Source organism: Siniperca chuatsi, linkage group LG24, assembly GCF_020085105.1.
Source record: "Siniperca chuatsi isolate FFG_IHB_CAS linkage group LG24, ASM2008510v1, whole genome shotgun sequence".
Lineage (NCBI taxonomy): Eukaryota > Metazoa > Chordata > Actinopteri > Centrarchiformes > Sinipercidae > Siniperca > Siniperca chuatsi.
The window spans coordinates 7,678,314-8,504,297 of NC_058065.1; the positions used below are offsets into that span (position 1 = coordinate 7,678,314).

The window sequence follows — 825,984 nt, forward strand, 5'->3', positions numbered from 1 at the left end:
ATTTTAGGGGCATTGATTATGCTAATGATCAAATTGCATTAATTGGGCTGAAACAAGTGATTCATGACAAGTTTGTACAGTTAAGAGTTTGGTGAATCTGACTTAGGAGCAAACCTCAAAGAAAAAAGTAAGAGAAGTTTAGGATAAGAACAGAGGAAACAAATGTTGCATGAGGCCCATTGTGTTAAGGAGTTGAGGGGAAAGTTGGCCCTGGGAGCATCTACATTATTCACATGGCGCAACGTTTTTCTTATTTGCATGTTTTCCTGGACTTCTGAGATAAATAGGCACTATTATTCCTAAATGGGGTTATAGGTGGTGGATTCCAGGGGCCCACAGCTGGAAGGGACCCATAAATATTAAAGAGGGCCACCAGAATTCCTAGCTACACTCCTGCTACTAGACAACTATGTTTCTAGACCCTGGGACTATTTTCTTCTTCTTAAGATCTTCTCCTTCCAACTTTACAACATGTTTTAAATAACACAGTAAAGTCATGCAAAACATAAACTTGTTTGGCTTGATTTTCGTTCTTCTTGTCTGCTTTTCATCGACAGCTTCCAGCAGTGAGCTTGGTGAGAAGTGATGCTGGGGGGGGGGGTCCTCAGCGCAGAGCGGTGCACGGTGAACGAGCGGCGAGCGGGAGCGCGCGTATAGGAAGGAAGGGAAGGAAGGAGCTGAGGCAGATCAGTCGCCAGCGGAGCCCAAGACGGCGGATGAACGGAGCCGAGCGTGTGTGTCGCCCGTCTCGTTTTTTACAGCAGCTGAAAGCAGCGTCCGGCAGCCCGAAACCTGCCCGAAAATGATGCTCAAACTCGTCCATCTCCTCGGGGTGCTCGTCTGCGGCAGTCAAGGTAGGGATGCATGCATGAGTGCGTGAAACCCTCGAGCTTGGTGACTTTGTGGACAAGTTGAGTGTATTTGCCATCGTTATCTGTAGCGGGGAGAGAGAGCTGAGGGAGAAAGAGAGAGGGGTGGATTGTTTAACTGGACGTTATTTTGTAGTTGAGGCACGTCTTGCAGGGGCCAGAATGCTTTCTTACTGAAAAAGGGGATTATGATGGGGTCCTTTTTTTTTTAGGGTGGGTGAGCTGTTGAGACACACACACTGTACTCCCCGGACAAATATTGCTATTTTCATCATTTGACATATCGTACCTTTTGTAGTTTTAGTTTTTTTTATCTTTAGCAGCAGCCTTTGGGGTGCTGCGTTGTTTTGGTGTATGGATCTTATTTGCTGGTTTAATCGTAAAAATCGATTGTGTTTCCCAACTTAAAGTGGCATCATACAGACATTAATTTCCATTCTATATTGCGAATCCTATTTTTTTGTTCCACCGCCTTTCTTTTCTTTCTCCCACTCTCAAGTCCACTCTGTCTCGCTGAATACTGTAGAAAAATACTGTAGATTGAAGATTGCACGGTGGAACATCTTCAGTGTCTGCATCTCGTGCGCAGGTTGGGCATGATAATATCGGGCCCATGATGCGGCCACAGAGTCTCAAATGCTTCGGAAAGTTTGGAAATATGAGCTGCATTTGTGACAGCGGAGTGACACTTCACCGTTAATTGGGTTTCCTGTGTGTGGCGCACCTGTCGTGGAGGGGAGGACGATGGTCTCTGTGCGCGCGCCCATGTGTGTGGGTTGCACGCGCGGAGATGTTACTTGAGTGGCCGCTGCTAAAAAGCACTGATTGAAAGCGTTCACACACTCGCATTTGGCCTTTTTTTTCTTGCGTAGTTTTCTTAACTGTGTCCTGGTAAGTGGAGCGCGTCGCCGAAAAATACCCAAGTCCTGTAGCTTCAGATTTACTAGTAATCCATTCTTTGAAGCGAAAACGATTTGCTTGCAGGATGAGCTTATTTTATCTCTTTCAGTACCAATGTTCATGCATTGAAGGGAGGTCTCTATATTCCAAAAAATATTGCAACAAGTTTATTTGCATCGACGAAAAGACGGGTTATCTTACCCCTCTGGCGAGATTTGTCCACTTGTTCAAAACAAACAGAAGGTCTCTAGACTAAAAACCAAAACGAGGGAGTTGTTAGATGGACATTTCTTGCAGTGTGTCCACACTGGGTTCCTGGCGCACAACGGCAGGTGGGGGTAGAGCGCTGCAAAGTGGTGCCAAGAGTGAAGCCATAAGCCACTGGTCGTTAAAGCATGTTGCATCTGATTCAGTCAGACTGCTTTGCTCAAGTCCTTTAGGGTAGTGGGTCTCAGAGTGGGGGGGTTCTAAGGGTCCCTAAGCAAACATGGAGAATTATAGCTACAGTTTTACTATACTTCAGTATGCTACACATAACCCCAGTTTGAGGAGGTGTAAAAATGATTATGAATTTTAATAGCAGGTCCCTCAGACACTACTAATGTGTAATTCTTACACTTGTCCCAGGAAAGTTGCAAATAATTAATATCATAAACCAGTAGCTGCCTTGTCATGTGGAGATTTCTGGGGCAAAACTGCATCAAATGGCAGTCCACAGGTTTAATGTGTGTTTGTTTTGGTGGTTTGTGGCATGAAAACAGAAGCAGACCCTCAATATCAAGATTATAAGCACACCTGAGTAAGATGCCTTAGGCCACCTCAACATTTTGAAAGGACTGTAGTTTATTGGCTGTTCATATTTCCACCATTTCAATCAACAGACTGCTAGAAACTGCTGTTATGATAGAGAGGAAGACGAGGAAGGTGATTCATTCAGGGCATCAGTGAATTGTATTTGCTTTTATTATTGCATTTATTCCCACTGAGGTAAAACAGAGACATAGGATATACTGTTCGTAAGCCTTTACTAGAATATTCATCGCTTTGTTACTTTCCCTTTGTTGCAGTAGTATTACATCAGCTTACAAACCAATTTCCATTCTTATGCTTTTCATGATAGCAAAGTTCACACATATTGACCTATTAGACAATGCAGAGAACCTGCTGTAATGTGAATAATAAGGCTAGTTCTGAGTTGAAGGGTATGTACTTGAGCCTGAGTAGGAGGACACTATATAATAAGCAGTGATAGGGCTAGAACCAGATAGACCAATTCATGGCATCACCAGTTCATGACGACAGCTTGAGTTTGTGACAAGAATCAGTGAGGTGCCCTGTCTCCTGCCACACTAACTCTGCAGATATCCTCTGTTCTACCCCCTCTGGCTCCTGAAGGAAAACATTTGCTTTTGAAGTCCCAGCTCACCATCTACCCTGCACTTGAGTATGCATACTTGAAGGTTTATGTATTTCGATGCTTAGTACAATGAATTATATGCTTGCTTGGGCTCACCCGGGACTCGCCGATGTGATGTTAAGTGGCGTAATTAAGATATTTCGCTGTATCTCAGGGGGGAAATGTCAGTGGCTCAGGGTTTAAAAGATTTATGCCCCTGCGCTTAAGTGTCTCTCATTGCACCCTGAGCCCGGGCTTAAGCATGTGTTTGAGGTTTGCTTACATCCTGTAGTTCTGGTTTATGTGCATGCTCACATGAGCGATTATAAATGCAGGGGCACACACACTTACCCACACTGTACTCAGCCTCAAACTACACAAATGAATCACTGGGTAAATATTTATGAGGGTAGTGTACATTTTTTCTTTTTTCAGAAATTCACGCCACTAGTCTTGCGGGAAGCTTTTTTTAAACCTCAAAAGTTTCTGCTTTCCTATATCTCCTGCCATGCTGACAACTTGATACTGGAACAGTGCTGCATACAATTCTTAACACCATGCAACGCCAGTCACAAACTCCTTTTTAAAGACATGCAAAGCTGTTCACAAAAGAAATGGCCTGTGTTTTGGTCCTGCAAGGTGAAATTGATTGCATTATTTGATTAATAGACTAGGACGGAGAGCATACATATTGAGAGCCAGTGTATATATGAAAATGGAATCGCCCCCTCGAGGCAGCCGTATATGAGAAATCAATTTAAGGAATGACTAGAGTCAGCAGGCCTCTGAATTGTACAAAGGGCAATCTCAGTGTTATGGATATGCTATTTATTTGCCTGCAAGCTTTTGATTTCTCATGTGTGCCCTTTAGCACTTGGTCAGGCCATAGCATTGAATTTGTAGACTGCATATAAGACAGGAGGAGAGTGTTATATTCCAAACACCTGGATACACGAGAAAAGCACTGGCAAGCATCTGTGCTACAGGGTTGTTGTCAGCTTGCTGAGAATGAAATAGCAGGAATAAGACAGAAAAGAAATGAGCAGTCGTTTTGACATATCACATCACCATATTTTCTAACTCCTACCTGCATATGTTCCAGTCTATTTCCTAAGTGAAAGACTGTAGAACTATTCAATTATTAAAGAGTAGGCTGTGTGACTAACTTTGTCCAAATGCCTGGTTTCAGCAGTTCCAGGAAATTCATGTACAGTATATTCCTCTTAAATAACCTTATTATCTATACATAACCATAGATGGATTGCTGAACGTGCCTACTGAGCACTGGCCCAAGGGCCCCAGGGTCAGGTAGCCCCTGGGCCAGAGCCTCTATTTGAAGGGACTGTTCTTGTTTGGAAAACAATCAGATGACTACAAAGAGATGCAAAATGACCACATATACATAACTACTTCATTGGGAAGTTTAGAGGTCAGCTTTAGTGCACTACACTGACAGAAATGAGCTGCCTTGCTCAAGGGTAGCGCTTGGAAGGCTCTGTGTACAAGCTGTACAGTCATTAGCTCACAGCTCAGTTAACAGGATTAGTATCAGGGATTAAGAGAACTGTGCAGCAAATATATATTCATACTTATTTGAAGACGTATAGTCTTTTAATGACACATTTTGGGCTTTTAAGTAACTCAGGCATTAGCAGAGGTGCTGAGAAGGGAGATGACATTCCAACAACAAGCTCCAGTAGGTGAAATTTGGTTATTTGCGATGTTCGGCGCAACAACAGCAGCATGTTCAATAATGCCCTCTGCCAACCTCAGTCTATTTTCACTCAAATTACCCATTGTTATCATGGAAGTGACTAATGTTCTCCTCAGGGAGTCTCTCCCAACCAGAAGCCAAGAAAATGTAGATACACTAAGCAGTCGAGATCCTCTTGTAGGAAGAGTTTGGCACTGCTCATTATATTCTATATTCTGAATCCCAGAAAGGGGAGAATAGGGAAGGATAGAGTGAGCAGTGAGAAGATTTAAACAGAGAGAGGAAGAGATTATGTTTAAAAATTCATTCAATTCAAGTGAATCTGATTGCATCTAGTTAAATTGCATTGCCAGAGATTGAATCAAACTCTGTGGAGTTACACTGTGCCAAAATTAATAAAATGTAATTGAATCCTGTCGAGATGGAATCAAATTAGGCCAGACTGACATGATTGGAGGAGGCAGCTGCTGCATGTTGCTGTGTGCTCCTGTGGGTTTGTCTACTGTTTTACATCAGTTTGGTGCTAGCCAAGCAGGAGACCCTTTGGCTCCTGCTTATGTGTGTCCTGCCAGTCTAAATGCCAGTCTAACTAGCAGGCTAATAGGCAGAGCCAGGATGCCAGGGTGACAACAGAATCAGTGGGCACACTGGCTGACTGACAGATGGATGGAAGAAAGTTGCATGGTCGTCCTCTTCCTCTCCTGTTGCTCACTTTATTTCTGAAGCTTATGCATGGCATGTCACACACACATAGTCACACACTCCACAGTCTGCTTCTCCAAAGCACATCCTCACATGGGACGCAGCACTGTTGGTCTGGGGCTACTTTTGGGTTTGGGCACTGGAAGGCATGATTAAATGAAGAACAGAGGGATCAGAGAAATAACAGAAGAGCTTCAGAACCACTCCAGTTTGGGCTGTGTGACCAACTTAGACCGTATTAATAACCACACTGAAGCCTTGGGGTTTTCATCACACGGCCTGACGTAAATCATATGCGAAATATAAATTGCAGAAGATGTTTTCTATGACATAAAAACATACATAAACAAAATTAAATGGTAGCAGACTTCTGCTTGTCCTGTCCCTCTACATCTCAGTTGTATAGACTTTAGAAAAACACTGACGTGGTGTTGGTGACGTCACCCGTAGGATTCTTGGAGTTTAATAGGACATTTTCACATTTCCACTTTTTTAGAGTTAATGATGGGATTTATTTTCAGTGAACTTAACTTTGGAAGTTGATATTGCAGGTCCACAGGTGTTATCAGATATGTAAAAGTAACTGTGATGTGTGTAAACTTGCATGAACACAGGCATAATATTAATTTTTCTACTATACTCTGTGTGAGTGTGCTGAAAAACAGACAACCATGAGAGATGTTATGGGGAAGAAAATTAAGCTGCTATATACAGTATCTTCAAATGTACATTTATTTTGTTCTGTTTTGATGTTTTGACTACTTAACTCTTCTTTCTTCACTTTGGCATAACATTGCACCAAACAGTTTTGACACAAATCATTTAATTTCTCAATTGTCATTCACAAGTCTTGCCTATTGAAACACCTTCCGCAGGTACACCTGTGGAGTGTCAACTAGCAAATAAATCTGAAGTGTTAGTGACTACACAGTTTGTGTATCTTGTTCCTCTTGCATGCATAGACTTTACTAGTGTTTTTCCATGTTTTACTGCAAATCTTGTAGACCTTCCAGTCCCTACCATGTCAATACATTTGCCTGGAGTACATCTTTGAAAACAGTAAACAGCAATATGTATGTCATTTGTAGTAAATAGGCTAAAACATGCAAAAACTTGAGTATGGCTTTTTAAGAATGAAGTAGAAGTTGCTTGAAAGTAAAGGAGAGATTGGCTGAAATTGAACAGATAAATTGGGATGGGTAGTGAATTGGTACAGACATTGGTACTGTAGATGCACACACAGAAATAATAAAACCTGTTCATGAGTCATCATTAAAAGGACTTTTTCATGGAAGCGGACTGATGCACTGCAGGAGGTGAAGTATAGTGGAGAGGTGCCAACACAATAACAGATGAAATTTGGACTCAGAAGGCAGTAAGATGGACATGGACGGATGACAGGAAGGATGGCTGAATGACAGATTAACAGACAGGTGAATGTGCTAACGTTGAGACACAGATGACACATAATGAAGAGGAGCCATCTATTGAAAGCCAAAAAACTATATTTTTCAACTTCCTCCTGTTGGATGTGGGCCTTGCGTCAACTGAGTGTTAGTTAGTGCTAGCCCACAGAGGCTGCCGAATGTCTATGGTCCATCACAGTAATTGAGAAAGGGACTAATGCTAATTGTAGCCGTGCTGGCTAGCAGACACTAATTAGAGAGTGGTGCAGGCTTTTGAACACACCTATCAATGTGATGAGATGAGAGAGTGGCGTTTATTAAGCAATCTTAGATGTGTGTGTGTGCTTGTGAGCTTGAGTGAAAACCTTGTATGCTGAAAAAAGCAACTTTCAGAGGAAAAAGACTTAGATTCTTAAAGTCTGTAAGGCTGGATATTCCGACTGAAATGTTTCTGTAGCACCAAGTTTAAAAAAATTGTCAAGTACCAAAAACTGGCATTGAATGTCTGATGAGTTTTGTATCTTCTTTATTTAATATTTGTTCAGATAGTTCCTGTTATAAATGAAAATGTTGCCAGTTTTAGATAACTTTAACATGTGTTTAGAGAACTGTGTTTAGAGAATATTCAATATTTGAGAACACTGGATTTTTTTAAATGGGAAAAAAAAAGTTTTGTAGAGTTTTATATTTCTCAAATTAATGTCTCAGAAAAATAATTTTGGTTGTAACTTGGATATGAAGTTAGTTTGAGTTATAAGTTGGGGGAACAACCACAAGGTCCATTTAGTAGCTGGAGCTTTTGATTGTATCACACAATCTTCCTGGAGTTTGTCCAATTGTCATGGAATTGTAGATGTTCACATTTTCATTTTTCTTTGCACTTTAAGGACTTCTCATCCATATTGGCCCAAAGTTTAAAGTTCATTCTTCACTTTCGAAACAGCAGCTGACAAAACAATCTGATTATAAGGTCCATGTAGTGGCTGTTCTGGAGCTTTTGATCATATCACAAGATCCTCTTCAGCAGATGGTGTTGTCATGGAATTGTTTTTGAATATTGAATGAAAATTTCGATTTTTGATCTCGTACATGTGGTCTTATTAGTTGAGATTGAGTTTGAAAACATATCATAAACCATGATCCATGTTATTTTTAATGTATTTTCAAGATTTTTTTACTTTGTTTTTGATAGTGAAAAATATGGAGGTTACAGGAAATAAGTTAAGAGAGGGGGGGTGACAAAGGTCTCTGGCCGGACTCAAACTGTAGACTTTGTGATCACATGGTTAGCATCATGAAACCACCAGGGCAAACTTGTTCAAAGCTTAGATAATATCATAACAGCAATCAATAGCTAAAATCAGGTCTGTGATAGGGGAAAATGGAACTGAAAACTATACTGTAGAAGTTAACTGAATGTTATGAACCAGTCTCACTGTTGGCTGCCGTCAACTGCAGTGTACTCTTTTCTCTGCTGGCCTTGCAATCTGAGTTTTCCTTTGGGCTTACAGTATTAAATTATCTTCTGCTGTTGGCTATTGTGTTGTACCGTATCTATCATATTTCCTTGTATCCATTCACCCATCCATCCATTCAGACAGTGGGCCCTTGGCTTGTCATTCCTGCCGGTTAATTAAGCCAAATTGTGATTGATGGACTCTCAAGTGAATAGCGTGTGGTCCCATTGCTGACCCGCCCAAGGAGATCAACCCAGCTGGCAATTACACCTCACAATGATCTCCTAAACAGTGGTGGGGACAGAGTCTGCAATGTTGAGGCCATATCCTGGTTTAACCCCCCCCGCCCCCCCCACACACACACACTCCCAGTGGTTCTTCCCAGCATTAAGAGAACTTCAGGTTGTCCAGTGTCCTTGCGGGATTGGTTCTGCTAGGAAATGATTCAGAGAGTATCTTGAAAAGGGATCAGTCTTCTCATATTTCTTGCCTGGTGGCCAATATCCTTGTTTATGGGAGGCAGTACTTGATGAGGAATAGATGAGAGAGAAAGATGTGGGGGGGGGGACACTTGAGATGTGGTTGCGGTACAGCAGAATAGCTCGCAGTGAGGCCAAACAGTCTCAGCTCTCCTGATTGCCTCTCCATGCCAGACAATCTTCAAACGGAATCTCCTAATGCAATGTGGGCCAGCTTATTTTTGTTTCCATCTCTTCTCGTTTGCCTCCTCTCTTCCACTTTTTCCCCCTTTCATTTCTTCCTCTTTTCATGCGCTTGCTCTGTTTCGTGGTCCTCCCACACTAGTCTCATCACCAGCGTCTGTAGGGGGAAGATATCCTGTTCTCCCGTACGTGGGAAGCTTTTCAAGCAGCACCCATGCTTAATGTTATTTGCTCGTAAAGCTAATGATGTTTGTTGTTCTGCTGCTCAATATAGTTATTAACACCTATGGATTTTATGTTACTTGACTCTCTGCTGCACAACAGCGGTCAGGAATTTTTAACTATAGCTGTTTCAGGGTTGTTCTATCAGGCGTGTTATTATCTCTCAAAGTCATAATGATCGTTTTGCAAGCACTCAGAAGGCGCACCAGGCAAATTGTAGGCGTGTTTTTAATTACTTTGTATATCTGCATAACTTCCCATCATTCCTAGCTGGCCTGCTTCCAATGTGGACACTCTGGGATTGTTGTCTTCCTGCCCACCATCCGCAGAGTTCCCAACGCGTGCCTCCATGGGAACAGACAAAGGATTTCTCAGTAATTAAAGAACCTGTCTTATTTTTACTTAGATCGCATGTTTTCTGAAATACTGGCACTCCAGGTGAAATGAGTTTTCTCATGTGTCAGTCCCAGTCCTTCTTCACCTTTGAAATCAGTGGGTCCCACATGAGGCACTCGGCTGAAGATATTTTTGGATAGACTTCACTGTCCTACCTACTAAACCTTGTTTTTCTTTTCCTGTTCAATAGCTATCTGTGTACAGAAAAGCTGATCATGGTGATCTTCTTCTTCTTCTATGATCACAAAATGAGGAATTCGTCAAACCCACATATAACTGTTGTTTTTCAGTAATTGGACCACATTAATGTCATTTGTGCATATTTCAAGGTAGAACAAGATTAAGAGTGATGCTGGAAGAAGTAAACGAGGAAGACCTGTGGGAAGAGTGCCAGTGTTGGCCATCCTTTCATGTGAATATATATGCTTCAGGGCTTGAGTCTTAAAAGAGTCTTGTGATCTTGTGCATTCACACATGCCTTTGTAGCCAGCAGTTTCTTGTTGATAGAGCCTGATTGTAATGAGCACCATTGTGACCAAAACACAATCTCAGCATCCAGGAAAACAAAGACATCAGTTTTCTTACAGTTATAGATTCTTTAACATATTTAGTTTGTGTTAACTAATTCACAATTTGGAAGAGACATTTTGAAGTTGTGTATTTGGCCAATGTTGGCAACCCTTCGTAGCAGGTTGCTGCTCATAAAACTCTACCATTGCTGTCTTGTTCGCTTGAAAATCCTGTTATTGTGGTTATACTTCGACTTTCGGGACTTTCGGGACTTTCGGGACAGAACCAGATTAGATTTCTAAGACCATGCTATGTTGTAGGAACAGATTGTATTCCAGCTAGCTAAAGCCTGTATATTGCTCCAAGAACCAAGATTACTTTTATTTCACGCTGCTTTTCATCCATCCTGTAGAGTCTGGAGTAGGCGACCAAAGAAATGATAGATCGTCTCGGCACTTGAGGCGAAAGCCGCAGACATGGAGAAACATTGCAATGCAGCTCCTCAGTCAATAAGCAACAAGAAGCTTTGCTGGAAGCTGCAAAGGGGATGCAGTACTGGCTGTGGCAGCTCTCTCCCCAAGGAGGCGGCCTGAGCCACAAATTAATAGAGCGCTCCCACATGATCGGGGAGTTTCATTTGGAACCGTCACGCTACATAAAGCCCCACAGAAATGAGGAGTTCACTGAGGTCCCCCTCCACTTCCCCAAGAGTCCCCAAATAACCTGTGTGATTGTAACACTCTGCCCACTGCTCCCCCACCTATGCACCTCCCCTCTTGAAACTCCTGGGCAAGGCTTTGCTCATCCTGGTTCAATTACCACAACTTATTGTCTCCTTTTTTTCCTTTCAAACATATCCTATTGCCCCTTTGGTTTGCAAGCTCCTCCCTAAAATACTACTAAAATATGAGTGATGTGATGCAATATTTTTTTATATTTAGAATCCAGAGAAAGCTATAATGATAAAAATTAAAAACATGGGAAAATATTAAAATTTCATCTAGCGCCCTGATTTATTGGCCTACAAATTTTAAGCGCATCTTAATGTTTCTCTTCCTCAAAAAAACTCATTTGACAACAGCGTGAAATTCTTAGTGACAAATGTGGATAGTGGTGTGCCCCTCAGGCCTGCTTTACTCTTATCATTATCTTTGCAATGCCTGAGATTAGACACAGCAACCAACTCTCTCACAACAGCATGCCTCAGAGCGAGGATTAACACAATGACTAATCACTCAACTCATTGGACACAAAACATACAGTACTGATTCATATTTTGTCACAAAGTCTACTTAATAAAAAATTGGCGTAGAATATTTGCTTGTGGCAGAACATCATATACAAATATATATTTAGAGAGAATAACCCAATCATCTTTTTGTCTCAGTTGAACAATTTGCACAATAGTGGTTTTAAGATATATTCAAATAAGAGTATTTAAATATTTTTTTTAATGTCTGACATGTTTCAGGGTCTTCAGCCATTTTAAAGATGTGTAATCATAATAAAAATCTAATCCAGGGCTGTACGCTCTATTACACGACGAGGTTCAAATCAGTACATGTGATTATTCTGTACATAATAATGCATACATTAATAATGGTGTATGGATTGTAGCAGTCTTGATTTATTAATGAAATGTTCATGAGATATTTGTGAATTTTAGCTATGCTAGCCGCGTGGCTCTATGGATGGCAATGTTGGTCTGACAGTTGCTTGGCCCATCACTTTGCTCCAGACTGAAATATCTTAACAACTGTCAAATGGATTGCCCTGAAATTTTCTTTCATGGTCCTCAGAGGTTGAAGTCTACTGACTTTAGTGTTCCCATGAGTTTTCCTCTAGCACCACCATGATGTTGACATTTTTGGTTATTAGTGAAATTATTACTATTGGATAGACTCCCATGAAGTTTGGTATGGACATTCATGTACCACTCAAGATGAATTGTAAAAACTTTGGTGATTCCCTGACTTTTCCTCTAGCGTTATTGTTTTATGACCAAATACCTGCAAAACTTACAGCATTTCCATCAGCCTCAGCTTAATAAATGTTAGCATGTCAACACATGAAACTGATATGGTGGACAATGTAAACATTATAACTGCTAAACATCAGCATTTTAGCATTGTCTTTGTGAGTATGCTAGCATTTAGCTTATATCACTGCTGTGCTATACCACTGTCTGAAGTACAGCCTCACAGAGCTGCTAGCATGGCTGTAGACTCTTAGACTTGTTGATTAAACAATCATTCCATCAATCCATCGTAATCTATCTAGTTGAATGATATCTTACATTTCCCAAAATGCCTGTCATCAACCCCCAAATAATATGCACTCAGTACTAAAGTTGGACAGTGTAATAGTGACTGTAAAAGGGAAAAAAAACAACAAAATGTCTTCTAATTTAAAACACAATTGTTGTTTCATTCTGGTATATTCTCAGTGGAGAAGTTGGCTCTTCTATAACAAGTTCTTCCCAGTAAAATTCTTAAGCGATGGAGAATAGCGAATCAACACAGAAGGGGGCCTGACACCAAAAACTGATATTTACTGTTGATGTTTTAGTTTGCTGAAAAATGTATCTGCCTTTAGTCCAGTGTAGCTGTGCTTGTAAAATCTCAGTGCGTACATCTGGCCAATTATCTGTGGGAATGGAATAATACACCTCCAAAACAAAACAGTCCCTGAACTGAAAAGAACATTGCCAAAAGCATTTTTGGAATGCTTTTGAGGTGGATTATTTCACCACTTTTACTATTTTTAGTGTAAACATTAATGACATGACTACAGGGAATCTAAAGACCACAACGGCATGTAAGTCCTTTGTGGTCAAGGTCATGAAGTTATTATTTTCTCAAGACTCCACTGAAAATCATCATATTGGGTTTTACAAAACACACATATAAGCAATTTACTTCTGGTTATGTGACATAAAAAGAAAAAGGACCATTTTAGTGTTACCACTTTGAAGTTTGTGATGTGTTGTTTGCCAGACATACTGTACAGTGTAACAATTTTCCCCACGCTGCAGGCTGGCCCTATTGATCTATTGTCTCAGAGTGTAGCAAACAATTTTGCTTTTCTCTTTCACTTTGGTCCTCCTCCTTCTAAGGATGAGTATCTGTTAGCCTTATGAATACTGATCACTGCTCTCTGCTCCTTCCACCCGAGGTATTGTCAAGAAATCCCAAGAAAAGAAAAAAGATCATCTTTCCAAAACCACAATTACTGCTCAAGTCAAAATTTAGTCTGTGCGAAAAATGTGTGCCGTCGATGTAGCTTTCATTATATGTCACCAACAGACACATAAAAGGTCTAGATATATGAAGAATGTGAACGCCATTACTTTGTTTTAACAGGACAAGAAGGTATAACAAGAAGGGATTTTCCCCCCCAAACACTGGTCCCTTGAGTGTGACTGCTCCCCTTATCTTTTTTTACTGTAGGTGAGTGTGTGGCACTCCTGCTTTGCCCTGCTTTTAGCACAGCGCTTACATAACCATTCACTTGTATAACCTGAGAAAACAGGAAACAGAAAGACAAAGTCGCTAGAGTATACTAAGGTGCACCGCGCCTCCCAAACAAAACCATTTGTTATGTGGAGAGGCAGCAGTGTTTGCTGTGATGAAGCGCGTGGGGCTTGGCGTGACGCATGGCCCAGGCTTTGGCGGATGTTGTGTCACTCCAAGGTTGTTTAATGGGAGTCTTTTGCCTGTTATAGATTTGGACGACGTGACTCTGAGGCTTCAGCACCTGAGCGCTGCATCTTAGCGACAGCAGCTTCTTTCTGTGTTTATGTGTGTGTGTGTGTGTGTGTGTGCGCGCGCGCACAGAGGATACAAGCTGATCTGAAGCTCATAGGTCATCCCACTGTTAAGTCTGACAGTATATGTGTGTAAATCAAATACGATTCTTGCAAAGAGCTGCTAAAGTGGAAAATGAGTTATAAGGGGGATAGATAGCGTGTGTGATTTGTTTGTGAGCGTATTTATTTCAGGATTTCGCTTACTCTTTGATTTTCGCTGTTTTGGGTTTTGCCCCTTTCTAGCTCAAGGCTCCGAGCGTTGAGTGAAGTTGCAGTGCCTGTATCTGCCTGCATCAGCAAAATTATATGCAAAACAACATACACACAGGCAGGCAGGCAGAGTCTCACACACACACACACACACACACATATTTTAGATTTCCTGGAATCCCTGTGTCTCATATTACGCCCAGTGCCGCGCTTGAAATCTTGATATAATTGTAAAAGTTTTAATTCAACACAACCATGCAACGCGTGTCCCTGCGAAGACAAGAAAATCAGATAAGTGAAGGAAAAAGTTCAAGCATTGAATCAAAATCAGGACCTCCCAGCTAGCCGGCGATTATAGTCCAATCATAATCTCTTGGCAGGATTTCTACTTCAGTAAGTGATCATGAGAAGACCTGATAGTCCATAGCAGCACAGAGGGAGGGAGATGCACTCAGTGTGCCCGCACTCAACATGCTCAGCCATCTGCGGCGTCTTCCTGGCTACACAGAGCTGCAGAACTCCTGCTGTTTTTGGGAGAAGTTTTAGAAAGCTGTGTGGAATTGAAATTGAAAATGCGTGCCAAGTGAGGTCAGCAGAGCAACACTTACCACCGAGCTCTATGTGAAATGTAAATGGCGGAATACATACTATAATCAGTACTTCTTGTTCATGTCTGCAGCGCAAACTAAAAATCAATTAGATTATTTCTCAATCCCAGAGCAATCCTGTATGCTATAAAGCAGTCAGTATATGATTCAATATGCTGATTATCTGACAACATGTGTTGGGTGTATGTTAGTGAAGCAGCAGGAGAAATCAGCTGTTCGCAACTCTGCAGGAGCTTTAAGTCACTTTACATTTCACTCTCACCTCGTTTTTGACACCTATCTTGTAATGCAATTTTACCTGCTGCTGTTCGTTGAAGAAGCAGTCTTCATGCCATGATATTGAACTTTCACTTCCTGATGCTCAAATCAAACTCTGCTTTTCTCCGTTCAGCTCATAAGGAAAGAAAGTTTCTGTATGACAGCTGGGGCTGCAGAAGACGAGAAGGGTCGGGTAATTCCTGTAAAATCTGTTTTCTGCCTTCAACTAACAGCAATTCATGTGCTTTGACCACAGGAATCAACTCAACACTGTGTGTTTGTGTGTAAACAAACACATATTTGCCCATTTTACACAAGTGAGAGTCATGCGAAATGGACCTGCATCAGTGTGTGAGACAGAGAGAGTGGCCATTGTTTGCTGTGCAGGGCCAGCGATGCTATCACTACTAATCTACTGACTGGGTTATTGTGCTGGGAGCTGCCAGAAGAGATAGCACCACTCCATATGAACGTCAGTGGGGGCCAGTTAGAGGGCTCACGGTTTGTGACAGTGTGCATATGTGTATACTGGGTGTGCTGTGTGCTGTGTTTCATGTTATGAGGGAAGATAACGCTTAGTATGATGATATTCCCGTTAGCTTCAGCCCGGCTCTGTGGGTGTTTGAACACCAGGACTGGATTAATTGTTGTCAATGAATGGATTATTTGTTTAGTATGTCACAAGATTGAGGAAAAACATGACGTCTTTAATTGCTTGTTTTGTCTGACCAACCATCCAAAACTCAAATATATTATGATGTAGAACAATGAAAACTAATAAATCCTCTAGTTTGAGAAGCTGGAACTACCAATATTTTGGCATTTTTAAAAATGATCAAAGTGGTTGTCGATTAATTTTCTGCAGATTGACTAATCAATCAACAAATATTTCAATACTGAACAGGGCTGAAATGGGATAGTAAAGATACTGAGGTCATTATTTTTGTGCCATAAATGTTGTCAAATTTAAACAAATTAAGTCTAGAAAAAGGGGAATCATCTGAAATAGCCACCTTCATAAGTTAATAATTGTAAACTACCTGATTAATCATTTAGTTGTGGACAGAAAATGAATCACCAACTCTTTTGGTAATTGCTTAATAATTTAAGTCATTTTTCAACCCAAAATGCAGAACATTAGTTCCAGCTTCTCAATTTTGGCTTTATAATAATAATATATTGAATATCTTTGGGTTTTGGACTGTCAAACAAAACAAGCTATATTTGAAGTTGTCCTGTTGGGCTTTAGGCAATTGTGATTAGCAGTTTTACTATTTTCTGACATTTGATAGACATAGCTGCAGAACTAGTCATTAACCTCAGTATCCTCAGTGGTAGCTCCCATCCTTGCACTGAATCATAGCACAAGATAGGAGGTGTGTGCAGATTTATTCATGCACAAGGCCTGTCATCCACATGTTGGGACCGTTTAGTCCATCCTATGTTCATTTGCTTGTTCAGTCATGTAAGGAGGATGTAGGATGAGGAAAATCAATGGCGAGGGTGTAAGTGTCTAAGAGTGAAATGCTTTTATGAGTTCTCTGCTCATCACTGAAATCACTTTGGAGTCGGTGCATCATCTTGACATCATTTATTCCCATTGTTCAAATTCCTCATGGAAGTCATTATCTTTGCATTTTTATTTCCTCATCAAACAAATTAAAATGATAAATAAACTGGAGGCGTTCTTTGCCTAACATGTAAGCTATATAAAATCTATGACTATACTATAACATTATATGAATGTGTAAACAGTCTAATTTGCAGTGGCTTTACATGATAGTGAGACAGGGTGTGTGAGGAAAAGTGTGTATCTGTGTCCTTCAGGCCCTCAAATTGGTTGTACAGTATTTTAGTGTGTATTAAAGTCATGTGGCTGATGGCTCTATTTGAGACTGTGTGTGTGTGTGTGTGTGTGTGTGTGTGTGTGTGCTGCGCGTATGTGTATACATACGCGTGCATGTGCATAGACCCATGTGAACAAGTGATTTATGGGCTGTTTTTAATCAGGCGGTAGAAAATGTTATTAGACAGCCTTCTCGCGCTCCCTCCGCCTGCAAATGAGCCGGCCCCCGCTGCACCCTGGGATAGCCTCCTGTAATTAGTTCTGGGAACTCACCTGTTACTGAGCGAGATTGAGAGAGAGCAAGGGAGGGACACGAAGAGAGGATGGACTGAGAGGGTAACAAGCAGACAGATAAACAAACAGAAAGGATGGAGATTGGGGAGGAGGGAGGCGGAGGAGGTGAGGGAGGTTGGGGGTGAAAAAAAGGACCAGAGAGGAAGAGGAGCGGATGCACAGATGAGAAAAGACGGAGGAAAAAAAACTGACCTCAACACCTCCACAGCTCTTGGTTTGCTAGTCTTCTAACAAGCTAGCCAGTGTCTAGCTGACTTTTCCAGCATTTATTAGGATTGAATGATGCTAAGGAAAAAAACACTCTGTATCATCTCTTTCTGAATACAAGAGGAGTGTAGGTGTTGTGTGAACATTTGCTCTCAGGTATAAAGACATAGAGTTATACATCCACAGCAGCAGAACTTTCTTTACCTTCTTTCACTAATAAGATATCAACAACAGCAGCCATCATTTGGAGAAAAACTGTTTTCTAATCACTGTCAAGCTCCTACTCTAAAAACTAAAGAATAGTGACTTAATGAGAGGCAAAATTTACCTGACCCAGCTAAAGTATTGTTCTTTTATTGTTTGTTGTTTGGAGGCCTTCAAGGGGTATCATTTTTGCTAATATTAGGTCTGAATCCTAATCAATACCACTGGAGAAAAAGCAGCTACTTGTATTTATTGCTGGACAATAATTTAGTATCATCATTTATCAACTTCCAGTGGAATATAATAATAGTTTTTGTAATAGTATAGTTTCAGATATAAACATATTGAATACTACACATACTAAGAAAATAAGTAATTTAAGGCTGCACTAATCAATATTTTTACATTAACAATGGATCAAACACAGTTCATTTCATTCAACATTAACGTACATATGTTTGTGATTTTTTTCATGCATTTGCTATATTGTGATATATATTGATATATGTATGAAAGTATTTTCATCAATATCATGATACTGATTTCATCCACATCACCTAGCCCTAATTGTAGGGCTGTGTGAAGGAGTAAAGTGTCCCAATACTAAATGACTGACTTGACTTACCGGTGAGTAAAAAAACCTCCACAGTTTTCAATTGTATTTCAACAATTTATTTTTTTATTTGTCATATTTTCTTGTGACAAGGCCAAAAACACAAACTCGGTGATCCTTTAAAATGTATCTCACCTTCCAACAATAACTTTTGAAAGTAGAAAGATAGTCTTACATATTAGATATTAGTTGGTATAGAGTTTTTCACTTTAGCATTTTCGCTTGCTTTTCCACTTTTCAAGAATATATTTTTTTCAGTCTTGAACTGAGCTCGCCACCCTGTCAAAATCATCATGTGACCTGCCTGCTCTCTGGCGCATCACTGAGCCCTGATGAACTGATTGTAGCTGCTGGCCACAGGCTCCCCAGTGAGCACTGCCTTGACAGCCAATCATAGCAGTGGCCTGTCATTCCCAGCCACACACACACACATACATAATCACAAACATACACACACACACAAATACAAAAAACTGAAATCGACAGCACACATGTATACAATTTAAAAATGCACATATGCAGACCCATACAAACGCACACACACGCTGCAGTTCTCTGACGCTTCTGACAGGCCAGTAAAAACATTATGAAATATTCAGTAAGTCTCACTGTGGTTTAGGTTCTACCTGTCTCAGCTTTTCTCGTTGCTTTGTGTGTGTTTGTTTGTGTGAGAGAGGGAGAGATACTGTCTGTGAGCATGTTGGCATCAGTTCCGTTTCCTCCTTAAGGATATATTCAGTGTAAATGTGTGTGTATGTTTGTGCACGTTTACAGAGAGTGCGTCAGTGTATTTGATAGTGTGTCTGTGTTTGTACATGTTTGCACTACCTCTCAATTCATGCTGTCACGGTTGTGTGTAATTGGGTCTGAGCCAGCCAAACCTTTTGTCTGTGTGTTGCCTTGTGCTTACATCAACTATGTTGCTCTTCTAAATAACATAGCCAAGTAGACAAACTTGGAGCCAGACTTTCTGCCTCTCTATTTTCAGCCCCTGAGCACATACCAAGTGCTTTTTTCTTCCATTAACATCAAAAGGCAGTTAAGGATGCCAGTGACCTTTTTCTGACCTGATATACAAGAGCTATCATAATTAGAGGCTTTTGCTCAATGTTGCTTTAACTGTTGACAGATCTTTCCTTATATATTCCCCGGAAGGTAACAAAGTACCTTTTCTCAACTGAGGCACATGACTGCAGTTTTTGTGTTTTCATTTAATCAATGGAAATCTACTTGACCATAGGAAACACTGGGTCAGCGTAGCAGAATACTCAATACAGCTGTTTAAGCCTTTGGGGTCCAACAGGACTCTATTCTTGGCCCCATCGTATTCTGTTCATTTACATCTGCTCTATCTCAGTACTATTATCCATCAACAGAATTTTCAGACACTGAAAATAACTTATCTCGACATTATTGGCATTGGAGAATATAGTTTCACGTCTTCTTGTAGTTGATAACTGAAGATTGTTCTTTGATTGCAGTTTAACTTTTGACAGGTTAAAGGTGTTGTCTCGTCAGGCTTCCTGCATTTTGAAAATTACACCTCTCTTACCCTCAGCTGCCTTTGCAGAAGGTCTTTTGCACAGTAACATTCTCATGATTACTCCTTTGCAGTTCTGTTTCCTCCCACTTGACTCAAAACTTTTTCTCTCTCTGACTCAGACAGTTCCCATTGGGGATGCTGTCTGATGATTAACAGACCATATCACCATTGTAGCCTCTCTGCACAGATGAAGGAGTGGCTTTATTGGTGTTTAGAAGAGCAAATAGAAAAGGGTACTTGTTAAATGATGGTATATATCCTTGCAAAATGGACATTAATTTATATGAAAGTGTGAAAATCTGCTATACTAATTTAAGATATTTGTACCAAGCACTTGAGAAACCAACTTAAAACTTAAACCATTCTTATCTAATCTATATGATTTATGCTTTATTTGATAACATGCAAGAAAGAAAGGAGAGGAAATCACTCAATCGATCACCCGCTCAGCTGAATCTGATAGATCCTGATTTGTCTCATTCTGTTATTCATGTAGTCACTGGATGAGTGGTTAAACAATCGCCTCACTCATTAAATAGTTGCCTTTGCAGTGGGATGTAGCACCGCTGCTTGTTTTCACTTGTTCACTTTCTTGCAGAGGGGTAGTTAAGAATATTGATACTGCTCTCATGTCTGTACACAAAGTATGAAGCTACCGCCAGCAGCCGGCTAACTTAGCTTAGCATAATGACTGGAAACAGGGGGAAACAGCTAGCCTGGCTCTGTCCAAAGGTAACAAAGTCTGCCCACAAGCACCTCTAAAGCTTACTGACGTGTTATATCTTGTTGGTTACATCAGTACAAAGTGTATAAAAACGTCACGTTTGCGGGGTCAATGTGCCAGACTATTTCTTGGCCGGGACCTGTAACTTCCCAGAGTCTCCGCTGGTTGCCTGGCAACTGGTCCATGCCAAGGAATAGTTTGGCACATAACCCCCCCAAACTTTATCCTGCAGGAAAATAATTTTTATACCTTACAGCCTCAGAGCTGCATTTAATCTACAACTTGTTTTAGTAAAAAAAGAAAGTAATGAGTAGCGTTGCAATGAATCTGCATCAAAAGTAGTTCAAATGGTAATTGCTAACCTGAATTTTGTTTCCTTAGACATTTGAAGCAGTGCGTTTACAACCCTACCACTATGACGGTATGTCACGGTTGGAAAAAAATGATTGACGTAACTTGAAACCTCTGGGGGCTGAAGAGATTTTTCACTCATTCAAACGGGAATATTGACACGACTTTCTTCTTACTCTGCATATTAACAGCTTCATTAAATATATTCCAGACCAGACTGAGAGGCAATAATTAGGTAATTGGACAAGTGTAAAAGTCAATTAAGCCCGAACAAATCTCTGCACACTTGCAAATACACACACATATACACATAGAATATCTAAATATATGACATGTCAACATACAGCTGTAGTTAGTGTTGTCCCTGTGTCTTTGAAAGGATCAAGGAACATCCGTATGTAGCGTGTACTGTTAAAAAAGTCATCTGTGGCAGCCTCCCAGCTCCTGCTGTGCTTTGAAAGCCTGTTCTCATTCACCAAGACATATCAGCCAGCAAAGGCAGAAAAAAACAACCTGCCAAAGGATAAACTTTACACAGTACTCAGAAACAAATAAATCACAGAGAATGGCTGATTTCTGCAAATGCTTTTGTTGACCAGTCTGTACTTTTCTTTCAGTGTAAAAGTGCAATAGGTAAGAAGTTTTTTAAACATATAACACTGTGTTTGTATATAAGGTCAAGTGATGGTTTTTATTCCTCATTGACATTGGCTTTGCAAGCGTTGCAGACACGTCTGTCTGAAGGATGGTGCCTAAGCACTGAAAAAAGTAGAGTGGACTTTTTCTTAGATAGATTTATATTTAGATAAATTATTTCTCAGTGGACAGGGGTGAAAAGAGTGCAGACACATTTATCCTTTTCAAATTAGACAAAAATTAAAAGTAAATGGCTAGTAAAGTGTGCGTAAATGATTGAAACAGCTAATATAAAGGAACAATTTGACATTTTTTGGAAATATGCATATTTGCTTTCTTGCCGAGAATTAGATGAGAAGATCGACAACACTCTCATGTTTGTAGTAAATATGAAGGCGATTAGCTTAGCTAGCTCCAAAACCACAACTTGTTATTTTTACACTTTGGTTTTTGTACAGATTAAACAAGCTTAATATAATGTGTTAATTTATGGGCTTTAGGGGTGCTGGTAGGCAGACTCTTACCTTTGGACAGGGCAGGCTAGCTTTTTCTCCTTGCTTCCTGTCTTTATGCTAAGCTAAGCTAATTGTCTGCTTTTGGTAGCTTCATATTTAACGTACAGACATTAGAGTGGTATTGATCTTCTTGTCTAACTCTCGGCAAGAAAGTGAATAAGTGTATTTCCAGAAATGTTGAATATTGCTTGAAAATACACAAAGAACATACCTCATTATTGTATAAAAATTGAAACTGAGATCTGTTTTCAGTCTAAAAATATATGCTTAAAAATCAAACATGAGGTCAGTGTAAAGTCAGATAAGTTGTCTGAAAATATATTTTATCTTAAGGGATGTAACAATTACAGATATTAATATAAAATAAATAGTAACTCTGTCTCTTATGTGGATTTGTAAGTAAGTAATAAGTTATAACTTTCCCCTTTAATTTCCTGATCATTTCAGTGGTACGCATTTAATTACTTTGTGTCTAATGAGAGAGATTGTACATAAACAGCTTAGTTCTCAGCTCGGGACTTATGACATTTAGCTGCAAGAAAGCAGCAGGGGTTCTAGCACTGTTGTCACTTGAAAATCATGAAAGATTTTGTGACGTACATGTTTTGCTTCAGTTTTGGGATTACGTGGGCCTCCGTAGACCAAGAAAACATTTGAATCCATTTCAAAACCCGATTCACATTTTTTTTTAAACAAAACAACAAACACCATCTTTTTATAAACAGTACTGATTTTCTTAATTCCTTAAAAGTTGCCATTTTTGAATACACCATGCATTATCAATTTTACCTTTCTCTAATGCTTACCTGGAGCATACTACTGGTTAACACAGTGCCAGGGTGGAGGAGCAACATATCCATGTAATGGGATTACACTGATCTACTATAAAAATGGTAACTGTAATCACGTCTGCTACTATAAAAATAGCTCAGTAATCACATAAGTAGTTGATAAAAATAATTATTGTTGAGAGATCCAACAATAATCAGGTCATAGAGGGGATATACGGCAGAACATATAATGCCATTTAGACTGTTTGTAGATTATATAGAATGGCCAATAATGTGTAATTAACACATTAACAGAAATATGTCCTGATGCTGAGCAATGGCTACCTGTAGGTCTTCCATTCTGGCCTAAAATATCAATCTAATCAGCTAATTAATTATGCAAATTGAATTAATTTGTAGTGCTTATTTTTACAGTTAAAGCATTGTTCAAGACTGTTTGTAACCACGTGATCTTGTGTCTTGTTTTCATCTGTTTGCATTCAACAGAGCAGATGGATTACTAGCCTGCGTCTACAGCGCTTTCACTGTCCATTAGTACTTATGGTGCAATGTCCGAGACCCCCTCCTCAAAGACAGAGTGATGGCTGAACACGGTCCCTCCATCCCAAACACATGTCGAGTAGCGTTCATTAGTCCCACCATTCTGAGAGGTTCATAAATCACAGCCATCTGGAACGCTCTCAGTGCTGCAAAGTGGCACGTCTGATGCACAACTCCCCCCCTCCCTCCCCTCCTGTGCCACTGGCAAACAGCCAATCAGGTAGCAGATCCCATAGTGGCACGTTATGGCTGAACCAGGCTGGGAGCAACGGACAACCTTTATTAAAACTTTGATTCTGTTAAAGAGTTACGCTTGGGTTTTATAGTGTCTCACTGCCTCCTATGGAAAAATCTCATTTAGAGGGGGAAAAGTATAGAACTTGAGTACAGCTGCTGATTTTTAATCACACACAAACCAAGACTGATGTCATTAGCAAAGGCTAATATGGTTTTATTCCAGAACCCAACAAAGAATTGGGGTTAAACTCCACTTTTAGTGCCTCATTTAACCAACACTGTTTGTCACTGAATTGAATTATGTCACTGCACTTTTAACAGTCAGTCATTTTACTTTTCAATGTGGAGACACATTTAACGATAGGTTCACATGCTTTCAAGTCTATCTTAATACAACACTCATATGGCAATATGTACATTGAAAGAGCCCTTGAAAATCCATGATGAGATTCCTTGGAGGACAAAATCCACAGCCTTGGTCCTTTGCAAAAATACTTTCTAAAGTTCAGCTGAGACTAATATGAGATTTCAGCAGTCAGAGTTTTTTGTCAAGGTTGCAGGTGCATGAAGTAAGACATAAGTGCATAGCAAATATATATATATATATATATATATATATATATATATATATATATATATATATATATATATATATATATATAACATTTGGTTCTTAAAAGACTAACTTTGGGAAGTTACCCACTTGTCCAACTTGTCATATTAGCTTTGGATAAACTTAAGAATGCATGAGTGTACATTGAAATCGCTTTAGGTCGTGAATTTGTTATGGGAGTGCAATGCTAAATCGGTGGAGTACTGTTTTAACTATCGTGTAGCATCCAATGCATGTGGACTGACTGAAATATTACTTCAAGATGTAGTTTTACTAGCATGCTTTCCCCAAGAGTTTCACTAGCACACCAGCTGGTAAAGCAATATCTCTGAAAAATGTTTGCACATATGTATTCCAGGGAGAGTAGAGATCTGAATCATTAGCCTGTGCGGCTCTGCCACCCTTTGTGGACTTAAAGAACGCTTGCTAGCACTTTTGCATGCAGTTGATTTCAATTCCATCTTAGTAGTAACACTTACATGGTGGAACACATGCACATATCGGCATTAAATCACACATGTGTCTATGTGTGATTTAATGCCGATATAACTACACTGTATACAAATTCTGATTAATCCATTAATTTTATTGTACTGGAATCAACATCTAGAGGCACTAGTTGTTTAGTATTTAAAGTTAATAGTTCAAGGAATGGGAATAAACTTTAAAATCTAGAATTAGAAATGTGTTGTGTGAGCCATATGATTTATGTGTGTGACGCTAAAACATTCATGTGCACAGATGTGTGTGCGTTTGTCTGTGGGTGCGTACATGCATATTCAGCTCAACACCTGTAGCTCACGCTGAGCATGAAATGGCTTATTTGCTTGCAGAGACTCAGTTCTGGTGTTTATGTGCTTTGCATGTTTTGGGAGCTGAGCTTATCATTTAGCAAACAGAGCACAGCCATTTAACAGTTAGCCTGCACACAGACACACAAAGGCAGTTTAACACACAAGTATTGAGTCTGCTTGGTGTCGTTTATCCTTGATACATCTTGCTCTGTTGACATTTGTTTCTTCTCACGTTATCTACTGATCCACAAAGCAAACAGAGGAAATTAAATGGGGACAAAATGAGCAAGATTACAGCATTAAGATTGTGTAAAGGCTGATGAGATGAGCGACACTAAAATATTCTGATTTGATGTGACATATTTATATTGTCCTGGTCCATCTGGATGTTGTTAAACTGAGTGAAACTTCAAAAGGAGAAAGATTCAGCAGCAACAAGACAGAGACATTTTCAGCCACAAGCAAATCCTCTCCCTGCCACTGCTCCTGTCTTTCTCTCTGGGGAAATCACCAAAGGGGAAGAGAGGAGAGACGTTGTTTTCTTTTCACTCAAGAGCTGTGCTAGCCCCGCTTTCTCTCCCTCCTCTGTCCTGTGCCCTATTCAACCCCTCCTGCAGCACAATGATAATCTGCCCATCTGCTGTAATCAAACTTTTCCCTCTTCCCCCTCTTCTTCCCCTCTTGTTCATCACTCTTCAGGACCCTTCTTCTTATCCGTCCTTCGTCTGACTTTGCACCATTCCTCTCCTTTCCTTTTCCCAACACTATTTCTTTGTTCTCCTGTATCCTTTCCTCTCCTTTGCCTTCCTTTGTCTTTCTCTCCCTCCTTCCTCAATCACAGCCTCATCACTCTTTCTATCTTCCTCATTACGACATATCCCCCCTCCCCGACTCTCATCCTTGCAGAACTCCAGCAGGCCGTTATTGATCAGCTTAATCGGAGGCGTTAGAATGCAATTCCACCTGTCTTCTCCGCTTCATAGCTCCGTGGGCTGTTCGATAACGTTTAGATGCTCGGATGCAGATGTGGCTGTGTTGGTTGTCAATGGCAAAGAGGGAGGGAGAAGGGAGGGACGGTGCTAATGATGAGACGCTGCCTTCACCCTCCCTCAGTCTTTTTCTTCGCTGCCTGTCAAAACCAAATCTCTCATTCTCTGTTGCTTTTTTCTCATTTTCACTCCTCAGTCTGCGGCTGTTTTTCTTTCCACTGCCTTTGTCTTATTTACCCATCTGAGTCAGAGTATCTATCCCTGATCCCTTTTTTCCTTTTCATCTCCGTCTTTCTCTCGCTTCCTTTCTGTTACCTACAAATATTCCATGTCTCATCGTGGCTGAGGGGAGGTAGTTTGAACAGACGGGATCCTGTATTGATATTCAAATAATTCTCCTTCGGGAGATAAGGGGCCATTGTCTCTCATCCTTGATGTATAAACTTTAATTCCCATTTTTCTTTACATTCTGCACGCATTAAATAAATCTCACACTGACTGGGAAAATCTGGTTGCGGAGAAATGTTTTCCTCCCCATCAGCAACTTTTGTGCATGTACCCTTGAGCAAGACATTTAATCCCCAGATTTGCTCAGTGCCCAACAGTACAAGATTAACAGTGTTTTGGGCTGCTCACAGGTATGAAAGCATGTTCTTTTTCAGTATCACAGTGTGATACATTTATACAAACTGGCATCTGGGAGTTGACCAGTACAGCCACAATCTGCTGTAACAGTAAGTCACTGAGCTGCATAAACAAATGCAGAAACTTCAATAAAACACTGATTTCAAGGTTGCTTTGGTAGGAAAAGAAGAATATCCTGTATATATGTTCTCAAACTGTGATGTTAAAGACGTTAAAGGCTTAGCCTATGTTGTGATGAAGTATTTAAATTTACTTCATCATGTCCCCACTTTCCCTCAGCCTGCTTGGTCTGTTTCTACTTTATATTTACATATGTTATATTTTGACAACTCCCAGGCAGCAGATGTATAGCGACAGTACAACAGAAGCAAGTGAGAGGCAGTTCCATCATCAAGGCTGCATTGTATTGATCTTTTGAAGGTTTTGTCACTGGAGAAATTCTTTGCTTAATTTGCCACAAATGAATGTGTAGATTAAATTGAAAATATACAGGGATTTGTTTATTTATCGAGTGTCTGCACTGATTGATCTTAGTGTAAGTCTGGTGGATCATCAGTGTTGTGACTTATGACTTCAGCGAGTGAAGGTGAGCCCTTAGGTACAGTTCAGTGGTGGGATTTCTATTGCCGAGTTTAGAAAGTAAATAACATATTGATCTTTACTCCACAACGTTTAGAACGTTTACAAGTCCAGTAGGTGGAGGTGAATATAGCTGATGTTTTACTTGAATACTGAGGTAACTGCTGTCAGATGCCTTATATCAATGTCTTATTAAAAGGACACAGTCATTTAATGTCTCTATTTTTCCTTCTCATCAGATTTAATTATGGTTCTATATTTTTATTAGATTATATTGTTTTAGATAACTGATATGGTGCAGCTCTCTGGGTATTTTTGTGGGAAAGCTACTTTATATCTGATGCCATTGAGATTTCTGTAGAATCAAGGTAATGTCATGTTTCTTTTCCCACCACAACTTTCCATGTGGCTCTTGTAAATCCCACCTGCGCTATCTTTACATATGCTTGCTTTTAGAGGTGGAGGATTTTTCCCCCAAAACTGACCTTCACAAATTTGCTTGACCTTAGTGTTATGTTAAATCCCTGTTAGCATGTGTCCTCCTGTAATTTACCCAATCCTCCCTTAAATGCAAAATCAAAGAAGAGACGCACCTTGCAAACATTCACACAAATGACATGCCCACTGTGACTCCAGCCATGCGTCTGTGCATCTGAAAAGCCTTGGTAAGTCTGTCCCAAAATATTGTATTATGTTGTATCATATCGTGTCTTTATCTCTAACAATGGATTTATTTCACACTAATTCTGAGGGTATGAAACCAAAGCTGTTGTTTAACAGAGATAAGGAAAAAAAAACAGCCATCGCAGTCAATTTTAGCTACATAGAAAATATCTCAATGTGACGTTATCCACTGAAATCACACTCAACTCACAGCAAGAGCCGTTTGATAGCATTAATGGGCTTAAGGCTGAATTTTTTTTCAATATATTTCAATATAAATAAGCAACCCAAGCAAATGAATGATGAAACATGCACTGTATATTCTAGTTAGACTCACAGCGGTGAGCGGTTTAGCCTGTAACTTTGATTTCTAAGAGATTCCAGGCAAGCCTCTGAAGTGCTACTGTACTGGGTTCGGCGGGGTGGCCGGTCGGCAGGCTGAGTCCTTCCAGTGCGGAGGTAACAGGTGTGTCAGCCTCACTTTGAGCCTAATTCATGTGAATGCCTCTGAGAAGGCCTTGTCTGCTTGCATCAAAGCACACACGGGCTCTTGTTGTCTCACTGCCTCTGCTGATTAGTCTGGCTAGCTCAGTTTCACCGACGGTTAACAACTGGTTGAGTCCTGCAGTTGGTACTGTATGTTTCACTGTTGGTTAGTGCAGATCATGGAGGGTAGCATTGGTTGGTACTGGTCCGCAGGTTAGCAGCTATTGGGCTACTTCACTTCAAAGCCACATAAGTGGAGTTTTTCGATTTTTAGATAAAAGCAATATTCTAATATTCTTATATAGTTCTTTGCTCTGTTGTTATTCATAAAGGATTCCTTGTCAGTGTTTCCTTATTAATATCTTTTTTGCATCTGTACTTTGGCTCTTTGATTTCACACTCACTTTTCCAACTTACGTTTCTGTTTGGAAGGCAGGCAGCAGTGGTGCAGCGATTGCCCTTGAACCGGGCGTTCTCTTGAAGTCATTTAAACTCCTTTCACAATTCGTTACTCCCAAAGAAAATCACTTCCACTCACTAGTTCTCATCTCAGTGATTTTAAAAAATAACAAAAACCTTGTGAATGGAATTTTGACTGATTTCTCATCCCTTGTTACAACTTTGCTCTCCTTCACACTCGCGCTGTAACACATAGTGACACTGTTGCTGCTCTGTATAACCGCCTTCTACTAGTGTCTGCCACTCGGCTATTCCCCTTGAGCAAAGTGGGGTTCAGTATCTTGCTCAAGGGCACCTCTACGGAAGATGCTAAGGGAGCGGAAAGCCTTTCTCACTCAATTTCCCCACATAGATTTTCCCAGCTGGTCTGGGACTGAAAAAGGCGACCTTGCCGTAACAAGCTCACTGCTGAACCTCCAGGCCACTGTCCCACTATACCACTGTCCCCAGACTGTGACTACAAGGTTCACAGGAAGGACGGCACTTGGTATGTGTGTATAAATGCATGTGTGTGTGTCTCCTCAGACAAGTGTCTTTCCACTTACCATTACAGCTCGATTTCCTTCCTCTGTGCTTTAGATATAGTTGATGGTTTGCAATGTAAGTCTTTTATATTCTCCATGCTACAGTGTAGTGGGTGATAACGCTGACCTTGGAGTAAATAAATGTTTTGTTGACACTGGATCTTAGGAGGAATAGTTGTTTCCAAGGTAACAACTAATGGAAATCCAAATAAACAATAATAATATATATAAACAATGTTGTCTTCCCTCTATTATCCTTCACAGTTATTTTAACATAAGTTGCAGCTTTCCATTAGCCCTTAGGTGGTAGAGGATTAAACATAACATATTTTATGTCATCCAGAGAAATGTTAACATGTCCCTCTAACATGAGGGAAAAGAAATATGTTTTCTAGTTTTTTAGTTAAAGCTGTGGGTATCTTGCAAAAGAAAACACCCAACCCATCTACTTTGTTGAGCAGACATAGACTGAGTCAAGTGGTTAAGTGCATCAGTTTTAGGGCTGAAAAGATTAGTTGATTAATCAATTGGTCGATATTTTCATCATATTTATCATTTTCCCTCTCAAATGTTAGGATTTGCTGCTTTTCTCTGTTTTGTATCATTGTAAATGAAGATTTTTGGGTTCAAAACAAGTCATTTCAAGTCATCAACTTGGACTTTCTCCTTGTCTCTGCTACACTTGAAACTCCACTGACCACATTGCTTCAATTGACAATGCCTGTAGCACACATCGGACACGCCATACAATCAGAAGTAGTAGTCATGGTGCAGTAGCCGAGATGTGCCAATCTGGGGAGCGAATGTGATAAAAGTGCTGCTTTTTGTTAGCTACTGTGCACTGAGAAGCAAATCTTTAGACAATCTAATGTTACTGTAGCTCAGTTAAATTACCTCAGTTTGCATCACAAATCAGCAGGGTCTTGAGTTAAGCGCAATTGTGTCTGTGATTAGCTCAGACCCTCTTCCCTCCCCAGAACCCTTGGGAGTCACACAGGGGCCATTTTTTTTTTTTTTTAAAGAAAACACTGTATTGCGCAGATACAGGGACATACAGAGGAGGACTACGACATTCAGCAGGGGGGAGAGGGAAAGATGTGATATTTCTTAAAGAAAATGTTTATTTTTAGAACTCTCTCCTTTCTTCTTCTCACCTACTCTACCACTTGTCAGATTGCATCTCTGATTGTTTTGTCTTTATCTTTGATCCGTCTCCCTGATGTTTCATCCCCGGCTTCCCCCGGGGCCCCGGCAGGTTGAAGATCACATATCTTCGGCACAGCTGGCCTCCTCTCCTGAGGCAGGCTGGAGGGGGAGCTGTCCAGCTGCCAGTGCTGAATTGCCCCAGCACACACAGCATCTAGCAGCGGCGCTGTCTGTGGTGCTGAAACCGAGCTTCATTACCCTTGGCGACAGAGAGGGGAGCAGCTCAGCTTCCCGCGCCCGGCTCTGCCTGGCCCTGTCAGTAATGACTGCAGATGGGGATGGGGGCGGACGTTCTGTGATGCTATTTTCATGTAACTGTGTGGATGACATGAGCAACATGAGCGCACTCTCATGTTTTTTTTTTTTTTTTTTTGCACATGGTGTGTCTTTCTCAGTCGAACAATGGAGGCAAGGAGCATAGTGGGAAAATACGTAGGAGGGAAAGGCTTAAAGATTTGACAGGAATGTGTGACTCTGACAGGAATACAGCATTTCAAGGCAGGCAGGTGAAACGGGAAAGAAAATGTTTCCTGCTGGTTGTCTGTGCCTGAACACAGTGACTCAGGGCTCAGTGACACATGCAGCACCAAAACACCTCTCTCACAGCAAGAGCACGCCCATTTGTGTCCTGAGCCCGAGTGTGTGTGTGTGTGTGCGCGTGGAGAGTAGTGTGTGCAGTTTCTAGCTTGGAAAGCCAAAAAAGAAAGAGAGTGTAGTCGCAGTGTGGCGCTGTGTCCTCAGTTTGACACGACAGCCTTCTGCCATCATATCTGATCTCTCGAGTGAAAGGTTTTAACCTTGTGACATGCTGTCAGAAAAACAGAGGGAACATTTCAGTGCTCTCCACCTTTAAGAGTTAGTCTCCTCAGAAGTGTGACTCTGAAAGGGATTGTTGAGGGTTTTAAGAAGCAAACCGAGCTGTGTTTTTTTTTTTTTTTTTTTTTGGCTGCAGAAATACTGGAAGCAAAACATTTTCAGCACCTAGAAGCTAGTGGAAATCAGTAGGAATGAAACAGCTCAGTTTAGAGCAAGTTTCCTACTGTTTCACAACCTAGATAACTACATAGAGAGACATAATTTGTTCTAATTTGTCCAGGATATGGGTGGTAGCCACACTGACTTTCTTTAGCACTGTGAACAGGTTTCTAGTTTCTATTGAATCCAACTGGCTCCTGAAAACCCAAACTACCATTTTCACAAAACATCCATTTCATGTGTAATCCTTTATGTCATTTCTACAGCTGAAAAGAATAAAAGGATGCCATCAGGAAGAGAGAAGGACAGATTAAGCCCCTGCTGGTAATCAAACCCCTCTAACACACAGGATGCCATTAGCGTTGACTTTGATTTACTTTGAACCATCAGTTCTTACCAGAAATCAGTTATTTTTAACCACACACACTTAGATTTGTACAGATCACAACCAGAACCACTTGTGTTGTGTCATCATGTTGCCACAGCGTCAGCAAAACATCATTTTCAGATATGCTTCTGTCTTCAAGGAAAACGTCAAAGCTGTATAATCGGCTCAGCCGGTTTCCCCCCTCCCTTTGCTTAAATCAAAAGTCGCTATGATTACCATAATCATACAAATCTGACAAGATGTTTAATCAAGATCAAACAGGGAAGAGATTAGTGTTTTCATTCAGATGTTAGTCGTTTGCACTTCATGTGTGGATGCGTTTCGTGGCAGAGGTAATCCATGAAAAATTGGTGTTGCAGAGCTGTTTAACGCTGCAGATGAAAAGTCCCTCACAAAGCCATGCACACATGCATACACTTGCACACACACATGCACCTGATACACACACACACACACAAACACGCAAACTCACAAAATATTTATACAGGCTGTGAAAGGGGAGGATACAAAAAGGAAAAATTTGTGAAAGTATAGATTACCAGAGAGAAGACTAAGGGAGCGCTGAGGAGGACTTCATTAATATTAAAGTTCTTGTTTGAATGTTTAATTATAAGGCTCAGTGGTTTTGAAGCTCATAACTTTCAAATGGAATCTGGCAGTTGAGTCCAGCAGAACACACACAAAGCACATTTTATGTTGTTCAATACAACTTTATACGAATGCAATAAATGTCACAGACAAGCACGACTCTCACTTTAGCAATGAAACGCGACCCTTTAATCATTTTTATTTTATGAGGATTATTTCATTGCGTCTTATCATAAAGCAGCAGAATGATGTGCGGCATTTATTTTAGAAATGACAGCCCCCTGCCGGTGTTGATAAACATGAAAGCAGCTAGTAAAAGTTGGGGAAACATGCAACAAACAGTCTGTAAAAAAGGCTCATCAATCAGTGTCATCACATCGGATAAAAGGCCTGTTTTTGTGTTCGCTTCATGGACTCAAAATATCTCCGTTTTCCAAAACTTCAAGCCATTGAAGTTTTTTTTTTTGTAATTCAACCTAATTACTCGTCACCCTTTCGTGTTTAGCCTGAAAATCTGTGATGAGGTTGGCTTTATGTGCTTGACGTCACCATTTCAGCCAACAGAAACCTTTTGTTGACTTTTTATTGTGGCAGATATTAATCCATTGAGCCATGCATTTCTCTTTTTCACAGCATCTTCATCTCGATATTTTCTATTTTTATTGTCATTGAGGACAAATCACACTGAGCAAATAACCAAGCCTCCAGTGGCGGGACTTAATCAACACCGGTCCTCACTGACTCAACAGTGAAAGAGAAAAAACAAAAGCTTTTCAAGAGGGCAGCATGCTAATAAGGAACAAATTTTGTAAAGCAATAGCAGAGTGGAGAGTCGTGAGAGGACAAACAAGCAGTGAATACCACTTGAAAGACAAACAAGTACATCAAGTGTGTTTTTTTCTGACAGGTAACACAAGCAGATGCTCCTCATTATATTTGCATTTGGTCATTAAATCTTTACACCAAACAAGCATTCTTTTATCATTTTTGCACAGTAAACAGTCCAAGAAGGTGTTGTTTTAAGCTTGCCCCTTTGTTTTTGTCCTCTTGCTGGAACACCTACAGTAATTGTTGGCATGGCATCTTTTGCTCACTTTCAGTCACTCACTTTGAAGAGCTTATAGAAGGGATCTTCTGTTACACAGGCCTGACCTCTCTCCATCCCTTTTTGTCTATCCCTCGCACAAACACAGACACAAACTGTTGGCATACAGTCTTCTTCTCACCCTCTTCCCACTTCAAGCCTCCCCCACCTCCTCCTCTCCGCCTGCTGGAGAGCGTGGAGAGCTGCTACAGGAAGGTGAAGTGTCAGAGTCAAACACGGCACTAACCTTGGCCGGCTCAAAGGCAAGCGCTCGCACTCAGCCGAGCTTAAACACCTGCATGTGATCGCCAGGGATAACTGCCCTCCCCTCAACACACATACACACACTCTACCCCCTTCACCACCACCCTTCAAGCCTCCTCTCGTCCCTCCTCTCCCTCTCCAGCTCGTCATTACCATATGCGAAGACAGGCGTAGTTCAAGGATGCAAATGAGGCCAAGCGCAGGCATGCATATTTATTTGGCTGCTGAAACCGGGGCGAAGCTGATGGGGAGAGTTTGAGCGCTGACCCTGGAGTGGTGTTCAGTTTTCACATTAACCCAGAGACACCCACACATAAACATGGCCGTGTAGAGGGGGAGCGGGCCTCTTCAACGGCGCATGTGATTTGTAACCCCAATTACCTATTCACGTTTGTGCTCCAGTTGCACCTCATGAGAGGTTACTCATGTTTGTGTGGTAGGTGGCATCATCGAAAGATGTTGTGGGCGAAATTGCGTGTTGCCCATTTGACACCACTCCCCTTTTGTTTGGTGAATTACAGAGTCTGTATGCATGTGATCCTGAAAACAGTTTGTCTACGTGCAGCAGCAGGCTTGAAATCAATTATTAAAATAACCCTTAGTACCAAAAGTGAATGGATTATTGCTGATCTGAATAAACAAACATAAATAAACAAAAGATAAAAACATAAAAACAGTTTTCCAGCTACCTTCATCTGAATAAATCCGTATCCTTCGACTAAAAACAACCTTTTCTACAGTGGCCATGATAGCTCAACGACTGCATCTTAAAAAACATCTTTACCAGTTCGACGATACATGCACAGAATTTAACAAAAAAATAAAAATAAAAGATGGACAAACTGAGAAACAAATTCACCAAATTTAACACATATGCAACCAAATACAGAAACAATATTTGCTTGTGTTTTTGCAGTGCATTTCTGTATTCGGTTGTGTTGTCTTTATGTAGCTGTGTTTTCTGTATTTGCATTGCTTTTATGTATTTATGTTGTCTGTCTGTGCAGCGCGTTTCTGTATTTGGGTGTGTTGTCTGTATTTGCAGCGTGTTACACTGCACATGTGTCAAATTATTGAAGATGTTTCCTTCATTTGCTTGTGTTTTGTCTATTTTCTGTAGTTGCGGTGGTTTGAACTCTCAGGGCCACTGCACTTTTCATCCATTCTCTCGTTCAATTCGGTCTGAGATGAAAAGAAATAAAAGTTCATGATAGAGTCACCAGCAACAGGAAAAGAGACTGGGGACACTCTTCATGCGGTATGTGATGTAGAGGGCGGTTGGCATTTGAAAATGGAGGGAGGAGAGAAAAAACAACATAGCCGGCTGGCTTTGCAGACTGTGCCAGCCTCAACTCTGAGGCCCGTTCCACCATTCATCTGCTCCTCCATATAGTCCTTCATTCAGCTGCTGTCAAGTGAGTGAGCTAGTTCTGCTTTTCTCAAGTGAATTATTAGACAGCAAGGCATTGTCTGCTGCGAGCCTTGGGTGACAAAGCATGGGGCCACCACATCGGCACGCTTAAAAGAGGTACGAATGGGACTTGAATAGGCTGAATTGGATGAAAGGTTTTCGAGCAGGCACAGAGCTATCTCCTGTGGTTCCTGTGATTTAAAAGAAAATGAAAGGGGTCAGATTTAGATGGAGGTGTAGCAGTGTTTTTCCTTTTTATTTAATGAGTGAACACTCTCATCCAGTGCATCTTTACATAAGTGCAGGATAATGAAGGAGTAGAAGTTTGCTTCATCACCACAAGCACTGTAGTGATAGATAAAGGCAACAGACCGAGAAGCAGCAGGACACTACTGAGAGCAAGAAAAAATAATCATAAAATGTCATACAAATTTCACTAAGCAAGTTGTGACTAGTGAAGGACAAAGGAGTGGGAGACAGACTGAAGGCAGAGAGAGTGTTAACAGCACATCTATTATGGAACATGTAGGTGATAATACATACTGTATACACCCCGTTTTTCTTTTCAGTAGGTGTCACTGCGAGAGCTTCTTCTTTAGCTACTTTTTTCATCCATGTTTTGTCCCATATAGAAAATTATAACTGCCAGCGTCCCTGTGAGATTGTTAGAAAATATTCAACAAAAGTGCTGACACTTCATATGAAGTAGAGCACATGCTGGATCCTGGATCTCAAGCATGCTTTAAGTCTCTGCAAGTTGGGTTTCATGATGATAATACTGAAATGAAATGGAAATCAATGGCTGCCTGAAGGGACAAAATCAATCTTAAAAACTTAAGATATGCTTTTGAAAATGGTCAGCAGTAAGTTAAAGTACATGGGATTAGTGGGGTAATGCTTCTTTAAACCATATTTTAAATCACCTTATTAACAACATTCAATATTACAGACATGTTTACTGTATCTAACACCGACTCCTAATATCCTGTACACACACTTTTCATGGAAAGTGTTCCAGCTGCAAGCTGCAGGCTTTGCTCCATTTTTGTGGTGCACTGCTGCCGCATGTGGATTGCTGCGACTGTGAGATTGAAGGCTCGGGGAAAGAGTTTGGTGAGAGGACAGATACATCAGTGCCTCGGTGGAACTCTGACAGGCCGGTGACTGCTATAGATGTACAGCGGGAAATCCTTGTTAGTCATGCAATAGAGCACAAGACAGTAAACAGTCGGATGTGCAAATCATCAAAGCGTGAGGGATGCATGCTTACTGTACATTAAGTAAATGCGGTAGAGTGACATGCCCTAATGCAGATATATAACACACACACACACACACACACACACACACACAAGCATCTTTACTCAACTAAGAGAAATTCCATCCCTGTCCTGCAGCCTCCGTTAGCCATCCATCAGAAAGAAATCACTGGCCCTGTAATAAATCAAGCCAACAAGGTTCACATTGCCATATGGCCCTGATGCCCTCATGATATAATGTGTAGGATATTATGGCCTCCTAAGCCCCAGCATTTGTCTGGAAGGTCTTTCGGTTACATGGCTGGTGAAGAGGTGAAGCGTGTAGGCTCTGAGGCCAAGGTGACACTGGCGAGGTGCCGGGCCTCACATGCATGTACGGCCAAGGTGACTTTAAGACCACGAGCTGAGGCTGAGGCAGAGAACACCGCTGATTTTCTACTCCACTGATGACACACCCAGCAGTAATACTCTCCTGCTCATTAAGCTTCGTTAGATTGGACTGCCTCGGGCGAGAAAGTGAGAGAGAGCATGAGTATGTGTAGTGGGAATGGACTGAGTGGGTGTTTTTCTTAAAGAGATTGTATACCAAGGCCTCAGATTAAGGTTTTTTTGTGCTTGTTTGCTAATTTTATGAGCTTATGAATTTGACCTATGACTTGCCTTCAGGTGTCTAATATGTATGTTCTTACAACAGACTTAGACAACATTCTGTATATTTACTGTAAAAACGTTTTTAAAAAATCCATAGAATGGTGCATCTGTAATGGATCTGTGATCAGTGGGATGGAACTGCCGAAAGTGGTTTGATGATAAATGTGATGTTAATATCAGCTTGCTAACTGCTAGCATTACATTAGCTAACATAAACAGTATATCAGCATCATGGATGTTCCTAACAGTGTAATTACTTCAGTATTTTATTGTATCTTGTGTCTGTATTATAGATATTGTATGGTTTAACTTTTGTCAAAATTTTGTAATATTTCATATCACAATACATGTTTTCGTTATCTAGATTAGCAGTACAAAGCAATTTCTACGTCATTTTGTCAGTTGATTAATTTCTGACAGAATACCTTTTCTGTACACTTTAAGGACTTCTCACTCTGAGTTTCATAGTTCATTCCTGACCTTGGAAACAGCCGTTTACAAAACAATCTCACCTCAAGGTCCATTTAGTAGCTTTTCTGGTGCTTCACCAGCTGATGGAGTTTACCAAGTCGTCACAGAATTGTAGGTGTTAAAATTAACTTCTCATCCATGTTGGCTTAAACGTATAATTGAAAGCTTGTGGGAACTGGGAAGCTCAATTTATACCTGCAATAACTGCTTTTTTCGGCTACTTGGGGGCAGTGGAAACAAGTTGTGAACACAATACTGACATCTCCAGCAGTTATGGAGCAACATTATTATTCATTTGGAGTTTCACTCTTTTTTATTTCTGGTTTTGGTCTCTACCAACTCCTGAGGGAAATATCTGCCTCTTTAGCTGCTAAATGCTCCACTATGTTCACCAGCTCGTCTCTAACTGTGTCTGTCTGCTGTTTGGTGCTGAGCAGGTAGTGTACAGTGGGTTTTTAGAGCTTTTCAGCTGAAAACAGCTGCCTGCTGTGGCCGAAAAAGATGCTATGAGAGCGGTGAGAGTGAACCAAAACAGTGAAGTTGTGGGCCGGACGGCTAAACAATGAGCTGAAACTCACTATAAAGCTCAGTAAAGCAGGGCGGAGCTGCAGATTCAGGTGATAATTATCTGTAGGTTTATCACTACCCCTTTCACGTTGTCACATTGCTATTTGATACATTATTATTATAAACATTTTAACTAAAGCTATAACTTTGCTATATAAGCTATAACAGATGATTTCCCATATCTAAACGTGATAGGGCCTTCTAGTTGTTGCAACATTTTTTTTTCCTGGATCACCCAGCATTATCTAAAACGTTTCCAAGAGACCATCAAAAGTTATAGGACGTATTCTCGTAACAGTGACCTAAGTTGCTAGCTGTAGTTGAGGAACTGCTGATAACAAGTGGAAAATGTGAAGCAGTAAGTATTTTTAGACAGAACATGTTGTTGCCTGCAAGCATATAAACAAGTTTGGCGTTATACTGTACATGTATAACTACCGTGTGAATTCAACAGACCCTTCTGCTCACTAACTTTGAAATCTGTTTACAAACTGGTAGTTCTCGCAGATGTGAATTAGAAACTTTAAATATTTGTGGTGTTATTCACACTGTTAGAAATACTTTGTGCGAGGTAAAGACAAACGTCACATACAGCACAGTGTAAAAGTGCATTGTAGTGTTGTAAAAGGAAAGGTTAGAACAGTTTCAGCTGGAGCTACAAAATCTCTTCTGTTTTAGGGATGTTTACCAAATGTACTGATAAATCATTTATAGCTTGTGACTTTGTGAGTACAATTTAACATTCATGTCTAATTTATGAAGCATTTAAGCATTACGACTTAATGTCCAATAAATTATTTAGAAGCCATGAGCGAAAAAAGTAGCAACTACAGCTTGTACGAAGGTCTGGCTGTAAATTCACTTATGTTTTGTCAAAGATGAATCAGAAACAACATAATAACTCTTTCAAGGCTTGGGATCAGTCTTTTCATCTACTCTTTTATCTGACTATTCTGAGATTTGTACCAAAGCTTTGTTCAAATGTTCACAAAAACAAAACTTAAAAGTGTCAGTGTGTGAAGAAGGCAGAAAATATTAGGCAGAACCTTGCTGAGACATTTTTTATACACTCCCAGAAGGAGTTTATGGTCACCTTGTACTGTGCATATAGTAAAGAAACAAAACATAAAATTGACAGCTGGTAGATAAATTTGACAACCAGTGAAATAAAAAGCCAATGAAATAAACGCCAACAACCAGCTGTCCCTCGGCGCACCCTCCCTCCCCTCGTCTTTTTTCGCCCCGTCGTTTTGTTTCTCCTCCCGTGCCCTGCAGATGAGACAGGACAAGTGTGACTGATTCAGATACATTGAGTCGGGGTCCCCTTGCAGCCAGGCAGAACCTGCTGTCAAGTGTGAGCAGGATGGATAGGACAAGGAGAGCAAGAAAGAGAGACATTTGCCATGAACTCCTAGTGAACCTTGCACTCCCCTGCTGACATTTTAACAACAGCCTCCCTGGTAATACACGCATGTGCACACACGCTCATCTTTGCACTCAGCTGCTTCCTCACCCCTCCAGATGAATCACATCATCTCCCCTTGACACACTCGCTCACACACGCATTTCTCCTGTTTTTCAGCGGTTCCCGACGTGAGATCTGTTAGACCGCTAATAGGTTTCGGTGGTTGACTATGTGTGCTGTATTTGACTGTCACTTAGCGCAATCAGGAGTGACAGTCTGCCCTAGTGGCACCCTTGCCCCACTGATGGAGTAGGTCAGGACGGGACAGGTGTCTGTCAGCCACGGTCAGTTACAAACAGGCAGAGGAGGGAAATATGATGCTGAAGGCTTTAGGGAAGAGATATGATAAACAAGCGACCTCTACTTTCATACACAAACATTTCAGGAAAAGATACAGCATTATGTATCAGCATGTACATAAGAAAATCTGTCTTCGTGCGCAGAAGTCAGCGTTGAAACTGAGCGTTTGTGCGTGGATACATGGAGACAAAGAGACTCCAAAGCTCCCACTCTGTGTCATAACGGCTTTCATCAGTTCATCTCAAATGACTTGGATGAAGGCTCCGCAATGGCCTTGATTGTTGATGATCATTGCCAGTGATTCAATTATTGGCTGCAGCTTCCGCTCTGACGGTAATTTAAAGCACATCAGCAGCAACACTCAGAAGAGTCAACAGCAGCTGACGCCAAAATGGATTTGATAACATTTCAAGGAACTTTGGGGACTTTTTAAAAAATCATGGAAGCACAAAATAAAGACGTGTCCAATAAACTTCACACTGGCACTATTTCATCTTTATTTTTATCAACAAAACCAGAGCCCAAAGCTGTTTTTGCTTGGTTTTCATTTCCATTATTTACAGGCTTGTAATAGTCACTATGGCCCTGTTTACACCTGACATTAACATGCGTCCTGGGTGATCCGATCACAGGTGGACAGCTCTAAGTGCAGGTGTGAATGCACCTGAGGATTCATAGAGATTCAGTCGCTCAGACCACATTCGAAGGTGGTCTGAAAGGATTTGGCCACATTGTTTTAGCAGTGTGTACGCGAATGTTTCCTAGGCCACATTGAAGGACCCCCTACTCAACTGACATCTTCTGTATAAGCTGAAGTAAAGTGTGAAACAACAAGAAGCCACAACAACAGGCAAAGTGGAAACTCAGGAAATTCCATAAATCACTGAGAGTTGAGGCGGAGCAGCTGGAGGACATCAGATGGAAAACCAGAAAATATTTTCTCCATAAAATATACAGTTTCAAAAAAATCAGTGAATAAAGCTATAAAGTTGTGTTTTTGTACAGTAATCAGTGAGGCCTGGCCCCCAGAAACACTCTGCTCCTGTGGCGTCTATCGTTTTTCCAGTCTAATTCTTGTCTCATTTGTGGTCTGAAAAACAGAGAATTCATCAAATTCAGGTTAAGAACAACAGTGCATTTGGTCTTTGCAAACAGAAATAATGTATGTGTTTATTTGCACATAGAGCGGGGAAGTGAGATCCGATCACAAGTGGTCACTCGAGACGCATGTGGAGACTCATTCTAATGCCAGGTGTGAACTGATGTATGTGGAGCTGTCCGCTTGTGATCGGCTCACCCAGGAGACACGTTAATGCCAGGTGTGAACAGGGCCTACATGTCATAGCTAGGTATGTCATATATTGATGAGGCAGATTCAGGAACCAGTTTACATACTATTTATTTACATATTTACTCAAAAACAAAGAGAGGAAATGTGGACAGCAAGCCCAGTCAGTCCATCAGGTGTGAAGACTCCACTTTAGTATGGGGGGTGGGGATCACCATTGGGGCTAGGAACTGTCCATGATGCTTTCTTTAGTGCTGTTGGTAAAAAGAAATGAGGATAGCGGGGCGTCCCCATGGCTTAGGGTTAAGGCACTGATCGTGAACTGGAACGTCCTCAGTTCAAATCCGGCTGGGGACTTTTGTTGCATCTTTCTCCCTCCTGTTTTCTGTCATCTCTCAACTGGCGCTATCTAATAATGATTTTTACTTTCATAATAATATCAATTTGCATGTGAGTGTTATAATACTTGTTAATACTAGCAATTTGAAATTGTTTGAGGTTTGGGTTTTTTTGTCTGAAAATGCAGGTTGTCTGTAGTTTTAACACTGCTTTTTTAACCCTGCTGATTCAAGTTATGGCTCTGAGAAGAAGGGGTTTAAGGGGTTAACACAGGGGTTAAATAAATATGCACTATAGCCCTTATGTGTTTTTAATAATTGTTGGAGAAGCATGGAGCTCTATAGCATAGATGCAAACTATATTGGGCTTTGGTAGACTATACTTGGTAGTATTCAATGTTGGTTTTGGTGTTTTCATTTAGTTGATGTTAATGGGAAAAAAATAAAGTAGCAGCAGCCAAATCTGAACTACTTTAAATTTCCTGCTTGATTTAAACCAGGTATTAATCAAATAAATTCCAAAACAAGCACAGACATGGCTGTCTTAAATGTCAGTGCTCAACCATATGGCGCCAGGCAGCATTTTGATCCCTCTTTGCATTTGAGATGAATCGGCATATTTGGTGGCGTGCAGAGTAGCATATCCCAGAGTCCCTCTGTCGCGCTCTTCCCTTGCCTATCCAGGGATCGCTTTAATACTGCTCAGCGTTAATGAAGACAAATCATCCAATGAAATCGATCGATGATGGAGTCACTGTACTCAAAGTCCCCAAGGGTGCGAGAAAAGACACACACGAAGATAACTTACTGCGTAACACGCTCGGATGCACACGCAGAGAACACAGCTGGAAGCCCCACAGACACACAGAGGTTGTGTTGAGCTGCTCAGTTTCACACACTTATCTCGTTTCATTAAATTCAGTGGCACAAGCACAGCACAGCTCGACTGTAATTCAAATTCACACTCGGTCTTCAACCTGCGTTTTCAGGACACCAAAACTCTTTTTAGTCTCTCAGAGTTGTGGCTGGTAGTCAGGAGAAATAAAGCATCAATGCCAGATCAAAGTGAGCTCAAACTGCAGCGAGGAAAAGAAGAAATCTGAGCCTCACCCTGCTGCCATTGTGAACGTGTGTGTAACTTGAGCAGCAATTGGTGTATGTCTGTGTGTGTGTGTGTGTGTGTGTGTGTGTGTGTGTGTGTGTGTGTGCACATATCTTTGAGAAAGGTGCTTTAGAAAATTATAAGTTTTCTGGCACCTCCATTATGCAACATGCCACAATATATGTAATTGCTTGAGTTTTAAAGAGAATATGTGCATACTATCAGCACAATCACAGTTATATACCACATATGATGGAAAAAGGCTGCCTAGCTGCCTTTATGATAGTCAGTACTACAATAACCCGAGCATAGAAGGTGAGGTACACGAATGTTTTCTTTTAATAGCATTATTTTTCTCAAAATCCAATTCCATCTCACACAGGAAAGTAGAAGATTGATTTCTTTCTCTGGCTTTTCTTTGTCATTTTTCATCTTTTCAGTCGAAAATAGAGGATGTGTTTTCTCCTGCACGCCAAGTGAATCAGATATTTTGTTATATTTGTTTTGTAATAACATATTCTCCTGCACAGGTAATCAAACACAGGGGCTGCAAAAGTGGGTTTTCGGGGGCACTCGAGGACCCTTTTGCGACCTCAAACAATGTGGGATGGTTTCAGTTCAATATTGTCTTATTTACTTGAGGTTAACAGTACAATGACAGAAACCTGTTGTGAGAATATGTTTCTTTCTTTACATTGTTACCTTGCCACCAACACAATGCCCACAGATATCCAGGTCTGGTCTAACAACAAATATTCACAGAGAAGCATTGGGGTTTCTGGCCTCATTGTTTGTCTCATTGGGCTTCTATGATTTTAAAAAAGGCTGAAAATCCTGGCTTAAACACTTTGATCTTGTTTTTTACTTCATGGCTCACTAGACAGAAAAGATTTAGACTGTGGACATTCAGCATTATTTTGTGTGGAAATGGTATTGCCATTTTCACTTTTCATGAGAAGCAAAAATGTACAATAAACCACCTTTTTCCTTAGGCTTAGCTTATTATATGTGCTGCTCTGCAATATTTAGACACACTTTATACCTTGCTGCAGATAAAGGCTGCAGCTGCCAATTATTTTCTCTATTAACTGGCTAATTGTTTGGTCTATAAAATGCCCATCACAATTCCAGAGATCCTAAAGTGATGTCTTCAAATAACTTGTTTTGTCTTACAAAACAGTCCAAAACCCAAAACTATGCAGTTTTTCTTTACTATCCTGGACGACTATGAAAACAAGTAAATATTCATTTGAGAAGCTGAAAACTGTGAATTTTTTCAAGCTTTTTCAAGCCTTAGGAGAGAGGAGGGATTACATGGTTAGTCTCTTAAACCCCAAGGCCACCAGGATGGTCCAATGTTTGGCATTTGTCCTTCAAAAAATAACTTAAAGCAGTAATTCCCAACCTAAGGGTTGTGGCAAAATAAATCTGAGTTGTCGCAAAACAATGAGCTCAAGCAGGAAAACATTTTCTTTATAAAAATAAAATGATATTTATTTTTTCCTCTAATCTTTGCTTTTTGTGTTAATTACTGGATAATATTACCTCTTCATTTTCTTCAACTGTTGGTCATAACCCATAGACAAATGCAACCATTGATGAAGGAGTCATTGCTTCAATGTATGAAGTAGTCATTGTTTTACTTTAAGGGGTCACAAGCCAAAAAGGTTGGGAACCACTGAGTTAAAGTGATAATCAATCATCAAAATTGTTGCTGATTATATTTGTGATGATCGAGTAATTGAAGAATTGAAGGATATTTTTTATCTCTTCTATAAATATTCGATTATATAACAATATTTACTTATCACAATGGCCAATTCTCCACTGGCACTTGCCCTGCCTCTAGCTAAAACGTAGTGTTTTCTTCATCCTGATGGGTTGTCTAAGAAAAGAGTAATGTTGAAACCTTTGCTAAAGCTTTTCTGCGCTGCAAATAAAGTTTTAACCAACATCCAAATGGTGGAGACACATTGATGAAATAATTTATGCAGACAGGTTAATGCAGTCATTACTTTGCTCTGATATGACGGGCTGACATTGAGTTATGGTGGTCAGCTTAAAAGAGGCAAAAGTACAGACTTAAGATAAACAAGGCATTGAAATGTTTCTGAACAGTAAGTCACTGTTGCCCTTATTGATTTATCCACTAAGACAAATGTTCTGGGCATTTGGTGCTTGGCAGGTGTTTAATTCAGACACTGGTTGTACACAAATGAGATTAAATTAGACTTTAATGATTCCCATGGGGAAAGTGGTTAAAGTTTCCCTCTACATCATTGACCTCCGGGTTATGAGTATGTTTCCACTGAGCCCTCTGCTGTCAGTCAGCTTCTACTCCCAGCTGGTGTTGGGGGAAGGATTTTCACACCTGCCATACATGCTTCACAATCAGGTCTAGAAATGGAGGCCTGTTTTTTCCATCCAGAAGTATTATCTAAAACATTAGGATTTACTTTCATGCAGTCCAAACCTTAAAATGCTCAGAATCTTCCTCAGCTTTTAACTTAACACTGTTTACAAAGGCACACAAACTAACCCAAAGCACTAAAGTGACAAGGGAAATTAGGACCTCAGACAGCATAAGGGCTAGAGCTTCAATGTAATTAAATCATGCAGTAAATACAATAATTAAATGTGTGCAGAGTCTCTCATTTACACCTAACCATTTCACAGGTGATGAAATTAGGTTATTAAAGGCAATTAGTCTGATCTGAAACAGTGCTTTCACTCAGATAAATGACAATTTAAACAAATGTTTCAAGCAGGCACCGCACATTTTCTGTCAGTATGAAAGTTTCCCCTTATGGTGCGATCTGTTCTGCACCAGAAAACCCTTTATGAATGAAAAATGAAAATCAGTCTGGCTGCAGATTGAAGGCCAAAAGGATGTGAGAGAAGCAGGACGGAGCGAAGACACAGCTCATGTGGCCGATCAAAATGCTTTCTTTACGGTACATAGACTGGCGTATAAAGATGATTCCAGGTGAAAGCTATGATTCCTTAGCAACTGTCGTTTTCATGTCACATGTGAAGCATCAGTGAAGATGTCTGGCACAAAGATGGAGGCAAGCTAGACTCTTATTTCTTTCCTTAGAAGTTTTCACTCTAACTTAAAATCATTTTGAGTCGTGAAAAAAAAACTAACATGACAATGTGCCAGGAAAGTGCACAACCTTCAAATGCCCCCGCAAATATGACTTTTGCTTAAGCCTTCAATACAGCTTCTTCTCTGACAGTGCAGCTGCTACATTGAAGTACTACAGTTTTCTCCAAGATAAAGAGCCCCGCAGCACCTCTGAGTATTAAAAGAGAAAACCTCAAGGGAAACAAAACTTTCAGTTAAGTGATATTTTAGGTTAATCCATTCTAATATGTAATTCTTCGCTTTACTATATAGTTCACTGTTAAGGTTCAGTTTTCTGCAAAAATAGTGAGTGAGAAGGTGGCTATTTATGGCACAATTAAGGTTTCAGTTTTTCATAGGTTTTCACATGAAAATACCCAGATTTTTTTAACAGGAATGGATTAGTTTAAACAGATTTTCACCTAGATTGTGTGTCCTTTTGCTTCCAAAAGTTATTTGCTACTGCAAGAACACACAGTTCAATACAGTTTACAGTTTTCAGCAATACATAAAAAGTAGTGCAAATTATGACTAATGACTTTAATTTCATTAAACATACTGTACATCCTAACTTTAACTTTTGGTGAGATATTGTATCAATACATCTTAATTCCAATTTTAATGATTATGAATATATCCGTGCCTGACCATCAGACATGAAAAGTGAACACTCAGAGACTCCTTGTCCGATTTTATGCATTTTGTGAATGCTTTGTGGCATTTAAAAGGAGATTTAACTGACACCTTTAACTGGAATGCCTGTATTCAACCATCCTGAAGTGTCCCTGAGTAAGGTCCTGAAACTCTACCAGCACAGTGGCTGCTGTTTTGTAGCCAGGCCTAACCTCTGACCTCTTTATGGCAGCAACAAAAGACCTGCTCTCTCACTTAGGAATGAAATTATTCTTAGACGATTGGCCCAATTAAAGAACCAATATCGTGGAACATACATGTCCTTACAAATATCAGTATAAAATAATAATAAAGGGAAAATAATTCAGGTTAAATGTATACATTCACCAGATCTTTTGTAAAGGCAGGAATACTGATCATTTAAAAAAGGTATGAATAGACATCTAGAGAAGGGAAACTACTGAAACTGGGTGCAGAGCCTAAGCCTAGAGAGAAAAAGTCACTGGCTTACCCCACCTGCAATGCTAGGGCCTGGAAAAACTCAATCTTAACTTTGATCATATCCCCAGACACCTACAGGTGGAAGCTGCCTGAGTCCAACATCAAACACAACACAGTGCTGCACTGAAAAAATATCCTTCTATTAACAGCAGTGAGCGATTTTTGAGTAGGCAGAAAGACCCCAAATGTGAAATGACTACACATCCCTACATACTATTGGCTCAACAACTGCTTATGGCTAATGTGTTCGCAGACAATTAGAACATTACAAATATAATAACCCGGACTGAAAATATTTAAAACATATCCCAGCTTTGAATATTTCCGTTGCCACCTACGTTGATGTGTGCTAGACCTGTAACAGTTATTCTGTAAGTTATGAGGAAAAAAAATAATACATTGACAGTTGATACAGCTACAAATGCCCCAGAGTTTATTTGTATTTGCACCAGCGACACCAGGGCCATCACTAATTTCTGCAAATATTTTAAGAAATGGTAGTACCAGAGGAATCTATGTTGAGAGCTATTTTTATTGTCCTCAGTGAAATGTGAACATGTTGTGGACATTTGTTTTAAAAGTGACCGTTGTGGGTGATATGTTGGTTGACATAATAAGATCATGTTCACTGTAATGCATGCTGTTGATCCTAACCTTGATTTGCTGACTGACATGAACAGAAAAAGCTATTTAAGTCTTAATCTATAAACATTGTTTTTGCACCAGCTGTAGTATTGACGAAAGGAGAAAATCAATTTTTCTCTTCAAATGTTATGTAGCCATTCAAAACATAGATATATCACGGACCACAGCCAAAGCTACTCTAGCTGCTGTAGCCTGCTGGTAGGCAGTCAGGCTAAATCAAAATATCACTTATCTGAAATATCTCAACTTGCAGTAAAAACTTTATTTTTTTTATTAATTCAGAAAATTGTTTAGTTACACCTCCGTCTATTCCACTTTGAAAGAATTTATTGTTGATTTATGTGAAAACCTTAAAATCAGTTTGTGCATTCCCTGGTGTTTCTTCGCCTCAAAATTATAATGTACACTTCTATGCTGATTATGCCATCTTGTATAAGCTTGTCACAGGCTCTACTGTTGTTCCCACTGTTTTCTGCCCACTTTGAGGACAAGTTCCAGCTCAGGAGGTGATACTAAATGCAAGTTCCATGTACTTTCACGGATTTCAGCTAGTGCTGGAAGAAATGCTAACCATTTTACTACAGCATCTGGATCAACCAGAACAACCAATAGTTTAAAAAACTAAAATCATACCCTTACTAGAAAACTTCCTACCATAAAGGCTCTCCAGCTATCTATTATCAAACAGAAATTTGACTTAAATCGTATAAAATTATATTTTTGTTTAGTAATTAATATTGCCACTATTCGTATAAACAGAAACCGCAATTACAAAGATAACTTTCCTGTCCATAAATTTCACGATAAAGTTTACCATTATATTTGCATATAATATGTCTGTTGTCAGCTTTAACGATATAAACTGAAATTAATTTATTAGAAAATGATCTATGAGGTTTCTCCTTTGCCAAGTGCCTCTACTTTTGTTCAAAGAGAGTAGTAATGGTCACAAGGGAGTGTTCAGGCTGTAGTAAACTTTTGAATACCAAACTCATGGACATAAGATGTTTATTTAAAACTTCAAAACTTTTAATTTCCTCTTCCCTGCAAAGAAATCTAACCCCAATAGAATTACCTGAAAAGAAAAGAAAATCTAAAAAGGAAACTACTTCAAATCAAGCACCTACTGCCTTTATATTATTGGTCTGACTACTGTCATGGTAAAGTTACTTATCTAAAAAATAAATTAGGAAACAGATGTCTACTCCATTGGGATTTTTCCTCACAAGCTCTAAACAGAATTTGAAGGCTCCATATTTGACTAAATTACTTCTTAACACATTTTTTACAGTACACTAACATCTCCTACTTTCCACACATACAACAAACAGAAGCACAGATTCGTATTTATTAAATATACCTGGCACAGCTGGGAGTGAAGTCAGTCAAATATCACTCAATTTTTAATGGAAAATTGGCAGCGACAGCTCGGCTGGAGGAATGGAAAGAAGCAATTGGCTGGTTGACTTAGTGTGAGAGAGTAAGTGAGAGTGAATTCAGAGAGTGAATGAATGAATGAAATCTTTTTTCTTTTTTTTTTAAACAATTGTGAGGATTTGTAATATATATTTTGTACTGATTTGTCATCGAGTTGCAGTTTCACTATACTTTGTGTAAATCAGTAATTTTCACATTGATACGAAATTGAACTGGTCAAAAAATATTAATATTGTGTTTAAAAGTCACAGTCCATGTGTGCTACTGCCAGTGATAGGAATATAATTAACTAGTTTATTAAAAAGTCTTGTTCTATGGTTGCTTACTCCTGATTCATTAGACAGTTTTGGAGGAAAGGACAAGGAGGAGAGGTCAAACCATACTTCAGTTTGAAGGTCATCCCCTCTTTGGTGTTTTTAGCAGTCTAAAAAGTGTGACCGGTTAAGGATGTTGGATTTTATGCCCATAGCTGTGGGCACGGGTTGAGACATGTCTTGTCACATGTATTGTGTTTACTTTTGTACATGTTTGTTACATGTACGATTTTTATTTCATATTTATTGCCTGTTTTATTACCCCCTGTATTTAGGTGAATCACTTGCATCGCGTTTATTTATTAACTGATTGACTGTATTAATACATTGTTATTTAATATAGTGTGCTCCTGAGCTACACTATGTCCTCTTAAATTATCTGTTAGTTTGTGTGTTAGTGTATCATTTGTTATTTTTCACTGTGCATGGGTGACCAAACCAGTTTCCCCTCTGCTGATTTATGAAGTTATCTATTCTAATCTAAGCGCCAGTTGCTGTGGTTGTTTGACTAACAGCCCAAACCTCTGTTTGTGCAAAATGTAAACTGATTTATTTTTTATGGTTTATTCTAAATAATTTTGTCCATTTTTGGAAAGAAATATCTTGTGATATTCATATAGTATTTGAACTCTGATGACCTCATTCTCTAAAATGTTATAACAGCTAATTCTTTCAGTCATGTACCACGGTGCAGACTTTTTTCCAGAAACTGTAAGTTGATAGATACCTTAGTTTTAGCACACTTTATTTTGTAGTAGTCTCATAATCTGGAGTATTCGTGTACAATTTCTTTGTAGGATTCAACTCAAAAAGCTTCACACATTTGGATGATTGTTACAGCACAAACACCCCACATCCATAATCAGCAGACACGAATTGTAATTTACTTATACTGAGCTCTCTCATTTGCATACAAAGATGTCTCTCTTGCATTGCAGCTCTAATGAAATTAGCATGTATTGTAGAGGCCCTTGGAGAAGTTTTATTGCGCCGCAGCAACATGTTAATACTTAATGCATTCTGTCAATGAACTCCTTGATGGGTGTCTGTGGCACATCACTATGAACATGGAAGGACTGCTTAATCACTGCTGCCTCTATTCTCCCTCAACCTCTGTCTTTTTCAAATCGAGGTCCACTCTTCTGTCTCTTAAAAATATTTGCCTTTTGTTCTCCCTCAGATTCACCACCACATTGCAATCCATATCTGCTAAATCCAATCTTTCTCTAAAATTTAAACCTCACGCCAAGCTTTTTGACAAAATTTGTCTTCTTTTCTTCCTTCTCTGTTTCTTGTGTTGTCATTCTCTGAATCAGCTGCTCCTTTGCCCCCAGGGATACTGAGTCATACTTAGCTGAGTCCTACTGTAGTTATCAAGGACACACAGCCCCCATTATAAAAAGAGCTGAATTGCTTCTCTGTAAAACACAAATTTGACTCCGAAAGGCCATGGCCTGCCCTTGGCTGATGTTAACATTATCCTGAAATGTAAACCTGATCTCCTCTAGTGTCAAGAGAGTCTTAATAGGTGACACCACTGTGTGTGTGTGTGTGTGTGTGTGTGCACTTTCAGAAGAAAGTTGCCAGGGATCTTGTGGATGTGTAACTTGAAGCGACTCTTTGTCCTGTGGTTCGATTTTTAAATCTTTATGCTAAGCCTGAACAATCAATTACAGATAAAATATACTGTAATTTTATGGTTCCACGATTAAAAGTGTGTAATGTATTTTTGCAGTAGCTAAGTGCTCTGTATATCAAATGCCTCCATTTCACATGGCTAAATGTGCAATGTGCACCCATATGACCTCAGAATTATGATGCCAAAATACTGAAGCAAACTGCAGAGAGATTTCAGAGAAATATTTGGAGAAATGTGACAATAAGAAAAGAGCTGAAAAGAGTCATTGGCAATCCTGAATCTGAGCATGAAAACATTAAGTGGATTTACATCTGTCATTTGGAGATTTTTAAGATTTAGTTTTGTTTAAATGAGATAATGAACAATAAGGTTGTAACTGTGCTCTGAGGTAATAAAGAAGTACTACTGTATATAACAACTGCCAAATTATTTTGATAGCATGTAATGTTGTGTAAATTGTTAATTCTGTGTGTTTATTTTAATTGTCCCCAGACTAGAATACTAGAATTATGCAGAGTTTTTATACCATAAAGGAGAGACCTCGGTCCTCTGACTTCTGGCTTTCCTCTTCTTCTTGCTGCTTTCTCTAGAACGATTTGGTGACAAGTGACACTAAGTGCATTTCCGTCCCCCTGTTTTTGTAGGCATTTTTAAGTTGCACATAAAAAAAAAACCTGAGTGGAAATGCCAGAAGTACACAAAAAAGTTTTTAAGTGGAATGGAAACACATTATTATTGTTCGTTGGAGGTTTGACTGGCGCTCTCATTGCGCCCTCTGCTTCTGCAGTGGTTTAATGGCACTCGACTGGAGAATTAGGACCACCAACTGTTTATCTTGATGCGCCCAACTCTTAATATTCGCTTAACAGTAGTGGATGGAGAAGTAGTGCATTCATTTGCATTTTCTTTTGCTGATTTTGTGTGAATTTGATAGAAATTTGCACTAAATTTGAATTGACTCACTAATGAGAACAGTGATGTTGAAGTTAACATGTACTTCTGTGCTTTTTGGTATTTATTGTTATTTTTATTCAATCTTTGCTGTCTATAAGCCAAATTGCCCCTCAGGGATGGTAAAGCTCTACTTTACTGTACTCTACTCTTAACCTTATTCGTTCAGACTGAAAATGGCACTGTGCGGGCGTGTTGCTTCAGGTACAGAGAAGATGAAATACGATCCTCTAGTGCCGGCTTGACTAATAATTGGACCCATGGGTTTAAAGTGTTATCAGACACCAAAACACTGCACAGCTCTATAATACTTTGAAACAGGATTTCACCACTCTGAAAAATTATTATGGCAACAGTCATTTTCCTGATCATGAGGTATACAGTAAAATTACGTACATGTTACAAAGTAATCTACTAGGAATGTGCACTTGCATGTATTTGATTGACTGCATTTGATTGCTTTGCTGGATGAAGTTACTGGACAACCCTGCGTTTGCTGGTGCCATTTGTGTCAGGGCTGCATTTTTTCATACAGTGCAATTGTTGGTCTGAAAACAGCCTAAGCTAAACTGTAGCTGTACAACTGGATTATAGTGTCCACAAATGTATTAGCTCCTGGAAAAATCAATCATGAAGAAAAGATCCAAGCTTCAAACTATAAGTAATATTAAGGTGAAACAGCTATATGATAATGGAATAATTGTGTTCTGGAAACAGAGATAAATTATTGTGATTTATAGATGGGATCATGATATTTAGCAAAGTAATCACGATGAGCAATTCTGACATAATCATGCAGTCTTACATCCATTGTACGCCTGATTATTGTTAGATCCTTCAACTGATTATGAGCCTTGTTCATTATTTTGATAATATTGTAGTAATAAGTAGGCTTCATTAGATTTTGACATAATGAGATGTCATCAAACTTGTGCTGTATTCTGAGACAGGTGGACGTGGAGAAGAGGAGGAGTGAAGATGGAGGGGGAGAAAATGCGAAATGACACATTGACAGCTTCTTAACAAGGCACAATCAGTACTGCACTTCATCATATTTAAATCCCCTGCAAGGTCTCTGCGGAACTTTACCTGCAGCGTTGTTTCTATTACGGACCCAATTATCTGCCTCGATCAATAGCAGCTCACAGCACCTAAATACTCAGATTGCTGGTTTGTGATGGAATGAGCTGTTGTCTCAGGTTCCCTTTAATACCCCCTTAGGAAGACGTCAATGTCCTCAAAAGTTTGGTTAGCGGTTGCTCTTTCTTAATACCCCTTCAATGCACACGGGAAGGTAAGCAAATACACCAGATGGATGAAGGATAATGTGTTTTGTGGCCCATTAGTGGAGGAAAGAGGTTTGAATACCAGAACCTCTTCTGAATATTGCTCTTCATCTGACCTCCAGATTCACAGCTCAAATGAATTGAGATACCCTATGGTGTTTCTAAAGTGATTAGTGATGGCTGGCACCCTATAACCTGTTAGTATCTCAAGCTGGCATTTCATGGTGAGACTGCATGCAATTTTATTCTCACTCAAAACCTTTAAAGCAATATTGAAACTATACAGAAGAACATTTTTGAATGCACAATAACAAGTGTTGTAAATAATTTTATTGGCCTGTAATCAGTTTGTTTATAGCAACAGAAACCTAATTTGTTAATGGGAAAGCTAACGCTAATGTCCCCTTCAAAGTTGACTATACTGAATATTCATGGGTCCACTTTGTTCCAGTAACTGAAATCTGACCCAGGACCCGAGTCGGGCTGGGTCAAATATGTCTAATACCCATGTGGATCCAAGTGGACTCGCTATGAGTTCCGATCACGTGGTTCGTCATAATCATTCGAGGCAAGACGTAGCGTGTGAAGTGCAGGAAAAGTGACACGTATTGCTACTCTTTTTAATCGTGTATTGTTAATTGGTGGAGCATCATGCTGCTGCTGTTCTCTATTTGGGTCTGTTCAGGTTGACCTCATTGTGGATCAGGTCTAATTATCCTTGGGTCTCTTCCCCTTTTACATGGGTCTTTTTTAGCCATTGACAAAGAGGCAATAGCGGCACGGCTCTGTGGATGGTTGGTTGGTCACTCCACCACTTTGGTCCAGACTGATATTTCAACAACTATTGGATGGATTGCCATGAAATTTTGTACAGATAATCCTGGTCCCCAGTGGAAAAAGCTCTATGACTGTTGTGATCCCCTGACTTTTCGTCTAGCGCTACCATGAGGTTTACCTATTTCTTTTTTTGTGAACTATCTTGACAATTATTGGATGGATTGTCATAAAATCTGGTTCAGACATTCATGTTCCCCTTAGGATGAATTATCATCATACTTTGGGTTATGATCATATACCTGCACAACTAATGACATTCCTCAATTGTACCTTGTGTTTAGTGCTAGTTAACAAATGCTGTCATGCTAACACACGCCATGCCAACGACCGCTGTGCTTAAGTGCAGCCGCTAGCATGGCTGCAGACTATGAGACCTGTTTTGGACTGTGATTTTATGCATGTTGGGTTCGAGCAGGTTTTCCACAGGTCCGTTTTAAATTGGTTGGTAAATTTTGGAACAGTGAAGACCTTCAAGAAAACACAGTAATGCACATTGTTTGCAATTTTACACAAATTTAAATGTTCACAATACAATGAAAATGGACCCACTGTAAAAGAAGCCTGAATGTATCAATGTGTTGATGGAGTGCAGTTGTGCTTTTGGAGTTGACTTCTTTTGAGTGTCCATTTGCTTTCCCAGATGGTATTTGAAAGCTGCGAGCATGCACTGTAAGTCGCTCTAGTGAAACCATTGACGAGATATGGTCAGAAATGATTGCCATGATGGAAAATAAATGGGAAAATCACACCCAATGGCAAATTGACAGAGTAGTGCTGTAAATATCAGAATTCAAACACATGTAGCCACAATGGAGGTAATAGTCTGAGGGCATTTGGGAATAACTCCTATCAGGGTTACAGTTTCTGTTTTAGCACTGCAGTTTGGCTCTAGGATTATTCTACCACCGCAGGAAGATTTTAGCCTCTGTCCTGCCATCTTTCTTAGTTACCTCAGACCCAGAGCCATCTGATCACCAAACATGACAACCATCATAGTGGGAGTAAGTGGCTGTGTCATGGCCAAGAAAAAAGACACGTGGACACAGGTTGCAACTGAAGGCGTCTGGTTTGATCCATTGGAAACTGTCCAGGAAACCCTTGACTCAATGACTCATTCTCCCACTATTATTCTCTCTTCCTTTCTTTCTCACATCGCATTTTCCCACTGGTACACACTTGTTTCTTAAAACTCCTTAAGTCTCAGTTTTGTGTCCTTTATCATTAAATCTATTCTTTTCTCTTGTAGTTGCCCCTCTCTGTTTCACATATTTAATGTTTGTACTGCTGCTCTCACGTTTCAGTGTGAGCAAATGTGTGAATGTGAACCAAAAGCGTCATGTGCTCAGCTCACTTGCCCTGTATAAAGGTACCAAAATAATGATTTTTTGTTTCATTAAGCAGAAAAAGGTGGAACTGCTATTACACATTTTAGCTTGTATTTTCACACAAGTGACAGGAAATGTGATGTCAGAGTGATGAAGTTTTGTTACCATAATTACCTGAAGGATAACATAACAAGTACATAAAGGAGATCTGAATAGGACTCCAGGAGAAAATGCTTGTTTTTGTTGTCCGAGATTTAAATTGTTACTTAAAATGAACAAAATTGAAGAATTAACATTTTGGAATTGTATCTACTGTATGCCTCAAATATTAAAGATACATAGTTTTGTAGGAAATTTTAATAACATTTCTGCTGTATAGCAATTATTAATTAATATTGTTAATAGCATATATTATATTTTGCTGCAACTATAAGCCAATCAACTAGCTTTTCATAGTTGATTAAATGTTTAATATTTCAAGCAAAAATGCAAAACATTTCCTCATTCGGGCTTCTGAACTGTGAGGATTTGCTGCTTTCTTTAGTCTCACGTGATTGTAAACTGAATATATTTGGGTATTGCACTGTAGGTCAAATAATTTGATGACATCACATTGGGATTTAGTAAATTGTGATGCACATTTTTTACCGTTTTCTGACAGATCAAACAATTAATTGTTTAATCTACAAAATAATTGGCAGATGAATCAATAATGAAAATAATTGTTAGCTGCAGCCTTACAGTATTGTATGTAAATGAAGTAATAATGTTAAAAAATAATTTTACTGTGATTTTAAAGTTTGGCTAATATCATTAATTCTCTAAAAGGCCCCTAAAGCTTGAAGACCAGATAAATTACTTCCACATTTTCCCCACGTTAGTTTCGAGCAGTGTCTGGCCGTTTGGCCGTTAATTCTGAAAGTAGTCATTTAAAAATGTGGAATATAACACCCTTCTGTTTTAGAGCTGGAACAGAGTTCACTCACCGAACCTTTTTATATTCACTGAATTAACTAGTCATTTATACCAGAGGTATCACAGCTGTAGTTCCAAACTTTTATTCATTCTTCTTTAACTTTCTTCTTCAAATCTGTTTAGCCCGACCCTAACAATCTCCCTCCCAGCTCAAATCTACCTTTTCTCTTTCTCCATACACCATCTCCCGTTTCCCTCAGCATCTGCCAAACAACACAACAAGGACATCAGAAGTATATCAGCAATCATTATGCTTCCTGCCTTGCTTTATTTTACAAGTTTGCTAATTACCACTTGTGCCATAGCCCCCTGGAGCCCTCTCTCTCCCCTACCTCTCCTCCTCTCCCCTCCATCGATCACGACACGGGAAAAGTAAACTTTCCGAGTGCTTTTTTTCTCCACCCTGATAATTCCCAGTTGAGCAGCCTGATTGTGGGAGCGCTAGCAAAGATGCTAATTTGTTCTTGACTAGTGGAGTAAAAATCATTAAGGAGTACCTCAACACCCAAGAGGGGGAGACGAGGACAGGTATAGGAGGGGTAAGTGTGTACACAAAGCTGATTCCACTGTATGAAAGCTGCAGCTGTGGGAGTTCCAACAATAGTTTTACATCAAAGATTGCCTAATATTTGTAAAGTATATCACAGTTTCCTAATACTGCTTTGTATTGCTTGATATTGTGTAGAAAGAGCTGATCACTCAACTAATAATCACTTTCTTTCTCTCTTTCTGTTTCATGCCACCTGCCCCGTGTGGATTCTCTACATAGGTAAGTCAACCACTGTGCTTGTCATCTACTTCAAGACACACACACACACACACACGACCCTCTAGCCGTTGTTTGTCTTTGTGTTAGCACTAACCAAATGGCTGTCAGCGCTTTACAGCATCCACACCATCTGCATTCAAGAATCTGTCTTTCTTTAATGTATGGTAATTGATGGCTGTGCAGGCAATTGTACGCCACATAAGGGTTCCACTGAAGAGAATAGAGGTTGTTGTTCATGTTCAAGTATGACAGATGTGTGTATCCTGTTATGAAGGTGTGGGGACATTAAAGATGTAGGCAGAAAGCAATTCATCACTGACAGCTGTGGTGCTACAGTAGTTGTGACTGGGAGGGCGTTTGATTGAAGCGCATGGCATTTCCAGTGTATGCGTGTGTTGCGGCAGTGTTCTCACATATAATGAATTTTTATCACCTTTGAAAATTTCAGGGGGGTGAAGGGAAGTAGAAAGTGGAATGATTTTTTGGGGGATTTTGTGGCAGAAATAAGCTCATGCATTTCCTATCAAGTACCAGCTTGTGATTGTATTTGAGGCACTTTTATTAACACTAAGGACTAAGGACTCTTTCTGCTACCATAAATTTGAACAAATTATATTGAGTTTGGTGGATGCACTGTTTACAGTGGTTGTTGTTTCTTTTCAGGCAATCAGACTGTATCACTGGATGATTGTATCACTATCACAATGATGTGGAGGTTTTTTAAAAAGTCTTTTTAGTTTGTTAGTTTTGCAATCATTAGCAATATCAGTGATCAATCTGCATATTGACTGAATGGCAAAAGGCTATACTTTAGATGGTGACAGTGTCATGTTATCTCAATGTAGCTACAGACAAAAGTGAGACTCTTTAGTGAGACTCTTTAAATAACTCTTGCATTACTTTCATGACATGAGGAGTTTACATTTAACAGTTACACACAAATTACACCTGATTGGTTGTTCTGATATTTTTGGGAAACTGTATATATGTAAAAAATTGTTATATGTAAAATTGTTTTTGTTTTTTCTGGCAAAAAAAAATCAATAAAATAAAGGCATTTAGTATTTTTTCACCAGAATTATATTTTTGGCAGTGTGAAAAAGACTGCGAAACATCATTGTCTGGTGGCTTGTCAAAAATGACTTTGAGGCTGCTAGAAGAGTTTGGACTCATGACCTCTGCATTTCTAAAATCCTGGTTACAGCCCTGCACACAATTTGCATTTTACTGTGATATTCAAAGCAGTTCAAAGTAATGAAGAAAAACCGCCCAGTTTTCAGCTTTGTGTCAATGCATTTTTCAGAGAATCCAATTGATATTTAAATGGTTCATTTATTTAAAGAAGTAGTAGCGTTTTCTTAACCCATAAAGGAACAGTTAATCATCAGTTTACCTGAAAAGAGATGGGGGGACAAGCGAGACAAAACACTGGTATGTCTAGTTTCCTCTTAATGAAATGCATTGCTTAGGATTTGATTTGTATTGTGCCAAAAGAAATCTATATACCTGTCACCAGAATTTCATCTATAAAAACAAATTGAATCTGTGGAGTAGTTAAAAGAAATGGAATACTTGTTTCCATTGCAACCTCTCTTTTTCTCATTTAGCGGCATATTTTGTGTATTTCCTTCCAATGATCAAATTACTTTTCTTAAACTCTCTGTCAGTGATTTGTCGTCAGCTAAATGTGTGGGCCCAAGAACGATGAGATTCCTTTTGCTGCACTCATGCAGCACTGCCTCCGTTAATAGCAACAGTAATCACTTAGCCTGCCACCAGCACTCATTTGGCAATATGGTTGGATGGGCTGCAAGCTGTTCTGGAGGTATTTGTTGGGCTAACATCCGTGTTTTAGGGACACACAAGGAGACGACCAGAGAGGCGACGAAAAAGCTGTTAGATCATTTACAATGAGAAAAGATGACAGTTACGATTCCATTGGACTCCTGGAGTGAGGATGCATCTACTTCAAAATATCAAAACAACATCTTAAAAAAACTAATAAATAAGATGACCTCAATCAGTCAAACCCTAAACCAGCTGAGAAACAATTTTCTCTTTTGGTATCAAAACATAATTGCTGCATCACTACCACTGAAGATAAAGTTAGTTTTGAAGTGGCATTTGTGAGTTTACGGTCGACACTCATTCAAACCACTTTCCTCCCCCCGTACCTCACTCAAACACAGCCAGTCTTAAAGCGTACCTGCCCAGAATTTATTATCTATCCTGTAATTTCCTTCCCCAGGAGTTAGAGAGGTTACCTTTTATCCTCAAAGATTGCACATTACTGCACTAAGTGCTTTTTTTAACTGCCACACGCTATCATCCAAGCTTAAACTGGCTGCAGATATATTAAAAGCCTTTTTTTAAGTATGGAGGGTCATTTGAGGAAGTGCCGTCACTACAGCATTTGCCTCCCTCACACTTCTGTCAGCGCTTTTTTATCCTTGTTTTCTTCAGGGCTTATATCACATCAGCGAGGATTTTGTCATGTCTTTATCGTGTGTTAGCAGATGCATAAAACTTGAATGTTCTCTCGTAAAGGGCACATTTGATACTGATGTAAAAGTAGGAAGGGATGTTAGGGAAGAGCTAGCTTGGCAGTCATTCCTCCTCCTAGTGGTCTTGTCATGGTGGAAATGTCTGGGGAAAAGAGTCAAGTGACTTCTGCACCTTCCTTGTCCTTGTGATTTTGTAGTCACTTGTTTTCTAGGTCAGTTTAATATTCCCAACATCATTTCTAAAGCATGTGACAGCAGGGTGGCCTGGAGGTTTAAGAAACAGTCCTGTAATCAATAATAGATCATAAACATGACCCCTGCATTGGTCAATATGAGTTTAACAAGAAAAGGGTGTCTTGTTAGACTCCTCTTGAACAAGACGACCATTGTAAGCCTCACATTCAGCTGATATTCTTACTGAGCCTCAGGTGAATTCTTAAAAGGTCAACTAACAGTAAACAAGTGAACATGTTGTACCTTAGAAATGATGCAGAGGCCCTTTTGGGATAGTCAGTAATAAGTTCCACCAGGTCATCAATTCTGCCCCCACTCCCAGCATATTTAAAAATGCAACAGAGGAGCGAGGGGCGGCTGGAGGGGGAGACTGACTGACCATCGCTCAGTGTAGCATGGACATGTAGAGCTGGTATTCAGGGCTAACCAATCATAAGAACCTAATCTCAGTTTCTCCGCTGGAAAGACAGGGAGTCTGGGGGAGCTTGGACAGTTACTAGAAGCACATTTATGGCCCTTTTGAGAGAGTCGCCGTGTCCTGTGTTGTAACAGGACTAGCAGCTCTACGATGAGAGGCTCTCCAGGTGTGTGTGTCAGGACTCGTAGCCCTGCTGTTTGTCGCACTTAACATTACTGTTCGCCAGCCCTATATATGTCGTTAAGCTCTGAATATAGCACTGTTTATTCAGAGCTTACTATTATGGCACAGCTGCACAGCAGTATGATTTAGATATTTACATTAGTGGAACCAAGAGTGAAAAGCTTAAAGGAAAAGTTCAACATTTGGCAATTTCGCTTTCTTGTTGAGAGCTAGATTTGAAGTTTCTGGATTATGTTACCTTTGGACAGCGACAGGCTAGCTGTTCCCCCTTGTTCTAGCCTTATATTTTAACGGATGTGAGAGTGGTATTAATCCTCTCCTCTAACTCTCCAACAAAAAGCCAATAAGTGTATTTCCCAAAATGTCAAACTTTTCATTTAACATTTGATACATAATATATTGTATGGATAGACAGGCTTGCTGCTGCCTGTCAGCTCAGTGTCAGCGCGATGCTCTGACATACTGACCTCAGACCAGCATTCACATCCGTAGCGCCCTATAGTCTGAACTGTATTCAGTTAGCATGAGCTGCTAGCACAGTTTGAAAGCCCTTCTAAACTGGAAGAAAATGTAAAAGAGTGAGGTCAGGAGTTTCTCATTTGAATGTCCTACTGTATCTTTGTACTGTATCATCCATTATTTCACTGCAGGTGAAACTGGATATTTGATAACACAGCAGACGTGGGATCAGCAGACTATCAACCTTTTTTGAATTTTGAGACGGAAAAACAAGTAAAAGTACAGATTTTTCATTTTTCTTTTATATTCAGGTTAGGGTACTGATTAGCTGCATTGAAACTACTCCAACAAGAATTTACTCAAAAAAGTCAAAGGTGTCTCGATGCCCTGCTTGTAGAATAAACGCACCTTAAGAGCTAGTCAAGGTTTCAAGATCACCTCTATGCGGGAGGAAGCCATCACCATTTTCTGATCCCCAGGTATTGTATTGACTGAGCTCTCAGCTGGAGTGTCGTCCTCTCGCCGGGCTTTCTGCTTCTCTGTTCTTACAGACACAGAAGGTCAATTGCGATGGGGCCTGACTTTGTGAGTCGGACACATTTATAGGAAGGATGATTTGAGGAATGTTTCTGCGGCAAACAAGGGAGACGGATTGAACGTAGCAATTTCTGACAGCTCCTCTCCCGAAATGTTAAAAGAAAGAAAATCAACTGGTGAAATAGACAGGATGTCAGTGTAGAGACGGAGAGAAGTGTGAGGGTTGGAAGGATATAATGAAGGGCAGATTTCACTGGAGAGGTTTCTGGATATTGGCTGGCCCTTTGGGGTCTGTGACATTTCTTTGAAAGTGCTTTGGGCAGCAAATTCAAGCTCTGACTCACTTTGTTGGCATGCTATTCAGCCGATATAGTATGTCTCAAAAGAATAACTCAATGACTGAACAAAGCCACCTTTTCTTGGACTTAATTAAGACTTAGACATGCATACCATTCCACATTTATCATAGAATAAATTAGAGATATAAAATACAGGTATGCCTGTTTTGTTTTTGTTTTTTTTATTTTGAAAAAATAGCACATTTTATTTTTAGCTATATTGTATTTACATGCAAAAATAAATAAATTGAAATTGACTTGCCAAACAGATGGATGTAATGTGATGTGACAGGTGCTTTATTCCATTTAAAATATCCAGCTGACAGGTTGTCTTAAAACTCTAAAAACCTAATTTTTTTTTAGGAGGTTTGGCATGATAACTGTTTTGTGAGAGCTTTGAACATTCCCTTCATTCATGTATGAGTCTACGTCAACTTTTGAGTGATTTTGTTGCTTGAAGATGCATTTTTTGAGAAACATCCTAATTTATTCATTTTTTATGGACGTCTCAAGAGGAAATTAATACACTTTAGCCCTAGCGCTTGAGCTGTCTGCAGGGTTGTCTCCATTCACCTAGATACATCCTGCCCTGCAGCATTTTCCCACATTGCTATATGGAATCCTATGTAGTTTGACCTGTATGTGCCCCTGAGAAGGCTGAACCGGCACTTTTTCGTCACCATTCAGCCTTGGGCCCCGTGGCTGTGAGTGAGGGCTTCCTTCAGGAGCGCTGTAAGTGCTATTTTGAATTGGTCATTTGTTATATTGACGGTGCACTGAAGGCTTCCCATTGATTTTCCATCGATGTGTAGGTGAGCAGTAGATAAGCCAGCAGACCGGAGGAGATAAACACCTGTCGTTTTCCCTGACAGCTACGGACGCCTCAAAGGACAGCACAAAGTCAGATGTCTCCCAAAGTCACCCATTGAGCATGGAGTACCCCCCCTCCCCACTAACACACACAAGCTCTTCAAACAAAAGTACTCAACATCTTCATACCTAGTCCAACCTCTTGCCATTGAGCACTGAAAGGCTGCTATATTGAATTAGCTATCATCTCTGTCACATTACAAGTCCTCTTTCTGACAGCACCGTATCAATCAACTGATTCATTCTTATTAGATTAAACTATGGGGGTGTCATGTCGTTAATGTGAAAAATGGGACGTTGGAACGAGAGGATGGAAAATCTATTTCAACAAAGGGCCAAGAGTCAAACGTTACTAATGGTAATGTTTGGAGTTTGAACTAAGGACATTAATATTGATTGATTGATACCTTAATCTGTCTTCATACATGGAAATTTAGGTTTTGGGACTTTTGATAGGCACAACAGAGATTAATCTACAAATTTAGACATTTTGTCCAGTGTTTTGTTTTTTTTTCAACTGTAAATCAATTCAGCATGGCTGAATGCAAAAGTAAATCCAATTAAACTAAAAGATCCTCTAGAATACAGATTTTATTATTGTTCTTTTATATCTTTTAATCCTGATGCATTGTTACAGATTAAACTACCCAACATTATATAAAATAGTTAAAAAACTGTGCTACTTACACATAATGCATCAGTAATAATATTTATAATAATATAATATATGAAAGTATAACACCCACAGGGACCTTTCTTTTGTAATGTGTATATATAGTAGGCCTATTTTTATTTTCGATATTTAAAGTACCTTTTGCTAATACAGTAATACTTGCACACTTTTACTTAAATGTGCCCTGTGGAGTTTTTTTGTAAACAAACAAAAGATATGCCTACATTCAATCTTTCAACACATCGTGCGTATCCTTGAAGTCTAACAAACATGTTGAATGCATTTTCTTCCTCATACATAAAACATTTGCAAAGCTGATTTTTTTAAATATTTGCATCGTTTCCATCCATATTTGCTTGCCAGCAGTCTTCTTCTTCACTGCCATTGTTGGCGCATTGCCTAATTTGTTAGCACGTTACGGCCACCAACTAGCAATAAGTGGAATAATGTGAAACCAATGGAAAAATGTGAATCGCCCTGCCCACAGGCTCACACACATGCATGTGTGTCCTCGTGTGTGTGCACTTCACAAACAAAACAGGGAACCACTCATAAAACATAGTGCTACAAGCATTCAAAAACTCCACAGGGTACCTTTAAGTGACAGTTTCAGTGCAGGACATTTACTTGTAGTGGAATATTTTTATAATGCAGTGTTGCTATTATTATTTTTACGATAGCAAGGAAAGGGACATATGTTGTCTGACTTTTTCCTTAAGACTGCACTTCTCCAGAGGCTTGATGCTGTTTTTCTTAGGTACTTATGTTGGCTGGAAGGAGGCGCTGCCTTAAAGGCTAAAGTCACTGAACAAAACTCTCTCATGAGCTGTAAACACCACAGATTCCATGAAAGACCTTAAAATGAATGTTTGCAGCCTTGCCTTGAGGTGGGTATATACCGCACCACCAAACCTTTGTTCCAGATAACACTACAAAAGGAGAGAGATGATTATATTTGTATCCTAATGTTTTGGAGTCATAAGCAGTATGCAGACTTTGCCTATAAATAGTTGTCCCTAATATTTCTTCTTTCAGACACACCACTAAAATCTGCTTAGTCTTAAATCACTGAAAAGGCTATTTTTGCTTGATGCATTATTTAAAGATTACCCAGTTCAGCATATTTCATTCTCAGCAACACTAATTTTAGAAGAGAAAAATATATTTGACTTCAATTCAGTTCAGAGATTGAGAACGCCAAACCTGTTATTATATGTGAAGACAGCGACTGCAGACAAAGATGTACTCACAAAGTTAACACAATTGCCTGTCGAAACAATGATGCCCAAAAACTTTAGTCTGAAGTGGTTTTTGGCCACCTGAATCATAGCTGAAATAGGGCCACAGGCTTCTGGAACAAAGGCAGGCCTCCATACTGTATTTTTGTGCCAAATTTCACAACCCTGTAAATGGCCATTAAAAAAGGTTGTGAATAATGCCTAGGTAAGCTAACCAGTTAGTCGTTTCCTTTGTTGCTTCTTTCTCTGGGGCAAAGCAGAATTATATGGTCAACAAGAGCAGTCTCTTCTCCTCCCAGCTTGCTTTACCAGTCTAAAAGATCCACAGACATCACTTTTTTCTGACAGTGATTATTTTCTGTGTCTCTTACCTTCTATCTTTTTCTGCCTATTTGTCCTCCCTCATTTGCTCCTGGGTTTAAAGCTGAGCTTCATTGGAAAAGGAATGGAAATTGATAAGCCAGTGTCGGAAGTCTTCTGTCACACTCTCCTGTGGCTTTTGTACTGCTTGCAGTGGGTGTCCATGTGTCTCATTTCCCCCACGGGAGAAGTGAGCAATGTTCGTCCACCCAGGCCTGTGCAAGAGCAAAGGAAGTGGGAGTCAGAGGGTGGTGATTAAAGGAAAGGCAGGATGGGAGAGAGAAAATGGGGTGAGGGTTGGCGAAACAGGAAGAAGAGAAATGAGGTGACTAGAGAGAGCTTCAGTTGGGAGTGTGTTGTGGCAGCAGAGGCTTTGTTAGCTCCTCAGTGGTTTCTTTTTTTTTTTTGACTGTATCGTCCAAGTCACAAGTCCCTGAGGGGGACATTTGAAAGAAGTGATTTGCCTCTTTTATCCGGCTTTGTTCCAGCCGCACACGCTGTTGGCTGGAACCTCAGGGGAACTTGACAAGTGGGAGAGTCAGGCTTTATACGCCACATTCATGCTATGTTGCATTTCGGAAACAAAAATGTTCGTCATATTTTCACATATATCTGAAAACCCTGTACAGACTTTCGTTACCTATAATGACGCTATTGTAGAAGCCCTTGTTTATTCTTTTGATTCTTATGAGTACTGCATCTGAGTACTGCATCTCTCTAATGTTTTGAGTATTAACTGTGGTGGCTAATTATGGTAAAAATACTTTTGTGTCAGATAAGTAGTTAACAAATTATATTTGGAATTAGTCAAGAAATTAAACAGATCTTCAAGCAAGCATTTTTGCTCCAAAAGGAGTCAATTTCAAGAAAAGAACAATTACAACTTGTCTACATATTCGCAGCAGAAGCAACACCTCAGCAACATCAACAGCTGCGAGTGTCTACACTGAATCCTTTTCAGCCACAGTGCAATATACAAGTGTTTTGACACAAAACTGAAATAATTGCTTGAATTATAAGAAGACTTGCTTTGTGTCCCAATTTTACACACACAAAAACGTGGACAGTGTAAACAGCTGCAGTGGTTGATATAGAAGCATATCTGATGGACAATTGAAGAATATGGCTGAAAGACATCAGGTGTAAATGGGGTGTAAAAAGCACTTGATTTAATAGCCCAAATAATACAATAAAACTGCAGGAGATTTTTAGCTACACTGCAGATTCACACCATGAAGTGATGATGGTATTGGGTATGGTCTGTTGTAGAGCTAGAAAAAATTTAAATCTGCAATTTCATAATTGATAAATTGTCTCAGTCATTCTTCAAGCAAAAATACCAAAAAATTACTTATGTACTTATTCCAGAATCTTAAATTTGAGGATTTCAGAATCAGAATCAGAAATAGTTTATTGATCCCCGAGGGGAAACTCTTTTGCTACAGTAGCTCACTATCACGTCAGTGCACACAGGAATAGAAGTACTAAGCAAAAAAATATAATACACTGTAATACAGGTCAGATAAATTAAGTACCAAGTGGGTATAAGTATAAAATGAAAATAAGTGTACAATGTGGGTTTACCCGTTGATGATAATAATCCGGTATAATAATACAATGTAATAATACAAGTAGTAAGTAGGGGAGTTAGCATGATGATATATATGATAGTGAAACAAATACCTTTGGGTCTTGGACTGTTGTTTTGGATAAAACAAGCAATTTAAATGTGTCACTGTAGTCTCTGGGAATTACAATGGGCATTTGTCACTTTTTTATGATATTTCGGAGACTAATCATCTCTGATTCTCTCTGTCCAGATAAGGTTGGACTCACCAGTGTTGGGTTTTTTGCTTCTTTAGTCCCTTCGGTTTCCTTTAAAGTAATCACAGACTGACCAGGGTGGTGAACATAAATGTGCAGCTCATTGACATCATATTATACATCTTAAGGGTATTCAAGTGGAAATAGCTCACACAGTTGCTTCTCACCACAAGCTGCCAACATGGAAAGTTGCCTAGCGCAGCTTTAAATCCTTGTTTGATAGATAATAATTACAGACAGAATCCTCTATATCACAGGGATACAGCACAGCAGGCGCTCAATGTGGCTAGCAGCAAAATCAAGGACTCCTACAGAGGCTACAAATGTACAAATTGTATACCCGGATCTGCTTCCCCCACCCACACACACAAACACACCTCTTCCTGTTGGTTGCAAGGGAATGAAGGGTAGGTGTCCATGTGGTGGAACCACAGTAACCAACGCACTCTTGGCAGCTTCTGGCAGGGTTATTGATGACTCTTGGTGGCAACAGTGATGGGATCTGCTAGAGCTTCATCGCTGAACAGGAGGGACCTGCTGATACTGAATCCCCTTATTGCATCACACAGAGAGATATAGAGCTTGTTCAAAACTAGAGAAAATACATCCACATGCTGTATATGCACACACAAAATATAATACATTATCTGCATCAAAGCTTTTCCTGTTTTCCATGCGCACACACACTCCTCACACTACTTGAATAGCAAATTAAATCATGCACACACTCTTAGATAAGCAGCACAAATTAGATGATACAACACACATGGGTTTTTGTCCTCTGTCTGTTCCTAAGCTGATGCCTCACTGTGTGCAACAAGCTGGATTCTCCCCCTTATACACTGTCTATGATTTCTTTAGCCCTGCTACATCATGCTAACTCCCCACGGTGAGGGTCATTACCGCTGCTGCACTACAGTGATTTGTAGCACAGTCTCCACAGCCAGATTTTACTGCTGTAATTGTGCAGCTTTAGACTTCAATTAGCATAGGTTTCCATATGTATGGAGGAGAACTCCATATATTATAACTATCGCCAGAAGAGGCCAGGGCACCAAGAGCTAATGTGTATTATTAGCATGGCTGGTGGAGGGTAGGGTACGGGGGTGCCAGAGATGGAAGCTGGTGAAAGATGCAGTTTTGATTCTGTTTCCTGTCAAATGAATCTTGGCCTCGGGTGACCTAATTAGGCCAGTAATAAATCAAAGCCCCCCCACAGGCTCTCACATTCTTTTGGTGTGAGATATGTCAGTGACCCTCAGGGGAGGCCAGGGCAACCTTCATCACTTCCCTGAATCAAGGTTAGGGCTGAAAATCAAGGACTGTGTGCAAACTCTACCAGCTTTTGGGCAGACAGTTACAAATTTAACTAAGATAGCAGGAGCATTTTTTTTTAGTTATTTGGCTAAAAGAATAAATGCTGACCCACAGTATATGGGACTGGTTTTCAGTCATACAGTTCATATCATAGGGGATGCTTTAAGTACATGAACATGTAAGGAACCATATTAGTTTTAGTGCCAGTGGTAGCCGCTGCACATTTTAGTTAGAATAATCTCTGTGTTCAGAAATGTCTTGTTTGTGGCTCTTTTAGTGTTATCACCTGTACATAAACTGTGTTTAAGTTCAAATTTTGCATTTGGCTTGAAAGGGTTTTTTTCCTATTTATTTTTCATTAAGGGAATTTCTGCAAGCAAGACAACTTGTGACAAGAGCTGTCAGCAAATTTGGAGCTGCACTAATCAATATTTTTCTATTAACATAGGATCAGAGGACTACTGTATGTGTAAATTGATAGATGTTGCTCGAAGTGACAAACCCACAGTGAATTATCACCCGGAGTTCCTCTCAGCTCTACGGAGCGTTTGAACATCTTTCAGCTCATTGTTTTGGTTTTTGGTTTTGTTTTGGCCTGCAACTTTACTGTGTTGATTCAGTCTCACCGCTCTCATTAGCAGCATTGTTTCGAGCAGCAGCAGGCAGCAAAAAAGTCCTAAAAATTCCTGCCCAGCACCAAACAATAGACAGACAAAAATAGCGATGAATGTGGTGGAGTGTTTAGCAGCTAAAGAGCCAGATATTTCCTTCAGGTGTTGGTGGAGAGTTAATACTGAACACACATTCAGTAGGTGGCCAGAAGCATGACTCCAAATGTAGCTAATGCTGTACCTGGTGGATTTGTAAATAGGCAACTGTTTGCTAACAAAAAAAAACAGTATTAATCACCTCAGGTTCAGTTAGATTCTGTTTGCATATTTAATTTTATTTGTCGTATTTGTCATGCTGTTGCAGATTTTTGGTGTCTTAAAATCATCCCGAGATAAACTTTAAAAATGACAAAGTACAAAGGATAGATACAGTAGTCAAAATGCTGTGTATGTGTCAGTGTGTGTGTATTTGTTTCTGTGTGAATGCCTATAAGATAATATGCTTTTTCAGATTATAGTCTACATGTCTCTCTCTTCAGTTTCAGCTTCTTTTTTTGTTGTCACATCCAAAAGAGACGACGTGTTGTTATGCATTCCCAACATTGCTTGGATCTCAGAAGATTCTTCATGCTCAGAGTGCTAAAGTTAAAAATATGTCAACTTTTTCCAAGAGTGCAGTACCAGTGGGCTTATAGCAACCACTGGCGCATCCAACAATCTGTGTTATGCTTCTACCTAAAGACAGATGCCCCCGCGGGCACAGGGGCTTATATGTATGTGATACACTTGAGGTGACTATAAGTCAACAGTTTTGACAGTTTTCTTACTGTTTTTTCCAAAAATGTTCTTTCCATGCTTGTTAAGTTGCAAAACCAGTGATGCACCCCATTTGCATCTTAAAAACAGAGCAGTTCTTGCACGTTTGCAAATTACATAAAACAGTTCTTTGCTGTGAAACTTTTACGTAACTTTACAGCTAAGATACAAAGTACAAAGACTGAAGGTAAACAAAGTTAACAATAAACAGGCAAGTACTCGTATCCTATATTACTATATTGCCGGGAGGCTGTTAGTCTAGATGGCTGACAGGTGTGGCAGCCCTTGCTCTCCGTGGGACGAAGAAGAAGGCGGCTAATAACCCTGATAGGCCAATACCTCAGCCCGGAGCCCTCTGGGAAATGTCCAGCTGCTGGTCTTATTGGTGGAAAGATGAAGCTGACAGGCCTTAGAGGATGCTGCTCGGTGGAATCCCTTGTCTTTCTCACTTAGGCTCTCTTTCCCTCAATCTCCCTCCTCTTTTTTACTCGCCTGGAAGTCTCCTGGTGGGTTCTTGAGCTGGTAGAGCAACATTATCTGTCATGTAGATAATCAGAAGCTTAAGTAATTGCCACGTACAGTGTCATACACTGCCACTGTGATTCATAGTGCTAATGCTGCCTGTTAGTTTGATATGCCAGCCCGTTCGCATTCCCAGGACATTAAATACCGACGTTTTGTCACGACCTTCTGCGTTGTATACAGACTCACAAGGCCCCCTTTAGCGGTAGTAAGTAGAAAGTAAAAACAAAATGAGGCAAACTGCTGGTAGAGAGAAAACATACTGTACAAGAAGGGTAATTTAGTGTTGCATCGATAGTGCAGAAGAAATGTATACATAGAGATAGCAAACGAAATCAACGCAGCTTCATGCTGTTGTTTATATTGAAGAATGCAAAAAAGTTGTGTAGCATCCAGTCAAAAGTGTGTTTAGAGATAAGAGCTTAAAGAAAACAGCAGCTGCAACTGGTTAACCATAAAACTGCCCTATCCTCATTTATGCATATTGATGTAGATAACGTATTGTTGATGATGATGATGAATACTATATTGTACAGCAGGGGTCTCAAACTCAAATTACCTGGGGGCCACTAGTTAATTTATTCTCTTTAAGGGCAGGCAGCTGGAACACTTGGTGGGGGGGGGGGGGATCCAACAACAGTAAGTTTCTACAATATACACCAGAAAACTGAGCAGTTTGTCTTTCCCTCTCCTCGTACCGAGCATACTGATTCTGCATGTAGAACTGTAGAACAGGTTTCTCCCTGCAGATGAGGCAGAAAGCAGGCATGCTAAACTCAATGAAAAAACCTATAAATTGTTTACCTTTCTTGAAACTATCTGTTTTACCTTTCTTTTAGGTTTCTTTTAGGTTTGTCCTAACTTAAGCATGCCCATTTTTATGCTTGCTTGAAAATCAAATGATTACTATAAAAAAAGGCAAAAAAAAATTGGCAAAAATGAATTTACGGCCTTTAAATTCTAAGCTGGATGTCTTATGAAATCGTCAAAGGTCCGAGTTTTTTTTAACCTCTGGAGCACTTGAATTTATGATACATGATATGAATATATGATAAATACTTTTTTATTCCTAAATTTGCATCAATTAGGTGTAAAAGTGAATGATTTTTACTTTTATCCTCACGTTAGCCCTAAATTTCCCTCTCAGCAGTTTGAAAAATAGGGGCCAAGACTTGTATAGAAAACACTGGTGGGAATGTGTGCTAGTGTGACGAGGCTAATATAACATGTGTGGCTAATGTGCTAACCATACACATTTTTCTTTCTATAGAAGTGCTCCCCGAGGTCATGCTTAGGTTAAAATTCTATTTGTCACATAAATTTCAGGCTTCCACTAGAAATGGATTGTTCTATAATGGCTGTAAATGCTACTCCCACTTTACAGACTCTCACACACAAACACACACAGACACCAGCCTGACATACACTCATGTTCACTCATACAGACTCATTTAACCTCTGGCTACAAGCTCAAGCATCTGACTCTGAATGAAGCACAAAAACAGCCGTAAAAATGTATTATCATGTCTGAGTGTGTGTCTGCTAATATCGCCACCTCTGTAACAGTTAGTTTTTTCTGACAATGATTATATGAACACAAGTGATAAAAAAAAATGTTTTAAAGATTTGAATAATTCATACTTTGAAGGTAAGAGATGCCTCGGCAAATAGAGGAAATGTATTCCAAAGTTGAAAATCTGTTATCTTGGCACGAGGGTATGTAAATGCACAAGTGCAATCTCAATAGAAGTAGACGTCAAGTGACACCGCAGGCGGATCGTGTCTTCCTTGCCATCAGCCAAAGCAGGCTTGTTTTCCCACAAACAATCTTGTTTCCGTGAGACAAATGCCCAAGGTCACAAGCTGGAAGTGGGGCGCTGCGCCCTTCAGTATCCTTCACCAGGCTCGAAAACACTGTGCGACTCGCTGCTTAGCTTACCATGCAGCAGGAAAACGGTGAGAGATGAGAGGCAGACAACAAAGAAAGTACATAGAAACAGTGTGAGGAAATGAGAGGAAAAGGAAGCATTTGCACAGAAACACATTATGTCCTAGACTTTTATGAGCAGAATAAAAATATTTTCACACTGCAGGGCTTTTTTTTTTCTTACATAAATATTTGACTGCAAAAAGATTTTTTAAGCGCATGAAACGGCGGTGAAAGATTGATGGGGACCTGACGATTCCTTCACTGCTTGTTTTAGCAGCTCCTTTTGCAGCAAAAGTGTCTCTTTTGGGGCCTTAAGGGAGGGAAAAGTGACATTGAAAATTTAAGCAAAGTAGTGTAGTTGTGCACTTTTTTAGTGTAGCTCTTAATGTTCACCTCGAGTAAAGTTTAATGCAACTGGTAAATATTAAACTTGGGTTACTCTGTGTTTGCCCTTACAAAAGTAAAATTAGACTCCTCAAGATATTTTTGTCAAGATATTGACCAGCCTTTAGACGCAGCTCCCCTATAGGGAGTGTAAACAAGTGACATCATCTCCCTCCTGTTGCTAAGCCCCTCCCCTGTGGCTTTGAGTGACAGCTCCTGGCGGCAGGGCCCCCGGGCAGTAAGTCTTAAACACAGCGCTCGGAGCCACAGAGTCCCAGAGCCCAGGGCTATGCCAGCTGCTGCGCTGATACCCCTCTGTGGGGTGCCAGCACCATCTCTGAGTGGGTGTCGCATGTGTGTGTTTATGCTTGCATTTGTCCTCTGTCTGTGTGTATGAGGTCGGGTTTGTGTGTGTGTTTGAGCAAAGGATCAGAGACAGCGCGACCAAGGCAGTTCAGGGTGTTTACTTTTAATTATGTTATTTTGTTTTACACCCTTTCCCAGCAATGAATGAGGGTTTCTATTAATTATACACAGGAAATGTGCTGTGGGTTTTCACAGACACTGAGATATGCCTTTTGTACGTCCCCACATTTTCCTTGTATTGACTTTGAGCAGATAAACGAGGTATGTTTAGTTCGTATTCAGCGGCTGTCAATGGATCGTGTTTAATGTCTGCTATTACGAATGATTAGCTTTGGATTAGCTGCAGCTTTTGTCTTGTCTGCCCGCTTTGTTTTCCTTGTCCCTTTCAAATCCAAGTCATTTGGAGAAGTGGCTCTTTAGAATTGTATCCCAATCAAAAGCAGAGACAAAAAAAACCTGCGGGGCTGGACTATTGTCACAGCGCTGTTTTTGATGGTGAGTCTTGACTTTGATGGTTAGACATGTTGGCAAACACTGTGAGACTTTACTCAGAGCTGAATGTTTGCTGAATATAAAGCAGGCTGTCGATATGGTCATTGTTTATGTGTTTGTCATGTCAAATGTGGATAATGATAGTCCACTCGTGGGACAGTGGGTGTTTTTAGTATTGTAAATGTTTTAATTAAAGAGTAAGTCAATACTAAATCACAGGGGACAAAATTGCTGCTTTCCATAGGCTGACTAAGATGCACTTCTGGGCAATCAGTGACATCAAATCAGATGTTTTTCATCTGCTTTCAAGACAACACACGTGGGACGTTAATTATAATATGTGCACAGATTCCACACTAAGCACGTGCACAAAAATCCTGGCTTATAAAACATCTATATTTATCTACATGCAGTTTATAAATCACAAATAATTTGATAGTTTGTGCACGTACACACGCCTCTTACCCTGCCCCATTAACTCCTACAATTAACAATAAATGGTTAATGAAATGGCTACTGTGAGTATTGCTATGCATATAAATCAGCTTGTTATTGATGGAGAAAATGGAGAAATTTAGGTCAAAGACGATAATTACACTAATTTTCAATAGAAGCAGAGTTTGAGACAAGACGAGCGTTTATGCTTGGTGCTCATAGTTCTTTCCAGAAATACAAAATGTATTGATTGTTTATAACCATTTATGAGCATCTGGCTTACATGACAAGAATATATCAAGAATGAAGGGACTAATGTCTCAGCAGGATTTAGAAAAATGTGTCCATGCTTTTATCTTTAGTAGGCTCCACTACTGTAATGGTGTCTTTATAGGTCTCTATGAAAAGTCAGTCAAAGATCAGACAGCTGCAGCTCAATCAGAACACTGCTAGAGTCCTTAGACTCACATCAGTCCAGTTCTCAGATCTTTGTAATGGCTTCCTGTGTGTCAAAGAATTAATTTTAAAATACTACTATTGGTTTATAAAGCACTGAATGGTTTAGGGCCAAAATTGCTTACTGCCACCAGGGTCAAAACTAAACATGGAGGCGCAGCATTCAGTTTTTATGAACCACATATCTGGAACAAACAGAAAACCCAGAGGTCTACTCCAACTCTCAATTCTTTTAAGTAAAGTACTCCACTGATTTCGCTTTGTACTCCTAAAACATTGTCGGACTCATGATTGACAGTTTAAAAAAAAACAAGATCAAAATTGATGTACCAGAACCAGAAATATCTTTTTTTTATTCCATGCATTCTTCTTCCTTGTCAACACCTGGTGCATCTTGACCTCCAGCAGTTCCGGTCAGAAATGCGGGAGCGTTATACTAGTAGCAGCTCATGTAGCCTTGAGCTGTTAGCCTCAAGCAGAGATGAGGAGTGGGCTACAGAGCTCTGCTAAGCTCAGTTCTCTCTAACTCCCCACCCCCATATTTAGAAAATTTTTAAACTTATAGTCTTCAGCCGCATATGTAGTAGTATGACTTTAAAATGTTTCTGTTTGCCACTGTCTTTTATTAAATTGAAATTATAAATATCTATTCATATGCTGCCCTGCACTCTAACTGCACTGTAATTTTTAGCCATGCTAGCAGAATGGCTGTAGGGATGGAAATGTCAGTCAGTCGGTCGGTCAGTGAGTCCACCATTTTGGTCCAGACTGATAATCTGAATTTCAGTTTGCCCAGTAGTTTGGTTTTTGATGAAATACTTGCAAATATAATGACATTCCCATTATCCTAAGATGTACTGTGTTTACTGCGAATTAGCAAATGTTAGCATGCTAACAATCTAAGCTAAGATGGTGAACATGGTAAACATTATACCTGCTTTACATCAGCATGTTAGCATTGTCATTGTGTGCTTGTTAGCATGCTGACATTAGCATTTAGCTCAAAGCACCGCTGTGCCAAAGTAGTCTCACAGAAGTCCTAGCATGACTGTAAACTCTTTGTCTTTCATATGTCTTTTCATATCACCTTGTATTTCTTAAATACTTGTTCTTAATGCCCTTTTATGTCTTGAGTATATCACTTTAAATAGCCTTATTGTTGAAAGGTGCTATACAAAAAAAACTTGCCTTTGTGTGATGCAGTGAGCTTTCACTGCTGCTAGCTGCTACAGGTGAACCAAGTAAACAGGTCAATTCTTTGTTGTGTGTAAATAAAGACCACAATTACACAGTTCTTGGGCTGCTTGATGGAACAAACAAAAACAAACAAACACCTTTGCCCAGAATGTGACTGAAATCATAAGTAAGGTGTGTAATTTATATGTTGTAGCTTTTCTATGTGATTCAATGTAGACTTCATTTTTATGTTATTATTTATATGGCATTAATACTGTGGAGTGAAAATTCTACTCTACGTTAAAATGCTGAATATATATTAGTCAGTTGTGATGTTCCAGGAGGTAATTTGACAGTGTCAGCCTTTTTGGCTGACAGAAAGACAAGATCCACACCTCTTTCCTCAAAATACATTCAGTGTGAATGCCCTGCATGTAGTCTACAAAGGCTGCTCTTTGTTGGTATCCGTGACTCTCCTGTGATGGATTTCTCACCCGTGTCATTCAACAGCCGTACATGTGAATCACACAGAGTGAGAGTTAACAAGATAACAGCCAATGAGAAATTGGTGTGTTTTTGTTTTTGCATGTGTTCATTTTTCCATGGTTTGTTAGATACAAAATAGCTAAAGGCATAAATCCATAGATCTGTGTAGCTACACGCCATTTGGAAGAAGAGATACCCTTAGGTGTACTTTGATAAGTTGTTCTCTATTGTTGGGAAGATTAGAAGCTATTATTGTGAGAAAGTGTAGTAATTGATACAGCAGGGCTTGTTAGATAAACAATAAGTTGACTTGCTCTCGGCTTGTAGCAAGAGATGGCCAATTTAACTTGAGATACAAATCAAAGTGAAGTAATTGTGAATGTCATCACCTGTAATGAAGCGGAGGATGATGTGGTAAACTGCACCCAGAAGAGGCTGTTTTATTTCAGTGTTCATTAAGTATTCTTCTTTTGCGGCATATATTTAAAAACTTGCAATTGATAATTGCAGTTTATTTAGAAAGAAATATAATTTCCTGTAAGTCAATGAAAACTTTCACAGAAGTCACCTGTACCATTGGTTTGTTTTCTGCTTTTTCATATCAAGCAGTGCATTTTCCTCCCATCCTCTCCGAAAAAGGCATATATATTTAGATGTTATCATAATTTAGCAATATGTTTATTTTTATCCAGTAAAGTACCTTAAAATACCGACTCGAGACTACAGAAATGCTGTGACTTTTATTTAGAGCAAGCCGAGCCGTGGCCTGTCAAGTGTTGGCTGCGACTCTCACTTTTGTTCAGCTGTGGCTTCATCCCCTGTTGTGTGGAGTCAACAGCCGAGGCGCTATCATTGCAGGTAATCATCTCCACACTCTGTTGCATTCTGAGAGACGAGCCAAACACCTTTTCCGACTAGCGTTACGGCCACCCGACTGACCGACATGTGGCGATGTAAACACACGCTCCTCTGTGTCACAGAAGGACGCCATCCGCTCAGCGGGGGGATCCAATTACCTGAGCCACGATTGAAAGGGGGGAGAAATGCCGGCAGTGGTTAGTACACACATCAGTACCCAGGAGACAGACAGACGCTCGCTTTTTCCCAGTTGACTCTCCTTCCCATACACATATACACACTTACATGCAGAGCTCAAGCTTATTTATGCACTTGCTCAGTGAACCTTAAAGTTGGTCCTCGGTGCATGGATCTGTTTGTGTGTGTGTGAGGCTTACTGGGAGTTTCTCAGTTACATTTGAATGTCACAAACTAATGCATGTGTAGCTCTGAAGAAGGAAAGACAAAATTGATTTTTTTTAAAAAGCTGCACTCTTGGTAAACTATGCATAACAGGAACACATTTTCCCACACTAGACTCTCTTATCATGCCCACAAATGTTGGTTTACAAGGCAGGAAACATTTGAAAATATTTCATTGGTACGAGTGCGGCATCGACCAATTAGCATGTTTCCTCTCATCTGATCTGACAGCTCTTGATACTCTGAATATGGCTTCTTAGCTTTTCCTCCTACGGAACTGGGTAGTTGATCATAAAGCAGAGGCCATTCCTCTGCTCGACTGCTCTTTCGCTGTTTGTCAGTGGAAATGATGTGCTTGAGTGATGAAAAGAACACCTAATGTGATGGTCCAAAGAAATTTCAAATTTCTCTGGGAAATGGGAAAGTACCAGTAGACTCTGAGTAGTCTGGACAGAAAAAAGAGGGATGTAAGGAGTAAGAAATGTGTTTTAAATATTGGAGAAGATTTTTGGGTCTGCAGGAAGCAAGAGAATGTGTCACCTTGCACAATGTTTTATGCTTCCACCAGAAAAAATGTTCTAATGCATAATGTAAGTCTCATAAATTCTCAACTAAAAGCCAGTATTCAGTAAAAGCAGACTATAATGACTCACATGCTAACTCAACATACTGTAATATACATTTCCACAGCAATTCATTCTTTTGGTACAGCCACAGAGTCACGTCATACTCAATCTGCTGAAATCCAGTTTTCATTCACCAATTATTTCACTCTTCACTTCACTACATTGACAATTTTTGGAGCACTGTTAAGTTACCCTCACTGCTGATATTTCAAATCAAAAGCCGACCAGGGAAAAGGATATAATTAATGGTCAGGTCAAATTCAATTGTCCAGTTTTCACTTTCTGAACTTAAAATCACAAGTTCACATGGTCCATCATGATGGACCATGCTGCACAGTCATAATGACATAATTAATGTGGAAAGCATGCCCAATTGAAAAACATAACAATTTAAGTGGTAAAAAAGGTAAAAATGTTATATGTACCGATTGTACTGAAAAGAGACAAGCTTGTAAACATAGTGGAGCATTTAGCAGCTAAAGAGGCAGATATTTCCCTCAGGAGTTGGTAGAGACCAAAAACAGAGCTAAAAGTAGAGTACATCCATTCTTACATTCATCAGGTGGCCAGAAACATGACTCCAGATGAATGATAACATAACTGCTGGATGTGTAAATAAGTAACTGCTTGCTAACAAGTTCACCATATCAACTTAAAAGGTGATGACATGTCAAATGTTGTGTTCACAGCTTGTTTCCACTGCCCCCAAGTGACCAAAAAAATCCGTTAATACAGGTTCAAGAAATCCAGGTCAGTTGTTTGTTGTTTTCTTATCATTTTCATTTTACAGTGTAAAATACCATCATATATACTAATAAAACAGGGGAAATTATCAATAAAGGCCTGTCTCTTAGATAGTAGTGTTTTAAATACAGGCTTTGATTCTCTCTGCAGTTGAGGTAGATGAAAGCCCGGCCAACATGTGAGAATTTACAGTAGTTATATTTTTGGCCAATAGCCAGCTAGTTGTCAAGCATTAATTATTCTAGGAAGTAAGTGCCTTATATTTGTATGTTTGTACACTTCATTCTAATTATGATTCAACACATTTGTAAGCACGTTAAGTACTCATGGATTACTTTTTTCTGTTCTACTATGGCCATTGTAAAGTCTGGCAAATGTGGTGTGTTTGCCTGTGAGGGTAAAGGAGGGTGCACTGGGGTTATGTATCCTCTCCTCCCTCTGGGACAGTCATCAGTGGCCCCTGTCCCCACCAGCCCAATTAGGACAGTAATTCAAGAGTGCTTGTGCGGGCCATCATACTGTCATTTACTGAGCTGCCCCGTCTTTGGTCATACAGGTTAAATCATTCACACACACACACTCAGAGTCGCTCACACAATCAGCTAAAGACAGAGGAACTCACACACAGCGTCTTTGACCCTCTGGTGATTATGTAGATTATGTGTCTGTGTGTGTGTGTGCAGGCATGGGCTCCCCTCCATTTAACTAATTGCTAAGAATAGTAGATAAGACTGTAATTACAACTCTTGTCTAAGAAAAGAGCTTGTGGTGTCAGTTTTCGTCTCTGCTGCTGTTTTTTGCTGCTGATGGCTCTCTTTTCAATCTGCCACTATCATATAGAAGCCAAACATCCGGCCTATTTCTCACTATTACATGAGAATTACGTTCTCTTTGTTTAAGGAAATGTGTTTTCTTCTCCTCCTTCAATTCCGCTGATTGAGATGTTGCATCCAGCATGCAATGCAATCAAATGAGTCAACCTTGGAAATGTTATTTGAATTCAACTGAGTTCCACATTGGGTGAAAATAAGAGGCTACTCTTCTTCTGACAGTTGTGTGAATGCATGAGTTCACTATTCTGCAAAACAATAAAAATAATTAAAACAAAATGTTGTAGATAGCTTTGTGCTCTCGTTGGCTTTAATAATCCATTCATTTTGTGAATGAAGTGGATACTCTGCAATTATGCACATTAGTATCCCAATGTTGAATCTTATCCTGATTTTGATCATACTGGGGATATGACATTTGCATGGAACATGAGAAACATGGTTATTGATATCTCTGTTCAAAAAATATTAACAGTACTCATGTTTCTGATTATGTGTCTTAAATCGACTGAGTTAACTCAGCAGTTGAGGATGAACACAATTTGGCTACTGGCTCTGCTCATTTACCACTCTGCTGGATGAAGCTTCTCCATCTGACCACCGGTAATGGAAAACAAAAAAATGACAACGTATGCTCTGAATTACCAAAGTCAGACTTTACTACATACATGTACTACCACATAACTCAAGTTGAGGATGCACCTGCACACATGGCAGACACTGATCTGAAACCTGGATAAAGACATGCTACTGTATCCTGTTTCCTATTGGAGTGCTGCAGCTAGCATATCCAGGTCTCTGAAACCACTCATAAGATTGTTAATATTTCTAGAGTCAGAGCCAAGGTTTCTTATTGGGACTGCAGGAGCTGTGCTTGGTGCACCGAACTCACAACTCTAATACTAGTCCTACCTTTTGCAAAACATACTTCACTGTGTAGTGTTGTCACTTTGTAAAAAAAACAACAACTCACTGCCAGTCAAGCACATACACACAGACGCGATTCATATAACCCCAGAAGGGATTCCATTTCCCCACTCCTTACTTACATTACAGTATTACTCAGTCCGTTACACTATTTTTATACTTGACAAGATGTCAAATCCCAGGACAAGCATTCCTTCTAAAATGGTATTTCAGCCCAGCGTGGGAGTAGATATCAGCTGAATGTGTAATCCATGTTTGGGTCCGACTCGAGGATGTTTCACAGGGAACAGAGATGCCTACTTTTTCTCCAAACCTGGCAAACAGTCAACTCTGACTGGCTTCCTTTTCCACTACTGTCACATCTTATCTGGTCAACTGCTGTATCCCATATAGGTGTAACAGGGCAAACAACAAACATGACAGACTATACATCAAAAGCCTGGAAGAATTCAAGACTGATCAGTTAAAGAAAGACCATATTGATGTTTTTAATTCCCTTTTCACAGCGACCTTTGTCTTTCACTGGCCCAGGATTAAAACAAAGTGAAACAAAGTGTGAAGGAAGGTTTATGTGTGTATGAGTGCCCGCTTAAATGATGGCGACAGATAAAAGGAGCTTAAGAGGCAGTTTGTGGGAGAAAACAGCAGGTGACAGGAGCGAGAAGATACCCGCCTGCAGAGTGGAACCATTTGTAGTGGGCATGAACAGCATGAGACTGCATTTCTGCACTTGTTTTTTCTGCACTTGTTTTTGAAAAACACCACTTGTCTCAATGAAGAATACAATTGTAGAAGAAGCTGGATGTCCACTCATGTTGACAAATGCACATTAATGCACCGCGGAGGCTCTCATGCACCCATACACACAGCGATGACCATGCGAAAAGCGCAGACATAGTCATAGACAGGAGGGGGGCTCAGAATGATCCATTAGTGGGAATGGTTGGAGTGCACATCAGACAAGCGAAATGACAACGGCATCGCAGACAGATGAATCAGCCCAGTCGCTGTGAAAGGAGCGTGAAAGAGATGTTCACATTCATCCATCCATCCTCGTCAGCAGCCAGTGGGCCACCCGGCTGTCCCCCAACCTGACACCTGACACATTCACACACTTGTATTTGCGCTAGAGAGACATGCACTGATATAAGTGACACTCATGCATGCAGTTTGCGTGGTTGTAACATCTACATGGTCGCACACACACAAATGTTCTCTCTCTCAAACACCATCATGGGAGGAGGGGAGTTAGCCACATCTTGTTGACATTTTCATAGGCACTAGGAGTAATTTATGTAAGGTTAGCTTGCTCCCAGTGCACTGGGCCAGAACACAGTAAAAGCAAACAGAGGGAGAAAAAGAACAAATTGCTTTTTTAAATTGCTCAGACAAGGGGTGCTCTTTTTGCTCTATTAGGACAAAGTGCAAACACTGCTACAAAGCAGGGGGGCAAACCACAGGAGTGTGACTAAATCTAATAGAAATAGCATTTGCCAATGTGGATTCCAATGGGCTGTCGGCATCTGCATCTGAACTAGTTTCATCTGGATGGAAAACATTATGATATTGCACAGTGCTAAGCTAACTGGAGCTAGCATTTACCTACAAAGTAGTGTATTTTCTGCCCGCACGGTGAGGATAACTATGTCTCATGAGGGACAAAGCAGGGAATAATCTAAAAATATCAGCAGAAGCACACATGTTCCACTTTTTGCATGTTGCTGATACACTATTACTTTTATAACTGATACTTTTAACAGTTGCTTGTCTTTTTCAATCTCTGAATAGGCTTTGCTCAAAAATGCACGTTAATTTGCTGTAACATCCTCTGACATGAGACATTAAATAAATATATGTTTATGGTCTGAATTCTATGAAGAAGAGTCACATTATTTCCATAATCTTTTGATTATTCCAGTGTCTCATATCTCCTCAAACGTTACATATTTACATGCTTTGGTTTTTAATTTAAATCCTCCAAACAGCCAACTTGAACTGCACTTGGATGTAAATTTGATTATTTCATAAGCTTCATTTCTGCTGAAGAGTGCTGAGCACACCTACCTGATTGTGTTCTTGTGTGTCTGCTGCATTTTCACTTGACCCCGTGCTGTAAACATGGCGCGCTTCACAACGTACAGTTTTCTCTCATTAGAGAGAGGCATAATTGTAAATAATTACAGAATGGTATGATGCTTACATGGTGCAGAGATAGTTGATGTGCCCTTTATGCATGCAGTACTTAGTTCACCAAATTCTCAGGGCTTCCACTTAGACTTCTGGGAAATGAATGAAAACAAATCTATAACACATACATTAAAGCTAAGATGTTAATGTTTTATGGTGCTTTTTGGTGCATTTTTTAGCAATGCTAATTTTGCTACCATAAAGATATACACTTCAAATGATGGTGATACTAAATTCATCAAATTCTAATGAGTTCTTCCTCTTGGGAGCATGCTTGTGTTCAGCAAACCCCATAGATATTATTATGTAATATGTAATATTGTGTGTGCAAGTGTTCTGGGTCACTGGAGGTACAGTAAGGCTATGGGATATCCAAAATCAGTAGGGTTTATCCTCTGAGGACCATGAATGTCCACATCAAATTTCATGGCATTCTGGCCATTACCAATTTTGTGTACCACAGTAATATTTTGTGCTATAGGAGAGGCCATAATGATAAAAATAGAAGATCCTCTTAAGAGAGGTAGACAGAACTGAAATATTCATGGGGGCATTTCTCATGTTCATGTCACTGAACAAGGATCTCTTACTTGCTCTGCTGTATATCAAGTTCTGATTTAATCAGATAAGGCACACTGTAATGTTGAGACACTGGCAAGGACTTTCTTTGGATACTGTGGGTATTCAGCTGTTCACTAGGTAGTTATTTTTTAGCTCATAGACTACCAAAATAAGGCAGTACACTACAAAGCATAGGTTTTAGCAGATGTATTGAATGGCACATGATCGTTAATTACTTTGCAGCTGACAGAAGAACTGTGGAAATTAAATGTGGCCAACAGATAAAGCCATAAAGGAATTTTATTTTGTGGAAACAGCTGATAGCCATGTCTGTTTTCTTTCTAGTCACTCCAACAGTCCACCTCATTGTGGTTCCTGGCGGGTCGATAGCTTTCAAAGTGGCCTGTTTCCCCTCCCTGGGTATCACAGCACCCGATACTCCCGTGGAGAGGGTGAGATATTGGCTATCTACAGGAGGCACCCCTTGTTGCTACCATGTCCTGTCCATGGCCCTATATGGGCTAAACCTCAATGGATGCATGTAATCCTGTGCTGCTCGTGTGCTTGTTTGGCCTCACCAAGGACCCCCCTTGGAGAGACATTGATGTTGTAGGGTGACAACAAGGACATCTGGCTCTCCTTGCATTGGACTATGCTCAGAAATGGAGGTCACATTCACTGAGTGCACAGTAGAGAATCAGTGTTCATGAAGTGAAAAAACAGCTTCCTCAGTTTGCTCAAGCTTGAATTCGCAGCTCACTAGCATTCACAAACCACTTGTGTGCACTTTAATGCAAACATACATGCATGCCTGCTTCACACTTTGACACACATGCATGCACACACTCCTATACAGATCCACAGTCAGAAGCATTTGACTCACTAGTTCTGATTAACTATTTGTAAAGCTTTTCCATGCACGGACAAGCAGAAGATTAACAGTGACGTGCTGTCTCTAACTGGGGAATTTCATCTCAGATAGCATGCTAATACTTCCCGCTTATGTTGGTGTTAATATGCCCATATGAACTTCCTCCCTGAACACTGAACACTCATGCAAAGTGTCAAGAGTCCATCAATGCGTGCAGCATTTTCACTGCAAGACTGTGCACTGCATTCTGGGTCGAGATGACAACTACTTGCTTTTTGATTTATCTTTGCAGGTGATGAAATATACATTTTTCAGAGAAGGACATACAGCTGGTCCCAGCGAATGAGGCATTTGTGATGATAAGACTATGATATACTCTGGGTGAAGTTCAAGAGGGCGAGTCCGCAACACATAAACTATGATATGCTATCTACTCACTGCTAAAATGGAAATTTGCTGCAGCCAATGTGTCTTATTGGTATGATTCATTGTTATCAGATAGAAAAGCACAGTAGCAACTTCCAAATGTTTTCTCATAAGCATTTTTATATTTTGGCATGGAGAAATCCAGCTTTGCTCCAGTTTGGTGCCAGCTTTTTGGATGCCAGTGCTATTGTTTTTGAAATATGGATTGCTTTGGTGATTTTAGTGTTCATACCTCAAAACACTGCAAAGCATTGCTTTATGTTTTCTGTTGATCATTACCATGAGCTTCCAGTAATTCTATAAAAATACTTTTACATTTCACAATACATTTCCTGTATTGCTATTGTTGACTAATGTCTCATGTAAAAATGGCTGCCAAGCTTTTTGGGTAAGACGAGGACCTTTATTCCATCCATAAAACTTTGCCAGAAAATCCTTTGCCTAACAAGGGTGATAATGGTCCCGCTGTATAACCATGTTGAGGTAATCCTTCTGCAGCCCCTTCCTCGCTCTTCCCCCTTGCTTTTTTCCCCTTTCTATCTTCCTGTCATCTTGTCAATTCTCCTCCTGTCCTGGAACAGTGTGTTCCACTCTGTCCCCGGTGGTAATTTGAGGAATGCTGCTCCACTGACAGCCACCCTGTATCATTGAAAAGTGCTGCTATCTTTTGTCTAAGGTAGACTGTAAAACCCTCTTGGTAGGTTAGTATTTCTAGAGTCGGTAACAGCTTTGCTGTTAAAAGCTATGTTAGGTTTTCATGCATGCCCGTGGAGCCAGAAAGAGAAAGTTTCATGACTGAATTGATGTTCAACCTTTCATTCAGACATGAATGCCACAATAAAATTATACCTGACAAATAGCTATTACATCTGCAACAGCCATTGCAGTAAATGCTATATACATTAGAGGTGAATTCACTGGTTTTCATAAAGTAGGTGGGCAAATGGCAATCAAATGTGTACTTTAGTTCTAATAAACGTGTATTAGTAATAATTATCATCATGACATTTCTCGCCATAACTGTGTGAAACTATGTAGACACTTGTCAGTGACAGCTGTAATTCTACCATTGCCTCAAGTAGTGAGTAATTGTGAGTCATAATATCTTATATGGATTTGCCTCCAGAACTCTGTTGCTGATAATGTGGTAATGTGTGGTTTCTGCACACTTGGTGTGGGCCTCCCAGTGCAGCCAAGGTGCCCTATTGTTTTATGGCCATCCACAAAACAAAGACAGCACATCTCTAACTTTAATGGCAGAAACGCTCACTATGCTACTTAATCTGCACTGTGATTTACGCGCGACTCAATCACGCCAGCTCTCAGACTAATGGCGTCTCCATGCACTTTATTTCATTACGTTTAATGGCTCTCTAATTGTGTGCATTTATTAAGAATCAGAGGTACAAAAAGTACAAAGAGAGGCCTGCAAAGATGGACATCAAGGTGTGCTTACTCACAACATTCTTCCAAAGCATTAAAGTTTCCATTGCATGCTGATTTATCTGTTGCTCTTCACCAGGGTGAATGACAATGAGCACCAGCAGAATTAGCTTAGCTTAAGCTTCAAGATTACTAACATTATATGCAAGTAAAGAGTTTGAGAGTGATATCCACAACACCATAATCAAAGAGTCACATACTAACCAGCTCTAACACTGCACCGTCTCCTAGTTTAAAACTGACAGCAGCCTGAATACTGACACATTTGTGCACATCCTTTCAGTACCTAATCGGCCAACTATAGCGGCGCGTCAACAATCGCAGTTAAAGTGATTGTCTTGGAACAAACCAGTTTCTCATGCAAGCCTTCACTCACAGTGCCATTTCAATGTACACGTCCATACATGATACACAAAGCAAATGATAGACCTGCTGGAAATGTCAGATAAGAACAAAGGTGCCTATCAACAGCAATTTACGATTCCCATAATGGAAGGTTCCTTTTGTAGCTGTAGCTGCTCTATCTTGTGCTAAATGGAAGTAATGTCCAGATTTTTACCCAACATAATGGCTTCTTGTTACCATGTATTATTCATCTTTTCTGCTTTTGATTGATTACAGTAGTTTGATTGATCTTCTACCAGTCAAACACAGGCTGTATTATCTGATTTCTACCATAAATGATTGTGAATCTTATATATATATAATACCTGGCTTCAACAACTACTGTTCTACCATGCAATCAGTGCAGTACTTTATGTCAGTCTCTCCTCAGCTCTGATGTATCAAGCAGTCTGACTTACTATTCTTCAGAAAATCTATAAGTGCTGTACAATTGGTCCCATTCTGGTAAAAATAAACACTCTTATCATAAAGAGCTGGTCGGTCGATCAGAAAGCTGTGGTGTAAAGCACTTTGAGAGCTGTAGACCTTTAAAAAGTCTTGTACACATTTTTTCCCCACAAACATCAAAAGTACATTAATTGATGTTTTTACCACTTGGGGCAGTGCAACAAACTGTAAACACAGCAAAGACATTATAACTTTACAAAGATGATACTGTGAACTGTTGCCTATTTCCACATCCATCAGACACGGAGCAACATTTACTCTTTTAGCTCTGCTTTGGTTTCCACCAACTCCTGAGGGAAATATCTGAATCTTTAGCTGCTAAATGCTCAACTATGTTCACCAGCTAGTTACTAAATTTGCCTGTCTGCTGTTTGGTAGCTGTGCACTATATACCCAGCAGCTAGCACTGAAAACAGCTGCCAACTGTGGCTGAAAACATAAAGTTGTGGGCCATAAAACCACAACAAAGGTGCTAAAACGCTTAGTTGAACTGAGGGGAACTGCAGAGTGATAATTTAATGTAGGTTCGTCACTGTAAGTGACCCCTTTTTTCACAATACACATACTCATTTGATCCATTGTTAAAAAAATATTAATTAGAGCACCTTTTAAAATGGATGATCACTTTAAACCTGAGAATGAGGCACATTGAGCTAGTTTGTGTTTTCCTATTTAGTTTTGCTTTGAGTCGTCATTTCCTGCATGTGTACCCCAAATTTCTTTCGGGCACAGAGAGCAAAAGTGTAGTATCCTAATTAGTAAGGATGTGCTGCGTCTCACTGTTGTAACCCCATAATGTGACACTGCAAAGACACTAATATTAATGTTGCTACTTGACAAATTTGTCTAGAACAGCTTTAAAAACAACACCAACATTGTTTGTGGCTCACTGCCAACACACTGGCAGAAAAGCACTGGTCAATTTCACAAAAATACTTTTTCTCCCATTTATTTTTCTCCATGCATCACTCTCTCCCACTCTGCTTGCACCGACATCAAAGACAACTTGCATAGCCGCACGGCGAGCGGGAGAGCTGTAATCCATTGTTGTAAATCGCAAGCAGAAGATGAATGTAGGGAACATACATAGCGTTATTACACTAATATACATTCATCTGTTGGGGAATATCTTCAGCGCCACACTGTTATTTATTCCCAGTGCTTAAAAGTGGGCAAAATAAACTTAATACTGCAAATACCAGTGAACAAGTCATATTTCATGTGTTGCTTTTGTGTCTTTTATTGCAGTGATGGATTGCACCTTTTAAAGGAAGCAGTGTCTCTCTGAGGTGGTTTTGATGTTGCAACAGATTTGGAGATACTATAGTCTAGAATAACAGAGAGAACAGTAAAATATAGGTGCGTGGGAAAATCAACATATTTTTTTTTCATACTACTGTGAACCATGGTGCTTGCATGGTGTTATCATTGAGTGAAAAATGAAATCACATTTATAATGGAGTGAGGATAATTTAATTTAAAAGTAAAAACAGAGACAGGAGTGCTTCTAACACCTTGTGTGGAGCAGTGGGAGAAAGAGCAGAGGCATTATTAAAACATTAGACTTTCAATACCTGAAATTTGCACTTCATAAAATGAATAAAAGTTGCAATCAACTTGTAATAGATGACCCTATGTGGGTGTCATTTTAATTAATAACTGTGCATATTATTAAGGAATTGGCTCTGCAGGCTGAAGATTTATGTCCTTAAGATTAAAAGTTAGATTGCTTTGGGTAATTGTCTGTTCACTAAACCCCTCCCCATAACAAAGATTGTCCAATATAATCCTAAGCAACTGCAGCTAGGCACGACAGGTCTGTCTTGCTTTGCATTCAAGCAATACTCTTCATTTAAAGAGTTTGTAGGGTGGTGTCTTTTTTATAGCCTTTCCAAAATCCAAAACACAAGACCAAAATTATAGGAATGGAATGGATTAAACGATATGGTTGTCTGCTGTAATGTAAACTGCAAACGTTAGCATGTTCGGCTAACTAGCTTACTAGCTACAGTAGTAACCAAGCGTCATTTCCAAGGAGTGCATCATTAACTAACTAACTTATTTTATGGTGTTACAGGTTAAAAAGAAGCCCTGTTCATGATTAGAACATGTAGTATGCAGTAACGTGTAGTATTTCCCCACTGTGTGGATGCTGAATCTGGATGCTGTCAGAGTTTAGGCTAACGGTTGGCAGCTCTGTCCTGCTCTTTGGATTTTGGGATGTTTTACACTCCAGCAACCATAGCCAACATTACCTGTAATTTGTTACATTTGCCAAAAACATCGGTTAGTCCTAATCCTAAAAGCCTTTTCCCTCGTAAATACAAACAAGGATGTAAGCTAAGCAGCCAAACAGGGTTATGTTAGAACAAAATAACAGTCTGATCTTACATTTTGCTTTGTCATACTTATAATACTAGAGCTAAATAGCTCTGCTTTGCAATGATAATTTAATGTAAAGCCTCAGTTTTTTTTTAGCAAGATATGCTTGTATGCAGCATATTAAAGACCCCCTTTAACAAGATTCTGGTTTTAAAACGAGTCAGCTTGAAACATTAAAAAGTCAGCTGGGGACAGCATTTTTTTATCAACTCATGGAGCTAACTTTAGCTTATTTGGCTAGCTAGCTACAGCTTATAAAGTCTTTTAGCGTCATTTCACCCACACAAAATGAACAGTTGCCTGTTAGAAACTAGACACCTTCTTTTGTCCACCTCTATCTGTAATCAAGAACCAACTTTTGCAAAAATTACTAAGAATTTCGAGTGGAAAATCTGGCACTATCTATGTGCCCCCTATCAACAGTAACTAAGGGGGGTTAGGGCTTAGCGGACAGTCAATTAGTCCAGTTAATCCACCCACATTCAGTACACATGCATCTTATTAAATAGTAATTCAGGGTTATTTGCATTGAAGCACCCTTGGATCAGTTTGGATACAGTGCCTTTTTCAAGAGCACTTCAGCGATGTGGATGATGCACTGTTGGCCACCCACCAGTCTTGCGCTCACTATAGAGCCACTCTGTTCTTTTAGTGCTGCAGATGGAACCAGCAACCTTTTGGTCACTGGTCAGCCAACATTGTCTAGGCCGATGCAGCCGCCCACACGTTCATCCAGTGATTAAGTCCTCCTGGTGCTGTAGCATTTATTTGCTCAGGCAAATTCAAAACAAGTCTGTAGAGGAGAGAAAGAGACAGAGAGAGAAAGACTGAGTGGGAAGAGACTTTAGAGGGAGGAGGCATATTGAGGAAGGAAAAAAACAGCAGAGAGGGAGAGGAGCACATAGCGAGGGGGAGCATGAGAGAGGAATGCAAAAAGAGAGAAGTGAACCTTGGTTTCAAATCCTCCTCTCTTAGTGTCTTCCCATCTACAGCAAAACAGAGGAGGCCAATCTCATTTACATCCCAACACACATTTGCCTCCCAACAGCCTCTGGAGGATCCCTAATCAGCCACAATTGGAAAGATGGATTTTTCAAAACGAGTCTTTGATGTGAGGGTTTAACATTCGTTTTTTGATCTAATTATATAATAGGCAGGCCAGCCATGTCAGGGGTAAAGCGCGCACAAGTCTCTTCAATAAAACAGCAAATCAGAACAATGCAGTTATTATCCATTGGGAAACAACTGTGAACTTTTGTTAGGTAAAAGGATGACTTGCTTGCTTTGAAGTTATTTTTGCTATGTTTGATTTTTTTTAAATGCTTTTTATAGGTCGGCATAAAATTCCTGGTTATTTAAATACAAAATGTTTGTTGTCATTTCCACATACATAGTATATGGGGACGAAATGTTGTTTCTCACAACCCAAGGTGCTAATATAAAAATACACAAAAATGCAACAATACAACACAGTCACATCGTACACACAGCAAAAAGTACAATTTCAAACTAAAAACAGAACTGCGAAGGCGGGTCTGTGGCACGGTGTGACTGCTGGTGTTTAAGTTCGGTGTGCACACCTGTTGCAGATTTAAACAATGAGAGTATCTCACAGTGTGGGGAGCATAAAAATATGACTCTACAGCAACACAGAGGTTTTCCCATGAGGACATCTCACGTCTCCAATATGACAAATATTAAGATTCTTTTATTTTTTTTCTCTGAAAAAGTTAACAATTACTTGGTTTACTGCTCCGAAGTTCTCAGGCATTATGATCCCTAACAATGTATTAAAAACACAGTTGTTAAATAGCATTGAGGAGTGACTGGCTAGTTTCTGGAAAGTATTTTCTTCCATTTAACACAAGGTATGTGTCTCAGTGCCGTACCAGTAATATCCAGAGTATAATGCTTTGTGTGTGTTCCTGTGCTTGTGTTTTTGTGAGGACTTTAAGTATGAGAACATTTTTAATTAAGTTATTCATTAAATTTAGGATTTTAGAGTATAAGGTGAAGTAAGCCAGCAGTTAGTTTATTCTATGTACACTCAATGTCCTCAGAAGTATAGCAACACCAACTTCAAATGTAAGGGCACATAAACAACGACATATTAGCTGACTTTGTGTGTAGAGTTTAACAGCCAATTTAAATCACAAGAAAATAGCATGTTGATGGTGTCATAACTCAGTTTTGGGTTCAAACAGGATGTTCAGGCAGGACATAATAGAGTTGTGGAGAAGTTGTACTACCACATACTATGTATAATCGCAGGCCTCCGTGAGTAAATGAATGTTGCGAGGCCATAATATTCAGCAGTCGCAGATTATAAATTTCTGTTTCAAACAGTGAATAAACTCCAAGCAAAAAAAGGCTACTCGTTTTCAAATGTTATAGGTTAATAAAAGGTCATCATTGGTGGAGTAACCTTTTCTAAATCCTGCCTGGGTTTCCTTAAGAATGGTTCTCATCACTTACAATGTATTGAATACGCTTCGTGTTCAATACATTCCCCAAGATCACCTTTCTTCTTATAGATAGATGCAATTAGACCAATCATCTTATCCTCACGGATTACACCAGAGGATTTAAACTAAATCTTATTAAACAGTGAATCATATATAAAGGCAGTAAAATAAAGGCTGTGCTTATTATATAGTCATTCAAAACCCAATATATTCCAGCAGCTTTTCCAATCTTCAATTTTGAAGTAACCTATAAGATTAAAGCACCAAAATCAAACATAACTCTTAAAAAGCTTATAAAAATACATGAGCGAAAATAGGGCTTTATTGATTATCTTTACCACAATTGCTCAGCAGTTTCCAATAAAGTGTTGGGTTTCCCGACTTTATGTTCATTCAATCTGTTACATTTCTTTCTACGGGCTCTCAGTGCTTTACATATCTCACTTTATACTCTTGCTGTTAGTCTTTACACATTCTGCACTGACTTTTCTGTATGAATTATACATCCATCTACAAGGATGCAACTGGTGTCTAAGGCAAAGGGAACAGTTTTTAGGGATGAAGTGCTGTAAAGTATAATGTCTGTGTAACATCTGTGATGGTATTTTTGATGACGTTTGTAATTTTTAGGTTCTGTAAGTTGAACAAATGTTATCAATGTACAGGTAACACAAAATACATATTTTGAGAATAATTTCTGACTGTATAAAAATATTTTGGCATTATTGTTAAATATATGCATGTTTAAAATGTTTCTTTTACAGGCCCTGAAAACCTTACTATTTGCGATGATGTCCTACATGTTTTGTCAGTTTTGGTTATTTCACATGATATCTGTCTGTGCTGTTTTGTCTGAGCTCTTCTGACTGGTTTGAAATGGGTGGAGCTTTGTTGGTGAAACAGGATTTAGAAATAATTGAATCAAAATGATCTGTCTTTGAGTTTTTACCTTATGTTGTCAATTAAATCTGATCAAACACACACAGTCCTAAAGAAGCAAATTTAGCGTTTTTTGAACTTTTCAGGAGCTTTAAGATTAAATGGATAGGAAGGTGGTTCTGTAGAAAAGGGGTTTTGCAAGAGAAGGCTGTAGCTGTGTGGTTTCTCTCATAAATGGAAAATAATTTTTCAAAAGAATGATGTAGCAGAGTGTAAGATGACAACAAGTTATATGAAAGATAGCTTGGGGTTACAAGTCCCCACTATTCCACAGAAACTCCTAAGCATTCCTCTGCCAAAGAAACATCTCTCTCAACAAATCAATTTTGAGCACAAAGAAACCACACTCCCTATCAGACCTCCCAAAAGAAACCAACTCGGAGCAAGGCAAACTGTTTGGTTAAGTTCATTAGAGACAAAAAGCAAAGTTTCTCTGCCACTTTTTCTTTTGTGTTTTTCTAGGGGGAGCCTGGGAAAAAAAATACATTGTTATTGTTTATTAGCGCCATTGTCTTTTATCTCATCAGTGGTCATCTTCCTTGTGTGCGCTTTAATCTTGCAGTTTGAGTCAGGGCAATTATTCAAATAACTTAACTAATTACTCAGTGGTTGCTCAGAGGGGAACATAGAAGTTTCAAGGATGATTAACGATAGATAGAGATCTGTGGAACATTAGAAAAAGTTTCACCCCTGTGACAGTTAGTAATTGGAACATTCACGGTGTGAGAGTGGCCACACTTTGTTAAATTTAACAGGGCAGAAACCTCTCATTCACCTTTATGTAGTTCACTCTGCTTGTACAGTGGCCACCAGTCATTCAATTGAAGGTTTCCCACTTAATTGCAATGAGAGAGAGTCCTTAATTCAACTGTACTTTATTTTGTTTGCCCCTCTATTCTGTTTAAGTTCTGTTCATGACTTTCTCTGTGTTCTTCTCAGTCCAAGGATGCATGGTGACAAATGCTGTCAATAAAGCAGCAACCTTGTCCTCCTTCCTTACTTAACACTCACATTCACAGTGTAATTATTTGACATCGCTTGCTCTGAGTGTTTGAGTTCCTCACTGGTGTACATCCAGAAAGTGTGTTGTTCCTATGACAACCAGCATACATGGGCTGTTATGTCACCAATCTCAGCTGAAGCATAACTCCCGCATATTTAGTTTTCAATATGGCGATTCTAATATTTACTCAGTTTTGATATGCTTGAAAAGGTAATGTACCTAATGTTAAAGTTGCCTAGTTTTTGGTTCAATTTTATTAAAAATGCACAGTAAAATGAAATGTTGGCATTGGCCCATCCTCAAAGCACCAAGAGTGGCACGGCACCCACTGTGGGAACCACTGCTGTAAATGTACGCTCTCATTTTGATGTTCTGGATTTAAATGTGGCCAACTTCCTATTATTCCCATATTTCCTGTTACTTTCGTCGAGTGTAATGGGAAATAAGGGGTATCCTAATACAATAAGGAAATGTACATTTTAAAAACATGTACCTGTAGGGTAACTCCTGACGTCAGCTTGGCCGTTGGACAACAGGCCCTGGGCATGTCCCTCCCTTGAAGTTTTGAAGCTTCTCCATAATGCATGAGTGCCGGAGGCTCCTGAGTGGTGTGGGCGATGTGGTCCTGAGCCAACGTCAGGATGACTAACCCAGGTGCTGACAGGCCTGCCCTGCTCCTGCTGCACCACTGTCCTAATCAGACGGAGAACGTCTTCCTTATGTGACCCTTAGTTATATGTACATATGTCTTTACACATCTTTTCTGTAAACATGTTTGGGATCTGTGCATCCAATACCGAGTGGGGTATAAAGAATACTACTGTCGTCATAGTGACAACCTGTAAGAATGGATATGTGAATTTGGTCGAGGTGGGATACACTTTCTATTTTTATCATCCTCTGATTGTCTGCAACCATACTGATTCAGCACTATACTGAACACTATGTAGTAGTTCTGGTTTTACACCCCTAAAGCTTCTAGTTTGCTGTCTTGTTCAAGAGCACTTCAGCAGGGCTACTGTTTGCCATCCCAGGTTCTTTTAACCAGGTTTATCCGGTTGAGGGACGGTCGCTCATGCCCACACTGCTCAGCTCAATTCAGCTCCATTGATCTCTCTGTCTGCCAGCTCCCTGCAGGCTAACATTTATCAGTTAATTGGGCTTAAAGCCGCTCCTCTTGGCGGGAGCGCATTCTGGCGACAACTCAATATGGCCCAAGCGACTGCCTACGATGTTGCAAGGTTCAAAACAAAAGCCAGTCTCCTTCATCGACTCTTGCCTCGTGTGCCTGCAGAGGAGTCTCCAAAAAAACTTTTGATCTTATCCTGTGACCATAAAGAACACTGAGTTGTGACAGGAAAGCATGATTCTGTGCAAAGCCTTTTAAATCCATAGATACACTCGATAGGCTTGCTTTGCAACTGAGCGTGGACCACATTCTAAACTGATCTCCTTTGTCTCTAAAAATGGATGCTTGAATGAGTTTAAAAGGCTCTTAACAATCTCCTACAGTAAATGCATGTTCAGTGTACGGGAAGCTGTTTAGGATTCAAAACCTTTTCCCTGCTCTTTTGTGAATAACTTTCAGCTCAAATTAATTTTCCATCGCAAAAATAGAATCATTGTCACTGTTATTAGCCTGCTAGTGAAACAGTCACTGTGTCATGTTATTCATAACAAGCAGGCGAGTGTATGTGTGTGTGTGTGTGTGTGTGTGTGTGTGTGTGTGTGTGTGTGTGTGTGTGTGTGTATGGCTCAGTCAGAGTGGCATAGTGACTGCATATAAATACACCTAACATTTCTACCACACTCTAATCGTGGCAGCAGAAACGCAGGAGAAGCATGGCTAATGCTAATCTACAATAGGACACGGCTATCATTCCTAATATTGTTTGCTGCTGGTGCAGAGCAAACCACATGAGATTTCATATCTTATACCCCTCACATTCGCCATGGCCACAACATTGTGTTACTTTTTAGCTGCTGTTTAAAAAAAGGATTATTTACATCATTGAAGGTTGTCTTATTCCTTTGTAGCAGTATTGACCCTGACCACCACATAAATATTCTGTCATTGTTTCCTCTTCCTGACAGATCATCAACAATTTCATAGCATCTGAAATTGTCAGTGGCTAGTGGTGAGAATTAATTTTTTGAATGAATTCATCAATGATTGATTTGTGGGTGGTGTGGACCTCGCGGGCCCCTCTGGAGCTCAGATTGTGTCAGCAGTTGGAGTTTCTCTGTCGCCATAGAGACAGCTCATGCTTTCAGGCGGGCATGAGAGATGACATGAGAAACAAATACAGATTAAATCACTGAGAATCAGCCTCGTACCAATTGAGCCCTTGAGACAACAAGTCAGCCTGAAATGCTGGGAAATGTTTTGAAGAGCCAACATATTTGTACTTAAGCTGTCAGTTACACATTGTCGTCACCAGAAAGGCATATTTACAAGACATGAACATGTACTTGTAGACAGAAAGCTGTACCTGAAAAACTTTAAATTGACTCTTAATTTTTTTTTGGCCTCCAGTAAGTGATTTAATTGCTTTTGTGCCTTTTTGTACCTCTGCTCAGTGCTTTACCTGCCGCTCAGGTAGGAAAATGGTGTTTGCTCAGAACAGAAATATTGAATAAACAACGAGATTAGATCATTCTATAAAAATTAACCGTCCTTATCTAAACATATGTAGTGACGACATATTTTTGAATATGTCCCAAGGCTGCATTTTGAGTTATTTGTGTTATTACAAATGTCAATGGGATTTTGAATGAGGTTTTCTTCCTCGTGCAACAGAACCCGGAAGTTGTGGTGATTGACTGTGTTCAAGCTAAATTGCGCTGTTCAGTGGCACTTAAGGCATACTCTTTCATAATTCACCATATTCCTTAAGCATTTTCCTTCTCATGGCTATTAAAACCGCTATTCATTGCAATATGATTTTTTTTATTAAGACATCTTGTTTCCATGGCATGAGAAAAACTAAATTACCATAAAACCTTGTTGGACCTCTTCTTAAAGCATGCTGGGTAACTGAAGCGAACATGCCTCGGATAGCCATAACACAGCTCTAGTTGCTGTAAATCATAATGCTCTAAATGTCATAAAAAAAAGATATGAGCAGCCTTTGCTTTATGGCAACATAAAATCTGATGATTCTGTCTGAGGCTAAAACAGCCATGCAGAGGGCTTTTGGTTTTTAAAGCCATCAGGCGAGGCTAATTCTGTGCAAACCACTCATCACCATGCATTATGATCTCAGAATACATGTGTAGTATGCGTGGGCGATGTTTTAATTGTATAGAGTGCATCTTCATATTAACTATATTATTTTCTGAGAACAATGAGCTTTCATGTTTTTGAAGCAATTTGCATTAGATGGAGATGGGCATTTTATTTGTAAATTAAAGCATACACTAGGTTTTTACTTTATACACATGCTGTACTCATGTGCGCTTATTTAATTTCAAACCTCTATTTAAACTCGAATAACCATTGAGGTTGCCCTCATTTGAAATGATGTTGAGTTACGTATAGGTTAAAAATATATAGGACAAAACACAGATCAGAAATAATCAGTTAAAACAGTTATGCATTGAAGCAGGGAGGTTTATGATCATGGTTTTAAATTGTCCATAGGTCGGTAGAGTATTGATTGTATTGAAGATCATTCCAAGAATTTGGGGCACTAAAATAAAAGGCTGACTTTACAAATTCAGTCTGTGTTCGGAGGACCTTAAAGAGACAGTTCACCCCAAAATCAAAAATACATATTTTTCCTCTTACCTGTAGTGCTATTTATCCGTCTAGATTGTTTTGGTGTGAGTTGCCGAGTTTTGGACTATATGCCATTTGGCTTGCGGTGCTCAAATCGCCAAAAAAAAAAAAAAAAAAAGCGCCAGACATAATGACCAGGTTACTCAAGATAATCCACAGATTTGTTGTGAGCAGTTTCATGTAGGAACTATTTTCTTTCTACCAATAGTTCCTACATGAAACTGCTCAAGGTCTGTGGATTAGTTGAGTTGACCAATTTTTTGATGCAATTTGCTGACAAGATTGTCTAAATGGTATTTTAAAGGTAAATTGAAATAGTGCTATGAGAATTTATGATAGAGAAATGCCTTGAGTTGGTTATTTACCAAAGATTCCAGGATTTTTGCTAGACTAGATGGAGATTGGTCTGTAATTATCTGCATCATTTATATCACCTCCTTTATGTAATGGAGTTAAGTGGGCCGACTTCCAAACACCAGGAAATATGTCTGTTGTGATAGAAAGATTGAATATATGTGTTAATTGATCTGTGAGAAATGGTGCAGACTGTCTTAGAAAAAAAGGATCCAATTTATCCTCTCCAGCTCAACTCCTGGAATCAATGGTATGCAATGCTTTGAATACGTCACTAGGAGAGAAGGGCTGAAAGGTAAACTGAGAAAGGGGTTCATGGTACAAACACAATCGTTATTAATAATCGGGGGCCCTGTGTAATCTTTACAAATACATGCCCAGCATCAGCAAAGTTCTGGGGTGCACTTCTATATGAGAACCTTTTTGCTGGTTTGGAAGGCTGGTACTCAAATGGAAATGGGATGAATTGATGCTGATTTTCTCAGCTTTTTAAATTTAAAGATTTACTGCAGTTTTGTAATATTTTCATGAAACTTATTACAAAGTGATCTCAAATGAGAGGAAGGACCATACCACAGGACAGTGGTTCCCACCACTGTTCACTTCTCAAACTGTTTTACTTTAATAATGTTGTGAGGCATGAATGGATAGAAATATACAGCATTTCACAAGAAAATAAGGATGATTAGAAAGAAGTCTGAGAAAATAAATAGAATTTTGTGTAGCAGAATACCCGGATTATCTAACTGATGTGTGAGAACCTTTGCTGTCATCCCCATTTATCCATATTTTTCCTGTCACTGTCCACAAAAAACAATTAATAAGATTCAAAGTGTGATGGGTCAGTTATTGACAAGTCCTTTGCCAAACTGTGCAAGTGAGTTAAAGTTGGCGCAGGTTTGTTTTCGGAGCAATATATTATCGGTTGATGTCATAGTAAAGAGGCTGATGTCTGTTATGACACCATAAAGTCACTATATCCTATCATTTTCCATGCATCTACTGCTAAGTACAATGTATAGAAATATAGTAATTACTTATAAATGTCATGCTTAATTACTCTTTTTTATTACTTTTTTTAAAGGAAATCATATTGATTAAATAGGCCACTTTTATCAGACTCAGTGTTTCCAGGAGCTGTGCACTCAGATCATTTGATTTATCTGGCTACCTGACCTCATCAAGGTTGTGGCGAACTGAAAACTTAACTTACCTGGAGAAAAATTATGTTAAGCAGTGATTAAGATTTAGCCAGTTCTAGTGCTAATGCCATTTCATAACACACTGATGTGGGGTTGCAACCAATGATTATCTTCGTTAACGGATTAGTCTTCCAATTATTTTCTTGAGTAATGGATTGCATATATGAAAATATTCCAGAGCCAAAGGGGATGATGCTTAAAAGACAAAACTGCATTAGCAAATATCTAAAATGTAAACTGAAAAGATTCATAGGAATAATACCCTAAGTGCTATTTGTGTAAAAACACAGACATGGTGTTTATACATGGGACCAACCATGAATCAGTTGGCATCTACAGTAATCGTTGTAGGGCCTCAGCATAGCCGTTTCCCTGGAATGACTTTGATTTGTCCGCCTCAGTTGCATGGATGTGTCACTTACAGGAATTGTAATCGCTTTAATAAGTTGCATGTGAGCTTGGGGACGAATGAGCTGATTAAGCTACTATTGAGTCCTGACTGTTTCATAGAGACCCCAGTTGTTCTGCTCCCAGGAAACACAGCCAGACACGCAGAGATTCATTCTAAGCGCTTTTACTTGGTCAACAAAAAAGAAAAAAGTGCATTACTAATTGTGTCAAATTCACCAGAAAATCTCCCCGACAGACCAAGGGGAAATATTATGATTAGACTTTGCAGGCAGTGCTGCCACATCACCAGTGATTTTGTATGGGTCTGTCTCTTTAGGGTTTTGCTGGGGAAAAACACTTCACACTCATCGGTTAAAACCCCAGCCCACCCATCTACACACACACAGCTGCTGCTCTATACAAACTGACACACACGCTCTGATCCCCACCCAGTCTACCAGAATTTTCCAACACTTCCACTTTCTTAGGGATTGCTGGTGTGAAGGAAAAACATAAATCAATAGCACATCTAGGGTGATCTGGGAGAGAGCGTTGCCAACTGAGACCATTCTTAACCACAGAGCAAAGAAAGCATGGGCCTCTTTCCCTTCCACTGACGAGAGGCTGCCGTGTTTGTCCTCCTCTGCGCACTTGCAAGATTTTTTTTGATCAGTCAAGCATAAGAACAGCCTCTGATTACTGTGCTCTTGTTGCTTTCAAGTGCACCGTGTTTGAATGTGTGTATTTGTTTTTCTGAAGGAGAAAATTTTGCTACAAATATTAAACTTGGGGAGTGGAGAAAACATGACCTGCAGCGTTACCCAGCAACATTTCTTTCACTACCTGTTTCTATTTCTACTCAAATAATTTTTTATTAGAAACATGCAATTAATGTATTTAATTGGCTCATTGTCTGCATTCAAAAGTGTTATTTTTGCTTCTACTAATGTATTAACTAACATTGACAAATAAACTATTCATTTTAAACCAATGGGGAATAGGAGAATGAATGTAATATGTATGGCACATATATGGGGGTATGTATATGTATGGTCATAAAGTCATGGTCATCTTTGAAAAAGTTAGCCAAATGTTTGCTTGGTGTCCCAGGAGTTTGGAAAAAGGCTTTAATCTATACTGATTGCACACAAGGACACAAATGGCAGCTGAAAGCCACAAAGCTTGTGTAAATCCAACACAGGTGATATGCTGGGATAGCACCTGTTTCCATGTCCGCTGGGTGGTGTAGCTTTTCAAGGTGTCTGATTGATTTTTCTCCTTGAGGCTAACACCAATTACAGTTACAGTGAAGTTTTTTTGCTTCAATTTTGGAAGAAAAGTCACTGACCGGAATTTATCGAATTCAACATTTAAAATAAAGAAGATCAAGTATATAAAGATCATGTTGTTATTAGTCATCTATAGTTTTTTTTTGTTTGTTTTTTTTAAAGCTGCTATAAGTTGAATGTGAAAGTTCATTATTGACCTTGAAAATAGTGGTTTGGCAAAATAATAATTAAAATATTATAAGTTCTCAATTAGCTGATAAAGACTGTGAGACAGGGATGAAAGCTCAGGAAAAAGTTTGGCTATACCTAGTCTATATGTAGTATCATTTTAATGTTCCTTAGTCAAGTCAGCCAAGTCACGTAGACTGGATTATAATGTGAATAATGAATGATAACAGTAGTCATAAACATAGTAACTTCACTGAGTAATATTAGTTACATAGCAATATCTATCTAAATTATGCTAATATTAGCTACCATAAGCTAATGGTCATACCAGACCAAGTAAGGCTGTAAGACAGCAAAACCCCTGAGTGTATTGAATTGAGCAAGGGTGTGTTTTATTGATAATGAAATAAACTTTTCATTTGTAAGAGGAAGAATGTCTTATTTCTTCATTTAAGAGTTAGTCTCGCTTTAAAGCAGAAGTGAATTGAAAAGGCAAAGATTTTTTTTGAGGGTTTATAAGACATATAGTTTTAATTTATAAGATAGTAATACTATTTTGAGATCAAGCCTATTTTGTAATATGAAGAAATATATTTAAACAGGAAAGTTTAATTAAAATTAAACATTTTTACAGTATTGTCATGGCCAAGAAAGCAGCAGCACTTGGAACATAAAAACATTTAAAAACTATAATAAAATAGATGAAATATGAATACAATAATGAAATATACCATTAAAGGAATAATTTTAAATGTATAAAATAACAGTCAGTTTTCAGTAGTATACAGTCAGTATACTAGTATTAAGAAATATTACAACAGATTTGCAATAAATATATACACATTTGTAAGAAATAAATGCATAAAATGGATAAATAAAATCAACATGATGATAACAAGATATCCTAAATTTCCAATCAAATTAGATCCAGATTGTTGTATTGAGAACAATACTAGAACAAAGCAGAATAAAGTTGTTATAATACCACTGGTGTACTGTAAGACAAATTATATGATTGTCTTGTTGATGGTCTCTTTGAGTAATTATAGCTATCAGGACTAATGATAACTATCACAAAGTATCACATAATGATTCTTATAAAATGCAATATGTAGATCAAATTGACTAAGAGGATTTACAGTAACACCCTATAACACTGTTTGTTTTATGTCAAGGTTTACCACTTTTAAAAGAAACTGCCACTCATTGTTCATTCAGTGTCCTTAGCAACTGACATCAGTGAATGAAGAGTACAACTAAAAAAGCTCAAGTGACACTGATAACACAAACCACAGGTATTAATAACTTGTTTTTAATGTGACATTGATACAAAATATTGTGTATTGAGGAGATTTCTACAGCAACAGAGCGCTGCTGTCCTCCGGGAGTAGATACTACAAGTCAGGGAGGATTGTCAGGGCATTAGTGAGGTATCAGTAGCCAAACACACTCCAGCGATGTCTCCTCCTCTTCCCCTCCTCTCTTTATTTTACTGCTTGCTGGCCAGTGGCAGTGCCTGGCCCCTCCTCTCTCATCTTTGCTCTCACTTCTCATTCATTCTTTCATTCCCTCCATCACTCTCACTCTCTTTATGCCAGGATTAGCTATATAATATCTACCAGGGAGACTGGGCCAATGGAATCCCAACCGCATCACACGGCTTACAGTTGGAAAACAAGCATTAAGAGAGGGGGGATTAAGGATGAAACCCCGCTAAAGAGCAATGTGTGCACATGAGTGTGTGTGTGCATGTTTGTGTTTGCAATTGTGTGAGACAGAATGAGACAAAACACAAGAGAGCTACATAAATAGGTGGAGAGCTAGGTAGGGGAGGGGAATTTTGAAGTGCTCCATTGTTGAGGAGTTTGAGTACCTAAAGGAGGCCCCCAGATGTCAAACCTACACAACGTCCCACACAACCAAGTACGAACACACCTAAGGATCAGGAGCTGAGACACCTGTAGGACCGAACCAGAAACAAAAAAAAAAAATCTCTCATTTTTCCCTGTCTTCTCTCTTGACTGCACACACTCCTCTCTTTTGTCATCCCCTCTTTGCCACAGACTTCACCCACACCCACACACACACACACACACACACACACACTCCTCTCTTCTCATTCTCAGTTACTCTCACTACTCCCCTTCTTTCCTTTTCTTTGTCACGATAGCCTGCAGATGCTTTTCATTTTACAAGCAGGGTGTAGGTGGAAGTATTCTACCCAGAGCGCTGCTTCTGCAAAATTGGTGCCAATGCTCGTACACACACATACAGTCTGAATTAAGCCAACAACCTCCTGTTTCCCTCTTTGTTTACTAGTTCAGGGTTTTTGTAGACTTGAGTTGTACTGAAGACATCCCAAGTAGCAACAAAGTAAGATAAAAAAAAAAATCTACAAGGAGTTATTTTGAGGAAAAAAGGCAACATATTGATTCAGAATAAGGATTTTCAAATTGAGGTGTCATTCTATTGAGAAAAGGCACAACTGAAAAGCTGTTTTGCCTTTCAGATGATTTTGTTTGTGTGACACCATCATAAATTACTTGGTAGACAGAACAATACGGCGCACATTGCAGCACCTAAATCAAATGAATGAGTCAGTCCACTGAAAACAACCATAATGAAAGCTTTGTCAGTGGTTCTGCAGAACTGTCCTAATCAGTATACAGTGTAATTACATCTCATAAAGGTCTGTCTACAAACAAATGATTAGCTCTCAATGGTGATACAGTGTCGGTTCTTTCAGTATCAAACCTTGGAAGAGAATTGGGGGCAGGCTGAATTTCTCCTTTGTCTCCCGGTCAAGAAAATATAGAGATGTAGTAATCGTGGTCATCTAACAAGACTGTGCTGAATGACCTTGAGGTGACAAGTGGCTGTAATCAATGGTTATCTTAGAATAGACTCCTTTAGTTTTTGTTCAGATTTTCCCCCCCACATAAAACGTGCAGATAAAACATAAATTAGCCAATTGACCAGAGATGTCATGATATATTAACTGTTTTCAGTTTGATACAGTTTGTGAATGGAATCATTGTTTGATATCGTAATGATTTTAGTAAAAGATCTGTGCAGCCAGAGACATTAGCACCAGAACAAAGAGAAACACTTAAGTTACAATCCTTAAGATTTTCATGAAATAAACCCCATTTTTGATACTATTTATGTTTGTCCTATTTACATTTTTTCCTGCAATAACCATTCAATGTATTTACATTCAGTAATTTTCTCTCTATATAGATTTTATTGGTAGTGGCAGGGTCCGCCATTCCTGCGCTGGAGTCAGATTGCCTTCCTAAGCACGAGGGATTCACAAGAAAGTTATAGTTAATAAAATATGTAAAGCAGGACTTCAGGATTTTTACATTTTTTATGAAAAAAGGTCTGTTATCATTTGACCGAAATTCCATACTCTGGTCACAAGATAACAACTAAACCATCTCCATGACAATTGAGCACACTCCATCCACTGATGAAGGCCACAGGATGCATTCCAAAGCTCCAGAGAATTTGCAGTAGGAGGACTTTATGCTAAGAAGTTTTTGTCAAACCAGACTTTCCATATTTAACAATATGCTGATGACTGGCATGTACAGTATATACTAGCGTGGATTTTCAGGTGTGGTTATGTATGATTTAGCAGGTACAAAGTGTTAATTATTAAAGCTCTCAAAGTACTTAATGTTCTTGATGGTCAGTGCTTTCCTTAGTGGAAAAACGACAAATCCGCTACACAACAGACTTAAAGGACAAGGCTGGTGATATTCTATATTTTCCTTATTGTCAACAAATCCCACAAAAAGACAAGAATCAACAATGCTTTAGTCTGTTTCTCAATACTTTCTGACTTCCCTAACCTGTTTGTGGCTCTCAGCCCTAAGCCCATTTGTTCCTGCTGACATAAATCTATAAAAATCTATCAAAAATATATACATATTCATTACATATATGGACAAGATTGGAGATCTATGGCACAGAGGAATAAGCTATATCAGCCTTTGGATACACAGACAATACGTGTTACGTATACATAGGATCAATTAATTGTTGGTTTTGGTCTTTTCATGGGATTTGTTTACAATAAGAAAAAGAGGGAATAGAACTGGGTTCAGCTGGGCTTGCACTTTGTAGTATTCAAATCAACCAAAAGTACTATAGTATATATATATATATAGTACTATAATAATACACACATAGTATATAAAACACTTGTAACCTTGAATTAAGACTCATGTTAACAGTGTGTATGTGAGCATACAGAGAAAGTGGATACAACTCATTGACGTGCATACATTTTATCATTGCAGCACTATATAAATGTTTGAATGATATTAGGATACGAGTGAACACAATCGATAAGCTTTAATATGTAAAACAATACAATGATAAATCCAAGTGACATGAATAAAGCTCCTTTATATCAGTGGATAACTTATAACTATGAAAGCTTTCCTAGTTATTTCTTTTTCAGGAGGAAGGAATTTAGTCATTGATCACATAAATCACATGAGTACGCTGATGACAATAAACTTGAAAGAAAACTGCATACACTTCCAGATAAGATGCTGAAATGCTGCACGTTCGTTGTAGCAAACATCTAATAAGACGCTGGGTTATAAGATAAAATGTCACGTTTCTTGAAGCTTGAAATTTACTACCACTCTAGGAAATGGAGGGCATACTGTCTGATCTACTGTATGAAGATGATCTGAAAGCCCTACACTTTGCTTTACTAATGATGCCTGTGTCAAAATATTGAATGCCAAGAGCTTTCTTTATCCTCATGTTTCCTGACTGAAAATCATTTGGTGCACTGTAGCGATGACAAAAAAATAAAGAAGAGGATAGTGCACATCCAAAAAACAATCAAAGGACAAAAAAACCCAGAGAAATTATGATATGTAACCTCAAAATGCCACAGTAAGAGGACACCCATCTGGAGCTGGAGAATGCAGAGGGCAATTTTCACCTATTCTCTAAGGGTTCATTTCTCTTCCCCAAGCTGCACTCAGATGACTCAATGGATGAGAGGAAGGACACCTGGAGCACCAGGCAGTCCGATCGATATCCAGCAGGCTTTTGCAATACAAGGGGTCAGAGTGTTGAGCAGTTGATTGGTGGAAAGCCCAAAAATAACTTGCAGCTTGTCACAGAATCTGTGACCCCGTCATTGACACAGCACTTGGCTAGATTGGAGCAACATCAACTAATACAGACGCCAGAATGGAGCTATATTGGATTTTCAGCTCCTCAGTCTTTTGAGTTTTAACTATTTTACTTTCTGATTTTAAGTTGACACGCTCTGCTGTGGTTGGTATAGTGCTTGTTTAAATTGCTGTGAAATTGTTATGTGTTTTTGTGTCTCCTGCAGAGAGGAAAATACATACTTCTATTACATCCCTCTGTAAACCTGCTGTGATGTACAGCATAAAAGTTGATGCACTTCTCAGGATGGAAGGATCCCAGGATCCTTGTATTAACTTGTAACATTGAAAGACTACACTGCTATCCATAATCTTTGTCTTGTTTTCAAATGGTGTATAATTGAATGGATCGTTATTTAAATGTGATACATAAAGCTGCTCTAATCAATCAATATTTTTATATAAACAATGGATTAGATGGCTCCATGTAATGTGAAAGGGGTCACTAGTAGTGTCATAGCCACAGAGAATTATCACCCAACTCTGAAGTTCCCCTCAGATCTACGGTTTCAGCAGCAGCAAACAGCTGTTTTTGCTGAAAACCACTGTACACTACATACCCAGCACCAAACGGGAGACAGACAGAGTTAGCAGGCTAGCTGGTGAACATAGTGGAGCATTTAGAAGCTAAAAAGACATATTTTTCTCTGGAGTTGGAGGAGAGTGAAACAGAACTAAAAGGAGAGTGAATATTGGACTTTCATTCATGTGGCCTGAAACTTGACTTGCTACATGTCTTCTGGATGTGTAAATAGGCACATGTACCAACTTAATAAGGTGTTCACAGTTTGTTGCGCTGCTCCCAGGTGGCCAAAAAAATAAAATAACGCATGTTTAATATGTTTTCCTGTGTTATTAAATAAAGCCTGGGACCACCAAAGCTAGACAATTCAAATGAAAACGCAACAAAAACCACAGTCTATTTATGCTAGTGGTTCCCATCAAAGTAAAATTTAGTCACAGCCCCCTGTCAAAGGTAGCATATGAGTAGTTTCCTGTCGCAGATTTTTTTTATTTGGTTGTTTTTGAGAGACCTGAAGAGGTAAAACTATCCAGTTAAAAAAAAGCAAATTTAAAGAAAAGTGAGACAAATGAACAGACTTTGTATGGCAGAAATATATATGTCATCTAACGAATGGCCACTTATATTTATCTTGTGATCCTTTAGGGGGAATTCCTTCCGTTTCAATGCTTGTCGTACACATTCATTCAGCAAATGAACAAACGCTGAAATGCAGCAACCCCATGCATGACTAGTGTTTTTTCCTGAACCAGTGAGACATAAAATTGCTAAATAGCCCTTCCACGATGAGGACATCCCACCTAGCTGTTTATGAAGCAGTCATGAGACAACCATCCTTAACAAGTGATGCCCTCCATCCATCCTACCGTTCTTAACACATTAAATAAATCCCCTGTCCATCTCAGATGACAAGATAAATACCATCTACCTTTGAACCTGACAGAGAAACCTGTCCACCCCAAAGGAGCAAGCATTCACTTCCCTAAAGGGGAGATAAGGATAAGTGAGCTTTTGAGAAATAAGCTTTGGACTTTGTAATGGAATTTTTGTCCCCAGATGAAGGGCAGTTATCATTACAAGCGTTTATGATAGCTGCTGATAAAGCTATGCTTAGCTGTGTTTGTTGGGGGATAATTTCACATTTATCTGCACAAATTATTTTTTAATTTATCAGGACAAACACAGCCTCCCAGTGCTGAAATTTGGCCAAAGCAGTAGGGGATAAAGAAGAAAATCCACCCTAAAATAATTAAAAAGCTACCGACAGTTGCATTTTTGTGGCTTGATGGTGCATTCTATTTTTATACCTGGCCAAACAGAGATGTTGTCATTTCAGATACCTCCAGCAAATCTACAGTGGAGTTTGATAGCAGAAAAAGTATCAACTATCCTAAATAACAGCAGCAATCGGCAAGGTGTCAGTCCGTTGAAATATCAGCGCAACATCTTTTTTCTAGTCTAGATCATCTACTGTATGTGGAAAAATCCCCCTCCAGCCTCAGTAGACCAGAATGCAATGCATCGGGCATGATTTGTTTTGGATGAGGGACGCAACTCTTGCTTTGTTTCATCTGCAAAGAAGCGTTCTTGCTATGGTGTCATCTTTTGCTACTGCTCTGTTCGGGTGTGAGCAACAATTTCAGGCACGTTTTCTGGCGGTATTGAAAGGCATTCTGGGAAATGTTACATATTCAAGTAGAAGTAGATTCGCGTCTGGGATGAATCGATCATTGCAAATTGATGATTTGTTACAGCACAAGTATATAAGGGTGGATTTTTACTTCAGCTCAGAGATGTGCTAAGAAGTACCATAGTAACAGATGGACAAGGACACTGATCATTTCTTGTTCAGTCTCCCTGCAGTCCTTTTTGCAGATTTTTTTTCAAACCTTAAGTCCCAAGCTTGTTTTTAAAATCCATTTCTGTTCACACCTCTGCCCTTAAAACCACCACATACAGTGAGTATATTTTCTCAATGATCTGCTGTTTCAGTGCTCAAGTTCTGCCTGATTTCTCTTCTCTCCAGGTCATTTGAGCTTGCAGATGTGAGATCAATATTGCTTCTTTTTATAAATTCAAGCTTCATACTTGGCAGGTTAAAATCCAACTGATACCCCTTGATGAGCGAAATGCGTCGTTTTCAATCAGGATTGGATAGTGGCACAACACCTGTTCAAAATCTCCCCAAACTGTAATGAAGTGCAATTAAGCGTGTCAAATATGGGAGGAGTAACGCAACACACTAACAGCAGATGTGAAAAGGGTGTTAGGATGACTCATGTGGGGACGCTCTGTGTTAGCGTCGGAGAAGATTGGGTGAAGGGCTGGTCAACTGCAAACGTTTCATGGTCGTGGCGTGGTTTTCATTAGCTACTAAAGCAGATGTGACGGTCACCAGCAGTGGTCGTCACAGAGGATGAAGGAAGCAGATTACTGGGGCAAGATTTGTAGTTAGATGTGAAGCCATTGTGACGGGGTTGTATACTAACACAGGCCTCATTAGTTATGCTGAAAAAAATGTACCTCTATATAGAAACACAAACATAGATCTTAATGCACACTCTCTTAAAGGCCCACTTTCACCTACTTTACAGGCAGCAGAAAAGCATGTTCCAGCCTTAATAGGGACATTATTTGTAAAAAGATACATTTTTTACATGTATTTTTTTTTATATCAAATGACTGTTTCCAAGGTAAAGAATGAACAAACACACTTTTTTGTAATTTGGGTGAATAACATATTCAGTGACAACAAAAAACAGTGACAATAAGTTTGTCATACTGGCGTCGTTTTAGACAAATGTACATTCGATACAATGATGGCATCATCATGCAGTGGCAGCAACAGTGCCAGAGGACAGTAAAACACAAATATCACTGCACACATTCAACATTTTGTGTTTTACAGACAGAATGTGCATTCAAGCAAAATGGCACAAAGTAGTTGTTCTCAATCTTTAATAGATTTATCTGAAAGATTTTAATCAATTAATCGTTTAGTTGATTGAAAAAATGTATTTGTAGTTGGGAAAGAGTTCTGTCTGACCTTGGTGTCGGTGCATGTTGGCGCAGCATGGCCGCTTAGGCAGCAAGAAGTTGGGCACAGAGGAAACAGTTTGGTAGGCAGGTGTAGGCAGAGTGCCAGGACAGAGCTTCTTTGATATTCACAGCTCATGAGGGAGAGGCTGATGTTGAGAGAACAATGGGGTGGGGAAAGGAGAAATTGGAAGAGAAATGGAAAAAAAGGAGGGCGATAGGCAAGGAAATGAAGACAGGAGGACGGAGGAGAGGTGGCATGGGAAGACGAAGATCTGCTGTAGTTTGGTTTGACAGTATCACTGCCTGTGGTGGAAAGAGGGAAGGGAAGATGGGGTGGGGTGGGGGGGGGTTGAATGGTGTTCACTGACCTGTTTCTAATATTATCTCTACCTTCCCTCTTGCCCACAACCTTTTCCTGCTTTCTCTCTTGTTTGTCCCTCATGTCTCTTGTTTAATTTCCCCTCCTGCGTCAGTTATTGCTATTTGCTCCTGTTTGCTTTCTGTCATTGTCTGTCTTTAATTTTCCTCCTTTTTATTTGTGCACCATTCCTGGGTTTGTTGTCTTGTCATTCTCCAGCATGTGGTAATTCATTTTTTACTGCCTCTCTCTTTCTTTCACTCCCTCCTGTCATTCTCTCCATCTCCTGCTCCAGCCCCACTTTATTGCTACAGAACAATGCCCCTCCACACTCCAGGGGCTAGTTGTCCTTTACATACAGTGCTCATGGGCCATGGAGGTGCATCGCTCCCAGTTTCCTTTAACCTTGAAATACCTGTTAGCCTTGCAAAGTTATCAGGTCTTCCCACCTTGACAGGATAAATGACCTAATATTTAAAACTCTCTTTAAGATGACATCATGTTAAGCTATTGAAAATCCAAAATTGCCAGAAGAAAGGGACTTGGACTAGAAACAAGGAGTGGGTCCAATCATGTAACGCTCTGCCTCTCCATGTTGGATCCTTTCCCATGTGTCCTGCCTTACTCCACATTCAGAGATCTGATGTGAATTTCTGTGTAAACATTGCAGAGAAGGCAGACTAGGAGTGGGCTATTTTAGATTCAGTAAAAATAAGAGGAGGGAAGGTGAAAGAGGGCTCATTAGCCATGATTCAGTGACATCTCTGACATTTTGAAAATGTATTTTTCTTCACTTGGCTCTTGTCATGATGTCGGGATAAAAGTATACATTTGATCTCAAATGGAAAAATGGCATGTTAGCATTTTTAGCATTCACTTTTTATCCAGTGGGTGATACTAGATTGCAGCAAAGCAAAGGGTAGCTTTTGTTCTTCAGTCTGGAACAGTGTGAGCCTGCAGTTTTTTAAGAGTCACCAAAGGTCCAATGTAGAAACTTCCTCCCCCATAACGTGGCTACGACCTGATGGAAGAAATACAACATTGTAAAATATTGTAGTAAATGCTGTAAAACATCCAGGTGTTGCTTTAATTTCGCCCAGGAAGCTGGAAGTGAAAGCAAGCAGCAGTGGGTGATGGGAAGTTTTAAACAGGGACCAATTCAAGGGGTCGGTGCCAAATAAACATAGACAGAAGGCAGCAAGGAGCAAAATGAGATGAGACAGCAGCACTGATAGAGGATGTTTTGCGTGTGTGTGTCTTTGCCTGCAGCTCTCTCATTAAGGACATCTCTCTTTCCAACACCAACTCCTACTGTGGTTGGATGCACACGCACACACAAGCAGAGAGACACTACCCAAACCTGATAGATGCTGGTCGGCTATTTCTGCCACATTAGCTATCAATGCCTCAGATCTCCCCCTCGTGTCTCTTTATTTCAAGTTACAGAGCTAGGAAACTAATTAATGGACTCTATGTCTCCTCTTCGGATGCCATTAGATTCACAGCTTATTACTATTCAAGCTGGCCCGTTCTCTGAAATACAACCTCCATTATGACTTTATGCTTTCACGATAATCAAAATACGCTGTAATTATGAGTCTATGGTTTTGAAATATCTATAAGCCTACACAGCAGCAGCAGCAGCAATGCCTCAATATGCATGCAGTCACACAAGCAAACTCTTTTCTGTATGCTGATGTGCAGGCCTGTGGGCTTACCCGCCTCACAGACGAACAATGTTGCTGCTTATCAAAACACACATGCACACAAAACCCGATTGAAGGGACATGGAGTACATTTCAGTGGAGGATTTGAATTAGGGTCAGACCTGTGGACGGTTTCTTAAACAGCCGCAGCAATCTGATAGTATAAAAAAAACAAAAAAAAACAGCAAATGTCAATAAATCCATCAAACTAAATGCCAGGCCCATGCTAAGGAAATGTCATTGGCAATTTATAATGGGACCACTATCCAGGGGCACGTGCCGCATGCTTAGAAAGGCACAGAGCATGCAGAGACACGAGTGAGGTGGAAACAGGCTAAGAGATGGCAGTGCAGGAGGGGAGTGCAGCTGGTGGAGATGCGTGGAGCCTACAGAAGGGTGACAGATTAAACGAAACACCTGGATAAAGAAACAACAAATGTAGATGCTTCCATAGGTGTACTGCAGGTTACATTTAAGCAATTAACATCCTGCTTGACAAGCTAGGTGGCAGTTTTACCTCATTCATGATCATTTTTGTAACACTAGGTCCTTGACTTCAGTCAAAGGTAGACAAAGCAGCTCGTCATTATTAGTTGGAAACTGTTGATTTTACCGGCTGTAATGAAAACTGTCGCTGGTAGATTAGCTGTAGCTACCTTTAACTCTGTTAGTTGGTGGAAAACTCTGGCTGACTTTTCAAACAATATGTTTCACTTTTACATGAGAAAAAGCTGTGAGGATGAGGACAAAACAACGTGTTTGACGTCATCTCGGTTAAACTTCCCAGAATGTAATAAAGAGCAGGACAGAGCCACAAACCTTAATCCTAAAATCATAGCGGTTAGTAGCATCCGGGACTGGTGTTACTTCTGCTCTCAAGCATTGAATGTGTCAGACCTTACGAGGATTTATCAAATGTAACCTGGGACCCCACATTATGATGTAGACTGGAATAATATTGGGACTTGTTGGGTCTCTGTAATTAATATTATAAAGAGTACGGTCTAGACCTGCTCTATAGGAAAAGTGCAATGAGATAACTTCTGTTATGAATTGGCGCTATATAAATAAAATTGAATTGAATTGAAAAATTTAGTAATATGCTAACTCCAACGTTAATGCTGCTAGGTCACCACTGTATTGCCAGGCATGCTAACATTAGTGGCTTACGTTAGAACAGAAAAACACTGGTCAATCCATTCTTTAGCTGTTGCCCTTGCATTTTTGGTTACGGAAAGGAGATGAAAATGGCAAGACCCCCAGACGTTTTGGAAATTAAGTATGGTTTTGTTATGGCGCCACATGCACATGGCTTCAGTTTGAGAAACCCAAAACTTGACTTGACTTAAATTTTGGATCAAGGTGGAAAGAGGAAAAGGTGACTTTTCCCCTTGATAAAATGTTTTCATCCTGATGGGAGTTGACACTTTCAGGTTGACAATGCCACCATCTACAAAGCCAGAGTGGTCACTGACTGGCCCCAAAATTTATGTTGGTTTTTCCTTTCATTTGTCACCCATCTGCAACATTCTGGATACTTAAGTGATGCAGCCCTACCACACAAAATACAATGTTGGATGTGGTTCATGTATTGAGTTGTTCCTTTCACACTTCACACCCCTTTGTTTGAAACTAACACCTTCCTTCCTGCCCTCTGCAATTTTATTGGGTGTCACACTGTCCAACCCCTTGAACAACAAAACAGCTATCTCATTAGCTGGTGTTAGCTATCCTGTCTAGAAACAAAACTGGGTAACACCATCCACCCCCACACACGTAGACACACTTGTTTTTCTCCCTATAGTAGTTTAGTCACCAGTGAGCATTTTCACTCAGTCTCTCCTGGATGTATCGAACAGTGACAGAGAGGCTATAAGGAGGAGTGTTTTTGTGTGTGTGCAACATTCAGTGTAAGTCATTGCACTAAATAAGTGTGTTCACCTCCATCCACCTGCATCAGTGGCCTCTTTCACACGATGCAAACTGGCATCTAGCAGGTAGCAGCATAAATATTCAAAGTGTGGGTGTGTGTGTAGGCGTGTGGACTTGTGGCTTTCGAGCATCTGTGTGAGTATTACCAGGAATGAATCCTTCGCTGTGATGCTCCAGTCCTGCTTCATCGCTGTCTTTGATGTCTATGGAGGTTGTTGTGTGTGTGTGTGTGCGTGTGAGCAAGAGAGGGAAATATGAGGATCATAACTACCATGACTCTGGGCATGGCATGTACAGTACATTAAAAACCCCAAACCCTTCAGAAATTGAGGTAATTTAGAGTGCTGAAAATGATACAATGAAATATCAGGCCTTAAAGCTGCTTCGAAATTATAAAACATTCATGTGCGAGCATTGAGCCAGCAGCTAGGCTATACAACTGAGTTGGTTAGCAGAGCTTACATGTATCATCTATGACACTTCAGGGATTATGCACAAATAGACTGCTGAAGCATGTCATCATCACTGCATAGTGTTTTTCATGTGCTGTAGTGGACTAGTTGGTTTGTAATTTGAATGAACGGTGTTGTGATTGAGCCTTCATTTAGGGATATTTTTTAAAAAAAGGATTCTGTCATATTTGCACTAACCGACATGAATTTCAAGAAACTGTTTTTGATCCTTGAAGGAATAGTTTGACATCACTAATTTAACTCGCTGTAGTATACATTTAGCTTAGCTACCTTAGCTTAGCTTTGAGATAGTGAGTGAGTGAGTGCAAGATGAGATTTTGTAGATCACCTTATTTTACTAATATTCATCTGGATAATTTACATAATTTAGTTAATGGTAACCACATATGTATATTTCTGTATATGTATATTCTATTCCTTTTTTTCGATGGGAACTACATAACAATTTGCGCATTGGCTGCAGTGTTAGCAATTGTTTAGCTTGGCTGAGTGATACACTTTAAAGTAAGTTTGTTTGTTGTCAGAGTTCTGCTGTCCAACTGTTGAAGCGGTGATTCAAGAGGACCAAGTTGAATGGTAGTTGAAGTTGTCCCCATGATTTAACTTCACCCATGTCCCGAAAGTAATTGTAATGCAGTAGCTATCTAGTTAAGAGTTAACGCTAAGTGTAACCAATGTTATACTGGTGGAAACTGATTTGTGAACTGCTAATTTTTGCAGTATTTTGAGTTTTGCCAGGGAGTAATGAGCTAACTGTGCTACGGCGACATCTTTTTCCCCTCTCCTCACCTTGACCTCCTTCTGCTACATGCTAGCTATAACAGCTCAGTCAAGTTACATTAGCTTAGCATGAAGACCTTGAACACGAGGACACAGCTAGTCTGGCTCTATCTGAAAATATATGTGTTAGTGAGCTTTAGAAGTGCTGGTAGGCAGATTTTGTTACCTTCGCACAAAGCCAGGCTAGCTGTTTTCCCGCTTTTCCAGTGTTTATGCTAAGCTAAACTAAACATCTCCTAGTTATAACTTCATATTAAATGTACAGATATGAGAGTGGTTACAATCTTTTTTGTCTAACTCTCAGCAAGAAAGCAAAAAAGCATATTTCCCAACATGTCAAACTTTTTCTTTAATGTCCGGTGTCTTTTCTGTTGCTAGGTAAAGCCAACAAATAAACCAGTTAAGGCTGTCAGGAAGGCAAAACTTATTATAAATCAATTCTTGATGTGAAGAAAGTGGAGGCTGATAAGGTCGTCCCAGCCAGATGTTCTCCATGTGGCTTTCCAGGGCTGCTTTCTTACACTCAACGATTAGCAGAAAGTGTCAGCATGCTTGTTGTGACAGAGTGCAAGCAGCTGACACCCTGCTGTGCATGTTGAGTGCCTGTAGTTCTTGCTAAACCTACACATCTCCAGGGCAATCTATCTTAAAAATAAAGGCTCTTTGGTGAATTCTTACCCTGATTATATCTTGAAGAGACAAGAAAGTCTGTGTTTGGCTTTGTTTTGAAAGAACAACAAGCCGACTTAAAATGTCTCAGGGGTTCAGCCTCCCTTTGACACCAGGATCTGTGGACTGTGTAGTGCAGAACGGGAGCCAGATAGAAGAGCAGCACAGTCAAAGGATTAACATTAGAGCTAGTGGCTGAAGCGGTGCCCACAGGTCAGATTAACAGAATGTAAAGCTTGCACCCCTAACACCACACTTTGAAGTAGGGCTTACATGCCCGGCTTTATCCTGTCAGGAAGTGGAGTCAATGGTGAAAGGAAGCATCATTTCAGATTTATTTTTATTTTTATATCTGACATGTGGGTTTGCTTGGGGTAAGAGAAATGAAGGATCACAGCAGTAAGTAGGAGCTGGCGGTGTCTCTGTCGGGACTCCAGCTGTCACTGAGAGTAGGCGAGTGTCAGCTGATGAAGTTATTCCTGTGTTAAACATTATCTGCTTATCCTTTGTTCTCTGTGTTTTCAACTGATAATTAATTGCAGTACACCTTTTAAACCTGCTATAAATACTCATACTGTACCTTTGTAGGTCCTCCTGAACCTTCAAGCACCAAAGTTTGCTATACACAATAGCAGCACCAATGTCTCACTTTTAATTTATAGGCTGTACTTCTAACAGGGTTAGAAACAGAGAAGCAGGTCTGATAAATGTATTCCATTTTGTATCCTGAACAGTACTTTTCAATTTAAATTTGGTCTTTTTTTTCCTTCATCAACAGTAGGATTTTAATGGTCTAATCGTATGTTAGCATTGATATTAAGAGATAATTGTTGTTGATAATTGTTTGTGCTTTGTCTTATGGGTTTATATTATTCATTTGTTCAACCAGGGCCATGTTTGAATTTCCATTTTCCTGAGCATTTTTAAGGGCTTCGTGTTGATGCTGGCTTAAACTTTGAGTTTTAAAGTTCATTCTTTGACCTTGGAAACAGCAGTTGACAAAACAATCTCACCACAAGGTCCATTAGGTAGCTTTTCTAGAACTTTCAACTGTATGACATGATCTTCCTCAGCAGGTGGAGTACTGTATGCCCAGTTTATAATCCAACATGGATGAGAACTCCTCAAAGTACTTTCTGAACAAATGGGGAAAACTCCATCTGCTTGGGATGATCCTGTGATCCAATCAAAAGCTGTTAAATGGACCTCGTGGTGAAATTGGACTTGGTGATCCTTTAAACTTATTGATGATGCCATTGATTGCAGATTGTCACCTGGTATGTATATTTAAGGTTATATCTGACACTTGTGTTAAACTTGCCTTGAAAAAGACAGAATGTGGTCAAACAACTATGATACAATAAAACCATTGAATTTTAATTTTTCTAATTCTAGTCGGGGAAATTATTACTTTATATATAGTTTAACTGATTAAACTCCACTAAACAGAAATGATAACACACTGATAATGTTAACGTATGTATAAAGATAATTGGATGTTTAAGAAGTTACTGCCTCTAAATTTGAATAATTTTGATGGAATGTGAGGATTTAGACATCCGCAGGAGTAGCAGAGTAAAGCTAAGTGGGATGAGAAGAGGAGACAGGAGAGCAGGAAGATCCTCTCTTAATAAGGCTGATTATTCTGTGCATACTTTTACACATAACCATATTGAGCTCAAGTCATGCACACAGCTATACAGCTCTGATTGTATATGTGGAGGGATATATGTGTGGTCCATAATATTTCTTTTCTAGTTTGGCAGTGTAGCTATTGGTCTGCTATAGTCGTCAAAGTGTTGTTGCATCAGTTTCACCAAACTTTACACTTTTTATACTACAAATGTAACTATTTTCCTGCTTCGAAATTTATGTAATTTAATTTCTGACTCAGAAAACGGTAAGTAAACTTGCATAAACTAATGTTTTGGTTACAATAGTGATCCTTTCTTTCTCTCTTGCATGATAATTTCTCCTTTTCCCATGCTGATCCTATCAATTTTACTTCCAATCCTGTTTTGAGTCTGCATAATTTCCTCCCATGTTAACAATGACCCAAAATCTGACAGTAACACGTTGAAATGCTAGCTTTAATGTAGCGCCATATCGTGAAAACAAGCCAATGTTAAACTGATTTCATGGATTTATGTTAAGGAGATAATCAGACATCATGACCCTGCACTGAGACAGCTGTGGCATATAAAACCACTGTAATGGAGCGGATACAAATACCTCCTGACTCTCGTGCGACCCCAAGGCTTGGTTTTCCCATTCCGATCCAGATGACACAATGTAATAACGTCCGTCCCTCAAGAATCCATGTTCGGTGTCAGCCTGTACTTTGAGGTTATTGGAAAGTAATGTATGGTGAGTTTGTCCCATGATTGATGTCATTTTGAGAACACTTAAGTATAGCTCAGTGATGAAAATGAAAAAGAGCCACGACATGAGACCTCAGTGGGATAATTCTGAGGAAATGTTATTTTGAAACTGGCAAATTCTTTTTGAATAGTTCTTACAGCGAACCTTTTTGGGAATTCACGTCAGATCAAAAAACTTACAATCAAATATGCAATGGGGCTAAGACAATGCTGAAGGAAAAAAATGCATGTTATATGACTGAAATGTCTTTTTTGTGATGTTATGGATGTCTTTAGGTACTCAGAGTGAAAATACAGTCAAACAAAATTACATGAATCACAGTATGTGGGAATTTTCCATCAGTATTTTAGAAAATGAAAAACTCTGTATTAAAGCAGTAAACAGGAGAACAACGAGGCTCTAATTTGTAAGAGGAGACAAAAGTTGGACACGTGCCAGTGAATTTGAAATGGACTCTGCAGATGACTAATGTAATGTTTGTCTGAACTGTCTGAACATTCACGTGAACTTTGTTTTACTGTAGTGGTGTGAGTTCTACACCGGACAGATCTCCATGAAATTACCCGGCTCACTGTTTCCACTGTCGGGTTTTCATTCATAAGCAATTCCTGTCACAACTGTCACCAAAATAGTTCATTTTTCCCAAATATTGCCAACTTACTTTATTTGAGGAAACACTATATGATGATTTATTGAAGCAACATGGAACATTCCATCCATTTCTTGGAGGCAAAATAAAGCACAAAAGTATAGAGTACTTTTTTCCCTGTTCAACACGCAAATGCCGAATAAGACTTATTCTCTTGCTAATGTCTTTATAATCATGTAAGTTCTCTTTTTGTGATTATACCTTTATTGCTATATTATAGTATTTATGGTTTAACTCAATCTGAGCAGAACTTGGGTGAACATTGAAAACAGCGTTTTTGGCATATTTAGCATCGCCTCTTTGCCCACTTTACACTTAAATGATGCAGCAACATCTCTTCATTTGGAAAACAAGAAAACACTGATGTTTGTTCGACATGAAACCTACAACATGTAGTTTATCTTTTACCAATGAGCTTTTCATTTTTCTCTTTTTGCCCTCCATGCTCTCTGTGTGACCAATGGGATCCCTTCGCATCGTCTTCTATTGGCCAATGGTGATGCTCCATTTCTGCTGACATCATTAGGTGAGACACTACTAAGCATTGCTTAACTATGCTGCTGCTGTTGGTTGGATTATGTCAATGGTTGACATATTTCTGACATGTTTGTGTGTTTAATTTAAATATTTTCCATCTGCACAACATGTGTGGAGGTGGCTTATTGCTGGAATTTCCTTGTGACTTTCAGATACATTTTTCAACAGAGATATGCTTAATAATTTTGGGTGTTTTTAGTCAAACATGTTGTGTTGTTGTTTCCTCTAGATATTGTCAGCATCTTTTTTCTTTGACATGTAAGAAACATGAAATGGAAGGAGAAAAGAAAACAACAACAGATAATTCAGCTGAGATAAAAAGAAGTTTACAAGAGCTTCTAAAAAAAATCTGACCTCAAAAGAAATCAAGATGACAAGCCAAAAACTCAGGATGACTGCTCTGACCTGAATACATGTCGATTCCTCAGTGCAATAACTAGCAAAGCAAAATTAGGGCTACATGCTGGCTAAATAGCCTTTAAATAATTTATAGTTTGTTCTGCTCTTGGCTGCATTGATAAGCTGCCCACTTAAGATATTGAGATCATGAATAAGTGAAAATCTGATTCACACAAGCACTTTGTTCTGCATTTACAAACTGCAAACCCAACAAAGAGATGCAGTGCATGGCTTGGAGGTATAACACGAGCAGGTGTGATCTAAACATCATTGCAAAATGGGAAATCTTTGGAACAGCTAAACTGAATCCAAAATGGCTGGCTGTTGGCCCTGATGGGAGCTGTAGTTCAAGTGGAAGTTTCAGAAGCGCTGCCCCTGGCAGTGTCACAAGCCACATAACTATACGCTCCTCTCATCAAAACAGCTTCGGAGCCCTTCGAAGGGTTCATTTTTTTGTCGCCTTAGGCATCAGGAGCTCCATTCTGCACTATCTGCTTCAAGTCTGATCATTAGCACCACAGGAAAGCAGCATGTGGACGAAGGAATTGATCCCACCTAGGTTTCGCTCAGAGCGACCCGGACATTGTGACCATATCGCAAGAGAGTGGCTTAATGCTCTTCTGCAGGGAAATTGTTTTGTTTTCATTTGTTTGGTTTTTTGAAGAACAAAAACTTGCAAGCCTCCCATGACTTTTTATTTTGTGTCTGTGCATTAACAGTATCCCTTAATATCTGTTTACTGATTTTGGTGTAATATCCTGCCACAAATTTGATTTTAAACGTCTTGGGAAAAGTCTGCGATCATCCACAAGTCAAGTGTGCGATCATCCACAAGTCAAGTGCCTACCCTGAAGGCTCAAACTGTGCTTGAATCACTGTGTTTGTACTGTTGCTGTATGTGTGTTTGATTGTGAGTTTGCAAGTGCTGTCTTGTTGTTATATCCTTTTAGAGATGAGTCATGTCCAAGATGAGAAAAGCCTTTCAAAAAAGTGTTTTCTTGGTCAATGCTTTGAAATCAGCTGCTTCGTGCTCAGGTTGAGAATTAAGGTCGATTTAAGGTCACGGGAGTTTAGGGTTGTTCGTGTAATAGTATTAAGCCTGAGTGTAGGGGTTAATGAACAAGTGTAAGTCAGAGGAGCCCAAACAAAATGTATTTTGTGTGTGCATGTGCACGTGTGTGTGCGCTCGAGCCCTTAATCCTTTAACGGGATTACAAGATGCATTGTCCTTTGTTCACTTGTTCCTTTCCACCCACGTATGTGGCTAGCGGAGATGTCAGAGCCCACGTTCAGGATTACAATGTAATGGGCTCTCAATAGGCTGGGTGAAAGGGAATTATCATTTTTCCATCTTCCCTTGAGCCATTGTAATTTTGTAATGCAACCTGAGATGTGGATACATATAGTTTTTTCTTGTTTGACACAAAGGAAATGTGTGTTAAAACAGTTGGCTGCAGTTGTGTGATTGTAATCTTTTTTAAATGTAATTTTTGAGCTGACCTCTACAGCAAGTTAAAGAGTAGAAAAGCACATAGCCTTTTGTCAGCTGGGATGGGCTAAAACTCCATGTGGAGATTCGTGAGATCCATTAGAATATTCTCAGCTTTGTTCGCTGCCTTCACCTTCACCGACACACTCAACTGCTCCAGTGGCCTCGCTGCTGTTATTTAAAATAACAGGATTCCAGTGGGTGGCACTTGCTTTGCCAAGCCACTGAAAGTACAGTGGGTGAAATTACTCCCAGTAAAAGACAATGTGAAAGCACAAGTGTCCATGTTTATCCTTGCTGGGCTATGTTTGTATCTGTGCTGGGGCCTTTTCTCATTGCCAAATGAACCAGCATCATGATGCCTGCATTTATTTGTTTATGCTGTATGTGATCACACACAGCATATGCAAATAAATGTAGGCCAGTCAGTCTGTGTGTGTGCTCATGTTGTTTAAAAGAACATGCCAGCAGTTTTGCATGTTTTACTCCATTAACTACAAATTGCATATAGCTTGCTTTACGGTCTCCCATTTCCCAAAGCACAGAATAAGCTTTTAGATGGATTTCCATCTTTTCAGCCATTTTCGACTTTCATTTCAGTGCTTCATGAAAATCTACTTGCAGAGACTTTAAACAAGCATTCTGCCTCCTTTTAGTTAAACTTTTAAGCAGTGACTGGATGCTTTGATATTTCAGTTGACTGAAACATTCCTGAATGCATCAAACAACCACATTTATGTAATCACTTTCACACTGTCCATGTTTGCTTATTGGTCTCCTGTGATTCATTGTGGACAACATAGCTCATGAATACATCGTAGAAAAGGTTTCAGTCGTAGTCATCTGGACACTGTTTTCAGAATCAAGACGTAATACATAGGTGTTAATACACTGTGAACACAGTGTATTAACACCTTGGTCACGCCAATCACATGCTAATCAGGTACTTAACAGTGATGAGGTAGATGCAGCCAGAAAACAACAGGCCTGATTACTGATTACTGGGCCATCTTGGAAACAATTAGGTCAGTTTCAGGTGAAACTAGCTATTAACAGATACTCAGGTAGATTCCTTCCTGAGGGCAGGGCTTATGTAACACAGAGTAGCTTAAATTTCTAGATCCCGTCCCATTTTTTCACAATTGAGAGTGACTTCCGCATGGGAGCCGAAACGTCTTGATTCTGAAAACAGTGTCCAGATGACTACGACTGAAACCTTTTCTATGATAGAACGCTCCTGGACGAATGAGGGACTACACCGTCTCATGAATACAGTTATTTTTCTACAGACGACTTGCATATTTGGAATGTCAGAACATCATTTGTACCACCATGTTTTGTCAATGGTCAAGTGTGTAAGAGTTGATATTCATTGCATATAGAAATAAATAACAGCGGCTGTCTACAAGGTTTGAAAAGCAATCTCAAACACATTTAGTACGCTTTAAAAACAGTTCAGTATTCATGCACACATTGGGTTGATAATAGGCTATAACATGCAAATCCACCATTATGGTTCTTTAATAATGTGTGGGTGTGAAAAGTATTTATATAAATATAAATATACCTATTTTCTCACATGCATGTTGAAGTTATTTTGCTATATTGCCAGTCATGCATCTCTTGGCCCACAGAGCAGATAGCTATATTTCACAAGCACAGAAAATAATGGATATCCCCATAAACACAACATTGTCAGAGGAATAAGTGTCAAGTGGCCAGTTAGCTGGGCTCCATATGCAGGTAGATGGAGGGAAAGAGGTACGTGAGAGCTGCACTGGTGCGGTAATGACAACCTGGAAAGTCAACAACTGGAATAGTGATGGGAGAGCCCAAATTATCCCCAGGGGAATGGCCTTGTGTGGATCCATCTGTACATTTGTGCCTATGTGATTGACACCTGAGCTCGAGGGTTGTGTTTTTGTTAGCGTATCGACTGAGGAGCTAAAAGTGGATGAACCCACTCTGAGCTCATCCAATAATGCACGACGGCTTATAGAGACATCGATTTTTTTTCAGTAGATCAAAAGATCTAAAAGGCAAGGTCGATACCATTAAAGACACAATCTGTGATCCATGTGTAAATACTAGGCAACATCTAAAGCCAGTTTTTAATGTTTTTTGATTTTGTAAGTTTGTTTACATCAGTAATGTTTTAAAGCACAAATTCTTTGTACGTCAAAATGTGAATGTACTTGTTTCACACATAGCACCCTATTGATGCAGTTTGCGTCATAAATTGTACTCCTTGGAGTCATAACAGTCAATTCTTAACACACAGACATGGGACACATCTTTTTTTAAAATTCAGCTTGACTTAAACTTCCTGAGGCTATAAATATCTCTGATGTGCATCTCACACAAATCTTCATAAATCTGCTTAGAAATCATAGAAAAAATTACCCCAGAACTTGCCTGACAATCATCACGTTTTTAAGTTTTCTTCAGTATCAAAGTAATCCAGTGATATTCGTTTGTACATCCATGGTTACAGTGCAAACAGGTACTGCTAATAGCTAATTCTGCATATACTTTATGTACAGTGGATTAAAATGACTTGAAAATTAATTTTAAATTAACTTTGAATGAAACAAAGGGGTCAGATTTAGAATAAAAGTGTTGTCATCCTGTTTTCTTTCAAATGTACCACAAAATAAAAATTAGGACACACAACAAAGTGATGATGGTATTATTCTTACCTCTCTGTACAAGTGAATCATGTAATTGGTATATTTTTCCCTCCTCTGCTCATCACGCCTGCTGCGTCCTACTTTTAGCCTAGTTCACACAGTGAAAACAATCTCCTTGAAAATCTCTGCAGTGTCAGGGAAAAAAAAGTAGACCGCATCGTCTGTCAATTAGTGTGTTTCCACCATATGTGATACTCAGTTATTCTGTTTGTGAGTTGCAGCATGGAAATGTCATATCCTGTCTGCAGTAATCCAGTTAGGCATCACGGGGGCCTTGTGGTGGAGCCTCAAGCCTTATGTGTTACATTACAAGAAACACACATGCCTATTGTAAACATAACTTGAATGCTGATATGTATACTGAGGGATGTATGCACTTAATCATAATTACCGTTGGGTTTTGTGGCATTTGCATGCTCTGTTGTCAACACTATTATCCATTCATAGTCAGTTTATTCATGCATAGAGGGATATTTATGTGCGTCATGGACTTTAATGATGCACATCAACAGCTCATTCTGAATCCAATTTTAATTTGTATCACTTGTGTGAGATGAACTATTAGCCAGAATCCTGTATACATATAAACTCAATGAGGCAGCAGCACTTTCGTGTTTCTGAATACCGGCAATGGAAATAGATTCAGTTAGAACAATCCAAGTGAGGCATTAACTTGATTGAAAACAAATCCAGTGAGTTTTCATATGCTTATTGAAGAGTAACATAACATCAAGCTGAAAAGTAATGTCTCATTGGCTACACTTATAACCAGTGATGTCATGGTGTACTGACCACACCCTGAGTAAGTACACTTCGACATCACTCTAGCAAGCTTAGAACTTCAATCAATAAGAGGTCAGCAAAAACAAGGTTTTCGGCAGGTGTTAAGTTACACTTTAACCTTATCGGGCCCTGTTCACTATAAACAGCTGCTATGACTGTAAGCGAAGTTTGGTAAGAGCTGTGAGAGTGAACCTGACAGTAAAGTTGCAGGGATGTAAAAACCAAAACAAGGAGCTAAATGATGCAAAAAGTTCAGTAGAGCTAAGGGGAACTTCCCAGTCGGGTGATAAATCTCAGTGGATTTGTCACTAGAGGAGACTGCTTTCACATTACACGTAGTCATTTGATCCATTGTTAATATAAAAATATTTAGATATATAAAGATATGGTGTATCCCTACTCTCAAAGCAGTCTGGCAGTTCAACAGTGTAATAAACCCCTGAAATACATGTTGGTTAGGTATTGTTAGTCAAGACAAAATGCCAAGCACCGAAGCCAATTCTATTAAATTGAATCCTTTACTGGTATTTCAAAGACATAATGTAGATGTATATAATTTTTCTCCACTTACTGGCCACCTGCACAGGAAGGTCAGAGGTCAGGGTCGTCCAGAGAACTGTTCGATGGTTTTCAGTTATTTGTAGAGTAAATTAGCTCCAGATTCTCCCAGTGATAAAATGAAGAAAGGAGAAAAATTATACAGCAATCAGCAACCGAGAAAGAAGCCAAATAGAGAGATTAAGGAGTTATTTGAGCAACACAGGAATGGGCGGAGAGGTGTAAAGTAAGAGGTGTGTGTATGTGTGCATGTGGTGGGAAAAGAGGGGGGAGGCTGTTCTTAACTGAGACAAACTGGAGCTATTAGAGGGCCTATTGTTGCCCGGCTGGCTCCTGAAAAAACAGCTTGTCCTAGCACTTATTCAGTGAATAGATGTGGCCGGCACTCCTGGCTATCTTGGCTGATCGCACACATCAATCTGAGCAGGGAACCTGCAGCAGTTGTATTGGAAGGTGTGTGTGAGTTTTGTGTGGCTGTGTACACATGCACGTGTTGAATGATTGGTTGTGCCTTTACCTATGTAGTTACATACCTTTGTAATTGAATTTATTGTAATTCAAATTTGGAATGTTGACGTTTGTGATGTTGCATGCTTATGTTGCCAGGCAACTGTCAATCAAACCACAACCACACAGTCCTGATTAAGCAGATTAGCTGAGTTTTGAGAAAACACATTTAAGGAAAACTTCAACTCTTCAACTTTTTGCTTATTTACTCATAAATATTCTGTGCTATTGAGAAAAAAACATGTTTCAGGGGCTGTAAAGGATAACTTCAGTTTATTACAACTGGGATCTTACATTCATAGTTTTTGACCATCATTTCTATTGCCTTAATCGCATTCTCTTTTCCAAGGTAAAGACATCATTCAGGGCAAAAAACGTTGTTTGATTTTGACCAGTGATCATTGAATTATTTTGGAAGTAATGGAAAATCATTCACAACATAGCAGGTAATGTTGACTTAACACTCAAACTTAAAATACAGTACGTTCAGTTGGTGCAAGAGGCTGCAGGTTGTAATAAGCCAGAATGATCCTTTTAACAACTGTTCACCTTATTCTCCTCACAGTCCAGTAATGCTCTTTTTCTGCTTCTCACCCCTCTGTCTCTCACACACCCCGGGAGGCACACTTCTAGCCATCAACCTGCACTCGTTGCACAACTTCAAAGATGGCTGATTTAACTAGTGCTATCTCCCACTCCAATAAACAGCTTCCAAAGCGGCTTTGAAGTAGCATCAATCTTCCTTTTGCATCTGTCAAACTTCTCTAACATCCACTTTCCAACCAACCAGCCCATCAAGGGGAAATCAAAGTGCCTTCAGGCGTTTGACACGCTGTAAATAGACTGGTGCGGATAAGCCGCGGCGTGAATGAGCTCTGAATGGGATGAGTCTATTTGCTGGCTCATAACCGTGCGGTTTCATATCCCCCACAGACCATATAACACAGACCTCCTAATGGTCCTCTCATCATTTCAAATTCAACTCACAGGGTTTTTATCACCCCTGCCTTAATTTGTGTGTGCATAATTGAAAGAAAATTAGATTTATGGGAACCCCCACGTACAGTAGAGAAAGCCTGCAGTCCCTCTCTATCTCTGCCTCCTCCTCACACACTCTAAAACACACACACACACACACACACACACACACACACACACACACACTGACCTTGTTGCCTCTTTTATTTACTGCACAATGACTGCAATTTCCAGAGTGTAATTAGAGCTGTTATAGCCTGGCCTTTGGTCTCAGTCATTTAGAGGTGAGTACACTATCAGTCCTTTCCCCCTTTGCCCCACAAGTCAGAGGGTTTTCCTCCCACCTCTCCTCGACTGAGGCCTACAAGCTCACACTTCCCTTTTTTGAAGACAAAACAGGACCATTTTCTTCACTCATTTTCATTTGGACTACTTAATTAATCATTTCCCCGCATTTTCAGCTGAACACCCACAAATTGCCCTGGTCAGAGCCCGAAGACAAAGGGATTTTGTGTTAATTAAGTATACAGCAATTCATTTACACACCATTCCTTTCCTCCCACACGCACACATCCACTAACAGCAACTCCGCAGCTGTCACCGCTTTAATTTGTGTGTTCATTTTTCTTTCTTTGTCTTTGTGCTGCCTCTGCCTCATGCTCAAGGAAGCACTGTACCTTGGCTATAATCACATTCAAGCAAGGAGAGAAAGGATTTGGTTTCAATTTTGACTGGGCATCTGAGTCCAAGCTTCAACAACAGCGGTGCCTTCTGCCATTTTTCTCCAGCAGTAAAAACATTTTTCGGGCTGTATTGGGCCCAGAGTGATGCTTTATTTCCAACCTTGACCAAAGGAAAAACATAACGTAAATGGAACTGCGATAATATAAAACTTGAACTTACTGCATTTACTTGTTTCCTCATTAATTATACATAAGTATTGGTGCACTATATGAAAAATTCGAGTCCGTCTAGTCCAGACAGCCTATTCACAGCAACTTTTGCATTTGAAAAATGAGCAAAAACAAAAATCTTAAAAATTCATCGAGGAATTGCTGTTGGCTCTATTTGCTTTCAACATAATATATTAGAAATATAGGCCTTTGATACTGGACTGTATCGATTTTCCCTCTTCCCACTCTCACACCATGACGCCCATACATAACTCCTGAAACCAGCCCGTCAACCAATTTAGGTCAATAGATCTTCTCTTTCTCACTGTTGGCAGGGAGATCTGGCCGAGCCATGTTTTATAATACATTGATGTATCAGCCGGGCGTCTCAGACTGGAGCTGATGGACGATAGTGACCTTTCTCTCCTGATAGCCAGCGATGACCACTGTATATCAGCTGGCCACAATCAATACATCCATAAAAAGGCCTTGAAGCGCCCACGCAAGTGCAGGAAGGTAGAGATGCACACAACCGGTACATATATGTGAGTAAATCAGGCAGAAAAAAAACACTTCCAGAACTTTATACATGCACATTTTCAGTCAAGCTTGGTTAGCAGCAAATGTAATAGGCATCAGTTCAGGAAGTTTTTATTTATGTTCAAAAGGTACACATCAGCCAGCCATAGAGTCTATTTGTTTTCATGTTTCACGATTCACTTCTAATTAATTGTTCCATGTGGCAGAATGAGTAGGATTTGTCGGTTGCGGTTTGTAAACACAACATTCAAAGTTGGCCCCTCCTCCTCGGCTCAACGACACCAGAAGCACACGTCCAACGCTGTATATGACACCGCTGCTGTATCAGTTCTTCAATGTTAGAACAAAAACACACTGCCAACAGTAATGTTAGCTATCCTCAGCTATATACCAGCTCATTACAGACACTAGCATTGAGTCTCTGAGAATCAACTTACTACTTTGGTTTAGGACTGGCGCGGTTACCCGCCGTGGCTTGTATGCTAGACAGAAAATGATTATAAGCTCAAACTCAGCACAATAGACCTCAGTGGCTATTTTCTCAAAACGTTATTTGCATTGGTTGATAGTAGGACTTTAGCTACTATTTTTGGAACATGTCATTTGTTGTAATGGAAAAGCTGATACTTTAGCAAGCTAACTAAGCTAACCGCCGGCACCTACCTGTCCAACAGAAAACAGGCCAACTCCGCATCGCTCTTCATCCCCATCCTCTCCTTCAGTGCTCGCCAGCTGGTGAAAGCCAACCCCAGAGTCACTCTCATTTTGGAATGAGCTTTGTCCACTCGGCATTTCGCCTCACTGTATTTGTGTTTCTTTGGCGCTGTGTCCGCCATTTTCGTAGCTTCCTCACACCCTGTGTGCTGTTATTGGCTGGGTGCTACACACCCACTGCCCAAAGGTTGACGCCCAGAAGCGTCCCGAACACAATAAAATAAGAAAATACAGGCAGAGGACAGGTTCTCTGCAGATACAGACACCGCCACACACTTCTAGTGGATCATAAGTGCTGAGAGAGAGGGATTATTTTTATAGAGTCTTTTTTTAGGAAAATCCTACTCATTCTACCTTTAAATTCAGCTGAGGCTCTTTTCTAATGTGGCCTGCAAAAAAAATATTTATTAACAAATATATTAGTGCCTTAGTGTCACAGTCTATTACACTGTATGGCACTAAGAGAAACAAGCTGTTTTCCAGACCCAAGGAAGCAACCACAGACTGAGTTATGCTTTGAAACAAAGGCAGATCTTTGTGGTGGTCTCACCATCGCCATGGCAACACACATAACCGATTTCAGTAGCCATGAGACTTCATTAGTTCTGGGCAAAATGCTGCACTTATGGACTGTGTAACTGCACTAATTTTTCCCTGAAATTAGATAGAACAAGTGAATGCACTCATCTGCTAATTGCAAGGGAGGAACAGACGGCGAAAGGGATGGATGAGGCGAGCAAAAGAAGGTGAAAATTACAGTGGTCCTTTTTTTTCTGGCTTGCACCGCTCCATCGTGTATCTGTCAGCAAGAAGTGAGGTGTGTGCACCGGTGCAGTGAGGGAGCCTCCAGTAGCCTGACAAGCTTATCTTTATCACCTGTCACTCTGACATTCGGTGTCTCTGCTCAGCCCCAAATCCACCCTGCTTCCCTCCCTGTGACTAAAACACCCTCTATCTCTGTCTCATATATGTATAGTGTCTATATAGTGCTTTGTCATACTGCTCTGTATACTGCACTGTGTTGTTACCACCTGGCTCAAGGCTGGCAACAAAAATGGAGGCCACACACAGAATTATAATACAAAAAGTGATTAATTGAACCAAATAACAAATGGGAACATAATCATGAGCAGTGTAAGTGGAATATGAGTGTGTGGTGCAGCAAATCAAGCAGATGGGGGTCCTCACCAGAAACCCCTTAATAAATAAGCACCAGTCACTACCTCCCAAAATACACTATACAATAAGTAGCAAGACTAAGGATCTATAGCCATACTAGCAGCTCTGTGAGGCTGTAATTCTGTAAGCTAAATGCTTACATCAGCATGTTAAAATGCTCATAGTGACTATGCTAACATGCTGATGTTTAGCAGATGTAATGCCATGTTCACCATCTTAGTTAATTATGTTAGCATGCTAACATTTGCTAATTAGCACTAACCACAAAGTACAGTTGAGGCTGAGATATTGGACAAATTCATATTTTACCTGATGATGGGACTAAATGAAATGGGATCACCAAAGTATTTACAATTCATCCTGAGGAGAACGTGAGTGTCTGTACCATGTCTGCACCAATTTTATAGTAATCCAATAGTTGTGGAGATCAGAAGTTCACTCACAGACAAAAATGTCTTATGGTGGTGCTAGAGGAAAAGCTAGGGGATCACCAAAGTCAGCTGGATTCATCCTTTGTGGACCATGACTGTCTGTACAAAATTTCCTGACATTTATCCAATAGCATGGCTAAAAACAAGATACCTTTAACATATTGCCATAACTATACATAAATAATAAGGTTTGGCCTGTACAACTTCCATACAACCTGCATCCAGTCTCAAACCCAACCTTTAAGCCTCTCCCCTCTGCAATCTTGGTACTTGTTGAAACACTTGTGGAGAAAACCAGAACGGAGGCAATGAAGAGCAATTTGCGGGAAACACCCAACAGGTCAAACTTAAATAGAAATGGCATGAGACTCTGCATCTGTCATAATATTTTCAGCACCCTTTACATGTCAAATGTCTAAATGAAACGGCTGAAAGAAGAGACACCAACGCATAAGCCATTGAGGCAGATTTGGAGAAATTGGAGAAAAGCCACTAAAGGGCATCCTCTACCCTCACACATAAAAGTGTTTCAATGCCCAAATCAGTGCCAGTGGTTCCTTTTCTACCACAGAATAATTCATGATTTGTTAAACATTTTGGACAAGAAGATAAGTGGATTTTAAAGGTGCTTAGTGTAATGGTGTGGTTTCTTAAGACATTTCAGCACCTTACCAAGAGCTATAGTTTTCATTATCCTACATAAACACAAAAAGTGAGGTAGTTTCAACTGTTTGATTGTTCAGCTTCATTTTTGCTCCCCACCTCCCATGTTTACCCCATACATGCTCTTATAATCCAGTAGCCACCACAAGCTGAGGATTCTGACAAACCCCTCACACACTGAGGAGTAACCAAACCTACACAGAGCACAATACAGGCTAAATAGAATATTGATTGTTGGTAATCCATGCGCACCGGCTATATATGAAATAGTGGCGAAAAGACAAAGCACGCTGTACTCTCTGATCTCCTTCAGCTTATTCACAAACTCCCCTGAGTAGTTCTGCTTTGGAGTCCATCGTGACCGTAGCAAACGGATCACGGTCACATTAGCAGACCACTCTGTTTCGAAGAAAGCCGATCATCACCATCAGGGTATGATGGCAAAATTGAGGTCATTTTTTCGAGAATCTATCATCTTTACTGCCACATCAAAGAGAAGATATTCTATAGCGTATGATGGTGGTTTGCGAAATATAGCAGGGAGTATTAATGAACCACATTACAGTAGAGAGATGACATGGATTTTGAGGGCTTGAAATTGGCACCACAGATGCTCATCAAGCAATCAGCACTATTTGGATGTAATTTTATGGTAATCCTTTCATTTTCTGAGCCATTTTGTTCATTTCATGGATTGTAGACGCAACTCTGAAGAGACTGGGAGAAAATGGCACATGGCACACAATAAACTGAGCATCCAAATTCAAATGAGAGGAATGCATCACGGTCGAAAAGGCTACTCTGAGTTGTTTAGCAAATAATTGTGTGTAGCATATGAATGAATGCACAAGTTTCAATTACTACAAACAGCAGTGATTGTATTTATGAAGCACATGGAAAATGAGATAGAGAGTAGAATACAGGCTCCAAAAAATGACAGTTTACTTCCGTCCAGAACAGCACTGTGAAGTCTAGTAGGTCTGAGCTGAATACTGTTTCATATTCACAAACCATCGTCCATTTCACAATTAATTTTTATCATACTAGGCGCAGTCCTGCTGCCCGATGATGCATTCAGGAACAAGGTTACTCTAGACTATAAATGAAAAGTTAAATTTTCAAAAAGCTATCTGTTGAACTTTATGATTCAGTATTTCTAACACAAGAGTCCAGAGAAGAGTTGAGAGCTCTTTTAAAGAGCAAAATTATTTTCTTTAATTATATCAACCTACATAGTAAAATTATATTTAAAAATCAGCGCGATGTGAAATCCTGATGCAAATGTGTAACTTATTAGTCTTGGCAGGTTAAGCTGAGCAGTCAATTGATTTAAACCTGTGACCAAAGGCTAGGTTGTCAAGAAAACATAAGACAGCTTGTATCACAAGCATCAAAAGACCGAAACCAACACTGAATTGATCCTACTAACAAGAATTGTCTTTGCAGCCAAAGCCCGTTAAAGTCAATAGAGCTCAATTGTTGTCCATAAACTATTAAAAACACATCAATGAGTCACGCTGTTCCTTCATTACCATAAACATAAGACATGTAGTTTATTTTTAAGCAATCCCACCTACACTGTCCTGCTGCCTTAAATAGTCACTAGTTCACCAAAAGTGTATTTATTCGCAGCTGAAAATAGTCCCCAACAAATGTACTATTTCTCCTGTTTGAGTAATGTTTGCCTAAAAATTACAGTGCACAGCTGTTTTAGGAAACTATTGAGCTTTTAAAAAAAAGAAAATAAACCATATTTGGGACTCATTTTTAAACACAACGTCCTCAATAAAACAAATAGGCTTGGGGCCACAGACCGGGTGGAAGTTGGAAGGTATTAAGAGATAGATTAGTTTAGGGATTTATTGACAATAAAAATGCAGAATGATGCTAGCCTTGCCCTTTAAAATATAAGCATCATTCATTGTTTATTAATGTTGTGAACCATTAAACATTTTAGATATGACATTAGCTAAACAGCATTTTACTATGACAAATAGTATTTTAATGCAGCAGACATTATGTAATAGAGCTTACTAATGTGACTAGAACTCAATATTATTGGCACTTTTCTCTTTTTATGCTGCAAGACAGTCCTGCATATTTCATGGGTAATATTACCCACAAATGCAAAGAATATATGCAGAGACACAATATATGCAGGGAATAAATTAATTTCTTCACCCATAGGCTCATTTGCCTCAACTCTCATATAATGCATGCATCCAAGATTTATACTGTGTATTACAGTGAAATTTCTATATGTGGCAGCTTTAAGCAAGATTTAATCAAAGTAGCAGTTCATTTCCTCTGCTTGACAGGGATAATTTTTTAACTCTTTTCCCTTCTGTTAGTCTGTGCTACACTGAACAAAAATGTAAGCATACATGCAGTACATGCATGCAAACCCACTCTCTTGGGCACTGGCCCACATTTACATCCTACGCAGCAGAAGTAGAGTAAATATTTATATGGTAAATCCATTTGATTTGACTTTACACAGATGTCGAGTTGTTTGTGGGGATTTCTATGAACATTGTAGCCTGCACTGTGAATCAGTAATAGGCTTTTTTTTTGTAATGCTGAGAGAAAAGGTTCAGCGTACATATGAGAAGTATCTGTCCGCACTACTTATTCAAGATATGTTGTATATTATGTTCTCAAATTGGTATGTTGTTTTCACATCCATCAGCAGCGTCTTTATCTTCTTTAAAATAGAACAAATATCAGCATAGTCTCCTATTCTCAAGTCTTCGTTTAAAAAATCAATCTCATAAATAAACATTGGCATTTGAACACTTTAATTAAATGAGTAAGTGGCTTGGGCCTGTTATTCCCTAAGGTTAGCATATCCCAAGACAGCAGAATCATTTACAGCGACGCGACATATTGGGGCATTTTCCCCTCAAGTTTGCTTTCCAACAATGACAACAAACTGCAGCGTGATTCCAAAAATAGTTGGTTTTTCAAAGCCAATGTCCATGGGCAATTTACAGCTTGCTTTTGGAACAAATTGCTGATCTTAAAAAAAAAAAGGTTCATATACAAGGACTTTGAAGTACAAAATGGCTCTTATCAACTTTTGCCAGCTGTTTTAAAGACACCCGTTGCTGTGTGCATGTGTGTGTTGCATTTAAGGTTTTTCAAAATAGCTTTTCATTCATGCAAATCCCTGTCATTGAGATTCAATGTGCATCAAAAGTGCACTTACCCAAGAGACAAGTAGATTTATCGTCCAAACAAAGTCAAAGAGGAAACTTGTGAGAGTTTTGCTCCCGTTCCTGAAAATTTCTTGTTAGCCTTACCAAGAACCATTTAATGGGAGGGATATCATTATCAAGTTTAAGAGTGGTATCCTCACTGATGAACGCTGCACTTTTCATCTTAAAAGCTCAAGGTAACCAGCTCCCAGTAAGACAAATTATGACATTTTCCTCTGGGTTGCAAAACCAGCATGTGTGAGAAAGCCATTTCGACTAGTAAAAGATAAGTGTAAGCGTGTGTGCTGAGCAAAGAGTCTCGTCCTGGCAATAAATGTAAAATGGGTGTTTAAGACTGGGTGGCAGAGATATTTCCAGGTTGTTAGATTATTGGCTGCAGTTGGAACAATTCAATTAACACTTCCTTGAATGAGATTAATCAGAGACTCTGCCCTGCTCCCTCACACCTTTCTGGTGTAATGTAAACTTAGGCTGCAGCCAGAAGGATACGTTATGGTCAGTCTTAATCCATTTTCAACATCATGGAACATGAAAGTACTCTGAATCAGGAGTTGGCTAGATTTAATTAAGAGCGTTCACTAGATCACTGTCTGAGAGCTTTATCTGAGAGACAAGCACTGAAATCTGTTAGTGTGGAGCTATTTTAGATGCTGTGATTACACTCTCTCCCTATATGAACTCTAGCCACTTGAAGATAAGTTAACATTATTTGACATTTTCATGCCTGACAGGCAAAACTAGATTTCTAATGCAAAGTTATATATTCAGGATTAGATGCAGAGTGATACAGATTAGATACAGTGTGGTTGGAGCTATGCATGGCATGGCACTAAATGTTTGTTTCTGCATGTATAAAAAGTATAAACCCCCAAATCATGACAGGCCAGGAGCACGTTGGGAATACATTATTTTATTTCATTTATATTTTTTTGTTTCTGTGTTTAGTTTTCTGAATATTTGGACAAGTGTGTTATCTAAAGGTTGTTTATGACAGAATAAAACCAAACCAAGCATTGGATGAATGAACATTGCATGAGCATTGAGTAAGCATTGCAGAACTGCAGCGGCTGCAGGTGCAGCATACAAAATGAGAATGTTAGAGTTTGAAAAGTAATTCAATATACTGTACATATTGCAAAGGTTATTCCTATCTGTTTAGTCACATTTTGTCATGATGCCAGTTGAGCCATATTTCATAACCACCACACAAAAATGATCACAAAAAATACATCTCTATTTATCTTTTTAAAAATGAAGGAATAATATTCCTCCACTGGATATGTATCATGGCTAAAATGTTCCCACTGTCCATTACATTGTTATTTTAAAGTGACAGGTGCGCAACATATAACTATGCCTTGTGAAGGAATAACTAAAGAATAATTTCCTGCCATTTTAGCTCGCCGGTAGCTCACCTGGTAGAGCGTGCACACCATGTATCAAGGCTGAGTCCTTACTGCAGCCTGGGTTCGATCTGGGCCCTTTGCTGGCCCCCCCACTGGAAGGTCTTGGTTTATGACCCCTTTGTCTTGAGAGCAGAAGGCTTGCAAATTGTGAACTGTCATGAGAACCAAGGCTGATGAAATGTAAGAGGGTAGCAAATTGCCACAGCACCACAGATGGGAAGACCGAGCCAAGGTATAAAGGGAGTGAACAGCTTGACAATACTGCAAGAGATTTTTGTCTTGTTCCTTGTTGTCAGAGTGGGATTACAAAATTGCAACTATATGACATTGTTCAGTATCTATAAGCATACATACTCACTTAAATTGATTCCACTATCTTTCTAGTACTTCTAGCATTGTAATTGTTCATCATTTAAGTCCAGTTCTAATCTTTTTTTATCTTACTTGCTGGCATTTCATGGATGACCATTCTGTCATTTTCAGACAGCAAGTGTGATCAGTCACTTTTGTTACAAAATGTTAAAAAGGTTCACTTACTTAACTATTCTCAAAACTTTCCGCTGTATCCCATGGGCTTCTTCAACAGGTGTTATCACTTCAATTAGTCCATTAATTCATTCGCAACTACTTAATTGATTATCATTCAAAATTGCCAAGGATTCCCTCATTCCAGCTTCTAAATTGTGAAAGCTTGCTGGGGTTTTTTGTCTCATGTGATGGTTAACTATATATTTGGGTTTTGGACTGTTGATCAGACTAAATAACTAAACTTGGGCTGTAGGAAACTGTTTCACTATTTTGACATTTTATAGACCAAACTATTAATCAATGAATCATGGAAATAATCAGCAGATTAATCAATAATGAAAATGGTTGACAGATCATTCTTGACCTTGGAAACAGCAGTTGACAAAACAATCTAAACTCATGGTTCACTTACTCGCTTGTTCTGCAGGTGAGTGGACCTTGAGTTTAGATTCTTTTGTCAACTGCTGTTTCCAAGGTCAAGAACGATCTGTCAATCTGTGAATGCGACCCATCATCAAATCACACATACAGGTAGATGTGTACCTGTTGTCAAAAGATTTAATTTCACACACCCAGTGACACCTGGCAGAGTAGAAACCGTGCCAGGTATTCGGATGTAACCCAAATCTCTCAGGTTAGAGAAAAATTCCCCTCTATAAGTCATTGACAGCAGCCCTGGCATCACCACAAAGCTTCCGCTTTCAGTCAAAAAGGATCATACCTTAATCCTAAACCATCAAAGATGCCATCGATTGCTTGTAATGCTCTTTTTTTTTTCTGCTTCCTTTTCGCTCTCTTTTTACATCCTAACTGTGACTGCTGAAGGCTGTCAGGAGCTGGGGGGAGCTGAGATGTTGCCAACACACATGCACATCAAAGGCACATCATCAAAGTGAGCCATCTGTCCTGCATGGCCCGGTCTCTTCTGCCAGCCAGTTGTTGATGTACACATACAGTAATAGGATTACACAATGGTGCTGCACTGATTATAACTAATAATACTAATAACACTAGAAAAAGTGATCCATGGAGGGTGGGATTGTTAAAGTGACTTAGTAATAGAGCAGTTTCATAGGGATGCAGTTTGTGCTGAAGCAACTTTCCTTCCAGTCTTGATGTTTATTGTCACGGTCTAAAATATCTTGTTTTCTGCCTCTTGAACTTTCTGACATGATTACAGGCTGCGTTTTCATTCATTCCTGTAGACTCTACTGTATAATGCCTTTACCCGTCCATACACCCATTTCAAATTACTTCGTCAATACACTGCTAGGCAAAAATTGAGACTGTCTAAAAATGTTTGAAGGGTTATATCTACTGTATATTTGAGAGACAAAATCCACTTTGTTTAGCCATTTTTCCACTCTGATAAAGCCGAAAAGATCATGCCATTCAGAGGCAGTCTGTAGAGAATTGTTAAATAAGGCCAAAGACTTGACTGAATAAATATTCCATGAAGCTCAGTATTTAGTTTTATCATGTTGCCAGAAAGATAATGAGAAAAACTTGAAGAGGTTAAGCTTGAGTTACAGTAAAGAAATGAAAGTCAATTGTGTTTCACACAGCCGCATACAATGCACAATTTGAGACAGAAAGTTTAAATACTTAAAGGTATAGTGAAGTAAAGTGCACTGATACAACAGCGTTGGGGGGTGGGGGGTGTATAGATGCAGTGATCTGACCCTGATACTGGCCTTATTAAACAAATTGGAGAACAGCCAGATGGGACCAATCCACATTAGGCTAAAAACAGTTTTCTCTCTTGTTCTGTTCATTTTCTGCAGTGAGCTAATTTTGATGTGTAAGAGTAGTTACTCATGCTCATCATTTCCTGCATTTGCGTCACAAAAAAATACACTTTACTGTGAAACCAGAAGTGTTGAAAATGCCTAACGTTGACTTTATCTATATTATTTTCTATAAAAGTACATTTCCTGGAGTTTATGATGCAATATAACAGAATCTCATAAACTGTCTTAAACAATATATGAATATGCACAAGCCTAAAATTATAATGGTGTATTTTGTCTACTTGTGAAGATGTGTACAGTTACAGCCTCATGATGACTTATTTTCGCGGTGAGGTCGCGTTATGCAAATTTTAAGTTTGCAACGCTGATATTGTATCAGTACTCATCAACCCTGAGTTTAGTAATCAGGACAGAGAAAGTCAGATCCTTAGAAACTGTAGCTTCACAAAAAATAGCTTCAAAGTCAGTTTAGCAGCAAGCTAGCAAGCAGGCAGCATGCATGGAGTGTACATTAGAGAGCTTTGGAGTTCTTGCTAACCATATCATAAAGAGTACTCTGCCTGAGCAACTCACACAGGCTCATAAGAATCAACAGTTCAGAGAGATAATTAGGGTTAGGCCATGCAGAGCGATTAAAACAATCAGCACAGTGTCTTAATAAATTCTACAAACGTACTGGCAACCAGTGAGCAGACACTCAAATGGGGCAGATACAGTCTTGCGCTATTAGTCTTGGTTTCCTGCAGAATTTTAAACATGTTATTTACTTTTGTACCATTTACTGTATAATCACCTTTTTGGAAGGGTAATTTGAAATGTTTGTAATAAAGCAGAAGGATCCAGACAGCTGCTGACACCAGGGAACAAGGCATCTCTGATAGATTCACAGGTTTCTAATGCTGTCAGGAGGACAAAAAGAGGGTGTCTAACGTGACGTTGTGTCCATTATAGTTCATGAGAGTTACAAGGATAGGATACTTTGTTGATACACATAATGTATTACTGGTAGTGTGGATTGGTTGCTAATAAGGATACTTAGTGTGGCCTTGATGTCTTAAATCTTATTTAAATAGAAGGTTATAAAATTCTGTCAGCATTTGAAGAAATAGAAACATCAAGGGAGCTGAGTCCACAAAGCAATCAACATTTAACAAATGAAGAATCAGGGATTGTGCTGATTTATAGAGATTAGTTCAGAGAAACATTTTGCTCTCCTCTTCTTATATTGAATAGTAATAATTTCTCCATGTCTTGTAATGAACAGACAGCTTTGTACTTTCCCACATCTGTTAGCCTCTTTTGTGAACCCTTTAAGGCAAAGGATACTCTCATTTATTCAAAGTGATAGACTGACAGATGAGTTGGGTGTACAGTAGCTTTTAGTAGTGCCATAGCATTTAAAGAAGAAGAAAAAGTATCAGTGAATCAATTAATTGGATCACTAGTGTGGATAAACCACACCAAAGGAAAAGCACTTTAACCTTTGATAAAGCCAAAGCAAACAGTGTGGTATTCTGTGACAGTTTGAAAAGCAGGTTTGACCACAGTACACTAGTGATCAGAGATGTAGTTATAATATAGCCAGAGAGTATATGGTCATTGCTGGAGGAAAATCTTCTCTTCTCTGTCAAGTTTTGGTGATTTTCCATTCTTAAATTGACTGCTCACCAAACCTTAAATAGGCACAACAGGCCTGTCAAGCTTTGGGGCTGTAGGCCTAGTAAAAGCGACATTCTACATAAAAGAGTTTGGAGGGTGGTGGTTATTTTTAGCATTTCCAAAACCAAAAAGAGCGGAAGTGTTAGGAATTGATTTGTTAGCATGTCCTGCTAACTAGCTTACTAGCTACAGTAGTACCTTAGCGTTAGTTCCAAGGCCAAGGAATTGTTGGGTCTCTGTAAATAATTTTATAAAGAGTACAGTCTAGACCTGCTCTATAGGAAATGTGCAATGAAATAACTTCTGTTATGACTTGGCGCTATATAAATAAATTGAATTGAATATAATTAACTAACTAGTTTACTTCATTTCGTGGGATTACAGGTACAAGTGCCACTGTGTAGTATTTCCCCATTGTGTGAAATAAATCCTGAAATAAATAAATGAGGATTTAAATATAAATAAATGTAAATATATAAATGAGTCATATATTGTATTTATTTATTTATTTAAAATTGACTAAAATGGCAGCATGTAAGGTCTGATCCTATTCTCTAAATGCACTCCAGCAAACTGAGGATTTTAGTCCCCATTCTTTATCTTATCACTTTCACTTTAACAAGAGGAGATGGCCAGAAGATGGTGAGTCATTCATCAATTTCATTTCCTGGAGCAATAGTACGCTCATGTATTTTTGTGGAGGCGTTCTCTGCAATATTCTGCCCTTTTATTGTATTGAGGAGGTAGATGTGCTTTGGTTTTTTTATTGATATTATCTCCTGTTTGTTTACACCATCAAAAGCACTTTTCATTATCAGAGCAAGAATAATGTACATGACCAAGTTTGTGGTTTGTCTCTAGTGGGATTTAAGACACTGTACACCCTGCTGAGTGCAGAAACAGAAGCCACATTGAAGACTTTCATTAGCTCTTGTTAAGGGTTGATATCCATAATCTTTTACATTTTCCTTTTTCCCGTGGGGACTTGGTAGATAGCATTTGGTGCTTCATCAATGTTTTATGGCAACTGTTGGGGTCAGTGCTGCAGTCCCTATTCAGTCCATTAGCAACCAATAGAACATGCTCGACTTGGTGCACTCCTTGGCTTCATGTCTTTTGCCATTCTCGTCATGCAGAGGAAACTGCAGAGCTTGGCAGTTGGGTTAAAATGGCACAGTGTGATGTTTCAGAGCAGGTCATGCAGTCTTTGCTCAAGTCAAGCGGCAGGTACAAATTTGATACTGCATTGTCCTCCTCATCCCTAAGAATAAACTACCACAGAGAGCACGTACTTCAGCCAACCCTCAGTATTAGCTGTTAATAATGGAAAATGTCTACAGTCTGAATCTGGTTACAGATCAAAATCAACATAGAAAATCGTGCTGATTGTGCAAAATTTCAAGTGAGTCAGATTTATGAGCGCTTAGTTAGCAAATAACTTTTTTCAGGGTCATCCACATATTTTGCGTGTATTTAGAGGAATTTTTCTACTTTGAACGTAGCTGCAGAGAGTTGCTCCCATTCAGCCACAGGAGCATTAGTGAGGTGCAACACTGATGTTGGGCAGTAAGGTCTGGCTCGCAGTTGACATTATCCCTGTGAGGTCAAGGCTCTGTACAGGCCAGTCAACTTCTTCCACACCAAACTTGGAAAACTCACTATTGTATAAAATATCCTCGAAGATTGTTGCATTAAACTGTCCCTTAATTGCAACTAAGAGACCTAGCCAAACCATGAAATACAGCCCCAGACCAAAAGGTCTTGTCCACATACTTTTGGCCATAGGGTTTCCTGCAACCCTTGCCAGTTCAGGTGTTAGGTGTCAGCTAAATGGCCAGATGGTGGCACTATCTGTACCAAAAGCTTCTTCCTTGACCCATGGCCAAATCTCCCACAAAATTTAATTGCAATCCGTCAAGTAGTTTTTGAAATATCCTGCCAGCTAAGTAGGAGTATTCTTTCCCAGCTAATGTTTTCCTGACCCAGAGGCCATACCTTTATTCCTCTACACATAATCACCATTAAACAGAATTGCCTTCATTTTCTGTTCTGTAGCCCTCCTGGCAGATACTGAGGCATCTATGCTTGTGGGTTGACACAGATGTTGAGACACCTGACACACGGCACAGCAGAGAAAGCAGCGTATATATCTCTTTTCGCTTCGGGTTGTTCAGTTTAGTACAATCATTTCTCACCAGTAAAAGATATTAAATATTTCTTAAAAGAAAAAAAAAATACTGTCCTGGAATTAATAAAAAAAATCCATGGCTGCTCAGCTGTGAACTCAGGTTAAAGAATCCCTTTTTCTGGCCCCTGAACTTTTCGCCATCCACAACATCCTTCGCTTTTTACTTTAACTGTAACTTCAACTTTCTCTTGTTTTTTATTGATGTTTGACAAGACTTGCTCTCTTTCTTTCATCTCAGCAGCAAACCCTCCCTTTATCCTCCTCGCCTTCGTCTCTCTGCTTGTTTATAGCTGCCCTTCCATCTCTCTCTTCTCCTGGCTCTCGCAGGCTCTCGTGTCTTTAACGAGCCAGTAAGGGACAACTCGACAAACATTCCATCACATTAGCATGGGGGACTGGGGCTAGGGATTGTGTTAAGCTCAGCATTAGCCAGCCTGCCGCAGCTTTAATTACGTTTGCTCAGCACTAGCTACGCTAATGGCTAACTCCGTGCCACATTTCCTCCTCGGAAGAAGGGCAATTGAGCCAGGTTTCAGCTGGAAGATGCCATAGAGGATTGTAAGGCTGAGCAACAGGGCATGCACAAGGAGTTGTGTTCTAATGAGATATCCACCATTTAGATAAAAGACTCCTAGTTGTATATTGTTAGGAATAACACAAAATTATGGCACTGAGGAGAGAACTGAAGATTTTTGCAGAAATGCAATTGGAAGTTAAGGCCAGTGTGGGTTTTTTAATAGTGAAATTCAGACCATAAAACTTGTAATGTCTGGTCTGTTATCATTTGAGATCAGTACTGAGTTATATTTTCAGTATTGTTGTCTGGCATCTGTTGGTAGTGCGATGCCAGTTTCTGGGACATTCAGGCATTGTTGGGTAAAAAAAACTGCCAAATGCGATGTGCCAGCCTAGCAATCAGACATTGTTATTCCTATAGTTCTTTTATATCACTACTCTTTATTTTCACTGTTTTTCCTCCTTGGTTCTGCCTGTTTTTGCTTCTTGCTCAAATCTTTCTCTGTCTGTGTTCCTTGCTGCTGCAGATAGTTATCCCTGTGGGTGGGGAAATCGCTGATATCATCTCTCTCACTGTTACATCTACTCTCTTCTTGCCGCACGGTAAACACATGTAGCTGCCACAGATTTGGACTCATGAATCCATAATGCATGACCCAACGTTTTTTTTACCTCTTGCAGAATGATTTTAACTCTGGGTGAAGGTTCCCAACCCCTGGACTGCAGACCATCATCAGGCCACACAAAATGTGCTACAGGGCCATGAAGAAACAACATGATGAAGGCTGAATAATAATTTTGTAACATTATAAGCTTTTAAAGGCTATGTTTGCAGTAATTACCTTGAACTTTGTGTAGTCTGTGAGGCATTTGTTTTTCATTCACGCCCCTAAATACATAGTGATTTTGAACTATGTAGGTGATCAGAAGGAGAGGTATATAGTACATGAGATGCATGAAATGCAGTACATGAAATCTGTGTGAGGCCACTATCTCAGTGTCATTGAGATGTCTTCCTGTATTTTTTAAATTATTAAGTAACCACAACTAAACAAATTAAGTTAAACATACATACTAACATAATATCAGTTCATATGATGAACTTGTTAGCTAGTTGCCTATTTACACATCCAGCAGATACAGAGTAACATCAGCATTCATTTGGAGTCGTGTATATGGCCATCTGATGATTGAAAAATTCACTCATTTTAGCTTTGCTGAGGGAAATAGCTATCTCTTTAGCTGTTAAATGCTCCACAAAGTTCACCAGCTAGTCACTAACTTTTTTTTGTCTGTTGTTGGTGCTGGGCAGGCAACATACAGTTGGTTTTTAGAGCTTTTGTTGTTGAAAATAGCTGCCTGTTGCGGTGGAAAATGGTGCTATGAGAGCGGTAAAAGTGAACCAAAACAATAAACTGAAAGATGCAGAAAATGCTCTGTAGAGCTGGGGGAAAGCAGAATCGGGTGATAATTCTCTTTTGGTTCATAACTACGTGCGACTCCTTTCATATAGAAGTAGTCATGTGATTCATTGTTAATCTAAAAATATTAATCAGCAGCTTTAAAGGTGTGTAGGATTTAGTGATCTAGCGGTGAAATTGCAGTTTGCAACCATTTGAGTACCGCTCGCATCTCCTCCACCTCCTAAATGTTACACACTGGACATTTAAGTTTCATTTTTATGCTCAATATAAAAATAGATATTACAGTCAATGTAAATCAATATAAAACGTCGGTGATGCAAAAAAAAGTTGACAATCTCTGCCTTAGACTAACAAATGTCATTAACAAGGGGCAGATAATTGAAATCCTGGAAAAATAATACATTATGTATTGTTAAAATCCACCCATGGTTTTTTGTCCATTCTCTACATTTAATTTTCTTACCGAAGGACTTGACATAAAATTTAATTAGGCCCCTTTGGTAATCCAGAGCATGTTGTATTCAAACACCAGAGTACTCTTTTGTCGTTTTCTACATGTGAACACTCAGCAGTTTCAAGGTTGTGGTGAAGCAAGGCACTTGAGTTGAGGCAAAGCAGAGCATGCCTGGTTCATTTTGTCCAACCATCAGTCTTCCCATCTGGTTTGAGGACTCAAACCAGCGCCAGGATTCTCAACCCTCAGGATACTGCCACCACTGATGTTAAAAAGGCAAATGCCACATGCTCATGGCATAATCAGAATCAGAAATACTTTATTGACCGGGGATCAATAATACACTATATAATATATAATACACTTTAATACAGCTAAGATAAATTAAGTACAAAATGGATATAAGTTTAAAAGCTAAAATAAGTGTAAGTACAAAAGTGGATTTACAGGTTGATAAGCATAGTACGGTATAATACAATGTAATAATATAAATAATAAGTAATAGTGCAATAATGAGTACTGTTAAGTTAAGTGTAGCTTATTTAGATGATTGTGAGACGGTGGATATTGCACAGCAGTAATAGAAGTATGAATAAATATCAATAAATAGGGAATATTAAACTTAAAACAGAATATATTGCACAGGAGTATTAAACAGAGAATATTGCACAATATTTCAAATATTGCAGTGATGTTAGAGGGAAGAGTTTTTAGAGTTTGATGAACACAGGCAGGAATGACTTCCTGTGGCGCTCTGTGGTGCATTTTGGGAGGATGAGACCTCTGCTGAAGGTGCTCCTTTGTCTGACCAGCACGTCATGGAGCGGGTGGGAGACGCTGTCCAAGATGGCATGTAGTTTAGCCAGCATCCTCCTCTCTGACACCACCGCCAGAGAGTCCAGCTCCACCCCCACAATGTCACTGGCCTTACGGATCAGTTTGTTGAGCCTGTTAGCGTCTGCTACCCTCAGCCTGCTGCCCCAGCATGCAACAGCATACAGGATAGCACTGGCCGCCACAGACTCATAAAACATCCTTATGTGCATTATGTGTTTGTGTCTGGCTTATCGCCCCCGTACCAAATCATATCTACCATCCCATCTCGCTGCTTTATTTTTTGAAATGTTTTAATCTTATTCAGATATATTAAGAAGGTGTTTGTGGAAGTTCCTAAATGCATGAAATGACTTCTTAAAACAGGTGTATAAATCATTGATTTAAAGGTGTAAAAACATGCAACTTCTGTATGCAATGCTTACTTTGATGTGCCGGGTTCCTGTACTGCGGCTACTTGGATCGCATAAAAAACAGCTAGCAATGTACAAGATTTGTTTAATGTCATTGTAGATTAATGTAGGTTAATTAAAGGTTAACCCACTAAACTCAACTCTGCTGAAGTTCTGTATATTTTGCCAGCAATGATTTTTGACAGTAGGGAATGTGTACTTAGCAGAACGTGGTGAGGAACGAGAAGCGAAGAGGAGATTCCAGTGTGTCCCAGGTTAATTACAAGATGATCACATCTTCAACATCTGGCTGTGAAGATGTCAAATTCAATGAGGAAAGAGAAATCAAAGCAATGCCCAAGGGAGTATTCCAGCAGAGCGAGTCGGATGAAAAATACCATCTCACTGGTGCGTTGGCTTGTGTGCGAGCAGCAGGAAGAGATGTTGTGTGATAGAGACAGAAAGAAGCGACGGAGAGAGATTTTGACAAATTTTCAGCTGTGCTGCAGTTCGAAGCAAAGAGCTGATTGATAAATTCAGTTTTGTTGAAACCTTATAGAACACACCTGTCAACAGCTACATAAGCACACATGCATGCACACATACTCGTTCACACACAAATGTGCAAGTTGACTTTCGCAGACTTTTTACCTCAACTGTAAGCAGCATGATCAATAGGGCTCTGATTTTCCTGTGGGGTTTTATAGATAAGGGTGTAGCACAAAAAACATGACCTCATATTTGGAATAATCTCTGAGAAATCTTGTCTTTGCACAACAGTCAAAGTTCAAATTAAAAAAAAAACCTCTAATCTGCATCATCAGGACTGTGTGGATGTGATTTTACCAGATTTGACTGACAGTGCTGGCAACATAAGCAAACAAGCCCATGACTTTCATCATTTTTTAGTTCATATGTTGCTAAACTGTGATTGGTAAATGGAAGTAAGTGGCTTCACCTTTTTTCCAACTGAACACTTTAAACTATTAGGAAGAGCACAGACAAAAACACAAATGTTATGTTCACGTAGGACCCCATCCCTCATAGTAAAAAGCTGATTCCTTTAAAGGCCTTTAAGTGATTCTCCACCCAAGAGTATAGGTTTGAAAGGTCACTATAGTTGCATCTTTCATAGATTATGGAGGCTATGGTTAGCATGAATTTATGTCAGTTACAATCCAATAGTGACCAGATTTAAGACCTCCCTGACATTCAGGTATTGGCCTGTATTATCCATGGAAAAATATAAAATATCTGTCATAGATGCCTGAAGTTTATACTTGTTGGTTATTGTTAGTGGTGTTATGAATGGCATATTTACTTTTTTCCCGACAATTCTATGTGGCCATGGATGACCACTCCTCCGATAAAATAGACCTGACATGTGGTGTCCCGCAGGGCCACATTAGTCCAGTCTTAAATTCTTTACATTGGTTACCTGTCTGTCACAGAATTAATTTTAAAGTTCTTTTATTGGTTTTTAAATCACTGAATGGCTTTGCCCCGTCTTATCTGTCTGACATGGTTAAGACATATGCGCCTGCTACGTCCCTTAGATCTTCTGACTCAAACCCCTTGATTGTGCCTGAGGTCAGAACTAAAAGGCACAGAGAGGCAGCTTTTGGTAATTACGCCCTGACACTCTGGAACAGTCTGCCTGAAGGTCTAAGGGGCTCTAAATCTGTTGCTACTTTCAAATAAAATCTTAAGACACATCTTTTTACCATTGCTTTCTCCTGAAGTCTTTTTACCTGATGGTTGTTTTAGTTTATCCTGCTGTTTTAATAAATGTTTTTCTTTTTATTGTTGTATCATACATGTTATGATTATCTGCAGTTATGTTAAGCACTTTGTGTTGAATTTTATGCATGAATTGTGCTATATAAATAAAGTTATTATTATTATTTGGAGTTACAAATAGCAGCTTATTGATAATATTTCATATTAGAATATTTAAAGTTGTTTATTTGGCAATACACATTCTAACTATTAATAATGTACAGTTTATTCTCTCAGTTGAAATTTAGAATCACTATCGCTTTCTTCTCTTACCCTCACCAGCCGCTCGCTCAGCTAACAGGTAGACCCAGAGCTGCTGACAGGTTTGATACAGATGTGATGACATGCCGTGGCCTGAGGCACAAAGCTGTGAATTGATTCTCCTCCTCTCTTTCTGTCCTTTTCCTCCTGCGTATCTCTCCATCATCACAACTCTTTTCCCCTCCTCTTCCTCTGTTTCTCTCCTAATGTCTCTTTGTTTATGCCATTTTCCACTGGGAGGTGTCAGCCACCGCTTATTATACTCCTCTTACACTAATTGGGGGCAGAGGATGTGCAGATTGAGCTTTGATTGCTGCCTTCCCCTTTGCATTTGTACCATCCTCCCTCCTGTCCCCTGATACCCACTTCTTCCCCTTTTCACACACATACATACACACTCACTCTAAACATAGCCAGGCGTTCATGCTCTGTCTCCCTTTCTGTCAACATCAAACACACCGCAAGAGTGGGCGCTGACACAGTTACGTGGGTTTTGGCGTTGACGCATCCCAGATTACAGCTCTATTAGCTAGCAATTTCATTATCTCACCCGACAATGGCTGAATCTGCAGCTTTTCCCTCTCACTGCCCTAATCCTCTTTGTTTTCTGTGGCCTTTTTGAGGTCACATGTTCTTGTATCTGATAAATGTATAATGACTCTTAATGAGCCATTATTTATTCCTGGCTAATCAGCTGCCTATCGAGTGTGAAGGGATTGCTGACAAGGCCTCTCTCTGAAAGTCTCATTTTTCACACTGGAAAAAAAGAGATGGCTCTTTCACTTGAAGTGTTTGTGGAGAATGAGGAAAGAGTGTTTGCACCAAATAAAGAGGAAATGGATTGTCTGTGCCCTGCTAGCCTCATGTAGGTGTTTTGGATCACGATGTCAAGGCAATAAAAGAAAATCTTGAGTTTTGTTTGAAGAATTAAATACGGAAAAAGATCATGGAGCCTTGCAGTGCTAATGTTCATCAAAAGTTTGTGAGCTCAGTGACAGTCTGCTCAGATTTGTGATAGATATGGGTGAGTATCTCTCCTCCTCAGACGATTTAATCATATCTAGATACACAGTCCATGATCCAATACAAATGTGATAGATACATTTGTAATGACAAGATACACTCCGATTCAAAACCAATTTGATTTAGCTGTGATTAGAATGTTATTTTTACCTTTTTAATAATAAAAGTGTGACTAAAATAAATCAATTATTTCCTCCATTTTTATTTCCAATATTGACTCATAAATGTGCCAGAAAAATATGTCTTCTGCCATACAAACAATAGTAAACACAGGCAGTGATACACTCACTTTTGAACCCTAACTTAGAACTCTAGCAACAAAATTTTGCTGACTGGGGACTGTTTACCTCCAGTGTCATCCTTCTGAATTTGATATTCAGAGCGTGTCCCTGTAAATAAAACAGCTCATGGCTTTGGTAGCCAGAAGTTGGGGCCAAATTAGCATTAGCTGCTAACGCTTGTGTTACTCGCCTTGCGTAGGGACGTTTGAGGTGCCTCCTGCATATTTTATGATGCTGCTGCGCATTTTGACAACTGCTAATGCAATGTCAAGATTTCAGGCAGCGTTGTACACAGTGACACCAGCATTTGATTCAGTGTGGTGGTGTTGTGGATGGCTGGAAGCAGGTTTGGGATTGGGGAAGGTAGCATGCTAGCAGGAGAGGGGTGTGTCGCACACACACTACAGGCACAGCAGTGCAGAGAGATAGAGATTTTTTTCCAGGTTTCATGCAGAATTTGAGTCAGATTTGTGGTAAATAACCACTCCAAAAAATGGTCAAAACCTTGGCGTGAGTGTCTTGACTGAACTGAGTAATATTGACGAATCAGAGTCGTGCTCATGTCAGCTTATCCATTCACATGTGCGTACCTCCCTGTACCCACACAGCTCTTTTTATGATCTGTGGGACAGTGTTTTGACACATTGACTGACATGTGCAGGATGTGCTGTCATGACTTTTATTTACTGATTTTCCGCCTATCCCCTTTCCTAGCAGCTCTATTTCCTGTAAGCGACAACATGGTGACAGAAAATACAGCAGCTCCACAGTTTCAGAGGGAGGCTTAGAAAAGTGCTCCCTAGGGACACAGTCCTTGTACGCTCACCTCATCAGCACATACTGCTTAATCTCCACAAGCATGCACACACATACACAACCTGTACCCTGACGTGTTTGACTCTGGTTTGCAAATGGTTTACAAAATCAATCTCTGCCCCGAATATCAACACATGCATTATGCTTCCGTCAAGGTGAGGAATAAGGGGGATTTATGCAAAGTTTTTGCAACACCTAAACAAAAGCATGCATGGTGAAAAAAATACAACAACACATTCCAAAAGAGCAGAAATCTGTACCTCCTTCAGCACTTCCTGTCCCCTTTCACACCTGGGCACAGAGATTAGCCTTACATTTTTAAAGCCCACACTTTTGGAACCAGCCGATTAGGGAAACAAACAATGCAGACTCAAGTGAGTCACACAGGAATATCAGAGCAGTCCCGGTCCTGCTATTCAGGACCTCACCTGACAGATGAGTTTCGCTAATTAACAAACTGCAGGGACTCAATAACACATCCAGGTGTTACGAATAATCATGAAAATGTTTATTTCTAAGGGAGTATGTTGACACAGTGTTATATGCATACATACATAAATTCTTGTCATTGGATTGTGCACTTTCAATATAGCTGTTGCAGGTTATCTTCTCGGGTGGATCAGTCAAGCACTTCCTTGGTTTTCAACTTGAATGACCACAATTGAATGGGCAAATACAAAATACAAATTCGTTTTCATCCTGTTCAGGCTGAAATGTCATTTTGGTGGCTTTTCACATTGAAACACAATCAAGTGTAACTCAGGCATTAAATATCTTTATCCATACATACATATTTCATTTCAAACACTTAGAGACTCATGATTATGTTGAGTGTTCATGTCAGAGTTGGCAACTCAAGTGAAGGAGCTTCGATTTGCTATGCATCAGTTCAAATGACCGATTATATACATCTGCGCCACACGGGAGGGATAAGCCAGGATTCATCTGCTTGCTTTTACATACATGATTGTGCCATATGAGGATCTGTCAAGCATTTTCTCTGTTTGTTCGCACAAGATCTGACTTTGCTGAGCAGCCTCCCCACTCTTTGGTTTGGACCACCGAAGTTAAAGTCCGCCTTGTTTTTATGGGCTTTAATTATGAAATAGGATGATGTAATCAATGCACGTCACTCGTCTGAAGTTTTCAACAAGATTCACTTTGTGGTTTGGGTTGCGGCCAAATGGAAATTTGAGAATGCACTTAACTCAAATCCGAAATTAAACAAACACAAGGCCAACGAGTGACCACTTTAAAGTTCCCCTGCTAAGTGGCCATTTTATGAACAAAGTGGTTGTTGCACCCACATTTGCAAATTCACTCTGCTCTTACATGTGTGCTTGTGAGTAAAGCAGTGCTTGGGAGTTTAGTGTCAACTCTGCTACTGTAATTAGCTCCTAGCCCAAGGATGGAAACATCATTGGTCTGTGGGGATGACACAATGGCTGATGACTGCATTAATACACCTTCATTTTACAATCGGAGCTGAGTGTCAAAGTGAAACAAAATGGGCGTAGTTTCAAACACGTGAGGGTTGGATGTAGTTTTTGACTTTTTCTCCACTTAAGTAGGAAACCAGAATTCTTAGGATGTTTACTGCACCATTTTCCTCAAGAATATTTCTGTAAAACATGCAACTGGGGAAAACGCTATGCTAAAAACATCATATTCTTTGCTTAATCAGACATTTATTTCAGCCAAGGAGTCTTTGGTGATTTGTGTGTTTTTGGTGTTCTATTAGTTGAACCAGAGTTTAAATATTGGATGCTTTGGGGGAACAAAGTAACTTTTAACTATTAATAATGTCTAATTCATACATGCATTTCCCCCTGTTGTGTTGAATACTAACGCATATCTGTAAAGCCAAAATATATTGGTGCTTTTTAGCCACATACTGTAACTCTATGGACAGCAATGTTGGCCTGTTTGTTGGTCGGTTCACCACTTTAGTCTAGACTGAAATATCTCAACAAATATTGAATGGATTGTCATGCAATTTGGTACAGATATCCATGGTGCACAGACCAGCAGGTCAAAATTTGGCTTTGTCCAATACTTTGGTTTATGACCATATAGCTGCAAAACTAATGACTTTCCCATCAATCTCAGCTTTACTTTGTGTTTAGTGCTAATTAGAAAATGTTAGCATGCTAACACGCTAAGCTAAGAAGGTAAACACGGTAGTAAAATCTGCATGGCTTTAGACTCTATCTTGTTGAACAGTTATCTTTTTACTCATTTCTTAAGAGGTGTTTTTAATCAGTCCACAGTGTCCACAGCAAATCATATTCTTCTATCAAATTTATTTTGAAGTCTTGATTTGAATTACATTACAAACTCCCAGTTATCAAATTTCAGGTTCAGGTGTCATAGTGGAAAGTGTTAGCAGCCCTCTGACCAGTAAAAGCTTTTATTCCCCCCTTCTCAGCCCGTATTGATCTCTGTATCGAGAACCTCTCTTATAAAGAGGGAATTACAAAAGCGCCCAGGGCTTCGATCCTTGATGCCTTCCTCTCTGCGCACATTCACACACTTTGGGAAAATGTCTCTCAGCACATAAAGAGGAACCTTGCAGGGTGGAGATAGTGGCACAGACAGCCATGAAGTGCCAGTGATAATGGCCATCTCCTGGCAGCCCAAAGAGCCGTGACGGGCGGCCATTCCCTGCCACCGGCCCCCTACCACCGATAAGGACGGGGCATGTGGAGAGACACTGCGACAGGGCGATCTCTTTCTCCCACAGCCTATTCACTCATTCCCCATACCGACCAGATAACTGGCTGCACTGTACAAGCTGCAAGCTCACTCACTGTATGCTGTTGATTCATGGAATATGCGTGTGTGCACCTACTGAGTGCTGAGATTTGTACTGGAAGAAACATGATGGAGGGGAAAAAGAGAAGAGTGTGTGTGGTTGCAGTTGTTTGTGTGTGCACTGCAGGGGCAGGGTGATGGGTGAATTTGCTTGCTTATACTATTCTAATTATATTTACAGATAAATAGTGGTGTGCCAAAATGATCCAAAAACTTATTCTGTAAAGCGATTTAACTTTTGACAACCTCACACAATAAATAGCTGAACCCAAAGTTCAGCATAAGCTAAAATCAATTAAACTGTATTTAATCTGTAATTAATCAGGCATTCATCAGTAGCCTGCTCTGACGCTGTACCCTATCCTTCATATAATTTATTTTTTTGCTCCCGACCAATTTTCCTACTGAGTCCAATTAGTAAATTAGCCTGGAAAATGAGCATGGATAAATTACCCATTATCATTGTGAATTATAGTGGCAGTGGGATGACACACCCGTCTTGCCTGTTGCCTGTGTCAGTTTCCTGCTCTGTAACAGAGCTAAAAGATGTCACACAGACCACAGCTTAGATTCAGCACTGAAAACAGACTGGGAAAATATTTACTATCATTATCAGGGAGAGCCAGACTCCACTAATGGAAAACTCTGAGAAAAGAGGTCTGTTTCAGAAGCTGATCGTTCATCCTAACTGCAGTTACATCGCTCAGTTTGCCAAATGCAATGTCTTAAGCTTGCTTTTACCAACTGATGTTAGTCCCCATTGTAGTATATTTTTTGTTTTAATGTGTGTTTTAATAAGTATTATGTATTGCTGAATTGTTTGCAATATTTTTTTGTATGTTCTTACATCCCTTTTCCATTATGGCACTGGTTTCGATTTTCTTTTTTGGCTTATAATCCCTCAACACAAAGCAATGTTTACCTGTAACCCCTGATCACAGGTCATGTATGTCTATGAGCTGTGAGCCATTCAGATATTTTCCTATCTCGGATTATTATTATTCTTTTTTTTTTTTAATTATTTTGGGGCGCATTATGTATATGTATGTATTAGATAGTGGACAGAATAGAAATGACAGAAAATGGGAGGGGAGCAAGAGAAATGGGGAATGACATGAAGCAAAGGTCCCCAGCAAGATGCAAACCGGAGACTTATGGTTCATGGTGTGCATCTTAACCCCTAGGCCTGTAAACTGTTAAACTTTCCAGTACGTCAAAAGCATGTCAACATGTCATTACTTTTTTTGGAGTACCTTCCCTGACACTATAATAGACATGATTGAATCAGAATTCTAACAGTAATACTGTAAGTAGACAATGTAAGTAAATATTAAATCTCTGAATCAAAACAGGTTAACATACAGATATCTTGGGAATGTATTTCTGTATGCACGTCTGCATATGGTCATTATGGGGGTGTGTAGGCGTGTGGGGAAAGTGCCCATATGTGTGGGTTGTAGTGCTTGTTGCAAAGACAAATCGTGCTTCAAGACAGAGATGGAGAGGATGAATTTTGCATCCAAAACAGGAGAGGTTTCATGATGGATAGTACTCCAGCTAATAGTTTGTTGGCATCGGGACAGACAGCAACAGCAGGCTGTGGTCGAGAAGTGTCATTTCCTGAGAAGAGAGTGTGGCCAACACATGAGCCATGGCTCCGTCTAGCACTGTTGGATCGCTCCCCCTACTCTAAATGGTAATGCCTCCCTAGGGCAACACAGCATGGTACTACATATGGAGCTACAACATGTTCACCAATGGGTGTGTGCGTGTGGTCACTCCAGTCATGTCTATGTGTGTGTGTATGTGTGCGTGCGGTCTTAGGACGGGGAGTAGCGAGCGTGGAGAGCAGCTGTGTCCTCTGCATTCAGCTGGTGGTCACTTCACCCAATCGAACTGGATCTCACGCACTGTTGATCCAATCACCTCCGTCGTCACGCGCCATTGAGCCAATCAGCTAGGACATGGCACTCTGTCGAGCTTTGGCCCTCCCATTAAGCTGGACTTTGTTCAGGTTTAGACACTGGGGCACATTTTGGCACCAAAAAATACTAACCCTAACATGTAAGGAGAGGCGGGAGCTCCCAATGCTTTATCTCCACTAAAAATATGACCTCACTGTTTTTACACTGTTTCACCTCATCAACTGTAAGTGAGCGTGAGCAAACACACGCATACACGCTGAGCCGCTTACATTCAACCGAGTCAGCTGACATGCGGCATGATCCATGGTAATGAGAAATTAACAAGACCTTGTCAGATTTGAATGAGCCATTAACATGTTCGTGATGGTAGCACCTGTGGGGCCTGGATGACACACATACAGAGAATGAATGGAGAATCTGCCGATTTAATGGACCACTATCTGTCTGTCTATCTGCCTGTCTGTCTGTCTGCCGTCTACTGTATCTTTCTATCTATCTGAATGTTGAGGTTACATTGTTGCTAAAGCCAAATTACATGGTATTGAATACAATTAACATGTATACTACATGGCCAAAACTATGTGGACATTTGGTCTGGGGCTGTTTTTCATTGTTTGTGCAAGTTTCAAGTAAGGGGAATATTAATGCTACAACATACAATAGTTTTTGGTCAGTAGTGTGCTTCCAACTTTGTAGCAACAGTTTGAGGAAAGCCCTTTTTTCTGTAACTTGATAATGCTCAAGTGCACAAAGCCAGGTCCATAAAGAAATTGTTTTCAACACCTTTGGGATGAACGGGAATGCTGATTGAAAGCAAGCAGCCTAGTATCCCAAGAAATGTATGTTCATATAGGACGAATCTGCAACGCGGAATAGTCCGTCCAATATCAAAGATATAGAAAAGTGGTGGTACTGTTGTAGATACATATTGATGCCCATAGTTTTGGAATGGGTTTAATGCTTGAGTGTCCACATACTTCTGGCCATGCAGTGTACATTTTCCTAAGAAAAAAGATAATAATAATAATCAAAAGAAAATAAACATCCCAGATCCTCAGTATAATCCAATAGACATATTTATTCTAACAGAAAACTGGGATAGAACAAGGTTGATAGCATCATGTAATAAGAAGGGAAGAAGTGGTCTCACAGGTTTTCCCTTCACTTGTAATATCCAGATACATATTTGGCAGGCAAGAGCACTGTTTCGTTGATATCTTCCAAATTTTTACCGTCATTTGTGTTAAGAAGGATTTCTTGGCATATAAAGATATGATAATAAGATAATATCTCTCTCGATATAGAACATAGCTGTCTCTCTGTCTCAGTTGCACAATGGATAAATGCAAGACTGAAATGCCACAGTCTCACACAGAGTTACTGGTGTTACTTCCCGTGCATATTGCGATAATATGTGTGTATATCCATATCCCTAACTTATTAAGGCTCCAACTCATTAAGTGGTTATTGAATTAACCACAGACATTTCAGCATGGAGCTCACCAAATTCAAGGACTTAAAATCGCTTTATTTCTGCCTGTGTGACCGCCACCATCCGTATTAGTTTCATACATTCACTGAGCTTCTTGAACTGTGAAGCCAGAGAATTGAAAAGCGAGGCCCACTCACGTTAATGACTCACCGAATCCAAAGGCACGACTTGGAGTTAATGGCTAGTGAGATGCGTTAGCATTTCAAAACAAGGTCACAGTCTGCTTCTGAGGTGAACCCCGATCAGGAGCATGTGATTTATGAGTCAGCACTGCTCTACAGGGGTCTGGTGGATGTGCTTTTTTCCCTGCCCGAGCTGTAATGATTGGAATCTAGAAGGCGTTAATTTGGTGGCACAGAGGACTAACTGCCTCATCTCCTCTTCCCATGGTGACATCAAAAAAATACCCATTTAAACAAGTCAATTAGTCCTTTACTGACCCTTAAAAATTCAGGAAACATGAAAAATGCTAATGAAGTTCCATCAATTAAAAATATATATATACTATACTTTACTATAGTTAAATAAGGGAGGTGACATCTCATATAACAATTATGCCACTTGATTCAAGAAGATTTTGGAAAATAGTGGATATGACTCAGAAACGTGACATCAGACTGAAATGCCATGTCTTTGTTGTTTAATGTAAATTATGATTTGTACACTCGATAATGTGCTAAAAGTCTACATTATATAGTCAGTATCATATTTTCTCAACATTTTGATGTTAATCTATTGTTGTTGTGGTGTCAGCTGTTGTAGCCAGTGCTGTCTACAACTATATACGTTATGTTCCAAACACTCATATGTTCGCCAAAATAGCAATATCAATGTCAACTGCACAACTTCCATGTTGGTTTACTAGACCACAACTATTTTGCCATAAAATGAAATACTGTAAATGAGACATTTTAAAGGTGCAGTAGGAACGTTTACTTATATTTGTTTTTGTTTTTTTCATTATATTGGATCCGGTGTTTCTGTCCAGAGATTTATGTTTAGGTTAATGTGATTTGTTATGTTTAAAACCTGATCTCAATGAACTGAAATAGCTGTGAATACCAACTGGCTGATTATTACTGTTGATTAGCACCACCACTTCATTCTGATTCCGCCAGATTTTACCGCTCATAACGTACCATCCTCAAACTAGAAATGGGGAAATACAGTCTTGCACGAAGTGGCTGTGGAATCGATTATGTTAGTTCCACAACTGACATTTGTTGAAATAAAAATACAGGTTATTCCTTTAAGGACCACAGCTGAAAATCTCGTTTTTGCTGACCTCCAGTGGTTTAACCTCTCTCCATTCTGCAGTGATGTAAATGTGTACTCCAGGTTATGTCAGTACACCATGACATCACTGCTGTGTGTGGTTACAGGTGCAACAGAGCACACTTCTGACTGCACCCAACCACATCCAACAGTGATGCTGGGTGTGGTCAGTGGAGAAACAGGCATGAACCAGCAAAGACAGGGAAACACTGCTTTTCAGCTTGGTGTTAAGTTACTCTTTAAGTTTCTTGCAGTGCACACCCTGAAGCTGCAGTGGTAACAATAAAACAAATCAAGACAGTCATCTGTCTGTGTCCTCTCTGTCTCCATTTTGCCTCCTTTTTATCCTCTATTCTTTACAGTTGTAGGAAGACGTCGCTCTGTCTTTCTCTCTTTGTGCCAACTGTGTGTGAGCGTGTGTGTATGCCTGTGTGTGGCCATTATACAGCTTATTATGCCAGCAGGCCATCTGTTGCCTGCTTAGTACTGGCCAACTGGGAAGGACAGCGAGCATGAGGTTATCCCTCTTAACGTTTCATAGACAGCTAAAGTTCCCAGCTCACTCGTTTGACTGCTCTCTCTCTGACACACACACAGACACCTGAGCAGAATGCTTACTTAAATTTACAAAAACACCCATGCATGCGCGCGAGAATATCTAAAATATATTCATGCACACACACAACGTGACACAAACCAGACACACACAGAGGACCTAATGGAGCCAGGTTTGTGCCAGGTGGGGGCTTTCTAAGCAGACGGGCGCTCTGTTAGGTCACTGCAGGTGGATGGGACCCTGGCAGAGCCACAGTCAGACAGGCACGTCTGCAGCCAGCGCCGGCCCTGTAGTGTTCTGCAGGCAGATGGTCGTACATGGCCATGGGAGTTATTAGAAAAGAAGTAAAGAAGAGACAGAGTAAAGTCTAATTCCTAATTTTTCCACCACTTTCTCAACAGTTCTCCTCTTCCTCCCCCGCTTTCCCTTTAATCTTATCTGCTCTTTCCCTTTTTTTTCTCTTCTTTCTCCATTCTGTCGATTCATTCATCCACCCTCCTTCACCACCTACATGTCTATTATCTCCTCCGTTTTTAAGTTAACCTTTTCAGGAGTGAGTTCTGACTATTCCAGCCTGCTCCCCAGTGTGCCATTCATGCACATGGTAGACTTTTATACTTCAACATCTATCACAGCCTCTGTTTGCAGCGGCCTCAGCGCTTCAAAAAGAAAGGTTCATGTCAGTGTTACGTTTCATCTTTGACAGGAATAAACTCACATCATTTTCAATTTCAAATTAAGGCTTTCAGGAAGAAAGATGTCTTACTAAGAAGTTCTCTTTAATTCTCTTCAGGCGTGTGACCTTCCACAAAGAAAATGAGAAAATGCATAATTTCAATTAGCTTTAAGTGATGGATCATTTACTCGGCAATATTTGAAATACGCAAAGTGTAAGCCTACTTTGCAGTCATACATGACATAGTTTCATGTCTCTGATGTCAACATATTTAAAATGAATCTGTTTTGCCAGTCTTATGAAAAGATACGCTATCAACTCTTAGCAATGCCTCTGATGGCACTTTCACTATGGAAGGATCATACGAGGTAGAGTCCCACGTCCCCCTCCCCCAAGTGATAATGTGCCATAAGATCAAGAAGGTCCCAGTCTTACCAGGTTGAACCTCTGGCTGGCTCCATGCCCCCGGGACCCGAGGCTGCAGCTGGCCTTGAAGACGCTGAGTGCATGGGGATCCAAGCGAGGACAGGAGATGTCAGGGAATTATGTTCCGCTTATTATGCTTAGTGTGGCAGCTACTACAATAGTTGGGGGGTAGCAGTTATTTTAATGTGGAGTTCCTCTTTAAGGGCATTTACTGTCAATATGCTGTTTAGATGTTCACTTAGTCAGACAATAAGCTAAGAACTATGTGACAACAGGTTCAATAGTTGTCTTTTTATGTGAAATGGGCAAACAGCAGGATGCAGTGAATGGGAGACCTAGGGACAACCATGACAGGCTTCAGATTTTTATTTTAAATTTCATCCTTTTTATTCTATTATCATCCTGTAAAATAAATCAAAGCACTTTAGACTGAAATATGAGGTGTATTGACTACAGTGTTGCCTCTGCGACCCCCTGAAGTTCATCTAAGGTCAACCAGATGGTCTACCCAGAGCCTGATAGAGCCATTTTGCTTTGCTAGGTACGTTTCATACACACATACCAGCAAACAATAGGTGTTTCATGGAAAAAGTAATTGCTGGTGTTGTTATTTGTCCTGACAGCAGCTACTGTCAGTGGAAGGAATCCTGGCTCACAGTGGTATTTGTAGTTTCAAAAAGTGCAAAATGCTAATTTGTCTGAGGACATTGCAATGACATGCCTTTTTGGTATCCACAATGAATCCAAGACCCACAAGCAAGTCAGAATAGAGGAAAATGTGCAGCTTCTTTTATGTTTACAGCGCTCCCTTTAACGTCTCGGCTGTTTAAACAGTCGCCAGTGAACCTGAAAACGGCCCAAGCGCTGTCGAGGCACTGCTGAAACAGCCACAACTCTGCCAGCATGTATGAGACAGACTCCAGTTGATGTAGCCATAGGAGACAGCTCCCTCTGCTCCTCTGCAGTGTCCATTCTTCTGCTGCTGCTGGCTGCCGAGCTGGAGGGGGGGCTGTAGTTTTCTAGCCCAGAGAGGGATAAATAAAGCACTAGACAATAGAGTCACTCTCCATGGACTTCAGCCTCTGGGCGATGCTCCAGCCATACGGGCCAATCGCTCAAATGGAAATTAGAAGCAAGGAGACAGATTGTGAATAGTACATTTACTCGAGTAGGCACGAACAGATCGATGGATCAGATTCCGCAGGGCAAGGTGGCCCAACGACAGAAATTGGGGTGAAGGGGGTGAGCAGTGTGTTTGTGTGTGTGTGCATAGATTTTGTATGTGCTTAGACTTCCCATAACCTCATAAGGGCAAGGAAGCCACTATCCAGTCACACATCCAGTGGCATCCTCATTTCCCGGCGATAGCTCTTTCTCTTCCTTACACTCTTAGCCTGAGCGCTCACAGTCAAGGCCAACCACTAGAGAAGCTGACTCTGCTTGCCAGGGGGCTGTCACCGAGCAGAACAGCCTTAAACAGGTACATTGTTTCATTTGTCCCCAGGCCAGAGCACTGTTTCAGTCACCTGAGCGCAGCAGTAAACACATCCGAGAGCTCTGCGGAAGGTTTATGGAGCAGCTTGGTGGGAAAGGATATAAACACGGCTCCAATTAAAGACAGGATAATGAAGGAGCTAGCTAGTAGAGAGCCTGTAATCAGTATTCAGTGGCTTTTAAGGCCACTTGGAGTGTCCATTGGGCTTGTGTATGAGTGTATATGCCAAACAGACAGTGTGCCTTGTGTGTGCCAGTGTGTGCGCAGTGTTGTGGTCACTCTATTTTAGGAGTTACAGGGCCACTCTGAGGAAGCAGGCAATGATTCCACTTTCAGTTCCATGTTGGAACAAAGTGAGAAAAAGATGCAGGTGATTGCTGTGTGTTAAATTCACCTGAGACCACAACCATGCACCTTTCAGTGTTTACCACAGATCTTTATTTCAACAACAGATCAGATCAGTAAAGATGAAAGAGAGGGACACGGACATCAGGCCATGAGAGAGAGTAGGGAGAGGGAAGCAGTCCCAATAGTACGGCACTCTCCCGTATTTGCCGTGCATACATCACTCCTGTTGAGACGCCACCGTTATCTTCACTCGCCGCAAGGAGAGCCCAGTGTTTACAGCCCCCCTCATCCCCACACAACAGGAGAAGGGAAAAAGACTCCCCTCCAATAAATTGTCCCTTTCAGACCAAGGCATAATTCGCAGTTGCAGCATCAGATTTAGTGGTGTCACTAGGCTCTAATGAATTCTTCCTTCTCTCCCCTGCACGTCCATTGAGCCTCTGCAGCTTTCCAATCGGCTGGGCTGCTCAGTGCAGAGCTATCGATAACGAGCCCTGGGGGGCTTGCCAGTGAGCACTGCAAGGCCCAGTAATGAAGGACGCCAGGGTTGTGCTGAGAAAATAACTGGCGTAATGAGGAGTGCACTGGAAGCAGAGGTTGCTGGGGTCAGTGTTAGGGGAGGTATAGCTTGAGCTATTGCAAAGACAAGCCCAGGGAGTTACTAAGGAGGGGTTTGTGTACATGGTCATGTATGTGAAATCGAGCATGTGTGTGTGGCTTGCTGCATAAGGGCGGGCTACCTTCAGCCAATGATGATTGGCAGAAAGGGTTCTCCTCCATCTGTTCAAACATTCCAGACGTAACCAAACATTTATTGTTTTCTCACAGAGGGCAGCAGTGGAACAGATTCAGGTTTGGCTCATTTTCTGTTGAGTCATCCCACTAGCAGCCTAGTATAATGCCACTCCTGTCTTTTCAAGTCGCTGGCGCTGTGTTGTTTAGACTTAATGGTCTGATTAGTGATGTGCAACTCTGGAATGGTTTATTCCATCTTTTTTGTGGATTGGGACTGCCGATTCACCCTAGTGAGTCATAAAATGACTGATTGAATGAGCTATTAAGAGAATTGTGAACTATGTCATGTCAATTGAACACTGCTAGAGGCTGGGATACAGTTAATCATCAGTTGCAATTGGGCAAGGGGTTGGCTTCATTGAAGTTGCAGCTACTTTTATGATTCTCTTTTACAGGTTAATGGAGGTTTGCCCTGCCCTAATGCTCTGGCCTGGCCGGGCATTAGCTTGCAATGTTACTTTTATTTGCACTGTGATTACAAAAAACATATGGTTAACGGTGAAAAAACAAATAGGGATACAAATGATCAATTTCTGCACCTGAGACAAAACTGATCTCATAAAAAGTCCAATCACAATACAATTTAAAAAAAACAAACAATATCCACAGCAGGCCATGTTGCATATCTCCCCCTAAGCAGATTAAAGCTTCCATTAAAACATCATCGACTTGCAGTTTGTTGGGCTTTATATAATTGCCTCCTCAATCTCCACACAGCACAGCTCTTATCGCTGTTGTCACACTTAAAGGTCCGAGAGGTCAGCATGTTAATTTGGAACAAGTTCGGCTTTGCTCCTGCCTATTTTCCACCATGAACTATCGGCCAGTATTGGTCAGCACAACCACACAGGACACAACAACACTGATTCAAGTGCCTACTTGGAGTTCTAGCAGTAGAAGGAATTCCTCCGATACCTGTACAGTGTTTATGATATCTGTGTATCTATCTGTTAGTGTCAGATCATTCAGAATAACAGGTTACGAGTACGCAGGCAGTAATTAATTTCGCATTCACTATTAATTATATGGATGTGCGTGTCTACCCATTGCACTCTATTTTGTGGCATATATTTTGCGCTCTCTGGCTGAAAAGCAGCCTCCCATTTCTTTCAGTACTCTGAGTATGAGATGAAATTATACTAACAGATGATGAAAGAGAAATGCTTGATGCAGATGGATGTTCTGAAAACTGAACCATCAGGGACATAGAGTACGTAGGCATGATCCTGTGAATTAGGATAAAATGGAAATCCATCTGTGTGGTTGTTATCCATTTAGCACAAGCTGAATTGAAATGGGTTCAAGCTTTAATAACCTGGTTAAATCCCCACTGAGCGCTGCCAACAGGCATGCATGTTCTATTTTGACAAGTGTCAGCTTAGGAAATAATTCACAACAATCAGCCTGTATACTTAATTACAGTAGGTTTATCAAATGGCCCCTCAACAGTGAGTGGGGAAAGATTACCTCACCACTTGCTCTACTGGTGTTGCTTTGCTTTATCATTCACCATGGAAAACACTTTGATTTCAATGCAAATCTGGCCAAAGAATATGATGAATACATTTTTGAACATTTAAAAAAAAGCACAAGGTGAACCAGGCTTACTCGAACATAAAGAAAGGAATGTCTGAAATAAGTGCATCCTAATCTCACTGAAATGTGGAGCCAGATTCAGGCATAATGGTCCTGTTTGGAGTGCATTAGCAAACATTATTTTGAGTGTCTGGAAAGTTGGGTTGCCTATTTTAAAGGCACCTTGTGGTCACAGATCAGCAGGCTGTCAGGCTGCACCACATTAGCTCTACTGTAACAGTCATTCTCCTCTTTCACCTTAATTGACCTGCTCATAGGGTCAGGTCACAGAGGCAAAATATTCATAATCCACCACGGAAGCCCAGAAGTTTAAAAACCTGAAGGCCAGTCAGACTCTCGACCCCAGTATTAGCATTGTTAAGAAATCTAAAACAGGAAAAGTTTGATCTGGCCTTAGTGATGAACTTTGTGTCAACTGTGGATTTGTTCACCATCTAAGTTCAGAATGTCAGTGCATTTGTCATGCCCTGAGCACTTGGTTGCTTCGGCCTCATTTCATTCATTCATTATTCTAACCTCATACAAAATTATCATCGAAAAACCAATCTGTATCTTGTTTCAAACATACAAACAAGACTCTTGAATCAATTTTAGCGTGAAAACACATCTTCCATCCCATCCGTTAACTTCCTTTGGCAGCCTTGCCCTTTTTGGATGAAGGGCACAGGGCCATCATTGTAAATCAGAAATTTTTAATTAATCTGAGTTTCCCCATCCATGGGCTTAGAGTAAATCAACGATCCTCTTGGAGCTAAGATGCTTTTCAGAAATTAAGGCCTATACTGTGTGAAATAAAAGCCAAATAGAATCAAAGGATTAGTAGTCTGGGATAAAGATATACTTATAGAATTGTAAGGCTTATAGAACCTTTCCTAAAACGTGATTATAAACAATTGCTTTATTATAAAATGAACATTTTGACTTGTAGCATACAGATGAGCATAAAGACTCATTTTCATTTCAGCTTTTTTAGATTTTCAGCATCAGCCTGATGAGTATCATACAGTATTTAATTTCCTGCATGGTTTGATCTTAAGCAGCGGTTTTGATTTGCAGTGATCCTATCAGTTTTCGTATGTCTATGAACAGAATCCAGAATAAATCCACGGTACATTGTGGTCGCACTTGATCCACAACATTGAAACTAGTGCTAACACCACCACCACCACCACATTACTGCCTCAACAATCATACACAAGCGCTTTCTTATTGATTTACATAACATACACCCAAGCTCTAGTAATGCCTCATTGTCAATAGTAATGCACTGTACACATACAGTACATTCGCCCTGCGACGAGTTGGCCACTGTCCAGGGTGTGCCCTGCCTAAGGCCCGAAGTCACTGGGATAGGCTCCAGTCACCCGCGACCCCCTAACGGGGACCAAGCGGTAGAAAATGGATGGATGGATGGACATACAGTACATTTATACACAGCTACATCATGTTATTGTCCACATTTGACTGATGGATCACTGCGGTAAGAAATTTCCCACTAGATATTGTAAGCTGCAGGTGAGGCTGCTGCTGCTTGTTTGGAAGGCGAGATTCTCTTCCAGAAGCCTATCCAGTGGGAAAGGAAGCTGCCATGAGAGAAGAATGCATGGGACAAGACCCAGTTTCTATGGAAACAAAAGAAATCCAAAAGAGGAGTTGGGGGTGGAAAAGGGGGATGAGAGAGAAAGAAGAAGAGGATGATGTATTGGAATGTTTTTGGAGATACATGATCATGAAAGGAGGTAGCGTATGTGAAATGCTGCCAATCTGGGCCTCCCCTGTTGTAGCCAGTGTTATTTATTCATCAATCATATGCATGACACAACAGCCCTTATAGCTGCATTTCGTGGCTCCTTTCATATCCAAACAACATATCAAAGTAGAGCTGATATGGACCTAACCCGCTCCTACTTATGTTCTCAACCATATGTTCTGCGCTACAATTCATCATTATGCTCGGCAGAAGCAATGCTTTGCTGTGTTAAAAGGCAGGGACTCAAATTCCTCCTCCGCTCCGTACAATCAAGGAGCTTATGCACAACAAGCATGCACAAACACACGACCAAGCCCAGCCAAACTCCACTGTTCAAGCTGTCATTCACCACACCTTCAGGCTGCATGTAAACAAAATGTCTTGAGAGCAAAAAAGAAAACGATGGAAAGAAGGATTCCAGACAACGATGGCAAACATAGCAGGCTCGGTATGAATAATTAAACAGACTGTGCCGTTGATAACAAAACCACAGTTCATTAACACTGAGAAGTGAGACGAGGAATGACTGGAAAAGTGAAATTGTACTCTCTTTTTCATTGATAGTGGAAGTTATTTTTGCCACTACAGTTTAAACAATAGCTGATACAATGCAGTGTTGATAGCCAGGAACTGTTGAAGTCCCAATTTTCACAGATGCCCATGCTTTTAAATTAATGCACAAGACACCTTTCTTGCTCTTGCACAGACACACAGACAAGCATGCAAATACCCACGCTGCTCCGTTGATTTATATGTTATCACCAAAGCTTCTGGATACCACTTTTTTAGAAGCCCTCCACATGCCTTGATGGTGCAACTAATTTCCAATGCTAATCAGAAATGAAGAGATTGTGTTCTCTTGACTCACATCTGCTCTTTCCTCAAACAATTGTTGCATTGCGTCAGAGCCGCCCCGGATGCCCATTGTCTCCAGGCCACTGTGGCGCAGCTGTGGGAGCCTGCAATACTCCCACCCCCCCTTCCCATGTGGTCTGACAACAAACACTATTAACAACAACAACAACACCAAGAGCAGGGGGGAAAAAGCGAGTAAACCCATTGGAAAGACTGGGGACAAATTTGCATCTTCTGCAAACCCAGCAGGGACTCCCTCTCTAAATGTTTGGATGGGCCTTTGCCAATGATTGTGTGGAAACAGTCTCCACTCAGTTGTCAACACAAAGGGTCGTCACAGTCAGCTAGCTCAACGCTCACCCACCAGTCACCGTATACAATTAAATGCAAAGTGGGAAAATAAACAACAGAAGTAACACTAGAGCACTTTGTTATGAGTGTCTTCAAAGAAGTGCTTTCATTAAAATGTGCTTGGAAAATATAGTTCACCATGGCACTTGAATGGACTGGTTGTTTAGTGTTGTGATAAGTTATTTGCTACATTCAAGAGCATTGGCACGATCATATCAACAAGCGAGAAGTCACAAAGACGATTTGTTCGCTTCCAGTTTATTGTAAAACCTTGCAGAAAGTGTGGCATTAATGGGTAACTTCTGAGTCATGATGCCCAAAATCGATAAGCTTTTTCTTTGATGGCGGGCTGTCACCCACCACAGCAGCACAAACAACTTTTTAAAATGTGACCCAGCAGCAAGCCAGCAGTTGCTGTGGCACAGCAGCCACCAGTGGTTCGTTGCTAGCAGTGTTGCCATCCTTGGCACACCAGCTATAGTATCTGTACCTTAGTGGGAAACACTTAGCAGGCTGCCAGTTGATGTGTAGTGACTGCCACCACCAGCTTCTGCAGCTGTGACCCAACAGTACATCCACCCAGTCTTCCCACCCCCCTCCTCTGCTGTACCACTGCCCTGCTACTCTGCTCCCACTCTGCTGGTACTCTTTTGACGCTACCCTGCTGACACAGATGTCACCTTTTGTTGTGGATCACAAGTAGCAAAAATTGCCAAAATGGATGTGAAGCATTTTGGGATGAAGCTGTGTCAGCTTGGTGCCAACACATTGGCCTGCATTTATGAGTAATTTCCTGTTGGCTATCATATGGGTGCACATATCGAATGAACACTGCGCTGTCCTCTGCAAAGGAAGACAGGGGACTAGTGAATGCAGGAACCCATCAAAGTTTAATATCCTTGACCAGGATCAAACAGACCCTGATATATGGCCTGAGAGTGTGTGTCATTAACTCGAATGAGTGGAGAAGAGAATCGTGGGGGCATTTTTACGAGCACATCCAACCCCCTCCCTTCTTCCTGTCTGATTTAGAAAGCTGACATGAGTCAGTTGGCTTTGGCAGTCTATTAAAACTGGAGTACCTGCGCCAGAGCTGAGCTGTGATATCCTTCTCTTTTTGGAGACTTTACAGTTAGCGCCGGATGGGAAATTGCGGGAATAGTCACCACATTTTGATGCATTTTTCTGTTGACTGTGAACCACTTTATTTGCACACAAACACAGCAAAGTTGGTACATCTGCACAATGGCAGTGCTAATGACATAGGCTGTCACTTTGTTCATGTCTCAAAAGTTAGTGTTTTTCCCACATGCTCATTTATATTCATTTCCTTTTTGGTATTTTCCCCAGATTCAGTTTAATCAAATTCTGCTTCTCATGTGAACATTATTGAAAGCATTTCATTTGCCAATTAGCCAGCTGCTCCCCAGTTAAATAATGAATATGCTAATTCTAAAGCTGGGGGATATGTTGTCTTTTGAGTTACAGCAGCGACAATTATCCAAGTCAGGGATACTCACAGTGGTGTACTGTATGTTTGTGTACTGTATGACTCAAGTGTGTTTGTGTGCACAGTCATGTTCATGAAAGTCATATACTGTAAGTATGCCCTTAAATGTGTGTTTATGTGGGACAGTATGTGTGTGATTGTGATGTATTGCTACTTATATGTTTTATGAATGCTATGTATATGTGTTCGTCTTGGGCCTATGGTTGCCATTGTAGCATATATGTGTGTCTTAGTGTGAATTTGACATGCAATATATGTGGCATAAAGTATGTGTGCGTTCGGGAGGAATGTTAGTTTTAGAGGAATGATTCCCTCCATGCATATTGATTTGTTTGCATACCTTTATCTCAGTGGGGCACTGCGTGCATGTTCCTGACAGTTTTAATTGAAAGCCATGCAGAGCTGAGCCTATGTATGCAGATACACACCCTGCTATCATCCATCAGCTTGGAGGGATGAGTGTGAGGGGGAGAGCTGGTGTACTCGCCCATGAGCTCAGTGACAGATTCTTCTTTAATGTGCTTACTGCAACACTCAGTGCCACAGCAGTGTTTGGAGCGATCATTCAATACACACGTACTGTACCTTCACACACAGTGATCTGTCAGCCTATTAATTATAACTGTCACCTACTTACAGTAAGTGACAGCTAAAATGCCCAAGAGCTTCTGTCTGTCTGTCTATCCATGCATCCATCCATTCATCCATGATTTATGAACACAGAGTTACTACCAATCAATAGGTTTCCTTCATTTGAAACATTTCCCATTTAACTTTCAACTAAGTCTGACCATCTTTGTTTATTTTCAAAGATACAACATCAGACTGAATAATGACTTGACCTTTAGCCACACCACAGGAGATGCTATTCTCCCATGGCAACCGATTAAAATTTGAAAAAATAATGATTTCACAAACACCCAATCTACATGAGAGTGGAATAATAAGCATTCGGTTTACTAAAAAATATCATGCCTTTTTGCAGCTTTGTTTACCTCTAACAGATCTTCAAACGCATATGATATTGGTGTTTAGCAGTAAATCAAACTTCTTTCAGGCAGTTCCCACGTCTGAATGTACTGGTGAGCAAATACGGAGCAGTGCAGAGAAAGATCATACATGCCTAGAAAAACATCCTTTGAATAAATAAAGCCTAATCAGTAAATGCTCACTATGGGCTTTTTAAAAATGCACTGCAATGTCCGAGAGTGTTCTTGTGTTCAGTATGCCAGCTTATACTGACCTGATTTATGGTGCAATTCAGTCACTACAGTTGTATGAGCATTTTTCATGGTGGTTGTAAATTATCCATTAACATAATGGATCCCTTCATCAGTCCCTGATAAAGGTCTAGAGATGGTAGTGTCAGTCTGTCGGTCCCCCACTTTGGTCCTGACTGAAATATCTCAACAACTATTGGATTAATTGCCATGAAATTAGCTACAGATTTCAAGGTTCTTTTGAGGATGAATTCTAACCCCCTGACTTTTCAAGAGATCGCCATATTAGGTCAAAATTTCAATCTGTCCGATACTTTGATTTATAACCAAATACCAGGAAAACTAATGACATTCCCATTAGCCTCAGTTTTACTTTGTGTTTAGTGCAAATTAGCTAATTTTAGCATGCTAATGGGCTAAACTGAGATGGTGAACCTAGTAAATATTACCTGCATGTTGCGCATGCACTGTAAGCTGATGTTAGCATTTAGCGTGAAGCACTGTACTTCCTCACAGAGCCACTAGCATGTCTATACTGAAGACTCACATTTGGCATAAAAGCAATACCATCTTGATTAATAGTTTAAATATTTCAAAATGTTTGTGGTGTTTGCAAAAAGATGTCAGTGCCTATTGACTGGGCTGATATTGCCTCTTGATCCTAATAAGACGGTGTAGTCCCTCATTCGTCCAGGAATGTTCCATCGTAGAAAAGGTTTCAGTCGTAGTCATCTGGACACTGTTTTCAGAATCAAGACGTTTCGGCTCAATTGAGAATGACTTCCAGATGGGAGCCGAAATGTCTTGATTCTGAAAACAGTGTCCAGATGACTACGACTGAAACCTTTTCTACGACTCTTGATCCTAATGTAGAAATAATGTGTGGATGGGTCAGAAAGAAGAAAGGGAGAGAAAGTTTTGAGTAATATTTATTCTGGCGTGATGTGACTCAATGGCGCCTGGTCCTGGCATCCTGAATTCCTGGTTGGCCAGGCCACGGTGACAGTTGGTGGCAGCTTCTGTCAGGAGCACCGCATGGACAACCACAAAACTGTCAGAGAGTGAGAGAGAGGGGGAGTGAACAACAGACAGACATGATATCCGAAATGAATCAGAAAAGGTGAACAGGCAATTCATTGCACAATGAAGCAAGAAAGGGGAAAGATGAAAGGCTCTGACTTGAGTAAAATTAAGGGTGATAGGTAGAAAGGGAAATAGAAATACAAAAGTGTACTGGAGTGGGAGGAATTGGACAAGCTGAAAAGTGAATAATACAGGTTGAGCCTTTGAAGCAATGATCTTGAGATCAGAGAAGTGAATGTCATTAGCTCAGACTATGCCTTTTTTTTGATCTTCCAAGTGAAAAAACTCTACTCATTATTAGCCTTGTTCTTTATAGGAAAATTATTGGTGGATTTATGAATGTAGGCTGAAAGTATTTAATATTAATTTACCGTACATGTCATGATACATTCTATTTCCTGGCTGCACTTTCACAGCCATGTGAGCTGTATGAAATTCAAATGTAATTCAATTCATAAGCATACAGCTGCATGACTCATTGTATAAACACATCAAATCCTACCTTGTTCTTGGTGCGTATTCATTGCCAGTTCAATGTAATTGGGATTTAGAATCCAATCCCATTCATACTTAAATTGAGAGCCCAGCGTTATCCCATTCAGCAACAGAATTCAGTAAATGAGTATAATTCAGTTTACAGTGCAGAGAATTCCATTTAGCAGGGAATTCCAGCTTTAATTTGTCTGCGCCAGTATTGTCATGGGATGTATCCTCCCAATTAGGGAGACTGTTGACCTTAAACCTTTGAATTTCATTGCAGAAAGGCCGGAAGAAGACATTTCTGCCTTGTCCTACTCCCCCTCGCGTAATCCCAAGAGTCTCCTCTCTCAGGCCTGGCAGGAGCCAGTGACCTCTCCTTTGTGACTGAATTAATCCAGAGGCCTGAGATAAAAGCCATGTCACAGCCACTGGCAGGATGTGGCAGGAGAATAATCAACCCACCACCGTGCCATTTCAATCCCTGCGGCAATGATCGCTTCGCCACAGAAAAAAAAAAACATGTTTCTTCGCTCATTCTCCAGCATGCATGAAATGAGAATTAAGATTACAGCCCTTACAGGCGTAGCAGACAGGCATACCTCAGTGATCAGTTTTGATGCTTCGCTCTAGTTTTTTGGCACAAGATGGTTTTTCTGAATCTGGATTCTGCACGAAGATGGAAATGTTTGGAGATATTTTGAAAGGTGACTCTTCTAACAGTGTTAGCAAAGTGCTTGGATGTACTTTGTATGTGCATTACACATATTGACAAATCTTGTATCTTGTCAAATTGACATTTCTAACAGATGTAGCAGACAATGTTGCTTTCATATGTTTGCAGGTGGGGTGTTTTGTGGTCGAATGTGGCAACAGTCAAATTATTTTTTGTATTTTTGGGGCAGTCTCGCAGAATTGCATATTGTCAAAGGGAGTCTGACTAGCCAGCTGAGACCAAATAACAGTCTCTGTTCAAAGAACAGGGAGTAGCTCCCAGCTGGGGATGAAACACAATTGTGTATATCTTGTGCTTGGAGACAGCAGAATTGTAAATCTTTACTTTGTGTTGAGGACTTTGCTTGAGCTGTTGTTTGAGTACTGTGAACATTTGAGTCTGAACTGCAGAAACAAAAAGTTTCATATTAGTGCAAGAGGGAAAATGCAGTGACAAGAGCTCTTATGAATAATCACGCTCCAGTCATCTACTCCTAACCCTTTGTCCCATAAAAATGAGTCTGAATTCAGTACCCTTCCTCAGTGGAAACCTTAGGTCGTCAGTGCAGATGAACTCGTAGTCTCTGTGGAGGAAAGTACAGGAGGAAAGGAAGCTGTATAGCATCTCAAAAGCTGAGGCCCCTTTGTGACAAGAGGACCAAAGTGCAACCAATTTAAGCTTAATTAAGCTGTGTGTTTGTTGCTGCCGGGATCACGAGTGTAGTGATTTTGTCAAACAAATATGTGTGAAAATGTACTGTGGCTGATCACAAGGTCAACACTCATTCTGTTCACTTGTGCAACTTCTAGATCATCCACAAAGCTACTAATCATGTCCTGTGTCAATATTAAAATGCTGCACAAATACATACTGTAGGTGCAATAATGAGCTGGCCCCAGCGTGGTAACCAGCCCGAGTCTGCTGGCAACTGGTCTGCCACCTACAGTAACCACTTTATTATTTTCTACCAGATCACCTCATCTGTGCCTGTCCATTCTGCACCATGCACTGTTCTGTTGCAATGACAAGCTAAAACTAGTTAACCAAAATCATAATTGTTGTGATTTGTTTGCTCTAAAAATTTCTTGGTTATAAATGGCATTATTCCCGTGAACAGCTGGTGGAGGAGAATTGCTGAATAAAGAAATGGATTACTTCTATTTTTATTTGCCTCTGCTTCTTTCTTGGAGTGCAGAAGAGTGGCATCAACAGAAAATCTTTTTCTTGCTTCATGTTTTAGTAAATCTGACGGGCAAAACGCCTACATACCTTCACTGGAAGGCTCTTTCTGCTGACAGTAGCCCACAATAATTCTTGGTGATTGAGGCTGCTATGCCTAGTCATGACACTCATCCTCTATTTGTGTTTTGCTTATTTTGATTGTATGTCTGAAACTGCCATTTATCTTAAAGGATGGCAAAATAAGACACATTAGTGTACAGGATTTGATACGATAAGCTCTTTTTTCATGTAGAAATAATGGTTATTTATATTGGTGAGTCTTTTATATAGACTGCTGTACACACACTGCATTGCTCATCTGTCTGCTTCTTACGAATGTTGGACCTTCACTTTCCTGCAACCTACGAGACTTCCCTTAGCAGTGCCTGGAAATCAGATACTGCCTTCAAGGCCTTTCGGTTTTATTACTGAATCACTCTTCGCTGAACTCAATTGAGTCACCTCCTCCCACAGAAGTAGAAAGCCTCCCATCACTCGTGGCTTCACCCATCTCAGTGTGCTTATAGAGGGCCAGTGAAATAATCTGAAATAATCAGCTGAGCTCAGTCGGCCCATTCACAAGATCAATATATAATGTTTGTTTGACTGGCAGGAAATGTTTAATTTCACAGGAATCATCATAAGCAAACCTCTCGCCCACCTCTGCTTGAGTCCATTCTCTTGACAAAGAAAAAAACACTTTGACTCCATCTCCGTCAGCTCCAGACTATTATTGGTGTGACTGGTGCATTTCCTATTTGCAGAAAATGTGAGAAAAAAGACACAGCTGCAGCAGCCATGTGTGTCTGTGGCAGCCTCTAAACCAGAACAATGTGTACCTGCTAGTAGCATAAATGTCGTGTCTGTCTAAGATGCTACAATAATAGTGAAGTCTGATTAGCCTTTGATGCCGATGACATTAACCTATCATTTAAATAATGTCGTTTTTCTGTCGACCTCCAGGACACTGTTTTGAAAAGTCCACAGTGAAGCATTGCTAAGCGACACTAAAGTGCCAGGGGCGGCCTCTCATTAATATATATTTTATTAGCTTGTCTGTATTCAGAAAAATGGCTGGTCATTTTAATTGGCTTTATTACCATAATTATTTGACGGAAACCTTTTCGTATTGATGGATGACCTTATTAATACGTAGAAGAAACTGCCACAATCCTTGAAAACGGAGCAGCTCAAGCGTCTTATTAACACTGTCAGCGCTGCTCCACTTACTTTATTCTATTCATGGTACAAGCTTACACCTGATCGTTAGCATTTAAGGCTGACATATAGATTGGCGAGGTGATGGATAGACACCTTGATTTTGATTGCTTGATCATAGTTTTAAATAACATTGTCTCGGTCTGCATTGTTATCACTTTTGTTCTTTATGAAAGTATTTGAAGATAAACTGTGACTCAAGTTGATAGAATCACCTGTAAGAAGAGGCAGATCCTTTTTCACTTTGCATATCTTGGTAAGGTATGAATATTATGCCCAGTCCTGAGAAAGAATAGGCTGTGTGGGGAAGAATTGAAGTCAAATTTAGGGCGGTGTGAAGCAAATCATCCTGTCTGCGTGACATACCTGGATTTATTGTAGCCCCAGACTTCTCTCAGCTGCTTGCTGATGTTGGCGTATGCAGAAAACCGCACTCACTGATGTTTCCAATGCAGAAACAGGTTGCAGCCTGAAGAGAGAAGGAGAGAGAAGGGATGAAAGGGAAGAAATCGAGAAACAGAAATGGTAGGGTGACAGAGATAAGAAGAAATAAGAATAAAAGATTGGACACAGGACTCAGAGTGCAGAGAGAACAAGAAAGAATAGAAAAATACCAAAGAAATGGTCAAAGCTTCTGTATAATTTTCATTGGAGCATAATTCTATTTTGGAGAAGGGAATGGGGATAAGGGCATTATCTTGCACCTATGTTTACAGGCCCCCATTTTTCCTATGTTTCCGTAAATATGAACACAATATCCTAGCAAATGGGATTTACTCTATCACAGTGTGATGCTCCAGTTTCTGTGCAACCTGGGATACAAATCATCTCTGTGATGGAGGATAAAGAAGGCAGAAGTTATGGAACAATGCCCAGGTCATACTGGAGTCTATGTTTGTCTGAGTGGTACTGTAGGTTGTCTTTGAATAATTATTTTTGTTTCTTTTTTACATATTGTACTCTAAACATGTGAATTGGAATGTCTGCCTGCCTCCTTGTGCACACTCAGTTGTCACTTGGTGAATTGTTTGCCCACACTTTCCAGCACCTTTGACATCTCGAAGCTCTGATTGCAAGGTAACAATTGAAAACCAGAATTGAAGCCCTGGCTATTAACCCCCCTTGTTTCTATCGTTACTGATGATTGCATTGCCACTTGAAGCACAGCTTTTTCCCTTCTGGCAAGTCATCTGCCCTCTGACACAGCCTCAATTGTCTGACTGGCTTTCAACAGGTTTAGTGTTCGATATTGTACATTTAGGAATATTACAGACATTGTCCTACAGCGTCTCAGATTGACGTTATAACAACTTCATACCTTCTGATACAGTTTTTTACATTTTGCTTGTAATGCAAATTGTTTTGATAAAAGTGATCTCATTGGAAAAATAAGCAGTTCATTCTGCACCTGAAAGAAATCACCTTGTAACTTGCATTGGCGATGTATTGCCATAAACACCAAGAAAACTTTGGATAACTGTACCCAAGAGGGCTTCAGGATTTCTAGTTAATCTCCAAAAACTACTGTATTGTGAGTCCTACAAGCTTCAATGCATGTCAATCAATAAAGAGCCCGAAGGTTCCTTCCTCGATCAACTTCATATGTTAGAGGGCGGAGACTGGTTCAGGACAGTGTTCCACCAGGGTTCAAGGAACTTTATGAAAGAGGTTATTTTTAATGGTTACAGTATGAAGAACTCCTAAACATTTCCTCAAGCTCTTTTAAGAATCGGTTTCTTCCAGATCTCCCCAAGGATCCCTAATTTTTGATTCACTTGAACAGTCAAACGACACCTGCCCATCACTGATCTAAGGTCACTATTTAGCCTTTTTTTTACCTCATTATTAGTGTAATATTTGTCAAAAAATAGTACCTTTCATAGCCCATCTTGACAATCTCTGAATTATGACCCAACAAACATGAATACAACTTACACAGGCCAAATGTGCTTTCAGTGCACCTTTTTAATTTCCTGTAGTACATTAAGATTAAAAGATATTTCTATTTCAAAGATCAAATTTAAATTTGATTGTGTTTCCAATCCAATGCACTACGATGGAGATTTACAAGCTCTATTTCCAGCTTTTGGTCACAGAAGTAGGAGCTGATAACAGACAGTTGTAGGCACCTCTTATCTCTTGAGAGCAACAGCAAGTGAACAATGAGAGCTCTGTGACCTGTTATGGACCTTGCTGTAGGCTCTATTATTATTCAAAAAGGATTTAAAGGATTTTGTCTTTCATAATTACAAAGACCATCTCTACTAGTAATGAGAACTTTGGTCTAAAATATTTATTGGTCCAATAAATGCAAGTAGCTCAAAAGATGTAGGGGTGTAGTGTAACTAATGACTTTTATTAGGAAGTAAGTAAAGTAATTAAATACTTTTGAAAGAAAAGTCATTTTCACACACATTTCACACATCTCAGGGAGCTTTGATGAACTTTTGAATTTTTTCTTATTTTGATTTTCTTCAAAAAAAGTGCTTTTCCCTAAGGCTCATTCCATTCATTTACTGAGTGGCCCAGGGGCTGCCTGCATAATTTATCCAATCTACTGATATGATGAGCCACAAATGTCAAAAGGTAAAAAATCCAGTTGATCAAATGCAAATGCAAAAAAGCCTGCAAAGCTTGTATGGTCATATAAGCACAATCGTGCTTCAGATATCCTTTGCACTATGCAGATTCCTGTATCCCGTATTACTACTGCCCTTGTTAATAAGGAACAGAGGGTAACAGTAGCAACTCATACATACATGTTTGCACAAATAAGTGGGGGTTTTCTATGTGCAAAGGGAAAGAGAGAGTTTAAGACATTTTAGCCACCTGCTAGATAAGACCAAGTTACATTTTCTTACTAATTAGCAAAAGATTTCACATCTGTCCAAAATTAAACATCTGTGTATTTGCATGCTGCTGCGTGTGTGTGTGCATGACTGGAGTTTTAGGGTTTTGAGATCTACATAGAGAGAGGTCCATCATGGCCACCGCAGCCTGAGGCATAAGAGGCTTAAGGAAGGAGACATAAATCGCAAAGCAGTTGGTGAGTGAAAAGCAGAGATACAGAGAAGGTGTGCGGCAGAGAGGGAAGATAATAGGTAGCTGTGGGTTGTGCCTGAGACTGTACACGTGGCCTGATACTGTATGTCGGCACGATTGGATATGGTTGACTGAGTAGAACCAGCACTCTCCTCTCTTCTCCTCTTCCCTCCTCTCCAGCATGAAAGCATGCTTATTATGCAGCCAGATATATAGGACTAGGGAGACAGGGAGCCAGATGGGCAAACACACAGGTATGCTTTCACAGACTTAAAAACAACTTCAGATGAATCCATAGGCAAAGTTGGCCACAACAAATTCACAAGAGCTTACTATATTATGTGAAATCAAACATACTGATACAGTAATACTGTATAAAACCTTCTACTCAAATCTTTCTGCCTGCACTGGAGGAGATGAATGTGAAAAGAATATTGAAGTATTGTGTGTTGCTATGAAACATAATTTACTCCTCCCTTCCCTTGTCCTTGTTGCTTCACAGGCTCGGGTATAACAATATAACATATACAATATAACAATACTCTGTTTCCCAGCATTCAGTGCTCCTTGTAAAAGCCTGTTACTTTGCAAGGACACTGATTATTTTTAACAGTTTAATGGAAGTGAGTCAATCCAATGCTGATTCCTTTGTAATTCACTGTAACTGCAATACTTTCAGGAACACTTGTTTATGTCAACATTAGAACTGGCATAAAGGTTCACCAGCTGACATGAATTAGTAATTTGATTAACTAGTCATTTATAACATATGGGCACTTGTTTGGCCACCATTCCTAGTGGTAATGATATTATTTCGCTCACCAACGTATTACCCAAAGGGTCCATTGTAAACATCCATCACAGTTTACAAACCGACTTTCCTGGTTCATATTTAGTTTATTTTATATGTACTTGCTGTAGTTGTGGGCACACACAGTTTCCTGTGCAATGAGGGATTATTGCCAACATTTTAGGTGTGTTCAATTTTGGTTTTACCTCCAAATGAAGTGTTGTAGCAAATCTGGCTTAACTGTTGTTTTACAAGCTGTTTTTTGCTCCATTTGACCTCATTGTAGCAATGTCGCTATGTTCTCAGATCTCAGCTATTAACTTGTGCAGAAGAGGTTTTGGGGCACCTGGAAGTTGCTTAACATCTTCTCTGATCCACACTTCTCATCATGTTTGCACTTGATTTATTAACTATTACTATTCAGTTCAGTTCCTCTTCTGTTGCTTTTTTTCCCTCCCTTTTTTATTTCCTGTTAAATAGTTTTTGTGGAGTTTTTCCTATCCAAATAGAGGTTCTAAGGAAAGAAAGTGGCATACAGTATGTTGTAAAGCCCTTTGAGGCAAATTAGTGATTTTGGGCTACTTAAATAAAACTGACATGACCTCATTTGGTAAGTACAGTGTTATATAGAAATCATGACAAAAACTACAAAATAAGACCCAGGTTTTAATAATTGGAATATTCCTTTAACAAAGAAATCACTGACATCGGCACTATCCCTCAGTACCTTGTGCCACTGCTCACCTGAGAGACTTTGCAGCTTTAAAGAATGCTGACTGTTTAGTGTTTTTGAAGCTAATTCTTTACTGGGAATATTTTTGTCTGCCTTTGCTAACACCTTTGAAGAAATGTATAAGGAACACAGGTTTGGGTGAATACAAAACATAGTACAGTAATTAGTATTTTATCTTCTTCCTTCTCTTGCTGTACCCACTCTTTCACTTCTTGCCTTTGTCTCACTCTCTCTCTTTCTCTTTGGTTCAAGGGAAGAATTCCCTTGAACTCCTCCACAGAATCACAGACAATTAAAGCAGAGCATTTTTTGCCTAAGGGCCTATCTGCTCTGTGTGGTTAATACATTTACACACAAACACGCAGACACACAGTCTCCCACTCACCCACCCACCACACACACACACACACACACACACACACACACACACACACACAGAAATAAAGATATACAGTACACATACACCCCCACATTCTTTTACATGTACAAACATAAACAAACACACAAAGGCACGTCCTCTGTGGTGCATTTTTATTTGGCCATGGCTTTAATGGGGCTTTTTATGGAGAACAGGATTACAGAATCACATCCTTCTCTCCCTGCCAGCTGATTGGACACTCTCCACTCTGTCATTCAAACATTGAATTTAGCCTGCTGCTAAATGCAACGGTGCGCTTATCCCGCTTTAGTCTGCTCTAGATTTAGTTACACTGACTTAGCTGACTTAGTTTCACACACTGTTGCACTGGGTCCAGATGTCGCTGAATCATGTCACCAGGCCAGCTCAGTCAGCACCTCCTCCACTGCTGACCTTAATGACCTCCATTTGAGGAATATAATGATTTGGCATCGTTAAAAGAAATTTCAAACTGGTGAGTTTTACAAAATGAAAGCAGCATGAGGTAACTTAAAAATGGTAGTAAAATCTGAACTTCAAATCCAAAAGTGATGTGACTTGTCATGTCAGTAAATTGCACACTGTATGTTGGTGTTTTAGTTGTTTTTTTGCCAAACTGGACAGTCAGAGATATCAAAGGGAAGATCTAACGGTGATTAGTCCAGCTTTAGCTAGACAGTGCCGGCCACTACTTAAAACTGCCTTCGCTGATTATTTTGGCCACATGGCAACAAGCTGTAAACATAACAGTTAGATAATATCGCTGTATAAAGTTGGCATGGTGTGTGGGATAGCAGACAGTTGCTTATTTACATATTGAGCAGACAAGGAGCAACATTAGCATTTATTTGGAGTGGTGTTTCTGTCCACCTGGTAAATGTAAGTCCAATATTCGCTCTCCTTTTTGCTCTGTTTTTAGCGGCTAAATGCGCCACTATGTTCACCAGCTAGTCGCTAACTTTGTCTGTGTGCTACACAGTTTGGTGGTGGGTAGGTAGTCTATAATCAGTTTATCAGAGCTTTTTTTGGCTGGAAACAGCTGCTTGCCTGCCACTGAAAATGGTGCTAATAAGAGCAGTGAACCAAAACAGTAAATTTGTGGACCTTGAACCAAAACAATCAGCTGAAAGATGCTAAAATGCTTCATAACTGCAGAGTTGGATGATAATTCTCTGTGGGTTCATATGAATGACCCCTTTCACATTACGATAGCTTTTCATTTGACCCACTGCTGCTCTAATATTGATTAGAGCAGCTTATACATTCAGCTTTTAAGTTTTAAGAATATTTGCTGTTTCTGACAAATGGATAGCATCTCAAACAGAGCCAGACTTTTTGTTTTGAAGCAAGCCTATGTATCTTTTGCTAAACAGTGGCCACTGTTAGCCATAAGAGACAGTTAAGGGATAATAGTAAATGTTAAAAAGTAGTGTAGCAGTAGCGCAAGTAGAGAAGAGTCATTATGTCAGTGAACTGTCTCAGAGATGTCAGTTACACAGCAATATCTTTCTAAAGGTTGCTAACAGTTAACATTAGCAGCTAAAATAAGCTATGGGTCATACAAACCATGTAAGACTGTAGCATGAAAACCCACAAGTGGTTGCATTTTACTCATATGATTTAACTTTTCATTTGTAAAAGGAAAAATGTTTTTTCCTCTTCCAAAAGTTACATAGTCTTGCTTAAAGCTCATTAGTTAAATATAAAAAGTTGAGGTTTGAAATTAGTTCACTGAAACAATTAGGTCTTAAATGTTGTGCTCCACAATGCTCAACAAGGTACTAAAAGAGGTGGGTCTTTTTTTTCTTTCTTTCTTTTCTACTCTCTGGGCAAAGTCTTGCCTCTTTAACCTGCCTGTTAGTTGAGATTTCATAATTGATGCTGGAATTATTCAAGTCTCAGTGTTGTTAGGCGAGCTGGCAAGTCATGTATGGTATCGACCATCTCAGACGCATTACAAATGGCAATCAATGGTTTTCTCTGTTGTCTTATTTTGCTTGTCTCCAATGCTTCTTAGAGGAGCTAATAATTGGAACAGATAATTGCTACCAGGCTCATAACATATTGACCCAAGCTCTGTAATAAGCAGGTGAACGCAGCCGAAAACATTCCATTTCTAAAAATTGATATAATTAGCATGTCTCTTTGCGTCCCCACCAGGTAAGACAATGTTGAATAAACAAATTCTCCCGTGTCATACTTCAAATCCTGTCAGCATTCTCATTAAAATGTCAATGTATATTCACTGTGGGGACTGTTAAAAATGCCAACTGAACAGTTATATTTTCCAGGTTAAGTTTCCAACTTAATTATATGATTCACAGCAATGACTGTGGCAGCACAGAAAAAGCTCAGGCCATTTTTCTTTTGCCTACTCGGTTTTGTGTGCAACTTATTACGTGATCAATCACATACAGCATGAACAGAGCAGGATCAATTAATAATTGAAAACTGTTAAACTACTTGATTGGAATCTGCCTTAAGTCAGAGGCAGGCAGTGTGGAAGGGCACCAGGTTAAATAGACATGATTAATCATGCCAGAACAGTATTTAGATTCATTTGAAACACTACGTGTGTGTATGTGAATAGTAGCTGTATCTCAGTTCTTTACTACATACTAATTCTCAGCAGGTTTTAAGTATATAGTGTGTTTATAGTAGAAAATTACTAACAAAATGAAGTATACTCAAAGATGTTGCTTGATTTTTTTTGTGGCATTGTTCTCCTCCTAAAGTAAGTTGAGGAGCTGCTCACGAATTGCAGGTAGTGGTAAAAAACAGTGTACCATAAAATTAGTATATACCACCATGCACAATTGGTACAGCAACTGTTTGTGTTTAGGATTGTGCTTGAGTGTATACATCAATGCCATTTGATCTAAGTGACATGTGCAAAGACTTACATTTTATTGTTTTTTAATGTGTGTGTGTGTGGCTGTATATGTGATGTTTGAAGACATAAATGTGACCTACATGAGCATACATTCCGTGTGTGTGTGTGTGTGTGATTCCCTGAGCCTCTGCCAGTGACTCTTTAGTGCTATAACAGTCGATTTACACAGCAGAATTGATCAAATACATTGATAATGCAGCTCCTCAACCTCATCATGTAGCGTCCTCAGGCAAAGGTGGCAGTGCCCCTCTACTGCCATCTATAGGCAGCCTCAGTTCATGACAGATGGCTCCCAGTGATAACTGCTGGAGAGCAGCTTCAGTGTGATGCTGCTGTTGGCTGCAGCCATCTTCCCCTGAGAAGCTGCAGATAATCATTTCATCATTTCCTCAATTATTGACAGCCGCCCTGAGCTCCACTGTTAAGTTTCCAGCGTTGTAGAGAGAATTAACGTCCATTAGAGTATTATACAGCATTTGTGTGTGAATATGTGTGTGTGTGTGTGTGTGTGTGTGTGGTTCGATCTTGAGCCTAACTAGACTTGCAGCTCTGAGGGCTAAGAAGGAGGAGCTCAGATATGACAGGCTCATCAAATATCTCACTTCACTCAGTGCTGTGGCGAGACTACCGCTGCGTCGAGAGGCTCTGGCCTAAAAATGACCCTCTCCCCACTGAGTTGCCAATCATTACTCATCACATTAGACATCTAGACACATTCTCAGCTCCGTCTTGCTGTGCTGCCATTCACACACTCCCTTTCTTTGTCTGATCCTCTTCGTAACTACAACTCTTCTCCTGCCTTTCTAGCTCTTTTTCACATTTGACAAATTCATGTCAGCCATCATGCGCACTCTTTTTCAGCTAACTACTTTTTACTTTAGCCTACTCAAGCCTTACAAAACTTCCACCAGAGCCCCCATTGTGTGGTGTTATAGTGGCACTTACAATAGACCAGCTTAGACAAATGGCCTTTGATTGTAGCTTGACTCTGCAAATTTTGTGACACTGCCATCGACTGCAAGGTTTTTGTCCATTTTTACTGTGTCATTAGTTAAATGGATGTCTTTCAGCAACATTTCTGGTTAGCTTTTTTTCTGTACTAAAGTGTGGTAGGCTCTCAATTTGTTATTAAGGATGTAAAGAACCTTGCATGACAAGTTTTTGTCACCAAAGGAAAGTACCAGTGCTATGTAGTTATTTACTGATCTCTGCTATTTCTCAGCTTCTTAAATTCCCATCCCACTGTTGTTCAATGCATATACCATTGTCAAGAGTGATAAGTGCAAATAGCAATACCTCAGGCTGAAAGAATCCCATTCATTGTGAAACTGACAAGCTTGTCACAAACAGCCTTGTGCCTAATAGAAGGTATCAAGCAAATCTGTCCCAGAGCTTTGTATGGTGAAATAGCTCAGTTGTTTTGTTGAAGAGTAACTTTGAAAGCAAGTTTGGATAAAAATATATAAATTGTTCTTTTCAGTAGGGACAATGTGTCTTAAGCTAGCAAACTTGGGTTATTTCTAAGAAGCTTTTTATTTATATAGAAGGGTGTTTGGATGTAAGGCGCACACTGTCTTTCACGCAAATGCAGTAAATGGTGACTAGAAAATGGTACTCAGATAATATAAAAATCTGGTACAAAGAAGGAAATGAGCCACAATGCTAAAGAAGCTGATGCTGTTTGAAAGCAATTTTGTATTATTATGTCTCTCCAGTCTACAAATGATGAAAACCCTTTGTGTTTCGTATTCTTACGACTGTAATAACTAATCAATTTCCCTCTTTTTCTGTCTGTTTTCTCTTTCTATCTTTCTCCATCCCTCTTTCGTTCTCTGTTACAGCCGCACTGCAGGTGTCCATTTCCTTGAACAAAGTGGAGTTAAGTGTCGGAGAGTCTAAGTTCTTCATCTGCACAGGTACAAATGCCACACAATTGTTTTTATGTGGATGAACTGTATTTGTGTGTTTGGAGGCAGGTCAGAGATGCAGCAGGGGGTCTTAAATTAACGCTTGTGAAGTTTGTTGTTCGGACAGTGAACACAACACAGTCCATGCTGTCCATATGGTGAGTGACCCAGCGTTTACTGGGTCCACACAGGGATGCCCCCGCCCCTCTCATCCTTCCTCCTCATTGTCCTCTCTGAACGGTATATCAACACTCAGCCGTAACAGAGAACCTGACGCCGGTGCCAGTGGCTCGGTAGGGTGGCAACACATTCTGGCAGGCCCGGGCCCGCCTCCTGCTGGCTGCCTCTTCTCTCCTGCCAACCCACTCAGCGTGGAGCTAACAGCCAAGGGAGGAGAACCACACTGGGAGGATCGTCAAGGGTGTGGAGGTCTAACATGTGCTGAGGAGGACAGAATGGGGGGTAGAAAAATAGAGGTAAATGGAAGCAAAATGGCAGGAATTGAAAGGCAAAGGTAGAAGCTTTTATTGTGAAAGAGCTAAAACGACAGGACTGAGAAGAACGAAAAAGGCTTTCAGGCAAAAGAGTGTTGGAGGTGGGAGATAAGTAACCACTGTCAAAGTGCGTCGGAGGAAGTGTCTGTGTCACTCGTTGCTTTATTTTGCCCTTTTCCACCATGGGCAGTCGCGCTGTGCCTGATTTTTACCATATTCACATGCTGTTCTGCCAACTGGAGTGGGCTGAAAAGCAGGGCAGAACAGTCAGAGGCAAAAAACAAACGCCCGATGAAACCGAAGTGAGCCTGCAAACATATAAAAAAAGAAGTCTTTTAAAGTGACTTTTTGGCTTTAAGTTGCAGAGTCCCATTGTATGGATCAAGCCTACATAAATATGGATTAGAGAAAAGAAAGAAACAGAAGGCACAGAAAGGCAATTGTATTGTATGTTGATTCATGGTTTGGGGCTGTTTGTGAGGAAAGGCAGAACAGAGAAGTGAATGTGTTGTTCTTGAGAGAAAGGAACCTGGGTGAAATCAATTCACTTGATCGATACAAATCTTTCTTGTTTAAAAAAGTTTGCCTGGAAGAATTGGCAGCAGGGTAAAATGATAGAACACCTTATTTTTTTCCAAGAGAGCACAACTTTTTGTTCAAGCTGTTTTAGGTAGAAATGAGGTCAAATGTAGGTCACCATGGTAGCCTGGAGGAAGAAGGCTTGTATCACATCGTGGTTTTGAGTCATTCTTGTCTGTTCCTGAATCTTTCCTGTTTCTTCCTAATGTATTTAAACTAAAAAGGTCTTTTCGCTTTCCTTTAAAGCCCCTTAAAATGTGCTCTTTTTTTATCAATATCCTTAAATATTCTTGATTAAATAAGCAACAGTCCAAGTTTAAGTTCGTAAAAAAACATCCTTGGGTATTATTTACTAAGAGTTTAACACTCAAAAGCTCAGCTAATCTGCTGTGTGGGTGTTATTTGATCAGATTTCAGAAAACTCTGATTGGTGGTCAGACGTATGTGACATCACATTTTTCCCATTGAGCCCCTCCCACTTCAAACCAGTGAGTAGAGCACAAACACAAATAGAGAAATCTCCAAATTAAAATAAGAAAAACTTTTCCAACAAAACTGTTTGTTCATGTAGGACCACATTGCTTATAGTAAGAAGCTTTTTTTCATAGGACTATATTAAATACTTGATTCGTACAGGATGTAACAGAGAATCTATTTTAAGACCTTCCAAATTCTGAAACTAATCTAAACTACAATGTAACTGATGGTATACTTGCACCTAATTGCCCTGAAAACATATTTTCAGCTTCCAAGTGATTGATGTGGTCCGACAGTTCACATCAAAGATTTTTTTACCAGTGGATTTTGTTGGAAAAAGATGATGTCACTTAGCTTTTTAAGTATAATATAAGTTTTTGATTGTTAAACTCTTAATAGATAATAACAAAGAATGTTTTTTCCATCATCGGGATCATCCAAGGCCGCAAGCCAAAATGCATTGGTCTCACAAAGTTGTTCTTTAAAATGAACAGAAATGGGGGGAAAAATACTTATTATCATTGACAGACCAATCTTCATTTAGTAGCTGTTCTGAAGCTTTTGATGATATCCCATGATGCACTTTAAGGACTTTTCGTCCATGTTGGCTTGAGGTGAGAACGATTTGTCAATTGATGTTTCCAAGGTGAAGAATAAACTATGAACCTCAGCCAACATACCAGAAGTCCACAAAGTGCTCACTAAAAATGGAAATTTGAACACTACTAACTACTGGTACCAGGTATATGTAAAGTTATTTTAATGGTTAAATCTTTAATGTCCAGATGTGAGGTGGATGATCATAAAACACAGAAAACAGCACATTCTCTCCATTCTGCTAAAACATGAAAATTTACAGTTTGCTGTTGACTAAATCTCCCATCAAGGCTGAAGAGTGTACAAACATTATGAATTAATATATGTCAATCGAATAGCCTCTAAATGTTCTAAATATTCATTTTCCCCTTTTATCTTGTCCTCAAAGTGAATGATGTGGCATCTATTCATACTGTAGATTCTTTTAGAAGAAAATGTGAGACGTCCCTTCAGCAGAATTAGCTTTTATTCACCACCTCGGCATACAGAATACTTTTTTTTGCTATGCCTTCGCAACAAAGTGGTTTAAAAAGATGTTTTGTGGTGAAGATTTGAATTAAGGCCATGGCATGGTAGGACACAGAGGAAAAAGCTGAAGGTATCGGGGTTCAGGAAGAGAAAAGGAAAGCAGTGAGTGAGAGGCAGAGAGAAAAAACAGGTGAACTGAGCTGCATAGCAGGAAGGAGGGGATGGCTGGAGGGATTGTCTTTAGAAAATAGTGAGCTGAGCTCTAAGTGGTCTGCGAGAGAAAATCTGCATTTGTGCTTGTATCACCTTTCACCTCGAGTGAATTTGTTCCTTGTTTGTTTGTTCAATATTATCATAGTTGTGGGAAAGGTCAGGGACATAACTATGGTAAATGCATACAATGAGCATATGAGCATTTTCTGCAACAATCCACCATCATTATGGTGTCTGTTGAGTAAGTTGTATTACATGGATGCTGTTTTTTGTATGTACAGATAAATCTGACCATAATATCAATAACACTACAGATGAGACATAATATGTCAAAACAAAACCATAAAGTACTAATAAATATTACCACATAGATAATATAACCACATACAGATGGATGACAAATACAAAACAAAACAGTGTCCTGATAATTTGTTGAACCACCACAAGCATCCAAAACAGCTTCAGTGCTCATCGGCATAGATCCTACAAGTCTCTGGAGCGCTACTGGTGGATGAACACCATTATTTAAAAAAACCTTCCCTCAATTGTTGTCATGATGATGGTGGTGGAGTTTGCTATTGATACTTGCTCTGCTATTTTGGTGGACTGTTTTTATTGTTGCAATCCCGGCCTCTGAAACAGCACAGTGGAGCTCTTTGCCTGACAAAATTGGAAGGAACCGCCAAAACAACATGGAAGGAAAGCCTAGAATCATGACCAAAGGCGAAGCTTGGTTTGGTTCTCACGATTAGTGAAATGAGCCAATAGCAAAATCCCCCCCGATAATGATACATTTTGGAGAGGGAATAAAAGGCATATTATATTCAATCATCATTAACATCACAAGTACAAACCGTAATTAAACTTTCTGCTGTGCAAAACAAGTTGAAATTGCTGTCTAAATAAAGCCAACAGGTTTTGTATACAGGGCTCTCGTCTTTCACTTCCTACTTCTGGTTTTACTGACAGTCCAGTTTCAATGCAGACTTCGAAAAATCAAATGTATCTGCGACCCAATAGTGAATCCAACAACCAGAAAGGGTCACTAGTCTGTTATTGTCTGGCATTCGCTCTCTATTGGAATGAATGACTCCCGGTCTCCGGCAATCGAGCATAAAGACATGTTCACAACAACATTACATTGCATGAAAACACGCAGCCCCCTCATTAATTTCAATGTTTCTCCTGTTTACCTGGCGACCGTCAATGGAGGATAAAACGATTGTCACCATGATAACTTGTACCTTGTAAACTTCCTCATAGTATTATAAACCATTGTGCAGTGTTTTGGCCTCTGATAAACCTTCAAATATGCCTCCACCAACACAGCCCCATGCATTTTATTAACACAGGGGTGTTTTCAGTTTGAACCCCAGTCACACGTCTGTCCAAAGTCTCCCATTGGCCCTCCACTGGAGATCTGATTATGATCATTTTCACACTCATCAAACCATTCAGTGACCTCTTGTGCACTGTATGGAAGCATCTCCATAGGTTTCTCCTCTCATACTAAATTTATCACCATATGTATATTACTGAATAAAACATCATGCAGTAAATAGATATCTAAAAGTCATTACTACAGATGAATGCAATTTTTTTCCTCCAGAAACACTCTTTAGTACATTATCTTTGAAATCACCAGGTGTCAGTGAAAACTTCCCAACTAATGTGAATTATAGAAAACAAGCACATAATTATAAAGTAGCTTCCTTCAAGACCTCATCTTTTTAAAACGGTAAATTAGACCTTTTTTTAGCAAACAAAGCAAGCTTTTTCTGTTGTGAAATAGGTCATCTGTCAGGATTAAATCAAACTGAGCTCATGGCAAAACAAATAAGGAGGCTGATAAACTGGTGTTTAGGTGTGTGTTTAACCTCCCCTATGACTGAAGTGGCAGAGAGCCATGTGTTGGCTGCAAAATAAAACAGAGGCTGCTACAAAGGCAGCCTCAACAGTCCAACAAGATCCAACAGCTATTATGTTTCCATGTGGTTTTCTTCTAACTAGAGCAGGGTAGGTCACATCACTTGTCCCAGTAGACCAACGTTTACCCATTGGCCAGACATTACAGCATAGATAGATAAATATGTAACCAATAATTTTGACATTGTGTCAAGCTACACACATATACATGCTGACCAGTGTGATTCCTTCCCTGCTCTGCTCATGTTTCTCTCCTATTATCTATTTCCCTGGAGACCTAAATCATTACTACCATGGCTCCAGTGCCAGCCACTGTGAGGACGTGGGAGTGTTTCGGCTTGCGCTCGGCTAATTTTGGTGCCATGGGGCACGTCTAGTCAATAATCTGCCTTGTGCAGGAGGCTTAGATCGCTTCAATATTTCAGGTGCTTTATATTGCTCCCTCACTGCCAAGGAGGATTATAAACATTCTCTGAAACACCTTACAGATACAAAGCTTTGTTGCTGGCCCTAGCCCTTATTTAAAATGTTTATTTCCATGTGCAATTCAAAATCAAGCCGAAGCGAAGTGGAGCTGTTGGTTTCATCAGCAGTTAATGGAAGCTGGCGATCAACCAGCATGCTGCATTGTAGACATTTTGCTAGCACCTAGAAAAGTGATTGTCATTATCTTCACACTCTACCTTCAGTACAGCCAGTCATTGAGCGTTCTCTTTTGCCAAGAATCTGTAATAATGCCAGAGCTTTTCACCAGCTATTCATACCGTTGTAAAGACACACAGAGAGAAGCAGAGCTGAGCGTGGAAAACAGGACAGCATGCTACACACTCTTGTCTTCTGAGATCATCTGTGAAGCAAATGGCCTGTCACCATGTTAGCTGCATCAACTTCAACATATTTAGCTGTCTCTGCTGTCAATAGACTGTAAAATGGTAAGAGGTGATAACATTGTGTTAACAGATATAAAGAGACACCTGTAGCGATGCTAGACACTTATCTCTTCCCCACAAGTACCCACATGAACCACGAGGGTCCAGTGGGAAGTCACATGTGAAGGAAAGCGGAGTGATGAGGAGAATGGCTTGTACTGTAATATCATTTTAGCAATGCTCGTGTTTGATTGCCTCATTAGATTTGTTGGCCTTGAAAGTAACGAGCAGCAGACACACATGCTGATATGATGCTGATGGTTGTTGGAAACATTGTGATGATGCTCAGTGTTAGCATTCTGGGGTGTGAGCTGGAGCCTTTGTGTTTTTCTATGATGCAGTGCAAGTGCAGGCATCAAGAGGCAAATTTGTCAATCAGGTCATTTATCATCATTTACCTGCATGTACTGGTGCACTATCAAATTGAGAGATTATTATTCATGTCATAAGCTATTTACCTAACCGTACATGCTGGACAAAAATGTTTCCAGCGAAATCCTGCCCCACATCAAGCCATCTCCTCACAGTTACACCTGGGAGCTCCTGAGATGAACCATCACAACCCTCTGTTGCTGAACAGCTGGAGGTTAAAACCTTCGCTCAAAGGCATCTTGCCGATATTGAAGGTAAAAGAGAGCATTCAAACTGCCTGCTTCCTGCTCTCTCTCTCTCTCTGGGGGCTTATCTCTTGCCACTGGCTACTGCCATTTTTCAAAACATGACACGGGTGTCACAAACTTGTATTACTCCTATTTTCTGCTCTTCTTTTGTAATCTTATTTAAATCCAGCACCAGTCTCTGGACAAGCCTCTGTCCATCTCCTCTTTTGTTCAAGGATCTGGCTGATTGATAGGCCAAGTAATGGCCCTCCATACTGACACTTATATTTGCAGAATTTACAGGCAAAGGGCACCTGCTGGCCCCATCATCTCCCACAGTAGCCATGAGTTGATGTTTCACAGGCTATACACACGGACACCATTTTAATCACGGTTCAAGTTAGCTTTGGATCAGGCCTACCATTTGTTTCTGTGTTTAGTGTGTGTGTGTGTGTGTGTGTGTGTTTGTATACTTGCATAATCTTGGAAAGGAGAGTGGAATTTACAACCTACATATGTCCCTTATTCCTTTACAGGCTTATTAGGTATGTAAATCCAAGATTATGACATAATCATATAATTTCAGGCCGTCTGTTCCCTCAACAAGTTCCAACAACAACGTTGGATGGTCCTCAGCTGTTCAGTGGACCAAAGCGAGCAGCAATGCTGTAGTATTGACATGTAAAACCTTAGTGAAATACATCAGGAAAATAGGAAACTTATTCAATGGCAGCACTGTATTGTATACAAAATGTACCTCATACTTAGCTTATTTCGGAATCTGATTATCATCTAATTATTCATCAAATAATTTCTAGAACTTCTTCCACAATGTAAGTCTGATTAAATCTTAACTAGTCAGCTAGACAAGAATATATCAGTCAGAATGTTGTCTTCGCGATGTGTCCAAGTTTTCCCCAAGTCTCAAACAGGGGTTGTTGATCGGGCAGCCTCAGACACCCTCTTGCACAGCAGAATTTTGCTTTCTAGAAAGTTCTGGGTAAAGGGGAAAAAATATTTGAAACAGTACATTAGACTACATTAGCTGCATACACAAACCAGGAAAATCAACCAGCTGTTATCAAACTACATTGTCTGTACATTGTCTTTCCAGTCTGGCTGAGCATCTTTTAGGCTGACTGACTTCATTCATAGAGTTGCCAAATGTCACTCATGGGCAATCCAATATTTTCACAAATAATCTTGGGACTGGAGGGTTAAAGGTCCAACTTATAGGACCAATTTGGAAAATACAAAAAGCTGTTGGAAGTCAACAAGAGGCAACCTATTGCAAAGGAAGTAATAAATGTCCTCAGGCATTTAAATGTCAGCAGCCTTTCTGAATACATCCCAGGTGTGAGTGGGAGTAATCGTGGAAACATCCCTTTCCTAAGCAGTGAATGTAAACATGAAAAGGAAAACAGAATTTTGATACGATCATGCCTTGGCTATTAAGAGAGTAAAATGTACTCATCATAATCACTTTATTTTATCTCTCTTTCTCTGACCTTGCTCCTAGCTATCGGTGAGCCAGTAAGGCTGGAGTGGTACAACCCCCAGGGCGAGCGCATCATGCCCTCCAAGCGAATGTCACTCCACACGGAGACGTCACGATCCAGGCTCATCATTTACAACGCCATCATCGAGGACGCGGGTATCTACCGCTGCCAGGCCACTGACAGCAGCGGCCATACTGAGGAGGCCTCTGTCGTGCTGGAGATCTACCGTAAGCTTAACAGATAACGTGCATTCACATACACGTTTACACATTTGCCTGCAGATGCTCTGTGTTTGCCTCCTGAGGAGATTCAGACATGAAGAGAATAAACCTCTCACATTAGTGTTTGATCACAGGGATAGCCAGTCTATTCATATTCCCAGCCTCACCACAGCCACAAGCTGTTAGAAATGTTACCTCTATCTGTGTGCATGTACATTTTCGGTCTATGTGTACCTTTGACTTTGTGTGTGAGCGTGTGTGTTACACTCATTCTTGTGATTAAAGTATAATGACAGCTACTAATGCCATGGGACTGGGATCCTGCCAGACATAATGAGGGATGTGGCACTGAGGCTAACCTGCCTTGCTGACCCATCACTATTTCTTGGGCAAAACTTAATGTTACGAGGCAGGGGTGACTCAGTGGTTACAGGGACTGTCCCATCGCAGGATCCATCCTCACGGCGAGCAGTGAATTAGCCATTTGTCCTGTTAGAGTGTCCTTTAGCTAGACGTCCAGCTTAAACCCTAGCAGCTCATTCCTGTGATTTGCTGAAGACAAGAATTTAAAAAAACATTTGGGACCAGAATTATAGCTACTTTTGGGGACACTGAGATCATGTCCTCCATGTATTTTTTTCTGGAAATGTAGGGCTTTTAGCAACTTAGGGGAGTTAGATTGCACAACAAAAAAACTAACACATGGTGGGTATTTTAAAGGCTGATTTAAGTATCCAATATATTAAATGTGACTAATTTCAAGTCAACAAACAATAAATAATCAAGGATTCAGTATTGCTTCATCAGAATTCCTGACAGCATGGAGAACGTTTTCAAATAGCATGTTCAGTAATAAAATTTACAGAACATCAAATTAAACAGTTCTAAATCAAAATAATAAAGTATTTTAGATGTAGATTTTAGAACTTATATTTGGTGTTGTGCCTTCTAGTGATGCCACCATCACTGTGGTTGCACATACGAACACAGTTTCATCGACAGTGAAAGCACTGATATTTGGATTACTCGTGGTCAGCAATCGCCTCTCTGACAGATCAAGGTAGTCTCAATCTCAAATTATTCAGTCCCATAACACAGGTTATGGTGCAGGCTTTGGGCTGCGCCAAAATTAATGTGAAAGTTCTGTGTAGTAATTAAACCAGCATTAGGCAAATTTATTATTGTAAATCAACAAACTTTTAATCAATGATTCCGTGCACTGGAATCAGATTAAATACATAATTTAATAAAAATCTAACACACTCTAACACATGAAAAACACAACTTTACAAGCTACAGCACAGCCCAGTAAGTGTGATTTTGGTGATTTGCAGGTGTCTGCAGACGTCTAGACTAAATTTAGTTGCAAAGTTCATGTTTAGGATTATAGCATTTATTTCAATGGCATTTGATTACTACAGTATATAACAGGTTCTACAGGATATCCTGGACATATTTCTTAGCAAAAGCTGGTCAATTCTCTGCAAACATTACAATGTAATTGCATGTAATTTACAAGTGAGATGCCACCACAGAAATAGCGACTTGTTTACTTTCACCTACAACCTGGATTAGTCTACTTCTACAATCCTTGCTAGGGCCCTGTTAAGGTACAAAAGTCACAAAAGATTACATAAGAACCAAACGAATTCTGAGATGTGAATAACCCAAATACCCAGATATTCCAGACTTTGATCAGGAGTCTTCCCCAAGTTTAATTGGAGAAAACGTCAAGGTACAGGGATTTGATTCCAGGACACACACACGCACAATTTTATGTGCACACACTCTGGAAATCATCACCTGCTGTGTGGTTGCCTTTTTCATCCTCACCCAGTGAACCATTAGGGGAGACATCACAGCCTCAATCACACCTGCCACCACTCAGCCCTCGCCTCATTCACCACATAACCAGCTCCCTAAAACCATTGTTTCCATGGCAACAGGGCGTCACTCACTCGCGCCCTCGGTGTAGATTGCATGAGCAGCATGCGGATGAAAAGCTGTCTAAAGCTCCAGCCAGCCTTTCTGCCAGCGCACAGTCAGAGCAGGCAAGGACTCCTCGGGCGGTGCATGGGCCTGTGCGCTACAACATGTTGTACATGAAATTCATGACCTGTGGGAGGGAAAGTGTTGACATCCTCTCAGTAGTTGCTGACATCTCCATGATGGCCTGTTATAATCATGCTACATGGAGTGGCAGATCAGTTTTGTATCCTAAACGGGTGCCTGGACTTGGGTTAACTTCATACAAACATAAAAAAGCTGCTTGCTGGCTTTCCTGGTGCTTTTTTAGCCATGCTAGTGGCATTGCTCTAGGGAAAGCAATGTCCATCAGTTGGTTGGTCTACCACTTTGGTGCTGACTAAAATATCTCAGCAATGTTAGATGAATTGGCATGAAATTTTGTACAAACAGTCATGGTCCCCAGAGGATGAATCCTACAGACTTTGGTGATCCCCTGACTATTTCTCTAGCACCACCATAAGGTTTACATTTTTGTCTTTTAGTGAAATATATCGACAACTCCTGGATGAATTACCATGAAATTTGATACAGACATTTATGGTCCCCAGAGGAAGAACCTCATAATGACTTTGGTGATCCCCTGAATTCCTCTAGCGCCACAAGCAGGTCAAAGATTTAACTTATCCAGTAAAATATCTCAACACCTCCATGGCCAACTGGCACAGAATTTTGTACAGACATCCATGGTCCCCAGAGGATGACACCTAAAGACTTTGGTGGTCATCTGACTTTTGCTTGAGTGCCACCATGTGCTTCACATTTGTAGTTTTGAGTAAAATGTCTATATTGTCTATATGTCAACCATTGGATGGATTGCTTTGGTGTCCACTGACAAAATTTTCTAAATTTCACTTTTCAAATACTTTAGTTAAATCCCAGTACTTCCAAAACTAATGACATTTACATAAGCCTCAAATGTACTTTGTGTTTAGTGAAAATTAGCTAATATTAGCATGCAAGCATCACCATCATTAGCACCAGCATGTTAGCATTATCATTGTGAGCATGTAGCATGCTGACGTTAGCATTTAGCTTAAATCATCGCTGTGCCTAAATACAGGCTTACCTAACTCCATTCTAAAACTCTTGCTGTCCCACACATAAGATTGAAATCTAAATAGTTTTCCCTGACTAAAAACTTGAATTCACTGATAGCAAAATCTGAAAATTGCTTTGAATTAACTGCAGCAGTTTGGTGCCTTTGCAGCCATCCAACGTGACAAGAAATTCATATTAAAGTAAGCCAGTACAATGTCGGAGTCGTTTCATTTCATCTCAGTTTATTAACGACAAAGCAATAATGATGCATAAGCTCATTTTAGGAAACAAGCAAAATTGGCCAGTAAAGACAGGAACAAATCTACGTCCCAGTTGAGAGAGGTCCAGGGAAATTGGCTCGTCAACGTATTAGACAGTTATCCTTGCAGTGATGTGTAGGCGAACAACGGAACAGAAACTCCAGAGTACTGAGTATATTCTCAATTCACCAGTGTCAAGTGTGCAGTAGAGTGTTACTCTATGTTTCCCTTACTGATTTTCTTGTAGAGCAGTGTGACAACAAAAGAGAAAGGAAATGGATACAAATAGAAGGAACAAGTGACACCAGAAGCGTTCAAACCTGAGAGGAAGACAGAGGGAGTGGGAGAGCAACAGATTTTGGAAATAAAAAGAAGAACACAAAGGGGGAAATTGGTAAGGAACCACCAGAGTGAATGACAAAAACATGCAAAGGCATCCTTGAAGTTAATGAAGACACTAAGATACCAGGCACGTTAGCAAGCGGACGTTGCAGTCGGGGAGAGAAAGCTCATTTTAGGGAGCAGCCTGGCATAAATCACACAGCAAAATGCTAATGCTGAAGCCTCGCTAACAGAAGGGACTGATAGGGGAGCTGTCGTTGATTTATTCACACCTTCACAATACAGCACGCAGATGATAGCAGATGGTTGCAGCTCTAGCGATGCCAGCCCCAGCACACATCAAAGCCGACTATCCGAACGAGAGCGTGGTCCGAAGACACGTACTGTTTGTGGAGAAGTGCTGCTCCAAGAACAGTGTCCTCATAAAAGCAATTTGTCAAAACACAAAATATTTGTCAAGAGGGAGGACACAGCTTTAAAGGCACAAAGTGGGATCTATTATCGAAGCGTTCCTGAAACCAAGACAGTGAATTAAATGCTGCCTGTGTTCTTGTCTAATTGTGCAAACAGAGAGGCTGCAGAATATCTCTGCTCATTGATTTTTTTTGTCATGGTTGTGATTGGCAGCAAGTAAAATGGCCACCCTTCTGTCTGCGCTGTTTCACCAGAATCGCTTTATCATTGTCCCAGAAAACAGTCAAAGCGGGATTTAGCTTTTGTTTTATTTGATTTTGTGAGTGAATGCTATCCCTCCATTTCCAGTGCACACATTGTTTCTCATGTGCCTGTTTCCAAACAGTTTAGATCAGAATTGTGAGGCATTGTGTCACATGACAGCAGTGCTTAATAATGTATGTTTTGGCCACTGTACCTGTTTGGTTCTATGGATGGCAATGTTGGGCTGTCCATCATTTGGTTGGTTGGTCCACCACTTTGGTCCAGACTGAAATATCTAAAAAACTATTGGATGGATTGCTATGAAATTTGGTACAGACATGCACGCCCCCCTAAGGATGAATTGTAATCACTTTGCTGATCCCTGAGCCACTAGCATGGCTGTAGACTCTTGGTCTTGTTATAATGACATGATCACCCACAGACAAGCTATACCCAATAAGAAACAGTAAATACTGAATATTAACAATATAAAGTTTTATCTTTAGGGAAAGAAAACTATTTATATAGCACAAAGACAAATACCTTTAAGATCTTTCAAAATCAAAGATAAGGAGCAGGGTAAGATGGTATACCAGCAACCTTGTGCTACCAAAACCAATTATGTATTCTGTCCAGGACAAAAAATTTGATGTTTTTTTTTTTTTCATTTCTTTGTCAGGCACTGTTCTTGGGCTTTTAAGGACAGCAAAGCATTCTGCCAGGTGGCCAAATAGAGGCCATCCCAACACTTAGACCTGCATTATCAACAAAACTAGCAAACAACCTAAAAAAAAACAAACAACTCAATTTGCGGCATGCAACCCAGACAGAAAATTGGAATGAAATGTATTTTAAAGTAACTTTTCCAAACCCCTAAGCCTAAATTCTGTCTCAAAACAGTAATAGTTAACATAACCTTAAATGCACAGCAGTTCTTTCTTATTTTCCTTTTGATGTTCAGACCTGCAATAAATTGTCTGCTCTGGATACTCACAATAAAAGAGCTGTTCCATTCTATCTTGTTTGATCTCTCAGAGAGGCTGACGTTTCGGGATGTTCAGTCACCGCAGGAGTTCCGCCATGGTGAGACAGCGGAGGTGGTCTGTGATGTCATTAGTTCACCGGTTCCCGTGGTGGTGTGGTACTACCAGGACAAAGAGATCACTGAAGAGCACCACAGTAAGTTTTCATGACCTTCTTTCACAATGACATTCTTTACTTTTGATTACTGTTATTATTATTTTCTCTTGTTTGGGGGGGGATACATTGGAAGATAATTTGCATAGTTATACACATACTTTTTGCAAAAAAGATTGCTGGTTGAGTTACCCTTGATGACCCTGTGGCTTAGAAGATTAATGGATAGATGTTGCAAAATGTTAAAATTTAATTCTCAGGGTAGAAAATAGGTCTAGAATTTGAATTAAATAATCAATTTGGTGAACATGTGATGGTGTTTTAATATATTTTATTTTTTTATCTCTATTGCTGTTTTTATTAGTTACTTTTTTGAAGAATGACTTTTGTAATAGAATTAGTTACTAAGCAGGGCAACTATCAAAATAAATTAAAGGTTCATGCTACTGTATTCCGCTGATCGACAGTCAGTTATGGTAACATGCCAAGAAATGTAGCAGTGTGCCAACAAAGGCAGTGCAGAAGAAGACTGCTAGCAAGCACACATGAATGTAAACAATGCAGGTTTCAAATTCTTCCAAGAATCTGCTTTAAAATGTCTTAGGAAAAAAAGTAAAAGTAGAAAAAGTTTTAGAAAATGGATGGATATATGAAGTTTTGTGGTAAGTCTAAAATGTTCATCCAAGCCCCTGAAAACTGTATTTGTGTTTTTGTAACTGGTTTGAGGTGGGAGGCGGTCAGTTGGGAAAAGGCTACGTCACGTTCTTCTGTGCATCAGTATTTAATGTTATCAAGATAAAGTTAAGACTGCAATACAAATTTTCAGGGGCTTTAAAGAGTGACTTTTGTAAAGTAATTATTAGTAGGGTATGTATCGAGTATTGGATAAACTAACTTCACACAACACCTCTCAGCATTATTAAACTGTGTAACTGATCTTGATTATTCCAGTAGTAGATTATGACGGTTATAAATGTTGCAAGTAAGCAGCAATCTCAAAAGGATTACATTTTGAATGTAAACCTACCAAGTACAGTTGATTATTGAGAGGAAAAATGCTCATGAGTCTCGATGTGCCCATTTCTCTCTCTCATTGAAAAGACATGCTAATGTGCCAAAAATACTGTTCTCTAAGAAATGCTATTTCCTTCCTTTGTGTGGATTCACAATAAGACAAGGATATCAAATTCTATGAATAGAAACCCCATCAGCCCTGGAGGAGGCATATAACTTGGACAGAAACCATGTTAACAAGCGACTCAGGGATTGGATTATAGAGCAGTTGAATGGTGACGTTCCATAAGATGAAGTACAAACCAGCACCCTGCATTTTTTGAAAAGAGCTATTTCCAGCAAGTGGGTGTATATATAGGTGTATATTGTCAATCATATTCTGTCCCATTTGATCTAAAGATGATGTGTATAACTTTTTCCTGCTTCCACCCTTTTCAGTTGCTTTAATGGTGTTAAATATCAATTAATTGGCTGAAAAATACAGATAGAGGTAGAGAAGCACTCAGAGTACAGATTCACTTTCAGTAATATTTTTTTCTGATAGAAGGCAGGTGCAATAGTAGGAACCAGTAGACTAGGATTCATTATTTCCTCTTCTTCTCCTCCCTGATTTACAACTCTCTACACCACTTCCCCATCCTCCTTCTAGTCAAAATGCATGCCTGAACACTGATTAGAAAGAGTGACCCCTTGAATCTGTCACGTTTTTTAATTGAAATTCAAATCTTCAGTGCCACGGTGATGATGAAACATGGAGAAGAAGGTTTTTTTTTTTTTTCTTTTTAATCATTTCACTATAATTACGATGCATGGTTATAAATATCTTTGCTTGAGAGAAATGAGATAGAGGCCTCATCACTCCTGGCCAATCTCACAGTGGCCACAATAGGAGAGAGTGGAGACCATTTGAAACTGTAATTGCATGAGTGTTTATCTATGTGGACTTTATCAGGTAAATGTGCTGAAGTGAAGATTGACAGTCTAGCTACCAGAGAGTGGAGATGGCAATTTTCCTCTGCTGTTTTCCTAACTTTCTTATCTCGCTTCTCTCTCTATCATACACTGTTGTTCTTTTGTCGTTTCCTCTTCCCGCTCTCTTTCTGTCTTTGCCTGGCTTTCTGTCTGTCCTCCTCTTCACCTGTGCTGTGAAGGCAGGTTCCAGGTGCTGGCAAACAACAACCTACAGATCCATCAGGTGACCAAGGCTGACGAGGGTGTGTACCGCTGTGAGGCCAGTGTAGAGGCCCGCGGCGAGATCGATTTTGTGGACATCGCCGTGGTAGTCAACGGTGAGTTACATTTTGAGTCGTTTCTTGAAGATTTGTGATGACTTGAAAAAAACAGCTGTACAATCAGACAGCGCAGTGCTTGAAATGGAGACTCCAACTATTTAGAATCGTATGTCCATGAAGTCAGATTTTTTAAATAATTAAATTAAAGCAGGTTCAGGGGCCAAAATATCCACAGCTTTAAGTTCAAGTTCAAAAATCACTGTATCCTGTCAGACTCCACACCCTTAGTTTGTAGCACAGGCTTTCTGTTGTGAATTTGTAGTCTGCAAGTACTTCATAAGCAGTAAATAACCATGAAAACTGCAGAGCCGCAGAAGGCGTTATATCAGAATCAGAAATACGCAAATATGCAAACTAGCAAACTGATTTTGATGTGGAAATTTGTTCCCCTTCAAGAGGCCTGTAACTAACCGTTGTGTAATGGACACTAGGAGCTGTCTGCAAGAAAATCTGAGTGTAGAAATCCTAAAAGTCAATGTTTTCCTACAAAAAACATTGTTGCTGCTAAGTTAGAGTCCCAATAGTCACTTGTGCTACTTTCTCGTAGTGTCTCCTCTTGGTAGGGATTTTGGACATTTTTGGTTCTCAAAAATAACTTGGGGTATGTTTCATGGCACATATGCTTTACCTACATGTTTCTCAGCCTATTACTGTCAACCATGGTGGATGCCATATGTAAAGTATGTCTCGCCTCAGCGCTACCATTTTCTCTAACTTTGGATTTTATGGCTACAGAAATTGACAAAGGAAATGCTAAACCCACATCTAATTTTCTAGTTTTCTGGGTAATTTCAGGTGCTACATCCTTGTATTTCTACAGTCTGTACTTTGAACCAAACATTTGTGTTCTTGAGGTCGTCTTGTTCTTGTAAGGCCTGAAAAAGCATAAGAATATAGTTCTAAAATGTCTTGAATAGCTTAAAATTGCATGGAACTCTTGTAAACCAACGGTGGGATAGTTTTTGGTGTGAAGCATAATCTTCTTATAGTCAATAATCTTGTTTCCAAGTCACTATCAGCATATATCTTATTGAATACAAACCAAAAGATCCAAATCCAGCCGGGCGTCAGTACAGAGCTTTAAAGGAAGCTATGCAGTAAAGTTCCAAGCAGACACATGCTTCTCTTCACACAGTGTCAACAGATTAGCATGCATTAGGGATTGAGTTTCCTCTGCATACACAAACTTTGCTATTACTGTTGTTGTTGTTTTAATAATTGAACACACATATTATTTCCATTCTGGAGCCTACAAGGCATTCAAGTCTGCAGATGCCCATGGTTAAAAGTATAATAACTTGAGCAAGGATAGTGTACACAGGAGCAGCTTTACCTCCATGGTGATTGCAAAGGAACCTATATTTTCTTACTGTTGTTACAAATGAAGACATATACAGTACAATTGCCTCACTAAGTGATCACTTAAGTGTTGTTGAGCCTGTTACTAGACTATAACATGAAGTTGACACAGAGCTTGTTTACAGTATTTTGATCATCTACAGAGTCAAGTCAGTGATTCTGAAACAGCACTCACTGATGTGAAGGAACTCAGCTGGAAATTCAGGTTGAACGCGCAGTAGTACAGTAGTATCAGAATACAGTTGTCAGCTTTGACAGATTCAGCTCCACTGACTCAGGTAAGTTCATCATTGGCACACTTATAGAAGGTCTGCTTTTTCAGCTACCATTGGCGTGATCTTTTTAAATTCTCTTTGTTCTTTAGTGTGATTGAAAATTTCAATTAGCGATTGGCTGTGGGCTCTGTGGCCCAAAAATCGAAGGATGTCATTTTAATTTTCTCATTTGTCCTCATTTACAGCGAGTCACCTGAGACTGCTGAAAGTGATTGAAATGTGATTTCACTAAGGCCACGAGCGTCTTGTAACGGTTGAACAGCTGCAATATTGTCTCTGCCTATGTAATTCTCTTTCACCTAATGTAATAGCAGAGCGGCCCTCCGCCCAAAAACTATGAAATGCATTCAATTTAGCACACCACTTACCTCACTTCTGAGGAAGATCCAATAAGCCTGCTCAATGAGGCACGACCTATTATTGCAGCAGCACGACACTTGCCATGCGGTGCTGAGACGGGACAGGCTGCGCAGCACTTTGCTGAGAGTCCTGAGAAGAGCACACTCTCTGAGGGAGCCACACCCTGAGGGAGACACATTAAAGTGAACTTCACTTTGCCTCAAGGAGACTCATTCTGTTGATCCCTAAAGACTCTCACATTTAGACGTGCCCAAAGCTGCAGACAAAATCTGATTAGTAGAAACACCATTTGGTCCACATGAAATATAAAAAGTACTTAGAGGAAACTAAGACTTAATGAAACTGAGTTTGTACAATATGGTACCACCAGGCAAGGGGACAGTTTTTACAGCAGTACATGCACTTTTGTCTAGTTTTTATCCTGAGCATTCAAAATGTGCTCTTAAAGCTGCCCTTCTTTCTAATTTCTCATATTTACTTAACTAATTTTACTTAAAGCCACTATAATCAATATTTTTATATTAACAATTATTTAAATGTATAATGTGAAAGAGATTGCTCATAGTGATTAACCCACAGACAATTATCACCTGACTTGGAGTCTTTCAGCTCATTTTTTTGGTTTTACAGCCCACAGATTTAGTGTTTTGGTTCACTCTCATAGCACTCATCAGCAGACTTTTTATTTTAGTCTGATAACCCCACTGTACATTACCTACCCAGCACCAAACAGCAGACAAATGTTGGGATTTACAATGGTTAAAGGGGCATCAAACTGTGTAGCTGCAATCAATTAAATTCAAATTAATCAGAATGATCAAAGTTAATCATAAATAATAACTTTATTTATTAATAAAGTCCTCGAGGGCACCACTTTCCTTAAATAAGAGAAACGATAACCAATCAATTGATTGAGTCTCATATAATATACTAAACTTTCAATTTGGTACCCAAATTAATAATTAAATTAATAACTATAACCAGAATTACCATCATTAGCTAATAGGTTGAAGGATTTGGAGTTCAACATAGAAGAGGTTGGCAAATTATTCACTCTTGTGCAACATTAAAGAAAACCAGCATAATTATACACAAGCGTTTATTCAAAGATAAACAAAGCAAAAACACACAAACTCTAAATGCACTAAACTACAGAACAAAGGGTGTGTGTGTGTGTCCCCAAAATGGCTGCTTGGGTCCAAGATGGCGTTAAACCAACTCAAAATGATCGATGAGCAGAACAGCAGCCGCATGGCTAGACAAAGAAAGGAAATTCAAAAATGGCGTCAAGGGCATGTAGGTTAATAAGTGTGGCTCTGTTATAGTCATATTGGAGTGGATGTGTGCACTGTATAGGATAAACGGTGCCAGGTTAAAAGAGAGTTAGTTAGCATGCAAAGACTCTGTCTGTGTGAAGCATAACATTAACTAACATCATAACATGTGGCTACCAACGTAACCTAACAGTAAAAAGCGCATCACAACAATACAACTCAATGAACCAAATAAATACATATACAGTACATTCACAAAGTAACATAGCCCTGTGCTTAGCCAAGTACTGTTATGCTATGTGAAGCTATGTAATGCCCAGTTATAGGTTCAGTGGTTATGTTACAAGTCCGTAAAGGAAGAACGGTTGCTTTGAACGTGCTGCTGTTATCTGGCGGTTCCGTTGGATGAGCCAGGCAGGGAAGAATGTTGGTTCCGATTGAAGAAAACCGTGCTGTGCAGTCCGTTGTGCAGATGGAGGACCCAGTCGCTCCGTCTGCTGGCAGACTGTGTGTGGCAGTGGTTGGCACTAAACTTTGTTGCAGAAATCTTAGGCAGGCTCTTGCAGCGCTGTGGTAAGAGAGAGAGTTTGGTTTGGTGTTTCTGCTCCAAGCAGATTACACGGCAGTAACAGCTGTTGCTGAGCAGCAGTGCTGGAGACAAAGCCAGGAGAAAAGAGAGCTTGCTTACTCTTGGTTAGCGGTGAGCTAACCAGAAATTTTAAGACAAGGACACTTGTGTTGCGGCCTAATCCTTTAACTATTCAACAGTACACTGAACAGACCATGCCATCAGGTCTGAATGTAGAGAGAAGAGCGGAGAAAAGAGACAGAACAGTGGCCGCTGACCCCTTTTGTTGACCTGGTGACATCATGGGTCACAGATCAGACTGACCAATGGCAGCTAGAAGGCTGCATTCAATGGCTCTCTGGATTTTGGATGCTCTCCTAACAAAAGTTAAGTTAAAATCACACAAATGAATGAATTCATTGGTGGAGTCCCAACTCAGTTAGCCACTAGCAAGTGAACATAGTGAAGCATTAAGCAGCTAAAGAACCAGATAATTCCTTCAGTAGTTTGTGGAGACCAAAACAGAGCTAAAAGGAGAGTAAATATTGGACTTACATTCATCAGGTTGCTCCAAACGAATGCTAATGTCGCTTAGCAACCCCATGCGAAACGTTTCTTGCCCTGAAGCTAGAGGTGAAAATCTCTTTTTACTCCGAAGAACAATTTTTGTAGGTATGGAAAATGGGAAGAATTTGAATCTTGTTTGTTCTCTATATGCCGCATGTCACTTGGAGAATTCACTAAGATCATTCCCCTTCTATGGGTTGCAATCGTGAGGGCAAGGTGGAGCAAGATGAGCCATCTTAGCACAGGTTTTCCTAAGGAACAGGAAGCCACCAGGGTTACCAGAGAATATACAGTATTGACAACAACCTGGACTGGTCGAACAACACAGAGGCCCTGAACACAAGCAGATAGAGATAGAGGAGATTGCTAGGAGGCTCAGATATGTCAATGAATGCAACAGACTGTGCTACATGTTTTATCAATCAGCTGAAGACAGTGAACTGTTCTGTGTTGTGGTGCCTGGGGATATGGCTGTGAGGTAAGATAAACAAACTGATATAAAAGAGCCAGACACACAGTATTTCTCTGTCTGAAGGCCCCTGGAGGAAGAAGAAAGAAGAAAGGATGAGGACTAAACTGAACTAAACTGAAACTAGCTATAGGGCATCCACCTCATCTCCTGAGGTCCAGCGTTGAGCACTTAAAGCTATCTTTTGTGCTAAAGTCAGAATGGACATTAATTCTTTTCCATACAGAACCAGTGACAGCCAACAGAAAAGGAGATGAATCTGGACACTTTCCTGTGCAAATAATCCTGGACTGCTTTTTGGACTCTTTTTATGCTTTCATTCTTTTTTCTTTGCTGTATCTTACTATTTGCTGCTCCTAATTCTACATGTGATCCCTCAGGTTTATCTTAGAAAAGTGGTTCTTAACCTTTTTGGCTTTTGACTTCAGGCATCTGAATTATGCGCAGTATACCAAAAATGATTTTCCTCTCTAAACGTGTCTGATTGTGTCACATAAACAACTGTTGAAGGCTCAGAGAGTCAAAACCATCCAAAATTGTCAAAAAAATTAATGCAAATTGGTGTAGATGTTTTGTTTGTTTTTTGTTCTAACTAGTACTTTGTTATGGCTAGGGAAGCATCGTGGTGTGGGTTAAAATGACTACTTTATTTGGGTTAGGAGACCTTCGTCGCCATGGTTACAACGATACACACGTGATTAAGGTTAGGGGAGGATTGTGGTCATGCTTAACGAAAAGCAACCCTGACTGTTGATTGGAAATGGGAAATGAACAGTGGTCTCCAGTGTTAAAGTTTGATCTTTTGTCACTATATAATAACATCACCTTACGTCCTCTTTTGCTCCTGTCATAACTACTACAGCTGCTAAAGGGCTTTGTTACTTGAATGTAAACATATGTTGTTTTGGGGCACTTGATTGAACAACGAATGCTGTTTTTCCTCTTGGAAGGACAGTCTCGATTAAACACATATTGTTCACCATGTTAAGAGCGCTGACCATCAGTCCCTCCCTAAATTTTTTAATTGAATCCAATCCAAATGCAAGAATGAAAATATGAATATCCAGCAAAACGCTTTACATAAAGTAAATAGGAGTTAAATAAGAGTTATATTTACATAACAGACACCTTTGTCTGAATGAGAAAAGGCCCTTAATTTAACAGCACTGTAAAGTATTCCATGTATGAAAAGGGCTTAAGAAGCCCTCAGGTCAACCTCAGGGCACTTAGCCAACTTTATTTTAAGGACTCAGTTAGCAGAAGTCTTGTTTAATGATGCTGTCAAGGAAAAGGAATACAGTCAGAAAAGTTTTCAACTTGGTGTGAAATCTGCATGAGAAGTCTCATACTTTACAATGATTGAGTATTCAGCTTCTCATTAACAAAAAGAATGCATTTTGTGTCTGACAGTAGCTTTCATGATTTCATTAACTGATTTCAAGTATCTATAAAAATTGTCTCTTAAATCATTACATTTTTGTTCAAATGGCAGTCAAACTATATTTTTCAAAATCCTTGCATGAAGTTGCAAATTGTGTTTCTGAATTGATTACTGCACAGCCAACTACCACCTGAGTTGATTGGTTGATTGAATGCTGCAGTGTCTTTATGGTTCATTTATATTTTTAAACTACAATTGAACTTGAGCACCATCTCTGAGTTAGGAGTTGTAGTAACGATATGTCATGCTGTTCTTTTGACACAGCGTGTCAGAAGACGTGTCAGTTCTGACTACTTCAGCAATGTGTTAACAGACATTGCTTTGACCAGCCATGCAGAACAATATTTTGTCTGAAAGCAGGGCTGAAATAGCTTACTGTATACTTTTTTTTCTCCCCCATGTGAAGTCATAAATATTCATGGGTCAGTTGATAAAAGAGTGGTTTCTTACCCATAAGCATGCAGCGAATGAAGCTGACCCGCCGCAGCTCCCGGTCTCCAGTGTATCATCAAAGCGGACCGTAGATGAAGATGATGGCGTGTCGATGAAGAGGGCCACCCACTGAATGGCTAATCAACCTGAGGGCAAAACAGCTCAGTGTCTAGAAGTATGCAGAACATTTCAGGGAGTTATCATAGAGAAGTTGTGTAAGACTTTCATCCACTGTCCTCGATACAATGTAGAGGAATACGCTTAAAAACAAGGATTTGGACATTGGTGGAAATTTATCAAGTGATTTCCAATGATTGTAACTGTAATGAAAAGTTGACATAATTAGATAATTTACATATGTAATTCTGCTCTCTGCATGCTGCCAGTAACTTTTTAAAATTACAGGGCAATATCACAATAGTCTGAGTTCCCTACTCTCCCTCTCTGTGACACTGTTAGTTCAGTTTATCATTGACATTTGTCCTTCCTATCATGACATGTAGTGATTTGTCATCCCTGAATGCTGAGGGGAATCCCATGCAATGAGGCATATTTCAGGTTCACAAGCACATTTTTTATCCCCTGCATAATATCTGCATCAGATGGAGACAGATGTCAACTGGCAAACATAAATGCCGTAAACTTTACCAACCTGGATTGCTAGCTCACTTAAAGGAATAGTTTTACATTTTTGGAAATATGCTTACTCGCTTTCTTGCCAAGAGTTAGAGGAGAAGATTGATACCGCTCCTATCTAAGTCCGGTAAGTATAACTCAGTAACAGTTGTTGCTTGAAGTTACTGGTCCCAGCCAACAAATATTCCAGCCCATAACACCCGTAAAATGTTTTTACACTTTTACACGTTTTTTAGTAAAGATTAAACAAACTAGGTATAATGTTTTAATTGTGCGTTAGGGATGCCAGAGCCAGAAAGTTGTTTCCCCCGTTTCCAGTCTTTATGCTAAGCTAAGCTAACCAGCAGAGTAGTATTGATTTTCTCAGCCATCTCTTGGCAAGAAAGTAAGCGTATTTCCCAAAATGTCAAACTGCTTTAATGCAAATCACTTTGGATTGATTATTAAATAGGCTGAGATTATAACTCTATGGCCAGCATCTGCCAACTTTTCCATTTTGCTTCTTTCAATAGATCCTAATGTTTTCCCTTTATCAGTATCAAACATCTCTGCGCTCCATTTTGATGACCCACTAGCCACAGTAGTCACAGTTTGTTTCTATGACAACTGATGGTGATGCAAAATGGAAATAACTTAATAACTGATTTCCCCTGTATCCTTCCTAGACACATCCACTTAATTGTCAGTTCACTCACTCACACACTAGAGCCGCAATTTTCCCCTTTTCAGCTGTCAGTGGAAACTATTGGCTGTGTCCTTCAAGATGTCTTAAATGACTTTACAGTGACATCAATCATAACCGCTGCGTGTTCAAGGAGAGAATATAAATACAGTGTTACATTCCCAATTATAAATCAGGGTTGGTTTGATTCCATCTTGTGTGCTAATCTAGAAGGCAAAACAAATCCCTAATAAGCAATCCAGCAAAGGTCTTGTCTCAAAGCATTCACTTGCTGAATTTCTAGTAGGTGTAATTCAGTTTTGACATTTACCAAGAACATTTCACGACTTCTAAACATGGGGGATCCTCACTTCATTGAAGCCCATTAGCGCTTCACAGAAAACTCTCTAGCTCCTCAAGGATGCATCTAAATCGGTCCAAGCGAGTTTGTATCTTGAAATATGTTTGCAGTGTACGCTCTTGCTTGCAGGGATGTCTGTAAACCTCACAACCACACAATCTCCACAGAGCCTCTGAAGTTTCAAGAATATGACTAATACATGAAGAATTCATAAAGCTTGCCAGATTCTTTTTGGACGCTTAAACCCTGTTGCTGATTTGCTCTTTTGAAGTCTTTCTGCTTGGCAGCGTGTCTCATTAACAGGGTTGTTTCAACGAGGCTCGCTGGTGTGGGAGTGTATTGCATAGGAAGAGAGGGACACTGGAGAATGGAGATCTATTGGCGTGGAAATCAATGGTTATCATGTCAGGCAGATGCTTACTCTTCGCACTCGCCGAGTCCGAACTATAGGAAAGGACTCATAGTGTTTGATTATTGCTTAGGCCATTTTTATCCCTGAAAAGCTTTCTGCACCTTGATGTGTGTCTCTGTGCGTGTGCGCTCGTTCAGGCCTGTATTTCCTATTGTATGTTGGTTTTGCTGACAAAAATGGAAATAAGTATTCATGTTTTTAGTACATGGCAATAACTAAATGATAGGCACCATGAGACAGCAGATAGATCAGACACTGCAGGATTTAGATGTACCGTGAAGAGTTTTTCTCTTACACAGAGACGCACACTGGCGTCATTAGTGTAATTGATCTTTTAAGAAAAACTACAGTACACTGCAGTGTTTGGTTCATTAGGTATCTGCGATGATGCTTTGTTTTGATTAGAATTCTCCATTCATTATCCCAAGCATGTCCTTTTTTTTTCCCTCACCAACTTCACAACTGTGTTTCATCAAGACTGCATTATAATGAGATTTGAAGCCACGTATCATACTTAATTTTCATCTTTTACCGAGGTGTTTTTAGATCTACATGGAATAAGTGTCCTCCAGATGACATAACTTGGAGGACAAATTCAGTTCATTAACTCTTAATACCTCCCACACCAAATGAGGTCTGTTTACAGTTTTGGAATATAAAAACAAAATGACTTTCAACCTATTATTTTTTTGGTGCTGAAATAATATCACTGTGCAGCTGTCCGTTACATTAACACAAATTGAACTCGAGTGCAAACATCTGTAAAGTAGTTTTCATTTGCAGGATGAGGATAGCCAGCTTTTCAGACATGCAGTTCAAGATGTCTTTAGAAGTGATTTCTCTTAATTTTCTTGCTCACAACTGTTTGTGTGGGTTGTGTTGATTTTGTGTTGATATTTTGTTGATCTTCATCTTAGATAGACTAAATAGCTGAATTGCAAATGAAACAGATACAAAAATAAAGTGGCTGCCAGAATTAGAATTTAGTACATGTGTATGTAGTGTTGTCTTTTTGCTTGTTTTACAGCAAACAAGCCATGTTTGAATGAGAGTTTGTTGCACCAACAGGTCTTTGGTTAAAACCAATAGTGGAACATTTTGATGTTGCCTTTTGGCATTTGGTTTGTTTCAATTTATGCCGCCTAATTACAAGCAAACCAGGGCTTGTAAACAAAAGTTATATTACATGCTTCAAACTATTGGAGAGATTTTAGATTCCTATTGTCTTGTGACATTCGAGAGGTGGGAGGAGTAAAATCTAATTACACTATCTATAAGATCAGACCTCATTTACACTTGGTGTTGAAATGTGATCTGTATCTAGATACATTATCTGGATAATAACATCTGATCACAGGCCTTTGCATTTACACCTGGCATTAATGAGCGTTTTCATTATCTCGACTCTGCCCACATAGTAATCGGATCTCGTTATGCAAATTAAGTAGGTGGAGCTGGTGGACGAAGAGGCGTTAGAGGATTTTTTTAAAAATGTTTTTTATTAAGAATGTGGCCGAACAGCACAGATTGCATTTACACCTGGTTGAAATCTTCACCTCCATGTGTGGTGTGGTCCATCCAATTGCATTCCAGTTCAAAGGCCTTCTGCGTGCATTTACACCTGCTTTTCCTTATCCAGAAAACAGATCCAGATACAGTATTTTTAAGGATTTTTCCAGGCACTTTTATGCATTTTTATTAGACATTTGGACAGTAGAGGAAATGAGGGGAGAGATATGGGGAATGACATGCAAGAAAGGTCCCCAGCTGGACTTAAACCAGAGATCTTGAAGTTCGTGGTCCTTGCCTTAACCCGGATGCCACGAGGGCGCCTGATGTAGACAATGTGGTGGGATTTACAGTGTTTAAAGGATTTGTTGAATTTTTTTGAATCTACTAACAGTATCATGTTTCATTTTTCATGCAGCTAAAAATGTATTAGAAATGTAGCTCAATACAAGCATTGGACCAAACTATTATTTTTGTTAGTCAGTCTAAACACAAGTTGCTGCTGGCTCACATGTTCAGACAGTCGCCTCAGGTGTTCAGGAGGGTTTTGAGTGTTATTGTTCTCACCCTCCCAACGGAATCAAACTGAAGGAGTAACGCTGCAGAGCTCCAATAAACTGCTCCAAACATGCGTAATCATGCCATGAGATTAGACAGCACCACAGCAGAGCAGTTATAGTGGGAGTAGAAGTACAGGTTAAGTACAGGCTTGAGAAATGGACTGAGATGCCTGATAATAAACATGCTAGTGCCATAACGCTGTCATTCCCTTGTCATTGAAAAGGCAAAAGGAGAAAAGACTGGGCCTGCTTTCCTTCTACTCTCCTCTTACTGAATGACAAGATGACAGTCCTCAACTGATTGGCTGGCAGGGGCACGTTGCATTTTCCTGACAGCGCTCAACATATACTCTTGATAAAGTCAGCAAGACCTCTGCTGTTCATCAACTGCTGTTTGTAGAAGATTAGCGAGACATACTGTATTTATGTGTACACTGTATGTATTTGTGCTGCATGTACATTTTTAGACCCATTTGCCACCACATTTAAGCACAAAAAATTCAACATTATCTTAAAAAGTATTTGTGTTTGTCTGCATGGTTCAAGATATGTGAAAAAATAAAAGATGAGTGTCCTGGAACAAGTATTTAGTAGTATTCTTTGTTTTTTGTTAAGATAGATGATTATTTGTTTGTACCCAAGAATTTAAAATGTTTGTATGTACCTCAGTAAACTGAGGTGGCAAAATTCTCATGGTTCAGTATGAAAACTGTAAAAATCAAGAGCATGTACAAAGTAAGATACGTCTGATCTTTAGTCTCGACCCTTGAAATATTTACATGTCAGTCTATCTATGGTATGGGCTCAGACACTAAGGCAAATTAAAGTGGTGTCAGAGGACATTCTTGTCGTGCTCCGCTTTCTTTGTAAAAAGTTTCATTTGTAAAGATAAAATCGATTAATGAAACCATTAACCATGTTTTCTTTGTTTGTTTAATGGTGACCAGTTTAGTTTTTTAATCACATTTTTAATATTTATTTGTAGTCATAACAAACAAAATACAGTATATATCTTATACCTGAGAGAGCTCAAGATGTCTTTCAATCCACTAACCTTAAAATCACAGCAATGAAGCACTTCTAATTTTGACTCTGCAGAAAATGGTCCAACAAGAAGAACAATGGCTGGCGCTCAAGCACTTGACGGGGATCGAATAGTTTATTCACAAAAGAAAAGCACTGTTTTTCATAGATGGTGCAGTTGTTTTTGATGTTGAAAAACATTTTCTGTCTTGCCATTGTTTATATGGATTTAACTGAGCATTTCTGAATCAGACAATAGTATTATGGTTTCACATCACTGTGTTCAGCTCCTTTGTGTTTTTACCAAAGCTGGGTCAAAATGTTAGTTGAAATCCCCAAGGGATTACCAACAGAAGTAGCATTTTCAGTGAGTGCTTACAGGCCACTCGCAAGGCCAATTTAATCCATTTGAAAATGTTAGCCTTCATCATCTGGCTTTACAGAGACTGAAATTTCTTTTAGAAAATAGTCAGATTTAGGCTTTTAGTGATTCATCCCGTTTCTCTCAGGGTCTAATGACAGCATTCCTCTCTGATTGGGTTATTTTCTGCTCTGTTTTTGTGTCTGCAGTCCCTCCAGTGTTGTCTGTGTCCCAGCAGTCCTTCAATGCCACAGCTGACTACCAGGAATCAGTCACCTTTACTTGCATCACCTCTGGATCTCCTGATCCTGTGGTCACATGGCACAGGTACCTTCTATTTCCTTAATACCTAGCATTGGTCTTTGACATACAGCTCAGAGAGATATTGGACAGGGAAACAGCCGGCTTTTAAAACTGGTGGGCCCTTAAAGATGAAGGATGGCTATATATATACAAGTTGACCACAAGTTCCCATTCCATTCCAAAACCAAGAGCATTCATGTGCTGCTATAATAGCCTCCTCTCTTCTGGGAAGGCTATCCACAAGATTTTGAAACCTTGCTGCAGGAATTTGCTCCCATTCAGCCACAAGAGCTTTAGTGAGGTCGGGCGCTGATGCTGGGTGATAAGGCCTGCCTTGCATTGGTGTTCCAGTTTATCCCAAAAGTGTTGGGGTTTCTTTATTGACCTGGCTTTGTGCACGGGGGTGTTGCCATGTTGAAAGAGGAAGTGCCTTCTCCAAACTCCAAGCACTCTATTGTCTAAAATATTGTATGCCGTAGTATTAAGATTTTCCTTAATTTAACTAAGGGGCCAAACCCAAACCATATAAAACAGCTCCAAATCAAACGTCCACATACTTTTGGCCATATTGTGTATTTCATGAACCACTTCATTCAAGTTCACCTAGACACATTTAACCTTCTTGCAAATAATAGAACATATGTGCAACTACCGATAATCATTACAAATGTATTGATCTTTATTTGTGCCCATGTATGAGTTGTTATTTCCTTGAGGAAAAAATGACCTACATACTGTATATACAGTTGTAATTTCTTGGTTACACATCAAGTAGATATTATTTCACAGTTCTGAGGAATTTATAGTCCGCCTTCGCACATTGCTCTAAGCAACCGCACAATAATATCACATGGCACAAAGCAACAGTGTGAAAATTTGCACCTGAAGAGCATTTGACATCCCACCAGCCACTCTACAACTCGACATCGAGTAATTAGCTTGCACCCACTCAGCAGGCAATTGTGACAAGCTATTTGCACCTGAGCATCTACTGATAACACTTTATTGGCATCCCAGTGAAGTTCATATTTTTTTCCTATAATGCACTTGTTTTGTCTTCTAATTCATTCATCTTAATGGACCATAGCAGTGTTGTTGTATGTTTTAGCACATTTAGTACAAATCAGTTATACCTTACATTACTGCTGACTGTTTTCTCAAGCATACTGTAGTGTTTTCGATTTTTTAATGTGCACTTCCTACCTTTTAGGGAGCTATTCGTTTCCCTACAGTGCAAAAATCAACTTGCATGGACTTGGTCTTGAAGTAATCCATCACAGAAAAGATCAAGATAATAAAGAGTTTTCACATTATCATTGCATGATGATGCAGGGGAGAAATTTCAAATAATTTTGTACCCACAACTGCATTACCATGCAACAATGATGTAACTTTGACAAGAGACAGCAGACGTTGTTTTAACTGTAATGTATTGCCTACCTCAGGCCGGTTTCTGCACGTTGTTTTTCATGCTGTACTGAAATGAATGGAAATCAATGGCTGCCCTGAAGGAGCTATAGGAAAACACATTCAAAATTCTATTTTCAAGTATGCTTTGAAAAATTGCTTGTAGGTAAATGTGATTTGTTGTGAAGGGTCTAAAATATTGTTAACTTCATTTTCTGTCACAAGTCTGTTTTTCTATACCTACAGCTCCAACAATATCAGAGGACGGAAAGAGTAAAATGGTGGCTGGTAAAAATAGCACTTAAATATAGCCCTGAATGGAACATGGAACAAGTCTTAAACACCCACAATTAGCTTTCACTCTTAGCAATTTTAAATTATTATTTTCTGTCTTTAACTACAGACTACTGTTTTGTAGTCTTAATTGTGGAGTAAGAGAGTTTAGTTTTCCATAATATGCAGCAGTCTCTAAGAGGTTCAAGTATACAGCTTCTGACCAGCAGGTGTAAACCAGAAGCGCAGTCAGAACTGCCTGAGTAAAGTCAGGCAATTTATTAAATAAATATGTAGAAATGTAGTTTTTGCCTACTGACATAATGACATTAATACACAATTACACAAAATTACATTCACAACAGGATCTTTGACAAAAGTGAAAGCCAGGATATCACTTAGAAAATGGCAGGAGGCACCTTAATTAATAAAATTGGTAATTTCTACTTGCTTTTAATACAATTAAACATCCACAAAACAATCTATAGTAAATTATTGCACAGGTTCATTCATTTCTTTTGTTGCTTAATTATTATATTATATATATTATATGCTATTCTCTCTAGCATGCAGATTTATGTTTTCCTTAATCAAAATAATGTCAATGCTACACATAGAGCAGGTTATTATGTTGAATGAGTGAGAATATGTGTAGGCCTATATGAGTATATCTCCTTTAAATATTCATCACCTTAACCGAGAGGTCACATGTTCCAGCATTTAACCTGATGACTACAATATATTGTGAAATGCATAGTTAGACTGTTGAGGCAAATGCATGCAATCCTGTATTTTATGTGACCTTGTTAACAACACTGATACCAACGTAATGACACGTGAAGTGTCTGTGTAAAGTGCAGTTTAAAAGAGAAGTCGCTCATGGCAGAAAAATCGAGGCACATGCATCACTTTGCGAAGTACAAACAAAATTTTAAGACACGACGCAGCTGGAAACAACCTAAACTTTTTAAGTCTCATTCATCTTGCTCTCTAGTTTTCAGCCCAAAACAGCAGAAATGATATTTACTCCTGGGTGTGTTACCTTGTCTTTCAGCAACAGAGCAAACCAGGAAAATTAGATTTTAATGATTTAACAGCATGCATAATATGATGCAGCAAATTTCACAGTGATGATGGGTGAGAGCTGATGCATTGATTCATTTTTACTTTCATATTGAGACTATCCATGTGATAGCTTTGTTCCTAGATAATTATTTCACTTACTGTCTCCTTTTTTGTATCATAATACAGTCAAATTGAGTTATGTTTTGTGTGGTAATTACAAAAGGCAATTGAAATGAGAAACCTGTTCATCTGAAGAAAATGATTGTGCTTGCTCGTTTATTAAACCAGATTTAGAATCAAAGAGGCCTCCTGAATGATTCAAAGTTATAGTGACACTGTGATCAGTCTCATGTTCTAAGATGACTAAAAAACTGACAGGCAGATGAGGTGACCAAATAAGGAAATTTAGAAGGTTTTAGAAGCTTGAACACATAAGGACTTACAGGGCTAGCTTGCAAACTACTGTAGCTGGAGAGCTAACACACTAGCAAGCTGGTAACATCCTGTATTAGGTAGTCACAATACCTCTTAGAGCTTATTTCTCTTTTCTCTCTACTGTACTGTTTACTCCCCCTGACACTTCATTCACAGGATTGTATCAAGTTTATTCAAGCTACGTATTTGTACTCTTTGTAACTCTTATCTCATAACTGTCTACAAACCATTCATCTTTAGTCGAGCAGGTTATACTCAGACAGCAGAAATATATAATATATAGTGCAACACGGCTAAAAAGCTACGATAGCTTCCTCCGTTTTGGACTCTCCAGCTCTCCCTTTCCCTCTCCTCTCGTTCCCTCAAAAGATCAGCACTATCAGGTGGCAATTGCTATTGGTTATTATTAATGTTATTAACGTCTGTTAATGTATGGCATGATGTTTTGGTTTGGTATACCATTCCACAAAATATTTGTTCCCTGTAATCGCTGTACAACTTTTTTAATACCTGTTTAATAAAATGTAAAGCATTTGTCAAAAGCAGACCGCTGTCTCTCACTTTAGAGATGATATCACTTCAACTGTTTGACCTTAAACTCTGCAGTGTCCACTGACTGTCAAACATTTCATTGTATTCTCCATCATTTCCCTGGTCAATAAGTCCTGCGTGTCAATCCAAGACTACAGAATTAAAATGCATTCATCACAACAAAAGAATCGGCTTAGGTGTAAACAATCACAACCCAATTTAGTTTTCCTTTTGATGTCACCCCTTCCAGCGTCCTCCAGCCTCCCAGTTGCATTTCCTGTCAGTGCGAGGTTTCGCCTCGTCCTCTGTGCATCTTGGGTAATGGACTACCTGTCAGCAGTCAGTCAGTATAATGACATTCAGTGCTGCAGCCCGTCCTGCACTGTCCGTTCCAAAGATGAGGCCTCTCTTCATTTCCTCTTTGGCTCGCCAGAATAATTATTACTTGGCTTTGGTGTTTCTTCCGTCGACTTTCAATTATCCTCTCTCTCGCTTTTCCTACAGTACAGTGAGGGGCCCAGGCTTCGCCGCACAGTATTACTGCGTTTGTGTGTGTTTGTGTCTGAGTCTAGAAATCTGCACATTTGAAATCCCCAAAATAATAAGATTGTGATTTTCCATTCACACAGTAGACTATACAGTCTGAGACCGTATAGAGAAGTCGCAAAATATATTTATAGGAATGCATTATTCTAAGCTCTGTGTTCTCATCGCTTTTGAATTCAATTTACACAGTAGTTTATGAGGTTAAAAAACATGGTGCCAGTTTCAGATTGAGGGCATCATCATCCATATTGAATGAACAGGTAAAAGAACGTAAAGTGTTTTCATACCTATTCTTCATATTTCAGGGTTATGGTGGAAATAATAAATTGCAACTAATAATATAGCTATCAAAGCTGCAATCCATAAACAGCCATTCAGCTTTATCTTTTTCTTGTTTTTGGTTTATCCAAAGCCATAATAATGTTATTTTTAAGATTCTATTTCATGCATATTCTCATGCAGCAATTCTTCACATTCACTACATACACTCACCTGAGGGCTGCCCAGTACAACACTGGTCATTGAAGCAGCTACAGGTTAAATGCCTTGCTCAAGGACACATACAGTAGATTGTAATTGTAAAGGAAGAGGAGAACATTACTTCATTTTGCCTATCAAGATTTTTTTTTTGCTGATCCAGGGGTATAAACCACTTATCTCTCACAAGCATGCATCTCTGATCTTTAGACTATCCACTCTGCTTCCACTGGATCAATTTGAGAATTGTTCTCTAACCTCTGCTTATATCTTAAAAGGATAGTTCGCTTTGTGGATAATTGAACACATTTTTCTTCTTTTTTTTTCTTCTTATACAGATAATACTGATTCATGTATACCTTTTTTTATATCTGTGTACAGTTTAATGTTATGTTGAACAATGCTCTTGGCTTGGTTTTGTTTTATTTTTGAATGTCTGTGGGATTAAGTAGTGTTAAAGCAGTATAAATACATTGTTGGCCCCTTGGGGCAACGGAACAGCTGTAAACATAACAATGACAACACAACAATATTATATCCTTAAAAAGAAATGGTTAACATGTTAGCAAACAGTTGCCTATTAAGCATCCAGCAGATGCAGAGCAACATTAGTATTCATTTTGAGTCATCTTGTGTCCACCTGGTCAATATAAATTCAATATTCACTCTTCTTTTAGCTCTGTTTTGGTCAACTCCTGAGAAAAATATGAGGCTCTTTAGCTTAATGCTCCGTTCATTAGCTTGTCGCTAATTTTGTCTGCCTGCCATTAGGTGCTCGGCAGGGGGTGTACAGTGGATTTATCAGAGCTGTTTCACTGGAAAGAGCTGCCTGCTCCAGCTGAAAACATGGTTGATGAGAGCTGAGAGACTGAACCAAAACATTAAAGTTGAAAGATGCTTTCACTCTCAGCTCAGGGGAACTGTAGAGTCTGCAGATAATTCTCTGTTGGTGTGGCACTACAAGCGACCCCTTTCACATCGTGCATAGTTCTTTGATCCGTTGTTAATATAAAAATATTAAGTGCAGCTTTAAAAAAAAAAAAACATTCATATTTGTCCTACATGACTGTGGGTGCAGGTAAACAACATGGGCAATCTTAATTCTTTAGTGACATTAGTGACTTTGTCCAATTGTTTAACCATCCAAGCATCTTTTGAGGAGTTTAAAAGTGTATTTCCCTTTGTTTTAAGTTTCCTTGCTGCTCGATCCTATAGACATCCAGTCATTGAGCTAATCTCATACTTTTAGCCTGCATCCAGACAGAATAGAAAAGCACCCATGAGTTTGTCTAAATCTGTGTATGAGGGGAAAAAAGTGAAATTCCCCAGAATCTGGCGATCCCTTTAACCTTATAGATTACACGGCTGGTTACGCTGCAGTGAATAAACAAGAGGGGGAGGCTGCAAATCTGTTTCACACCATTATGCTTCTGGTATGAAACTTAAATATAGACATGGATCAATTTAGCTGTTGCTTTTTTTCTGACTAATTTCCCTATAGAGTCCAATAAGAAAAGACATTAACTCAGCACTGTATTCCACACCACACTGGAGTCATTTAGTGAGTGCTGCAGTCCATAACAGAATATACACACCAACAAGTTAGCTCCGACGAGACTTAAACATTGACTGAGAATATGAAGATGATATTTTTCTGCATGACAGAGTTTGAGAAGTTGTAGCGTTTGAAGAATTTTGATGACATACTACAAATGATTCATTGAACTATTTCAATTATAGTATGATATGTCTATCCAACACAATACTTTTATCATACTTGAAAGGGTTTCTATAAAAAGTGCTGTCATGTTTTTGCCTGTTTATGTGCTATAGATAGAAATAGCTTCAAAGTCTAAGTCAAAAGCTATCTGCACCTAGCCTTTCTTTTACAGGATCACCTGCCATCCAAAGTGCTACAATTATACATCTGTAAGATCAAACATGTGCTGCAGTGTGAATTTTGCAGAGGTCACTATCAGGTGTGAGTTGGTTGCTGTATTTTCCTCCCCTCGCTCATCTGTGGTGTGTGCTTCTGCTCTTTATTTGTGCAGGAAAGGGCAGCAGCTGGAACCATCAGAGCAATACATTCTCAACAGGGTGGAAGGTGGACGTAGCATGTTGACCATCAGCAACATCCGACAGGGCGACGGGGGCACCTATACCTGCAAGGCCACCAACAAGGCAGGATCTCAGGAAAGGGAGCTCTTCCTCAAAGTGTTTGGTAAGTATGTTGACAGTCATTCAAACAAGGCTGACAATCAAACAGACCAAACAGGAAATCAGTGGTCATTATATGGCTATATTATTTTTTGAGTTGCAGGTTAGAAACAAAGCAGCTTACTTTACTGAGTGGAATTCATTTTAAGAGGTAAAACAAAACGTTCAGTTGGGAATTTTACACTTAGGCTGAAAAGCACTGAAAATGAGCAGATTACCGACCTTTTCTTCAACTTGTTTAATGTTGTCCTCACTATCAACAATCTCTTCTAGCATCAGAAAAGCCCCAATATGGAGGCACATGTTGGCTACGGCCTAGCTACAGCAGATATATGCGCAGGCTGTGTTGCTATGCCATAACCCCTTAAAGGAAAACTATAAATCCCCCTTAATACTTACAGCATTGGTTCACCCAAATTTAAACTTAAACAATTTAAAAAGTGTCACTGACACACTTAATAGTGTCAATCCATGAAAATAGTTTTGGAAGTACATTTTAAAAATTAAACACACATCTCTTTCAGGAAATAATGTCCCTTTTTATTCTGGATTATTCTGGATCTGATAATCTGACCACTGTTAACCATTCATAGGGACTATTTCTTTGGTATAAAGTAGTTCCAAATTGTTCACCTTGTACTGGGATGGCAGCAAAAACAGAAAGATATCTCAAAATATATCTCAAAATATGGATAAATAAAACCAAAACTATTTGCATGGATAGATACTACTCTTTTTTTGCCCTTTGTGTGTGTAATTTGGGTGAACTGATCCTTTAATCTATCTTAACCTGAAATAACACAAATGCTTCCTATCATTTAAAAAGTTTGTTGTTATTTTACATTATCTGTCTCTTTGTGCTCCACCAAAACTTTTAAGTGTAATAGCACTGCCCAGTGTTTTATGTTGATCCTTAAAGCTTTATCATAAGGTTCACCACAAATTCCATTTCATAAAAAAATGTTTTTCAAAAGCACAAATGTCTAAATATGGCCCTCAGCCTACCACAATAACAACTGCATCAATATGATATATTCATGCTGAAAGGAAATATTTCATTTATTGCTTCATATTTCATTTACTGCACTCCTAATAAAAAATTTCAATATATATTTTCATAAACCTGCTGGCTTTCCTCACAGATCACTCTGATGCGTATTCCGCTCATGAAAATGTATGGAGATTTGTGCTCCAGTCATCAACATTCTTTCAAGATGTGAGAAGCGCTTGTTCTTCAAAATGCACATTTAAATGAAGAAGTTAAGGGGGAGTGAGAATTTCTGCTTTTCACTGTGCTGGGGAAACGCAGTTGTAAGTTAGTTTTATTACCTTTGACAGCACAGGCAGGAGGAGAACAGGGCATTTAAGTGAGACAAGGTGTGTGTGTATGTGTTCTCCATCCATGTTTAGGCATTCCAACACACTATGAGACTTTTTCTATATTCCCAGTAAAGTAAATACCAGCACCAATAGATGCAAAAATGTCCTCTTTCTCAAGTGTGCATGATTACATGATTATAGGTGATAAAATGAGCCAAGGCAATAAGATTTTCAGCTGAGATGAAAGAGGAAGGACAACGGAAGGTGTTATTCAGAAGAGATGAGTTTTCATTTTACAGCAGAGGATGGGGAATGAGTTGTTACAGAGCTGTAGCAGCTGCTGGATATTCACTTTCACAGATGGGTTTCTACATGTAGACCCATGACCATGTGTTGCCACAAACAGGTTATTGTGGCAATTAATTGCTTGAAGCCTATTCATTCCTGTTTCACATTCATACACTTAAACACTTTCACATCTGGGAGCCCAGTATCACCACAGTGTGCCGAATGGCTGCTGTGTAGAGTCGCCACAGCAGCCCTTGAGCTATAAATGCCAGAAATGTTAGTCCCTCCAACTACTATCAGTCTTCGGGGATTATGTCAAGTTGTTTTGCTTTTTAGGCTCTGCGTCATTTGTTGCTGAAAGAAAAAAAAGCCACCATTTACACTGTTAAGAAATAGCTACATTGCATTTCGTGGTTAGTTAGACATGCTAGCAGCATGGCTTGAGGGATGCTTGGTTGGTCGATCCTCCACTTTGGTCCAGACTGAAATATCTCAACAACTATAGGATGAATTGACATGAAATTGTGTATAGGTATTCATGTCTCCCTCAGAATGAATTGCAGTGACTTTGGTTATCCATAGACTAATGCTATCATCTGGTCAAAATTTTATTTTGTCCAATACCCCAGCTGTACTTTGTGTTTAATCCTAATTAGCAAGTGTTTTCAAGCTAATATACTAAACTAACATGGTAAACATTATACTTGCTAACCAGCAAGTTAGCACTGGCATTGTGAGCATGTCAGCAAGCTGATGTTAGCATTTAGCTCGAAGCACAGCAGTACCTAGGTACAGCCTCACAGAGCTGCTAGCATGGCTGTAGACTCTTAGTCTTGGTAGGCTCTTATTCATTCATTGCTCTAAAGGGAAAATCCACAATTTATACTTTTAAGAAATAGCTACATCTTTTGGCCAGTTTCTGTTTGGTGGTGTCTTTGTTTCCACAGAGAACTGCCTAAATGTAGACAACAGTCAACAATGCAGTTTGAGAGCAGATCATTTTTCGGCTATCTGAAGCATCATCAGTAAAAAAGCAAGGTGCTTCTTTCTTAAATCTCCATTTTTCAGCAACAATCTGCAGTCATACATAGAGAAATGTATCATAGAGGAAGCAGAGATAAACATCTCTCTGCAGACAGACGCCTTAGAGTTGGCTGAACACATCATGGCATTGTTCTTTTTCCATTTTATTTCTTTTTGTTGACTAGAAACACATAATACACTATTCACTGTTCTTTATGGAAAATGTAAGCAGAACGAGACAAGATAGGAAAAAAACAGCAAATTACATCACTTTTCATCACAAAATAACTCCTGCAATAAACAGAAAATCATAGAATGATGACATATATAATAGAAGAGTGAGTGGCACTGGATTTTTCTGCTAAAACAACATTGTAGAGTTATAAGAGGCATCAGGGATGACAGGAGAGAATCTATGCTGAAATTTGCTTTGTGGATCTGTACAGCTGAAAATACACAATTACACATTATCGTTATCAGATACAGTCAGTAACATATTTTGTTTTCTGATACCTGTCAGTGGGTGGGATAAGAGCTTTGTGTAATGTCAAACATTGCTATAGAGGGGATGAAAATGCTGTTGTGCTGCAGAAGAAAGCAGCAGCTGGGGAATTTTAGCCTTTTCCTGCATTAATGGTTTATGAACAACTAAGAAATGTTTATCTTAGTCTGTAAGCCAACAATGAGTCAAACTGTACCAAAACTGTATTTATATATATATATATATATATATATATATATATATATATATATATATATATCTAGTGTCAAAAGCTCTATCAGTTATGTCATTATGTCACTTTCTGCTCTAACACTAACACCATTAATGGCTTTTTCACAGGGTGAGGGCAAGATTTTTTATGCATAAAGTGTCAGGACTGACACTGAGAGGTAACTAAATACAAAATTTACAAGTTGAATGATTACAATACATATAATTAATATATAAAGTGTAATTATAGTTATTAACACATGCTAGAGTAGAATGCCCTTGTTTTTAATTACACTGGGTTAAAGAGAAACTCACAGAAGCTCATCAAACTGAAAGGAATAAACTCCACTCTGCAAAAAATACCCCAAACCTGGAAGGTCAAATTAATTCTGGATTTTTATCTTTTAGCGCACAAATGCTTCTCAGTTCTTTCTCATTTAGAGTTGAAATGTTTTAGATAATGTGTTATTAATAATGTTCCCTGCAGAGTGGTTTTTGCACCATGCTTGATAAATGAGACATATTCCATTTAATATTTGCATGATGAAGGGCATCTGGGGCAAAACGGCTGCAGATAAGGTGATGATGAAGAACTGGTTCAGACCGGTCTCAGTACTATTAACAGTTTTATCTTTTGTGTGTGTGTGTGTGTGTGTGTGTGTGTGTGTGTATGTGGCAGGGCTCGAGACTAACGTCGTCCGTCGTCCCAGGGACGATAGACGATAGCCCTGACTACAGCAGAGCGTGTCTTCTCATGCTGTTACTATAGTTACGATCACTGGCTTACTACTCAGCGCGAGACCCACGAAAAATAAGAAGATTCTGAAATGTTCCCACGGCACTGGTCCATCTATCCCCTCAGTCACAAAGGGCTTACTGGCAGGACCTCGCAAATATGTTGCGCTGGTTACAGATCGAGCACATCATTTGATTGAAACCGTCTAGCCAGCTGCTTGCTACTAGCTAACTAGCTAACTTTAGCCAGGCTATGTGTGAGCATATTATTTTTTCCCTGATAATGCTGCATTGTGAACAACAATGTCGGCGTACAGGGCAAAAGCCATGGTAGCTTTCCTAGTTGACAAATAATTGCCAGCATGGACAGTAATGGTCACAATATGATTAAATTATGTTTGTGAAAGTTTACAGATATTTTTTCAGGTGTTGTTTTAAACCTATTTCTTTGAATGGCAGCGAAATAAATAGAATTATTAATTTCCTCAACATTTTAATGTTGTTTTATCATGCCACTAACAACTATAGATGATACTAACAAAGTAAAGAAACAACATTTTCATTTTGGGACGGTTTACATTCACTTCGGGATGGTTGAAATAGTTTTTTTGGGACGGTTCCCAGGACGGTGGTGAAAAAAGTTAGTCTGGAGCCCTGGTATGTGGGTTGCCTTTGAATGTGCATTTGTGTGGTGTTATTGAGTGAAAGTGTCTACATGTGTGTGTATCTCTGATTCAAAAAGCAAGGTTTAATAGATGTGGACGATCATCTAAAGTGAATCATGTGATCATCTTCCTCTCTGCCGGAATCATCTTAACAAGTCATTTAGTCTCATTATGAGGCTTTAAAGCTTGTTTTTCTTACAACAACAAAAACTGCTGCCAAGAGATAATTTCACTTGTTCCCACTGCAGCTTCCTTTCGTCTTGGCATAAAACAGTCAGGACTTTAGGACTCAATTGTAGACTAAATAACTCATTGGGGTGGATGTTTTTGTCAATGGTAGAAAATTGGTTTAAGCCATCATTCCTATTGGATATGATAACACTGTACTCAAGTTAATTGCTGAGATCACAGACACATTGCTAAAACAATGTCTGACATGAAAAAGAAGCACTAGCAGTCACACATTCATACAGGTGCCAAACAAACTCCCAGGTTATCCAAACATACTTGGAAGAGAAAATGACTGGGATGGTAAAATTATTACTCTAACTGATCGTTTTATACATCCACCACAGTTTACAGACTGACTTCCTGGTTCAACTTATCGTATCCTACTCACCTATCGTGCTTTAGCACACAATGAGAGATTAATGGAGCATTGTGTTATTCACAGAGAGCACTGAAGTTGTGTTCGCATTAGCTGATTTGCATCAGGTCTTTCATTTATGCTTTACCATCAGTGACTCATTCATCAACTGCTTGGCTACCAGCTGACTAGTAACATCCAGCCATATTCATTATAGCCTAACTGACACTGGATTTTTTTAGGCCTATACTGATATCGATATTTGAGACTTGAATTAATGATGTATTGGCCAATATTTGTTTTTTGGCATAAACACATAACAGAATCAAACATTTTTGATAAAGATCCCCTATATTTAGTATTGTGACCACAATATGTACCGAGCTGGACATTTTACAAAAATGAACTTCTGGATGCTTTCTGGTGGAGAAACCGACACCGTTTGTAATTTACCTCAAGCATTTCTGTGCTGCAATTTCCTCTGACTTATTGGCTAACATATATATCGATATTGATATACACTCATACTGGCCACTTTTTTATGTATACCCATACAATCTGATGCAATCCAATACAACAGCTCTGCCATGAATTCTGTCCGAAGAAGTTGTTGACAGTCAGAAAGGTGATATTTCTACTTTATGTTTATGATTGAGGTTGTGGTGGGTTGTGGTGTTGTATTGGACTGCATTATAAATAAAGTTTCGTTTTGACATAAGACTGCTTAGGTTAAATCCTTCAAACTGTATGTTTTCACTTTTAATGTTACAAGAGAAAAGCCTTTTAGAGCGAGGATTAACTAATGTGTTGGCAGGCAAACGTAACGCTATCTCGGGTAATGTTGGCAGGAGTTGCTGGAGTGTAAACCCCGTAAAGAACAGGACCAAGATGCTAATGTTAGCTTAAACTCAGATAGCATAGAGGCATTCAATGTTATCATAACTGATAGAAATAAGGGCTAAAATGACTAAAATAAGACCCATATTACAATAAAAATTATCCTTTAAGATTAGAGTTGAGAATAGGTGAAGTTTATGTGAACTAACACAGTTTTGTACATAGGTAAGGCTCTATTCTTAACTATATAACATTGATCTATTCACTGAAAGTCCTTGCAGGTATAGTAATACGTGTGTGTGCCTGTTTGTACAGGCTGTATGTTTGTGTGGCCCCATGTTTTGACAAGCTCCCAAAATCCCTAGAGATGGCTCCCCCACCCCAAGGTTGAAGCCATGTGAAATTGCCAAACACTCCTCAGATCCCCCCCTGGGCGGTGTTAAACGCCTTCAGTACAGTACTCACTATTTTCCATTCACTTCCCCTTTTCCTTTTGGATTTTATGCCGTGCTACTTTGCAAGCACCCTGTTAAGGACTTACGTGCAGTGTGTGTGGGGGAAAAAAGAAGAAATCCATGATTCATGTGACATGCTCTGTGCCCTTGACATGCATGGGGTTTCAGGGCTTGCTTAGAGCATCTTATCAGGAGGATGCGAGCGGGGAGCAGCCCCCAGCGGCACGCTTTGCAGCACTTATTGTGGTGCTCGCTCAGCGTCAAAAGTGATTCACACGGTGCTGGAGAGGCAACCAGAGAAAAATCTATATTTATTTAAAATAAAGAATGTGGAATGCACACATGAGGATAGGTGGTTTTAATATTTTTTGTGCTTTAAAACTTTAGCAAAGTCGATTTTTGTGTTGTCATCTAGGCCAAGGAATCTGCACAAAATAGGCCAGAGGGCATTCTTTCCCGCTATGCCAAAACTGTAGAGTACGACTGCAGTGTATAAATGATCTTGGCCTAGACTGTCAGTACCAAAGTCATGCATCAGCTCTGTATTTAAACCCTGTGGTATAGCCTTCATCTCCCCTCCCTTATGAGTTAGATCTTTGACAGTTTCTCTCCTGCTCACCCTTTACTATCCTTACTCAGTCCTCCCTCCTCCCTCACACCTGTCCCCCCTCAATCTATTCTTCTTTACTCACTTACCTAATTTTTTCTCTTATTCACTTCCTCCTCCCCCCTCCCCCTCTGTGGCCTCCAGTCCAGCCCCATATCACCCAGCTGAAAAACGTGACAGCTGTAGAGGGCAGTGCCGCCATGATCTCCTGTGTGGCTGACGGCGAGCCTCTGCCCGACATTTCCTGGAGGAGAGCCAGCGACGGCCAGGCCTTCGTGGACGGAGACAAGGTAGAAACTGCCAGAAAGTCCATCTGGCTCTGTGTGTGTGTGTGCATCATCATACAGCACTGGCTAGGGCTTTAGGTTTGGGCTCATAGGCCGTAACTTATATATAAAGCATATTTATAGCATATATGGGAAGAAAATTTTGCATATTATATGCATATATGTTTCAAAATGCATATGTACATGTAGATGGCATTTACTTGAAATCATATTTTGATTTCACTCTAAGGTACAAAAAATAGTCTGAAAATTCTGCTATAAACCAAACCAGTATAGCACTAGCACAAAATGTCATTGCGTTTTGTCGTGTTTTTGATTTTTTTTTGGTTTGATTTATTTATGCATATATGCATAAATAATGCATTATTTATGGACCTAGATAACACACAAATCCAATGGAACAAAAAAGTGATATGTTTTTCTTTGTGAATAATTTTTAGAGGCCTGAAAAGGTGAAATCATTCTTTATTTAAAAAACATTAGATTAGAGGAAAGTCTGAAAGAATAAAGTAAATAAACAATTCTGAAAGAATAAAGTAAATAAACAATTTTATAAGTAAATAAATAAAATTGTGTAGCAAAAATATGTTGTTTCTGCTTTGTTGATCAAATGTAGAACCAATGTTCACTCTATCGTTCCTCAATGGCAGCCATCATCATCCTGATTCTAGGTGAAGTGTTGATGCTGGTGTTGGATTCAGCATCGAGAGCTGGGAGCTTATGTGGCTGGTTGCTTTAGGTTCTAATGAGGAGATGAAGTAAACAGCAAAGGAGTTAAGGTACTTTCAGACAGCAAGTGGTTGCCGCTGCTGCCTTCATTGTTTCCAGTGTAAATATGACGACAGTGTGTCGCCGAGCTGCCATCTAAGCCAACTTGCCGCTGCCGCTTGCCATGTGACCATGGCAACCACAGAAACTACACTGAGGGAAACATGTCCCGAGGTATACACCTCTTCACCAGCAGAGAGTAAACATATTAGGAGAATAAACAATGTTTATGATATTATTTTGCAGAACTTGCTATATTAATCGTGTCTATTTAGCTGCGTGATGAGATTATAGTAGGCGGATAGCAGCAGCCTGTTAGTATGTGGTGCAGGTGGTTAGTAGGATCGGAGGTAGCTGGTAGCAGTGGTGGGGGAAGTTCAGAGCATACAGAACATCGACATCATCAGGCAGCGGACACAGCTGTAACGCTCGCTGTCTGAAAGCACCTTTAGATTTTAAACTGAAAGGGTAACAAAGGTAGAGAGGAAAATATATGAGATGTAGGGCTTAGAGAGTAAAGGTGAATGAACTTCCCCATCACACTATTATTTTTTGCAGCATTCATGTTATTTTGTCCACCCCCTGCATATTGGCAAGTATGTAAACTATATTTTATTCATGCTTAATGCCATCTACATAATACAATGACAATGCTTTTGCACAGTGTCTCTGAATATGACATGACTGCCATTACTATCTAGTGAAAAACCTTGTATTTGCCAAATGTCAACTTTAAATGACTTTGAAATGCAACCCTGTTTTCAGACTGGTTGTCAGTGAGTTACACTAATGAGGTTTTGAGCATTTTGATAAAACAAAGGTTTCCTAAAATTACCTCAACTCACAGAAGACCATGAAGTCATTTAACTGGAGTTACGGCTTAAAACTGACTAAAATTGATGTTTTCATTCAACAAAATAATATATGGCAGTATATGTGAGATGTTTTTCTTCAGTTTTTGTTCCTATAGTGACAATTAAAATGTCACTATTTTTATTTATGTAGGAAAGAATTGACGCTTTGTGCTTAGTCTGGTTGAGTATTAAAAGAAATAGCCGACATTAACAGTTAATTACTTGTATATGTCCTCATAAAAATAAAAGCAGACATAATCATTCCCATCTGCCACACATGAAATGTTGCAATTAGAGTCATTTATTGCTAGCAGTGCTGCTCAGGGCCTGTCTAAAGGCAGATGCTGATGATATTTACATTCAAGTGTTGATGATTGATCCTCCTCTTTCTTTTTGACACCACAGTGTAGAGCTCATGTTATAAACAGCAAGCCAAATTCCTACTGTACTTGTACAGTGCATTTGCTTTTCCGTATTACGTACAAAGCCTCAAAGACTCTTATAATATCAAAGCTGCATGCTAACAAAACATGCACATTCACCTTGGTCCATGTTTTTTACAGGGAGTGTTTAAATCTCTCAACTTTGCGGAGATTATTATCTCAAGGGAAATCAGCTCACACATTTATTTTGATTAGGTCCCAGCACAAAGAAGCAGCAAGAACCTTGAAGTTTCCAGGGCAAATGTTAATACTTTCAGTTTACACTTTGGTTTGTACCTCCCTTTGACTCTGACACATTTTATGTGATTCAACTTAAGAAATTGAAAAGGTACTAAGCTTCTGTTGTGTATTTTTCTCTCAGCATCCATTATTCGTTTTGTCCATAAGGACAGCCTCACAAATCAGAAATTGAATGAGCTGCAGCCGCATTTTCTTGGGAAAGTAATTATTCTTGAACGAGCTGCCATCAATGTCAAAATCATATGCACTTCCATCACAGCTTCCCTGGCAACGGGCTGAAGCTTTCACAGAAGCAGTAAAAAAAAAAAAAAAAACCAAAGATGGCAGCCGTTCTTTTGCTCGGGAAAAAGGTCACCGCAGAGATAAATGAATGTGTGCATTGGCTCGAATCGCTCGGGTTGATAAATCACAGCCGAAAATGAGAGTAAGTGCTTTTCTTCCCACAGCAAATGCAATTATGGAAATGCGTAGTGCAAACCAACACACCTAAACATACGCAAAGACAAACACGGCTTGTGCCGCACAAGGCATGATGGATGGCCATAGTCATTTAGGTTTAAGGCAGGATGTTCCTCTCTCAATTTGCTTTCCAATCTGCATATACAGTCTGCACGCACTCCTCTCTTGTTGAGGGACATTAAGCTTCAAAGGGCTTAGTTTTACTAACTGCATAATGTTGCTTCCATTTTTCTCATTCTTTGTCAACTAACACCTTGACCCTCAGTAAGAGAACATAATGGGATGCAGTTCCTGGAATTTAATTATGAACCGAGCGAGGTAGGATGTGAGTCAGGGTATTGTTCCACTCCTCTGGTATTGTTTCAAGCAAGGTTCGCAAACTGCACTGTAGCTTCTTTTCTGTTCATGCAAAACACCCAAAGGTGAATGGCTACTGACATTAAAAGTCTGCTTTGCTTTTGCAAAACTGATATACTGTATGTGGTTCAATAGACTTAAAGTTTTGAAGAACTTTCTAATGCTTTCCTCAGCTATTCAGAAGTCAAGCTTGGAAGTTTTTTTGTGTTGATTTGAACTCTCATCAAAAGACATTTCACAATTAAACCTTGAAAAAAGCATTCGGTCATACCCATTGAGATTATTGTTTTGTTTTCCATTTCACACCTGGTCACAAAAGCTTCTGCAAAATACAGTCAAAAATAGATAATAGTAATGTTTAGCTGATGGATTTGTTGTTGCTTCCTGTGTGAAACCCCTTGTATGCCTCCATTTCCTTGGACCAGAAAGCCATTATTAAATGTCATTTTGTTGTTGTCACCAGGATGAGGTGATACAGTAATCATTAAAGTGGTGCAAATATGAACACCCTGTGTTCATCCCCCAAACCAAACTGTTGGAATAAGCAATGCTCGCCAGAATTAGACTACAGTGTGTTTCCAGCCTCGCTGACATTTACAGCTGACATTTTTAATATCTGAAAATTCTCCAGCATTTGGACTGAAATAACACAGGAGCAGTGTCCATAATCCCATTTGAGAGATTGCATTCGAGATTTAGCTTCATCTGTTCACTGTAAACGCACAGCCGTTCTGGTTTTTGAGGTCTTATGGATCAGATAGGGATAGGATTTCATATATTTCTGCCCTCCTTTTGCTTACCTGCGTCTCCTTTCATCTCCTCCAGTTCCTTTATTCCCTTAACTTTAACTTAACCACATTTCTTTGCCTTTTATCTCTGTGCTGTCATGTCGGTTACTGCTCACGTGTTTACAGTATGTGTGGGTGAGCATGCAGGAACATGCATGTGTCCACTGGCGTGCATGTGACTCACTGTTGTGTTCACGTCTGGCCGCTTGCCTTGTTGTTCGACTGAGCTGCATATCAAACAGGCTGTGCTTTAGGGGCTGAGTTCGTCTCTAGACAGACCCTGTCAGTTGGCGAGGGGGGGTTAGCGAGTAATTTCCTGACTCAGAAGCTCCGTCCTGGAAGATTTCCTCTCTTTCTCCTCCTCCTCCACTCTCATCACCCCATTCCTCAGCATTCCTATTCAACACACACTCTCCCAATCCCATTGACCTCAGCTGGCGAGGCAAACAAGCAAGTGTGCAGTAGCAGCACAAAGAGACCAGAACCAAGCCTTTAAAAGCCACTTCACCTCATTGGTTGATAGTATTGCAATGATAAGAGCAAAGATAAGCAATTCTAAACAGGATAATGCTGAAGCAGTCTACGAGCGACAACATAAAGAGTGTGTGATTCAGAATAGGGGGTCTCATGGCCGAGGCTTATGAGGCTTAGACACATAATGAGTATTAGCAGAGATGGGGGGGGCATTAGAAGGGGCTGGATGTGCATTAATTTACTGGGGAAATCTATGGAGGAGGTGTGCAGAATGTGCACATCCACAGATTTATATACAGTAGATGAGAATATAGACACACACAAACATACATGCAAATGTGCAGACACAATGCTCTAGAGGTCAAATAGTAGAAGGAGGGCAAAGAAATAATAGTTTTTATATAAATAAATATATGTTTGCCTAGTCTCTATTGCTATGTAATATAACTCAAAAGTGGTTAAAAGAGTTCAGTCAGTTGTTGACTGATTTCACATTTGCTGCACCTGTGTGCATGTCATATGGGAAGAATGGTAGTTACAAGAAAGATTCCTGTGTGTAGGACTTACAAGCGTTCACATTATCGGACGACTTAAGACAGTTGAAGAATCCCCCTGCTGACACTTCAGAATGCCAGACTATCTCTTGGCGACTTCCTTGAGTCTGCGCTGGTTGCCTGCCAACCTCACAGTGAAAACAAGAATAGACAAACAAGATATAACGTGGTAATTAGCAAGCTTTAGAGGTGCTGGTAGGAGGACTGTTACCTTTGGACTGAGCCAGGCTAGCTGTTTCCCCCTGTTTCCAGTCTTTATGCTAAGCTAAGCTAAGCAGGTGGTGGCTCCAGCTACATATTTAGCGTACAGACATGAGAGTGGTATCGATCTTCTCATCTAACTCTCAGAAAGAGAGCAAGTAAGGGTATTTCCCACAATGTCAAACTATTCCTTTAAACACCAAGTCAGATGTATCGGTTTCCCAGTCATAATTTCAACTTGGCTGTTGACGCATGTGGTATTTACAAGTCGGAAACTGGTAGTTACAGTAACTCCTATATGACATGAATACAGCTTAACCCCAGATCTTTCCTAGAAAAAAAATGTGGAAGTGATCTTTTGGATTTCTTGCAGCATTATGTTGCATATACTGTTACACAGTATATATGGAGTATATACGGATGGAGAATACCAAGGATGCCGCAAAAACACACAAACAAAAATCTCGCTGATTACAGCTTTAGTAACAAAAACCTTCCAGGGTATCCCTTTGCTTAATAGGCTTACTGGAAGCCTGATTTGACTCTCAATCTTAGCTTTTTTGTTTTGTTTTGTGTTTTTAGTTTTAATTCCTTTATTAGGAACAAACTCACAACACTAATTTGACTGCAATCCTACATTAACTCTCAGGCCTTGAGCTAAATAACTTGTATTCTGTTTTTACTCTATTAAAGCTGTTTATCTAAGTTGACTTAATTGACTAATTAGAAGGCAACAAAGTGGGAAAAGCAAGTTTGTCAGTAAGATGGATGTTTTTAGTCATCAAAAAGTCATGATCACTATAAACGATTGTACCTTTGTGTGTGCATGTGTCCACTTCTGCTCATAGAACATGTCCATGTCAGCAGTCCCTTTATAATAGTTTCAGATTATACAAGCCGGTCCATTTCAGTTTTACTTAGCAGTGATAGTGCAATCATGAGATGTTGCTGCTGTATTTGATAGCCATGTCTTTTTGTTCACAAAGGCTTCAAGAGCCCTGGACAGATTGCCACCAAAATTTATGCCATGTGCCGTTTGATGGGTACTTATATTAAAAAATACCCTACGGCACTCTCAGACTCTATGAATAATAAGATCTCAACTAAAACTCTGTTTCCTATTCATGGCTGTGCCTTGTCTGCGAAAAGAGAATGTCGAACCAACTTCTTCATTACACATTTATATGAAGAAAAAACAATGAAACAAATAAAACCTTTTGTAGCCTGTGTTCATCATGTGTATCATCTGATTTAGTGAAGTAATACTGATACAGGACTTTATGGTTTGGCTACTCTGCATGGAGAGGTAAAAATGTATCTTGAAAGAAAAGAGCTAAAAAATAAAGAACGCAGTATTTCAAGATACATTACAGCAAGTGACAATGTTTAAAATGATTGAGTCCATGGGCAGGACCTCTGAAAAGTAGTTTCTTTGGGGTGACAAAGGTTATCCGTTAGGTAACAGTCTGGGGGCTACAGCTGTATCGTGTCTGCAACGAGGATGCTCCTGGGGTGTTTTTTCTCATTACGAGTGAATGTCGATTACTGGAATGATAGCCTCGTCTGCTGTAATTGACCCGTTGCTTCAAATTGATATCATCTGTCTTCATACAGATGTAATGACCTTGTAATAAATCGACAGTTTATTGCATTAACCCTGACTCAGTGTGACAAGTGACGGTAGCCTGCAAGGGGGGTCAAAATGGATCAAGGGGCTGTCATTCAGTCTCAAGTACAAAGTTGGACGAGGAACTTTCTGTAAATTACTTGCCGCCAACTTCGCCTTTCTAGATTCCTTGGTGCGAATGTGCTTTTTGTGCAACCCCTCCCCCCCACATTTGAATCAACCAATCATTTCTCCAGGTTTACACAATCTCAAGCATGGATGTGGCTTTTTCTTTAAACATAGTATCACAAATAAATTGCCAGCCATATTACACATAAGAACTATAATCTATCCTCTCCTCAGTCAGTCTGGTTTGCTGCTCTTTCCCGCTCTAAAATGTTGTCTTTGCTCAGAATTTCACACACCAAACCACTCATTAAGGGTAATAACTGTGTGAAAATTATATGGATGTAAATGCCAATTTTATATCACCCAAAACTCTCCACAAATAAACCTCACAGCTAGAATGTCTGACCTTCTTTGGCTTGATACAGAAGAACATCTATTTCGCAAGGATGTGAGTCCTAACTATTTCACAGATGTGGATCTATTTGTGGGATGTAGCAGTAAAAGTTATTGTTATGCCTAACTAGAAGTTGTATATGGGTTTGTGTTCAGAGTCAGGACGGACGTTTTGAAGTCCGTGGTCGTCACGGCAAGTCAGTGTTGACCATCAGTGGTGTGAGGCTCGCCGACTTGGGTCGATTTGACTGCGAAGCACTCAGCAGGATCGGAGGCCATCAGAAGAGCATGTTCCTGGACATTGAGTGTGAGTATGTTAGTTATCTGATCAGTGTTTAAAGGTTCTGCACACTCACACAGGTGTTTCCAGTTATTCCTGCTACTTAGACTGCACACACTGTCCTGAGCAAAGATCTAATCGGGCAACTTAAATGAAAACACCTGTGTGGCTGTACTGTAGACTTCTATTAATACTGTACATTTAACAAACCCTGCTTTCCTGATCTAAACTAGATTGATAACAAAGAAAGAGAGTAGAGAAATGGGAGAAGGTGCTGGTTCCTGACATCAGTTTATTAAGAGCATTAAACTCTGCAAAGCCAATGAGCTGCACCAGTCATTGCCAGCTAGAGTCATGAAATACATAAAACACACCATAATTGTGGAATCCATCCTAAATTGATTTAAAATTACAGACTTAAAGACTTAACACCCTGTTTCAGCCTAAAGGCGCACCTTCACATATTTAAAATATGCATACCATGACACTGACTTGTACTTCAGTAGCGTGGAGTACACAGCAATGTCTTAGATTTTTTACAACTTTGTTTTGGTCTACAGTGCAATATTTCATGATTATTTTCCTGGAAAAAGGCAAATAACTATAGTTGCAATGTAGTAACTGATTCTTTCAGTGTAGTCTATTATAATTTGTTGCAAGAGTTGGAAATATTCAAGCAATTAGCTGTGTAACATTGTCTGTTTGCAAAATGAAGACTGTTATTTATGGAGCCCTGGTCACCTGATATAAACCCAGCCACTCCACCACTCTCTGCATTTCTATTAGCGGTATCAGAATCCTAATGTAAAAATGGAACACAAACACATTTAAGCAGTCAAATCAGAAACCTAGCAGGAAACACGTGAACCCCTGCAGTCTTGTAGAGAGTTCAAAAGTACAACCATGCTTAGTTCTAATAATTCTTTTCACACTGTGGCTGTTTTTCTTTCTTAAGATCATTATATTACTATAAACAAATCACCCCCTCAAAACCCCTGCACCCACTGCACCACACACACAGCCTTCAGAAGGGTTAATTAGTAAGCGGATATCATGCATTGCCTTTCGTTTTCCCCCGCTGACAGCTCCCCTACTTCCCGATGAGCGCACCCATTCCTCAGTGCTGGTTGTTTTGGGTTATTTGGGGCGGGCTATCCCCTGCCTAATGAGCTCTGAAGCAAAGATCTCCATTTTGGCCTTGGAATGATTAGGTTCATTATAAGAGCGGCTCTGTTGCCTCAACGAGACCAATGGAAAGTGCATTTTTTTGGTAGCAGCATTTCCACCTTGAAGCTTAGAGGAACAACAAAGAGAGAGGGCAAACAAACAAAAATATTCAGAGAGACAGTGAGGGAAAACAATGAATACTGTATCTCTGTTGTCTTGTGGAAACCAATTTTCTCCTCTTCTGGCTGAGGTGACTTTTGGGTTCATGGATTCCCTTCAAAACCTGTTTTGCATAGTTCTTAAAAAGTTGACATTTTGGAAAAGGTTTGATGGCATCCTCATATAGAAAAAACAAATCTCACATGCATGCACACAGTCACCAACCATGAAGCAAAGTTGCCGTCATTATACTGTAAACTTGTTTTGCTGGAGCTGCAGCTGACAACTTGCTCTCAGACTCGACTCCCACTCTGCAGAAAGACACAGCCTGTGAGTCTGAGCGTGGCGGGGCTGAGCCAGCCGTTGCCACCGAACTAATGAACTCATTTACTAAGTCACTGCAGGCTGGAGGGGGATAACGCGTCCTCGGCTGTGACAGAGAGCCAGGCATCAATCTCTTTAATGGAATCCTGCAAGCGAGCATAAAACAACCATAATGCCTCTCCGACTGAGCTGGGCTGACTGGGCCAAAAGAAAGCCGTACGACAGCTCACCGCTGCGATCGTCCATTACTGCCCTTCCTATTTGCTGGGGCAAATGAGCTTCTGTTTACATCCTTTATTTTTACTCTTGGGGAGATGATCATAATGGAGATTTTCTACCCCCTTCTCCAGCATGAGGTGGCTTCAATTAAGTTTTTCTTTTTAACATTGCAGAGGGAGTTTGGGAGGCGTTAATGAAATGCTTTTTCTTCTCCCTTTGAGGAATTTGTGTGTTAAGTTTCAGCAAGTCATTTTTATGTCTTTGATCATCCAGCCCAGCTCACCTTTGATTTGAGTATTTAATTGGCTGCCACAAATTCCAGACACACCAGCAATTACTCTTTTAGCAATTTAGGTCTTGTTTTAGCGCAAAAAGCTGATTTACCATATACATGAGGCAAGGGTGAGAGATAATATTTCTATGTTTTGGACAGATATACCAAAGTTTCTGACCAACCACACCATCTTTTACTCGTGGGAGGGGAACCCAGTGAACATAAGCTGTGATGTGATGTCCAACCCTCCTGCCACCATGTTGTGGAGGAGAGAGCGCTTCACCATCTCTGCAGAGGGAACTGCCAACACGCGGGTACACAGTGCAGAGGGCAAGTCTGTGCTGGAGGTGGGTATAAGTCCAGTGGCTTTGGTCAGTTAACTAGCAATTACAGACCATGAAAAAGTTGACACACTACTTACCATCCTGGACAAATAAAACCAAACTAATTTACATGGCTAAAGATAGTATTAACAGAGATATGTAACAAATATAATTTAATATAGTATTAATTAGTTAAAGAGATTTAACTTGTTCAAAGTTGAGCAGCTGGTTCAGCTAGACTTTTTTCCCGTTGTAGGTGACTCCTATGTCTGACAGGGACTTTGGCCGCTACAACTGCACAGCCAGGAACAACATTGGAGTTCGATACCAGGAGTTTATTCTGGCCCAGGCAGGTGAGTGTGCAGAATTGACACTATTGTGTAGCCCCTTTACCTGAGCTAATGAAATTGGTGACTTCATTTCAAGTCCAGAATGTGTGGAGTCAGGGATCCCACACCTTTTGAATCACTGTTCTCACAGTAACTCTAACTGTTCAACTGCTTTGTAACCCTCTACCTCTCTACTAATGGTAATAGCCTTATTTGCAATTCTCAGGAAGATAAATTCCACCCCTATTCAGCCTAGCCTAATCTCAAATAGTGCCAACTGATTTACCATACCCCTCGCTATTTACTGAAGTACCCCCTAATTTACGGTAGCGCAGGCTAATACACAATAGTGCAGTCCAATTATCTTTAGTGCAGATTGAATTGCCCCGGCTAAGGAGAAAAGTAGTGAGCAAGAAGCTGACCTAATATGTGGTCTTGCAGGAAACAATGTGTTTTGGAAGTTGTTCTGACACTTACAATTCTGCACACAGACACACACACAGGGAAACACTCATACACACACACTCATGTAGTTGTAAAAGTTTGAGTCAGTAATAGAGACTCAGAAGAGAGATGATCACCAGTGGAAGTCGCAAGAACACCTCATTTCTGTCTTCAATGCTAAACTTTGAGTAAAACCCACTAGATATGCTTTTGTGTGTAAGTAAGTTTGTAGTGAAATACACAAAAAAAGAGAAAATGTGTTGATTCACAGCTGAATCCAAGGACAAATGAAAGATGCATTTGAGTGATGTACCACCTTACTGAAGTAAAGTATGTAAAATTGCTTTCAAGGCTTACAGTTATTATAGCAATAATGTCTATCTATAGTTTGATTATAGGAATGACAGTGATGTAATAGGTACAAGGGTCAGTGAGTACTGTCTACAGCATTAAAAGTACCTTTATCTCCAGTTAGAAAATGCATTTAGTGGCATTATGGTTATTATTGTGCAAATGCCAGTGCATATTTCAGGTTTGAAAAGTTTTTTTCTCTCAAGTAGCAAAGTATTTTAAAATAATACTGTATTGTCAGTTTAAAACCTTATTCACTTTATACTGTCTTATATTAGACAGAATACTGCTTCCTGTGGAATTTAGCCTTCGGCTTCCCAGCCAATGTTATCAGCAACTCTTGATATCCAGCAGACAGAGTCAGAAAGAGACTCTCTAGACATAAGGCTGTGAATCTCCAGACAAAACACTGTGTGTTTAAGGACACCTACCAAGAATTAGAATATGTAGAAATACCTTCATCTGAACTTCATTCAGTAACTCTTAGCCTAGCGGGCTCAGAGGTCCATTTGCAAATGTGTGACTGAATATTACAATAAACTCCGAAAGACAACTTGTTCTTTGTGCATCTTTAAAGTGCCACCACAAATACTATGATATTAAAATGTATTCAGTAGCTCCCTAGTTTTTGTGGAAGTACAATAGTTGTTGCATGACAATAAATGGAAAAGAATTTGAGTAATTAATGAGACTTTCATATAACCTCATCGATCTTCTTTTCTTGTACAATCGCAAAATACAAAGAGGGTTTTAAATCAACAGTGAAAATGACGTTTTGTTGTAGTGACCTCAATGGATTAAGCTATTTATGCACAGATAGGAAAGGAGAATAAAGTTGCGTGCACAAGCATATGTGTGCATGTAATATATAATTGACACTTTTGAAGAAGTTTTATGAGTAATGGACTTGAGGTTGGGTTCAATTTTCTCTCGTAGCACACTAACCTCCACATGAAGGATAGAATAGTCAAATTCTGACATTAGCCTTGATTCTTTTGCTTTCATTCATAAAAGTTTGTGAAATATGATTTTCAGAGTAACAGAAGCTCCTGAAACCAAGCAAGTGGTTCAGGCGAGACCTACCAGATTTTGAAGATAAATAATTCAAATGCTGTGTGTGTTCGACCCATGTCATTATTTTGTCTTTTCAGATGTACCATCAAATCCCTACTCAGTGCGTCTCTCAGCTGTTTCCCAGCGCTTGGCGACCGTAACCTTCATGAAGCCTGACTCGCATGGTGGCGTGCCCATTAGCTACTACCTGGTCCAGTACAAGGAGGTTGGCTCACAGGACTGGAGGGACGTCAAGTCACACAGTGTCCAGAGTGAGTGGTGTTTTTCAAGGAACATTAGTCTGCTGTCGATGTGGGCCTCATTAAGCACATGTTCTTATTGTAAAGACAGCTAAAAGCCCATTTGAACACATGTCTGTTTCCACCTCCGTTTCCTGAGGCACCTTGAATCCGTCAGATTAATAATAAAGCTTTCACCTGTTCACATGCGTAGCTCATTTCATGGACCGAGCCAATTTCCTTAAGGTTTGTTAACATAGTAATTTCAGAATGAGGGGTACCAGTGATCCAAAGATAAATGACACACTTGTCTTGCCCATGGAACAAAAACGCATATTGTTAAATCAAATATAGGCCACTGTAAGCCATATCAGAGACCTTTTGAGGTTTTCATAATCCATTGATCTCTGACAGGTTGATAAAATTCCTTTTCTAAGTGTCCCTTGAACATAAGCCAGAGATTATCACGTTTTAGACCATTTAATACAGACCATGGAAGCTTTACATTACGGCTGACTATTTTGCAATCAGTACTCAGTTGTGTTTCAGATTTGCGAATGTATTTTTCCAACTTTACAGACAGCCGCTGATATACATACATTTTTGTATGGCATAAAAATCAAATGGCAGACTCTTGGCACTTGGCACTTGTGAAACTTGCTTGAGTTGTGCATTTTTGTCAAAGTTACAATACTGCTGACAGGTAACAAAGTAAAGACTTTCCAAATCAATCTGCATGTTACTTAACATTATCACATAACAATAATTTAACTGTTTACTCAAAATAATCCACAAACCTTACTGTGAATAGTTTTCATTGTAACTGCTTTCTATTGATGAAATATGAAATTCCACCCCATTGCTTGGAAAATGGTCAACAAGAAAATAAAATAGTTATCATTTGTAGTCAAGGGGCTTAAACTTGCAAAAACGCTGATATGTGTCTTTAAGAGTAATGGTATGTTGTTTTTCCATGGCAGTAGTTAAAGCAGAACATGTAAAAAAAAAAAAACTTGCTTTCAACTATAAATGAGCTTCAGTCATCATGCGCTATAGTGTTTTTCTTTTTGTTACACGAATTCAAATTCATTTAATCACCCCTCAGTGACCATAAACCAATGACAAATACACATGCACGTAGTTACTACTTCACTTTTGAGAAATAAGAATATTTAAAATTTTGTCACACAGTTCTACTTATTAGACCAGTGACGTCGTGCCACATCATGCCAGAATAACATCCTATCAGGGGTTTACCAGCATTTCATGTCTGCTAACAAATCGAACGACACCATTCAAGCATGAGTAGAAGCCGTATCACATGGTCTGTCATGCGATCCTTCAAAGCCGCGGCCCTGAGATGTTGTTTGGTCATGACGAACCTCAGACACCTCCTGGGGAGAGTGCCAGAACCCGTCTGAGCTGAAAGAGCACGATTCTGCTCTTCTTATGCTTTACAACTCCAAATTGATTTCTGAGCCTGTTGGTGGAAAGTACACCATGAGGTGAAGGATGGATGGATGGATGGAAAATGGAAGCCAGAGGACTAATGGTCGGGTGATAAGCAGGTCTGACAAACCTGAAGGGCTTATCACTAATATCCCTCATTTCAGAGTCAATTACAATATGGAGATGCAGTGAGGTGAATACTAAACTGCAGGTATCACGGAAAAATATACTGCACATGTAGAGGAAAAGAGCGATGCATAAGGAAAAAGGAAAAAAGGGAGGAAACATCAGGAACAGAACTGGATGAATAAATCTTTATTGTAAATTTAATTTCCTGCCTGTTTACTTAAAGTTGGTTCTTTATTCAAGATTAGGACTAAAATATTAAATTGTGAGCTGGACTAATTACAAACCAGTAAGTGGCATCATATAATCACAGAAGCCACTTCAGATATCCTCAGTAGAAGATCCTTACACAATAAACTCTTCAATATAATGAGATGCCTGGACTTGTTTCATTTGAATGCTTTTGCCCAAATTGAAATGTCTGCTTATAGCCTGGAAAGTAACCTAGCACTGCTGCAAATTGCAGAATTTGTTTTCAGTTCCAGGACTAAAGAACTGCAAAAGCACCTTTTACCGTTCGAGTATTTAATTTGTGCAGACTGACAAAAACAACAACTTTCACTCAAGCTCATTACACTGCCGACTCTCTGCTGCCGTTCTGAATAGTGACAGTTATGTAAATAGACTCTAGTGACTGTAGGATTTAAATAGGAATCCGTAATGTGGTCTGATAATGAGAATTCCTGTTTTATTCAATAATCGATGTCATTTACAGCATGAATGCAACAGATGACACTATTTTCACTGTCGCTATAGTTCTAATATTCTATATAAAAATGTACTGTGATCTCATGAGATTCACACTCCCATCTAGTCTTTGAATACATTGTTTATTAGAACGTATTGTTTAGTATTGCTTTACATGAACATCTTTTTCTTTTTTTATATTTCTTATTTGCTACCAATTACAGTAAATTATAACACTGCAAATGCTGTCTTGCATTTACATACTAATAATCTTCTCATACTATTTATTATTAGTCTGCAGCTGCTCTATTTAAGTTATATTTTAGGAATACAGCTAAAGCTTTTATACTGAGAGACTTGAAACATATGAGCACATAACAAATGATAGCGATCAAACCTATAGCTAGATATAGCTATATATCTTGATTTATTTTCAACTCCAGACTAGAATAAATACTGTTTTTCTAAAAATAAAAAAGTAATAGGTGTGGTTAGATATACATTTAGCATACATAGTTTTGAAATACAGAACATGGTCAAAAGTATGTGGACACTCGAACATTACATTTATATGTGATTGTTGAAGCCCTCATTCTAAAACAATAAGAATTAAGGTGTCAGTATGCTTCAACCAAAGTACTTGTTGGATACCATCTACCATACCATTCCAAAGCCAGAATTGGGGGAGGGAGGGCACAGCGATGTCAGGTGTCATTCTTTACATGATTACTTCTGTCACTTTTCATGTGTACAACATAGTGCAGTTTTTAAATAAAATGCATGAACATGACTATAATGACTTTTTTTTTTCAAAATGTTGAGGGTCAACAAAGACACAGCATGAAATGACTGACTGTCATCTCCTCCCAAAACCAGTCTTGAAAACACATCTTCAAACATGAAAGACTTGCTAATGAAAAATGCAGGAAATAGGTTCATAATAGAGTTGGGACTTTTACCCGTACGATGTCATGAGCGATTGCAATAATATTTTGTGAATTTATGAGTGATTTTCCATTCAACAGGATGGCATGTTCAAAGTCAAGTTAACCCTGATGACGTATTAGAGATGTGCTGGTTCTCATGAACTGCAGTATGTCACCTGCAGCTCTTCATCTAACCAGCGCATTGTGGCTGTTCTTGTTCTTTTCCTCCTTGCAATATTTCAAACTGATCCACTGGGGGAAAAAAGCACCATGTGCTGTGTGGCCCAAACCATGAAAAACTCATTTTTTAAATGATTTGCTCTCCTATCTACATGATTCATGGTCACCACATATTTCCATAAAGTCTGGTCCCCTCTCTCTCTCTCCAGCGACAGTGGTACTGACAGGGCTGGAGCCCAACACGACGTACGAGGTTCGAGTGGCAGCTGTCAACGGAAAGGGTCAGGGAGAGTTCAGCCACACAGAGACCTTCCAGACTTTACCCATCCGTAAGTCAGTTACCTATATTCCTCCACCGCGCCTTGGTTTCCCCCCCCCACACACACACACACACACACAGCTCGTTTCATGACACATTCTTCAAAATAAGAGCTTCTCCACTCGTTAGGATCCGACCCAAAAGGGATCTTCATACGTATTCTAACAGCCACTTACATATGTATCCAGTCATAATCATTACTACAATGGCTTTATAGCAATTAGACTGGGTTAATTGTTAATTATTGGCACATCCCAGCATTTCACAAATGTTGATGTGCAGGAGATAATGGAGTGCAAACCCTTGAGTACAAAAATGGCATATGTTGTAGAAAATGGGACGCAGATAAAACAGTAATGAAACTGTATTTGGATTAATATGAGAAAGATATTTGTGTGCTGATTTCATAAAATATATATGAAGATGTGATAGAAATGCAAACATGCTGCAAAATCTATTCAAAGCATCAGCACCTTAGTGAAATGAGACATATTTGGCATCTTCTGAAACTCCAACATGCTCATATTTGAGATACTCATATTTCAGTGATACGAATCCAGATTATTGGAGCTTGGAATAGATCCTGTCAAATGTGTGTCTTCATGTAAAACTGCTGCATTAAAAATGATATACTGCAGGAGTTTTATGATAAGCATTTTATTTATTCTGGCAATCTGGCACGGCAGGATTGCAGTAAATTTAGGCAAGGCCATAGAAAAAGTATTTGCACCGTAAATATTATACAGTAGTGCAGCTACTGAGAATGAATGTTAGAAAGAAGACCCAATTAGCAAAATGCAGTGAATAATAAGAACCTCCAGTCAACATTAGTTATAGCTAGGCAGTGGGAGTCGCCTTGTAATATGAATTTAATTCAGCTTAAAACCGTCTCTCTCCCTGTACTGCATCCTTATCTCATATCTCACATTGCCACCTGCTCCCCTCCTTGGAAATGCACACATAGCCACACACACATCCTCTCGCAGAAAAAAACAAGGACATATTGTTTCGCATCTCTGCTGAGGCCTCCTCCTCATGTCTCCCCCAGGAGAGCCGAGTCCGCCGGCGGTCCACGGGCAGAGAGGAATGGGCAAAGCCTACAGGCTGGGGCTGGTCAAGCAGGATGATGGAGGGATGCCCATTGTGGAATATATAATCAAGTACAAAACTGTGAGTAATTTAGAGTATTTTACAGTAAAACATGGCTACTACAATCAGGTCTATTCACAGAATCCACCTTAATCGAGTCTAGATAAGTCGAGGTCAAGGCAGGATAAAGTTAGAAAGTGAAAAGATAAGGAAAGAAAAGATTTCCTTTCAAGAAGCAAAATAATGAGTAAGATTTTTCTTAAGGATGAAAAGAGATCTGTTAAACCCTTAACATCCAAATGATTAGGGGGAATTAGGGGGAATCGACTTATCAACTGAACACATTTTAGTTTCAGAACCCATACATAATATTTAGATTGAAGAAATAAAAGCAAACATTAATTTATGACCCATTTTTAAATGATTAGACTGGCAATATTCTAGATTTCTCTTACTGTCAAAAAATCCCATGAAAAGACCAAATCCAACAATGAATTGATCCAACTAACAAGTATAGCCTGTGTAGCCAAAGAATGATAAAGCTTCTTCCTCCGTTGTTGTCCAAAAGCTATTAAAAGCACATCAATAAGCCACACTGTTGTTCTGTGTTACATGTTCCTTATTTGCAATGAACATGGGAACTGTGGTATATTTCTCTCTCATATACATTGTCCTGCTGACTTAAGTGCTTACTTGCACATCAAATTTGTATTAATCCGCACCTGTAAATAGCCCCCAACAAATGCACAATTTGCTCTCATTTGAGTAACGTTTGCCAAAACAGTGCCCAGCTGTTTTAGGAAATTATTTTGCCTTTTTTAAAGATGAAACTATACATGTGTGACCCATTTTCAAAGAGAAAAGAGGAACCTTGGGGCTGAATGCCACAGACAGAGTAGGGGTGTCTGAACGTATTGAGAGAAGCACTAATACATTGTTGGTTTTGGTCTTTTCATGGGATATGTTGAAAATAAGAAAGATTATCATCTAAAACAGGATTAAGTTTAAAAAAATATCCATTAAAGGCAAAATAATGATTAAAAAGTTTCTTAATGAGGAAGAGAGATTAGTTCAACCCTGACCATCCAGATTATATTGACAGATCGACTGAATTCATTGATGTTTCAGAACCAATACATAATCATATTAAATTATTTATATTGTAAGGCAAACATCAACATTTCTCTGTGACCCTTTTTATTTTTTCTAACTAAACAGGAAATACTTAAAGGATCATATCAGAGGTTTTACATGTTAACACATTAACGACAACATTTTTGGATTGGGCCAGTGAGTTTTATTAACTTACAAAAGTAGCCATTATGTTAATGTCAAAGAGTTGTTTTAGTTAGTTAGTAGTGAGTAGTTATTAATAAATGTGCATGCAATTAACATGGATTTGTCCTGTGTTTGCTTGATCACTAAACTTTTAGCTCTATGCTACCCTGCCCCACATGAAACTAATATTGATATTATTCTAATAGTAACATCATACCATTGAGCTAAATGTTCCCCTGCACTGAATAAAGCAAGGCTGCTACTTACTAAATTAACAATTTAGAGGAGGTGTTTTCTTTAATTTTGAAATGTGTAATTTTGTCTCACATAAAAGACACCAAAACAGCTCAAAATCATAGATTTTTCTGTGTGTTTGACACAATAGCAACACAGGATGTGACACTGCGAATGCATTTTCCTCCCAAATGGAGTGTGCGTGACTCACTAGCTTAATAGGTTCCTGTCGATTGAGTTGAGTAGGTGCGTTGGTGGCAAAATGAATAATGTTCTGCTTGAGAATCTCTATTTTTCCATCCTTGTCAGTTACAATTCATGTTTTAAATGAGAGTACACACAAGCTCTCAGAATTCACTCATCCATTTAAGTAGTTGATTTTTTTGTGTTTAAAATAACAAAAAGCAGCTTAAACTCACAAGATAAGGCGAGTGACTGAGATGAGGCCAGGAAGCAGAATAGATGGCACTCGTACAAAAACTCTCCACAGTACTAAGTGGATTTGAGCTGGTCCAAATCTCTTATCTCCCCAATGCTAATGTGTCCAAGCAGGCGTTTCTCTGTCGCATTGAGAAAATGACAGCGATTTAAAATAATATTGCTGCAGATGAAAACATGGTGTGGAAAAGAGGGTCAGGAAGTCTCAGAGAGGCTTTTGAAGGCCGAGCAGGAAGCCAGTGCAGATGCTTCACACCCCAGTAATCTTACAGCCTCGTCTGGCATCAGGAACACACAACTGCTTCGCGTAAAGGATGAACCTGAAAGCAGACTAAACCCACACACAGACCCATCATAGTCACCTGATAATCCAGACAAATGTTACATATATCTGCGCCCCGGACCTTGATTTTACAAAAACCCATTTTGTCCTCTAACATTGGGAGGAAAATGTGGAGGAGGGAAGAATGGTAAGCACACAGTACATTTGGCATGCTCTCATTGTACAGCTTGCAGCCTGACTTTTCAATTTCCAATCCTTTGTTTGCAATTGGTCTCAAGACGAAGAAGGAGGAAGGAAGGAAAGGAAGAATGTAAGGAAGGGGAAAAAAAGAGAAAAGGCTGCAGCCACAAAGGAACAGAAAGGTATCCGTTAACTTGTGTGAACTTGATGAAAAACAGAGGAATACCCTTTCTTTTTACTTATGCAAGTGCATCTGCGTGGGCGTTTCACAACTACGACTCAATCTCTGATTGCAGTAACCCTCCGAATCCCCAGATTAAAAGCACAAAGGGTAAGCTGTTGTTTATCACGTAAAACAACAGTTCCTCTGCTCTACTTTGATGCTTGCAGACAAAATTGAAATGTAGAGAATTGATTAAAGTTGTAATTCACTCAAGAGTATGAGTAGTTCCTTTACATTTCTCTCATCTATCCTCCCCTTTTCTCTCCTGTCAGGATAAGGAGGAACAGTGGATGACCAAGCTAGTTCCAGGAGCGAATGATTTTGCAATGCTGCAGCCGCTGCAGTGGAACACAAGATATGAAGTGGAAATCACAGCACGCAACGTCAAGGGCCTGTCGGAGCCCACCTTCTATCAGTTCTTCATGCCACAGAAACCTGACATTACAGGTAAAAGCATGATAAAAGAAAACTTTGTGTTGTAATTTGCCACTTTTCGTTTACTTGCCTACTTTTAGCTGGTGTTGAATGCCTTTTGAAAGCCCCTAGAGAATATTTCTGAACTTGTTGTGTTAAGCGGCGTGTTATTCGCGCCATGGGAAAGAGCGATAACATCGCGATAACAAAAGCAAGAGAGCAAGATGTACTAGTCAAGATAAAGCAAGCCTCGCAGCACAGCAGGCCTCAAAGCTGCATTTCTTACTGGACAAATGAGGCTACTGTCACTGTAAAAATCTGACTGTGCTTCTCCTGCAATGGATTTCTCCCTCTATGATTGTTGAATGGCATTTAAATCTGAGAGACCAGAGGGAAGCACTTGCTGCTCAAAAGTTGTTTTCTAGTGTTGCATTGAAACGCTGCTGTAAAACTTAATTGTAGCGGCACTAAAAATCTCAGTTTGACATTGCATCATCTACATTTGGCCAGTTATCTGCAGGAATAAGAAAAAGTGAACAAACCTAATGAGCCTGGAACTTCAAGGTACATCTCATATATTTTGTCTCAAAGTGTTAAATACTGCAGCAATTTAGTGTTGTACTTCCATAAAGTTGGAAGACTCATTAAGGTGCTTTCAGACAGTGAGCTTTGCCGCCTCCATTGTTTTCAATGTAACCACAGTGACGCTGCATTCTGAGTTTACAGTGGTTCAACTTTTTTAACTTGCTGCCGTGACTTGCCGTGTCACCATGGCAACCACAGAAACCACAGCGAGGGAAACAATACAGGAGCTAATTTTACTGTATCTGAGGTCCCTGAATGATTCACCTCTTCATCAGCAGAGAAAAAACAGATCAGCGACGAGAAACGGTATTAGAGCAGCATCAGCTCCAAAGTCCAGTCTGGGACAGTAAGCAACATTTATATTAATCGCTATATTAATCGTGTCATATTGCTAACCATTTCCTCTATTTCAAGCTACAACCCACTCTTTTTAGCTGCGTGATGAGATTATAGCAATATGGTGTACAGGCTGGTAGGATCGGAGGTAGCCGATCGAATCAAAATACAGAACATCGATGTTGCCAGGCGACGGCCTCAAAGGCAACCACACACTGTCTGAAAAGACCTTAAGAGAGAGATTGGGAAAAAAGCTATCCTAACTTTTAGTCACTCATGGGGTCAAGCACCCAAAACACGACATCCTTCATTTCCCATAATGCAACTCAGTAGTGTCTTTCATCATCAGGTATTTTTTTAAAGCTTCCCCAGGAGCCACAGAGGACATTATACAGTTACATGAACAGTTTTTGCAGGCTGAGTAGTACTCCTTGTGACAAGTAAACTGAACGTCATGTAAAATCTTTTAAAGTTGTGGTTTGCTTTGGTTGGTCAGCACCAAAGCAGAAATGGATACCTTGTTGGATTCTAATTGTAGTTTAAGGTTCACACTACCAACCAAGTGCTTTAACATCATCACTGTGGCAAGAAGTTGCAAAAGAAGATCAAACCAAAATTTATTTCAATGACTGACCGAATTTCCTACCGGACACAGCTGCTGAGACAGTCGATTAATCAATTAGTTGATTAACAGAAAATGAAGTAATTATTATGATAATTGATGAAACGTTTGAGTCATTTATCAAGCAAAAATGTCGGACATTCTCTGGCTCCAGCTTTTCAAATTTTAGTTTAGTTTAATTGAAAAATCTACTATCTGTTGGTTCCGCCAAAACAAGCCCTAACTTTGGGCTCCAAAAACTTGTGATGAAATTTTTTTACTATTTTATTGACTTAATTATTAATCAATTAACTGAGATAAATATTTGTAGCATATAATCTTGTGGTTAGTCCGTGTTGCATTTTCACCACAAAGACTGGGCTTGGACACGGACCAAGACTCTCCTGTTCAGGCGTTCACAGTGTTGATGTGCGCACCAGGGATTCATTCACATCTGTTCAAACAAACAGCACAAATGGTGAAATCACACCAGGGTTCGCTTCAAAGAAGCCCAACAGACCATGAGTGAAAATACCCTCAGGCTGTGGTTTTCTTCTTTAACATGGCAGTCCCTTCTTCTTCCTTTCTTCATTATTATTATTCATTCTGTGGTGCTGCTTTGCTTTTCTGCACCAGAATGCAGCGCGGACAGCATGCTTCTGCATGGCTAGTCGAGCTGGTTTCTCATTTGAAAGACCAACACGCAGACGGCCATATAAGCCAGTACACAAACATGGACATCTTTTTCAGCTCTTGCTCTTGATTGTCCTTATGTGGAGGTTATGGTTCTGCCCCATGAAAATTGTGGGTGTGTTAGTCTTGTGCTGCTGCTTGTGGTGCTCTTTCTTTGTTGAGTCTCATGCTCAATGTCCCAGGGGGAAAAAAGACGAATGCTTGGACGTGCAGGAAGCTTCTCGTGTCCAAGTCCTCCAGGACATTTGGGCTAACATGCAAATGCACACGTGTGCAGAAACAGAGGCTTTGAAGTATGAAGCATGCAACACCGTCACACTTTGAAGCTAGAACACACACGGTTAAAGACATACAGACCCATATAACGTGAAAAAACAAAACAAAAGAAGGCTGTTTCAGTATTGTTTTGCTCTCCTCTCCGAGCCTGTTACCACATCCATTTGTGCTGTTTTGGATCGAGCAAGTGTTTGCCTCTGTCATTACTGCACTGGCTAAATGGCCTGTGAGAGTGTGCGCTGCTTTTCAAATAGAAAACAAGGCCGGGGAAACAGCACGCTTAAGGCGGGTCACTTCGATTGGCTGTCCTCTCTTGTTAGCGAACAGCGGTGCATCGTGGGAAAGAGCCTGGGAGAGAGAGGGGGGAGACAGGGTAGAAAGCACTTTTCTCTTAATGTGTTTGTTTGAAGAAGAGTAACACCGCCAAGCTTTTTCGGCTAAGAAGGCAATAAAGGAGGGTACAGTCTTACACCGAGAGTGGAAACTGTCACAGAAGGATTTTCCAGAATCTCTTTTGAAGTCACCAGAGAATCTCTTTTGCTCGTCTCTCAACTTTTCTCTTTCACACGCACTCGGGACTCTGCAGTCACTCCTTTTCGAAACTCAATCAACAATATTAGATGTGAAATATCTGCCACAGATATCACAATTGTGGACAATATTTCCAATTCACCGCCTTGCTTTCCTTTATTCTGTCATATAAACACACTAACATGCACACTGGATGAAAGAAACATTCCCTTGTTTTGTTTTTTTTCCGATACAGAAAATATGTTCACAACATATAGGTGCGTCCTATCTCTCACCAGCCAATTTCTCTTTTCAATTCTCTCTCTATTATGAAGGTTATTGAATTGACACTTATCTTTTTTTCTTGTCTTCTTTTCTCCGTCTTTTTTTAGTTTGTAACAGGCCGCATAACCTTCTTCCCCTCCCGCTCACAGAGAATCCTTTAAGAAAAATGCTATTGATTGCAACACTGCCCTTGGTTTCTTTTCAATTTACTCTTCTTCCTTCTAGCCTTTTTTTCCCAAAAAAGGCTAGAAGGAAGAAGTAATTGCCTCCCCAATTACAACATTGTGTCTCTAACGGCAGGTGTTTTGCGTTGACAACTTTTTGGCATCACTCTACCACACTGCTTTTTCTTCTAACATTGTTACCGTGACATCATTATGTCCTGACAGGAGCGGACTTTATCATTAGACATGTAGGCAATTCGCCCCCAACTAAGAGTGTCCCTAATAGCTATAGATTTATTATCATGTTTATATATAAAACATATACAGTTATGTTACTATTCTAACGTGTATATACCCTGTAATAAAAAGTCCCAAAAAACACTGTGTTGGTGTTTCATTGCCATGGTAACACCGGTTACGTCCCGTATTGTAGTATCTAGAGCCTTCCATGAATGAGAAATGAAGTGAATTAAATGAATTAAAAGTGATGGCCATCACATAAACCTATTGTTTTGTTGAAATATCAATGAAACTCCTGTGTTTTTATGTCGAGAAATATTGAGAATATCATTAAAAGAAAACCTTGAAAGTGGAATTTAGAGTGGGAAAAAATACGTCCGAAAGCAGGGGCCTCAAACTAGAAATGTGCTTCAGCTGTCCAATGAGAAAGACAGAGCTCAACATGTCTAATATTGCCGCAGGTGGGTTTACATTGGAGTCAATTGAAAACCCGGTCTCTATACAGATGCCAAAAGATACCTTGGGCGGTTTGACAAAGCGTCATGACCTGGGAATGACTTACAGTGCTGTACTACTGGGTAGTTTAATCTATAATAATCCATGTTTTGTATCTTAAATCTGACTCTACAAGTGTAGTGGAGTAAAAATATAACACGTACCTCAGTTGAGTAAAAAACAACCAACTGCATCCATGGCAACCACCAACCTCCTTAATACCAATACCAAATAACTAAGTCCATTTACGCAAGTAGTGTGCTTGATTACAGTAATGACGTACTCAGCTCCAACTTTAACAGATTTAATAAAAGTATATTTAAGTACATTGTGCTCATAATACTTCTGTACTTTTATTTAAGCAAAGTTTTGAATACTTTTACTTGTAACAGAGTATTTTTAGTGTTTTAGTGAGTTTTATTAAGTAAAGACCAGAGTACTTCTACCACTGACAATACCAACATTCACCAACACCAACATTAGAGAAAAAGTCAAAATAAGGCACAATGGAGGCACCATGCCTAATTCAGTATGGGATTGCTTGTGTTTAGCTTTGTTGTGGCTGCAGTATTTTTCTTGGTTCTCTCCTCTCCTTCCAGTCATGCGCCATTAAAAAGCCTTGATTGAAACGGGCGTCACAGATTTCGTTTGAGGAGCGCTGCAATAATCTCATCAAAGCACTTGAAGAAATAATCTGGAAGGGCCTCTCTCCTCTCCTGTGAGCTCAAGTGAAACTTTTCCTGGAAGTGATGCCAGCAAATCAAAATGGGAAATGAATACTTTTATAGCAGTCCATTACATTAATTAGTCCCCTCATAAATTTTCCGAATGAACGTCATTATTTTTAAAGCAGTGTAATGAAAAAGATACATGACGATCAACTTTGTTGTTCGATCATTTACTGTATACAAAGGGCTACTCGCTGAGGCTACCAGGCTATCTGAGGTAAAACCTTTTGATTTTATTATTATTATTATACTGAATACATTTCATGGATTGGGATGGGATCAGTAGCTACTACTAAATAAATCACCTGCAACTTTAGGCAGGTGCATTTAGATAAAATAACTAATACTAGCTTAGTATTCAGATAGGCAAATAAAGAAATGTTACAGTAAAACATCAGTTAAATTATGTCTTTGAAATCTTTGCTGTTTAAGAATCAGTTTTATTCCAGATGAAGAAGCATTGGATTGTTGAATATAATCAGTTGAGGTACCGCTGGTGCTCTGAAACCGGCACACCAGGAACAGAAAGGCATCTGCCGTGATGTAACTGAAAATATTCTCAGATTAAAACAGAAAATATGGACTGAAGATGACATAACAGCTGAACCACAGGGATTTGACTTGAAACATCATGTTAATCCAAGACACACATTTGTTTGATTTATGTAAAGTACACTATAGTCACCATTGCCATACTTATCATATCACTTACCCGAGTAAAGGCTACAGTCCTTAACAACATGATACATGATCAGTGGTGATGTTTACATGTTTACTCACTCATTTATTCATTGAACAAAGATAATCCTGTTGAGATGAAAGGATCGTGTTTCTGAGGGAGACACATCAGACAATAACATTATCAAGTATGTAAATATTTTATGAACAGCAAGACAACCAGGCAGCAGACTTCCTGCCGAGATGGAAAGAGAGCAGTAACAATGGCACAGTCAGTTTATGGCATTTTATGTTTTTTTAAATAATCCTGAGCTTTGATCTGGCCCTATACCTTATATACTAGTGAATATCCTGCATCCAGCATTAATGTAGGGGTTGGTGACAGAAACATTGGGTTATTCAGTGTTTCTGTCAACAACCCCTCATGAAGACAGACATGTCTCAAAATAACCTCATGCTGTTTTAGTGATAGTGAACCAGGTGTGTTGCTGACAATCTTTTACCAAAAACTTTTAATATGAAAAGTAACTGATTAAATCACTCATTCATTTTATTTTATTGCAATGCATATAAATTGTGTTTTTGTTTATATTTGAGGTTGTTCAGAACACACATTTTTATTTTGATTGAAAAATAATGGATACATTTGGCTTTGGTGTCATGGATCGCCAAACGTTTTGGTTTTTATTATTGTTAAAACTCCGCCAAAAACAAACCATCTCACAGCCACTTTGTAAAATATTGTTTTAAAAAATGACTCTACATTGGCTTGTATTGTCAGTGGCACCACTTACCAACCCATATGAACATTTAAAGGTTAATTACTATTTCTTTGAGTCATTTTTAAGCTGAAGTAGTTTTTCTCTCTAGTGAATCAACCTGAATGAGATTTCTCTTTCCTCAGATGTCTGAAGGAATCTCACTTCCAAACGCAGGGCGGGCTGGAATAATAATTCAGGCCTGGAATCTAACATCAGTCCAGGCCAATCTCCACATTCACTCCATTCACAACAGACCACATTTATTGTAAGCATTTTGTTGAAAAGGTTTTCTGTTTACTGTTTATGCCAGTAATATCTTTAACTTTTAGTTTTTAAAAAAACACCCAAAATAGTAAAAACAGCCAGTGTCGTCAGTTGCACTTCCATAATTAAGGAAACAGGAATAAATATTCATATATATAATTTTTGTGCACTTTTGGAGTGTTTGTTTTGCACCTGGCTTTTCCTCAGAGCTCTGGCTGGACTTAACGTTATGTTTATCATCATGAAGCTCTGGTAGCTCTGAGTAACTGGAGATACTTCCACCTGACAGAAAAGTGTATACAGTTCTTTATTTTCCAGATTATGTCAATGCATACGCATCTCCTGCTTTCCTAAATAGCATGATTACGTTAGTTAAAACATAGAATAAACTCGGGAAAGGTACTTGTTATATGATGGGCTTTTTTCCTTTCAATACGTTCCCTCTCAGTTCTACCTTTTCTTGTTCGCTCGCACTGACTGAGCGCTGTGTTGATGTGCGTGCGACCAATCGTTTGTGATGACAGACAGAGATTGTGCCATCAGGTTAAAAGCAGGCGGGGGCTGACGGTCTACAGTTCTGAGGGACCTTGTTTGCTCTTTGATTTACCCATTTCATTTAGCATTTTTAACACTGGCCTGACAATCAGCTTCTCCTGGTGCTCCCGATGGCCAGCCGGGTCTGTCCAAGCGCCTTTGCTTGTGTCATAACACAAGCAAAATTCAAAATGACATAAGTCCTTGGTGGACAAAATAAAAGTATTTGTAAAAATTAATCCAGATTCAGTTTCTGTCCTGTTTGCAGGGTCAATATCATAATTCTCATTCCACCCAGTGACTGAGTTTTAACTGATGCTGTGCAGAAAGTAGTTTAGAAAAATAGCTATTAGTATGCAGACTGACTCCACACTGAGAAGACTCTGTGAAGAGTCTGTGGAGACTGAGTAGTGACACCTTGTTGAACATCTACTTTTTGTCAGGGCATAGTTGAGAATCAACACTGCACTGTTTAAATATGATCTTACCGAAAGAACTGCTTGGAGGACAAAGTGAAGTGAGGGAAAACCATGAAAAATAAATTAAAATAACACTAAATAAGTTAATAAAAAACTTTTTAAGTATCTTCTCTCTCCTGCAGGCTATTCTCTTCCCTACATTATGAACCGAACAGAAAGTTTCTGCTGTGGTAAAATATAACAGGTGTTTCTTTCTAATAATCCCAAATTGGGGGGCTTTTATCAGCACTACATGCCAAAAGTAAACTCAGAAAACAAGGGAAGGTCTTGTTGTGCCTTGTTTTCTAACAATAATCTTTTAATTATCTGAACCATTTGATCAGTTTTAACAGTTAAAATTAGGGTCATGTAGCGCTGTGATAAAACTTTAGCAGCTCACGCCTTAAATCTGTGTCTTGCTTTGCAGTTTAAACTTGAATTTGAACTACAAAGATCAAGGTAGAGATGCTTGAATTACTCCTGAAATAAGTTGTAACCCCAGACAGCAGCAATTATAGAAAAGTGGACCAAATTTCTTTGAAGTCTTTTGAGGTTGATTGTTAAGGATGTCATATTCTTCTAAGTTAAGAGTAATTTCCCATGGTTTTTCATTTCCTCTACACTGGCTCTTGAGTGCACTCGAGTCGCATCAGGGCTCGTCCGCTTCCTCCTTGGAAGTGGACAGAAAGGAAGGACTCATCCCTCTCCTTCAAACTAAGGATTTAATGATTATGTTTAATTCTCTGAGGGCCTCCTCAGACAAACTTTCCCTTCAACACTCCAAAGTGAACACTTAGGAAGAAACCTAACTCACATCCACAAATGATTATGTTTATCCCCCTACAGATTAGCGCCTGCTACCTTCCTAATCAATGAATGCCCGTCAGGTCATCATTAGTCGAGTCACTTCCTCTCAGATCCGATCGAGGGACACTCGATCACGACTCAGGCCTAATGAGTTTGTATTGTCAAAGTGAGATGTGTATGAATGGCTTCAGGTGCCACACAGTTGGATCTCTAGCAGTTGAATGAAACTACTAATGGGCCTATATATCAACAAGTAATCAGAAGAAGTCAGTAAAAGGGTTAATAGAGCAGGAAAATAAGGATTAATGGCCACTGTGTTTCAAGAGTTAGAGAGTTTGTGAAAACTCAAGTCACACAGAACAAATTAGTTATTTCCAAGAGGCGTTGAAGAAACACTTTGGTGATTAAGCGAGAGTAAATACCTCCGGAACCCTTCTTGTTGTTGTCCAAGGTAGTTACGATATAAAACAAATAGGCAGTCATGTCTCCGTACTAAGAATATTAAGTTACTTCTACACGCTTTGAGTTGCAAGTTTATTAGAAACACTTGTTTCTTTGGCCTTCAACAATCATGAATTTGTCTGGACATGGACTCCACCGCATACTGGATGAACTGAATGTAATATTGTACTGTACCCTGGATTCTCGATGAGTAGCATTCTCCGTTTACTCTGGGTTGTGTGTAATACCCCACATATTACAGTTTCTCTTTGAATAACTCTTTAATCAAGGCCAACAATGCTAACACGCCCACCTTCTTTCTCTCAAGGTTCACATCAGACACTCGACTACACAGTTACAACTACACGCTCAATTGTTCCCTTTAAAACAACAGCAGGTAGTATCAAACAGTACCCTTAGGCAAGGGGGCATTAATAAGCAACTTAAATGTTACACGCAAACAATAACAATAGTTATAGTGCTGCTAAATGCCAATTAAAAAATAACTAGTGGACTAATAATAATATAATAACCAGGAAAAACAGTAACTAAGGTTATTAAATAAGTGCATTGAGCATTGTTTCTGCAAACTGGACGTCTTGTTTTGTGAAGCCTTTACACCTGATCCCAGATATGCTCCATGGAGTTGCGATACAACGAATGTTCAGGACACAGAAGAAGTGAAACAAAAAATACTGAAACTACCCACTTAATCTATTGTGGTCATTTCACATTTTCTTGGTATTTTATTCAATTAAATTGACCAGATTTTTAAATGTGATTTTTAATTGCTGCATAACAACAGACTAGCAATATATAATGGCACAACAACTCAACTCAACTTTATTTCTATAGCACTTTACACACAACACAGTTAATCCAAAGTGATATACAGCACACACAGAGGAAACAAACACAAGAGAAGAAAAGAGTGACGATAGTCATAATAATGAAAATAATAGTAAAGGCACAGTCACAAAGGTCTCACAGTGTGATATGGGGACAGGAGTTCTTTAATGTAAGAGGGAGCAAGACCATTTAAAACTTTGTAGACAAACATTGGGATTTTAAATCAAGCTAACAGGCAGCCAATGTAGGGAGGTAAGAATGGGAGTAATGTGCTCCCTCTTTTTTGACCTTGTTAAAACTCTTGCTGCTGCATTCTGACCTAGTTGGAGACGGGATAAACAAGACTGAGTGCAACCAAAATATAACGAGTTGCAATAATCAAGGTGGGAGGATATGAAGGCATGGCTGACTTTCTTAAGGTCAGAAGTACAAAGAATTTGGAGATGATTGCATGAAGCTTAATTTTACTACCTGGTTGATTTGTTTATCAAACTTCAATCCTAAATCGAATATGACTCCAACAGTTTTTACATGTGATTTAACAGAACAACATAAGTCATACTGTATATCAACATAATACAACAAGGCAAAAAACCTAAATGGTAAGCATCTAATGCAAATGAAAATAATAATGATAATAATTATTGCTCTGACATCTCATCTGACAATTCATATGTTAATCTGGGATGATGATGGGATGTTAATATTGTTATGAGAGACGAGTCTGACGGATACAGGACCTTCTGGTTCGATGCTGATATCGATAATGTGTGGCAAATGAAATGTGACAACAACACATCAACTGATGCTTTGCTTTTTGACATAAACAAACATCCTTGGCAACAATTTCTCAAACTTAAGCGAACATCCGTCTATAGTATCTCCATGCCCCTGACCAGATCGTAATTTCCAACACAAAGTCAATTTTATTATTGGCCACAGTCCAAAATACAGAAGCGGTGACTGTGCCAAACACAATTGTCAGTGGATGCTTCTACTAGATTGACCTCCAGCAGGAGAGCATGAAATAGGGAATGATGCTGCAGTATGGACAGTTTTATAGATACAGGAAACATCATCACAAAGGACACATGCACTCCAACTGGAACAGTGCAGATACACTCACTGCTTTTTCTGGCTGTATTAGCATGAAACAGATCAGACTGTGCCAGGTGTGAGGTACACAAGGACACATTTTTGAACATGACAGTTAGATAAATAGATCAACTAAAAGCATCATTGAATGTTTCTACAGTCAGAATGCATAGAGAGCACGAAACAGGGACTGCGGGAGCTTTTGGTTGGTTGGTTCACTGTGGCTCTTGAAAGAGAGCGTGTGTTGAAGACATATCAATCAAATCATGAGATTTCAGTGTTTCAACAAAAATAAAAAAAAGCCAGACGCGCATGTCAGCAAAATAGCTCCCCCCCCCCCGGTGTCTGAATTATGGGAAAGACAGTGTTACATTGTTGCTCGCTGCAAGCAGTCCTTCTCATGAAAAGGCCAGTCAGTGCCTCTTTACACATTCTTTAGAAAGTTCGGACCAGATGAGTCACTACAAAATAACCTTTTGACTCCCCACCTTGACAACTTGATAAATAAACAAATAAAACTACAGTATAATTTCACCAATTATTCTTTTATTTAATGTTTATCTGTACAGGGACAAATATATAGCATGGACCAATGCAACATACCACAGCATTTAAGCTAATTTGCAATGCCTGTCCCCAGATGGGGACAATTAATACCTAATATCGTATGCACATGAAATTATTGACACGTTTACAGATTTAATTTTAGAATGAAACATGCCTTAAATAAATAATTTTGTTTTAATCTTGAAAAAAGGAAGAAAATTCCCTTTCTTGACCAGGACGAGGGTATTTACATCCAATGTGCAGCTTTAGCCCTGCAGGTAGTTTATCACTCTGACCTGTGGCTTATTACAGGAGGATGGTTTTCACAGCCTCTATTACCTCTTGCATCAGTTTGAGTGCAGGTGATCATTCAGTACAAGATGAGAGCAACATTGCCCTCTATTTTCTGAAAGACCCTCCCACAGAAATGACCCCATTACTTTCTTTACTCTTACATTATAAATCAACTGTAGCAACAGTAGCCATTGATGACAACATGAATATGGTCGCAAATACTATAAATTGCCAACAAATGACACAATATGAAACATATTTATTGTATTTGACCTTTTACTTCAATATATTATGCATAAACAGTATGTTCACATTCTCTTATAATTGTCTCTTGTTTTCCTCTCATCAGAATGTTTTTTCTCAACAGTGTGGTTGTTGGAAGGCACCTTGGCTGCTAACTTGAAAGCAGTTTGACTCGTAGCCACACACTTGTTTGGCTGTGTTTCATCTCTATTTATTAAATTTAATGTTAAGCCTCTTGTCATGCCTTAATTCCTTAAGCAGAGATCTGAGCTGTTTCATGAAGGAAGGCATCTTGTTTCTGGCTCACAGAATAATGTCACTAAAAAACATCTCAGGCTGCAAAACGGACGGCTGTAAAGACATTATTGGAGCATTTCCTTTAAACACTTTAAATCCCTTTCCTTTTACAATCTTTATATGTATAGTTCTCCATCCACAAAGTCATAAAAGGCACCCAACAGGCAACCTTGGATTCTTCTACTTCAGACACAGAAGCATATTTTTATTTAAAGAAATGCTGTCCTTTCCTGATTGTTCACAAAAAGAATTTTCTGTACAGGAATGTACTTGGTGCCTGCAACATATTCAGTCTGATGCTTGAGCAGTTGCTGATTCCTTGCAATATTTCAAATTACAACAAAAGAGGGACAAATTAGATTCACACTTTAAAGATAGCTGAAGTAAAATCGTAACTTCTAACAATGCATCTATTATTGTTTATTCAATCTTCTTTAATGAACACCATTTCCCATCAGCCCTAGAACACGGGTTAAACGTCATGTCTTGACAAATGAGGCAAGTCCATGGGTGAGTTGAGGGGTCATGGTTAGTTCAGTTCTCTATTGTATTCTCATATGTGTTAAAACAACGTTATGTAAACTATGACATTTTTGATCCTAGATTATTTTAGCATTGGCCCTGAGGTGCAAAACACAACAATGGACTAAATACATAAAAAAAAATAGAAAACACAACAACAAATTAGAAAACACTGAAATGCCATTGTGTTTTCTGTTTTGTTGCACTGTTTTCTCTAACATTGTGTTCCAGTTTGCTGTTGTTTTTTCTAAATTTGTTCATGTATTTTGGTACATGTCAAGTTTTCTGCAATACCTTTCTGTTTTGTGAATTGTGGTGTTTTCTATGTATTTTTTTAAGTGTTTCATCCAACGTTGTTTTGCGCTTAAGGGCCACCGTAAAATTTGCCCTCTCTGGACTTGTTGTGCCATGTCTGTAATGTACTAATAGTTGATAAGTCGATATTGAAAGAATCTTTTGAGGTGCTCCTTCTTTCAGTAATGCACCCTTTGTATTTTCATGTATTTCAGTATAACTCAGACTCTGTTCGTTTTAAAATAAATGTAAAAAAATGCTGGCAAAATGGCTACAAGTAAACAAGCGTGTAATGTATCAATCCAACCTCAAACTGTCAAGCTGGTGCTAAGCACTTTAGAGTATTACTCCTTATCGGATGAAAGTCTGATGTTTATGGATTTCATTCTTTCAGGCTGAAGAGTTTTTTGCTGGCATCCCAAAAAAAATTACACTTTAATAAAATCTTTTTCCGGCACTCCTTAATACTTTGGACATTCTATCAAATAGGAAAGATTTGTACTAGTTTTCAATTTAGAAGGAAATGCTTGTACTTTTTTATATTCAAAAAATCAGTATCACAGGATCACTCACTGTATGTCTGAGTACAGAATACAAGAATTCTGCCTTAAATTATAATAAGTGCTTCATTATTTGCAGTGTCGTAAAAATGTAAACACCGATATGAAAGCTTAAGGGCACTGCAGTCTTATGATGAAAAAGAGTGAAGTACGGTTTAACGAATGGATTAGTATTCTTTTTGTCTTCCGGAATATGTGAATGCTTCAGGGGAGCTGGAGAGGTGTTGTTTACTGCTTCTGAATCTGTGGCTTCAGCAGCCAAATTAACTCAGATAAACTTTCAGAAGGTGAGATACAAAACAGTAGCCTGTGGCGGTGAGAAAATATTGATCCAGTCTACAAGTTTCAAATCCCATATCCCCAGATTCAAAAAAACGCAAAGTGTTTTAATTAGAGTTCCTTTTGCCACAAGGTTCTCTCCCTCTCTCTCTGGCTTTCTGTTTGTCTCTCTGCGGGTTGACTCGCTGCCAGTCTCCGTTGTCTGCAGTCTCAGCTCTAAGTCAAGAACAAAGTCACCAACATGAGAGTTATTTGGGTTGTGATACGCAGTGACAACTTCCAATGTGGAGCACAAGTATTTGGAAATTCACACGCTTTTGTTGTTATGGCTCAGTACTCCAGCACACTGGATCTGAAATGACTGTGAGGTTAAAGTGTTGACTCTCAGCTTTAATTTGAGGGTGTTTTCAGCCATATTATGGAAACAGTGCAGGAATGGCAGCCTTACTGTATCCTTGTCCATAGTCATTGTTGCATTTCAAGCCCAATGCTCTGGATTAGAATTAGATTAGAATACCTAATTACTTGTGTCACTGTCCAAATACTAATGGACTGATTTTTATGTTTATAGAATTTCATCTTAAAGGGGGCACACCACCGATTTTACACATGAAGATCAACCTGCAAAAACACTTGTGGAATGTCTTTTTTTAACATGGAGTTTGACAAACACGGACTAATAAAAGACTTCACCTGCATTATGGGAAATGTAGGATTCCGCGGTTTTGGAGCTTGATCTGTACAAGGGACTAAAAGTCAGGATATCTTATACCTCTGCTGCAAAGATGTTGACCTCAAGTCATTTATTCTTCTAGCCTTATCTCCTCAGGCAGGTCGTTCCACAGCCGAGGGGCCCTGATGGCAAAAGCACGGTCACCTTTAGATTTAAGCCTCGACTTTGGAACAGCCAGGAGGGCCCCACCTGAGGATCTAAGGCTGCGAGCTGGCTCATGTGGGGTCAACATTTCCATTATGTTGCTTGGGGCCAGACCAACACATGCTTTAAAAGTGATCAGTAAAATCTTAAAATCAATTCTAAAACGAACAGGGAGTAAATGGAGAGAAGCCAGGATTGGGGTGATGTGATGTCATCTGTTAAAACCAGTAAGAAGCCTCACTGCCGCATTCTGAACTAGTGAGAGGCGACAGAGTGACTTTTGGTTTATGACAGAAAGGAGGGAGTTACACTAGTCAAGTCGAGAGAAGATGAATGTGCGAATGACGTTTTCCAGGTTTACACTGATAGAATCTTGAGGCTTTGTGCTTTCAAACAATGTATAGTTTGTCAGGATTCAATTGGTCACCAATCCAAAATTAATAATTTTTTTCCAGTCACATGCTGTAAATGCATTCAAAATCCACCAAATTTCACCTTTCTCTCAAATATATGGTATGTAGGTGGGAATGTGGAAAAGACTTACTGAAGACTGGTTACATCTACAGCATTTAGCTCACATTCGCTTTATGTTTTGCCTCGCTCCTCCCTCACTAGAAGATTTTTTTTTTTTACTTGGAGGTGCCAGACTTCACCACTCGGTCGTCTCTGAGTGCTTACACCTTTATATTAATAACTGATCCCCCTTTTTAACTCACAGGCTACTGAACACCCACATGAGAGCATTCATAAGTAGGAAAGTTCATTCACTCTCATTCTTCCATCGCTGATTTATCGTGGCAAGGTCTGACCTCCAGCTGTCAACACTGATCCTACAGTGGATGTTCAGTTTGCTCAACCCCAGGATCACTAAAGGGCACAACTCTATTCAGCTGTGCCCACTGGGAGCCTCTCTTTGCTGCACTGCCTTTATTTTCTCATTACTTTCAATTGAAAGCAGGCCCTGCTGCTTGTTCCCAACTGAGCTGAGAGCTCGATGTGTTTTAGAGCGCTGAGTGCTGACCGCTCTGAGAGAGAGTATTTCAACTTTTAGCTGAAAAAACTTACTTTGCCTCGCACATAAATATGTTTCATGCTGCAAGCTACGAAATAAGAGGCGCTCACTGTACTCAGGGGCTTAAGCATCAGTGTGGTAATGCTGACGCTATTACACACTTCTGTACCTATAGAACCAGAGATGTTGACACTTGGCACATGATAGAGAAGGTAGATGCAGGGCCTGAGGGCAAATACAGAAGGAAAAAAAAATGTTTTTTGTTATGTAGTTTCAGGCCTATAAAATGTTCATGGATCAGTTTTGTCAAAAGATTACTTTCCTAAGTTCTTAAACAGATAGGAAGCTGCAAAGCTTCTGATATTACACATAAATCAACAAGCAATGACTTATTCACCTGTTTCAGAGCGCTGTAGATCTCCTTTTGCTCATTAAGTCTTTGAAACTTTTATTCTGTACACTGTATATTTAAAAACTTTGTAAGGCTGGAATTGATTTGTTTTGGAGGAGATTTGGTGGAATCACGCTAATAATCCATTGAGGATTGCATGGAGTCGAGGCGTTGTGGATTAAGATTTATCTACGTGTTGGAAACTATCCAACTGGCTCTGGAGGAATTCATTGACCTTCGAGTGGTTTTGAAAGTAACCACAGTAAAAGTTTTTTGGGGTGGGTGTGCTCCTGTTTGGTACAGCTTTATAGTTTCCTGGTCTCACACTTATAGTACTGTTACACCCTCCATGTATTGATTTAGGGGGGTGTAGCGAGAAGGATGACCTTCACCCGGGAGTCAGGCCTCGTCTCAGCAGGCGTCACACATCCTTGAGCGAGCCAATGAATACCTACCAGCTCCAGTGATGCCGCTCTGCACCTGACCCTGATCTATGTCTGTATCTTAGAGACCAACTTTATTAACCAGAATTGCTAACAGTGTTTTCCCCTTGTTGTGTTTTTGTGTGTCTGTGTGTGTGTTTCACTGCCTTAGCAGAATCCCTGTTCAGCGGCCTGGGCCTGGGGGCGGTGGTGGGCCTCGGCCTGGGAGCGCTGCTGCTGCTCCTCGTGCTGGTCGACATCAGCTGCTTCTTCCTGCGTCACTGCGGCCTGCTGATGTGCATCACACGCACGCTGTGCAGCAAGAAAACAGCCACCAGCGGCAAGGGCAAAGAGATAGAGGAGGGCAAGGCCGCCTACCTGTGAGTTTTTTTCCGTTTATATTGTTTTTTTTAGGAACTTGGTATGGTAACAGTTGGGATGTAGCAGTGTTTGTCAGTCACCAGGTCATTCATGCTTGCAGAGGGAGCATCTGCTGTGGGTGTATCTTGATGCTTGACATTGGGTCACTCTGGCAACTACTGTTTTTGCGATTATAATTTTGTGCAACAATGAAGTCAAAGACCTGAATGGATTAATACAAATCTATATGTCAAGAAATGTGTTCCAAAATGTTATAGAGCTAGCTTTAGACAGAAAAAAAGAAAATTAAGTTAAAAAAGATCTCATTTTGTCAAGGATTTTAACCTATTACTTTTTTTTAAAGTGTCACAAATTGTTATCAGTTTTTCTTTCTTTGTGCGCTCAATGATTTTGCAAGATCAAGTCTCCCCTCTCAAGTAGATATGAATAGCACAGTGACACTTTTCATGTCATGTAGAGCCTAGAATCCTCTTAAACATATTTACTGTGAATGAGAAAAGAATGAAAAAAGGAGACTTATTTTTACCATTTACTGTAGGTACATCTACAACAGCCACCCAACTACCCTTTCAGCCACAGTATGTCTCTGATTATGTCTTATTCACTAACATCAGTGCGTTTCATACACTGTGCAGTGAGTTCACCATTGAAGTATGCGTTATGTGTATGTGTGCAGTCATGATGTGCATGTATAAAATCTCAAATTTATGTGCCACCATGCTTCATGCTTGTACCTCTGCATTTATATAAATTATGCATGCAAATAGTCTGAGTCTCATATCACTGCATGTATGTTCAAGACGAGCAAAAACACACTTTACCTTTTTCGTCATTAGACGCAGTGCAATTTTAAAGCCTCCCCCCATGAAATTCATACTACAGTTGATTTTCAGATTTAGTCCCAGTACTATTTTATGCAGGGTGCTAGCCAAACCAGGGTTTTGTGAGATAGCCCCCACAGAGTGTGATTCATTGGCTTCAGCAGTGCCATTTTTGTGTTAAAACTGTGAGTGTGCCAGCCCAGTGTCTGGGATGCAGAGAGAAGGCACAGAGAAAGAGAGGAGGAGAGGGGTTTGACTTTTGCTGAGTCACTAAGCTCACAGTGCTGGAGGGCTGAGTGACTGCCTGCCTGCCTAGACAGCATGCAGAATGTGCCTCAGCTTTATGTTAGAGCAGGCACTGGAGCAGCAACTCACACAGGCATTTACAGGCTGTGTGAAGCTGTATGTTGCTACTGCACCTTCTTTATGGCTGTATTAGAGCTGATAATTTAATACAGTCACATCACAAACACAAAGCAGAGCCACAGAGATACAGTACTATGCTGTATTTCACATAGATGGCAGCAGAATGGTGAAAAATGGTTGTGACAGGCAAAGGTGGTATAGCTCTATATTTATTTTACAATCTGGGTCTTATTACTAGTGTTTTGTCCATCATTCATAATGTTTATGATTTTTCACCTGCAGCTTTTTTTGCTGAGATACAGGTACATGGTGACTCAGCCGGACAAAACTTTAAAATGGAGTTCATGGGGCATCGTGATGAGGATTGATGTAATAACAACATTGTGTTTACCAAATTAAAGGGATACTCCAGAAATGTTGTATTGCACTTCCATAAAGTTAAGGGACTAACAAGAAACAAATCTAAACAAGAATGATCAAAATGATCGCAGCAGAGGCCGAGATATCCAATCTTTTATCTCTACCAAGGTCCAAAAACACTGCATCCTGCATTTCGCATAATGCAACTCAATAGTTTTTGTTAGAACCTGCCTGACTGCTAAATGCCCACATCTTATAAATCCCAATTCCCACAGTTTGTAACTCATTCTTTCTGTTATAAGTTTGTAGCATCCTAGCCCATGCAGTGGTAACCCTGATGACATCATTAGGGTTGTCGAGTAAACAAAGTAAATGTAACGTGCGTAATCGGTGCGCCTTTAGTTTTTGAGCTCTGGGACAACTTCCACATCGCTAAAGACCAGTCCAAATAGGCTAAGAAACACAAGCTTTGAGACATCATAAAGGTTTTGAACAAACCCATCAGTTAACATGAAGAAAACAAAAGTTATTCTGTGCATGAGGGATTACAGGTGACTGTATATATGCACATTTCCGGTGCAATCAATTGTACCCAGATGCCCAAATACTTAAAAAAAATAAGACCGAAGTTATAATATGCTGGAGTTATCCCTCCAAGGGGTCACAACATAAATCTGAGGGGTTGCGAGATGATGCTACACAAATTTATATTCATTTTTTTGTGCTTTTCTCTAATTTTGGACTTGGTTCAACATGAAATGCTAGATAGTTTTATCTCTTAAGGCCTTTTAACAGTTATTCAAATGAATAATGAGCAGTCTATAGGGAAGTATTTGGCATGCAGTTGTACAGCACAGTGGATTATTTTCGCTGACCTCTCAGGTGTGTTCATTTTAGGTTTCACCTCAAAATATGTGATTTGGAACAGTTATTCCCAACGAGGGGTACTTGTACTCTAGGGGCTACTTCTGCAGTTGCCAGGGTGTAAAAATAAAGATATCTACAAATATGTAGATAATGTAGACAAATATGTTATATATTTCATACAAATTGTTGTGTGACTAATATTTAGTGCATTTATTGTCACAAGAACCAATAAACTACCAGGCAGATTGCACAGGACCCTTCTGGTTGTGTGAACTATATTGTAGCGCCGTTGCAACTGGTGTCTCTGCATCTCCAGATCTCTGCAGAGAAATTGGTTTCATAACTGACAGTAATGATGGCTATAACTGCAAAAACAAGGCCCTGGTTTTATAAAGATAGATTTTTTTTTTTGAGTTAGTATGGAGAGAATGAAGTAATGCAGTTGCCATCTATACAATAAGTCATACAACTGAGCTGAAGTGAGTATAACGAAATAATGACAAAGCTCAGACACTCCTACTGAGTTTGCAAGATGTCAATAGTATGAGTCTGAAGGTGCTGAGGAGTAATAAGTAATAAGACCAGCAAACCCTGCGCAGCGATATCAATGATATCGATAAGAGTGTACACAGTGATAAATAGCATGAGGTGAACTTTAAATTAAGAGGGTGATAAGCGGCTCAGATCAGTAGGTGTTTGTGTTGGGTGTGTTTAGGGGATGTGAGCTCAGGAGTGTGTGCGAGTGGAAATTTTTAAGACAGGTTTCTGGGTCGACGGGGTCATAGACAGTCTTCGCTGCCCGTTTTCTCACCTCAGTGTGCTGAAGCTTAGCAGGGAGCAGCCAGCGGCCAAGTTCCCCTCTCAGCAGTGCGGTTTTAACTCAAAGGCAGAGCTGGACCAGTGCACCAACAGATGATGGAGGATGTGAGTATTTCTATTATGAATCTGTCGAATTGTGCCGAGATCAGTCGGGGCACGCTGGGCTTAGTAGTTGCCTCAAGAAAAGTTGAAAGACTCGTGTTTGCAGTGACTTCAAGAGTCAGTCCTCACTCCCAGTTTTTAAGTGTTAAGTGGAAGTTCTCTGTGCGCTGTGATGTCAGTGGGCCCAATGGACAGATGGAAAAATACTGGCACACCTTGATTCAGGACAAGTTAACAGAGCTGTGGTCTGTGCAGCACACAGTCATATCTGACATCTCTGCTGTTTGATAACCGTTAAGACCTAAGTCTAAAAGTGGCCATTTGCGCATGTGAAATAGTGATTTAATATGTAGCATAAAGTAAATTAATTAAATACATTTTCAAATTTTTACATAAGGAAAATTGAAATTCAAGCAATTAAAACTCAGAAAATTCAACAAATAAATATTATTTTTTAGTTTTCACTTACTGTTTTTTGTTTTTCAGCATTGTCTCTAGGTGTTTTTCTTTATATCCGCTGCTGGTGATAGTCACAGAGGCAAATCCAGTCCCATCCTGTCAGTCAGTCATCCAGGAATATTGAAATTGTACCTGTCTGGAGCTTCACTAGCCTCCCAGCAAGCACCAGAGGGACAGCGTCATACAGAAGTTCAGTCTTTACTTAAATACAGAACTAAATTTGCTATTATTAGAAGGGTTTTGTGCTGATAATCAACTATCGGGTGAAAAAAAAGTTCATGTTGAATAAAATGGAAAAGTGCCTTTTTGCAGAGTTGCCTCATCCTCACCCAAACATATACCTAAGTCTGACCAAAAATCTTCACAATATGAAACTGTATTATGGCACAATGACAGTTTGTATGTTCAGGGGATGCAGGAGAGGTTTTTGCTGACGCCAGTGAGCAGTTTGCTGTTTACTCAGACTTCAGGGGTTAGAAGAGAGTCTCAGTGACAGATTTGACACGGAGTAGACCAGACTTTTGAGTGTCTTACTCTGATAACTTATGGCAGGAAATAAATAAATAATAATACTATAATAATATAATAAATATATAATAATTATTATTATTTATTTATTTCCTGCCGACAGAAGACAGAATTCCAGATTATAGTTGAGGCTCCTGTATCCTGCAGTGATGGAAAGATGGAAAAAACATTTGTACAACAGTGTCAAACACTGAACCAAAATCCATACTTTGAGCTGTAATTTGATACTTTTATTTTGACTATTGTCAGTTTATACAGTAAACACTGCTGGATCACTTTCTGTCTACTAACAATGTGTGGTGTGAACCAAATGTTGTAAAAGAAAGAAAGACGCTCTGTTTACTCAGCCACAGCAGTCTCAGGTCTCAGAGATGAAACAAGCTGCAGCCTCCACGGTTCAGCTGTTTACCGTCTGAACAGACTTTACCCCCATTAGTGTCAGAATCTGCAATCTGGAGTCTTGAACTTTGATAAACTTGAACTTTTTGCTAAGAAATCAACATGTATATCCATGGTGTTTGTTTGACTTGTGTACTTATTTTTCAGTTTTATTTCTTTTTCTGCAGTGATAGTGCCGGCTACATTAGTGTTCTCCAGGGGGTCCGAATTTTTGATTCTTACTGACAATGCTGGTACTTTAATTTGATTGGTGCTGATGTCTGTATGGGTGGGCACTGAAAATAGTTAGTTATATCACTTCAGTCCCAGTGGCCGCACAGGCAGTTAACCAGCTGGGGACCAACATTAGCCAATGCTTAGTCTCATCTGTGATTTTAGCATTCCCTATGTTACTCCGTATGTTATGTGTCATGATTCAGAAGTTGTACAGAAGTTGACAACACGTCTCCGAGCTCTGGCTCTCAAATGTCAGTCAATCGCTGCCATGGAAACGCCCACCCACCGGCTTGAAACTTAGACACTGTTTCTAAAAATATGCCAAAAACATTTTTGTGTATTACAGTTAAATGAGTGGAAATGTGTTCTTTTCACAGCAAGATGAGGATAGTTTTCACATGGATACATTAAAAATGTAGTTTTAAGATGTGCTGTTGCAGAAAATGAAGTTAAAGGCACAACGAGTTAATTAAAATTGATGGATTGTAACTATTTTGGTCAGTCATCCATGATTAGATGCCCTACTATAATTACTGTTTTAACGTTTTGTGCTACATTGCATTTTATTATGCAAGCAAGAGCATTTTTCCCCACTTTGTCATGCTAGTAAAAAAATAAAAATACACATCATTATAGGGATACAGAGTCCCTTGATTATGCAAACTTTTTAGTAGAAAAGACAGTTTGTATTATTGACATGTAGAGAGCACTTTAAATTTCAAATTCTGGAGCGGCAGGCTCAGACGCCTGACATTTAATTAAGTGTGGTTTTGCAGTACTCCATCTTAACTCCAGAGCAAACAAAAAGCTGGTCGTCCCGAGAAGCTAAAAGGCTTTGCAGAGAGCGCACCTGACTTTGCGAATGGGGAAAAAAAACATAACTTGGCCTTGGAGAAGACTTTCCCTACTTTCTTCCCACATAAACATGCAAGCGAGCTGGTTTCCGGTAACAAAATCCCCATGTGAATAGCCAAAGTGTCCATCAGCAGCTCTGTCAGAGTGACCTTGAGTGAGAGCTCCACTTCTGCATTCACTGTAAGATTCTAGATGTCAGCTATGATAAAATATGCTTCCTGAAAATATAAATGTAAATATAAAGATTTAGATAAGAGTTTAAACGGACTCCCCAGGGACGTGCTGTGGTTTAGACCCCGGGCCACCTAATTTATCTCTGTGCAAAGCAGGGATTGTAGTCAGCCTTTATGGCCTTGTGCTTAATTAACGTCAGAGGAAAAAACAAGTCGCCCCCTGCTGTGCTTTGGTGTCACTTAGAAGCTTACAGATTACAAATACACATGTGCACACACACACTCCGATATCTCCGCGCCCCACCATGAGGTGCACGCAGCTGCTGGCTCTTGCAGCATTATCAGAAAGAGGCTTTTCAAGGAGCATTTCTGTTTGCTTTGTGTCCCCTTAAATGTAACCTCTGAGGTGTGTGTGTGTGTGTGTGTGTGTGTGTGTGTGTGTGTGTGTGTGTGTGTGTGTGTGTGTGTGTGTGTGTGTGTGTGCATACATACAGCATATGCACTTGAGTCTTGTTGAGGTGACAACACAGCAAGAGGAAGGACGCTGCAGAAAAATTAGAGTCCATTACAGTATTTCCCTCAGCATTTGAGGGAAAATCCACATCCTGATTACCTTTGACTTTGACCCGGATTAGTTATCACAGGTTTATGACATTGTTAAAACTATATGAACAAAGCAAGATATTTGTGTAAAAACAAACCTGTCTTATCAACTAAAGTCACAGCTATCTTTGCTATCTTTTGTTGTAACTGGGAACTCGCATCACATGTGCGACATCAGTCATAAGTCCTCACCACCAACTGTGCTGTCAGCAGCACAAGCTGAAAGTACAGCAGGGGTGACAAACTGCGCGAGGAACATCAGAAATTTATTGGACAAAAATAGCTTTCATGTAGGCTCTATGAGAAGCATACAGGAAAAAAAACTGTATTGTTCTTATTGATTGTTTTTTGTTTCAAAGGCAACACTAGCATGTAAGGATTTACAGCAGCATTTCCAGATGTTTGACATATAAAATAAAATCCCATCTGATTTGCCTTATTCGGCTGTTTCTTCCTTATTTCACCTGATCTGGTCCAATAGCGCTCCGATTACCATAACAACCTTTACATTAATGTTGCTCACGTCACACAAGATGTATTTGCCTAAATACTCGCATTGCTTAATTTGTTATTCAGTTTGCTTTGGTACACTAGCAGCATGATAAAAATGCATTATTTAATCATCAAACGCCCTCGTCAAGAGGAACCAGAAGCTAGAGAAAATGAGTACTGTAATGAGTATGGTAAGTGGATCCAGGCATTTGAGAGGGAGGGGTTAGAACAGCAGGGGGAAACCACCTGTGACAGAGGAAGGAGGCCAGGAGGTGCACAGCTTTGACAAAAGTATCCTCGGCTAAAATTCCCCAACCAAACTTTTTGTTGGCATTTCTTGTGGTCTTTGTTGTGTTTGTCGTGATGTGAGCTGTGTAGTTTTCTTGTTATTCTGACTTGAATTTTTCAGGTGGTTTATTTCTGCACCTGTCCACGGATACTATCAGAGCGCTGAACATTGTTTTAAATTTAAAAAAAAAAAACTGTGATTTTTGTTGTTAGTTTTCGAATCATCAGATGTATTAGTAGTAGACATATGGTACTTAAAATTCACTTTCAAATGTCACACGTATTCATGTATTTACTAATTCTGTAGCCCCACGAATAAATGACTGAGCCCCAGCTAGCCCCAGCAAGAAAAACCTCACTCTCCATAACTCCATATTTGAAGTGCAACTGGATAAGTTAACAGCATGTTGACAGTGGGAGATTTGTGTGATTTGATCGGCTGCCTGTGGAAATTACACTTCACTTAAAATAGAGTCGGAGTGTAAAAAGCACAGGGTTGTCTAGGGACTTATGGGTGTCTCTTTTAGTCGGTGTGGATTGTTACATTTGATTAACGGGAGTTTATCTGTTCAGTGAAACGGACAAGTAAAACATCACACGGGTGGACAGGAAAGTAAAGAGTGTGCTGTATTCAGGTTACTGACGCGTCAACAGTTACTTCTAGCACGCATTAGCCTCTGCCGATCCCCAGTGCAACTTTATAGTGACGAACTGTGTTGATATGTTGGTTCAGTGAATGCATTCGTGATTCCCTTGATTTGGCATCCACACTCAATAAAGAGGAAACCGCAAGCGGCAAGACCTTCCCATATGTTGAGAAAACCTCGCCAGCTGAACACAAGTCCAATCTGGGTTTGCATGAAGCTAATGGGACATGAAATTGGCTCCACTGTGCAGGAACTTAACATCCACCAATCAACCAAAGGGGAACCCCCTCTGGCCAATTGCAATATTTGGGCTTATTAGGTACAGTATCACGCAGGGCTACTGTTTTACATTCATGATCTCACATACTGCAAAACTCCCTTCAAGTTGGTAAACATCTAGTATGGATATTTGGGGGTGATTTTGTGCTGATGTAGAGTGCCTTTTAAAATGGACAATTCACTGTTTATCTAATAAAAAAATATATTGTGAAGCAGCATTTAGACTATCATTGGACACCAGAACTTTCCACTGTGGGGGTTTATTAGGCCTTTAAAAGAAATAATTGAGATATAAATGCTGTATTAAAAGAATAAAGCCCCATCACATCAATTATGTGCTATTACTAAATGATTCTTATCTAATATTTGATTAAAGGTTTATAAAATCGACATTAAATACCCCAAATTCCACTCATGGAATAATATATGAATCATCCATCCAAAGACATTATATCTCATATATTTAGTTACCCAGTTATACTTTATATGTGGTGTTCGTTCTCTGTCACAGCACATGAAACCTTGAAAATGCTAATTATTTTCTGTTTTATGGCTAAGAGAGGGGATAGAGCAGAACTTTCTTGTCTAAAGGCATTGATGGATGGATGGTTTATGTTTCTCATGCAAGGTGACGAACAAGTCTTGAATGATTAACAGGAGTTGCAAATGCAACAAAATGAGAAACAGCACAACCCTGTGAACCCGGGAAATGAGTAGCCCTCAGCTAAAGTGTGCTAATACCGGCCTGATATAGATCATCTTAAAGCACACAGCAGGATCAAGTGTACATCTGCTATCTCTGCTCGTGGCCCAATTCCTTATTCCAAATCTCTTGATAGAATCAGAACAAAATATGAGGGACACAAGTACACTGATGAAGCCCCAGTTGCTTATTGATTTCTCTTATTAAATCTCTACCAATCCCAAAAGATGCATTGTAGAAGAAAGCATTTTAAAGCTTTGATGTGCAAAAAGGGCTGCAACTCAATATTTTCCTCATATTTTGCACTTTGTGTTTATTGTTGTCTGTGTTTTTTGTTGTTAAGGCTAGGAGCAAGCTTCTACTGAAGGACAAATTGCTTTGAGATGTCCCTTGCTGAAAATTCCAGCACAGGGCTTTATTTCCTAAATGAAACGACAAAAAGATAGACAACTGTTCATTTCACATGGGTCCCTGCAGGGTTCATATTTATACAACGAATGTGTCCCTGTTGGTTTGTCATTAAGGGGTTTTTGGTTAGGCTTCAGTATTTTAGTAGCTTCAGCAAATAAAATTGACATTGTTGATAAATTCTTTTAAATCTGTGTCCTGCAGATGTACAAATGCATCAAAGACTACAACTCTGATGAAAACTCAAATGAACCACCTGTGATAGCATAGAAGGAGGATTTATATAGCTTTTTTGAAATAGCTACTGCCTAATTATGCGCCATTTTAAATGTCCAAATAAAGTAATAATGGTAGTAAAATTAGAATATAAATGTGGGTCATTTAAACAAATCACATACCTACCTCTAATACATATTAGAAATTGCCATTATTTAAGTCATATTATGCCACTGTATTAACTGCATTAGGATAAAGTAGTTTTTTCTGCCAAATACAGATAAAAGCTCTAATACATTATATCAATGGAAACAGACTGGTTAGATTTTCATCTTGAGGCCACATTATCATAAAGATTAAGCTGTGATGTCCTGCTGAATTCCTCGAAAAAAAGACTTGTGGAAGATGCGAGGATGAGATGAACAAGTGTGCCTGAGAAGTGGCAAATGGCTCATGCTTAATAACACATGCATGTATATTTTATGCCTCCCCCCTCCCCTAAATGAATCGAATCAAAAGCAAATGGGAGACGTGCCAGCTCTAATATTATTCAGGTCGACACAGGCAGAAAAAGGAGAGCTCAGCACTGAAAAAGAAACAACAACCAGCCGAGCTAAGAGAAGAGTGAGCAAAGGAAAGCCACTGATGGTGTTTTGAATGTGATGTTCACTGTGATATTTTGATAAAAGGTTGAGTTTCTCTGGTAACACTAATAGCCTAAAATCTGAAATTTTAAATCCATACACAGAATCTGTTAAATCCTAGTACAGCTCACTTCTCATGAACCCTCTTAGAAATTACGTTTCTATATAACTAAATGTGTTTGCCAAGTAAGTTTTGAAAGAAATGTAATTGCTGCCTGGTTACTGGCAACATGGCTGTATTAGATTAGAGAGCGTGGGCCCCTATTAACCCCCCACCCCCACTGTCTGTGCATTGTATATGTCACATCCAAGTTCCCGTTAATGGGTACTCTGGTGATTTAATATTGCGCTTCAATCAAGTTGGCAGACAAATTTAAAAAAGAATGGGCAAAATTGAAGCAGCAGATGCAGAGAGCCTGACTTTTAGTCCCTAGTATTGGTCAAGCTCCAAAAAACGCTTGATCCTACATCTCCCATAATGCACCTTGATAGCATCTTTTCATTAGACCCTCCCTGCCTGGTAAATGCCCTTGTCTTTCAAACTCCACGTGTATAACACAGGCTTTCTCTTTTACATTTGGAGTCTCCAAGCTAAAGCTGAGCTAACCCTGATGACATCACTATGACATCATCAGGGCTATTTTCTTACATGAGACAAAGCACTACAGAAGTCATTATACAGTTTTTACAGGCAGAGTAGTACTCCCCATGACTAATGACATGTAAAATAACTGGAGTTAAAACTTGAAATACAGTGCGCACAGCAGCTTCTTCATATTTTACCAGAAGGCCTAGCATTTCTGCATTTGTGATAGTTTGATAAAACAAATCTTAATTTAGGAATTTGCACGTTGCACATTATGAAATAGAATAATAAAGGTCTGAAAACTAGATTTTGACACAGGGCACCTCAATAAGATAAGCAAATAATGCAGGACCTGCCTTAGTTGGTGTTAGTGGTGTAAATTCTCAATTAATCTAATTATCAAAACCAACTGACATTCAGTGAACCTGTGACTTTTGGGATCCTGCAGCAGTTGCCTTTACTGGCAACTTGGTCGCTGTTGGTGGGTGGGTGGTGGCCTGAATCTCACACGTGGACGGATATTATGGCAAAAGAAATTAAATATGTTTGCAGATACACTTAGTATAAACATTTTGCAACTTTTCAGACATGCTCATTAAAAATACTTCCTTATTATGTTGATTAAAAAACATAAATCCTGGCGTCATTACTTAAAAGGTATTTGCTGTGGCAAATCAGTAGTATATAGAGACAGGACTGACTGATATTCATTTCACTTCAAATTTTATTTGTATAGCATACAAAGTGCTTTACATAAAAACAAAATAAAACAGCAGACTATGACTAAAACCCAAATCAAAAATAGGTTTCTCTGTCTTAATATTCTATTACCATTCATATAAATATATTATGCAGTAGTTACTTCAGACATTTACTACAGACAAACTGTCCTATTTTAGGTTATGTCTCCAACCATCCAGTCCAAAGTGATGCACGAATATGAATAATACCTTTCTTTGAGTCTGTGTGCAGCCCTTTGTGTAATGTAATATCCCGGCTGCCTTTTTCACTTCAATTAAATTCAGCTTTATTAATCCCAGTGGGGGCAACTTATTCACACACCAAAAGGTGGTGGGCTCTAAAGCAGGAAAGTACACATTTTGTGGAGAAAACCATTGAGCCCACAATCTCTCATGACAGTAATTCAGTCCTGATTTAGCTAGCATTTACTGTATGTGCCTGTTTCATTCAAAAACATCCTCTGGATGGTCACTCTCGAGTCTGTGCCAGTTCATTTTAATTGTATGTGTGCTATAAGTTCCTGTCATTACCCAGCTGTGAAGTGTTCACGCTGCCAATCTCACATCCATTTTTTTTTTCTTCTTTTACCACAGGAAACTACCGCTGAAGGAAGAAAATGGAAAAGAGTCTCTCAAGCCAGATACGATTGAAATCAAAGTGCACAGTGACAACAGCATCCACACAAAGCCCGACGACAGCAAAGCGTAAAAGGGTCGGTCCCCTCGCCAACAAAAGAACATTCGGATCACGAGACCAAAACCCAGAGAAACTACAACACTGGAAAATAGTGGAGTAAAATACCATATCTGTTTATAACAATGCCCCAGTGAAAGGCATGTGTAAATACAAATAATAGGGAGAAAATAGACAGGAAGAAAGGGTCAACCTTTTAGACACCCTGAGTGATAAATGTATCATGTTCTTAAAAACATGGCATCAGTGGACGGCTGTTGTTGATCAATGATTGTATTTTATTTGTCTCACTTTTTGTTTTGTCTGTTTATAGCTATTGTTTTTCTGACAATGCTTTCCTGTTAATTTTTTGTTTTGTTTTACAGCCCACATAAGACTTTCAAGCAGTTAAATGGTGATAAATCGCGTCTCCAGCCCCCACTTTGACTTCTTACACAAAGACACAATCACAAATGCAAGCAAAACCAGTATGCTAGTGTGCCCCTAAGCTCACACCGCTAATTCTCTTGCTCTTTTTTTGTCAGAGCAAATGCATGGGCCGACCCACACTGCAGGATATCATAATTATTTAAACCCAATCGCCTGTTTCCATGCCTGAGTGTAACACTACAGCAACCTTGTTATGCCTTTATTAGCCGAGCTAGGTGTCTGGCTAATGTGAGGCAAATGCTGAAGCATTGTGTTTCAAGCTAGCTGGCTTATGTAACAAAAGGTAAACCACTCTTAATGAGATTCTGAGGTTTTATTGCTTCAGGAAAACGTGACGACAGGTTCTTATGACAGGCATTTGTGCCTGGTAACATTGCAAGGGGGGGAAATTGTACCAAACAGGACCTAATTATTAAAGGAATTTGGACTTGACATGTAATGAATAATGTTTTCTGAAGGGCTATTGTGGATCTTAGTTTGTGCTGCAGGAAAACAAACATCAAAAATTCAAAAACTTGAACAAAAGATGACAAAAAAGAAAGAACGTGTTGCAGTCTATGACGTATACAGTATAACACCACACATGTGCATTGATGTCATTGTTAGTAAAGCCTTTTATATTGACACTGAATATTGTTGACACTCTTCAACTGTCTCATTGTCTAACAATGTGTGCATAAGTATGTTTTATTCATCTGTGTTCAAACTGCATACGATAAACAGTACAGTATACTGTTGCCAGAGGTTAACTGCACTGCAAGCCAATGTGCGCTTTGGTATACAACTTGACTAATAAAAAAAGTGATGTGTTGGAAGGGGAAGTCCCTACAAATGCCCTGAAAGGTGTTATGTAACTATAGGAAAAGCAGTGAATGGTAAGACTCAAGGCATGGGAACAAACGAGTAACGGTATGCTGACGAGAACTAAATCAACACGTATGTTTTTAATGATAAACACTGAATTCTTTATTCATTCCTGTCTCAGATCTGCCTCAGATGCATAACCTTTTTTTGTTTCTTGGTCTGATCACTATTCTCTCTGATGTTGTCATGTGTTGTACATAGGTAAAAAAAAAAGAATATTTTACAGAGCTTTTATGTAAATATACCCTAAAGGATGTGTCTTTTTTCAAAATGCAACAGGCTTGGCTTTTTTTTGTAAACACCCCTCAGTTGAAAAAGCTGGGGTTTTTCTTTTCTTCTGTTGTGTTTTGGTCCAAAGTTCAGTGATGGTGTAATGTTGCTTTTTCTAGTCATTTGCTTTCCCTTAAGAAAACCCATGCCCTAAGGCTATTTCACAGCATTTCAATGGAGACAGTAAGTACGGCATTAGTGTGCCTTCTCTTTCTTTTTTCCTCACCCTTGTGGCCCGATGCCGCTGCAGCAGTGTAGACCATCAAATTAATTTTTGATTGCTGCTTTTTTGCCACAGAATGTGTCAGACGTTTGAATTTTATTGTGATGCTGTGAATTCTGGGAAATATAGTCTTAGGATTGTAGGTTGTGGTTGACGACACTGGACAGAAACAGACGTGTATAACTACGTAGTACAACTAGATGTCAGGTTGATGCTGTAACTCTTGAGTACAAAGTACAGTGATGGGCTGCAGAAATCTGGTTTAAATCAGAATCACTTTATGCAGTGTAATGCATTATCACGTGTGTGTGTGTGTGTGTGTGTGTGTGTGTGTGTGTGTGTGTGTGTGTGTGTGTGTGTGTGTGTGTGTGTGCATACATGCATGGGTGGGTGAATATACTTGTCTACATGAATCAGGTTGCATGTATGCCTGTTGAATGTATCTGCACGCACTGTAAGTCGTCTGTATATGTTTGTGAGCGTGTGTGTGTGTGCGCCCATTTAGATTTTTCACAATAAGAGTCTCCCGATTTCAAAAATTATCCTAAATTAAAGAGTTAAGAAGTCAACATCTTGCTATTCCAGCATTTAATTTGTTATATAATTTATTTGTTAATTTTGTTAACTATTTATATTAGATTAAAGTGTATTATTGAGTACACTTTTCAGCTCCATGATGCATTGTGCAGCTCTGCAAGTCACATAGGTTTTGACCACAAGTATGAATGTCCAAGTGCTGTGAATGTGTAGAGGGAGTTGGGGAGAGCTCTCACGCTGAGTTTCAGAGTGCGCTCTGATAGGTAAAACCTGATTATGTAGTTCTCGACAGTGATTAATTCCCCAGGCTGCAGCACTTCACACATGTGTCTGCGAGGCCCCCCCTGCTGCCGCCCCCTCGCCACTGTTCCCTGCCTCTCAGACTCCATTGGTTTTTATCTCAAACCTCATAGCGCTGGCTTTGTTTTCTTACAGTGAGCCCTTGTACCTGCATATCTCAAATGGATGGTCCTGCCATGAAGTGGTTCCGCCGCCTATTACGATGACTGTAAATATGGGAGCACAGTGCCTGGAGGCTATACGATTTGTACATGTTCTTTTGTATTTGAATATGAATAAATATCCAACCCCCCTGCCTTCTTATCCTCTCCTTTCCCCCTCTCACCCTCCCTTCCTTCCTGTCTCCTCCACCATGCCTCGGTCCTTTTTCTGTAGGGGGTAAAACAGGTGTGTTTGAGCTCAGTGTACAGTATGTGTCCTCTTTGTCCCCATGCCCCCTGTGTCCCTTGGACTGTCCCCGCTGAGTGTGCTTTGTGCAGGAGGTGGGTACTATTGATGTCTCTCTGTACGTACCTGTGGAACACTTGTGACTCCTGTCATTTGCCGCTGTAAATAAACATGTCCTGGTAGAAGAGAGTGAGACGTTGTCATTCATTGTTTCATTTTTGCCTTTTTTACTGACTCTCCAGCTTATATGTGGATCATATGTCATCATACAAGTAGTTTTGAACTGTAGCTACTATCAAAGGTCAAATCATCAAAATAATGCACACATCATTTGAATTTTAGGACTTTTTAGTTTTAAATAAATAAATAAAACTGACTTGTTTTGAAGTTTTTAAGCAAAAATATCCATTTATAATGTCTGCAATGTGTACTAATAAGTCCAGAGCCCATTTCATTTATGTGACAGTAAAAAAAAAAACTGAGTGAGAGATTAAATAAATATATAATGTGTTGTAGGAGCATTAAACAAAATGTGAAATGATTTTTTTTTCCTGGACTTCTTTATGAGGTAACGTAACACTGACCACCACAGGGAAAAAAGATACTGGCATAGATACTGATACTGGGTGAACATTTCATTATAATCCGTTGCATTGTAACGGGCTGTGCTGTAGTCGGGTGTAATTGTGAGATAAAAGCAGGCTTCTTCACAAAGACACAACTTTAATAGCTTTTAATTTTTCCACCGTTGAAGTCGGCAGAGCTCATTTTTCCAGAGGACAGAGTTCTATTTTCATCAAGGTCATTCCTAAACCTCCATTACTCCCGTTTTAAATGGTAACTGTGTTGCATCTAAATCTGGCCTCCCTTCCTTGAAACAGTAGAAGTGCTTTAATGATAAAAACCAGAGAGACTGAGAAGCTCTGCTCAAAGGAGGAATTAGAACATTTCTGAATCGCATGGAGGAGCCACAGCGTTCCTTAACAAAGCTGCCCCCTCTTCAGCACTCATTTGAAGTCAGCAGATAATGTTTCTCAGACGTCTCCCTCCCATGTGAGGGAGGGAGGGAAGCAGTGGGCTGCCTGTTGGATCCTGGCTGCAAGGGCCTCTGTTATCAAGGGGAACAAACTTCAACTTCGTCTCCCAGAGGGGCTCAAAGGAAGTCTGCACATCAAACACAGAGTCTCATTTGGATGAAGAGATGCAGAGAGGAGCTATATTGGCCGCTCTGGGGGTGGTGGGGGCGCTGGGTGGGGATCAAAGTGGGGATGAGAATAAGGAAGAAAAGAAAAGACACTGAAGTCATCCTCTATTTCAGTTTGTCACGTGGTAGCCTGACAGTCTGCTACAGGTGATTACTTTTTTTCGCCACATAGGAAGTTAGACATACTGTATGACAGAACACAAGTGTTGGACCACACACAAGCACACACATAAGCAAACACTGTGTTTTAGACTACTGAACGCCGCTGGGAAGTCACACACCATGTGAAAAGATAGCGCAGTAAGCCTTCAGGTAATATTTCTCCTCTAATCTTTCCGTTTGCAGAGACTCCCATGATACTGGAGGCTGACAGCACCTTAATCCCAACTATAAGAGAAGTTTGGGAAGTCTGGGAAAAAAATCTCCCCACCATTGTTGAAGTTTTCTCTCTCATACACTCACAAGCATGCATGCACTTAAATGCCTCCTCTCAGACGCTCGCACACAGAAGTCCACTGTGAGACGCACACACACAAACTCATTTCAAAAACTTTAGCCACATGTGAGGGAGTGGAGCTTCCCCAAACTCTCATCCACACGGGCAAATCCAGCAGAGAGCTTTTTGGCAGGTACAACCCTCCGCTTCCTTAATCTGCTTGATTTCACACTCTCCCAGCAGAGGTCCGACACTCCTCTGATTTGACAGGAGAGGAGATGGGAAGCAGCTGGTATGTGTGTGCGTGAATTGTAGGTGTACTGACTAATTCTCATTCGAAAAGGATGGTACAATAAATCTGTCATGGCAGAAGAGTACTGTTGCACTTCCGACCACACCCAGCAGTGATGAAATGTTTCACCACAGTGCAATATTACATCACTCAGAGAGTATGAAGCCAAAGGAGGACTTCTTGGAGTGTGGAGTTTTTGTGTAAATAAACAAATGTATTTTTGCCTTTTGGCACATTGCTACATTTCTTGGCGTGTTACTGCCAGCAACTGTTAATCAGCTGAATACCTTGAAATTAGCAGCAGGACAGTGAACTGCATCGCTGCGGATACGTGTGAACAAGGAATAAACTAACCGAGATCTGGCAAACAAAAACACTGCTCCAATGCAGTACTAGTCATCAAAAACTCCACAGGGTACCTTTTAGAAGGAGGATCATGAGATTTCAGTCACCGTTCTGCTTTAATCCTTGCACAAATATTAATTTTAACAAGTCAGTTTGACCTCATATACACTCCTAAAATCACACTTGTTCTTTCAAATGAAGAAAAACCAAACCAAGGATATGATATAATTCTACCTGTATGCAATTTAAGGGAGTTTTAGTAAAGTATAATATGCTTGATACATGTAGATTTGCTTGCACTGAGATTCCTGAAAGAATTGAAACAAAGACAGAAGGAAAACAATGTCACCCAATGAATAGAAATTTTAACTGTTTTCAAAGGGAAAATATTTTCTTGGAACCTGACTGGATAGTAATAACAAAATAAGCTCATGGAGTTGACTTTGTCACAACTGAGCAAACTCCATCCACTGACGAAGACTGTGAGACGGAAAGAGCTAACATTATTTTTGAGTGTAGAAACTTGCTCATCATACTAGAATAATAAAGGCATGGTCGTCAACCATCCTTTTATATGTATTCCAAGGAAACCACTCACCTCCTTAAACACGGGACACTTTCAGTTCTGAGCAGCGGAGGAATTGTTTAAAAGAGGAAGTATAAAAGCTTGAGTCGTGTCACTATTATATGATAACCAACTGGTGGTACGGAGCAGCAAAATGACATTTAGTTTAAATGTTGCAGGTTATTACTTGAAGATGGACATTGTTTTGACAAGTCATATATTAAAACACTGGCAGGCCGCTCGGTCACACTGCAGGCAAAACTGCAAGACGAAGCATGGATGCAAACATTTAAAGTACTGTAGATGCAAGATTTGCAAGAAGAGGTGAACAACACTTTTTGGTGCATAGAAGATGCGTTTGACTTTTCAGCAGATTCCTGTAGCTGGGATTGAGGGACATTTCCCCTCAGTACTTCCATCATAAGCATTTCCATCAGTAGGTTCAGCAAAGAAGCACCACTTAGCATTTCTATGAAAGCCAGTACATGCTCACGTCCTCATTCATTTGGAGCTACAGCTGAATATGCCATAATGTGACTTCTCCTGCTTTCACATCTGTTAAACTCAATATAACCCTATTAACTGGCGCAACAAGGAGCTACTGGGCAGAGAATTCTTCCTACTGTATCTTCAAGAACTTGACTCATGTTTTATAATTCAAGATGAGGTCATGTTAAGCTCCTTGAATTGGCTTTCAGAGCAGCTTCTAAAGGAAACATTGCGTTCTAGCAACAGGGAGCAGAAGTGGCAACATAAATTGCTGAGGAATGAAACGAAGCCGCACCGTCTCTATTTTTCTTATTAAAAGCAACTAAACATCAAGCGATAAAACGGTCCTCGTGTTGTATCTTTTTTTTTTTGTCCCAACAAGCGAGCTCTGGAGGGAACTGAGACACAATCCAGATGACAAATGAGAGCTTTATGGCTGTTCGCACCGCAGGCTCAGTGTTCAAGGACACACCGGGAGGATTTTCCAAGGGAATAGGCCTAAATTACTTCAGGTTGTAACTCTTTCAAAGTGATGCAGTGCCTTAAAAGAGAAATACATGAGGTGTGTTGAGCTCATGTGAGAAATGGCCTTTTGATATTCCACGCAGAAACAGATAAATACATTAGGATGGAAATCTTGAAGAAGTCACGTACACTGGTCACTTTATCTCTCTGTGCTGTGATTCAGGGCTCTTTCATTATAAAGCTCAGAGCTACAGGAGACATAATTGAGTCTGTGCATATACAGCTGAGCTGTGAAATACCTTTTTGTGCTTGATGAAAAGACACTTCCTTGTGCAATAGAGAACTTTCAGAGCTGCACTTGGCATGTTTGTTTTTTTTTGCTCGGTGGAATCAAATCACAATTAATGGATTTTATGCCAGCAATTGACTAGCAGTAAGCAGTTAAATGCCTAAATAATTCAATGTTGTGCTATTATGTTTGCATTTGAACACAGACTGTGATGTATGCTCAAATTTCACTTATAGCTCTGTGAGTAATTTCTAGATTCATATTGAAATAATAACATTTCATGTGGCTGCTGCAGGTATGTTTGTCAGAAATCAAGATGACCTCCCTTTTTGAGTAAAAGAGAAGAGAATATTAAAGAATATGTTACCACCAGTTTTAATAATACTACAAATTTCTGGGATTCTTCTCTTTTCTAAAGTTAAAATTAACTGTGTATTGCAGAAAAACGGCCTGCCGCTAGCTGAGTTTAAAGTAAAAATTCACTCTTGGATAATCTTACACAATTAGACATCATCAATTAGTGATGCTTAGTGCATTGTTTTACAATCAAATGTTGTAATTACTTTGCTTTTGCAGAAACAGCTGTGCTGGAAATATAGTGATATTTCATATCTTTCTTATCTTCATTTGAATAATATTAACAACAGAACCAAGCATTTCATAGCATACAATTAAATTTAAAATGCAAAGCACAATAGTACTTAGACTGTTGAATTGTGTCAGGGTGTTTTAGGGTGAATTTTATTTTTAGACATATTGTATGACAGCAAACTATGTATGAGAGCATTATCTAAATTCACTGTGTAATGTCCATTTTATTCCAAAATGCAAAAAAAAAGGTGTAGGATCAAGTTCTTTACCAGCCAAGGATGCCCCACCCTAACATCCTGTTGCAACAGGAAGTACATCAACTTCAAGGAAGCAACCTTTTTTTGAAATGCTGTTCCAGTGTGACTTCAAAACCAGCTTCATGTGGTAAATTCATTCTTTCAGTCCTATATTTCACCAGCTCAATGTATCTTGTGACACCTGGATATTAGTTTTGACTCTGGTTGCTTGCTAGCTAACAGAGAGCTAACAGTTGATAAAACAGCAGTTAGCTAGCAGCATTACTGCAGTCAGTTCACTTTGTCTTCACTACAAATTGATATCAAAACAGAAAGTTAGTTAGAAACCTAAGTGAAAGTCAGTAAGGTTTGCTCAACACTGAATACCTAAAGTCCTTTCGGAGTTGTTTGAAAGTGAATTAACCACAAAGCTTGATTAAAGACAGCTAATGTCAGCTAATTATGCTAATTCATTGCTTTTAGGATTAATGAGCTAGTGCATGTCGCTCTCCAGTGGAAACCATGTATATCTAAAATGTCGTTCATGGACCAAAAAAAAACAGCCTTGATTTAAGCTTAATGACTGTTTTTGAGATAATCCTGTGATTTGATAAAAGGAGAGGCATTATTAATATATTAAAGATTTATTCCAGGAGAAGCCCTGCCAAAGCCAGAATCAAACAATATTCGTCCGTGACAGCAGAGCTGAGACTCTCTCATCCCCATTAACCACAACATGTTGCACCCAAGGACCCCCAGGTACAACTCCCCACACTCTATAATACAGTATGACCTACACACCTGTAACAACTGGTGTTGCTTGTGGGAAAGGTGTTAATGACTTTTTCCCCAGATATTTCACTGTCAATTAGTCAGTTTTAACCTTAATAATCTTGGTAAAATACAAAGCAATTAAAACTAATAGAACATTTGCCCTCTATTTGTGTAATTCTATGTATTAAATGTAGTTAAATTAACTCTGTTGCCAGCTTTGGTTTTAGTTACGCTGGTGCAGTGACTCTAGGGATGCCAATGCATTGGTCCACCATTTTGGTCAAGACTAAAATATATCAACAATTATTGGATGTCTTGGCACACATTTCCTACAGATGTTCAAGGGGCCCAGAGGAAGAATCCTAATGACTTTGGTGATCTCTTGACTTTAGCGCCATCATTAGTTTGACATTTGTGGTTTTGAGTGCATTGTCTTGACAACTATGGATTTAGTGGAATTCCATGAAATGTCTTACAGACACTCTCCTTCATGATGTCTTGCAATTACTTTAGACATCCCATAACTTTATTTTTATTTGTCCAATACTTTGGTTTATGACTAATTATTTGCAGGACATTCCCATCAGTCTCAGCTGTACTTTGTGTTTAGTGCTAATTAGTAAATGTTAGCATGCTAACACTCTAAACTAAGACATGAACATGGTAATTATACTTGCTGAACATCAGCATGTTAGAACTGTCATTGTGAGTGTTAGCATGCTGTCATTTAGCTCAAAGCACCGCTGTGCCTAAGTACAGCCTCACAGAGCTGCTAGCATGGCTGTAGTCTTTAGGTCTTGTTATGTTACAAGGTCACTGTGTGCTATGTGGCCCAATATTTTAAAACTAGGCTTAGGTGATTGTTAACTGAGTGCACAAAAGTTAAAAATGGATCCGTTGTAACTTCTGAGCTCCTAATTCAGTTATGGAAATCCTAAAATGTACTTACCTGAGGGCTTTGCTTCAGTTTTTAATAATAATAATACTCTTTTTTTTATTCAGTGATGAATAAATAAAGGGAAATCGTTCTTTAATCCATAGATAAATTGTAATCCTTTTTTAAAATATATTCCAAATAATCGCCTTTATTTTCCATTCTGTGTCTCATATCAGAAGCCGAGCTTTTCACATTCAAACATTACCCAGCTAGCAAACCGGTTAACTCAATGGCTTTCTCAAACCGCTGGGGGATTGTAGTTTAATGTAACAGACCTGACTGCGAGTGATTTAAATCAGAACCCTTGGGCACACAAAAGAAGCCCTCTGCTCAAGTCGTTCAATTTACATTTATGTTTTATACATTTCGCTGATGTTCCTATCAGAAGTGACAGCGTGCAACAAGGGGTTTAGTGTTTTGCTCAAGAACGCTTTGCATCCGACCGATATTGGGGGGATTTGACATGTGAGCTTCCAATTATGATGCTATCTCTCTTAGCACTAAGCCATCCTGCTAAGCACACACGGTTGGGCACATATCAGCAGAGCATGTGTTACAGTGTCCCCTAAAGCCTATATAGATTATTACCATTTGCAAAAAAGCACCATGCATAGCTGAGCACAGCCTAAGGAAAAAATTCTCACCCAATAATTGAGTGCATGTCAGAGTAAATGTCAAACTATTTGCAAGCTAGTCGTGAGCTGTGGTATTCTTCTCTATTATCCTAATGTGCCAGAGTTACTCATCTCGGCTTTGTGCAAATTCATATTGGATTTTTATTAAAACTCAAACCAACAGTAATAGATGTGCCTCTGGGATAGCTTTAAAAATCAATTTGCTAAACAGCACAAAATTACCCCCATAATTGTCTCCTTGGACCGCATTACCCATAGAAGGTGATTCTCATTCGAATGTGAGTAAACTTTGCCTCATTGACCAAGACGGTCCCTCACTTTTGACTCCAGAGCCATGTGTTCCCTCATTACTGTAACAACCCAAACAGATAAACGGGATCCTGTGCACGCTGCTGACAGGAAAATCAGAACGCAAATCCTGACTGTCAAATGGCCCTCCGGCGATTCCTGCTGCTAATGAAGTGAAATATTCTGGCATCTGAATCCGAAATAGAGCTGTATATTTGGACACATGAATATGAATACAATCAGCTAGACTTGGCTCATTAATGAGGCAGGGAGAGCAACCAGCAGACAGGATTAATTAATTACAGAGTGACATTTATGGATAATAACCTTCTGGTGGATACCACGGCTAATGAATATGCATAAGACTATCAAAGGGTAAGCATCTACCCAAGATGGAATATCTATATTCAGATACATGATAGTGCCGTGCCGTGTGAATCAGCAGCACATGATGATTTCAGAGCGTGTGATGTTTTGAATGATTTTTCATAACTTGCCATGTGATGAGACGACATAACTGCCTTCAAGTAGGATTGCACTGTAACTTCTACAGCACTGACTTTGGGGTTGGAAGAATACTTCAGAAATGATTAATGTTGAAATTCTATAAGATGCTTACAGAGATGAGCCTTTGCTAACGGAGCATAGCTTGCTGTGGATGTTCTGGTGTTATAGCCGGAGCTGCAGCTGTTGACAGAGCCCTTGTAAACCAAATGTAACTGAAGCAGTGTGTGTGTGTTAGGTTCAGTGTTTTGGGTATGTTGGTTATGCGTGCAGTGGAGCAGTTTTTGGATTGTGCATGAAATGATGTTCAAGGTGAAAAAAACTAAAGTTCAGAAGAGTACAGGACACAATTATTTTTTATCTGGTCTCTAAAGCTTGTCAGAAATCTTGCCTTTTTTGCTGTGCTGTTTCAACCAAGATAGCTATCTCTTTAATATATCTGGTTGTATAAATCCATTGTGAGCAATGCTAGCAATCAATGAGCAGGAATCCTTATTGGGCAATATTGGATTTAGAGGATTTGTGCATTAATGTGATGAAGTACCTTGATGTCATATATTTAATTAACTGAACATTCCCATCTGGTTATTTTATCTATAAATAGCATCTAAATTGAATTTAGAAAATATATGGTATTACAATATAGAGGTATTGCAATATAAAATTGCATATACTGTTATAGAAGATTTCATATCACCCATCCTCATTGTAGCATTACTCCTGTCAATACTTTGCAGTTGTGTCTGATCTAAAAAACTCTGTGAAAGAACCAAGAAATCCAAGCAAAAACTAATTAAAAGAGCAGTGTGTAAGATTTAGGAGGAGCTATTGGCAGAAATGGAATATAATATTCATGATTCGTATGTCAGTGTTGTTTACAGCTTGCTTCTGCTGCCCCCAAGTGGCCAAAAAAAATCTGTTTTTGCAGGTTTAAGCAAGTGGCAAACTCAGTAATACTCTGACTGTACACTCAATATGTGAAATGCATTTAAGTATTGAGACCCAAAATTTCTTTGGAAAAAAAAAATGTGTGTGTCTTTTAGGAGCTATTTTACACCATTTCTCTCTTGTCAGACAAGATGATTAGAGATCTTTGCTATAATCAGTCTCCCTTCCTGCTGCTAGTCAACAATAGGGTGAATATGTTTAATGTTAGATAAAGTTAGAGGTTCGTAATAGCAGAAAAGCTATGCTCAACTTTTATTAACTATTGAGCAAAGATTTAACAACATTAAAGGTGGAGTTCATTGCAAGAACTAGAGAACAGCACTTCCACTAATGCATGTGTACAGCACATAATTAACCATCACAGAGAGGTAACAACTTGTCAGTGCAGCAGATGGTAGATAAGAGCATGAAAATATTCGTTAGGAGCAAGGGGCTACTGTGTGTTCCTTGCTTGTAAGACACTTTTTCTAGCATTGGTCTTAATTGAATTCCCTGGCTGAACATTAATGTGATACCCCAGTAGGTCAAACTAATTAAATAGTCATAATCAATAGGATTATAGAATATGACTGTGTTAAAGAACATACATCCATACAAGATCCCTGTATAAGATTAATAATCATTCTGAAGGTCAAGTCAATTAATGTCTCTGCCTCATTGTTATGGGATCTTTTACCATAATATCCAGACCCTTAAAGCCAACTTTAAGGGTCTTTAAATTTACATTTAAAACCAAAGTGAAGGGACAGAACGGTTTCAGTGTTCACACCAATGACCTTCTGCAAATGATGATTGATACTGCTCCCCTTATCACATTGTCTCCATCCTCCGCTGTATCAATCACTAACAAGAAATAATATGAAAAGATGATCATTGTTCTTTGAGTGGTAGAGAGGTTAAACAGAGGAATATGCATCAAACTGTCCAAAACCCCAAAATATTTCTTATTACTTGTGACTAATGACATAAGGCTACTGGTCAGCTGCAGAAAAAATAATATCCATGTGACTTAACTGATTTAACCTTGCAGTGGTTAAATTTTTATGGTGCCAAAACAATGTGAATTAATTTGATAATTAGTATATTCTAGGTCAGTGTGCAGTAATTAATCATAATGTAGGTTCACAAATACACCATCACAACTAGCAAATCCACTAAAGCCTCATAAAATATGATAGTTAAAATACTTTACATTAAAATAGTTTCTAAAAACTGGCTAAGAATGTGCAGGGCACATAGACAATATAATACCTAACTATCTATGAAGAGGCTACTACGTATAAAAGAATAGGGCTAGTGTCTACCTTTAGATCAACTTCAGTCCTCCTCCGCTGTGCGTAGCAGGAGAATGGATAATTTCTTCAAAGGGAAAAGCTTCTAGTTCTTTGAGATGAAGGAATTGTAAATCTGCTCTACACCCCATGCTCCGCAACATCCTGTGAAGGTTCAGTGATATTTTGATGTGAGGATCAGGAAGACGTTTCACTTTATCCTGCCATCAGGGACGGACTGAAACAATAATTCAGGCCAGGAATTTGACTCTATCCCAGGCCACCCTGTTCACGCAAACTACCAGACCGCTAATTTTGTAGGCTAACCCTGTTTGTTGATACATGTTAAGCTTTGTGCTCTTGTACCTGAGGGGTGTACTACAAAGCGAGTTCGACATAGCCAGGCTTTCTTTGCTTTAGCTGGCTCGACAAAACCTAAAACCCCAATCAGAGGTAATGGGTATCACGACGGTGGTTATCAACTCTTTTTGTTAACCCAGGTTTTCTTCGTCAGGCTCTGTGCACGTTCCCATAAAACGGGGTGTTTGACATGTCATTTGACTCTTCCTCCGCACAAAATGTACTGATCGCACGCCGCCTTTCAGTCAAGAGGAACAGGTTGTTATAATGGCTATGAAGAATATAAAAAAATTATTACAACAAAAAACAACACTGTTGCTGCAAATAAGGCAAGAGAAGAATGCTGGCAGAAAATTGTTAATCATGTAAATTTGTAAGTTATTTGTTTTACCACTCATGCAATGCACTCACAATGCCTCCTGTTTATTTCTAAATTGACAACTGCACATCGAGCTATTAAACTTGATACAACATGATACTCAAGAATTGCATTTAGGTCTGACACGCTCCCATAATGAAGGAGAGCCTACGTGGAAATCATTTTCGTTTTTGGCCTAATCAAAGTGAAATTAATTTTATTGATTGAATATTCTCTGTGATAAATGCCAACAGACTAATTAATTTTCCAATCTGTGTTTTATTAGCTGCAATACCAGCAGTGTAAAACGGACTTAGAAGCAAATCAGGACCAAGCATAAAAACATAAACATAAAAACACAAGTATGGTAAATGGATGGACTTGCATTTATACACTTGCCAACTGCTCATTAGGAGCAATACACGATGATACTAAGCTCACCCATACACACACTTTTTACCATCCATCTCACCCATACACACACTCACACACCGACTGCACAGCCATCCGGAGCAATTTAGGGTTCAGAATCTTGCCCAAGGACACTTAGACTGGACTGGGGGAGCCAGGAATCAAACCAGCGACCCTCCGACTACTGTAAGACCCGCTCTACCACTTGAGACACAGCCACCTGCATTTTCTGCATCACCAACTGGTCCGCTAGCTGTCCATTCAGTGTGTGCGCTGAAAGAAATCTGGTGTTTGTACATAGCCCTGGCTCTGTAAAGGCGAAACAAACAAAGTGACTCTGTGCCGGGCCACATCACACTCTTCTTGCCATTGCAGTCATGATTTTAGTGTCAGGTAACGTTAAATGACTTGCCACGGACATTCAGCTTACTTTCTAGTTTGCCAAGATATGCTGTTGTTGTGATGTTAGCTAAAGTAGCAGGAGAGTTGTGAGTATCGCTGTCTGGAGCTGGTGTGCTGCTCTGGGAAACCGTCTCGTCCTCTCTGGCTGTTAGCTTCACAGCAGCAACAGCAGGGACAGTCTGCTAACCCACACACCTCGCTAACGTTAGTTACATTACTTGCTGTGTTGTTGTTCGCTCTATATCATGGTATTTGTCACTGTATTGGATTTCCCCAGAATCGCATACCCCACCATTAATCTCTCCCTCTCTGCTCCACCCTTTCTTCTGTTTTTACCATCCATCTCGGTGTCTAAAATGTTAGCGGTAGAAACAGTTGAAGGCTGCTATGTGCGGCAACTAATCATGACTCACGATGGGCAGACAGATCATAACCAAATCTAGACAGAGAGAGGATGTGGGCTGTTATGCTTTTTACAGATCTGACTAGGCGCCATGTGTTGTTTTTTCTTCAATTTACCTATTTTGTTTTGCCAATTTCTACTGTTGTCTGGTTGTCTGTCCAGGCCAGGCCAACCCAGCAGTCAGTCCACCGGAAAAAGTCCAGATGCTCCCGGCGTTCAGTCCACATCTGCCTGGCATTCATGAAACCGAATTTCCTATCCATTTTTACCAATGTCCAGAGAACGAAGAGAAATTACTCTTGCACCAGGTTATGTGTCCTAACATATTGGTCATAGATGCACAAGGCTTGATGGCAAGTTTTTTAAAGATCATAGCATCTAATATTTTTTCTGAAAGTACATTATTATACAGATTTGAGTATGTGCAATGTTAGCTTGCAAATGTAGTGAAAGGTACAAGTAGCCCTATGCATTGGAAAAAATATTGCAAGTATGGACTTTATGATCCTTTTAAATGATCCGATCAGGGATGACTGAATCCTTCAGTCAAAAAATCTAATTCAAAATCACCAAATTTGGAGATATGTGGTTTTCAGAGGACAGGAAGTGTATGAAAAAATGTAATTTGAGAAATAACTAGTGACTAAAGCTGTCAGATAAATGTAGTGGAGTGAAAAGTATATTTGTCTCTGAGATGCAGTGGTGTAGAAGTATAAAGTTGCATAAAATGCAAATACAAAAGTAAAGTACTTTGAATTTGTACTTAAGTACAGTGCTTGAGTAAATGTATTTAGTTACCTTCCACCACTGCTGATTTGGTTGCTTCAATGTTGTCATGTGGTGCTGCACATTGCTCGTGTAGTTAACATTCACAAGCAGCAATAAGAACTGCCCATGTGTCCACCTTCTCATTTGGAAATACACGTTTGACTTGGATCCTTTTGAAACCAGCAGTCACAAATAGCAAACTAACTTGTGTCATTTTTGCAGATGATGCGTGACCTGTTATTGGACGTGTTATTGCTAACAATTTGCCCTCAAATATTATCTAATTATACAGTGCACATCTGAATATGAAGCTTGCCCAAGTGACATTTATTATGTATCGTTAACATATCTGTTCATTTTGGGGTCTGTCAGTCAGGGCACCGAGTCATTTCATTTTGCAATACACATTTGGTTTCGGTGTACATCCCTGGAGTCCTCCCCTGCAGCCAACCCGTCCACCTGGCAAGAAGGATGAAGCCTGTCACCTTTTAGTGTGCGCCGAAGGTGAATTGACATTTGAGCGCCGTGCCAAATGTGAGTGGAGTCTCCACTCATGCGCTGCTGTCAGGAGTGATCACTGTTATTTCAGCTGCCTGTCCAAAGAGGGGTTCCGATGGCTCACCCCCTTTTGCTGCGTTAAGGTAGTCAAGATAGGAGCCCTGCATTTGCCCTCGCTCGGCAAATCAGATTAGTGGGGCTGTAATAGTAGGTTGTGTGGGAGAAAGCACTATAGTGTATGAGGAGAGGACAGAGCAAACACACCAGCAGTCTCTTTGTCTCTCCCCCCTTTACCCTCTCCCTTCCCGCTCTCTCTTCAAAATAACATGAAAGTGTATTATAGAGTATCATGCTGTCACCTTGGGATGTGATGGGAAATAGAATGGACTACTCAATAGACCGCTAAATTAACTTACTTTAATTTTAGAGACCACGCAATGCACAAAGGCAGAAAGACACGCACATGCACACACACACATCCATTACTTAATGTTATATGGATCTTGCTTCAAAATGAGATGTCCACCCTCTGAAAAGATGACAGATGCTGTTTGAGAATGATCGCTGATGCACTGCATAAATAGAAATGGCTTTATGTCTCTAAATACACATGAATCATCCAGGTGCAGCTAACGCAGTAGAGATGGTGCCCGTCTCCCTTTACGGCTCATAGGATTTTAAATTTATTTATCTTCACCATTTAAATATCATCCACAAACATGTTGTCAAAATCAACAAATAAATGAAAAGAAAAAAGAAAAATAGTTTCTGCACTGGAACTTTGTGTTTTACAAAAAATAATTACATCCTGTATTATGTCCTGTATTATGATTATTGGGTGTTTTTTTTTTCATTTGCAAGTGGGTTTTAATTTGCAAAGTAACATCCAAAGGTTGCAAATTGCTTTGGGATCTGAAGAAAATATTATAATTGCAATCATTTTTGGCTATAATCTAATGTTTTTGATTAGGCTACAGTCCCAAAAAAGCAGACTACTGACTGTAGTATTATTATTAAACAATTGTCCCTTTGGTAGCAAGTTTCATGTGGTTTTTGTTCATGTAGAAGTTTTAATTATAGTGCTCCTATCAGGTCAATTATTATAATTGTTTTCAACAACACAATATCCCCAAGCCCAAACTTTTGCACCAAACTGACTCACATATGGTGAGAAATATGACAGTTTTAGAGCTGAGGGTGCTTTCCAGAGGCGCTGCATGTAAGCAGTAATATGTGTGGAACATCTGTTGCACCTTTATTTCAGAGACTTTTGAGGTTATCACGCTGATGGTATTTCTAATACATGTTTAACACCACATATTGTATGACAGAGAATTCAGCAGAATTAATGGCTGATGAGTCACTGACTGATAATGTACTTTAAAACCAAGGAGGGATATTTGAGACAGCGGTAGCTCTTTTATAATGTAGATGATTAAATCCACCTTGTTAACTTTACAGTTTAGGTTCCTCATCCTCCTTCCTGAATCTACAGTATAAGTCATCCTTTTAAGTCATGCTGCATGGAAATCTGTGGCTATATTCACTCTGCAGGTGTTTGAGCTCAGCTCCAAATTCATGCTCATATCATTCTTTTGGATATTCATGCCTATTAGAGGATGTACTTAGACAGTAATGTCAAAAAGCAATTTTGTAGTGGCTGTTGGGGTTTTTTGTCCACTTTTGTGTCTAGCAGTCGTCCATGGTAACACTGTCTCATCAAAGTGAGTTGGGTGTGTTTGAAATGGACTGGAGAGTAGATGTACCCTCTGGATAGAAAAGAGAGACTGACTAATAAGAAGCACTGGGCTTCACTTAGCTCCTGCATAATATCTCTGTCATGTGGAGTTTTGTTTTACATTACTGTTCTTTTTTATCTAATAGAAAGATCCTCACTGTTTTCTGGTCCATTCTCCATTGTTGTGCTTTGTCAGAACTGTAATGTAAGACCATCCCTGCTTTTGAAATGTTAAAGTCATGTTAATGTAAACCCAACACCTGCAGCTGCTTCACAGTTAAAGCCTCAAACCAGCCTCTTGGCTTTTTAACTACATGAGGTCTGTGTGCAGCCCCACAGACCCAACAGCACAAGATACTTCTTTGACACAAAGATACAAGACATGCCCCTTTTGGATACAGAAAAAGGAATAGTTCAACATTTTGGGAAACACACTTATTTGCTTTCTTGCAGAGAGTTAGATGAGAAGATTGACACCACTTTCATGTCTGTATGATAAATATGTAGCTGAAGCCAGCAGCCAGTTAGCTTAGCTTAGCATAGAGACTGGAAACAGGGGTTAAACAGCTAGCCTAGCAACCAGCGGAGACTCCAGCAAAGTATTGTTCCCAGCCAAGAAATAGTCTGGCACATGACCCCCTGTAAAACAGTGAATTGCTTTTATAAGTGGGTTTTTGTACGGATTAAACAAAGGAGATATAATGTCGTAACTAGCTGTTTCCAGTCTTTATGCTATGCTAAGCTAGCCAGTTGCTGGCTCCAGCTCCAGCTACTATTTTAAGATTGGTAATAAGTTTATTTCCCAATATGTCGGACTAACTTTAAGCTAAAGGTTAGTGTTTGCATGTTGTCTTGGCTGTCTCTTCAGCCCACAAGCTGCAGATATACATGTTTCCATTTTGTATTTTTCAATCTCACCTTTCATTTTCAAATTGCTACTTCATGATTTCTATTTTCACTTTCAATAAGATGTTTTTGCTCTTTAAACATTTAACTGTGGTTTATTAACTCTGGGGTAAAAATAGTTTATTTACAATTTCCTCTTTTCATTTTCATTTTGGGCAAAATTACATTATTGGCATTACACTCACTCACTTTGTTACTATTTCACTAACTCTCCTGCCTACTCTCCTCTCTGTCCACTTCCTGTCCTTTCACATCCTCTGCCTTTCTCTCTTTCCTCTCAGCAGGGAGTCCCGCCTCGGGCTTCTACTTCGATTTGATCTTCACTTTCAAATGATTCCTTTTTTGAGCCTAAGATACAGAAAGCCTATCACTGATTTCCAAATCCAAAAAGGTCCATTTTGGATTTGTTTTTACTACTTATTTTACCTCACATCAGTGAAAGCTGTACACCACACAATCTCTATCAACACCAACACTGCAAGGTTTACATCTCAAGCCAACATTTTTAACTTCTGTAAACAAACACTTCTTCTACCTGCCTACCACATTGCTAAAATCACATTTGACCATGAGACCTTTTTATAAATAACCCCCCTGGAGCGTCCGAGTCACCAAATCAGCATATAACATCTGCTTTGGTTGGCTGCCGGCCAGCTTGAGTTGAGGCGAATGCACGCTTGCGTGTCCCTCCATTTCATGTTGTCCACCAGCGTCCTGCCATAGACGGCGCCCTCTCCGGCTCATTTCCCTCCCCTATCCCCACACCGAGTTCCCTCTCAGGCCTCTTGGCATGCCAGCAGCCTTCCAAGCCACCCTGGGTTCACGCACAGTCACGGCTAATGTGACATAGCCAGCTGCTCATCATTGCCCAACCAGCCTCTCACCAGCTGTGATTGGATGTAAGGGGTCACCCAGCTTGGCCCACAGGGGCCCCGGGGCGGATCCGCCAGCTCAGACATATCCTCTACACAGATAAGTGAGCTGAACTGTGTTCCTAACTTTGAAGCTGCCCCTGTGCTGAAACGGCTCATCAGAAGTTGATTTTATTAGCCGGGTACAGAAAAGTTTATCTGTGTGATATGTCTTTGCCACATAAAGCAGAGGAGAGACCAGATATGATAAGGAGTAGAAACTAAAAGGAAAGGTCAGCCCTCTGTAAGCAGCAGAAAAACAGCATGAAAGTGAAAGGATAAAATCTTAAATGTATAGTGGAACAAATTATCTTTCAAAGCAGGTGTCTGGTATCACTGTTGTATTATTTCAGGTATTTAATTTCAATTGTTTCTGCCATTTGAGTCTGTTCACCTTTGTATGGCTGTATGCACTCAGACGTACAGTGCCTCATCTTTTCTGTCATTAATTTGGTGTTTTTTATAATTTTTTATTGTCAGCATCAGAAGTTTTGAGTTTGGGAGCAGGAATTTGTGCTTGAGCTGCAAATGAGAATATACTAGCAAATTGTTGTTCAGTAACAATTTTACAATTCAACTGTGTTTTCACATAGACGAAAGTGTTTTTTCAGGGACAATTATAATTATATGACAATTATAACTAATGTTTGGAGTTGACAAGTGTTGATGTTGAAGAGTTTGTGGTCCACTTAAAGTCCTGATATATTACCCTATTTAATCTCTAATTGAACACTATTAGACTACCTTCTTCTAAGTGGTAAATTAACTAAATTATTGTGTGCAATTAAACACCAGCTCAGCGTTAAATGTGGTAGGGTAGGGTGCATGGTGCAAGTTGGTCATCTTTATTTGCAGAAAATGTCATTGTACTACTAAATTTTGGGCTAAAATAATACTCATTGTTACTCGCAGTGAGTGACTATAAAATACATAATTCTCTATCTGGCCTATAAAATTGTCCCGAACATGCCAAAATATCTGAAATGTTATACTTTAGATTTCATGGTTAAACACAAGTGCAGTGACATTTACTGCAATTAGTGTCTTTCAGAGAATATACACACTTATTTTCACTGTACTGCAGAGCACCATACTGTAATAAGTGAACCAAAAAGAGTAGGTAAACTGATGAGTCACATGTACAAAACCAATATTTAAAGATCTAATAAGTCATTGTTTTTGAGTTTTTGTGAGTTTACCCATTGCAAGTAATGTCTCAACCTTGTGACCCCCATAGTTTGTCTCCTGTAAAACTTGCAGACCTAGAAATTATGTTTGCCAAGATTCCCCTTTGGGTGGTGACAATCAGGATTGAAGACAATAGTCAGACAAACAACCCCAGCTGCCTAGGATGCCACTCTCAAAACAATCAGCCACAACAAAAGCAGGAGAAAGCCCCCTCACCAGCACTAATTGTTAATAAGGGGTTTTGGCATAATTGATTTTTCTTTCATTCAGTTCCCAATTTGCTCCTGTTGCGATGGTGTTTGTGTCCCTCGGGTCTAATCTGACGTTTCTGTTTGAACCTGCAAATGCTTTTGCAACAAACAGCCCGGAGGAGGAGGAGGAGGAGGATGCCAAGCTCGAAGTTGCTCAGGAACCTCGGCAAACCAGATGTATTTCATATGGAAATGTCAGAGCGCCTCAGAGACTTTGCTCATGGTGGGGATGAAAATGTCGACTGCAGTGTAGTCGGTGAACTCGTGTTGTCTCGAGCGCTAAGTGTACATCTGCATGGATTCAGCTGTCATTCTGCAGCTTTACACTTGCTGTATCAAATTAAATGGTACTACAGGTAGTTGATTTAAATTAGGTTGGGGTTAGTTAGCGACAGTAGATATCAGCCGCCTGGGGTCTTTGCAAGTTTAAAAGGCCCATGATATGAATAAAATGTATTTATCAGCTGCTTGTACCAATATTTTATCTTAATGGTGTGCAGCAGGAAATTTTACATTAATGAGCTTTTACAAATGCAGACGTTGAATACTGTGAAATAATTGAATACAAAAGCGCATTTAGAGTCGGTTAAGAAAATGAAAGTGTCAACTATGAGGATGATGGCATTTCTAAGAAGTGAAACAACTCGTGTGTGTATACAAGACACTTTATGTGGTAGCTTCATCAGCTTTAGATGAAAGAGTTCACATCCTTTGTGCTGTATTCCTGTCAAATTTGAAAGCACTCATAATCAAATGAAATATAAACCAGTTAATGTTAATTCACTAGCTGACAACTTGTGTTTTTCCCCTCCTTGGACAGCAGTGGTTTGGATGAAAGAACAGATGTCTTCTTATTTTATGCTATCTTTCTTCTTTAAAAAAACATCCGAAGGAGGGTTTTCTTGAGGGCCCGAGTTTAACGGGGAGCCAGATGCTTCTTTAAATCTATTTTGAATTGTGCTTGAATTCTTTGATAGAGCAACAGGAGATAAGCCAGTTCAACTTATCTTGGAGCTGCCACACATAAACAAGCATGGCGGTACATATGCATCGATAAGCAGCCCAGCCTTCAGTACTATCTACCCTTGCTTTGGTTTACTGTATCCCAGTATCACATGAGTGGGTTACTTTAAAAATATGGTTCAAACTGGTTATTTTTCCCATTATTTCAGCTATACACACATATATATATATCCCTCTTAGACTTATTCACACATCTCTTAAGTGAGATTAACATTATAGGGGTATACTGTGTGTGGTAATGAGGTTGTGTAAGTTACTGATATGTAAAAGTATTCCAACACTTTCCCCTCAGCTGCAGGAGGTCACTGCCCTTCAGAGGGATTTCCTTTTTGTTGAGTTGCCCTGTCAGAGAAAACCCACTTAATTCACGTGCCATGTTGGAGGCAGTGTACTGTGGTTAAAGGAATTTGAAATGCAGTATGAGGTTTTGAAATATATTATTAACCTGTAGATAGATTTGACTTGTTAAGCCATATATGCTGCTCTTGGATAGCCTGAATCATTTGGTGAGTTATCCATCTGAATCATGCCCTGTAATTACAATAAACGCTAATTACTATTGCAATTATCACACTGGGGTGATCATTTATTCGGGTCCTGAAATAAATAGACATGTCCATGATGTCATAAATTAAATGAGCATTTTACATTTCTGTACCACTTTTGATTCCTTCAGTAATAATTATGTGATGGGATGTTTGGGACGTTCGAATAGAATAAAGGCCACGCCACCACTTCCAGAGCTGTCAGAGTTTCAGTGCCTTGACAAATAGCACTTCAGAAGGATGATTACTTGCTCACATAGACTGGTATTGAGTTACACAAGCTCCACCTCAGTTCCAAACCAATGAATGTCGGGTTTTGAGACTGTCCTTCCAAGAAAAATGACAGAATCAGTCGTTTGCGCCCCAAAGTGACATATGTTTAAACTCAAAGCCCTTTAGTGGTGTTAGTGGTTATGACAGGAGCAGAGGAAGAGGGTGTCGATATAGAGCTGTCCATGTAGTAATGGATGTTTGGGTCAACAAAACATCGGACTTTAACATGGTAGACTGCTGTTTGTTTCTTGTTTCCAATTGTCAATGTTGTTTTGGGTTTTTTTTTTAACCATGATCATTCCCTAACCTTAACCATGTGTTTATTATTGAAACCAAGACAATGAAGGTCCCGTGACCTTAATGAAGGACTTATTTTAACCCAAACCTTGATTTTCCCTTAAACATAACCAAACCTTCCACCATTGTGTTGTCACATCACAGAACAGATTTGTATTGGTTTTGGAAGGCACAGACAAATGATATTGTGCTGCCAAAATAACATATTTTGTCATTTAATTTGGAGGACGTTTCTAACTAAAAACAGCTGGTGATAGCTGGTGTTAAACCCAGTTTTCAAGACAATCTTTAGGTGCCAGGAACTACTTCCATGTTTTGTTCTGTTTGATGTAATAAATGAATAAGTCTGTAACAGACAGTAAGATTTAGCGCTCTGAGGGTGTATCGATGAGCCAAGAGTGCATAATCCTCTGAATTTCTATTTCAAAAAATATAAATGTTTAGAAAGTTTAATCAGCATCTGGATCAAAATCTTTGTACAAGTGACCAAAGGTTTAAAGTTTCAATACTTCATTGCCATTTCAACATAATTGATAGGAATGTGCTTTGGTGAGCTCACATAAAACAAAAACATAACAGAAACCTCAGGATATCACATAACCACACTGACAGATAAAACAGTGGTAAAAACATAATGACCATAGTCAAACAAAAAAATAGCTGCCTAAATAGTAGAATAATAAAACAAGGACTCCCGTAGGGGAGCTATCAGTACCATAAACAAAATATGATGTGTCTCATTGTATACATACCACAACAGTATTTTATGGACAAGAATACATAACATCTCTGTATTTATCACCACTGGGTTAAGGCCATTTAAATGTATCATGTTGCTTAGCTCCACTTATAGTGCAGGACCTTTTGGTTGCAATTCAAATGTGTCATGTACCAAATTTGATGAAGACTGCATTAAATTTATTGGTGAAAAAGAAGACCCGAAAACAAGTTCATAACTAAGTAATTTGACTTTCCCATAGCTCAAAATGACAAGTGTTAAATAACTAATAACTCAGCAATTACTTCAACAGTTGTTGACAGTTTTTATATCTCATCTTACCTATTTTACAGAAATAGATCACAACATTGTCACAGTAAATACTTCTGCGCTTAGAAACGAGGCATTCTGGGTGTCCCCAGGATGTTTGAACGTGTTGTTGCATATTGTATCACCTCCTTTTACTCCTCTTTAATTTGACTTTCCTCTGCTGTGGAATGTCTAAAATCAAAGAAAATCTATACAGTTAGCTTTTTTGAAAGAGTCATTGACTTTCCGTTTTGACAAAAATGGGTAAAGTGCATTCTTCATGCACAGAGACAGCTTAAGCAGCGCTTCAGTGAACACAGGGGAAAACAAAATGTTTGCAATAATGAATGTATTTTGGGAAAATCAAGACAGGTCAAAGTGCAACTGATTTCTCTTTAAGGCGAGCGCTGTTGCAAATGAATGAATATAACCAAAACAAAAGGTGCAGAATCCACCCCTCTTCCTACCTCTGAAGATAAAAGACTAAAATTAAACAGATGTATTTTCAGGTCCTCTTCTCCTGGGAGCTTGTTATTCACTCGCACCCTGTAAGATGGAGGTCAACAACCAGTTTTGGAAAACGGAGCACCCTGTGGCGAGCTCATTTTGCCAAAGCTCCTAACATGATTTCCTCTCTCCTTGCTCACCTTTCTTTACCAGCCTATTCTAATAAACAAAACAAAAAAGTCTCACTGGATAAAACAGATCCCTCTTATCAGTCATTTGCATTTAATTAGCTTTATTCAGGATTCAACCAAAAAGCACACAATTAAATGAAGAAAACTGACACACCATCCTTTTCATTTGATTAATTTATCATAGGGGCACTGAGGCAGCCTACAGTGAGTACTGTATGTAAATGAGGGAATAGGCTTTCTTTGAGTCAGTAACAACCCTTGGGAGATCCCTTTTTTTCTTTCTACTAGGCGATAAGACATGTATGTACTTTATCTAATCAGGATGTTTGCCTGTTGTAGGGTAGTGCTCAGCTAATTTTGTTGCACTAAATCAATAAAATTTTCAGAGAAGGGATTTACAAGAAACAATGTGCGCACCGAGTGGACCTGATGCAAAAGACGAAGGCTGCTTTCACACATGGTTCAAACCAGCTTTGGTGCGCTTGCCCAGTTCGGTTCATTTACTGTAACAGTAGGCTGGTGTGAAAGCTGTCAAGCGGACACCATTACGGTTCAATGGTGTGAAAGCTAAACGTACCAACCACAGGACTGTACGGTAGTTGATATGTGATTTCAGCATGAATTCAAAAGCTAAATTATTAAACAGTTAAATCTCATCTGCTTATCGCAAGCTGCCAAGGAAGTGGTCTTATAAGCAATTTGTATAAGCAGAAATATATTAATGCAATATCATCAGGTAACCATGGTAACACTCGTGCGCATCACCACTTGAGTGTGGGTGCATTAGTTTTCCCCTTATCAATCAGAAAGTGAAAAGGAGTTAAGACAGAGGCGTACTGACCTTGTGTCTCACTGCACGTATTTTGGCAGTTTCTTATTAAAAAGTGTAACATAGCGACCAAACAAAGCTGGTACATGCATGCATTTCATGTAACACAGAAAGCCAGACATCATTGTTTATTATCTTCCTTCTTGAAACAACGTTACATCGAATCCTCTGATCCCACCATTTGTGTATGCTGTAAACAGATACACCAGTTGCTCTTCTTCTGTTGGCGTGTTCTTCTCAAGGCGTGTTCGCTGCCCCTAATGTGAAAACTTTTACTATTACTAAAAATCACCTTTAACCACAGGTGTCTCTCGACAAGGACTGAAATCTTAAGGATTGCGACTTGAAATGGCAGCTTACAAAGTCCAGTTTTTAATTTAATTGCTATTCATTTCCTATTTATGTGGTGAGAGATATAGTATATCTGGCCAATGTTTTTTCTTACTGTCAACTCAGCATGGCGAGGCTTACAGTGGATAGAATATGCAATTAACTGTCCTCTGCATACCGCAGTATGTTGTGCTGACAGAAGCTGTAGCCACATAGCCACAACAAAATAGTACATTTACCATAATACACCACAGGAACAGTGATTTGCTGTGCAAATGAATGACTTATCCAACAATGTAAACCTTGTTTAAAAGTTAGACAACTCATTTTTGAATTTAAGCAGCGGTCTGCTATAACCTGCACAGAGAATAGTATGGTAATTACTGACAGTGGTTCCTTTTTTTTAATTACAGAGGCCAATTGTCTCGGTGCAAAGGCTAGACAGAGCTTGGCCTGAGTGGGCGAGGAGGAGTCAAAACCAGTCGGACATTGATGAGTTTGAGTGGGGGATTCGATTTTCTGATGCATTATGCACCACTGTAGACTCTGTATTTTTCAAGCATGACATTCTTTTTAACTATATTCATAATTTTTGTCACTCTGCTCCATTGCAGGTCCTTGAAGCTATAGGAACCACGTTATTTTTTAAATGTATCTATAGGCATACATCGCTGTGGAGAGCACTTGAATTAATCAATCAGAGGGCAAATGCCAACAACCTCTACTACTACATCCATGTAGTAAAAAAACTGCATGGCTGTGGTTGCCAGGTGACAGCAGCTGACTGCTACTAATCAAATCTTCTTCAAAGATCCGGCCTTGCTTGCAGATAAACACACATTAGGGCTCTGCTTTCAAAGAGTTCCCTCCTCTTTTTAAAGAGCTTCTCTTTCGTCCCTACCAGTCTGTATTCATTGCCTTTACTCTGGCGTCCCCTGCGGTCAGTCTCGCCCTCCAGAAGTTTGGCTTTAGCTGCAGGAGACATTTGCAGGAAGGGGATGCATTGTTTATGCCTCACGTTGTTTGAAATAATGGGAATTGAATGGATTAGATGCGGCTAATGTAGCTGTCAACTTTCTTTTTTTTCCCCCTGCACCCTCCTCAGGTTTCATTAACATCCCCAGACCACAGCACCACAGTGGCAGACTATACTTGCAGTGTCTGAGCATTCATTAAGGAGAAATTCAAATGTTGCTCGCTGGGAAATTGTCAGAACAGATGGTTACTATTCCAGGACTAGAGATAGGGAACAGACGACGCTGTTTATCTGTTTTGATAACTGACTTGCTGAATTGAAATCATGAGCAGCCTTGTTTTATTTTTTATTTTCCACCCACATTCATTTTGAATGTTTTGTCCTCTAGTGACGCCTCGGGAAGCCCTGAGAATTTGACTCTCCTAACTTCATTGCATCTTGTTTGAAGAATGAAATGTAGTTGCTATAGCAACTCGGCAGACAGGTGACAGTTGGCCAAAGTCGGTTTAACCTGGAGTAGCCTCTCTTAAGAGCAAAGAAGACTAAAAGAGAAGGGTAGCAGGACTATCAGATTCTCATGAACAGTGGATTCTTTTTGCTTCTGTGGGCCACCCTTTAGCAGGATGTTTCAATCAGTACATCTTTTCAGATGGAATTGCCTCTGAAAAACATTCCCCCGCTGAAACAAAACTTCTATTGACAATACAAATTCAGAGCCTTTGAAGGCTTTTCTGAGATATACTCAAGGGAGCAACTCTGGAAAAGAAGTGGAATGCCACAAGAGACCAAATTAAGGATTTTGCCTCTCAACATTGCTGTAGACCTACAAACATTATCAACGTAATGAATGTGTTTCTCCTTTAATCTTTTCATGAGAAATATCTTGAAACTGCTACAAAGAAGTATTTATCCATAATATGTCAGACATACTAGGCTGATTGTTTTCTGCACTGGGAGTGTAATGTTTGAGTTGTCAATAAAAAGGAGACATCATTTGTACCAGTTCCAGTGCAGTGCAGTTGTGTCATGCATTTTAATACAGACACTCCATTATCTCTGAATGTGTATCATCAGTTTGCAAATGAGCCAATTAAACAACATGAAATACACTATGCTGTTGAAAAAACAAATCCAGCCAAAGCCTTCCCTATCGCAGTCTATTCACTTCTCATTACGGCTCAGAGGGGATTTTTGTGGCTTGGAAGCGTTGCCCCATTTTGCGGCGCAAAGCAGCCAATGTGTATCTTTGCTCACGTCTAAAGGCAGCTAAGCTTCCTTTCCTCTGAGCAAGGAGAGACGGAGTTATATATATTTTTTGTTGCCTCGGTGGTGATCTGGGGCACGAGTAAGACCCAAGCCAGGGCTTAGCCTTTCTGTGTTCTATTACAGAAAATGGACAATCCTATTACATCGCTCATAATCTCACCGGGGCCAGACGGGACGCGGGGGATATCCCATCCACCCTTTCGTCTCCACTGGCCGGGGGCACGTGCATTGCCCACTGACCTTCTGGAGTCCATTTCCCAACAGCAGATCCACTCCAATAATCATTTCTTTGAGCCACCGTGGTGCACTGTGCAGAACATGCGGCAGATATGATGAGAAATGTGATGACACTCTGAGTTCATGACTTCATGTGATGTGCTGTGAATAAAAAATTGGAGACCAGTTAGCTGCTATGATATGTCACACAGACAGAAGCAGTGGTAGAAAGTAACTAAGCACATTTACTCATGTACTGTACTGTACAGTCTGTTTTATGCTACTACTTATATAACCTTATAAAATACAGTGCATTGTTAAAAAATAGTGGTTCCCAACCTTTTTGGCTTATGACCCCTATTATTTTAAATCATAACAGGAAAATATAGTGTTAAATAAAACATAAAGTAAACAAAGTAAAAACAAGGACATAAATCTTGCCGCACCCTTGGCCCGTCATCAGGGCACCCCACATTGGGAAACACTAGATTAGAGAAAAGTCCAAAAAATGAATACAAATGTGTAGCAGAATTTTGTTTTTCCCTGTTTCTCACCCCATTAATCATCTCATGACCCCTCAGATTTATCCAGTGACCCCTTGGCGGTGTCCTGACCCCTGGGTCAGATATCTCTGGACTAAATTACCTAACTGTGTATAACTATTAATTATAAGCTAACTATTATTATTGCTAACAACTACATCAGTAAAATGCTACTTTTGGATTTTTGCATCAGTATTAATCTAATAATGTCAGATATAATAATGTATCAGTCACAGAACCTGCAGAACCAGTACTTTTACTTTTGATACTTAGCCTATTTCCTGGTAATACTTCTGTATACTTCTGTGCTTTTGCTTGTAATTGAGTATTTTTGCATTGTTGAACTGACATTTTTACTCATGTAAAGGATCTGGGAACATTTTCCACCACTGAACAGAACACATTGTAGCACTCGGGTGAGTGAAAGTGATAGTTAGCAATATTGCCTGCCCTAAGTGTTAAGCATCTTAATTCTCTTTAAAGCCAGAAATAGTATATCTGAAATATGACAGAGAGCCAAGTGATTCCTTGGATCCTTACAGTACCAGATGGCATGCTAAATTACATGTGAAACATGAAAATGAAATGTGAAGTTAATGATATCAATTTTGGCAGCTTTTCGGGCCATGAGATTTGATAAGGATTAAATTAATTTTGCTTGGAGTTCTAATTAATATATTGGTTTAAAAAAAGCTGTGATTACACTCCAATACAAGCAAAAAAATAACATTTTCTAATCAGACGCTCTAGTGTGTTTTGCACTTTGATTTGATCCAATTTGAGAGTGCTTAGATTTTGAGGAACCATCCTCATAGGCTGGAAAGAAAAGGCTTAGAAAATCTTTAATCAAAGATAATAGCTCCGAATGTTTCTCATGAGGGAGTTGAGCTTTGTTTATTCAGTTTCAAACTCCTCAGGCACCTAAAAATTATAGATAGAAGGTCCTTTAGCATCATGATTTAATTATTAGTATTTTCATAATCAAGCTAACGTGCTATAATCCTTAAGCAAACTTGTAAGAAATAGATGTGGTGTTTATTTCGGCAAGCTCTTCATCTCGCCGTTTCTTATTACTTGTGCTTCAGTAATTCCTTATCGCCCTATCAGGCTGGCAGGCTCAGGTTCATTCTGTTGGATTTCTTCTGTAATTATTATCGCTTGTCGTCCAGCAACCTCTGTGTGTTGCATGTGGGGACTGGATTGTTGTGATAGCGGTCGGCCTTGTCTGTCACCCCCCTCGCTCTGTGATTATTGGGTGCATTTGTGTCTTAGGCAGTGTGAATGACTCAATATCAAAGTCACAAATCAGCAGACAGTCATTGCATTGTAGATTTGAATCTTGCAATATATACCTTTTGAGCTGTCATGAAGAAATAAGAAGAGAAAGCTGTCTTTCCCTGATTACCTTTTTGTTTTCTTTCCGTTGACATGAGCGAATGTTTATTGTTCAACCTACCAGAACAGAAAGCGTAGCTCGTCCCACCTCATAATTTCTGATGTCATGTCAGTGTGCAGCACGATTCCACAGGGAATCAATTAGAAAAACTGGGAGAGAAGACTTAGATACTAAGTAGGATGACGTTTTTAGGGATGTGAGAGCATTTCCTGGCTCAGCCTCGATGATGATAATGTAGAATCAAAAGCTGCAGCTATAAGCCTGCAAATTCCTCCGACTGTCGAGGGAGCAGCACAGAAAGAAGTTTGGTGTTTTGGTTTTTTTGGCAAGGATTGTTGACAATCAAAGCACATAGGTATAATTTGAATAATTCTATAAATTGAGTTTCACGTTGTATATGCAAATTTATGTTGATTTACATCTAGCTGCCTGCCAATCCAAACCAACGTGTTGCCTTCCTGGAAGCTAACATCCCTATCTTGTATTTGAATCAAGTCCAATGAGTTTTCTTTTGAGAAAAAAAAACTAATTTGAGCTGCAAATATTACCTATATCCTAGGTCTGCATTGGAAAGAAATGACAGCGGCTAACAACACGCACTGTGAAATTGATAGCAACGGAAAACCTAACTGGCACCCAGTGGTTTGGCCTCCCTCATGTAAGTCATATTATTAGCCAGTTCAGTGGACTGGTTAATGACATAGTGGTCTATTACACTCATGTCTGTAAACAGAGGCACGTGTTGCTGGTGCCAGAAATCTGCCCATCACAAGTTTGCCTTTATGACGGGAGTCTCCTTAAAGAGCTATGAGCCTGTTTATACAAGTACAAGAGATCTTTTCATGTATGTCAATCACTTCATGAATCCAAAACAAATGTCTCACAATTTGTAGACCCATTTGTAACTCAGGTAACATTTGAAAAGGTGGTGTTATATACCATGCATATAGGTACAGTATTCCTGCTCTGTTCATACTGACATGGTAAATGACATAATGTTAATGTTGGACTGATTTATTAGGCCTTTATAGTCATTTTTAACACAATATTTCCACTACATATGGTGTAGGTTGAACCTGTGTCAGGTTCATCGTCAATTCTCATTTAAAGACAAGTGAATTTTGTTTTGTGCTCTCTGTATATAAGACGCTTGATTCCTTCTTTTGTCCAGACTGCATAAAGACTCTGTACGGTTTCTTAAAATGAAAAAAAGGCCCAAATTTTGCGAGAAGCTCACAGAAGCAACTATAGGGCCTTCACAAAGCATTTAAATGTAGACTACTTAAATAAACTAATGTTGTTAGTTGTACAAATCAATGATTTAATTTTATCAGAAACTAAGAAAATGTGTTATTTAAGGTTAAAGCCATGCTAGCAGCGTGTTTCTAAGGCAGGCACTGTCAGTCTGTTGATCCACCACTTTGGTTCAGACTGAAATATCTCAACAGCTACGTGATGTTTTGCCATGAAGTTTTGTATAGACATTCATGGTCCCCAGAAGATCCTAATCACTTTGGTGATCCTCTGACTTTTCCCCTGACTTTTTCTCATGAGGTTCACATTTGTGGTTTTGAGTGAAATGCCTTGAAAACTATTGGATGGATTGCCATAAAATTTGGTACACACATTCATGTCTCACTCAGGATGAATTGTAACAACTTCAGTGAGCCCTTAACTTTACATCTAGTGCCACCATCGGGTCAAATGTTTATTATACAATACCCGCAAAACTAATGATATTCAATCTCAGCTGTACCTTGTGTTTAGTGCTAATTAGCAATGTTAGCATGCTGACATGCTAAAATAAAACGGTGAAATACCTGCTTAACACCATAAGCAGGTATAATATGTGGTTGTTTTATACGTATGAAGTGTTTTATCTAACGTAATGGAAACAGTTGAACACAGTTCACCAGTTTGACTATTCTATGTGACTTTGTGACTGTCATATACAGTAATTAAGTCAATATTTAAAAAGAAATACTGATATGTAATGTTGTGATTTTGATTTCAACCATATTGCCCAGCTCTACTTTAACTACCTTGGACAACAGTTGAATTATATTTTGTCTTAGTTTTTGGAAAACTGAAATATCTGGAAACAGAGACTACCCTGACAAATTTGCATTTGATATTTCAAGATGATCAGTTTCATAATCGTAGAAAAGGTTTCAGTCGTAGTCACATGGACACTGTTGTCAGAATCAAGACGTTTCGGCTCCCATCATGGAAGTCATTCTCAATTGTGAAAAAAATGGGACGGGAACTAGAAATTTAAGCTACTCTGTGTTACGTAAACCCTGCCCTCAGGAAGGAATCTGCCTGAGTATCTGTTAATAGCTAGTTTCACCTGAAACTGACCTAATTGTTTCCAAGATGGCCCAGTAATCAGTAATCAGGCCTATTGTTTTCTGGCTGCATCTACTTCATCACTGTTAAGTACCTGATTAGCATGTGATTGGCGTGACCAAGGTGATAATACACTGTGATAGACTTTGGGCAGATTGAATCTCAGACCACCATTTCTGTTCAAAGAGGGGTTCTCTTTTTTCACAAAAATGGCTTCCTTGACACCACGTTCAAACCAACTCTTCTCTCTACTTAGAATCTTCACCTCGCTGTCTTCAAATGTGTGGTTTGTAGCTTTTAGATGCAAATGCACGGCGCTCTGTAATCCTGAGTTAGCGTGTCGTCTGTGCTGATAAAGTCTTTTGTGAAGTGGCTGTTTGGTCTCACCTATGTACCATTCTTTGCAGTTTTCCTCACTGCACTGAATGGAGTAGACCACATTGCTCTGTTTTTGTGTGGGCAACTTGTCCTTAGGGTGAACAAGTTTCTGTCTTAAAGTGTTGCCTGGTTTAAAGAAAACAGGAACATCGTGCTGTCTAAAGAGCTAAAGATCCTTTGTAGTTTTTCAGACAATCCACAGTGAGACCAAACAGCCACTGCACAAGACTGCAGGAGGACTCCACCTTGCAGCAAAGGACCAAGCTTACACCTGAACACATTTGCAAACTATTAGACATCTGTCTCAACACAACCTACTTCCAATTCTGGGGACACTTCTACAGACAGATTCACGGCTGTGCTATGGGCTCTCTCCGGTCTCTCCCATCGTGGCCAACCTGTACATGGAACAGTTTGAGAAGAAGGCATTATCCTCGTTCCCGGGCACACCACCAAGTCATTGGTACCGCTACGTGGATGACACCTTTGTGAAAATCAAGAAACAAGACTTGGAAGCGTTCTCAGAGCATATCAATACTGTGGACCCCAACATCAAGTTCACGCGAGAAGACGCCAAAGAGAACCGCTTGGCCTTTCTTGATTGTTCTACACTCAGAGGAGAGGACGGAAAGCTCCAGATAGAAGTGTACAGGAAACCAACACATACGGATCAATACTTGCTCTTTGACTCACACCATCCATTACAGCACAAGCTCCGGACATTACAACATAGAGCCCAAGAAGTGCCCACGGGCTCAGAGGGTAAGAAGAAAGAGGAAAGGCATGTCCAGAATGCACTCTCAGCCTGTGGTTATACTACTTGGGCTATCAACAAAGTTAAAAGAGCCAAAAAACAGGATAAAAGTGTAACAGAACCAAGAAGGAACGGTGTCTCCATTCCTTATGTATCTGGACTGTCTGAAAAACTACAAAGGATCTTTAGACAGCACGATGTTCCTGTCTTCTTTAAACCAGAAACTTGTTCACCCTAAGGACAACTTGCCCACACAAAAACAGAGCAATGTGGTCTACTCCATTCAGTGCAGTGAGGAAAACTGCAAAGAACGGTACATAGGTGAGATCAAACAGCCACTTTAGACACGCTAACTCAGGATTACAGAGCGCTGTGCATTTGCATCTGAAAGCTACAAACCACACATTTGAAGACAGCGAGGTGAAGATTCTAAGTAGAGAGAAGAGTTGGTTTGAACGGGGTGTCAAGGAAGCCATTTTTGTGAAAAAAGAGAACCCCTCTTTGAACAGAAATGGTGGTCTGAGATTCAATCTGCCCAAAGTCTATCACAGTGTATTATCTCCTTGGTCACGCCAATCACATGCTAATCAGGTACTTAACAGTGATGAAGTAGATGCAGCCAGAAAACAATAGGCCTGATTACTGATTACTGGGCCATCTTGGAAACAATTAGGTCAGTTTCAGGTGAAACTAGCTATTAAGAGATACTGAGGCATATTCCTTCCTGAGGGCAGGGCTTATGTAACACAGAGTAGCTTAAATTTCTAGTTCCCGTCCCATTTTTTTCACAATTGAGAATGACTTCCGTGATGGGAGCCGAAACGTCTTGATTCTGACAACAGTGTCCAGATGACTACGACTGAAACCTTTTCTACGATAGAACACTCCTGGACGAATGAGGGACTACACCGCAGTTTCATAATGCATTTTCATTTCTACCTGTAATTTATAGCTGAGATTCACTCAGTGAGTGAAAAAGTAGAAATGGAAGCACATCACATTAATTCCCTTGAAAGGGTATGCACACCTTTCTGGGCAAAAAACTCACCAGAAAGTAGTTTTTAAAAGCAGATTTTCAACAAGTTCTCCCAAAGGGAACATCATACCCTGGAGCCCTGGAGCATTTCAGTGTGAATGTCTTTGTAAAGACTATTTTCATGGCACTTGTGCTTTATTAGACAGTTCACAGTAAAAAGAAGCCGAAAAGAGGGAAAGTAACAAGCAATAAAGGTCCGGACTGATTTTAAAGCCAGAAAACTGCTTTTACATGGTAGTTGCATTCACTAGCTGAATGACAAGACTGTCCAGAAGTTACTCTTTTAGAGAAAATGTCTTTGAGTATGTCGCTGTGAAATGTGTAATAGCCTCATGTAATATCCCATAAGTCAAATTAAAACATTTTTAAACAGTGGAACTGTTTCTAAAAGCTGACTTAGCATTAAATCTCTTCAGCTGCTCTCAATTTACAGTATATTTTATTGTGGTTTACTTGCCATTTACAATATGTAGGGCCATTTTAAAAATTGTATCCTTCACAATGGATGTGATCTATCACCTCTGCCTCATTTTTAATCCCAGGTGACTGCAACATCAGTCAGGATGACTGAATGTCGATAGAGCGGTACAGCAATGAGAAAGGAAGTGGAGGGAGGGGAGGAGAGGATGCAGATCCTGCCAGGAGTGATGACTGTGAGACAGCCAGAATCTCATCTAGATATGATGAGTATCACTCAACAGCAAGCTTATGTGTGTGTAAGATATAGGACACACAGAAACTTCGTATAATACATAAATAGATGCTCATTTTTCCATCTGATGGATGCTTTTATCCATAACAATATCATGGCTGCATCTATTAAGGTGGCACCAGCAACCCTGACAGAGATGGTGTCATACTTTATCCACTGATGGTATATGGTGTATATGGGACCAACAGATGGTCTACTGGAAGATGTGTAACGCATGACAACAGCCTCCCAAGGTGCGTTCGAGGGCAGCTGTACAACAGACGCTCAGGAAAGTCTGCCTTTCTCCATCTTTAACAGACAAGGTTATCAGATATTCATGGAGCCTAATTAAACAAGTTCAGCCTGTGTTCAGTCCCAAAGCATATTTCTAAGTAATGACATATCGACCTAATTAATTTTTGGTTTATTGTAATATGATTTTAGCTCTCAAGTTCATCAGGTGCCCTCCTCTCTGCTTTGGAAAATGCAGTGATGTTGTGCTACAGGGCTTGATGGCTAATGTTACAGAACTTGTGTGGGTTTTAAGAAACTGACTTAACTTTTACACTACTGCTACATCCCCCATGTAGATCGGTAAGCCTGTCCAGTTCAGCATCCCTAAGAATGACACTCATAATGGATGATTCCACACCTCACAATGCATTGCCAAAGCAGGAAGTTGGGTGATCTTTCAAGTATAGTGGTCAAAGACTTCAGAAGGTACCTTTAACCAAGTGTTTAAGTTGCCTCACCTTAACCATAGTTTATTTTCTATAACTACGATCTTTCCCTGACCTTAAAGAGCAACTTAACACCCCATTTTAGCTTGAACACACCTCCTTTACAAATCCAAAAAATGCCTTCAAACCCACACACCTCCATACTCAACAAGTCCTCTGAATTAAATGACAAAATATGATGATTTTTGTAACTGCCCCTCAGAAAGACACATATAGGTGTTTTTTGATCTGATGCCCCCATTGACAGGACAACGTAATGTGTCTGTTCCTCCCAAAATCATCTTACACTGCTATGGTTAAGGTTTGGTTAGCTGTAGTCACAAAAACGACTTGGTTAAGGAAAGATCATGGTTTGAGTTAAAATACCTACTTTTTTTAAGGTTACAGGACCTTCGTCTTTATGGTTACAATAACAGCCACTTGTTATGGTTAGGGAACTATTGTGATCTCTTTTAGTTTGAAGTCCATAAAGTACAGGCATTGTAAAAGTCATGACAGGAACAAAAAACACCCTCTGGAGAAATGATTGCATGTTTAAAATGTGAAAGGAACCCCTCAGTAAAACTCTCATAGAGCCCCAAAAAGGCTAAGGCCGGCCCTGGTTACAGCTGTCACTTAACCTACGACACATAAGCTGTGAATAATTTGAGTCAACAGTTAATTGGTTTTCTGTGTGTGCAGTAGTTTATGAGTTGGCATGTATTTCAGTAAAATATGACTTTATAATATTAAGTTAATATGAAAACATAAAAAACATAAGCTTGTAAACCAAATAACAAATGGCTGCCCATTAGAATCACTGCTTTGATCAATCATATTTGTAACTCTGTGCTGTAAAAGCCTGTAAACCTGAGGTATGGTCCTCCCATCTGGTCTAATACAAACTGTGCTGCAGGCTTTTAGATTAGTCACCAATTAACACTCACACACCTGTGGTGTACCTGACTTCTGTGTCTTTATACTGTAAATTCCTCTGGTCAAACTGCCCAATGTAAATGTCACAAAACCAATTTGCTTTTCCATTTGAAGAAAAACACCCAGAGAGAGGATGTTAAAATTCCAATTACACTCCCCAACTTTGCCACAACCTGATCTCCCTCGCCATATTGCCAACTGCCTGCATAATTGATTAATAACAGTAATTGCTAATACATAATGGATAATAATGGTAAAATGATAATTAGCAAATGAGAAGGCCTTCAGCAGTTTTGCCCATTCAACTGTCAATGAAAAGGATTTAACAGACAAAGAATTTAGAGCACCTGTCATGTCACATTGAATAAAATGTGAAGATAAAGACACTATAAAATAATAAAATAAAAAAAGCACAAGTCTATGTACAGGTATCTACAAACTGATGGGAGGAAAAGCTGGATGGCGTTTATTAAACATTCTCCAAAGACAAAAGAAAAGAAAATCAATATCTTAAACATTTATAAAAACTACATGAATCCTCAATGTTCCGAATTTGCTGCATGAACAAGCTCTTCTAACAAATACTTGTGTAAAATAAAATCATTTATATGGAAGTGGAGGTTTAAATCTGATTTGTCTGCATTAGCAGTGGGTCAGATCTTAGTGTTTACAAGGTTGTAGGCAGATTTCACTGGGGGACTGGAGTCAGGATCATGTGGTTTAGGTCAAGGATTTAAAAGACTGTGGGGTCTTGAGGGTTAAAGCATCCAAGAAAAGTGAAGACTCTGCTGTTTTGCTTTTAAGTCACCTTCCTATAAAAGCCCTCGCATACTGGAGCAGCAGCATCATCCGGAGCCTTATTAGCAATCCAAACAGACTGCTGCTCACTGCCCCGTGTACCTTTTTATAATGGTTGTTAAAATCCCAATAAAGGTGAGAGGAAACGCTGCCTGGATGCTTAAGTGGCTGGCCTGGACAGCCACCTGTATCTATTCCTGTCTTCTTTTGCTTAATTAAGATACAGATGTCGGTTAATGAGAGCGGACGCCGCTAATGAGTGATGCTAAATCCAGTGGGTCACAGTTGGCAGTGCCACATGTGCTGCTTTTGATGATGCTGGCTAGTGTCTCTCTGCCTCTGGAATTATACCGAGCCCAGGCTATTTACTTTATAATTTATTTATTCATTGTTTGTCTTTTTTCATTTTCCTCCCATGGCTGCTTTTTTTTTCAGATTCAGTCACATTTCTGGCAGTTTGTGGCTTTAAATCACAGCTATTAGCTATTTTCAGAGTTTAAGATCGTTTAAAATCATAATTTTTTTCACCAGAACTCCTCTCCTGCACAAGCACAGTCGAGCAGCTTCATTTGACAGGAGAGAAAAACTAATTTCACCTCTCACACACAACATCGGAATTAAATGACTTTTCCCTTTTAAAGCGCTGCACAGCACTTTTTATTTTGACTGTGTATTACTTTTTTTTATGGAAAACAGTAAAGTTGATGTAAGTATTACATTAAATTGCCTGTAAATATACGCGTGAATGCATGCAGCCAAGATCCCTGCCGAGTCTAAGGTGGATAAATGAGGAATTCATTTTTAGGCAAGCGGAGAACGAGCCGTTAAGCCGTGTTTGCACACTTTTCTGCATTCCAGCCACTTCCACACTGAACTAAACTGTGAGATAGCATCACGATTCACATGGCGTCCTCTGAAGCACACACACACACACACAACTCGCACTATGCCGGAGAGTTCTGGCTAATCCAAGACCTTCATAAAGCATGTGTTGGGCCTTAGCGACACATCTGTCATTCTGACGTCCGCTAGCATGGTCTGGACTGTCGGTTTCTAATCCATCTGTGCTCTGCAGAGACAGTCTGCTGCCAACTGGATCTTTGCTAAGCCTTTGGAGAAGCTGACTGAACGGCAGCTCCTGCCAACTTGGTGAAAGTTTTTATTTATATCTTACCGTTTATTTGACCGTTTCCTATTTCCTTTTTTTTTAAACACTTGCCTGGTTAAGTGAGTATGTTGACAAATGTTTTCTCTGATGAATCAGATGCTTGTGCTATTTGCTTTGATGTTGCCAGGCGATCAGTAGTCCATGGAAAGAGGGTAACTTTAATCCCAAGCACCAAAGGCAGAATAAGGCCAATGACTTTGATCTCCCTCATGCAAAAAAACCCAGTAATTTTCCACTGCAATGCCACCGTGTTGGTAATATTGGATTAAAAACTCCCTCTTTTCTTCTGCTGTCCACTCATGTGTGGCCTAAGGTGTGGATGAGGTCTGTCAGGGATGCTTCAGCATACTGCACAATAGAGATAGAGAGTGAGAGAGAAAGAGAAAAAGAGGCAAGCAATTTTGACATATCTTCTTCAGTTCCACGGTGAGGCAATTCAGCACAGCGGAACAACATTTTCAGGAGGGTATAAGAATTCAAACGGGCACAGTTTGTTGATGGACAACCTGTTGGCGCCTCTTTCAGGCTCTACCTGTTTACATGCACCAAGCCAAGTGGTATGTTTATGGGTAAAAAATGTAAGCAAGCTAGATGTAAGGATTTGTGTGTGTATGTGCCTCAGGTGTAAGCATGCCGCATATGAGCTGGTTTTCTAAAGGACAGTGCCGGCGGTTTTCCCAAGCAATCAGAGGTCAGAAAGCTCATTCGCAGCCACTCAGATTCCTGTGAAAGTGCAGCGTCAATTACACAGCAGGGAAGTCAAAGGGCCATAGCAGTGTGAAGTTCAGATAATGAGTCATTACCAAGAATTAACAGCCGTGGTGATGGGCCATCTAATAGCAGATGATGGATCCGGTAATAGGTTTTCAACAAGTGGTCATATTGTCATAACCAGTTTCATTACCAGAAGTATCTCCTGCAATACTCACTCTCAAAACTGGTCTTGTTCTAATTTCAAAAGACAAACGACACAATTTTTTTTTCTAGTAATAATGAAGACTAAGTTGGAAGCTAAACTACTGCTTGAGAGCAAAGTCTGTGTCCTCTTAGACAAAAGCTTAAATCTGCACTGATAAATAATTTTATATTCACAATGGATGAAATGTGTAAAATAAAAGGTGTCACTCGTAGTGATGAACCCACAGATTTTATATTTATAACCCAACTCTGTAGTTTCCCTCTGCTCTACTTAGCGTTTTAGTGTCTTTCAGCTCATTGTTTGTTGTCAGGTGGCAAGAAACATGACTACAAATGAATGCTAATGTTGCTCCATGTCTAGTTTGCCATATCAACATAAAAGGTGATAATATGTCAGTGTTGTGTTCACAGCTTGTTTCTACTGCCTCCAAGAGGCCAAAAAAATGTATTCAGGTTTAAAGAAATAGACAACCTGCTGCCTTTCCTTACTTTTTCTGCTTGTTCAGCTAAAAACTTCAAACAACTTAGCTCTTTTACATGTTTTTACATTTTGATATGTGTGATGCAGACACCTAAGTATATATAGAACCATGTGCACGTGAGCTGTTGTTTTTTGAGTACAGCAGGGTACATCAACACTGTACTATATGCTGAATTCCCAGCATGTGATTTACCTTTGAATGTTTTTGAACATTTACTCTCTGTCAACATATTTGCTTACACATTTCTTCAAAGACTTGTACCCTTAGTGGAGGTTGCACTTATCGTTTAAATATGCCTTTCATGCACAGGACAAGGGACAGGTCTGGGTGCCAAAATTCGATTTTGGTATCAGGCCTTCAAAACAAGATATGTAAGATGTCACGTTCGCTAAGTAATCACAGATCTACATATGTATGGTAGAATCTAGCTCCACAGCAATGTGAACAGATGGAGACCCAGCAGGAGATGCAGAAATTTTTAGGCTATATGTTGATATATTGTGTGATCTGATGAAATAAGATCAAATCTCTGCATCAACTTTGAATGCCAAGCATATGGCGGTGAAAGTCTACTATGGGCTGTGGTGCTGCATCAGTTGCTTTTCAGATATCCACAAAGAAAATGACAAATATTGCATTTCAGAAAAGAAGAGACTGAGAGGCTTAACCTCTGACATGGCAGACGTACAGAGAGCTGAGCAATCTCTGTTCAGGGTGAGCGGCTTTCCTTGTTTGGGACAGAATAAGAGATTTCAGGGTGGCTGAGGCAACACAAGTGCTGAGGGAAGAGGAAAAAAGTCAAAGATATGGAGGTAAGAAACAGAGAATAAATTGGAGTGGCAGAGAGAGGCGAGAGAGGTGTGACAGAGAGTCCAGCAGAGACAGAGTTCAGGTCATATTTCATCACTGTATGGACAATTGGTGGGGGGTGGGGGGGTTGAAAGGCCATCAGAAAGGCTATGAAGGAGCGTCACACCAAAGCTTAAAAGAGATTGTCAACACTTGGTTTGTGATGCCAGTATTCTGTGTTGACCCTTTCACAGAGAAGACAAGAGGAAGAACTTGTCAAACAAACAGATGCATTTTCTCATACCTGTGTGTAATGCCAAAGTTTGCTGAGAATCGCCAGATGCTCTCAGACCAAAGCATGTGTGGTTATCTGTGTATATGTGCATTTATATGTGTGTTAACGGATTAGTTGCCCTTGGTCACGACTGCATGTGCAGGAATGTGAGATCAAATTTGTTTACAGCTTTGATATCTCAATGCAAGAGTCTCAGTGAGGGATTAATTATAAAAAAGGAAGTGGAGTTAATGAATGTGGAAATGCTTTGGAAAGTAGCTCCCATGTTGTGATCAGATTACTACCAGATCTATAAATCTTAACACTGCTGCAAATAATTAATACAATGGGTATTTTATTCATACATTTATACATTAACCAGAATCCACCCCCTCGTTATAGCTGATTTCAAAGTTTTATGCTCACTGATAACCACCTTTCCAAGTTTCAGACCATAAAGGATATTATGGATTAACTGCCATGTTAGTTTGTTGTCTAGACTTAAACAAATACTGCCATAATGCTTAAAGGGACTGTTCACCCCAAAATCAAAAATACATATTTTTCCTATTACCTGTAGTGCTATTTATCCATCTAGATTGTTTTGGTGTGAGTTGCCGAGTTTTGGAGATATTTTAATATAATAGGACTGTATGGCACTCGGCTTATGATACTCAGCGCACCACAAAAACACATTTGAAAAACTCAGCAGCAAATCTAGATGGATAAATAGCACTACAGGTAAGAGGAAAAATATGTTTTTGATTTTGTGAACTGTCCCTTTAACAATTTCAAATATAGACTTACAACCTTTCTCATTACTGGATTCTTACAAGGAACTTACAATAGACAGATTTTAAAAAGAATGGTCAAAATCGAAGCAGCAGAGGCCGAGATATCCTAACTTTTAGTCTCTAGTATGGGCCAAGCGCCAAAAACACAGAATCTTCCTTTTCCATAATGCAACTTAACAGCCTCTTGTTAGACCCTCTTTTCCTGGTAAATGCCCACATTTTTCAAACTCCATGTCCCAAGTTTGTTAGGCTTTCTGTTAAAAATTTGTCTCAAGCCCAATACAAGATAACCATGATGACATCACTATGACATAATCAGGGTTATTTTCTTAGACTTTAGAAAACTCCCGTTAGAGCCATAGAGAACATTTTACAACTGTTTTCACAAGCTGAGTAGTGCTTCTCGTCACAAATAAACTGAACTTCATGTGTAAAATCGGTGGAGTGCCCCTTTAGTCCCCCCCCCCCCCGTTATTCCATCTTAAAAGAGTACTCCACCAATTAAGCATTGCATTCCTATAACATTGTTGGACTCACGATGCACAATTAAAATAACGATCAAAATCGATGCAGCAGAACCAGGTCTTTTTTATTCTATGCAATTTTCTGTCTTTTCAAAACCTGGCGCCTACTTTACCCACAATACAAATCGACTGCAAGCAGTCAGAGATTCTTGTGTTATGCTAGTAGCGGCTAATGTTGCCTCGAGCCGCTAGCCTCAAGCAAACTCGTGGAGTGGGCTACAGAGTCATCTTGATTTCCATCTTTATACTGATGTGAAATGTTTTAGCGCCTAACCTTGCACCATATGTTGCCTGGGTTATTTTACTTTACCCTTTTAATATATGCAAATAAACTCTGGATCTCTCAAACTCACCAATACAATATTGATTACAAAATGTATATATTAGTTGTGAACAAATGTCATTAACAATAATATGCAAATATAAGTCATGGAAATTTAAACCTCACACTGTATACAGCTATCATTATCAGGTGTGTTGTCTTGGACATTTGTCTGTCTGTATAAATTTGATTTAAAGACTCAAATAGAGCACAGGGTTTAAATTTATCGCTGTCTGATTCTATAACCAATTTCTCAGTTGTGTCCTGCGATCTTGAACGTTTTTGATCCCCCCCAACACCAAATCTGCCCTCATCGATCACAGTGAATGGTTTGGTCCAGATCCTGCCTTTAAGGTGGATGAATTCACTTTCCTTGGACCCTTTGAGATATGGTACATTCCATACCACATGTAATAAAACGATTGATGAGGCACGCACACACAGATATACACACTTTATTTCTCACTCCTTAGAATAAATGTATATGAGCTACCACAGTCATGTGCATTCTGGGTAGGGGAAAAAAGTGTTGTGAGCAGTGTTTTGATGTTTTGACTCGGCTGCCTTTCTTCTTCAGTGGAGCCGGATTGGCAATGAGGAGAGGCAATTTGTTGGCGAGCAGCAGGTGGTTGGGTTAATTGCCCACGGTGCTGGTTGGAGAGAAAGTGTCTTGCTGAGTGTGGAGTGCCTTCTGCACTTGCAGAGCTCGAGTCCGGATAAAGAACAGCAGTAAGCATATTGTCATCTCCCACCTCGCCACCCCAATCAGTACTGCTATGCACTCCCATTGTTCAACTGAACTGGCTCGCTTCCCGGAGGAATTCTTTCTTTCTCTCTCCCTCTCAATCCTTTTTCTTCTTCCCCAGTGCCACCCACCACTCACATCCTCTTCTTTTCAATCCCTTTCATCTCCAAATTCACTTCCTTTCTCTGTCTCTGTTGCTAATGCCACTCAATCTCCCTCCCTCCCCCGTCTTTAGCATTGAACTTTTTCCGGATCAATCCTCTCATCTCCCTCTCTGGTTATTACCTTACCTCCTTCATCCTTTCTCCCTATGCACCTTTCCCTTATTTCCTGTCAAGTCTACCCCACCTTGCTCCTGTCCTTTCTCCCTCTACCCATTTCTCTTCTCTGTCCTTCCTTTTCTTTTTCTTCCCGGAGGAGCGAGATATTGATGTAAACACACACAGAGCTCTGAGTGGTTCTTAAGCTGCTCTGACCGATCTGCAGGCCTCCCTCCATTGTCCCGGCAACTGTAGGAAGATACTTGATTTCCAATAGGCTTATCCCACCAGTCCTCCCAGTGCCGTGTCCATAAAAAGATGGCGAGGGGTTTTACTAGATGGCTGTGGGGCTTGGCTGGACTGAGCATGCCTGGCTGTCAGTGTCACAGCTCCACCGTGGTAATGGATCAAAAAGATGTGGGCAGTGGGTGAAAGGCAGCGCTGTAATTAAGTGTTTCAGACCACGCTGGCAAAAATAGAAGTGGAACTAAAAGGATGGTTATGGCAATGATGGCTAAGGAAAGCAACACAGCCTTGCAAAATTTTATGAAATCAAGTTAAACTTTGAATGTCGATTATGCACTGTGGATATGAATACTGTGGAGATTGTGGTCCTCCAACACGAAATGATTATATGACAGCAACATGAAATGGAGACAACATTCCAAACACTTAAAACAATGTGTATTTACACTTTTCTAACATGTTGTCTCTTGTGGTTGTGAGACTAATGCTGTCCTGCCTTTTAGTAGCAAAGGTGGAAGTAGCATGATGATGTTATGCCGTCACAAAGCGTTTAAGAGAGGAGGTCCAGGTGGAGGTTTTGGTCAACAAAAAGCGATTGACTTTGACACAAGAGACTGTGGTTCACATTCCTGTGCAGTCAATGCAGTTTTTTCTAGCCTCAACCATGACTGCAATCTTGCCCTACTTCCCTCTTTATTTTCCACCACCACTCTGTCTCCCAGTGGTTTCCATGAGGATTTAGACATAAAGCCTTTTTCACAAATTTGCCCTCTTGAAAGTAATTGGTTATTTACTCGATTTGGGAAGGTTTTTTGATTTGTTGATATACTGTCCAGTATTGTGATGTGGCTGGTCATCCTGTAACATTACATTCACTACATTTTTGTAGGGGGGATTTTTGGTTAAGCTTTATTTTACTGGTCTATGATTTCCTAATTATTTTGTAGAAAATCTCTTGGACAGAACTATGTAATTTGTAACATAGAGGCATTTTTATTGAACTGTATGCTTGCCTGTAGACAAATTTCACATTTTTGTATGTTTTCCAAACCTTTTGTGCACTTACTTAAAGACTCTCAGATGATTTACTGGAATATATTACTGGAAATGTACCAATTAAATGCTGTCTCGTTTTTCACTAAAATTAGTACCAAGTTAAAGTTCCAAGGAAATTATTAGAAAATCACAGCCATCTTTTGCCATGTTGGCCATTTGCCTGATATAGATCCATTTGAGTTGAAACTTTTTTTAGTCCAATTTAGCTTTGGGAACGTTAATCCAGTGTGTGGATACATTTTTCCTATAGTCTTCCCTTAACCTTAACCAAGTAGTTTTAGATGACTGAACCAAATGGCAGATCACAAAACGTATGGCTCACATGTTTAAAGAAACACTGGCAAACAAACACTTTGTAGTCCTTGCCTTAAAGGTACATAAATGTTTGGAAGGTGGATGTAGATGATCAGATCATCCACACTCCTCATATGTATTAAAAAGTGAAAATTGCATGCAGTGCAACAGTGCAACTCCTACTCAATCCACTCACACTTTTACATTAAAACTGTCATGTCTTACATTGAGTGTAATATTTAAATCCAACTAATGTTTTATAGCTGTACCATTACATCACTTTAAAAAAGAAAGAAGACTTTCAAATACATTGCCCTGTAATTCAGCCAGACATATTTGGTATCCATGGAAAACTTTGCAATCTTGACCTGAATTTGAAATAAAGTTCTGTGAGTATCAAATAACCCTGGGCATGCAACATGCATTTGTAATGTCTCATACCTGACTGGGTAGAGGAGGTGAAAGTCAGGGTAAGGAGAGGTAGAGCCACTACTCCAATGTCAGTTTGGTACAAGGAAAGGAAAGCGTGTGTTTTCCATAACTTTTTCTTGTATTTAAGCTAATTTAAATTATCTTTGTTTTATTTTCTTGATACATTTTGACCTGCTTGTGTGTCGTCTTTATAATTTTTTGATACTACAGTACCACACGCAGCTGCAAATACTTCCTAACCCTACCTGTGGATGTTTGCTTTTTTTTATCAAGGGCCAATATAACGCCACATTCTGCCCCTGACAGTCTATACATAGTATAGACTGGAAATGTATTTCAAGGCGTGTCTGCACAGTGACATTTCTTTTCACAGCAGATGAGGTCTGCGTTTGTGTTGATGTTGTTTATGTGTCTCTGTTTTGGTTTTTTTTTTACTTAACACTTTGTATTTTTCTCCCCAACCTTTCTCTTCAAAGTGGCATAAAAGGCACCCGTCATGCCTGACGATCAAAGAGCAACAACCACAGCTGGCTCTCTGTTGTGCCGCTGTCATTTTCGCTCTTTTAAACAACAAAACAACAGAGACCTTCAAAACTCAAGGCCACTTCTTGATGAACACACAGTAACTTCACACGGTCGACTCGGGAGATCTCGGCCTTGTCTCAGGTTTTTGCTTTTAGTCTTGTGTTTTGATATGAACGTGACACAAAGTTTGAGTTTGACATAATTGATCCTGTATTGAAGATCACAGTCATTCAAGAGCCTGTGCTCATTTTGTTGTCAAGAATAAAAACATACAGCACTATATTTCATTCACTGATTTTCTGGCAGTTGCAGCTTAACAATGTTTTGGTTAATTGTTATTCAATAACGTGACAGAATTGTTTACATGTAACAGAAATTAAATGTTACAAACACATAGATATTTACCATTATAAAGTGAAATAGATAATCAAAATCAAAAGCAGTATGCTTGTGGTTAATGAAAGTGTAAATTTGCACATTTGTTTGTATATGAGAAATCGGTCAAATGTCTAAATATTGTAAATCCATGCTAAAACATCATCGCACCTTGTACTGTTACACGCCAGCCAGAATGAATGGAATTTGGCGTCTTGATGTCGACGTAATGCTTACCTGGTTGTAAGTCTGTAAAAAAAAAATAATTTTTTTTTTAAATTAGGACCTAGTCTGTGACATCAAATATAGGTTTTCTAACAGGACAGCCTGGATTTACTGCTTGCCGACTGACTGTGACAGGCTGAGACTCCTGTCAATGAAGTATACTGCCAAACATACCTTTATTTAAGCCTGTTTTTATTTAAACAGTTTTTTTAAATATTGTAGTGGAATTAGCTAGATTTTCTTAGAGCCAGCATCTGTGGCCATGAGAGGAACTGCAATTTTAAACACTTGAGCATCAAATCCACCGGCTCTGAAGGGCTTTGTATTTATTGGCATTTACTGTACATGTAACACTCAGTACATCTCGTCTTCAAAAATAATAAGCCTGTATAGAAATACTAACAGTTTGAGAAATTGCATTTCAGTTGTGGGGACAGTAGATTGAAAATTTCCCCATTTCACATGTGCTGATTCATATTCATTGATAATTAATCATCAGGTAAATACGCAGGTAAAGATAAATCCATCTAGGTCATCAGGACGTAGTCCGCTGTGGTAATGCAACTCATTACTCGTCGTGGATTTCATGCCGTCAGTGAGGCTGTCAGCGGTCACTGTCGGTGTCGGAGAAGATGTGGATTCTTGCAGCGGTGAGCATGAATCGTCCATACAGCGAGCAGCCGGACTGTCAGAGATGCATCAGAAAGGGATTGTGTAGCTCTGACGGGGACACAGAGGATAGAGACATGCTTGAAAGGTTGAGGTATTGAATTTTACTTCCTGACAGCTGAGTGACCTTTCGGCTCTCAAGAGAGACGAGACAGAGATGGATTTCGCAGTCGTCCGCCTTGCTCTCCGCTGCTCCTCCCACAGGGTTAAGAATTAATGCTCCTTTCTACCTCTCTGCTGAGCAAGGAGAATCGAGCTTAACTGCATCACCAAGCACCCGTGTGCTACACGGTGGTACACAAGGAAGGAACACCTTACGAGCAGGAGTGGTTATTCTCATGAGCAATTAAAAGAGAATCGTATGAATTCGCTCGACATAATAGCATGTCGTCTTGTTCATTTGCATTGCAGCAGCTGTGGAGAGGAGCTTGGCACGGTGTTGAACCTGCCAGCGTCGGGACAGTTCAAGAATAAGGGCAGCGCACCCACACAGTAAATTGCACCCTATTCTCACCGATGCCCTGTTTCCCTCTTCACACCTCAGGAGAACTACTATTCATAAATATATGCAGCATGACTGGGCCAAGTCCCATGCTAATGCACTGAATACCAATGAGACTCATCTTGACTCTCAGACTGCGAGGCAGCTCTCTTCTTCTTTGGTGTCTCTGGGCAGAATTTACAATCTCCCATCCCCTTTTCTGTGGCTGTAAGGTGAAAGTTACAAATCACGGTTTCATCTGACGGCCTTGCTGATCTCCACAGGATCACTTGGTGTCTTTAGGAGATACGAGATAAGAATACACCTCAATGAGCTCCCTGGCTTTATCTCGGCTGTAATGCATCTCTTTCGTACACCAACAGAATGAGCAGTATTTTTTTCCCCCTTAAAGTTCATTGACTTGGCTTTGCTAGTGCTGTTCTGCTTTGTTCAAGCGGTGCGTGCAGGGAAGGTTTAGAGCTGCTTAGGCGGTGTAGTCACGTACCGCTAGTCTTCCTGGCAAAGTGACCAAGTGCTGAGAATGATAGACTTGAAATGACAGCGAGTGATTTCGTTCTTCATCTATCTTCCAAGGCATCGCACGCAGCGGCCAATGGCGTGGCAGCTGTCTATGCTCCATTACTCCAACTGGCCAATGAGCCATCTACATGAAGGGCCTCATTGATCCCTCTTTACTCATGCTTTGTGAAAATATACAGTCGGATGGAGTTAAATACTTATACATCAAGAGGCGGCTCGCTGGACAAAGACAAAAACCAGCCAGTGTTACGTCTGAATGCAGAAAACTTCAGTTCATAATGTGTTTGTACTTTTTCATTTTGGATTCAATTGGCAGATCACTGAGGTCAGCTGTAAAGATTCAGTGTCTTGCTCAGGGACACTTTAGCAGGACGGATGCCTGCCAATACGAGGGACTGAGCCCAGATCATCCAGCTAAAAGGACAGCCACCGCTCTCACTGAGCCCCCACACTGCTGCGGTATTTACTATTCACAGGATTCAGAGCATTCGCCATAAATTCTTCATGAGCATGTCAAAATATTGTTGTGAAAAAGCGCTTCTATATTTTATACCTTGCATTTATTTGAGGATCTTGTCGGCTAGAATATCTATGCTGTACAAAATAGATTTCCACACTCAGTGCTCAATTTAGACAAAAAATCAAAAATGAGAAATGCTGCATAAAATCCTTTAGATACCTGCACTCCACTTCCATTAATGTCACATTAATATCATATTAAGAACAGTACGACATCTTGTCACCACAGCTTCGAAACAAGATCACAGTAGTATTACATAAGTGATAATCTTGATTTTGTTATAGACGTGGACTGCAGACATTAGTGGAGTCCGTGCCTGAGTGAGAGACTCACCAGCCCCTGACAAGCATCCCTCATGCGCTGCTTGTAAAAAAAAGATGTCTTGTACAGTAATATTAAAGGAGGAGATAGTTCCTGTGGGATCGCTATGTTTCACTTACTGTTAAACGAAGAAATGCTAAAATACACATCATACCTATTTTAACTCCATTCCACTGATATCAGTGGGAAAATCCCACACGTGTGCTGACGTGCATACAGGTTGCCATGACTACAGATAATATGCATGAATATACAGTATATGTCGCTAGAAAATTGACATGTTTAACATCATGGCAGCTTAAAGATGAAATATAGGTGTTAAGGTATGGCGTGACAACGAAAATATGTGGTTTAGATGGTAATTTAGAGACAGTTGATGAGTGTACTTTAGTATAGCCTGATGTGTGTTTTTTTTCCACTTATCGCCATCACTCTCCATCTACACCCTTAATCTCTGCTGTTTGTCAGTGTCAATCCTGGCGTGATATAATGAGAATGTAAGGATACGACGATAGGATACAACAGCTGGAGGCTCGACTGTTGCTGACGTCAAGTAAAATGCCACCTCAAACTGCCATCGTGCCCTCAAAATAACCTGCCAACCCCTCTGCGACCTGTTCCTCCCCGCAGCTTTTACGGCCACATTCCTCGCACTGTGAAACGTGTCCGATGAAAGGTTAAAAAGAGAGGGCAGGAAGATTGACGGACTGTCCTGGAGAGGGAGAAAGTGAAAATGTTTCGATTTTCTGGGTTTGTGTGAGTATTGTGGTGGTCATTGGTCCGGAAGGAGCTTGCTGAGAGCCCTGATTCCCACAGGTTCAGAGAGTCAGTGTCACGACCCGGTCTTTCTTCTCTGCTTCAGTGTCGGCCTCTTCTCTGTCCATCTGTCCATTCAGGCTCAGTCATGATAAATAAATTCATATTATCCGCTGCTTTCCTGCCACCTGCTTTTCCATGTCTGATGCATGAACTTAGAGATTGTGATTTATTGCTTATCATTCATCATCGTCAGTTAGCTGTGGGCTTCAACATACTGTTGACTACAGGCAACCTTTATGCTTATACAGCAGCTTTCTGTGTAGTAATGTAATGAATAAGTCGTGCACTATATTTTATGTGATGTGTTTGATCTATGCTGTAGTGCAAGGTACCTCACATATGGTTTATCTATAGTTTTAAAAAAAATTGAAGTCACACTGGAATGATTTGTAAGATCTCCCATGCATATAGATAGCCTTTGTTTGTCTTACTGATATTGTATTCAGTTCTACAGAATAAATTAATCAAGATCAAAACCCAATTTTGCATCAAGTGCATCACCAAAAGGCATAACTCAACAGAATGAAAGAGCAACATTAAATATGTAAGAAAGGGCCATAGCTCCAGTACCAATGAGGAAACCAAGGTTATGTCCTCAGTAATTTTTCTGAAAAAGTTTTACACATTACATTCAACACGTTAAACAGGACATGTTTTCTAGGCTAGATTCTGATATTTGTAGACTAAAAATCTTTATCTTTTAACAAAAATAAAGACAAAAACTAATAGAAGATATAATTAAACAGCTGCAGAGAAAACAAGACACTTAAATATAATGCTGCATAAAAATGCTTGTTTGTTCAATTAGGGTCAGCTAATAAACCACAAAGGTCCCTAACCATATACTATATATGTGAATGTAGCTGTAATTTATATGGACGAAAATGTATTGATTGGGCCTCAAACATTATGGTAAAAAGATCACTCAGAGCTCACGTTCATTGTGTACGTTCAGTGAACAAATCACTGAACATGCAATGTTCCCTCGCAGTGAAAGGATCTTCGAGTCTCAGGCTCAGCCACCCGTTTTTTCCTATTGCAGGTTTCACCACGCACTGTAAACTACGAAAGGTGGTGAGATTTTGAAGAAATGTAGGGATTGTCAAACATAACCTAGCTCATTTTAAATTTATTTGAAATCTAATGAGTACAAATGCAGAAATTTTGTTTATGCACTGATACTCATCTCTCATATTGTGTCACAACTTGGTCTCAGGCAAGCAACACAACAATGCAACCACTCCATAAACCCTATAAACAAACACTGAAGGTACTGTTTAAAACATTTAATTCTATAAATCCTTATAGCTGTCCTCTTTTCTGATGTTAAATGTTAGCCTATGCATATAATATCTATCTGGACAATGTTATATATCTGGATTGCATTCCAAGACCAATTTTGTTAAATCTTTGCAGCTAAATGTTAGCAACCTGAATCAGTTGCGTATTTGTTGTCTTGAACACACCCCATTCTTCCTGCCAACGAATGACTTGAATCACTCACTCAGTGAGTGAGTGTATCCCTGCACGAGAGCTCAACTGAACTGAACGGGTTGTTTCAAGAAGTGATTCAGTTCAGTTTGTCACCCAAAAGATTCATTCTTTTGAACAAAACGTTCGTAAACGACACAACACTAATGTGAACCCCTGATCCTCACTCCTCTAGATTATCAGAGTTGATAGTACTAAATTTCCTAAAATATATCCAAGCAAAAGTTTACACTCCCTCATCTAAACAATGACAGCATAATAGTTGTCTTGTTTTTAGACAGCTTTAATTGTTGTCATTATTTTCCAAAAAGTAGACAGGAATATAAAATCAAACCAAGCATAACAACAAAGGCTTCTGCAAAAATATATTACGTAACTCCCTTCAAGATAATGACAAAATACTGTGCTGGGGGTGAAACACAATTTTAAGCGAAAGCGGTTTATATAAAATCCTTTGATTTAATTTTTTCTGACTATTGTCTCACATGACGAATGGCACTGTCTGTTTCTTGAACTCTCCTTTGTGACAAGTTTTTTTTTCTCCCCGAAGCCCTGAAACATCCGTAATTACATTTCCCCATCTGTCTGCTCACACAATCCCCCATACATCACCATCACAACAATTCCATTAACTCCCGCTGCGTTAAATAAAGAGAAAAAAGAAAAAGTGGGGTGCATTCATAAACAAATAAGAGATGATGCCATTCAATCGTTTGGAGGAAATATTTGACGAGGTTAATCCCTCAAAGCCATTTGTTTGGAGCTGTTTTGAAAGAGATGCTATCGTAGGAAGGAAAGAATCAGCGGGCTGTGTTTCAACCTCTGCTCCCTCCTCTGTCTTTGTCTCTATGCCCTTGGCACCAGCCAAATTCCCCAACAAGATGGTGAAGTGTATGGCAACGACCACAAGGGAAGTAATTAAGGCGAGCTTAAAGTGCGGAAGTGTTCAAATGAGGAGGAAAAATTAGTTGATTGAACGACAGAGCCAATAATGACCAAATTGTTTTAGACACTAATGGGAATCTCTTGACAAATTATCGTCAAGGTTTGTAAGCAGGCACTGACGGAGACAAGCACACATAAATATACACATGCATACTATGGGCATGCACACAGTAACAGTTCCCAGTAGTTTTACACTTGAGAAGATGCCTTCATGTTCACTCATTCCCTGTGTTGATATTTAAGTTTTCAATGTAAAATATACACCTGTTATATCAACTTAAATCCTAAAGTGGGTCTTCAGTAGAATAGACCATCCCTCCCTTGTATCAGAATAATTCTATACTTTTGCAGGTAAAAGATCACAAAACATCAGTACAATTTGCCAATTAATAATTCTATTTTCTTTTTCTGTCTTTAAAATCTATTTTGTAATGGAATCGTAAAATGACTTTTTGTCAAATTCAGCGAATTCCATTCCAGCCAAGATCTGCTGTTGTTGTGATGTTAGCTAAAGTAGCAGGAGAGTTGTGAGTATCGCTGTCTGGAGCTGCTGTGCTGGCTCTGGGAAACCGTCTCGTCCTCTCTGGCTGTTAGCTTCGCAGCAGCAACTGTAGGGACAGTCTGCTAACCTACAACCTAGCTAACATTAGTTATATTACTTGCCGTGTCGTTGTTCGCTGTACATCATGATATTTGTCATGGTAATGGATTTCTCCAGAATCGCAAACCCCATCTTTAATTTGTCTGCTACTTTAAAGAAATAGTTAGACATTGTGGGAAATACGCTTATTCTGTTTTCTTGCAAGAGTTAGACAAGAAGATTGATAACTCATTCTCTCTCACATTAAGTATAGAGCTGGAGCCAGAAGGTGAATTGCTTAGCATAAAAACTGAAAACAGGGGGAAACAGCTGGCCTGGCTTTGTCCAAAATCCATGCATCTTAATTAGTGACTTCTAGAAGTTCTGGTTGGTGTATTCTTGAACTTTGGACAGTACCAGGCTAGCTGTTTCCCCCTGTTTCCAGTCTTTATGCTAAGCTATGCTAATTGGCTCCTGCTACTAGCTCCACACTTAACACACAGGCATGAGAGTGGTATCAATCTTCTCATCCAATTTTTCAGCAAGAAAGCAAATAAGTGTATTTGCCAAAATATTGACCTATTCATTCATATTTTCAGCATCCATTTCCATTCTTTTATATTAGAGAATGCTCTCTTTAATGTAAAGATATGGAAACAATGTGCTACATAAAAATCTGAGCTCCAACCCACAGAGCAGCAAGAGAAGCTCTGATTGGCCAGCTATTTTTTCCTCACAAATTTTACACAACACAGCAGATAACCAGCTTTTCCTCAAAGGCTTTGTATACACACACGTGTCATTTATTCAGGCTGATCAGACCTCCATTCAGGTGGAAGGTGGGTGGAGCTATGCCGGGAATTATGTGTGGTCACCTGAATTTACATACCAATAAGGCTGAAAAACAGCACAGCAGACGTTTTGACTTGCATAGTAGGAAAAGCACAGGTGTTACTAATAACATTAACGATGTCCCTGTTCTATTCAAGTGTCCCAGTAAGCCATTACGGCGTGACAGTGAGCCAGCATGCAGAACTCTGAAACTGAAGCAGCTAAATGGAATTCAGCCATCATTAATTTTATTTTTTACACCTGCTTTTTTCTTACTGTGACATGTCACCGTGTCTGCTGTGAAAAAGAGTCATCCTAACAGGCAAGCGAGGGAGATCTACAGTAAGTATGTACACACCCACACGGTCCACAGAAGAGGTCTAATTATCCAAAATAAGTTAAATCACTTGTGTAGGAGGCTGCTAATTAACCGTCAAACAAGTGGCCAAATAATTCTTTACAAAAAACAAACATTTAACTTGGAGGCCTGTCTATAAAAGTAGCTCAATTGTGACCTACTATCAAAAATAATAGTAAAGCTCTCTGTTACACTTTTATTTAGCACAAAGGTTTCAGGAACTCATTTTCATGGAGTTACACACCATGGAGCTCATGGCTGGATTAAGACCCCCATGAGCCCCTAGGTGTCCCCAACCTTAAACAGAGCAGTTTGTTACAGGTAATTTGTGTTTTGCCGCCTCAGTCAGTAGACATATCCCTTATGTTTAACGTGGACACAGAAAGCAAAATACTGACCATGGTCCTGTGTAGTGTCTTGTTTTATCGAATCAATAAATCAATCACATGTCTTGTTTTTCTTAGATGTATTTTGTTGACTAAAACAGAAATAGTGCACACAGGGTGGGTTGTCTGTGTTCAGTGTGTGTGTGTGTGTGTGTGTGTGTGTCCCTGGGTGCACACTGATGGTAGATTCAGCCATGACATGGAAGAGTTAGAGGTAAACTTCCCTACAGTCACTTTAACAATAGATAGTGTGAGAAGAGAGAACATTTAAAGAGACCACTGTGCCTTAACTGGCTCACAGCAGAATATTATATTTTCATTTCAACAAAACAGTCTTTAGTTGAGTAAGGAGGTTGGAAAGGAAATGTTTTCGGCTTTCTGACCTTCAATTGTGATGTTACTAAGGGAATAAAGCATTTTCTATTCACTTTCTAGACCCAGATTTTCCCAGTTAGTCCATGAATTACAACTGACAACCATCCAGTCACACAGGTTGATAAAGTATTCTGGCAAAGTGTCAACCACTAACAATATTTGCAGAGGAGAAGAAAGATTTAAAGGTAACTAGAACAATTCTTAGGGTGTTTTATGTATTAATACGTGTTTTCTTGCTTTATAACCTGGTATTTTTACAACCGTTTTAAATCTTACGATTACAGCCACCCCTGAATCCTAAAAAAAACATACACTTTTAAACCTACACTAGCCGCAGGTCATGAACCATTTCTAAATTGTATCTTTGTATTGTTTTTATCAGTGTTCTTTACCCATGGGAACATTAAAGCTTAGAAACGCAGGTAAAAAAAAACATACATCACACCCACTCAGCCACCCACACACACATACACACTCACACTTATAAATTCACTCACATGCACAGACGGTGAGCAAGGCCTGGAGATGGATAGTTGGCTTAATATAGTGTGCTTTAGACGAGGAGGGATGGGGTACAAATTGGAGACGGATGTACAGTCAGAGCCAAAATCAATAATAAAGACTTTCATTTCCAAACAAAATGAGGCGCCAAGAGTTGATGTATAGACATGGAGCTGATGTATGGACCTGGCTCCTGCACGTCCATCAGAGAGACAGAAACCTAACCTGAGACCTAACTTATGACAAATGACTGCCAATGCTACATTAGTTCCATATTGGTAATCAGATCAGAGTCAAGGGAGAGGGGGAGTAAACAAAAGATCTGTAGGAGACTAGTTCAGCTTGTTTACTTTGCTGCAGTGTCCCTGTAACTGTCACTCAAACCAAAAAACACGTATTAAACTTTCCTGTGCAAGAATATAATAGCTTTCTTTTATGAATGCTTGCAAATGTTGGTACAATAGAGGCTCCAGCGTACTTGTGATATGTATTGTCTGCAGTGACTGATCATTTATTCATGCTGCAGGCAATATGATCAAGTTACCCTAAGTCCATTCTTTTCCTGCACAGCGGACCAACAGAGATTTTTTTGATATATAACCAGGGTTATACTTACCAAGGGCTACGTCAGTAAAAGTATTCCTATGTGCATAAAAGGGAGAAGTCTTTGTGACTGTTTAAAAGCTTTTAATTAAATATTATCAGTGAAGATTAGACTTCCATCTTTGTTTTCTGTCTAATAGCAGGATTTATAAAACAACTTCGTGAGGTACATGAGTTACAGTATTCTTTAGGTCCATGCTTAAGATTTTTCACTGAAATCTTCATCACAAAGTAGAGTTAAAGTTTGCCAATGGTTTCACACCATTCCACTGATCAACAGGTGGCAGTAACAAGCCAAGATATGCTGCATTGCGCCAACAAAGGCAGGGAAGAAGAAGACTCCAGGCTAGTAAACATGATCGAAGCAATGCTGGATTTAAAATACTTACCACTTTAAAATTGGCTTTGCAAATGGTTTTTGAGGAAGAAAATGCATTCAACATGTTTGTCAAGAATACACACAATGCATTTTGGTGAGTAATACTGAATGTAAACATAACTTTTGTTTGTTTACAAGAAAACTCCACAGGGCACCTTTAAGTAAGTTACGTGAAAATGCAAAAGCTGAACTTTTGCCAAAATCTGGCAGAAAATCAGCGTAGTGCAGTGCTATGGCTTGAGCAGCTGCCCAAGCTACAAATAATGGGAATTGGAAATAATGATCACACTGCACAATGTCGAACCTGTGCTTTTGTGAAAGGCTGAATTCCACAATATAAACAATTCAATGCTTTACATTCTTTCTGCCATTTTGGTAGAGCAGCACCATCATTCACTCTGTCTCATTACCTCTGTCTCTGATTGTGTGTGTTTGTCTTTGTGACTGAATAGACAAGAAGTTTGTTCCAGCCTCTCAAAGCTTTCCAGTCAGGTACGACTTTGATTTAATTATTTACTTTAATGACTGCAGCAATATGTGTCTCGTAAATGTTTGGACAGTGGCTGCATCCATTATTGGAGTTAATAAAAAGCTTTTAAGACGTTCCCTTGAGTTTTTTTCAGTTCATTTTTGAGTGGATTAATGTATTTAGTGCTTGTAGTAGCTACCTATATTAACTCAGTGCTACATTAAAAACACTAAGTTATAAAAGGCAAGTCTGAAACTGTACACATTTTGACTGTTTTGTTTACACTTATTGTTCTTACTGTAAATAACTCATGTTCTAACCATTTCATGTACGAAAAATTCTTCAAAAAGGCTTTTAGTATTCACACAAAAGCAGAAATAATCATAATTAGGGGAAAACATCTGTGATGTCATGTGATCCATGTCTTTATTTGACAGTATATGTATTTGGACATCAAAACACACTCTGTACTGTCCATAGCCAGTTTTGTCCATGGTTAATAGAGATCAAAAAGATAATTTCTGCCTGCAAGGAAAAATGTATTAATGTACAATGTTCTGACCTCTATCTGCAACCTCTAACATCCCTAACCACATCAGGCCCTTGAATTATGTTTTAGAAGTTCTTTTCATTCTGTGTATTTAATGATAGGAAATTACATTCCAGTTTGTGCATGCATGCGCATTCACACAATTTCAGCTGCCACCTATGGTTTATAACATAGTGTTTCTTATTTATTTTTGTGTAATTGGCTCTTTATTCTAATTTGTATCTACATTATGATGATTTATTTTTGTACTGTTTGTTCTTCCCTATGTTGGCCTTAACAAGTCATCATGCTGAATCAAAGTGTTAGCCTCACTGAATGTAAACACTATCAGAGAGTTCAGTGCAGATGTATTTATATCCTCATCAAAACAGATTTCATTACGCTCCCTCATGCTGACATTTTATCTTATATTTCACATTCAACTTAATATTTAGTTAGTATTGTGTCAAGGCAATACATGATTAATGTATACAGATTTAGGGACTGTGTGAAAATTGTTGGGGTGAGGAGGGGCGCTAAAACTAAGTGTATGTTTCACTTTTTAAAAAAGCAAGACCCTTAACAGTTTTGAATTGGTACAATTTGTTTAACTATTAACAACTAAAAGTACATAAAGAATTTAAGATGGTGTACTGCAATTTAAACTGTTAAAAGGAATAATTCGACATTTTGTGAAATATGTTTATTCGCTTTCTTACCGAGAAGTAGATGAGAAGATTGATACCATTCTCATGTCTGTACAGTAAATATGTAGCTGGAGCCAGCAGCAAGTTAGCTTAGCTTAGCATAAAGACTGGAAATGGATAGAAACACCTAGCCTGATTCTGTCTAAAGGTAACAAAATCTGCCTACCAGCACCTCTAAAGCTCACATATTAACCCATTATATTCTGCTTGTCTAGTCCGTACAAAAACCAAAGTGTAAAAACGACCTGATATAATGTGTTAATTAGTGATCTTTAGAGGTTAGCTGTTTCTCCCTGTTTTCAGTCTTTGTGCTAAGCTAAGCTAACCAGTTGCTGGCTGTGGCTTCATATTTAACGGACAGACCTGAGAGCGGTATCACTCTTTAAATCTAAGTCTATACAAGAAAGGGTATAAGTGGATTTCTCAAAATGCTGAATTACCACTTAAATATTTTAATGGAACAAGTTTCACAGCCATCTAAATGCACAATCGAAGTGGAATTAGCTATTGTCAAAGTTATGGTAAACTTAACTAAACAGTGCACCCTATTTAACGAACATTCCAGCTAATCTATTTTTTAACCAAAACTGTCACTGGCTGAGCAAGTTTTTTTTAGGTGTGGCACCATGGCGACCTCTGTGGAGGGGGACCCGCTCCCTCTGTAGATATAAACGTCTTATTCTAAGGTGATGAAAATACAACAGTTATTTTCAGCCGATTTAAAAAAAATATGTTTTCTTATTTTGTAACTGCACATTAAACCTACTTAGTGATTATTTTCATCTTTTACAACCACATGATTCTTATGTTGCAACTCACACAATCGCCCCTGGCTCTGTACCAGCATCCTGCAGTGAAGCAAAAGAAAAACACCTAAAGGGTGTTCTTCTGTAATTACAGGAACTGTTTGGCGGCGGTTAGCCAAGTGCTGTCACCAGCACTTAAGTACCAATAATCATGGTAAAGAACATCTTAAAGGCTGTCGACACGTGTATATATAATGACAGTGTGTGTGTGCTGGGTAGACATTTCTGAAATGCACCTGAAACACATACGTATGAAAAGCAGAAAGAGAAATAATAATAAGAAAAAGTGAGGCGTTAACTGTTCCAATATTGCAAAATGATTCATATCACAAAGTCAAAACAAATCTTAATACTTTTTATCTGTATTATTGCTTAATGAACTGACTGGGAACTCAATAATTTAGAGATATTGAATCATAATCTGTACCCAATTATATTGTTTCCATTTGAGAAATGAACTTATCATTTGTTAATTCTGGTTTAGGGTGGATTCGTCTTTATCGGCTGGAAAAAAACTAATTTCTTTGACAAGGATGTGTGATAAAAATCCAAAGTTAGAAATTAAAGGTATCTGGGGGAAATGACGGCAAAGTGATTAAAGTATGGCAATTAAGTAGTTTCTCTTTATTATCCACCACACTTAGAATGAAATGGGGGCCCTGTTCACCCTCCAGAGATCGAATGAGGTGTTTTCACTGTTTGAAGTGAATTGAATGATCTCATTTGCAGGCTGTTTGCATTTGGTAATCTGTTCTTGACAAAAACACCTTCATCAGAGCAAAGGCGTGAATTCTACAAGCATGTGTGTGTGTCTGTGTGTTTATGTGTCAATGTGTGTTTGTGCCAACCCCCCAGCCACTTCATATAGTTATATAGACACCATATGACTTCAATAATGCTCCCTATCACGTTACGCCTCTCATCCCCATTCAAACCCAGCGCCTCCTTGCCTCCTTTCCCATTTCAATCTGCACTCACTGTAATAGAGTTCACTATCACCCTCTTTCAATGGGGCAACTTTGCCTCCCTGCCAGTCTCTTTAGCTGTATGTTTTTATACTGTCCCCGGGTCTGAGTCATAGGTCAACACTGACTCGCCCTCCTCCCCGCTCTCCATTGACGCTCCGAGACCCTGGCGCCTCGCTGAACGTGGGCTGCCCCATGTTGGATTGTTGGAGCGCTGCAGTGTCAACAACCTCTTCATGCTTTGTGCAGGGGTGAATAACTCGAAGCATCCCAGCTGAGATGTGTTTTACTTAGTTGTACTGTGGCACACCACCCTGGTGTAATCTGCGATGATAGAGCTCTAAACAAAAGACCTCCAATTCTGGTACCTTTATACCAAGATTCAGAGAGTAAATATAAATTTATATTAACAAAACAACATTATCATCATTTTTTTTAAAATAACTCTTTACAAAATACTATATTTAATCACAGTGGATACAGAAATTTAAATGATATAGCTGCAAAACATATTATATTACAACCAACTTTTCAGGATATTCTCTATCAAATACAATCTTTCATCTTAACCCAATATCCATTTTTCAGTACAAAGCAATAAATTCTGTGCTCTTTCAACCTTAGCACTGTACCATCTCTTAATATTCATGGATAACCCTAACTAATTTCAATGTCAATCTGCGGTCCATTCCAAACTCTCATTTGTTCTCCAAAAAATATAATCTAGCAGTCTCTACAAAAATTTAACCCTTTCGGGCTTAAAGTGCCTAATTTAGAAATCCAGAATGCCTCCCCGCTGCAATGATTAGTAGATTAAACTACTACAGCAACTATTTTTATAATCGATTAATCATTTTTCAAGCATGAATGTCAAACATTCTCTGGTTCCAGTATAATATGATGATTTGCTGTTTTTCTGTGTTTTATATCATTATGAACTGAATATCTTTGGGTTTCGGACTGTTGCCCAAGACAAAGCAAGGCATTTGAAGATGTCACCAAGGACTCTGGGAAAATGGTACGGGCATTTTTCACAATTCTGACATTTTGTAGACCAAACTATTAATCGAAACAATAATCATCATTAATCAATAATGAAAATAATTGTTAGTTGCAGCCTTAATCACGAGTGTGATTTCGTTTTGATGGACTTGCATTGAAGCTTCCACTGGTCTGCATCTCGCAGCTACGTGTCTCTTTCATTGTGACAGTGATGTGCATGGTGTTCTGAAGGGGTATCTCCTGATTGCAAAACTTCCAAACATTAGGAAGAGTCATGGCAATCTCTGATTCACGTGTTAATCTGTTACCATCATCTCGCAAACAATCCCCAATTTCAAAATCATTTAAAACTGATTGGAGTCTTTCCAGAGGGTGTGTCAGTGTGAAGCAGCGCAGCGAGCTGATTGAAAAGATTTATTGTTGTTTGGCAAGGCGTGCTGATCAAAACTAAAGGCCATGCTGGGATGCGTTAATCAAACCACGCACGGAAAGACTGATAGGTGTGTTCAAATTGTAAAAGAACAAAAAAATCCACAGGAATAAATGCAGCCCTTATTTGACAGCGTCTTCATTAAGCACTTTGATCTAAAATCTCCATCATTACTGGAACATCTGTGCCGCTTGTTAATGGCCACTTTAAAAAGTGATATTTCAGTGTGAAATGCAGATTTAATCCCATTAGACTCCATATAACGACAACAAAACATGTCCCATCAACCAACCATCCGCCAGTTCCCACTGTTATTTTCAAAATTACAATCTGCACCAGTAAGGCTCTCTATACACAATATGGAAATTCTCTTTTAACATCTCAACCTTCACATCTCTGTAACATGATCATTCACTTCATGCCAGGGCTGTAGCTACCACTGAGGACTCTGAGGTCATGTCCTCAGTATTTGTTCTGGGAATTTGTGGGGCAACCTGGGGGACTTAAATTTGAGTACTTTTAGGCTAACAAACAATGAATAAATCAAGAACCGGGTGCCTATACGGTACCTTACTTTGGGGAATATGACACTTTTTTTCCTGAAACAAAATACATTAATTGTCATCAAATTTGAGCTGTTTTAAAGAACAGTCTGATCAAAGAATGACTAAACAAGCCTAAAAACTTGATCAGTCATTCAATACCAGCTTCTGAAATCTGATACGTTTAAATAATTGGTGTAAGGACACACATGTATTTATTTGCTCTGTACTCAAAAACGACTGATTGATAGGCTGATTAATACCCATAAAGGATAGAGAAGACTTTGAAACAGCATTCAAACCTTCATGTAGGGAAATAAAATGTATAGAAAATATAATTGAACAGTCAACTGAAGAAGTAAATTATGTAAAATTCAAATGATTAAGGGGAGTGCATTAGGGGATCTGTTCACAAATAATCAACAACAAGCATGTGTCTATACAAAATCTGTCTTACAAATAGTAAATTTTCTCTTGAAGCAGAGCACTCCCATAATCATCAAAACCAAAAAGTGCACACATGGCCGGAAATCTTCATATTTCATGTAGTTACTCTGAGGACTTTTTTCCTACAGACAAAAGATGAGGCATATAATCATTTCACAGAGAATAATGGAACAAGCATTGTGGGAAAATTGTTCTAAATCAAGATAAAAATGCTTGTCTGAAAATTAAGTTTAATAATGGAGAAGTAATTAACTGTAACAGTAGTGCTTTTAAAGGAATAGATTTAGGAAATAAGCTTATTTGCTTTCTTGGTGAGAGATAAATGAGAAGATACCACTCTCATGTCTGTACGGTAAATATGAAGCCACTACCTGCAGCCGGTTAGCTTAGCTTAGCAAAAAGACTGGAAAAAGGGGGAAACAGTCCAGCATATAACCCCCTGTAAAACAACAACATGATGTTTTAATGCTTCAGTTGTTGTACAGGTTAAATAAACAAGATATCGCGTGTTAATTAGTGAGATTTAGAGGAGCTGGTAGGAGGATTTTGCAACTGCTGGCTATTACCCTCTTCTTCCAATCAAAGTAACTGCTAGCTCGAGCTACATATTTACCGTACATACATGAAAGTGGTATCCACTTTTTATCTAACTCTCAGCAAAAAAAAAAAGAGTAATTGTATTCACCAAAATGTCAAACTAGTCCTTTAAACAGAATCATAAAGTTTGGCTATAAAGAGAACATTTCACTAACTTTTTTTCCAGAAATGGGCATACTGTGTTTGGAACAAAACCCCTCAAATATTCCTCTGTATTTCCTCACTTCAGTGCTCATGGCAAATAAGCCCTGTTCTTCTCTGTCTCAGGAAGCCTCGCCTCATATAAGACACAGTGCAGTCTCTTGGCAACTGGCATATTACTCTATTCTATTAGAGGCTTCAGGATTCGTAATTATGGTGTTTAATCTGATGCATGGCTAGTGTCCAGTGTGGGGTCCCACTGCGCTGTTGTGCTACATTGCATTTAGGTCTCGAGCAGGCGAAGGTTCCCTCAGGTCTCCAATGCAGCATCCTTTGATAGAATATCAACAGCTGGAGGAAAAAAAACAATGAGGAAAGAGCAGGTTCTTGCTGAGACTCCAAATAAAACTATTTACACACAACTGGAGACCTTGACTCAAAGCCTCCTGAGCTGGGAGCTAATTAAAAATGTGACCTGGCACAAAGCGGGGCACAAACAATTTGTATCCCTTCTGCTCCGCTCTGGCACCATTTTTTTTTTCTCTATTAAGCCCCTCTCTCTCTCTGTACACATACACACTCTTAACTGTTGAGTCTCAGGGGGAGTACGACTCAGAAAAACTTTTTAGGCTGTGGCTGCAGGGTTTCACAGGGCTCTCACTGATCATTTACGTGTCATAATTATTGTCACATGTCGGGGCTTTTGAGTTTGGGCGCTTGATATTTTTGTGGGGAAAAGACTGTACGTGCTTTCAAGTCTGTTGCCATACAGTGTGTGCATGAAGTGCTGTATTGACCACACACACACTCACAAAATATGTTATCACATGTAAAAACTCTTAAGGTTTTGGCCTTCTGAAGTTATTTCCTGCTGTGTTTTTCCCACTTTGAAGTAAATTAATCACTACAGCAGCCGTATAAAAATGGGTCAGTTGATAAAACATCGACCAATTGCATTGGGAAAAATATTGGAATTTGTCTTCTTACATAATTCACACCGGGACTGATTATACTTTGTAAAAAGAGGCTGACATTTGATGAATACCTCAATCAAACAAGTCGCTTGAACTGGATTCTGGTGCATGCAAGAGTGCTTTGATGTGTCCAGACTGCACGCATTGTCAACGTATACATGTGTTGTTGAGGCTTTAGTGAACGTGGATCCTTAAAATACATAAATTAAAGAATAATCACTGTGGGACCCGGCACAGACATCAATACTTAATATCAATGTTATTTAGATTCTAGTCAAATAATGTCTAACCAAGTATCCTGATAGTTCACAGTCCAGTGTTTGAATGTTTTTACCTTTTAAGATATGTAGCTGTCAGCCAGAGTGGCAGTGGGTGAGCAGGAAGAAGTTCAGTGTCTTGCTGAAGGACATCTGGAGAGGCTAAACGGCTTTTGATGGATACACACTGGCTGTCTGCTGGGAAAGAACCTGTGACCTTTCCGATAAAGGAAGGTCTCTGTACCCACTAGGCCACCCGGCCACCTCATTTCTTTTTTATAGACAAGAACCAAGGTCAAGAACATGTGTGTGTTACATTTGCAGTATGCAGGAGCAGGTCAAATAGAGGTAATGTAGGGTTTTAACGCTGATTATGTCCATGATCTCTGTACAAATAGTATGGATGACTCTGCAAAATGACCATGTCTGCCCAGGTTTGATAGGATAGTTCAATACCAACAGTGGAAAATAACCAATTCCAATTCTTTAAATTAAGTGCTTCTTTCATACACTTGTATTTTTGGAGTACACCACTACTTCCACATAAGTACCTTTTTGATGCAGTATTGTATTCAACTACTTTTGGAAAGGTAAAAATAAAATAAAGCTGACAGCTGACAAGCTGTATCTTCTATTTTAGTTAGCTTTCAATCTCTCTTCCTTTTCATTGCACTTTGCAGAGCATCATTGAAATGGATGTGGATTGGCTGTTCATATTAAGATTGTGACCAACTTTAGCCCTGCGTGAAAAGCTGACAAGCTTTTTATCTTTTACTCCAACTAGACTTCCTGGATTGTCTCACCGGTACCTTAAGCAACACCCCCCACAAACACAAAATAGTTAGTTACTTTTTTGCTTTTGGTTGAGTAGTTTTTGACACAAGTAATACTTCTCCTTCTTGAGTCGCATTCAAAGAAAACTACAGAAATAACAGAAATTATTTCTGTAGTTTTGGAAATCCTTCCTATTGGTAATAATGGCTTGTACTCACAACATATCTTTCAGTCCAGTGTGAACACATATTTAAAATTCTCGCTTTCTATAATATCTGTGCATGGCAACAACTAGTTAAGGTTAGGGCAAATAAACTATGGTCATGGTTAGGGAAGATTGTGGTTACAATTTTAAAAAAAGGCAAACAGGTCTGATTGCAGGTCTGTGACAGGACATGAGCTTCAGTCGTCTGCTTGAAAGTCTGACCCGCTATGTGCGCATCCACCACCTCTACCTCCATACCCTTACTTCCTGCCTTGTCGCACTGGATGTAAATTGTGAGGGGCCAAATTTCTCATGCCACACGTCCATTTTTTTCTTTCTTTCTTTTCCTGCTCATACTCTCATACATTTTTGGTGGGAAAAAAATTGCCACTCATTGAAATGATCAGACAGTCCCTATCTTTGGGTATTCTGGTGGCTCATTTGGCTAAGGCACATCATCACACCATCTTCAAAATCACAAAATTCCTTTTACTGTCAACCACAAAATATAACGTGTAAACATTTTTAAAAAGACTACAGACATGTAGGCAATACATGCATGATTTGCATGGTGATGAATGTATCTACCTTTACTGTGTTGATGTGTGCCCTATGATGCAATATCTAGCTCTAGATAGAGGCCAATAACAGTAATAGATTATTAATGAGACTTTAGAACTGAAGTAGAGAGTTTTGAAATGTCCACAGGTGGGTATTCCAGCAGACTGATCCCCTACTGCTTCAGCACTGCCGTAATGAGACACCCAGTGTGTAGACAGGGAGGCAGCAGGAAAAGAGACAGCGCAGAGCAAACTTCCACTGAGCCAAAGATCTCAGCAGCACCCTAAGAGGTTTCACTCCTGTGATGCTTATTAATTCTGAAAATGAAATTAGGTTAACAGCGCTGAGTGGTTCAGAAACAGCCATCAGCGGTATAGTGTGTATTTTGATCTGCGGATAGAGAACGCATTAGAGTTTTTGAGATTCTGAAATTAGTGGAGATTTGTGGAGCAAGATATCCATGATTTTAAAGGTTCTGTATATGAGATTCTGAACATCAGTATAGCAGTAAACAACTATTTGCTATGTAAAGATATAGTGGAGTAATGGCATCCTAAGCAGAGAATGATGTCACACCCCTCTGCCTGTATTGTTATCAGAACCTTTCTGTGCTTTGTCTATACAGCCAGTCCGGCCGCGCGTGCAAGTGAGTTTCTCCTGTGTTTCTTTTCTCATCTAACGCGGTGAATTAAGGATTTATTTGGACCAAACCAGAGTTGGTGATTGTTGGAACAGTGAAAAGACTAACAAAGACAGTTTTGGTGAGTTTTATTTTGTTTCTGTTCAGTTTGAATGTAGTGTGTTTTAAGGTGATCTGCGAGGTAAAAATTACTGTTTTTCTCAATGGAGTCTGGCGCGTTTTGTCAGTGACGATTCTGAAGTTACCATACACTGCATTTTATTTACTTGTATGTTTGTTCTATATCTAGTGTTGTCTTAAATACAGTCTCACCTAAAGGTCCATGTAGTAGCTGAGCTTTTATTCATATCACATGATCTTCATCAGAAGTTTTCGTGGACTTTTACTTTTTCAAATTTCTGTCTGTCGCTCTGAAACTTTGTCGAGATTCCCAACAATAGGTTTTTAGGTTAGCATTCCTTTGCAAAATCATGAGCGTAATTGTACCGCAATGCTGAAATCTAGTAGCTAATATAACATTATTTTACATTTTTTGTTAACATTATACAGGGTTGCCAACAGCTCTCATCTCTCTCAAATCCATCTGACAAATCTCACGCCAAATTAGAGCTAGCCTCAAAGCCAAAATACGATTATAGGCTATATGTTAAATAGGCTTTCTCTGCACACAAGACAAAGTCGGAACATCAGGATTTTTTCCAGAGCCCAAAGCGTACAGTTTTAGTTGACAAAGGCGTACACACACACCACTCCAAAATCAAAAAATACCTTCCATGTATGCAGTTTTGCCTCACTTAGATTAATTAGGCTCACCAATAATGTGACGCTAGAACCGCCACTACAAATATGAAAATTAAATCATCATCATGCATTGGTATTTATCAGACAGTACCATAACAGCTTAATTTAGCTACCAAGGTGTCAGAAGATGAATTGCCTTTATAGTCTTATCAGTAAAGATAGATAGAGTAGGTTGTTTATTAGCCACATGACCAACACTGGTGGAATATGTTTTTCGTACAGTATGTTATACTCTGGAGCACAAACACATACATGGACAGCAGACAATCTACGTATTATCATGATACAGTCAACATATTATCACAGAAACATAGCACACACAACCATATACAGTAGGTACATGGTAATGCATCTCAGTAGTATGTGAGGAGGGGGCTAGTTGGAGGAGTCCTGATGGCTAACAGCTAGAAACAGCTGTTTGTGAAGCTGTTATGTGTGAAAGCAGAATCAAAATCAATAAGAAAAATATGATAAATCCAAACAAATAGTTCAGTTAAGAATTCTTAACTTCTCTTCTATTTTTAGGTTGGCTTTCTAGTTTAATAGGAGTGATGACCCCGACCCCGAGGCCTACTCATAAAATGCACCAACTTCACCGATACCAAATCTCGCTCCAAACAACACTGAAAACTTGGCAGCCCTGCTGTATGAATGAAGTGACATGAAATGGCAATTTGGTTTGATAATGAGGCCAGCAAACTCCATGCGGACAAAGAAGCAAATGTGTCAAATTGTCAGTGTTTTTTATATTTCTGTCATTAAGGTGACAGCCTTTTGCAGAGCAATTTCCAATGAGTGCAACGGCAGGCTTAGCTTCAAACCATCCGTCATTAACCTTACAAGTTAACCATAGTAATAAGGCCAAAGGTCAGAGCCATAGTAATTCAAGCCAAAAGGAAAATAAAGAGTTAAGGAGGAAAAATCCAGTAGCAATGGATAAACCTGACATGAACTCAGTTTATAATTCATGACAGTGGGATAGTGAATCACTCCATCAAGACAAATTTTAAGCTTGGCATTTCTTTATAAAAATAATCTATAAGAATATTAAAGTAAATATTTCTTCCATATTATATGTAGTTTGTTAAATGTGTCACCCTGCATGTTACCTTCTCATCCTCTTCTCTATAATTGCCTCTGTTAATCCAATCTACTTTTCATGGACAAGTCAGAGTTTTTGTGTAGAATTAATATTCAAAGTGTCAGAGTATGTTTCATGCTTTATTCTTATGCTCTAATGCTTCTTAGTTATTTGTTTTATGTTTCTTAATGCATGACATGAAATATAAATTTGCTCATCCCGGCGTGCCACTAACACTGCACAAATTATTGCTTCAATAATTTGCATTTCACCGTTATTTGATTTTTATCTGCGAGACGGAAATGAAGGCCTTTAATTTTATGACTCATACATATCACTTTTTGGGCTTAATCTGATTGTACAGTATGGATCATATTGAAGAGGAAATCTGAAATATGATTTTTGTTGTTGGTTTGTTTTTATTTAGATGACAGCTTTGGTGCCAAAGATGCTTCACTGCAGTCAGTCAAACAAATGTTTGGATGGTACTGTGATGGTTTCTTACTTGGATCTTTATCTTTAAAGCTGCTATAATCATAATAATAAATGTTTTATATTTACAGTTGATCAAATGACTGTATGGGAAAGGTGTCTGTTGTCAGGTGATGTGACAGAGAATTATCACCCAACTCTGCAGTTCCCCTCAGCTCTACGGAGCGTTTTAGCATCTTTCAGCTCATTGTTTTGGTTTTACAGCCCTCAACTTTACTGTTCTGGTTTACTTTCACCGCTCTCGTCAGCGTCGTTTCTAGATTCCAAAAGCTCTAAGAACCCACTGTATGCTACCTGTCCAGACAGATAGCATACAGTGGGTAGACAGACAAAGTTAGCAGCTAGCACACCCCTTCCTGTTTTCCCGAGGATTTTTCCATATAACTAAGGGTTCTTAGAACTGCAAATGGAAAAGGCTTAATTGTGTTACATCAATTGGCATTAAAGTGAAGCAAAACCTACATTTGTGAAAATAATAATCCAGTGGATTATTACTTGGAAATTGACCTGCTTTCGGGAGAGCCGTTTCAAGAATGGTAATAAAAACATTTAAACCGTGGATGAAGTTATTAAACATTAATTATGGATCCTGTCATCTTCATGAACACAGAGGTGGTTCAGCAGCCCAGGACAGAATATGTTTCATGCTGGAACATGTTCAAGGGCCACTCAGAAGTCTTTCATAGGCTGCAAGTGGCCACTGAGCGGGACTTTGAGTACCACTGATCTACACTACCATGTGTCAGAGAGACCATCTGAGCACGTAATTAACTGGAGGAGTTGGCTCCTCTCACTCGCCGGGATGGCAAGAGTACAAAACTTTTCTTCAGTGCATGTTTGCATAGTGATAAGGAATATTTTATTGAAGGTGCGATACGGCCTTCCCCACAGAGGATGGAGGTAGTCTCTGCTTAAATCAGAACCACACATAACAAATGCAGGGCAGCGCATTGCAAGTGCTGCAGGCAAGATTGCTTACGCTCTCATCAGTGTCTGAACTCATCCAGGAACACATAAGTGAAATAGGGGTCATCACACTCGCACAAAGTTCCCTGTGTGTGTGTATGTGTGTGAGAGAGTGTGAGTGGGCATGTTGTGAAGGACGGCAAGTGAATGAAAATGCGAGGCAGCAAATCTCTGAGCAAATCCTTTGCCGTCTATTTATATATTCTTTTGAAAATCCTGGAGCTCCTCTCTCTTCCACTTTCATGGTTGATACAGCCTAGAAATGTAGCGTCGCTGCAATTCTGCTCAACTGCTCTGTGCTATTTTTATGGGCAACAACAATAGCTAACCATCATGGCCAACAACCATTAACAGCACTGGCACACATGGTTTTGTGCTACGTCCCCCATAGCGCTTGATGAAAGGTGCTGTTGAGAAACACAGCAACAAGCAGACGGTGATATTTGTTACCTGAATGATGCTTCAGGGCTTCGGTATAGTGGCCAAGAAATATGAGTGCACAGGTTTCTGCCCCATTGGCTAAGAGGAACATTTCCCCGCAGTCTCACAATTATTTTGCCGGCCTCTTCCCTCCCGTGAGGTGTGATTCTCCCCTACAGCTGTTTTTCATGCCTGTGTAAAGTATTGCCCTCCAGTCGCGTGCCGCTGCACTAAAATGCATCACACGGTGAGTTTGTAACTTCAGGAAATATGAGCATATGCGGTGCTTTATGTGTCAGGCCGCTCAGCTGCTGAGTGTTACGACACCTTAAGCCAACCGTGCCTGCCCACGCCGAACAATGGTCGCTCCTTCCAAATCAGGTCGGAGCATTTGCATAGAAATTGGTTCTAGATCGGGAGATGGGCCTCCAAAACGCTCACTCTCCTTCTTCTGCTCTCTCCCTTTCTGTGTCACACACACACACACACACACACACACACACACACAAATAAACAGAGTCATATAGAGAGTCTGTTCCTTTAAGGCCCAATCACAAGACACATGGAGCATTCCTCAAGGAAGTCAGAGGAGAGGACATGATGGAAAATAGATCTAAGGCGACCCTTCATGTTTACCAAAAGGGTGAGTGGCAACGAGAGAGGATTTAACATGCAGAAATTCTCTATACGGCATTCTCTTTTAAGATATCTGTAATTTACATGCCTTTGGTCCTCCAAACTCCATTCCCAGTTGTTTCATATTCATATGTTGATTATATAAGGAGGTCCTCAGAGTTTATCAGCCTTTAACAGCAAATATTCTTGTCATTTCTGCTTTCTTGTAGAGTAAATGGAAGAGACTGACTTGACAGAAGGGGGAGAAAGAAGGGACATATGGCTTTAGCAACAAATCCTCCAAAAGTCAGTTTGTCATAGCAGTCAGGTTGACATATATGAGCAATTTCTCTATCAACAAGATCTACCACCGCTATGGTTACAGGAATAGTTCAAAACGGCTGATCATGTACTGTATCTCCAGGTGGGTTTCGGTGGGCCGGTCTGAGCCACAAGTCCAGGGCTGTTTTTATCCCATCCTGAAAGTCCATCCTTGGAGACCTTCCTCTTTGCAGCATCTTTCTAAACAAAAACACTCTGCATGTGGAGAGAAATAGAATGAAACAAAAATATTGCACATATGGATGACTTGGGAGTGGATGCTTCCTAACAACATCCTCCTCCGTAAGAGGTCTTATAATTTATACAGCCACTACAGGACATAAACATAGTTTGTTTCAGGCATGTAAACAATCAATGATATAGTTTTTCTGGTGAGGACAGTCTTAGCCTTCGTCCACTGCAGAGTAGAGCTAGCAGGAGCCAAAATCTGTGGTCAGTCTTTCCCAAAACGCTCTCCTGCTGCCTGTATCTGTTGCTCTTATTGCCAAACTCTCACAGCCAGGGCAGATAAAACAGGAGACTGGCGCATTATCCTCCATAAACCTTCTTGAAGCCCATCTGAACTTTTACCACATCTTCCTGGATAGTGAAAAAGCATTTTGGATGAGCCAGGGTTGGAGGGAAGCTGGTAAATGTCAGAGGTTGATAGCTAAACTGCGGACAGAGCAGCGGGGGTCTGGATAAACGAAGCAGAGAAAATGGCATTCTGTTGTGGAGACACTCAGCTATAGTGACAGCTACCACAGCGGGCATCATGAGCTAATGCCAGGCTGCCTGATGCAGGTGTCTGAACCTAAAGAGCACCTTTCAGTCACATCTGCCATATCGGTGTGTGAGGGCTCCGCTGCTACGGCAGCTCGGCCATGTCAGGGTTGAAGCGGGGCTGCGAGTTAACAGATGGAAAGTTTTCTTCTCAGTTTGTGAATGTCGTGTGTGATTGCACCACTATTTTAGCCCTGACATCTTCAGAAAAGAACTCATCACCTTTACACTGTGATATATGAGCACGGAGCAGAAATTGTCCCGGTGTCAGAGAAACCTGACAAATGTCTCGCAGAGAGGAAAATCAGCCAGCTCGAGCAACTTTATGGAACATTATCTGCCAAGGACAGTTTGTTTTTGCACTAAGGTGATGATGTATAGCATTTCACAGCCAGCTTAGACAAGTGTTTCTTCAGTCTCTGGGCGAGCTGAATCTGATTCTGTTTAGATGTGATAATGGGCAATAAACAATTTTTGCAACATTACACACAAATGCCTTCACAACAGCTTCGTATCAACTGCATCAGACATTCATTAATAATGACTTAACACTGCTTTCATCCACGTATTGTATGTAACATAGCATTTGACAGTAATAAAACATGTCACAGTAGTTCTTGAAGATGTAACTGAAAGTGGCATACCATTTGATTTGTATTCATGAACGAGCCATGCAGCTGTTACAGAGCTCTTGTCAAGTCTTGTTCATGGAAAGTTGGTGTTAAGTGTTTGTCTGGACAACAGGAGCTTTGAGAAACCATGTTTTTTATTTTATTTTATGAATTGGTCATTGAAACGTTAAGTCTTTTATATCCCCAGTGGGTACATATAATCATATAATTATGATTATCTTCAACTGGTTGGATTTTCTGGCTTTAAATGTAGTTATTATTTACCTTGAGTGATTAAATTTGATTTTAAATTTCACTGAAAAGTGGCTGACACACAGCATAGCGACTCCAGGTGCTCCATCTGACTGAACACGGTATAATAGGTTCCTAAATAAAAAAACAGAAAGAGGAAGGAGACTACTATTGAAAGAACAATCTGTGCTATAAAGTATTCACTTGAGGGAACAGACCACTGATGGGATGTTGAATAAACCATAAAAAAATCCGTTTTTGACAACTGAGCTTGGCAGGTATAGGACTGTTTCTGATCCAGCTTTGTTTCCCTCTATAATTTCAATTAGCAGCAGATCATGAGTTTGCTCTTAAGTGATTTGGACTCTGAACACAGCCCCATAGAGCTGCCACTTAAATGTTTCCTGGAGTGCAAAATTCGCATTATGTGTTTGACAAAAGACAAAAACCCTGCTCTCGCAGAGACTAAATGTTCTGTCGGATTATTTATGCACTTGGCTTTTTGAAATTCTGAGAACTTTTACAGCAGGAAAAGAAGGGTACATGCTGGAGAGGTTGGCACTCGCCTGCTGTAATGGCCTACATAAAGGTAAGTTAACAGCAAGAAATGTTTTACAGCCAGTTGAAGGGAAGAATGTAAGGTACAAATCTCATACACCTCATGGCTTTGTATTAAATTTTACAGCATATGTAGAAGAGTCTCCCATGGATGTAGCACATAATATGAAGCAAGATTCAGGTGAATTCTGTCCAAAATGGATGGCTTCCAGCTCTCTAAAGAAATTCATCCCCTGCTCCTCTGCAAACGAGCCAGGACGTTAACACTATTGACATTAGCGATGTAGGTGTACTGGGCCGGGGAGGGGACAGCCAAGTGTGTGCTGAAGTCCCTCCGGCAGTATTCAACGTTTGTCTCCGTGACCCAGAATTACCTCCTGACAAAAGTACTACCTCATTTCAATGCTAATGTGCTGTTATGGGTATTTTCAAAGCGTTGCTGCTATTTATTATGAATCAGCTTACCTTAGAGGCGCCGGTTAATCCTGTAGATCCCTGCACAGCTGCTGTGCACCAAGAGGTCATGGAGATAGTGTTTAAATAGACTCTGCATCCCTTATTATTCCAAGGGAACCGCTATAAGGCTGTACTCAGCTGACAGATTCACTATTTTCCCTTTTCCCTGCACATCTGGAAAGACGCTGCTTTCACATAACCGACCTCTTCTGATTGTTTCTTCATTACTTAGAAGCATCAAGTATCTGTTTGAACTCTACAGCTATAGCAACCAGTCGTAACCTGGAGGCTTGCAAGGCGCTGTCACCAACAATGACACTTTCTGAGCAGGTTTTGAAGAGAGGACAGCAAAAATAAAATGTATTTGGAATATGGACACTGTGTAATGGAAGAAAAAACAATCTCAAAGGGCCTCCAGCTGTTCACTTTAATAGACGTTAAGATATTGGAAAATGTACGTAGCTGTATACATGCCAGCAACAGCCAGTAGAGAAGAGTGTATGAATATGTATGTCATCCTTGTAGCAAAATATCAGAACAAAGTAAAACAATTTACCAAACTTGTCATCATGTTGGACGCGATCGTTCAGTCGGTGCCTAAAGTAAGACAGACACGGAGTCTCTGAATGAAAGCTTGCTTATTTCATTTTGTTTTGCACAGATTTGAGTGTGCCGATGCTTTTTTTCATTGAATTACTGTACCCAGCCCATCACTGCATCTTCATTCTGTATCTGTATATTTTGTGAACAGGTTAGGCCTAGGGTTGCAGAGGGAAACTCTTGACAGACTGTGGAGGAGAAATGATATAAACAAACAAGAAAAAACGACTAAATCTGTTTGTATGTCAAGATAAAGTCATAAAATAACAAATTAAATGCATCATTAAATATTAATGTCATGTCAGTTGTCAACAAATACAGGCTTTTATATTCACTCACAAAATTTGAATTACACTCTTCAGAGATGCAAGCTGCTCCAAAAATAGACCCGACATGTGAAGATAGCCGAATGGAGAAAAGAGCCGCCAGTAAAGCTTTAATTATGCTTCTCCAAAGACACATATAAACGTCTGGCGCAGAGGAGGGTGTTATGGGTAACTGTTGACGCGTCGTGCAGACCTGCGCGTCAAACAAGCTGGTCTGGAGGGGCGGCAGGCAGGTTCACAGAAGAAGAGACGTTATGTAAGTTGTACATACAAGTATAAAAGACTGAGCCTTGTGAACATCCTTGAACAACCACCGTGCGTTCGCTTACCTGCAGCCCGGGGAAGCACGTTTCAGCCTAGAGACGCTGAGGTCACGTGAGGCACATCAGCTAGAATGGCAGCAGATTTCTCAGCAGACATCAGAACCAGAGGTGGAAATGATGAATCACTTTGATGTTTCGAATTCAGTTCAAAGCTCAAATATTCAAAGCCACTGACACTATAGTTCAATCCGTTTTTCCAAGCTAAGCAGTCTCATTACAGTTCAAGTGCATGACATATCCATACTGTTAGTGATTGCATCACCGTTTATAACTCTGTGATGTCGCAGTGCAGTAGTAAGTTTAGTCTGTTGCTGTTCAGTTCAGAACAAAACTAGGCCTACCTTTGCACTGTTTATAAGGTTAATATCTCAACAGCCATCTATCTGCAACGGTTCAGTTATCACTTCACCAGTGAGGGGAGCTCCAATGCTAAAAGCTACTCAGTCAGCAACACTGATGATTAAGTACACTTAGTTCAGCTTGAGGATTTGGTGTTGAAGATATGTGTGTAATCAGAGCTGAATGTCTCACTCTCTGCTCTATACTGTAGTCTTGAACCGCTGCCAGGGAGCTTTAATGCAAAGGTTCAATATCTATTTAACTGCTCTGTCAAAACAGTTCGATCATTCCTCTTCTCCAGTCTTGCTAGTTTGTGCTTTCACTCTCGTATGCAGATAGGAGCTCTTGGTTTACTTCAAAATTATTAACACTCCACGTTTCAAGCAACCCTCAAGCCCACAGTGTTCACATTATTCATATCCCCTTTACGAAAAATATTGATCTGTATATTTGTTGACAGTGTGATGACTTCATAGTTAGAAAACCCCACTACAGGGCTTTCAACTCTTCGGCTTCTCCACCTCTGCAAATGGCAAAAGGTGATGTTGAGGTGAAGGCTGCCGTGCGAGAAACTGAGACAGCCTCTCTGCTTCTATCTTTCATCCCAGACATGTGAAGACTTTCCCCTCCAACCCTTACTTCTTTGTTGACATGCTTCATATCGCTTGCCGGGTCACGTTCGGAGAGAGCCCAGTCAGGTTTAATCACACTCTGCTTGTAGTGCTTCCAGCTGCCATCGCTGTAGCTGTGGAAAACCAGGAGAAAGTGGAGGTGAGACGAATACCAACCAGGATTGAAGTTCATGATTTCGCACACTGACAATGATCAGATAGTTAATGTGGGAAAGATCAAAAGGAAGGTGGTCAGGAGAATAAAATTAGACTTTCTTAATAAACCAAAACTCTTTGTTTTATGTGCAGATCATGTTGGGCTGTTTTTTATGTCCATTTTCCGCCACCAGGTGGCATTGTGCAATGACTCGGCTAATTTGGCCACCTTGGGCCAGTGTTGCCTGTTTGTTTAATTTATGTCAAAAATAATTGGAAGAAAACTGTTGTCCTGTGGGAATCCTGTTTGGATGATTTGGAGCCATGTAGTTAGCTGTGTTTCATTTGTGCTGCTCTAAACCATACTGGCCCAAATTTATTGAGGCTCTGCGGATAAAACTAATATTTATTTTAAATACAACATTTTCTACAAACTTATATAAGACTACCTGCTTTAAATCTCTGACCTTATGAGCTGAAATTGGTGTAAAAATGGAAAATAGGGGGGAAAAAAAGGAGAACAAATGAAATATGCCATTAAAATATCCTTGTGTCGACCTTTTCTCAAAGAGCTTTGATGCATCAGGAGAAGCAAAGAATTCAGGTGTGCTGCTCTCTGTTCTTTTCACCCTGCTGCCCCCCTCCTCATGTGATGCACATGCACGACCCGATGAAGGAGACGGCCGTCGGCGACACGCTGCACGCCTCAGGCTGTTTCACCAAGCATCAGCCATAGTGACACCACTTATCTGCTGCCGTGTTGCCACATATGCTGCTCTGCTCCCTGCTGCATTCCAATGTGGCAACACTGACATCTCTTGGCCTGCTGGAAAACTGTCACAGGACTGCATGGACACATAATGTATGTCCCTGGAGTCTGACCTCCACAATCAATAGGAATCTCAGCTTAGAATCACGTCGTTTTTTTTAAGGATAATTTGAGGTAAAAGTATTGAAATTCCTTAACCAGAAACAAGAAAGTAATTTGGCTGCACACCCTAATCTCTGACCAATCTGAAACTGAATGTCAGAATACATTTTCTTCTAGTCCAGAACTCAGAGCAACATAAATCATTGTTTGTGGAGTAAATACAATCCTGGGAAATCTGCTCTGTCTTACATAATTATATCAGCTGACGGAGAAGACTCATACAGCGACGCCGCATTTATACAATGGAGTAAACAAGACACTGCAAGTCTGCAAGATCTTATGAACAACAGTGATAATTTGGTAAAAACATGAATAAATCATGTTGCTGAGCAGACTTCTTTGTTGTTGGGTGAAAACAATGCAACTCCATGGTGATGTTTTTCATATCTCAACTTAAATGAAGATAAAACAATGGGTTGGCAAAAAAGTATGATGGACATTAAATACCTATTCAGTTCAACTCTTTAATATAGTAGTAAAAATGAGAAAACTACTGTATCTTTATAGAAATTCATTACTTTATGATTTTCCCCCCCTTTTAATGATGTTTATATAAAATATAAAGGGAAATTTAGTTTGATGTTAAGCCTGGAAAGGTAAGTAAGTAAGTAAAGTTTATTCATATAGCACCTTTTTTAGATCACACGTCACAAAGTGATTCACAGTAAAGGGCAAAAGAAAGACACAAAAGTAGTTTTAAACTTTTGGAGCAAGAAACAACAAACAAACCCTGACCAGAGGACTTTAATGACCTACTGTATGCAACATGCGACTGCAGTAGATGTCTAATGTAGGAAGGAGCCTGACCATGCAGAGCTCCAGAAGTAATCACAAGAGTATCTGAATTTGATGTGGAGCCACTATAAAGAAATCACGATTGGTGTCACATAAGACCATTTTAAATACCTGGTCAAAAACTTTGCAGCAGCATTTCTGGACCACTTGATCCAGGGGTGTCTTGGTAAGACAGGTGAAGAGGGAATTACAAAATGGGATGAACTAAAAGCATGATTAATCATCCCCATCTCAGTTTGGGACAAAATAGGTCTGAGTTTAGCAGTATTCCCCAGCTGGAACGAACCAAACACTTCACATGCTGCTTAAAGACTTACGTATTCTCCACATTTGTGCCTAAACCAAACCAAAGTGTCAGGGCATAAAATATGTTTATCCTAGTCCCTAAAAATAAACCAAAAAATATACATACGTTTATGCCAATTCCTAAAATAAATACACTTTTGAGACTGTCGCTCACCCTCAACAGTCTAGATGTCTGCGTATCAACTAGAGTGCGTCTTGAGAACATATTACTTAATAAATAACATTTTTGTAATTAATTCGACCATCTGCATATTTATGTAAATGTAGTTTGGTGGGTTTAATTTACAAAGTGTCGCGGTACTGCGAGTGCGGCCAGCAGGGGCGCTAGTTGTCACTTTGCCTTTGTGTCCGGCTGGTAAATAAAGCACAGAAGGTAGAACCACGTGTCGCTCGCGCATGCGTACTGCTTATTTGTCATTGTCGGCTTCTGTCTGTCACTTCGGGGAGATTTTGAGGAAACACCAGGAAGTGATTTATTATAACGCTATAAAGGCAAACATGCAAGTGAATTTTAGTGCTTGTACAGTTTAAAACAATAGAGAGACTTTTGGTTGCATGGGAGTCACTGAGCAGGATAATCAGTGCCATTTGCAACAATAATAAGGCTAGTGGTAATTATCTTTATAGTGAAACTATTTGTCCAGGTACTGAATTGTTTTGAAGCATCTGAGTGGGTAAATGTACCTCATATTTAGTTTTTGCGCTGAAATGTAATGTGAGCACTTCATGGATGCACAGGATATTGCTTACCGGAGCATTATCTTGATAATGTGTATGGAGTTTTAATCTAATCATAAACTCCAGGTGAAGCTCTCAGATGGAGGCAGTGTGTGAGCAGGGCCATGGAGGTGATGATGATGAGGAGGAGCAGGCAGGAGCTGAAGAAGCCATGCTGTGGTCCATCCAGGAGGCTCTGGAGAGGCAGACCCTGCAGATAGGAGCATCGGCCTGCGGGGCCACGGCTGTGGTGGATGTGCTGAAGGCCCTGGGCGTGGATGTGGCCCCTGAGGAGGCAGACCGCTGCGTCCAAACGCGCCTGAGGAGGAACGAGTCACCGCTGCCCGACTACCTGCTGTCCCGGAGTGAAGCCGGTAAATCCTGATATACAGGTGCTAAAACAAGACCCACAACACTTTCAGCACAGCACAAGTCTGAATTACATGCTGTCAGACTGATGTAAAGGCAGTGGTGGAATGTAGCTAAGTACATTTACTTTATAAGGTAATGTCTCTTAAGGACAAATTCAAGGTACTTATACTTGAGTATTTCAATTTTATGCAACTGTCTACTTCTACTGCACTACATCTCAGAGGCCAATAATACTACATTTGTCTGACAGCTTTAGTTACTAGTTACTTTTCATACCCTTCCTGTCCAGTGAAAACCTTCAACTCCAAATCTGGTGATTTTGAATGTTTCTGATAAACTGAAGGATGAAGTGTTCCTTTATGGGTTGAGAAAATTCTCCTACTTCTTAAGCTAAATAAACAATTTAGACCCCCCCTCGGATCAGCTGGAAAATGCATCGTCACAAAGCTGAAAACTGGACTGTTTTTCTGAGCTCATGAAAAGTTGACTTTTTATAGATAGTTGGTTCTCACAGGATAGCGACGCTACAAACATATGGTGAGCCCATAGATTATGATGCATTGCTGTAGATTAAACTACCCAACAGTATATAAAGTAGTTAAAATCTACAGCAGTAAAATGCAACATACACATTAATGCAGCAGTAATATTAATCCAAAACATCATATATAATAGTTAAACACTGACAGGGAGCATTTTACTGCATGAGAACTTTTACTTTTGAGGTTCTGAATGCAGGACTTTTACTTGTAGTGGAGTATTTTCACATTGTGGTATTAGTACTTTTATATATAGCGTAGAGACAGATTAAAATGCACATCTTGTTCCGCCTCCCACGGTAATAAATGTATCAGTAAATTATCATCTCTCACACAAGAAAGTCAGTTTTTAATAAACCACCAGTGACACCATAATGACTCTTCCTGTAACGGGTCTGTCATGTCTGAATAGAGCCGTAATGAACATTTACGTAATAGATGCCTATGTCTGAGTGTCAAAAATCCATCACGAGCCAGCGGTGTTATGTATTCCATGTCTGAAAAGGGCTATTTTTGATTGTTAGACCTTCATAATGAATTTGTACATAAACATTTTAAAGGATTCATTACATTGTTTGACTGCTTTGAAAGTACAGTGACAATATATTTTTAAGGTTACATTTGAATACTTTACTGTGCATTGTATCTGGATTATTTTGACAACAGGGCATTCTTTTTGACAATGACCAGAAAGATGAGAGTCAAAATAAAGGCAGAACAAAGAACAGATTGAACCCGCAAGAACACAAGGTTAACATTATGAAGAGTGTACAAGCTGACTAAACAAACAGAGAATCAAAAGAAAAGACAATAGAAAGAAAAAGAAAAACCCAGCCCTACCTAGGAGCTGCTTTAGATCAGTCCTATTTGAGCTGTTTAGTGGAGAGTGATAGTTATCATTTTTTATTGGCATTGTCTTCTTCATGTAACTTTTCAAAGTACTAGTAGTCTATGAGGCATCCCACAGGCAGAAAAGTAGACCTAAAGTTTACAGTATATCAGTCTTGTGTGGCTCAGTGGCTCAGGTTAGTGGTGCAATTCTGTATCTGCCTGTGCTAAAGTGTCTATTCATGGTACTTAAAAAGCATTCACTAAATTGTCAGATATAAACTATAAACACTTGGCATGAGCTTAAAGCTACCCTCTCCAAACTGTGACATTTCAGGTAATGAAATGTTAATACATAAAGGATGACTTTGTATAGGTGCGTATATTAGCCAGGCTCCACAGACTAATATTTCAGGTGTCACAGATGCTAGCAGGGACTATAACTCCTCCGCTGAATGAGGCTCTGTAACGTCTTGAACCCATAAGCGCGGTTTCCTGCCAGTGTGACAGCTGGCTGCACTGCCAACCAGGCAAAATTCAAAAGTACCCTCTTGAATTAGACAAAGACTTTTATGTCTCTCAGAGGAGCGACTGTAATTGACTTTTTCAGCTGTGTTACACAATTTTTGCGTTGACATTTCAGGCGTTTAGCTCCAGCTGTCATGGGGATCTGCGTGGAAAAGGAACACACCTGTAATCATTGATGTCAGACATAGCAACTTCTTTTAGGTGCGACTCACGCTCAGCTCATCCAAGGAGCAGAGGAGGCCAGTAAGGGGGAGGTAATGGGTCGCTTCTTCCACCTTCACCCTCGGCGGCTGGTCAGACTCGTCCCCTGGCTCGCACACTGGATCCGAAGCGGTGCTGTTCCCGTGGCGACCATGAACATGCAGCTGGCTGTGCCCGAGGGAGAGGAGGTGCCTGACGCCTGGCACCATCAACTTATATTTGGCGTTGCACCAAATGCTGTTTTCATGACCAATCCTTTAGATGTAGGTGAGTAAGGGCAAAGAAACAACTCTTAATTTTTAGGAGAATCATGTCTCCTGATCTTGATGCGTAATTTTTGTGTTAAATTCCTATTTTCAGTAAGTGAGGGAGAGGTGCACCAGAGACTCTGCAGTGAATCTGTGTTGCTGATTCGTCGAGCAGACGTCCTGCAGCGACTGACGCCTGATTGCTGTCTGTCCAGCTTATCTGACCCGCGGTGGAAAGCCCTGGATATCGAGGGTGAAGCAGTTAATTGTGCTTTTGTTTATGCAGATTTTTCACCTGCTATGCAAACATGTCCTTAGTGTTTTTCTCCCTATATTCTTCCTATTAGGTCAAGTGAGGCAGATGCGCCTAGAAGAGGAGCAGGAACAAGATGGAGTCAAGTTAACACACATCACGATCCCCGCAGCGTACAGTTCAGGCATCACACTCTTCGCCCTACGACAGTCACAGTTAGGACAAGAACTCCTCAATGCTCCTGAACTCCCTTTGTTGTGACCGGACTGTCACGCATGGACTCATTTATTGCGATATGAAAAATAAAACATATAGAGATAATGTAACACTTTATTGATCACATTGTTCAGGATCAGCAGATGTCCACCCTGCTGAAGTGAAATGGTGGCTGAGACTGACCTCTGAAGTCCTGGAAGAGAGAGTGAGCAACAAAATATCACATGATGTTTTACTGTACTAATGACGCTGTTGTTGCAAATGGCAGGTTGAAGCCACATACACATTTACACAGTAAGAGAATACATTACAGATTTGCGCAAGTGACATAAAGAGGATACAAAATCAAAAAGAAACAAAACCACAGAAATCAATTGTTGATACTCATTATTAATACAACATCTGTTCTCTAGTTGCAGAAGCACCCTCTTGCACCTTTTGCAGCAAGTGCCCACATGTGAGGCTTCATTTGCCAGCTGCTTTCTGCCATCAAACAGCTGCAAAACGTGTACATACATTTCTATCACTGATGCCTGTTGTTTTTTTCCCATGCATTATTTCTTGTCAATTGCTGCATCCAGACTCTTAACTAGAGCTTAAAAAAGCAGATCGCATCAGTCCCTATTTGGCCACTTTACACCGTCTTCCAGTTAACTTTAGGATTGACTTTCAGAATGTATTGATTTCTTTCAAAGCAATAAATGGCAGAGCTCCAGCTTATATTTCAGAGCTGTTATGTCCTGATGGTCAAAATCTTATATCAGCAGACTGAACTCCTCTGATTGCTCCAAAGGCCACATTAAGCACTAAAGGTGGTGGAGTCATTTTAGCCAGGGTGCTTAGATGTTGGCACAATTAAAGAAAAATATCCATCTGTTTTTCCCCAAGAGGCAGCTCACTTTTCCACACTTTGAGTCAGTTCTATGTTTTATGTTATGCCGAGCTTTCTGTTTGTCTGATGTACTGTAGGATACATTTGTGGTCTTTTAGACTAGTTGTGAATCAGCCTGCATAAAATAAATTTTGTCTGCATAAATGATAGGGTTGTATGGAGGTGACTGTTGGCCAGTGGGGGAAGAAGTATTCAGATCCTCTACTGTAAAAATACTCCATTACAAGTAAGAGTCCTGCATTTCAAATCTAACTTAAGTAAAAGTAGCATTATGAAGTAATAATACTTTATCAGGAGTTTATCAGACAGCTTTAGTTGCTAGTTTCTTTACTAATTAAGATCTTTGCACACTCTGAATTGATTAGTCAATGAATTCACTGACAGGAAATTACGTGGCAACTATTTTGATAATTGTTTAAGCCATTCTCCATGGTTCCAGCTTCACAAATATGAGGATTTGCTGCTTTTATTTTAATTGATTTTGAATCATTTTGAGGTTTGGTCTATTTGTTGGATAAAACAAGCATTATGAAGATGTCACTTTGGACTCTGGGCATTTATCACTATTATCTGAATGTTTACAAACCAAACAGTCAGTTGATTAATGGAGAAAATAATCAGGAGATTAATGCATAATGAAAATAATACAAATGAGTTAAAAACTAGCTCCACCTCAACCAACTACAACTGCAAAATCCTGCTTTTACATTAATGCATGAGTACTAATAATTAATGATATAATATATAATATTTTTTCTGCATTGAGTACTTTTACTTTTAATACTTTGAAGTACATTTTCCTGATTATACTTCAATGCAGTATTTTAACAGGGTGGTATTAGTGCTTTAACTTAGTAAAGTAAAGGATCTGAAGGCTTCCTCCACCTTCCTTATTGTCTTTTTGCACAATGAAACTAGTAGCAGACGAATTTAACCTCAAAAGCAGCAGTGGCTCTTAATTTTTTTGTAAATAAATTAAATGTATTTAACAATGTTAGTGTGCCTCAGGAGGGGATAAACAACAAAACTACATCTTCTCTTGCGTGAAACCGAGGGGAACACACTGGTATCACTAATTAACTACAATTCCCATGAAGCACTCGGCGGTTACACCCCGAGGAAGTGGAAACCTCCAAAACCACAAAAATAGCGTGGACAGCAGATAAAGGTAAGTAGACACACACATTAACACAAGTAGACACATACATTAAGGAAATAATGACGTTTTACATTTTTATGTTATTTAGCACTTTTAGCTAACTTTGCTAACAGCTAACTCGCTGTTAAGCACATCATGGTGTTTTATTGGATCCACGTGGTGTGTATAACGGCTATGCGCGCGTGTTGTGTGATAACATTATTTGCTCTCAGTCCCCGTGGACGCAGAGGAGACACGTCTGACTGCGGTACTGGACTGGGTTCCGGCTATTTCCTGCTTCACTAACACACAGGTGAGTGCCAAACAGCATGCTAGATGTTGATTTCACCACTGGTATATGTGCTAAGGTAGCTAAAACAAAGTTGACGATCATATTAGAGTCATAACTGTTTTTATTTTCATGGAAATGCAGAATAAATGCATTTAATTTATGCTTTACCAGCTTGTAGGAAAACCACTGGCGTCAGTTTGAATAAATGAATTAAATATTGACCGTTTTTTAGATTTCGGACTAGATTGATTCAGGATGTAGACGACACCATCCATCTTGTTAAACTGCAGAATAAGTGCATGTACAGTATATGAATGTATGTATGTGCAGACATATTGATGTAGGTTTGCTGCTGTTGTTGCTTGTATTAACTTATTTGACATCTTTCACACAAGTTACCAGCAGTAGTGTGTGATTTCAGTGGTTTATTGATCCTCTGTTTTTAGTTACATGGTGCCAAAATGCAGTGATACAGTGTGATAAGAAAATGTCAAAAGTACAATAAAGTTATGTTATATAGCATATTTTTCTTTAAGGGATGTTTAAAATAGTGCATTGGTAGACCCATGTGTTTGATTTGCTCTCTGACATGTGAGTCACATGAGCGGAGTGATTTCCATCAAACCCGGTGATTTGACTAATTGTGGAGCATGTGCACCCACTGTCCAACACTCACCCCTTTGTACTGTATCTGTTCCCTATCGTGTTCAAGGCAGCTTTTAGACAATTACACAATCCTCAGAGTTTAAGTCATAGGTTTCAGGTCACTGAGGATTGGGATTGTTTGAACTCTGACCCCGGCTTTGATTTAGTTGATGTTGTTTAAAGGGTGAACAGAAGTCTTGTACACTCGTAGTGATAAAAGTGAATATAGTGAGTCTTTTTTTTCTAGTTTAGGAAGTTCAGGAAAACAAATAAGCTCCAAAACCAGTCAAATCATTCAGGTTTTTAGTATGAGATTACATTGATACATCCAAATGTGTGTCATGAGGGACTGTGGTTTCTGTTGAGTGAATTTACACTTTGATGCTGCATATCATGTTTTACTCGAGATAAGAACAGTTTCCTTGTGAAATCCTCTCAAATACAGTTAATTATTTAAAAAAACACTTTAGATGGTTGCAAGAATCACAATCGAAATAAGAAAAGGTCTTTACATGCCTCTGTATAGCTCTAAAATCAGCATATTCTATCCCTGAAATGTGCAAACAATAAAAGGGAATACTTGCTTAACAGAACATTGGTTTGCTTCGGAAACAAAAATGTCATCCAGCCATTGCGTTCGAGCGTTCAGCCAAAGAGAGAGAGACTGCACTGCCAAACTGAGGCGAAGATAGTGGTTTACTGTATAACGGCTTTGTTTTTCCATGCAAATGAGCCCCTGTTTGCAATTGCTGGTGATTTGGCCTTGCCTGGTGACCATGCCATTTAATTGTTGACTTGTGCTTTGGTTCTAGTTGATTGGATGCGTGTTAGTGTGGCATTACAAGATAATATAAGACCCCATGCCTCAGCAAAGGTCAATGCTTCCTCACAGCTTAGGGAACTCCTTTCGTTATAGGTCAGTCTTTGCATGCAATTAAATGGGTACTTTACGAACTGTTAAAGGCGAATAAGAAGGCTGTTCTGTCAAATAGCCTTGAAGGTGTGAATGGTTTTAATGCTACATGCTGGGATTTGTTATTTCCTGGTCACTCAGGTACAATGGCAGAAAGGGTGCTGGTTGTCGGCAGTGGTGGACGGGAGCATGTGCTGGCCTGGAAGCTGGCCCAGTCGCCACAGGTTCAGCAAGTCCTGGTGGCCCCGGGTAACGCAGGCACGGCCAAATGTGGGAAGATCAGCAACTCTGGTAAATACGAACACCAAGGCTCTTTAGTTCACTTTACTCCTTTTTTAAAAAAAATCAATTTGACAGAGTTCAAGTTCAAGTTTCTTGTTTTGTCTGACCACCAGTCTAAAACATAGAGATATTTTGTTTTTTAACTTAGAAGTCTAAGGAAACCAGTAAATATTCCCATTTTAGAAGCTGGAACCAGTTAAGTTACTTAGTGGTTAGCATAGCTTAGCATAAAGACTGTAAACAGGGGCAAACAGCTAGCATGTAATCTCCATAAAAAAGCAAATTGTTGTTTTTTTACACTCCAGTTTTTGTTACAGATTAAACAGCGTGTTAGAGGTGCTGGTAGGTGATTTTTGTGATTTTCTTTGGGACAGAACCAAGCTAGCTGTTTCCTCTTGATTCCAGTCTTTATGCTAAGCTAAGCGTTTCCTGGCTCCAGCTTCATATTAAACAAAGAGACATGAAAGTGGTATCTTCTCTAACTCTCAGCAAGAAAGCGAATAAGCATCTTTCCCAAAATGTCAAACTTTTGCTTTTAAACGATTAATTGATCATGAAAACAGTTGCTGATTCTGCTACAATATTTTTGGAGATTTTCCAACATTGTATGTGGGACGTTTACCTTTTTTATTTTTTCTTTACTTTAATATTTTAAGAAAAAACAACATAAACTACAGGTTCCCCCTATAAAGAAGATGGTTTGATCGTATACTTCATATCATCCATAACTACTATGACCCCTTAGAGTTTTAATAAATGTAGCACTAAGTTTATGGCGTCCATGTGTAAGGGGAAGGACGGCGAAGTATCTTCACATAGAAATATGTGTTAATTAATGCATTTATTTTAATTAGCTTAACAGCATGTTAAATATGCCATGATGATTATAGCATCAGGCAGCTGAAGAGTGTAAATGATCCTCTCACTCACTATGGTTTCTCTCCATGCAGAGGTATCGGTGAGTAACCACGCCATCTTGGCTCAGTTCTGTAAGGATCATCATGTGGGGCTGGTTGTGGTCGGACCTGAGGTACCGCTGGCAGCAGGTAAGTGAATGCTCTCTCTTTTTATATTACTGCATTTTATTTTGCATGGGTCCTTTTCTTCTTCATCTCTTTCCCTTAACTTTAACGTCTCCTCCAGGTATTGTAGACGACCTGACGGCAGCCGGAGTGCCCTGTTTTGGCCCGTCTGCCAAAGCAGCTCAGTTGGAGGCCAGCAAAAGCTTTTCCAAGGCCTTCATGGAGCGTCACGGCATCCCCACAGCCCGTTATGGCTCCTTCACCGACCCACAGGAGGCCTGCAACTATATCCGCACGTCAGTACAGTACTAAATGCATGATTCTCACTGTTTTTATAGCAAGACAATAATATAATTTTTATCAGTTTTGATTTCCAGCAGGAAAGTTGTGGAGTTTTGTTTTCAGAGCCATTAAACACACAAAACTTGCCCCATAATAGAAAATGAAATCTTTTGTTTCTCAGATGGTTTCATGAGTTAATGACCTAAGCTGTGATGATTGCCTTTCATATGAGAGCGCCCTCAGAAGTCGCAGAAACCATAAACAGAGTTGTAACTTTTACAGACAAACAAAAGAAAATCCTTTATACTCAGTGAAAGTAATTTCTTTGGTCATATAAACCATCTTGGGCAGAACAACAGCTGCCATACTCCAACAGCCTTCATCCATATGGATCCCAAACACATTCCCAAACAATATCGTGCACTGCAAGTGTTAAATGGTCCACACACAAAAAACATTTTATGCTCCATATCAGAGATGAAGCATCTGTTACAGATGTGTTTTCTGTGAAAAGATGTTGATTCTTGATGCATATTACTGACTTTATTTCATTGTTTCGGGCTCTCCAGGGCCGACTTCCCAGCGCTGGTAGTGAAGGCCAGCGGGCTGGCAGCAGGGAAGGGGGTCATTGTGGCAGGAGACCAGGACGAGGCCTGTCAGGCTGTGATGGACATCATGAAGGTATGAGACTATTGGACATTTATCTGTGTGATCATTGATCCTTGGCAATTATATTAGCAAGGAGTGGAAAGAAAAGAAAATGTCCTACAGTGTTTAGTTAAAATTGTACCTTTCTTCATCGTTCAGTCACACATTGAGATCTGTCAGCTGACCACAGATCAGTCCCACTAGAACAAATTGGGATAAAGGCTGTAGTATTTAACTTTCCCTAACCAGTCTGTGTATTCAAACCAACCACTTTCTTTTGTTGGCTAGAATTTATACATAATAATTCAATTCTGCAGTGAATATTATTGTCTAGCCAGCAATTATTTTTTTGTAAAAGTTTATGCATACTTTGTGTGAAGCTGTTTCTTCTCTCCTAAAATAAAAAGTACCTGCCCTGCTACAGCCTCAGGCATCGAGTCGCCTGGCTGGTCAGGAGAATATCATCTGCCTGAGTCTCAGAAGTTGCGGAGATCTGTTCGGCTCTTAAGTGTTTTTCCAGTTTTTTAGTTTCCTTGTGTTCAAAAGTAAATCTGTTTCTTTATCACTGTGCGTTGCAGGACGGAGCCTTTGGATCTGCAGGGGAGACTGTGGTGGTTGAAGAGCTGCTAGAGGGAGAGGAAGTGTCTGTGAGTAGAACATTTTAGTGAAATCCATAACAGAATTGAACCAACTTTACCTCAAGGTATGAATTAACTGAAAACTGACACGATGTTAATCCTTCTCCCCCTCGTCTTGTAGTGTCTGTGTTTCAGTGACGGCTCCTCTGTGTCTCCGATGCCTCCAGCACAGGATCACAAACGGCTGCAGGACGGCGACCTGGGGCCAAACACCGGCGGTATGGGGGCCTACTGCCCCACCCCTCAGGTGCTCACTTCCTCTTCAGTTCTCTTGCAGTTTTTGTCAGATACTGTATTCTTTTTACAGGAACAGTCCACGTGTGTGCAGCTATGTTTAATGAGCTGCTCGTGACTGTGCTGCTGTCTCTCGATCGTGTGCAGGTGAGCCAGGAGCTGCTGCAGCAGATCAGGGAGACGGTCCTTCAGAAGACTGTGGACAAGATGAAGGAGGAGGGAACTCCATATGTGGGCAAGTGCTTTTTTTTTTTCTCTCTATACTTGAGTCCAGATAGCTCCCCTGCATCTGTTCTTATGTTTGCAATGAGTTTGTAGTTTCAGATTAATGAATCATAGCCTTATTCTCCAGGAGTGCTGTATGCAGGGCTGATGTTGACCAAGCAGGGGCCAAAGGTCCTCGAGTTCAACTGTCGGTTTGGAGACCCCGAGTGTCAGGTGGGTTTCTTTAACTATCTCTGGATTTTCTCATAAGATAAACATTAAATATCTGCTGTCGCTCTTTCAGGTGCTGCTGCCACTCCTGAAGAGCGACCTATATGAAGTGATCTTGAACACCATGAATGGCAAACTGGCCTCCAGCGCCCCCGTGTGGCACCAGGACAGCTCTGCAGTCACTGTGGTAATGGCCAGCAGCGGTTACCCCGGCTCCTATAAGAAAGGAGTAGAGATCACAGGTACGCACGACACTGCAGCACAGGGTTAGTGCTAGTAAGTGGGCATCGAGTTCGGATTATTCTTAGTCTTGCATACTAATTCCAAGGGTATAAATGAACTTTTCAAGCTTCAATCATTAGTCTTTGACTAGTGGAAGGGAGTCTTGTTTAAACAGTTCTGCATTGAATGAAGTTTTAGAATTAGAAGTGTGTGATTTTTTCATTTCATTTTTTTTTCATTAAAAGTCCTGCAACTCAGGATACACTTAATGAAACAAGCCTTAATCTGCCAGGCTGAATTACGCAATGCAAATTAAACCTGCTGCCAAAATTGTGGTTCCTTTTTCTTCTACTAGATGTGCATTGATTTCCATGTCAGGGGCAAAAAATAGAAGCAGAAATGGAATCTATAAACGCCATTTCAGTGCCGTTTATTTTGTCAATTAATTGTTTGGAAAGTAAAATATCCATGTTTACTAGTATTTTGTTTATAAATGGCCATTATGTTTTCTCACAGCACAAGTATATTCAGACAGTTTGTTTTGTCAAGCCAACAGTCAAAAACCCAAAGATATGAAGTTTACTATCATTGAAAACAAAAATCTTCACATTTGAGAAGCTGGAACCAGAGAGTGGTTGACATCTTTGCTTAAAAAAATGACTTTTTCAGCTTTTTAACATTATACAGGGTGATTTCAGCAAACTTAATTCACTAATTGACGTCGTAATAGGGGTTCAAACGTCGTATTAAAACCGCTATGTCAAGGACTTTAATATTTTTGACTTTGGCCTATCAAAAAAGACAATGTGGTGGACGGCAATTCATGTGGGGACACAGAATGAAGGAGCTGAAAGCAACACATACGTACACATACACGTCTAATTCTGCCCTAAACACAAACATATACCATCGATAATTTGAAAGTAGTCATAATCATAAAATTTTAAAGTGCTTTGAATTGTCAAGCTCTGAAATAAATCCTTCTAGATGTTACATTCTGTGTGTTTCTTTGTATCTTGTGCTGTTATCCTCAACATGAAAACACACCTGTGTTCATCCTCAGGCTTGGCCCAGGTTCAGGACATGGGGCTGCAGGTTTTCCACGCTGGAACCGCCCTGAAGGAAGGAGCCGTGGTGTCCAGCGGCGGGCGGGTCCTGACTGTCACTGCGGTCAGACCGTCCCTGGAGACGGCCCTGCAGGCGGCCAATCAGGGCGTGGCGGCCGTCGGCTTCCCTGGCGCCGTGTACCGTCGCGACATCGGCCACCGGGCCATTGCCCACCTGAACCAACACAGGTGTGTGTGAAAGAAGTACAAGCTAAAAAGAGACACAAGAACTGAAACACTATAACATTGCTGCTCTGTTTTTGTATTGTTTGTACAGAACATTGCGCTTTTTGTAGTTTTTTCAAGTTCATTTCTATACTGTATCTTTATGAATAATAAACTTCACTCTGGATGTACCTGTGTCCCGGTATTTCTTTACCAATTAATAATTAAATTTGCACGCATACTTAACACCCTTTTGATGTATGTGCTCTAATCCACAGGCAGAAATTCTCTGCTGATTTGAACGCTTTTAAGCCTCTTCCTTAAGACTTATTGTAGCTTGTATATAAACCTGGGAATAACCGTCACAGTGGTATTCCTCTGTGTCTCTGACAGAGGTCTGACCTATAAGGACAGCGGAGTGGACATCGCTGCCGGCAACAAGCTGGTGGACATGATCAAGCCTCTGGCCAAGGCAACTTCCCGTGCTGGTAACTTCATTCTCATGTACAAACACTAAAGACTTTCCAGTACATCTAAATAATGATACATTTTAACAGCTCTGACTTATCAGGCCAGACAGCTTGTTTCCCTGTTTTAAGCAGCTGACTGAAACCTTTTTCTCATTAAGAAACAAATTGCTGTATTTTCGGTAATTGCAGTTGTAAAAGCTGTGATTTTGATTGTGTGTTTGTATTAAGGCTGCTGAATTTATCTCAACAAACACTTCAAATTAAGAAGAATGGATGAAGCAGTAACCCTGACCGTAATTGGGTTGTTTTTTTTTCCACCAGGGTGTAATGCAGAACTGGGAGGCTTTGCTGGGCTGTTTGACCTGAAGGAGGCAGGTTTTGTCGACCCGATCCTGGTATCTGGGACAGACGGAGTAGGGACCAAACTCAAGGTGGGACTTCAACTCCTTCATCCCCTTTTTGGAGGAGAATATGAATGATCTCTAGCAATCTCGATGACCACTGTCCACAGTTGTGTTGCAAACTTTGCCATCATTTGTCATCATTGTGCAAATATGTGACACCCCATTGTAATTGCAAAGTCCTGAAACAAACGAGAATCAAATGAAAGCACTAAAACATCAACTCACTCCAAATTGGCTTTGGTAGATGCCAGATCGGCCAAGAAATAACGAGTCAACATTGGGTCCAAATTTGGCACAGAAGTAATGAAGCAGCAAGGGAGATATGCTTATCTGTAGACGGATTCAAAGGCTTAGACTCGGCTGCTTAAAACCCCTGAACAGAGATACAGATTTCATTAATTCCAGGATTATTTCATGGCTACTTAGAAGCATGTTCAGCTCATTGTTGGTGACTAGAGAGTTTTTCTTAATTTGACACTTAAATTTGTCAAAGTGCTAAAACGTCTCTCAAGTGATAATACCTGTTTTATACAGTCTATGGATCATACCTGACAATTGAATTTCAAATCTCCAGTAAAATATCAAACTCTTGTCTGTTGCAGCCCCATTGTGTGATTTTTAAACTATTTAATGGATTTAACGTAACAGTCTTTTCTCATGCAGCTGTAATGTTCACCAGTTTAATTTGTCATCAGATTGCCCAGGCGTGCAGCCAGCATGCCGGCCTGGGTCAGGACCTGGTGGCCATGTGCGTGAACGATGTGCTGGCTCAGGGCGCTGAGCCACTCTTCTTCCTTGACTACTTCTCCTGCGGCAGCCTGGACGTGGACGTGGCCGCCTCGGTGGTTGGCGGCATCGCGAAGGCCTGCGAGATGGCTGGCTGCGCTCTGCTGGGTGAGAGAGGAGACATTCTGTTCATATTTTGGCGTCTGTTGTCCAAAAGAGGTCTTACATTACCTGCTGTGTTCTTCACTTCCCTTCCTGATGCCATATTTTATGCCTCCATCTTTTTGTGTCCATGTCCAGGTGGTGAGACAGCAGAAATGCCGGGCGTCTACGCTACAGGAGAGTACGACCTGGCTGGGTTCTGTGTTGGAGCTGTGGAGCGTGGAGCCCTGCTGCCTAGGCTGGGGGACATCGCCGAGGGGGACCTGCTGATCGGAGTGGCCTCCTCTGGGGTCCACAGCAACGGCTTCAGCCTGGTCCGCAAAGTCCTGGAGAGGGCCAACCTCAGCTACGGCTCCCCTGCTCCTTTTGGCAAGTCAGGACAGACTGTCGGTAAGTCACCTTCAAGAACAGCCTCACAGAGCCGCTAGCATGGCTGTACTCGTGTGTACTTATTTTGCCTAGACATTCCCAAACAGTCAGTAGCCTCAGTAGTAGTTTTGTTCTTGTTTGTTTTTTAAAATTAGGACCACATTTTCCATGAACCCTGGTACTTCCTTGCCACTTTCTGCTCTTGCTGAGAAGAAAAAAAATAAATAAATAAATTAAAAAAAAAGAAATATATATATATATATATATATATAAAATATAATTGTAGACTGAATGTCTTTGTTTTGTAGACTATCCAAAAATAAAAGCAATTTATCGATGCCATCTTACAGCTTTAAGACATTGTTACAGACCAAACAATTGAGAAAGCAATCAGCAGATTCATCTATAATGAAAAGAATTGTCAATTGCAGCCATACAATATTTAAGCGTGTATTAACCCTTGATGCCCACCATTTGACTAACTGCTTCCAGGCGAGGTTTTGCTGACACCAACAAAGATCTACAGTCGCCTGCTGTTGCCAATCCTTCGCAGCGGTGCTGTCAAAGCCTACGCTCACATCACAGGGGGTGGGCTTCAGGAGAACATCCCTCGGGTGCTGCCCCAGGAGCTGGCAGTGGATTTAGGTGAGATGAAAGCACACGGACACTTCATCTTCAAATGCAACATAAGCATATAAAAATATTGACGTCAGCAATCTGGAAAGGTGCTGTGCCTCTGGATGAAGCTTTATTTGCATTTTTACTTCATTTTTTATGGTTACCTAGTGTGAGGAAAAGAAATGGGAATGAAGACCATTTCCTGTATAAGCATGTTTGACCCTTGTGCACATTGAAGTCAGTGCAGATGTAAACATGAATAAACAGCCTTCTTTTCATATTCAGTTCCCCTCCACTTGTTTCTGCGTAGCGTAGAGGTCACTTTGTGGTTGTTATTTAAGGCCACAGCACTGTCTCATTAATATTTACACTCTGTGTTTGCATGACTCAGATGCCTCTCAATGGAGCATCCCCCCTGTGTTTTCCTGGCTCCAAAAGGAGGGGGGTCTGAGTGAGGAGGAGATGGCCCGCACCTTCAACTGCGGCCTGGGGGCGGTGCTGGTGGTTTCCCCCCTGGATGCTCAGAGAGTCCTACGCCAGCTTCAAGCACATGAAGAGTCCTGGATCGTGGGTTCACTAGCCCACAGGCAGCCTGGTGAGACACTGAAACGCTGATACTTTAATGGAATACAGTATTTATTTTAAATGCAGCTGAAAGGCATTAACTAGAGTATAATCCCAGAATTAGGCTATTATTTATAGAATGGAAATAAAATTGTGAAAATAAGTGTTTTGTGTTTATGCAGGGGCAGAACCTGTAGTGGTCCGCAACCTGAAACACAGCCTGCTGAAAGCAGGACCCGCGTCCTGTGGCGAGTTGGGTGTCAAGAAGAATGGTGGTTACCAAGGCGACAGCAGTATACCATGCAAGAGGACCAGAGTAGCTGTTCTTATCTCTGGCACAGGTGTGGTTTTATTCATCTTGAAATAAGAATTGCAGTTTGAGTATCTCAAGTCCATTAAAGGAACAGATCAACATTTTGGGAAAGATGTATATTAGCTTGATACCGCTCTCCTGGCTGCTTAACTGGTCCCGGGCAAGAAATAGTCTGGCACATAAACCCCTGTAACATGTCAATGAGTGAGCTTTAGTGGTCCTCATAGACAGAGAGGCTGGCTAGCTGTTTGCCTGTTTCCAGTCTTTATGCTAAGCTAACCGGCTACTTGCTCCAGCTAAATATACACCATACAGATGTCAATCTTCTCATCTCTCAGCAAGAAAGCCAATATGTGTGTTTCCCAAAATGTTTATTCCTTAAGAGTCCTACTAAAGAGTTCCTTACGGTATGTCTGTCCCAGGCACCAACCTGCAGGCGCTGATAGAGCAGGCCAAGCGTCCATACAGCTCCGCAGAGATTGTGGTGGTCATCTCCAACAGACCTGGAGTTCAGGGCCTGAAGAGAGCATCGCTGGCTGGCATCCAGACACGGGTAAAACAAAACAAACACTAATAATGATGATGATAGTTTATTTGTATACCACTTCTCAAAACCAGTTACAAAATGCTTTACATGAAACAAAGGCTGCTCCAGGCTAGTTGCACTCCCCTTACTGGTTGATAAATTGTGTAGAGTGATGAAGTGAAGCAATAATCTTTCTGGTTTTAATTAGAAGTTTGTAGTTGAACTGTGATGAGACAAAAGCATCCATTACAACTTCTGCATCTTTTAAAAAGTAAAAAAAAGTCTAATTTTGGAAACAGGAGTGGATATATTAGATTGCAACCAAAAAATACACACAAACAAGTTACTGAAGTAACTAGTGAGAACCAAAATAATTATTTGGGCTGAATAATGCTGTACTGAAACTCAGGACAGTGAATAAAAACTTAAATTCTGTTGATGCAGTTGTGTGCGATCCCAACTAGGTGGTGGACCACAAACAGTACGGGAGCCGAACCGAGTTTGACAGCACCATTGATCGCGTGTTGGAAGAGTTTGGGGTGGAGCTGGTGTGTCTGGCTGGATTCATGAGGATCCTCACTGGGCCTTTTGTCAAGAAATGGAACGGTGTGAAAATGCTGTTTAGGCTAAATTTCTTACGCTTGCATTATTAAATATGATGATCTGGTGGGGCACAGGAAGGTCTTTTATATTGTGTGTTTATTTTCAAAGGAAAGTTACTGAACATCCATCCATCCCTGCTGCCATCATTCAAGGGTGTGAATGCCCAGAAGCAGGCTCTACAGGCTGGGGTGCGGGTTACTGGCTGCACGGTCCACTTTGTAGCAGTGAGTAGGACATACGTCAAACCAAGAGGCTAATATCGTAAGTGTTTTGTTTTTTTTGAATGAGTCACACGGCCATCGCTTTGTTAATCCGTGTTTTAGGAAGAGGTGGATGCAGGAGCCATCATCGTACAGGAAGCAGTGCCGGTGCTGGTTGGTGACACGGAGGAGGGTCTGTCCGACAGGATCAGGGAGGCCGAGCACCGAGCCTTCCCCGCCGCTCTGGAGCTGGTGGCCAGCGGTGCAGTCAGGCTCGGAGAGGCTGGACGCATCATCTGGAAGTCAATATCACAGAGTTAAAGAACATAGATCCAGCTCACCTGTTATTTAAAACTGGCTTTATAATACGAGAGTGGCACTAAGAAAGCATCAGCTAAAGTCAAGATATTAACTTTTTGCACCAAACTGTCCTTTTTTTTTCAGATTGTCATGTCCAGTTGCATCTGTTAGATTTCTTAAAGCTTGTAAACGTACATAGATGAAATAACATTTCTACTTTGTGTAAAGAAGCATCGTACCTTTTGAAAAATGTCAGTTGCACTGGAATTAACCTCTAAATTGAAAAATGTCATGGTGGTCTTACTTGTAATGCTATCCAGATGGAGTATGTTAGTATAATTATTAAACCTGCCTGCGTGAATGCAACTAGTCATTTTGTGTGGTTTCTCCTGCAGTAAACATTTGTCCTTGCAGACAGTACAGTCCTGATATCCTGAAAATATTACCAGTCATTTGTTATCAGTCCAAAGTTCCTGTAATCCTTTCAGAGCAGTTTAGTGGCAGCTTCTCTGAAAGCGCAGGACGGACAGCCTCTCATTTCCAGCTCTTGTAGACAAGAACGACTCTCCCCTCAAACCGCCTTTGTCCAATAAACGGATGATCTCCCCTGGTGAGAAAAAGAAAAGTGACTGAACTTGTTATCCACAATTGAAATGATTTGAGCGCAAGAAACATTCCAAGAAGCATCAGTAAACTCACCTGGATCGTTCTCAGCAATGGTAATGAGGTAAAATAACCCTTTACTGGAGAGCAACTGTGCAACAACAGGCAGAAATCTGTCTGTCACCTCTCGCCCTCGCTCCCCGCCAGCCCAGGCAGCCGCTATACCTGTGCTGCCAACCTGGAAGAAAAGCGCACCTTGTTAGCGGGCTCCAGCCTGTGCAGGGCTGTTTTCTAGTCTTTGAGTTTTGGTCTATTTTTCAGAGGAGCTGTGAGATCTAAGGTTGCAGAACACAGGTAGTTAAAAGAATCAACCATATCGTTGATGTTGGAGGTGATGCTGGATACAAACATGTCCCTGATTTCCACAGACGGAGTTTTCAGATCCAGACTAGTTCAACGCTTTCCTCACTTAGTCTACATCTACTTGACCTGAATGCAGCTTTGTAAACGACATTTTGTCCTTGTAATCCACATTCACATTATTGTGAATCCCCCTCCATAAAGGGTAAATAATAATAATAATGGATTGTATTTAAATATCACTAAGCGGTTAAGATAGGCTGGATATGCAGTCTGCCACAATATATAACCCCCTCTATAAAGCACGGACGGTGGCCTACTGGCATATTTTGTGCATACACATCATGCCTAATAAACTTGGTGAATATAGAAGTTTTTTCTTTCCTAGCAAAAGTTAGAGTGGACTGCATTTTCAACCTGCCACAAAATATCCCCACCACGAACCATGACGACAGTACTATGAAGCTTTATTCTGAATGCTCACTCTGAAACTGCTTTGACTTAATAGTCAAATCAAATGAGCCAATTAACCTTCGCACCTCCTCCAAAACGCTGCCAATATGTTTATTGACTCGCAACATTTCACCTAATTTGCATTATTGCTGAGGAAGGAATCACTGTCCTAAAAAGGTAGCAAACTGTTTGGATTGTTGGAGGGGGTAACTTACACTGGCAGACGACAGTTTGGCCTGCAAGAATGTGTATCCCCTAACCTTTGCTCAGAAAGTAGAAACTTCTCTATACTTTTATAATATGTATAAAAGTAACTGTATATATATTTTCATTGTATTCTAATTTGAATATATGTTCTGTGTGAGTAGCGTGAAAGGGACTACAACTTTAATTTCACTGTGCCACCCTGTGTTGTAGAATGACAAATAAATGTACCTTGATATTCACCATTAACTACCTGTGTTCTGCAACCTTAGATCTCACAGCTCCTCAAAAATAGACCAAACTCAAAGACTAGAAAACAGGCATGGTTAAATGACAGTATTCAAAGCTGTAAAAAGGACATGCAGAAGAGCAGAACGCAGATGGAAGAAATCTGGTATCCAGGTCCACTTTGTGGCCATGAAAGAGTTATTACTGTGGATCAGTTAGATAACCCTGCCTGTCATTGTGCCTCTGCTGATTGTGAAAAGTTTTTTTTTGCACTTGCTGGAAAGGTGGCGTTAATATCCTCCAGCCCTCTGAACATAATCCCAACTAGGTTTATATTGGAAGTTATGGATTGTATTGCGCTCCATTTGCTATCTATTTTTAACAGCTCGCTGCCTACTGGCTGCGTCCCAGATTACTTTAAAACAGCTTGTGTCCAGCCAGTCCTAAAAAAACCTGGGCTTGATCCCACCCTCCTGGATAACTATCACCCAATCTCCAAACTGCCTTTTATTTCCAAGGTTCTCGAATAAATTGTTTCTAAGCAGCTTCTTGCTGCTGTGGAAAACAATAGTATCTTTGAAAAGTTCCAATCTGGCTTTTGTCAACACCACAGCACTGAGACAGCTCTTCTTAAAGTCACTAATGACCTTTTAATGAATGCAGACGCAGGCATGTGTTCAATTCTTGTGCTGCCTTTGACTCTATTGATCGTGGCATTTTTTTAGATGACTATAGATAGACTGAGGCACTGCACCACACTCCTTATACATGCCTCCCTGTCAAGCCCACTGACCTTAGTTCTCTACCTATCTGACATTAAAAAAAAAAAATTGGATGTCAAATTTTCTTCAGCTCAACTCAAATAAAACTGAAATCCTTGTTATTGGGCCCCAACACATCACTAAACAAATACTGCCATCTACTGGTAACCTATCACAACATATCAAGCCTGTTGCAAGAAATCTTAATCACCTCAGAGACATTGCAAAAATATGATCTATTTTAAATCTTACTGATGCAGAAACTGTTGTACAACTTTTATCTCCTCACGCCTCAATTATTTTAACAGCCTGTTCACTTGTCTTAAAATCAAAAAACTTTGAAACGACTGCAGACTGTACAGAACCAGGACCAAGCGGTACGACCACATCACACCTGTTTTAGCCTCTTTACACTGGCTCCCTGTTGGTTTTAGGATTGATTTTAAGATCTTGTTGATTACTTTTAAGGCTCTTCATGGCCTGGCCCCAGATTATATTTTAGGCCTTGTAATCCCTTATGAACTTTCACGTAGTCTGAGATCTTCGGGCAGGGGTCTTCTGTCTGTTCCTGAGTCCAGGATGAAAACTAAGGGGGACAGAGCTTTTGCCATCAGGGCCCCGAGGCTCTGGAACAACTTGCCCGAAGAAATTAGGTTGTCTGAGTCAGTGTCTTCTTTTCAGTCTCTTCTCAAAACACATTTTTATTGGAAAGCATATCCTGATTTTACCTGAACTGTCTGTTTATTTTATCATTCACTGTGGTATTTTATTTCTCTCTCTGTGAAGCACAATGTACTTTGTTTTGATAAGTGCTCTATAAATAAATTTGTTTTTAAAATGTATTATTTATTTATTTATTAATTAATTAATTAATTAATTAATTAATTAATTAATTAATTAATTATTATTATTATTATTATTATTATTATTATTATTATTATTATTATTATTATGCTCCTGGTCTCTGAACTGAAGATAACCTGCTGTACAGAGCTTACCTCTTCTGAAGGTGTGACCACATAGGGAGGGTTGAAGAGAAGGACATCCACTTTCCCACTTAGGCGGGGCAGAAGACACTCCACCTACAAGGAAAGAGAGGAAAATAGCCTTCAGATGTGCATTTGTCTGCATGTTTCAATTCAAATCCTTGCACACAAAGCATGTGAATAGAATCTCACCAGGGATGTGATGACAGGCTGCAGTGACACATTGTTACAGGAAGCTGTCTTTGCTGTGCACTGTGCTGCTGCAGGATTCACATCAGTACAGCTGAATGAGAAACACATGCATATATTTAAGATTAGAATATGTCCAATGCCTTTTCTCCAAGACGTTTACAACAAGTAAACCCATTTTTCTTAGCTGGACATGGGGGGGGGGGATGTTTTTTCTAAGTGAGACACTCACAGATATAGAGCTGAAGGTCCAACCACTGATGCCAGAAATGCTGACACCACGCCTGAGCCACTGCCCACCTCCAAACACACACATGGGCTAGAAACAGCAGAGAAATACGCAGATTTTAAGATTCAGAAGTCATATCAAGGTGAACGACAGGAAATATGTGACCCAAATAGTTAAAACAGGTGAGCTGTGTCTGACCTCATCAGCTGCAGCCTCTCCGCGTCTTTCTCCAGGGCGTCAATCAAAAGGAAAGAGTCCTCCGCCGGCTCGTAAACATCCCGGAAGTCTCCTCGTCCAGCATGGGAGTAAACTGGTGTAGACATGTTCACTGCACAGCTGCGGGATATCAGTCATTAACATTAACTAACCGCCTGCACGTGCTCCTGGCCCGTCACCATTTAGTAAATAAGTATTGTCGGTAGTTGTATCAGACTTTTATACAGTGTTGTTGTTAAACGCCTGAGTCAGGTTTACTCAAAATACTCCTAATATTCTTCATAAAAGCTGTAAATTAAATCTGTGTAGGTTTGTTACCGTAGCTAGCACATTCACAAACTACTTCCGTGTATACGACCTACGTCACCATGACGTAGTTTAACCCCTTCTCTGGCATTAACACAAATCTCGGATGAAAACGCAATTACATGCAAAAGTCCTGCATTGAAAATATTTCTAATTTAAAGTACATAAATATTTATACGGTGACACTTAAGCTCATCATATAATTTATGTGTAAAATCTGAATATAACCAGTAACTATAGCCATCACATTAATCTATAATAAAAAGTACAATGTTTGAAGGCTGCACTTTGTGAATATTCTTGTTTTCATTATTGATTATTCTGCAGATTATTCTCTCAATTATTAATTTAGTCTGTAAAAAAGTTCCCAGAGCTCAAGGTGACGAGTTCCAGTTGCTTGTTTTGTCCAATCCCCAGTCCAAACCCCAAAGATATTCAACTTCAATCAGCCAAGGAATCACTTAAATTAATTAATCAAAAATCACAATTGTTGCCAATAAATTTTCTTTTTATCGATTAGTCAAATAATCATCATCAACATGTGTTTCAGCTCTGCAGTATTTGTCTTTTGTAACTGTAGCTGAAATGTAATTTTTAATGCTACCAGTAGGGTCCTTTACCATTTGAATAAATGTAATTGATTCAGATTTTTCTTTTGTCCAAGGTATTTGTACGTGTCCACCACCTCCACTTCCACCTTCTCTGCCAGAATGTTAACGGGCTTAACAGCAGTCCTTGTTCTCCTGAAGTCTATGACCATCTCCTTGGTTTTGGTCACATTCTTGTCAATAGTGTCAGTTGCAGGAATAGCTCTGCAAGATGAGCAGTTGAGGGACTTGATAACCTGCCTATCTGGATCTAAGGGCAAAGGATTGAATCTCAGATAAGTGGCTCAGCAAGATAGACTGATGCCTAAAAGTCTGAAGAGAACGGATCAAATCCTGGCTCCCCTGTTTGGAGTGTTGTCCGTGTGTTTCTTGTCAGTGCTGTGATGAGCAACGAGAACAACAAGTTTAAAAAGAACATATCTTCCTGAGGAGTAGCTCAGTATACAAGCAGCTGACATGTTGCAAACTTGCCAAGCTGAGTCTAAGGAGATTTATTTGTGTTTTCTACTTAGTAGTGTGGATAACGAAAGCAACTTACCAGTGTGAGGATTCAAACATATGTTGTGCCTGTACTCTCCATGTTACATATATTTAAAACAAATGTGGTATTAGTCCTAATGTACTCAGGGGAGTGTCACTGTTTATGCAAATGTTGAAGTAGGGATACAATTATGTGTATATTTAATCTTAGTTATGAAAAATAAAAAATTATAAATATTAGCACATCATTTAAGAATTATGTAGCAGAACAGGGGAACTGCCAACCACTAACCCTGATGTCTAACCCCTTACAATGAAATAGTAGTTTGATTGTGAATCATTGACAAATAATTAAGTCTTTTCATGGCGTTTCTAAAAAGAGGAGAATTAAAGATAGTAGTTTTGGTACATTAAAGGACATTAATTAATTACATTAAGCGACCCCCTGTGTCCTGTATGGAAGTAACTGCATTTGTTAATGTTTCTCCACTAATTTATTCAGGTTTGTCCTTTTAATTTGTCACTTGTTTGTCTACAGGTAGGAAGGATGTATTGGTCCAGTAATAAGAGCAAATGCTAATTAAACCAGCCGCCTCACATCCGCAGATGTATCTCAGGTTTGTTCACACCACCAGGTCGCCTTCATGCTCTTTTCAACCTCTCCTATGTTGGCAGCTTTCAAAAATTCACTGAGAGATGAAGGTTCAACCCCACAACCAAAAAACTTCAGTGTAGCTGTCAAACACAGTGAGCCACACAAGCAGATGGTGACCAAGGATTTTCACCAAAGGTTTTCCATCTTCCGCAGTGCGGCTGACTTTAAAAAGTTTGAGATTGCCTATGGATTGAACCCAAAACTTCAACACTTCCAACAACTTCTTATCAGGTTGAGCTACTGAACCAGGCTGAGCAGCGTCCGTGCTTACAGAACATTACAAACTGTAATGTACAAAATACAAGTGTTAGAGTTTTCATAACTGAGATAATACAAATGAAGTTATTGTTTTTTCCTTTATCACAAATATTAATTTTGATGTAGTGTTTAAAAAGTTGGAATAAGCTGTGAAAATTAAACAATCAGCTACAATAACAGGAAGAAATGGCCTGCTGGCTTCATTAAGGCTAATTTAGCCACCAGACCCAGTAATAGTAATGCAAATTGAAATGAGACAAAATAACATTGTGAGCAGATCAGTGACCACTAAATACACCATCAAACTGGAAACACAAGGACAACTAATATTCCTGGCTCATTAATACACATTCAACAACATTAACAAACCATACTGGACTCCAGGCGAATAAATTAACAAAACCGCTGCTGAGCAACAAGTAGCAACAAGTAACTATTAAAGGCAAGTTTATGAAAATAGATTTCCACTTATGCTATAGAAGAACCAATGTTCTTAATCATATTTCCTTTGGCAAGTTGTTAATCACTATAAGTTCACATACTGACTTTGGAACAGTAATTATGAAATATCACAATGTTTCTATTTTGGATTAAAGATTTAAAAAATAAATTAAACATTGTTTTGTACCCAGTGTTTTGTATGTAGGATGTTCATTTTAAGGCCATTTTCCATTAACATAATTAGTCACTTCTATATTACTGTAGGCTAATACATGGTGTAACATCTATCGTGCAGTCAAACACATGCAACTACGCGCATAGACACAGACAGAGTAATACCTCTGAGATCAAATTATAACTCCTCACCCAACAAGCAAAACAGGCAGTGATTATGATTAATGCCTGAGAGGTGCGTCTCATTAGCAGAAGAGCCGGTTCTATAAAGTAACACCTCTAAACCACTGAGGCCCCGGGCCAATCTGAGGTGTTAAAAAAATAAACTGTAATGATGAAAACAGGTAAACAAGTCAAATGGCAACTTTTCATGTACTTGTTCAAACTAAGGAAAAGTCTCTAAAAGTTTTGAAGGTCTGAGCCGTTTTTCTAGTTCATGCAGTCGTCCAGTCTCCCTTCTTAGCTTGTTAGAATCATCGTGTTTCAACTAAAAGGGAGATAAAGCTTAATTTCATTAATCTATCATTCATCTGAGCAGTTCAGAAGATCCTTACTTACCTCTTTGGTGTTGAGGACTACACACATTCTGCGATTTTTGGGGGGGATAACAAATATCTTCTCCACCATAAAACCAACCTTTCCTCAAACTCTCTTCCAGTTCAGCTCCTTCATAAGCACCTCTTGGACATATTTGCTCTGAGCTTCTTTATGATGGAAATTACCTTTTCATATCACAGGTGTAGCCATAGGTGGTGGTCTGATGGTCCTCAGCCTCCAAAGAGATGTAGAGCTCATCTGCCATGTTGCTGGGCTGCAGTAACAGTACGATGAAGGAGGGCCTTGGAGGATGAGGCCCGAAGGCCTGCAACACTTCACACGGCACAGTCAGCATGGCCACCTCCAGAGAGCTGAGGAGTTTGGAGCTCCTTCTGCTGCTTCTCCGGGCAGCTTCTCATCCAGTCTGGGTGTGTTAGGGTGTCTAAAGGTTGGAGTCAATACTTGCTTATTTGCTTTCTTTCTTGCCTAGAGTTAGATGAGTAGATTGACACCATTCTCATGTTTGTACGATAAATATGAAGCTACCACCAGCTGCCGGGTTGGCTTAGCTTAGCATAAAGAATGGGAACAGGGGGAAACAGCTAGCCTGTCTATGTCCAAAGGAAACACAATCCACCTACCAGCACCTCTAGAGCTCACTACACTCAACACTTTATATCTCATCTTTTTTAATCCACACAAAAACCAAAGTGTAAAAACAATAAGTTGTGGTTACGGTAGGCATATTTTGTTACCTTTGTTACCTTTCGAAAGTGCCAAGCTAGCTCTTTCCCACTGTTTCCAGTCTTTGTGCTAAGCTTAGCTAAACAGCTGCTGATGGTAGCTTCATATTTACTATACAGACATGAGAGTGGTATCAATTTGTCCTCTAACTCTTGGCAAGAAAGCAAATAAGCATATTTCGCAAAATGTCTAATTTTATATTTATATTTTAAGGACAACTGTATGTTGCCAGATTCAGTTTGTAAAGTCTGGCTGTTGTAGGCCTATAGCTGTAGGCTTATAGTCTTTTTAGATAGCTCTTAAGTGAGACACCCAAGAGCCTTTATGAATGACTAATTCAAATTTAAAGCTTATTAGACAATATAAAAGCCAATAATAAAGGGTCCTGTTAAACTCTTAAGTTATTTTGGTGAGGATGCTCTGCGAGTTGTCAAACTGGGTTTTAGGAGTCTTCCTGCATGATGAATTGTGATGAATTGAAGTGCTAGAGCTCCACAGGACTATATATTATTTATTAAATATTAATAAAGTCACTGCTTAAACTTTATAAAAAATGTCTTATTTGAAAGCTGTACATGGAAACAGTGTATGAATAAAAACTAAAGATGAATGTGAAAAGATAATGGCGGGAGATAAAATGGAGAGGGAGTGATGAAGTTGGAGATTAAGATGATGAGGGACAGAAATGACATCATCTCCTACAGTTCTTGGAAAGATGGGAGGGTGATGTTAAGAGGAAGATAAATGAGAGGCAAGAGAGTGTACCCACTTCTCTTGCCCCCTCCTCATCCCTGTGTCTCTCCTTCCCGATGGACAACACTGGGGGCCCTCGGCTCTGTTTCCCCTACCTTAACTCCTCCTGCAGGCGGCTGCTGCGACCACACTCTGAGTCTGCACTGCTCTACACACTGCTGGCTTTCATCTCTCTGCTCACTGTGACACTCAACCTGCTCGTCATTATCGCCATCTCCCACTTCAGGCAGCTCCACACCCCGACCAACACCCTGCTCCTGTCTCTGGCTGTGTGTGACCTGGTGGTGGGGCTGCTGGTGATGCCCATCGAAGGCCTGCGCTACATAGAGACGTGCTGGCTGCTGGGGAGTCTGATGTGTGCTCTGACTCCTTATATTTCTTACTGTCTGCTCTCTGCCTCTTTGGGCAACATGGTGCTCATATCCATAGACCGTTATCTGGCTATCTGTGACCCACTGCTGTATTCCTCTAAGATCACCCAGAACAGAGTTAAAATTATAATCTGTTTATTATGGGCCTGTTCTCTTGTCTACAATGGTTGTGTTCTGATGGGACACTTAATGTGGCAGAACAGGTTCAGCTCCTGCCATGGGGAGTGTGTGGTGATCATCAGCCGCATCCCAAGCACACTAGATCTCTTCTTCTCATTTGTCGGGCCCTGTGCTGTCATGGTTATTCTCTATATGAGGGTGTTTGTGGTTGTTGTTTCTCAGGTGCGTGTCATTCGGTTGCAGACTGCTGCTACCACTGTCACTGCAGCTCCAACCGCTAAAAAATCAGAGAGGAAGGCAGCCAGAACTCTTGGGATTGTGATAGCTGTGTTTCTAATGTGCTACTGCCCATATTACTATCCCACTCTCTTAGGTGAGGACACCTCCACTAGCTTGTCCTATTATGCCATTTTGTCTTGGATAATGCTGACGAACTCCTGTGCGAACCCTCTGATTTATGCCCTGTTCTACCCCTGGTTTAGAAAAGCTATCAAACTCATCTTCACACTTGCAATACTGCAGCCTCACTCCCGGGAGGTCAAGATCCTGTAGACAGAGCCGAAATTATCTGTGTTTGATGAAACATGCTGTCTGTATCACCTGTGCATGTGTGTGTGTTTTCTGGCCGGCCTCACTTTGAATTCAGCACGTAATGAGTAGCCCTCGACACCCTCCACAGTGGTTTCAGCTGCAGACTCTCTCATTTTGTCTCACACTCTGCAGCAAAACATTTATTACCCATAAGATGAATAAAAAATATTAAGTATAACTTAACACTGTGTTGCAGTTATAAAGAGAGTTACTGGCTACTGAGGGAGGCTGATAGAAGGTAAAGAAACTAAACTCAGTCGAATAATGTACAACTATTTGCTCAGCCTGCATAATACAGGTGTATATGTGTTGCCATGGGTCTTGCAGGTTAAGCAGATACTGGATAACTGTGTTTTGAAGAATGTCCTTCCTTTGTTTAAGTATAATTTGTTGTACTTTAGCCATGCCATGTGCTATTGTTTTGTTATTATTGTATGTTCTGTTTGTGCTTCATACCATGTGATCGTGGTCTTGAGTCACATAAAATAAAACATTTTAAAAAGTATATTATTAAGTGTAGAAATGACAAGAATTTTCTATAATTTAGAGAAGCACATTTTCATCATTTAGGACTTAAAAGCTCTGGCAAGATCTCAATTCCACTGCATTTCATCTCTGTACTGTAATGTAAAAATACGTTGCTTTTGTCTTTACTTGACTGTCATAAACACCAAGAAACCCCCCAAAATGAATACATAATGTGATGAGGCTTAGTACTTGAATACTTTTGGCTTATGCATGTAGAAATGAATTATTACTCACTGGATATAACACAGAAGTAATACTGTATGGGTTTACTGCTGAATGACAAGAAAGCTATATGCATATCTTATCAGTGCTTTATAAATAATGCATGCTAACTGACCGTGACTTTGTTAATTTCTCTACTTTCTCGTGATCCTTAGCTGGTTTTATATTCAACATAATCTCCACTAAAAGATTTAAAGTCAGTATGGTTTATTGTCTTTTTATAAAACCACTATTGCTGTGATCTAACATAACTTTTATGACCTGCTTCTCTTTAAAGCTGTGCTTAAAAACATCAGTGTGCTGATTTAATTCTCACAATTTATTTCCTGTAACATTAACAATGCTGTTAAATTTAAAATAAATAAAAGCCTGCTATTTTCACTTTCTGTCATGCTGCAAATGTGTTTAACATTTAAATTACTGCCATGCAAAAACTGACTGCAATATTGCTAAACACTGCTTTTGTGTATTATTCTGAATTTTGCCTTTTAATCCACAGGCTTACCTGTAAGGCAGGCTTTCTCATGTGTCTATGCAAATGATAATGGTTGGGGAAATGGTTATTAAATGTCATTTAAAATGGCAAAATATGAATAGGCAGAACTTTATAAAAACACTCTCCCTTCATTTAGACCTAAATATTACTGATTTGCCTTTAAGCAAAGCATTTAACCTCCAGTGGAAATCAGTATGCGGCTGTTTTTAAGAGCAATACTACAATACTAATAATAATACAATGTCAGATATTTGCTGGGTATAAATCTGTAAAGGAAAATAATTGTCATCATAGTAAAGTCTTGTAAACAGTATCACTATCTGTCCACTAGCCTGTCCTTGATAGCATAGGAAGGCACTGGGACACTTAGCTGCAGCGCTGTCATCCGAAGCAGTAGGGGGCGGTGTTGCACAGTAATATTTGATGGCTAACGCCGTTGAAAGCCGGAGCAATAGAGAAAGCGTATCCAGGAAATACATGACTCTTTACACCTCTAAATGTCTGTATAACATTTAAGTACTTGTCTTTAAATCATGTTACGGACATTGTGTCGGGCCGGCGGCGCAGTTTTTAAGGTAAAATACCCTGTTTAACAGGCACTAATAAACAACTTTCCGTGCTAGCTAGTTGAAAGACAGGTCGGCTAACTAGTTGCTTGCTAACTTTAGACGGTGAAGTAACATTAGTAACATAAGTTATATTAGTCAGTTATTTTAACTGGCAGCACCTGACATTTAAGTTTCTTATATGTGCATTTATATCAGTAAACTTAGCGAATTCTCCATAACATATCCCAGCAACGTTACCTGCGGTAAACAGCGGCAAGCTAGCGGTTCTTGTTCTTGTCAAACTGGCCTGTCATCACTGGTTGTAATGTTGGCCCATACCTCGTAATCACCGCAAGACAGGTGTGAACAGGTGTGACAATATTTACAGATATAATTTATTATAATGGTCACATATCCTAAATATAAATAGTGTTGTGTCTAAACCTTTTTAAAATGTTTGTACTGTACTAGTAGGTAAGTTATTGTAATGGATAAAATAAATACATTTTAGCTCCAGCACTAGCCATGCATTTACATGAATGACGGGATGACGCCGTTTATAGATACTAGATAGATACTAGATGTTTCCTGTTTCCCAGTGTGTTGTGGAAGTTTTCCACACACTTTCAGTCTAAAGTACTTGGACACTGTTACCAAAAACATTACACAAGTAACAGAGATACCAAAGGTGTGGGTATAATTGGGAAAGCTCAACTGATTTGTAAGGTACATCACTATATGTCTCCTGTCTCTGCAGGACTCCCAGCGGACTGTGCCCAGACTGTGGGTGACTCCAGCCCAGCAACGATGGGCCTCCCGCTTACCCATGAACACTGTGGTCCTGTTTGTGCCACAGCAGGAGGCCTGGGTGGTCCAGAGGATGGGTCGCTTTCACCGGATCTTAAAGCCGGTAATTCTTTTCAACCAAGGGTTCAACGACATTGTGTAAGAGGAGGCAAATCTCTCTCTGTGGCCACAATTCATCTATGTAAAGGTATAATTTAATGGAGCACTAACGCTTCATCATTTAACCCACTTGTTTTGTCCTCTCCTTATAGGGACTGAACTTCCTCATTCCCATACTTGACCAAATTCGTTATGTGCAAAGCCTTAAAGAGATTGTTATTGACATCCCTGAACAGTCAGCTGTGTCTCTAGGTAAGTTGTTTTGTATTGCATTTTTGGAAAAAGTCAAGGCAACTAATGACAAACAATTGTGTTTATTATTGGTTTAATTAACCATCTTCATGGCTGAATGAACTGATATTTTCTTGGTCTTTCCACAGATAACGTGACCCTGCAAATTGATGGAGTTCTTTTCCTGAGAATCTTAGATCCTTTTAAGGTATGTTGATAAGAAGTAGCGATGAAATACTAAAAAATACTAGCACGCCATTCTGTTATCAGTACCTGGTTGGCTATGCCAGGGATAATTTACAGTGAGGGTATAACCTATGCTTCACCTAAGAGTTAGAGTAATCACTAACTCACTGTACTTTTTCCCACATATCATATGGCTGGCTGACAAAAAAAAATTATGTTTAAATCAAAACATTTATTTAAATTACTTTTTTATAGTAACAAACCTTTCCAACAGGACTCTAAAAACACATCATAAACAAATCAAAGTGACTTATACTAACTGCTGTGCATGGCTAATAGTCTTCCCTGTTTGTAAAAATCTGTTATATGAACACAGGTATGTAGTAATCAAGGAGCTCTGTGTTTTTGCCAGCAGGTGGCGCCAGTTAGTTTGATTATTCATGAAATGATACACATAAAGGCTAATCAGTTGTGTCTCTCTCCAGGCTAGTTATGGTGTAGAGGATCCAGAATATGCTGTGACTCAGCTTGCACAAACCACAATGCGTTCAGAACTGGGCAAACTCACCATGGATAAAGTATTCAGGGTAAGAAACATCTGCACTGCTTGGCGTGTATTACATTGTAGTAGAATAATGATACAGGTAAGTACCTTAAACCTGCTGCCTCTCTGGTTTTCAAGGAAAGGGAGTCCCTTAATTCCAACATCGTCCACTCCATCAATCAGGCGTCAGACGAGTGGGGAATCCGCTGCCTGCGGTATGAAATCAAAGATATACAACTTCCACCTCGTGTTAAAGAATCAATGCAGATGCAGGTAAGACACACAAAAAAAAAAAAAAAAAAAACTGTCATTTCAATACCCTGAACTGTTTTAAGAAGACATTTAGAATCAAGCTTGCAGTCAGAATTTGCAGAAATCACAGAACATTATTAGTAATATCACCCGGACTGCTTTCTTCCACCTTCGCAATATTTCCAGACTCCGCCCATCCCTGTCTCAATCTAGCACTGAAGTCAGTCTTCGCTGTTTTCTGTACGAGTTTGTTTTTTTTTATGCATTGTAAGGCGACCTTGTTTTGAAAGGCACCCACACAAAAAATGAATTATTATAATTACTGTAAACCCACATTTTTTGTTATCTAACTTTCTTGTCATCCCTACAATTCAGGACTACTGCATTTAGTAATATTATTTGCAGTACCTTTTTGTTTTCAGGTAACTTAAGTAGTATTATATACACTTTAGAACTTTTAAGTACAGTGCTAAAAAGTTACTACACTAGAGAGTTCCTTGAGGTCATGAAAATTGTTGCACCCAACCACTGGGTGATTTTGGGATTATTTTGTTTCCTTGGAGGAGAAATATTTGACATCCTTCTTTGTTTTTTGTTTCCTGTGTAGGTGGAGGCTGAGCGCAGGAAGAGAGCCACAGTGCTGGAGTCTGAGGGGACACGGGAAGCGGCCATCAACGTTGCAGAGGGTTGCAAGCAAGCCCAAATCCTCGCTTCAGAGGGACAGAAGGCCGAGCAGATAAACAAAGCAGCTGGTTGGTGCATTTTACTTTTGACTTAAAGAAACAACTGTTTAACTGGGATTTTCCATTGTCTCAGTACATGCACGAATCATGTGATCACGTATGTAATTGAAGGTCTTGTTAACGTAGGATGTAGACCATAGGCCGTCATTACACTAAATCCACAAAGCATTTAATTACGTGCGTGCAGACTGTGTTACAACACTACACAAGGATCTCACGACTCAGACTTTAAACATGGTAACTGACAATTCGCAATTTGAGTAGAAGTGAATCAAGAGGAATTTTGAATAAGGAGATTTAAAGCCTCCAATATACTGTAAATCCAAAACAAATCTACTTTTGTTGTAATCTGACATGCTCTGTTGTCTCTAGGTGAGGCCCAAGCTGTGTTAGCCAAAGCAGAGGCCAAATCCAAGGCCATTTATCTGCTGTCAGCGGCTCTGACTGAAGAGGTATAAAGTAGATTTTACGGCTTCATTTGTCATTAAAGGATTAGAAATGATCCTGTGTTATTTGGAAATGTTATGCCCTGTATTTTACAGTAACCAGAATTTTGGTTGTGTTCTTCACAGAACGGAAGTGCTGCAGCCTCGCTGAGTGTTGCCGAACAGTACGTGTCTGCTTTCTCCAACCTTGCCAAAGAGTCCAACACTTTGCTCCTGCCCTCCAACGCTGGTGACGTCAGTGGAATGGTCACACAGGTAAGCTGTTTTCTGCCCACTAATAAGCTTTGGGACTTACTCTAAAGATGAATTTGTTCACAAATTATATTACAAATCTTGGAATTAGGGTCATTGTTTGGTATTTGTTTGTTTTTGGTCAAAGGAATATTTCGACATTTTGGGAAATTTTCTTAATCGCTTTCTTGCCGAGAGTTAGATTCAGCACATAACCCCCTTAAAACCACACGTGTCATTTTTACACTTTGTGTTTTTGTACGGATTAACTAACAAGATGTTAACTAGTGAGCTTTAGAGATGCTGATATGCTGATTTTTGTTACCTTCTAACAGAGCCTGGCTAGCTGTATCCTACTGTTTCTAGCCTTTATGCTAAGCTAAGCTAACTTCATCCCAGTTGTAGATTCATATTTAACAGATATATGAGAGTGGTATCACTCGTCTCATCTAACTCTCAGTGAGAAGCTGAATAAACGCATTTCCTTTAAGTCGTGGAAAAATAACAAATATTTCTAAATACAAGGTTTTGCGTTTCTGAAGAAGTAGTTTTTCATTTTTAGTATTGAAATCAATTGTAAAGTTGTCTTGGTGATGTGATTTAAAAATGATATTTCTTTCTCTTTACAAGAGCTTCTTTTAATACAGTTATATTATGACCATGTTACATATATAATATTTACAAACTTTATATCAGGACTCCTCAAACAGTTCTGGTAATTTAACCATTGTTGTAAAACATTGCATAAGGATTATTAAATTGCAAGTAACCATAGCAACAGTTGTTGAAATTATGTTTCACACTACAATACCGTGACAGTAACACAAGCTGTGGGTTAAACTGACTACAAACAAACTTTTAAAAATGGAGGATGCTTGAAACTCAGCCTAGCTTTTTTTTCTCTATGGTAAGTTGTCATAGCATACGCACTCTCAGATGTTCTGAAATAGAAAATGGAAATAAAAAAGGACTAAACAGAGGAAACACCATGGTGCTTTGCATTGCATTGTTCTTCTCCATTATTTTCTTATATCAAGACACCTCATCATGAAATATCACTTCCATAAAGATTGCTATATGTTGGTAACACTTTTCATCCTGTTCTGCCCTCAGGCCATGACCATTTACAGCACGCTGGCCAAACCGAGGCCAAACATTAAGAGCATAAAGATCAAGACAGAGGAACCCAGTGAAGAGCCTCCAGTCCAGTCAACATCAGCTCAGTAGCTACTGCTCTGAACTGCAGCGGAAAAAAGAGGAAGCAGTTTTCCACAGTTATGGGGTACAATGGCACTGCTGTGTGGACTGTCTGGTGCAAAGGGCACTCGATCTACTGCTGGGCACAGGATGTCAAGGCAGAGGAGCAGCACTTGATAAACAGAGACGATGCCGAGCAAGGACAGCTAGGAAAAGAGAGAAACTGAGCCACAATTTATGTTACTTGTGTTGTTCAGGTGTTGTATGTAAACTAAACCCACTGCTGTGGAATGGATGTGTGATGGGACATTTCAGGTCTGTTGTCACCAAGTCTGGTTGGTCGTGGTTGAAATATAATAAGAATATATTTTCCAAAGCAGTTGTATGTAATTTTTTATTTTCTATAATATAGTTCAAAACCTTAAAGCACTTGGTTAAGAAAATAGCATTTTAAGAGCCTGTAGTTTTTAGGAAGATACAGTATAAAATAATTTATTATAAATAAATTCATTTATTTGGGTGTTGATGTTGGGCTAATGACTGGATAAGGGAAATATGGACACTAAGAAAATAGAAAAATTAAGTTTGTTTCAGAGAGCAATAACACATTTCTGTTATTACCATTGCAAAGGTATGGTTTCTCCACTGAAGAAGCATTTGTATTACATCACAGAGATAAGAGCTGTTCTCACTTTCCGGTTCAGACGTTGTAGTTGGTGTTGGTGAGTCGTTCAAATGGATTTATTCAGAAATGGTTTCCAAAGTCCATAAATGCACTGCTAACCATGACAATCTTGTTATAATTAGTGCACCTGTATAGTTCCCTCGCTTGAGTAATTTCAAGTTTAGCAATTTTGTACAGCTCGTGATGATTTATCACAAACATTTTATTCTATCAGTTATTCTGCTGTGTAAAATCTGATATAGGCCACATGAGAGCAGCCAGTCTCAGTTACATTAACTTGATTTTGAGCAGGTTCACAAAATCACAGTTAACAACAGAGCAACTTATTCTAGATTTTTTCAAATCTTTCTGTTAGGACTTGATTCCATTTTTTATACTGATACTTTATCAAATAGAATTTTTATATATATATATATATGTATATGTATATATGTATGAGGGATGATATAATTTATGATATAAGAGGGAAGGTAATCCACACAGAAGGGGTCTCACTCCCAGAAGGAACAATAGCAGACATTGAGGATGGCTACAAGTACCTTGGAATACCACAGGGAAATGGCAACCTCGAAGAGGTAACAAGGAAAACAGCAACTGCCAAATACCTCCAACGAGTAAGGCAAGTCCTAAGAAGTCAGCTCAATGGCAAGAACAAGGCCCAGGCAATAAACAGCTACGCCCTGCCAGTGATCAGATACCCTGCAGGAATAATAAGGTGGCCAAAGGAAGAGATACAGACCACAGACGTTAAGACACGAAAGCTCCTCACCATGCATGGAGGGTTCCATCCCAAATCCAGCACCCTGAGACTGTACGCTAGCCGTAAGGAAGGCGGCCGTGGACTAGTGAGTGTGAGAGCCACTATCCAGGATGAAACATCCAAGATCCACAAGTACATCAAAGATAAGGCCCCAACAGATGACGTGCTCAGTGAATGTCTCAGGCAATGGGGAACAGAGGAAGAGGTGCTGGAGGAGGGACCATCATGGGTGGACAAACCCCTACATGGGATGTACCACCGGAACATAACTGAAGTGGCTAATATCAAGAAGTCCTACCAATGGCTAGAGCGGGCCGGACTGAAGGACAGCACAGAGGCACTCATCATGGCTGCACAGGAGCAGGCCCTGAGCACCAGAGCAATAGAGGCCCAGATCTACCACACCAGACAAGACCCAAGGTGTAGGCTGTGCAAAGAGGCAATCCAGCACACAACTGCAGGGTGCAAGATGCTGGCAAGAAAAGCATACATGGAGCGCCATAACCAAGTGGCTGGCATAGTGTACAGGAACATCTGCACGTAGTATGGACTGGAAACCCTGAGGTCAAAGTGGGAAACACCTCCAAAGGTGGTAGAGAATGACCGAGCCAAGATCCTGTGGGACTTCCAGATTCAGACTGACAGAATGGTAATGGCGAACCAGCCTGACATCGTGGTGGTGGACAAACAGCAGAGGAAAGCTGTGATGGCAACATCAGGAAAAAGTAACATGAGAAACTAGAGAAATACCAAGGGCTCAGAGAAGAGCTGGAGAAGGCCTGGAAGGTGAAGGCGACAGTGGTGCCCGTGGTCATCGGCGCACTCGGGGCAGTGACCCCCAAACTGGAGGAGTGGCTACAGCAGATCCCTGGAAGAACACCAGACATCTCGGTCCAGAGCAGTACTAGGAACAGCAAAGATACTGCGCAAAACCCTCAAGCTCCCAGAGGACCCAAGCTTGAAGGATGAGACCACCCGCGGACAAAGTTTTTATATATATAAAGAAAATCATGTACTTTGGTACTTCGTCACAAAGCTCTAAGAGGCACTGCATACCCTATGCATTGCAATAAGACAATTCAAGAGAAAGTCCTAGAGGCAGTTTTATTTGGTTATTAGTCTGTGACAGAATCATTTTAAAGGAACTGTAGGCCTGTGGGTGAGGACCATCCAAGAGGATGCAAGATTAGCAGAATAGGAAAGAAAATATTTATTTTTTCTACACAAAATTATGCCTATTTTTTCTATTATTTTTTACTCCTGACTCCTGACTTGATTTTTGCTTAGGTTTTAGTTGTTTGGTTTGTTGTCAGCCTCTGGGAAGGATCATGGTCAATAAATATTTTATCAGACATTTAAATTCTCCCCTTCACCCTCCTGAATATACTAACTAATCCTTTCCTCTTAGACAGATAAAGTAAATGCCATCTCATACATATTCAGAGTTCATTTTCAAGTGGCAGGTGATTTGCTTTCTCTTTTTAAACATAACAATTAGACCCTCAAAAACATCAGCAAGCCTCTTGGTTTGTTGCTGCCACAGAATTCTAGTGAATAGGATAAAGCCTGGCATTACAAACGGATAAACTTCCCCCCTCTATCATCTCTAATTCTATGTTCCGAGCTCACATGATGAAATGGAGAAAGCAATGACTGGAATGTGGAATTTGGTTGCACGGATTTCAACACACAAAGCGTACTACAAGCAGACACTTGCCACCGTGTGCGTGCGTGTGAGTGTGCGGGGGTGTGCGACTTTAATCCTCAAAAAGGCTGGCAGTGACTGGCCCAAAAATCGGATGTTTTCTCATTCGAGCGTTTCCCAGACACACCTTTTTCTCCCTCCTCGTCGTTGCCAGCCTCCTGTCTCTCCTTCTTTTCTTGTCTGTCTTCCCCATAATTTATTTTACAGTTGTCAGTAACTGCTTTGCCCTGGGAGAGGAAAAAAACATAATTTAGACAAAGATTTAAGCTCCTTCTGCTGTTCACCTCTTCTTACCCTCCCCTCCTCATCCTACATGACAGGCAGACACACATGCCCACAGCCTTGAGGCAGTATAGTTAAGGAGGTATGTAAAGTTTGTCATTTGTAGGACTTTGAAGGCCAAACCAGAGGGACACAGAACAAGAAAAGGGGTGAGAGAGGGAGGGGAAAAGACGACGATGGAGCTTGATGAAGTGTGAAGGAGTAAAGGCGGAAAAGGTGTTTGGAGCTGCAGGTGTGAGATCAATTTGTGGCTTTATTTCTGTCTCTCTCTCTCTCACACACACATACAGACAAGTCTTGACATTGAAATAGAGCTTACTCTGGTAAAAAAAAAACCCATCAGGAATTGGGGGACAGCTGACATAAAGCAGAAACAGCAGAGGGAGAGAGACAGCAAAGGTATTAGCAGCTCATAAAAAGGCACTTAGAGCTGTACTTAAGCAACTCACACATACATCACCTCTGGCTGCCACTGAACACTCATTTTAAAGTCTCAACGACAGCTGCTGCCATTATGAGGAATTACACAGATGGAAGGACAAAGGCTACACCCACACTACTACGTTTAAACAATCTTAGTCCATACAAACACACCTGAAAACGTATATCACATGACCATTCACGTACACTGGGCATGCGCGTGCTGGTGTAAATAGAAACAGGACAAAAATAATAAAGCAGGGAAACGTGACTGCTCTTCACAAAATCCTCCCGGATAATGCTGTTTTTATTCAAACATTGTAAATTGCATTTTGTTTGTCTCTTTTCCATTGCTGCATTTTCAAAGTCTTTTTGTGTATTTCTAAATATAGACAATATAACATCTCTCCGTCAATGTACAAATTCAAATACTCCAGAATATCATAACACATACTCCGAGTTAGCGTTACAAATGTGCTCTTTTAGTTGGGTTATTCTTTAAACTGCATTTGAATTGTATTTGCTTTACAGCAGAAGGCTGATGCTAAATAACACCTGCAAAATGGCTGAACACACTAACAGCAGGCTAAGTAACGCTACTAGCAAACGTTTAAATATTGATGCATCAAAACGGATATATTATAGACAACAACGTCCATTAAACAGTACTTGTAGTCACAACCTTGTACATTCAAAGAATATTTCTGTTGATGTAATCTGTGGATTAGCATTGTGGCATAACTTTACTATGTGTTTGCTAGAAGTTGACAAAATCGCTCGTTGGCGGTAGTAGCATTATAAAATGCTGAATTTAACAGCACAACAGCTGCTAGCATTGACAACAAGGACAGCAACACCGGTTCGCTATCCATGTTGAATTAGCCATGCTTTGTGTTTGTTTTCTTCCGGAAAAAGATTGCGTGAGAGGGGCATGACGAATCAGGGAAGGACACGTCGTTACTGATGAGACCCAATCAAGAAGCGAACGCGGGTGTCTGCGTCATCGTTTCCAAAAGCCTCCGTTTTTGCCCGTCCAGACTAAAACGCAACCCCGGAGTTCCCAAACGAAAACGGGGCCAGCAGCGTTTCCAAAAGCCGTTTTAGGGTCTCGAAAACGCCGGAGTAGTGTGGACGCTAGGTGTAAACGTAGCAAAACGTATGCGTTTTAAAACGAAAACGTAGTAGTACGGATGTACCCAAAGATGACGAATGTGTGAGAAATTGAAGAGTGATAAGGAACGTGGGAGAATAATCTGATTGCATAACTGACAGGTTGAACCTTGTTTTTTTGTCTGAGAGGATGTCTTTTTTTAAAGTTATAAAAACTAGAGCAAAAATAACCTCTCCAGTGAATTTAAATCACATAAAAAGAGGATTGTCAGTGCCAAGGCGCTGCCTGCCTCTGTAGACACTATAGCCTGCAATTTCTGGGGAGGAAAGAAACACGAGTGTGCCAGTATAGTCAGCTATAACGCACGAATCATCTCTTTCAAATCCTTCACTCCGCCCACAAGATACAATCCTTCCATTCTTGTATTTTTTTCCCATTCACTCCACCAGGATGTCTATGAGCAGGACGCACATTCACTCTGTTTGGACACGAACCAAAAGCTGGACACTTTTTTTTAAACCTCCTTCTTTTAAAAAAAAAAGAAACTCCATTTCGGAACAGGATTTGGAATAAGCTCTTCCTCTTTTTTCTCTCTCTTTGATGCTTTTGTAAGGATCAGACAGCCTGACAGAAAAAGTTGTGACAGATTTAGAAAGCGCCAAACCCCCCACCCCCCCCCCAAAAAAAAGTCCAGAGCGAGAGACAGCTTTGCCCCGGAGGTTTCTGAAGAGGAAACAGGAGACAGATAAAGAGGCAGCCATAATCTGAGAGAGAGAGACAGAGACAGAGGAAGGGAAGAGCACAGCTGTTGTGCTGATGTGAAGAGAAAATATAGATAAAGAAAAGCGAGGAGGTGCACCAGTGTGAAGGGCGAGGAGAAGAGACTGCCGAGGACAACCAAGGCTGGAAAGAAAAAGGGACATACATGGGAGAGTCAGCAAATGAAAGACAGAGATTGAGGAATAATTCCAGTTGAAGGTCAAGAAAGACAGATAAAAAGGCTAAAAAGACAAATAGCGATTTGAAGAAGTGAACAGACACCTGACATCAAATTAAACAACAGTAAGAATGGAGGAGCAGCAAGACAAGAGGAGAGACTTCCTCTGAAGTGAAAGAAAAAGGAGCTGTGTTTGACACGAAGAAGAGGAGACGATTTCCTCATCATGTTTTATTCAGCTGGTTTCCCAAATTCAAACAACCTGCGCCGGAAGAGCAACTTCGTCCCAGGATAGAATGAAGAGAGGAGCAAAGAGATACCTGCCGAGTCTGTGATACCCTCCTGCTCCTCCTTTTCCTCCTCTTCACCTCAGACTCCTCCACCTTCCTCTCCTCCTTCCTTTCTTTCACTTTACATCCAGCTTTAAATTCACTAACTCCCTCCTCCTCTATCCTGATATCTCCTGTCCTCTCCCCTCCTCTCCATCTCCTCACTATGTGGATACCAGCTTTGCTCCTATGGATTCTTAATATCAGCAATTTGTGCTCAGGACAAGACTATACGGACTATTACCAAACTGGAGACATGGGCACTGAGGTGAGACATTTGCTTTCTCCATCATCTATAAAAATGTGTGCTTGGCCTGAACTCAAAATATTGCTGTACCATATATCATTGGCATTTAGACCAAACTTCTGAGGATTTTCACTAACTTCTACAACTTTTAAATTAGTGTCTACTATTGATTACATACAGGTGACAAATTAAAGGAAAAGTCTGAATAAATGGATGGGAAAGGCATGAAGTATGAAAGAAGTCACCAGATCTCAACCCAGCTGAACACCTTTATATGAGATTTTGGAGAAGCGTGTTAAACAGCACTCTCAGTATCTCTTTTGAAGAATGCTGTTAGTTAAGATAGTACAGCTCTGTTTATTCAGGAAATCTCATTTAGGTCAATATCTCTTTTACAAGAGAGACCTGAAAAACAAGGTAGGTGTATACAACATCTTAATAAGACAATTTTGTCACACAATGATCCATCCGGTGGTTTAAGGGTAGTGGCAGCTGCATGAGCAGCAGATTATCTTTATAATCCAGCGTAGAGAGGATAGTGGATTGTATGATGATTTTTGTAACAAGCATTGCTCTGGTATTAGAATCCAATTAGAAGTTTTAGTTTTTTAGCGAGGTGTTCAACAAGAGTTCCATCTAACCAAGATAGTATTTATAATGCTGTAATATATCTTTTACGTTTACATCAAGAGTATGGATTGGCGAGGGAATATCAAAGCTCTGTGCTCTTGTGAAATGCAAGCTCTCTTTTTGGAAGCTTTAAATTAATAAAAGAGGTGCAGAGGTGGTCAAAAGCAGACTGTAACCTGTTTTGTGGTAGAGCTGATGGCATAAAATGGTATCGTCAGCATAAAAACGGATATTTCAATGCTCAGTTGAAAATAAATATGTATATATATATATGTATAGAGTAAATAGCAGGTGACTTAATATTGATCCTTGTGAGACATCTTTGACTTGATTTGACACTATCAGCCACAACAGCCCAAACCAGACAGATATGATTTGAACCAGGTGTAAGCAGAATCATCAGAACCAATGAAAAGCAGCTTATTTAGCAAAATATTATGATCCACAGTATCAAAAGCCTTGGACAGATCTACAAAGAGTGGAGCATAATGTTGCTCTTTAGTAAGCAAGTTATCCACAACACCAGCTGCAGCAGTTATCGTGCTATGAGCAGGTCTAAAGCCTGACTGCTGTGGTGGAAGGATATTATTTTTCTGAGTTGACCAGTGATCCTACGAGTTCAGACAGACAGGGCAGCTTAGATATAGGCCGACAGTAAAGGTCACAACTGTAACCACTTTTGTGTAATGTGTTCATCCCATTATCTCTAAGAGGCTTTACTGTATGTTGGTGTTTCCTTTCATTTGTTTTTTCCTAAACATACATTTTAATAATGTATGTTATCATTATTAGAATTAACTCAATCAACTGTCAGAAACACAAATTAATTAGTAATTGTTTTAGATCCAGCTTATAAAAGTAGCGCCAAACATGTTTCCTTGTTTCTGGGATGTCATTTCAAACAATACTATGAGCACAGTTCTGTGTAAAATTCATTATTTGCTTTGCTCTCAACTGTCTACCTTACTGTAAATGCTTGTTTGTGAGTCAGCCAGAAAATATGTTATTCTGTTTGAAGTTCTGCTGTATTCTTCTGTGGAAGTGTGGTTAGGTTAGAAGCTTCCTTGTAATGTCTGTAATGAGTCATGGTACTCACTCCGTAATTTTTTTATGTTAGAGCATTGGATCTAGTAGTGGCATAGTGGAATCACATATTTTAATGGGACTGCTCAGTTATCAATTAAAAAAAAACTAATGGAAAGAAAAGTGTGTTTGTACGTGACACTAGCTTCAGACATAAAATCTTTATACTGAAAAACAGAGTGAGTGACAAATGAATGGGTGTGAACATGTGCTTGTGTCTGTGTGCCAGCAGTATCTAATGATGGACCCCAGAGAACTGGTCATTCATCCATCATGACCTCATAGTCCCACAGTGATGACCTCATGTCATGTGATCACTTAACAACACAAATGAGAGAGAGGGGGGCCAAAAGACAAAGAAATCTGGGAAGACCTTGAAAGAAAGAGAAAGAAGAATCCTCCCTCCAGTGTAGAATTACAACTGTCTGTCAATATTATGTAGAGACTCTCCAATAGAGAAACAACAAAGAAGTCTCAAAACTATGTCTTCTCAGTTTTGCTGAAATAGATCAACTCTATGTTTAGAAATACATTAAATTAAATATAACCATTGTCGTCCAAATAGATATGGATGTCCAATATGGCTGCCAGGCAGGGTTACATCACCTGAAAGCCATTTACAGCCAAAAAGGAAGATCAGGAGAATTAAGAATTTATGCCAGTATTTTGTATCCATGCTAGCAGCTTGGCTCAAGGGATGGCAAAGTCGGTCGGTTGGTCCATCACTTAGGTCAAGAGTCAAGACTGAAATCAACAGCTACTGGATGGATTGATGAAATTTTGTTTGGACATTCATCGTCCTCCAGAATCCTACTGACTTTAGTGATCCTCTGACTTTTTCAGTAGCACCACCATTTGGTTGACTTTTGTGGTTTTGTGTAAAATGTCTGAACAACTATTGGATGGATTGTCATGAAATTCGGTTCACACATTCATGCCTCCCTCAGGATCAATTGTAATCACTTTGGTGATCCCCTGACTTTTTATCTAGTGCCATCATCAGGTCAAAAGTTTACTTTGTCCAAAACTATTGACATTTCCATCAGCCTCAGCTGTACTTTGTGTTTGGAGCTAATTAGCGAACGTTAACACGCTAACATACTAAAATAAGATGGTGAACATGGTAACCAATATACCTGCTAAACATCAGCATGTTAGCATTGCCAATGTGAGCATGCTGATGTTAGCTTTTAGCTCAAAGTACCACTGTACATCCTCACAGAGCCGCTAGCATGGCTGTTGACTGATGATGTTCAAATACAATTCTTGTTATGGAAGAAATGTAAAAGTTACAGTGAATATAGAATTTGATTTCACAGGTGAGCACAAGAGAAGAAATATTAAAAATGAGGACGGCTGGGTGAGACACAAACAGAAAGGGGAGGTAGAAAATGACGGAAAAACCGTTGAGACAGATGAGATGGATGGAAATAAACAGAAAGGGAGGGGGACAGAGAGCGAGCGAGCGAGAGAGAGAGAAAGAGATAAATGGAAAAGACTGATAACAACAGAGATCTGGTTTCTGTTTAGGTAATGCCCGCTGTACCAGTCTGCTTCTGCTCAGCCTGGGAAACTAAACAACTAATCTCACTCCCTGGAGGAAGAATTAATAAGTGACACTCAAACAACCAACTCCCATCTGACATTTAATCCCCACAGATGATAGAGGCCTCTATCACCCAATCTGTTGCACAATTAACCTTTTCTCTTTCAACTACTGTATCTGCACGGAATAGAGCCGAGCCATCCATCATGACAGCAGAAAAATCATTATGGGGATGACTCACAGCAGGAATGGTTTATAGAGCTATATCTACTGTAAACTGAGATTTCCTGCAGGACCTGGTCAACCACATAAAGCCCTCTTTGTACAATGATAATAATAATAATAATAATAATATTGTGGGTGTTGGCTGAGTTGACAATCTCCACTCTGTTTGGTCCAGGCCTAATGCTGCATTTAAGGACTCCTCAGAAGCTCTTTACGTAGGAGACTGAAAGTTGGTAGTTTAACTTGAAAAGTTGTCCAAAACATTTTTTAATAAAGCAACTAAAATGACTTGGAAAATACAGAAAATACAGATGTAGTACAAAAATTTAACCCCATAGGATCAGATTACAGCATCTTGCTCAAGGGCAATGCCGCAGCAGGGCAGGTATTTTCACATTTTATCACATTGCCATAGGCGTTGACATTGTTTAAAGTGCAGAATCTAACTGCTATACAAGGGAACCACAAAAAAGGCAGAAAAGAGCAAGAACAGCAATACTAAGGCATAAAGAAAAGGCAGACTTAGCTTCCTTGTGTACTTGAACGCAACAATGTGTGTGTGTGTAGGTGAGGAGAGGACACACGTACCCATAATAACTAACAGTAGCCAACAGCAACATGTTACAACACATTGGTAGCTGAGGTATTCACTGTTTATCCAGCTCAAACCAGCAAAGCTGACACTGTAAATTCTACAGTGTCAAAAAACATGACTTGGAACAAATCACCCTCAATTCTAACATTTCAATAGCATTTTTAAGCATTTCTATTATATTTAACAGCCAAAAAAAACTAAATCTGTGACTTATGAGCCAAATGCAAGTATTAGTATCTTTTAGCCTCATTTTATTGTCTCCTTAACTCAGACTTTTTCCCCTCTTGGTGATGTAATACAACGCTTTGTGGTAACATATGAGGAAATTAAAGGCACATTTGTCTATATGATTCTTTCCTGTCTTCCAGGCTCCAGTGTTGTCAGATGACCAGCCCAGTTTGGAGACAGTGACGAGTGTGGATCAGCTATTACAGCTTATATACCCCGAATATAGTTTACTTCAGAACTGCCTGAGGAAGAAATCATGGCGCGTCTCCTCTTCCTCCTCTTTTTCCAGCTCCTCAGCGAACCCTTTAGTCCACTCTAATGATGAGGATCTGTGGGGTCAGCCGAGGGAGGAGGCTCTTTACAAAGTGGACGGGACTTTGGGAGGTAAACATTGAGATACTTCCCAAAAAGTACAAAAATTCAGTTGCCATTGCTTGAATTTAGATTAAAAGCAAACTAGTGGCTTCTGAGAAAAGACATTTGAATGCATATATATGGAGCACGGCTTGTATCAATCAAGCTCATAGTGAAAGAGGCTCTTTCAAAGTCTTGTTAAAGTGAAATAATTTAATTTGTGAAAGTATATACAGAACCACTTCCAATATGTGTCATACCTCCTGGATTTGGTCCAATGGTGTCTAAGATCTCATGAATATTGGATAGCCTCTTCATCAGGCCATTATACAATATTTTAAAACACTAGAGTGGACTGCCAGACAGATTTCATTCACTGGAGACGGACAAAAGTAGGTGGTAAATGCAATAAATGGAGAAAAGAAGCCTAGATGGAAAGGTTGATGGTTTCCTGCCATCACCCCAAAACTACTAACAACAGATAAATCAAGGCCCAAAAGTTCTCTTGTATTCAGATTCAGAGTGTCAGCAAACAAAATCCAGTTACTTAATCACACATGTTTTCAGTCATCCTAGAGGAGATCCAGCGGACCTCATGCCAGCCCAGAGAGGTGTGTGTTGAGGTTGCCAAAGAATACCCCGAATCCACCAGTCAAATCTATGTCCCTCGCTGTGTGGCGCTGCATCGGTGCGGTGGATGCTGCACCAACGAGGCCTACTACTGCACGAATACAAGTTACACGCTTGTCAACAAGACAGTAAGTGGTGCAGCTGGATTCCCTTCTTTCTTTCTTCTATCTACCCTGTTTAATTCCATGTTAGACACTTTTTAGCAGTCGCTCCCATTACACGATTGGGTTGGTATTTTCTCCTCTTACAGCTCAAACTTCCTCAGGAAAGAGGACAGAAACCCATCTACCCATTTATGTAACAAGCTCAAAAACCCGCCCTACTGCAGTAGGACGCCCTTTGGCTGCAACTGGACATCAAGTCAATACAATACACAGTCCTGCACTGTTTCACAATCTTTCAACCATTACATCAACTTCTACACATCAGCCGAAACACTTAGTCATAACCAGTAATACCTTGGACAGTTTGTACAGTTTTGTACATGCACACGCACACCACTAACCTTCATCTTTCTTCCTGCCAGCTGATGGAACTGTCCCCGCCCAGGATGGATCGCTCCGTCGTCATGGTAACCTTCGTCAACCACACTTCGTGTGCATGCCTCTCTAAGCGGCCACTCCACTCCATCATAAGACGAGCCGCAACAGATCACCTGTAAGTGAGAGTGAGGAGTGACGTGCGTGCGTTTCCAAACATTTCTGAGCTATTTGTCCTGTATCCATGCATTTATAATATGTGGATGTGTGTGTGTGTGTGTGTGTGTGTTTAGGTGTTCCGCACCCGAAGTTCCCTGTGCCTCGGGGTCATTATGGGATCAAGCGAACTGTGTGTGTGTGTCTACAGATGCCATCAACTACTCTGAGACTGGTGAGTGTGCGTGAGTCATGTTGGTCAAATGATTCAGTTTCTGCTGTGGCTGCTGCATATTCACTTTAGATCACCTTTAAGGGGTTTTAATTAAATTATTTAAAAAAAAAAATGCATTTCAAAATACGGCAGTCAGACTAGTGCAGTGGATACTGTGCAGCAGGTTCAGGACACAAGAAAAGCAGAGACACTGCAACCTTGAAACAAACACAACACCAGGTGATTACACTGATGGAAGTGGAAACCACCTGCTGCAGAGTTTTGTAGGAGTGAAAACCTGCACAAGCTCCTCACTATGCAGTGTAAACCCCATGCAGTGTGGAGTGCACAAACACTTCCCCAAACATGCTGTAAATGTAAAACTTTTATTTCTAAACATGTGTTTTTAAAAAGTGGATATTGTTGTGAACAGAACTGAAAGCTCCCAGCTCTGAACCAGAATGCGGTGTCATCCAAAATGTGGCTACACCTTAACTGAGCAGGTTTTGGGATGTGAGCCAGATTTTTGGTTTCAAAGAGATCTTTTCAAAAAGTCCACCATTAAACCCAAATGATGATGATGCCTGGGCGGCAAATCAAATGATCTGAAACTAATTCCCCCTGAGGAAGTGTTTATTCAACTGTAACGTGAGAAGTGAAAGTGTCTTTGCAGCATTTTACTTGTACAATCATGTAGTGAACTACACTGCCTACCAACTCCAGCTACTTTCCCTTTTTCTAATAATAAACTGGCAAACCTCACATTTCACATTGTTTTAAAGAACAGTTTTGTTTTAAATAGATACTAATGGGAAAGAGTCTAAATGATTAGAAATACAAATTAAATTTAAATATGTGAACATTTTGGACATAGTAGTGTCCAATTGACCTTTCTTCGGAATTGTGCTTAAAACTGATGCTAACTTCCACAAGCAACTTTAGTGTAATAAATGTAAATAGAAAAAGTATTCACTTCTTTGGGGCTGCACTGAAGCACCGCAGGTATGTGACACCTACAAAGCTCAACTCAGGATCTAAAAAAAGAAAATGCTGGCTTCTTTGCAACTTTAACCACTGGTGCTGTAGCTGCTTGCCCTACTGGCATCCATGAAACAAGACTAAAAGTCAGGGGATCACCAACATCAGTTGGATTCATCCTGTGAGTGTCTATACAAAATTTCATTTTAATACATTCCATAGTTTTTGAGATATTTCAATCTGGACCAACATCTCCACAACAGAAAGCTAAAACAAAGCTGGAAAAACTGCTAAATACCTTTTTTTACTTCCATGTGGCTTCCAGAGGCGCTGAACTCAGGTCTGCTGGCTCTCTGCGGGCCCAACAGGGTTCTGGATGAGTCCACCTGCGAGTGTGTCTGTCGGAATGGACTCACAGAGGACAGATGCAATCCAGGCTGGAAACTGGACCACAACACTTGTAAGGAGGGTTTCAGTTATTGAAAATATTTCACATTATACTGTTGTTTGAAAGAGAATTAAAACCCCAGAGTCTTTCTGAAGTGGAAGTTAGGCATCTTGGGAAGATGTGAAGAAAGAACAAATGAATGGGAGGGGATACCAGAGAGTCTTAACATCGTACTTCTCCAAAGTGTAACACCCCTCATGCCTCATGCTCATGCCTGATGCCAAAAGTTGTCAAAAAATACCTATTTTTCCTAGCTACCTCAGGCCTTGGTTTCACAAGAACCAATTTACTGTAAATACACCAAAATGCCTAGAAAAGGGCTGTCATTCTGAAAGCAACCAGGCAAGATCGAGCCAGAAACGATAAACACAGATAGAGGGAAGTTTTGGTAAGTAGGGCTTTATGCAAATATCCACAGTTACAAGTCAGAACCTGACCGCCACATATTTAGCCTAACAACACAGAGAGAGGTGCACGATGCAATTCATAAAACTACCTTTATGTCTTTGTTTCTCTATTTGTTTATGTTAAACTCTTTCTTCTCTCAGGTGAATGCCAGTGTGAAGGTCAAGGTGAGGGGAAGTGGTGCCCGACAGGCCAGCGGTGGGATGAGGAGCTGTGTGGCTGTGTGTGCGCTGCGGAGTGTCCCGGGAATCAGCCCCTGAACCCAGACACCTGCCTGTGTCAGTGCAGAGAGAGTCCACAGTCGTGTCTGCGGCAGGGCAAGAGGTTCAACTCCAACACCTGCAGGTAGGCGTACAAGAAGGCCAGCATCCTGCTGAAGCGTCCTTGAGCAAAACTCTGAATTTCTCAGCTCTGCACTCTAAGCTCCCTGTGGAAAGGAGCAAGCAACGAAAGAATGTCTCCTTTGGGGGATGAAATTATCCTAAGTATCCACACTCTGGGTCTCTGCCAACTAGATCCTTAACTCTTGGAACCCTCTCTGCCCTAAGCCAAAAAAGCAAATAAGCAAAAATAAACATTTTTATCTTGCAACCTTTATTAATACATTTTTGCCAGCAGCTAGAATTTGTTATTGCACTGTTTACACTTGTGACAACACCACAATCAATGACATCTAAAATGATACTTCCCCTCTGTCAGCGTCAAAATATTTCATTCAGTCCTGTTACTGTCTCTAAGTGACAGAGAACACCCACCTCCCCTTTATTAATCAGCACACTACATCACACATAAGCTGGCTGAAAATAGTGTGTTTATACACGACTCTAATAAAGAGTATCTATGTCTGGTTTCCAAGTTGCGTCAAAACAATTGACTGAAGTTATTAGTTCCTCTTTTCCTACTTCCACAGTAGTGTAAAATAAAAACTCCATACTTCCAGCTGTACTGCACTCAATATGCAGTATTATGTGTCCATAATATTAACACTCTCATTGCATTGTATAAAGGCACTGACTGCCATATGTGGCCCAGAACAAACTCCAACTCCTTATAAAGAGTTTTAAGAGAGCATAAAATATGTTAGCAGTAATGGAGGGCAAGTAGGTGATGTAACATGGGGCCAAAGGAGGCCCTGATCTCTTGGACAGCGATGACTATGATCAGTACATATCAGTACATAGTGTCTTAAAACAACTCGGCAATAATGACATAATTGTATTGACATGGTTGATTTCAGAGCAGGTTTTATTTAAACGTATATGTACATAAACATATACTTTCTTCAATGATAATGTGGATATTTGTGTGCTTAGATAATACCTGCTTGTTACCAGGCAAACCATAGTCTGTGGTTAGTGTGTCACTCTTGCTGTTCCTCATTTGTTCTGGCTAACTCAGTGTTTTGGAACTGTAGCTAAGGACAAGACAGGTCCTGGGTTACAGTAATTTCAATTAGAAATTATTTAAACAATTACTGAAGAATTATGAAAGTACTGAAGCACAATATAAACTTAATGAACTGTGTTTGTTTTACAAAATTGTTACATATATATGTATATATGGAATAGTTGGCACAAAAACACTTTGTGGATTGTGTATCAGTACAGCCAAATCTCCAGTGGACCTCCACTGAAGCTTGAAAGATTCGTGATGCACCTCCAAATTCTCTACAACTCAAAAGCTGCGTTTCTGCACGTCAGTTCATCATGTGTTACCTGAACCAGTGGCTTATACTGGGAGAGCTGGTCCTGTCTGCTGTGCTTTAGGCGCTAGCTCATCCGGGTTGGCCCTTGGGGTGCCATCACAGCTCTTCACCCTGGGAGCTCAGCAAGAGACGGGTGAGGAAAGAGTGAGAACCAGAGCTTTGACAGAAAGGCAGATAGAGGGGGAGAAAGCAAGCAAACTCTCAATGGACATGTAAAACATTCCAAACTTTCTTTGTCCATTTTCTTTCGTTCACATGTTTCCATATGACCTTTTATGGACACAGTGTGTCCTAAACATTCGGCCACTGTCTCAGCTGCGTGTGCGTGTTTTGCATGCATGTCGCGGTTCCCACAGTCAGCATGCAAGAGATCAACCTTCCTCTGACCCAAGAGGCCTGCAGAGAGACAGACAGGGAGACAGGGTGAACTTGATGACAGCGAGCAGAGCAGCCATCAGACAGGCAGGCGGGCTCAGAGGCAGATGGAGTGACAGGCACAAGGAAAAACACATAAGCAGACATAAACTTTGATATGAGTGATTTCTAATGGTGGTTTTACATGTGGGAAAGTTCACAGACATACACACTAGTGACCTCTGATGGCAGAGTTTCTTAAACTTTCTCAGCTTAAGAGGGCTGAAATAAATAAAAAAAAAAAAAAAAAAAAAAGATATTTACTCAAATTGAGACTCGATATAAGTTAGATTTCCTTTATTGTGAAGTTGAAGCCTCCATTTTGACCCACTTTGGTCTGTCCATGTAATCCTTGGGGTTTTTTTAACTAGAAAAAAAAAGTGTTGAGTAAAATTCAAATATTTCACAGTTCCAAATTCAGTGCTCTTCAAACTTAGCCTAGGAGATTTACACATCACTAATTAAAACAGATTCCACAACACAAACTTTTAGTATTTAGCTATTTAAATATCTACACCCACTAAGCTAACAGCCAAGTGTAGCTGGTGCGTAGCTAACTGAACTAGCTAAGTAACTAATTAACGCTAACTGACAACGCTAATGTTAGCTTGCTAATATAACGTCCGTTTAGAAGGAAGAGTAAAAGAGGTACGATGAAATATGGTCGACATATCTGACCAGACACTTGATTAAATGCTGTTTAAATGCTGTGCTAATAACAATGTCAACTGATACATTACATTTCACAAAAATAACATATATAATATACCTCAAGTTATAAAACGTTGTGCCAAAAACGTCAAATGACCAAATAATGCTAGCTAGGTTAGCATAATCACATATTTCCCACTCATTTTAAACTGCATGTTAACTCTGAAAGACACGTATTTCAACATGTAGTTCTGCACTTATAAACAAAAAAAAAAGTAATACCTACATTTACAAATGATTATCATTCAAGTTAAATATATTGTTTGCCCCCCTAAACCAAAATTCTGGAAGCTATGCTACAACTTGTGATGCTACAGTGACCTAAGCTAGTTTTTTAATGTTTGCTAGCGACCAATTTACACAAGTGTTTACTAGCTAAGACACTTAAGTTTTAATGGTACTAATTAGTAAATATGTAGTTTGAAACTAGCTAGTGGTAACTAAGAATTAAGGATACACAAACTTAGTATAGATTTTTGAATAGCTGGTGCAGCCCAACCCAGCTCTTTAATACAGACAAGGCAGTATTGGAGATTATTATTCAAGTATGCACAAGACAACTCTTTTACTTGTCCTTTTTCCATCATTTTGTCTATTTTTGTTAATGTTTGATTCAACATCTGGTCACAGGAGGTGGTACAACAGAAGACCATACACCTACTGTGATTTTGAAGTGGAGAGTTCCCAGAATTTGGCCATATTCCTCCCCTCTGTGGAAAAAAATACTCCCTCATTTTCTCACACACAGAATTGTTTGATGCATGCACAAACAAAACTTGGATCAGGGTTTATCCAAAAGGGATGTGAAAATGTGAATATTCAATAGTATTCATGCCAAGAGAATATAATCTCCCCTGTGTTCTTTTTATTTCTTCTTTTCTCTTCCTCCTCTCAACCTCACCCTTTCTTTCCCTCCACCCTTCTCTCTTTTTCTCTTCTTTTTTCTACTTTGCCTCCCTCTTTCCATCTTCCTCTTGATCTTGCTTTTTCTGGCTTTCCATTCCAACTTCCTCCTTCTTCTCCCTCTGTCTAGCTGTTACAGGTTACCTTGCAGAAAGCCCAGACCTGTGTGCCAGACTGGTTTTTACTACATCCACCAAGTCTGCCAGTGCATCCCCAACCACATGAGGCTTGAGTGGAAATAGCCAATCACATGCAGACAGAGACTGCAGATGCCGCCATTTATTGCCTTTCAGCATGAGGCTAGAAACCGTTTGGCCTGAAACAAAGGAGCAAGAGCCTCTTGACAGGAGGGCAGGAAGGTGGAACTACACATTTACATGTAATGGATTACAACAGACCACAAGCAGCACTTGGAGGAGTTTAATTAATTCTGTCTGTGCTCTGACACAAACGAGGATGGGAGTGCTTCCCAGTGAAACAAATAGGTCAAAACAGCCACCCTTATGCAGTAAAACTTGTAAAAGTGGAGTAATCTCAGCCAAAGAGAGAAACTGAGGAGAGATATTTGACTCTCTGGGACTTTTCCCCAACACTAATAACATGAGCCTGACTGGAAGCAACCAATCACACCTGGATACTGCCTAAAAGCACGACAGCAAGGGGCGGGATGGACCAATCAGACTCTGAGCCAGCGTTCATCCCAGCTGCAACGTGTTTGAGCAAGATATTCAACCACCGACCTGCTGCAGAGACACTGCTCAAATGGAAAGTGGAATAAAATAATAACAGACCATGCTTTTTTTTTTTTTTTGGCAACTTCACACTTTGGCAGCCATGAGTCATGAGATATTTGAGAGTTTGAAGGATTTATTTTGCAGAACTCATGTAATGTGATGTTGCCAGGGCCTGATAGGTGGAAAAGGTGACAGTATCTTTTGGTTTTTGGCGTAGCTTCCCTCAGCCTTCTCATTTTTTTTCTAAGCGAGTAGAGGTTTATTGCCAGACCCTGTTCAATTAAACGTTAATTTCAACACTCCCAAACAGCTATTATATCCTCCAGTTTCTACTTGCCTCTACTGTAGTGCTGCTCTTTGAAGATTTCACTCATACATGGCTGAATCCAATCACAGTTGACTGTAACACTTGGATACAGTTCTTGATCTTCTGGTAATTTAACTTTACACACTCTACATAATATTATTTGTAAATATTTAAATTTTCTTCATATTTAAAGCTGATATTTTGAAGATGGAATCATGTTTAGTTGTAAAATATGTATTTAAGTCACTAGCATAACTAAATATTGTTTTGAAACTATTTACATGTCTTTGTACTCCAGCAGTTTTAATTATTATGGATAATTTGAATTGTGTTTTTCATTGTCCATTTTGCCTGCACTGCGAAAGATTCATTTTAACAGCTCATTTAGACACCTATACAGCTTTGAAAAAATAATGATTTTAGGGCTCAAAAACACACGAAATGTTGGGATGAAGTTTTATTGCAGAAATGATTATAGTGTTTGTGTTATATTTTATCATGCTACTATTAAATATTTAAAGTAGTTTTGAAGTAGCCTACTGATTAAAATCCTTTTCAGACTGATATGTCTATATCCCTGTTTTGTTGAATATTATATTTTTTGAGGGTATATTGGCAAAGACAACCTGTGATAAATGTATTGTATGTTATAGTAAAAATACTGAGAACAGAACACTTAATATTATTTAATTAGTTTATCATGTTAAACTCAAAAAAATTAAATGCTGCGTTGAGTGAAGTAAATTTAAATTGCCCCCGCAGAACTCAACCCACGCAGGAAACTTTTGACTAGCCACTAACCAAACTCTGTGAAATTGTCACAGTATTTAAAAAAATAACAAAATGTCACATTTTATTTAGTCATTTAAAGCGACACTATGTAACTTTTGCTAAATGCCTGTCACTATGGGCTACAAGTGACAGTTATGAGATAATGCTAAATGCTAAACTACTGTATACATCCGTGACTGTATAGAGAACTACTGTTTAGCATTTAGCTAAGGTCGCTACGGTCATACCAGACCAACTAAGTATGTAGCGACAAAACCCCTGAATGTTTTGAATTGAGAAAAGGTGTACTTTGTTGCCTATGAATTCAACTTCTCATTTGAAAGAGAAACAATGCATTAGCCCATCCCCCAAAAAGTTACAGTCTCCTTTAACTGTTTGGTAAGGCTATATTTTCTGTAAATCAGATCACCCTAGTCTGTTGGCAAGTATGTTAATTTTGGTGGAGAATAGCCTACTACATGCCTTTCATTTTATGTTGTCTTTTGCATAAAAACACTCAAACACTCAAACCCATTACATGTAGCCTATTATGTGTGTTATTGTAGAATGTAACTCCGCTGCATGTCATTATTATCCCGCCACATTTCCATAAACATAAAACATAGCCTATAATACAATAATTATACATAAAATGAGTTTTACATAAAATGAAATTTGTGACTGCTCCTTTAAAAAAAAAACTATTGTATGTTATGTTAACTCTTTGGTAATTGGAGGATGAGAAATGCACGTTACGTTACTCATGTTTCAAATGACAAGCCCAAAGAAAAGTACCTCCACCCCCCAGCACACACACATACACCTATGGGTGGGAACTTGACTCTTCCTGTGGTCTCCCATTTCTTCTCTACCTCCTCTTCAGCAGTCTCTCTCTCCCTTTGTCTGTGTCTACCACAATAAACAATATTGACTTAGATGGAAAACAAAGAGATCGCCTTTCTGTCTGGACCTTGTGACCGTCTGCCTTTCTAACTGCCTCAACACTTGTCTGTCTGCATCATTAGCTGATTACAGTAATTAATGGCTGAGTGGTAATTACTGTCATCAGCCTTAGAAAGCCTCAGCTACCTAATATATATTTAATTTCTGACTATTTTTGTACAAAATGTGTGAACAACTGTGCCAAATCAAGAAATTATACAACTGACTGACTCAGCAGGGTTAATATCCACTTTGGCTGCTCTACTGACAATGACAGAAATAGGATTTATTATAAAGTAATGCTACATAATGCTAGACATTTTGCTCATGTTGCCAGAAAATGACCCTGAAATGTCCAAATGTCCACGAAGTTTCAGGCAGTGAGCCTGAGCCTGAGGCTACAGTTGGTGGAAATCCAGTTCCTGAGTGCAGCTGTGTAGTGCTGAAGTTGGTTGATGCAAAAAATCTTGTCATTATCTACTTCTAATCTTCAAACTCTGCACAGTGAAGGTAAGTAAGAAAAAACTAAACACATTTTTGAGTGAAGTGGGACTTTAACTTCAGACTGGCAGCCTGTTTCAATCCAGATAATGAAGGAGATTTGCTACATTTTCAGCCCTCTGATTTTCACTACCCTCACAGTTTTTAAGTATTTAAAAAGAAAAGACTCTGGTGCAAAGGGCTGCAGGAGCTGACAGTTAATGACTTTTTTTAATGACCTCTAAAAAAACAATTGGGTTCCCCTCCTTGGTTTTACCTTTTGAAGTACTTTCACATGTTGGATTGCATACTTTAATATTTGTAAGATGACACAGGCCAAAGGTTGGCAAAGGTGAAGCTTTATCTTGTGAGTGATCAGTCTACTTGGAACACAATGTAATATTTTCTCTTCCTCTGCAGCCCCCCGTCCAACACGGTTGTGTCTGATCTGATGCCAGTGGACTTTTGGAATAAACTGCTCATTCTTCTGATGAAAAAAAAAAAAACATTTCTCTGGTGTATTAGATACCATTATAAGGCCAACAGAATAGATGCAATTTGAATTGTTTTATTTTTTTCTTCAGGAACAAAATATAAACCCGGCTTCAACACCCCCTTATATAATAAGCCATTGAAACTCTTCAAATATTTACAAAAGATAGAAAATAAAACATAAATAAATATAACCTGCTGCTGCTAATTAAAGACTGGTGCCGCCTCCCGGTAACACTTTAAACTGTTATAGTTTACTACGATCCGTTTCTCTTTGAAGGGAATCCTAAAAGAGAACAGTCATCTTAAAAGAGAAATCACAGTCTTTGACAGTTCAGTAAAGATAAAATTGAAAAATCCATGTTTAAGTGATAAAATATAAGCCAGAATGTCAGCTGCTCCACTGACAGCGAATAACAGACAGAACATGATCAGTGACAGAAAACATTAGTGGGATACTGGCACATTTTGTTGTTTGTTATTGCTAAAGGAAATACAGCTTGATGGATGTGATTGGAAGTGAAGCCACTTCTTGACTCTGTACACAGTACAATACAGTGGAGCAGCTTTGTATGTAGAAATCCTTCTTTTGCAAAAAGAGCAAACACTATTTTATGTTTTGCAAGAGGAAAAAATAAATCTGTTAACATGACGAAGAGATTGAGATTGGTGCACACTGACCCCTACTGGTTACTCATGGTGAGGACAAGCACAGGCCTAATCAACCCTTTGTGTAAGAAATAATTAGTATTTAAAGAATTATACATACAAATTTCCCAAAGATGATACAGCAATCTTACAGCTTTTCAAAGTTTAGACTCAGTCTAAATTATATGTAATGTTAAGATGTTAAAATAGCATGAGTTTTTAGACGCTTCATTCATTGTACAATCCCCATCACTTTAAGCAGAAAGAAATTGACTGAGAAATCTTATGAGAAGAGTGCAAAAAGCAAACAATAGCATTATATGGCTTACTGATGTGAAAAATATGTATCCTAGTGATAGCAGGAGCAGCCTTGTCTTCTTGCGTCAGTTTCCCCCCCCACAGCTTTCAAGAGTCCAGTCTTTAAAAAAGGGACAGTTCACCCCAAAACCAAAAATACATATTTTTCCTCTTACCTGTAGGGCTATTTATCCATCTAGATTGTTTTGGTGTGAGTTGCCGAGTTTTGGAACTGAGATCTTGTTGTGAGCAGTTTGATATAAATGCATCAAACTGCTCACAGCCAAGTCTGTGGATTATCTTGAGTCACCAGGTCATGATTTCTGGAAAGAGTCTTTCAAATATTTTTTTTTTTACGCTAAGAAGGAAAAATATGTATTTTTGATTTTGGGGTGAACTGTCCCTTTAAGCCACAATGCTTAATCTCCATACCAGGTGAAGCATCTGGCAACAGCACGACGGTTCCAGAGCAGGCACTTCAGTACTAGCTGTTCTGCTAACAGTCTGAACGGGAGTCAGTTCACTTTGATTGGCTAGTTCACGTGTTCTGGCCGCTCCCGGGCCTTACGTTACAGGCACATGCTGCAGCAAAAGTCAGGTAACCCTTTCAGTTCTCAGTCTCCATATGCACGACTCGTTGCCCACAGTAATGAACAAGTCATCCAGAGAGCACTGATCTGGTGAGGTATGATCCATCCAGGGGCTCCATGCAGGTCCACAGTTCCGTCTATTATGCATCCAAAATGTCAAATCACTTTGACTTAATTAGACATGTTCAACTGTTGCCTGAAACAGGAAAAAAAAAAAAAAAAAAAAAAAAAAAACACATGAAAGAATTTGAGACAGAGTATGAGTATGTGACAGAGAAACAAGCTACACCAAATGTGGGATTTATGCTGTGTGTCAATGTTTCATGTTTCACTTTACAGGATGAGGACTATCGTATCCTTGGACTAATAATATCTCTGGGAAACTTAACAGATATAACAGTGCCCGCACACTGAACAGATGCTCATAAATGACGATTTATTATTAAGTACAACTAACCCAATTCCAATCTTCTTAGATGAACATCCCAAAGTTCATAATAAGATGTTGCCTCCTATAATAATTATATTTCATCACTATATTCAGATTAGGGTTGCAGTGGTATACCGTGGTATGAAAATTGGCATTCATACCATGTACATTTGCTTATCTATGGTATTGAATTCTACCGTATTAGTGTTATTAAAAAAATATATCTTTCAAGTTTATATCACGTTTCATGTCCGTCAGGACATAGTATATAGTGAAATTATAATAAAGGGTTTGTTCAACCAAAGAAACCCTTCTGTTTTTATTCCTTTTAAAAGGGTCATTTTAACTGAACACAATAATAATTGTGTAATACCGTGAAACCGTGATATTTTCTGTGACCGTTATCGTACCATGAAATTCTCATACCACTGTAACCCTAATTCAGGGTGACCTTTTCTGGGAGTTAAGCATTTGAGTGCACTCCAGTGATTGATATGGAATTGATATCTCAGGTTTTTATATTGTATATAATTTGATATGTACATATTGATGTAATTGACTGGCTCGACCTGGGATTCACAGCTGGGTTGAATCAGGTGAAGTCTATATATGGACATTCTCAGTCACATGTTGAATACTTCTTGATGACAACATTATTTTCAAATGTCCTAATTGTACTTAATAGTCTTTTTGTGAGCATCTATTCAGTGTGCGGGTGCTCTTTGTTCTTGATTTTTTTTTTTTTGCCTGATATCACGTACCTTAAAGCATAAACCTTCTCAACAGGGCTACTGGCTATTCGAACCGATACAGCATTTTCAATGTCCAAGCATGCTGCATTGACACTTAAACTTTCTTTAGATTTCAATTATGAAACTCACCCTCGTCATCAGAGTCAAATCCAAAGAGGTTTGAGCACTTATGCAGTTGGAGATGACTCTGCAGATCCTCAGCACTGTTGAAAGTAGCAAAACAGTTGGCACACCGTTGTCTCTGCAGAGCTGTTGTAACCTTTGCCTGCTGGAGAGGGGGGCTTCTCTGAAAAGACGGGAAAACCGACATCTCCTTCCTCCGTTTTGGCATGGTGATGTACTTCTCATCCAGATATGCTGTAGGTGGCAGACGCATGTATGGCCTCTTACCATACTCTGCAAGAGTGTCCTTACACACCGTAGATTTTACATCCTCACGTGCCGGTTGTCCATTCATTATTACAGAGTAACCAGGGCGCCTAATTGTGGATTGCGGTGTTTCCGCTAAAGTTTTTCCCTCCTCAACTACAGAGCTCTCCACTACCTCTGCTTTGACCTCGGTGAGCGGTTGGACTTCAGTTTTTGACTTTGCACGCTTCTTACATGCTGATGGACCACCCTGATCTTTGCATTTTTTCTTGACAGTCTTTTCGTCACCTTTATAAATATCCTTGCGCTTATTTGCTTTGTCGGGGTCTGAGTTTTTCGTGACATGAGATTTCTTTGATTTGACCTTTTTTGTTACCTTCTGTGTGTTCTCTTCAGTGGCAGTGGGTGGAGAAGTAATTTCATTTAAGCTGCTAGGGATGGAGGAACCGGAGGTGTCCAGTGTTGCACCTGATGTTTCTTCTTTTGCTTTTCCTTCCACATCAGGAGAGCTCTCTGCTGCTGCTTTAGCCTCAACCTGTTTGTCTACAGATTTTGACTTGGCTGTCTTTTTCAAAGCAGTCTTGCTAGCATCTTTGCATGGCCGTCTTTCCTTGACCGTTTTTTTGTCCCCTTTTTTATTAATATCTTTGTGCTTCTTATTTTTCTTGCCTGAGTCTGAAGAAGCAGCGTTATTTTTCTTTCCTTCTTTTTTCACAATGAGTGATTTCTTTAACTTTTCTTCTGTTGTTACCTTCTGTGTTTTCTCTCCTGAGGTGATGGGTGGTGCAGTTATCCTATTTAAACTGTTAGCTGGGACAGCAGACACAGAATTACCAGAGCTGTTTTGTGTTGAGTCTGTGTTTTCTGCCTTTGCTTTTCCTTCCTCATCAGCAGAACCTTCTACTGCTGCTGCTTTGGCCTCAACCTGTGGGACAACAGATTTTGACTTGGCAGGTTTTTTCGAGGCGGACTGTGGTTCTTTGAGAGGAAATGTTTTCTTGACAATCTCTGTGTCGGCTTTGCTATTTGTAACCTTGTGCTTCTTTGACTTGCTTGAGTCTGAAGAAGCAGTTTGACTACCGTTTTCTGTAGGAGCGGAGCGTTTTTTTGCTTTATGCAGTTTCTTCATTTTGTCAGTGGTTAACTTTTGTGTTTTATCTGCTGAGGTGGTGGTGATTGATTGATTTAAACTGTTATCTGTCACCATAGCTGTATTATGTGAGACCCCCTTTTGTTTAACATGATTCTTCTGAAACTGCTTGCTGATTGATTTCTTTGATTTTGTCTTTGATGTTTCTGTAGTTTTGACTGCATCTTGGACCTGCCGACTTTTTCCTTCTTTTAACTCGTTCACATTTGAGGTCTCTGCAGCTTTAGAGGGGCTTGCAAGCTGAGCAGGGCTCTTCTGATCCTTCTGCAGAGGCGCTTTTTCTTTGACAGTTTCATTGTTTTGACCAGTAGTGTTTTCATCATACACAGCTTCCTTTGACTTAGGAGGACGCCCTCTTTTAAGACCTTTTGTGTTTACTTTGACCTGCTTTTTCTTTAACTTATGCCTCACTTTGATATTGTGTTTCAACAATGATGATGAGATGACTTTGTGAGTTTTGGGAGCTGCCAGGGTTGTATTTGTTACTTTAACCTTTCTTAACATTTGCCTTATTCTCAGATTAGGGACAGTGGGCTGTGCCGAGGCGTCCTTGTTAGAAAGATTCTTCAAGACATGTGAATCCTTTGTCTCACTGCTCTCTTTCAACTCCTGCTTCAACAGAGATGCTCTGTGCTCCTCTGTGGTGGGAGGAGGAGCCTTAACATGTTTTCCTGTGGATGAGTTACATGTAGCTTGTTCTCTTGACTTACGAGCAGCCTTTACACTCACAGTCTTATTTACAGTAGTGGTAGCAGTTTCATCCTGTGGCTCATGATCCAGTTGTTTCTTCCCAACCGGCGTGTTATTATGCTTGTCACCTGTTTGCTCATTTGTGTTCTTGTCTGGTTTACTGGGTTTGGAAGCATAGTGTTCTCGTTCATGAAGGTTCAGTGCCCAGAGACAAATAAATAGTTGAGAACAACCAGGGTGGCAGCACACTGCCTGCAGCGGACTGTGCCTTCTGGCATGGCGTCTCATTTCCATTCCGGTTTTGAACCTTGCAGTACAACCCTGATGAGGGCAAGGATGCCGAGGAGCGAGTCTGTGTCTTTCAACATGGTGCTGAAAATGTTTAAAACTCCACAAAACCCTCATGCAAACACTACATCTGCTGTTTCCGACATGGAACGCCAGTTCTAAAGGTTTGACCTCACCATAGTGATCTTCGAGAGCATGGTATAGGAGTGATACACGGTTTTTTGACAGGTCTGTAAACCAAGCGCAACCATCCACAGGACAGCAAACTTTCTCTTGTGGCTCCACATTTTTCTCTTCAACAACTTTCCCATCTTGTTTTGTGGCTGTCTTCAGGACCTGCAGAGATTCAGTCTCCTTCATACTACCTTCAGTGGAACGGCCAAACTCTTTGTCTACCTGAGCCGATGTTGCAGAGGAATCCATCTCTATATCTTGGTTTTCTTGCAACCTGGGATTCTCAGCTTCATAACTTGTTCTTTCTTGAGAGATCTCCTGCTGTGTAAGTGGCTGCTTAGCTTTCGAGTTTAAGTTGTCGTTTTTCAGTTCATCAAGCTCTCTCTTTTTGCCAATATGCCCATTTACCTTATGAACAGGCGTTTTACTATTAAGGTGCTTTGACGTGTTTTCTTTCTTTCCTTGTAAAGATGGACCATCCACTGGCTTGTCATTGGATCTTAACTTTCTGGATGCGGATGGGGTTGAATCTGGAAGGCTTATTGATTTAGGACAAACAGCAGATTTTCTCTGTCTCCCACTACTACGGCGCCCAGAAGACATGTTTGTGGACTTAGCTTTGGCAGAGGTCTTAGGTGTGGAGATATCTTTGGTCTCAGAGTCCCAGTTTTCTTGGGCGTTGTTACCAGCTGACTCTTTGCTCCTCTTCAGCTTCTCAATATGATCAGACAGGTGCATCATGGCCAAGAGGTCATCTTTGAACATCGTCCCACAGAACATGCATTCGTCTTTACGATAATGGAACATGGCATGTGCTACGACACGACTTCCCTTAAAGACCTTGCTACAGAAGGTACAACAGTACTCCAACTTGGATTCCTCTGTTTCCGGTGGTGTTTCCATCGGTTCACTGTTCTCAGGTGATTCTGGAGTAATATCCTGACTTCCCGCTTTCTTCCCTTGCACATCAGTAACTGCAGAGGCCCCCAGTTCTGGTACAGAGCAGCTGGAGGTAGTACGTGATTTGGAGGCACTGTGCTCTGGAGCTGGCTGTTTGTGATGCTCCAGATCTCGAGCAAGTGCCTCAGGTGCAAGTTCAGTAACCACTTCCGTTACTAATGTCAGAGCAGATATGTCATTTATACCGTCCTGATCCGTAGGTGTATAAGTAACCTCTGTTTTACTTAGAGTGACCATTGTTCCTCCAGTGTCATTGTGTCCATTTTCACAAGGCACATGTCGCTTTGAGAGTTTGGGTGAAACGTCGGTGACATCTACCTCGGAAACTTGTTTCCCATCTCTAAGAACAACATCTTGAGACTGTGAGGGCATGGGATCAGCAGCTCCATTGATTGAAATGTTGGCCGTATTGGAGACTGGAGGGATTTCATCAGTATCTACCATCTGATTGTTGTCTACAGTTGAGGTCTGCGAAACCTCTGCTGAAGTTGTGGTTTTTGAAGTGTCTTTTACAGTTTGAGCTTTAGAGACCTTATCTAAACCTGGGGATTGAGCCGCTTTAGGGGTTTGTGAAGCAATAGTGACTTTCATCTCAACAGCAGACTCTTCACAGAGCTCTCTTGCCGAAGCTATGGTTTGAGCTTGCAGAACCTTATCTAACATTGGGGCTTCTGTCACTTCAGTAGCTGCTGAGGTCTGTGACGCATTGTTAGCTTTCATCTCAGCAGCAGGCTTTTCAGGGAGCTCTCTTGTTGATGTGAGGGTTTGCGAGACTTTTCCTGTGCTTTGAGCTTCAAGAACTTTTTCTACAATTGGGGATTCTGTCACTTCAGCTGCTGTTGGTGTCAGAGAGGCAATTCCACCTTTCATCTCAGCAGCAGGCTTTTCACAGAGCTCTCTATGTGGATCTTTTGGAGGACTTACTTGCACTGAGGAGCGTGTGATTGTTGATACTGAGCCTTGAATATTCGACCCATTTCCTTTCCCTTTCTGCCGCCGAGCATAACAGTGCAACTGTTGTACAAACATAGTTGCATCCCGCGCTCTAAGAATCACCTCTTTGCGATGTACAGTCTTCACAGGTTGTGATGTGGCAGGAAGCTTCACTGTAGGTTTGTAAAGAAGCACTTGAGGGAACCCTCTCTGTCTGTTGCAAGTGTCCTCAATAAACGTACCCATCAGTTCATTGTCTGGTAGGGAGAGCTCAAGAATTACTTGTGGAGGGTTCAAAGAAAATCCTTTCTGGTGCTTGCTGTTGTTTTCCCTTGCCATTAAATGAGAGTTTACTGAAGGTTTGTGTTTTGCATTGTTCTTGATCTGATCAGTTTCAGACCTCTTTACGACAGAGGATCGATGGTGCTGTTGATGTTTCAACCCATGCTTTTTGATCTTCGGAGAAACATTATTTTCTTCAAGAGTTCCTGAGTCTTCCAGAAGCCACTTGGGTCTCCTAATCCTCCGTTTTGGTGGGTTCTTCTCGGAGAGTCGTGTAGTGCGTCTAAGTTCTCCATACCCAACGGCTAAATTGTCCTGTAGTCTGTCTAGCTGCCAAAATGAACGCCTCAAAGGTTCAGATGATGCGTCCTTGCCTTTCTTCTTTACAGTGTTGTCAACATTTAGCCGTGTTTTGCCAGGGCCCACCTTTAATCTTTTGGATGCAGTGTCAGTATCCTCTTTATGATGTCTGTCCTTTTTATGGTGCCGCTTCTTAACTGCAGCCTGAAGTGACCCTTTACTTTCTTTTTGACATACTGATGTGCTTGATTGGAGAGCAGGTTCTTTGGTGCAATAGTTAAGGATCCATCTGTCCTCCATGATTTCTTCGAGGGCAGCGCTAACCACCTTCTCACTCATCAGCTTCAAACAGTTGGTCCGCAAAGCAATGAGGTTCCAAAACTCTGGGTCAAAATACAGGTCCTTCTTCAAGATCTGAGGAGAGATAGAAAGAAAATGTTGTGGTACTACAACATGGAAAAACAGCAAGCAACAATGTCATGTACCAATTCTGTAATGCTCATGTGGACTGACTGAGAATCCTAAACTATTCTTCTCTCTGTCATGATTTGTTAAAAAGGTTCTCTACCTGTAGGGTTTCGAAGCGAACATGATTTCTGATGGGGCTGTACTCCACATGGTACTCCTGATCAGGATGCATGTAAAGAAGGTACACCATCTTGTAGGCCTCAACAGTGCGTTCCAAGAAGAAGACAAGAAGAGCACATGCCCGGCAAACCTCCAGGTCATTGGGTAGCAGGCCAGCAATGGTTTTGTAGATTAGGGACTTGGTGATGACATCACAGGGAAGGCAAGACTCCAGGGCATTAGCACAAAGCTCCACGCAGAACTGGATACCATCTTCACCCAGCTAGTGAGATACAGACTTGCTAAATATTCAATTCAATACACATAGAAATTGACAAATCTTAACAAATCTACTCAAATTTAAAAAAATACGATCTTCTAAAAATACACTGCAGTTTGAATTTCTCACTTCTTGCAGTATGGCTCTGATGAATGGGAAGATCGAGTTGACATTGGTGGCAGACAGCATCAGTTGATGACTCTCCTCAAGTAGAGCTTGCTTGGATGTATTCAACCGACTATGAAGTTTACTCCATACGAAGACAAGGTCACTGCAAAGAACAGAGTTAAAAATGTTTTTTTAATGCTTCCTTTAATGGGGAGTAAATAAATGTATAACTTGGCTGCAACGATTTTTGTAGAAATTAGGAACGTCATTAGGCCTCAGTTGGTGTTATAAACTGACTATATTAGCATCACATTTAAGTTTACTTACCACAAGTAGTACATGTCTCCCCTGCGGAGCTGCTGGGAGAGGAAGGCTCTGCTGAGGGCTAGTAGCAACTCATCCTTTTCCTCACACTCCAAACTACAGATGATGTGAATTGCATCTTTACCATTAAGGTCAGCCACCTGAAAAACAAAGGACAATGAAAAAATCTGTTTAGCCCAATAGATAGTTCTCCACAACACAATAGGTATAAATATAGTTGTGTTGTAACTAAGTAACTGTGTAAAACAGACTGAAGCAAAAATTCTCACCATTTAACTGAAAGACAGTCTTGAGCATACAACACCCACCTCTTTGTGTAGGCTGTCATGCTGTGAAGTTTTTGAAAGCCACGTGAGGTAGACCTGGAGGAAGAACAAGTGTTGTCCTGCTGTGGGATGCCAAGCACAACACTTAGCCAGGGCCATAGCCTCACTGACCCGCTCACAAGATAAGAGGTAGTGCACCCGAAGCTCAAAGAACACCGGCAGCTCAGAACTGATGCACCCATCCACTGAGGAATAGTCAAGCCAGAAGAGAGATACACATGGTTTTAGTTTACTTACTGTTAATGCTTCAGAGATTAGCAGGAATCACAAGGCACAATCATTGAGAACATTTTTTTTAAAGCAAAGGTATTCAGATAAACTACATTAACAATTCATAATGTGCTTTGGAGGAGCAGGAATCCAATTCAGCTACATATTGGAAACTTTTTGGTTTATGCCTCAACATGAGACATAAAAGATTTTACCTCAAGATTTTACATAGGAAATTATATATTTTCTAGATAAGTACTGGACACTATGCTGAACAAATTTGAACACTAACTTTTCAATAATATTTACTGTGCCAACAGGCAACAATAACTGGAGTTTTATTTACCAAAACATGGTAAAATGCAAAGCATAGAGTGGTGGCTAACAGACTCACCTTCGCAGGGAGCTTTCATGAAAAGTGTGAGATAAATTGATTCAGGTATTAATGTACACAAAGAGAGACAACTCTGAGGCAACAACTAATTTACTGTAGTCAGTAGCTAGAGAGGTAATGACATCAGTGTTGGGCATACTACCCATGTTACCTACCTTCACTCTGAGGTAAACTGGACTCACTGAGGATTGCCTGTAAGGTTGGGCTGGCCCAAGGCCCGTCACCCTGAACCAAACGCTCCACCTGAAGTAAATGAACATTCTGATGCTTCGAAAGGGCCAAAAGACATTCCTGAAAGAGCATGAGGACATAAATAGTGTCTTAAAGTGCTAGTATTCCAATGAATATATCAAGAGCCCATCATCCTGTATTTGAATAATTTTCCTTAACAATTTTAAATCAACTTTTTTGAGAGGTATAGCACACAATAAACAACTATAAAATTAAGCCATAAAACTTATGTTTCTAATTAATTATTTTAAAAACATCTATACATCATTCTGTAGGAAAGATAATCCGCACTTCATTCTCACCTGGAATGTAACAGTAAAGTGTTTCAGGGGCTCCTGATGGAAGTCCTTCTGGTCAAAGAACAGCAGCAACTCAAAAACACTCCTGTGAACAGATCAAAATTGTTTAGCTTCCATCTACAAATTCACACTTTAAACAGCTTAAACCTACTTTATAACTTTAAATCTGAGTAGCACAGAAATTAAATTATTTGTGTGGATGTACTGATTGTAATAAAGAGCCAGAGGAATGCATTTAATTGGGAAACTGAGGGAAGCCCTGGGGCAGATGGGACGGAGTAGGGTCAACAGCTGGCAGCATGCCAGGGTTTTTCCTGGCTCACAAATTTAGTTGCATGAGCCAAGGAACACAATCAACTTTCAATTCCATAAACGCTGCCACCAACTGTCCCCAAATATACAAGACTACTTCAGAGGGGGTCAACAAATATATAAAAATAAGTTTTATTTATTGTATATGTGAACATTCTTATTGTTTTCTGTACGAAATTGATTTTTAAAGTTTTTTCCTGGGGGTGTGTGATGTTTTGTGTGTGCTTTTTCAAGTGTACATTGTTCAAGGTCAGTTCCCTAAGGGCCGATAAAGGGTTGCGTTCATTCATTTACAATGTGAAACTTGGACAGTGAATCAAAACTGAACAAAGCAGGAACCAAAACAACAAACACTGCACTAAAAAGGTACATCCAGTCTTTCTTTCTTAATGAAATCTAAATGTGAGATGCTTCTGCATAAATTTAAGTATTTCACAAAAAATGGATTTCTTGTTGTTCAGAACAACAAATTTAAATAATGCCCCATGTCACAGTCCTACTGCCAACTAGCTTTTGGTTATAACTGATGTACTGGTTAACTAACTTTAGCTAGCATGAGTGATGAGTAAGACAGGTAAAAAAACATATTCGAGTAAAATAAGCAGGTGTATCACATTTATGGAGAACACATTATGCGTGTTAAAAAATAAACCTGACAATCTTTAATGGTGAAACTGTTTCAAAACTTTTAAGGTGAACTACACTTAAGCTCTCACAGACATCACTGAACTGGCATGAAGATGAACCAAGGGCTAGTGGCAGCTGTATGTGGCCTCTAGCATTCAGAGTTGCATAGATGCAGCCACAGTAATTGTGGTTTGCAAGAAATTATATCGCCTTAAACATCTCAACTTTGCTCTCAAACAAGGTGTTACTGGGTTTGCTCTGGACATTAAAAGTGATGAGATTCAGAGATGGTAGCAGGAGGAGTTGAGATATGAAAGACAGTAGCACATTGTGCTGCTATCGCCTATGGCAAATTCAGCTATTTGTCTTTACAGGTGTATTCTTATCACAAATTACATGATCATGTCTGGCAGTGCAAGTTTATGAAACAATAATTGATGTGACTGAAAACCACATGTTGCTTGCACCTGACTTCTAAACTGAGTGGGCGTGACTGCAACAGCACTGCTGCCGTACTACTTGGAATACTATTTAGCAAACACAAGTAGAGTAAGAGATCATCTTTTTGGAAACAGTTCTAAATCACAGCACTTAAGTGTAATTGCTTCCATTTTATTTATTTATCATTGTGTTAAAGCCGTAAGTAAAATCTGTGGCAGATACGCAAGTCTACAAAGACTGAAAGCAACCTCTTTAGGAACGTCTATGTACTTACAAGGCCAGACTACTGAGTGTGTGGAGAACATGATCACAGTTTGATGTGAAGAAGGTGGAGGCTCGAGTGAAGTAGCAGAGAGCTATCTCAAGGATCCTGAGCTGAGGCAGCGGCACCTGCCAGTGAGAGGCATACGCCTCCACCAGCTGCACGGAGAAAAGGCAAAATCACAAGGAGAATTAACAGTTTATCATTTAAGTTTAAACCTGTGGCAAACATTTAGTCTGGAGCAGTTGTCTGCAGCTTTCCCCTAAGACACACGTTTATTGCAGTACACAATGAAAAACTACGTAAGTAAGGGACCCGCATGCAACCAAAATGTGGCACTTGGTGCTGCTTTACACAATACATACAGCTGAGCTGTCAAATGCCTAAAAGCTGCGTGCCAATATTGCCCTCTAATGGTGGAGATCCAAGACTCCAACACTCTTGTGCACCACTGGAATCCTGCGAATGTTAACTGTCAACAATGATGTTCTCAGGCCTTTGTCCAATCAGTACAACTAGTTCCCTACTAAATTGAACTTCAGCAAGTTATGAAGCATCACAACTTCAGTTTGGCAGTTTATTTGATTCAAAATCAAACCCTGAATTAAAATGCCAATAGCAAAATAAGAATTAATATCTTGGATTTGTCAACAGCAGAACAGACTATTACTACTATGTTAGTAATTAGGCTAGAACCTTGTTTATGACTCTCTTCTGTTACCGTCGAAGATTTACCATGAATCCTCAACAAATGACATATTAAATGCACTTTTCCATGAGATTTACTGACTGGTTTTATTCTTCTAACGTTATAGCATTATGAAAAGTTCAGGGCATGAGGACATCTTGTGATACTAGAAATACATAATCTATTACTGAAAGTGACAGTACATCTACATGTCCTGTTGCTGTTGGGAATTGAGACAGGTGATTAAGCCATATTCGAAGTTGGATTTTATGACAAATGCTTGATAATGCTGGCTACTAATGGCATGCCAACCTTAAATGAGAGATTAGCTAACGTCAGATAAGTCCCTTACAAGTTAAATGACTACCAAACGTGTTGCAAACGTGCAAAAAGTTGTTCAGTCGGTTTGTTAAACATTCTGCGTACTAACTAAGCTAACTTGCAGACAAAATCTTGGCTAGCTGGGCAGCTGGTTGAAGCGATTAGCCGAGTTAGCTTGTTAGCTGTACAGTGAACAACCATTGTCAAAATATTGACTGATTTACTGACTCGGACGCTTCGATAACGTCACCTGAATTTGATCCTGGGTCAACAGACATAACATTTAAAAGGCGTTACGGGAATATATTTGTTTTTTGAGCGACTACGACTCGTTAGCTAGATGCTAACGAGCCTAACTGCTAATGCTAACCGTGCAACGGCCAGTTCTGGGGGAGGGGAGTCGGCTAACATATATGCTCCTATCTTCGACAACAAGCCTGTCAACAACTTCAGCTACGGCTCCTTACCTTGCAAAAGTCAGAGCAGAACGGTTTACTATCGGCTCGCAATTCATCACTTGAGAAACGGTTCAACAAACTCTGTAATTGTTTTTCAAGCCCCTCTAACTCGCTCACACTACCCTCCTCCGCCATACTGCCTGTCTAGCCTTGCTCGTAGCATCTACCACACAACACATACATCGCCACGGTCAACGACTTGCTTTGACAGCGCTGATTGGGTACTGCCAACGTCAGGGGCTCGCTCCTTTTCTAATCCAGCGTGCACCGGAGAGGAGCTGGTTAGGGCGGAGTCTGAGCTCCGTAATTAAATCAGATTGCCTCTAATGAAGCCCCGCCGACACGGCATTAAGAGTAGACCATTACATGCGCCACAACCCACATGGCAGACACAAACACAGCGCGTTAATGACTGTTAATATTTTCGTTCACATACTATTGTAGAAACTAGGAAAAATGACAGACGAAGCTATTAGTCATTCTGCTGTTAATTAACGGTGTTATATATAAATATGAATTCATTAATAATCGAATATCATTAATATTAAAACTTAATTATACAATTATATTATCAAAATGTATCAAATTATTTGTCAGGTTGTGTTTAGGTAGACTATGTAAATGTGTACACCGTGCAGATTTCTCTATGATGATATACCCAGTTTGTTTTATTGTTATTTGAATGACTTGTTGGAGTATAGTGAGGGAATATATGTCAGTGTAATTTTGGGGAACATTGTTGAATATTTTGTGTGATTTCATTCCTGTATATTTGACCTCTGTGAATTTTGCTGTCTTCCTTTGTGGCTTCTTTACACATGTGACAAATGAAAAGGAAGTGGAGTTTGTGTTTTTGAAGTATTAAAAAAATAAAGTGGATGGCAGAGCAACACGGTTGTTTTACCGTTGGCGTTGCCACCGAGCCGACTCAACGCGTAAGACAGTCTCGTGTCGTCCCTATGATGTGGTTATTGATATAAGAAAGTTTTGGATAAAGATGAGAACAATGCAGACTAAAGATCGTCACTACCACGTCCCTTTATATTTTTATGTATTTTATATTTCCAACATACGTCTACATAAAATAGTACTTGGTACAATTTTAGTGCAAACTCTTTAAAGTATAAGTGAATTTTAAACCTAATTAGCTGTAGGCAAATTTTATCTTGAACAGATCTAATATTGTATCTTGTTGCTCTTCAGCACCGAGGGTAAGATAGGGACTAGGAAAACAGTTACAGACTTCCTAAACTTTATTTAATCATACATGTTCATTAAGGAAAAATGATTTAATACAAAACATTTCTCTCAGACACAGCTAAGATTAAATAATCAAGACAACTTTACAGTTACATCACAGGCACCTTGTTGAAAGAGCAGAGGGAAAGAACACCACAATTGTTTTAAGAAATGTGATTATACAGAGAAAAAGCAGCACATAATGAGCAGCACTGGAAAAAATAATATGCTTATATACAGCAACCCTCTACTTGTCTAATCTTTATAAATGAGATGAATGTGGTGTGTATACTATTCTGTCTTATTTCTGATGTTTGATAACAAGGCCACAGTCAAACAATCATGTACTTTTTAGACAACTAAAAACAGCAACAGAGGCCTCTTCAAGACTCTGATACAAAACAAAACACTTTCTACAAGTTATAAACTTACAAAAGATTTGCTTTGAGCAGTATAAGCAAATATAATAAGTAATAATCAACTGCTTCAAATAATAAGGAACCCTATCACAATTTGAGGGGCAGAAAATAATTTGCTTATTATACCTCAAGACTCAAATTCAAACAAATTTTTTTTTGGTGGAAAAAAGGAGCTACCCTTAATCAAAAACTTATTATTATTCTTTGAGACGTGTCTACTAAACTTTGTTATGTTAGTGTAAAGAAATGTACAAGTTTTAGTTCAGCTCGTCGGTGGACTCTGACATGGATCGCTCTCTCCTTTCCCGGCCTGTGACGAAGTTGAGCAGGTCCACAGCTGTCACCACCCCGAAAACCATCTGCTTCAGACTCGGAGAGCCGTCCGTCAAGTCTGGTGGAAGAACAGTATGGAAGAGAGAGTGATGAAAAGAATAGAGGTCTTTTGCAAACAATGACTGCCCTGCTTGAGGAGTTGTCACCCTACATGACTTTATGTTGAATGAAACAATCCTGGTAAAAAAGTGGTTGGTTTGATGAAGGCAGTGCGGCGTGCAACAAACAGCATGAGTCTACAGCCTTTAGGCCTCTGGAAATAGTCTATTTAAAACTACAATCAAATTCTGAACAAAAAAACAAAAACAAAAAAAGAGCAGCAGCTTCAATTACTTTTTGGCCACTTGGGGGCAGTGGAACAAGCTGTAAACCCAACATTATTTTATTATCACCATTTGTTGATATGTGGAACGTTTCAGTTGCCTATTTACACATCCAGCAGAAACAGAGCGACACTAGTATTCATTTGGAGTCGTGTTTCTGTCTGTCTGAAGAATGTAAGTCCAATATTCACTCTTTCAGCTCTGTTTTGGTGTCCAACAATTAAAACAGAGCGGTGAGTATGAACCAAATATTAAAGCTGCAAAAAGGACAAAAACAAAACCGCGAGCTGAAAGATGCTAAAAAGGTCTGTAGAGTTCAGAGGACCGAGAGTCGGAAGATCAGTCTTTGTTGGTTTGTCACTAAGAGTGACCCCTTTCACATTACACAGTCATTTGGTTTATTGTTAATATAAAAATGTTAATTAGTGCAGTTTTAAGTTGATTGGAGTTGTGCGTGTTCTCAGTATGCTTTAAAACAATTCTTTTTTCACTTGATATATTCAACATCATCTGGGAGAAGACAACATGTGAATGTGTAAAGAAATTGTGCCAGACTGGTGCAGTTAGCCTCACACTCTTCTCGCACTGCATGAAAAATAAACCATGTGACAAGCTACATGCTGAGATAAGCTGGTCATAGTTACCTGAATGAAGACAGTCAAATTAAAAATCAGCACATCATCACTTGAGTCTGGGCCAATGTGAATCAGTAGCAAATACTTCAAATTATCCATACATTGTCAAAGCCACATTTTGCCATCTTCTGTCTGGTTTAAGTTTATGCCATACTCTTCTTGTGCAGTGTGGACAAGATCAAACTTGGCCAGTGGGTTAATAACGTGTATACAAGCAATATTTAAAGGTCAGTCTGTGCCCAGCTTTGATCTGACACTCCTCCCCTGGCACCTAACGGGTTATTTTAACACAGCTGCTGAAGAGGAGAGGAAATTATTATAAATCCTGCAGAATGAGAATCAACTCAGTAAACTCAATAAACAATAAAAGCAACACCCTATTATTAAACCCTTCCTCAGCTTGGATGCTGTTTATATGATGTATATCTTCATTATGTAACAGTTTTCTCCATGTAACCATGACCTTGTACTTCAACACAACAGGGTTGTCCAAAACCAACTTCTCTTTGGGATGCTCGCTCTGCAGCTGGACTTTGACACTCACGTATCAGAGACGAATGATCAGCGGCAAGTCGACCCCACTGAGTTAGACCAGTATTATCATAAAAATGCGGGTGCGGCAGAGTCCCGGGTTCACATTTGAACTGCAGCAGTCAATATTGTCCTAGAGAAAGACATTGACCCTGCACATACAAACACAGTCTAATTTGCTTGGGATAAAGACGTGACTGATTTTCATATGTGAACATGTGCCACAGAGCACTGCTGTCTGCAACACAAAGTTATACATTTTGTACACACAAAGCTTATGAGATTTTTGACCTCAAGAAAGATGGACTGGGAGCTCAGGCTAAAGACAGCATGTAAATGAAGGAAGTGTGTGTATATTTGTAACAATGTTGTACTTACATTGGATCTGTTCATGTACCACCAGGGCAAAGTGGTCAATCTCCAGAATGCGGGATAGCTTTCCCAAATTATCAGTCAGACGGATCTAAGAATGACAATACGACAATGATTTTAGGTCAATAAATAAAACAATCAATATTAATATTAAATTGATATCAACTTATGCACAAGTGGGACACAATGTATCAGATGCCAAACATTTTATTCTGGTACTTTCACTGACAGGAAATCTTTGCACAGGGGAAGTGATACAGTGAGAGACTGGTAACAAGCAGCAAGTCAGTACTCTGTTTGTCCATCCAGAGACAGGTAGACTAACTACAGTAATTAGTGCTCTAGCTAGTAGCAAATTGTTTTTTTAAGTCCACAAAGTCATAAAACAGTTTTCTTTCACTACCATATGGTGGTGCTATAGCAACAAGTTACTGTGTGCAGCTCCACACATGCCTTGTTACAGAAATTTATTTATATATTCATATACAACTAAAACTATTTCATAAAGATGATTTTTGAGTGATCGTTGCTTGGCTGGATAAAATTACAGCCATCTGATTTTACAATCCGCTTTGGACCAACTCCAGTCAAAACATCACAACTGGACCTTGTCTTGTTTCACACCCTGACTTGCTAAAATTCCTCTAGTCAAGCCGATTTACAGCCTTTTCACCTGGAGAGCCTCCCCTGAACTGGTTTGCCTCATTGGCTGCTTCTGTCAGCCAATCAGAATTAAGAATGTAGTCTTCAAATTAATTTAACAAAGTCAACCTATAACCTAGAACTTATCTAGGAAAGATCCCAAGGGCATCACTTTCACATATTTCCTTGAATAGAAGAGCCACGAACAGAGATGTTTAAGTTAGTGTCTGACCTGTTTGAACTGCTTGTAGAGCACTTTGCTGACCGGGTCTGACAGCTTGATCTTCCCTGCCAGAATAGAGGCCAACATGTTCCCTAAAGTCACCATGCCCAGGATTAACCTGTACAAACACACACACACACACACACACATACACACACAGAGGTTGAAGTCAAAGCCTTTGCAGAGCACAACAAGGTGCTGAGTGGTACTGCAATAAAACACAACGGACCAAAAAGGATCTAGACATGCAGTATTTCAGCATGACAGTTAGCTAGTTTGTCTTTTCTCTTTCAGGACACTCACCCAGCCTCATCCACCACGGGCGCCTGGTCGAAGCCATTCTCCTTGAGGATTTTAATGGTCTTCTGACAAGTGACGGTAGGCAGGACAGTGAGGGGGGCTGACAGGTTTAAACACTGCAGCTTCAGGTTCCACCACCTGACAGACAGAGAGAAATGAGAGGGTGTTACACAACCACACATGGAGGAGATTTGCACAAGAGGAGGATATACCCTTTAATTACACATACCATGGTTTTTTCACCATGAGGTCCTCCTCCCTCAGGAAGCCCTTCTGGACCATCCACTTGTCATTCAGGAATTTGGACCTTGAGGGGGGGAAAAAAAGAACATATGCTTGGTGTGACCTCCAACACTGTATTGCGGTCTGTTTTCTGGTGCCATTTGGGCAGCAATTACCCTGTTCACCAAAGTGGGTTTCAAACCACACAGTAAGCACACACCAGTGCACCATTTTTTGAGAAGCTCTGTGTAATTGTTCCATCTAACTTTTCACCACAGCATATTATGCTGATCAAATTACCTTGATTTGCCACAAAGGGGAACTAGAAGAGGCAAAACATTTTTTTTTTTAAACGGACAAACAAGAAACTTTTCCCAGTATAGAGCTATGTGTTCTATACAAAGCATGCAAGACCATGAAAATCCAACCAATCAAAAGTTCCCACAATTTCAATTTCTGATAAGCACTTTTCAGCCCAATGATTTTTTGAGCAATCAACATAATTTGTGGTACACATTAATGGGAAAACATCAAGACTTGTTTAGTTTGTGCTGGTCTTTCTGCCCCCTAGTTGTCCAGTAAAACCCTACTTGAAACTGAAGTTCATTATTCAAAGTGTTTGACATTACAGAAATAGACTGTCTGGTTATTCTCACATGTAGTTGCGGATGGAGTCTGGCAGGATGACCACACAGCGCTGGCCCTCCTTTAGCTCTTTGGCAACATTTACTGCTGCTGCCATGGCTGTCCCAGAGCTGCCGCCTGTCACAGAAAAGAGCAAAAGGCGAGCTGACTTTAACTCACGCATTAAGAATGTCGGACTTTATACCTTCACTCAGACATCTGCCGTTTGTGTTAGCGGGAACCTGAGCACTTACCGCACAGCAGGCCCTCCTCTCTGATCAGCATGCGAGACATGTTGAAGGACTCTTCATCGTCTGACTTGTACCAGGTATCAACCACCTGAAAATATAAAGACACATTACATTAAGTGGTTGTGATTCAGGCAGAAATAAGAAAAAGCGAGGTGAGGAAAAAGGGTCCCTGGAACTCACCGATCTGTCGAGCACGGTGGGGATGAAGTCGTACCCGATACCCTCCACCTCGTACTGGGTCTTATCAGTCTTGTTAAGCTCCTCAGGCTCAGCCAGGATAGAGCCTTCTGGGTCAACACCAACAATCTGCACACAACACACACCATAAACAACGTGTAGCTTAGCAGACAATTATTCAGAATCAGAAATACTTTATTGATCCCCGAGGGGAATAGAAGTTCTGGCTTTCAGCCACGGCTGGAATAAGTGTGAAAATAATTAGGATAGCTTCACAACTTGGAAACGTAAGAATCAGAAATATGATTTTAAAAAACAGTGACCTGTCCTATTTGACTTCAGGACAGAGACAACTTACTTTGATGTTGGGGCATCTTTCCTTCAGTTTGCGGGCGATGCCTGTGATTGTGCCCCCTGTGCCTGCTCCTGCCACCAGCATGTCCAGTTTACCTGTTACGGGGAGATGAGTTACAGGTCAGAGATATGATAGAAGAGTCCACATTTCAGTTGTGTCACAACTGGACTTGTATTCACAAAAGTGAATTAGACTTCTGATGGGAGTTGCATACAAAATAAAAGCTAATGTCAAAAGGACTTTAGTGTTGTGGGAAAAGATCTTCGTACCATCACACTGCTCCAGGATCTCCTCAGCTGTGGTGTCGTAGTGAGCCAGAGGATTGCTCGGGTTACGGTACTGGTCCAGGATGTGAGAGTTGGGGATCTCGTTTTTAAGGCGCCAGGCTACGCCCACATGAGACTCTGGCGAATCGAAGCGAGCACTGGTGGGTGTACGGACAATCTCGGCTCCAAGAGCTCTCAAGACATCCACCTGCGTAAAAAAAACCCCAGAAGATCAGAGGAAATGTTTACCACATACCACATACTTTACTAATATTTAAATATTTCTAGTAAAATACATATCTTTCTTTTTCACATCTTACTTCAAACCCTGCTTTTTTTGCCTGCATAGGAGTGTCAGTGTGGATCTTTTGTGGCAGGAATGTTTGCACAGGAATTGGACAGGACTCTCCATTTCCATCATGAACAAAAGGCTTTTAATGAACAGAAGCATTTAAGAGGCGTGGTAAACTTTCACTAAAATATAAGACGGTTCTAGCGTTTTAATAGTCAGCTGGCATACCTGGAATGCAATGGGTTAAAATAAACAAATTATTAGAGCATAGGAGGAAACAGGTGCACTTCTCCTGCACTGAATTTCAGTTGCATGCTCTGCCTCCAAACAAACAGACAACAACAAAATGTAATTTCTTTATTTACAAACAAATTCATTTCTGTGAATTTAATTTTCAGCTAATGGACTGAAAAAACTACTAATATGTTTCACTATGAAGTGACTCTCAAATCCCACCTTTTTCACAGAATTTGTTTAGGGGACCACACCACACAAAACACACACTACAAACAAAAAAATCAGATATTGTAGTAGGGACTTGGTTACACTACAAACAAAAAAATCAGTAGGGACTTGGTTGGCTATAAAAGAATGCAAGTGTGGGTCATGGGACAGAGTGATAGGTTCAATATGACAGAGAACATACCTTCTCCATGCTCATTTTCTCAGGCATGACTATGATGCAGCGGTAGCCTTTCACAGCTGCAGCCAGGGCCAATCCAATACCTAAAAACAGAAAAAAACACACAAAAGTTTTACAACACTGTTGCTTTCAACTAATTGACATACCATTAATGCCTTTAAATAGCCCATGGCAACATATGCATGAATGAGCACAAACACATGCTGTTAATTACCAGTGTTTCCAGAGGTGGGCTCTATAATCGTGTCTCCAGGCTTGAGGATCCCAGCTCTCTCAGCGTCCTCCACCATGCGCAGGCTGATCCTGTCCTTCACACTGCCGCCAGCATTGAAGAACTCACACTTGGCCACTACAAATACACAACAGAAAGATTTGTTTTAGGGTTACATTAAAAGCCATTTTGATAAGACCTGATTCAGAAAGCTGAAATGATGCAGTCGACCCTGAACCGCCTTAATTTGTTCCATTCATGATCTCAGTAAAAATAAAACAAATTCTGAACTGTAATACAACACATAACACCAGTCGCATGTTTACGTTGTGTCAATGAGTAACACATAATCAACAGTCACACCTTCTGTCTGTTCTGAGAATGTGTCTTGGCTTGAGTGCTCGGTGACTCACGTATTTCACATTTAAGTCCAAACACTTTAGGGATCTTGTTGATGCGCACCAAGGGAGTGTCACCGATCCTGTGCAGGATGTTTGGAAGAATGGTTGGAGCAACGCTTCTGGGAGGACAAAGTGGGAGAAAACAATGTTTCAGCAAAGAGAAACACATTCAAAGACACCATGTCTATGTGCAAAGATAAACTACAAAGAAAAATCTCCATCTAACTCAAATTGTTTTATCCTGCTACTATTCAATTGTTTCACATGTAGGAGCGGTGGGAATTTGAACACCAGACTGACCTTGGAACTTGTGCATGAGGGGAGTCGGCTTTCGAGGCTCCCAGGCTCCACGTGCAGCGGCTGGGAAGGTCAGGCCGGATCCATTTCCTGTCAGCAGTAGCGTTCTTTGTGTTGATCTGAATGGTTCTGTTCGCATCTTCAGTGTCCACGGCGGGCAGCTTTTCAACCCCGTTCTGTGGGAACGAACCCTCCCGGAGTTTAGCTTCTCCATTGGTGTGGTTGAGCAGCTTGGCAGCGTGAGGGCACACGGAGGCCTTGACCGTGGTCTCTTTGGATGAGGGAACTGATGGCATGGTTTACCCTGGACGAAACAGAGGCAACAGGGTTATGTAATAATCTGTGACATTTTAATTATTATTTTTTTTTTTAGATAAACAATGTCATGCTCTGTTTTGCTAGTTTGTCAACAAAATCTGTGACGTCGTCTCTAACCGGTTAATGAACGCTTTGCAGATTTGCCGTCTTTGACACTTGTGGGCTCTTTCATTGGAAACAACCTCAGGTATCCAGGACATGATGCAATTTACATTATCAGAAAAAGAAAATAGTAGGGCTGGGTATCATTTTGCGGCACTGGTGCCAATGCAATACCTAAGTTCTACTAACAATACTTTTGTTAATACCTCAAGAACTGAAAAGTTTGCAGCAACAATAGCCACCATAGGAGAGCACACAAATCAAAGAGTGCCGCCTACAAGAAAATGATTTGTTTAACAGAAAATGTAAATAAGATGTCACTGTATGATCTGAAAGACAAACGATCAAAGCTTACATTACATTTATTTCTAACTACATTGATATGTAACCACATATAAGCAGGACTCAGTGGAAAACAAACACTGAACGACTCTCCTTTCTTCCTTTTACGCTGATTAATCAGCACGGGCAAATAAAGCTTCATCACGCTTAGCGAGGAGCTTTGGCTGCACACACTGCTGTCTGCCCCCCCACCCTTTCAGTCCTGCACATATACATTACTTAACATTTTAACAGAGTCACGATGAGCACACACATTAGTCAAATACATTCTGCTTTCATAAGCGCGAGCTGCGAAAACAGAACTAAGGGAAACAGAGTAGGGGAAAGGCCTGGATCAAACTGGCTGATCAAGCTTTTGCTAATATTGCATCATTCATTCACTGTAGAAAAAAAGAACAACACGTATAAAGAAATGAGTTGTAATTGTGTTTTAGAAGAATCACAGAAAAGACAGAAGTATGCTGAGTCATGTTTCCAGATTTAAGATTAAATACTTTTTACTGCTTAAGATAAATTTGCAGACATGTACTTGTATACATCCACCTTAGATTATCTTTGTGTTTGTGAATGTAAACCGAAAAAGGACTCAATGATTGGTCGTTACCAGTTATAAAATGCTGTAAAAGTCACAAATATATAACTAAATGTTAACCATGATCCTAAACTGGAGTTCAGTTTAAATATTACCAGTCTGAGTTTTCTCGCATTTTAATGACCAAACGAGCAATCAATTAACTGACAATTTCCAGATTAATCGCTAATGAAAATTAGCATTAGTTCCAGCCCTTTTAGATGACAATATTAGATATGAGACTACTAAAATTCTAAAGCACTACTCACAAAGAACCAGATGTCTCCCAGTCCTTTAGCCCCTATACATTTGACACAAATCTTTGCTCAACTTATTAATACATCCATTAGGTTTCTCCACTGCAAATGGCAGCAGGTGAACCTTCACTAATACACAGTGCACACACCGAGGCAGCTGTTAAAACTGGGGCCCCTCTTTGGCTCCACCAAGAGCTCAGATGATTTCCACAAACAGTGAACCAACTACATCCTCTTAAGCTAACAACTCTGCATTGGAGAGAAAACTGCCTCGAGATTTGCTGCTTTAGAGTTAGTGACACGTTGGTAAATAAAGTGTTCGGTAAACTATGACTCCTCCTAAGAAAATCAATCACTACAAACAGAAAATGAGAATAAATGGATACTTTTTTCCTTGCTTAACTTTAATCAGTTAATGAGGGAGTTTTACTATTAAAGTGGTAACCCACCTGATCACTATCTATTCTCAAAATGAAACCAATCTTGTGTTGACCCTCCTTTCACCCTCCTTTCCTGCCCACATTTAAATTCAGTTCTTTATATCAGATCTCTGCAGCCACTACTTGTCATGCTGTTAATTAAGGTTACACTGGCAACAACTGCTGTGGTAAATGTGGGAAAGAGTAGTACGTGGTATGTAGTGGCCTTACAGGTTCAACAGGGGCAATCTGATCCTCTTGGAGAGCATATGTGGCACTGAGCCCAGGCTGCATGGCAGAAAAGACTTGCAAGAGGATTTAATAAAGAGAAACTTCAATTTTTGTTTAATAAGCCACACTAATGCCAAGAATCAAATCCTCAAGTACCTACCAGACTGAAGAAATACAGAGCAAAAATCACCTGATCTGAGCCTGGCAACATCAAACCCAATCTCATGAAAAATCCCTGTAATATTCTTACTTTATTAGACTTGGTTATCTGCTTAAGTTATGGCATTTCAATCTCCTTTGGTATGTTTAGTACTAGTACAGTAGTATTACTGTGTAGTAGCCCTTTATGATTTTGGCTATTTAAAAATGGCCGGAGTGTTGGTCAGATTATTGCTCTGCCAGCAACAAAATGAAACCGAAGTATCAGCTGGTCAACAGCACAAGAAGAGCAGACTATAGATATTCACTCAGCCATAACAAATGGTAGGCCAAATATGAAAAGCAGGTATGCTCCGAGTAGAAACACAATGTAAAACTGCAGGCATGTGCAGCTGAAAACTACCATATGGTCAGGAGGCCCTTTTAGTTTATATGCAAGTAACCATGTATGACCATGTATGATTAAATGCTGTGCAGCTGTCTGGAAAAGAATGAATAATGACAAAGATAGGAGATACTATGCTGCTTTTCTTGGTCTTACAATGTAGTAAATTGAATATTCTTTGGGTTTTGCACTCCTGATTGGACAAAACAAGTGTCCTAGGATACTGTGATGGGCATTTTTCAGTGTTTTCTGATGTTTTATAGACTAAGTCATTAATTGATTAATGTGAAAATATTTCGCAGATAGTCAGCAATGAAAACAATCGACAGTGACAGCCCTAAATGCACAATAATCAAATATGAATATTTGCTGGTTCTCTTAATTTTCTACGATAACAAGCTAAATATATTTGGATTTGGACTGTCGATCAGTCAAAACAAGTAAGTTATATTTGTCAACTTGGGCTTTTGGGAAATTGTGAGGGGCATTTGTCACATTTGTCTGACATTAAACCAAGCGATTAATCGCTTAATCGATAAAAAAGTAGCTAAACTTAAAAAGCAAAGAATTGGCAGATTAAAACAAAGCAATAACTATAAAGCCAAAGTAAACACGATTCAGCACTGACTGAATTAATAGTAAAAATAAAAAATATAATTGTAACCGTAAGACTTAACGGGGAATAATTACATACAAATAAGATATATTGCATGGAGACATAAACCAAACCAAAGTAGCTAGTAAACAGTAAAACAAATGTGTGAACTACGCAGTTAATGTTACATTGCATCAGAAAATGCGTCAACGAAGCGGCTTTCAGTCACCAAATGTAAAAACAAAAAAACCCCACGTGTTTTAATGTATTAATTTTAAATTTATTTCGGCTTATGTTTCCCCTACTCGTCAATTCCCACTCACCTGATGAGTTAAATGTCCCCAAAAACGTGTAGAATAAAACACAGACGACCCTGACGTGCACGCGAGCCGAGACCGGAGGGAGCGACTTCCGACAAAGACGACGGTTTTCGTGATGACTGACGAAGCACGTGGACCAAACGCGGAGTACGTGGGCAAAGTTAGGGCTCTCTCCGATTGGCTGCGGCGGGGGCGTCTGTTTGGTGTGCTCCTCACCAGTCAGAGCACAGATTTCTCAATATGGGTTTGGGAAAACGCCGTGTAAAAGTTGTCCGCGCCACCTGTTTACCTTTTATTGACTAAACACGCACTGCACGCAAGTGACATCTTCTCAGGAGCATTTTGTTACTCTTAGGTACTCATAGGTCAAGGTACATAAAATGTTACTTTTGATACGATTTTGGAAACATATACCAGTATTTTTTTTATTTATTTAGATGGCTATCATGCCTGTCATTAAGGATTTAAAGCAGCAAATATGTGAAATATTACCTATATGTAGTTCTATGAATTCTGGATTATATTGCTATTTTTCATACTTTTCTGTGCAATTTCTAAACCTCAGACATAACCCCTTTTGATCTTCATTTATTAAACCAGTAGGCAATAACTGTTAGGTTTAACTGATTAATCTAAACAAAATGTGTCAAGCAAACTCTGCTTTCATCAGTGCTACCTAATAAAACAGAACAGGACGTAGGGGGAAAGCCCTGATTGGCTGATCAAGCTTTAGTTAATATTGCATCATTCACAGTGCAATAGAAAAAAAAAACAATGAGAAAGCATTATAGTAAGCAACGTTTTACAAGTATGAATTAAAATACTTTAGCAGCAACATGGTTGTATGCATCTATTATAAACAGCATTCTGGATCTATTTAACAGAAGATATTATTTCGGTTTATGAATGTGGTTAATGTGAATCTAAAATGACTCAAATATCTGTCATTACCAGCTGTAATCATTTAGAGACATATGACTAAAAGCTAAAGATTATCATGTTTGAGTGCGATAAAGAAAGGTGTAACAGGGCCGAGAAGGAGCTCTCTGTCGGGTTATTAACCATTTTTTTAAAATGATTGGCGTCTATTTTTAGCTGCAAATGACCATTTATCAGTATAACAAAGTAGGTGGTGAGTCAGTATACATTTCATTAATAAAATCTTTACAAGAACAAGATCGGACAATTAGATATTCATCCTGATAGATTTAAAGTTTGGCAGACTACATTAGATATGAACCTACTTCACAAATTTTTTATGCAACCGCTCAATAGTTGGACACACATCTTGGCTCAACTTAAGGAAAGGCAATTTCTTGCCTTAAGGCCTCACCACTTAACCACGTTTTTCATGTTTCCACAGCTGTGTAAGAATGCTGCAGGCATGCAGTTTACCAATAATCAGCACTTTCCCTGTATAAAAGGTCTTACATAAGAAATAACTCGATGTTCATATAAGCAAGTGGTGCCAGCTGAGAATTACAAATCTGTTTTATTGAGAAAGCGACACAAGCTTGTCTTAAAAAAAGGGAATAAAAGAAAAACACTTTCAACAATTCACCAAAAAAGAAAATAACTGTCATCACTGCTGGGGTTAAGGGGAGGGATTTGGTAGGACATTGGGTAAGTCTTGGCTTCCTTCAGAATCTTCCAGAGCGCTCTCGGTCCCTCGACCTTCGCCTCTCCCGGTCCCGCCGTCGGTCCCTGGAGCGGGAGCGTCGTTCCCGGGATCGCGAGCGAGAGCGGTGCCTGGGGGAGCGAAGAAAAGATTCATTTGCTAATTCTGACTAATTCTCAAATATAAATGTTTGACTTTCAAGATGTGTTTACCTTTTCCTGCGACGGCCGTATAACTCCCTTCGAAGTTCCCGCGATATAGGTTTCAGGTGCATGAAGTTGCAGAAACCACCTCGGGTGCACTCTCTGTAGGAAAACAGCACACGAAGGGTTAAAACTTGCTGGGCTTGCATTTGGTGGAGGCGAGGAAAAGCTGGCTCTTAGTAGGCGAACACATGCCGAGGAGCATGGCAGCCCACCAAGCAGAACACCTGATATTTATCTCCCCCCACACTAGTCCTATCTCTGGCAGAGCAAGCAACCCGCTCCAATGGAAAAACACTGAGGATTAAAGGAGAGAATCACAGGTTTCCTCCAGTGAAACCATACCAGCTATTAAAATGATCTCAACAGCAGTGAAATGCAACATACACAGTAATGCAGCAGTAATATTAATCCAGAAACATCATATATAATAGTAAAACATTGACAGGGACCATTTTACTGCAAAATGAGTACTTTAAGTAAATGTTGCACTAATACTTTGACACTTTTACCGTAGTAAGGTTAAGAATGCAGAAGCTTTACTTAGAGTGGAGTATTTCCAAAGTTGGTATTAGTACTTTTGCTTAAGTAAGGGACCTGAATACTTCTTCAGCCCAGTCAAAACAATGCAGTTTAGGTGGCTTCCAGTGCCAGCCGCATGTGTGGTAAAATATAGCGGCTCTGTGGATGAGAGGGGAGTTGACTGCTGGAAGTCAGACGTAGTATTTAAGTTAATGTTGTGCTTGTTCAAAAGTTGTTTGATAAATTGCTGATTAAATACATTTGGACAGGATTTGAATTGCTATTTTTATTCTCCAATCTTTTCATTTTGGCACTGGTGATTTTCCTTTGCCGCTGGCTAAAACCTCTTTGGGGTGGGGGCAAATTTCCCTATGCAGGAAAACGGAGTTAAAAAAAAAAAAAAAAAAAGAAGTCCTCTGCTTGGGTGCTGGTAAAATGCAGTCACGGCAAAGGTCAAAAACAGAGGAAAAAGGCCTGCATCTCATCAAATACCTCAGCTCTGTTTCAAGTTTCATAATATTTATTCAAACATCTTCTGTAATTGCAACTGAAATATTGTAAATGTTTAAAATAAGTTAAGTTGCAGAAAATGTTTAAAATAAGTTAAGTTTTAAATTGATCATGAGCTGGTTTTTTCTGGGGTGTAGCAAGGCCTTTCTTCTTCTTAACAACCCCACTTGCTTTCGAACTTGTTGTCAAGTGCCTAACTCTAATGGAGTTGTAATTGGTGAGCAACATTATACATTTCCAAACAATTCATTTTATTAAAAAGGATTTATTACATTTAAACGAATTAACAAGGACTTTTGATTGTTTTTTTTATACTAATAGGCAGTCTTAAGTGCTCCTACAGTTTACCAGGCGTTACTCACCCCATTTCATACTGGCGGCAGCAAGCTTCCCTGAAGTCAGTGACGGGGGAGAGCTCTGCGTGGATGGGTTGGCCGTTGAACCAACGGTTGTTCAGGTCCATGACTGCTTTCTCTGCATCCTCCTCACGACGAAACTACACACAGAGGATACACATATTTAGGATAACTAAGAATAACTTAGGCTAACTAATGGCAACTAATGTGTAACGCTAAATTGAGCCACATCTTTATTATTTTTTTCATATAACCTCACTTGCATTGGCCCCACCTCTCTCGTAAATACATTTAGATCCATCACCAACCTTAACGTAGACATTGCCGACAAGGTGGTCGCCCAAGTTATCGCACACATTCATCTCCTCCACCTCCCCATACTTCTCCTCCATCTCTGTGAACACCTCCTGTGTCGGAAATAAGACAGGAAAAAAGCAATTAGCCTGTCCAGCAGATTCGTATCTCTTGTGTATGTTTTATTTTATGTTCAAATTAGTACCTGTTAGCAAGGAAACTGGTTAGCCAAGTCTACCATCTCGACTAACCAGTTTCCTGGGGGAAAACCCTGTAGAGGTAATGTTTAGACATACGTAAGGTCTAGAAGGAAACATAATTCTGTGCAAGGTTCACACTACTCAAACATATATGAGTGAGTGATACTGCTGTGAGGAGCTATTTTAACAGTTTTATTATATGCTGGTTTAGCGGATATGTTTAGACATGAGTTGGGTGTTGAAATTCTGCCTGGTGTTTCATCACATTCCTTTTAATGTCAAAAGCATCTGAGAAATGTTAACAACCCATTACCATCATATCTCATCATGTAGAGCTTCAGATTTTTATCCGCACATTATTATCTAAAGTAATATTAGCCAAAATGGCTACTTTTTATTTTTAAACAACACCACAATTATAATCTCTCTCTCTCTTTTTTTTTTTAATGTATGGTACCCCTCATTTCACATGTGTAAAAGTAATTACAGTAAGCTTTTGCATATTCCTGCTGTGTAAATATTCTTGTTTCAGCACAAACTGGACACATTTTAGCAATGTCAAAAGGCAGATAACACAGGTGTGACGTGCGTAGAATGAAGACGAGATAGCGGCACAAAAGGTCACTCACCTCAAAGAACTCATCATAGTGCTCCTGCATTTCCACATCGCTGACGGCGCCTACAAAATGTCAACAAGGGACAGTCAAGGCAAAGCTAGATGGACACCGGTGGTAAAAGACAGCCTTCAAATGGACCGTGTAACACCTTTGGCTTTTAACAAAAAAATCTAACTGTAACAACATGATACTTCTTGCAATAATAGTTACACCCTGTAAACATAGATCAAAAAAGGTAAAGATTCTGTATGTTATTTGTTGCTAGAAACACAAACAGTCTTCTCTCCCATGTCTTTTCAGCTTAAACTGGCAATTCAACCTATTTCACAGAAGCAAGGTAAAAACTAGAGCTGACCCCTCTTAGCCATCTCCTGCTTAGTGGGGTTTTACTTTGAAATTAGTCGGCAATGTTTTACCTTTACATAACTGTTTGTATAACTACATGTACATTATGTGCAGGAAGCCATGACGCAATACCACAGAACATATTTTTAGGTTAACTATTCAACTACCTATGAAGACCCCTGGCTATTACATGAAGGAGAATTATCTAAGTTGGGGACAGCACTAGTAGAAACCTGCTTTAATGAATCAGAAGCAAAAAAATTGTGTACTCAATGTGAAACTGTTAAGTGTAAAGTCTATCACATCCGTTTCACATCAGCAAAATGAAGGCTCTGACACCAAAGCTGTGCACACTATTGCACGACATTGACTCAGGTAGTTTGAGTTAGGTCAGGAAAACATGCAAAACAGCATGTGGCCAGTTATTCTATCTCCAGGAAATGATGTGATGCATTAGACCTCTCTACAGGACATGTTCCTACACTAAGCCAAATTTATGTGGGGAGGTGTGATACAGTAGATTAAGTGCAGTCAGTGCTGGAGGGTCCTGCAGATGAAGGGAGAACTTACAGTGTAAACCATCAGCAGACTGGGCAGAGTTTTGAAGGTTATGAAGGTAAATGTTCAAGAGGGAAATGGTCTGAAATACAAAACGTAAACTTCTGTGACATAAATCAACCAAAATAAAGAGCTGGGGAAGAAAAAAAATGTGATTAGAAATTTTCTGTCAGTAAATAGCTATCTTTACTTATTACATCGTGTGAGTTCAAGCTAATTATGTGATGGATAAAGCTGGGTTCAAGACCTCAGAAACGGCCACTCTGTTATTCATTGGAGGTGAAGCTCATTGCCTGCACCCCTCACTGTTTTAGATTTTTGTAGATCATTTCAAGGTTTTGTTTTGAGATATTTGCTCCCTTTCCCCTACTTTTAGGTTTTTTTTAAATTCCCATTTTATGTAAGAGTCTATGACATAAACATATTGGTGTTGTTTAGCTTGAATAGGTTCTGATCTACAGTAAGTAGGTCAAAATAATTGATTGAAAGTTTTACTTTAGAGGTGAAAAACAAGAAAATTCAAATACATCATGATCCAGAGCTCATGTTTTTATACAAGCTGAAAAGTTTAAAGGAAGACGCCCACTTTAGTCTTGTCTTGTGTTTTTGAATTCATGCATTATATGAAACAGTGAATTTCATTAAACATTTTATACCCTGACTTTAGTGCTCTGATGCAACCTTGCAAAACACTACTGTAAGCTGCTCATTCACAATGATGGATCACATTTACTGGCTGGTAAATTAGTCTCTAGATTTCTTAGTCAATGTAATTAGGCACTGAATGGAGTTAAATGAGCTCAAGCAGTATTCCAAAACTTTAAAAGACTTCAAATTCTCCTGAATTGTGGCTCATGCATGCAACATTCAAGATATGAACGCAAAACATAACCAAAACTAAAACAAAACTTGAATTTCCCTTTAAAAGTAGTCCACGGGTGCTGGTTATATTTCAAAATCGAATCTATCAAAGAGGTAATTTTAGATCAAGCCTCTCGTCTGCGTAAGGGTGCTGATAAATGATGTATGTGATATATAATATGTGATGCTGAAGTAACACTACTTTTCAAAGACTCTCTTTTATCAATATTAGAGTGAATGCAATGCTTTTAAATTCACTGAATGCATGATTCAAATATGGGGCCCAAAGGAAAACAGACAAGCCAATTCTAAAGCCCTCCTGCCCATTACACACTTACCTGTATGAGAGGTACTGCTTCAGCTCTACTAGACTGGGCTCAACATATTTACTGTACACATCTGGTATTCTACCATAATCAGCACAGTCTGTAAGTACTGTTTGCGTTTTTGCATCACTGTTCAGATACTTATGGACTGCACTGAGAGTCACGTGACGGTTCAGCTGCACAGGGTTGAAAAACAGATAGTGGAAGTATCAGAAGCAGGTGTTTGTGCTTTTTGATTCGGGATACTTGGGAGATACTGGGCTGAAGCAGTAACTCACATCTGCTATTTGTTGTTTTTACAATTTTTTTTACTTACAGCGAGAAGCGTCGGCCGTCTGTGCACTGTTCTGGGGATTACGGTAGATGTTTTGAATCAAGATGGTCTGCAGGAGAAAGAACAAAAAAGTACGTGGTCGGACAGGATTCTAGTTTTGTGCTATTTCTGATGACATCCACTTCTATTTTAGCTTGTTTACATCTTTTTGATAGTCATGCAGGCACAAGATCCTTTAAAACTGAAAAAAAAAAGAGAAAACAGCGGTGATTAAAACATGTCTGGTAGAGTCCATTTTTGGGTTAAGCTCAATCAAATCACACCTTGACATCCTCCTAAAGCCAAAGTTGTAGTATCCCATCCACAGTGCATATCCACACTTTTGACTCTGAGGTCTGAAGCCAAACGAAGCAGTCAATATCAGAGATTACACAGCCAACATACTACATTAAAATTTACCTTGCACATTTTCACCTATTAAATGAATGATATAGTGTTCATACAATATTCACTGGTTGAGTCAGCTATGACTTGTGAAAAGGGCGTGTGCCTTGATGAGTCAGAGGACACAATATTTTGACAGCTGTGGCTCAGGAAGTACAGCAGTCGTCCATTCATCGCAGGGTTGGTGATTCAATCCCCGGCCTCCTGTCCACATGCCGGTGTGTCCTCAAGACACTGAACCCCAAATTGCTCCAGATGGGCAGGTGCTGTATGTGTGTGAATAGGTGTGTGAACGGGTGATTTAGAGGAAAATTATAAAGCACTTTGTCTGTTAAGGTAGAAAAGCACTATATATAGTGCCCTCCATAAGTTTTAGATTTGTAATCTAACAGGTCACATGTGGTTAAAGAGCACATTCTCAGATTTTGTTGAAGGGTAATTTTATCCTTTTGGTTTTACCATGTAGAAATTACAGCACCCCCATTTCAAGACACCATAATATTTGAGACATAGCAGTGATATGTAAGGTAAATTAGTCAATGCATATCCTTTGCATGCAATGACTGCTTGAAGTCTGCGATTCATAGGCATCACCAGGTGTTGATTATCTTCTCTGGTGATGCTCTGCCAGGCTTGTACTGCAGCGGACTATTCCCCGCAAGTTTTCTCTTGAGATCAGGTGACTGATTTGGCCAGCCAAGAATTTTCCGGTCTTTACCTTTGAGAAACTCCTTTGTTCCTTTAGCAGTACGCTTGGGGTCATTGTCTTGCTGGGGGATAAAGTGCCATAACGATGAGTTTGGAGGCATTTTCCCGAACTTGATCTGATAAGATGTTTCTATACACCTCAGAAGTCATTGTGTTACAGCCATCAGCAGTCACATCGTCAGTGAAGATGAGAGAGATATACAGGCCCAGGCCATAATATCCCCACCATCATGTTTTACTGTCTTGATGCCTTTTATGTTTTATGTAAAGCACTTTGAATTGCCTTGTTGTTGAAATGTGCAATAAATAAACTTGCCATAAATCAAGACTGGATGCTGAGAGCTTCCATATATATGCTCTAAGGAAGCAATTAAACACACCTGAGTAATCACAAACACCTGTGAAGCCCTTTGTCCCAAACATTATGATGCCCAGAAACGGGGGGGGGAACTATCTATTAAATATGCTGTAATTTCTACATGGTAATACCAAAATGTCTAAGGGCCTTTAATAAAATTTGGGAATGTAGGCTTTAACCACATGTGAATTGTTTGATTACGAATCCAAAACTGTGGAGTATAGAGGCAACTTTTATGGAGGGCACTGTAAGTGTAGTCCATTTACCATTAACACATATGTCAATTGCGCACAATAAAGCCATTATTTCAGGAGAAACACTTTGGTGGGATCCTCACCTGGCTGAAGGTTGGTTTGTTGTGCAATCTCGAGCAGCGGTCTCCATGTCTGCAAGCTCCAATTTTAAAATAGAAGGAACAATTGACCCTGAAAAAGAAGAAAGTGTCATCATACTCATAGTACATTTTTGTTTTAATTGATTTATTAAAGGATTCGCTGGAGTCATTCGACATTTTTGTTACTGTCAACAAATTCCATTAAAAGACAAATAGCAATAATGCATTAGTCTGTTTCTCAATACTTTCCAACTTCTCCAGCCTCTGTGGCTACCATTCCCAAGTTTGTTCCTAACAGGTTAAAAATATATAGGCCTAGTTTAATTTTTTTTAATAAAAAAAAAAAGGTTCATTAATTTCCTAAAACAACTGTGCACTATAGTGTTTAGAAAAGTTCACTAAAACAGGAAAACAGAAAATAGTGTATTTGGTGGGGACTATTTTCAGCCACAGATTTTGTGCACTAATGAGCATTTAGGGCACCAGGTCAATGTAAGTGGGACTGACTCAATTATTTATTTATTTATTTTTTTACAACAATACAGTTCCCATGTTCATCATAATGAAGGAACATGTTGCCCAGGGCAACGATGTGGCACTGATGTGTTTTTAACATTTTTAAGACAATGATGGAGCTCTATGGCACAGATGAATAAGCCATATCAGGCTTTGGAGACACGGGCAGTGGCTTGGTCTTCATGGGATTTATTTACAATATAAACATAACAAATATCACCAGATTTATCCTTGAGCTACCTATTACCCACCTATTGAACTAGTCCAGTAAGTATTACAACAGGGCAAACTATTGATATATCATGATACAAAACTAGATATCGTTTGGGAGTTAAGTTACCACAATATTGTGTCATGTCATTTCTTAGTCTTAAACTGTTCATCACAACATCAGATAAGTGATACATTTTTTCCATCTCCACTTATTTGAATGAATGACATGAAGGTAGATGCCTCTGCTTGGCTATCTTAACTTGTTATTTCGGAGACCACCCCCCTTGTACGACCAATAGAACCAATGGCCCTACTCTAAACAATCGTCACTTTATTGCAATAAATGTACAATAAGCATAATACCATATTCAATTTTGTAAATTGCAAACAGTTTATTAGCAACACATGTGTAGGATGGCTTTTGCTGCACTCCACCAGTGAAACAGAACAAAACAAACCGCCTGAGCAGGGCAGTTACTCTGCTAACAAGCTCATTAATTAGCTAACCAAGCTACAAGTTACCTGGTTATTTAATAACCTACCAAGTGTGCGTCCAATGTTTACGTGTATACCAACAAACTAGTGAACATTTTGCAAAACAACACATTTTGGCGCAAAACCAACAGCATACAGTAGCTGCAGGTTAGCTAAGGTGTCTTCCTGAGTTTCATTCAATGCGTTAGCTTAGCGTTATTCCTGTTGCTAATGTAAGCTTGACTAAGACATTCAGAAGAGCTGCGGCTACAAACTGCGGCCCGCTAGAAATTAAGAAGAACCGCTGCAAACACACTTTTTATGAAACTCATCGTTTAGGTGCTAAATAAAATAAATATTAAATTAAACTTACTTGTCTTTCTCTGTGCCGAAAATGGATGCCAGGTACTCCGCCATTTTCGGCTCGTCGGAGACGTAGTGATGTACGTCATTACGTAAAGGGATGACGATTGCGCAGTCGTTACCACCCGATAACTTGCACTGACCCTGAACGCCACATATCTGCGCTGTTGTTCAAGAAAAAACGTATTTATTTCCCAACAACAGGGATTTTCTTCTTACCTCAAACAACCCTACTGTACTAACTGCTCGAATGCCCTCAAGATATCGCTACAGTATTTCAGTTTTTACTTGTAATTTTAGATTTCCATCTTCTCCCCTGAGGAGCAGTCAACTTCAGGTGAGTATTCCAGAGGTGGAAAGTAACTAAGTCAACAAGTACTGTAGGCTATAAGTACAGATTTGAGGTGCTTGTAATTTACATGAGTGTTTCCTTTTTCTTCTACATTAAGTATGATGCACTGTTATAGATTAAACTAGTCAGGATATAAATTAGCTAAATGCATCAGTAGTAATAATCCACATTTTGAAGAGGCTATATACCACTTTAACACACTGAAAGCATCTATTCTGAGTACTTTTAGTTTGGATACTTTGAGTACATATTGCTGATAATAATTCTGTACTCAAGTAAAATTTTTAATGCAATATTTTTACAGTGAGGTATTTACTTACTTTCACTTAAGTAAAAGCATCTGAATACTAATGCATTTCATTCAAGTATCTGACAGCTACAGAATAAGGTTTTACATGAAAAACATAAGTTCATATAATGCATTGTTAGGGTCAGGCCACCTATAATATGACAACTTGTTAAAGGTGGGCCTAAATTTTTACTAATGCTTATGTACTTTATGTGGGTGCAATTTTGAATGTAGGACTTTGAGTATTTTTTCAGATTTGGGTACTTTCGCTTTTTTGAAAAGTCGGGGGAGATTAAAAATAGTTCAAATGGAAGCAGCAGAGCCTGAGATATCCTGACTTTTTGTCTTAGGTCAAGCACCCAAAACACTGGACTCTACATTTCCCATAATACAGATCAATCATATCTATTAAACTCAGACATCGTGAGGGTTATTTTTTCAGACTTTAGAAAGCTCCATCTAGAGCCACAGAAGACATTATGCAACTGTTTTTACAGGCTAAATAGTTCTCTCTGTCATGTGTCTGAATGAGGCTGACTCATTGATAGATACGCAGTCCACAGGCTGTTGATGCTCTTGCTTGATAGCAACCACATGCACACATCAACAGAGTGGGCATTAAAGCTCAAGAGGTCACAGCTCCTCTGCACTGTATATATCCTCTGAAACCACACCGCTGTGCACAAGGCCGCACGAGTTTGCAGGAGATGGAGATGGTGAAGATGAAAGGAAAGGAGAGGAGAGAGGAAGTCAGCTTGAAGAGGGTGAACCACAGATGCTGCCAAGAAGTGATGAAACTGATGTCAAGGTGCACAGACTGAAACAAGACTCGGAAATGAAAAGAGAGGTAATGTGAGAGAGGGAGCTTGTAGTAAAACATGAAATCTTTTGCTATAGCTGTATTGTAGCAGGGTTAGCACCTGAAACTGTGGGAACCCCCTAATCTGAGATGTTTCGCTGCGTTGGGCCTGCAACACTTGCAAAAGCAAGACCACCCACCGACCTTCACTCCCCTCTACTTCACTCACCGCCCCTACTTTAAAGGGGAGACAGGCAGAAGTAGGAAGGTAACGAGCAGAGTAGAAAGAGGAAGCAGCATTTATAGCTAAGTACCAACCTCAGCTTCAGCACTTCTCTGTTTTTTATAACCAGATAATGATGTGCTTGGAAGAACATTTCCCACTTGGATTGGCTGTGACTGGAAGATGACGGGAGGTTTTCTGAGTGTTCCCATCATGAGGCCTAACCACTGCTGGACCATCCTGCATGTGTCCATCCTGGCAATGCTGCTTCTCACCTTAAACGCTGACAGTAAGTTATTATTTTTTGCACATTGTGCCATCTCAGTGCTTGTGTAGTGTTACCTTTCCTTCCTCTGGAGGTCTGTAATGTGTTAAGTCAACTTATTTGATTTATGAGGAGAACTTTGTAACCGCTATCCCAATTCTCCTGTAAGTGTCGGAGGCCTGATTTCTGTATAGCCCTGAACTTTAAAGTGCTGTGTACATGTCCACGCATTTAGCATTTAGATTTAGATTTAAAATACAACAGCAAAGTATACAGGCAGCTCATACAGTTAAGGACAGAGTTGGTGTACAGTCATCTCCCAAACGCAACGAGTGGCTCCGTTTGGTGTAAAGGTTGTAACGGACTTCGGTTATCGGAGTGTGTCGAATGTGATTATGTTATTCCTCATGTACTTGTCTTTAAAAGTATGTCAATTTGACCACGAATGTCTGTTGAGCTGACATGTAAAAACTGCATAGTGTCTGCTTCAGGTGCTAAAAATGCTGCTTTCGGTTATTTTCTTCCGCAACAGGACGGTGGTTTTCGCGCATGTGGGAGCTAGATGGAAAGAATTAGAGATTTCAAACATAAAAGTGGCAGAAATATTTTTAAAAACAAGGCACAAAAAACACATTTTTCTAGAGCTTAGTCATTAGCTTTATCGATCGTCTACCCACTTCATGTTCCTTGTGTTTTTGAAGTGCAGATTTAGATAGGGAAGTTAGTTTCCATAATTTCCCATTTGCAATACGCCCTTCGTCATTAAAAAACTACCGATGTGATTTCTTATTCCAAGAAAGTAAAATGGCTGTGTGAGTGCCACTGACCACAGTGTCATTCATGTATTTATTCTGTGGTTTCCTTGTGCCTTAAATGTTTCTTTGTGGTCTGAGGGCAGACCAGGGATTATTTAATGATGACTCGTGCTTAAAAATGGACTTTATTCAAAACAAAATCATAATCATGCATGTGTTACACCAGTGGAGTTAACTTAATATGGTAGGCTACTTGCAGATAGTTTGCAACACTCACACCATCAGCTCTGGAAGTGATCAAACATTTCAGTGAACAACACCAAATAACTGTCTTAAATCAATAATCATGAATTGACAAAACAACCTCACCACAAGGTCCAATATGTAGCTGTTCTGGAGCTTCGATCATCTCACACAGTCAGCAGATGCAGTGTATAAGCTATCCAGTGAAAACCATCTATCTCCAAATGTGATGATTTTGAAAGTGTTCCTGTACGGGTCGACATTTTGCAGATACATGTTTTTCACAGGACAGCGGCGAACCCAGTCGTCATGGAAAAATAGACTTTGCAGTGAGATTGTTTTGTCAACTGCTGTTTCTAAGGTCAAGAATGAACTCTAGCTAACAGTCATGAACAGTACAATACTATGTGGAGTGTTAAATAGACACAAATGTTGCAGATTTCAGTGACTTATGCAAAGTAATTATATAAAGGGTTATTTCGGTCTGTAAAAGGTGAAATTCAGATGTAGGATTCGCTCTCAGTTCCTTCATCCGCTGGATCTCATGCAAATTTCTAAGTTTCCACTCATCAAAAATGAAATGTCACCAAGCCGTTTAGTTTTTATGTTTTCAATTTGACTGTATTAAGTTGTGCTTATTTGTCTTTTGAGCTTGTATTATGATGGTACTTTTTCCTTCCTTGTCGCTTTCACAGTCTTACTAAGAAAGTATTAGGCTGCTCATGTGTATTTCAAATTTGTGTTTGGTGTCCTTTAACCAATGTAACAACTCCCCTAAACCATTCTCTTTAGGGTATCTGCAGGTCTTGAAAAGTCTTAAAAAGCCTTGAATTCAGGTTCCTCAAAAAGGCCTGAGAAGGTATTAAAAAGTCTTAAATTCAACTTAAATATTTTCTCTTGCCTGCAGTAAGCAGTAATGTTAGCTATAAATGTTTTTGTATCTGATTGTGGGCTGTCGGGAGATGTTTTACACCTAAAAAGTAAAAGTGGTATTGTTTTGACAGTGGTTTGCGTCAGACCTGCAGTAAACACTGTCACTACTGCTAGCTACAGCTAGGACGCCCACCATCTCATAAAGAACAAGTGTCAATACGAGCAAAAACATAAATGAACTTAACTGAATGAATCATTTTTATTGGTTAATCCATTGATTCAATTTCTGCTTCTTATCTGGGTCCAGGTTGCATTAATTGAATTAATTATATAATTAGGAATCATTTTTTTAAACTGCTGCGAAGTACTGGAAACATTTGATATAATTTGCTTATTTTGGCCAGTATTACCCTAACAGATATTAAATTGCATTCTGTGGTATTAAAAGGGCCTTTAAAAGTCTTTAACTTGGTAAAAGTGCAGAAACCTGGATTTTAAAAATACTTTTGTTGCCACTGTTTTCAAGATCTAATGTCATATTCAGTTCCTACATTACAGTATTACAGTAAAGTATCAAGTATGAATTAACCTATTGTGTACGTGTTTTTTGTCATTTTCCTTTTGCAGGTGAAGATTCAAAATGTGAAGTTGAAATTAGAGTACGTCGCAACACGGTTTATGAAGCTTTCCTTGGGGACGACCTTAGGATTAACTGCACAGTTCTTTTCTGCAACAATTCACCACCGGCGACCTACTGGTATAAACTTGAGAAAACTAATGTCAATGTCAATGTCAGCGGCAGCAGTCACATTAAAACTGAGTGGAAAACTTTAAACCATGTAGAAGGGATATCGTATTTGATCTTCCAAAACATTCTCACAAACGACTCAGGTGTGTATCGGTGTCGAAGTGGTCACAGTGTGAGTCATAGCATCAACATCTCTGTCGATGGTGAGTGTGACTTTTTCAGTAATTTAATACATGTATACCTGACTGAAGTGACCCAAGAAACCTGTGTTCACATTGTACAGCTTACATTTCTACCTGCTACTGAATAATAACTGAACAAATGCAGTGCTACATTTTGGTTTAATTTGTAAATATAAAACATTTCGTACATAAAATTCTCCTGATTTTCACCTCTTCTATCCACGTCTCATTAAGACTTAAGATTCTTTATTGTTTTACAGTAGGCGAACGTGATGACGAGCATACCAATGTTACACAGAAGAATTCCACAGGTAATATAAATGTATATATAATGTTTTGCAGCGACACTGCTATTCCACATGCTTTGCATGGCTTCATTTCAAGCTGAATCCTAAAACATTGTTTTGTTCTTTCAAACACTGCAGCCTATGTTACTTACTGTAGGTTTAAATACATAAACACAGTCATGTTGAGTCAACTTTCCTTATTTTCTAGCAGACAGCGGACCTACGAGTCCTGAAAATCTATGGATGTACATTTACACTGCTGCTGGGATTGTGGCATTTGTCATCATAGTGATAATTATATCTGTTGCATCAATGCAAGGGTGTAAAGGTGAGATGTTCTGATGTTTTTATTCATTACAGGGGAATTCTCCTTTCCAAGACAAAATGCCACCAAGTATTTTAGTAAATATAGTAACTAATTTCACCAAAATGTCATCATGCAGGGAAATCAAAGAAGGAGATGCAAACTGAAAATCAGGTAAGACAAAGATACATTTCAAACTTAGAGCCACCTCATCCCATTTTTATTTCTTCAAATGTTTTAATACTTTTTTGGATGTTTACAGTATATGGCAATCCCTATGGGCGTGCAACCCTTCCCACACGCCAGCCTCCAGCCCTCGGCAAGAGGAAGCCCCTCTGCCCCGCCATCTCGGAGATCGACCCGGAGAAAGACGCCGCCCTTGCAACCCAATGAGATGCCATTACCAAGAGACAATGAGTGCCTTTACAGCAAGATAAAAGGGGACAGAGAGAGACAGAGGAATACGGTGGAGGAAGAGGGGGGTTCTGTTGTGTACGCTGCTCTCAACCATCAGCTTCCAGCAGGGGCTGCTGCGCGGACGCGGAGGCCGCACGAGGAGAGTTCAGAGTACGCGTCTATCCGTGTTAAAGACCCAACACCCACTAGACACTAGAAGAGCACTGACAAACATTTCAAACTGGTACATCCCAGAGGAGCTCAGGCGGGCAACGGGTGCGGATACATTTCGTTTTTGTAGAAACTGCTCTCTTATCACAACATGAGGATGCTACAGCACAGACACCCCACCCAATCTACCGGAGACTCTAAAGATTTGCCCTATAATGGAAGTGCTAAAATTAGCATCTCCACCATTTGGTCAATACTGTAAAGGTTCTGCACACCTGCACAGGTGTTTTCACTCTGGCTGATTAGACCTCTGCTCAAGTTGAAGTTTGGCGGAGCTGTGCTGGGAATTTGTCATCAGGTACCAATTGGAATGGGTGCGCTCCATACGTGCCGAATTGAAATGGAGTATGTTTTGTTGAATACTAACATTGCTAACGTGAACCTTCAGTTACTTTTTATACTAACAATTTTGGAAAAGGTAAAGGTATTTATACTGTTTAGCTATATGGTTGCCATGTTTGTATGTAAAAACAATAAAACGTATTATTTTGCTTCCCCGGAAATTATACTGGTATAACCCTGCTGGAGCCATGGTGCAGGATTTCTTCAAATCATTGTGATCTACCAAATTGCAGGTGCGTTAATCAACCCTCTCTTCGATATGGAAATTGCCAGAGAGTAAACCATTTAAAGGATAAGGCTGGTGATATTCTGGATTTTTCTTATTGTCAATAAATACCATTAAAAAACCAAAACCAACATTAAAATTGATCCTACTAACACGTATAGTCTTTGTATACACAACCTGATATATCTTATTCCTTTGTGCCACAGAGCGCCATTGTTGTCCAAAAACTTTACCAAACACATTAAGGAGCCACACTGTTGCACTGGCTGACAGGTTCCTTCACTAACATAACACACACACACACACACACACAGTATTTTATTTAGAGTCAGTCCCACATACACCGTCCTGCAGCTGTGAATACTCACTAGAACACCAAATGTGTGTTAATACACAGCTGAAAATAGTCCCCATCAAATTCAATATTTACTCTTGTCTGAGTAACTTCTACTAAAACCTACAGTGCCCAGCTGTTTTAAGAAATTACTTTGAAACTATATAATTAATGAATGAATGAATAAAATGACAATTTGTGCCCCGTTTTTAAAGTTTTACGTCTTCAGTAAGAACCAATGTGCTTGGGGCTGAGTGCCGCAGAAAGGATGGGAGGTCAGAGAGTATTGAGAAATGGATTCATGTTGTGTTGGATTTTGGTATTTCATTGGATTTATTGACAATAAGAAAGATGTAGAATTGCACCAGCCGTATCCTCTAACATACAAGTGAGAAAAAGGCTAAAATTAGGCTACGTGGCATTGGAGAGGCAGCACCATCTCTTACCAAACTAAAAGTATTTTTACAGAATTTTTGCAATCTGTCTACGACTAATATGGATTTGTTTGTGATCTCGGTTGAAATGTTTTGTGTCATGCATTCACTGTAGGTTAAAACTGTGACTTTGTGCTGTTGCACATCCACGACTTGAATTTACTCTACTGAGTAACATTGCATCCGATAACAGTAATGGTTTCATGAACTTACAACCTGTACCATATCAACTATTGACTCATTTTCTGACTATATGAATGATTGTAATTTTGTGTTTCACAACCTTTTAGAATTATTGATTGTGTTTCTTTAACTGGGAAATAATTATCTCTTCTTTTTGTGCAATCAAATATCAAATAATATGCATCCATAACTGTTTGATTTGAATTAAGATTATATTATGCTATCACTGCTGACTCGCTTTTGTACTCTTTTTCCTTTAAAACAATCTAATATATTATTTATTCAGATGTACTGAGACTGAAAAATATATGTGTGTGTGCCTACAATGTCCTTTTTTGTGCTGTGATATGTATGTTGATTGGATTTGCCTTCACAGCATTCTGTAGTGGGGGTAACATGTATGCCAAAAACCATGCTAATCAAAAACAGGAAGTAAAGTCGACCACATGTCATTTACTGTCGTTTATAGAGCAGACCAACAGTAATAGTTGCTTTAGAGAGCTGGATAGCTGGTTCGTGAAGTGTTTCCACCATGAGACCTAACTATTGCCTGACCATGCTTCATGTGTCCATCTTTGCGACAATCCTCCTCACTTTGGAAGCTGATAGTAAGTTATTGTTACTCTATCTACATCTCTCACTCTTACTCTGAGCAGGTCTTTGTTACGGTCTTTGTTTCTCTGTCGCTAAGTAATTTATTTACGAATATGAATCAGATAAATGATGTTTTGCAATGTTAAAGGTTATAAAGACTATAAAAAATATACTTATTATACCTCACACCTAAATGCAGAGCTGGTGTACAGGTATTTTCCTGGACATACCCAAAGACACAGTGTTAAAATTCAACAAAGAAATAAACTAGATTGAATGTAAATGTGGTTGGAGCCAATTTAATTCCTATGAAGGAAAAAGTAAAAGACATATAAAATAAATGCGCAGCCTAAAAAACTACTGAAAACCAAGGAGGGTTCAACATGAATGGCTGTTAAACTGCCAAAATGTGAAGTTGCAAAATGGGCCTTTGATGCCATAATGCAGGTTCATTGTTTGCACCTCAGGAGGATCTTTATAGAGTATGTGTAGACGGTTGATGGAAAATGTATTAGCCATACTTCTTATAAGCCATTTAAAGCAGTAGGAATGACATAAAATTCATTTTCCTCGCATTTTTCTGAGAATGGTGATTACTTTGTGCTGGTAAAAACTAGGCTACATACTGCATGGTACAACAGCAGTGCAATTACTGAACCTTGTGCTATATAAGCTCGTGTGGAGTCACCATCAAAGACAGTGGAGCAGCTCTTTTGCTTTAAATTTTAGCCTGTTGGTCAGCATTTTCCCCCTAATCTCACTTCCTCTTTAAGATTTTCAGACCTCGATTCCAAGCCATAATCTTTCAGTACTGCAAACCTACACATATTTAATTTGGAAGAATTTGTTTTAGGTAACGCAGAACCCAAGGCAGAAAAGTGCTTTAACTACAAAGATACCACAGATGCCTTCCTGACCTGAATTTTCAGTTTGATGGCCACAGCTGCAGCATGAAAAACCCATACAGCTTTTTCTGTGATCTAATTCTTTTCTGTATCATTCAACCTGGCTGCTTTTTAAAATGATAGATAATTTTTTACTGCTTTCATATTATGTCATCATCAGCTGGTATCAGATTTGCCATCAAGGGGGGATAAATTGCTCAGTCTGCAATCTGTATGTTTTGTTCTGTTCCTTTTGCAGGTGAAGATTCAAAATGTGAAGTTGAAATTACAGTACGTCGCAACACGGTTTATGAAGCTTTCCTTGGGGACGACCTTGGGATTCACTGCACAGTTCTTTTCTGCAACAATTCACCACCGACAATCTCCTGGTATAAACTTGAGAAAACTAATGTCCCTGTCAATGTCAGCGGCAGCAGTCACATTAAAACTGAGTGGAAAACTTTAAACCATGTAGAAGGGATATCGTATTTGATCTTCCAAAACATTCTCACAAGCGACTCAGGTGTGTATTACTGTCGAAGTGGTCACAGTGTGAGTCATAGCATCAACGTCTCTGTCGATGGTGAGTGTGACTTTTTCAGTAATTTAATACATGTATACCTGACTGAAGTGACCCAAGAAACCTGTGTTCACATTGTACAGCTTACATTTCTACCTGCTACTGAATAATAACTGAACAAATGCAGTGCTACATTTTGGTTTAATTTGTAAATGTGGTTGGAGCCAATTTAATTCCTATGAAGGAAAAAGTAAAAGACATATAAAATAAATGCGCAGCCTAAAAAACTACTGAAAACCAAGGAGGGTTCAACATGAATGGCTGTTAAACTGCCAAAATGTGAAGTTGCAAAATGGGCCTTTGATGCCATAATGCAGGTTCATTGTTTGCACCTCAGGAGGATCTTTATAGAGTATGTGTAGATGGTTGATGGAACATGTACTAGCCATACTTCTTATACAGCCATTTAAAGCAGTAGGAATGACATAAAATTCATTTTCCTCGCATTTTTCTGAGAATGGTGATTACTTTGTGCTGGTAAAAACTAGGCTACATACTGCATGGTACAACAGCAGTGCAATTACTGAACCTTGTGCTATATAAGCTCGTGTGGAGTCACCATCAAAGACAGTGGAGCAGCTCTTTTGCTTTAAATTTTAGCCTGTTGGTCAGCACTTTCCCCCTAATCTCACCTCCTCTTTAAGATTGTCAGACCTCGATTCCAAGCCATAATCGTTCAGTACTGCAAACCTACACATATTTAATTTGGAAGAACTTGTTTTAGGTAACGCAGAACCCAAGGCAGAAAAGTGCTTTAACTACAAAGATACCACAGATGCCTTCCTGACCTGAATTTTCAGTTTGATGGCCACAGCTGCAGCATGAAAAACCCATACATGTTTTTTCTGTGATCTAATTCTTTTCTGTATCATTCAACCTGGCTGCTTTTTAAAATGATAGATCATTTTTCACTGCTTTCATATTATGTCATCATCAGCTGGTATCAGATTTGCCATCAAGGGGGGATAAATTGCTCAGTCTGCAATCTGTATGTTTTGTTCTGTTCCTTTTGCAGGTGAAGATTCAAAATGTGAAGTTGAAATTAGAGTACGTCGCAACACGGTTTATGAAGCTTTCCTTGGGGACGACCTTAGGATTAACTGCACAGTTCTTTTCTGCAACAATTCACCACCGACAATCTCCTGGTATAAACTTGAGAAAACTAATGTCAATGTCAATGTCAGCGGCAGCAGTCACATTAAAACTGAGTGGAAAACTTTAAACCATGTAGAAGGGATATCGTATTTGATCTTCCAAAACATTCTCACAAGCGACTCAGGTGTGTATTACTGTCAAAGTGGTCACAGTGTGGGTCATAGCATCAACGTCTCTGTCGATGGTGAGTGTGACTTTTTCAGTAATTTAATACATGTATACCTGACTGAAGTGACCCAAGAAACCTGTGTTCACATTGTACAGCTTACATTTCTACCTGCTACTGAATAATAACTGAACAAATGCAGTGCTACATTTTGGTTTAATTTGTAAATATAAAACATTTCGTACATAAAATTCTCCTGATTTTCACCTCTTCTATCCACGTCTCATTAAGACTTAAGATTCTTTATTGTTTTACAGTAGGCGAACGTGATGACGAGCATACCAATGTTACACAGAAGAATTCCACAAGTAATATAAATGTATATATAATGTTTTGCAGCGACACTGCTATTCCACATGCTTTGCATGGCTTCATTTCAAGCTGAATCCTAAAACGTTGTTTTGTTCTTTCAAACACTGAAGCCTGTTACTTACTGTAGGTTTAAATACATAAACACAGTCATGTTGAGTCATAACATCAACGTCTCTCTCTATGGTGAGTGATCCTTTCTACACAGCAGGACTATACTGGACTGTACAGACGCAGAAAACTATTTCCTACTGCTACTGAATGATTCATTGAGAAGTCTTCATTATTTTCCAAATCAATCTGAATGTTTTTCAGGTGATTTCGAGCTCACCACAGTTACATGGACAACTTCAGAACCGGGTAAGAAAACTTCATTCACTCTCTCACAGTGTTGTCGCTGTTTTACACATTTTATGACTTAAAAACATTTTTTTAACATTAATTAAAATTACATACATCAATACTTCTTTGATGCAGAGTCAAATGTCCTCTTTTTTTCTTGCAGAAAGCTCAACAATTCAGCACACTGTCTGGCTATACCGTGTTGTTGGAATCATGGTGTTTGTCATAATAGTGATAATTATATGTGTTGCATCAAAATCTGGGTGTAAAGGTGAGAATTTACATTTGTAAAAAACAAATTAAAAATGCCACAAAACAATAAGAATAAATGTGTAATACAGTACATATTCACTATAAAGATTCAGAGAACAGTAACTGATCTCTCTTGTTGTCAATCTAAGGTGTCTGTTGTGCAGGAGAATCCAGGAACACACCAGATCCGAGCTGCCAGCCCTCCCATGATGCCTGGTCTACCATTCATATCTATGAAAACGATCATTAGTCCCTATGTGTCTTGAAATCAGTCTGCTAAATTCAATCTTAAGATATTAGGACCATGATTAATATCAAAACGGTTCATAGTATTCATTTTGTAACCTGTAACTTGTATGTTATTTATTCACATTTTTACGGATTTGTGTGTCAAATTAGTTTATCAATGCCAGGCTTGGTTATTATGGTTTGTATTTTTATGAAATATGCTTTGGGAAATATTGATTGGGCTTTCATGGTTTTAAAATAATCCAAAATATGATCAATTTCTTTATAATGGTGTGTTTACTGACGTGAATAGCGGTGGATCTTACTGTTGACTCCGTTTTGTGCTTTTGAATTCCTGTAAATCGAGCTGTATTAATACAGAAGTGAAATTTCATATGTGAGAAACCGCTGTTGTTGAGACTTACTGAGGCATGAGTGTGTGTGTGGGGGTGTGTCTGCAGAATGTAACACATTTACAGGTTTAATAGTTTTGCTTCCTGTACAGGTAACAATTGTTGTACACACATCCGGTGCAGACTTTTTAAACTTTGATTGTCTGTTTATCTATATTGGTGTGTGTTTGTGCTCACACTTTTGTTCTCTATGCTCTTTTGATGTTGATTGAAGCAGCTTTTCTTCTTGGGTACAGAATCAGTTGTGCATTTGGAAGCAGACAGACTGTCGACTGACGAACAGGAAGCAGAATTAAACCACATGTCACATAAACATATGTAAAGACAAAGACTGGAAGTTGTGTTACAGTAAAGAATATATATGATAAACTTACCCCTCTACTTACCATCAGACTCAAGCTCAGATTTCACCCAACTGTTAAAGGAATGATGTTTCCAAAAATTGTATTTCTAAATGTTACCTTTGGACATAAATCCTAACCCTTTAGATTCACAAAAAAATTCTAATGTGCACAAATAGATAAATGACAACCAGTCAACATGTTAAGTCTAAAACAAAAGTAATAGTTAGCTGACCACATGGTTAGTCTACAGCCATGCTAGCGGCTACGTGAGGCTATGGGGTGTACTCAGGCAAAGCACTGCTTTGAGCTAAATGCTAACACATCTATTAGTTTAGTGTGTTAGCATGCTAACATTTGAAAATTAGAACTAACCACAAACTACAGCTGAGAATGATGGGAATGTCATTAGTTGTGAAGGTATTTTGTGAAGTATTGGACAAGTAAACATTTTGACCTGATGACGGCGCTAGGGGATCACCAAACTTATTAGAAGTCATACTGAGGGGGGCATGAATGTGTGCACCAAATTTCATGACAATCCATCCAAATATTAAGACATTTTACATTAGGATACATCATCTGGGAGCTGTAAATGACAATGTTTTTTTGCCAATCCATCAAGTAGATGTTGAGGACAAGTGAAAACTTGTCCTCAACATGACCTGCTGGTGGCGCTAGAGGAAAAGTCAGGGGATCACCAAAGATTCATCCTCTGAGGCTATGAATGTCTGCACAAAATTTCATGGAAATCTATTTAAAAGATATTAAAATATTTCAGTCTGGACCAAAGTGGTGCACCAAGCGACCCACACTGCCATGCTAGCATACTATACCGCATTTTGAAATGTTAGCTTTGGAGTTGAAATTTTTTTTGAAATAAGTCCTTATCTATAATGTTTATGGAGGAATTTGATGGGTCTCAGTAGATAAATAACAACCAGGCTACAAAACAACAACAAAATGCTAAACAGCTAGCTTTCTACTAGCAGGCTAATTTAGCAAAACCATTAATGTGTTTAGCCTTAAACAAGGGTGAATGTTAGCTGACATGATTAGCAAAAATGTGTGCAAAATTGATCACATTATTTACTGACAAGCACAACAGTAGCACTTTAACCATGCACTGTATATTAAACTCTGTTATGTCTGCTGAGTTTGAAAATGAAAATGCAAAACAAGGAAGGCAGGTAAAACACCAGTGACACTGAAGTCTGCATTTTAATATTGGCATATGTACACTATGGTGTCTTGACTTTTGCACACATTATATGAAAATCACAATACACTCGCCAAATTTCATTTTCATCCAGTTTTTTATTTGTCAATTATTTGTTTAATGCTGTGACCTTTTCTATTCTGTGATTTCAACACATACGTCACTGAAACTAGTCCAAGGTGCTAATAAATGAATGTAAATCCTAACAAGACGCCTGCCATATTTCAATACGAGTCACCTTTAACATACAGCTGTTGTGTAGACCAGACAGTCAGGGGGAAAACCTTCTTATTGTTCTATTTTAGCTCATCACAAGATCAACTCTCTCCCAACCTGAATCCAGGAAATGACACCTTTCAGTTCAGACTGAAACCAGCTACAAACTTGACAAAAAGATCTCCAGGGGCCTCCTTGTGTATAATTTGATTCAATTCGAAAGGTCATGAAGCATTTAATTTCTACAATAAGAACCACATCCAAAAATGACTTTTATAGACAATGAAAAAACATCATTTGTCACATATCAAAATATGGTGGAATGTAAATTAATATACAAGAACAAAGCTGGTAATAATGAGGATTATTGGAAAATTAAACATAATTTTTAGGATCATGCAGAACAAAGTGGAGCCACAATGCATAGAGAGTCTCTCAGAACATAAGACATTTTACTTTTAGAGAGTGGACCAAATGCTGTATCTTCCATAGGTGATAAGTTTGACATCTGCATGCATTGACATGACATTTCTATTTATAATGAACACTAAATGAGCAGCTGTTTAGCATCTAGATTTTAATGAAGAGTGTAAACTTGTGTTTTTGTAGCAACAAAGCTGTAACCACATTGATAATGTTTTGTAGACTTTTATCATCATGGATTAAGCAACAGAAAGCTGTGTCAAAGGAAAGTAGTTTACAGATGTAATGAGGCTACAGAGTGCAATAGATTGCTGGTTAAATGGCCAAAAACACAATTCAAAACTGATTTGTAGAATTTGTGGAGAGCGCAGCAGTGATAGAAAGGAGTTGGACGTACAGAGCAGACATGAAGCACGTGGAGCAGCGTGGCCCGTGGGATGTGCTACCCATGTGGTTTTGAAAGCGCTAAAAGCTGACGTACATTGCCTGCACAATCTGGCACAGGCACTCACTCAGTCACACACACACACACACACACACACACACACACACACACACACACACTTGCACAAACATAGATGCACCCCACCCAACATGCTTCATCGCCCACCATCCACCATGTGACACATGCAGGTAGCGAGGCTCATTACCCCTTTACAGTATAAACAAGGAAGTATACAAACTTTGTGTATGAGGCTGTTTTCACCTGTTATTAGATATTAACATCTTTCACACCCATGCTAGTTTCTTTATTATGTTATTTTGGAAGTACAGTGGAAGTGGAGAAATTGTGCACAAAAAGTATGAATTAAGGCTGGATGGGACAAGGGAAAAACTTGAGAACTCTCACTTTAAAACAAGTTAAACATGGTTGCCATCTAGTGGTGTAAAGGCAAAACTCAGGATTCTGAAATTACATCTTATCTTGGTGATAACAGGTTGTAGACAGATCAACAGAACCCTTTAAAAATCTTTAGTGATTACTGAAATCATTATTTCCTATCAGTGTGACTCCATAAACCGTGAAAGCCACAGAGGGACCAAAATAAAAACACACTAGTGATTTTATTGTGAAGTCCACGCAAGATTAGCACACAGTTTCCTCAAACCTCTATGTTTTCATTAATAGTCAAATTATTTGCTTTAATGAGATCAGTATCACTGATAATAATCAAAATGCCACTCAGTGCCTTCAAGTAACAAAGGAACTATTTAGGCTATACCCTTTCCTGTCTTTGTGAGGTTTGTGGAAACTGTAAGGAAAAACAATGTCTCTATTTACATGAAAGATGTTTGGAGAAAACGTTACAATGTCCCATTCAGACTGCAGTGCTCATTTCCAAAACAGGATTAATTCAGTTTGAGAAAAAGTCAAGAAAACGGATCAATTTCTGAGACAAAGAATTAGGTCACCACTCTTAATTGAACACAATTCGTTTATGTTTTTAATAAGAGCAAATGTTATTCTTGCAAAGTATGCCTTATTTTGGACAACTTAGTGAGTTCTTAAGCCTCTGGGTAGACTTGAAAGCTCCTTAAGCAGCATACTGTACACTGACAGAAGTATTTTTTTTCACACAATTTAACTGTCACTATTTAGGTTGGTTTGTTCAGGTTTGCATTCATACTAGCCTACCACTGAGTGTCATAAGCTGGACATTCACACTATTTATCACTTAGCTTTAGCTTTTTCCCAATTTATCTAATGTTGTTAGCTATATATTTCAACCACTTGTCCATTACTTTTAGCTAACTGTTCAGACTTCTCTGCTCACTTGCTAACTACAGTGGTTTTCATGCTATCTCAGTTAGTGTCCAGGAGTTAAAGCAAACTGGGCATTAAGTATGCTGATATAGTACTACTGCTCAGTAGGCATGCATGGTTCTGTAATTAGTGAAAGTAAACTGAAACGAATTCTTAGATCAAGAGGTCTCTCCAGAAGAAAGCAGTACGGGAATCTGCAGGATCAGAGGGGTTTCACTGAGGAAAAGGAGACGTCTCCAGGGGTGGAATTACAGATGTGCAACTGAATCCACCTCATAAAGCTAAAGTGCTGTTTTTGTATGAGTCAAAAAAAAGCAACAGACAAGAAGGCGACTGAAATGCTGCTGTGGTTCTGTCACAGAAAGAGCAGACATCATATAAGGTGAGGTCCATAAACTGTGCTAAATGCATTAACTTGAGAATCTCCACACTACCTTCCACTACAAATAGCAAACTGATTATGTGTATATGTTTTTTAAAATCAAATTGTGATTTAATTTTTTTGTTTCACATTAGTTGAGCTAATGCTTCTCCACAGTCTTATACCCCTCGGCAACAGCAGACGTACCCCTGGTTGGGAATCACTTACACCAACAGGTTTCTAAAATCATTCAAGGAACATTAAAGCCATTGCATCCTTCAGACAAAGGTTGAACTCATGGCGTGCTTTAATGTTATATATGCCAATAATTATTATTTTGGTGTGAAACTCAATTCATCCATGACTCACAACTGACTCACTCATAAAAATAATACCTGAAACAACAAATGTTTGAGGCTTTTTTAAGCTTTAAATATTTGCATTGGTTAGTCATAGATCGTTTAAAAAAAGCACAACACGGCTGTTATGCCACTTGCAGGGTCTGAGAGTGAAATAGTAAAGTCACTGGAGTGGGCTGTGGAGGAAATGAGTTTCCTATTGTGTAAGTTTCTGGTGAGGTTGCTGTACCTCCCACAGTCTTCATACATCACAACCCAACAATGTCAAAAGAATTTGGAGAGTTCAGTTACTTTGAGGTATTATTTGTAAGAAAGCATCTGATTTTCTTACTCAATATCTCCAAAATGCAGACAATAAAAATAAGAAGTGAAACAAAGTCTCAGGTTTTATTTCTGATCCACTTTTAACTTCAGATTTATGCAGCACCAGTACAGGAAACTATTTATCAACTCTTACAGATACTAAAAAGGTGAATGCTGGTCAAAAAAATATAACACTGTTGACACTTAAGACTGATGACTGAATAACTATTGAACTGAAAGAAAATGAAACAGCAAGTAGACAACTTTGCTAAGTTTTTAAACTTCAGTGTAGGCATTTATTAACATTTTAACCTTATAATTGTCTTTATATACAGATAATTGACTTTAATGTAAAAGTAGACTTTAAGTGTAACCATCCAACAGCTGTGTTTGTTAATAGAGTATGTGATTTTCAACAAAATTAACTATACTGTACACAGCCCATATAGGCCTATATTAATATTTTCCCAAATAAAAAGTTAAATTCTTAACACTGGTGCTCCTACACTACGGCTCTGTAAGTCATGAAATACTATACAACAACGCAAACAAACGCGCGCACACACACACACACACAGACAGATAGACACCCTTCAAATTTCTTTCACTTTCAAAACACACACACACACACACACACAGTCTTGGTCTCACACAAACAGTGATTCACAACTGCAGGGTTCATCCACACAGGAATCGTTTGGGCGGCGTTAACCACCGAGCACATGAAGGTCGACCAGGTCGACCACCCTTCTCTGTCCCGCACTACACAGCAGCTACAAATGACAAACCTTTCATTAAGTCCCACTCAAACCCTCCTTTCAGTCTGAGTCACAACAGGGCTGGTTCTCTAAAACTCAGATTATGGCCTCTGTCCCCCTGCTTCTTTTTGATTTACTGTACCATGCAAGTCCAGTTCAAAATTGGCACCCTTTTAATCATCCTTCTTTTCTGGTTCACAAAAAGGGTTGTCTCACTGACAACCACAAATAGAGGGTTGTCAGGTGACACAACACCCTGTGGTGGGCATTTTGGAGGTCTACAGCAGTCAGGCAGCAGTGGCAAAGAACAGCTGATGTGTCTCTAATTTGCAGTCAGCTTAAAGGCCCTGAAAACTATTTTCTCAGTCAGCTGTGAGCGATGGGGTCCTACATGAAGACAGCATTTCCGGCAAAGTTAGAACAGTTTTCGTTATTCCTATTAGGGGATTTCTGTTTTTCTCTGTGCTCTTCTCACTAGTTTGAAGTGTATGGGGCTCAGTTGGAAAAAGGTGACGTCACGTAGTACGTCCGTGCACCAATCAGGATTGAGCAAAGTTTCAGTTAAAATCTGATGACAGTTGTGGGGTTTCTTTGCTTATGTTGCCAGATCACTGTCATTCAAATCTGATCAAACTACACTCACACCATGACCTGATGACGATTACCTGTGTTTTTCAGCATTATACTCTAAATAATACGTAAAGATACCTAATCAGCTTTCACTTTGATTGTTGCTTATTCAGAAAGAATTAAGATTTGAAACCATGTTTTATAGAGCTTTAAAAGAATATAGAAAAAGTATTTTTTTAAGGCAACTTTTGTGTTATTTTTTAACGGGAACTAATAAATTCCACCTCTGATAAATTATTTATTGATGTATTTACATTTAGATACCATTAGTTGATTTTATTTCCTTAATAAGCTACCCATCAAAGTCAAAAACACTTCAAACCAACTGAGCAAACTCTACTCAAGCTAGATATATCAACCTAAATTTAAGAAAAATATATAACTTATCACGCTGTTCAACATCTGAGAATTGACGTAACCTTTCACACACACACACACGGCATCAACCTTTTTATAGTATCACTTTAGCCGGACCACTGGACCTCCATGATGGCATAAGATATAATGATGCAAACCCAAAACCCTCTATTCATATCAGAAGGACTTCATCAATCATCAAAGCAACTTTTCTACAATAAGTATAATATGTAGCATTAAACAACGTGGTTTTAGTTCTGTTTACTTTGTAGTAAATGACAAGAGAAATGTGTGTCTGCACTAGCAGTATCTTCCCAGCTCATGGAAGCAGAACCAGCAGTGTTGGCTCAGCTCTGTTCCCTTCCTCGCTGCACGCTGAGCTGGAGGGCACGGTGCTGAGCAGCTAGGTCAGGCTCAGAGCTCCGCTGGACCTCCATCAAAGCAGCAGTGACGGCAGGCTCCAAATCACTCTGGACAGAAAGAGAGACACACACAGTAAGTTGGCCAGCTATGTCCCAAGAAACTTTCCCAAACGTTTCATTCCCATTTCCCATTTTGCATTAATCACTGAGATTTCACCAGTAAAAGGTGGAGCACTATGAGTTTGACAGGAGGACAGCAGGTTTTTGGAAAGCTGGCCCGTTTTTCAGTGTTTTTACCCATTATGTGATGAGAACATGAACACCAAATCATGCACAGGTATACAGTTGATTGATTCTTCCATTGATCAGTGCATTTTCATTATTTATTTAATATTTTTGGAACAATTTAAGGTGTTCAAAAAGCAGTTTTTTGCAATACACTTGCTGCAAAATCCCATTGGATCTTCTACTGCCCAGCACCCTAACCCAGCTGTGTCAAAATCTCTGTATCAGGAAATTCAAACTATCGATCAGCTTTTTATCCAATTTACTTCCAAAATAACACCATCTTAACTGAATTACAGCTGATGCTTTATGTGTATAAAGTGTGAACTGCTGATTGGTGCATACTAAATGTCATGGCAATCCATCAAATAGATGTTGACATATTTCATTCTGGACCGAAGCGGTGGTCGAATAGCAATGATAGAAATGTTATCACACTGTTTTGATGCTTTTTGGTATAATTGGTTTGTTCATAACTCAATCAAGAGAGAAGAAGCACTTTTTTTAAAAAGGAGGGAGGGGCAGTGGGACAGGACTGGCTCTATACATGTGGCCTTTGATCATTACAGCTACAACTTCTCATTTTCTCACAAATTAAATAGTGCAAATAGTCTACTTTTACTAGAACACAAGGAAAAACAATTCTACACTCTTTGTTTCTACTGGAGCACCCAGCGAAGAGTGAGAGTTTCTCAAGGCAAAAATGTCATGTCATGGGGCAGAGGTTGTATTCACTTGATAGAAATCCCACACAAGAATGCAAAAATAAACACAGCAAGCACATACATGTCTGCATACACACACACGGTCACCAAAACGCCCACTCGGATCCAAAAGGACCACATGCAGAAAATAATGAAACATTGCAGGAATTCCACAGCCATAATTAAGTGCCTGCCACACCTCAATGTACATGTGGCAGCAATGTGAGTTATTTAGAGGTGACTCACTTAGAAAAAGTCTATAGTGTTGAAGCTGAATCGACCCATGTAGCCTGAAAGCCAATTAGAGCAAGAGTGACAAGTTAACTCAGCTGTGTGTGACAGAGAACCTGGAAAATCGATCAACACTGCAGAGGCCAAAAATGCTTCCGAAAATCAGAATCAGAAATACGTTATTGATCCCCGCGGGGAAACTCTTTTGCTACAGCAGCTCACTATCACGACAGTGCACACAGGAACAGAAGTACTAAGCAAAAACTATAATACAGGTCAGATAAATTAAGTACCAAGTGGGTATAAGTATAAAATTTAAATAAGTGTAAAGTACAAAAAGAAAAATGGCTCATTATTAGAACAATTATAAGGTTAAAGAAGACATTTTTTGCAGTGTAGTTGACCAGCAGGTGTCCTTTCATCATGTTAACAACTTGGTGTGCTGCTCTGTCTTCTTTTACGATCTTATGAGTACAATTTATATTCAGTACCTCTAATCTCTAAGGAGCAATCAGTTCTGCCCTCGTGATTCAAGGGTCGACCGCGTTTGTGTGCCGGACCGGATGTGGTCACTCCCGTGTACTTCCTGTGGTGCTACAGATTAAAAAGGTGCCACTGAAAACATTTGCTTTCATGAATAATTGGCTCTTCCTGTCCTTGTAGCTGTGCCACAGCTTTACCTTATAATCTGTACATCTCCAGCCAGCCACACCAAAAAATCATGGAAACGCAGACACAAATAGACCAGCAGCATTTTACTGGAAGAACCTCAGGCCTTGGCTGTGCTTCCCAGCCGTGACTGAAGCAGGCAGAGGCTGAATTACGCCCACCGATTCAGAAGGACCCACAAAAGCCTGTGTGGCTGGCTTGGGGTGTAACTTCAGCCACAGACATCACAACTTTTCAGGCCATTCACAATGGGTTACTCTGCAGCTGATCATCTCTTAGAGTTTTACTGTGCACTTCTGTTGTGCAACCAATACACTGGCCTGCATCTCTCCAGTAATATCTTAATTTGCCTCAGATTTGAGATATTCAGCTGTGAGATTTGTGCCACCACTCACAAAATTACATTAAAAGCCCCTGAAAAAGTATTTTCTCAATTAGCTGCTTACTGCGAGCAATGTGTCCTAGGGAAAGGTCATGCACCAGGATTTAGCAACATTTGAATCAAAATGCGATGACAGTTTTAAAATACCTTTTTTCAGCCATTGCATTACTTTTAAATTTGATGCTAAAATTGATGTTACTACACACTGGATCATACATATCCTGGGAGTTTAGAGGTGTGAAATCCTGTTCCGTGCCCAGTCATTGAGTGTGATAATATTCACAAAATGGCCTCTGCAAGGTGTCGTCGTCTGTGCGATGCAATCAATAAAGCCTTGAAAAACATGATAAAATGAATCAGGTCAGCTCCAAATAAGGACTTGAGACACTTTGCATCACAGCTCTCTTCCCTTAAACTGCAATCTGAATCACATCACAGTAAAAGCCTGTGTTCTCCGCCAAGCCAAGACTGGGAAATACAGTATGTGTGTGTCTGTACAGTCCAGTTTGAGAGGGGGTGTTGTTATCAACTGGGCAGGATTTCAACTTTGGGCTCTGTCCTTCCTTGTCCTTGTCCCCCTTCAGGCCTCTAATGTCTGTCTTCCTTCACAGTCCAAGACAGATTAGACAGAGAAAGAGGGTCTTTTCTTCTGGCTGCTAACTCAAGACAATCAGCTCAACCACTTGTTATTCTGCTCAGGGTCCACGGAGTTGGAAAATGAGGAAGGACTTTCAAGAAGTGTGGAAAGTCTCAAGCAAACAGGAGTTCTTTTTCTCCTGAGAAAAATCTATTTTTGCAGTGACCCAGCTGCAATGTATTCCAGATATCCCACGCTGAATTTTAGCCACAGATACTAGAGCAAGTTCTGGTGCAACAAAACACTATCAATCACATGCAAATACAGTATTTAAAAGTGTCAAGACTGTCCCTGGCCGTCTCATGAGTTAGGGATGTGAGAAGAACACAAACACTCTTAAATCAACAGCACGATTGAGGCCTTTGTTTTGGGCGACCCATGTGGGCGAATGTTGGTTTTGGAACTTGACATGATGAGGTGACGAGGAAAGTAGGAATTAATGCGATGTGTGAGTGGGTTTCCATCTTTAAGACATTAGGAAAATGAGTGTATGTGCCCAGACCAGGAGGAAAAGGAAACTCATGAATCTTTGCTTGAGCTTCTGATTGAGGCCGTTTTAGGAAATGCATTGCTGTAGGAGAATTTGTGGACTATATTCGTTGGAATTTCTCTCATGACTTTGGTTGGCTTGTGTGACACAAGCTAAATTGTACATTGCCAAATCGAGAGTAGCCGTGGGACCGTCCTGACCTTGACACATCAGCTCCCACTTTTGTTTTTCTTCCTTTACGGCCACTACTTTTGTTTCATTACCGCGATAAGTTTGGTTTTCCCTGCCTCTCCCGGGAGAGCAGAAAATTTATGATAAAGGGGAAGTGGGCAGTGGTCCACACGCCACATTACGCTGGCACCACACTGTTTCCATGACACCCAGTAAGGATTGTGGTAAAGGTGTTAACAAGTGAAGGGAGTGTTGATGACACATGAGTAAGCATCCACCCTGACACCTCTGTGTGGAAAGTAGCTGTGAGCCCTGCGAGTTGACCTTTAGAGTCTGTTTTCAGAGAAATGTGAGATGACGCTCGTGTTCATTCTCAATATAAAAAAAAATTGTGGCATTTCTGCTTTATTTTTTATAGTGATAGCTGGAGAGAAACAGGAAACGTAGGGGAGAGAGAGAGGAGATGACATGCAGCAAAGGGCCCAGGAGGGAATTGCTGCTGCGGTAAGGACTTAGCCTTGATACATGGTACGCGCTCTACCAGGTGAGCTACCGGAGGGCCCCCACTCCCACTTTACCGACATGCTCCTACACCATATTCACTTCCTCTGAGATTTTTTTCCATACTACAAACAGCTGAAACAGATTTTGAATTTCCCAAATCAAATGTTCTTTTTTTGAAAGGCCCTTTCGAATGCAATGGCCCCATATTGCCAATTGTCAATTTTGGTTTCGATTGTGTTATATTGACTGCCTTAGGGCCTGACACACGCCTACAGACAGCTGTTGGGCCCAACTGGACTACAAATGATCTGCAACTGAGTGTCTGTTATTGTTGGCAGTAGTCGGCCTTAATCAGTTGCCTTTCGCTAATTGAGAATGTTTGAATCTGCATCTGAAGCAGTTGATGAGAGAGCTGTCTGATTGGCTATACAGTGTAGTGAATGACTGATTTCAAGTGTGTGGTTTCTTCTTATATTTAGTCTGCCTTTTATTTTCTTCAAGCAAAGCTTTACAGGCCCAGTTGCAACTTTTTAATCAGACATCTCAATTTATATTATTATTATTATTAGTAGTAGTAGTTACAAGAAAGTGGTATGCAACTTTTTGTAATGTTTTTGGGATTATGAATACAATCTACTTATTTCCTCTCCAGCAGGGGCAAAACATACATATATGGTAGCTGTTTGTGGTTGGTTGTCTTTAAACCTCCAAAAAACTGATTTATTGGCCACTTGGGGGCAGCAGAAATAACATTGACATACAGCATAACCATTTTTTAAATTGATATGGCAAACAGTTCCTTATTTACACACCCAACATATACGTAGCAACATTAGCATTTATTTGGAGTCGTGTTTGTGTCCTCCTGACGAATGCAAATCCAATATTTACTTTCCTTTTAGCTCTGGTTTGTCTCCACCAACTCCTGAGGGAAATATCTGGCTCTTTAGCTGCTAAATGCTCCACTATGTTCACCAGCTAGTTGCTAGTTGCAATATGTGTTTGGTACCATACAGTTTTTTCACTGAAAACAGCTGCCTGGTGTGTCTGGAAATGATGCTGATGAGAGCAGTGAGAGTGAACCAAAACAATAAAATTGTGGGCGGAAAGCCAAAACAATGAGCAGAAAGTCGGTGAAATGTACTGTAGAACTGAGGGGAACTGCAGAGTTGGGTGATAATTCTCTGTGGGGTTGTCACTACAAGTGACCACTTTCATACACACAGTCATGTGATCCATTGTTAACATAAAAATATTGACTACAGCTGCTTTAAGTACACCCATTAACAGAAAACTTGCTCAATCAGGATTGTCTTTGCTGAAGTTCTCTGAGGTTGGCTTGTCAGGGCTCACAAAATCCCAGGATGTTTTCTGTTCATGTAACCAGAAGAAATGTGAACAGTTCATCATAATCACTACAATGACAAGAGGCACTCAAAACTTGGCCAGCACAACGAGCCACAAGATAAACAATACGCTGCATATCAGTGTGAGTGTTTTTCTCCCATGATAGAGATCCTGTAATAAAGAAACACCAATAGAAAAGACTGTATTATCTTAAAATGCTCCGTCTGTTGTTTTCAGATGTTTTTGCTCATTTCTATAGCTCTGCTGCTCATTCATACAGTTACACAATCAGTCCTGAAAGCTGCCCAGAAAAACCTCAGTCTTCTGCTGAACTCGGACGCAGTTATGATCGACATTAGGGATTGCTCAAAGTGCTTCTTAATCACTTTCTTCACCCACGTTTTCCTGAGCTACTGGGCGACTGAAACTGGCAAGGGGAAATCCACATCCAGACACTCACATAACAGGAGGTACAGTATTTTTGATGACATGCTTGAATTTACTCTTTTGCAACCATCCCCTGTAATTCTCAGAATTCCTCTGGAAAACCACTAGCGAACAGGCATGACCTTGCTGCATACAGCTGCTGCAAACGCTGGTATTTCACCAATACTGTTTTCTGTTTTAAGTCAAATTGTAATTAAATGACACCTCAACAAATGTGGACGGAGACTGTAAACACATTTTGTTAAGTCATTTAAGAGTGAATGTGGCTTGAAAGAGGAAACATGGGGCTTTTGTTGGAAGTGAAGCTGTAGAGTTGGGACTCACCGTCAGTACAGATGAAGCACTTGCAGAGACACACACACAGACACAGGAGGAGGACCACTGCCACGCCGCACACCGAGAGGAGGATGACCATGGCTGGACCCACTATAGCACACAAACACACACACCCTTACTCCAAAACACTGTTTATGTTTTAAAACTACAATGTGTAAAATGTATGACATCTGGACTAAACATGTTAGGTGATGTGGTCTTTCTTAAAATAAAGAAAAATAATCCTTCTCGTATGCTGCGACATTACAGGATTCAGGACCCCATCAAAGCAGCCACAATTACCCGTGACTAAAATAGCTGAGAATACACACATGTGGAAAACAAAAGCCTTCTTTCAACTGCACCTCAGCACCCGAGGAAGGGAAGTGTAACTGGTTCTTAAACATTTTGGCAACATTTTGAGACAGTACTGGTAGGTAATTTTGCTTGTGGCCTATTTCTTGCATATATCTTTACTGCCTTGATTGCACATGATGTTACTCATATTGATTTTATCACTAAAAATGTTACCCATGTATCTTTGGGTGTTGGCACAGAAAAGACTAAAAAATAAAATCACAAACAAATCAATATGAAGTCCACTGGGCAAATTGAGCAAATTTTGTGGTTAAACTTAATAAGAGAGAGGTGTGTTGCATGTGATACATGCTTTGTCTGATGATGATGTTGATAAACGTATCATATATTTATTACATTACTTCCTGCTTTTTTTCTATTATTTAAAGACACGTCAGCATAGACCCCATGATGCTGATCTTTATGCCATTAAGTGGCTGTATTTGTGCACATATTTAGCATATGAAATTTTTGCAACATCACTGTATTTATTCAGAAATAACCAAAATAACTTGACAACATTCAGTCTGGTAAAAACCCCATTAGACGAGGCTTTATGAGCTCCTAACCGTTTGTGTTGAGGTACACTGTGAGGGGTTTCTCCAGACCCTGGTGGTGCACGATGCACTTGACGGACAGATCATTGAGCAACCCTGATTGGAAGAACAGCGTGCTCGTCACTATCGTCGTGCCGTCGCCCTGATCGTACACAGAAGAAATGGGCGGTCCAAGCGTCCGGTTGTCCCCGTCGATGTTCCACATGATCTCTGCTGCAGGTCGGGCCTGGGCGGTGCAGTTTGCCTCAGTGACTCCTGAGGATGAGGTCACATGGCTCACCTCTGGTTTGGGTAAAACTGATGAAAGAAAGATTTATTATTATTCTTATATTAAATTTTCTTTTTTCTTCAGAAAGTTGAGTTCATATACTGTTTTTTCTTCGTGATTCTGGCAGCTGTTTTGTATTTTGTTTGAGCCTGCCAATCACAGACAACAGAAAGCCGAGATTTGTTCCCCTGCCTTCATAATGGAGATGGAGAGACAGAGCACATCGCCTGTCAATCTCTCTTTCCCCCGAGGACACAATGACACAAGTTGTCCTCCGACAGGCCGACAGAAATCAGAGTCAAAGCTGATTTTACTAACTCTGTGGTTGTGTTTGTGTGTCTGGATCTCTGGTTCCGTCAGTTTAGACAAAGCTTGTTTAGCAGAGCAGGGAGAACACACACACACACACACACACACACACACACACACACACACACTGAGGGCCTTGTGTCCAGGGAAACAGTGAGCCACTCATCCCCTGGGCTTTCTCCCAAATTAATCACCCCTTTCCCCTCAATGACACCCCTCCCTCTGTCAGCACTATCACTCCAAAAACATGCACACACACACACACACACACACACACACACAAAGGAAGATCAACAGCCACTCACACTCCTGGAACATTTGCGTACGACTTCTAAAAGTCTAAGAAAGGTTACACTCTTTTCTTTTTAACATTGTGGTTTACACCTCTGTGGCACATTGAATGAGAAAAGAGGATGAGGTTAAGTGTCGGCGAGGGACACGAAACATTGTCACCAAAGCAGGTCAGAACAGTAGTTTAATGACTAGAGTAACTCTCACCTCAGGGCTGCCTGTGGTTTATTTATACACAGCACTTCCCTTTCCTGAGCTTTGTCCCAGGACGAACACACACAGGCACACTCTAGGCCTCCTCTCAGGCTACAATATATCCAGTACAATATGTGTCAAGATCATTTGGAAAATAATCCTTAAGGTGTTCAGTGTATGTATTCAGGCTGAACTGTACAGGTTCACTTTAATACTCCCTATAAAATAAAATAAAAAAATATAAATGTATTAGTCTAATACAGTTTAATATTGCTTTTTTGTGCTGTTCTGTCTGTATTTTCTTGTCGACTTTTGTGTATTTGTATAAAGGCCAATCTGGAGACAGCCATTGCAAACTAGCTTAGGCTATAAATATAAAAATCAACATAAATAAATAAATAATAAAATAATAAAAATGTATGTCTAAGTTCCACCTGGAAAAGCTTCAGTAATGCGTCTGTGACCGGTTAGCGCCACTCATATGGCTAACATCATTAGTTTGGTGAACACAACTGGGAAGCCAGAGCTCAGAGACCATAACACATAATTAAACACCATCATTATTTCCAAGCAAATGACAGCGAGGAGAAGTGGAACGAACAAAAAAGCTCTGTATCTAACTTGTTTAGAACAATGTCTGGAAATACCTAACATTAGTCACAACTAGCTATTTCCAAAACAGCTTCATCAAACATGATGATTTATTTGCAATGACATCCCCTGTCTACTACCATGTGAAGGCTAAAGGAGCACTCCATCAATTTTACATGACAAAGTCAATTTAAAATTTAATTTTTTTTGTGTGTGATGTTTTCTGTGGCTTTGGAGGAGCTATGTCACGTCAGAGAAAACGACTTAAGTGACATCACCCAAGTATCTCAGCTTGGGCTGAAACAGTGCGTGGGTGACGTGGAGTTTGAAAGACACGACCATTTACCAGACAGGGAGGACGTGAGACACTAACACTGGTGGACCCAGTGTTTTTAGAGCTTGACCCATATAAGGTACTCACCATAAACAGAGAGGCAGGCGGTGGCGCTTTTGATGCCGTCTGGGTATGTGTGGAACTCGCAGGTGTAGCAGGCCTCGTCCTCCGTCCTGACCGCCTGGATGGTCAACTGGGTGTCGCCCAGGGTTCGGCTCAAGCTAACTCGACCTATGAACTGCCCCACTATGTTCTGGTGGCCGTGCTTGGCGTAGGAGGCCACGGTGGTGGTGTCGCCCTGCTCGGCCGTCTTCCTCCACAGCACCTGGTGCACCCTCTCAGGGAGGCCATACCAGCAGGACAGGGTGGCCGGCTTCCCGCTCACGGCCGTCTTGTTGCCCTCCAGGTGCACTTTACCTGGGACAAAGGAAATGCTGCTGTTATTAATATTTAATATCAAGAAAATTAAGATGATCCAATGTGATTGTATGTTAGCTGTATGTGGATTTATTTCTGCTGGCATCAAAATGTACAATGAAAACTTTACAGGACTGCTGCTTGTGGGCAGGAGCCGCGGTAACAGGAGGAATCTGGGGGTAGTAAAAATGTGTATGCACACGTTTAATAGTAACAGGAAGTGCCAAGGCTAGCTAGGTGGGTGGGCTTTCTCCCCTGCTGCTCTGCCAGTTCAGCCTATTTCCTCCTGTCTCATAAGGGGTCTCGTGAGGAACACAAACACTCTCTGTGACCCTAATCAGGACTTGCGCAGAGACTACATGACAAATAAACACAGCTGCAAGGCTTTGTCTTTGTGGAAAAAAGAACAAAAGTTCAAATGTTAGGTGTGAGCAGCAACACTGAAAAAAAATGCTTATTAAAGATAACTTGCTCTTTAAAACAACAGAAGCTAGGAACCAAATCCAAAGCAAACACAAAAACTGATTTATCATGTTGGAATATATTATTATGAACCCTTAATGATCTAAAATATGAATAAAGTTGTTTGGCCAGTATTAGCACAGATTCCTGACACAGCTATAAGCTCAAGTTGTTTTTAGAGATCTGGAGCTTCTGGAGCTGCCAGACTGACCTGTGACGGTGATGCACGTCCTGCCTTCTTGCTTGCCCGAGGGATAAACATCAAAGATGCAGCGGTAACAGCCCTCGTCATCAGACCGCACCCTCTTGATGGTGATGTAGCTGGCGTCGTTGTGGGAGGCAGTGAGCTGCACGTTGGGTTCTTGATGGCTGACGCGGATGGGGACGCTCTGTTGGTACGCCAGGAGGATCTTGTTGTGCCTGTTGAGCCAGCGCACTTGCCGGACGGTGTCGCCTGTCGCCGAGGTGAGATTACAGCCCAGCAGCAGGGGACGACCTGCCTCTGCTCTCAGAGTGGCAGGAGCTATGACCTCACCTGAGTTCAGAGACCATATTACATTTAAATGTCATATAGCCTGAAATGTGACATTTTAAGGTGAAGCTAGTTTTGACTACTTTATAAATAGTTAGGTAGTTTAGTCCAGCGGTTCCCACCTTAGGGATTGGGCCCCGCCAGAGTCACCACATAGATCTGAGGGGTTGTGAGATGATTAATGAGGAAGGAAAGAAGAAAAAAACAAGTTCTGATACACTGTATTAATTTTGGACTTTTCTCGAATCTCAACGTTCTTTTATATGAAATATTAAATCATTTGACCTCTTTGAGCCTTGAACACTCATCTAAATGAAACCATCTGAGAAGTTTAGAGAGGAAATGTTTCTTTTGTGGAGCTGCTAACAACTTACTGTATACACATCTGAACTACAGCCCCAACTAGACGCTGCTTTTTTGTAAGAGGTTACAAGCCAAAACGGTTGGGTAACAATTTTTTAAATGTAAAATCTTGTCAAATCCCTGTCAGATAAACATAGTGGAGTAAAAAATACAATATTTCTTCTAAAATGGTAGTGCAGTAGAAGTATAAAGTAGCAGAAATAGTCAAGTATTGTTAAGTTCTGTACTTAAGTAAATGTACTTAGTTAGTTCCAGCAGCTGAGCACTAAGGAAGGTACCATGGAAACTGAACTCACTAAAGTTAGATTTTTCTCTCAAACCCTTTTGTAATCATAAAACCTCACAGTTTGTATACATATGCATGGTTAACAGTTACCTCTGTCTGCCTTTTGGGGGCTTGCACAACCTTGGTTACATCAAAAATCCTCTTAAAATGAGTTGCCGGTAATTTAATAACGTACCTTGCGTCCTGGAAACAGTCGTTCCTGCTATCCAGAGCAGCAGACACAGGGGCAGGGCAGGTCCACACATCGCACACTCAGGCAGGGTTACCAACTCACACGCTGACCCAGTATCTCATCCAGGCTGTAGCTGCAAACACAAACACTGTCAGAGAGCTTACACAACCTAAACCTCAAAGTAGCTTGTGGCTACATAACATTAAAAAAAGAGGTTCAATTAGCAAAGAAACAAGTGTGAATGGGGAGGCTGTGATGCAGATGTACCCCTGTCAGCTGTCCAGTGTTGTGACTTGCTGAGCTGCTGTTGGTCAACACAGTTGTAGCTGCATCTTACTGGCACACTGTCTGCTGTAATGGGAAACATGAGGCCAGAGGATGACATTAGCAATGACTGCATCGTCCCAGCATTATCAGGGAGCACACTCTTTGCTTAGTAGTGAAGGAAAAATACTAACACGTGAACAACTGAACTTCTTTGCAGCCACGACACCGGGGTTAGTTCACTTTAAAAGTCATTGCCATGGTAATACAATGTCTAGGCATCAACAACAACAGCTGCTGATTCAAGAACCATCACCTGGGGTCTAATGGAGGTTTTACATGTTAACCCACAGCATGAACCCTGTAAGCCCATAATCATCAGGCAGCAAAACAAGCTGCCACTTTGACGTCTAGACAACGCCAACCTCAAGATTTCAAAATCAATACCCAAAATCCAACCTCAAACTAAGTACAGTGGTCAGATGATGATGCAAGAAGTGAGTGTGTGTGTGTGTGTATGTGTGTGTCACTTCTGCATATCCTGGACAAAAAAGTGGAAACAGCAGGGATCAGGCCTTTGATCAGACTATACAAGTGAAGTGAAGTGGACTTGCTGGGAAAGAGAAACCCGCCTAAACCACAAGACACACCAGGTCCAGACCTCAGAGCTTTATGGGCATTATTTGCTCTTTTACAGTGCCAAACCATCTGGCTTCACACATGCAGCCTGCTCCTGTTGGGCAACACTTAAATCACTTTTCCACTACAAAAATGTCACTGATGTCTGACAGTGGGCTGTTAGAAAGGCCACAACCAATCTAATTCAATCAATCAGCTTTTAATGTGAAACTCCAGCAGATATAGCTGAATGTGACCTTCCAAATGTTGGTGTGTTTATTCTTTTATTGAGCGTGCATGTATTTGAGAGAAAATTGTTGCTTCTTTGGAGGTCAAATGCTTCACTCATAGGCCGATTCAATGTAAGCATTACATATGTCTTGACAGAACTTGTTCAGGAGAGCTGAATGTTTCATGTTCTCCAAGAGAGGGACAGAAACCAGGCTGGCAACCTAAATCCTAATCCCGCATCCAGATGTGCCCTGAACATTTCCGCCACAGCTGGTTTCGGGCCCAGAAGACAGATGTTGTGTGAGATTTCTTGAACAGATTGCTGAGACAAAAAAGAAGCATGAAACTGATCACCTTTCCCACATTTATGTTATTTAAAGCAGGAGAGGGAAAAGGCTTTTTCAATTTTGGGGCTGTAAATCTTTCTCTTGACAGGTTCACCTCCTAACAATCATAACAACTGATAAAATGCTATACATACATATAAAAATTTCACCCAAAAATATAGTGGAAAATGGCTTTTTTTTTTACAGCCAGGAACACTAAGAAAAACATCAACAAGGAAAATTATAGCTATATAGCTTAATTCAGTTAGCCTACAAGTTAATTTTAACTTATTTTCTAGTTTACGTCAGTGATACGGGTATATAAGTCATTATAAGGGAACAAAACTACTCTAAAAACAAGTTAAATGTTGTTTTCAGTAAAAACTTTATAGTTTTAAAACATTCATATCTTCATGTCTCGTTTTACACCCTGAAGAGTTTCACCATAAAAAGTCAGACAAACCAATTAAGGTGTGTTTCTGGATTAAGTAAAAAAAAAAAAAACTACAACTAAAAGTGATTCCAAACTAATTATGCTGCAGCTAAAATCGTGGAGAATGTTTCATAATGAATCAGACTTACCCGCCGACAGATGAAAGTCCACAGAAGAGAAAGCCAGCTCCCCAGTGCTCCCGGTGCTGCCTGAGCTACAGGTGATGTGAAACTGCAGCAGAATGATCCATAGTTCAGTTTTACATTAAACTACGACTAAACTGTGCTGAAGTCCTGCTGCCGCATCGCAGCCCCTACACAGCCTCAGCAACTCTGAGGCAAACAGGACCTCCGGCGGCCATGTTGTGCAGCTGCAGCAGACATTCACTGCACTGCTGGGAATACATCCTTTTTATTATGGTTTGATATTTCCACTATTGCTTTTAAGTAAGTCAATAAATCACCAGTTTCTTATCACAGCTCATCCGGCTCTAAAACACTGACATGTTTTGTATTCCAAACATGTCAAAGGAACTATTTGGACTTTTAGAAAAACTGATATTTGATTAAAATACATTATCAGATGCAGTTACATTCCGCAGGGCACATTTTATTTACTCATTGGAGATGCAGTATATTTTTTGACCATCACATGAAGCCCTCTCCAGAGATATAAAACACCACAGTTTAAGATTCTCAGTGACTCTTCTTTGCACAAACCCCACATTTTGTTAAATGTTCCTTTACCAAAGCTGTTGCTCATTTGCCCACATTTGCATCCTTTAGCTTCTTAGATGAAACAAACAACATAAAGACAGGGAGAACAAAAATAAGTGCTAAAATATATGCAGCATTTTATTGAATACACCCCTAAAAACAAAGAGTTTGGTTTTGCAAATGCATCATTACAAGTGAGAATGATTTTTTTCAAAATGTTATATTTAGTTTAATAATGACAGATGGTACAAAATACTATATTACTTAAAGATTATCAATGTTCAGAAATAGGGAAATTCCCCCCCACTTTTATTTATTATTTCTCTTGAACGTTTTGATTCCAGGTATATACTGCTGTTATTTTAGGACTCATACACATTCATTATTTATATTCAGTGTTCCCCTGTAATTTCATGGTTGCCAAGTTTCAGTTTATATAAATAAAATACAAAAAGCAGCAGCAGTAAATTTATATGCATTTCATTTGAAAAAGAAAAAAACAAATGAACAAAGACGTACAAAACAAAGGATGCAAATGCTTCATCTGAATTATATCACAGATGTTATAAAATACTTTACGTTAGTGTGTAAAGTCACAAGAAACAGATACGTGAAATCAACAAAGACGCATCAGAGTAGTTCTTCTTTGTGGCAAAGGTAAGTACATCACATTAAAAAAAACATGAACACATAAAAAGGATGGTCAAATGTTATAAAGGATACGGTAAAAATTTCGAAAGGACAAAAACATTAACATCAAATCTACTGTGTACATGAATCTTTTTGATCTTGATTTCAATGAACTGAGACAGACATGTTCTCTGTTCTGTACTGAAAGATCATTTCTAACACAGGACTTTCTGTGTCAGTTCTTTCACAAATGCCACCATATTTTGGCAGTTTTGTTCAAGTCCAGCTGTCTTAGTTTTGGCACTGCAGTCTTGTGGGTTATTCTGAGTCACTAAACAGGTGACTTTTGTGAAAATAGCTGTCGCTGACACTTTGCTGTTGAAGATGATGCTCTTGGGTTGTCGCTTTCTTTTTTCTTCGCAGTAGAACGTTGCCTCGGGTGCTCGTTCACTTGCTTGATTTGCAAGAGTGGTGTTTTGTTCCTTCAGATAAAAACAAGACATTAGTCAATTTCATTAGTCAGAAGCGACAAAACATGTACAAGTGAAAAATGACTAAATTGTCTTACTCATAATTGGGTTCGGTTGGTTTTAGTGGCGTCTTGATCTCAGAGTGTCTGTGGGACAGACCGAAGGAATGAAGAAAAGTCAACGCTGAACAAACATTTATCAATTATTTATTCATGGGTTTTGTCTGAAAAGATCTCAATCAATCTTCACCCTATTAACTGTCAGAAACTGATATTACAGCCGCAGAGATGTTGATGAAAGTAAAAAATTACCCGTTCTGATGTTTTTGTTTCAACATGATGGCGATGACTGCAGCAACACAAACACAGGACACTAACACGGACACCACGATGATCAAAGTGAAATCTGTGAGGAAAAGAGGAAAAATTAGTGACATGATTCACTCAACATTCATGAAGGTAATATTGACTTGAGACCTTCTAAAACTCAACTTACTGAAATCACTGTCTTCAGGTCCAGATTCCTCATCAAAACCTGAAAAACAGAAACCAAAACATCAGAATCATCAAGTATTCATCAATCTATAAATGCGTAGCTTTGGAAGTGTTTCTCACCGGCAGCAAACGACTGTTTGACCTCAGGAATCATCATAAACACCTCTCTCTGAGGACCAGAGCGCACTCGCACTGCACATCCAACCTGTGTGCTGTTGCCATGGAAACGAGGCAGCACAGCTGTAGCGGTGACAGTGACTGTACCGTTGGTGTTGGTGACACGGACAGAGCTGCGGTTGGAAAAGTGGACGTTGTGACGCAGGACACTTAATGTTACTGTGGGAGCAGGTCGACCTGTGGCCGAGCAGGACACAACTGCCTCTTCAGGAGAGTTTGATTCTCTAACATGCAGAAGGGCTTCATGCAGCTCTGCAGAGGAAACACATTTATAAAATATGTTGTTACAAAGACATCAGCTTCTGACAGGATACTATTTGTCCAGTATGTCAGTTTGTATGAGGCACAAGAGTCGCCTGCTGCTGGTGAGGAGCACAAAGTGAGCGATGAAACAGGTTAAAGTTGTGATTCAGCAGGGGGAATTTTTTTCTACTGGCACCACAGACAAGAGGGTTATTACTGAAATGTCTGTAATAATGCAGAAAGGTTCTTACCATAGAGTTGGAGGCAGGTTGTACCTGTGAGAGCACCTTCAGGGTAGGTGTTAAACAAACAGCGATAGCATCCTTCATCCTGCTCCGTCACCTTCCTGATAACTATGGAGCTGTTCTGCAGTCCAGCACCTTTAAACTCCACTTGATCTCTAAAGTCAGGATTCACTTTGTGACCAAAGATTTTGTTGTCGGTGGCGAGAGTCTTCTGCCCCTCAGATAAAAGTTTCTGCCATGTGACCTGAAGAACATCTTTAGATTGCAGCAGCTGACAGCTGAAACGAGCCTCTTCTCCCACTGCTGCCATCACAGTCCGCTGTGTTTCTATCACAGCTGGTAGACCTGCAGGAGATGCAATGCCAGGTGTGTGAAGTGTGTGTGTATCTGTGACAGTATGATACTGCTGATGTGTAATTCAATAAACAGCTTTAAGTCAGTGACTTTAATATAGAACTGAGCAGCGGTGTTAGGAGTGAAACAGGTTTAAAAGTTTAACCTATGCACAACAAATAACTTTAAAACCAACCAAAACGTGAGATATTATTAAAGAATTCAACTCATCTTTCTTACCTTTTTGAAAAGATCCCAACACAACAAGGAGATACAGGACTGCTCCGTTTGCCATGTTGCCTCCTCATTTGCGCTAAAATTCAAATCTAACATGCAGGTGTACAGAATGCCGGGGGAGGGGGGGAGGGGTGTAGTCAATATAAAACAATGTAAAAAGTTAAATATATCATATAACAGGCAATACATAATGGAACAGGATTTTAGTGAATAGCGAATAAACCCCAAATGCTTTATTTTATTTGATCAATTATCACTATTGTGCTCTAGAAACACTATATTAACAGCGCGTGACGTCTTGCTGTCCCCTATTGCAGCCCGAAGTGGAACAGTCCAGTCTGACACTTTTACCTTCACAGACTACTTTCGTTTTCAGTGACGGTTACAAACACCGAGCAAAAGTGTACAAGTGGAGAGTTTTACACATTTGTTACTGTTGTTGTATATTTAATACAATATATAATAATATATACACACATTTACAGGTGCACTAAATAGTGTCTAAAGAAGCATACATCTGCTCACCTTTCTTACTTTTTGCTATTTTGAACAAAGGAACGACGCTTTTTCACGTGCAAATTAAATTTAGGTGACGTAAATCCTTCTGTCTGCAGGTTTACAAAAGGAAAATAATAATACACGAATAAAACGTAATATTTATAGCTGGCAGGTGACAGGTGAGAGACACTGACGTGATGTCATCGTATTAGGTGGATAGATATTCCTGGATTCAGTGAAAACTCTACAACTAGTAACATTTTTACTGATACTGATAGATGGTAGTGCACAAAACACAGAAACAGGTCATGTGAAAGTGGAAAAGCAGGTTCTGACATTAAAGAACAAGCAGCCTGTGTTAGACTCCTGCTGCCTTCCCTGATGGCTCCACACCTCCTCAGGAAATGTGAATAAACAGGGGCCTCCAGTGGCCATGTGATGCAACTACAGCTGCTAATCTGCAGCTGACATTGAGGAAGAGTTGGGAATAAATTACATCTAAATATGAACAACATGAAGGTTTGATGGGTCCAGTATTGTTGTTGTCACTATAATTAGTAGCAGTAGAAGACAGTGACAGCAGTAACAGTGATAATGCCAATTTTAATGAGCAATATCAAACGTCATGATACACTGAGGATTTATTACTATGATGTGAATCTTATGAACACTGAAATCAATTTATGATGCACAAGGTTTCATTTACAGCAACAACATTTGGCATGTTTCCTCCCACAACTTGTCACATATCTCTTTGATAAAGCTTATAGTTAGCCCTGAACCATCCCTTTGTTATGCTGCTATAGGCCTAGACTGCCAGGAAACTTCCCATGATGCAGTGAGCTCCTCTCCCTCTTCATCTGTACGCATTTTGATCCCATTACTGCATGTTACTAACTCGACATCTTCTCTCTCCCGTAGTTTTGTGCTTTCTCGTTTCTCTCCTTCTGTCGCTTTCAGCAGGTGTTTCTGCCTCCGGAGCTGCAGAGTCTGGATCTGTGGTTGTCAGCCGCCTGCTGCCCCGTGTTGCTGCTCTACAACTGCTACTACAGTTGTTCTTATATAATAATAATAATAATAAAACTTTATTTATAGAGCATTTATCAAAACAAAGTACAAAGTGCTTCACAACAAGAGAAATAAAATACCACAGTGAATGATGAAATATAAAGACGTTCTTAGTCTTATTACGATTATTATCATCATTATCATTCCTATTATTATTACTTTATTAATATTAATATTAATATTACCACTACCATTACATTATTATTATTCAAAAATTTTAGGTGACATTTGCATTGTGCCCCCCCCCATCTCTCTCTCTCAACCCAAAACGCCCACCATTGAGTCTGGTTCTGCTCAAGGTTTCTGCCTCTTAAAGGAAGTTTTCCTTGCCACTGTCACCAAGTGCTTGCTCATAGTGGGATTTGTTGGGTCTCTGTAAACAATATTTTAAAGAGTACGGTCTAGACCTGCTCTATAGGAAGAGTGTAATGAGATAACTTCTGTTATGAATTGGCGCTATATAAATAAAATTGAATTGTATTGAACATATTTACACTTTTAATTTCCATGAGTGGGAAACACTTTTCTCTCTCATTGAGTTGTCAGACAAAGAGATGAATGTTGTGCAGGGTTTGCAGTGTAATCTTTCATGTCTTTCACAAAGCAGGATCTTCTGCCTCCCATGCAGCTTCTGTTCAGCTCTGACTGTCCCAGCATTGGCACCACAGTCTTGTGGGTTATTCTGTCACAGAATCGTTAGTCAAAATAAGTCTTCTTGCTGTTGAAGATGACGCCTTTGGGTCGTCTCTTATTAGATTTTTCTCAGGTGTCCATTGTGTGTTCTGATGGTTCTCCTGCTTGACTAAAGGTGTTTGGACCCTTGAGGTAAAAAAAGACACTCACATTATTACATCATGCCATAATTATTTTATGCTAAATTCCTCTGAACAACAGTAATGTGAATAAACATGCTGAACAGATTAGTTCAGGAGGTACAGAGACGAGATGGTAGATAGGAAAAAAAATCTAAAATAGAGTGCAGAACAACTGAAAGTAATAAATATGTGCAAGTTAGTAATAACAGTAGAGGGAGTCTTACTCCTGAGTGTCTGTGACTGTAGTTTGAGACATCTCGATCATCTCAGGGTCCCTGTGTGACAGACTGAAGGATTTAAGAACAGTTAGAGCTGAAAAAACATTTATCAGCTCTCATAGACTGAGACACAGATATTATAACAACACAGATATTATAAGGAAAGAAGTACCTGTTCGGATTTTTTGGTTTATTTGTTTGGATAAAGATGACTGCAGCAGCACAAACACAGGTCCCTATGATGAATGGTGCAACGATCAAAGTCCTACCTTTGAGAAAAAGAGGAATAATTGTTGATATGACACACTCAACAATTATAAAGCAACAACAGATCAAATGAAAGTACTGAACATGAACTTACTGCGACCACTGTCATCAGATCCAGATTCCTCATCAAAACCTGGAAACAGAAACCAAAACATCAGAATCATCAAGTATTCATCAATCTATAAATGCGTAGCTTTGGAAGTGTTTCTCACCATCGGCAGACGACTGTTTGACCTCAGGAATCATCATAAACACCTCTCTCTGAGGACCAGACAGCACTCGCACTGCACATCCAACCTGTGTGCTGTTGCCATGGAAACGAGGCAGCACAGCTGTAGCGGTGACAGTGACTGTACCGTTGGTGTTGGTGACACGGCCAGAGCTGCGGTTGGAAAAGTGAACGTTGTGACGCAGGACACTTAATGTTACTGTGGGAGCAGGTCGACCTGTGGCCGAGCAGGACACAACTGCCTCTTCAGGAGAATTTGATTCTCTAACATGCAGAAGGGCTTCATGCAGCTCTGCAGAGGAAACACATTTAAAACATAATATTATAATGACAATATTATAATGTGTGTATGTACATATATATGTATGTGTATATATACTGTGTGTACTGTGTATATGTGCTGTAGATATTTTTCTTCTGGTTTTGTTACTAGTATCGTTGTTATTGTTACTATTAATAATGGTGGTGGTAGTGATAGCGGTGAGTAGTAGCAATGGTATTATTATTATTGATTAATGCTGGTAGTTATAATTATTGCCCTTGGTTTATTATTATTACACTGTTTCAGTTTATTATTACTTCTATCAATAACAATGTCATTGTTATCATTATTTGTTTTCTCTTTTTCTTCTCATTTATTTTTAATTACAATAATAATACTATATTACTACATAACTGTTGTTTCCGTTGTATGATCACCAGCACTATTGCCAGTGCTATGAGTACTATCAATAATTATTACTAATATCATCATCATCTTGATGTTATTATTATGTTGCTATGTTGTTACTATTGTTGATATTATTATTGGTGCTATTGTTGCTGTTGTCACTGCTATCATCATCCTCATTTTGATGATATTGCCATTTTTACTGTTCTTGTCACTGTGGTTATTATTGCTTTTATCATTATTATTATTATTACAGACTTAATCCCAATCTATACCTAAAACAGCAGCGATTATAATTAAAGGTAGTCTATTATACCTAATTACTGGTCTATATTTGCTAGTGTTATTATTGTAGTAGTGGTGAGGATGATAGATTAGATTAGATTAGATTCAACTTTATTGTCATTACACATGTACAAATACAAGGCAACGAAATGCAGTTTAGGTCTAACCAGAAGTGCAATAAGCAAGTGCAGGATATAAAGTGTGTGCATAAATGCAGGATAGAGCAATATTATGAAAATATTTTACAAGTGGTACTATGGACATTATATACAAATGCCATTACTATAAACAGAAGTATACTGATGGATATGTACAATAATGAATTGGACTGGGCAGAACAGCAGCGCAATGAATATAAAGTAGTGCAAATTATGGAAATAGTTAATAGTGCAGTATATAAGTTATTGCAGTATTCATGGGGTCATGTGTGCCTCCTCTCTCCTTCCTGAAGTCCATGATGAGCTCCTTTATCTTGGAGGTGTTAAGGAGCAAGTTACTGTCTGAGCACCATGTGGCCAGGTGCTGGACCTCCTCCCTGTAGGCAGTCTCATCGTTGTTGCTGATGAGACCAATAACCGTAGTATCGTCCGCAAACTTGATGATGGCGTTAGATCCATGTGCAGGCCTGCAGTCGAGTGTGAAGAGGGAGTAGAGGAAGGGGCTCGGCACACAGCCCTGTGGTACGCCAGTGTTGAGTGTGATGGTGGTGGAGCAGTTGTGGCCGGACCTAACAAGCTGAGGTCTGTTTGTCAGGAAGTCCATAATCCAATTGCAAATGGAGGTGTTAATGCCCAGGTTTCCAAGTTTGGTGATTAACTTGGAAGGGATGACAGTGTTGAATGCAGAGCTGAAGTCAACAAACAGCACATACACATACATAAGTGTTCTTATTGTCCAAGTGTGTGAGTACAGAGTGCAGTGCCATGGAGACTGCATCCTCTGTGCTCCTATTGCTGCGGTAGGCAAACTGGTACGGGTCCAGTGTGGATGGGAGGAAGTCCTTTAGGTGTGATGGGAATAACGATTGCAATACTATGCACCACGATTCATTTTTATCTTTTATTTGATTGTATTTATTAAATTACTTCTTTTTCCTCTCATGATGGCATCTTCACGTTTAGGCCGCTCAGACATTCACTTAATGACACTGAACCTCCTCACTCAACAACCCGCTCTATTCGTTTTGTTCTCTCTTCTGTCTCTTTATTATTATGGTTTATTCATTTATTTTATGAACTAGTTTGCATATTCATTTATCTTTTGTTATATTTTATTCTATTGTGTTTTATTTATTCCTTCATGCCAACTATATCTGAAAGATGGCACCACCTCGGACTGGACCCTGATGACTGGGGAGGCTCAGGGCACTGGACTAGTTTGGGACAGGGGTGGGGGCTGTTCTGAAGGGGATCTGACCTGCAGCAGGCCAGCCGCCTCCTACGGGTCTGCTGGTGGCCTAAAGCAGGCGAGAGCAAAGACAGCGAGGAAGAGGAGAAAGGGAAAGGAGCTAAAAAAGGATAAAACAAGCAAACAAAAATAAAAATAAATAAAAAAAACCCAGCTGTCCTGACCTAACCCGCCCCAGATCCACCCTGGACCCCCTTTGTCCTGAGAGCCCGACCAGAGATGCTCTCCAAGAGCATTGTAGTTGTGTTTTTTCACCTTTATTTCTTACTTTGGTGTCTCCCTGTTTTCCTGTCTCTCCCCTCTCCCTATATCTTTTACACAGAAAACCCACCCACACAAACACAAACACACACACCTACCTACACACATACACTATAATGAGATAATCTAAGTCGAACATTATACTCCTTTATCTTTTTGTCTTATTTATTTATTTATTTTCTCTCGCTCTTTCCTGGTTCTTGTCATTGTTGCTGCAGTGTATCTTTTTTTGTCTCACTTTGTTTGAATCTAGTTCCCCCTCTTCTAGTTTTTTCTATTGGCACCACAGACAAGAGGGTTATTACTGAAATGTCTGTAATAATGCAGAAAGGTTCCTACCATAGAGTCTGAGGCAGGTTGTACCTGTGAGAGCACCTTCAGGGTAGGTGTTAAACAAACAGCGATAGCATCCTTCATCCTGCTCCGTCACCTTCCTGATAACTATGGAGCTGTTCTGCAGTCCAGCACCTTTAAACTCCACTTGATCTCTAAAGCCAGAATTCACTTTGTGACCAAAGATTTTGTTGTCGGTGGCGAGAGTCTTCTGCCCCTCAGGTAAAAGTTTCTGCCATGTGACCTGAAGAACATCTTTAGATTGCAGCAGCTGACAGCTGAAACGAGCCTCTTCTCCCACTGCTGCCATCACAGTCCGCTGTGTTTCTATCACAGCTGGTAGACCTGCAGGAGATGGCAGCTCACATTGTGGTTCATATGCAAAAGGCTAGAATACAGAAGTACAACTCGGTGATGAAGTCGGATTTGTTAAAACGTTTTTTCTTTGCAAAATACAACATGAATTTATCCATGAACTAATGCAAAAGTATCTTCAAAATGATCCATCTAAAACGTATTCATGCGACTACAACAAACAAAGAACATTCAGGAGCCACACAGCTGTGCTTTCAGTAAGAAAATAAATGACATACACCTGTTTAAAATATGGGAAACTGTTTCTCACCTTTCTGAAAGAGTCCAAACGCACAAAATAAATGTATAACTGCACGGTGAATCATCTTTGCTGCAGATCTTCTGCCAAGTTCACAGTGACAGCTGTGCAAACAGCAGGTGTGCGCAGGTAACTTCCAGGTAAATTGGTCGTCATAAAATCCCCTTTATTCACCAACAATGTAGCAACCAATCCTTAGGGAAAAATATGGGCCTTATTGTAAAATTATAACAAAAGATTTAATAAGAAATGGCTAATTTAAAATGCGATGTAAACAGCGCCCGACTCCTGTTGCGCCCACGTCACCAATGGAAAAGAATGTAAATGTGAATGTAAATTAATCTCTCAGTGCACCAGACGACGCTTGTTCACATGAGCAAATATAATTTAGGTGACGTCAATTTTTCTGATGGCAGGTTTAAAGGAAAATATTCCTGGATTTAGTGAAAACTCTACAACTAGTAACATTTTTACTGATACTGATAGTTGGTAGTCCACAAAACACAGAAACAGGTCATGTGAAAGTGGAAAAGGAGGTTCTGACATTAAAGAACAAGCAGCCTGTGTTAGACTCCTGCTGCCTTCCCTGATGGCTCCACACCTCCTCAGGAAATGTGAATAAACAGGGGCCTCCAGTGGCCATGTGGTGCAACTACAGCTGCTAATCTGCAGCTGACATTGACGAAGAGTTGGGAATAAATTACATCTAAATATGAACATGAAGGTTTGATGGGTCCAGTACTGTTGTTGTCACTATAATTAGTAGCAGCAGAAGACAGTGGCAGCAGTAACAGTGATAATGCCAATTTTTAACAAGCAAGAAATGTCAAAATGTCATGTTGCACTGAGGATTTATTAGTGATAATGTGACTCTTATGAACACTGAAATGAATTTATGATGCACAAGTTTTCATTTACAGTCATTTGGCATGTTTCCTCCCACAATTTGTCACATATTGGCATATTTACTGACATGATGTCATCGTATTAGGTGGATAGATATTCCTGGATTTAGTGAAAACTCTACAACTAGTAAGATTTTTACTGATACTGATAGATGGTAGTGCACAAAACACAGAAACAGGTAGAAACAGGTCATGTGAAAGTGGAAAAGGAGGTTCTGACATGATCTTACCAGCCTCCTGAAGTATCTCAGTGCCACCAGCTCAATGTGTTTAAATTGTCATGTTTTCTCTTTCACTTAAAGTCTTGTGGTTTGTGGATATCTTACGAAAAGTAATGCACCGTTATTCGTGCATAATCCTACGAATGTCCAGCAGCCAGCAACAGGGTAGCGGACCTTAATCGTCTTGGTAACAACAAACAGGTGGTTAACGTTGTGAAGCGGTCGTCGTTTGGCTGCCTGCCCTGTTAACAGGGCACTCCTGCAAAAGGAAGCTTGCTCTCAAAAGAGCTGCATGTGATTCTTGATACAGCAGAGAGGTTTATAGTTAATAGTTTAAAAAGGACTTTATAGGCATGTGTGCTAGCTCATTAGAAGAAACAAATTACAAAAACACATAAAAAAAACCCCCTTACCAAACAGTCCATATAGCGTAAAGTCACGAGAAAGCAAACAGAGGTGAAATGATATTCAGTGTTGTCTTATGTATGTTTTACCCATACTGGTAAGTGCAGCATTATGGAGGGCCCACAATTAAAAAACTACAAACATATAAAAGCATGTAAACACTAAATGGAATAAAAAAAATAGTATAAAAACACACGTTCGTTTATCTGGAGATGCTGCCGTCATTTCATTTCTTTCACAAATGCTGCAACATTTTGCCTCCAAAGCTTGATGCAGTTTTGTTCAGGTCACTCAGTCTGCCACGTGAGTCTTTTGGGTTATTTTGTAGTTAATCCAAACGTAACAGTAGTTGTGCATCACCTCGTCACAGTTACACATAAAACTGTGTTAATCCAACCAGCTCTACAGCCTCCTTGATGTCGAAGGTGACCGATCTGAGTCATCACTTGCTTGACTCTTCACAGGAGATTTCCGTTGTCTCATCTGATCGTTGTCCTGCGTGACTGAAGGTTCTCGGTCCCTCAGATAAAAACAAAAATTACATTTTAACTAAATTTCAAATCATTTTGCGAGTGTGAAAGTGAAGAATGACAGCAGAAAGGGAGTCTTACTCCTGAGTGTCTGTGACTGTAGTTTGAGGCATCTCGATCATCTCAGGGTCCCTGTGTGACAGACTGAAGGATTTAAGAACAGTTAGAGCTGAACAAACATTTATCAGCTCTCACTGACTGAGACACAGATATTATAACAACACAGATAATGAATGAAAGAAGTACCAGTTCAGATTTTTTGGTTTATGCAGGATAAAGATGACTGCAGTAGAACAAACACAGGCCCATATGATGAATGGTGCAACGATCAAAGTCCTACCTTTGAGAAAAAGAGGAATAATTGTTGATATGACACACTCAACAATTATAAAGCAACAACAGATCAAATGAAAGTACTGAACATGAACTTACTGCGACCACTGTCATCAGATCCAGATTCCTCATCAAAACCTGGAAACAGAAACCAAAACATCAGAATCATCAAGTATTCATCAATCTATAAATGCGTAGCTTTGGAAGTGTTTCTCACCATCGGCAAACGACTGTTTGACCTCAGGAATCATCATAAACACCTCTCTCTGAGGACCAGAGCGCACTCGCACTGCACATCCAACCTGTGTGCTGTTGCCATGGAAACGAGGCAGCACAGCTGTAGCGGTGACAGTGACTGTACCGTTGGTGTTGGTGACACGGACAGAGCTGTGGTTGGAAAAGTGGACGTTGTGACGCAGGACACTTAATGTTACTGTGGGAGCAGGTCGACCTGTGGCCGAGCAGGACACAACTGCCTCTTCAGGAGAGTTTGATTCTCTAACATGCAGAAGGGCTTCATGCAGCTCTGCAGAGGAAACACATTTATAAAATGTTTAAATATCACATATAGTAGTCCCCACATGTTTCAAAAACACCACCACTCCATCGCAAAGACAACATGGACTCCAGGATACTCTGCACCTTCTACAGGTGCACCACTGAGAGAATCCTGACTGGCTGCATCACCGCCTGGTATGGCAGTTGCACCACCCTCAACCACAAACTGTTCTCCCTGCTGCTGTCCGGCCTGTACACATCATAGTATATTTATTTATGTGCATACCTGTCTACAAGCTGTTCTTATTATGTTTACACATTCAGGCCTACTACATTACCTGTTTACATTACAGTTTATACACTTTATTATTACTTATCTGTCTACCACAGTATATTTTATTTATACTATATTAGATTCCTAAAGTTTAGCTGCTGCACTATTTTATGTCTGAGATTCTAATTAGATTCTTCGTACATTTTTCTACATCTGTAAGAGCTCTGTTGGAGGGAGCCTGAGATCTAAGAATGACAATGAAGACTTTGGACTTGTTTTGTAAAATACATGTCAAAAACAAACATTCATGGCACAATTATGTCAAGTGGACAAGTAATCATGTTTTGGGTGAAGTCGGAGATGAACCATGTGAAACAGGTAACATTACAGAGGAAACAAAGAGTTATGGATCTTTTTTATGTATATTACAGAAAGGTTCTTACCATAGAGTTGGAGGCAGGTTGTACCTGTGAGAGCACCTTCAGGGTAGGTGTTAAACAAACAGCGATAGCATCCTTCATCCTGCTCCGTCACCTTCCTGATAACTATGGAGCTGTTCTGCAGTCCAGCACCTTTAAACTCCACTTGATCTCTAAAGTCAGGATTCACAGTTTGACCAAAGATTTTGTTGTCGGTGGCGAGAGTCTTCTGCCCCTCAGGTAAAAGTTTCTGCCATGTGACCTGAAGAACATCTTTAGATTGCAGCAGCTGACAGCTGAAACGAGCCTCTTCTCCCACTGCTGCCATCACAGTCCGCTGTGTTTCTATCACAGCTGGTAGACCTGCACAATGGTGGACAAAGTATTCAGATCCTTTACTTAAGTACCACACAGGGTGGTATTTAGTAAAAGTACTAAATACCACCCTGTAAAAATACTCCAATACAAGTTAAAGTGCTGCACTGAAAATGTTACTTAAGTAAAAGTAAGCATAATCAGAAAAAAGTAAAGTATTAAAAGATAACGTATGCAATGCAGAAAGAAAAATGTCCCCTGTGACTGTTATACTGTTATATATTACATCACTAGAATATTATTACTCATGCATTAATGTAAAAGCAGCATTTTACTGTTGTAGTTGGTTGAGGTGGATCTCACCTTGAACTACTTTGTATGAGACTGCAGCAAATGATTATTTTCATTATGGATTGATCTGCTGATTATTTTCTCCAGAAATCGATTGACCGGTTTGTAAACAGTCTGAAAATAGTGAGATACTCACTGGACCTTTAAGTTGGCCTAAATGTCACCTACTTAGTTACTGCAGGAGATGGCAGCTCACATTGTGGTTCCTATGCAAAAGGCTACAATAAGGAAGTCCAACTCAGTGATGAAGTCTGATTTGTTAAGGCATCTTTGCAAAATATGATATAAAATATCAATTTAACCATTGTCCAATGCAAACGTATTTTCAAAATGAACCGCCAAAAACGTAACGTAATCACGCAACAACAACAAAGAACATTCAGGAGCCACACAGCTGTGCTTTCAGCAAGAAAAATAAATGACATAGACCTGTTTAATATTGGAAACTGTTTCTCACCTTTCCGAAAGAGTCCAAACGCACAAAATAAATGTATAACTGCACGGTGAACCATCTTTGCTGCTGATTTTCCGCCAACATTTCAAAATGAAAGGTGTCACGTGTGCGCAGGTAACTTCCAGGTAAGTTGGTCGTCATGAAACCCCCTTTATTCACCAACAATGTAGCAACCAATCCTTAGGAAAAATGATGGGCCTTATTATAAAATAATAACAAAAGACTCATTTAATAAGAAATGGCTAATTAGCGCTTTAAAATGGAATATAAACAGCGCGTGACGCCTATATTCCCCAATGCCACCGGAATGGTACATCCGGACCAATCAGGGAGAAGCATGTGGGCATTTGAATGAAATTAATAATAGATTGCCGTTCAACCTCTTAGTACACTGAACAAATAATTTAAATGAGCATTTGTGTCTCTCTAACATCATGGCAGAGGGTCACTGTGTGGCTGAATTATTTTATTTGTCCATTAAGCGATATTAATTCATCACAGTTTGTTTCCACTAATCACATTTTGAACCTGGTCTGAAGCCCTTCTGACAGGAAGATAAAAAGTTTCTGTTCACTCTCATTGCCTATATCTTTTATTTTTTGTCCAGCAGCCAGTTTTGACAGTTTTTGTTCTGCTGCGAGGAGCTTTACTTCATATACATATAATCAAGGGAAACAAAAACACTGTACACGAGTGAAATCACTTGTAACAGTAAAGCATCATATTTTAATCAGCTGAACAAAAATAAATACATACGTGAAAAACGTCGGAGAATAAATTATTAAAAACACATCAACTAAAAGATCAGAGCATTAGAGATTTTGGTCCAGGGCCATAATGCACAGTTTAACAATCCAGTGTTTGACAGGGATTAAAACAATACGGCACTTCACCACAACTACAGTGTGTCATTGTGGATCTCCACTGAGCAATAAATAACATTAGTACACACAAACATTGAACATTAAAGTGCAAAAGTGCAAGAAAAGTGCAAAATTACCACCTCAAAATAATATGCAGAAAATAAACTATTTCTATTATGCAATATGTAATATTTAATTTAAATGTTATACATATATAGTTATCCTCATTTTAGGGTAAAATAATTACCTGATTGATTCACAAGTCAACTTTATAGATTAATTAATCAAGTAATCAGCTCCTATTTGCTGCCTACTTGTGATCTTGTGTGCCACTGTGTTCATGACTCTGATTCAAACTCCCTCCAAATTTAAACCACGTTTCTGTTATCCCCCACAAAGCCCACTAGATGGCACTGTAGCCTCAGTCTGTGACTTTACTGCCTCCCACAGGACACTTCCTTGTCTTCACTTGTTTTACCTCAACGTTAAGAAGCAACTCTGGTAATACTGCTATGAAAGACATTGGTCATAGTTCCTGCAGTTTTACACTCTACAAAGCCTGAACACGCGTTTTGCTGAGTAAAAGAAACACTGGACAGGTAGTTTTCATAACACAATACTACATTTTGTTTTGTGAAAACTACCTATGGAAAGTGGATCTTGGATAGCTTTTAGCTTAATTCACTGTTATATCTTTAAAGTTTAAATGCAAAACATGCAGATTTTTTTTAATGCTTGCAAGCTTGAATAGCCATAGTCACAATAAGGCCAAACATTACCGATGCTCATTAAACATTATTAGTTCTTCCGATGCCCTTTAACCTGCCAGGAAGAGAGAAAAGCAGAGTTTATTATACTGTGGGCAGAACTTTGTGCAGAGAATTATACTACTGTATATCTACTGTTAAGCAAATGTCTTACATAGTTTAAAATATCTCACCTTTTTCGCTTGATTGCAGCAGCAACAAGGATGCCGAAAATAAAAACTACAGTAGCAATTACAAGAGCAATCCCCGATGAAGACAGCCCCTTCCCTAGAGAAAAGCAGCACATGGTCAGTCTATACATGTAAATTACATTTCCCTAAAAAGAGGAAGGTGGAAAGTTTTACAGTAACACCGGTACTTTAAAACAGAGACCTAACTTCCCCAGTCTGTCAGATGACCCCCCCCCCAGGGACCTAATGTTTATCAACACAACTCATCTTACCATGACATGGGCTTTTCTTGAATATGAAACCTAGTTAGAAGTGAAACTGACATGTAATTGAATGAGTCACTGCCCTGCTGACCAAAGGGGGCGATTACACTCACAATGTGTTTGCACTTAGTCATCCTGCAGTAAAGATGCAGTGAACAGGTCTTTATTCACACAGTGCATTCACTGCACTTCCCAGACTACCTCACTACCAGAACGTACTTCATTGTATACTGTACTGTGTCTAATTTGTGAGGTAATGAAGATTTCATGAACTGGATTTCAGAGACTTTCTTAAGTTCCTGGTTCAGTGAGCAATGGGACTGATAGGTAGCAGATAGCAAACACTGACATTAGTCAGCATTAGTGTGCACACTAAAATGGTTGATGTGTTACATCCCTTCCAGTCAGTGAAGATTATTAGCAAACATGCTCATTACTGGGAATTCTCTTTGGCACTGGGGACTTCCTAGGAAGGTCACTTCCTTAAGAACCAGAGACTAATTGTCTCTCAACTCTACCCCCTCATTCGACCTTTACCAATCACTTCCAGTCAGTAAGCATACTTTACCAAGGTGCTCATACCCAGGAATATTCCTCGAAACTAATCTTATAGTACGCTAGAATAGTGGGAATCCCTGGGCGGCTCTCTTCCTGTGTAACCTCACACTACAGCTACATTACTACACATACTAGTGGTTGTAAAACAGTTGACATGCCTATACAAAATGATTTATATGCATACCCTTCTCTTCCTTCTTCTTATGCCCATCACGTAAAGAAAAAGGGATCCTCTCCCGTCTTTCTCCCGTCACTCTATTGTTCAGCAGACAATCCACATGTCCATTCCAGTCTGGAGGTACTTGCAGAGTGATGTTGCGGCTGCTGGTATATGTGTGGTCACTGTTTGTTACTGTAAAAGTCTGTGGTTGTTCTAAGCAGGTGGCGCCAGGTGAGAAAGTCCACTCAATGGTTGGAGCTGGTTTACCTGTGGCAGAGCAGCTAAACACAAGCTTCGCGTCTTCTTCCTCATGTCCACCAGTGGGAGGTTGCACATGTGTTTTCACCTCGGATATTCCTTGATAGAGAATTAAAACTTGTCATTTTGAGAGCTGCAGCCATTCTGTGAGCTATCTAAAGATTATTTAATTACTTGAATGCTTTCCATACACTTTACAGAATCACATAACTACATAATTTTTAGAAGAAAAAGTATAAATTTGGGGGTTCAACCAGCAAAAATAAAGATTTGCAGCTGGTATTATGACTTTAAAAAAAATTCTAAATTGCTATTCTTTTCTTTTTATGTCCACTCATATGTATGAATTTGCTGCAATTTACCTTGCACTGTGAGGCAAGTCTGCTTCCTTTTGGACCCACCAGGGTACACATTGAATGAGCAAATATAACAGCTTTCATCTTCCCATGTTACATTCATCAGGGTGATGGATGTTGAGTTGAGAGACGCTTCTGTGAAGATCACTTTCTCCCGGTAAGGTTCATTTACTTGCTGTCCAAAGCGCTTGCTGTAGGTTGCCAAATTCTCAATAGACTCATCCTTGAAAAGCCTCTGCCACGTGACCTGGAGCACACCTTTTGGGAAATGGTAATCCTTCAGTCAATATTTACAGTACAAACATCAGAGGTAGCCAATTAAAAATGGTGCTGCATCATTTCTAGCAAATGTTCAGAATGAAACAAAACTACCAAGGTTGTAACAATTAACACCACAGAGGACAACAGTGTAAGGAGCATCTTCACTATCAAACTAGAATTTTTTTTAAAAGTTACTTCCGAACCTGTAGGGTTGGCTACTGCGCAGCTGTAGTGCACATTCCCACCGTAGGCAGCTGTTGTATTTCCATAACCAGTGATCTGGGACGTGGAAGCTGAAAATAAGAACAGCTGAGTGTCAGTAAGTGCAGACCTCAAGTAAGATATATATTTGTTATGCTGGACGAATAAATAAAAAGATGGATAAGCTTTGATTTTACATTACTAAAATGCTGCACTTAAGTACAATTTTGAGGCGCTTCTACTTTACTTGGGTATTTCCATTTTATACTACTTTCTACTTCTACTCCACTACATTTTGGAAGCCAATATTGCAATTTTTACTCCCCTACATTTATTTGACATTAGTTACTAGTTACTTTGCGGATTCAGATTATTAATACAAAATATTATCAACTAATAAATTATGGTGTATTATTATGTATTAAGCTACAGTATATAGTAAGTAGTTCAAATTAGCTCCACCTTTAGCAGCTGTAACATTGGTGATGCTTACACATTAATGCATCACTGATTATAATCCAGTATTATATCATATATTATTCTCAAATGGGCCATTCTGCATAATGAGTATTTTTACTTTTGGTACTTGAAGTATTTACTTGAGTTAGAATTTGCCAGACCTTGAAACTGCTTGTTACTGTTACTTAAATAAAATATCTGAGTACTTCTTCCACCACTGCCTTTGAACGTAGACTACTTTAAAATAATGCTATATAATAATGTAGCCTATATATTACATATAGATGAAATATAAGCTACAGGAGAAGATGAGCCTTTATTGATCCCCAGAGGGGAAAATAATTTATTAGGAGTTATATAAAACAAAAATTGGAAGTAAAAACACAAACTATACATGTACAATTAAAGTAAAAATTACATGGCAAGAGTGACAGTGGTCTGAAATGTAAATATCTGACTCTTCTTTATTCTGTAATTTAAAAAAAAAAAGCTACTTCATTCAATACAGAAGGGTTGTCCTCTCCTGTCAGTGCCACTTACCTTTAATCAGCAAACCGGTAAATATCAGGATAAGCAACATCGTCTTCCACTGCTGTACAGAGAATGCTTTCAGTTTTGCCTCTGAGCAGTCTTTTAAATAGAGCAGACTTAAAGTGAAACTTACAGAGAGACAGATTATAATGGGAGGTGGGGGAAATTCTCTGTGGTGCTTTTACGTAAGTAGCTGACCACAACTAATATAAAATCTGGGAATGTGGGAATTAATGCTTTAAAAAGGTGCAATGTGTAAGAATTTAAGAGATATAAAACATTCAAAAATTAACAAATTATCAACAGAATGTGAAGAAATAACAGTTTTGACGTTATGTCAAAGACGTCTATGTATTGTGTTAAAGTTAACATGCTAACCAGCTAGCCCCGGCCCGTCCTGGCAATATTCCGTTCTCTTAGTCTAATAAATAAACAAAATAAACTCACAAAATGTCAAGAAAGGAAATATTCTTACGGCTATTTTCCTTATTAAACAGAAAAATACAACTGTACACCTTCTGCATTCAAATTTCTCTCTTTCACCGAACTTGTTAACTCATCGTAAAACACATTTCATTCAAACTTGACAGGAACAAAATAAAACTCACCAAAACTATCTTGGTTAAGTCTTTCCACTGTTCCGACAATCAGCAACTCTGGTTTGGTCAAAATATATCCTTAATAGACAGAGTTAGATGTGAAAATATTCTGGCTCTACACGCTGCCGCTGCCTCTCTGATGCCCGACCTCCCTCTTGCTCCTCTCCTGCTTGACGCCTCTCCTGTCCCCGCCTCTTCGTCGTCCCCGGAGTCAGTGTCCTGGTCGGAGCCTTAGTAAATCACCTCGGTACTGTATTCCCTGTCGTCAAACTGGCCTCCGTCGGTCTCCGTCTGGCCGGGTTCACTGGGAGGCTGCTGAGCCCATTCCAGGGCCCGCCAGCATTCTCCGCTGTGTCCCCCCTACCCCGGGCCTGAAAAGCTTTTCCTCCCAGTGGTCCAAAGCTCCTGTGCTAGGACCTCTAAGTTGGCTGCACAGCTAACTGAGCTATCTAGCTGACTGCAGTTAGCAGCAGTTATGACCTGATATGTGATATTCTGCTCCCTATTTTTGTGGAGTATGAATTTGACTGGCGGAGAGTACTCTCAATTCTTACACACTGCACCTTTAAAGCAAATGTATCAGCTTCTAATTAGAAGGAATAAACAGAGAAAATATGAAAACTGACTATATTTATGATGCTGGACTATCAAGGTCAAATATATTCTTATTGAATATTCATAAGATAGCAGGACTATTTTATTACTGAAATCAATTAGTGAGACTACAGGAGATAACAGTGTACTGTAAATGGTTATTGTGCTGTAACAATGGGCAGAAATTCTGAGAAGCAAAAGGCAGCCTAGACTTATTTCAACCTCATTTAAAAACCATTGACTCACACTGCCTTCCTCTAAATGTTAATATTACCTGTATCTGTAAAGACCAGTAAGTTGAGTACTTACTGTACTTCTGTGAAACAAATCCAGTAATATCAGGTGGTCAGAAAAAAATCCCAGAAGCAGAAGTCCCCATACTGTGCACTGACAGCTTCTGGTGTTTCGAGGTTTAACATCATTTCCCCCGCAGAGTTAGATCATAAACAAATTCTCACGATGGTAAACATGATCACAAACTTACAGCAGGTTCAGTGTAACAAGATGAAAAAAATGTAGTAGAAACAAATCCCAGAGGCTTCTCAGCACCAATGAGTCACTTGTGCTAAAATGTTACTTAGTACAGCACAGAGCAAATACTATACTCTATGATACCTTACATCCTCATTTGCAAATTCATATCCTAGTCAGATCTTTGAAGTGTTGATGAGTCTATACCATTTCCCTGGCAAATCAGCCTGTCCTCAGTTATACCACATTGGTTTGAGAGTAGTTTCCAGCCGATAATTGCAAATTTTCTGTATGTAAAAAATAAGGTTTCAGCAGCGTATTTTAGTTTGGGATGAATTCCAAACAGGAAACAATTGCGGATTGATATTAACCCTGATGTTTCTGTCCAACAAGGCTTTATCATGGCCTTGGGTTAGCTACTAGTTAGCTACTTTTCACCCTTGGCAGTATGACAATCATGTTGGTGAATTCAGTTCTTGCTAAACCAAGAACTTTTCACTTCAATAATAAAAAGGCAGTTTTATTCCCTTCAGTTGCATGATGTCATGTAAAGTAATCCTCGTAATTTACCAAGAACGTGCCAAAGTCCACTCCTACACTTAGTCATATCCTCAAACAAGCAATGTTTGTAGTCATGAAACTCGTATTAGGAAACAGTGATTTATATCCAGGAAATGCAACAAGGATAAAGTGAGGGGAGCATGAAGTGATTCAGTTACAAGGATTGTAGCTGCCATTGTGTGCAGTGACTGTGCATTTTTGGTTTTGAAGTTTCTTTCCTGCATTTGTAAGTCGATGCATTCCAGCACAGCACAGCAGAAAAGAATGAGTGGGATCACATACTTACAAGTTCACAATTGAGGGGCGAGATATTCTGTATTGTTTCCTAAGAATTAAAAGCAAAATTGAAAGTATTTAACATAAAAATGATGTTGCAATGTACTTTTTAAATTTATATTCTATCTATTCTATCTTTAAAAGTCACCAGAATGCAGGAAACAAAGTCTTTTTTTCTGGCGGAGGACCCACAGACCCTCCACTTTGGTTTCGAAATCCTCCCTATTTTGAGGTCTCACGGTAGGCATATGCATATACCCATCATGCCTCTGTAGGTTTGTTATGCAATATACAAGCACTAATACCATATGATTAAGTCTTTTTATATCTTGTTTAGAAAACAGTATGAAGGGGAAGTTACTTTATAATTCCTCTTAAGTATCCAGGAAAGAACCTAACTGCTTTGTGGAGAAGGGTTACTTCAGTGTATGTGGCTGTAATCAATTTTTAAAATAATACGCTACTTTTGAAAAACAAAAATACTTAAATGAATTCTTTATACAGAAATGTAGAAAAAGCAGGAATGAACTGCTCGTTTTCAATATCACATTTACTCATAAATGTATGAGTCATTGAAATTTCAACTCCAAGGTAGAAAGGTTCCAGGTTATAGGTGTGTTCCAGATGGACTACATTATGTAATACATGATAAGATGCAGGAAATATATATATATTTTTTAAATAGTTAGATATTTTGCAAGGTCCTTATGTTTCCTCAGTATTGGGCACTCCGCATCAATCGTATTTTGGAAATTTAAAAACATTTATTCCAAACTAATCATCTGGGAAGTACCTGTGCTACCTGGCAGCTGATACCTGTAATGTTAAACCAGAATGTGACGCTAAAAGCATAGCTAGCGGCTTGTGGTTTAGTAACATTACATGTGCCAACAACAACAACAACAACAATGCCCCAGTTGTATGATCTATTAGAACAGAAACTATTTAATATTTAGGTCACAGGGGCCACTACTCTGATTTTCAGACTTATCTCTGTGCACCAGCTGTAGATAGTCACAGCCTGCCAGTCAGTCACTTCAGTTTTCTTGGTTTTAAAGTTGAATTCTCCAAATTTGAGAGTCTGGTTGTGTCTGGAAGAAAGAAATAAGGGTTCAAATAAGTTTCTCTTGCCACTGCTTGACCTGTCATTTTATAATACACAGTAAAATGTGCCAAAGGTCGGGCTGCTATCAGGCTGTGCTGTCATAAATCTACTGGGCCCTCTGAAAGGCGACACCATTCTCCATCCCTGACCTAACGTAGAACTTCCTTTGAATCCTACTCTCACCCAAGCAAAGAGCAGATAGTCGGCAGCTTGACCCAGCCTTATATCTTCTGTCTATCTGCTTAGGCTAATCTACATTGGCTGGCCCTACTGGTTTGATAACCATCTGAATGCCACGACCCGCTCAGAAATCCAGCCACCATCACTGTTCATCTAGTTAGTAACCTGTATGGTATGAGTTCATATCACGAGTTATGTCCCCTTGATCTGTCTTACCAAAGAAAAGGACATACCAATATGAAGTTGTGTGAGAGTCTTCACAAGTCTGCCGTAGGGTGGCCATTTCCATAACACCAGAAAGAAGGACATTTTGCAGGACTCAGTGAAGCCAGGACAAAAACCGAAAAACAGCCCATATCTAAACCTGCCAGGGCCATCTCCCGGCTTACTTACATGGCCCTCAAACTTTATTATGAATAATCGTCATATACGGATCCAAATTATGGACGTTTGTCTGACGTTACCCAAGTTGCCAGATCGTCTATGAAACACAATCCATACAATTTCAACCCATCTGTCACCGCAACCTGGCAACCCACAACCCGAGCCAAGGGGCGTTTGTACTAATACAGTGAGAGGCTGCCTGGACGCGGTGGGGAGAAGGACTCGTCTTCGTAAATGACATGTTTGAAGTGTTGTCACAGACATACCCGAATTTAGCTGAGCAATGTCGGCATACAGTCTGACACTAATCGCCCATTTTCGCAGTAATGAGCCGGGAAAGCGACACTAAAGGAGCTTGGCTAACCGGGCTGAGCAGACTAGCATGCTGCAGCTCAGGCAACAACTGGTGCACCTGAATCTCTGTTCCGCGCGTGCGAATAGGAGACAGAAATAGGAAACATCCCGAGTCTCTTAACTGCATCCCTTTCCCTCATTTGTGTGTTAGTCCCTCACACCGGGATGCTCGGAGAGACCCAAGGAAACCATGCGAGCAGAGAAGAAACGAGGAAATATGTTTTTAGTAAAATGAGACGTCCTTTCCTCTGAAGCGTCACGTGAGGTGACGTCCGTTTCTGCTGACGGCGTCAGCTGATCACAGCTGGGTCAGCTGTCAGTCTGCTTTAACAGCTGTAGAGACGTGTGATGGAGTTTGTGTCTGCACACATGTGCTAATACTAATAAAAGCACACAGTTATCACTGCCACAGCAGCAGTGTTTTCTCTGTGTAGCCTGTTGCATGAATAACAACCTGCAGAATAGCTTCCACCATCTTCCTCATAGAGTCCATCCATATCAATGTTTCAGTTTCAGCTCTGATAAACACTGCTGTGTTTTCCATAGTTGAGGCTGGCGTTGTCTGCTGCATATGATGACATGTTTTTCACATCTAGACCAGACATCTCTTGTTTAGCCCACAGCTGATTTGTTACAGCTTCTGACATTTTGTGGTTATCTCTGTAAAAACCCAACAGTGCACGCTGCATGCCCTCCTCAATTTGAAAATATGTCAGAACAATGGGAAAACACTTGAACTGCATTATTCAGTGGCAACTGATGCATCAAACAAAGATACGATCATTTTCTTTCATATAATCCACATGTGTCTGGACAGAGTAGGGTACTAGGACATTTTCACACAAAGCTTTGGCTTTTGTTTTTTCCACAGTTCAACTATTGATAAGTCGTAGCTCTCTCGATCAACTTTTATTCCACAGTCTACACTCCTGTATGACTGGTGATGCTTGACTGCATGATAAACATTTGAAAGTTCTGAGATTTTGTCATCTTGAGGTGATGAAGCTTCATGGAAAAACAATGAGGCACCTGCGCCTTGATTGTTGCTTTTGTGCTTGTCTGTGCTAGCATGTCTGTCGATGGCGCCTTTCCCTTTGCTGCTTACGTCCACATCGCAACATGCAAAAAGCATAGAAGTCGTCCTTTCTGCTTTTTGTGATGAATCCATGCTCTTTCAACCATTTGGGATTAAATGAAGTCTTTCATTTCAGCATTTCTGCGGTTTAACCTTATGGTTATGTTTATTTAACCAATGACATACTTGGCTTTTAGCCAATAATTTGTTGGCCCACAAGTCTTAAGGGAATGTATACTTTCAGGGTAATCAGGTGTGTCCCCTACCAATAACTGGTCCAGTGTCCCAGAACCACCCCCGTCTTTACCTGCACCCCCATCTGTAGAAAGCTATAGCAAATATTTACCTTTGTCTACAGCATCAGCTAACAGCATGCTAGCTACCAATAACCAGCTAACCAGCATGTTGCTACATCTGGTAGCATGCTGCTCAACCCACCAAGCAACAAACCAAACAATCATCCTTAGCTACCTCACCTTGGCAAGCAAGTGGTTAATAGAGCCTTGAGCCTTGTGGTGTATTGTAATGACCTACAGACTCAGTGTTATATCATACATCATATTATCTGATTATTATTATTATTATTACTAAAACCATGTTAGCAGCATTTTAATGATATAGCTGATCTTAACGTGCTTATATACTGTTGGGTAGTTGTTGTAGTTTGTGTAAAATGTGTAAAATCTTAATTGGAAAAGTAACCAGCAGCTGTAACTGTCAGATAAACGTAGTGGAGTAAAAAGTACATTACACAAATATTTCCCTCTGAAATGTAGTGCAGTATAAATTTGCATAAAATGGGGAAATATCAAGTAAAGTACAGTAGTCTAAGTCATCTGCATCCAATGAAAACATTCAATCATATGTTTAATGCCTGCTTTTAAAAAACGCAGACCGTGTCACGTGCAGATGCTGAATTTGCTGTTCCAATCAGGACAGCTGAGTCATTTCCCTTAAATCTTCCTCAGTGGTGCTGAGCGAATCTGTTCTCTTAACCCTTAATAACATTTACTGCAACAGGCCTGTCCCAGACTCTGACTAGTCTGATCGACAAACAAAAAAGAAATGGAGAAAATGCGTGCTTAAGAGAATAGAGGAAAACAGTGCTCAGCAAAGAGAGGAGAGGCTTGTGACCTAGTCGTCCTTCCTCTGTAAATAAAAAGGCATGTTAGCAGGGGAACACCAGAGAGAAAAACAATGACTAGGAATTTAAAGCCTGTTTAGGTGCAGAATGAAAATGAAAGAACATCCTCCTTGATCTTTGCAACAAAAGAAATCAAGGTCACACTGTGGATTTGTATTAATAAAAACAAGTGATGGAATATAGTTGTAGATCCTTGATGCATGAGGCAAAATTTCCTATCATTTAATATATTTAATATTTGTTCCCTTAATTATGTGTACGGTAGTTTATACCTATTCAGTCATTTGTGCCATAATCCAAGATCAGCATTCATAATAGAACCCAAATTCGTTTCATCGGCACAAATTGGAGTGACATCTGGTTCTGTTCTGAAGGTTTACACAAGAGTCACCACAGTGAATAAAAAATGAGGACTCTGAATTTGTTAAATTGTCTGCTGAATTTACAGTATGTATTATTCGTATGTGCACTCAAGTCACCAAAGGACACATTTTCACACAAAAACAATGTTACAAATAAGTGGACAAAATTCCTTTCCTGCATTGGCAGAAGACAGATAACACAAACATCTAAGCAGGGATTACAATAAAATCAAAAAATCTAAAATCTACAATAAAAGCATCACTCCCCTGCTACAATGATAACGAATTAAAAATGGCCACATCATAGTTCAGAGACAAAGCCTGAGTGCTTTGTTGGTTATTCTAATTGGAAATTATATTTATTTTCTATTCAGAATCTGATTTAGAGATTAAAAAAAAGAGGTTGTTTGTTTTAGATGAAAAACACTGAACTATTTGAACTTTGTCAGTCAGATTTGACATCAAGACAACAAAGAATAAACAACAACTTTGTTAGATATTTAGTTGATTCTGGCCATTGTTACAGTATAATATAATAACAGTGTAAAGTCCTTACTGTGCTCAATTTGAGGCATTAAGCTTACATAAAGGATAGACTGCAATTACAAAAGTTCTAGTTCGAGTAAAATACACTGATAGGAATACTATAGGTGAGTGAAATACAGAAGTTGTCACATAGCAAAAGAGTGCCACCTTGTGGACAACAGGCTCTGTTTCACTTGTGATTCAACAGTAAAACATGCATCACCAGGAACAGATATAGTATAACTGAAGCTATGTGTGTCCTCTCTGGTAAACATGTTTGAATTATTAGTATTAGTGTTAGAGACATGCAGTCGAATAAAGCCCACTCTCTCTCCGTATGAAGGTGCTGTACGGCTCGATGTCGTGTGGCTCCTGCAGAAGGACACACGTATTAAAAAAATAATGATTAAAGTTAAATGAATCGCATGAATGAAGAAGATGTAACATTTTTCTGTACAGTACCATGTTCGGACGACTACTCAGTGGTTCTGGTTGTCTTCTGTTGGGTCAAACAACAATGAATTAGTAATTGATCTTAATGTTTATTCACTCTGCATTGTGTAGTCTGTTTCTATAGACAAGACAGGAAATGAAAGACCATGTCTTGCGTCATTGTTTCATATGAAACTAGAGGTCAAGATCTTGATAGAAATGACTGCAGTGCATTTGAAGTCATTTACAAATCAGATAAATGTGTGACAGGTGATAAGGACTGCATGAAATTGCTATTACTTGAAAAATGACAAGAGTTGGTCAGACAAAACAAACTCTCGCTGTTGAAGATGTTGTATGTAAATGCACTCAAGGTAATATTTGTTCACCACATTGGATATAATTGTATTGTTTAAGACCGTCCAACACCATTAAGTTGTGAAGCATTCCTAAAAATAACAATGATGATAATGAATATAGTAGTCTCTCACCCATGATGTATTCCTATGTAGATAAACCAAAGGATAACTCCAGTTATAATGATGACTATAGTTACACCAATAACAGCACTCGGAATTGGCATTTGTGTTGAACTGCCGGCGTGTTCATCGTCTAAAACATTGTAAACAAAAAGTCAGAAAATTTCATATTTTCTCTTTTTAAGAGTCTGCTGTACACATTATCACTGTAATATTGTATCACTGATATCTGCAAATCAAAGCTAAAAAAAATAGCAAAGCTAAGAACCAAAGAGACATTTGTTGGGCTAATCACTGTATGCTTTGATAAACCTGTAAACTATAAGTACAAGCATCACACTACCATCTCAACAATACAATACAGTTGTAGCACAGTGGAAAATAACCAGCTGAATTTAGCCAAAGCAAGAGGAAAAATACAGAAAATGTCTTTACCTTCCACAGTGATATTCAGATGGAGAATATCTGTTCCATCAAGATGTGAACACTCACAGGTGTAGTTCCCTCTGTCCTCTGGTTTTAAACTGGTCAGGTGGAGAAACACAGTCTGATTCTTTGTCATAAGTGTGAACCTGGAGTCACATTCGTGCACAAAGCCCCGTCCATGTTGATACAGCAGACGACACTCTGCTCCCCGGTTTCTCTCTGTGCTGATCTTACACACTATCAGTGTGATGATACTCAGTGTAGCGTTGGTGCATATTGGAGTGACATCTGGTTCACTCCCAATGGTTTTCACAAGAATCTCTGCAATCAATTACACTCAAAAATCAATATGAAATGCAGTCTGAGTTAGCGATTGCTGTATTTTTTGCGTTTTCTGAATATTAACATAATTTTTAATTCCACTACTAAATTACAGAAAACTTTTAGTTGTCCTCTTTAAACCAAAAACAGGAAGATTAGAGAAAAACTACTTGCATGAAATTTACATTATGAAAACTAGTTTCTGTACATTACCTTCACTGTCAAAACACGCAGTTAGTGGCAGAAGCACAACAAAGCACAGTTTCCATTCAGCCATTCTGATCAAGAAGCAACTGCTGCTGGCAGAACAATATCCTGTACTGATGGAAGGACAGACACACCTCTTTGCACTGTTCTCCGGCTACATAAACCTCAAACTCTCACAGAGGTGAGAACTCTTCTATAAAGGAAGTGCTGCTACAGGAGCTTCTGCTTCCATATCTCTTATCTTCAAAACTTTTCATACCTATGTTATATGTGTCTACAATAAGATGCCAGCATTTTGCCTGCATTTGTCTTACAATTTGTGTGACTAGTGAGAGTCGTACGTCACACAACCTGCTAATACTTGTGCTAATACTATGTTTGCTTTTGTGGTCGCAACATATTTAGAGACATGAGCTGGAGCTGTAATTAGAAAGCAGCATATACTCTTTGCAGCTCATTGCAATTTATGTTACCCACCTCTTTCATAAGAAAACCAGTATGTCGTCTTCATACGGCACTGAAGCCTAGTTCATGCGAGTATTATAAGCTTTTGGGATATTTACTCTTCAATTAGCAGTTACACAGTGCCAATGATGGAATTTTATTTTGAAATTCCAATAATTAATCACTAATAATCAAACTATACAAATCATGGCCAACAGACCGCTTTTCTTTGTATAGTTTTAAGACTTTAACTTGAAATTATTGTGAGAATCAGAAAGGCCTCAACTTTGGCGATGACTGTACATTACTCATCACAAGGTGTGTATTCAAAACTTAAAATGGTCCTACAAGAGGTTTCATATTTTACATACTTTATTGTATTTTTTGACTTGTCGGCCATTGCAATTGGTTTATACAGAACATATTATTGGTTATTGGAAAAAACTTATCCTATCTGATGGATGACACATTTAATAATGATCCAGCATCTTGAAGAATGTGACAAGGAAATGATCAGCCTTTGGTAATGAAAACAGCATGCAGTCATTACCAAACACAAGTCACTGCGCTTATCTCTACATTAACATACTGTTGTGGTTGGCTTAAGATGTACTCTGGCTAACACACCACCGTGTATTAAACAAACTTGTGGCCAAAAATAGCATCTACTCAGAACCCCGTCCTCCTGCAGTGTGATGAAGTACTGAGGAGAGTGTGTTTCCTTCTCCTGTATATCAACTACAGAACAGTTATTGTAGCCCTCAGTATCAAAATCACAATCTTCTTGCTTAGTTTGTCCATAAAAAGGATGCGTTCACACGCAGGGCTGTTTTAACAAACACTGTAATCTCAATATTTAGGAAAACAACCTATATCACAAAAACCTTTACATAAAAATGTCATTATTTTGGATCTCTCAAAGAACTGAAGGACTTTGTCCAACTACGATCAGAAGAACATCCACATATTACACAGCTGTGTTATCTTGACTCTTTGGTTGAAATAGAGATAGTTTGGTAGAGATCCCTTGCTGGTTGCTGAAGGCTTGTGTAGGGGTCATCAGGGTCATCTTCGTCCTATAAAAACAAAACTCTTGATGAATCATGTTTTATTTATTTATGTATGAGTACAAGCATTGAACTGGCAAAGTTTATAGATATGTGGTATTTTATTTCTCTTGTTGTAAAGCACTTTGTACTTTGTTTTGATAAGTGCTCTATAAATAAAGTTTTATTATTATTTATTTATTATATAGAACATAAGAATACATTAGTCACTGAAGAGCCGGGAGTTTCACATACAGATGATCCAGATGTGGCTGACCTTGAACAGGCTCTTTAAATAAGAAGGGATATCTGAGTTAGTGGAACATCAAATACACACACAGAAAAATCAAGGTTTTAAAGCTTATTTTTATCTTCTAGAAAATTGTAATATATACATATATAATACAAACTGTCAGGAAAAGGAGCAAAACGCAGGCATCTTCTCTGAGTGAAATATGTAAACGCACCACATCATATTTACATTTATAAAAATGTTTTTACACTTTTCTGCCAGAAAAATTAAGAAACAAAAGTTATTATCCAAATTAAATTGGTATCAAAAGCCAAAAAACATTACAAATACTATAACATTTATAACAATCTCTCACCCATTACTTTTTGTCCTGAAGACGAATCCCAGGATAACTCCAGTTATAATGATGACTATAGTTACAACGATCAAAGCACTTGGAATTGGCATTTGTGTTGAACTGCCGGCGTCTTCATTGTCTAAAACATTGTAAAGAAAAACATCTTTGTTTGATAAATGACACTGGTGTTTGCTCTATATGTAAAGAAACATTACGATTATATTCTTTCTTGTTCAAAGTATAATGTAATATTGTATTACTGACATCATCTGCAAATCAAATGCATCACCATTTATTAAGAACATAATTTATATAATCACATTTTAGATCTGCGCTACACTATCTCACCTGACTTATGAAATCTACATTTTACGTCTACAGACATTAAACTATGAACACAGCTATGAAAATAAAATAAAAAAACCTAAATAAACTTAAAAGCGTTACCACTATACACGTTTTTATTCTATAAATTGAAACAGATCTAATTTCATATATAAGTGTGGACATCATATTGCCATTGAAATTCTTCATAATGTTAACGATGCCGTGGAAAATTACCACCTTAAACTAAGTCAACGTATGAGAGAAATGCATAAAGTGTGATTCACAAAGGCAAGAAAATAAATCAATCATTTACCTTCCACAGTGATATTCAGATGGAGAATATTTGTTCCACCAGGATGTGAACACTCACAGGTGTAGTTCCCTCTGTCCTCTGGTTTTAAACTGGTCAGGTGGAGAAACACAGTCTGATTCTTTGTCATAAGTGTGAACCTGGAGTCACATTCGTGCACAAAGCCCCGTCCATGTCGATACAGCAGAGTACACTCTGCTCCCCGGCTCCTCTCTGTGCTGATCTTACACACTATCAGTGTGATGATACTCAGTGTAGTGTTGGTGCATATTGGAGTGACATCTGGTTCACTCCCAATGGTTTTCACAAGAATCTCTGCAATCAATGAAGACAATCAAAAATCAAAACAGTATGAAACTGAGTCAATGTGTAGCACGTATTGTATTTATGCATCGGTGAATTTCATGACCAATAACATTTTGAATTGCACTAGAATAAGTAAATTACAGAAAATGTTCTGTTGCTGAAAGACAGAAAGATTAACAGCGAAGTTACACATCATAAAATCTAGTTCCTGTACAGTACCTTTGCTGTCGATACAAAACGTTAGCGGCAGAAGCGGAACAAACCACAGTTTCCATCTACCCATACTGGTCAAGACATGGAAGTAACAGTGCAGCTGCTGCTGGCAGTGTACAGCATATTGTACTGTAGGGACGAGGACACACAGACCCCTTAAAGCTGTTCTCTGGCTACGTAAACTCTCAGCTCTCAAACAGACGTACGAGCTGGTGAGATCTCTTCTATAAAGGAAGTGCTGCTACAGGGGTTTCTCCTTTCATACTAAGACGCTCTACAGGGTGAAACAGTAGCAAATGAATGAATACAAAAAGAAAACATTCAGGCTGGGAATAGCTCAGTGACATCAATGACTTTATAATAAACTGTCTTTAACTGTCTTGTTTGGTGAAAAGACACAAAATTGCCATGTTTGGAAGTAAGACCTAACATCGGTCCCAATATTATTAATGTTCAAAAACATTTATCTCACAGTTTGTGTGATTAGTGAGAGTCGAAGGCCTGAGCTTGAGCGTGTGTGAGCTGCGTGTCCCTCAGTGTGTCGTCTTCACACAGCACTGTTACAACTCGACACTACTGTAGCTGACAAAAACACGTCTCACTTTATGTAAGTGAATTAACTTTGTTTCAGGAGTGATCAGAAATGTAGGCCCATTAATGCACTAATACGTCAGCATGTGTCACTGAATTCTACAGACTGTAGCCTTGTGTTCATGTGACTGTCAGAATCTGTTGAGCAACAGCAATGAAAAAAATTTAAATTAAATTAACTTACAAGCTTTTGGGATGTTTACTTTTCAGTTAGCAGTTATACAGTTCCAATGAAATTTATTTTGAAATTCCAACAATTAATCACTTACAATCAATATTGTACAAATCATTATATTTTACATACTTTATTGCATTTCTTGACTTATCGACCACTGCAATAGTTTTATACAGAGCATCAATGAACAAATTGGCAGCGCCCAGCAACAGCTTAAGAATTGGAGGTGTTGAGGCTAAATATTATTGGCTACTGTAATCTCAATATTTAGGAAAACAACCTATATCACAAAAACCTTTACATAAAAATATCATTATTTTGGATCTCTCAAAGAACTGAAGGACTTTGTCCAACTACGATCAGAAGAACATCCACATATTACACAGCTGTGTTATCTTGACTCTTTGGTTGAAATAGAGATAGTTTGGTAGAGATCCCTTGCTGGTTGCTGAAGGCTTGTGTAGGGGTCATCAGGGTCATCTTTGTCCTATAAACTAAAATCTTGATGCATCATGTTTTTAAAGTCTAAACTAAATTATGTTCATTATTATGTTCCAGATAACATCATTGAACTGGCTTCTTTCTGAGTTTAAAGATATAGAACATAAGAATACATTAGTCCCCGAAGAGCCGGGAGTTTCACATACAGATGATCCAGATGTGGCTGACCTTGAACAGGCTCTTTAAATAAGAAGAGTTATCAGAGGTAGTGGAACATCAAATACACACAATCAAGGTAGGACTTCAAGCTTATCGTCATCTTCTAGAAAATTGGAAAAACAAAAAATAAAATAAAATAATAATAACGAAGGAGAAAAATAGTGTAACGCAGACATCTTCTCTGCCACACAGCGAGCAAAAATATTTTGCTTGTGTTTATTTTTACAGGATGCTGAATTTTTAGTACTGTATTTTTTGTCCCAACAATGTACTGTATATAATGAGCCTTTGGAAAATTGCCTCCCCAATGAGCAATTATAGTTTGATTAAGTGGATTTTATCTTTAAATTTCAATAAGTTACAATTCATAATGATACATGTATGAATAATTGTTCTGTACATGGCTCATGGCAAGGTATGTGCATTAAAAAATCTCGTAAATTTCCTCATGTTTAGGGAAATCCTTTTAAATTCTAAAACTCTATATTGTCTCAATAAGCCAAAAATGTTATACGACATATTATACTGTTATACAGTCATGTTATCTTGATTAAATGTTTTCATAGATTTTGCAACTTGGATCAGTCTCTCTTCCATCTATTTCCTGATCCAAATGCGCAGTCACTAAGATGTTGCAGGCTGAATTTCTCATGGTGTCATGCTGATGTTGCACTGAGGAGATAGTTTGATAGAGATCATTTGTTGGCTGCTGAAGGCTTGTGTAGGGGTCATCAGGGTCATCTAGGTCCTATGGAAACATCAAAATCTTCAGGCACATGGCTAGCTGTTCCACATAGTGAATATCAAGATGATCTTTAGTCACTGGACTTAGCATGAGAGGATAGCATTAAAGAGAAATGTTCTTACTAAAAATGCTGTAACTCTGGAAGATATCTACTTGATTTGTCTAACTCAGAATGCTGAAGTCTCAAATTAGCTTCAGATAAACATTTCAATACATTTTTACACAGAACAAGGGCTGTGGATTTTGTCCCCCCATCACTTACAATAGAAGCACATTAGGAAGGGATTTTTTAATGCCCAGTATTAGCAGGAGGAATTATTACAGCAAGCAAACACTGTTTCAATGTTCACATAGGCCCCTGACTACTGTTTTAAGACAGACTTGAAAAATTGTGAACCTAAACTTCAAAATGGGCAAGAAATGTAATTTCTACAATTTTTACAGTTTACATCACGTGAAAATTTAGACAAAACAAGGAAATTGAATTAGGCTATTCTGGAAATACAAGTGTGTAATTATAAAGATGCATTTTCTTCTCCTGGCATACCTCTCTCACAGTCACAGGACTGTTGTCACTGAGTTTACAAAAGGTTTCTTCTACTGGTGCAAAGTCTATTATACGGCACTCTCCCCTTCGCATCACCTAAGAGGCGTTGTGGTGGCCTTGTGGTTAAGACACATACCATACTGCGTGGGACATTTGTTACATGTGATATCCTTTTCTCTCTCTCCCGCTCATCATTTCCTGTCTGCATGCAAAAAAATAACAAATAAAATAAGAAGACCTCAGCTACAGTAAATGCCTTCAATGTAAAAATCCAGTATGTGTACTGTATATATGAATACACACATTAAAATAGCTACTTTATACATTTAAATATGTAGAACAAAAGAATACGTGGCTCACCAAAGAGCAGGGGGGTTCACAGACCGTTAACCCAGATGCTGCTGACCTTGTATCGTCTCTGTAAATATGAGAAGATGTCAGATTGTGAAGTGGAACACAAAACAGATAAATAGTTAAGAATTAACTTTTCCTCTACCCCATGACAATTTTGTTCAACACAGCTCTTGCTATTAATTTCAAAACATTCATTTAAACAACATAAATAACAACAGGCTAATTGGACAAAATCACACTTAAAGCTGACAGAGACTTGTATACTTTAGTAGTGAGAACATTACAGTTTCTGCGCTTTACAAAACTCAAATTACTGCTGTGAAAATATTGAGTATCATTTATTTACAATTCTTTATTCAATATAGAAGCTGCATTATTTTATAAGGTTTAAAGCACACAGTGCTGAAATTTTCACCTTGAATGTATTTTTCTCAGGATTCCTTTAAGGACCAGTCCAATCACAATGATGGATGCAGTAACACCACCGATAACAATGATGGGCAATATCCTAAAAAAACTGCTGCTGAAGTCCTGTTCATGTGATGCTGCTGAATTTGTTAACATGCAATGGAAAATAATCTGAGACAAAGTATTGTTCAAAACCACTCAATAAACACAAAAGGAACGACCAAAAATACAACACATTTACCTTCCACACTGATACTGAGGCAGAATATTTATTCATCCACCATAAAGCCTAAATTGTACATCTACAGACATTAAGTTTTAAATTCTGTATGTTTTAGCAACAGACTACACTTTGAAATGCATACAGTTTGAAAGCAAGACAATAAATCAATCATTTACCTTCCACAGTGATATTCAGATGGAGAATATATACTCCATCAAGATGTGAACACTCACAGGTGTAGTTCCCTCTGTCCTCTGGTTTTAAACTGGTCAGGTGGAGAAACACAGTCTGATTCTTTGTCTTAAGTGTGAACCTGGAGTCACATTCGTGCACAAAGTCCCATCCATGTCCATACAGCAGACGACACTCTGCTCCCCCATTTCTCTCTGTGCTGATCTTACACACTATCAGTGTGATGATACTCAGTGTAGCGTTGGTGCATATTGGAGTGACATCTGGTTCACTCCCAATGGTTTTCACAAGAATGTCTGCAAAAAATAAGAAAGAGCTTTTGAATGCCTTAATATTTGTTACATTTACACATTTTCCATCTCTGACTGCAAAAGATTAATTCTACCAAACTGCAAAACTGACTGACTTGCATTAACAGTATGTAATTAAAAGCTCAGTACCTTCAGAGTCAAAGCACAGACACAGTGGCAGAAGCAGGACAAACCACAGCTTCCACTGATCCATAATCGCAGAAGGTCCGAACAACAGTGTTGCCGTCGGTACACACTAAACGATACTGAAGAGAGGAAGATAAACTTTGACTCACCCTTTTTGCTACCTAAACCTCAAAATATTTAAAATATCTTCTAAGCGTATGAACTGATAGTCAGTCACGTGTTCCTAAAAAGGAAGTACATTTCCTAAGTTAAGACCCTCTGTGGTTGAATCTTTAACAGTGGTTTCACTGAAAGCATTCATTTTGGCTAAAGCTTCAGCCCTTATTAAATTAAATTGAGTACAAATTTAAACACTTAGGCTGTGTTTGAGGAAATTGAATAACAAAAAATGTGTTGATATTTGGTGATTGTTTTGGAGGAAGACGTGACACTGGTCAAAATTAGATTTATACAGTACTTATCACTTTCTGTATCAAGGCCAATCCCAGTTGTAGTTCTTTCCCACCGAATGTGAAGCAAACATGTAGATCCTATCTTCCTGAAACAAGTTCTCTGTGAATATTCACCTCACATGACCACTGAACAAAAGGATGTTCACAGGTGTTCACAGGTAGTGCCAACTGCCGAATAGACACAAGAACTGATCCAGCGTCAGTCAGACTCGTGAACAAGGCAATCAACAAATGTCCTCCTGCTTTGATATTATCACATTTATAACAGCACATGCCTCATAAAATGTCGGTTTTAGAGGTCAAGTTTCATGTTATAGAAAAATGTCGAAATGTATCTTCCATCAATATTTCACAAATGGCATCTATGATATCATTGGATTGTTTACATTAATAGCAGCTCTATATCAGTGTCATTCCTCCATATTTGGTCAAAGTCAAACCAGTGGTATTTGAAATCCCCTGTTGATTTACTATGGGCACAGTGATTGTTATCAGTCAGTTCAAAGGGTGAATTATTAGAATTTCATTGTGTTATTAAGTACACAACTCACCGCAATGTGAATGTCTTCATAGTTTGTTTGGTTGTTGCAGGACATTCAGTCTGAAGAGGGACAAAAGCCTGGCCTTATGTTCATTGCATTTAAATAATGATGCCAAGATTGTGATAATCCTCTAAATTACCTTTCTTCTTGCAGGGTTCTGCACATAGTTTGGATAGCTGGAGAAATCAGGGCTTGATTTGTACAAAGCAGCTTAGACAGATCAAGATAATCTACCATAAGAACCCATGAAGCCTCAGTTTGGTTTTGTTTTTATTTAGAGATGTGTCATTGTGGTCGTAGAAGTGTCGCAATACAATACTTCCTGTTTACTGTCAATTAGTTCATTAGAGTCTCCTCCAGTAAACAGTCGTTCAAAAATATGTCTGCCTACAAACTTTTTTCTTTATGGAAAGCAATTAAATGTTAAAACGATTTTTTTCACATAAATACATAGCTTACACATTTCAGACAATGTGAAATCAAATTTACTGTTGGTACAGCATCTCTCCTACCCATTTGATTTGTTCTTTTTAGCCGTGTCATGTAAAACAGTGATAATCAGGGTCAACCACCGTCACAAAGACATACTGTAAGGGCTTCATCTGCGGAGTCGACCCTCTTCAAAGCCATCTGTGTGCAGGAGTGAGAATGAGGCTCAGAGGCATCTGCAACATCATGGAGGCAGCAGCGAAAGCCTCGAGGTAGAAGTACATGCAGGAAGCTGAGATGCTAGACGTCGAGTCAAGCTGACGAGATTAACAGTGATGTTAAAAACGCCAGGTTACAAATCACTGATGATGTGTTCAAGAGCCCTGGGGAGTTATTATATATTCTCTGAAGTCACACAGCGGTTTGGAGAAAAATACTCAGTATGAGAAGTGCACTTTGACAATGATTTCTATTTTTAATAGTGTGTTTACTGTATATTCAGAATCAAATGTAGAGATGATACACAGGGGATGTTTGATTTGTTTTAAATAAAACCTATATTTATGTCATATAGCACAATCTAAGGACCCAAATGCAGAACACAGTAAAGTGGAGAACTGGATAGTAGTAGTGACAGTTTTTATTATAATACTGCAAGCAAGGACAGGTTGATAAGCACTCTTCCAGAGCGGCCGAGTCCGGTGTAGTCCGCTGTAACCAGTATTGACGTTAGTAGTCACAGTCCGTGGAGAACTGACTGGACTTAGAGGGCGGAGACGGTGAGTGTAGGTTCTGGCTTGGCTTGTGCAGCGTGGTAGGTAGAACAGGAAATGCAGCCCTGCAGACAGCAGAGCACACGGGGGCCACGACCACCGACAGGGAAACAACCAAGGGCCTCAAGCAGGCAGAGGTCAAAACCAGAGACCAAGTCCAAACAAAGCCAACAAATCCAACAGGGAGCAGGCAAAAGTCCAAGAGTCCACAATACAGACAGTGTCCAAGGAAACAAAGAATTAATACATCAGAACTCACAGGTAAGAAATGCTGGACACAGGAACAAAGTACAACAAAAATGCACATGACAGGGACAACGACCCGACAATGAACAAAGGAAAAGACCTGGACTAAATACACTAAGGGAGGTGAGACAACGAACCACAGGTGCAATCAATCAAGGTGGGGCCAACACTCTAAACTGGAAGGAAAGCAAACAAAGACAGGAAGTAAATCCCGAAGACACACGAGGAGAGGAGAACACTACAAATTAAAACAGGAAACAGGACAAAACCCCAAACTATGACAATTTAAGTGTTTAATTATTATGACTTTGTAGGTATTTGACTGAATAGCTGACAATAAAAGAACAGGAGTCAACTTTGTTTAAAACAGTCATTTATTATATAATTTATTCTGGACATAATTGTCGGACAGTATAATGCACTCAATGTGCTAATTTTAAAACATTTAACTTAAAAAAAAAGGAATACAATTTATAGAAAACTAGGTTAAGCTAGGTTTTAGAATTAAATGCGCTTCAAGGTGTGAAATATTCAATGGGCACTGTTTCACTTACTATTCAGCAGGAAAACATGCATCACATCGGAGTAGTTATTATATAATTAAAAATCTACAAAGGCATCCTTAAATTTGTGTCATCTCTTCAAAATAATTAATAGTAGTTTCACAACTTCTGGCAGGTGAATAAAGTTCATTCTCTTTCTGTATGAAGGTGCCGCACGGCTCAGTGTCTTGTGGTTCCTGTAAAAGAACACATAGTTAAAAAAAAGTTAAAGTAAAATAAACGGCAGACAAAAAGTAGGCATGACATCTTGGTGTGCAGTACCGTGTTTGGATGACTGGGCAGGGGTTCCAGTTGTCTCCTGTTGCACAAACAAAAAATGATTCATTCGCTGTGCTTTGTGATAGTATTCCATGTGCAAACTTTTTTGTAGCACTTAAGCTTTTATGCTTTACTTAACACGATTTTATTCCCTATCAGCACTATATTAGTCTCTTACCTGTGGTGAATTTTTCTGAGGATAAATCCCAGAATTACTCCAGTTATAATGATGACTATAGTTACACCAATCAAAGCACTCGGAATAGGCATTTGTGTTGAACTGCCAGCGTCTTCATCCTCTAAAACATTGTAAAGAACAAAATCCTTGTCAGAAAAGTAGCTGGTATTCACTCTGTTTATACAGAAACTTCTAATCTCTGTTGTCCACAGCATCATGTAATATTGTATTACAGGTATATTATACTGTTAGTATTAAGTCTATTATCATGACATACAAGTGCTGTCATTTGTCATTTTGCTTTATACCTAGTATTGTTTGCTTAATCGCACTACACTTTTATTTACCCTGTGAAACAAAGCAGGTTTGATTCTCTGACAAGTACAGACTGACGGTGACATTCCTAATAATGTCACCACACACTGGAAAATAACCAGAGAAATACATCAAGTATGAAACACAAAAGTTATAAAATACATCAATCATTTACCTTCCACAGTGATATTCAGATGGAGAATATCTGTTCCACCAGGATGTGAACACTCACAGGTGTAGTTCCCTCTGTCCTCTGGTTTTAAACTGGTCAGGTGGAGAAACACAGTCTGATTCTTTGTCATAAGTGTGAATCTGGAGTCACATTCGTGCACAAAGCCCTGTCCATATTGATACAGCAGACGACACTCTGCTCCCCGGCTCCTCTCTGTGCTGATCTTACACACTATCAGTGTGATGATACTCAGTGTAGTGTTGGTGCATAATGGAGTGACATCTGGTTCTCTCCCAATGGTTTTCACAAGAATCTCTGCAATCAATAAAGACAATCAAAAATCAAAACAGTATGAAACTGAGTCAATGTGTAGCACATGCTGTATTTATACATTTGGTGAATTTCATGACCAATAACATTTTGAATTGCACTAGAATAAGTAAATTACAGAAAATGTTCTGTTGCTCAAAGACAGAAAGATTAACAGCGAAGTTACACATCATAAAATCTAGTTCCTGTACAGTACCTTTGCTGTCGATACAAAACGTTAGCAGCAGAAGCGGAACAAACCACAGTTTCCATCTACCCATACTGGTCAAGACATGGAAGTAACAGTGCAGCTGCTGCTGGCAGTGTACAGCATATTGTACTGTAGGGACGAGGACACACAGACCCCCCTAAACCTCAAACTCTCACAGAGGTGGGGCTGGTGGAGCTGGTGTGAGGTCTTTTAAAAAGGAAGTGCAAGACATGACTGCTTCTGCTTTCATGTTATGACACTCTAAGATGTGGGTACAAGTCACGTTTGGGAGTAAGTAACATTTATCAAAATAAGTTGTTTTGCATGTGATTTCTCTGTCAGCACGCAACCTAATCACAGGCTTGTACTCTGATGCAGAGTGTAAATAAGGAAATGAGAAGTTATATGGTTCAAAGATGATAAAGCCGTCACGTTCACAACCAAGGAAGTAGAGCACCTGTGTCACCATCGGAACCCTGTATTTGTGCTGTTTCTAATTACAACACTACAACACATTATACTGTAGACACGTGAATTATTATTTTACAAGTTTAAAGCATTTAGTGAAAGTTTTCACCTTTGCTTTCTTCTCAGGATACGACCACAGATTATTCCAGCTGTAATGATGGAAGTGGTAGCAACAGTAACAACAGGAGCAAAGCGTGTGGTCCTCTTCGTCTTCTAAACATTGTCAAAAAAATATCAAGGACAATCTGAATTAAATCCCTGTGAGAAGAACATTTTCTACTCCACTCTACCACCCATAATATCTTGCTATATGTCATTTAATCTTCTTGAAAAACTTAAGTATTTCCTGTTTGTTAGCAAACAAACTTACCTCACAGTAAAATCAGGACTCTGTTTGTCACATTTCACATTTTTAACTGCAGTAAAATGATCAGAGTAAAGACAACTCTGGGTTTCCCTACAGATGTTTTATTACAAAATGACCTGCATAACTATAAAGTAGCTTTTGCACAGTGCCTTTGCTGTCACACACACACACACACACACACACACACACACACACACACACACACAGTGGCAGAAGCAGAACAAAGCTGAAAATATATTAATTCATTGTCAACAGCTTTTTTCCCCACAAACATTGAAGGATTTTCAGACGTTAGGAATGTTTAGGACATTAAGCAACGTAAGTAGTTCAAATTAGTAGCTCTTAATTTCCAATGATTCATAATTTACATCCTTGTTAGATGTATATAATGATGATACATTTCTTTCTGTGTAGTGTGAGGGTTGACTGCACATGACTTATAATTAACTGTTTTATAAGAAACTATGTAATACAGCAATTTTAACACTTACTTTATTGTGTTGCTTGATTTTTGTGACTCCTGCAACATTTTAATAAAAAAAAACATTCCGCACAACATCATAAAAAAAAACCATTAGCTAAAAGAGGAAGACGTTGGACATGTTGAGGCTGAATGTTCCAAGTTATGTGAAATACCGATCAGATCAACATCTCAAAACTTGGACCGAGTCGCAATGTCCCGGTTATTATAGTTATGCAGTTATCTTGACTTTTGGTTTAGCTGTTTTCATAGATTTTGCAATTGTGATCAGTCTCTCTCCCATCTTTATCCAGGTCCAAATGGACAGTCGCTGTACTGTCGCCGGCTGAATTTGTTTTGTTGTGATGTTGATGGTGCACCGAGGAGATGGTCAGGTAGACATCACTTGATGGCTGCTGAAGGCTTGTGTAGAGGTTATCTGGGTCGTCTTTGTCCTATAAAAACATATCCAAATTTCTAATAAGGAACCCTTTATAAAGGTTTATAAATTGTAACTACTGGCTTTAATAGTTACTAATAAATCATTTACAGTGGCTTTACTAGTACCTCTATTAGAGGTCAAATTAGCTATCAAGTCTGCAGTTATAAATGTTAGTAAGTTATTAATAAAGCGTCGTTGGTTTATTTCATCAACATAAGGGTTATAATCAACGTGGCTGACAACCCAAAACCTGTTGCTAACGATAGATTATAAATGATTTATAAAGCATTAATAAAATCAATCATTAATCAAGCCATTAACTACAGCAACAAAAGTTTTTTTTTAAAGGCTGCCATATTAGAAAGTGGTACTTAAAATCTTAACATAACTGAATAAATTAGGTTGAAAAGGTTGACAAATTGTAACTCTAGTCAGGAAACCTGAGTCATACTGAACCCTAATCTCACCTCTGACTGAAATCCCCTTAACTCCACTCACCCTCAAAATCATCAAAACTTGGCTGTGCGACTCATCGCTTTAAATGTGTTAAACAGCAACATGTCAAGATAGAGCAAATAAAAACAGTTTGATTATGAACATGAGGTCAAGCAGGGCGCTGCCTTAAAGAGAAACAACACAATAAATTATTTTTTTGCACTGTACACATAATCACATAGATTATTGTTGGCATATGATGTTAATGCATTTGATTTTTCCAGCAATGCACATTTTATGTTTTTTGCACAAAATTAGCTTGTCTGCTTGGATCTGAAAGTACAGTTAGGCCGAATTCTCTTGTCCCTCCCTAACTGTGACATAATAGGCAATTGTATGTTAGCTGCCACGCCAAGTATAAATAGCAGAGCACTGGCCCCAGTCTGTGCCTCTTGAAAAACAACGTCTTAAATGAACAAGTGTTATTCCTTTAAATGTGGAAAAATTTGCAGCTATGATAATGCAGGCAGAGAAGGTCAAGAGCATCATTTTCGGTTGGCCTAACCATTAAAAGGGGCAATAAATGTAACACATATACAGTGAGGCATTTCTATTTCAGCATCTCAGAAACAGCCACCTTCCTGCAATTGTAACACTTGATACCACATGTGAAAATAGTTGTCAGATGGTACTGAGCAAGTGTATTGAGTTGCCACTGAGTGTATTCTCTTCTCTTAGTAGAGCTCTTACATACATTTATGTTCAATCAATTGATTGCCTGATGTATGACTGTACATAGAATTGCATACAATAAATGATATACTTACAATGTTGAACGGTATAAAACCAAAGAATACATTGCTCACCAAAGAGCAGGAGGTTTGACATTCAGATAATCCAGATGGTCCTGACCTGGTACTGTCTCTGCAAAAGTGATTTATATCAGTGGAACACCAAACACACACAAAAACAAATCAAAAAAGCAACTACAGTTGAGTCAGTCAAGCAACAGTAAAACAGTGTTACTCCTAGCTTCACGAAGTTACATGATTTTTACAAATATTATTACAGCTTCACAAAAAAAAGGTACATGCTGCTATGAAATTGCTGAGTATCTTAAATTACAGTGCTTTTCTCAACGTAAACGCCAACTACCTGCGTTTCAAGAATGATGTAAGAATTTTTCACCTGCAACAACTGTTTCTCAGGATAAGCCCAATGACAAATCCAGTTACAATGATAAATGCAGTACCACTACCAATCACAGAGGTAGAAATGAGTATTGTCATAGTGCTGAAAGTGCTGGCCTCTCCTAAAAAAATAAGAGAAAAAAATAACAATACTGTAATGCTGGAATCTCCTTGGAATCAGTTTGACAATCAGATCATATCAATAGTTGTGTTCCCTATAATATCTCATCTGACATTTATAAGGTCTCCATTTTACATCTATAGACATTAAAAAGCATGTATTACCAAAGTTTATACCCAAACAGACATTAGTGCCAGTGTTTGTTGTGATGAGTACCGGTGCTATCATGTGTCATTTTGTTTTATTCCTGGTTCTCTGTTGGATTAACAACCATACACTTTCATTTACTTTGTGTAGTAGAGGCATCATACTGCAATTGCAAGTATTCATGATGTTAACAACAGCGTAGGAGACAAATGCAAGCTCTCAAAAGCAAGAAAATAAAAAAATTACCTTTCACAGTGATACTGAGATAGAGAGTATCTGTTCCACGAGCATGTGAACACTCACAGGTGTAGTTCCCTCTGTCCTCTGGTTTTAAACTGGTCAGGTGGAGAAACACAGTCTGATTCTTTGTCATAAGTGTGAACCTGGAGTCACATTCGTGCACAAAGTCCTGTCCATGTTGATACAGCAGACGACACTCTGCTCCCCGGCTCCTCTCTGTGCTGATCTTACACACTATCAGTGTGATGATACTCAGTGTAGCATCGGTGCATATTGGAGTGACATCTGGTTCACTCCCAATGGTTTTCACAAGAATCTCTGCAATTATAGGAAATGAGTGCACCAGAATGAGTACGGTCAAGTAAATAGTGGGATGCATTAAAAGTTAGTACTGGCAACTTGAAATTCTACCAAACTGCAAAACTGACAGTAATGAACCTCTCCTGTACAGTACCTTCAGTACAGTCAAAACACAAACACAGGAGAAGCAGGACAAGCCAAAGTTTCCATTGATCCATAATGGTGGAGAGGTCAGAACAACAGTGCTTCTGTCAGAATCCCGTCAACTATACTGAACGGAGGAGGGTAAACATTGACAATAAAACCTTATAAGCGTAAGAGCTGATGATGACATGTCCTAAAAAGGAAGTGTAGGACATGACTGCTTCTACTTTTTAGTTTAGAGACACTGTGGGGGAATCTCTAACACTGGTTTCATTGAAAAGCATCAATTTCCGCTAAACTGCGTTTATACTGTACACACAAAACCAACAGTATAGAGCATGCATGGAAAGCCAACTTACCCAAGTCTTTGATAGTTTTTTTTCTTGAAGCAGGGGCGCAAACAAAATTGGATGTCAAATCTTTCAACAACCTTCAAGAACTTGTCTGAGGATGTCCAATGACCTTAAATTGGTTATGTTTTGAAGGACGACTTGAAAATGGTCAAAATTAGATATACAGCCAGACAGCAATTTAATGGCCAGAAGTTAGATAGATAGACTTTATTGTTTCCACAGTGTGTGTGCATTATCCATGCCTCTGGAGTATAGATGCATCCATATGGTAATTACACCCAGAGACATCCACAAAAAACAAGTATGAAATAGGTTCTGCAAATCCTTATCATCACACATTCAAAACATGTAAACTTCCAGGAGTCCAGAATTTTGTGTCGCAGGCCACGTCGAAAAAATATGAGATTCACCTCAAACAAACTTTGAACACAAGAATATTCATCCACAGGCAAATACGTGATGCAAACTGCTGCACAGACTCAAGAATATTGACAAAAACTTGCTCAGCTGACATTTTATATTATATTAAATAGTGCCTCAGTTTTTAGCCGTGGTCCAGCTAAAATAGCCAGCTGAATAGTGGATGTAGAGAGTGAAGCCCCACAAAGCTGTCATGGCCATCACCAGGACAATAAAAACCTTCTGGGTCCAAAGGCAGTGATCCAACTTCCGCTCCAGTCGACGGCTGCTGGCCATCACCTGCAGGAGCTGAGGGCAGCAGACAAAGATTTAAATCAATGACAACTTTAAGGACACAGTCCGAGTCACGGCTTTTCAAAAATGTTTTCAAAACAGATGTGTACAAGTACAAGGTCAGTTTGAGATTTAACCTGATTTAACCTTAATTTGATTCACTGTGGACACAGTACAGTCCAAAGTAGTCAGTTCAAGAGGTGAGTTATTTAAATATTAGTGGGCTGTTACTATATATACCCACAACAACAAAGCTGGTACTTAGCACACAACTGACCGCTACGTGAATGTTTTGGTGACCGTTACTGGTCGCTGGTGTGCCGTAGTTTTTGGTCGTCAGTCTAAGGACGGGCTTTACATCCTGCCAGACGGGACACTTCAGACTGAAAAGGAACAATAAATATGGATTCATTTGTTCATGCCTTTGTGTTTTTAGTTTGTGGTTTTCTTCCTTTAAAAACACGCCATGTTATAAACTTTACTGGCATATTCAAGGCTTTGTATTTGGGGTGTCTTTGTTAGGCAGGACTAAACACACATTTTGACATCATTAAGTTTTCCAAAAATAATGCATAAGAAAAACAATTATTACATACAGAACACATACAATGCACAATTCATAGAATGATGAATAATGTTTAATATCAGTGCAGCACAGACCTTTGGTTTATCATTTTAGACTGGGGGATCTCCTCGCAGAATGTGGCCAGATCCTGCTCGCCATCAGTGGTACTGGGCTCCATTTCAGCAGCCATGACGAGGAAGCGTCCTGAGAAGATGCCTTGGAGCAAGAGGTCAGTCTGAGCTTTCATGAATTCAGTGTCAGCCATTTTTCATTTGTTTCACACATTAAATATACTCTTGAAATGGCTTTGGCTGCACAAACTAATGAGATTTAAATATAAAATGAATATTAACTACTTCTAGCTGACTGCTGTCGGGCATGGCCGAGTGTTGACAGTACATGGTACAGACTTACCTTCACACAGGAACACAGTGATTTCCACAGATGTCCCGGCTGCACAGCTGCTGTTGCCGGGCTTCACCTTGTATTACTCTGAAGAGTCTGCAGAGACAACAAACACAGGTACTGGTCAAAGAGACGTTGTTACTGGAATACAGAGGACTCAGATTAGCCTCCCTCCTACAGCATTGTGTTGAATAATTTAATCAAGTGGTACCCCACCCTTTGCTCCCACCATATAATGAAAAGTGTTTAAAGAAGTGTTACAGTTCCTTACCTGGGTAAACCACTGTCAAAATATGTCAAAAAATTAACATTACTGTTGCATTCCACTGGAAAACTGCAAACTTTAAAAGCATCGGCTACATGTTTGGGGTCACAGTATGGAGGATGAGAAGACATCCTTTCTTTGCCTTTCTCAGGCCAAAGCTTTGTTCCTCAGCTGGACAGGAAACAGACAGAGTTTAAACTGCTTACACAAACTGAAACTATAACTGAGACAGACAAACATTTAAATAAATGCAGGATATGGAACCAGGTAGAAGAGGTTATTAAAGATGCAGACCAACACGGACTTTTCTGATCTTGTTCCCCGCCATAAAGGAGATAATATAAGTTGTCACAGCTGTAAGTTCCAAGACTGTGGTTAAAATGCTGCAATACAAACTAGGTCAAGCGTTTCTACACCACAGTCATAAGACAAGCATGAAAATAATGTGTGTGAAGCAGTCTAATCCATCCCTGATAGTACTGTTGTGGCCAGCTACCACTGATAAACATAACCCTTTATAAGGTTATATTTATTTAATTCCATATTTATTCAAATATAAAGTATGCAGCAAGAAGACCACCATAGTTTATAGGGTACAGGGTTGTCTGGTGACAAGCATAGTACGCGTGTACATCCTAGAGAGGCCGCTGTCTGACTAGAGCTTTTAAATGTTGTGCTGGTGCTCAGAGATGAGAAACGATGAGATTCCCTCCAAAATCAAATTTCTATTAAATGACTTATGTAATAATCTACAGCTCTGAGAAGAAAAAGAAGGAAGGGATGTACATAACAGAAACCACTGCTTGAAATAACAGCTCCTATTTTTATCTCTGGTCTGGGTGTTGCGGCTTTTACTCTGTGTTGTTCACTCTTGCTTGTAATGTTGTCGATAACAGTGTCAGATAATTGGTTGTACTTCTTTAGCCTATCTATTAGAAAGTAAAGCTCTAAATCACATATAATACAGCGACCCTGAGGCCTACCAGCAGAGGAAGTGGTAGACAAATAACTGTACTGTACTATTCAACAGTAGGTTAAACACAAGCATGCTCTCTGTTTTAAGCAGCATATTTAGTTTCCCACACTATTGTGACATTTCTAACTACAAAGGACATCCTAAAAGATGTAAAACATTTCAATACTGATAGTATTCTCTTATTAGTGTTCGTGCAGGAAATTGGTGAAATTGTGATACTCAAGATTAATATTGATTCAGCTGTTAAATTGCACAGCAGTGCTGTGATTAGCCAAATTAAAAAGATAAATAAATAAATAAAGGTGAATGCATTGTGCTTTATTGTATTGTGTAAAATCACATCATAGACATGAGGTGCAAACTGAATGTATGAGTATTTAGACATACAGGTGATTAACAGCAAACAAATACATTATGTATACATGTGTTTGTGGGTGTTCACATACCTGGTTGACACATAAGTCAACATAGCATATATATATATATATATATATATATATATATATATATATATATATATATATATATATATATATATATATATCTGCTATGTTGACTATATATATATGTGTATATATATATATATATATATATATATATATATATATATATATATAATAGAGCATGTACAAAATGTGAAACTACCCATCATACAATAGCAGATATTACACATGATGAAATGCAGTTATGAAATTGATCCAGACATTAGCAAAGTCCCACTTATGATTTATATTTATTTCATATATCTTTAGTTTAGCTGTAAATGAAATAAGAAAGGGCAACCATATTCATATAACATCAAGGTCATTGTATACCTGGAAAATTATATGGCATGTATTATCCACAATGCACATTAATTAAGTATTACATGAAAAGGACTGTTTCAAAAATACTTGCACAGCAATCTGGGGTAGTATTCAAGGAAGCAATAAATTATTTACTTCAGAAAATCCATGTTCTGGAGTAGAGAAAATGCTCATTTTATTTTTATACTTACTCTATTGTGTTAACACATCCATTCAAACAACACACTGTAGGAGGAGATGTGTTTTGAAAAGGCACATCTGTCTTTTTGCATTTCCTCTGAAAGCTTTGAAGCCTCAAGCCAAAGCATGACCCAGATATACAGTCAAACATGTCTCACAGTACTCAAACACTCTGCCTAACTATTCTGCTCATACACCCCCTTTCCTGATATATCACAATGCAATCCTTGCCCACATAATGTTACATTTTGGTGTTTTGACAACTCTGTAATCAAAAACCAGACATACAAATATCTGATAGACAAATGGTTTTGCAAATGTTAAGCTACAGAACCAAGATGGCTGGCCTGCTGGAATTTAAGTGTACTGTGAAGCCAAATTACATAAGAAAATGAGTTCAATTTAGACCAATTTAGAATAAACGTTCCAAATACAAATTTAAAATGTATATTCCACGAATCAAAAAAGCCTTGCTGACTTACTTCCGTAACTATAAGGAGACTGAACTTCACCTTTGACCCCTTTATGGAGCTGTCAGTTAAAGTGACAGTAAAAAGAAAGTGACAGGAAAAATGGCTGTAGGGAAAAAACAAATACTGACACATACAAATTGAGGTTTTGGTTTTACAAATGTAAACGTGAGAGAACATTACTCCACTTTGTAGGACATTATAAATGCTTAGCAGATAGCAGAGAGACACAAAGATTTTTGATGTTCTTTTGTGAATCTCGTCTTATATGAAAACACTAGAGGAGTAAAACTGAAACACGGACTGACAGAGGCGTGCACATAAACAGATTAGATCTCCTGTCAAATTAGGCCACAGTCAGACATGTCAGAGACGACAGTGAGGAGCGTCCCTGTTTCCCTCTGGATGTAATGCTCCAGCCACAGGCCCACACATTTCTTCATCTCCTGCAGCAGCTCCTCATCCTTAGTAACTTCAGAAACAGACTCAGTTAATTCTGTATATCAGAGGAAGGCACTAATACTTACAGCACAATTAAAAGCTAACCGTATGGATGATGAAAGTAAGGCCTTTCATTATTAGATGTCAAAGGATTTTAAAAACTGTTAAAAAATCTCAATTCTGCCAATAACCCCGGGTAAAATGGTCCAAATTTAAGATTTTAAAAGGTGGCAAAATATTGTGAAGACCTTTTCGACCTTTTCATATTTAAACAGTGGTGGAAGAAGTACTCAGATCTTTTACTTAAGTAAAAGTAGCAATACCACAGAGTAGAAATACCATGTTACTGCATTCAAAATGTTACTTAAGCAAAAGTACAAAAGCATTTATTTATTAGCATCAAAATAAAGTACCAAAAGTAAAAGTGCTTTATTATAAATTGTGATGCATTATGTGTAAGCATCACTTTAATGTTGCAAAGGGGACTGATTTATATATTGCTGGTTAATTTACAATAATCTATAATAATACATCATCATTTATTTATTGATTATATTTTGTATTAATGATCTGAATCTGCAGAGTTAACTAGTAACTAAAGGTATTAAATAAATGTAGTAGAGTAAAAAGTAAAAATATTTCCCTATGATACGTATATATGATATATATGTAGAGTAGAAGTATAAAGTAGCATGAAATGGAAATACTCAAGTAAAGTAAATATACTTAGCTACATTCCACCATTGTATTTAACAAGGTAACAAGGTGTTAAAAAGGATAAGAAGTTAAAGCCAAGGTAAAGAACTACAACTCTGGTTTATTTTAACTTGAAAAGTTAAACAGATGTTACATTCTTTCAATCTAGTTCATAGATGTGAGCGAGTAATGTCACTTTGCAGGAGCACTGTCCACTGTTTGAATGTGTTGCATGCTTGCACAGTGTCCGCTGGGTGGCGCCATGTAGTCAGCATTTATGTTGCTGTGCCTCAAAGGCTGCTGGGAAATTCTCTCCGAGGAAGCATCATGAGCACGAGCCGCTAAACAAGTTGACATCACACAGGTAAACGTTTTCTAATGAGAGCAAGTAAATGCTCCTTATCCGTTACATGTTAACTGTAAGTTTAGTCGCATTGTGTTGCTCATTCGTGGTGCTTGAAGTCGGACAAACGGTGCGCGTTCACATTTGTTTTCAAGTTGTCAGCTTGGTTCCTTCATTCCTCCTGAACCTATAAAGTTAGCCTGTTTTAGAGTGCTACTTTATCTTAACAGAAGCAGATGTTGTTTAACGTACTCTGCATTTGCTTGTTGTTCTTATTAGTAATTCTGTATCTTTCTGAATTAGCAGGTTAGCAAAGTTAGCCGGGAGATTCACTGAACTGCAGGCATCTCCAATCATGGTACGGAAGGTGAAGTCTTACTGTCTTGAGTATCTTACATTAAAGGTGTACTGGGCATGATGTTGTAGTAACACACCCCTATTATTATAACCTTAAATGACAAAGGGGGACTGCAGCATAGAGCAGCAGATTTCCATCTACTGAGACCTTCAAGGACCCACATGATTTTGTGGTGTTATGCAGAGTTACGTTTACAGGAAGTGACACATTAAAGCTGAAATACAACATTTTTTCCCCTCTCCTCTCTTAGGTTCAAATCCAAGTGTACAAAAATGCCCAGTATACCTTTTTAAATTAATCTAAACCCAGCAAATTTTTCATGACAAACAATCAAACTTGTGAGACTTTGAATAATATGAAACCGTACTGATTCTTCTCTTTGGCAGGAGGACATTAGCACTGTGATGTCCTGGTTTTCCAGCCCCGTGTACAGCCGCTACTGGCAGCACTACCAGCAGGCGATGGCCTGGCACCAGACACACAGGCGTGCCTACCGAAAGGCCTTGGAGGCTGCCTACGGCCCTGGCTGCCGCCGGGAGCCATATCCCAGCAGCCACCGGCGCTATGCAGACTGGCACGCCAGAGAGTGGGACGGCAAAGACGCAGAGGATGGAGATGAGCAGAGCAGCTCGGACAGCGAGATCGAGTGCGACGTCAGCAACATGGAGATCAGCGAGGAACTTCGGCAGTACTTCGCCCAGACAGAGAAGCACAGAGAGGAACTGAGTAAGAGAACAGGGGTTCAGAGTTGAGAAAGCTAAAGATTGTGACATTATTTTTTGAGGAATAGAGTCTCCAAACCTCTCCCGTCTCTTAATCAGTAATAATTTGCTTTGCCTGTACACTTGTAATCAGATAACATAGGTTTAGTTAGTTTAAGGTGAAGAGACTGCCTGCTATGTGTCTAAAAATAATCTGCCTTCCTGTCCTTGCAGAGAAGCAGCAGCAGATGGAGGCCGAGCAGCAGGACAGCTACGTGCCGGCCGACCAGGACCTGCACGGCGCCTCCTGGCGGCGAAGCAGCGCAGCTCCTCCCTCCGAGAGACCTGGCGAGAGACGCGGGGCCGAGATGAAGAAGCTGTATGGCGAGGACGCGGCTAAGATCCTGGCCATGGAGGCAGCAATGCAGCTCACTTTCGACAGAAACTGTGACCTCAAACGGCCCAAGTACTGGCCCGTTATCCCACTGAAGCTCTGATCTCTCGGTGAGACGGCAGCTTTGTCATGTAATGGATGGTGGCTGCAGACACAGCTAATGTCAGGACTAATGGTTTGGGTTAGCCGAGGGTTAGAAGTTATTTTAAGCACAAAAGTTGCATAAATTAGCTGAGCTTCTGCTTAGCCAGATGCGAATGTCACTGACCTGTCAGCTGTTGCTCCAAACTTATGATTTTGATGCTGCACATAATGTTTTTTGTGGCTTTACACTTTTACATAAGTTCTTTTTAACTCAGGACCAAGCATACAGCACTACCCTATATGCAAGAGACTGCATGGTTTTTGTCTCTTGATTTCAGCACAAAGAATAGAAATGTCTGCCAGCTGAGGGTCAGAGGTACAGTAAAACTGCTCCCGTAGGTGATGTAAATATATTCAAACATGTGGCTACATGTTTCCTCCTAATCTGTTTTTGTGTACCCTCTAGCTTGGTGATGTTACATGCTGCAGTAGCTCCTCTTATGCCTGTCAACTTGGTTTAACCACAAAATCATTTTCATCCCCCCCTTCCTCTGTTCAAATTTAGAAGTGTTCCCGCATGGCTGCTTCTGATATTCCACTTTTCAACACACACAAAGAGTGATTTGTTGTTGTTACTTCTAAACTGTGCCTCCTTGATTCTGACGTTTCGTCGGGTTCAAAGCCGTTCATGTGTTTTCTCAGGAGGGACGTTGACTAGTCTTTTATCTTGTGCTTGCACCCTTTTTTTTAGACTGAGGGATGTGTAATTTTAAAATAAACTCTGTTTATAATAAAGTGATTTATGTCTGGATCAAACCTGCTTTGTCAGTGGTGATTTCTAATTTACCTCCCTGTATGATGGGAACCTGGCTCTTGATTACATAACTGCTATTAAGCTTTGGGGCAGTACATTTCTACTTCCAAAATATTGTAGTTTAATTTAACATTTTTACACTAGATTTGAAATTTTCAGTTTGACAGATGCCTTTGGCAAAGTAAGCCACAAAAAAGTTTTCCTGCAGGGACCTGTGTGTTTACTCACTACATGAACTGTATTCAGTATTAGTTCATGGTATTTTGTACTATATTGTATGTTTTCTGGTCTCAGTATAACATTCGTGTAAACAGTGGTGGAAGAAGTACTCGGATCCTTTACTAAGTACAGAAGTAATATCAGCACAACATACTTAACGTATTAAAATTAAAAGTAGTCATTCCACAGAACTGACTGATTATATATGACATTAGATTGTTACTGATGCATCAGTGTGTAAGTAGCATTTTACTGTTGTAGCTGCTCGAGGTGGAGCTAGTTTTAACTGCTTTATATACAGTTAGCTAGTTTAGTCCTGTGGTTCCCAAACTAGGCACTGGGCCCCTCCAAAGGGTCAGAAGATAAATCTGAGGGGTCGTGAGATGGTTAATGATGTATATTAGGAAAGAAGAAAAAACAAACACACACAAAGTTGTGTTCATTTTTGAGACTTTTATCTAATCTTTTCTGAAATATTGGATAATTTTACCTCTTTGTGCCTCAATCAGTCCTACAGTAAAGGAAATTATTTGAGAAGTTTAGAGTGAAAATGTCTCTTTGGCTAAAACCTCATCGACATCTTTAACGAGATGAGGGGCCCCAACCAGACGTTTTTTTGTAAGAGGTCACAAACCAAAAAAGTTGGAAACCTCTGGTTTAATCTTTAACAATGCACTGTATTTTATGAGTTCATCATACATTTTCTGATATGAAATCTTAATCTGAAAAGTAACCAGTAACTATGGCTGCCAATAAATGTAGTGGAGTAAAAAGTACAATATTTCCCTCTGAAATGTAGTGAAGTAAAAGTATGAAGTAGCTAAAAAAAAAAACACTCAAGTAAAGTACATGCACCTCAAAATTGTACTCAAGTATTGTATGGTACTTGAGTATTATGTACTTGTTCTGTTGTGGTATTTTTATAGTAGTATTCTAAAGTTTATTGTATGAAAACAATAGTTAAAACTCACTGTATGAGATTGCATGCTGTGTATGATTAATTACATTTATTACCGGTAAAGTCACTAATTAATTAAGAATATCACGTGAAAATGAGAGAAAACTCAATAAATAAATAAATAATAACACTCCTCCTTACTACATTTTGGTTATCAATGTCCTCTAAATAAAAACAGTAAGTGTTCTTGCATTTTAATACTTTCCTTTATATTTAATAACACTTGTAGAAGCAATAAGGACACTTGCAGTGTGTTTTGGATTAATGAAGTCTGATCCATTTCTAGCCCCAGCCATGACGTCACCCCTCACCCTCCACCCGCCCTCCTGATTCTAAAACGGGACGTCCAGTTGTTTGCATGCAGCCCCCCTTCAAACAACCTGTGGACATCATCTGGGAGTTCTCTCACTTTTGTCTCAGGGCCAGTTTCCACGGGAACTGATAAAATGGGTATGTGAACCATTTTCTACATTGTTCCTGTTCTGCTTACTTTCGTTTCAACACTAGCACAACAATTCGGGTCCCTTTTAGATTCGATTCTTTTTCTTGGTTTCTTGATAACTGGATGCTGTCCTCCAGCAGCTGCAGAGGCTGTCTGTGGTTGCGTGCGCTGCGTGTGATGCAGTGTCGTGCATGTCCGCTAATCACTTTAAAGGCTCAAACGAGAAGTGTGACCTCCTCAGTCTGTTCACTTTCTCCGTTTCACTCTGAATTCCTTGCACCCTTTTTGTCAGTTAATAGCAACATTATCCTTTGCTTGAGGACATCATGGGTCACCTTTGGATGTGCGCCATTCAAATTGAGCGTGCCAGCGCGCTGGTGCACGATTATCTGTAGCTGTAACACTATGTGTGAGTACCTAGTGTTGTTGGCTTATTTTATACTGATAATGTCAAACTGTGACAGCAGCAGAAAACTAACCAAAAACGCATGTAGCCCTGTGCAGTGTGTGTCTGATTTGATTTTATTGTATAACCTTTATTTAAACAGAGAGGGTCATTGAGAGCAAGCTCTCTTTGACAAGGACGCCCTTATTACAGCACATATGAAACAATAAAAGCACACAAAGTTACAGTATACATCAACAAATTATACAACAAACAGGCCAAGGACATCAACATAAGAAACAACATCAATTCAAAGAAAACACATGCATTCACACTGCTCTAAGTCAGTCAAAAGATATTTAAATTGATTAAAGGGGATTAGCTTGTCTAATTTTACAAGCTTCTGCAGATTTTTCCACTTGTTTGGAGCATAGTGTTTAAGAGCCAGTTTCCCAATCTCAGCACTAACATGATGATTTTGAGCCCTATTGGTTCCTGAGACAGGAAGAGTAGTGCAGTGCTCTTCTCACTGCCAACGACTGCCACCCAACTTTCTCAAATAGTATATAACGATGCGTTCCAAAGTCATCCCCAGTTATGAACTTCAGGGCGGAATGATAGACTGCACTGAGAGATTTAAGAGTCGAGGCAGAAGAGTGCATATAAATTACATCGCCATAGTGCGTGTGTTTGATTTCTTTGTGTGGGTGTGTTGCACTGGTCAGGCCAGGGTTAACAGCTTTTAAAGATTAAGACAGGAGCAAGCTCTTGACAAACTATGCAGATTACTGCATGTATTTTCCAGACCTTTCCTAAAGTGTTATGCCTGTTTTAATGTGAGTTTTACCTGATTATGCACAAAAGTTCAGGCCTACAGTGCAGACTCATGGTCAATCATCTGGGATATTTTCAGGCAAACATCTCCTCTTGCAAGGTAAAATGTGAGCTTTCCTGACTGTAGTTTGGCGTAAGCACTCACCTCATCCTCCCCATGTCAGCTCCTCATGTGAGAGTTGATGTTGATTGGATTAAGAGGGAGTGATCCGCTCCCTCACTGTGGATTATTAAACAGGCTGGCCAAGGTTGAAAACGAAAGACAATTGCTGTTGTGTAGATGTGGATGCATGTCGCAGGAAGTGCAGGGTTTTGCACATTTCTTATGTTTTAAAAGCTTTATTCAGTCAAGTGATCTCATTGAGATCAAGATTTCTTTTGCAAGAGAGACACGAGAGTACAGCGGGAGGAATAGCACATAAAAACACATCATAGACATCTCTAAAAAGGCCCAAAACAGTACATTTCTGAACAAAAATGATAGTGTGAGGTTCTCTTTTTGTTGCCAGTGAGGACCAGCCTGCTCACAGTGACGAGTTTGATATTTATCTCCTGCAATGAAACGCAGGGCACAATAGTAAACTACATCAAGTTGTTTTAAGGTGGAATGAGCAGCAAAAAAGCAGCAAAAAGGTTTTGTAGCTGAAATAATATGTGTTTAAAGACACAGATGAATAAACCTTCTGCACTCAAATCCTATTTTAGAAGCAAAGTACTCTAAACAAGGCTGCAGGGGAAATCGTACTTTCAAGAATATGATGCTGAGGGCTTACCCTCAATACAATTACAACTCAAATAAAAAATTTGGTTTTGAAGACCAGAATGTATTGGCAGAAATTCAGCTTCGTCTCTGGCTGTTTTACCGGAGGCTGACCTGAAACCAGTAGCATTCAGATTGATCTCATTAGGCCACTGATCCAAAACTACCAACTTTTTCAAGCATTTCTACCTCCATCCATTACTTTTCTTCCCTACCCTCCCCCTCCACATCTCTCTCTCTCTTTCTTTGTCTCTGTCTCTCTTTCTCCCATTCAGAACATCTGTTTCCAATAAGGCAGAGCGGGGCTGTTTATCGCCTTCAGGCCGGTGAGAAGTTGAGAACAGACAGGATGTAGCCAAGTGACATGATTTACTGAAATGGGGAACCAGAGCAGTTTTTCTGCAGGAAGCCATTGTAAACTTCCTCTTCTTTCAGCTCCCCCATTTTGCCTGTTGTTCCCCCAAACTGCTGCTTTAGTCTCATCATCGTCAGCATCATCATCCCATCTTTTATCTGCTTGTCTCATCATCTCCCCGCTCATTGTTTTCATCATTATTCTTTCCACCCCCCCTCCCATCCTCCTTCATGAATTCGCTCTTTGTGCTCTCTTTTTGCTGCAGTTCGTCTCTGCTCGGCTGTATGTGGAAACTCGTATACTCTTGCATCCTCTCCTGTGGATTTGCTATGCGCTGATCTGCAGAAAGGATACTGAATGCAACAGCCATCGAGCAGACAGACTTCAAAGGCTGCAGATTTTAAAGGATTGTTTTATTCTGAAGGAATAAATGATCACTTGGCTGGAAAAAATGGAGAAAGTGGAACAATCCACTGACCTGATTAGAATAACAGCATACCAGCACTTAAACTGCAGCAATAGTGTCACAATAATAGTCTGGGGATAGCCGAATACAAACCATAATTACTGGGTTTTATCTGTATATATATATATATTGAGTTTGCAAGTTGCTGAAAGCTGATATTTTTAGACTGGAGCTGCTGATACCCAAATTTTAAACAAGTAGTACTTGTACTTGTTAAATCTTATATTTGACTTCCAATAGTTAGAAAACTGTATGAATGAACACTTAAACATATTCAGGGTGTGCATTGTTATTTAATGCTGCATATCTATAATAAAACACATGAAAGCACGCAGGCAAATTATGTGTCAAAGTCAATCGCCAAAAGCCTCAGAAAACGTTCAAGCTCAGAACTGCACAGCACATTTTCCTGCATTAACAAGTGTTGATTTTTCAGTGTTAATTATTAGGAGTTGACAAGTGTTGATGTGAGAGTTGTTTGCTCACTCACACAGCTGATATGACTCTGGGGCAGCTGTTCAAAACTATCTAAAAGTGTTAACTTAGCTGATAGTCGTGGGCTTATATCACTTTTGATCTTTACACCCTAAGAGTCAAATTTAGACTGACATTTGGCGAACTTGGAATTGGCTGCCTTGAGTGAACATGCTATTGCGATAAGTCACATTTAGCGTCCTATTTTCTATCTATTGTGCAGTTTATGCCGTACTTGCATGTTGTTCTCAGGACTCATTTCATTCAATAAAAAGTTACTGAAGAGGAAAAAAGCTCACAGAGCTAGCGAGCCTTCTGTTAGTTAGCCAGCTCATTAGCTAGATTGCTAACGGGACAATAAGTTCAAACAATACTTTTAAAAGACATATTTTTGTACCTGGATGCTGCAACACAGCTAATAAGCTACAATAGCTTCCTCCATTTTGGACTCTCTGGCTCTCCGTTCCCCCAACAGTCAGTAATGTCAAGACGACTTGCTATTGGTCAATGGTGCAAATTCAGAAGTTTACTAAAGTTGAACTTCCATTCAAATGAATGGATTTTGCTATTTTAAATTCTGGTATGACCTGGCCTTTAAGCTGAGATCCACAAGAGGATGAGCGTTGAGGACTGGGAGGGAATATCAGGCTCTGGAAAGACATGAAAGTTAGTGGCTGGCAGACAAACAAAAGTTAAAGGTGCAGAGAATTATGAAGTGTTCCCAAGCTGGATAAAAGCAGTTGACTAATTCATCAGTCTGTTCCTGCTGGCTAGGTTGCCAGTGTTCAGCCTTGGCTTTCACAGTCAGAGAATATTTCCTACATTAATCACCCCTTTTAGCAATTTAGAGAATGTCATCCTCGCTTTTATGTAGTTTCACTGCAGAATGCATCATTATTTGTTCTCCTGCCTGAGTCAAAATGTTTTCTCTCATCTCCAACTTCTCCGGCATCTTCATGTTCCTGTTAGTCTCAGAATTGATTTTTTGGTTTTATTGATCACTTATAGGGTGCAGTGGATGCAGTACCAAACTAGCCTATATCACAGAAACCTACAACCTGACCCCCAGGCAGTTTCCTCTCAGCAAAATCAATATTTTGCCTTCAACACTATAATAAATAAGCTTTTATCATTTGTTTTTGTCTTTGTTTCACTATGCTGCCTTTTTTCCCGCCTATGCCTTATTGATTTCGCTAGTGATTTTATGTTTCTTACTCCTTGTATGGTGGGTTTTTAATGTTTTGAAAGGTGTTCTTTAGTTTTAGTACCACATATTTGTATTGTGGTATTGTTTGACCCTGGCTAGAGGCTGCAGTAGAGACAAAACATACTTATTTTTCAATATTTCCAACATGCATCCATGTCTTCAGTATGCCCACCTCCCAACCCTCATATTTGCTTTCATATTTTGGCTACAGTCTGCTTGTCTTTTGCATGTTATCATTTTAAGCTCAGCCCAACGGCTACTCTGATGTGTCAGAATCAGTCGTCGTCGAGAGGACCTGTTGCCATGGCAGCGATGCACAAAGCTTCAAGGTGGGCATCATCTCAAATCCTCGGCACATGCGAACAGTCATACTTCTGATCACAACAAGCCCACACAGGCAAAAAATAGGCAGAATATAAATATACACACACATGACCCACAGACAGCAGGAGATTGCCATTCTCCATCACCTCCCCCTGCCACTCAGCCACCCCTGGAGTGATGATGATGATGATGATGATGAAGATGATGATGATGATGAAGATGATGAGCCCACCCTGCTTTGCGTTTCCTCCTCACAGTGACTCATGGTGAGCTTGAATACTGTAGATGGAAGCAGCTCTTATCCCACATTGCTGCCAGCGTGTGCCGCAGTACAGTACAGTAGGTCACAGGTGCAACAAGCTCTTCAGTCACATGACTCGTGAAGAGGTCACATGATGCAGGCAGGCAGGCAGGCAGCCTCCGCGGGGGGTGGGGTGGGGGTGTATCTGTGTGTGATTGGGGTGGGGTGTGTCTGCAGTTGTTGGGATGACGATGACAACATAACATCATGTGGAGCAGACTGTGGACCAAATCTGGGCCAGCAGGATTAGCGGCTCGTCGGATAAATTGCTGGACAGAGGGGGTGGTGGGGGGATGGGTGTGTTGGCGTGTGTGTGTGTGTGTGTGGAGGTGTGTGTAGGTTAAGCCATCCGTACTGACAGGAGTCAGATCTTGTAAATAAGGCGAGAAATATTGTATCAGAGATGCTCTCTCCCTTTGGTTTTATTTCTATACATGGTAGAGGGTGGCCATTCAGTCAGGTGTTGGGATTTTGTGTGTGTTAGTGTATGTGTTCGTCTGTGAGTGAGAGAGAGAGAGAGAGAGAGAGAGAGAGAGAGAGAGAATAGAGGCCAAAACAGAAACTTGCCTTGTTGTGCTGAATGTTTACCGAGATCATTAAACATTAAAGCGAAACTAGTTAAAGCGCATGCAAATTCAGTGCACAGAGCCACAGGTGTTTCAGGCAGTACTGATGATGACGAAGCATCTGGGATTAGTTTGCATGAATTTGTATTAAAGTTGCCCGTTTCTGTTTCAACTGTTGGATGGAGAAAGACATAGGGAGAGATAGAAAGAGAAAACCGCTCTGCAAATAGACAAACCACGGACCTGAATTAATAAACTTAATGAACAAAAGTGTTCATGGTGGCATCTTTAGATTGAGTGTGTGTATGTGTGTGTTCGAGATGGACTAACCTTTGTCAGCATCCTGCGGTTACGTTCAGGGATGATAGGGAAGCGTCTCCTTGGCGACCGACGGCTGAGGGCGGCGTGGGGGTGGGGGTGGTTGGGGGAACTGGGTCATCATCACCACCACGGATTAAGGGCCCGGATCGCGACACACACGTATACACCAAAGAACACACACACACACACACACACATAGATGCACAAACATCTATCTCTGCAGAGAAATTAGAGAAACTTCCCAGGTGAGAGACAAGACAATGCAGGGTGCAGAGTTTCATTGTCACTCTCTGCCAAAGCTTTCCCTTTTAGAGGAAGCCAGAAGCCCATTAAAATGGCAAGGATTAGACTAAAGCGACAGCGGGAGGCTCGTAAAGCCGTCGCTGAGACACTCTGCTTGTTTCTGTGTGTGTGAGTGTACTGTGGTCTTTGTTTGTTTATGTTTGCTCAAGTTGATGACTTGTTTCCAGCATTACTGATAAAACACTTCTATTTGACGAACGGAGGCAGATAAATCAATAGCCAAACAGATAAAGACATACAGAGTGAGACAAGCAAGTTGGGGGAAGCTGTGATAAGACAGACGCCTAAACTGTTGCATGCAGGAGAAAGTTTGACTCGTTTCATGACTCCATTAAGAAAAAGTATTTTTTAACAGTGTGTTTATCTGCTCTAACATGAGCAGCAAATGTCAGAATGCCCAGCTAACTAGCTTACTACCTACAGTAGCAACCATAGACTGTATATAAAGATGGACGACGCTACTCCACTTCCTCCCACTGTACAAAAATGAAGCCAAAATATCTCGGATACGGAAGCTACCATCTTGAGCTGGTGACGTCATTTGGAGCCAGAGTCTGAGCAGTAGTGATCGAGGTTGGAGCCATGGTATCGAGGTCCCGCCCATACACCCAGCCGACTCAATCGCGAGCAGAACTCAGCTGTCAATCATGATGTGAAACCCCCTTTTTATAGCATCAAATAATTTATTTAAACCAAACTTATCAGAAAAACGAACACTTGAACACACATCAGCGTGATAAGAACTACCTAAAATGACAGAAACCATCTTTGGGAAAATTTTGAAGTGTACTTTGATTTTTTTTGTTGGCCCATGTCCCATTCGCTAACATGGAGGGGGCGGGCTTTATGATCTATACTGCGGCCAGCCACCAGGGGGCGATTAAGATGTTTTGGCTTCACTTTTGGGGAGCTGTCATGTCGTCAATCTTTATATACAATCTATGGTAGCAACACAGCATCATTTTCAAAGGCCAGGGAGAAGTCATTACCTAACTGGATTATTTTGTGGGGTTACAGGATATGTCAGAAAAATACCCTTTGAGGACTGTGTGGAAGCCAAAATGCTAGCATGTCAGAGTTTAGAGAAACAGCAGCTCTGTCCTGCTCTTTACTTGGAAGTTTTCTCCAGCCAAATTTGCATTAGATAACGTTACATTTGCCAAATGTCATAAAAGTGAAGCACACACATACAAATAAAAAGTCAGCTGGCATTTTCAACAAACTCACACAGTTTTAGCATTGGCATCAGCTTACGGTAGCTAGCTACAGCTGACAAAATCTGCTAGTGACAGTCCTCATTTCAGCTGACAAAAGCCTCGGTATTTGGCTAGAAATAAGGAGCCTGCTTTTGGCAACCTCTGTCTGAAATCTGTTTAAAAAATTTCGAGTTGTTGCCACTGTTATTGTAAAATGCATATGTGCCTCGCTCAAATGGAAAGCTTGACAGGCCTAGCAACAGTAACTAAGTGATGGAGCTTGGTGAATTTCAATTGCAAATAACTGAAAAATGCCTGATTGCAACTTTAAGTCCCACGACTCTGAAGCAGTGTCATCTCATTCTCCACGACCTAGAAGCCTGCATTAGACTGAGACAGACACAAATAGCTCTCAGCGGACAGCAGTGATTTCCTAAGGCTTGGGGCAACAAATACCGTAGGTCATGGTGAGGTCAACCTCTGGGATCAGAGCTCAAAGCCTGATAGTCTGTGTCAGTGTTCGACAAGAGAGATGCACAATGGTCTTGAGCAGCGTGTCAGGAAGACAGTTAAAAAGTCAATGCAAGGCCTGTAGTGAGGCTGAGCATCACACTGATGATGAAAGGAGAAGACTAAGGAGACAATAACCAGTATCTAAACAACATTAGTGCCCTTTGATGCTTTATGTCCCTCCTGTACTTCACTGAAAAAAGAGAATTGTTGGACCAACTTAGAGACATGCATTGATGCATGTTGGTGGGTTCTTCCATTTAACAGGACTAAGAGTCTACAGCCATGTTAGCAGCTCTGTGAGGGACAGTGCTTTGAGCTAAATGCTAACGTTGAATGCTAACAAGCTTACTGTACATTGACATGCAGATGTTAAGAAGGTATGTTCATCGTGTTCCCCATGTTAGTTTAGCTTATTAGTATGTTAACATTTGCTAAGTAGCACTAAACAGAAAGTACTGCTGAGGCTGATGTGAATGTCATTAGTTTTGTATTCGACAAATTAAAAATTTGACCTGACAATGGCACGAGATGAGAAGTCAGAGAACCCCTGCAGTTATTACAATTCATTCTGTGAGGGACATGAATGTCTGTACCAAATTGAATGGCAATCCATCCAGTAGTTACTGAGAAATTTCACTCCAAACCACAAATGTTAACCTCATGGTGGCGCTAGAGGAAAAGTCTGAGGATCATCAAAGTCAGTAGAATTCATCATCTGGGCACCATGAACATCTATAGAAAATTGCATGGCAATCCATCCAATAGTTATTGAGATATTTCAATCTGGACTAAAGTGGTAGACTGACCGACTGAAAAAATGGTTAAAAATAATGCTGCTTAGCCTGAATGGGGCTAAATGAGGACTCAAAGCTGCACCACCAGGATGATTTTTAATAAAACTCACAAGACATGATGCATCTTGTTGCTGATTGCTGCTATTCACAGGGGGCAACTTACTTACTTATTTACACCCTCCTTTAACTGCCCACAAGATGATTCTCCCTCTGATCTTTCAGGCAGCACACAGAAAGCTTTAAACACATTGGCAGCATGTCAACAACTATAGCCTTCAGCTGAGCTGGTCGTAGGAGTAGAAATCATTTTACTGATGCTACACTGATACGATTTCTTTCAGTCAGCCCCTCTTCATGGCTATCTTATAAATTTGGTTTTGGTTTCTGGCTCTTTGCGCATTCAAGCTGTTAGGAGACCACATGAGAAGTTTTCTAGGAAATGATAGCATCGCTAAAAGATCTAAATCAGTGCAGCCTACCCGGCGGTGTGAGCATCTCTATGGCAACAGCAGAGCCAGTATCACTCTGAGATCAGATTGCTCTGATGTTGAGGATGTAACCATCACGAGAGTCTCTGCTTGTTGTAGGAATCTTTTAAACTGAAGTTTGAAATCAATTTGAAGCCAGTTATAACTATCTTTACAGGGGTGTCCAGAGACTGCTGTGTCCTCATTTTCTTCTTCTTCTTCTTCTTCTTCTTCTTCTTCTTCTTCTTCTTCTTCTTCTCTCCCATTAAATCCACATCAGATGACATGAAGGAGCTGCGATGTCCTCATTACTTCGAGATGACCCCATTTGGGCTCCACTTTCTCTTCTCTGTCTCACTGTAATGAGGGAAGACAGGCACTCGATAGGCACTCATGGCTTTCCCTTTAATGGACGCCAAGAGCTGTGGAGGCAGATAAGAAAGTTGCTCACCGAGCTCTTTCTGAAGCCCAGCAATTGGTCAAAATTGCTCAAGATGATACATGATTCAGTCAGAGGGTGTGTGGATCAACTTTGAACATAAGGCTGAATGTGACAGCATTTAACTGACATCTACACACATACACACACAAAACAAACACACGGTTTAAGGTTCAAACTACAGGCTGTGTACATGGATGTATCTCTGGTGAACTGTCTCTGTCCTTTGTCTACTCTAAACCTCGCTTTATTATTTCTCATATAGTCATATAGCTGAAGGGGGATTAAATGTGAATCCTGACTCCCATCCCCAAACACACTCACACAAACACACACAGTGTACATGCCTTTGATATGAGGAGCTGCACAAATCATTTTCTCTCTTACAAATCTCTCTATCCATACATTAAATATCAAACAATGCAGAGTTTTTGGCTAGCGGTGTGGGTCTAGGGATTGCAATGTGGCTCTGTCGGTCAGTCCCATGCTTTAGCCCAGACTATCTCAACAACTACTGGATGGATTACCACCAAATTTTGTACGGACATTCATGGTTCCCAGATGATGTTTCCCTATAACTTCGGTACTCACTGATTTTTCCTTTAGTGCCACCATGAGGTTGAAATTCGTGGTTTTGAGTGAAATGTCTCAATGACTATTGGATGGATTAACATTTTTCAGTCATTTATGACCAAATACCAGCAAAACTAATATACATCTGTATATACAACTATATACACATCAGCTTCAGCTGTATTTTGTGTTTAGTACTATTTAGCAAATGTAGTATGCTAACGCATTAAACTAAGATGATAAACATGGTAAACATTCTACCTGCTAAGCATCAGTATGTTAGCATTGTCGTTGTGAGCGTGGTTGTAGACTCTTAGCCTTGTTGGGTGACAGTTCAACGTCTGGTCTATTTGGACTTCTGTCTTAAAGGAGAAAAGTGACACATAGTCAAGTCAAAGAGGAGATGGGGTGCAAGTAAATGAGGCAGACAGGTATATTTTTCATGTATATATAAAAGTGCAGAATGTTGGTATAGTGCAGGTGTGTCTTTTCTTCTGAACTCCATCCAAAACCCTTTGGTGCTTTGTGCTGTGGTAATGCTGCACAGATAATTTGTTAGTCAAAGAGTCTATGTGACCTGTGATATCTTTCCACGCACATATAATGTCCGTTTGGCTGTGATGTGAGGTAAGGGAATCTTGGGAAAACTGGGTTGAGAAATCCTACTTGGAATTCCAACATGAAGAGACGTTTTGTTGCATTTTTCCTAGTAGGAAGCATGAGATTTCCGACTCTCTGACGTTTCTGGAACGCAACATTAGTTAGAGGTTTGGGGCCGAGTCCAAGCACTGAACATTATGTGTGTGTTGCGAGTGTGTGGATGTGTGTGTGTGACAGGGTGATGGAGAAGAGTGCCAGGGAGCACTGTATCTCATCTTCTGGACAAGTCCTTAATCTGCGTGACCCATCAAGGGATTATGGGGGTTCTGGGGTAAAAATGGGACTTGAAACTCACCCTTCAAGCCTAATAACTGACAGTTTAGAGTTTTTGTGTGTGTTTAGTATGTGTGCGTGTGTGATTCATTCTAACTACAAAGGAAGGCTTTTTCTTCCCGCAGATCATATTAACTGTAAGAAGGATTTATGTCATTTACACCTGCCTTTTCTTCATCCACTAGAAAATAATCTCATTGTATGGTCTTCTGTTTTAGTAGCAGCACCACATACTATATATATATACTATAGTGGAAATTTAGTTAGGACTATTGGATCAGTAGTTAATTTATATTTCACATGAAAAGGGAATAGAAAAGAAGGCCATCCTCTGTATCAAACTGTATTTAAGAAATCATAATAGAAAAAACTGCCAATTTAAGCTCACAGTCTCAAAACAAACTATATATTTAGATTAAAATGGTAAAATCTTTTTCCACATGTAGTTGTTTGTGAATACAATTCCTGAATCTGTTTTTGTTCCTGGTTCTATATCTATCTATTGTCTTAAACTTGATATGAAATAGGAAATTGTTTGCTTGACAGGTGAATTATGCAACCAGATAACATCACCAGTCCTGCAATAGAAGTTGTAAATACACATTGACATTTATAAATTAATATAATCTGTATGGCTAAATAGGTAAAAGATGAGGTGGTCCATCACTTCTATAGCTAAACAAGCACACTGAGCACTAATGACTCATGAAACTTGAGCTTAATTGTTTATTTGTCCCTATTTTACATTTTCGGCATCCTAGCAAATATTGTACTATCTCAGCATCTTAATGCTCTAACTTCTTTATGTTTAAAGGACACTAATGTAGGCTCATTTTCCACACAGGATTCATGAGTAAAAATGCTGATTAGAGCTGAAACGCATAGTCACTAATCAATTAGTCGGTCCACAGAAAAATTATTGATTATTTTAGGCCATTATTTAAGCAAAAACGCCAAATATTATCTTGTTCCAGCTTCTCAATTATGAGGATTTGCTTCTTTTCTTTTTTATCATATGTGATAATAAACTTATTATCCTTAGTCTTAAAGTGTGTCAAACAAAACAACCAAACTGATACCATGATCTTGGCAGATTAACCGACAGTTAAAGTAATCATTAGTTGTGGTCCTAACGCTAATGATGACGTGATAAAACACCAGGTTTTATATGGTAGCAGCCAACGCTAACCTTTGCGTTCAACATGCTTTCAGAAATGTTTCATATAGAGAGACTTTAAACATGGTCTCCTCATGGCTCAATATCAGAGAGCTACTTAAATGTCAAAAAGTCAGTGTGACCAGCATATGGTGCGGAGTACGTGTTAATTTCAGCCCTTGGGGTAAATGGAGCTACTAAATGTCATGTATGTCATGTTAGCTGTTGTCTGACGTTTTCTTGGATGAAAACATCAGGGCCTGGTGGGGTCACTCTCTGTCTGCAGTGTGTGTGTGTGGAGGGGGATTTCCTGGACTGTTGTGTGGGCTGAGCTTTGTCTGAAACAGGGCCACGTGGGCCTGAATTAAAACCTTATTTAAGAGGATTCAGGACAGATGGCGTCCCATTGTTTCGGGACGTGTTTATTATTAGAAAATGGGGTGAATGATGGAAACAGCACCCCCCCTTCTCTGAATAAACACACCACACCCACTTTTAACCATTTCTCAGGGATTTGAGGGCTCACCTTGCTTGATTTCCCATTGGCTTGTGGGATATTGCACTCAGCCAATCGGCATCCTAGGAGGCAAACAAAGGGTCCCCTCTTAAATAAAGCCAGGTACATAGCTGTTTAGCAGTTAAGAAGCTCTGATTGGTCGAAGGTGATCCAATCAAAGCTCAAATCACTTTAAGTGATGCTGTTTTTCCACAATAGTCAAAACCAAGGAAAGCAAGTAGCAATAGGAGTGTAATAACAACATACAGAAACACTATGCAACACACACAATGCTAAAGTAGGAAACTGAGCATCCTGCTCTATGGGAATAATATCTTGACAGAATTCGTAAGGATCTTGCTGCAACATGCTCACTGGCTTGTTGTGACTTAAACATCATCATATACAACCACATTTGTGCGCTTGAGTGCTGATTGAATGCTTAAAAATATCTAAAAGTGTTAAGTTGACTATGACGGGTTTTTCATTCTCAGATTTTAATTTGGCCATTTTGATTTGAGAGAGAAAACTAAAAACCACAACCAGTCCTCTCCCCGCCTCTCGCCCAGATTCTCACTTTTATCATACACACTTACACTCTCTTATAGAACTAGATCTTCTTCTTCTCTCGTTCCTTCCCTCCCTGACTCTCTGTTTCTCTCTCAACTCACCAGATGGAGAGGGGGCGGTGAATGTGTGGTTGTATGCATGTGTGTGTGCACGTAGTTGTGCATGCATGGTTACCCATGAGTTTGCATATTTACATTCCCTGTACATTTTGTCCTTAAATCCTCTGCTTCACTGAGAGAGGAAACCACTGATGCAACAAAATTACATTTAGTGAAGAAATAAAGTGAATGGGGGAAGAATAGATCCTATACGACAGTCATGTGTCATCACAAGAGATATTTAAGAACTATATTACACCATGAGCATCATTTTCTCCACAGTCATGAGTGGTTTTAGGGGCCAAAAGGCATTATCTGGCACCATTTGGGGGCCGCTAATCTGCATGTGCGAAATAAATCCAATCGGTTACACTTTATTTGGATAGTCCGCCTACAGATAGTTTTTTAGTATTTTTAACATTTCAACAGCTTATTAGTTGAGATTCAACAATTCAACTGTTTCACAATTAAAATCGTTTTCTAGGTTTGGTTTAGGTTTAGGTTTAAAAAACATCTTGGTTAGGGTATGTTCATGAGTTGTCTTATATACTCTTTTGATAATCTGTTAAACATCTACAGACAAAGCAAAACAGTTGAAACGTTACAAATACTCTGTAGGCGGACTGTCCAAATAAAGTGTTACCATCCAATCTGACAGCGCCTTTGCATCTTGGAACTGGATTGTTAATATACATAGAGAGACAGTGCTAAGCTTCTGCAGGGAGGGAGGGTGTGTACGAGGCGAGACACAGAGAGAGAGAGAGAGAGAGAGAGAGAGAGAGAGCATCAAGTCACCAGGATAGGCTCCACCATCCACACACTGTAAGGTACAAGTGCCACAAGGAGACTATATTCCGCTAAAAGAATGGATGGGACAAAGCCGGCCATGGAGTCCAACGCGGAGGAGACTCAAGACGAGGGACAAGAGAGCAAAGGTACGCTCAATCAGCCGCTGACATTTACGCGTTTTGGTGTATTTTCTTTGGAGACATTTGCGTCTGCGCCAGCCTGAGCGGTTTAACCTACTTGCAATGGCTTCTCGCTCGTGCGCGACACAATAGCGGTGCCTTTTTGTTTGGCCTCTCACCTATTTGAGGGCGATTTGCGAAAAGCATTAACGGTCTGCAGTTGAGAGAGAATATTCCCACTATCCCGAGCGCAATTTGACGTTTTGTGTGTTATTTTGCGCCTTCAAAGGGATCTGGAGGCTGATGGAGGAGAATTAGAGGGTGGGCGGGTTGATGGGTTGTGGAAGGTGCACGGTATGGTTTTATGGTGCATACATTAATGCCCATTTGTTTTTGCATTGTTGCACCACCATGAGCTTAATTCTGCTTAAAGAGGCGGTGCTCCGCGCGCTGGGCACGGCTGCATTGTTTTCCGTCAGGTGTGGAGCAGCCGATTCACGATCCTCCCGCCGCAACCGCTTCGATCATTGTCGGCGATTCCCACACACAGAGGCTCGGTGTCTGATCTGTCAGGAGCGTGATTAGTCGACGGCGCTGCAATATATGAAGCATGTGTCTTGTATGACCGCAGTAGTCCGGTCCATTGGTCGAGCAGGAGGCTGGAAAAGAAACGTTCAGCGGTGCACTTGGCACAGATTGATGCGTGTGTCCATCAGTTCCAACCCCGCCGCTCAGACAAATTAATGGAGCCTCTGTAGGGCGCACACATTCTGTTCTGGCATTATTAAAGATGATCTATGTGATATAGTAAGGTGACTCTGCAATAAGGATCCTTTAAATCCCACAGCATCACAAAATGCTCTTTGAACCCATAATGCTGGTGTCTTTGCAACTGCATGCAAAAGAAATTAAGATGTAAATATTAGTAAATAGTGTTTTAGGTGCACACCAAAGACCAGCCTTACACTAGTCAATTTTATCCAAAATTGTTTATCCAAAAAAAAGTTGCTGTTTCTTTGCTGAATCTGTGTGTAGGAATAGTGTAGGCGTGTCTTTGTGCATTGGGGGATCATTTGTTTTCATTGTGGCTTGGTAGTAAAATCACATCCTTCAGTTTGGAGACAGCAGTGTTGTTAGTGAAGGGACTCCGACAACAGGCTGTTCCTCGTGGCCATCTTGTTTATAGACCCACTTGAATATGAATGCACAGATTACCCACAGCTTTGTCTGATGTGTAAATAATGATGATGTAGAATATGATACAAAGAATTAAGGATGGAAATATGAATGAGCTTTTTATTTAGAAATCAGTGCATGGTCAGCAGCAGTGTTGCAGCTGATCTGGCATGATGCCTTTTTGCCCTGTTGGCTGTTAGAGAGCAGGATAGTTGATACCAAGTCAGAGCGCATGGGCCTGGAGGGGCTTTACACACATTTACTTCACAGCAACATCCAGTGTTTCCCCTGCTTTATTCCTTCTTCTGCAGTTTCACTTTCATGTGTGCAGATGTGTTAAAATTAAGGCCTTGTGTTTGAAGTGTTGTTCAGCTTCAGCATATACAAAATAGAATAATTTGTCACTATTTTCTAAGCAATTTTTCTTCATTTTTAGCTTCAACGTTACAGAATGGCAGGAAATGTTACTATGTTGGGAGCAAATATTAAAAAGTTTAGCCTCGGCATTATGAAATGGCAGTAAATGTTACTATTTTGGAACAAATATTCAAATTTTTAGCTTCAGCGTTACAAAATGGCAGGAAATGTTACTATTGGGAGCAAATATTTAAAAAATTTGCCTCACCGTTACAAAATGTTACTATTTTGGGAGCAAATATTCAGATTTTTAGCTTTAGCATTACAAATTTACTCTCCTGATTTAAAGTTCTGGATATTATTATTTTTTGTTTGATTTTGTGACTTCAAAATCTCAGCGCCAACACACTCTCTTTAATATGACAACATTATGTGTAGTTCCTGCAATACACTTCTTGGACCCTGGCACAGTAATATTGCTGGGTCACAGTCTGTCTGTGACGTAAGGTGCAGAAGAGTGGGGTGTCCCTCAACAGTCATATTTAAAAAGACATTACATCATCCTCTCCTGAGGCATGCTGCTAGCCTTTACTATTAAACTTCAACTGACAAAGTAGGCGAGTTTGTTTGAAGACCCTGAGGATAGTTGAGCATATTTATAGTTACCAATTAACCCTCTGAATTCCTTAATCACCATTTTATTTTGAAGCAGTGAAATTATTATTATATGCGTTAACCCAGTTCCACCTCTGCAGCCTGGACTGGTGTGCTCCAGGTGTGATGTTGCGCAACCGAATCCACCCACTCCAGCGTACCAAAATAGACTGGGTTGGAGGATAGCCTATTTGTCGGTGTAATCATTTCTTTGTGCCTTTGACATCTGGAATGTGACCATCAGCTTATAGCTTCCGTTAAGAAGCTGAAGATTTACAGTCGGGGCAAGAAGGCGAGTCATGTAAGACCTTGTGTTGGTGTGTGCCAGCGCTGCCTCTTCTGCTTTGGTACAACATGTTTCTGATTCTGAAAGCAGATGTAGGAAGTTTTGGAATAAATACTTACAATTTACGAAATCCTTACTCCCTCTCTGTGATGTGACAATCAAACACTTTGTATAAAATGATCCAATAGAGAATCATCTTGTATTTCCTGTAACATCTGAACCTTTTATCTGACAAGTCAGGGTAAGTTTTAAAAAGACACAAGTCTTTTGTCTTGACTCCTGAGTATTTAAAGGTTGAAAACCAAGTCAAGCCAGATGTATTAGGTTTATATGTAACAAATGTGATAGTGAGCAGCTGTAACAAAAGTTTTCCCTCTGGGATCAATAAAGTATTTCTGATTTCCGATTCTGAAAATATAATATCATGTTCATTTCAGTTGATTATATTTGTAACAAAACTGTGACTTGAGTCCCCACTTCTACTGTAGCTACTTCAAACCAGTTATGTAAGCTATAGATGCTAATCTATATGCTTAGGAGTGTCTTTTAGAGCCCGACTGATAAATAGTCCATTCCCGTATATTGGCCATAATTATCAAATCGCATAAATCTCCACATCAGCATACGTGTTGGCTAATAAGAAACAAGAAATTGCAGTAGAAAAATCGATAAAATATGTTAGTTAGAAGTTAGAAACACTGAAACCTTTTCTACAATGGAACACTCCTGGACGAATGAGGGACTACACCGTCTAACCAAATTCAAGGCATCCTTGAGATGTATGTTAATGTGTGTTAATGTAAAAAAACAAAAACTGACTGTATATCAGATTTTTTAGACTCTAAAATATCTATATTATATTGGCCTCAAAATTCCTGAATCAGTTAGGCAATATTGTAATTGGAAATACGCTTTTTTGGTTTCTTGCCGAGAGTTAGACAAGAAGATTGATACCACTCGCGTACCTGTGTGTTCAGCATGATGCTAGAACAAAGAGACAGTTAGCTTAGCTTAGCATATTGACTGGAAACAGGGGGATTATTATAGATTATTAGTCTTTGCATCATGCATTAGCATCAGGTACTACGTTCACAGTTTTGCTGTAAAAAGCATGTTGATTAGCTGTGACTACATTAGCTACATTAATTATGGCAAACAGTCCATGTTCTTGATTGCACCACTATCGTGTCTCTTTGCAGCATCTCTGCATGACATTGAGCTGAGAGTCATTACAGACTGGAAATTGAACACAGAACACCGGCAGGGTTTATAATCCGAGGAACGGGCGGTGGTGGTGTCTGCGGGTATGGATTGATCTTTTTGCTTGATTGCATCCTATAATCTCTAATCTGGATGTCTACAGAGGTACACTGTGGTCAGGACTCGGATAACGAGACATCAGCTACGCTCTCTGAGGTACAATTATATCTGATTCCATTAGTATGAGACAGTTTGATTAGACAGAGCAAGCACCTCCCATGTGACATTTTTATTTTTACCTTTAATGTGGCTCCCTAAAGTAGCTTTGAGGGTTTCAAAGTGGCCCTGGATGCATTTCAAGTCACTCTCACTGTGTCTGTCCTCCCCTTTGTTGTAAATGATTGGCCTATTCACACACACCTTCCTTCCTTCCCTGTGTGTGTGTGTGTGTGTGTGTGTGTGTGTGTATGTATGTGCCCGCTCTTACGTAACGCGTCATTTGCTTGCCGCCTTTGGTTTTGATGTTCAGATCACAACCGTAAGAGATTACATCATCGTCTGGAGGGGTGCAGGTTTTGTTTAATTTTCTGCATGGTAGGGCAGAGCTTGCTGCAGCCTCTGAACCACAAAGATCTGTCTTTCAAGTTCTTTTTTGTTTCTGGTAAAATCTGTGACGCTTGACCTGAGCAGAGTCGGATATTAAGATTCTGCACTAGAGAGTTAATGCAAGATGTTTTCAGATTTAAAAGGAGGTGGAGCTCGAAATCAAGCAAAGGTGATCGATGTTTAAATGTTGTTTTGGGAAATGCACTTGCTTTCTTGCCATTAGATGAGAAGATCAGGATCAGTTGCCAGGCAACCAGCAGAAACTTCAGGAAGTTACTGGTCACGGACAAGAAATAGCGAATTGTTGTTATTACAATTCAGCTTTTGTACAAATTAAACAGACAACATATAAACTGTCAATTAGTGAGCTTTAGAGGTGCTGGTAGGTGGATTTACCTTTGGACAGAGGCCAGGCTAGCTGTTTCCAGTGTTTTCAGTCTTTATGCTAAGCTAAGCTAACCAGCTGCTGGCTGTAGCTTCATATTTAACATACAGACTTGAGAGTGGTCTCAATCTTCTCATCTAAGTCTCAGCAGGAAAGCAAACATTTCCCAAAATGTCGAACTATTCCTTTAACTGCATTACAAGCCATCAAACTGAATGTGACTCAAACTTATCACCTACTATTTCCTATTTTTAACCAGTATATGGCTCTAAAATAACATAAACCCATCGGATTTCATTGCTTCATATCACATTTACATTTCGGCAGTGATTAGTCGAGACTGAGAGGGTTAAAAGTAGATGTCTGGTTTCCATTTGTCACTTTCTTGTGGTTTCTTTTTACACCTTAAAAGAAAATAAGAATCTGTGGTGTGGTCATTTCTCTCTTTTGTGTTTTCCCATTTGACAATGTGCTGTGCAGTTCACAGAACTTATTCATTTATATATACATTTATATATTCCTCCTAAGAGTATTTTGATTATTCTATCTTCACCTGGTCAAATGTTTTTCAGTTACTGATTTTATTGTCATAACTCACATAGCGCTGAAACAATTAGTTGATTAATGGATTCGTCCAGTGGTACCCAACCTGTAAATCTGAGGAGTCTAAAGATGATTAAATGTATAAGACATAGAATAAAACAGATTTCTGTCACACAAAATTATACAAATTTTACTGCCATTTTTACTAGTTTTTGCTCTTTCTGGATATCTTTACCTCTGAAAACCCTTCAAATGAAACAGTCTATAACAGAATAATGGCTCTTTGGAGTTTTGAACCTCTCGCAGCTTATGCCCACACTGAGGCATAAGCTGTGACAAGGGGTTGCAAGCAGGCATGGATTTGTTTCGATCACAAACCACAAAAGATTGGGAACCAATGAATTTATCGGCAACTGTTTTGATAACCAATCTTTTTTTTTAAGCAAAAATGCCAAAAAATTCAAATGTGAATATATCCTGGTTTTCTTACTTATCTATGATAGTAAATTGAATATCTTTGGGTTTTGGACTGTTGTCAGACAAAATAAGCAAAGTGATGTCACCTTGGGCTCTTGGAAATTGTGATGGGCAACAAAAGAATTTGCTGATAATGAAAATAATAATTAACTGACCAAATGATGTTACAAGAGCTGGAAATCAACCAGGGTGGCTTTCTGATATCGCCCAATCCAGGAGGATACAATTTTTTACCACACGACAGGAGTCATTTGAGAAAAAAAAGCTTCAGCAACACAGTCCAGCTGAGCCCAGGTTGAGGTCTTGAATCTAAAGGCCAACCCCTGTTTGATGATCAGGTGACAGGAGAGGAGCTGGACTGTTCTCCCTGCTGGTGCTGACATTTAGTTTGTGTTGCTGGTAAATATTGGACAGGCTCCCTTCCCTGCTCTCTTGACCTTACAGTAGATCAAGCATAACTTGTTTAATGTCAAATAAAACATTTTAATCCTTTATGGATCATTGTTGCTGTTGTAAATGTGTCCTGTTAATATTAGAAGGTGGCTGGTGGCGACTTCTGCTCCTTTTTTGAATGAACTTGTTGCTCGTGTTCAGTGTTATTATGCCTTGTAATCCACTTTGCAGGCCAAAGCAAATCACTGCTGCCACACACACAAATCCTAAGAAGCTTCTTCTCCACACTCTTTAAAAAGGGTAGAAAATGGTTAAAATTCATCAGTTAGCCTACACACATTTATCTACTGTAGCTTTGCTAACAGCAAAATTGCACAATATCCAAATACTTTCCTCTCTTCCCTCCATGCAAGTACAAATGATGATGACACATGATGAACTGAAATGATCTGTCGTGACTTTTTAAAACACACGGCTTTTTTTAGCCATGCTAACAAGTCATACCATTAAATGTTATCACTGACTGTAATAGCAGCTGATTTGGACATTTCCAGCTGGGACAAACTATCATTGTTCTGCTGCTTTTCTCTCACACACACCCACATACACTCTAATGCGTAGACTTGCTCTTATTGGCATCCGTCTCCCACTTGACTTTGTTACACATAACCACCTCTCACTTAGGATGAAACTCTCCCTCCAGTTTCATCTCTTAATGGTAGTTTTTTCAATGATGATATCAAGAAAAAAAAAGGCTCCCACACACGAGATTGATGCTCCCAACTACAACTACGACATTTCAACATTACGTCTTCATCAAGAAGCTCCATATATGGACTTCACCTGATTAAACCCAGGTGTGAATCCCAGGTGGAGCACTACAGTACCATCAATTACCTCAATTAGTTTTTAAACAAATTAGAGCTACCAATTTAAAATTTAAGCACTTAATGTTTACCACAAGCTCCTGACTTAGTTCACACTTACTTTTGAAATGTGCTCTTTGTTTTCTGCAGATCAGATTCTGAGGACTTAAAGATGTAAGAAGATGTGTCATGTGTGTGTCATGATAATTGTGACTCGCAGGCTTCAACAGACCAAACCGGCAAAGATAAAAAGTCTAATGACACTTTAAACATTGATTATGCTCATGATTCTGTCCTCACATGCTCTGAAAAGTTGCAGATCCCTCTATCTCTCTTTAATTGATTTGTTGTAAATAAACTGCCACAATCCACTTTGCTCTCCTCTCTTTTCTTCTCTAGCTTATCACTCTGTCCCACACACACTCATGCAACACACACCCTTCGCCTTTTCTCCTCTCGCCCCGGAGGTGTGTGAGGTTGTGGGAGCATGTGAAAGCCGTCACACAGAGGGAAGCTCATGTGTTCCTCATTTGAAGCCATTTGCCCAAAGCATGCTGTCAGCCTCCATCTGGATATGTGTGCGTGTATGTGTGTCAGGGTCGGTGTGTGCTTGTATTTGTTTTCGTGTCAATGACCAGGAGTGGTTCAGGGTAATGTCTGTGTCGGTGCTTTGCTTGCACTGAAGGAGAAGCTTCAGTGTGGGCGAGACCGTGTGGTATGCCGTTGTGTTCATATTCAGCCCTCTCCGTCCCCACACTGTGGTCACATTTTTATTTAAATGTGCTTTCCCTGCTTGCATGTTCAACAAAACAAGCAGTATTTAGTATGGATGTGTCTTGTTGCCATTTCTTTTCCGCACGAATGCTGGCAGAGTTGGGGAAAATCCGAAAAAATTTTAAAAAATTTAAAAAAATAAAAAAAAATAAATGAATGTAAAAGAAAAACAAGTCAAAAATGTTTTAATGTTAATATGAAAGAATCAGAGCTGAAACAATTTGTCAATTGGTCAACTGAAAGTTAATCCAACAATTTTGGCAATCGATTAGTCGTTTTACGTGAGTCTATGTTACTTTTGCTGGCTGGCGGTCCCTGTGGCCACAAGTCACAATTTCAGAAAAATGATAAATGCTAAAATATTGTGTAACAATAGCACAATTAGAGAAGAGTAAACTGGCTCAGTAATGTCAGTAACACAGCAATATCTAATGTTATCTAAACATTGCTAATCCATTAGGTAACATTAGCCACCATATCTAAAGTTTGTAAATATTAGCTTTAAGTCATTAATCAAGCAAAAATACCACAACATTCACTGCTTTCAGCTTCTCAAATGTGAGGATTTGCTGCTTTTCTCTGTTTTATATCATCGTAAATTTAATAACTTTGGGTTTTGGACTGCTGGTATGACAAAACCAGACATTTGAAGATGTCACGTCGGGCTTTGGTAAATTGTCACTGGCATTTAGCACTATTATCTAATGTTTTACAGACTAAATGATTAATTGATTAATTGAGAAAAAAATTAAAGATGAATTGATAATGAAAATAATCAAGCAGCCCTAGAAAGAAGCAACGGATTACAAGAATTTGGAAACAAATGCACAAGCTACCACGAAACAGTAATCTGAATGCATCACCCTCCAACACTGCATCTATGTTTGAACCCCAGTCTGCAGTGGATATATGAATAGCAGCAAGTGGCAGGTTGGCGCAGCATGCCGTGTTCCTGAGTGATGCCAACCTCCTCTGGCCTTCCTCCATCACCCACTGATGCCCAATCTGCTCCTCTCATCCATAGCCCATGAAACGCCTGATGCCGATTAGCACTTGTCATCATTAGCCATGACTGACATCGATAAATGGCTGGGCCTGTATGATGAGGTCATTCTGTGTCTCAGTTTCAGGCCAGGGTCTGTTGTGGTCCTGCTTTAAAACTGTTAGTTATATCATTTGTGATGATATAAGCTTTGTTTTTTGTACTTACTTAAAAACACATACTTATACTTACTTAAAAACAGAATTTCTGATGATAAATCGCCAGCGCAAGAAAAGTGGCAAATTATATACATTCAGCAACAAACTCACTAGGAAATCGGTCTCTTTTGTCTCATTACCTATGTCCTTAATATTTGATGAATAATCTGAATAAAGACCCAACTATGTGAAGTCAGCCTTCACAGAAAGTGTATCTGTGTTACAGTAAATGAGACTCTCTGCAGTAAGATACTCAGTTGAGCCCTTGTGCCAACCACACATACACTCTCTCTCACACACACACAGTGTTTGTGGACCCCGGAGGCTGCTGGAAAGTGAATCTCCATAATCACATCAGGGGGAGGAGGGTGGAGTGGAGGTTAAGGGGCCAGGGGAGGGCCACCGACTTCTTTGGCATCTCAGAGAAAGTGACATTAGCCAAGTTGATTGCGTAACCGCAGAGCCATTCAGTTAGATGGCACGGCACTTCTGGCCAGAGGGGCCATTTTACATTTTGGTGGAACAAGACTCAAACTAATAGCGCTCCCTCCGCTCCGCTGAGCCGACAGACGGCAGCTCAGGACAGGTGATCCTGCTTCTGAATAGGAGAGATTAGAAACACGAGACAGTTTTCACACAGTGTAAATGGTCAGTGGACTATCTGCCATCTCTGTTTAAGTCTGGTCACTGCACCCTACAGCCAGGCACTTTTAAATAAACCCTTTTAATGTTCTGCTGTTAACTGTACTTGCCTCACTATACAAAATAGCCCTAAAGGACACAAATGCTGCGTTCTTGCATCATATTGTGTGATAATACACTCCAAATTATGAGATTGCCTGTAGGAAACTTTCCTAATAACTTGAGCACCTCATTTCATATATGGAAACTAATTTCCACCAAAAAAAGACAAAAAAAAAAGGATATGATAAAAAAAGAATAAATAAAAATTCTCATGGTAAGTTACTATCTAATAATTTTGACTTAGTAAAGTCAGTGGTATGACATACTATGAGCATTTTTATCTGAATCATGACTACGTTTTTTCATCTTTTTTTCTTGTCCTGGTGGAAATGGGCTTCCATATTTCATATCTTACTGAACATTGCAGTGTTTTCACTGTTCAGTTTGGTCATCCTTGTGCGTTTTGAGGCTCTGTTTGTTCCCACATGGTTCTGTTCTTGCCTCAAGTCGCCACATAAAAACGGTGAAAGAAATACTAAAAACACTTTACAGTACGTATCAGGGCCTGCATACCCATTGAGGAACCAAAAATCTCTGTTTTGTCAAACCTCTACATTGCCTCTTGATCTGCCTTGCAAATCTACTGTATCTGTTGTTGACCCTGGTGGACCATGACAGGGAAACATCAGGTCAATAGGTGTTAGTATGTTACTGTACTCTCCCTTCCAGGCAGCACCTGAGTGTGAAGGCACTTCAGCTGCAGCTCTGTTCCCACGCCAAGCAACAAAAAACAAGCAAAGGCACCTTAACTCACCCAGACAGCAGATGAATTTTTGATGTTTAAGAGTGTATGTGACCATAACATAGCTATATGTGAAGTTAGCCTTTCTCTGGTGTGCTTGAATGGGATGCTTCGCTGATTCATTCCTGTGTTTTTTAATATTTACTTGCTTGTAATTTTTGGTTTTGGCATGCACAGCTTGGAAGTGTCAGTGCTAAATGTGGTGGGTCAGATGCAGATGCAAACAAGCTGATTGTAATTTGCACCAGATGAACAGTTGCTGTGTGTGTTCTCTGCATCTGTGAGTATCCACTCTCGCGTGTGCCCCATCTGTGTATGCGTTTCTGTATTTTTTATTATTTTTGTACATTCGGTGGGTGTGTTTGGTGTGTGTCTTGGGAGTTGAGTCCGTCGCCCAGCTGTCAGAGTTTAGCCCAGATCGGACACAGAAAGGGAGAGATGGAGTGAACCAACATACAGCAGATCAGCAGGTTAAAAGTATTGATCATGCAACAGAGCGCTGAGAATGGGATTTGAGAGTTGTACAGTACATCGTGCTCAATTACGCCCGGCCAGATGCTGACCTTGTGGCATTCATAATGCTGCATAACCAGCCAAGGGTTTCTCACAAACAGAAGATTAGGGTCAGTTATGTACCGTGGGAAAAAAAGAAAAAAGCTTTCTGGTTTGGAATGGTGATGGCCGATGGCGTCATTCTCTTACCTGGCGCAGAGCATATTGTGTCCTCTTGATCAACACGGCAAATAAGCTGATGGCCGAAAACATTTGCTTTGATAATGTGTTGGTTATCAGATGAATGTGTGCTGAGATGTTGGAGGAGGTATTAAAGAGGTCAAGATGATTTGAACAGCAAAGTCTTTTCTTTGCATGAATACTTTCTGAACATGATTTATGGGCTGCAAAAGGTGAATCTTCACATGCAGCAACTGTGCCTGTGCCAACAAACGGCTAGCTTTAATTCCAGTTTATAACAGCTTGGGTCTTACTTTCATTCCTATCTGTAAAAATAACATCACACAAAATGGGGCAAGAAACACCAGAAGTCCAGAAACAACCCCTCCAGATTTCCAAACGTAATTGGAAAACAAAACGAAAGTGCTAAAATTATTATCAAAACACTCTGTTGTAAACATCTATCACAGAGCTGAAACAATTTGTTGATTAATTGTTTGTAATTTTTCAAGCAAAAATGCCAACGTTTCGATGGTTCCAGCTTCTCAAACGCTTCATATCTATATAACAGTATGTTGATTTTCTATAGCTTTTGGACTGTGGAAGCTTTACACAGTTTAAGCCACTTTTTTAGTCTTTCGTTCACATGCATCTAAAATACGTCTGATAGCTTCTTCTTTATCAATACAGATGTCTAAACTTGACCTTCACCCAGGCCTGTTCCTGAATGCATCACGTGTAGACACTGTTGGAGGACTGAAGCTGCTGCTCTGCTAATGTGCTGCTTTCACTACACCTCCTGTGTAGACAAGGTGTTAGTCGGACAAAACAAGCAATTTGAAGATGTCACTTTGGGCATTTTTCACTGTTTTCTGACATTTTATAGACAAAACAATTAACCAATTAACTGAGAAAGTAACTGGCATCTTAATTAATCATTAAAATAGTTAGTTGCTTTGCTAACTTTGTGCAATGAGGGATTATTACCAACATTTTGAGTCTGCTCACTTTTGGTTTAGATAACCTGACTAAACTGTTGGATTTATTTTACAATGTGTCTGATCATTTGACTGCTCATGTTTCTTTCCCTGCTGACATTGTTGTGGCAAATATCATTCTGTTCCCAGATTTAAGCAATTACTTTGGTGTCACAGCTGAAAGAAACATTGAGGAAAACTGCAAAAACATGACCCAAGTTGTAATAAAGTGGAATTATCCTTTAAGGAAAACCAGCTTTGTTTGTAACTTCATGACTATGCGGTTTTGATTTTCTCTCACTGTGTTTCAAAGGGTTTAATAAAAACCTCAGAGGAGCATTTTATCCTTCAACTCAAGTGGAAAGACGGAAATCTACCAAGCTGAAGTTATGAGGTTACGAGTTTGTGTGTGTTGTTGTGGCTGAAGTCTGCTGCCATAAAACAGATGGGGTTCTTTTTCATCTCAACCAGAGGAGACGCAGCCATCCATCCCCCTCCCATCTCTTTCTCCTTTACTTTCTCACACCCTTCCTCTCTTTCTCTCTCTCCGAGGTCCTCCTCAGCTCTTGTGGGAATCTACCCATAATGCACTGTGAGGAAATTGCCCCATAATGAATACAGCACTTCTAAATTGGAATACAGCCGCAGGCAGGGACCAGACCGGCCGCTGAAATATTCAAAAAGCTTTATTAACGCTGTTATTCCTGGCAGATGCACTGTGCGTATGAACAGTTGGCGATAATCATACTGTGCCACTGGGTTGTACAGTTTATGGCAAATTATTATTAAATATCAGGACAGTCGATGTAATCTTCTCTCTCTCCTCTACTCTCAGTTTATATTCAAATCTGCTTTATAGGCATGGCAGCAAGGAAATCAGTGTTGTCAGAGAAATACAACACATACATCCAGGCAATATTGTCTAGAGAGAATACAGTTATTTGAGTCTAGTTTATTATCCAGTTATTTTGCATTACATGCTGTACTTAGATTCTTAAAATAGTTTTTTAAATGCAAACGCTACAAATTCAAACCTAGTGACAATGAAGTTTGTAAGCCGACGTGTATTTGAGGGATTATTTCACGGCGAACACTCTTCATTTCATGTAGTGGGTGTCAGGTGATTGACAGGAAGCGGAGCATAATCACAAAGGATGTCAGCAATCGGTGACAAGTTCTGTCTGCAACCATGTCTACAAAACCAAATGGAGGTTTTGTATTGCCTGTGTGGAAGATGTTTTTTAGATGACACAAACTGCTTCTTTGTACAGAAAACTAGGAATAATGATGAATAAACATGAGGGGCCCTGGACAATTTTTCTTCATACTTTGTGCAGCTGCACAGCTTCTGACAAATCATTAACTGCCTGCAGTTGTGTAATGTTGCATAATGTCACTGCAACTGCATAATCACTTTGGAAATGTATCAAGTAGAGTAGAAAGATTTAAACCTAAAAAAGCAAGTGTGTCTTGGTATTTATAACCTGAACTTAAAGCTGCTATAATCAATATTTGTATATTAACAGTGGATGAAATGATGTCAAAGGGGTCGCTCATACTGATGAACCCACAGAGAATTATCACCAGACTCTGCACTTACCCTCAGCTTTACTGAGCTTTTTAGCATCTTTGAGCTCATTGTTTTGGTTTTACAGCCTGCAACTTTACTGTTTTGGTGGAGCTGGTGAAGATTGTGGAGCATTTAGCAGCTAAAGAGCCAGATACCCTCAGGAGTTGGTGGATACCACAAAAAGAGCTAAAAGGAGAGTTCATACTGGGCTTACATTTACCAGGTGCACAGAAACACAACTCCAAATTAATGCTAATGTTGCTCCGTATATGCTAGATGTGTAAATAAGCAAATGTTTGCTAGCACGTTCACCATATCAACTTTATGAGGTCATAACATGTCAGTGATGTAGCTTGTTTCCACTGCCCCGAAGTGGCCCAAAAAAATTAATTAATGCAGGTTTAACCATGTCCCAGTGAAAACTATGGCTAGCTAGATCTACCACAGCAAAAAAGATGGTAACCTCCACATTCTTTATCACTTCATCAACAATACATTGCATATATAGACGACGATGGAATTATCTGTGTTTAGGATCAGGGAGCTGAATCAGAAGGTGCTGGGGGTCTGGGAGGTAGCAAATCTTTCCTACCAGTTTTACAAATGACAACACAGAATTCCAGCTGGATGATGCTGATGTTGTGTTTCAATGGTCTGCATCACTTTCTGTTGTATTATGAGGAAGAAAATAATGCAATCTTCTTATCTTTCCCCCATCTATTTCTCTTTTCATGTCAAACAACACAATATCTGTTTGACCCACTTCCCAAAACCTGCCCGGCAGAATATGGATAGAGATCTCCCTTTTGCATCTCCCTCCTTCCATATTTCTTGTCATCATTTCAGTTGCTTCATTTCAGTTCACATCCTGTGCTGTGTTTGTCATTTCTGGTTCAAATTCCAGACCTTTGTTACCATTTAGCACCAATCTTCAGGTTTTCATTGAGGTTACATCACTCTACGTTGGTGTGTGTATGTGTGTGAAGCGGCTGCGAAGGACTACGCTACCGCTGAACTGGGTCGTGGGTAACACGTTGCTATGGCAACTGCTATTTGCCGGCCCTGGGGCCAAGAACTGCTTTTCGCTTATACTTTCTCTCTCTGTTCTTTTCTCTGTTCTTCCTTACTCGCTCTGCCTCTTTCTTCACTATCTTTTTCCTCTTCCCTTTGTTCCTCTGCTCGCTTTCTATCGATCTCTTGCTCAGTCTTCCTCTCCATTCACCTCTGCTTTCCTTATTCTATCTGATACTCCTCGCTTATACCATTGTTCCTTCTCGGTTTTACTTCATCTCCTCCTCTCATCACTCCCTTTTGTCTTTGTCTGTGGAAAAAACAAAAAGAACAAGCATCTGTTATCATTATTTAACTGTCACCCTCTTGCACATTGAAATCCTAATTTAAGCAGGGGAATATTTCCTAGTTTTGTCCTGCAGGCCGCAACAGCGCTTTTGGAAGGAGAACAAGCTTTAACAGCAGGGGATGTTAATCCTTAATTGCAGCTCTCGTCTGTCAAATTATTTGCTGTTCTGTCGCTTGAAGAATTAACAGAAATCCCCATATCTTTTGTTATATGTATATATACATATTGACAGCCTGGAAAATGTTCCCACAACCTGATGCATCGTCCTTGGTCTGAGATTGTTGATGATATATGATATAGCATCGTAACAGGAGCATAACATATTGTCTAAGCGATTAACTCCAGCTGGCTAACTGTAAGTACAGCATGGGCATGCAGTCATATTTCAAAGAGAGAGCAGAGAAGACGACAAGAGGTAGCGAGATGCAGCGAGGTATAAAACGAGAGTGATGGGCCGGCCTCGGTGTGTCACCTAAATTCTACTCTAATGAATAGTCCATTGATTTCCATTAGGGCTTGCTGGAGCTGACCACTCCGGCCTGTCTGTTTCTCATTAGCACACTTTTAAACTGAGGCTGACAAACAGTCGTAGCCACAGGCGGACTAGATGAGGGGCACGTTCAGTGTTTAAAAGAAACCTGTGAATTCATCCATCTGTGGGGCCATGGAGAAGAGTTAACAACAGAAATAATATGAGCCTTAAATACCAGTCGCACTCTTGAAATTGATCTTAAATTCAAGTTTTTTCTTAAAACAAATCAGAAAAATCTGCAAATAGGCTCCTTTCTCCACCTTGAAAGAAGTTATAGTACATGAATGTCAAGATAATGTCACCTGGAGTCTCACTGGCAGGTTTCATTATCTTCTCTAAATAAAAAACACAGGAAGACTAACAGTCTAAATTACCTGTTCAGATTTACCTTTTATAGCAGGATGGAGTGTCAGCACAGAGCAGCTTTTAAACAGCCTCCAGTCGTCATTGTATCGACCAGTGAGTCCATTGCAGCCCCCCTTGAGGCCTTGCCTGTTTCTCGGCTCAGGATTTTAGAGCCATCCAGCCTTATCAGCTCCACCTCTCCATCAGCCCGCTTCTTTCATTAACATTAATAGGATTTGGATCTATTATGCAACGAGCCTCCGCTCGGTTACGCAACACAGTGTCTTCAGCAGCAGCAGCAGCACACTTTGGAGGGGAGCAGTTGCATCTTAGATTTATGGCTTGGGTTTTCATCCACTCAGACATGGAGAAGAGGGGTTTTCAATATGTGCCGGCACATGACCCCACACAGCCTCAAAAAAAGGAACTACAAGTGAACAAAACAGTAATTAGCTTCAAACCCAACGTACTGACAAAGTGAAATTTTGACCAGATGATGGCGATAGATGAAAAGTTAATGGATTACCAAAGTTATTACAATTAATTCTGATGAGAACATGAATGTGTGTACCAAATTTCATGGCAAACCATCCAATAGTTGAGACATTTCATTCAAAACCACAAATGTCAACCTCATGGTGGCGCTAGACGAAAAGTCAAGGGATCCCCAAAGTCAGTAGGATTAATCGCCTGGAAACATGAATGTTTCTACCAATATTCATGTAAATCCATTTAATAGTTGTTGAGAAATTTCATTCTGGACCAAAGTGGTCTGACTTCTCTCAGCAGTGATGATATCAATGATTCTGCTTCCCCGCAGTGCAGCTGAAATCAATCTGCTCTTTTAAAGTCATCAATAACAACTGTCCACAAGCTTGTAACACTACCTGGCCTCAGTAGTCGATTAAAAAAAGACTGGGAGAGTACAAAGGGTTTAGTACAAGTTTGGAAGATATGTAATGCGGTCAATCATGTATTCAAGGCTTTACAAATAGAAATGTTTAGTTTCAACAAAGTTCTGAACATGAAATAATGATGCTTCAGAGTTGCCAATTGGAGCAGGTTGTCATGGAAACAGCAAAGTGGCACACACAAGACAGTTCATTTTGTCTTTTTTCTTTCCAGAGTAACTTCCTGCTTTGCTGGAGGAGTTATTTTTAACGGGTGTTATATAAGATGCGACTCTTGTGCTCAATACAATGTGTTATTTTTCCTCCTTTTCATCGCTCTTTATCATCTTGACTGTGATGGGAGTAGTTTCCTGTACCTGTATCCCATGTAGCTCATAACTCACTCGGGAAGCTTCCCGTGCTGCCACGGATAATGGAAAACAAATTTAGTAATTTATCATCATCACTCACATCACAGCACAAGAGATAATTTTCCATCATTCATCATCATTCTGGAGTTGTGAAAAATGAGAAAAATGCTGGTTTATCATGTCATTTGACATTTGCACTGGATTTTTAATTGCACTGAAACCAAGAATAAATGAAGCACAACATCAGTCTCATTCTCACTTTCATCTGAGTAACACCATATAGGACATCTTTAGTTTTTTAGAGGTAGGACTCTAAACAAGTCCTACTTAATTGTCTCTTCTCTGATGCCCTAGAAAATGGCTAGTTATTTATTTTGAAATAATTTATTTAGGTTATGAGTTATTCATGCAATCTGGGCATAAGAAAGAAAAACAAAAATGGAAATGTTTCTTTAGAGACAAAAGGGAGAAGGAGTAGTTTTTTGGAGCACTGTAGGATGTGAGCATGCAGCGCAGCTTACATGTAATATTCAGCACTTCCAGCTGAGCCCAAAGTGAACGCACACTAACTGTGAAAGATGCTATGATTAGCCGCTCGACATGCCTGACAGGGAGAAGTGTTGCTCTTCTCTTGTAGACTCAGAGAGACGAGCGTGACGCTCTCTCGCAGCACACGCATGCCTGATTCAGCTCCAACAGTATAAACATCCACACAGGTTTCTGGACATGAGTAATAGTTAAACAGCAGTGGACAACAGGCTGTCGAGTGTTGCAGTGAGCATCATTACCAGAGCCAATCGAGCCACTTTATGAGATGTCATGTTGCAGCAGTCTGCTCTGTTCGCTCCTGCTCGGTTTAAAGCATACATTTGGTTTGCAATCGGGCCTTTTGCCATTTTTTATTCTTGTATCCTCCTTAAAGTATTTTTGGCTGTAGGGGAACAACAGGAAATCCTTTGTATCTGTGACTTAATCCTGCTCTCTCTGTCTCCCCCTGCAGGATGCTTCGAGTGCTGCATCAAATGTCTGGGTGGGGTGCCCTACGCCTCCCTGGTGGCCACCATCCTCTGCTTCTCAGGTGTGGCTCTGTTCTGCGGCTGCGGCCACGTGGCGCTGACCAGCACCCTGACCATGCTGGAGAACCACTTCTCAAGGGTCACCAGCGACCACGCCACCCTGGCCATGGTGTAAGTTCTCAGTGCTGACATTACAAAATCTTTCTTTATCAATGGAATCAAGCACTAAAGCACTAAAACACACAATAAGGTGTTCTGCCAACATGCATCACAGTGAGTTTTAAGAAAGACTTAAGGAGGATGATATCCTGATAAACATTTAAAAGATGAATCATTGATTAGCTCTTGGCACCATTAATGGTTTCAGTAGAAAGCTTTGAAACAACAGTGAATATATTGGTATTACCCCTGCAGTTAAATCTGTCGAGGAGAGCCACCCACATTATCTGCCATGATTCAAAATACCCTAAAACTAGTAAATGTCTCTGAAGTGAATAAGCATTTACAGAAATAGTATAGATATTCTGAAAAAAAATAATGGAAGGAGGCATTTACAACATTATCTATAAAAGAGATTCCAAAAAGGTATATTTCTGGTCCATTTCTTTCAAAATGGATGCTGTCACAGGGAAGACTGATTCCCAATGAGACACTGTTTAAGCTACTGTAAGCTATACTGGATAAAGGATCTATTAAATGTAATTTTCAAAGCTTTACAATATGAGATCGTCATATTAAAGCAAAGCTATGTAACTAGCAGCTACTGACCATAAGGGGCAATTATGGGATAATAGTAAATAGGCCTACTAAAACATTGCAGCATAAATTATTTAGAAATCTTTCTCCAAAGTTAGATAACATAAGCTATTGGTCACATATCTCTAAAATTAGCTAAGATTAGCCATCATAAGCTACTGGTCTTATTTTGCTAAGTTAGCTAACATTAGCTAGCGTAAGAAACAGTAGTGCTCATACCAGACAAACACAAACACACTGAGTGTATTGAATTGAGCACATAGTTTAATTAGTGTAAAAACATACCCATTATATCAACCTAAACCACAAAATGGGATTACAATTGCAAAGACTGTCCCAATCCCACGAATAAAACACCTGGTGTGCATTTTACTGACATATCTGCTATTGAGTATTTAATTACACATTTTATAAATAGCTGGTTCTCACTGCCTTTTAGGGTTGCATACTGTAAGAGCAACTTTGCCAAGTTCAGCTTTAAAAGCCCTGTGTAATTGGTTAGATTTTTAACATTGTCCTTTATTTTTCTGTATATGTTCAGGATCCAGATCTTTCAGTACATCATCTACGGCATCGCCTCCTTCTTCTTCGTCTACGCCATCATCCTGCTGGCTGAGGGCTTTTACACCACCAGCGCCATCAAGAAGGAGCTGCAGAGCGACTTCAAGACCACCGCCTGTGGACGCTGCATCACCGCCTTCGTATGTCAACACACACCAACACAAGCAGCTGCCGCAGATCATCACATGCCTCTAAATGAGATTTTAATTACTTTGATGTGTATTTTATAATGTTCTTGCTTAAAATAGCGTTTACAGGCTTAGAAAAATTAACACCAAACAGTCATTCATAATGCTTTAGAAGCCAGGACAAGGGACATCATGAAAGTGTTGCGGAGGCACAATCACACACCTCTACCTCACATGTATAGACATACACAGACACATAAGAAAGACACGCAAACACTTTTGCACACACACACACACACACACACAAACACTTGGGCCCTTGAGGGGAACTGGCACAGTTTGTCCTTTCTAGCCTGATTAGTCTAATTGCTGCAGATGTCCAGTAACATTAGCTTAAACACAGACTCTGAATGTGTATTTGTGTGTGTGGTGGGTGGAGGTCTTTAAGGAATAATATTAACCTATCAATGTCAAGTCGGGGGGGGGTCACACTAAACAAAATAAAAATCTCTCCTTTTCACCTCTCCTCAGTTCATGTTCCTGACCTACATCCTGGCTCTGGCCTTCCTTGCCATCTTCGGCTTCACAGCGATACCCGTTTTCCTCTTCTTCAACATGTGGAATACCTGTGCTGCCATGAGGTCTCCTGACGCCAACATCACCTCGCCTGACTCCATCTGTGTGGACGTCAGGCAGTACGGTAAGTTGTCCCACCTACATCCCACTGCAGTCATTTAAGTTTGTGACATTTAGTGCATTCCATCAGTGTTGTAATTTACTGTTTCCTCCAGTTAGTGATTTCCTTGGGTAATTCTTGACAAAAGCATGACAAGGGACATTAACACATCAATTGGCTAATGTCAGCAGGTGAATTTAGTCTCTCTGCTTCTAATAAAAATGTTTTTCCCGATATATGATTGTTGGGCATAAGTGAATGAATGTGGGGAACAAACATCAAAAGCTGACAATTATCATTAAGGTTCAAACATTTCTTCCACTATCACCTTTCATTATGTCAAGCATAATGACATGTTGGGAAATCCAAAGAATCGAGAGCTGTTTCTGAAACAATGATGCAGTATTACAGGGTGGATTTTTTTCCCTTAGTAGCATCAAGTGTTTATTATTTCATTCTAATAAAAACCACAAACTATTACTATGAAGATTGGCAGCCTCAAAGCAGTGTTTCTCAGCTCATTCTTGAATCATTGAGGCCAGCCTGTCCTTTATATTTTTGCTCCTGCCCTGTTTCTGCACACCTGATCTAATTAAAGATGACACATTTTCATTAGAGTTTAATTGGATCAGGTGTGCAGGAGCAGAACTTGAAGGACAGGCGGGCCTTGACAACTGGGTTTACAAAACCGATTTACAGTAAAAGGTAACTGAGTAATGCAGTATACACAAGTTTTTGATCTTTCTTTATCTTCAGAACTAAGAAGGTTTATGGGAAATGTGGGGTTTTATTATAAGATAATTAGCAGAATGTGCTATATGTAAACTGAACTGACTAAAGCAAAAATGTATCTGCTCCTTTTTCAACTCACTGCACACTGATTTAAACCTAACTGGTCAGTTTAGTACTGTGGACCCAACCTTTTTAGCTTGTTTAGTTGTGTCATCGAGGGTTTAATATGCCTGTGAGTCAATAGCAGGTCAACTAAAGCAATTTCCCCGACTCAAATTGTGTCATTTTTCAGTCCTGAAGTGATAAAACAATTTCACACGATAAAAGGAATTTTTAGACAAGTCAGAAAAAATTAACAGAATTTTTTGTTGAGGAAATTTGTTTTCAATTTTCTGTCCCATTTACCACCTTGTGACCCCTCAGATTTATCTTGTGAACCCTTTAAGGAGTCCCAACTCTCAGGTTGGGAACAACTGGTTTAGACTTCTGAATGATTAACAGTTAAGTGGGCAGCACTTTACTGTTTGCTAATGAAGGTATTTTAAAAATCGGCTGCCAAAACTTAATTATAGAAGAGCAGAAACACAAATAAAATGACATGTTCATATGCAACTGTTGCATATCCTCCAGGTATTTTCATTTGCAGCTGAAGTAAAAAGGATCAGACTGCACGCTGTGTTACATGTCTTCAAAGTTTAAGAGATAAATAAAAGCCTTTGCACATAAAAGAACATGCTGGTGCATTAGCCATAAGCTACTGGTTATAGCTCTCTATAGTTAGCCAACATTAGCCATAAGCTACTGGCCATATCTCTCTAAAGATAGCTAACAATAGCCATCATAAGCTGGTTATATCTGTCTAAAATTAGCCATCATTAGCCACCATAAGCTACTGGTCGTATTACTCTAAAGTTAGCTAACATTAGCCACCATAACCTACAGTAGTGCTCATACCAGAACAAGCAAGGTTGTAGCAGCAAAAGTGTATTGAATTGAGCACACAACTGTCAGATTGCAGTATGATTCAAAAGGCTTTACTCTGTTCTCTGTCCCTATAAAGTATAAACAGATATTTATCCCTAGCTCTGCTTGCTTTAAATGTAATTTTCTATACCGGAAGAGGCCAAACATACATTTAGATTATTGAGAGGCTGACTGGATCTCAATGAAAATCCACCTTCCTGCAGTATTACAGCAGCAATGTTCTCCTGTGATTGCATATCTCTTTAATGGCTTAATGTACAGTATGTGACCCACATTTGAAGGACAGCTGGTCCACTTACAAAGTAGGATGAGGATCACATATGCTTCGTTGGCAGTCAGAGTGTACAACACTATATGAAATATTAACCCCAATTACAGGCAGTGATCAAATTATTATATTACAGTTGATGAGTGAAAGGTTTTGAAAACGTTCTTGTTTTATGCAATATGCAATAATGATAATATAGTAGTTTTAAAAAAGAATAATTTCACAGTAAAGAAATAAATCGAAATAATGACCCATATTTTTTCTGTAGGAGAGGCTCAGAGGCCCGGACAGCAGCAGCCCCGTTTCCTTTAATCTTTATCCGAGCCTAATTCATAATGCCTTCAATCATACCGTCTCGGGGGAGAAAAAAGCTTCTTGTCTCAGACGAGAAAGCAGCAGTCCTGTGATGTTTCATCTTTCTGATCCTGTAGGTATTATTCCCTGGAACGCCACACCGGGAAAAGCTTGTGGAGCCACACTGGGAGACATCTGTAACACCAGCGAGGTGAGAGGACGCTGACCTTTTCTTTTCTATTTTATTTTGCCTTCCTTCACTAATTTTCTCTTTTCATCCACAGTTCTACCTGTCCTATCACCTCTACATCGTTGCGTTTGCCGGCGCCGGTGCCACCGTCATCGCATTGGTAAGCTACTCATGATCCCACTGATAATGTGCTTCTCAAAATATGCACGTTGCCATGGCGTGCTTATCTGTTTCCATAGCAACCCCGCCTCTCACGTTTGTCAGTATGTCATCCTATGGGTTGAAATCCAACCCTGCAGCCTGCCTCTGCCGTGTGAGTGTGTGTGTAGACAGGGTTAGTGTTTTACTCTGCTGTGGAGGCGGACTGTTTTGTTTCATGTCCAGGGAAATGGAAATACTAAAAAAAGCAATAAGCACCTCTCCAGATGTTGTGCTGGGTCACCTGACAGCCCTCGGTATTGAGAGATTTTCCAACTTATTTAGGAGGTAGAAAGAGAGACAGAGTAGTATTTAAGTATTCATTTGTTAGTATTTTCTTATTTATAATGGTGTACAATGTTTAACAAACTTGTCAATTTGTCAAATTTGATCATGTGATCATTGCTATATTTGCCATCAGCATGTCAATAAGAAGATTTCAGCACCATTAAATGTGTATTTAAATCTTTTGTTTGAATGTTCTCAGAGTGGTTTTCTCCTATTCTTTTCATTTAAAAACTAAATAACTTGCTGCATTTGGGCAATACTGAACTAGACCCATATTTTCATCCTGCCAGGTGATTTCACTAATGACTACACCGAAATCACCTGTTGTATTTTGGCTGTAATTTAAAATTGAACTCGACCTGTTTCTTTCAAACCATGTGCAATGTTATGTAACAGCCTTTGAGATACTATATATTCACTTTTGTACCATTAAGCATTTATTTAAACCTTTTTTGTTATCATCTTCTCCATTCAAAAACTATTTAGCTACATTTGAGCAGTGCTGAATTCAACCCAGGTTTTAGTCCCAAACAAAGTCTACTGGGTGATTTCATTAGTCGAATCACCTGGAAGCAGAGTTTGAGTTCACAGGCTGTTCACACTGGAAAAGTGACTACATTAAGTATACTGAAAAAAGTCAGTATACAGTACACTAAAAAACACTTGTCCCACAATGCAGTGCACAAAGGAAGATCGTGGAAAAGTATAACATTTTTGTATTAAAAATGTTGCGTTCCTTGTTAACTTTAAATGACTACGAATTGTATGTACTATATGCTTATCATTATAGTAAACTGTTGTTGCAGTTAGGGTACAAGAAATCAACGCACTTTATTGTTTTTATACTAACAGGAAATTATATAATACGTGCAGACCTCAATTAAACTGCGACTTTGGAATGTCACGCCAATTAAACTTCCAATTTTCCAAAAATTCAATAGTTATTTTATGTTTCTGGAAGTATTTCTGGAGCTGCCATCCACAATTAGTTCTAATTTTTTCCAGCTGTTAGCAGCTCTACCATTTCCTTTGTGCTTTGCATTATGGGAGAATAGTTTCCATCAACAGCACAAACAAAGAAAATCAAGCATTTCTTTAGTATGCATACTGTTTTTGAGGGTGAACACGCTACAAACCTGCTTAAAATTAGTATGGGACATAACTGTAGTTTGAATGGGGTCAATCACGCTTGTATTGGAATATTAATTGATTTCTTGTATACAAACTGCAACAGTATACTGTGACAATTAAGTTATAAGAACATACTGCATTTAATTAATATGTAGTATGGAAATGGGATACAGTACAAGTCCTCCACTGCACATTATTCCCTGTCCTTAAAGTAAATGAAGAAAACATCTTGCTTTCTCTTCAGATCCACTACCTGATGATTTTGTCGGCCAACTGGGCCTACCTGAAGAGTGCTGTCTCCACGCACGAGTACCAGGACATCAAGACCAAGGACGACCAGGACCTGGAGGCCGAGGCACGCTCCAAGGAGGGCCAGAACTCCTCCTCCTACTCATAAGGACAAGCGATCCTCTCCCGCCACCACCCATCTCCTCTCCACACCTCAACCCCCCACCCTGCAACACCCAGCGCCCACCCTTCCCTCCGTTAAAACAAACCACCTCGGTCATGTTTGATAGTCCCCCAACCTCCTGATTCTCCATCCTCTTCCCTTCCACGATGTTTATTAAGAGTTGTGGGCTCACACCAGAAGGGAAGAGAATAGAGGATCAGGAGAAGTGGCAGGCCCAGACAGAGGCAGATGCTTCAGAACGGGAGAGCTTGCCCGCTGAGCTCAGGTACGGTACATCAGTTCAGAAGCGTCTCCTCCCCCGTGCTTATGGGCAGCGGCTCGTGAACGTGGCCCGGCTGTGATGGCCTCGCGCCCTGAGCCAGCACAGCCTCTTGACACAATGCTCCTAACAGCCTAAAAAACATTGTTCACCGTCTGCTTCAGCCACAGGGAAGCCAGGCAGCGACCAACTTCCTCCGTTTTTTGGTGTTTTATATGCATATATATATGAATATGAATATATTGTGCGAATGTGTATGAATGTTGTTGTTTTTTTTTTTAAGTATGCCAGGTACTATTATGATATTTCTTCTTCTTCATGTTTTTGCGCTCATAGGTTTTTTCTCCTTTACTTTCTTCTCCATTTAAGATTTTTTATTGTTAATGCTCGATTTGTTGCACTATTACAAAACAAAAAAATAAAGGAGAATGAAAATCCCTTAAAAACAAAAAGCACTCCAGCCCCTCTCTCTCATAGAAATACATAAAAGACTCACATCATGTAGTATCTCAAGGATTATTGTGCATTTACATGATCAGTTTATTTATCTGCCAAGTTATTAACTGTTAATTTAAGACCAGAGGTACAGCAAACTTTTATTAAAGGAATGGTTTTGGGAAATACACTTATTTGCTTTTTTGTCAAGGGTTAAATGAGAAGACTGAGACCAATCTCATGTCTCTATGTTAAATATGAAGCTAAAGCCAGCAGCGGGCTATCTTAGATTAGCATAAAGACTGGAAACGGGGGAAACAGCTAGCCTTGTTCTGTTTAGAGGTAACAAAATGTGCCTAGCAGCACTTCTAAAGCTCACCAATTAGCATTTTATATCTTGTTTGTTTAATTCACACAAAAAATGAAGAATAAAAACATCAAGTTGTGGTTTTACAGGGGTGTTATCGGCCAGATAATTCCTTGGCTGACTCCGTGACTTCCTAACGGCTCCACTAACCCGTGTAAAACCACGCCTTGTTGTTTTTACACTTTGGTTTTTGTATGAATTAAACAAACAAGATATACCGTATTAATTAATAAGTTTGGTAGGCAAAGCCAGGCTAGCTGTTTCCCCAGTGGTTAAGCTAAGCTAAGCTAACCGGCTGCTGGCGTTAGCTTGATATTTACCGTACGAAGAGGAAAGTAGTATCAATCTTCACATCTAACTCTCGGCAAGAAAGCGAATAAGCGAATTTCCCAAAATATCAAAGTATTTCTTTTAAGACCTTTACGGTTTTTGCTACACTCATCACCAGCGGCAGCAGAAATCAAAGATAAATCTGGCTGGGACTTTTAACACAAAAAAGACACACACCTCAGGTATCAAACCAAATCTGATTTTAGTCAGTTGTGTTCTTTTCCGAAGCTTCACCATCTAAACACTAACCCATACCGGATTGGTACGCTGTCCTGTGCGAATTATACAGTAAAAACCAGTTCATTTTCTAAAATCCCTCCTTTTGCGGATGAAGTTCACCTGTAAATAACTGAATCACCCTAAAAGATCTCGATTTACACCTCTCCCAAAACGGGGAGGACACAATCAGTGTTTTGCCATGCTCTTCTATTATTTTTTTCCACAAATATATGTAAATGTACCCTTTGAGATATGTGTTTAGCACTCAAATACTAGTTCTCGCATTTGATATAATAAATGTAATGTAACATCTTAAATGATATGTCGTGAGAGGGATACAGTGCAGTCATGATATGATATGATGGATTGAGGTGCTTGTGAAGTATACATTTTAAAATGTGAAAAAAAATATGGAAATTGATTTTTAATGTTTTATCAGTTTTAGTCAGCTGAGCTCTTCTTGTGATTCAGTAATAATGATTTTATGGAACTTGTTTGTGCTTATTTTTCGATGGCCAGCCAAATGAGTGACTAATCAACATGTGAGTTGATAAAAAAGTCACTTTTTTTTTTTTTTTAACGTCATGCCTCTCATATGAGCCACAGAGACTGTTTTGGATGTTTACACTCTGAATAAAAACAAGTCAGGAATTTTCATACATTAATTTTATAATCAGATATTGTTTAATAATCATGAACTATATTCTATATTGATCATCACTGGTTAGTTTACCCTCAAAAAAAAAAACACTGAAGAAGACAAATTTTTGAACTTTGATGAGATGAAGCATGTCAGTATCGTCCATGTGTGCAGCTGTCTATTCTGTATAAAAAAGGACTATATTGCCATGTGTGTTATGTTTGATAAATATACGTGCTTCGCCGGCAGGTTGATGTAAAGACAAACTTCAATTTCCTATAAGACGATGCGTGTCAGGGTGTTGTTGTTTCCTCGTTATTTGCATGAAGGAGACATGACTGTGTCTTTACAGTTTTTCAGGTGATGTGTAGTCAATTGTACTGACAACTATGGTAGGCGGTGTTTGCCCTCCTCCACCCCCACTCCCTTTCCACCCACTCTTTTCTAAAGAAAACTCCATTGTACTTTGATGGCATTGTAGTCCCTGTAGGTGTTTCATTATGGTTTTATTTTTTAAGTTGGAAATAGTTCTATGACTCCTATATAGTGATGATTTTTGTAACCTTCTCTAGTAAAACCGATATTTTTTATTATCGTGACACTGTTGTCTTCTGTCTCGTTCTTGTGTTTGGGTCTCTGAAGTGATTTAAATTTTTTCTTTTTTATGGTATCAAACCCATATTTAAAATCAAAGTGATAATATACAAGGTATATGTAGAGCTGGAACTAACTAGGTATTTCCTTGAATTATCTATTTAATGTTTGGTCTGTAAAATATCACAAAATAGTGAAAAATACCCATCAAAATGTCCCAGAGTTGTTCAACTAACATCAAATGTTTGGCATTTCTGCTTTAAAAACGACTGACGAAAACGATTAATCAATTCTCAAAATCTGATTCATTTTCTGTTGACCGACTAATCGGTTAACCGCTTAATCATTTCAGCTCTACTTGCTTGGTACACAGTTACCTACCAAATTCATAAATCTATTTATTTAACCCACACAACTCATTCTACTCATTTTACTACAAGATACAGCAGTTGACACATCGTTAATTGTAACCCTAGTAAATAAAAAGGAAAAATCCTACATGTTTCTAAGGTTGGCAGCGTTTGTCTTCTGTAATCAAGAAGTAACTCTTGCAACAGGTGATGCTAATTGACTTAATTAGATGCCTAAAATGCTGTCAACTCGCCCTCAAGAAAAGTAGATGTTGGTTTCTCAAAAAGTTACTAGAAGTTGCCAGATGACATTATTACCTATTTATTTCTATGGAGGTTTGACATAAAAAATCAGGATGTGATCTTGAATATTACATTTATGAAACTACTGAATACTCATAGTTGCAGATTGGACTTCTGAGGAAGTTTGAAGACCCTACACACCCATGGTACTGTACACCCACACAGGTGATTTCACTTTCTACCTGCTCAGAACTGTGTGCGCAGACTGTATTTGATTGACATCTTCCTCATTCTCCTTTGAATTTTGCTCCTTTTATGGAAACGAAACATTCGACCTACGATTTGGTGAGCCCACATTATTCCCAGAAAAGCTCTGCCCAACTTCAGCCTGTCCAATAAGTGAAAACACCTGTGTGGGTGTGCACAGCCCCTGATCACTATTTAATGCTGGAATTAAACATCACTGTGTCTCTGTAGTACATGAATTACATTTGAGATAGAGATAATAGATTACCAATGTTACTGTGAAGCCACAAATAGGGCGTTTATCTCTCAAACTTTTGGTATGTGGGCGCTACCTGGTGGACAAAGAGGGTACTGCGCTTCAAATGAAAAAATTTTAACACACAAAACAGATTTTTCTCCAGTTTCATTGATGGCGTCCATTTTATTTCCAGTGTAAAAAATGGTGGGAGTTATTTGCCTTAAAGGAGGCGGTGCTAATGAAGATCATACAAGCCACATTGTAATTAGAACCATTCGAATCTTGACAACAGTTTAAGGTTTGGCAGTGTGCTCCACTTTTCATAGTTAGAGGGCGGGTAGTGATCAATAAATACTTAAATACAGGAAATGAATAACTCCAGTAAGTGCAACAGCTATCAAGTTACATAAAAACAACTATGAATTGCTCCTTTTCTTCCTTAGAGAAATTCCATCATGGTATTACCAATTTTGAAATCAACAACAGTTTTAAGATCTCTGGTTTGGCACGATCATCCAAACAAAACAGGGAATAGCAGTTATTTTATCATAAAAATTATTTTATACACTATTAAATCTAGCTGATCATGTGAATAACTTGAGTTATAGATGGAAAAATAGCATTTTGTGTTTCTAAACCTATGCAATATGACATGCTTTATGCATACAATAATAAACTTTTAACTGCACTGATTACTTAGATTTAGTTGTTTTCTAATGCTATTTTGTTTCTTAAAATATCTGAAAATCATTTTCCAATCCTGTATTTCAAATGTCGGGGGTGTGGGTTACTGGGCAGTTTAGGACAATCAGCACTCAATCACAATATTTTAGCTGTAAACGTAGTTGTATAGTTTCTGAGTAGCTGAGTCCTGTATCTGCTTCAAGAGGCAGAAAATAATCTCAGGACTCTTTTTGTGGTCTACAACTTGTAGCCACAGCTGCATCAGTGACGTCAAAATAGTTTTTTGACCTTTGACAGTTTCAAATTCTTTGTGTTTAGAGAACTGTTACTACTTCACAGGTGAAGTAGTTTAGCTTTTATCAAAGAAATCCCCCTCAAGTCACAATCACTCCCTAAAGGCCTTTAAATTTCAGGTATAAGCCAGTTATGTCCACCTCTGGTACAATTGAGGTTTATCACTGAATCAGAAGTTTCATTTTATGAGCTGTCCATTAATGCTTTGTATAAATTAATTCTGGTTTAGAGTTTGGACATGGTGAGTGCAAAGTTTTGTGTCCCTTGTGTGGTGGAAAGACAAAACAAAATATTGTCAGTTTTGGTCTAAAAAGTATCATTATTTGCTTACAAATACTGATCCAGGTCAAACGTTTATCCGAGGCAATGCATACAGCTAGCTACTGAACAAACACCAGTTCCTCTTTCTGTAGGGTCACAAACTACACTTAAACCCACACACTATGTGGCAACTGCTGAAGCATCACATGAGCTCCTGCTGAGTCACATTGAGCTCCCAGCTCAGCAGCAGGTGGGGTCAGGGGGGCTCTTCCTCTGCAGGTCTACTGTGTTGGTGTGGTCGAGGTGATCAGCTCTGTCGTCCAATGCCAGAATGCGACGCACCGCCTCCTCAAAGGCTGATGCTACATTTGTAGCATCCTTGGCGCTTGTCTCAAAGTACGGGTGGCCGCCGTTCTCGCGGCACCACTTCCGTACATCCTCCCCTGACACCTGCCGCTCGGGCACATCCAGTTTGTTGCCCAGCACCACAAAGGGGAAGTTGTCAGGGTCCTTTACGTCTGCATAATAAGCGAACTCCTTCTTCCAGTTGGCCAGGTTGTGGAAGCTCTGCCCGTCGTCCACGCTGAAAGTGAGCAGGCAGCAGTCGGAGCCGCGGTAGAAAGGCGTGCGGAGGCTGCGGAAGCGCTCCTGACCTGCCGTGTCCCAGATCTGCAGAGTGACACGGTGGCCGTCCACCTCCAGCTCCTTGTTGAGGAACTCCACGCCAATGGTGTGGAAGAGGTGCGAGTCAAACTTGTTGGTGACGTAGCGGTTCATGAGCGATGATTTGCCCACGCCGCCGTCACCCAGAAGGATCACCTTCAGGAGAGCTGAGTTGGACGTCATGGCTGCGGTGAGCCGGGTCGGGCCGACTTTGGTCTTGCTAGTCTGCTGTAAGCGACTCTGCGGGACGTTTGGAGACAGTAACAATGGAGAAAGTGGTTTCACCTGAGGAGCACAAGAACATCAACTCGGCTTAGACAGCAGGAGAGCAAAACAACAGTCACTGTACAGTAGCTGTTTCCAAATTACTAGCATGTTCTGCAAACTTACAGATCTATTATACTGAGGCATGTTCCGTACATACCTCAATATAACGGTATGTACTGTAGTAGGGCTGCAACTAACGATTATTTTCATCACCGATTAATCTGCAGATTCTTTTCACGATTAGTCATTTTGTCTTTAAAATGCCCATCACAATTTCCCAGAGCCCAGATAGTTTCTTTTGTCCGACCAACAGTCCAAAACTGAAATATATTTAGTTTAAAATGACATAAAAAAGAGAAATCAGCAAATAATCACATTCAAAAAGCTGTAAAAAAAATTGTCATTTTTGCTTGAAAAGTGGCTCAAACGATTTATCACACACATTTCAAATGTGAGGATTTGATGTTTTTTTCATATGATAGTAAACTGAATATCTTTGGGTTTTGGACTGTTGGTTGAATAATACAAGCTATACAAATAAATCAGCTCGGGCTATGAGAAATTATAACAGGCATTTTTCACTATTCTCTGAACTTTTATAGACCAAACGATTAATAAACAAAAACAATCAGCAGATTAGTCGATAATGAAAATACTCGTTAGGTAGATTTTTATGTGACAAGAGTAGGGCTGCAACTAAGATAACTTTAGTTATTTATAACTTTTGTCACTTGAAATTATTAAACACTGAACTATTATAGTAAAGTTGTGATAGTAGAGTTACAATATATTCTGTTTCACAGTATGAGTATGCATGCGCGTGTCAGCAATTTGGAAACAGCTACTGAATCTAAGCAGAGGTAATAATTGACTTTACTTGCACACGGTTTCAAACTGATACTGAACTGATTTCTTTATCAGACAATATGAAAATACTGCCAAGCAAACATGGCAAAATAACAACTTGGCCTGAATCGTTCGCTGTGTAGGTATTCTTTCAATTTGTTCAGGAATGACTTTTTGATTTGTTACCTTTGGCCTAACAGATTAGGTCGAGCTTGAGATAAGAACAGACTCAGTCAACTTTCACTTAATCACACACTCCCTCTAAGCAGCTAATACTCACTGTTTACATGTTCCCTCACACTCGGACAGTGAGCAGAGCTGATTAAAGTCAGTCGACTAGCTAATCCTATTAAACAGCCACACCCCACTCACTACACTTTGCAACTGATGAACTTCCTACACTGTGTGTAATATGTTATGCATGAAATGATCCGTGCTGTACATCACATGGACACTGATCACAGGACCAGCGAGTTGCCCACGAGAGACGCAATTCAACATGGTCAACAACAGAAAGATTTTAAAACAGTTTCTCACCCTTATATCAGCATTTTGTCAACAATCTGTAGGAGAGAGAGAGAGAGAATATTAAACTTTACAGATCACATAGTGGCCAAAGGAGTTCACCCACTCACAGGCTCAGCTGCAAAGAAAAGTGAGGATTTAAGCACACATTTAATCACATACCACACATTTGCAAACTTAACATACCAGTGTTAAGCTAAATGGCAATCATTCCACCCACATAGCAGAACAAATCTGAGATGTAAGTGGGAAGTCTTATCAAGAGTGAGGAGGAGCTTTGTTACATGAACAAGATCAACTCAACACAGTTAAGGTGGAGCACTGATCCATCACTGGCTGTCACCGTATCAAGTGTGTTTGGGCACATGTAGTATCTGGATAACATATACTGGTTTTGCATGAAACTTTAATAATAATGGTATTTGTGTTTGGTCAAGTTTACAGCAACCAGTGTGCAGAGAAACTGCCTTTAAAGGAAAAATCTATGTATTGAGTATAAAATGCTCTTGAAACATGGCTTATGGAAGCGTATACGGGACTATATTCAAATGATAATGTAAACTTGAAAATGTAAAAATTCCACAATAGCATTATAATTTTCCACATGTATGTGTTATTTGAGTGAAAATGAAATAATCTAATTTTCATTTTCACATACTTATATGGGCGTTTTATGACCATGTTAAAATGAAAATGGAAAATCTATGTTTGACATTTAATTTTCCAAGTTTACATTATCATTTGAATATAGTCCCGTATACGCTTCCATAGTGGCTGTTAAATGTTTGTAGCTTACTCAATGGACAGCAGCTTCAGTTAGCTTGGTTTCACAACAGTTACAATGAATGCCACTGATGACTCATAATCAGCTCAGTTTCTCCACAATATTGCTTAACACACTACGCCCATGTTATGCTACAAGCCTAGAGCGGTTATAATACTCGAAAGAATTACATGGATTCTTGGTGGAGTACTCCTTTAAACTGATGTAATTTGTTACATTTTTCACAAATTAATCACCCAATTTCATTAACATTTACAAAAAAGTCAAACTTAGTATCACATTTTACTTTAAGGGCCATAAGGGACCCTTGTTTCCTGTCCAGAACCAGAACCAGTTGTAAGTAGGGCTGCTGTTGATTTATCTGCCGATTATTTTCTTCATTAATTGATTTGTCTATAAAATGTCTGTCTATAAAATATTGAAAAATGCTGTTATAATTTCCCCCAGCTAAGGTAGATGTATTCAAATGTTATGTTTTATTCGACATACAGTCCAAAACCTAAAGATATTCAGTTTACTATCACATATGACAAAGAAAAGCATGAAATGGTCACATTTGAGAAGATGGAACCAGAGAACATTTGGCATTAATCGACAATCAAAATAGTTCGCGATCAGTCAGCTAGCAATCAGCTCTAGTTGGTAGGATTTCATAACTTTGGTAAGAATTCCATGAATGCCTTATTAATGCCTTAGACGTATTTCTTGGTTAAATTCAAACTGATTACTGTAAATGTGTTGAGTAAAAAAGTAGAACAAAAATGGAATTTGCACTGCTGGACCTGTTGCAGTAAATAAATACATAAAATTAAACACTATGACAGCAAGTTTAAGATATCATTCCATAGTCTTACTTTCCTAACTTGTATAATATAAGTCTATATTACAAAAACAATATCTACCACTACTATTGTCACTGTACATGCAGTCTGCAGCCGACAACATTGGCCAAATCCACTGCTTGTTAGGAAACGTTAGGCTGCTTTGCAGAGTTTAAATGCACGAATCAAGTAAACTCTGCTGTGGGCCATGGGTTGGGACTGAAGGGCCGAACGGCTGCACTGTCACATGAACTGGCAGTAATATGCATTTTCAGCCCAAGGACCAAAACTGGGTAAATTATGTCTCTGTCCTGGGACCTTTAAACACAGACCATAGTGCTGCTCTTGTCATTTCTTCTGGAGAAATATTAACAATTTAAAAAAAAGCAGCAATGTAATAGAGGCAGGAATCAATGGCACACACACACACACACACACACACACACACACACACACACACACACACAGGAGTCATGTGCTTCATTCAGCAGAATGCTACTATTTAAGGAGAAGGCTGCTCTTTGGGTTATTTCTTATTTTATACAGTGTATGGTTATTTCCCATAAAGTAATGAATACTTCCTCCACGTGCTTTAATAGAAACCTACAAAATATAATATTTCCATTAATGTTAAAGAGCCAATATGCTAATAATTAGCCAATAAGGTAATAATTAGCCCATTCAGAGACATGCCAACTAATGACAGTGGGAGCTAATAACATATTTCCTATCAATGAATGCGATTTAACAACATTTCTTGAGGCGTGACAGCAAATATTTTTACATGTCTCAGTTAACTTTGCAAAATTGTAAAAGTACAGAAAATGTTTATCTTTTAAAAAGTTTAATTACGGCGTTGTTTGCGGTAAATCAGATTTGTTTCGGTTTCTCATTATGTCCAGGCTGCGGTAATGATTTTACCACTTTAGTGTCTTTCGCCACTTTAGTTAAAATGTTAAGATGTATGGAAGAGCGTGATAATGATGGTGGAAGGCACAACATACTAGAAAATTCAAATAGTTTAGACTAGTTAAGAGTTATTCGTGCAAAACCGGGAGACTCGCCTGATCGAGTTCAGTTAGCTAGCATAAATGAACTTATAAATAGAGGTGTTTATCACTCCAAAACTAGCATACACTTTCATTAACATAGCTGAATATTGAATTCTGCTTACTTGCGTTTGGTCGCCGTCACTATTTTGAGGAAATTGTGGAAAGAAGCAAAGCAGCTGGGAGTTTGTCCGATAATGGAAGCTTTTCCATAAACCTATAGCTGTCCGATAATGGGCGCGCTAACAGTTTCACACTCACGACTTTACTGAGCGCTTAAAACGACACAAAGCGAGAATTTGTGACCCTAAGATTGAATTTTTTCCATCTCAGTAACTGTAGCTGTCGATGTGGCGGTTACTGCCCGGCTACTGCGGTTAAATACCCCTCATCCATCCCGGCAGGGTGTTGCTGTCAGCCGGCGGCACGGCGCTCCGGTGTCCCCGCTGCTCTCTGGCCCCACAGCCGCTGATGACGCTCACATGACCCGAGAGTGTCACGCCTCCTCATCATGCGCTTTCCTGGATGCGGTCAGTGCGTCCACGTTATATATACTGTCCATCTTTTTGGAAAATACTCTCTTTGTCTGTCCTATTGCATATGTGAGACCAAGCTCACGTTTTAAAAACGTGTCCATCTATAAACGTGTAGACACAAATGTGTTTTAAGGGGTCACAAGCAGCACAGAAATGTTGGGAAACACTGGATTAAAATGTCTGACAGCCTGCTGCAACATAGGAAATGCAACATACTCTATATTGCAATATCCCTTGTGCACTGTCACTGCATAAATGAACAAAGATTATCAAAATGTATGCATTTCTGGAGGTTTGAAAGCCTCTTAACAGTCATTTAAGATTTACCAAAGGAGCCCGAACCGCACCGTCTGTTTGTATCTGTGCATATGTGCAAGGGAGAGAAAATATAAACGGCTAGAGCACTGATTTGACAGGGTACCATGATTGAAAGGGTGGAACACAACAATCACAAGATAGGGAGCACTTTAAGGTGATACAACACAGAGATACCAAACAGCCATGTTCCTACTCTGCAACTATGAAAGAGGGGATTTTATCTTTGGACATCCCAGATGTGCCCTTTTAAAACCAGCTGAGCCTGCTGCAAAGAACAGAAAGGTTGTGTTGAACCAGAAATGTTCTCAGCAAACAACTGAAGCGAACAGGAGGAACACTGATGTGAAAAAAAAGAATGAAATAAGTCCACCTTAAGCAGCTTTTTTTCATTGATGGTGAGATAAAAGGTAAAATCCTGTCATGTTTACCAATGAAATGCACTTCTCACTCACTTTCAGTTCAGATATAGAAAGGTTTTATTAAAAAAATGTCACATGAAGTACCCACATACATGTCATAAAATCAGAACTCACTTCTGTATTTTGGTTTCCCACAGTAACAACATTACAAGTAGCTTTTAGAAGACTTCTTTCTCCTGAATTTAATTTCTTCAGCATTCTGGGTCAGAAAAATATCAAATTAAAGCCAACAAATCAAAGAAAAGCAACACTGATAAAGACAAATATGGATTGAAGACAGACAAACCAATTGAGAATAAAAGAGAGTGATTTAAACAGTTTTCTGAAACTCTTCGGCCTGTAGAGTAAAGGCCCGTCGAAATTATGTCACGATGACGTGTAAATGAATCATTGTGCCACTTCGACTGAGTGAAGGACCATGGGATATCCACGCCCGAAGCTGCTCTGGAGGGCAGATTACTGACTCACATGCTCACCGTTTTCTAAGGTCACATGTCTCATCCACTGGAGCCAGTGTGCTTCAAATGAATGGGATATTGTAGGTGGCCAGGGGTATGTTTTCTTCTTTTTTAAGGAATTTAAGCATTCATATGTATGACTTACAATAAGTGCAACAAAATACCCTTTCTTCCTTAACATCAAGAAAATGATACATTCGTGAGGGCACAAGTCAAGATCTTAATGGTTTTACATTATTCCTCTGAGCAGAAAATGCTCATGTATGAAAGAGGAGTGAGGAAAAGCAGTTAAATGAGCTACTGTAAGTATAGATCAACTAGACAGGAAATGATTCAGCGGGAAGAAGATGATGAGAGCTACTTCTTTAAAAGTTGTGGTTTCAGTCTCCAACTGCAATAGGCAGTGACTCGGTTTTTCAGTAGGCAGTAACACAGTTTAGGCTTTTTGTTACGTATTTACTGGTGAATGCACTTTAAAATACCAAATTCTGCCATGCAAAATAAAGGATACATCTTCACACTTTCTTGTTTAAACCACAAGTACGCTCTCCATCCTGCGAGTCCTTTGTTTCCACTCTGCATTCCTCTCACCAGTCCTCCTGTTTCAGTGTTAAAGAGAATACCTGATGCAGTCTTTTGTCTTATTTTGTTGCTTTCAATTTGGCATTACAAGATTATACATCTGGCATCAGAAAAAAAAAATAAAAGAACCTCCCCTGCTCTCCCAAAAAAGTCACACTGTCCTCTAGGACTTGACTAACAAGTATTTTAATTATTGATTAATCTGCTGAAAATTTTCCCAATGAAACATTCATGTGTTTGGTCAATAAAATGCCAAAAAGTAGCGAAAACTGCCCGTGACTGTTTCCCAGAACGCAATATGACGCCTTCACATGTCTTCAAGCCTTGTTTTGTCTGAACGACAGTCCAAAACCCAAAGATATTCGGTTTCCTATCATAGAAAACAAAGAAAACCAGCAAATATTGCAAACAAATATGGAACAAACAAATATGTGTTATTCTTGCTTGAAAAATGACAGAAACGATTATTTTATTATCAAAATTGTTGCTGATTAATTTACTGTTACTAACTGATTAATCGACTGACTGTTTCAGCTATAGAAGCAATATGAATATGTAAACTTGGGCACTTTTTTTAGACCGAATAATTAATCTGGATTTAGAGGCAGACCCAGCCACTGTGGTACCACTGCTGCCCGCACCCACTGCAGGTCACAAAAGTCATTGCGTCCTCGTCAGGGCCGCCCCGCCTCACCCACGCGGGCAAGAAAAGGGCCCCCCTGGACACCTGCGTCACCCTACAGTCTGATCCCCCACATCTTTTGCAGCGGATCTTCTGCGTCTTTGTCCCTTCTATCCCTTCAGGAAGCTGCCTTTCGCTCACACCGCGGGATGAGTACTCCTCCCTCAGCTGCTGGAGCTCTGCGCTGGCCATCTCCTCTGCAGACATCTGTGCGAAGGCCTCAGGTGACAGCGAGCCGCTCAGGAGGCCCTGAAGAAGATGTTTGTTTTTAGGATTCCTCAAGTTGGCCACCTTGCTCCTCACACAGGCTTTGTATTTGACCTGGCTGGATTTGTGGAGCTCATGGATGTGCTGCTCGATGTCTCCTGCCAGCTCTGCAGCCTCGTCTTGATTAGGAAGTTCGGGGCAGAGGGCAGAAAGGAGTAGATGAACACATTTAGATCTTACAGATGAGAAACTACAGGATGTAGAGGCGCTCTCTGCAGTGAAAGACAGAGTCTCGAGGCCATCTTTTGCCACTAAGGATGATGCTTCTTGTTCAGCACACTTCACACTCTCCACCTTACTGTCACATGTCTGTGGTGAACCAGAGTGGGAATCCTCCTGCTTGGAAACTCCTCCATCCCCAGCCTCATCTGATAAAGAAACCCTGCAAGAGAGCTCAGGATCCTTGCTCTCCTGCGTGCATTTCACACCTCGTGTATCTTTGCTGTACTGTCTCTTCCACTTAGACAACAAGCTCTTTACTGTCTTCTTAACTCCGTCATCAGAGCAGGTCTTCAGGAGCCTGCAGAGAACTTTGACAATGTCCGTCGTTTCCAGCTGCTCTGCTGTGATGTGCAACTTATCAAGGTCACCGAGGAGGATCAAGATGTTCCCATAGCTTCTGTCTGCACTGCATCTCTCTATCTGCAGAGCACAGTGGACTATTTCTTTTACATCCATGGTAGCTGCAGAGAGAGATGTAAGGCGCTTAAATAGTAAAATAACACCTAACTACCTACTCTATAAGAAAAATACCAAAAAAGATCTGTAACTTAGTGCACAAGCCCTTGATAGTGACTGTGTTGTTTTCCCGATGTGCTACTTAGCAGTATGCACCATTCAACACATAAAAATATTCCTTTCTGTGTGTTTGTGTCGGTTTACCTGAACTTCCTCATGGTTTTCAGCCACAAACTGTAATCCTAAAAACGTCTACATGGGAGCAGCCATGTTGAATCTGTCTTCAAAACAGGAAACTGCCTGAATTCACCTCTAGATGGTGCTGCAGCCTCACAGAATTAGACGCCCAATGTGATCATGAAGGGTTTGGGTTAGTTAGCCATCTGCTTCTAATGGCACTAAATGTACTTGAAGCTGAGCACACAGTTTGACACTCTTTTTTATTAAATTTCTGTTTATCTAGATATCATTTTAAGGAATGGTGACAAATGCAAATTTTCAAATGTGAGCCTGAGTGAAGGAGTGTCATCCTCAATCCTCTAATCGTCCTTGTACAGTAGTACTTTGTGGTGTGTTAAATACGTTATTGTATCACAATAAAAGGGCCTTGCAGTTGTGCTGTGATTCTGCAATTTGTCTAAAAGGTACTGTAGGATTAGCTCTTTATGTAAGGATTTAGGTGTGTGTATTTGGCTTTTCAGGTTATTCTCAATTCAGAAACCAGGCTGGATGTCTGTGTATTTTCACAACTCTTATCTATGCGCTGACAATAACAACAAAGCTGGATTAACGTCTGTATCAAAGCATAGGAAGAGGTGAGAGTGTAACCCACTATCCTAGGGATTAAAGTATCCAATAAAGAGATAATCTCAAATTAATCTGTATGATTATGGCTATACAGTACTTTACTTTTTTTTTCTGGATGGTTGTGATACCAATGGAGGATTTGCATGAGCTATAGGGTTGGATGTTTGGATTCGATGTGCAGAAACATGCAGTCATTGCATACAAACAGCCAAAGGGCCTCCAGACAAGAATTCAAGAGTGGAAGGTATCTCACAGCAAGATGAGGCAGGCTGTTGTGCAATTATATGTTATGAAGGAAGAAGATGAATGACTGTTTAGGATAATTCATGGTTGTGGAGCTAAGACAAGAAATGTTTCCGTGCAGCAAAACCGCTACAGTGGACAGACTAGTGTGCAGGTAGCTGTTATTATGACCTCAGAACCAATGAGATTTCTGTTTGATATAATCACACACTTGAGAGTGACGTGTTTGGATGAAAATATAGAAACTCTGGGGGGTTGAAAAGTACACATGTATTCATTTAATGTTGTTTGAAATAGTGAAAAATGTCCACGACGACTGCAGTGGCTGCAAGTTGACATCTTCTATTGTCCCATTTTGTCCGACCAATAGTCCAAAACCAAAACATATTTAATTTATAATCATATAAGACAAAGAAAAGCAACACATATTCACACTGGGAAGCTGGAATCAATACATTTTTGCCACTTTTGCTTGAAACATGACTCACGCGATTAATCAATTACAAAGATTGTTGCAGATGAATTTACTGCCGATAACTAATCAATTAATCAACTAATTTTAGCTCTACTCTCCTCCCTTGAGCAAACAGAAAAGATACACAACCCTCCCCTTTTTCTGACCCTTCCCCCTGCCCTAAACATTTTCGTACAGTCCCTTAGGAGAGCTTTTACCCTAAAAGACACTTTGATTAAATTATTCTGCCTGTGCCAAGGATGTATTATCTGCACATCTGTCATGAAGTTTTTGATGGATTTGCCAATAGTTGTGAACATGGACACGAAAAGTTGGAGTCCAGTTTGTAATATGTGATAGAAAGGCCCCTTTAGCAAGGCTCCACTGACTGCGAATAGAAAGCTGGCTGCCTTTGTGTACATAAATTAGAAATAAACTGGACTAGAATGAGTGCTTATGTCAAAATTACCCTTTCATTCAGTGAAGCACATTTAATAGAAACACCATAATTCAAAGTACACTCCAGTCAAATTATATATGTTATTATTCACACACAAATACCTCAGTGACATATAAATAGATTAGCAGGGTGCCATTATGTAACCTGAGGTATGACATCACCCTAATCTTATATTAAAAATTTGCTTTCAAGATTCATGCAGCTGGGGCCAATAGCGGTGGAGGGCCTGAGGGAAAATTGATATGGTGTCTCTTGCATAATAGCTTCTGGCTATCAAGTCTTCAAACTGCAGCTTTTAAAACCCCAAATGGAAGTCGAAGCTTCCAGGAGGCTTTTAGCAGAGTTAATGTTTAACTTTTCTTTCCGGACACAAGTGTGCTGGCTTAAGGAGTTTTCTGTCGGTGTATCCGACAATGTGCAACGTTGAATATTCAAGTTTTTGTTTGTGTTGTTGTCTGTTTGCTCTTTTGGTTTGGATTTTGTGGACTGAGGGTCCCCCACCTCAAACTGTGTGTTGCTTCTATGTGTGTGTGTGTGTGTGTGTGTGTGTGTGTGTGTGCGTGTGTGTGTGTGTTGAGATGGGTGGGGTCCAGCTGGGCCTTTAGTGAACACAAGGAAAATTCTCCTTCAGCAGTCGACACACTGCAGCCCCCTGCCTTTTGTTTCCCCAACCACACATGACTGGAATTCCCGAAAACACACACAAGGCTCCTTGGGAGCTTATCAAATAATTTCACTGCGGCCTGTCTGCACTTGTACGCCCCTTATCAGTGGGAATGGAATTTTACCAGCACGCCGCAGCTGTGACGCCCATTCGTCAAGAGGTGGCGCTCTCTGCACTGTGCTGATTTCATTGGAGCTGTATGAGGAAGTGGAGTCCTGCTGTATCACATCCTGCTTTTGTTGTCTCCGCCTCTTGTGCAGACCACGCCACACTTGACGGCGTGTACGCATGAGCACACGAACACACACACAAACACACACTACCCCACCCTGAGCTTGAGAAATTCTAAGCAGGAGGGAGGCTTTCTTGTTAAAGTTTCTTCATTTGCTGACATTCATAACAACATGGTAAGTCCCAACAAGCCCCCCCTGCAACCTGAAAACACCCATAACCACCCCTGTGTGTTGTGCTGTATAAATGTGTGTGTGTGTGTGTGTGTGTGTGTGTGTGTGTGTGTGTGTGCACATCAAGCAACACAAAAGAATAAAAGGTATTCACACAAATGGTCAATCATGAGTTGTGGCTATAAAATACCAACATTATGAAGCGTTTTTGTCTCTCATTCTTGCTCTGTCGGTGCAATATTCAACCCAAATTATCAGTGGGGGAGGGAATGTTAGAAATGGGGGAGGGTTATGTATTTTTTCTTTTTGCTAAGGGGAGGGTAGTCTGACTTTTTTGGGAGATTAGAAAATGTTACTTTTTATTTTTTTTACACCCCAAATTTATATTTCAGCATTCCCCTCCAGGATTAATAAACAAAAGGAATAAAAAAAGTTACAAATGATGGTTCTACTGTGCACAGGGGGTCATAGTAGTGTGATTTGCCAAATGCAGAGGACAACGACCCTGTCTCTGATTCAGGGATTTATTTTTCCATCACACTAAATGTTATCTCTTCATTTCCTCCTTCACTTTCTTCGGCATCAAAGAAAAACTAAAGTTGGTCATTATTACAATTCAAGTTCAGTTTTTTCTGTTTGCTAAAATTTGGGAATTTCTAATTTTACTTCTAATTTCACATTGGTGCCTACTGTGAAAATTATTATAAAATTCACCTTAAATTCTTTATGTTTTGCATTTTTTAGTTATTAATAGTAGAACGAGTCATACCAATGAAAGTGTATTGTATTGTTTTGGCATGGATTAAGCAAACAAGATATAATGTGGTAATTAGTGATCTGTAGAGGTGCTGGTTGGTGGATTTCGTTACTTTAATACACTCAGGGATTGTAGCTAGGCTAGCTTTTTACCATCGTTTTTAGTCTTTATGCTAAGCTAAGCTAAACAGCTGCTGGTTGTAGCTTCCTATTTACTTTACATACATGACAGTGGTATCAATCGTTACATCCAAATGTGAAACTCTCCGTCTGAGGTTTATATTGGGGTACACCAATCCTAAATTCTTTATACATTTCTTTTTATAGTTACTAATGGTGAAACGAGTTGTAACAGTGAAATAGTATTGCTATGTTATTTTGAGTTACTGGGGGGGTGTTGCAGTTTTAAGTCAAGGGTTGGGTCCAAATAAAATATCAATAATGCTTATTGCAACGTTAAAAAAACGAAATGTAAGATTTAACCCGTACTGTATTTCTATTCAGTTGGTTATTAGATTTGATGCTGATGAGGATTTTATGTCGTCTTATGTCAGCATAGTGCAGCTGCTCCAAAAACACACATGTGAGAGACTGTTAAAGGCTGTGGTTTTCATGCATCAACCTCTATTTTGTATCTGTGCTTAATGCTCTTGACAGGGTGTGTGTGCACGAGAGAGTTTGTGTGTGACGGGGGGGTAGTCTGGCTGCTCCCTACCCATCCGCCCACCCATCATGACCTTGACGGTGATCACAGATGACTGGAATTGACTTTTTTTTTCTCTTTCTGTTTCTTTTTCTCTCTATTTCTGCCACAGCCTTCGTTCTGTTTTGACTGACAATCTGAAAGGTTTCTGTGTTTCTTGAGTTTCTATTTTAGGGGTTATAAGCTAGACAAAGTGTCATAGTCTTTAGCTTGTACTTATTAACAGCCTTGCACCGCCTCAGGCAGGAAATGAAATGCAACCACAAAACACTCTTCTCTGGTTGATCATAATAACTAATATCAGCTTGTTTGTGATTTGCTCTACAGTGGAGGAATGAGTCAAATGCAGAATCGGGAGATACTCTTTAATTTGGGGGAAACAGTTCCATTTATGTTGCTTCTGGCATTTGAATTTCAAAATGCGTCTGGTGATATGATGCAACACTATTGGCAATTGTTCAAAGGAAAGTTGCATCCTCCAACTGTAAGCTCTGAAATCATTTCATTGAGTTCAACTAACAAGCTGTGTTAACCCAGTATACCAACGGCACTGACCTGAAACACAGAAATAAAGTATGAGTATTGATTTTAATACTCTGCTCACATGCATGCTCGGAAGGACGTGACGTAGTAATCCTCTGTGGCTACAACCATATGTTCCCTCCGGTGCACAAACAATTATCCAAATTGACTCACCACATTTGTTTTCCCATGAAATCCCCTCTCCCACACACACACACCAACTGGACACATGCTAGGCCTTATGGGAAATCCACCACCAGCAGACCCTGTGAGTTACAAATAACCACATCCTCCCATGTTGCTCACAGTTGTGCAGCATCTACTGGACTAACATTTGTAATGTGATCACAGTGGAGGGGTGAGGCTCCAAGTGCAAACTGTGCACAGGTGTGAGAGGCTGTTCAGGGCTTTTTAGTTTGGTTCAGCTGTGTAGTCCAAAATGACCCCCATAATGCAAGGATTTATGGGTAAAAATAGACATGCTCAAACCTGACAGCCAGCCAGTTATGTGCAGAGAGATAACAAAGAATAAGAAAGTGAAAGGAAAGCAAACGCATTACTTGTGTACATGCATACACCTGTTACTACTGGAATCAGATCTCCCTTCATTTTGTACACAAAGACAGGTTACCAAACTTCTCTGTCCAAGAAACAAGCCTCTAGTGAGTCATGTGACCAAACACAAAAACACAAGTGTGGTTCAAACCAAACTACACATGCCAATGCAATCTTAAAGTGAGATTATGTCATTTTATTCAGAACAGCAGCAACTAGATAAAGGCACATTGGGATTTCCCTTCATTTCCCAAGATTCTCAGTTTCTTTGAAGACAAAATCATTAGGCAAGCTGACTGAAAGCAAATGAAGTGAGGCCGGCCACTACAGAAAACAGCAAATGTTTCTGTTTGTCATGCTAAAACAGTGTAAGAACAGTAGAAAAGAGCCATACACACAGTGGACTGACTCAGTAATGTATCTTACACAGAAATATTGATTCATAACATTAGCTCACATTTGCTGTAAGCTACTGGTTTCACCACACCAAGTGAGGCTGCACAAGTAAAATCCCATTAAAGTAAGCAATGGTGTCTTTTTAGCTTCATTTTACTTTAGTTGTCTTTTGATACCTTTTATTTTATTTTACTGCATTTTTTTTACTGGTCCCAGATTAATGTCTTTTATTGGCATATATTTTTTACCATTTGCTCTTATTATTACTGACTGTTGTGAGTCACTTTTTTCTTGATTTTTGAAAAGTTCTCTACAAATAACATGTAGGTATGAATGCTTTTCATTTAGTTTTGATGGTATTATTATTATTGTAAAATTGTTTGTGTTTTGCAATGTTCTGTTTTCCAATTGTGTTGTGTGTATTTGTAATAGGGCCCATCTAAGGGCAGGCGTTGCAAACTAGCTTAAACTATAGATGCTGCGGTATGTGTCATAGGTCCATGCTAAGTACGTGTCCCTATAAAAAAATAAACATTAATCAAATAAAATGATGATAATTATATTATTATAATAATAATCTAATAATTAAATTTTACATACAAAGGGAAAAGGAATTCCCAGGCATCTCAAATTACAACCTAAACTATTTCTAAACCATCTTTAGTTATTTTTAACCTTATGCCTAAATCCAACCTTCAAGTAAGGTGGATCATTCACTGCATTTCTACCCATGGTGGAATCCACAATTTCAAATAGATTTCACATTTCCAGCTCATATAAATTCCTAAATGACTGCCCTCTTACCCCATAAAGAGCTGTAAACACAAAGTTAAATATCTACCTGTATGGTGAGGTTTAAACAGGTGTGATCAAGTACATTGAAGATAAGAGCTGGAAGTGCTTTTGTCTGGAAGGATAGCACCCTTTGTGTAAATGACCATTGTAAAAGAAGGCTTTTGTCTAATGTGACCTGTTCTGTACCATATTTTCTCTCACTCAGATATGAAGTAGCAGCAAGATATCAAGAGTTTTTGGATTAATTTGGTATAAATTCCTCTAATATAGAATTCCTGAGATGATTTTGTTGCAGTTTAACATGAGAAAGGCCCCCTGCATAAGAAAATGATTCAGCTCTTGCATTTTTAAGTTTTGGTGCAAGAATTAAGATTACGAAGAGGATTCATCTCTGCACAATACTTTTTCCAAAACGGAAAGGACAAAGGCAGAATGTACTGTCCTTTTTACATTTTTAGCCTGCAATCTCCCCCTTCTCCTCCCCCACGTGTCTGGTAATTTCCGTTGGGTGATTGAGTCTGAATTCCAGATATCCCACAGTTAAGAATCATGGGCCTGCAGTGTGTCCGGACAGGACACTTCTCCACCCCTTCCACCTTTCATTCTTCTCTTCTCCCCTCTCCCCTTCTTTTTTCCATCTTCTCTTTCTCCTTCATTTCCTGCTCTTCACCTTCTTCTCCTCTCTTTCTCCTCCTCCACGTCACTGCTCCTCATACCGCCCTGCAGATTTGCCAAACACATTCCTCCCCTCCCTCCTTCATCCTCCATTCCTCCTCTCGGCGCCCGTCCTCTACTTCAGCTGTCTGAGGGATGCACGATTAGGAGCTCGGAGAATCAGAATCGGTTAACCGCAGGGCTGACGTACTGTAGAAAAAAAGAAGAATTGAAGGTAGAAAAAAGTGAGGTGTGGTGTGTTTTTGGACTGCGATTGGGCACAAGCCATGGGAATGTACACACACATATTTACTGTAGGCATGTGTTCATGTGCACGCTCTCACACGGTCCCACAAATTCCTGCTTGGTCATGTGGTGAAGATATTAACAGCCAACTGAGAGCAGGAGTCACCACCTCTCTCTCCTTCACTCTTTAAGTAATCAATAAAGACACACACACACACACACACACACACACACAAACACACTGTTTAGTTTAAACCATAATATGAGAAAAATCTGGGAACAGATTAGGTGTCAAAAAGGGTGCGATCACACCTACAGTTTGGTCTGAACAAAAATAAAAACACTGAAAAATCTTAGCATTTTTGCATTAAATTCCATTATCTTTATTGTGCCAACATGTCAGCAAAGCCGGTTTTAAAGCATGACGATGTAACTTTTGAAAAAAGTACTAACACATTCTTCCCCTTACAGATAAAAAGTTAAACTCGTATGCAATAAAATACACCCTTGCTCATTTTATTACACTTAGGATTTTTACCGCTACAGTCTTACTTGACCAGTACCTTATGTTAGCAAACTTTAGAGAGACGCTGTCAAACTGACATTAATGAGTCTTTCTCTGCTTGGGTTACTGTTACACCACACTTTAGCATGTCACAAATAAACATGATGATGTCTTTAAAGCCGCTGACTCAAGAGAAATGGGGAAATTAAGGCAAATTCAACGTATCATCATCTTGCAATTACAAGCATCATCATGCAATTCATGGCTAGTGGCTGCTGTTCAGCAGAAGTTATGTAGTCTTGCTTTACAGACTCAAAAGTAGCTTATTTTTTGCTATGCTAGCGGTGTGGCTCCAGACTGAAATATCTCAACAACTATTGGAGGGACTGCCATAAAATTGTATACAGACATTCATGGTGTTCTACTGACTTTGATGAACTTCCTCTAGTGCCACCATGGGGTTTACATTTGTGGTTTTGAATGAAATGTTTCTACAACAATTGGATGGATTGCCATGAAATTTGGTACAGACATTCATATCCCACTCAGGATGAATTGTAATGACCCTTAACTCTTCATCTAGCGGCATCATCAGGTCAAAATTTCAATTTGTACAATATTTTGGTTTATGATCAAATACCTGTATCCAGGATATTTTGGCTTCATTTTTGTACAGTGGGAGGATCTGGAGATGCGCCATTCATCTTCATATACAGTCTATGGGTAAACATTATACCTGCTAAATATCACCATGTTAGCATTGTCATTGTGAGCATGTTAGCATACTGATGTTAGCATTTAGCTCAAAGCAAGCTGTGCCTAAGTGCAGCTTCACAGAGCTGCTAGCATGGTTGTATACTCAAATCTCAGTAGCCTACTCTTTCAAAGAGCTAAAAACAAATCGAGTTTCAGTCCCTGTAACTTTAGCTAAGAAGGATTCTTGCACATTTTTCTGTACTGTAACTCAAATTTCAACTTCAGTTGCTGTAGTTTTATCTTCAGTACAGAATATATTATTACTGTAGCTGAAAAACTGCATCATTAAGTTTAATCAAACCAAATTAAAGGAGTAAAGGCTGCAGAGAACATGCTCGGTTTGAACACACCCTAAAATCAGGACTCGTCCAACCCTGGACATCACACACATTTGATGACTGGCTGTCTGAAAGCTGGCGTTCTCCTCCAGTTGTGTTACCTCTACAAATAGTTAACCTCTGAACTGCTGAGCATGTGAAATCTCTGATGTGATACACAAACACAGACAGACGCAGGTGGAGGTCGCTGAATTTCAGTCGTTTCTGCAGCTAAAAGTGGATTCAGAGGATGAAAGCTGCTTGTACAATGAGTTTGGCATGATGAAACACACATATACACACTCTAAGTGGGGACATCTGAAAACAGAGCGAAGGTCATGCTCTTTTCATTCCCCTTGGCTTTGTACTGAAGTCCCTTGTTACTCGGTTGATCTGAGGTAAACCACGACGCTGCCTCTCGTTTCCTCGCTTTCAGACAGCATTTGTCTCATTCCAAAAGGGGAACTTTAAAGTAAAAGAAACACAAATACAATGTGCTGGTTCACAGCTTAGAGGAAGTAACACTTAACAGGAAGATGGTGAGCAGTCGTGTAGTCTAGCATCAAGGAATCATCGCATGTTTTACTTAAATCAAGTGGAAACAGTTGCTAGCAGAAATAGTGCAACTTGCTAAAAAACATTTGTTTTCTGACTTTTATTTTGACTTTACCTCAAAATAAGACATAATAAAATTGATTTGCATTGACAACAAGTGATATAATTTAATCAACCGTGCAGAAAAAATGTATCTGACGCTAAAACTTGACTTAATGACTTTTAGCAGGTGTGTCTTTTCACAATAATCTATAAAAGCAACAAAACGTGGATCATTTTACAAGCAATAAATCAACTTGTGAGCATCAATTACTTCTCATGCACCCAACTTCCTTCTAAGTGTCAAAGCAAAGATACATTCATCATATAACCTCTTTAAAAGCCAGCAGTTACATCAGCTGTTTGGAATTAGTAAATGACCATTTTAGGCCCTTTTGTTTCTTCGTCTAAACATACCAAAAGAAGTGCGGAGACTCTTGGGTTAATTGCGTGTACTCTGATACTGACAGTCGGTGAAACTCAGCAGCTGTGGCCAGGGATGGAGAAGGGGAAATGTTTTCTCCACGCAGTGCAAAGGTTCACAATCTCTCTCTGGCTGCCTCAACATGGTTACATAACAGCAAACATGTGAGAAAAAAAAGGCAGGAGATAGAAAAAAAAGAGGGGAAAGATAGAAGAGAGAGAGAAAATGAGGGAGGAGGGAAATAAACCAGATGATGTCATGCATTTCATAGTAAGAGAAGGGGATCAAAAGTCAGCAGGGCAAAGACACACACATTTGACTTTTTTTCTTTCCCTCATTCTTTTAGTCAGAGCGAAATGCAGATACTCTGAGCGACAGCTACAATGCAGACCACAAATTTCAGCAGATGTGGCAAACTGGCCTTATTTGGCATCCCAGGGAAGAAAAAAGGAAGGAAGAAGCCGGCGATGGCCAAAATTCCACATCAGGTTTTTATCAAACCAAGACTGATGTGGAGTCAGCAGCAACAGCCTGTAAATCTCAGCTTGCCTGCTATAAAAGCTGAACAACAATATCTAGAGGCTATCAGGACAGCCATTTTGAGGCCTGAAATCTTTCCTTCAAGTAAACAAAGACACGTTTCTGGCCGCCAATAGCTTGATACTGAGCTGTATTCTTTTTTTGTATAGGTCATGAAGAAGGTGATAAGAAAAAGAGAAGTACGGGTTTTAAGCTGCAGAAACACACATCCAAAGTCATCTCAGAGCTCATGTACAGATTACGTCTGTCATTGATTCAGTGTGGCGACCTCAGAGCACAAACAGTTCATTTTGACACATAAAGACACATTCAGCTGCTCACATCTGACAAAACAACCAACAGGAAACAGAACAGACACCTCCTTGTCTGCTCTGCTCGCCGTTTTCAGAAATAGCCACCCCCGCTGTTATCAAGCCTGGGTCACACTTCCTGTCTTTCTGCTGCTGGAGTTCGTGCAAGGAATTCTGGGTAATGACTGGAGGTACCCCCCCCCCCCTGCTTGCAGCAGGAAGTCAGCGCTCCCACTTCCTCTTTGGTGAGAGTGAATGCAGAAGTGGAGATGGTTTAGGTAGGAGAGAGGTGGCTCTCAGTTCTCTATCTGAACCTCTTTGTCATCCTCTTCCTCTCTGTTATCATTTCTGAGCCCATTTTGTTGTCTGGTGCATTCCCGCAGAGAACTGGCAAAGCATTAATTATGACAACACAACAAGACCTTTGCAATGCTGCTGCAATAGAGTTTTATAACAAAACATGTGTAAAACAGAAAAGATCTGCAGCAGCATTTGGGTTTTTGTGCCAGTGGAAGTTTTTTCTACAGTCAATTATTTGAGAAATGCATCATAAAGGAGGCTAAGATACCAATTTCTGCACCTATTCAAGAGTCCAGACTGCAGCGCAGATAAGATCCAAGGAACAATGTCTTTTGAGCAATGAAGTGAAGTCAACAAGTAAAGTAGTAGAAAGATGAGGCATGTTGAAGAAAACTAGGTGGACAGGATGACTACTGTAAATTACTAGACATGTAACTCCCTCGATGCACTGAACTTCAGAGAATTATGTAAAACAAACCAAAAGTATCCAAGTATCAATGCTAACTACTGCACCTAGCAGGGAGAGTGTAAGACTTTAAGGTGTCAGTATGCTTAAACTGAAGTGCTTGTCAGATGGTCAAACAAGGTCTGACACCCCTTCCCCCCACTCCTTTTCCACATCAAACTTGCTGCATCCGGCAATTTTTGCGACTTTCTCAAAACCGATGATTAAATAAGCATGTCTACTTCACACAGCGATTAGCCAGGTGTATGAAAAGGTGAGATACAGTAGTACGCAGGATTTTAACTTCTTTCTCAGTCTCTACAGACATGGTCGAACAACACGTCATACACTACTACTACTTAACCCAACCTTTAGTCTTCATCCTTGACATGACATCCGTGACATACTATGACTTGATGTCTTTGTTAAATAAAATGGGAAACCACCCACCATCAAATGCCTAAAAAAATAGTTTTCAGTGGTTAAAATAGTCACCTGCTACTGGTAACCTTTTGAGCAAGCAGTATAATATTACACTTTGTTTGGTCTTAGTGTTTGTCCCTAGGGTGGCTGAGCATGCTCTTTGACCATGAGCCAATCAAAACAAAACAACCACAGCTCTGTGTCAAGCAGGTTTTGGATTGGCAGCCTATTAAGCTACCCAGCAGCACTGAAACTACCTGGATTGTTAATGTGACCGCACATTGACAACAAATAGGGTGACATATTACTGTGAAAACAGCACACATTTGGAAGTGTATTTTTAAGATACATGACAAAGTAGTAATATATGCAGTGATATAATATATATATCTAGTGAATAGGTCAAAATATTAATGAAAAAAACATTAAAAAAGTAAATATATGGAACCAATACAGTTATGTGCTTATATATTATATGGATGGAGAAAATAAATCCCTGTTCTTGGCGTTTTCCTTTTGAAAACCACAGTTAGATGCTGCTGGGTGACTTTTTAGGCTGCTGTCCTTGCCTTAATAAACACACCATCCCTCCCACATTGCTGAAACAATGACTGCTCTCTGTACAAAAAACTGTGGAGTCTTCAGCTCAGGGTTATGTGGTGGAGAAAAAAAAACCCTCTTGATGTGGTAACATATTGTCCTTGTAATAGGAAGGTTATCTCAGTGGTTTCAGTGTTACAGAGGAAGGGACGGCCCACATTCTTTAGCGCTGACCTCATGTTTGAAATCCATTATACCTAACCCTAAAAATGGAGTGTAAATCCAAAAACCAGCTGAGTTTGAGGTGGATTATGTGTTGCAACACATACTTTCTCTAATTATTGTTCCTTGCTAGTTTTCCTTTTCCTTTTTGGTCTGGCACCTGATAACAGGAACTTTCAGCCATAATCTCACATTAAAAGTGTGTGAAAGATGAAGGGAGTTCAGCATTGAGTAAAAGATTGCATAAGATCTTAATGAGAGTTTTGCCTTTCTGCAGACAGTGAGGCAGATAAACATATATTTAACATTGCTTGGAGTTTCTGGGAGCTATGTGGAGAACAAAATGTGTCATCATTTAATTCTCACTTTCTTCCTCTTTCTCTTATCCCTGAAAGAGACACTTCTGGGCCCAAAGTATCTGTTATCAAAGCTTCGATTACCAGAGATAAGCGGCCAGATTGAGAAATTCCTGCACAGAAAATGGGAGTTCATTTGTGTCCAAATATGGTTGCATGCTGGCACTTGGCAAGAAGCGAAAAATGAGGTAAGAGGGACAGATCTGAGCCTGTGTTTGTGTTCCACATGGACGTCCCGAAAGGAAAAAGCAAATTTTTCGACGCCAAGGCTATGAAGACAATAGGGGGAGTCTCAAAGCAGTGACACTTCAAACTGTGAAAAGGCGTTGATAAGTCTATGCTGCACCTGCTGTGCACAAACGGGCAGCTGGTTTTCAGTCACAAAGATGCCCTCACACATATTTTCTGGCTGATCGGGACGTCTCATGCATATTCATTTTCATCCTCCTACTTTACCTGCCACAGTCAATTCATCACCCAGCTATGTGCACGCACGCACACATACACACAGAATGAACAACAAAGGCTGCTAATGAGCAGGAATGCCCACAGATCAGTGAAACAGCACGACAGCTGTCTCAGCAGGGGTTCCTCTTATTGGTCGGCTGTTGTCCGCGGCTAACGGTGCCCCACAATCAGACAATGGCACGCCTGGCTTTCCCCGCCACGGGTGTGTTAATACTGTATATTGAGAGTCAGAAAAAAAAGAACAACAGGCAGAAAGGAGCTGAGGGGAGTAAGGAGGGGAAGTGGGTGATGGTTTGAAAGGGCACAGGGGTGAGCCACTTCAGCTGCTACAAGATGAAAAACTTTCTCTCCCCCTAAATCTGCTATCCAAAGGACCAACTTTGCTGTTTAAAGCTACAATATAGGAAATGCATCAAAAGAGACTGTTGGGGAGCATTATCATTCAAAAGGCGGGAATGACAGTACACTTCCTATCTCAAGATAAAAAGTTGCACATTGTAGTTTTAAACCGTTTCCAAGAGTTAAGTTGAAGCTAGCTGGATTTCGCTGTTGTCTTACATTTAGGGGTTTTTTTATTGTGAGGTCTTGTAGTAAATACACTACATTTTATGAAATAATTTCAGTCTAAATAGTCTTAAAACACTTTTATTAAAGGGGAACTAGAACCTAAAATTCTGCTAGAACTCTCTCTCCCAGCATATTTAAAAAATGCATCAGAGGAGTGAGGGGGCAACGACTGTAGGAGGCGTGGCCTCTTGTCTATGTACAGTAGCGTGACGCGTAGCATCAGAGGACACTGGGGCTGACTGACCACATCTAAGTGTAGCATGGACAGCGACGTAGAGCTTGAAGTCAGAGCTAACCAGCCATGAAAAGCAACTCTCCGTTCATCCGCTGGAAAGACAGGGAGTGGTTGAGCTTCACTAGAAGCACATTTATGGCCCTGGGAGAGCGTTTCTGTGTGGGTACCTCTGTTGTAGCTAGGCTAGCGTCTCTACTACAAGAGGCTCTCCAGGTGCGTGAGGGGGAGTGTCAGTACATAGCCGTAGCCCTGCTGTTTATCGCGCTTAATGTTACTGTTCATCAGCCCTAAACATCTAGTTAAGCTCTGAATACAGCACAGTTATCAGCAGGCCCATGTGTTCTTAAATCTTGTTCATGTACAACGCTGTCTGTCAGGTGCTTATCAGGCTTGCTAACATTACCAGCAGCTATGTGTGCAAGGCACAAACTGCGGCTACAGTTTGCCAGTGTTCTGCTATTTATACTTGGTGCAGGGTCAACGTACGCCACAGACCTCAGAGTCTTACCTATTTCGTCACGGTGAGGGAAGAGCCACAGAATTCGGCTGAACCAAATTTTCAAATCCAAGCAGACACAAGCTAATTTGGAGCAGAAAAAGCTGTTTTTATACATAGTATGTGTATTGTTGGAAAAGTCGCCTGTATTAACATCATATGCCAACAAGAATCTACAGTCCAGCCACAAAAAAATGACATAATGGAACTCAGTATGAAGTATGAAGTATGATACAACTTGCAAATGATTTTAGTGGTAGAAAAATAAGCCACATGATAACTGACTCTCTGCTACTAGCATGTAAACATATTTAAAGATTTAGAGTAGGGTTTAGAGCATGCTGGAAAATGGGCTTCACATTCACTGTGGCCAGAAGAATCTATTAAACAATTTTACTGCCATAATCCCCCTGCTGTATAATAAATATCAGTCTTACTTTCCACATATTTGTTCCACATATCATACTGCACATGCCCAGTGCCTCACAGAGTCAACGAAACACAATTGTCATCCATAACATCCCAAACATCCAGAGATTTGCATGTCATCTCTTAATTCACATACAATGTGTGTGATGACATAAGTATAACAGAAGCGGTTACAGTAATTCCCATCTGCTGCAGCGGCTCGGTCTAATGTCTGAGGAATGCCCAACAGGAGACGTTGGCTCGGGGAGGAGGAATGTTCGTAATTATGGCTGGTCTGCGTATACTGAATGTGTGTGTGTGTGTGTGTGTGCGTGTGTGTGTTTGAACGTGTGTGTGAGAGTATGTGTGTGTAAAAGGGCTGAAAGACGAAAGGACAAATGAAAAGAAAAATGTGTCTTGAAGGACAATGGCAAACAGTCTAGTTCAAGATCGTTTCAAAGATAAAAAGACAGAAGTATACCTCTGTGTGTGTGTGTGTGTGTGTGTGCGCGCGCGCACGCGTGCTCCGAAATGCAAACTACTCCACGATTTGTCTGCCCTCACTGTGCGGCTAGATGGATTCAGGGATTACATAAAACGAGGTCTGATTGGCTACATTTAAGCATGACAACTGGACTGGTCTGCACAGATGCATCCCAGTGGATTATGGGTAATACTGGACAGTTGCATTAGGGGCAGACTGTCTGTCTGTCTGTCTGACTGTCTGTCTGACTGACTGTTTTCTCAGTGTCTCTGGGCTCTATTGATATTAATAATCACATTAATACAGTGGGGCTGTGAAAGGAAAACAAAGAGAAAAAGAATGAGATTAATCTTTCTTTGTGCAGCAGATTTCAAAATAAAAGTCCCACAGTGTTTCAGGGAAAAATTACAGAACAGTGAAACAAAATCACCAGAATTTGTGATGGACATAGCGTTCGATATTAACTGTTAGTGATTTAAGCCATCTGCCTCTTTACAACATTGAACCATTTGGGAGGACCCATCGTGTTGTTAAGTTTGTATTTTGCTCGCAAAGTAGAAGCTAACAAGCTAGGCTAACTAGCCCACACTAAGAAAGAGCACGCTAGTTAGCTAACTTTTTAACGTGAGCGCTGATTCCCTCTAGATGTTACTTTTCTTTCATGTTTCGCTGAGTCACCGCCAGCTCTTCCACAGTCTCATGGGTCCAGTTGTGGTGGCAAATAACCAGACTGCGAAAACTCACAGCAACAGGTAGTCCTGATTCAAATCGCGACACAAAGTAACTGACGTACGGAGTCACCGAGTAACGTACAGAGTGCTGAAATCAAATTTGGCTGAAATTGAAGTTAAATTATGTCCCCCAGGGAAAACTAATATAGCAGGCACTATCACGGCAGAAAAATAAATGCAATTGAAATTTCTTTTTTTTGGTAAAATTTTTTGCCAAGTGTACAAGATATACATACACGCTGATTTCTTAGCAACCACAAATTTTAATTTTAAATTAAGTTTAAGCTTGAAATAGCTCAGAAAGCTTCACCTGAAATCTGTGAGTAACACCCACTCTTTACATTACTAGGAATTTCTGACTTGTCAGAGCCAGAAGGAGACAGAAGATAACAAACCCTTGGCCTGGGTGAGAGTGGCAGGCCTGTGCATGTTTGTTCCCTACATTACACTGCAAAAACAGACACACACACACACACCCATACACAGGCAGTGAAACACAAGCTAAGAGCAAGTCCAAACACTCTCCCCCAGGGTCTGAAGCAAATCAGAGGATCAGCTAGTTTGAGTCGCAGCCATCGATTCACGAGCCATCTGCTCACTTTTGGCCCCGGTGAGCATTTCCATGACAACGCAGTGTTGATAAATGGAGGAGAGTCTTATTTAAGTCTGCAATCTGTTCATGTGGTGAAGTTAATTCTCCCCTGCTTCCTTTGTATGTTTATTAAAATGACTGCCGGTGGCCGCTGATATGGCCTGACAGAGATCCTGGATCAATGTTTTCATAACAGAGGGGAACTTGCTGTTGTTGGGAACATAAACACATATTTCGTTCAGGAATGAAAAATAACTTGTTATTGGTACACGTGGACTAAGTGATTTTATCAGGTTTTAAAGGAGTTGAAGGCATGAAACCCTGAAATGACACTTGCTTTGCTTTTTTCCCAGTTGTGATTCTGTTTAAATGTAAACCAAATCACAGTATCATTTCAGATTTAGAGGAAGTTTACACAGTGGTTTTGAAAATACACCCCAGGCCCCCCAAACAAAACAGAACATCCCCACCACTGCTCCAGTTCCCATGAAAACAGGTCGGCTCCTTTTGTCTGCGAGGAGATCCTCTTTCCTGTGACCTTTTATCTCACGTTTTAACCACAAGTTTTCAATTCCTAAGAGGTTCGTCCACTCCCACCCATGTATAGCGTCACAATGAAGGTATTTGTAAGGTGTTAAATGTCCATCACAATGCATCACATACTGTACCATGACTTGGAACGTATCTGACCAGTTTTACTTTGTATTAAGAGGAAAAATAAGCTTTTGGCAGTTGTTTAAATGGTGTAAAACTCATGTTTAGCTATAAGATACTCATCAAAATCACAGACAATGAATTGCAGGGTGCAGTTTGTCTCCTGTTTCAAGTCACTAAACAGATTTAATAGCAGGGTTTCTGCACTTTAATTTGTTGTTAATTACAGACTGTATATTTAAAACAAGGAAGAGGAGATATAAATATGTGGCTCCCCAGATTAAACACCTATAAACTTCCTGATTGACCGTTGAGACTTGCAGAGACTTACAGTAGAACTACAATAGGCTACTTTACTTTTTAAAAAGTGGAAGTGAGAGTTACTAGCTAATGCAGTCTAGATGTTTTGTCTACTTGTCGTTATCTATTTCATTATATTTCAATTTGCAGACCTTACAGAGTTTAATTTTCTTTCTTGTCGAGAACTATCTGTTAATTATGAATCTAGAGCCAGGAGACATTAGCTTAGTTTAGAATAAAGACTGGAAACAGTGGGAAGCAGCTAGCCTGGCTCTTGTTGTTTTAACACTTAGTTTTTTGTATGTATTAAACAAAATAGATGTCACATGATAATTAGTGGGCTTTAGGGGTGCTGGTAGGCGTACCTTACTTTTGGACAGAGCCAGACTGGCTGTTTCCCCCTCTTTCCAGTCTTTGTGCTAAGCTAACCTTCTCCTAGCTAGCTATTTAACAGACAAATATGAGCTGGTATCAATCTTCTCATCGGACTCTCGACATGGAAACAAATAAGTGTATTTCTACTTTCAGTAAAACTGCAGCAAAGTCACAGTAGTTCCTCTTGATTTGGACATTTTTTCCTAGCACTTTTTTGTGTCCTTGCTGGGGCCCCCTGCCTGCTAACTCAGCATACATTTCAGTGGGTGACAGTGTCAGAAAAATGCTTAAAATGTAGGTAAGGTGTGTCAACTTCAGCTTTGACAACAGCAGGAAGTAGAAAGGATGGATTGTATGGCCCTGAGGTACCTCAAACCCCATCTTGTCTAGACCGTCTATCTCTCTGTCATGAGTTATATAAGATCCAGCCTGAGGACTCACACACACACACACACACACACACACGCTGCGTGAGTCTGACAGGACCTGCAAGTCTATCTGAAGTATCTGGCAACACTCCTCTATCTGATCAGCATCTTGTCAGGGTGGATTAGTGTGTGTGTGTGTGTGTGTGTGTGTGTGTGTTTTTCTTTGACAGTCTGGCGGGTGCTGGGGAAGCCACACATTCCTGTTCTTGATTGGGTTCAGTTAGCAGTTAGCATACACCAGGTATCACTTGACAAAACTCAGCACAACCAAAACAAAAAACAGTTCATCATTAAAATAACACTGTACAACAAATTCTGCATTGCAGTGAGACTTTATCTTTAGCTTTAAGGCAACATTTAGCTTTGCATTTGCATGAAAATTTCAAACATTACGCTCTTAAGCTAACATTTAAAATCTACTTAACCATAAAAGCATTCTAAGCTCTTGCTACTGAACATGTATCAGCATGTCCCTTCTATTGAAAGTGATGAGAAAAAAAAGCCGTCGCTGTGCAGAGAGCTTCCCGACATGCAGCCTTACTGTAGCTAGAAGCACCAGTTGTCCTATTTATCGGCACAGAGCCCGGCCTTGCAATCCAACTAAACCATTTCACCCCTCTGGCATCCAAGCGCTCCTGCTGCCGAGCCCTGATATGACATAGATGTGCAAAAGAGAGAATCCATTTAGCAGTGCTGTTCCCGTCGCTGTGCAAATTGATTAGCTTCTAATGGCTACGGGTTGTCTATTGGGCAACCTGTCTGGTGGATGCAGGAATGCGAGAGGCTGCCAGGCCCTAACATTAGCCTATTGTTTCCATATCAGATACTGACAAGCTGAAAGAGACTGCATTGTAAGGAAACTTGTGGTTTGAATTGACCACTATCTAATCTCATCACCCTGTCAGCTTGGTGGAATGTAAATGTGATGTAAATCTGTTAAAATGGTCGTATATCCATTCTACTGTTTAAAGACCCTGTTTTTATCTTCTGGGTTAGACTTTGCCCACTTTAGCTTGAGGCTGTTTAAAAATGCTCTTGAATTTGTCTCCACTTACCGTGACAATGTGCACAGACTTCCCAAGGTGTTTATCATTGTTCCTTTAGCAAGACGCACATGATTTCTAAGTGTATACACTGTGGATTCACTAAGTGAATTTTTTTCTATGGACTGATAAAAAACACGTTGTTTGGTTTAAGTCTTATAATCCTAACTACTTAACTGAACATGGAAGGTAATTACTTCAAGCAGCATTATGTAACGACCCTAGTTTTGTCTACAGGCAACAATTCAGGTAAAGCAAGAACATTAGTAGGACTTCACCTTCCCACACTGGATTACACAGATAGATCAGGATACAGATGAATAAAGTACACATACAGTATCTGAACCGTGCAAGCCACAGACAGGCACACTGCTTACATGTCCAGTTCCTTTGCATCAATCATAATAAAAGAATCAGCCCAAGGACACTGAAGTCTACACATATTAAAATCTGATCCAAATCCAGAAGTCATATCTGGGCCAGATTCACATTTAGTCCTCCAGTGTCAGAATGCAACTGAAATCGGCCTGCTGGGCATTCAGATCGACATTCCTGAGTTCAAAACAATCCAAGAGGTTCAGTTTGAGTGCACAGTAGATCCTTTAGTTTGAAGGATTATCAGAACATTGCACAGCGGTTTGTAATAATATGAGACTATTAAAACACATTGACATTACAAAGTAATTGGCAGCGCTTTGGTGGATGACATCGCATTGCATTGTGTAAAAAATATCCAGGTTCAATTTTTTTCCGGACATCCCAGTGTTTTTTTGTGTGACGGTACCCAAAGCAGTGGCCTCCTTAAACCAATGAGGGGGCAGCGCTACTGTCTGTTTGAACAGGGCTTAGCAGCCTGGTCACACCAGCACAGTGAAATATTGCCGCAAAATCAGTTAATTTCAACAGAATCACTGTGATCATTGGATTCACTCACACAAATGTCAACTTTGGTGAACTTTGACATGAAAATTTGTGTCGCCTTGACAGTGTTGACCTTTAAGGGTACAGAGAGTCCAAAATGGAGGAAGCTATCATACCTTATTAGCTGTGTTGCACCATCCACTTTAACTCTTTAAGACTCCTCTGTTGGAGTCTAAACTGATCCACAAAAGAGGAATGGTTTGTAAACAGTTATGAGACAGGAGTCAATGGTACAAATACATCTTTTGAATATACTGTGTGAACTTACCATCCAAGCTAACTGTCAGTTAGCAAGCTTGCTAGCTAGCTTTTTTCTCTTTTTATCGAATGAAAAGATGTACAATCCTGAGAACTCTGGGAAATTGATTTTGTCAGTGTTCACTGGCTGTAGGATTATTTTGGCACACCTAGGCAAACAAAATGTGCGTCTTTAAAAAAAAACAATTTCCAAGAATTTAGTCACCATCTATGAGTATAATGCAAAGAATTGGATAAATATGGTTGCTTGAGTCAAAGCTGACTTCTAAACTACAGTAAGCAACAAAAGCAAATCTCAGTGAGTTTTGTTTAAGATGTCAAAAGGACAAGGGGACCTCACACAGACTAAGAAACACTACAGGCAGACGACACATATCACTCCTCAAATACACTCTCAACAGTCTGTAGCTGTATGAAACCCATCCGACTCTATCAGGAACAGTTACGTAGCTCCTCTGGCTACGAGTGCTCTCGTGTTTGGGAAGATTTGTTATGGAAAGAGAGAGCTCGAGGGTGGGCCTGTTTCTGGGAAGTAACCCTGCTCTGACCTCTGAGGAGGAAAAGCTGGGGGAGGGTAGATGAAGGAGGAGAGGAGGATTCTTTGGGATTGTGGCAGCCCTCTTTTCTCTACACCTCCTCCCCACCCAACTTTCTCTCTCTGTTTCTCATGTTAATCCTCTGCTATTTTGTCTCAAATTTCTCATCGGAGCTGAGGGCCAAATAATGTTCGCAACAAGCCGCAGTGTGGAGAAATACTCCCCCTTAATCAAATAAAAACAACGGGGAGATTGAGTTGGGATTCACTCAGTTGGCTCTCGCTTGTGAATATTTTGGCTGGAACAGAGCAAGTTTCATTTTACACATCCTCATATTCACAGCATTTAAGGCTTTATTCAGCTGCTGTTGTTAGAGTGAAATAATTATCAAAGGAATATTAATAAAAACTGGAGAAATTCAGTTTTTCTGTGCTTACCTGCACAGACATGAAGGCCTTAAAGCAGCCTTTAGGGAAAATATCATCCAACCATTATCTCTCTTGTTCATTGATTTGTTTTTCTGGCATGGCGGGGGCGCTCTAGCTCACAGCTGACATTCCCTCCTCTCCCACATCAGTTATTCCCGCCTACATCCAGCGAGGTCCGAACTACATCGGAATGATAATCTATTGTGTAACAGATGGGATGAAATCTCAGTTTTCCCCGTGCCAATCTAAACATTAACAGTCTGATGAGAGCAATATTAGAAGATGAGGCCTGTATCTGGGTTTTTCCCTTCTTCTCTGATGTGGTTTTTTATTGAACACACACAAATCAGCTGTTTCTGAAGAGGCAAGATGAGCTGCTGTCATTGCGTTTGATTGCCTGAGTCTTCAGCAGCTGTTGTTTGTGGTAAAAGGCGGTTATCTGTGGGATTTTTGGTGCTTTTTTGGATCAAGTGGTTTTGGTTATGTGGTGCCCTATTTTGTGAGTTGAAGTGCCACAGTTAGTTTGAAAAATATGCTTAAAGGCTGGTTTGAACTAAATCTTGCACACCTAGTTATTCACCTAATTGCAGATCTCTACTCTTTAAAACATGTCTTTTGCATAGATGATATACAGTGTGTCATGTTTTAGTGTAAAAACAAAGATAATAAAGACATGGTGAATTAAATGCTGCTGTCAAGATATTCTAATCATTTCAAAAGAAAATTTGCCACCATGCTGAGACAATTCAGACAACAACAACGCTGTGCCAAAGTGTGCCCACCGAGGCTCTCCAATGAAGCGGTTACTGCGCACTCATTACACATGAGCACTGACGCCATTATTGTTGCTGTGCCCGTCTTGGCGGTGTGCCTACGCTGGGGCGCAGGGGGTTTTTTAGGGGGCAAAATGGGGCACGGGGAACAATAGGAGTGTAGGTGGCGTTTGGAGCGCGGCCCATGATGCCAGTTGCCAGAGCAGGTCATGTGCCAGATCTGCAGACAAAGAGGGTAAGTTGGTGCTCATCTGGGCAGGAGTCCAGCCGAACTGGGATTGAGATGGTGGAGGTGGGGGGCGAGGGAATGTAGGCACACGTCTGACTAAAGCCTTTATGTAAGGAGAGGGCCTCAACGGACAAAAAGCCACAGAGACCGGCTGTTTCCCCCTGCAAAGACGGAGGGCCACTCAGGCATCTGGGATTCTATTCACCCAGTAACGGCACAAATCGTTAAAACAAGCGTTTTGGGGAATTACATCAGCTTGCGTGGAGTCCTATCTGCTGATTTACAGTACAAGCAAAGCAGCATTAGTATGTGTGCTTCAAATATCAGCGTCTGTCTCTCTCATTTCTCATTGGTTCTTCTTCTTCTTCAGTCATGTGTTACCTCTTTTGTCTCTTCGGCTTGTTTTTATGGGAATGGTCTACCGCTATAAACAAATGATCTGCCCACAAACCTCCAGAATTCATTAATCCAGACCTCAGAACAACACAGTTTCACCTTTGATACTCAGATGGAGGAAACTTGGCAGAAAGGAGTGCAGCTGAGGCAAAGACTTGCACCCAAAAACAGGAAGAGCAATCAGCTCCTTGACTTCCTTGTGCAGCAGCAACAGCAGAATTAGTCCAGCGGGTCTTGTTTTGGTGGACAGAACCTGCAGAGGCCTTGAGAGCCGGTTTCTTTACACAAAACTCTTCCAAAATTAGAACCAGAAGGCTGTTATTTCTTCTTGTGTTGCAAACATGAAGACATATTCACAACACTATTAATCTGCTGGCTCACATACACATACCATTTTAATCCCCCAAGATAAACTGTCTAGACAATAGACACTGACTGTACATTTATAATTGAGATTACTATATACACCGTAAGTAAATCAGGTCTTGTTATCTTTATTGATTGGGTGTTGACCCAGATGGCTCACACATTATCAGTGAGTCACAGTCTGGGAAGTCTTTTTGCTTTAAAATAGAGCAATCATTGGTGATTGTAGCCCGTTGAGAGTTAAGTCATCTCTGTGATTTGATAAATCAATAAATAGCTGAACTAAAACATGCGCCATGGCACACACAGCGTGTCCAACACTTTCCCAGTGATAATTGTGGGCTAATTTAGACTGCAGTGTAGACTTTACAAACAGCAGCCTCTCTGGATGAACACATTAGGTGAGATACATTTATTGTTTAGCAGCGAGTATCAAACAGCGACAGGCTGCACACAATTTCAGGCCACGTATCCATGGTGAGCTTGCCTGTCCGTTGCCATGGAGACAGCATATAGACCACTCTGATTTGAGCCACACATGATGGGGACAGAACAGTTACTGCTTGTACCAAGTGACTGCTGTGCAGTAAATGTTGGTCAAAATGTATTACCATGGCCTTTTTTTATGCCTATTTTGAACGCCATTTTACATCATTTTGACATGTTATTGCATGATTTGACAGTTATGACAGTATTGCGCCAAATGAATATGTTAGCAAAACCTTTAATCATGTGCAACTTCTTATAATCTCTCAAAAATCATCCTTTAACTGTATGCTGTGCTCTATTCTTAAAGATTTTACATCCTGTGACATTTCACAATGGAGGCAAAACTCTTGTTTTGCTGTTTAAAATGTCATGCAAACTAATTCTGAAACTTTGCTACCAAAAGCAGCAATAAGAGTAATTACTGATACAGTGTGAGAGGAACTAAAGGGCAGCCAGACTTCCCTTTTTGAACACACAAAAGGCCTTATTCATTTTTTTTTAAAAACAACACAGCGCTGGAAAAGCATGCTGGGACATTCAGGAGCCTGAGGAAGCTGAGCAGATCTTGGCAGGGATCAAGACCTCCACGTGGGGTAAAAAACCCTGAGGATCCTGACGTGGACTAAGACAAAAAAGAAGAATTTATTTGCAATGTTGCATGACCTTTGGTAGCATCAAACTGGACAAAGAGCACATCTGACAAATCACTATCCACTTTAGGTCGGGGTTTGGTTGCTGAGACATAATAAATCGACTCCAAATCAATTTTGCAAACTACTGCGATGATTACAAATCTCATAGTCAGTTGATCCCTGTTGGGAAATTGGATTCACTCGCTGCCAACCCACAGCAGGGTCAAAGGTCAGGCTCAGCAATCCAGGAGATTTGATGAGATTCAACAACTTTCTCAAGGCAAACAGGGCTTGAATGCAAGGCCTCTAGCTCTTCTTAGTCACAACACCACCATGCCCTCATAAAACTAGATGATGGGGGGACTCATTGTTTTCTCCACACTAATCAAATCTGCAACTTCCTCACAAATGGCTCGAGGCATAGATACTACTAACTTAAAAGCCTTTGATGTTTTAAAAAGCCATTTAATTATACCTTCATTCATTTGGGGGGAAGGTGACAATGGGTTGTATTCAACATCCTTTTTCATTACGATAACATTTGTGTTTTGCCAAAACGAGCGTTCTCAGTGAGAGTATTCACTTCCTTTAGACAAAACAACATGTGGTCCAGAATTCCTCGGATGCCTGGAGAGACTGGTAAAGTTTTGTGTTGACGTCCTTGATTGTGCTGGATGATTGACACCAAAGGCTGCAGCTGGCCTCGAGCTCAACAAAATATGGGCCAGGAATTTCAGCTCTGCTATTGTTTGACAAAAGAAAAAGTAAAACTGATCAATTTAAAGGAAACATCAAGCTTTTTAGTTTTTCTCTCTTCTTTCCTCGTCTCACTCTTCTAAGCTGTCAGGCATGGTATATATTGTAATGTACCACACCACCAGCTGTGCTGGGATTTATAACATATAATCTAATTTATAATAATGATATTATGCAAAACTAGATTCCACTGTAAGCCAAAGGATTTGCTTTAAAAACAAGCAAATAACTTCATGAATATCCAACTTGCAAATGTAGCAGAGGGAAAATGAGCCTTGAGATCAATGACATCATTATATTTCTATGCACACACCCCAGCGTCCTGTTCTCAGATGTAAAAGCTTTAATAAATCTCAGGATGAGGCAAAACGTTTCACTAACGAGGGGAAAATCAGCCAATTCTCGCTTTTAAAATCATTCATGTGAGAGTGTGTTTGGGTTTGTGGGCGTGAATGCAGGTGTGTGTGTATGTGTGTGATGCTTATTGCAGTATAATCAATCTCCTCTATTTCATTCTCAGCACAGCAGACCATACATACATAGTGGGGTGTTTATAATTCAGCTCAGATATGCCACATTTCAGCCCATCTCTGAACCCAGATATCTGTAACCATGACTGCCTCCACTAAATAAAGAGCCATTCTTGTGCAAAAACAGAGGATAACCATAACTGTGAAGAAAACCACCACTTATGTCCTAAAATTTCTAGCTTTAAAAGAAATAAATCAACATTTTGTGAAATACCCTTATTTGCTTTCTTGTTGAGAGTTAGATGAGAGATTACCACCACTCTCATGTCTGTAAACTAACTATAGCTAGGTGATGGTTAGCTTAGCCTAGCATACAAGCTGGAAGCAGAGGGAGGAAACAGCTTGCCTGGCTCTGTCCAAAGGTAAAAAAAATCCGTCTTCTAGCATTTCTAAAGTTAACACTCAATTAACATATTATCCCTCATTTGTTTAACCCATACAAAAAATGAAGTGTAAAAACAACAATTTGTGGTTTCATTAGGGGGAGTTATGTGCCAGACTATTTCTTGTCTGTGTGCAGTAACTTCCTCGAATCTCTGCTGGTTCTTGGTAACGGCAACACTTGCTCACACTCACTGCAACAACACGACTCCAAACAAGATATAACATGTTAATTAGTCAGCTTTACAGACAGAGCCAGGCTAGCTGTTCCCCCCCTGCTTACAGTTTTTATGCTAAGCTAAGCTACACGTTATTGTAATTTAGTGGGGACAGCAGATTCTGGGGAAAGGGGTAACTGTAGTCAGAAGTAACCAACTTTATGGATAATGTTGACAAGTATAGGGATTTAAGCATCCAACCTCTTGGATGATGGCAGGAGTCCAGCTTCCTTATTGTCTTACCTTGCACTGTAAGTGTGCTGCTTTGCTGTTGTTGACACAGCTTCGAGTGGACCTTGGCTCGGTGTGACTCACTGCCATGCCAGCAGGCGTTATCGCCACTGGACTGACCTCGCCAACGGGAAATAAAAAATAAACACCATGTCAAACAACCGTGAGATATGAGGTTAAGTGGATTATGGGAGTGGTGTTGACTTGAATCCCTGAGATTCAGTCAGAGCTGCGAGTGTGTGAGACCCCTCAGAGTATGTTCATGTGCAGCTCATTAAAGTGTCTGGTGATAGTATCCTCTGTGCATTTCAGACCCAGCAAGGTGTTGCATAATGAAGCCTTTAAGCAACATTGTTTGAGCAACTCTGCAAGTCTCATGTCACATACACCATATGATGTAACACCATGAGGAGGCTTTATTGAAGCCCTGAAGAGATGAGATGAGGAGCAGTGGGTAATAGTATGCCATTAACCTCGGGGGCCTCAAAACAAAGATAATGAGCTGATAGATGGCAAAAAGCACATTTTACATGCTTCTCTGTTATTTACTTTTTTAATAATAATAACCCTTCCTTTAGGCCATCTAAAGAAAGGAACAGAGAGGTAGTGTTGGATAATTACAAGAGACACACACAGGCACAGACAGATTAAATTATTAGTGCAACTCCACCCTGATAACACAGACACAACCTGACTAATGTTTGCACCTCCACCATTCATTCCTAATTTAATTTGTAAGCAGCAGCACGAAGCAACTTCTCTTAATTACAGCAGGAGAAGTGCAACTTCATCAAGCACATGCAGTCGCCCACACGAGTCAGGACAGTATGAAAAGCTCAGGCGCCTTTCCAAACCTGAATCATCAATCACCGTTTGTGGAAAGACAAACACTGTGGGTTGAAAAGGTGTCCTTGGGCATTTCACCTGCATACATAGAGCTGAAGCGCCAAGAACATTATAGAGAAGAACATAATAATAAATCAGTTTGATCCACAGATACTGCAAGCTGAGGCACAGCCACATGAACATCTGTGTACATTTGCTTATGTGCAGACCAGAGAAGCATGTTCCTGTTTTAAAAGTGTCAACATGCTTCAACTGAGGTGCGTATCAATGGTCGAACAACATCTGACACCCCCTCTGCCCACGTTACTTTCCGAAGCCGACAATCCGACAAGCACGCCCACTTCACACAGATTGGCCATGTGTGCGAAGCTGTTAAAGGAAGCAGGGTTTGAACTCTCTTTTTTCATTCTTTACACAACTATTTAAGTCACTTTTCATATGTGCAAATGAGTGCAACACTATGAATGCCTTCCAGGAAAGACTGTCTGAAACTGTGCACCGTTATACCCATCTAAACGGCTCATCGTGTGCCACTTCTCTCTACGTCGGCAGACTTTTCACCTTCAAGTATGGCCATTCAAACAGCTATAAACACTTTTGCCTTCAGACATGGCCCGCCAACACATCCTTTGAACTAGTTCGTGTTGAGGATACCCCAGCCTTAGGTGTGAGCCCAAACACTTTTGAGAGTTTGACTATGGATCGTCTGGTAAATCAAGAGCTTCATCTACATTAAAAAACACAAATAAAATTGATAACAATGGACTCCACACCTACAGAGAACATGCTTGAATTACTGCGGAAAATGCAGCACACAATATTAACAAAGAGGTTACAAAACAGGACAGCAGGAGCTGGTAGGGAGTGCTTCAGTAGGGTGGATGATCATCAACACAAAACCTTGGATTTCTTGTTGAAGGGTAGTTTCTAGACCTTCTGCTCCGTATTGCTGCATGTTGGTCTCAAGCTGATTAATAAAACTCAAATGAGGATATGACATGAATAAGCTTGTTATTAACAAGGGGGCAGTAATTAAGGAGCTCTCTAGTGGGACTGCCAGGGTAATTAACGCTCATGATCAACATTCTTCCAGCTAGCAACTCGGCCTTGGAGAGTCTCTGGGTGCCACACACTCTTTCTGGGTTTAAATTTCATTAAGTAGAAATATTTTTACTTCTGCTGAGTTTCTTTTTTTGACTCACAAAGATTCTATAACAGGTTTTTGCTCAAGGTTTTCTGGTCCTTTTAGTCCATCCAAAGCAGCATGTGCAGCCAGTCTTTTATTTTGACAAATATGAAAAGGAGAAGCATTTTTAGTGATGCTGTGTAGCGTAGTAGAGCTTAAAAATCTTTTTTTTTAAGGTTCACGAAGGGGTTCGTTGATTTTTTGATTTCTTTCATTTTTAAAATGTAAAAACAATCAAAAGTGCAAAATTCTAAATTTCTAAATGGACTGGAAATCTTCCAGGTCATGAAAAATCAAACTGCAACATAGAACGCAGCACATTTGTAGCTGTCGAGGGGGTTCTGCTACAAAAAGTATTAACTCTAGAAGTGGAAATTTTCTCTGTGGTGTTTTGTAAAAGAGAAACCAAAAGTGTTAGGTATCTGCAGCAGCAACATCATTTTCTGCGAGGAGGAAGAGGAGATGCAGAGAGTGACCCAGCTCTGTGCCTGCAGCGAGGGAGGAAGCACCTCGTCTGCAGCACGGCAGCCACAGCCTCTCCGCTCGGAAGAAATGTCAAGGCTGTCGCTCTGAGTAAACCCTCAGGAGAGCAGCCACTGAGAGCTTCTCTGTGGATGCACCAAGGCGAGTCGCCCATGCATCTGTTCGCAGGATCATGCGTTCCCTGCAGGCGCACATTCATGTAAGCTGCAGAAGTCACACTCTTTTGTTCACCCTCACTCTCAGTCACCACCTCAGAGTGGATATTTTCAGGACCACCACATCCAGTCACAATGAGTCGATCTGACACACTGTGATGTGCTGCGCTTCGCTCTGCTGTCAATGCAGCGCCATCGATTCTGTGCAATGCTTTAGCTAATGCATTTACAAGCAATGGGGAACAACATTTAGACACTATTGATCAGGGCTCCACCTGGGGCCAGACTAATAGAGCATGTCTGGGATAATCAAACCAAGCTATAGACAGGCAGCTCAGCCTGCTGCTGAAACAGCCCTGTCTTTAATATGGGACCACGCCCGCTCTCTGCCCCACTGATTTTTAACAAGACGGCGGTGCTTTTATGCATCAGTTTGATGGTGTAATTAGTACAACTGTTTAACGGACTTTTACCAGTCCACAGGATCTGATGTAATTATCATTTGTGCAACAAAAGAGCACCTACATTACAGGTTTGTGCTGTTTCTGTGCTTCCTGTAGCCAACAGTGCATGTCTGCTCTTTCTTACAGCAAATGTGTGTGTTTAGCTCTCCTCTGCTTCACAGCGGTTTGTGCCTTTGTTCAGAACAGTGCTATAAAAAGTTAGTTCCTGCTTCCCTGCTAACTCCGGACGCAGAACAGCACTAATCTGTAAACACATTGCACAAAGAGGACGTGACTTGTGAAACATTTTGAGGCCTGTTTTGTTGCATAAAAACATTTTAATATATGTATTTAGTATGAGGGCAATTCCAGGATCATCGGTAGATAGAACAGTCCATTTGAATCCAGTACTTTGCTTAAAGACATGTTTGAAACAAGTACTAAAAAAGGTAATGAGATCATTTCACTAGTTTCCAATAAACTGAACTTTCTTGAATCAAGTGAAAACATACTAGCATACTTCTCTGTTTTGTTTCATGATATCACTGTAATGTTTCATGTCAGGTTGTAAAGTATAGCCCTCTCTCAAAGGGCTTCACAGGTCCACATTAGATTAGAATCAAGGAAATCCCCCTCCATAAAAAATGAAAGAAACCTCAGGAAGATCACAAAAACGAAACTATCTATCAGGGTTAATAGATAATAATAATAATATATTAAGTTAATGTAGCACATTGCCATTGTCTAGTGAAAACATGTATCTCCAAATTTGGTCATTTTGAAGTGTTCCTTTATGGGTTGTTTTTACTTCTTAAGCAAAAAAGACAATTTAAAAACACACTGGATTATCTGAAAATGCATTGCCTCATAATTAAAAACACGGCTTAGTTTGTGAAAAGTTTACATCTTGGAGATACATGATTTTCACAGGACAATGATGACATGAAAAAAAAAAACATAATCACATGACTGATTCTGTCTCTTTGGGATGCCATGTTACACTTACCGATGTGCTAAGATGGATTTTGTAGTCTGTTGGTAATTAATACCATTATGTAATAGCGTTGACTTGGTGTGCTATTCTGTTATGAGTACTACCAGAAAATCTGCCTAAAAATCATTCCTTTGCTTAGTTTAAGGTTTAGTTTTGTCCATATGACGATGTGGAAGTCTCCAAGCGCTTTGATAACTGTATTAAATTACAATGAAGTCACATCCTTTGACCTAACACACACATGGCCCTCGATCCTCAAAAAATGGCTTCTCATACCTCATATGCTTGTCATTGCCATATGTCGATAAAAAGCAACAGTGGTGAGCATTTGTATCCGATGACCTCTAACACAGCCGCAGAGAAGGAACAAATGCTGCATATTTGCAGGGTGCAGCTAATTTGAGGTCTTCCTTTAGATGTTTTTTTTTTAACATTGGTCTGCTGACAGCTGAGATAATCAGCACTCAACAATGACACCACAGACAACATAGAGAGATATGGTTTGGACAGGAAATCATAACAATGACACAAACATGCTGCCTAAAACATGTTTTTCCTGTTTAGTCTCCCCTCTCTGTTTGTTTCTCTGCAGCCAAAGACACAGTGAATATTTGTGAACGTATTAAAGCTAATGGTCAGGTGTTAACATGTGATCGATGGCAGGCACGTCCCGCTTCACCATCAATGCCAAATGTAGCTCCTAGGTGGGTAGTTGCCATGGAAATCCGCAGCAGACCCTGTGTTTGCCTCTGCCAGCGAGTGATAGAAAGATAATTGACTCAGTCGGTTGGCTCTGTGGAAAACCAACCAGTACCTGCAGATAATATATAACACAGATAACAAAAGAACACTTGGTGAATGAGCTATGCTGATATGTGGCTGTTAATTTCTTTCCTCTCCAACGACAGAGCTGGTCATTGTAAACAAGACTAAGAGTCTGCAGTCATGCTAGTGGCACTGTGACCATATTTCATGGCAATCCATCCAATAGTTGTTGAGATATTTCACTAAAAACCAAAGATGTCAATCTCATGGTGGCTAGAGGAAACGTCAGAGGATCACCAAAGTCATTAGGGTTCATCCTCTGGGAACCATGAATGTCTGTACAAAACGGTATGTCAATCTATCAAAAAGTTGTTGAGATATTTCAGTCTGGACCAAAGTGATGGACCAACCGACTGACCAACATTTCCATCCCTAAAGCTGCTAAAGATGTTAGCATGGCTATAATCAGTGTTTGTGGCCACAAATTAGCCACAACTAGCCACCTCTAGTCCATCAGTTACTACTGAGTGCAGGGACACAAAGATCCACAAGCCAATAGTGCGCCAACCTGCTAATGCAGCTTCAACAATGGCACGTGTGCATTCAGTATCCAGTAATCCATCCCTTGTTAATTAGGCCAGTTTCAAAGACATGCCTTTAGTGGAGACAAGAGGCTGCATGAGGCAGATGGTCAAATATGTCTAAATACAGACAACAGAGCAGAATGTGCTGCGTTCATCATCTCCTGAGTATTCAAAGCACGCCAACAGGACAGGTTTAATGACGAGTGCTTGCCAGGGAGAAACAGTCTCCATGAGGATAACAAGCATCCAACCGCCCAGGAAATGACTCAGCAGCAGCTGTTGCCATGGGTTACCAGGCAGGACACCCGTTGGATCTCAACACCCCCGGACAGTGACTCCACCCCATCTGTTGCTCCACCTTAAATCCTCTGTCACTTTCTCAGGAGGCTCTGATGCAGGCCTGTGTGGAGCAGCATGCAGAGGAGAGGCAGGGGGAGGAATGGGAGATGGGAGGTGTTAATCCCATCTGAGGGAGGACCTGCGAGGCTTTGGCCTAGTCTCCTCCGCAGTAGCCCACTAACCTCCACTACCCCTCCTCCTCAGTGCAGATTAATGCCTTATTAAGAGCAACTGACTTACCACCAATCCACTTACACTAACATGTAAGATTTGCAGACTATTACGTGGCCTGAGATCAGTCTCACCATCGGCCTGGTAGGAAACAGCCGAGTAGCGTCGATAATGCTTTCTCTCCTGCAAAATACACTTTGTGAATGTTGTGTTTATCCGCCACAGTAAACACACCAACAAGATACAATAAATACTGTAACAAAGATGCATCTGACTTGCTTAGAAATGTCGATTTATGTCCCAGGTGATCACAGTCCTAAGAGGGGTTTCCTCCCTCAAAGAACAGTCACATCTCAATTAAATAAAAGCATGTACCATTATATATAGGCGCTGTAATGCATGCCATTTACAGGAAATGTCAGCGATGTCATGCTAATGACATTAAGGCTTTGGCCAATTTAGGACGAAGGCAGTTTAGGACAAAGGGCTGAGTAAATCTCCTGCTGTGGCTACACCCTGTACTCTGGGTCAGGACATGCTGCCCTGTAAGCCACTGCTCACCAGTGTATCAAACCAGATAATAGATACACGACCAATGTTACAGACTTTTAAAGTCTTTTAAGAGGCTACAGCTAAGAAATAATCCTTACAGCCTTTAGTTTAGTAGGACCTAATGCCTGAAATGATCATAGCTCCTCAGTAGGCAGAGTCTACTTCCTGGATTGCAGGATTATTTTTCCTCCACTGCTTGAGTTTCTCTACAATAATCACCGGCTTTTAAGTGAGCTTGACCGTGGTGATCACAGCCTCTTCCAGAAAAGACCTTCCTGACAGGTGGTCTAACAAGTAGTTTTCATTCCCCTGCCTCTCTCCCCACACAGGGAGAGAAACTTCATCTCCTGGTAAATCCCCTGCTGTGGGGACGTTTAAGCCTTTCAATAGTGCACAGCCTCATCCCGTAAGTAACGCTAAAGGGATGTTTGGCATCCGGAGAGTTTAAGTGTGAAAAGTGGGTTAGAGTAAGACGAGCAGTCTGACTTTAAGCTACATAAATATATTGAACATTTGCTAATATAAAAAAAAAAAAAAAAAAAAAAAAAAAAAAAAACAGAACGAGGCCAATTGTACTTCTGAAGTGTGAAGATGTGATAAAAATGTGCTGCAATGTTGGTTCAGTGAATACACCTGATGAGTGGGGCAATGCCAGAAAAAAAAAATAAAATCAAAGCACTCTGCAGTACAATTCTTTAGTAACAAATCCTTTTTTATTACAACATTTCACGGTTTTCCATTTCTGGTAATGGTGTGTGGCAGAGTAACATGATTGCTGGAACTCCAAAGAATTTTGATCTACTGTTGAAAGCAAACACATGGAATCAATTTACCGGTATTTTTTTTAACCGTTTCCTCATTTGAGACAATTCAGAGACAGATTGTAACACAAAAGCTATCCCGAATCACTCTTGACAAAAGGGCGTTACAATTTAACCGTAAATAAGGTCCATTTGAGCATCTCCCAGATCTAGATGGAATCAGTTACATTTTATCCTCGTGTACATACAAAAAGAAAACATTGTGATAGACAACAGTATCCATTTTTGGGGCATTTACATTTTGGCCAGCATACAAACAAAGTTGTGCATTTCCGAAAATTAGAAGACGAAAAATCAAAAAAAAAAAACAAACCAAAAAAAAAAAAGCTCGACGCCTCAGCTTTGGCGCAAAAGCAGCCACACAGGAAGTTGGGTGTCGGTGGTGAGACGCTGATGAGCTTCCTGGGAAGCAGGCCACGCCCCGTCCCTTAGGCCTCTGCGCCGCACGTCGATGGTAGTTAAGGTGGTGTTGAAGAAGAGACGCGCACCTCCTGCAGTCCAGCCCCCACCCCTCCGACTCAGACTAATCCTCCTCATCTCCGCGGACAGGAAGACGAGCATGAAGGTGTTTAATGTGGCAGACCTATTTGTTGAGGGGACGGGGCCGACTGCACTGGCGAAGGCATCATCCGTCCACAGGCTGTGCAGCTTGGTTATTGTTGTCGTTTCATAATTTCGGTTACAAAGTTATACAGCTAAGAGAAGTGACTGAAAACAAGGCAATGCGGGAGAAGGGGGGTGTACAGTGCATGACGGGAGGGAGGGGCTTCACGATGTCTCCGACGCCTTCTCCTGTTCGATCACTGGAGGGGAAGAGAGGAAGGAGATATTAGAGTCCCACTGAAACTGGATAAAGACCATACTGTGTCAAGCTCCATTTTCTATAAGTGTTGGTAGACAGCATAGAAACAGCCAAGGAAAAGTGTGCCCCCCCCCACTGCAGGAATTGAGCCTTACCCTCTTTTGTAGGCAGGGGATTCTTCTCCTGCGTCTCTGTCTTCTTCAGCTTGGTCTTGTCGAAGCTGGTCACTTCTGAAATGTCGGGCTTGTCGCTCATTGTTGCAGAGGGTCTGTGAGATGAGAAAGTGAGCAGGCAGTTTAACAGAGAGCAGATATCTAACGGCCCCTCAGGAGTACGCATTAAAGCTGACACTGCAGGTACGCTTCAAGAAAACAGCTAGGCCGAATGATTAATGATTACACAATATATTAATATGTAGCCTGTATTTATTAGGCTCTTGCAATCTTAGTGGGGGGTTTTTAAGCATAAACCACTGGAGCATGTGGTTTATCCTGACTTTAAAAATCAGTGGAAGGGCGTTGCCTAAATCTCAGTGGCCAAAATTCAGTTGTTCAGTTGAACTCGTCTACATGCGCAACCGCAGACTACTTTTCCCTCTAATGTGCGCGGCTGCGTCCGCCTTCTTTTGTTCGCCTGCGGCTCTGCCCAGCGTGATTTGACTGCCAGCCATCCCGTTATCCAACACGTAACCCGGGATGTTGCACACAGGGGACAGGCTGCTCCAGACAATGAAGCCAGACCAAGGCGTTCAAACCCGACATTTACATAACAATGAGTCCCCATACTGAGCAGACCGAGGGAAAAATAATAAATGAAGCGTATCTTCTGTGCGAGTGTTCTTTGAAAACTACATTAGGAGTAATAAAATCGTATTCTAGGAGGTAAAATATTGATTTATGAGTGTCCACGCAGGAGCTTTCCACATGGAAGGCGTGCAACATCCGCAAATTCACTTGTCACGTACTTCTCCCCTTGGGGTGCAATCTGAAGGAACCACCGCCCAGATTGGCGTTTTGCACGGTCATCTTGGTCTTGAAATCCAAGTTCAACTTCACAATTTCAAAATATACTCAAAAAATATAAAAAGCGTGCTCCTATCTTAATAAGACGCCGTGAACGCGCTAAACGATCAGTTTAATAAAAAGGGAACTAGGCGCATGAAGCTCGACCACAAAGGAAACAGGCTGATATGCATGAATGTGTGCGCTTCAGACAAAGACGTGCCTGCCATGCTGCCACACTGCGCCCTGTTATGAGCTTTTAAAATTACAAGGACAAGCTGCGTTCACTTAAACCCCAAATTATCTCCTCTTTTGTCCCCGGTTGTCTATTTGGCACATCTTTTCACAGCGCCTGGAGCTCATTCCTCGCAGTAATCTTTAGTTTCACGCTCTTATTGATAGCTGCAGTCAGTAAAGCTCAAATAATATAAATCATTTGTTGACTGGGGCTTACCAGAGTTTCGGCTGTTGGCTGGAAGATCTCTGGTCAGTGCGCTGCAGCAGTAATGGCGCGTCCTCGCGCAAGCATCAGATATAGTCAGAAATATGCTAATGACATCTGACATCACCAGCTCCCGTCCTCCGTATCCCCCTGCTGGAGAGGCCCAAACCCTGCATCCTCATGCTGAAACCAAACACTGAAACCCCTGAAAGAAGCCTCATATTATCATCTCCCAGAGGACAGAAATGTCAATAAACCCATTTAATGTGTTTTATGCGCTACAGTAGCCGTGTGGTGCCAAATGGTTCACTCCACCTTTTATGTTATCTCTGTTTTATGTCAGCATGGTACCCTAGCCTTCTGTTTACCATTACTGTAGCTGTTTTAGTTACACGACACCATTAGTTCAACTGCATTTGATCTAAAAATGACTCTCTTGTGACTTCAATGGCACATTATTTCTCCTCATTACTTGTATCTGCCTGCAGCAGCTCTGGCTGCACATTAATGTAGAAAGGGCTCCCCCTGGTGGCAGTTTAACGTTCATCCTCTTAAGAGCGTCATCATTTCATGCATCACTCCCTTAAGGGCTCGGATAAGATCAGCCATATGATACGTTTCTCCAAATGTGTCATCATTTTAGACTTTTACCACACACAAGTTCTGAGCTCAAGACTGTAAATTTTCAAGCATCTGCCATAAAGTGCAAAACCCTGAATCCCTACCAGCTTCAGGCAAGTTGTGTAGGATGTAGCTGACCATGACCTTTGACCTCAGATGAGTCAAACGTCATCAATACTGAGCTGCTGTTTGAACTACAGACAATTTATTAATGGAAGAATAATAATAGTAAATACCAAAACAATAATGTAAAATTAGTCCATTACAAGTAAAAGTCCTGCATTGAAACTCCAATTTTACCTCTTTGAGCCTCAAACAGTTATGTAAATGAAACCAGTGGAGAAGTTTAGAGGGGAAATGCCTCTTTGGTCAAACTGCTTACAACTCGTAGACTTCTGAAAACATGACACGGGGCCCCAACTGCTTCTTTGTACGGGGTCAAAATCTTTAACAGTGCATTGTATTTAATAAACTCAACGTATGTTTTTTCATGTAAAATTTTAATCTGAAAAGTAACTAGCAACTCCTGCTATCAGATATTGTGCAAAAGCTAAAAGTGTAAAGTAGCAGAAAATGGAAATACTCAAGTACCTGAAAACTGGAATTATGTACAATTTCCACCACTGCAATTCATCAAGTATTTCAACAAAACAAATCATTTCAATGTGTTTCAGATAACTTAGTGGTTTGGCAAGAAAAAAAAAATCTTTACATAAGGTCCACTTAACTGCAATTTTTCCAGGGCTTTCAGCCATATCTTGTATTTTGTTTAGTTTACCCTCAAGCTCAGAATCATTATGTGCTAAATCAAGGCTAAGAGCCACCAAAATGAGAGTACCGATTGATTTATCATATACTGAACAAAAGGAAACTCCACTTAGTTTACACATAAATGTCAATTTACTGTCATAGTAGCTAATCAACCTGTGAAAACAGCTGTATATCGTCTGTGACTCCAGAGCAGCTTTCTAAGTCTGAGAAAATAACCCTGATGATGTCATAGTGATGTCACTATGGGTTATCTCAGCTTGGACTTGGAGACAATACATTTTAACAGAAGGTCTACATGATAAACTGGGGATGTGGAGATTGAAAGATGTTAACCTTGCGAAGAGACGTATTTGAGTTGCATTATGGGAAGTGTAGGACGCAGCATTTCCGGAGATACTAGGGAGTAAAAGTCTCGATATCTCAGCGTCTACTGCTTTGATTTAACAATTTTAAAAGATCTGTCTCACAAGTCCCTCAACTTTTAGAAAATACAATGCTAAATTGCTGTAATGTCCCTTTAAATTTACTGATAAAAAACAAACAACAGTGAACTTGTAAGCCATTGTCAAAGCTTTATTGTCAAAGAAACAGCTCGAAGTGTTACATATAAAAAAAAAAAATGTAATCATGCTTTTCCACCAACTTTTTTTAATCCACCTACAGGCAAACAGTGAAACCTGCCTCATTCAAACTAAAGTGGCCCATTACAGCTGTGATGACAATTACACCATTTGTAAGACAAATCATGGTTGAAATCTTAACACTATAATTAAGCTTTGGGCTCAATTTGTTTTCATGACCTTTTGGAACATGGGTAAAGCACCCACCACACCTCATGTTAGACACTTTTAATCAACAACAGACCTATCAGAGTTTGGACAGTTGTCACTAGATTTTATAGTTTTTTAGCACGATTACAAGTATCAAAGGAGAAGGTTGACGGCAATTTATTGTGGGAGAAATGACGCTGCAGAGATAAGATGCATTCATGACTCACCAAAAAACCCTGAAAAAAAGGCGTGTTCTCTATTGTGTTTTACTCATGTTTGTGTCAACACACTTCCACTTGTGGTGCAGCTTTTAAGCTACTGTATGTGTCCTGATGATAGTGGTAAGCATAAACTATTACAATCAATATGGCATTAAGCTAGTTAAGGGTTAGGCTATATTATTTTAATACTTTTAGCAGCTGTTAAAGCAACACTTGGGGGGGTGGGGATGGGGGATGTGTGCACATTTTTCATATTAACTATTGTTATTACTTTGTGAAGCAGAGAGGGCCAAAATATTTCTAATCACATGACATATTGACATGACATAATGTTATATAATGGACCCTTTGGTTAAAGTGAAGGCCAGGCCTCGGGTGTTCAAGGTTGGCAAGATTGAAACTAAAACATAAGGAAAAAGATCGACAGAAAAAATAAAAGCGATACTCATAAATACAAAGTTGGTCTTCAGAGAAGGAAGTGATATTTCGGTCTGTCTCCTGGGTGAAAATGTCAAAGACAATGTGTGGGCATGACCTTTAAACAGTCACATGGGGTTGGCCAAAAAACCATCAGGCCCTGTTTTTCGGGCCGTTCTGGAGAATATGTGGCAAAAAGTGCCAGCCGAGTGGCCTGAACGGGGGGAGAGAGGGGGCTGGGGAGGCTGCCCTCTCTCGTTTTTTACAAGGGTACGTGGCTGAAGAGGTAGGACACTGACTCGCCGTTGTGGGTTCTCCTGATTGCTTCCGCCAGGATCATGGAAATGTCGATGACCTGGAAGAAACATGAAGTTCGACATGTGAGGAAAATAAAACCTTGTTTCTCCATATTGTAATTTTACTATTAAAGTTTCTGTATTATGTCTATCCGTCCTGGAAAAGGGAGCCCTCTTCCTTTCTTTTAAGTACAGAGGTTTTCTGGGGGGGGGGGAGGTTGCCCTGTCAAGCTGTTGTACAGATTGTAAAGTCTTCTGAGGCAAATCTGCGATTTTGGGATATTTAAATAGCAGCGCTTCTCTGAAACTGGACTGCAGCAAACGTAGGCTAGTGATCGTTTCTGTCAACCTGATATTATGCATTATTAACATTTTAATGTTTGCACCAGCTGTTATAGTTCTACAGTAGATTTACTCATGAAACATCACCTGGCATTAAAATGTATCTAGATACATTATCTGGATGAGAAAAACACATGTTCATGCAGGTGTAAATGCGTCCATGGTCAACTACGCAAACACACAGCTTTAATCAAAAACTAATTTACAACTGAACACACAGCTGAGGCAACACTAGGGCACTAAGTCGTTCTATGGAGTACATTTTGAGGTATTTGAAGTTAAATTAAACTATTGTTGTAATAGTTGCTCAAGTGTTGGTACAGCCTTGAAAACAAACACATGGCACATATTCAGGGCAGAAACTTATAGTGTGTTTATGTGTGTGCGCTGTGTACGCTGTGTACCTGTATTTTCGGGCAGGCCTTCATCTTCTCTTCCTGTGGGATGGTGTTGGTCACCACCACGGCCTCGAACGGGGCGCTGTTGATGCGAGAGATGGCTGGACCGGAGAAAATGCCGTGCGTAAGGATGGCGTAGACCTTTATCGCGCCAGCATCAATCAGCCTAACGGAGAAATAACAACAGTTTAGGTGAATGGGAAAATAAATGTATTAATTGCTTCATAGTATGTAAAACCAATGTCTTTTTTCCTCCAAGCTTTCTGTAAAGTTTTCATGACGAGCTGATTTCTTTAATGTTTCAAAAGGTGTTGCAATATCTCAACTGATAAAAGCTCCTTATCAGTTTAATGTTAATATGCTGCAGTCACCACATCCTTGTGCAAAAGTCTGCACACAACACTTAAACTGTGATCCCAATTTCAATTCAGATAAAAGCTCTGCCCTTCGTTTGCAAAGCTGTTTCAGTTTGTACACCACACTTCACAGACAGAATGACAGACAGAATGAAAAATGAAAGGATTTAAATGATACTGACTTGTCTGCAGCGTGGCAGATGGTGCCGCAGGTGTCGGCCATGTCGTCGACCAGAATGGCCACGCGGTCCTTGACGTCACCCACCAGCACCATGCGGTCCACTTCATTAGCCTTCTTCCTCTCTTTGTGGATGAGGGCAAAGTCCACGTTCAGACGGTCTGCGATGGACGTCACGCTGGACAGACGACAGGAAGAAAGACCCATTAGACACGGACTAAACCTTTGACTGCTCGTCAAACAAGATGACCTCTATACTTTCATTGTAATCCTCTCGATTTGACGTTGAGAACTGGCAATGAACTGAAGCTTGTCTTCAAAATGTTATCATTGTAAACCAAGCATTATCTAAAGAAACTCTCCTAATATGAACACCACTGTTGAGCAGCTCAGAATTGAATCAGATGCTTTACACAGGACTCACATTTACACATAATCTGTCACACCACAATAATTTTAGTCTGTAGCTTATTCAGATTACAATATCCAAGGCAGTACTGAACCTTTGCAGTAAGTATGTAGTGCCATTTAACACATTATCTCTTGGATGCCTATGAGCCGCTGTTAGGTATCACTGAGTCCCTGTAATCTCACTGTATTTTACCGTTTTGCTCCACCGGCATCTGGAGACACGATGATACAGTTTTTCCACTCTGGAATATTTTCTCTGATCCACTGCAGAACAGCAGGCTCTGCATAAAGGTTGTCTACAGCGATGTCAAAAAAGCCCTTTAAAAAACACACACACACACAACAGAGCAAAGTTAGTTATTTTTCTTTTCCACAGACGACAACAGTAGCTAATGGACTAAAATTGTAGGTGTAAACAAATGTCAGCCCAGGAAATACAGGTATGTAGCACAACTGTGACTCAATCCAGACATCTTTAATAAAATGAAAATATTATGCCACCTTCAGATTGAGATAACTTTTCCTAATCCACTTTTTAAAAAACAAATCACACAGCACAACTTCATGTGTTTATACTTTATCGTTTATACTTTATCGATTGATCCTGGTCCCAGTCTGTAGTGTTCATTACAACAGATGCTATTATCCAAAAAATTGTGAAATATCTATGGCATTTCCTGGAATACTCTGCCCCCGAACTACAAGGTAAGGTCATGTTCAACCCCCCAATTGCGCCTTCCAAACCCCCCAGGCCCTGACATGAATGCAGAGATCAACTGTTATCAGTGTGGACAGCATGGAGTTGTAATTTGCAAAGGACATGGAAAGATTGAGAGCGAGAAAGAGTAGTAGTAGAAATACTAATTCTACAACAACAACAACTACAACTAAGCTAGAAGTTAACATTGTCGATCAGTGTTAAAGTGTTTGGGGCAAATTTACATTCTCCCTACCACTCATTCATACCCTATATTCTGTCTCTCTCCACTGCTGCATCTGCTGAAGCCTCGCTAAACTAAGCTAAGCTAAGCTAGCAGTTCAAACAGCTTTGAACTTCCATTTTGGCCATCGGGGGGACTCCGATGGGTTTTACTGTATTGTCAAGTTGCCTCATAATAATACAAAATAATTCATATAAATGGACATGTTTAGTAGTTTCAACTACCAACTTTAACGTCTACTTGACCCATTAACACACTTACACAATGAATCTGCTGTAAAACCCTGTGTACTAACCTGAATCTGTGAGGCGTGGAGGTCCATGGTGATGATGTGGTCGGCGCCGGCCACAGACAACATGTTGGCCACCAGCTTGGCTGATATGGGTGCTCGACTCTGGGACAAGCATCAAGACACAGTCGCTTGAGATAAGTAAGTAAGAAAAAAAAAACATTGAAACTTAAAAAAAAAAAAACAAAACAAAAAAAACAGAAGGAATTCCCTTTTTTTTGTAATGCAAATCCACTGTCAAAATCATTTTAGGTGAACTTGTAGTGCATTTTGAAATTGATTTCAACTCCCAGTCACTTAAAGGTCCAGTATGTGACATTTAGGAGGAGCTATTGTCAGAAATGGAATAGAACATTTATAAGTATGTTTTCATTAGTGTATAATCACCTGAAAATAAGAGTTGTTGTGTTTTCATCACCTTAGAATAAGCCGTTTATATCTACAGAGGGAGCGGGTCTGCTTCCATGTAGTTTCTCCTACACGCTTGGAAGGGGAGGGTGGTGCGAGCAGTATTCAAATGGTTGCAAACTGCAATTTCACTGCTAGATGCCACTAAATCCTGCACACTGCTCCTTTAAGGTCTCTAAAATTCTTCTGAATTTGACATTAAGTGTTTTTCAGCCTCCTTTTGCTAAGAAAAGTAAAAATAAACTGCCTTGAGCTCCATCAGGCAGCTTTGTTTTACTCAAGGACATTTTGTCACGACTTGTAGCCATGGCCAAACTTTACCTGTGACCTTTCCATTATGGTCAGCCACTCTAAAGATTTAGGCCTTGCTGCCGCCACAGGCCTGTTCACTTAAGAAAAGCAAACACGGCAAAGATGTACACGTCAGGCAGCGAGCCTCAGGGCTTGTTGACAAAACACTCGACTACCTGGAGATGATGGCGGAGCCGTGCTTGTGTGAGTGCTCAGAGTTTGGACATTCAGGCTGACTAGACGCTTACTGCAACAGGATAAACAGAGGTTTATCACAGTGATAAGACTTTAGTTGTCAGGATTTGATAAATTATCCATGTGAAACACATTTTGCAGCTCAGTCAAAAGTCATTGTTAAATCTTTTTGCTTTCTGTTTGGGAAAAATTTGCAAATCTGTTCTAAGCACTCCAACAAATATGTTTTTAGGAAAACATGTTTGAACAATTTTACAGTTTTAAACTCCACATTTTTTTAATTTAAACAATATTGACAGGATGTGAAGTGGACTTTGCATTGTATTCCCAAATAAAACACAGTCCTGCAGGAAGCCTGCAAGTGGCACGTTTTACAAAGTGAAGTCTTTATCTGGAAAACGTCCCTGTAACTCTCAGGTCAACATGTCGATGAGGTAAGCCAAAGTGTTTGCAGAGCTTTGACCCTCACATGTTACACCCTCATGTGAGCAAAATGAGATTTTGCTTTAATTAATTATTATATAACTTGCGCTTAAGTGCAGGCAAAGAAGAGAAACCTCATTGTAAAATTCCCTCCAGGTGCTAACTAGTGGAAAACCGCAGCTCTCTTGTTGCTTCTTATAGACCTGACCTGCTGTCGTAGTTACATAAACAACTGAGGCAGCACAGGATAATGATTAACAAGATGAGCAGGTTGAGTGAACCAGTTTCTCAGCCTGCTGTAATGTCTGATGTGTCAATTTCTGATTTTCCGAGAGCAGCAAACAGCTCAAATTGCAAACCGGAGCGCTGCAGTAATACGTGCCTGTGAGTACTCTTGTCAATACATCACTGCAAAGTTAGTTAACGTGTCAACCTGCAGTGCTGCGGGGGAAATACTAACTTCCAATAACTCATTTTAAAGGTGGAGCCACAATGACTTGTTTTGCCATATTTTATTAACACTTTACTTTAACCCCCCATTTAGCATGTATAAGCAGTATATAAACATTGAATACATATTTAATAACAAACTATAACACACTTGGAAGCCGGTGTGGGACATTATAAGTGTTTATTAATGTACAGTATTTAACAGCAATTATAATTTCTCCTGTGAAGACATTTATATTATTACAACCGTTTTACTATATTGTCATTCATTATCTGTTTACACACCAGCCTCCACAGGAGAAGTTATAGTTGAATACTAGGGAGGTTCTTTAATTTAGAGATATTTCCAAAGCAGTATTTCTGCTTTAAGTATAATACAACACTCAATGTTTTTATCCCAATAAAAGTTGAAGTAGGTGTAGTTAAATAAGTCAGGACAGGATAGACAGTAAATGTCCAGCAACATAGAGTACAAACTGAAATATCACAACTGGATTTAGGAGGGACGATGTGTGTGTGTGTCTACCTTGTCCTTCTTGTCCTGCCGGGCATAGGGGAAGCAGGGGATGACAGCGGTGACACGGGACGAGGAGGCAATCTTGCAGGCGTTGATCATGATTAGCAACTCCATTAGGTTGTCGTTAATTTCCCCACAGCCGCTCTGCACAATGTACACGTCCTCGCCACGCACGCTTTCCCCGATTTCCACACTGTTCGGACAACAAGAAGGGAAACATGTCAGCTTTAGAGTCAGACTAAAGAGAAAAGGTTTCAGGCTGACGTGAGCCTGGAAAAGCCTGTGTTTAAATGAATGACTTCATCAAACCTTTATTGACAAGCAATGACAGAATGACCACCATATTGTGAAATCCCTTTGCAGTGCTAGTTACTTTTAAACTTTGACCATCTCTAGACAGCAGTGTTAACATTTTGCAACAATCCTTCCCATATTCCAATGTCATACAGTTTATTATTAAGCTCCAGTGATACATTTGAGCAGTGAGTGTTCACACACTCAGCTTTGACTGTACAAAACCTGTATAAAGTTATGTATGACAGAGCTGCCTTGAATTTTAAGAAACAAGTTTGGGCCAAACACACACTGTCAACCTGCCACAGACAGTGAAGCTGAAGCAGGCAGCATGTGTGTGAAACATTCTTCTGTGGGACGCGGCCAGCCCCCCCCCGGCCTCAAGTCATGTGATCACTGGACACGTGTACAGTTGTAAAGGGTGAGTCGGGCCTGTCTGTGCAGTCACAAGGCCTGCAGTTTTTTTAAGAAAGGCCAGCACTTACAAATCAGCCAGAATCCGTCTGCAAAGGTAGTGATTTGCTGCAAATAAAGGCTGCCTCTCACACTGTCTAAACTTGTACTATAGCATGCTCAAAGGTTCTGGACAAAAAGACAAACATAAAAATATCAGAGACGTTTTTCAAAGTAAAAGCAAAACTGGCAACCAAAGGCAACAATGTTAGGAGATCGTCTGGGGACACAATTTACAACTAGGGCTGCAAACAAAGATAATTTTCCTATCTATTAATCTGCCAATTATTTCTCAATTAATCCATGAATTGTCTTATCTATAAAACCCAAATTCAGTTTACTATCATAGAAGCCAAAATCCTCACACTTTGAGAAGCTGGTGCACACAAATGTTTGACTTTTCTTTTTGAAAAGTAACTCAAACAAGTAAAAGAGTCTATCAACTAATCGATTAATCGACTAATTGTTTCAGCTCCATGAACAATATATACCAAAACAATAGATTCCTTACTTTGAGAATAATGAACCTGTTCTTTTTTTTAATAAAAAGCAGACCAAAGTTCTCAAATGCTTAATTTTAAAAAACACATACGGGCTGCACAAAAACTCTAAATAAAATAGTCTAAAACTAGAAAAGTTATTATATAAATCAGGGACTCTCTGTTCAGAGAATAAGTAAACAATATTACTTAGCTGATCAGCAGTCAATGGCAACCTTCTCTGTGCTATTGACACATTTTGGTCAGTACCGAAAAAGTATTAAGGTTCAATACCCAAACCTAAATCCCTAAGATCAGCTAAGATTTTATTCTAGAGCTAAAATGATTAGTCAATAATTGATCTACAGAAAATGAATCTGCAACTATTTTGATAATCAATTAAGTCATTATTTCAGCAAAAATGCCCAACAGCTTCTGGCTCCAGCTTTTAATTGTGAGGATCTGCTTCATTTGTTAGGAAATTGAATTTCTTTAGGTTTTTTCCGGTGTTTAATGTCATCATAAACTGAATATCTTTGGATTTTGGACAGTTGGTCAAATAAAACAAGCAATCTGAAGACATCAGCTTGGGCTTTTATCATTTATAGATCAAACAATTAATTAAGAAAATAATCAGCAGATTAACCGAAAATGAAAATAATAGTTAATTGCAGCTGTATTTTATTCATATCAGCAGACTGTATTACACCATTACATACTACTGTATATAGCTCTGTAAATCAGTAATGGAAGTCTGCTGGTAACCTCAAACACTTTCTTGATGCCGGTGCAGATCACAGCTTTGCATCGCCATCCTCTACACATTTCTTGAGCCAAAAGAAATTTGAGTTTGACAGAAAAGGCAAAATTGTACAAACTGTATGTTCAGGCATTCAGGATGGACAGCCACCACCTTGAGCTAAATATTTCTTGTCAAAGATGCTAAAATTAAACAGCAGTCAAGGTGGCACAACACAGGAACAAAACAGGAAACAAAAAGTGACGTCTTCCACACACAGAAAAGACAAAGCAGAACAGCCACATCTGGGACATATTACCAGTGTAGGCTTATTTTCTTTTCAATACTCTCCATCTTCATAAATGTACTGTTTTTATCAGTTTATATCAATTGTCCTCTGTCACAGCCCTGCCATCTTTGATTAAAATTTTGGATATTTAAACTATAAATCTGGATCACTGTCTTAAACTAGAGCAATTATGCTCAGACACAAAACAAGGTAGTGTCAATAAAATATTTATTTGGACATTACTCCCTTTGCAAACAAACAAAAAGTGCGCCCTCTGCGTTGGTCCTTGACCTATGCAAGTCACCTGGTCACAACCTGTGTCGGGGCTGTGAGAAGAGCCGTTATTAGCGTACCGTTCTCACTCCCTGTTAGTCTGTGAGGATGAGAAAATAATCTTTGTTTTGCACTTAGTGTCGCTCAAACAGCTGTGTTCCCTACAGAGAAACCTCAGCATGGATCATTAGTTGTCCCTGGATTTTAAAGTTGTGGGTCACCAGCAGACAGGGTCTTACAGGGGATAAAGGGGGTAGAGACACCTCTACAAACTCTGACCCTGTCTAATCGGGGAAACTGTAGTGTGTTTAGTTCTCATGCAAAGGAAAGATTACGAAACAACATGACGTTTGGCGGATGCCGGTTACTTTTATCAAGAGTGCATTACAATATAGCGAGTAACCCCAGCGGGAATGAAATCCAACTCTGACAATGTTACTGCCGTGCTCACTGAACCACAGGTTTACAAAATACGTTAAGGCAATGCATGGTTTCTTATTACTGAATCAAACACAATAAAAGGCACTTAGATAGCCGAATGATCATATCCTCAGCCACAAATACATTCAGACAAATGCCAAGTTTAAAGCTGCATCGAACAAACATCGTTGTGATGAGTTCGGGTCAACAAAGACAAGCAAACAGGGCAGCATGAAGCCAAAGGGTCTTCCTGCAGAAGGGTTCAAACAAGCTACACGTTCTTAACTAACTCTGTTCAAAACCAGGCAGCAAAAGTAGTAAAAGTCCTTTGAAATGCTAATATTAAATGCTGGCTAGCTGCCAGCATGCAGACAGTGATTCAACTAATGGTCAGCTTGGCTTTGGAAATGATCACAAATTAAGTGCATGTGATTTAAGCACTGGGGAGTTATCTTCCCTTGCAAAACAGGCAGTAATGAGAACTACCTATAAATAACGTTTTCTTATTTAACTGGAGGGCTGCTGCAAGTTATCCTTAGTGTAGCCTAGAGGCAATATTTGACATTTAATAGCTTTGTCTAAGTGAGTGCTATGGTTGAAGTTTATTTTAGTGCGTCTAACCCTGTCAGATGCTTGTAACTGCAATGAGCCACATTATCGTCTGGAGTTAGCTAGCTAACGTAAATTCATGGTAAATGACAGTAAGCTAGCTTATCGTTCTTCTTTTATGGCAGAAATAGAATACAAGTGGTACCTAAACCAGTGTTTCATCAGGTTTATCAACGTCTGTATTAATTTAATCACATCCACAGGTTTCAGGGCTGTAGCCAGCTAACAGGATCCAGCTAGCTCGTTAAGCTGTCACGTCAAATTTTGTACACCCGTAACAATCTATTCCCACTTCAAAACTAGCAGATTTCTAGCGCAGGATTAACATTTTACCGGGGCAATAAAATAAGCAGCTCCCCTTCTCGTATGTAGCGTTAATCTACATTGTAGAGACTAACAGGATGGGCTTGGGGTAACACTTTGCAACACATGTTTAGAAGTTGGCTCGACACTTTGCGCCTCCTCCCTAATCACCCATCACACGGGAAACAGACGTAACGTTAGCGTTGTTAGCATGATACGCAGCGAACAAAACATAACGTTACGTTACTTCACAACTACTCTGCTTCCGCCATTCGGGTTCGTTTGAACGTTTACAAACCCAGTAGACATACGTATTAAAAACAACGAAAATAATTTACTATTACCAAGCTAGCAAAGCTGTCCGATAAAGGACGCACAGAAGTTAGCTTGCTAGCCTGGTGTGTTTACATGTGGCTAGCTAGTCACGTGTAGCTGGTAGCTGCCCGCTGAATAGTAAACTATTGTTAGCTTCAAGCTAACCTACCCACGTGATACCGAGGCTGAAGCAACACGAACAGCTATCCGCTCTACCAACAAAAATGTGCATCTCATGCTTTAAACGTGCAACTGTCAAACGCCCAGAGAACAACAAGCGTCGTATACAAATTAAAAATCTACTCGCCATGTTTCCTGGTTGCTGAATTTCTTCGTTATCACTTTCCCCAGCTCCAGTCCCAGCCGATCAGCCACTTTCTGGGACAGGTCGTGATGGGAGCTCCCGCTAAAAAGCACGATGTTAGGCATGTCTGAAAAACCGCTGCGACTTGCTCAAGAAAAGAAAAGAAAGAAGAGTAAAAAAAAATACGACAGCTTTCCCCACTTAAGGGTTATGAAAATGGGAAAACTATCTTGCTAATGTTGCAGCCTTGGCATTGCACTGGTGCAGCAGTGGGGACAGTGGGCAGAGAGGAAATACCAGGTCAGTATTTGCATCGTAAAGGGAAGTGCCCTCCCCTCATTGGACAGTGTAGTAGTCCACTGACACATGTACACTTGTTACGCTGCTGCATTGTTTACTAAACACACAAAGGCCTATTTCTAAGATTAACAGGCTATTTATCTATTTTAAAAACCCACTTCTACAATTTTTGGTATTATAAGTTGTTCTTTTACTTGACTATTTTTATCTTTGTAAAGCACATTGTAATGCTATATGTGCTATATAAATAAAGTTTATTATTGTTTAAATATTATATGAGCAACAATTGGCTTGTTAAAACCCTCCAAACGAATTATTTATTGAATATTCTCATTCATTTCTCATTATAAAACTATTATTCATTACAAGAGAAACAGGCATATATTAGCTTTCCTTTTTAAATTGGCCTATTTATTCATTCTCGTATTATTGTCAATCTTTTATTCATACATGTATGTGACCCTGTACCTGTGATGCCTATATTTCCTTCTTCTATTTATTCTTCTTCCTCCTCCCCTTTGCTTAGCTTTTTTAGCTTTCATTTTTTAATCAAAAAGCCAACAAATGATCTGTTTCCAGCTCCTTAAACGAAGCTTTTTTTGCTGGTTTTCTTCATCTTCTATGATAAAAAACAAAAATTCTTTGGGTTTTGGACAGTTGGTCAAACAAAACACGCTGTTTGAATATTTCAACTTGGGCTTTTGGAAATAATACTGGAGATTTTTCACCATTTTTTGACATTTTAGAGACCAAAGAATTTTTCATTTGAGGAGGAAGGAGGTCACCTGATAGCTGCTGCTTTGGAATAAATCCAGTGTGCACACTTGAGATATTGGGTCTTGTAATTAGATTTTCCACTCAGCGAGAAGTCAGCTGAGACTTCATGCCTCTCGTATGTCCTGGCCTATCGTTTTCATTTCAGGGTGACATACTTTCTGCCATCATTGCTGTCATGTGCTGGGCAGATAATTTACTTTTTTTTTTTCCTCAGATGTCCTGTCTTTCAAAATACATTTCAGGAATTCAACTACAAGCAGCACTATTGATTATTTACACATGGACTTTGAGTGTTTATTTTACCGAGGTGATAAAAGCAGACATGCAGCAAAACTAATAAAAAAAAGCTTCCTCAGGTTTTCTGTCTGTCTGATAATCAGATTTTGTATCATCAATTAGATAATCTGAAGTTCTACCATCCAGTCAGGGATTAAGAAGAGATAACAGTTTAAATGTCTTCACAAGCGATAAGTTCTGCTCTGTTAATAGTGAGTCTCTGGTGAATTGATTTTGTCCAGACGGCTTGTTATTGATGTGAAAAAATCCTGAAATGGCACCAAAAGTCCCCCAATCCTGACCTTTTTTTTTAAACACTTGGACATCTTATATATGTTGGGATTTCATGCAACAACAAAAAAAAACTGCAAAAAGAAACAACACAACCACAGATTCTTGTATTTTTCAGAAATATATTTTATAGATGATGTCAGAGATGAAATGTCCAAAGCGTAGGTCCCAAAGAAAGATAACATTTTTCATCAATAGAGACAAACAACAAACAAAAAATAACTTTTTTATCCATTTACATGTAAACCGAGAATTGCTCTTGAGCCACAGTGGTTATATATATAGAACTGGCTGAGGTGGGTGTGACAATCAAAACAACGATGCCCTTTTACCAAACCTTTTCTCAACCGATATCCGTCATTTCTCTACCGTTATAGTGCCCGTTCAAAAATCTTTGAAAGAGGAACATTCTTTGGGAGAGTCTTTAAGGTGTGAATGTAGCAGAGGTTTGGCAGAGCGTGTTTCTCTTTAGCACAGTCCATACATGTTGTTAGTGCTGAATCATGTTAAAATCACTTATTGGAAACGATATTCAATAAGAACAATATCAAATGTGTCTCAGTGGAGTCATTTGGACAAAGTCTTTTGAATTGTTTGTACACCAGAGAGGAAGAAAACTGTCCTGCCTGGTGCTCTTGGGAGTTGCTGTGGGAGGTTTTTCTTTTTTAAGTCCTCCAGTGTTCTTCTTCTGTTGTGCAAATACATTTTTGTTACATAGACAAGCAGGCATGCTGACTCACAAACCATGCAAAGAGTTAAAGTTGGCGCGAGCAGACGGCGAAAAATAAAGAGTAGTATTAAAGGTTTCTACAAAAAAAACTCAAATTAATATTTAAAAAAAAGCCAAATTAAATGATTAACAAGTGGAATGTTTTGTTAGACATGAAAAAATATCAACTTAATCTCAAATTTTACAAGTTTATAAAATTATGTCAACTTAAAATAAACGTGATAGTCGTCTTTAATCAGGTGTTTAACAAAGCAGCTGACAGATGGGGGTTCATTTGAATATAATCTGATGGTGTCAGATCAGTTGAATTCAAGCAGGAAAAGGGAAGAAGGACACACTGATGTTATGGACAGTCAAACACGATAGTGCAACACATGCTCAGAAAGAGATTTTAAAATGATCGGCTGATGTTTTCCATCCAAAACTAGTTAACTTTCCACTTTCTTGACATCTGTGTCCCCTCCTTATCTTTTCCTGCCCAGTTAAACTCAGCTAGCTACATAAAACGGCCCCTAAACCTCTTTTTGGATGTGTTGTCACAGTCGAAAGGTAAGTGCATATCACCCATGCACAAGAGGGAAATGTATCAATTAGGCAACAAAGTGATCAAATGTTTTACTCGGAAGGTGTTGAAAAGTCAATTGCAGTGCCGCGTAATGACCGCATTTCACTTGAGGGCAACTTGAAAACAGTGCAGTCGATGACGAGTTAAATATGCTGCTTTTTTAAAAGTTCATGGAGTAATATCATACGCCATACTGTTTTTCGCTCACAATTATCATAGCTGTCATTAGTTAGAGTACATTTATAAATTTTCCATATACAAATCTCCTATAAACAGTACGTTATAAATACACAATTGATGAAAATGCAGAACGGCCGAGAGAGCCGTAGAAAGAAAGAAAGAAAGAAAGTGTTGCTCGTTATTTTTGATAAATACAAGAAAGAAAGAAAGTTTTGAACAAGAAGTGACAATAGTACTAAGTATGTGAATGGCAGCCCTATAACTATCCAGAAAACGGATAAAAAACACAGAACAAAATCTATGGATGAAAAAAGTTAGAAAAATAATCTTATACAATAAAAAATAAAAAGTGGACACGCTTACCAAACACATTTTTGATATTGAAAAATCGACAACTTGATGTGGAAATCATACATGTAGATACAAACAGGCAATACTCGATTACTGCCTCTCAAAATATATTCAATTCAATATACATGACTAATGTTTAGCTCACACTAGCAACCAAGGTAGCTGCCAACCGGCAAAGCATGGGAGGCCGATCGGCACACGTACAGAAATGCTCACTCGATCTGTGAAGGATTAAATCAGTAAACAATGAACTGAGTATTGTGAGCCTTATCTGAAAGGGCCAATATGAGAAATGTTTGTCGACTTGCCAGCTATGTGGAGTGAAAGTACTACTGTATATGCAAACTCATGCTTTGGCTTTTCTTGCTTGGCTTTCTCTTTTGGATAACATTCAAAAATCTTGCAAAAACGTCTGATCTCTCTGCTCAAATGCATGCTTTATGTGTTTACAAAGCAATGACTTCAGTTAAAGGGAAGCTACATCAAAGGCTAAACCTTTTTGAGAGTTTTCAATCTAATTTCCTTGTTTGAAGGTCTCCATGTTTGCACCGTTTTTCTACTGAAGCTGGCAACTACCTTTACAAAGCGTTTTCTTTTTTACAGAAAAATAGATCCATCCAAAAGTAAAGTAACTCTTCAAGAGAGGCTGTGACAGACATAAATGTTGTCTTCGTCAAGTTCCAAGTAAACATGCTGAAAGATTGTTTGCTTTATTTTTGTCATTCTCGTCCCCAAGAGGACCGGAAACTCTCCGTCTCCATCCCTCGCACCGACTCCTCAGCGAGAAAAAAATCTTTTGACTTAAGGCAATCTTTTCCTGAACAATCCTGAAGTCCAGCGGACCCTCACCAAGGCACTCCTCTCACTCGTCAACCTTCAACGACAGGCTGGTCCGGCGAGGCGACAGTCTCGTCATCAAATCTTTGTAAAAGCCTACTCAAACTTCGGCCGAGCAAAGTCCACAGTGAACGCATCTTGTAAAATATTATCTCAGTTGCCGCGATGCCCTTGTTTTGCAGGGAAAAATAGTTGAGAAAAGAGAAAAGAAACTCCCGAGCTGTGTTTGACAGCTGGGAACGTCTGCTGTCCCTAGTGTCCATACTGTATGTGGTCAGAAGGCAGCTGTGTAAAGCACCGTATGTTTCTGCAGTGTTATCACACCTTTCTATGACGAGACCTGATCTCGCCCCAACTCAAATTACACTCGCCTGCTGCCTTGGTCACTTGGTTAGTCGCTGTGGGCTAACGTGGGGTTGCGAAGACTGACAGAAAAAAATTAGTGTCTCTGAGCGAGCGCTGCCAAGCAACGCTGTTATGTTTAAATTTTTTCCCCCAATTCAGTCCTCTGTCTCCTGATTGGCTCCCTACTCTTGAGGCTGAGCCCACCCCCTCTCCCTCGTTTTGGCCGAGGGGCCGCCAATCAAGGTGACTGACGTGGTGAGTGGGGTTAGGGGGACTAAATGAAGGGATCGGTCGAGACTCTTCGCAGCTCAAAGAGGCCTCTCCAGAGAGGTCAATCGCAACAGTGTGACACCCTCGTGTTTCCCTCTGTTACAGTGGTTCCTCCTCTTCCATGGGTTCCTCCTCTGGCCTGCTGTACAAAAAGACACATATATTATAAATACATACAGATTTTAAACCCCAGGCTGCCCCTCATAGTTCCTCCAAACCATCTGCAAAATGACATCCTGCACTGCAGCTATGCTTTACATGCAGATAACCTCCTGACCTTCATGGACTTGGGACTCACCCTGGCACTGTTTGTCTTGACCTTTCACACATTTTCGGAATTTATTTGGGATTTGACGTTTTATTTTACTAACATCAATATTCTCTCCTCTTTTTATTACTGCTCTGCATGCTTAGAAATTATTTCAATAACTTTTGTAATTTTAATCTAATACTTGTACTCTTTTTTTGTAACATCGGTCCAGGGAAAAAGCTTCTTGGCTAACTCTGCCGCATTTACAGTAATGTTTGTACAGTAATGTGCACTGTCCTTGTTAAATAAACCAATATATAAATAAAAGTAATAAAAATAATATATAATATTTTATATTTAAAACATTTTATTTTCACCTTGTCAAATGATAAATCCAGAACACTGGGGTTAGATACATTTTTGATGGACCATATTTGTTGCAATGTGACAATTCAGTTATCCCACTTCCTCAATATATACTATCTCTAATGGATGATAACCATAGACTTGATGTTAACCACACCTACAGTATACAGAAAGGAGGTAAAAGTAGGCGACTCTATTTGAAAGGTAAAACATGTATAGATACTAATGTATAGATTTTTAGCAAATTCTTTAAAAACCTGAGAAAGATCATTCTCCTGTAAGCAGTGAGTTTAGCAGTGATTTTGGATCCTTTACCTTTGATCCATGGCGTTGGTGTTGGCCACAGAGAGAGAGGCCATGGCACTGACGGCCTCAGCCTCCTCCGAGTCTCCTCGCTTGGCCTCCAGCAGGGAAAGTCCCAGCTGCGGTGAGTAGCGGTGCACCGAGCGCCAGTACTTACCTGAAAGGAGGAGAGAAATAAGAAATAAGAGACAGCAGAGTGAAGCGAGGGATATGCACGTTTGAATGTTAAGTCCTCAGATAAAAGGAGGTTTGCCCCAGTTGTGTAGGTTAAAAAAATGTACACAAAAACATGTAAGCAAACCCTAAGACGCCAACTGACAAAAGTGACCAGTTACTATTTTTACATGAAAACAGAAAGAGAGACAGACATATAGTAGATTTTCACTTTGTTATGTTGTGATTATCTGTTTTGTTTTCTTGAGTAAAACGTAACTATTCAATAATATGTCATTTAGCTTTGCCAATAATGTAACATTAATGCCATTAAAGCGTATCTGAATTTGATTCATTAGACAAGAATTACCCGACAGTTTAACAATGACACAGAGAAATATAGGTGTTTTTTTTAGAAGACTGATATAATCCCTTGTGTGCCCGTCTGTGTGTATTAGTGTTGTGAGTTTGTGTAACTGAGAATGAACTCACTGTGAGTCTCTAAAACTTTCTCCAGAGAGCGAACAGCGTTGGGGTTGGGCCTCTGCTCGAGGACGGCCTTCGGCAGTGCGTCCAGCTGCACGGGACAAAAACACACACAGAAAATGTGAACACGAGTATGTAACAGGCTGCATTTCAAATACTTTCCACAAGGATAGACCTGGAAATAATGCGCCATGTACCATCAGTTCATTCCACTCCCAGTCCATATTCCAACTTTATTTGTTTCTTGGACCTCAGATGAGTGACATGGTGACGTAAAACCCTATTAATGCCTAATGAATCCACGCCTGGCTTTTGTTTCATGAAACATATCACCACAACACACAGACATTGATTCAATCGAGGGTGTCCCAGGAATTAACAGTCAAGATTTCACAGTACAGTGTTTGTCACTTTCTTATGTATCAAGGCAAAACATTGTGGCATTTAAAACCTTCCTCAAGCTCATTCAGCTACTGCTTTCATGTTTTATAAGAGGTTTTATTAAAGTCACCCATGTGGAAGAAGTAGGAGATGAAATAACAGCTCAGGTAATGATACATTTGCATGGGATTAGTGCAGCTTTGTCCTCAAAATAATATATTATTTAGCTTTTTCTGTTTGTTTGTTAGTTTTTCCATTACATGCCAACACAGCAGATTAAAACAGGATTACAATGGATGAAATCTCTAGTTAATAAAATGTCTAAAATAATGGAGCAGCAGAAGCAAAAATAGAGGGTTTTTGAACCTGATTCAATACTAAACTAAATACTAAGCATGCCGCGCTTTGCCTCATCCATTTTTCTTCAACACCAACTCTTTGATATAACATGAGGGCCATTAATTGGGATTCAGATCGTGTGTGTTGTCAGAGTGACCTCCTTACCTCCTGGCCTAGCAGGGCGGCCACACAGGCCTCAGAGGCATCGCAGATGGCGGTGAGGTCGTGACCCCCCTCTAGAGCCAGGACCACCCGGCCTCCAGCGAGGGTCATCAGCTGCCTGGTCAGATAGCCAAAACCTGAGGAAAGGTTACAGAAAGGGGGTGAATGAATGTAAATGAATAAATGAAAATTTACATTTTAGCAGTTTGTTATCCCCAGAAACACAATTTTCTACTTCATCAATAGCCAACTAATGTGCACATGCCTGCGTGAGATAAGAAACATACTTCAGATAATCTTGTACTCACATTTGGATGTCAAAGTGTAGCCACCCAGTGGTGGAGGGTGTCCCTCCACAGCGTCGAAGCCAGAAGAGACCAGCACGATGTCCGGAGCAAACTCACTGGCTATGGGCATCACCACTGACCTGAGAGTGGGAGGGTGGAGTATAAAGATTATACAGAATAACGGCCAATATTTCAATGTGAACGTAGAAGATACTCAAACAGCACAAACTATTCATTTTATCACCCTGCAAACATTTCCTTCTTAATGCACCTCAAACAATTCATTATTCAGCAACTGTTTTATTCTGTTAATCCATTATCTTTCAAGCATAAATACCAAACATTAACATAACATTTGCTGCTTTTATTTGTTTCATGAGCTAATACATTAAATATATTTGAGTTTAGAAATGTTGGATCGCACAAAACAAGACATCTGTACGATATATGACATTTTATAGACCAAACAATTAATCAGTTAATTGAGAAAAAATTTAAATAATCATTAGTTTTGCAGCCGACTAATAATAAAAAATCATCTACTGGAAATTGAGATCAAACTAACAGTCGCGAAAACATAACATTGCTGTCCAATTAAAACCATCTCCAAATTTGGTGATTTTTTAATATTTTACATAAACTGAAGATTTAAGATAAATAAAACATCCACTCATTGGATTATCTGAAAAATGCTTTGTCAAAAAGCTGGAAACACACCTGTTTTTATGATGTTTTGGAGGTAATAATTTTCACAGGACGGCAAAAATTACCTCCTTTGCACAGGTAATAAGTGTCTCCACACATAAAATGTGTAGTTACTGTATATACAGTAGGCGCTGCTGCTAAACATTTCCTCTAGAATTTTCTTGCCTTTTTGTCCAATTTAATAAACCTTTAACACACACAATGTTGGTATTAAAATGCTATGTTGAGTATAAAAGTATTGGAAGTATAACCGGGACATGGCCAAGCTATAAAGACAAACTAGCTTAACTCTCAGGCTCTACTTATCATCTGCAGTGAAGCTGGTTTGTCTTTGAGTGATATGGTGATATTGTGTCTGGTACCTGAAGGCAGCCAGGTACTCCACATCTCCCATGGGTGGATCGAGGCCTCCGGTGAAGGCAACATTGACGTTGAACCCGACTCCGGGCCCACTGCCCACCTGCAGAGATAAGCACATGTGTGACTCACATTCATACGTACAGGGCAAACAAAAACATCAAGTCTACTGGCTGTTAGCTGTTTACTTTGCCTTTATTTTTCAATACCACTCCATAATAACTTTATTTGGGAATATTGCTGAGTATTTGTGAATTTTGGCCATGTCTGGATTGATGTGCACAATTTCCAAAGGCCCATTACATTTCAAATACTTGTGGAATCTGCTAGAAATGATACAGGAGTAATCCAATAGCACATATTTTAAATTAGGTTTATAGGATTATCATTTAATGCATTTAACAACAAAAAATTGCTTCTGCTTGTCAGATGTGAGGATCAGCTGCTTTTCTGTTTTTTATATCATTGTAAATTGAATATTGTTGGATTTTGGACTGTTGGTTGGACAAAACAAGTAGTTTAAAGACGCCACTTTGGACTCTGGGAACTTGTGATTGTGATTTTTCTATCACACTATTTTCTGACATTTTATAGAATAATTAATCAATTGATTAAAAAAACAATAGGTTAATCTAATGAAAATTATGATTAGTTACTATCATCTAAACTAAATCTTAAACTACCATTAACATTACTAGATTACTAAAAAGGGCTTGAGTAAGAGAACAGTAAAACAAATGGCAAACTATCATAGTTTCATTGTTATTTATTTTTGAATTGTTTACTTAGGAGAAGAATTCAATCATCTATGAAAAGTGAATCCTGTGCAAAATGTTTCCCACAATGCACTGGGAACGTTTTGTTCAGGTCTGGTGACAGTTGTTAAGGTTACGGTCTCACGCTCACCTCGTCAGGTGCTCCACTTCCAGGGAAGAAGTTTCCGTCGTCATAGCGATGAATAGACAGGTAAAGGACGTTGGGGTCATCATAGAATGCTTGCTGGGTGCCGTTGCCATGGTGAACGTCCTGCGGTTAGAGAGTACACACATGATAGCACCACAAACTTCGCTGTGTGCCTTTTATCAAATAAATAAAATCAAATAAAATTGAACTTGTCCTCTTGTGGTTACTCAAGAGACTGACCCAGTCCACGATGAGGATCTTGTTGACGTTGAGTCTCTGCTGCAGCAGTTTGGCTGCGATGGCCACAGAGTTGAAGTAGCAGAAACCCCTGAAACAGCAGCAAAGAGAGGGAGGGCTGAGTCGTCCTGCTTGTTATGAAATTCAGCTGTGCCAAAGCACTTTCCTGCTCTATTTTCAAGTTTTTATTGTGCATTTTAAAAATGTTGTGAGGAGGATATGAAAAATAAATAAAGCTGGCAGAATAAAGGCACTCAGTACTTTATGTGCAAATAAACTCAATGGTGTATGTAATTTCTATTCCAGACGAGCCTGTTCCAACGCTGGTATTTGTATATGCATAGATTAAGTGTCTCCAACCGAGTGTGGTGACTGCTGTGGCCTTACATGGGAGTGCTTTCCTCTGCGTGGTGTCCAGGAGGGCGGACCACAGCGAAACCATTCTGGAGAGACAGGAGCGACAGGAGTCTGTTAGCCACAGCGACACTGATCACCACTCAGTGCTTCTCTGTGTTCACTAAGTAGTGGTGAACCACTTCTAAAAACACAGTAATTTAGCCAAATATACACTCTAAACACAAAGAGAGGTGGCTGTAATGTTCTAAATGGGAAGCAATCCAAGATAAAGCTCTTTTAGCACTAAAAGCACAACTGTTACAGGTACAGCACCACTGTAGCATTAAATCTGACAAAACAAAACAAAGTGAACTGTAGTGTTAACAACTATATGTGGTTATCCCGAGCAGCAGGACAAGACAGCGTAACAACAGATTAGGGTTACGACACTCAGTTTAATGAAACATTTCAGTGACTTTTAAGGTCTTGTTTAGTAAAAAAGCATTTTTGGGGAAAGACAGAAGTGAAAAAATGTATCAATAAAAATGTTGATATCGATCGTTTAAGTCACTTTTCAACAAAAATGCCTTGTGATGGGAATTTTCAACTTATTTTTTGACATTTTTCTAGACCAAATGATTATTCAATTAATTCAAATAAACTGATACAGTACTCAACAGATTAATTGATAACGAAAATTAGTTGCAGTCTTAAATCTGAAGCCTAATATTTCAAGACAATAAATCCTGCAGAAATCATTTGAAATGTCCTACTTTTAAACAAATCTACTTCTCTGTGTTTTCTTTTTCAAAAACCTTCAACAGGTTATTTAGGTTATTTTCCTCAGAGCAACAAACTTTCAAGCATATATTTTCAAAGCCTGTGGGAAAACCCATAAAGATGATAAAGAAGCGTCTCCTTCTTGATGTGTGAAAGAAGGATTGAGAGCATCCAGACGAGTGTGATCATAGTTACCTTCAGCTCTCCAGTAGCTACTTTGAAAACGAGCTCCACTACAGAGCCGACAGCGAGACGAGCCGCACTGGAGGAGTGGACCTCGTTCCAAATGGTGTCACTGTCCACCTAGAAACACAAATCAAGTCTCAGAGCTAAATCCACAATTTGGAAAGAAAGGGAAGGAAGTAAAGAGGCTGAAAAGTCACAGATTAGGTTAGAGTTGTTCTAGGGTTGTATCTAAAAAAGCTGCAGGTTTACTCTTGCTTGGCATAAAAACTCTCTTTTGATTAACCAAATCCTGTCAACACACTTTGTTACTCTTCTGTCCTCCTAATGCTAATACATTTCTAGCAATTTTTTTCTTATTAACTTTTATTTCCTACATTAAATTTAGGGCACTTATTACTGCACTGCAACAGTCTCTTCATTTTTTGTGATTTTTTTTTCAAGGTTACTATATTTCATTCTACTGTATATATTTTATTCTATTTGCCTTTTCATTGTGTTTAAAGCGCTGTAATGCATTTATTTGCCTTATGTAAAGCACTTTGAACTGTCTCTATGTTTGACAGGTATAAAGAAACTTGTCGTCTTTCCATGCAATGACAATGACTTCTGTAAGTTTGATCATTTTTAAATATTATTGCAGTATTATTAGAAAGACTGCATCATTTCAGACACGATATTGTATCCTGGTGTTTTAATTCACTCTGTGAATGTGTACTTACCCCCACCCCTCCACACGGTAGCCGTACGAACATGGGGGTGATTGAACCTGGTGATCAGGAAATAAGCATTAAATTAGGGACTGGATATTAGTAGTTGAGTAATTCTAATGGTGTGTGTGTGTGTGTGTGTGTGTGTGAGTGTGAGCTTACAATCAAGTTTCTGTCGGAGTGGGTTGGTTCCGTACAGCAGGACGTGGGCTTCAGAGTGAACTGTCTGCAGCTCTTCCAGAGTGGCCTTCCTCCCACGGATACACTACACACACACACACACACACACACACACAGAGACAGAGGGATACAACTCTCATATGCAGTTTACAACTTTGTGTGATGTTCACGGTGGAGTCTTTTTCCACTTGTAACATACCTCACACTGCGCTCTGAGTCCGGTCTCCTGCAGCCGAGACCAAATGCTCTGAATCCGGCCTGCGTGCTCCGGATGACTGTTGGTGTTTCCACACATACACTGGTGCTTCTGCATTAGAGAGTCGTACACCAGGCCTGAGAAAACACACAGAAACATACACTCATTAACAATTGAATGATTAATTAAGAAAATTTATCTGTAACTATTTTTATGATCGATTATTCATCATTTTCTCTTGCAAAAATGCCAAATATTGCCTTGTTCCAGCTTCTCAAATGTGAGAATATACCAATGTTCTCTGTTTTAGGTTCATGTTAATTTATTGTCTTTCAGTTTTGGGATCTCTCCAAACTGCTTAGACGAAACATGCAATCTGAAGATGACACACTGTGCTTTAGGAAACCATGATAGACATTTTTTTTAAACTGTTATCTGACATTTTATAGACCAAACGTTTAATCCATTTATTGCAGATTAATTGATAATGAAAATAATTGTTAAGATTGTTTTAAATTTATTTTGTTTATTTATTTCTTGTAATGATTAACATCACTGCCAACTGTTTTTAGGTTTCTCTTGTGAGATTATGAGATATATAAGTATTGTTAAAAAGTTCATGTAATTATTGTTGCCTAAATATTGATATATTCCAGCAAAGAAGGAGGTACCAGTTTTTAAATATTCTCTTTCTGATGCAACTTCTTTTTCCTAAATTTTCTATGCAGTTTGGAACTGAGTGGGAGTAAAGTAGGCCAAACTGTTAAAGATAAAAATATCTTCAGCTATGGTGCAGGAACACAAAAAGTGCAACAGCATCTTGATGGTGACAACACTTCAATACAAATCCAAAAGTCTATTGCCGCTTCATTCTTTCTTTATTTCTTCTCAGCTCCCTTTGTCATTTTCATCTTCGTTTAAAGAGTCAGATGTCTGAGAGGAAGAAAAAGTGGGAGAGAAAAGGTTTTGGCAAGATAAGCTCCACTAGCTCGATTATTACTGCTACCAGATGGAGGCCGGAACCATTACACCATTTTCTGGCCAATTCACCTGCTTTTTGGATGGAAGTTTCTCTTTTCACTCCCCAGTGCATTAGGAAGGAAGTGAAATTCAAAGCCAAAAGCTTCTCAACTGAATGCTTGAGGCAGACCAAAGTGAGGCTACAATTGTGGAAATAAATACTAGTGGCAGTGTGACAGCGGTTTAAGATTTGAAAGTGATACATGAAACACGGCAGAAAACAGACTCAAAAACTAGGAGCTACAGCTGAGTAGATAAGAGGAACACTTCAATGAAAGAGGATGGTGATGCTGACCTGTGGTGAAGCGAGGTTTGACGGGAGGATCAGGGGCTGGGACGCTGATTGGGAAGGAGGACGCTGAGGCCGGAGACGATTGGGCCCTGGACAGGGGGCGGTGTCCGGGGAAGGAGATTGACAAGCCGGCAGCCTCCATGGAGGCCTGATAGTTTCTCAGCTGATGAATCCGCTGCTGCTCCAACAACAGGGCCTGCTACTCACACACAAACACAATCACAGAGAAAACAGACAAATAAAGAGGATGAATCCTACAGTTGTCACAGTGAGTTGTTAAGAGAAAATGTAAACACATTACTAAAGGAACTAAAGGGTGGAAAAATTGCTTCAACATTTTTTTATATTGCAAGTACAACATATGGCCAAAAGATGGCAGCCAAAACAAATAAAAGCAGCTTCGATTTTCCCTCAGCTTGTAATTACAGAGATGCCATAGGACAAAGAGCTACATTTTCACAGCCCAAAATACAATTATGTGCCTGTTTTTTGAGTTTTCTCCTCTCCAGGACTTCCCCAGAAACACCTACAATACATCAGTGCCAAGCAGAGTCGGAATCAATTCTCTGAAACTTCATATTGATTCTCTCAGCCTACGTTGTTTTACAGCTGCATAATGTATACCCCATCCTCTACCTGTCTGAAGAGCAGCTCCTGCTCCGCCTGTCTCTCCCGCTCCCTCTCCCTGTGCTGCTGCAGCGCCTCCTCCTGCAGCTCCTGCGGGTCAGGGGGCTCCTGCTTGATGGTGACCCCCGGCGGCAGAGTGCCTCCATCCTGGTGCTCCCTCAGCTCCTCCTCCGTCTCCTCGGGGTGGCTCTGGTGCTGACGGCCCACGGGGGACTCGCTGGGCTTGGCCATCATCTGTGGGAAAACACAGGGGGGGAGAAAGGCAAAGAGGGAGAATGGTGATGATGCTGCGATGTGAAATTTATTTCACAATCAAACAGCAGGATGTGACAAATCCCCTCCAATGTGTGAGGCTGCACTCAGACAAACGGGCACGCTCTCCTCTGAAACAAATTCCTGGCAAATCGCTCCTCTCTCTGGAGCATTCTTCTTTTAACAAGCTTAATTTGGATTACTCAGTCAGATTGGTGTCTTGCTCATTTCAAACCTATCCGTTCTAATTGAATGTGAGTGACCGCTCTGTCGACTGTACTCCGGGGCAAAATGTGTCCCCTCGAACAGAGACATTCCACACTCCCCGTTGTGCTGCTTTTCATCGACTCATTCTGGGGCCTGCTGTTAACTGAGTAGTGATTCAGTTGGCTATTCATTCACTTTCGCTGACATGAACCATTCAGCATGCCATTCAAGGCTGCGGAGTACTCGCCTCAGTAGTGTGTGAGTGTTTATGATGTCAAGACTAAGAGAACAGCAAGAAAGAGAAGTGTTTGCTGGAAGTCTTATGATAAGGTTACAGCTACAGGTGTGTGTGTGTGTGTGTGTGTGTGTGTGTGTGTGTGTGTGTGTGTGTGTGTGTGTGTGTGTGCGTTTCCCAGAGCTGTAAGCTTCTGGGTCCCCTGGCACAGAGCTGACACAGCATTGACGTCAGAGCATTCACCAGCTCTCATCCACCCCACCCTTCCTCCTCCTCTACTCTACTGTTCATGTCTTTTTTCCGTCGAAACAAACTTCTCTTTCTCCCCCATTTTTCACGTCCTCCCTCGACCCCGCCGCCCTCCCTCTGCTCTACTTTCCCAGAAACCTCCTCTTTATCTGGTCCTTTGCATACCGATTGCATTGCATAACATGCAACATCCAACATAAAACCCAAAGATATTCAGATTACTATCATATAGCTGGAACAAGAACATTTTTTTTATGTAAATGTAAATGTATCTGAGTATCACATAACCTAAGTATTAAGTCCTACAACATTTGTTTTTGTATCACAATCTTTTAATTAATTACATTTAGGGCTGTAACTAATGATCTGTTGATTCTTTTTTTAGACTAATCAATTCATCTTTTAGTCTATAAAAGTCAAGAAAACAATGGAAAAAACAGTCCAAAACCTTAAGATCTAGACTGTTGGACTTAAGGATGTATTGATCTGCCACCATGGATCGGGTATTGGCCAGATGTTACCGATCCCAATTAAATACTATTTTCAGGTTTCCTGCTCTGCTCTGGTCATTTGCTGTGGTGAGCTCCTACAGGACAAACCACATGTGTTACATGTATTAAACAAGTTGAACGTGATGTCTGCCCTCATATCAGGATATAGTAAAATTTCACTGAGGTTGATCCATTATAACAACGCAATCTCATAAACTGCCTTGAACAATATAATTAAAATATGCACAAATGTCTCTACATGTTGTAGTTAAGCTAACGTAGTTAGTTACGTGTTACAGTTTCAGCCTGGAAACCTAAGAATGATCGCAATGAGTTCCATGCAATGAGGCAGAATTATACGTATTTTAAATGAGTTCAACTAAGTTTTCTATGTCACTGCACCCACCCAAGACATAATCGATAATATCGAGGGAGCAAAAAGTCAGAACGGTGCATCCCCAAGTTTGACAGTCTGAAACTTAAAGATATTCAATTGTGTTCAATTTATAATAATATAAACACAGAAAAACAGCAGAAGAACCAGAGAATATTTTTAATTTTTGCTTGATAAATGACTTAAACAATTATGTGATTATCAGAATTGCTATTTTCTCTCAATCAAGTAAGCAATTCATTGACTACATTGACACCACTATTCACATTATAGAATTTAGAATAAATAAATAAATTTAACAAAAACAGCTCTTCGCCCTCTTGTATTCTGATTAATTTAACAGAATAAAACAATGTTTGAAGTGGACATTTTCATTTTTGTCCGGACAAAACTCCAGCAGAATCCATCCTTGGTGTGCCAGAGGCTGTTGTAGAGATGTTTGTGTGAAAAGCTGCCACTGGAGAGCTCTGAAACATATGGAGGGAGTGAGAGCAGAGCAGAGCAGGGGAGGCGGAGGAGGAGGAGGAGGAGGAGGAGGAGGAGGAGGAGGAGAGGAAATCCCTTGTTTCATCCACCCACCTCTCCTCCAGCGAGTACTCTGCTCGAATAGGTAAAGCCACCCAGAGCAGCGGCTGCTCACTGCCTCCCTGACCATATAAGGCAGAGGCTTCCGCTCCGTTGCCATGGCAGCGCACAGTTACCTCGCAGTCCGTGGCAACTGTCTCAGCCACAGTCACAGAGACGTGGATGCAAACATTCACACACACACACACACACACACACACACACACACACACACACTGCTATACATGTTAACCCATACCTGCTTCCGCCTACTCGTAAACAAAAATACTACAGAGAGAGAAAGAAAACGGCAGAATAAAATCAAGGACTTCACACACATCCACAGCTAACATGTTATTGGCTGTGTTACTGGCTGCGCCTACACAAACAACTACACTACAGCTCCTGTACTGGCCCACGCTGGCTTATAGCTCTAATTAATTATCAGTTTATTTAAATGTGATGTCAGATCTGTGGCCCCGTCTATCACCTGCCTTCATCAGTACAGTGAGCAAACTGCTTATAACGTGTTATATAACAATAATGATAACATGTACAACTTGCTGTACACAAAAAGCATCATTTGCATTCAAAATCAAGTCACCTTGTTGAGGTGGAGCTGCTGCTGCTGGAACTGCTGCTTGTGCTTCTCCAGGAACTGCTGGTGCTGCTGCTGGACCACCAGCTGCTGCAGGGCCAGGGCTTGGGCATGAGCCTGCGCGGCGCTCCCTTGGGGCAGAGGGGCCGACTGGGTCCGCCCCAGGGGCCGGTGCTGTCGCTGCAGCTTGGCCATGGATGCTGCTGACGGCATAGACAGGCCGCTTACACCTTGGACACAAACAAGGAATACTTTAGTTACAAGAGGAGGTGAAACCCAAGAACACAGAGTGTAAACTCATATCCATTAGGAGAGATTTCTTCATAAGTTGTCTGGGAGGGAGCTCACTTCTCAACAGAAACAAGAACAGAGAGTGCATTGTTTCAATCTAACAAGAGCTGTGTGCTTGTATGTTCGATTAAAACAAAGGCTTTCATTTTCTGCACTTTGTCTCTGTTTAAACATGACACATCCTTCTCACAGTGAAACATGGGATTCCTAGTACATTCTAATCTGTCAGTGCCAGTGCCTTTGTCAGCAAGTAAACGTCCAGGACATTTTATTAAATGATTTTCCATTCTTTTAATTTTTGTTATGAAATTGTACTATGACTTACATCATGAAGGACACAATAATAAGGACAACATTTTTTTAAATGAACAATCTACAATCTACATACACTACTTGGTTACAAAGAAGTCACGGTCATTTTTATTTAGAGACTATCCTGAATCTGATAAGTCCCACATCATATCAGGAACCTCACTGACCGTTGAGCTCTGTTTTAACTATAACATGTTATCTGGCTTTTACACCATAAAAGACAAAGTGTTTTAGTTTGGGTAAGGTAGATCTTGCTTAACCTCACTTCCAAACCTGGCAGAATATCAAGGTGGTCATGCAGCTGTTTACGAAAGCTACAGTGCTCAATGGCGAGTGTTTTCACGATAACCTGACTTGTTGACACTCAAAAAACCCAAACCTTATCAAGTATTTAGACTAGGTGTCACAATGATGCATGGGTCTGTGTCTGCAAGGCCTATTTTGGTGGCTACCAGAACAACCGCCATGTTTTTCCAGATTAAAAATTGGAAGTAAAGATGAATAACCGTTTAGTGAATTATGTGCTCGTTTATATTATTCGTGTCTGAATGAAATGGAAAATTTTTTGAAAGCAGCTGATGTACAACCTGCTTACAATGACTTTTCAAGCCTTGTCAGACCACAATGAGCGGTCACTGAAGAAGACCCTGACCTTTTGTTGTAAGCGGCATTGATGAGACTTCAAGCTAAATACCTAAAATACAAGATAAATAAATGATGTGTTCACATCAACAAACGGATTCCTAATTTCACTCTTATTGGTGTTGGACCTTAGATTAGTCAGCAGATGTATTTGTGAACCAAATAAAAACTACCATCTGTGTTGCCATACTGCGATTCTTTTATTGTGATGATACGAGCCGGGAAAAGTGAACAGCTTAGTCCATTTACAGTGTATCATTCGGGTGAAAGTAAGAAAAACAGACTTAATTGAGCCTGGGAAATGATCTGAGAAGCTTGATTACTGTGCAAATATCAGATAAAAAAATAACTTGACTACCAGAATGTTTTCAATTTGTTTCTGAAAAAGCTTGCTGATGCACAGCTACCACATGGATTAGTGGAGCTAGGAAAAGTTAGAAGGAAGAAAGCGCTGATGCAACGTCAAAGTACGTGGCAGTTAGATATGGAGAGGCTTTTTTCATGGCTAAAAACATGAGCTGATTACTGCATCAATGCTGTAAAAATTCACTCTCTGCTCCTGGTCTGTGTGTGGGCGCGCACACATCCTTGACTGTACGTTTTTTGTGCGTGGATCCACACGTACATGCGTCTGTATGTGCGTCATTGCCCCATTCACTGCTAATGCCCTACTCAAAATAGCAGCAAAATGGTAGTCAATGAATGAGCTGATGGGAAAGGGCACACAATGCAACCATGTCACAATCTCATAGCATACGCTGACATATGAAAGGAGCTCATTAGTTTGAGCATATGAATGGACGTCTGTCAGTGAGAGGGGGCACACAGTGTACCACTGACACACATAGCTGTGAGTGTGGTGACGATTTTTCTTTTTTTGTGTGTCGCCAGAGTGTTTCAGGAGTAGAACTGAATAATTCTTTCACTTTTACTCAGAGTTGTGTTTGGTGATTTGCTTTACCAAAACTACTACCACTAATAGAGCTACCATTGCTACTTTTATCACTATTAATTAGTACTAGCTTTAGTAAAACCTCCATTACTACTCCTACCTGTCACCAGGGGGCTCTGTGCCGGGCTCTGCTCCATGAGCACCATGTGTTGAAGCAGTGGACTGTGCGTGCCGTGCCCGCCTGTTCCCGCTCCGGCCTCGGCCAGGTAGGGGGTCAAGTGGCCACCAGAGAGGAAGGGAGGGCTGAGGGAGAGGGCCGGCTGCAGACCTCCATCCTGCTGGGCCGACGTCACCTGGAAAAGAGGGAGAGCAGGGAAGGTGAGCGCTGATTTTGAATAAATTGTCCCAGACAGTACACTCCAGATAAACACATTCACAGATAAATAGATGCACAGTCTCTAAGTTCTTCCTTACATTGGAAGCAGCAGTGGCCGTGGCAGTGGCGGGCAGCCCCAGGGTGATGTTGGGTAAGGATGGCGAAGTGTAGAGGGACAGCTGGTTAACAGAGCCCCGCTCAGCACCGCTGCACAGCCTCTGGGCCAAACACGCCTGGGAAGCACATTTAAATGATTTATCTGTGTTTGCATCATGAAGAAAGAACAGCACAGGAGCAGACACTGCAGTAGTAGATGTCCACACATGGGGAAAGAGCTACGTTTGCACCGTACTGGCAATATAAAACTGTCACGGCCACAAGCCTCCTCCACACTGCCTCAGTGCCCTTAATGGCTGCCACAAATAGCATCTTGCCAGCTCCTCGACTGTCTTCCTCCTCTGCAGACCAATCATCTGAACATCCCTCACTCAGAGCCTTTGTACATGCTATAGGCTACTAGGTTTAAAAGCTAATAACTAGCCCCCACACAAAACAGCAAAGCTACTCTGACAGCAAAAGGCTGCATAATTTGTTTATAATTTTGTTTAATTAATAATAAGTATAGGTTTATGTAGATTGTGTATTATTTATATTTTTTCAGTTATAATTTTGTGCCTACTAGGGTTCATCTCAGACAAAAAGCTTTTTGAACTGACGTTGTCTGTAGCTCATGTTTTGTGCAATGATGCATAACCTTTAAATGGAGTGAACGTTTGATGCTAAAAATGACAAGAATTTAGTGTTTCCAAACTATTTCATTTTTCTGCAGGAGAGAAATGAATCAGCATCTTGACCATCACATCGTGCTAAAATTTTCCTCACCAGTAAAAGAATTAAACTAAAAATTCAAGAATAAACTGTATAAATTGTTCAAAACAAGTTAATAACAGCTTAATATATCAATCTAAACCTCAGGTGCACTGAAGTGACTAGTTACTTGCTGTGTGCGTGTGTGTGTGAGTGTGTGTGTGTGTTACCTCTGTGTTGTTGGAGACTGACACAGTGATGCCGTTCTCATTGGGGATGTTGTTGGAGCTGTTATTCGGGGAGCTTGGCCCTGAGCCAGGGGCGCTGCTACACGCAGAGTCTGAAACACACACAAAGACAAATCAAATACATACAAGAAAATACAGCAGCCTAAAAATAAAACTTTCTGAACGAACACAAGACACTTTGTGTATCTGTGTTTCCCTCACCTGCCATGTCGAGTGAGCGTTTCTTGGCGGAGGTGATGGGGCTGTCTCGACGGCGCAGCAGCGGACTGCTCCTCCGCTCGCTTACCTTCTGCTTCAGTCTGGAGCGCAGCTTCAGGTTGGGCTCCGAGGCTGAAAGAAGGATGGAGAGAGATGAACCAAACATTCTGATTCCTTCATTCATTGATGGTCTAAATGCTAAACTGCTACAGTATATGGTGGAGCTAAGAAGTTGAAGCAAAGACAGGAACAATATGTCTACACTGCTAGAAATTAAAGAAGAATCTCATCCCGATTTATTAAAAAAGTTTTATTGCATCTTTTTTAACTCATGCACCAACTTTTCCACTTCAGCAAAGCAAATCTAAGAATGATATTTAACTTTTTTTTCTCAATTCTGGGATTTCCTTAATGGCTTTGAGGGAACATCTCCAACAAAACTAAATGCAGTCTCACCTAATGATTTATAATGAGGAGCCACACCTGTGTCTGATTATCTGTTGTGCTTATAACGAGGTGTGTCACTGGTTCTTGTTGCAGCCTGAGAAAGGTCAAAAGCTGCTGTGTTATTTGTGTTTAGAAAATTACTCTCTGTAAAAATTGATTTCATCTTTGACATTTTAGGCAATTCAGGAGTTTACTCCCATGCGCCGCACCTTGAACTGTAATGTCCCAATATTAAACTACAGCATTGCCATCTACTTTTGGTAACTCTGGTAACTTTGTGATTTTTGTGTCTTGCTAACTGCAGCTCAGACGCCAACACCTGTTACGCCTTGATGTTAAACAGATAACTGACGGCTGTGCAGCTTTGGACAAATCAATCAAAAGGGTGGGAGAGTTACCTGAGCTACAGTCTCACAGGCTTTCAGCTTAAACTGGGAGCTCTACACATTGATCTGTCATGGAGGACCTTCCAGAGAGCTGCTCTATTATGAAACCTGTTTGGTAGACAAACTGTTACATAGTGCTATTAATTTACTGTACGATTACTCCCTACTATTTAAATGCTTTCTGAACACGCCAAATTCTGATCAATTTTCTCAACAACATTGCAGCTAAAAAGCAATTAGCTCCAATTTGGGAGCCATGTCTGATTGCCTAAAGGCCTTGTGGTCTTTTGTGTTCTCTTTCACAGACTTGTGAGGGGAGACATGGAGAAGGGAACGGCACGTCACCTTGGCTCTGTTTACTCTGCCCAGCCAATCAGCGGCCTCGGATAATTTCACAATTCATTATCCAATTTTTAATCATCAAAGGAGAGCTAAATCCAAATGTACACCACTAACCCAGATTATGACATAACCAGATTAATCTGCTACTATATTTCTTACTTTAAACGGAGGGTACAGCTACTTTCCCTGGAGCAGATTTCCCTGAAAAATCCTTTTAGGAAACATTCATCAAAAATTAACTTGTTCCCATTCACAGTGTCAGGTAAAAGTAAATGTGTGGAAGAGAGTGAAGTGTGAACTATGAAGTGTGAAGGTACAGTAGCACAAAGTGAGAGGGAACGCACAGTCCAGATGGAGTCAAACCAATTAAAGATGGGGTATGCAATTCTGGAGAAATCTAATACCATGACAAACACTATGATATAGAGCGAAGAACAACACAGCAAGTAATGTAACTAATGTTAGCTAGGTTGTGGGTTAGCAGACTGTCCCTACAGTTGCTGTGAAGCTAACAGCCAGAGAGGACGAGACGGTTTCCCAGAGCCAGCACACCAGCTCCAGACAGCGATACTCACAACTCTCCTGCTACTTTAGCTAACATCACAACAACAGCATATCTTGGCAAACTAGAAAGTAAGCTGAATGTCCGTGGCAAGTCATTTAACGTTACCTGACACTCAAATCATGACTGCAATGGCAAGAAGAGTGTGGTGTGGCCCGGCACAGAGTCACTGTTTGTTTCCTATTTACAGAGCCAGGGCTGTGTACAAACACCAGATGCGCACACACAAAACGGACAGCTAGCGGACCGTAAGGCAATATTCACTGAATTTAACCGAAAGACGTGTATTGGATTAAAATCGAATACCCCACCTTTAATGTTGGTGGGAATTTGTGGAGCCCATTTACTACAAATCAGGATTTCTGAGGTTCCCTGTCCCTGAATTAGATTTTAGATCTTTGCAAACAATGAAGATGAAAGTATTCTACAAAAGAAAATTACAAGGGCCTTAAAAATCTAGGTCGATAGTGTAGAATGGACAGTTCTACCCAACAAGGCCAAAACGCAGTAATTAAATTAAGACCTGAGCCTTACTTTTTGACATTTGTTTTACCATATAAAAATTATTATACCATTAAAATGTATAATTTTCGATAAAAAAAACATTTTAAATTTGCAGGAACTACAAAACTGAGGTAAAAACAAACCGCAGTGACTACACTCCATAGCTAGCCTTAGCTAAAGCTAATTTATTAACTTTTTTACGACCTGTTTCCTGTGATTGAAAAATCTATTTTGGTGCTCCAACATCTAATTGAGTTTATTATACCACATTAATACGGCAGTAGCTAAATTTAATCACAATGGAGAAAAGGTAAAACAGATAAACAAGCCCTGCTAAAAGCTAACTAGCCTAGCTTAGATGCTGTTTAGATTGTCCAAACATAAAGTACAGTATCTGCTGTTATCTGAAAATTACATTTTTTCTTTTATGGGAATATTTATCCTAAAAAGCATAAAATCTAAAGTTTCATCATTTATATAGCTGTTACACACTTTTAGCTAAGTAGCCTTCAAACTTCAGACCCTTTTTCTTAACTTCACTGTTTCTGTAGTTTCTTCTGTCTGCTTTTGTATAATCCAAAATTAAAGCATCACGTTTGATAGAAAAGTTTTTATATGAGACATCATCTTTAATTCACGTTCTGTCAGCTCTGTACGGAGAATAAAAGTTTAAGCTATGTCCATGAAGATGAGCCAAATGTCTAGTTGATGTGTCTAAATTTTTATCAATAAAATGACAAGAGATTCCGGAGATTTTTCCTCTGCCAGATGAATTAACACAAATTTTAGTTTCTAAAGTGATTTTGTTTTAATATGGTCATGAATATCACAAGAGCATAACCTTGCTATCACAACACAAAAGCGATTAGACATTTCATTTAGAGCTTCTAAGACTAATGACAGGACTTATTTTCTCAGGATTTAAACTGACAGTTCTAGTGAGGAAAAGGGGCTGCGCTAGAAAGAAGGACAGTAATTAGCGTGTTGAAGTACAATAATTAGGTTTGTGGTTCCTACTTCAGCAAAGTGAAAACACATTTTAAAAGGTGAATGATCCACTATGACAGCACCCCAAATAATCACAGCAAAGGTATAGTCAAAGCCAAGTAGAATCGATGGGGAAAATGTCAATACCAGTGAAAAGAAGTTTTCTCTGCTCTTTGAGTGGACTAAGGAGAAAACAACATAATGTGGTGCTTATAGAAATCATTGCATAGAATTATTTCCATTTTGGTAGATTAATTAACTAAGTTCAAGGAAAGTAAGACTACATGACTTGCATGAATATTATTGCAGTTTATAATTGGAAATTATACCGAGTGCTACATAGCCTTAACATCATTGCTTTACAGTTTTTCTCGATTGTTAAGACACATTTCTTGAAAGCTGCTCTCATTTTCTCTAAACTGTGAACACAAAACACAATTTTCAAGCTACATTCACAAAACCTCAGACTCTTCTTGCAAAACCAAACTTTCACCTCAAAACAGTTCAATCTGTGCTCAAAACTGAACTATGTTGTCAAATCGTGCCCCGAGACAATCAAAATTAAAAACACTACTGAACAGTCACTAAACACTACGTAGAAAAATAGAAAACACAATGCTCAGGACATGAAGCTGGAGAAATAAATGTTTATTGTTCACTGTAGGCTAAATGCATGTTGCAAAACAAAAAAACCATGTGCATTTAGCACTTGTACATAAAGACAAAACAGAAATCTCGCGTTTGCCACTGGTGTACAGTAAGCCCATGTAAAAATAAAGTACAAAAATATATATGGAATACTAGGCCTATAAACAGTTAGACCAACCCTCCATTACAATACTACAGTATATTGGTACAGTGATGTGCTGAAACATATATTTACTTACACATACGTATGTCATACAGTAATTGCTGTCAACATTTACATACTGTACTATAATGTCAAAAAAGGTAATTACCTGTTCTCTTCTCTAAATCTTCGGATTATGGTGGACACAGTGAATCTACTGATGTTTGGTTGTACCCTTTGTCCAGCCTCCCTCATGCTCATACCATGGACAAGAACATGGTCAATCACAGTAGCTCTGATTTCATCAGATATTACAGTTTTTCTCAATTGCTAAAACACTAAACCCTATTGTCTAAACCAAATGCTCAGTTGCCTGAACCCACTGATTGAATCAATCACTCTTTTGGCAAAACCATAAGCACTTTTCACCTGTTTAGACACAACTTGCCAACACAAATCAGAGCTACTGTGATTGACCACGTTCTTGTCCATGGTATGAGCATGAGGGAGGCTGGACAAAGGGTACAACCAAACATCAGTAGATTGGTTGTACTACTGATGTTTGGTTGTACCCTTTGTCCAGCCTCCCTCATGCTCATACCAGACAGACAAGAACGTGGTCAATCACAGTGGCTCTGATTTCATCAGATATTACTGTTCTTGGTCTTCGCTGACCACCTCGACCTCCTCTCACACAAACTCTTCCTCTCAGATTTCTATCCATTGTAGGGCCTCACAAACCAGTGCTCTCTGAACTGGCTTACTTTATATGTTCCCTCACATCATTAGCCACAAGTGTGATCAATTTTGAGTTGTTGTGTTCAAGTGGTGACATCTGTGCTTTAATTGTGTTTGACTTTACTTCACCATTATGCAGCACAGGTGCATCACAATGAAAATGTGTTGGCAAGTTGTGTCTAAACAGGTGAAAAGTGCTTATGGCTTTGCCAAAAGAGTGATTGATTCAATCAGTGGGTTCAGGCAACTGAGCATTTGGTTCAGACAATAGGGTTTAGTGTTTTAGCAATTGAGAAAAACTGTAAAAAACAAAAAAAAAAAATCAGGAGGCTTTGTTATAGGCCTTAGTGAAGCATGAGCACATACAATAACACATGATATCAATGCACAGATGGTGCATTGTCGGCGTGTTAAAATGGGCCACACAACGGAGGTGAAAGGCCGTGTATTCAGTGAGTGACATCCTATATTCATGCGCGAGCTGTTCATTCTGATTTTCAACCAACCCCTTGTACTGTACAATACCAGTCCGCCTATGTGCTATTGTATCCATGTGAAGGACGGGCTGCCCCAGTTAGCCTACAAAAAAACACATTGGCTCATCAGTGAAAGACGGGACCTGTATGTCATGCTCTGTGCTCAAAGAGCACAGTTAGTTAGAGGCACAGTTAGAGTGCCTCAAACTTTCCCACCCCATCTACAACTTTCTGAAGCATACATGTGTATGTCACAACAAGCTCTAGACATATTGTTTGTTCATGTGATGCTCTCTCACCCCTAAATTTGTCCTGTATAAGAAGAGTTAATGATTTTTAAGGCTTCCACTTTCAGGAAGCACCTCTTGTCACGCAACTCTTTTTCCGCATTTAGATAATTACTGGTATTTTATAAAGGCATTAAAAGTTATAATCCTTAAGATTTACATGAAATCAAACCCCATTTTTGATACTATTTATGGTCTGCATTATTTCAGTGTATTTATACTTAATAATTACCACTTTGTAATTACCACTCGAAGCAGTAGTTTCCACTGATAGTGGCAGAGTCCGCCAGTCCTGCACTGGATTTAAATTACCTACCTAAGCACAAGGGATTTAAGGAAAACAATGCAGCACATAATTCAGCGTTACTGTTTTATCTCATTGATATAAGTATCACAGTGTACTGTTCACTCTGCTAACACCGTTTCAGAGCTGTATTCAATTACTGCTAATGCAAACCCAACATTTCCTACAGCTGCTAGTTCACATAAAAAATATTCAACTAGGGGAACACGGGGTGGCTTTTAACACAAACAAGACAACAGTCATTTAATGCGTCTTTGGAGAACGGATCAGTTTAAAATATTGAAGGGTGTAATGGAAGAGTCAGGAGCAGCCACAGTGAGCTGTCAGATAAAGAGATAAAGGCAGCAGCCTGCATATCTCCAACTTCTGAGCAAGGTAACCAGCAATTTCCCTGTGTCTTGCTGTTATGTGGAAAATTACTCTCACCATACGCAGCATGAAATCAGATCACAGTTCACATAGCAATGATTTTTGACTGACTTCTTTATTACACCAGTTGCTCTTATGTTGTATTTCTAACAAAGTAACTGCCCAAGGAGTGTTTGCTGTAGTATTAAACTGCACTTGCTGTTACCACCAGTAACCAAAGTAGTTGCCAAATGAACCAGGACTGAAATTTTGAGGTTATAACTTTAAGACTCTTATATTAATGGTCATAAACGATTTGAACCTTAATCTGTAATACTGTTCTAATTCTGCTATGGGTAAGTGTAAAGTGTAAAAGGGGAGATGGGAGATGGGAGATGCACAAAAGAGCGCTGTTGCTTCCTTTGACCGTTGCTGGGAGCTCTGGGTGCCAGTCCTCTACTTTATGGCCAGGCGGTGATATAAAAGAGCCTCTAACCTCTCCTGAGCTGGCATTACCATAAGTAAACCCCGCAAAGCACGTCATCGCTGTGCGCAAATATCAGGGTGGCACAGGTTCTCTCCTCTCTCGGCAGCTGAGCACAATCCTCAGCCTTATAGAAATCAAGGGACGAACTGACACTCCAGGGACGATCTTTTCACTCCCCGCCATCATCCCGCCTTTTTTTCTTTCTCTGCATGAGCCAAGTTTTCGGAAGTGTGGCATCATCGTGCCACTTGCTGGATTTAGTTTAAATCCTGCTCGCCGGCTCGCATGTTCTGTCCTCTCACCTTCTATTGCTCTGCTTTTAAAAAGAAAATGTTTTTCTTGACAAGAAAAAAATGTGTCTTGAGGTCTTTTAAATGGTCAGTAAAGCCACCAAAAGCTTCCCCACTCCCATCTTCCTCTCTCCATCTTCCTGATTATCACTGTTCCTTCCTCTACTCATCATCTCTCCTTCCCTCCCTTTTTGCTCCTCTACTTCTCCTTACTTCCTCTCTTCTTCTTCAACTGTGGTCTATCTGCTGTTGTAGCCAGTAGCCCGAAGGCTCAGAGTCAATAGGGCTGGAGCGCTGGCTGGAGCCGCCTGCCACCATGCTAAGTGAATAATTGCACTGTAAGACGACCGCTGCTTCATGGCTACACCACCACACACACACAACTCACACTTTATACACACACACACACAAAGCTATACACATACACACACCTGACAAAAACACACTGCAAACAGCTGGTTTTACAGAAAATGTTTTTCCAGTGGTGCATTCTGCAGCATTTTAGCAGCTCTAATGACTTTTAAGAAGATTTGTCACACATTTAAAAGAAAAAAAGCTGCTCTATGCAGAATTACAGTTACTACTTGAAGCAGCAGTGTTCAAGTATACTCTGTTAATAAACTTTATTTATACATTATACTTAACAGATAAAGGACAATAACATAACAGTAAAAGTGAAAGCAAAACTAAATAAAATCCAATTTAAAATCAATTCTTAAGGCCACAGGTTGAAATGTGCTACAATTTCAAGACGTTGAAATTACCCTGCCTGTTGTGTTTTGTGCAAGCTGAAGGTGGTCAGTTAATTTCTTGGAAAGTACAGCAAATAATTGAAAGAAATGTTCTCAAACTCAAAACCCATCCAAAGATTTATGGCCTCATATTGGACCAGAAATTGATTGAAATGTGTCAGCTGTGTTTTTCAGTAGCTGAAAGAGATCAGTTGATTTCTTAGAAAGTACAACAAATAATGAGTTAAATGGATGGGCACAAACACATAAATAAAGGTTTGTGTGTCATGAAAAAACTATGAAAGATTTCCTTTTTGCAGTATAAACCCAATAGAAGCAGATCAATGCTTACATGTTTTGTATTTGTTTTAGGCAAAAAGGTTTTATTTTAGGTCCAAAAAATGATTGGACGTCCGAGTTTTGACATCTCTAAGGTTTACTGTGTGTGTACTATCAGCATAACAGTGAAAAGAAATATTGCACTTGCTTGACCCAGAGGTATCATGCAGATTGAAAACAATAAAGGGCCAAGAATGGAGCCCTGGGGAACCCCAAAAGTAATTGTTGCACTGCTAGAGGAGATGTTCTCGACTGACATAGCCCTCAAATATGATCTGTCAGAGTTAGTTAATATGCAGTTACCAAACAAATTAAAGGCAGTAGAAAGGTCCAGGAACACAACATCAGAGTTCTGCTGAATGTCACTGACAATCTCAAACAACCTCAAATCTGAAAGGACCCAAGCTAAATGTATACTACCCTCTCTAAAGTCCTGATTAAAAAGAGCAATTTTAATATAAATCTGTAATTATTAACACAGTCAGTGTCAAGATGAAGTTTCTTAAGACAATGCTGAACAACAGCTGATTTAAAACAACCCCTGAGGATAAGGAACTATTAAAAACTAATAAAACATCAGGTGCTAAAATGGTAAAAAACCTCTCTCACTCTATTGAACTCTTGAACCACCTACGCTTATACTCTCTCTAACGCTCTCATGTGGGGGATGCTGGGAGACCCTGACAGCCTAATGTGGATGTGATTAATGGTGCAGCACTCTGATGCTATCTAAATTATGCTAGACGTGAGTCTGCATAGCAGCTACTGGATGTTACAATTGCACAAGTGTGTATGTGTGTAATCCTCTCTAAACATGAGTCTGCATAGAAGCAAACAGACAGCTCTGCACTGCCAAAACTAAGTGTGGAAGCATGTGTGTGTGTGTGATGTACCAGTCTTTCGCAGTGGGAAGTCATCCCGGGGGTTGTAGACACCGAGCACAGGGTGGTTGTACGTGGACACACCAGTCTGTGGAGGTGAGCTCTGGTCCAGAGAGCTGTGCTGGGTTTTGCTATAGAACAACAACACAAACACACACACAGTGTTAAAGGTGCCACCAAGATCACAAAATCACGTGAAACAAGGCCAAACATTCAGAACTCAGTGGACATGTGACTGAATTAGTAATCCGAGCAAAGTAACTAACTTCATGGCTGTCAAAGATCTGTATGATTAATGCATCACACAAATCCCTTGGCAGGTCCTGCAGACATGTGCTGCCATCTGTTCAGTGCCTACAGAATAAGGTGGTGTTTGTAGACAAAGTTAAGCCAAGTTGGGTTCGGACCAAATGCATGTTCCTGACAAGCGAATGTACACGCTCATTTCTTCCAAAACTGATGGGGGCTGATGAGTCCAGCGAGTGGAGAAAATTTACATTAGGGAGAGAACAGCATAGAAAAGTAGAGACAGGCAGATATAGAAAGAGAAAGTTTGTATCGCTTTGAGCTGTTGAAAGTCAACGCTTGTGGGTGTTTCATTGGGTCACACATCAAGATTATGTAACAATATTTATTTGGTTATGTATTTGTATTTTATGATTTTAGTGCTTTTATTGTGCCAAAATGAAATTTATAATCATGGAGAACATAAATTGGACATTTTGTCTGGTGCTCAACTACAATGTTGAAATATTTTAGGGTTGTGTCAGGTGATGTTACAAAACCAGCAGTAGTGGAAAGTAACTCAGTACTCAAGTACAGCACTTTGTACTGTACTGTACAGTTCTGAGGTACTTGTACTTTACTTGACTATTTCAATTTTATGCTGCTTTATACTTGTCCTTGACTACATTTCAGAGGGAAATTATTGTATTTTTACTCCACCGACTAAACACTGACTGACACTTCTAAAACATAATGCATCGGTCATTGAAAAAAAACTCCCTCTTTTCAAGTAATTTCAGTCTAGAATTGTGCCCTTGAAGTTTTATTTTCTGATAAAAAGAAAATAAAACTGACGGTGTTGCAAGATTACTTCAACCTGTTTTCAATGCCAATCAACTTGTTTTAAGAATTTCCTAAAATAAACATTTTCAAATTCTAGTGCTGCAACTTGCATTATTCTTTCTTGATACACTCATTTTTAGAACATTTTTTTAACAAGTTGATTTAAATTAAAACACTGCACTTGAAACTAAGGTTTTACGACTCAATTGCGTCCAAAAATGGCTTTCAAATATTGAAGTTCTGACTACACTTTGTAAAGTCGTTAAAATCACATCCACCACGACCACCTACAACAAAAATGCTGCTCACATATTAATGCATCAATGATAATAATAATGTAATATACATAACACCATGAAAGAGTCCATTCAGCATGATGAGCTCTACTTTTGTTACTTTATTACATTTTGCTAATAATACTTCTGTACTAATTTTGAATGCACCTAACTTGTATTGGAAGTTTTTTTGCATTGTTGTGTTACTACTTTTACTGAAGTAAAGGATCTGATTACTTCCTCCACCACTGCAAACCAGGAAAACCAATAATCTCTCTGAGTAGACAAGCTGTATAAATACTGAAAGAGATGGAGTACTTAATTCAGGAAACTTCCATATAACAATCATTCAAAAACTGCAAAAGTAGGTAATGATATTGACTGGGAGAGTCTGACAACAGATGTACACAAATTTTACTGGTGTGTCTATATTAAATTCTTTGGTTTGCATAACTACGTTTCCATTCATCCATGTGGTCACTCACAGACATGAAATCATGTGACAGGCGACTACCAGAGCGAGCAAAGAGGAAACAGCAAGTGTACACACCTTGAAAGGGCTTCAGAGATGCTACAATAAACATTCAAGGCCGAGCCTTGAGAGCCCCTATCATCATGTTCCAATATCCTGCTCTCACGTGTGTGTGAGTGTGCATGTGCATTCCTTTTATAACCCTGCTCGATCTATCTCTCAGTCAGGCTCATACAGTGTGGCAGGTGAGGAAGAGGGGAAGCCCGGTGATTAAGACACAATTCAATTCAAAATGTATCTGCTGTCAGAGAGAGAATTGCCATCCAAACTTGCCATCCAAACTTATAAAGATCTGCAGGCAGTTTCTGCTATATTCTACTGCTTACAATCATTACAAAGAATTGGAATATAAATATATTCAAATTGTTTTCCGGCCCGCAAACTGACAGGATTGATAGTGATTTATCAATGTGAGACAGGTGATGATGTCAAAACATGCCATGAAGTCTTTCCTTTACTGTATAATGCAAACCACTAGCTGAGTTAGTCGAGTTAAATCAAAATGCATCTATACGCCTTCTACTTTTCTATTCAGTCTCTAGTTATTCAAGCAATAACTGTTCCTCACCGGTACCAGTAGGGAGCGTCATTGGGGAGGCCCCCTTGGTTGAGGCTCCGCTGGGCCAGGGCCTTCTTCTTGTTTAGGACAAACTCCTGGAGCCGCATCTTCACCTCAGTACTGGCCACGGCACCTAAGGAATAAAGATGTAGAAGGAATTGAGATAGAAAACTCTTACAAAAGAATCTTAGGAAATGAAAATCCTCATATGACAAAATTGTAACAGATTAAAAGATTATATTCTCTAAACCAGAATTGGCCACAACAAATGACTGTCAAGACCTTGTAGAGGGTCTGTGATGGTCTGTGAAAAAGAGGCCAAGTTATCATGGGCAGTTGGCACATGCTTTCTTGTAGACTGCAGCCATGATTCAAATCTCTTTTAACTCACCATCCAGTTTTCCCACCTGAGGGGAACTATATATAAGTTTGAAAAAAAACATCTTCTTCCACTTTGTCTGACAGTATTTCATATACTGTACATTCTGTATGTGCCTTGTTCCATGCTCTTCATTGACGCTATATGATGTTTACAGCGTGAAAGTGAAATATTCAAACTCCCATGTTTTTCAGGGCCACAGCATCATTTTATGCACATTCCCCCCAAAAGGAAACGTTGGCTTCCAAAAAGGTTTTGGTTTCCAGACAGAATGTGTTTGTAATGACTGACCCACCAGAGGTTTTTAATGACTTGACAGAAATGTGGACATCATTTAACTTCACTGGCACTTTTTCCTTTATTACATAGCGGACAGTACAGAGCTGAGAGGAAATGAATGGAGAGAGATAGGGGATGACTTGTAGCAAAGGTCCCTGTCCGGACTCGAACTGGGAACATTTCCAATTATATGTTGAGTGTCTTAAACCCACCCGGTTACCCCAGTGTGCAATAATTTTACCATAATCTCACAGTTTGAGACCACTAATTATAGAAATCTGAAGAGAGATGACTCAAAAATAAGAGATACTGTCCATTTAATGTTGATTTGTTAAATTAAAAGTATTCTTGTGTCTCCCAAGCCACATACGTACAGTACAACATCAGGTGATGCCCCTATCTAGAGCTTAACCGGTTAGTTGATTAGTCGATTAATCGATTACTGGCAGAAAATCAATCTGCAACTCTTTTGATAATAGTTAAGTAATTTATCAATCAAATACACCAGAGTGGTTTCAGCTGTTCCAGAGTGAAAAATGTGTACTTTTCTTTGTTTAAATATAATGTAATATAATGTAAATTATTTGGGTTCTGAACTGTTGTTTGGACAAAACAAGCAATTGAGATTGGCATTTTTCACTACGTTCTGACATTTTAGAGACCAAATTATTAATAATCAACAGAGAAAATCATCAGCAGATTAACTAACAATGAAAATAATCATTAGCTGCAGCCCTACTATAGCCATCTAAGAGTAACATTTATGGACATAGCCCTGGAGCCTGATCATCACAACCAGAGGAGTGGGATTTTGAAACGAGAATACAGGAAAAAGAAATGAAAACGATGCAAAATGCAGGTACAGGTGAGAGCAAACACACTGAGCAATGCCTCTCTCACACACACGCTCGAATCACACGGATGCAACCTCGATCTGTAACCGCTCTCCATATAGTGTGTAAACTGCTCTCAAGGACTCCTGTCCACTCACTTTCAATGAACTGTTGAGAGACATCCAGCAGGCAGTGGTAATAACTTGGCTTAGCCCATGCCAAGGCCACCAGCTAATACAGCTCATTTACCACTGCAAATACACAGGTTCTCCAAGTAAAATGGAAATACACAGACATGCAAACACACACACACACACACACACACACTCGCATGCACAGAAACACATAAACACACTCCGTGAATACTGATCTCAAAGGTCCTTTCAACCTTGGAGCATTTTGAACGAAGAGTTCTTGCTAGAGTTCAGACCCCCGGCAGATGCAACCAAACAGGCTGATGTTCTCAAAACGGGAAACAAAATTTTCTATCATCTGCAGTGGTGTGGGGGTCCCAAAAACGTTTACAGTTTCAGGTTTAAAATGTGATGTTTAATTTTAGGTAATTTACAAGTGACTGGATTTTTGTGTTTTGACAAAATCGTCATTTGCTGTGACTACAACACTGCCTAAAACATTTAAATGAAGTGAGTACAAACAATAAGAGTGAAACTAGATGCTATTTACAAGCTACTAACATGGAATTGTGGCTGTTTGTTATTCTGATTGACTTCCCAATATCTTTTCTTAATGAAGAGGTGTGTCACCTTTTACAGTAATTTCTTCAACAACCGCTATTCTCTTATTTTCTTTCCTCCAATATGTGAATACATGTTGCACGGAGGGTGAGAGAAAACAAAAAACCTTACAATCTGAATCAGGTGTCAGATTGAGTTGCATTTTCAAGATATTGTTTAAATTTCAAGTACAAATGTGGTTTTGTGTGATTTTTGTACAAAATATAAAATATGTTAGACTATCAGATATGTGCAAACAAACAGGTATGAGCTGTTCCAAAGGATGGCTGGTGGACAACTTGAATTGGCTAGCAGTGCTTCTCAATTTCCCATCATGTTTCAGTACTGTATCTGCGACTTACTCTCTTGTCCCCTCTCCTTGTTCTTCAGCAGCTGCAGTTTCTGCTCCCTTTGCTGTTTCTCCAGCTCCTGCTCCAGACGGTGGTTCTCCATCTTCCTCTGGTGCTCCAGCAGCTCCTGCTGGTGCTTCAACGCCAGAAGCTCTTGTTGCTGCTGTAGGAAGAAACATCAGAATCATGTCAGTAAAAACTTCATCATCCTAAGCCTGTTGCGTCATATTTTAGAGACTGTGTGGAGGATAATTGCTTGATAAATGCTTAAAATTGCATGAGTAGAAAACATGGTTTATTAGCACACAAAGCAATATATTTAAACTTTAACACTTCTTAAGCTCGCTTAGCTGCAAGATAAGATACAGTCACTTAATATTTTCAGTTAATCAATTCATTACTTTCTCGTCTTTAAACATCTATTTACATTCCATTCCTGGTCTGCTTAAGTTGCCATCTGAAATAATTAAGTTGACAGCTGTTTGAAGCAATAAAATAAAACCTTTGCAGTTCTATAAAAACCTCAGGCCACAAGCTTAAGCCTTTAAATAAATATAAACAATTTAACTAGGGATGAGGCTTTAGCAAGACGCATAATCCAATCTGCTCACTTCCTCGTCACTCCAGAAAAGAGAGAGAAGAGCATCTGTTAAATGCTTTAAATGTAAAAATCTGTCCTCCTCTCCTCAGGCCTTTACACTGAAGGAACAAGCCCAACTGTGGCTTCACGGGTTTGTCCTGTAACCAAAAGGTCAAAAATAAAAGCCCAAATGTGCTCACAAACACCTCTTCGTCCCACTGAAGTGTCCTTGAATGAGACCCAGAACTCACAGTGAGTCACTGTGGATAAAAGCATCAATTAAATGCTACAAATGCACACTGAAGCCTGCTTTCACCTTCTTCTGAGCCTTAATGCATTTCTTCGACCTAAGGCTCCAAATCAAGAGTCCCAATTACTCTTTAATGTCTCTGTAATATACAATAAATAGGCAAGCTGTCTGTGCTTGCAATCAGCTCCATAATGACCTCTCTCTGATGTGCCAAGGAATCGACACTCTGCACTCCTCTTCCCCCTATCATCACACACCCAATGGCAATATTTGATCAGTTTACTGTAACTGCATGTAATCAACTTCTGTTGGTGTTTTTAAACACTGTAAATAGACGCTCAGTAGCTGGGACATGTGCTTGTGTTTACCGTGAGGGCAAATCAAATGTTTGAGACAAGTCTGTGAATAAATTAGCGGCCAAAGGTGAGAGGAAGGTGAGGTGGGGCTCGGGAGAAAAGCACATCGGCTCTCTGGCCTGCTTCCAGCCCGGAGCCGCGATCAGTTGTTTGCCTTTCAATCAACATCGGGGACCGGGGATTGAGTGGGTGGGATGGCTCAAAGTAACCTCCCCACCCACATACACACACAAACACACACACCCAAAACCCCTGTGGCTCAATAAACCAGAGATGTACACATCGAGTTTCCCTTTTGACTAATACTGTAAAGAGCTTCAGGATAGCTCTCACTTTATAAGAGTTCCCTCTTGTCAACATGCAAGAAATGTGTGTGTTTGCAGACATTTGAGTGTGTGTATATGCAAGTGTGTGCATGCAGTTGTGTGTGTTGCTGCCCCTAATGTGGAAGTAAACTGGGCATGTGTGTTTGCTGACATTTGAGAGGATGTGTATGTTTTAATGCCTGTACGCCTGTGTGTGTGTGTGTGTGTGTGTGTGTGTGTGTGTGTGTGTGTGTGTGTGTGTGTACACAGGGGCTGTGAATGGGGCTGATTGAGGCCAGGCCTCCCTGCTCAGGAGTGTGCGTCACTGGCCTCCACCTGAGTGGTCCTGCAGCCCCACCACAGGCCAGACAACCCTTCAGACAGCATCGCTCATCCCTCAACATCACAAAACGAGCCAACAGAGGGGACTCAACTGTTCATTACAGATGGTCTGTAATGATATCATCAAGTTTGGCTGTCTAACAATGATGATGATATCAAACTCAATTATATGTGAATGAATGTTTTTTTTTTTAATAAACAGAGAAAAAGGAAAAGAAGGAAGGAAAAAGAGAGTGTAGAAGAAAAGAAGGAAGAAAAGAAGGACGTTAAAAACATTCAGGAAATAAGAGAGGAGCGGACAAAAAAGAGAAACTAAAGAGACAGAAAGGATGGGTGAGTGGAAAGAAGAGTGTGGAAAAAAGGAGGACAAGAGGACAGGAGGGAAGGAAGAGAGGAAAGAACCAAGAAAGCATGGAAGAAACAACAGAAGGAAGAGAAGAAACACAAGATGACAGTAAGAAAGACAATAAGGATGACAGAAAGAAATGAAGGAAGAAGAGATAGAAGAGAAGAAAGAAGACAGGAACAGAGGAAAGAAGGAAGGGAGGAGAGAAGGATGACAATGGCAGTAAGGAAGGAAGAGAGGAAAGAAAAACAAGAAGGGGGAAGAGAAGAAAGACGATAGGAAGAGAGGAGAGAAGCAAAAAGAGGAGGAGAGGAAGGAAGGGAGAAGAAGAGAGGAAAAACAGAAAGACAAGAAGGAAGAAAGAGAGGAAAGAAGGAAGACAGTAAGTAAGAAAGAAAGTGAGGAAGGAACAAAGACCTCCAGTATGAATCAAGCTGCACATGAGGAATTTAAATCATTACATTCAAACTAATGTAATCCTGCACATTGCAATCTAATTTCCTGCCCCCACAATCCATTTTTAGACATTTTATTCAAAGTCCTGAAAAAAGAAGTAGTTCAGCTGTATCTGCGTGTATTACAATTCACTTTACAGCAGTAATATTCTAAAAAGGAACAAACACTAGAATCATTTTATATGACATTTCAGCCCCACAGGAGCTCTCTGGTGCTCTCAGGGGCCCTGATGTATTAAAGCTTCAGAGTGTGGGCGTGCTGATCTAGATTCACTTTGTATTTCCAGGTCACTACGATACGGCGTGTGATCCCAGCTTGATCTGTTATATGTCATGTACTGCTCGATGTGTAAAGCAATTCTGGCTCAAAGTACCATTTTGTTTCTGTTCTGAAAAACAAAAACTGTCCATTGAAAGAGTCAAACATTTGCTCTTCATATTAAAACGTACTCCTTCTGAACATACAGTATATATTATTAGATGCTGATATTTAAAGTAAGGCTACAACAGGACTGGTGCATACAGGTCTAGTTATGTATCACACCACCAGTGCTACAAAAGTCACACATTTTCTGAATCTAAGCACATCCTTATATTGCTGTTATCCATTGCTGAAGCTGAAGCAAATGAAGCCAAAGTGCCTCCTTCTTTACTCAGAGCAAAGAGATTTAAAGCTGACAGAGCTGCTCTCTGTTGGTGAGTTTAGTCTGTTAATGAAGAATCCTGTGGCAGACTAAATGAAGAGCTGCTCTGCTTTGGTTGGTACAGTTTTAAATAGGTTTGGGCTACAAGCCTGCTAGTTTGAGTTTGGATTGTTGCCTTGGAGGAGCTAAATAAAAACTTGCTCTTGTTCTTTTGCGCAGGTTTAATCATATTTGTTTATGTACATTGTTGGCTGCTGTTGGTCTACAGCTTTAACGATGAGGCTGGTATGCTGTATATCTACAGGAATAATTTGAGTTGTAAGTGAATTCCATGAAAAAAAATACTCAAGTTTGAAGAACATATACATATATATATTTATTAGTTGATTATTTTTTGTATTAAATTAAAATGCACAATTTTTGGCTCCAAATTGTAGTGGAGGAGAAGAATAAAGTAGCATAAAATGGAAATACTCAAGAACAAGTATCTCAACATTATACTTAAATGCACTTAAATACATACCACCACTGTTCTTATCAACAAGCCTAACCCATAAGAAATGTAAATGATATACCTTAATGTGCTCCTGGAGCTGGGCCTCGTGCTGCCGGGACAGCTGCTCGTGCTGCCGCTGGAACTCAGCGATGAGGATCTGCCGCTGGATCTGCTGCTTCTGCTTCAGGGTCAGCAGCTCTTGCTGCAGCTGCTGCTCGCGCACAGAGGGCGTTCCTCCCAGAGAACCCGGGCCGGACGACTGCTGACCGGGCGGGGAGAGCGAGGACACCTGCTGCTGCTGCTGTTGCTGCTGGTGATGGTCCACGCGCAGGTCCATAGGGATGGCGGCTGGAGGGAGACGCAGGGGCAGCGCCGAGTTGATGTCCACTGTAGAGACAAAGAGAAGTTAGAACAGAGTTGCAACCATACAGGACATGTTGTGGACTCTGTCTGTGTTCTTTTTACACTGTTAGTTTAAATGGTTTGGTCCAAGAAGGTGGCCATGCCCACCAAACTACAGTATGTGTGTTGATTCTTGGTTTGACAGACGTCACACTGAAGAAAACTGATCTCATTTCAACAGTCTTTCTAAATACTCAAGGACAGATAATAGACAGACAACCATAACACAGTAACATTGTCATGTTACCTCTACACCTGCACATTGTGATTGAATATGGTCCTGTATGTTCTTAGATGTTATTATATGCTGTTGTAAGCTACATGCTACAAAGAAAAATGCAGAGATGAGACAGGACCAAAACATACTGTGAAGCTAAAAATGACTGTAAGATGTTCCTGTGTGTCCCATTGATCCATTGTTAGTTAATACAACTGCAAGGAGAGACATTGTGCAGCTGAATGGGATTATACCAAAGCTCTTCAAAATGTTGTTTAATGTGTCTGCCTGCTCACAGATGCAGAATTCAGCATTATAAGAAGATACCTGTTGGCACCAAACTGAAGCAATATCTGGCATCAGTATCAGCATCAATTCTGAAGCATCAAAGGGTTGCGAAATAGATTCAAGCTTTGCGATTTTAATTAATGCGTTTTTAAATTTTCACCAGTTTTTCTGCAATTTTTGTAAAGGAAATACATAGCTGCATATATTTAGAAACACTATGGTGTGTGCATATAACATAAATTACATACTTTTATTTTAAAATATGCTTTCAATTGATGTACAATATAGGGGCAAAAAAATTCAAGCTGCTATCAAAACAGTGATATCAGAGTGATAAATCAAATTAGCAGAGTTTCCCCTGATAATAAAACATCTTTAGCCGTGTGCAACATGATTGATGCATGTAAGTGAGAAGCACTGATTGTTATTTGACCAGCGATCCCAAACAAAAGGTCTAAACCTTAAATGTCTGTCAAAAGTAATCAATCTGTACTGGACGATGGTGACCATCTTCCATTTTTGAAATCATACCAGTTAAAGGAGTGTTTTTTAATAGATAACCGTGACCTCTGACCTCCTTGTGAAAGAGTTCTTATGGGAATCAATAAAGCTTCACATCACTTTAAAAAAAAGCCTGTAGCAATGAAAAAGTGACATTGATGCCTTTTTTTCCTAATCTCTTAAGTATATGCAAAAAAGTTGCTGCACACAAACAACCTATGACAGATGCTGCAGTTACACATGAAGCCCGGCGACATCTGACAAAGATTGCATTGACCCGGCGAGGTGCAGACCTTGAGCCTGGCCAGCCACCCACAAATCACTGCACAGGAAGCGTTCCAATCACGCGGCTTCCTCCCCATTAAAACTGAATAAAGGAGTCGATTGGCTGATTATTTACCTACATGTTTACTGAGCGCGCGGTGAGAGCCAGAGATACTTGCCTGGAACTTTGTTAATAAAGAGGCAAACACGCCATCACTGGCATACTTAATAGCAGGGTTACAGAGCCACACACATGTCCAAACAAACGCACAGATAAACTCATAGAGCCACTTACACGGCGAGCATTAGACAGTGTGACAAGTCTGAAGCACGTAGGCCTAAAACCTGGAGAGATTTCTCATGTTTATTTTTAGGATGTCACACTCGCACTCTATCGAAGTGTGAAAATACCTTTAAGAAGGCTTCAGTGATTACACTTAACTTGTCAAATAGCCACTCAGGCTAATTTGAGGGATGTCTGACAAAAAACAGACACATCTCTTGCTAGAAGAATCTTTATTAAAAAAATGTTGATATCTTTTCATTTCCACTCCAAAGTTTTCTGCATGGGCCCCAACACAGACGCACTCTCTTCAGATCCGATCTGATCTTTTTTTGAGACGTGCCAAGTTTGAAAAATAAAGCCGTAAACCATCCATAGAAGATCCTTGCAGACATAAGCTTGGAAAGAGCCTTTTTCTTCTTCGGAACATCATCTAGCGCAGATGAACTGTAATTGTGCATCCAAACAGCTTCACTTGCCAATAAAGCCATATGGCGCCTTTAAAAACTCCACTACCTCTTTTGTGTTTTTGTGCAGCAGGTGAGACGTACCCCCGCGGCTATTGTCATCCATGCCATAGGAGAACAACATGCAACGGGTCCTTGAGGACTACCGTCTTGTGGGGGATGACATCAATATATGAGTCAGTGGCCGGCACAGTCTAATATATAATCTGCTTACAATGAGTCCAAAGTGACATTTCCCCGTCATAAGATGCCTTTTTAATTCCCTTTAACCTCAGTGTCCCTTTTTTTGCTCTTCCACATTTAATTTCCTTCCGTGAAAAGGAGCTACAAGCTTTATGCCATTTGTGAATCTGACTAACAAGGTACCCAATATTTAATTAAATGCAGCGACGCCCTCAGTTTTGGCTGTTCTCTGGCCCTTGCTCATGTTAGAAGCGACAACGGTTACAGTTTGGCAGCTGATGAGACGAGAAGGGAAGGAGGGAGGGGGCTTGTTAGTAAAGACTAACTCCTACAATCGTGACTCATTCTATAGAGAAAGTTTGCATTTGCATCAAAAAACGAACAGGGAGTTTTGAAAACAAGATGTTGGATCTAAAAATAATCAAAATTATAGAAATTCTTCTTCTTATTTACAGTAACATTTTGGTTTTTGAAGTTGCTTTTCTCGCTAATTTCACATTTTTGAGACTCAAAAAAGTGCTTCTTGCAGTTATGTCACAATTGTACCTGGATCTGTATGAGTCACTTTACAGTTTGAGATCCTGAGTCAATGTCTTCCTGACAATAAAGGAGCCTTGGCTGAAGGCTGAAAGTAGCAGGGACTCCATATTAAGTCTTCAGGGTCAGTTTCAAACTGACGTCAAAGGTAAACATGCACTGTGACTGGTGACGTCTGGGTGGAAAAAGGCCCAATTTTTTCTTATCTAATATTAGTTTTAGCAAGTATAGGAGCAAGCCAATTATTTTTTGTCATATATATTAGAAAAGGAAAGAAAGACAGGACAGGAGAGATGTAATTATGACTGTAAACTGCACTTGTCAAAGCGCTGCGGCTCCAATCTTGGCTAATGCAAATCCATAACTAATACACACAAACGCATGCACACACACTCTCCCCGTACAAAATGTTCTTCTACAGATATTGAGTCCCTCACACAACAAAAACAGCCTCGCATGCTTATTGATGGTGACGCACACAAATGCACGAACACACCTCATATGGCATCTCTGCCACACCAACAGCGCTAATTGCTCATCACACAAAAGAGGGAGATACAGAAAGAGAGATAGAGAGATGGGAATCGTTGCTGTCGTTAAACGTACCCATCAGTGCTCTCCTCCTCCTAGTCTTTTCAGCAGCCACCTCTCTCTGTTCTCTCCTCCTTATCACTGCACCTCCTCCTCCTCTCTTCCTCCTTCAGTCTATTACAGGGAATGACAGCACGCTCCCTTTCCTGTTCATCTGACTTCTCTTCTTGCTCTCCACCACTGTCACTTTTTGCTCTTCGTTCATCCCCTCTCCTGTTTAACCTGATCGGCGTCTCTCTCTCTCCTCTCTCTCTCCTCCCCTCGTCCTTTGCTTGCCCAGTGGTGACATCACAGGGCAGTCTCAGGCATGCAGCCTGTTTATTCTGCAGCCCTCTGCTTTTCCAGGAACCAACGTCACACACACACACACACACACACACACAGAGCACTCACTCTCACACACTCTGTCTCTCTCTCTCTCCTTTCCCTCTCTGCTATTTTCCCCGCTCGACCTTCTTTCCTTGCTTCTAAGGCCAAGGAAAACCCTCCACGCCGGTTGTAGTGCATCAAATATCTCTGCCTCCTTCTCCCACTCACTTGCAGGCGTCCCATTTGGCTGCTTGTCCCCCCGCCCCTTAACTTATAATAACCATTTCTCTCTTTCTCTTTCGTGTGGTTTTAATACTGTGCACTCATATTCCTGGCCTGAAATTTGCCCGCATTTCCCAAACAAATTAAACCACAAAATGGTTTCAGGTGAAGCCGAGTAAGGACTTTCCCCGCAGGGAGGCTCCCTAAGATTTTTAAATACTGGAGAATCATAATAAAATTAGGGATTGGTATTCCAATGTTGTACAGATGTCTTATTTTGACATTTTGTTGCTTGTCACAAACATTCTGTTTAATTGTATATGTGTGTGCATGTATCTGCACATTTGGATAGAGCTGCTGATTTGGTGAACTCATTTTGTGTGTTTCTTATTATCATTTATTTGACTTTGTATTTTGCCAAATCATGTTTTATTTATTAGTTTAGCATTTGTTTCCTTTTCCTGACCTCTGCTGTCACATGTTTTATTTCTGTTATCTGCTTTCATGCTGTTGTATATGTGTGCAAATAAAACAAACTAAACTAAACTTCTAAAGAAAAGTCTTTCATGCAAAGATTTCAAGAAAACTTTTAGCAGGTTCAGGTAAAATGAGAATAACTGTGAGATAAAATGTACAGACTATCTCTAGGCATATGTGTTCATTTGGGGTATATATCAGGCTACAGCTGAAACAGTTAGTTGTTTAATTAATTTGTCAATGACACTGGCCACTGAACAGCAGTGGTTAGAAAAAACATTTATGGCTAATGAGAAGCCTATCACACTACCTTGGCTGCCACATGACAAAGATAAACACTGATATCAGCACATCTGTGTAAACAAGAAGTGACGTCAAACACGTACCTCAGTTAACTGATGTGTGCCAGATAGAAGACAATATGGGGGCACTCAGAGAACACCAAAACAAAGAGAAACGAGCCGTCTCAGGGAGACCAGAGGAGCTTCCAGGAGTCTTACACAACTAACAACCTTACATGGATCAACATGAGTTGACATGTGACAAGAGCAAGGACTTCAGTTTAATTCCAGTTTGACAAACTGACGGTATTTTCTCTAAAGTAGAGACCTCACTTTTCTGTTCCTATTCTTGTCTTCCCTTTGTGCATTTAGAAGTTTCCTTAAGTTTGATATGGAACATTTTTTAAGCATGAGAGGGAATCTCAACCACACTTGCATATAATTTATGATTTGAACATCTCAGCACAAAAGTGTCTCTCCACCAGTGTGCAATTATGACATTACTACAGGTTATTTCTCTTTGGATGTTTTTTCTCCTTTATCTCTGAACCTTTACTCCCTCACCACCTTTCCTTTCAGCAGGTTCTTCTGCTCACTACCCTCCATCCTGCTTCTTCTTGACCTATCCTCCGTCCCTGCTCTGCATCCTTCTCCGCTCAATAGCTCCCTCCCACCTTTCTTCCCTCCATCTCCCCGCAACAAATCACAATCTGTTTACAACCCCTCGGGCGCACTCCACAACTCTTCTGGCTCCAATTGCAGATCTATTTATACCAGACAATGCAGAGGGCTGGCGTCTCTGATTTGAGAATCGGTTCGCCGAGTGTATATCCCACGGTCTGACTGCCTGAGCTCCACACTCGTTAGGCTTAATAGATGTCACACTGAGCGGAGCAGAGCTGTTTAGGGCGGCCACAGTGAAATGTGGCTTTTTAAACCATGCAAAGAGATGACAAAGAAGAGGAGATATTCTGCCCAGGGTTTCACAGTGAATTTAGCAGCGGGGAGAGATGAGAGGCAACAAGTAGCACATCTGTTGATGGTGGAAAATAACTGCGGTTCGCTTACTGATTAGTCTCTGAGGGCCAGCCTACGTTACTTTCTCCCATTGACTCTCTCAGTTTTGCCTCCATGTAAGCTCAAACTCTTGGAGATGACAAGAGCTTTTCCTGGTTATAAACCTGCAGCAAAGACTGATTGTCTGATTGCCAAAATGGCAAAGTGACCTCTTAAGAAACGAGCCAGAACTCTGACAAGATAGGGAAAGGAACAGGGAGGGCGTGACGGGGGACGTGTCGAGGTGCAGCGAGTCTTGTTCTGCTAAAAACGAGCTCCGACTTGCCACGTTCTCAATGACATCATACAACGGTCTGCAGCGCCGCAGCTTGAGAGGAAGGAGATGGGTGAATGCGAGGCAGAGACATAACACGTGAGACGTAGAGGGGGACGACGTGTGAAGGTTGAGGTGCAGTACATGCAGGAACGTGTTCAGTTCCATGAGTATACTGGATATTTGAAGCATGCTTGGCCTTAGTGAGAGGTGAGCCCTGTAGCCAAGCACTGGTTGCACCATTTCAATCTTGAATCTATACAGACAGATAAAAAGCATTCAGATCATATAGGTAAGATGAACTTTGATTAAAATTCCAAACATTCCCTTGTTCTAGCTTGTCACTTAAGATTTGCTTTTCTATGTCTTATGTGATTATAAATTAAACGTCTTTTGGTTTTGGACTGTTGGTCAGACAAAACTAACGTGAAGAGTTTAAGGAAAGTGTGATTTTCTGACATTTTATAGACTTACTAAAAAGCTCTTGCACTCGAGAAAGACATTTTATAGACCAAACAGTTAATTGATCAATCAAAAATCATTAGCATCACAGATTTCACAGAATGACAATAGTGAAAAATGCCCATCCCAAAGGTGACGCCTTCAAACTGGTTGTTTTGTCCGACCAACAGCCCAAAAATATAAAATTTATGACAGAGAAGAACAAGAAAATCTTGACACCTAAGAAGCTAGAAATGACTGTTCTACATTTTTGCTTGATATATGAGTTCAATGATTCAATGATCGAATCAATCAATTAATCAACAAACATTTTAGCACCAGTTCAAAAAGAGCCTGTTAAGGCTTCTCCTTTCTTGTCAAGAGGTCAGGTTAATGGTTAAATAAATCATAACAAAAGTTCAACAAAGCATTTAAAACAACCAGCTCTACTTTGTGTGAACCCAAACTCAGGTGTTTACTTTGAGTCATGAAGTTCCCTGCAGGTGCAGCGACCACTGCTTTGCATCCCAAAAGAAAGCACTGCATGTTGTGTGCTTATATGCATCCAGCAGGATCTGATTACATAAAGATTAGATGACAAAGCATTCAGGACTTTAACGATGTAAAATTTGCATTTTGCATTTTCTATGAGGAAACAATTCCATAGTAGAGGGATGCTACAGAGTGCTGTACAAATGCTCTTAGACAGGTGCACTCTCCTCATCTTGTGAGGAGCAGATCCAAACAGTCCAGGTCACACAGGCTACCAATGTGGAGGCCCCGGCAGCTCTGTATCCAAGACAACAGATTTCGAGAATATCTGATGAAGTTACTCCAGTGAATTTCAATATTTTATCAGCCTAGCCGGAGGCACACACAAAATAACCCCAACAACAACATGAGAGCACATGTGAGGCTTCAGTAAGATTTGGGACAGGAGAAAGATACTTTGGGTCAAAGTAAAGAGGAAACCAAGTTGTTATTTATTTGTTCTTCCAAAGCAACAGGCTGGCTGAGCTCACCGCTGCTCGAGTGTTCAACAGCACCTACCTGCTTACTGCTGTTCTGTGAAAGCATAGACACAGAAAGCTAAAGAGCAGCATGGGGAGTAAATTATGAATCACACTTTTACTATTTTCATTAGTTTTTGAAGGGGAAATTCTAAATTGCACTCTGTGGTGAAATAAATGCAGAGAACAGTTTAAGCTTCCTCATTCTGGAATTAGATAATGCATTATGAATGGGCGCCCTGGTAGCTCACCTGGTAGAGCGCGTACCACACATCAAGGCTGAGTCCTTACAGCAGCGGCCCGGGTTCAAGGCAGGCCCGGGCCCTTTGCTGCATGTCATTCCCCCCCTCTCTCTCTCCTGCCTTTCCTGTCTCTCTCTACTGTACTGTCAAAATAAAATGAAATGTCAAAAAAAAAAATAAGATAATGCATTATGCATATATTACCTCAGACTCATTTCTCCTTCAGATTACCTCATCTCCATCTGTGCCCCTTTCATTTCTCTACTCTCGCCTCCCTCTACATTGCTTCATCTCTTACTTTCTCCTTCATTTTCACTGGAGGTAGAAACAGCTATTGTAAATACAGTACAACACTTAGGGATGTTTTGACTGTGTCCTAGCAAAAGAGAGAGAATACCTGCAGCAGATGGGGATTCAGAGACGGAAACCTTTTTTTTTTTCCCTATATTTTGGGTCCACAAGTGGTGGCTCAAAAAAGGTAGCTCTGATTTGTTTTGGGACTATAACTGTCTCGAGAACTTGCAGCAAACACATTACCAAGATGCACAATTGCTTGTTTTGCTGTATATTTTTGGCAGCCGTTTGTCTTGAGACAGCCGACAACAATTTCACATAAGCTCACAAACAGAGCACCTACATTCAGGCGGCTGTATTTCCATTCAACAAAATGGCACTGTGAGATTACTGCATAAACATAACGTACAGAAGCAAGCATGGACTCTTCTCAAGACTTATAGAAACCTATCAACTATCAATTAGATAAACCATTTTTGTGAGTTACAGCTGTCACACTGCTGCTACATCAGAACAGATGACAATCTTTAAAGTGAGGACACAATAATTTGACTGAAACAATCATGACAATTGGACACATCCTAAGAAGAACACCTATGCATGCAAAGTCGCACATGATGTGGTTAATAGTGAAATCACGTAGGGGCACACACACAGGATTTGGTTAACAGAGTCTCATGCACACACATACACACACGCACACACACACACACACACAGGGTCCAACCTGTTGGGATGTGGTTGAGCGCCGATGTCTTCAGAACCTCCAGCGGCTGCTCCTTTCCCAGGATCCCCTCTGTGGAAGAGAGAGCACACTCCGCTTCAAATATGGTCCGCAACATTGAGACAAGCTTCCAGCAACAAACCTGCTAATCAGGCAGTTAAGACCACAGTCAAGGCGAGTGGGCTTCAGGTCATCTGCAAAGATGCAAGCACATGCCACAGCGCCGCTACCGCTACCACCTGAGCAACTGCCCGATCCATGACCAGTGAAAGAGCAAACTGTGAATTTGCAGAGATGCTTGGCTGCAGAAGTGTTTTAAAATAAGCTTGAAATCTGAGGGATACCGAGGGAGCAGCCTTCATCAGCTCTTGTGTGCTCGTGTGTGAGTTCAGTGTGCGAGAGGAGGGATGTTGGGGCTTGACTGATTCTGCCTGTGCTCAGCATAGCAAATGTGGCTGGCAGCAGCAGCAGAGAGGGATGAGGGGGGGATGGAGAGGAGGAGAGGGAGGGAGAGAGGTAAAAATAGCTCACCCTTTTGTGTATAACAGCACATGCGGAGCACACACACACACATGCAGACACAAAGACACAGTGCTGTTGCTGTGCTCCTCTCCTGTGCGTGTGTGTGTGTGTGCAAAGTGTGTAGGCTGTAATTATAGTGGCAACATGAAAAGGCTTTTGTAGCTGCCGAGCCCTGGGAAGACATGGCTATAAAAAGCAGAGCGACAGAGAGGGGTGGTGGAGGAGGAGGAGGAGGATGCATTGGGGGAGAGGGGGAAGATAGAGGTAAGGAGGGGAGAGAGGAGAGGGAGGTGAGGAGGATGAGGCGATGGAGAAAAACAACGAAACGGCGCAAAAAGGGAGGAGAGGATGGAATTGACATGCATCGCGACTGCACACAAATCTGTGACTACTGACACACACATTTTCTTTATATGTATGTATTTTTAGTAATTATAAGCACCTGATCCATATATATTCTGAGCACAAGGCTTAAAGACATCTAAAGGCATCAAACATGCAATTATTCCTTTGGATGGAAGATGAAAAGCCATGTAAAATCCCTTTGGAGGAATAAAAGAGAAGAAAACAGGCGAACGTCTCACTGTGCATGATCTATTTCTGGAATTCTCTCTGGACCAGACTAGCACATACACACAGACACAGACACACACACACACACACACTTAATTAGCCATGAAGCTGGAGGATGCATTGTGCACTGATTATATGTGTATATTCATCTCACACCACCTTGCATGAATGGCTGCACCCCTGACACACCAATCCCTGTGAGAACTTGGGTGTGGACTTGAACATCACGTTTGGTCCTGTTCAAACGAATTTCAACACACATGTTTATAAATCCTCTCACCAGTGGCTGCCAGATATTTCTGCCTGATGTATTATGATAAAAGAAACAACCTCAAAATAGGTGCTATTTAAATTCCAAAATGTTTGCGAGACACAGGGGCGCAGGTCGAATCTCCAGTCTCATATACATACACAGTGTCAGACTTTATGTAAAAGGTGAGGAAATATTGCAAGAACAGACAGGTGGTCACGCCGCCTCACATGTCCCTGCCTTTCCAAAAAAAAAAACAAATCCACATCAATGATAGTTGATATCTCTTGATAAGCCTATTCAAATGACATACACGCTGCCGGATTTTGCAATGGAAATGAGGTGCATCTGTGTGTGATGACACCTGTGGCTTGGCGTAATTCTACACCATTTTTTGCACAAATTGCTGGCAACAGCTTTACATCTCCGACTTAAGTGCGGGGAATTACGGGGGACGGATGTCTTTGTCTGTGGTTAGTTATACAAAGCATATAAGCTTTCAGTCCAAACCACACCGTTGATACCTGAGAAGCACATGGAAGGAGCACAGGTGTGTACAAACATACACACATCTGTAAGAGTCAGAGCAGGAGACCAAGAGAGACAACGAGGGACGTAATGAAGCAACAAACCACACACTTGCAAAGGAGAAGGGCCCTATACCTTGGCAACAGGGTCCATCAATCTTGAATGTAGCCTAGTTACCCAGCAGCCCCCTCCTCCCTCCAGCTCCCTCTTTCCTCCCTCCCTCCTTCTCTTTCTTTCTTTCTCTCCTCTCTTCTTGGTCCCACTGGGCAAGCATCGGGAGACGGGGAGCTATAAATAGCCTCAGCCAGCCTCAGGCAGAGAGTCAGTCAACTCAAGCTAATGCAGCTACTGCTTGTTGAAAACATGCATGTTATGATCTGCGCTGTAAATGGGGGGGGGGTGCAGAAGTGATGAGCTAACCAAATGGTGGAGAACTCTGTCCGCTGCATTGTTAAATGTAGTTTTGTGACAGCATGGAGAGACAGGCGAGCTTGAATCCGGACTGCATACTGTATGTTGACAGAGTGTCTTTGTTATGTAGTAGAAATGAGATGTCTGTCTGTGCCACTGTGGCGTTCACAAAGAGAGACAGTGACAGAGAAAGAGAGGAAGGATGCTCCAGCCTCATTACATTCAGTGCACTTCCGTTCTGGCTGCTTCATCCAGGGTGACTCCAGTGAGCAAGGTGAACCAGACAGGAACAATACGATTAATCAAACACGCCTCTCCTTGAAGAGCCTTTTCCTCTGGGTCGCAAATTTGCTTCCTGAGGGCACCGGCTGACGTCATGGCGACTGATAAAAGAGAATGGGTGACCCCTGTGTGAGCCACCACCAGTTTGCGTCCCGTGAACAGTCGGAAACAACCATCTGACCCTCATTTCATGCTGGTAGAGTCGGAAAAACAGCGGTAATACAATTTGGCATGGTGTCTAAGTGCTTCTTTGTGCTTCTCGGTGAATGCTGTCATTTGATATAAAATCACAAATTAGTTTGGAATTGGTAATTATACTGCGGTTGTCTGTTGCACATCCAAAACACATTAAAGTCATGAGGTCAGTAGAACCAGTGAAAATGCAGAGATGCTGGAGCTACAAATGCATTGACTTAGTCACAAAAACTAACATGCATAGGAGTAAGCCTCAGACTCAAAGTGTTTTTCAGTGTGAGCACTAATGGCAATGGCTGCGTTAAATCTGCAGTTCCGATTTATGAATCCAATATGACCGTGACTGTGACTGTTGGATAAGGATTTGTATGTGATTTATTAGCTAATTTATAATTTACGGAGTGCGAGTTTAGAACTACTACTCAAGAAGCAGCAATTTATGGGCATAAGCTTGATTAAGAGAAAACAGTCAAAGCAAACCGGAGATGGATAAAACCTGCCGAGAAGCTGGCACCTTTGGTTTGTTTTATGACTTTAGGTTTATTTTATAACAACCAGGTGAGAACCTGCCTGGTTTCTTTTGTTCCTGATTGACGGTATTTTATTTATATAAAACTAAACAGCTAAACTGAAATGCAACACTGACAATTTATGACTGTTTCCTGCATCTAAATTTGCAGTAAAAATAGCTTTTTCTGATTTCAAGATTTTGGTGTTCAAGATGATGCATGTTGGTAGTGACCATGCAACATAATTAAACAATGCCACAACACTATATAGAGGGTGTTGTAACACATCCCCAAGTAGCCATATTAGAGGTCCAAAGGACCTTTGACATCAATGGCAGAAAGCTGTATTTCTAACCATATGAGTCAAGCTATGACGGGTGTTTCCCCGACTTTTGCCCACTGCATTCTGGGATAGACTGCAGCCCCCTCCATTGTCACAATTATTACGTATAGAAAACGGATAGATGCATGAATTGTTGAACTGACCTGGAAACACCACTTGTAACATTCACTATCACGCTTTCTCCAGAGTGGTTTTCATATATTTAGCAATTATTTGTACACAGTCTATTCTTAATGGAAGTCCATAATGGTGCCACTCATGGTTGCTAGGAGATTTGTGATGCAACTGTAAAGCCTCGGTAGCTAGGCCTAATTCCTTACAACAACAAACACCCACAATATGTGAGATGATAGTTGCTCGGCAGCTACTATGCATACAGAGTAACAGGTGCACCATTTAACATTTGGTATATTTTTCCAACTTTTCCAACTGACTTTTTCAAGTGTTTGTGTGTTTCAAGTTGCAGCAATGATCATATTTTGATATACTTGCATAACGGTAGTATTTCCTGGATGCCCAGGCCAGACATCCATGCTTCGTGTCAAACACTGTGGAGCAGAATGTCAAAAGGCACAAGGACAGGGCTCTGAGGCGGCAGTGTAAACCGTAATTGTCGCTGACAGCTCGTTGGCAGAACACAGTGTATCCCGTTTCTCAGCTGGGACGAGACAAAAGAGACGAGGACAAAAGATGCGTCCCGTTCCTTTCATTAGCTCATGTTCCCTCTCTGCTGTCTCTGTCCTAATACCAATTAAAAACAGAACTTTTCTAATGTACCAGGACATCCACCCTGCCATGATTAGGTGTTTTTAAAGGGGGATGGGTACATTGGGACGAGATGGGTGCTGCGCTCCATTTGCACAAGGACAAAGCAGAGCTTGTGCGTGTAGGGGGTCGGCCGTTGCACAAGAGACCCCCCTGGGTTTGTTCTGGGATGGACTGTTAGTCATGTACAGCCAAGTTGGTGGCACATGGGAAGACAGATCTTATGAAGTGTCTGGCTGGCAGGAACCTCATCTCTGTTCACCGGGTTCAGCAAGGGACGGAGGGTGCGGCATTGTGGGAACACGCTGCTGAAGTGCATTTTGCAATCTGCCACAATTTCATAATTTGGTTTTGTAGGATAGAAACAACATGTCAGCACAAGTGGACGGCAGACAAACGTGACAATAAGGCTCGAAATTACCCTGGATGAGGCTCCTGCTGGTATCACAGTGACCGGCGCACAAAAGAGGCAGCAGTTGTGTCATGCACTCGTCCCGTGCTCCATTTTTAGCTACACGACACATGGCAACAAACTGCTCAATTGTGAAGAGGAGAATCAACAAGGGAGACCAAAAATAATGATTGTTTGTTCGCCATGCATGCACGTGCGCATATCTTGTGTGTGTGTTTCTAAAAATAGACTCAGGGATAAGCCGGGCCCTCTTCATTGCAGTGAAAACTTTTAACCCCTTCACCCCTGGATTTAAGCAGTGTGATTGCGTGCATTTGGAGAAGAGGATGAAAAGGGGTCACTGAACAGGTCAACAATGTAAAGTAGGATGAGAGAAATGTAGATTTAATGCATGAACCATCTATACGCTTTGGCCTTATATTGACATCTGTTTAGGCAACCACTGCAGAGAAGCTTTTACTTTTATTTGACTTTTTTTGAGAAGATGATTGATCCTTTTCACAGGTCTTCCCAACAGTTATATATCTGACATATGCCCAGGGAAACTACAGCCGTACTGTGGCAGCTCTACTGGACCAGTTAGGAATTATGTGTCTTGCTCAAGGACACCTCAGTTTCTCAGTTTCCTCACTTTGTCTTACTGGAGGAAGGGAAAGTGCTTCTCATTCACTTTTTCCATTTACCAGCCAGTACAAGCCAGTGATCTTCCAGTCCCAAGTCTGTTCCTTAAATCTTTGTGCCACTGCTGCCCCGTTAATAGTATCTGGCAGGTGTAATAAAAGCAAATCCATAATATAGACTTATAGCCATCCAGAGATCTGTCTGCGTACTGAACTGCAGTGTTTGTCAAAGACAGGGGTGAGACTCAAAGATGGTTCAGATGACGCAAGAATGTGCAAATTATTCTGGGGAGATTAGCACCCAAAGCTGCTGTTTGTCAAAAATGACAATCTAAAATCACAAGGCAAAGTCCCCCTCCACTCAAAAATGTGTTTTTCTTCTTGTTCCTGCAGTTGGATGTTTGAGCTTCACTGTACAGAACGACGTGTGTAGAGTTTGACACTAGAAGGCTGTTTCACACATCAGACACACATTATTGTTCCAAGCAGACTACTTGTATATATGTTTTTATACTTGTCTGGAAGGGATCTTTATGTAAAAATGAATGTGAAACCTTCTTTCTGTCCCTGCCGTGTACGATACGGCAAAATACAAGACCGTCAGCAGCAGGGTGATGGTGCAGGAACCTGAGTTTTATTAGAGCTTGCTCTAATAAACCTACAAGATTAGTTTTTGGCCACGACAACAATTACCTTGAAAGTATGAGACCCAGAGAGAGAGGGTTAGACACGACCTCCAGGATTTTTTATCACCACTTCAGATAGGATCATGAGGACAAGCATGGATAACACAGCAGGAGCAGATCCAATGTACAGTATTTGTGAGTATATACATGTTTGTATTGTACAGTACGTTACAGCGTTCAGTGTCCCTTGTGTCAACTGTCCCACACCAGCAAGGGAAAAAACACCTACACCAGGGTATATACGTGCATGTCACTACCTTGTCTGTAGTACTGTTTACGTCAGCAGCAGTCCCTCGCCATTCCTGCCAAACTCCCTATTGACCAGAGAGTAAAAGTGCACTCACAATTACACACACATTAAGACAATCTGTAGCAGACCCAGTTTCAAATTAGGATTCAGAAAAAAAATGTACGATACTAAAAGGAATAGTTCTACATTTTGAGAAGGGCGCTTATTCACTTTCTTGCAGATAGTTAGACGAGAAGATCGATACCACTCTCGTGTCCGTACAGTAAATAGTTACAATTAGAGCTAGGAGATGATTAGCTTACAGTCTGCTTTTGTTACCTTTGGACATTGCCAGGCTAGCTGTTACCCCCTGTTTCCAGTCCTTGTGCTAAGCTAAGCTAACCGGCTGCTAGCGGTGGCTTCAATTTTACCATACAGACATAAGAGTGGTATCAATCTTCTCTTCTAACTCTCACCAAGAAAGCGAATAAGCTCATTTCCTTTAGTGTAAAATATTGCGATCATTGTGACAGTGTTTGAGCTTTGTGAAAATAACATGCCACTCTGCATTCTGTTCTTGTTCAGTTTGTGAAAAACATTTTTCACAGAGCAAAATAATCAGTTACAGTGAACATGAGGCCTTAATTTTTTTATATACTGTCCTAAAAAGCCGAAATGAAGTGACTACATATAGATCATACCACAGAAATGTGTAATTTTTGAGTAGTTCGTAGTGAAAAGCCACCCATCATAGAGAAGGGGGAGACACAATATCGTTTAAATATGGGGACAACGGCACACATTTTCAGACTGTCTCTCCTGGAAGGCATTCATATTGTTGCACTTGGTTGTTCACATGAAGAATAGTTGTGACAAACACTTCTGACAAAGTATACTGGCTCCTTAAGAGCTAAAAACCCACCAAGAATCTAAAGCAAGACGCTTATCTTAAGTTAGAGCTAGAGGTTTGCTGGTAAGATAGTTCAAGATATATTCATCTACTAATTCAGTTTTTACCTTTTTTTTTCTCAACACCACCATTTGTGTTTGTGTTTTCATATCAGTGTCACATCACATTATACTCTGCTTACCGTCAATTGCCTGACACTCTCAGGAAGAAATTAAAAATCACCGCCAGGAAATAAACTCTTAAAAACATGTGGCCATACAAGCTTTACTGTCACCCCATACTGTATTTTGATTTAGGCCTGTTAACTACGGTGGAAGCTTGTTTAAAGTTAATTTGATACTGTATTTGTGTTTAGAAACCAACAAAGTAAAGAAACTGCATGAAATTAAGATATAATCATGGAAACTGGCAGGTGTACAAACAGAACTGTGGAGACTCTTAAAACAATGGTATTCCCTTTTAACCAGTGTCCATAAATCTTGACTAATGCAAACACAACTTGACTAGTTTGTACAAGACATAAATCTATATATTTGCAAAGCAACAAATCTACTGCCTCCTGAGGCTTGAAGAGACTTATCTAATCTTGGGTACCAGCCCAAAGGATGCAATCTCCTGACCCTACTCATTAGTGTTTATTTTATTTTCCTCACAGTTTTTGTTGTGTTTCAACTCTGTATAAACCTAGAAACTGTTGCGCTTGTAACCTAGTTACCGCTGAGCCTTCGAGGAAAGGAGCACTGTGTCAAGTTCACCGGTTCAGAGCCATAAAAGGCGCTCACGCCCACACAGACCCTGCAATATAAAGCAGTAAAAATCTAATCTGAACACAGTTTATATCCTGCTGTAGACATGCTTTTGATAGTGTTCGTGGAATGTGTTAATTTTTAAATTTTGCAATGTAAAGTTCAAACCTCTCATTCACAAATACTCACTTACTGTACCTGGCGCTTACTTACCAACCACTTGTCACTGGCCTCAGTGTGTATATGTGTGTGTGTGTGTGTGTTTGTGTGTGTGTGTGTGTGTGTGTGAATGACTCATGTGCAGACCCAGTTCTTGCTCCAGTGGTAAACACTGCAGACTTCCCTGGAAAGCTGGTGCACTTCTGACTAAGACAAAAACAAATCGTTGCCAGCTAGTGGCATCACTTTACCTCTTTAATAAGACACTGTAACACCTGAGGAGGCCGGCTGCTCTTTTTAAACTTATGCTTTCATTTTCACTTACAGCTCAATCCTGCCTGCATCAATTTCACAATGAAACATCTGAAATGAAGCAGGTTTCTGCTTGGTTTACAATGGTGGTAAAATGCTGACATGGGGAGATAACAACACTGAAAATAAATAGATTTATATACTATCATCTATATTTATTCTTTCTCTGTAAATATGAGCAATTAAAACTGACTTTCTTCTTTGTTTGTTTGTTTATACAGACAAACTGTATAATGTGAGGTACGGCTTACAGCCTTTGGGCGTGTGCTATATGTTGCACCTGTCCTGCGCTGTCGTTTCTTATCGTAGTTTTTATATATATTACATAGTTTTCTATAATCCCCCCCCCGTGCAACACACATTAGCCACATCATGGTGCGTCGTGCCATTTAATCCAGACGCGACCGAAGAAGTAGTCAAGGTACAGTTGCCGGAATGCAATCGATCCGTGGAGCAAATGTGATAAAATTGCTGCTTTTCTTGACACCCATTTATGCTGGTTAATAAAACAGTGGTGTATCCTGGCAATTCAAGACACCTCTGGTGTGTGGGATCACATAGAAAACAATGCATGTGGATGTTTGACGCCGGTGTCTAAAGTGTCTTACACACAATAACAGCTTCAATGCTCCTTGTCATAGATTCTCCAAGTCTCTGAACTCCACTCAAGTGAAAAACAACCAAAAAATATTCCCTAATTTGGTGTTTTGATGATGATGGTGGAGAGTCTAACATGTTGTTCCAAAATCTCCCATAGGTGTTAAGTTGGGTTGAGATCTGGCTATAGCATATGATTTAAATCATTTTCATACTTATATACCCATGTACCGTATGGAAGCATGTTAATTTATTATGTTTCATTCTCACTCATTAATCCAGCTATTTACTTTCATTTTTCACCCATCTGTACGTTATACATTGGTTTCGAACAGAGGATCACCTTTGTTTTTGTCATTATCCTTTCTTTTTCTCCTGAATGTGATCTAAATACACAGGCACATGTGGTTTGTGTAGTCTACCTCTTTATCTGGATAGAGGGCAACCTGGATTGTCACCAGGAACTGATAAGGGTGCTTGGCAAGTGACCACAACCACAGAGGGGCCCCAGAGAATCATGGGAAAGAAGCTTGATGATGAACCCCTAGTTCAGACATTTCTGAGTAAAGGATAATGTACAGCAAATAAACCTTTAAAGGGTCAATGAATCACAAACCAAAGACAATCATTAGTTGACATAACATACTGACTTTAAATTATTTAGCTTTAAGTTAGTCATTTATGCTTCCTTCTAAAACAAACATTCAACAGGGTGGTAACCACGGAAATGTAACAAATTTGCTATTCAGCCTCTTACCTGCTATGACTTGAGTTCTCAAAATAAATGAAAATATTAGAAAAATTGCAAATGTGGTCGACTGATTGGTTCACTGAGTGGACTGGCCCTAATAATTTTGGCAAGCAGGTGGTGCTAGATAATTATCATAACTCTGTTTTGGATCTCTGCGTGTGCTGCAGCATGCTTGAGTTTTTATTGAATAATTTGTACTCCATATTTAGCCTAACTGCTATTGACAAGTGCAACTCATCCTGAGCATGACATTTACAGAAACTGCCCTGTTCAACCAATCACGGTCAGCATGTTAGCTCATTGCTAAGCACAAGTGTAAAACAAATGTCGCCAGCTAATGTGCTAAAGCTCTCTGTACACACAGTAATAACTCCTGTGCAAACACTCCAGCCTGTTTGCTGATTAATGTGCAGATGAAGACTAATGTGAGAGCCTTATCAGCCTGACCCCCTTTCTGGGAAATACAAACCCGACAAAGCATTTTACATATCACTTTTCTAGGAAGAGATTTATGGTAAATGATATTTCATCTAAAAATCCCACTGCTGCTGTGAAAATTAGTAAGTCCAGGATCAAAAATGTGCATGCTAGTAAGCTCATTTACAGATTACAAAAATGGCACACAAGTAGGCAGTCACGCATGCACACTCGCAAACACCCGCCAGAGCTGCTGCATGAGGGTGAACATGAAGACACACACACACACATTCAAAGCCTTACTTAGAGGGCTGGTACATGATTGGAAATAAGTGCAAAGCAAGCTCAAGTTGGCAGCTTTGGATCACACTGCAAACATAAGAGTACAACAAAGCCGTGGATCTGAAAGTCTTATTGTTCACCCCGAGAACAAAGCCAATGTTGTTTAATTACACTCAATATAAAACAAATTCAATTTAACAGTGGCAGTAGCAGACAACCCTGATGCAACCTGAAGCCACAGGATCAATTTCCTTGCATCTATTTCTCAAAAGAACAATTATAACAGAGAAATCAAACTGATGCATCTTTTAAAACAGAACAAATTCCTTACCCTGCACATTCTCACTTTGGTAAACATCACTGCCACAAACATTTCAGTGAAAAAAGAAGCCATAGGACAAGCCTGAAAAGTGCCACAGGGCCATTTGTTCACATTTTATGTCTTTAAATGTCTCTTGTCATCTTGTTTCTGTCTCTCTCCGTGCACCAGCATCCAACAAGTGTGTCTCTAAGCTGTCATTCAAAACAAGAGAAGCAACACCTCAAATTGACGCCCCCACACTTGGCAGCACTCTGAGGACTAAGATCGTCTCTTCTGAAGGCTCTTCAGAGGAAAACAAGACTGAGAAACAGCAGCAGCAGGTATGAAATCATCTCTCCAGGACTCACAAAAGATCAAAGCTATTTTTGTTCTGGTGAGGGGTGAGTTAACATGGGTGGGGGGTCAGATCCTGGGTAGCCCTGTTGTGGCAGGCAAACTGTGGAGATGAGAGGTGGAGGAGGGCAGGGTGGGAAATTAAAAAACGCCAATATTGTATTATAGTTTGATAGAAGCTGGTTAGTTTATCTGCTCTATCAGATGCTGCAGCCCGTGGCCAGAAAAGAGTGAAGTTTCCGGCCTTGGCTGTGTTCAGATTTTGGCACTGATTCAATATCACTGTTTGACTTCTTCCTACAGAATCATATTGTGATAAAATAATGATAGAGGTATAATTTCGGAATATTTTAGAAATAAAAGTAATTAGCGAACTATAAAAAGACTCCAAGTCTGCATGACTGGTTTAATGTCATTTTAATAGGGGGCGTTTTGCCAATTTTACACATGAAGTTGCCGAGGTCTTATGAAAGATACTATTGAGTTGCATTATGGGATATGTAGGATCCAGTGTTTTTTGGAGCTTGTCAGGATATTTCAGCCAATGCTGCTTCAATTTTCACATTTCATTTTTTTAAATCGATCTCTTCTGAGTCCCCTTTATGGAAGTGCAATACTAAATCAGAGGAGTACCCCTTTAAGACATTTCTAAAAATTTAATGATGTAAACAACTACATTTAACTGTATTAAAACCCATTCAGGGCCTTAATTTTAAATATCATAACTTTATTTTACGACTTTTCAAAGCCTTGAAGACACTCTATATCATTCTTTTAAATAACAAAATTGTGTAAAAACAATAAATAATTAAAATTAGGGGAAGAGTATGAAAGTCGACACGACTGATTTAATTACATTTTTAAGACATTCCGAAAAACCTTCGACTTGTAAATCCCACACAAAAAACCTGGAAGGAAATGAGCAACCTTTAATTTAGATATCATATTTATATTTTAAGACTTTTCAAAGCCTTGTCACAAAATACTCAAAACACATTAAGAATATGAGAGTGGGCATAATTTTCTTTTTTCTAAAAATGTCTAACTTCTAAACCACAAAGAGAGCACCATCATACTTTATATTATTCTGCATTAAGGCTAGGCTAATTTAATGTTATCATCTACACTATCAACTTCTAAATGTACTGTTGAGACATAATAATCAGTAAGATACACAGTTTTGTTCTCTGACTTGATCATAATAACTCGTGCTCAGAAACAGATTACTAAATACTATTTGAATATTTCTATATATTATCATTTATTTCAAGGTTTATTCACACTTCTGACTATTTAACATGTCACTTATACATATGTTAGCGTTAATCACAGTCAAAATAATTTCTTAGGATTAGCAGGGCATTCATTTTGTCAGCCCTGATAGTAGAGGAGAAGAGTGAACGTGTGGAGGAATTAGAATTGGCTGTCTAATGATAACTGTTGAGCCGCACTAATCTGAGGTTGATCTAACAATATAATGCGCTTGGCACTACTTGAGGAAGAGGAAAGTGAGTCGACACCACGGCGAGATGTCTGTGGACAAGGTGTCTTCTCTGGAAGGGACAACTTAAATAGCCTACACCAGAGTACAAAATATCCGCTCTACCCTGTGCGGTGTGTTCAGATGTGTCAGTGATGGAGATGTTGGAGGGTTGAGGGCGCCGGCTGAGGCTGCAGCTCGTTCATATCCCTCGGGGTCCGGTGGTTACCTCAGCTTTGATATTTATAGTGCACACACTCCCAGGTGTACAAAGTAAACGCAGTCGACACTGTCAGGTACCACACCGACCAGGGCAGGAAGCTAACCTTTTCATCTGTCAGCTGCTTGCCGAATAATTTATCAGCTCGCTAAAACACAATCCAAAGCTTCTAAACTGAGCTTGATTAGGTGTCAAAGAGGAAAGTAGACTCTCTTAATGAGACTGTGTTATGGACTTTTTCTCTCGCCCTCTGGAGCTTATTCATAATGAATCTAGGCAATTAACAGTCGTAAAACCAGATTAAAATGTTTTATTGTGTTTTAGTGAGCCACGATCTGTCTGTGTTCAAAATCAAATGTTCACATATATCAATACGGCAGATGTAGCATCAGAGAGTTCCCTTAATGTGACTGTACTGAGGAGCTAAATTCTCATTACTCTACACATGACAGTTACAAATTCTGTTGAGGATTCCCAACACGTTTCAGCACCAGTGATGGATTGGTGTTTTCGTCAGCGCATAGGCCGAGAAGATGCAACAAAATTACATTAACTGTCTGCCTTTCTGTCACTATTAAAACTACAGTCCTTACAACAAAGTTAAATATAATTTTTTTCAACTTCATCTCATTTGTTTTATCAGTATCCTTCACTGGTATTTGTGCACTTAAATCACAAATAACTTTTTTGAGCTCACATCAAAACATTTTGATCTTTTTTGTGCCGACATATTACAAGTATTTAAGGTCTCCCCCAGAATTTAATCCATCCTGGATGCAAAAAATCTTAACTAATAGTCAGTCCTTAAATCAGGGTGACTGACTCCACCACTTTAGCCTACATGTGTTATTAGCACAAGAAAAGTGAGTAAAACATCTTAATTTCCATCTTGTACAAAAACAAATCCATGCTGACAGACAAGGAAACAAGAGGTACAATGGTAATGACATAGATCTTACCTTGGTGGCTGTGTGATGTCATCGCTGACAGGTGGGTCAGGTGGGTGTCCTCACAGCGTGGCAGGTGAGCACCCGGCTTGGTGTGTGTATTGCAAAATAGATGTGTGTTTGTGCAATGCAGATGTGATTTACAGGATGGCTATCAGGAGGCTATTATCCTGCCAAAACTGTGGCTGTCTGGGAGTGTGTGTGTGTGTGTGTGTGTGTATGTGTGTGATTGAATGTGTGTGTTCCAGCTGATCCCACACTTAGGACGGTCCCTCAAGAATCTCTCAAGGCTGGAAACAGGAAACAGACTTCCAGCAGCAGCAGCCAATCCCCATGAGGCTTTTGATTTGGCTACTTCAATCAGAGCGGCAGCTCGCCGTCTAGCACCAGTACCGACCTATCGGAAAGGATTAAAAAAAGAACATGTCAGTACTTTTCTTTTAAAAAATAATATCTGACTTCTGATGTAATAATGCCATTTTTCATTTGATTATTTAAAAGTTTTTATTTACATTGGTTTGGAATCCACACCCAACCAAGAAACATCAATCCGTCAAAGCAGTATATAAACAAGATGTTTTCTGTCGTATCGGTACTGGCACCAATACTGACATTATTAAGCGGATCTGGTATCGGCCATGACAGATCCACATTAAACACAGTTTCTTAGTCAGTTTCATTCTAAAATTCTGTGTTTTTATGAGTTGAGGGACCAGCAGAGAAAAAGCTGGAAAGGTGCATCCCTATTAATGTCTCACACACACAGCTCATTTTCCAGTTATTTATAGTATTGATCTTTCAGTGGCAACTGTTGACTGAAGTCTTGGATTCCACTCACAGTATAGAGCTGATATGGCTTGGTCATCTATAATTGTTAAAAGAACTCTGACAGTTTTATGTCCATCAAAGCAATTATATTTAAATTTTAAACAATCTCGGGCTGCAACTAAGGATTATTAGAATAATAATAAACTAAGAATAATAATTTGGCCTATAAAATGTAATAATGTAATAATGAAAAATGTCCATCACAAGTTACCTGCAGAATGCCAGACAGCCATTAGCAACAACCAAGATTAGTTTGACATCAAATCCTTGACAAACAGGTAAACTGGACATGGCAGACATGTTTTCTCCCTCTTGGTTTTTGGCAAAGTAAATTTCCTCTCCCCTTTGCCAGCAATGTTAAGAAGCTAACTTCTTTTGCCTCTGAATGTCAGATGAGCACACGAATATAATAAGTGATTTAATAGCAAGACTCAAAATGCAACGTAGCTAACCAAGGCAAACAGTAATTCCTGGACTGTTAAATCACTTTTCAATACTTGCCTTGTTGTCTGACAAAAGACACAGAAAAGCTTTTTAAGAGTTTTTAAACGACAACACCTGTATTGTGTACTATGTTGAAATGCAAAATAAGCAATCACAGACTTTAAAAGTTGTCTTCTGACATTGGAGAGAGTAGATAGATAGATGTTTGTAATAAGTATCACTTAAAACAGTGTATTAATTTATCAACACCTTTAAGACATTTATTTCCTGTTTTTTAATCTGGCCAATTATGGAGTCCTGCTCCTTGAAATACATCCCAGCATTTTTAAAGTTAAAATACTGCTGCGATGCAGATCCAAGACCACCTTTGAAAACTCAATACAACCTTAAGTTCAACCTCGTGCTTACACTGCAAGAAGCTATAAACCATCAGGCAATAAATTGCTTGTCCCGGATGTAGTTTCTTTTTGACTGAGGCGCTCCAAGATTAAGAAAAATATGGGAAAAGTATGATGTATTACTGTCATAGCAGAAATGGGTGGAACAGTCCCGTTAGTCTCATGAACTTGTGAATTTTACAGAGCAGAAACATTAGATTATTTTATTTGTTTTGGGGATAAATGATCTTTTCTTTGTTTTTGGGAGTATCTGATTGGTCTTTTTGCTGATTGGTTTTTGCTGAAATAAATTATTGTTTTTTTCTTTGTTTTCGGGGAGTAGCCTGAATTCCTCGAGCCTGGAGCAAGAGTGTCAGATGTAATCATGGCTTGAGCCCAAAGCATCGAGTCGACTTTACCACCACAAAAAGAAGGGGTAAAACTGCCTGAGGGCGAGATGGGTGGGGTACGGCGGAGGCAAGGGGGTAGTGTGCATGTTCACGCCCTTGTGTGTGTGTTGGCAGAGGTCTCAGAGGTCCTCTGAAGCAGGATGGATGTGTGTGTGTGTGTGTGTGTGTGTGTGTGTGTGTGTGTGTGTGTGTGTGTGTGTGCATTTGGGGGGGGGTCTCAAGACAAGAGGGCCAGACAGTGCAGCCGCAGGACAAATTGCCCCCAAAAAAGTCGGTCACTGCACAGTGCACGCACACTTGCGCTTTGTGATGGAAAAGCAAGGCAAGGGGGATGTGTGTGTCACGGAGAGTAGCTGACACTCCGGGGTGCTTCATGCAACACCATTCTCCCAGGGCATCTCATCTGTCTCGGGAGGGGTACTGATGTGTGTGTGTGTATGTATGTGTGTGTGTGTGTGTGTCCTAGGCCATTGTCCCTAAACAGAGCTTGCTTGATGCAGGGTGACAGATCTGGGGAGACAAGCCCTGAAGCCCAAAGTGAAGAAATCATTTTAAAAAAAAAACAGACCTGGAAAATGTTTTGATTATGGTGGAAAATTACACCAAAATTAGCACAAATAAATAACTGTATTTCTCCCAAAAAGCAGCAATTAAAATCCAATAAGCACATAACTTGCATTAGTTATGACACTAGCTGCTGTAAAAGCCTGTCACAAAAAGGTGGGTACACTCGGTTAGCCTAACCCTGCACTCCAGTCCAAACTCACCCTCACATATCTAACCCTAACGACAAAAATTCACCATTTATGACTAATATTTCCTGCTACAAACCGTTTCGTGCGCTTAATGACACTTTAGACCAGCCCTAATATGCTGCTTTGATGTTGCTTTAACAGCTCCAACAACCCGTACGCCCCCATTCACAAAAAAAAAAAGATTGACGCATGCAGAGAATTACCACCGCCCATCCCGTACCATTCACACACACTCAAACACACACTTACGCAGGCCTGTACCTTCATTTTACGCATTTTTCTCGCCAATAACAAGGGTATAAGGCGATAGAGGCGTGTTGGCACCATGTATATTGCATTAGAGCCTAAGGCTCGGCCGTGTACTAAAAATAGCTCAGCAACAATCGGCATAATAAACATCGCCTGTCCATTCCCCCCCCCGTATTGCCTACACACTTCCCGCCCGCTACAGTGCAACAAACCGTATGAAATGTTTTAACTAAATGGATTTAAGATGTGAAATCATTCCTACCAGAAGTAGATAATACGACTCAGGCTCAAAAGCAGCCGTGAAAATAACCGGGAAGCCGAAGCCGAAGCGGAGCAGAGTGGAAACTTAAGCCGGACATTGTTTTGATGAATCCTGTCTGTGCATCGCATCCCTGCCTGAATATCAACATCAAAGCGGCGCAGCACGGCTACACATTCATCCGGAGAGGACACAAACACACCAATAGCTCACCTACACGGGCCAGGAGGAAGCCAGTCGTCCCAACATGTGTCCCACAGGGCTTTTATTTCTCTCCCATGTTAGCCTCTGGGGCTTTTCTCAGCGCTGAGGGGCGGGGGGGACGAAGAAATTCATCTCCTGACAGATTCCGCCATACTGGATTTTTGTTAACAGCCCCAGCGTCACATGGAGCGCCCCTACTTTTACCAGGGGCGGGCTTAGCCTGATGAAAATGTGACTATCTACTAGTATACAGCGTGATACTGTATGTGTGTGTGTGTGTGTGGTGGTTTGGATACAAGGTTGTAATTATGGCTATGTCATTAATAAGCAAAAAGTCTCTGGGCGTGTCCTGTATTATAAGAAATACCACTGTAATATTCCAGCATGTAGTTCCTGAGTGTCTAATGTAGTCATTACTTTGTTTCTAATAACTTTATACTACTTTATGATGTTTTACATCTACTGTAACTGCTGTATAATATTCATATAGGGGAGCCTGTATGTCCGTGGTACACAATAATGGGTTTTTAATAACATTTTCCTGCGCTATGGCATTTTTATGGAACATGGCATCATTAGTACAATCCAGAGTATTGTTATAGTCTCTTACAGTGTTTCTGTGCCACTCTAAAGTGAGTTTATGAGACCTTTAGCCTATTTTGTTGTATTTTATCTCAAAAACACATTATTTAAATACTCCTACATTATTGATATCGGGATTTATTGTGTGTCAATAGCTTTTTATACAGTATATGGTCAATAGTGAGTTTATTATAACTTTATGCTAACTGTTCGTCTGTGAGTAGAGTGATATAACGGCTGTTTCTTTTCTCATCTAAGGCAGTGAATTAAGGATTTATTTTGACCAAACTAGAGTGGGTGATTGTTGGAACAGTGGAAAGTTTTATTTTGTTTCTGTTCAGTTTGAATGAGGACGTGTCTTAAGATGATCTGCAAGGTAAAATTACTGTTTTTCTCAATGGATTCTGGTGGGCCGTTGCGCCCATTTGTTTTGGTCTGAGATTCTGGGGCTCTAGTGCAAGATCTAAGGCCAGTGAATGTCGCTTACAGCTCCTTTAAAATTGATTTTTGTTGTGGTTTCATTATGAATACATGTATCTCCTATGTTGTGACTAATGCTCCTACAATATGTTCATGTGATTTTGTTGTAGTTCAACTGTGATTTTTCTGTAGTATCCCTGCAAAATGTACAGGAAGGAACAAAGAAGTTTGAAACAACACTGATATTAATCTATAGATTGTGGATTTATTCAAGTCAACATTAAGGGAAACTGAGAACAGTGAGAGAGAGCAAATCAAGCGCATCAACTAAATCAAGATGTTGTTAATCAATAAAATTTAGCACATTAAAGGCAATATTTATATTTGTTATTACAGCATTTGTGTTGTAATAGAAAGCTATTTGCTCCCTGAGATCTATTGCAACATAACTAACCTTCCTTCCATTATTCAACACTTTCCATAACCAGTAGGGGCAAAATGAAACAAACGTTTTTATCCAATTCTTGCTCATTGCAACATGAAACGCCTTCCCCACTGCCTTCTCTAATCCAATACGCTTTTATTTCCATTACTTTATATTTGATTTTGCATCTCAGCAGCAACCCACAGGCAAAACTGCAACACCACTGCCTGGTTTAGCTGACATGATTACTATAATATGCTAACCAGTTTCTATATAGGCTACATCTGCAGGCAGAGACAGTGGTATTATTCACAGAGTGCAGGTGGACTACACAGATCTGTAATGAGTTAAGTCTGGATCATCACTTGGAATATTTTTGTTATAGCTGAAGGGGAAATATTACCTTAGTTTTTTCAAACCCTCATCTACCAGGACAGGTCAGGTGCTCTAGTATCATTGTAATGTCCTTAGACTATTTATAGTAATGTCCTATTACAGTATCTTATTTGTTGGTATATTTCATCTCAGTGCTTCCTAACCTTTTTTGTCTGATGTACCCCAACAGCTCTGTCAGATAAACTCAAGAACCACGTCATTGACCCCACTCTTCATGTTCCAATTGTGTTGTTGAACTGGATTATTCAACAGTATTGATTATATACAAGTGGATATTGTTACTCTAATGTATTCACACAACTGAACTGTCAACAGTTCGGTCGGTTTTGTCAAGTTTGCATTTAAACTACTATACTATACTACTTGGAGCGGAAGAATCAACCAGTAACCAATTTATCCATTATGTTCAACTTGTTTTCACCATTAATCCAATGCTTTTAATTATTCTAACTATTCATGTATTGCACTGCGCTGCAACTGCACTGTAATTCTTAGTCCCCTGTATTGTTTTTCTCTATTTTAGCTTATTTTTATCATCTATTTTTTTACTCTTTTAAAATGTATTTAAATATGTCTTTTTATATTGCCTTTTGTTTCTTTTATATCTTGTCTTAATACCTTTTATGTCTTATGTAAAGCACTTTGAATTGCCTTGTTGTTAAAAGATGCTATACAAATAAACTTGCCTTTAACATGTTTATCCATTATTTTAGCTGTCTATTTCCACCATTTATCCATTACATTTAGCTAGCTGTTGGAAACAGTATTTCAACCATAAAGTATTTCAACCATGTATCCAGTCTATTTCGAGCATTTCCCATTACTTTTAGCTAGCTATCTTAACTGTTCAGACTTCTCTGCTCAATTCTTTTTATTTCTTTTTTTTTTTCAAATTAGCTAGCTAGTTGAGCTAGCTACTCCACAATCGTTCCATGTAGCAACCATAGACTGTATAGCTTGGCAAGGTACCCCCGGTTGGGAATTCCTGTTTTCATCTCATACCATGATTATAATATCATAATAACGTAAATATCCCTATAGTTCATTATCATTTCTATTGTGAGAAGGCAAATACCATCTTTCCCCTTACCCTCCTACTCTACAGGGTGATCAGAGGTCAGGGTCCACCAGCTAGTCCTCATCTTGCTCAGGAGCACTTCAGCAGGGCAGGTGCTTAGCTACTTGAGCCCTGACCTGCCCTCCAGGTCACTATCACCTCTTTTATTACTGTGAAATTTACTATTCTATAATTTACTATTTACTAACTCTGTCCCAGCTTTGTGCTGCTCCGGTACAACTTGCTTTAATTAATCGAGGTCACTCCTCTTACAGGGGAGGCCCGTTGGGACATCCGTATCCATAGCAACAGAGGATTATAATTTCTGTGGATGAGAGTACGGAGCGTCGATTACGTAAAACGATCGGTCTTGGAGGCATCTCTGATGATGTTATCCTTGAGTAAGCTCTTTAGGCCTAAAATCCTGTATGGCTGCAGACCTTCTTCCTCTGTCTATTCTGTATATGTAATACAAACACAAGATACATATCTGAGAGGGCATGGGCTCCATTTATAATCCCTGCTGGACACCATTTTAATTTTCAACCACTTAAAGAAAGAATTCATGCATGTTGTTTCCAGTGTTGATATAGTTTAATTCATGTTTGTTAGGACCTGCAAAAACCTGGAAAACTAACTAACTTCCAGATAGGCTATTTAACTGAAGTAAAAGTAGCAATACCACAATGTAGAAATACTCTGTTACAAGTTTGCATTCAAAATCTTACTTAAGTAAAAGTACAAAAGTATTAGCATCAAAATAAAGTACCAAAAGTAAAAGTACTCATTATTCAGAATGACCCATTTCACAATAATGCATATTATATTAATGGTTTATAACTGTTGATGCATTAACATTTTACTTATTACTTAACATTTATTACATTACGTTATCCAATTGAGAATGACTTCCGTGATGGGAGCCGAAACGTCTTGATTCTGAAAACAGTGTCCAGATGACTACGACTGAAACCTTTTCTACGATAGAACACTCCTGGACGAATGAGGGACTACACCGTCTACATTACGTTATATACTGCTGGGTAATTTGTGGATTTCCCCCTGGGGATCCATAAAGTCTTATCTTAACCTTAATCTCTATCAATACATTAATTATATGCCTCTGAATTATAATGGAGTAGAATTATAAAGTTGCAGAAAATAGAAATACTCAAGTAAAATAGAAGTACCTCAAAACTGTACTTACTACAGTACTTGAGTAAATATAGTTAGGCTACTTTCACTACTGCTAACTTCTGCTTTTAAAAATCACATCTCTTTCCAAAACACTGAAAAAAGAACTGCAACTAAATGATAACTAAACTAAAACTACAAAACCTGCACTGAAATGATCAACACTGTAATGAAATTTAAAAAATAAATCAACATGTAGGCTGATAACATGAGTCTACAGCTATGCAGTAGCTTTGTGAGACTGACCTTTGCCACAACATTGCTTCAAGCGAAATGCTAATGGTATGCTGACACTGTCACAATAACGATGCTAACATGCTGATATTTAGTAGGTATAATGTTTACCATGTTCATCATTTTAGTTTAATGTGTTAGCATGCTAACATTTGCAAAAGTAGCAGTAAACAAAGTGTAGCTGAGGCTGAAATTTTGACCTGAATGGCACTAAATGAAGAATTAAGAGATCATCAAAGTTGTTACAATTAATCCTGAGGGGGACATGAATGTGTGTACCAAATTTCATGGCAATCCATCTAGTGGTTGTCAAGACATTTCTCTGAAAGAACACAAATCACTACCTCATGGGGGTGATAGAGGAAAAGTAACAGGATTACCAAAGTAATTAGGATTAATCCTGTGGGACAATGAATGCCTGTAATTTCATGTCAATGTTATTTGAGTCTTTACCAAAGTGGTGGACAGCTAGCACAGCTACAAATTAAAAACTACATTATTTGTTGTTAATTGAGCAAATGTAACCAATAAAAGGCTATAAAAGATGTATTAATATGAAGACTTATGTTAATCATGAATCTTTACAGATAAATTGCAAATTGTTAACAATTTACACAATCCTCTCATCATATCCAGAAATACATATACATCATTGTGACACACAATTTATACTTGTTCAGTCAGGGAGCAAAAATTGGTCTTGGACATCTGCATCTGTATTGTTTGTCTATGGGCTTTTGCTGATGCAAACATGCATTTAAACACTCAAATGAGTGTATATGTGCGTGTGTGTGAGTGAGTGTGTCCAGAGCAGTGATGTCAAAGCAGGGATTAGTTTGGCTTATATTGCCCAGAGCAGCACATTTACAATTCAGTGAACATCACACTTGGGTTGCCAAATCGCTGATTATGTTAGTTTAACTATATTTTGCATCACCTCCTTCCATTTCAGGTTTATATCCAGTGTGGAAGTCCTCTTATTTAGAGCACGATGCCTTTAAAAGCATGTGTACCAAAGTACCTTACATGGCTCTGGCTAAAAACACAGATCCTGAGTAATGATGTTCCAAAAATACACCATGTTTTTGGCTAGCGGCTGGAAAAGGAGCAGCAATCAGGCTAGAAAGTCAACAGGCGAGCGTGTACGGCCTGAGCAAACTACCGCTCTGCTACCACAGCAGACACATCACACACAGGCTGTGGAGCAGACCTCTTGCAATACACACACAACTGGCTGTTAGTGGTTTGAGAAGAGAAGCCATCATCTCACCCAACACGTCCCACATGAGTCAGATGCAGCGTGCAGACAAAGCAGGCAGACCACAGAGTCATAAAGAAGCTTTGCTTTGCCAGCAAGAAAGAAAACATTAAATGTAAATGTCTCACAGTGCATTTGACAGCATGTGATGGGACTGTACAACAGCAGCCTCCAACATTAATCGATGGCATTATGTGAGTTGCTTATATTTAAAAATGAGACATAAAAATCTTTCCAGGATGCTATGAAACTGGAGCGTTTAAGAGAGAAAAGAGAGCAAAAGGAGCCATAAAGAGTTCTTGTTAAAAAGAAGCACAGTCGAGGCTTCTTACAGTCGAGCCAGTTAGTCTAAAACTTTCCATCAAAGCCTTGCTGAGCTGCATGGAGTAATTACCTCTCACACAGCAACAGCTCCCAGGCCTTATTAATGATACTGTTTGTGTGTGCATGCATGTGTGTGCGTCGAGGTGCATGTATACTGCACACACATGCACACACACACACACACACACACACACACACACACACAAGTAGATGAATATGCCTCCATGTCCTGGTCAGGCAGTGTGTGTTTCCACGTGTGTGTGCCTATAAAGTAACAGCACCCCAGAGTGTCCTGCTTTGCAGACATAAACCAGCTTGCAGGAGTGATAAACCGAGAAATGTTGTTATGATGGGTCGCTCCTGGTCTCTGCTGTCCTGATGACGGCAGAGAGAAGCCCACCCAATGTGCTGTTCCAGAGTGTCTGGGTAAAAATAGGCAGATTCAAAAGACAAAACCAAAGTGGAAAGCACCCAGAGCAAGAAAATCTCCACTAGCGCTGAACAATCCTCCAGCCTGGTGTTACACTCGAAGGCATCATTCCTGTCACCTTTAAATTGAAGTTAAAATGATTTCCTGACCCGACTCCGTCTGTGTTAGAATCGTAAATTTGACTAAAATTTGACTGATGTTCAGTATTGGAAGAAGTACTCAGATCTTTTACTTAAATACAATAAAACTAGTGTAAAAAGTACAATATTTCCCTCTGAAATGTAGTGAAGTAGAAGTATACAGTAGAATAAAATGCAAATACTTAAAACTGAATTCAAGTACAGTACCTGAGTAAATGTAGTCACATTCCACCACTGCTGATGTTCATTTATGGAATTTTCACATTCAGTTCACAACCAAAAACCAGCTAATCCACACTATCTGTGAACAAAATGTTAAGGAAAATCTCTTCATAACCTCACACGATATCCTAACAGAGGAAAAGACAAATTAAATAACTGAAAGGGGTGAAGTAACTTCTTTTCAGCCCATGATTGATGTTTCATTGGATGTTCTGGTTGATCAGGGGATTGAATCACATGTTTTCTGAGGTCAAGCCAGCTCATGATCTCTGTTGCATATTTGGTATTTCATGTTACTCCTGACCAGACTGTAAATACAGTCTGAGCTCCTGACTAGAGTTAAACCTGTACATCCGCCTTCCCTTTCTTAATTTTAGTCATGTTGTCTTTGATGTGACCAGGCAAGTTTTATTTTTATTTTTCTGGACATTTTCTGAATTTTATTTATGAACCACACCGCCTCAAGGAGCTGCTAAGCCTAAAATAATTCCCTACTGTAAGTCTGGGTTTTAATGGAGACTTTAAGTGTCTCATGATGGTCTAACTGCTGATTCAAAGGCTTTTTCATGGGAAAACAGTGACTGCTTGCCATGTTTCGGTAAGAAATTTAATTATTTGGGAAAATATCAGCTCTTGGATTGGTATTTGTATCATCCTTCAAAATCAACTGCTACCCACTGTAGTAAAAATGTCCAAAAGCTTGATTAATATTCCCAAATGAATCCGACAATGTTAGAGGCTTTTAAGTTATGTGAACAGGAGCTGAATGAAGTCCTTTGCTGGCACGACGGCCAGAAAAAAACGAAAGAAACAGATTGATGAAATAAAAGCAGCTGTAACCAGCATCGTAACTAATGTCATCTAACTTTCCAGCGCAAAAGTTCAACAGCCTCTTCCAGCGTTACTCACAACTGAACGGAGAGTTTATAAATCTCTCACTCACTACAGACATAAAATGTCTAAATAATGTACACCCTGATGTTTCCACATCTCACCACATCATGAGATGGTTGTATTTTTCCAGGGAAGGCTTGAAATGGAGGGCCTGGGCAGCCAGTAAAACTTATTTGGCCATGCAGTCCGTGAGCCCTGCCAGCAGCATATAGCAAAAGACATAAAACCCCAAAAACCTGAAGCAGACAAACTGTGTTAAGTGTTCATAAAACATCTCTGGCTAGGGAATTTTTGATGGCGAGATTAAGGAAGAGAGGAGTACTGCTCTGCTTCTAATGTTAATTCCTGTGGTTTACTGCAGTCCCACAAATATCCCTAAATGTGAGCTTAGAAAGGTTGTCATCTCATTCCCCACCCCCACAGGGAGGTCAGAGGTCACGCTCAGCATACCTGGAGCTGGCAGGGATTCCTACTTTTAAAATCCTTCTTTCGTCCCCCAACAGTTAGATTTACTCACTAAAATCTCTCTAAACAGTGTCATCTGACTTGCGAGGCGCAACAAGGAAAGAAACAATGGTTCTGCTGCCTCCCTTAAATTCATAGGGATCGAGAGAGTCACTCCAAGTGAGCAAGTCTGATGAAGCAACATGCAAAACACATAGTTCACTCCTTAATGTGATCTATTAATAAAATAGTGTCAAGCCTAGTATCCTGGTTTGCGCTAGAATATTTATTATTTGGTTTACAGTGCTATCTGACTGTCCAGCTGCCAAAATCCAGATGAGAGAAGCTTGATACAGACACATTAATTACCATAAAGTATCAGGTCCTTATCGAGAAAACTAAACCTGATTTTAAGTAATGTTATTGCATTAATAATGCAGCAATCTACATAGCATTTCTATTCTTTTATGAAAAGCATGTTAGCTAGTTTAATCATAATGTTATTTGAAATGCAGGTTAAACCATCAAAGTCAGCATCAGTTTGACTGACCAATCCATACATAAAATAGTGAATTTTTGTTCACTGGGTAGTAGTAGTAGTACTTTAAAAGAAATACAGCCATCAAATGTACATTATAACCTGGCGCACTGTGTCAACTTTCTACCATTTAATATGAGTGTCTGAGTTCTAAGTGTAACATTTGCGCTACAGTGGCCTCAATAATTCCCACAATGGAATGAAAATGTAAGTGTCAATAGCATGTACTCTATTTTAAGTTAAAAATCCCACAATGCAATGCTTAACCTTTGCGCCGTTAATAACAGATGTGTAAATTACAGTTTTGTGACACTACACCTGTCAGTGTTGAAGCAGAATGATAATGATTCAGATGTGTCTGAGTTTGCTACTCACTACAGAGAAGGTTACTGAGTGTTAATGATGGAGGGGATGAAAGAGAGAGATTTCTGTTCTACTAAGAAGAAACGCAGCATAATCTCATTGTAAGAGAAGGAAACGTATCATGATCATACTGAAAGGGACATATTATTGCAATCACACAATGAGGAACATTTCACAGTGATATTTTCAGAGTGAGTAAGTGGCCAAAAGATTTTGCACATACAAGGACTTTTGCTTCCTGAGCTGCTTCTGGAAAAAATAAAACAGCACAAAAATAGAAACCATGTGAAAAACCCCCACATTATCTCCTGATGAAAATGGTGATGATGGAATTGACTAATATTATTAGTACTAGTTGTGGGAGGATTTTTCTTATTCCACAATGACACCTCAAGGAGGTATATGGTTAAATGTAAAGAAAACAAAAGAAAAAGAAATAATGTAAGTGGAGTGACACTTGTTTCCCAGTAATTGAAATAAACTGGGCCAAAAACAATAGGCTACATTAAACAAGAAAATAATAAGTAAATAAATAAACAAATATACAAAATGTGCAAAAAAGCACACTCTGGTAATATTCAATAGATACTTAAAAGTAGCCATCATTATTTTACCAAACTTAGCAAGAATGGCTTTTCTATTAGTCTAATCTTTTAGTATTGAATATTTTTTCAAATTTAACAGTACTTACTATGATTTAACAAATCAATTTCTCTCCTACTGAAAGCTAGGACAAACAAATAAACAATTATTCTTGTCACCTTAATCCCGTCAAACATAGTCAGGTAACATTGAAATGAGCTAATTATGACTACCCCATCTAAATTTAGTCTTGTTTTTGTATTAGCATTATTATGCAATCATGCTACAAAAAGCAGTCAGTAGATGTAAGGAAACGTGTCATACAAAACGCAACAACAACTTAGTTTAGTGTTAACTACAATGTTTATGAAGAGAATTGACACAGTAAGTGGTTGACGACTCGTTAGACATCAGCTCCAGCTATTGAAACATACTCAAAACTGGTCATACATTATTTTCTGAGCAGTATTATCATGTATTTATTTTGTACAACGCCGCCATCTTGTGGATACGGAGGTACGGAGTGACAATGTGTCTTACGTCATCATTATGCGTCTATAGTCACCGCTACATGTGAAGAAAACATGGGGAGGCAGTTAGTTTGACATTTAACTAATGTTTAAGTAAATCCACACAACGCTGTATGCGACGTTTGTGAGCCAAAGTGTAACTTTTAACCACGTTAGGACTCTGTAAGTAGCTAAAAGTGAGGTAGCCTAAAGTCTGGTTGGCTAGCTTTTAGCCTGCTAACAGCATGGATAACACGGAGGAAAATGCGATTGAGATCCACGGAGATGAGGAAATTATTGAAGTAATCGACCTAAACGAGACGGAGCCTGGTCCCGGTGAGTAGAAAATAGTTTAAAGTTACAACTCTTAAGTCACTTTTGGCAACGTTTACTTTTTGCCTTACTTGTGACAATCCGTATCAGGCTAGATATTTGTTTTTGGTAACTGGAATTAGACTTGAACTAAACTGAACAGCAAATTACATTTCCTTTCCAGCAGGAGTTTAGTGCTGTTTTGCAGCCGAAGGACCCCTATAATCATCACCTTCCATCTTAATTAACATTCTTTCTCTCTCACTGTAAGATGACTTGGCTGATGACTTGGAGGACGTTGACTTTGAAGACCCTGGAAACGCAGATGATGAAGGCTGGGAGACTGAGGACGAGATGGAAGCTGAGGCAGAGCAAGATGACAGCGAACTCACCTTCTCCAAACACACCGGTAGCATCTTGTCATGGGTTTATACTCTCATTATCTGGCAGATTCAGTCTGTTAAACTTTTAAACTGCTCTTCCCTTTCTTTGTCCAGGCTCAGTCTTTTGCGTGAGTTTGGATCCTGCGACAAACAGCTTGGCTGTAACAGGAGGAGAGGATGATAAGGCCTACGTTTGGAGGGTGAGCGACGGAGAAGTTCTGTTGGAGTGCACAGGTGAGTGTTATTGGCAGACTGAGGGCCGCATTCACACAAAGCATCTATGAGTCCTTTTGTTTACACCTATAGTCAATTTATAATGCCAGATACGAACATTTGCAGTCAAATTATAGTGGTGACAGATAGCCACAGTGAGAATAATAATATAAGACTACATCCAACCTGGCTAAATCTGAAAATGCAGTTTATGTGTATAATGACACGCTTCCACACTAGTGTTTTCAGGTCATTTTTTGTAAAAAATCCCTGTCTGCACTGAAAAGCTAAAACAATTGGAAAATGGCTAAACCTCCTCGTATTTTTCCTCAACAACTAAACTAAACTTGTGTATTACTGCCAATATCTGGTTAGAGGTTACTTTGCTGAGTCTCAGCAGGTTAAACCTCTTGTTCTGTCCCCTCCTGTTCTTTGTATTCACCTGAACTATGTCTTGATGCAGCTAAACTGACAAAATAAGGGTAGTATAAGGGAAATAAGTTAGGTTGTTGACATCAGTTTTGTTATGTGATCAGATTAGCTATACTAACATTTACAATGAATTTTGTAAAAGTCCATCATGCTCAGCTAACATACCAGGTTCTAAGATCACTCTTTTGGCTACCAGCAGTTCAGTAGAATGTGACTTGTCTGTTTGGAATTGGGCAGCAAAAAACATAAAGAATGTCTATTAAGCAAAATAAAGTTTTCTTGGTGTTTCTCTGTAGCTTTTAGCTGACACTGGAGAAAATTTTTTTGTCTTTTTGTCTCCACAGGTCACAAAGACTCTGTGACGTGTGCCGTGTTCAGCCATGACTCCTCCATGGTGGCTTCGGGTGACATGAGCGGCATGATTAAAGTTTGGAAAGTAGAAACCAAAGAGGAGATCTGGTCCTTCGAAGTGGGAGATCTGGAGGTAAGGGCTTCATTACAGAGAATGTGCGTTTAAGAGAATAATCCAAAAATACTACATCAGCCTGAATGTGTATTTGTGTGTCTGTTTAGTTTGTGCATCTGTAAGCACTTGTTTAAAGTATTTTATTGGGGCTAAAGGAATTATGAGGAAATAAGAGAGGATGACCGCTCAAGATGAAAATTTGTGGTCTTGTGGAGTAAGTGAATGATCGGACATTCTCCCCTTCCTCAACTGCAACTGCTGAGTTGCCCTTTAGCAAGGCACACAACCCATGATAATTAGAGGGAAATAATATGTGTGTTTGTGAGTAAAGTAGTGTGTGGTTGTCTGCCCTGCTTCCTCCTCAGTGGTTGGAGTGGCATCCCTGCGCTCCGGTGCTGCTGGCGGGAACAGACGACGGCAACGTGTGGATGTGGAAGATCCCTTCAGGAGACTGTAAAACCTTCCAGAGTTCTGCATGCCAGGCCACCAGTGGCAAAGTCCTCCCTGATGGTGAGAGATGGGAAAACAAGGCACAAAGTCACTCACAAAAAATAATTTGGAGTTACAGGATGCTTTACAGTATTTAAAAGTACAATTTAAAGCCACTAAGCAGCATTTAAACTCATGCTTTTTTCCTTCTTTTTTTTTTCTTTTTCTTTTACTTTATCAGCCAATTTACCTTTTTTTCCCACTTCTCTTTATTGATCCCTATTTATATACTCTAAATATTCTCTTGATAAATACTGGCCCCAAAACACATGCTAAAAAAGACAGAATGAACTTGATTAAAAAACAAAGTCCTCCAAAATCTTGATGTAAAAAAAAAGAACTTATATTACTTTATATGTTTTGCAGGTAAACGGGCTGTAGTGGGTTATGAGGATGGAACGGTACGCGTGTGGGATTTGAAGCAGGGAAACACCGTCCATGTAATTAAAGGTGAGTCTGGCAGCTCTCAAATGTAGCTTCATCCTGCTGTTACCTTCACATTTTAAGCTTTTGGTAGATTTTTGTTATCTATGTGACTTATAATTAATGTAACTATCAAAAAGACTCAAATTACAGTCATAATTATAAGAGCTTAATAGAGAGATCACACAAGAAAGAAATGTATTTATAGGAGAACTGAGGAGCGACAATGAGGTGATAATATTCCCTATTTATTGATATTTATTCATATTTCTATTACTGCTGTGGAATATCCACCGTTTCATAATCATCTTTATAAGCTACACTTAACTTGACAGTACTCATTATTGGACTATTACTTATTACTTATATTATTACATTGTATTATACTGTACATACTTATCAACCTCTAAATCCACTTTGGTACTTACACTTATTTTAGCTTTTATACTTTATATCCACTTTGTACTTAATTTATCTTAGCTGTATTATAGCGTATCATATTTTGATTTGCTTAGTACTTCTATTCCTTCTATTATTAAGTGTGCACTGACGTGATAGTGAGCAGCTGTAACAAAAGAGTTTCCCCTCGGGGATCAATAAAGTATTTCTGATTCAGATTCTGAAGAGCATGTCAGGGGAAGTGACTCTGCTGCTCCAACCCCAACGGGAAAGCCATTCTGGCATTTATTGTGAGTTAAAAGAGATAATTGTCAAATTATAAGAGTCTTAGACTCTCTAAGACTTGGCCCTGATTTTAAAGTAGTCCATGTACAATACAGACACTATCAGAGTTTCTGTGGCGCATTTGCTCATTAAGAATCTTTGTATAAGAAGTATGACTGAGAAGAAACACATCACTGTTACACTGATGGTTTTGTCTCGTTCAACAGGTCAGGACGGACACCAGGGGGCGCTGACCTGCCTGGCGTGTAACAAGGACGGCTCTCTGGTGCTGACAGGTTCAGTGGACGGTTGTGCCAAACTCATCAACACCAACACAGGCAAGGTGGGTGTCAGAACGACGTAATAAAAGATGGAGAAGAAAGTTGTGTTGTGTGCAGTAAAAACAGTGACACACGTAGAAGTAGCTGCAACTCTGAAACATCATCCTGTTGTTATTTGTTCTTTGTAAGACTAGCGTGTTCTTTATCAGCTTCCAATCTCTGTGTTTTTTTGTGTTGTTTGTGTGTTTAAAGGTGGTCGGATCGTTCCCTGTGGATGGAGGTAAAGCCAAAGGATCAAAAGACGAGGAAGAATCCAACTCTGTCGAATCTGTGGGATTCTGCAACATGTGAGTTGTAAAGTATTGTAAACTTTTGTGAACGTCACGAGTAGACATTAGACTATTAAACTGCAAAAAAGGTTTCCATGTATCCTTAACCAGGAGAATTCAGGTGCCAATGCTGCTTAGTGGTTACAGCTTTTCAAATTCGAGGATATTCTGCTAATTCCTGCTTCAGATAATTTTAAATTAAATACCTTTTGAATTTATGGCAAAATATGGAAGTCCCCTAATAAGGAAAATTAACCTGTTATATTACAAATACTAACTGTGGCACATAGAGCTTCATAGATTTAGGAAACACTACCCTGTAAGTAGGGGTGTAACTGTACACAAAATTCACTGTCTTCAGCATGTACCTCGGTTTTAGGGTCACGTTTTCAGTAATGCTCCATCGTAAGACTCTGACCTGTTGATAATTCCTGAACAGCTGCAGCTTGTGCTGGTTTATACAGAGCAGCACAACGGACTGACTGAAATGCACACATGAAGGCACATTGTGGCTGGGCTCAAGCACTTTGACCATATGCTTAAATTGCTAAAATGCTTTATTCTATATGACGAGTATGGTCACACATAAACACTCCTTTATCATTAGTTATTTATTTGGCAAGGTCTGAGTCTGCAGTGAGAGGCTGCCTGAACGCTGTGGGGAGGAAGACTCACCTTTCAGTCTATTTTTGTCTCGTTCTGCTAATCAACACATTCGGGTGATGCCGTCATAAATGACATGTTTGAAGTGTTTCCACAGACAAACCCGACTTCAGCTGAACAATGTCGGCATACAGTTTTATGCTCATAGTTGGCCATCTTAACTAACCGGGAGACTGTAATGCTCCCATACAGAGGATCTAAATGTCACGGGAGGATCCTCCAGCTCTGGTCTCTCATTTGTGTTTACCATGAGCTTGACTAACCAGGCTAAGCCGACTAGCATGCTACAGCTGATAGACAGCAGCTGTTGCGCTGCCAAAACGTTCCGGGTAAAACTCTCGGTCTAGAATTTATGTTCCACATGTCCAACTAGTCAACATAAATAGACTATTTTGACAGTAATAGTTTGGGTCACAGGGCGTACCGATCCGAGGAAATCACATACTGAACCAAACATCCTGTACCGAACGGTTTGGGACGAATACACGTACCACTTCCACCACTACCTGTAAGAGAAAATATGCTTTTACTCAACAATGCTCTTTTGTCCAGAAAGAGCAGCGAGTGTCAGAATAATGTAGAAACAACAGAGGGAATCTTTACCGCTCTGCTACAGTTTCTTAAAGGTTTCATCTGTTGTCCTTTCCAGCCTGCCTCTCATAGCTGTGGCGTACCTGGATGGGACTCTGGCCATATACGACCTCTCATCACAGGTCCTGAGGCACAGGTGTCAACATGAGGTAACAAGCAGCAGAAAGAGAAGAGGGAGAGTTTGTATTGCTTTTTGTGTGTTTAGTTTAGTTCCCCATGCATACCGCTATGGATTCTCTCTTGTCTGAACTCTGTATACTGTATCTCCTAGCAACCACTTCTGGTGCCATCAGGGAGGTCTAGTTGAGCAGGCCAGCTAAACAATGAGCTGAAACACTATAAAGCTCCATAAAGCCAAGGGGAGCTGCAGATTAGAGTGATAATTCTCTGTAGGTTCATCATTGCAGGCGACCCCTTTCACATTGTCACATTGTTTTCACATTGTCATTTGATACATTGTTATTATAAAAATATGAATTATAGCAGTTTAATGGACAGTTTGGCAAATGTTTCCATCAGTCCTCAACTTTTTATATTTTTACCTTTCACTGAAAGTGAGAAATTAAAAAAACATTTACTAAAAAGCAAACTCTTTTTGCGTGGGGACAAATCAAACACAAATAAATTCTATAAATGGGAAACAGCACAGTCAAAAAAGTGCATCGGTAAATAGTCACACTGCTAACTGCCTTGTCCTACACTCCAAGACAAGACAATAATTGTGTTTTAGTTTAGTTAGCAACGCAACCGACATATTACTAGCCTCTACTCAAAATGTTAGCTATATTGCAAATCAGATGTGTTTAAAAACAGGATAGTGACTGTCAGCAAACCAGATACGGTGATTAGCTACCTAACCTGAGTTAGAAATGTCAGCTGTTAACAGCTGCTGCCTAACTTCCTCTCTGTGTTCCTCCAGGCTGGCATCGTTCACCTGCGGTGGGAAGAGTCTTCTTCTGTGGTGTCCACATGCTGCTTAGACGGAGCACTACGCTTATGGGACGCTCGTTCTGGCAGCATGGTGTCTGAGTACCACGGCCACACTGCAGAGATCCTCAACTTCACCATCAACAGGTGAAACTTTGCTACAAAGCTTTATCTCTCCTTGTAGAGAATGTTCTTGTGTATAAATATACTATCACAGTTTATTGATATATATTGATGTTGAGGTATTTGGGCCATTATTGTGATTGTGTTTTTAGCCTGTTTCTTCATTCACTAAATTCTGCTGATTTCTCTCTTGATCTCATCCTGACTGTCTTCGTCTATATCTCCTTCAGGGAAGCGTCTCTCGCAGTAACCGCTTCAGGAGACAGCCAGGCGAAAGTCTTCTGCCTCCAAAGACCTGATCGATAAAGAGAGCAGGAAGAAAGGAGATGGGAAGTAGAGGAGAGGAAATATTTCAGGAGAGACTTTTGATGATCAGACATTTTGTTCTTTAATACTGGAGAACATGTTTCCCTTCTCCTCAGGATTTTAAAATGTTGTGTGGTCTCACCATCTTATCTGACCTGCTTTAGTAGGATTTTAGCATCCAAATGATTCTTTTTTTTCTGTTTTCATCAGAATTTCAGTTGTGCTTCTGGGAGATGTTTAAGCTAATTCAAGGAGACCTAAACTGAGAGAAAAAAAGTTTTTCAAAAAGAGTTTTTGATCTTGTCTACACAGGAGTTTCAAATCTGATCTTTAAAACAAGCTGTTCCTCGTTACTTTCTTCTAAGTATGCTTCTAAGAGTCTGAGAGACTCAACAGAAAAAAATTTAAAGAGTGATACATTACGGTGTCCTTTGACATCCCTTTTAAAGAGATAAAACATAAGACAAAAAAGAGGAATTGTTTTTGGTCTTGATTATATTATAGTTTTTTGTTCATTCTCCAAGTCCTAGTTTACCCCTTGAGGATGTGTGTGTGTGGTCTTCCAGCTGTTCAGTCAGGAATTACCTCGCCAAATTTTGATGATGTAAACTCAAGTGTAAATACAAAATAATAAATAATTTACTTTCTTCTGGGTAACCATGAAATTCCTTTTCAGCCAAGGACTGTGTCTTTTGTGACTAATGTCCACCCCCACCTCTTAAAACACTTAAACCTCATCTGCATCTGAGAAAGCTGTTTATAGGTACGTCTATTTTCCTCTGTGTATATCAGTTTAGATAAGATGAAGATGAAACTCATACTTGGTGGTGACGTGAAGGGTTGAGAAAAAGATGCAATCTACTGTAAAATCTTTCTGAATTCAAGTGGGCTTTTTCCTTGTTTAGACTATTATTTGATTCAGTTTTAACTCATCCATTTTATTTCTTTTATCAGATATGAGTAAAGGGAGGAGTTGAGTCATTCTGGAGACGACAGGACCCTTAGGGAAGTAGATCTTCCAGAAACCACAGCTTAGATATGATTTAAAGGTAGAACATCTTAAATGGGAAGGTGGGGAGTACAGTCATAGTGGCTGGCCTTGATTTAGAAAAAGCCCAAATACTTGTGCCTTTAATACCAAATAGTTTTTTATCATTTAGTAGATCAGTTCATCTTTAGCCCAAGGTGCCTCCAGCTTTAAAATCATCTTTAAGTCATTACTCCTGTTGACACATATAGTATGTTTTCTTTGGCTAGTAAGATTAACTTTAAAGTAGACTGATCCTAAATGAGACTGTCTACTTGCTGCTGTCTGTTTACCTGCCATGTGAAACAGAACTGGCACCAAAGACAACCACAAACATATTTTTAACATGATCATGTTAGGATCTGTCCTGTGCTGTGGTCTGCTGTCAGTTTGCTCATGTTTACTTCATGGTAACATGTAGATGTGAATTATTTTTTTCATGGCATTATTAAGTTTCAGTGCTGTCTGAACACTACACTACAAACAATGCTTAAGATGTTATGTATGTCTATATATTGTTTCTTTTGTTTGTTTTTTTTTTTTTTGATAAAGGCACCAGAGTATGACACCCCAAAAGTGACAAAAGGCAGTAAAAATAAAATAGATAATGTAAAACAATGTTTTAATTTATTTTGTCAACTGATCAGAGGTCAAAGGCTCAATATTTCTTTCTAAACTCAATTTTTCCAACAGCATTATTTATTAATGTAATCAGTTATATTTTTGACTTGTCAGATAACGTTTTAGCACCTGTTGTCAGTTTCCATATGCATTTGAGAGTTTTTTTCTTTTTATTGTCAAAGTCTCAGAGAACAAAGAGCAGGACCACAAATTAAGTGCAAGCTGCAAATTGTTCCAGAGCAATTTATTTATTAATGTTTAATTATGTGAGTGTGTCACAGTGGCGTAGGGAGTCTAACACATAACTTCCGTTTTCCTTTTTTAATCCACATTATCCCCCTTTCTCCCCTCATGTTTCTGTCCATCTCTCTACTGTCCACTATCAGAAATAAAGGCAAAATGCCCCCAAAATAATAAATATAGTTAAAAAACATTTATATGTACTTAATTTTTGTAAAGTGTTGTACATGTATTTGATTGATTGACTTTATTCATTCAAGTCTTGTATTGCCCATTTTGGCAACATTTTACTTTAAGTCCCCCAATTTAGCATTCATAAGCAGCATAAAAAACATTTAATAAATGGTTTGTAACACAACGTAATGTAGTTGTAAGAAAGAAAGAAAGTTACAATTGCTGACAAATGCTGTACATTAACAAATACTTAAAAATGTCCTCATAGCATTGTAAAAACATTGCTGAGTCTGGTGGTGTATGGTCAGAAGATGAAGCACAAAATAAAATAAAGACGTGTACATTTCCTTCTCTAGAGCTGTGTTGGAATGGATTTGGTTAATATAACAGATGATGTTCATGGACTGGGGATTGAACCTGTGTAAACTACAAGCCACACTGCTGCATCATATGCCAGAGCGCAAAATGTAAAACCTCTGGAGGATAACTTCCTGGGACAAAAATTCCCCAATAACTTGGTCATAACACGTTTTGTTGTATGTCTTTCTGCACTTCAGTGTATTCTTTCTTCTGAGTTAATCCTAATGTGAAAGAAGTGAAGATATTTTATGATAATACACGAAATGTTTAGAATATACAGCTGTCTTCCTACTTCTGAGTTGCAATCCGTCAGCACAATGTAAGTTTAGAGCTTAAAAGTTCTTCTTTATCCTCATTTCGTACAAAACTTAACAGTGTTAATGCAGAATTGTTACATACAGCTGGGATGGAGCACAACTAGCGACCAGGGGAAAATAACACGTCAAGTGTGGCGTTCAGTGGCAGCAGGATACTTTCCTCCTCCGTCACAGCAGTGTGTTTGGCCTCAAAGGTCGGCCTGTGTGAAGACAAAGGCTAGGAGTGGCCTATACGATTAACACATTTAGACGGCCAAAGCCTGATCTATTAAATTGCAGCTCATATTCTCTGAGGGCTGCTGTGCTGACAGCAGATGCCGAACAAATCGGTTGAGCAGAGACAGGTGCTGGTGCCAAGGTAAACTTGTCTGGAGGAAGAGGAGGCAAGTGACAAACCCATTAAAAATACATCTGTTTCACAAAAACTGACTCAGGAAAAAAAACATTTTGAAGCATTTCAAGACATCAGGAAAGATAATTGATTAAAAAATGTTATTAATAAGGGATTTAGTTGGTCCTATAAGTGACATATTGTTAAATGTTTTAATAATTTTAAAGTGGCAAAAAATGTTTATTTTACTTAACAAAGTGTGGCTTTCAGCTCACTTTCTGGCTAGTTTTGAAAAAAATAAAAATATAATAAAACTAGAAAAGACTACATTTTCTGAAAAAATGTACGTGTGTCACCTATCTGAGTTCCTGGACACTTCTAGTGTCTCCTGGAGCAAGGAAGTGATGTCACACGTTTTAGCTAACTTTAGCTAGCTTGAATAAAAGGCTTTGATCTCCTTTGCCAGCTGAGGTCCGCCGATGACTTAATGCACCTTTAATTAATCATATTTCATTAAATGTTTTCCACCTTGTCTAAAAAAATCAAGGTTACATCATTGATTTACTGTTGAAGAAGACCCAGTGTTCCAGGAAAGCCAGGATGCTGCGTCTTCTCCTTTGTAATGTGAAGATGTTGTGGTTTCATGTCTAGCTTGTCATCCCTGCGTAATGTTTTTCCAGATGCTCCCAGGCTCAGGAACGTTTCTGTTTAAAATTATTATCTGACTGGAGCTCGTCCATCCGTACCAGCACCAGGTCTGCTCCTGACTATCGGAGAGGGAGTCTTCCGTGTTTGGCTAACAAAACAGGTCACCACCGGCTTTCCATCCAACGCTGTGTTTACATATAAGACATGTGTGACAACTGTTATGGATTCAGACATACACATTGTTGTATGTATACATTTAGGTCATTATAGGCCAAATAAAAGAAGCAAATACATCTTATTAACCTACTTAGAGAGCATCAGGCACATTGACAGAATCAGATTAATTACTAAAATGACTTTTAACACCGGAAGGACTAAGTGAAGGGAAGTTATTTTGTCACGGGATTCTAAAAAATAACATAAATACAGCATAAGATTTACACAGAAGGTGGCTCTAAATAGATCAATGGGTGGTCTAATCCAATCTAAGTTCTGAAAGTTAAAAAGAGTGTTTCTCAAATTTAAAGCAGCAATAAAATACATTTCATTGTGTTAAATAAAAGTTAATTCCTGTGCTTGTGTATGGGGTTTGTCTAAACTTATCTGAATTTAAACAAATAGTTGCACATTTTGGGAAATGAATGTGCTTTCTTGCTGAGTTAACGTTAGCTTACTGCTAGTCACTGCGCAGTAACTCCTCACAAAACTACAACTTGTTGTTTTACATTTGTGTTTGTATATGAATTAAACAAATAAGATACAATTTATTAACTAATGAGCTTTATAGGTGTTGGTAGGTGTATTAACTTTAGGTGCACAGGTTATTCCTTAAAGAGCTTCAGGTCTTGTATGACCATAAAGTTAGGGGCAAGAGCTTCCTATTTTTCTTAACTAACAGCCAATTGAAAGGCTTGTAAATCCCACTGCACCTTTTGTTCCTATACTGTCAAATCAAGACCATGACATTAAAAAAATCCTTTAGTTGTTGTTTTTTTAAAAACTTAAAACTTTTAAATTAGAACCAGCTTTTTTGTTACCGGCTGTGATTATGTGTTATTTCCATTGTCACTTTTGGGCCCTGATACCATTTCACCATTGCTGAAAAATTAAAGATAAAAGAATTTAGATTCCCCCTCTTCTTTTCCTTTCGGCTGCTCCCTTTCAGGGGTCGCCACAGCGAATCATGTGCCTCCATCTAACCCTGTCCTCTGCATCCTCTTCACTCACACCAATTAACTTCATGTCCTCTCTCACTACATCCATAAATCTCCTCTCTGGTCTTCCTCTAGACCTCCTGCCTGGCAGCTCCAACCTCAGCATCCTTCTACCAATATATTCACAGTCTCTCCTCTGAACATGTCCAAACCACCTCAGTCTGGCCTCTGTGACTTTAGAATTTAGATTCCCCACTTCTTCAAAACTTCAGACCTATCTCTAAACTCCCATTCCTGTCCATATTTCTAAAGAAAATTGTTTGTACAGCTTTTAAATATTCTGAAAAACAATATTATTTTTTAGCTGAAAAAGCTAAAATATGCTAAAAAGTATTTGTAAACTTCTTGGAGGGATGAGAGATGTTCATACTGTATGTTGTTCAAAGTTAGACACCCTTTCTTGTCTTGTAATTGTGTAACAAAGGAAACTTCACTTTCACTTCCCTGATTGTCTAACGACGATTTTAGTTGAGGATTATAAATATCTATGATACATGTTGCAGAAGCTGTCTTGAAGCATCTGGGGGCCATCATGGAGGGTGTGGAACCAAAGCACATGCCAGGCCTACTGATGTTACCCAGGAATATTTTCTTATTATTTCCAGGCTGCAGACAGCTTTCCATCCTCTTCCATTCATGGACAGTGGTGCAAAAAAAATCTGCAAGGTGCTGATGAACAAAAGAGAGTACAAAGAAGAGCAAAAAGTTAGTAGGTCAAGGGTTAGTGGACACTGCTGCCTCTCCATCCTCAGTATGGCCAGCGACCCCCCTTCCATATAACTGCTGCCACCTCCTCCTCCCTCAGTGTGCACTTCCCCTTTAAAGTATCTGAGAGGAACAGCCTCTGGCAGCTTGCTCTGTCTGTTTTGTAGTTTGTGGTTGTCTTGACAGAGAGGATCTTAAAGGATAAAGTAGAAGCTCGTGTAGTTTATGGTGGAGGCTGCACCTTCTGCTCGTGGATATGACAAGTTATCAGGACAGTGATAAGAAACTGTATTTTATTTGCATTTCCTTTGTCAAAGGATACATGACTGGACTGTTAAAAAGGTAAAAGTCTTACAAGTTGCTTTTTGTTTCAAAAAGTTCATATTTTGCAATAGATCATTATGTATTTCTGGTGATAAGTCATATCATTGCTACTCTAACATTTACACAAGTTTCAACATTACATAGATTGCAGGATTACAAATTATTTGAACTATTTGTATCATGACGCACCATTTTAAAGCATGAAAAAACTGTGGCTCTGTATACAAGTGCCTCATATTAAAAGAAAGTTTTGGGAAATTTAAACTTTAAAATACATTTCAAGAAAATAAAAACGTATAGATAGATCAGATAAATCAAACATAACCAGGCAGAAAGTATGAAATTAAACAAATTGCATTAAGCAGTATTGTTGAAAAACCAATTTGTTTCTGTATTCACCTTTTAAAGACCCTTTAAACCCTTTGTAACATGACTTTGATACCATGAAATTCCCTTTATTGAGCTTGCTTGCAGATTGTATGTAATGTATGAGGATATTGGAAATACTGGCATGTTGCAATATTTACTTTTAACAGCATTATCATATATAATGTTCACGCTTGCATATAAACAATTGCTGCACACTTCCAGCAAATAATACTGTTTTAAAACCTTATGCTAAAGATCAATTATAAAGCTTGACATAAACAGGGAGATAACCAGACATAAAGCATAATCATAAAGTACATAGACATAAAACTATGTGTAATATATAGGCGTGGTTTATTGTAGTTCACTGTGAGAAACATTTTCCCTGACCACATCCTGACTTGGTTCTGACTTGTTAAATTATCTCTGTGTTATCTCTCATCTCGGCTGTTAGCTAAGAAAGGGGTTCAATTTGTTTCAGTGGTCAAGAGAGCTCATGAACACTGCAGGCTGTGGTTGTGTTGCAACTGTTGGCTGCCTGCTCATCTTCTCCTTCTCATACAAAGACACCAAAGTGAAATGTGACATATAGTATAAGTGATTATAAATAAAAAGTCCATTGAACAAAGGACATTTTATATCATTCTTCATGAGGGTTTAACAGATAAAACAAGAGGGAAAGGGTTGATTTGGGGGAAAAATGACCTGGTTCTTACCAAAATACATTTAATAAAAGTGGAAAATTTAATAAAAGTACTGTGGCTTATAGATATATGCATTTCAAACTTGGAAAATTATCACAATCTTAAACAATGCATCTTTTACCTGAAGCTCCTATTTTCCCTGATGTCCTTCTTCCACTCTGTCTCCATCTTTTCCATCTTCTGCCACGTTAAGTGTTAGTCAGTTTCATCCTTTTATAAGGTGTTCATTTCATTTTAATCTTCTGCTGTGTCCTTGACACTGACTTCCTCCTCATCCCTCTAGATGCAGTGAGAATAAATCATCTAAAATCTCCTTTCCACTCACCACTTGAGAGAAATCTCGTCAACATCTTTTCCCTCTTGTAGTTAAACATTATGCTCTTGTTGGCAACATGCTCTCTTTATTTCAATATCCTCTTTCTTTATTCTTGTACTTATACTTTGCTGTGATGGTAGCATGACTAGGATTGAGTTGACTCTTGAACTCTGGAATTGCTTGAGCTCAACTGAATGTTGAACTGTGAGATTGTAGATTTTTTTTACTTAAATCGGCTTTCAAGAGGTTTACATAACTGTGGACTGGACTCACACCAGCAGCCTGAATGGAATCTTTTTCAATCTTCCAAAGTATTCAATATCCAAAGTATAACTGTTCTGAGCGTCAGAGTTTCTCCTCTCTTTCTGGTTTGGTTTGATTCCTCAATCCATTTCTGACAATCCACTCTGCTCCACCGCCAGCCACGTTTTCTATCGAATCTATTTTTTCATCTCCGCTCAATTGCATTTCCTCTGCAAGTTTCTCCAAGCCTGTTTATGCTTGTTGAGCAATAACAACAAGCTAGATGTTCACAAACGAGATCAGCAAAAACATGTGGCTCTCATGAATCTAACCCACAGCTTACCCTCAGTCTTAGTGCCACCCAGTCCCGCTACTTTAACAATGTTTCTCCTTCCCTACAGGATAGCTATACCTTGATGGGAGTGGACCTGGGCTGCAAATGGGAGGAAGTCTGCAGATTTCACACATGATGGACAGCAATGACTTCCATGCTCTGCTCTCTGGGGAGCACCTCATCTATGCCATCACCATCCCGCTGTCAACCTCCATCATCCTGGCCAACCTCGTCATCATCGTAGGCATCGCCTGGAACCGCCAGCTCCACAACACGCCCAACTACTTCTTCCTCAGCCTGTTAGTGGCAGATTTGTGCACAGGTGTGGTGCTGCCTTTCATCCCTTTAATGGGCCTGAACCGGGAGTTGAGTTTTAGCTCCTGCCTGGTGGCTCACATTTTCCCAAACTTCCTCTTCCTGGCATTCCTTTTCAACCTGGTGATGGTCCACTATGAGCGCTACATTTGCATCGTCGACCCTCTGCATTACAATAACTTGTGGATGCATCGAAGTTTTCCTCTAGCGTTGCTTGTGGTGTGGGCACCACCGCTCCTGTACGCATCTCTGCCTGCTTTTGGGTGGAATAACTGGACAGGGCCAGATTGGAACGGCTGTTGTGCAAGTAGCCAAAAGATAACGGCACTTTCAAACTGTTCAACAAACGGAACCACCTGCTGCTCGTACAGGCGAGTATTCCCCAATACATTTATCTACTTGGAGGTGTATGGACTCGTCTTACCTGCTATTCTTACCATTGCCGCCATGACTGGCCATGTTTTATGGATCACCCGAGGCCAGCTGAAGGACATTTGTCGTCTCCATCGTTCAGTGGAGCGGGGAAGTCAGGCCTCAGACCAAGAACAGAGGCTGAACCTGCGGTACACTCGCTGCGTGGTGGCGGTGTCGCTGACGTTTCTCGCATGCTGGGTTCCCTACCTCATTTATATGCACGTCTGCATAGCATTCTTGATCAGCGACACCAAGTGGAGCTCCACCACTCACATCGTGTTGTCGTGCACTGGTATTGGAAGCATGGCTGTGGTGCCGCTGGTGCTCGGCCTAGCTAACAGGCAGTATACAGAACCTGCATACAAACTTCTCCAGAAACTCCGAGACAGATGGAGGCGAAGGACGCAGGGATCAGAGGAGGTGGCAGTCTGATAAAATACTGATGTATATTAATATTTATGAAGATAATTCTGGAAGAAATGATGTTGCTAGGATTGATGAACTGCATGCCCACAATATATTAATCAAGGCCACCAGGAGGAAATATTGCATTACAACAGAAAAACACATATGCATTGATTCTTTCACAATTTATTTATCAGTGTTCCAAAATAAGGCCACCTATTGTTTTACCACCACTACACTGGGTTTGGAAATATAAGTTCTGTCTGTAAGGTTTACCATTACATTTTCATAATTTAGCTGACAATATTACTGTATAGGGAGACACAATTCAAAAGATGAAGACTAAGTAAGTAAGTGCTGCTTTCAGGACAAATTTAAAACCAACCATTGTCTCCAACAAGTCTAAAGCCCCATTTGGACAAGATTAATATTACAAGGGGAGGTGGGGAATAAATTATTCACTGTGCTCCTCTGTTATTTTACTTGTTCTGGATGGCATTTTAACCGTTGTGAAATTACAGGATGTGGTCTGTAATAGATATGGATATTTTGTAGGACTAGCCAAAAGAGAATACCAGTACCAACCTGTAGCTGGGTTGGGGCCGTGAAAAAATTACCCACATATGCACTCTGGACAGGATTAAAATTACTGACCACTCCCACTTCCCTCATTAGTGTTTATCTATATACTGGTATGCAAGCTAAAGAGGGGCGAGGGATGCATCCACAGTCCGTAATACATCTACAAGACATGAAGAGATTAAGGCTTCAGCAAGAACACGCAGGAAAGAGACATGAAGTGAAAAAGCAAGTTTGCATGTTAAAGTTGGAAATTTGTTTCCAGTTTCTGCCATATTTAGAAAGTTAATACAGTTAAATACAGTAAAAGCAGGCTTATGTTTCAGAGAAACATCTGCTGCTTATAAACACTTGTATATGAAGACTAAAAGTTTTATTTACTGTAAAGATCCCTTCAAGGGAAATGAGATTTTTATTTGAGACTTGATTAAACACAGAATATGTTATGCTATTTGTTTCCCCAATCAAAATGTGGTTTTACATGTGTACATACCATAGACTATATAAAATAGGAACATATATTATGTGGGTGGAAAAGAGATAGCCAGCAAAGGCGAGCTGAAGAGGAAAAGCAGACTTAAATCAAATTAAAGAGCAAACAAGGTCTGAACTGTTGTGGAACATTAGTAGAGCTGGGATATCATCATGGGGTCAGGGTATATTGTGTACATATGTGTCCGGATGACAGAGGAGATCCGGGAGAAGAGGAGGAGGAGGAGGAGGAAAAAATGAAGACAGGATGAGGCTGTCTGGCTCCAGCTCCTAATGACTGACTGCTATCTTTATCAAGTAGAAAGCCTCTGACTTTTTTTTTATCTAACAAACACACTGTGCCCAAATTGGGTCTGGATTCAACATTTTGGGAAATACGCTTATTTGCTTTCTTTCCGAGAGAGAAATGAGAAGATTGATACCCCTCTCAAATCTCTATGTTAAATATGTCGCTGGATCCAGCAGCCTGTTAGCTTAGCTTAGCATAAAGACTGGAAACAGGGGGAAACAGCTAGCCTGGCCATGCCCAAAGGTAACAAATCTGCCTACCAGCACCTCCAAAGCGTATTAATTGACAGGTTGTATCTTGGTCGTTTAATCGGTGTAGTGTAAAAATGTCCATTTACTGTTTTATGTGGGGTTATGTGTCAGACTACTCGTGGCCGCATGCATTTGCCAAATAGCAAATTGTCATTTTTACACTTTGGTTTTTGTACAGATTAAACAAGCGAGATACACAGTGTAAATAAGTAAGTTTTAAAGGTTACCTTTGGACAGAGTCAGGCCAGCTGTTCCCCCCTCTTTCCAAGCTTCATGCTAAGCTAATCTAACCATCTCCTGGCTCCAGGTACATATTTACTGTACAGATAGTGAGAGTGGTATCAATCTTCCCATCTAACTCTTGGCAAGATACTGTTAGATAGGTGGTTTTCTTTTTCACAAAGACAAAATCTTATTCCTATTTAGCTCACAAAGGTATGAGAGAAATAACTGCAAGTAAGCTGATAAAATACACTGATGGTACCAGAAACACCACAAGTCAAATGCAAACAAAGATAAGAAAACCTTTTTGAAAACTTTACATAAGCAAAATGTCTCCAACTTCAAGCACAGATTCTAAGAAAAACGCTTAACCTGCTGTTAGACTGTTCACTCTACCAGAAGGCACACAAACGAAGGATAATGATTATTGCGTTAAAAGCCACTTTCAAGACGATTCTTGAAGCGTTTAATATAACTTAATTTCATTTCATTTGAACTTTTTTAATTCGCATTTTGTGGATATACTGTAATGCTGCAGACATAGGACTGATGGACAGTGTCAGTCAATCTTGAGTGTAATGGGAGCTTTCAGAGACAACTCGGCCTGCCTCCACTTCCACCCGGATCAGCAGTCGTTTCTTGGAGTTAGGGTACACTGGTGGGATAACGGTGTCTGCCGGGATGAAGATCGTTTCCGGGATAAAGATGTCTGCCGGGATAAAGATGTCTGCCGGGATAAAGCTGGGTTCTGGGGCTTGTGGCTTCTTTGGTAGGTGAACGTCTGCGTGTAAGTAAGGACTTGGATTGGTTGGTTTATTTTTAGAAATCTGAGCAAAAGAGAGGTTTGATTTTAGTGTAACACAACACATGACTCAATCATGAGAATGCTGGTATGTATGAAATGGATGCAACTTTTTGTTTTGTTTTTGTTATTATTTGATGTATTATAATAATATTTAATGTAGTTTTTGTGTACCTCTAAACCTCTGTCTCCACTTCAGTTAGTGATTTCCTACATTTCCCCAGAATTCTTTTCAACAACATCCTGACAAGAAGATTTTAGCTAGATGCTAAGATGTGGACAAGCTGCTACTTCTTGTACATTAGGACACTCGTGGAAAATAACTAAGTACATTTACTCAAGTACTGTACTTAAGTACAGTTTTGAGGTACTTGTACTCTACTTGAATATTTCTATTTTATGCTACTTTCTACTTCTACCCCATTACATTTCAGAGGGAAATATTGTACTTTTTACTCCACTTTATTTATTTGATAAATTTAGTTACTAGTTTAAAGATTCAGATTATTAATACAAAATATTATCAACAAATGAAATACGATATATTCTTACAGATTAAGCTACCCAGCATTATATAAAGTAATTAAAATCAGCCCCACCTTTACCAGCTGCTGCTAATCTATCAATGAGTATAATCCAATAATGTAATATACATTATTCTGAAATGCATAATGAGTACTTTTACTTTTGGTACTTTAGGTATATTTTGATGCTAATACTTTTGTACTTTTACTCAAGTAAAATTTTGAATGCAGGACTTTTACTTGTATTTTTACACTTGCTACTTTTACTTAAGTAAATTATCTGAGTACTTCTTCCACCACTACATTTGGAATGCAACATGGCTGCATTGCTTAACTGCACTGCATTCTGGTATATTGAGGGCTTCATTGGTGTAAAAGGGGAAGAAATTCATCAATGTTTTAGATCAGTGGTTCCCAACATGGGGCTACAGACCCCCCCACAAGGGGTCACAAAATGATTAACAGAATAGAAAACCAGAGAAAAACAATTTCCGCTACACCAACTTACATGTGTCCTTATTTTCTTATTTTGTCTTTTTTTCTTATGAATTACTGGATAATTTCTCTAAAATTACAAAAATTATTCACATAAAACAAAAAAAGGAAGGAAAAAAAGACCACTGTTGGGAACCACTGTTTTAGCTCATTCTAAATGTTCTTCTATCAAGCTATAGCTGCTCTGGAAATATTTTGACATGTTTATATTTGTCCAGTACCAGTGGAAAAAAGTAAAATACACCACAAACTGACCACATAAAATCAGAAATGCCATGTCAGTAGATTTTTTAGGTGAGCTAATTTCAGAATAAGTGACAAAATGGTTCTTACCTGCGTGGCGCATTAGGTAGTTCATTCTTCACAGAGATGGAGCAGAGACAGTTGTTAGTGCAAGCATTAATGCATCATGGTATTTTTCAACAAACAGCAACATGAGTGAATACACTGAATAAAAGCTCATGCACAATGATGTTCTCTCACCCCCGAATCCCCACTGCTCACATACCTCTGCTCCTCGCCCTCCAGCAGTTTGCGGTAGGTGGCGATCTCGATGTCCAGGGCCAGCTTGAGGTTCATCAGGTCCTGGTGTTCACGGATCTGTCCGGCCAAGTCTTGCCTGGCCTGCCTCAAGGCCTTCTCCAGCTGGCTGATGTCCTCCCGGGCCTTCTCCAGGTTGTTGTCGCCGTCTGTCCTTACGTCACTAATATCGTTCTTCATGGACTCTTCCTAACAGGAAAACAGAGGGAAGAAGATCAGAGGCTGGTCAAACAGACAAGGTGTGTAGTTAGGCCTGAATTCTGAGAGTGTCTATCTGTGTGATCCCAACCTTCCTTAAGAGAGCATCCAGGTCCCCGTTGAGCCTCTGGATGTGGCGCACCATGTCTGAGATGTCCCTCTTTAACTCACGCACTTCCTGCTCACGCTGTCCTACACTAGAGACCATGGCTTCCATCTAAGGGGGAGAAGAGGGGCAAAAACAGCAAAATGTGAATAATGTGGAGAATGCATGCTTTGCAACCCTATCAGGCCTCACAGTGTACATTTCACTCACATTTGCACTTTGGAGGCTTTGAAAAGTAAGCTGTATTAAATAGAATCAAATAAGAACTATTTAGTGGTCTTCTTCTTTGGGTATAATCTTCCTTTTCCTAACCTTTTTCTGGTTCCACCGCTCGGCTTCTTCCTTGGTGCGTGCGGCCATGTTGGCATACTGATTCTTGACGCCTTCGATGATGTCATCTATGTCCAGAGACCGTTTGCTGTTGTCATGTAAGACCACTGTCTCATTCTGGACATGTGACTCCAGCTCCTTGATCTCCTGCAGGGGGCAGACATGGGTACAACAGAGTTTGTTTACAGTCCTTTTCCACTATATTTGATGACCTGTCCTTTTACAGCAGTGGTTGCCAACCTTTTTTGTGCTTTGCTCAAGTACCCCTCATCATCCGTTCCAAATGTGTTAATTTCAGTTAATCTCAAGTGGATATAATGCTATTACTTATATAAGAGCAGATACCGCTACAATATTTTTTTCACACAGTTGAGATCAGTTTGGTCAAGTTTGCATTTGTACTACTACTGTACCACTTGTAGTGGCAGAAGATGGAAATTTCAACTGTTTATCCATTACTTTAAAAAAAAACATATATTTATTGTTTTTCCGGATATAACAAACTTATTTTACCAATATTGTAGACACAATGTTAACCCTTTACCATCCCCGACTACAAAAACATTACATTAATAATAACAAAATTATAACAACAGTACCCCCCCTACCCTAAGAAGAGAACAACAACATAGACACGAGGACAAAGTTTTGCAGTAAAGGAATACAGACAAGGATGAGTAAGTGGTACATACTAATAATAAAAACAACAACACCAACAGAACAAAAACAAGAGGAAACAAAATACAATTAAAATAAATAAATAAATGAAGAGTTTCTGCTTCTCAACATGGCTTCCCACCTCCCCAAGCATTCAACAATCTGCTCTCTCTGCATCATTCGTTAGGGTCATCCTCCAGATCCATTAGATTACCAACATCACCGTATTTAAGACAGGAAATAAAGGGACTCCATACTTCTTCAAAAGCATTGCGGTTACCTTTGACAATAAATGTTATCTTTTCCATCAATATATTTGTTGTTAATCCATTACTTTTAGCTATTCCAACTGTTTATCCATTACTTTTAGCAAACTCTTTCAACTTCTCTGCTCACTTGTTAATTAGGTTTAACGTACTCAAATGCAACATGTGATGTTCAGGTGTGCAACTGACTCAGGTGGGTGGGAGCGTGTACTGTGCTGTCAGTCTTCTGTAGCTGGTAGCTTACTGACTTATTGTGACAATTTACAAAACACCAGTGGCCTAGTTGGTTGTTCAGCAAATTACGTGGATATTATATTTTTTCAAGTTAGTTGAGCTACTCCATAATCTTTCCACGTATCCCCTGGAAACTACAAAAATACCTCCTGGTTAGGAACCACTGCTGTACTGTCTGTTGCGTTACTAAGCAAGTTGTTGTTATAATGTCTCTTTCAGGTCAAACAGGTTGTAGCTTTACAGAGCAGAGAGAAAGACAAAATCAAAGGAGAGAACAATGAAAATAAAATGTTTCATTACCTCATCATAGCCAACCCTGAGGAAATCCAGTTTTCCCATCAGGTCCTCCAACTCCAGAGCCAGATCTACTGCCTTCAAGTGACCTTCGTCTGACTCCTGTTACACACATTAAACAAACATACACATTCATAAGTACATAGAAGCCCAGATGGCATACGGTGAAGAAATTGCTTCAAAAATATCCTATTGTCAGAGGTCTACTGTTTAATATCTACAAAATACAGCACAGTAAGCAATATAACAATTGATTTCAGTTAGCTAAAATTCTTTTAAAAGTACCAAAATGTATTTTAAACTTGGGGAATTAGTGAATTTATGAGAGTTTTTCTATGTTTCTAAATGGTTGAATAAATAAGCATCATAAGAAGCTTACAGTACCTTTTTTCTGATGATAAACTCATTCTCCAGTTCAGCTTTCTTTTTCAACTCGTCCTCATACCTGAAACCAAATAAAAAGGAAAATATGAATTTGTGCCAGTAATGGCATAATGGACACTGTTTTGAGTCCTTGTATACTGTGTTTGTGGCTGTGGAAAAAAGGGACACACTTTCCCTTCATGTAACATATTCTCATTTCTTTTTTAGTTAAAAACAAAGTGCAGGGCTAATGGACATATTCAATCAATTCAACAACACTGTGACCTGCTGACCTTTTCTTGGTGTCGTCCACCTCCTCCAGGTTCTTGTGCAGCTCAGCCCGCAGTTTTTCTTGGTCCTGGAGCAATTTATCGATCTGCTGCTCCATCTCGTCCTCCAGCTGCTTGACGATGTCGTTGATCTTCCCGTCATAGTCCTCCTGCTCCTTGAGGATCTTCAGCTTCATGTCGAGCTTTTTGTTCTCATCCTCCAGGTGTTTCACCTAAGACAGAGACAAACAAAGTGTGTGTGTGTGGGGATTTCTGGTTATGTTGACAGACTGATGACCCTTATAGACCTCAGACCTATGTGGTGTCCCACATGTACCTCCACCATTCTTTACATGAAGTGAAGCCTGCAAAAGGAGACACATTTCATGGCCCCAGGTCACAGAATTAACTGGCAGACAGAGGCTGGTGGAAGTCATCAAACACGATAAGTTACTAATAATTTGAAAAGTAATGAAAAATGCACAAACATATTGACTTATATTAAATAATTAGATTATTTTATAGGCTACTAAAACCCAACTCCAAAAAGAGGGGGAAAATAAAATATAGGCTATTAAATACTGTTCTTCTACTTTTCTTTACATGTTTTGAGTATGTATTAATTTATAAATTAAGAAATTCATTATGTATTTATAGCCTTTTAATTAGTTATCAACTGTCTTTTTACTGCTTAATTGTCAAGCACGTTTTGAAGAGTGGCAAATAAACTATAATCAATAGTATTTATATCATAATTAATCAATTTGATCAACCGAATTGTTATAGCAAATAATAATAACAATTATAATAATAAAAAATAATGTAATTTACTAACCTTGTCGATCAACCTGATGAACTTGTCATTGAGTCCAACCATGTCGTCCTTCTCCCTGGATTTTCCCGTCGGGTCGATTTTGTTGGTCGGGTAGCTTTTGGCCGGTCCTGTACTCCCGGGGGAGTAGGACTGGCTGCTGTAATCTTTAGGTGTAGACATACTGCAGCTTGTAACAGCGAGCTGAAATCTAGAAGCTGAACAGGGGAGCGGTGAAGATACCTGCAGCCCTCTGGATCACCTGCTTTTAAGGTGGATAAAGACCACCCATCACCTCCCCAAAACTCTGCATTCATCCAATCAAAAGAGGACAAGTGCAACATCAGCGTGAGAAAAATGCATGAAACACTTGAATTTCGACTCTGCACCAGTTTGTCCAGTGCACCAGGAGCCAATGGCATCGCTGGGGGCGGATTCATGCGTAAAACCAGGTATAAAACTTACCTGAATCTGTCCCATCCATCAAGTGACTCCAGTCTGAAACGCTCTCTTTGTCATTGTCAGCGCTCTCACATCCAGCCGCGATCATGTCTTCAAACAAGGCCGTCAGCATGTTTGGTGGAGCCGGAGGAAGAGGCTCCAGGGCGTCCGTTTCGAGCCTGGAGGGGCTGCGTAACGTGCTGAGCAACGAGCCGAAACGAGACTCCGCTCCGAGTCCCGCCGCTCCTGCCGCACCCCCTGCTTCTGCCGCTCCTGCCGCTCCTGCCGCCCCGGCGGACGACAAGCAGACACTGCGGGGTCTGAACGACCGGCTGTCCGGCTACCTGGACACGGTGAGGCAGCTGGAGAAGGAAAACGGCGATATGGAGAGACAGATCGAAGAGATTTTGGCCAAGAGGAAAGCACCTGAGGGACGCGACTGGGATGAGGTTGAGAAACCCCTGGTTGACCTCAAGAAGCAGGTCATCAGATTTCTTTATTTATTTATTTATCGGAAGAAAAATATAAAATTAAACATTTGATATTTCACATTTTAGATTCATGCATTTTCTCATGAAATATGAAAGAAAATATTTCAAGCTAAATCAAATATTTTTTCCCCAAATAATGATCCTAAAATATTACTGGTAATATACATCATGCATTCCTCTCCTTAGATCAAAGACATCACCAAGGACAACGCCAAGCTGATGCTCCAGAATGACAACACCAAGCTGGCCAATGATGACTTCAAGAACAAGTGAGTTTCATGTAAACTAGATTTTTTATTTTTTTAAAAAGATGATTTTTGAGATAAATGGGGCTCAGGAAATAAAACAATAATAGGTTGACATTCATAACTTTAAACTATATCAGACAACAATTCAGATCACAATGAAACACTAAGAGTCAGTGGTGTCTGTGTGGATCATTGCTGGGTTCCTCCCCCTGTATGCAGGCTGGATGATGAGAAAAAGGCATGTAAGGAATTAGAAAAAGACCTGGATGATCTGAAGAAGACCATTGAGAATACCAAGCTGAACCGCGAGCAGATACAGAAAGAGATCGATTTGGTGAACGAGGAGCTTGCTCGCCTTGAGCAGGAACACAAAGGGGTGAGACTGGAAACAAACACGTACAAAAACGCACACTTCCACATCAGCTAACAAAAATGTATTGTGTGAAATCTGATGCAAACTTGTTGCTGTGGCTCTTGTAGGAGGTGGATGACCTGCGTGAGAAGATCAAGGACTCCGAGGTGAAGGTGGAGATCGATTCCCAGAAGTCCAACCTGGCCGAGATTCTCGACAAGATCCGCAGCCAGTACGATAAACTAGCCCAGAAGAACCTGAAGGAGACAGAGGAGTGGTACCAGAGCAAGGTTCGTTACCTGCAGGATCCTAAAGACGACTCTTTTGTCATATTGTTTGCTTTCTTCTTTTCTTCTCTTTATCTCACCATTTCCATCTTGTTTTTCCTTCTCCAGTTTGACAACATCAAGGTGGTGGAGGCCAAAAACAGCGAGGTCTGGAACTCTGGAAAGACAGAGCTGAAGAATCTGCTCAAACAGAGGCAAACTATAGATATTAAGATCCATAGTCTGCAAAGCACGGTAACCACACACAAACACGAGCCGTTTCACATACAGTATGTAATTTGTCACACTGCCATAAAATACAATGAAAATACAACAAAGTGAAATCAACTGGAACAGCAGTTTTATTGTACATTTAATAGGGAGCTCATTCTCAAGTTTGTATATGCTTTGGTTTGACACATAGCCTAAAACCTCTTCACATAATCAGCTTTAGCAAAACTCAGTGACATCAGACATACAGTATATCCCAATCACACCTTAAGCAAAGTCCTGAAACCCTTGAAGAAATTCTTCAGGGGGTGCACAGAACCTTATCATGTCAGGAACGATAAAACCGCCCATGGAGGTGTTAGTCTACCTGTCCTTTTCACAAACATTCCTGGCTGCCTTGTCATTAAGCCAAACAAACTCTTGATCTGCCTCACTGTAGTCTGACGAGCCACCTGGATCTGCTCTTGTGTAACAATACAAACTATGAGCATGAAAAAGGTCAAGGCTCCTAAGAAGTCACAGTGATCTGTTGTGTGTTTTTTAAGGTCTTGTCTCCTTGGTGTATTATGCAAAGACAAAAATACGATTCCTAAACAAAACAGATATCAGGATAGGACCCCAAAAAGAATGGGAAGCCAAAAATCACATGACTTTCTTTTCAGATCCAGAATCTTGAGGAAACCCTGAGGAGCACCAAAGTGGAGTACGATCAACGTCTGGGCCCCCCCAACCAGATGATACGAAGCCTGGAGGCGGAGCTGAAGGAGGTGAGGTCTCAGGTGGAGCGCCACTTAGAAAACAACAAGAATCTGCTGTGTGTAAAGATGAAGCTGGAGGCAGAAATCTCTAACTACCAGCAACTGCTTCAAGGCATGACCGGTGATACTGAAAGGTGAGGATGGTCACGTGGCTCAGAAATACTTAATGATGGTTGTAGTTGTATGATGTCAAATTATATTATGTTGTTGGGTACAGACACGTCTCTGCCCACGGGAAATATAAAATTTGTACAGTGACCACTTTGTCCAGAAAAGGCTGCAGTTTTTTTCCATTGTCCCTTTGGCTGAAAAACATGAGCAATAATGAGTAATAAACATATTTCCCAAAGTGTCAAACTAGTTCTGTAAAAGGTTTAAAGGAATAGCATAAACACACTCAACATGCACAAAAGCATGCCTGTTTCCAACTCGGTTTGTTAGCTTATTTTCTTCTTCCCTGACAGCTTGGAGTTTTCTTTAGAGGATGTGGTGGACAGCGGTAAGTTCTGGATCTAGACGTAAAAAACAAAACTTTCAATAAAATCACAATTACTCCAGCATGTTTGTCCTGTGACCTGAACGGACAAGTTTATCTGTGCTGCCAAGAAAAACCTGGGTCAATTACTGAGATGCTTTCAGTTTGGTCTTCCAATCCTATTGGCTCCTTTCCAACAGGAAAGAAAACAAAAAATCATCAGAATCTGACTCATGTCAGCCCTTGTCTGTAGATTTTAAAGAGCTTGAAAGGTGTAAGCAATATGCTTGATGACATTCCTCACTGAATAATGTTGTAATGTGGATTCAATAACCATATGGTTTACATCTTTATATTCTTTAAAATCAGCAGCAGAGTTAAACTTGAAATCTAACCCTCACACATCAATTTTTGAAAGAATAGTTATGGGAAATATACTTATACACTTGCTTTAGATGCCTTCTCATCTAACTCTGCCCAAATAAGGGTTTTTATTTACTAAAATGTCAAATGATTCCTTTAAAGCTAGTCGTGTCACTTAACTGCACTCAACTGTTGTTGTCACGTTGCACCCTGTAGCTGCATGCGATCACACTCGATTTTAACACTACATAAATGTAATGATTTTGACAAGCAAATCAATCACAAAAAAGAAAATAGAATTTCTTTGTCATGTGTTTTTGATAAACTCTGGTCACTTGTTGACTCTCTAGCAGAAGCACACACAGATTAAAGGAAATCTGAAGGACTAAAAGGATGCTAAACACATTTATATGCTTGAAACCTGTAAAATCTGATTCATCTTCTTGTTTCCAGACCAGCAAAAGCCTGATGATAAGATGCCCGAACAGCAGGAAGAAGTGAAAGAAGAAACCCTTGTGAAGCAAGAAAGTGCCCCCTCTAACAAATCCACTGCTGTAGCAGATAAACCCCCTGAAATGTGAAAGGAGAGGGGTCATCCTCTTCTTCTTCTTCCTCCTCCTCCTCCTCCTCAGAGAATGAAGATGAAAAGCCCAAAAATGAGGGTGAAGTGGCCAAAGCCTGATCTAGCTTTTTCTGCTCTGTTGTTTTTCTGTCACTCTGCCAAGTATCATATCAAACTGTTTCCTACTGTTGCTGCCAAACCTGCAAAGCTACTATGAGGTTGTTATGGTGTATCTTTTCAGATGTCAGTAAATAAATACCTTTAAATCAAAAGAAAGATGCCCAGTAGTGTTTCATGTACTCACTCTTTTGATACATGACTTATGTGGCAATGCACTCACTTACCTTCATACAATAAATAATCATAAAGTGCAGTGATTCCCCACTTGGTATACTTTTGTAGTTGCCAGGGTGTACTTGGAAAGATTGTGAGGTGATTGTGAGAGAAATAGAAATTATGATTAGGTAAAATAAAATACACATAAATAGGGCTCCTTTCCAACTGAAGCTGAACTGTAGGATGGCTGCGATTATTTTCATTATCAATTAATCTGACAATTTTTTTTATCAATTAATTGTTTTGTCTAAAATTCTGAAAAAATGCCCATCACTATATCCTACAGCACAAGGTGACATCATCAAATGTCCTGTTTAGTCTGACCAGAAGTCCAAAACCGAAAGATATTCAATTTACTATAATGTCAGACCAATAAAAAGAAAACATCAAATTCTCACATTTAAGAAACTGTAACCATCAAATGTTTGGCATTTTGCCTTAAAAGTTACTTAATTAATTTTCTTTAATCAATAACCTGTTTTAGCTCTCTTGTGTAGTATACATATTGCCACACTGAGCAGTAAACTACCAGCTACCATGGGCCAGCTGCAGAGGAAATGCCTCCAACAAACCTGTGAAATTTAGAGTGCATGAAAACTAGTTCGCAAGCAAGCCAAACTTTATAGATAGCTAAAAGTAATCCATCAATGTCTGAAACAATTCCAAGATCACTGTGTCTTGTATGAAACAAATATTCCAGAAACAATATCCGGTTTTCAATAGTGGTGGTATGTTAGACAAAAAAGTTTGGGAACCCCTCTCTCAGGCTCCGACTCCAGGAGGTATTATTCATCACAGAGTATCAGTAAGGATATGGGAGGCAGGATAAGGTCAATCAACAATTTTTATCTTCACTCAAATAGAAGACAGCGCAGTATGGCAGAACACATCCTGGCATGTAGATTAATCATGTATTAGGTTCGCCTACTGAGAAGATAACATGTGAAGAAATGTATTTAAATATATTTACCAGAAAACAAATATCTACTAGAGAAAAGAGCCAAAATGTCACCGTCAGGTGAAAAGTTGTCCAAAATGTCAGGAGCAGCCTTGATTTTGGGCATTTTTGAGTTTATTTCCAAAATTTTAAAAGGATAGCATGAACTCAAGGGTGGTAGAAATTCTCAACTGAAAAGCCAAAATATTGGACTTGCATGACAACAGTAAAAGCTAGAAAGCTTACAAATATATTGTAATAAAATATTTTTAAGAGCCCTTAAACCAAATTATAAAACACTTAAGACACACACTTTGAAATCAAAGTTGAGAATTTCCAATATACAGGTCAGTTTATGCATTCTCTTTATGCAAGTTTGTCCTTTTTTCTTAAATCTGATATTGTCAAAGTTGGAAAATTTCACTAAAAACTCATCAATGTGGACAAAATTATCCTGTGTGGACTGTGTGGTTGTACAAGAGTCACAAAGTCAGCACATGCTGCTACCAGAGAGATGCTTTTTTTGTAAGAGTGATTTATTTTATTTTTTTCAAATGACAATGGTACAGACGACACAAAAGCACAGAGAGGGAGGAAAGGGGATTGGAATCATCACATGGATATTGCATGGTGAGGGTTGAAGGTCAAGCAAGAGTACCAAATGGAGTAAAAGATATCGTATCAAAAATTTCAATTTTTTCATATATATATTTATATAGGACTAATAATTCTCTTTAACTATGCAAAGCAAGGAATGCCCTTTTTTCCATTTATCTTGAGCCGTGGCTTTCTCTAAGTAGAGCCAACATTATTATTCACTTAAAAAAAAAGAAAAAAGAAAAAAGAAAGACTGGACACGTTTTTGGGGTTGGGCGGGGGCGTTTAGAGGCGTCCTGGAGTCCTGTCCGATGTGGCGTTGAGTCTCAGTGTAGCGCATTTGGGCATGTCCATGGGGTTTGGATTTCTCTGCTGGAGGTTGGCCTCAACGGGAGAAGGTCTTTCCACTGTATTAAACAAAAGACACATTAGATGCCACACAGTGGACAAACAAAACAGGTTACTGTCTTTCCTGGTACTCACACTTCAAACCCTTTAGGAGGAACTAGAGTATCTTGTAACATCCAGCTTTGTTAGCTGCTTTAACTACATGTAAAAATGATTTTTTTTTGTTGAGGAATAGTCTGATTTCTTAGAAACTCACAAAGATGACAGCTATGGGGGTTCCCTAATTATTCCTGTTACACATTAACCGCAGAACAAAGACTCTCTGTGCGCAGACATTATATATTTCCCAAATATTTCAGAGCTACAAGGCTAAAAAGCAGTCTATGTGCAACTGGAGGTTTTAGCAGAGTGGAAATCTGTAAAGATTCCTTCATGACTCACTTCAAACACTGCAAAAACAGTGGGGGCAAACATGGCCACACACACCTCAAAGACACACAAAGATACACAGCTGCAGCTGCACAAAGAAAAATAATCCTCTCTTAGAAAATGCAGAGATAGTGTATCTGGTTGTATTTAGCTTTCAATTGCAAAAATAATTCATAGTTCATGTTAAATGAAGACCCACAACAATGCTCATTCATGAACTTGACTGTGGGTCATTCATTTAAGATCTGAAGAGCAACAGGTAGAGAGGAGGCTTAAATTATCATCAAAAAACACCACAAACACCTCATTGATCACAGAATCGTAGTGTCAATTTTTTTGGTCCTTATCTTGTTCTTATATGAATGCATTGGATCAGTACAGACCTTTGATGTGCACAAATGGTGACTATGAATCTGAGCGGTGGTTTGGAAACCAGAGGTGGGTGTCGACAAGAGGAGGAGAGCAAAGGCTACTTACGACATGGTCTTCATCTCCTTCTTTTCAGCGTCGGGTCGAGCACGGTTCAGCACCTTGAGGAAGTCTGACGTCTTGGCCCTCATACGTGTGTGAATGTAGGCCTGCGGAAGAGAAGAGAGAATGCTACGTATGAGGAGATTCTCATCAGGTATCCATAGTGGAAAACACCAGTCAGAACTCGTTTATCTCATCTAATCTTGAAACGAATCTTAAAAAAGACCTAAGCTTTGTTTGTTTCCGGTGGAAGTGTTGGCATAGTTTAGTTATCGAACACAAAGATGCAGATATTTCTTTTGTGAAAAATAAGACGTCAACATTTTGTGTCAGGTGCAGTATCGTAAACACAGTGTGCAGCAGAGACAGGGACAATAGCGATCAGTTGTTCTGACAGTGTATAATTTCCTGTTTCTCAAGCTTAACCCACCCACAACTGTCCATAAATCCATCTGCTGTGTCGCCCACGCAGACTCCCCACTGTCCGAGGCAAAAACATCCAACATCCAATTCCATTATTTGCAGTCTGAACACCAGGCACTTACAACGTAACACAATAGCCAAACACATGCCTCTGAAATGTAAGTCATCCAAAATTGACTTTGATTAGTTTACAGTGGATTTGAGGAACCATTAGAAGCGTGTCTCATTTTGTGTGTAATGGGTACACCGACGCCCACACACTACTCTAAAAACCTGTATGATCACTGAGGGTGACAGAGCAAGTCGTCGACAGGTAGGGCATTTAGGAATTTATGGCTTGTTTGTAGCCTGTCATTAAAGCAGACTTTCATCTTGTAGTGCGAGTGGTCGACAGCTGTCTCCTTAATATTCATTTAGCTGTGGTGAATCCTCAAACTCACAATTTATCATGTGACCTAAGAACTCAACCTCAAGCCTTAAAATATCACTACAATTAACAGATTATCTGTCCGAACATAATGATAAAAACATTAATAATCCATAAACAAGCATTTCTTACCAATTCCAGAACCCACTGGAACTTGTGCTTAACTTTGGTAAAATTGCACGAGTGGATCACAAATTTAGAGCCAAGGAAAAAAAATAAAATAAAAATACATTATTTTATCTAAAAGGCCTAACCTAAATATCAGGAAATAAGGTGGTTTGTTCCTGTTGTGCAGTTGCTACACAGGCTCTATATGAGAAGTTCCTGAGTCCTGAGCAAGAGAATTGTTTTAGACATGTAACTAATTTAACAAAAATATTGGAGAGCTGTACTTCAGAGCTTCATTAAGAGGTTCCTACAACATTATTTGTAGGTAACATCTTAAGATCTACCTCTGAGTCTCAAAGACAAACTTGCCCTGACCCTACAGATTTTTTTATTTATTTTTTTAATCCTTGAAAGGAACCACTGAAGCATTTGGTTCTGATATTGGACCTGGTTAAGTTGAACTGACCTTGGAGCACTTTATGTGATAGTGCAGGTAGTCCCTGAAGGTGTGGATGAGGTTGATGGTGTTGTCTCTGGCATTGGCATTGGTGTGACGTGGGAACAGGACTGAAAACATCAAAACATCAACAGAAACAAATTAGTAAATTAGTTAAATAATCATAGTAATGTAGCTGCAACACAGGCAAAAAAGTTTGAGCCAATGCTTTAACAGGTGCTGACCGAAGGTGATGTATCCAATGTTGTCCCCAACAGCGGCGTCCGTGTCCTTCAGCTCCAGTGGGGGCTCCCTGTGACTGAACAGCACCTGGGGAGCTGTGTGGCTGGCTCGCCGACCCTCTTTGAACTCCTACACACAGAATAAGCACGTGTACAGTACTAGTTTTAGGTGGGGTTATTCTTTATTAATTTTAAGTTACAGTAAAATACAACACAAGTGGTACAGTAAGGTCAGTTTTAGTTGAGTTAATCCTCCAAGAAAATACTTGGGGAAGTTAGCTTAGCTAAAAAATGTTAGTTTAACAGCAAAGATGGAAATCTGATAAATTCTAAAAGTATTTTTTGAATGGCTTTTCCCCTTATTCATACATGACTATGGTATTCATGTTATATTAAGGTCAACTTGTTAGCCACTTAGCTTATTTAGTTAGCTACAGGCTGCTAGAGCTAATGCGATCTTAGAAGGTTAGCTAGGCTAAATAGCTAACTGAAATAAACTAGTATATAAATAAATAGGCCACACATCTTTTTCAGGTAACGGTCAGAGTGCTCCGCTACATCATTAACTGCCTTCATGCCAACATTACTGCTTATCTGTGTCCAAATTCCATACAACATACTAAGGCTATAAATTCACGCTATGAAAAACCTCCCGTTATTTCAACCTGAGTGTTCAAGTATTATTAAAAGATGGTTACCCCCATTGCTAGCCTTGTGGCCACACCATATAAACAGCTAAATTACCTATTTTTATTGTGTTATTATTATTTAATTCAATGCTGCCATCCATTTTGACTCTGGTTTGTTGACACTTCTGTTTTTTTGCCAAGTGGGAGACATTGTAGCTGTGAGAAATTCCTGATATGTCTGACTCCGAATTACACACCTGCATGAAGACTTTGCCAATGATGACGTCGTCGTCGTCTTTGAACACTGTGCTGAACACCACCGTCACTCTGTCTTTCTTGGACTCCACATACCTGAGAAGACAGGAGACATGTCAGAGGTTTAGGACCTCCAGAGAAATTAGGATTAACACAAAAATGAGATTCTGTGAGGCCTATAACATATTTCCCATACAGAAGACTTACTACAACCCATTTTGGGATTACAGAAACTGGCAGACACCAGCCACATAAAGGAGTTAGACCAATTGAAACTGAGCTCTTCACTTCTGCCTTTATAAGACATCTGAAACTGAAAGCTTTCAAACTCTCCCACACGTACATGGACTCATCGTCTCTGTAGTGGACCACGGCCCTCTGCTCGCCCTCTTTGCCCTCTTCCTGGAACTTGAAGTACTTTTCAAACACGGAAGCAAAGCAGTTCCTCTTGAGCATCCCCGCCTGGTGGACAACCTCCTCTTTATTGGCTGGTAGTGCGTCCAGGTCGTAAAGGAGGGACACGTTGTAGCCTGGGAGCGATGAGGATAACAAATTGTACAAAATCTACAGCAAGTAATGCTTCATAGTCAGACCCCACTTTTAATTTCAGTTTTCCATTAAAAGGAACAAGCTACTACAAATTAATAAATACACACTAATGTCTAAAGCCAGGAGTCTCGGGTTGTGCAGGGATCTTAAAACTAACAATCTCAAGCAATAATTCGAAGGCATCTTTGTCAGCTACAATAGGTTGTCAGTGAGTTCTAAAAGGAGAACTTTTTGAGAACTTACCAGCCTCTGTTGAAACCAGGAAATTCCCGTAGACCCTCTTGAGCAGCTGAAATTAAAAATAAAAAATATGACCTTTATTTGTATCACACTTCTCTAAATACGGGGGGGATTAAATGATTAAAAAAAAAAAAAAAATTCATAAACAAGCATTTCTTTAAACTCCAGAACCCACTGGAACTTGTGCTTAACTTTGGGATAATTGCATGAGTGGATCACAAATTTACAGCCAAGAAAAAGACAAAAAATACTATATTATTTTATCTAAAAGGCCTGACTTGAATATCAGGAAATAAGGTGGTTTGTTCCTGTTGTGCAGTTGCTAGGCAGGCTCTATATGAGAAGTTCCTGAGTCAGAAATCGGGGGGGAGGAGGCATGAACATTTTTTGGATTCTGAAGGGGGACATGACAGAAAAAGTTTGAGAACCACTGGAATAGAGAAAGGGTCCCAAGAGTTATGGAGATTGGTGATTGTTTGCTTTCTTTTGATTGAAAAATATATAACAGGTACTTTCAAAGCCATCGTTTATTAACACTTCACACGGTGATTTTCATAGGCAGTGGGAATCCTCCGAGACTAAGCAGGCTGTTTTAGAGAAGAGAAGAAACTAGCAAAAATGTCAACACAATAAAAAACACGGCGGTGGTGTGTAATTCTGGAGGCTAGAATTATAACATGGGAGCCTCCTCTCTAATGGATACCTGTCATTGTGGAATGAAGTAGACTTAGCAGGAATATGCAAATCTAACTCAGGTATGGCAATAATGTACCACCAGAAGTCAACAAAAGACAGTGTAGTATATTATAGTCTTCCTCATTTTTATCTGAGAGCCAAATCAAAGCCAAATATGTCAAATGACAAAACAGATAAGAATGTGTGAGAATAAACAAGCCCATCAACAAAATAACACTCCCTCCCGCTGTCTGCTTTCCAAAGAGACTTTTCACAGGCTGAATAACTGAATGTGACACTGTTGAACCATTCACTTATCCCTCTGCTCTTGAGCTTTAGGGAACAAGGAGGGAAGTCGCTGGACGGCAGCCAAGACATTCATACAGTAGCTGCCGCTCGCAGTCAGCACTTCCTTGCCTGGGGTGAGTCACACAAACTCACTTCCTGTTTCTACCAAAAGCCTCAGCAGCTCCTTTCTTCCTTACATGGCAACAGAGCTCTCGTGGTTGAGGTCTGTGTGTATGCAGATAGCAATCATTACCTCATTGTGCTTTTTCTAATACTTTATCATCTCAAACTGACAACAAAACCAAACACAGTAACTGCATGTTTAAACAGCTCACCTGCAGTTTGAAAAAGTATAACACAAAAGCAACTGTTGACCTCCGCGTGACTGGTGGTTTATTTTCACACCAGAGGAACAGTGCATCAGAAAACGACAACTGCCTTTTTAGAGACTTTTAAACAGAAATTTAGGACCTAAAAGAAAGAACATTTCAGCTCTTGAAATACAATAACATAAATTCATGTTTTTCTTAATTGTGTTTTGTACCTCGTCAGCCCCATGCTCCTGCAGCTCCTTGTAGAACTTCAGGGAGATGCTGACCATCACTTTGGTCTTGTCCCCATTGGGGTTGGAGATGTGGTACAAGACGCCATCAAAATCTGCAGCAGAGATGTACAACATTAAAGCCTGCAGGTGATGAATGAGGCACAAGCTTTACCCTTTACTTTTGAAAACATGACACATTTTGTACTTGGACATATGTGCCATCTTAATTAGTAACCTCAATTCATGCTGCTATATAGGATTATTTCAGTCAATTTCACATGTGAGATGTAACATATTGTGTCATCTAGCAGTGTTTACTGGCAGGGCTGAACATGTGCAACAGGTTAATTGCATAATAGGAAAATAACTGATATAATGATGACAGCAAGCACAGCTAAAAATCAATAACAGCTCCAGCAATAACCTTAAAACTATAATATTCACAGTGTTAAAAACTGACTTTTTTTTCAACCAAGCTGTTAAGAAACTGTGTGGTCAGATCCGAACAAGGACGAAACTATATACAGTATATAGCAAGGTGTTAGATATCATAATCTTACCTGCAAACGTCACATCAACGGCCTCTGGCTTGGTTCTGCAAGTAGAAAATAAAATTGGGAGATGCATGAGGCATAAAGTGAAATCCCACCAATTCACTTAGAAATGTACATAATACTGTACGACTCAGTCTGTGTTAGATTAGTAAATGTGAACAGCAAAATGACACATTGTAGTGCTGATATCATTAATCAAGTAGTTGATCAACAGAAAACTAATCAAGAGGTATTGTTTAAAGTCAGTTTTCAAGCAAAAATGCCAATCATTGCCTAGTTCCAGCTTCTTAATTGTGAGGATTTGCTGCTATTCTTGATAATATGTAATAGTAAATTTAATATCTTTGAGTTTTGCACTGTTGGTCGGACAAATCATGCTCTGAAACTCTGAAAAGTCATCTATCACCGGATGAAATCATCAATTTACCTGCTGAAAACATAAACTGAAGTCTTTATGCTCTGATTTCAAGCTAAAACAGCTTATGTTTGTTGATATTAATCATTCTGCCCAAAGCCTTTGGAACAGCACACCATAAACACTGTTATTCTTTAATGAATCACCTTAACAATATCGTCTTTTCTTAAACCAGCAAAACCCTATTTTGGGGGTGTACAATAGTAAATAAATATTTTTTTAAAAGGTGGATGCTGCAACAGCTTGCCCAAGCTGCATGCTCCAGGGAGCTGCAGCTGGCTGGGCTCAGACTTGACTCTGCTTGACTACAGGAATGCGGAAGCTGGAGAGAGGGGCGATGGTTAGCTAACAAGTAGCCGCTATGGGGCCGTGGAAAGCATATAAATGACCTTTATTAGGTGAAAACACCAACTTCTATATAGTATCAATCAGCCCTATGTTGTTACACCATGGTTAATGACGTGGGGAAAGGACACCGGATATGAGCAGTTTCTTATCTTGACAGACCTGTGGTGTCAAAAACTACTCTTTAGAAAAATGGGTGTCACTGGCGGTGAATCTTGGTTTAATCCCACAGTTAATGCGGGCGAAATCTCTTTAATAAATGGCTAGTCGAGTAGACTTTTGTGGTTTCACATCAGGATATCAAACAGTGTAGCCTCCGCTATTTACGAAGAAGCTAGCCACAAACACCCGTTGTATTGCGGTCGGCTAGCTACATTTTTTATGCTATGCAACCTCGTAAAACGTTTAAAAATGTTTTAGTTTAGTTAATATTTGGCCAGTAGTAGCAAAATAATCTTAAATGCTTTGTTATTTTACTTCCGCGGTCTGTGGGAGAACAGGCAGGGAAGATTAAATGAATTGGGGTTACACATTCTGCCACTCACTGCCCGTGCAGACACACCCCAGCTTCAGGCAAACCAGTCACGGTGGATCAGTAAGCTAATTCAGTGTGTATTTTAGCATTTTTAAAAGCCAAATCAGACTACCTAGCTAACTTGTGCACAGCTGCAAACGTTTATCAGCTGCATCCGAACTCCCCCATTGCTTCATTAAATGTAGCCATCATCACAGGCAGCAAAAAGCTAAAGGGGAAGCTAGCTGACGTTAGCAATGATAGCCAGGTGTAACAGTGATTTCTCACCCATTGGATGCGCCGTCGAACTTCAACGACAGCGTCTCTTCTATAATACGGTTATTGATTTCTAACAGGATCATCGCAGCGGACGCCGGTGTCGAGGAAAAGGGGGAATGATCGGTGCTATTTGGTGGGATTAACCTCTTTGTGTCAAATTCTGCAAATTTTTCCTCCCTTGACAGACCAAACCGCTTCCGTCGAGGCTCCTTCCGCCTGCCACTTCCGCGTATTTCACACTCAGGACCCCATAAAATGAGGATGCCCGCAATGTTGCCTGTAATAAATTCGTAATGAAAATATTGATAATTGAGGCAGATTACATGGAAAGAAACGGGTCTGTCTATACAATTCCTTATCAAGAACATTATTAATTACCATTCAGTATCATTAATCAGTGCACCTACAACTTGCCCCACTCTCAATTGAAGGTATCGTGCTTCTTGACAAAAAATGTCATAATTATTTAGTACATGCCTTACAGAGAAGGCATCCAGGTAGACAAATAATAATGATATTATCTTTCCATTTTATTACTGTAATACGGCTTATGTTAACAGAACCCCCTATACTTATTAAGTTGTTTGTGTTGTACTTTAATTTCTTATTTTACAATGCTCCCATATGTTTATACTTGTATATTATTACTGATGACAAATGTTTCATGTTATTGTTCTTTTCTTACATGGTAAATATCCAGCAATTGTTTCTATATGAAACTTGGAGAGAGGGGAAAAAAGAGTCTCTGGAGTGTTTGATAATACATTTATGTGGGTTCAAATTGAATTTCCCATTTCAGTCACCTCTTCTTGTGAAACCCTACTGAAAGTAAACACATTATAAACCCTTTAGGCATCATTTAGATATCTGTAATTTAATATTTATGGGAGTAAGTTTGTCATAGATGTGACATCACATCAGTGAGGCTGAATTACCAACCAGGCAAAGCGGGCAACTGCTCCAGTACCCAAGATTCTCATGGACCACAAAGCCCCGGTCACTTGTTTTTTGGTAATTTAATTAACTGCAGATGTTGCCAGGGAATTTGCACAAATATTGTGTGTAAGTGTATTAGTACATACTTTAATCTGATAATTAATTACCCATTAGATAAACATGTCAGTTCACTGATATTTGCTATTACTGAATATGGGATATTATCCAGTCCTGTCTGATATCAGGAAACTGCCCAAAACAACAAAACAGTCTGCATAACATGAATCGACATCTGAATGGTCTTTCACCTTTTCAATATTCTCTGTGTCTGTCCATCAGGTTTCCATGGAAAGTGAGAAATGTGGCCAAATGTCTTTCCATATCCAGGTCTCTTTCAATTATCTATTGTCTGTCATCCTTGCTGGAGCCCTCTCCCCTAGCCAGACCGGTTTTGTCAAGTTGAATCATTTTCTCTTTTAAATCTCATCTCATATGTTTTCTACTCATTGTCAGGTATTGCACTGAATGGGGTTACATGGAAACAAGACTCATATCAGCATGACCTCCTTCCAGACTTCAGGTAAGGCATTTGGTAAGTACAACATGTCTCATGATCTTATACATTTTATCTGATTTAGATTAGGGATACTGTATACATGCAGTATTTTACTAAGTTACTAAGCACATTGGGATGAGTTATGTAAAAAAAAAAAAAAATTTAACATATGGTTGTGGCTCAATAAATCATCAATTATTTTAAAGTATTTAAAATAATTGTTTTCCTCAGCCACATTAGTAGCACTGCAACACAGCAGCAATCAAGACTGTGCTAAAGCCTCTATGGGTTTAACCAATTTTTCTTTTTCAACAGAAGTGAAATTATTACTTTATTAGAAGATTAATCAGCAACTATTTTGATAATCAATTTTAGGCCATAATGCAAATCATTCTCTGGTTCCAGATTCTCCAGTGTGAGAAATTGCTGCTTTTCTTTGTTTTATATCATTATCGCTTCTATTTGCAAATGTTATTATTAGGGGCCAGGCAGCTCTTCTGCTGGTTATTCTTGGATTTGCCAATGTTATTATTAGGGGCCAGGCAGCTCTTCTGCTGGTTATTGTTGGATTTGCCAATATTATTCTTCTTTTTCTTCTTCCTACCAGGAAATCTGCCTTCGAAGCCATGAAAATAAACAAAACTTTGCACATAGGCATTGTGGGCTGATAGTTCTGATGGTAGCGCTACAACAACTGTCTAAAGTTTAAAACTTTGAAAATTCATAACAAATCACTCGTACGTGCTACAGTTTTCACCTAAAGTGAGCAGAAATGTTCAAATGCTTCGAGATGGCAGGAATTGTAAAATTCATAACTCTGTTGTTCTCAAAAACTGTAAAACTAATTACCCTCCCACATTTTTTGTAAACTATACTGTAAACAGCTACTGCAAATTCTCACTAAATAAATCTCCAGTGTTTATGAAAAAAGATTACAAAAGTTTGATGTAATGGTAGATGTAGTGTGGTAAATTTCAGAATTGCATCTCAAAAACTGAATTTTTGACAGTATTTTGAATTTTATCATGTAAACCATTGCAGTCAATGGAAATAGAACATCTTTGAACTTCAGTTTGTCACTTATGGAGCAATCAATCTTTGTAAAAATAAATTACAGACATCTCTATGTTGTTCAGATGAAGTACACAAATTCTCAGAATTGATAATCTGATAGTCTTGATAATTGAATTTGACATTTGTTTTAAATCTGCCTTTACATGTGACCCTGGTGATTGCCAAAGTCATGGTGTGAAGCCATTTATGGTTTCTCACTTGGCAGGTAGCTCAACAAGACTTGCCCTTGGTGTCTAAGGTTGTGAGTTTGAGCCCTGGGTGATGCAGAATAGACATGCTACTCAGGCGTTGTGCTGTATGGTGTTACGGTTACAGACAGGCAGGGGACACAGAGGTGGACAGGAATGTTCTTTATTGGTTGGTAGCCCGATATGGAGGGTAAGGGGATAAGAAGAGTCTGTAGGAGGGAGATCACTGGAGGACGACAGGGAGATCACGGGATACGTACTGGAGAACCACAGGAGGCTGGAGAAAACACAAGAGACACAGGAAACCGGAGAAACACTGGAAACTATCGAAAAGAGGTTTGTCATCAACTGGTATGAGGAGTCCTAGACATGAACGAGGTCTGACACTGAATGAAGTGAGTGGTGTGCTTTTATGCATGCTGTGATTGGGACTGATGTGGAGCAGGTGTGGGTGATTACTGGCTGGTGAGGCCTGGCATATCTGTGACGTATGAGACAAATGAGACTTACAAAATGTTCTCATTAAAAACACTGATAATGTTAGTATTAAAATGAGCAATCACCATATTAGTACAGTAACGGCCATTGCAATATCTATTTTGATTGTGGCGGAAAATGTATAGATAATGATAATCACCATAATTAAACAAAATTACTATTTAGTTTTGCTGTATTTGATTTTGAGGTAGCAACTAAACCCCCAAAACTAGAAAAATTAAATAAAAATAAAATAACATATCCTCTTTTTACCTTCTACATTGTTAATATTTATTTATCTTAAACTTGTTACACAAACTTTGTCTTTTATAATATGGTTTGTTTATTGGTGTATTTGATACTTTTTACCTTGTCAGCTTTTTGAAAAGATTTAATTTATTGTTTGTTCATATGATTCAGTTTTCTAATTCTTTAGTTCTTATTTTCATAAATATATCCTTATATTCAACTGTGCATATATGACCATATTGGTCAGTGTTGTGTTTGAATATTAATAATACTAACAAATGAAATGTTTCTTATGTACTTACAAGGTAAATAATATAGAGTTTAGCATTTTTGGGGGGTGTGAAGAGATCATTCGCAGCGTGTCAAATCAGTCAGAACAAAATAACATACTTATCAAGACAAATCCATTTTTTTGGACAACACATGAGGGACACTGGCAGACCAAACTCGTAACCTTCTCCTTATCTTAAGCCATATTGTGAGAGTTCTGGTGATAAGGTGCTCCTTCTTGTGAAGTAGACTATGAGAAGTGATTAGGTAGCGTGCCAGATTTCCTTCTTGATGTGACATTGAGGAAACAAAATACCACAGAAGAATAACTGGTTTAATGAAAATCCAATCTGGTATTTTCACAGCTTGCCTTTGTGTGGCTCAAACAACAACAACAAATGCTTTGCATAAAGGACAGTTTGTCTTGGCTTCCTCTCCTTCGTGTTGTTCTCTTTTATTGTTGTTTTCTTTCTCTTTTACTTTGAGGGACGGTAGCTTTGATTCTTAATTCCTCTCCAGTGCTGTCACAAAGGTAATGGATTTAAGAGACTGTTTTAGTCTTTATTCCTGAGACAGCCACATGTGCCCCAATACATCTGCACCAATGCAGATACAAGGTTAGAATTAGGGTGAAATCTGGATTGTAGCGCTTCCTATTCAGGACTCTAAGGGGATGTTGAGACCAGTTTAAAGGGTCAGTTCACTGCAAATTACACAAAAAACACAAAAAAAACATACTACTACTGAGGATTTGAGATGAATTCTGCTGTCACCACCTATTCAAAGGAGATGAATGAATTTCATTTCTTTTGTTTGCGGTGGTTTTCATTGAAACTACTTTAGAGGAAGAAACAGTCCCTGATTGCTGCAAAATATGTGGAGTAACTGGTATATTGTTTCTGTAAATGTTGTATCTCTATCTCTAACTGACAGCTACCCTTTTCTTTCACACAATTTCATTTTCCTACCCACCTTTCTACCAGGTATGCATTAAAGGACACTTATTTTAATGTGTTATTTTTTCAGTTTGTCATTTATAAATGCAGTCAGCACTACTAACAAATTTTTGTTCATATTTTTGGTGAACTGACGTTTTAAACTGCAGTTGCTGAGGGAAAAAATAATTTCCCTTGTTAAATGCCCTCAAAACTGAAAAATACTGTATAGTTTTTTGTGGTTTTAAATAAAGATACATGGTAGACAGGAGAAGACAGACATTTACAAAACAAGGTGTAGGAAATAAAAAAATAAGTTTAATGAATAAAAAATAAGAAGTAAGACCCAGTTAACAATGAAATGAAAAGAAAACCTGTCACATTCACGGGACATTCTTAGCTATGATTGAAATCTAAACAGGCCTGATCTCTCTTCAGAATTTCCTTTTGAACTATAAGATGCTATCTCGCTATCGCATTTACCCCATCTTTCAAATCTGGAGCTATTTTTCAATGCCACAAAATAATCCCAGAGGCTAACTAAAAGGGCACGTTTTTATATGTTTGGTATTCGAGATCTGTCCTTTAATACATAATTATTTATATAATATATAATTTACAGTTTTTTACAATCGCTATGACAGTTTTTTCAATACATTTAACAAGTTTGCTAAACTCTTAACACAGTTAGCACAACATCTGTCTTTGTAGGCTATACAATTAACACATTTCTTGTTGCTTTGATACAAAATGCATACAGTTAACACCAATTTAAAATGCTTGAACTTCTTTTACACACAAGCTCAACCAAGACCAAAACAATGTAATTTTACAGTCAAATTTACAAATGCTTTCACACTGTATGTCAGAACAGATAACATAATGTTCTAAACATAACTTATGTAGGCTAAAGTCAAAGTGAACAGCTGTTCATATTGTGAATTGAAACACAGATATATTCCCTGTATTTTATTCCATTGCTAATGAGAAACAGCGTATTGTAATTATGCAAATATATAAATCACAGCTGATTCCCATCTAGGAACCACACTCAGGTGTTGAGGTTTTTTCAATCGCATGATCATATGTTCTAAAAGAGGACTCTTTGGGCTGATCTTGTGTGGAAAAGGAACAATATACATGCATTTACTAAACCCAACAAAACAAAAATGTAGAGAGGCTTCAAAAGAAACTACAATGCAAAACACAATCTATGATCAATACAATGTACTGTCTATTGTATAAGGGCAGACCTGACACATAAAATAATGCAGTTTCTGTAATTTTAGCTGATGATAGTGTTTTTTTTTTGTCATTGTGTTATGAGTGACTAAATGTTCCTGTTGGAAGAGAACATGTGTTAGTGTTTTGAATAATTATTTGATTTTAAAACATGTTTGCAGTGTTTTGTGACATAGTGTATTGTGTTAGTTTATTATTGTATTTTAAAACTTAATTTTGGGGTTTAGTTTACAATGTGTGATTTTGAGCATGAAATTAACCATTTTGCCAATTGTGTATTTTAGGTGTGTTGGTGCTTTAAGAGTTTAGGATTGTTAAATGTATCGAAAAAACTGTCATAGCGATTGTAAAAAACTGTAATACATAACGTAAATCAAGAATCAAACAGATTATTGAACCAAACCATCCACCCCATAACTTTGACCCAGATTGGTCTAACTAGCCCGTTCCCATAAAAAGTGTAGGAAAGTTCTGGCTTCCAGTCTGCAGTGGTGAAAAGTAACTAAGTACATTTACTCAAGTACTGTATTTACCTGTAATTTTGAGGGACTTGTACTTTACTTGAGTATTTCAATTTTATGCTACTTTATACTTTTACTCCACTAAAATTCAGAGACAAATATTGTACTTTTTACTCCACGAGTACTTTTACTTTTGATACTTTAAGTGCTGATAATACTTCTGTACTTTTACTTTTACAAAAAGGATTTTGAATGTGGGACTTTTACTTGTAATGGGGTATTTTAACATTATTGTTAATCTGATCTGAGTACTGCTTCCAACACTGCTTACACGAATGTTATACTGACACCAGAAAACAGACAATACAGTACAAAATACAGTGAATTAATACTGAATATACTCACAGAATGCAGTTCATATAGTCAGTACACACATTTTAGACCCGATTCTGCAGCACAAATGATCCTTCATCACTTTCATATTTTGGTGTCTAATTGGAGTATGATAATATTTAAAAAGGGAAAAATATTTAGTTTATATCACAAATTGTTATAGAAAACAAAGAGCTGAGAGGACATCAGGGTGGTGCCTTGTCAAACAGTGAAACTCATAAAAAGTGTTATCTTATAGAAAAATACATGAATACTGCCACACTCCCAACATAAACTAAATTCCAAGCATTGTTGGTCATTCTAAATTGATTACGACCTTATTATTTGCAGGAATCATCTCTGGTTTCCAATGTAACTTCAGAAACACGTTGATGAGACTGATGCATTTGTATCTCTGATCTCAGCACTCGAATGAAAGAAGATGACAATCAGCCCGTGGCAGAGCAAATATTTTCTCTTCGCTGGAACACGATGAAAAAGGAAACCTGATGTCAATCAAACATTTCCAGAGAAGTGGAACCATGTTTCTGAAAAGCAAGCAGATTTATGTCTGTGCCAAGTTCCTCACTATTGTTTACATGTTTTGTTGAAAAGAAATGCAAAGTGGGCAGATGTCGAGGAGTTGGCACATCAAACATGCCAGGTCCCAACGGTCGGAGTTGATTCCAGTTTAGTTGTATGTTTTCTTAGGAACTGTAAGGTGTTTGAGATTTTGTATATATGCGTTTGCGTTGCAAATAATAACAATAACACTCAGGGTATTAAGTGTATCGATTTTACTATATCACTACATTTCACCTTATATTATACGATATTATACTATATTATGTTATAATAATATGTATGCATATGCGTATATATGTATGTGTATATATATATATGTATATACTGTATGTGTATATCTGTATAATTTGCTGTTTACTACATAATGTGCTACATCGTATATCTATATTAATACAGACAAGTTTATCATATTATATACTATTCTATTATTATATACTATTCTGGTGTACACTTTTATAGTTGACGGTATCATATTACTCTACATATACTATACTTTGCTGACTTTCTCATTTTGCTTGAGACAGTAGTATTAGTAGTAGTATAGGTATTAGTTTAAGTACAACTCTGGTCGTGGGTACTGTATGTATAGTACGTTCCTGAGTTTTGAGTTTAATTGCTCTTTTAAGTTTCTATTTTTATTCTATTCTATTTATTAAATCCTGAACTCGAGCAAAATGCCAAAAACTATAAGACATAAAACAATGCAACCAGTTCAAGAAAATACAAAAAAATTGATATTTACTTTCATGCTGTCTTCTTCCCTTTTTAGTTTTTATTTTATTTTATTTTTTTATTTTATTATGTATGATAGCCTCAGGAGCTATTAACACACAAACCACTGAAGTATGAAATTCGTCTCCAGGTGTGACACACACACACACACACACACACACACACACACACACACAGTGTTTGCCAAAGTAACCAGAAACAAAAAACAGGCCATTCTTGTTAGGGGACCTTCATGCTTCCTGATGGAGGCTGGCAACGTGACATTACTGTCATTTAACTAGTAGTATGGAGCCTTCTTGTCTCATCAGCTGTAGGGGCAACGGCAGTGATGCAACACGCTGCTATGTTGTTTGTTGTGCATCTTAGATCTCACAAACTGAATGAAGTGATTTATGGAGGTGGGGCAGGTACTTTTGTGTCTGGATACACATTTCACTTTAAGATCAAACGGATGACGAATGTGTCAGCTTGGTCCTCTGTCAATACTGACATGTGATTATCATATTTTCTCTGCATGCTCACTGATGCTTGCCACACCCTGTAACCGGGTTTCTGCACAGAAATTTTGACTTGGCTCAACAAAATCACAGAAATAGCAACAATCTCAACTAGCTGGATTGTCCACTTAATAGAAACAAATTATTTTTTTAACTGTGTGGGAACAAAACAGAGGGATGGCACCGGATGTTTGCAGCAGCAAGAGCGAGAACAAAGTATTTCATTTCCAGAAAGTGTCCCAGCTGACACCCTGACCTGCTGATTTTACCACACACCCCTGATTACCCAGTGACTTGCAACAGGGTCACATTACGTAATCTGGGACATCTCGTGTGTTAGAACTAGTCATTTCAAAACATGCATTTAGGACAAAAAGAAAGAACTTTCTCAGGTGTATCAATCAATTTACAGCTTCTAAAATCTAAAATTTGCACTGTTTTCAATGCTGACGATGTCTCTTTTTTTAGGTTTGGAGCTTTATTTTTAAGGAAAATTAATTAGTCCTAATAAAATGGGAACAGCTGTTTATTTTTTTCAGCAAAAAGCATCAAAGTATGACTCTGTAAGCCAGGGGTTCACAACCTTTGTTTTGCTTGTGGCCCCTAAAAATGAAGCAATGTCTATACTTGCAACCACACCTGCATATGTCCCGTGGGTCCAATTTCTTAATGACCATGTCTAAGTTCTATTTTAAAAAGACATTACCCACTGTTATATCTCCTAGTAATGAGGTTACATATTGTGATTTGATACATCAATTGAACACAAATAAATTCATGAAATACCATCATCTTTTTTGTGTTATGGCATCAATTTTGTTTGCACTCTGTCTAATTCAGGTCTCATAATTCTCACCACGTGGCAGGCCTTCTTCACAGCAGACACAATACCAGGACCCTGAAAATGAAGCAGCTAAATGGAATTCAGCCATCATTCATTTTAATTATTACACCAGTGTTTTTAGAACATCCTATTGCAGCAAAAACTTTTAATGACACACCCACATGCAGTAACATATTTGGGAAGGAAACAGGGCATTGGGTCAACTCTCCATTTAAGAAAAAAATCACATATTGTATCACACTTAAAGCAATTCTCTTCAGTACAGACTCATTTGGGTGTGAGGCTGTTGTCATCTTTGAAAGTTATAACCAAGCCAGTGTAGAAGGTGAGTGTCTGAACTAGTTTATTCTCATTTGTGAAAACAAGAGGGATGGTATGTTTAATAAAAGTAATTAAATGTGTGTGTATTAATTATTATGTAACTTTTAAAAAACAAAATTACTCAATAGTCTTGGTACAAATGAAAAGTCATATCATTAACAATAAAATGCACCCTTGCTCATGTTAATACACTCAGGTGTATTGACAGACCAGACCAAGACCAATAGCTCACTGTGGCTAATGCTTGCTGATGATAGCATACTTTAGGTAGATATTGCTGTTAACTGATAATACTGAGTCAGTTTACTGTCTGCATGACTCTTCTCTACTTGTGCTACTGTTTAACTACATTTTAATATTTACCATCATCCCCAAACTGTCACTTGCAGTCACAGTGGCCACTATTTAGCAAAAGTTACTTAGACTCGCTTAGTCTGCACAAAGCAAATTTGGCAGCCCCACACTGTGGGAAATAGCTGTGGGAAATAGCTTTTTGTAATTTTTAAAGCTTGTAAAAGTAATATCATATATGCTTTTTCTGTTGTTTTCCCCTCTTTTCAAATGTGATTTTGTCCAATACTAGAATTTTTTACAATGTGTAGTTCAATACTGAACAACAGAGGAGGCAGAATGTATAGGATTTCAAATTCTGCTTGCTTTCTGCCGCTTAAAATCTCAATGGCAGAAGCTGAATCAATGTTTTTGTACTGCTATTATATTGTGCTAATATCATTCTTATTTCCATCCATAGTCATGTCGATCATAATTAACCCTGAGGATTTTTGGGACCTACTGAATCAGACTATCCACACCAATGACACACTTGTTGTGAATCCAAAGACATTATCATGTCAGATAAAACCGGATCCTACAGTAGCTGTGACCCTGTGCCTCATCCTCATAGTCATCTTTTTACTGGCAATACCAGGGAATCTGTTAGTGGTTTTGGTGATTGGCACCAGCAAACAGGCGCTGACTCCATCAAATGTATACTTGTTTCATTTGACGATAGCAGATGGTCTGATGGCCCTAACCCTCCCATTCTGGGCTATAGCACTGATCCAAGGATGGATCTTTGGAGACTTCATGTGCAAGTTCCTCAACCTCGTCATTGAAGCAAACTTCTACACCAGCATCCTCTTCCTTGCCTGTATTAGCATTGATCGGTATCTTGTGATTGTACACGCGAGTGAGAGTCTCAGGAGTCGTCAGAGGATGGGCAGCTGGCTCCTCTGTGCAGCAGTGTGGGCCTTTGGCTGGGCCCTCGCTCTGCCTGCACTTTTCAACGATGTCTCCAAGCGAGACTCTGAATCAGAGAGGATGACTTGCTCTGAAAACTTTGACATAGGTAGTGCTTCCACATGGAGGCTTGCCACTCGCGTGTTCCGCCATATTTTTGGCTTCTTTCTTCCTCTGGGTGTCATGATAACCTGCTACAGCATCACCATCGCAAGGCTGCTGCACACTCGAGGTTTCCAGAAGCACCGGGCCATGAAGGTGATTATAGCTGTGGTGATTGCATTTCTGCTGTGCTGGACACCGTACCATGTAACCATGGTGGTGGACACAGTCCTGAGGGTGGATCTGAAACTGTTTGACTGTGCTGTGAGGAGGTCAGTGGAGATGGCTTTGCTTATAACTAACAGTCTGGCTCTGCTCCATAGCTGCATCAACCCTGTCCTCTATGCCTTTGTGGCAGAGAAGTTCAGGAGAAAAATGCTGCTGCTTCTGCAAAGGAAAGTCAGACAGGAGAGGATGGTCAGCAGGTCAACATCTCAGACCTCAGAAGGCAACAGAACTGTTCTCTGAAACCTCAATGGACTTTTTAAAATATACAGCATACATCCATATTCATCAAGGCTTTTTAGTCCAGAAAGGAAGATGCTGTTAAAAAAAGAAAGTTATGAAAAGTACAAGATGCTCTGTTCCTCACACACTGTAAATTATCCATTCAGCCTGTGCATTAGATTATATGGATGGATGGATAAGAATGGGAATAAATAGACAAGGCTTTATGTCTCAGCTTTGTCAAAACAAGAGTCTATGCCAGCAACTCTGGGGCACTTTGCCTTGAGCTAAATGCTAATGCATGGACAGTGCTAACATTTTCATGGAAACCAGACAAACTGAAGTGGTTGGACTTCAGTATTTAGGTCCCTGTACAGAATTTCATTGTTGTAAATAGTTAAATTCTGTCTGGAAGAACTTGGACCTGATGTTAATAGTCACACAGCCCAAGGCAGGACAATCTTGAAATCTATATTAAAACATTTGTTGGCTTAATTAAGTAATGGTATGTGTGGGTGCATGGAGGGAAAGTATATACTGCATCATTCTTTATACTTTTGATTTGTGTGGTACACTGCTGCCATCTACTGAATTTACTGTTGTCTACATCCACAACTGAAACCTTTCAAATTTCCAGTCTCTGATTTGATCCGGTCTATGTTCGTTTATAAAAGCAGACCAGCTTTTGTGAACCAGAGCTATGTGGTGGCACATAATGCTGATCTGGATATGCTTTTTAGTGTTTTTAACCAAAGAATCTTGGAGTGCATGCATGTTAAATATACAGTAGGTGCCCCAGGAGGAATTCAACCCTTCACTCTAACAGTGCTTTTATTATCCAGCTGATATTTCTGTGTTTATTTATATATGCTATACATGTATATGTTATAAAGTTTGTAAAAAGTATAAATACTGCTGTCTTTTTCAATAAAAGACCAGAAATGCTCCAAATATTATTCACATTTCAGGTTCTGCCAAGTTAATCATTAAAAATAAAAGGTTTTGCAATTTTCCCTACACTGACTGATTTAATGTTGTAGACCTGTGTTTGGTTAATATGCACATGCTCCCCGTAACCAATAAAACCATCAATACCTAATTTGTTTTTTATGGAAATAATAATTTGAATTTTTGATTTAACAAAATACCTGCAAAAGATAACTCAATATATGTTGCTGGAAATGAACTACAATCGATTTCACACAATCACTTTTAATAACTGAGATTGAGAGTTCATTGAAAGGTGCTCAGAAAAATGGACATTTTAACATCTACAATTCCATGACAACTGACCAAACTCCATCTGCAGAGGAAGTTTGTGTGATTCAATCAAAAGCTCCAGAACAGCTAATGTACATTGTGGTTTTGCCATCAACTTTTAATAAAGGGAGCAACACTACAGTCACCACGAATACAAAATATGATTGGTATTTACATTTAATTTTAAGTATAATTTCTTAACAGTATTTTTACTGCAGCCAATGTACAGTGTGGACCAACTGGATGGTCACTGGGAAATGGTCCAATTATTAACTAATCAATTATTGTTAATTAATATGACGGCACTCTTTTCTGTTTTTCAAATGACCACAACTGAGTAAACACATGATATTATGTTTTACAGTATAATATTGTTATACAACATGTGATGCATTATGATATTGTATTACAACATATATTTGCATATTAATTTTCTTATTATGGCTCTTACAATTATTGTATAATTATTATTATTATTATTATTATTAGGACTGCATTTGTACAAACACGCTGTAAAATTGTTTGTCCAACAGATGGCGAGCACAAGGCAAAGGACTTGCTAAAGACAAAAATGAGAATTCAAATATGAATTTTCTTGCTCCATCTTGTTAAATGGATCTTAGTGAAAAAGGCCGAAAAGAAAATCTGTTTAATTTAGTTCCAAGTGGTAAGTTGAAAGTTTTTACCAGCTCTGTCGCCGACGTCAGATTGCAGAACTACATTTCCCAGAAGTCAATGCGATGAGAGCGCAGCGGGCTTGCTAATTAAGCGCTGCATCTTCAGATGGAGCGCACGAGGTACGTGACGTTAGCTCAGTTTTGTGTACCCTAAAATTATAAATAAGTAAACGGTGCTGTCTTAAATGGAAAGCCAGCTTGTTGTTGATTAAATGGGCTGTCAGTTATTTGCTGTAAATAGTACGTTATTCATTTGTGCCAACAAAAGCTACAAGAGTGCATTCTTTTTATACTTATTTACCGTTAGCCAACTTGCTAGCTAGCTATAACTTCGCACCTGTATCATAAACTGTGCAATGAAGTCATTTCACGCATGTCTATGTCGTTGTCTTACACAACCCACCCACAGCCAGGTTTACCACATTAGCAGCTAACGTAACGTGAGCTGACCTTTTATTTGTTGTGTCCTGGCATGTGAAGCAATGGCATGCTAACACACACTGTGTTACCCATTGAATGCCTTGTGTAACTTGTTTGCATTGCCCCTTAAAATCTTAATAGGTCGTGTAATTAATTCCCCAGGAGCACACTGTGTTTATTGGTCTGGTTTTCATTTGTATATAAAACATGAGCAAGTACCATTACGTAGACCTAATATATTAATTATTGAAAATTAAACATAATTGAGAACCCCTGATGTGTCCAACCACGTCCCTGCTTATTTAGCAGCACTTGTTTGAGTTTAGAGCTGAAATCAGTCATTTTTAAAAGATTTGCTGGTTTTCATACACCTCTATAATTGTAACCTTAATATTTTGTGGTTTTGGACTGCTTATCAGACCAAACAAGCTATTTGAGGACATTAGCTTGGGCTCGGGGAACTTGTGACGGCCATTTCCCACAATTTTTCATATTTAATAAACCAGACAATTGATTTTAATTAGGAAAATAAAGCAGCCGATTTATCAATAATTATAAGTGATAATTGTAGCCACATTTGAGTTAAAGCAGCTTCTAAAGTAGAAATCACAGCCACGCTCTAATGTCAGCTGTAGTGCCTTCACAGTGTTAAAATACTCTGACAACGTTGTTTTCTTTTCAGGTTAACAATGACATCAGACCTAGCTGCTGGATAGCTTGCTCTCGGAAAATGTCATAGCGTGGACTGGAGCAAAGGTCAACATTTTCTCTTACATGCGAGTGGCAGCATGTAGCATTTTAACTATCATCACCTTCTTACATGGTTCATTCTCACCATTTCAGTATTCTGTGGCATGGAGACACAGAACAGTTGAGAGGAAACGACGGTTTGATTGAAGTTTTCAACCCACACATTTTTTGCTCAAATCGGCAGCTTTCCACGTCAAAACGAATCCGCACATGGTGATTTGACACAGCAGAAAAGTTACACTCTGCATCACAGAGTGGTCCAGTTGACACAATGGTGGCAGATGACACAGCAGAAAGTGGGGACAGATCCGAGGGGGAGAAAGAGATGGACCTGAAGGTGGCTGCAACAGAAGACTGCTTAGGACATGAAGACGGAGACCTAGAGATGGCTGTCTCTTCTTCTGAGGCCCTGTCTCCCTCTGAAGCTCCCCCAGAGGAAGCCGGGGAGCCCAGAAAGTGGAAGTGGGCTGTGATATTCTTGTGTTTCTTTGGGTTTATGGCATCAATAAAGCCCGGGGAGCCCTTCATTACACCATATCTACTCAGCCCTGAGAAGAACTTCACCAGGGAACAGGTTAGCGGCATCCTCAGTCTGAAATGCATTGGTTTTCGTACAGGTATATTTGTCTTTGTGTGAAGGAAAAGAACACCTGTGCAACCACATTTGAAATATCATTATTATTATTATTATTATTATTGAAAAGCTAATAATCAATGATAGAAGACATTCCAGTCGTAGTCATTGTACTGCAGAGTTGCACTCCAGGCTCATATACAGGAGACTGTCCAGAAAGTAGAGAATAAAAGATAACTCTTTTTTTACTCCATGCAGTCAGGCACTCATTACACAGTAGGATTAATGAGTGCCCCATGGGGAGTTTGCTGATCCGTCTTACTGTGGTCAAAGTTCACATTCCTACAAAGTGTGTCAGTGCGATTTGTGAAGGTTTATGATCGAGGAATGGCTACGAAATCATCAGTGGACTGTGATTTGTAGACTGGGACGGGATCACTGTTGTTGGCCAGATTTGTTTTTGTTTGTTTTTTAATTCACCATGACCTCTTATCAAGAATTGATTAACAGCCAAAGTTTCTTTCAGAGAGGAGAAAAAGTTAAATATTTCCAGCATTTGTTTGTCAAACTAGCTTGGATGGTGTGTGGAAAACCACTCTTTGTTAGACCAGAATGGCAGTTTTGCAGCTGAGCCACCTCTTGCAGACCGATTTGTTGTGTTGAACACACATTTCACCTTAATGTCTTTTTATATCTGAAGCAGTGTCACTGCCATATCCCATAAATTACTGTATTTACCAGATTCCTGGGAATAAGCTGCCCTTGACTTATCTTATCCGTTATCATCTGATATCTACCACAACATGACAATGCTGGGCTACACATGTAATTACAACATATGTAGCCCAGCATTGTCATGGATCTAAAGCTGGTCTTACTGCTGTTGATACTAGTAAGACAGCCTGTGTCTGCCAGAGAGATTTTGTACTTCCATTTGTTTCAACTTTTTCCAGTTTAACCAGTTTCACTATTGTGAAATCAAATTATTTAAAAGATGCGTTCACATACTTGAATAGATACTGTGATAGTGCTGGGTAACAATGGATGTTATCATATATCATTGTTTGGTGGAAATGCATTGTGACAATAAGATCATATCGTGTAAAATGTGGCTGTCCAAATTATTGTTACCAAGAAAAATGTAATTAAAACTAACAAGAGTTATTAGGATGTTTGTTTTACATGTGGGAGGAGTTTATCATTAGCGATTAACCTGCAGATTATTTTTCCTGATTAATTAGTCTATAAAATGTCAGAAAACAGTGAAAATATCCACCCCAGTTTCTCCCCACAGTCCAAGGTCAAGTCTTCAAATGTCGTGTTTTGTCTGACCAACATCCAAAACACCCCAAATATTCAGTTTACAATAATATAAAACACAGAAAAGCAGGACAAGAAATCTTCATATTTGAGAAGCTTTTCTTTTTTTTCTTTTTTCTTTTTTTTTTTCATTTTTGCTTTGCCATTAATCCATTATCCATTTTTATTAACAGTTGCCAATTATTTTTCTGACAATTGATTATTGATCTAATCGTTGCAGCTCTAAATTTTGTTTGATTTTACAAGTGATTTTGTATATGTTTGCCATATTGTGATAAAAATATGTGTGTGTGTGTGTATATGTGTATATATATATATATATATATATATATATATATATATATATATATATATATATATATATATATATATATATATATATATATACTCACGGGGAACAAGGGTTCGAATCCCTCGGGCGCAATGAGCAATGACCCATCATCCAGTCACGCTGCTGCCTACCTCATGATGATGAGTGACGATGAAATGATTGACATGCCGGCTCAGACGCCGCCCGCCAAACAAGGTCTGGCGTCAGGTGTTGGGGAACCAGGCATCGAGGCGACAAATGGGCTACTGAACAAGACGGAAATGGGCGAGATGCGATAACAAGGCTCTGTTGGAATGTTACTTACTCCAGTAACCCTAGTCAGAGGGGTTACATGCACAGGATGTGGGGTGAATGGTTACTCAGGAAACCCACAATCGAGGCTTCACGGCGAAGCAACTAGTAGCTCAGTGTTCCAACATCCACAAGCGGCAACTGCTATCACAACTTGAGATTGACGAGGTACAACACAAATGCTACGGCAAGGGGGAGCCAGGACTACAGGTCAGAGGGGAGCATCCAGCAGCTCCCCAACCAGAGATTGGGCACGAAGCCCCAAGAGAAATCACGCTGAACGAGGCAGCAACTGACCTGAAAGATAAGATCATGGCGAGGATGAATACAAGGCAACCCCGACGCCAACTACAACGGCTAAGTGAAGTACCATCAGAAAGTCTCCTAGAAGATGTGAATGCGATCCCTACCACAACCATCACTGAAACCAATGAGCTGATATACGCCTCAGCAGCAGTGATCCTAGAGATGCTTGGCTACAAGAGCAACCATGGGAGCCATGAGAGACAATACCCACCATGGAAACGAAGGTTGGAGGCAAAAATCAAGGAGGCCCGGAGAGAAGTGAGCCAACTGACAGAGGCTGAGAGAGGTGCAATGAGAAAGCAAGTACCAAGAAGTACAACCAGATGCCCATACCTGAAGCACTTCGAAACTGCCAAACAAAGGCTCCAAGCCTTGGCCAGCCGCCTAAAGAGATACACGAGAGATAATGAAGCCAGAAGAATAAACCGGCTGTTCGCAACTCAACCTGCGTAAAGTGTACGCTCAATGGCAGGGTAATAACAGCAGAGCAGATCCACCAAGGCTGGAAACGGAGCAGTACTGGAAAAGTATATGGGAAAGGGAGGCATCACACAACAGCGATGCACAGTGGCTGGCAGGACCACAGCAACCTCCTTGAACAGAATCCAGTCACCATCACAGCGGCAGACATCCAAGAAAGAGTCTCAGGTATGAAGAACTGGACAGCACCGGGCCCTGACAGGATCCACACCTACTGGCTAAAGAAGCTCACTGCACTCCACGAGCGCCTAGCAGCACAAATGAACCAGCTGCTAAGAGATGGACGCACTCCTGAATGGCTTACCGAGGGGGCGCACAATCCTGATCCTGAAGGATCCCGCAAAGGGTACAGTCCCATCCAACTATCGGCCAATAACCTGTCTCTCCACAACATGGAAGCTCATGTCAGGCTCATGTCATTGCGAACTCGATGAGGCTGTGGAAAACCACCCTTGAGGCCAATGGTAAGCCACTTGCACAAGTATCCATCAAATGTGGCATATACCAAGGAGATGCTCTGTCCCCACTGCTGTTCTGCATAGGTCTGAACCCCCTCAGCCAAATAATCAACAAGACTGGCTATGGATACCGACTCAGGAACAGGGCCACCATCAGTCACCTCCTCTACATGGATGACATCAAGCTATATGCTAAGAGCGAGCAGGACATCGACTCACTGATCCACACCACCAGGATCTACAGCTCTGACATTGGGATGTCATTCGGGCTTGAGAAGTGCAGTCGAATGGTGACAAAGAGAGGAAGGTAGTCCACACAGAAGGGTCTCACTCCCAGAAGGAACAATAGCAGACATTGAGGATGGTTACAAGTACCTTGGAATACCACAGGCAAATGGCAACCCGAAGAGGTAACAAGGAAGACGGCAACGGCAAATACCTTCAACGAGTAAGGCAAGTCCTAAGAAGTCAGCTCAATGGCAAGAACAAAGCCCAGGCAATAAACAGCTACGCCTGCCAGTGATCAGATACCCTGCAGGAATAATAAGGTGGCCAAAGGAGGAGATACAGACCACAGACGTTAAGACGCGAAAAGCTCCTCACCATGCATGGAGGGTTCCATCCCAAATCCAGCACCCTGAGACTGTACGCTAGCCGTAAGGAAGGCGGCCGTGGACTAGTGAGTGTGAGAGCCACTATCCAGGATGAAACATCCAAGATAAGGCCCACAAGTACATCCAAGATAAGGCCCCAACAGATGACGTGCTCAGGGAATGTCTCAGGCAATGGGGAACAGAGGAAGACGTGCTGGAGGAAGGACCATCATGGGAGGACAAACCTGAGCACCTACATGGGATGTACCACCGGAACATAACTGAAGTGGCTGATATCAAGAAGTCCTACCAATGGCTAGAGAAACACCTCGCGGCTGGATTGAAGGACAGCACAGAGGCATATATCTATCAAAATCAGAAAAGTATTTGTAATAATGTGATATATTCTGGTCATGTTGCCCAGCTTTGTATTGTGATTATGTATATGTAAAGTCTACTGGTTATTGTGAGATTTATTTATTTATTACCAGCCCTGGTTGATTATTTAGGTAGATTTAGATAAGACTTCATATGTCCTAATCACACCATCAAATTGTTCATGGTCATAAAATATTTAAAATCATCAACACCAAAGGTCACAATGTTGTCTGTACTATAAGACTTGGACTGCAAGAGGGCTGCACTTCTTTCTTATTTGACCTGGTTTTATCATCTAGTTAATAGTTCTTTATGTTCTTTGCAAGTATTAAGTATATTTCCATAAATGTTAATGATCAATTAATAAATTTTCAGTAGTTAGTCTTGCCTTAAGATTCCCCTATATTTTGTACATTAAGTGTATTACTAAGGCTTGCGTATGCAAAATTATATATAAAACAATAAAATTGATGTACAGTGCATTAAACTGTTTCACTATTATGCACTCTTTTACAGCTGCAATGATTCGTCAAATGATTAATCTATTTTGGTAATCTATAAGTCGTAATTTTTTTTCAGGCAAAATGCCAAACATTCACTGGTTTCAGCTTCTCAGGTGTGAGGATTTGCTGCTTTTCTTTGTCATATATGATAGTAAATGAGAGATGTTTGGGTTTTCTACTGTTGTTTGGACAAAACAAGCAATATGAAGATGTCACTTTGGGCTCTGGGACATTTGTCATGCTGTTTAAAAAAAAAAATTATAGAACAAGACGGTGTAGTCCCTCATTCGTCCAGGAGTGTTCTATCGTAGAAAAGGTTTCAGTCGTAGTCATCTGGACACTGTTTTCAGAATCAAGACGTTTCGGCTCCCATCCGGAAGTCATTCTCAATTGTGAAAAATGGTCCGGGAACTCTGAAATTTTATAGAACAAAAAATGAATCGATTGAGAAAATAATTGGCAGATTAATCCAAAATTAAAACAACAGTTAGTTGCAGTCAGCATGTGGTCATAATACCACGATGTAGTCCCTTCAAAGTCTATAAACTGTACTATTGAATTATGGCCCAGGCCTAGTTGGGACACTAAGTATCCTACCAGCAGAGAGAAGTTGGTACATTTTGTAAATTAAGACTGGAGCTTTCATCCACCATACTAATTACCCATCTTGATTAGAACTTTATTTGATTGACTTTCCTGTTGTTTCCAGGTCACCAATGAGATCACTCCTGTGCTGACGTACTCCTACATGGTCGTGCTGGTGCCAGCCTTCCTGCTGACAGATCTTCTGCGCTACAAGCCGGTCCTGATCATTCAGGGCGTCAGCCAGGTGGTCATCTGGGTCATTCTGCTCCTGGGCACCACCCTCCTTGAGATGCAGTTAATGGAGTTCTTCTATGGCATCACCATGGCCTGCCGCGTGGCCTACTCCTCCTACATCTTCTCCCTGGTCAGTCCAGTCCTCTACCAGCGTGTGGCCGGATACTCACGCTCCTCAGTGCTCTTGGGGGTCTTCACAAGCTCGGTGCTGGGCCAGCTGTGCATGTCCCTGGGCAACATCAGCTTCTACACCCTCAACGCTATATCTTTGGGTTTTGTCAGCTTTGGTCTTCTGCTCTCACTGTGCCTGCCCTGGCCTAAACGCTCCCTGTTTTTCAACCGGACGCTGAATCAGGAGCAAAGGGAAGTGGCAGCAGTAGCCACTAAATCAGAACTGGACAAAATGAACCCAAAAGAGAGCGGGTTGTCTTTGGCAGCTCCTCCATGCTCACGCTGGAGGGATATTGTCTTGGTGCAGATGCTGCTTGAGGTGAGAAACGTGGTGAAGAGGCCCAGCCTGAGGCTCTGGTCCCTGTGGTGGGTGTTCAACTCCACAGGGTACTACCTGGTGCTGTTCTACGTTCACATCCTGTGGAACAAAGTCTACCCGGCCTCTGAGAACAAGCATGTCTACAACGGGGGAGTGGAGGCAGCTTCTACCCTGCTGAGTGAGACATTTCTGGAGCTACAGATCTTAGTTTTTAAAAGAATAGTGCTGGATTTTTTAAATTGTATCAGTGTTTTTATGCTCAGTGTTTATACAGCAGTTGGGTTTCAGTTTCACAGTCCTCCATGTTTTTCTTCACGTCAGCATGCAACTCCAGCTTGCCATCTAAATTTAGATGCAGATAATGGGGACAACTCCTCTGTGCTCAACAACAACAAAATATCAAGGCCAGGAGGAAGTGTTTGTTTTTTCATTAAAAGTTGCTTTCTTGCACAAAGTTGCTCTGAAAGCTCACAAATAATTCTTAATCTAGGATTCTTTGCAAAGGATTTTCAAGCTAAGATTGTGTAAAGTTGTGTTTGTGAAGATGGCCTTAAATGTTGAATAAGAAAGGAAAAAATGTTGAACGTGGATGGAAGAGATGGAGCGGATTACACAGATTTGTTAATGACGCAAATACATACTGGAATTGCTATGGTATAAAACACAGTGGTTGGACTGGTGAATGAAGCTCAACATCAAATGATTTGTGAGACAATTCACTTATTCATAAATCTTTGTAAGCATATATAATCATTCCTGTGTAGATTGGAGAAGTCTGAAAGTCTAAAATATGAATTTGGTAGTGTTTTTTGTTTCCTCAAAACAAATTCAGGAAAAAGTCGGCACTCTTGTGGTAAGCAAAAGTGAAATCAATCAATTTTACTGACAACAAATAGTCTGTCAGTCAGTCCATTTACCACTGGAGTGCTACATTTTTCCTGAATTTGTTTTTAGGGAAACAAACACATTGCTGTCCTTTTTTTGAGACAGAGCACCAAACTGTAATTGAGTGCGGTTGTACCTGTTTTCTCTTCTGAATGTTTTTGAGTTTTGCAGTTGCATACAGTGGTCAGAACACCAAATATGTTTAGTTCTGATATAAGTACAGCTGTCAAAGAGTGATAGTTATTTTTTGCTAGTTTATGGTGTTAATATTAAGCACCAAAAGAAGAGCGTAAACTGACTGTGCACTTCTGTCACCTGTAGTTAAGAGGCTGAGGAATCGATCTCCCACCTTTTTATTTATTTAAGTGATTACATCACGTTTAGACATCAGTAATCACCCTTTAAACACCTGGACGTCATGTCAAGCAGACAAAGTTATGTTGCAAAATCTGATAGTAGGTAAATTATAAGAACAGACAAAATTTCCTCACAGTGGCGGCAGTTACTTAGTTGTTAGTAATGTATTTGTGACAAGAGATCCGTGACTTGAAAGTAAATGAAAACAAGATTATACACCCAGGTTAGGATTTGTGTAGTGAAATTACATTATTTCCACCATGAAAAAATGACTATTAAAAGATAAAAGAATGAAACACATAATACTTTTTAGCAGAATAGTGATGAAGTGCCTGGATTACACACTATCTCTGTACAGACCAATTGTTTTATGTAACCCAGATGAATAGAGTTTCGGAAAATTTTAATGATGTGTATTTTTTCGGCAGGTGCGATAATGTCATTTGCGGCAGGCTTTGTGAAAATTCGTTGGAACGTCTGGTCTGAGCTGGTCATCGGTGTCATCACAGCAGTGCAGGCAGGTCTGCTGCTCCTCATGGTCACCACACACAGCATTTGGGTCTGCTACATGGCCTACGTCCTCTTCCGAGGCTTCTACCAGTTTCTGGTGCCTATTGCCACGTGAGTGCCAAATTATATATATTATTTACTGTCTTAATATGAAACTACAAAACTTACTCACTAACTGTGGTGAAACTGTGGTGCAGCAGGAAGTTACATCCTCTATGAATAGGGTAAAGATCATAGGTTCACTAAAAATCCATCTGTCATTTCACATGATGCTGTTGCTAGAGGAAAGGTCATAGGTTCACTAAAGTTGGTAAACAAACTTGGAGAAAAATGTTCTTAAACTAAACTAGAAGTTAGAAGTTTTAAGCAAAATATATATATATATATATATATATATATATATATATATCAAATGTATATATAAATATATGAATGGCCAGACAAAACAAGACATTTGTTATATATTGTGATATTTTTACTGTTTTCTAATGTTTTACAAACCAAATGACTCTTCAGTCAATCTAGAAAATAATGAAAGTGGAAATAATTGTTAGCAGCCCTAAACTAAACACTTTCGAGGTTATCAAGGTTTTAATCTTTTCGTCTAGACCAGTGATGCCCAAAGTGGGTGCTTTAAAGAAAGGGTCTGCCAGATTTGTTAATTCCAATTTATTTAATTGTATATTTTTGATAGAAGTTTCACCACATAAAAAAAACAAGGCAACACTTACATTAAATACATTTTTATATTTAATTTTAAAACATAAAAATGGAACAAGTAAGCAAAAGACATTGTAGTAGCCATATTAAAAACCCTGTTTAATGTGCAGTTATGCCACAGCTAAGTTTGGTGACATGACAACTCATGGTTGTCGGTAGGCATGGTAACAACACAATTATTTCATACAAAGTGGAACCACATATTCTCTGAAGTATCTCCTAAGCTGACACTCATATTATGAACTAACTGTACTGTAAGCATTAACCTGTTAACATACTCATTAAATTTAGTCTAACTCTTTGAGCTGAATGAGACTGTGTGATTGTAACAGACACATTTTGAAGTTGCTGAAACTGTAGCATCGTACTCTTCCATCTGGCCTGTGGTGATCTTATCATCTCTCCATAGTTTCCAGATAGCCTCATCACTCACCAAGGAGCTCTGCGCCTTAGTGTTTGGCATCAACACCTTTTTGGGGACCATACTGAAGACTATCATCAACCTGATATTTTCTGACAAGAGAGGCCTGGCGTTGGATGTGCACTCTCAGGTAAAACAGTCATTCAAACAGTCAAAGGAAAAAGTTGTGATGCTCATCAAGCAAACACATCAGTGTAATCCAAAACATGAAGAAGCAAATCTTGCTCTTGAGTTGACTGTCAGTATAGCAGGAGAGCCTTGTGCCTTATGTATGTAAAAACTTTAACTTGCAGTTTTGATTTGCATAACAGAAGCTGAGAAATGAGTGAAATGAAACATGCAAATATTTGTTTTTAATATTGTGATTTCATAAAATTTGTGTAGGCAGTGGTGCTTCAGAAGTGGGGCATGACAGAAAAAGTTTGTTGTTGCAGTGTTAGTGAATCTAGTTCAAGGCATAGTAATGGAAATAAAATACTTCCTGTTTAACATAAATCAAGGAAAGTCATAGTTAGCCAAAGCAAGATTTCAACTTGGCTAGAATTCAGTTGGATGTAGCAATGTCTTAAACATTGATGCTGACAAAAAACCTGTGGTCTTACAGAGGCCAGCCTAAATCTTTAAAGCTGCAGGTCTATAAAGCCGTGTTTCCACCAAACACCTTCGGTATAGTACCCTTGAAACCCATACCTGACCTTTACCTACATGTACCTAAACCATAGGTCTGTGTTGCATTTCCACCGCAGACAGCTCAGCTCACTTGGAACCTCAACAGAAGGATAACGAAAAAACGGGACAATATGGAGTGGTTCTTGTGGTACCATCCACAACTTTTCACAATGGAAACGCGAAAATAACCGTTCTAATGTATAACGAACTGAACTGGACTGCTTGGTGGAACGAAGGCTTTAAGTGTCTCAAAGAAAGTCTGTTGCAACTAGCCCAAATTTCTCAGAATGATGCTCATTTGGTCCTACCTAAAAGCTTAATCACTTTTTAACAATTTTAAGGAAAGTATTATCAGCGCCATTATTTGGGACAACTTTATTGCTGTTTTTACCTTTTTTAAAAGGTGGCAAAAACAAACATTTGAGTAGGTGTAGAGATAGAGAATGTAAGCCTCTTGTTTAAAATAATAAATAACTTCTTTAATGAAATCTATTGAAATAAAACTTCTTCTGACTGATTTTTGTATAGACTAATGACAGCACAGCGGGTTTAGGTGTGTCAGATGCTGACAAGATTGATGTTGATGTCTTAGTCAATCCTTTGTTGTACACTGAACTATTGATCTGATTTTAAGAAGTCTCTTATTTTCTCTTGCAGTTCCTGGTATATTTCATTTACTTCATCATTCTTACTGTCGTCTACTTCATCTGTGCTGCTGTCGTCATCACCCGTCACTATAGAAACCAGCCCAGGGGAGGAGGTGGGACCGATGAACAGGCACCACCCACAGAGCTCAGTCCTGTGGCTGCAAATTCAGAGGCAGAACCTTTGTCTAATGACAAAAGTGCCAAAGCGTAATGCCTTAAACAGTTTTCCGGCAACCTCTAATCTACAGTAGATCCCAGTTTTAATATAAGCTCTTCAGACCCTCTGATGTTGATGGAGGGGTTTGTTCAGTGTTAGCTGCTGAGCCTTAATCATAGAAGTGCCTCAACTGCTACCTGAAGTTCCTGCATTACACCAGTCAGACAGGCTGCAGACGTCTTGTGTATGACGTCTCGGGAGAGTTTTGTATTTGTTTGTTGATGATCAGATGTGATTTGCTGTAAAGTAAATTCTACTTTTTTTAAATTCATACAAAGCACTAAGTGGTACTATGCTTTCATATTGTGGCAAGTCATCTTCATCTTCAGAGAGGGACCGTTAATGTAATGGCCACAATTGAACTTTTGTATACAGGAAACAAAGAAGGAAAATTTGTAGTTGTAACTTGCTGGACTGTCCTGTTTCAGTGACAGTGATTTGCCAGGCAAACAAAGGCTCATGATTATTGTGTGATCACGAAATTACAAAAATTACTTTAAAGTAGTCTGCAATTTCACTTTTTTTTTTTTTTTTTTTTCATTGACACTCCTATTGTACCTAATGTTACAGTTCCATGATATCTTAATTGGCCATATCAGGATAATTGCTTTTTAGGTATAGTTTTTTTTTCTGTGTTAATAATCGCATCACATTTATTGTTGCTGTAATGCTGTTAAAGCTGCTCTGTGTAATGTAGAAGCATCAGCATCAGAATATAAGTCATCCTTATTTGATACATTGAAACAGGTTATTGTGTTGCTTGGGAGAAATCATGTGAAAGTAATGTTTATAGACATTTTTACACAGATATACGCTTATTTGACAATTAGTCTAAATACACATAACTGAATTTGATTATTAAATATGTGATATTTCTTTTTAGTGTTAATTTTCAGTAGTATGTTGGGTGACAATGCCATCAGGATGGAAAACAAAGCACCAGTCAATAGTCTTGCTGCTAATTTGCTGCCATTTTGGCAAACCACCAACTACCAAGAAGGGCTCCAACTCCTAAAACCTGGTTGTCTTTATTTTTGGTCCAAGTACGGCTGTTTTTACATTCATCAAAAACTGCAGGAATTTCTAACTTTTCTTGGTCCTGTAGAGAACATAGGAATGCAGTGTTACTTGATGCAACAGGAACTACAGTGCAGACATTTAGGTTTTTAAAATGTCCATTTGTTTACACTTAAAAAACATGTGACCCCTTCCTTACAATAGACATGACAGTAGTAACTGAGTTTTAAGTTGGTTTGTACATTCAGAATGTATAGATATATTTTTTATTTTGACTAAAATAATTGCTGAGAAATAACGTAACTGTGAACCTGTCTGAATGCTGTAAAAAGGAATACGCTGTCTTTAATCAGATGTTTATTTTCTATTCACAAATAAATTACGTTTGGTGGATAAAAAGCTCTGTGATCATTTTTTGGAGTCAGTACTAAACCACACTTTTTGAACCTGTTGTTCAAAATGTATTATTTACTAAAATACTTTAATTGCCTTGCTCAATGACAGTCCTTAATGGTGGAGAACAGGTTTGGCTTAAGATAGGAACTTCCATGTGGTTCCCACCATGTTTGACTTGTGACCCTTTAAAGCCAAACGATGTCTTGTGAGATCTATTATATATTTTTTACAAAATGTTGTGATGTTCCCATCTGAGGTTGTTTGATTAGAAACATTTAAAGCCCTGAATAGGAAAAACTATACAGTATTTTACAATAAAAAAGGGTGCATTTCTCAAAGAGCATCCCTTCAACAACATGAAACCATCCACTTGTGCACGACTGCAACAATGTGAAGAGGTCCTTATAAAGAGGATACTACTAACATTGTAAAAAAAGAACCATACATTTCATATACAATAGGTTAATATTAATATTTCCCTGACTCTGAATTGTGTGGATAAATTGATTTTAAGAATTTTTACAGCTGAAATCCTGAAAGATTTCAATTTTATGACTACTACTACTGTTCAGTATTCAATTTCACAGTTCTCTCTAACACAATTATACAACTAAATATAGTATTTTACATGTAGTAATACTGTGTTAAAGGCACAAGACTTATGGACATGGGTTTGTACATGTTTGCTCAGCTGCTGTTGCTGCTCACAGCATGAACACGTAGAGCCCTTTGATTCTCCTTTGTTTTTCTGCATTTCTTAGTAGGAAGCCCATTTTTTTTATCTGGACTGTTTCTACAGCTGAACACAGTGATGTAATAAACCCCCTCTGAGATCGATCTAGTTGTTCTAGCTTGACAAGAAGTACAAGACCTGGGCCCTGTTCTTCATACAAGTTATCCAGATCTGGCTTTTCTGGTTCTTCGAAGCTGGTTTAAAATGAATCTGGAGCTGTTGTCAGAGTAACAAGTCCTTAAGTCTAAACGTGCAAAGGTGCAGGCTTATCAACAGTTAGCGGGATAATGACCAAGACCTTTCAGGGTGAACCCCATACATTAACTCATTTCAAATACATATTGCACGCTTTCTTAGACGTATAATGAAAGAGTGTTGATGATGTGATAATGTTTTTAAAAGATTACATGAAGGTTACTGAGAAATCATTATAATCTGTTGATGTAATTATCAGTTTAATTTTCACAGTGAAGAGTCACCTACATTTATACATGATCAAATATACCACAAAATAAAAGTTTGTACATTAAAAAAGAACCAATCCAAATGTAGTTGATACTATAAGCACAAAGACAAACTCAACTAAAATATTCTAGACTATTAAAAGACTAACTGCAGAACTCAATTTGCTTAGAATTGTTCATGCAATTAAAGCTGATTTTCAAAGAGATTTTAGTAGCTTCATTTTCATAGCAGGCTTATGATTATCACTTAAAAGTTTCTGCACGTCCATTGGGGACAACCTCATCAATCAAGCACCAACATCGCTTGTTGTCTGACCACATTCACTGGTAATATCTAATGTTTAACAGTGATCAAAGTGTGGAAACACTGTAGCAAAATGTAAAACAAAATGAAGGAACCAACCACCAATCAACCAATCATATGAATGCTGATCATGGTTTAAACTCTCTACTCATTTTGCCTTTATTTCAAAATAAGTGCACACTGTTGCTCAAGATAACTTCATCCAGAATTAACAAATCAATCCCCAAACTGCTTTGGTCAAGAACCAAATTAGCTGGATGAGAATAAACAGGATTATTTTTGCCTGATAACAGCATGTTAGCCTGAATTAGTTAAGCCACATTTGAAGAACAGGGCCCAGTTTTTTCCTTGTTCTGGAAAATGCTCTGTGTTTAACTGTGTGTCTACAGACCTACTATCCAAGGAAGGAAACATGGGAGATTCTGTCAGGCAGAGTAATCTAAGTGAGAGTTGTATTTAGTTGTTTGCTGCTGTAAAGTCTGCAGTCTTGCCCTTTAGCCTTAAGTCCTTTGAGTAAGCAATGACTCAGCAGTTCACCCAGATGGTCAGTCATTCAGTGTTGCATTTGTACCAGATTCAGCCTTCCTTTTGCTGAGGTTTATTTCATTTAGTGTGAAATTGACATTGTTTAAATGTGGACCTTTGTTTGGTTTGTCAAATGCAACACTGGCTGCCTTTACTTTTTTTAAATATTGAAATTTGAATACTTTCACTGAGAGGATGGGCCTGTAGAAACATTGTAAAATCACTTGGGAACAAAACTTCTTTTTATTATACCTTAAAACCCATTTAAACTTAACTTTAGGGAGTAAAACAACTGAATTTGATTTGTATGAGATCAAAGTCGAGCCCTAAATGTTGCTTATGTTCCTCCCCACCACTTATTTTAAAGTATATTTAAGGAGCCTTAAATCTAAGCTTGCTTTTTTTTTTTGGTCTAAATCTAAGGGATACTGAGCTATAAACTGAAGTGATTAAGGGGACATAAGTAAATGTAAAGCTATGTGTGCACAGACTGCCCTCAAGTGGTTCAACTTTGGACTACAGACAGAAATCTAATTAATTAAGATTTAATTTATTCCTTTATTTTACTGTTGGAAAGACATGTAACTATCAGTAGAAAGAAAAAAGTTCCTATATGAAACTGCTCATAACAAATCTGTGGATTATCTTAAGTAACCGGGTCATGATTTCTGGAAAGAGACACTACTGTTGAGATTAAAATGTGTTTTTTTGTCACTTTGAGCACCGCAAGCCGAGTGCCATCTAGTTCTGTTATATTATAAAATGCAGACATCTCTACGGCCGATTTCTCCAAAACTTTGCAACTCGCACCAAAACAATCTAGATGGATAAATAACACTACAGGTATGAGGAAAAATATGGAGTTTTGATTTTGGGGTGAACTGTCCCTTTAAAAGGGGCAGTCTTGTAACCAAAAGCCTAACATTTTCAGCTGTATTGTATTTTAAACTACGACAAAAAAAGAATATGAAAAAAATATTAAGGGCAAAACAAACCGGTCATCCACATCTATTGCACACACAGTGTGTCGGAAAGTCAAAAAACCAAACATTTCAACTCTGTCCTTCAGAATTGAAAGCTAAATGCAGAATACACATACATTGTAAGGGAAGTGATAATAAACATTCAATGACAAAAAAACAAACAAAAAACAACAAAAAAGTAAAAAATAATGATTGTTCGAGCTTGAAATCTCACTAATATTTTGCTCATATACTTGCCATAAACACACACACATAGTAGCTGTTGCTGAGGAGTCAGCGGTAAAGTACTGTACAAAGCCTTGCTTGTTGGTTGAGCTGACGGCCCAAACCAGACAATGACGTCCCTTTTTCCCCTCTGCTATCAGTCCACTTCCTCCCCACACAGTCCAAGCTCTTCTCTAACACTGTGAGGCTGCATGAATCCACACCAGACCTGCCTCAAATCACAAATCATCCTCAGGCAGGGGGGGTTTAATGAGCTCCAGGTACCAGTTGGTGTCAGGTATGTCAGTCACAGGAAAGGGCACTTTGCAGGGTTTCCTCCTATTGTCTAGAAACCGACCTCAGGAAGATAAGAGCTCTGCTTCACATATAAAAGCTTTTCTCTTTGTCAGTGCTTTTATTACATTATGGGCTATTTATTTATTTTATGTCATTCTAAATAACTTCAATATTTCTTAGTGTCTTTTAAATGTTAAAAGTTTAATACATGTGACTTAGTAGGTCCCAGCAGGTAATAGCTGCTGTATAAACCAATGTATTCTGTTTAAAATGAGTAGCAGCAGATTTAATATATTTACTGCAACATGTAGAGTAAAAGAGGAGCAAGGCTGAGTCTTGAATATGCCTTGATACCCACTTTTGCTCAGTTTTGTGGCTTCAAACGGCATAAACAATATCAAAAACCTATTTTTTGAAAGTAGCTTTAGGATAATTCCCCTCTCACTTTTTGCTTTATTATTAATTTTCGATTTGAAGCATTGGAGCTGACACTGCTATTAAGGGATTTTCAATAATTTGTGCACTGTAAACACAGGACAGACCAATCCAGAAGTACATGTACACTTCTGGATTTCCTGAAACATTTCAGCTTCACTCTGGATCTTCTTGAATCGTCTTGTTTTACACCTGACGGGTCCATTACTTGGCGTTGTTTGGCCGCCTACGTCATCGGTGTTTCTTCTGCCAAATGACAAAAGGAAAGAAGAAGAGTCACATGCTGCTAAAATGGTTACACTCCTGAATGGAAAGCCACGAATGTAATTAAATACTGTACAGGTTAAAGGTTTAACATCACTTAAAAACCTCACAGTGATATATTGCTGTAAATGAATAGAAAGTAAAGTAAATGAGTAAATTATTATACTGGGTGATTTATCTCAGTAGTATCTTACCGTCTGTTTGTCCCTTCTCCCAATGAGCAGTGGTGCCATTAGATTCAGCAACATCTCTTCCTGTATTAATGATATAGACATAAGGATATCAGCTTTTTCATCCTAATAAAAAGTTAGAATAAAATACAGAAAACAGACTGTGGCTGAAACTTACGTGGCCTCTCATTCTTCCTCCAGAAGTCTGTAGTGGTGGACAAAAGGACAGTAACATTACCAGAAAATACAGCACAGAAGAAGTATGTTTATATCTGTAAAGGTCTGGGCTGTTTGATTTTTAAGGCATAAGTAGGAAGAACGATTTAAGTAATTTTAGTTACTGACCTGCTTCCCATGGCATGGATGCTGCAGGGAGAGAATAACAGCAGAGAATATGTTAAGAAAGTCAGTATTTATCACTGCTTAATAAAAACAAGAAAGAACTTCATCAAAGCCCAGTAATCTCCTCAGAAAGTGTTTCTTCTGTTTTTTCTTTCACAATAAGCATTTTGCTGACTAGAAGGCAGAATAATTATGTAAAATCAGGCAAACTTTTGTTGATGTTTTTGTCATTAATGTGGTATATTTTTAGACTAATGAGTCAGGGAATATGCTCATCAAACACATTATGGTTTGGCCTAATGGTTGTGCTACAGGAAAGGTTACAGACATTGACAGGGCTCTTCCTCTTGAGTGCATGAATGTGCACAACACATTTAATTTACAACAATTTTGCTTGTAGCCAACAAAAACACTACAACAAGAAAACGTTGTATGTGTAAAGTTGACCAATGGCAATGGTTTAAGATTGTTCAGAGCATTTATTCAATGTAAAATTTGACTTAACTGTTTAAATATGGAATAAGTGGAAAAGAGATGTCTGAGTAACCCATGACAACTGTTCAATGTTCAATATTTGTGCTCATGTTCTTGTTTCCAGATTTGAAAACCCAATAAAAATCACATTATCTCCTTCACAGGGGTGATTACCCTAAATAAAATGATGTCTGCTGAATTAATCCAAGTACATTTTTGAGGTGAATTAGAAGTTATTTCAGTTCTACCTTAAAATGCTTTTACACTGTAAAATATTATCAATCTCTGATCGCCAGAACTTACGATGAAATGTTGTAATTCACATTTTTGATCCACACAACTGCCATGTCAAATTCTACTGTACAAAATGATGTAATATCCTACATTTCCCAGAATGCATATCAAACAACCCCTAGAGAATGGGCATAAACTTGTAGAATTTCATCAAAACACTAAGTAGACTGAATCATCTCTTTTTAAGTGCCTCAGTCTGCCACCAGCACCTATGATGTATTTTTGGATGTGGAGCTCTTTGGCACTTTTAAGCTCTAGAGGGAAACCTTTACTGGTTGAGTCAGAAAACCAAACAATTAAACACTAAACAACAACTAGACATTATTTTAAAAGTATTTTGTTTTAGACATTTCTTTAAAATACTTCTTACCTTTTTGGAAGAACCACATTCCTGGAGGAAATCAACAGAATTATTAAAATTTCATACTACACTCCATATGAATTATATGAAACATCTGCATGATTATTCATTGCAAATTTTGTTAAAATAAAATAAAGTCATGATTTCTCACCTGCTTTACATCTGTGAATGAAAACCAGCACCAGTAGAGCTGCCAGCAGAGAGATGAAGACTGTGACTCCTGTGGAAATTTTCCGATTGCCTACTCGTGCTGGAATTTCAGGTACTGTAAGATGACAACAGCAGCAAGTGTATTACACATCAGAGGATATTCTATAGGACAGTTCCACTTGTGTTCACTTCTTTCAAGAATTTAACAGAAAGGTTTCTTTGTAATAACTCACTTGTGGTGAAAGGGTTGGGGAGGGGTTGGCTGCTCTCCTGACTGACTGGATTCTCCAGCTCACAGCTGAACTCATTTATATTCGAACTGTTCTCCTAGGAGCAGAGTTTTACCAAACATTTATACACATTTATTTTTTAAACTGCTTACTTGGTGCATTTGAAATCAGCATGTTCAGATTTCCCAACAACCAACTCAGGAAAATGGGCCTTAACAACATTGTTCTGGTTTCCTACTGATGTTAAATTAACTAATTTTTCTTGTTTATTGTAAACCTTCCCAAGTTTCTTAGTGTTTCTCAATTGCTTAAGCCGGGCCTCACGCAAGTACATTTTTGGATTCTTATGTTAAAACTCGTATGAATGTTTCAAGTTGGATTCATAAATTTAGCAGAGTCAGTAGTGGAGTTAGAGAACCCAAAGTAATAAAAAGTAATAAATATTAATAGTACTTTAGGTGTCATCAGAGCAGCGCTGAACTGTGACAGAAGCAGGAATGGTTTTATATAAAATTAGAAGCTAAATAACACCTTTATATAGCAAAGGTGTGATATTAGATGGGATGATATTAGAGTCAAATATTTCACATTGTCTGTGTGCGCATTGTACCTCCAATCACATACAGCACCAGAGAGTAAAAATTGTTTAAAATGCACAAAAAAAAGCAGTCATAAATTATACACTAAGTACAAATGTCCCCATGCTAATTAGGGACTATTGTAGAAACATTGCTACCTCACTTTCTGATATTTTCTCTTGCAATACACAAAACTAACCAACACATATGGTTTACTTTCACATCTTCCCTTCTGTATGTGCAGCCCGGTGTCCCTCTCTGATGTCTGTCTGCTCCATATTTACAACCTGGTGTACCTGTGTAACACTCATTTTCACCCTGTCTGTAAATGTGTTTGAGAAATGATAGTGCATAAGTTGCACCTGTAAACATGTGATTATTTGCACAAAAATGTGCAAATAATAGAATTTTACGTAACCTTCATCTATTATAAATTCTTTCTATGACAATACCAGGTTACTGAAACTCAAGAAACATATATGGTTGAAGGTTATGACAGTCAGCTGCAATATTTTGCATGTAAGTGAATTGCAAGTGTTGCAAGTAAATATTTTACTGTATTGCACATTACAGTTGCATTACAGTATACAGTACCTTTGTAATGTGTTGCTCCTTTGATGAATTTGTCAACACTTTGTCACCTAACTTCCACCTGTAGGTGACAGTGCCTGTGTTTTCTGTGGTTTCTCCATAACAGGTCAAAGTACAGCTGGTCTTCTCATCATCACAGGATTTAATAACAGTGGGTACAGGGACGGGAACTGTTGTTATTGGAGAAAAATTAGAAATAGGCCATTCCAGTCATGATAACCCTGTGGCATTTTCATTTTCTTAGTATGATTACCTTGATGTTTCTCTATCACAAAGTAACAACCAAAGAAACACACAACCACCACACTACCGACTTGATAAACCTTACTACACTATGTCATTTATCCACTTACAGATGACGATGAGATGAGTTGGACTGGCTTTCTTGTTGTTGATTTCTGGTGTGTACACTCCACTGTCATCTTGAGTCAGTCCTGTGATTGTCATCTCTCCACTTGAAGTGTTCAGGCTACCACGTTCTTCAAACAAACACCAAGATGGATAACGTTAGCTTCTCAACACTAGCCTTGACCTCACAAATAATTAAAAATGTCACCACTGTACCATTTAGCATTAATCTATCAAAAAAAGCCTTTGAATGGAGCTCATATTTGATTCCATAGACACCAAAGAACTGAGCTAAACTTGGCTCAATATACCATTGAACTGACGATAAAGATAAATATCTGTTCCATCCCACTGGATGGCGATGTTAGGACCATCTTTCCACATGATGTTGGTGATGATGCCAGGCACAGAGGCAGTACCTGGTTTGAGGACAACTTCATCGCCCACCCTCTTGTAGAGTATAATCTCTGAAAGAACAAATAGAAGCTCAGTGTGCCTTTTTTCTTGTCTTTAAATTGGCTTTTTATTCACTGGACTCTGGTTAAATCATAGGTAATGAAGATTAAGCTGGAGGATGTAGTTTGTAGTGCTGGTAAAATGTATTGCATTACACAGAGAGGTGTTTCTGTTTTTTAGCCTACCCTCATTGATATAAATGGGGTGGGCAAAATAATAAAAACACCTGTCAGTAACGCAATCAAACAGTGCCTCAAGCTGCAGCCTCCAAAAAGGCCATACAAGTGTTGAATGAACACATCTCTAAAACAGTTTCAACAGAAACTGAACATTATAACCTTCATGAAGGGAGGATTTGTTGCAGGAGAATTGTTGTATTAGACTGCATTAGTTTTTGATTAAAAAAAATAAAAATACACTTAAGATGGAGGTAAATCTTCAAGCAGGTTGGAACTTTGCTCACACTAAACTAATTCATATGTTCATATTAATGACAATATTATGCATGCTAATTTATTTGTTTCATTCTTACTCCTCTCTTGTACTTTTCTTTTTATTCTATTCAATTAGTCTCTATTCCATTCTTGTACTCTCCTCTTCTATGGTTTATTTTGTTTGGTTAAAGCTATTCTTACTTTTCTGTTCTGGTTTCTATTCTCTTATAATACTACATGCATGCTTAACTATTCTATTCTACTCTATTCCTAACTGTTTAATGGTGTACAAATATTTTTCCATTCTACACATTTTAATTCTGTTCCATCCTGCTTTATTATACTCTCTTATGTGCTAGCCTAATTTATTCTACTCTATTACTAACTATTCTATGTACAACTATTTTTTCTATTCTACACATTTCAATTGTGTTCCACCGTGCTATATTATACTCCTTTGTCTTATATTCTATTCTACAGGGTTCTACTATATTATTAACTGTTCTATCTTGTTTTTCTGTTCTACATATTTAAACTGTGTTCCACTCAGCTATATTATCTTCTATTCTGCTCTATTCTGTTCTATTCCTAACTGTTTTATGGTACTTTACTATTGGAACTTTCTCTTTTTTACTCATTTAAAGTCGGTTCCACACTGCTATATTATACTCTATTATGTTCTATTCTATTGTACAGTATTCTATTTTATTCTACACATCTCAATTGTGTTCCATGGCTACATACTCTATTCTATTCTATTGCTCACTGTTCTATGTATACATCTATTTCTAATTCTGTTCCATCCTGCTACATCATACTCTATTCCATTCCATTATATTATTCTACTCAACCCCTATTATGTTCTAATGTATTCTATTGCATTCTATTCTATTTTAAATTTCAGATGGCAGTCCTCATGCACTCTGTAATGTTGACGTTTGACATTAGCTAACGTTACAGCAGTACTGAAACCTACTGTAGTTATATCCACATGCTGGTTTACACTGGGTGGGGCCATGGATATGGAAAATCACAATACTGCGACACAAACTGCACATGTACACCCATTTCACCCACAGATACTTTTCAACGTATAAAAACAAGTCAGCTAAAAGTAAGCTAGGAGGAACGAATTTACCGGAGTCTGCGGACACAGCAGCCAGTAAACAACAGACCAACATCATGGATGTCACAGGCGGCGACATCTTATTGTTCGTCCGTTAAACTGTCAAAAATGAGGGGAAATCCAAGCTGCTTCTGTTCTGAACCGAGAGAAACATGTCAAGTAACCTTATTTATAAACTAAAAAAACATTATAGGGTAAGTATGCTATGGTTAAGTGGTGAGAAGCGGAGCCGATAGTTGGAGGAAGCTGAAAGTGAAAGTTTAAGTGTAATGACGTCGACAGGCTCACAATGTCTCCGCCTCCCCCGGGACATCATCATGTATTATTGTAGATTAAATGATTGTATGATTATATATTTACTTCAAATTGTTCGATACTCACCATAGATATGACACTAACTAACCCAATCACTGATGTACTTCTGGAAAAGTGGGTAAAACAAAACAAACCCCCAAAACAGCACTTTCTCTAATAAAATTTTAAAAATCATAGGCTTCAATCATCTGTAATTACCGTACAGCACTTTAGAAATGACAAACAACCCATCAAGCCATTATAAGCTGAAATATGATTGTGTGGACATCCCAATGTAATCTGATGAACAAGCCTGCAATAAATGCATCATATGTAACCCACAGGAATTTGCTTAATCAAATCACATGCAGTAATTTGTCACCACAGACTGTCTCAGACCCCTAGCTAATGTGTTTCATTCCTTTTATTTATTTTACATACAAGAGTAATGCACTGGCCCTAGCTTGACCTGGTCTTATTAATTCAGGCCCTAAACTAGCCCAGGTGCTATAGATAATAAGATTTCTTTCGTCCTAAACCTGTGTTATAACTTCGAAAGTCTTTTTGTCTCCCTACAGAGAGTTTAAGGATGAGGATACATTTTTTAAAACTCAGGATTTATTTAAACCAAATTTAATACAGTAAAAAATTGTCAATGATTTGCTGAGTCATGACATTAAAACAATAATAAATATTGCAACAGTAAATTGGATATCAAATTATGCAATATTACAGTAAATTATATTACATTCATTTTTAAGTGATAGTAAAAGAATTATGTAGCCTAACAGATTGCTTTGTAGAAAACAAAGGTCACAAATGCTTTTAGAAACAATAATACAGTAAACATAAATCCATTGATAAGAACAGAACTAAACTCTGTGTTATAAAACAAGTGTCATCTTGCTGGATCATTGATCCTGCAACTCCTCAGAGTTGTGCGGGGTCAGAGACTCCAGCTGCAGCCACAAACCTCCCTCCGCACGCAGGACGAGTTGGGGGAGCCGGCGAATTCCCCCAGAGCTGGTCCCGAGTTCAGGGTTCACCCCCGGGGTCAGACGAAACCTGAGCAGGGTCAACGCCACGACGACTCGAAGCTCTGCCAGGGCGAATTTCTGACCAATACAGTTCCTGTGAACACAAACAGGTTCTTATCTTTACCAGCGCATTCCTAATTGTGTCAGATCTTATTAACCTTAAATGTGAAGCTATAGCAATGAGGACGCAGTACCTGGGGCCTGAGGAAAAGGGGATGAAGGCATGAGAAGCCCGCCCTTCTGTGTTTGTACGGTCAAAACGCAGAGGATTAAACTCCTAAAAGAGAACAAATCACACAGGTCAAACATGACAAAGTTGTGCCAAAGTGAAAGGAAAAAAAAAAATCTTTTTACTTTCTTACGTGTGGGTCTGTCCAAACAGCAGGGTGGTGGTGTGTTCCATAAATACTGACCAAACAGATGGCACCTTGGGAAGAATAACAGAAAGAAACCTTCACTGCTTCACTCTCTAAATGTTGTCATAACCCCCAATGTTTCACTTCCTTGCTGACGCTAGTAAATGGGAATCCCTGAAAAGATTCTTTCACAAATGAAGTACTGTATGTGGTCTAATGTGGGTTGCTATGGTAAAAAAAACAAAACAAAAAAAAAAAAACAAGACAAGATACAGCTTTTTAAACCTCCTAATTTCTGAAATTTCAAAAAAAGTGTCTATCCCTCTCACCCTGTGGTACTGTGCAATCCCCTGGCAGTGCCATGTCCTGGGTGTACTTCCTTGTTACAGCCTGCACAGGAGAGTGGAGTCTGAGAGACTCTCTGATGCACATGGTGGTGAAGGTAAGGTTGGACAGATCCTCCCTTTAGAAAAAGACGTGAATGCATGCACATGCATAGTCACAATTAAATATTCCCGATTTCTGCCTTATTATAAGAGACTTTCAACTGCACTGAATACTACAGGGTTTTAGATTGTGTATGGGCAAGTTTTTCACCTCTTACCAAGCATTTTTACTGAGAAAATTACTATAGAATAGAATTACTATCAAATGTTCAGTGCTTCAGGTTGTGTGTGTATTTTTTCTCACCACTCTATTTCATGTCCGTTTCGTCCTTGCATCAGATCCATCACTTCCTTCCTGCATTTGTCCTGATAGTGGTCGTGGCGTGCTAAATTATACAGCGTCCAGCAAATTGCACTGGCTGTTGTGTCATGACCTGTGGAAAAAGTAGGAGGGGGTCATTTTAATTTTAAAGTGCCAAAGCACTCTTGTTGAATGTCAAATTGTGATTTTATGACTATTTTTGAGTCATATGAACATTTAAGACTAAATGCTAATGCATTTAGCATCTCTCTCCCCTCCCTCTCAAAACCTAACACGGCCCACCATTGAGTCTGGTTCTGTCCAAGGTTTCTGCCTCTTAAAGGAAGTTTTTCCTTGCCACTGTCGCCAAATGCTTGCTCCTGGTGGGATTTGTTGGGTCTCTGTAAATAATATTATAAAGAGCACGGTCTAGACCTGCTCTATAGGAAAAGTGCAATGAGATAACTTCTATTATGAATTGGCACTATATAAATAAAATTTTATTGATTTGAATTACCCCATAAGTGTCACTTGTAGAAAAATGTTACATAGTCTTGCTTTAAAGTGTCTCACCTGCGAACATGAAGGTGTTGGCCTCAGCCTGTATCTCCTCATCTGTTAGGCCTTGTCCATCCTCATCCTGCAACACACGTAAGCAATTTAAACTGTCCCTCCACATCACTTGTCTCTGTCCATCTCTATTTCTCATTCATTAATGCTAATTTCTTCTTCTTTCCTACCCTTGACAGCAGTATGATGTCCACAAAATCTTTCTTTCTCTGTGGTGCTGTAGTGAAATCTGTTTCTTTCTCCCTCTGTTGGCTGATCAGGGCACGGCGCTTCTGAACCACTTCCCTGGTAAACCTGCAAACACCATACAATCACATGATACTTGTACATTGTGCAGTATCACATTATAGTAAGACATTGTATCTTATCTTATAATAGTGTGAATATTATAAGATACAAAGTCTTACTATAATGTGATACTGCACAATGCAATAAGGTGTATTATGATGTAAGATGGAAGGTTACTATTTCATACAAGATACAATTTATCTGTCTTTATGATACAGTACAATATAATGCAGTAAAAAAAAGATATGTTTCAATACAATATGATAAGTAAATATGTAAAAGTGGTGACCCAGTACATTATGATTTAACAGAATATAACACAGTAGAGTAGAATACAAATAGAACTGCATTAGAGATATTACAGCAACAGCTTGGTTTTCACCATTTTGCAGTAAAAATGTGTCATGAGTCTTGAGGCTTCCTGCATCATTTGTGTTACACTGTTACATAAACGCCTGTGCATGTGCTGTACCTGTGTACAATGCTTAAAGCCTTTTTGAATCGTTTTCCCTTCTGTGTTTTCCAGTAAATCCATTCCCAATGGTGTAAAATCTTTTGCCGACGGTCTATGATCAGGTCACTCAGCTCCACTATGGCTGACACGTACTCACTGGTAGACCTGGAGAGAGAACATGTAAAAAAAATATATAGAAGTACAACAGGAGAAGAATATATTTGTGGAAAATGGTAAAGTGGGTCCTCACTGCTGACAGTTGCTGTTGTAGCTAAAGGCACATTTTAGTAAACTATCCAGTGTCATCAGACTAATGTGGTCAAACATCTCTATGTTAGTCATGCCTTCTGCCACCAAGTGGCGCCACTTATCCTGCAAGACAAGAAAATACAGGAGAGAGATGCAGGACATTTTTGACAATTTTTGGGTTGTATCCACATGGTTGAATGCACTTATTGTAAGCTGCTTTGGATAAAAGCATCAGCTAAGTAAATGTAATGTAAATACAGTGTTTATAATAGCAGATCATAGGACATTTTAACTTTAGTTTTAGCTGCACGGGGTATCTTCAGCCTTTTATAAGACATGTAAATCCACCAGTGCAAACAGAGACATTTGCATGCAGTTACTATTGCAGATACTAAAGGCTGCGTGCACATTTTACACTAGCACTGATTTATAAAGTAAATTTTGACCATATAACAGAAAGTAAATGCAACATTAGATCAACATATTAATAGCTGTCTCTTTTTTTGCAGCATCTATAAATGACAGCGGTTATGTGTGTTTGCTTGCATGTGCGTCTGTATGCGTGCATTGCTGTGTGTCATACATGCATAGTGTTAGTTGAAGTGTTAAACTTGGCAATGTAGTTCTTCAGAATATCGAAATGAAAAGCTGGAGTCAGCAGCCGTCTCTTGCGAGACCACTCCTCGCCGTTGCTTAGCAACAGACTCTGTCCTGGGACGTAAGGGAGAGAAGGTTTGGAGGTGAGGATGACAGTAAATTGTTATCAATACTTGGATAACCAGTAGTGGAATCACTGTAATCTGACATTATTATTATTGATTTATTAGTCTTAAAAAAATAGACAACAATAATGTCCTCAGGGGTTTCATTTAATGATGGGAAACTTGACAAAACTACTCTTGTATTGAATATCCATGAACAAAAACAACAGATTCCCACAGACTTTGAAATTACTCAACTGCTTTGTCACCTTCCTAAGTGTTGTGAAACATGGAACCAGTGTTGATTAAAGCTGAACTGTGAAAACCTCTTAAACTAGACTTACATCAGAGCAACATGAGCTATTTGACTCACCAAGCCATGGACGCAGATGGCTATAGATAAGCTCATCTTTCACTGTAATGCTGGCTGGAGGTAGGAAAGGAGTGAGGATGTAAAGGAAGGAGAAAAAGAACAATAAGTATTAAATGAAGCGTTGGGAAATGTGGTTTTAATAGCTCTAATAACACTTCCACTGGTGTGAAAAAAAAGAGTTAATTTGTTTACAGTAATTATGCAAAAATGTCACATTTAATTTGACCACTTGGTGTTACCCTACCAGGAGCCATTAGCAGAGGTTTGACATAGTCAGGGTGGAAGAGTCTGACCAGGTGATAGAAAGGGCCGAGGAACCAGCTGCAAGAGTGTGTGTACATCCTCACCAAGTCATCCACCTGCAGAAGACCTTCTTCTGTGCTCTGCATCTGAGGCACAAATAAACATTAGTATACCTAAGTTTAACTGAAACAAAGATGAATGTAGTCCTATAAAAGGTGTGTTAACTTTTAAATTAAAAGGTGAGTAAAGTGAGTTTTGGTTGGTCTGCCCTTCACTGCGTTGCTGAATTCTTATACAGCCTTTTAAAAGGAAATTTTGTATTAATAATATTTTGCAGCGCTGAGCACTTCCTGTATCATGCTGAGAAATCTGCAGTTAGATTTCATGAGGTGTTGTTTCATCATTTACCAAGCATAACAATAATGACACAACCTTTAGGTTCCCAAAAGTAACAAATGAGGTGAAAATCATTATCATAGAACTACAAACATGGCTATAAATGCATGTTAGTGTGTGTGTATCCTACCTGGCCCAGATGGCCTAAAAGCCAGGAGTTTGCATGTGGCTTGCTGAAGCAGGACAGCCTGTGTGTGTACCAGGCGTGTCGCACCAACAGCCTTGCTGTCCACCCTGCAACCACGGCTCCCAGTCCTATAATGGCCACAAACAGGACCTGACAGAGGCACGTCCAGCTGAGGACCTGAGAGAGGACACCCTGGAGGACAGACATCCTGGGGCAGAAAGAGAGAGTGATGGTGTCCAGAGGTCCAGGTTGCTTGACACTCACCCTGCTCTGACACAATAAGAAGTTGTTAATGTTGAAATATGCAGAAACCAAACTGTTCCACCCATTATTGCGATTATTTCAACAGGAACAACTGCTGTAACCTTTGTAAGAGACACCACTTCCTTCTTCAAAATTAACAATATCCCACTATTTGACCCACTCCAAATTCTAGTTTTTATAATCTCTCAAAATTGTATCATTATGGATAAATATCACCTTTATTCATGTGAATGGAAAAACTGGATCTCATTAATATGGTTTAAAAAATAAAATTAAGAATTACTTTTCTTCTTTATGCATGCTAGTGCATACACATCAGCCAATATTGTTTCAAGTTATGTCTCAATGTTTTGTGTTTTGACCAAGATGTTTTGCAGTCCCTTCCACTTTCTTTCTGTTTTGTTGAATGGTTTTGTTTAATTTTATTTACCCATTAACATATATATGGAAGTGTTTATTTATTATTTTTGTTATAGTTATTATAGCCTTGCTGTTGTTTTTAGTTCCTTTTTTCATGGGTCTTTGTATTGTTATTGATTAGCCTGGCATCCCCAGACTAATTCGCAAATACGCATTATCTATTTCCAATCTGCCAGAGCAAATGAAACATGAGCTTGACAGATTTGCCTGGTTCCCAGGCTAGTTATTGATAGGAATGCACTATTATTGTTCCTACAAGAATTTGTATCATGAGGTCAAATGTTTGGTCAATTGTTGTAAGATATGTTGTAAGATATGTTAGTAATTTAGTTTATTTTAAAAGGGACAATACCCATTGATAAATAGATTTTTTTTAATGTGCTGGTTAGGTAAACAACTAGACACATTTTCATTTTATTTCTTCCCAAATATGTGGACATTATTTTATTTTAGGCACTCTTCATTGAAAGAATTGAAAAAACAGAGACTGAGACTACCACCATTTTGCTGATGCAAATAATTACAAGTCAGTGTTTATATTGTTATTGTTTTATTTATCAACTTGTATACATCAATTTTAACTTTTGTCATAGACAGATATTTTTATTTCCTTCCCAAGAACTTAAATGAGCGACCGGTCCAACTTTTCTTTAAGTGCGTATTGGGTTTTACGAGGAGCTCCTGAAGGAGACACTGATTGGCACCGGATGCACCTGAGCTGAGAAACGGGTTTTGACTAAAGACAGGAGTGTTAGAGAAAATGAGATTGGAAATCATTGTTTGATTTATGTAGGCAGCCTGAAATGAAAACAGGCCATACTGTGCTTGTTTTCAGTTGTAATGTTTATACCTGTCAGTTTCAGGTGAGTTTTAATTAAACAATTTTGTGCTAATGGTATGGGAAAACTCAATCTAGCTAACTAACTTTGCTAATTAGCTTAATTTCGGTGGTAGTTTCCTGTGACATCTTTTGCCAGCTTCCACCGTGCTGGCCGGCTGGTCCCCATGTTTACCCTTGAATTCAGTTAATAGAATTGCAAAAAATTGTACTTTAATTTTCCTATTGATTAATCTGGCAATTATTTTTTGATTCATTGTTTACAAAATGCCAGGAAATTATGGGAAAACTTCAAAGCGTGGAGGTAATTTGGTTATTTTTATCTGACCAACAGTCCAGCACCTAAGGATATTCGTGTCGTAAAGCTATAAAATAGTAAAAAGCGGTTTGTCATTTTTGATTGATAAACAGTGTTATGAAATTGTTTCTTTTTTAAATCTAGGCTGTTATTTGACTATTTTAAACATTAGAAATTAATATTGGAGTGTATTTAACTTTTCGGACTGGTATTCACTGGTATTATACTGAGGGACAATAACTATCTCCACTGACACCAGAGAAACTTTAATTTGATTTAATCACATTTTCGTAAAGTATCGTTGAAAATGTTACCTTTACTTGTATAACCTTGCTTGTGAATGTGCCTTATAGCCTATGGTAAATTAGAGAGATTACTACAATAATCAGAGGTATACATTTTTCTGGATTTTAATAATGGTCGGGTAAAGGAGAGACAACTTTAAAAGCAGTAATGTTAAAGCTAAATGGTTAAGTATGCTACCAAATTTGGAAATACTTCATCACAAATTGATCTTTTTTTAACGAGCAGGAAACACTTTTATCAATCACGTTTTCACAATCTTTAAAAGTGATCTGGCAACACTGGAAGTTTAACTTTTGTAAGGTGCACTGATATAGTGGGAAAGGATGTCACCATGCATCAAACTGATTAATTTAGATTGTTGGCAAGTTTCTAAAAACACTTACCCCAGTAAGATCTGGCAGCTACAGGAAGTCTAAGACCTCTGGAGGTTCTTAAAGAAGCGACCTAAGCGGTAAAAAAACAAAACAAACATTAGCTCTAGTGGCTACATTATTGGTCACCTAGCTGTAAAAGAAAAATAACTCCACATTAGCATTTATATTCAGTCTGAAGCGTAAAATGCTGCACAAACGTTCACTCAGCTTTTGGAACCGAAACCAAATGCATCCCGCACGATGTGTAGTTCAGGAGACCTGGGAGATTAGAGTTCACATAAACCGACAAGATCTGCAGCGATTACCATTGCCGCTGGGAACCAAAAATATGATCGTGTCACTCGGATTCTCAAACATCTCCACTGACTACCTGTTAATTTTGCTGTTGGTCTATAAAACTCTTAAGTCTGGCCCCAGGTTACACATCTGACATGCCTCCAATTTATCCACCAGGCAGATTTCTCTGGTCACAGTGACGTTTCCTCCAAAATCCATTCAGGGCTCTTACTCCTGAAGCATCTGCACCCACACTAAACTCTTATTGTAGGAAGAGTTTTTAGTTTAGTCTATCTTTTTAATTATTATTTCTTCCTTCTGGGCATTGTGTTATGCATGCTATTTATGTTATATATTTTTCTAAAATTTTATCCTTCTGTAAAGCACTTTGAATTACTTTGGCATGAGATCATGTTTTACAAGTAAAGTATTGACCAGTAACACTTAAGTAAGAGCTCCCACTTAAAACATGTGGCTCTGTTGTGTTACTAAATTCACTGCAAAAAGTGAATAATCTCAGTAATCATAGATAGAAGGGGAAATAGTTCAACAGTTGGAGGCAAATAACAAGTTGAAGCCATAGCACACAATATGTGAAGTGCAAGTTAAGAATCGGCTGACACTAGCAACAATCCAATACTATACCATTCTTTTGTTTTCATTACAACAAACACACTGAGCAGCTCAGAATATTTTCCCTTTTCAAAGTAATGCATCATTAATCTTCCTCTGTATGCATGTTGCAGGTTTTCAGCTTGAAATGAATGAAATTGCAGAAGGGCACAACAGGTTTGCCAACCAAAAGAGATCTCCATCTACTTGCAGCTCCCCTCTGTCGTCCCCCAGCTGCAGCTCCACCCAAACATGGCTGCCGGTCGAAACACCTTTGCGTCCTCCCTGGATGAATGATCGTCAAATGGAGCACGGCCAGGATTCTCGGAACAACCACGTTGAGATGCAATCGAGTCCTCCGTCTCATTTCTATGAGGAACTCTTCTGTACCAGCCAGACTTCCAACACTCTGGTCCCTCTGGCTGGCGCCCTCGTGACCTCCACCGGGCCGCAGAGCGATGTGGTGAAACAAGGTTACCTGGGGAAGCTTGAGCGGACCCACAGAAGATATTTTGTCCTGAGAGCAGGAAGTCACACCGGACCGAGCCGACTCGAGTGGTACAAGAGCCAGGAGAAGTTCACAGCAATGGAGAAGTCTGCTGGTAAAGCTGCGCTGTTTGGCTCAAGCAAGCAAGGGTTGGTTAAAGTAACTTCAACCAATTAAAGGTTTTAAAGGAGCTTCACACAAGTCATGCCATCAACCAAATGTTGACAAATTATGTTGTCAGTTTAATTTTAATGTCTTTTTAAGTACTTACTTTTTAAGTAATTTGTTTGAGATCCTGAATACATCCACTGCTTTGCCTAATTGAATGGGAAAACACTAATTTCATGGCTGAAGCTTCATTGTAAAATATTTTGTACTACATTAATTTGAGGGAGAGTTTGCTGAATATGTCTCTCTCAAAGGAAAAGTTTAATATTTTGGGAAATATACTTGTTCACTTTTTAACCAAGAATTAGAGGAGGTTGTTAAATACTCACATATCGGTGCATTCACTATGAAGCTGGAGCCAGGTGATCTTAGCTTAGCATAAAGACTAGAAACAGGGAAAACAGTTAGCCTGGCTCTGTCTGAAGGTTAAAAAAAAAATCTACCTGCCAGCAGAGAGAACTAAAAATTAAAAAACTGAAGTATAAAAATGACAAGCTACAGTTTTACAGGGGGATACATGCCAGACTATTTCTTGGCTGGGAGCAGTGACTTCCTGGAGTTTGGTCATTTTATCATCTCTCTTGACAAAAAGACCAAGCTCCTGTGATTTGATGGGGCTGGGAATCTTTCTTTGGTAGTTCAGTAACATTAAAATCATTTAGATTCACTATGGTGAAAAGGTCAATCTGTAAGGTAACCAAAGACACATTGCATTCAAAACTAAAATTCAATTAATTCCTGCTTCCCAGGGTGATTTACCTGAGGTGCTGTCTTGGTGTGAGCCGGATTGGCAGTTCCAGGAAAGGCCACACGGTGGCGCTGTATGCCAAGGATCAGACCATGGTGCTAGTGGTGGAGGACCAGTGGGAACAAGAAGAGTGGTATCTGGCCATTAAGAAACTGATGGAGGAAGAGCAGAAGGATGAAGAGCATGGAGAAGGGTTAGATGAAGAGGATGATGGATATTGCACTCTGCCTCCTGCTGCTTTCTTCAAAGAGGTCAGTTTTTTTTTTTCTGTGACATACAGATTTAAAACCAAGAAAACTTAAATGAAGGTACTTGGCAAGAACAGCGTCAACAGTTTTACTATTGCTAAAATCGCAGAAAATGAACCGTATTGTGTAGAATTCACTGTGTCACCTTTCCGAAGTCAGGTGACTCCGTAGTTTGAGTGTCTTCTGATCATCCAGGTGTACAGCTAGATATTGTATCACAACTTACACTTCTAGGCAGTGTTTACAAATCTAACATTACCCTCGTACAGAATGTTTGACATAAAATAATTTCAATTTTCAATTTTAAAAAAGACCTTTTTAAGTACTACCAGCTCTTCATTATAAATAAATGTCCCTCCCGATCTTCGCCACTGCTCCCTTCACCTTGGTCTAAGGTTTGGCCCGTCACGGTAAAGCCCAGAGGTCTGGGCTGTTCCAAGTCCCTGGCAGGGGAGAGCCGGCTCTGCCTCACAGCTACGTCTCTCATCTTGGTCAGAGTGAGTGCATGCAGAGATTTTCCATCGGTTACAATACCTTTGCTTAGTGTTCGGCGCTTTGGCCACTTGGATGGCTCATTCTTCTTGGAGCTTGGCAGGTCAGCCCCAAACGGTCCTGGAGAGATCTGGATGGAAGCAAGAGACCAAGGTAATAATAAAGAATAAAAGATGTTGATTTTACTCTTTACTGCCTTACCATAGGACTGTGACCCCTACTCTTTATGTCCTGTCTGTACAGGAAACCCAGCATTAGCCCAGCACATTCATGAGGTGGTCCGCGAGACTGTAAGGGCACTACGAGCTCTTCCTGACTTCAACCGGTCACCGACCTCCAACCACAATCAGCTTCAAACCCTTGTGGCCTCAAAACGCTGCAGACCCAAATACAGAGACAAGATGGTGATTGTGAGACCACTTGGTTCTCGCCTAGCCCTGCACCCCAGGAACCCTGAAATCCAGACAAGTCCAACACAATGTTACCTAGAGCCCCCCAAATCAGACAAAACAGACCCTGAATCTACTCTGAGCTCCACCTCACATCTCAGCCCTTTCAGATCCTATCAGAGCTCCATGTCTGAGACTGGTAGCTATATGGAAATGAAGATGGACCATCATCTCCCATTGAACGAAGGGAGGGGAAACGACTACAGAAGAGCTGCCATGGTGACCGGAGACCACTGCAGTGTTGCAGCCTGTGGGATGGAGGGCTGGGAGCCAGTTGAGGAGCAGGAGGGGCCGAGTTACATGATGATGTCACCACAGGTAAGCCACAGTTCGTCTGTGCTGCCTCAGGATGACTATGTGACCATGGCGAGCCCACATAAACACGACTGGCCTGCCTACTCTTCCCCCTCCTCTTCCCTTCAGACATCATTCAACAGGTTAGTTTAACTTGGGTAAATTATCAAATAGGTGTCAGAGAGAACCAGGCCCTCATTTGGGGCAGGCATATATTAGACTTTATTCTAATTTCCTCTGTTACCCAGCTGATGCAAACTCGACACTTCCTCCATGTTTATCTGTTGTCTTGATAAATTCTGTATAATGTCCATTTCCATCTCACTAAGAATCCTGTCAGGCAATCCACTTTTCCCCTAACGATGTTAAGCTACCATGAATGAAACTCAAAACTTTGTCCAGAGTTTTACACTAAAAGTTCCCTTTATAGGTATGTGAAAAAACATTAGGAAATGTTGAGTGTTAGTAGCTTAACATGGATCAGGCATACAGTAAAGAAGAAACAACTGAAAATAATAAAATACGAAAATATTATTTCTGTTTTAAAAATTAGAAACTGAGAGCAGAGGAATGGTGAGTACAACTTGATGTTGTAATAATGGAATTAAAACTGTGAAAATGTACATTATACTAAATTTACTATGAGCTGCTGTTGTTGGTTACAGGTAATTCCACCTGTAAAATGTTGTTTGTTTGTTTTTTAACCCGGATATTAATTGACACCCATTATTTGAATACCGGCTTTTACATGAGAATTTACGGTGATTGTTAAGCAATTTTTTTGTACAGTTCATTGCACTAAAACATACCATTACATTTATTAGTACAGGGAATATAAGAAAGTATAAATTAAAAAAATAGTCTGTTGGGCGTTTTGCAAGGGTGTTTTTTGTAATCATTGTACCTATTTGTTTATGCTTTTCCCCTTTTGTCATATATCCTCATGTTTTTATGGACCTTTCTCCTTGACAAATTACATTATCATGCAGTGTTTGTGACTGATGCATCAATGATTCATCCAGTTACTACTTGGCCTCTTTCTGTAATCATCTCAAGTAGCCTTGAAGAGTCAATTATACATATTAAAGTGGTGATTGTTCGACTTCTATTAAAGCTGATATTTGTATTCACCTTAGGACTCACTTAAGTTGTTTTCTTAGTAGTTCCACCGTTAAATATTTTATGCTGTACAGATTGTAAAGGTCTTTGAGGCAAATTTGTGATTTTTGGGCTATAAAAATAAAAGTGACTTAGCTGCCTTTTGTAGCTCTGATTAACTGTAGTTGCTGCCTGAATTGCTAGTGCAATATTACGTAATGCAACAGGAAGTGCTGAGTACACATGTTAAATACAGAAACTGCATTTGTAAAAGAAAATATCAAAAGTAAACCCTTACCAACACAGACTGAAAGACACTTGTTAGGATACACTACAAATAAAAGCCTCTGTGGTTATGCACAATCCACTTTTGGCCACCACTTGTGTATTGTTTGGACTAAACTTGTAAAATACAACTTTCCATCCTTTTGTAGCTCCACCTGTGACAGCTACTCTCCTCTGCACCCGTCACATCATCAGACTAATGAGCTCAGTCAGCCACACTGGCTGGTGAGCTCAGCCCAACAGTCAGAAACAGAAGCTGGCCAATCACAGACGAGCATAAGCTGTTCCACTCGACCACAGGATGAGCAGAAATCAGCCAAACAGAGTCGACTTGTAGCGCAGACCAGGGCCACTTCGTCTCCTGTGAGGAGCGTTGATGGGTCTGGCATGATGACTCCTTTTGTCACAAGTGGACCAGGCTATACCAGGGCAGTCCAGGCTAGTCCGAACTCTGGTACAGGCCAGTCTAGTCGACTCCACGCTGTATCAGACCAATCTGTTAGATACCGGCTGTCATGGTGTCTGCCTTCTTGCCTGCAAGCTGAGGACAGATCCTGAGCGTTTGTAATAATTACCTGTTTTGTTAACATCCATAATCTGAACAGGAGCTACTTATTTATTCTGGTGCAGCAGGTGAGATTGTGGTTAGAGGCCACAAAAAGTAAAAACTTCTGGCTGATGAAGGAATAATAATAGTATGTTGAACTTTATCACTTGCATGTTGCACACTTGCTGTGACAATGCACATGCATAGAGGGGCTTTAAAGTCTTACAAAATGAAGTTGTCTTTGACACTTTTAGTCTTATTTGTCTGTAAATGCACTCAGTGTTTGATTTCAGTTTTTTTTCAAATTTCTCTTTTGGTGTGGGATTAAACAAAGCCATGGGTTTTGGTCTAAACCACACAGCACTTAAAGATACTCCACTGTTTATATGAAAAAATGAAAAGAATAAAGTCACATGAATGCACATTTTTCTTTAGCTCTTCATTGACAACATTCACACAAGTTCATACAGCTTAGTATAAGACGTTGGATGTTTTCCACCCAGCAGAATTGTCATTATATTCAGTCAAGAGCAAAGGTATCGGTATTATGGAGATGCAGAAAACAGGTGTTTCTGTTATTTAGCCTACTCTCATTGATATAAATGGGGTGGACAAAATAATAGAAACAGTATAATGCAATACAATCAACAGCACAAAAACTGCAGCCTCCAAAATGATAAAACAGTTGAATCAACACCTCTCTAAAACAATTTAAACAAAAACTGAACATAACCTTCATGAAGGGAGGATTTATTACAGGACTTCTTCTTACAGTAGGGGTAGAAATATAACACATCAAAGAGAAGAAAGATGATAAATGCTCCCTATTGAATGTCATATTTAGAGTTTAAGGTGTATGACTGATCATGGTATATGCTTTGTGCTGTGGCCTTGTGGTGTTCATAATATGCTTCTGATAGTTTTGTCAGTAATATATCTGATCAGCTCAAGGGCTGTTTGTTTCTCTTTTTCCAGCCACTGAAATACAACAGCAGGTTTTAAGATGTGGGTGTGGGAGAAAATGTATTCTCTGAATATGCAGACAATCCGCATTCATAAGAGTCATAGTGCAGTGAGCAAGTATTTTTATGTTGTTGGCTCTGTACTTCAACACACTGGATTTGAGATGAAACATTGACCACAAGCTTAATGTGCTGACTTTCAGCTTTGATTTGCATCTGCATCCACATTAACAGTGTAGTAATTGTAGCCCTTTGATACGTAGCCTTCCAATATTGGGGGAGATAAAGTTATTATCACTTAAAATCAACACATTTCATATTTGTTTGAAAATTCTTTGCAGTCAATGAGTGTTTGATCCATAGACATTAACAGACACTTGGTATTTTCCCTGGTAATGCTCTGCCAGGTTGCAGTGTTTCATTTATTGTGACATACTGTAGATGTGGCAGGATTTACTTAGTTGCTGGTGACTGAGTGATTTGTGAAGTTTGTTAGTTGGATTAGTTCATTGAAGAGTCTCAAAGTGCTCAAAAGATTTGGAGAAAGACTGTTTGTCCTTGGTCATGTAATCTTTTATGTTCATTTTTCTTCACCTCTCTTCTCTCTTCCCTGATTCTTAGTCTCTCTGCTTCACTCCCACTGAGCCGAACTACACAACGTGTGAGGTCTGAATGGAAAGATATGTCACAAGATGTCTTCTTCATTATGGTATTGTACAACAAGCTGTTGCAGCTTCCAATGTGTTTTTGTAAAAAGTTAATTTGATTATACAGAATGTGGATGGGGAAAAATGGAGGCATAAGAGTTATGTCAATGTGTTCTTGGCTCGGTGAACTTGAATATCTTCTATAACTTACTTGCATATCTTGCTGTCTTTTACCTATCTCCATTCAGATATGCCTAAAAGTACTCTATCTTTTCTTTATTTAAATCAGCTTAGAGTTTCATCTTTCAGTGTCAAACTCTTTCTGAATAAGCTGTAAAGATGTTTTACTGCTGAGCACCTTACATGGTTGGTTACTCTTCTCCCATACCTGTGTCATCAGTGCCATCAAGGTAGTGACTATAACACAAAATAATTATGGGTGGGGATAAAATATTACACTACTGAAGACAAAGAAAGATAATAAATGGTCCCTTCTGTTCATTGTCTTAGAATTTGAGCTGTACCTACATTTTTCTGTCCACACATGGTACATGATATGGATGTTGCTGCTGTGGCATTGTGGTCTTCGCAGACTATATTGTTCTGCTCCAAGGTCATCCATGTCGCTCCAGAGACACAAGAGCACTTTATAAACGTGCTGTAGATGTAGGTCTGGGACTGAAATGTTTTCACTGAATATCCACAGTCAGAAGAGTTACAGTGTAGTCAGCCATTCTCGCTTTCACATTATACTTCCTAAACGTTGGCATTAGACTTAAATTGTGAGGCGCATAGTCGTCCGATATGCACATAGGTCCTAGGATACTGGGCTGGTTGTTGCTGTATTCCAGCTTTATATATTTGTTATGAAACAAGGACTAAAAGGTTAAAGTGCCAACTGTCAGCTTTAATTTGCAACCACATCAAATGAATTGTGAAGGAGTTGTAGCCCTTTTATACATAGCCCCAATTTTAGGTAGAAAAAGTAATTGGACAAATGAAAACAACCAGACATAGAGCAGACAAATGTAATATTTGGTGTAAAATACTTTGCAAACTGTGAGTGGAGAGCCACAACAACGAAGACTGCATCACTGTCTGGATATGGGCTGTAGCGTACGCTGGCTTGGTCCTGAGTCTGTGAACTTGCCTAACGTATATTTTGCATAATCTACCTGCATATCTCGCATACAGAGCTGTCTTTAACTGATTTCTGGTCAGATAAGTATTCATCTTCATTCAAATTGGATAGACAAGCAGGTGTTGCCTGTCCACCTGGACACTATATAATGAACTCACTGTAAGCAGGTTGCAGCTTCAGAGAATTTCCTCCACTGAAGACATCTTCACCAAGTGGTGCCGTGACTCAGACGACCATCTCCTGCCTGGACCACAGCCGGTGAACTGACCAACCTACCAGCCAATCGTTCATCAGCCGAGCAAGAAATAAGGTAGGTGACCTAATTTGAAAAAGTTTGTATGAGAGATGCTTGGTGGTATGCGTCATCAAAATAGTTAAATTAAAAACGATTTGAGCTGGAGTCAAACACAACCTGGGACATGGACAGTAAGGACACACTATTATTTGCTATTATGTGAATTGCTGCAAGCTAAATATCACATTTACAGCAGGTCTGCAACACACTAACATTAAATCTTTACTCTTAGAATATACAACTTTTGGGATTCTGATAATTGGGTTTTGCTTGAGCCTACATTTAGAGCAAATAGTTAGATTTGGAGAAAAAGGCTCTGCTCTTTCAAAGACAATATTACTTAAGTCACTGCAAGGCTATCACTTGTGCTGCTCTAAATACTCTATAAGAACCATTCTGTCTTTTCCTTCACCAGTGAATCATGAAGATCCAGATTGCCTGTTTGCTGCTGGTGCTGCTCTGTGCCACAGAGGTCTCTGGGGCTCTGACCTTTTATGAGAGGCATGCCATTGAAAACATGATGCCGAAAGATTGTACTAGAGTGATGAAAGAGAGGAATATCCACAATAACAACAATAAATGCTCAAATGCGCAAATGACTTCATTCTGGCCAATAACGAATTAATCAACGCTGTCTGTGCACAAAATAAGCAACAAAGTACCGAACGCTTTAAAGTTGTTGCCTGTACACATAAAACGGAACCTTTCCTGATTGTGTCTACATCGGTAATGCTTTAAATACAAAAATTAAACTTGGCTGTGAAGGTGGTCAACCTGTGAAATATATTGGTCCAGTTGCTTAAACATCTGCTATGTGCTTCATTTTGTTGTCAAGCATAAAAATCTGAAGTATGATGTTTACATTTTAACGTGGTTTTGAATATGCTTCTCATGATTTATCTTCTGTTTGCTTAAAAATAATAATAAGGGATTGTGAGAAGAAAATGTTTTCTGTGAATATACAAACAATCTAGAGTCACAAGCATTATGCTGACATGTTCTTCACTCAGTTACCTTGCATATCTTTCCTGTACTCAGCTGGTCTTCATTCATACTGTAGCAAACAAGCAAGTTTTTGCTGTACTCGTAGAATAAACTCACTAAAACCAACTTCCTGCCTCAGAGAATTACTTTCACTGAAAATGTCCTCAAAATTTGTTTGATCATTTTCTCACATAGATGTTGAATTCAGGAAGGAAGAGTCCCATATTTACTCTGTCCAAGCCTTTGTGCCAAAAACAGTATTTTGTGTTTAATAATTGTCAATAACTGAAAATGACTTCCACACTGGGATTTCTAAAGCCAAGAAGATAACTGATGGTGCCTCCACGTCTCCAGAGTGGCCTTATTCACTGTAATGTAGCTTTAGAGAGCAGGCAAAGTGAGGAGACTCACAGTATGACTAAACTTTGAAGCATGTGGTGAACTTGCAAATCTTGTACAATTTATTTGCATAGCTCACATACAGAGCTGTCTGTGACCTATCTCAGTTCAGATATGATGCCTAAGAGTACTCGTCTTTTATATTCAATCATTCATTCATTTAATTCAAGTATCATCCACTCAGAACGGCAGTTTTTGTGGACATTACTTTAATTGACTGACAAAACTCAGAGAACAAGTGATGGTTTTATTTATTTAATGAATACAATGTCTGACAAAGTAAGTCTTTTTGGCTTAGAATTTTTCACAATAATATAGCCTACAGTTTCTAGATTAATTGCTTGGTGTAGTCTTAGAGGAAGTGCTGGACACCTTAAAGCCCATTCATAATGTCCAGTATAAAGTGTATAAAAGTAAAGGAAATAATGACCCACCTACGTATGTAGGCTATCCCGCCCAGCAGTCTGAACCGTTTTACTCCGAGCTGATAATTGGCGTTTATCCCGCTCTTTATGAACACGCTTCATAAAGACGTGTGGAGGACGAGAGGAAAAGGGAGAGAGACTGGAGGAAAAAAGAACTGGAGTTTCTTCTGAGCTATGAGGTCAGTCAGAGGCTGAACGGCCAAACAAACACAAACACAACAGGTTTCGCTGCGTCCGTTTCTAGCTAGCTTACTGCTAACATGCCAACATCTGTTTGGGGCGAATAAACAAACGGCCCGGCGGGAGAATTCGCCCGAATGATGCCAGGTGAAAAATAGAGATTATTGTGAGAAAAAACATGCCGTTTAATATTGATTTTGTTATAGTTTTCCTACTGTTATTGCCAGAGGAAATAAGCGCCACCTGTGGATGAGCACTTAGCGAAAGCAACACGCTTACAGGCTCTCAACAGCATCAGGAGGAAAGAAAAAGATAATAGTGGCAGATGGGCAGGATGGCAACGACAGATAATAAACACAATATGCACAATTAAATAGTGATTGTAGAGTTTACTTTATTTACTTAAAAACGAAGCTGGATAAATGGATAGTGTGTTGCTAATGGTCGTCCCTTTTCCCTTGCTGTCTGATAATGTACTGAATAGTCTTCATGCATTCTTTTCTCTTGCTTATGGTTTGTAATTAATATCTGCGTGTGTAACATATTCAGCAGCAGTTTTATTAGTTATGGCACAGTTTACATTACAGCACATGATGCTACTCTCTTTGCCTCACAATACCAAATGTTAGAACACTGTTGCTCAATTAAAGCAGAATTATCTAATTTTAGGAAGCGGAAACATTCTAGTAATGGCTTACTCAGTGATTTAAACATTTTTGAATATATTGATTTTCTACAGTGTTTGGTCAGTAAATAATTAACACTCCATAAGGTGTTATAGCATTGCGATTAGCCTACTGGAATAATTCTGGACCATATGACACAACGACATGCCATGTCGGTAGATAATAAATGAAGGTGCCCACACTGTGCCAGCTGTGCATAAGTTACAGATATTGGAGAGGTCTGAGTGTTCACTAATGCCAAAGAGTACAGAACAAAGTTACATCCACTCCTCTTCAATAAGATCTTATACCACTCCTGGGACAACATATTTCGTGACTGATTATTTATAGATTAATGGTTGGTTGATTGATTGATTGAATTATTCACTGTATCTGAGCCAAACTGCACAACTTGTGAGGTCTGAATAGAAAGATATGTCACAAGATGTCTTCCTCAATATTGTATTGTACAACAAGCTGTTGCAGCTTCCAGTGTGTTTTTGTAAAAAGTTAATTTGATTATACAGAATGTGGATGGGGAAAAATGGAGGCATAATAGTTATGCCAATGTGTTCTTGGCTTGGTGAACTTGAATATCTTCTATAACTTACTTGCATATCATGCTGTCTTTTACCTATCTCCATTCAGATATGCCTAAAAGTACTCTATCTTTTCTTTATTTAAATCAGCTTAGAGTTTCATCTTTCAGTGTCAAACTCTTTCTGAATAAGCTGTAAAGATGTTTTACTGCTGAGCACCTTACATGGTTGGTTACTCTTCTCCCATACCTGTGTCATCAGTGCCATCAAGGTAGTGACTATAACACAAAATAATTATGAGTGGGGATAAAATATTACACTACTGAAGACAAAGAAAGATAATAAATGGTCCCTTCTGTTCATTGTCTTAGAATTTGAGCTGTACCTACATTTTTCTGTCCACACATGGTACATGATATGGATGTTGCTGCTGTGGCATTGTGGTCTTCGCAGACTATATTGTTCTGCTCCAAGGTCATCCATGTCGCTCCAGAGACACAAGAGCACTTTATAAACGTGCTGTAGATGTAGGTCTGGGACTGAAATGTTTTCACTGAATATCCACAGTCAGAAGAGTTACAGTGTAGTCAGCCATTCTCGCTTTCACATTATACTTCCTAAACGTTGGCATTAGACTTAAATTGTGAGGCGCATAGTCGTCCGATATGCACATAGGTCCTAGGATACTGGGCTGGTTGTTGCTGTATTCCAGCTTTATATATTTGTTATGAAACAAGGACTAAAAGGTTAAAGTGCCAACTGTCAGCTTTAATTTGCAACCACATCAAATGAATTGTGAAGGAGTTGTAGCCCTTTTATACATAGCCCCAATTTTAGGTAGAAAAAGTAATTGGACAAATGAAAACAACCAGACATAGAGCAGACAAATGTAATATTTGGTGTAAAATACTTTGCAAACTGTGAGTGGAGAGCCACAACAACGAAGACTGCATCACTGTCTGGATATGGGCTGTAGCGTCACGCTGGCTTGGTCCTGAGTCTGTGAACTTGCCTAACGTATATTTTGCATAATCTACCTGCATATCTCGCATACAGAGCTGTCTTTAACTGATTTCTGGTCAGATAAGTATTCATCTTCATTCAAATTGGATAGACAAGCAGGTGTTGCCTGTCCACCTGGACACTATATAATGAACTCACTGTAAGCAGGTTGCAGCTTCAGAGAATTTCCTCCACTGAAGACATCTTCACCAAGTGGTGCCGTGACTCAGACGACCATCTCCTGCCTGGACCACAGCCGGTGAACTGACCAACCTACCAGCCAATCGTTCATCAGCCGAGCAAGAAATAAGGTAGGTGACCTAATTTGAAAAAGTTTGTATGAGAGATGCTTGGTGGTATGCGTCATCAAAATAGTTAAATTAAAAACGATTTGAGCTGGAGTCAAACACAACCTGGGACATGGACAGTAAGGACACACTATTATTTGCTATTATGTGAATTGCTGCAAGCTAAATATCACATTTACAGCAGGTCTGCAACACACTAACATTAAATCTTTACTCTTAGAATATACAACTTTTGGGATTCTGATAATTGGGTTTTGCTTGAGCCTACATTTAGAGCAAATAGTTAGATTTGGAGAAAAAGGCTCTGCTCTTTCAAAGACAATATTACTTAAGTCACTGCAAGGCTATCACTTGTGCTGCTCTAAATACTCTATAAGAACCATTCTGTCTTTTTCCTTCACCAGTGAATCATGAAGATCCAGATTGCCTGTTTGCTGCTGGTGCTGCTCTGTGCCACAGAGGTCTCTGGGGCTCTGACCTTTTATGAGAGGCATGCCATTGAAAACATGATGCCGAAAGATTGTACTAGAGTGATGAAAGAGAGGAATATCCACAATAACAACAATAAATGCTCGTACGCAAATGACTTCATTCTGGCCAATAACGAATTAATCAACGCTGTCTGTGCACAAAATAAGCAACAAAGTACCGAACGCTTTAAAGTTGTTGCCTGTACACATAAAACGGGAACCTTTCCTGATTGTGTCTACATCGGTAATGCTTTAAATACAAAAATTAAACTTGGCTGTGAAGGTGGTCAACCTGTGAAATATATTGGTCCAGTTGCTTAAACATCTGCTATGTGCTTCATTTTGTTGTCAAGCATAAAAATCTGAAGTATGATGTTTACATTTTAACGTGGTTTTGAATATGCTTCTCATGATTTATCTTCTGTTTGCTTAAAAATAATAATAAGGGATTGTGAGAAGAAAATGTTTTCTGTGAATATACAAACAATCTAGAGTCACAAGCATTATGCTGACATGTTCTTCACTCAGTTACCTTGCATATCTTTCCTGTACTCAGCTGGTCTTCATTCATACTGTAGCAAACAAGCAAGTTTTTGCTGTACTCGTAGAATAAACTCACTAAAACCAACTTCCTGCCTCAGAGAATTACTTTCACTGAAAATGTCCTCAAAATTTGTTTGATCATTTTCTCACATAGATGTTGAAGTCAGGAAGGAAGAGTCCCATATTTACTCTGTCCAAGCCTTTGTGCCAAAAACAGTATTTTGTGTTTAATAATTGTCAATAACTGAAAATGACTTCCACACTGGGATTTCTAAAGCCAAGAAGATAACTGATGGTGCCTCCACGTCTCCAGAGTGGCCTTATTCACTGTAATGTAGCTTTAGAAAGCAGGCAAAGTGAGGAGACTCACAGTATGACTACACTTTGAAGCATGTGGTGAACTTGCAAATCTTGTACAATTTATTTGCATAGCTCACATACAGAGCTGTCTGTGACCTATCTCAGTTCAGATATGATGCCTAAGAGTACTCGTCTTTTATATTCAATCATTCATTCATTTAATTCAAGTATCATCCACTCAGAACGGCAGTTTTTGTGGACATTACTTTAATTGACTGACAAAACTCAGAGAACAAGTGATGGTTTTATTTATTTAATGAATACAATGTCTGACAAAGTAAGTCTTTTTGGCTTAGAATTTTTCACAATAATATAGCCTACAGTTTCTAGATTAATTGCTTGGTGTAGTCTTAGAGGAAGTGCTGGACACCTTAAAGCCCATTCATAATGTCCAGTATAAAGTGTATAAAAGTAAAGGAAATAATGACCCACCTACGTATGTAGGCTATCCCGCCCAGCAGTCTGAACCGTTTTACTCCGAGCTGATAATTGGCGTTTATCCCGCTCTTTATGAACACGCTTCATAAAGACGTGTGGAGGACGAGAGGAAAAGGGAGAGAGACTGGAGGAAAAAAGAACTGGAGTTTCTTCTGAGCTATGAGGTCAGTCAGAGGCTGAACGGCCAAACAAACACAAACACAACAGGTTTCGCTGCGTCCGTTTCTAGCTAGCTTATGTCAGCGCGTTCGTTTATTTGCAAAAGAAAAGTCTGGAGAGAAGCTATTCCTTAATTTGGCATTTATTAAAGAATTGGAGGATCAAAAGCATCTTGTACAAGGATCTTTTCTATTCAGAAAACCACAGTCAGCAAGCCGTTAATCTGTAGCTATCATCCTAAAAAAGAATGCTATTCTTAACATTACACAGAGTTTTAAATGAAAAGGTACAACTATCTGATAGGTTTCTACAGAGGTGGGGAGGAGCTGTGGTTTAGACTTAGCTCTCCCTTCGGTGGTGCACAGGCTGGTCCCAGCCTCTTGGCACACGATTCCACCCTTCGTGTGGAGACAGCACCCTAGTGGAGGAATCCTACACTTCCTCTGTTTGTAAGTTGCTAAAGTCTCTGCTTCGTTCCCCAAAACTGATACTTTTCCTCTCATGGTCATTACAATACATACTGTCCTCAGTACATGATGTTCTTTCTGATATCCCTGTTTCTTTGTATAAATGTAAGCCTGTTTGCAACAGCTAATCAACTTTTCCCTGCAGTCAGCAGTCTGCAGGACAACACTTTAAATTGTTAAACCTCATACCCTGTGTGTGTGTGTGTGTGTGTGTGTATGTGTAAAAAAGTTTCAACATGGTATTAATATAATAGGCAATCAACCTTCATTAAAATTTTTAATTCTCACACTTATAGCTAACATGCCAACATCTGTTTGGGGCGAATAAACAAACGGCCCGGCGGGAGAATTCGCCCGAATGATGCCAGGTGAAAAATAGAGATTATTGTGAGAAAAAACATGCCGTTTAATATTGATTTTGTTATAGTTTTCCTACTGTTATTGCCAGAGGAAATAAGCGCCACCTGTGGATGAGCACTTAGCGAAAGCAACACGCTTACAGGCTCTCAACAGCATCAGGAGGAAAGAAAAAGATAATAGTGGCAGATGGGCAGGATGGCAACGACAGATAATAAACACAATATGCACAATTAAATAGTGATTGTAGAGTTTACTTTATTTACTTAAAAAACGAAGCTGGATAAATGGATAGTGTGTTGCTAATGGTCGTCCCTTTTCCCCTTGCTGTCTGATAATGTACTGAATAGTCTTCATGCATTCTTTTCTCTTGCTTATGGTTTGTAATTAATATCTGCGTGTGTAACATATTCAGCAGCAGTTTTATTAGTTATGGCACAGTTTACATTACAGCACATGATGCTACTCTCTTTGCCTCACAATACCAAATGTTAGAACACTGTTGCTCAATTAAAGCAGAATTATCTAATTTTAGGAAGCGGAAACATTCTAGTAATGGCTTACTCAGTGATTTAAACATTTTTGAATATATTGATTTTCTACAGTGTTTGGTCAGTAAATAATTAACACTCCATAAGGTGTTATAGCATTGCGATTAGCCTACTGGAATAATTCTGGACCATATGACACAACGACATGCCATGTCGGTAGATAATAAATGAAGGTGCCCACACTGTGCCAGCTGTGCATAAGTTACAGATATTGGAGAGGTCTGAGTGTTCACTAATGCCAAAGAGTACAGAACAAAGTTACATCCACTCCTCTTCAATAAGATCTTATACCACTCCTGGGACAACATATTTCGTGACTGATTATTTATAGATTAATGGTTGGTTGATTGATTGATTGAATTATTCACTGTGTCTTGCAAGAATTATTCACTGTGTCTTGCAAGAATATAGTTGGATAGAAGTGGTGTGTGTGTCTTTATTCTTAAGGCAATTCATGGTTACAACTATTGTCATCTGTTATTTAAAGAAATTCTCCTTTTTTTAATGCGATACAATTGTCAACAAAGTCGGACTGTTATTCCTAATAATTGTAGGCATATTCCAGAAATCCAGATAGGTAATTTACTGTTCCCTAAAAACACACTTTCATACAAGCTTAATTACATTAAAAATGTCAACAGTCACCATTAATATCAAAATGATTTCTCTGTTGTCATAGTTACTGAAGTTGGAGCAGTATGTTTACCTAAGATGGTTGCTTGATTATCCAGCAACATCAGTTACATTTTAAATGGCTTTTTTCTGTCTGTAATACAACTTTTCCTTCTTTGATGTTTAAAGACAGTGTAACATTTCCCCCTGTGAATGCTTTAAATGTTTGAGCATTTGTTGTTAATATATTTATAGTCTCATCATTGGCTTCATCTTAAATGTCACTACGCCTATATTTTTGGACTTTTTTTTCACAAATTAAAAACATATTTTGACGCCCAGATCTTTCAGCTACTCAGGTTAGTTCAGAATAAGAAAAACAAAAACATTTGTTTTATTTGTCCCTTAGGAAAAAAATATAAAAAATAAAATATATGTAAAAAGGGAAAAAACAACAAGTTGTGAGTTGTTTTTTAAACAATGATGGAAAAACAGGTTGAAAACTTGACTCAGGAGGCTTCATCTGACACCAAAATTAATGGAAATTAAATTAAGGATAATTTATCAGTACAAATTTCCACTTTTTATTTCATATAGGCTACCAAGGTTGGTTCGAATGTGTGCACCATGGTTCAACTTGAAATTAATGAAACTCTGATCACTAAACACAAGTTTATTTTGCGTTTCATCTTATAGAAGGCTGCAGGTGGACTGGTGTTTACATGGTTGGTGGGAACTATGGAGTCAGGTGAGTCCAAATCTTGCGTATCTTTGTCATTTTATTCATGAACATTATATGCAATTCCCCACTTTTCAGTGTTAATGCTAATTATAAATATACCTATAAATTCTATAAAAGTTCATTATTTATTATATTATATAGATTTTTACTTTAGCTCTCAGTTGCGTTGCATGTTAAGACAGGTGCTTTTATTTGTCACATACTTGTGGATATGCGGCCTTAGTGGATGACATCTTGGAAGAAGAGGGAACGTTATACAAACAAACTGAGAGAACATCTTTGTGCTGAAGCTCTGAGGTAGGATATTTCTTTTCTCAGTATTACCAGCTGCTGTGTTTAATGTTGAAGGAATTTAATTGAATATAGAATATTCAAAGCATGCAAAATATTTTAAATTGAGTGTCTTCTTGGTTATGAAGCAGAGTTGCCACCAAGTTGCTGAGGATCCTACAATTCAATTTAAATGCATCAATCTGCTACACTGTTAGAGCAAAATTAAGAGGCTAGATCTATGAAGAATGCTGTGCTCTAGTAAACAATTTAATCATAAACACATTATGCAGGGTTTCCCTCGGTTTCTTGAGGGTTTAGGTGCTGTGGTCGTGCCCTGCTAAGCTGCAGCACACTCCTGCCACTGCTCGATCGCAACCGCAATCTCCTGATCCACCTGAGATGTAGCCTCCTGGTTCCCTGGCATTACTGGTTCCACCAGCTCCTCTGCCAGTCTCTCTGTCGCTGGCCTCCTGTTACCCTGTTGCTGGCTTCCTATCCAGCTGCCCTGTCGCCAGACCCTCGGTGTCCTTCTGTCTTTGCCGCGGGCTTCCAGTCATACCTCTGGAGGGGTTTTGCCTTCGTCACGAACCTCACGAGTTGCTCTGTATGTCTGGTCATCACCCAGACCTACTCAGCCCTTCAGCCCTGCCTCCTGGGCATCCCCCTGACTTGCTCTGCTCTTCTGTCCTGCCCCCGGGCCGTCCACCTGGGATCTTCCGCTTGCGATTTGTTCATCCTCCCAAAGTCGGGGTGAAGCCACTAACCAGCTATAGGGTTGGGTATTGTTAGTATTTTATCTTTATCTTATCTATACTCTTATCGACCGGTTCTTTAATAGTTCTCTCACTGTTTTTTTTTTCGTTACTAAAGAATTTGGGTTTTATTAAATTATCATTTAAAAAAAAAAAGAATAAATTCAGAACAGGATTAGAATTGGTGTTCGTGCCTTGAGCCCTTCGGAATAAAATCTGTCCTTGTATCTTTTATTTGAAACAAACATTCATTTACCATGCCATTCGTTCTTTTAGACCAGCATAGAATAAGACGTGTGACCTAGGCTATATGTAATCCTTAATTGACCTAGACCTATATAATCCAAATGGATTTAATCCATGTAAAACAGGACATATTTTGCTATTCTAAATTGGGGCGTTAGGCTAATCTAAACTAGATTATTTAAATTAGATTCATTAAAAAAGATTAGCCATTTTATTTTAATAATTATTTTAATTGTATTTTATGTTTTCATTTTATATGAAATAAAATAGATTAGCCAATTTTTTTATTATTTATTTAAATGATGTTTTATTATTTAAAGTAGATTAGTCATCTTCACGGCATGATCTGATGCAACATATTTTCCCAGGGTACATTTTAAAGCCATCAGATATTACATCAGCAGCTGATACGGAGGACAAGCTTATTTCCTTCATCAGTTCTTCAGAAGGTTCCAGAGGGGATAGAATGTTTTTGATCAGTCCCCGCTGGTTGGAAGTGAAGGTAGCGGGTAGATCGAAGTCAGCTGCATAAACACCCAATGCCCGTTTTTGCTCAAGAAGACTATGGAGCTTATAACAGGTGCTAGTCCATCTGGTGCTGTCATCTTATTGCAACCTTTTGATAGGCTGGCTGAGTTGTCTCTGCAGACTCTGTAATCTGGAATATGCAAAGGGAGAGTGCTTGAAGTGCCCCACGATGCATCTCCCTATAGCTATAATGTCATTTATGATGTGCTGTGACATCACTGCATCATGGATGGCCAACTTAAGTGTGTGGGCCATACATCCTAAACTTTGTAATCCTGCATCTTGCATGGCTTTTATTATATTCTGGGCATTATCTCTGAGTATGACATACACCTTTACTTTCATAATATACCACGTCTGGATATTCTCAAATGCAGTCCTGCAGCAGTATAGGAGCCGCAGAACTCTTGGGAATGCAGGACCGCTTTAGGAAGATGGAAGTCAAACTCAGCATTGACATGGGACTGGCGTCCAAGCTCCAAATATCACTTGTGAAGGTAATTTAGGACATGTCTTCTTTCAGGGGCCTATCTATGTGTCAATACACTGCCTGGTAGAGCTCGTGTAGGGCAACATCTGTAAAATATGTGGGACCTGGGAGAGTGTAGGGGGAGTCAATCTGAGGGAGCAGCTGGTGGAATCTGGTGGCTTCTACCACAATGAATGGCGTGTCATCTGGACTCGAATTATAGCGTTTGTAATTATATAACTTGCAGCGTCTTTAGAAGGGACGGTTGTAGGTGCAACTGTTGCTTACGGCCATACCACTCTGAACGCGCCCGATCTCGTCTGATCTCGGAAGCCAAACAGGGTTGGGCCTGATTAGTACTTGGGTGGTAGACTGCTTGGGAATACCAGGTGCTGTAAGCTTTTCAACTTCATCAGGAGAGACAGATCTTTGAAAAGCAGAGCTCCTCGACTCGACTTTGTTAATTTCATTGTAATTATAGAATTTGCAGCATCTTTAGAAGGGACGGTTGTAGGTGCAACTGTTGCTTACGGCCATACCACTCTGAACGCGTCTGATCTCGGAAGCCAAACAGGGTTGGGCCTGATTAGTACTTGGGTGGGAGACTGCTTGGGAATACCAGGTGTTGTAAACTTTTTCACTTCTCTTTCCGATACAGCAGAGGGCGCTGCTACTTCACCAGGGTAGACAGATCTTTGAAAAGCAGAGCAGCTTGGCGCTCGACTCTAATTATAGCCGTTGTAATTATATAACTTGCAGGGTCTTTAGAAGGGACGGTTGTAGGTGCAACTGTTGCTTACGGCCATACCACTCTGAACGCGCCCGATCTCATCTGATCTCGGAAGCCAAACAGGGTTGGGCCTGATTAGTACTTGGGTGGGAGACTGCTTGGGAATACCAGGTGCTGTAAGCTTTTTCACTTCTCTTTTCGAAACAGCAGAGGGCGCTGCTACTTCATCAGGAGAGACAGATCTTTGAAAAGCAGAGCGCCTTGTCTCGACTCGACATTGTTCATTTCTTTGTAATTATAGAATTTGCAGCATCTTTAGAAGGGACGGTTGTAGGTGCAACTGTTGCTTACGGCCATACCACTCTGAACGCGCCCGATCTCGTCTGATCTCGGAAGCCAAACAGGGTTGGGCCTGATTAGTACTTGGGTGGTAGACTGCTTGGGAATACCAGGTGCTGTAAGCTTTTCCACTTCTCTTTCCGATACAGCAGAGGGCGCTGCTACTTCATCAGGAGAGACAGATCTTTGAAAAGCAGAGCTCCTCGACTCGACTTTGTTAATTTCATTGTAATTATAGTATTTGCAGCATCTTTAGAAGGGACGGTTGTAGGTGCAACTGTTGCTTACGGCCATACCACTCTGAACGCGCCCGATCTCGTCTGATCTCGGAAGCCAAACAGGGTTGGGCCTGATTAGTACTTGGGTGGGAGACTGCTTGGGAATACCAGGTGCTGTAAGCTTTTTCACTTCTCTTTCTGAAACAGCAGAGGGCGCTGCTACTTCACCAGGGTAGACAGATCTTTGAAAAGAAGAGCGCCTCGACTCGACTCGACATTGTTAATTTCATTGTAATTATATAACTTGCAGCATCTTTAGAAGGGACGGTTGTAGGTGCAACTGTTGCTTACGGCCATACCACTCTGAACGCGCCCGATCTCGTCTGATCTCGGAAGCCAAACAGGGTTGGGCCTGATTAGTACTTGGGTGGGAGACTGCTTGGGAATACCAGGTGCTGTAAGCTTTTTCACTTCTCTTTCCGATACAGCAGAGGGCGCTGCTACTTCATCAGGAGAGACAGATCTTTGAAAAGCAGAGCTCCTCGACTCGACTTTGTTAATTTCATTGTAATTATATAACTTGCAGCTTCTTTAGAAGGGACGGTTGTAGGTGCAACTGTTGCTTACGGCCATACCACTCTGAACGCGCCCGATCTCGTCTGATCTCGGAAGCCAAACAGGGTTGGGCCTGATTAGTACTTGGGTGGGAGACTGCTTGGGAATACCAGGTGCTGTAAGCTTTTTCACTTCTCTTTCTGATACAGCAGAGGGCGCTGCTACTTCACCAGGGTAGACAGATCTTTGAAAAGAGGAGCGCCTCGACTCGACATTGTTAATTTCATTGTAATTATATAACTTGCAGCGTCTTTAGAAGGGACGGTTGTAGGTGCAACTGTTGCTTACGGCCATACCACTCTGAACGCGCCTGATCTCGTCTGATCTCGGAAGCCAAACAGGGTTGGGCCTGATTAGTACTTGGGTGGTAGACTGCTTGGGAATACCAGGTGCTGTAAGCTTTTCCACTTCTCTTTCCGATACAGCAGAGGGCGCTGCTACTTCATCAGGAGAGACAGATCTTTGAAAAGCAGAGCTCCTCGACTCGACTTTGTTAATTTCATTGTAATTATATAATTTGCAGCGTCTTTAGAAGGGACAGTTGTAGGTGCAACTGTTGCTTACGGCCATACCACTCTGAACGCGCCCGATCTCGTCTGATCTCGGAAGCCAAACAGGGTTGGGCCTGATTAGTACTTGGGTGGGAGACTGCTTGGGAATACCAGGTGCTGTAAGCTTTTTCACTTCTCTTTTCGAAACAGCAGAGGCGCTGCTACTTCACCAGGGTAGACAGATCTTTGAAAAGCAGAGCGCCTTGTCTCGACTCGACATTGTTAATTTCATTGTAATTATAGAATTTGCAGCATCTTTAGAAGGGACGGTTGTAGGTGCAACTGTTGCTTACGGCCATACCACTCTGAACGCGCCCGATCTCGTCTGATCTCGGAAGCCAAACAGGGTTGGGCCTGATTAGTACTTGGGTGGGAGACTGCTTGGGAATACCAGGTGCTGTAAGCTTTTTCACTTCTCTTTTTCGAAACAGCAGAGGGCGCTGCTACTTCACCAGGGTAGACAGATCTTTGAAAAGCAGAGCAGCCTTGTCTCGACTCGACTCATTGTTAATTTCATTGTAATTATATAACTTGCAGCTTCTTTAGAAGGGACGGTTGTAGGTGCAACTGTTGCTTACGGCCATACCACTCTGAACGCGCCCGATCTCGTCTGATCTCGGAAGCCAAACAGGGTTGGGCCTGATTAGTACTTGGGTGGGAGACTGCTTGGGAATACCAGGTGCTGTAAGCTTTTTCACTTCTCTTTCCGATACAGCAGAGGCGCTGCTACTTCATCAGGGTAGACAGATCTTTGAAAAGCAGAGAGCTCTCGACTCGACTTTGTTAATTTCATTGTAATTATAGTATTTGCAGCATCTTTAGAAGGGACGGTTGTAGGTGCAACTGTTGCTTACGGCCATACCACTCTGAACGCGCCCGATCTCGTCTGATCTCGGAAGCCAAACAGGGTTGGGCCTGATTAGTACTTGGGTGGGAGACTGCTTGGGAATACCAGGTGCTGTAAGCTTTTTCACTTCTCTTTTCGAAACAGCAGAGGGCGCTGCTACTTCACCAGGGTAGACAGATCTTTGAAAAGCAGAGCGCCTTGTCTCGACTCGACATTGTTAATTTCATTGTAATTATAGAATTTGCAGCATCTTTAGAAGGGACGGTTGTAGGTGCAACTGTTGCTTACGGCCATACCACTCTGAACGCGCCCGATCTCGTCTGATCTCGGAAGCCAAACAGGGTTGGGCCTGATTAGTACTTGGGTGGGAGACTGCTTGGGAATACCAGGTGCTGTAAGCTTTTTCACTTCTCTTTTCGAAACAGCAGAGGGCGCTGCTACTTCACCAGGGTAGACAGATCTCTTTGAAAAGAGAGCCTTGTCTCTCGACTCGACATTGTTAATTTCATTGTAATTATAGTATTTGCAGCATCTTTAGAAGGGACGGTTGTAGGTGCAACTGTTGCTTTACGGCCATACCACTCTGAACGCGCCCGATCTCGTCTGATCTCGGAAGCCAAACAGGGTTGGGCCTGATTAGTACTTGGGTGGGAGACTGCTTGGGAATACCAGGTGCTGTAAGCTTTTTCACTTCTTTCCAATACAGCAGAGGGCGCTGCTACTTCATCAGGGTAGACAGATCTTTGAAAAGCAGAGCAGCTTGCTGCTCGACTCGACATTGTTAATTTCATTGTAATTATAGAATTTGCAGCATCTTTAGAAGGGACGGTTGTAGGTGCAACTGTTGCTTACGGCCATACCACTCTGAACGCGCCCGATCTCGTCTGATCTCGGAAGCCAAACAGGGTTGGGCCTGATTAGTACTTGGGTGGGAGACTGCTTGGGAATACCAGGTGCTGTAAGCTTTTTCACTTCTCTTTCCAATACAGCAGAGGGCGCTGCTACTTCATCAGGGTAGACAGATCTTTGAAAAGCAGAGCTCCTCGACTCGACTTTGTTAATTTTATTGTAATTATAGTATTTGCAGCATCTTTAGAAGGGACGGTTGTAGGTGCAACTGTTGCTTACGGCCATACCACTCTGAACGCGCCCGATCTCGTCTGATCTCGGAAGCCAAACAGGGTTGGGCCTGATTAGTACTTGGGTGGGAGACTGCTTGGGAATACCAGGTGCTGTAAGCTTTTCCACTTCTCTTTCCGATACAGCAGAGGGCGCTGCTACTTCATCAGGAGAGACAGATCTTTGAAAAGCAGAGCTCCTCGACTCGACTCGACATTGTTAATTTCATTGTAATTATAGAATTTGCAGCATCTTTAGAAGGGACGGTTGTAGGTGCAACTGTTGCTTACGGCCATACCACTCTGAACGCGCCCGATCTCGTCTGATCTCGGAAGCCAAACAGGGTTGGGCCTGATTAGTACTTGGGTGGGAGACTGCTTGGGAATACCAGGTGCTGTAAGCTTTTTCACTTCTCTTTCCAATACAGCAGAGGGCGCTGCTACTTCATCAGGGTAGACAGATCTTTGAAAAGCAGAGCTCCTCGACTCGACTTTGTTAATTTTATTGTAATTATAGTATTTGCAGCATCTTTAGAAGGGACGGTTGTAGGTGCAACTGTTGCTTACGGCCATACCACTCTGAACGCGCCCGATCTCGTCTGATCTCGGAAGCCAAACAGGGTTGGGCCTGATTAGTACTTGGGTGGGAGACTGCTTGGGAATACCAGGTGCTGTAAGCTTTTTCACTTCTCTTTCGAAACAGCAGAGGGCGCTGCTACTTCACCAGGGTAGACAGATCTTTGAAAAGCAGAGCGCCTTGTCTCGACTCGACATTGTTAATTTCATTGTAATTATAGAATTTGCAGCATCTTTAGAAGGGACGGTTGTAGGTGCAACTGTTGCTTACGGCCATACCACTCTGAACGCGCCCGATCTCGTCTGATCTCGGAAGCCAAACAGGGTTGGGCCTGATTAGTACTTGGGTGGGAGACTGCTTGGGAATACCAGGTGCTGTAAGCTTTTTCACTTCTCTTTTCGAAACAGCAGAGGGCGCTGCTACTTCACCAGGGTAGACAGATCTTTGAAAAGCAGAGCGCCTTGTCTCGACTCGACTTTGTTAATTTCATTGTAATTATATAACTTGCAGCGTCGTTAGAAGGGACGGTTGTAGGTGCAACTGTTGCTTACGGCCATACCACTCTGAACGCGCCCGATCTCGTCTGATCTCGGAAGCCAAACAGGGTTGGGCCTGATTAGTACTTGGGTGGGAGACTGCTTGGGAATACCAGGTGCTGTAAGCTTTTCACTTCTCTTTTCGAAACAGCAGAGGGCGCTGCTACTTCACCAGGGTAGACAGATCTTTGAAAAGCAGAGCGCCTTGTCTCGACTCGACATTGTTAATTTCATTGTAATTATAGAATTTGCAGCATCTTTAGAAGGGACGGTTGTAGGTGCAACTGTTGCTTACGGCCATACCACTCTGAACGCGCCCGATCTCGTCTGATCTCGGAAGCCAAACAGGGTTGGGCCTGATTAGTACTTGGGTGGGAGACTGCTTGGGAATACCAGGTGCTGTAAGCTTTTTCACTTCTCTTTCCAATACAGCAGAGGGCGCTGCTACTTCATCAGGGTAGACAGATCTTTGAAAAGCAGAGCAGCTCGTGCTCGACTCAATTGTTAATTTTATTGTAATTATAGTATTTGCAGCATCTTTAGAAGGGACGGTTGTAGGTGCAACTGTTGCTTACGGCCATACCACTCTGAACGCGCCCGATCTCGTCTGATCTCGGAAGCCAAACAGGGTTGGGCCTGATTAGTACTTGGGTGGTAGACTGCTTGGGAATACCAGGTGCTGTAAGCTTTTCCACTTCTCTTTCCGATACAGCAGAGGGCGCTGCTACTTCATCAGGAGAGACAGATCTTTGAAAAGCAGAGCTCCTCGACTCGACTTTGTTAATTTCATTGTAATTATAGTATTTGCAGCATCTTTAGAAGGGACGGTTGTAGGTGCAACTGTTGCTTACGGCCATACCACTCTGAACGCGCCCGATCTCGTCTGATCTCGGAAGCCAAACAGGGTTGGGCCTGATTAGTACTTGGGTGGGAGACTGCTTGGGAATACCAGGTGCTGTAAGCTTTTTCACTTCTCCTTTCGAAACAGCAGAGGGCGCTGCTACTTCACCAGGGTAGACAGATCTTTGAAAAGCAGAGCGCCTTGTCTCGACTCGACTTTGTTAATTTCATTGTAATTATAGAATTTGCAGCATCTTTAGAAGGGACGGTTGTAGGTGCAACTGTTGCTTACGACCATACCACTCTGAACGCGCCCGATCTCGTTTGATCTCGGAAGCCAAACAGGGTTGGGCCTGATTAGTACTTGGGTGGGAGACTGCTTGGGAATACCAGGTGCTGTAAGCTTTCTCACTTCTCTTTTCGAAACAGCAGAGGGCGCTGCTACTTCACCAGGGTAGACAGATCTTTGAAAAGCAGAGCGCCTTGTCTCGACTCGACATTGTTAATTTCATTGTAATTATATAACTTGCAGCGTCGTTAGAAGGGATGGTTGTAGGTGCAACTGTTGCTTACGGCCATACCACTCTGAACGCGCCCGATCTCGTCTGATCTCGGAAGCCAAACAGGGTTGGGCCTGATTAGTACTTGGGTGGTAGACTGCTTGGGAATACCAGGTGCTGTAAGCTTTTTCACTTCTCTTTTCGAAACAGCAGAGGGCGCTGCTACTTCACCAGGGTAGACAGATCTTTGAATAGCAGAGCGCCTTGTCTCGACACGACATTGTTAATTTCATTGTAATTATAGTATTTGCAGCATCTTTAGAAGGGACGGTTGTAGGTGCAACTGTTGCTTACGGCCATACCACTCTGAACGCGCCCGATCTCGTCTGATCTCGGAAGCCAAACAGGGTTGGGCCTGATTAGTACTTGGGTGGGAGACTGCTTGGGAATACCAGGTGCTGTAAGCTTTTTCACTTCTCTTTCCAATACAGCAGAGGGCGCTGCTACTTCATCAGGGTAGACAGATCTTTGAAAAGCAGAGCAGCTTGCTGCTCGACTCCAATTATACCCTTTGTAATTATATAACTTGCAGCTTCTTTAGAAGGGACGGTTGTAGGTGCAACTGTTGCTTACGGCCATACCACTCTGAACGCGCCCGATCTCGTCTGATCTCGGAAGCCAAACAGGGTTGGGCCTGATTAGTACTTGGGTGGGAGACTGCTTGGGAATACCAGGTGCTGTAAGCTTTTTCACTTCTCTTTCCAATACAGCAGAGGGCGCTGCTACTTCATCAGGGTAGACAGATCTTTGAAAAGCAGAGCTACTCGACTTTGTTAATTTTATTGTAATTATAGTATTTGCAGCATCTTTAGAAGGGACGGTTGTAGGTGCAACTGTTGCTTACGGCCATACCACTCTGAACGCGCCCGATCTCGTCTGATCTCGGAAGCCAAACAGGGTTGGGCCTGATTAGTACTTGGGTGGTAGACTGCTTGGGAATACCAGGTGCTGTAAGCTTTTCCACTTCTCTTTCCGATACAGCAGAGGGCGCTGCTACTTCACCAGGGTAGACAGATCTTTGAAAAGCAGAGCGCCTTGTCTCGACTCGACTTTGTTAATTTCATTGTAATTATAGAATTTGCAGCATCTTTAGAAGGGACGGTTGTAGGTGCAACTGTTGCTTACGGCCATACCACTCTGAACGCGCCCGATCTCGTCTGATCTCGGAAGCCAAACAGGGTTGGGCCTGATTAGTACTTGGGTGGGAGACTGCTTGGGAATACCAGGTGCTGTAAGCTTTTTCACTTCTCTTTTCGAAACAGCAGAGGGCGCTGCTACTTCACCAGGGTAGACAGATCTTTGAAAAGAGGAGCGCCTTGTCTCGACTCGACATTGTTAATTTCATTGTAATTATATAACTTGCAGCGTCGTTAGAAGGGATGGTTGTAGGTGCAACTGTTGCTTACGGCCATACCACTCTGAACGCGCCCGATCTCGTCTGATCTCGGAAGCCAAACAGGGTTGGGCCTGATTAGTACTTGGGTGGTAGACTGCTTGGGAATACCAGGTGCTGTAAGCTTTTCCACTTCTCTTTTTCAAAACAGCAGAGGGCGCTGCTACTTCACCAGGGTAGACAGATCTTTGAATAGCAGAGCGCCTTGTCTCGACACGACATTGTTAATTTCATTGTAATTATAGTATTTGCAGCATCTTTAGAAGGGACGGTTGTAGGTGCAAGTGTTGCTTACGGCCATACCACTCTGAACGCGCCCGATCTCGTCTGATCTCGGAAGCCAAACAGGGTTGGGCCTGATTAGTACTTGGGTGGGAGACTGCTTGGGAATACCAGGTGCTGTAAGCTTTTTCACTTCTCTTTCCAATACAGCAGAGGGCGCTGCTACTTCATCAGGGTAGACAGATCTTTGAAAAGCAGAGCAGCTTGCTGCTCGACTCCAATTATACCCTTTGTAATTATATAACTTGCAGCTTCTTTAGAAGGGACGGTTGTAGGTGCAACTGTTGCTTACGGCCATACCACTCTGAACGCGCCCGATCTCGTCTGATCTCGGAAGCCAAACAGGGTTGGGCCTGATTAGTACTTGGGTGGGAGACTGCTTGGGAATACCAGGTGCTGTAAGCTTTTTCACTTCTCTTTCCGATACAGCAGAGGGCGCTGCTACTTCATCAGGGTAGACAGATCTTTGAAAAGCAGAGCTCCTCGACTCGACTTTGTTAATTTCATTGTAATTATAGTATTTGCAGCATCTTTAGAAGGGACGGTTGTAGGTGCAACTGTTGCTTACGGCCATACCACTCTGAACGCGCCCGATCTCGTCTGATCTCGGAAGCCAAACAGGGTTGGGCCTGATTAGTACTTGGGTGGGAGACTGCTTGGGAATACCAGGTGCTGTAAGCTTTTTCACTTCTCCTTTCGAAACAGCAGAG

General features: G+C 39.7%; 36 protein-coding genes, 7 long non-coding RNA genes, 32 other non-coding genes and 1 pseudogene across 140 annotated transcripts in view; 52 read left to right on the forward strand and 24 right to left on the reverse strand.

The window, feature by feature from the left end:
- The first annotated feature begins 627 nt into the window (after window positions 1-627).
- LOC122872205 (neural cell adhesion molecule 2-like) lies at window positions 628-278,109 on the forward strand. 3 transcript variants are annotated; one of them, XM_044188127.1, is made up of 18 exons: window positions 628-854; window positions 182,597-182,671; window positions 190,464-190,670; window positions 196,025-196,168; window positions 198,292-198,429; window positions 210,910-211,027; window positions 217,789-217,958; window positions 225,327-225,472; window positions 232,892-233,042; window positions 235,318-235,505; window positions 235,738-235,834; window positions 237,757-237,930; window positions 241,475-241,594; window positions 242,633-242,754; window positions 245,582-245,756; window positions 262,433-262,640; window positions 263,180-263,219; window positions 274,807-278,109. In XM_044188127.1, the coding sequence occupies exons 1-18, from the start codon at window positions 803-805 to the stop codon at window positions 274,861-274,863; spliced, it is 2,382 nt and encodes a 793-aa protein (XP_044044062.1). In that variant the 5' UTR covers window positions 628-802; the 3' UTR covers window positions 274,864-278,109. The 3 variants fall into 3 exon arrangements, with proteins under 3 accessions (XP_044044062.1, XP_044044060.1, XP_044044061.1); XM_044188125.1 differs by lacking the exon at window positions 263,180-263,219 and having other exon boundaries at window positions 630-854; XM_044188126.1 differs by lacking the exon at window positions 263,180-263,219 and having other exon boundaries at window positions 630-854; window positions 262,436-262,640.
- On the reverse strand, window positions 108,985-125,327 carry LOC122872207. Its single transcript, XR_006377051.1, has 3 exons — window positions 124,681-125,327; window positions 123,336-123,414; window positions 108,985-110,641 (listed from the first exon to the last, which is right to left on the reverse strand). It is a non-coding gene; the product is annotated as an uncharacterized LOC122872207 (long non-coding RNA).
- On the forward strand, window positions 125,320-129,155 carry LOC122872206. The gene is made up of 3 exons (XR_006377050.1): window positions 125,320-125,620; window positions 127,381-127,590; window positions 128,964-129,155. It is a non-coding gene; the product is annotated as an uncharacterized LOC122872206 (long non-coding RNA).
- A 4,722-nt stretch (window positions 278,110-282,831) lies between the features above and the next one.
- On the forward strand, window positions 282,832-359,356 carry LOC122872202. 3 transcript variants are annotated; one of them, XM_044188121.1, is made up of 6 exons: window positions 282,832-282,976; window positions 283,482-283,587; window positions 355,220-355,506; window positions 357,601-357,867; window positions 357,961-358,101; window positions 358,196-359,356. In XM_044188121.1, the coding sequence occupies exons 3-6, from the start codon at window positions 355,233-355,235 to the stop codon at window positions 358,360-358,362; spliced, it is 849 nt and encodes a 282-aa protein (XP_044044056.1). In that variant the 5' UTR covers window positions 282,832-282,976; window positions 283,482-283,587; window positions 355,220-355,232; the 3' UTR covers window positions 358,363-359,356. The 3 variants fall into 3 exon arrangements, with proteins under 3 accessions (XP_044044056.1, XP_044044055.1, XP_044044057.1); XM_044188120.1 differs by lacking the exons at window positions 282,832-282,976; window positions 283,482-283,587 and adding an exon at window positions 354,729-355,089; XM_044188122.1 differs by lacking the exons at window positions 282,832-282,976; window positions 283,482-283,587 and adding an exon at window positions 354,729-354,915.
- A 945-nt stretch (window positions 359,357-360,301) lies between these two features.
- On the forward strand, window positions 360,302-372,852 carry gart (phosphoribosylglycinamide formyltransferase). Of its 3 annotated transcripts, XM_044188633.1 has the most exons (23): window positions 360,302-360,377; window positions 360,581-360,660; window positions 362,339-362,488; window positions 363,430-363,525; window positions 363,623-363,797; window positions 364,353-364,464; window positions 365,010-365,078; window positions 365,191-365,316; window positions 365,451-365,538; window positions 365,656-365,741; window positions 365,812-365,980; window positions 367,024-367,255; window positions 367,625-367,719; window positions 368,023-368,132; window positions 368,801-368,999; window positions 369,132-369,383; window positions 369,855-370,007; window positions 370,372-370,575; window positions 370,727-370,885; window positions 371,280-371,410; window positions 371,848-371,989; window positions 372,095-372,210; window positions 372,310-372,852. In XM_044188633.1, the coding sequence occupies exons 3-23, from the start codon at window positions 362,344-362,346 to the stop codon at window positions 372,505-372,507; spliced, it is 3,057 nt and encodes a 1,018-aa protein (XP_044044568.1). In that variant the 5' UTR covers window positions 360,302-360,377; window positions 360,581-360,660; window positions 362,339-362,343; the 3' UTR covers window positions 372,508-372,852. The 3 variants fall into 3 exon arrangements, with proteins under 3 accessions (XP_044044568.1, XP_044044570.1, XP_044044569.1); XM_044188634.1 differs by lacking the exon at window positions 360,302-360,377 and having other exon boundaries at window positions 360,384-360,660; XM_044188635.1 differs by lacking the exons at window positions 372,095-372,210; window positions 372,310-372,852 and having other exon boundaries at window positions 371,828-371,965.
- Window positions 371,432-386,593, reverse strand: n6amt1 (N-6 adenine-specific DNA methyltransferase 1). Of its 3 annotated transcripts, XM_044188638.1 has the most exons (9): window positions 384,806-384,916; window positions 380,360-380,616; window positions 376,698-376,835; window positions 376,503-376,589; window positions 376,274-376,364; window positions 376,094-376,177; window positions 373,186-373,327; window positions 372,933-373,093; window positions 371,432-372,482 (listed from the first exon to the last, which is right to left on the reverse strand). In XM_044188638.1, the coding sequence occupies exons 2-8, from the start codon at window positions 380,527-380,529 to the stop codon at window positions 372,981-372,983; spliced, it is 825 nt and encodes a 274-aa protein (XP_044044573.1). In that variant the 5' UTR covers window positions 380,530-380,616; window positions 384,806-384,916; the 3' UTR covers window positions 371,432-372,482; window positions 372,933-372,980. The 3 variants fall into 3 exon arrangements, with proteins under 3 accessions (XP_044044573.1, XP_044044574.1, XP_044044575.1); XM_044188639.1 differs by lacking the exons at window positions 380,360-380,616; window positions 384,806-384,916 and adding an exon at window positions 386,523-386,593; XM_044188640.1 differs by lacking the exons at window positions 380,360-380,616; window positions 384,806-384,916 and adding an exon at window positions 377,642-377,878.
- LOC122872423 (trace amine-associated receptor 13c-like) lies at window positions 381,032-383,884 on the forward strand. Its single transcript, XM_044188637.1, has one exon. It carries the CDS (start codon window positions 381,728-381,730, stop codon window positions 382,712-382,714), a length of 987 nt encoding a protein of 328 aa, XP_044044572.1. The 5' UTR covers window positions 381,032-381,727; the 3' UTR covers window positions 382,715-383,884.
- Window positions 384,415-389,809, forward strand: LOC122872422 (stomatin-like protein 2, mitochondrial). Its single transcript, XM_044188636.1, has 10 exons — window positions 384,415-384,574; window positions 385,305-385,457; window positions 385,606-385,705; window positions 385,834-385,892; window positions 386,356-386,457; window positions 386,553-386,687; window positions 387,274-387,418; window positions 387,782-387,861; window positions 387,982-388,110; window positions 389,200-389,809. Exons 1-10 carry the CDS (start codon window positions 384,533-384,535, stop codon window positions 389,311-389,313), a joined length of 1,059 nt encoding a protein of 352 aa, XP_044044571.1. The 5' UTR covers window positions 384,415-384,532; the 3' UTR covers window positions 389,314-389,809.
- A 1,805-nt stretch (window positions 389,810-391,614) lies between these two features.
- Window positions 391,615-403,309, reverse strand: LOC122872427. Its single transcript, XR_006377115.1, has 3 exons — window positions 403,176-403,309; window positions 401,556-401,705; window positions 391,615-392,660 (listed from the first exon to the last, which is right to left on the reverse strand). It is a non-coding gene; the product is annotated as an uncharacterized LOC122872427 (long non-coding RNA).
- Window positions 394,163-409,068, forward strand: LOC122872426 (vascular endothelial growth factor C-like). The gene is made up of 8 exons (XM_044188643.1): window positions 394,163-395,780; window positions 400,207-400,450; window positions 400,988-401,178; window positions 401,577-401,707; window positions 401,823-401,920; window positions 403,203-403,337; window positions 403,874-404,075; window positions 407,594-409,068. Exons 1-8 carry the CDS (start codon window positions 395,679-395,681, stop codon window positions 407,703-407,705), a joined length of 1,215 nt encoding a protein of 404 aa, XP_044044578.1. The 5' UTR covers window positions 394,163-395,678; the 3' UTR covers window positions 407,706-409,068.
- A 2,181-nt stretch (window positions 409,069-411,249) lies between these two features.
- LOC122872425 lies at window positions 411,250-425,120 on the reverse strand. The gene is made up of 10 exons (XM_044188642.1): window positions 424,910-425,120; window positions 423,446-423,591; window positions 421,795-421,876; window positions 421,417-421,552; window positions 420,640-420,842; window positions 420,335-420,471; window positions 420,029-420,170; window positions 419,621-419,902; window positions 414,036-419,466; window positions 411,250-412,920 (listed from the first exon to the last, which is right to left on the reverse strand). The coding sequence occupies exons 1-10, from the start codon at window positions 425,033-425,035 to the stop codon at window positions 412,910-412,912; spliced, it is 6,696 nt and encodes a 2,231-aa protein (XP_044044577.1). The 5' UTR covers window positions 425,036-425,120; the 3' UTR covers window positions 411,250-412,909.
- A 1,015-nt stretch (window positions 425,121-426,135) lies between these two features.
- cbsa (cystathionine beta-synthase a) lies at window positions 426,136-437,651 on the reverse strand. 2 transcript variants are annotated; one of them, XM_044187105.1, is made up of 16 exons: window positions 437,359-437,556; window positions 433,660-433,960; window positions 433,372-433,478; window positions 432,962-433,096; window positions 432,751-432,830; window positions 432,133-432,243; window positions 431,816-432,020; window positions 431,550-431,641; window positions 431,195-431,320; window positions 431,018-431,102; window positions 430,796-430,901; window positions 430,147-430,224; window positions 429,921-430,055; window positions 429,627-429,735; window positions 428,759-428,843; window positions 426,136-426,949 (listed from the first exon to the last, which is right to left on the reverse strand). In XM_044187105.1, exons 2-16 carry the CDS (start codon window positions 433,950-433,952, stop codon window positions 426,816-426,818), a joined length of 1,881 nt encoding a protein of 626 aa, XP_044043040.1. In that variant the 5' UTR covers window positions 433,953-433,960; window positions 437,359-437,556; the 3' UTR covers window positions 426,136-426,815. The 2 variants fall into 2 exon arrangements, with proteins under 2 accessions (XP_044043040.1, XP_044043041.1); XM_044187106.1 differs by lacking the exon at window positions 432,133-432,243 and having other exon boundaries at window positions 437,359-437,651.
- A 1,177-nt stretch (window positions 437,652-438,828) lies between these two features.
- On the reverse strand, window positions 438,829-447,613 carry LOC122871767 (splicing factor U2AF 35 kDa subunit-like). The gene is made up of 8 exons (XM_044187122.1): window positions 447,460-447,613; window positions 445,887-445,974; window positions 444,082-444,148; window positions 441,688-441,737; window positions 440,873-440,971; window positions 440,571-440,704; window positions 439,186-439,278; window positions 438,829-439,104 (listed from the first exon to the last, which is right to left on the reverse strand). Exons 1-8 carry the CDS (start codon window positions 447,501-447,503, stop codon window positions 438,996-438,998), a joined length of 684 nt encoding a protein of 227 aa, XP_044043057.1. The 5' UTR covers window positions 447,504-447,613; the 3' UTR covers window positions 438,829-438,995.
- Window positions 447,614-447,653: 40 nt separating this feature from the next.
- On the forward strand, window positions 447,654-465,001 carry LOC122871765 (B- and T-lymphocyte attenuator-like). 13 transcript variants are annotated; one of them, XM_044187109.1, is made up of 10 exons: window positions 447,675-447,786; window positions 448,778-449,157; window positions 449,243-449,401; window positions 451,876-452,199; window positions 456,653-456,976; window positions 457,989-458,312; window positions 458,552-458,602; window positions 458,919-458,963; window positions 459,109-459,216; window positions 459,347-465,001. In XM_044187109.1, the coding sequence occupies exons 3-10, from the start codon at window positions 449,296-449,298 to the stop codon at window positions 459,445-459,447; spliced, it is 1,383 nt and encodes a 460-aa protein (XP_044043044.1). In that variant the 5' UTR covers window positions 447,675-447,786; window positions 448,778-449,157; window positions 449,243-449,295; the 3' UTR covers window positions 459,448-465,001. The 13 variants fall into 13 exon arrangements, 12 of the variants coding, with proteins under 12 accessions (XP_044043047.1, XP_044043044.1, XP_044043045.1 ...); XM_044187110.1 differs by lacking the exon at window positions 447,675-447,786 and having other exon boundaries at window positions 447,801-448,898; window positions 448,988-449,157; XM_044187112.1 differs by lacking the exon at window positions 448,778-449,157 and having other exon boundaries at window positions 447,654-447,786.
- On the reverse strand, window positions 464,896-480,449 carry LOC122871766 (OX-2 membrane glycoprotein-like). 2 transcript variants are annotated; one of them, XM_044187121.1, is made up of 8 exons: window positions 480,270-480,449; window positions 478,516-478,599; window positions 478,252-478,375; window positions 477,107-477,430; window positions 476,104-476,433; window positions 474,041-474,325; window positions 473,124-473,225; window positions 464,896-467,040 (listed from the first exon to the last, which is right to left on the reverse strand). In XM_044187121.1, exons 3-8 carry the CDS (start codon window positions 478,319-478,321, stop codon window positions 467,036-467,038), a joined length of 1,116 nt encoding a protein of 371 aa, XP_044043056.1. In that variant the 5' UTR covers window positions 478,322-478,375; window positions 478,516-478,599; window positions 480,270-480,449; the 3' UTR covers window positions 464,896-467,035. The 2 variants fall into 2 exon arrangements, with proteins under 2 accessions (XP_044043056.1, XP_044043055.1); XM_044187120.1 differs by having other exon boundaries at window positions 478,252-478,381; window positions 480,270-480,438.
- Window positions 480,450-480,948: 499 nt separating this feature from the next.
- LOC122872110 (OX-2 membrane glycoprotein-like) lies at window positions 480,949-483,774 on the reverse strand. Its single transcript, XM_044187861.1, has 7 exons — window positions 483,669-483,774; window positions 483,102-483,440; window positions 482,551-482,859; window positions 482,432-482,470; window positions 482,248-482,341; window positions 482,035-482,082; window positions 480,949-481,948 (listed from the first exon to the last, which is right to left on the reverse strand). Exons 1-7 carry the CDS (start codon window positions 483,721-483,723, stop codon window positions 481,798-481,800), a joined length of 1,035 nt encoding a protein of 344 aa, XP_044043796.1. The 5' UTR covers window positions 483,724-483,774; the 3' UTR covers window positions 480,949-481,797.
- Window positions 483,775-485,711: 1,937 nt separating this feature from the next.
- On the reverse strand, window positions 485,712-495,475 carry LOC122872109 (OX-2 membrane glycoprotein-like). 6 transcript variants are annotated; one of them, XM_044187857.1, is made up of 7 exons: window positions 495,038-495,475; window positions 493,939-494,277; window positions 492,941-493,249; window positions 492,823-492,861; window positions 492,637-492,730; window positions 492,472-492,522; window positions 485,712-486,050 (listed from the first exon to the last, which is right to left on the reverse strand). In XM_044187857.1, the coding sequence occupies exons 1-7, from the start codon at window positions 495,090-495,092 to the stop codon at window positions 485,909-485,911; spliced, it is 1,029 nt and encodes a 342-aa protein (XP_044043792.1). In that variant the 5' UTR covers window positions 495,093-495,475; the 3' UTR covers window positions 485,712-485,908. The 6 variants fall into 6 exon arrangements, with proteins under 6 accessions (XP_044043792.1, XP_044043791.1, XP_044043790.1 ...); XM_044187856.1 differs by having other exon boundaries at window positions 492,472-492,534; XM_044187855.1 differs by lacking the exons at window positions 492,472-492,522; window positions 492,637-492,730; window positions 492,823-492,861; ... (1 more) ...; window positions 493,939-494,277; window positions 495,038-495,475 and adding exons at window positions 486,271-486,333; window positions 486,437-486,533; window positions 486,626-486,664; ... (1 more) ...; window positions 489,723-490,061; window positions 490,342-492,264.
- A 133-nt stretch (window positions 495,476-495,608) lies between these two features.
- LOC122872111 (nectin-1-like) lies at window positions 495,609-504,649 on the reverse strand. Its single transcript, XM_044187862.1, has 7 exons — window positions 503,901-504,649; window positions 499,891-503,473; window positions 498,894-498,983; window positions 498,436-498,687; window positions 497,840-498,172; window positions 496,838-496,931; window positions 495,609-496,719 (listed from the first exon to the last, which is right to left on the reverse strand). Exons 2-7 carry the CDS (start codon window positions 499,928-499,930, stop codon window positions 496,686-496,688), a joined length of 843 nt encoding a protein of 280 aa, XP_044043797.1. The 5' UTR covers window positions 499,931-503,473; window positions 503,901-504,649; the 3' UTR covers window positions 495,609-496,685.
- Window positions 504,650-507,044: 2,395 nt separating this feature from the next.
- LOC122872082 lies at window positions 507,045-512,819 on the reverse strand. 4 transcript variants are annotated; one of them, XM_044187785.1, is made up of 5 exons: window positions 509,383-509,471; window positions 508,858-509,169; window positions 508,435-508,555; window positions 507,974-508,010; window positions 507,045-507,883 (listed from the first exon to the last, which is right to left on the reverse strand). In XM_044187785.1, exons 1-5 carry the CDS (start codon window positions 509,444-509,446, stop codon window positions 507,809-507,811), a joined length of 609 nt encoding a protein of 202 aa, XP_044043720.1. In that variant the 5' UTR covers window positions 509,447-509,471; the 3' UTR covers window positions 507,045-507,808. The 4 variants fall into 4 exon arrangements, with proteins under 4 accessions (XP_044043720.1, XP_044043719.1, XP_044043721.1 ...); XM_044187784.1 differs by lacking the exons at window positions 508,858-509,169; window positions 509,383-509,471 and adding exons at window positions 512,097-512,408; window positions 512,619-512,819 and having other exon boundaries at window positions 507,065-507,883; XM_044187786.1 differs by lacking the exons at window positions 507,045-507,883; window positions 507,974-508,010; window positions 508,435-508,555; window positions 508,858-509,169; window positions 509,383-509,471 and adding exons at window positions 510,209-510,896; window positions 511,089-511,155; window positions 511,482-511,595; window positions 512,097-512,408; window positions 512,619-512,819.
- A 620-nt stretch (window positions 512,820-513,439) lies between these two features.
- Window positions 513,440-517,141, reverse strand: LOC122872112. 2 transcript variants are annotated; one of them, XM_044187864.1, is made up of 6 exons: window positions 516,948-517,141; window positions 516,492-516,803; window positions 516,100-516,232; window positions 515,691-515,748; window positions 515,467-515,532; window positions 513,440-514,786 (listed from the first exon to the last, which is right to left on the reverse strand). In XM_044187864.1, the coding sequence occupies exons 1-6, from the start codon at window positions 517,009-517,011 to the stop codon at window positions 514,589-514,591; spliced, it is 831 nt and encodes a 276-aa protein (XP_044043799.1). In that variant the 5' UTR covers window positions 517,012-517,141; the 3' UTR covers window positions 513,440-514,588. The 2 variants fall into 2 exon arrangements, with proteins under 2 accessions (XP_044043799.1, XP_044043800.1); XM_044187865.1 differs by having other exon boundaries at window positions 515,331-515,532.
- Window positions 517,142-519,635: 2,494 nt separating this feature from the next.
- Window positions 519,636-521,607, reverse strand: LOC122872376. Its single transcript, XM_044188549.1, has 5 exons — window positions 521,399-521,607; window positions 520,876-521,187; window positions 520,386-520,506; window positions 520,211-520,247; window positions 519,636-520,125 (listed from the first exon to the last, which is right to left on the reverse strand). Exons 1-5 carry the CDS (start codon window positions 521,460-521,462, stop codon window positions 520,009-520,011), a joined length of 651 nt encoding a protein of 216 aa, XP_044044484.1. The 5' UTR covers window positions 521,463-521,607; the 3' UTR covers window positions 519,636-520,008.
- A 701-nt stretch (window positions 521,608-522,308) lies between these two features.
- Window positions 522,309-527,893, reverse strand: LOC122872375 (motile sperm domain-containing protein 2-like). 6 transcript variants are annotated; one of them, XM_044188546.1, is made up of 8 exons: window positions 527,732-527,889; window positions 527,413-527,533; window positions 527,030-527,135; window positions 525,717-526,767; window positions 525,269-525,580; window positions 524,753-524,876; window positions 524,431-524,488; window positions 522,309-523,142 (listed from the first exon to the last, which is right to left on the reverse strand). In XM_044188546.1, exons 4-8 carry the CDS (start codon window positions 525,778-525,780, stop codon window positions 522,945-522,947), a joined length of 756 nt encoding a protein of 251 aa, XP_044044481.1. In that variant the 5' UTR covers window positions 525,781-526,767; window positions 527,030-527,135; window positions 527,413-527,533; window positions 527,732-527,889; the 3' UTR covers window positions 522,309-522,944. The 6 variants fall into 6 exon arrangements, with proteins under 6 accessions (XP_044044481.1, XP_044044478.1, XP_044044479.1 ...); XM_044188543.1 differs by having other exon boundaries at window positions 524,392-524,488; XM_044188544.1 differs by having other exon boundaries at window positions 524,392-524,488; window positions 527,413-527,552; window positions 527,732-527,886.
- Window positions 527,894-531,755: 3,862 nt separating this feature from the next.
- Window positions 531,756-534,252, forward strand: gemin8 (gem (nuclear organelle) associated protein 8). 6 transcript variants are annotated; one of them, XM_044187773.1, is made up of 4 exons: window positions 531,756-531,920; window positions 532,203-532,257; window positions 532,644-532,983; window positions 533,193-534,252. In XM_044187773.1, exons 2-4 carry the CDS (start codon window positions 532,255-532,257, stop codon window positions 533,453-533,455), a joined length of 606 nt encoding a protein of 201 aa, XP_044043708.1. In that variant the 5' UTR covers window positions 531,756-531,920; window positions 532,203-532,254; the 3' UTR covers window positions 533,456-534,252. The 6 variants fall into 6 exon arrangements, with proteins under 6 accessions (XP_044043708.1, XP_044043707.1, XP_044043704.1 ...); XM_044187772.1 differs by having other exon boundaries at window positions 532,206-532,257; XM_044187769.1 differs by having other exon boundaries at window positions 531,831-531,920; window positions 532,206-532,266.
- Window positions 534,253-535,763: 1,511 nt separating this feature from the next.
- On the forward strand, window positions 535,764-577,911 carry LOC122872072 (neuronal membrane glycoprotein M6-b-like). Of its 2 annotated transcripts, none has more exons than XM_044187768.1 (7): window positions 535,764-535,877; window positions 568,429-568,615; window positions 569,742-569,901; window positions 570,421-570,589; window positions 572,981-573,054; window positions 573,128-573,193; window positions 574,895-577,911. In XM_044187768.1, exons 1-7 carry the CDS (start codon window positions 535,874-535,876, stop codon window positions 575,045-575,047), a joined length of 813 nt encoding a protein of 270 aa, XP_044043703.1. In that variant the 5' UTR covers window positions 535,764-535,873; the 3' UTR covers window positions 575,048-577,911. The 2 variants fall into 2 exon arrangements, with proteins under 2 accessions (XP_044043703.1, XP_044043702.1); XM_044187767.1 differs by lacking the exon at window positions 535,764-535,877 and adding an exon at window positions 550,154-550,335.
- A 1,235-nt stretch (window positions 577,912-579,146) lies between these two features.
- Window positions 579,147-586,085, reverse strand: LOC122872075 (ras-related protein Rab-9A-like). Of its 3 annotated transcripts, none has more exons than XM_044187776.1 (3): window positions 585,303-586,085; window positions 582,536-582,561; window positions 579,147-581,170 (listed from the first exon to the last, which is right to left on the reverse strand). In XM_044187776.1, the coding sequence occupies exon 3, from the start codon at window positions 581,066-581,068 to the stop codon at window positions 580,463-580,465; it is 606 nt and encodes a 201-aa protein (XP_044043711.1). In that variant the 5' UTR covers window positions 581,069-581,170; window positions 582,536-582,561; window positions 585,303-586,085; the 3' UTR covers window positions 579,147-580,462. The 3 variants fall into 3 exon arrangements, with proteins under 3 accessions (XP_044043711.1, XP_044043712.1, XP_044043713.1); XM_044187777.1 differs by having other exon boundaries at window positions 585,563-585,830; XM_044187778.1 differs by lacking the exon at window positions 585,303-586,085 and adding an exon at window positions 582,710-583,104.
- A 398-nt stretch (window positions 586,086-586,483) lies between these two features.
- Window positions 586,484-589,498, reverse strand: LOC122872076 (transcription elongation factor A N-terminal and central domain-containing protein). Of its 2 annotated transcripts, XR_006377005.1 has the most exons (3): window positions 589,322-589,498; window positions 587,420-589,122; window positions 586,484-587,011 (listed from the first exon to the last, which is right to left on the reverse strand). XR_006377005.1 is itself a non-coding variant. In XM_044187779.1 (2 exons), exon 2 carries the CDS (start codon window positions 589,115-589,117, stop codon window positions 588,089-588,091), a length of 1,029 nt encoding a protein of 342 aa, XP_044043714.1. In that variant the 5' UTR covers window positions 589,118-589,122; window positions 589,322-589,498; the 3' UTR covers window positions 586,484-588,088. The 2 variants fall into 2 exon arrangements, 1 of the variants encoding a protein (XP_044043714.1); XM_044187779.1 differs by having other exon boundaries at window positions 586,484-589,122.
- A 5,368-nt stretch (window positions 589,499-594,866) lies between these two features.
- On the reverse strand, window positions 594,867-621,082 carry LOC122872077. 2 transcript variants are annotated; one of them, XR_006377007.1, is made up of 2 exons: window positions 620,797-621,082; window positions 594,867-596,740 (listed from the first exon to the last, which is right to left on the reverse strand). It is a non-coding gene; the product is annotated as an uncharacterized LOC122872077 (long non-coding RNA). The 2 variants fall into 2 exon arrangements; XR_006377006.1 differs by lacking the exon at window positions 620,797-621,082 and adding an exon at window positions 608,768-608,968.
- A 2,540-nt stretch (window positions 621,083-623,622) lies between these two features.
- LOC122872079 (thymosin beta-12) lies at window positions 623,623-626,165 on the reverse strand. Its single transcript, XM_044187781.1, has 3 exons — window positions 626,010-626,165; window positions 624,710-624,822; window positions 623,623-624,555 (listed from the first exon to the last, which is right to left on the reverse strand). Exons 2-3 carry the CDS (start codon window positions 624,807-624,809, stop codon window positions 624,521-624,523), a joined length of 135 nt encoding a protein of 44 aa, XP_044043716.1. The 5' UTR covers window positions 624,810-624,822; window positions 626,010-626,165; the 3' UTR covers window positions 623,623-624,520.
- Window positions 626,166-627,941: 1,776 nt separating this feature from the next.
- LOC122872078 (ribose-phosphate pyrophosphokinase 2) lies at window positions 627,942-639,087 on the reverse strand. The gene is made up of 7 exons (XM_044187780.1): window positions 638,774-639,087; window positions 634,302-634,485; window positions 632,015-632,113; window positions 630,972-631,096; window positions 630,372-630,545; window positions 629,840-629,999; window positions 627,942-629,152 (listed from the first exon to the last, which is right to left on the reverse strand). The coding sequence occupies exons 1-7, from the start codon at window positions 638,893-638,895 to the stop codon at window positions 629,060-629,062; spliced, it is 957 nt and encodes a 318-aa protein (XP_044043715.1). The 5' UTR covers window positions 638,896-639,087; the 3' UTR covers window positions 627,942-629,059.
- Window positions 639,088-640,522: 1,435 nt separating this feature from the next.
- LOC122872100 (histone deacetylase 4-like) lies at window positions 640,523-704,148 on the reverse strand. 8 transcript variants are annotated; one of them, XM_044187831.1, is made up of 28 exons: window positions 703,783-704,129; window positions 700,260-700,644; window positions 692,800-692,856; window positions 686,450-686,518; window positions 677,463-677,770; window positions 673,622-673,772; window positions 671,044-671,167; window positions 668,613-668,731; window positions 659,705-659,833; window positions 659,486-659,595; window positions 658,547-658,681; window positions 658,233-658,425; window positions 655,942-656,165; window positions 652,955-653,179; window positions 652,322-652,517; window positions 651,010-651,143; window positions 650,793-650,895; window positions 650,643-650,689; window positions 649,933-650,040; window positions 649,009-649,064; window positions 648,625-648,712; window positions 648,388-648,507; window positions 647,487-647,584; window positions 646,441-646,559; window positions 646,136-646,269; window positions 645,257-645,341; window positions 644,624-644,768; window positions 640,523-643,834 (listed from the first exon to the last, which is right to left on the reverse strand). In XM_044187831.1, exons 5-28 carry the CDS (start codon window positions 677,718-677,720, stop codon window positions 643,792-643,794), a joined length of 3,144 nt encoding a protein of 1,047 aa, XP_044043766.1. In that variant the 5' UTR covers window positions 677,721-677,770; window positions 686,450-686,518; window positions 692,800-692,856; window positions 700,260-700,644; window positions 703,783-704,129; the 3' UTR covers window positions 640,523-643,791. The 8 variants fall into 8 exon arrangements, with proteins under 8 accessions (XP_044043766.1, XP_044043762.1, XP_044043761.1 ...); XM_044187827.1 differs by lacking the exon at window positions 692,800-692,856 and having other exon boundaries at window positions 703,787-704,131; XM_044187826.1 differs by lacking the exon at window positions 692,800-692,856 and having other exon boundaries at window positions 703,783-704,131.
- Window positions 704,149-713,804: 9,656 nt separating this feature from the next.
- LOC122872204 (angio-associated, migratory cell protein) lies at window positions 713,805-721,032 on the forward strand. Its single transcript, XM_044188123.1, has 11 exons — window positions 713,805-714,120; window positions 714,368-714,505; window positions 714,594-714,713; window positions 715,469-715,608; window positions 715,956-716,100; window positions 716,446-716,529; window positions 717,393-717,508; window positions 717,699-717,793; window positions 719,088-719,178; window positions 719,949-720,103; window positions 720,310-721,032. The coding sequence occupies exons 1-11, from the start codon at window positions 714,030-714,032 to the stop codon at window positions 720,383-720,385; spliced, it is 1,251 nt and encodes a 416-aa protein (XP_044044058.1). The 5' UTR covers window positions 713,805-714,029; the 3' UTR covers window positions 720,386-721,032.
- A 5,117-nt stretch (window positions 721,033-726,149) lies between these two features.
- Window positions 726,150-730,476, forward strand: LOC122872168 (G-protein coupled bile acid receptor 1-like). Its single transcript, XM_044188031.1, has 2 exons — window positions 726,150-726,364; window positions 728,380-730,476. The coding sequence occupies exon 2, from the start codon at window positions 728,418-728,420 to the stop codon at window positions 729,471-729,473; it is 1,056 nt and encodes a 351-aa protein (XP_044043966.1). The 5' UTR covers window positions 726,150-726,364; window positions 728,380-728,417; the 3' UTR covers window positions 729,474-730,476.
- Window positions 729,617-737,351, reverse strand: LOC122872167 (keratin, type II cytoskeletal 8-like). 2 transcript variants are annotated; one of them, XM_044188029.1, is made up of 9 exons: window positions 737,193-737,351; window positions 736,382-736,590; window positions 736,110-736,170; window positions 735,732-735,827; window positions 734,257-734,421; window positions 733,930-734,055; window positions 733,609-733,829; window positions 733,434-733,459; window positions 729,617-732,060 (listed from the first exon to the last, which is right to left on the reverse strand). In XM_044188029.1, exons 1-9 carry the CDS (start codon window positions 737,349-737,351, stop codon window positions 731,843-731,845), a joined length of 1,281 nt encoding a protein of 426 aa, XP_044043964.1. In that variant the 3' UTR covers window positions 729,617-731,842. The 2 variants fall into 2 exon arrangements, with proteins under 2 accessions (XP_044043964.1, XP_044043965.1); XM_044188030.1 differs by having other exon boundaries at window positions 731,921-732,106.
- A 234-nt stretch (window positions 737,352-737,585) lies between these two features.
- On the forward strand, window positions 737,586-741,627 carry LOC122872166 (keratin, type I cytoskeletal 18-like). 3 transcript variants are annotated; one of them, XM_044188026.1, is made up of 8 exons: window positions 737,586-738,091; window positions 738,287-738,369; window positions 738,568-738,724; window positions 738,829-738,990; window positions 739,096-739,221; window positions 739,860-740,089; window positions 740,420-740,454; window positions 741,247-741,627. In XM_044188026.1, the coding sequence occupies exons 1-8, from the start codon at window positions 737,717-737,719 to the stop codon at window positions 741,372-741,374; spliced, it is 1,296 nt and encodes a 431-aa protein (XP_044043961.1). In that variant the 5' UTR covers window positions 737,586-737,716; the 3' UTR covers window positions 741,375-741,627. The 3 variants fall into 3 exon arrangements, with proteins under 3 accessions (XP_044043961.1, XP_044043963.1, XP_044043962.1); XM_044188028.1 differs by having other exon boundaries at window positions 737,631-738,091; window positions 739,860-739,964; XM_044188027.1 differs by lacking the exon at window positions 740,420-740,454 and having other exon boundaries at window positions 737,632-738,091.
- Window positions 741,628-743,143: 1,516 nt separating this feature from the next.
- On the reverse strand, window positions 743,144-751,631 carry arpc2 (actin related protein 2/3 complex, subunit 2). Its single transcript, XM_044188597.1, has 10 exons — window positions 751,406-751,631; window positions 749,850-749,884; window positions 749,290-749,402; window positions 747,786-747,831; window positions 747,337-747,523; window positions 746,996-747,089; window positions 746,113-746,239; window positions 745,898-745,998; window positions 744,480-744,580; window positions 743,144-743,632 (listed from the first exon to the last, which is right to left on the reverse strand). The coding sequence occupies exons 1-10, from the start codon at window positions 751,477-751,479 to the stop codon at window positions 743,611-743,613; spliced, it is 900 nt and encodes a 299-aa protein (XP_044044532.1). The 5' UTR covers window positions 751,480-751,631; the 3' UTR covers window positions 743,144-743,610.
- A 7,529-nt stretch (window positions 751,632-759,160) lies between these two features.
- Window positions 759,161-764,022, forward strand: LOC122872401 (C-X-C chemokine receptor type 2-like). Of its 2 annotated transcripts, XM_044188595.1 has the most exons (3): window positions 759,161-761,139; window positions 761,887-762,632; window positions 762,800-764,022. In XM_044188595.1, the coding sequence occupies exons 1-3, from the start codon at window positions 760,875-760,877 to the stop codon at window positions 762,962-762,964; spliced, it is 1,176 nt and encodes a 391-aa protein (XP_044044530.1). In that variant the 5' UTR covers window positions 759,161-760,874; the 3' UTR covers window positions 762,965-764,022. The 2 variants fall into 2 exon arrangements, with proteins under 2 accessions (XP_044044530.1, XP_044044529.1); XM_044188594.1 differs by having other exon boundaries at window positions 759,183-761,139; window positions 761,887-764,022.
- Window positions 764,023-764,889: 867 nt separating this feature from the next.
- Window positions 764,890-778,415, forward strand: slc19a1 (solute carrier family 19 member 1). 2 transcript variants are annotated; one of them, XM_044188592.1, is made up of 6 exons: window positions 764,890-764,980; window positions 765,963-766,604; window positions 771,974-772,751; window positions 774,244-774,436; window positions 775,455-775,596; window positions 776,793-778,415. In XM_044188592.1, exons 2-6 carry the CDS (start codon window positions 766,302-766,304, stop codon window positions 776,991-776,993), a joined length of 1,617 nt encoding a protein of 538 aa, XP_044044527.1. In that variant the 5' UTR covers window positions 764,890-764,980; window positions 765,963-766,301; the 3' UTR covers window positions 776,994-778,415. The 2 variants fall into 2 exon arrangements, with proteins under 2 accessions (XP_044044527.1, XP_044044528.1); XM_044188593.1 differs by lacking the exon at window positions 764,890-764,980 and having other exon boundaries at window positions 765,963-766,036; window positions 766,124-766,604.
- Window positions 778,416-779,583: 1,168 nt separating this feature from the next.
- LOC122872403 lies at window positions 779,584-788,466 on the reverse strand. Of its 2 annotated transcripts, none has more exons than XM_044188599.1 (11): window positions 788,188-788,466; window positions 786,579-786,626; window positions 786,165-786,290; window positions 785,815-785,981; window positions 784,646-784,739; window positions 784,414-784,527; window positions 784,272-784,292; window positions 783,137-783,157; window positions 782,970-782,996; window positions 782,816-782,875; window positions 779,584-782,603 (listed from the first exon to the last, which is right to left on the reverse strand). In XM_044188599.1, the coding sequence occupies exons 1-11, from the start codon at window positions 788,252-788,254 to the stop codon at window positions 782,584-782,586; spliced, it is 765 nt and encodes a 254-aa protein (XP_044044534.1). In that variant the 5' UTR covers window positions 788,255-788,466; the 3' UTR covers window positions 779,584-782,583. The 2 variants fall into 2 exon arrangements, with proteins under 2 accessions (XP_044044534.1, XP_044044533.1); XM_044188598.1 differs by having other exon boundaries at window positions 786,471-786,626; window positions 788,188-788,462.
- Window positions 788,467-789,222: 756 nt separating this feature from the next.
- Window positions 789,223-796,675, reverse strand: LOC122872399 (cytochrome P450 4F3). 4 transcript variants are annotated; one of them, XM_044188591.1, is made up of 14 exons: window positions 796,460-796,675; window positions 793,954-794,220; window positions 793,429-793,573; window positions 793,185-793,238; window positions 792,694-792,821; window positions 792,112-792,233; window positions 791,880-792,026; window positions 791,290-791,413; window positions 791,123-791,189; window positions 790,553-790,682; window positions 790,192-790,325; window positions 789,861-789,933; window positions 789,701-789,783; window positions 789,223-789,600 (listed from the first exon to the last, which is right to left on the reverse strand). In XM_044188591.1, the coding sequence occupies exons 2-14, from the start codon at window positions 794,155-794,157 to the stop codon at window positions 789,545-789,547; spliced, it is 1,467 nt and encodes a 488-aa protein (XP_044044526.1). In that variant the 5' UTR covers window positions 794,158-794,220; window positions 796,460-796,675; the 3' UTR covers window positions 789,223-789,544. The 4 variants fall into 4 exon arrangements, with proteins under 4 accessions (XP_044044526.1, XP_044044525.1, XP_044044524.1 ...); XM_044188590.1 differs by having other exon boundaries at window positions 789,869-789,933; window positions 793,954-794,158; window positions 796,460-796,673; XM_044188589.1 differs by having other exon boundaries at window positions 789,869-789,933; window positions 793,954-794,215; window positions 796,460-796,673.
- LOC122872398 (insulin receptor substrate 2-like) lies at window positions 794,277-802,576 on the forward strand. 3 transcript variants are annotated; one of them, XM_044188587.1, is made up of 6 exons: window positions 794,277-795,497; window positions 797,473-797,974; window positions 798,743-798,992; window positions 799,364-799,634; window positions 799,725-800,367; window positions 801,757-802,576. In XM_044188587.1, exons 2-6 carry the CDS (start codon window positions 797,487-797,489, stop codon window positions 802,163-802,165), a joined length of 2,061 nt encoding a protein of 686 aa, XP_044044522.1. In that variant the 5' UTR covers window positions 794,277-795,497; window positions 797,473-797,486; the 3' UTR covers window positions 802,166-802,576. The 3 variants fall into 3 exon arrangements, with proteins under 3 accessions (XP_044044522.1, XP_044044519.1, XP_044044520.1); XM_044188584.1 differs by lacking the exon at window positions 794,277-795,497 and adding an exon at window positions 795,532-795,776; XM_044188585.1 differs by lacking the exon at window positions 794,277-795,497 and adding an exon at window positions 795,535-795,776 and having other exon boundaries at window positions 799,385-799,634.
- Window positions 802,577-803,843: 1,267 nt separating this feature from the next.
- On the forward strand, window positions 803,844-806,309 carry LOC122872404. Its single transcript, XR_006377102.1, has 2 exons — window positions 803,844-805,214; window positions 805,615-806,309. It is a non-coding gene; the product is annotated as an uncharacterized LOC122872404 (long non-coding RNA).
- Window positions 806,310-807,025: 716 nt separating this feature from the next.
- LOC122872041 lies at window positions 807,026-810,799 on the forward strand. Of its 2 annotated transcripts, none has more exons than XR_006376999.1 (3): window positions 807,026-807,186; window positions 809,562-809,704; window positions 810,106-810,799. It is a non-coding gene; the product is annotated as an uncharacterized LOC122872041 (long non-coding RNA). The 2 variants fall into 2 exon arrangements; XR_006377000.1 differs by lacking the exon at window positions 807,026-807,186 and adding an exon at window positions 807,320-807,334.
- Window positions 810,800-811,483: 684 nt separating this feature from the next.
- The window catches only part of LOC122872071, a 15,888-nt gene continuing 1,387 nt past the window's right edge, over window positions 811,484-825,984 (forward strand). The window contains exons 1-3 of the long non-coding RNA XR_006377004.1: window positions 811,484-811,676; window positions 814,355-814,406; window positions 814,624-814,697. This is a non-coding gene — a long non-coding RNA (uncharacterized LOC122872071). The remainder of the gene's footprint in view (window positions 811,677-814,354; window positions 814,407-814,623; window positions 814,698-825,984) is intronic.
- Window positions 816,951-817,069, forward strand: LOC122872498. Its single transcript, XR_006377160.1, has one exon. It is a non-coding gene; the product is annotated as a 5S ribosomal RNA (ribosomal RNA).
- LOC122872552 lies at window positions 817,194-817,302 on the forward strand (annotated as a pseudogene).
- LOC122872573 lies at window positions 817,463-817,581 on the forward strand. Its single transcript, XR_006377216.1, has one exon. It is a non-coding gene; the product is annotated as a 5S ribosomal RNA (ribosomal RNA).
- LOC122872500 lies at window positions 817,744-817,862 on the forward strand. Its single transcript, XR_006377162.1, has one exon. It is a non-coding gene; the product is annotated as a 5S ribosomal RNA (ribosomal RNA).
- On the forward strand, window positions 818,020-818,138 carry LOC122872476. Its single transcript, XR_006377139.1, has one exon. It is a non-coding gene; the product is annotated as a 5S ribosomal RNA (ribosomal RNA).
- Window positions 818,301-818,419, forward strand: LOC122872487. Its single transcript, XR_006377150.1, has one exon. It is a non-coding gene; the product is annotated as a 5S ribosomal RNA (ribosomal RNA).
- Window positions 818,577-818,695, forward strand: LOC122872499. Its single transcript, XR_006377161.1, has one exon. It is a non-coding gene; the product is annotated as a 5S ribosomal RNA (ribosomal RNA).
- LOC122872522 lies at window positions 818,853-818,971 on the forward strand. The gene has a single exon (XR_006377184.1). It is a non-coding gene; the product is annotated as a 5S ribosomal RNA (ribosomal RNA).
- Window positions 819,129-819,247, forward strand: LOC122872511. Its single transcript, XR_006377173.1, has one exon. It is a non-coding gene; the product is annotated as a 5S ribosomal RNA (ribosomal RNA).
- LOC122872523 lies at window positions 819,409-819,527 on the forward strand. Its single transcript, XR_006377185.1, has one exon. It is a non-coding gene; the product is annotated as a 5S ribosomal RNA (ribosomal RNA).
- Window positions 819,694-819,812, forward strand: LOC122872535. The gene has a single exon (XR_006377196.1). It is a non-coding gene; the product is annotated as a 5S ribosomal RNA (ribosomal RNA).
- Window positions 819,970-820,088, forward strand: LOC122872546. Its single transcript, XR_006377197.1, has one exon. It is a non-coding gene; the product is annotated as a 5S ribosomal RNA (ribosomal RNA).
- On the forward strand, window positions 820,251-820,369 carry LOC122872555. Its single transcript, XR_006377198.1, has one exon. It is a non-coding gene; the product is annotated as a 5S ribosomal RNA (ribosomal RNA).
- On the forward strand, window positions 820,534-820,652 carry LOC122872519. Its single transcript, XR_006377181.1, has one exon. It is a non-coding gene; the product is annotated as a 5S ribosomal RNA (ribosomal RNA).
- On the forward strand, window positions 820,815-820,933 carry LOC122872560. Its single transcript, XR_006377203.1, has one exon. It is a non-coding gene; the product is annotated as a 5S ribosomal RNA (ribosomal RNA).
- On the forward strand, window positions 821,091-821,209 carry LOC122872563. The gene has a single exon (XR_006377206.1). It is a non-coding gene; the product is annotated as a 5S ribosomal RNA (ribosomal RNA).
- On the forward strand, window positions 821,372-821,490 carry LOC122872564. Its single transcript, XR_006377207.1, has one exon. It is a non-coding gene; the product is annotated as a 5S ribosomal RNA (ribosomal RNA).
- LOC122872565 lies at window positions 821,648-821,766 on the forward strand. Its single transcript, XR_006377208.1, has one exon. It is a non-coding gene; the product is annotated as a 5S ribosomal RNA (ribosomal RNA).
- Window positions 821,928-822,046, forward strand: LOC122872566. The gene has a single exon (XR_006377209.1). It is a non-coding gene; the product is annotated as a 5S ribosomal RNA (ribosomal RNA).
- LOC122872567 lies at window positions 822,209-822,327 on the forward strand. The gene has a single exon (XR_006377210.1). It is a non-coding gene; the product is annotated as a 5S ribosomal RNA (ribosomal RNA).
- LOC122872568 lies at window positions 822,489-822,607 on the forward strand. The gene has a single exon (XR_006377211.1). It is a non-coding gene; the product is annotated as a 5S ribosomal RNA (ribosomal RNA).
- Window positions 822,769-822,887, forward strand: LOC122872501. The gene has a single exon (XR_006377163.1). It is a non-coding gene; the product is annotated as a 5S ribosomal RNA (ribosomal RNA).
- LOC122872569 lies at window positions 823,045-823,163 on the forward strand. Its single transcript, XR_006377212.1, has one exon. It is a non-coding gene; the product is annotated as a 5S ribosomal RNA (ribosomal RNA).
- LOC122872514 lies at window positions 823,326-823,444 on the forward strand. Its single transcript, XR_006377177.1, has one exon. It is a non-coding gene; the product is annotated as a 5S ribosomal RNA (ribosomal RNA).
- Window positions 823,607-823,725, forward strand: LOC122872502. The gene has a single exon (XR_006377164.1). It is a non-coding gene; the product is annotated as a 5S ribosomal RNA (ribosomal RNA).
- On the forward strand, window positions 823,888-824,006 carry LOC122872570. The gene has a single exon (XR_006377213.1). It is a non-coding gene; the product is annotated as a 5S ribosomal RNA (ribosomal RNA).
- Window positions 824,167-824,285, forward strand: LOC122872571. Its single transcript, XR_006377214.1, has one exon. It is a non-coding gene; the product is annotated as a 5S ribosomal RNA (ribosomal RNA).
- LOC122872503 lies at window positions 824,438-824,556 on the forward strand. Its single transcript, XR_006377165.1, has one exon. It is a non-coding gene; the product is annotated as a 5S ribosomal RNA (ribosomal RNA).
- On the forward strand, window positions 824,719-824,837 carry LOC122872572. The gene has a single exon (XR_006377215.1). It is a non-coding gene; the product is annotated as a 5S ribosomal RNA (ribosomal RNA).
- On the forward strand, window positions 825,000-825,118 carry LOC122872504. Its single transcript, XR_006377166.1, has one exon. It is a non-coding gene; the product is annotated as a 5S ribosomal RNA (ribosomal RNA).
- Window positions 825,282-825,400, forward strand: LOC122872574. Its single transcript, XR_006377217.1, has one exon. It is a non-coding gene; the product is annotated as a 5S ribosomal RNA (ribosomal RNA).
- On the forward strand, window positions 825,561-825,679 carry LOC122872575. Its single transcript, XR_006377219.1, has one exon. It is a non-coding gene; the product is annotated as a 5S ribosomal RNA (ribosomal RNA).
- LOC122872576 lies at window positions 825,837-825,955 on the forward strand. Its single transcript, XR_006377220.1, has one exon. It is a non-coding gene; the product is annotated as a 5S ribosomal RNA (ribosomal RNA).

What these genes read in the sequence shown, in the direction of transcription:
- slc19a1 (XM_044188592.1), top strand. Translation starts at nt 766,302, where the DNA reads ATGGTGGCAGATGACACAGCAGAAAGTGGGGACAGATCCGAGGGGGAG. An exon ending in AGAACTTCACCAGGGAACAG is followed by an intron (nt 766,605 to 771,973) that starts GTTAGCGGCATC and finishes TGTTGTTTCCAG; the next exon opens with GTCACCAATGAGATCACTCC. An exon ending in CGTTGGATGTGCACTCTCAG is followed by an intron (nt 775,597 to 776,792) that starts GTAAAACAGTCA and finishes TTTCTCTTGCAG; the next exon opens with TTCCTGGTATATTTCATTTA.
- LOC122872401 (XM_044188594.1), top strand. Translation starts at nt 760,875, where the DNA reads ATGAAGCAGCTAAATGGAATTCAGCCATCATTCATTTTAATTATTACA. An exon ending in TAACCAAGCCAGTGTAGAAG is followed by an intron (nt 761,140 to 761,886) that starts GTGAGTGTCTGA and finishes TTCCATCCATAG; the next exon opens with TCATGTCGATCATAATTAAC.
- LOC122872075 (XM_044187776.1), bottom strand. Translation starts at nt 581,068, where the DNA reads ATGACGTCCAACTCAGCTCTCCTGAAGGTGATCCTTCTGGGTGACGGC.
- LOC122872109 (XM_044187855.1), bottom strand. Translation starts at nt 490,396, where the DNA reads ATGATTCACCGTGCAGTTATACATTTATTTTGTGCGTTTGGACTCTTT. An exon ending in AACCTGCCTCAGACTCTATG is followed by an intron (nt 487,053 to 489,722) that starts GTAGGAACCTTT and finishes TTTCCTCTGCAG; the next exon opens with AGCTGCATGAAGCCCTTCTG. An exon ending in ACAGTCACAGACACTCAGGA is followed by an intron (nt 486,051 to 486,270) that starts GTAAGACTCCCT and finishes TTTTACCTCAAG; the next exon opens with GGTCCAAACACCTTTAGTCA.
- LOC122872205 (XM_044188125.1), top strand. Translation starts at nt 803, where the DNA reads ATGATGCTCAAACTCGTCCATCTCCTCGGGGTGCTCGTCTGCGGCAGT. An exon ending in TGTCGTGCTGGAGATCTACC is followed by an intron (nt 190,671 to 196,024) that starts GTAAGCTTAACA and finishes TTGATCTCTCAG; the next exon opens with AGAGGCTGACGTTTCGGGAT. An exon ending in ACAGAAACCTGACATTACAG is followed by an intron (nt 245,757 to 262,432) that starts GTAAAAGCATGA and finishes TCACTGCCTTAG; the next exon opens with CAGAATCCCTGTTCAGCGGC.
- cbsa (XM_044187105.1), bottom strand. Translation starts at nt 433,952, where the DNA reads ATGCCATCAGTTCCCTCATCCAAAGAGACCACGGTCAAGGCCTCCGTG. An exon ending in CAAAAAAAGCAGGGTTTGAA is followed by an intron (nt 432,021 to 432,132) that starts GTAAGATGTGAA and finishes TTTTTTACGCAG; the next exon opens with GTGGATGTCTTGAGAGCTCT. An exon ending in CTCATGGTGAAAAAACCATG is followed by an intron (nt 430,056 to 430,146) that starts GTATGTGTAATT and finishes TCTGTCTGTCAG; the next exon opens with GTGGTGGAACCTGAAGCTGC.
- LOC122872078 (XM_044187780.1), bottom strand. Translation starts at nt 638,895, where the DNA reads ATGCCTAACATCGTGCTTTTTAGCGGGAGCTCCCATCACGACCTGTCC. An exon ending in TCCACGCCTCACAGATTCAG is followed by an intron (nt 631,097 to 632,014) that starts GTTAGTACACAG and finishes TGTTTTTTAAAG; the next exon opens with GGCTTTTTTGACATCGCTGT. An exon ending in ATCTGCCACGCTGCAGACAA is followed by an intron (nt 630,000 to 630,371) that starts GTCAGTATCATT and finishes TTTCTCCGTTAG; the next exon opens with GCTGATTGATGCTGGCGCGA.
- LOC122872076 (XM_044187779.1), bottom strand. Translation starts at nt 589,117, where the DNA reads ATGGATGTAAAAGAAATAGTCCACTGTGCTCTGCAGATAGAGAGATGC.
- LOC122872422 (XM_044188636.1), top strand. Translation starts at nt 384,533, where the DNA reads ATGTTACGGACATTGTGTCGGGCCGGCGGCGCAGTTTTTAAG. An exon ending in TTCACCGGATCTTAAAGCCG is followed by an intron (nt 385,458 to 385,605) that starts GTAATTCTTTTC and finishes CTCTCCTTATAG; the next exon opens with GGACTGAACTTCCTCATTCC. An exon ending in AAGAATCAATGCAGATGCAG is followed by an intron (nt 386,688 to 387,273) that starts GTAAGACACACA and finishes TTTCCTGTGTAG; the next exon opens with GTGGAGGCTGAGCGCAGGAA.
- LOC122872399 (XM_044188590.1), bottom strand. Translation starts at nt 794,157, where the DNA reads ATGTCTGTCCTCCAGGGTGTCCTCTCTCAGGTCCTCAGCTGGACGTGC. An exon ending in TTTTAGGCCATCTGGGCCAG is followed by an intron (nt 793,574 to 793,953) that starts GTAGGATACACA and finishes TTTGTGCCTCAG; the next exon opens with ATGCAGAGCACAGAAGAAGG. An exon ending in GGATTGCACAGTACCACAGG is followed by an intron (nt 789,934 to 790,191) that starts GTGAGAGGGATA and finishes ATTCTTCCCAAG; the next exon opens with GTGCCATCTGTTTGGTCAGT.
- arpc2 (XM_044188597.1), bottom strand. Translation starts at nt 751,479, where the DNA reads ATGATCCTGTTAGAAATCAATAACCGTATTATAGAAGAGACGCTGTCG. An exon ending in CGTTGATGTGACGTTTGCAG is followed by an intron (nt 749,403 to 749,849) that starts GTAAGATTATGA and finishes TCTCTGCTGCAG; the next exon opens with ATTTTGATGGCGTCTTGTAC. An exon ending in AGGAGCATGGGGCTGACGAG is followed by an intron (nt 747,832 to 749,289) that starts GTACAAAACACA and finishes TTTTAATTTCAG; the next exon opens with CTGCTCAAGAGGGTCTACGG.
- LOC122871765 (XM_044187112.1), top strand. Translation starts at nt 449,296, where the DNA reads ATGACGGGAGGTTTTCTGAGTGTTCCCATCATGAGGCCTAACCACTGC. An exon ending in TCTCACCTTAAACGCTGACA is followed by an intron (nt 449,402 to 451,875) that starts GTAAGTTATTAT and finishes TTCCTTTTGCAG; the next exon opens with GTGAAGATTCAAAATGTGAA. An exon ending in CATCAACGTCTCTGTCGATG is followed by an intron (nt 456,977 to 457,988) that starts GTGAGTGTGACT and finishes TTCCTTTTGCAG; the next exon opens with GTGAAGATTCAAAATGTGAA.
- n6amt1 (XM_044188638.1), bottom strand. Translation starts at nt 380,529, where the DNA reads ATGCTGACTGTGCCGTGTGAAGTGTTGCAGGCCTTCGGGCCTCATCCT. An exon ending in GAGAGGCTGCAGCTGATGAG is followed by an intron (nt 376,590 to 376,697) that starts GTCAGACACAGC and finishes TGCTGTTTCTAG; the next exon opens with CCCATGTGTGTGTTTGGAGG. An exon ending in TGGTCACACCTTCAGAAGAG is followed by an intron (nt 373,328 to 376,093) that starts GTAAGCTCTGTA and finishes CTTTTCTTCCAG; the next exon opens with GTTGGCAGCACAGGTATAGC.
- LOC122872425 (XM_044188642.1), bottom strand. Translation starts at nt 425,035, where the DNA reads ATGGCGGAGGAGGGTAGTGTGAGCGAGTTAGAGGGGCTTGAAAAACAA. An exon ending in TCAGAGCCATACTGCAAGAA is followed by an intron (nt 419,903 to 420,028) that starts GTGAGAAATTCA and finishes GTATCTCACTAG; the next exon opens with CTGGGTGAAGATGGTATCCA. An exon ending in TTCGCTTCGAAACCCTACAG is followed by an intron (nt 419,467 to 419,620) that starts GTAGAGAACCTT and finishes ATCTCTCCTCAG; the next exon opens with ATCTTGAAGAAGGACCTGTA.
- LOC122872168 (XM_044188031.1), top strand. Translation starts at nt 728,418, where the DNA reads ATGGGAGGAAGTCTGCAGATTTCACACATGATGGACAGCAATGACTTC.
- LOC122872112 (XM_044187864.1), bottom strand. Translation starts at nt 517,011, where the DNA reads ATGGATCAGTGGAAGCTGTGGTTTGTCCTGCTTCTGCCACTGTGTCTG. An exon ending in TCTGTGCTTTGACTCTGAAG is followed by an intron (nt 516,804 to 516,947) that starts GTACTGAGCTTT and finishes TATTTTTTGCAG; the next exon opens with ACATTCTTGTGAAAACCATT. An exon ending in CTGAGAAAAATACATTCAAG is followed by an intron (nt 515,749 to 516,099) that starts GTGAAAATTTCA and finishes TCATATTTACAG; the next exon opens with AGACGATACAAGGTCAGCAG.
- LOC122872166 (XM_044188026.1), top strand. Translation starts at nt 737,717, where the DNA reads ATGTCTTCAAACAAGGCCGTCAGCATGTTTGGTGGAGCCGGAGGAAGA. An exon ending in TCCATAGTCTGCAAAGCACG is followed by an intron (nt 739,222 to 739,859) that starts GTAACCACACAC and finishes CTTTCTTTTCAG; the next exon opens with ATCCAGAATCTTGAGGAAAC. An exon ending in AGAGGATGTGGTGGACAGCG is followed by an intron (nt 740,455 to 741,246) that starts GTAAGTTCTGGA and finishes TCTTGTTTCCAG; the next exon opens with ACCAGCAAAAGCCTGATGAT.
- LOC122872398 (XM_044188584.1), top strand. Translation starts at nt 795,740, where the DNA reads ATGCCAGGAAATTATGGGAAAACTTCAAAGCGTGGAG. An exon ending in CTGCTGCTTTCTTCAAAGAG is followed by an intron (nt 798,993 to 799,363) that starts GTCAGTTTTTTT and finishes TCTTCGCCACTG; the next exon opens with CTCCCTTCACCTTGGTCTAA. An exon ending in CTTCAGACATCATTCAACAG is followed by an intron (nt 800,368 to 801,756) that starts GTTAGTTTAACT and finishes ATCCTTTTGTAG; the next exon opens with CTCCACCTGTGACAGCTACT.
- LOC122872376 (XM_044188549.1), bottom strand. Translation starts at nt 521,462, where the DNA reads ATGGGTAGATGGAAACTGTGGTTTGTTCCGCTTCTGCTGCTAACGTTT. An exon ending in TCTGAATATCACTGTGGAAG is followed by an intron (nt 520,507 to 520,875) that starts GTAAATGATTGA and finishes ACAATGTTTTAG; the next exon opens with AGGATGAAGACGCTGGCAGT. An exon ending in TGCCCAGTCATCCAAACACG is followed by an intron (nt 520,126 to 520,210) that starts GTACTGCACACC and finishes GTTCTTTTACAG; the next exon opens with GAACCACAAGACACTGAGCC.
- LOC122872072 (XM_044187767.1), top strand. Translation starts at nt 550,266, where the DNA reads ATGGATGGGACAAAGCCGGCCATGGAGTCCAACGCGGAGGAGACTCAA. An exon ending in CACGCCACCCTGGCCATGGT is followed by an intron (nt 568,616 to 569,741) that starts GTAAGTTCTCAG and finishes GTATATGTTCAG; the next exon opens with GATCCAGATCTTTCAGTACA. An exon ending in TGTGGACGTCAGGCAGTACG is followed by an intron (nt 570,590 to 572,980) that starts GTAAGTTGTCCC and finishes CTGATCCTGTAG; the next exon opens with GTATTATTCCCTGGAACGCC.
- LOC122872082 (XM_044187783.1), bottom strand. Translation starts at nt 512,682, where the DNA reads ATGGGTAGATGGAAACTGTGGTTTGTTCCGCTTCTGCCGCTAACGTTT. An exon ending in TTCAGGACAAAAAGTAATGG is followed by an intron (nt 511,156 to 511,474) that starts GTGAGAGATTGT and finishes TCTTATTTAAAG; the next exon opens with AGCCTGTTCAAGGTCAGCCA. An exon ending in CCGGCTCTTCAGTGACTAAT is followed by an intron (nt 510,897 to 511,088) that starts GTATTCTTATGT and finishes TTGTTTTTATAG; the next exon opens with GACGAAGATGACCCTGATGA.
- gart (XM_044188633.1), top strand. Translation starts at nt 362,344, where the DNA reads ATGGCAGAAAGGGTGCTGGTTGTCGGCAGTGGTGGACGGGAGCATGTG. An exon ending in GGAGGGAACTCCATATGTGG is followed by an intron (nt 365,539 to 365,655) that starts GCAAGTGCTTTT and finishes CTTATTCTCCAG; the next exon opens with GAGTGCTGTATGCAGGGCTG. An exon ending in TGGCTGGCATCCAGACACGG is followed by an intron (nt 371,411 to 371,847) that starts GTAAAACAAAAC and finishes GATCCCAACTAG; the next exon opens with GTGGTGGACCACAAACAGTA.
- LOC122872426 (XM_044188643.1), top strand. Translation starts at nt 395,679, where the DNA reads ATGTGGATACCAGCTTTGCTCCTATGGATTCTTAATATCAGCAATTTG. An exon ending in CTGGAGACATGGGCACTGAG is followed by an intron (nt 395,781 to 400,206) that starts GTGAGACATTTG and finishes CCTGTCTTCCAG; the next exon opens with GCTCCAGTGTTGTCAGATGA. An exon ending in CATCAACTACTCTGAGACTG is followed by an intron (nt 401,921 to 403,202) that starts GTGAGTGTGCGT and finishes TGTGGCTTCCAG; the next exon opens with AGGCGCTGAACTCAGGTCTG.
- LOC122872423 (XM_044188637.1), top strand. Translation starts at nt 381,728, where the DNA reads ATGGACAACACTGGGGGCCCTCGGCTCTGTTTCCCCTACCTTAACTCC.
- LOC122872204 (XM_044188123.1), top strand. Translation starts at nt 714,030, where the DNA reads ATGGATAACACGGAGGAAAATGCGATTGAGATCCACGGAGATGAGGAA. An exon ending in CACCTTCTCCAAACACACCG is followed by an intron (nt 714,506 to 714,593) that starts GTAGCATCTTGT and finishes TTCTTTGTCCAG; the next exon opens with GCTCAGTCTTTTGCGTGAGT. An exon ending in TCTGTGGGATTCTGCAACAT is followed by an intron (nt 717,794 to 719,087) that starts GTGAGTTGTAAA and finishes TGTCCTTTCCAG; the next exon opens with CCTGCCTCTCATAGCTGTGG.
- LOC122871766 (XM_044187121.1), bottom strand. Translation starts at nt 478,321, where the DNA reads ATGTGTGGACCTGCCCTGCCCCTGTGTCTGCTGCTCTGGATAGCAGGA. An exon ending in GACGTGCATCACCGTCACAG is followed by an intron (nt 476,434 to 477,106) that starts GTCAGTCTGGCA and finishes CCTTTGTCCCAG; the next exon opens with GTAAAGTGCACCTGGAGGGC. An exon ending in CGCCTGCCTCTCTGTTTATG is followed by an intron (nt 474,326 to 476,103) that starts GTGAGTACCTTA and finishes TTCTTTCATCAG; the next exon opens with TTTTACCCAAACCAGAGGTG.
- LOC122872079 (XM_044187781.1), bottom strand. Translation starts at nt 624,809, where the DNA reads ATGAGCGACAAGCCCGACATTTCAGAAGTGACCAGCTTCGACAAGACC. An exon ending in TCCCCTGCCTACAAAAGAGG is followed by an intron (nt 624,556 to 624,709) that starts GTAAGGCTCAAT and finishes CTTCCCCTCCAG; the next exon opens with TGATCGAACAGGAGAAGGCG.
- LOC122872375 (XM_044188545.1), bottom strand. Translation starts at nt 525,780, where the DNA reads ATGGATCAATGGAAACTTTGGCTTGTCCTGCTTCTCCTGTGTTTGTGT. An exon ending in TCTCAGTATCACTGTGAAAG is followed by an intron (nt 524,877 to 525,268) that starts GTAATTTTTTTA and finishes TTATTTTTTTAG; the next exon opens with GAGAGGCCAGCACTTTCAGC. An exon ending in GTTTTATACCGTTCAACATT is followed by an intron (nt 523,143 to 524,391) that starts GTAAGTATATCA and finishes ATGTTTTTATAG; the next exon opens with GACAAAGACGACCCAGATAA.
- LOC122872100 (XM_044187824.1), bottom strand. Translation starts at nt 686,564, where the DNA reads ATGTTGCGGACCATATTTGAAGCGGAGTGTGCTCTCTCTTCCACAGAG. An exon ending in ACAGAGCCCCCTGGTGACAG is followed by an intron (nt 656,166 to 658,232) that starts GTAGGAGTAGTA and finishes TTTGTGTCCAAG; the next exon opens with GTGTAAGCGGCCTGTCTATG. An exon ending in ACTCCGACAGAAACTTGATT is followed by an intron (nt 650,690 to 650,792) that starts GTAAGCTCACAC and finishes CCTGATCACCAG; the next exon opens with GTTCAATCACCCCCATGTTC.
- LOC122872110 (XM_044187861.1), bottom strand. Translation starts at nt 483,723, where the DNA reads ATGGCAAACGGAGCAGTCCTGTATCTCCTTGTTGTGTTGGGATCTTTT. An exon ending in AACCTGCCTCCAACTCTATG is followed by an intron (nt 482,860 to 483,101) that starts GTAAGAACCTTT and finishes TTTCCTCTGCAG; the next exon opens with AGCTGCATGAAGCCCTTCTG. An exon ending in AAACAAAAACATCAGAACGG is followed by an intron (nt 482,083 to 482,247) that starts GTAATTTTTTAC and finishes TCTGTCCCACAG; the next exon opens with ACACTCTGAGATCAAGACGC.
- gemin8 (XM_044187769.1), top strand. An exon ending in GAAGCACAGAGAGGAACTGA is followed by an intron (nt 532,984 to 533,192) that starts GTAAGAGAACAG and finishes CTGTCCTTGCAG; the next exon opens with AGAAGCAGCAGCAGATGGAG.
- LOC122872111 (XM_044187862.1), bottom strand. Translation starts at nt 499,930, where the DNA reads ATGTTGCTTATCCTGATATTTACCGGTTTGCTGATTAAAG. An exon ending in TACCGGTTTGCTGATTAAAG is followed by an intron (nt 498,984 to 499,890) that starts GTAAGTGGCACT and finishes TCTTATTTTCAG; the next exon opens with CTTCCACGTCCCAGATCACT. An exon ending in TAAGAAGAAGGAAGAGAAGG is followed by an intron (nt 496,932 to 497,839) that starts GTATGCATATAA and finishes GCTTTTCTCTAG; the next exon opens with GGAAGGGGCTGTCTTCATCG.
- LOC122872403 (XM_044188598.1), bottom strand. Translation starts at nt 788,254, where the DNA reads ATGTCGCCGCCTGTGACATCCATGATGTTGGTCTGTTGTTTACTGGCT. An exon ending in AATGTGGTTCTTCCAAAAAG is followed by an intron (nt 783,158 to 784,271) that starts GTAAGAAGTATT and finishes CTCTCCCTGCAG; the next exon opens with CATCCATGCCATGGGAAGCA. An exon ending in ATCCATGCCATGGGAAGCAG is followed by an intron (nt 782,997 to 783,136) that starts GTCAGTAACTAA and finishes CCACCACTACAG; the next exon opens with ACTTCTGGAGGAAGAATGAG.
- LOC122872202 (XM_044188121.1), top strand. Translation starts at nt 355,233, where the DNA reads ATGGAGGCAGTGTGTGAGCAGGGCCATGGAGGTGATGATGATGAGGAG. An exon ending in GCTGTCCCGGAGTGAAGCCG is followed by an intron (nt 355,507 to 357,600) that starts GTAAATCCTGAT and finishes AACTTCTTTTAG; the next exon opens with GTGCGACTCACGCTCAGCTC. An exon ending in GAAAGCCCTGGATATCGAGG is followed by an intron (nt 358,102 to 358,195) that starts GTGAAGCAGTTA and finishes TCTTCCTATTAG; the next exon opens with GTCAAGTGAGGCAGATGCGC.
- LOC122872167 (XM_044188029.1), bottom strand. Translation starts at nt 737,351, where the DNA reads ATGTCTACACCTAAAGATTACAGCAGCCAGTCCTACTCCCCCGGGAGT. An exon ending in TCATCAGGTTGATCGACAAG is followed by an intron (nt 736,591 to 737,192) that starts GTTAGTAAATTA and finishes TCTCTGTCTTAG; the next exon opens with GTGAAACACCTGGAGGATGA. An exon ending in CTACCTAATGCGCCACGCAG is followed by an intron (nt 732,061 to 733,433) that starts GTAAGAACCATT and finishes ACTTACACGCAG; the next exon opens with ACGTTCACCTACCAAAGAAG.
- LOC122871767 (XM_044187122.1), bottom strand. Translation starts at nt 447,503, where the DNA reads ATGGCGGAGTACCTGGCATCCATTTTCGGCACAGAGAAAGACAA. An exon ending in TTCGGCACAGAGAAAGACAA is followed by an intron (nt 445,975 to 447,459) that starts GTAAGTTTAATT and finishes CTTCTTTTTCAG; the next exon opens with GGTCAATTGTTCCTTCTATT. An exon ending in TGCCGCCAGTATGAAATGGG is followed by an intron (nt 439,279 to 440,570) that starts GTGAGTAACGCC and finishes GTTTTCCTACAG; the next exon opens with AGAGTGCACCCGAGGTGGTT.